This window comes from Oncorhynchus mykiss, chromosome 5 (assembly GCF_013265735.2).
Source record: "Oncorhynchus mykiss isolate Arlee chromosome 5, USDA_OmykA_1.1, whole genome shotgun sequence".
In the NCBI taxonomy this organism is placed as follows: Eukaryota; Metazoa; Chordata; class Actinopteri; order Salmoniformes; family Salmonidae; genus Oncorhynchus; species Oncorhynchus mykiss.
Window position 1 is genome coordinate 68,125,065 of NC_048569.1, and position 1,112,177 is coordinate 69,237,241.

General features: G+C 42.2%; 18 protein-coding genes, 1 long non-coding RNA gene, 1 other non-coding gene and 1 pseudogene across 74 annotated transcripts; 5 read left to right on the plus strand and 16 right to left on the minus strand.

Moving 5' to 3' along the window:
* Positions 1-59,161: 59,161 nt before the first annotated feature.
* On the minus strand, positions 59,162-65,852 carry slc5a9 (solute carrier family 5 member 9). The gene is made up of 13 exons (XM_021604024.2): positions 65,652-65,852; positions 65,320-65,391; positions 64,936-65,040; positions 64,603-64,767; positions 64,410-64,515; positions 64,239-64,319; positions 63,861-64,066; positions 63,553-63,688; positions 61,734-61,841; positions 61,394-61,544; positions 60,609-60,777; positions 60,275-60,490; positions 59,162-60,117 (listed from the first exon to the last, which is right to left on the minus strand). Exons 1-13 carry the CDS (start codon positions 65,778-65,780, stop codon positions 59,782-59,784), a joined length of 1,980 nt encoding a protein of 659 aa, XP_021459699.2. The 5' UTR covers positions 65,781-65,852; the 3' UTR covers positions 59,162-59,781.
* A 2,835-nt stretch (positions 65,853-68,687) lies between these two features.
* On the plus strand, positions 68,688-75,789 carry LOC110524422 (glutamate--cysteine ligase regulatory subunit). 3 transcript variants are annotated; one of them, XM_021604026.2, is made up of 8 exons: positions 68,707-69,029; positions 69,740-69,808; positions 73,230-73,451; positions 73,604-73,688; positions 73,873-73,929; positions 74,178-74,380; positions 74,473-74,587; positions 74,726-75,789. In XM_021604026.2, exons 3-8 carry the CDS (start codon positions 73,416-73,418, stop codon positions 74,905-74,907), a joined length of 678 nt encoding a protein of 225 aa, XP_021459701.1. In that variant the 5' UTR covers positions 68,707-69,029; positions 69,740-69,808; positions 73,230-73,415; the 3' UTR covers positions 74,908-75,789. The 3 variants fall into 3 exon arrangements, with proteins under 3 accessions (XP_021459700.1, XP_021459701.1, XP_021459702.1); XM_021604027.2 differs by having other exon boundaries at positions 68,782-68,799; XM_021604025.2 differs by lacking the exon at positions 73,230-73,451 and having other exon boundaries at positions 68,688-69,029.
* An 11,370-nt stretch (positions 75,790-87,159) lies between these two features.
* On the plus strand, positions 87,160-89,172 carry LOC110524423 (deoxynucleotidyltransferase terminal-interacting protein 2-like). The gene is given in 7 exon segments (XM_021604028.2): positions 87,160-87,422; positions 87,710-87,848; positions 88,047-88,142; positions 88,269-88,325; positions 88,327-88,435; positions 88,634-88,733; positions 88,888-89,172. Coding segments are annotated over 7 exon segments (846 nt in total). The 3' UTR covers positions 88,970-89,172.
* Positions 89,173-89,935: 763 nt separating this feature from the next.
* spata6 (spermatogenesis associated 6) lies at positions 89,936-106,445 on the minus strand. The gene is made up of 13 exons (XM_021604029.2): positions 106,207-106,445; positions 105,677-105,814; positions 105,510-105,558; positions 105,388-105,429; positions 104,162-104,286; positions 103,871-103,957; positions 95,456-95,740; positions 94,425-94,536; positions 94,250-94,290; positions 93,465-93,631; positions 91,737-91,830; positions 90,834-90,907; positions 89,936-90,579 (listed from the first exon to the last, which is right to left on the minus strand). The coding sequence occupies exons 1-13, from the start codon at positions 106,297-106,299 to the stop codon at positions 90,423-90,425; spliced, it is 1,464 nt and encodes a 487-aa protein (XP_021459704.2). The 5' UTR covers positions 106,300-106,445; the 3' UTR covers positions 89,936-90,422.
* Positions 106,446-109,056: 2,611 nt separating this feature from the next.
* Positions 109,057-518,068, minus strand: agbl4 (ATP/GTP binding protein-like 4). The gene is made up of 13 exons (XM_021604030.2): positions 517,957-518,068; positions 510,322-510,444; positions 488,094-488,218; positions 362,124-362,218; positions 309,406-309,622; positions 247,278-247,317; positions 154,691-154,780; positions 152,879-152,993; positions 149,948-150,059; positions 136,408-136,557; positions 123,222-123,384; positions 111,310-111,412; positions 109,057-111,216 (listed from the first exon to the last, which is right to left on the minus strand). The coding sequence occupies exons 1-13, from the start codon at positions 517,997-517,999 to the stop codon at positions 111,105-111,107; spliced, it is 1,488 nt and encodes a 495-aa protein (XP_021459705.2). The 5' UTR covers positions 518,000-518,068; the 3' UTR covers positions 109,057-111,104.
* On the minus strand, positions 206,807-227,764 carry bend5 (BEN domain containing 5). Its single transcript, XM_021604033.2, has 6 exons — positions 227,587-227,764; positions 216,520-216,650; positions 214,874-215,270; positions 208,120-208,268; positions 207,120-207,333; positions 206,807-207,003 (listed from the first exon to the last, which is right to left on the minus strand). The coding sequence occupies exons 1-6, from the start codon at positions 227,762-227,764 to the stop codon at positions 206,807-206,809; spliced, it is 1,266 nt and encodes a 421-aa protein (XP_021459708.2).
* A 4,683-nt stretch (positions 518,069-522,751) lies between the features above and the next one.
* Positions 522,752-591,467, plus strand: elavl4 (ELAV like neuron-specific RNA binding protein 4). Of its 10 annotated transcripts, none has more exons than XM_036978181.1 (9): positions 522,756-523,263; positions 523,840-523,971; positions 555,053-555,139; positions 558,515-558,755; positions 567,813-567,916; positions 574,755-574,908; positions 582,151-582,385; positions 584,642-584,680; positions 587,573-591,467. In XM_036978181.1, the coding sequence occupies exons 1-9, from the start codon at positions 523,216-523,218 to the stop codon at positions 587,898-587,900; spliced, it is 1,368 nt and encodes a 455-aa protein (XP_036834076.1). In that variant the 5' UTR covers positions 522,756-523,215; the 3' UTR covers positions 587,901-591,467. The 10 variants fall into 10 exon arrangements, with proteins under 10 accessions (XP_036834078.1, XP_036834079.1, XP_036834076.1 ...); XM_036978182.1 differs by having other exon boundaries at positions 522,757-523,263; positions 582,160-582,385; XM_036978183.1 differs by lacking the exon at positions 584,642-584,680 and having other exon boundaries at positions 522,752-523,263.
* Positions 591,468-690,897: 99,430 nt separating this feature from the next.
* On the minus strand, positions 690,898-693,945 carry LOC110524428 (doublesex- and mab-3-related transcription factor A2-like). The gene is made up of 2 exons (XM_021604035.2): positions 693,062-693,945; positions 690,898-692,745 (listed from the first exon to the last, which is right to left on the minus strand). The coding sequence occupies exons 1-2, from the start codon at positions 693,507-693,509 to the stop codon at positions 691,901-691,903; spliced, it is 1,293 nt and encodes a 430-aa protein (XP_021459710.1). The 5' UTR covers positions 693,510-693,945; the 3' UTR covers positions 690,898-691,900.
* An 11,405-nt stretch (positions 693,946-705,350) lies between these two features.
* faf1 (Fas (TNFRSF6) associated factor 1) lies at positions 705,351-786,568 on the minus strand. The gene is made up of 19 exons (XM_021604036.2): positions 786,521-786,568; positions 784,143-784,211; positions 779,324-779,370; positions 775,435-775,670; positions 774,744-774,835; positions 774,445-774,536; positions 769,877-769,982; positions 753,499-753,585; positions 746,867-746,962; positions 746,650-746,776; positions 746,491-746,554; positions 746,308-746,389; positions 732,516-732,670; positions 727,595-727,731; positions 727,331-727,419; positions 723,361-723,441; positions 722,991-723,068; positions 714,216-714,431; positions 705,351-706,914 (listed from the first exon to the last, which is right to left on the minus strand). The coding sequence occupies exons 1-19, from the start codon at positions 786,566-786,568 to the stop codon at positions 706,831-706,833; spliced, it is 1,986 nt and encodes a 661-aa protein (XP_021459711.1). The 3' UTR covers positions 705,351-706,830.
* On the plus strand, positions 785,870-811,672 carry LOC110524431 (cyclin-dependent kinase inhibitor 2C (p18, inhibits CDK4)). 5 transcript variants are annotated; one of them, XM_036978192.1, is made up of 3 exons: positions 785,870-786,060; positions 808,474-808,600; positions 810,302-811,672. In XM_036978192.1, exons 2-3 carry the CDS (start codon positions 808,475-808,477, stop codon positions 810,659-810,661), a joined length of 486 nt encoding a protein of 161 aa, XP_036834087.1. In that variant the 5' UTR covers positions 785,870-786,060; position 808,474; the 3' UTR covers positions 810,662-811,672. The 5 variants fall into 5 exon arrangements, with proteins under 5 accessions (XP_036834087.1, XP_021459715.2, XP_021459712.2 ...); XM_021604040.2 differs by lacking the exon at positions 785,870-786,060 and adding an exon at positions 806,895-807,051; XM_021604037.2 differs by lacking the exon at positions 785,870-786,060 and adding an exon at positions 807,079-807,788.
* Positions 811,673-819,866: 8,194 nt separating this feature from the next.
* Positions 819,867-853,385, minus strand: rnf11b (ring finger protein 11b). The gene is made up of 3 exons (XM_021604042.2): positions 852,855-853,385; positions 825,257-825,426; positions 819,867-821,590 (listed from the first exon to the last, which is right to left on the minus strand). Exons 1-3 carry the CDS (start codon positions 852,975-852,977, stop codon positions 821,419-821,421), a joined length of 465 nt encoding a protein of 154 aa, XP_021459717.1. The 5' UTR covers positions 852,978-853,385; the 3' UTR covers positions 819,867-821,418.
* A 567-nt stretch (positions 853,386-853,952) lies between these two features.
* ttc39a (tetratricopeptide repeat domain 39A) lies at positions 853,953-898,880 on the minus strand. 6 transcript variants are annotated; one of them, XM_036978195.1, is made up of 21 exons: positions 898,519-898,880; positions 897,618-897,676; positions 896,740-896,793; positions 896,567-896,617; positions 887,174-887,278; positions 871,502-871,633; positions 870,064-870,107; positions 869,633-869,700; positions 869,421-869,485; positions 869,228-869,327; positions 868,965-869,030; positions 868,735-868,843; positions 868,466-868,533; positions 867,917-867,976; positions 867,589-867,750; positions 867,273-867,364; positions 857,344-857,464; positions 856,294-856,405; positions 856,075-856,189; positions 855,805-855,921; positions 853,953-855,638 (listed from the first exon to the last, which is right to left on the minus strand). In XM_036978195.1, coding segments are annotated over exons 2-21 (1,761 nt in total). In that variant the 5' UTR covers positions 897,620-897,676; positions 898,519-898,880; the 3' UTR covers positions 853,953-855,520. The 6 variants fall into 6 exon arrangements, with proteins under 6 accessions (XP_036834090.1, XP_036834089.1, XP_036834092.1 ...); XM_036978194.1 differs by lacking the exon at positions 897,618-897,676; XM_036978197.1 differs by lacking the exon at positions 896,567-896,617.
* A 1,976-nt stretch (positions 898,881-900,856) lies between these two features.
* eps15 (epidermal growth factor receptor pathway substrate 15) lies at positions 900,857-925,314 on the minus strand. Of its 11 annotated transcripts, none has more exons than XM_036978207.1 (26): positions 925,147-925,310; positions 922,494-922,535; positions 922,148-922,222; positions 921,914-922,003; positions 921,737-921,784; positions 921,535-921,630; positions 921,326-921,388; positions 920,948-921,073; positions 920,658-920,717; positions 920,226-920,438; positions 919,992-920,137; positions 919,543-919,705; positions 918,717-918,799; positions 915,104-915,176; positions 909,428-909,589; positions 909,058-909,255; positions 908,457-908,813; positions 908,311-908,373; positions 907,995-908,178; positions 907,829-907,873; positions 907,345-907,718; positions 906,965-907,037; positions 906,778-906,848; positions 906,353-906,500; positions 905,952-906,139; positions 900,857-903,027 (listed from the first exon to the last, which is right to left on the minus strand). In XM_036978207.1, the coding sequence occupies exons 3-26, from the start codon at positions 922,181-922,183 to the stop codon at positions 902,881-902,883; spliced, it is 3,207 nt and encodes a 1,068-aa protein (XP_036834102.1). In that variant the 5' UTR covers positions 922,184-922,222; positions 922,494-922,535; positions 925,147-925,310; the 3' UTR covers positions 900,857-902,880. The 11 variants fall into 11 exon arrangements, with proteins under 11 accessions (XP_036834102.1, XP_036834096.1, XP_036834100.1 ...); XM_036978201.1 differs by lacking the exons at positions 922,148-922,222; positions 925,147-925,310 and adding an exon at positions 924,683-924,927 and having other exon boundaries at positions 900,857-902,808; positions 902,841-903,027; XM_036978205.1 differs by lacking the exon at positions 922,148-922,222 and having other exon boundaries at positions 925,147-925,314.
* A 161-nt stretch (positions 925,315-925,475) lies between these two features.
* Positions 925,476-929,152, minus strand: LOC110522990 (annotated as a pseudogene).
* An 11,799-nt stretch (positions 929,153-940,951) lies between these two features.
* On the minus strand, positions 940,952-951,145 carry LOC110524435 (torsin-1A). Of its 2 annotated transcripts, XM_021604051.2 has the most exons (7): positions 951,025-951,145; positions 950,561-950,827; positions 950,065-950,187; positions 949,703-949,968; positions 949,005-949,180; positions 948,775-948,899; positions 940,952-941,678 (listed from the first exon to the last, which is right to left on the minus strand). In XM_021604051.2, the coding sequence occupies exons 2-7, from the start codon at positions 950,724-950,726 to the stop codon at positions 941,431-941,433; spliced, it is 1,104 nt and encodes a 367-aa protein (XP_021459726.2). In that variant the 5' UTR covers positions 950,727-950,827; positions 951,025-951,145; the 3' UTR covers positions 940,952-941,430. The 2 variants fall into 2 exon arrangements, with proteins under 2 accessions (XP_021459726.2, XP_036834106.1); XM_036978211.1 differs by having other exon boundaries at positions 950,561-951,119.
* An 8,972-nt stretch (positions 951,146-960,117) lies between these two features.
* Positions 960,118-960,201, minus strand: LOC118964770. The gene has a single exon (XR_005051963.1). It is a non-coding gene; the product is annotated as a small nucleolar RNA snR60/Z15/Z230/Z193/J17 (small nucleolar RNA).
* A 1,693-nt stretch (positions 960,202-961,894) lies between these two features.
* LOC110524436 (oxysterol-binding protein-related protein 9) lies at positions 961,895-1,010,027 on the minus strand. Of its 7 annotated transcripts, none has more exons than XM_021604054.2 (24): positions 1,009,867-1,010,026; positions 1,007,470-1,007,520; positions 1,005,293-1,005,371; positions 980,987-981,063; positions 976,891-976,986; positions 976,689-976,736; positions 976,267-976,296; positions 976,119-976,169; positions 975,704-975,742; positions 973,252-973,342; positions 972,652-972,756; positions 969,921-970,080; positions 968,039-968,151; positions 967,129-967,244; positions 966,948-967,033; positions 966,618-966,795; positions 966,385-966,469; positions 966,181-966,291; positions 966,002-966,065; positions 965,647-965,787; positions 964,752-964,830; positions 964,471-964,562; positions 963,831-963,966; positions 961,895-963,573 (listed from the first exon to the last, which is right to left on the minus strand). In XM_021604054.2, the coding sequence occupies exons 1-24, from the start codon at positions 1,009,975-1,009,977 to the stop codon at positions 963,499-963,501; spliced, it is 2,214 nt and encodes a 737-aa protein (XP_021459729.2). In that variant the 5' UTR covers positions 1,009,978-1,010,026; the 3' UTR covers positions 961,895-963,498. The 7 variants fall into 7 exon arrangements, with proteins under 7 accessions (XP_021459729.2, XP_036834108.1, XP_036834109.1 ...); XM_036978213.1 differs by having other exon boundaries at positions 1,009,926-1,009,946; XM_036978214.1 differs by lacking the exon at positions 1,009,867-1,010,026 and adding an exon at positions 1,008,046-1,008,064.
* An 8,382-nt stretch (positions 1,010,028-1,018,409) lies between these two features.
* LOC110524437 (tyrosine-protein kinase ABL2) lies at positions 1,018,410-1,062,197 on the minus strand. 7 transcript variants are annotated; one of them, XM_036978220.1, is made up of 12 exons: positions 1,061,338-1,062,188; positions 1,060,687-1,060,995; positions 1,053,122-1,053,196; positions 1,029,772-1,029,936; positions 1,027,656-1,027,951; positions 1,027,213-1,027,485; positions 1,026,825-1,026,909; positions 1,026,347-1,026,709; positions 1,026,097-1,026,249; positions 1,025,857-1,025,946; positions 1,024,842-1,025,033; positions 1,018,410-1,022,382 (listed from the first exon to the last, which is right to left on the minus strand). In XM_036978220.1, exons 2-12 carry the CDS (start codon positions 1,060,772-1,060,774, stop codon positions 1,020,605-1,020,607), a joined length of 3,558 nt encoding a protein of 1,185 aa, XP_036834115.1. In that variant the 5' UTR covers positions 1,060,775-1,060,995; positions 1,061,338-1,062,188; the 3' UTR covers positions 1,018,410-1,020,604. The 7 variants fall into 7 exon arrangements, with proteins under 7 accessions (XP_036834115.1, XP_036834113.1, XP_036834117.1 ...); XM_036978218.1 differs by lacking the exon at positions 1,060,687-1,060,995 and having other exon boundaries at positions 1,061,338-1,062,190; XM_036978222.1 differs by lacking the exon at positions 1,053,122-1,053,196 and having other exon boundaries at positions 1,061,338-1,062,189.
* A 600-nt stretch (positions 1,062,198-1,062,797) lies between these two features.
* Positions 1,062,798-1,073,195, minus strand: soat1 (sterol O-acyltransferase 1). Of its 2 annotated transcripts, XM_021604066.2 has the most exons (16): positions 1,071,136-1,071,273; positions 1,070,308-1,070,444; positions 1,069,355-1,069,413; positions 1,068,101-1,068,249; positions 1,067,915-1,067,977; positions 1,067,662-1,067,769; positions 1,067,288-1,067,570; positions 1,067,095-1,067,173; positions 1,066,896-1,066,989; positions 1,066,728-1,066,773; positions 1,066,506-1,066,635; positions 1,066,230-1,066,327; positions 1,065,976-1,066,074; positions 1,065,644-1,065,779; positions 1,065,387-1,065,532; positions 1,062,798-1,065,232 (listed from the first exon to the last, which is right to left on the minus strand). In XM_021604066.2, exons 1-16 carry the CDS (start codon positions 1,071,195-1,071,197, stop codon positions 1,065,158-1,065,160), a joined length of 1,764 nt encoding a protein of 587 aa, XP_021459741.2. In that variant the 5' UTR covers positions 1,071,198-1,071,273; the 3' UTR covers positions 1,062,798-1,065,157. The 2 variants fall into 2 exon arrangements, with proteins under 2 accessions (XP_021459741.2, XP_021459742.2); XM_021604067.2 differs by lacking the exons at positions 1,070,308-1,070,444; positions 1,071,136-1,071,273 and adding an exon at positions 1,072,457-1,073,195.
* On the plus strand, positions 1,071,318-1,097,246 carry LOC118964640. The gene is made up of 3 exons (XR_005051844.1): positions 1,071,318-1,071,391; positions 1,096,254-1,096,343; positions 1,096,772-1,097,246. It is a non-coding gene; the product is annotated as an uncharacterized LOC118964640 (long non-coding RNA).
* Positions 1,073,423-1,103,605, minus strand: si:dkey-21p1.3 (collagen alpha-1(I) chain). Of its 11 annotated transcripts, XM_021604065.2 has the most exons (65): positions 1,103,146-1,103,605; positions 1,099,915-1,100,016; positions 1,098,362-1,099,568; positions 1,098,054-1,098,124; positions 1,097,075-1,097,128; positions 1,096,746-1,096,865; positions 1,096,528-1,096,566; positions 1,096,252-1,096,305; positions 1,096,071-1,096,124; positions 1,094,752-1,094,859; positions 1,094,593-1,094,646; positions 1,094,210-1,094,263; positions 1,093,943-1,093,987; positions 1,093,750-1,093,803; positions 1,093,599-1,093,643; positions 1,093,445-1,093,498; positions 1,093,317-1,093,361; positions 1,093,174-1,093,227; positions 1,092,960-1,093,004; positions 1,092,805-1,092,858; positions 1,092,642-1,092,686; positions 1,092,295-1,092,351; positions 1,092,012-1,092,119; positions 1,091,841-1,091,894; positions 1,091,691-1,091,744; positions 1,091,518-1,091,562; positions 1,091,269-1,091,322; positions 1,091,027-1,091,071; positions 1,090,834-1,090,887; positions 1,090,684-1,090,737; positions 1,089,404-1,089,457; positions 1,089,251-1,089,304; positions 1,089,070-1,089,123; positions 1,088,900-1,088,944; positions 1,088,759-1,088,803; positions 1,083,830-1,083,937; positions 1,083,666-1,083,719; positions 1,083,501-1,083,554; positions 1,083,272-1,083,325; positions 1,083,075-1,083,182; positions 1,081,285-1,081,338; positions 1,081,050-1,081,157; positions 1,080,871-1,080,924; positions 1,080,732-1,080,785; positions 1,080,510-1,080,563; positions 1,080,352-1,080,405; positions 1,080,159-1,080,266; positions 1,080,004-1,080,057; positions 1,079,313-1,079,366; positions 1,079,151-1,079,204; positions 1,078,989-1,079,042; positions 1,078,830-1,078,883; positions 1,078,644-1,078,697; positions 1,078,479-1,078,532; positions 1,078,311-1,078,364; positions 1,078,171-1,078,224; positions 1,077,993-1,078,046; positions 1,077,859-1,077,876; positions 1,077,714-1,077,776; positions 1,077,511-1,077,585; positions 1,075,361-1,075,505; positions 1,075,100-1,075,206; positions 1,074,810-1,074,890; positions 1,074,514-1,074,723; positions 1,073,633-1,074,283 (listed from the first exon to the last, which is right to left on the minus strand). In XM_021604065.2, exons 1-65 carry the CDS (start codon positions 1,103,182-1,103,184, stop codon positions 1,074,134-1,074,136), a joined length of 5,427 nt encoding a protein of 1,808 aa, XP_021459740.2. In that variant the 5' UTR covers positions 1,103,185-1,103,605; the 3' UTR covers positions 1,073,633-1,074,133. The 11 variants fall into 11 exon arrangements, with proteins under 11 accessions (XP_036834121.1, XP_021459740.2, XP_036834122.1 ...); XM_036978227.1 differs by lacking the exon at positions 1,097,075-1,097,128; XM_036978224.1 differs by having other exon boundaries at positions 1,098,054-1,099,568.
* Between the last annotated feature and the right edge of the window lie 8,572 nt (positions 1,103,606-1,112,177).

Below are 1,112,177 nucleotides of genomic sequence, written 5' to 3' on the forward strand. Positions count from 1 at the left end.
AAAAAATAGTAGGAAATAGATAACTATTTCTAATTATTTTAGAATGCGAAGATAAAACGAAGCGATTTTCGCTCTTCTCACTAATGGCAAATGATTGTATCTTGTTATTATATTAAGCTACCTGTTTGTTTTTGTTATGAAGAAGAGTGTGATCATATTTTCCAGCACAAGGATAGGATACTTTTGCCTTCTTGCCATGTAATACTTCAACCACCACAATTTGTGTGACGCATGGTCTAAAGTTTGCAGGAGGATAACATCTCTAGGGTAGGGGGCAGCATTTGGAATTTTGGATGAAAAGCATGCCCAAATTAAATGGCCTGCTACTGCTAGAAGATATGATATGCATATAACTGGTAGATTTGGATAGAAAACACTCCAAAGTTTCAAAAACTGTTAAAATAATGTCTGTGAGTATAACAGAACTGATTTGGCAGGCGAAAACCTTAGAAAAATCCATTCAGGAATATTTTTTTTGGGGGGGGTTTTGTAGGTTTCTATTCAATGCCATTACAGTATCCATTGACTTAGGATTCAAATTGCAGTTCCTATGCCTTCCACTAGATGTCAACAGTCTTTAGAAATAGTTTTAGGCTTGTATTCTGATAAATGAGGGAGTAAGACCAGTCTGAATGAGTGGACCCTACCGTGTCACAGAGCTTTTTCATGCGCAATCCCTTGAGAGTGCCTTTCTTGTTTACCTTTTGTATTGACAACGTTATTGTCCGGTTGAAATATTATAGATCATTTAGGCTAAAAACAACCTGAGGATTGAATTTAACATCGTTTGACATGTTTCAATGAACTTTACGGACACAATTTAGATTTTTTTTGTCTGCCTGTTTTGACTGCGTTTGAGCCTGTGGATTACTGAAGAAAACGCGCAAACAAAACAGAGGTTTTTGGATATAAAGAGACTTTATCGAACAAAATGAACATTTATTGAGTAAATTAATGTCTTCTGAGTGCCACCATATGATCATCAAAGGTAAATGATAAATTGTATCTCTATTTCTGACTTGTGTAACTCTTCAACTTGGCTGGTTACTGTTTGTAATGATTTGTCTGCTGGGCTATGTTCTCAACTAATCGTAAGGTATGCTTTCGTAGTAAAGCATTTTTAAAATCTGACACAGTGGTTGGATTCACAAGAAGCTCATCTTTAAACCTATGTAAAAATATGTTTTGTTTTCTGAATTTTTATAATGAGTATTTCTGTATTTGAATTTGGCACTCTGCAATCTCACTGGATGTTGGCCAGGTCGGACGCTAGTGTCCCACATGCCCTAGAGAGGATAAGCACATTCTCACAAGTTCAGTTTTATAAACTCCAACTTTTGCGTGAAAACTGGCTCATGCATGTTTTGGGACAGATGTTGTGCATAAGCAACGTTTACAAATGAGGCCCCTTATCTGGTTCACAAGATGAGTTCCAAAGGATGCCATTAACTTGAACAAATACTGTACATAGACAATCTGCCACTCCCTGATCTGTTTTACCTGTCCTTGTGCTTGTCTCCACCAAACCTCCAGGTGTCGCCCATCTTCCCCACTTATCCCCAGGGTATTTATACCTGTGTTTTTGGTCTGTCTGGGCCAGTTTGTCTTATTTGTTCAAGTCAACCAGCGTTTTCTCAGCTCCTGTTTTCCCCAGTCTCTCTTTTTCTCGTCCTCCTGGCTTTTCTCGTCCTCCTTGCCTGTCCTGACTCTGAGCCCGCCTGCCTGACCACTCTGCCTGCCCCTAACCCTGAGCCTGCCTGCCGTTCTTTACCTTTGCAGCTACTCAGGATTATTGACCCCTGCCTGCCTTGACCTGTTGTTTGCCTGCCCCTGTTGTTGCAATAAACGTTGTTAAGTCAACATAGTCTGCACTTGGGTCTTACCTGAAACGTGATAGTACGAACTGGCCATGACTGACCCAGCAGACTTAGACCAGCTCCGCAATGCCAAGGAGCCATCATTAGTAGACACGAGGAGTTGCTTCGCGGATTAATGGAAGGGTTCCAGAACATGGCCAAACGTCAAGACCTAGCATTGGACGCATTGTGGGAGCAATTCTGTGGGTTGCCTACCAGGCAGCCTACCATGACAGTAACCTCCCAGCCCCTCAGTAACCCGGCTGGTAGCAGCGCCATCACCCCAGTTTCCCGGGAACCCCGCTTATCTCTCCCAGAGCGCTACAATGGAGATTCCATAACCTGATGGGCCTTTCTCTCCCAGTGTTCCCTCCTTTTCGAGCTGCAGCCTTATTTGACCACTTGAAGATAGTGTACATCATTACGCTGATGTCTGGGAGGGCACTCGCCTGGGCCACGGTGGTGTGGGAGCAACAATCCACCATCAGCCTCAGTCTGGAGGTATTCATGGCGGAGGTGAGAAAGGTTTTAGGCTCCGGTGTCCGGGAGAGAGGCTGCTCGGAAGTTACTCCAGCTTCGGCAGGACTCCTCCCTCAGTGTGGCAGACTATGAACCCAGAAGTTACTCCAGCTTCGGCAGGACACCCTCAGCATAGCAGACTATGAGGTGGAGTTCCGCACGCTAGCGGCAGAGGGTACCTGGAACACGGAAGCGCTGTTTGACACATTCCTGCACGGATTATCGGAGGAGGTAAAGGATGAGCTGGCAGCCCGAGAACTACCGGCAGATCTCAACTCACTCATCGCTTTAACCATCCGGATCGATGGTCGGCTACGGGAACGTAGTAGGGAGAAGAGGTCCGATTGCGGCCCCAAATACTCACTCAGGGAACCCACCTTGCATCAGATGAACTCCAGAAGTCCCCATGAGGATCCAAGCTTACCCGAGCCTCGGGAAACTGCCGATTCACCTCTTCCCGAGCCGATGCAGCTCAGCAGGGCCAGGCTGTCCCCAGAGTTCTCTGTATTGGGGTACTGTCGGTCATTATGTGTCTACCTGTCCCTTAAAGAGACATAACTCATTCGTTGGAGTGAGTACTCTGGTGGACCTTGGGGTCTGAGCTGGGAATCCCCACTCAACCCCTCTCCATTCCCATGGGTGTTAGAGCGTGGACGGGCGCTCTATAGGCCGGGTCACCCACCAGACCACCCCCATCAACCTACAAGTGTCGGGGAACCACAACGAGACGATCCAATTCCTGCTGGTTGAGTCTCTGCAGGTTCCGTGGTATTGGGATTCTCTTGGCTTCAGCAACACAATCCCTCCATTGACTGGGCTACTGGTGCCATCGTGGGCTGGAGCCCGTCCTGCCACACTCATTGCCTGAAGTCAGCTCTGCCTGCCCTGAGACATCTTCCAGGGGCTTGGAAATTGCCCCGCCTGACTTCTCTGCCAGCTCCGCAGAGTACTAAGTACTCAGTAAGGCCCGGGCCACATCACTTCCGCAGCACCGACCGGTATCCAAGAAGGTCAAGCCTAAGGCGCTGGTACACAGCTATAGTGCCGCGGCTACTACCCCGGAAGCCGAGACCTTCTCCCCCGCTGTCACAACTTCCGCCGAAGTCGGTCCCTGTCCTTGTTCGGGCAGTGTTCGGCGGTTGACATCACCAACCTTCTAGCCATCGCTGATCCATTTTTCATTTTCCATTGGTTTTGTCTTGTCTTCCATCACACCTGGTTCCAATCGCATCAATTACATGTTGTGTACTTAACCCTCTGTTTCTCATCATGTCCTTGTCGGTGATTGTCTGTTGTATGTTTGGTGCAAGTTATATTCTGGTGTGCGACGGGTTTTTCACCCTCTTATTATATTTTGTATATTTTGGTTTTCTGCGTTTTTGTATATTCATTAAACGGCTCCGTTTATACTAAGTTCACTCTCCTGCGCCTGACTTCCCTGCCATCAGCACGCACCCATTACACCCGCTCCAAGATCATTAGCTCCTCTGCTGTTCGTCCTCTGTTGCCCCGTATCCTCTGTATTTTTCCTACCTTTTCTGTGTCTTGAGTTAAAACCATGTCTGACTGCCCCTTGTCTAGTGTTTCCAGAAAGCATGACATGGCAATGTCCTTGAATGATAGAAATGATGATCTTTTTATTAAATGTATCATATGAGAAACTGGCCCAGCATCACTGAAAATGTTTATCTACCTCAGTACAGTACTTTGGAAAGATATTCAATAGAAATCCAATAATTTTCAGAAGTGTCAATTCCACTCTACTCGTTGCTTTGAGGCCACTTAACCGTTTGCTAAACTCTACTGAGTCACAGTGTAGGATATGTCATATTTGTCTGATTGTGCTAAGACTCCTCAAAGAGAAAAGTTAACATTCAGAAGAACAGAAGAAGGCTAATCTATTTAGCACTATCCCTGAATCCACACACCATTAGCCAACACTCCCTGCAAGTTTGTCTTTCTGATTGTTAGTGTGAAAGGCTATTAAACTTTTGGTGTGGATGGATGGTGCAACAGGAGACTTGATGACCCTTTATCAGCAGCCCAAAACCACTTAATGCAGACACAGAAAAAAAAGCAAGTGTATTTTGTTAGGAATGGAATATTGCCCTACATGAACACTCTTTTAGAATAAAGAATTCAAATTGCCCCAAACCAAATGTCATACACTTGGTAGTAACCATACCATCAGTAGGGAGTCGGCATATAATGCATTGTAAACAAGCAGCGGCCTGTCTATGATCCATACGGAAACCTCATCCCCACTTTTCTACAGAGTTAATTATACACAGCAGGACACCTGCCCCAGGGCAGCCACCGCTGCTCCAACTCTTACAGCTGCCTGGCTAGACCCTGTATAATCACCTGGTGTGTGTGTGTGTGTGTGTGTGTGTGTGTGTGTGTGTGTGTGTGTGTGTGTGTGCGTGTGCGTGTGCGTGTGCGCGTGCGCGTGCGTGCGTGTGCGCGTGCTTGCGTGCGTGTGTTCCACCGTGGTTGCTGTGTTGTGACGTCACCCCATTGAAGTTGAAATTTAAAATGGTTAAGGTAAGGATTATGGTTAGGTAAGGGTTATGGTAATGTTAAGGTCAGGGTGGGGGTTAAGGTTAGGGTTTAGGGTAGGGACATCCAAGGATCCTTGATTGCACTAACCCTGGAAGTATGCCTATGCATGACACAGTACCTGTGTCTACAGTAAATGAGGCTGTGTTTTGATTTCCACTCCTGTTCCCAGGCCTAAGATGCCTGTCTGTCTTATCTCAGTAATCCCTATATGTTGCCATCAGCCTCCTGGTGCTTTCATGACTTACAGCTGAACACCTTATTACCTTTGTCTGTCTTTACAGGTGGCGTCAAGGGATAAGAACAAGAGAAGAAGAAAGAAAAACATGAAATCTGTTGAATATCCTAATTAATCACTGATGAGTCTTGAGGACTCCGGAGCTTATTCACTCAGATGACCAGGAAGTCTTTAGCCTTTAACTAGGGCACATCGTTTTCCCTGGTGACTGTAAGGAAAGTATCAGCTACTATTCAGCACAACACTGTTTCACTGGAGGGGGGCTATCCTCTGAACCCTGGCCCAGTGAGGTGGGGCCGTAGGGTGGCAGTAGCCAGTGAGAGAGTGCCGGTGGGCTTGTTCCCTACTATGGCCATCCTCTCTATCCTTCCAAACGCATTACATGGCCTGTGCTGCCCAACACAAACAGAGGTCAGGATGGGAGGGGATGGAAGCAGAGAGGGAGGGCTGGGAACCAGACGAGCAGGGTCTGAGCCAGTCTGTGAAAACAGTATGATGGGCCGGATTTGGCCTGCTCCTGTTTGGTCAGCCGTGTGAGTGTTGGAAGAGAAAGACACTTCTCTTGTTTAAACACTACCACTTTTCCTTTCACATCCAAACAAGTGTAAGTGCATTGGGTGGGTGTTATGTGGCATATGCTTGGCATTGCATAGCATTTAGCATTTAGCAAACAACAGCTCAAAATCTACGGTTTAATCTTGAGGCTTTCAATGGGAATGACTGGGACTGGGAATGTTTCAGTGGGAATTACTTTTCTGGATTTGAGTCACAACAACAGTGGCTCATAATGTGAACAGACCATAACAAAGTATATTTTTCATCAACAGGTTTGGTATAGGAAGATAACATTGCCTGCAACTACCAGTGAGATGATGTTGTGCCACTGACCTCTCCTCCTCTCCCTCTCCTGCAGTGTCTGGATGCTGGTGAGGATGTGGATGCGGTGGAGGTGGTTATGGACCCCCAGCTCCAGCAGGTCCAGCTCATTCAGGTGCAACAGGTCCTGCAGGGAGAGACACAGATGGATGGGAATAGGGTTAGACTATATGAAGAAGGAATGCCCGCAAGGTGTACCAAACTGTACCATAATGCAGACAACACTTTGGCTGTATCAGCCTTCTTCAGGAGCTACAGGACAGTTTTCAGACAGGCAAGGACACCTTCCCCTACCTCCAAACTGAGGAGTGTGTCCTCTCCTCTCCTCTCCCTAATCTACTCAGGCCAGTACCATACACTGGCTGTCATTACTGGGCTGCCACTTTGCTGCTGCTGATGGTGCCCTTTCTTACACTTCAAACCAGGGGCTTGTTTCAAAACAATACATTATTGATGGCGAGCTCACAAACACCACTTTGTTTTCCTCAGAGTGCCAGCATGCATTGATCCCCAGAGAGACAAAACAGACCAGTTTAATTATAGGTTTGGTTAGGAGATATTTTCTGCTGTTTGGAACATGCCTTTGAGCTTGTGTTAACAATACTGAAATATCCAAACAGAGGAAATGATGGGTTAATTTTCTCTGTGAGATCAGGGTTAGCTTACAAATAATGACAGAGCATTCATATCATATATTCTTGATGCAAGTGAAGTTACAAGTTCGCTTTAGTCACATGATAATAACATTTTCATTCTAACAACAACATGGAGATTTCAAATTCTCAGCTCTCCTGTTTGCTTTACCTTTATCATCCCTTGTGCAATGGAGCAGTGATCTGGACCAGATTGTTTTAAGGCAGCAGAGTTATTTTTCCACCACGGTACATTAGAGTTTTTGTCCCTGTTATCTGTGTAGCGGTGGAATCTCAGCCAGGATCTCTGTGTTCACCAAGCATACTTCTGCATTGTCCTGCCTTTGTTATAATGGGGGGCCCACCAGACCCAGCCAGCCTCAGACAGCCTCCCAGGGCAGCTGGGCTGGTGTGTGTCTGTCTAGGTATCCAGATAATGTCTCCACTAGGGCAATGGGAGCCCTATGCTGGTAAGGGTCCATTATCCGATGACGGCTCCTAGGTGTGCAGTGCTTACCCATAGAGGCCCCTAGTAGTTACACACCCTCTTACCCACTTGCAGACAAAGCTGACATTAATAGCCAAAAAGAGCCCTTTGGCCTATCCTTAAGACTCTCCAGTGCATTATTCAACCGTGCCATGGCATTTCAATACATTCCTCAAGCAGATATTTTAATAGTTATCTTTGTCAGGGGGTGGCGTGCGGAGTTGTGGTTTGGTCTGAGTTGTTGTTTTCTTGTCTGGATATTTGAGCACCGGCAGGTCTGAATGACTGGCAGTTTGTTAATGTAACGCTGACGCTCACCAGCGTTGGAATGTGGTGAGATGTAGCAGAACGTGTCCCCAGGGAGTGAGAAGCATAGACTGTTAGAAGTGCTGATATCTCCCCATTACTCTCATTACAGGGCTGGTTATCAGGGCTGCATAGCCAGAGAGGCAGAAACAAAGAGAGGAAGGCAGCCATGCAGTCATGCGTCTCCCCTCATCTCTCTCACCTGTCTGGGCAGCATTGGAGCAGAGAGACGTCACAGACAATCTCCTGGCTGATGGATGCTCTCCAATGGTTGATAGACAGGCATTAAAGCACGCCTGTGTTATAACTGTAGCATATTTCACCACATACACTGTGTATGTTTTATCACTGGTTTGACCCCTAGGACAGTTAACTTGTGTGGCATTATAGGGTTAGGTTTTGCAGTGTAGACTCAGTCTAAAAGAGAAGGTCCATTAGAGAAATTTGATAAAAACTTGTATCCCCCACTCTCTCTATTTTCTCACTTAATTCTGCCAATAATGGAGCAGTTAAGGAGGTTCATTAGCACGCTCTATAATCTCTGTTTCACATGACTGAGGCATTGTGGGCCTTCATTAGCATGGCTGAAATAGCTACATTTCTGCAGCATCCAACATCTAACAGCCATTGATCTGAGTGAATAATAAAGTCAGGTACACTCATGTATGTTGAGATCCAAAGAGTTCTCTCTACTCTCTGTAATGGTGGGATAGAAGGTTGTAATAGCCTTCCTGTTCTTCCTGATTAACGTGGGGAACACTGTCTATCCATGACCATAGGCATGTGACCCTACCAAGGTTTTGTGTCACTTACTGTAAAAGGCTTTTAGAGGCCAACTCGGCAACTTTATGAAGCCTGTTTGAAGTCCTCACACATAGGATGGTATGTTTTATAATGAGGGAACAGGTGGATCCCCTCTCCTGTGTTTAAAAGGTCTGTTGAACAGCACTGCAGAGCCATGGACTTAAATGTGCATTCTAAAAAAGTTGATCAGTGTATTTCCTTTGTCGTAACTATTTGGGTTATTTCTCTGGTGGTTCTGGGGTGATTTAGCGTGGATATAAGCTCTTGAAGTACATGATGAGCATGTTCTGAACAAGCTCATCACAGTGAATCACGTCTTTGCTTGTACCAAATACTGTATATCTAAGCTGCTAAGCTGCTAAGACATCAGATACTGTAGGTTCATCATCTAATAACATATTGTCAAAATAGAAGTGAAATAAAGGGATGAGGTAATTGTGACCACAGACAACAGACTACAAAAAACAAAAAGTTGCAGCAATATGGAGGCCTTGGATCACTTGACATGAGTCAGGGAGCTAAGGACCTCTTATTGACGAGGTCTCTCCAGGAACCTTAAGAGACTCTTGACAGGCTCATTCTGATGTCTACTTTAACGGTCTACAGCTCTGGGTCATAGTGTCTCTTTACAGGAAAAAATATCAATGGCAGCGGCCCTGAGGCGCGACGCTACTGTCATGTTTTATACCCTGTTCTCATGAATGAGGTACAACTTTCTCTCTTTTGAGCTCTGATCCAAACCTATGTCCATTAACCCTTTACCATAACGTCAAATCACTGCAGAGGAAAGTGTTGGAGGCTATTTTGTAAATGACATTGCCGAAGTCAAGGATCGGTAGTATAGTCAGTTTTACGAGGGTATGTTTGGCAGCATGAGTGAAGGATGCTTTGTTGCGAAATAGGAAGGCGATACTGGATTTAATTTTGGAGATGCTTAATGTGAGTCTGGAAGGAGAGTTTATAGTCCAACTAGACACCTAGGTATTTGTAGTTGTCCACATATTCTAAGTCAGAACCGTCCAGAGTAGTGATGCTGGACAGGCGGGCAGGTGTGGGCAGCGATAGGTTGAAGAGCATGCATTTAGTTTTACTTGCATTTAAGAGCAGTTGGAGGCCACGGAAGGACAGTTGTATGGCATTGAAGCTCGTCTGGAGGTTTGTTAACACAGTGTCCAAAGAAGGGCCAGAAATATACAGAATGGTGCCATCTACGTAGAGGTGGATCAGAGAATCACCAGCAGTAAGAGCGACATCATTGATGTATACAGAGAAAAGAGTCGACCCGAGGGATGAATCCTGTGGCACCCCCATAGAGACTGCCAGAGGTCCGGACAACCGGCCCTCCGATTTGAAACACTAACCTCTGTCTGAGAAGTAGTTGGTGAGCCAGGCAAGGCAGTCATTAGAGAAACCAAGACTGTTGAGTCTGCCGATAAGAATGTGGTGATTGACAGAGTCGAAAGCCTTGGCCAGGTCGATGAATACAGCTGCATAGTATTGTCTCTTATCGATGGCGGTTATGATATCGTTTAGGACCTTGAACGTGGCTGAGGTGCACCCATGACCAGCTCGGAAACCAGATTGCATAGCAGAGAAGGTACGGTGGGATTCGAAATGGTTGGTGATCTGTTTGTTAACTTGGCTTTCGAATACCTTAGAAAGGCAGGGTAGGTGGATATAGGTCTGTAGCAGTTTGGGTCTAGAGTGTCTCCCCCTTTGAAGAGGGAGATGACCGCGGCAGCTTTCCAATCTTTGAGGATCTCAGACAATGCGAAAGAGAGGTTGAAAAGGCTATTAATAGGGGTTGCTACAATTTCTGCAGATAATTTTTAGAAAGAGAGGGTCCAGATTGTCTAGCCAGCTGATTTGAAGGGGTCCAGATTTTGCAGCTCTTTCAGAACATCAGCTACCTGGATTTGGGTGAAGGAGAAATGGGGGAGGCTTGGGCAAGTTGCTGTGGGGGGCGCATGGCTGTTGACCGGGGTAGGGGTAGCCAGGTGGAAAGCATGGCCAGCCGTAGAAAAATGCTTATTGAAATTCTCAATTTATCGCGGATTCATCAGTGGTAACAGTGTTTCCTAGCCTCAGTGCAGTGGGCAGCTGGGAGGAGGTGCTCTTATTCTCCATGGACTTTACAGTGTCCCAGAACTTTTTGGAGTTTGCTACAGGATGCACATTTCTCTTTGAAAAAGCTAGCCTTTGCTTTCCTAACTGCCTGTGTATATTGGTTCCTAACTTCCCTGAAAAGTTGAATATCACGGGGGCTATTTGATGCTAATGCAGTACGCCACAGGATATTTTTGTGCTGGTCAAGGGCAGTCAAGTCTGGAGTGAACCAAGGGCTATATCTGTTCCTGGTTCTACATTGTTTTAATGGGGCATGCTTATTTAAGATTGTGAGGAAAGCACTTTTAAAGAATAATCAGGCATCCTCTACTGACGGAATGAGCTCAATATCCTTCCAGGATTCCCGGGCCAGGTCGATTAGAAAGGCCTGCTCGCTGAAGTGTTTTAGGGAGTGTTTGACAGTAATGAGGGGTGGTTGTTTGACCGCAGACCCATTACGGACGCAAGCAATGAGGCAGTGATCGCTGAGATCCTGGTTGAAGACAGCAGAGATGAGGGTGCCTGAGTTTACAGATTTGGGGTTGTACCTGGTAGGTTCATTGATAATTTGTGTGAGATTGAGGGCATCAAGTTTAGATTGTAGGATGGCCAGGGTGTTAATAAGCATGTCCCGGTTTAGGTCACCTAACAGCATGAGCTCTGAAGATAGATGGGGGGCAATCAATTCACATATGGTGCCCAGGGCACAGCTGGGGCAGAAGGTGGTCTATAGCATGCGGCAACGGTGAGAAACTTGTTTCTGGAAAGGTGGATTTTTAAAAGTAGAAGCTCAAATTGTTTGGGCACAGACTTGGATAATAAGACAGAACTCTGCAGGCTATCGCTGCAGTAGATTTTAACTCCGCCCATAATTGGCAATTCTTACTTGTCCGAAAATTTTATAGTTAGGGATGGAAATTTCAGGGTTTTTGGTGGCCTTCCTAAGCCAGGATTCAGACACGGCTAGGACATCCTGGATGGCAGAATGTGCTAAAGCAGTGAATAAAACAAACTTAGGGAGGAGGCTTCTAATGTTAGCATGCATGAAACCAAGGCATTTACGGTTACAGAAATCAACAAATGAGAGCGCCTGGGGAGTGGGAGTGGAGCTAGCCACTGCAGGGCTTCGATTAACTTCTACATCACCAGAGGAACAGAGGAGGAGTAGGATAAGGGTACGGCTAAAGGCTATAAGAACTGGTCGTCTAGTACGTTCGGAACACGGTAGAATAGGTTCAAGGCATAATATACAGACAAAAAATATATATATTGTCTCTAGAAACATAATTTAAACCAGGTGAGGTCACCGCATGTGTGGGAGGTGGAACTAAAGGGTTAACTAAGGCGTATTGAGCAGGACTAGAGGCTCTACAGTGAAATAAGGCAATAATTACTAACCAAAATAGTAATGGACAAGGCATATTGACATTAGGGAGAGGCATGCGTAGCCGAGTGATCATAGGGGTCCAGTGAGACACGGCGATTCAGGCAGCTAGTGTGCCGGGGCTAGCAAGCTAGCAGAAGAGCCTTAGAGGGACGTTGCGACGTTAGAAGTCTGTTGTAGCCCCCTCGTGCGGTTACGTCGGCAGATCAGTCGTCATGGATCAGCAGGGCTCTGTGTGGTAAAAGGGTCCAGACCAATTGGAAAAATAGGTATAGTGGCCAAAGAATTTCTCCGATTGGCCTCTTCAGGTAACAGTTGGCTAGCGGGCCGCGGCTAGCTTGCGGTAGGAATCCGGAAATATGGAGAAAAATAAGTCAGATTTGCTCTGGTTTGAGTCACGCTGTGCAGACTAGCGAGAATTGTCCGGGCTAAAGGTAGCTGATGACCGCTATCAGTGGCTAGCTGACTACTCGCTAGTTAGCTGGCTAGCTTCTGTTGGGGTTCCGGTTCAAAAGTAAAGAAAATAGCAGATCCATACCACATTGGGTGAGCCAGATTGCAGGAGAGTATGTTGAAGTTGAGTTTAAGAAAAATATATTTTTAAATAAATGCGAAGAAAAAAGATTAAAAAGATATATACACAGGACATGACAAGACGAGGACAAAAGACGTCTGACTGCTACGCCATCTTGGATCACCACTTGTGCACTTGTTATTACGGGGCTCGTCCCGTGTATTTGTTAGAGGTTTAACCTCGCTTTTTTGTTTGGGTTACATCCCTTTCTTTTTGTATACGTGTTTGTTTTTGGCTTCATCCCTGTGCCTTTCATGGCATGTTGTATTTTTGGGTGGAGTATTAAACCCCCCCTAATACGTATTCCTGCGCCTGTCTCCAATCCTTTATACAACATGACACATCACCACGACAGCCCAGGGCTCACACACCATCAACCACTTCTGCCCTGCTCACACACATTCCTCACATAGTGTCCGCAGGCTCTGGGCGGCCGCAGCTTTAAATCTATACTAGGAATCGTATTTTAGGCCTGCAGTTTAGGGATCCAGGGTAAGAGGGTGTTTTTTTCTCGTTGAATTGATGGATTTCCCAGGGCAGGGATATTGCTATATGATTTTATTTTCCCTGGATCGATCACTCTGTGGAAGAATTTGAGGATTGCAGACTGCATTCACAGAGGAAATGTAATCTATAAATCAAAACCTATCCATGACGATGGGTAAAAGTTAATTCATCCGATTTGAATTAAATGCATCTCTGTTGACTTTAGTTTTTATTTTGCTACAACTACTTTCACTGCTTTTGGCTGAGTGGGTCATTTGAGACACACTGCTGTGCTTTGGTAGTCTTTTCCACTGATCTGCTTCATCAGCAGACTATGTGTGTTCTCTTTAGTGTCTACGTGTGTTCTCTTTAGTGTGTATGCGTTTGTGTGTGTCGTGTCAGTGTGTCTGTTTGTGCTTGCTTGTGCGTACGTTTCTGCATAGGGAATCAGGCTGAGTTCTGCTCTTACCTCCACTCCGTCATACTCCTCGTCAAACAGAGTGCAGTACTGCGGCAGACCCAGCTGACTAAGCCACTTGGAGATGGCCAGATGCTTCATGCTGCCAACCCTCCACCAGGCCAGCCTCTCCCTCCCCTGGGGCTCCCCTGGGGCCTTTGTCACCTGAGGAGAGGACCAGGCACAACATCACCATTACAACCCACTCAGGATGGCTGCTACATATGTTTGTAGTGAAGGGTAAAGAGGCAAATCAGTCATTAAAAGTACATTAAAGGACCCAACATCAGACGGTGTCATCAGCTTTCATTCAGGCATCGGAGAGGAGTACTATGAGTCCAACCTGATTCATACATCCATCAGATCAGTTTGACTGGATTATGGTTATTGTATGATTTACTATACAAACTTGTTTTACTCAGCATCATGGGGAATTTACAGTGCAGCATTATTACTCACAGCCTGAACACCCTGCCATGAACAAATCATTTAGCTGTCACTTCATACAAACTGTCCTCATGAGAGATTAGCTTACAATGTTCACAATGTTCAGAATGGTTAGAAATGTGTAAAAAAAACTCAAATAAGGGTTTTATATGATACTTTTTAAACATGATCTAAAACATTGTCTTCAGTGTCTATCCTTTTTTTATATTAATACCGGGTAAAAATAGTGATTACATGGTAGACCTTTACACTCGTACCCCGTACGTACACTGGTTGAAAACGCCTAAATTGGAACGCAGTGGCTGTACAGTAACATGCTATACATGACGTCAGAGCTCTAGCTCTGCGCTTCACAGCATTATATGGGTCTGACTGACAGCCATTCTGAACTTGAGCACCACACGCGACAACCAATTGCCTCAATCCCTCCTACTAATTGGGCAACATTTGCATATGTTTTGTTGTTTGATTGAGCGAAATGCTGTAAATTAAGAGGACTCTATGTATTTTGAAAGATGAGATGTTGAGGATTATAATAAATACCGCTTTGATGTCATACAAGCAAACCAAACACCTGTGAGTCCAAATGTGCACTTCAGATTTCCATATCATAAATCTCATGTTATATACAGCGTCAACATTTATGATCACTATGTTTAATGACATGGTGTCATACCCAAATCAAAATCTAATTGTATTTGTCATATACACATGATTAGCAGATGTTAATGCGAGTGTAGCGAAATGCTTGCATGTCACTGTCTTCAGAACCCTGGGGCTGGAATACCCTGGGTTGTTCTGAAGATAATGAGCCTATGTTTGTCTTTTGTGAAGAAAAAAATGCTGTGTCACACGCACCTGAATGCAGTCTAAATTGCATTGTGAAAGCCTACCACCTACCACTGTGACCTTAGCTAGTCATGTTGGCAATAAAACAGGCTTTCAAATGATGCCACCTGACTCAGATTGTGATTTATAATGGACCATTTTTGGATTGAATAAACAACAACAGTAATTATGTGATGGTGGGGATACAGGGTTGTGTTAGAAATAAAGCAACTACAAGTGTGCTTGCTCTAGTTCCTCAACAACACAGCTAGGAGAGCTCAAAAAAACACCTTATAGTTCAAGACTTCTTTGAGTCATAAAAGTTAATTGCAATGACTTAGAAACTGTGCACACTTTGGAGAGGTGTGTGGCCACTTGGAGACACCAGTTAGTCCTCTCACTCAAACCCTTGTTTCACTGACCACACATTTTCCAGGAATATTCTTATCATGTTACTTAATGTATCCACAGTATTTTCAGATTTAGTTATCAACAAATGCGGCGAAAGGTATAGTTGTGTTCTCCCAAAAACTCCAAACTGTTCCCTTTCAATTGCTATCATGGTCATGCATTTCATATTTCAACAATATATAACTTGAGTAACTTGGCAAAGAACTTCTTAATGAGAGATGGCCTTTGGAGAGAAGCCATTATAGTTATTACTTGGGCGTTGCCAGTTAAAGGCCAGTCTGTGGTCACCTCTCAGGCAGAGAAGTGCGTTGTTAAGTGTTCTCTATGCCAGCTGATGTGTCCTCTTCACACTGCTCAGCTCAGCTTAGACACTCTCCTCCACAACCAGGCTCACACTAGCTTTCATCAAGTAAACCAAGATGGCGAGTAAACCAAGATGGCGTAGCAGTGAAGACGTTTTGTTCGTGTCTCTTTTGTATTTTTTGTATATATATTTCAACTTTATTTTCAATCTCTTTTCGATTTTTAATTTGATTATACCTTCCGGTAACCTGCCTCACCCAATGTGATACGGCATCGCTATTATTCTTATTTATTTTTTTACTTTAGAACACATTCAAGAACCTCCAGAAGCTAACCAGCTAATTAGCTACAAGCTATTTAGTCATTGTTAGCCACTGCTAGCGGCTTTTACCTTCCGCACAGATGTCAGCCCTGTTCTTAGCCTGGATAATACTCACCAGTCTACCAGTATCGGACTGTCTCTCCACAACAACGCCGGATTCCTGCCGTAATCCCTGGACCACTACTTCTGGTCTTCACAGCTAGCTTGCAGCTAGCTAGCTCACAGCTTGCAGCTAGCTAACTCACAGCTAGCTTACACTCACCGTGGCATCCAGTACCGAAGATATCCCTGAGGCCCACCTCCCGGCCTACTCAGCTGTTCATCCGAACCCCACTCATACACGGCTAGAGCCCAATACTCCACCGGAGTATCCTCCTTGCTGTAAACTCTGGACCTTGGTACCGGTTCACCGCTGCTACCGATTGGCTATAGTGGCTAACGCCACTGCCACGAAGCTAGCACCAATTAGCCGTGAGCCAAGCGCATCTCCCGACTAGCAAACTAAATTCTACAATACCTCTTTCGCCATCTGGCTTGGATTCTCTGTCGACACGGCCCCCTGCCGCACCACCACGACTGGTCTGCCGACGAATACTCCAACCGCGGTGCCTTCAACCGGCCTCCGTCGGAGGGCTACTAACTTTAAACGCCGTGCCGCCCGAGTGCTAGCGTAGTGGCGGCTCCCCTGTTCCTTCTACTGCTGCACCCTCTGGACACTATGATCACTATGATCACTTGGCTACATAGCTGATGCATGCTGGACTGTCCATTAATCACGGTACTCCATTCTGTTTATTTATTTTTTATCTGTCGGCCCCAGCCGCGAACTCAGGCTCTGTGTGTAGTTAATCCGACCCTCTCTGCCTATTCATCGCCATTTTACCTGCTGTTGTTGTGTTAGTTGATTAGCTGTTGTTGTCTCACCTGTTGTTTTAGCTAGCTCTCCCAATCAACACCTGCAATTACTTTATGCCTTGCTGTATGTCTCTCTCAAATATCAATATGCCTTGTATAGTCTTGTTCAGGTTAGTTATCATTGTTTTAGTTTACAATGGAGCCCCTAGTTCCACTCTTCATCCCTCTGATACCTCCTTTGTACCACCTCCCACACATTACAACCAGCATGTCCAGAGATACAACCTCTCTTATCATCACCCAGTGCCTGGGCTTACCTCCGCTGTACCCGCACCCCAACATACCCCTGTCTGCGCATTATGCCCTACCATGCCCAGAAATCTGCTCCTTTTATTCTTTGTCCCCAACGCTCTAGGCGACCAGTTTTGATAGCCTTTAGCCGCACCCTCATACTACTACTCCTTTGTTCCGCGGGTGATGTGGAGGTATACTTCTGTGATCGAAAAAGCCTTGGTTTCATGCATGTCAACATCAGAAGCCTCCTCCCTAAGTTTGTTTTACTCACTACTTTAGAACACTCTGCCAACCCTGATGTCCTTGCCGTGTCTGAATCCTGGCTTAGGAAGACCACCAAAAATTCTGAGATTTCCATACCCAACTATAACATTTTCCGTCATACTTTCCAGGTCCATACCCAAACAGTTCGACCTACTAATTTTAAAAATTACTCTCTCCAGAAATAAGTCTCTCACTGTTGCCACCTGCTACCGATCCCCCCTCAGCTCCCAGCTGTGTCCTGGACACCATTTGTGAATTGATCGCCCCCCATCTAGCTTCAGAGTTTGTTCTGTTAGGTGACCTAAACTGGGATATGCTTAACACCCCGGCAGTCCTACAATCTAAGCTAGATGCCCTCAATCTCACACAAATCTCAATGAACCTACAACCCTAAATCTGTAAACAAGGGCACCCTCATAGACGATATCCTGACCAACTTGCCCTCCAAATACACCTCCGCTGTCTTCAATCAGGATCTCAGCGATCACTGCCTCATTGCCTGTATCCGCTACGGGCCCGCAGTCAAACGACCACCGCTCATCACTGTCAAACGCTCCCTAAAACACTTCTGCGAGCAGGCCTTTCTAATCGGCCTGGCCCGGGTATCCTGGAAGGATATTGACCTCATCCCGTCAGTTGAGGATGCCTGGTCATTCTTTAAAAGTAACCTCCTCACCATCTTAGATAAGCATGCTCCGTTCAAAAAATGCAGAACTAAGAACAGATATAGCCCCTGGTTCACTCCAGACCTGACTGCCCTCGACCAGCACAAAAACATCCTGTGGCGGAATACAATAGCATCGAATAGTCCCCGCGATATGCAACTGTTCAGGGAAGTCAGGAACCAATACACGCAGTCAGTCAGGAAAGCAAAGGCCAGCTTTTTCAAGCAGAAATTTGCATCCTGTAGCTAACTCCAAAAAGTTCTGGGACATTGTAAAGTCCATGGAGAACAAGAGCACCTCCTCCCAGCTGCCCACTGCACTGAGGCAGAGGTAACACGGTCACCACTGATAAATCCATGATAATCGAAAACTTCAACAAACATTTCTCAACGGCTGGCCATTTCTTTCTCCTGGCTACTCCAACCTCGGCCAACAGCACCCCCCCCCCCCCCCCCGCAGCTACTCGCCCAAGCATCCCCAGCTTCTTCTTTACCCAAATCCAGATAGCAGATGTTCTGAAAGAGCTGCAGAATCTGGACCCATACAAATGAGCTGGTCTTGACAATCTGGACCCTCTATTTCTGAAACTACGCCATTGTCGCAACCCCTATTACCAGCCTGTTCAACCTCTCTTTCATATCGTCTGAGATCCCCAAGGATTGGAAAGCTGCCGCAGTCATCCCCCTCTTCAAAGGGGGAGACACCCTGGACCCAAACTTTTACAGACCTATATCCATCCTGCTCTGCATATCTAAGGTCTTCGAAAGCCAAGTCAACAAACAGATCACTAACCATCTCGAATCCCACCGTACCTTCTCCTCTGTGCAATCTGGTTTCCGAGCCGGTCACGGGTGTACCTCAGCCACGCTCAAGGTACTAAACGATATCATAACCGCCATCGATAAAAAACAGCCGTCTTCATCGACCTGGCCAAGGCTTTCGACTCTGTCAATTACCACATTCTTATCGGCAGACTCAGCAGACTCAGTAGCCCTATTCCGCAACAAAGCCTCCTTCACTCATGCCGCCAAACTTACCCTAGTAAAACTGACTATCCTACCGATCCTCAACTTCGACGATGTCATCTACAAAATAGCTTCCAATACTCTACTCAGCAAACTGGGTGCAGTTTATCACAGTGCCATCCATTTTTTTACTAAAGCACCTTATACCACCCACAACTGTGACCTGTATGCTCTAGTCGGCTGGCCCTCGCTACATATTCGTCGCCAGACCAACTGGCTCCAGGTCATCTACAAGTCCATGCTAGGTAAAGCTCCGCCTTATCTCAGTTCACTGGTCACAATGGAAACACCCACCCGTAGCACGTGCTCCAGCAGGTGTATCTCACTGATCATCCCTAAAGCCAACACCTCATTTGGCAGCCTTTCCTTCCAGTTCTCTGCTGCCTGTGACTGGAACGAATTGCAAAAATCGTTGAAGTTGGAGACTTTTATCTACCTCACCAACTTAAAACATCTGCTATCTGAGCAGCTAACCGATCGCTGCAGCTGTACATAGTCTATCGGTAAATAGCCCACCCAATTTACCTACCTCATCCCCATACTGTTTTTATTTATTTACTTTTCTGCTCTTTTGCACACCAGTATATCTTCCTGCACATGACCATCTGATCATTTATCACTCCAGTGTTAATCTGCTAAATTGTAATTATTCGCCTACCTCCTCATTCCTTTTGCACACAATGTATATAGACTCTTTTTTTTCTCTTTTTTTCTACTGTGTTATTGACTTGTTTATTGTTTACTCCATGTGTAACTCTGTTGTCTGTTCACACTGCTATGCTTTATCTTGGCCAGGTCGCAGTTGTAAATGAGAACTTGTTCTCAACTAGCCTACCTGGTTAAATAAAGGTGAAATAAAAAATAAATAAAAAATAAAAAGTGGGACAACTTTAACTTAAGTCACTGGCAGTCTTTATGGTGTATTCATAATATTGTAGCTGTATCATTTCTTGATGAGCATTGTTGCTGTTACATGAGGCAGCATATTGAAAGAGTTCACTTGCTCTCACCACTCCATCTTTAATTTCCCCAATGTAAACTTGTGCCAAACTCCTGTAGAGAGCAGGCCTCTCCACTGGAGAGTCTCCAGGCTGCAAATAATGCCCCTCTCTACATACTTAAACAACGCTCTATAAAGTGTAGATAGAGGCTCATAGCAAGGGTCATAAACCCAGAAGGGGACAATGAGGTTGTAGTTAGTTAATCCAACCGGCAGTGTGTTCCCCCAGCTGAGCCCACTGACTGGGATGGTGCTTCTGGCGTGAAGCAATCAGCAGAGTAAAACTATTTAAATCAGGGGCAGATTCATCCCCCATTCATCTCAATCATGAATGTCAATGTCTTCAGACCCCTGGGTCTGGAATAGCTGAGTAGGCTCTTCCCTGGTATTGTTGAGTCTGGGGAAGTATCCAAAGGTGTCACACAGTCTCTCATTACCATCATTATAGTCGTGCTGTATTAGGGTCATTCCACGAAAATAATGCATTTTGTGTCCTCTGATGTGTAAGTAGAAATTGTGTACCCATATTGAATTTTAAAAGCCTTTTATATTAAATGAAGTGCCCTATAATATTTATGGCTGATTTAAGATGTTATCATCAACCCTGTTACAGTCAACCCTGTTACTTTATTTGGCACTTAATAGCCATTTACTATAGTCATTTTTTTATTTTTGTTTTTTTATGAAGTTGAAGTTAAACTTCTCAAAAGGTGCACAAGCATTTCTGTTTGTACAATGCACTGTGCCAAGCCATTAGGAGATGTCTGTTCAACATGTCATTTGTTTAACAATGCCATAAACTACTGTTTGCAGTTGCATAATGCATACACAGGAAAACAGCATTTTAAATCAGTGGCAGTCTAAACAGAGGACCAAAATAAAAACAGAGCTTGGTCAAAAATAATACATCAATGGACAGTAATAGAATTAGTAATGAGGTAGCTTATTTCATCTATACTAACACCCACTGACACCCAACCATAACTGATGAGGTACCACCCTATGATTGACGCTCAGCTGTTAGAGCTATTGCCCTAGACACAACATCCACATCAGAATTATTCAATTCCCTTAAGAGTCACTGAGTGGGCACGTGCAGCAGGCTTCATCAGGTTGCCTCTGCCGCCTTAATCACGCTAAGTGATGTCACATACACACGCAATGTCATGTGTCCCCGAGGGTCCCCACCTAAGACAAGCTCCCGACTGGCTTCATTATCCTCACAATGACGAGCCCCTCACTCTAGATCATCCTAAATGCATTCTGTCCTCATGTCATGTCAATGTTCTACGTCAGTGGTGTCTGTAGGAGCAGTTTTGCCTGTTTATGTGTTGTGTGTATGTTATCTGTCAAGGGTTATTTGAACTTGTTTTGTACACTAAAGAACACCTTTAGACCAGGAAGGGTTAGCACAGGTGACCAGGAAGGGTTGGCACAGGTGACCAGGAAGGGTTGGCACAGGTGACCAGGAAGGGTTGGCACAGGTAAACAGGAAGGTTTGGCACAGGTAACCAGGAAGGGTTAGCACAGGTGACCAGGAAGGGTTGGCACAGGTAACCAGGAAGGGTTAGCACAGGTGACCAGGAAGGGTTGGCACAGGTGACCAGGAAGTGTTGGCACAGGTGACCATGAAGGGTTGGCACAGGTGACCAGGAAGGGTTGGCACAGGTGACCAGGAAGGGTTGGCACAGGTGACCAGTAAGGGTTAGCACAGGTGACCAGGAAGCGTTAGCACAGGTGACCAGGAAGGGTTAGCACAGGTGACCAGGAAGGGTTGGCACAGGTGAGAGGAGAAGGCATACAGATCTTCCCTTATCACAGATACAGCTTATAGAATTGCATCTCTCTGTACCTTTTGTATAGGAATAGGTGTATTGGAGATATTATATTTTATACGCACAATAAATGGGAACTTCATCAGAAAAGAGTAACGTTTGGAAAGCTGATTGTTGTGGGCACGTTGGACAGCTCTCTCCTGTGCCAGTGGCTTTTCACTGGCTTACGCCACTACAGTGGGTATAACTCTAATCCTGGAGGGCTCTGATGTGTGGTTTTGTCACTGCACCAGCACATCTTTGCCCATCCTTATTCTTTCTAACTCCAGATCTGTTCTGTAGTACCCACTGCCCAGCAGCAGTAGCATCAAACCATGAGAAGAAGAAGAAGAAGGATAAGGAGGCTGGAGACAACATTCCCCCACACAAGAACCCCAGCACTGACTACACTGCCTCCTGCATCCTGTGTGGGCCTGCTTCCTGCCTCCTAAGAGGTGGTTGGAAGCATAGGAGGTTTCCTAACCTGCAACAAAGAAGGGAGTAACTGCCTTACAGACAAACTTTAAGACAGACTACTGTAGATTTAGGAGGATCAATGAGTTCATATTCATCTTCTTGACCTAGCACTTTAAAATCTATACCCGTTCTGACAACATGCTTTGTCCAGTGTCCCTCAGCACCCTCCCTTCTTGTGTTCAATGACTCATGCACGATGATGCAGTGTATTGCATCATATGCTACTATGAAGATAGACAAGTGGGCACTATTTGATAGCTCCTCATTGTTTGGTACTATTACAGTGCCATTACCCTCCACTCTAATCATGTGTTGTGGGGTGGACAGACAAGTGGGATGGATTTTTATCTCGCCTTCATTTCCTGCACTCCTTCCCTATCCCTAAACATACACTGAGGCCCCAGTCCTAGGGCCCCAGTTAAGGCTATTCATGCCCCTCCAGTTGGTTCTTGTCACGAACGTGAGGAGAGACGGACCAAGGCGCAGCGGATGTTGAGTTCCACATACTTATTATAAAGTGAAACTTAGCAAAACAAAACAATAAATCAAATAAACTAACAACGAAACGTGACTACGTGGTGCACATGCACAAAACACAAAATAATATCCCACAAATGCAGGTGGGGAAACAAACTACCTAAATATGATCCCCAATCAGAGGCAACGATAAACAGCTGCCTCTAATTGGGAACTATATCAGCACCCACATATAAATATCTATACTAGATCACCCCCTAGTCACGCCCTGACCTACTACACCATAGAGAACTAAGGGCTCTCTATGGTCAGGGCGTGACAGTTCTATTCAGAGCTGGCCTAAATAGCCCTTGTGTGGGGGAATGTTAGAACACCTTTCCACTGAGGCTACCAGCCTGGCTCAGGACTGAAGCTACCAGACTGGCTCAGGACTGAGGCTATCAGCCTGGCTCTGGACTGAAGCTACCAGACTGGCTCCGGACTGAGGCTACCAGCCTGGCTCAGGACTGAAGCTACCAGCCTTCAGGACTGAGGCTACCAGCCTGGCTCAGGACTGAGGCTACCAGCCTGGCTCAGGACTGAGGCTACCAGCCTTCAGGACTGAGGCTACCAGCCTGGCTCAGGACTGAGGCTACCAGCCTGGCTCAGGACTGAGGCTACCAGCCTAGCTCAGGACTGAGGCTACCAGCCTGGCTCTGGACTGAGGCTACCAGCCTTCAGGACTGAGGCTACCAGCCTGGCTCAGGACTGAGGCTACCAGCCTGGCTCGGGACTGAGGCTACTAGCCTGGCTCAGGACTGAGTCTATCAGCCTTCAGGACTGAGGCTACCAGCCTGGCTCAGGACTGAGGCTAACAGCCTGGCTAAGAACAGTGTGGTCACCTATTATTCTCAGCAGAAAATAAATAACTCTAATTCATGAATCTTCTCCTCTCAGAGCTTGGGCCAAACCACACACAGAAAAACTCACACATCCCTCCAACATAACTACAATACCACTACGCTTTTTCACAGATGCAGGTTTGATCATTTGGTCATGGGGCATGTAATTCCAATATCAGTGGATATGAGCATTATTTCTGACATCCAACCACAACTCAATACAGACTATATCAATATGATAAATCGTTCTATATGCCAGGCTGAGGTAAGCATTTCTGCTAATCTGGAGAGATGTGAAGACTAGATGAAAAGAATGACTCTCCTCTGAAATAATGGGCCTGTTCTGTTCAGTGATGTAACAGTTCCAGATTGCCCAGGGCCAGATCTCTGCTGTACTGTACCAGTGGGAGGTCCCCTGACTGGCAGGCACACGCAGGCAGCCGGCAGCCTCTATGAATGGTACAATGCAGGGAAACACCACCAGAGCACTCTTGATTAATGACAGCATCGCATTTGTGTGTGTGTTGTGGTGTGTGCGCATGTGTGTGTATTCATTCATGCGTGTGTGTGTGTGTGTATGTGGGTGGGGGGAGGGAGGGAGGGGGGTATGTATGCTGTCAGACCAGAGTGTGCAGTCCACCACTGAAAGACAAACATTTCTGAGGCAACGAGGGGACAGAGCTGGGCTCAGATCAGGACTCCAATCAGCATTGATAGGAATTCCAACATTTACTCTCCATATCCACATCAAGTCCAAAGACACGGCGTGTGTATGATCGCGTGCAGGGGTGTGTGCATGTGTGCGCGTGCGTACGTGTGTGCTTTGCAGCTGTTCTTTGTGTTCGTCAGCACACAGTGAGATAGGCATACTAATCATCGTTGGTGGTTCAAAGTAACCTCTCTAAGAAAACATTCTGATACAGGATAAAAACGACTGTATTCCCACACAGGATTCTTGCAGTTAACTTTATATATCACTTACTTGATGTAACCTAGCCCATTATACATTCTAGTGAATGTTATTGCTCAATATGCCCCCTCTCAGCAACTGCTGATTTAGTTTCCTATATGCTTAGTGAAAACCATTTGGAAGTCATTATGTTTAATTGCAACTTTTTGCCGGATAAGAGTGCATTCATCCGTGACAAGTCATGGAATACTAAATAGTTTCGTGACGTAAGCACAACCCCATATGTACAGTACATACTGCCTGCTGCACTGCAGACCTGATGAACAGTACAGACACAACAAAAAAAAACTTTTTTTTTCCTTCTCTGTATCATTTGTTTTTCCTTTTCGGATCAACTGAAATTGAGGATATTAATCACCAATATTGGGGGGAAACAAAAAAGACAATTTCATGCATCTCATACAATTTTGAGATCATAAAATAACGAATAGAAACAGATACAAGGTCTGTTGTGAGGGCCTGGGCTGTCGCTCTGAAAGCCTCTCTGATGACATTATTATGGGATATCATGATGGAAAAAAGGTCAGACCATCGTCTTTTAAGTTTCTTTTTACAAATAATTGACGGCACAAAGCTCCACTAAACTTAGCCCATTACATGAGGGGTGATGCCATCTCTTTGAATAGACAGTATTGACCAAGGACAACTTGTCAAGCCTCTAGTCACAGACTGTACGAGGTCCGCTAGTATCATCAACAGTAACCTGATATAAATCAAGGCTGAAGGGATGGAGGGACTATTTAGAAATTGGTAGTCATTTAGCATGACCCACTCAGTACTCATGCTGAACCTGGCTGAGGGACATCATCTATGTGCAGAGCACTGCAGAAGATCTACTATCAGCAGTCTGTAACGGTTGAGAGTTCCGGCCCAAGTCTCCTGAAATCAGTGCACTTGATCAGGACATGAAAGTACCCAGAACTGACCATTACCAGTAACCTGCCAGCTCAGAGCTCTATGGGAGATGCTTGTGTAATAGAGGAACATTTCACAAGGCTGCAGAACCAAACAGAGGTGCGTTTCCTCCCTGCAGTGAGTGCCATGCCTGAGCCGTGGCGTTCAGGCCAAGACCACTCACCACATTCTCTGGCTTGACTCATGCCCTCTAACATGCTGTTAGATAGCGCTGGTATGTCAGCTGTGTAGTGTACTGTAAACACTAGTGGAAGACTCCTAGTCCTAAGGGAAGGGGAGGGTCGGCACCCATTTAGGTGGGAGGGTGTTGCGTGAACACTATGTTTATTCACAGATCTGACAAGTATGCGTGACTGTGCTGATGAGTTATGGACAGTGCACTCCTGCTAAACTGACTTTGCATAACCCTAACCCCAACCCTTGACATGGTCCCACAGTTAACCATTCAAACACAAATATGATGCATATTTTCCAGTATAGCATCAACCCTAATTAGGTTTAGGCGGTATCCACATCTTCATACCGTTCCTGTACCATACAAGGGTATACGGTATTACTGGCAGTGCACACAAGGAGCACTATTTCTTTCTAAAAGATAGTTAGATAGTTAGTTTAAAGTAATAAGCAATGGAGTAACACGGTATATGGTATAAACAGTATACTGCCCAAGCCTAATCCTAACACACAAAACCATACTGTACACCGGAGTAATCTCTGCAACTCTATGTCAATACTGAGGCTGAAGGCCATAGAGGTCCTAAGGGATTCCTGAAGGTCACAGATAATGATAAAAACATATCATATATGTCATATAGCCCTGTTTCCCATGTCCTATTTAATTGTGGGTCCATGAAATGCTTTTATAAGCTGCCAATACCAGCCAAAGTCAAGTGAAACGGCACCTTGTGAAGAACCTAGCCATTCAGAAATATTCACCTTTTTTAAAAACACTTCTGGGCTATAAACATCACAATTCTTGGGTATCCTCATGAGATGTACTATTTTAAGTTGTTTGCAAAAACATCTATTAGAAATCTGGACTCGTATGAGATTGACAGTCACAGACAGCAGAGGGCACAAAAATGCTGAATACACTTGGCAGCAATGGATAAGGATTAGAGAACTAACAATGAATGTGACCCTACACAATATATTAAGTCCATTTGATATTGATTACTCTGCTGGTGCAAGGTCATCAATTGTTCAAATTGAATTAAGTTAGAGCAAAATTATAAATGCTGCCCATGACTCATAGCACCATTTTTGTGTTAATCCTGTCAGTAGTGATGGGAAGTTCATCTCTTTTTACTGAACAAATATTTTGACTAATTTTGTTCATTTGATTCATTAATACCCAGAGCACGCAGGACCCCTACCAGAAAATGATGAACTAAAAATGCAAAAGAATCATGATTCTACAAGTCTCTCATTTGCCATAGGGGGTTTGTTATTGGAGCTGTCCTTTGTGATTGAGACTTATAAAAGTGTGCTTCAAACAATGTACACTTGTGATTGCTAGGCATTCAAATAACATTGTTTATTGATACCTTTGAAACTAGGTCTTGTTGCGGCTGCAACCAGACTAGAGTGTGAAGGACTCTTGACGGAATGACACTGCTTGCAACAGCCCCCCACAACGATTCATTCTCAAGTTTGCGTGTTGAGCAGAGGCAGTTTGTGTATGTTTTGGTTCTACTAAAAGCTATGTCCATCAAGTAGCATTCAATAATCATTTAATAGTTCTAAACATTTTTCTTTCTTTATTCTGCCTGCAGCATGATCTATTTCCCCTTGCGCACATGATAGACAGTTGCTGGTCGGAGCACATCTCCAGAGCCAATGAGGTGCAGGAGCTCGCAAGTCAGTTGGGCTGGCGGCTAGCCAAACTCAGCTAGGCGAACCCGCTCGCATACTCCCTTAAAAGACCTTCACTTGAAAAATAAGGAAAGTGGCAATATTACTGTTTGTCCATTTTGAGACACCATAGTTAGTATACACTTCCACAAAATAGTCAGAATTTATCTAAGATAACTCAATAAATTATCTAAGATGTTTGGTGCAGTATTTCTGAATGAAAAAAAATGTGCATGAAAACGAGTCATCTCTCGTTGAATGACTAAGTGTCACGATCGTCGTAATAACATTCGGACCAAAGCGCAGCGTGAAATCGGTTCGACGTTTTTATTAGAAGTGAACCGCACAAAAAAAACAATAAAGAGCAAACGACAAGTGAAGCTATGGAGTGCTCACAGGCAACTAACTACACATAAACAAGATCCCACAAAACACAGTGGGGAAATGGCTGCCTAAATATGATCCCCAATCAGAGGCAACGATAAACAGCTACCTCTGATTGGGAACCATACCAGGCCAACATAGAAATAAAACAACCTAGATTACCCACCCTAGTCACACCCCGACCTAACCAAAATAAAGAATAAAAAAGCTCTCTATGGTCAGGGAGTGACACAAAGACTTTATTGAAGATTCCCTACTGTTGACCAAACACCGACGAAGGGGCATAGACTTCGGCTACAGACTTCGGCTTGCCTCCATAAAAAATGTTGTGTGCTCAAACAGCTGAAAAAACACTCCCCGAAATCCAAAACGAACACAAATGTCACAAAATGTTGTCATAGGATATGCACAAACTTACAGAAGTGTTTCGGCTGGTAAGCCTTAAGGTTCTGCATGGTCAATCTGCAGTGGCCGTACAGCATTTACTGTGATGTGGACTCCACAGAAGTCAAAGCATTCATACTTTTCCTCTTCGCAGAGCAGAGTAGAGCTGTTGTGAAGAAAGTTGTCAAGGAAGTGAGTTTGTGTTTATACAGGATCTCCCCCACCTACCGTAAATCAATCATGTTAATACGGAGCTATATGGAGCCCTCTGAATTGTTACAGAATTTGGGAGGTACACGGCGATGCAGTATGGAGCTCGATTTGGCCTCGACATGATTCTGGAGGCTCCGCAATTGCGCAATTACAAACCCTCTGGATCGCATTGGCGGAGAAAGCATAAATTGTCAACCGAACGACTAAAATGAACAAGTCACTCGGACAAATTAATTGACTCTCGAGTCAGTAAAAAGAGTTGTTCAAAAATAAAGAATTGTTTGCGAACAGCTGTGGGTGGATAACAATCTAAAGTCACTATACTGTCATCTGAAATAAAGTGAAAGGACCAATAAGACTCAACTGGTTAAACTTTTTATGTAATATGTTGTTTTAAGGATCCACCCCTTTTTTTCAATTTTCGCCTAAAATGACATACCCAAATCTAACTGCCTGTAGCTCAGGACCTGAAGCAAGGATATGCATATTTTTAATACCATTTGAAAGGAAACACTTTGAAGTTTGTGGAAATGTGAAATTAATGTAGGAGAATATAAAACATTGGATCTGGTAAAAGATAAAACAAAGACAAAACAAGTTTTTTTGGGTACCATCATCTTTGAAATGCAAGAAAAAGGCCATAATGTATTTTTCCAGCCCAGGCGTAATTTAGAATTTGCAGTGTACGTGCAAAGTTTTAGACTGATCCAATGAACCATTGTATATCTGTTCAAAATGTTGTATCAAGACTGCCCAAATGTGCCTAATTGGTTTATTAATACATTTTCAAGTTCATAATTGTGCACTCTCCTCAAATAATAACATGGTATTCTTTCACTGTAATAGGTACTGTAAATTGGACAGTGCAGTTAGATTAACAAGAAGTTAAGATTTCTGCTCATATCAGATATGTCTATGTCCTGGGAAATGTTCATGTTACTTACAATCACATTAGCCTACGTTAGCTTAACCGTCCCGTGGGGGACACACCGATCTTGTAGAGGTTTAAAGTCAAATGCCATGCTTCGTGATTTGCTCCTCCCTGAGCATGCCTCAAATAGTTCAGTTCAGGAGGAACATGCTTCAAACAGTTATCATTACACATATCTTGATTACAGCATGCTCATAACTTCAAATCCTCGCCATTTTGGGTGGAGTTCAGTTGTCAGCGTCCTGTGGAGCTTGGAGTTTGAAAGCTGTGGGAGCAGAGTGGAAGAGCAACATCTCTTCAGTCGTCTGCCCGCCCGCCTCCTCATCGTGCTAAGGCATGATGAAGGGGGCCACATGAAAAGCTCTGAACATATTGCAGCGCTGTGGTGTGGTTAGCTCATAAACACTGCCAGAAAGGACTCAGGTCTCTGTCTCCTTCTGAAATTACACCCAGGACGGCAATAACCCATTCCTCAGGCCCCCTGGCATCCACGTGCCTTCCAGTGAGAAAGATCTAATTTGCACTTCTGACTCTAATGTCTGGACTGATACAAGGTCCCTGTACCAAACCTATTAGTCCGTAGATGACAGGAGACCCTGGGATCAGAGATGGTTTATTGGTACTATGGCAGAGATCATTCTGGATTACTAACTCTGCGTGACTGGGCTTGTGAAGAAGACATGGTACTAATGTTAATGCAGCAGTTGACTCTCTCTGCAGTGATGCCCCAGGAAGATATAATATAATATAATAATAACAGCCAAGCATAAACACACCTTATGTATTATCCATGACAAGTTGAAGGTATCTTGTGTGGACTCCCTGATCTTTTTCATGAGACATCTTGATAAACAGAATTATGACAACACATAATGTCAAGGATTAAAGTTTGTGTATATCATAACAGTTACTGAAAATCCCCATGAAATTGTGATTTGTTCTTCCCCCATCGTTTACATAATTTGGCAGTCAGAGGTAACATTCTTGAGGGATGCATGTGAGCACACATCACCCTGCAATAAATCACAAGACGTTACCTGTGTAGCTTCTAACTAACTGCATGCCATGTCACAACATGAGAAGGTGCATGTGCAATGAACAATGTCCTATAATGTTCCAACAAAGATTTTCTAAAAGTAGATTTCGAGTGCGTTGCAGCATCAAACATGCAAAAATGTAATGGAACATAATGTCCCACATTCCATCTGATTGACACACGTTCAACATGCACAATTGAAGGATAGCCTTAGAAATAAAGTTACTAAACACACAACTTACCTTACAAGACTTGAGCAATTCAAGGCAATCCAAAACGCAAGAGCAGTTCGAAAAGAGTAGTTGAAGAGGAGAGTTGAATTCTGAATGAGAAAGGTGTATCTTCCTTTGCCAGGTCGATAACCATGGCAGTAAAATTGTCCCTTGGGACAGAAAAGCTGCGGAGTGCACACACCTCAATGATGCACGCCAGTGGATGAAAGGTCCGCTTTTCTGCTGCAGAGATAACAGCAGCAACTGCCAACTCTTATCTACACTGAATGGGCTTCAGGAAGCAAATGCATCCTGCTTGATGTCACTTTCTCTGTTGCGCTGCGCTCTGAGCTCTCCATGGAGATGCTGCACCGTGGATGGGCTTCATCCACATTCCTCTCATACTGCCGCTGACCTGCCTCTGCAGATGTGCTCTGTCTCTGTGAATCAGTTTATATTTTTTACAATTGCCACCCTCTATAGATGACAAAATAACTTCAATGGCATGCCATCATTTTACATTTCACATCCCTCTGTCAGTAAACGTAATCCTTGCCACCTTCCACAAACTAGGATATAGGTCCTGGCTATGGTCCAATTGATGTGAACAAAATATTCATATTGATCTGATCTGATTCATGAGGATTCTGCCATTGTTTCTGTAATATGCATTACAATGGTCACAGACTGAGGACTGCCATATCCCTTTAGGAAGCAATCTGACACTTTAATTATAGCCAAAGAACATTGGTAGGCGGAGGATTTAAATATCCTCGCCTAAACTTAATTCCAGCTTTACCTATTGACCATTATTCTTTGCACTAAATTATCTGTGGTCCTGTGGACAAGACTATTAGCACTTAGATAATTAAACTTTTCTCATGCAGGGAAGGCAGCAAAAACCACTTCAGCTGTTGTAGTCTGACCATTGTTCTTGCCTAGATATGACCTTCGGGTGTCATTTACCTTTTATCTTATCAGTATGTGGCCTATATTCAAAATGGATCTCTATATATTTCCATTTCTGGAGATATCTTTAAAATACTGTATAACTACTGTATGTAGACACACATTTACAATTGTAATCCGTGACACACTGATGTAACTTAGAAACTCTTTCTAGATGTCCCTAATGATTGTTTAGTTTCTACTATAGGAAATATACGTGTGATATAATATGGGATATATGAAAACATGTTTCATTCACTAGATTTGTTAATGGTCAATTATGTCTTAAAGAAAGAAATCCTCAGTTTGTTTGGAGAGACAAACAAAGAAACAACCAAAGAAACAAAATTATTAAAAAGAGTAAGTTGACAAGGTGAGTGTCATACAGTGACATCCATGACTGTCGCCTATCAAATCAAATCAAATATTATTTGTTACATGCGCCAAATACAACAGGTGTAGATCTTACAGTGAAATGCTTACTTACAAGCCCTTAACCAACAATGCAGTTTAAGAAAAATCCATGTTAAGTAAAAAAAATAGATAAGTAAAAAATAAGAAATAAAAGTAACAAATAATTAAAGAGTAGAATAACAATAGCGAGGCTATATACAGGGGGTACCGGTACAGAGTCAATGTGTGGGGGCACTGGTTAGTCGAGGTAATTGAGGTAATATGTACATGTAGGTAGAATTAGTGACTATGCATAGATAATAAACAGAGAATAGCAGCAGCATAAAAGACGGGCAGGGGGGAGAGGGGCAATGCAAATAGTCTGGGTAGCCATTTGATTAGCTGTTCAGGAGTCTTATGGCTTGGGGGTAGAAGCTGTTGAGAAGCCTTTTGGACCTAGACTTGGTGCTTCGGTACCGCTTGTCGTGCGGTAGTAGAGAGAACAGTCTATGACTGGGGTGGCTGGAGTCTTTGACAATGTTTAGGGTCTTCCTCTGACACTGCCTGGTATAGAAGTCCTGGATGGCAGGATGCTTGGCCCCAGTGATGTACTGGGCCGTATGCACTACCCTCTGCAGTGCCTTGCGGTCGGAGGCCGAGCAGTTGTCATACCAGGCAGTGATGCAACCAGCTCTCAATGGTGCAGCTGGAGAACTTTTGAGGATCTGAGGACCCATGCCAAATATTTTCAGTCTCCTGAAGGGAAATAGGTTTTGTCGTGCCCTCTTCACGACTGTCTTGGTGTGCTTGAAACAGGACCGTTTGTTGGTTATGTGGACACCAAGGAACTTGAAGCTCTCGACTTGCTCCACTACAGCCCCATCGATGAGAATGGGGGCGTGCTCAGTCCTCTTTTTCCTGTAGTCCACAATCATCTCCTTAGTCTTGATTACGTTGAGGGAGAGGTTGTTTCCCTGGCACCACACAGCCAGGTCTCTGACCTCCTCCCTATAGGCTGTCTCATCGTTGTCGGTGATCAGGCCTACCACTGTTGTGTCATCAGCAAACTTAATGATGGTGTCGGAGTCGTGCCTGGCTATGCATTCATGAGTGAACAGGGAGTACATGAGGGGACTGAGTATGCACCCTTGAGGGGCCCCAGTGTTGAGGATCAGCGAGGTGGATGGTGTTGTTACCTACCCTCACCACCTGGGGGGCGGCCCGTCAGGAAGTCCATGATCCAGTTGCAGAGGGAGGTGTTTAGTCCCAGGGTCCTTAGCTTAGTGAGGAGGTTTGAGGGCACTATGGTGTTAAACGCTGAGCTGTAGTCAATGAACAGCACACATAGGTGTTAATTTTGTCCAGGTGGGAAAGGGCAGTGTGGATCTGTTGGGGGGGTATGCAAATTGGAGTGGGTCTAGGGTTTCTGGGATAATGGTGTTGATATGGCCATGACCAGCCTTTCAAAGCACGCCATGGCTACAGACGTGAGTGCTACATGTCGGTAGTCATTTAGGCAGGTTACCTTAGTGTTCTTGGAGTACAGAGTACACATCCTGGTAATCCTTCTGGCCCTTTGGACTTGTGAATGTTGACCTGTTTAAAAGTCTTACTCGCATTGGCTACAAAGAGTGTGACCACACATTCGTCCGGAAGAGCTGATGCTCTCATGCATGTTTCAGTGTTACTTGCCTCAAAGCGAGTATAGAGGTAATTTAGTTCCTCTGGGAGGCTCATGTCACTGGGAAGCTTGCGGTTGTGCTTCCCTTTCTAGTCTGTAATAGTTTGCAAGCCCTGCCACATCCGACGAGCATCAGAGACGGTGTTGTACGATTCGATCTTAGTCCTATATTGACGCTTTGACTGTTTGATGGTTCGTCGGAGGGCATAGAGAGATTTCTGTTAAGCTACCGGGTTAGAGTTCCGCGCCTTGAAATTGACACCTCTAGACTTTAGCTTAGTGCAGATGTTGCCATTAATCCATGGCTTCTGGTTGGGATATATACGTACAGTCACTTGGGGGACGACATCATTGATGCCCTTATTGATGAAGCCAGTGACTGATGTGGTGTACTCCGAGCATGCCATCAGAATAATCCCGGAACATATTCCAGTCTGTGATAGCAAAACAGTTATGTAGCTTAGCATCTGCTGCATCTGACCACTTTTTTTGCTTCGTGCTTAAGTTTTTACTTGTAAGGAGGAATCAGGAGGATGGAATTATGGTCAGATTTGCCAAATGGAGGGCGAGTGAGAGCTTTGTATGTGTCTCTGTGTGTGGAGTAAAGGTGGTCTAGAGTTTTTTCCCCTCTGGTTACACATTTAACATGCTGGTAGAAATGAGGTAAAACAGATTTAAGTTTCCCTGCATTAAAGTCCCCAGCCACTAGGAGCGCCGTCTCTGGATGAGAGTTATCCTGTTTGCTTATGGCCGTATACAGCTCATTGAGTGCGGTCTTAGTTCCAGCATCGGTTTGTAGTGGTAAATAGACAACTACAAAGAATATAGATGAAAACTCTCTTGGTAAATAGTGTGGTCTACAGCTTATCATGACATACTCTACCTCAGGCGAGCAAAACCTCGAGACTTCCTTAGATATGCACCAGTTGTTTACAAATATACATAGATCTACACCCCTTGTCTTACCAGAGGCTACTGTTCTATCCTGCCGATACAGTGTCTAACCCCACCAGCTGTATGTTATTCATGTCGTCGTTCGGCCACGACTCAGTGAAACATAAGACATTGCCGTTGTTAATGTCCCGTTGGTAGGACATACGTGCTTGGAGTTAGTCTATTTTCTTATGCAATGATTGTACGTTGGCTAATAGGACCGATGGCAGAGAAAAATTCCCCACTCTACGCTGGATCCTTACAAGGCACCCTCACCTTCGTTCTCGATATCTTCGTCTCTTTCTCCTGCCAATGACGGGGATGAGGGCCTTGTCGGGTGTCTGGAGTAAATCCCTCTCGTCCAATTCGTTAAAGAAAAAAATTGTCTTTCAATACGAGGTGAGTAATTGCTGTCTAGAAGCTCTTTTCGGTCAGAAACATTATATTCAAAATAAGTTACAAATAACACGAAAAAACACACAATTGGTATGGAGACTGTAAAACGGCAGCCATTCTCTCTGGCGCCATTAATGTAGCATTGTAATCATTCAAATGCATTTTAATTAGATTCAACTGAATGTTCCAAGGAGTGGTGAGTGATGCACTCTGTTAACATAGTTTAATACCCTTTCCCCTTTTTGAAGATGAGATTCTATTTGGCATTGTGTCTCAGGTTCCCCTTTGATTTATGCTGCAGTGCCAGACAGAACCCATCATTGATGTGTTTAGTTTGGGAGCGGGTCTACAAGCAGCCCTTTCTCTGTGTGATACAGTAATTGGGACTACAAATATTTACATGTCAGTTGTTGGTAACCGTAGCAGATGACATGCTTGGCACAGGCATCAAGTTAGGTTATAATGGCAGGAGCCATGCAAGACTGCTCATCTGAAGAGCCAGGAACGATATGCACAGAAAACAACACAATAAGCGCTCTGAAACACCCAACAACTGTTACATTGTCTGGGACACATTTTAATTTGCCTGAGTAGGAGAGAAAGCACCCACAGAGATCAGTGATGCACAAGCAATCTGTGGTGCGCATAACTTACCACCACAGCTGTATTACATACGGTAACACTTGGAAACATTTCAAACAATTTGCCTCAAACAAGTATTCTACAGATGCTTTATGTTTCACATATGTTGTTGCAAAGCGTCTCAACAGTCCATGTAATGTCTTGAGAAACAACAATTTGTTGAAAGGGAACTATAATGGTGTGTTAATGACATCAGGTGTAAGAAAAGTATGGTTTCCCCCACTGGTTAGGCCACTCAACTGTCTTAAGCCAAACAAGCCCCCCCAGGGCACCTGAGGCCCTGTCTGACCTGTCTCTGACAGAGAAGTATATGGTGACTCCATGGAGGGAGGCAGTCAGTCCCCATTGTGTGTACAGGGACTGAATGTCACACCCTGACCTTAGAGAGCCTTTTAATTCTCTATTTTTGTTTAGGTCAGGGTGTGATTAGGGTGGGCATTCTATGTTTTCTATTTCTTTGTTGTTTTTGCCATGTGTGGTTCCCAATCAGAGGCAGCTGTCTATCGTTGTCTCTGATTGGAAATCATATATAAGTTGTGATTTTCCATTTGGGTTTTGTGGGAGTTATTTTCTGTTTAGCTGTTTTGTTGCCTGACATAACTGTTCGCTTTTGTTTTTTCTACTTTGTTATTTTGTGCGGTGTTTAGTTTTATTAAAAATCATGAATGCCTACCACGTTGCACCTTGGTCTCTTTCTTCAACCCACGAGAGTCGTTACACTGAACTTCTAGACAAACTAAAATTAGTTGCACGATTGCCCCTGGACAGTCCTGTCCCGACAAGTCACCTCTGTAGGAAGGGGAAAATATCACCCTGAGAAAAATGACACTGCTAGTGTACTCCCCCCTCCCACCATACATTCCCTACTTCTCCAGTTTCACTGCGCTCACTCAAGATTACATTTAACCATTGTGAGACATCTGATCACTTGGTAATTAAATTCAGCCCCTAAACACATCTTTAGACTGTCGGTCAATTGTGAACAGTGTTGTGAACAATCCTGTTGTGCAAACTATTTCAGTTACTGTTTGAACAAAATTGTCCTCCGGTAAGGTAAGGGTTGAATAACAGTGTGTATATTTTTTAAAACGTTTTTGTAAATTCTATTTCACCTTTATGTAACCAGGTAGGCCGGTTGAGACCAAGTTCTCATTTACAACTGCGACCTGGCCAAGATAAAGCAAAGCAGTGCGACACAAACAACACAGAGTTACACATGGGATAAACACATGTACAGTCAATAACACAATAGAAAAATCTATATACAGTATGAGAAAATGTAGTAAGATTAGGGAGGTAAGTCAATAAATAGGCCATAGTGGCAAAATAATTACAATTTTGCAATTAAACACTGTCAGGTGTGTCAGGTGTGTGCGTACTGGTAGCGAATTCAGGTGCAGGAGAGCAGAGAGTTGTGAACAAGCCACTCTTTATTGAGGCAGGAGGAACCAACAGTCAGACACGGCGGCGTCAAAACCTCCAGCCCATAGGCAAAAGTGCAAAACGCGCAAAACAGTCACAATAATTTATGTTTAACAATAAACATATTCGTGAACAACACGGTATAAGCAAACCAATCTGGCGCGTCAACAATTAACACGTAACACAAACAATTTCACACAAAGACATGAGGGGGAACAGAGGAATAAATACAGTGGGGCAAAAAAGTATTTAGTCAGCCACCAATTGTGCAAGTTCTCCCACTTAAAAAGATGAGAGAGGCCTGTAATTTTCATCATAGGTACACTTCAACTATGACAGACAAAATGAGAAAAATAAAAAATAAAAAATCACATTGTAGGATTTTTTATGAATTTATTTGCAAATTATGGTGGAAAAAGAGTATTTGGTCAATAACAAAAGTTTATCTCAATACTTTGTTATATACCCTTTGTTGGCAATGACAGAGGTCAAACATTTTCTGTAATTCTTCACAAGGTTTTCACACACTGTTGCTGGTATTTTGTCCCATTCCTCCATGCAGATCTCCTCTAGAGCAGTGATGTTTTGGGGCATTTGCTGGGCAACACGGACTTTCAACTACCTCCAAAGATTTTCTATGGGGTTGAGATCTGGAGACTGGCTAGGCCACTCCAGGTCCTTGAAATGCTTCTTACGAAGCCACTCCTTCGTTGCCCGGGCGGTGTGTTTGGGATCATTGTCATGCTGAAAGACCCAGCCACGTTTGATCTTCAATGCCCTTGCTGATGGAAGGAGGTTTTCACTCAAAATCTCACGATACATGGCACCATTCATTTTGTCCGGACAACAGGCCCTCCTATTTGACACACTGAACTCTATCTGAGAATTAGTTGGTGAACCAGGCGAGGTAGTGATTTGAGAAAGGCTATTGAGTCTGCTGATAAGAATGTGGTGATTGACAGAGTCGAAAGCCTTGGCCAGGTTGATGAAGACGGCTGCACAGTATTGTCTTTTATCGATGTCGGTAATAATATCGTTTAGGACCTTGAGCGTGGCTGAGGTGCACCAATGACCAGCTCGGAAACCAGACTGCACAGCGGAGAAGGTACAGTGGGATTCGAAATGGTTGGTAATCTGTTTGTTAACTTGGCTGAAGAGGGGGATGACCGCGGCAACTTTCCAATCTTTGGGGATCTCAGACGATACAAAAGAGAGGTTGAACAGGCTAGTAATAGGGGTTGCAACAATTGCGGCAGGTAATTTTAGAAAGAGAGGGTCCAGATTGTCTAGCCCAGCTGATTTGTAGGGATCCAGATTTTGCAGCTCTTTCAGAACATCAGCTATCTGGATTTGGGTGAAGGAGAAATGGGGAGGCTTGGGCAAGTTGCTGTGGGGGGTGCAGAGCTGTTGACCGGGGTAGGGGTAGCTAGGTGGAAAGCATAGCCAGCCATACAAAAATGCTTGTTGAAATTCTTGATTATCGTAGATTTATCGGTGGTGACAGTGTTTCCTAGCCTCAATGCAGTGGTAGGTGCTCTTATTCTCCATGGACGTCACAGTGTCCCAGAACTTTTTTGGAGTTTATGCTACAGGATGCAAATTTCTGTTTGAAAAAGCTAGCCTTTGCTTTCCTAACTGCCTATGTATATTGGTTCCTAATTTGCCTGAAAATTTGCATATCGCGGGAGCTATTTGATGCTAATGCAGTACGCCACAGGATGTTTTTGTGCTGGTCAAGGGCAGTCAAGTCTGGAGTGAACCAGACTGTTCTTAGTTCTACTTGTTTTGAATGGGGCATGCTTATTTAAGATGGTGAGGAAGGCACTTTTAAAGAATAACCAGGCATCCTCTACTGACGGAATGAGGTCAATATCCTTCCAGGATACCTGGGCCAAGTTGATATGAAAGGCCTGCTCGCTGAAGTGCTTTAGGGAGCGTTTGACAGTGATGAGGGGTGGTCATTTGACCGCGGACCCATTACAGACGCAGGCAATGAGGCAGTGATTGCTGAGATCCTGGATGAAGACAGCAGAGGTTTATTTAGAGGGCATGTTGGTCAGGATGATATCTATGAGGGTGCCCGTGTCTACGGATTTAGGGTTGTATCTGGTAGGTTTCTTGATAATTTGTGTGAGATTGAGGGCATCTAGTTTAGATTGTAGGACTGCCGTTAAGCATATCCCAGTGTAGGTCACCTAAAAGTACAAACTCTGAAGTTAATTCACGTATGGTGTCCAGGGCACAGCTGGGGGCTGAGGAGGGTCGATAACAAGCGGCAACAGTGAGAGACTTATTTCTGGAAAGGTGGATTTTTAAAAGTAGAAGCTTGAACTGTTTGGTTACAGACCTGTTTAGCATGACAGAACTCTGCAGGCTATCTCTGCAGTAGATTGCAACTGCATCCCCTTTGGCAGTTCTATCTCGGCATTAAATGTAGTTGGGGATGGAAATGTCAGAATTTATGGTGGCCTTCCTAAGCCAGGATTCAGACATGGCTAGGACATCAGGGTTGGCGGAGTGTGCTAAAGCAGTGAATAAAACAAACTTAGGGAGGAGGCTTCTAATGTTAACATGCATGAAACCAAGGCGTTTACGGTTACAGAAGTCAACAAATGAGAGCGCCTGGGGAATAGGAGTGGATCTGGGGGCTACAGAGCCTGGGTTAACCGCTACATCACCAGATGAACAGAGGAGGAGTAGGAAAAGGGTACGGCCATGGGCTATAAGAACTGGTCGTCTAGTGCGTTGGGGACAGAGAATAAAAGGAGGTAAACCTAGGCGTTGAGTGACGATGATAGAGGTTCCATCTCTGGAGGCACCAGTTAATCCAGGTGAGGTCTCCGCATGTGTGTGGGGTGGGACAAAAGAGCTATCTAAGGTATTTTGAGCGGGACTGAGGGCTCTACAGTGAAATAAAACAATAAGAACTAGCCAAGACAGCAGTAGACAAGGCATATTGACATTGGAGAGAGGCATTAAGCAATCACAGGTGTTGATCAGGAGAGCTAAGACAACAATGGGTAAATGGCGATGAATGAATGAATGGGCAGAGCGATGAATGAATGAATGGGCAGAGCGGGTCACATTTCTTCCCCTTGGGATTAATATAGATCAAAATGGTCACGGATCCACCATATTCTCTGTCCCAACCTTCGAAATAAGGGACCTGCTGTCTGGGTATTCATCTGCCATCTGTGGAGTACAAGGCTAGCCTTTTCTCCTCATCAGACATAATTTATCACCCACACTCACCTTCACTCAGCATCAATCTGAGCCCTGGCTTTGAAGGGGAGAACCCTGGACCACAGTAAGCTGAGACGGTGTGCACAATAATGCGGAAAGATGATAAATTAGATTGATGATAAATTCATGTCACAATAAGGTCACTGATTAATCTGGGCTAGCGGAACAAAGGGCAAGTTCTCATGGGGAGGATAGTGAATGGCTTGCCTGTGCAGTGACCTGGCTGTATGCACAGTGCCTTCAGAAAGTATTCAGACCCCTTGACTTTTTCCACATTCTGTTACGTTACAGCCTTATTCTAAAATCTATTAAATAAACGTTTTTCCTAAATAAATTTTAAAAAATAGCAATCTACACACAATACCCCATAATGGCAACGCGAAAACAGGCTTGGACATGATTTGGACATGATTTGGAAAGGCAGACACCTGTCTACATAAGGTCCCACAGTTGACAGTGCATGTCAGAGCAAAATCCAAGCCATGAGGTCGAATGAATTGTCTGTAGAGCTCCGAGACAGGATTGTGTCGATGCACCGATCTGGGGAAGGGTACCAACATTTATTTTCAGCATTGAAGATCACAAAGAATACAGTGGCCTCCATCATTCTTGGTCACTCTGACAGAGCTCTAGAGTTCCTCTGTGGAAATGGGAGAACCTTCCAGAAGGACAACCATCTCTGCAGCACTCCACCAATCAGGCCTTTATGGTAGAGTGGCCAGACGGAAGCAACTCCTCAGTAAAAGGCACATGACAGCCCTCTTTGTGTTTGCCGAAAGGCACCTAAAGGACTCTCAGACCATGAGAAACAAGATTTTCTGGTCTGGAAACCAAGATTGAACGTGTCTGGAAACCAAGATTGGCTTCGGGACAAGTCTCTGAATGTCCTTGATTGGCCCAGCAAGAGCCTGGACTTGAACCCGATCAAACATCTCTAGAGAGACCTGAAAATAGCTGTGCAGCAACACACCCCATCCAACCTGACAGAGCTTGAGAGGATCTGCAAAGAAGAATGGGAGAAACTCCCCAAATACAGGTGTGCCAAGCTTGTAGCATCTTACCCAAGAAGACTTGAGACTGTCATCGCTGCCAAAGGTGCTTCAACAAAGTACTGAGTAAAGGGTCTGAATACTTATGTAAATGTGACATTTGAGTTTTATGTTTTTATAAATGACCAAACATTTCTAAAACACTGTTTTTCTTTGACATTATGGGGTATTGTGTGTAGATTGATGAGGGGGGGACACTATTTAATAACATTTTAGAATAAGGCTGTAATGTAACAAAATGTGGAAAAAGTCAAGGGGTGTGAATACTTTCCAAAGGCACCGTATGTGTTGAAAGGCCAGTGCTATACACAGCGATTGGGTGAAAACTGACGTTTTGGTACAATAACTCTTTGGAATGCTTGATAAAAGAGGAGAAGGTTTCCCTCTCCCATTGGTGAATCTAATTTCACTGTCATGCATTTATGGTTTAGGAATTAAACACAAACATGATGACTGTAAATATGAATACATTTATTTTTGATTTATTTGACATTAACATGAAACATTTCAGCCATCTCACAATGTTTTCATTGACCATAAAAAGGAAAAGCCAGGCACTAAAGCTATACTATATCAAATCTGACATTTGTGCCAATGCTTCAGGTAAGGTAATTGTTAATAGCAACATTGATGGTGATCCACTTTGGTTGGAAACTGCACCCCCCTGAGAATAAGCCTCCATCATTATCAACACTCACTTATACCTGCTACACAATTCATCCTCTTTTGTTCAAGTGAATAATTGGTCCCGGATATGAAGAGGTAAATAGGAGCATGTATCATAATACAGTTGGACGATGTTTATTTTTCAACTGGCCTCCAGGGATGAGAAGAAGATACATACACACATGCACCCACCACATCTCTAACAGTTGCTTTTGAAGGGAAGTAGAGGACTTGTTACTTATTACAACAAGCATCTGCTCATACCCTAGGCATTATAAAAGTTATTTCAGCATCTACTGGGGAACAAAATGTACCCTGCCATGCGTTTAACTTTGTTGTTGTTGTGTCATAAACAAATAGTCTTTTCAGGCTTTACACTCAAATATAGCAACAAACAGGTCTGATCGGCAAAACCCCCCATAGTTGAATCAAATGAGCCCTGATAGAGTTATACACCTCTCAAATTGAGGGTTTCACTAGTTACCACAGCCACAAAGTCAAAATTGGCTCTTGTAAACATTTATGAAACCAAACATTTGCTTTTTGGTCTTCATTTAAGGTTAGTGTTAGGCATAAGGTTAGCAGTGTGGTTAAGATTAGGATTAAGGTTAGAATTAGGTTTAAATCAGATTTTAAAAAGACAAATTGTAGAAATCCGGTTTATGACTGTGGTCACCTGTGTAGATAGAGGTGATAGCCTTTTGGTTGACACGTTGAAAACTCAAAAGTATCTTATTGTTGTGTGCTCTCTACTGGTTGATGACAATATTGCATTACACAATTTTTCTTTGTGGATAGAATGGAAGGACCAAGGCAGGTGCATTGCAGATATTTTATACAGTAACATAATATTATAATACTACCTCTTCTCAGCTAAATAAAAAAAGTTAACCTATATTAATGTGAATGGCTTTGCACATGTGGCCTATTGAAGTGGCCAAGCTGACAGAAGGCTAATAGAAACCATGACAGAGTAGGACACAAGTGACTAAAAGGCAGTACCAGTCAAAGGTTCGGACACACTTACTCATTCCAGGGTTTTCTTTATTTGTACTATTTACGACATTGTAGAATAATAGTGAAGACATCAAAACTATGAAAAACACATATGGGAATCATGTAGCAACCAAAAAAGTGTTCAACAAATCAAAATAAATGTTATATTTGAGATTCTTCAATGTAGCCACCGTTTGCCTTGATGACAGCTTTGCACACACTTGGCATTCTCTCAACCAGCTTCATGAGGTAGTCACCTGGAATGCATTTCAATTAACAGGTGTGCCTTGTTAGAAAGTACATTTATGGAATTTCTTTCCTTCTTTCCAGGAATTTCTTTCCTGCATTTCAGCCAATCAGTTGTGTTATGGCAAGGTAGGGGTGGTATACAGAAGATAGCCCCATTTGGTAAAAGACCAAGTACATATAATGACAAGAACTGCTCAAATAAGCAAAAAGAACTGACAGTCCATTATTACTTTAAGACATGAAGGTCAGTCAATGTAGAAAATTCCAAGAACTTTTAAGGTTTCTTCAAGTGCAGTCGCAAAAACCATCAAGCGCTATGATGTAACTAGCTCTCATGAGGACCGCCACAGGAAAGGAAGACCCAGAGTTACCTCTGCTGCAGAGGATAAGTTCATTCGAGTTAACTACACCTCAGATTCCAGCCCAAATAAATGCTTCACAGAGTTCAAGTAACAGACACATCTAAACATCAACTGTTCAGAGGAGACTGCATGAATCAGGACTTCATGGTGAATTGCTGCAAAGAAACCACTACTAAAGCATACCAACAAGAAGAATAGACTTGCTTGGGACAAGAAACACAAGCAATGGACATTAGACCAGTGGAAATCTGTCCTTTTGTCTGATGAGTCCAAATTTTAGATTTTTGGTTCCAACTGCCGTGTCTTTGTGAGACGCAGAGTAGGTGAACGGATGATCTCCGCATATGTGGTTCCAGCTGTGAAGCATGGAGGAGGTGTGATTGTGTGGGGGTGCTTTGCTGGTGACACTGTCAGTGATTTATTTAGAACTTAAGGCACACTTAACCAACATGGCTTCCATAGCATTCTGCAGCGATATGCCATCCCATCTGGTTTGCGCTTAGTGGGACTATCATTTGTTTTCAACAGGACAATGACCCAACACACCTCCAGGCTGTGTAAGGGCTATTTGACCAAGAAGGAGAGTGATGGAGTGCTGCATCAGATGACGTGGCCTCCACAATCACCCGGCCTCAACCCAATTGAGATGGTTGGGATGAGTTGGACTGCAGAGTGAAGGAAAAGCACCCAACAAGTGCTCAGCATATTTGGGAACTCCTTCAAGAAAAGCCTTCTAGGTGAAGCTGGTTGAGAGAATGCCAAGCATGTGCAAAGCTGTCATCAAGGCAAAGGGTGGCTACTTTGAATAATCTAAAATCTAAAATATATTTTGATTTGTTTAAGACTTTTTTGGTTACTACAAATGTGTTATTTCATAGTTTTGATGTCTTCACTATTATTCTACAATGTAGAAAATAGTATGAAGAAAAACCCTTGAATGAGTAGGTGTGTCCAACCTTTGACTGGTACTGTATGTTAACAAATGTTAACTCTAGTTTCAAGTTTTATTAGTCGTGTGTACAGGATAGTCTACGCATGGTATACATCGTCCAACAAATGCTCACTTGCAGGTTCCTTCTCGGCAATGCAACCACATAAAAAAATAGTAAAAAATATGAATATGAACATAAAGTAAATGGCAGTAGAATATAATCAACATTTTAGCATAACTTAATACTGGAAGGCACAATTTATAGTTCAATAGTTAAACGCATATTGGGAAAGGGAGGAATGGGGAGCAAGTGTAGAAATTGAGCAATATAATAAGAGAGAGTCTGGTAGCAGCAGATGTGATGTGTGTGTGCTAAGGTGTGGAGAATCAGAACAGGTGGTCAGTCCAGTTCAAGTGTTCAGCAGTCTGATAGCTTGTAGACACCGTGCATTAGGAGAGTATTCAGACCCCTTGATCTTTTCAACATTTTCTTATGTTACAGCCTTATTACTAAATTGATTAAATAGTTTTTAAGACAAAGCAAAAACTTGTTTTTGTTTGCTAATTTATAAAAAAATAAAAATAACCTTAAATGTCTAATTACAGTTGAAGTCGGAAGTTTAGATACAAACTAGCCAAATACATTTCAAATCAGTTTTTCACAATTCCTGACATTTAATCCTAGTAAAAATTCCCTGTCTTAGGTCAGTTAGGATCACCACTTTATTTTAAGAATGTGAAATGTCAGAATAATAGTAGAGAGAATAATTTATTTAAGCTGTTATTTACTTTCATCACATTCCCAGTGGGTCAGAAGTTGACATACACTCAATTAGTATTTGGTAGCATGGCCTTTAAATTGTTTAACTTGGGTCAAACATTTCAGGTAGTCTTCCACAAGCTTCCCACAATAAGTTGGGTGAATTTTGGCCCATTCCTCTGTACAGAGCTGGTGTAACTGAGTCAGGATTGCAGGCCTCCTTGCTCGCACATGCTTTTCAGATCTGTCCACAAATGTTCTATAGGATTGAAGTCAGGGCTCTGTGATGGCCACGCCAATACCTTGACTTTGTTGACCTTAAGCCTTTTTGCCACATATTTGGAAATATGCTTGGGTCATTGTCCATTGGAAGACCCATTTGTGACCAAGCTTTAACTTCCTAACTAATGTCTTGAGATGTTGCTTCAATATATCCACATCATTTTCGTGCCTCATGATACCATCTATTTTGTGAAGTGCACCAGTCCCTCCTGCAACGAAGCATCCCCACAACATGATGCTGCCACCCCCGTGCTTCATGGTTGGGATGGTGTTCTTCAGCTTGCAAACTTCCCTCTTTTTCCTCCAAACATAATGATGGTCGTTATGGCCAAACAGTTCTATTTTTGTTTCCTCAGACCAGAGGCCATTTCTCCAAAAAGTACGATCTTTGCCCCCATGTGCAGTTGCAAACCGTAGTCTGACTTTTTTATGGCGGTTTTGGAGCAGTGTGCCTTCCTTGCTGAGGGGTCTTTCAGGTTATGTCGATATTGGAATCCTTTTACTGTGGATACAGATACTTTTGTACCTGTTTCCTCCAGCATCGTCACAAAGTCCTTTGCTGTTGTTCTGGGATTGATAGGCACTTTTCACGCCAAAGTACGTTCATCACTAGGAGACAGAACGTCTCCTTCCTGAGCGGTATGACAGGTGAGTGGTCCCATGGTGTTTATATGTGCGTACTATTCTTTGTATAGATGAACATGGTACCTTCAGGCATTTGGAAATTGCTCCCAAGGATGAACCAGACTTGTGGAGGTCTACAAATCAGGTCTTGCCTGATTTCTTTTGATTTTCCCATGATGTCAAGCAAAAAGGCACTGTGTTTGAAGGTAGGCCTTGAAATACATCCACAGGTACACCTCCAATTGACTCAAATGATGTCAATCAGCCTATCAGAATCTTCTAAAGCCATGACATCATTTTCTGGAATTTTCCAAGCTGTTTAAAGGCACAGTCAACTTAGTGTATGGAAACTTCTGACGCACTGGAATTGCAGCGATTACAGGCTCGATTCTTCTTGGGTATGATGCAACAAGCTTGACACACCTGTATTTGGGGAGTTTCCCCCATTCTTCTCCGCAGATCCTCTCAAGCTCTGTCATGCTGGATTGGGAGAGTTGCTGCACAGCTATTTTCAGGTCTATCTAGAGATGTTCGATCGGGTTCAAGTCCGGGCTCTGGCGGGCCCACTCTAGGACATTCAGAGACTTGTCCCTAAGCCACTCCTGCGTTGTCTTGGCTGTGTGCTTAGGGTTTCCTCCAGACATGACGCTTGGCATTCAGTCCAAAGAGTTCAATCTTGGTTTCTAGACCAGAGAATCTTGTTTCTCATGGTCTGAGTCCTTTAGGTGCCTTTCGGCAAACTCCAAGCTGGCTGTCATGTTCCTTTTACTGAGGAGTGGCTTCCGCCTGGGCACTCTACCATAAAGACCTGATTGGTGGAGTGCTGCAGAGATGGTTGTCCTTCTGGAAGGTTCTCCCATCTCCACAGTAAAACTCTGGAGATCTGTCAGAGTGACCATCACTTACCTGGTCACCTCCTTGACCAAGGCCCTTCTCCACCAATTGCTCAGCTTGGCCAGGCGGCCAGCTCTAGAAACAGTCTTGGTGGTTCCAAACTTCTTCCAATTAAGAATGATGGAGGCCACTGTGTTCTTGGGGACCTTCAATGCTGCAGAAATGTTCTGGTACCCTTCCCCAGATCTGTGCCTCATCACAATCCAGTGTCAGAGCTCTACGGACAATTCCTTCGACCTCATGGCTTGGTTTTTATTCTGACATGCACTGTCAACTGTGGGACCTTAATGATAGTTGTGTGCCTTTCCAAATCATGTCTAATCAATTGAATTTACCACAGGTGGACTCCAATCAAGTTGTAGAAACATCTCAATGATGATCAGGGGAAACAGGATGCACCTGAGTTAAATTTCAAAGGGTCTGAATACTTACAGTGGCAAGAAAAAGTATGTGAACCCTTTGGATTACCTGGATTTCTGCATAAATTTGACATAAAATATGGTCTGATCTTCATCTAAGTCACAACAATAGACAAACACAGTGTGCTTAAACTAATAACACAAATTATTGTATTTTTCTTGTCTATATTGAATACATCATTTAAACATTTACAGTGTAGGTTGGAAAAAGTATGTGAACCCCTAGACGGTGGAGAAAGTTAATCACTGTTGCTACTCTCCCTAGGAGTGGCCATCCTGCAAAGATGACTGCAAGAGCATAGTGCATAATTCTAAATGAGGTTAAGAAGAATCCTAGTGTCAGCTAAAGACTTACAGAAATCTCTGGAAGATGCTAACATCTCTGTTGACGAGTTTACAATATGTAAAACAAGAATGGTGTTCATGGGAGGACACCATGGAAGAAGCCACTGCTGTCCAAAAAAACCATTGCTGCACGTCTGAAGCTCGCAATAGAGCATCTCGATGTTCTACAGCGCTACTGGCAAAATATTCTGTGGACAGATTAAACTAAAGTTGTGTTGTTTGAAAGGAACACACAACACTATGTGTGGAGAAAAAAAGGCACAGCACACCAACATCAAAACCTCATCCCAACTGTAAACTATGGTGGAAGGAGCATCATGGTTTGGGGCTGCTTTGCTGCCTCATGGCCTGGAAAGCTTGCTATCATCGACGGAAAAATGAATTCCCAAGTTTATCGAGACATTTTGCAGGAGAATGTAAGGCTATCTGTCCACCAATTGAAGCTCAACAGAAGTTAGGTGATGCAACAGGACAACAACCCATTAGACATATGTAAATCAACAGAATGGCTAGAACAGAAGAAAATACGCCTTCTGGAGTGGCCCAGTCAGTCCTGACCTCAACCACATTGAGATTCTGTGGCATGACCTCAAGAGAGCGGTTCACACTAGACATCCCAAGAATATTGTGGAACCGAAACAGTTTTGCAAAGAGGAATGGTCCAAAATTCCTCCTGACCGTTGTGCAGGTCTGATGCGAAACTAGAGAAAAGGTTTGTTTGAGGTTATTGCTGCCAAAGGGTCAACTTGTTATTAAATCCAAGGGTTCACATACTTTTTCCAACCTGTACTGTGAATGTTTACATGGTGTGATCAATAAAGAGATGAAAAATTCTAATTGTTTGTCTGTTATTAGTTTAAGCAGACTGTGTTCGTCTTTTGTTTAGATGAAGATCAGATAAAATTGTATGACCAATTTATGCAGAGATTCAGGTAATTCTAAAGGGTTCACATACTTTTTCTTCCCACATTATGTAAATAAGGAATTTCTGTTTTTATTTTTAATACATTTGCAAAACATTTGAAGAACCTGTTTTCACTTTGTCACTATGTAGATTGACGAGGACAACATTTAATTGAATCCATTTTAGAATAAGGCTGTAACATAACAAAAACCTTTCCGAATACACTGTATGTAGATGTGCACTGTATGCACTGTTTGTAGTCTCTGGGCCTGTTGGTATCAGACCCCATGCTCTGCAACATAGTCTAAGAGCATTTTGTATTATCCTGTACATAAATCCCAGACACCCTATTCAGTATGATATGTTACATTTTGTATGGTGTTTATTCATTTGTGGATGTCCATCATCCATTTCGTATATGTTACGATTTACAACTCGTATGATACTGTAAGTTACAAACTGCAATTCTTACAATATGTTAGGAAGTAGGAAAATGTACAATATAAACTAATTGTCACGCTCTGACCTTAGATATCTCTGTTTTCTTTATATTTTGGTTTGGTCAGGGTGTGACGAGGGTGGGTATGCTAGTTTTGTATTGTCTAGGGTTTTTGTATGTCTAGGTGTTTTGTAAGTAAGTAAGGTATTTGTATGTCTATGGTGGCCTGATATGGTTCCCAATCAGAGGCAGCTGTTTATTGTTGTCTCTGATTGGGGATCGTATTTACAGTAGATAGCCATTTTCCCTTTTGTGTTCGTGGGTTCTTGTCTATGTGTAGTTGCCTGTCAGCACTCGTTTGTATAGCTTTGTTTTGTTTTGTTATTTTGTTAGTTTGTTCAGTGTTTCATTCTTTAAATAAATAAGAATGTACCTATACCACGCTGCAGCTTGGCCTCCTTCCTATGACGAACGTGACACGAATTTGCAAAATGGGTAAAGCAGGAAAATTAAAGCAGGAAGCACCAGTGACTCGGTTTATAAAAAACTGGTCAAATGAAGCAGATGCTAAGCTACAGGGCTGTTTTGCTATCACAGACTGGAACATGTTCCGGGATTCTTCCAATGGCATTGAGGAGTACACCTCATCAGTCACTGACTTTATCAATAAGTGCATCGAGGACGTCTTCCTCACAATGACTGTACGTACATACCCCAACCAGAAGCAATGGATTACAGGCAATATTCACACTGAGCTAAAGGGTAGAGCTGCCGGTTTCAAGGTGCGGGACTCTAACCCGGGAAGCTTCCAAGAAATCCTGCTATGCCCTGCGACGAATCATAAAACAGACAAAGCTCGTCTTATGTGTCAGGGCTTGCAAACTATTACAGACTACAAATGGAAGCACAGCCGCGAGCTGCCCAGTGACACGAGCCTACCAGACGAGTTAAATCACTTCTATGCTCGCTTCGAGGGAAGCAATACTGAGGCATGCATGGGAGCATCAGCTGTTCCGGACGACTGTGTGATCACGCTCTCCGTAGACGACGTGAGTAAGACCTTTAACCAGGTCAACATTCACAAGGCTGCGGGGCCAGACGGATTACCATGACGTGTGCTGCGGGCATGTGCTGACCAACTGGCAGGTGTCTTCACTGACATTTTCAACATGTTGGTATTACAGACTCAATCAGGGACATGTTTCAAGCAGACCACCATAGTCCCTGTGCTCAAGAACATGAAGGCAACCTGTCTAAATGACTACAGACCCGTAGCACTCACGTCCATAGCCATGAAGTGCTTTGAAAGGCTGGTAATGGCTCACATCAACTCCATTATCCCAGAAACACTAGACCCACTCCAATTTGTATACCGCCCAAACAGATCCACAGAACATCTCCCTCTGCAACTGGATCCTGGACTTCCTGACGGCTGCCCCCAGGTGGTGAGGGTAGGAAGCAACACATCTGCCACGCTGATCCTCAACACTGGAGCCCCCCAGGGGTGCGTGCTCAGTCCCCTCCTGTACTCCCTGTTCACCCACGACTGCATGGCCAGGCACGACTCCAACACCATCATTAAGTTTGCAGACAACACAACAGTCGTAGGCCTGATCACCGATAACGACGAGACAGCCTATAGGGAGGAGGTCAGAGACCTGGCCGGGTGGTGCCAGAATAACAACCTATCCCTCAATGTAACCAAGACTAAGGAAATGATTGTGGACTACAGGAAATGGAGGACCGAGCACGCCCCCATTCTCATCGATGGGGCTGTAGTGGAGCAGGTTGAGAGCTTCAAGTTCCTTGGTGTCCACATCACCAACAAACTAGAATGATCCAAACACACTAAGACAGTCGTGAAGAGAACGACAAAGCATATTCCCCCCCTAAAACTATTTGGCATGGGTCCTCAGATCCTCAAAAGGTTCTACAGCTGCAACATCGAGAGCATGGTTGGATTCACTGCCTGGTACGGCAATTGCTCGGCCTCCGACCGCATGGAGTACGGCCCAGTACATCACTGGGGCCAAGCTGCCTGCCATCCAGGACCTCTACACCAGGCGGTGTCAGAGGAAGGCCCTAAAAATGTTCAATGACCCCACCCACCCCAGTAATAGACTGTTATCTCTACTACCGCATAGCAAGCGGTACCGGAGTGCCAGGTCTAGGACAAAAAGGCTTTTACCCCCAAGCCATAAGACTCCTGAACAGGTAATCAAATGGCTACCCGGACTACTATTTGCATTATGTACATACTACCTCAATCAGCCTGACTAACCAGTGTCTCTGTATGTTGCTTCGCTACTTTTATAGCCTTGCTACTGTATATAGACTGACTGTTATTTTTCACTGTATTTTTACTGTTGTTTTTATTTCTTTACTTACCTAGTGTTCACCTAATACCTTTTTTTGCACTATTGGTTAGAACCTGTAAGTAAGCATTTCACTGTAAGGTCTACACCTGTTGTATTTGGCGCACGTGACAAATAAACTTTGATTTCATTTGGTTTGAATTGTAATTTGTAACATATCGAAATGAATGATTGACATCCACAAATTAACACATACCATACGAAACATAACATATCATACTAAATGGAGTGTCTTGGATTTATGAACAGAATAATACGAAATGATCTGAGACCACATTGCGTGGCTGGGGTGTGTGGGGTCCTTGATGATGCTGTGTACCTTCTTCAGGCACCGTTTCGAGTAGATGTCCTGGATGGGTGGAAGCACCGTCCCAGTGATGTACTGGGCCGTCTTCACCACCTGCTGGAGGGCCTTGCGGTCATGGACGGAGCAATTCTCAGCCAGGCTCTGATGTAACCAGTCAGGACGCTCTCGGTGGTGCAACGGTAGGATTTTGAGAGGACCCTGGGCGGCATGCCAAATTTCTTCAACCCCCTTAGGAAGTAGAGATGCTGTTGGTGTTGTTGGTCCATGACAAGTCCTCGGGGATGTGGACGCTGAGGAACATAAAACTCTTGACTCTCCAACAATCCCATTGATGTGGATCGGGGCATGTTCCCTCCTCTGCTTCCTGAAGTCAACAATCAATTCCTTTGTTTTGCTGACGTTGAGGGAGAAGTTGTTGTCATTACAGCACAATGCCAGTTCACTTACCTCCTCCTTATAGGCTGACTTGTAATTGTTGGTTTTCAGGCCTACAACTGTGATGTCATCAGCAAACTTGATGATGGAGTTGGTGTCGTGCAAAGCAACGCAGTCGTGAGTGAACAAGGAGTATGTATTACTGAAAGGATTGATGATTGAAGGAAAACATTTTAACCATCCATAATGTATTAACAAACACAAGCCTGAGGAGCACAGTTTAGGGAGCCTTGTTTTCTGGCTACAGCATTACCGTCATTGTGAAATAATAATTTATTCTTATCTGACCTGCCTAGTTAAATAAAGGTTAAATAAAAAATAGAAAAATTACCACCAGATAGGAAGCGGCAAAGCAAGAGGGATAACTGGGCTGTTCACCCACAACTCCGTGGCCATGCACGCCTCCAACTCAATCATCAAGTTTGCAGACGACACAACAGTAATGGGCTTGACTACCAACAACGATGAGACAGCCTACAGGGAGGAGGTGTGTCACGTTCGTTATAATGATTGGACAAAGGTACAGCGTACATTATCCTTTAATAAATGAAGACCGAACAAAAACAACAAACTACCAAACGAACCGTGACGCTACTGGTGTGCACACAGGCAACTATCTGTAGACAAGATCCCACAAAGCATGATGAGGAAATGGCTGCCTAAATATGATCCCCAATCAGAGACAACGATAAACAGCTGTCTCTGATTGGGAACCATACCAGGCCAAAATAAACCATTAATCACCTAGATGACCCTCCCTAGTCACTATCACGCCCCAACCAGCATAGAGAATAAACAGCTCTCTATGGTCAGGGCGTGACAGTACCCGTCTCAGGAGGTTCCGGACTGTGAAACTGTCGCCGGAAGCTCTGGAATGGGAAGTGTCGCCGGAAGCTCTGGACTGAGAACTGTCGCAGGAAGCTCTGGACTGTGGAGGCGCACTGGAGGCCTGATGTGTGGGACCGGTACAGGTGGCACCGGGCTGGTGACACGCACCTCAGGGCGAGTGCGGGGAGGAGGCACAGGACTTACTGGACTGTGGAGGCACTCTGGAGACACAGTACGTATGGCTGGAGGTCTGGAGCTTAGAGCTGGCACAACGCGTCCTGGCTGGATGCTCACTTTAGCCCGGCAAGTGCGGGGCGCTGGCACAGGACGCACTGGGCTGTGAAGGCACACTGGCGATACAGTGCGTAGAGCCGGCACAGGATATCCTGGGCCGAGGAGACGTAATGGAGACCAGGAGCACTGAGCCGGCACAACCCGTCCTGGCTGGATGCTCCCTTTCGCACGGGAAGTGCGAGGAGCTGGCACAGAACGCACCGGGCTGTGGATGAGCACTGGAGACACATTGCGTATCTCCGCAAAACATGGTGCCTGACTAGTCCAACACTCCTCACGGCGATTGTCTTGCTCCAGACACCAAAACATACACTCTACCTCATCACTTCCCTCAACTATCTCCCAATACTCCTTGCTCAGTCTATCCCAATATTCCTCTTCGCTCTCAGACTCGCCCCTCGGCTTCGCCGACCAACCCGTGTGCCCCCCCAAAAAAATGTTTTGGGGCTGCCTCTCGGGCTTCCGTCGTGGTCGTGAACTTCGGAGTAGCCGTTCATCCTCCTCCTGCCTCTGCCTGGTTCCATGGCAGGGTCTTGTCCCCTGCCATAACTTCCTCCCATGTCATGATGTCCTCCACTCACTTTTCTCCCAGGCCCAGGATCCCTGCTCCTCCTGACCACGTTGCTTGGTTCTTTGGTGGTGGGATCTTCTGTCACGCTCTTTATAATGATTGGACCAAGGTGCAGCGTGGTAGGCGTGCATTATCCTTTAATAAATGAACACCGAACAAAAACAACATACTATCAAACGAAACGTGAAGCTACTGGTGTGCATTTGTAGACAAGATCCCACAAAGCACGATGAGGAAATGGCTGCCTAAATATGATCCCCAATCAGAGACAACGATAAACAGCTGTCTCTGATTGGGAACCATACCAGGCCAAAATAAACCATTAATCACCTAGATTACCCACCCTAGTCACTATCACGCCCCAACCAACATAGAGAATAAACAGCTCTCTATGGTCAGGGCGTGACAAGGTGAGGGCACTCGGAGTGTGGTGTCAGGAAAACAACCTCTCACTCAATGTCAACAAAACAAAGGAGATGATTGTGAACTTCAGGAAACAGCAGAGGGCACACCCCCCTATCCACATTGAAGGGTCAGCAGTGGAGAAAGTGGAAAGTTTTAAGTTCCTCTGCATGCAAATCAACAACAAACTGAAATGGTCCATCCACACATATAGTGTAGTGAAGAAGCGCCTCTTCAACCTCAGGAGGCTGAAGAAATTTGGCTTGTCACCCAAAACCCTGACTAACTTTAACAGATCCACAATTGAGAGCATCCTGTCGGGCTATATCACAGCCTGGTAAGGCAACTGCTCCGCCCTCAACCGCAAGGCTCTCCAGAGGGTGGTGCAGTCTGCACAATGCATCACCAGGAGCAAACTACCTGCCCTTCATGACACCTATAGCACCCGATGCCACAGGAAGGAAAAAAAAAGATCATCAAAGACAACAACCACCCAAGCCACTGCCTAGTCACACCAGAAGGCGAGGTCAGTACAGGTGCATCAAAGCTGGGATAGAGAGACTGAAGAACAGCTTCTATCTCAAGGCCATCAGACTGCTAAACAGCAATCACTAACTCAGAGAGGCTGCTGCCTACATGGAGACCCAATCACTGGCCACTTTAACAAATGGATCACTAGTCACTTTAAACAATGCCACTTTAAGTAATGCCACTTTAATAATGTTTACATATCTTACATTACTCATATCATATGTATATACTGTATTTTATACCATCTATTGCACCTTGCCTATGTTGCTCGGCCATCGCTATTCCGTATATTTATATGTACATATTCTCATTCACCCCTTTCAGTTTTGTGTGTATTAGGTAGTTGTTGGGGAACTGTTAGATTACTTGTTAGATATTACTGCACTGTCGGAACCAGAAGCAGAAGCATTTCGCTACACTCGCATTAACATCTGCTAACCATGTGTACTGTATGTGACAAATACAATTTTATTTTATTTTATTTGAGTTGTCCGGGTTAGGGTTTAGCCAGGGTAGGCCGTCATTGTAAATAAGAATTTGTTCTTAACTGACTTGCCTAGTTAAATAAAGGTTAATTAAATGAAATACCAGCCGGCTCCGCAGGCTGTAGTTCCCTGCCAACAAACATCCCAGCAGGACTGAACTACACACAGACAGAGAATATTACTAGGAACAAATGACAGCTATAATGTATACATTTATGCACGAAGTTGATCATTCATATTCTTTAATAAATTCAAATATATTACATGGTTGTGAAAGGTTGACATTTGATTTGATTCAAACCAGTGACTGTATTCACACACAGAATTTCACAAGTAGGAACCATTCGGTTGGTAATTGTTCCCAGATGTCGTTTATTTAGCGGACAACTGCGCATGACTTTCCGCTTCCTGTTCTCTCTTTTACGTCTCTAAAAAATTAACAGCGAGATAACTAACATACAAAACAAATTGTATGTTCCGTTGTTTTAAAAAATACATTTAAAAAAAAAGCTAGACTCCGACATGGCCCTACTGAAAGTATAGACGTCGACGAGACTTTTAAACAGGTAATGTTAAATAAACTACGCGTTGGTTTCGAAGAGATTCAATGGGACGCACGTTCGCTAACTAGCACCTCTGGTCCTGGCTGTTACGTACGGCTTGAGCCTTCTTCAACGCCCTACATATTTCTATAGAGTGGTGACAAAGCGACTTCACCATTCATTGTCTGTATTCAGTGTTCACTCAAACATCGTTTTAAGCTTTGTTTTACTATTTCAGTTACAGCTGATTTGAGACGGGTTCAACTGCATCCCGCAATTCGGGGCGTTCCTCGATGTAGGCATTCCGGGATCTTCAGGAACCTTTATACTTCCATTGGCCATTTTTGACTCCAGTATATAGGCAGGAGGCAGTGGCGCTCCAGTACAGTAGATGGCGATAATGCACCACAACGTTGGATGCCACCCGCCTATACACCCCACAGAAGAACCGGGGCGACAAAGATAGCATTTTTTTTTTATATCACCTTTATTTAACCAGGTAGGCTAGTTGAGAACAAGTTCTCCTTTGCAACTGCGACCTAGCCAAGATAAAGCATAGCAATTCAACACATACAACAACACAGAGCTACACATGGAATAAACAAAACATACAGTCAATAATACAGTAGAAAAAAAGAAAACGTCTATATACAGTGAGTGCAAATGAGGTGAGATAAAGGAGATAAGGCAATAAATAGGCCATGGTGGCAAAGTAATTACAATATAGCAATTAAACACTGGAATGGTAGATGTGCAGAAGATGAATGTGCAAGTAGAGATACTGGGGTGCAAAGGAGCAAGATAAATAAAATAAATACAGTAAGGGGATGAGGTAGATAGATGGGCTGTTTACAGATGGGCTATGTACAGGTGCAGTAATCTGTGAGCTGCTCTGACAGCTGGTGCTTAAAGATAGTGAGGGAGATATGAGTCTCCAGCTTCAGTGATTTTTGCAGTTCTTTCCAGTCATTGGCAGCAGAGAACTGGAAGGAAAGGCGACCAAAGGAGAAATTGGCTTTGGGGGTGACCAGTGAGAAATACCTGCTGAAGTGCGTGGCGAGTGGGTGTTGCTATGGTGACCAGTGAGCTGAGATAAGGCGGGGCTTTACCTAGCAGAGACTGGTAGATAACCTGTAGCCAGTGGGTTTCCTGTGTCAGGAGGAATGGGCCAAAATTCACCCAACTTATTGTGGGAAGCTTGTGGAAGGCTACCTGAACGTTTGACTCAAGTTAAACAATTTAAAGGCAATGCTACCAAATACTAATTGAGTGTATGTAAACTTCTGACCCACTGGGAATGTGATGAAAGAAATAAAAGCTGAAATAAATCATTCTCTCTACTATTATTCTGACATGTCATATTCTTAAAATAAAGTGGTGATCCTAACTGACCTAAGACAGGGAATTTTTACTTAGATTAAATGTCAGGAATTGTGAAAAACTGCATTTAAATGTATTTGGTTAAGGTGTATGCAAACTTCAGACTTCAACTGTACATATGAGATGGGTAATGCAATATGTAAAAACAATTTAAAAGTTACTAAGATACCGTAGAATAGTGTGGAGTGCAGTTTATACATGTGAGATGAGTAATGCTAGATACGGAAACATTATTCAAGTGGCTAGTGATCCATTTCTATAAGTGTCCAGGCTCTGGCAGCTGAGGACAGACGGGAGACTCTGGCAGCGCTGGGCAGGAGGAAGACTCTGGCAGCGCTGGGCAGGAGGAAGACTCTGGCAGCGCTGGGCAGGAGGAAGACTCTGGCAACGCTGGGCAGAAGGAGACTCTGGCAGCGCTGGACAGTTGGGAGCACCTGTAGGGAGAAGACGGAGAGACAGCCTGGTGCAGGGTGCTGCCACTGGAGGGCTGGTGCGTGGAGGTGGCAACGGATAGACCGGACCATGAAGGCACACTGGAGCACCGAGCCTGCCCAACCCTACCTGGCTGAATGCTCCCTGTAGCCAGGCCAGTGCGTCAAGGTGGAATAGCCCGCACTGGGCTGTGCTGGCGAACCGGGGACACCATGCGTAGGGCTGGTGCCATGTACCCCGGCCCGAGGAGACGCACTGGAGACCAGATGCGCTATGCCGGCTTCATGGCACCTGGCTCGATTTCCACTCTAGCCCGGCCGATACGAGGCACTGCTATGTACTGCACCGGGCTATGCCTGCGCACCGGGGACACCGTGTGCGCCTCACGGCATAACGGTGCCTGCCCGGTCCCCCTCTCTCCACGGTAAGCACGGGGAGTTGGCTCAGGTCTCCTACCTGACTTAGCCACACTCCCCGTGTGCCGCCCCCAAGACATTTTTGGGGCTGCCTCTCGTGCCTGTTTCGCTGCCGTGTACGTGTCCAGGGTTCTTGCCGTCCCCCATGACCAGGAGTCCTGAGATCGCTGCTGCTGTTCGTTACCACGCTGCTTGGTCCTTTGGTGGTGGGTGCTTCTGTAACGGTCGTCGTATGAAGGAGAAGAGGAGGACCAATGCCCAGCGTGGTAAGTGTCCATATTTAATAGAACAAACTGAACACGACAAAATACAAAAATAACAAAGTAAATTAACAAACCGAAACAGTTCCATGTGGAACACACAGACACAGAAAATATACACTACAATCCGAAAGAAAATAAATGTACTTGTTACCCCATACATTTTCCCTGACACCCAAAAGTAGTCTTTGCATTTTGAATTCTTAGCAGGGCAGGAAAATTGTCCAATTATCACAGTTAGCAAGAGAACATCGCTGGTCATCTACGGCCTCTGATCTGGCGGACTCACTAAACACACATGCTTCGTTTGAAAATTATGTGTTGGAGTGTGCCCCTAGATATCCGTAAATTAAAAACACAAACTGGGGTCCTCTAGTTTGCTAAATATAAGGAATTTGAAATGATCTACACTTTTACTTTTGATACTTAAATATATTATAGCAATTACATTTACTTTGATACTTAATTATATTTAAAACCAAATACTTTTAGACTTCTACTCAAGTCGTATTTTACTGGGTGACTCACTTTTACGCGAGTCATTTTCTATTGAGGTATCTTAAAAATTAGGGCCAGCTTCCCTGTGGAACGCTTGCGACAACTTGTAGTTAAATTGAGGCTATTCCGAGGGCAAAAGGGGGTCTGCAACTCAAATCAAATCGTATTGGTCACGTACACATGGTTAGCAGACGTTATTGCGAGTGTAGCGAAATGCTTATGCTTCTAGATCCGACAGTGCAGCAGTATCCAACAGGTAATATCTAACAAATTCCACAACAAAACTAATACACACAATCTAGTAAAGGAATGGGATAAGAATATAGAAGAATAAAACATATGGATGAGCAGTGACAGAGCAGATAAGATGCAATAGATAGTAAAGAATAGATAGTGAATGAAACAGTATACATTATATACATATGAGATGAGTAAAGCGAGACATGTACAGTGCCTTGCGAAAGTATTCGGCCCCCTTGAACTTTGCGACCTTTTGCCACATTTCAGGCTTCAAACATAAAGATATAAAACTGTATTTTTTTGTGAAGAATCAACAACAAGTGGGACACAATCATGAAGTGGAACGACATTTATTGGATATTTCAAACTTTTTTAACAAATCAAAAACTGAAAAATTGGGCGTGCAAAATTATTCAGCCCCCTTAAGTTAATACTTTGTAGCGCCACCTTTTGCTGCGATTACAGCTGTAAGTCGCTTGGGGTATGTCTCTATCAGTTTTGCACATCGAGAGACTGACATTTTTTCCAGTAGAGTTGAAAATGCAATGGAAACCCATTTAACTTGCATTTTTTATTCAGTACATGGGGAATTTAACCGCAAAAGGTATTTTATGTCCAATACATCAACACGCACAGCCTTTTATCTGTAACAAGTCCATTTGATGGGAACGCATCTATGGTAGGAAAATGTGCATATTGTTTTTATGCGGATTTTTGAATATTCGCATGAAAATCTGTCGCCAAATGGATGGAAACCTAACTACTGACCCTGATCAAAGAGTACACATACAGATGACAGTTTTGGCAATAAAAAGTCTAAATCCCAACAACTAAAAACAACATTACCATTATTGTTTGACATTCTAATTGTAAACCAATTAGCATTTTGTGTGTGATCACTAATTCAATAAACAATATGTGATTCAACAATATCTATAATCAAAATGAGAGTTATATTAACTCAGGCAAAGTAGCCCCACATAAAGACATTGATAGAGAGTAGTATGAGGGCGTTCGCATTGCACACGTTCCGCCAGATTGGTTCTTCCTCAATGTTGGTCAGTTTTAACTCCAAGGCATTTTTCTCCTCCAGGGTTAACTTTTTCTTCTCAGGCCCAGACAGCCCACACAGCCACATTCCAGTACGCTTCCAGCATGGCCCGCCCTCCACAACAGCCTCCTCCCCAACTCTGGGGTCAGGAGTTCTGGGTGGTGTCCTGGGCTTTGTGGTCCATGGGTCATTGAAGTCAATGCGCGGCTCCTTGCTGTGTCTTGTCCACCATGTCAGGCGATGGAGCTGCAGGGGGATTGAAGAGGGGAAGAATGAATAGGTTATAACATGTAACAAAATGTGTACATGTTCTTTTCTTTTAACTGAAATTAATCTCATAAGTAACAGCATATATTTTGCAAGTCTGTTTAATGTTTATGATTATTACATGTGGCACTCTTACATGGTGCTCTGGAATGGCCGGAGTGCAGAGGCTGACAGCAGTGATGACCAGGCCAGTGAGAGCCAGGAGGATAAGAGCAAAGTACAGGTAGTGGACATCCCTGATGAAGGCTGGCCGTATGTCTATCTCTCCACAAGATGGGGTGCCATACACAAACACCAGCACCATCTGCACCAAGCCAACAGCAAGGCCCACGATCAGACCCCAGAAGGCTCCCTGTGTTAACGGTCATCCACATTGAATGCACACACAAAGGGACAGTGTTTTGTATCAAATCTCAACAATGTACTTTATGACATAAAAACAAATAATGGCATGAAACCCTTGATCTGACCTGCTCATTGACACGCCTCCAGAATATGGCCATGATGAAGACAGCAGTGATGGGAGGAGCCAGGTAGCTGGTGATGGCCTGGATGTAGTCAAACAGCTGTCCACTGTTGGCTGACTGGATGATGGGGATCCACAGAATGCTGAGCACCACCATTACTAAGATGAACACCCTGCAGGTGATGACCACAAACAGGAGGTGAGGATTATTTCAGTTTAAAGTATTGTATAATGAATCGTACATAGGTTGCTTTTGTTAGGAATCGTTGCCTTACTAAAATAGTTTTAATTTAGAAAAATCCTGATCAGTTTTCTAGTATGTAAATGTAACCGATTTGAGTATATACAGCATTGGACTTTGGACCAGAGGTCATGGGTTTGGATTATGGGGCAGGGAAACTTAAATTGCCTCCATAAAACAGACATATTAATGGGATATATACCTTAAGTCTTGCATTCTAAACAAGGCAATGTTTGCAACAGGGAATTCCCACAAAACAAATAATGCTTGCTCCATCCATTTTGTATTATTGTTTGAGAAAAAAATGATTGACACTTTAATTAAGCTGCCTAGATTTTGTATAATGTCTTCTGCAGTTTAGTTATGCGATTTTATACTAAGCTTATTATTCACAGGGGAGTTGTAGCACAAAATACAACAGTGCCTGGAGTAAACAAAAGCAGAACCTGAGGAAGTTGGGCATGTTTAGACACAACTATTGTCAAACAACTGGCTTTGACTCATGTTTAGAAGACATTGCTGTACATTTCTTTAATGGCGTTACCTACCTGCCCACTACCATGAGTTCTGGCTCGGAGGCCTGTGGCCGGACCCTCTGCCAGATGTCCATGGTGAACAGGGTGCAGCTGCTGTTGAAGATGGAGGTCAGAGAGGACATGAGGGCAGCCATCATTACTGCAATCATCAACCCCCGCATGCCTGGAGAGGATAGACACAGATATAACAGATTGAAGAGTGAAATTGGGCGAGTGAGATTTAAAATACAAACATCCTCAGAAAATGATATAGACACACACATACAGTGATGACACATTTGAACCTTTTCAAAAATAGGATCAATAGTAAGTGTGTTTTCGGTGTGTTCACGCGTGTGTGCGGATGTCTTACCAACAGGCATAAGTTCTACCACTAGTTTTGGGTAGGCAATATTGGAGCAGCCCACGGTGGCTCCACAGATTCTTTGGCACGCAATGGGGTCAACACATCCTACCTCATCTGCAGACATAAAGAGACAATATACAGTGGGGCAAAAAAGTATTTAGTCAGCCACCAATTGTGCAATTTCTCCCACTTAAAAAGATGAGAGACCTGTAATTTTCATCATAGGTACACTTCAACTATGACAGACAAGATGAGAAAAGAAAATCCAGAAAATCACATTGTAGGATTTGTAATGAATTTATTTGCAAATTATGGTGGAAAATAAGTATTTGGTCACCTACAAACAAGCAAGATTTCTCTCACAGACCTGTAACATCTTCTTTAAGAGGCTCCTCTGTCCTCCACTCGTTACCTGTATTAATGGCACCTGTTTGAACTTGTTATCAGTATAAAAGACACCTGTCCACAACCTCAAACAGTCACACTCCAAACTCCACTATGGCCAAGACCAAAGAGCTGTCAAAGGACACCAGAAACAAAATTGTAGACCTGCAATAGGTAAGCAGCTTGGTTTGAAGAAATCAACTGTGGGAGCAATTATTAGGAAATGGAGACATACAAGACCACTGATAATCTCCCTCGATCTGGGGCTCCACGCAAGATCTAACCCCGTGGGGTCAAAATGATCACAAGAACGGTGAACAAAAATCCCAGAACCACACGGGGGGACCTAGTGAATGACCTGCAGAGAGCTGGGACCAAAGTAACAAAGCCTACCATCAGTAACACACTACGCCGCCAGGGACTCAAATCCTGCAGTGCCAGACGTGTCCCCCTGCTTAAGCCAGTACATGTCCAGGCTCGTCTGAAGTTTGCTAGAGAGCATTTGGATGATCCAGAAGAAGATTGGGAGAATGTCATATGGTCAGATGAAACCAAAAAATAACTTTTTGGTAAAAACTCAACTCGTCGTGTTTGGAGGACAAAGAATGCTGAGTTGCATCCAAAGAACACCATACCTACCCTGAAGCATGGGGGTGGAAACATCATGCTTTGGGGCTGTTTTTCTGCAAAGGGACCAGGACGAATGATCCGTGTAAAGGAAAGAATGAATGGGGCCATGTATCGTGAGATTTTGAGTGAAAACCTCCTTCCATCAGCAAGGGCATTGAAGATGAAACGTGGTTGGGTCGTTCAGCATGACAATGATCCCAAACACACTGCCCGGGCAACGAAGGAGTGGCTTAGTAAGAAGCATTTCAAGGTCCTGGAGTGGCCTAGCCAGTCTCCAGATCTCAACCCCATAGAAAATCTTTGGAGGTAGTTGAAAGTCTGTGTTGCCCAGCAACAGCCCCAAAACATCACTGCTATAGAGGAGATCTGCATGGGCCAAAATATACCAGCAACAGTGTGTGAAAACCTTGTGAAGACTTACAGAAAACGTTTGACTTCTCTCATTGCCAACAAAGGGTATATAACAAAGTATTGAGATAAACTTTTGTTACTGACCAAATACTTATTTTCCACCATAATTTGCAAATAAATTCATTAAAAATCCTACAATGTGATTTTCTAGATTTTTTCTCATTTTGTCTGTCATAGTTGAAGTGTACCTATGATGAAAATTACAGGCCTCTCTCATCTTTTTAAGTGGGAGAACTTGCACAATTGGTGGCTGACTAAATACTTTTTTGCCCCACTGTAGTAATACACAGTACATTAACATACTATACAACTTCTGAACAAGGGCAATACCATTGCTGTATATCTGGCAGAGGGTTCATTGCTGTATATTGGATTTAGTATAGACAAAGTGAGAACTCACTTGGGTAAAGTGCTCTGCTGATCATTCCAGGCATCACTATAAAGAACATGGGCAGGACCTTCAGGTAAGCTCCCAGCACAGAGCCTCCTTTGGCATGGGACAGGTTCTTGGCTGAGAGAGACCTCTGCACTGTCACCTGGAGCAGGTTAGGACAAGGTCACTTACGTGAGGAAATCTCATGCCTCTCCAAAAATGTGGGATTCTTTGTAATGGTCTACTGTAACATACCTAAATAACAAGTCAAAATAACAACTTAGACTTGACTGTAATGCAAAATGCAAGTCAACTACAAACGTTCCATCTCATACCTGGTCAGCGCACCACACCCAGGTGGCTATCACCGTGAGGCCAAACAGCAGACCAGGCCAGGGCAGATCCCCCGTCACTGGGTCTCTGAGGATGTGGAAGGCATCGGACCGGGGTAGGTGACATGTAGTGTTGGGCACAGTCAATGTGGGGATGGCCTCCTTGTACTGCTCCAGCAGACCCTCATACCAACCCACTTTGTCAAACGCTAAAGATAAAGTTCAAGGGTCCGTTTGAAAATGGATACAATAAATCATCCAATCACTAATGAATAAAATAATTATATACTATGATACTAAAATAGTTTTAGACAAATTCATATTTAGAGGTATATACTGTATACTGTTGAACTTATACTATAGAAAACATAAAAACAGTACCTATGAACATGAGTACGAATGCGCCTATCACCATGATGACCGTCTGTAAAGCATCTGTATAGATAACTGCTGTCAGCCCCCCTGGAATCAATAACAGCCAATGGTAATCAATAACAAACAATGCCATGTAATGAATGAATAAATGACTGGTAGATTATGTTGAAAAGTTACCAGCTATAGTGTAGAGGGCAGTTACTAGAAGAAGCACCACTGTGGAGAGATAGAGGTCCCAGCCCAGGGACACTTGAATGAACAGAGCGCCAGAGAAGATGTCTGTCTGTCAGCAGAGGTAACAAGAATATTCAACTAGCACCCTGAATTGCAGTATGAAACATTTTAGATTTTTTTTATTTGAGCATCTTACTGATATCTTGGTGAAAATATAGAGGATGAGGGAGAGAACACTCATGTAGATTCTGATGCGCTGGCCCCCAAACCGCTTCTTCAGGTACTCTGGCATAGTTACCACACCAGCAGATATGTAAACAGGCACAAAGATCCAACCAAGAGCAATGAGGACCCAAGCTGCCTGTGAAACATGAAAGCTTATTCTAAGCTGAAATACTGTGGATAGGTCTTCATAATAAAGTGCGTCCACCTCCTGATGGAAATATTGACAAACTGTAATAACTCGATTATCCTCTCGATTGTTTATCATCTTGGTGTTTTTTCACAATGCACTTAACATATTACTTACATTCCATTCAAACCCTCCAACAGCGATGCCTCCTGCTGCTCCAGTGCCAGCTAGTCCAATGAACAAACCACTGCCAACATTACTGGACATCAGAGAGGCCCCAATCTGAGACAGCAGAACAAAATGTACTTCATTTTGTCCATTTTTATCTTTGGATATAGATAGCTATTATCAGTATCAACTATTTTCATCCAATTATTTAATGTTATAAAAGAAACAACTTTCCTAATTTAAAATAGATGATAATACTTAATAGTCTGGATCATGATTAACGTTTTATCTAGTTGACATACTAATTTCTTCACTAATGTTCAGTTCAATGCATAGAGTTTATTTGAGTTCAATGCATTGAGTTCAATACCATCATAATCTCAGGCTACTTACAGGCCACCATGTCATGGATCTTCCAGCCAAGAAGTATCCACCCACTGTCCCACGGTTTGCCCTGACAGAAGACTGTAATAAAGAGTTAATTTACATCATACATCAAACTATACTGTCTGTAGATATTAGTTACAGCAAAGCCTTCTCAATGACATTGCTTTATACTTATTATTTAGTCAATATTTCATTTATTTGAACAACAGATTTTGTGAGAGGAATAATTCTGATGAATTAATCTCCACAGTACAACTTCAGTGTTAGGTCATTGTACCAGTCTGCCCTCTTCATACAATGAAAGCATCCACCAGGTAATAGGAGTGTTTATTACTTACCCATATTCCCACAACAAGAACAAAGACAAAGTATACCACGACCACAACAATATCAAGAGCTTCCAAAGCAAACTTTTCAGGTAATTCAGGCACAGAAGTCGTTGTCGCAAGACTAGGTGTTGAAGTCATTTTGACAAAAACATAGAAAACCGTGTGAACTTTGAGGCTAGCATGAAGCAAGTCAATAATTAATCAGCTTATCAAGACAATATGGAACCCCATTCATTGGTCACATATAAACCGGAAATTCTTCAGAAATACCTATCAGATTGTAAAGGATGTTTCCTGGAAAGATTTCAGTGGTGACATTTTCCTAAAATCCATAGGATATGTATGTGTGTGCTGTATGCTCTGTTGGGCAGCTAACAAACATACTATTATGTTCCAGAACTGGTTTGACAAGAACATTATCTGGGTTAAACAATTATTGAATAATGATGGCCAACTATATGATTATCAAGACTTCATGAGAACACAATGTTACATTCACTCCTGAAGAGTATCACATTGTTGTGAGAGCTGTCCCTAAAGGTGCTATTCTTCTTTTAGGATAATATAACAATACTCCAAGTGCAACTGTTGAGGATTTTGTAGCCTCAATACAGTTAGAAGGAATTGACAGTTTAAACTATAAATGTAATAACATGTATATAAGGAAACGATGTCAATATGTTACTATTCCCTCTGCTAAAATGTACTGGAATGCAGCCCTAGGACAAGTGAACTGGAACAAAGTCTCATTGTTATCTGGTAAATATTGTATATCTAATAATGTGAAAGAAGTATCATACAAACTCATTCATAGAACCTACCCTGTGAAGACCTTTAATATACACAGATTTAAAATAGCTATTGATAACAAATGTGTATTTTGTGGCTGTGACCCAGAAACTCTTGACCATTTATTTTGGGACTGTTCTTATGTCAGACGATTTTGGAGTGAGTTAGAAGATTTTATTCCAAAAGCAACGACTATTAATGTTAATCTGAGAGAATCTGATAATGTTTATTTTGATCCAAATTATATGGAACGTGACTGTCACGCCCTGACCTTAGTTATCTTAGTTTTCTTTATTATTTGGTTAGGTCAGGGTGTGACGTTTAGTTTTGTATTGTCTAGGTTTTTTTGTATGTCTAGGGGTTTTGTATATCTAGGGTTTTTTGTATGTCTAGGTGTTTATATGTCTATGGCTGCCTGGATTGGTTCTCAATCAGAGGCAGCTGTTTATCGTTGTCTCTGATTGGGAACCATATTTAGCTAGCCATATTCCTTGGTTATTTTGTGGGTTGTTATTCTATGTTTAGTTGCCTGTTCTGCACTAGCCATATTGCTTCACGTTTTGTTGTTTAGTTCTGTTCAGTGTTCTCTCTTTAATTAAAGAGTTATGTTCGCTTACCAAGCTGCGCCTTGGTCTCCTCTTTATGACGACAGTGACGTAACTTTCATTGTTAATTTATTTATCCATACAAAGTAGTGGGCAGAGAACAAACCCCTCTTCACATTGTTTAAGATGCTTTAAATATTATTTTGAAATGAAGAGTAAATGTAAAAAGAAATATGCACCATAAAAGTGTTAGTCTCGATATGTAATACCCGTCTGTTAGGTTTATGTACTCTTGTTTGTATATTTCTGTCATTTGTATGTTGTGTTCATAATAAAAAATAAATAAACCTATGGTCACAAAATTATATATGTAGTTAAGTGAATAAAAATATATTTGTATATATATATACACACAATAATGGCAGAACAGTAAAGTTAAGTAGCTACAACAGGCTCTATCACATCTTCCAAAACTTGCTGTATTCATCCCCTTTGAAATAGTCTTTGAATTCCACCGTCCTCTGTTTAACAGCTCCCTTCTTGGAGTCCCGCCTCCAGATCCTGATTTTCCTTTCTTCCTCTGAGAGTGTACTGATGTCCACAGGCATCTGAAGGGATACAACACAAAATCATCAAAATCACTCTCACAATTTGTCTGATTAGCATTCAAACGTAGGATTCCTGAATAGTCAAAAGTGGCAAAAATGTAAACTCAGCAAAAAAAAGAAACAAACCTTTTTCAGGACCCTGTCTTTCAAAGATAATGAGTAAATATCTAAATAAATTCACAGATCTTCATTGTAAAGAGTTTAAACATTGTTTCCCATGCTTGTTCAATGAATCATAAACAATTAATGAACATACACCTGTGGAACGGTCGTTAAGTACACTGTACAAAAATATGAACTCAAAATGTAAAGTGCTCGTCCCATGAGCTGAAATAAAAGATACCAGAAATGTTCCATTCGCACAAAAAGCTTCTCTCAAATTTTGTGCACAAATTTGTTTACATCCCTGTTAGTGAGAATTTCTGCTTTGCCAAGATAATCTATCCACCTGACAGGTGCCAGACATCAAGAAGCTGATTAAACAGCATGCTCATTACACAAGGGCACCTTGTGCCGAGGACAATAAAAGGCCACTCTAAAATGTGCAGTTTTGTCACACAACACAATGCCACAGATGTCTCAAGTTTTGAGGGAGTGTGCAAATGGCATGCTGACTCTGGGAATGTCCACCAGAGCTGTTGCCAGATCATTTAATGTTAATTTCTCTACCATAAGCCACCTCCAATGTAATTTTATAGTTTTGGGCAGTACATCCAACCAGCCTCACAACCGCAGCCTCAACCGTATATGACGTCGTGTGGGCGAGCAGTTTGCTGATTCATAATTAATTTTACAGAAACAAGAAGATCCCACGTAGTTTGGCGTAATTTTTTTTTTCAACATTTTGAACGTTTACCTAAAAAAAATATTTTTCCATCAGACCTGTCACATTTTTTACCTGACATGTATGTTACTAAGCATAAAAAGGTTGGATGGAAACCTGGTTACTGGTGGTGATTTTCATGTTGAATTAAAAAGGAAATCTTCTCTCTTGAAACAAGCTGAGTCATGATTAATATACATTACAATTGTCAGTACAGTACTGAACTGTAACAACATATTGGTCAAAAGGGTGCTAAATTCCACATAAATCCATGCCAGATTTTGCACACAACGCACAGTTACAAGGTGGGCGTGCTCATAGCGCTAGTTTCCACCAGCAAAATAAACTACCGGTACATATGCAATTCACAGAGGTACTGTTTTTGAAACGCGGTGAGTCCTGTCGCTAACTGCAGAAATAAATAACTGGATAAGTTGCTGGATAGCTTAAAAGGACGTTTCACTACTATATATTTACTGACAACCAAGGACACCACATGGACAATCACACCACCAGTGCTAAAGTGCTTCTCAACCATGCTACGACATTGAATCTGCACACGGGAAATTTAGTAAACCGTAGCCGTCTCAAGAAAAAATGTCCGTCTTCACCTAGTGAAGAGGTAAGACTGACCATTGACTTTGTCATAACTGGCTAGCTAATGTAAGACGTTTGAAAAGAGTGCATTACGGCTGGTCAGCTAACTGGCTAGATAATGTTGTTGCTAACTAGCTTGAAAAACCATGGCCTCGACTTAAATTAGCGCGTTTAGGTAGCTCAACAACCATGCGTTGTCTTTCCTATATCCATCCCCATTACGTCATTAAAAACATCAGTTTGCGTTATGTAGTCTGACGTTTATGGCTGTATTGCAAGACCTGTCAGGGTCATGATTCACCTGATAATCAGATTTAAAGATGCTTGAGGACATTTTAAATTAAGAAAGCCAGGACTTGTCTTGTGTAGATTATTGAAGGCCAGCTTTAATTCGGCATGGAGAACAATCATAAAACTATTTCCTTGAAGCTGTGCCCAACTTGACTCGAAGAATATCCATTTAGCGTTTAATGTGTTGATCTTGTATAGTAAGCCATAGCTCAGTACCAGAACTTAATGCGCACATTTTCGTACTGTCCAAGTCACTAATTACCAGCAGTGTACAAAATAATCCTATACTGTCCATGTCTGGCAATCTTTCACAGCATCATTGAGTGATCTATAGGCATAATTGAAAGCCCTACCTAGTTACGAGGTGTTGTTTATAGCAAACATGTTAACACTTCCATTCATTTACAGTCCACTCTTAATACATTTTTTTTTTTACCATTCCAGATTCAAGACTGTGTTCGAGCTACACTTAGTGAGTGGTTTGCCACGATACCACCACCAACTTCACCAACGGTTAGGCAGTTCTCTTATTTATTTATTTGTTTATTTATTGATCTTCATTTGCTATAAATGAATAGGCAAACTGTGCTTCAGCCCATCTGCATTTAACCTATTGGACTAATAATTAGCTAGATCCCAAATGTGATCTTTTAATCTTTTATCTAGTTAGCATTCTATTGATTTATAAAAAAATAAAAAACTTGCATAAACACAGTGAATATAATGTAGGCATACCTGTCAGGGTAACTTGGGGTCACCTAGGGTAACAGAAACCACTTCATGTCACCATTTACCCCCCACAACACTTTCCCTGGTTGCTACTACTTTTGTTCAACTAAGCATGTAATCTGTCACCACAATTTAAGTCACTTCTCAACAAATATATAGAGGTTATTGCATTTTACCCCAAGTTACCCTACAATTGACCCATGTTCCATTTAGTCCCACTCCCCCAATGCACTCACTGCAAACTCTGGGTTTAAAATGGTGCCGTTCACAGATATTTAGGAGTTGAGAAATAAAGTAGGAATGGAAAGCTGGGATCCCCCTCTTTTTAATAAAGGCCATTAAAACTGCTGTTTTCCCTGCGATTGCCAGAATTGTTGTGCATTGACTGCTTGTCGGAATGCATGTTTTCCTCCCTATGGCACTGAACTTGAACACACAACAAGCCGACCAGGGAAATGGATAAATCAGACAACCCATAGTATAATAGTTTATCTATTCATTAGTTGTTTTGTTTGCAGAGGAAAACTACATCTGGACTGCTCTAGCATCTTCAAAGTGCTCCTCGGCAGAAATATTGTTCATGTTAGATATTTTTTTGGCCTGGTGGCAATGATTTTACTGTGGCGCAGAGCCAGAGCTAAATGACTGCAGTGGAAAATCTGGAGAGACATCACACTCCATCCACCCACTCAATACCACATACAGTGCATTCGGGAAAGTATTCAGACCCCTTCCCCTGGACAAGGCAGTAAATCCACTGTTCCTAGGCTGTCATTGTAAATAATAATTTGTTCTTAACTGACTTGCCTAAAAAATTTTAAAAAATCCACACCCAATACTCCATAATGACAAAGTGAAAACAGGTTTTTAGACATTTTTGAAAATCTATAAAAATCAAAAAAAAAAAAGGATACCTTATTTACATAAGAATTCAGACCCTTTGCGATGTGACTCTAATTTGAGCTCCGGTGCATCCTGTTTCCATTGATCATCCTTGATGTTTCTGCAACTTGGAGTCAACCTGTGGTGAATGCAATTGATTGGACATGATTTGGAAAGGCACACACCTGTCTATATAAGGTCCCACAGTTGACAGTGCATGTCAGAGCAAATACCATGAGGTCGAAGGAATTGTTCGTGATGCCCCGAGACAGGATTGTGTCTGCACAGATCTGGAGAAGGGTACCAAAAAATGTCTGCAACATTGAAGGGCCCCAAAAACACAGTGGCCTCCATCATTCTTAAATAGAAGACGTTTGTAACCACCAAGACTCTTCCTAGAGCTGGCCAAACTGAGCAATTGGGAGAAGGGTCTTGGTCAAGGAGGTGACCAAGAACTCGATGGTCACTGACAGAGTTACAGAGTTCCTCTGTGGAGATGGGAGAACCTTCCAGAAGGACAACGATCTCTACAGCACTTTACCAATCAGGCCTTTATGGTAGAGAGGCCAGACAAAGCCACTCCTCAGTAAAAGGCACATGACAGCCGGCTTGGAATTTGCCACAAGCACCAAAAAGGCTCTGACCATGAGAAACAAGTTTCTTTGGTCTGATGAAACCAAAATGTAACTCTTTGGCCTGAATGCCAAGCGTCATGTCTGGAGGAAACCTGGCACCATCCCTACGGTGAAGCATGGTGGTGGTGGCAGTATCATGCTGTGGGGATGTTTTTCAGCAGCAGGAACTGGGAGACTAGTCAGGATCGAGGCAAAGATGAACAAAGCAAAGTACAGAGAGATCCTTGATGAAAACCTGCTCAGGACCTCCGACTGGGGTGAAGGTTAACTTTCCAACAGGAGGACAACCCTAAGCACACAGCCAAGACAACGCAGAAGTGGTTTCGGGACAAGTCTCAATGTCCTTGAGTGGCCCAGCCAGAGCCTGGACTTGAACCCGATCGAACATCTCTGGAGAGACCTGAAAATAGCTGTGCAGTGATGCTCCCCATCCAACCTGACAGCGCTTGAGAGGACCTGCAGAGAAGAATGGGAGAAACTCCCCAAATACAGGTGTGCCAAGCTTGTAGCGTCATACCCAAGGACCGAGGCTGGAGTAGCTGCTAAAGGTGCTTCAACAAAGTACTGAGTAAAAGGTCTGAATACTTATGTAAATTTGATTATCTTGTTTTTATTTAATATATTAGCAAAAATGGCATCTGTTTTTGCTTTGTCATGGGTTATTGTGTGTAGATTGAGGGGGAGAAACTATTGAATCCATTTTAGAATAAGGCTGAAACGAAAAATTGAAGGGGTCTGAACTTTGCGAATGCATTGTAGTTCGCCACGCTGATAAATACTTTTTTTTTTTAGCTGCAAAGCATCTGTTTTTAGTAATAACAAAATATATATTATTGCTATGCATACACTTTAAAGTCTAATTTATCCACTACATGAAAGTGCTTCTATTATTTCTGAAAATGTGTTTGAACTAAGGTTTTTTTGGCATTAACTATCCAGCATCAACTACCTTTTGTTCTATAGTATTTTATCCCATGATCAAAGAGCTCCTCGTGGTAAACAACTATAACCAAAGAAGCACTCCTTCTGTGTCTACCACCTAGCCTAGTTGTATTTTCCATGCATGTTTTATTACGTACATAGCTACAAAAGGGTAACATTTTACATCATCGAGCATTAATGAACAATACTTGTGTAACCATGGGTTACTTCTACGTGATGGCATTCTTCTCCTGGGAAAACAAAATAACTGTCTGACTGCAAAGAATTCCTCAGACTGATGAAAGGGAACTGTCATTTTGATCATTCATGCAAAGTTGCCTGCGAAAGGTTCTACATGTGCTTCTGCTGTGAGGTTGGCGTAGCTTTGCCCTGTGGTATTTCTGCTAATCTGCTTCAGCACGCTCAGTGAATACAGAGGGGAGAGGGGGTCTAAGCCCTAAATAAAACCTTTTTAGTTCGATGCGGTGATAGAACTATTTCACGTTCTCTTTGGAAGGGCGGGAATAGAGGGCTGTCTGACACCATTAAGTGCGCCTCGTTGGACTTTTGATGATAGTTTGGCAGCCTCTGCCGCATATTCGGCTCGGTGCAAATGAAGCACGCCTCTGTTTCATGCAGCATGCCAGAGCGAGCAGTTCTTCCACTGTCGGGAGAAATGGTAATGCATATTAATATTAATTGCATGCAAAGATTGCTTAGCTACAAACACAACAGCGGAAGCACATTCATAAATCTCTGATTCACAGGTGGAGGAATTCTGTGAGAGCTTAATGTTATGCCTTAAAACCTTTGCCCCCCCCCAACCAACGAGGAAGTCTGCTGTAGGGTTGCCAGCCCGCTCTTCATTTCCACTCAGTTCGACTCGCCATAAGTTCGGGGTCTGAACTGTGCATTACGTACACAAAGCCAAAGCTTATTGGAGCATCCCTGCAATGAAATCCCACAAGATTGTAAAACAGAAATTCTGGGTTCGTATTTGAACAAAGTGGAGGCACAATTGAAGTTTCTTCTGGTTCTTTATGTAATTTTAAGCTTCATTTTTGTAATTATTTTCCTTTTGACAAACTTTTGTTGAAGTTTGAGTACATGTTCTAATATTGATTGACACCTATTTATTTAGGACTTACCAGACACAATTGACTGCTCCATCCCTCAAGCTACAGAAGTAATCACACCCGAGGAGAGGGAGGAGCTGAAGGTTTCAGGTGAGTTTTACTCTTACTTATGTCTTTCATGACAATGGACATAGTGATGATATGAGACCGTAGTGTGGCATTGACATGAGGAATTCTGAGCTCAGAATGTGAATTGCATGACAAAAATGCTTTTCCTGGTAACTTGCTGAGGGGTTGTTTTTGTCATTAACATGACCATATTCTTGCTTTGCAGTCAAACTATTTATTTGCGAGGCAGACCTCTCTTCAATCAAAGATGCAGTAGATAAGGGTGAGTATTACATTTGTTACAAATAAGCAAAGAACCATATTGACTCAGTGACTGCCAAAAGTCATTTGGCATATGCGATAGTCTATAAACCTGACCATGCTGTCATATCAAAATTCAACAGACCAAAGTAGACGTTAGTATCAGTGAACTTCTGTCTGTTCCTGGACCACACCCAATTCATGTTTGCATAACCTCAACCAATTTTGTGCTTTAAGTTTCATGCTCATAAGAGGGACTGTTTCTGACAGCTTGCCAGGCCCTGGCTGTTTCCCAGCTGGACTCAGTGATCATTGCGCCCCCTGCTCTGCCTGAGGAAGTGAGCCAGACCCTGGACAACCTGCAGCCTGCCTGGAGTGAACTGGAGGGTCTGGTGCAAAGCCACAAGATCGCTACCATCGGCACCTCCGACCTGGACAAGGAGCTCCTGGAGCAGCTCTACAACTGGGCCCAGGTGAGTGGTGATGTTGATGAGACCCTCAGATTTTTCTAGGATTGCTTTGGTGTATTTTGGGTTTTGAATTGTTTTATTTTCTCCTGGTCTAGGTGAAACCCAGTAGTAACCAGGTGAATCTGGCCTCCTGCTGTGTGATGCCCCCTGACCTGACTGCTTTTGCAAAGGAGTTTGACATTCAGCTACTGACTCATAATGACCCAAAAGGTGAATATTCCGCTCTTGCATTTGAATTTGTGATATTTTCACTATATAATCAGATTCATGTTTTACATGAGTAGGGTACAGACAGGATGTGTGTATGCTCTGAGGGTTAGTGAATTAACACATTGTCTCTTCCTGTAGAACTGATTACTGCTGCCAGCTTCCAGGAGGCAGTGCAGGAGAGCACTCAGGACCTGAAGGTGGCAGACTGGAGGTTGGAGTGGGTTTTGCGTTACTCCATCATAGTCAAAAGCAGGGGGATCATCAAAGCAAAAGGCTACCTTGTTCACGCAAAGAGAAGCAGCCTGCAGCATGTCCTCTGAAAACCAGTTGTTCAGATGTTATTCATGACCACTGCATTCATAGTAATGAAACCACTTACCCTTCTGCATTGCAGTAGAAGCTGTGTTTTAAAGACTGATGGGTAGCTAAACTTTTATCCAACATGGTTTCAAAGCGGATTTTTCTCCTTTTCTCCCCGCATCTACTTTATTTTGCTGTGTCAAGGATTATGGGGTATTATGAAAAAAGATGCATTGGTACCACAGAATTTGTATTTTAGTACAATGACAGAATTATTCAAAAGCAGTTTAAATGGGAAACACAGCCTCTAACCCACTATGGAAATGTCCTATGATATTTTTACATTGTAAATTTGGATCTGTTGTTATAGCTTGAGTCATATGTAAAGTCCTAGTGCTCTCTGATGTGTATGAGCAGCTTCTACTGTATAATACTTGCACCCTCTATTGGCAATGGGGGGGATTAAGGCATAATTCAAATTGACATTTATGGTTAGTTCAGAAACTATTTTTGATTGTGTACACATTTTATTTTAAACAAATCTAGTGATACTTTATGGATGTTAGTATTGTCATGTCAAACATTTTAATATATGTTTAAAGCCCTGTACTTACTGAGAATATACTAGGACAGTGGTTCCCAAACTGTGGGGTGTGCCTCCTAGGGTTTAAATTAGTAGGCTCAACACCTTTATTGTGTACATAATAGCACTGAAAAATTCCAGATTGGCATGGAAAATGAATTACAAGCTCTGAAGTATCTGGCCTGATAATGCCTTATCATGGCTTTTCTTCCAGACATTGTCCAAAAAGTTTGATTTCTCTCTTGTACTGTAATTAAAATGTTGCTATTTTCTGTATATCATGTCCTTGAATTGTGTTTATTAAACGATGAAAGACTAAGTGTTTTATTTTAAAATGAATGCGTTAACTTTAAGTGTCTCTGGATCAGTGTCTGCTAAATTACCGAAATGTGTTCAGTGTTAAGGTATAGTGCTAAGCCAGTTTTTCTCTTATGAGTCAGTCAGTCACGTAATTAGCAATGTCCGCTATCTGAACTTGTCGTAATCATCGCCGACTACCGACCGGGCACGGAAACATTTACTTTCTCTCTGCAATCGAGAGGGAGGAGGGGGGGGGGGCTAAAGTGTTTTCCCAACCAGGTGGGGTGGCCACTCAACCAAATCTCACTTAGGGCCCCCAAAGGCTAGGGCCAGCCATGATTCAGTTACCTAACCAAGGCCACCCATCTGATGATTAACAGAGCTGCAAGAGCGCAGGCTCCTGTGGTTTGCAGTTGCAGTAAAATAAAAAAATATATATAGTACCAGTCAGAAGTTTGGCGACAACTACTTGAGGGTTTTTCATTATTTTTACTATTTTCTACATGGTAGAATAATAGTGAAGACATCAAAACTATGAAAAACACATGGAATCATGTAGGCTCCCGAATGGCGCTGTGGTCACTATAGTACCTGGTTTGAATCCAGGCTGTATCACATCTGGCTGTAATTGGGAGTCCCATAGGGTGGTGCACAATTGGCCCAGTGTCATCTGGATTTGCCTGGAGTAGGCCATCATTGTAAATAAGAATTTGTTCTTAACTGACTTACCTAGTTAAATAATGGGTACACTTTTTTTTATAATAAATGTAACCAAAAAAGTGTTAAACAAATCAAACATATTTGAGATTCTTCAAAGTAGCCACCCTTTGCCTTGATGACAGCTTTGCACATGCTTAGCATTCTCTCAACCAGCTTCATGTGGTCAGGTGGTCACCTGGAATGGATTTCAATTAACAGGTGTGCCTTAAGTTCATTTGTGGAATTTAGCCCTATTTGGTAAAAGTCCAAGTCCATATGTCAAGAACAGCTCAAATAAGCAAAGAGAAACGATAGTCCATCATTACTTTAAGACATCATTCAATGCAGAACATTTCAAGAACTTTAAAAGGTTCTTCAAGTGCAGTCGCAAAAACCATTAATGATGAAACGGGTTCTCATGAGAACCGCCGCAGGAAAGGAAGACCCAGAGTTACCTCTGCTGCAGAGGATAAGTTCATTAGAACTGCACCTCAGATTGCAGCCCAAATAAATGCTTCACAAAGTTCAAATAACAGACAGACTCAACATCAACTGTTCAGAGGAGACTGCGTGAATCAGGCCTTCATGGTTGAATTGCTGAAAAGAAACCACTACTAAAGGACACCAATAATAAGAAGATACTTGCTTGGGCCAAGAAATCCATGAGTAATGGACATTAGACCAGTGGAAATTAGTTTTTTGTCTGATGAGTCCAAATTTGAGATTTTTGGTTCCAACCACCGTGTCTTTGTGAGACGCAGAGTAGGTGAACAGATGATCTCTGCATGTGTGATTCCCACGCGAAGCTTGGAGGAGGAGGTGTGATAGTGTTTTGCTGGTGACACTGTCTGTGATTTTATTTAGAATTCAATGCACACGTAACCAGCATGGCTACAACAGCATCCTGCAGCAATACGCCACCCATGGCTGTGTAAGGGCTATTTGACCAAGAAGGAGAGCGGCGGACTGTTCAAATCAAATCACATTTTATTGGTCACATACACATGGTTAGCAGATGTTATTGCGAGTGCAGTGAAATTATTGTGCTTCTAGTTCCGACAGTGCAGCAATATCTAACATGTAATCTAACAATTCCACACAACTACCTAATACAAACAAATCTAAGTACAGGAATGGAATAAGAGTATAAACATAAATATATGGATGAGCAATGACAGAGCGGCATAGGCAAGATGCAATAAATGGTATAAAATACAGTATATGCATATGAGATGGGTAACGCAAGATATGTAAACATTATTAAAGTGGCATTATTAAAGTGACTAGTGATCAATTTATTAAAGTGGCCAATGATTTCAAGTCTGTATGAGATGGGTGAACATGATTACTCCAGAATCACTATTCATTTATTTCAGATCATATAAAAACAAGTATCTTTGACACATCCGCAAGGAATGAATGATAAACTTGACTATTCTCACTTTAGTACTTTCATCAACAAAACAATCGGTTTACGCTCTTCAGCATGCCACGCGATTCGACTGGTCGTGTCTTGGCATTCTCTCAATCAGCTTCATGAGTTAGTCCCCAGGAATACATTTCAATTAACAGATAGATGTGCCTTGTTAAAGTACATTTGTGGAATTTCTTTCCTTAACTTCTTTGGGACTGGGGGGCAGTATTGAGTAGCTTGGATGAATAAGGTGCCCAGAGTATATATTTTAAACATTTGCATGTAGTCTATTTAGGTCTTTAATGTCCTCGTTTTAAAATAACAATCCTGTCCTGCCTGCTACTCAGGCCCAGTATCTAATATATGCATATTCAAATCAAATCAATGTATTTATATAGCCCTTCGTACATCAGCGGATATCTCAAAGTGCTGTACAGAAACCCAGCCTAAAACCCCAAACAGCAAGTAATGCAGGTTTTGAAGCACGGTGGCTAGGAAAAACTCCCTAGAAAGGCCAAAACCTAGGAAGAAACCTAGAGAGGAACCAGGCTATGTGGGGTGGCCAGTCCTCTTCTGGCTGTGCCGGGTGGAGATTATAACAGAACATGGCCAAGATGTTCAAATGTTCATAAATGACCAGCATGGTCAAATAATAGGTCTGGGACAGCAAGGAGTCATCATGCCAGGTAGTCCTGAGGCATGGTCCTAGGGCTCAGGTCCTCTGAGAGAGAAAAAGAAAGAAAGAATTAGAGAGAGCATAAAGACAGGAGAAGTACTCCAGATATAACAAACTGACCCTAGCCCCTATTGCAGCATAAATACTGGAGGCTGAGACGGGAGGGGTCAGGAGACACTGTGGCCCCATCCGATGATACCCCCGGACAGGGCCAAACAGGAAGGATATAACCCCACCCACTTTGCCAAAGCACAGCCCCCACACCACTAGAGGGATGTCTTCAACCACCAACTTACCATCCTGAGACAAGGCTGAGTATAGCCCACAAAGATCTCCACCACGGCACAACCCAAGGGGGGGCGCCAACCCAGACAGGAAGATCACATCAGTGACTCAACCCACTCAAGTGACACACCCCTCCTAGGGACGGCATGAAAGAGCACCAGTAAACCAGTGACTCAGCCCCTGTAGTAGGATTAGAGGCAGAGAATCCCAGTGGAAATAGGGGAACCGGCCAGGCAGAGACAGCAAGGGCGGTTCGTTGCTCCAGAGCCTTTCCGTTCACCTTCACACTCCTGGGCCAGGCTAAACTCAATCATATGACCCACTGAAGAGATGAGTCTTCAGTAAAGACTTAAAGGTTGGGGCCGAGTTTGCGTCTCTCACATGGGTAGGCAGACCATTCCATAAAAATGGAGCTCTGTAGGAGAAAGCCCTGCCTCCAGCTGTTTGCTTAGAAATTCTAGGGACAATTAGGAGGCCTGCGTCTTTTGACCGTAGCGTACATGTAGGTATGTACTGCAGGACCAAATCGGAGAGATAGGTAGGAGCAAGCCCATGTAATGCTTTGTAGGTTAGCAGTAAAACCTTGAAATCAGCCCCTGCCTTGACAGGAAGCCAGTGTAGGGAGGCTAACACTGGAGGAATATGATACATTTTTTGGGTTCTAGTCAGGATTCTAGCAGCCGTATTTAACACTAACTGAAGTTTATTTCGTGCTTTATCCGGGTAGCCGGAAAGTAGAGCATTGCAGTATTATATTATTAGTAGATTTGGATAGAAAACACTCTGAAGTTTCTAAAACTGTTTGAATGATGTCTGTGAGTGTCACAGAACTCATGGCAGGCAAAAACCAGAGAAGAAATCCAACCAGGAAGTGGGAAATCTGAGGTTTGTAGTTTTTCAAGTCATTGCCTATCGAATATACAGTGTCTATGGAGTCATATTGCACTTCCTAAGGCTTCCACTAGATGTCAACAGTCTTTAGAACCTTGTTTGATGCTTCTACTGTGAAGGAGGGGGGAATAAGAGGTGATTGAGTCAGGGCTCTGCCAGAATGCCATGAGCTGATCATGCGCGCTCACGTGAGAGCGACCTGTGTTCCATCACATTTCTACAGACAAAGGAATTCTCCGGTTGGAACATTATTTAAGATTCATGTTAAAAACATCCCAAAGATTGATTCTATACATCGTTTGACATGTTTCTACGAACTGTAATATGACTTTTCATCTGAACTTTCGCCTGGACTTGCCCGCGCCTCGTGAGTTTGGATTGTGTACTAAACGCGCAAACGAAAAGGAGGTATTTGGACATAAATAATGGACTTTATTGAACAAATCAATAATTTATTGTGGAACTATGATTCCTGTGAGTGCATTCTGATGAAGATCATCGAAGGTAAGTGAATATTTATGATGCTATTTCTGACTTCTGTTGACTCCACAACATGGCGGATATCTGTATGGCTTGTTTTGTTGTCTGAGCGCTGTACTCAGATTATTGCATGGTGTGCTTTTTCGGTAAAGCTTTTTTGAAATCGTACACATGTAACGGATGTGAAACGGCTAGCTTAGTTAGCGGTGCGCGCTAAATAGCGTTTCAATTGGTGACGTCACTTGCTCTGAGACCTTGAATTAGTAGTTCCCCTTGCTCTGCAAGGGCTGTGGCTTTTGTGGAGCGATGGGTAACGATGCTTCGTGGGTGACTGTTGTTGATGTGTGCAGAGGGTCCCTGGTTCGCGCCCGGGTATGGGCGAGGGGACGGTCTGAAGTTATACTGTTACACACAGCGGTTGCATTAAGGAGAAATGTATCTAAAGTTCCATGCATAACACTTGTATTTTCATAAACATATATGATGAGTATTTCTGTAAATTGTTGTGGCTCTCTGCAAAATCACCGGATGTTTTGGAAGCAAAACATTACTGAATGTAATGTGCCAATGTAAACTGAGATTTTTGGATATAAATATGAACTTTATCGAACAAAACATACATGTATTGTGTTACATGAAGTCCTAAGAGTGTCATCTGATGAAGATCATCAAAGGTCAGTGATTCATTTTATCTCTATTTCTGCTTTTTGTGACTCTTTGGCTGGAAAAATGGCTGTGTTTTTCTGTGACTAGGTAGTGACCTAACATAATCGTTAGGTGTGCTTTCGTTGTAAAGCCTTTTTGAAATCGGACACTGGCTGGATTTACAACAAGTTTATCTTTTAAATGGTGTAAATTATTCTATGTTTGAGGAATTTTAATTATGGGATTTCTGTTGTTTTGAATTTGGCGCCCTGCAATTTCACTGGCTGTTGGCGAGGTGGGACTCTACCGTCCCACATATCCCAGAGAGGGTTAACCAGATATGGCTACCACAGCATTCTGCAGCGATACGCCCATCCCATCTGGTTTGCACTTAGTGGGACTATAATTTGGACAGGACAATGACCCAACACACCTCCAAGCTGTGTAAAGGCTATTTGACCAAGGAGAGTGTGAAGGTGCAACACTCCAGCAATCACCTGACCTCAATCCAATTGAGATGGTTTGGGATGAGTTGGACTGCAAAGTGAAGGAAAAGCAGCCAACAAGTGCTCAGCATATGTGGGAACTCCTTCAAGACTGTTGGAAAAGCATTCCTCGTGAAGCTGGTTGAAAATGCCAAGAGTGTGCAAAGCTGTCTTCAAGGCAAAAGGTGGCTACTTTAAAGAATCTAAAATATATTTTGATTTAACACTTGGTTACTACATGATTCTGAATTTGTTTCATAGTTATCAAATTTTGTCATGTGTTTAGCAGATGTTATTGCGGGTGTAGGAAAATGCTTGTTTCTAGCTCCAACAGTGCAGTAATATCTATCAATTTCACAACACACACAAATCAAAGTAAAGGAATGGAATTAAGAATATATAAATATTTGGAAAAGCAATGTCAGAGCGGCATAGACTAAGGATAGAATGTACTGTACTGACCTCGCCTTCTGGATGATAGCGGGGTGAACAGGCAGTGGTGGTTGTTATCCTTGATGATCTTTTTGACCTTGTGACATCTGGTGCTGTAGGTGTCCTGGACGGCAGGTCGTTTGCCCCCGGTGATGTTGGGCCGTCCGCACCACCCTCTGGAGAGCCCTGCAGTTGCGGGTGGTGCAGTTTTGCCATACCAGGCGGTGAGACAGGATGCTCAATTGTGCATCTGTAGAAGTTTTAGGTGCCAAAATGTTGTTTTGTTCAGACTCGTGAGGTTGATGCGCTGTTGCACCTTCACCACACTCTGTGTGAGTGGACCATTTCAGATCGTCAGTGACGTGTACGCCGAGGTACTTGAAGCTTTTCACCTGCTCCACCGAGGTCCCGTCTGTGGATCGGGGCATGCTCCCTCTGCTGTTTCCTGAAGTCCACGATCAGCTCCTTTGTTTTGTTGTTGGGTGAGGGGTTATTTTCCTGGCATCACACTCCCAGGGCCCTCACCTCCCTGTAGGCTGTCTTGTCATTGTTGGTAATCAGGCCTACTACTGTTGTCTGCAAACTTGATGATTGAGTTGGCGGCCTGCCAGGAAGTCCAGGATCCAGTTGCACAGGGTGGGTTTCAGACCCAGGGTGTTGAATGCTGAGCTATAGTCAATGAACATCATTCTTAAATGGGTATGTATGCTTCTTGTCCAGATGGGACAGGGCAGTGTGTTGGCGATTGCATTGTCTGTGGATCTTTTGGGGTGGTAAGCAAATTGAAGTGGGTCTAGGGTGGCAGGTAAGGTGGAGGTGATATGATCCTCGACTAGTCTCTCAAAGCACTTCATGATGACAGAAGTGAGTGATACAAGGCGATAGTCGGTTAGTTCAGTTACCATTGCTTTCTTAGGCGCAGAGACAATGGTGGCCATCTTGAAGCATGTGGGGACAGAAGACTGGGATAGGGAGAGATTGAATATGTCCGTAAAGACTCCGGCCAGCTGGTCTGCGCGTGCTCTGAGGACGTGGCTGGGGATGGCGTATGGGACGGCAGCCTTGGGAGGATTAACACGCTTAAATGTCTTACTTACGTCGCCACAGAGGAGAGCCCACAGTCCTTGGTAATAGGCTGTGTCGGCGGCACAGTTATTCTCAAAGCGGGTTAAGGTGGGATTTGTTTTGTCTGGATGGAAGACTTCTGTGTTCGACGTGGCTGGTTTTCCCTTTGTAGTCCGTGATTGTCTGTAAACCCTGCCACATACTTCTCGTGTCTGAGCCGTTGAATTACGACTCCTTTGTCTCTACTGACGTTTTGCCTGATTGATTGCCTCACGGGGGAAATAACTACACTGTTTTCGGCCATATTCTCAGTCACCTTTCCATAGTTAAATGCAATGGTTTGTGCTTTCAGTTTTGTGCGAATACTTCCATCTATCCATGGTTTCTGGTTAGAGTAGGTTTTAATAGTCACAGTGGGTACATCATCTCCTATATACTTCCTCATAAACTTGGTCACCGTATCAGTGTCTTCGTCAATGTTATTCTCGGAGGCTACCCGGAACATCTCAGTCCACGTGATCAAAACAATCTTGAAGTGTCGATTCTGATTGGTCAGACCAGCGTTGAATAGTCCTTTGCACGTGGACTTCTTGTTTGAGTTTCTGCCTTTAGGATGGGAGGAGCAAAATGGAGTTGTGATCCGATTTGCCGACGGAAGGGCAGGGAGGGCCTTGTAGGCATCCCGGAAGTTCTTCACTATTTTATAATAAGAACAACCCTGGATTGAGTGGGTGTCTAAACTTTTGACGGGTACTATTATGGATAGAAATGCCATGGCGGCCGTGGTGCAATTTTAAAGTAGCCCAAAAACCTGCCACAGACAATACATTTTCAAAGTATCCCAATTTGGTGGAAATACTGCGAAGATGGAAACCCAGACCGATAGTTTTGTCAAACTATTGCATTAGATAGAAAATATGCCTACTCTGGTTTTGGCACGTGCGCTCTAGTTAACAGCTCACGGGTAAATTGTGCATGTAGGCTCATATACATGTTGAGCTTATGGATATTATTTTTTTTATTTGTCAAACTGCAGTCAAGCATCGATTGTGTCACCAGAATAAGAACCTCAATATTTATTGGAAATCAGCATCAACCTGATCACCAGGCACTTTCACCACCCTGTGAAGTTCATAATTTATTTAGTCTGTAGTCTAATAAACTGCATGCTTTCCGGTGTGGTAGTGAGCGGCCCACACAACATATCGCTTGACTCCCAAGTCTACTTTGATAGGATTCTTCTTATATCAATATTTGGGCATAAAAGCACTTTCACTGCCATTTCTTTCATAATTAATTTTACCAACACAAAGATCCCACCATTTCAAACATTGTTGGCATTTTATCAAATTGTACTGACACTTTTTATATATATATGGTAGGACTATAAAACTTCTTATGGAACGCTACCGTCCCACCTGGCCAACATTCGGTGACATTGCAAAGCGCCAAATTCAAAATACAGAAATACTCATAATAATCATTCATAAAATATCCAAGTGTTATACATCGGCTTAAAGATGAACTTCTTGTTAATCCAGCCGCTGTGTCAGATTTCAAAAAGGCTTTATGGCGAAAGCATACCATGCGATTATCTGAGGACAGCGCCCCGCTTACAAAAGCATACAAACATTTTCCAGCCAAATAGAGGAGTCACAAAAGTCAGAAATAGCGATAAAATGAATCACTTACCTTTGATGATCTTCATATGGTTGCACTAACAAGACTCCCTGTTACACAATAAATGTTTGTTTTGTTCGATCAAGTCCCTCTGTCCCAAAAACTCAGTTTTGTTGGTGCGTTTTGTTCAGTAATCCACTGGCTCCAGGGTGGTCAAAACATGCAGACGAATACATCCTAATAGTACCAGTAAAGTTTGTCGAAACATGTCAAACATTGTTTATAATTAATCCTTAGGTTGTCTATTGTCTAAATAATCAATAACATTTAAACCGGACAATAGCGTTTTCAATAGAAAGGAAAAACAACGAACAGCACGCTATTGGTCACGCGCGCAAAGCAGCTCTGCATTCTTCCACTGTCCTCTGACCAAAAGGTATTTTTACTCGTCATTTTCAAATTACAAGCCTGAAAGCATGTCTAAAGACTGACATCTAGTGGAAGCCATATGAACTGCAATCTAGGCCCTAAATCATAAGATAGTGAATAGGCATTCAATGGAAAACAACTCACATAAAAAATCCCACTTCCTGGATGGACTTTCCTCTGGTTTTTGCCTGTCATATCAGTTATGTTATACTCAGACATTATTTTAACAGTTTTAGAAACGTCAGTGTTTTCTATCCAATACTACCATGCATATGCATATCCTAGCTTCTGGGCCTGAGTAACATACTGTTTACTTTGGGCATGTTTCTCATCCAAACTTCAAAATACTACCCCCTACCCATGAGAGGTTAAAAACACTGGATGGGAATGTGGTTACTGACACACCTGACTCAAATAGCCAGCTTGCTAATATCTTGATAAGTTGATTCGTTTTTAACACTGCTCCACTGTCAACAACACAACTACACCCTACTGTTTTCAACAGATTCATCATGCCAGAGATTGCTTTGCTTATATAAAGTGTTTTTTCTCATAGTTCTGAAGTACTGGGATTGACATTTCGCCACAGGCCACTCCAGCGTCCACTCGGAGAACCAGGAGGATGGCTGATTAAAGGGAGACTGCAACCCAGTCTGAGGTGACCAGTGACTCCAAGCACGATGTTCCCTCTGAGGCCCAGAGTTCCACCGTGAAGAGGAAGACCAGGGCGTCCAAACGTCACACTGGCTTTTCTAACCAGGTAGACTCCACACATGAAGCTGATGAGTCTGTCCTGCTGTTCGGTTGTATCAGATATGGAGGTTATACCCAACAAACAGCCAGCTCACAGGGGCCGAAGGATAGCCACAGGCGGGGCGCAGCCTGACGCAATAAAGGAAGAGAATGTGTCTGAGGTAGACTCTTGTTCCTCCTCGGTGTCTGGCTACAGAGGACCAAACATTCGCGGAGCTCCCAGGACTCTGAGGAAGACTGTTCTCAAAGACTGCCAAACAACAGGACCATAATAATTATTGCATCTCAGTGGTGTCTTGAGTCCAAGGTTCTTGACTTCCAGACCAGCATGACCAGGAGCACAAGGACTACTTCAAAGTATCATACTGAGGACACTGAGTTTTTAGATCCCGAGTCTTGTCTCTGCTCAGACGTCCACGGTGCGTAGAGCTACCAGAAGCAGCACGGATTGGATTGTTGATGCTAACCCCATGCATTTAGCGGAAACCACCGATGGCTCCAAATCCCCTCTACTTCACAGGAGAAGCAGAGGTGTGGTTAAAGCAGTTCCCTGTGACCTCCAGACTTGTGACTCAGGGCTTTGAGTCTGGGCCAAGTATGACTCCCAGGAGGTCCACTCGCAGGTGGCCTGTTCCTAAACGGACATGCACCACTGTAATGGACACTGAGTCTGACCAGACTGATGTGTATATCCCTCTGCGTAGCTCGGTGAGAGGCAGGGGCACCCCCTGTAGTAGTCGCACTGGATCCAACCGCAGTTCCAGGGCAGCTCCACTTACCCGGCTAACAGCCAATGCCCTGGATATACTAGTTGAGAAATCCCTATGCTAGTCAGATAAGGTGAGGTTATCTGAGTTTGCAGAGGAAAGTGTGTCAGAGGACCATCAATTAGAGGATGCAATCAACGCTGATACATACTGCTCCGTGATAGAAGTGGGTGAAGAAAAGATAATCCTTGAGGATCAGGATGTAGTGATTGATGAGCCAGAGCCCATCCAAGTTCCAAAATCTGCTCTGGAGCAAACTGGGAGTGTGACAGTCTCTCATGATGCAGAGGTCACTAGTGTTCAACAGGAGTCCGTTGAGACAACCGTCCGTGAAGAGCCAGAGAAGAATACCTCTGAGGCGGATGTCCCTGCTCAGCAAAACATCCTAAAAGATGAGAAAGTGATCCCAGCAGAGTCTGAAGTCAGAGTAGCAGTCTGTGAGAGTGCTGATGCAGAGATGGCTGAGGCCCTCTGTGAGCCTGCAGTGGAATCAGAAGACCAGCAGAGGGAGCTGTCCACTGAGGATGCAGCAGATGCGGACGCCCCAGTGATAATAGAACAGGAGTCGATAACACCAGCTGATGCGCAAGTCTCTCTCGATCATACAGTAAAAGTAACGGCGTGTGAAAATGCAATGTCCCCTGTTATAGTGGTGTCTGAGGAAAAGGCCATAGATGTAAACCCCCACACAGGTCCTCCATCGGAGGTAGATAGCCAGGAATGAAAGGCAGTGCCTAGTGAGGAGACTATGGATGTGAGCAGCACAATAGTAACTGAGAATGAAAGGGCTGATCAAGATGAAGCCCCTCACACCACAGAGCCCATTTTGGTGACCTCTATCCAGAACCTGAAGGTCAGTGTATCTGACGCTGACAAGCTAGAGGAAAAGGAGGGGGGCACTGCTGGTGACACGGAGGCCATTGAAGAGCAAGATCAGGAAGAATGTGTTGATCAGGAGGGAGACTATGATAAATATGCACAAGTCCTCTTCACAAGCAGAAATCCACAATTGTAAGTATCTGTTTTTTTTGTTGTTGTTCATGATCATGTCATCTGTGCATTTAAAAATGGCTATAAGTTGACAGGGCTACACTGCCATTTTTAGTCTGAATGGATAGCAGGATTTTGTTTTTTTCAAATCTCAAGCAATGGAGCTATTTACTCAAATATTGAATTGCAATGCCAAGCACGTATAAAGACTTTTCACATTCATTTTCATTAACATATCAAGAGCGAACCAGTTGGAGACTAGACAATGCTTCCTCTCCCGGGTAATTATTTGAGACAATCTGTTATAGGAAAGAGTTGTCCAGCCGCATTGACCCGGGCCTGAGATTGAAGGAGCTTGGGGGATTATACATCAATTTTGATGGCAGCAAATCAAAGACTGTCTCTAACTCCCTGAAAAAACTAAAGGAACAGAAGAGCCAAGATGAGGTAAATAACTTTCATTGATTTTGTTTTGAAGGTGATATATGGCATAGAATTGGTAATGAATTGTGCAGTTATGCAAGGCTGGGTAATTCAATAATGAGAGGAAGTTTTTCATGAATTTCAACCCTTTGACTGCCATGGATTTCTGCGTTTTTCAGATTTTCTGCTTCTACATTGTGATTTGTTTTTTTCTGTTGGCAGTTGATGAAGAAAAGTGTTATTGGCCCAGAGCTTGAGAAGAAAGATGCTGTGCCTCCATACAGGGAGTCCAAACAGGCTGTGAAACTGAAGCGCAAAGTGAATACAAGTCCATGTAACCTTGTTTATTAATTTAGAAAAGGAAGTAGTGTGATACAAGGAGAAGTTATATTTTTACTACATTTAGCAAGCAGGCATGTTTCCTCCTTGGCTTGCCATGCTCAGGAGAGCGACTTGACAACTGGAGCCAGGTGGTTTAATATGCGGGCTCCTGAAATGACAAGAGTAACTAAAGGGCGACCTCAAAGCACTGAAAATGCATGGAGCAGTGGACCCCAAGTGGTTTTACAAGAAGAACGACATAGATGGATTCCCCAAGTATTTCCAGGTCAGTAATCATCTAACCCTCAACTGTGCTTGATTTTCCCAGTGCTCCATATGTTGTGTTCAATGCTATGGGGGGAAAACATTGAGCAACTATTCTCCACTACTCTTAGCAAGAATTACTGTAAGTATTTACAATGTACTTTTTATTTTGGAACTATTTGAACCTTTTTGTGCTTGAATGTCTTTGTCCCACGTTGCTACAGTAGTAGAAAGCCCTGTGGACTTCTATCATTCCCGTGTCCTGAAGAAAGACCGGAAGAGAACCATGGTGGCGGAGTTGCTTGCTGATGCAGAGTTCAGACAGTAAGCTTCATTTGATCTTTGTCATGTACAGTATTAGTTCATATCATGTCTGAAACTGTTTTTGGCATAGTGTATGGAAATGCATAACAATTGACAATAAATATTTGATATGAACTACTTGAAGGGCTTATACTTTCCCTTTTAACCTCAACAGAAACGAGAAGAAATACCAACAGATCATGGCAGAAAAAGCAGCCATTGGTGCTGGCAAGAAGAATAATAAGTTCAGAAAGTGAGTGACTGAATTGAGACCATTATATGTTAATGCCTGAATGAAACCTGTTAAACACACAGTACCATTTTTAAAGTGTCTGAGTGTCGATGCATCTGTTAAATGTTTTATTAACATGAACTATGTATCAACAGATTTTCTGACTGTAATTCAAAGGTTTTTTATCTTTATCACATTTTTGGGAAACAATAAAGTACCTTACTGTGATTGTTTTATTTTTTGTATCATTTTAATTGAAAACAAATCTCTTCATAGCAATTTCTCAAGCAATAATTGTCAGACTACTCCCAGACAATCCTAAGTGGGGAGGGGGAAAATTGAAAACTAGCTGTTATTGGCAGAGGTTTGGAACTATCAACTAATTTACTGCCTGGCAGGCCAAAACGGGCTGAAATGTATTTTCAAACAGCACGCACTAAGGGCATTATCACAATTTAATTCCAAATGCATAGTGTGGATATATACTCAACAAAATAAACATGTAATAATTTCATAGATTTTTAATGAGTTAAATTAATAAGGCCCTAATCTATGGATTTCACATAACTGGGAATCCTTTAGCCACAGACACCGTAAAAAAAATGGGCCTCAGGATCTCGTCACGGTATTTTTGTGCATCCAAATTGCCATCAGCTTGTGCCTGCCCATACCATAATACCACTGCTACCATGGGGCACTCTTCAATGTTGACGTCAGCCGGACGTATTCTCTAAAATGACATTGGAGACGACTTACGGTAGAGAAATGAACAAATTCTCTGGCAGCAGCTCTGGTGGACATTCCTGGAGTCAGTATGCCAATTGCACGCTCCCTCAACTTGAGACATCTGTGGCATTGTTGTGACAACTCCATTATAGTGGCCTTTTGTCCCCAGTGTAATGATCATGCTGTTTAGTCAGCTGCTGGATGGCTTATCTTGGCAAAGAAGAAATGCTTAACATTTGAAAGAAACAAGCTTTTTGTGCATATGGAACATTTCAGGGATCTTTAATTTCAGCTCATGAAACATGGGACCAACACGTTGCATTTTTGTTCAATATATGAAACATGTTTGACTGCACTGGGCCTTTTTACATTAATGGCCATAAACAATGGAAATCAAGATTTCATGCATAGCCACCATTGATATACTTGTTAGGAGTAAATGAATTAACATCTGCTCAACCAGTTTCTACCCAGAGAATGAGTACACCAAATCCACAAGATGGACAGGAAAGACATTTTGAAGAAGTACAGTCATTAAATCAGTTTAGATAAACATTCTTAGTACAAAAATATGGAAAATTGTAAATAGTGCACACATGTAACCCTATAAATGAGCTAAAATCAGTGTAACCAGGGCACATATGACAAAGCTTTGGTTATGGTATAGCACAGGGTCAGTGTTCCTTCATCTTAGCAATCAAGTGTCATAATTGGAACCCAGCCAGGTGTCTAAAGCAATAATAGTGTAGGTCTCAGGTGGTGCTCAAGGCCCTCCTGTACATGTTCTTGTAGATGAGTCCCAGACTGTCCTCAAACACAGCCCTGTGGGGTTTCCCTGTGTAGCAGGCAACCTGCCTGCTCCAGAATGTCCCATTGTCCAGGTGGACAGATGTCTCTCCAGGAGTGTCCCTGCAGCGGGAGGACATCAGAAAAGGCCTCAGGTTGAGAACATTTATGCTACAGTACAGGTCATTAATGCACATCGTTCTAATTATTGTTTGAAGATAACTAACGTACAAATAATACTGGATTAATTGCTACATAAATATATATTGTTAAAACAGCGGAAAGATGGTCTGTGGGAAAACTTTCTGGTTATTATGATGATGAAGATATCAGTGATTAGGTGTTTCAAAGTATTATGACAGGCCTAGAGTGTGTACCTGTCTTGGCTGTCACATAAAGAGTCTTCACAGGAGAGCGGAGGCCCCCGCTTAGCCGAACACCCATCCTCGTCCTGAAAATATACAAATATTTTGTTTGTTACAATTATTGAGCATTACTGAAAAAATTTACTAATTATGCACTCCAAGTGTGTGACGTGACATTAGCGAATCAATTAATTGCACAAACCCCAAAAATATAGCACTGTTTACTATAATTCAAAATATCCTATTTAAAGTCAAGCTCTTTTAGTTGTTTGATTTCATTCTCTTAAGTAAATCCCCCTCAGTGTTTCCTTTTCATTATGTGTGGATTAAGCATCTATTCCTCTTGAAGCTCTCCTTCAGTCATGTAGCTGTTGGCACCATGCTGAGGCTCCTTGGTACCTTCTCTATTTTTGTGCTGGAGAAGATGAGCCCTTAACAGAAGCTTACTGCCTGAAGATCTCCCACCCACAGAACCCCGTCTCCCTTTTATTTCAGAGCCGCTTTCAGACAGCTTTAGGGTAATTAAACAGATTTCCCTTTGGTTTCGCCATCAGGATATTTCAAACAGCAAAGGGTGGGAAGTGATACGTCTTATTAACAACACCTGCCAACTCGACAGCTTTTCCCATTTGAGGTAAACCGAGCCGAACAGGTATTTCAAGGCTTTAAATTTAAATGAAAATGGGGAACAAAAATGTAGAGGTGAGAGGAAGTTCAGCTCACCAAATGAGTAAAATCAAAGTGTGCCTAGACAAAGATGTAGTGCAAAACTAATGTTCCATAACATGCATATTAATCTTCATAACCAACAGAAGTGTTCCAAGCTCCATATTATAAATGCGTCTTAGGCATTGATCTGTCAATATCAGTAGGGGCCTATGCTTTGTCTATCCTAAAAGGTCATACATTACTCACAAAGTGTAGTTTCCTGTCAGTAGAATGGGTGTGGAGAATCTTCTGGACTCGACTGTGGATCTCCTTAGACGGACTGGACTCACTACTATGGAACCTAGAATAATGACATTACAGTCACATCCCCTTCACACAACAAAGTATGTAACATTATGGTAAGCAGGAAACCAAATTAAAATGTATCTACAATATTTAACGGGAAAAAAAGAACGTAATCTATGTATTCTGAACAGCACTCCTTTTCTCCACTAGTCTGTGCTGTATGCCAAGTCCTGGGATAAAAATATCAGCGGATATAAAAACAGGCATAAAACATGTAGACAAAAGACATACCGCAATAAAAAAAAAAAACTCAAATGTACCCATTGTAGCATGTAGGTAACTACTCTATATTATTGAGGCTTTGAATGTTTCACATTTCTTTGAATTCAACTCTTCTAAAAGAGTGTGATTGGATTCTGTGTTCCGATCCTAAACAGTGGTATGTCAACAGTTAGAATACTGTCTATTAGTCTAGGGACAGACTTATTTTTTTTAGCACAACATAAAAGTATTGCTGTCCGTAACTGGAAAAGGGGCAATATAAAATAAGAGGCTTACAAAAGACAAATACTTCTAAGTTCTGTATTACTTCCAATTCACATCTGATTGGTAAGGGAGACCTGCCATTTGGTGCTGCTTTTATCTTTAAACAGCTAAATGTAGTCGCTGCTTCAGACAGATAGTCATAAAGGACAAACCATCACAACATAAATAGACTGAGGGTGGAGGGCAAAGTTGATGTAAGGATCTATCATTTGCTTTTCCATCAAAGACTTCCACAAGACGTGCTCCTTCTCCCGTTGTCAGAATCTACAAAACCCAGCTTAATCTCCAGCACTGTGACTTCTGTCGCGTTTTCAATTGAGGGAAGCATCATTCATTTCCTACAATTTACTTTCCAGTTTAAAATTGCCTATTGATTTTAATGTTTACTTATGAACTGAAAAAAAGGGAGGTGGCGTAACAAACAACCAAACATTTGTTGGTTTAGCTCGCAGCTGTTCAGATCAATGACAGGGTCTCTCAGAATTTATTAAAGTGTGCGTCAGGTCAAATGCATTCGGTCTTGCTGAAACACAATCAATACCATTTTCCCTTGTTTGTTCAGGGATCCTTTTTTTCTTTTAGGTAATGAACAAACATGACAAGACATCAGATCCTGTCATTTGAGAGAGGGGGATATTCATCTTGGCTGTCGAGTGTTATCAAAATAAAGATTACAAGTACAAAGTCTGTTGTATCTGGCCAGGTTCTCATGAGGTCCAAATTGTCAATACCATATAATTGGAAATATGGGAGAGGTAGTTTCTCCCGCAAACCTTTCAACATCTTTTGAGCAAACACAAATAGCTTAGCTCCGAGCATAACAAGGTCTAGTCAAATTCTACCAAAAACGTATTTTCTTCCCCTTTTTACTCATCTGGGAGAAAAACCATAGAGATTAAGCTAAAGAAGATACCCAATGACACACAGCTTCAAATCTTGTCATTGGTGATCTGCACAAACTACTCGGGGGACGGAAGAGACAAAACACCAAGTCATTAGCAGGGACTTTAATTATGCTCCTTATTATCTAACTTTATCTCAGGAGGACGGTTGTGTGGGAAACTAAAATAGCAAAAACCCCACAGGAGGCCAGGACAGAAAAATACATGTTGAACTGTGTTCCAGTAGCGGGTGTGTTGTTACCGCTCTCTGAGGGAGGAGCGGCTGAGCAGGGGACTCCTTGGGCCACACACTGGGGTAGAGGACTGGGCAGCCAGGGCTGACCGGGCCATCCTGACTGTGGTTCTGGAACAGTCCTGTCTGGAAGACTTCCCTGGTGATTTCTGAGTCTTCAGACAGCCAGTGCCTACCTGGAGAAAGACAAGAAAACCTATGATCAGCACTGTTGAACACACTGCATTATCTGTCCTAAAAAGCCCAGTGCAGTCAAAAACGTGATTTTTATGTGTTTTATACACATTTCCACACTACGAGGTTGGAATAATACTGTGAAATCGTGAAAATTATGATAATACTTATTTTAGTGTAAGCTCTTTGAAAAGATTTTCTGAAATTTCAGCCATTTTAGGTCAGCCTGTTGACATCACCAGGCGGTAAATTAGTTAATAGACCAAGAAGTGTGTTCCAAACCACCCTGCCAATAACAGCTAGTTTCCCCCTCCCCACTCAGACCACTCCCAGAAAAGTCCTTGCAAAATTCTTATTTGAGAAATTGCTCTTTGCTAAGAAGCTATTTTTGTTTCTTTTTGACCATTTTCATTTAAAAACAATCCCAGTAAGGTACTTCATTGTTACCCAGAAATGATTTGATATTGAGATAAAAACAGCTGCATTGGACCTTTAATAACATGAAGACATGCAGTATTTGAAATACTATTTATTTCCATTCCTTTCAAGCACAAAATAATTAATGTAATGTTTATTATTCACATAATATTGTCTTTCATGTTATATATATATACACTTACTTTAACAGGCTTTGGTCTATAGCTGCCAAGGAGAGAGACATCTAAGGAGAAAATAAGAACAACAGTACTGTACCATACAGTGCAAAAGTTGTAATCTAGAAGTTAGTCAGGTATATCAAAAAAGACAATGTATTTACATCCACCAACACAGATACTCCTACACATAATTACTCACCTCCTAAGGGGTCTAGAGCAAAGCTGGTGGACCTGCTGTGGGGAAGGCTTATTTTAGAGGAGAGACAAGATGAAGGAGTCTCAATCATGGAGACACTCCGAGTACTGGTGACCTGTAGCATATAAAAGACAAAACAATCAGCTAAAGTCAGTCATTATTAGAGTAATAATAGAGGTGCTAACCAAGCAGCATGTAATGACACGTAGGGAGCTCATTTCTCCTGCTATATTTATCTTTCATTCCAGAGTTAATCACTCTATATAAAGACTAGAAAAAGGTTCAACCAAAGAGAGAAACTTTTTAGGCTGACCGACACCACTAACTCAACCTCTATTCAGCTGCTGATGTGTCAACTGAACCCCACACTCTTCAATTAAACATGAATATCATCACACGCACTGAGGAAATGAGCCATTTGCTTCCACATACAGCATGTGCGCAATGCAGGCTTTAAACACACATTGATAATGCATTCAGTGCGGGGCTCAGCTACTTCAATAGGTAACTAACTACTTGTTAATCAAGGTCTGACTCTTAATTACCTAGGTTAATTGTAGCCCCGGGATTTCCTCTGTAAAAACGCTCTCTTTTTAAAGGCTGCATTGCTGGAAAATGCCACACTGATATCACAGCTAAATCCCAATCTTAACTTTAATGACATGACAGCTTTGATATTTACACCTCAGGAACTGGATGTTATTTAAATTAACAATCAAACAGAAACAGGAGGAGCCAGTGAAAGGCCTTCCAGTTGTTCTCAAGCCATGCCCAGGGGCTTGGAATCTATTGGCTTTGATCATAGCAACAACCTCCCTATGAAAAGATATCCATATCCTTCAAACCTGGTACATTTACAATGTTTGCAGCAAACAAGGGCAAACTATTTATACTTACAGAGATCCTTAAAGAAAGAGAGTGAAATAAGTGCTGATGGAATAGCCTAACTGAGAAGTAAGATAATAGGACATTGAAAACTGGGCTATATATCTACACACAAACACAGTCAGAGAGCACGAGACGTAAACACCAACCACAAAGGGGATCTGGGCCTCTGTTTCCTTCTTGAACTTGTAGGGCCCAAGTTGGAGGTAGCTGAGTCTCTGCCTGGCTTCCTCAGACAGTTGGCACATCCTGCGGTGGGTGTAGGGAGAGAGAGCACGAGCCTGGGAGGCCACAGTGGGCTGCTCATAACCACTGGATGGACCAATCAGACTCAGATCCTTCCCTTTCAGCGTCTGTCTAGGGCTCCCAACAGCCCCTCTGACTGGTCTACGCCTTGCTGGGGACTGTTTGGCTGGGGATGGTCTACAACACGGCTGCAAAGGGAGAGGCAACAGGTTGGAGTCCACAAGAATCATGTGACCACAACTGCAACTAGGCTGTATACTGCAATTGCACAAATAAGCTACTTCTTGATATTTCAAATATTGTGGTTGATTGATTTGTTTGTTTGTTGATAAAACACAGTTCATTCAGAAAGTTCAGATCCCTTCACTTTTTCCACTTTGTTGCGTTACAGCCTTATTCTAAAATGTATAAAAATTCCCTTTTTTATCCTCAATCTACACACAACACCCCATAATTACAAATCAAAAACAGGTTTGAAGACATTTTTGTTAATGTATTACAAATTTAAAAACAGATAACTTATTTACATAAGTATTCTTATCCTTTGCTATGAGACTCAAAATTGAGCTCAGGTGCTTCCTGTTTCCATTGATCATCATTGAGATGTTTCTACAAACTTGAATGGAGTCCACCTGTGGCAAATTCAATTGATTGGACATGATTTGGAAAGGAACACACCTGTCTATAAGGTCCCACAGTTGACAGTGCATGTCAGAGCAAAAGCCAAGCCATGAGGTCGAAGGAATTGTCCATAGAGCTCCGAGACAGGATTGTGTCGAGACACCGATCTAACCTTCTGCAGCATTGAAGGTTCCCAAGAACACAGTTGCCTCCATTATTCTTAAATAGAAGAAGTATGGAACCATCAACACTATTCCTAGAGCTGAGCAATTGGGGGAGAAGGGCCTTGGTCAGGGAGGTGACCAAGAACCCAATGGTCACTCTTGACAGACATCTAGAGTTCTTCTGTGGAGATGGGAGAACCTTCCAGAAGGACAAACATCTCTGTAGCACTCCACCAATCAGGCCTTTATTGTAGTGGCCAGACAGAAGCTGCTCCTCAGTAAAAGGCACAGCAGCCCGCTTGGAGTTTGCCAAAAGGCACCTACCTATAAGACTCTCAGACCATGAGAAACAAGATTCTCTGGTCTGATGAAACCAAGATTGAAGTCTTTAGCCTGAATACCAAGCGTCACATCTGGAGGAAACCGGGCACCACTCATCACCTGGCCAATACCATACCTACGGTGAAGCATGGTGGCAACATCATGCTGTGGGGATGTTATTCAGCAGCAGGGACTGGGAGACTAGTCAGGATGGAGGGAAAGCTGAAGCGAACAAAGTACAGAGAGATCCTTGATGAAAAGCACTCTGGAGCAGGTTAGGACCTCAGACTGGGGCGAAGGTTCACCTTCCAACAGGACAAAGACCCTAAGCACAGAGGAAAGACAATGTCGGAGTGGCTTCGGGACAAGTCTCTGAATGTACTTGAGTGAACCAGCCAGAGCCCGGACTTGAACCCGATCTAATATATTTTGAGAGACCTGAAAATAGCTGTACAGCGACACTTCCCATCCAACCTGGCCACCTAATCATCCCCAGCCTCCAATTGGCTCAATCATACCCCCTACTCTCCCTTGTAACTATTCCACAGGTCGTTGGTGTAAATGAGAATGTGTCTTCAGTCAACTTACCTGGTAAAAATAAAGGGTTAATAATAAGTGGTTTCATCACAGTAGCACATTCAGAGATCAATTTATAGCCATTAATCTAAAATAATTAATAGATTTGAAACAAAACACTTTCCGCTTGTCATAGATCAATATGAGACGAAAGGCGAGTTCCTAACGAGTTCAGGAAGCCAAGCAAGAGCTCTGTGAGACGTTCACAGTGAAGGGGGCAGATGTTCTGATCAAGAAAGACCTTTTGAAAATATGCCCATTTTCACTAACACTAAACATAAATGTATTTTACAGTTATAAGGTGAAATCTTAGCCGTTTTATCACTTGACTATGCTATATGTAGAAAGCTTGTCATTTCAAGCCTTATACAGTTTTGTTGAATAGGAAATACATAAAAGATTTCATATTTGTACTGCGTACTTGAGCCCGTGTCCTCAAAAGTGACCACCAATTTATAACTTGTTTTTTTAACCAGAAAGGTAAGATTTTAACCTTTGAGTATGCAGCATTACTAGTTATTGTTTATGGCCCTCTAATGATAAATAAGTACTTTTGGGGATTAGGTACAGTGCCTTGCGAAAGTATTCGGCCCCCTTGAACTTTGCGACCTTTTGCCACATTTCAGGCTTCAAACATAAAGATATAAAACTGTATTTTTTTGTGAAGAATCAACAACAAGTGGGACACAATCATGAAGTGGAACGACATTTATTGGATATTTCAAACTTTTTTAACAAATCAAAAACTGAAAAATTGGGCGTGCAAAATTATTCAGCCCCTTTACTTTCAGTGCAGCAAACTCTCTCCAGAAGTTCAGTGAGGATCTCTGAATGATCCAATGTTGACCTAAATGACTAATGATGATAAATACAATCCACCTGTGTGTAATCAAGTCTCCGTATCAAAGCACCTGCCCTGTGATAGTCTCAGAGGTCCGTTAAAAGCGCAGAGAGCATCATGAAGAACAAGGAACACACCAGACAGGTCCGAGATACTGTTGTGAAGAAGTTTAAAGCCGGATTTGGATACAAAAAGATTTCCCAAGCTTTAAACATCCCAAGGAGCACTGTGCAAGCGATAATATTGAAATGGAAGGAGTATCAGACCACTGCAAATCTACCAAGACCTGGCCGTCCCTCTAAACTTTCAGCTCATACAAGGAGAAGACTGATCAGAGATGCAGCCAAGAGGCCCATGATCACTCTGGATGAACTGCAGAGATCTACAGCTGAGGTGGGAGACTCTGTCCATAGGACAACAATCAGTCGTATATTGCACAAATCTGGCCTTTATGGAAGAGTGGCAAGAAGAAAGCCATTTCTTAAAGATATCCATAAAAAGTGTCGTTTAAAGTTTGCCACAAGCCACCTGGGAGACACACCAAACATGTGGAAGAGGGTGCTCTGGTCAGATGAAACCAAAATTGAACTTTTTGGCAACAATGCAAAACGTTATGTTTGGCGTAAAAGCAACACAGCTGAACACACCATCCCCACTGTCAAACATGGTGGTGGCAGCATCATGGTTTGGGCCTGCTTTTCTTCAGCAGGGACAGGGAAGATGGTTAAAATTGATGGGAAGATGGATGGAGCCAAATACAGGACCATTCTGGAAGAAAACCTGATGGAGTCTGCAAAAGACCTGAGACTGGGACGGAGATTTGTCTTCCAACAAGACAATGATCCAAAACATAAAGCTAAATCTACAATGGAATGGTTCAAAAAGAAACATATCCAGGTATTAGAATGGCCAAGTCAAAGTCCAGACCTGAATCCAATCGAGAATCTGTGGAAAGAACTGAAAACTGCTGTTCACAAATGCTCTCCATCCAACCTCACTGAGCTCGAGCTGTTTTGCAAGGAGGAATGGGAAAAAATGTCAGTCTCTCGATGTGCAAAACTGATAGAGACATACCCCAAGCGACTTACAGCTGTAATCGCAGCAAAAGGTGGCGCTACAAAGTATTAACTTAAGGGGGCTGAATAATTTTGCACGCCCAATTTTTCAGTTTTTGATTTGTTAAAAAAGTTTGAAATATCCAATAAATGTCGTTCCACTTCATGATTGTGTCCCACTTGTTGTTGATTCTTCACAAACAAATACAGTTTTATCTTTATGTTTGAAGCCTGAAATGTGGCAAAAGGTCGCAAAGTTCAAGGGGGCCGAATACTTTCGCAAGGCACTGTAGATAACATTTAGTTACATTTAACTGGTTAACAACTGCAAACAGTGTGGGAGACAGCTGCTCAGGCCAACGAGAGGTAGGCCTATCCCTGTTCTAATAGGCTATTTGGACATCAGCACGACACCTTCAGCATTCAGATGCTTGTGAAATGTCTTTCGCAATGTCAAATCATAGGCTTTAGTAGTTGAGTGACCTCCAATGTAATTTGCTGGGTCAAAGTTACCAAATGCCCTGTAGAAAATTTGATTTTAGCCTACCGGAGTGGACACAACTAACATCCAGCTGCTGATTGAAAACCCCAATCATTCAGATTGTTCACCATAAGTAAATAGTTTTGGTAATTTTGCTTTAAAACAGTCAGTATATATATATTTGGTCATTTTTACATGAACAGAGTAATTTCATAAAAGGTAAGCAATCATTTTTGTGAGCTGCGCATGGTCACATTCATTATCAGAGTGGGAGAAGCTCTCCTTAACGTTCCAAACCATTCACTTTTGAGATGGGGTAAAAAAAAAAGCTGCATCATATTGAATGCCATGCTACTTTCTAAAGATAATTACTGACAGTACGAGCTCAAAACAATTTGAATCTGCAAAACGGACAAGTTAATCAGTAGGTGATGGTGATTTCAGATAAAGTGGGGGGACAAAAAGCATAAATTGCTATATTAGAAAAAAAAATGGATTCCCTCCATTAAAACTATGCAACGTAAATAACACCTCTGTGCTTGGATATCACCTTGGTTGCAAAATGTCTTCAATGATTCTAATGGTTGCTAACAACATAATTCTGAGAAGCAATATCTTAGTTTCTGTGGGCAATGCCCAGATAAATACGTATTTTTTTATGTTATTTGATGGCCAGCTTCAGACTAATAATAGCATTACATGGTTGTATAATAAATATAATTTAAATGCTAATTGGACATCCTGGCATATTAACACATTTTTAGGAAATGGAATAAATAAATCCTGGTTGAGATTTGGAGTGGAACAATAATGAAATGAAACTAAGTCGTTTTTTCCCCAATTATTTTCTCTCTTTTTTGGTTAAACACAAAAGGCCCATTTTCCACCATGAGTTGTGCTTGTCTGATATGATTAGTGGGCCTGGTGGTATTGGTAATGGGTGATAAAGCAGGGTGTCCTTGAAACAACAAAGCCTGAGCCACAAGTAGCGTATAAAACAAGAAATGAGACCCATTCAAACGGATGCAAATCATGTCGAGAAAACCCATTTAAAAAGAATGCCATGTCAAGTCCACACCATGAGACTTCACAAAGAGTGACATGCACACAAACACGGACAAAAAAAGAAGTGACAACAGTGGAAATAGACAAGACAGCTGTCTGAGAGACTAGATACAAGAGAGAGGGAGAAGAGAATTACTAAATTCTCCATTACAGGGCAAGACATTTTAAAGGGTTCCTATTGTAAAAGTGGAAAAGAGGAGCCTTAGTGCATTGCTCAACCTGCCAGGGTAATGAGAATCCTGAGTATCCATTAGCATCATATGAAGAAAGGCTAAAGGCAGCATCAATGATGCTTCTCCCTATCACTTTACTCTGATTCACATCTCCTTGGGGGTCACGACAGAATACCTACACCCATCCAAATCCAGCCATTTTGTCAATAATGGCCATTAAAATAAATGGCTCTGGTAACAGCACCTGGAGAACGGTCCTACATTTCACAACACTGACTTGATAGATAATACTCAAAGGCCTGAGGTTTGTAATTTGTTATTGGAACAATAAAAAAATCTATTTTTTGGTCTGATTCTGCAGGGGCTTTTAAGTTCTCAGGGAAAATGGATGACTACTTTGCTCTCGCTCTCCTGCAGTCTGTCTGCCAAATACCCCTTTAAAGTATAGCCATCAGAGCGGATTACACTAGAAAAATTGATAGCACCCGTTATGAAACACAAATCCTAAAAGGAGCTGCAAATCTTCAGTTTGAAAAGTAAATGGAAATATTATGCAACTGAGCACAACTTGCCCTTTAAATCCAAAGGACACAGTGAGGAGAAGCCAGGTGAGAACAACGGATACGAACGCTGATTGTGCTTTGTTTAGAGGAACAGCCAGTCAAAGACACCAGAAACCGGGCCTGGATATCAATTCCACTGATCTGCTTCTCTATAATTAACTTCACAAGGAGAGGATACCTTAAAATGTGCTGCTAAACTACCGGGATGTCAGTAGCCACGGCAACAAAATAGGTATATGGTGGAAAGTGACTAGAATGATAGAAAAATAAATTCTGTAGAAATCCAGAAATAATTAGTCAATGTCAAACTAGTGTGATTATTGAGCTCTTATATGTGCCACGATCAACCTCTGCCTTTAGCTGTTAAAGGTACCAATGTTGATATAGTAGCACTATACAGTATTAGGCTGTTTTTGTATTTCATCAAGGACATACAAATCTGAATGATAACATATAAAGCAATTTACATATCATTTAACTGTCTACAAGACAAGTCTTGACGAGTGTAAGGATAATTGAAACATGTTTATACATGTTCAGCTCACAAAATGTGGAGCCTACCGTACAATACAATATAGGCTGTAAACCTAAACTGACTACACAAAATATGTTAGGTAGTACTCCCACTGTTAAGTAAGTCTATAGTGAATCAATTCTTGTGTACTTTTGAATCAATTCAAAAGTACACAAGAGCAAAGATCATGGGAAATACAGTGGGGCAAAAAAGTATTTAGTCAGCCACCAATTGTGCAAGTTCTCCTACTTAAAAAGATGAGACCTGTAATTTTCATCACAGGTACACTTCAACTATGACAGACAACATTAGAAAAAAATCCAGAAAATCACATTGCAGGATTTTTTATGAATTTATTTGCAAATTATGGTGGAAAATAAGTATTTGGTCAATAACAAAAGTTTCTCAATACTTTGTTATATACCCTTTGTGGGCAATGACAGAGGTCAAACGTTTTCTGTAAGTCTTCACAAGGTTTTCACACACTGTTGCTGGTATTTTGGCCCACTCCTCCATGCAGATCTCCTCTAGAGCAGTGATGTTTAGGGGCTGTTGCTGGGAAACACTGACTTTCAACTCCCTCCAAAGATTTTCTATGGGGTTGAGATCTGGAGACTGGCTAGGCCACTCCAGGACCTTGAAATGCTTCTTACGAAGCCACTCGGGCCCGGGCGTTGCCCGGGCGGAGTGTTTGGGATCATTGTCATGCTGAAAGACCCAGCCACGTTTCATCTTCAATGCCCTTGCTGATGGAAGGAGGTTTTCACTCAAAATCTGACGATACATGGCCCCATTCATTCTTTCCTTTACACGGATCAGTCATCCTGGTCCCTTTGCAGAAAAACAGCCCCAAAGCATGATGTTTCCACCCCCATGCTTCACAGTAGGTATGGTGTTCTTTGGATGCAACTCAGCATTCTTTGTCCTCCAAACACAACGAGTTGAGTTTTTACCAAAAAGTTATATTTTGGTTTCATCTGACCATATGACATTCTCCCAATCTTCTTCTGGATCATCCAAATGCTCTCTAGCAAACTTTAGACGGGCCTGGACATGTACTGGCTTAAGCAGGGGGCACGTCTGGCACTGCAGGATTTGAGTCCCTGGCGGCATAGTGTGTTACTGATGGTAGGCTTTGTTACTTTAGTCCCAGCTCTCTGCAGGTCATTCACTAGGTCCCCCCGTGTGGTTCTTGGATTTTTGCTCACCGTTCTTGTGATCATTTTGACCCCACGGGGTGAGATCTTGCGTGGAGCCCCAGATCGAGGGAATTATCAGTGGTCTTGTATGTCTTCCATTTCCTAAAAATTGCTCCCACAGTTGATTTCTTCAAACCAAGCTGCTTACCTATTGCAGATTCAGTCTTCCCAGCCTGGTGCAGGTCTACAATTTTGTTTCTGGTGTCCTTTGATAGCTCTTTGGTCTTGGCCATAGTGGAGTTTGGAGTGTGACTGAGGTTGTGGACAGGTGTCTTTTATACTGATAACAAGTTCAAACAGGTGCCATTAATACAGGTAACAAGTGGAGGACAGAGGAGCCTCTTAAAGAAGAAGATACAAAATACTTATTTTCCACCATAATTTGCAAATAAATTCATTACAAATCCTACAATGTGATTTTCTGGATTTTCTTTTCTCATTTTGTCTGTCATAGTTGAAGTGTACCTATGATGAAAATTACAGGCCTCTCTCATCTTTTTAAGTTGGAGAACTTGCACAATTGGTGGCTGACTGAATACTTTTTTTGCCCCACTGTATGCTATAAGACAGGATTTAAAACCAAATAACCATTTAGATCACTGTCTTGTCTGGAAATGAGAAACCCTCATCTCCTTCCTCTTAACTATGGCTGTCTGGGTATCATTCAAATCTCTCAGCTGAACAGAATTCATTGTGAACACGGAAACACTGGGTGTGATGAGGGCAGTAAGGAGAGGACACTTACAGGGGAAGCAGGCTGAGGCTGGCTATCTTTCCAATCACATTCCTCAATGACAGACATGGTTGCAAACTCCACTTTAGGAGAGATTCCCTGAGGGGACAGTAGAAAACAAAAGCCTTTAACAAGGAGCTGGAAACCCAACCAGAGAGTGACTTCAGATAACACATCGCTTGCAAGATCAATTTGCAAACACAAAATCTACAATCATTGCATTCAAGAAAACAAAATGAAAGAAAATTGGCTTTGGAGATGTTTAACATTTGACAAAGCATGTGGAGGAGGTGGTGCACCCACAGGGAAACAGATAGATCTCCTCATCAGCATCTCTCTCTCAGGACCATCGGCTCTAGGTGTCAGCTTGGGGCCTGGATAGAGGAATTCTCTGGTCTTCTCTTCAATAGTGGCCAAAATATCCCCCTCTAAAACCACAGAGCAATATATAGCTTAAAGTAATACTCCACACAAAAAATATTAGTCCATTGTTGATATAGTCCCAACATGTTTTGCATGTCAGCAAGCAAGTTTTAAAGATATAACTTTCAAAATACAGACGGTATGATGCAGTGTTTTGCATCATGATGCAGGCTGTATTTCCAAAGTTATATATCTTCAAAATTTGATTGCTGACATGCAAAACATTTTGGGACTATATGAATAGTGAAAGAAATACAAAAAGATATGCTGAACAAAAATGTAAAGGCAACACGCAACCATTTCAAAGATTTTGCTGAGTTACAGTTCATATAAGGAAATCAGTCAATTGAAATAAATTCATTAGGCCCTAATCTATGTATTCCACATGACTGGGCTGGGGCGCAACCATTGGTGGGCATAGACCCACCCACTGGGGAACCAGGCCCAGCCAATCAGAATGAGCACCCCGCCCCAACCCCTCAGACAATCCCGCAGGTGAACAAGACAGATGTGGAGGTCCTGGGCTGGTGTGGTTACACCTGTGTAATGATCATGCTGTTTAATCAGTTTCTTGATATGCCACACCTGTCAGGTGGATGGATTATCTTGACAAAGGATAAAATGCTCACTAACAAAGATGTAAACAAATTTGTGCACAAAATTGTAGAGAAATAAGATTTTGTGCATATGGAACATTTCCGGGATCTTTTATTTCAGCTCATGAAACCAGCACTTTACATGTTGCGTTTATACTTTTGTTTAGTGTAGTTTTTGGTATTTGTTTCATTAGTCCATTGTTCTATGTACTGTATAGCCATGCTAATTTACAACAGGGAATATACACAGAGTATACCAAACATTAGGAACACATTTCTAATATTGAGTTGCCCTCAGAACTGCCTCAATTCGTCGGGCATGAACTCTACAAGGTGCCGGAAGCATTCTGCAGGTGGTCTTAATGTTTTGTTTACTCGGCGTAGGTAGTGTGAAAAAAACAAGTCGAGATGATTTGTAAACAGGTTACTTTTAGAAATAATGAAATGCATGTCCCTATCATGCTTAAAAAACATGAAAATGTTTCATTTTTTTCTTCTGGAAAGTCATACCTGGAGGCACAAGCTGAATCAGTTCAAAGGATGTTGTGTCAGCTATGGGAAGATAAGAGACATAAGATATTTTATGTTGTGAAATTATATCACAAAAAGGCTCAAAATGAGAAAATGACTACCTTCAAGGAGGTCCACAATGTGACCTGGGTCAGCAGCTCCTGTGAACGTCTTCCGATGGAGATAAAGAACATATGAAAGCAAGTTTGACGGTGATAACATGATTGTTTTGTGTTGCTGTAAGCAATGTTGTGGGTCGGGGTATAGTATGTGTTTCTATCCTTCTTACCTTCACAAATACCATGTTCTCATGGAATAGAAGAGGGAAGGCAGGCGGCAGACAGAGAGTCTTCTTGAACTGTCCCATGACGCAGACACTCAGGTATATGTCTTCCTGATTGGGTAACACAACCCCTGGACAAGTAATCTGTAATCAAACCAATAAATTGTAGATCACTACTGGGCTAGATAGCAATTGCTTACTTTGTGCAACAAATTGCTACCGTAGCTCGTAGCTATTATTAGCTAACGTTAAAAGACAAATCCAACAATGGGCTGGCAAGCCTAACGTTATTGATCTAGCTATTTTGCTTGGGAGTTCACTTTTGTGCACAGTGTGAGCAGTTGGCTGCAGTAGTTTTAGGCATTTGTGTGTGTATATTGATGGTTGGAAGATGGATAACAAGCTAACGTTTGCTAGCGAAGATTATTGAGTGTGCGGTTTGGGTTAGCTTAGCTAGCTCATTTGCGAATATAGTATTAGCATTAGGATCAAGTAAAAACTTAGTGAGAGAAAATAACATATCAGGTTGTACTTACAGCTTGGATTTTAATTCGCACGGTGCATTTCAGAGCTTTCTGAGACATTTTAGAGGAGGAGAGCTTCTTCTTCTGAGGTGTCAAACCACCCATTTTCAAACTTCGTTGTCATAGCTGCCAAACACTAACAGGGAGCGGAGAGATTCTTCTTCTTCTTTGGGATTTAAAGGCGGTTAGCATACAATATGTTGCATTACTGCCATCAACGGGAGTATAATATACATCCATTATACTTTCTGATACAAAATGGGAAAAGAAAAAACTAAAATTAACAAAAAAATGTACAGTACCAGTCAAAAGTTTGGACACACCTACTCATTCAAGGGTTTTTCTTTATTTTTACTATTTTCTACACTGTAGAATAATAATGAAGACATCACAACTAGGAAATAACACATATGGAATCATGTCGTAACCAAAAAAGTGTTAAAGAGCCACAAAACAAAACACAACCCAACCAAGCCGCACTGCTTCTTGACACAATGTCCACTTAGCCTGGATGCCTGCCGCACCAATGTGTCAGATGAAACACCAGACACCTGGCAACCATGTCAGCGTGCACTGCACCCAGCCCACCACAGGAATCTCTAGTGTGTGATGGGACAAGGCAATCCCTGCCAGGCCAAACCCTCACGACGTTGGGACAATTTTGCACTGCCCCATGGGTCTCCCGGTCACAGCAGGCTGCGACAGAGCCTGGACTTGAACCCAGAATATATATTGGCACAGCTAGCACTGCGATGCAGTGCCTTACGCCACTGCTCCACTCAGGAGGCAAATATATTCTATATTTGAGATTCTTCAAAGTAACCACTCTTTGACTTGACAGCTTTGCATACTCTTGGCATTCTCTCAACCAGCTTCACCTGAAATGCTTTTCCAACTGGCTCCTTGAGTGGCGCAGTGGTTTAAGTCAGTGCATGAGGTGTCACTACAGTTCCTGGTTCAAATCTAGGCTAGATCACATCTGGATGTGATCGGGAGTCCCAAAGGGCAGTGCACAATTGGCTCAGCGTTGCTGTCATTGTAAATAAGAATTTGTTTTTAACTGACTTGCCTAACTAAATATTATTATTTTTTAAACAGTCTTGAAGGAGTTCTCACATATTCTGCTTTTCCTTCACTCTGCGGTCCAACTCATCCTAAACCATCTCAATGGGGTTGAGGAGGCCAGGTCATCTGATGCAGCACTCCACCACTCTCCTTCGTTGTCAACTAGCCCTTACACTGCATGAGGGTGTGTTGGGTCATTGTCCTGTTGAAAAACAAATTATAGTCCCACTAAGCGCAAACCAGATAGGATGATGTGTCACTGAAGAATGCTGTGGTAGCCATGCTGGTTAAGTGTGCCTTGAATTTGAAATAAATCACAGACAGTGTCACCTACTCCTCCATTCTTCACGGTGGGAACCACACATGCAGAGATAATCTGTTCACCTACTCTGCGTCTCACAAAGACACGGCGGTTGGAACCAAAAATCTCAAATTTGGACTCATCAGACCAAAGGACAGAGTTCTACCGGTCTAATATCCATTGCTCGTGTTTCTTGGCCCAAGCAAGTCTCTTATTTTTATTGGTGTCCTTTAGTAGTGGTTTCTTTGCAGCATTTCGACCATGAAAGCTTGATTCACGCAGTCTCCTCTGAACAATTGATACTGAGATGTGTCTGTTACTTGAACTCTGTGAAGCATTTATTTGGGCTGTAATTTCTGAGGCTGGTAACTCTAATGAACTTATCCTCTGCAGCAGAGGTAACACTGGGTCTTCCTTTCCTGTGGCGGTCCTAATGAGAGCCAGTTTCATCATAGCGTTTGAGACTACATTTGAAGAAACAAAGTTCTTGAAATGTTTCCGATTGACTGACCTTCATGTCATAAAGTAATGATAGACTGTCATTTCTCTTTGCTTATTTGAGCTGTTCTTGCCATAATATGGACTTGGTCTATTGCCAAATAGGGATATCTTCTGTATACCACCCCTACCTTGTCACAACACAACTGATTGGCTCAAACGCATTAAGAAGGAAAGAAATTCCACAAATTAACTTTTAACAAGGCACACCTGTTAATTGAAATGCATTCCAGGTGACTACCTCATGAAGCTGGTTGAGAGAATGCCAAGAGTGTGCAAAGCTGTCATCAAGGCAAAAGGTGGCTACTTTGAAGAATCTCAAATATAATATATATTTTGATTTGTTTAACACTTTTGTGGTTACTACATGATTCCATATGCGTTATTTCATAGTTTTGATGTCTTCACTATTATTCTACAATGTATAAAATAATAAAACATAAAGAAAAACTCTGGAATGAGTAGGTGTGTCCAAACTTTTGACTGGTACTGTATATACAAAAGAACACTCTTCCAACTAACCCTACACTAAAACATTAAAAACCCATTCCACAACCTTGACCTTATCTGTTCCTGTACCATGCAAATGGCCTGGAAGAAAGGGACACCACCACTCAACACATCCAGTAAGTAACTCTTCTAAAGTCAAATCTTGTCTCGTATACCCAAATACTTCCCTGGAGCTGCCACCACAACATCCATTTTCTACGATTTATGTTCCATTTCTGCAGCACAGTTGATAACCATTGCTATGAACGCAGAGAAGCCAACCATACTGAAGCATATATTACTCATTAACCTATCCCTCTGTGCTGGCACAGACCTACTACTCACAGGATCCCTTATCCTTGGACCCATCCTTCTCAATTGTCTGCACTGCTTCAGCATACAACACCTTCTGCGCTACTCTGATATTGGTGGTCATGTGACTCTTGGGGGAAAATAAAACTGGAATTCAATCAGTCTGCATTTTGTAGACTGTGTTCAGTGGATCCAACAAAAGTCCAAAACCATTTATTGGGCAGATTGAGAATAAATAGTTACATAGTAGTCCTGATAAATGATGAGAGCTGAAGAGCGATCAAATAAGTGGACTTTAGATCATGCCACGCATTTATTTTATTTGAGTAATGCTAAGAAAAACAAACTTCCAGTCCTACCCCACATTAGTATTGCATTCATGATCATCCTTTAGATGAGTAGTTATACACACCAACCTCTACTGGCTTTGTTATATACAGGGTGACACTGACCACAGCGGGGCTCTAAACAGACTTGTTTGCAGTGCTTTTACATTTGAGTAATTTAGCAGATGCTCTTATCCAGAGCAACTAAGGTTAAATGCCTTACTCAAGGGCACATTGACAGATATTCACCTAGTTGTCTCAAGGATTTGAACCAGCGACCTTGAGGATGATTTCCACTGCTCTTAACCATTAGGCTACCTGCAGCTGCAATTAACCATCCTCTTAGATAAACAAGAGCCTCTGGGATTTGGTAAGAGGCTAAATAATGCATAACAAATGTAAGGACGGCTAATTAGAAATATAATTTTCTTGACTATTGAAGAGAAAATGTATTAACAATTCTCAACTTCTCGCATGCATAGCTGTGTACAATTAATTAGAAAGTAATGTGCCCAGTCTCATTGAGAAAGCAATAGAGAATAATATCTCTAGATAAAGCTTAAAATGATAGCAGCACAGTGGGGACCGTGCACTTTGAATAGAAGGAAGCATTTTCCTGTGTGTGTGCATGCAGTTTGTTTGTGTGTGTGTGTGTGTGTGTGTGTGTGCAAGAGAGAGAGAGAGAGAGAGATGCGCTAACATGCACTTTAGTGTTGGACAGGTCCAGGTCTGACACATGTTCAGTGAAAGCATCAAAAGACAAATGTCTTTCGTCATTCTCGTACAGCCTCTCCATCTTCTCGTCAACCATGTAAAAGTCCTTTGTGTATGCTTTTATGCTGACAGATTGCCTCACTTATTCCAAATGACTGGTCTGAAAATTACATGTTGTTCTTCACGCCACACTTGACTAATGTACCATTCTCTCTAGCTCTCCTACTTATGCCTTTGTGTTGAGCAAGTCCCATGGATGGTGTTTTACATAATGCAGTGAAAAGCACTCTGTGCTCTGAACAGATAGGTTGAATAGATGTTTACATTGCAGTAAGATATGGAAATTAATGGATATCAGTCAATTCAGGGCAAGTTCATACTTGATAGATACCCATCATTTTCTAGAGGGATTTCAAATTCATGAATTTTCTTCTATATTATAATCCATGAAATGACTTCAGTTGAAATCAAATTGACCCTAAGTCTGTTTCCTTTAAATCGGAAACACCTGTGTAAACTAATGCACTGACAATGACTAACCATCAATTTCACAAACTTACAAATGTGTGTTATATTTCATAGTTTTATCAACAGAATACTTAGATACCGATAAGGTCATGACTAAACAAAAATGGGTTACCCCTCCCATTACACCCCTCCAAATAATGTAGGATACAGAGCGGCAAGATAAACACAAAATAAGTTACTTACAAGAGAAAACACATGCACTTATTTTCAATGACATGCGTGAATACATTTGAATAAAAAGCAATACCTAAAATGGAAAAAGCACATTGTGGTAAAATATATGAATGACGTATGAAGGCCTCAAATGGAACATGAGATGTATGTGTCAGCTTGATTCGTCCCATACATTTCATACAGTCAGAGCAACTTGCTCTAATGAAGTTCCATGGGTAAATATCCTCCAATTAACATGTTATCCAAAAGTGATCCGTTTGTGAAATTGCATCCTTTGTCTTGGGCTGATGCATCTAATTTTCATGAGGGCTGTGAGGATATAGTGTAGGGCTGTGTGGATATAGTGTAGGGCTGTGTGGATATAGTGTAGGGCTGTGTGGATATAGTGTAGCGCTGTGTGGATATAGTGTAGGGCTGTGTGGATATAGTGTAGGGCTGTGAGTCAGGAGCCTTATACAGTGGTCAGACTGGACTGGTCTCTCCAGTATGTTATTGCCAGGTGTCTAGTACTCTCCTGTGATACTCTGGTTCTTCCTCTCTGCTCCTCTCTCACTCCCAGAAGTCCTCCCATTCCCATTTCCATTCCCCTGTCGACCCTGGGACAATACCTCCATACTGAGGACACAAAAACATTAGTGAATATTATCAAGTTAAACAAATAGGATGTAAACTGGACAAGTTATTGAAATGTGTCATTAGAAATACTACCTGTTGATGTGATTTGGGATTTGTAGTTTGTTGTCATCGATGAAGTTGTTGTGCCTGTAGTAGTCGAGGAAGGTGCGGGCAACATTTCTTCCCAGCTTCATGTCTGAGGGGACCATGTTAAGGTTCTTCCCTATAACATGAACATATGGCGCTGTTAGCCTTTAGTTTAGTCAACAACAAGGCAATTTCTCCCTGGCTGGGAGGCATTTACTGGAGTTACACTGTTTCATTTCACAAAGCCTCTAAATCCTGCCTCTGACGCGCTACTATTAATTGAAATAAATAAATAAATAAAAGGCCTAGTTTCTTCCTCACAGAACAAATAGAACCATTTGCAGTAAATAACTAAGCAATAACCAGTAGAGAAATGTGGAGTATAAATTACCAGGCTACAACACACTGTGTTCCGCACTTAGTGGGGGTAAATCAACTGCATCAGCCAAAAACACGAAGGTGGAAGGCATCACAGTGGCAATTACTTACCGCCCAGGCTTTTTAAAAATTCACAAGTCTAGCCCCCAGCCCCCACCACATTATGGAAGGCATCAATAACTTGAGACACTTGATCATAAAACTGTGTGGTTACTCTGCATGCTGTTGCCATGACGCCGAGCTGGATTAGATCACAAACACAGATAATAACAAAATGATTTAGATTAAGGCAAAATGTAGAAAACATTTTTTTTTAAATGCTGGTCAATCTAGATGAATCACTACACACATAAATACTGTTAAGACAATAGGGAAAACGATGAGAAAAAATTCCCCCATGTACGATTATAATTCATAGGACCAGAACAAGAAAAAAAATGAGTGACAACTACCAGTAATCTATATTTCATCAAAGATGGACACATAGGTTCCCCAGTGAAGGTGCTGTTATGAATATATTCTTTACCAGACAGACCAAAATGATGAAATGACACAGAGACATAATTGTTCACCTCTTGTCATTTCCTTGTTGATGTTCAGATATGACCTGTCTATCTGTCACACCTCTATGATTGAAACAAGTGCCCGTATAAAAATAAATTGTGTATTTTTTGTATTATTATTCCTTTCAACGCTCAGATATTACCTAGGAAACATAAATCCAAGGCCTTGTAGGTGAAATCCCATTATCCAAAGCTGTTAACTCATAAACAATCCATCCTTGGGCTGAATTGAGTGTCTGGGTGGAGGTCCATGCCTTTGTGTCTTTTCAGTGAACACATGCACGTGCAAACACATCACACTGTATGGAAGCTAACATGTCATAGATTAACAAAGAAGACAAATCAAATCAAATTGTATTGGTCACCTACCCGTGGTTAGCAGATGTTAATGTGAGTGTAGCGAAATGCTTGTGCTTCTAGTTCTGACAGTGCAGCAATATCTAACAAGTAACAATTCCACAACAACTACCTAACACACACAAATCTAAGTAAAGGGACGGAATAATAATATGTACATATAAATATATGAATGAGCGATGACTGAGCGGTATAGGCAAGATGCAATAGATGGTATAGAATATAGACACTCTTGCCGACAGTTGTGGCTGCTTTGTGTGATATATTGTTGTCTCTACCTTCTTGCCCTTTGTGATGTTGTCTGTGCCCAATAATGTTTGTCCCATGTTTTGTGTTGCTACCATGCTGTTGTTGTCTTAGGTCTCTATTTATGTAGTGTTGTGTTGTCGTGATGTTTTTTCCTATATTTATATTTTACTTATTTTTAATCCCAGCCCCCTTCCCGCAGGAGGCCATTTGCCTTTTTGTAGTCCGTTATTGTAAATAAGAATTGGTTCTTAACTGACTTGCATAGTTAAATAAAGGTTACATTTAAAAAATGAGATCAGTAATGGCCAATGATTTTGAGTCTGTATGTAGGCAGCAGCCTCTCTGTGTTAGTGATGGCTGTTTAACAGTCTGATGGCCTTGAGATAGAAGATGTTTTTCAGTCTTTCGGTCCCAGATTTGATGCACCTGTACTGACCTCGCCTTCTGGATGGTAGCGGGGTGAACAGGCAGTTGATTGGGTGGTTGTTGTCCTTGATGATCTTTTTGGCCTTCCTGTGACATCGGGTGCTGTAGGTGTCCTAGAGGGCAGGTAGTTTGCCCCCGGTGATGCGTTATGCAGACCTCACTAGCCTCTGGAGAGCCTTACGGTTGTGGGCGGAGCAGTTGCCGTACCAGGAGGTGATACAACCCGACATGATGCTCTCAATTGTGCATCTGTAAAAGTTTGTGAGGGTTTAAGGTGACAAGCCAAATATCTTCAGCCTCCTGAGGTTGAAGAGGCGCTGTTGCACCTTCTTCACCACACTGTCTGTATAGGGTGCCTCCCATTTGCCCTATTTTGGCTTTGAGTGCCAGCACCTTCCTCATCCCCCTTCCATACCCCACTGTTGCTACTCAGTCACCTTAGCCTGGAAAGGTGGTGTCTCTGTGGGCCTCCATTCGTCACTCCGCCGGTCGATGGGCACTCTCCGCACAGCTCCAGCTCTTGTATTTACACCCATCTGTCTGGCGCTACAACCTCTGCATCATGCCATTAACTATTTTAGGCTCATAACCTGCTATGCATCTATAGTTACAATAATCTTCTTCTCTAGTTATTTTAGAAGGGTAACATGCAGTATCTTAATTCCAGCCTTATGTCATGTTGACCATCCTCTGAAGTGAGTACCATCATTTTGAGGATTCTTCTGAAGACATGATGCAGTACAACATACTTGTCCTCCAGACTGTTATAATCCAATACAGGTCTGTTTTAACCCAGAGTGCTCTCCATAAGGTTATCCTACATCAGCCTCTCCAGCCACTGATAGACCACCATCCCTCATGTATCCCTGACATCTTCATTTTGACCTTGGGAAAGTTTTGTGTTACCCCGTGATCAAACGGTGCCAGCACAAACGCATGCTCTGAGCAATGACAGAAATATCCCAGAAACCCGTGGAGTGCAGATGGCCTCTCAGCTTGTGATGTCACATCTCACATCTATTACAGGAAGTTGGTGATGGATGGCCGCTTCGGAAGGAAAATACTTCATCTGCATCACAGCTGCGGGCGGGACACTCCAACACCCTGATTGGCTGCTGACCTGTTGCCAAGGGCAACCAGAGCAGTCGGGATGAGCTGCTAGCGGCAGGAAGTGAGGACTCTGCCAAAGCACAGCCTGAGGGCAGCTCGCGAAGGAGGGCGGAAAGTTCCAAAACATCAACTCAACACACCAGGCAGGAGGGAAAGGTGTTGCATAATCAAGGGGGGTGGAAGTTTGGCAGCCCTTCCTGCAATGGTGCATAAAGAAACAAATGTATGCAGTTGGCAATATGTAAGTATTTTACTGACACAACATGTCACATTCCACCTAGACAGTACATTTTCCCTTTCAGAATGAAGGTGCACATCAGAATTTCTATATTACTATCAAAGTTCCTTCCAATTCCTTGTCTCCATAGAAAACAAGGCTGCCCAATATAAGTAGGCCCATTGGCACAGTCAGGCAGAAAATAAGCCTTCCCTGAAGGACCTTCCCTGCCAAGATGGACAATATCTTCCTCTCAGGATAATTTCTATACTAAATCTCCCTGCCTGGAGACAAACACAGGACATCAGGCTAAACGACTGGACACTAGACAGCTGGCTCTGAACTCAATAGCAGTCCATTCTACTGTAACTCACAAAGAGGACAGGCCAGGGAATACAGGATGTCCTCGGGAAACATGGCAAGAAATTTGGTGGTAAATTAGGGTGTGCTTCATTGTGTTATCAGATGGAGAACTGGACAGCGGAGGTAGACTACAGTAAAGCTCAGAGAGGACCTCTTTGTGGTGCTTGTTGGGTAAGGTGATAGGAACTCAACTTTTGGTACATTGGAATGTCAGGTCAATGAGAAGAGGAGAGTTGTGCTGGGTGCTCTGGCCTGCCAGATCTACAGTATGGCAGAGAGGATACTGCAGCAGCTTTGGAGCATGAGGGGCTTTAATATCTCCTCTACCCTCTTGTAGGATCGATAAAGGCCTTTGTTGTGACTCAAGGACAAGCCACCATGGGGCTGATGAGGTGACGAGACAATGGGAAAATGGACACTCCACAGCAGATACGACAGATGATTTGTTTACCAAGCTGTTTATCTGCTTTCAGTGTCATGTGCCCAGTCTAAACAGACAGACGGACAATGATGCCCCAATGACAAGGAACAAAACACCAGCGTCCACAGCAGACCATCCCTAACAAGAAGACAAATTAGGGACATCAGCGCCATCAATACCATCAAGTGACAGGCCTGTCACCAGGGTGATACAAAGAGCCAATTAACAATGCTAATTAAAACAGTAAACAGCGGTGCACAAAGGGAGCATGTTTTCCCCCCGCAGCTAAACTATGTTCAAAGACCTTGTGTCCTTTTCCTATAAGAAACTTTGTAGCTAATGTGTAATGCTTCATTCATTAGACATCCAACACCTGTTCTCCCCCTTAAAGACATCCAGACACAAAACACAGGCATCCATGCAGTAACAAAGACATACACACGCATGAACACACACACACATGCACACACACACAGCTATCAGATAGGGCCTCATCTTCAGCAGACTCCTAATGGGGACTGACAGCAGTGATAAGGAGTAGCCCTGAGTGCTGCAGGTCTGGAGTCTGTCCAGTGTCCGTCACTTAAGAGGTGCAGAGGGCAGGCAGCAGATACGTCCAGTGGCTAGATTGGTAAGTACGTACATCTCATGCCATAAAGCTCTCAGAGCCACTGGCTGAGCAGCATCAGATGACCTCTATCTAATCTGTCTGTCTAAAAGCCAGTAGGGGTGATGAAGGAAACTTCATTTAAGACTCCATGTATACTGTCACGCAAGTCAACTAATAGGGTTTTGAATGGCATGAAATTCCTAATTATATTTGTTTGTGGATTAAAGTAAGCCTACCCTGTGATTTAATGGAAAGGAGAAAGAAAATAAGTCAACAATTGAGAGAATCCTACCACGTCTAATGATGATCTGAGGAGCATATTACTGCAACTGTGGGAGAATATCTGCCTACTTGTCACTGTCCATCAACTAAGTGTCATGATTAGCGAAGCCTGAAATGTTCAATTGGCAGGTTTGGTATTCAAATGTCCCTGTGTGAGTCACGCTCCCATACTTTGCGTGTGTCAATGTATTGCTGTTGTCAGAGTGATCTCCCAGACTGCAGCTAGCTGTCAGGCCGTGCCGTCTTCTGTGGGCTGGTGATTGATGTTGAAGCCAGGAGGAACCACCGAGCTGTCCGGTTCCACATTGTGCTCCTCGTGCTGTATCAATTTATGTGTATGGAACGTGTTCAGGACAGCACAACACTTAAGTGAGGCAGTGATACCAAACTAAGGGTTTGACAACATGGCCATGCTTGATTGAGTGAGACTTTTATGGTGAGACCCGGGGATAATAGGTCTTTCAGTAGCCGTCTGGACTGGAGCCTAAAGGACAGGGGGAAATGGCACACCGCCGGGACAAGGAGCGGTCTCTCTTCAGCCCAGCGCTGGACTTGTTAACTCAAGAGTAAAAAGGGCAACGCATAGCTCCCTCTCACCACTGGCATGTCTGGTCACATGACATAGCTAGCACTGGAGTCCATTGTCCAATCAACCCTCATCATCTTACTTTAAATAGATGGAAGGCATTGTGTAAAGTTCTATAAAAAAAACTACAAGTGGGAAGACATGAAAGTCACAGATTACTTGCTCTCCCAGTCAAAGCATCAAGCTGGGTTTTGAATAAGGTCCCAGATTCTCTCAACATTCACACTGTCTGGTCTCCCTGTTAATGATGCTCTGACATTACAGTGTGTATACCTCATGAAAAAGATCAAGTTTAATTGAGAAATTAGAATAACCTGAAAACCTCCACAATAACCTAAATGAGAAAATAGAATAACCTTGACAGAAAGGTAGACCAAATGTGTCTGCTCCGTCCTACTTCAGATATATTACAAATGACATACTTGAAGTAAGACATAACATTTTGAATAATGTATTTTTTGAAGTTATTTTAAGAAAACAGCTCCATCACAAAGTCTTTGAGCAAGAGGTTGGTATTGTACCTTCCTCTGTTTGAGTGCTCATCTCTTCACAATGTTGCCAATCCCTATCCATGGAGAGCCATAACAGACCAGCACACAGAGACTATAGACTCAGAGGGACACCAGTCCTATGAAGCCACAGTGGAATCTTCCCAATAGGACATCAGTCTAAGAACAAAGCAAAAGCCTCAGTGAATTCTCAGCATGAAACATTGTTTCTCTCCATTTCGTGCAAGATTACAGGTGGTGAAATCATTAAACGACCGAGAATATTCCAACTGCTCTGGCGTGGAACATTCACAGCTTGCTCATTCAATATAATGAGCCTTTTAGACCTGGGTGACCATAGACGGGGGAAGGAAAGTAAGGAAAAATCTGTGAATTTGAAAAATATGAAATTCGCATTGACGTGGGGAGCAAGAAAAGACCCTCTCTCTGGCTGGAAACCTGTTGCAGGTTTTTGAAAATAACCGTTTTTCTTAAGTTTGATCCTACCCTGTGATGAAACAGTGAAGCTTTTTTTAGGATCTTTCATCTTATCTTTTTAATCACAGAAACGGGCCATTTTCACATACAGTGCCTTGCGAAAGTATTCGGCCCCCTTGAACTTTGCGACCTTTTGCCACATTTCAGGCTTCAAACATAAAGATATAAAACTGTATTTTTTTGTGAAGAATCAACAACAAGTGGGACACAATCATGAAGTGGAACGACATTTATTGGATATTTCAAACTTTTTTAACAAATCAAAAACTGAAAAATTGGGCGTGCAAAATTATTCAGCCCCTTTACTTTCAGTGCAGCAAACTCTCTCCAGAAGTTCAGTGAGGATCTCTGAATGATCCAATGTTGACCTAAATGACTAATGATGATAAATACAATCCACCTGTGTGTAATCAAGTCTCCGTATAAATGCACCTGCACTGTGATAGTCTCAGAGGTCCGTTAAAAGCGCAGAGAGCATCATGAAGAACAAGGAACACACCAGGCAGGTCCGAGATACTGTTGTGAAGAAGTTTAAAGCCGGATTTGGATACAAAAAGATTTCCCAAGCTTTAAACATCCCAGGGAGCACTGTGCAAGCGATAATATTGAAATGGAAGGAGTATCAGACCACTGCAAATCTACCAAGACCTGGCCGTCCCTCTAAACTTTCAGCTCATACAAGGAGAAGACTGATCAGAGATGCAGCCAAGAGGCCCATGATCACTCTGGATGAACTGCAGAGATCTACAGCTGAGGTGGGAGACTCTGTCCATAGGACAACAATCAGTCGTATATTGCACAAATCTGGCCTTTATGAAAGAGTGGCAAGAAGAAAGCCATTTCTTAAAGATATCCATAAAAAGTGTTGTTTAAAGTTTGCCACAAGCCACCTGGGAGACACACCAAACATGTGGAAGAAGGTGCTCTGGTCAGATGAAACCAAAATTGAACTTTTTGGCAACAATGCAAAATGTTATGTTTGGCGTAAAAGCAACACAGCTGAACACACCATCCCCACTGTCAAACATGGTGGTGGCAGCATCATGGTTTGGGCCTGCTTTTCTTCAGCAGGGACAGGGAAGATGGTTAAAATTGATGGGAAGATGGATGGAGCCAAATACAGGACCATTTTGTAAGAAAACCGGATGGAGTCTGCAAAAGACCTGAGACTGGGACGGAGATTTGTCTTCCAACAAGACAATGATCCAAAACATAAAGCAAAATCTACAATGGAATGGTTCAAAAATAAACATATCCAGTGTTAGAATGGCCAAGTCAAAGTCCAGACCTGAATCCAATCGAGAATCTGTGGAAAGAACTGAAAACTGCTGTTCACAAATGCTCTCCATCCAACCTCACTGAGCTCGAGCTGTTTTGCAAGGAGGAATGGGAAAAAATGTCAGTCTCTCGATGTGCAAAACTGATAGAGACATACCCCAAGCGACTTACAGCTGTAATCGCAGCAAAAGGTGGCGCTACAAAGTATTAACTTAAGGGGGCTGAATAATTTTGCACGCCCAATTTTTCAGTTTTTGATTTGTTAAAAAAGTTTGAAATATCCAATAAATGTCGTTCCACTTCATGATTGTGTCCCACTTGTTGTTGATTCTTCACAAAAAAATACAGTTTTATATCTTTATGTTTGAAGCCTGAAATTTGGCAAAAGGTCGCAAAGTTCAAGGGGGCCGAATACTTTCGCAAGGCACTGTATGTAGATACTAGTATTGTGCAGGAGATAATGAATATGATGTTTAAAAGTGGCAGAATTGCCCTTTAAGATTTGAATTATGGTGACTACAAGGTCCTTCCATCAAATTAGTCCATTTTGGGTAGCGCAACTTGGTGATTTTGGTGTTGTTGATGTCACCAAATTATTACATTCTGTCATGAAGAGCACATGTTCAACTTAATAAAAACACTTTGTTTCCACCTCGAGGTTAAAAAAAGAAACAAAAAAAAATACTATAGTAAGTTCCCGTTAAGTGCCAAATAAATAAAGCAAAAGGGTTGACTGTAACAGGGTTGACCGTAACAGGGTTGACCGTAACAGGGTTGATGATTTCCTCTTAAATCAGCCCTACATCCCCTTGAGACAGGGGGAATAGAAGCTTGTTGTGTGCAACAGGGAGGAGCAACTGAATGCAAGCTTAACAAAAAAAAAATTATTGGTAAAATTATAGGTAACAGGGTTGACGTGTTATGCTTGACCCACCACAAAACACCAGAAAATGGCCAAAAAGAGTAGAACTAGCTCATCTGCTTTTCCACTATGATTTGACTATTAGATGTTCAATGTTTGTTAATTATTTTTTTTAAAGGAATAGTTTCACCATATTAAAATGAGAATTCAGTTCAACGTAAGGACAGGTTTTTTTTCCTTTACCTTAAAAATGTATCATGAAATAAATAATAGCCTTCAGAAATGACTTTGTCAAAGCAACCAAATAACTAGGGCTTTCCAATGATGGTGAAACCTTGAGACATTTTTTTTTTTTTTTGGGGGGGGGGGGGTTAAGTGTGTTAAATCTTAATAGACGTCACAGAGAGTGCACAGAGGGACGAGTCAAAATGGGCACTTCATTTAATATAACAGGCTTTAAACAGGAGAAGGGGGGATTCATTTGGGTGTCCAGGTAATTATTTATTTATAATTCATTCATTTTTAGAGCGGGAGGGGGGTTGCAAAGCATAAAGGTCTTTGTTGATGATTTGCACGCTCAATAGACCAGATCACCAGGGAGTAAAAAGCGACATGGCTGGTTCCTTCAACCTGTCTGACCCCAATCTTTGCTCTACACGAAGTCCCCGCTGCCCTCTCTCTGCGTAGTGCTGACACTCCCCCTCCCCAAGCCCAGCTACACGCATCCCCCAGGCCTGTTCCTGCCTGCCTCCAGCAGGGCCCCCTACCATGACTCAGTCCCCCCTCCACATCCCGATCACCCACTAGGCTCGCCTCCATGGTATTCCTATATAATGTTCTTCCATTTACATTATTACCTCACCTCATCCATCTTGCTTTCAGCCAGCATACTTTAGCGCAGAGAGACCAACAAAGACAGCCAGTAAACACTGCTACTCCAGAAGCATAAAGGGGGTGTGACGGACCGCAGCAGCTCTGTTCTGTTTTCTTATCTCTTTCTTTAAGCCCACTGCACAGTGACAAATAATCAAGGGACTTGTTATGCACTTGCAGTGTGTGGCTATCACCGTGGTTATGCTATGTGCATACATATTACAGCAGCCTCTCTGTTCCAACTGTCTCCTCTGTACAGCACAGCTCTTTTATGTGGGGAAACAAAGAAAGGAACATTTTCAAGGAGAGGAGCATCACGGGTAAATTATGACTCTTTCCACACACAGTAAAGAGATTTTTTTTGTTTCCATCCCCTCTCTGACACTAAGGGAAAAGAATGTCCTGGAGGCAGTGTAATTCTACATGAATGGGTTTCTTATTATAGCGAGCCAGCCAACTAGGCCTTGGACTTGACAGTTCAGTGGAGCACTGGGTTGGGGAAAAACATTGAGTGAGATGAGAAGGCTTTACAGCCCTTTTGATATAAACACAAAATAAATAAATAATTAAACAAAGAAGTGAATGGATGCCCTGTATATAAGGGTCGCTGGCAGTGGGTTGTCTACAGTGTGACAGAGTGATACAAGGCAGGCCGGGACAGAGCCACATGGAGCCACACACAGACACCTCACCCTCCTGGCACTAGAGGGCACTTACGGTACACAGAACATCTCCTCTCATCTCAAAACAGGGAATATGGGCACTGTATAGTACACTTTTCTGCCTGTAGGCTGACTCCACACCACTCTGGTTTTCTGCTTGTTCTCTATCCCATGGATCTGAGACGTGTCTCCTCTTTTCCAACAAAGTTTGTTAAAATGGTTAAAAACAAGTTAATCTGAAGGAACATTTTAGTCTATAGAGAATGTCTATTTAATTCCTATTTATTTTTTAAGGCTCCCGAGTGGCGCAGCGGTCTAAGACACTGCATCTCAGTGCAAGAGAAGTCACTAAAGTCCCTGGTTTGAATTCAGGCTGTATCACATCCGGCTGTGATTGGGAGTCCCATAGGGCGGCGCACAATTGGCCCAGCGTAGTTTGGGTTTGGCCGGAGTAGGCTGTCATTGTAAATAAGAGTTTGTTCTTAACTGACTTGCCTGGTTAAATAAAGGTTACACATTTAACCCTGAATGCATTTGGAGTGTACAAAAGACTATGCAATTAACAGGCCTGCTGTATTCTATTCTTCATCACAACAAAAGCAGAACACACATGCTCTCTACCTCTTTTGTAAACAAAATCAATGGGGCAGGTGTTGCCTTCCCACTGTCACTACGTATCTGGCTGAACAAAAGAGCAAGGCAGCGCTCAGGTGGATAAGGGCTGACCTGACTTGTCTACATCTCAGCCCTGTACTGCCTGTCGATCGAGCCAGGCCTCCAATAATGACTAGGAAATCAATAGGCTCTCGTCTGGCCCTAAATGAGGTTGTTACTATAGGGGCAGGCAGTGTGGATAAACGCTGGGGGATGGAGAACCAGTACAATAGACTGACATTATCACCATCAGCCCTCATTAGTGGGCTCTACAGACGGCTTTTCTGTTGCATGGTGTACAGACACGGCCCAGATAATTTCACTGGCCAAGACATCTGCACAGGTCTGGCTTTTGTCTACTCAGGAGTAGCATTGATTTGGAGAATCAGACCTTTTGTAGTCCAGAGTATCTCCCTCAAGAAGACACAAATTCAATCTGCCCACAGTGCCCAATCGCTGGGCACAGACTGGGCTCTCAGGGAGAAATCGGATTCTGTTTTCGATGCGTGTTGGTGTCCACAAAAACACAAAACACTGTTAGTGTTTGTACACTGATTTGCTGGCTCAATGACATGAGCCTTTCAATATACGACAGAACCTCTCACTCAATTTCCCTTTAAACCAATCTGTGCTGCAGCCTGCATCCCACAAGTCCCAGGCACCAGTAATATACCCTCCCTTTGCAACCCTAGTCCCAGGCACCACAACACACAATCCCCTCTGTTCCTGTTGCATATCTTGTCCTACATGGATGGACAGGGTGTATTGATGTAACTATCAATCAACTCTGACACCAATACAGCATGCTTTCTATGAGATGTGAAGCTCTGAAGTTTGGGGAAGTTAGTGGAGGGAGAGAGGGAGGGAGGAGACATACACGTGTACACGTGTCGTGTGCTCCATCTCTGTCTCTCCCCCTGATGCCTCCTCTCCTTTCTCCTCCATCAGCCAGCGGGGGAGGCTGGGAAGGCGTGGGCAGAAGGAGGCGGGGGCCCGGCCAGGCTCCCTGGGAACCCTGATGACAATGAGAGAGAAGGATACAGGTGTCCTCGGTGTAGGGAACGGGCGACGTGCTCCCCGCTGCCATGTAGCTGTAGAAGGACACCTCCAGGGTGTAGCAGTAGGACGTGTCGTCCAGCAGGCCACCCAGGAAGCGCCTCCCAGTGCCAGCCTTCACCACGTCACGGTTAAATGACGTGTTGGACTGTGAAGTGAAACACTGTTAATATAGAATATATTCTACTATACCAACATTATAAATCAATAATTAGTCAGACAAGTGACAAAGTATATGTGTATAGAAGCCGAAACACGTCAGAGTTTTTAAACTGTTTCCATTGAACATGCCATTCAAATAAAGGTATTTTAATTAATTATATGAAGAGTGCCTTTGTCCTCCTTTTTTTTGGTGTATGTTGGTGAATTTCAATGCTTAATTCTAATAATTCCCACACAACTCATTGTGGTCTTGTTGTAATGCATATATGTCCAATCAAAAGAGCATTTTTGACCAATGGGACAAGTGTGTTAATATACTTCTAAGAAAACCAATGGTCCAAAACTTCATGTCTCTATTATAATCCGTTAAAAAGTTATTGGAGTTTATAAACTTTTGGATTGACAGAATTAGGGTGACTAAATCAATGGAGGCCATGGTCAAAAATCTGGAAAATTGAACTGCATCAATTTGAACGGATTCTGTGCAAGAATTAAGCCTACTGGTTAACGTTACCTGACAGGCTCACTTTCCCATTGAACTCGTCATCTTTCTCCTCAACTCCACAGGACATAAAACAATATCGGGGCGGCAGGGTATCGATTTTGAATACACGACATGTATTATTTTCGTATTTTATTATACACTTTTCACATTAATTATAAATTCCTGTTTTCGAAAATTTCCCACGAAATAATATCTGCACTGAGTGTAAACCAAGATTTTTATTTTCAAAGCCTTTTACATTTAATTCAGCTCGTCATGTTAATTTAGCATTTTGCTACCCACGGCAACAACATGCTACCCACGACAACCTCAAAATGTTAAATTATCAAGTTGTTACGACAAACCTGCACCGCCATGTCAACAGAGCTCGATATAGACAGGTTAGCTGACAAAGTCGCGAAAGCAATTTGCACGCTTCAATGTGGGCAGAAGTCCAATCAGTTGTGATTTTAGATGGCCAGATAGCTTGCAATAATGACACGAAGCTGCCACGTGGAGAATTGTAGATGTCTCGTTTCAACTAGTTTTATCTTGTCCTTGATACCATGTCTTGTTTTGAGGTGTTTTTACTGATGTCACTTCTATGCTAATATGGCAAAAATTCACTAGCTAGCTAACCATGAACTGTAACGATGTATTTGAGAGACAAGTACTCATTGTCAAATCAAAAATCAAATCAAATTGTATTGTATTTGTCACAAGCTTTGTAAACAACAGGTGTAGACTAACAGTGAAATGCTTACATATGGGCCCTTCCCAACAATACAGAGAGAAAAATAGAAAGATAATAACACAAATAAATACACAATGAGTAACAACAACTTAGCGTAGGGGTAAAGTGTCAACCAGCTAAAGGTGTCACAACCAGTTATTGAGTGGTAAGGGGCAATTCCTTTTCACACAGGGGAATTGGGTGTTGCATAACTTCGTTATTTTATTTAATTAAGTATCAATTTTTGTTATTTGTAAACTCAGGATCACTTGATCTAATATTAGGTTTTGGTTGAAGATCTGCTAACATTCAATATAAAACATAAGTGAAAATCAGAAAGGCGCAAATACTTTTTCACGGCACTGTATTTGTTTAACTATTTAGCAGTCTTATGGCTTGGGGGTAAAATATTTTCAGGGTCCTCCTGTTGGTTCCAGACTTGCTGCAAATGTACACTGAACAAAAATAAAATGCAACATGTTGGTCCCATGTTTCATGAGCTGAAATAAAAGATCCCAGAAATGTTCCATACATACAAAAAGCTTATTTCTCAAAAATCTTGTGCACAAATTTGTTTACACCTCTGTTAGTGAGCATTTCTCCTTTGCCCAGATAATCCATCCACCAGACAGTTGTAGCGTATCAAGAAGCTGATTTAACAGCATGATCATTACACAGGTGCACCTTGTGCTGGGGACAATAAAAGGCCACTAAAATGTGTAACTTTGTCAGACAACACAATAGAGCCCCACAGTGGTGTCATAATACCCATAAAACCTAGCGGTCAAACAGGGAAATGGTTCCAATCGTTTTTCCACCATTCATTTTCCCATAGGGAATTTTAGACCCGTAAAATAAGGGTTGTGTTTCTTGTAGGCTCTTGTAAATTTCTTGTAAATCTCTCTCGGTGTCACGTTCTGACCATAGAGAGTCCTTATTTTCTATGGTGGAGTAGGTCAGGGTGTGACTGGGGGGTTAGTCTAGTTTATTATTTCTATGTGGGTGTTCAAGTTTTCATGTTTCTATGTTGGTGATTTGTATGATTCTCAATTAGAGGCAGCTGGTAATCGTTGTCTCTAATTGGGGATCATATTTAAGTAGTGTTTATTCTGCACCTTGGTTCTGCTCTACAAACGAACGTGACACTCGGACAAGGTTACTTTCATCAATATATTTGTCTCTATTTACAGATTGGAAAATGCTAATTAGTATCAAAGGAGACATCATGCAAGACTACAAATCTCTGCAAGCTCCTAAATGTCATCTCTAGCTGACACCTTTGTTAACATGTAGTGTCAATTTAAAACATGCACAAGACAGTTTGCAAAATTGTAAATTTAAAGACATTTAGCCAATGTATTACTAAATTTACCTAACATTAGATAGTTAATCCAGAGATTCTTACCTTTGCCTTGATTCGGCAGTCTTGTCCAGATCACCATGGCATTTGTAGCTCTTTATGATAGCCACACTATCAGCTAATTATCATTTCATTTTTGTGGGGTAAATACAGATGAATATATTGATAAGTCACCTTGTCCTAGAGAGATTGACACGGTTATCAAAATGTCACGCCAGGGTAAGCCTACACAAAACACAGCTTTTATTTTAAGAGTTTCTAAAATCCCCTATGGGGGGGAACAATTGGAGCTTTTTCTTGTTTGACCACTAGGGTTTATGGGTATTATGACTCATACTGTGGTACTCTATGCCACAGATGTCTCAAGTTGAGGGAGTGTGCAATTGGCATACTGACTGCAGGAATGTCTACCAGAGGTGTTGCCAGAGAATTGAATGTTAATTTCACTACTATAAGCCGCCTCCAACGTCGTTTTAGAGAATTTGGCAGTATATCCAACCTTCCTCACAGCCACAGACCACGTGCATGGCGACGTGTGGGTGAGCGTTTTGCAGTTCACAATGTTCAATTCAGTGCCCCATGGTGGCGATGGAGTTATGGTATGGGCAGGCATAAGCTATGGACAACGAACACAATTGCTTTTTGGCAATTTCAATGCACAGTGATAATGTGACGATATCCTGAGGCCCCTTGTCTTGGCATTCATCTGCCGCCATCACATAATATTTCAGCAGGATAATTCACGGCCCCATGTTGCAAGGATCTGTACCTAATTCCTGGAAGCTGAAAATGTCCCAGTTCTTCCATGACCTGCATACTCACCAGACATGTACAGCCATTGAAGTGGGACAACATTCCACAGGCCACAATCAACAGCCTGAACAACTCTGTGCGAAGGAGATATGCTGCATGAGGCAAATGGTCACACTAGATACTGAATGGTTTTCTAATCCACGCCTGTACTTATTTTTTTATGGTATCTGTGACCAACCGATGCATATCTGTATTCCCAATCATGTGAAATCCATAGATTAGGGCCTTATACATTCATTTAAATTGACTGATTTACATATATGAACTGTAACTCAGTAAAATCCTTGAAATAGTTTTCTGTTGCATTTATATTTAGATATTTATTTATATTTATCTTTTCAATAAACATTGGAGAGACATATACAATGCCTTTGGAAAGTATTCAGGCCCCTTGATTTTTTCCACATTTTGTAACTTTGCAACGTTATTCTAAAATTGTTAAATATTTTTATTTATTTAATCCATCTACACACAATACCCCATAATGACAAAGTGAAAACAGGTTGAGACATTTTTGCAAATTTATAAAAATGTAAAAAAAAACTTATTTACATAAGTATTCAGACACTTTGCTATGAGACTCGAAATTGAGCTCAGGTACATCCTGTCCACATTGATCTTCCTTGCGATGTTTCTACAACTTGATTGGAGTCCACCTGTGATAAATTCAATTGATTGGACATGATTTGGAAAGCCACATTTGACAGTGCATGTCAGAGCAAAAACCAAGCCATGAGGTCGAAGGAATTGTCCGTAGGATTATGTTGAAGCACAGATATATTTAATTTATTTTTATTTCACCTTTATTTAACCAGGTAGGCAAGTTGAGAACAAGTTCTCATTTACAATTGCGACCTGGCCAAGATAAAGCAAAGCAGTTCGACACGTACAACAACACAGAGTTACACATGGAGTAAAACAAACAAAGTCAATAATACAGTAAAAAATAAGTCTATATACAATGTGAGTGAGCAAATAAGGTGAGATAAGGGAGGTAAAAGCAAAAATAGGCCATGGTGGCAAAGTAAATACAATATAGCAAGTAACACACTGGAATGGTAGATTTGCAGTGGAAGAATGTGCAAAGTAGAAATAGAAATAATGGGGTACAAAGGAGCAAAATAAATAAATAAATACAGTAGGGGAAGAGGTAGTTGTTTGGGCTAAATTATAGATGGGCTATGTACAGGTGCAGTAATCTGTGATCCGGGGAAAGGTACCAAAAAATGTCTGCAGCATTGATGGTCTCCAAGAACACAGTGGCCTCCATCATTCTTAAACGGAATAAGTTTGGAACCACCAAGGCTCTTCCTAGAGCTGGCCGCCCAGCCAAACTGCACAATTGGGGGAGAAGGGCCTTGGTCAGGGAGGTGACCAAGAACCTGATGGTCATTCTGACAGAGCTCTAGAGTTCCTCTGTGGAGATAGGATAACCTTCCAGAAGGACAACCATCTCTGCAGCACCAATCAGGCCTTTATGGTAGAGTGGCCAGATGGAAGCCACTCCTCAGTAAAATGCAAATTACAGCCTGCTTGGAGTTTGCCAAAAGCCACCTAAAGACTCTCAGACCATGAGAAAAAAGATTCTCTGGAAACCAATACTGAACTCTTTGAAATGAATGCCAAGCGTCACGTCCGAAGGAAACCTGACACCATCCCTATGGTAAAGCATTGTGGTGGCAGCATCATGCTGTGTGATGTTATTCAGCAGCAGGGACTGGGAGACTAGTCAGGATCGAGGGAAAGATGAAGGGAACAAAGTGCAGAGAGCTCCTTGATGAAAACATGCTCGAGAGCGCTCAGGACCTCAGACTGGGGCGAAGGTTCACCTTCCAACAGGACAATGACCCTAAGCACACAGCCAAGACAAAGCAGGATTGGCTTCGGGACAAGTGTCTGAATGTCCTTGAGTGGTCCAGCCAGAGCCCGGACTTGAATGCTATCAAACATCTCTGGAGAACTGAAAATAGCTGTGCAGCAACGCTCCCCATCCAACCTGACAGAGATTGAGAGGATCTGCAGAGAAGAATTGGAGAAACTCCCCAAACACAGGTGTGCCAAGCTTGTAGCATCATACCCAAGACTCAATGCTGTAATTGCTGCCAAAGGTGCTTCAAAGTCAATTATATTTTTTATAAATTATAAAAAATGTCTAAAAACCTGTTTTTGCTTTGTCATTATGGGTTGTGTGTAGATAGTTCCCCCCCGCCCCCCCCCCCCCCCCCCCCCTTATCAATATAATCAATTTCAGAAAAAGGCTGGAACATAACAAAATGTGGAAATGGTCAAGGGCTCAGGAATACTTCCCGAAGGCACTGTAGTTTATGTGTTGTCAACAATCTAAGCCATCACTGTCTGTTTAACCCCATAGTTGTGCATGTGTTGGTTTTGTTGCTAAACAACCGACCGTTTAATAGGTTACAAAATCCGACATTTTGGATATAATGAACGATTCAGAACATGAATAATCGTATTTGTCTTGGTAAAATGTTATAAAATATAACATAAGGAAGTGAAATTTCATCACCAAAGCGTGTTTTCACCTACTCTGGTCAGAGTGGGTGGACACCCTCCATATGACATGTATTTTCAGTCAGCTTCAGTATAATACATGATTAAGTCAATTTAGTTTCCATTGCACTCTAGTAGTCCACTCAACATGAATGGAACTTGACCCCTGTAACGTAAATGCAGGGTTGGCTTTCACTCCTGGCAGTTTTCACTTATTGATTTCTATGTGCTTTGGGCAGTGCTGAATGGGCAGGAAAAAAAGAGCAGAGTAAGGGCATGACTTCTGGCCTGCTGTCACCACTACTGTACACACCCCAATGGTATACACTCACACTCACACTCGACGCGAGCATGCACATGCAGAAGTACACACACACACAAACGGTGTGGTGAAGATGGTGCTGCAGTGGATAGTTGCCGTCTTATGGACTCCTAACCAATTCTGATATTATGTGTGTTTTTTTTACGCTGATCTTAACTTGTTTTACATACTGTTGAAGTCAGAAATTTACATACCCTTAGCCAAATACATTTAAACTCAGTTTTTCACAATTCCTGACATTTAATCCTAGTAAAAAATTCCCTGTCTTAGGTCAGTTAGGATCACCACTTTATTTTAAGAATGTGAAATGTCAGAATAATAGTAGAGACAATGATTTATTTCAGCTTTTATTTCTTTCATCACATTCCCAGTGGGTCAGAAGTTTATATACATGCAATTAGAATTTGGTAGCATTGCCTTTAAATTGTTTAATTTGGATCAAACGTTTCAGGTAGCCTTCCACAAGCTTCCCACAATAAGTTGGGTCAATTTTGGCCCATTCCTCCTGACAGAGCTGGTATAACTGAGTTAGGTTTGTAGGCCTCCTTGCTCGCACACACTTTTTCAGTTCTGCCCACAAATTTTCTATAGGATTGAGGTCAGGGCTTTGTGATGGCCACTCCAATACTTTGACTCTGTTGTCCTTAAGCCATTTTGCCACAACTTTGGAAGTATGCTTGGGGTCATTGTTCATTTGGAAGACCCATTTGCGACCAAGCTTTAACTTCCTGACTGATGTCTTGAGATGTTGCTTCAATATATCCACATAATCTTCCTTCCTCATGATGCCATCTATTTTGTGAAGTGCACCAGTCCCTCCTGCAGCAAAGCACCCCTACCTTCAGGCGTTTGGAAATTGCTCCCATGGATGAACCAGACTTGTGGAGGTCTACATTTTTTTTTCTGGGGTCTTGACTGATTTCTTTTGATTTCCTTCTGATGTCAAGCAAAGAGGCACTGAGTTTGAAGGTAGGCCTTGAAATACATACACAGGTACACCTCCAATTGACTCAAATGATGTCAATTAGTCTATCAGATGCTTCTAAAGCCATTACATAATTTTCTGGAATGTTCCAAGCTGTTTAGAGGCACAGTCAACTTAGTGTATGTAAACTTCTGACCCACTGGAATTGAGATACAGTGAAATAATCTGTCTGTAAACAATTGTTGGAAAAATTACTTGTGTCATGCCCAAAGTAGATGTCCTAACCGACTTGCCAAAACTATAGTTTGTTAACAAGAAATTTGTGGAGTGGTTGAAAAACGAGTTTTAATGACTCCAACCTAAGTGTATGTAAACTTCCGACTTCAACTGTAATATTTCTGCTATCATTTCTATGACCAAAAACATCTCCTGGACATCAGAACAGCGATCACTGACCTCGATTTGGGTGACGATTTCTACTTCAACGAGTCGGCAGCTGTGGATGTACTGCTTATTTCGATGAACGTACAATCACTAGGGAATAAGCTAGATGAACTCCATACAAGACTATCCTATCAACGGACATGAAAAACTGTAATATTCTATGTTTCTCGGAGTCGTTGCTGAACATGGACATGGGTAATACACATCTAGATGGTTTTGCTATGCATCAGCAAGACCGAACGGCAGCTTCGGATAAGGTTAAGGGGGAGATGTGTCTCTTTGTTAACAGCAGCTGTTGCACAATCTTTAATGTTAAGTCTCAAGGTTTTGCTGGCCTCAGTTAGAATCAGAGTATGTGAGCAGAGCAGATGAGGAGCAGAGCATGCCCAATTTGACTGGTGAGTTTCCCAAAGGCTGGAGCGTCAGCCTTCTCGCCCACATTGATTTTGGCCCAATGGGCCTGACATTTTACTTCTTTCAAGGAGCTTTACGTTTTGCTAGGGTTATTTTGCCTAAAAACTTTTAGAACTACCTATAGAAAAATGTAAAAACATCTCCGCATCCCTACCCAGCCTGGCAAGAGTGGCCGGATGGGTGTTTAGCATTCCCAGTGGCTCTGCAAGAGCGGAGACTGTATTCTCCGCTGGTGGCCTGCTCTCCAGGCACCATCGCATGAGCCTAAAGCCAGACTTTAGACAAACTACTGATTCCAAAAGTGAATTCAAAGGCATTGTAGACTGAGCCTAACTAGGCATTTTTCATTCAATTCACAGCCTATATGCACAATTTATAGACTATACTAATTGAATACAACAAAATGTTGTTTAAATGCTGAGTGCTTAATGTTCCTGCCAGCCTAGTGTGTCGCACTCGCAAATGTTTTACAATTAACACTGAGTATACAAAACATTAAGGAGACATGCTCTTTCCATGACATGGACTGACCGGGTGAATCCAGGGGAAAGCTATGATCCCTTATTGATGTCACTCCTTAAATCGACTTCAGTCAGTGTAGATGAAGGGGAGGAGACAGGTTAAAGAAGGATTTTTAAGCCTTGAAGACAATTGAGACATGGATTGTGTAATGTGTACCATTCAGAGAATGAATGGGCAAGATAAATATTTAAGTGGCTTTGAATAGGGTGATAGTAGGTGCCCGGCACACCTATGAATGAATCGAAGGTGAATCGAAGGTGTTCTTAATGTTTGGTATACTCAGTGTGTTTATTTGTAGGCTATAACCTTGAGGTAATAGGCTAATAGTCTAAATAATTCATTTTCATTTCTTAGGCTACCTGTCTGGCTCTTGACCTATTTAGAGTGTTTATATGCTGTTTAATACCACATGTAGCCTTCAAACGGTCAACCTTTCATGTTGTTTACTAAAATACTTTTCATTCAAATCATATGGTTTCGTTTCAATAATCAATACCTATTGGTAGGTCCAGGTAGTCACAAAAATAGATGGGTATTTACATTGTGATTTTAATGAATGGAGCGAATTTGGAGCGGGTTTTAGTGGAGCAGTTGGAAAGGAGGTGGAGTACAGGAGCAGTGCACAAGCACCGATGCTTGAGCTCACCTTTAGATCACCTTTACTCCACACACAGAGACGCATACAAAGCTCTCCCTTGCCCTCCATTTGGCAAATCTGACCATAACTCTATCCTTCTGATTACTACTTACAAGTAAAAACTCAAAAAGAAGGAACCAGTGACGCACTTAACATGGAAGCGGTCAGATGAAGCAGACTACAGGACTGTTTTGCTAGCACAGACTGGAATATGTTCTGGGATTCAACCGATGACATTGAGGAGTTTACCACAGTCACCGGCTTCATTAATTTAATAAGTGCTTCAACGACGTCGTCCTCACAGTGACCGTCCTCACATATCCCAACCAGAAGCCATGGATTCCAGGCAACATCCGCACTGAGCTAAAGGATAAAGCTACTGCTGCTTTCAAGGACCGGGACACTAATCCGGACGCTTATAATAAATCCCCCTACGACCTCTGACAAGCCATCAAACAGTCAAAACGTCAATACAGGACTAAGATTGAGTCCTAATACTCTGAAACTCGTCAGATTTGGCAGGGCTTGCAAACTATCATAGATTACAAAGGGAAACCCAGCCACAAGCTCCCCAGTGTTGTGAGCCTACCAGACGAGCTAAATTCCTTCTATGCTTGCTTCGAAGCAATCAACACTGAACCGTGCATGAGATTACCAGCTGTTCCGGATGACTCTGATCTCGATCTCCGTAGCCAATGTGAGAAAGACCTTTAAACAGGTTAACATTCACAAGGCTATGGGGCCAGGCGGATTACCAGGATGCGTACTCAGCGCATGCGCTAACTAGCTGGCAAGTGTCTTCATGATATTTTCAACCTCTCCCTGACCTAGTCTGTAATATCTACATGTTTCAAGCAGACCACCATAGTCCCTGTGCCCAAGGTAACCTGTTTAAATTACTATCGCCCCGTAGCACTCACATCTCACATCGTAGCACCAAAGCCCCATATACTACCCACCACTGTGACCTGTACGCTCTCGTTGGCTGGCCCTCGCTTCATACTCGTCGCCAAACCCACTGGCTCCAGGTCATCTACAAGACCCTGCTAGGTAAAGTGCCCCCTTATCTCAACTCGCTGTAGCACGCGCTCCAGCAGGTATATCTCTCTGGTCACCCCCAAAACCAATTCTTCCTTTGGCCGCCTCCTTCCAGTTCTCTGCTGCCAATGACTGGAACGAACTACAAAAATCTCTGAAACTGGAAACACTTATCTCCCTCACTAGCTTTAAGCACCAGCTATCAGAGCAGCTCACAGATTACTGCACCTCTACATAGCCCATCTATAATTTAGCCCAAACAACTACCTCTCCCCCTACTGTATTTATTTATTTTGCTCCTTTGCACCCCACTATTCCTATCTCTACCTTGCACATTCTTCCACTGCAAATCTACCATTCCAGTGTTTTACTTGCTGTATTGTATTTACTTTGCCACCATGGCCTTTTTTGTGTGGTTTTTTTTGCCCTTACCTCCCGTATCTCACCTCATTTGCTCACATTGTATATAGACTTATTTTTCTACTGTATTATTGACTGTATATTTGTTTTACTCCATGTTTAACTCTGTGTCGTTGTATGTGTCGAACTGCTTTGCTTTATCTTGGCCAGGTCGCAATTGTAAATGAGAACTTGTTCTCAACTTGCCTACCTGGTTAATTAAATAAAGGTGAAATAAAAAAAATAAAAATAAACATCTGTGGCCATGAAATGCTTTGAAAGGCTGGGCAAATTAATTAAGTTTATTGGTCGTGTACACATATTTGCAGATGTTATTGCAGGTGCAACGAAATGCTTGTGTTTCCAGCCCCAACAGTGCAGTGATACCAAGCAGAAAAACAACAATACACTCATAGGAAATATCTGAATGTGTCATGTATACATATAAAGATGGTATGGACAGAATACAGTGCATTCGGAAAGTATTCAGACCCCTTCAGACCCCCGTTTCCCACATTTTGTTACGTTAACTTATTCTAAAATGGATTAAATAAAGAAAAATCCTCAATCTACATACAATACCCCATAATGACAAAGCAAAAAAAATACAAATTGAGGCTCAGATCTGGGAAAGGGAACCAAAAAATGTCAGCAGCATTGAAGGTCCCCAAGATTACATTTGTAACCACCAAGACTCTTCCTAGAACTGGCTGCCCAGCCAAACTAAGCCATCGGGGGAGAAGGGCCTTGGTCAGGGAGATGACAAAGAACCTGATGGTCACTCTGACAGAGCTCCAGAGTTCCTCTGTGGAGATGGGAGAACCTTCCAGAAGGATATCCATCTCTGCAGCACTCCACTAATCAGGCCTTTATGGTAGAGCGGAAAGATGGAAGCCACTCCTCAGTAAAATACAAATTACAGCCCACTTGGAGTTTGCCAAAAGGCACCTAAAGACTCTCAGACCATGAGAAACAAGATTCTCTGGTCTGATGAAACCAAGATTGAACTCTTTGGCATGAATACCAAGCGTCACGTCTGGAGGAAACCAGGCACTGCTTACCTGGCCAATAACATCCCTATGGTGAAGCATGGTGGTGGCAGCATAATGCTGTGGGGAGGATTTTTAGCGGCAGGGACTGGATCGAGGGAATGATGAACGGAGCAAAGTACAGAGAGATCCTTGATTAAAACCTGCTAAGAGCGCTCAGGTATTCAGACTGGGGTGAAGGTTCACCTTCCAACAGGACAACGACCCTAGGCACATGGCCAAGACAACGCAGGTGTTTCAGAACAAGTCTCTGAATGTCCTTGTGTGGCCCAGCCAGAGCCCGGACTTGAACCCGATAGAACATCTCTGGAGAGACCTGAAAATAGCTGTGCAACAACGCTCACCATCCAACCTGACAGAGCTTGAGAGGATCTGCAGAGAAGAATGGGAGAAACTCCCCAAACACAGGTGTGCCAAGCTTGTAGTGTCATACACAAGAATAATCTATGCTGTAATCACTGCCAAAGGTGCTTCAACAAAGTACTGAGTAAAGGGTCTGAATACTTATGTAAATATAATTTAAATTTTACATTTTTTTTGAAAATCAGCAAACATTTCTAAATAACTGTTTTTGCTTTGTCATTATGGGGACTATATTTGTACATATCTACCTCAATTACCTCGTACCCCTGCACATCGCCTCGGTACTGGTGCCCGATGTATATGGCCAAATTATCGTTACTCATTATGTATTAATTCATTGTGTTATTATTTTTATATTATTTATCTTTTTTCTCTCTGTATTGTTGGGAAGGGCCCATCAGTAAGCATTTCACTGTTAGTCTACACCTGTTGTTTACGAAGCATGTGACAAATAACATTTTATTTTACACATGCAGGCACACACGTCTGTATACACTCACAACAAAAGGTTAGCTCTTTATTGAGCCAGCAAAATAAATAAGTGGTGGACAATCTGTGACATTCTTTATGTATGCTGGTTGGCTAAAGTCATTTTGGCTGTTGAAAGACTTTCCTTGTGTACTGGTGAAGAAAGTTCTATGAGAGCTGTGAATGTGTCACTGCACAAAAAAAGGTTATTCTTCTGGCTATATGTAACTGGCACTGATACAAAATGTCACATTGGCTGAGCGCTGAAGGTCAATGTGGCTGAGAGGTGAAAGGGAACACAGAATTTTAAAATATAGCTTCCACACCCAGCTGTACGATAGATCTCAGTTAACCCTGTGGGTGATACAGTAACTACTGTAGCATAGCCAACTAGCACCTGCTAATATGTGGGGTGTATTTCCTGTGGAACATATGTGAGATGAGTATGGTCAGGATTGATATGGCCTGACCAGGGACAACTCTGGGCCCTAAAGTTGTCCCTGGTACAGTTGATGTGATGGACTTACAAAGGAGAAGTCTGGGGCGTTTTGGCAGAGCAGGCGAGGGAACACGGCTTGTCTCTGGACTCTCTCCTCCTCCTCAAACACGTTCCCGTACATGAAGCCATTCATCATGGTGGAGTGGGCATGAACATCAATGTAGAACTCCAGCCCTACCTTATGAATACATGACACACACACACACACACACACACACACACACACACACACACACACACACACACACACACACACACACACACAACACACACCACACACACCACACACACCACACACACACCACACACACAGAGAGAGAAAGGGGCACAGGGCAGGGGTGTCACAAACCTGCCGAATATACACAATTTACAAATTTCATAGCCATTGCCATTTCTATCAAAATGTAAAGATCTTGATTTGACTAAGACTCCTTGGCTACATATTTTTCAAATGCCCACGTCATGTATTCTACAAAAACATTGGGAACAACAACAACCAAGCTGTGTCACACAAATGCCTTGTTTGGCTGTGGAGGGCATCTTCCTAGTGAAAGATGACTCTCCGAGGTGGCAGAGCACCAGAGGAGAATCACAGAAGAGCTAGCAAACCTCCCACAGCGACAGTGAGAGAGAGAGGGAGGGAAGAATGATGATACTAGTCATATTTTATTCCCTGTAGAGCCCAGGGACAGAGCTGAGGAGAGGAGAGCCCAGGAGACTGGCTTGGTGGCCCCACACAGATGAGATGTGGAGACTTGCTGGGGAGAGCCTTCCAGATACAGCTGCACTACAATACAGTAGCCCACACACAATCAGGCTTTATTCAGACTATCAGTTACTGTAGCTACACTGCTTCCCACACAGCAGGCTGAGGAGCTGAGAGGAAAACACTATGAGAACCAGCTGTCACACACACACGCACACACATACACTACATGACAAGATGTATGGGGACACCTGCTCATCCAAAATCATGGGCATTAATATGGAGTTTGTCCCCCCTTTCCTGCTATAATAGCCTCCACTCTTCTGGCTTTCCACTAGATGTTGGAACATTGCTGCGGGGACTTGCTTCCATTCAGCCACAAGAGCATTAGTGAGGTTGGGCACTGATGTTGGGCGATTATGCCTGGCTCGCAGTCAGCGCTCCAATTCATCCCAAAGGTGTTCAATGGAGTTGAGGTCAGGACTGTGCGGGCCAGTCAAGTTCTTCCACACAAATTTCGACAAACCATTTCTGTATGGACCTCACTTTGTGCACAGGGGCATTTCGGACCCATCCTAGGTTACAAGGTACACACACACACACGCACACACACACACACACACACACACAGCTGATATGGCTGAACATATCTCCCTGGCATATTACATAATTTATGCAGCAGCATATAAAACATTTTTGGACCTTGTTGTGCACGGCAGTCCGTCCTTGGCAAATTTTGTCATCAAAGAAAAAGATTTACAATTCCGAGTTGTATGACCGTTCAAAACGTATTTTCCCAGTCTGACTTCCCAGTTGCAATGCTTGTGGTTAGCCACTGTCACCGATTCCTTCCAAACAACTCATTGTTGAATTTGCGATTTTGCGATTTACAACTTGTGTAATGTTTATGTCCAATGGCCGATGAGCACCGATACGTTTTATCTATATTTTCTCTTCATTATTTATCTTCATATGACAAGGATTAAAAACTATTTGCCAGTAGACAGGATTCATAATGATGACTGCTAGCTAAGATTGTGAAAGTAAGATGTTGAAATGATCAGTCCAATCAAAACTACTGTACATATAACGTGATTTCTGTGGCCAATGACCTTGAGCCTTCTTGGAAGGGCACTTGTAATATAACTATCTCATAGGGCTGAAATTTTGGATGTCTACCATTTACTGAAGGACTGAAGCTTGGCGATTGCGCAAATCCCTATGACTGACAGAATACTGAGCTAATGCCCCACCTGCCCTGAATGGCAGGTCACCACTGTTTGACATACAGACTAGATCTATGAGAGAAAATCTGGTACTGGTATCAAAAGAAAACGCGGGCGAAGTCCTGAAAGTGTGGTGAAAGAATTTCAGGCGATGCCGTCGATAAAATCCAACTCGAACGGGTACACCTTTTCAGACAGAAATATGCATCCCAAATTTGCATCCTTCAATGATAAAATAATGGTTAAAAGTCTGGGTAAAAGACCCAGTGGCATGAATGATATGATCCCGAAGGAAATTGCAGAACTGTGCAAAGTTCTGTAACCACTCTTCAAGGAGAATAGATTAAAAGAGAAACGTGTAGCTCTTGTAGTCGATAAACTGTATATTGATAACCAAATGTACAGAGACACCAAGACTACATGGCTATTCTAAATATTACACATTTCCCATAGAGGATTAGAATAATGGAACACCCAATACTATGAATGATAGGGATTGTAATAACACAATATATATACAGTGCCTTGCGAAAGTATTCGGCCCCCTTGAACTTTGCGACCTTTTGCCACATTTCAGGCTTCAAACATAAAGATATAAAACTGTATTTTTTTGTGAAGAATCAACAACAAGTGGGACACAATCATGAAGTGGAATGACATTTATTGGATATTTCTAACTTTTTTAACAAATCAAAAACGGAAAAATTGGGCGTGCAAAATTATTCAGCCCCCTTAAGTTAATACTTTGTAGCGCCACCTTTTGCTGCGATTACAGCTGTAAGTCGCTTGGGGTATGTCTCTATCAGTTTTGCACATCGAGAGACTGAATTTTTTTCCCATTCCTCCTTGCAAAACAGCTCGAGCTCAGTGAGGTTGGATGGAGAGCATTTGTGAACAGCAGTTTTCAGTTCTTTCCACAGATTCTCGATTGGATTCAGGTCTGGACTTTGACTTGGCCATTCTAACACCTGGATATGTTTATTTTTTAATCATTCCATTGTATATTTTGCTTTATGTTTTGGATCATTGTCTTGTTGGAAGACAAATCTCTGTCCCAGTCTCAGGTCTTTTGCAGACTCCATCCGGTTTTCTTCCAAAATGGTCCTGTATTTGGCTCCATCCATCTTCCCATCAATTTTAACCATCTTCCCTGTCCCTGCTGAAGAAAAGCAGGCCCAAACCATGATGCTGCCACCACCATGTTTGACAGTGGGGATGGTGTGTTCAGCTGTGTTGCTTTTACGCCAAACATAACATTTTGCATTGTTGCCAAAAAGTTCAATTTTGGTTTCATCTGACCAGAGCACCTTCTTCCACATTACACACAGGTGGATTGTATGTATCATCATTAGTCATTTAGGTCAACATTGGATCATTCAGATATCCTCACTGAACTTCTGGAGAGAGTTTGCTGCACTGAAAGTAAAGGGGCTGAATAATTTTGCACGCCCAATTTTTCAGTTTTTGATTTGTTAAAAAAGTTTGAAATATCCAATAAATGTCGTTCCACTTCATGATTGTGTCCCACTTGTTGTTGATTCTTCACAAAAAAATACAGTTTTATATCTTTATGTTTGAAGCCTGAAATGTGGCAAAAGGTCGCAAAGTTCAAGGGGGCCGAATACTTTCGCAAGGCACTGTAAAAAATAAAATACAACAATTGATAAAGAAGTAAACTACAACTACACTATACCATTCAAGATAGAGAATGTTGTAAAATAATTCATATTCAACTTTCTATTTATAGTATTTCATAAATAGATAAGACAGCATTAGAAGAAAGGTTAATTAGATAAATAATACATCTTAAAATAAACTCCCTTTTTAAAAGAAACTTCCCTTTTTCAGGACCCTGTCTTTCAAAGACAATTCGGAAAAAATACAAATAACTTCACAGATCTTCATTGTAAAAGGTTTAAACACTGTTTCCCATGCTTGTTCAATGAACCATAAACAATTAATGAACATGCACCTGTGGAACGATCGTTAAGACACTAACAGCTTACAGATGGTAGGCATTTAAGGTCACAGTTCTGAAAACTTAGGACACTAAAGAGGCCTTTCTACTGACTCTGAAATACACAAAAAGAAAGATGCCCAGGGTCCCTGCTCATCTGCGTGAACGTGCCTTAGGCATGCTGCAAGGAGGCATGAGGACTGCAGATGTGGCCAGGGCAATAAATTGCAATGTCTGTCCTGTGAGACGCCTAACACAGCACTACAGGGAGACTGGAAGGACAGCTGATCATCCTCGCAGTGGCAGACCACGTGTAACAACACCTGCACAGGATCGGTACATCCGAACATCACACCTGCGGGACAGGTACAGTATGGCAACAACAACTGCCCGAGTTACACCAGGAACGTACAATCCCTCCATCAGTGCTCAGATTGTCCACAATAGGCTGAGCGAGGCTGGACTGAAGGCTTGTAGATTTGTTGTAAGGCAGGTCCTCACCAGACATCACCATCAACAACGTTGCCTATGGGCACAAACCCACTGTCACTGGACCAGACAGGACTGGCAGAAAGTGCTCTTCACTGATGAGTCACGGTTTTGTCTCACCAGGGGTGATGGTCGGATTCGCGTTTCTTGTCGAAGGAATGAGTATTACTCCGAGGCCTGTACTCCAAATCGATCCCGCTCCAGAGGTGGAGGGTCCGTCATGGTGTGAGGCAGTGTGCCACAGCATCATCGGACTGAGCTTGCTATCATTGCAGGCAATCTCAACGCTGGGCGATACAGGGAATACATCCTCCTCGCTCATGTGCTACCCTTCTTGCAGGCTCATCCTGACATGACCCTCCAGCATGACAATGCCACCAGCCATACTGCTCGTTCTGTGCATGATTTCCTGCAAGACAGGAATGTCAGTGTTCTGCCATGGCCAGCGAAGAGCCTGGATCTCAATCCCATTGAGCACGTCTGGGACCTGTTGGATCGGAGGGTGAGGGCTAGGGCCATTCCCCCCAGAAATGTCTGGGAACTTGCAGGTGTCTTGGTGGAAGAGTGGGGTAACATCTCACAGCAAGAACTGGCAAATCTGGTGCAGTCCATGAGGAGGAGATGCACTGCAGTACTTAATGAAGCTGGTGGCCACACCAGATACTAACTGTTACTTTTGATTTTGACGCCCCCTTTGTTCAGGGACACATTATTCAATTTATGTTAGTCACATGTCTGTGAAACTTGTTCAGTTTATGTCTCAGTTGTTGAATCTTGTTATGTTCATACAAATATTTACACATGTTAAGTTTGCTGAAAATAAACGCAGTTGACAGTGAGAAGACGTTTCTTTTTTTGATGAGTTTAAAAGGAACTGGGACACAAAAGTTCTCAACACAGTAGGGATAAAAACACAGCAAATAGGACATACAGTGCATTCGGAAAGTATTCAGATGCCTTGACGTTTTCCACATTTTGTTACATTAACAGCCTCGTTCCAAAATGGATTAAATCCATTTCAGATCTCTCCAGAGATGTTCTATCGGGTTCAAGTCTGGGCTCTGGCTGGGCCACTGGGCCACAGAGACTTGTCCTGAAGCCACTCCTGCGTTGTCTTGGCTGTGTGCTTAGGGCCGTTGTCCTGTTGGAAGGTGAACCTTCCCCTCACTCTGAGGTCCTCAGTGCTCTGGAGCAGGTTTTCATCAAGGATCTCTCTGTACTTTGTGCCATTCATCTTTCCCTCAATCCTGACTAGTCTCCCAGTCCCTGCCGCTGAAAAACATCCCCACAGCATGATGCCGCTGCCACCACCATGCTTCAACATAGGGATGGTGTCAGGTTTCCTCCAGATGTGACACTTGGCATTCAGGCCAAAGAGTTCAATCTTGGTTCATCAGACCAAATAATCTTGTTTCTCATGATCTGATAGTCCTTTAGGTGCCTTTTGGCAAACTCCAAGTGGGCTGCCATGTGCCTTTTACTGAGGATTGGCTGCCATCTGGCCAATCTACCATAATGGTCTGATTGGTGGAATGCTGCAGAGATGGTTGTCCTTCTGGAAGGCTCTCTCTCCCATCTCCATTGAAGAACTCTGGAGCTCTGTCAGTGACCATCGGGTTCTTAGTCACTTCTTATATAGACAGGTGTGTGCCTTTCCAAATCATGTCCAATCAATTGAATTTACCGCAGGTGGTCTCCAATCAAGTTATAGAAACATCTCAAGGATGATCAAAGGAAACAGGATGCACCTGAGCTCAATTTCGAGTCTCATAGCAAAGGGTCTGAACACTTATGTAAATAAGGTATTTCTGTTTTAATCTTTAATACATTTAGCAAACATTTCTAAAAAACTGTTTTTGCTTTGTTAAAGCTGATCTACCCCCTAATAAACATTTTTACAAAAATAACACACTCCCTAAATCATTAATCCAAGCTTTATTTCAAAAGTTTGGCATTAACAGTGCAATACGGTGATAGGCATTCTCTCTAGGGACAGTCTTCTGAAAATCTCTATCAGTTGACAAGGCTGCATAGCAGGGGTGACACAGTGGGGAATAACAGTTCAGTTACATTTTATCCAGTTGAATTGTAGAATAGGATTCAAGGCCAATCACATGCTACTGTGGCCAGTGTATAAAGCTCAGGCTTGCTCTTGCTCTCTCTCTAGCCCTGGACACAGCGAATCAGGTGTAATGGGCCCTCTCTCACTCTCATTCCCCTTGACCCCTCACTCTCCAGCCCAGCTCAGCACAGCCTCCTTCCCCTCCCTATCTCTCCTACTCTTGTTACACATTCCAGAGCGCACCTCAGTTCCCGGGGGTCGTCAGGGAGTGGGGAGGGATGGAGAGGGAGAAGAGGAGGGTGGAGGGTGGAGAGGGCGACGCGATGCTTGAAATTCTGCTCACAGCCAAAGCAATTTCCTGGCAAGCGCGGTGCTGTCAGCTGCTCTGATGGCTAGCTGTGAAATATTGTGGCTGGGAGTGGGCCGGCAGCAGGCTCTGGCAGCCTGATGGATGGAGCCCAAGCGGAAGAAGGGGAAACAACAACAAAAAAATAGAAAAAGAAAGCAAAACGCAGCCGCCATTAAGGCAGCTCCATCACGCAGTTGAAGGAGTTCCCAGGGTCTAATAGAGGCAGAAAGCCCTCTAATCGGCAGCGCTCGCCAAGCTAAAGGGGAGGAGGTAGTTGGGAACCACCCCTTGTTAAAGCACAGCTCGAATGATGGGGTACTGTATGTAATGGTGCAATTTGATCTGGCGCAGAGGTCCTGCAACGATGGACTTGGATTGGCTCACTCGCTTTTTTTTCTTCTGTTAACAATGTAATTAAGAATCTAAATGAAATGGTCGCACAGCGTTGGGTCACTTAAATGGCCGTGCTCCAGAAGTTTTCTCTGGAATTATATAAAAGATTCAATCTGGGAAGCCAAAGTGAATCTCCAACAGAATCTCTTAGTCTCCAAACAAAACGTCACTATGGTGATTCCCCCTAAAATGTCAAGGACAATGGAAGTACAGTGATACAGTGAAGTGCAATCCAGCCCACAATGTCAACTGAGAGCCAGCATAACAGCCTCCTAATGCGCTGTCAATCACAGGCAGACAGGACTGTGAGGCTGAAGCAGTGATGGATTGTTTCATTAACAACCCACCTTGACCTAGAGAATTGTTCATATGAAATTGTAATTAAGCAATTAGAGACAATTAAGAAATGTAGAGAATGAAAGTCAAAAGACAATCTGAGTGTAGAGGTATTACAAATTAAACCTCTCAGAGAAAGATGCAGAGAACGGATTGTTCCGGCAGAAGCTCCCTACAACTCAATAGAAGGACTCGGGCTCAACTTCATCTGAACTGGTGTTGCTGCAGTTTAGTTTAAATCGGAAGGTCAAATGAATTTTGTCCGACAAGTACTTATCTGCTGCATATTAATTAGTCTAGGCCTATAAGGGCCATAAACGGTTCGCTTATCTTAACACAGAAAAAATGCTGCTGATTTAAGCAGGATTACAGACTAGCTGATTCTCTCACAAAGCATTTAGCATTTGCTAACTTTTGCTCTCTGTTAACATTATTACCATATAGCTGAACATGCTAAGATGGTACTCCATCATCCAGGGCAAGTAGTGTTTATAAATGCAGAATAATTTACCTATTGTCTATACACAGCACTTATTTATATTTTGAATTCTGACACATGATCACTGTAATATATCTACTCAGGATTGTTAATTGGACTTGTTCTGTAATTTCTATTTTTTTCTGCATTTGTATTGTATTTGTGAGACATACTACTGCACTGTCTGAGCTAGTTACATAAGCATTTCGCTGCACCTGCTATAACACCTGTAAATCTGTATACGTGACAAATAAACCTTGATTTAATTTGATAAAGTCTATAAGTGTGTCTGTATGACTGGAGAGCAGAGAAATGAGTGATGCAGTGTGGTCGGAGCGGTGGGTGAGTCCAGATGTGCTGCAGAGAGAGAGCAGAGAAATGAGTGATGCAGTGTGGTCGGAGCGATGGGTGAGTCCAGATGTGCTGCAGAGAGAGAGCAGAGAAATGAGTGATGCAGTGTGGTCGGAGCGGTGGGTGAGTCCAGATGTGCTGCAGAGAGAGAGCAGAGAAATGAGTGATGCAGTGTGGTCGGAGCGGTGGGTGAGTCCAGATGTGCTGCAGAGAGAGAGCAGAGAAATGAGTGATGCAGTGTGGTCGGAGCGGTGGGTGAGTCCAGATGTGCTGCAGAGAGAGAGCAGAGAAATGAGTGATGCAGTGTGGTCGGAGCGGTGGGTGAGTCCAGATGTGCTGCAGAGAGAGAGCAGAGAAATGAGTGATGCAGTGTGGTCGGAGCGGTGGGTGAGTCCAGATGTGCTGCAGAGAGAGAGCAGAGAAATGAGTGATGCAGTGTGGTCGGAGCGGTGGGTGAGTCCAGATGTGCTGCAGAGAGAGAGCAGAGAAATGAGTGATGCAGTGTGGTCGGAGCGGTGGGTGAGTCCAGATGTGCTGCAGAGAGAGAGCAGAGAAATGAGTGATGCAGTGTGGTCGGAGCGGTGGGTGAGTCCAGATGTGCTGCAGAGAGAGTGCAGAGAAATGAGTGATGCAGTGTGGTCGGAGCGATGGGTGGGTCCAGATGTGCTGCAGAGAGAGAGCAGAGAAATGAGTGATGCAGTGTGGTCGGAGCGGTGGGTGAGTCCAGATGTGCTGCAGAGAGAGAGCAGAGAAATGAGTGATGCAGTGTGGTCGGAGCGGTGGGTGAGTCCAGATGTGCTGCAGAGAGAGAGCAGAGAAATGAGTGATGCAGTGTGGTCGGAGCGGTGGGTGAGTCCAGATGTGCTGCAGAGAGAGAGCAGAGAAATGAGTGATGCAGTGTGGTCGGAGCGGTGGGTGAGTCCAGATGTGCTGCAGAGAGAGCAGAGAAATGAGTGATGCAGTGTGGTCGGAGCGGTGGGTGAGTCCAGATGTGCTGCAGAGAGAGGGCAGAGAAATGAGTGATGCAGTGTGGTCGGAGCGGTGGGTGAGTCCAGATGTGCTGCAGAGAGAGAGCAGAGAAATGATTCATGCAGTGTGGTCGGAGCGGTGGGTGGGTCCAGATGTGCTGCAGAGAGAGAGCAGAGAAATTAGTGATGCAGTGTGGTCGGAGCGGTGGGTGAGTCCAGATGTGCTGCAGAGAGAGAGCAGAGAAATGAGTGATGCAGTGTGGTCGGAGCGGTGGGTGAGTCCAGATGTGCTGCAGAGAGAGAGCAGAGAAATGAGTGATGCAGTGTGGTCGGAGCGGTGGGTGAGTCCAGATGTGCTGCAGAGAGAGAGCAGAGAAATGAGTGATGCAGTGTGGTCGGAGCGGTGGGTGAGTCCAGATGTGCTGCAGAGAGAGAGCAGAGAAATGAGTGATGCAGTGTGGTCGGAGCGGTGGGTGAGTCCAGATGTGCTGCAGAGAGAGAAAGCAGACGCGGTAGTGTTCAAGCCCGTAAGCCCCTCATTCTCTCTCTGCCACAGACTAATTGATGGACATATTTGGCCCTTTTTAACACAGAGGTGACATGTAATCAAGCTAAACGGGCACTCAGACAGCACTCTGTGGCTGTTAGCGCTTCATAAGCAGCTGCATCTGTCTGGAATAGTGCTGAGAGATTAGAGCTTTATGAGGTCGGTTCGGTTCGAGTATCAATAAATAATCACGGTTTTCGATTTCGGTTTCTATTCTTCTTCTTTTTTTTAATACATGAAATGCATTATGAAATAATGATGTTACAATTATTTTTGAGATTTTTAATTGAAAATATTCCATTGTCTCTGTCAGGTGCACATTGGGTAGACATCAACAGAAAAATAGGAAATGACTATGAAATAATAAAATATTTCAGTTGTGTATATTACTTAGTTTTTATTTGATTACTTTATTATATAAAGTAATCATCTCATCTCTGCTCAAGCAGTAGCAGTCAACCAGCCACGCCATACTTTACTGTCTTTAGTCATCCTATTTAGCTTGCCTGCCTAAGTATGCTGCAGAGCTGTCTGACTAAAAAATTATTTTACTAGTTATTCAAAGTAGATAAGGTATAATTTCACAAACTGTCTCTGTCCTTCTCCTAGATGTGTTGTGTACATTCCTCTCTCGTGCGGTCTATCCAGTCTGTGTGTATCTAACCTAACATGAAGTGTATCCGTCCAGAGATCTGTATATAATGACAAGATGCTAATGTCTATGCCCTAACAATGAGAGTCGTTGTCTCAAACACTGGAAGGCAAGGCGACAAGGTTAGCTCCAAAATAAATCCATAGAAACGCATTGTGTTATTTTGGACAGATTTTGGCAAGAGTTAAACATCTTGTTTCGCCTCTTCCTCTCTGATCGTCTTTGAGCTGGAAAAAACTGGTGCAATGGATTATGGTCATTATAGTTAAATACCACTTTCTGCCCTGAACTAGGTTGAAAACTATAACTCCCTTCAGCCCAGCGTCCCACATAATTATTGACTTGATTTCTCCGATTTCTCTCGTGAATGAGATTATTTCTCTCTAGAGAAACAGCGCGTTGGGCACAAAAAACGCACTAAATGGAATTCAAGTAATTGAACCAACGTCAGTCAAAGAGCTGGCCACAGTCACAGTCTGTTATTCCATCTACCAACCTCCCAACAATTCACACACCCTGGGTCTGTTTGGTGGATCTATGCTCCCATTGTGTCACCAAAGCATCTTGAGTACAAACTGCACACACCAGAAAGACACCCCAAATGGGTTCCTCCGCGGTGTCATTTTCTTGTTTTTTGCCTGTGAGAGCCAGACAGTTCTGCCTCAAACTGGAGGAGAAGTGGTTGAGGAATTGAAAAGGGGGAGTAATGATGGAGACAAATTGCCCGTAAATCTCAGAAATGGATAAGAAATGGGCCGATGACACCAGAGGACATCTCAACAGACAGACAGACAGAAAGAGCCGTTTCCTCAAGCGCCCTGAATACAGCAGACAATGGCTCCCCACAGAAATAAAGGAAAAGAGAGAAAGTACAGCCAGGAGGAGGAGGGGGGATTTTCAAGGTGCAATATTCATCTAACCGGTATGACCGCACCTAATACATTTGTTTCAGATAGAAAATTAATTTTCTAATATTAAAAAGGTCAGAAATGAACCATGGCAATACTGGCCCTTATGTCAGCCTTAACAAATTATCCAAAATGGCGCTGTCAGATTGCTGAGGATACGTTCACTATGATGAATGTTCTGAGTAATCAGCCAATCAAAAATAAATCTTATTTTCCTTTGATAAATGGTCTGGAAAAGCATTGCTTTAGGTGGGAGATGAGTTCATTTGTTTCTTCACTCTTCCTTTTTTAAAACAAACACCAAGGAGCTTGGGAACAGATTATGTTCCAATGTCCTAAAATTCAGATGGATTCAGCGCTATAATAAGGACATAAGGTGTTAGACTGCTTTGAGGTATTTTAAAAAGCAATTAAAATCTGTAATTAATGAAAATAAATCTTTGTCAATCAGGCTTAGATGGATTTTTAGAGATTATCAAAAAGGAGGGATCTTTCTCGAATGAAAGACAGATTCAATCACAGATTTTCAAAGATAAAAAAACTAAACGTGTATATTACTAAAAGGGATTAAATAAATGTTGTTGCAGTCTGACTGTCACTGAGCCCTTTCCTAAAGCTAGAGAAATGGCTTTGGTTTGACATTCTTCAAGAGTCAAATGGCCGTTGACAGCTTGAAATCCTCTGTGTCTGCAACCATCTGCCAGCTAGAGGGAAGCGGACAAATAAAGAGTAACATGCTAGCCCGGCACTGATCTCCTCCTGTTGTCCTCAGACCGTGACCTTGTAACCTCATTAGTGGATGTGCACAGTGTGAGACAGCAGTGGATGGAGGGCCAGGCCCCTGGCCATAGAGCTGGCACTGGGATTGGCATCTGGGAGCCCCAAATCTGAGTGCTGTGTCTGATGTGATTAGCTGGAGAGAGGCGGCCCAGGTCTCTCCTCTGACAGGGCCAGTCGGCCACAGCCAGGCCAGAGGATGGGATGGAGAGAGTGGGGCTGATGACATGTGGGGACATGGCCCTGCTTGGGATTGCACTGTATGGGTGAATGTAGTGCTGAGGGTGCTGGGGGGTTCAGAGACTGTGAGGTGGTGGAGAGGTGGAGAGCTTAACAAGAGTTCTCCTTCCAGCCACTGGATCAGCCAGTGGAATCATAATTACACATGTGGGCAGGCAGACAGAGGTTCTCTCCCTCAGACCTTGGTTCTGCACTAACCTACATGTGCATGTTCTCTATGGGAGTTGGAGTGCATTAGAGTGGGACTGTGAGGGAAAACAATGTATGCGTGTGAGTATGACACTGAATGCAAGTGTGTGTGTGTGTGTGTGTGTGTGTGTGTGTGTGTGTGTGTGTGTGTGTGTGTGTGTGTGTGTGTGTGTGTGTGTGTGTGTGTGTGTGTGTGTGTGTGTGTGTGTGTGTGTGTGTGTGTGTGTGTGTGTGTGTGTGTAAGAGAGTGAGAGAGCGAGAGTACCTATGTGTGGTGTGTGTTTGGATGGGAGTGTGTAGTTTGCAGAAGTGTGAGGGACATGAGTGGATCACTCTGCCGTGAAGGAGCCCATCGATCAGCATGTCAGCGCTGGGGGAAAAGGTTAAGCTGAGAGCCGTGCCCCTTTGCTCAGCAGAACACCCTGGTCTTATCAGGATTAGAAAGTGTAAGAAAGGGCAGACGATTCCCAGGACAGACTCTGACCTTCAGTAATCTAACAACCTGCGTTTCCACTTATAATTAACACGAAGGCAAAAAAACACAAGGGCCCGATCCTCTAACAAAGAAAGTACAAGCTGAATATAGAGTACACTACAGACACTGGCCCCTCAGTACAATCTAATGTCACAGAGACCTACACTTTGCAGAGAGCTGCTGAGTATCAATCCTACAGCACACCTTTCTATAGTTCTCAACCACATGAGTGCATAACCTTCTGAACTAAGTCAACTGGAAACAGAGTTTAGATTCAGAACAGTGTTCAAACCTCAACTCAGGTGTTTTATTTAGCTAGTATCTGTGGAATGTATGCATATTCTTGACTCTGATACTGTGTTGCATGTTTTGTGCTGCAGGGTGAGGAATAGACAGCCCACACAGTAACTACAGTACGAAGTGTGTAATACAGGTGTTGGTCGCGGGCTGGAGATTGGGACTCACTGGGTCTTGACTGAGCTGGACGATGAGCTGCTTGACGGCGTGGAGGGTGGGGTGGGCCCAGGGGGATGGCTCCTGCCAGTGACGGTTAAGGTCAAAGCCCATCAGAGAACACCTGGGAATGAACACACACACACACACGTGAGTTGAACATTTGCAGATACCTAACATTACTACTGATGCTGTGGCTGTATGTGTTTATATCTAATCAATTAAATCAACAATCAAACCTTCCCAAGAAACACAGATCTTTATTTTATATGAACAATCAATTAGCTTTAGCTTACCTATCGGAGATCTAAGATCCAATGTATTTCACTAGAAAGTAATTATACTGCAGTCAAAGAGCAGCTAAAGCCAGTACATCTAGTCAGAGGTTGCAGGTTGCAGATGTTTTATTGAGCCTGTCTTAACATTTAGTGTAGTTGCCTGGTTTGGCTCCCTTACGAGTCAGAATATTCTAGAGAGAGCTCAGTGACTTTCAACGTGGCACCGTTTATACGATGCCAACTTTCCATCAAGTCAGTTAGTCAAATGTTTGCCCTGCTAGAGCTGCCCCGGTCAACTGTAAGTGCTGTTAAGGTGAATTGGAAGCTTCTAGAAGCAACAACGGCTCAGCAGCGAAGTGGTAGACCACACAAGCTCACAGAATTGGACCGCAGAGTGCTGAAGTGTGTAGTGCATAAAAATCGTCTGTCCTCGGTTGCAACACTCACTACCGAGTTCCAAACTGCCTCTGGAAGCAACGTCAGCGAAAGAACTGTTCGTCGGGAGCTTCATGAAAGGGGTTTCCATGGCCGAGCAGCCGCACACAAGCCTAAGATCACCATGCTCAAAGCCAAGCGTCGGTTGAAGTGGTGTAAAGCTCGCTGCCATTGGACTCTGGAGCAGTGGAAACACGTTCTCTGGAGTGATGAATCACGCTTCACCATCTGGCAGTCCGACGGACGAATCTGGGTTTGGCAGATGCCAGGAGACGTTACCTGTCCAAATGCATAGTGCCAACTGTAAAGTTTGGTGGAGGAAGAATAATGGTCTGTTGCTGTTTATCATGGTTTGGGCTAGACCCCTTAGTTCCAGTGAAAGGACATTTTTACGCTACAGCATACAATGATATTCTAGACGCTTCTGTGCTTCCAACTTTGTGGGAACAGTTTGGGGAAGGCCCTTTTCTCTTTCGGCATGACAATGCCCCTGTGCACAAAGCGAGGTCACTAAAGAAATGGTTTGCCGAGATCAGTGTGGAAGAACTTGACTGGCCGGCACAGAGTCCTGACCTCATCCCCATCGAACACCGTTGGGATGAATTGGAGCGCCGACTGCGAGCCAGGCCTAATCGCCCAACATCAGTGCCCGACCTCACTAATGCTCTTTTGGCTGAATGGAAGCAAGTCCCAGCAATGTTCCAACATCTAGTGGAAAGCCTTCCCAGACGAGTGGAGGCTGTTATGACAGCAAAGGGGGGACTAACGCCATTGCAATGCCCGTGAATTTGGAATGAGATGTTCGATGAGCTGGTATCCACATACTTTTGGTCATGTCGTGTATATGTTTACTATACATCTTTATCTTATCTGACATGCCACAACTGAAGTTCCTTCTGGAAAAATAAAGTAACTCTCGTCTATTCCAGAGTGGCTGTGGAAGGAAGGTAGCTGGGCTATTGAGCTGCTGCTGCTCAGTATCCATGACTTTCATGGGGGCCTGTGTCTGCGTGTCAATGCCAATGTGTAAGCAGGCATGCCTGAAATACTAATCTGTGGTCAGCACTGATTGATTCTGATCCCTGCATGCATCTGTTCGATCGCCCTCCAGATGCAGTGTGCTGCTGAGCCCACAGAAAGGCCAATCAGGCCTCACTGGGAGGGGCAGAGAGAGACACTCTTATTCACTTCATATTAATATGGAGCTTATCACCATTCAGCCAGGCCGACCGCATCATTTTCCAGAGTTGATGAAAACAACCTTTAAGGGTCAACAATCAGCAACAAGATGTTTTTAACCCCTGTCATCATCAGAGCAGATGTGATGTACCATTGACAGACTGGGTGCAGCGCAGGGAAGCGACCACTAGATGGCAGCCACAAACACTTTTATTGGCAGCACCAGAGTCTCAGCACATTTGTATTCCTTATGTCCAACCCATTAAGTAAAAGGCAATTATGGAGAGGGAGGTGGAAATGATGCCCATGGAGCCTGTGCCTCAGTGCTAAACAGAGGCTGGAACGTATGGCCTCAGAAACAGCAGCACTACAACTAAACCCTGTGAAAACACGCTCAGCAGAGTGTATGAGACACCGCATGGCAAGAACAGGCAAGATGGCACAGGCAAGATGTGTCTCACACAAGAAATAGGTATAGAAAGGAATAAATATATGTAGACGAGTAAGGGGAGAGTGGATGTGGGTTTATATGTCTGTGACACAAATACTCTAACACATCCCCCACTGGTAAATGTGTGTGTGTCTGGCTTTACACACACGATTTGATTGACAACAAGCACTGGAGAATAAGAGGGGGAATTGACTACTGCAGCTATTGCAATGATCTGAACTGTCAACAGAGGAGAAAAGAGATCGGCAAAATCGGAAAGCCAGCAGGTCGTATTCCAGAGATGGTGCGGTTGCCCATCCAGATATACCCACACATGGCCTTTGGTTTAATTCATATCTGTAACAGCAGAATATATCAATCCTCTGGTAGGAGACCTACACAGTGGGCATTACCAAACACATCATCTCTCCTTAGCTCTAGCAACGTGATGCAGCCTAGTCAGATATCTCTATCGGAATCCATCAAATGTACAACTTTTCAGAGGTAGACCTCAAGCAACATGATGGAAATTACTACAGCAGTAAATGTCATAAAACAACTGAACAGCTCTTTTAGTCCATGAAGAAACGGGTGATTTTATATATTGATAGTAGAGCTTACCTGTAGTTGCCTAAGTAGACGCCGTCAGGGTTGAGCATGGGTACAATCTTAAAGATGACATGGTCACGCAAGGTTTGGGCCACAGGGTGCTGGCTGACTAGGAAGTCAATCACTCCTAAACAATAAAACATGGAGATACACAAGAGAGACTGTCAGGGTTATTTCACTCTATAACTGGAAAGCATCATGCTCAAAGCTATTCTCTCTCACTCACACCCAGAAGCAAGCATGGACAACCACGCACACACACACCCCCCCGCACACACTCCCAGTAAAATGGACTTTAAAGGAAAACTCAAGGCCCCAGTTAATTGAGTTTTGAGTAACAAAAAGAAAAGGACAAAAAGAGGGCATTATATAAATCTGAGGGGAAATCTGAGACATCCGTCCACAATCGATAGAAATGGAATGGAGCTGACAGTGGGATAAAAACAGACAGCGGACCTAATTAGCCCACAGGGCCTCAGCCACTGAGTGAGGGAGATAATGCTATCTGCCACAGATGAGACAGCGAGAGTGAGAGAGTTGGAAAGAGAGAGACAGAGAGAGATAGATACATACCGGCTACTGAAAGCCATCCACAGCCCTAGACTGAAGCAGGATAATTGACAGGTAAATAAGAAGCAAAGAGGGCCGACAGCCAGCCTGTAGCCCTCCCTCCCCATCCCACTACAGCCGCCCGCCCCACTCTGTCCTGCTCGTTACCATTAATGGAGGCATAACAAGCTCTCTAATTGAGTCAATGTGGCAGGCAGGAGGAGAGATGGAGCATGGGACACAGGTACAGGCCACAGAGTGTGTCATCTAATTACTCAGACTTCCTGAGATTACTTCATGCACATCTGCGTGTCGGAGCTGGGGCTGGTCCTTTGTGGAGCTTAAAGTCACATTGAGCTACATGGGCTGTCTGCTCTCAGGGCTCTGGGGTGACCAAACACTACTCCACAGACTGGGAGCTTTTAACGGTTTCCTGTGCTGTATTGTCAATGGAAAAGTAAAGAAGATCCAAGGACAAGCTTTAACTTAAACTATGATATTAGCTCAAACTGTAAAGACCAGTTAAGCCCAGACTTCAACCCTAACCCTGACCCTAAGCCTAACCCATGTCCCCAAAACCCAAGCTACAAACAGGCTAGTATAATACTCTTACATACACTCTTAGAAAAAAGGGTTCCAAAAGGATTATTTGGCTGTCCCCATAGGATAACCCTTTTTGATTCCAGGTAGAACCACTTTTGGTTCCAGGTAGAACCCTTCAGGGTTCAATGTATAATCATCTATTGAAAGGGTTCTACATGGAACCCAAAAAGGTTCTACCTAGAACCAAAAGGGTTCTACCTGGAGCCAAAAATGGTTCTTCAGAGTTCTCTTATGGGAACAGCCAAAGAACCCTTTTAGGTTCTAGATGGCACCTTTTGTTCTAAGAAGTTAGTCTTGTGTCCATGCTTTATGTAAAACCTCTTCAACCGTCATCTCATTAACTGTAACTCACTCTTTCTTCACAGTTCAGATGTCCTTGATTTTGAGGAGAGAAACTCTCCAGGAGTTCAGTTACTTGTCGACAAAATAAGAGGCTCTTCAGGTGAGAGCTAATCTTAATAACAGCCTGACAAATGCCAGACATGTTAAGAGAGGTATGAGTGGAAGCCAAGGCTCTTTTTGAATAATCTGCTCCTTTGCCACTTTTTTCCCTGTAATTCTACGAGAACTTGATAAACTGCTGGTGAGATGCTCCACCTGGGCTGTGTGTCCGTGTGCACACATGAGTATTAGGGATGTGTATAGAGCACCAGGTTGGAGACAGAGACCTACCTTGGCAGATGAAGGATGCAGGCGACTCCCCAGGGTGTACACGGGCTGTAAGGACAACTAGCTTCTTCACCTTCTCTGGATTCTGTTGAGCTGGAGATGAAACACACACAGGTTAGATGCATGCATATTCGGACAACAGGGCAGCACAGGGGCGCCCCGCTGTCAGAATGAATTGGTCACTAAACACACTTCACAAGTATGTGCTGTAAATTAGCATTCAGCCAAGGGATAATCACCCAGAAAACAGGATAAAGTGGATAAAACATTCAGTGACTACTACACACAGGTGTAATAAGGAACATACAGTATATATATATATATATTTATCATTGTTAAAAAGGGACATTGTGGCCCATTGGAAATGATGTGATGTGTGTGCTCGTGAGGCTGCTCTAACTCATGTTGTGTAAGAACAGGCTCTTTGTAATGCAGCAAATTCAATTCCATGTGCAGTTTTCCCCACTAAAGATGCTACAATGACCTCCAGATCCATTTGGAGGTATTCTGCTGGAGGTATGTTTTCACAATCTACATGATGTTCATGATAGACTGCCCAGCTTAATGCACCATAAATCAAATCTGCCTGCTATTTTCTCTATGTGAAAGGACCAGGCTGTATGGGAAATTAGGAAGAATTGCATTCAGGCTAATAAAATCGTTTGGATGAATACTGGTGCTGCTGGACAAAAAGCTCTTTTAAAATGCTGATCTGCCTCCACCTGCTGCGAGTCACGCTCATTTCTATTCCTGCCTGCTCTGTTCTGTTCTGTTCTGCGTGGGGGACGGGGAGACAGGGGGCTCTGGCACAGCAGCAGCCTTTGTTCATGTAGCACAATGTTCCCCTCGTTATCAACTACATGATGGGCTGTCCAAACACCAGGCCCTGCCTCTCATTTCCAAAGAGAGCAGGCAGGTTTCATTACCATCAACATGGTTACCTGCTGAATGGAGCGCTGGTATTCACCAGAAACACAGAAAAAGTCCCCCTATCCCTGGATCTGTTCTGCCTTCACAATGGACCCCTCGACCTCACCACGTAGTTACACACCATACTTTACCACATACAGGTCAAGCCTGTCTTCACTTGCTTTGTCTCTTATTCAATATAGATGATTACATTCCATATAGCAGATTATATTTAACTAGATGATGATAAATGTATATATTCCAGTGGTCACACAGAGGAATGCATTTTGAATCTTCAGGGCGTCCATTGGATGAATAAGTGATAGAGAGACGCCAAGCACAATGGAGAAGAGGATGGATTGACACCTTGGCCGGTATGGAGGAGGGGGTATCACTGGTACCCAAGTCAACCCACAAAAACGTCCCCCTCACTCTCAGCCCCGCACATGAATCATTAAGTAAGAGCATGGATTATTCAGCACACTCTTTGAATTATATATACATATATCACGGTCTGTAAAAACAAGCATGACCTAATACATAATGGCTCTTGCTTTGGTCTCCATAGGATAGCCCCAGGCTTGGGGAGATTTGAGGGTTCCGGGGGTGATAAGAGGGGACTGTGGCTAATGTTGTGAGGGTTGTGAGATGCTGGAGGGTTGTGAGATGCTAGAGGGCTGTGCAACTTTAGCCTGAGAGCAGGTATCAGAGAGCCAGTCAGTGATAACAGATGTTACTCTGCAGCTTGACCACAAATGATCACTATGTTTGGAAAGATGGTCTTAAGAAGTTTATAGCCACTGCTGAGAGGAAGCCAGACCTGTTAGCAGAACTCCACATGAGCCTAATTGTGTTGATCGCTACTGTTTGTCAGGGCCAAATACTATTTTGCTCAATAGAAGCAAACTGTACCAATGCACTTCAGTAAAGCTTGAAAACTGGCAAATGATTGTCACAGAACACAGGTCAGGCAGCCATCGGAGGTCGACATTTCTCCACATGTTTAGTGTTGCTAATGGCTGGAAGTAATTGTGTGCCTTATTTCTATGTACACAAACTTAATATCCTATTGATCCCCCTGAGCGTCTCCTGAGCAGAGAAAATACTAATTGGAAATGGGCTGCGTACCTTTTCCTCTCTTTAATTCCAATTACGATTCTAAGGGCTTTGGAAAACATGGGTTGTGGTGTGAGGGGGTGTGCGTAAACATAAAGTATTATTCTGTTTTTAAAGGAGAAGAAAAAAAGATAGTTCCCTCGCTTTCTCTCTTTGCCCTTCACAGAGACAAATGACTTTGCCATTCAGGAGTCTCGGCAGAGCCGCCGGGGCATTGGTTGTAAATGTGAGTGCTCACCAGGCCCAGCGCTCACTTGGGTGTGAAATTCCATCAGTTATAAATTCCACCTTGGCCTCGACCCGACGCGACATGGCTCTTGATGCACAACAATGGAGCAGTGCCCACATAGTGCCGTGGGCGAGCACAGGGAGCGCTTCATTCAGAGAGGACTTACGGAAGTAAACGTAGCATGCACACAAAGCCCCTTCACATTAAAACCAACAACCTTGAAATAACAGCCACCTCACAACAGAAATCTGTGTGGGATTAAAAAATAATGCTCTTGTACATATATGTTTTATGCTAATTTGCCATTGCGCTTCATCAGTGCAATTTCCACCAGGCTTGCAGCTTAGAGAAGATCTACCGTTTATCTTAGTGCAGTGTATAGGGAGTGCCTAGGATCCCTGCTGCCTCCTCAGCCAAAGCACTCCCCTGCCTGCAACTCTCTGTCTATCTGCCTGCATGCCTCTGCCCAGCCGAGCGTTCAGCCAAACAGCACCACAGGTTCCCAGCCCCCAGAGCACAGCACACAGCTGCAGTGGCACATGCTGGCCAGCAGGTGCCGCTAAAGATCAGCAGGGGGCGCTGTAACCCCCACACATCCGGATACATGGAAACAGGAGGGAGTGAAATACAACCTTTTAAAACAATAGAAATATGCTGTAGAGGCAAATTCTCCTGCAGCATCATTGAGTTATTTGCTCACTTTATTTTGGTTAAGCATTGGAAAGACAGTCTGATGCATGTGTGTGTGATGTATGCTTTCCAGGCTTATACACTGACATATGATATTGCAACACTCAAGATACAGGATAAGGAATCAAAATAAAGCAACCACAGAGTCAATGAGTCAAACTACACTTTTCATTGTTAAACAAATACACTCAGCACTGTCAGTTAGCCTTGAAAAACATGAATTTCCATTTCTTGTTTAAGTTTGAAAAGCAGATATTTTGTTATGATATCTAGTCTTTACCAATGGCTCTGCCCCATCTCCTTAGTGCCATATAAGCAGAGTGGAGTGGTGATAAGAGGAGAGCTTTGAGAGTTTCTTACTGAGCAGGTCTCCATGTAATGAACCTCTTAACACTACCATCATCACAGACCTCAATGGGCCTGTCACAGCACTGCAGATAAGGAGGGGACTTACATTAGGAAAGTCACAAGAGTCAGGGAGGAAAAAGTATAAGTGAGTGTAAGAGGGAGACTGTGTGTGTGTGTGTGTGTGAGAGAGAGAGAGGGAGAGAGAGAACTAAAGGTAGCGAACGAGAGAGCAAGAGAGAGAAATAGAGGGAGAAAAATGTCTGCCCACACCTTAGCATCAAACTGCTCCCTCAGCATATTTCTCACCTGAGAAAGTCACATACGCCACATTAGCGCTCAGAGCTTGAAAACATTTTAAGATGTCATATTACGATCAGGTCTGATAAATATGTAAATTCCAGCAAAGAAGAAAAGTGTCTTTGACAAACATCCTAAATCTAATGAAATTTGAAGGTCACTCTGATTGTGCAGTTCAGCGTTTTTGCCATGACAGTCTCACCACTTCTAATTCAGACAGATAAGACTTGGAAAGGCTTCTGACATAATACAATTAACTGAGGTCATTGTTTTCTTGAGCTGGATTCATGGGATATCACATTCTGCAGAGTACAGTTTTTTATTGGATACTACTGGCATTATTCAGTATTCATGTATTAATATGTCAGTTACTACGACTCCCGAGTGGTTCAGCGGTCTAAGGCACTGCATATCAGTGCTAGAGGCGTCACTACAGACACCCTGGTTCAGCGGTCTAAGGCACTGCATATCAGTGCTAGAGGCGTCACTACAGACACCCTGGTTCAGCGGTCTAAGGCACTGCATATCAGTGCTAGAGGCGTCACTACAGACACCCTGGTTCAGCGGTCTAAGGCACTGCATATCAGTGCTAGAGGCGTCACTACAGACACCCTGGTTCAGCGGTCTAAGGCACTGCATATCAGTGCTAGAGGCGTCACTACAGACACCCTGGTTCAGCGGTCTAAGGCACTGCATATCAGTGCTAGATGCGTCACTACAGACACCCTGGTTCAGCGGTCTAAGGCACTGCATATCAGTGCTAGATGCGTCACTACAGACACCCTGGTTCAGCGGTCTAAGGCACTGCATATCAGTGCTAGATGCGTCACTACAGACACCCTGGTTCAGCGGTCTAAGGCACTGCATATCAGTGCTAGATGCATCACTACAGACACCCTGGTTCAGCGGTCTAAGGCACTGCATATCAGTGCTAGATGCATCACTACAGACACCCTGGTTCAGCGGTCTAAGGCACTGCATATCAGTGCTAGATGCGTCACTACAGACACCCTGGTTCAGCGGTCTAAGGCACTGCATATCAGTGCTAGAGGTGTCACTACAGACACCCTGGTTTGAATCCAGGCTATATCACAACCGGCCACGATTGGGTTTCCAATAGGGCGGAGCATAATTGGCCCAGCGTTGTCTAGGTTTGGCCGGGGTAGGCCGTCATTGAAAATAAGAATTTGTTCTTAACTGACTTGCCTAGTTAAATATCTCATTGAGATGATGCATGTTTCTTACATAGTTGTTTATTAACTCAAATACTGTAATATATGGTTTACGTAAAACACACAGACCATTCAAACCAGTGAACAGCCAGATGAGTAGAACAGTTGACTGAGTTGAATGGGACTGTGAGAGGGTGAAATGATGCTATAGTCACACACTGGTCCTGGATTGTCTCTGTGAGGAGAGACCAGTGCTGCCTCCCACTGTCCGAAGACTTTATTAACCCAGCCTCTGGCCCTACCAAGGCCCTACTCCCTATGAATGCACTAGAATAAATTCGCTTCACTTTGCGTGGAAGTGGAAGCACGACATGTGCGTCATATTCGCGACGTACAGCAGCAGGGTCAATCACGGATTAAAGAAGGAAAACCAGCCGCGTCGCGGACACTGACGTATTGCTTCCGGACAGGCTGAACACCTTCTTCGCTCGCATTGAAGATAATACAGTGCCACCGATGTAGACCGCTATTAAGGACTGTGAGCTCTCCTTCTCCATGGTCGACGTGATAAAGACATTTAGGCGTGTTAACCCTCGCAAGCATGCGCAGACCAGCTGGCTGGTGTGTTTACAGATATTCCATCTCTCCCTATCCCAGCCTGTTGTCCCCACATGCATGAAGACGACCACCATTGTCCCTGTACCTAAGAAAGCAAAGAAAATTGAACTAAATGACTATCGCCCCGTAGCACTAACCTCTGTCATCATGAAGTGCTTTGAAAGACCAGTCAAGGATCATATCACCTCCACCTTGCCTGTCACCCTAGACCCACTTCAATTTGCTTACCGACCCAATAGATTCACATACAATGCAATCGCCACCACACTGCCCTGACCCATCTGGACGAGAGGCATACCTATGTAAGAATGATGTTCATTGACTACAGCTCAGCATTCAACACCATAGTAACCTCCAAGCTCATTATCAAGCTGGAGACCCTGGGTCTGAACCCCACCCTGTGCAACTGGGTCCTGGACTTCCTGGCAGGTCGCCCCCAGATGGTGAGGGTAGGAAACAACACCTCCTCTTTGCTGATCCTCAACACTGGGGCCCCACAAGGGTGCGTGCTCAGCCCCCTCCTGTACTCCTGTTCACCCATGACTGTGTGGCCAAGCACGCCTCCAACTCAATCATCAAGTTTGCAGACGACACAACAGTAGTAGTCTTGATTACCAACAATGATGAAACAGTCTACAGGGAGGAGGCGAGGGCTCTGGGAGTGTGGTGCTAGGAAAATAACCTCAACGTCAACAAAACTAAAGAGATGATTGTGGACTTAAGGAAACAGCAGAGGGAGCACCCCCCTATCCACATCGACGGGACCACAGTGGAGAAGGTGGAAAGCTTCAAGTTCCTCGGTGTACACATCACTGACAAACTGAAATGGTCCATCCACACAGACAGTGTGGTGAAGAAGGCGCAACAGCGCCTCTTCAACCTCAGAAGGCAAAAAAAATGTGGCTTAACACCTAAAACCCCAAAACTTTTACAGATGCACAATTGAGAGTATCCTGTCGGGCTGTATCACCACCTGGTACGGCAACTGCACCATCCACAACCGCAAAGCTCTCCACAGTCTGCCCAACGCATTACCAGGGGAATACTTCCCGCCCTCCTGGACACCTACAGCACCCGAAGCCATAGGAAGGCCAAAGAGATCATCAAGGACATCAACCACCTGAGCCACTGCATGTTCACCCCGCCATCATCCAGAAGGCGAGGTCAGTACAAGCGCATCAAAGCTGAAAAACATCTTCTATCTCAAGGCCATCAGACTGTTAAACAGCCATCACTAACATAGAGAGGCTGCTGCCTACATACAGACTCGAAATCATTGGCCACTTTAATAAATGGATCACTAGTCACTTTAATAATGTTTACATATCTTGCATTACTCATCTCATATGTATAAACTGCACTCCACACTAGTCTATGGTATCTTAGTCACTTTTAAATCGTGTTAGCATATTGCATATACTGTATTGTATTCTATACTACACCACTGACTGTTAAACAGCCAGCTCCAGCACATCAGAGGCTGCTGCCTATAGACATAGATTAGGAATCACTGGCCACTTTAAGGAAATTAAACACTAACCACTTTAAGAATGTCTCCGTATCTTGCATTGCTCATCTCATATGTATATACTGTATTCTATACTATGCCACTGTATCTTAGTCCAATGCCGCTCTGACATATATGTATATATATATTCTTAATCCATTCCTTACTTAGATTTATGCGTTTTTTGGTTAAATGTTGTGAAAATTTGAGATATTACTGTACTGTCGGAGCTAGAAGCACAAGCATTTCGCTACACGCACAATAACATATGCTAAACACGTGTATGTGACCAATAAAATGTGATTTGAAAAAAATAAATAATAATAATTGTCACTCACGTTAAATGTATACAGGCCCTTGGAATAAGATGCAGACGGTTGTTCTGCCCAGTCGATTGAGCCCGAACAACCATCAGAGCCCCCCTCTCTGCCCCCTCCTGCCACCCTCTGCTCCTCAAGGACAGGCAGAGAGGAAGAGAGAGGGCTTTAAAAGCAATAGAACTTTATGGCACTGTTTTCTTCCTCCTGAATAGGTCTGGTCATGACAGGATATAAGATTGTGGGAACACAAAGCCTCTGGTCTCGCTCAGATTTATTCAGCTCATCTTATTTTGGAGGCATGTTGGTGCCAAGGCCTTCTGAAACACTAATAAACCATCCTCCATCACTCCCCACTACAGGCCACACACATCCACTCCCAGAGAGAGATACCCTTGGCTCTCACAACATCCCTACTGTCACATACAGACTACAGAGCTCACAGTCATGCCAAATCTAGATTCCACCAAATGCCAACTCCCTCTCTGACTCCACAAAATGAAAAAGCAAAGCAGATAGCCACCGCAGACTCATATTTCATGATATTCTAGGACCAGGAAAAGGCAACAGAGGACAGTATGATGTGCGATGCTGACATTGGTCGAAGGTGCGGATTGACCACTCTAAAACACAGCTCCCCTGTCCCAACTGAGCTGATGAGAGGACAGCTGAAGTGGGCAATCAGTAGAGGATATTTCACAGTCAGCCTTGTGTGAGAAATGACCTGAAAAGAGGATTAGAATGGCATGTTGTGACACTCATATCAGAATCACGGCGAGGGAGAAACCCTTGAGAACGCAGCATGTAAATATAACCTCGGCCTCTCAAGTGGAGATGAAGCCCATAGGATAAAAGAACTGAGCGCAGTGTGATTACAGATCGATTTGCTGCAATCAAGGCCCTTATGCCTTTTCACTGTGAAATGAAAAGATTTCTCCACATCAAGGGCGAGAGTGATGACAATTGAGGTCATGGGCGATTTGAAGTGACAGCTCCGAGGCAGGGGCTGAGGATTGAGGGTGGAGAATTTTCTCTTTAAAGAGGCGCTATCACAAATTTCTTGGATGAAGGGCTCCTAATTATGTAAATGGTGAGAGGCCGACCTGAGATATGGCCCACAGCAACAATTGACCATGTAAGCCTGCAGTTCCTTTGTGTTCTTTTCCAACAGATGATTCTGTGCAGGCGTTAGACAAGGTCAGCTTAGCTAGGGTACCCCATCAGCTTCCTTTTTCATGTAAAGCAATGGACTGTGTTTTTCCAGGCAAACAAAACACTCCCTTTTGTCATAATGCCTTCAAATGCAGATCCACATATCTCTTATAGCACTACATTATTACATATTTCTAGAGAAATGGAGGACTGAAGATCTTTTTCCACAGATTAGAGTAAGCAGATAGATTGTTGTTTGCGGATAGATTGTTGCTTCCATCAATGTAATTGTCTGCATCATTTCCAATCCCCCATATATTTTTTGGGTAAATGTATATATCTATATACATACATACATACATACATATACACACTTTTTTTTTAGAATATACCTTTATTATTCCCCGCAAACCCTACCACCCCTCCCCTAAATGGAGTAACCTATTAAACAATAACACTTAGGCTTCTACCTTCAGTTTATACATATTATACACATTTTACAGATGAAATCTATTTTACAATAGTTATATTTTGTTTGTCCTCTATATTTTGTCCTCTATTTCTGATGTCCATCCAATTGTGAATTAAAGACAAAATATTTTGCTAAAATTATTATTATTTTATTGAATGATTGACTATGACTTTTCAAATCACCCAGTATTACTATCTGCAGCGTTAGTTCTAGGCAAATGTTGCAATTCTTTAGCCATTCCTGGACCTGAGATCAAAAACGAGCTACACATGGACAGTACCAAAATAAATGATCTAATGACTCTGCCTCCTTGCAGAAAAATCTGCAGAGCTGGGAAGATTGTATCCCCCATATATACAGTCCCTTGGAAATGTATTCACACCCCTTGGCTTTTTATATTTTGTTGCATTGCGACCTGTAATTTAAATGGCTTTTTATTTGGATTTCATGTAATGGACTTACACAAAATAGTTAAAATTGTTGAAAGAAAATAACTTGTTTAAAAAATAAAGTGGTGAGTGGTGCATATATATATATATATGCACCATATATATTCACCCCCTTTGCTATGAAGCCCCTAAATAAGATCTGGTGTAACCAATTACCTTCAGAAGTCACATAATTAGTTAAATAAAGTCCACCTGTGTACAATCTAAGATTCACATGATCTGTCACATGATCTCAGTATATACACCTGTTCTGAAAGGCCCCAGAGTCTGCAACACCACTAAGCAAGGGGCACCACCAAGCAAGCTGCACCATGAAGACCAAGGAGCTCTCCAATCAGGTGAGGGACAAAGTTGTGGAGAAGTACAGATCAGGGTTGGGTTATAAAAAAATATCAGAAACTTTGAACATCCCATGGAGCACAATTTAAATCCATTATTAAAAAATGGAAATAATATGACACCACAACAAACCTACCAAGAGAGGGCTTCCCACCAAAACTTACAGACCAGGCAAGGAGGGAATTATTCAGAGAGGCAACAAAGAGACCAAAGATAACCCCGAAGGAGCGGCAAAGCTCCACAGTGGAGATTGGAGTATATGTCCATAGGACCACTTTAAGCCATACACTCCACAGAGCTGGGCTTTACGGAAGAGTGGTCACAAAAAAAGTTATTGCTTAAAGAAAAAAATAAGCAAACACATTTGGTGTTCGCCAAAAGGCATGTGGGAGACTCCCCAAACATACAGAAGAAGGTACTCTGGTCAGATGAGACTAAAATAGAGATTTTTTGGCCATCAAGGAAAATGCTATGTCTGGCGCAAACCCAACACCTCTCATCACAACGAGAACACCATCCCCACAGTGAAGCATGGTGGTGGCAGCATCATGCTATGGGTAGGTTTTTCATCGGCAGGGACTGGGAAACTGGTCAGAATTGAAGGAATGATGGATGGCGCTAAATACCAGGAACTTCTAGAGGGAAACCTGTTACAGTCTTCCAGAGATTTGAGACTGGGACAGAGGTTCACCTTCCAGCAGGACAATGACCCTAATCATACTGCTAAAGCAACACTCAAGTGGTTTAAGGGGAAACATTTAAATGTCTTGGAATGGCCTAGTCAGAGCCCAGACCTCAATCCAATTGAAAATCTGTGGTATGACTTAAAGAACCCATCCAACTTGAAGGAGCTGGAGCAGTTTTGCCTTGAAGAATGGGCAAAAATCCCAGTGGCTAGATGTGCCAAGCTTATAGAGACACCCCAAGAGACTTGCAGCTGGAATTGCTGAAAAAGGCTCTACAAAGTATTGACTTTGGGGGGCGTGAATAGTTGTGCACGCTCAAGTTTTCTGTTTTCTTGTTTGTTTCAAAAGAAAAAATATTTTGCATCTTTTAAGTGGTACGCAGGCATGTTGTGTAAATCAAATGATACAACCCCCCCCCCCCCAAAAAATACATTTTAATTCCAGGTTGTAAGGCAACAAAATAGGAAAAATGTCAAGGGGGATGAATACTTTTGCAAGCCACTGTATAATATTCTATTGGTTGCAAGAATTTGTATTATCATTTAAATTTAAAAATGAGAAGTTTTGAATCCGGCGTTGTTTTGCGTGTTAATTCATAAACCATGTGCCATGGAATCAGTACATCGAAAATCTCTTCCCAACTATTTTGGAATTTGTATGGCACAGCTGTCAATTTTTTGGTCTTTAAATGATATTGGTATATATTTTTATTTATCACAATTTTCTTCAACCATTTATGGTTTTTAATGCAGGGCTGACAGACAAGTTCCTTACTTTTTCCCCTTTCTACTTGCCTCTTCAATTTTTGGGGTAATGCTGCAATTTGTTGGTTGTAATTTTAGATAGAGCAGACATTTCCATATGTCTGTGTTAGCTGCATGTGTGACATAACCCCACCAGTCCTACTTATGATATCATTTACAAAAATTATACCTTTAAAAATGTTTTTAACAAAAAATTAAAAAAAAAAAAATAAATTAGTATATTTGAGTTGAATCACTATTGATTCTATTCTATTGACTGTTGTATTATTTGTTTTGTGTTTTCTGGTGGATAAAACTGAAATTGCAACCAACTTTCTAAGGCTTGTTTAAAAAATTACAATACTTTGGAGATTTCGTTTTCAAATAACCGAAAGTGAGCAGTTGTAATCTGAATAAAGGGGTAAAGGCCATTCTTGAACATGAGGTGAGACATTCTTACTCATTTACTTGAGAACCCTTTCAGATTTCAGTATAACTTTTTTATGACTGATGCCTTTAGTGAGAGGTCTAATGCTTTAATATTTAATACTTTCTGCCCTCTGAATTCATATTCATTATATACATAAATAGGCTCTTTTAATTTTGCCTGACTTGCCATTCCAAATTCAACTGAATATTTTTTGTTCATATAATTTTTAAAAAACAGGTCACTAGGTGTAGGCAAAACCATAAGCAAATAGGTCAAATGTGATATGACTAAAGAGTTAATCAGGGTGATTTTTAAAACTTTTAGACGGGTATTTTCCTTTCCATGGTAGAAAGATCTTATCTATTTTTGCCAACTTTCTATTCAAATTTATTGGAGTGAGATCAATTCTTTCTTTCGGGATATGTATACTGAGTATGTCCACATCCCTGTCAGACCATTTTATTGGTACACGGTAATGTAAAAGTTTAATTTTTTAGTGATCCAATACATAATCTAGTACACATCACAATTTGGTTATAATCCAGAGAGGTTAGCACAGATTTCTAATCCCTTAATATTGTTGGATCTAATTTTAACAGCTAACATTTCGATGGCAATAATAAATAGATATGCCGATAGTGGACAACCTTGTTTTACTCCTCTTGACAGGACTGGAACTTTATATATCCACCACTTTGATCCTGTTTCAGTAATAATGAAATCAGACCTTGTTGCTTGACCGATAATCTACCATTTATATAGGAGTGGTTAAAACATGCTAATAATGGTCCTCTGAGTATATAAAAAAAAGTGTGGTATACTTCCACTGGTATGCCATCCAGTCCTGGAGTTTTCCTGGACTTAAAGGCTTTAATTGCATCAACAAGTTCCTCTAATTTGGCCTTCACATGAGTCTTTCTGTACAGATGTTAATTTTACATTATTAATAGGAGAAAAAAAACATACAATTTAGCGTTTGTTGGTGGAGATGGAGACTGAAACAAAAACATATTCTTAAAGTACTTTACTTCCTCTTTCAAAATATCATTCTGTGAATCATGCCTGACTCCATTATTTGTAAGAAGTTTCAAAGATTTTTTTTTTAGCATTACTATGTTGAAGATAGAAAAAGAATTTGGTGCATTTTTCCCCATATTATCCAGTTCGCTTTATTTTTATAATATATTACACTGGATCTTTCTTGAATAAGTTCCTCCATTTCTTTTTGTTTTTCCTCTAACTTATTCTGTGCCTCTATGGTTGTAACGAGTGCGCTGAGAGTTGGGAAGCAAGTACATGGAGTGAGTGTTTTAATAAATAAACAAAACCATAAACACGAAACAAAAACAACGTACCAACATGAAACAGAGTCAATAACACCTGAGGAAAGAACCGAGGGGAGTGACAGATATAGGGAAGATAATCAAGGGGGTGATGGAGTCCAGGTGAATGTCATGAGGTGCAGGTGCGCAAGACGATGGTGACAGGTGTGCGTGATAATCAGCAGCCCGATGACCTAGAGGCCGGAGAGGGAGTATACGTGACAATGGTACAGTTTTTATTGCTATCTAACTGTACTGTTAGTCCTTCAATTTCCTTTGTTAATATGGACTATTTTGATCTAAATTGCTTTTGTTTTATAGAGGAGTACTGAATTGCATGGGGTCAAGTGTGCTCCCTCTCCGGTCTCTAGGTCACCAGGTTGCTCTTTATGGCGCACACCTGTCACCATCGTTACACACATTATGACACTCACCTGGACTCCATCACCTCCTTGATTACCTGCCCTATATATGTCACTCCCTTTGGTTCCTTCCCCAGGTGTCATTGTTTCTGTTTCATGTTTGTACATTGTTCGTGTTGCTTGTTTTGTATTATGTTGTATTTATTTATTAAAACACTCACTCCCTGAACTACGCTTCCCGACTCTCAGCGCACCACGTTACAGAATGACGCCTCACCAAAGGAAAGCATCAGGGAGTTGTTTTTTTGTTTTTGTTTTTGAGGTAATGTCGGGTCCGGGTGTCAGAACCGGAGCTACCTGGGAGGCCTCAGCCGGTTTTTCGGATTCCCATGGTTCGAAGGGTTCCCCTGCCTCAGCTGACTCGACGGGTTTCCATACCTCAGTGGGATCGATAGGCTCCCATGCCTCAGCTGACTCGACGGGTTTCCATACCTCAGTGGGATCGATAGGCTCCCATGCCTCAGCTGACTCGACGGGTTTCCATACCTCAGTGGGATCGATAGGCTCCCATGCCTCAGCTGGCTCGACGGGTTTCCATACCTCAGTGGGATCAATAAGCTCCCATGCCTCAGCTGGCTCGACAGGCTGCCATGCCTCAGCGGGGGTACTGCCACGTATGCTCTCTCTCTGCGCTCTAGGTCGCTATGCTCCCGCGCCTCAGCTGGATCGACATGTTCCCACGCCTTAGCAGAGTTGACCGCTCCGCTCCTGATCCCCGGGATCGTCATCTTGGTCGGTGTCCTGCGGCTAAAGCCACGCATCGGGGAGGGGGTACTGTCACGTGTGCTCCCTCTCCGGTCTCTAGGCTACCAGGCTGCTCATTATGGCGCAAACCTGTCACCATCATTACACGCATTATGACACTGACCTGGACTCCATCACCTCCTTGATTACCTGCCCTATATATGTCACTCGCTTTGGTTCCTTCCCCAGGCGTCATTGTTTCTGTTTCATGTCTGTGCGTTGTTCATGTTTTTCATTTTGTATTATGCTAGTGTTTTTTGTTTTGTATTATGCTAGTGTTTTTTGTTTTGTTTTATGCTAGTGTTTTTTGTTTTGTTTTATGTTAGTGTTTTTTGTTTTGTTTTATGTTAGTGTTTTTTGTTTTGTATTATGTTAGTGTTTTTTGTTTTGTTTTATGTTAGTGTTTTTTGTTTTGTTTTATGTTAGTGTTTTTTGTTTTGTTTTATGTTAGTGTTTTTTGTTTTGTTTTATGTTAGTGTTTTTTGTTTTATGCTAGTGTTTTTTGTTTTGTTTTATGTTAGTGTTTTTTGTTTTATGTTAGTGTTTTTTGTTTTGTTTTATGTTAGTGTTTTTTGTTTTGTTTTATGTTAGTGTTTTTTGTTTTGTTTTATGTTAGTGTTTTTTGTTTTGTTTTATGTTAGTGTTTTTTGTTTTGTTTTATGTTAGTGTTTTTTGTTTTATGTTAGTGTTTTTTGTTTTGTTTTATGTTAGTGTTTTTTGTTTTGTTTTATGCTAGTGTTTTTTGTTTTGTATTATGCTAGTGTTTTTTGTTTTGTTTTATGTTAGTGTTTTTTGTTTTGTATTATGCTAGTGTTTTTTGTTTTGTTTTATGTTAGTGTTTTTTGTTTTGTTTTATGTTAGTGTTTTTTGTTTTGTTTTATGTTAGTGTTTTTTGTTTTGTTTTATGTTAGTGTTTTTTGTTTTGTTTTATGTTAGTGTTTTTTGTTTTATGTTAGTGTTTTTTGTTTTGTTTTATGCTAGTGTTTTTTGTTTTATGTTAGTGCTTTTTGTTTTGTTTTATGTTAGTGCTTTTTGTTTTGTATTATGCTAGTGTTTTTTGTTTTGTTTTATGTTAGTGTTTTTTGTTTTGTTTTATGTTAGTGTTTTTTGTTTTGTTTTATGTTAGTGTTTTTTGTTTTGTTTTATGTTAGTGTTTTTTGTTTTGTTTTATGTTAGTGTTTTTTGTTTTGTTTTATGTTAGTGTTTTTTGTTTTGTTTTATGTTAGTGTTTTTTGTTTTGTTTTATGTTAGTGTTTTTTGTTTTATGCTAGTGTTTTTTGTTTTGTTTTATGTTAGTGTTTTTTGTTTTGTATTATGTTAGTGCTTTTTGTTTTGTTTTATGTTAGTGTTTTTTGTTTTGTTTTATGTTAGTGTTTTTTGTTTTGTATTATGCTAGTGTTTTTTGTTTTGTTTTATGTTAGTGTTTTTTGTTTTGTTTTATGTTAGTGTTTTTTGTTTTGTTTTATGTTAGTGTTTTTTGTTTTATGCTAGTGTTTTTTGTTTTGTTTTATGTTAGTGTTTTTTGTTTTGTTTTATGTTAGTGTTTTTTGTTTTGTTTTATGTTAGTGTTTTTTGTTTTGTTTTATGTTAGTGCTTTTTGTTTTGTTTTATGTTAGTGTTTTTTGTTTTGTTTTATGTTAGTGTTTTTTGTTTTATGCTAGTGTTTTTTGTTTTGTTTTATGTTAGTGCTTTTTGTTTTGTATTATGCTAGTGTTTTTTGTTTTGTTTTATGTTAGTGTTTTTTGTTTTGTATTATGCTAGTGTTTTTTGTTTTGTTTTATGTTAGTGCTTTTTGTTTTGTTTTATGCTAGTGTTTTTTGTTTTGTTTTATGTTAGTGCTTTTTGTTTTGTTTTATGCTAGTGTTTTTTGTTTTGTTTTATGTTAGTGTTTTTTGTTTTGTTTTATGTTAGTGTTTTTTGTTTTGTATTATGCTAGTGTTTTTTGTTTTGTTTTATGTTAGTGTTTTTTGTTTTGTATTATGCTAGTGTTTTTTGTTTTGTTTTATGTTAGTGTTTTTTGTTTTGTTTTATGCTAGTGTTTTTTGTTTTGTTTTATGTTAGTGTTTTTTGTTTTGTTTTATGTTAGTGTTTTTTGTTTTGTTTTATGTTAGTGTTTTTTGTTTTGTTTTATGTTAGTGTTTTTTGTTTTGTTTTATGTTAGTGTTTTTTGTTTTGTTTTATGTTAGTGCTTTTTGTTTTGTTTTATGTTAGTGTTTTTTGTTTTGTTTTATGTTAGTGTTTTTTGTTTTGTTTTATGTTAGTGTTTTTTGTTTTGTTTTATGTTAGTGTTTTTTGTTTTGTTTTATGCTAGTGTTTTTTGTTTTGTTTTATGTTAGTGTTTTTTGTTTTGTATTATGCTAGTGTTTTTTGTTTTGTTTTATGTTAGTGTTTTTTGTTTTGTATTATGCTAGTGTTTTTTGTTTTGTTTTATGTTAGTGTTTTTTGTTTTGTTTTATGTTAGTGTTTTTTGTTTTGTATTATGCTAATATTTTTTGTTTTGTATTATGCTAGTTTTTATTTATTAAAACACTCACTCCCTGAACTTGTTTCCTGACTCTCAGCGCACATCGTTACACATGGCCTCCAAAGGCACATTTAAAAGTGTCCCATACAATAAGGGGATGTGCTGTACCTATGTTATGTCGGGAAAAGTCTGTTATAAATGATTCTGTCCTAACAAGTTATCATCCAGTAGGCTTTGATTACATTTCCAATATCCTCGCCCACGTGGAAATTCTGTAAGAGTAATATATATGCCAATTATGTGATGATCCAACTGCATTCTGTCCCCTATCAACACTTTTTAAACTTTTGGTGCCAGAGAGAATGGTATAAGAAAGTAGTCAAGGCGACTAGCTTGATTAAGCCTCCGCCATGTATATCTCACTAGGTCAGGGTATTTAAGTCTCCATATATCCACTAATTCCAATATATCCATGACATTCATGATTTCCTTAAGTGCCTGAGGGTGTAAGTTTGTAGTGTCATTTCCTTTATGGTCCATAGAGGTATTTAAGACCGTATTAAAATCCCTCACCATAATAATAGAGTCTAGTGTTGCTTGTAGAGTTGATAAATTATTATATATATTTTCAAAGAAGCTTCATTATTTGGACCGTATAGGTTAATAAGTCATATCTGTTTATTGTCCAATAACATATTTAAAATAATCCATCTACCTTGAGGATCTGTTTGGACAATTGGCACATCTGGATCAAAATGACTGTTAATATCATCACCCCTTTTGAATGTCTTTGCCAATGGGAGAAAATATATTTAAGTAAGCACACTCTTACCATAAAGGGACAAAAACATAAAGAGAGAGACAGCTCTGTCAAGCGCAAAGCACTTTCACTGTATTGGATGACTTGTGCAAACTCAGAGGAGAAGCCCGCTTTCCATTTAAAGGCATTGGTCATAGTCCTTTCCTCAAACTCTGACTTCTCCTCTTCGCTTCAAAAATGTGACAGGAAGAAAGGCAGATAAAAAAGAGGGATGACTGGTCTGTGCACTGCATGATACAGAATCAGAAGGAAGCAGTAATAGCCTTTCTTGAAGAATGCGCCACTGAACTTTAGGGCTGTCTTGCTTGAAAGGACAAGTTACAAATAACAAGAAAGAAGAGGAAGAAATGATTCCCCAGGGAAATACACCCCACTGCGCTGCCCTATCCTTGCATGGTTGTGTGGTTAAGGGGTGGGGGGAATGGGGGAACACATTGCTGCCGTGGCAACTGGCCTGAAGCCACAAGCCGGTGCACACACAAGGCAACCTCCCATGAGCCATTGGGGACCAGGGCCAAACAGGGGCTCGGGGCCAAACAGGCGGAACACACCTGAGGGAGACCACAGAGCAGTCAATGTGAGAAACATGGAGGGGACTCCTAATACACTAACTCACCTGGTGCATGTGCTCCAACAACACCGCAGCTTTACACTGCTAGTGTTCTCTATTCACAGTGATCTGATCCAGAGACAGACAACATTTGCTGCGTCTGCACTATACTTGAACCTACCAATCTCAACTTAAAATGAGGGATCTCATTATTGTTCTCTAAAGGCCAATGAGGCCCTAATATAGAGTTGTTGTTCACGCGAGATCAGAGGTTATTTCTGGCAGCACATGAAGCAAACCCCTCTGAACCCTGGACTATAAACAGAGTGGAAAGAGAAAGGCTTGCCGTTTTAATATATATTATTAGTTCCTCTCCCCGGAGTTCTAAATTATTTCTGAGAGCAACAAAGTCCAGACACTGAACCCCATCCTGCTTTATTACTCTGTTACAGCTCTGAGGTTTAATTTCTCTCATCTTATCTCCCACTGCGTAGAAGTTGAGTGAGATCACTGACACTCAATTTACAGCCTTGCTCTCTCTCACTGTCAATCTCTATCTCATACTCTCAAAAAATATATCGACACACAACCCCTTGCTTTTGGCCCGGGGCTTCAATTGTGGATGGCAAACCATTTTCTTGTGAGCCTTGCGTTTTCCACTGCCACGCCCCGCTTGTCTGTCTGAGGAATATTGATTAAGCAGTGTGAGAAGAGGAGCAGTGGTTTTGTCTTTCTCCCACACTAATCAGTGAAGTGAGACCTCTTGAACAGAAGGCTCAGGTTCAACACGGGCACATCAAAAATGTCAGACTACAATAAGAGCTTTGATAAAAAAGCTTTGAGTAGTGGATGTGCATTCACACAGAGCATTCAATAAAGTTTTGTTATTTGAATGAGACAACTGGATCATTCAGGGATGAAGCAGATGCTTTCAACACATCTAACTCAATTTACTTTAAACATTTTGCCATGGCATAGAGTGTATCTCTATTGGGGACATGTATCTGTTCAAACATTGAATGTTCAAGACTTGTATGTGGGTTCAAATTGGGTATCAATGGTTCTCTTTGAAGATCATTTTAACAGAGATCAAAGCTCTGGGCGTTATTCCTTCTCTTCCTCTCTGTTCTCTGTCTGTCCATGTGTGTGGAGTTCCTCTCCTCCACCTCCTGTCTCTCCATCTCTGCTGCAGTCTCAGTGAGGAGCAGGAGGGGGAGCAGGAGGGGGAGCAAGAGGGCAGCATGCAGCTTCCCAGGCAGCCTGAGCAGCAATGTCACACTGCAGTTTAGTAACAGGCCATTACCCTGTTAATAACACACTAATAGGCTGCTGCTATTTAAAAACACAGCCACATTTCTGTCATTAACATCCACTTACTGTTTCACTCACATTCTGCAACAGAGGATCAGCACAAAACAACCAATCAGTTCTACAGTCCTGCATCATAACCATAGTTAGGGACATATAGAGACTTAGAGTCAGTACAACTACACAAGTACTATTTAGTTAGCTAACTTTTCAGGAGAAAATACTACACAGTTATCTTAAATTAATCTCCAGACTTGGGAAAAGATGATACTCTAAAATTATCATAATCATTAGCACATATTAAAGGGGTGTGGAATTCTGTGTGCTTTTTAGAAGCTAAAGGGTGCTTTGCTGCTCCCTGTGGAGTAGACATTTGAAGAATGTATCAAACACAGCAGTAAAAGGGCAGAGACGTGGTTTGTGCTGGGTATGTCCAACTGAGCACTTCTAATTTCATTGGGGTTTGTCTTTTAAAGAGACACATCCTCTGTGCCCTTTTACTTGAATGCATTTGCCATTTCCTTTACAATGATGCTGTGAAATGTAATAATGCCCTGTAGGCTTTATTGCAACAGCAATAATGGAGGATGTAGTTAGCCAGACTTTGATAGAGATTAATGAAATGTCCGTTAATTCTGGGGAATCCTGATAGGCTGGGTGAAATAAATATAAAAAACCTTGGGTAGCCAATCCCTAATGATGATGAATGCATGCAGCATGAAGATACAGCTCACATAGAGCCCTGTCACTGACAACATATTAAAGAGATGCTCCGTAACTTTGGCGACTATTTTTTAAACCTCCCGCTTTGGGCTGGATGTGTCAATGTGTAGTTCATACATGCATAATCTATGAGCAGAATTACTGTTTTACCTCAATTAGCCACAAAATATCTAGTTTGAAAGCGATTGATTTTCCCTACATTTCCTCCCATGTGGGCCAGCCCCCGAGCAATTTGAGTTCAACCAATGAGTTTCTGTCCCTCAGCATTTCAGTGACAGCTAGCAAGAGGCACGTCATGCACACACAACAGAGTGACAGAGAAAGCAATGATGTGGTGCACATATCTGCACGTGACGTAGTACGCAATTTACAGGGACATGCACCGTAACCATAGTTAGGGACATATAGAGATTTAGAGTCAGTACAACTACACAAGTAATATTTAGTTAGCTACTTATACTTTCCTGAACTACTGGCTAAAAAGTATACAAAAGTATCTGAGAATCCCTCAAAGATGAGGTAAAGTTTGATCTTTGTGTTAACTTTGAGAATAGCTTTTCACTCCAGTGGAATGATTAAGTCCTATCCCTCATTCTAATTCCTTTGTAACTTTACATAAAATACATTAATACACACCTTAATACCCGCTGTTACTATAACCCACTAATAAAATGAACATCAAAAGTGTGAGATTATATCGCTACTTGTCTTTGAAACAAATTGACTTGATAAATAACTCCACATGTTAGTTTAAAGAGGGCTGAGCTGGCTGCTCAGTTGGGATTCTGTCGAGGGAATGATTTGAACCCTAAGGAAAGCTGCTATCTTTTGATTTAATTGGCTTGACCTCATTTGGATTTTCCCAATGAATACACAAACGGAACGAGTAGGGTGTGTGTGTGTGTGTGTGTGTGTGTGTGTGTGTGTGTGTGTGGGCTACTCACTATATCAATAGTCTAATGCTGCACCTCAGTAATGCCACACAGCTCACCTTTGAAATCAATTAAATAAGATGGAAAAAGGGTTGAGCTAATTTAAATGAGGCCTTTGTCACTTCCTTCACACTCCTGGCTACCTGCTCCATAGAGGTTGGAGGATTATGGAGTTGCCATGGCGATGAGCAGGCAGACCTATATGGAGGAATGGGGGCCTATGTTTGAAGTGGCAGGCACTTTGATCAAGAAAATGTTTGTAGTGGGGGCAAACCTCAAGAACAAACAGGGCTTCTGAGAAACTAGTTATCTGTGGAATATAGTCCTGTCTTGAAGGCAGCTTTTAGAAATCCACGACTGCCAGCTCCCTTAACTGATAATCACTCCCTTTTTTATGTAGATGACTGAGAGAAGAAAACAGGGAAAACAGAGAGAGAGTAGCCACTCGAGGAAACTGTCTCCCAGCTCCCCACCTTTCTTTACACAGAAAACACAAGACAATGTACACATACTGGAGGGCACAGAATAAGCTACATGGCTGATGGTGTTTTATAGTGTCTCCAACTGAAAGGCCCTGAATCATGGAAATGCCTGCGCTGTCCCTCCATGCCATTGTACAGTAATAGTGGGACTGCTCAACACACACACACACGCACACGCACACACACACACACAGACACACACACACACACACACACACACACACACACACACACACACACACACACACACACACACACACACACACACACACACACACACACACACACACACACACACACACACACACACACACACACACACAGGGTTAGGCATTAATGATTATGAGTCCTCTGGTAGAATGTGTTGTTACAGTCCATTCTCTCTAATGGGAAGAAAAGCTCATTCACAGGAGAGAGAGATTTGCATGAAGTGCTGCTCGTGACACTCAAGGTTAGAGGGAAGCTATAAGAACAAGCCGAGCTGGCCTTGGTATCGTCTGCTGGTTATAGTACTCATTACAGACTAGTCCTGGGGTGTGGCTCAGAAGGGGGCTCGCTACGGGGCGTACTGAGGCTCATTTGTGCATGCAGAGAGAACATCCTGGGTCACCAGTCTTTCTGCTCACAGTCCGTATCACAGTCAGTACCTTCACAATTACCTTGAACACTTAACAATCTGTCTGTCTATCAGCCCATGTAATCTTCTATAAGACAGGACACACATGGGCCTTGTCTCTGCTATAACATTACACACAGTGCCTTCGGAAAGTATTCAGAACCATTTACTTTTTCCACATATTGTTAGGTTACAGCCTTATTCTAAAATGGATTTAAGAATTAAATAATCCTCATCATTCTACACACAATATCCCATAATGACAAAGCAAAAACAGGTTTTTAGAAATGTTAGCAAATTTGTTAAATATAAAATGCAGGAATAAGTGTTCAGACCTTTTACTATGAGACTCGAAATTGAGCTCAGGTGCATCCTGTTTCCATTGATCATCCTTGAGATTATTTGCACAATTTGATTGAACTCAACCTGTGGTAAATTCAATTGATTGGACATGATTTGGAACGGCACACACCTGTCCATACAAGGTCCCACAGTTGACAGTGAATGTCAGAGCAAAAACCAAACCATGAGGTCGAAGGAATTGCCCATAGAGCTCCGAGACAGGAATGTGTCGAGGCACATATCTGGGGAATGCTACCAAAAAATGAGTGGAAGCCACTCCTCAGTAAAAGGCACATGACAGCCCACTTGGAGTTTGCCAAAAGGCACCTAAAGACTCTCAGACCATGAGAAACAAGATTCTCTGGTCTGATTAAACAAAGATTGAACTATTTAGCCTGAATGCCAAGCGTCACGTTTGGAGGAAACCTGGCACCATCTCTATGGTGAAGCAAGGCGGTGGCAGCATCATGCTGCCGGGATGTTTTTCAGCGGCAGGGACTAGGAGACTAATCACGATCAAGGCAAAGATGAACGGAGCAAAGTACAGAGAGATCCTTGATGAAAACGTACTCCAGAGAGCTCAGGGCCTCAGACTGGGGGCGAAGGTTCACCTTCCAACAGGACAACGAAGCACACAGCCAAGACAACGCAAGAGCGGCGTTGGGACAAGTCTCTGAATGTCCTTGAGTGGCCCAGCCAGAGCCTGGACTTGAACCCGATCAAACATCTCTGGAGAGACCTGTGAATAGCTGTGAGAAACACACCCCATCCAATCTGACAGAGCTTGAGAGGATCTGCAGAGAAGAATGTGAGGAACTCCCCAAATACAGGTGTGTCAAGCTTGTAGCTTCATATCCAAGAACAACCGGTGCTGTAATCATTGCCAAAGGTGCTTCCAACAAAGAACTGAGTAAAGCATCTGTATACTTACAGTACCAGCAAAAGTTTGGACACACCTACTCATTCAAGGGTTTTCTTTATTTTTACTATTTTCTACATTGTAGAATAATATAGAAGACACTAAAACTATGAAATTACACATATGGAATCATGTAGTAACCAAAAAAGTGTTAAACAAATCAAAATATATTTTATATTTTATGTTTTTCATAGCCACCCTTTGCCTTGTTGACAGCTTTGCTGGGTCTTCCTTTCCTGTGGTGATCCTCATGAAAGCCAGTTTCATCATATCGCTTGTTGGCTTTTGCGACTGCAAGGGGTCACTCCTTTGAATAAATAATGTGTTTAACACTTTTTTTGGTCACTACATGATTCCATATGTGTTATTTCATAGTTGTGATGTCTTCACTATTATTATATAATGTAGAAAATAGTAAAAAAAAGAAAGAAAAATCCTGGAATGAGTAGGTGTGTACAAACTTTTGACTGATACTGTTTGTAAATGTGATATATTTATTTTAATTTTTTAATAAATTAGTTTAAAACATAAAAACTGTTTTTGCTTTGTCATTACGGGGTATTGTGTGTAGATTGATGAGGGGGGGAAAAAACAATTGAATACATTGTAGAATGAGGCTGTAACGTAACAAAATGTGGAATAAGTAAAGGGGTCCGTAGGCAAACTAGAGGCCAATTCAGTGTGTGTGTATGCTTTGTGGATGAATGGCGCGTGCTTCCCTGCAGGCAAAGTGTAAAGCCATGTAGGCTCACCGGAGGCAGGTCGAGTGCTTTAGTGCTCAGGGTGTGACACAGGGCCCCAGTGCTCCTCCATCACGCTGTGGCAGAGAGCACGGCAGTCAGGACCCGGGCTGGGGGCAATGATTCAGACAAATGCATAGGCCGGCGCTCCCGCTCCCAACCAACCATGTCCCCCAAGTCACACTTTATTGTGGCTATTCTCAGAGCAGAAACCACATTACTCGAACAAGTCAGGCACAAAGGTCATATATTTCTCAGGCCTAGTTGGGGCTGTGTGCTTGCCAAAGTGGAACTGTTACACTGCCATTATGCCGTTGTGAGTCACGGTGCCCCAAGGATGGATGTTGTTATTTATTAATTTTTTGAACTTGGAACAACAGAATTATGTTGGGTATAGTGGATGAAATAATGCCATGTTATTAACGTTCAGCAGTACAGACTGTTCCATAGAGGCCTTTATAGAGGATCTGTCTCTATAATAAGCTGTAGGTGATATGGGTTTGCCACTCCTCCCCCCTGTATGTGTTTCCAGAATGGCATTAGTGCCACCTTCCCCCCTCATTTGACTGTCTGTCAGGTCTGCAGGGTGGGAGATGAATGGGTGATTATTGCATAGCAGGAGCATCAGATAGGCTAATGTATTATTAATGGCTCAAATATCTCTGTTTGATATGATCACTCCGCTGACGGACATGCTCTATGCACAACACAAGTCTCTTCTGCATTTAGGCTCTCAATAGCTCTGACTAACACTCCAAATCACTCCAACAAACACTCTAAACCAGGAAAATGAACCTCCCAGTCAGAAGCAAAAAACACACCATGCTCTGTCTTCAGTGATTTGCAATTCTCAAGAGAATAGTAGAATCTTTATCAATTGTATACGCAAGTGATGCAGTAATACTCTCCAAATCCTTTAGCCCAGGGGTGCTAAACACATTTTGCCCCGGTGGCCGCATTCGGTCTTCAACGAGGTACGCACTGAAAATGTGTTATATTTCCTCGCCGTCAAAATTTACAAAAGAAAGTCCTCTATCCATCGTTTTTGAATTTTTGATCGTCCCCGACTGTCTAGCTTTCATTCCGGTGACTATTAGCGAACCGAACACAGCCAAGAAACTGTATAAATGTAGGTTCATTATAATCTCTATACAGTTTATTTTAAAGTATAATGAGTTATGTTTTTTACTCAAGCCACCCACGGGCTGTATGTTTGACCCCTCCCCCCTGCTTTAGCATGTACGTCACATCTAGACTTCCTGGGCTAACTTTCTGCAGGTTTGGTGAAGATCAGGGGTGTGAAAAGGTGTTCTCATCAGAAGTGCCCCTATCAGGAACTCTGTGGGTGGATTAAAAGAGAAGGGAAAACAGTGATGAAATATTAATTGGACGCAGCGTGTGTCAGCAAGCAGGAGCCCGGAGCAGGGGCCCGGAGCAGGGGCCCGGCCTGGTCCCACAGGAAGGCCTGTCAGGAGCAGAGAGAGATAGGCAGGAGAAGCCACTGACCTTTGCTGTCAGATGGAGGGGTGTGGGGATGAGGCCCAAAGCCCCCTGACACCCCCATGTCCCCTGGTGGGACCATACTGCTCCTTCCCTGACAGACAGACAGACACTAGTCTCAGATGTGCTCTGGGGTTCCACACTAGAATGGCTGCGATCTCTGCCGTCACACAGCCGGTGACGAGAGTGTCACCAGCTACCAGCCCTATATCCCTACCCAGCCAAACACCATGAGAGTCCCGGCAGAAACATATGGGCTGGAAAGGAACTCCAGCTGGGATACTAGCTCGGGACCATGTCACTTCAACTCACTTCATTTTCTCACTTTCATACTATAGAACAGGAAACACATATAATTTACAGATATCATAGAAAATGTCATCAATACAGACGATTGATGAACAATTCCTCTTCATCAGCATGCCATTGGTAAGTAATAATGACAGCAGCACATAATACATTATCTTAATATATTCAACATGAATAGGCCTATCTTGTTTATATGGATGCTCGCTAACCGAAAAAGATGTGATTCACTGTTGGCAATCATACTGAACAGTAAGTATATAATCACTGTATGCACTCATGCCAACAAGCACCCACACAAACACAACCCCTCCCCCCGATGAAGCCTTGACACATGGCAAACAGCTATCTGGAAACCATAGCTACCAGCTCTTTACACTTCTCATTAATTATGACCTCAACAAAAGGCATCCAGAGGCAGTGGAACAGATAGCTCTTTAAGTGTGACACCGTCACAGTTTAACACTATTTCCTTAAGTCTGACAAATGAAGTCCTGGCACTGCAAACCACCCACAAGTTAAAAAAGAAAGAATGTGTCAAATCCAATTGCCTCTTCCTCTATTTTTGTTGTCACACAGCAGCAGGAGCAGGGAATCCTCAATGGGTGACAAGGCCCTCTCAGCTCGTGTTATTCTCCAGTAAAAGCCTCACGCCTCACCGCTTGGCCAACACCTTGCTGTGTGCAGGTACACGGCTGCTGGCTAGCTGTCGGGATGAGTTTTCACTAGCCACACGCACAGTCAAACTCTCTCAGCTTGGCTTCAACACTGTTCCCCCTTATTGTCATCACAGGAGCGCACCAGAACAGTCAGACTCAAACGTGCCTGTGGTGGCTACCTTGAAGCACAGACTGGGGCCAGAGGGTCATTCGAACCAGATCTGATTTCAGATGATACCAGAGTACAAAGTGTAATTAACTGTCAACGATGGAAATATTCCCCCCATATATCCATCTTTTATTTTGTCATCCACACAGGGAAGTGTGATACGTTAGGAGGCTGTGGTGCTGTGTTAACAATGGGAGAGGGAGAGAAGAGAGGAGCAGAGGAGAGGAGTAGAGAGGAGTATGGAGGAGACTGGTGAGGAGAGACGAGTGTGGAGTTGACAGCCAGCGTGCCTGTCCCACTCTTGGGGACACAGAGGCGAGCTGACAGCAGCTGGGTCGCCGCTTCAGCTCCCAGACAGACAGACAGACAGGCGGCCAGCAGGAAGTCACAGTCATGCTGCCCAACTGCACTGGGGAGCACTGGCACTCTCTCTCCTTCTCTTTCTACTCTCTCTCTCTTTCTCCCTCTTTCTCTCTGCCGGCCCTCAGCTCATGCTGAGCAGCTCTGACTGGAGCCATCATCACCTCCATCTACTCTGGCCCCCAATGCCAGACACACTTCCATCCTCTATGCGTGCCTGCCTGTCGTCCCTACCTCCCTGCCTGGCCCTGCTGTCGTCAGAACCTCCTGGCAAGTTCCAGAACCCTGTCCGAAGCAAGAAAAGGATGAACTCATGAGCCCATTTCATTTATTTTAGTCATGAAACCCTGATTAGGACAGTTTGCTGGCTAAATGTTGGTTAATAAATGATTGCATCGGAGCCACTAGAGCGGGAGTTGGTAACAGGCGGCTCGCGAGCCAAAACCAGCCCACGGGATAATTTTTTGGACCCTCCAAATGTTTTTTAATGTTATTTTTGTGGGAGGATTTTTGTTTTTTGTAAAAATAAAAACATTTAATGTAGAAACACCAGGAATCAATTTTTTTTTAAATCAAGTATTCTCACAAAAAAAAAAGGCTCAATCAAGCTAGTCATCTTGACTTTCTTATGTCATTCTCACTTGCACCAAAAGTTTATAAAGTGTTGACAGAATGTGGTCGGACTATCAAATGATTGGCATATACTGTATATAACTCTTACAGAATTTCCACGTGGGCGAGGATATTGGAAATGTTACCAAAGCCGAGTGGATGACAACTTGTTTTTAATCAGACCAGAAAAATATATAACTGACTTATTCCAACATAAGCTGAAAACTGTTGTACTGATTAAAGAAGCAATAAAACTGGCCTTCTTTAGACTACTTGAGTATCAGCATGTGGGTTCGATTAAAGAACTTGTCAGTATTTTCTTGTTCTGAGAAATGAAAGCTATTCTACAGTGCTAACAATTGCAAACTGGTTTTCTAATGATCAATTATACTTTTAAAATTATAAACTTGGATTAGCTAACACAACGTGCCATTGGAACACAGGAGTGATGGTTGCTGAGAATGGGCCACTGTACGCCTATGTAGATATTCCATTAAAAATCAGCCGTTTCCGGCCTCACGGGTGGCGCAGTGGTCTAGGGCACTGCATCGCAGTGCTAGCTGTGCCACCAGAGACTCTGGGTTCGCGCCCAGGCTCTGTCGCAGCCGGTCGTGACCGGGAGGTCCGTGGGGCAACGCACAATTGGCCTAGCGTCGTCCGGGTTAGGGAGGGTTTGGCCGGTAGGGATAACCTTGTCTCATCGTGCACTAGCGACTCCTGGGGCTGGCCAGGCGCAGTGCACGCTAACCAGGTCGCCAGGTGCACGGTGTTTCCTCCGACACATTGGTGCGACTGGTTTCCGGGTTGGATGCGCGCTGTGTTAAGAAGCAGTGCAGCTTGGTTGTGTTTCGGAGGAAGCATGGCTTTCGACCTTCGTCTCTCCCAAGCCCGTACGGGAGTTGTAGCGATGATACAAGATAGTAACTACTAACAATTGGATACCACGAAATTGAGGAGAAAGGGAGGTGAAATTCAAAAAAAAAAACACAAAAAAAAAATCAGCCGTTTCCAGCTACAATAGCCATTTATAACATTCAACGTCTACACTATTTCTGATCAATTTGATGTTATTTTAATGACCAAAAAATGTTTTGCTTTTCTTTCAAAAACAAGGACATTTCTATGTGACCCCAAACTTTTGAACGGTAGTGTAGGTACAACAGATCCCCTTATTGTATGGGACACTTTCAAATGTGCCTTTGGAGACTATGCAATTCAGTACTCATCTATAAAACAAAAACAATTTAGGTCAAAATAATTCATATTAACAAAGGAATGTAATGATGTACGCTGAGTCGGGAAGCGAGTGAATACATTTCATTAATAAATGAACAAAAAAAAACACGAACCGACATGAAACAGGAACAATGACGACTGGGGAAGAAACCAAAGGGAGTGACATACAGTTGAAGTCGGAAGTTTACATACACTAGGTTGGAGTCATTAAAACTTGCTTTTCAACCACTCCACACATTTCTTGTTAACAAACTATAGTTTTGCATGACACAAGTAATTTTTCCAACAATTGTTTACAGACAGATTATTTCACTTACATTCACTGTGTCACAATTCCAGTGGGTCAGAAGTTTACAGTCAACTTAGTGTATGTAAACTCCTGACACACTGGAATTGTGATACATTTAATTATAAGTGAAATAATCTGTCTGTAAACAATTGTTGGAAAAATTACTTGTGTCATGTGCAAAGTAGATGTCCTAACCGACTTGCCAAAACTAGCCACTCCAATACCTTGACTGTGTGGTCCTTAAGCCATTTTGCCACAACTTTGGAATTATGATTGGGGTCATTGTCCATTTTGAAAGACCCGTTTGTGACCTAGCATTAACTTCCTGACTGATGTCTTGAGATGTTGCTTCAATATATCTACAGAATTTTCCTCCCTCATGATGCCATCTATTTTGTGAAGTGCACTAGTCCCTCCTGCAGCAAAGCACACCCACAACATGATGCTGCCACCCCCGTGCTTCACGGTTGGGATGGTGTTCTTCAGCTTGCAAGCATTCCCCTTTTTCCGCCAAACATAACGATGGTCATTATGACCAAACAGTTCTATTTTTGTTTCATCAGACCAGAGGACATTTCTCCAAAAAGTACGATCTTTGTCGCCATGTGCAGTTGCAAACCTTAGTCTAGCTTTTTTTATGGCGGTTTTGGAGCAGTGGCTTCTTCCTTGCTGAGGGGTCTTTCAGGTTATGTCGATATAGGACTCGTTTTACTGTGGATATAGATACTTTTGTACCTGTTTCCTCCAGCACCTTCACAAGGTCCTTTTTTTGTTTTGCATATGTTATCGTGTCTCAATGTAATTACATCTCTTTTTTGGCTTAGATGTCGTCAATTTGCAGTGTAAAATGTTTTCGAATTATGGTCCGGCCCCCCGACAAAAACTCATCTGAATCTAGTTGCCTACCCCGTACTAGAGTGTGCAGCTTTTCCTTTGCTTTTAGCCCATGTCATGTACAGTATACTCATGCGGACCCCTGCATTTAAACATTGTGTGATCTAATGCACAAATGGCCACTTGGTTGAGTACATACAGTACAATATGAGCCAATGTAAAAACTTCTACATACAGTACATATGACCTGATGTATCATGGGTATAAACCGTGTTCTACAGAGCTCTGGTCCCTTGCTCTGAGACATGGTGCAATCTGGGAGTGGCAGTAGAGAGGGCCGAGCTATCTGCTGCCTCCGGCTCTATGGACATGAAGATGCTGTTTGTTTCTATGGGTATGGGTTATCTGACAGTTTTAGAGGTCTCTAATTAACATGGGCCTGGCAGGGGAGGGCACTTAATATCACCTCCTATAATGCAGTCTCTGGGGACCAGCCGGTGACAGTGAGGAGGGACAACACTTGTCAGTTTACTCTTTGAGTGTCAGGCCCTCCACTCTCCACCCTTACAGCTACTTAAGGCCAATATCGCATTAGCCAGGGAAAAACAGATTCCCTCAGAAACAGAATGAGTTGGATTTTAACCTACGCAGCTGCTTCATTGAGTTTGGTGTCTGTGTGAATAATACTAAGAGAAGGTACTTACAAGTCCACTTCTATTCAGAATCCCAGTGCTTTCTTTATTTAACCAGGTAAGTTGACTGAGAACACATTCACAGCAACAACCTGGGGCATAGTTACAGAGGAGAGGAGACAAATGCACCAATTGTAAACTGGGGATGATTAGGTGAGCATGATGGTCAGATTGGGAATTTAGCCAGGACACGAGGGTTAACACCCCTACTCGTACAATAAGTGCCATGGGACCTTTAGTGACCACAGAGAGTCAAGACACCTGTTTAACACCCCCCCCCCCCCCCCTACACAGAGCAATGTCCCCAATCACTGCCCTAGGACATTGGGATATATATTTTAGACCAGATGAAAGGTTGCCTCCTACTGGCCCTCCAACACAACCTCCAGAAGCATCTGGTCTCACATCCAGGGACCAACCAGGACAAAGCCTGCTTTGCTTCAAAAGCAAGCCAGCAGTGTGATGCAGGGTGGTATGGAGCTGGTGCTCACTGAGTGAAAACATCTCATAGTCATAGAGAATTCCACAGCAGATTCAGTTGAATAAGACTTTGACGAAAATGAGTGTGAGAGACAGAAGAATGATAGTGGGCCCAGCCAGGTGCTGAGTAGTGATAACATGTTCAGCTGCAGTGCGGTGTGAGACCTGAGTGAAGAGGGCCCTCAGCATCCTGTTCAGGTACACACAGTCAGACAGGAGCCGAACAGGACAAAACCGCCTCAGTCTCCTCAGATTTTAAGACTCCCACAGGGCCTCCCTTCGTCCTCACCCCTCATCTCAGCTGCCACAGCAGCTGATTGATAACCCTCCCCTCCTGTGGCCTTTAGCACCCACTCCTTCAGCCACTGCACAACGGCCCTCTCCCTCCCTGTCTCCTCTCCTTCCCCGGAGGAATATTTATCAGTGAGGAGGCAAGTGGCCAGTCTACCTTTCCTTTTATACACCCTTGTCCTTCAAACTTTTCACTCTGCAACAAATAACATTATGTGAAGGTAATTTGTGAGCAGTGCTTGAGCTGGGGGAAAGTGCTGAGATGTCGCAAGGTGTGCAGCAATCCATTAGCCTCAGTCAGGTCCTGAGCAGCCAGCAGGCAGAAGGACATTCCCCAACTGCAGGCTGGATTGGGAGCTGTGCGGCAGGCCGCACTCACTGGGAGGCCCCTGAGCCTATTACTCACTACCTGGGGGGTCCAAACACTACTTTATACACATTTGGACCAATCGTTTGGATCATAACTCATATAGTACTGGCACATTAGGCCATTTCAAAACTGAATACCAACAGGCTCAAAAACAGTTTCTATGTACAAGCCATCAGACTGCTGAACACATGAACTGGACTGACCACCTGCTCTGATTCACCACACCTTAGGACACATGCACTTACTCACGCACACACACATATACAGTTGAAGTCAGAAGTTTACATACACTTAGCCAAATACATTTAAACTCAATTTTTCACAAATCCTGACATTTAATCCTAGTAAAAATTCCCTGTCATAGGTCAGTTAGGATCACCACTTTATTTTAAGAATGTGAAATGTCAGAATAATAGTAGAGAGAATGATTTATTTCAGCTTTTATTTCTTTCATCACATTCCCAGTGGGTCAGCAGTTTACATACACTCAATTAGTATTTGGTAGCATTGCCTTTAAATTGTTTAACTTGGGTCAAACGTTTTGGGTAGCCTTCCACAAGCTTCCCACAATAAGTTGGGTGAATTTTGGCCCATTCCTCCTGACAGAGCTTGTGTAACTGAGTCAGATTTGTAGGCCTCCTTGCTCGCACACACTTTTTCAGTTCTGCCCACAAATGTTCTATAGGATTGAGGTCAGGGCTTTGTGATGGCCACTCCAATACCTTGACTTTGTTGTCCTTAAGCCATTTGCTACAACTGTGGAAGTATGCTTGGGGTCATTGTCCATTTGGAAGACCCATTTGCGACCAAGCTTTAACTTTCTGACTGATGTCTTGAGATGTTGCTTCAATATATCCACATCATTTTCCTGCCATCTATTTTGTGAAGTGCACCAGTGTCCCTCCTGCAGCAAAGCACCCCCACAACATGATGCTGCCACCCCCGTGCTTCACGGTTGGGATGGTGTTCTTCAGCTTGCAAGCCTTCCCCTTTTTCCTCCAAACATAGCGATGGTCATTATGTCCAAACAGTTCTATTTTTGTTTCATCAGACCAGAGGACATTCCTCCAAAAAGTACGATCTTCGTCCCGAGTGGCTTCTTCCTTGCTGAGCAACCTTTCAGGGAATGTTGATATAGGACTTGTTTTACTGTGGATATAGATACTTTTGTACTTATTTCCTCCAGCATCTTCACAAGGTCCTTGCTGTGGTTCTGGGATTGATTTGCACTTTTTGCACCAAAGTACGTTCATCTCTAGGAGACAGAACGCATCTCCTTCCTGAGCGGTATTACGGCTGCCTGGTCCCATGGTGTTTATACTTGCGGACTATTGTTTGTATAGATGAACATGGTACCTTCAGGCTTTTGGAAGATGCTCCCAAGGATGAACCAGACTTGTGGAGGTCTACAATTTTTTTTCTGAGGTCTTGGCCGATTTCTTTTGATTTTCCCATGATGTCAAGCAAAGAGGCACTGAGTTTGAAGGTAGGCCTTGAAATACATACACAGGTACACCTCCAATCGACTCAAATTATGTCAATTAGCCTATCAGAAGCTTCTAAAGCCATGACATCATTTTCTGGAATTTTCCTAGCTGTTTAAAGGCACAGTCAATTTAGTGTATGTAAACTTCTGACCCACTGGAATTGTGATACGGGTAATTATAAGTGAAATAATCTGTCTGTAAACAATTGTTGGAAAAAGAAGAATTACTTGTGTCATGCACAAAGTAGATGTCCTAACCGACTTGCCAAAACTATAGTTTGTTAACAAGAAATTTGTGGAGTGGTTGAAAAACTAGTTTTAATGACTCCAACTGTACATTCATGCTACACACACAACACAACTGCTGCTCCCAGACTCTGCCACTCAATCCCCCCTCCCCAATTCATGTATAAATATTGGACTATAAATGGTTCCTTTCTGTATTATACGTATGCTAAAAAATATATGATATTCTACTGAGCCATTTACTTTATGTTCGTATCCTCATCTTGTATTATTTCTTATTGATGTTGCATTGCAGACAAGAAACCTGCAAGTAAGCATGCGTATCCCATACATGAGGCTAATAAAACGTGAATGTATAAAACCCTTTCTGTAACTTTCTTCTTGTGTCTGCCCAACCCTCCCCCCAAAAATAGCAGCCTCTTTATTTGAGAGGAGAGTGGTGGCGTGTCAGGTCACAGTTAATCAAGGTTTATGGTTTATTTTAACATAATGTCACAAGGCTGACACTTCACAGCTTTCGCCGACTGACAGGAACTTCTACATCTCAAGTCTTAGAAGACTGATAAGACTGAAATTGTAATACTTATCTGGCACAAAGGGATTGGTGTGGATGGTGATGGTGGCGGTAGTGTTGGTCGAGAATGGAATAATTTATCATTAATTATTCACAGTCACAGGGGAGATGTCATCTTCACACAAAACTCCCAACTTTGTAGCCCTCTTAAAACCGAGAAAAGGACAAAGATAAACTCACGCAGGCTCTTTCAAAAGCAAGCGCTTGCCACTTCTTATTTGAAGTCCACTTTCTTCTCAACTCGATTTGCAATGCATGTTTCACTTGCGGCACATTAACATTTAAATAAACAAGCCAGCTAAATGACCGATGCTGAAACTTAAAAAGAGGAAATAAATAGTTTTTTTCCTCACTCTCCCTTTCTACTCTAACCCTTCCTCATCATATGAGTGTGTGTTAAGCTGAGAAAACAGTTGATGTGCCAAGGAATATAAATATGAATGCATTTCCAATCTTTACTTAAAAGGTATACATCTAATCACTAACTGATAACAATGTATATGACTCAGAAAGTTAAGTAGACATTAAACGGGGGTGTTCTGTTGAGAACTCCACCCACCCACCCACCCGCACGCACGCACGCACGCACGCACACCCACCCACCCGCACGCACGCACACCCGCCCGCAAAAAGGACACAAAATGGACAGCAAGACCCTTGATTATTGATGACATGGTCATACAACCAAACTACAGTACAATTATAATATCAGTCAGCCTAACCTTCGCCCAGTGTGCTCATACCTCTCCACTAAGTTTTCCAAAGTCAAGACAGCCTGTGAGAGCCATCTTGCTGTCAGAGTGCCACTGCAGTGATATCTAAATATGTACACAGAGAATGACTGCCTCAGACAAATGGCTAAACAATCAGGGTAGGGGCGTCAAATCTGCTGTTCTCGATTTAGGAACAATGCATTATTTACAGTGCCATTATTCCTCTGGATTTGAGACGAGGCTTCAGTCTTAATTTCACTGTAATCAAAGTCAATGAATATTTAATCAGCATTGCTTCCAGAAACGTAGTAATGCTATTAATATAAAGCATCACAGTTCACTACAGACCTTTTCAAAGGACACAGGGATTCTGTTCGTGTATAGGCTTCTGATATACACACGCAGACAGTACTGATGATCTGTAGGCCTACTAGGGCTATGGAGTTTCTCTTTGTTGATTGCTTTGATTTCTTTCCAGATTACTTCCTTACTCAAGTTAGTTGTTGTTCTTGTATCATAAGTCCTTCTATCAGGGTCTTGTGTCAATGTTATAGCCCCTTAGTTATTGCACTGAACAAAAATGTAAACTCAAACGTAAAATGTAAAGTGTTGGTCCCATGTTTCATGAGCTGAAATAAAAGATCCCAGAAATGTGTGATGTAAACAGCAAAAAAAGAAACGTCCCCTTTTCAGGACCCTGTCTTTCAAAGATAATTCATAAAAATCCAAAATAACTTCACAGATCTTCATGGTAAAGGGTTTTAACACTGTTTCCCATGCTTGTTCAATGAACCATAAACAATTAATGAACAAGCACCGGTGGAACGGTCATTAACACACTAACAGCTTACAGACGGTAGACAATTAAAGTTATGAAAACTTAGAACACTAAAGAGGCCTTTCTACTGATTCTGAAAAACACCAAAAGAAAGATGCCCAGGGTCCCTGCTCATCTGCGTGAACGTGCCTTAGGCATGCTGCAAGGAGGCATGAGGACTGCAGATGTGGCCAGGGCAATAAATTGCAATGTCCGTCCTGTGAGACGCCTAACACAGCACTACAGGGAGACAGGAAGGACAGCTGATCGTCCTTGCAGTGGCAGACCACGTCTAACAACACCCGCACAGGATCAGTACATGCGAACATCACACCTGCAGGACAGGTACAGGATGGCAACAACAATTGCCCGAGTTACACCACCAACACACAATCCCTCCATCAGTGCTCAGACTGTACGCAATAGGTTGAGAGAGGCTGGACTGAGGGCTTGCAGGCCTGATGTAAGGCAGGTCCTCACCAGACATCACCAGCAACAACGTCACCTATGGGCACAAACCCACCGTCGCTGGACCAGACAGGACTGGCAGAAAGTGCTCTTCACTGACGAGTCACGGTTTTGTCTCAACAGGGGTGATGGTCAGATTCGCGTTTATCGTCGAAGGAATGAGCGTTACACCGAAGCCTGTACTCTGGAGCGGGATCGATTCGGAGTCCATCATGGTCTGGGGCGGTGTATCACAGCATCATCGGACTGAGTTTGTTTTCATTACAGGCAATCTCAACGCTGTGCGTTACAGGGAAGACATCCTCCTCCCTCATGTGGTACCCTTCTAGCAGGCTCATCCTGACATGACCCTCCTGTATGACAATGCCACCAGCCATACTGCTCGTTCTGTGGGTGATTTCCTGCAAGACAGGAATATCAGTGTTCTGCCATGGTCAGCGAAGAGCCCGGATCTCAATCCCATTGAGCACGTCTGGGACCTGTTGGATCCGAAGGTGAGAGCTAGGGCCATTCCCCCCAGAAATGTCTGGGAACTTGCAGGTGCCTTGGTGGAAGAGTGGGGTAAACTCTCACAGCAAGAACTGGCAAATCTGGTGCAATCCATGAGGAGGAGATGCACTGCAGTACTTAATGCAGTTGGTGGCCACACCAGATACTGACTGTTACTTTTGATTTTGACCCCCCTTTGTTCAGGGACACATTATTCAATTTCTGTCAGTCACATGTCTGTGGAACTTGTTCAGTTTATGTCTCAGTTGTTGAATCTTGTTACAGTTGAAGTCGGAAGTTTACATACACTTAGGTTGGCGTCATTAAAACTCGTTTTTCAACCACTCCACAAATTTCTTGTTAACAAACTATAGTTTTTGCAAGTCGGTTAGGACATCTACTTTGTGCATGACACAAGTAATTCTTCCAACAAGTGTTTACAGACAGATTATTTCACTTATTTCACTGTATCACAATTCCAGTGGGTCAGAAGTTCACATACACTAAATTGACTGTGCCTTTAAACAGCTTGGAAAATTCCAGAAAATTATGTCAGGGCTTTAGAAGCTTCTGATAGGCTAATTGACATCATTTGAGTCGATTGGAGGTGTACCTGTGTATGTATTTCAAGGCCTACCTTCAAACTCAGTGCCTCTTTGCTTGACATAATGGGAAAATCAAAATAAATCAGCCAAGACCTCAGCCAAGACCTCTTTTTTGAATTCCTCGTGTGAAGAACCCACTCCAAGAGGCCTTTCTACTGACTTGAAAGTCTGGTTCATCCTTGGGGCAATTTCCAAACGCCTGAAGGTACCACGTTCGTCTGTACAAACAATAGTATGAAAGTATAAACACCATGGGACGCCGTCATACCGCCGTCATACCACTCAGGAAGGATACGCGTTCTGTCTCCTAGAGATGAACGTACTTTTGTGTGAAAAGTGCAAATCAATCCCAGAACAACAGCAAAGGACCTTGTGAAGACGCTGGAGGAAACAGGTACAAAAGTATCCATATCCACAGTAAAACGAGTCCTATATCGACATAACCTGAAAGGTTACACATGTTTACACGTTACGTTTGCTGAAAATAAATGCAGTTGACAGTGAGAGGACGTTTCTTTTTTGCTGAGTTTATCACGGCTCTGCCTGCCTAGTTTTACAACTCCAGTGAAAGTTGCTGTCGGGCTCCTGAGTGGCATAGAGGTATAAGGCACTACATATCAGAATTTCAGCATGCTTATAGGGAAGGACACTCAACAAGCACTGCACTTACACAAATGACTGATGACTGGCTGAGAGAAATAGATGATAAAATGATTGTGGGGGCTGTCTTGTTAGACTTCAGTACACTTTTTGACATTGACATAGTCTGCTACCTGAAAAACATATGTGTTATGGCTTTACACCCCCTGCTATAATGTAGATAAAGAGTTACTTGTCTAACATAACACAGAGGGTGTTCTTTAATGGAAGCCTCTCAAATATAATCCAGTTAGAATCAGGAATTCCCCAGGGTAGCTGTTTAGGCCCCTTGCATTTTTCAAATTTACTAACGACATGCCACTAACTTTGAGTAAAGCCAGAGTGTCTATGTATGCAGATGACTCAACACTATACACGTCAGCTACTACAGCGACTGAAATGACTGCAACTCTCAACAAAGAGCTGCAGTTAGTTTCAGAGTGGGTGGCAAGGAATAAGTTAGCCCTAAATATTTCTAAAACTAAAAGCATTGTATTTGGGACAAATCACTCACTAAACCCTAAACCTCAACTAAATCTTGTAATAAATCATGTGGAAATTGAGCAAGTTTAGATGATTAAACTGCTTGGAGTAACCCCAGATTGTAAACTGTCATGGTCAAAACATATTGATGCAGTAGTAGCTGTCCTTTGGTCTGATGAGTCCAAATTTGAGATTTTTGGTTCCAACCGCCATGTCTTTGTGACGCAGAGTAGGTGAACGGATGATCTCTGCATGTGTGGTTCCCACCCTGAAGCATGGAGGAGGTGTGATGGTGCATTGAAGGTGACACTGTATGTGATTTATTTAGAGTTCAAGGCACACTTAACCAGCATGGCTTCCACAGCATTCTGCAGCAATACTCCATGCGTTCTGGTTTGCGCTTAGTGGGACTATCATTTGTTTTTCAACAGGACAATGACCCAACACACCTCCAGGCTGTAAAAGGGCTATTTGACCAAGAAGGAGAGTGATGGAGTGCTGCATCAGATGATCTGGCCTTCACAATCACCTGAACTCAACCCCATAGAATAGCCTTCATTTCTCAGAACAAGAATAGACTGACGAGTTTCAGAAGTTCTTTGTTTCTGGCCATTTTGAGCCTGTAACCGAACCCACAAATGCTGATGCTCCAGATACTCAACTAGTCTAAAGAAGGCCAGTTTTATTGCTTCTTAATCAGCACAACAGTTTTCAGCTGTGCTAACATAATTGCAAAAGGGTTTTCTAATGATCAGTTAGAATTTTAAAATGATAAACTTGGATTAGCTAACACAATGTGCCGTTGGAACACAGGAGTGATGGTTGCTGATAATGGGCCTCTGTACGCCTATGTAGATATTCAATTAAAAATCAGCCGTTTCCAGCTACAATAGTCATTTACAACATTAACAATGTCTACACTGTATTTCTGATCAATTTGATGTTATTTTAAAGGACAAAAAATGTGATTTTCTTTCAAAACAAGGACATTTTAAGTGACCCTAAACTTTTGAACGGTAGTGTATATCAACTTCCCATCAATGTATCATCAATTCAGCAGATATTCAGGCAGGCAGTAAGTGACCTCCATATGGCTGACACGTTGTCTATCATTAGAGTCATTGTTGAGGCTGTCAGTGGGTTGTCATGAATATCTAGTCGGGGGAGCAGCCCAATATTCCCTTTGTCTCTCATGACAGAGGCGGGCAGATTTGATCTTATACAAATTGATTGCCCTTGAAATGTGACAAAATTGCTTAGCAAGTAACAAGCTATATTTACTGCATTATATAATACAATCATTAAAATTATATTACAACAATTAGTTAATTTCCATTATAAACACCATCCACAGAGAGAGAGAGAGGGAGAGAGAGAGTGAGAAATAGGGTGGGTGAGAGAGACTGATGGAGGGTGAGAGAGAGAGCGTTGATAGAGGACAGTAGAGAGGAGAATACACAGGCAGGAATATTAAACAGCTGTGGTGATTAGCATCGCAGCAGAGTGGCCCCGTGACAGTGACATTGGCCGTCAATGTCAGACCCCTTTGTGGAGTTTCACCACAATGTTCTTCATTTGTGCCATAATTAGCTTAAACGCTCCAAGAATGAAAAATTCATGATCACTTTGGATTTTTTTAATTGAGGGAACATTATGCATTAATCGAAGCCATTTTAAAGCCTTCTGCTCAAGAAAAAGAGAGAGTAATCCAAAGGAAGGTGTCTGAGCCACCTTACCCATTTCCTTTTAAATAAGGCCAATTTGTGAGAATGTGAGACTCCATGGACATATGGTCCCGCACAGACGCCAAACCTCCTCAACATTTCATTCTAGTGTGTGTGTGTGTGTGTGTGTGTGCGCGTGTGGGAGAGGGAGAGAAGCATAAGAGACTCATCTTTTTAGAACATCTCATTTTTACATCATTCTCTGTATTCAATATTATATGAGAAACAAGAGACTGTGTCCATGGCGCTGCGGGAGGTAGTGTTAAGACTGACGTCCTCTCTGTTACCCTCCGGGGATGAGAAGCTGACTAGAGGGCATCTCAGTCACACTGAGCAGAACGTCTCCAGACACCTCTTCCATGGACACCAGGACCACCATGGATGGATTGGGGGAGAGAGTGAGAGATTTTAACCTGATTGCTTGATTGGCATGCTTAACCATGCAAATGATTTGATGACTTTGAAGACCAATGGCAGAATTCATTATAAGAATCTCATTGTCTGTTTAACCCTGGAGTTTATTTACTAACATGAAAAAAAGAGCAGCACAAAAATAAATTACTCAGAACAAAAAGCAAACGCTTCGACAACATTAGCTGGATCAATGTGTACGCATCAATATAGTATAACCATAAAATAACATTTACTGTTGCAAGATGTCACTCAATGATTAGTCACTGTGATCTGGAAAAGTAATGTATACCTGTCGGTAAATACTATAAGTGAATACCAATCATCCACAATAGTACTTAGAGCTAAAACCCCTCTACTGTGCACTCATACAGATGACTGAGGGATTTTGATTATATTGGGGAAAAAACAAAACAAAGACAACATCTGGGGAAGTCTTTCACATGGAATCTTGAGCATTGAGTTTGAAACAACTGGATAGTTGAGATCAGAACCATAGGAGAAGGCGGCAGCTGTCTGTAGGTTCAGTAACAATATGGACACATGGGGTATGTACCTCACCAGGGCTGCAAATTGGACAAAAACAGATTCCTCTCCTACAGGCTTTTTCAACGGTATGGCAGATGCATGACTACTTACGTCTGTATAGCCAGTAATAGTCTCCCATATGATACATAGTATTAACCGCTCTACTGACTCCACACGCAGAGACACTGCTGTGCTTCAAGACTGTCAAAAGACCACCAGTTTATTATGGAGTGGGTTCTTCACATGAGGAATTCTAAATAGATGCCTGCAGGACTATTTATCTCTACACACTCTCCATTACCTTCTGTCTCCATAACTCGTGTCTCCATAACTTGTGTCCCCCTCCGGCTAGAGCATTTGTCCCAGAATCGGCCCAATTAAGCTCACTCCCAGGTAAGGGATGAAATGTGAAGCGTCGGTAGGTGCTGACTGAAGTAGGCGGCCGGGGCCTAGCTATCTGACAGCACATCAAAGGGAGTCTGATGGACGTTAGCCTGGGAGCAGCAGCGCTGATTAAACCAGTCCGTGTCGGAGCTGACACCTCTCCAGACTCCCACCCGTCACCAATGGCAGCTCAAGCGCTGAGAGTGAAATAGTGTTCAGGGTCACCAAGGTTTTTAATGATGTGAAAGCAGGCATACATTTTGAGGTGCCACTCACCCCTCTGCTCTATAACACCCCCTCTCTCCTTCTCCAATTGTCTCAAAATAGCATGTTTTAACCGCCAAAGCTAAGGATTCCAGTGGTCACACACAGTGTGCTTAGAAATAATAATAGACTCCTTCTGTCACTATTTTCACTAATAATGAATAAGGCATCCTTCAACTGGGTGGTCTAACTGAAAGGCAGCAGACAGGTCACACCAAACTGGCCAAACAGAATTAAACCATATGACTGAACTTCCCTCTATGAGGCCTGGTCTAAATAGAACAGTGGAGCTGATCACCGCTGCCAGGTTTCTATTCATACTCTCATTATCTTGAGAACTGCTGATGGTAGAATGAGACTCAGGCTTTCATAGCAAATGTCACATCAGCCTCTTCCTACTATTGTGAATGTTAATTTAGATATCCAAATAGGCAACGGTTTCTGAGAGGGAACAAAGGCCTAGCACAATTTTTTTTCAAATCCTGTTGATTATACTGCAGATATCATGTAATGTATTGGTCAAGACTGTGGCAATGGAGTATGTGGTCATATTTGTTCAAATGCAAGGTATAGTATGTAGACCTGTTGTCACTGTTGTCTTAAACACAGGTTTTTAAAACCAACAGCAATATAAAAGGGATTTAAATGAATACCCTACAATGTGTAATGTAAACAGTGTTTAAGATGAATGTGTCTCCAGTACTGCAGCGGTGACTAAAAGGACACAGTATACCGACGCTTGGTTGCAGGAAGCAGAGCCCAGCCCTGTCTGTTCCTCCTAGGCCAATCCATCATTACTACACGGAATCATCTCATTGTCAATAACGGATGCAGCAATACATTACAGGCATGTGGCAACTGTTAGCGTTAATGACATTGAGCAGTCCCCTTGGGCAGAGAAAAAGCCTAGCTGCACAACACATTGCTTAGTAAGGCAATAATACATGGAATGCATTATGAGGCAAACAGAAAGGGCTTGCTCACAAGGAGTGCCATTTCACCACCATATTTAACAATATACAAAAGACAAATTCAATGCAAAACAGACGAAAATCTGTCCCCCCCACCACCACCACCCATAACATTGTAAAAGATTGAGATTCTCAATCGCTGCAATAATTGCTCGTTTAATATTACACTGGAGCTTTGACATTGTCATACATTCTAAACCCCTAGTATTGCCAGATTTTCTTGTTTTTGTGTGCCACTGCAGCATGTGGGCTGATATTAACTTCCCGTCTCCCCAATAAATCAGAGAGCCCCTGTCCGCTTATCTCTGGCTGACACCCAGATCAATCTGCCTTTTAATCCCCAGCCCACTCCGCCTCGTGTGAAACCAGCACATCAGACACAGCCCGCCAGCCTGTGTCCCATATCCAAAGTCAAAGCTCCAGGAAGAGATGGGGAGCGAGGATTGATCTCAGCGATGATAGGAAAAGAATTCAGAGTGCATACAGAGCTTATGTGTGATCTACTGTAAAATGCCATAATGCTAATCTAAATACCAAACAAGGTGTCTAATTTGCGTATGCTACGCTCAGCAGAGCTGTGATGTATCACTGGGCTCATCTCTATTTGTCTGCCTGCTTGGTTTCACAACTCCAGTCAAAGTTGCTGTCAACAACAAAAGACTGACAAAGTTAGACTATTTTCTGAGCTTGAGACTCAGGTAGGTTTGTTTTTAAGGGATTAACAGATTTTTGTTTTTTTCATAAACATACAGTAGGCCTACATTTAGTTAACCTTTATTTAACTAGGAAATAAGTTAGAGACAGAACGTTAAATAAAATGAATTCTTTAACTCTACTCCACACATTTAGGTTTTTCCAAGATACAGGCATTCTGATAATGCTATACCATGAGGGTACTAAAACACCAAGGAAAATCATATATTTTCAGAACATGTATTAAGTGAACCTGGTATAAACAAGCACTCATTTCATAAGATAATACAAGTTGGGCATAAACTAGTATTTCACTGCCTCTCAAACCTGATTCTTGGGGCCCATTCTTCCTCGCTGTCACTGTCCTCAAGCTAACTGTCCTCACTATCAGAGGGTATGATCCTAACTGCTCAATTAGGTTCCTTTGGCCCATAGAATGTATGACCCTGTGAATCTCAGTGGATATGTTGGAATAAACATTGATAAAGGCCATCATTTTACATCATATTTTATATGATATTGTCCTGAAAAGTAGGCTAACTGTACAACTTTGTCCTGAAGCAACAACAAAAAAGTAGCCTAACTGCACTTGACCTGACGCAATAATACTTTCGGTGTTCCTCAAGGTTCTGTTTTAGGACTATTGTTTTCACTATATATTTTACCTCTTGGGATGTCATTCAAAAACATTATGTTAACTTTCACTGCTATGTGGATGACACACAGCTGTACATTTCGATGAAACATGGTGAAGCCCCAAAATTGCCCTCCCTGGAAGCCCGTGTTTCAGACATAAGGAAGTGGATGGCTGCAAACATTCTACTTTTAAACTCGGACAAAACAGAGATGCTTGTTCTAGGTCCCAAGAAACAGAGATCTTCTGTTGAATCTGACAATTAATCTTGATGGTTGTACAGTCGTCTCAAATAAAACTGTGAAGGACCTCGGCATTACTCTGGACCCTGATCTCTCTTTTGACGAACATATCAAGACTGTTTCAAGGACAGCTTTTTTCCATCTACTTCAAATCAATGTAGATGAAGGGGAGGAGACAGGTTAAATAAGACAATTGGAGACAGGTTAAATGAGACAATTGAGACATGGATTTTGTATGTGTGCCATTCAGGGGGTGAATGGGCAAGACAAAAGATTTAAGTGCCTTTGAACCACAGGAGGTTGGTGGCACCTTAATTGGGAAGGATAAACTCATGGTAATTGCTGGAGTGCAATTAGTGGAATGGATCCATTTGATCGTTTTATTTAACCAGGCAAGTCAGTTAAGAACAAATTCTTATTTACAATGACAGCCTACACCGAACAAACCCAGACGACGCTTGGCCAATTGTCCGCCGCATTGGGCTCCCAATCATGGCTGGTTGTGATACAGCCTGGATTTGAACCATGGTGTCTGTAGTGACGCTTCTAGCACGGAGATGCAGTACCTTACACCGCTGCGCCGCTCAGGAGCTGTTTGAAAAGTCTGCCTGAAATTTCTCCTGTTTGGTGAGATTAAGTTTGGGCTTGCCTGGTGTAATCATCAGGCAACAAATTAGTTAATAGACCAATAGAGTTACAGAACTCTCTTCCAATAACAGCTAGTTTTCAGTTTTCCCCTCCCCTCTCAAACCATTCCCAGACAGTCCTAACAAAATTCTTGCTTGAGAAGTAAGTAATTTGTTTATTTTTGACCATTTTATTTGAAAACAATCACAGTAAGGTACATAATTGTTACCCAGAAATTATTTTATTATCTTTGGATAAAAACATCTGCATTGGACCTTTAAAAACAATTGGGGGGGAGGGGGGGGGGGGGGGGGGGGGTTGTGAGGAGTTTAAAGGGTTTCTGCTGCCTGAGGGCAACGATGTGCAATGGAAAAAGAGCCATGAGTCAAATGTTCTGATAGAATAAAAGTCTGGATTTATTTTGTTGCTCTGTACATTGAACAGGTGTACCTGGACCGCATCAAACACACAATTATGCTAAGCGTCAAAATCGGTTGCATGGCAGAGGTGTGACCGATCTGCAAGGACATGTATATTTATAACATTTTCTTTCTGTATGACACCTTTTGGGGATGGTGACTGAGGGTCTCAGACCCACCCTAGGACACACTGATGAGGCCACACCCCCTTCCCAAGGACAAATTCACAGAGCTTGGCTCCGCACACCACCTTACACAAGAATATGTATGATCTCAAAAACTAGACTGTTCCTGAAACCTGTATCTCTGACTCCAAGAAAAGAGGGATGTAAAAAGACCACATGACTACAGCAGAGCCACAGATGGAGTACATATACACAGAGTACATATACTGTTCATAGATCTATGGTTCTGGTTCACAGCAATTGAGCATGTTCGCAATAATTTATATATATTTTTTATGAATTTGTTTATTTGGCTCCCTATTAGCTTTTGCAGAAGCTACTCTTCCTGGGGTCAGGAAGAGTAGCAAGAATGAAGATCAACAAGAAGTGAAAAAAAACTTGTGATTGATTGCGATTACAATTTTTAGAGGTGAAATTGATGCATTTTTGACATTTTTCAAATGATGTCACATATCAACAAGAGGTTGTCAGGACAGTTCACACCCATCTATAAAATATTTTTACAAGATTTAAAAAAATTAGGAGTACATTTAATATTCTGAGATAAATTCACAATCCCATCCAAGTCAATATTGAATTTTCTGCTAAATACTAGACACTGCTTAGAAATAACCTTGTACTGTAACTGCAATCTGTCTGTAGAAGTGTCGTCACAGCATTGACCTGTGGATAACCAAACATTTACTGAGGACCAAATCTCTCTTATAGAACTGCCCAGTCCAGTTAGAAAATGGTTTTAGCACAACTGCCCATGAAGCCAATATGCAACAAGCTAATAGCAGTATTTGGTTAAATGGTGATCTGAGAACAAGTCAAAATCTGAAGCAAGCTCAAATTGTCCAATTCCTAAGTATGCAGATAACTGCTAAAAATATATTTTAAGATGAACTAGGAATTATGAAGTACTTGACTTAAAAACTACAACCAGAATGTATGATTTAAAGAATAAGAAATTTGACTTGTCGTTGATTTTGGGATCACCAACCTGAATAAACAGTTTAATGAGAATAAAAAGATAGAAAAAATTAGCACCATTTGAGGTAAGATACACAGATCAGTTAATCTGTTTGCTGGTAGCACCATCAACTGTGAAAATCTCAGAAAGTGACTTAAAACACCCATCAAAGTTACAGCATAGCAATGATTTGAAATATATATTTGGAGACAACTGGGCATCCCTTGACAGTCGCATCTTTAGTAAGCAGGTTAGAAAACAGATTTCCCAATAATGATATCAACTGTGTAGTATTGAGGTTACGAGTTTACATATACATGTGGAAAGGAGTTACCAGTAAGGTATTTTCCTATAGTATTTTAAATATATACATCACACACAGACACAAGAGTAGCAATGAGGTAGGGCGGTGATGCTAGATGAAGTATACCTGGCTAATGGATTGTAGAATAAAGCTACATGTAAAGATGAGCAAGAATACATTTTTTTAAATTACAGAACAAAAAACATCTAATTTAGTGTAAGCTTGACATTTTATCTGAGGTGAGTACATTGGGCCTCATGAATCAGACAGACAGCAAGACCGAGAGTGCAGTAAGACATGCTGACAGTCCATGACTCACTGCCATAGTGAGGATATGACAAATTAATCTTATTTTTGTAAAACCTCATATCCACTTCAAACCTAAGGAAGTGTTGTCACTACGTCTAGTGGCAGTGATAGTACTGTAGTAGGAACACTGGGCAGTTGAGGGTTAAACCTGGACTGGTCCTCAGCATCAGAGACATAACATCTTTTCATGAACTGGTCAGGTGACAATATAGTCCAATATTCATCACTGTTTAACCACACACCCTGTTTTGGCATCAGAAAACAAATGAGTAAACAACAATAACATGTCACAGGAATTCATCGCAGTCCACACAGCAGAACAGTTTCACACACAACCTAAAAGCTTTAAAACGTATGCATTGTAATACATAGTGTGCATAAGGACTCGACAGGACCATGTTGATTACTACAGAAATGATAGCAGGACATCTACATTAGGGAGAATAAAAATAAAAATAAAAAAGTCTCTGTGGTAACTTAGATAACTCTGGACTAAACTTGGCAAGGGTCGTTTTTGTGCAAGTTCAAACCCAGCCTATTTCCTCACCAGCTTTCCCCGCTACATCGTCAGCATTCAATACTTTGTCTTACTATTACAACTCATCCACAACAACACTCAATATATCCAGCACCGCTACACATTCAGTTAAGAGCACACAATCCATTCGTAAATGCACATCTCCATTGCCAAGGTCCTTGAATTTGTGAATCACATTAGATGAAATAGCACAGTACAGTCCTTGTTTGTTTGATATGTCAACCCACCCAATTCCCCATCCCCAGTCAGTTCCCATGCTATCTGTTTGTACTGAGCTGATGGAGTCTGCCATCCCTGTGGCTCAGAGCTGCCCTTCCCTGCTCTATAGCCATTCCAACACATTATCCTGTCTGGTAACACAGATGGATCCCATGTTTAACCACTAGCGATAGCTTGGCATCTAGTGCAGCCTAGGGTTCAGTGTGATTCTACAGTCAATAACAGCAAAGCTACAACATGACATGGCGGGCCATAAAGGGACCAATGGCTGTGAGGGCTGAGTGACGACAAGCCATGTATTGTATAGTAAATGGCTGTGCCCACCTTAACCATTAGCTGTCCAAACAGAGAGGGAGGGGCCGGTTATAAAACTGGGCTTTTTTCTTAATTACTCCTCCGCACCACAAAATACAGGGAATGCGCAATTTCTCAGATTTGAACATTTGTTTGACAAAAATAACAGTGGACTGAAAAGGGCTGTAGATTATTTTTTGGCAATCATTCAACCAGGATATGATTCCAGCAGAACTTCCAGTGTTCCCAGCATCCCACTCCCTAGTCTGCGTCTTAAACAATCACATCATTTAAATAATAGGGTCAATTCAAAGCACAGAAAAATAACTGTCAAACATGGAAACAACGGGACAAGAGAGCAGCAGACAAGATTATCTTAACATTTTGAACAACTATTATGCAGTTCCTCTGTAGAATTATATCGTCTGGCTCAAAGGAAGTTGCTTTAAAAAACAAAACATCTTTGTTTTACACATTAGTTTGAGGTCTAAAGCTTATTCCAATATCTGTGGAGTGGCAGGGAATAGGCTAAACCTGGGGAATATAAAGCAGTAAGTGCCAGTGGCATTGCTTACTAAGGATCACTCTTCACACTTATTCAGTTCATACAAATAGCAAACCAGAACTCAAATATATAATACATTGATTGTTAGTTGTCTTTTTTCCATTTTGCAAACAATCCATTTCTTTGGAAATAGACAATCGGTCACAAGAGATTTAAAGTGCATTCAATGATTGATTTGCTAGTCTGACCAATCCTTAAAACAGGGGAAACATAAGATATGTCAGAGTGTTGTGGTTTGTCTTGAGGTCACACGAGAGACACTTCATTTCTTTGAGTTTAGATGCTCCTGATATACATTTTGGATACAACATCAAGCTTAAAGCCAACAATGATTACGAAAATAAACAAACAGAAAAATAAATCACCAAGTAACAAAGGAATTGCAATGTCAATTAACGAACCAGACAAAGACCGAAAAGGTATTTACCATGGTAACGTGTGAATCGGACTAAAAACTGAAAATCCCCGATTTGTGAAAAAAAAGACTAGTTATATACACACTAAAATATCCCCACATATGGTAGCTTAACAAGAGGTTGACTGAATGGTAAGAACTATAAAGAAAAACCATAGACAGACACACAAACAAAAATAGAAAGTGATGAGACAAAAAGGCTTGACAGGCAGACCTGCAGGTGATTCACAGTTAGCCACATGGTCACAGTTGAGAATTCAATCTGCAGCATTTAATTCCAGATCGCAGACAGCCAGACAAGCCGTTTGGGGAAAAACAAAGAAGACATTTGAAAAGTTCTGATGGCATGTCATTGGAAGTTGTCACTATACCTTATTTCATTCCAAGTGGTGTGCCTCAAAAAAGATGGCTGTGAGAGAGCAGGAAGTTGGCTTAATCCAGGCCCACAGGGATCAAGACTAACACTGGCCGCTGCAGACAGCTTTACCTACAGCCACACACAGTATCTGGCAACTTTTCACATTCAGACACCAAAGTGCAGTTTAAAGCTATATCAGCTTTACTTTACAATCACAGCTTACTAGAAAACTTGAGGACACAGTCCCCAATAATTGCCATATTCTAAGGCCTTTCTCCAAAACAGTTTAATGACCTGCAGGACAGTTTGAATAAAGATAACTTCTACAACAATGACATTTACAGTTGAAGTTCACATACACTTAGGTTGGAGTCATTAAAACTCATTTTTCAACCACTCCACAATTTTCTTGTTAACAAACTATAGTTTTGGCAAGTTGGTTAGAACATCTACTTTGTGCATGACAAGTGATTTTTCCAACAATTGTTTACTGACAAGATCATTTCAGTTATAATTCATAGTATCACAATTCCAGTGTGTCAGAAGTTTACAAACAGTATGGTGACTGTGCCTTTAAACAGCTCGGAAAATTCCAGAAAATTATGTTATGGCTTTAGAAGCTTCTGATAGGCTAATTGACATAATTTGAGTTGATTGGAAGTGTACCTGTGGATGTATTTCAAGGCCTACCTCCAAACTCAGTGCCTATTTGCTTGACATCATGGGAAAATCAAAAGAAAATCAGCCAAGACCTCAGAAAAACAATTGCAGACCTCTACAAGTCTGGTTCATCATTGGGAGCAATTTCCAAACGCCTGAAGGTACCACGTTCATCTGTACAAACAATAGTACAAAAGTATAAACACCATAGGACCACGCAGCCGTAATACCGCTCAGGAAGGAGATGTGTTCTGTCTCCTAGAGATGAACGTACTTTGGTGCGAAAAGATCAAATCAATCCCAGAACAGCAGCAAAGGAACTTGTGAAGATGCTGGAGGAAAAAGGGACAAAAGTATCTATATCCACAGTAAAACAAGTCCTATATCGACATAACCTGAAAGGCCGCTCAGCAAGGAAGAAGCCACTGCTCCAAAACCGCCATAAAAAAGCCAGACTACGGTTTGCAACTGCACATGGGGACAAAGATCGTACTTTCTGGATAAATGTCCTCTGGTCTGATGAAACAAAAATAGAACTGTTTGGCATAATGAACATCGTTATGTTTGGAGGAAAAAGGGGAAGGCTTGCAAGCTGAAGAACACCATCCCAATCATGAAGCACGAGGGTGGCAGCATCATGTTGTGGGGTGCTTTGCTGCAGGAGGGGACTGGTGCACTTCACAAAATAGATGGCTTCATGAGGGGGGGAAATTATTTGAATATATTGGAGCAACATTTGTCAGGAAGTTAAAGCTTGGTCGCAAATGGGTCTTCCAAATGGACAATGAACTTCCAACGTTTAATTTATTATTTTACCTTTATTTAACTAGGCAAGTCAGTTAAGACCAAATTCTTATTTTCAATGACAGCCTAGGAACTGCCTTGTTCAGGGGCAGAACGACAGATTTTTACCTTGTCAGCTCGGGGATTCGATCTTGCAACCTTTCGGTTACTAGTCCAACGCTCTAACCATTAGGCTACCTGCCGCCCCAGATGTGGCAAAACGGCTTAAGGACAACAAAGTCAAGGTATTGGTGTGGCCATCACAAAGCCCTGACCTCAATCCCATGAAAAATGTGTGGGCAGAACTGAAAAGGTGTGGGCAAGCAAGGAGGCCTACAAACCTGACTCAGTTACACCAGCTCTGTCAGGAGGAACGGGCCAAAATTCACCCAACTTATTGTGGGAAGCTTGTGGAAGGCTACCCGAAACATTTGACCCAAGTTAAACAATTTAAAGGCAATGATACCAAATACTAATTGAGTTTATGTAAACTTCTGACCCACTGGGAATGTGATGAAAGAAATAAAAGCTGAAATAAATCTCTACTATTATTCTGACATTTCCCATTCTTAAAATAAACTCTTAAATTCGATTTCTCAAGTAGGATAGATAAATACTGTAAACCCAGTATCCAGAAAATAACATATTGTATCTTCTCAAGACCGTTGCCAGTCTGACGTGGACAAGCGCCGCACTGAAACAATGATAAACCTCTGAACCAAACTCTTAATGTTCATTGGTGCTCTATACTATGGAAATCCATATTTCCATGGAAGATACACAGCAATAATCTCTAGAGCAACAGAATATCTGTGCAATGTGGCCTCGATCAATTAAGACCTTGTTGTAAAAGTGCATCTTCGCCATCCTCCCCAAAACACATTAAGTACCAATAGCGCACACAGAGACCTCAACACTAAGGCCTTCGTCATGGCTAACCTTTCCACCACACACACGAACATGATCATTCCAAAATATCTTCTTACAACCAGAATACTTATTTTTCAAGGGAAATCACTGAGAATATTAGTACTCAATGTCATGTTCTGACACAGAACATTTGGTTTGAGCGCGACTGCATTCTCTAACAACCAGATTGCTTTAAGAATCTCTCCACACAAAAACATCTCTAAAAACCAAGGTCCACCCAGCCAAATCAAACTTGGTCACATGCGCCGAATACAACATGTAGACCTTACCGTGAAATGCTTACTTAAAAGCCATTAACCAACAGTGCAGTTCAAGAAAGTCCTACTTAAAGCTTGTAAAAATACTCACACCCGTTCATATGACTCACACCAAAGCACTCAACCACTCATGGCATTGACTGGAAGGTAAAGCTGTCTTACAGCTGATGGATTGTTTAGGGCCTTGGGCCCTCACTGAAAACCTCTAGTGCTGGCACACATGATCCTACCCACCAAAAAATTAGATGTACAGTATGGTGACAACTTTACGACACTACATGCCATCATAGGTAAAATTCTCGTTCTTGACAGTTTGTCTAATGAGCAGCTTCGATTCCCGCCTCTCCTCGTTCTTGATGGATTTGTTGATATCCATAATTTTTTCACAAATGTATTTGTTCACTTTGGACAATCTTTGTGTGATCTCTGTGCTGTCTGCTGTTTCTTGAGACACTCTGTCATACAGACACTCTGGAAAAAAGGAAATAAGAGTGCATTATTCATCCCCAAAAATGAAGCGATATTCCAAACTTTGTGAGTTGCAAACAGTGCCTAAAACATCTGAAAGCAGGCCTACACAGTTCTACCTCTGACTATTTTCAGCTTGCTTGGGGAGAGCGGGGGCTTGGGAAGGGCATCTTTCTTCTTTTTGGTGGCCACGCCAGTGACACTCCTGTTCTTGAGGGTCTCAGTGCCCCAGATCATGACGGCCAGGTTCTTGGTAAACTTGGAGTCTCCCTGTGTCCGCTGTAGCTGGTGCCACTTATCTTCCTGCACCCAGATGCCCCCGCCCAGGTGCACCTGCAGCAACACAGCACAGATATGTAGTGAGGGTCACCTACACCCAGACCTGTGACCACACTGAACTATAACCAACAGCAGCAAAGCAACCCATCCCACAACTATTCAGCCCAAATTATAAATCAAAAGAGCCATGTTTCAGCAGCTACATCAATAAGTAAGAGGCAATTGTTTCCAGCGTGGATGACTTGCAATGAGTATTTATACTGGCATAGAGACAGGCCTGCCCTGGGTTAAAGGTGAGCGAATGCAGAGAGCGCCATGTGTGCCGTCCTGCCTTTATCGCTGAGAAGTCTTTAGGCTGGCATCCAAAGGCTTTTCCCTTTGCAGCTAATGTGCTTTAGGACCCTTGCCAGCAGACAAGCTTTTCACTGCTCTTAACTTAGAGGAGCCCTTTCTCTTTTTTCTTTCTATGGCTACCTGTCAGTCACTTCAATTCCACTGGTAGAAATAATTAATAGCCGGCAATGTGTGAGAGTTCTAATTTGCTTTTGTTCTTCACGCTTGAACTGAGAGGCTCTTTGCTTGTAACACAAATTCCCCCCTGTCATGTGAAGCAAGCAGAATTACTACGTGTATAGCCCTGCAACCACTATCAGGGCAATAAACAGTACTGATGTCTAAGCTATACGGACAATCATCTCAGCCTTGTTTACCCTCAAGGAGAGGTGAACGCTTGTGCAATACAAGTTCCCATGTAAGGGAAAATAGAATGCTTCCACCCCATCAAAGCAACCACAGCGCGGAAGAAAGAAAGGGGGTGAGACCAGGGCCGGTGACACTCACCTTGCCATCATTACAAGTGTAGACTGTTCTAGGGGAGGGTGAGTGGCTGGAGCTGGTATTGGCCTCTTCTTTGCACACTTCCTGTGGCTCAACGACAGGCTCCGCCACCTCTGCTTTGATTGTCTGAGTGCCATTGTCATGCATAGGCTCTGCATAAGGTGCAAAATCAAAAGTAATGTTGAGATGCATATCTCTAGGCACATTGTATAGTGTTGTTAGTCTCTCAGGTGACAACAAGCCTAGAACACTGACAGAGGCCTTGACTCATCCACAACAGTATGTGGTTAGGGAGTTGTAGTCTTAGCGTTGGACTGGCGCCTGCAGCAAGGCTTCACTGTGCCTCAAGACTATGGGGCTATTTTACCCAGTAAGCTGGCTTGGTGGTTGGCCACACTAAGAGCTAATGTAGCTGATAAGTTTTAATATTGGTCAGCGCAATACATTCCTGACCCAAAAGCACACTTGCCAGTCTAATCTTTAGCCTATCCATTACACCGCCTGGCTCCCATATCACACTCCAGTGGCACCAATGCAAAACACACGGAGCTGGCCATGGAACTGGCTTGAGGGCTGCACTTCCACACTACAGTAGTCTCAGGGTTCTAGACTAACTTCCTCCACTGGTGGCACATACTTTTTCAGTTGATGGCAACCAGCACGATTTTGGTCACACCAATGTTTCACAGCTGTGACCTGACCTGTGTCCGTTTATACAATCAATTATACAATCAATTTGACTTTGTTTTTACCACTCTGACTACATAATGGTAATCATTTATTTGAATGGTAAATCTCTATTGATAAAGATGAAATACCCTAGGCCTATTCACAGTACAGGTGGATGCATATTCAAAAGGAGTGTGTGCATGCATTGAGTTATGGGGCTTCTTTTGGCTGATTTCATGGGGCTACAGATGAAAAACAATGTTTCCCTTCCATTTGGGAGTTATTTTATTGTACTGTAAAGGAAAAGGGGGATACCTAGTCAGTTGTCCAACTGAATGTATTCAACTGAAATATGTCTTCCATATTTAACCCAACCCCTCTGAATCACAGAGGTGCGGGGTGCTGTCTTGATAGACATCCACGTCTTTGGAGCCCGGGGAACAGTGGGGTAACTGCCTTGCTCAGGGGCAGAATATTTTTTACCTTGTCAGCTCTGGGATTCGATCCAGCAACCCTCCGGTTACTGGCCCAACGCTCTAGCCACTAGTGATCAACAACATTTGCATAGAAGAAGCAAACTATTATTTTATAAAAGTGTGTACTCTCTTTAAGAGCTACACCTTAAAACCTTAAAATCAGCGTTCCAGTTGTGTTTTTGATCTGCGCATGTGGAAGGACCAGCCTTCCACAAGGACCAGCCTTCCATATGGGTAATATAAATAAATAAATAAATAAAGAAATATATATATAAATAAATGTATTTTTTTGTGAAGAATCAACAACAAGTGGGACACAATCATGAAGTGGAACGACATTTCTTGGATATTTCAAACTTTAACAAATCAAAAACTGAAAAATTGGGCGTGCAAAATTATTCAGCCCCCTTAAGTTAATACTTTGTAGCGCCACCTTTTGCTGCGATTACAGCTGTAAGTCGCTTGGGGTATGTCTCTATCAGTTTTGCACATCGAGAGACTGACATTTTTTCCCATTCCTCCTTGCAAAACAGCTCGAGCTCAGTGAGGTTGGATGGAGAGCATTTGTGAACAGCAGTTTTCAGTTCTTTCCACAGATTCTCGATTGGATTCAGGTCTGGACTTTGACTTGGCCATTCTAACACCTGGATATGTTTATTTTTGAACCATTCCATTGTAGATTTTGCTTTATGTTTTGGATCATTGTCTTGTTGGAAGACAAATCTCCGTCCCAGTCTCAGGTCTTTTGCAGACTCCATCAGGTTTTCTTCCAGAATGGTCCTGTATTTGGCTCCATCCATCTTCCCATCAATTTTAACCATCTTCCCTGTCCCTGCTGAAGAAAAGCAGGCCCAAACCATGATGCTGCCCCCACCATATTTGACAGTGGGGATGGTGTGTTCAGTGTGATGAGCTGTGTTGCTTTTACGCCAAACATAACGTTTTGCATTGTTGCCAAAAAGTTCAATTTTGGTTTCATCTGACCAGAGCACCTTCTTCCACATGTTTGGTGTGTCTCCCAGGTGGCTTGTGGCAAACTTTAAACGACACTTTTTATGGATATCTTTAAGAAATGGCTTTCTTCTTGCCACTCTTCCATAAAGGCCAGATTTGTGCAATATACGACTGAATGTTGTCCTATGGACAGAGTCTCCCACCTCAGCTGTAGATCTCTGCAGTTCATCCAGAGTGATCATGGGCCTCTTGGCTGCATCTCTGATCAGTCTTCTCCTTGTATGAGCTGAAAGTTTAGAGGGACGGCCAGGTCTTGGTAGATTTGCAGTGGTCTGATACTCCTTCCATTTCAATATTATCGCTTGCACAGCGTTCCTTGGGATGTTTAAAGCTTGGGAAATCTTTTTGTATCCAAATCCGGCTTTAAACTTCTTCACAACAGTATCTCGGACCTGCCTGGTGTGTTCCTTGTTCTTCATGATGCTCTCTGCGCTTTTAACGGACCTCTGAGACTATCACAGTGCAGGTGCATTTATACGGAGACTTGATTACACACAGGTGGATTGTATTTATCATTTAGGTCAACATTGGATCATTCAGAGATCCTCACTGAACTTCTGGAGAGAGTTTGCTGCACTGAAAGTAAAGGGGCTGAATCATTTTGCATGCCCAATTTTTCAGTTTTTGATTTGTTAAAAAAGTTTGAAATATCCAATAAATGTCGTTCCACTTCATGATTGTGTCCCACTTGTTGTTGATTCTTCACAAAAAAATACAGTTTTATATCTTTATGTTTGAAGCCTGAAATGTGGCAAAAGGTCGCAAAGTTCAAGGGGGCCGAATACTTTCGGAAGGCACTGTATATCCACAGTGATAATGACCATTGTTATGTTTGGAGGAAAAAGGGGGAGGCTTACAAGCCGAAGAACACCATTCCAGCCGTGAAGCACGGGGGTGACAGCATCATGTTGTGGGGGTGCTTTGCTGCAGGAGGGACTGGTGCACTTCACAAAATAGACGGCATCATAAGGCAGGAAAACTATGTGGATATGTTGAAGCATCATCTCAAGACATCAGTCAGGAAGTTAAAGCTTGGTAGCAAATGGGTCTTCCAAATGGACAATGACCCCAAGCATTCTTCCAAAGTTGTGGACAACAAAGTCAAGGTATTAGAGTGGCCATCACAAAGCACTGACCTCAAACCCATAGAAAACTGACCTAAAACAAGGAATTTTTACTAGGATTACATGTCAGGAATTGTTAAAAACTGAGTTTAAATGTATTTGGCTAAGGTGTTCAGACTTCAGACTTCAGCTATATATATATTTTTTTATACCCCCTTTCCCCCCCAATTTCATGATATCCAATTGGTAGTTAGTCTTGTCCGTACGGGAGTTGCAGCGATGGGACTCGGGAGAGGCGAAGGTCGAGAGCTATGCGTTCTCTGTAACACGACCCTGCCAAACCGTACTGCTTCTTGACACACTGCCAAAATAGCGGAATAGCCGCTCGGATCAGAGACGAGGCAGAGCATTCAGCTTTGATGAATAACTGGGCCTGCTGGGAGCATAGCAACAGACAGCGCATCTCAGTATCAGAAGTAAAAATACAGCCAGACTGGTGTGCTGCTGTGTTTTTCCAAACCTTATAAAACTGTTGAGAGTTGACCTACAACTGACCCAAAAGGAATGAAACATTCAAATTACAGGGCTTTTGCGCCGTTAAAATGTAATGTAATTTTCACTGCAGTTTACAGCCTAGAGTAGAATTGTGTACTCTCTCGAAAACAGTAATGCAATTATTCATTGCATTGTGGTGTTGTAGGAGTCTAGGTAGGATAACTGTAATGTCCCTAAAAGAGATAATTAGGGGAGCATTATGAGCTGCGTGTCTCATGTCTTCACTGTTCTTCCACCCGCAATGAGGCACCAGACCTCTCCGCTGCCTATCAGCTATACCGCCATGTTCTTGTGGAATAAAAAATAAATACAACATTGGTACAGCTTTGAATGATTTTGTTTTTGTGGTATGATCGCTAGTTAGCCTATTGCAGATCTGGACAAACGATCCACCTACCACTATTGTCACTATGAATGGTGGATAGAGGGAAGAATAGAGAGACTGGTAGATTATAATCGACCTGTGGTCTAGTAAGCATGCGGAAAAGCGTAGAACATAAGGGAAGTACCAAAACACCTTGATATAGGGGAGGCGCATGCTAGCAGATTAAATTTAGCTAGGATGGAATAAATTATATAGTCAAACCTGCAAAATGTAAACCAGGGGAGAAAAAACAACACACTACCCTCCCCTATAACTGATAAAACTTTTTTTTTTTTACTTCCCAAAGCAAAAAAAAAAAAAAATTACACCCCCCCCTTAGCAAGGAATGTTAGCCTACATAGCTGGAAGCTACTGGTATCTTCCTGCATTGTAAAGTGTTATAGCCTGTAATGCACAGTTTTGCGAACTGTAAATATCATTTGCAATATTTCTACATGCCGTGTTGCATTATTCAAGTGTGTTAACTTCTGTGCAGCATGAGTGGGGAGCTAACATGATGCAGCTTAGACTTCCAGTGCAGTGGTTCCTCAGGACAGGCTACAGCTAGCAATGAGTAAGTGGAGCAGGCACGGTGCTGTCGTGCTATAAGGGGACATAGGCTGCGCTGACAGACTTGATCCTCTCTCAATCAGTAGACGACGTGAAACACATTTCACAGAAGTACCAAAAGTAACAAAAAGTGTATGTTCTATTATCGAAAACGTACCAAAGTTTTGGTAGGCCTATACTAAGCAACATTAAACTAAGCTATAAAAAACTTTCACTGGCACGCTAGGGTCCAATTACAAATTGGTGTCACACTGCCAAGTCAAAAGGGTCGCAAATGCGAGTGTTCGACCGATTTTAACCTTGTCAGCTCGGGGATTCAATTTTGTAACCTCTCGGTTACTAGTCCAACCACAAACCACTATGGCTACCTGCCGCCACAAATAGCTGTAGTATCAAGCAAATACTACGATTTACAACATAAACACACTAAAGACTTTAATGATAACAACTAGAGGTCGACCGATTATGATTTTTCAACGCCGATACCGATTATTGGAGGACCAAAAAAGCCGATACCGATTAAATCGGCCGATTTTTTAAAAATGTATTTGTAATAATGACAATTACAACAATACTGAATTAACACTTATTTTAACTTAATATAATACATCAATAAAAATCAATTTAGCCTCAAATAAATAATGAAACATGTTCAACATGGTACTCCAAGTCTCAGAGCGAGTGACGTTTAAAATGCTATTAGCGCACACCCAGCTAACTAGCTAGCCATTTCACATCGGTTACACCAGCCATTAGGCTGATAGGCTTGAAGTCATATAAACAGAGCTGTGCTTGCGAAGAGCTGCTGGCAAAATCCACGAAAGTGCTGTTTGAATGAATGCTTACGAGCCTGCTGCTGCCTACCATCGCTCAGTCAGACTGCTCTATCAAATCATAGACTTAATTATAACATAAAAACACACAGAAATACGAGCCTTTGGTCATTAATATGGTCGAATCTGGAAACTAGAATTTCGAAAACAAAACGTTTATTATTTCAGTGAAATATGGAACTGTTCGGTATTTTATCTAACGGGCATCTAAATATTCTTGTTACATTGCACAACCTACAATGTTAACGTCATAATTACGTAAAATTCTGGCAAATTAGTTCGCATTCAGCAAGGCTGCCCAAACTGTTGCATATACCCTGACTCTGCGTGCAATGAACGCAAGAGAAATGACAATTTCACCTGGTTAATATTGCCTGCTAACCTGGATTTCTTTTAGCTAAATATGCAGGTTTAAAAATATATACTTCTGTGTATTGATTTTAAGAAAGGCATTGGTGTTTATGGTTAGGTACAGTTGTCCAATGATTGTGCTTTTTTCGCAAATGCGCTTTTGTTAAATCATCCCCCAGCGTTGCATCGATTATATGCAACGCAGGACACGCTAGATAAATGAGTAATATCATCAACCATGTATAACTAGTGATTATGATTGATTGATTTTTATAAGATAAGTTTAATGCTAGCTAGCAACTTACCTTGGCTTCTACTGCATTCGCGTAACAGGCAGGCTCCTCGTGGAGTGCAATGAGAGGCAGGTGGTTAGAGCGTTGGACTAGTTAACTGTAAGGTTGCAAGATTGGGTCCCCCGAGCTGACAAGGTGAAAATCTGTCGTTCTGCACCTGAACAAGGCAGTTAACCGACCATTCCTAGGCCGTCATTGACAATAAGAATGTGTTCTTAACTGACTTGCCTAGTTAAATTTTTTAAAGAAAAAAGGCTAAATCGGCGCCCAAAAATACCGATTTCCGATTGTTATGAAAACTTGAAATCGTCCCTAATTAAATCGGCCATTCCGATTAATTGGTCGACCTCTAATAACAACCAAATACTTCATAACTTATCAACTCTGCAGCTGATTGCTAAAAAGCATATAATGACAGTACCCAAACCTACAGATATTATTATAATTTTTTTAAATCGATGAACTCAATGTGGGTGACACTAGTCTAGTAAAACAGTTTTTTCTTAACCTGAACAGATGTGCAAGGCAGGCTGCAGTGAGAGGTGACTGGAGAGTGTGTGACTCTCACCGCTGCCGAGCCTCATGAGGAGTACGTCCTGCAGCCTCCTGTTGAAGTCACGCAGCTCCTTCACCTCTGTCAGCAGGCTGCCATACTCCTTCAGCTTCTTGGCCTGCTGGACCAGCTGCCTGCGGGTTCTCTCCAGCTCCTGCTGTAGCCTCCTCACCTCCTCCTCCTGCTGCCTGTAGCTGTGGACCAGCTCCTCATACAGAATCCGCGGTACCACCGCCTTCTCAGGTCCAGAGTCCCCCTCCTCCTCCTCTTCCAACTCAGCCAGCCTGTCCTCCTCCAGGTCATCATCTCCCTCTATGCAGGAACTCACAGCGTTCCTCTCCAGGCGGGCCACCACCGCTGCCAGGCTCTTCGAGGAGTTGGCTGTGGGACGCCCATGGTCCTGTGTCTGGGCCTGTAGAATCAAATAGGATTTAATGCAGGTTATCATTGTTTACAACACAAGGGTTATGTATGTGATAATAATGAAATTGAGCCTGCGTCATCATTTCATGTGACAAGAGTGATCTGGTGTGTCATAAATGTCATATTTTCAGTAACATTTTTGTAATAAATGTGACTATATATATTTATATACAGAACAAAAATAGAAATGCAACAATTTCTATGATTTTACTGTGTTACAGTTCATATAAGGAAATCAGTCAAATTAAATAAATTCAATAGCCCCTATGGATTTCACATGACTGGGCAAAGGATCAGCAATGGGTGGGCCTCTGGGGAGCTAGGCCCAGCCAATCAGAATTTTTCCCCCCAAAAATAACTTTATTACAGACAGAACTATTCCTCAGTTTCATCAGCTGTCCGGGTGGCAGGTCTCTGGAAATCCTGCAGGTAAAGAAGCCGGATGTGGAGGTACAAAGCATATATATATATATATATATATATATATATATATATATATATATATATATATATATATATATATATATATATATATATATATATATATATATATATATATATATATATATATATATATATATATATATATATATATATATATATATATATATATATATATATATATATACATACATACATATATATATATATACATACATATATACATACATATATATAAATAAATAAAGCTTTGCAAGATATATATAAAGCTTTTACATTTTAAACCATTTTATATTATATATATATATATATATATATATATATATATATATATATATAAAAAATGGTTTAAAATGTAAATGTTGAATAGATGTCCATATCATTTGATGTGCTATAATTACTGGGAAGAGTCATGAGGTTATTTGATGAGATACTCAGAGGACTTGCCTGTTAAAAGGGCAGCTGTCCAGAGTGCTGAATGTGTTAATCCAGCATATGGTTAAACAAAAAGCAGGGGGATTTTTGGGGAACGTCCAAACTCATAGTAACAGTTTGTTAAATTATAAAAAGACAAATTACCATAAGTATTCTTCATATTCCTGGAGAACAGCGTTATTAGTGAAGATTTTGAATCACACAAATCTAATTTTATTTGTCACATGCTTCATAAAGAGGTGTTGACTAACAGTCAAATACTTACTTACGCACCATCAAATTCACTGAGCACAAACCACAGAAATGCTCTAACAGTTTGAAAACCATGGCTAGTTTTGACTACCTTGCTTTGTTGCACCTACCTTTTTATGTCTCAATGGCAGTCGTTCCTCCCCAAAGTGGTTCTCAACTGAAATTCCCATATTCCTTGTCGACATTTTAGGAATTTTCATCTTCTTTTGCATTATATTGTGTTCAAACTCATCAATGTTATCTGCAAAATAGAGCTTAGTGTCAGCTGAAATCAAATATATAAACTCCTCAGAGAGAAGTAAAAGGTTACATTAGAGAAAAAAAGATTCTCAAAATCAGAGTGAATTTGTTGTGTTACGGCAAATATTATGGAGGGTGATCAGTGCCAGTTCGAGATTCTAAATTGGTATGTGAAAATTACAAATGTGTTTTTATTTTCAAAACAGTGTGCATGATTCATGCCACAATTCAATTGCAAAGTTAAAATTAAAATAGAAAAATGTTAATTGAAAATGGTAAATGGATATTCTTAATTTCAAATAAAAATGAAAAAGTGCACATTATCCCACTAAACCAGTCTATCACCAATGCAACCCATAAGGTATCATGCAAGGGTACTCATCATGCGAACAACTAACCAGGAAGAAGTGGCTCGGTGACTGTGCACGTGATGAGCAACTCAGCCTAGTGTTTGGTTAACTTTGCCTGAGCCCAGAAAAAGTACAATCTACAGTGCCTTGCGAATGTATTCGGCCCCCTTGAACTTTGCGACCTTTTGCCACATTTCAGGCTCCAAACATAAAGATATAAAACTGTATTTTTTTGTGAAGAATCAACAACAAGTGGGACACAATCATGAAGTGGAACATTTATTGGATATTTCAAACTTTTTTAACAAATCAAAAACTGAAAAATTGGGCGTGCAAAATTATTCAGCCCCTTTACTTTCAGTGCATCAAACTCTCTCCAGATGTTCAGTGAGGATCTCTGAATGATCCAATGTTGACCTAAATGACTAATGATGATAAATACAATCCACCTGTGTGTAATCAAGTCTCCGTATAAATGCACCTGCACTGTGATAGTCTCAGAGGTCCGTTAAAAGCGCAGAGAGCATCATGAAGAACAAGGAACACACCAGGCAGGTGGGAGATACTGTTGTGAAGAAGTTTAAAGCCGGATTTGGATACAAAAAGATTTCCCAAGCTTTAAACATCCCAAGGAGCACTGTGCAAGCGATAATATTGAAATGGAAGGAGTATCAGACCACTGCAAATCTACCAAGACCTGGCCGTCCCTCTAAACATTCAGCTCATACAAAGAGAAGACTGATCAGAGATGCAGCCAAGAGGCCCATGATCACTCTGGATGAACTGCAGAGATCTACAGCCGAGGTGGGAGACTCTGTCCATAGGACAACAATCAGTCAGTCGTATATTGCACAAATCTGGCCTTTATGGAAGAGTGGCAAGAAGAAAGCCATTTCTTAAAGATATCCATAAAAAGTGTTGTTTAAAGTTTGCCACAAGCCACCTGGGAGACACACCAAACATGTGGAAGAAGGTGCTCTGGTCAGATGAAACCAAAATTGAACTTTTTGGCAACAATGCAAAACGTTATGTTTGGCGTAAAAGCAACACAGCTCATCACCCTGAACACACCATCCCCACTGTCAAACATGGTGGTGGCAGCATCATGGTTTGGGCCTGCTTTTCTTCAGCAGGGACAGGGAAGATGGTTAAAATTGATGGGAAGATGGATGGAGCCAAATACAGGACCATTCTGGAAGAAAACCTGATGGAGTCTGCAAAAGACCTGAGACTGGGACGGAGATTTGTCTTCCAACAAGACAATGATCCAAAACATAAAGCAAAATCTACAATGGAATGGTTCAAAAATAAACATATCCAGGTGTTAGAATGGCCAAGTCAAAGTCCAGACCTGAATCCAATCGAGAATCTGTGGAAAGAACTGAAAACTGCTGTTCACAAATGCTCTCCATCCAACCTCACTGAGCTCGAGCTGTTTTGCAAGGAGGAATGGGAAAAAATGTCAGTCTCTCGATGTGAAAAACTGATAGAGACATACCCCAAGCGACTTACAGCTGTAATCGCAGCAAAAGGTGGCGCTACAAAGTATTAACTTAAGGGGGCTGAATAATTTTGCACGCCCAATTTTTCAGTTTTTGATTTGTTAAAAAAGTTTGAAATATCCAATAAATGTCGTTCCACTTCATGATTGTGTCCCACTTGTTGTTGATTCTTCACAAAAAAAATACAGTTTTATATCTTTATGTTTGAAGCCTGAAATGTGGCAAAGGGTCGCAAAGTTCAAGGGGGCCGAATACTTTCGCAAGGCACTGTATACCTAGGTATTTGTAGTTGTCCACATATTCTAAGTCAGAACCATCCAGAGTAGTGATGCTAGTCACGCGGGCAGGTGCGGGCAGCAAATCGGTTGAAGAGCATGCATTTAGTTTTATTAGCATTACAGTAAACAAGCAGTTGGAGGCCACAGAAGAAGTGTTGTATAGCATTGAAGCTAGTTTGGAGGTTTGTTAACACGGTGTCCAAAGAAGGGCCAGATGTATACAGAATGGTGTCGTCTGCATAGAGGTGGATGAGAGAATCACCAGTAGCAAGAGGGACATCATTGATATATACAGAGAAAAGAGTCGGCCCGAGATTTAAACCCTGTGGCACCCCCAGGCCCTCCGTTTTGACACACTGAACTCTATCAGAGAAGTAGTTGGTGAACCAGGCAAGGCAGTAATTTGAGATACCAAGGCTGTTGAGGCTACCGATAAGAATGCGGTGATTGACAGAGTTGAAAGCCTTGGCCAGGTCCATGAAGACAGCTGCACAGTACCGTCTTTTATCGATTGGCGATTACAATATCGTTTAGGACGATGAGCGTGGCTTAGGTGCACCCATGACCAGATCGGAAACCAGATTGCATAGTGGAGAAGGTACGGTGGGATTCGAACTGGTCGGTGATCTGTTTGGTAACTTGGCTTTTGAAGACTTTAGAAAGGCAGGGTAGGTGGATATAGGTCTGTAGCAGTTTGGGTCTAGAGTGTCTCCCCCTGTGAAGATGGGTATGACCGCAGCAGCTTTCCAATCTTTGGGGATCTCAGTCGATATGAAAGAGGTTGAACAGGCTAGTAATAGGGGTTGCAACAATTTCGGTTGATAATTTTAGAGAGGGTCTAGATTGTCTAGCCCAGCTGATTTGTAGGGATCCAGATTTTGCAGCTCTTTCAGAATATCAGCTGTCTGGATTTGGGTGAAGGAGAGGCGGGGGGAAGCCAGGTGGAAAGCATGGCCAGCTGGAGAAAAACGCTTATTGAAATGATCGATTATCGCAGATTTATCGGTGGTGACAGTGTTTCCTAGCCTCAGTGCAGTGGGCAGCTGGGAGGAGTTGCTCTTATTCTCCATGGACTTCACAGTGTCCCAAAACTCTTTGGAATTAGTGCTACAGGATGCAAATATCTGTTTGAAAAAGCTAGCTTTAGCTTTCCTAACTGATTGTGTATACTGGTTCCTTACTTCCCTGAAAAGTTGCATATCGCGAGTGCTATTTGATGCTAATGCAGTACGCCACAGGATGTTTTTGTGCTGGTCAAGGGCAGTCAAGTCTGGAGTGAACCAAGAGCTATATCTATTCTTAGTTCTACATTTTTTGAATGTGGCATGCTTATTTAGGATGGTGAGGAAACACTTTTAAAGAGCAACCAGGCATCTCTACTGACAGGAAGAGGTCAATATCCTTCCAGGATACCCGGGCCAGGTAGATTAGAAAGGCTGGCTCGCTGAAGTGTTTAAAAGGAGCATTTGACAGTGATGAGGGGTGGTCGTTTGACCGCGGACCCATTACGGACACAGGCAATGAGGCAGTGATCGCTGAGATCCTGGTTGAAGACAGCAAGTTGGTCAGGATGATATCTATGAGGGTGCCCATGGTTACGGATTCAGGGTTGTACCTGGTAGGTTCCTTGATAATTTGTGAGAGACTGAGGGTATCTAGCTTAGATTGTAGGACGACAGGGGTGTTAAGCATATCCCAGTTTAGGTCACCTAACTGTACGAACTCTGAAGATAGATGGGGGTGAAAATCAATTCACATGTCGTGTCCAGGGCACAGCTGGGGGCTGAGAAGGGTGTATAACAAGCGGCAACGGTGAGAGACTTATTTCTGGAAAGGTGGATTTTTAAAAGTAGAAGCTTGAATTGTTTGGGCACTGGATAGCATGACAGAACTCTGCAGGCTCTCTCTGCAGTAGATTGCAACTCCGCCCCCTTTGGCAGGTCTATCTTGTCGGGAAATGTTGTAGTTGGGGATGGAAATTTTGGTGGCTTTCCTAAGCCAGGAATCAGATACGGCTAGGACATCAGGGTTGGCGGAGTGTGTTAAAGCAGTGAATAAAATAAACATAGGGAGGAGGCTTCTGATGTTAACATGCGTGAAACCAAGGCTTTTATGGTTACACAAGTCAACATAATGAGAGCGCCTTGGGAATGGGTGTAGTGCTGGGGGCTACAGGGCTCACTACATCACCAGAGGAACAGAGGAGGAGTAGGATAAGGGTACGGCTGAAGGCCATAAGAGTGGGTCGTCTAGTGCGTTGGGAACAGAGAATAAAAGGAGCAGATTTCTGGGTGTAGTAGAATAGATTCAGGGCATAATGTACAGACATGGGTATGGTAGGATTTATTTTACCAGCTAAGTTGACTGAGAACACATTCTCATTTACAGCAATGACCTGCGGAATAGTTACAGGGGAGGGGAGGGTGATGAATGAGCCAATTGTAAGCTGGGGATGATTAGGTGACCATGACGGTATGAGGGACAGCTTGGGAAATTAGCCAGAACACCGGGGTTAAAACCTCTACTTTTACGATCAGTGCCATGGGATCTTTAATGACCTCAGAGAGTCAGGACACCCGTTGTGAGTGAGTCCAGTGGAGGTAAACCTAGGCATTGAGTGGCGATGAGAGCGGTTGCGTCTCTGGAGGCACCAGTTGAGCCAGGTCAAGTCTCCGCATGGGTGGAGGGTGCGACAGAAGAGCTATCTAAGGCATTTAGGGTAGGGCTGGGGCTCTACAATGAAATAAAACAATAACTACCCTAAATCAGCAGTAGACAAGGAATATTGACATTAGGGAGAGGCATGTGTACCCAAGTGATCATAGGGTCCAATGAGCAGCAATAGGTGAGTCAGGGAGCCGTTCAGTAGTCGCTACTACGCTAGGCGAGCTGGAGACACGGTGATTCAGAAAGCTAGCGGGCCGTGGCAAGCAGATGGGTCTTCGGCGACATTGCAATGGAAAAGCATGTTGAAACCACCTCGGACGATTACGTCAGCAGACCAGTCGTGATTTATCGGCGGGGATCCGTGTCGGCAATAAAGAGTCTAGGCCAATTGGCAAAAGAGGTATTGTAGACCTTTTCGGCTAGCCGGGAGATGGGCCTAGCTTGAGGCTAGCTCAAGGCTAACTGGTGCTTGCTTCGGGACATAGGCATTAGCCAGGATTAGCCACTCGGATTGCATCTAGCTAGCTGCGATGATCCGGTATAAATGGTCCAGAGCTTGCGGTAGGAATCCAGAGATGTGGTAGAGAAAAAGCAGTCTGTCCTCCACTCGTTACCTGTATTAATGGAACCTGTTTGAACTTGTTATCAGTATAAAAGACACCTGTCCACAACCTCAGTCACACTCCAAACTCCACTATGGCCAAGACCAAAGAGCTGTCAAAGGACACCAGAAACAAAATTGTAGACCTGCACCAGGCTGGGAAGACTGAATCTGCAATAGGTAAGCAGCTTGGTTTGAAGAAATCAACTGTGGGAGCAATTTTTAGGAAATGGAAGACATACAAGACCACTGATAATCTCCCTCGATCTGGGGCTCCACGCAAGATCTCACCCCATGGGGTCAAAATGATCACAAGAACGGTGAGCAAAAATCCCAGAACCACACGGGGGGACCTAGTGAATGACCTGCAGAGAGCTGGGACCAAAGTAACAAAGCATACCATCAGTAACACACTACGCCGCCAGGGACTCAAATCCTGCAGTGCCAGACGTGTCGCCCTGCTTAAGCCAGTACATGTCCAGGCCCGTCTGAAGTATGCTAGAGAGCATTTGGATGATCCAGAAGAAGATTGGGAGAATGTCATATGGTCAGATGAAACCAAAATATAACTTTTTGGTAAAAACTCAACTCGTTGTGTTTGGAGGACAAAGAATGCTGAGTTGCATCCAAAGAACACCATACCTACTGTGAAGCATGGGGGTGGAAACATCATGCTTTGGGGCTGTTTTTCTGCAAAGGGACCAGGACGACTGATCTGTGTAAAGGAAAGAATGAATGGGGCCATGTATTGTGAGATTTTGAGTGAAAACCTCCTTCCATCAGCAAGGGCATTGAAGATGAAACGTGGCTGGGTCTTTCAGCATGACAATGATCCCAAACACACCGCCAGGGCAACGAAGGAGTGGCTTCATAAAAAGCATTTCAAGGTCCTGGAGTGGCCTAGCCAGTCTCCAGATCTCAACCCCATAGAAAATCTTTGGAGGCGAAATCTTTCAGCGAGACAACTCAATAGGCTAACTGGGGAGGTGATTTCACACAGTCACAGTCCCGCGACAATAGGTACAACGCTAATATTTGCGTAAACTCTTCACAGTTGTGTTCTGTGGGTGTCACAGAGTAGACTGATACCCTATTTTATTGCTTCATATTCCAACCTTGTTTATCATCATCTACTTTAAATACGGCATGATTCCACCAACTGTAACCTTCTGCATCACTTTCAAAGAGGTACTTTAATTTTGAAGGCAAACCACAAATTCCACTATTATGCCTAATCCTTATTTTGGCTAGCTTCACAACACATAACCCGGTCCGGTCGCGCTTCACTAGCCAGATGAAGCTACAGTGCCTTGCGAAAGTATTCGGCCCCCTTGAACTTTGCGACCTTTTGCCACATTTCAGGCTTCAAACATAAAGATATAAAACTGTATTTTTTTGTGAAGAATCAACAACAAGTGGGACACAATCATGAAGTGGAACGACATTTATTGGCTATTTCAAACTTTTTAAACAAATCAAAAACTGAAAAATTAGGCGTGCAAAATTATTCAGCCCCTTTACTTTCAGTGCAGCAAACTCTCTCCAGAAGTTCAGTGAGGATCTCTGAATGATCCAATGTTGACCTAAATGACTAATGATGATAAATACAATCCACCTGTGTGTAATCAAGTCTCCGTATAAATGCACCTGCACTGTGATAGTCTCAGAGCTCCGTTAAAAGCGCAGAGAGCATCATGAAGAACAAGGAACACACCAGGCAGGTCCGAGATACTGTTGTGAAGAAGTTTAAAGCCGGATTTGGATACAAAAAGATTTCCCAAGCTTTAAACATCCCAAGGAGCACTGTGCAAGCGATAATATTGAAATGGAAGGAGTATCAGACCACTGCAAATCTACCAAGACCTGGCCGTCCCTCTAAACTTTCAGCTCATACAAGAAGAAGACTGATCAGAGATGCAGCCAAGAGGCCCATGATCACTCTGGATGAACTGCAGAGATCTACAGCTGAGGTGGGAGACTCTGTCCATAGGACAACAATCAGTCGTATATTGCACAAATCTGGCCTTTATGGAAGAGTGGCAAGAAGAAAGCCATTTCTTAAAGATATCCATAAAAAGTGTCGGTTAAAGTTTGCCACAAGCCACCTGGGAGACACACCAAACATGTGGAAGAAGGTGCTCTGGTCAGATGAAACCAAAATGGAACTTTTTGGCAACAATGCAAAACGTTATGTTTGGCGTAAAAGCAACACAGCTGAACACACCATCCCCACTGTCAAACATGGTGATGGCAGCATCATGGTTTGGGCCTGCTTTTCTTCAGCAGGGACAGGGAAGATGGTTAAAATTGATGGGAAGATGGATGGAGCCAAATACAGGACCATTCTGGAAGAAAACCTGATGGAGTCTGCAAAAGACCTGAGACTGGGACGGAGATTTGTCTTCCAACAAGACAATGATCCAAAACATAAAGCAAAATCTACAATGGAATGGTTCAAAAATAAACATATCCAGGTGTTAGAATGGCCAAGTCAAAGTCCAGACCTGAATCCAATCGAGAATCTGTGGAAAGAACTGAAAACTGCTGTTCACAAATGCTCTCCATCCAACCTCACTGAGCTCGAGCTGTTTTGCAAGGAGGAATGGGAAAAAAATTCAGTCTCTCGATGTGCAAAACTGATAGAGACATACCCCAAGCGACTTACAGCTGTAATCGCAGCAAAAGGTGGCGCTACAAAGTATTAACTTAAGGGGGCTGAATAATTTTGCACGCCCAATTTTTCAGTTTTTGATTTGTTAAAAAAAGTTTGAAATATCCAATAAATGTCGTTCCACTTCATGATTGTGTCCCACTTGTTGTTGATTCTTCACAAAAAAATACAGTTTTATATCTTTATGTTTGAAGCCTGAAATGTGGCAAAAGGTCGCAAAGTTCAAGGGGGCCGAATACTTTCGCAAGGCACTGTAACTGGCTGCTTATAACGTTAGCTTTGTGAAACATGGTTAAGACGCTGGCTAGCTATTTATTTTCATGAACTGAAGTTCAATTTCAATAGGCGAACAAGAAGTGGCAACCTAGCTAATACTTACAAGGATTCCTAAATCATTGCTAGGAATATTGAAAATGACTGCAGTTTCTACTGGCCATTGTTTTCAGACTGGTTGTATTGGTGCTAGCTAGGTACCAAGCTAAAGCTAGCTAGCTACCCCAGAAGTTGCGGTCAAATAATGCTTATTACCAATGCGCTATTGTAAACATTGTTTGTGGCCGATGTTTGCAGACTTTTTGTACAGCTTTTTAGGGGCTTCCTCTGACACCGCCTGGTATAGAGGTCCTGGATGGCTGGAAGCTTGGTCTCGGTGATGTACTGGGCTGTTCGCACTACCCTCTGTAGTGCCTTGCGGTCAGAGGCCGAGCAGTTGCCATACCAGGCAGTGATGCAACCAATGCTCTCGATGGTGCAGCTGAATAACCTTTTGAGGATCTGAGGACCCATGCCAAATCTTTTCAGTCTAGTGAGAGGGAATAGGTTTTGTCGTGCCCTCTTTACGACTGCCTTGGTGTGCTTGGACCATGTTAGTTTGTTGGTGATGTGGACACCAAGGAACTTGAAGCGCTCAACCTGCACCACTGCAGCCCCATTGATGAGAATGGGGGCGTGCTCGGCCCTCTTTTCTGTAGTTCACAATCATCTCCTTTTTCTTGATCACGTTGAGGGAGAGGTTGTTGTCCTGGCACCACACGGCCACGTCTCTGACCTCCGTATAGGCTGTCTGGTCGTTGTCGGCTTGGTTTGCATGTGCAAATTCAGAACACACAACATTCTATAATAGAACTGTGTATTTTGACATGTCAAATTAAAAGCTTATTTAACACGCCAAATAGTGTTATTTGACGTGTGCCTTTTTAGACATGCAAAGACCCAACAGGTGTCCATAGTATGTTGTGAAGCTAATAGCAGTGACGCTATTACTGTGTAACTCCGGTAGGGTAACATCTGAAAAATAGCGCACTTGGTAGTGTGTACCGGTGTTCGACCAGTCGTGAAACCCAACATCACCCACGACAGAGAAAGGTTGATTGTCAACGAAAATTAATTCCATTATCTTGGCTTTAATGGATTTCGCCTTTGAGTTGCCTCACTGAAATGTTCTTACTCTTTCAAATGACTGCTCAACTTGTTGACTGCTCGTTCCACACAGCAGACATTGTGGGCTAGGTTAGGAATGCTGTGTTGCGCAAAATTGTACATGGCGTCATTACGTCATGTGCCTACCTACGTTATATATGTATGCAAGTCAGCTTTGACATCGGTTTACTATCGTAACAATTTACATATGGATTTCCTTAAGATAAGCATGTTCAACATTTTGGCTGCTATCTCGCTCCATACCTAGCTATCCAGTGTGAACCTAGAGAGGCATACGGTTAGCTCAGCCAGGTCGTTCAAGATTGACATAGAAATTGGATGTCTATCCATGACCTGAGGACGTTGAGAAATGTCTTAAAAAGTGAGCCAGGTTGCATGTTCGATCACAGTCGTGGACAGTTTTTTTTTTTACACTGGTTTTTATTTTCTGTTTAAACCCTATCCCAAACCTTAACCATTCGGAATGAGTGCCTAAACCTAACTTCTACATTTTAAGTCTGGATAAATGGAAAGCTAGAGCAACAATAACACTTCGAAATTTGAAGTTTCAAGCAATTTTTTTGTACGTTTATAGAATGTGCATATACGTCTAATTCTGTTGTGCGAGAAATCTTGTTGGGTTAGCGAGCAACACTATGACAATCTCATACAACAACCCAAACCAATGCACACTCAATTGACATTAGCCAGGGACCTGAGATCATTCGATATTTAAACCCAGGGACTGTTCAGACACGAGGATTATTAATAATCGTGCTAAATACCATAGTTATGGATGGTGCAAAGCTTAGCTAGCTACTTGTGGCTACTCTGTTACACGATGCAAGTGTGAACGCATGAACAAAACGTTCCACTCAAATATGTGTAGGGGGAAATGTTTTTGCTATAATCGGTGACGTGCTGGATACATATTGATAGCTAGCTAACTTGCATGCAGCTGGCTTGACGTTGTCCGAGCTAGCTACCAAAGGTCGACTGACAGTGACAGTCATCACATCACGTAGTTAGCTAACTATCGAAGTGTTGTGTATTGCTAGCTAACGTATCCAATGTTAGTAAGCAAGCTGGATGTGTGAGTGGCTGGGTCAGCTAACATTAGCAAAAACGCTAACGTTGATGTGACTTAACTAGCTATACATTAGCTAGTTTAGATAGCTAGCCACGTTAGCTGAAAACAATGTCAGCAATAACTATGTAGCTTTCATATGTACATATGTGATGAGAGCAAATATATATGTAAACTTGCAAACTAGGTAACGTTAGCAATAGCATCATTGCGAGAACAATGTTAGCCTAATAGCTAGCTAGCTAAGTTAGTGTTTTTGACAGAAGACCGTGGTATCTTCTTCTCTGATATGTCTCACTTCAAACATTTTAACTATTTCAATGCATAAACAGTAAAACAAAGAGAACATGAAGCGAACTTACCTGCAAGGGCAAGAATCTGTGCTTTGCCCGGCTGGCCTGCACCATTCTCTTCTGTTCTGAGAACCATATACACCTGATTATCAAAATCTGTTTTGTGCAGAGGTCTAAAATCTTTCACATTTGAAGCAGGTAAAGCGTAGCACATATCGTCTTCCAAGAACCTCACAAAAGCATACATTATTTTTCTTTGGTCCTTTACTTTGGATTGGTTGACAGTTTTCCCTCTAAGTATAAGTATTTAAACAAATATAAAGTGGAATTGGAGAGGGTTTCTATTCTGCCCTCTGCTACTCTGGCCTGGTCTACATCACTTCAGGATATTTGCCGCGCGCTCCATCACAAGACATTGCTAATGGAGAGAAGAAGAATAGTTTCTTCATCAAAATTAAATGTAAAATAAATTCATTAAATATATATTTACTGACAGAGTACACATATCAACACAGGGCACACATAATATCCTACAGTAAAGGCATGGACAGGGATTCAGTCAAACCCGCATCTCAACCCTGACAGCAGAAAAATTACAGTCTTTGCGCCATAAAGTGATTTAAAAAATTTTTTTAATGCTTTTCAATTTTTTTTGTAGGGGGCGGGGACACAAAACGTGATTGCTTTAAAGTCCTCCCCTTACTGTAACTCAAAAGGATATGCAGGATATTACCTTGTTTGTGATTGTGACTGTCTGTGATAAATCACACATTTGTCATCACAGAAATTTAATCTAAAGGAATCTTTATTTTGGTGTTTGTACATATGGAAATCATAGTTTGAAATACAATAAAAGTCAACTTTCTAAACTACTGGGGATATTCAAGAAAAATGGTTTTCAGCTTTTTTCCTGCTGTTTCTTTCCAGATACTTCCAGTTAAAGACATGGCATTTCCACAAACCAATCATTATTGTAATCAATACATTCACCTATTACTTTCATTCTGCCTCTGTAGGTCCCATTGAGTCCTCAACCCCCTGGAATGAAACCAAGAGAAGAGAAGAAGGGCCACAGAGATGATTATCTGGTCTGATCTCTGATTCTATTTGTCTGTGGGCGTACAAGTGTGTCTCAGTCAATGTGTTGCCTGGTGTACCTTTTCTTCACACTAGATGACAAAAGCCATCTGACAGAAAGGAAACTCTTTGTCATAGTAAAATAGTCCGGCTGTTTCACAATGGAATGGATTTATTCACTTGTACTTTAATAGAGAGTAGCATAGTCGATAAATGGCACTAACAATTTCGTTCTGCTTCGCCTGTCGTAATTGAAAAGTAACTGATGCAGAACTTGGATGCCTTTTCTACTCTGTTATTTAATTTCATTTTTTGATTCAGATCAGACATCAAGGCTCGGGGCATAGGTTGCTGTAATTTCACTTATGAGTTTCCTCTTACTGAGGGTTCTGAGAGTTGTTGTCCAGTGGAGATGTTTTCTGACGGAGAATGAGGACAGGTAACCAGTTGGCTATTTCAATTGTTGTACTAGAGTTTGATCTCCTATTTCAATGTGGTAGCTAGCTACTACCGCTGTAACCCCAGGGGGATCTCTCTGGGCAGCTAAAATATTTTCTGTAGTGTACATGTGAGTGGGAAACAGTACCAAAATAAAGTGCTAAGTAATACACTGATATACACTGAGTGTACAAAACATGACATAGACTGATCAGAAGAATCCCGGTGAATGCTATGATCCCTTATTGATGCCACCAGTAAAATCCACTTCAATCAGTGAAGGGGAGGAGACAAGTTAAAGAAGGATTTTTAAGCCTTGAGATAATTGAGACATGGCTTGTGTATGTGTGGCATTCAAATGGTGAATGGGCAAGACAACATATTTAAGTGCCTTTAAACGGTATATGGTTGTAGGTGCCAGGCATACTGGTTTGAGTGTCAAGAACTGCAAAGCGGCTGGGTTTTTCATGCTCAACAGTTTCCTGTGTGTATCAAGAATGGTACACCATCCAGCTAACTTGACACCACTGTGGGAATCGTTGGGGTCAACCTGGGCTATCATCCCTGTGGAACGCTTTCGACACCTTGTAGAGTCCATGCGCCAATTAATTGTGGCTGTTCAGAGGGCAAAAGGGGGTGCAACTCAATATTTGGAAGGTGTCCCTAATGTTTTGTGCACTCAGTGTAAATTGCTAACATTCGTAGGAAAATGAGTTGTGTATGAGTTAAACGTCAATCATCCTGGGATAAGACAATGAGAAAAACAACATTTTTTAGAAAGACAAAGGACACTTGTAATAAACTAGACCAGTGAGTATCACTGGTAGGCAAGATTTCAGCAGCTTCTCGTCTCCAATGTCTCCAATGGAGGATTACTGTTAATCTAATCTACTGTCCAATGGCTAGGTCCTCAAGCCTGTGTCTGGCACAATAAAACAGCTCAATTCCAGGAGCTGTTGTTTTGAAGTGTCTCAGGCTTAAGACTGAACTTCCCCTGTCCTACCTCAAGCAACCTGACCCCCAGCATGTGCCTTAACGGATCTGCACACTAATTCTAAACACTGCACTCACTGTGGAATGAGAATAGATATACTTAAAACTATTAAAACTACGAACCAAAAGTAGGGCTGCCATATGTAAAAATGACATTACACAAGAAACTGTGTAGACTGACGTTTCCCCACCCTTAAATACATAAAAGCAGCATGTTAAATACACCTTTATAGCACAGTTAGAAGGTAATACAATGAGGACAAAATATATCCCCTCAGTGGTATTAACAGAGAAGTTGGGCTACATAAAGGTTGAATTTTCCTGAAGCTTTGGGAGCAGTTAACACTGTAAACTTTAGTCAGTGTAGAGTCAGACATCATGTCCTGCCAATTAGCTCCTCGCTGCCTCTCTCATTTATCTTTATTGGTGATACATTACCCTGTATTAAAAAGAGACATGGGATAATAGCAATAATGATGATGATGGAATTAGACTGCTGAGACGGACGTCATCTCGTTGTGCCTGGAATTCAAAAGGGCTTCGCATATGTTCACAGCGGGCCTTTAGTCCCTTCACGCCTGGGGCTTTCAAGTGGACATGGGATTTTGGTAAAAACGCTGTGATGCTAGGGATGCATTAACATTAGAGCACAGCCAATCAAAACAAAGCACCTGTGCCAATATGTGCGATGGACAGACGCTAGCACAGGTGTGCCTGATGGCTGGCTGGGTTTAACGCCAGCAGGCTGGCATGCAGAACGCCACAGCCTTTGCCAGGCAAATGAGCATACAGCAGGGACAGCAGGATAATTTGGTGAACTAATCGAAATATGCGTTAAAGGGATACTTCGGGATTTTGGCAATGCATCCCTTCCCCAGGGTCAGATTAACTTGTGGATACCATTTTTTTGTCTCTGTGTCCAGTATGAAGAAAGTTAGAGGTAGTTTTGTGAGCCAATGCATAACTAGCATTAGTGCAATGGCTGGGAGTCTATGGGTATCTACTAGCATCTGACTCTACTAGCATCTGGGGAAGTAAAGGGCCTAATTGCCAAAATCCCAAAGTATAAAATAAAATAAAATGTTATTTGTCACATGCTTTGTAAACAACAGGTGTAAACTAACAGTGAAAAGCTTACATACGGCCCTTACAAAACAATGAAGAGATAAAAAAAAACATAGAAAAATAATAACACAAGGAATAAATACGCAATGAGTAAAGATAACTTGGCTATATACACGGGATACCAGTGCCGAGTCGATGTGCAGGGGTACGAGGTAATTGAGGTAGATATGTACATATAGGTAGGGATAAAGTGACTAGGCAACAGGATGATAATAAACAGTAACAGCAGCGTATGTGATGAGTCAAAAGTGTTAGTGCAAAAAGGGTCAATGCAGATGAATCGTTAACCAATAGCTACCCGAACTAACTATTTAGCAGTCTAATGGCTTAGAAGTAGAAGTTGTTCAGGGTCCTGTTGATTCCAGACAATGTGCATCAGTACCGCTTGCTGTGCGGTAGCAGAGAGAAGAGTCTATGACTTGGGTGGCTGGAGTCTTTGATCATTTTTAGGACCTTCTTTTGACACCACCTGGTAGAGAGGGCCTGGATGGCAGGGAGCTCGGCTCCAGTGATTTACTGGGACATACTCATTATCCTCTGTAGCGCCTTGCCAAGCAGTTGACATACCAAGCGGTGAAGATGCTCTCAATGTTGCAGCTTTAGAACTTTTTGAGGATCTGAGGGCCCATGCCAAATCTTTTCAGCCTCCAGAGGGGGAAGAGGCGTTGTCGTGCTATCTTCACAACTATATTGATGTGTGTGGACCATGATAGATCCTTAGTGATGTGGACACCGAGGAACTTCAAGCACTTGACCCGCTCCACTACAGCCCCGTCAATGTGAATGGGGACGTGCTCTGCCTTCCATTTCCTGTAGTCAGCGATCAGCTCCTTTGTCTTTCTTGAGCTTGAAGGAGAGGTTGTTTTCCTGGCATCATACTGCCAGGTCTCTGACCTCCTACCTATAGGATGTCTTATAATTGTCGGTAATCAGGCCTACCACCTTCGTGTTTTTAGCAAACTTAATGATGGTGTTGGAGTTGTGCAGTCGAGGGTGAACAGGGAGTACAGAAGGGGACTAAGCACACACTCAAGGGAACCTCATGTTGAGGGTCATCATGGCGGATGTGTTGTTGCCTACTCTAACCACCTGGGGTGGCCCTTCAGGAAGTCCAGGATCCAGTTGCAGAGGGAGATGTTTAATCCTAGGGTCAGTTTAGTGATGGGCTTGGAGAGCACAGAAGTTGTTGAACGCTGAACAGCATCCTCAGGTAGATGTTCCTGTTCAGATGGGAAAGGGCAGTGTGGATTGCAATAGAGATGGAATCATCTGTGGATCTGTTGGGGCGGTATGCAAATTGGAGTGGGTCCAGGGTGTCTGGGTATATGGTGTTGATGTGAGCCATGACCAGCCTTTCAAAGCTTTTAATGGCTACAGATGTCAGTGCTATGGGGCGATAGTCATTTAGACAGGTTACCTTGGCGTTGTTGGGCACACAGACTATGGTGGTCTGCCTAAAACATGTAAGTATTACAGACTGGGTCAGGGAGAGGTTGAAAATGTCAGAAGACACTTGCCAGCTGGTCAGCGCAAGCTCTGAGTACGTGTCCTGGTAATCCATCTGGCCCTGCGGCCTTGTGAATGTTTACCTGTTTAAAGGTCTTACTCACATCCGACTACGGAGAGCGTGATCACACAGTCATCCAAAACAGCTGGTGCTCTCATGCATGGTTCAGTGTTGCTAGCCTCGAAGCGAGCATAGAAGGTATTTAGCTTGTCTGGTAGGCTAGCATCAATGGACAGATCGCGGCAGGGTTTCCCTTTGTAATCTGTGACAGTTTGCAAGACCTGCCACATCCGACGAGCGTCAGAGCCGGTGCAGTAGGAATTGATCTTGGTCCTGTATTGACGCTTTACCCGTTTGATGGTTCGTCGGAGGTGGTAGCGGATTAGTTTCCTGCTCCTTGAAAGCGTAGGCTCTAGCCTTTAGCTCAGTGCGGATATTGCCTGTAATCCATGGCTTCTGGTTGGTATATGTACGTACGGTCACTGTGGGGACCACGACGTCGATGCACTTATTAATGAACCCGGTGCCATTGGATGAATCCAAGAACATATTCCAGTCTTTGCTAGTGAAACAGTCCTGTAGTTTAGCATCCGATTCATGGGAACACTTCTGTATTGAGCGCATCACTGGTACTTCCTCTTTGAGTTTTTGCTTGTAAGCAGGAGGATAGAGAAATGGTCAGATTTGCAGAATGGAGGGCGAGGGAGAGCTTGTATGTGTCTCTGTGTGTGGAGTAAAGGTGATCTAGAGTTTTTTCACCTTTAATTGCACAGGTGAAATGCTGGTAGAAATGAGGTAAAACGGATTTCAGATATCCTGCATTAAAGTCACCAGCCACTAGGAGCGCCGCCTCTGGTTGAGCATTTACTTCTTTGCCTATGGCCCTATACATCTTGTTGAGTGTGGTTTTACGTCCAGCATCGGTTGGCGGAGGTACAGTTGAAGTTGGAAGTTTACATACACTTAGGTTGAAGTCATTAAAACTTGTTTTTTAACCACTCCACACATTTTTTGTTAACTTAACAAACTATAGCTTTGGCAAGTCGGTTAGGACATCTACTTCTAAGTCATTTTTCCAACAATTGTTTACAGACAGATTATTTCACTTATAATTCACTGTATTACAATTCCAGTGGGTCAGAAGTTTACATACACTAAGTTGACTGTGCCTTTAAACAGCTTGGAAAATTCCAGAAAAATATGTCATGGCTTTAGAAGCTTCTGATAGGCTAATTGACATCATTTGAGTCGATTGGAGGTGTACCTGTGGATGTATTTCAAGGCCTACCTTCAAACTCAGTACCTCTTTGCTTGACATCATGGGAAAATCAAAAGAAATCAGCCAAGACCTCAGAAAAAAAATTGTAGACCTCCACAAGTCTGGTTCATCATTGGGAGCATTTTCCAAATGCCTGAAGGTACCATGTTCATCTGTACAAACAATAGTAAGCAAATATAAACACCATGGGACCATGTAGCCGTCATACCGCTCAGGAAGGAGACGCGTTCTGTCTCCTAGAGATGAACGTACTTTGGTGCGAAAAGTGCAAATCAATCCCAGAACAACAGCAAAGGCCCTTGTGAAGATGCTGGAGGAAACCGGTACAAAAGTATCTATATCCACAGAAAAACAAGTCCTATATCGACATAACCTGAAAGGCCGCTCAGCAAGGAAGAAGCCACTGCTCCAAAACTGCCATAAAAAAGCTAGACTAAGGTTTGCAACAGCACATGGGGAGAAAGATCGTACTTTTTGGAGAAATGTCCTCTGGTCTGATGAAACAAAAATAGAACTGTTTGGCCATAATGACCATCGTTATGTTTGGAGGGAAAAGGGGGAGGCTTGCAAGCCGAAGAACACCATCCCAACCATGACGCACGGGGTGACCGCATTATGTTGTGGGGGTGCTTTGCTGCAGGAGGGACTGGTGCACTTCACAAAATAGATGGCATCATGAGGCAGGAAAATGATGCGGATATATTGAAGAAACATCTCAAGACATCAGTCAGGAAGTTAAAGCTTGGTCGCAAATGGGTCTTTCAAATGGCCCATGACCGCAAGTATACTTCCAAAGTTGTGGCAAAATGGCTTAAGGACAACAAAGTCAAGGTATTGGAGTGGCCATCACAAAGCTCTGACCTCAATCCTATAGAAAATGTGTGGGCAGAACTGAAAAAGCCTGTGCGAGCAAGGAGGCTCAGTTACACCAGCTGTCAGGAGGAATTCACCCAACTTTTTATGGGAAGCTTGTGGAAGGCTACCCGAAACGTTTGACCCAAGTTAAACAATTTAAAGGCAATGCTACCAAATACTAATTGCATGTATGTAAACTTCTGACCCACTGGGAATGTGATGAAAGAAATAAAAGCTGAAATAAATCATTCTCTCTACTATTATTCTGACATTTCACATTCTTAAAATAAAGTGGTGATCCTAACTGTCCTAAAACAGGACATTTTTTACTGGATCAAATGTCAGGAATTGTGAAAAACGGAGTTTAAATGTATTTGGCTGAGGTGTATGTAAACTTCCGACTTCAACTGTAAATAGACAGCTATTTGTGTTTATTATGGATCCTGCTGCCAAGGCAGCAGCTACTCTTCCTGGGGTCCTGCAAAATAAAGGCAGTTATATACAATTTTAAAAACATTACTATACATGCATTACAGAATTCACAACACACTAAGTGTGTGCCCTCAGACCTATACTCCACTTCCACATATCTACACTGCAAAATGCATGTGTACGTGTGTGTATGGTGTGTATGTTATCATGTGTGTGTATGCATGTGTCTGTGCCTATGTTTGTGTTGCTTCACAGTCCCCGCTGTTCCATAAGGTGTATTTTTACCTGCTTTTAAGTCTGATTCTACTGCTTGCATCAGTTACTTGTTGTGGAATAGAGCTCCATGTAGTTATTGCTCTATGTAGTACTGTGTGCCTCCCATAGTCTGTTCTGGACTTGGGGACTGTGAAGAGACCTCTGGTGGTGTCACGCCCTGACCTTAGAGATCCTTATTATTCTCTATGTTCGGTTAGGTCAGGGTGTGACTCGGGTGGGAAAGTCTATGTTTTCTATTTCTTTGTTTTTGGCCGAGTGTGGTTCCCAATCAGAGGCAGCTGTCTATCGTTGTCTCTGATTGGGGATCATATACTGCATAAGTTGTCATTTTCCTTTTGGGTTTTGTGGGATCTTGTTTTCTATTTAGTATCTGAGCCTGACAGAACTGTGTGCTTTCATTTTTTTGTCTTTGTTATTTTGTGTTGTCAATAAAAATATGATATACGCCTACCACACTGCGCCTTGGTCTCCTTCTACAAACGAGAGCCAGGTGGCATGTCTTGTGGGGTATGCATGGGTGTCTGAGCTGTGTGCTAGTATTTTAAACAGACAGCTCGGTACATTCAGCTTGTGAACACCTCTTACAAAAGCAAGTAATGATGAAGTCAATCTCTCTTCCACTTTGATCCATGAGAGATTTACATGCATGTCGTTAATGTTAGCTCTCTGTGTACTTTTAAGGGCCAGCCGTGCTGCCCTGTTCTGAGCCAACTGCAATTTTCCCAAGTCCCTCTTTTTGGCACCTGACCACACTACTGAACAGTAGTATAGGTGCGACAAAACTAGGGCCTGTAGAACATGCCTTGTTGATAGCATTGTTTATTATGGATAAATTTCTCCCTATCTTAGCTACTGTTGTATCAATATGTTTTGACCATGACAGTTTACAATCCAGGGTTACTCCAAGCAGTTTAGTCACCTCAACTTGCTCAATTTCCACATTATTCATTACGAGATGTAGTTGAGGTTTAGGGTTTAGTGAATGATTTGTCCCAAATACAATGCTTTTAGTTTTGGAAATATTTAGGGATAACTTATTCCTCGCTGCCCATTCCGAAACTAACTGCAGCTCTTTGTTAAGTGTTGCAGTCATTTCAGTCGCTGTAATAGCTGACGTGTATACAGTAGTGTTAAGTCATCCACATACATAAACACACTGGCCTTACTCAATGCCAGTTGCATGTCGTTAGTAAAGATTGAAAAATGCAAGGGGCATAAACAGCTACCCTGGGGAATTCCTGATTCTACCTGGATTATGTTTGAGAGGCTTCCATTAAAGAACACCCGCTGGGTTCTGTTAGACAAGTAACTCTTCATCCACATTATAGCAGGGGGTGTAAAGCCATAACACATACGTTTTTCCAGCAGCAGACTATCACTGATAATGTCAAAAGCTGCACTGAAGTCTAACAAGACCGTACCACAATAATTTTATCATCAATTTCACTCAGCCAATCATCTGTCAAGTGCGTAAGTGCTGTGCTTGTTGAGTGTCCTTCCCTATATGCATGCTGAAATTATGTTGTCAATTTGTTTACTGTCAAATAGCATTGTATCTGGTCAAACACCATTTTTTCCAGAAGTTTACAAAGGGTTGGTAACAGGCTGATTGGTCAGCTATTTGAGCCAGCAATGGGGGTTCTATTCTTGGGTAGCAGAATGATTTTAGCTTCCCTCCAGGCCTGAGGGCACCCACTTACTAGTAGACTTAAATTGAAGATGTGGCAAATAGGAGTGGCAATATCATCCACTATTATCCTCAGTAATTTTCCATCCAGATTGTCAGACCCCGGTGGCTTGTCATTGTTGATAAACAACTATATTTTTTCCACCTCTTCCACACTGACTTTACGGAATTCAAAAGTGCAATTCTTGTCTTTCATAATTTGGTCAGATATACTTGGATGTGTGGTGTTGCTGGCTTGTCATCCCTAAGTTTGCTTATCTTGCCAATGAAAAAGTAATTAAAGTAGTTGGCAACATCAGTGGGTTTTGTGATAAATGAGCCATCTGATTGAATGCCTGATGGAGCCAAGTTGGCTATTTCCCTCAAAATGTCATTTAAGGTGCTACAAAGCGTTTTACTCTCATTCTTTATATTATTTATCTTTGTTTCATAGTATAGTTTATTTTTCTTTAGCTTAGTCACATGATTTCTTAATTTGCAGTACGTTTGCCAATCAGTTGGTCTGCCAGACTTATTTGCCATACCTTTTGCCTCATCCCTCTCAACCATACATTTTTAAATTCCTCATCAATCCAAGGGGATTTAACCGTTTTTACAGTCATTTTCTTAATGGATGCGTGCTTATTAGTAACTGGTTATTAATAAGCAATTTCATAAATGTGTCAAGTGCAGTATCTGGTTGCTCTTCATTACACACACCAGACCAGCAAATATTCTTTACATCATCAACATATGATCCACTACAAAACCTATTGTATGACCTCTTATACACTATATTAGGCCCAGCCTTTTGAACTTTGGTTTTCCTAGATATGGCTATTATATTGTGATCACTATATCCTTTGGATTTGGATACTGCTTTAAAGCACATTTCTGCAGCACTAGTAAAGAAGTGATCAATACATGTTGAAGATGTCATTCCTGTGCTGTTTGTAAAAACCCTGGTACTGTAGGTTGACTGACAACCTGAACCAGGTTGCAGGCACTGTTTACAGTTTGAATTTTTTTCTTGAGTGGGCAGCTTGATGAGAGCCAGTTAATACTTAAATCACCCAGAAAATATACTTCTCTGTTGATATCACATACATTATCAAGCATTTCAGACATATTATCCAGATACTGACTGTTAGCACTTGGTGGTCTATAGCAGCTTCCCACAAGAATGGGCTTTAAATGAACCTGTAGCCATATTACTTCAACAGTATTTAACATTAGATAATCTCTAAATACATGTCATAACCATGTATTGCTACCACTGTATCAACGGTATTATATAAGTGAGTTTCAGAGATATGAGTTTCAGAATATGAATATGAATATGAATATGAATGAGTTTCAGAATATGAATGGCATCTGTTACAAGCAAGTTATTGACTCCATGGACCTTGTTTCTCAGGCTGCGTATGTTAATATGGGCTATTTTTAGTACTTTTCTAGGTTGCTTGATTGTTTTTAATGCTTTATTGGGAAGTTATTCCGAAGTAGACTTGCTCATGTTATTTATATTGGAGCTGATAGTGCAGGGTGAGCTGCACGAACTGGTCTTCCTTCTAGGGCACACCGCCTCAGTGCTAACAGTATAAATCTGGTTCATAGGCTCACAATTACTGCATACAATAGCTGTAGGATTAACAGAGGTGTTCAGGGCAATTAGGGGACATAAATTAAGTTACTTACATTGTGTCTGCCAATGCCTCTAGTATAATGTACATTTGATGCAGCATTATGATGACTCATTGTCAAAATGGTAGGGATTAACTGAGCTGGTCTTGGGTCATTGATAAGTAATTGTCTTAACGCAGCCTTGAAATGTGCGAACAGAGTCCAGGAGTCAAGATGATTTGGAAGAAAAATATAGTTGAAAATAAATAGTATGGTCTACAGCTTATCATGCTATTCTAACCTAGGCGAGCAGAACCTCAAGACTTCCTTAATATTAGAGATCGCGCACCACTTTGTTGTGAAAACCAAAGTTCCAAAGGCTGGGCCTAATATAGTGTATAAGAGGTCATACAAGAAGTTTTGTAGTGATTCATATGTTGATGATGTAAAGAATATTTGCAGGTCTGGTGTGTGTAATGAAGAGCAACCAGATACTGCACTTGACACATTTATGAAATAGCTTATTCCAGTTACTAATAAGCAAGCACCCATTAAGAAAATGAATGTAAAGAATGTTAAATCTCCTTGGATTGATGAGGAATTTAAACATTTTAAGGTTGAGAGGGATCAGGCAAAATGTATGGCAAATAAGTCTGGCAGACCAACTGATTGGCAAACGTACTGCATATTAAGAAATCATGTGACTAAACTACACCACCGGTCAAAAGTTTTAGAACACCTACTCATTCAAGGATTTTTCTTTATTTTTACTATTTTCTACATTGTAGAATAATAGTGAAGACATCAAAACTATGAAATAACACATATGGAATCATGTAGTTATCTTTAGCTCATTCAGTATAAACATAGTTCACAATTGTATTTCTTGTTTAATATGTAATGTTGGTGCTTTGGTGTGTTTGAACTCTAGGAAGAGTAGCTGCTGCCTTGGCAGGAACTAATGGGGATCCCTAATAAATACAAATACACCACCTCCCCTGAGCTTCCCCGACGCCACCATTCTGTCCTGCCGATGTATAGAAAACCAGCTATATTTTATATTACCTTAACCTTGTTCAGACACGACTCTGAGAAACATAGGATATTACAGTTCTTCAGATCACAGATCACACAGTCCAGTTTATTCTCCAGTGATTGCACATTCGCCAATAGAACAGAGGGTAGAGGCGATTAATCCACCCTCCAACTTAGTCTTATGAGGTATCCCACACGCCGGCCTCTATAGTCAAGTCTCCTCCTTCTTCGATTGTCAGGGATTTGAGCCTGGTCCGGGATAATCAATAATTATGTATTTCACCTCTGACTCATTGAAGTAGAAGTCTTTGTCCAAATCGGGGTTAATGATAACTGTATTGATGTCCAGAAGCTCTTTTCAGTCATAGGAAACAATGGCAGAAACATTATGTACAACAGTTAAGACCAGCGCAAAAAAACACACAAAATAGCACAATTGGTCAGGAGCCTGTAAAACGGCCGCTACTCCCACCAGCGCCATTACCACCAAAAAATAACAAAAACAAAAGTATCCCTTTAAGATCACAAGTGTAAGGTAAACATTCGCAGGAAATGAGGGTACGTGTCACGTGTGCTCCCTCTCCGGCCTCTAGGTCACCAGGCTGCTAGTTATGGAGCACACCTGTCACCATCATTACGCGCATCTGCACATAATGACACTCACCTGGACTCCATCACCTCTTGGATTATCTGCCCTATATATGTCACTCCCTTTGGTTCCTTCCTCAGGTGTCACTGTTTCTGTTTCATGTCCGTGCGTTGTTCATGTCTCTTGTTTTGTATTATGTTTTCATTTATTTATTAAAATACTCACTCTCTGAACTTGCCTCCAGACTCTCAGCGCACATCATTACAGTATGGAAGTGAATCCAAGATGGATTAAAAAAAAACTTGGGTCTATTGATCAAGGGACTATTTACATAACAATTATGTTTTTTACATTTTAAGTATGGTCTTAGTGTTCCTTTATTTTGCTTCTTAATTAGCACTTCATAAATAATTAATTGGCCATGAAAGTAGTCCGTTTCCAATTTAAAAAAGTGATAGCGCATGAAATGAACAGTGGCTCCCAATAGGCTGAGGGACATTAATTACTAGTGTGGCCCAAAGACAGACTTCTGACAGCAAGAGCACGAACAAACTTTGTCTAACTCCTTCATTAAATATTTGGAGAGGTATCATTGCTCCCCCTGCCTACAGTGTATTCTCACTGATATGCCAGAGGACATTGATCTTTTCTTAAAAGAACAAATGACTGCCGCAGAAATAGTGATCATATTTCAGCTCCAAACTATTCAGTTCATTAGGGCCACTCTTTACCCTGGTTATTTTGTATTGATTGGCGAAGGCAGTGGTGGAAAAAGTACCCAATTGTCATACTTGAGTAAAAGTAAAGATACTTTAATAGAAAATGACTCAAGTAAAAGTCACCCAGTAAAATACTACTTGAGTAAAAGTCTAAAAGTATTTGGTTTTAAATATACTTAGGTATAAATAATTTCAAAGTGCTTATATTAAGCAAAGCAGACAGCACAATGCTTTTTTTAAATTTACGGATAGCCTGGGGCACACTACAACACTCAGACATCATTTACAAATTAAGAATTTGTGTTTAATGAGTCTGCCAGATCAGAGGCAGTAGGGATGCCCAGGGATGTTTTCTTGATAAGTGTGTGAATTGGGCCATTTTCCTGTCCTGCTAAGCATTCAAAATGTACTTTTGGGTGTCAGGGAAAATGTATGGAGTAAAAATTACATTTTCTTTAGGAATGTAGTGAAGTAAAAGTTGTCAAAAACATGCATAGTAAAGTACAGATACCCCCCAAAAACTACTTAAGTAGTACTTTAAAGTATTTTTTACTTAAGTACATTACATCACTGGGCGAGGGTCATGGGGATATATTCTGCACTCTCTCAATATGAATTCTCAAGGATGTATGGACATATAGACTATAAAGACACCACAGTTACTTAGCTAAAACTTGTTGGCAATTTGTTGCATATATGATGAATATTTCAAATATTTTCACTGAGGTAAACATGTCTATATGACAAACAATAGACAGAAAATGTCAAATAAAAGTAAGTTCTGGTTTAGTTAATCCATCTGAACAGGAAAACAAAATATTATTTTTCACAGTATATTTTTCCATGTCCAAAAACTGTCAGCCTACTAAATACATAGGCCTAGCTGTTAGGGAGGCTTTGGTCCTAGGGAATAGGGTTTAATGCTTATCCCTACAGCCCCTGGAGCTGCCACAAATGGAGGCAGCAAGTGACACATTGAAGGTGTTGGTATGACAGCAGCTTGCCTGTGGGATTGCACCAGAGGCCAATGTCGTTCGTGTGTGATGTTTGACAGATAATAGCAGATAAACCCATGCCCAAACAGAAGTTAGCCCGCTGAGGGACAGGCGGCATATGAGGAAGAACTGTGCCTTTAGCCATTCAGCAGGATCCTGAAGCCAAATATACAAGTCAAGGACACTCAGGGTCATCTCACAAACACCTTCTCAGCATCAGTTTATATGCCTGTAACTGGAGCTTGAAATGGATTTTGAGCTTATGAGATATGATAGCTGAGTGATTGAATTAATGTCCAAAGAGCCATGTCATGTTTTTGGTTCTTGCTGTTTTATTTTTTGAGAAATACCTCATTCAACGCCATTCGTTTGTACGCCGCCTACAATGTAGAGGGGGGATCTAAGTTCTTGGAATTCAAAATTAATACACTCAGGCTATTTCAAATGGACACTCACATTTGTTTAACGGCTTGGTCAATTTTCAATCAGAGTAATAACACGTTTTTTTTGTGGCGCACCGTTGTTCCCTGCAAAAGCAGAGAAACAAAAGGTCCATAATGAAACACACCCACCGCAAAGAGACATTACATACATCATTCTCAGTAAAGAAGGGCCCCTTCAAAATGAGCAAACGGAGCAAGATTCCCTTTTGATGGTGACAAGCATCTCCTTTCACATCCAGATAATGGAGGCAAGTTAATATGACACAGTGAAAACACAGCTCATCTTGGGCTGTTAGAACATGTAAATGTCAGAGGGGAAAGGGAACATGGAGACATGATCTGATAACCAGGTGCTACACGGCGCAGCAGATACAGCCTGACAGCTAGCTGCTCCTTATTGAGCCAACACACGACGCCACTGCTAAGTAAGAGACTGAGAAAAGGCTAATGAAGTGACCCTGCAAACAAGCCTGCCTAGTCGACAGGTAACCATATCAACCATATTAGCCCAGCAGCTGTGAAAGAGAGCCTGAGCAGGTCGCAGAGCAGAGACTGCTGCTGTTCAATGGGTGCAATGGTTGCTGCACAACTCCACACAACCACACCAGCCCCCACCAACTCAATCCACACAGGACAGACACCACGGAATCAACCTCTATTATACACTCCCTTACTGGAGATACAAAAGGCACCCAGGAACAAAAATCCAATCTATTTTTTTCTATAAGGATTTGCTACACAGCAGTGCTCAGCAACAGTGGTGGCTCTGGTGACAAAGAAATAATCACAGCTGTCTTCCCTGTTGGAGCAAAGATGCTGTTAAAATGTTGTTTACGTTTTCCAACATCTTCTTTCTTCAAATAAGACAGGGGGAGTTACCCGGAAAGCAATGTTGTGAATTGTCATTTAGTGTCCTTTGAGTTCTAGCTTTGTTGTTCAAATGCCAAACATGAAAACCGTGGCTGATTATGTGAAGAGTGTGAAATTGTGGTATTTGCAAGACAGGGAATATTTACTCTCGGCATTAGTAGTCAGAAATATTGAGTGTAGGAAAGATACATGATTTTAAATAATGGTTTAATGATGCATATTTTCTAAATATCTTTCCCTACTGTGGACCTCACTCGTCTTTGCCTGCTGAATTATCACACTCATTCTCAATTCATTAGCATGCTCTTGCTTATTTAGCCACGCTTCTGAGAGGGTTTCGAAAAAATCTACTGGAAAATAGTCAATATAAAGCACCCAGAGAAGAGAGAGCCCCCTCCACTGCTCAGCCATCTCTTTGTTGTGTTGTATTCTTTCCTTCATTAAAACGATAGCAAAGTCCCCTATAATGAATTTCAGGGAGATAAAATATGCAAATTCACAGAGAAAGGATATAATTAGGGCAATATTAGAAAGTGTTGTTTTCACAGCTGCTCATTTATACAAAGCCCTGATAGTGTTTTATAAATAATGCCCCTATCGCAGCAAGGCACTAAGTCCCTGCATTCCATTAAATACACATCTCCCTGCTCCAGCTCCAGAGCCCAGGTATTGAGAGCAGGCCTGTGCAGCTGTCCCGCTGCCCTGCTGGCTGAAACCCTAGAGTCCCATCCACACACAGAGCAGAGGCCTGTCCTGGGGAGCCTAGCCAGTAGCCAGCAACTAGGCCTCTCACCAGTGGATATCACACCAGCAGACTCGGACTGAAAGCTATGCAGCCTCTCAGAAATCTGGCATGAGACAATGTGATGCCACTAGGAAAAATAAATGCACAAATGGGCTCTTTCAGTTTCAGCTTTTCACAAGGAATGAATGGCTTTCTGTATAGGCCTACATCTAGTCTACTCCAGACTCCAGTTCTCTAACTTGGAGGGGCATGTGTTAAACAGAGATAAAAAGTGACATACTGTTGCTTATCTGTAAATGAAAACTGAAGGACAATACAACATTGTGCAAAACATACTGACTGTCACATCATGCATAAGAGGTGTGAGGGAACTTGTCAAGATTTCTCCCCACAAACAGCCCACCTATCATCGGGCTAATTTGTTTATGAGGCCCTTGTTCTGAGGCATGTGTGGTAATTGTGAGATTGAGATAAATGAAGAGGAACTGAAAGGTATTGAGTGATCGAGAGAGAAGGAAATATAGATGGAAAGAGCAAGCGTTGGGGGGGAGGGGGGGCTCTATAGATGTTGTGATTCTGGATGGCCAGATTGCAAGCAAGAATGACAAACTGCTATGTGGGGAATCATAAATGGCTCAGTTCAGCTTGTCCTTGACACCATGTCTTATTTTGAGGTGTTTTGACTGATTTCATGTCAATGCTAATAATTATTGCTAAAATTCTCTAGCCAGCTAACCAACAACTGTAAATATATATTTGAGAGGATACAAGTTCTCATTGTGCAAATGTATTTATGTTTTCAATAAACATTGGAGACAAAACATACTGTAGCCTACATGTTGTCAACAATCTAAGCCAACCTCATCTGTTTTGCCCCATGGTTGTGTTAATCGTTTTTGTTGCTTAACTGCCAACCTGTGTATAGTAATATCAGGGCCCTGAGAGAGTGGAGTCCCACAGCCCTAGAGAGACTGAAGACTGAGACTGAAGAGAAACAACCATACCATTAGAGGACATCTGAAGGTTGCCTATTATCTCTCTGCTCCGAGACCTCGCACATCTATCCAAATCTCATGAATGTGATTGACCTTTTCCCCCCTGTAACGCACAGAGCATATGAAGGGGAAAAGGGACTTAACACAGCCAAGCTAAGTTAATTTAGTTCAAAACACTATTGTAGGGAGTCCAGATATATGAAAAGGTCATTGAGATCAATAGATTGACAATATGTTCTCAAAAAATTGTGACCACCCAAAGCGTATTCTCCCAGCATTTGTGTGAATAAAGGTTTCTGGGTACAGTATGTGTATTTTGGTCAGAGAGTGTAGATACTGCAGGTGTTTAGTTTAGCACCTTTCCTCTCTTCCTGGGCACACCGCGGTGTGTGTGTTAGTGTACCATTGTGGTGAAAACAATGGCCAGGGCTAATCATTATTTAGTTGTGGCAGGTCTGGAAAGGTCAGCAGTCTGAAATGTCAGACTTCAATAGACCCAGATGCACATCGCTCCGCTCAAGTGTCCAATTAAAGACGGAATACCGAGGTTGTGGGGGAAGCGCACTTCAGACAGAGGGGCTAATGAGGGCCCCTGGACGGAGGCTGGGGCCAGAATGGCTGATGCTGATCCATGGAGCATCCTGCAGCCCTCCCCTCTCACATACACCATCACCCACTGAGCTGCATGGGCCCTGTGAACCACTGAGGGTCTCTCCTCCTCTGACCTTCCCTCAGACACCCACACCCACAGCCATGGCCCCACTTGATCTTATTAGTGTCCTCACACCTCCAGCACTGTCTGCAACCCCGCTGCCCGACTGCATGTACTGTAAGAGAAAGAGGAGAGCGGAGAGATGTCTTGGAGAGAAGATAGAAAGGAAGGGATTGAAAAGATAGGAGAGAAAAGATAGGGAGAGAAGAAGAGATCAAGTCTCCTTTAATCTTGAGGCAGAAAGTGAGAGAGTGTCCTCTTGTTGTTGCCTCCGTATCAGCCTCATTCATCTAAAAGCACAGGCGGTTTTCCATACAACTGGCATAATAACATTACCACAGACTGCAAGGGCCCAGTGAAGAGTCACAGGTGGGGGGAAGTGAGCAATGCTTTTTTTTTTTTTTTATATTTGACTCCTTATTGTTCTCCCACTGTGAATTGTAATAAGCACAGTGCAGGTCCATACAATATGTCTGCAAGGAGTACAGTACAGCAGACCTGCCTGTATACGCAGCCAAAATAAAAATCAAAAACCAGGAAACTAACCAGACTGGCCAATGCATTGAGCAGAAGAGTTGCCACTTAAAAAAGAAACAAAGACCCTGATATGACATATAATGCTCTGCATGTCTGATTGCCCTTTTCAGAGTTGTCAAGGTCAGAGATAGTCTTTCCTGGGCATGGGGAACAGATGCCAAATAAATCTGTGAAATTAGCAGGCTCCACGTGCCTCCCTCACATAAGCATTATTGTAATCAAAGCATATTAGACCATCCAGATAATTTAGACATAATAGACACTGTATCATTTCTGGCGTACCCATCTGTTTCCCCTCGCCATCTCTGCAATTTGCGCCTTTCACCCAGCTGCTTTTACAAGACATTGGGTTCGCCTTCCCCAGCAAAGAGCAGCACCAGTCCAACTGGGGCGCTCCAGATCACAATACATCGCAGCTCCGCTGAGCAGCAGACACATGCTCTTTCATTGATACCATATAATATGAAAATAATAGACAAGAGTTATTCCCATTAAATCCAATTAAATGGAAATAAACATAATAGCTATTTTGATGTCTTCATTCACATTGCTAGATCATCGTGCAGACGTTTTGAATGTTTAAAGTGGATGTGAGTGTACGCTATCAGGGTGCTAAAATGAACAAAGCAATGACCCCAGGGTGTCTGGTAACTGATCCTGTAGTGCCCCATTATCCAGGGAACCTTCATCTTTTAACGTGTACTCTGTGCTAGTAGTCACTATCAGCTCTGCAAACAGAAGTTTTTTTCTGTCCACTGTTTTTTTCAATCTAATGTCAACACTCACTCACTCTCGCTCTCACACACACCCCATCAGCATCAGTAGAGTTAGGAAACACTGGGCACTCACCAGGGCTGGTGATGGTTAGGAGGTCAAGACGTCGCTGTTGCTGTAAGGAAAAGAGAAGAGAAGCCAGGTCAGAAGGTCTTAGGGCGGAAATGGGTTGGTCAAGTCGAAATCTCTTCAAAACAAATAAAATATCAAATTATAGTATATATAACATGTATGCTACATTATATTATGGGCATATAGCAAGTAAAATCTGTTTGTGACTGGACACAAACAGCCATTTACTGTTTATCTCAGTCATAAAATTGGTCAGCATCAGTTTATTATTTTTGCACAAGGCAATAGTTTGTCTGATCCATTTCCAACATTCGTTCTCTGTGTTGTCTCTATTGCAGCCAGGGGAATGTGCCTTGCCTGTCCACTCGGGCTGTGTGATGGAGTGTTTATGAGAGTGTGCCCAATTTTACACTTCATGTCTCTAGTTTGGAGAGGGGGACCAGAAGAGGTGCTAGCTCACCCCTCTCTTCAACCCTCTGCCAAGGCTGCAGGCTCCTGAGTGCTGCATTAATCAACACCTTCTCCCTCAGGAACCAGATCATGCACCACAGGCTAGGGAGGTGTGAGTGTGTGTGTGTGTGTTTATGTTTGTGTATTCACGCGATGCTACATATTTTTGTCATTGCCTTGATTGGATGCTGACGATAGGTTCACCTGCTGGGCCACAGACTGTGATCAATGCAAATGTAATCAGAGGATGAAGCCAACTCCTTTAAGATTCAAGCATCTTAATGTAAAAACACACATATGTATCCCTCCAAAGCCAACAGTGCTTCAGGTCCACTCTCACCATATGGACAAGAGTCAGAACCTCTCAGATGCACCGAACAAATTTCAGATGAATGCACAGTGAGTGTTGTGGCGTATAGAGAGAGGGAGGAAGTGGTAGTCGAGGCAGCAGAGGTCACTGTGACAGCATGAGAGCAACCAGCCCCAGTAAGACACCTGTGTAGGCTGTTGACTCACCACTTATTTGATATGGAGCCACTGCACTAATCAATATCAAAACAGAAAGATGGATCTAGACCTCACTGTTGCTACATATAGATATTGTAACACAGAGAATGCTATCTTAGCTTACATTACATGAGACATATCATGAACTCAAAGCAACTTTGAAGATTAAAAAAAGTATGTTATGTCATTTAAGAGGAAAACATATACCGCAGTGGACAAATTATTCAATCAAAATTCCAACATGATCTTTTTGGTCCATTGATTGATTTCTGTAATAAAGTCATTTTGAAATGATTCTATCCTAATTCATAAATGACCTCGCTCTGATTTTGTTTGAATAACCAACAGGCTGATGTTCATGCAGAACTCCTACTTAGAACGTTGTATCGCCCTCTACTGGCAGTCTGTTACTCTGCAAGTGAAAGTGGAGAGGAAGAAAAACAATGATTCCCTCTTGTCAAGACACACTCTCTTTGGGAAAGTAAGGCTGGCTGCGTGATCAAAATCACTGGAGTATGTCCATGTTATTAAAATCAGTCCCCTGAAAACATTCAACATGGCATATTCAGACCGATTACCTCTAAGTACAAAACTATGCTCAGTACAGATACAGCATTCAGAGAATATTGTGTACATGAAGACATTTCCCTTGTAACTAATTCACAAAAATCCATCAAAATGTCACATGACAATTCATTCTAGTGTTGCCTGAATACTCAGTTCAGTGAAATAAAGAGAGTAGAAACCATATTCATACAGGTGTGAAAACCCATTCACAACAGCTCTCAGTAAAATTATATAGATCTGCCATATACTGTACGTCACTGTAACGAGCCCGTACATATCACAGGGTTACTGTGTGCCACTGGCCAGCCTGGAGAGGAACTGAAGAGATTTGCCAAACAGTGTTTCAGCCTGGCCCAATCCTGTACCCTGACGCTGCTTATCCTGAGATAATTAATCTACAGTGAATTAGAGTATTATAGCACACTAACACAGCTCGCATCACTCTCTCATTGTCACTCCTTACATGGATAAGGTGCTTAGTGTTTCCCAGGAAGAGAGAGAGAGAGAGAGAGAGAGAGAGAGAGAGAGAGAGAGAGAGAGAGAGAGAGAGAGAGAGAGAGAGAGAGAGAGAGAGAGAGAGAGAGAGAGAGAGAGAAAGAGAGAAGAATCACATTAGGAAAGGCAATCCTGGGCAGAAAATAGGATTGTATTAATCTTTATCAAACGCAGCCAAGAGCTGTGGAATCACACCACCCAATACACTCTCTGCCAGCACAGCCACCACGCGGAGTTGGTGTCCAGTGCTCCAACGCTGTCACAGGGCTTAACCAAGGCCTGATATAGAATGATACTGTGTCAGAGTGTGTGTGTGCATGTGTACATCAAGTTGACAGTGCTGATCATTTCCAGTGGCCCAGCCAGAGTCTAAGATTAGTGGGTGGAACAGGTTAAATGGCTGTGAGGCTGGGAACAGACTGTAGGTTGCCAATACACCTACCCAGCTGTCATGGTAACACCTAAACCCCCAATGTTCCTACTAAAGGTACCAGTATCACACCATAGCAAACAAACACAAGATCATGTTTAAAGGACTTACCGAGGTTGGGTTTTTATTTATGTTTTAGTAATTTAACAAACATTATTATCTAGAGTGACTTAAGTACCTTGTTCAAGGGCACATCGACAGATTTTTCACCTAGTCGGCTCGGGGATTCGAACCAGAGTTACTGGCCCAAAACTCTCAACTGCTAGGCTACTTGCCACTCCAGTAAATTAGGATTGATCTTACTTCCTTGCAACTTCTGTAACCTCTGGCTTTTGCTTTGCAGTTAGAGTGTGGGGCCAGTAACCAAAAGGTTGCTGGTTCGACCACCTGAGCCGACAAGGTGAAAAATCTGTCCATCTGCCCTTGTGCAAGGTACTTGACCCTAATTTGGTCCAGGGGCAACATACTACTTACTATTGCTGACCCTGTAAAACAACACATTTCACTGCACCTATTCAGTGTATGTGACAATAAAACATACAGGTAACTGCCAAAATAAAGGAAGCACCAAAATAAAGTGTCTTAATCGGGAATTGGACCATCACGAACCAGAAAAGCTTCAATCCATCTTGGCATAGATTCTACAAGTGTCTGGAACTCTACTGAAGGGATGCGTCATTCTTCCACGAGAAATTCCATCATTTGGTGTTAGTTGATGGTGGTGGAAAACACTGTCTCAGGTGCCGTGTGGATGGGGACATTGTCATCGTATAGGGGCATAGCCATCGTAGCCAAAATAAAGACCCGCACAGCATTTTATACATGACCCTAAGCATGATGGGATGTTAATTGCTTAATTAACTCAGGAGGCACACCTGTGTATACTTTGTATCCCTCATTTACTTAGTGCTTCCATTACTGGCAGTTACCTGTATATATACAGTGGGGAGAACAAGTATTTGATACACTGCCGATTTTGCAGGTTTTCCTACTTACAAAGCATGTAGAGGTCGGTAATTTTTATCATAGGTACACTTCAACTGTGAGAGACGGAATCTAAAACAAAAATCCAGAAAATCACATTGTATGATTTTTAAGTAATTAATTTGCATTTTATTGCATGACATAAGTATTTGATCACCTACCAACCAGTAAGAATTCCGGCTCTCACAGACCTGTTCGTTTTTCTTTAAGAAGCCCTCCTGTTCTCCACTCATTACCTGTATTAACTGCACCTGTTTGAACTCGTTACCTGTATAAAAGACACCTGTCCACACACTCAATCAAACAGACTCCAACCTCTTCACATTGGCCAAGACCAGAGAGGGTGTAAGGACATCAGGGATAAAATTGTAGACCTGCACAAGGCTGGAATGGGCTACAGGACAATAGGCAAGCAGCTTGGTGAGAAGGCAACAACTGTTGGCGCAATTATTCGAAAATGGAAGAAGTTCAAGATGACGGTCAATCACCCTCGGTCTGGGGCTCCATGCAAGGTCTCACCTCGTGGGGCATCAATGATCATGAGGAAGGTGAGGGATCAGCCCAGAACTACACGGCAGGACCTGGTCAATGACCTGAAGAGAGCTGGGACCACAGTCTCAAAGAAAACCATTAGTAACACACTACGCCGTCATGGATTAAAATCCTTCAGCGCAGGCAAGGTCCCCTGCTCAAGCCAGCGCATGTCCAGGCCCGTCTGAAGTTTGCCAATGACCATCTGGATGATCCAGAGGAGGAATGGGAGAAGGTCATGTGGTCTGATGAGACAAAAATAGAGCTTTTTGGTCTAAACTCCACTCGCCGTGTTTAGAGGAAGAAGAAGGATGAGTACAACCCCAACAACACCATCCCAACCGTGAAGCATGGAGGTGGAAACATCATTCTTTGGGGATGCTTTTCTGCAAATGGGACAGGACGACTGCACAGTATTGAGGGGAGGATGGATGGAGCCATGTATCGCGAGATCTTGGCCAACAACCTCCTTCCCTCAGTAAGAGCATTGAAGATTGGTCGTGGCTGGGTCTTCCAGCATGACAACGACCCGAAACACACAGCCAGGGCAACTAAGGAGTGGCTCCGTAAGAAGCATTTCAAGGTCCTGGAGTGGCCTCGCCAGTTTTCAGACCTGGACACAATAGAAAATCTTTGGAGGAAGCTGAAAGTCCGTATTGCGCAGCGACAGCCCCGAAACCTGAAGGATCTGGAGGCGGTCTGTATGGGGGAGTGGGCCAAAATCCCTGCTGCAGTGTGTGCAAACCTGGTCAAGAACTACAGGAAACGTATGATCTCTGTAATTGCAAACAAAGGTTTCTGTACCAAATATTAAGTTCTGCTTTTCTGATGTATCAAATACTTATGTCATGCAATAAAATGCAAATGAATTACTTAAAAATCATACAATGCGATTTTCTGAATTTTTGCTTTAGATTCCGTCTCTCACAGTTGAAGTGTACCTATGATAAAAATGACAGACCTCTACATGTTTTGTAAGTAGGAAAACCTGCAAAATCGGCAGTGTATCAAATACTTGTTCTCCCCACTGTATATATATATATACATACACACTACCGTTCAAAAGTTTGGGGTCACTTAGAAATGTCCTTGTTTTGAAAGAAAAGCAAATTTTTTGTCCATTAAAATAACACCAAATTGATCAGAAATACAGTGTAGACATTGTTAATGTTGTAAATTACTATTGTAGCTGGAAACAGCAGATTTTTTATGAAATATCTACATAGGCGCACAGAGGCCCACTTTCAGCAACCATCACTCCTGTGATGTCAACAGTGAAGAGGCGACTCCGGGATGCTGGCCTTCTAGGTAGAGTTGCAAAGAAAAAGCCATATCTCAGACTGGCCAATAAAAATAAAAGATTAAGATGGGCAGAAGAACACAGACACTGGACAGAGGAACTCTGCCTAGAAGGCCAGCATCCCGGAGTCGCCTCTTCACTGTTGACGTTGGGACTGGTGTTTTGTGGGAACTATTTAATGAAGCTGCCAGTTGAGACTTGTGAGGCATCTGTTTCTCAAACTAGACACTCTAATGTACTTGTCCTCTTGCTCAGTTGTGCACCGGGGCCTCCCACTCCTCTTTCTATTCTGGTTAAAGCCCGTTTGTGCTGTTCTGAGAAGGGAGTAGTACACAGCTTTGCACGAGATCTTCAGTTTCTTGGCATTTCTCGCATGGAATAGCCTTCATTTCTTAGAACAAGAATAGACTGACGAGTTTCAGAAGACATTTCTTTGTTTCTGGCCATTTTGAGCCTGTAATCGAACCCACAAAATGCTGATGCTCCAGATACTCAACTAGTCTAAAGAAGGCCAGTTTTATTGCTTCTTTAATAGGCACAACAGTTTTCAGCTATGCTAACATAATTGCAAAAGGGTTTTCTAATGATCAATTAGCCTTTTAAAATCATAAACTTGGATTAGCTAACACAACGTGCCATTGGAACACAGGAGTGATGGTTACTGATAATGTGACTCTACACCTACGTAGATATTCCATAAAAAATCTGCCATTTCCAGCTACAATAGTCATTTACAACAATTTGATGTTATTTTAATGGACAAAAAATGTGCTTTTCTTTCAAAAACAAGGACATTTCTAAGTGACCCCAACTTTTGAACGGTAGTGTGTGTATATATATATATATATATATATATATACAGTTGAAGTCGGAAGTTTACATACACTTAGGTTGGAGTCATTAAAACTCGTTTTTCAACCACTCCACAAATTTCTTGTTAACAAACTATAGTTTTTGCAAGTCGGTTAGGACATCTACTTTGTGCAAGACAAGTAATTTTTCCAACAATTGTTTACAGACAGATTATTTCACTTATAATTCACTGTATCAAATTGGAGGTCATTGGTTTTCTATGGGAAACTATATTTATGAGGAACCTGGTTGCAGTTCCTATGGCTTCCACTAGATGTCAACGGTCTTCAGAAATTGGATGATGTTTTCCTTTTGAGAAATGACGAAGTAGGGCTGTTCAGTGTGAGTGTCAAGCCAAATGGACTCTTCTGTGTGGCGCACGTGAACTGGAGCTCGCTCCACGTTGTTTTTATCCGCTATTGAACAAAGTATATTCCGTCTTAAATTTTATCGATTATTTACGTTTTAGGATATCTAAGGTTGGATTAGGAAAGTTGATTCAAATTTTTGGACCAAGTTTACAGGTAACTTATTAGATACTTTGTAGTCAAGTTGGGTGAGTTGGAACCTGTGTTTTTTTTTAACCAAACGCGCCAAATAAATGTAATCTCATGGTTTGCTTTCACCGTAAAGCCTTTTTGAAATGGTGGCTGGATTAACAACAAGTTAAGCTTTATTTTGATGTATTGCACTTGTGATTTTATGAAAGTTAAATATTTATAGTAATTTAATTTGAATTTGGCGCTCTGCAATTTCATCGGATGTTGTCGAGGTGCACTGATCCGAAAGAAGTTAAAGTATTGATGGACTTTAATTTCTCTTTGCTTATTTGAGCTGTTCTTGCCATAATGTGGACTTGGTCTTTTACCAAATAGGGCTATCTTCTGTATACCACCCTTACCTTGTCAAAAAACAACTGACTGCCTCAAACGCATTAAGAAGGAAAGAAATTCCACAAATTACATTTTAACAAGGCACACCTGTCAGTACTAAAAGTGGAGTAGCAATTCAAGGGCTCAGACACAAGACGTATGTGGCAGGGTCTACAGACTATCATGGATTACAAAGGGAAGACCAGCCATGTCGTCTTGCTCCCGGACAAGTTAAACACCTTCTTTGCCCGCTTTGAGAATAACACACTGCCACCGAAGCAGCCCGCTCCCAAGGACAGTGGGCTCTCGTTCTCCGTGGCCGACATGAGTAAGACATTTAAACGTGTTAACCTTCGCAAGGCTGCCGGCCCAGACGGTATCCCTAGCCGCATCCTCAGAGCATGCACAGACCAGCTGGCTGGAGTGTTTACGAACATATTCAATCTCTTCCTATCCCAGTCTGCTGTCCCTACTTGCTTCAAGATGTCCTGTACCTGTTGAAAGCAAAGACTATCGCCCCGTAGTACTCACTTCTGTCATCATGAAGTGCTTTGAGAGGCTAGTTAAGGATCATATCACCTCTACCTTACTTGACACCCTAGACCCACTTCAATTTGCATACCATCCCAATAGATCCACAGACGATGCAATCCCCACCGCACTGCACACTGCCCTATCCCATCTGGACAAGAGGAATACCTATGTAAGAATGCTGTTCATTGACTATAGCTCAGCCTTCAACACCATAGTATCCTCCAAGCTCATCATTAATAAGCTCGGGTCCTGGGTCTGAACCCTGCCCTGTGCAACTAGGTCCTCAAGAGAACGTCACTATCCACATCGACGGGACCGCAGTGGAGAAGGTGAGTTCCTCGGTGTACACATCACCGACAATCTGAAATGCTCCACCCACACAGACAGTGTTGTGAAGAAGGGGCAACAACATCTCTTCAACTTCAGGAGGCTGAAGAAATTCATCTTGGCCCCTAAGACCATCACAAAACTGTTACAGACGCATAATTGAGAGCATCCTCTCGGGCTGTATCACCGCCTGGTACGGGAACTTCACTGCCCACAACAGCTGGGCTCTCCAGAGGGTGGTGTGGTCTGCCCAACGCATCACCCTGGGCACACTGCCTGCCCTCCAGGACACCTACAGCAACCGAGGTCACAGGAAGGCCAAAGTGTGCATCAAAGCTGGGACTGAGACTGAAAAACAGTTTCTATCTCAAGGCCATCAGACTGTTAAATAGCCATCACTAGCCGGCTACCACCCGGTTACTCAACCCCTTAGAGGCTATACATAGACATGGAATCACTGGTCACTTTAATAATAGAACACTAGTCACTTCAATAATGTTTACATACTGCTTTACTCATTTCATGTGTATATACTGTATTCTATTCTACTGTATTTTAGTCAATGCCACTCTGACATTGCATGTCCTAATATTTATATATTTCTTAACTCCATCCTTTTACTTTAGATTTGTGTGTATTGTTGTGAATTGTTCGATATTACTACACTGTTGGAGCTAGGAGCACAAGCATTTCGCTACACCCGCAATAACATCTGCTAAATATGTGTATGTGACCTATATTTTATTTGAATTGAAATGCATTCCAGGTGACTACCTCATGAAGCTGGTTGAGAGAATGCCAAGAGTATGCAAAGCTGTCATCAAGACAAAAGGTGGCTACTTTGAAGAATCTCAAATATAAAATATCTTTTTTGGTTACTACATGATTCCATGTGTGTTATTTCATAGTTTTAATGTCTTCACTATTATTCTAGTGAAAGTTATGATCCCTTATTGTTGTAACCTTTCAATCCACTTGCTGCTCCCGAGAGGCGCAGCGGTCTAAGGCACTACATCTCAGTGCTAGAGACGTCACTACAGACCCTGGTTTGATTCCAGGCTGTATCACAACCGGCTGTGATTGGGAGGCGCAGAATTGGCCCAGGGTCGTCAGGGTTAGGGTTTGGCAGGGGTAGGCCGTCATTGTAAATAAAAAATAAAAAATTCTTAACTGACTTGCCTAGTTAAGTAAAGGTTAAATAAATAAATAAAACAAAGACAGGTTAAAGAAGGATTTTTAAGCCTTGAGACAATTGAGACATTTTGAATTATTTATTTTTTCTTCACCTTAACCAGGTAGGCCAGTTGAGAACAAGTTCTCATTTACAACTGCGACCTGGCCAAGATAAAGCAAAGCAGTGGGACAAAAAGAACACAGTTACACATGGGATAAACAAACGTACAGTCAATAACTGTCACGCCCTGATTGGTTTCACCTGTCTTTGTGATTGTCTCCACCCACCTCCAGGTGTCACCCAACTTCCCAGTTATCTCCTGGGTATTTAAACCTGTGTTTTCTGTCTGTCTGTGCCAGTTCGTCTTGTATGTTCTAAGTCAACCAGTGTGGTTTTCCCTGCCCTCAAGCCTTTTCTAGGCTCTTTTGCTAGTCCTCACAGTTTTGCCTCTTTTCTGGACTCTGGACACGCCTGCCTGACCATTCTACCTGCCCTGACCTCGTGCCTGCCTGCCACACTGTACCTCCTGGACTCTGAACTGGTTTTGACCTTTCGCCTGTCCACGATCATTCTCTTGCCTACCCCTTTTGGATTATCAGTAAATACCAAATACTCAAATCATCTGCCTCCCGTGTCTGCATCTGGGTCTTGCCTTGTGCCCTTATAATAACACAATAGAAAAAAGATATATACAGTGTGTGCAAATGTAGTAAGATTAGGGAGGTAAGGCAATAAATAGGCCACAGAGGTGAAATAATTACAATTTAGCATTAACACTGGAGTGATAGATGTGCAGATGATGATGTGCAAGTAGAGATACTGGGGTGCAAAAAATAAATAACAATATGAGGATGAGGTATTTGGGTGGGCCATTTACAGATGGCACAGGCTGTGTACTGGTGCAATGATCAGTAAGCTGCTCTGACAATTGAGGCTTAAAGTTAGTGAGGGAGATAAAAGGCTTCAGTGATTTTTGCAATTCGTTCGAATTGTTGGCAGCAGAGAACTGGAAAGAAAGTCAGCCAAAAGAGGAGTTAGCTTTGGGGGTGACCAGTGAAATATACCTGCTGGTGCAAGTGCTACGGGTGGGTGTTTCTATGGTGACCAGTGAGCTGAGATAAGGCGGGGCTTTACCTAGCAAAGACTTATAAATGACCTGGAGCCAGTGGGTTTGGCGACGAATATGAAGCCAGGGCCAGCCAACGAGAGCATACAGGTCATGGGTAGTATATGGGACTTTGGTGACAAAACGGATAGCACTGTGATAGACTACATCCAATTTGCTGAGTAGTGTTGGAGGCTATTTTGTAAATGACATCGCCGAAGTCAAGGATCGGTAGGATAGTCAGTTTTACGAGGGTATGTTTAGCAGCATAAGTGAAGGAAGCTTTGTTGCGAAATAGGAAGCCGATTCTAGACTTAATTTTGGATTGGACATCCTTAATGTGAGTCTGGAAGGAGAGTTTACAGTCTAACCAGACACCTAGGTATTTGCAGTTGTCCACATATTCTACATCAGAACCGTCCAGAGTAGTGATGCTGGATGGGCGGGCAGGTGTGGGCAGCGATCGGTTGAAGAGCATGCATTTAGTTTTACTTGCATTTAAGAGCAGTTGGTGGCAACGGAAGGAGTGTTGTATGGCATTGAAGCTCATCTGGAGGTTTGTTAACACAGTGTCCAAAGAAGGGCCAGAAGTATACAGGATGGTGTCGTCTGCGTAGAGGTGGATCCAAGAATCACCAGCAGCAAGAGCAACATCATTGATATAGGGAAGGGAAGTTGCTGTGCGGGGGTGCAGAGCTGTTGGCCGGAGTAGGAGTAGCCAGGTGGAAAGCATGGCCAGCTGTAGAAAAATGCTTATTGAAAGGATCGATTATTGTAGATTTATCGGTGGTGACAGTGTTTCCTAGTGTAGTGGGCAGCTGGGAGGAGGTGCTCTTATTCTCCATGGACTTTACAGTGTCCCAAAACGTTTTTGGAGTTTGTGCTACAGGATGCAAATTTCTGTTTGAAAAAGCTAGCCTTTGCTTTCCTAACTGACTGTGTATATTGGTTCCTAACTTCCCCCAAAAAGTTGCATATTGCGGGGGCTATTCGATGCTAATGCAGTATGCCGTACGCCACAGGATTTTTGTGCTGGTCAAGGGCAGTCAAGTCTGGAGTGAACCAAGGGCTATATCTGTTCTTCGTTCTACATTTTCTGAATGGGGCATGCTTATTTAAGATTGTGAGGAAAGCACTTTTAAAGAATAACCAGGCATCCTCTGCTGACGGGAAGAGGTCAATATCCTTCCAGGATACCCGGCCAGGTAGATTAGAAAGGCCTGCTCGCTGTAATGAGGCAGTGATCGCTGAGATCCTGGTTGAAAACAGCAGAGGTGTATTTAGAGGGCAAGTTGGTCAGGATGATATCTATGAGGGTGCCCATGTTTATGGATTTAGGGTTGTACCTGGTAGGTTCCTTGATAATTTGTGTGAGATTGAGGGCATCTAGTTTAGATTGTAGGACGGCAGGGGTGTTAAGCGTATCCCAGTTTAGGTCACCTAACAGTACGAACTCTGAAGATAAATGGGGGGCAATCAATTCACAGGGCACAACTGGGGGCTGAGGGGGGTATATATGAAGCGACAACAGTAAGAGACTTGTTTCTGGAAAGGTGGATTTTTAAAAGTAGAAGCTCGAACTGTTTGGGCACAGACCTGGATAGCATGACAGAACTCTGCAGATTATCTCTGCAGTAGAGTGCAACTCCGCCCCCTTCGGCAGTTCTATCTTGGCAGAAAATGTTGTAGTTGGGGATGGAAATTTCAGAATTTTTGGTGGCCTTCCTAAGCCAGGATTCAGACACAGCTAGGACATCAGAGTTGGCAGAGTGTGCTAAAGCAGTGAATAAAACATACTTAGAGAGGAGGCTTCTGATGTTAACATACATGAAACCAAGGCTTTTACGGTTACAGAAGTCAACAAATGATAGCGCCTGTGTAACGATCGTCGTATGAAGGAGAGGACCAAAACACAGCGTGGTAAGTGTTCATGATAAATTTAATACTCAAAACACTCTAACAAAATAACAAAACAGTCCTGTCAGGTGCAGACACTAAACAGAAAACAACCAACCACAAAACCCAAACGAAAAAGGACAACTTACATATGATCCCCAATCAGAGACAACGATAGACAGCTGCCTCTGATTGGGAACCACACCAACATAGAAATAAAGAAACTTGAATGCCCACCCTAGTCACACCCTGGCCTAACCAAAATAGAGAATAAAAACCTCTCTATGGCCAGGGCGTGACAGCCTGGGGAATAGGAGTGGACCTGAGGGCTACAGGGCCTGAGTTAACCTCTACATCACCAGAGGAACAGAGGAGGAATAGTATAAGGGTACAGCTATAGGCTATAAGAACTGGTCGTCTAGTGCGTTGGGAACAGAGAATAAAAGGAGCCGATTTCTGTGCATGGTAGAATAGATTCAGGGCATAATGTACAGACAAGGGTATGGTAGGATGTGAGTACAGTGGAGGTAAACCTAGTGACGTTGAGAGAGGTTTAATCTCTGGAGGCACCAGTTAAGCCAGGTGAGGTCTCCGCATGTGTGTGGGGTGGGACAAAAGTGCTATCTAAGGCCTGTTGAGCGGGACTGAGGGCTCTACAGTGAAATAAAACAATAAGAACTAGCCGAGACAACAGTGGACAAGGCATATTGACATTAGAGAGAGGCATAAAGCAATCACAGGTGTTGATCAGGAGAGCTAAGACAACAACGGGTAAATGGTGATGAATGGGTAGAGTGGGTCAGTTAAAAGGCCTGAGTTCGAGGCTGGGGCCGACAGATAAACAAAATGAGGTACCGTGTTATTGAAACAGCTGTGTAGCCGAGTGATCATAGGGTCCAAAAAACAGCAATAGGTGAGTCAGGGGGCCGTTCGGTAGTCACTACTACACCAGGCGAGCGTGGAACACAGCATTCAGAAAGCTACGGGGCTGGGGCTAGCAGATGGTTCTTCAGGAACATCGTAATGGAATAACCTGTTGAGATCACATCGGGCAATTACGTCAGCAGACCAGTCGTGATGGATCGGCGGGGCTCCGTGTCGACAATAAAGGGTCCAGACCAATTGGCAACAGAGGTATTGTAGCCCTAGAATTAGCTGGTATATAGGCCTAGCTCGAGGCTAGCTCAAGGCTAACTGCTGCTTGCTTCGGGACAGAGGCATTAGCTAACAGTAGCCACTCGTTTGCAGCTAGCTAGCTTCGATGATCCGGTGTAATGATCCAGAGCGGGAGGAATCCGGTGATGTGGTAGAGAGAAGCAGTCCGATATGCTCTGGGTTGCTATCGCGTGCTGTGAAGACTGGCAGGTATTGTCCGGGCTAAAGCTGGCTGGTGTCTGAGCTAAAGGTGAAGACCGCTAGCAATGGCTAACAAAGACTAGTAGCTAGTTAGTTCCTGATGGAGATTCCGGTTATAAGGAATAAAAACAGAAGATCCGTACCACATTGGGTGAGGCGGGTTGCAGGAAAATAGATTTAGTTCATAGATAGAAAGTGAGATAAAATATATACAAAAAAACGACTATTTACACGGGATAAGACAAAGACAAACACATGTCCGACTGCTACTCCATCTTGGATTGTATATGTGTGCCATTCAGAGGGTGAATGGGCAAGACAAAGTATTTAAGTGCCTTTAAACGGGGTATGGTCGTAGGTGCCAGCCGCACCGGTTTGAGTGTATCAAGAACTGCAACGCTACTGAGTGTATCAAGAATGATACATTACCCAAAGGACATCCAGTCAACTTGACACAACTGTGGGAAGCATTGGAATCAACATGGACCAGCATCCCTGTGGAACGCTTGACACCTTGTAGAGTCCATGCCCCGACGTATTGATTCTGTTCTGAGGGCAAAAGGGGGTGCAACTCCATATTAGAAAGGTGTTCCTAATGTTCTGTACACTCAGTCTATACAAAACTACTGGCTAAACAATTATAGACCGGCTTGACTGAGTGATTGGCTTATTTCACTCTGTTTTGTTGAACAGGATTCACCATAAGCATCAGCAAATAAAAACGGACACCTGAAACTTTATTTCCAAAAGTCATTCATTTGATCTGTCCGATTCTCCCCCTGTCCAATGTAGGTGTAATCTGGTGCAAGTGATGAGCAGCACAGCTTTAATTAACAGAGCAGGCCAGCAGACAGGAGAGAGCGCTCCCTCCACAGCAACAATCTAGGGAGAGACCACAACCGTCTGTAAAACCATTCATTTTTTACTAAACCTCACTTTTATGACTAAATTAAATATTCATGCACAATCTACCCAAACCCATTTGCAATATTTCCCCCTGAATTGACTTTTCATATTTGCTGATTATCATGTGAGTGAAGAAAGGGGGGAGTATTTCAAATCCACCCACCATTTTGTAGTTAATTTCAGATTCAATGAAAGGTCAATATTATACAATTACAGCAGGTTTCACCTTCCACCCCTTCCCAGTTATCAATTTAAACATATAGATGGATATAGCGCAAATATAATTAAACTAAGGTAAGGTTATATTACCAAGGAAATAATATTGTGGAGGCAAATCTTGCAGGAACATCCACAGGGGGAGTAAATGCATGAAGCAAAACTATCACCTGATTGTGGAACAGTTATTATTGACCCTGGTGAACCCTGTCTCTGTCCAGTTGAAGTAAGGGAAATTAGCAGGGAGCTATTTAAACCGTCTGCTTCCTTCCCTGCTCAGGGACTTAATGTCCTTGCTTGTGTCCCCCAGGATCTCTCCGTCTGACGCCTGCTTACCAGGGTCTGGACTGGGAGATGTGGAAGGAGACAGAGGGGGAGGGGGGTGTCAATAATCTGACTCACCTCTCCACCAGCCCCCATCTCTTTTTCTCTGAGAGTTCTGTTGCGTGACCAGGAGCAGATCAAATCAAACTCCCCCCTACTGTGAGTAACCACACTGCCTCCCCCTCAATCTCTCCCCCACGCCACACGCTCAACTCCCCCACGCCCCAGTCTGTAGCCAGCTTGCCACATCATGATGCACTAACACACCACAAGATCAAGTTAGGGAAGCCTCTCTGTCTCTTACTCATCTTCCAAAGGGAGAAACAGGAGTGAGGTAATAGTGAGCTAATCGTCTCCTGGGTTTTGCCTTCACACTCACAGGTCAATACTGTGAGTGCCTGTTATATTACATGATTGAATACTGGATATTCTGCAAGATGCTCCACATCAATTTTATCATTGGCAATAACAAGTCATTTACATGCACAAAAGCTAAAACATAAAATATACTGGCTATTGTTTTATTGGCCCTGTATTACTATTTTGTACAAAAAGGTGCAATTTTCATCTCTGGTTTATCCATATCTGTATATATTTTCATGAATATGGGACTGACATGTAGCTGCAGAGTATTCTAGAAATAGCTGTGGGGGATTTGTGTCATTTAAGATGAATAGATATTAATCAATATTAACCATTCAATTGCAAACAATGGCAGTCTTGATTGGTTTATTTTCTTTCAGTGTGTACACTTGTTTTGAGAGTGTATAATGAAAAATAATCCTGGCAATTTCACCTCATTATTACCTGTATTAGTACAAACAACATTAAAAGGTGTCAAGGGTAATTATTGATCTGGCTCTATTTTAAATGGCTGCCAGTGTGGCAAAAATGTATCTATCACTCGGTATGCATGCAATTAAAAACTGTAGGACTGTGTAAAAATCTCAGGTCCGGGCAGGGGATGCTATTGCGTGACCAGGAGCCCTTGGTTAAAAACAACAATGAAACAAATAAAATATGAAATCCTTCAGAGAGAGAGCGCCGGCTCCCCTCAGACCAATAGTGTAACTCTGCCACCTGCACTCCTGCAGTCCTCCTTCCACAGTAGACCAGAGAAATCTAATAACGCACCAGCCTTCCCCTGCCTCTGCCCTGGCCGACACACCACTCTCCGATTCAGCAGTTAAAAACCATGATTGAATTTCATCTTGATTTCATTAAATATTCATAAAGGCCAATTAGAAGAGAAGCTTAGCAGGCTGCAAGAACCCTTTCCATCATTCTGTCACTGCTAGTCCATCAGATGACCCATTTTGAAAGTGGACCCAGAGAGTCCATATGCTTGACCCTGACTCCTCCTGCTTCCCCTCCCTCCAAATCCTCTGAGTCTCTCTCACACACAAGGAAAGAGGCAGGCAGGGAGACAGGGACCCGAGACAAGAAGTACAGCCACTCAAAATACCCTGTGGGCTAAAAACAAACAGGCATATTTACAGATGGAAGTAGAGAGGATATCATCAGAGATCTGTGTATAATGATAAGATGCTAACAATGGGAGTCGTTGTTCAAAAGGCGGGAAGACAGGTGACAAGCTTAGGTCCAAAATAAGCCCATAGAAACACATTGGGCTTATTTTGTACAGATTTTGGCGAGAGTTTGGCCTCTTCCTCTCTGATATCATATAGAAGCATGCAGCCCCTTCATATGCCTTATGGACTGTGATTCATTCATAGGCGAAGAACCACTCTTTGATTTGTGGCTGGCGGAGGGAGGATGAATGGGTGATATATAATCACGCACACTGCAGTAACTGAATACATCACTTTAGGAATGAGGCACAGGAGCCTGAAGCCATAGTCACACACTGCCTGCCACCCATCTACATGAGCAGGGCCTGACAGGGGCTGGAGCTATTAGAACAGAGGGGAACAGTTCATCACAGTCTCTCACTTCAACTACATGGCAATCCATCTCAGGGCTATATACAGTAGTAGTCATAAGAGTATTGGACTCTGGTGGTAACCCCAAACCCGCTGAACATTGAACACCAACTGACCTTCTTCTGTGACCTGGAAGAGAATCAATGACATCATGTTGACATGGTGACTGATCAATGATCTAAGAACAGGCATAACATATACAATGGTCCACCCTAACCCTCATTATTTGAGCAATTGGAATCTAACTGACCCCTCATCAATGGAGTGCAGATCAAGTGACCTGGTATTTACCAGAGGCTATGACCAATGACCCCCTACCAGCAAACACAGTGTACAACCTCCACCAACCACAGTGTAATCCCGTTAAATAGCAGCTCTGACAACCATGTCATGTAAGGACCGATGCTGGAGTCGAGAAACAGGTACGGGGAGTCAAACATTTAATAAGGAACAAGACAGGAACTGCGTCAGCACAAGGATAACAAAAGAACATCCGAACGTTAATGCGGAAGCGGGGAACAGAGCTGGGGGACAGACATATATAGGGAAGGAAATAACACAGGTGATTGAGTCCAGTGGAGTCCAAATGATTGCTGATGCGCGTGACTAGGGAAGTAGGTGTGCGTAATGATGGTGGCAGGAGGGCGTAATGCTGGGGTAGCCCGGCACCCTCATGCGCCAGGGGGGAAGAGGAAGCAGGAAGCGGCACGTAGCCTAGTGGTTAGCTCGTTGGGCCAGTAACTAAAAGGTTGCTGGATCGAAACCCCGAACTGACAAGGTAAAAATCTGTCCTTCTGCCCCTGAACAAGGCAGTTAACCCACTGTTCCCCGGGTGGTTGTCATTGTAAATAAGAATTTGTTCTTAACTGACTGGCCTACTTAAATAATGGTTAAATAAAATTTAAATTAAAAAGAGCGGGAGCAGGCGTGACATGTCATGTCATCTTAACACTGAAAAGTTCAATCCATAGAACTGAATTAGGGTCAATGGTCAATTAATGAGTATCCCTAAATTGGTTTATTGCGGTTGTAGATTAAATGTTTTATGAATGTGTATGCATAATTAATAATGCTATAGATGATAGGTGATTTTATTAGTCATATGCACAGCTCCAAAAGTATACAGACATTGACATATTTTTTGTTGTTTTGGCTCTGTACTCCAGCACGTTGGATTTGAAATTATACAATGACTATGAGGTTGAAGTGCAGACTGACAGCTTGAATTTGAGGGTATTTTCATCCATATTGGGTGAACCGTTTAGAAATTACAACACTTTTTGTACATAGTCCCCCCCATTTTAGGGGACCAAAAGTATTGGGACAAATTCACTTATACTGTATGTGTAGTAAATGTGCAACATGCATAAATCCCTTCGTCATTTCCTGGTTGCTAAAATTGTAATAGTTTGCCTAATTTCAGTTTATGTGACAAAACAACCACTCATTGTACCATCTAGACCGCTATGAAATATATTTTCAATAACCACAAATATTGTATTTTCAGCTGTTTGAAGCTGGTGTAGAAAAGGGTTAGGGTTAGGGTTACATAGAGCAGATCTACTGCTTTTTATACTTGCTTTCAATGAGAATGACAGACCTATAATTGACATTTCTATGTGAATTTGGCCGGGTCACCCAAAAAGTTACATACCGTATTGCAGCTTTAAATGAGCAAAAAGTTTAGTATTAGGTCCAATATTCATAGCACGCAAAGACTACATGAAGTGTGTGACTCAACACATTTGTTAGATGCATTTGCTGTTTGTGTTTCCGATTATTTTGTGCCCAATACAAATGAATGGTAAATAATGCATTGTGTCATTTTGGATTCACTTTTATTGTAAATAAGAATATCAATTATGTTTCTAAACACTTCTACATTGATGTGGATGCTACCATGATTGCAGATAATCCTGATTGAATTGTGAATAATGATGAGTGAGAAAATTGCAGATGCACAAATATCATACACCCAAGACATGCTGGACTCTCACCATTACAATAATAGGGGAGGTTATCATTTTTGTGGGGCATGTTATTTGTGCCTCTGTAACTTTCTCACTCATCAATATTCACAATTCATTCAGGATGATCTGTAATCATGGTTGCATCCACTTTAATACACATAAGCGAATTTGTCACAATACTTTTGGTCCCCTAAAATGGGGGGACTATGTACACAAATATTCTAAACGGTTCACCCGATATGGATGAAAATACCCTCAAATTAAAGCTGACAGTCTGCACTTTAACCCCATAGCCGGTATCATTTATCATTTCAACAAAATGTGTCAATGTCCCAATACCTTTGGAGCTCACTGTATTTGCAAGGTACAGTGAAATTCTTAAACGCCAAACTCCACAGTGGCATGTATTCATGGATGCCAAGGGAAGCCAGGCCTCTCCAAAAAATGTACTAAGAAAGAAACATACATCATTTATCTTCGTCTCTCTGTGTTTAATAATTTTCTTGCAATTGGCAAGAGGCTGAATGCATCTCAGCAGAGAAAGCATCCAAGAGATCAAAATAGCGTCCCTCTGCCTCAGTATGTGTAGCCTATCTATCTGGTGCTGTCTGGTCAAAAAGACTATGATATTGTTGCTGCCGGGTGCATTGAATGCAAGGGAAACTGAGTGAGCTCAACTGTGAATGTTCCTGGAGCATCAAAACAAAGTATCAAGGGAAGCCAGTTTGGATTAGGCTTCACACCATTACGGGACAAAACCCGTAATCATCTGCGCAATCCACAAGGGCACGAAATCCTAAAACATACAGCACAGGTGCTCACACGCACCAACGGACATTGTAACAATAATCGACAGCACCATGGTGAACAAAGGGCACATATATACAAATATAATCCGTGGGAATAGGGGCCAGGTGTCCGCAGTGAAAGTTCCAGAGGGATCCGTGACATGGATGGAGATAGGGATTTGGACACGTGGTTTTACTTAATTATCCGTACTGGCCAATGACTATAACAGCAATTCTGATCCAACCATAAATTCATACATTTTGCCCCTGACCTGAGAGGATGGAAGTTCAATATGTAGCTAGATGTCGATAGTAGGCTAATGTTAACTAGCTGGCTCATCATTGCCCATGAAAGGAAGTTAGGCTAGCGAGCAAGAATCTTAGCCAGGACAACAAAAACTAAAAGTGTGTAGCCTACTGTATGACAGAGTGAGTCATAGACCGTTTCGGCAGAATGAAAGAGAGGAGGATGGCATTGGTGTTTCTCTACAAGTAGGGTGAGTCAACATGCTTTTTCTACTTGCACGCACTTACACACAAATCAGTACCATGGACAGCCACATAATATTTAGCTTATGTTGATTGGACTAAATTGCTTTTGGAATCTTTTAGTTGTTACTGTATTAGACTAAGCACAGGTGATTTGATGATGTTGAAGTTGAAATGGTGATGGAATAGTGGAGGCAGCTCCTGTTTTCTTTGTGACTTGCGGTAACTCTCCGTGGTTCTAAATCAATAATTGTTTAGTAATTTGAAAATGTTGCAAATGTTAACTTGATTGACAATGCTGTAGGTCAGGTAACTCTTTGTTACATGCAATATGTTTTGTGGGCTTGCTGCTCTCTGGTATCGTGGTGAAACAAAGGTGTATTCTCACACTGTTTATTCTCCCACTGTGTCTTCTTACTGTCTCGGCCGTAGGCCTACAGTGCCTTCGGAAAGTACAGTATTCAGACCCCTTGACTTTTCCTACATTTTGTTATGCTACAGCCTTTTTCTAAAATGTATTAAATTGTTTTTTTCTCCTCCTCATAAATCTACACACAATACCCCATAATGACAAAGCAAAAACAGGTTTTTAGACATTTTTGCAAATGTATTACAAATAAAAACTGAAATATCACATTTACATAAGCAAAAATATTCTTAAAAATATTTAACCTCCACACATTAACAAGTCCAATAGCTCAAATGAAAGATAAACACCTTGTTCATCTAGCCAGCAAGTCAGATTTCTAAAATGTTTTACGGCGAAAACATAGCACATATATATGTCAAACCACCACCAGACACAGCTCATTTGAATAGCCAAAACATGCAATCAACAAACGCAGGATTAAAAAATAAATCGTTCACTAACCTTTTGAAAATCTTCATCAGATGACAGTAATAGGACATGTTACACAGTACATTTTTTTTTTTTCAATAATATGCCATTTATATCCATAAATGTCCATTTACAGTGAGTTCACGTTCAGAAATTACTCAAAAATGCCCGCAGGAAATCTAGGTAGCGCGGCAAGATAACGTAAATAGACATCATAAACTTTGACTAAATATACATGTTCTACATATAGTTAGAAAGATACACTGCTTCTTTATGCAACCGCTTTGTTAGATTTATTTTTAACGTTACAGAAATCGCACACTATTCAATATGCTGAGACGGCGCTCAGATACAAGCTACATTTCTACGTAATGTTGGAGTCAACAGAAACACAGATTTCAGCATAAATATTCCCTTACCTTCGATGGTCTTCGTTCAGAATGTTCTGGAAGGCTTCATACTTACCCAATACATCGTTTGGTTTCAAGTCTTGCGTCTTTGTATTAGCTACTGCTAATAACATCAGCTGAAATGCACCCAAAACGTCCTCTGGTCCGGAAAAGTTGCGCATCAAAACTTCAAAATTACATATTATATGTCGACTAAACAGGTCAAACTAAGTGCAGAAGCAAGCTTTATGATGTTTTAGACACACAAAACAAACTTCAATTCAATCGGCCATCGTCTGCCCTTCTCTTGAGTGCTGGAACAAAGGAATGGCTGGGACCAATTCGCGCCACTACGCACAACCTATTTTCTCGTGGCACGCACTAATTTCACTCCCATAGGGTCAATTCTCGCGGGATTTGAACGATTCAAAGCTCTACTGAAAGAGGACATCTAGCGGAAGAGATAGAAAGTCTCCCCAGAATCATAACTGGTTGGGAAGGGTGGGGGCGATGACGTCAAAGTTGCTCCAACTTTCATGACCACAAAAACTAGTTTGGAAGAATGCCTGCCCTGTGAGTTCTGCTATACTTACAGACATAATTCCAACGGTTTTAGAAGCTTTAGAGTGTTTTCTATCCAATAATAATTTTTATATGCATATATTAGCAATTTTTGACAGATTTTTTTTTCAGTTTACTAGGGGTACCCAATCTCTCCAAAGGGGGCATATGTCTGCCATATCCTTAATTAAGCGCGAATCCCGCTCGAGTCCCGTTAGCGGGATTGATTTGACAACATCCAGTGAAATTGTAGTGCGCCAAATTCAAACTACAGAAATATCAATATTTTACCTTCACAAAAATATAAGTGTAATACATCAAAATAAAGCTTAACTTCTTGTTAATCCAGCCGCTGTGTCAGATTTCAAAAATACTTTACGGCGAAAGCAAACCATGCGATTATCTGAGGACAGCGCCCCGCATACAAACACATGAAAAACATATTTCAACCAGGCAGGTGCGACACAAAAGTCAGAAATAGCCATATAATAAATGCCTTACCTTTGAAGATCTTCTTCTTTTTGCAATCTCAAATGTCTCAGTGACAAAATGAATGGTCGTTTTGTTCGATAAATTCCTTCTTTATATCCCCTAAATGTCAATTTATTTGGGGCGTTTGATTCAGAAATACACCGGTTTCAACATGACTACAAGGTATCTAATAAGTTACCTGTAAACTTGGTCCAAACATTTCAAACAATGTTCATAATCCAACCTCAGGGATCCTAAAATGTAAATAAACAATACAATTTAAGAGGGAATAAACTGTTTCTAATACCGGATAAAAACAATGTGAAGCGCGCTCCAGTTCACAAGCAACAAAAGACAAAAGCCCTTCAGAGTGACACCTACAAAGAACAGCCCTACTTCTTCATTTCTCAAAAGAAAAACATAGAACAATTTCTAAAGACTGTTAACATTTAGTGGAAGCCATAGGAACTGCAATCTGGGCCCTATTAAATAAGGTCTCCCATAGAACACCATTGGAAAACACAGTGACCTCAATTTTTTTTCCATGTATGGATTGTGCTCGGGTTTCGCGTGCCAGGTTTCCTCCAGACTTGATGCTTGGCATTCAGGCCAAAATGTTCAATCTTGGTTTCATCAGACCAGAGAATATTGTTTCTTAATTAAGGTGACTTTTGTCAAACTCCAAGTGGGCTGTCATGTGCCTTTTACTGAGGAGTAGCTTCCTTTTTTTGTACCCTTTCCCAGATCTGTGCCTCGACACAATCCTGTCTCGGAGCGGTGCGGACAATTCCTTCGACCTCATGGCTTGGTTTTTGCTCTGACATGCACTGTTAACCTCTCTAAGGTAGGGTGCAGCATTCGGAAATTTGGATTGAAAAGCATGCCCAAATTAAACGGCCTGCTACTCGGGCCCAGAAGATATCATATGCATATAACTGGTAGAGTTGGATAGAAACCACTCTAAAGTTTCCAAAACTGTTAAAATAATGTCTGTGAGTATAACAAAATTGATTTGGCAGGCAAGAACCTGAGAAAAATCCATTCAGGAAGTAGGTTTCTTTTGGTTTTGTAGTTTTCTATTCAATGCCATTGCAGTATTCATTGACTTAGGACTCAATTTGCAGTTCCCATGCCGTCCACTAGATGTCAACAGTCTTTAGAAATTGTTTCAGGCTTGTATTCTTATAAATGAGGGAATAAGACCAGTCTGAATGAGTGAACCCTACCGTGTCGCAGAGCTTTTTCATGCGCAATCCCGAGAGAGTGTATTTCTTGTTTACCTTTTATATTGACGACGTTATTGTCCGGTTGAAATATTATAGATAATTTAGGCTAAAAACAACCTGAGGATGGAATATAACATCATTTGACATGTTTCTATAAACTTTATGGATACAATTTAGATTTTTTTGTCTGCCTGTTTTGACTGCATTTGAGCCTGTGGATTACTGAAGAAAGGTAAGGTAAGGGATTAATTTTATCTCTATTTCTGAGTTTTGTAACGCTTCTGCTTGGCTGGTTACTGTTTGTAATAATTTGTGAACTGGACTATGTTCTGGGCTAGGTATGTTCTGGGCTAGGTATGCTTTCGCCGAAAAGCATTTTATAAATCTGACACCGTGGTTGGATTAACAAGAAGTTAATCTTTAAACCTATGTAAAATATGTTTTCTGAATTTTTATAATGAGCATTTCTGTATTTGAATTTGGCGCTCTGCAATCTCATTGGATTTTGGCCAGATGGGACGCTAGCGTCCCACATACCTTAGAGAGGTTAAGTAATTAATTTGCATTTTATTGCATGACATAAGTATTTGATCACCTACCAACCAGTAAGAATTCCGGCTCTCACAGACCTGTTAGTTTTTCTTTAAGAAGCCCTCCCGTTCTCCACTCATTACCTGTATTAACTGGACCTGTTTGAACTCGTTACCTGTGTAAAAGACACCTGTCCACACACTCAATTAAACAGACTCCAACCACTCCACAATGGCCAAGACCAGAGGACATCAGACCATAGGACATCAGGGATAACATTTTAGACCTGCACAAGGCTGGGATGGGCTACAGGACAATAGGCAAGCAGCTTGGTGAGAAGGCAACAACTGTTGGCGCAATTATTAGAAAATGGAAGAAGTTCAAGATGACGGTCAATCACCCTCGGTCTGGGGCTCCATGCAAGATCTCACCTCGTGGGGACATCAGGGCATCAATGACCATGAGGAAGGTGAGGGATCAGCCCAGAACTACACGGCAGGACCTGGTCAATTTTTTTACAAATTTATTTTTTTAACCAATATTTAACTAGGCAAGTCAGTTAAGAACAAATTCTTATTTTCAATGAGGGCCTAGGAGCAGTGGGTTAACTGCCTGTTAAGGGGCAGAACGACAGATATAATATGGAGATGTGGAAGGAGGCTGAACATTTTTTATTGAGAGAGCGGTTTAATAAAGAATGACACATTTGGGAATTCTCCGTGCCACTTCACACAAGGATAAAACAAATCCAAAAGATGACATGTTGGCTTCCCAGAAATTGTACTTGGAGGGTGGAAACTTTTTTACATAAAAAAAGAGACAGAGAAACCGATGCGCACGATTATTGACCGTTAATTAACATAAACACATTTAGCATTTCCTGGCTTCCACGGACGCAGACCTTTGAAACATCTACATTTTAAAAGTCTAACAAATCCATGTAATATAGCCTACACCATCACAATAAATGTATTATTTATTTTAGACAGGTCCAAATAAACACCATATGAAGAAAATGTAGTCTATTTCAGAAGAACAGAATATAATAGTCTGAGTTGTTCTGATGTTAGGCCCTGATCTGGCCATGCCATATGGCTGTGGGATAGACTAGTTCATTTAGCAGACAAGATTTGCTTTAAGAAGCCCTCCTGTTCTCCACTCATTACCTGTATTAACTGTTACCTGTGTAAAAGACACCTGTCCACACACTCAATTGAACAGACTCCAACCTCTCCACAATGGCCAAGACCAGAGGACATCAGGGATAACATTTTAGACCTGCACAAGGCTGGGATGGGCTACAGGACAATGTTTTATTTATTTATTTTACCTTTATTTAAGTCAAGTCAGTTAAGAACAAATTCTTATTTTCAATGACGGCCTAGGAGCAGTGGGTTAAGGAGCAGAACGACAGATTTTGTACCTTGTCAGCTCGGGATTTGAACTTGCAACCTTCCGGTTACTAGTCCAACACTCTAACCACTAGGCTACCCTGCCGCCCCAGTCAATGACCTGACGAGAGCTGGGACCACAGTCTCAAAGTAACACACTACGCCATCATGGATTAAAATCCTGCAGCGCACGCAAGGTCCCCCTTCAGGCCAGCCCATGTCCAGGCCCATCTGAAGTTTGCCAGTGACCATCTGGATGATCCAGAGGAGGAATGGGAGAAGGTCATGTGGTCTGATGAGACAAAAATAGAGCTTTTTGCTCTAAACTCCACTCACTGTGTTTGGAGGAAGAAGAAGGATGAGTACAACTCCAAGAACACCAACACCAAAAAATTACAGACCTCTACATGCTTTGTAAGTAGGAAAACCTGCAAAATCATCAGTGTATCAAATACTTGTTCTCCCCACTGTATGTAAATAAGGTATTTTTTATCCACTTTGTTATTTTGTCAAATTTGTTATTTTTAATACACTTGCAAAAATGTCTACAAACTTGTTTTTGCTTTGTCATTATGGAGTATTGTGTGTAAATTGCTGAGGATTTTTTAGTTATTTAATACATTTTAGAATAAGGCTGTAACGTAACAAAATGTGGAAAAAGTCAAGGAGTCTGAATACAGTACTTTCCGAAGGCACTGTATATCATGGTGGCAAGGCCTTTGAACTAACAAGTTATGGAGCAAACAATGCAATAATCACAACACATAGGTTGTAATATTGCTTTTTCCTCCTGTCTTGGCTTCCCCAGTGATTTTTATCCACACGCCACTACTGGAGCTCCAACAGTGCAGGTCAAAGAGAAGTGAAGGAAATTATAATACAAATAAATATATAATTGTCTCCAATGCAGGTGCTTCTTCTCTATTATTTTGCTAGTTCACATTTCATTTGTTGTAATCACCCCGTAACAGTATCAGGGACTGAAGAACTTCAATTTCAGTACTTCATTCAGGTATGGGAATACATGCTGAATACTCTTGCTGGTAATTAAAAAGGACAATAATTAGTGTGCGAGCAATCTACGAGTCATGTTTACAATCCCAGAAGTTGTGCGTCTGAGCAGGTGGAATGCACAGAAAGCACAGAGTTGGGTGGGAAATGGAAACACAACATCTTGGGGAAATAAAAATAGTAGAAGAAATAATATGGAGATGTGGAAGGAGGCTGAAATGTTTTTATTGAGAGAGCGGTTTAAAGAATGACACATTTGGGAATTCACCGTGCCACTTCACACAAGGATAAAACAAATCCAAAAGATGTAGACATGTTGGCTTCCCAGAAATTGTACTTGGAGGGTGGAAACTTTTTTACATAAAAAAAGAGACAGAGAAACCGATGCGCACGATTATTGACCGTTAATTAACATAAACACATTTAGCATTTCCTGGCTTCCACGGACGCAGACCTTTGAAACATCTACATTTTAAAAGTCTAACAAATCCATGTAATATAGCCTACACCATCACAATAAATGTATTATTTATTTTAGACAGGTCCAAATAAACACCATATGAAGAAAATGTAGTCTATTTCAGAAGAACAGAATATAATAGTCTGAGTTGTTCTGATGTTAGGCCCTGATCTGGCCATGCCATATGGCTGTGGGATAGACTAGTTCATTTAGCAGACAAGATTTGCTTAGAATTCCGTGGCATTATTTTCAATTATTTTATAGTGTGAAGAATACAATTGAACATAGCTGAAAATTATAGAAAGGATATTTTCTCCAAACAATTTGAGGGAGTGCGCACATGCGGCTATTCTGTGTTGTGCAGTTAACAAAGAAACAGGTCCTCCTATATACTTAATTTAGAGTTATTTATGCAACTTTATTTGAGATACAAACGTTGGGCAAAATGTTGGATTTTTAATACATTCTAAGGATGCATGATGCGACTCTAAAGTTGGATGAAAGGCATGAGCTCTGCTTTGTTTTTTTTAACGCAGGCTGCACACCCTTCATCATTCTCTCATTCACAATTTGACAAGCACTTGTTAATGCCTCGAATTTCCCGGCAGCATCCCCTTTGTGTGGCCGTAATGCTCCCGAAAAATCCATGCCTTTTGCGCCCAGTGGCTTTTGTGGGCTGAATATAACAATTATAATTCACTTCTCCCAGCTGCGTGCTCCAAAGCACCTCTCACTCACATGGCTCTCTCAGATATCTAAATTCTTATTAGCCAAGGCCCGTCACGTGATCGGATCCTTCTCACAGGCTACAAGTGAAGACAGACACATCGGGGACGCAACTACGTGCTTCCTTATCAAATTCCGAGGCGCATATTGTTGATGTTGGAAGAACTGTCCACATTTACTTTTCGTCAGTCAACAAGACGAGTAGCCCTCAACTTTAACAAAAGTTGACCTATTCTATTCTGTGCAAGAAATAAATATTCCAAACATAGCCTGGGACAGTTGTGGGATGCAATAGATCCCAAACTAATACAACCACTAGCCTCAAAAAATATTTTAAAAGCAATGAGGCTACATGAGGTGTGCAACTATGATTTGAAGAAGACGCAAAACAAATGCATGTGTTGTTTGCCTTCAGCTGGGCATCATTCACAAGTGATAATATATCATTCACAAGTGAAAGGCTAATGTTGTCACCCATCAGACTATTCTTGACTTAATCTTGTCTTTACCTATACTAAATAATTTATGTGTGAAATTTGTTTTGTTTTAGAAAAGACAATTATCATACACCTGTTTCGAAACATTACATGTTATGTGTGACCCGATTCAGGAAACTAGGCGTATGTCGCAAGTCACAAATTCACAGGAGAGCCTTTTGAACGTGAATATTTTTTTAAATCAAAATCCGTTTTTTGGCAGAAATGTTTTCTTGGTCATGTGACATTTCAAGCAGCGATTCAGAAAGACCAGAGTGAACTCTTTGTCTGAGACTGCTGGTGTTGTGAAGGACACCACTGTGACAGGGGTCAACATCCAACAGCTGGTTGGACTGAAGGATGTTACAGTGCTGGTGGAAAATAATGGCTGGCAACAACACCTGACTCTGTTCTTCAGGCCGCTGCCACAGATCAAGCAGTACTAGCACTTCAAGTAAAAATTTATTTTAATTGTATTAGGTTATTCTTATCTAAACTTGGGAGGTGAATTGATGTTGTGCATATTTGTAATGTCTTCTGATTTTTTAGTATTCTCTGTTTTACAGCTTCGATGCGCTGGAGCCTGGAGTTGTCCTCAAGGTGCATTCAGACTGTCTGGACCAGGTTTCAGCTGCTGAGTATCCTTCCTCCCATAGATGGTCTGCCTGTAAAAGCACCACTTGGGCTGGACATAGCTAGACAAAATATATTTTTGACAAGATCAGGGAGTTTTGCGACGAAGAGGCTATGGACATCACATGCCCTGCACCAAAGTCAAAGGCAGGACAGAAACAGCCTCTCCAAATATAGATTCCCTTGTTCATGCGTGATTTGGATGGACCAGTCATCAGCACTATCTGCAGTACCAAATACTTATTTTCCACCATTATTTGAAAATAAATTCATTAAAAATACTACAATGTGATTTTCTGGATTTTTTTTCTCATTTTGTCAGTCATAGTTGAAGTGTACCTATGATGAAAATTACAGGCCTCTCTCATCTTTTTAAGTGGGAGAACTTGCACAATTGGTGGCTGACTAAATACTTTTTTCCCCCACTGTATACAGTAGCGAGGGTATAAAAGTAGCGAGGCTACATACAGCCACCGGTTTGATGTCATGGCTTTAGAAGCTTCTGATAGGCTAATTAACATAATTTGAGTCAATTGGAGGTGTACCTGTGGATGTATTTCAAGGCCTACCTTCAAACTCAGTGCCTCATTGCTTAACATCATGGGAAAATCTAAATAAATCAGCCAAGACCTCAGAGAAAAATTATAGACCTCCACAAGTCTGGTTCATCCTTGGGAGCAATTTTCATCTGTACAAACAATAGTATGCAAGTATAAACACCATGGGACCATGCAGCCGTCATACTGCTCAGGATGGAGACGCGTTCTGTCTCCTAAAGATGAACGTACTTTGGTGCGAAAAGTGCAAATCAATCCAAGAACAACAGCAAAGGACCATGTGAAGATGCTGGAGGAAACCGGTACAAAAGTATCTACAGTGCATTGCGAAAGTATTCGGCCCCCTTGAACTTTGCGACCTTTTGCCACATTTCAGGCTTCAAACAGAAAGATATAAAACTGTATTTTTTTGTGAAGAATCAACAACAAGTGGGACACAATCATGAAGTGGAACGACATTTATTGGATATTTCAAACTTTTTTAGCATATCAAAAACTGAAAAATTGGGCGTGCAAAATTATTCAACCCCTTTACTTTCAGTGCAGCAAACTCTCTCCAGAAGTTCAGTGAGGATCTCTGAATGATCCAATGTTGACCTAAATGACTAATGATGATAAATACAAACCACCTGTGTGTAATCAAGTCTCCGTATAAATGCACCTACACTGTGATAGTCTCAGAGGTCCGTTAAAAGCGCAGAGAGCATCATGAAGAACAAGGAACACACCAGACAGGTCCGAGATACTGTTGTGAAGAAGTTTAAAGCCGGATTTGGATACAAAAAGATTTCCCAAGCTTTAAACATCCCAAGGAGCACTGTGCAAGCGATAATATTGAAATGGACGGAGTATCAGACCACTGCAAATCTACCAAGACCTGGCCGTCCCTCTAAACTTTCAGCTCATACAAGGAGAAGACTGATCAGAGATGCAGCCAAGAGGCCCATGATCACTCTGGATGAACTGCAGAGATCTACAGCTGAGGTGGGAGACTCTGTCCATAGGACAACAATCAGTCGTATATTGCACAAATCTGGCCTTTATGGAAGAGTGGCAAGAAGAAAGCCATTTCTTAAAGATATCCATAAAAAGTGTTGTTTAAAGTTTGCCACAAGCCACCTGGCAGACACACCAAACATGTGGAAGAAGGTGCTCTGGTCAGATGAAACCAAAATTGAACTTTTTGGCAACAATGCAAGACGTTATGTTTGGCGTAAAAGCAACACAGCTCATCACCCTGAACACACCATCCCCACTGTCAAACATGGTGGTGGCAGCATCATGGTTTGGGCCTGCTTTTCTTCAGCAGGGACAGGGAAGATGATTAAAATTGATGGGAAGATGGATGGAGCCAAATACAGGACCATTCTGGAAGAAAACCTGATGGAGTCTGCAAAATACCTGAGACTGGGACGGAGATTTGTCTTCCAACAAGACAATGAACCAAAACATAAAGCAAAATCTACAATGGAATGGTTCAAAAATAAACATATCCAGGTGTTAGAATGGCCAAGTCAAAGTCCAGACCTGAATCCAATCGAGAATCTGTGGAAAGAACTGAAAACTGCTGTTCACAAATGCTCTCCATCCAACCTCACTGAGCTCGAGCTGTTTTGCAAGGAGGAATGGGAAAAAAATTCAGTCTCTCGATGTGCAAAACTGATAGAGACATACCCCAAGCGACTTACAGCTGTAATCGCAGCAAAAGGTGGCGCTACAAAATATTAACTTAATTTTGCACGCCCAATTTTTCAGTTTTTGATTTGTTAAAAAATATCCAATAAATGTTGTTCCACTTCATGATTGTGTCCCACTTTTGTTGATTCTTCACAAAAAAATACAGTTTTATATCTTTATGTTTGAAGCCTGAAATGTGGCAAAAGGTTGCAAAGTTCAAGGGGGCCGAATACTTTTGCAATGCACTGTATACAGTAAAACAAGTCCAATATCAACATAACTTGAAAGGCTGCTCAGCAAGGAAGAAGCCACTGCTCCAAAACCGCCATAAAAAAGCCAGACTACGGTTTGCAACTGCACATGGGGACAAAGATCGTACTTTTTTCCTCTGGTCTGATGAAACAAATATAGAACTGTTTGGTCATAATGACCATTGTTATGTTTGGAGGAAAAAGGGGGAGGCTTGTAAGCCGAAGAATACCATCCCAACCGTGAAGCACGGGGGTGGCAGCATCAAGCTGTGGGGTTGCTTTGCTGCAAAAGGGACTGGTGCACTTCACGAAGTAGATGGCATCATGAGGCAGGGAAATTATGTGGATATATTGAAGCAACATCTTAAGACATCAGTTAAGTTAAAGCTTGGTCGCAAATTGGTGTTCCAAATGGACAATGACCCCAAGCATACAGTCAGAAGTTTACATACACCTTAGCCAAATACATTTAAACTCAGTTTTTCACAATTCCTGACATTTAATCCTAGTAAAAAGACCCTGTTTTAGCTCAGTTAGGATCACAACTTTATTTTAAGAATGTGAAATGTCAGAATAATAGTACAGAGAATGATTTATTTCAGCTTTTATTTCTTTCATCACATTTCCAGTGGGTCAGAAGTTGACATACACTCAATTAGTATTTGGTAGCATTGCCTTTAAATTGTTTAACTTGGGTCAAACATTTTGGGTAACCTTCCAAAAGCTTCACACAATAAGTTGTGTGAATTTTGGCCCATTCCTCCTGACAAAGCTGGTGTAACTGAGTCAGGTTTGTAGGCCTCCTTAAGCGCACACACCTTTTCAGTTCTGCCCACACATGTTCTATAGGATTGAGGTCAGGGCTTTGTGATGGCCACTCCAATGCCTTGACTTTGTTGTCCTTTCACAATTCCTTATGTCAGGAATTGTGAAAAACTGAGTTTAAATGTATTTGGCTAAGGTGTATGTCAACTTCCGACTTCAACTATATATGGTGCTTGCATCTGTTTATGTACTGTTCATGTGCACCTCACTCAGGTTTCAACTCAGGTTGCATGGCCTTAACTTATGTATGGAATACTATGTGATAAGTGCATGTGTAACAGTATATAAATGATGCTAATGTATGGTGTGAAGGCATTTGGGAAGTTGTGTAGAGTACTTAAGTAAAATACTTGAAATAACTACTTAAGTAGTTTTTGTGGTATCTGTACATTACTGTACTTTACTATTTTATATTTTTAGCTACTTTTATTTCACTACATTCGTAAAGACAATAATGTAATTTTTACTTAATACATTTTCCTTGACACCGAAAAGTACTTTTTGACAGGAATATTGTCTAATTCACATACTTATCAAGAGAACATCTCTGGTCATCCCGACTGCCTCTGATCTGGCCGACTCACTAAACACAAATGCTTTGTTTGTAAATGAGTGTTGGAGTGTGCTCCTGGCTATCATCAATAAAAAATTAAAATAATTGTGCCGTCTGGTTTAATATAAGGAATTTGAAATGATTTATACTTTTACTCTATGACAATTTAGTACTTTTTCCACCACTGGATGTGTCTGGGTAAGTGTCGAATATTTATAACAATTTTCATCGGACACTATGTTTACCTGGAATTGTTCCTTATTGTAGGCTACTACCACTGTTAGTCTTAATCTTTACTACACTACTTACTGTTTAGCACATGATCTTACATGTGAATCCTTAAAGAGATGGGTGGGGCTGGCTTAAGAGGGTAAGAACAATGCTGAATGGGTGTAGACAAAGGACAGCACTCCTTTCAAAGTGAGTTTACAAGTTGATCAACTTACAAAGCAGAATTACTTTCCCATTGTTCCTCAAATGCAGTGTATGATATACCATTTTGTAGCTCCGAGTCTCTATTTTTCAATGTAAAAGACCCAATTTCAATTTGCTACATAAGACCATAAGACCAATTTGAGCTGGTCAGTCATATCTAAGCACTTAAATAGCGAATGAGGACGCTTATCCCGTGGTTAATTTTCATGCCAGTCTATACTCATGTTGTAAAGAGAAGCAATGTGTTTAATATTAGCAAAGTTGAGAAATAAATATAGTAGGCCAAGCCTATAGAAAGCTGACTTTAATAGAGGCCCTCAAAAATCTGTTTTCTCACACAAGGGATCTGCCAATGCCAATATCCTGCCTTGTGACTTGGAACTTACCAAATCAGTTTAGCAACAAAAGAAACAAAGCATTGGCCATTGTACATGGCTTTTGGCTAATTTCATTAGTCATTTCTGAGATGGCAAGGTGGAGGCACTGAATGGGGAGGACAGAGCGTGTATTATTTACATGACAGCTGTACAATGTCAAGGGGATTATCCCGGCTGGTCTGGCTGCATTTCCACAGTGGCAGAACGACATGAGGAGGCCGAGAGTGGCATACTAAACGCACGCAGAGGACATTGTTGTAGGACACTATTATCCATGACAACTGGCTGACTGTGCCTGCTCTTTGATGATTTACTGTGACATTCCTTCCCCAGATTCTTCTGCTCATTCTCAGCTACTTACAGACACAACGTGAGGGAAACGAGTTCTGATTTAAATTGACAAAAACACTGAGTGAGATGTTGCACTTCTAGTTGTCTCCATCCACTCTCTAGTCAGAGGTAATCCAGAGGTAATAGCTAGAATAAGATCTGATATCTCAGATAATTTTTTTCTGTTGATTATTTTGCTCTAGAGCCATATGGCTCTTCAGGCAGAGCATCCAGAACTGCTACTATGATTCTTAGTGAGGCTGTGTGTCACGTCCTAACCTTAGTTCCTTTTTTATGTCTCTATTTTAGTTTGGTCAGGGCGTGAGTTGGTGTGGGTATTCTATGTTTTGTTCTGTGTGTTAGATTTCTATGTGTTTGGCCTGGTATGGTTCCCAATCAGAGGCAGCTGTCAATCGTTGTCTCTGATTGAGAACCATACTAAGGCAGCCTGTTTTCCCACTATGGGTTGCGGGTAGTTGTTTTCTGTTTTGTGTTTCTGCACCTTACAGGACTGTTTCGTTTTCGTGCATTCTCTTTGTTATTTTGTTTTGTGTTCAGTTTAAATAAAAATAACATGAACACTTACCACACTGCACTTTGGTCCTTCCGACTGTTACACTGTGAGAGCATACAGGCAGAGACTACAGTATGGTGGGTTACAGTTGGCCTTGGAGAAGGCCCTACAAGAAAGCAGCAGCTCTCCAGGAGCATGAATGGAGTGTAAATGGGTAGATAAGTGTATGCAGGTTAAGGAGCATTGTGCCCTGTGGTCCCCCAGAGAGAAGGGAGATGGTTATGATGTGAGGGCAGAGCCAAGCTGACGTGATGCTCCTCACTGATGCCACTGGGAAGGGCTCCCCACCTCCCCCATCCACTACCAGTCAGTCCCTGGACCCGCACAAAATCAATGTGTTTTCTCCTCACGCCTTTTTTCCTCCCCAGATAAAATAAACAAGAAAACAGTCATTTGACGCATCTGTAATCACCTTAGCCACATCCTTGGAGCTGCAGGCTTTCATTTTGCACGCTTTTAATTTGTTTTCACAGTGGTTCGAGCAAATTGAATTTGTTAATTAAAGCAGCAAAATGAAATGCTGAGCATTATTGACGAGATGCTAATTGAGTTGGTGTGGAAATTGGAAGGGGGGGGGGGGGGGGGTTTGGGGGTATCAATAGCCAGGACAAATCATATTATAGAGGAGAGCAGGAGAGGCGCATGCCAGGCCGTCCCACGAGGCTCCATCAGTGTATGCATTCACTATATCTCCCCAGGCCCTGCTGGCACACATACACACAATCCACACCACATACAGAAAGACAGCTGCTCCTACAGCTTCCCTCCACTCACATCTCCAATCCGCTTTGGCTTTGCCACATCATCTGCTTACTCTAAGATGGAGGAGCAGCAACAAAGAAATATACGCCGCCCGGCACCTAGCTCTGTAATCATAATCCATGTTTTAACACACATTATAGAGCAGAAAATGTAGCCTCTGTAACTGAAGGAATATTGAGTATTGCCAAAGTATTCCCAGGAATTGAGGTTCACATCAGTCATTGCTTACAATTCATACTAACCATAAAATGTAAAATTGAGGAGTAATAACCCTCTCCTCTGCAAAATCGTATGGTATCATTTAAAAAGTTAGGCAAGAATTTAGTTGTGCACGCACACGTACTACATATTACAGAGGGTAGAATCAATGCTAGGAGAGTTAAAGTACTGTCTCTCTCCCAGAGAGCACGTATCCAGACAATAGTGTAAATGTGCTTTCTGTGGGCATGGTTCCATCAGCCCCAGTGATAACCCCACACTGAAGACAGGGTCATTGGCTTTATTGCCTCCACTGGCGTGCTTATCCTTCCCACAGCTTCATTTTGCATAAATTGACCAGTATTAAACATCAATCCTTAAACAGATCATTTACTCTCTGAGCCCGAGTTCAGCCACCCTCCAGTCACATGGGCCAGCGGCTAATGAGAAGAATTCCCCAAGTTGTGCTAAGTTTGTGCCGCCGGAGCGGGCAAAGACAAGGAGAGAGAGGAGAGAGAAAGAGACCTGGAGAGAAAAAAGAGAGAGCATGACAGAGCGAGAGAGAGAGAAGCACAGACAGAACGAAAGAGACAGGGACAGAGAGCCAGAGATCGGATAGACACAGAAAAAAAAGACAGAGAGAGAGCGAGATAGATAGATTGCGCATTCGGAAAGTTTTCAGACCCCTTCACTTTTCCCACATTTTGTTATGTTATAGCCTTATCCTAAAATGGATGAAATACATACAAATCTTCAGCAATTTACACACAATACTCCATATTGACAAAGCCAAAACAGATTTGTAGACATTTTTGCAAATGTATTACAAATAAAAAACAGAAATACATTATTTACATAAGTATTAAGACCCTTTGCTATGTGACTCAAAATTGAGCTCAAGTGCATCCTGTTTCCATTGATCATCCTTCAGATGTTTCCTTGACATGTTTCTTGAGATATTCTACAACTTGATTGGACATGATTTGGAAAAGCACACAGCTGTCTATATAAGGTTCCACAGTTGACAGTGCATGTCAGAGCAAAAACCAAGCCATGAGGCCGAAGGAATTGCCAGTAGCGCTCCGAGACAGGATTGTGTCGAGGCACAGATCTGGGAAAGGGTACAAAAGAAATTCTGCAGCATTGAAGGTCCGCAAGAGCACAGTAGCCTACATCATTCTTAAATGGATGAAGATTGGAACCACCAAGACTCTTTCTACAGCTGGCCGCCTGGCCAAACTGAGCAATCAGGTGAGAAGGGCCTTAGTCGGGAAGGTGACCAAGAACCCGATGGTCACTCTGACAGAGCTCTAGAGTTCCTCTGTGGAGATGGGAGAAACTTCCAGAAGGACAACCATCTCTGCAGCACTCCATCAATCAGGCCTTCATGGTAGAGTGGCCAGACGGAAGCCACTCTTCGGTAAAAGGCACATGACAGCCCTCTTGGAGTTTGTCAAAAGATACTTAAAGGACTCTCAGACCATGAGAAACAAGATTCTCTGATCTGATGAAACCAAGATTGAACTCTTGGGCCTGAATGCCAAGTGTCACGCCTGGATGAAACCTGGCACCATCTCTACGGTGAAGTATGGTGGTGGCAGCATCATGTTGTGGGGATGTTTTTCAGCGGCAGGGACTGGGAGACTAGTCGTGATCGAGGGAAAGATGAATGGAGCAAAGTACAGAGAGATCCGTGATGAAAACCGACTCCAGAGAGCTCAGGATCTCTGACCTGGACGAAGGTTCACCTTCCAACAGGACAAAGACACTATGCACACAGCCAAGCCAACGCCGCAGGAGTGATGGCGCAGGAGAGGTTGGCTGCCTTGTTATTACCTCTTAACCAACCGTGTTATTTTGTTTGTTTTTCCGCATTGTTTGTAACTTATTTTGTACATAATGTTGCTGCTACGGTCTCTTATGAACAGCAATCGGACAGGAAGGATATACTCCAAACATACGAACAGGCCCACATTCCCGTCATTTACAGGAGAAAGAAACTGAGATTTCGCGGAAAGAGATCTGGGTGCCTTGTGAGGATCAGGTGACGAGTTGCCAGGGACTTTAATGCAGGGAAACTAAAACAGTTTTACCTCATTTCTATCAGCATGTTAAATGTGCAACCAGAGGGGAAAAAAACTCTTTACCACCTTTACTCCACACACAGAGATGTGTACAAAGCTCTCCATCGCCCTCCATTTGGCAAATCTGACCATAATTCTACCCTCCTGATTCCTGCTTACAAGCAGAAATTTTAGCAGGAAGCACCAGTAACTAGGTCTATAAAAAAGTGGTCAGATGAAAGAGATGAAAAACTACAAGACTGTTTTGCTAGCACAGACTGGAATATGTTCTGGTATTCTTCCGATGGCATTGAGGAGTACGCCATCAGTCACAGGCTTCATCAATAAGTGAGCGGCAGGTAGCCTAGTGGTTAGAGTGTTGGGCCAGTAACCGGAAAGTTGCTAGATCGAATCCCTGAGCTGACAAGGTAAAAATATGTCGTTCTGCCCCTGAACAAGGCAGTTAACCCACTGTTCCTAGGCCGTCATTGTAAATAAGAATATGTTCTTAACTTGTCTAGTCAAATGAAGGTAAACTAAAAATAAATAAAAGTGCATCGATGATGTCTTCCCCACAGTGACTGTACTACATACACCAACTGAAAGCCATTGATTACAGGCAACATTTGCACTGAGCTAAAGGGTAGAGCTGCTGCTTTCAAGGAGCAGGAGTCTTATAAGAAATCCTGCTAAGCCCTCAAACGAACCATCAAACAGGCAAAGCGTAAATATAAGACCAAGAATGAATTGTACTACACTGGCTCCGAAAGCTTGTTGGATGTGACAGGGCTTGCATACTATTACAGACTACAAAGGGAAGCACAGCTGAGAGCTGCCAAGTGACACGGGCCTACCAGACAAGCTAAATAACTTCTATGCTTGCTTCAAGGCAAGTAACACTGAAACATGCATCAGCTGTTCCGGATGACTGTGTGATTACGCTCTCCAAAGCCGATGTGAGTAAGAGGTTAACATTCGCAGGGCCAGACGGATTACCAGGACGTGTAACTCGAGCATGCGCTGACCCACTGGCAAATGTCTTCACTGACATTTTCAACCTCTCCCTGTCCCTGTCAACATGTTTCAAGCGGACCACCATAGTCCCTGTGCCTGACTACAGCTCATCACTAAGCTAAGGACCCTGGGACTAAACAGCTCCCTCTGCAGCTGGATCCTGGACTTCCTGACGGGCCGCCCCCCAGGTGGTAAGGGTAGGTAACAACACAGCCGCCATACTGATCCTCAACAAGGGGGCCACTCAGGGGTGCGTGCTCAGTCCCCTCATGTACTCCCTGTTCACTCATGACTGCACGACCCCAACACCATTATTAAGTTTGCCGATAACACAACAGTGGTAGGCCTGATCACCGACAACGATGAGACAGCCTATAGGGAGGAGGTCAGAGACCTGAGAGACGTATAGTGCAAGGACAACAACCTCTCCCTCAACGTGATCAAGACAAAAAAAGATGATTGGGGACTACAGGAAAAGGAGGACCGAGCACGCCTCCATTCTCATTGACAGGGCTGCAGTGGAGCAGGTTGAGAGCTTCAAGTTCCTTGGTGTCCACATCACCAACAAACTAACATGGTCCAAGCACACCAAGACAGTCGTGAAGAGGGCACGACAAAACCTATTCCCCTTCAGGAGACTGAGAAGAGTTGGCATGGGTCCTCAGATCCTCAAAAGGTTCTACAGCTGCACCATTAAGAGCATCCTGACGGGTTGCCTCACTGCCTGTAATGGCAACAGCTCTGCCTTCGACCGCAAGGCACTACAGAGGGGAGTGCTTACGGCCAGTACATCACCGGGGCCAAGCTTCCTGCCATCCAGGACCTCTTTACCAGGCGGTGTCAGAGGAAGGCCCTAAAAATTATTATTATTATTGTTATTGTCAAAGACTCCAGCCACCCTAGTCATAGATTGTTCTCTCTGCTACCGCATGGCAAGCGGTAGCATAGTCTAGGTCCAAGAGGCTTCTAAACAGCTTCTACCCCAAGCCATAAGACTCCTGAACATCTTATCAAATGCTACCCTGTCACGCCCTGACCATAGAGAGCCCTTGTTTCTCTATGGTGTGGTAGGTCAGGGCGTGACTAGGGGGTATTCTAGTTTAACAATTTAATATTGTGTTCTACTTTATATTTTCTATGTTGGTGTTTTGTATGGTTCCCAATTAGAGGCAGCTGGTAATCGTTGTCTCTAATTGGGGATCATATTTAAGTAGATATTTTTTCCCACCTATGTTTGTGGGATATTGTTTTGTGTTTGTGCATGTGCACCACGTAGTCATGTTTAGTTGTTCATTTATTGATATATTTGGTTTTGTTTTAGTTTCTCTGAAGTAAATATGTGGAACTCAACATCCGCTGTGCCTTGGTCCCATTCTTACGACAGCCGACAGAATATCCCACCAACAAAGCGCCAAGCAGCGTGAAAATGAGGTAAGGAAGTTTTGGACTTGGGAGGACATGAGAGGACACGAGACCCTTCCTTGGCGGGAGTCGCCAAGGAGCATGGAGGGACAGCGACGACGCTTTTTGGGGGGAGGCACATGGAGCTGGCGGTCGAGCAGCGGAGAGTGCCAGAGCCAGTTTGGGAGTCGGAGGAGGAATTTGATGAAAGATTCCGGAGAGAGGTGGTAGCATTGAGAATGCTGCAGCACAGGCGTGCTGAAGAGCGTGACATTAGTTCGGTGCCATATGCACTGGTTTCACGCATCTGGCCTCCAGTGCGCCTCCCCAGTCCGGTCCGTCCTGTGCCTGCTCCCCGCACTCGCCCTGACTAGGCCTCCAGTGCGCATTCACTGTCCAGAGCTTCCAGCGACGGTTCACAGTCCAGAGCTTCCGGCGACAGTTCACAGTCCAGAGGTTCTGGCGACGTTTCCCAGTCCAGAGCTTCCGGCGACGGTTCCCAGTCCAGAGCTTCTGGCGATGGTTCACAGTCCGGAACCTCCTGCGACGGTCCACAGTCTGGAACCTCCTGCGACGGTCCACAGTACGGAACCTCCTGCGACGGTCCACAGCACGGAACCTCCTGCGACGATCCACAGTCCGGAACCTCCTGTGACGGTCAACGGTCTGGAGAGTCAAGGTACAGCGTCCAACCCAGCTCCAAGGCAGGAGCCTTCCTCTGCGCCGATGCCCAGTCCAGGCACGGTGTTCAGTCCCGCTCCATGGCCGGAGCTTTCTACTGCGCCGGTAACCAGTCCAGGCACCGCGTCCAGTCCCGCTCCAGGGCAGGAGCCTTCCTCTGCGCCGGTGCTCAGTCTAGGCATGGCTTCCAGTCCCGCTCCAAAGCCGGTACCTTCCTCTGTGCCCAGTCCAGGCACGGCGTCCAGTCCTGCTCCATGGCCGGAGCCTTCTTCTGCGCTGGTGCTCAGTCCATGCAAAGTGTCCAGTCCAGCTCCAAAGCCTTCCTCTGCGCTGGGGCCCAGTTCAGGCACGGCGTCCAGTCCAGCTCCATGGCCGGAGTCCTCCTTTGCGCCGGTGCCCAGTCCAGGCACGGCGTCCAATCCAGCTCCATGGCCGGAGTCCTCCTTTGTGCCGATGCCCAGCCAGGGGGCTACAACCTACACCGGAGCATCCACTGACACTAATCACTAGAGGTCGACCGATTATGATATTTCAACGCCAAAAGCCGATACCGAAAAATCTGACCATTTTTTACATTTTGTAATAACGACAATTACAACAATACTGAATGAACACTTATTTTAACTTAATATAATACATCAATAAAAATCTATTTACCCTCAAATAAATAATGAAACATGTTCAATTTGGTTTAAATAATGCAAAAACAAAGTGTTGGAAAAGTCAAAGTGCAATATGTGCCATGTAAAAAAGCTAACGTTTGAGTTCCACACCCACACACCCAGCTAACTAGCTAGCCATTTCACATCGGTTACACCAGCCATTAGGCTGATAGGCTTGAAGTCATAAACAGCGCTGTGCTTGCGAAGAGCTGCTGGCAAAATGCACGAAAGTGCTGTTTGAATGAATGCTTACGAGCCTGCAGCTGCCTACCATCGCTCAGTCAGACTGCTCTATCAAATCATAAACTTAATTATAACATAATAACACACAGAAATACGAGCCTTTGGTCATTAACTTCTTCGATATAGGGGGCGCTCTTTTAATTTTTGGATGAAAAACGTTCCCGTTTTAAACAAGATATTTTGTCACGAAAAGATGCTCGACTATGCATATAATTGACAGCTTTGGAAAGAAAACACTCTGACGTTTCCAAAACTGCAAAGATAATGTCTGTGAGTGCCACAGAACTGATGTTACAGGCGAAACCCAGATAAAAAATAAATCAGGAAGTGCCGCATTTTTTTGAAACCGCCTCATTTCAATGACTCCTTATATGGCTGTGGAGGAGTTAGGAGTCAGCTTACGTTTTCCACAAGGTGTCTGCAGCATTGTGACGTATTTGTAGGCATATCATTGGAAGATTGACCATAAGAGACTACATCTACCAGGTGGTCGCTTGGTGTCCTCCATCGCAATTATTGTGTAATCTCCAGCAGCAGTATTTTTCCGTTTGCCTTTGATGAGAAACCGACTGGCAGGAATGATTTTTCATCGAATAGAATTGTGAAAACACCTTGAGGATTGATTCTAAACAACGTTTGCCATGTTTCTGTTGATATTATGGAGCTAATTTGGAAAAAAGTTTGGCGTTGTGTTGACTGCATTTTCGGGTTTTTTTCTTAGCCAAACGTGATGAACAAAACGGAGCTATTTCTCTTACACAAATAATATTTTTGGAAAAAATGAACATTTGCTATCTAACTGAGAGTCTCGTCATTGAAAACATGCAAAGTTCTTCAAAGGTAAATTATTTTATTTGAATGCTTTTCTTGTTTTTGTGAAAATGTTGCCTGCTGAATGAATGGCACAACAATGGAGGATGAATGGCACGACAATGGAGGATGAATGGTAGGACAACGGAGGATGAATGGTAGGACAACGGAGGATGAATGGCACGACAATGGAGGATGAATAGCACGACAATGGAGGACGAATGGCACAACAATGGAGGATGAATGGCACGACAATGGAGGATGAATGGCACGACAATGGAGGATGAATGGCACGACAATGGAGAATGAATGGCACAACAATGGAGGATGAATGGCACGACAATGGAGGATGAATGGCACAACAATGGAGGATGAATGGCACGACAATGGAGGATGAATGGCACAACAATGGAGGATGAATGGCACGACAATGGGCCTCAGGATCTCGTCACAGTATGTGCATTCAAATTGCCATCAATAAAACACAGATGTGTTCGTTGTCCGTAGCTTATGCCTGCCCATACTATAACACCACCGCCACCATGGGGCCCTCTGTTCACAACGTTTACATTAGCAAACCGCTCGCCCACACAACGCCGTACACGTGGTCTGCAGTTGTGAGGACAGTTGGACGTACGGCCAAATTCTCTAAAACGGCATAGAGAAATGAATATTCAATTCTCTGCCAACAGTTCTGGTGGACATTCCTGCAGAAAGCATGCCAATAGCATGCACCCTCAAAACTTGAGACATCTGTGGCATTGTGTTGTGTGACAAAACTGCACTAACAGGAATGTAAACAAATTTGTGCACAAAATTTGAGAGAACTACGCTTTTCGAGTGTAATGTAGAATTTCTGGGATCTTTTATTTCAGCTCATGATACATGGGACGAACACTTTACATGTTACGTTTAGATTTTTGTTCAGTGTAGATAAGCAGATAGATAGATCGATCAATCGATAGATACAAAAGAGAGAAAGACACCGAGATACGTGTCCTGGAGCCCTGATGGTACTGCAGTGTATTTTCCGTCCCCAGCCCTGCTACAGAGCAGAGAGAGCAGGGCGCGACAGTGAGCAGTGGTTAAATTACCAAGGTGATTATGCTACTAATTACTGGCAGTCCTGCTCTATTGATAAGGGCCCAACCTGCACCTGACAATGCAGCTCCATTTGCTACCTTCTCTCAGGTTTATAGGGCCATAAGCCTTTTGACATCCCAGCGTAGACGGAGAGAAAGAGTGGTAAATTAGAGAGAATGATGGATGGGGAGGGCTATAAAAACACACAATGAGGAAAAAAAGGATTCACAAAATAACAGTTATTTTATAGGCTGTGGTAGCCTATAACATTACAGTAAGACGGAAAACCCAAGGCATTTTTTTCTCAACAGTGTGCGCAGAGGCAAAATACACATCTAGGTTATGCTACAGTTTGTTAACACCATCTGCTCTAACATTCTGAATGCATATCCCCATGAAACTGATTAATATCAAATGGTTGGTGTGGAAGATACTGCATGGACTTGAAGAATTATCATTCATGATTCACAGTGAGAAATGTGAAGGGAAGGAGACCACAAAAATGTGTGCGTAAAGTAGAGGGAAAGAAACACATGAGAAGAGGCTTCGGGATCTTTAGTCTGAAAAAAAAAAGGTCAGGGAGAAGTTGGATCCGCAGCCACTCCATACACTTAGGTTGGAGTCATTAAAACTAGTTTGTTAACAAACTATAGTTTTGGCAAGTCGGTTAGGAAATCGACCTTGTGAGTGACACAAGTCATTTTTCCAACAATTGTTTACAGACAGATTATTTCACTTGATGTCATGGCTTTAGAAGCTTCTGATAGGCTAATTGACATAATTTGAGTCAATTGGAGGTATACCTGTGGATGTATTTCAAGGCCTACCTTCAAACTCAGTGCATCTTTGCTTGACATCATGGGAAAATAAAAATAAATCAGCCAAGACCTCAGAAAAAAAATTGTAGACCTCCACAAGTCTGGTTCATCATTGGGAGCAATTTCCAAATGCCTGAAGGTACCACGCTCATCTGTACAACTGTACAAACAATAGTACGCAAGTATAAACACCATGGGACCACACAGCCGTCATACCGCTCAGGAAGGAGACGCATTCTGTCACCTAGAGATGAATGTACTTTGGTGTGAAAAGTGCAAATCAATCCCAGAACAACAGCAAAGGACCTTGTGAAGATGCTGGAGGAAACAGGAACAAAATTATCTATATCCACAGTAAAACGAGTCCTATATCGACATAACCTGAAAGGCCGCTCAGCAAGGAAGACGCCACTGCTCCAAAACCGCCATAAAAAAGCTAGACTACGGTTTGCAACAGCACATGGGGACAAAGTTTGTACTTTTTGAAGAAATGTCCTCTGGTCTGATGAAAACTGTTTGGCCATAATGACCATCGTTATGTTTGGAGGAAAAAGGGGGTCGCTTGCAAGCCGAAGAACAACATCCCAACCGTGAATCACGGGGTTGGTAGCATCATGTTTGGGAGGGCTTTGCTGCAGGAGGGATTGAGACAAAATTGATGGCATCATCAGGCAGGAAAATTACGTGGATATATTGAAGCAACATCTCAAGACATCAGTCAGGAAGTTAATGCTTGGTTGCAAATGGGTCTTCCAAATGGAAAATGACCACATGCATACTTTCTAAGTTGTGGAAAAATCGCTTAAGGAGTCAAGGTATTGGAGTGGCCATCACAAAGCCCTGACCTCAGTCCTATAGAACATTTGTGGGCAGAACTGAAAAAGCATGTGCGAGCAAGGAGGCCTACAAACCTGACCCAGTTACACCAGCTCTGTCAGGAGGAATGGGTCAAAATTCACCCAACTTATTGTGGGAAGCTTGTGGAAGGTTAGCCGAAACGTTTCACCCAAGCTAAACAATTTAAAGGAAATGCTACCAAATACTAATTAAGTGTATGTAAACTTCTGACTCACTGGGAATGTGATGAAAGAAATAAAAGCTGAAATAAATCATTCTCTCTACTATTATTCTGACATTTCACATTTTTAATATAAAGTGGTGATCCTAACTGACCTAAGACAGGGAATTTTTACTAGGATTAAATGTCAGGAATTGTGAAAAAGTTTAAGTGCAAGTGTATTTGGCTAAGGTGTATGTCAACTTCCAACTTCAACTGTATATATATAGTTAGCTATCTAACCAAACCTAACCTAAGTTACAGTGCATTCGGAAAGTATTCGGACCTCTTGACTTTTCCCACATTTTTTACGTCTAAAATGGATTCAATGGATCAATCTACACACAATACCCCATAATGAGAAAGCAAATACAGGGTTCTGAAATGTTAGCAAAGTAATTACAAATAAAAAAACAGATAAAACATTTACATGAGTATTCAGACCCTTTACTCAGTACTTTGTTGAAGCAACTTTGGCAGTGATGACAGCCTTGAGACTTTTTGGGTATGACGCTACAAGCTTGGCACACCTGTATTTGGGGAGTGTATCCCATTCCTCTCTGCAGATCCTCTCAAGCTCTGTCAGGTTGGATGGGGAGAGTCGCTGCACAGATATTTTCAGGTCTCTCCAGAGATGTTAGATCGGGTTTAAGTCCAGGCTCTGGCTGGGCCACTCAAGGACATTCAGACACTTGTCCCAGAGCCACTCCTGTGTTGTATTATCTGCGTGTTTAGGAAGGTGTACGGTGAATTGTCGCCCCATCTGAGGTTCTGAGCGCTCTGGAGCAGGTTTTTAAGGATCTCTCTGTATTTTGCTCTGTTCATCTTTCCCTCGATCCTGACTAGTTTCACAGTCCTTGCAGCGGAAAAACAGCATGATGCTGCCACTACCATGCTTCACCGTAGGGATGGTGCCAGGTTTCCTCCAGATGTGACACTTGGCATTCACGCCAAATAGTTCAATCTTAGTTTCATCTTTGTTTCATCAGACCAGAAACTCTTTTGGCAAACTCCAAGCAGGCTGTTGTGCCTTTTACTGAGGAGTGGCTTCTGTCTGGCCACTCTATCATAAAGGCCTGATTGTTGGAGTGCTGCAGAGATGGTTGTCCATCTGGAAGGATCTCCCATCTCCACAGAGGACCTCTAGAGCTCTGTCAGAGTGACCAAGGCCCTTCTCCCCCAATTGTTTAGTCTAATAAGAGTCTTGGTGGTTCCAAACTTCTTCCATTTAAGAATGATGGAGGCCACTGTGTTCTTGGACCTGCTGCAGAAATGTTTTGGTACCCTTCCCCTGATTTGTGCCTCGACACAATTCTGTCTCGGAGCTCTACGGACAATACCTTCGACCTCATGGCTTGGTTTTTGCTCTGACAACTGTGGGACCTTACATAGACAGGTGTGTGCCTTTCCAAATCATGTTTAATCAATTTAACTTACCACAGGTGGACTCCAATCAAGTTGTAGAAACATCTCAAAGATGATCAATGGAAACAGTTGAACTTGAACTCTATTTCGAGTCTCATAGCAAAGGGTCTGAATACTTACGTAAATAAGGTATTTCTGTTTTGTATTTGTTATACGTTTGCTCAAATGTAAAAAAAAATAATAATAATAATTTAAAAATAAACTATTTTCGCTTTGTCATTATGGGATATTGTGTTTAGATTCATGAGGGAAAACATGTATTTAATGAATTTTAGATTAAGGCTGTAACGTAACAAAATGTGGAAAAAGGGAAGGGGTCTGAATACTTTCCGAACGTACCGTATGTCTGCCACTTATCTATACTGTATGAAACGTAAAGTTAGCTTGAGAAACGCTTCATTTTATCAATAACTATCTATCTGACTGTGACTTGAGGCAAGAAAACCATTAGATCCTGGTTTGTTGTAACCATGTTTTCCCACTTAGATAAATAACATTGAGCAGAGAAATAAGTCAATAAGGCAATAAAACGATGCCTTTTCTTTTCAGCAGTCTAACATACCTAATCACTAACATGATGATGTACAGTGGGGTCCTTAATTATTGACACCCTTGATAAAGAAGAGCAAAAATGACTGTATAAATTAAATAATTCAAATATTGAAAAAGAGTATTACTTGGTTAACAAATCTTTCTCTGAGCAATTGCATTAGTATAAAATAATATGATTTCCCAATTTTTTTGAGCATACAATATAGTTCAGTATTTTAATTATTTATTTGATAGAGTCATTTTTGCTCATTTTTTTCAAGGGTGTCAATCATTTCAGACCCCATTGTACATGTAAAGTGAGCCATAGGTTACATAGGGAAATGTTACAAATGAGAGGAATATGCATTAGGTACAGTACTGCAGGGATATTATCCATTTGGATCTATATAATGTTCATGCTACCTCTCTAAACAACCTCTGGTTGAAGATGAATCTTCATGACTAATTGGCTCTCTGGTCTACCACCATTACACGTTTACAATTTTGCCCATTAAAACATTCATTAACAGCCTCAGAAGTGGAGTTCAAAGTGGAGAACCGGAGGGGGTTGGGGAGGCAAAGTAGCTCCGAACGGTAGGACTAAGGTATCATCAGGCTGTCCTGCTGTTTGATCCTGGTGACTAACACTGACTATCACTGTTCAGTGTTCCCCCATTGGGTTTCTCAGTGTCTTTGAACACCAAACATCCACTATAAAAAAGCAAACACTGGAAAAATGCCATCTGTTGGTTACGCAAGTTATTAAATCCCTGCACAAATACTGATACTTAACTAAAGCTATAAATGGTATTTATGCACAAGATATGTGCCAGGGTAAAAAAATATCACATACTGTACACCAAAGACCTTTAATTAGACTATGTTTATGGCAATTACAGCTCCCTGCCTCTATGATGCTAACTGAGAGAATTCTTATTATTTAACCCTGAGATACAGTATATTACCATTTAGGATGTCAATTTCAAATTCAAAAGGCGTTTCAAGTTCAACTGATTAATAAAACAGTGGCGTGTCTGGCTGTTCTGTGTCTGCTATGTGTCAGTTTGAGCCTGTGTGTATGAACTGAGGAGCTGGCTGAGGTGAGGTGGTGTCCTTGTGTCTCCTGAGGGTTAGTTTCCTCTCTCTGTTTAAATCACTGCAGATGGCCAGAGAAACGCTTCATTTTACCAATAACTATCTATCTCACTGTGACTTGAGGCAAGAAAACCCTTAGATCCTGGTTTGTTGTGACCATGTTTTCCCACTTAGATAAATAACATTGACCAGAGAAATAAGTCAATAAGGCCAACAAATTTGGCCTTGCTACATGTTTCTTTAGCACCTGAAATCTTATTGAAAACGAAGGTCCCTCGCCTCATACAGTATATTACTTACCAGTTATCATATAAGACTTTCAGTGAACACTTACTCTGGGTAATTCTTCTCTTTTACTGTCTCTGCTCAAATGTTTGGAAAAAAACAGAAAAGGTTTTTGTCTGAATGGCCATAGTGTATGGTCCTTAGCACAGGGTTTGATACAATATCCTACCACCCAATTACCAGGTAAAATTGCCTGTTTAATTTCAGGGGTCGACTATTAGAATACTCTTTTGTAGAATAATGGTTATTGCAGTGACCCTTACGACTAGTCTGGTCTATCCTAAATACATGCAGTGAACATAGCAAAATAAATCAAGCACAGTGATGATAACTTTTTGCTTGGGCACAGTGATCCATCCCATCAGCTCAATTCTGACTGTTTTCATTTAAGACAGCAACCTATGAGGCTTTCTGCTAGAATATAATGGTTTGGGTTTAATGAGCTGGAAAAGGGGGAGAAGGGAAACTGAAACCATGAGGTGGAGGAGTTTTAAAAGCAAGGTAAACATCCCTCTGTCACAACAAGCACAGAGGAAATAATGACCTAACTAAATTGGGCCAGGCACCGAGAACAGGGTCAAACTCCTTTTTAACAGTCTGTCTGTCTGCTATTGAACATTTGGGTCAATGTTGCCACCATCTCTCCTCCATCAGCTTAATTGTTATTTTCTTCATGTAGATACAAATCAGTCCCTCTTACCAGCTCATGCAGCCTGCTTACCCTTCACAACTAACCAGTGGCTCAATGTAAAGGCTTCTCCACTGGAGAACAACCCGTTTGTTGTTGTTCTTTAAAGACAATACCTACCGCCTCTGACAAGAAACATCCGGAGGAGGATTAAAGACAATACCTACCGCCTCTGACAAGAAACATCCAGAGGAGCATTAAAGACAATACCTACCGCCTCTGACAAGAAACATCCAGAGGAGGATTAAAGACAATACCTACCGCCTCTGACAAGAAACATCCAGAGGAGCATTAAAGACAATACCTACCGCCTCTGACAAGAAACATCCAGAGGAGCAAAGGACAAGGTTGCATTCATGAGGATGACTTTTTAGACAAAAATCCTTATCTGAAAGGTAAACATACAGGATATAGAGGAAAAATTCGCATAGTATGTATGTTTTTTATCTGTGTGCTGGTGTATAGTGGACTGGTTCTCTGGTAAATTAAATTAAGGCATTTGACTTTCAGGCAGAGGAAGGGCAAGAAAGTGTTACCCAGTGGAAGAGATAACATTGATTTCAATCAAGTCTAAGAAAAGAGAAAGATAGAAACAGGTTGGGAAGTGAACAGGGAAGAAGATGTCTGCAAAACATCAAACTTTCTTCTCTCTTTTAGATCGAAATTACTACCTTAGAAGGGGAATGAGGATTTTAATTAGAACTCAAGGCTATCTAATCTTATGTGAAGTTAAAGGCTAATCCTCCCTGCCTCTACCTTGGTACTTTGTCAGTTATTTAATAGCTCCTTTGTTATCTATCTAGTTACATTTGCAAGGTACTTAAATCAGCCATGGAATTTAAAGGCATTCTGATGGCACTGCTGTGATTTCACATGCACATGGGCCCTTAATCAGCTCCTTCAGATGCACAGGCTTCATAACTCTAGACCAAAGTTATCATTTATTTGATGAAAAATTAACATAAAGAAGCAGATTATCGTGAACAAAACAGGTCTATTACTGACATGATTATGTAGTCAACAATTTAGTCAACGTCTTGTTATTTCAAATGGCTGGGCATAAGTTTACTCTGAATAACGTAGACAAACTGTTGGGGGTATAAATGGCATATTCTTTACAATTTCTTCCCTTTTGGTTAAATTGAAATAAACACAGTTCCATGCCAGTATACCCAAGCGTTAGGATCTCCTCTAGCTGGTCAAGGACAGAGCTTTATGCATCGGTTGTTAAAAATCTAATGGACACACATGAAACCGATCAAATGTATCATTCCTGTAGTTGTAATTCAAACAGGTCATCGTTGTTGAGACAAAGCTCTATAATCAGAGGGCTTCCATCGTTCTGTCATATTGTTTTGCCTCGCCAGTGTGCGTCAGTCAGTCCTATGGGATTGCTGCTTCCTTCCTCTCAGAATGAGCAGGCTGGCTTTGAGAGGGAGGCGATGCTCTTCATCAGCATCATTCATATATTGAATCATTAGGAAAGCCCTGCAGCTCTCTCTGCAGAATGGAGCTGACTGAGAGACTTACACCACCCATTACAGCACACTAGCCTCTAATCTGAATGGACCAATACATCCTATTCCAATAGCGATTCTTCAAACAGACAGCCAAGTGAGGAGTCAATGATATGTAGAAAAACCACAACAACAGTGCTGTAATTGTGCATTTACAGTATAGTGTGGAAAAAAACAGGTCTGTCATGGAGAGTGAACTGTTGTACGCCAATTCTTATGCTTTCACTGTGCCATTAATTTTCATTAGAGTGATTGATTTAGATGTAAATGGGAGGCTGAGGAGACCTGTAAGTAACTAGTTAAACCAGCCATTTAAAAGCAGGCCTGTCAAGAGGAGAGCGAGGAGACAAAGACAACTATTGATCGCTCAGTGAAAAGAGATGGACGCTGGAAGCCCAGTGCAGCCGCTTTGTGCCTCACCAATGCAAGTTTCAAATCATAGGGTGGCAGCTTGACGGCTCCACAATGGGCATCTATGGGATGCTATATCTAACATCCACGCAGTCCGAAAGGTTATTTCCTTTTCAAGTGGCCCCTCCATCCCCTTTTCTGCCTCACCCCTCAGCCTCTTCACCTCCTTCAAATCAATGTGGAAAAGTCATGGAACATCTGAGGGTAAGTCACTGAATAGATATCAGATTTTTCTCATGACAGAGCGCTTTTGTGCATGTGGATGAGACTATTTTATTTTCCCTCCATGTTCTGTGGTAGCAATGGGGGGAAATGTGAAGATTGATCTGTTACAGAGGTATTTATGGGACAAAAGTCTTCAATTTATAATAGAAATAATAGGTGACAGGAAGCTAAAATCTGCCCGTCTCTAAGGTGTATCCATAGAAACCAAGAAGGTATAGGGAAGGGCTGTCACAATTACTCATGCACAAATCCCTAATATTTAAACACATCTTTCAGGAACGGCATAAACTTTATTACATATGACAGATCTAAACTTCCAAAGACAGCCTTGCAAGGAAGTGACACGACTAATTTATCTTAACATAATCCAATTATATCGGGATGGGGCTTAATGCACTTCTCTTTTATTATTGCATTCTAAAGAGATCATTAAGTGTCTGCTACAGTAGCAGTGATCATAGGAGGGTCCATTCATGGTAGAGCCATGCTCCTCTTTGGCCACAGCCTCTCTCCTCTCACTCTGCCCTCGCACAAATTAACATCAACGCCTTACAAATCTTACATAACCGGAAGTGTCCAACCTAATTTAAAACTGACCATACAAACAAATGAAGATACATTTTGTATAAATTAGCTAGGGCTTACAGTTATATAGTATTGTATATTTGGTGAAGTGTGCAGAAATGTTGAGCTTTAAACAGCTTGTCGTATGGCTCCCATTCAGAGACGATCAGGGCTAACGTATCAGACTCACTACTGTAGATCACACAGATACAGTCTGATATAACCGACTGTATGGCCTACAGAGTTTCAGGGAAAACCATCTAGAGAGAGAAGTCCACTATATGAACCACACCGTTCTCATCATGAATCCTACACGACCCTGTCAATAGTTTGTCATTTTAATTGGAATCATTTAATTCCCTTTGATATCAATAGCTAGTTTCCATTAAAAAAAAGATCTCTTTGTTCTTAGAGCTGGTTTCACATTGAGGTATTCGCTCTTCTTTAGCAGCATTCACAGTTGACTGCTCATTTGCATATAGCTGCCAATCTATCACTCCACAGCGATAACAAGCGTAATGTAAATGTGTTGCTAACTCGTTAGAAAGACCAATAATTACATTTAGTGATTCTCTCCAAGAGGAATGAAGGCGTAAAGGGAAAGCTTAAACATGACATGTTCAAAGAATGAACTAAACATTGATATGAAATGGAAAAAAACATGAGATATTCCTTGAAGATGTGTATTTTCTTTCTGCGCTTCCCTCTTTATTTCAATACTTAACTGATCAATAGGAACTCCTACATGGAAACAAATCCATAGAAGAACAAAAGGCTTCTACTTTTACGCTCCTCTCCTGAGAATAATTTCATTCAGCAGTACAGTATTTCCTAACATAACCGGCGCCAAAGAGATGAATAGCCATGCAGATGGGAGTGAATCGACAGAAATCAACTGCCACGCCACCTGGCAGCAGATCCAAGTCCATCTCCTTGACATCCAAGTCCCCCCTCCCTTCATACCCCCTCTCCAGCCAAGCTCCCCCAGAGCCCCCCGTGACCCAAAACCCTCCAGCCTGCGCCGCTCCTGCTCTGATGAAAAGCAGGCCGCAATCCCTTTCAATTTCCCCAGTCTGCCTGGGTTCCGTTAAAGGCAATCGACTCTAGTGAATAGAAGCACTATATCACAATATGCAGGTGCAGGCGTGCTAGAGAGGAGAGACATTGTGCCTTTGGAGAGAGAGGAGCTGGCATCCATCTCTCTCAGGCAGACACTCCAGTGTTGGGGAGAAGAGCAGACACACAGACACTGGGGGGAGCTGAGGGAGAAAGGAAGAGGAGTGAATAGAAAGTGGAGGAAAAATGGGCCCAGTCACATCCTTCCTTTTTTCTTTACTTCAGGTAAAAAGGAGAAGTGCAACAGGGGAGTTAAAAGAGAAGTGTGGAATGGACAAGAGTATCTGTGCAGGGCGGATAAAAAGCCTGGTGGGTGTGAGAGGCAGAGGAGGATGACTGGAGATGTTTGTTATCAGTCGTCTCCAGTCCCCACATGTCAGGGCACTGGGCCGAGGCAGAGGGGCTGATCCCGGAGGAGTGTAGGGTTAGGGCCTGTGGCCAGGGTGGAGGCCACTGTTCTGTAGAGGACCCCAGGACCACATAGAGAGAGAAAGCGCTTCAGTGACCACGCTTGCTCATCCCCAACCCTGACCGCCCTAAACACACGCCCTCACCCTTGGGCTGTCCTCCCTATGACTGCCTCAAGGCCCTGTGTGTTTAATTTATAGTGAGACTGCCTCTTGTTGTTTTATTCAACAGGAACAATATGTCCTCTCCTCACACGTTTACCATACTGTGGTCAGCAGCATCTGAGGATGCCTTGTGTGACAGACAGGCTCATAAAAGAAGGACTGGAATGAAGATCAGACTTATGTAACTCTCATAGGCTTTAGAGTTGTTCTGTTGAAGTCACTGCAGGGATGGCTGCTCCTCTTCATTGACTCTTATCCTCACATTCAATTCCATGGGAGTACATCTCACCCACACACCCACTCAGAGAGCTCCAACTGTCTGGCTCCAACTACTATGCTATGGGAACATTGGAGAGGGGTACTGAGTGCTGTATACCAGGGTCAAGGACTTCACTTTGTTCAGCCTTTCTAAATAAAATGACTTGCGTCATAGAAAATTGTCCCCACATGTATGTTGAGGTCTAGGCTATAACTGCAGGCAGGGATAAAACGGACCAGGTTTCTGATTTAAATACCCTGGCAGTAATTCCATACCACAGCCACCAGCTAATCAGAAAACACATTTGGCTGTAACGATCTATACAGTATTGAAGATTCTAAACCAGCACAACATAATCTTCCCCTGTGGAATTAGACACAAAGACATATAGGATCTGTCCCTAAGCCAACTGGGCCACACACTATTATCCTTCTAGGTAACTTTTGACAGGCTGAAGTTCTCAGAAATACACTAGTATCACAGACTTATTTTCATCCCAAATGACGTTATAGGAGGGAGTAATAATGACTATCCATCTACAATGACGTTATAGGAGGGAGTAATAATGACTATCCATCTACAATGACGTTATAGGAGGGAGTAATAATGACTATCCATCTACAATGATGTTATAGGAGGGAGTAATAATGACTATCCATCTACAATGATGTTATAGGAGGGAGTAATAATGACTATCCATCTACAATGACGTTATAGGAGGGAGTAATAATGACTATCCATCTACAATGACGTTATAGGAGGGAGTAATAATGACTATCCATCTACAATGATGTTATAGGAGGGAGTAATAATGACTATCCATCTACAATGACGTTATAGGAGGGAGTAATAATGACTATCCATCTACAATGATGTTATAGGAGGGAGTAATAATGACTATCCATCTACAATGATGTTATAGGAGGGAGTAATAATGACTATCCATCTACAATGACGTTATAGGAGGGAGTAATAATGACTATCCATCTACAATGATGTTATAGGAGGGAGTAATAATGACTATCCATCTACAATGACGTTATAGGAGGGAGTAATAATGACTATCCATCTACAATGACGTTATAGGAGGGAGTAATAATGACTATCCATCTACAATGACGTTATAGGAGGGAGTAATAATGACTATCCATCTACAATGACGTTATAGGAGGGAGTAATAATGACTATCCATCTACAATGACGTTATAGGAGGGAGTAATAATGACTATCCATCTACAATGATGTTATAGGAGGGAGTAATAATGACTATCCATCTACAATGGATGAAAATAACAGGCTATGCATTTCCTCCCCATTCAGCTTAAGCATTCAGAGCATAGCATCCTCATCTGCCACAGACAGGCGCCGCAGCCTCTCCTCCCTATTCCTAAATATGTTTTTCACCCATTTACAACAAATTAAGTTTCCCTCAAAGTGAATTTCAAGCTTGGCTGCATTCAGAGGGTGAGCAACTCTCTTTTCATTAATTTTCATTCTTTTCTCCTAACAAATGATCTACTGTACACCTCGCTCTCTCTCTCTCTCTCTCTCTCTCTCTCTCTCCTTCCATATCTCTTTATATCTCTCCTCTTTTCTTTCTTCTTCCTTCCAGGGTCCCAACTCCCCACTATGGGTCTAGCAATGGAAAGCAATTACACTGTCAGAAAAGTGTATTCTGACCTATTAAAAAACCTGAACACTTTTAGAAAACTATTTCTTCTTTTTCCTCTTCCTTGGCCCCATGGGAGAGGAGGACTGACACTAAAATGAAACAGATACTTTTTTACATGCACAGTCCTCCATCCATGGAGTCATCTAGAAAGTAGTGGTTAGTAAATATTCATTGTCGGGCGGCAGAGAGAGCGAGAGGGACGGCAGTGCAGAGCTTTGTGGCTTGGATTAGATTTCTCTGAGAAGGAGCAAACGAGCGTGTCTGCTGCAGCGGATCCATTTGACAACGCATCCCTTTTCCTCTGTCACTCGATAACTCACTCTCCCAACCACCTCCACACGACTCCCACACTGCAAGGCAGCACCTACAGTACCCACTCTCCCTCAGCAGAGCCTTCCTTCCCAGCACCACCACTACCTACCTAGCCCACCACTGGAGCTAGGTGCCAGTGAGAAATGTCATCCCTGCACTGTGAGGCTTGTGGGTCTGCTAACAGTACCACCTCTCCTCTGGTGCCGAGGCCTCAGTATGTGAGGACAGGGTTGTTGATGATGGAGAAGATCTATCTATTATAGGCGAGTGCAGCAGGAGAGAGAGGATGAGAGAGGAGGCAGAGGTGTTGTATCTGAGGCTGAGAGAGCTGCTGCCAGCTAAGTGACAACATAAGCCATGCTGGGTGATATCCTCCTGTCCATAAAGCACCCCTCTCCTCTCTCACCACTCAGTCATTCTATCTGCGGGCCCGTGAATATAAAGTAGCTCACAGAGCCGCTCCACAATATTGAGAGAGCGTTAAGCCTTAAAGGTGTGAGCGATTTCCAATTTCAAAAATAAATATTATCTCTGACTGAGCAAATCTGCTCTTTTTGTGCCTGCATTATAATAAGTCAAGTTGGAAAATACACCACCATCTGACAAACATTCTACTGAATTATCTTTCTACCACACATAGGCTATGGCCTCCAATTCCACTTAAGATAACGTATGTTAATGACAATGGCCACTGTCTCCACCACACTAGCCATACCTACCTTTTCTCCAGCCCACTCCATTCTTTCGTCATTACTATACTAAATACTGGTGAGATGGCATTGCTATAGGGGTCATGATATGCAATAAAGCACTGGGACAACAGCCTAGAGGAATCTCATTGGTCTAGATAGAAGGCCAGCTCAATAGCATGGGGTCGGATAAATCGTTTTATCTTCAATTTCATGTGGAATAAATTCCTTGCTCTACTGTTGGGGTCAGAGGCCAAGCCATTGATCCAACCTCGCTGAGATATAACAGGTGAAACAGACCCATTTATATCCCTAAATGCACATCCAGCTACATCAGCACTTTCCAACTATGTTGGAATAGAGGTCAAATACCAATAAAGGCCAGCTTCTTGTCATAGCAACCAGAGCAGCCAGGGTCAAGCAAAAGTGATCATGCATGACCCCACAACCCTTCAGAAAGGTTGAGCCGAGGTCTGGTGTATGACATTCTAGGCTGCTGCAGTGTTATCATATATAGGCAAACAGCATTCCTCAGCAAGACGTCAGAACTAGAGATCATCAATTCCCTCTGTATGTTCCAAACGACTTCCACTTAGTGCGGTCGCTGTATGTGATATTGTGCTCTCAGCTCATACAGATGATAATGAAGGCTTGCCCAGGCAGTCTGATAGCGGCTCAAAAATACCAGTCAACTGTTGGAGGGCTCTCCAAATTAGACCGCCATCATAGAATCATTCATGGAAGAACAGACATGGCTGCTGTCAACAGCATCCTTGAACGGGGATGTGAAAGAGTGGACACAAAGGGAAAGCAAAATGCTTCATGATGTTGTGTGAGACACTTTGGCTGCTGTTAAGCCAGTAAATGGCAAGACCTCGTGCAATTACCCAGCAGCCTGGTTTCACACAGCATGGCCATCCATCCACCATGCAGTAGGAAAGACAAACCTAGTCTCCATCTCTTCTCTTCTCTTCTCTTCTCTAGCATCAGCTACTAACGCTCAAGTCAGTTTGACCTTCTCTCCTAGCGGAAGGTAGAGTGGCTATTGATTAAATCTTGGCACGCAGTGTACAAACACAGCGATAAGCCCAGCAGACAGCCGCAGTGCCAACTCCGTGGGCCAAAGGCCCCTCTCATCCTTTATTCCCACTAACAGGCACGAAGACACAGTCCCCTACAGCCTGTCTGCAGGAGACCCAGTGGCCATTAGGACCGTAGAAAATCACCTTCCCAGACCAGCACATCATCTGACGTTTCCACACGCCTCTTTCCACCTTGGAGCATTGGGATGGAAGGGCCTCTTTACATCCTCAGTCTGTGTGAGCCCTGAACGTTTGAAGGTGACATCCACAAGGCACTTAGAAGGCCTATTATTGTCGACAAGCTCAGAGCTGGTTTAGAATGATGAGAAAAGGGTTTTGTGGTTATTCCAGCAAGCATTGTGTAACTCCGTTGCAACAATGTCAGTTTATTGTGTTCCTATGTCAAATTTGAGGAACTTGTTTTCCTTATTTAAGCTGCACACTTCAAAATGATAAAATCCTCTGTTTTGAGAAAATACTTTTAGGGTGATTCTTTTTCCCTCATAAAACACAGTAAGTATTGTGGAACAGTGATGGCAGCTGAGGGGTGCAGACTTAAGGATGGTCATCGACTCCTCACTTATCATCCTGAGCAGCTCTTATTTGCACATTAATCATAGATGGCTGCAGACAAGGGCTGCTTTGTCAGAGGTGACAAATCATGACAGGAAGGGAATGGTAAAAGTGCTTTCTCTGCAACTCCTAGACTGACTCTGCCCATAAGAAAATGCTTTGTCAACTTGTGTAGCAAACACACTTGGTGTGCTTTCAATACTGGGCCCTGGCCGTCTTTTTAGCAGTCAATACGAGAGAAATGGTGGAATAGTTTAAGGAAACTTCTGCTTGGAGTGCACACACTTGTTAGCAGAGAAAGGTCCAAGCAGCATCCACTCTGTCTTCATGGACTTGTCCCTCAGGGGGGAGAGTAGCTAACACAACAGTCAAGGAATGGATTGTAGGAGAAATGTTCAGAAAGAGAGAACAGGGAAATGGATACACTGCCTAACCCTTCCAACATAAACTCTATAAAACCCTTCATATAACCCACTAGTCCATCACAGGACTGTAGACCATCACAAAGAATGTGTTAGGGTACAAGAAGCAAGAGAGACATCCAGTATGTCTGTAATGTCTGTCTTAAAAGAGCTGAAGGAAAGAAACCTTTGGCCATAAACAAAAGCCCGAGCTGCCTGTTAAGTTGTCACAGATGAACAGAGGTTTTTCAAACCTCACCCCACACCTCATTGAATGACACCTGGGCAAAGCAGATGGCAAAAAATATTTCCATACACTGACTGACAAACATGCAAACGCATACTGCTTAGTATGCTTGCAAAGCTTTGGTGTTCACCTACAGTAGCACATACGCCATCAAAAAGCTGTTTTACTATTGGTCCCTGAAGCAGATCTAGGCGCTATATAAAAAGGGAGTGGAGAAGAGAGAGAGAGAAAAACGATAAAGGGATGGTAGAGAGACGGAGGCTAAAAGGCAATATGCAGTTCAAGCATTTGTTATTATCCCAGAAGTGCAATTATAGTAGTCCTCCCCTATTACAGTGGAGCTATGATCTCTCTTTGTGTTTGGTGGAGACGAGGCATCACAATTACTGCAGCTGTTTATCGGTAGGCAGGTAGACCTAGTGTGCTACAGCTGCTTGGCCCTGAGGCCTGATTCCCTGTGCTTGTCTTCCAGTCTCTAAGTCTGTCACTCTGAGTCCAGTTTGTCTCCTCCTCATCTTTTCTTACTTTGGCACTTGTTTACATTCCCTGAGACATCAGCCAATGTACACACTGACATAACCCTCCTTTCAAATCCCTCCAACAATGAAAGTTGAAAGTTAATACGGAGTAGCAGAAAAGTGGAGGAACTGTGTCACTGACAAATTCTAGCCCTGCAGTTCTGACAAGCACTTTCAGGCTCATTCTGGTCTGAAACAATCCAAGCAACCTCTGATTTATAATCACACCTCAAATGTGTAGCTACATCTCTGAAATCAAGCTTTCCAACAAGTTCCATTTGGAGCTATGACTAGCCTATGAGCAAGCCATACCTAATGATCAGAAATAAGGAGCATTGTACAGCACACTTTCTATCTTATGCCTTCATGCACAAGTTAAACTGAGTGAGAGGCTGATTGAAAATTCTATTGTTCATGCTAAGGCAATCAGTCAAGCTCACCAGTGAACGCCACACTAAATGTTGAGGCTTTTGTTTTACCCCCTGATGATTTACTATAGGTCCATTTGCTATTTAATGCCACAGTGTCATTTCTTCATGGAGTCTGCATCTGAAAGGGCAATGGAACAAAAATAACTCTTTCATTGTGTGTGTAGATATGCACATGTGGTTTCTGTGTGTGTGTGTGTGGGGGGGGGGGGGGGGTTCTCTCAACCAGCTTCACCTGGAATGCTTTTCCAACAGTCTTGAAGGAGTGCCCACATATGCTGAACACTTGTTGGCTGCTTTTCCTTCACTCTGTGGTCCAACTCATCCCAAACCATCTCAATTGGGTTGAGGTCGGGTGATTGTGGAGGCCGGGTCATCTGATGCAGCACTCCATCACTCTTCTTCTTGGTCAAATAGCCCTTACACAGTCTGAAGGTGTGTTGGGTCACTGTCCTGTCGAAAAACAAATGATAGTCCCACTAAGAGTAAACCAGGTGGGATGGCGTATCACTGCAGAATGCTGTGGTAGCCATGCTGGTTAAGTGTGCAATGAATTCTAAATAAATCACTGACAGTGTCACCAGTAAAGCACCCCTCACACCTCCTCCTCCATGTTTCACGGTGTAACCACACATGTGGAGATCATCCGTTCACCTACTCGGTGTCTCACAAAGACACGGTGGTTGGAACCAAAAATCTAAAATTCGGACTAATGAACTTATCCTCTGCAGCAGAGGTAACTCAAGGTCTTCCTTTCCTGTGGCGGTCCTCATGAGAGCAAGTTTCATCATAGCGCTTGATGGTTTTTGCGACTGCATTTGAAGAAACTTTAAAAGTTCTTGACATTTTCCAGATTGACGGACCTTTATGTCTTAAAGTAATGATGGAGTGTCGTTTCTCTTTGCTTATTTGAGCTGTTCTTGCCATACTCTAGTATGGACTTGGTCTTTTATCAAATAAGGCCATCTTCTGTATACCACCCCTACCTTGTCACAACACAACTGATTGGCTCAAATGCATTAAGAAGGAAATAAATTCCACAAATGAACTTTCAACAAGGCACACCTGTTAATTGAAAAGCATTCCAGGTGACTTTGTGACCTCATGCAGCTGGTCGAGAGAATGCCAAGAGTTTGCAAAGCTGTCATCAAGGCAAAGGGTGGTTCAAATATAAAATATATTTGATTTGTTTAACACTTTTTTGGTTACTACATGATTCCATATGTGTTATTTCATAGTTTTGATGTCTTCACTAGTATTCTACAATGTAGAAAATAGTAAAAAATTAAGTAAAACCCTGGAATGAGTAGATGTGTCCAAACTTTTGACTGGTACTGTATATGGTAAGCTATTCCAGCTAACATGTATCATGTGGGTGTGTGAAGCCACTGGAGGGACTTGGGCTCTTTACAGCAGCAGACGGAAAGGTCCCCTCATCCCTCTCTCATTGCAGGTCGTAATGAGATTGCTGGGCCGGGCTGTCAGAGATCCAGGACCGCAGGACATTAAAAGACAAATAAGGCCATAAAACGCCTCTATGACTATGCATACTAAACTAATCCTTAGTCTGAGTGCCAACTTACTCAGTTTTATGTCTGAACTTCTTGTATTTATCACAAAGTGCTGGTGAGGCTAAAAAGTAGAACTAATGCTGCACACTTTGGAGCCCTCATTTTGCACTTGGACATGTCATAGGACAGTGGGAAGCATAGAAAAACGAATAGAATTCTAGAATTATAATTATATGATGGGAACTATTGAAGGAATATGCCGATACCTGTTCTTGTCTTTGTTGCCAATTCTGGACTCCTATTAGTTGAGAGATCACTTTCTGAAATTATTCTTCACCAACATCATCTGCCCTATGTGACTCCTTTTAAAATTTACGCCACATTCCTTATTAATAAATGCACTTTCAACATTGCCCCTTGCAGCTAGCTCTCCTTGACAAATGTTATTTTTTTAAATAATAATACAAAAATAATAATAATAAGCATTTCTAATGTGTTTTTCTCCTACTATTATTTGATAAGAGCAGACAATACTGCAGGCAGTGTGAAAGATCCTCTTCCTGTTCCTGTGAAAAGAGAGAGCTCTCCTGATTACAGGCAGCAGTGTTCTCCCTCAGAGGGCAACCAGCGTGCAGCGCTGCACAGGCACAACACAGAGAGGAGACACTCTGTGTGGCTCAACCAGCCTCACCACCACACCACCTACAGTAGCACAGTCAAGGATCCCTCCTGTCCTCTGGCTACAATCACACAGAGTTGAACAGTCATACTGATAACATGAAAATGTGAAGCGTAGGACTGGTGGATAGACCTGGGCTGTGGGCTCTTTGGTAGTCTGTTGAAAACTGTTTGATGAGGGAGAGAGGACACACACGTATACGCACGCATGCGCACGCACACACACACTCACCACACTGAGCCCCAGCTGCTCCCTCTGCAGGTAGTCCAGGTTCCTGCGCTCCAAGCTGTCCAGGTAGTGCTGCAGTCTGGTGTAGGTGTAGGGGTAGCAGTAAGCAAATTGGTACACATCATCCTCTCGATCAAAGCAGAAGGCAAAAGACATCACGTAGTTTCTCCGATGGTCAGGGCAACGGTAGTAGTACACATTCTTAGTCGGGAGTCTTTGCCTGCAAGGACAGGGGAACATTTCAAGGATTTAGAGAAAATTCATGTCTCATATACAATACATACTGTATACATATTAGATAATTCCCTCAGAACCTTTCCCCAGACTCTATCAGGTTGATAACCGATTATAAAGGGACAACTGCTTGCAGCATTTTGTCTATAAGGTCATTGGTATCAATGTGAGAGCATGGAACAGTACAGAAAGTTTCTAGTCTCGCTGTCATCCGGTCTGTTGTGGTAATGCCGAGGGCTACAAGGAGAGTGATCCAGGGGCCTTAAGTAGCGATCAATCAGAAATGTGACACTACTGCATCCCCTACAGCCTCTCAGTTTACTGCTCTGCTCTGCTCTCTCTATTCCCCTGGCTGCCTCTGCATCTCTTCTGTTCACTGGGCATCATCTGAGTTGCATCCCAAACTAACTGTATTAAGCAGTAAATAAAGAAGGACAATGGTAGACTATGGATATTTCATACAGGCTAACAATTGATGGTACATCCCAGCTGAATGAGTGTCTACGCAGCTGATAACTGCATATAAAGCCTGTGCACATGCAAATAAAAAAGCTGACAACAAGGATATGTGAGAGAAAAGGTGGGGGGGGGGGGGTGAATAACGATCCACAACAAATGTTGGCAAAGAGGAGTAGAAGAGAGTGAATCTTCTGAGAGGGGAAAAAGCAATAACGGACAGGCATTGAGCTGAGGCCACAGAGAGGATGATGGGAAGGGGAGGGGGAGAGAGAGTGAGTGAGGAGGAGGGAGACAGAAGATAAGGAGAGGATGAGAAAGAGGAGGCAGATCAGAGGCTGTGATGGCAGGCTGGCGTCCCTCCTGTAGGACCAGGATCAGATTGAGATGCTATCTGTATCTGATAGCAGCCTGCCGTCCTGAGCGGCCTATCTGATAAGCAGAGGGCAGCAGGCAGCCTGTCTCAAATGAACCTGGGACTCACTGACCCCCCTCTCAATAAGCCCCATACTCTATCGCCTCTCAACTAGGGATGGGCAGATGGGAAATAGGCTGTTGGTTTTTATGCTGACGTGCACGCGCACACACACACACACGCATATATATATACAAACAAACACTCACAGAAAATGCTGCTGCCGCTACAAAGTGAAACACAAAATTAAAATCAAACCAAATTAGCCGAGTTGTATAAGGCAAAGTGAGGAAAGGGGGAAAAGGCCAAGCTGATTATTCCCCTGGTAGAGGAGAAAGTGTTCCTATCTCTGTGCAAGTGTGCCTGTCTCAGCAGAATACTAATGCAGCCACCCCGCCCTGCCTCATGCCTGGCTGAAGGGAAGGAGAGAGAAAGAGGGGAGAGAGGTAGAGAGAGGGGAGTGAGAGGAGAGGGGGCAGTAAGCAGTGCTGGCCCGCCCACCTCCAGAGAAGGCTCTTATCCAGTGTCTGCAGAGCCCCAAGGCTGGCTGCCTGGGCGGGTGCCTCTCCCACATCCCTGCACTGCATCTTACAGGGCATTAGGTGGCTGACGAGCTAGTCGACAATACTACTGGGCACGTGCCCAAAGACATACACCACACATTCGTATGTATACATGTGCTCAACAAGCGCCATGAAGAGGAGAAGGAATGGGAGAAGGAAGCAATAATTAAAAACTTTTCTTTGAAGAATTTCTACATTTTCACCAACTTTAATCTGCTTGTGTAATCAAGTATACTCAATGTGATATTTTGGGATCTTGGCTCATGCAATTACCTTTAACTTAAATTAAGTATATTACCTTTCATTTAAATCAAAGGATTTTAATCCTAATCAAACATATTGGTGGAATGTGGGATGAAAAATGTGTATTGGTGAAGTGTTTGTCCTGTTCATGTGAATTACACACACACACACACACACACACACACACACACACACACACACACGCACAAACACACACACACACACAAACACACACACGCACAAACACACGCACGCACAAACACACGCACGCACAAACACACGCACGCACAAACACACAAACACACAAACACACTCACACACAAACACACACATACACACACGCATGCACAAACACACAAACACACGCACGCACAAACACACAAACACACTCACACACAAACATACACACACACACACGCACGCACAAACACACAAACACACGCACGCACAAACACACAAACACACTCACACACAAACACACACACAAACACACACACACACAAACACACGCACGCACAAACAGACGCACGCACAAACACACGCACGCACAAACACACACAAACACACAAACACACGCACGCACAAACACATGCACACACAAGCACACAAACACACGCACGCACAAACACACAAACACACGCACGCACCAACACACGCACGCACAAACACACAAACACACTCACACACAAACACACACACACACACGCACGCACAAACACACAAACACACGCACACACAAACACACTCACACACAAACACACACACACAAACACACAAACACATGCACGCACAAACAGACGCACGCACAAACACACACACACAAACACACAAACACACGCACGCACAAACACACGCACACACAAGCACACAAACACACGCACGCACAAACACACATACGCACAAACACACGCACGCACCAACACACGCACGCACAAACACACGCACGCACCAACACACGCACACACAAACACACGCACGCACACATGGACGCCCACACAAACACAGCACAATGATAGTTTGTGTCAGGAGGTCCCAGGTGTTTTGCTTCCTCCATTGCTTATCCAGGGCTGAGTGCAGGACCTCCTGCTGTTCCCTGCACACCCAGGAGACCTGGCAGGCTGAAAACAGGGGGCCGCATTTTACCCTGTCACACCCCACCTCGGAAGAATGAAATAAGATGACACTTTATCCAGTTATTTATTCATCTATCTGTTTGGCATTATCCAGCCGTGCAGCTCTTCTCTGTACCATTTGACCTTGTTGGCTACTGAGCGAGTCTTCGATATTGATTGTAATTACACAACAGGAATTTACTGCTGGCCATCGCAGGACTGCTTTACTGTTATGGGCCAAAGAAAATAGCTTTGTGTCTTCCTCTGGAGAGCAGCGATGCAGAGGTTGCTGTCACCCTGGTTTATATCTCTGCAGTGTCTGCTCCTGAACGGCTGCTGGCAATTCGTTTTTATCTAAATAATGCTGCCCCATGCCTCTCGTACTTCAGGATGTGGTACAGTGCCCCCATTCCCAAACAGATTTATCACTGCATGTGGCAACAACAAAAAAGCCGCCTCCGATGATAATGTGCACAAACGTGGTTTCACAATCCAGTGCCACAGCAAACACACGCTCACACGTCACAAATATATTCTACACCACAGAAAGTTCCATCCTAAAGCTCAAGGTCATCAACTGAACGAGGGCTGTGAGACGTGTTAACACAACTTCTATACAAGAGCAGGCATAAATGAAGATAAGAAAAACAAAACTCTGCTTGAAATGTCTTATGTGATAACACGACTTCTCCAGCAGAATCCGGGTCAACACCAAAGAGAGCAGAGCACTAGCAGCTAAAAGCAAGCCTTTACTGAGGTGTCACTCTCCTTCCCTCTGCTTTTCAACTTCTCAACTGTTAGCAGATACAAGAGGGGCTTTAATTTTGATGTTGATCTGTTTCCTTCAGAAGTCTCAGAGATGAGGGATAAAATTGGTAGCTTTCATACTAGGGACATCTTGTCTACATTCTCAAATCAATCAAGCGTAGAGGTCACTGTAGTCACGCTACTCGCTTCTCTCTCTGCTCAGAGCTGAGCCTGTCAAGCGCTCAATGTTGGGAATGGTTTAAAATATGTCCCACAAGTGCCACAGTTCTACACCATCAATTTGTGACAAATGGAAGCTCTGTTCCTAAAATAAAAATGTTTACATTTGGATGATATTTTTCACAATGATACAATACAACCATAATGTACGACCAGCCGCATTTGAAGAGCCAATCTCTCTACCTACGCTGCCAGATGTTGAACAATTTCACTTTTGTTGAAACATGGCACAGCCTCCTTCTTTTGCATACTAATCCAAGCAGAAAATAGCTTTAGAATGATCTGAAAACAGTCAAGTATGCCTCCTACTCACATGTGTGATGTATCTATCCATCTTTTTAGGATGCAGATCAGACATAAAGACGGTATCCAATCGCACTGTTACTAAGCAACCTCTCTTGCTTTGTCATTCTGTTGGCCGTATGTGATCACTGATGGTATACTGTAGTATAGTGTATAGTGATTGCCACTGCAAGTCACTGAATGTCCTGGAAAGCATCAAATCAGTGCGTGGGTTTAAAACAATGTACAGTAGTCATGGGTTGTTAGTAGGCTCCGGGCTTTCCTTTGGAAAGGCATCTCAAAGCCCACTTTCTGGGGAGACAATAAGTAGTTTACAGAGACATCTGAGCCTGAACAGGGACCCTCTGAAGCCGAGTGGTTTAAACAAGCCGCTGGAAGATTTTCTAAGGTGTTAACATCAAAACCGTTAAGAGATTTAATTTGCTGTCTTGTCCCTTTCCCCACAGCATTTTGGGGGAAGACAGAAGTGAGAAAAGGCATCACACGTGAGATGTGACATCCATGTCAGAAGTGTTCACTTCTCACCATTCAACCCTCATGATTTGCTTGTTCTATTCAGCCTAGGTAAATCTGTCTCCCCAACGTTATGCTGTCTGATATCAGCGTTTAAAATATCCTTTTCTTTAGAGAGAACAATAAATTACAAACCCTTGGGTGAATTAGATGAACAAACAGGCGAACAATCAATATCAGATCAAATTCATAGAGCTTACCATGATTGAATAGTATGCAGCAGCAGATACAGTATTCTATCAGAGTTAAACAAATCCCACCTAAAAGCACCAAGTACTATGTGTAAGAGCAAAAAATGCCTTGGCTCCGTACTTTGTTCTATTGCAAGAGCATGCGGGTGATGCTTCACCTCCACACATAAATGCTATGGGGACATAGCCATGTTAGAGCTAAGAGCCTGGCGAACAGCAGCACACACATACAGCCTCCCAGACCTTAAATCATTGGGTCATTAGACCTGAAACCATAAACTCAAAGACCCAGAGAAATGCACTGGGGTTGTATATTCCAATCTGCTTGCATGCAGAAATGGAAACTATGAGGAACTTGAGCCACGTCCAAGACACTAAGGTAAAATTCACTAATAGGGGTTTCTTACATCTATATAAAAAAAAATCAAAAATCTTTATCTCTATTTGGACTGGTGATTAAATGTGAAATCATAGACTGACAGAGTGGATTTTCAGAGTATGAAATTAGAGGAGGTACTTTGCGACCTTTTGCCACATTTCAGGCATCAAACATAAAGATTTAAAACTGTATTTTTTTGTGAAGAATCAACAACAAGTGGGACACAATCATGAAGTGGAACGACATTTATTGGATATTTCAAACTTTTTTAACAAATCAAAAACTGAAAAATTGGGCGTGCAAAATTATTCAGCCCCCTTAAGTTAATACTTTGTAGCGCCACCTTTTGCTGCGATTACAGCTGTAAGTCGCTTGGGGTATGTCTCTATCAGTTTTGCACATCGAGAGACTGACATTTTTTCCCATTCCTCCTTGCAAAACAGCTCGAGCTCAGTGAGGTTGGATGGAGAGCATTTGTGAACAGCAGTTTTCAGTTCTTTCTACAGATTCTCGATTGGATTCAGGTCTGGACTTTGACTTGGCCATTCTAACACCTGGATATGTTTATTTGTGAACCATTCCATTGTAGATTTTGCTTTATGTTTTGGATCATTGTCTTGTTGGAAGACAAATCTCCGTCCCAGTCTCAGGTCTTTTGCAGACTCCTTCAGGTTTTCTTCCAGAATGGTCCTGTATTTGGCTCCATCCATCTTCCCATCAATTGTAACCATCTTCCCTGTCCCTGCTGAAGAAAAGCAGGACCAAACCATGATGCTGCCACCACCATGTTTGACAGTGGGGATGGTGTGTTCAGCTGTGTTGCTTTTACGCCAAACATAACATTTTGCATTGTTGCCAAAAAGTTCAATTTTGGTTTCATCTGACCAGAGCACCTTCTTCCACATGTTTGGTGTGTCTCCCAGGTGGCTTGTGGCAAACTTTAAACGACACTTTTTATGGATATCTTTAAGAAATGGCTTTCTTCTAGACACTCTTCCATAAAGGCCAGATTTGTGCAATATACAACTGATTGTTGTCCTATGGACAGAGTCTCCCACCTCAGCTGTAGATCTCTGCAGTTCATCCAGAGTGATCATGGGCCTCTTGGCTGCATCTCTGATCAATCTTCTCCTTGTATGAGCTGAAAGTTTAGAGGGACGGCCAGGTCTTGGTAGATTTGCAGTGGTCTGATACTCCTTCCATTTCAATATTATCGCTTGCACAGTGCTCCTTGGGATGTTTAAAGTTTGGGAAATCTTTTTGTATCCAAATCCGGCTTTAAGCTTCTTCACAACAGTATCTCGGACCTGCCTGGTGTGTTCCTTGTTCTTCATGATGCTCTCTGCGCTTTTGACGGACCTCTGAGACTATCACAGTGCAGGTGCATTTATACAGAGACTTGATTACACACAGGTGGATTGTATTTATCATCATTAGTAATTTAGGTCAACATTGGATCATTCAGAGATCCTCACTGAACTTCTGGAGAGAGTTTGCTGCACTGAAAGTAAAGGGGCTGAATAATTTTGCACGCCCAATTTTTCAGTTTTGGATTTGTTAAAAAAGTTTGAAATATCCAATAAATGTCGTTCCACTTCATGATTGTGTCCCACTTGTTGTTGATTCTTCACAAAAAAAATACAGTTTTATATATTTATGTTTGAAGCCTGAAATGTGGCAAAAGGTCGCAAAGTTCAAGGGGGCCGAATACTTTCGCAAGGCACTGTAGGTATCAGGTCACATAAGAACATGTAAGGTCGCTGCGCATCACCATGGTGCTTCTTCTGTTTATCACACAAACAAGACACCACTCCCCAGCTCACTTTTATTCATGTTTTAAGAGCGTCGCAAATTCTCTCGACCAAATCACTCAGAACACACACACTGGGTACTTAAGTATTCAGCTAGAGGCATCGACTCAACTTCAGGGTTCGTTTTATGGCGTCATTAAATATATCAAAATAAGTCATCAAAATACATGCCATTAGAATTACTCAGTGGGCTCGGGGGTGATAAATTACGGTACTGCTGACAGTTCTTTGAAACGCAGTGGAAGATTTTTTCCAGTTTGGGTTGGCTGGGTAGTGGTGGTTTGGAGGGAGCCAGGCAGGCAGCACTGTAAAGTGGGTTCATACAGTAGGGTCAGTGGTGAAGCATAGAGGCTTGTGATGGAGGATAGTCCTTCTACAACCCCTCTTCTGGTGAGTGGGCTGCATTATATTACTCTGTGGTGCGGAAATATTCCACTCACATCCGTGTGCAAACAGTGGACCTCATTCATACACATATCACTCATGCACAGCCGGTTCAACAGACAGACATCTCCACGGGTGTTATGTGGATGTCGATGTGATGTAGGGCCAGTGGCTTGCGATCGCATTCAGAATCAAAACCAGGGCAAACATGTCTTAAATGAGGTCTTGAGAATCCTGTCCTGTCTGATCAAGCAACCTTGTACTGTGCTCAGTGCTCAGAATCATCCTGGAGAGGAGTGTAGCTGTGCCAGCACCCTGATTGACCAGCAGATGGCCACACCTCTCGGTGGTGTTCAGTAGTGGCATGACCTTCCCCTCCCTGCTACAGACAGTCCCAGGTCCACTCGCCTGTCTCTAGATCTCTCTAAAGTACTGTGTTCAATACCATAGCACTAAACTTCATCCAAAACCTGTGAACCAATCTGAAAGTTTGAATACAAACTTGGTGTGGATAGTTTAGATTTTTCTCAATGGGGTAAATTAATTTGATTAACAGTGGACTATGTGCCAGACAGGGCAGAGGGTTGACTATACCGCAGCACCCTCCCCTCCCCCAGGCCCGCCCATGGCTCCATGCTGGTGCAGCTACAGGTCCCACTGTGCTGAGAGCAGATGATCACCCTGCCATTGCCAGCGTGGCGCCACCACCCCCCTCTGGGGCATGAGGGCAGGTGGCATTAGTCTGGGAGGGGGGCACTGACACGCCACAACCATGATGTCAGTGTTTTACCCTGGTGTGTGTGTGTGTGTTGATAAATGTGTAAGAGGGGTTATGATAACAGGAACAAACACCAGCTCCCCATGCACCTACACCATGCAGCATTAGACCCCACCCCACATTAGTGTTCAGTCTCAGCCAGGTCCCAGGGGAGCCACAATGCCACAGAGTGGTCTGGCTGACGGCTGACACCAACACACCCATCACACCCATCATACTAGGACTACAGCTAATGTGAATATGCTAAACATGGAGTAAAGCAAATGTCATAATGACTCATAATAGAAAAGCTGTTTGAGATGCACTCACTTCTGTAGGCAACAAAAAAACTGAGAAATCACACATTCTATTAGACACACTGATAAATCAGTAAAAGGTGTCTGAAAGCATGTTGTAAACAAATACAGTGTCTATGAGATAAAGAGAGAGAGAGAGAGAGAGAGAGAGAGAGAGAGAGAGAGAGAGAGAGAGAGAGAGAGAGAGAGAGATAGAGAGAGAGAGAGAGAGAGAGAGCAGGTGGAGTGGTTGTGAGACCTCTCTCTCTCCTCTACTCTCCTCTCCCAGGGGAGATGTGGATGTGTCTACTGTCTGCATCAGCTCACTGGGTGGAGTGGACCCAGGGAGACAGCCTGGCGCCAGACTGGCAGGCAAACAACACTTCAGACACACTCACACACTCACGCACACACACACTCACGCACACACACACTCACACACTCACACACTCAAGCACACATAAGCACACAACCAACTCAAAAAAACAACAACAAAAACACACACACATTTCTTAGATCCGAGACATACTGTAGAGCAATCTGCTCCTGACAACTGTACCGCATTCATTCTCCATAGAAGGCGAACAATAGCTCTCTCTGTTAATTACAGGAAGGCAGACATGTAGCTTAATGTAGCCTAGGGCAGTGTGCTGGAGAGATGCTGTTGAGATGGAGTAGAGATGGTGGAGTGACAGGGCTTTTTGAGGGCTAATGCAGATGCATCTCCAGATTCAATTTGCCTGCTCTCTGATAGCATTATCTTCCCAGACAGACAACCTCCCCTCTCACTCCTTTGTTGTCTGTGAACTTACCTCAAGTATTTACGTAAACATTCATACTGGGATAGGACAGGAGTCTAACGTGAAATGTGTAATGATTCCTGTAGAGTAAACCATATACAGTAAATTCACCCGCAGGTTCCTGAAATATATAAGTTGTGTTGGAAATGTGTTCATCAAAGGAGACATGTATTCTGCTACAAAAAAACGTAATTTCTGAAAGTGAAATTCCAATGATGAAAGTATTCCCATCTCAGCTCTCTGTGTAAAACCTCTTTGTTGCTTTCTCTCAGCCATAACGTAAATCTAAAAAATGCACATCCACATAGTCATTAAATAGAGTACGACAACAATGATCTCAGCCGTATCATAACCATGTTACTGTGTCTGTGTCACTGTGACTCATCAGATAGAGGTTAGGCTGATGAGATCATCCACTCTCCTGATGGCAACATGACAAATCATGAGGTCACAATGAGGTCATCAGAATAATGTCATACACTTAGAGTGATGTCATAGTGTACACAGGAAATGAAGAGCATGAACCAGTAATTTCACTGGAGAATGACCTCTCACATACACAAGGACATTAGGACAAAGGATAGCTACAATCCTTATGAGATTCAAAACAATAACATCATATTGGAAAGGATCTGCACTTTGGATTTAGGATACTGCCTCAACAAAAGCTTCAAGTATAATTTGACCACAACCGGCATTAAAATAATCATTGTGATTCTACTACAAAAATGCTACATTTTCCACTTTGTTGTTTTAAAATAAGCCAATTTTACACAACAACCAAATCCAGCAGGCTCTTCACCTTCTCTAAATGGAAATCAGTGTTGTGCCTGTTAGGGCATGGCAGGTGAGTCTCTATCTCTCTCTGCTTTCTCTCTCCCCACTACCACCCAGATCTGTAAACCATCTGTCCCCTGAGGGTGTCCCTGCCTGGCACAGCCGGCCAGCCTGTCTGACCACATCCCCCCTGGCACCGGTGGCAGCTGTGGTGTTTGGGCTCTCTCCGCTCGCTGCCTGCAGGCAGACTGGTGGCTCCAGGTGCCAGGGGGGTAACTGGGCGCTCGGGCTCCCAGACAGCAGATGCTGCCAATTAACTTCCACGCCACAGGCTGGTATTGGGGCTGGGGGAGCGGGAGCAGGAGCGGGCACCGCACTTATTGAGGTTGACTGGAGTCAGCTAGCGAATCACAGGCTTAGCACAGCACTACTATCCTCTTACTGTCTCTGTGCCCTGTCCCGGGGCACCACATGTCACATCAGAGCCTCTGAGAGGCACAGCTCAATTACGGTAGAGGAAGAAACAATACATTACCCTTCACACTCCACCGCTATCATTCACAGTCAAATCACCCGAGCATCCGCTTTTGTTTATTCGCATTTGCTTCATTTCCCAGTTATGTTGAATTTAATTTAGAGCCGAATGTACTTTTATCACAGCTGGGCTGGCAATCTCAGTCTTTGATTGAACTCGGCGAATTGTAGCGCAGTCAGAATAACAAAAGGCAACCTTGTGGGATGAAATAAGGCCAGCTAGACCGTAGCCTCTCTAAGAGATGGTAGGAGTATACTGTAGGTGTATAATAGAATAGGGATGGATGACATGACATGGAGAGCTCATCAATAGAGGGAGTGAGACAAAACAGAATGGCCTCCAACAAGTGTGGTGTAGATGAGGAGCAGATTGTGATGAGGGGAGAGGCACGAAATACTGTATTTCACAGGTAGGCCGGGGAGACCATCCCAGCTCTCAGCCTCTCTGATGTGATGTGTTGGTGTGAGTGTGAGTGACAGCCCTGCTCGGCCACAGGACAGCAGTGTGAAAACAGAGCCTGACCCCTGGACCACAGCCCGCCCCACCCTCTCTTTCTCTCTCTCCTTCCCTCACACACACTCAGCACAGAGGGGATGTGACAGCCATGACATTGGGCAAGAAAGGGGATCAACTCTGCTCTCTGAAGAGAAGGGGCTTTTTGACTTATTGTGGGGGGTTTTCTCTCTCTTTCTTTCACACACGTCCACACACACACAGTTACATGGAAACACATACACACACGTTTTCTGGTCAGAAACCAAGCAGGGATGAGTTGACAGTGGGTGAGTAATGCGCATTGTTTGCTTGCTTTCTCTGGCTGTGTTGACAGGCCATTACAGTGATTACCTTGGACACTGGGAATTACAGGTCATTTTGGAGAGATTCTGGCTGCCGAAGCCTTGCCCTTAAAGCCTCAATGCTCTCAAACAACATTTCTACAGTCGGGTCAACAAAATACAAACCTCTGTATGCCTAATGTAACAGAAAAACAAACAAAGGAAACATACAACTAGAATCTTACACTGATGTTCCATCACATCTGACTTCCATCATCACCCCCATAAAACAACTCCCTAACATATACCTGAGAGTAAAAGCTAACCATCCACACTGTCCCAGGTCCCCAACTGATCAACTACATGACTATCCAGCATTGCTTTGCACTAAGCAGCACTGTAGTATTTAATTGATGCTTGCTGCTCTTTAATATCCCTCATGGGAGACAGAATAGCAAGTCTTGGGGCGACTTTGTCACCAGAGTCTCATCCGCCATGCGCAGAGTGACAGATGACTTGTCGCAGAGCTAAGCGAGAATTTTTACTGTAGATTGAAAAGCGGAAAAAAGAAAGAAAGAAAGAAATTGCTCCATTACGCCACAAAGGTAAATCATTCAACGTGCTGGAGCCCCGGGAATGTCATTTAAACATATCCGTGCATTTTCATATCCAAATACAATTAGATTTCCCCTCTTGCTGTGTGTGTGTGTTTTTTAGTTTTACTATCCTTAGGGTACCAGAAGTCCTCACAAGGATAGTAAAACAAGGAAAATTCAGACAAGTGGTGACTAAAACCCTCACAAACTTTTACAGATGCACAATCGAGAGCATCCTGTCAGGCTGTATCACCGCCCACAACCGCAAGGCTCTCCAGAGGGTGGTGCGGTCTGCCCAACACATCACCGGGGGCAAACTACCTGCCCTCCTGGACACCTACAGCGCCCGATGTCACAGGAAGGCCAAAAAGATCATCAATGACAACAACCACCCAAGCCACTGCCTGTTCACCCCGCTATCATCCAGAAGACGAGGACAGTACAGGTGCATCAAAGCAGGGACTGAGAGACTGAAAAACAACTTATATCTCAAGGCCATCAGACTGTTAAACAGCTATCACTAACATTGAGAGGCTGCTGCCTATATACAGACTTGAAATCACTGGCCACATTAATAAATGGAACACTAGTCACTTAAATAATGCCACTTTAATAATGTTTACATATCTTGCATTACTCATCTCATATGTACAGTGGGGCAAAAAAGTATTTAGTCAGCCACCAATTGTGCAAGTTCTCCCACTTAAAAAGATGAGAGAGGCCTGTAATTTTCATCATAGGTACACAGACAAAATGGAGAAAAAAAATTCCAGAAAATCACATTGTAGGATTTTTGATGAATTTATTTGCAAATTATGGTGGAAAAATAAGTATTTGGTCAATAACAACAGTTTATCTCAATACTGTTATATACCCTTTGTTGGCAATGACAGAGGTCAAACGTTTTCTGTAAGTCTTCACAAGGTTTTCACACACTGTTGCTGGTATTTTGGCCCATTCCTCCATGCAGATCTCCTCTAGAGCAGTGATGTTTTGGGGCTGTTGCTGGGCAACACGGACTTTCAACTCCCTCCAAAGATTTTATATGGGGTTGAGATCTGGAGACTGGCTAAGCCACTCCAGGACCTTGAAATGCTTCTTACGAAGCCACTCCTTCGTTGCCCGGGCGGTGTGTTTGGGATCATTGTCATGCTGAAAGACCCAGCCACGTTTCATCTTCAATGCCCTTGCTGATGGAAGGAGGTTTTCACTCAAAATCTCACGATACATGGCCCCATTCATTCTTTCCTTTATATGGATCAATCGTCCTGGTCCCTTTGCAGAAAAACAGCCCCAAAGCATAATGTTTCCACCCCCATGCTTCACAGTAGGTATGGTGTTCTTTGGATGCAACTCAGCATTCTTTGTCCTCCAAACACGACGAGTTGAGTTTTTACCAAAAATTTATATTTTGGTTTCATCTGACCATATGACATTCTCCCAATCTTCTTCTGGAACATCCAAATGCTCTCTAGCAAACTTCAGACGGGCCTGGACATGTACTGGCTTAAGCAGGGCGACACGTCTGGCACTGCAGGATTTGAGTCCCTGGCGGCGTAGTGTGTTACTGATGGTAGGCTTTGTTACTTCGGTCCCAGCTCTCTGCAGGTCATGCACTAGGTCCCCCCGTGTGGTTCTGGGATTTTTGCTCACCGTTCTTGTGATCATTTTGACACCACGGGGTGAGATCTTGCGTGGAGCCCCAGATCGAGGGAGATTATCAGTGGTCTTGTATGTCTTCCATTTCCTAATAATTGCTCCCACAGTTGATTTCTTCAAACCAAGCTGCTTACCTATTGCAGATTCAGTCTTCCCAGCCTGGTGCAGGTCTACAATTTTGTTTCTGGTGTCCTTTGACAGCTCTTTGGTCTTGGCCATAGTGGAGTTTGGAGTGTGACTGTTTGAGGTTGTGGACAGGTGTCTTTTATACTGATAACAAGTTCAAACAGGTGCCATTAATACAGGTAACGAGTGGAGGACAGAGGAGCCTCTTAAAGAAGAAGTTACAGGTCTGTGCCAGAAATCTTGCTTATTTGTAGGTGACCAAATACTTATTTTCCACCATAATTTGCAAATAAATAAATTAAAAATCCTACAATGTGATTTTCTGGATTTTGTTTTCTCATTTAGTCTGTCATAGTTGAAGTGTACCTATGATGAAAATTACAGGCCTCTCTCATCTTTTTAAGTGGGAGAACTTGCACAATTGGTGCAATGTATTTTATAACACCTATTGCATCTTGCCTATGCCGCTCTGCCATTGCTCATCCATATATTTATATCTATATATTCTTATTCCTTACCTTTACTTAGATTTGTGTGTATTAGGTAGTTGTTGTGGAATTATTAGATTACGTGTTAGAAATTGCTGCACTGTCGGAACTATAAGCACAAGCATTTCGCTACACTCACATTAACATCTGCTAACCATGTGTATGTGACCAATACAATTTGATTAGATTTTTACATTTTGCCGGTCCCCACAAGGAAAAACGCTATTTTAGGTTTAGGGTTACAATTATGGTTGGGGTTAGAATTAAGGTTGGGGTTAGGGGTTACGTTTAGGTTTAGGTATAGTTTTAGGGTTAGGCTTTGGGTTAAGTTTAGAGTTATGGTTAGATTAATGGTTAGGGAAAATAGGATTTTGGAAGGAATACAACACGGTGTGTGTTGCCATGTTTTGTTATAATCTCCACCCAGCACAGCCAGAAGAGGACTGGCCACCCCTCATAGCCTGGTTCCTCTAGGTTTCTTCCTAGGTTCTGGCCTTTCTAGGGAGTTTTTCCTAGCCACCGTGCTTCTACACCTGCATTGCTTGCTGTTTGGGGTTTTAGGCTGGGTTTCTGTACAGCACGTTGAGATATCAGCTGATGTAAGAAGGGCTTTATAAATATATATATATATATGTGTGTGTGTGTGTGTGTGTGTGTGTGAGTGAGTGAGTGAGTGTGTATGCTTGTACTGTATGTTGGCCTAGCAGTACTTTCCGTGACCCATGTACAGTAGTACTCAGCAGGTAGGCAGATGGCTTTCTCTCCTTCTATCGAGTGTCTAATAAGCACAAATATACATCCCCTCATAACACAGGAACCCATTAAGACCACACACCTCTAACATGGTGATACATGGTGACAGGAATATTCATGTTATAAAAGATAAAAACAATGTCTTTGCATGTTGTCTTACCAAAATATGGTAATATCCCAGCAAACCCCTCAGCTCTTTGAAACATACTGTACGGTTCCCTCAGGACACGGCTTTGTTTCCATTGGCATGAAGAACGGCACGGTGTCTGATTGATGGTTTGCATTCCATGTCATGTAACAGCATTAGAAAATTTCACCTCATCATAATAAAACATGGGAAGACTCCCACCTCAGTCCTGTCAGACTCCCACCAACCACCCCTCTTTCTCATCCTCCTTTCATCTCTCACCATCACACACCATGGAGATGATGGGAGCTGCTGCTGGAAATCATTGGCTGGCCCCAATAAACTATCACCAAACCTTCTGCATACAAACAACCATTATCTCCCCCATTACTAACCATAGTTCAAAGTGCGGCCTTGAGAGAAGCAGAATCAATATGGAACGCTTTCAAGATTTGTCTTAATTAAGAAACAGGGCTATGGGAAGAAAGAAACACAATGACCTTTTCCTCTATGCAACCCCATTACTAAATATTCAAATTAGACCATAGCAATAGCATGATTACGCCTACTAAATCAGCGATGTCAAACACATTTTCTCATACAAGTAATATGTAAATGAGGACACAATGCAAAAAGCACAACAAAAACCCTAGGCAATAGTCCCATTATGGATGATGCCAATTTTCACTCTTCTGTTGAGTGCATACCCACAATTGTCTCCGACATGGTTCAACAACAGTCTCATATAATGAAAAGACAAATGGCATTTTACACCTTGGTGCCGTGAAACGTAGACAAAGATCCATCCCTTTCACAGCAGACTGTCATGCCGTCGCCCTGCACTGACTCAAATATCCCACAGCAGGAAATAAGCAGTTGGCCAGAGTGGAGATAAAGAGTGATGCCTAGCAGCGTCCTGGAAGGCGTCGCCGTCCTCAACATGCACGTTGTCCTCCTCCCGACAGTTCTACTCCTTGTCACCCATCTTTCATTTCCTCTCCAGAACAAAAGAACAGGACCTCCACTATGAATAATGGACGAGCCACATCAATGTTCCATGAAGCAACAGGGTTATTATTTTGAAGGTGGGAGAGGATTAATGAAACTATAACTTATTTATTTTTCTGTTGGACGTGGAGTGGGATTTAGTGAGCTAGCAGCGAGCTGGACTGCAGATTACTGTTGCCATGATGGCATCCCTCCTGCCCACACTGTAACACGGCAGAAATCTCTTTAACACACTGCAAAACTGTAATGGGCCAGCCTGTGGTTAATAAAAACAACACAGAGGTCAAGGCTCGAGGGGATTTCACTAAATACAAATGCATCAAAAAGACGGCTCATTAAAAAAGCATTGGAGCAAAATGTAATAATATCAAGATGATATTTCCAAGAATTAGATTCCTCCTTTAATCAACGTTTGTTATAGTTGCACTGTCCTTTGGGGCATAAAGGGTTAACCCCACTCGGAGCAGACCTGGCAGAGATAGTGTGTGGCGGGCCGCGTATGGCCAAATCATAGCAAATCACACTCACTCACATCTATCTGCCTTACAATATGCCCGCTCGGTGAAATCACTAGGCTTACGTTCAGAGCAAGCTGAGAGCAATCGGCCAGTACAGCAGGTTCCCCAGTCAACCCCACTCAGAATTACACAGAGAGAGGCAATAGCCTGCACCTGAGCTGGAAGAATGGACAACAGGCCCAGATGAGACCAGGACAGGATGAATTAGCAGTCCACTAGTGCCAGCTCAGTGATTATCGCCCAACATTCTCCTACTTGTACTCCCACTGTGAAATTGCAGGAGTTTTGCCACAGTCATTTTTCATTGTCTGCTTATGATGTTTCACATGTGCTCAGTGACTTTCATTTAACCTCCCACAATACACACACACACACACACACACACACACACACACACACACACACACACACACACACACACACACACAAACGCATCCAAACACAAATGTCATTTAGGCAGTCCTCACCCATATTCATTACAGCTGGTACCTTGGAGAGACCTTACTGCTGCTGTTCACTCTGCTTACAGTGTTCGGCTCCAGCCAAAGTACCTACTACCTAACTAAGGTAGATGGTCCAAGTATATGTGCGTTTCAGTCCTCAAACTTGTTGTACTAGTGCGGGTTCCCTAGAGTCCTGCTGGTCTATTAGTAATCTTCCTACTGTGTTTGTCAGGAGTCTCTCTACTCCCTCCATGCCCTATGCTGTGCAGTGGTGTGGAGATTGATGCACGTCGACGCTGCTGTGTGATTGAAACACCTCTCCCCATAAAGCTGTCAGAGGGCTGATGGAGCCGCGGGCCGTTTTATGCATTACACCTGTCGCCCTTCTTCTTCATACTGACACACAATGAAATAGGAAAATCTGGATATTTCTTTCCTCGGCCTTGAAACCGTGCTGTTGAATCATGGAGTGCCACTGGGTGTCTGTTAGCAACCCCAGGCACCGCTGGTGCCGGTGAATGAAGACGTGCTCTGGGTCCGCAGAATCTAGCCTCTACAGAGACACACACACAGTCCCTAAGGCCCTAGAGAGACTACTGAACTCTCCACTGGTACCACAGGATAAACACAACAACCTCTGACTCTGACAAATGTAGGCTTGACTCTCATCCCTATAGGGAATTACTACCTGGACTGGACCAGTAAAAGTGGAGAGTGTACTTGTGTTCTGCTCCCAGCAGATCACACTGGCCTCTTCTCCCTAGTTGTATAGCTTTGCCAGAAGATGGCGTGCCTCAGCTCAGACTCCCCAGCTCCCCACTAGCTGCCACTGGCCCTGGACCTGCCTTCTACAGCCAGAACAAGCCTCCCCTCCTTTAGGCTCAACTCCATTTGATTTCACATTTGAAGTGACCTTTGAAATATATGTCTAGGTGCACATCTGATGATTTACGTAACCAAACAAAAAGCAGTGCTGGCAATGTTAACCAGAGGATTTATTCCTCCCTGATCTGAAGCCAGTGATTCTGTAGTACGCAGCAGCCTTGATGGAGTGGAGTCTAAAAGAGGCAAGAGAGGGACACAGAATGATAATGAGACTTAAGAGGGCTACAGGGAGTGTGAAATCACCTGTTCTAAAAACAGGATGATGAAGGAATAGCAATAAAAAAAGATAAGATATAGGTCTAGCTTAGATACAAACACCAACTGCTTCAATGGATTTATGGCAAGACTAACTCTCAAGAAAAGTTGCTAAAGAGATTTTGTGAGAAAATATATCCTCTAGTCTTCACCTGTTTCCTTCATTTTACTGGGAATTTCTATTTTACACAGCAGGAATCTACTGTGTGAATTTTATGTGAGTATAAAGATACTGTGGTTATACAAGTCTGCTACTGTACCTATTCTTGTGGCCAATGTTTTCTTTGTCAAAGTGACTAAAACATGTCACTCTCAATCCTGCACTACTTTCACTGTTTAACAAACAACCACTACAAAAAATCCACTACAATAAAAAAACGTATCTTCGGAAAATGATAATCCTTAACAAAACAACTACCAGCTTTAGCATATTGCTAAGCGCAAAAGAACAACCAGTTAGAGGAACCTCACTAGTTCACAGAAGAAAGTAGAACTAGTTGATTACACAGAGGTATAGAAGCCCCACCTCCTTCATTTAATTGAGTTCAAACAACATGTTCAGAAAGAACACGTAACCCCTACATCCCTATGAGATAGAAGACCAAACCAAGTCATCGTATTTAGCCTCTGATGGTTCCTCCCTCTAAACACACCTACCAGTCACATCTGTGATATGATTCATAATAATTGTGAGACATGTATTAGAAAGCCATTCTCCATGGCTGTCTGTTTGGGATAGACAGTATTGATAGCGTGCAGAGTGGACTTATTGAATGTCTGGATTACTCTTTGAATTGTGTGAGATTGAGGTATTACACGACTACACATGTAAAGGACACAAAGCTTCCTAGTTGAAATGCCGGAAGGCAATCCTTCCTGTGAGACCAGATAGTAATAGATGCCACAGAAAGTGGGCTTCCATTCAACTGCCTAAAAATAGTTCAGAGTCAAACAAAATATGACCCTCTATGGCTCCCATGTTGAAACCAGGTAAGACAAATGATATTCATTCCCAGACTATGCATTTAATCAAAGAGTGTGATAATTAATGCTACACTCCATTGCCCAAACAGATATCTTTGTCAAGGTGCTTGTTGCTAAACAAGTCCTTCTCATGTTCTCAAAGACATGATAACATGCCATCTTAATTGCCTCCATCCCATAGACTATATGAGCATTGGGCACCGACTCACCCTAACCCCACAGGTGGAACAATGAGCCAGATATTTAACCAAATGTATAAATCTGAAGCATCCGGTTGGCATTTACACTCACCACCAAATATGGTGATGAGAGGAAGCCCAGTGGCTGACAATGGGAGAAGATGGAGTGAGATTGATTTTGGCCGACATTTTGCACATTTTCTAATCAATTAAACATTTGATCTCAATACAGTATTCTGTTCCCAAAACTAAAAATCAGCTACGAACAGATTGGACTAACTTTTGTAGACTTTACCCTTTCCTAAAGTTTGTAAAATGTGCGTTGTTTAGAAGGAGTGCAAGGGTGAATGGAGTTATTGCACACGCACACTTCATAGAGTAGGTGTTCTGTAACAGAAAAACATGCTAGAACGCGCCAATAAGATCTTGCTAGCTCGTGCTTGGCTGGCCACCTCCTTGCTTGTTCTGCCCATTAATTTGCTCCCATTGGAAATGACAGACTGTGGTCTATCTTGGGTTAGATATAAAAAAATCTTTGCTAACCATCCCCTCCAACAAGTACATCAGATATTTTATCGTGCTTGCGCACCGCTAACTTTAATAAACTGAACGACCTTGTGGGATTGCACAGGGGATAAATGACGTTTGCCTTCCCCACTGGCAGAAGCAACCACCACACAGGGGTCCTTATCTGGGCTCCACTTAATTACGTGCTTTAATTCTAACATTTTTAAAATGACCCCTCACCACGAAGAGACAAGCTGTTTTAATTAAACAAATGAATATGGTGCTTATCGTACAGGATCAAAGCTCTCATTTGTCACAGTTATAGTTAAGGATGCTGATAATATTATCTCCCGACCTATACGGAATTCCACCACACAGAAAGAAAACTCATCTTATCTCCTATCGGTGCAATGATACATACCCATTTCTGTGTGGCTGCAACATCTCATTAGATGCAGGAGACATGTCTACTTATTTCTATCTTCATCTGATGAGGTATCTCCACTCTCCTTATTACAGTGATGGAGGCCATGTTATATGAGGGCCAAAGGGAAGTGCACTGCCAAATGCTGCAGGCTCATTACTTTGCTTTAAACAAATGAGCCGTGTGGTTCAGTTGGTAGAGCATGGCGCTTGCAACGCCAGGGTTGTGGGTTCAATTCCCACAAGGAAAATGTATGAAAATGTAAGTCGCACTGGATAAGAGTGTCTGCTAAAATGAAAATGCTGTTTTACAATCCTTATTATATACAAAAGTGAGGTGCTTGTGTATGACTACTATGCAGGATCATTCAACTATATTGCATTGGAATCTCTGGGTATACAGTACCCTGTCAGCTCTGCCTCAGTGAGTCCCTACAGAAACATCAAAAGCGTTGCGTTGGCTTTCTTATCTAAACAGATATGTTGTTTGCCTTCACACAAAGACAAGACAAGAAAGTTGCACATGGGGGATCTTGCTAAATAATAATTTCACACAATAATTTCCCTCCCTTCTGAAGGGGAGCTGAGAGGAGGGAGACTGCAAGGCGATCTGAAAGACGTTTACACTTTCTAGCTAGTTTATGGGAGTAATATAACATATTTTGCACAATACCTAACACCGAGGGTTCCTGCAAGCTGTCTGACCAAATTTAATGGGAAAAGTGTCCGAAAAGACATTATCCCAGCAGGAGGAGAGAGGCCTATTACAGATTACTGCTGGTTGCTAACGTAGCAGTGAAACACTGGGAGGACGGTTAAAGTGATTGTATAGTGGTAAAGTAGGTCAGTCCAGTGAAGGATATTGCAGATGGACTGATCTCTGCCCACCCAGTGTAATGCCTAAAATAAACAAATGTATCTACCTTTAATGGCCCACCCACTGATTTGAGCCTCACCCAAGAAAAGCATTTGCTTACTACAAAATGCTAACCTCCAAACCAAGAGCAAATTGCAAAAATAATTATACTTAACAGATCTAATTTACACTGTGGGATTCACTGGTGCTGATATTTACTAGAATATTGTGTGTGTGCTGTTCATTGAGATTCTATCATTCACCATTACCCAATCAACTCTTATTAGTTCCTTGTATGAGACCCTCTTCTTCCAATGATGCTGTTACATGTTTTCCAACATAAAGGCCTCCTGTGATTCCCAACTTTATTAAGGTAAAGGGCTCAGTATCTGCCTGACAGCACACTTGAACGTTTTGGCTTTGTGATAAACTGCCTTGATGAGCTGGCAATCTCTGTCTCCCAGCTGTTCAGCTGGCTCCTAAAACTGGTGAAGTGCCACTGTGAGTGAAGACCCACTCCCCTACCGACAACTGCCTCAGGGCAAAGCCATAGCCTCTCTCTCCGGAGTGACTAGTGAAAATATCTCAGAGCAGTGCAGCCTGGTGACATGGCTGAGATAGACATATCCAAAGCACTGACAGGTCCTGACAAATGAGAACCAGTTCAACTTAAACAGCCCGTTCTCAGGCCTTTGCCCAAATGACAGTCCCTTTTCCAAAAGGCAAAGAGCTGTCAGACATGTTTGTGGGGAAGTGGGTGCCCTTAGGCTATGACATCACATGTCCTTCAGTAGGTCCAGCGGGGGGCCTAGATATTTCACCCCTCTAGAACATGCACCAGTAGGCCAGTGTCTTCATCATGTCCTTCAGGAGGTCCAGCGAGGGGCCTAGATATTTTACCCCTCTAGAACATGCACCAGTAGGCCAGTGTCTTCATCATGTCCTTCAGGAGGTCCAGCGAGGGGCCTAGATATTTTACCCCTCTAGAACATGCACCAGTAGGCCAGTGTCTTCATCATGTCTTGCCTACAGGAGGGAACTATTCTATTCTGTTTGACCTCTAAGAGACCTGGCACATCAGAACACACAGAGAAGAGCTCTGCAACCTGATCAGACACCCTTCACAATTTACCAATGACAGGAGGGATATTTAATCCCATTTCCTTGATCATCATGTTGCTGTGTCTGTCTAATTAGATTATAACATATTTCCCTTTCATTATGCTGAATGGAAACTGCCCAAAAGTATTTTTCTCCTAATTTCCCCTCCTTAAATGATAGAATTAACACTCCCACATTGATCTTCTAGAGGGAGTATGCTCTGTCTGTGAAGAAAGGAAGACAGCGTGATTATGATGACTTCTGTTCCCATTCATATATTGAAAAACACACAGAACCAGAGAGAAATCAAAACACTGATGGCAAGAATTAGTGGTGAGGATCAGTCCCCTAACGTACCACCCCGGATGGGCCTATTTGATGAAACATGTCTCAGTGGGTGGGGAGGGAGAGAGGGAGGTGTCAACACCTCCCAACATTATTCAAGTGATGGAGAGGTGAAGATTTTATTTTCTATCTCGTCAAGGAGCTGGAGGAGTTAGAGTCTCTCAAGTGAACTTGACTTGACCCCTAACCAGCAGGCGCTCCACAGTAATCAGTCGCTTGGCTGTGGCCCCTCCCACCCCTCCTTTCATCCTACGGTAGTCACAGCCAGACCCTGGTAGGTCTGGGCTCAGAGAGGGCAGACCAACACACAGAGGGTAGACCAACACACAGAGGGTAGACCAACACACAGAGCACAGTACAACCACATGTCTCCAACAACATGACATCCATGAATTACCTTGGCGTGGTACATGTGGTACTGCATCTTAGATGTATGCAAAGAGATAGAGCAAACAGGCCAAAAGCAGTGTAACTTTCTGACACTGTGCCCTGCAGTCGCCAGTGAAGAGGACTGATGTGAGAAGCATGGAAGAGAGGAGCAGCGGAGGAGGATGTGCTACAGAAGGCTGCACACTGTGCCTCTGCAGGCTGGGAGGGACACATCATTAGAAACGCCATTAGGGGGCCAGGGCCGGGTGGCTAGAAACGCTCCAGATCCTGTTCAAACACACTCGCCAGGGGCCCTGCGTCACCTAATGGGTTGATTTGTAACTCTTTGATTGAGTGAACCCGTCAAAATTCACTGGACCACCAGTTACTTTAATGGAACCAATCAGAGACAAAGACATCAGCGACAAAGGGTCTTCTAATATGGCAGGAGGAGGAGAGCAGTGGAATATGCAAGGGCAATAAGAGGAAGTTAGGCATTAAACTGAAATATTATTTTCACATTCTGCTTGAGAATTCTCTTCTATCTTTAAGGGACATTATTTCATGGGCCATGGCACGTTGTGCGTGGTGCTTTATTCTACTACTGATACTGACTGGATTTTGATCAATATGTATTTGACTTAAGTGGAGGACACTGCAATCGTTGTGCACTTGAAAACTTAAATCGTATACTAAACCCAGAGCAAATCGTTTTTGTTGTACCTGGAAAAAGATCTGGCAAAATCGTTTCCAATTCAAGTGAGAGAAATCACAAATCCGTCTGAATACTAACCTCTAATGCATTTAGTTTCTAATCGGGAGGGTCTAAACTAGAAGATATGTTTGGAATTAACACATTTAGCCTATTTTGGGAAGCACTGGTCATGTTTCCAAACAAGCACTGTTTTTTAGCAGACTGATTGCATGGATGTGATTTAGTCATTCAAGGTGCCGAATCAACATGAGAAAATTGGGCTGCATTGTTCAATAAATTATGGAATCTGTTTCCTTCTCCGCCTCCTTAATTACATTTCAAAGTTATAATTACGTAGATCAAGGTCTACAGGACACTTTCACCATTATCCCAGTCTTCTCAAATTATGATGACTGCATGCTACTGTTGAGTCTTTGGGAAATGAATGTGCAATACACAGTAGGGATGTTGTATGCTGATGGGTGGAATAGTTTATGTTTTATGGTAGCAATTTATGGGAAATGTTAATGAAATAATACTGTGAGTGGTAGTAAACATTTCACTATTCTTAAGAATGACTGTAATACACTTTGTACTTGGTATTTTCAGAAAAAAAAAAACTGGGAAAGAAAACATGAAACTAGATTTTGGGGTTATATTCCCTCTTGAATGGAATCTTTCCAAGATTCAAATGTCTAGAAATGCAACTAAGTATCCACATGAACCACTGTATTGATGTACAAATAACAGAGAATTAAGTCAAAATATTTTTTTAAAGAACACGTGTAAAGACAAATAGTGAGTGACCTATGGCCATGAGCAGCCTTGTAATTCTCTCTAATTAAGGTCATAAATAAATGATTGAGTCGTTCTGCATGATCACTCTGATGCTCTTTCTGTCTCTCTCTCAGCATGGCTGGGTCGGACCCCAAGGGCTCCCACAGACAGATACTCTGCTCCTAATCTCTTCAAAACAACCTCTGTTCAACTCCATGACCACACTGCTATCTGGAAACATGAAGGTTATGGACTGATTCATCGAATCACAAATAAGTCTGAGTAATGTAGTGCTCACCAAGGCAATGATTGGCAGCTTTTACAGAATACATGCTGCCACACAGGCAGCCACACATTCCACTCTCCAACACATTCACTTTGAAGCCTGTATATTTTTGGCGTTGTTGTTGTTGTTTTCCCATTTCAAATGGGGTAAAAGTGTGACTTCTGTCCTCTCAAAGCAAGGCAATTTACTTCACAGGCCAAAAACAAAGAGACAGTAATAAAAAGGAAAACGATTGCTTTTTCATTTAATTTCCACTGGGAAATCTGTTGAGAGAAATAAATGCAATACAATAATAAAGTTTAAGAGGGGTCTGTAGCTTTCCATTCCCTGTGTAATCCAACACAGGCATGAGGGTCAGCCACATTTAATATCTCTTCATTTCAGCAGTGGCAGAGTGAAACTGTAATAATGTTTGTTTTGGTGAACAGGAGACCCTGCAGCGGTGACACAGTGTGACATTGGCCTGCAATACAGAGAGCTCACAGGGCGGGCTGGCCTTAAAACCTGGAATGACTCCCATGTTGAAGCGCTCTAGTCTTACTGATCACCACCGTCCACGTTATGAAGAGTTAACAGTGTCTTATAAAATTTGATACACGTGCTGTAGAACCACGGCTAGATTTGTATGCAATGATAAAACTAGTATCCCCTCATCACATATAGTGCTGCCTATCTCTCTGAAGATCGGATTTAATGAACCACATTAGAGGATACTATGACTTTTATATGATGACTTATAGGTATCCTGGTGTCCTGTAGTAATGGCCCTTGGATATTCTCAGCACACTCTGGGAGATATTCATGATGCCCCACCTTTCCCTTCCAGTCAAATACTGACAAATTCTCCCTCAGCCTCTAATGTGCCTTTTGTTGCATTAGCAGCCCCAAATGCTTAGATGCTTACCAAATGACATACGAGTGGTGCCAGCCCAAAACAGATGGGACCAATCTATATTCAGATTAGCTGTTTCCTCAGATCCATAATAATCTACGCTGTAGTCCTACAATCTCAACAAGCTCTCAGAGTGGTGAGGACTGCCTTGTTTTCTCTTTACCTTTCTGAATGAATGACAAGAACAATGCTGTTATTTGCATTATAAAGCAAACTGCAGCCTGAGATAAGTACAACAATATGACAGGAACACTATACTGTAACCCTTTACAACAAATATGACACAAGACACTCAGATGTATTAAATTAATATAACTTCAAAGGCTACATTTAATATAAACAACAACAAAAAAAGTATGTACAAATGTAAATAGATTCTTCACAATATATGGGTTATAGCTGAGTTCTGGAAGGCAGTACATGGACAGCAAACCGTGCTACTGCAGAATAAATAATCATTATTCTTTCAGACTAAATTTGATTCTTTCTGTGCTGCAATAATTAAATCCCAGCTCTGATTTGTGAGACAGCCCAATCCCCCAGTCTTCACACTCCATTTACTCATTCACATTTTTGACAGAGGAGCACCAGAGCAAGACCAAAATATCCATTTAAATACAAAATCGTACACAACACATGAATGAAAACCGTTGTCACATGGATGAATATCAAGAACTTATCACATATGTATATATTGTTTATATATTTAAATATTTGAGAGCTGTGCAATCAAATACATTTCTGTGCCACCCCCCTCTTCTTAAAGCTCCTGGGATGACAGCTAATTAAATGGAGAGCAAAATGCTCAGCAGGGCCTGTGGTCTGAGGAGGGATACTTTAGTGGATGGCTGGCAGAAGAGGAGAGAAGGAGAAATAGAAGGAGAAAGGACAAGAAGAATAGAGGACTAGAAGGAGAGAGAGAGGGGGGGGGGGTGGGGGAGAGAGAGGGGGAGAGAGGACTAGAAGAATAGAGGACTAGAAGGAGAGAGGACTATTAGGAGAGAGGACTAGAAGAAGAGAGAGAGAGAGAGAGAGAGAGAGGGGGGGAGAGAGGGGGAGAGAGGACTAGAAGAATAGAGGACTAGAAGGAGAGAGGACTATTAGGAGAGAGGACTAGAAGAAGAGAGAGAGAGAGAGAGAGAGAGAGAGAGAGAGTGAATGCAATTAGTACGAGGAGGATTTCTTCAAGGACCCATCTTCAAAAGGGAGGAAAATGGTTTCCAGGCCTGCTCTGTGCTGATACATGCAGCAGAAGCATCTGTCTGGGCTCCTCTAGTCAAGCTGTTGACTTAGCAGAGCTGTTTGAATTTGCCACGCTCTCTTGTATGCTGCCGAGAAATAACATAAAGTCTTTGCAGAACAGAATACAGATATCAACAAACCCTTCGGAGTGTCCTAATGTGTCCTGTCAGCGGCTGACAGGAGAGCTTTGTGAAATCGCTGAGATACCCATAATCTCCCCACTCAGGTCAAAGGTCACCTCACCACTGTGCTGAGCACGCCCCAATAAACCCCTGCACAGCATCGCAACCCGTATCAACTGCACACCCGCCTTATTTCTCCACAACATGCAGGCCTGGCCACTAATTACTGCAACTCCTGCCAGGCTCAAAAAAAGGCAAGTGTATAATACTTTTGGATGAGCTTTCGCATGATGTGGCCTGTGATACTCTCCCAACATTTCACGCTCCTTATACTATTAGGTTGGAGCAGGAACAACGGGAGTCGGGAAAGCAGGTAGTGAGGGTGCTAAATGGAGGACTGACTTGCAGTATTCATGGAACTATTGGCTGCAGAAACGGCAACACTCATATAGTTCATTATAAGATGACACAACCAATTTGTAGCTCTGGCTGCTGCAATCTACAAAATCTCCCCTGACAAAAGCATTTAGATTAGACTGCTTTCAGAAAGTACTGTGGTGACACGAACAGCTATACTCTAAAATGGGAAATGAAATCAGTTTTAATTCTCCTCCAGGCAAACATAAAACTGTCCAGGTAAGTCATTTACGGGTTGAATGGAGAGCCAGGAGCAAGCTGTCTCTGCACCACCCTTGCTTCTTGTTCTCTCTCTCTCTCTCTTACACACACACACAGAGAGAGGTGTCATGCCCATAGGGGGCAGAGGGACACGTGCCCCCTCAGATTTGCCCTGTTTGAAAGAATAGGGTATTCGGTAAGTATTCAGACCCCTTGACTTTTTCCACATTTTGTTACGTTACAGCCTTATTCTAAAATATATTTTTTTAAATTATAAATCCTCATCATTCTACACACAATACCCAATAATGTCAAAGCAAAAACATAAATACCTTATTTACATAAGTATTCTGACTCTGCTATGAGACTAAAAATTGAGCTCAGATGCATCCTGTTTCCATTGATCATCCATGTCATTTTTCTACAACTTGATTGGAGTCCACCTGTAGTCAATTCAATTGATTGGACATGATTTGGAAAGGCACACACCTGTCCATATAAGGTCCCAAAGTTTTGACAGTGCATGTCAGAGCATAATCCGAATGAATTGAGACAGAGACAGGGACAGGATTGTGTCGAGGATACCAAAAAAATTCTGCAGCATTGAAGGTCCCCAAGAACGCAGTGGTCTCCATCATTCTTAAATGGAAGAAGTTTGGAACCACCAAGACTCTTCCTAGAGCTGGCCACCCGGCCAAACTGAGCAATCGGGGGAGAAGGGCCTTGGTAAGTGAGGTGACCAAGAACCCAATGGTCACTCTGACAGAGCTACAAAGTTTCTCTGTGAAGATGGGAGAACCTTCCAGAGGGACAACCATCTCTGCAGCAGTCCACCAATCATGCCTTTATGGTAGAGTGGCCAGACCTCAGTAAAAGGCACATGACAGCCCGCTTGGAGTTTGCCAAAAAGCACCTAAAGGACTCTCAGACCATGAGAAACAAGATTCTCTGGTCTGATGAAATGCCAAGCAATGCCAAGTATGGAGGAAACCTGGCACCATCCCTACGGTGAAGCATGGTAGTGGCAGGGTCATGCTGTAGGGATGTTATTCCGTGGCAGGGACTGAGAGACTAGTCAGGAACGAAGGAAAGATAAACGGAGCAAAGTACAGAGAGATCCTTGATGAAAACCTGCTCCAGAGTGCTCAGAACCTCAGACTGGAGTGAAGGTTCACCTTCCAACAGGACAACGACCCTAAGCACACACCCGAGACAATGCAGGAGTGGCTTCGGGACAAGTCTCTGAATGTCCTTGAGTGGCCCGGCCAGACCCGGACTTGAACCCGATTGAACATCTCTGGAGAGACCTGAAAATAGCTGTGCAGCAACACTCCCCATCCAACCTGACAGAGTTTGAGAGGATCTGCGGAGAAGAATGTGAGAAACTCCCCAAATACAGGTGTGCCAAGCTTGTAGTGTCATTCCCAAGAAGACTGGAGGCTGTAATTGCTGCCAAAGGTTCTTCAACAAAGTACTCAGTAAAGGTCTGAATACTTATGCAAATGTGATATTTCATTTATTTATTTTTATATTCACTTGCAAAAACGTTTTTTGCTTTGTCATTATGGGGTATTGTGAGTAGATTGATAAGGAGAAAAAACATTTTAATACATTTCAGAATAAGGTTGTAACATAACAAAATGTGGAAAAGGTGAAAGGGTCTGAATACTTTCCCAATGCACTGTATTTATTTCAAATCTGTCAATGTTAAAGGAAGATTGCTAATTTTGAGCCTGCATTGTTCTCATGATGAAAAGCAAGTGGAAGCGCTTCACACAAAAAATGATTTAATCAATTTTAGAATAAGGCTGTAACGTAACAAAATGTGGAAAAAGTAAAGGGGTCTGAATACTTTCCGAAACAGATATCATGGTGGAGGGAAGCATATTTAGTTTCTTTAGAAAAATAACCACCAGTCAGGACGATACAGACAGCTCAAGAAGTATGCTTAGAAATGCAGAAAAATATCCCTTTTTTTAATTATTTTTTTTACATAGAATTAAGCATAATGATTATGGCTCTATAATGCTAGAAAAATATGTTTCAGGTGTTTGAAAAATGCAAAATTCTCAAATTTACGGATGCATCACCCCCCAGCCATCCTCACGTACTTTGTGCCCCCTCAGATTTATGGGGTGCAAGACGCCCCTGCACAAGCACACACAATTGCACCCTGTTATCCTCATTGGAAGGCTATTAATCTATTTGTTACATTTTCACACATTATTTCTCAAATAATCCTCTTTTACCTCATCTCTTCATGAATGCTAATGAGTTCCTCTGAACAACGGAGCTCCATAGATTATTCCCATTGGAGCCCCCACTTGCTCTCCATTTCCTATTTTTCCTAATGTAATACACATGTGAATGAAGCCTCCAAAATGGGATTGGAAGCTGAAAATAGAATGAGGTGCCATTCCATCTAATAAATATACTTCTGTAATTTCTTTTTGACAAAGCCTAAAGTCTGCTAAACCCAGGTTGCAGTACAAGAAATCGCCCTGGTACATGACTGGTACTTACATTTTAGGTAGTGCCACTGAACTCTAATATTGCCACATCAAATATATTATTTTTTAAACATTCTCTCAGATTGATATCCCTTTCCATGTTCCTTCATCGAACTCATGACACACAATTATATGTCAGTACTTTCCTCCTATTTTCCTCTTTCCTTTCTTTTCACTATAACATTTTGTCCATATCCCTTATCACACAGATGATGTTGACTGAAAATCCTATATTCCAGGTTTTAATTTAAAATCCTACAGAATCCATGGGTTGTCAAATAAATTATATGGGCTCCACTGTGCAAAATGTTGAATATCCAAATGGGGTAAGGGAGGTTAGAAAACAATTTAAACAAAACATGAAAGTATTCAGAATGCATGCACCAAGAGATGTGAGCACATGCAACTGAAATACACAATTTACTGTAAGTAGATATTGTGCTCACATGGAAATACATTTTCCAATAAAGTTATTAAAAGGAACATATTTGTGTGTGTGTGTGTGTGTGGGGGGGGGGGGGGGGGGGGGGGGTTGGAGGTCGGGGCAGGGTAGGGGGGTTCATCAGGAGCAGAACGGGCTGTTTGACCTTTTTTTTTATGAATCACGACTGTTTGAAAATGAGTCGTTAGGCCTGGCATTATAGCTCAAATTACCAGAGCCGGTCCTTGTCCTGTTTGCCCTTAATTAACAAGCATTCAATTCCCTTATTAATTAGCACAAGCTCTTAGCTATTTTACATCACTCTTAATTTGTAGACAATTAAAGGGCCTAATATTAAAAGCATGCCACACGGTTAATTGTGTGAGTGGCTTAGCAGCGCGGCAAGTGACAGACTCCCGGAGTTGGGAATCAAAGTAGTCCCTGCAACCTTTCCTGTCTATCTTCTATCGTTCTTTTAAAATGTCTGAATTCTCTCGTGGTTCTGCTATTGTACTCTTCAGGAGGAAATAACTTGTCCTGGTTACCATTAAACACCAACTGTTTACTTCCAGACAGGTTTGCAGTGGGCGAATTTGAAAATAGTTTGTTTTGTTCTTGGACAGTAGGGATTGATAGGAGTTAATGCGGTTGATCTGCATGCTGTGTCATTTCAGAGAGGGTCTCCTAGGTTCCGTGGCCAAGCGTTCTCCCTCCCTCTGTGGTTGGTGATTGAGCTCTATGTGTGTTGGAGACTACCTCTCTGTGGTACAAAGCCTGGCAAACACAGACTGCTCCTTTGGTGTTCAGTAGGGCTAGAGTTTACCTCTCACGGAGACCCTCAGCACACTCAAACCGCTCCCGAGGACACCAGTAACATTGAAGAGAGGAGGTCATATACTTAATAACAAAAACAAAACAATAAGAATACCTTAATCAATATTCAAGGTTGTTGAATCAAAACAACTTAAACATTTAGTAAAGAAAAAATAAATATCAAATCAGCCTAATGCATCCTCTAGGCTCTTACATCAGAAATGACTTTCCATTAAGAATTCATATGGCCCTTCCCAGTGCAATCAAAGACCATTACCAAATGAGTCCTGGGCTTCTCTGCCAAGTACTTCATTCAACTTTGACTTTATTTATATATTTTTACATTGTCAAATTCTCTAAACAAATATGTAACTAAGCAGCCACTTCTTTAAAAACATTCCAAAGGAAGCATAACGGTGTAACCCTTTCTACAAACTCTTTTATATTAAGAATGCCTGTATTTAAGACTTTATATAGGATATAATAAGAGCCACGTAATATAGTGCTATGTTTGTGCATGCCATGAATGCATAATAGATTTGAAGTTAGTCGCGGCCCGCCCATTTTGTGATTGGTCACCTCCCCCCCCAAAAATATACACTATATATACAAAAGTGTGTGGACACACCTTCAAATTAGTGGATTCGGCTATTTCAGCCACACCCATTGCTGACAGGTGTATAAAATTGAGCACACAGCCATCTCCATCGACAAAAATTGGCAGTAGCATGGCATTACTGAAGAGCTCTGTGACTTTCAACGTGGCACCGTCATAGGATGCCACCTTTCCAACAAGTCAGTTTGTCAAAGCTGCCCCGGTCATCTTTAAGTGCTGTTATTGTGAAGTGGAAATGTCCAGGAGCAACAACGTCTCAGTCGCAAAGTGGTAGGCCACACAAGCTCACGGAACGGAACCGCCGAGTGCTGAAGTGTGTAGCGCGTAAAACTTGTCTGTCCTCGGTTGCAACACTCACTACCGAGTTGCCAAGCGTCAGCTGGAGTGATGGAGCAGTGGAAACGTGTTCCCTGGAGTGATGAATCACGCCTCACTATCTGGCAGTCGACGGACGAATCTGGGTTGGTGGATGCCAGGAGAACGCTACCTGCCCGAATGCATAGTGTCTACTGTAAAGTTTGGTGGAGGACGAATAATGGTCTGGGGCTGTTTTTCATGGTTCGGGCCCCTTAGTTCCAGTGAAGAGAAATCTTAACGCTACAGCATACAATTACATTCTAGACGATTCTGTGCTTCTAACTTTGTTGCAAGAGTTTGGGGAAGGCCCTTTCCTGTTTCAGCATGACAATGCCCCCATGAACGAAGCGAGGTCCATGCAGAACTTGACTGGCTTACACAGTGCCCTGACCTCAACCCCCTCGAACACCTGTGGAATGAATTGTAATGCCAGAGTAGTGGGTTCCATTCCTGGGACCATCCATACCTAAAATGTATGCACGCATGTAAATCGTCTGCTAAATGGCATATATTATTACATCCAACAAGAGTCAAAGGACAGAGGGATACAGTACACTAGCTAGAACCTTCTCTGGTAGGACAAAAAATAATTGTATTGTTTCCGCTATGTTCATCAGGTTCTACTGTAGGTGACGAAAACAGCATAAAACCGGGTGTATCACAGAGCATATCAAATTAATTAGTCAGCTACATTAATTTTGAGAAGAAAAATGTATAAATAGTCGGGTCAATTTGTTGGTCAAATTAACCAGTTGATAACCTTTGATAAGCAGCTAGCTAACTAGCTATAACTAGCTGGTAGCTTGCTAGCTAGTTAGCCTCTACTGGATTGGTGTCCCTATCCCTAGACGGTTGTTGCTAACGCGCTAATGTGACTAGAATGACGTTGTAAGTAACATCCAACCTTCCAGGACATAAACATGTCTTATATGTGCATAAAGCTTCAATTATTGTTAATCTAACTGCACTGTCCAATTTACAGTAGCTATTACAGTGAAAAAATACCATGATATTGTTTGATGAGACAACAAAAAACTTTTATCACAGCACTTGCACAGCACATTCACCTCTGAAGGTAAATAATGGGCTTACATTCAGTAATCTTGCTCTGATTTGTCATCCTGTGGGTCCCAGAGATAAAAACAACAGTAAAAAGACATGAAAAAATAGTAGCAAGGCTATATACAGACACCCGTTAGTCAGGCTTATTGAGGTAGTATGTACATGCAGGTATCGTTAAAGTGACTATGCATATATGATGAACAGAGAGTAGCAGCAGCGTAAAAAGAGGGGTTGGCGGGTGGTGGGACACAATGCAGATAGTCCGGTTAGCCAATGTGCGGGAGCACTGGTTGGTCGGGCCAATTTCGGTAGTATGTACATGAATGTATAGTTAAAGTGACTATGCATATATGTTAAACAGAGAGTAGCAGCAGTGAAAAGAGGGGTTGGGGGGGCACACAATGCAAAGAGTCCGGGAAGCCATTTTATTACCTGTTCAGGAGTCTCATGGCTTGGGGGTAAAAACTGTTGAGAAGCCTTTTGTCCTAGACTTGGCACTCCGGTAATGCTTGCCATGCGGTAGTAGAGAGAACAGTCTATGACTGGGGGTGGCTGGGGTCTTTGACAATTTTTAGGGCCTTCCTCTGACACCGCCTGGTGTAGAGGTCCTGGATGGCAGGCAGCTTAGCCCCAGCGATGTACCCGGCCATACGCACTACCCTCTGAAGTGCCTTGCGGTCGGAGGCCCGAGCAATTGCCGTACCAGGCAGTGATGCAACCGGTCAGGATGCTCTCAATGTTGCAGCTGTAGAACCTTTTGAGGATCTCAGGACCCATGCCAAATAGTTTCCTGAGGGGGAATAGGCTTTGTCATGCCCTCTTCACGACTGTCTTGGAGTGTTAGGACCAATCTAGTTTGTTGTTGATGTGGACACCAAGGAATTTGAAGCTCTCAACCTGCTCCACAACAGCCCCGCCGATGAGAATGGGGACGTGCTCGGTGCTCCTTTTCCTGTAGTCCACAATCATCTCCTTAGTCTTGGTTACGTTGAGGGATATGTTGTTATTCTGGCACCACCCGGCCAGGTCTCTGACCTCCTCCCTATAGGCTGTATCATCGTTGTTGGTGATCAGGCCTACCACTGTTGTGTCGTCAGCAAACTTAATGATGGTGTTGGAGTCGTGCCTGGCCATGCAGTCGTGCCTGGCCATGCAGTCGTGGGTCAACAGGGAGTACAGGAAGTCAGTTAAGGGAGTCAGTTAATCCCCCAATAACTCCTACTCCCCGGGAGCTGAAGACATCAAATAAAATCAAACTTTGTCACAAGCGCCAAATACAACAAGTGTAGACCTTACCGTGAAATGCTTACTTACAAGCCCTTAACCAACAGAGCAGTTCAAGAAGAGTTAAGAAAATATTTAACAAATAAACACAAGTAAAAAATAATAAAAAGTAACACAATAAAATAACAATAACGAGGCTATATACAGGGGGTACCGGTATCGAGTCAGTGTGCGGGGGTACAGGTTAGTTGAGGTAATTTGTACATGAAGTGACTATGGTGAAGTCACTATGCATAGATAATAAACAGTGAGTAGCAGCAGTGTACAAAACAAATGGAGGAAGGGGTGATATCAATGTAAATAGTCCGGTGGCCATTTGATTAATTGTTCAGCAGTCTTATGGCTTGGGGTTAGAAGTTGTTAAGGAGCCTTTTGTTCCTATACTTGGCACTCCGGTACCGCTTGCCGTGCGGTAGCAGAGAAAGGACGTCGATCAAGGCAGCCCCCAGCACCTCTCTGATTCAGAAGGGTTAGGTTAAATGCGGAAGAAACATGTCAATGTCATGTCAATGACCAGGTATCCCCTTTCCCCTTACCCAATTTCAAGTCTATCTAAACTAATATCTGACTAACTGGGAAATATGAAGTTATCAAAGTTAACTGGCTATCATGCTTTGAGACATTATGCTAGCTATCCCCAGATAGATAATGTGTTTTCACTTATTGCATCTGCATGCTTGTTGCGTTCTCCCTGGTGCACTCAGTCGTTCATGAGCTGGCTGCTCGTTCTAAATAGTATAACTAATCTGTTCAAAACAGTGGCAGCATGTGCAGCAGTGGTCATCCGGTTTCTGATACGCAAAAGTGAAATAGGTGTATTAATGCTGTTGTTCAAATGCACAGAGCACTTTATTATCTTCTCAAAGAAACTACCGCTAATTTGACACCTTGGCATCATATTTCTGCCATGCTGCTTTGTTGACAACTCCAACCCCTCCGACCCCCCCACCCCTCCCCCTCCAGTCATCGGCCGCCACTGTTTGAAGTTCATTGAAACTTCCATAACTTTATTGCTGAAAATATAAAAACAAAATTAAACAAGCTACTTTTCAAGGACAAGTTAGAGTGAAAACATAGCTAGCTAATATGGTACACTACCTTATTGTTAGTAAATGAGATACTGCACATACTCTTGTGAGAGACCTGAAGAGCATTTTTGTATTTATTTTTTAAAACTATTTTTAAATGTCCAGACATTTAGGACTGTCAACTGTGTCTGGGCTGTGATAAAGACAAAGGTAGTTGCTGTGGCCAGTAATGATCGGAGAGCAGGATGTTTGAGACGGATGGGCAGGGGAGAGGAGAGATGCAGAGGGGAGACCTGAGACGCTGTCTGTCTGTCTGTCTCCCCCACTGAGGCCAGCCTCCCTTACCCAGGGCTTAAATGGTCCAGAGCGCAGCAGGACTTGCTGTGATTGACAGAGCAATTACCGCTAACATGAGCCCTGATGGAGCTGGAGACATCTCCAAATAGAATTTACTATTTTGTAGCATCAGATGCTCACAGATAGGATTTTGTACAAAATAAAAATTGCCCCACCAACTGAAAACGGAGCACTGCTACTTACAGAACACTTAGTGTGTATGTTTTTTTTCTTTCATAAAACCCTTGTCCAAGGCTGGCTACCTCTAACTTTTGTCACTGTTTTTGTTCTACTTTTCCTTTCTCCAACTCTTAATTTGTTTGCTCAGTTAAGAGGGCTGTCTATTTTTACTTGAAAGCTGCTGAGTGCTGAAAAAATTAAATGCTAATTACAGCTGACAGAATTCTGGACGTGAAGAGAATTATCAATAAAACATATAAGTTTGAGTGCAAAACACAATAAATCCCTGTCTAAAAGGTAGTGCTATATTGTGGCGGATCTATGCTGCTTTCTCACTTGCTTCAGCTCACATAATGAGAGCTGTTATAGACAGAAGTTATCTCCTTCTCTTCCCCTCAACCTGGGAGCTCCCAGCAGCATCTGTGGTTTGAGCCACTATGCCATTCAGCATGCTCCCAACTAGAAAAAGCTTGGATGCCATGCGCTGAATTACATTACACACACAGATTTTTTTATTTGCTCTGGAGAAAAAAGGATGCTTAGTAATTCTTTGCTCTATCAGTCCAACAAATAAGTGAACACAAGGGGGCCCGTTGGCAGACAGCATTGTCCAGAAGGTCAACACCTTGGAAAGAAAAGCAGAGGAAAATATGGCACACTCTCTGAGCTTACGCAAACACAACACACAAACAACTGAGAATGCCAGTTCTATGGCTGCATCCTCTCATCACAGTTCCACATCCATTTGTAATGCAACGACAATCTGGAGGAGGAGAGCTCCTCCATAGAGAGAGGAGTAGTCAAGAGAATAAACAAAGGAAAGATGTGATTATCTGCTGCTATTGCTAGTGGTGGATTTTGCTGGGCTGGTGGTGGGGAGCTCTGCGATGGTAAAAATCAGAGAATCACACTGCAAAGAGATGAGTCATGTCATAGCTTGAGCCCGACCCCTCCCAGGGAAATCCTATATTCCTCTAAGGAAACAGGAGAGATCAGAAGTCAGCCGGTTCAATTGTCTGCAAGCTCTTCCTCATGCAGCTCGGGGGTGGATGAGCAGAATGTTAAAAAGCCCACAGACCTGTTGAGAAGAGGCTGACTCCACACGCCCACGCATGAGCTGTACACTGGCTTCGATCCACTTAACTACAGAGCAGTGAAGTTCACTTGGGAGATATATCAAGAAGTGGGAGGGCTTCCAATAAAAAGTCCCATTTGGATAACAATGGCCCGGGGCCATTCACATAACATTAACTCACTGGCTGACATCTCCTAAACATTACACACTGTCCATCACCCCATCTCTCCCAACTCTGATCAAACTAATACTGATGGAGGGTGTCAGAATGGGCCAGCAGCTCACAAGGTGCTCCAGCTATGTCAGCTCCCTCAACGCTAGCATTTATCACCTGGCATAAACTGCTTGCTGTAACACAATCAAAATACAGTGCTCTATCTCCTCTTATTACTGCACCTTCAGGTCTACGATGGATCCCTGCACTTGGCAATGGGTTCTTATCTGATTGCTGTCTCTCACAGGGGAACACAACCTAGCCCCCAGTAGCACAACCAGGGGCCCCAGGCAGAACTGCTCCTGTGGATAGAAATTTCTGGGTTAAAAGGGCCTCCCGAGTGGCGCAGTGGACTAGGGCACTGCATCGCAGTGCTAGCTGTGCCACCAGAGACTCGGGGTTCGAGCCCAGGCTCTGTCGCACCAGGCCGCGATCGGGAGGTCCATGGGGCGACGCACAATTGGCCTAGCGTCGTCCGGGTTAGGGAGGGTTTGTGCCGATAGGGATATCCTTGTCTCATCGCACACTAGCGACTCCTGTGGTGGGCACAGTGCACGCTAACCAGGTCGCCAAGTGCACAGTGTTTCCTCCGACACATTGGCTGGCTTCCGGGTTGGATGCGCGCTGTGTTAAGAAACGGCTTGGTTGGATTGTGTTTCAGAAGACGCATGGCTTTCGACCTTCGTCTCTCCCGAGCCCGTACAGGAGTTGTAGCGATGAGACAAACAATTGGATACCACGAAAAGGGGGTAAAATTCTAAAAATATTTTAAAAAGTGTGACTTTTTCACTGATATATACAGCAAATGTAATCTATTCCCCATTTCTCTCTCTCTCTTGTGCTGAGGCACAGATCTGGGGAAGGGTACCAAAACGTTTCTGCAGCATTGAAGGTCCCCTTCTTCTACGCTGCTGCTACTCTACTGTTATTATCGATGCATACTTTTCGTCACTTTAATAGCTCTAACTACATGTACATATTACCCCAATACCTCGACACCGGTGCCCCCGCACATTGACTCTGTACCGGTATCCCCTGTATAAAGCCCCGATATTGTTATTTACTGCTGCTCATTAATTAGTTGTTATTCTTATCTCCTACTTTTTTTGTTATTTTCTTAAAACTGCATTGTTGGTTGTATTGGTGCATGTGACAAATCAAATTTGATATGATTTGAACACAGTGGTCTCCATCATTCTTAAATGTTAGACGTTTGGAACCACCAAGACTCTTCCTAGAGCTGGCCGCCCGGCCAAACTGAGCAATCGAGGGAGAAGGGCCTTGGTCAGGGAGGTGACCAAGAACCCAATGGTCACTCTGACAGAGCTCTAGAGTTTCTCTGTGGAGATGGGAGAACCTTCCAGAAGGACAACCATCTTTGCAGCACTACACCAAACAGACCTTTATGGTAGTGGCCAGACAGAAGCCACTCTTCAGTAAAAGGCACATGACAGACCTCTTGGAGTTTTACAAAAGGCACCTAAAGACTCTCAGGCCATGAGAAACAAGATTCTTTGGTCTGATGAAACCAAGATTGAACTCTTTGGCCTGAATGTCAAGCATCACATCTGGAGGAAATCTGGCACCATCCCTACGGTGAAGCATAGTGGTGGCAGTGTCATGCTGTGGGGATGTTTTTCCGCGGCAGGGACTGGGAGACTAATCGAGGGAAAGATGAATGGATTAAAGTACAGAGAGGTCCTTGATGAAAACCTGCTCCAGAGCACTCAGGGCCTCAGACTGGGTCAAAGGTTCACCTTCCAAAAGGACAACGACCCTAAGCACACAGCCAAGATAACGCAGGAGAGGCTTCATGACAAGAATCAATGTCCTTGAGTGGCCCAGCCAGATCCCGGACTTGAACCCGATCTAACATCTCTGAAGAGACCTGAAAATAGCTGTGCAGCAATGCTCCCCATCCAACCTGACAGAGCTTGAGAGGATCTGCAGAGAGTAATGGGAGAAGCTCCCCAAATATAGGTGTCATACCCAAGAAGACTCAAGGCTATAATCTCTGCCAAAGGTGCTTCAACAAGGTACTGAGTAAAAGGTCTGAATACTTATGTAAATGTGAAATATATATATTTTTTTAATAGATTTGGAAAAAATATATATAATATTTTTTGCTTTGTCATTATGGGGTATTGTGTATAGATTGATAAGGGGAAAAAACATTTTAATAAATTTTAGAATAAGGTTGTAACAAAATGTGGAAAATTCAAGGGGTTTGAATACTTTCCCAATGCACTGTATTTATTTCATATCTGTCAATGTCAAAAGAAGATTGCTACTTTTGAGCCTGCTTTGTTGTCATGATGAAAAGCAAATGGAAGCTCTTTTAAAAGCATCTTGACCAATTATGGCCAAAAAAACTATGTCATGTTTGTCTCAGTAAGCTCACAGAGTTGTATTCATTCTTTCATTTGGGTTTAAAAAGCCTTTCTAAAGTTTTACTGAGCCTTGATTAAACAAGGTATTAGAATACTGAGGTACTCATGCTGTGCCTGTCCCTTAAATACTTAAAAGGTTAATTACTTAAAACATGACCAGAGTTAAATGATTAATGCAGTATTAAACAGCTTAAAACCAATAGGCTTACAGTAACAAGTCTACCTAATGTAGGCCTAACAGCTCCAGCTGGGGACAACGGAATAAACTTTATTCAACCATGAATCAAGAGGGAGTTTTGTTATTCAAAATATCAACAGTATCACCACCTAATTTGTTGATAACACTGGGTTAGCGACTGCAAAGTAACAATAGGCCCCGCCCACTATTAAGAGTGACAGCAATGTTAAATGTAGCCTATTAGTCTTCTCCCAAGTCTGGGAATTCATCTTGACCATAGTTCCCTCACTGTTTCACACACAATGTAACGCTAGAAGAGCCGAGTGAGTCATTTTGACTCAATATGACATAATAATTCAAATATCTCTGCCATTTTTAAAATCATGCCCCCCTCCGTCCTTGACTTTTCCTAAATATGTCTATTTAACACACATATGTTGTAAGAATTTTGATAACACAAACCAAATGTGATATAAGCAGTTTTAAGAGGACACGTAACTTTTTCTAATCCTCCTTTAGAGTCACAACAGGTAAGACGTTTTGATTTCTATATAGTATCAGAAAGAGCTAATTCTGAGGATTCCAAAACCCTTAACATTGCCAAATAACTATACAAATTGAAGAGATGAGCTCTATTTCAAAATATAACTTTTTCTAAGAACCACCGTTCCAATGTGTAACCACCGTTCCAATGTGCTCCACAGTGAGCATGAGGCAATGGATAGCCTACGGTAACATAAACGAATGATAATGCTATTGTATTCTTTGAAATAGATTTTTTTTCGTATTTTCATGTTGCCCAAGGCCTTCATAAACAGAACCAAAATATAATTTTTCCAATAGCATACAATATATAAATGCATTTATTAAGGCGTCAGCTTGCTTCAGTTTGGCTGGCGCCTAGCTGAACTCGGCTAGCCAAACCAAACGAATGTGCTCACATACTCCCTTAAAAGACCTTCACTTGAAGGTCCCTGAGTCAATACAAGTTAGAAACACCTTTGGCAGCGATGAGTCTCAGCTGTGAGTCTCTAAGAAACACCTTTGGCAGCTGTGAGTCTCTAAGAGCTTTAGACACCTGTATTACGCAATATTAGCCCATCATTTTTTTCCTAATTCTTCAAGCTCTGTCAAGATGTTGGGGATCATGGCTAGACAGCAATGTTCAAGTCTTGCCATAGAATTTCAAGCAGATTTAAGTCAAAACTGTAACTTGGCCACTCAGGAACATTCACTGTCTTCTTGGTAAGCAACTCCAGTGTAGAATTGGCCTTGTGTTGTAGGTTATTGTCCTGTTGAAAGGTTCATTCCTCTCCCAGTGTCGGGTGTAAAGCAGTTCTTCTAGGATTTTGCCTGTGGTTAGCTCCATTACGTTTCTTTTTATCCTGAAAAACTCGCCACTATTTGCCGATGTCAAGCATACCCATGCCATGATGCAGCCACCACCATGCTTGAAAATAAGGAGGCAGTTACTCAATGGTGTGTTGGATTTGCGCCAAGCATAAGGCTTTGCATTTAAGCCAAAAAGTGTATTATGTTGTCGTGTTTTTTTTCTCCTCAGTATTACTTTAGTGCCTTGCTGCATTCAAGATGCATGTTTTGGAATATTCTGTATACTTGTATTCTTATTTTCACTCTGTCATTCAAGTCATTATTGTGGAGTCACTACAATGTTGTTGCTCCATCCTCAGTTTTCTCTCATCACAGCCATTGAACTGTTTTAAAATCCTCTACGGCCTCATGATAACATCCCTGGACAGTTTCATTCCTGTCCTGCAGCTCAGTTCAGGACAACGGTATCTTTAATGTGTCTGGGTGGTTTAATACATACAGCATAATTATTAACTTGACCATGCTTAAAGAGACGTTCAATGTCTGATGTGTTATTGTTACCCATCTACCAATCACTGCCCTTCTTTGTGAGGATTTCAAAAAGCTCCCTGGTCTTTGTAGTTGAATCTTTGCTTGATGAATCTTTGCTTGAAATGTAATACTTGACTGAGGGACCTGACATTTGTTGTATGTATGGGGGACAGAGGAAGGGTTAGTCATTCAAAAATCATGTCAACCCCTATTATTTCACACAGAGTGAGTCCATGAAACTTATTGTGTGATTTGTTAAGCCAACTTTCTACTCCTGAACTAAGGTAGTATTGCCTAAACAAAGGGGCTGAATACTTATGCAACAACTATATTTTAGTTATGTACTTGTTTTTCTTTTTTTCCCCCCCACTTTGACAGAGTATTTTGAGTAGACTGTTGACAAAAACATTGCATTTAAATCCATTTGAATCCCACTTTGTAACACAATAAAATGTGAAGAAATCCAAGGGGAATTCTGCAAGGCACTGTAAGTGTTTAAGCAGGCCCTCTTGGAGTTTGTCACACCTCTGTCATCTCATAGAAAACAGAGAAGCAGTGCTCTATCCTTGCAATTCAGTCAGAGATCCTCCAGAAACAACACAGATTCATTAGAACATTGAACACTGTCTTATCCTCTTCCCAGCATTGGCCTCCCACTATGCTGGGGTTGTTGCAGTGGGGGGGACTGGGGTTGATGCAGTGGGGGGGGACTGGGGTTGTTGCAGTGGGGGGGACTGGGGTTGTTGCAGTGAGGGGGACTGGGGTTGTTGCAGTGAGGGGGACTGGGGTTGTGGCAGTGCAGGGGGACTGGGGTTGTGGCACTGGGGGGGACTAGAGTTGTGGCACTGGGGTTGTGGCAGTGGGGGGACTAGGGTTGTAGCAGTGGGGGGGGACTCGGGTTGTAGCAGTGGGGGGACTAGGGTTGTAGCAGTGGGGGAGACTGGGGTTGTGGCAGTGGGGGGGACTGGGGTTGTGGCAGTGGGGGGGGCTAGGGTTGTAGCAGTGGCGGGGACTGGGGTTGTGGCAGTGGCGGGGACTGGGGTTGTGGCAGTGGGGGGGGACTAGGGTTGTAGCAGTGGCGGGGACTGGGGTTGTGGCAGTGGGGGGGGGGGGGACTAGGGTTGTGGCAGTGGGGGTGACTGGGGTTGTAGAAGTGGGGGGGACTAGGGTTGTGGCAGTGGGGGGGACTAGGGTTGTGTCAGTGGGGGGACTGGGGTTGTGGCAGTGGGGGGAGACTGGTGTTGTGGAAATGGGGGGTGGCACTGTTAGATTAGGCCTCCCCATGCAGCTCTTTGATGAGGTGGACTGTGGCATTTGTAGGCAGAAGTGGGCTCAGTTGGATATTCCCCTTTCATAAATGGCACAGGGTCATTGCAATTCCACATATAGCCACATCAATAGCCAAAAACATCTATTCCCCATTGTATCCTTTAACACATCTTGTAGAAAATATTGATAGGTATCCACTTTTTCTCTCACAACAGGAATAGAACAAGGTAGAATAGAGTAATAGCATTTCTTACAGCACAACAAGTTATCTTTTTTTAAATGTATTTTATTTTTTACATTTTCCCATAAAGTTTCCCACCAGATCAAGATAAAACAAATTTGCACACAAAGCCATTGAACGGAACACATTGAGAGAAAGTGGAGCTCAAAGAGTCAGAACAGCCCTATGGTAACATGGCATGTAAAAAGTGTGAATCTGGCTGTGAGATGCAAAGTAGTTTATTGTTGCTCTCTGGCATCTCATTCTCATTGTCTCTCCCCATTAGCCTGTGACCAGGGGTTGGCAGACGTCGACAGTTTCCTGTGGCAGATGCCTGGTGTTTCAATGGCTGCCCTTGATCGCCTTATGACAGATGTCAAGGCTCCTGTTGAACGGGCACGCCCCGTGCCTCGGTGTGTCTGGCAGACAGCGGCCAGCCCCACGACACCCTCCCGCCCCACCTCTGCATCCATCAGTCTCCGACTATTACCTCCGACAGCCATCACATAAGCACCCAACGGTTCACATGCAAATGGGTCCAGACACATCCGTTTTGGAATTCTAATGCATCAGTCTTAAGCCTTCCACATGCTTTGGTTCGGCTGGTGCCTAGCCGAACTCGGCTAGGTGAACCGAACGAGTGCGCTCGCATACTCCCTTAAAAGACCTTCGCTTGAAAAATGAGAAATTGGCAATAGTAATGTTTGTCCTCAAAATAGTCAAAATGAATCTAAGATAACTAAAGAAATCTGTCATAAATGTTGACGTTTTAGCCGAGGAAATTTTAGTCCCACAATTTTACATCTAACCAAGATGTTTGGTTCAGTGTTTCTTCAATATTATTTTTGTTCATAAAAACGATGTGTCTCTCGTTGAATGACAACAGACATTTTAGTTGATCTAGCTGTGAAGGGGCCTTATGTTTGACACAGAACAGTGTGACACAGAGGACAAGTTTTCAGGTACAGGAGAACATTAAGCCTATGTAGGTAAAAGACTTGCTGGGACCAAAATTGGCATGAATGATCCGTTTCTGAAGGACACTGCAGAACGGCGCAAAGTTCTGTATCCAATTTTCAAAGAAAATATATTAAAAGGGAAACGAGTAGCTGTCGTCGTTGATAACCTATATATTGATAACCAGTTGTTCAGAGACTCAAAGACTACTCCATGGTTATTTTAAAAATTGCAAAGTTCTCATAGATGAGGAAAATAAATACAATTCTAGCCCGGTTATGGATTGTAACAATACAATAAAAAATATAGCTTTTCTATATATCTTCACATATAACTAATTGAAAACACAAGCACTAATTCAACATAGTGAAGATAAAAACTAAGTAAACAGAAAGCACAGTATGTGTGGATGGTGTATGTTTATTTTGATTTGTTATGTTTGTAAGTTGAGTGAGTGATTAATGAAATGGTTGCATATCTCAGAGCCAATGTATTGCTGTGGGCCAGGGTATGAGAGGGCTTTCCATGTTTTTCAGATGATGGATATACTTTTCTAATGAATTATACAGTGCCTTGCGAAAGTATTCGGCCCCCTTGAACTTTGCGACCTTTTGCCACATTTCAGGCTTCAAACATAAAGATATAAAACTGTATTTTTTTGTGAAGAATCAACAACAAGTGGGACACAATCATGAAGTGGAACGACATTTATTGGATATTTCAAACTTTTTTAACAAATCCAAAACTGAAAAATTGGGCGTGCAAAATTATTCAGCCCCTTTACTTTCAGTGCAGCAAACTCTCTCCAGAAGTTCAGTGAGGATCTCTGAATGATCCAATGTTGACCTAAATGACTAATGATGATAAATACAATCCACCTGTGTGTAATCAAGTCTCCGTATAAATGCACCTGCACTGTGATAGTCTCAGAGGTCCGTTAAAAGCGCAGAGAGCATCATGAAGAACAAGGAACACACCAGGCAGGTCCGAGATACTGTTGTGAAGAAGTTTAAAGCCGGATTTGGATACAAAAAGATTTCCCAAGCTTTAAACATCCCAAGGAACACTGTGCAAGCAATAATATTGAAATGGAAGGAGTATCAGACCACTGCAAATCTACCAAGTCCTGGCCGTACCTCTAAACTTTCAGCTCATACAAGGAGAAGACTGATCAGAGATGCAGCCAAGAGGCCCATGATCACTCTGGATGAACTGCAGAGATCTACAGCTGAGGTGGGAGACTCTGTCCATAGGACAACAATCAGTTGTATATTGCACAAATCTGGCCTTTATGGAAGAGTGGCAAGAAGAAAGCCATTTCTTAAAGATATCCATAAAAAGTGTCGTTTAAAGTTTGCCACAAGCCACCTGGGAGACACACCAAACATGTGGAAGAAGGTGCTCTGGTCAGATGAAACCAAAATTGAACTTTTTGGCAACAATGCAAAACGTTATGTTTGGCGTAAAAGCAACACAGCTGAACACACCATCCCCACTGTCAAACATGGTGGTGGCAGCATCATGGTTTGGGCCTGCTTTTCTTCAGCAGGGACAGGGAAGATGGTTAAAATTGATGGGAAGATGGATGGAGCCAAATACAGGACCATTCTGGAAGAAAACCTGATGGAGTCTGCAAAAGACCTGAGACTGGGACGGAGATTCGTCTTCCAACAAGACAATGATCCAAAACATAAAGCAAAATCTACAATGGAATGGTTCAAAAATAAACATATCCAGGTGTTAGAATGGCCAAGTCAAAGTCTGTGGAAAGAACTGAAAACTGCTGTTCACAAATGCTCTCCATCCAACCTCACTGAGCTCGAGCTGTTTTGCAAGGAGGAATGGGAAAAAATTTCAGTCTCTCGATGTGCAAAACTGATAGCGACATACCCCAAGCGACTTACAGCTGTAATCGCAGCAAAAGGTGGCGCTACAAAGTATTAACTTAAGGGGGCTGAATAATTTTGCACGCCCAATTTTTCAGTTTTTGATTTGTTAAAAAAGTTTGAAATATCCAATAAATGTCGTTCCACTTCATGATTGTGTCCCACTTGTTGTTGATTCTTCACAAAAAATACAGTTTTATATCTTTATGTTTGAAGCCTGAAATGTGGCAAAAGGTCGCAAAGTTCAAGGGGGCCGGATACTTTCGCAAGGCACTGTATGTCTTATTTATTTATTGTCCTATCATGGTGGAACAGTTTTAAAATAGATGATACATTTGATTTGTTATTGTCCTATCATGGGGAACTACATTTTTAAAATAAATTATATCTAATTATTTATTTATGATCCTATTTTAATGGTACGGTCCACGACCCTATACCCTAGACACCCACCTGAATGACCCAGATACTAAGGAGAAGTCCCTAACTGTTTTATGGGCCTGCTGTAAGCAGTCCGTATGCAGCCAAAATGCAGTCAGAGACCTAGAGCAGCACTGCCCCCTCTAGATTCTGAGCCTGCTTGGCAGGGTTGGTCCTGCAAAGCCAAAGCCCCCTAAAGGGAGAGCATAATATACAAGGAAATTCTCAAAGCTGCTAATGAGAACCTTCACGACCTTGTACCTAGCCGGTGGGGATTCCGGTGGGGTGCCCCCACCCAGGCAGTGGCAGTACTGCAACACAAGCTGCAGTAACCCATGGGGAGGGGGTCACACTTGGACATTCAGAGAGGGGGTATATTATTGTGACCTTAGTGGCACAGAATCAAGTCGGACTGCATGGGATGCTTGGGAATATGGTCAATATTGGTAACCGTATTGTGGGTGTTTCAGGAAAAAGGTGTACATTTGACCTCTATCATCTAGGATGTGACAATGGTAAATAAAATCTCTACATTTTTGCCTATTTTTTGTGCGGTCTTGCAGGCCTTCTCGTGCAGCTGCAACTTCAAGTGCATTTGTAAATCAAGACCTTTCTTGAGTTGGGCTCTGGGGTGGTGCAATTGTTGAGTAAGTGAGCTTATGGTTGTGTGGGGTTATGGGTTGAGTGTGTGTGGGTGTATGTGTGTATCCAACAACTGTTGCGAAGGAGTAAAAGATGTTAGGGACAATAGAGGATGATCCACAGCTATACAGTATATAATAGAAATTGAGGTGAGGACGATGGAAATGCATTTGGCAGTTAATCAACTTCAATTCGGTAAATGGCACTGTGTGCTCTTTTCAAAAGGATGGATCCCAGTCGGTTATGGGTTATGAGATACAGGGGGTCGAGGGTGGTCTGCAGGGCATTGGGATGACAACCCAACTCAGGATGAGGAGGGCTTTTAGCGGGTGGAATAGTAGGGACCAATTGGAGGTTTACTTAGTAGAAATGCAAAGATCATGGTACAGCTATATAGACACTCAGTCATCATGTTACTTTTTAATGGCACGTTTACAAACATATATTTTGATAAAAATTATTGAAAGTTGTGTCTCATTATGATAGGTGGTGAAATAAGTATAGCCAGTTACAATTGTAATGGCCTAGCAGATAATAAGAAAAGACAATCAGTATTTACCTGGCTAAAAGAGAAGGAATATAATATCTATTGTTTACAGTAAACCCATTCAACAGTTTTGAATGAAGTTTTGTGGAAAAATAACTGGGGGGGTGATGGTTTTAATTAACAATAATTTTGATCCAAATGTGCAAATTGTCCAAACAGATCCTCAAGGTAGATGGATTATTTAAAATAGGTTATTGGACAATAAACAGATATGGCTTATTAACCAATACGGTCCGAATAATGACGATCCAAGCTTCTTTGAAAATATATATAAGAATTTATCAACTCTACAAGCAACACTAGACTCTATTATTATGGTGGGAGATTTTAATACGGTCTTAAATACCTCTATGGACCGGAAAGGAAATCACACTACAAACTATCACCCTCAGGCACTTAACGAAATCATGAATGTCATGGATATATTGGAATTAGTGGATATATGGAGACTTAAATACCCTGACCTAGTGAGATATACATGGCGGAGGCTTAATTAAGCAAGTCGCCTTGACTACTTTCTTATACCATTCTCTCTGGCACCAAAAGTTTAAAAAGTGTTGATAGGGGACAGAATGCGGTCGGATCATCACATAATTGGCATATATATTATTCTTACAGAATTTCCACGTGGGCGAGGATATTGGAAATTTAATAAAAGCCTACTAGATGATAAATTGTTTAGAACTAGGACAGAAGAATTTATAAGTGACTTTTTCAGACATAACATAGGTACAGCAGATCCCCTTATTGTATGGGACACTTTTAAATGTGCCTTTAGAGGCAATGCAATTCAGTACTCATCTATAAAACAAAAGCAATTTAGATCAAAAGAGTCCATATACGGTACTATAGAGGCACAGAATAAGTTAGAGGAAAAACAAAAAGAAATGGAGGAACTTATTCAAGAAAGATCCAGTGTAATATATTATAATAATAAAGCGAACTGGATGGAATATGGGGAAAAAAATCACCAAATTCTTTTTCAATCTTCGATATAGAAATGCTACCAAAAATTGTTTTATTAAAACTTGTTACAAATGATGGAGTCACGCATGATTTACCAAATTATATTTTGAAAGAGGAAGTAAAGTCCTTTAAGAATATGTTTTCATTTCAGGCTCCTCCATCTCCACTAACTGAAACTAATTGTATGGATTTTTTTCCTAATAATAATGTAAAATTAATATCTGTACAGAAAGACTCATGTGAAGGCCAAATTACTGAGGAGGAACTGCTTGAGGCAATTGGGGCCTTTAACGATGGGAAAACTCCAGGGCTGGATGGCATACCAGTGGAAGTATACCAAACTTTTTTTGCTATACTCAAAGGACCATTAATGGCTTGTTTTAACCACTCCTATATAAATGGTAGATTATCAGACATGAAACAAGAAGGTCTGATATCATTATTACTGAAACAGGACCCAAGTGGTATATATAAAGATCCAGTCCATTTAAAAAATTGGAGACCTCTTACACTTCAGTGTTGTGATGCAAAAATCCTAACAAAATGCTTGGCACATAGAATTAAAAAAGTATTGTCAGATATTATTCATCCTAATCAGACAGGTTTTTACATGGACGATACATTGGAGATAATACAAGACAAGTACTGGAAACAATAGAATACTATGAAATATCGGGGACACCAGGCCTGGTTTTCATAGCTGATTTTGAAAAGGCTTTTGATAAAGTACGACTGGAGTTTATATATAAATGCCTAGAATATTTCAATTTTGGGGAATCGCTTATAAAATGGGTTAATGTTATGTATAGTAACCCTAGGTGTAAAATAATAAATAATGGCTACATCTCAGAAAGTGTTAAACTGTCTAGAGGAGTAAAACAAGGTTGTCCACTATCGGCATATCTATTTATTATTGCCATCGAAATGTTAGCTGCAAAGATTAGATCAAACAATAATATTAAGGGATTAGAAATCCGTGGCTTAAAAACTAAGGTGTCATTGTACGCTGATGATTCATGTTTTATTTTAAAACCACAATTGGAGTCTCTCCACGGCCTCTTAGAGGATCTAGATACTTTTGCTATCCTCTCTGGATTAAAACCAAATTATGATAAATGTACCATATTACGTATTGGATCACAAAAAAAATGCACATTTTACATTACCATGTAGTTTACAAATTAAATGGTCTGAAGGAGATGTGGACATACTCGGTATACAAATCCCAAAGGAAAGAAATGATCTCACTCCAATACATTTTTATAGAAAGTTAGCAAAAATAGATAAGATCTTGCTGCCATGGAAAGGAAAATACCTGTCTATTTGTGGAAAAATCACCCTGATTAACTCCTTAGTCATATCACAGTTCACCTATTTGCTTATGGCTTTGCCTACACCTCGTGACCTACTTTTTAAATTATATGAAAAATGTTATTGTAACGGCAAGCCAGATAAAATGAAAAGGGCCTATTTATATAACGAATATTAAATGATTAAATATTAAAGCATTAGACCTCTCACTAAAGGCATCAGTCATACAAAAGTTATACTTAAATCCAAACTGGTTCTCTAGTCAATTGGTACGAATGTCTCATCCTATATTCAGGAAGGGCCTTTTCCCCTTTATTCAGATTACACCTGCTCACTTTCGGTTGTTTGAAAAGGAAATAATCTCCAAAAAATCTTTATTTTTTAAATAAGCCTAAGAAAGTTGGTTGCAATTTCAGTTTAATCCACCTGAAAGGACGGAACAAATAGTACAACAAATATTGTGGTTAAATTCAAATATACAAATTGATTAAAAAAAACTGTATTTATCGAAGAAATGTTTAAAAAATGTATAAATTTAGTGAATGATATCATAAATAGGACTGGTGGAGTTATGTCACACATGTTGCTAACACAGACATATGGAAATGTCTGCTCTATCTAAAATTACAACCAATTAATTGCAGCATTACCACAAAAATGGAAGAGGCAAGTAGAAGGGGAAAAAAGTAAGGAACTTGTATGTCGGCCCTGTAGTAAAGAACATAAATGGTTAAAGAAAGGTGTGATAAATAAAAACATATACCAATTTCATTTAAGGACCAAAATAGTTGGGAAGAGATTTTCGATGTACCCATTCCATGGCACATGGCTTATGAATTGATACGGAAAACAACGCCGGATTCAAAACTTCGAATTTTTCAATATAAATTACTATACAAAATTCTTGCAACTAATAGAATGTTATATATTTGGGGGATACAATCTTCCCAGCTCTGCAGATTCTGCTGTGAGGAGGCAGAGTCATTAGATCATTTATTTTGGTATTGTCCATATGTAGCTCGTTTTTGGTCACAGGTCCAGGAATGGCTGAAGAATTGCAACATTTGCCTAGAACTAACGCTACAGATAGCAATACTGGGTGATTTGAAAAGCCATAGTCAATCAATCAATAATATAATGATTATTTTAGCAAAAATGTTTATTTTTTTATTTACAATCTGTAGAATCTATGAGAATAGGAAGGTTCAATTATTTTGTGATGCATCACAGCACTGTTGAAAAATATATGGCAAATAGAAATCCGAAATGGATGATGTTGAGAGATAGATGGGAGAGGTTGAGTGGAGCTGAAGGGTGGGACAAATAACAAGATAAACAATGTAAAGCATAGGGGATCTGTAAAATGTATATAGGTTCGGAACTTCTGTGAAATAGCATAGTTACAAATAGAAATCATCAAACTGGATGGACATCAGAAATAGAGGAAGGACTAAGAACAAACAAGAGAGAACTATTGTAAAGTAGACTGTGTCTGTAAAATGTGTATAAGATGTATAAATTGAAGGTAAAAGCAGAAGTGTTTATTCGTTTACTCCAATTGGGGGATCGGCGGTAGGGTTTGCGGGGAATAATAATAAAGGTATATTCTTTAAAAAAGTATTATGTCTATATAGGTATGTGTATGTATATATGTGCATATGTATGCATGTGTGTATGGATATATATATTTACCCAAAAAATATGGGGGATTGGAAATGAGGCAGACAATTACATTGGAAGTAACATTCTTTCCGCAATATTAAGCTGATCCTCCCTCTAAAAAAAAAACAACAGCCTATGTAGGTCCAAGTCTATGATAAAGCGTTATGTACTGTATGTAACTGCTCTTGCCTCATGTCTAATTCTCTAATCAACATCCCTGTCACTGTCCCTCTAACTACCAGGGAATCGCTGCCATGGCAACGGAACATCTTTAGCAACATATCCAATCTCACAACTTCAAACACTATTTTTAATGTCTGGAAAACTAGAGGTACAGGTTGAACAGGTTGTAGCAGACCAATTTTAGCACAACTAAATAATAAACAAGCAAGTGGTACTTTGGAAAAAGTTAGAATCTAGAAATCTGCCCTCAACCACTACCTACTGCGTTGGTAAAGACGTGTTTGAGTGAGATCAAACAGCCCCTTTATGCACCTGTTAGATGACTCTGATTCTGACAGTTTGGACAAGCTTTGCTGGATCGATCTGTTATGGCCTGAGGTTGACTACATGTAGGTTTTCCTATCATCATAAACATGAAGGTTTCAGGTTAAAGTAAAACCTCAGTTAATGTGTGGGTTTAAGCTTTCATCATGAAGGTCCTTGTATCGCATGTCATGTTACAAAATGTGCAGTTTCCATCTTTTATTTTGAAAACCGTGAACGTACCATTTAGGCCGGCTGGTGGACTTCACCACTGGAGACATGCCATCTCTATACAGGCTCTTGGTCTTGCTAAAGTTGACAATGTTGAAAATCACCCTCTGAAAGACAAACGTGAACATTCCATTAGAAGAATTCAAGAACAAGAGAAGGGGGATGATATGAAAAGGTAGAAATATCAGAAGGTGAGCACTGAGAGGGAAATAGAGGAACGTGATGCCAACACACCACTCATCAATCGTATATACTGACTGATTATTATGTCAGAGTAGAGATAAGAAAGTGAGCTTCAATACATGATAGTACAACACACTATAAAGTAGAGATGAAAAGACATGTCTGTCAACAGATAGCGTGGTGAAGCGGTGGCCTAGCAGAGGATCATGCTGAAACTGTCAGGCTACCATGGGGCCAGCTTGGCTTTAAAACCCTCATTCATGGCTGAGTGAGGGATATGTCCTACTCTCCCAGGAAATGCACTGGGACCCCCCTCCTCCGCCAGGATCCCTGATTAGAATCAGGGGAAGAAATAGGTAGGTTGGAGAGAATAATAAATATATAAATAATGATAATAATATCACCATGCAGTAAATGAATCCTATTGATGGACCATATCAAATTACCAACTAAGTCCAGGTGGTGGAAGTGAACTGTGTGCTACTGAAATCCTATTACAACACCCCCTCCTCTTCCCCTTCCCTCCTTGCCATCACAGGAGCAGGGATTGTGGCAGGCTGATTCAGACTTAGGTAAAATGACATTTAACTGATGTTCAGACTGGCAGCAGGCTCCTGTACCGTGGAGATAAGACCATCGCTGCTGGCATTTCAATTACACTTTACTGCCCTGCACATCTGTTGCCAGCCTACTTTCAGCTTTTCCTCAGGCAAATACATCCTCATTCTCTGCCTTACATTGGTCATCTTTCTTCTTTTTCTCCAATTCAGATTGTCTTATTCAGTGGCTGTGTCTCATGTCTGTAATCTATTTGTTAAGCGTCTGAACTCCGAGGGGGAGCTCTGTACTCCACCAAAGCAGGCAGGCTGCAACAGTCTCTGTGCTTCTGTCAAGACAAGGTGATTAAAGAGGTTCCTTCCCTCTTCTTCAAGCTCAACCCTGGATCACATGAAGACTCACACAAGGAAGAGAAGACTGTGTTCTTTGAAGTCATATTTCACTGAGACCCGTAAACATAGAGACCTGTTATTGATTTCATTGCATGATGCACAATGGTGTTGTATCTAGGCAGATTCACTGTTTTATAGTCCAAACTCATTGCAACAGCATGCATGCCTGAAAGTTAATCCTCCAGCCAGCTTACCTGTGAGGGAATTTATTTACAACATGTAGATGGAGAAACTGAGCAACTGTTCAAAAAATAGTAGACCAAACCACAGCATATAGGCCTACAGCACAGTGCTGATGCTGCTGTAAGGTTTGGCTCTCAGATTGATCACATCATTGGGGGGTTGAATTTCTTAAGCCTTTAAACCTTCACCCTTCACTGGCATTAACTGGGAACAGAAGTGGCATGAGTGTGACAGATCTACACTGGAGGGTCATCATTCATCATCCACTTCCCTGACACCGAGCCTCTCACATGTACCCTACACTGCATCATAGCTCATGTGTGTCCCTGTCCTTTATCATGGAAAATCATCACTAGCCGTGATTGCCTCTCTGTGCTTATGCACACATTAATCTTTCCACATCCAAAAACTGCTGGTACTGCTGATGCTGCGGCTCACATCTGGATGTGTTAGCTGTGCTAGCTGTATTAGCTGTGTTAGCTGTATTAGCTGTGCTAGGTGTGCTAGCTGTATTAGCTGTGCTAGCGGTGTTAGCTGTGTTAGCTATCATGAGGAGTGACTCTCCAGTGATCCTCGCCAGTCTGCAGAGTCCTACAGCATCATAAATTGAGGCCAATGGGAGATTGAGATGAGGACGAGAGGAGTCAAATTGGAGAGTATTTTTATTTTGGGGTCATTAAGTGGTTTGTGTGGCCTACGCCGCCTGGAGCCCACTCATCACACGCAGGAAGACTGACTGGCGGTTGGGTGCTGTAGGCCCACCACTCTTGTTATAAACTCTGCCTACACCCAGGACCAATTTGGGTGCCCGTCTCCCTAGGTGCGGAGAGCACTGTCCTGGAAATGTAATTACACATTGAACAGTTTGAACAGATTAACATCCAGGCTGTCTGAGCTGTCATCTTCATGAAGCATGTCAAACCCCCCTATGTCCCTGTCACTGCCAGAGCGGAGCCCAAACAGGTGTCTCTCTGTCACCCTGCAGCACACACCAAGATACAAGCACCGTGTAACCACTACGTAACCATTCGTTGAAGATTTCTGCCTTTGGCGAAACCTTTGGCAAAATAGTGTAAAATGAATAAAAAACAAGAAATTCTACGTTGAGTACTATCTCATACATTTCTGAATGTTTTGATCTAGCTCCAATGTGTTGACTGTAAGCAGTAGAGAAGGAAGCAGTGTGAACATATAGTTCAACTACATATTGTCGTATCTTGGTGGTAGTTGAACTAAATTCAAATCTTGGTGTTTTCAGTAAATTACTTTTTTGCCATTTAGCGGTGTAGCTAACTACTTGAACTACACTTCTTTTGTTAAATCAGACCTGCCTAATTGTCACTTTTTGTGTTAAGTTAACATATTATATTATGTTAACATCTGACCCCAGAGTGATCTATTATTGCAATGTGTAGTCTATGACATTTCAGACTTAGTTATGATAATTTATCAGAAAGTAGTTTGAATGTAGTAAACTATCTTTTATTAAAAGATAGCTTTAGTGTAGCTCAACTTCTTCCAGTGTGAAGTAATTGGTATCTTGGTCAACTATATTTTCAGAGTAGCTTCCCCAACAATTCCCCCAAAACATTTTTACATTTGACATTTTACTAATTTAGCAGGCACTCTTATCCAGAACAACTTACAAGAGCAATTAGGGTTTAGTGTCTTGCTCAAGGACACAGATTTTTCACATAGTCAGCTTGTTAACCACTAGGCTACCTCCCGCCCCTGACAGGCATCAGGGTAGTGAATGTGAAGTGGGGCCCTCACCTAACCACTGACCTCTACAGAAACACAGCACTCAGAGCTCCCAGGCCAGGCACTGATAACCCTGTCCAGGCTCCACACTAAAATAGCTATATGTCAAACAGCATTTGGGTGCAAAATGCTGTCTTTTGATACACATCAATCCACAGTGAGCCCAGCTCCTGAACTGAGCCCAGCTCCTGAACTGAGCCCAGCTCCTGAACTGAGCCCAGCTCCTTAACTGAAACCAGCACTGAAATATTAAAGAGACTATTCTTAATGGGGTGGTAGTCTATACGGACAACGCAATCCCTCTACCAGTGGAACAAAAATACACAACATGTAATCTAGCTAGCTAGAAGTGCAAGTTGAGAGATCCAGTGAAGTGCAGCAAGGCATGATGAATCATGATTCAGACTTCAGAGTTGAATGGTAGACTATTTTGTTTACATTGAGAATCAAGGGTCATGGGTACTAAGTAGAGTTAAGTGGTCTAGGGAGAGAATAGGAAGTGACACGATGCCCTCTGTGGAACACATACAGGACTGTAGAACCAGTGGATCTGTGTCTGTCTGGCTCACGGTACACAGCAGAGAGCCCCTCAGTCATCACTAGAAACACTATTTTTACGCCATTTCGCCCAGTGGGCGGTGCTACAGTGGGTGTGGATTTAAAAGTGCAAGGACTGTCTGATGCGCGTCCATGTCCAACGAGAACCCTCCGCGTGGGACCTCATTCTTAACCTCTTCACCAACATCACTATGGTGGGTTTATACGTTATTGTTTACAATTGCATTTTCATATTAGTACATAATTGCTTTATTTGAACTAACGATAGCTAGCTACCAAGTGGCTGGACCAGTTTTCCCAAAAGTGAACGATGTGTAATGTCAAGTTTAGCTTACTAGCCAACCAACAATGTCAATGCCGCTATCAAGCCAATCTACTAAATTTACCTGAATTAAAAATATGACTAGATTTAATCTAATTTCACTGTGATGGTTAGTCAACATGCAATAATACCTGTATACTCTCAATCAATGAGATGAATTATTTGCGTTTATATGAACAAGATCAGAACTACTGAGCCTACCCTTTACCCCTCCCTTTTCAGTGACTGATGTGAACTACAAAAAAAAAGCCAACCAATACTTCAGGTCAGTACGATCAATGATCATGTATAAATACATTGATATGCATGATACGTGTGTGAGTTGTACAGTAGTAGCATTAGCTCTATGTGTGTGAGCATCTCTCTCTATCTCTCCCAATGTAATAATGATTTTTTTTCTTAACAATAATGAATTTGGTATCAGCGATGCTGGCTTAATTAAAACCGGTTAATCTGATGGATTTTGTATGTCCTTGGTCTTATTTATTTGTTTGAGGGCCTATACATGAGGCCAACTTTACCATATTATCCTGGAGGAATACTCACATACCCAGTCTCATTACTTTGTGTGAATGATATCTCTCTACTTAAAACAATGCGAAATTCAAATACAAAATAATTTGTTTAGCTTCTTTCAATTCTGTGGCTGCATGAAACAGCAAACATAACGTGAATTCAGCGATTACAATTGTTTACTTAATCTTTGTGGCTCCCTGATGAAACAGAATAAGATCCATTAGTGTAGTCAGGCTTAGCCAACCAGTATTCTATGGCTTAGCGGTGTGTTGAGTAGATTCTACCATCCAGACTTGAGCAAGTGCTTGGCTCGTTCTCGATCAATGTGTTCACCAATGACTGTATATAGTGTGCACCCGTATGCGCGCTGAAATCTACAGCACCACCCACCGGGTGAAATGGCGTGAAAAGAGTGTCTCCAGTCATCACAGACACCCAGGCTTATTGTTCGTGGCAGCCTACCTGTTCCTCTCCAGCAGGCTTTGATCAGTCGATCGCTGGAAAAGCATCACCACCAGGCCTACATCAGATTCACAATGAAGTAACTGACAGCCCTGATGCCACGGCAGACAGGAATACAGAGGGGAAACGCAGGGGCACCAGCCACAGTTCTTCCCTATAAAACATAGGGCTAGACCTCAGCCTAAAGATACGGCAAGGGTTACATTTCACACGTTTAGTGCTATGGGGTATGCCTTTGAGGATTCACACAGTCAGAACACTGCAATCCTAAGGCTTTACTCTATTGGCCCCAGAGGTGAAGGTCCTGTCTAATGCAACACAATCATGACCTGTGGTTATCCTCTCTTCATCACACCGGTTGTAAAAAAAAAAAAAAAACTGCATGGCCATGAGTTCAAGATGCAGAGGGACAGGATTGTCTCCTGTGGGGGATTAGCAGGAGCAGGAGAGCTCTTTGCTTTGGAAGACCTGACAGGACGCTCACAAGCTGCCAATGTCAGCTCAGGGTGGCGGCCTGTGGAGGGGACGCTGACCTCAGGTTAAAAATATTACACTGTCAGGGGCATCTCCTGTTGTCTTCCTGTCACCACCTGAGCTTCACATGGACAAAACAAAAATAGGGTTTTGTATTGTTTTGAAATGTCCTCTGTAAAATAAAGTAATGTGAAGTCTCAGATACCTAACTATTGATCTGAAGACCTGCTGGGTAGCCTTTAAATGTCAGCTTTTAATTTCCTTCTACTTCTCAAAAAAATATGTATTCAAAAGTCTTGTTTCAGAGCTATCAGATTACAGGAAACGGTGACAGTCATTTAAAGCAGCCGTCAGACCTTTTGTTTGGATAGGCATTCACAGCCTTTTGTATTGGTATCTATTATTTAACCAGAGAACCAGGAAGTTCACGCTTTGGGTCTTTACGTGAAAGGCAATCTATAAATCCATTGTATGGCCATGTACGATTCAAACAAGTTTAATTAGGCCTTTCCTTTGAGTGTCTGACAGTCAAGCTCAATATCCTCCAGACAATGTAGAAGGTCAGACATAGAGAGACAATAATACCCTCTGAGTTCAAAAAGCATTCCATTAACCTATTGAGGACATTTTTACAGCTGAGGCAATAATAATATAAAACTGCTAAAATACTTTGTATAACAGACTTGGCACTACTGCGCTATGGGAGCATTTTCAAGCATATATATACAGCATATAACTAAGTTACCATATGTAGCCTATAGATGTTTATATACAGTGTGAATATGTATGCATACTTTGAATGCGTTACATGTATTGATTGTGTGTGTGTGTGTTTTCCATGGTCAGCTTGCCACACTGCTTCAGATATGAAAAGACTCCACTGCCTCCAATGTAATCGGCAGAGTGTTTTGATAGCTCTCAGGCAATAAAACACAGCAAGCTTTGACGCATGCTGTGAGCATGCAGCTATCTTTATTAGCCTGGTCTTCATTTCTCGCCTGCTGAATTTTCAGATGGATAAACCCTCAACCAGATAAATATGAGGAATATTGATATCTGTGCGCCACAAAGTATCTCTGTGCTCACACAACCCTCCCCTATCAAACATGTGTCTTCTCTAACATCCACACAAGTAAAGAGCAGAGCGATGCATACTGACAGCCCATGCTTTTAATATATTCACATTGGCAAGAGAAATGCACATGCTCTAAATATTAAGTACAATCTCTGGTCTCTTGAGGATACCTGGCTATTTCTCTCCTACTGAAGCATTTCCCCTCTATGATTCCCTCCTGTATGATTTAGAGGAGCTGCCAGTCCTACAGGTCCACTCACCTCATATGGCCAGGCTAGAACTAATGACAGCCTCTACAGACAACAGTCTCCTGCTGCAGGACGAGGACCAAGAAGATGGTCAAATCAAGAAATGAATAAACCTAATTCAGAGCCAACTGATGTTCCTCTTGCTTTAAACATGGCAGAGTTCATTTGCTCAGTCTAGCAGCTCTCTCCATCTCTTGCATCTCTTGCAGCATTTTTGCTCAGGGTCCCCCGTCAAGCCCACTCCAGAGCGCTGGAATTGTCAGAAGTGATGGATGACTATCAACCTTCTGCTGTCTTCCGGACCGCTCCTGGGAGATTTACAGGCCCGCTGACTACCAGGCATGAAAACCAATCTGCTTTTCTCATTCCTCCCTCTCTCCCTCATACCACCTCACTCTCTCTATTTCAACTGCCTCTGTTCCTAAAAGCTTTTCTAATGGAGAAAGTGTGAAAAACAACACAAATATTCACGCAAACAGAAAAACCAATTTGTCTCTTGAAGGGCATTCTTACCATGTCACTACACCATAACATCTTTATACTGACAGGCTAGTCTCTGACAACCTATCTGGTGACTCTACATCCAACTTCTCCACAGGCCCATCTATATGTATGGGTTGTAATTATAGCATCTGAAAGGTGTGAGGCTAATTGTGCTCTCAAAATAGTAATTACTTTATTATCATGACTATTCTGGTGGACATAATGATCGTTAGAAGGCATTATGTTAATGCAATTAAATGGTTTCATTCTCCCACTAATTGGGGGTATTTTCCAGGGTCAAGTCCTTAAATAAGCAAAGTTGCATCTAAACCCTCCTTTGGGCTAAAACCTGAATAGAGAACAGGAGTGGACTAAACTGTGTAACTCATATAAAATTCCAAGAATATACTAACGTGATTGGACATAGACTATAATGTCAGAACAATAAGAAGACCACTTATAAGTCTTGTCTTGTAAGTCTTACAAATAATTTTCGCTCATGCAAAAACCCTCTTCATCAGTCCTACCATGTCAATAAAACTACAGATTGTACATTTAGGCCTACTGGAAATTTACTGGGCTAAGACATAGGTTGCAACTCAATCAATTTGATGTTGCAATTATGTTTTATATGACCACATTTGATCTATGACTTTTCAGTAAAAAAAATTTAGGAGACTAGGAGACATGCTGAATGGTGGAATACATTTCTATTTAAGTATAGGGAGCTGACACATCTCTTCAGAAAACAGGGTAATATACATAAATTAACATGTAAATGTTATTTTGATTGCAGTCTAATAACATGCAAAAGAGCGTTCTGACTAGCTTTATCAATAATTTGAGCTTGTGAAACGTGGCCACCTACTCCTGACTGCAGTGGAAGCCACTGTAATGGTACCTGAGCAAATGATCTCTAGCCTATCTGTCAACCTATTACACAGTTTATGCTGAGGTTAATCAGACATGTTCACATTTTTCATTTATATTCTGTGGCTCATTAAATTCCAATGAAATCTTCGGAGGGCCCAAATTTCTCCCAGATTGGAATCCTGTTCCTGTGCTGAGACATGTTTATGATGTATTTAATTATATTTATTTGTCTATCTATTTTTGCACTGCAGCAGAGACCGGTTGGTGTGATTACCAAACATGCCATCATTGCAATGAACATCTAGACAGGAATGAAGGCTGAAGTATACCATCACAGAGCTTAGCACACACACAAGCTGAAAAGCATCAGCTAATGGCGTCCTGGGATATTTTTAACTAACCACTCTCACACTGAATCCATTCCCTGACAGAGAAGCACTTTTCTGGGAATGGTTTCCATTGATCTGGCTGGGGTATGAATGCTGACTGGTTTAGTCATCCGTCTATATATCCCCACACAATGAGTTCCTATGCTTACCTGAAGGTGATCCAATGGAGCTGCTAAACAGTTTGAGCCTTTACCTTCCCTCTCACTAATCTGTCCACATTTAAACCTTCATCCTACAGCTTGAACTTCAAATCCTAGCAACCTCGGGGTCAAAAACCAATGATATTGTGAGGAGGCAGATGGGCATTGCAGAGAACCAATCTGGTCTTGCCATCTCTACGCCTGGTGTTGGGTGTGTGGGTTAAGTTGAGTATTTTAGATTTAGCCACTGGAAGTGTTTCAGTCAAGCGCGCAAAAAATATCAAGCATGAAAGTAAATATGTTATTTTGCCTTTCGCTCGGTCTGCATTAATTACAACACAGCCATTGGTCAATCCTGGCACATTGCTAAGAGCCATGGGGCGAAATATTAGTCATTTTGAGATGAATAATGCATTACTGTCTAGAGGGGAAGTGCCAACATCTAAGAGTGAACCCAGGATCCTGGCTATAAATAACAGGGCTGGACATCTCACAGAGCCCACACCAGCAGGTGCTCTCTCATCTCTCTACTACGCACATGAATATGCAGATCTGAGAAAAGGCCAAATAAATAAAAGCATCAGGGGTTTCCTGTGATAGTAACTGATGGCATTTGACCCTGCTACATTCTGAGGGGGAAGATGATAGATGTGCCATTCAGTCTTACAGCTGTTCACACATCAACAGAAGCCCAAATTAAAAAATGTAAGTAGCACGGCTTTATTGCTCATGACACTCTGGAGGGTGATATGTCAGGGCCGTGGTGATGGAGAGGAGAGGGGGAGGTTAATGAGTGTCCAGCACCGTTGGCAGAGGCATATTTTCGGCCTCGCCTCACTGTCAAAGGCCTTGACAATAGCACACCCCAAAATAACATAGACACCAATTTGAAGGGGGGAAAAGAGAGCAAACCTTGGTAAACAGGACCAACAACAAGGGGGTCCAAGGACGTCACAGTCATGACAACAGTGCTGCATTGGCAGGAAGTGATGTCACAGGTCAACGTTTTTAATGCAGTGATCCCCAGGGGACTTGGACCCCACAGCCCTGCCGGATCAGCAGCGGCTCCTGAGAGAGCTCAGTGTGAATGGCTAAACATCTCTGAAGAATATCAATCTGGCTGCTGTGCACTCCTCACTCGTGAGGTAACACCCTAATTCATTTATCAGCCGCCTCTGTAGGGCCTGCTCCATGCTTTTTATTTCCCTCCTTCCCCTTCTTCTTTAACCCCTCTGTGTCTCGGCACATCCTACAGCAACAATGGCTGTGGGAGAGTATTGTAATGCGGGAGGTACACTCTGCCCCCATCTGTTGCTGCAGTGTTTGCACTCTGGCTTTGATTGAGAGGCTGTAAAAAAGCAATCTTCTAGACTAGGGCTCATCTACATGCACGCTGCGTGTCTGCCCACATGCCTCTGAGGGAGACAGTTAAAACATGGCACACAGTTTATTATGGAGCCATGCTGGTTTTAGCGCCAAGGGCCTCTTTGTTTGCAGATTATGAAAAAGGATCGAAACGGACAACTCTGCTGCATCTGTTCGTGTCAACAGCTTGGAAAAGCAAGAGAGCAGAGTAAAGTGATATGTGGTTGTCTTACCCAGCTACCTTAAAATGAATGCACTGATTGTAAGTCGCTCTGGATAAGAGTGTCTTCTAAATGACGCAAATGTAAATGTTAAATGTACAGAAGTACAAGAAAGAGGACAATAGACTCAGACTCATCACTTGAAAAATGTGTTGAGATGTCTAATGGCTTTTTGTGATGCCTTTATAGCACTCCGCTAATGTAATGCATCATGACTCCAAAAATGCCTGCTTTTTATTGAATGCATGATCGCATTAACGCAGAGTAACCTTTGCAACGTCATGCGTAACAAAAAGTGATGGTTTTCCTGCAGTTGACTGATTACAGTCTGATAACCATGGAAAACACCACACCCACCATCGATTCCCAGGAAAACAAATCAATAAACACAAGCACACACAACAGAAAATCCAAGAATTCTTCAAGCTCAAAACCTACAACCAGCACACCTTACAGCAAATCCATACCTTAAAGAATGACTGTAGCTGTTTCTTATTACATTTAGAACAAATGTTCCCTCATCCACCTATAAACAGACCACTATGTATCTTAGTTATGACACCACTCATGAAGTTATCTACTTCTAGTGGAATGCTTGATTCAATCACAGTGTAACATGGTTTACATTTTAAATTGTTGCGTATGAGCTGCCCCTACTGAAGAGTTGTTAACATTTCATTGCGGGATATACCATTAAATGGGAATTACAGGAGAAAAACAAACATTTTCAATTTGTACTGCTCTTGTAGCTATGATAGTTTACATTTCCCATGATAAAAAGACATAAAACCTCTTGATGAGTATTTCTCCACTGACACACCATACTCATACGTGTGTTAAAGAAAGGGATTAGTGAGTTGAGAATGTAATGCTGATTTATATGCAGTCTTTCACCTCCGGTCGCTGGGAGTGGGAATATCTCTCGATTGAAAGGCTTTAAACTAAAATATTGTACCCATGTCCCGACAGGGTACATCATGTGTCACGCCCTGACCTTAGAGAGCCTTTTTATTTCTCCTTTTGGTTAGGTCAGGGTGTGATTTGGGTCGGCATTCTAGTTGGTTTATTTCTTTGTTGGCCGGGTATGGTTCCCAATCAGAGGCAGCTGTCTATCGTTGTCTCTGATTGGGGATCATACTTAGGCAGCCCTTTTTCCCACCTTCAGTGGGATCTTGTTTGTGTGTAGTTGCTTTCTGCACTGTATGTAGCTTTACGTTCGTTTTGCATTTAGTTGTTTTTTGGTGTCATTTAAAATAAAAGTATAATGTACGCCTACCTCGCTGCACCTTGGTCTCCTTCTAACGGACGTAACAGCATGCCATTTGTATTAAACTAACTAAAGTACTATCATGCTGCACGATATTAACTGACTGAATATAACATAAAAAGATAACAAGAACAAATTTGACATTGTATTCCGATATAGATTTACCTCTGAAATAGGAGCACAGTAGGATCACCGTCAATTCATTACTTCCATATGTGCAGCACATACTAGCACTGCACATATTAGTGGAGGAAGACTGCAGGTAAGGTCACAGAAAGGTGGGAACAACAGACAAAACAAAGTTAGGATGAATGTTGGCTTACATGCCAAGATTTAAATGAATTGATGCTACAGTACCATACCAAATGAATCAACACAACATTTGTGCCCAAAAGGATCTGATAAATGCATAGATAAAGTAATCTAAACAGTCTTCTCCTCTCATATTTCAGTATAAAAGAGAGGCCTAATTAAATGCAGGAGTAAAACCCATAAAGATGCTAAAGAGAATATCAGTCCAGGAGATCAAATTAATGAATCCACCACATAGATAAAACAAGAAGAAGAGGGAGGGAGGAAAGTTTACACAGAATGAAAGAGGAGAGAGCGCAAGAGAGAAACAAAAAAAAGGTTATGTTGATGAATCTGAGTTGCCATAGTGATAGGAAGGAGGTGTGTCACTCTTGGATATGAATAAGGATCATCAGTTTGGCTGCGTTCGTAAATTCACCCTGGCAACCTACTCCGATTTCAGAGCACTCTGGTGTGAGAGTGCCAGAGCGCAGAATAAATAGGGGAATTTACGAACGCCCTAAACTCGGTTGTTATGACAGGTGTAAGTAAACATCGACAAAAAAACTGAATTAAATTGTTGCCAGTAACACAGTTACAGTCATTAACCCTCTTGATAACAATAAAACACTCTAGCAGCTCTGCTGGTAAAATGAATGAGGTGTTCTCTCATTTGTGTCTGGAAATACAGTACGTTCAGAAAGTATTCAGACTTCTTCCAGATATTGTTACATTACAGCCTTATTCTAAAATGGATTAAATTGATTTTTTCCTCATCAGTCTACACAGTGCACTCTGAACAATCCGAGAGCAAAACGCTCTGAATTTCAGAATGGACAATATGACAAGGCTCAGAGCAAACACTGACAGTCTAGAGAGGATTTACGAACGCACCCTCTGTGTATAGTAGCTTTAGCTAACTGCTTTACAAGCACATGATTGGTCAATGGCTGAGACACCTATATGTGACACTTGCAGCCCGACTACTAATATCTCTCTTATGGAAACTCAAAGGAAACAAATCAAAGTAAAGCTCACATATGAGCAGCTGAAAAAATGAGTTTGGTTGTTTCTGTTGTATGTAATCATGGCTCGTTAACAGTTTACTTTAGAGATCTGATGATTTGACTGGTTTATTCCCTATCTGCCATAAGGGAATTACAGGAGAGCTGACTTCTCATGTCTTAAACACAAACAGCCTTGGTATGGTGGAGCAACACAACCGCTGAGCCACACCATCAACAACGTGCTGCTGAATGGATACGCTTAGTGTGTGCAGGTTATCCAGCATTTTACTCTCCTTTTTACAACCAGTGTTTGTGCACCTTATAGAAAAAGTGTATGGTACAGAATGTTATGACTAGGTACTTACTGTTGAAGAGATTGTGATCCCTGTATTTGTACCACTATCCAGCGTTCAAATTGAAATGGACTGATTGCAAGCTGCTATGAATGAGGATGTCTGTTGAAGGGCTAAAATGTTACATCAGTCATGCTAAAACGGAAAATATCTATAGATTGTGTGTTGACAATTTTTATGAGGAACATCCTCAAAAGAACAAATGTTTTTCAACATGTACATGCATACAGTAGTAATTCCCCATGCTGACAAAGATTAAACTATGAAATACCCAAAGTAAACTGAAAAAGGTACATCAAATCATTTCCCCCCCATGCCACAGTTGTAATAATCTAGCAGTGCTTTAAATATACATTAAAACTATGTAATTAGTTCTGTTGGCCTATGATCGGCAGTTTAAATAAACAATAATCAATCACAATAGGTTAAAAAAGTCATTTGAACGACAAAAAACTGTTTAAATGATTCATGTATTAGGTTAATCACATTGTCACGCCCTGATCTGTTTTACCTGTCCTTGTGCTTGTCACCACCCTCCTCCAGGTGTCGCCCATCTTCCCCATTATCCCCTGGGTACTTATACCTGTGTTCTCTGTCTGTTGCCAGTTCGTCAAGTCAACCAATGTTTTCTCTCAGCTCCTGCTTTTCCCCAGCCTCTTTTTTTCTCGCTCTCCTGGTTTTGACCATTGCCTGTCCTGACTCTGAGCCTGCCTGCCTGACCACTCTGCCTGACCCTGAGCTTGCCTGCCGTCCTGTGCCTCTGACCCTAATCTAGATTACCGACCTCTGCCTGACCTGACCTTGTCATCAAATAGAGTATGTCTGATGATTATTCCGTCTGATAAATCATCAGGTAAAACCCTTTTTAGTATCATAATGCAAGGAACATCCAAATAATGAAATCAGATTCAGGCAACAGGACACCTGTCTGTGAACATAATGTAATAAGATAGATGCTTTAAAGTCTAAATGTACTGAACGATCTCTTTAAATACTGCCAGTCAGAGAAGAAGTAGAAGTAAATGTTCAGGGACGCATTTCAAGCAAGGACGGACATACACCAATCCTCTGTGCTCTAAAGGTTGAGTGGAAGTCACCCACCCAACCTCTAAAGCTTGGAGGAATGGGATTCTTAGGTCTGTGTTGAATGACATCACCTTTGCACACCATGAACAAAAGGTAGCGTGAAAGAGCACTGCAAATGGACTCGAGCTTGATTAAATGGTCACTGAGTCGGAAAGCAGCCCTGATTTGATCTGTGACCTCGCACCAAAATCTTTTTAAGAAAAGATTAAATGAATACACCTTTAAAGGAACCTGTGGGACGATGTTAGGTTCCCTTCGCCCCAAACACAGAGGTAGGAAAAATGGGTTTGAGGGCCCAGGGAGTCACTACTACATCAACTGCAAACACAAATGGCTGTCATTCCAGGCTCAGCACAAGCCAAAACAAGATCGTAGACGAGGGCAACCGCGATTTTCACCACTCATGCAGAGCCTTCTAGGCATCACTTCTGTTTCATTAGAGAATAGCGTGCAATGAAAGAGACTGTTACTGATGGTTCAAAGGAAAGTGATGTTTGTTGACTGACCCCATTATTTTTTTCCAAAGCAAATTGATGATCCAGTTTTACTGTGAAACTTTCCACATCTACAGTAGTTCAACTTCAGTTCAAAGTGAGTTTCCTCCACAACTGAGTCTGAATAGCCTGCTCATTACATTGTTTTCAATGAATAATATTGAATAATACTAATATTTCCCATGTCTTCGAGTATGTATGCCCTACTGAATCCTAACTTATAATCTATCTATACCATAATACTGTTCTACTTGAATAATGTCTTTCTCATACCTCATTATTACCCACCACGCATCATTCCATAAATACTGTACCATACTGCAATGCATCTAAACACTGTAAAAGGTTTCCCAATAGACTTTGGTGATGAACCTGAGAACTATTCTTTATCAAACACTGATTTAGTTGGGAGAGCATGAAGTTAAACATTAAACACTCACTTTTTATTGAACCCTTCTTGTTTTCAACACCAGAAGAGTAATGTGCAAGAGCGTGGTTTTCAATAACTACAGTAATTCATTTACTAATGCCAGTGTGGTATCAATCTCATTCTGCAAATTATATTTATGCAGCTCCACACTGTACATATTTATTCTCCTGTAGTGATATGAATGATAGAGAAACAGCCTATTACAAACATTTACTTAAGTCCTGTTTATGACTGCAAGACAAATGGTCTCCGTTTGCTGTTTAGAAATAACATCAAATCACTGTCAGTATCACATAAAATCACATGGCACACACATAAAGTCAATGCCACTTTTTGGCTTTCAGTGGATGAACATCTCTGAGATGGTGGTGCATAACGTGTGGTTAAAAAAAGTGAAACCCTCCATTGTTCTGTGGAACGTGGGGCCATCACTTTGGTAGACCCACATCATTTCAATCAGAGACAATCCAATCACAGGTGTTTTTATTGCAATCAGACAGAGAGGGGCTGGGACCTTGGAAGAAGTGAACTGCTGCTTCAGAGAATTTCAGATCTGTTGAACAGCAGGGACTCAAATCATGTGTCTATGAAGTCTTGATTAGAACGACTTTACAGAGTCAAATGTAGCACGAGCCCAAAACACATCATTTAGCGTTACATTTTAAGTGAAGAACACCATGCAAAGACGTCAAAGCTTTGTCAAGGGATTATGTAGATGCCTTTAAGAAACTCATAATAATCCATTCTTATCAGCCGTATTCAAAGAGGTACAAATTGGAATGGAATGGCTGACAAAGTTGTACAAGTGATTTTAGTAGTTTAGTGCTTCAGACCAAAGAGGACCACCAAACACAAAGTATAACAAAGTTTAACAAAGTAGCCTGGTCTTCACATTTGTTTGTCACACACTGGCTAAGCCTTTTGGAGCACTCCCTCAAATGTGGATTTGAGACAAATGTATACTTTGTTCAAATAAATTGTATTTTTACTACTAAGTGCAACATTCAACCAAGAGACAGACACCACTTTTCCATGTCAGAAGACAAAGTTAAAGAAGACGGCAATGTGATGGTGTAAGCACACAACGCCATAGGGAGTCAGCTGAAAGTAGCCATTTCTAAGGGGTTTGCTAGGATTACAGTACATGTGTGCTGAGGGCAGGAGAATGGCAGTGGAGGGAGAGAGATGTAAGGAAAGCTGGGAAGGGCTCATCAGAACAGGGACAGAGCTCCAGGTAGCAGCTCAGACTTCCCACCACCACTCCCTGGGCCAAGGTTATAGCTCTTATGGCTAATTGATCTGCAGTGTTTTAATATGACTTGAAATGAGCTATTCGTTATGCTAATAGGGGGCGAAATTAATCTGATGGCAGCAACCAGTCGTAAGGCCTGTCATTTTACTCACAACTTCCATTTGACATGAGTAACGAGCCCACCTGGCCCCTGGAATTCTGGAACTACGCAAATAAATCCTCCCTCCCCTAACCCCAGTGTGGGGATGGAGAGCATGGGAAGGTGACTTTCATGGAACAGCAGAGGGCTGACTCAAGCAGTCCTGGGCTTAGGCAGGCCACAGGAGTCTCCTAACAGCCCAGCCTCTCTATATGGCGAGAGCAGAGGGTTTTTAAAGAGAGCTGCAGCCTGTAATGGGCTGGAGCCAGATATCATTATCTCTGTGACTCGGGATAGAATTATCTTCCTCGTCTTGCTTTATTGAGTTGGATAAATATAATATCTCGCTCCGATCCATTATCTATTTATACAACAGACCCTAATGCATTCTGTCTTCTTTTGACAAATTCAGAATGTCAAAATCTATGAATAGCCATGCTATGCTATTTTTACATCAAGTTCACTAAACTACTCAAATGTAATCATAATTATAGTTAAGGAACTATGCAATGGTTACTGAACATTTAATGTTTTACCTGCTGGACAAAATACAAATGTACAATGAATTTCTGCTTTAGAAGAGGCTTCAGAGTGATTTTCTAAGGTACAATATTCAACCCCTGTCACCACATATTTGAGTGTTTGATCTGTCGAAAGTGCAGTAAATGAGAAGTGCTGTATAACAGGGATTCTCTTTGATCTGCATGCTGCAGTATTTCCTACAGGAGGTCACCTTGACATGACACTCCACAACCAAAGGAGAGGGTGAAGGTGGTGTCTCACTCCTCTTTCCCTCGCTGGATTTGACAGGTAGGGAAATATATCAGCCAGGCATGACAGCTATGAATGACCCCCCCCCCCATCATATCCAGATAATATACTCCCCAATGTAAGCCAGAGCCCTTCAGCCAAGGTACTATGAAGCTCAGTATTGTCTAGTTGGTCGTCAGACAGACTAACCATAGTTCTCCAGCAGGAATTTAAGCATCTATGCCTGCATGCAACGTTTTAACAAAGATGGCTTGAAAGTGTGACTTCTCTGTGTTTATCTGTCTGTACAACGAGTACCTGATCTGAAGTTGTCTAAAGTGTTACTGCAGTTAGATGCATTAAAGTAATTCAAAAGATGCAGTAGGGGTATAACACTAGAGGGCAATTATTTGTTGTTCAGCACAACACCTTGCAGTTACTCCCTCAATAAAAAAAAGATTGTTTTGTTTCTGTCCAAGCTTGTGGTTGGACTTGTTCCTAAAACCATGACCCCATCACCGGCCCTTTAATAGCCCTATGTTCTCTTCTTATTTGTTTGCCTGTCTGTCCTGTCTGTGAGTGTTTTTCTGTATTTGTGGGGGGTTAGGGCTGGGACTGAGCCAGGTGTTTGGATCTCTGCTGAGTGTTCTAGCACCTTCTCCCTTCCTCCTGGTTTTATGTGACATCGTGCTGACAGGTCAGGAATGTAGGGATTAACCTGAAGAGATTTCTCCCTCTCAACCATATTGAGGTAGTGCCCTTGAAATTCACAAGGACACATTATGTTGCTGTATGCTGCTGGTGTTGTTTTCAAGCCCAGCCTGCAGTATATCACTGAGCAAGGAAGCCACAAAACATTTGGAAAAATGAAATGATGATTTGAGCTTGACACTAATGAGCATTATCAATATCTTTGTTGTTAATATAGCGCGATAATTCACACTGCTTCCTCTGCCAACGAGTCTCATCAGTTCAGTTCAGTTGAATAACAGTGGTAGTCGTCTTTTTACACATGCAATTTCGGAGTTCTGCCACACATTTAGAGGTAGAGGTCAAGTTGAAAGAGAAGAGAGAAAAACTAAAGAGAAAAAGAGAAATCAATGCAAAGCACCACCAGGATACAAAGAAAACCATACTGCTTACCATTTGTTGAATTTTCTTGTGCCCAAATACTGACAGGTCTATTTCTCAACAATTAAAAAAAAAAGAGCCAGGCATAGCAGAGGACACCTAATTACCCAGCATTGTGTGGAACAATAAAGCCCCCGATAAGCCACGATAGAGAAGCTAGTGAGTCTCTATCTCTGTGTGTGTGCATGTGTCTGGAGATGGCTATGGGCAGTGAGATCTTGCTCCCTTTCGCCTGTGCAGCAGACAGTAATGAAAGTCATTCAAATGACTAATGTCTTCATTGGTGAAAAATTAATGATTTTTTTAGCTTGGGTTAATGGACGTGTCAAGCAGAGAAAATGAGTTGTTTGAAAGTAAATTACTGTAATCTATATTTAGTCAACTCTGTAGCCCCATCCCAGCTACCAACAGCAGCACCCTCCTCTCCCCGTCGTACCCGACCCCACCAGCCAGAACACTCAGTGGGCGAAGCGCTGCCCAAACTTATTTAGCTTCTGCCACTCATTTGATTCATTTATGTATTTTATTTCTAATTTCTCATAATCCGCAGATTACCTTCTTTTGGGTTCAAATACCACATATACTGAGATAGACTGAAGCCCTTTTATCAGAGAGCTTTTTTTTTCTGTTACTGGAATTAAAGCTGAAATACAAAACTGTCTGGATGGAGGAAAGAAGAGGAGTAAAGGAAATATACATGCATTCAGGCTTAGGAAATGTTAGTCATATAAAACATGGCATTTTCAGCAGTCTAAAAATATATGTCTGGCAAAAAAAAGACCAAATAATTACAGAAGTACAAAAAAGTGTCTTCTGCAGTTGGTCAATACAGGTGGTAAATCTGCATCTCGTTTGGAACAGATAGAGATTACTCATCTGACGACACTATTCCTTCTGCAGTTGGTCAATACATTTGGTAAATCTGCATCTCGTTTGGAACAGATAGAGATTACTCATCTGACGACACTATTCCTTCTGCAGTTGGTCAATACATTTGGTAAATCTGCATCTCGTTTGGAACAGATAGAGATTACTCATCTGACGACACTATTCCTTCTGCAGTTGGTCAATACATTTGGTAAATCTGCATCTCGTTTGGAACAGATAGAGATTACTCATCTGACGACACTATTCCAGGGAATCCATAATTATGTGCATTGCACCAAGATTATTTTGTGCCGAGTCAAAACCTCTGCTTGAGCAAGGTTACCAATGGGTTAATAAAAGAACAGAAGAGGGTTGGCTTCAGCAATGCCAGCTGATGTATCTATTTATTATAGAAGTAAACAGCATAAAGCTCCCTGAACACAGAGAATTCAAAAATAATCTTAAAAGTTGCCACTGGGGGAGCCATTGATGTTTATATGTTCACATTACAGCTCTAATGGGCAAAAGTGTGTGTGTGTATGTGTATGTGTATGTGTGTGTGTGTGTGTGTGTGTGTGTGTGTGTGTGTGTGTGTGTGTGTGTGTGCCCCTCTCAGACAGCAGCTTGGCAGTGGCTGTGGGGATGCTGGGCCAGAGAGGTTACGTGGAGGTGATTGCACAAAAACATTATTGTGACCCTCGCCCCACTGTTGCCTTAGAACTCCAGTCACGACTTACAGATTATGATGTGTTTATTCCACTGTATCAATTTCAATGCTGTAATATAGTAATGTGCGAGGTAAATTAACTCAAAATGGCAAGAAAATGAATGTTACAACTACTGTATAACCAAATCTCTTTGATGCTCCCTTCCATTCCAGCTATTCCCTCAACACTCACTTCAGCCCTGCACCTCCACAGATGCTCACATCAACACACAGCTCTGTTTTGCACCAGTTGAGGACCCTTCACACTGCTGCCTGGTGAAATAAAGAAATAACTTGCGTGAGGACCCTTCACACTGCTGCCTGGTGAAATAAAGAAATAACTTGCGTGAGGACCCTTCACACTGCTGCCTGGTGAAATAAAGAAATAACTTGCGTGAGGACCCTTCACACTGCTGCCTGGTGAAATAATGAAATAACTTGCGTGAGGACCCTTCACACTGCTGCCTGGTGAAATAATGAAATAACTTGCGTGAGGACCCTTCACACTGCTGCCTGGTGAAATAATGAAATAACTTGCGTGAGGACCCTTCACACTGCTGCCTGGTGAAATAAAGAAATAACTGGTGTGAGAAGACTTATGATGACTGACAGACGGCAAACACAACCATGTGTACCTTGGGCCACAACTTGAACACTTTCAGATAGAATACCATTACCAGCCGTGGTGAGTGAGTTTGACAGTACTGTGATGAAACAGGAGGCAGCGCCAGGTTTCAATGGGCCAGCTGCAGCCCACACAATACCCAGCACTGATTCACCCTCTCCTCTCCCAACACTGGAGATCTGGCAGTAGAGCTGAGTCCAAGCCATATGTGAGCCCTGTGTGGATACCAGACTGGGCTGGGCACTCAGCCTGCTCTGCTGCAGTCACTGAGTGGACCTGGCTGGCTGATGCACAATCTCTCAGCAACAGGGTGTTCAGAAGGATGTTGGCTCCATGCTGTTTTTTCCAATCAGTCTCCTGTTCATAGTACAGCATGTGTTAGGCAGATAACAGATTCCTTCACAGATTTATCAGTACAAAATGAAACACTGATTCTTTGGAGTACACTATTATTTTGTTATGATAGGATGTAGCTAGACTATTTTGCTTTAAAGATCCATTATGCAGAAATCACTCCGCCATTTCCTGGTTGCTAATATTTTAATACATTACATTACTAAAAGTATGTGGAAACCTGCTCGTCGATCATCTCATTCCAAAATCATGGACATTAATATGGAGTTGGTGACCCCTTTGCTACTATAACAGCCTCCACTCTTTTGGGAAGGCTTTCCGCTAGATGTTTGAACATTGCTGCGGGGACATGCTTCCATAGCCCGAACTATGAAAAACAGCCTGAGACCATTATTCCTCCTCCACCAAACATTAAAGTTGGCACTATGCATTCGGGCAGGGAGCATTCTCCTGGCATCTGCCAAACCCAGATTCGTCCATCAAACTGCCAGATGGTGAAGCGTGATTCATCACTCCAGAGAACAGGATTTCACTGCTCCAGAGTCCAATGGTGGCGAGCTTTACGGTACTCCAGCCAACGCTTGGCATTGCGCATGGTAATCTTAGGCTTGTGTGCGGCTGCTCGGCCATGGAAAGCCATTTCATGAAGCTCCCGACGAACAATTCTCGTGCTAACGTTGCTTCCAGAGGAAATTTGGAACTCGGTAGTGAGTGTTGCAACCGAGGACAGACCATTTTTACGCACTACGCGCTTCAGCACTCGGCGGTCCCGTTCTGTGAGCTTGTGTGGCCTACCACTTCACAGCTGAGCCGCTGTTGCTCCTAGACGTTTCCACTTCACAATAACAGCCCTTACAGCTGACCATGGCAGCTCTAGCAGGGCAGAGATTTGACGAACTGACTTGTTGAAAAGGTGGCATCCTATGACGGTACCACGTTGAAAGTTATTGAGTATGACTATTCTACGGCAAATTTTTGTCTATGGAGATTGCATGGCTATGTACTCAATTTTTTTTCCCCGACACCTGTCAGCAACAGGTATGGTTGAAATAGCCGAATCCACTAACTTGAAGGGGTGTCCACATACTTTTGTATATATGGTGTAGTTCGCCAAATTTCAGTTTATGTGATAAAACAAGGAAGTATAGTGTAGAGAATCATTATACCATCTAAACCGCTATGAAATACATTTTCCGGAACCAAAAAATGTATTTTCAGCTCTTTGACGGTGGTGTACAAAACCAAAAGTAAAAGACGCAAAAACTAAACTTAATAATAGAAACAGCTAAATAACGCTTCAGAATTACCTCTACAATTCAACAACCTAACTGTAACCGGGGCTTAAATGTACTAGTACGAAAAATGTACTTGAAAACAGGCTTGTATGAGGTGCATGAAGTGGCCACCTTTTATGGTTAGCACTAGTTCTGCTATACAGACACTAAGAGTCCCAATAGAGCCCTCCCTTTCTGTCTGGCTGCCACAGACCATCATCCTGTTCCACAGAGAGCTCCAGCATGCAAACCACGCTAAAACGCCAGTCACAGCAAAAACACCCAAATAGTTATTTTAGACATGTCAGAGTGTCTTACATAAGCAAAACAGTTCAACACACTGTACTGTTTCAAAGAATACTCACACAGACAGTTTCTTATAGGGGAAACAACTGCACAAACAGCACATAAACAACAATCCAGGGAGACAAAAGTTAAAAATAGAATATTGGGGCCTGTACTGGGCAGACTACCTCAGGCCAATGCACAGAACAGTGATAGGAATATACATAGAAGGTATTATCCGCTACAAAATACATTATATTAGCCTAGGCCTACATACAAAACATGTCTCCTTTCAAACACTCCAGCCAATGTTTCTAGTTAAATCAGAAAAACCTGACCACCACCTCCATTATCAAAATCCTCAACAACAACCTATATAGTATGTCTGCCCGTTATAAAACAAACAGGCATCTGATTTACATTATTACTGAGTTTATTGGGTTTAAACAAAACTACCTATTGAAAGGGTCTAATTGCAAAATATTTGGTAAAAACAAAAATCGCCATAAGCCTGTAATTTTTAGAATACAATGAGGAAATGATTCCATATTGTGATCAAGTCAAGCTATGTTGTTGTTGTTATTGTTGTCCCTCTCGGTCCCTGTTATCTCAGCTTGAAGCTATGTTTTCTGTTTTATTGTTCCAATCTAAATGAATCACACTCGCAGCTTGAAAAAGGTGACCTGCTTGCTAATGAGCCATAAGTGCCAAAGCTTATTTATGTGTGTGTTTATCCCAGACAACAGAAACATATTAAGCTTGCTGTATTAGGCATTAGCTCTAGTTGTCAGACCTGCAGACTGATGTGTCCTCAGCAGCTGTACATCTGCCCCACTGTCCCTGAGCCCAGCTCAAGTTATACCACTTAATTTCCCCCGTTTTTTTTTTTATCGCCCCAGTATTACATTGTCCAGAGAAGGTGACCTGGCTGCTCCACCATAAAGAGCAGAGGAGAAGAGAGCAGTGGTGAGTGGGGAGCGATGGCTGCTGGTTCAGCAGAATGTGAGCAGCTCTCCCCCTCCTCGTGCCAGTGTCTGGGGAGCCCAAGGGCGAGCACTCAGCTGTCACCTCCTTCCTATGTCCCAGCCGGCCGGCCGCGCCCAGTCCTGCCTGCCACACATCAGAGCACAGAAGGGCTCGCCTTTCACTGCCACCACCACCTAACACTCAGCTTCCACGTGCACACTTCTGATTTTCGAAATGTGCAAAACCCTCACTGCCACAAACCACCGCCTTCATACTAAACAGCTCCCCTGGGACAAGAGGCAGGGAGGAAATAAATATGTTTCTTGATGCCAGAGTTTCTGACAGAACCTCACACTGCACACTGAGTGTTACTAAGTTTGTCAGCGGCAACTGTGAGCTGTAAGTGTGAGTGTATTCCAACAATATGTGGCGGTATTCAGAGACAATGCTTCCTGACAGCACTTTAATATCTTCACATTTATTATTGTTCATGGAAATGCTCTTGGCTACTCCTGAGATGAAGATGTTTCTCTTTCAGTTCAGACAGTTACAGCAAATCTAATACTGTGTAAGTACCACAGTTTTCAAAGGCAAATTAAAATAGTAATTCAATCCTAAAAGTACTAATAATAGTATTATTAACTACTAGCTACTAGTATACTACCTAATATTCTAGTAGTCAGCCAAAATCAGTTATGATTCTAATTTCACATTAGGCATACAGTGCCTTCGGAAAGTATTCAGACCCCTTGACTTTTTCCATATTTTGTTATGTTACAGCTTTATTCTAAAATTGATTAAATAGTTGTTGTTTTTTGGCAGTGATTACAGCCTCAAGTCTTCTTGAGCTACGACGCTACAAGCTTGGCACACCTGTATTTAGGGGGTATCTCCCATTCTCCTTTGTAAATTGAATGGGGAGCATCGTTGCATAGGTATTTTCAGGTCTCACCAGAGATGTTCGATCGGGTTCAAGTCCGGGGTCTGGCTGGGCCACTCAAGGACCTTCAGAAACTTGTTCCGAAGCCACTCCTGCGTTGTCTTGGCTGTGTGCTTAGGGTCGTTGTCCTGTTGGAAGGTGAACCTTCGCCACCAGTCTGAGGTTCTGAGCGCTCTGGAGGAGGTTTTCAAGAATCTCTGTGTACTTTGCTCCGTTCATCTTTCTCGATATCCTGACTAGTTTCCCAGTTCCTGCCGCTGAAAAACACCCCCACAGCATGATGCTGCCACCACCATGCTTCACCGTAGGGATGGTGCCAGATTTCCTTCGGATGTGATGCTTGGCATTCAGGCCAAAGAGTTTGATCTTGGTTTCATCAGACCAGAGAATCTGGTTTCTCATGATCTTTAAGTGTCTATTGTGGAACTCCAAGCGGGCCATCAGGTGCCTTTTCCTGAGGAGTGGCTTCCGTCTGGCCACTCTACCACAAAGGCCAGATTGGTGGAGTGCTGCAGAGATGGTTGTCCTTCGGAAAGGTTCTCCCATCTCCACAGAGGAACTCTGGAGCTCTGTCAGAGTGACCATCGGGTTTTTGGTCACCTCTCAGACCAAGGCCCTTCTCCCACGATTGCGCAGTTTGGCTGGGTGGCCAGCTCTAGGAAGAGTCTTGGTGGTTCCAAACTTCTTCCATTTAAGAATTATGGAGGCCACTGTGTTCTTGGGGACCTTCAATGCTGCAGATCTGTGCCTCTACACAATCCTGTCTCGTAGCTCTACGGACAATTCCTTCGACCTCATGGCTTGGTTTTTGCTCTGGCGTGCACTGTCAACTGTGTGACCTTATATAGACAGGTGTGTGCATTCCCAAATCATGTACGATCAATTGAATTTACCACAGGTGGACTCCAATCAAGTTGTAGAAATATCTCAAGGATGATCAATGGAAACAGGATGCACCTGAGCTCAGTTTCGAGTTTCATTGCAAAGGGTCTGAATACTTATGTAAATAAGGTATTAGTTTTTGATTTTTAATAGATTTGCAAAAATTTATAAAAGCCTGTTTGCGCTTTGTCCTTATGGGTTATTGTGTGTAGATTGATGATTTTTGTATCATTTTTATAAACTAAGGCTGTAACGTAACAAAATGTGAAAAAAGTCAAGGGCTTGAATACTTTCCAAAGGCACTGTATGAGTGTTCTTCTGAGTCAGAGAGAACAGAAGAGCTTGGCAGTGCTGTTTGTTTGTTTTCCACAGAATGTTGAGTCATACACCGTGTATTTTGAGAAGATAGAACTTGTAGGACAAGTCTGCCATGTCAAGGTCAACTGTCTGCAGCAGGATGCAAACAAAACTAGCATGGCAGTTCACTCTTCTAATCAAATCAAATAGGAAAGAGGCTTCTGAGTGTGATATATTTCAGAGGAATAATAACAGCAGCTTAAAATGCTCTTGATCACATTATCCAGCCATCACAAAATAGGATGGCGAATGCCCATTACAAATGACTTAAGCACTGCAGACCAGTAACTCAATATGGGGGGGGTGTGAGTAGTGGGGGGTGATCGATAATAATTATATTCCTCTTCCAACCCCCAAACCTTTTCAGTAGTGTTTCTCCCTTAATAAAGTAATGATCTGACATTAATCATCCCATGAATTTCTAGGCTCGATAACATAATTAACATTAAGATTTTTTTTTAATGATTTGACACAGTGATCTTAAGCCAAGCCTGACTAGTCATGCCTAAATTGCTTAAGGCAGCAGAGCAGGTAGTGGGCGTGAATTAGAAGTGATCAGTGTGAGGGCACATTTCAGGACACTGTCTCCCTTCCCCATTATGTGATTCTTCACAGGAATTCATCATAGCACTACATTCAGACTGTAGAAATCAACATTATTTATGTAAATGGGTAGAAGCGAGGAGGAGTAATACAAGTGAAAAACAAATAAATTGAAACTGAGAAAACACAGACTTTTATTTACGTCTTTGTTGCTTTTGAGTTAGGGTTGTTTTTTCAGAGAAGTTGTTTTATAGGAGTTTCAACAGGCAGTGTCTCATGCCTGGGGAGGCCTAGGGCTCCATGGCTGTGGTGCTCCAGGGCCCCTCTGCTCAGGTGGGCCTCCATCATTCTTTGACAGTTCCATCTGATTTAATTTGGTTCAGGTGGAACAAATAGGCAGGTGGGAGGTAGCTAGCACCGAGCTGGGAGTTCGCAGCCACAAGAAAAAAAACGTGTGAGCTGGAGGGGGTGGGGAGACTGCCAGCATCTGCTACTTCATTAGCTTGTGAGTCTAAAGAAGCACTGTAACAGCCCAGGCTGACAGAGAATGAAGAAATATCTACCTGGAGTCAAACGCAGAGCCAGAGATGCTCCATTTGTCACCATGAGAGTCTGCAAACTCCAGGGGAAGTTGTGGAAGGAGCACAGGGAGATGGGGAGATGGGAGTGGGAGTCAGGGAGAAGCTACTTTTTCACTTTCTTTTCGACACAAAAACAAGTATCACACCACACAGGATACACTCTGACACTAAAACATTATTTATTAGAGGTTAAGTAAGAGAAACCACTTGGGGAAAAAACCACAGCCCTAAGTACTTCCAAGCACTAACAGTAGTGAACGTGTGGACGAGTGGAAGAGGCCTTTAAATCTCAGTAAGAAATTTGGGGTTGTAATCCAGAAGTTGGTCCTAAGAACAGAGTGGGGTTAGAATTGTCCCTCAAGAGTTTTGAAAAGCTGAAAAAAAAGCACAATCAAGGTCCCTATAATTTTAATTTTAATTGTTTTATTTAACCTTTATTTAATTGAAGGTGCAATGAGTCTCCCCTTGTCAGAGCCGTGTGTGAGAGTAATATTATCCTTGAACTGAAGACCATCTATCAGCCGTGGTCAGGGGTGAGGTCTGGGGGCCCTCCTCGTCCCCACTAACTCCTCTACTCTTATCTCCATCCTGCTGGAGCATGGAGCAGCCTCCCTCTGCTTTCTGATATACTACCCTCTACAGGGAACAGACATGACTGACAGTACAGTCAAAGGGGAAAAGTTCAGGATTGATCTCTAACTTCAGATGGATGGAATATTGTTCAAATGTCTAAGTGATACTGTGAGGAAACGCATGCATAATACATAACCCACTGTGCAATGTAACTCTATCAAAGTTCTTGTGCAGAGTGCAATAATGTAATTGCTGATTGCGTTCATGATGATAATGTTGTGCCAGACATACACTCCCCAACACCAATGTGTATTGGCATACTTCATTAGAAGGTGATGGGCAACTTCAATGGGGGTGGGGGCCACAAGAACTCTGAACTCATTACGAGGGGCCGCAGTGGCTCGCGGGTCTGTGTACCCGCATCCATACCCACACATGCAATCAGAGCCGGCCCTAGACTTTTGGGGGCCCTAAGTGCAATTGTGTTTGGGGTTTTTCTCCTACTGAATGTATTAAGAGCGAAAGTAGCTGTTAAAATTGCTGTTGAGAGGAACACACTGAATAGGCCTTGTGCATTTATGTATATGTGTAATTACTTAAAATTGTAATAAAATGATTAGGATTTCTGTGTGCTAAATGCTATCTTCACCAATCTATTCCTCAACTGGTCATTTAATGTTATCACTGCAGTAACAAAGAAGTGGTTTTGGTCAAATATCCAATATATAAATCTTCAAGTGACATTACTTCACAGAAGGTGTTACTGGGGGTATGACATTTTGTGGTTTAATCAGCATAATCACCTTGATGAAAGTGAAATCACGTTGACTGCAGTACAATACAGTTGATTAGTTCTGATGGGAAACAGTGGCATTATAATCAACTGGAAAAGTAATGGATATTTTTCTTTGTCCTTTGCCACGTTACTTAATGTGTCTGGCCACACCATTCTTCCTCTCACCATCAGTACTGGTTGCAGACTATAACAACCATGCACTCATAACTAAAACATGAGCCTAAAACTACAGCTAGAAGCTATACAATACCAGTGTAATAATATTCAACACATACAGAGTACAACCATTTAAGATTATTATTTCCCAGTTATCAACACTTGAACAGGGTGACCCCTACAGTAACTCAAACCTGATTCCATAATGACCTTGACTTTTGCAAACGCGTGAGCCATAGCCAGTTCATCAGTAATGTACCGCAGCTCTGCAAACGAGAGCAAATGACGGAGAGGCGAGCGCTTGACAGCACTAGCAATCGGTTAATTTCTCTTGCACCTTTCCTTTGTTGTAAATAAAACATTATTTCAGATGTTCAATTAAGATAAGTACCCTTAATTTAAGACCTCAGTCAATGTACGACCATCATTATTCAGCCCAGAGTCTAGGTCTTGCTTCAGCTCCCAGACAATTACTCAGGGTCCCCAGCAACCCAGCGAAATTGCAGTCAATTTCTGGAGCACTCATTTGCTTAACAGGGAGAAATCAGGGGATGTGAATCAGAACACCAAGGTATGGAGGAGTAGGGTTGCAGGGAGAGTTAGCTGGCTTGTAATCCAGGGACCTTCACCATGAACTACAGTTGTGAGTGTTTTGAGCAAAATCAACCCCAGCCGACTTGCCTCGACTAAATATATCAAGTCCTTGAAAGGAAAAAAGCTTCTAAGCTCCCATCTGATTTCAGGACTTTGTGTTTGTACTTCGTTACAGCAGCTGATACAAGATTAGATAAACACTGCGGTATCTGTGGCCTGCATCGGTTTCGTTCGCAAAGTGCATTTTCCAATTCTAGAGATGACCTTCGCAAAGGGTTGCCAGACACAGGAGCTAAGGGGGAGGGCACACAACCCTGTCTGTCAGCGACTCCTCAACACCCACCACAGAGATTGGGATCCTAAGGATTTCCAGACCAGATATTTAACTATTATCCATATGGCAGTGAAACAGAGTGCTAGCTAGCACTATATCTCATACATTTTCCTTTGCATAAAAGTACCAAAATGCTTCTCATTGAGGTGTAGAAAATGCAATACTGCTGAAGAATGGCCTGAGGACTGGAGGAGGTTGAACTAGTTTTCTTCCGGGGGCTGGAGAGTCTGGTCTAAGCTGGACTCTAAAACTAGCAGGGTAATTTCAAATGCCTCTGGGGAAGATGAGCTGCCTAGTCTTTCCTCTTGACTGGCTCTCTCACCTCCTCCTGACTCCCCCTGGAACAGTCTAATCCGGAGAAATGGACTTCTTCCAAAGTCGTTGGCCCCTACTGCCAAGCCAACCACTGGGCTGACACAGTGAGAGAAAAACATTGTGCGCTCCACACCCTATATACCATTGTGTACTGCAGAAGGGAAAGTTAACTGATTACTTGGTGTTGAAAGAGGTGAATCAATCTATAACAGGTGGATAACATACAGGAGGAATGGAATTTCAATGAAACAAGCATTGCTGTAATCATGGAAGGTATTTGATGTATTTTAAAGGCAGTTTCAATTAAGCTACATCTTCATATGCCTTGGTTAGAATTAATCATTATTACAATTTTACGTTACTTTCTGCTTATTTGGATTCAAACCCAACTGCAGTAAAGCTACAGGTAAGGCCAAGGTAAAAGGCGAACAAGATAATGTTCCTCATATGTCTTTAGAGAAAGCACAGGACAAACTGCTGTCTGTCTGCCAAAAGTCCACATAAGTCATTGATCAGTCTGAGGAATTTAATCAGAGTGATTTCTGACTGGCTAGCCAGCTCAATCAATTACCCAGGAGTCACCCACCCTGTGCTGAGCAGTATGACAGGCCTGGAGGGATGTGGGTACTGTGGAACCAAGAACCATGGCCAGCTGAGCCAAAGTGTCCTAAATATAGCAGTCTGCTCAGTCATGAGGGTCTAACATCACTGGGGGAAGAGCTCACAGTCTCAGCCATGAGCCAGATGACCTTGGACACAAACACTAGGCCGATACTGAAGCAGCAGTGTTCCAAAGCTCTCTCTCTCTGTAGCAGGTAGAGGTCCACAATGGATCTCAGTTAGCAAGCCCTGTGCTTGAGACAGGTTCCACTAACGGGTGTCTATTGACAAAGCCAATAGTAAGACTGTGTAGATTACCAGATAGACTGCACTTTATTTTCACCTTTTTTCCTGGTGTGTGTCAATCGTTTCCTGCAGTAGCGCAGTACAGTAACTAAAGCCAGTGAGTTTTCATTATAAGTCACTTAATCTCCAAGCGCTCAGAGTCAGTGCTCCCTCTCGTCAAAGTGCTTTCCCTGAGAGGGGGTTGAAAGGGGTGTCAGCATGCAGTTCAGCAGAATGGAGCCTGACAATAACCGCATATCGAGCTGTAAAAAGGCCTTGAGCTTCACCAGGGGTTCATGTTACATTAAAAACAAACAAACAATGGCAATTGCCGATAATGGAGACATGAGAACCCATTTCAACCTTTTAAAAGGCTTGAGCTCTGAGACGGCCTGAGCGATCTTTAGCTCTAATAGTTCTCTCTGAAGGCAGATCTATTTTACCCCACACAAACCCCTCCCTACAACACACTCTCTGTTGTATGTTCCCTCTAATGATTCAAAGTTACTCTTTTTGCATTCAAGCTCCTTTCAAACCAGACAGACAAAGAAAAAGGCCATGATTTTGTTGAAGATTCTGCCACCCAGAGCCTAGATACAATCGGTAACTCTTTATTTGAAAGGTGGATATACTGTGATCATGATATTATGACAAAAACGATTTGATACTTTTACAAGCTATACAACGCTACCTTTACAACATATGGATCACTGCCTTATCAAGTAAGTTCAAATGAAGGGCTGCCTTCTATTTCCAATAAAACTGTTATGAGGGAGGCCTGTGAGCATTATCGAAACATGTTAAGCTACTTTGGTGATACTGAGAAAAGAGATTCCATGAAAACCTAGTCCAGTTCAACAAGGTATATTCACCAAAGGCACTTGGCAGAACTACTGCAACACAAGCGCATGTGAGAACTAACACATCTATTCCTACTCAGAGACTCTCACCTACTCTGTTTTATCTACTGTTAATTAGCAATCCTGTTAGCAAGATGTCTTGTGAGTACACTAAGCACATGTATCTTCTACTAGTTTTCATTTAGGAGGAAAAACAATCCCAAATGTTTAAAACGTCAACCAAATGTTTAAAACCTCAAGAAAGAAAATAAATTAACTTGGGTATGCTCATAAAATTCAATTGGGTACTCATCCAGCACAGATTATTTTGAATTAATCTAGGATGAAATTTAGAGGGAACCTGTGCGACACAGTAAAAGCATTTCATCAACATCAGACACAACAGTGGGTCTGTTTACCGAATCTAAATAGGGCCAAATGTTCCTCTCTGAAAACAAAAACAAAGAAAAACAGAAACAGCCTACGGCTGTCTTTGAAAACAAGATGGTCTGATGGTCTGTGTGTGTGTTGGATGGACATATGAGATTGGTCTCTTAGTTTGTGTGTGTGTGGCCTTATGTTGTCTTGAGAGGCTGCGACAGTGATAGAGACTGCTCTGGTGTCCCTCCAGTCAACCTGAGTGGTAGGATCTCTCAATAGTCTGTCTGCCCGTCAGTCATCTAGCTACAGCCCTCTGCATGTTTAATATGCTCATAAATACAATCTGTCTCCTCATTATGTAGTGTCTTGTACCAAACTGACACATGTTGTAGGTCTATAGTGAGCTGTTGTCTTGCTATAGTAAACCTTACTTTGAGGTTAAATATGATCTCCTCTTTAATAAGAAACTTTTATTATTACGTAATATTTAATCAAAATAGAGCAGCACTTTACTGACCTTGATGACCACAGTGGATTTAACATTATGACAGAATAGCATAGCATAGCATAGCCTAATAATACCACCATCACACTACCAGGTAAGACCATTGTTCTTATATCTCAATTGCTCTCCCACCTCCCAAACTTTAATTTCCTCTAAAAGAAGGCATTATCAAAAGACAAGGTTAAAGTTAAAGGAACAACACAATTCAATAACCATTTTGGCTGTGCTATCATACCTCCGGAATGAAAAGCCAGCAAAAACCTCCTGAAGGCATTATTTGTCATGCAGTGTCATTGGGCTTCAGCAGAGGTGCTGTGTTGAAAGAGTAGATCTACCACTAGCCAAATACAAGCCCAACTAGGTACAACCCTGAGGGTCTTATTATCTAAGGAAGTAGTAACTATATACAAATAGAACTATAAGATAAATAATAAAATATACAGTGCCTTGCGAAAGTATTCGGCCCCCTTGAACTTTGCGACCTTTTGCCACATTTCAGGCTTCAAACATAAAGATTTAAAACTGTATTTTTTTGTGAAGAATCAACAACAAGTGGGACACAATCATGAAGTTGAACGACATTTATTGGATATTTCAAACTTTTTTAACAAATCAAAAACTGAAAAATTGGGCGTGCAAAATTATTCAGCCCCCTTAAGTTAATACTTTGTAGCGCCACCTTTTGCTGCGATTACAGCTGTAAGTCACTTGGGGTATGTCTCTATCAGTTTTGCACATCGAGAGACTGACATTTTTTCCCATTCCTCCTTGCAAAACAGCTCGAGCTCAGTGAGGTTGGATGGAGAGCATTTGTGAACAGCAGTTTTCAGTTCTTTCCACAGATTCTCAATTGGATTCAGGTCTGGACTTTGACTTGGCCATTCTAACACCTGGATATGTTTATTTTTGAACCATTCCATTGTAGATTTTGCTTTATGTTTTGGATCATTGTCTTGTTGGAAGACAAATCTCCGTCCCAGTCTCAGGTCTTTTGCAGACTCCATCAGGTTTTCTTCCAGAATGGTCCTGTATTTGGCTCCATCCATCTTCCCATCAATTTTAACCATCTTCCCTGTCCCTGCTGAAGAAAAGCAGGCCCAAACCATGATTTTGCCACCACCATGTTTGACAGTGGGGATGGTGTGTTCAGCTGTGTTGCTTTTACGCCAAACATAACGTTTTGCATTGTTGCCAAAAAGTTCAATTTTGGTTTCATCTGACCAGAGCACCTTCTTCCACATGTTTGGTGTGTCTCCCAGGTGGCTTGTGGCAAACTTTAAACAACACTTTTTATGGATATCTTTAAGAAATGGCTTTCTTTTTGCTACTCTTCCATAAAGGCCAGATTTGTGCAATATACGACTGATTGTTGTCCTATGGACAGAGTCTCCCACCTCAGCTGTAGATCTCTGCAGTTCATCCAGAGTGATCATGGGCCTCTTGGCTGCATCTCTGATCAGTCTTCTCCTTGTATGAGCTGAAAGTTTAGAGGGACGGCCAGGTCTTGGTAGATTTGCAGTGGTCTGATACTCCTTCCATTTCAATATTATCGCTTGCACAGTGCTCCTTGGGATGTTTAAAGCTTGGGAAATCTTTTTGTATCCAAATCCAGCTTTAAACTTCTTCACAACAGTATCTCGGACCTGCCTGGTGTGTTCCTTGTTCTTCATGATGCTCTCTGTGCTTTTAACGGACCTCTGAGACTATCACAGTGCAGGTGCATTTATACGGAGACTTGATTACACACAGGTGGATTGTATTTATCATCATTAGTCATTTAGGTCAACATTGGATCATTCAGAGATCCTCACTGAACTTCTGGAGAGAGTTTGCTGCAATTTTTCAGTTTTTGATTTGTTAAAAAAGTTTTAAATATCCAATAAATGTCGTTCCACTTCATGATTGTGTCCCACTTGTTGTTGATTCTTCACAAAAAAATACAGTTTTATATCTTTATGTTTGAAGCCTGAAATGTGGCAAAAGGTCGCAAAGTTCAAGGGGGCCGAATACTTTCGCAAGGCACTGTAAATGTCTATGAAACCCAGAGGGATCTGCTTAATTGTATTAACAGTTGATTCACCCCACAAACAAAATTCTTAAAATCAATGTTTTACAAAAACATTGCATGTCCTGTCAACTAACAACACATTAAACTTTTCAAATAAATGTGTTAGGTCCCACCCTTTATTCTGAGAAACCTGTTCTGAGAACTGTAGCCTGAGCTGAAATTTCAATCACTTTAATCATAGGCACATGCTGTTTTCTTTATTGATGCATTGTTAGGGTGGAATATTCCTACATAGGCTTGTCAAGTGCTTTCACAAATCATATTTTTTTGTTATCTGTCACCCATTCAAAAAGATGAGCCGTCAGTTACGGAAAGGACCCCCATGTTCACTGTGTCAATCTCATTATAACCCAAAACAAAGCAGATATTCAATTTAGATAAGTCCTCTGACCATGCTTCACTCTTGAACATGAGACAATGCTCCATTTCCCTCACCATGCAAGAGAGAAAATGGAAAGTACATTATGAGTCAGATTGACAGCTAAGCAGAGAAAATGTCCAATTATGGATTTACTATAAGGGATGAAAAAAGCGACAGCGAAAAAACATCTGTGGAATGAAAGCAAAAGGCCTATTCTTCGGTGGTTGTGCCTTTTTATATTTATCTCAATCCACTTCAAAGTTTTTCCACAGACTGCAAACTCATTGTGGCAAAGAGGTAGATGAGGCAGGTGGAAATGTCAGGGAGAGAGATGCACTATATGGGCCACATTTCCTCTTCCTAACATTTTACAACAATAATAATTAGAAAGGCAGATCGATCCCGAGTCATAATACTAATGATATGCAGTCAAGGCTGCTAGGATCCTGGTAATGACGAAAGAATGTGACATCATTACTCTTGCCTGGACATGAGAGTCTGAATGCCCATTAATACCTAGGTACAGTGCCTTCGGAAAGTATTCACACCCCTTTATCTTTTCCACATTTTGTTGTGTTCCAAAGTGGGATTAAAATGGATTTCATTGTCATTTTACACAAAAATACTCTGTACTGTCAAAGTGGAAGACAAATTATAAAATGTGTAAGTCAATATATATATGAAAAATAAAACACTAATATATCTTCATTAGATAAGTATTCAATACATGTCACATGCTGACTAGACCAAGCGGCGCGTGCGCCATCATGCGCATGTTGATTTTGTCCATCCACACCAGACACAATCAGGAAACGCAAGTTGAAATATCAAAATGAACCAACTATATTAACTATATTAACAGGTCGAAAAGCATTAAACATTCATGTCAATTTAGCTAGCTAGCTTGCTGTTGCTAACTAATTTGTCCTGGGATATAAACGTTGGGATGTCATTTTACAATTCATTCACCGATAAAAGGGTATACTGATTTAGTTTCTAGTAATCTCTCCTCCTTCAGTTCTCTTCTTCTTCTTTTGACTTTATATGGCGGTTGGCAACCAACTTTAAGGCACATTACCACCACCAACTGGACAGGAGTGTGGACCTCAGTTCATCTTTCAATCACCCACGTGGCTATACGCTCCTAAAAATCAATGAGGAGATAGGAGAGGTGGGACTTGCAGCGTGTCAAGGGTCACAAACCAAGTTCAATTTTTGTGCCTGGCAACACATACGCTCGTTGACACGTGCAAGCAGTTTGGATGCAATGATTGAATAAAATGTACAGTTGAAGTCAGACATTTACATATACCTTAGCCAAATACATTTAATCTCAGTTTTTCACAATTCCTGACATTTAATCCTAGTAAAAATTCCCTGTCTAAGCAAAATACATTTAAACTCAGTTTTTCACAATTCCTGACATTTAATCCGAGTAAAAATTCCCTGTCTTAGGTCAGTTAGGATCAACACTTTATTTTAAGAATGTGAAATGTCAGAATAATAGTAGAGAGAATGATTTATTTCAGCTTTTATTTCTTTCATCACATTCTCAGTGGATCAGAAGTTTGCATACACTCAATTAGTATTTGGTAGTTTTGCCTTTAAATTGTTTAACTTGGGTCAAACATTTTGGGTAGCCTTCCACAAGCTTCCCTTATTGTGGGTGAATTTTGGCCCATTCCTCCTGACAGAGCTGGTGTAACTGAATCAGGATTGTAGGCCTCCTTGCTCGCACACACTTTTTCAGTTCTGCCCACAAATGTTCTATGGGATTGAGGTCAGGGCTTTGTGATGGCCACCCCAATACCTTGACTTTCTTGTCCTTAAGCCATTTGGAAGACCCATTTGCGACCAAGCTTTAACTTCCTGACCGATGTCTTGAGATGTTGCTTCAACATATCCACATAATTTTCCTACCTCATGATGCCATCTATTTTGTGAAGTGCACTAGTCCCTCCTGCAGCAAAGCACCCCCACAACATGATGCTGCCACCCCCGTGCTTCACGGTTGGGATGGTGTTCTTCGGCTTGCAAGCCTCCCCCCTTTTCCTCCAAACATAATGATGGTCATTATGGCCAAACAGTTCTATTTTTGTTTCATCAGACCAGAGGACATTTCTCCAAAAAAAGTATGATGTTCAGTTGCAAACCGTAGACTGGCTACTTTTGCGGTTTTAGAGCAGTAGCTTCTTCCTTGCTGAGCATCCTTTCAGGTTATTTCGATGTAGAACTCGTTTAACTGTGGATATAGATACTTTTGTACCTGTTTCCTCCAGCATCTTCACAAGGTCCTTTGCTGTTGTTCTGGGATTGATTAGCATTTTTCGCAACAAAGTACTTTCATCTCTAGGAGACAGAATGCGTCTCCTTCCTGAGTGGTATGACGGCTGCGTGGTTCCATGGTGTTTATACTTGTGAACTATTGTTTAAACAGATGAACGTGGTACCTTCAGGCGTTTGGAAATTGCTCCCAAGGATGAACCAGACTTGTGGAGATCTACAATTTTATGGCTGATTTCTTCTGATTTTCCCATGATGTCAAGCAAAGAGGCACTGAGTTTGAAGGTAGGCCTTGAAATACATCCACAGGTACACCTCCAACTGACTCAAATGATGTCAATTAGCCTATCAGAAGCTTCTATAGCCATGACATCATTTTCTGGAATTTTCCAAGCTGTTTAAAGGCACAGTCAACTTAGTGAATGTAGACTTCTGACCCACTGGAATTGTGATACAGTGAATTCTAAGTAAAATAATCTGTCTGTAAACAATTGTTGTCCTAACCGACTTGCCAAAACTATAGTTTGTTAACAAGAAATTTGTGGAGTGGTTGAAAAACAAGTTTTAATGACTCCAACCTAGGTGTATGTAAACTTCCGACTTCAACTGTATGTGTACATTTATTTTGCAAAGCTCGCAAACGTAATGCGAGTGGTTGTTCAGCATGTAACAGTGAAATTATTACTTACTGGCAATTCCAAACAAAGAGACAAAAATATAGAAAAATAATAACATGAGGAATAAATACACAATGAGTAACGATACCATGGCTATATACACACGGTACCAGTACCGAGGCGATGTGCAGGGGTACGAAGTAATTGAGGTAGATATGTAGAGTAACGGTAACTAACGCACTTTTGTACATCACGCTATTCCGTACAATTTACCTTATTTTAGAGCTGTAATCCTTCCAGGTCAACTGTAATATGAATACCATTGTAAAGCACAATTTCCCCCCTTTCCAGCAAAATCAATGACGGGACCTTCATGCTGCCCGTCTCTGCATGATTGAAGAAGGCAATGAGCTCCGTTGGGTCTTTTTAAAAATGGAGGGTTGGGAAGCGAAACCTACTGCGTGATACTGATGTTGTGTGGGGAAACTGCTTTTTTCCCATCTGTCCAACTTATCACTTCTAAAATGTAAATAAGACACTATAAAAAGTTTATATAATGTGTCATTACAGGTTTGTGTCGAATTTGAATCGGGTTTTTAGGGTGGTCAGTTTTTTCAACTTTAGTCCAATACTATCGGGGCAATACCATGTTAATCAACACTTGAAACTAAACATGGCGGTGTTCGCCTTAGCAATCTCTCTAGACCTCCTCCATTCCTGCCATTATTGAAAGAGATCGTGATTCCTCACATCTCAAAATAGGGCTACTTAATGTTAGATCCCTCACTTCAAAGGCAGTTATAGTCAATTAACTAATCACGGACACCTACACCACCCGATGTCACAGGAAGGCCATAAAGATCATCAAGGACATCAACCACCCGAGCCACTGCCTGTTCACCCCGCTATCATCCAGAAGGCGAGGTCAGTACAGGTGCATCAAAGCTGGGACCGAGAGACTGAAAAACAGCTTCTATCTCAAGGCCATCAGACTGTTAAACAGCCACCACTAACACTGAGTGGCTGCTGCCAACACACTGACACTGACTCAACTCCAGCCACTTTAATAATGGGAATTGATGGGAAATTATGTAAATATATCACTAGCCACTTTAAACAATGCTACCTTATATAAATGTTACTTACCCTACATTATTCATCTCATATGCATACGTATATACTGTACTCTATATCATCGACGGTATCCTTATGTAATACATGTATCACTAGCCACTTTATACTATACTATGCCACTTTGTTTACATACTCATCTCATTTGTACATACTGTACTCGATACCATCTACTGTATCTTGCCTATGCTGCTCTGTACCATCACTCATTCATATATCCTTATGTACATATTCTTTATCCCCTTACACTGTGTACAAGACAGTAGTTTTGGAATTGTTAGTTAGATTACTTGTTATTAATGCATTGTCGGAACTAGAAGCACAAGCATTTCGCTACACTTGCATTAACATCTGCTAACCATGTGTATGTGACAAATAACATTTGATTTGATTTGATTGGATTTGATCATAATCTTGATGTGATTGGTCTGACTGAAACATGGCTTAAGCCTGATGAATTTACTGTGTTAAATGAGGCCTCATCTCCTGGTTACACTAGTGACCATATCCGCCGTGCATCACGCAAATGCGGAGATGTTGCTAACATTTACGATAGCAAATTTCAATTTACAAAAAAAAATACGTTTTCCTCTTTTGAGCTTCTAGTCATGAAATCTATGCAGCCTAATCAATCACACTACCTGTCACTTTGATAGCTACTGTTTACAGGCCTCCTGGGCCATATACAGCGTTCCTCACTGAGTTCCCTGAATTCCTATCGGAACTTGTAGTCGTAGCAGGTAATATTCAAATTTTTGGTGATTTTAATATTCACATGGAAAAGTCCACAGACCCACTCCAAAAGGCTTTCGGAGCCATCATCGACTCAGTGGGTTTTGTCCAACATGTCTCTGGACCTACTCACTGTCACAGTCATTCTCTGGACCTAGTTTTGTCCCATGGAATAAATGTTGTGGATCTTAATGTTTTTCCTCATAATCCTGGACTATCGGACCACCATTTTATTACGTTTGCAATCGCAAAAAATAATCTGCTCAGACCCCAACCAAGGAGCATCAAAAGTCTCAGACAACACAAAAATTCCTTGATGCCCATCCAGACTCCCTCTGCCTACCCAAGGACGTCAGAGGACAAAAAGAGGAACTCAATTTAAACTTGCGCAATACCCTAGATGCAGTTGCACCCCTAAAAATTAAAAACATTTGTCATAAGAATACAGAAAATACAGAAAATACCCGACCTCTGAAACAAGCTTCCAGAAAATTTGAACGGAAATGGCGAAACACCAAACTGGAAGTCTTCCGACTAGCTTGAAAAGACAGTACCGTGCAGTATCGAAGAACCCTCACTGCTGCTCGATCATCCTATTTTTCCAACTTCATTGAGGAAAATAAGAACAATCTGAAATTCATTTTTGATACTGTTGCAAAGCTAACTAAAAAGCAGCAAAATTGCCCTCGCTAGAAGCCTGTGTTTCAGACATAAGGAAGTGGATGGCTGCAAACGTTCTACTTTTAAACTCGGACAAAACAGAGATGCTTGTTCAAGGTCCCAATAAACAAAGAGATCTTCTGTTGAATCTGGCAATTAATCTTGAAGGTTGAACAGTCGTCTCAAATAAAACTGTGAAGGACCTCGGCGTTACTCTGGACCCTGATCTCTCTTTTGACGAACATATCAAGACTGTTTCAAGGACAGCTTTTTTCCATCTACGTAACATTGCAAAAATCTGAAACTTTCTGCCCAAAAATGATGCAGAAAAATTAATATATGCTTTTGTCACTTCTAAGTTAGACCACTGCAATGCTCTACTTTCCGGCTACCCGGATAAAACACTAAATAAACTTCAGTTAGTGCTAAATATGGCTGCTAGAATCATATTACTCCAGTGCTAGCCTCCCTACACTGGCTTCCTGTTAAAGCAAGGGCTGATTTCAAGGTTTTACTGCTAACCTACAAAGCATTACATGGGCTTGCTCCTACCTATCTTTCCGATTTGGTTCTGCCGTACATACCTACACGTACGCTACGGTCACAAGACGCAGGCCTCCTAATTGTCCCTAGAATTTCTAAGCAAACAGCTGGAGGCAGGGCTTTCTCCTATAGAGCTCAATTTTTATGGAATGGTCTGCCTACCCATGTGAGAGACGCAGACTCGGTCTCAACCTTTAAGTCTTTACTGAAGACTCATCTCTTCAGTGGGTCATATGATTGAGTGTAGTCTGGCCCAGGAGTGTGAAGGTGAACGGAAAGGCTCTGGAGCAACGAACCGCCCTTGCTGTCTCTGCTTGGCCGGTTCCCCTCTCTCCACTGGGATTCTCTGCCTCTAACCCTATTACAGGGGCTGAGTCACTGGCTTACTGGTGCTCTTCCATGCCTTCCCTGGGAGGGGTGCTTCACTTGAGTGGGTTGAGTCACTGACGTGATCTTCCTATCTGGGTTGGCGCCCCCCCCCCCCTTGGGTTGTACCGCGGCGGAGATCTTTGTGGGCTATACTCAGCCTTGTCTCAGGATGGTACGTTGGTGGTTGAAGATATCCCTCTAGTGGTGTGGGGGCTGTGCTTTGGCAAAGTGGGTGGGGATATATCCTTCCTGTTTGGCCCTGTCCGGGGCTATCATCGGATGGGGCCACAGTGTCTCCTGACCTCTCCTGTCTCAGCCTCCAGTATTTATGCTGCAGTAGTTTATGTGTCGGGGGGGTTAGGCTCAGTTTATTATATCTGGAGTACTTCTCCTGTCTTATCCGGTGTCCTGTGTGAATTTAAGTATGCTCTCTCTAATTCTCTCTTTCTTTCTCTCTCTCGGAGGACCTGAGCCCTAGGACCATGCCTCAGGACTACCTGGCATGATGACTCCTTGCTGTCCCCAGTCCACCTGGCCGTGCTGCTGCTCCAGTTTCAACTGTTCTGCCTGCAGCTATGGAACCCTGACCTGTTCCCCCTGCGTGCTACCTGTCCCAGACCTGCTGTTTTCAACTCTCTAGAGACAGCAGGAGCGGTAGAGATACTCTTAATGATTGGCTATGAAAAGCCAACTGACATTTACTCCTGAGGTGCTGACTTGCTGCACCCTCGGCAACTACTGTGATTATTATTATTTGATCATGCTGGTCATTTATGAACATTTGAACATCTTGGCCATGTTCTGTTATAATCTCCACCCAGCACAGCCAGAAGTGGACTGGCCACCCCTCATAGCCTGGCCACCTAGCTCTCTAGGTTTCTTCCTATGTTTTGGCCTTTCTAGGGAGTTTTTCATAGCCACCGTGCTTCTACACCTGCATTGCTTGCTGTTTGTGGTTTTAGGCTGGGTTTCTGTACAGCACTTTGAGATATCAGCTGATGTAAGAAGGGCTATATAAATCAATTTGATTTGATTTTGAATAGAAATGTAATTCACACCCCGGATTTTGATGCAAACACAGTCACTACAGTCCCTTTATTTTTCATTGCAGCGTCATTTGCCACGGTAGCGCAAATTTGTACGGAATGGGGTTAGTCACCGTTACCAGTCAAAATTTGGACACACCTACTCATTCAAGTGTATTTCTTTATTTTTACTCTTTTAGAAATTGTAGAATAATAGTGAAGCCAACAAAACTATGAAATCATATGGAGTCATCTGGTAACCAAAACAAATCACAATAAAGTAGCCAACCTTTGCGTTGATGACAGCTTTGCACACTCTTGGCATTCTCTCAACCAGCTTCATGGGGAATACTTTCTCGACCGTCTTGAAGGATTGCCCACATATGCTGAGCACTAGTTGGCTGCTTTTCCTTCACTCGGTCCAACTCATCCCAAACCATCTCAATTGGGTTGAGGCCGGGTGATTGTGTAGGCCAGGTCATCTGATGCAGCACTCCATCACTCTCCTTCTTTGTCAAATAGCCCTCACACAGTCTGGAGGTTTATTTTGGGTCATTGTCCTGTTGAAAAACAAATGATAGTCCCACAAAGCACAAACAAGATGGGATGTCGTATCTCTGCAAAATGCTGTGGTAGCCATGCTGGTTAAGTGTGCCTTGAATTCTAAATAAATCATAGACAGTGTCACCAGCAAAGCACCCCCACACCATCACACCTCCTCCTCCATTCTTCGCGGTGGGAACCACACATGCAGAGATCATCCATTCACCTACTCTGCGTCTCACAAAGACACGGCGGCTGGACCAAAATAAAACAAATTGGACTCATTAGACCAATGGACAGATTTCCATCAGTCTAATGTTCATTGCTTGTGTCTCTTGGCCCAAGCAAGTCTCTTCTTATTATTGGTGTCTTTTAGTAGTGGTTTCTTTGCAGCAATTTGACCATGAAGGCCTGATTCACATAGTCTACTCTGAACAGTTGATGTTGAGATGTGTCTGTTACTTGAACTCTGTGAAGCATATATTTGGGCTGTAATCTGAGGTGCAGTTAACTATCCTCTGCAGCAGAGGTAACTCTGGGTCTTCCTTTCCTGTGGCGGTCCTTATGAAAGCCAGTTTCATTATAGCGCTTGATGGTTTTTGCGACCGCACTTGAAGAAACTTGAAAAGTTCTTGATATTTTCCGGATTGACTGACCTTCATGTCTTAAAGTAATGATGGACTGTCATTTCTCTTTGCTTATTTGAGCTGTTCTTGTATTAATATGGCCTTGGTCTTTTACCAAATAAGGATATCTGCTGTATACCCCCCCTACCTTGTCACAACACAACTGATTGCAAAAAGAATCACACGGCAAAAAGAATCAATACAGATAGTCCGGGTAGTTTGGTAGTCTTATGTCTTGGAGGTAGAAGCTGTTCAGGGTCCTGTTGGCTCCAGACTTGGTGCATCGGTATCGCTTGCCGTGTGGTAGCAGAGCGAACAGTCTATGACTTGGGGGGCTGGAGTTTTTGACTATTTTTAGGGCTTTCCTCTGACATCGTCTGGTATAGAGGGCATGGATGGCAGGGAGCTCGGCCCAAGTGATGTACTGGGCCATACACACTACCCTCTGCAGTGCCTTCCGGTCGGATGCCAAGCAGTTGCCATATCAAGCGGTGACGCAGCCAATCAAAAGATGCTCTCAATGGTGCAGCTGTATATCTTGTTGAGGACCATGGACAACAGTTCCTGTGTGTTCGACTCAGTATAACAACTAAATACAGACGTTTCACTACAGTTTCAGTAAAAACCCAAATGTAGAGAACAGAGTCCTCTCCTGTTCAGTTGCTGTAGAGATTATCCACAAGATGATAGTTTATGGAATGAGAACGAAGAGGTGTGATGGCACGTGCATCTGTAATTTAATATGAATACAGCGGGGTGTGGGTAGAGTCACACCTGCTAACCTCAGTGAAAGGAACATTCCATCAAAGGCGGAACAGCTCTCATTAGGATGGAATTGATGGATGTGAGTTTCCAAGGGTAAGCACCAGCTCAGGGCAGATTTCAGAACACTGAGCATATCACGCTTACTCTATCATCCGGGAAACAGGTTCCAACAAGGCAGAGGAAGCCCAATATTGCCGTGAGCTCAGAGCAGTTTTCTCCTGTGAGCACCGTGACCTTTCTCCCAATCATGGACTTTTTTGTCTGGTTTAAGTTTCAAACAGGTAAATCAGCTGGTTTATGAACCAAGCATTACATATTGGTACATATAATACCTGAATAGGAATTGGAGTGTGTTCAATATGAAATTTGTAAAATGCATTCCACTGCTCCTGTCTCTACCTACTGAAGTGAATGAATGGCATTAACATCATCATGATGTTAACCAGTAGAGCTGATCAAATTAAATGACTGCATCGCTACTTGAGCTCCCTAGATTGTGTATATCTATCTGTCCGTGTGTGTGCACGCGCCTGTGTGTGTGTGTGTGTGTGGGGGGGGGGGGTATCATTGCGCTCAGGAGAGATGGCTTGTTAACAGGAAGAGACATATTGGCCCCGCTGAAGAGCTGTGCAGAGTAGAGTGATCCCAGAGTCCTGGCCTGACCTGTTGGGAGGTTGTTGGAGGGGGAGACTAATGCAGCCTTGTGCATTACCTCTGCTGCTCCGCCAGCAGACACATGGGTTTCCTTCCACCGCTGACTCTCTCACACCGAGTGAGTGCAGCCAAGCACAAGGTGCTTAATAACAGGCAATGATGGGCTGCTCTGTCCCAGTCGAGAATAAACCTGTGCTGCGTTGCCCGGGATGTCAACTCTACTCACGTCAATTAACAGCTTTCACACGGGTCTCCATAATACTGAAGGAGCCAAGGAGCCAAGGAGGAACAGCCGTGGGCCTTTCAAGAAAAGATACGCTAATAGTATATTGGCAGTGTCCTACCAAGACTTCATAGCACATCCAGTCTAGGGCATGAAATCAAAACCAGAACTCTGCATCAACTATTATGTCTACAAACGAAGCATTTTGAGAACGTACATACCCAACAGACTACTTTGCTATGGGCACTGTACCAACCGTGAAGGGCTAAGCTAACAAAGCGATTGGAAAGGGTAAGGCTTGTGGCTGGTGGCAGCTGCCGGTTCATCAAGGAGAGTGCTAAACAGACCCTGAGGAGGGGAATGAATGAGGCTTTCAATCTGATGGCTGGTGCGGGAGTCCTCGGGCTCCCGGTAACTAAGACAGCGCCGTCTGTGTCAGTGTAGCAGAAAAAGACAGCTGTCACAATGAATAGCAATGGGGATGGGGTGAGAGCAGGGCAGCATTGGGTTGAGTGTTGGGAGAGAGGGGCACAGTGACAGTGTAACAGGAAGAGAGCCCTCAACTCCTCAGGAACCCCCAGGTCTTTCACACAGCCACTGATGAATACACATACACAACCACATCACATGTGCACACACACAAACAGACATTCACAAACACACACATACTACTGCTTTTCTTCACTTTTTGAAGACACACTATTGTCCTGTGTAGTTCTGGTCAAGCACCGGGTCCTGAATATTAGTAACTAATTCACAGTCCGTGTGTTCCTTTGTATTGTTATACAACCCCTCACAAAAACGAGTACAGTTGGGACTTACACAGGGTCTATGTTGATCAAATCTGGCCCTGCTCTAACAGAGAGATTTGATGATTGAGAGCAGGAAGGTTTCTAGACTAATACAGAAGGAATGCTCCTTTTGAAATTGACTGTGACCCCTGACACACTTGCAATTGACTATTGCACTCGACTGTATGGAATTTCTGTTTCTCTTTTGTCTTCTGTTATCATCTATGTTCTATTTTCTCCTAAAAATGAAAGTACACTCACACTATGTGCACCCTATTGTCTTCAGAGGTGAAGGGTGGCAGGTAGCCTAGCGGTTAAGAGCGTTGTGCCAGTAACCACTGGTTCGTATCCCTGAGCCGAATAGGTGAAAAACCTGTCAATGTGCCTTTGAGCAAGGCCCTTAACCCTAATTGCTCCTGTAAGTTGCTCTGTTTACATTAAAATGTAAAAGCTATACAAAGAGGGTAACTATTTCTAATGTATAGATTCATTATTGTTATCTGTTTGTTCTTCCAAATATTTAATATCACAAATTTCACATACATACAAACACAGTACACTGTACAAACACAATCAAAACTGCATGGCATGCACTGTCCGCAAACTATCATCAATTACCAATGAGAATGTCAATGTCTAAGCCTATTTTGGGGGTTGGTGTTTTTGAATGTGACTCCACTAATGCCAAGCAGGATCTCTAAGCGGAGGCTATAAATCATCAGCTGAAAACATCAATATGCAGCAGGCAAAAAACCCTGCTGCCTCCCCAGGCAGCGCTGCACCGCACCTCACCGCCTGCCGTACACCACCAATAAAATCACATGCATTCCAAAGTATAGGAAAAGTGTAAATGGATTAATAGTGTAAAACGGCTGATGCCACAGGTTACTGTGGCATTAGTGTGAATGCAGCATCAGATCTGGGATTGAAAAAGTTTTAAACAGTTTTAATGTGTTGGACATACAGTAGTAGACAGTTTGGGGAGCAGAGAAAGCCGGAAAGCCTAGCGTGAACTTATATGGACGACTGGGAGAACAATGGAAGTCCATGTTACATTAGGCTTGCTTTGTCTATACTGGAGAACTTAGTTCTCGGAGAGATGGGAGATGACAATCTAACTTTTGGGTTTGTTTTTAAGGTGCATTGAACCCATGCAATAAGACCATACATGTAAATAGATCCCCTTTTTTATTCTATTTTTGAATGACTACAGAGAGCAGTGCAGCCAGTTGTTCATGTCCTCAGCAGCATCCCAGATAACGCTTCATGCAGATGAGGGTTCATTAACATCCCAGAGTGTTTAACTGGGACACTCAGAGGACATTCAAGCACCTGGATTATCAACTGGTCATGCTTTCATTTGGCTAGGATTATCACAGCCTGGAAAGCGGCACAAATGTGATTTGAGGCGGGAAAAAAGGCAATCAACAAGCAATCTCCAAGCACAAGTAGAAAATAACTCTTTCATAGTCTCGCAATATATTGTTTGAGCATCCCAATTGTACTCTTGAGTATGATTAGGCCTACATCTAAAAAATGAAAGCTGAAATGGGCTTTAAGAATATTTGACATGAGAGGTTGAAAGGACCTGCATTGTGAAATGGAAATGATGTAGGATCTGCTAATGACAGGAGGAAATTAGAGATGTTTGTCCTCCATAACACACAGTTGTTCATCTGAGCCTTTTCAACATGCCTGTTCCATGTACCATTATTGGGCCCCAAGGTCTCATGGGCCCTGTAACAGCACACAGATGACAAGGTAGTTAGGGACGAGCTGCCTGTTCCAAGACACTCAATTATCCTGTATTACGCTATGCCCCATAATACCCACACACTCAACACAGGCACAATAGACCAAAATGTTTAAATCTCAAAACCTTACAGTAGTGTTGATTGGGTTGGTACCAGCAGGCAACAGAACAATGTACAGTGCTCTATGACCACACTTTAAAAGTCCCAGTGCAGTAAAAAATGTGAATTTCCTGTTTTACATATATTTATTTCCACACTATGAAGTTGGAATAATAGTGCGAATTTGTGAAAATGTGGATAATGCTGTTTGAGAAAAAAATTCTGCCTGTTTTGGTGTGATGGAGTTTTGGCCTGCCTAGAGACATCACCAGATGGTAAAGTAGTTAGTTAATAGACCAATAAGAAAGAGTTCCAAACCTCTCTGCTGCTAATAGCTAGTTTTAAGTTTTTCCCTTCCCACTCAGACCACTCCCAGACAGTCCTAGCTAAATTATTGCTTGTGAAATTGCTCTAGCTAAGAAGCTATTTCTGTTTCTTTTTGACCTTTTTAATTGAAAACAATCACAGTAAGGTACCTAATTGCTACTCAGAAATGATTTAATATTGATATAAAAATGGCTGCATTGAGCCTTTAAAAACATGTTTACACACTGCTGTGGTTATTCATCCTCTGACATTTTACAAGAAACACCTTCCCCAGACACTTTACAGTCGCAGTAATAAAAACTAAAAAACACAGGACACCAGAAATGTGTGTGTGTGTGTGTGTGTGTGTGTGTGCGTGTGTGCGTGTGTGTATGTGTGTGTATGTGTGTGTGTGTGTGTGTGGTACCACTTGCCGTGCGGTAGCAGAGAGAACAGTCTATGACTAGGGTGGCTGGAGACAATTTTTAGGGCCTTCCTCTGACACCGCCTGGTATAGAGGTCCTGGATGGCAGGAAGCTTGGCCCCAGTGATGTACTGGGCAGTACGCACTACCCTCTGCAGCGCCTTGCGGTCGGAGGCCGAGCAGTTGCCTTTCCAGGCAGTGATGCAACCAGTAGCTGTAGAACCTTTTGAGGATCTGAGGACCAATGGCAAATATTTTAAGTCTCCTGAGAGGAAATAGGTTTTGTCGTGTTGAAGCTCTCAACCTACAGTCCCATCAATGACAATGGGGGCGTGCGTGGTCCTCCTTTTCATGTAGTCCACAATAATTTCCTTTGTCTTGATCAGGTTGAGGGAGAGGTTGTTGTCCTGGCCCCACACAGCCAGGTCTCTGCCCTCCTCCCTATATGCTGTCTCGTCGTTGTCGGTGATCGGGCTGTTGTGTCATCGGCAAACTTAATAATGGTGTTGGAGTCGTGCTTGGCCGTGTAGTCATGAGTAAACAGGGAGTACAGCGGGGACTGTGCACACACCCCTGAGGAGCCCACGTGTTGAGGATCAGAGTGGCGGATGTGTTGTTACCTACCCTTACCACCTGGGGGTGGGCCCGTCAGGATGTCCAGGATCCAGTTGCAGAGGGAGGTGTTTAGCCCCAGGGTCCTTATCTTAGTGGTGAGTTTTGAGGGTACTATGGTGTGGAACCCTGAGCTGTCGTCAATGAATAGCATTCTCACATAGGTGTTCCTTTTGTCTGGGTTTGAAAGGGTAGTGTGGAGTACAATAGAGATTGCGTCATCTGTGGATCTGTTGGGGCGGTATGCAAATTGAAGTGGGTTTAGGGGTTCTGGGATAATGATGTTGATGTGAGCCATGACCAGCCTTTCAAAGCACTTCATAGCTACAGACGTGAAGGATACGGGTCGGTAGTCATTTAGGCAGGTTACCTTAGTGTTCTTGGGCACAGGGACTATGGTGGTCTGCATGAAATATGTTGGTATTACAGACTCTGACAAGGAGAGGTTTAAAATGTCAGTGAAGACACTTGCCAGTTGGTCAGCACATGCTTGGAGTACACGTCCTGGTAATCCGTCTGGCCCTGCATTCCCGTCTGTGCTAGCAAAACAGTCCTGTAGCTTAGCATCTGCTTCATCTGACCACTTTTTTATTGACCGAGTCACTGGTGCATTCTGATTTCATTTTTGCTTGTCAGCAGGAATCAGGAGGACAGAATTATGGTCCGATTAGCCAAATGGAGGGCGAGGGAGAGCTTTGTACGAGTCGCAGTGTGTGGAGTAATGGTGGTGTAGTTTTTTTCCGCCCTCTAGTTGCACATTTAACATGATTGTAGAAATGAGGTAAAACGGTTTTAAGTTTCCCTGAATTAAAGTCCCCGGTCACTAGGAGCGCTGCCTCTGGATGAGAGTTTTCCTGTTTGCTTATGGCAGTATACAGCTCATTGAGTGCGGTCTTAGTGCCAGCATCGGTTTGTGGTGGTATGTAGACAGCTACGAAAAATACAGATGAAAACTCTCTAGGTAAATAGTGTGGTCTACAGCTCATCATGAGATATCATGAGATACTCGATCTCCTTGAGGCAAAACCTCAAGACTTCCTTAGATATCGTGCACCATCTGTTGTTTACAAATATACATAGACCGCCACCCCCTGTCTTACCAGAGGCTGCTGTTCTATCCTGCCGATACATTGTATAACTCACCAGCTCTATGTTATTCATGTCATCATTCAGCCACGACGACTCGGTGAAACATAAGATATTACAGTTTTTAATGTCCCGTTGGTAGGATATACATGCTTTAAGTTCGTCCAATTTATTATTCAGCGATTGTACGTAGGCCAATAGTACCGATGGCAAAGGCAGATTAGCCACTCGTCGGCGGATCCTTACAAGGCACCCCAATCTCCTTCCGAGATACGTTTTCCGCCTCATTCTCCTGCGAATGATGGGGATGAGGGCCTGTTCGGGTGTCTGGAGTAAATCCCTCTCGTCCGCCTCATTAAAGAGAAATTATTCTTCCAGTTCAAGGTGAATAATTGCTGTTCTGATTTCCAGAAGCTCTTTTCGGTCATGAGACATGGTGGCAGAAACATTATGTACAAAATGAGTTACAAATAACGCAAAAAAGCATACTCAATAGCACAATTGGTTACGGGATCGTAAAACGGCAACCATCTCTTTCGGCGCCATTTAGTTTATAAATACTTTGCTACAATGACACACTTAATTATCTACCCACCTCGTTCCTTTCTTTTATCGTGTGCACGTAGTAAGTACACCATCATGCTTTCGAGATACGTGTATTTTCAGATTCCACAATTCATCTTTAGACAATACATCACCACACCCCCTCTCTTTCTCTTGGTCCTCCTCATCGTTGTAAGTCACCTTGATTTTGCACCAGTGTGTTTTATCAGTTTCTTTATGAAAATATTTAGTGAACACCATGATAGTAGCTAAAGCTAGGGGCTATAGTAGCACACAAGTAGACTACAAATGCATGCTGGGCCGGGCATGCCCTGAGTTTATGAAGTGAGCGGTACTGGAGCAAATTTGGAGCAGGCGAGAAGGCCGACGCTCCAGGCTCTGGGAATCTCGCTCCACGCTCCAGTAAAATTGGCTCCGCTCCGCTCACATAGTCTGGTGTGGGGATGAGCTGTCTGTTGCAAGACACTCAATTATCCTGTATTACGCTCGGCCCCATCATACCCACACACTCAACACAGGCACAATAGACAGGAAGTGACAAGATACAAATGTTTCAACCCCAAAACATTACAGTAGTGTTGATTGGGTTGGTATCAAGAGGCAGCAGTACAATGTACAGTGCTCTATGACCACAATTTAACAACATGTTTACACACTGCAGTGGTTCGTCATCCTCTGGCATTTTACAAGATACAAAAGCACCTACCTCAGACACTTCACAGTCAAAGTACTTTTTTCAGCAAAACCACAGGACACCAGAAATTCCCCATTGTGTGTATGTGTACAGTAAGTTTTTCCTTTCCATTTTTTTCATTACTCTACCTCTGAATACGTAGGCTGTAGAAGCCAGCAGCGTTTAAAGTGGGCTGCTTGTCTCACCGGAATTCCCCATCTTGTAGGAATCTCATTTTCAACAAATGTTGGCAGATCAGAAACAAGGCATCTAGGGGAAGAGTGTGTTTGGGGAGGGGGAAGGCACAAGAGGAAGTTTTGTAGAATCTTACACTAATACTAACACACAGTCCATAACACAAACTGCTCCAGCCATTCCAGTATTAAATTAGTATTTGCCTTATTTGAGGTTTAACTGAGTCTCACCACAGACTTAAGCCTATGTGTTACATAACTATATAGGATCAAAAGCCATGTTTTGATTCAATTCATGACAACAAATTCAGTAGATACTACCATTCCACACACAAGGTTACTGGACTTCCAGTAAACATGGAAACTGTAACAGAAACAAACTACAGTACAAAAAACAGGAAAATAGTATCTCTAGTTTCTCAATATAAGGACTTCACCAAGAGTTCAATAGACAGCTAGCCTACTGCTTCATTGGAAAGAGAGGAGACAAGTTAGTTAAACCAATGTTTGAGCTCGATAACAGGCAGTGTTTTCACTTTCATATAAAAGGATTATTGAGAATCCAGTAAACACAATAGGTTGAGCTTTGTTTTGCTTGACACCATAGGAAGATAAATAAGGTTTAATCCCACTAAACACAGCACTTCCTACCAAAGCAACACTCTAGCAACATGTAGAAAACATGGGAAAACATACAAGCCCCGACACAAAGCATCCATCTTGGAACTCACATTCTCATTATAAAGAAACCACTAATCCTCATACAGTTGAAGTCGGAAGTTTACATACACTTAGGTTGGAGTCATTAAAACTTGTTTTTCAACCTCTCCACAAATTTTTTGTTAACAAAACTATAGTTTTGGCAAGTGGGTTAGGACATCTACTTTGTGCATGACACAAGTAATTTTTCCAACAATTGTTTACAGACAAGATCATTTCACTTATAATTCACTGTATCACAATTCCAGTGGATCATAAGTCTACATACACTAAGTTGACTGTGCCTTCAAACAGCTTGGACATTTCCAGAAAATTATGTCATGGCTTTAGAAGCTTCTGATAGGCTAATTCAAATCATTTGAGTCAATTGGAGGTGTACCTGTGGATGGATTTCAAGGCCTACCTTCAAACTCAGTGCCTCTTTGTTTGACATCATGGGGAAATAAAAATAAATCAGCCAAGACCTCAGAAAAACAATGTTGACCTCCACAAGTCTGGTTCATCCTTGGGAGCAATTTCCAAACGCCTAAAGGTACCACGTTCATCTGTACAAACAATAGTACGCAAATATAAACACCATGGGACCATGCAGCTGTCATACCGCTCAGGAAGGAGACGCGTTCTGTCTCCTAGAGATGAACGTACTTTGGTGCGAAAAGTGCAAATCAATCCCAGAACAACAGCAAAGGACCTTGTGAAGATGCTGGAGGAAACAGAAACAAAAGTATCTATATCCACAGTAAAACAAGTCCTATATCAACATAACCTGAAAGGCCACTCGGCAAGGAAGAAGCCACTGCTCCAAAACCGCCATAATAAAGCCAGACTATGGTTTGCAACTGCACATGGGGACAAAGATCATACATTTTGGAAAAATGTCCTCTGGTCTGATGAAACAAAAATAGAACTGTTTGGCCATAATGACCATCGTTATGTTTGGAGGAAAAAGGGGGAGGCTTGAAAGCCGAAGAACACCATCCCAACCGTGAAGCACAGGAGTGGCAGCATCATGTTGTGGGGTGCTTTGCTGCAGGAGGGGCTGGTGCACTTCACAAAATAGATGAAATAGATGAAAAAAGGAAAATTATGTGGATATATTGAAGCAACATCTCAAGACATCAGTCAGGAAGTTTGGTAACAAATGGGTCTTCCAAATAGACAATGACCCCAAGCATAAAAAAAAACGTTATTTAACTAGGCAAGTCAGTTAAGAACAAATTCTTATTTTCAATGACAGCCTAGGAACAGTGCGTTAACTGCCTGTTCAGGGGCAGAATGACAGATTTGTACCTTGTCAGCTCGGGGGTTTGAACTTGCAACCTTCCGGTTGCTAGTCCAACACTCTAACCACTAGGCTACCCTGCCACCCCATACTTCCAAAGTTGTGGCAAAATGGCTTAAGGAGAACAAAGTCAAGGTATTGGAGTGGCCATCACAAAGCTCTGACCTCAATCCCATAGACATTTTGTGGGCAGAACTGAAAAGGCGTGTGCGAGCAAGGAGGCCTACAAACCTGACTCAGTTTCACCAGTTCTGTCAGGAGGAATGGGCCAAAATACACCCAATTTATTGTGGGAAGCTTGTGGAAGGTTACCCGAAACGTTTGACCCAAGTTAAACAATTGAAAGGCTACCAAATACTAATTGAGTGTATGTAAACTTCTGACCCACTGGGAATGTGATGAAAGAAATAAAAGCTGAAATAAATCACTCTCTCTACTATTATTCTGACATTTCTTAAAATAAAGTGGTGATCCTAACTGAACTAAAACATGGAATTTTTACTAGGATTAAATGTCAGGAATTGTGAAAAACTGAGTTTAAATGTCTTTGGCTGAGGTGTATGTAAACTTCCAACATCAACTATGTACCATTTCATAGTGCCTAAGATGTTGTTGAATTCATGTAACTACTTGGCATTTTTGCAAAGGTTAGTTTATTGTTGCTCTCTACAAGGGAAATCCTTTGGTAAATGTGTCAGATTAACTCAGGAACAGGAACACAGAAAATGGCAGGTATTAAAGACTGCATATTTCAACACAAATAGTTATTTGACTAGCATATAAATAGCTTTCTTAACCTTAACATGTCCGTATAATAAGTGGATTTAAGCTCGGAACATTGTATCGGAGTGTCATTGTGTTTCAAAATTGCACTGCCCAGCTTACATTACAAGGCAACAGAGGTAATTTCTCAGCAAATTACCCTGTCCATTTCTACAGCGAGGGAAACGTTGCAACTGTAATGTTCTCAAAAATATCACAACAGCAATGGTTTGGCTCCAGGCAAGATAAAATGAATGTTGTTATAATTGGTGAATTTATTAAAATGACCTACACACCAACACCATTACGCCTGTAAACCTGCCGCCACACTCTGCTGCACATATCTCTGGAGAAGTTGGAATGCGTATTGGCAATATTAATTGAAAGGTGAAAATTAGTTGCAGGTTTAATATATAAGTTAATTGTTGCAGAATTCCGATAAGCTTGTGTTGAGATTGGATTGACCTCTTTTGCCGAAGAAAAATAGCCACCAGTACTGGTCGATGAAACCCTGAGTTATTTTTCACTGTCTCCATCTCTCTCAAGTTGCAATCCCAGTCATTAGGCTGAAAGGAAAGACAGGAAGGATTTTCTCCCTGTATAATAAACCTATTAAGTTGCTATCACCTCTCCAACACCCGTGTGAGCCTGTGATGTATTAATATATTGTCCTCTAAGGTACAGTTCTACGGATACAGGAGAGCATTTCATGCCAGCCAGCTTATCAGCGGAGGCTTATCTCTTTCAGACAGTTAGCAAAGAGTATAGACTGAGGGAACGGCACAGCTACAGGTCATCCATCCCCAGAAATCCCTGCAATGTTTGGAGTAGAACCCTTTCAAGAGGAATCCTGTCACTAACAACTAATACAAGGTGAAGGTCTCACCTGGATTTGGAGAGGAAGTCAACTGAAACGTCAAACTTAAACTTTTCTGAAGAAGAATGCTAATGCATTTGAAGAAATTGATGTAAAAGCAATTCCAGGATATGCTTAAAAAATAAGATTTATGCTAAATATGACTATGAAATTCTTAACTGCTTATTTGATGAGTTTGATGAGTGGGTTTGTATTTAATGTTGTATGGTTATAATAAAAAGCCTACTCCTATCTCTCAACCTTCTATGGATCAGTGCCCAGGAAAGGTGAAAGTTGTGAGTAAGTTACTGGAAGTGTGATCCCAGCGGAAAGGCTGCCAAAGGCGAAACAGAGCTGGGTGGGAATTAGACTAGGACTAAAGTAATCGTGAGCACTGGGAGTTGGAGGGGTGCTGCAAAGCTCTGATTTATTTTGTGCATATCTGTAAAGAACCTTCCATCTGGCAGAGCACGAAACCATCAACACTGTAATTAAAATGCAATTACCATCTTTCTCCTCCCCCAGAAACACAGTAATCCCAGAGAATATATTCCATCTGTGCCATATACAGCCTGCCATCTCCTTCTCACCTCAATAGCATTCTCCTTTTAGCTTCTCCTCCTTTATGTGCTGTACATCTACAATAATAGTCCTTTTCCTCATCCATTTTATCCATTGGCTCCATTGACTACACTCAAAATCAATAGCTTTGTTCTGTGCGGTGCTTTCCTCCATGTTATATACGCAGAGTATACCAAACATTAGGTACACCACCCTAATATTGAGTTGCCCTCAGAACAGCCTCAATTCGTTGGGGCATGGACTCTACAAGGTGTAGAAAGCGTTCCACAGGGATGCTGGCCCATGTTGACTCCAATGCTTCCCACAGTTGTGTCACATTGGCTGGATGTCCTTTGGGTGGTGGACCATGCTTTATACACACAGGAAACTGTTGAAAAACCCAGCAGCATTGCAGTTCTTGACACAATCCGGTGTGCCCGGTACCCTTTACCATTCCCTATTCAAAGGCACTTAAATATTTTGTCTTGTCCATTCACCCTCTGAATGGCATACATACACAATCCATGTCTCAATTGTCTCAAGGCTTAAAAATCCCTCTTTAACCTCTCCTTCCCTTCATCTACACTGATTGAAGTGGATTTAACAAGTGACATCAACAAGGGATCATAGCTTTCACCTGGTCAGTCTATATCATGGAAAAAGTAGGTGTTCTTAATGTTTTGAATACTCTGTGGATATCTGTTTGGACTGAATCACCCTTCAGATGGATGCATCTGCTTGAGGGTGTAAATAATCACCTGAGCTGCCCCGTCAAAATAAGAACAAGATAAAAAGAGATACACTACTCCATTCATATTGCATTGTGCGCCACTCTCTTTTCCTCTGAAGGTTATCAGAGGTTTCACCACATATTCACATCTCTATGACTGAAACGCAGGTTGAAGTTAATTGTCATGAATCTTGCCTTGGAGGCAGAACTGAGTAATTTACACTAGTTGGGCCTGCTGCAAAGTAAAAACTGGCTATATCGTAAAAAATAGTTTTGGTCTTAATTTAAGGTTAGGGTTTAGGGTTAGCAGTGTGGTTAAGGTTAGGGATACGGTTAGGTTTAAAAGAGAGTGGAAGAAAAGAGAGTGGATTTTATGACTTTGTGGCTGTGCCAGCTAGTGGCTGTGACCACTCTGCAGAGCTGCCTCCAGGGCAAGATTCATGACAATAAATGCCCATAGCTGCGGGAAGTAGAGGTGCTGTGGGTGCTACAGCACCCCCTGAATTATTTTTCTACAAAAGTAGTGCACTGGGCCTTTAATGGTCCCTGTTGACAACAAAAAATCCCACCGTCAGCGATAAGATAGCAGCACCCCTACCCCCAAACATCTTCCCATGGCTATGTAAATGTTGACCTGTGACAGAAACTATCCAATCCATCAATTTGTACAGTGGAATCAAACGTGGGTGTTCAGTTCACTAACAAGTGTCTTTTTAGAAAACAAAAAACAAAAATGAGGGACAACAATGAGAAAGACATAGGAGAAGAGGCACACAGACAATCAATGACCTCAGCCACCCGAGCCACAGCTTGTTCACCCCGCTACCATCTAGATTCTAGAAGGTGGAGACAGTGCATGTGCATCAAAGCTAGGACCGGGAGACTGAAAAACAGCTTCCATCTCTAGGCCATCAAACTGTTAAATAGTCACCAGCAGCCAGACTCCACCTAGTATCCTACCCTGAACCTTTGTCATATTTACTAGCTGGCTACCACCCGGTACCTTAGAGGCTGCTGCCCTACGTAGTCATTGGTCACTTTAATAATGTTTACACTGTTTTACCCACTTCATACTGTATGTATAAATAATAAGAATAAATATATACAATATTCTAGTCTAGGCTCATCCTATATAACTACTGCTGTACATACCTATTATATTCATAATGTCTATATACACCCCATTATATACAAACAGTATATTCAATTCCGGACTCTGACATGGCTCGTTCTGATATTTCTTAATGTCTTTTATTTAAATTTTTTTGCATTTGATTTGTGTGTATTGTTAGGTATACTGCACTGTTGAAGCTAGAAACATAAGCATTTCGCTACACCCGCCATAACATTTGCAAAATATCTGTAGGCTACCAATAAAATGTGATATGATTTGAGTGTGTTTGTGTGCATGTGTGCATGTTTGTGGCTGTAGCGACAAGCACACATGCATGTGTTCATGTGTGTCATGGGGGGGATAAATCACTTCCTCATACACAGCACATGGACAGGGAGAATGGGAAAGATATTAGAGATAGAGCAAGAGAGGGAGAGGAAGAAAGAAAAAGTCAGATGTGATGAGAGAGAGGTAGAGATTTGGATCAAATTAGGAAGGTAAGAGAAGAAAAACTTGACACGTGGAGGGACAGAGGGATAACAGGACTTACATCTTCATTCCATTCCTAATTATTTGAGAATTGTAGAGATGTGGTGTGCAAAACAAACAAAAACCATACCTAAGACCGCATATGTGACCGCCTTGATTCAGTCGTATGTAGCAAAATGTGATTCTTTTTTTTACATTGTATAAAAGCATAGACACAGAGCTACAAAATGATATATCTTACACAAATTCATCAGTTATTCTGCACTCTGGTACAATCAGATAAGAGTGCTCGGAAATAGGAGTAGATGGCCAGACTGAATCTACGAATGCACCCGAAATGGTTACTTGCATAGTGGAGTCTTTTGTTAACTTTTTTATGGCTGCAGGGGCAGTATTGAGTAGCTTGGATGAAAAGGTGCCCATTGTAAATGGCCAGCTCCTCAGTCTCAGTTGCTAATATATGCATATTATTATTAGTATTGGATAGAAAACACTCTGAAGTTTCTAAAACTGTTTGAATTATGTCTGTGAGTATAACATAACTCATATTGCAGGCAAAAACCTGAGAAATTCCACCTCCTGTTTGGATGTTCTCTGGGGTGGCAGATTTTCAACCAAGCTCTCATTGAAATTACAGCGAGATATGGATGAGTTTTCACTTCCTACACCTTCCACTAGATGTCAACCGTCAATAGAACTTTGTCTGATTACTCTAATGTGAAGGGGGGTCGAATGAGACAGGAAATAGTCACCACTGCCACAAGTTGACCATGCTTTTACCATGCACGTTCACAGGGAAAGGACCTACGTTCCACCGCTCATCTGAAGTCATTCTAATTCTCCGGTTGGAACGTTATTCAAGATGTATGTAAACAACATTCTAAAGATTGATTCAGTACATCGTTTGACATGTTTCTACTGACTGTTACGGAACTTTTGGACATTTTGTCACGTTATAGTGGACGCGCTTTGTGACCAAACGCGCTAACCAAAATAGCTAATTGGACATAAATAATGGACATTTTCAAACAAATCAAGCATTTATTGTGGACCTGCGATTCCTAGGACTGCATTCTGATGAAGTTCATCAAAGGAAACATTTAGCATGTATTTTCTGGTTTCTGTTGACTCCAAAATGGCGGCTGATTAGGCTACTGTTCTGAGCTCCGTCTCAGATTATTGCATGGGTTTCTTTTTCCGTAAACCTTTTTTGAAATCTGACACAGCGGTTGCATTAAGGAGAGGTATATCTATAATTCCATGTGTATAACTTGTCATCTACATTTATGATGAGTATTTCTGTTGAAACGATGTGGCTGTGCAAAATCACTTGATGTTTTTGGACATGAACTAGTGAATCTAATACGCCAATGTAAACTAAGATTTTTTGATATAAATATGAACTTCATCAAACAAAACATGCCTGTATTGTGTAACATGAAGTCCTATGAGTGTCATCTGATGAAGATTATTCAAGGTTAGTGGTTAATTTGATCTCTATTTCTGCTTTTTGTGAATGCTATATCTCGCTGGATAATGGCTATGCTTATTGTGGTTTGGTGGAGACCTAACATAATCGTTTGTAGTGCTTTTGCTGAAAAGCATATTTGAAATCGGACACTTTGGTGTGATTAACAACAAGATTACCTTTAAAATGATATAAGACACATGTATGTTTTAGGAATTGTAATTATGAGATTTCTGTGGTTTGAATTTGGCTCTATTTTCACTGGTAGTTGTCATATCTATCCTGTTAGCGGGATTGCAGCCATAACAACATGTGGCTAGCTGGCTAGGTAAACAATGAACCATAATCCCAATGTATGACATTACTACCCTGCATGAATCTGCAGATAGCTTACCAACCATGTTCAATGTTAGCTAGCTAACACTATGCTATAACTATCCAAGCAAATGGGTCTGAGATAATAAGATCATACACGTAACGTTAGCTAGCGAGCCAGCCAGCTAACATTAGCTAGCTAGGTAACAGTACACTTTAACTTGAAATGAAAACGAATGTCAAAATTAGAAACGTGTAATATCAAAAAATGTAGCTGGCTAGACAATCTTAGCTGTATACATCATGGTTGGACGCCTCTCCCATTCACAGATGCCATGGTTGCCTTTAGTTTGAAGATATAATCCAGAGACAGGTGTTTTCTCCATCTCCTTAGCCATCGTATTCTAATTCCACTGATTTCAAAACTCGGTCCTACAGAAAGTGGAAAGCAACACTTACGCAGTTCTACTAAGCAATACATATATATATATATATATATATATATACACTGCTCAAAAAAATAAAGGGAACACTTAAACAACACAATGTAACTCTATGTCAATCACACTTCTGTGAAATCAAACTGTCCACTTAGGAAGCAACACTGATTGACAATAAATGTCTCATGCTGTTGTGCAAATGGAATAGACAACAGGTGGAAATTATAGGCAATTAGCAAGACACCCCCAATAAAGGAGTGGTTCTGCAGGTGGTGACCACAGACCACTTCTCAGTTCCTATGCTTCCTGGCTGATGTTTTGGTCACTTTTGAATGCTGGCGGTGCTTTCACTCTAGTGGTAGCATGAGACGGAGTCTACAACCCACACAAGTGGCTCAGGTAGTGCAGCTCATCCAGGATGGCACATCAATGCGAGGTGTGGCAAGAAGGTTTGCTGTGTCTGTCAGCGTAGTGTCCAGAGCATGGAGGCGCTACCAGGAGACAGGCCAGTACATCAGGAGACGTGGAGGAGGCCGTAGGACGGCAACAACCCAGTAGCAGGACCGCTACCTCCACCTTTGTGCAAGGAGGAGCACTGCTAGAGCCCTGCAAAATGACCTCCAGCAGGCCACAAATGTGCATGTGTCTGCTCAAACGGTCAGAAACAGACTCCATGAGGGTGGTATGAGGGCCCGACGTCCACAGTTGGGGGTTGTGCTTACAGCCCAACACCGTGCAGGACGTTTGGCATTTGCCAGAGAACACCAAGATTGGCAAATTCGCCACTGGCGCCCTGTGCTCTTCACAGATGAAAACAGGTTCACACTGAGCACATGTGACAGACGTGACAGAGTGGAGAACGTTCTGCTGCCTGCAACATCCTCCAGCATGACCGGTTTGGCGGTGGGTCAGTCATGGTGTGGGGTGGCATTCCTTTGGGGGGACGCACAGCCCCCACAATGCTAGACCTCATGTGGCTGGAGTGTGTCAACAGTTCCTGCAAGAGGAAGGCATTGATGCTATGGACTGGCCCGCCCGTTCCCCAGGCCTGAATCCAATTGAGCACATCTGGGACATCATGTCTCGCTCCATCCACCAACGCCACGTTGCACCACAGACTGTCCAGGAGTTGGTGGATGCTTTAGTCCAGGTCTGGGAGGAGATCCCTCAGGAGACCATCCGCCACCTCATCAGGAGCATGCCCAGACGTTGTAGGGAGATCATACAGGCACGTGGAGGCCACACACACTACTGAGCCTCATTTTGACTTGTTTTAAGGACATTACATCAAAGTTGGATCAGCCTGTAGTGTGGTTTTCCACTTTAATTTTGAGTGTGACTCCAAATCCAGACCTCCATGAGTTGATACATTTGATTTCCATTGATAATTTTTGTGTGATTTTGTTGTCAGCACATTCAACTATGTAAAGAAAAAAGTATTTAATAAGAATATTTCATTCATTCAGCTCTAGGATGTGTTATTTTAGTGTTCCCTTAATTTTTTTGATCAGTGTATATTTATTTATTTATTTTTAACGGCGTTAGACAGGATTACCTACACATACTAACCAGCTCAAATAGACAGACCCGTGCTATATGGCAGACCAATCCGAACTCATCTCTTGGCATGTCCAGCCCACTCATTATCTCAGCCAATCATGGCAAGCAGTAAGGTTGCTGCCTTTTTCTGTGGCTAAACCAACTAGGCTCGTAATTTAACAATTCTATTCATATTTACAGATGGCATACAAGTTTGTTATTAAGGCATATGAAAGTTTGCATATTCCAGAAGGCATTTCTGCCAAAAGAACACAAAAAAAAAAGATTACGTTCAAATTGCTCTCGTGTGAAGTAGTGACCTGCGACATACGCCTAGTTTCCTGAAACGGGTCACATATGAGGAACATGTATTCTCACAGCACATAACTTATTTCAGAGAACATCTTACTGAGTTTTGGTGAATACTACTGTGTCCATATTAGGACGCTCTCAGTATGAGTCTTCAGGAGCTGTCTTCAGGAGTTGTGTCATCAGGACTTGTGTTTTCAGGAGTTGTTACATATTACTCTTAGAAAAGGACAAACACACACTGAAGACAATAGTAATGCAGATAAGATTTTCCCTCAGTCTTGAAGATGAACAGAAGATGGGAACTGGATCTCATCCAAACTACAGTATGAGATGTATTTGAGCTGAAGCTGAAGGTTGAGATAGAAGACACTAGGCCTAGATGCAGGTATATGATTTCATTCTTCAACATTCTTTCCTTCCTGAATTTGTAGGCTGAATTTGACCTTCAGATCTGCTCTACTGAACACATTTAACTGAATATAATAAAAACTTTCATGATTTCATCTAGGGTTTTCACTGATATCAAATAGTTGTACGTTCTTTGTTGTGCCCCCGCAATGAGTCACATGATGAAATGTCTACCAAAACATGGCCAGATTTCCATTCCAATTGCCAGTGTAATGGCAGGGAGGGGGAATGAAAAATAGAGGCTAGCTGAAGCCACTGGGGTTAAGCACAATTGTTGTTGCAGAAAGAGGACATTATTGGAAATGGCTTTGGTACCGTGGGCGTCCCTGTTGAATAGCTTCTGCTTCTCTGAGGCTAGCAATGATTCCCTCCTGTTTCCCTCAAACTATTCCATCATTGTAAAGGGGATATATCGTAAGGGAATACCTTCTCCTCCTCCCCTCCCTCCTAAATAGAGCAGAATCTATAGAATTAAAGCCATGACCTTGGGGGATAGGCTGCAATGCTGCTGATGTAACCAACTCAATGATGGGAAAAAGAAGATGCATGACAAGCATTAAATAATAAGCATTATGGAAGAATGACAGATAGTCGATCGGATTTGTAAAAGGCCAAAACAGTGAGCACCCTTCAGTGTGTTAACCACCTTACACTAACCACCTTAACACTAACCACCTTAACACTAACCAACTTAATAAGAAGCTAGAAAAGCTAGAAAAACCCATCAGGTTACAAAACCCATTCTCCATAGCTCTAGGGATCTCCCCTTCTCTGCTATCACTGAACGAGATGGTTTTCACTACACTCTATATTCTTTATGAGATTATTTGTGAGACAACAAAATGTGCAGAATCAAATCAAGCTCACTCAAATAAAAACGTGTCTTGGAATTGGGAAAAAATTGCCAGGACCCATGAGTAGACAGGGTAAAAAATATTTGAGCACATAAAGATAACATCATACAAATTCTAAAACAAATAGATACCTCACAACACACAATGTTATTCTTTGATTTCAAAATTCTAGTCACTTTCTCGAGAGTGGGTTAAACAAGCAAAACTCCTGATTTTTTGGAACTCATAGATTTTATTGACATTGGCCTATTCCTTGGTAATAATGGTGCACTCTAACTCAGGTTTGATTACCTGGCTGATTGGGAGGGGAGAGAAGGATGTGCACTATACCACTGTATTTTATCTTATCTCTTAAAGATAAAATAATGGCAGCACACACAGTTTCTATAATAAGAGCACTGCAGCTAGCTATCAAGTTCTTATCAAGTCTACAGAGAGTATTGGACCGTATTGGAATTTCAAACAGTAAACACAATACTGTGTGCATTTCCCAGACAGAGTGGAACAAAACCCTTGTGCCCTCTGTTACATCCCCCATAACAGTTTAATAATTTAGGGCTGGTTAAATGACTGAGAAACAGTCAAAGTAAAGGAGGGGAATAAAGATGGAGATAAAGAAAGGCAGCCTAAGCCTGGAGTAACCAATCTGTTTGAGGAAGTGCCCTGGCCCGCTGCAGCTTTACAGGGCCCATCCATCAGGAGGGACTGCTGTTCTGCCGCACATTAAAAGGAATTTCCACCATCTCCTCAGGTCACAGGCTCCATCACGAGGGAGGTGCAACTGTCACGAGTCCTTCAAGCCAAAGAGTACCCCCACCCATGTAGATGTAACACATTTGTCAATGCAGCAGAAGCTGGTGATACTGTATCTTATACATTTCTTTGTACAAACAGTAGAATACAATAGAGAGTTGTCAGTCTAGGCCTAAATGTTACACTCATACATAGGCTATATTTCATTGGTGGGGATGAATGAGACTTTACCAAAGATTTTTATGACTAACCTAAGATGCAAAACAAGCAAGGAGGTGAGCAGAGCCAAGCACGAGCTAGCGAAAGTCAATTGGCGCGTTCTAGCACGTATTTGCATATTTCTTTTAGGGAACGCCTACACTGTGAATTGCTCATGTGCAATAACTACATTTGCCCTTGCACTCCTGAACAACGGCATTTTTAGAAACTTTGGCAACGGGTAAAATCTACAAAACAGTCCACCCTGATCGTAACATATTGAGATTTTGTATTTTATTTAACCTTCATTAACTAGGCAAGTCAGTTAAGAACAAATTTGTATTTACAATGACAGCCTACCAAAAGGCAAAAAGCCTCCTGCGGGGACAGGGGCTCGGATTAAAAATAAAAATATAGCACAAAACACACAACACAACAAGAGAAACACCACAACATTACATAAAGAGAGACCTAAGACAACAACATAGCATGGCAGCAACACAACATGGCAGCAGCGCAACATGGTAGCAGCAAAAAAACATGGTACAAACATTATTGGGCACAGACAACAGCGCAAAGGCGAAGCAGCCACAACTGTCAGTAAGAGTGTCCATGACTGAGTCTTTGAATGAAGATATGGAGATAAAACTGTCTGTCCGGTTTGAGTATTTTTTGCAGCTCGTTCTAGTCAAATCAAATTTTATTTGTCACATGCGCCGAATACAACAAGTGTAGACTTTACCGTGAAATGCTTACTTACAAGCCCTTAACCAACAGTGCAGTTCAAGAAGAGTTAAGAAAATATTTCCCAAGTATACAAAAATAAAAAGTAAAACAATAAGAATAACGAGGCTATAGACAGGGGGCACCGGTACCGAGTCAGCGTGCGGGGGTACAAGTTAGTTGAGGGAATTTGTACATGTAGGTGGGGGTGAAGTGACTTTGCATAGATAATAAACAACGAGTAGCAGCAGTGTACAAAAAGAAAAATGTAAATTGTCTGGTGGCAATTTTATACATTTTTTAGCAGTTTTATGGCTTGGGGGTAGAAGCTGTTGATGAGCCTTTTGGTCTTAGACGCTCCGGTACCGCTTTCCATACGGAACCAGAGAAAACAGTCTATAACTTGGGTGACTGGAGTCTCTGACAATGTTATGGTCTTTCCTCTGACACCGCCTACTGTATAGGTCCTGGATGGCAGGAAGCTTGGCCCCTGATGTACTGGGCCGTTCACACTACCCTCTGTAGCGTCTTAAAGTCAGATGGCGAGCAGTTGCCATACCAGGTGGTGATGCAACCGGTCAGGATGCTCTCGATGGTGCAGCTGTAGAACCTTTCGAAGATCTGGGGGCCCATGCTAAATCTTTTCAGTCTCCTGAAGGGGAAAAGGTTTTGTCGTGCCCTCTTCACGACTGTCTTGGTATGTTTGGACCCATCTTTTCCTGTAGTCCACAATCAGCTCCTTTGTCTTGGTCACATTGAGGGAGAGGTTGTTGTTGTTCTCTGACCTCCTCCCTATAGGCCGTCTCATTGTTGTCAGTGATCAGGCCTACCCCTGTCTTGTTGTCAGCAAACTTAATGATGGTGTTTGAGTCGTGCTAGGCCATGCAGTTGTGGGTGAACAGGGAATATAGGAGGGGACTAAGTACACACCCCTGAGGGGCCCCAGTGTTAAGGATCAGAGTGGCAGACATGTTGTTGCCTACTCTTACCACCTGCGGGTGGCCCGTCAGGAAGTCCAGGATCCAGTTGCAGAGGGAGGTGTTTAGTCCCAGGGTCTGAGCTTAGGAATGAGCTTCGTGGGCACTACGGTGTTGAACGCTGAGCTGTAGTCAAAGAATAGCATTCTCACAAAGGTGTTCCTTTTGTCCAGGTGGGAAAGGGCAGTGTGGAGTGCGATTGAGATTGCGTCATCTGTGGATCCGTTGGGGAGGTATGCGAATTGGAGTGGGTCTAGGGTGTCCGGGAGGATGCTATTAATGTGAACCAAGATCAGCCTTTCAAAGCACTTCATGGCTACCGACGTGAGTAGGTAGTTCCTGTAGTGTTCCTTGGGAACAGGGACTATGGGGGTCTGGTTGAAACATGTAGGTATTACAGACTCGGTCAGGGAGAGGTTGAAAATGTCAGTGAAGACACTTGACAGTTGGTCTGCGCATGCTTTGAGTACACGTCCTGGTAATCCGTATGGCCCAGCGGCTTTGTGAATGTTGACTTGTTTAAAGGTTTTTTTCACATCAGCTACCGAGAGCGTTATCACACAGTCATCCAGAACAGCTGGTGCTCTCGTGCATGCTTCAGTGTTGCTTGCCTCGAAGCAAGCATAAAAGGAATTTAGCTTGTCTGGTAGGCTCGCATCACTGGGCAGCTCGCTTCTGGGTTTCCCGTCGTAATCCGTAATAGTTTTCAGGCCCTGCCACATCCGACGAGTGTCAAAGCCTGTGTAGTAGGATTCAATCTTAATCCTGTATTGATGCTTTGCTTGGTTTGATGGTTCTTTTGAGGACATAGCGGGATTTCTTATAATCGTCCGGATTAGTCTCCCACTCCTTGAAAGTGGCAGCTCTAGCCTTTAGCTCGATGTGGATGTTGCCTGTAATCCATGGCTTCTGGTTGGGATATGTACGTAAAGTCACTGTGGGTACGACGTCGTCAATGCACTTACTGATGAAGCCGATGACTGAGGTGGTGTACTCCTCAATGCCATTGGGTGAATCACGGAACATATTCCAGTCTGTGTTAGCAAAACAGTCCTGTAGTGTAGCAGCTGCGTCATCTGACCATTTCCGTATTGAGCAAGTCACTGTTACTTCCTGCTTTAGGTTTTGCTTGTAAGCAGGAATTAGGAGAATATAATCATGGTCAGATTTGCCAAATGGAGGGCGCGGGAGGGCTTTGTATGAATCTCTGTGTGGAGTAAAGGTGGTCTAAGATTTTTTTCTCTCTGGTTGCACGTGACATGCTGGTAAATATTTGGTAAAACTGATTTAAGTTGGCCTGCATTAAAGTCCCTAGGAGCGCCACTTCTGGGTGAGCATTTTCTTCTTTGCTTATGGCCTCATAGAGTTGGTTGAGAGCGGTCTTAGTGCCAGCTTCATTCTGTGGTGGTAAATAGACAGCTACGAATAATATAGATGAGAACTCTCTTGGTAGATAGTGTGGTCTACAGCTTATACTAAGGTACTCTACCTCAGGCGAGCAATAGCTCAAGACTTCCTCAATATTAGACATTGCGCACCAGCTGTTACTGACAAATAGACACACACCCCCACCCCTCGTTTTACCAAAGGTAGAGTCTCTGTTCTGCCGGTGCATGGAAAATCCCACTAGCTCTATATTGCCTGTATCGTCGTTCAGTCTCGGTGAAACATAGATGTTACAATTTTTGATGTCCCATTGGTAGGATAATCTTAGTCGTAGGTCATCAATTTTATTTTCCAAAGATTGCACGTTAGCAAGAAGAACAGATGGCAGTGGGAGTTTACTCGCTCGCCTATGGATTCTCAGAAGGCTGCCCGATCTGCGGACCCTTTTCCTGTGTCTTTTCTTCATGCAAAAAGCATGGATCTGGGCCTGTTCCAGTAAAAGCAGGATATCCTTCTCGTTGGACTAATTTAAGAAAAAAGTTTCTTCCAGTCTGCGGTGAGTCATCGCTGTTCTCATGTTCAGAAGTTATTTTCGGTCATAAGAGACGGTAGCAACATTATTTATTTACACAATAAGTTTAAAAAAATAAGTTACACAAAACGCAAAAAAAACTAACAAAATAGCACAATTGGTTGGGAGAATGTAAAACGTCTGCCATGTTCTTCGGCGTCATCTTTATAGTCGCTAGCTGCAGGGAACTGAAAAGAGGAGCCGTATGTCCGCTCAGTAAAGCATCAAACATAAATTGCCCGCAACAGTGAAATAGGCTACTTCTTATGCAAATTAACGAGAAGGCGGAACACAGCTCAATTCAAACTGTTGTTAGAAAATAAAACTTGTTCTAAAATAATTTGAAATTGACAAGTAGCCTATAGATAATTAGCAGGCAGCGTGCCTTGGTTTGAGAGCAGCGAGGTTAATTCTCCTGTTGCGTAACAGTGAGAGCATTCTGAAATCACGAGCATGAAAAAACTCACGCAGCGGCGACAGTTAGAGATATTTGGTACTCTTGCGTGAAAAGGTTAAGGGAAGAAATTCCACAAATGAACTTTTAACAACCACACCTGTTAATTGAAATGCATTTCAGGTGACTACTTCATGAAGCTGGTTGAGAGAATGCCAAGAGTGAGCAAAGCTGTCATCAACGCAAAGGGTGGCTACTTTGAAGAATCTCAAATATAAAATATATTTTGATTTGTTTTACACTTTTGTGTTTACTACATGATTTCATATGTGTTATTTCAAAGTTTTAATGTCTTTACTATTATTCTACAATGTAGAAAATAGCAAATATAAAGGCAAACCCTGGAATGAGTAGGTGTCAGGCATTCAGACCCTTTACTCAGTACTTTGTTGAAGCACTTTTGGCAGCGATTACAGCATCCAGTCTTCTTGGGTATGACGCTACAAGCTTAGCACACCTGTATTTGGGAAGTTTCTCCCATTCTTCTCTGCAGATCCTGTCAAGTTCTGTCAGGTTGGATGGGGAGCGTCGCTGCACAGCTATTTTCAAGTCTCTCCAGAGATGTTCGATCGGGTTCAAGTCAGGGCTCTGTCTGGGCCACTCATGGACATTCCGACACTTGTCCCAAGTCACTCCTGTGTTGTCTTGGCTGTGTGCTTAGGGTCGTTGTCCTGCTGGAAAGTGAACCTTCGCCACAGTCTGAGTTCCTGAGCGCTCGCTCTGGAGCAGGCTTTCATCAAGGATCTCTCTGTACTTTGCTCCACTCATTTTTCCCTCGATCCTGACTAGTCTCCCTGTCCCTGCTGCTGAAAAACATCCTAAAAGCATGATGTTGCTGCCACCATGCTTCACCGTAGGGGTGGTGCCAGGTTTCTTCTAGATGTGAAGCTTGGCATTCAGGCCAAAGAGTTCAATCTTGGTTACATCAGACCAGATAATCTTGTTTCTCATGAGAGTCCTTTACGTGCCTTTTGGCAAACTCCAAGCGGGCTGTCGTGCCTTTTACTGAGGAGTGGCTTCTGTGTTTTATTACCATAAAGGCCAGATTGCTGAAGTGCTGCAGAGATGGTTGTCCTTCTGGAAAGTTCTCCCATCTCCACAGAGGAACTCTGTGACCATTGGGTTCTTGGTCACCTCCCGACCAAGGCCCTCCTCCCCCGATTGTTCAGTTCGGCTGGGCGGCCAGCTCTAGGAAGAGTCTAGGTGGTTCCAAACTGTCATTTAAGAATGATGGAGGCCACTGTTTTCTTGGAGACTTTCAATGCTGCAGAATTGTTTTGGTACCCTTCCCCAGATCTGTGCCTCGACACAATCCTGTCTCGGAGCACTACAGGCAATTCCTTTGATGCCCGGCAACTCAAATCAAGATGGAACTGTTGTCAACACAGTGATGGGGGCAGAAAGCATGTTAGCTTTACCAGATTTAATTAAGATTATTCCCTCAAGTTACCGATTCATTCAGCATACATATTGTTTAGATGATGAGCAGAACTGTATTGATTTTCTGTATTCTCAATCATATTACTCTTATTCACCGAGCAAATTCAATTCCGTTACAGGCGGTTAACAAGTAAGTTTATAATTACCACAATACCGAATTAGTAACTTGCTAAAGTAATTGGATTACAGTGACAAACTGAGCTGCGTTATCATAGCAGAGATGCATAATTTCCTACCGACACAAAAGTGGTAAGACTGTGCCTCATGCGTACAACAATGTCACCCAGCTATATAGGGACATAAGCAAACAAGAAAATGCTCATCCAGAGGCGGTACTCCCAGTGGCCAGTGATTTTTATGCAGGAAAACTGAAATACGTTTTACCTAATTTCTACCAGCCTATCACCTGTGCAATTAGAGCGAACAAACTCTAAATCACCTTTACTCCACACACAGAGACGCATACAAAGCTCTTCTCCACCCTCCATTTGGGAAATCGGACCATAACTTTATCCTCCAGATCCCTGCTTACGATCAAAAACTCAAAAAGGAAGCACCAGCTCAATACGGTGGTCAGATGAAGCAGATGCTTAGCTCCAGGACTGTTTCACTAGCACAGTGGAATTTATCCGATGGCACTGAGGAGTTTACCAGATCAGTCACCGGCTTCATTAATTAGTGCATTGACGACATTGTCCCAACAGTGACCGTACATACATATCCCAACCAGAAGCCATGGATTACAGGCAACATCCACACTGAGCTGAAGGCTAGAGCTGCCGGTTTCACTAATCTGGAAGCTTTTAAGAAATCCCACTATGGCCTCCGACAAACCATCAAACAGGCAAACTTCCAATACAGGACTGAGATTGAATCCTACTACACAGGCTCTGACACTCGGCGAATGTGTCAGGGCTTGTAAACTACCACGGCTTACAAAAGGAAAACCAGCCGAGAGCTGCCCAGTGATGCGAGCCTACCATATGAGCTAAATGCCTTCAATGCTTGCTTTGAGGAAAGCAACCCTAAACCATGCGTGAGAGCACCAGCTGTCCTGGACAACTGTATGATCATGCTCTCGTAGCAAATGTGAGTAAGATCTTAAACAGGTTAACATTCAAGGCCGCAGGGCCAGACGGATTACCATGACACGTACATTTTCAACCTCAACCTCTCTCTGACCCATTCTGTAATACCTATACTGAACAAAAATATAAACGGATCTAAACATGTAAAGTTTTGGTCCCATGTTTCATGAGCTGAGATAAAATATTGTTTAAAATTAGTTTACATCCCTGTTAGTGAGCATTTCTCCATTGTCAAGATAATACTGACAGGTGTAGCATATCAAGAAGTTGATTAAACAGCATTGTCATTACACACGTGCACCTTGTGCTGGGGACAATAAAAGGCCACTCTAAAATGTGCAGTTTTGTCACACAACATAATGCCCCAGATGTCTCAAATTTCGAGGGAGCGTGTAAATGGCATGTTGACTGCAGGAATGTCCACGAGAGCTGTTGCCAGATAAATTCATGTTAATTTCTCTACCATAAGCCACCTCTAACGTTGTTTTATAGAATTTGGAGATCCGTCCAACCAGCCTCACAAACACAGACCGCGTGTAACCACTACAGCCCAGGATCTCCACATTCAGCTGCTTCAACTGCAGGATCATCTGAGACCAGCCACACGAACAGCTGATGAAACTGAGGAGTATTTCTCTCTTTAATAAAGCCCTTTTGTGGTGAAAAACTCATTCTAATTGGCTGGGCCTGGTTCCCAGGTTGGTGGGCCTATAACCTCCCAGGCCCACCCATGGCTGCGCCCCTGACCAGTCATGTAAAATCCATAGATTAGGGCATAATGAATTTATTTCAATTGACTGATTTCCTTATATGAACTGTAACTCTGTAAAAAAAATTCAAATGTTGCATGTTGCGTTTATATTTTTGTTCAGTAAACAAGTTTAAAGCAAACCACCATAGTCTCTGTGCCTAAGAACACCAAGGTAACCTGTCTAAATGACTACCGCCCCATAGCACTCACATCTGTAGCCATGAAATGCTTTGAAAGGCTGGTCATGGCTCACATCAACACCATCATCCCAGAAACCCTGGACCCACTCCAATTTGCATACCGCCCCAAATGATCCACAGATGACGCAATCTCTATTGCACTCCACACTGCCCTTTCCCACCTGGAGAAAAGGGGAACACCTACGTGAGAATGCCGTTCATTGACTACAGATCAGTGTTCAACACCATAGTGCCCTCAAAGCTCATCACTAAGCTAAGGACCTTGGGACTGTTTATGTTCCTTGCTGAGAACATGAGAACATATGAAAGCTGGTGGTTCAATTTTCCCAATTAAGAAGTTTTAGGTTGTAGTTAATATAGGAATTATGACGCGTCAACTATTTCTATCTATACCATTTGTATTTCATATACCTTTGACTATCTAATGTTCTTACAGGCACTTTAGTTTTGCCAGCATAATCTCGGGAGTTGATAGGCTTGAAGTCATAAACAGAGCTGTGCTTCAAGCATTGCTAGGAGTGCTGGCAAAGGCAGTAAAGTGCTGTTTGAATGAATGCTTACGAGCCTGCTGCTGCCTACCACCGCTTAGTCAGACTGCTCTATCAAATATCAAATCATAGACTTAAATATAATGTAATAAACACAGAAATACGAGCCTTTGCTCATTAATATGGTCAAATCCGGAAACTATCATTTCGAAAACAAAACGTATATTCTTTCAGTGAAATACGGAACCGTTCCGTATTTATCGAACGGGTGGCAACCCTAAGTATAAATATTGCTGTTACATTGCACAAACTTCAATGTTATGTCACAATTATGTACAATTCTGGCAAATTAGTTCACAGTTCGCAACGAGCCAGATGGCCCAAACTGTTGCATATACCCTGACTCTGCTTGCACTGAACGCAAGAAAAGTGACATAATTTCCCTAGCTAATATTGCTAACATGAATTTCTTTAACTAAATATTAATGTTTAAAAATATATACTTCTGTGTATTGATTTTAACAAAGGCATTGATGTTTATGGTTAGGTACATTTTTCGCCAATGCGCTTTTGTTAAATCATCACCTGTTTGGCAAAGTTGAAGTAGGCTGTGATTCAATGATGAATTAATTAATGATGAATTGATTATATGCAACTCAGGACAATGTAGTTAACCTAGTAATATCATCAACCATGTGTAGTTAACTAGTGATTATCTGAAGATTGATTGTTTTTTATAAGATAAGTTTAATGCTAGCTAGCAACTTACAGTGGCTCCTTGCAGTCACCAAGTCATTTTGACGCTGCACTCGCGTAACAGGTGGTCAGCCTGCCATGCAGTTTCCTCATGGATTGCAATGTAATCGGCCATAATCGGCATCCAAAAAGGCCGATTACCGATTGTTATGAAAACTTGAAATCAGCCCAAATTAATCCGCCATGCCGATTAATTGGTCGACCCCTAACACTGACACTCTATCACACACACATACATACACACACACTACATACACGCATATTGATGCCACACACACACACACTCAGACAGATACACTTTCACACTCTTCACAAATGCTGCTGCTACTCTGTTTATTAGATATCCTGATTGCCTAGCCACATTTACCCCTACCCAAATGTACATACTATATAACCTCAACTACCTCGTACCCACACATTGACTCAGTACCGGTACTCCTTGTATATAGCCTCATTTTTGTTTTTATTGTGTTATTATTTCCTTTTTATTTAGCAAATATTTATCTTACTTTTTTAACTCTGCATTGTTGGGAATGTGCTCGTAAGTAAGCATTTCACTGCAAAGCCTACACCTGTTTCATTCGGCGCACAAATAACATTTGATTTGATTTAAGGAATCTACAATATGTTTGAAATAAACACCCAGATAGTTCAACAAAATCTGCAATAAAGTTAAGTATTATCAGCAGACCACAATCAAATCTTCTCTCTATTTCTGAATCACTTTTTTATAGAGAATATTGTGTATTAGCCTGTTTTCTAAGCTGGTCTTGAAAGTCAAGTAAAGGGCTGATCAGCATGAATTGACATCGGGCTAAATCTGTTGCATTGATTTGTTTACTAATAGTGGGTGGAAACAGTAGCCTGGCTCTCTGCTATCAAACCAGACAGAGTATTGAATAATCAATAGCATTTTGGTTATTTTTGTGCTATAAAGGAATTGCTGAAAGTCTGATTAGTAAAATAACACTGACATTAGACAACCAAGCTGTACAGCATGTTCTCGGAATCAAGCCCCAGCTGTAGTTTATATCTACAGCCTAGTCTGAGCACCCAGACAGAGGAAAATGCATGATTTAGACGAGACTAAACTATTTTCACAAAAAAGGTTTTGCATTCACATCTCTAAATTGTCTTTATTATGCTTCCCATAACTGAGAAGATTGTGTAGAAGTCTGTGAAAGTTTGTATGGTATACCTACAGCCTAGTCTGAGTGAGTACCCAGATGAGGAAAAGGCATGGTTTTAGACAAATAATGAATTTTCACAAATATATTGCAACATATACAGCTAGCACATTAGGTTCCTTAGAAGTTGTGGGAACATAAAGTACCATTCAAAAGTTTGGACAAACCTACCTTTTCCAGGTTTTTTCTTCATTTGTACTATTTTCGACATTGTAGAATAATAGTGAAGACATCAAAACTATGGAAAAACACATATGGAATCATGTAGTAACTAAAGAAAAGTGTTAAACAAATCAACATATTTTTGATATTTTAGATTCCTCCACCCATTGCCTTGATGACAGCTTTGCACACTCTCTCAACCGGCATTCTCTCAACCAGTTTCATGAGGTAGTGACCTGGAATGTATTTCAATTAACGAGTGTGCCTTGTTAAAAGTTAATTTGTGGAATTTCTTTCCTTCTAAATGCATTTAACCCAATCAGTTGTGTTGTGACAAGGTAGGGGTGGTAAACAAGATAGCCCTATTAGGTAAAATACCAAGTCCATATTATGGCAAGAACAGCTCAAATAAGCAAAGAGAAATGACAGTCCATCATTACTTTAAGACATGAAAGTCAGTCAATGCGGAAAATGTTAAGAACTTTGAACATTTGCAGTTGCAAAAACCATCCAGCTCTATGACGAAACTGGCTCTCATGAGGCCCCCACAGGAAAGGAAGAACCAGAGTTACCTCTGCCGCAGAGGATAAGTTCATAAGAGTAACCAGATTCCGAAATTGAAGCCCAAGTCAATGCTTCACAGAGTTCAAGTAACAGACACATCTCAACATCAACTGTTCAGAGGAGACTGCGTGAATCAGGCCTTCATGGTCGAACCACTACTAAAGGACACCAATAAGAAGAAGACTTGCTTGGGCCAAAAAACACGTGCAAGGGATATTAGACCGGTGGAAATCTGTCCTTTGGTGTGATTAGTCTAAATTTGAGATTTTTGGTTCCAACCACCGTGTCTTTGTGAGATGCAGAGTAGGTGAACGGATGATCTCCGCATGTGTGGTTCCTGACGTGAGAGAAAAATTACAAGATTATGTTTAATACTGTTTATGCATCGAATAGCAATGATGAGTACTCTCTCATCTGTGTCTGTTGAGCTGAGTTGGGCCTCTGGGGCTTGAGCTGACAACTGACCTACAGCTGGCATTCCATAGATAAGATGTGGTGGGTGTAACCGAGATAGCGATAGCCTTGAGGAATAGAACAAAACCGTTATTGTGTCTAATCATTACTGCATCTGGGAAACGGCACCGGGTGCAGATGACCACAGGATGAACCCAGGATGGCTTGTGGTGCCCCCCGATCTGCATGGGAGGGGTGTGGAACCAGCCATGACTAAGAATTCTTAGTGTCAGCTATGTACCAGGATTCCTCTGTGTCTTGCCCATACTAATCCTTGTTATTGGGAAAATCAAAGGAATACCTCCCAGATTGCAGTTCCTAGGGCTTCCAGTAGATGTCAACAGTAGATGTCTTTAGAAAGAGTTTCAGGCTTGTTTTTTGAAAAATTAGCTAGAATTTGTAGTTCTTCTAGGTGGCTCCCATTTTGACTGGATGATGGCGTGCAGTTCGTTATTCATATCCGGTAATGAACATACTATTCTCAGTCGTAACTTTTATCGTTTATTTACATATTAGGATACCTAAGGATTGATTAGAAACGTTCTTTGACTTGTTTGGGTTAAGTTTATTGGTAACTTTTGGGAATCCTTTGTATGCATTTTGAACGAGGTAAACAGGCTGAATCAAGCTTGCCAACTAAACTGACTTTATTGGGATATAAAGAAGGACTTTATCGAACAAAACAACCATTTGATGTGTAGCTGGAACCCTTGGGATTGCAAACAGATTGCAAAATCTTCAAAAGGATTTATTCTGACTTTTGTGACACCTCTGCTTGTTTGGAAAATGTTTGTAATGATTTTGTACGCGAGGCGTAAAGCCTTTTTGAAATCTGACAAAGTGGCTGGATTAACAAGAAGTTAAGCTTTTAAATAATGTAGGACACTTGTATAATGATGAATGTTTAATAATTTGATTTTGTATTTTGAATTTGGCGCACTCCGATTTCACCGGATGTTTTCGAATTTGATCCCGGTGATGGGATATCCGCACTAAGAGGTTAAAACCTCTTCGGGCTAAGGGGTGGTATTTTCACGTCCGGATGAAAAGTGTGCCCAAAGTAAACTGCCTGCTACTCAGGCCCAGAAGCGAGGATATGCATATAATTGGTATATTTGGATAGAAAACACTCTAAAGTTTCTATAACTGTTACAAATCTTGTCTGTGAGTATAACAGAACTTATTTGGCAGGCGAAACTCAGAGGACAAACCATCCATGATACATTTTTTGGGAGGTAACAGTGTTTTCAATGTGTTTTCTATGTGGATCTAGATTTCTAAGGCACTTGATTGCAGTTCCTATCGCTTCCACGAGATGTCAACAGTCTTTAGAAATTGATTGATGTTATTCCTTTGAGAAATGAAGAAGTAGGGCTGTTCAGAACGAGAAAGCTCGCTCCACTTTGTTTTAGTCCGCTATTGAACGCAGTTTATCCTGTCTTAAATTGTATTGATTATTTACGTTAAAAAATGTTGTATAAGGAAAGTTGTTTGGATCAAGATTACAGGTAACTTATTAGATATTTTGTAGTCATGTTGAGCGAGTTGGAACTGGTGTTTTTTTTATCAAACGCACCAAATAAATGGACATTTTGGAGATATAACGATGGAATTAATCGAATAAAAGGACAATTTATGATGTTTAAGGGACATATTGGAGTGCCAACAGAGGAAGATCTTCAAAGGTAAGACATCAATGATATCATTATTTCAGACTTTTGTGTCGCGCCTAGCAGGTTGACTAATGATTGTCATGTCTTTGCTTGATGGGGTGCTGTCCTCAGATAATAGCATGGTTTGCTTTCGCTGTAAAGCCTTTTTGAAATCTGACACGGTTCCTAGATTAACAAGAAGTTAAATGATGTCATGGCTTTAGAAGCTTCTGATAGGCTAACTGATATCATCAGTCAATTGGAGGTTTACCTGTGGATGTATTTCAAGGCCTACCTTCAAACTCAGTTCCTCTTTGCTTGAGATCATGGGGAAATACAAATAAATCAGCCAAAAAAAATGTCATACCTCCACACGTCTGGTTCATTCTTGGGAGCAATTTCCAAACGCCTGAAGGTACCACGTTCATCTGTACAAACAATAGTACACAAGTATAAACACCATGGGACCAGGCAGCCGTCATACCGCTCAGGAAGGAGACGCGTTCTGTCTCCTAGAGATGAACGTACTTTGGTGCGAAAAGTGTAAATCAATCCCAGAACAACAGCAAAGGACCTTGTGAAGATGCTGGAGGAAACAGCTACAAAAGTATCTACAGTGCCTTGCGAAAGTATTCGGCCCCTTTGAACTTTGCGACCTTTTGCCACATTTCAGGCTTCAAACATAAAGATATAAAACTGTATTTTTTTGAAGAAGAATCAACAACAAGTGGGACACAATCATGAAGTGGAACGACATTTATTGGATATTTCAAACTTTTTTAACAAATCAAAAACTGAAAAATTGGGCGTGCAAAATTATTCAGCCCCTTTACTTTCAGTGCAGCAAACTCTCTCCAGAAGTTCAGTGAGGATCTCTGAATGATCCAATGTTGACCTAAATGACTAATGATGATAAATACAATCCACCTGTGTGTAATCAAGTCTCCGTATAAATGCACCTGCACTGTGATAGTCTCAGAGGTCCGTTAAAAGCGCAGAGAGCAACATGAAGAACAAGGAACGCACCAGGCAGGTCCGAGATACTGTTGTGAAGAAGTTTAAAGCCGGATTTGGATACAAAAAGATTTCCCAAGCTTTAAACATCCCAAGGAGCACTGTGCAAGCGATAATATTGAAATGGAAGGAGTATCAGACCACTGCGAATCTACCAAGACCTGGCCGTCCCTCTAAACTTTCAGCTCATACAAGGAGAAGACTGATCAGAGATGCAGCCAAGAGGCCCATGATCACTCTGGATGAACTCCAGAGATCTACAGCTGAGGTGGGAGACTCTGTCCATAGGACAACAATCAGTCGTGTATTGCACAAATCTGGCCTTTATTGAAGAGTGGCAAGAAGAAAGCCATTTCTTAAACATATCCATAAAAAGTGTTGTTTAAAGTTTGCCACAAGCCACCTGGGAGACACACCAAACATGTGGAAGAAGGTGCTCTGGTCAGATGAAACCAAAATTGAACTTTTTGGCAACAATGCAAAACGTTATGTTTGGCGTAAAAGCAACACAGCTGAACACACCATCCCCACTGTCAAACATGGTGGTGGCAGCATCATGGTTTGGGCCTGCTTTTCTTCAGCAGGGACAGGGAAGATGGTTAAAATTGATGGGAAGATGGATGGAGCCAAATTCAGGACCATTCTGGAAGAAAACCTGATGGAGTCTGCAAAAGACCTGAGACTGGGACGGAGATTTGTCTTCCAACAAGACAATGATCCAAAACATAAAGCAAAATCTACAATGGAATGGTTCAAAAATAAACATATCCAGGTGTTAGAATGGCCAAGTCAAAGTCCAGACCTGAATCCAATCGAGAATCTATGGAAAGAACTGAAAACTGCTGTTCACAAATGCTCTCAATCCAACCTCACTGAGCTCGAGCTGTTTTGCAAGGAGTAATGGGAAAACATTTCAGTCTCTCGATGTGCAAAACTGATAGAGACATACCCCAAGCGACTTACAGCTGTAATCGCAGCAAAAGGTGGCGCTACAAAGTATTAACTTAAGGGGGCTGAATCATTTTGCACGCCCAATTTTTCAGTTTTTGATTTGTTAAAAAAGTTTGAAATATCCAATAAATGTCGTTCCACTTCATGATTGTGTCCCACTTGTTGTTGATTCTTCAAAAAAAAATACAGTTGTATATCTTTATGTTTGAAGCCTGAAATGTGGCAAAAGGTCGCAAAGTTCAAGGGGGCCGAATACTTTCGCAAGGCACTGTATATCCACAGTAAAAGGAGTCCTATATCGATATAACCTGAAAGGCGGCTCAGCAAGGAAGAAGCCACTTCTCCAAAACCTCCATAAAAAAGCCAGACTACGGTTTGCAACTGCACATGGGGACAAAGATCAAACTTTTTGGAGAAATGTCCTCTGGTCTGATGAAACAAAAATAGAACTGTTTGGCCATAATGACCATCGTTATGTTTGGGGGGGAAAAGGGGGGAGGCTTGCAAGCCGAAGAACACCATACCAACCGTGAAGCACGGGGGTGGCAGCATCATGTTGTGGGGGTGCTTTGCTGCAGGAGGGACCGGTGCACTTCACAAAATAGATGGCATCATGAGGTAGGAAAAATATATGGATATTGAAGCAACATCTCAAGACATCAGTCAGGAAGTTAAAGCTTGGTCGCAAATGGTCTTCCAAATGGACAATGGCCCCAAGCATACTTTCAAAGTTGTGGCAAAATGGCTTAAGGAGAACAAAGTCAAGGTATTGGAGTGGCCATCCCAAAGCCCTGACCTCAATCCTATAGAACATTTGTGGGCAGAACTGAAAAAGCGTGTGCGTGCATGGAGGCCTACAAACCTGACTCAGTTACACCAGCTCTGTCAGGAGGGCCAAAATTCACCCAATTTATTGTGGGAAGCTTGTGGAAGGCTACCCAAAAGGTTTGACCCAAGTTAAAGGCACGGTCAACTTAGTGTATGTAAACCTCTGACCTACTGGAATTGTGATACAATGAATTATAAGTGAAATAATCTGTCTGTAAACAATTGTTGGAAAAATGACTTGTGTCATGCACAAAGTAGATGTCCTAACCGACTTGCCAAAACTATAGTTTGTTAACAAGAAATTTGTGGAGTGGTTGAAAAACAAGTTTTAATGACTCCAACCTAAGTGTATGCAAACTTTAGTTCCTGGTACTTCACCTGAGGTGGAGGTTAGAAAATACGAGATAAGATTGGATTTTTGGGACCATGTTACGCAATTAGATAGGAGACACGGGTACTCTGTGGGTAGTTTTGCACATTTGGATAGACGTAACAGAATCTATACCACAGTAATCGCAGTGGGCGATATCCCAGTGTGGATACATCGCCCCGTTTTAGGAGCACAAATGAGGCAATATTTTGATAATGGTAAGGGTTTCCCTGTTCATATAGACAGGATTTGACAACAAAACAAAAAGAGCTAACCGTCCTGTCCGTCTTGTCTGTTTCATTCCCCTGTTTCTTCCTGTGTTTGTGAATGCAATATGAGAGTTGTGTGAGTGTGGAAATAAGTGTTAATCTTAAATTTGGATAATAAGATGATTGAAATTTGGATAACAAGTTTCGAGATATGCAGCGTTATCTTGGGGTTCCGTCCATCACTGCCCATCATAGAATATTACGGGGTGGTATTGTGCGCGGGATGTTATTTTAGAACTGTAGCGTCAAGTCTATAAAGTCTTGAGAACCGTTGAGGATCCGTGTGGAGCATTATTTCCATGACCGGCCGGGCAGCATAAGGGAAACTTGAGTTTTTTGGGTTCCGCTGGGAGTATGTTTGATGAGCTGCTTTTTAGCGATGAAGAGTCGTTGAAAGCGCAAATGGAGTGGTTAATGTAAGTACCTAATATTTCTAATGTTATACATGGATTCTGTGAAGATATAGAACATTTTGAAATTGCATGTGCGTATAATCGATTACTGGAGATATGGTCATGGAAATAATAATAATATACAACCTTGCACACCCATACGTAACGGGTGTAAAAGGTATTCTGAAAGGTTCAGAGTGGTCCCTTTATGGATCATTTGATAGAGATATAGTTAAAGGACTATATGGCTGTCTACATGATCTGGGAGATAGTCTCAGAAAATGATTGGCATATATTAAAACCGTTATTTAGGAAATCCAAACTCTGGATACCGTTGAGAGAGGCACAGAAATAAACATCATAGAAGAGGTAAACTATAGGAAAGCCATAGAGGCACTAAAATAAGCGCATGAGCATTCTACCAATTCGGCTTGAATATGGGAAAATATAATGGATAAAATTCGGCAGCATTTCCCTGCTGACAGGAAAATTCTAATCTAATAGAGAATTCAGGGACGCAATTGGGACTTTTTCAGGCACGAGACGAGACGTATGTCAGGCAATTACAGAATACAAAAAGAAAACCAGCCACATCACGGACACGACTCCTTGTTTCCATACAAACTAAACACCTTCTTTGCCGGCTTTGAGGATAATACAGTGCCACCGACGTGGCCTGCCCCCCCTCTCCTTCTCCGCGGCCGACGTGAGTAAGGCATTTAAGCACGTTAACCCTCGCAAGGCTGCCAGCCCAGATGGCATCCCTAGCCGCGTCCTCAGAGCACGCGTAGATCAGCTGGCTGGTGTGTTTACGGACATATTCAATCTCTCCCTATCCCAGTCTGCTGTCCCCACATGCTTCAAGATGGCCACCATTGTTCCTGTACCCAAGAAAGCAAAGATAACTGAACAAAATGACTATCACCCCATAGCACTCACTTCTCACATCATGAAGTGCTTTGAGAGACTAGTCAATGATCATTTAACCTCCACCTTACCTGCCACCCTAGACCCACTTAAATTTGCATTCCGCCTCAATAGGTCCACAGACGATGCAATCACACTGCACAATCACTTCTGGACAAGAGGAATACTAATGTAAGAATGCTGTTCATTGACTACAGCTCTGCATTCAACACCATTGTACCCTCCAAGCTCATCATTAAGCTTGAGGCCCTGGGTCTCAACCCGACCCTGTGCAATTGGGTCCTGGACTTTGACGGGCCGCCCCCAGGTGGTGAAAGTAAGAAACAACATCTCCACCCCGCTGATCCTCAACACTGGGGCCCCACAAGGGTGCATGCTCAGCCCCCTCCTGTACTCCCTGTTCACCCATGACTGCATGGCCATGCAGGCCTCCAACGTAAATATCAAGTTTGCGGTGACAAGAAAACAACCTCTCACTCAACGTCAACAAAACAAAGGAGATGATCGTGGACTTCAGGAAACAGCAGAGGGAGCACCACCCTATCCACATTGATGGGACAGCAGTGGAGAAGGTGGAAAGTTTTAAGTTCCTCAGCATACACATCACAGACAAACTCAAATGGTCCACCCACACAGACGGTATGGTGAAGAAGGCACAACAGAGCCTCTTCAACCTCAGGATGCTGAATAAATTTGGCTTGCCACCTAAAACCCTCACAAACTTTTAAAGATACACAATTGAGAGCATCCTGTCGGGCTGCATCTGGCCTGGTACGGCAAATACAATGCCCAGAACCGCAAGGCTCTCCAGAGGATGGTGCGGTCTGAACAACGCATCACCGGGGCAAACTACCTGCCCTCTGGGACACCTACAGCACACGATGTCATAGGATGTCCAAAAAAGATCATCAAGGACAACAACCACCTGAGCCACTGCCTGTTCACCCTCCTACCATCCAGGGGGTCAGTACAGGTGCATCAAAACTGGGACCGAGAGACGCAGCCTTCTATCTTAAGGCCATCAGACTGTTAAATAGCCATCACTAACACAGAGAGGCTGCTGTCTTCATACATAAAATCATTGGATCATTGGCCACTTGAATAAATGGATCACAAGTCACTTTAATAATGCTTACATATCTTGCATTACTCATCTCATATGTATATACTGTATTTTATACCATCTATTGCATCTTGTCTATTGCCGCTCGGCCATCGCTCATCCATATATTTATATGTACATATTCTTACTCCACTGCTTTACTTAGATTTGTGTGTATTAGGTAGTTGTTGTGGAATTGTTAGATTACTTGTTAGATATTACTGCACTGTCGGAACTAGAAGCACATGCATTTCGCTACACTTGCATTAACATCTGCTAAACATGTATATGTGACCAATAAAATATAATTTGATTAGATTTTTGACTTGGCACAATGACATAAAAGAAGAATCAAAAGCTCAATACACTAGAGTATTGATGTTAACGTCCTATCAAATGAAAAGCAAAACCGATAAAATCAAGGTTAGTAGATGTACTCAGCGTAACCGCACTTACCGTAACATTTGTGAAGTAAATTGAGTATGTAGTATGCTTATTGGTCTTAAGACACAAATTCATTGATTTAACTAATTATGACAAATGTTAAGAACATGCTGAACAATGTTATAAAGGAATGACTTTTCAAATAAAGTTACATTATACGTTATGTTGGTTGACATATTTGTTGGTTACGCTATCCTTATGAACTGCATAGCATATCATTGCATCGAACTTGCTAGTATATTAACAATATGCTATCCAACTACCCAACGTTTATTGACTTGATTATTCACGTCATTCTTAGCTTAGCTAAATGGTGTAGCCATTGTGCGTTCTCAATGGACATTGCTAAATGGGGTGCTTGTAAATTCGCCCTGGCTATTTGTTCTGATTTCAGAGTATAGAATAACTGATGAATTTACGAACGCTCAACACCCGTTGAATATGGCCGGTGTCAGTAAACGTCAGGGAAAAGGATGTAATTCAACTATTATCATGTTTTTCTTAGATAGATATAGCAGCCAGTGTTTGTTTTAAGATGTAAACTGAACACTTTAACAGCTTGCTTAGTTCAAATTGAAAGGCTAATTTATTAAACATCAATAGCGAAGCAATTTCGAGGTAATATGTTTTTGTGTTGCATAATGGTCTGCTACAACAGACAACTGAGAATGGAGTCCTATTTGAATCACTGAATCATGAACTGAATATATGTTTGTCAACAATTGCAAGTGTTTGTTTTATTACCTGTAGCGTAATCAACTGTAAGGACAGTTACCTAAATCGAATGCATTCTAATAACAGCTGATTGGAAATTGCGATAGAGCTGTGACAATGATCTTAATTGATAACTGAACATGGGGATTAGTTATTGCATGATAAAACAAGGATATAACAGCAATGAATTGAAGTTGTGGGCAGGAACAGGCTCTCGTATTGTGAATTATTTGGTATTTTCCTTAAGAATTGGCTGATGTATTTTGCTGAGGTTTCAATACAAGGTTAAATGATTGAGCCTTCAGATTGAAAAATAGATTAGCTGCGGTTGAAAGCGAGCAGGCTGTAAAGAGCGTAGTGGGACATTTGAAGCAGAGGTCTGAATAGTTGAATCGGAAACGTTCTTTGAAAGTTTGATTATTGTTGCTCGGTTTTTTAGTTTAGGTAACACCAGAGAATTTGAGCATTTAAAATTATAATCTGTTTCCATTATGTGGAACAGTGTCAAGTAACTGAAGTGGATTGTAGGTCGTTTTGACAATTGCACTGATGAGACAGCACCAACATTTTGGAGGTCCTAGATTTGTTAAAACAGGTTTCTAAGGAGATACAGCTATTAGCCATGTCTTTAAACATATGCCCATTAACAATGACTGGATCATTTTACATGGATATAAGTGGAGCCGATTTTGGAGTTGAATAATCCTTGTGAGAATCAAAGACAGTGGATATTAGGTAACAAATTGGCAGTATATATGGGCGAGAGCAGGAATGATGTTTACAAATAATCAAACTTTGTATCACGCCGCATTTAAACAATCAATAAATGGTGTAACTTTGAGGGCTCTGTATTGATACAATATGTAGTGAATTTGTTATTGGCGTAAAAAGACAAAGAAACTCATATGCAAACGTCACCACATTAGTAAACTCTTTGGTAGAGCAAGGGCACAAGGTATCATATAGGAAAGTACAACCAGCGAAACAAAATATAACATTGTAATTAAAGTGGCCTCCCTGTGAACAGAAGTTTTGTTTGTTTTAACAAATGTTTTATTGTTCACCTGGTAAAGTAACATTAGACGGAAAGACAGAGGTAGAGTATAGTAGAGATTGTAGAGGGCTTTCTGAGTTAAAGAAAACAGATGTAGACTAGTGAAGGTAACAAAGGAAATGGGAAGTTAAATGGAAAGTAAGAGTTTTGAATTTGAATTGTTTGGACTGATTAAGATTTAGCAAAATGGCAACTAACTAAATGTTTATTTCTCTCCCGTTCAAATGTTTCCGAGATTGTTGCCTTGTTGCCAGCAGTTAGTGAAATTCTGCAGTTTTATAAAGTATAAAGGTACCCGATTCGGCCATAGAGGGAGCTCCCACATTAAATGAGGCCTGGCAAATTGTGTTTGTTTAAACCTTACATTATGAATATCTGTTAGTGTTTTTAATGCTAAGTCTGATTTATTGTGAGTAGTGTATTTCGTTTGGTTGTAGTGTGTTTTTCACGGGTTAAAGACAATGTATTTTAAAGGCACACACAAATTGAATTTTTAGAGGTTTTACTTTCAGAGTTTTAATTGAACACGTTAATTATTTTTTATAAGAAATGTACTGAAGAAACTTACTGTAACCTGGGATACGAAATGTATGAAATGTTTGACTGTTTTTACATAATTAATCTAATAGAGAAAGAAACATATGAAAGGTTTGAATGACCTTTGACCTGACTTTCTAGTGTGGTTTGATCACCCTCACTAGAAAGCTGAGAGACATTGGATGATGATTTAAAGGTCATACGTAATACTGATTTTAAAGGTCATTTGTAATACTGATAATTACAAAGAAGTTTATAATTAATAGTTATATGTGTGATTCGGACCACGAGAAGGATAGACCTGTCTCTAGTCTGTTTTACTATCAGCTTATGGGTACCATTTATTTTCTTAAGGGTATTAATTCTACTTTGATTTGCAGGGTTGTGGTTTTTACACATTAATCACGAGGTGATTCGTGTCAAAATGGGGGAATTACCAGTCCTTTGAGGTTTTTTGGATTGAAGTTTACACATCAAGTGATATATGTATCGAGTGATATGTAAAGGCGTGTATTGTTGTGTTGTTTGCTTGTTTTGTTTCAATACAAATCTCACCATATTGGGTTGCTGGATGATTGGGATAACTTCTTGAACCTGTGACTCTGCGATGAGGTCGACAGTGTGGTAGAAGTGATAATTTGTCACACAGTCAATGTTTGTCTGGATTTCTTGAATCAGAAATTGACTAAACTAAATTGTTGTTCTGTTCTGTCCTCTTTTGAGATTATGGAGAAGGTGACTACAGATGGTATCTAGATGCATGGAAGGTGGTCCTGTCCTGCACCACTTCTTTCGAGAGACCTGAGTCCGTGCCAGCAACCTGTACACAGCATCCAGTCAAAGCTATCAACTCCTTTTCTCTCATGCTTTTTTCACTCAGGAGTGTGACAGAAGTCCATGTGGAGTGAGCATGAGAGATCCGTTTGGTCAACCTTGCCCGTAATTGATGTAGACTTGTCAAAATGTGTTTATTTTGGGGCATCAGGTTGATTGTGGAGGTCTACACACGGCTAAATGTATAGTAATTTAGGCTAATGCTGTTAGATACTAATCTGTAATTATAACTGTGATGAGAAAGTTAATACTAGAATTATAAGATCAATATATTGCATGTTAATATAAATGTACATTCTGCCGGTGTTGATGTGTGTTAAGTTGAGGGTTTTAACTTTGAGTAATAGAACCAATGTGAATCACTGAAGAATGTCATCCTAAATTTGATTGGATAATTAATTGGGTTATGATTATGATTTGGAAACGGAATTCATTTTAAAACTGACTAAATTATTTGAGTAAGTAAGATGTTAGTATGTTAATAACTATATGAGTGGAGCAATTCATGTATTCATTGTTTTGATTGTTGTTATGCTAGTAGTGACATGTGTTAGGAAGTTGTGCGACTAGCAATCCCGGATCCGGGGCGTAATCATAGCCTCAAACAAAATTAGCATAACGCAGCGGACATAAATACCCCTAGAAACTTTTCCTATTCATGAAAATCGCAAATGAAATACATTCAAACACAAGCTTAGGCTTTTGTTAAAAACAATGTCATCTCAGATTTTCAAAATATGCGTTACAGCCAACGCTAGACAAGCATTTGTGTAAGTTTATCATGGCATAATGCTATGCTAGGTTCTGCTGGCAGCAGGCAACATTTTCACGAAAATAAGAAAAGCAACCAAATTAAATCATTTACCTTTGAAGAACTTCGCATGTTTTCACTCAGGAGACTCCCAGTTAGATAGCAAATGTTCCTTTTTTCCAAAAATATTATTTTTGTAGGCAAAATAGCTCCTGTTTGTTCATCATGCTTGGCTGAGAAATCGACCGGAAAATGCTACCAATACAACGCCAAACTTTTTTCCAAATTAGCTCCATAATATCGACAGAAACACGGCAAACGTTGTTTAGGATCAATCCTCAAGGTGTTTTTAACATATATATTCGATAATATATCCGTCGAGGCAATTGGTTTCTCATAATTGGAAAAATGGCAACCTCAGTATTTTACGCAAGATTTTCTGCGGGAGACACCATGTGACCACTTGCTAAATATGGTCCCTTACGGCTATTCTTCAACGGAAATGCACAAAAAGACGTCACAATGCTGTAGACACCTTGGGGAATAGCTCATTCACAGCCATATAAGGAGTCATTGGCATGAGGCGGTTTCAAAAAATGTGGCACTTCCTGGTTGGATTTTTATCTGGGTTTCGCCTGTAACATCAGTTATGTTGCACTCACAGACAATATCTTTGCAGTTTTGGAAACGTCAGAGTGTTTTCTATCCAAATCTGTCAATTATATGCATAGTCAAGCAGAAAACAGCCCAAAAGCATGATGTTTCCACCCCCATGCTTCACAGTAGGTATGGTGTTCTTTGGATGCAACTCAGCACTCTTTGTCCTCCAAACATGACGAGTTGAGTTTTTACCAAAAGTTCTATTTTGGTTTCATCTGACCATATGACATTCTGCCAATCTTCTTCTGAATAATACAAATGCTCTCTAGCAAACTTCAGACGGGCCTGGACATGTACTGGCTTAAGCAGGGGGACACGTCTGGCACTGCAGGATTTGAATCCCTGGCGGCATAGTGTGTTACTGATGGTAGGCTTTGTTACTTTGGTCCCAACTCTCTGCAGGTCATTTACTAGGTCCCCCCGTGTGGTTCTGGGATTTTTGCTCACCGTTCTTGTTATCATTTTGACACCACGGGGTGAGATCTTGCGTGGAGCCCCAGATCGAGGGAGATTATCAGTGGTCTTGTATGTCTTCCATTTCCTAATAATTGCTCCCACAGTTGATTTCTTCAAACCAAGCTGCTTACCTATTGCAGATTCAGTCTTCCCAGCCTGTTGCAGGTCTACAATTTTGTTTCTGGTGTCCTTTGACAGCTCTTTGGTCTTGGCCATAGTGGAGTTTGGAGTGTGACTGTTTGAGGTTGTGGACATGTGTCTTTTATACTGATAACAAGTTCAAACAGGTGCCATTAATACAGGTAACGAATGGAGGACAGAGGAGCCTCTGTGAGAGCCAGAAATCTTACTTGTTTGTAGGTGACCAAATACTTATTTTCCACCATAATTTGCAAATAAATTCATTACAAATCCTACAATGTGATTTTCTGGATTTTTTTTCTTCTCATTTGTCTGTCATAGTTGAAGTGTACCTATGATGAAAATTACAGGCCTCTCTCCTCTTTTTAAGTGGGAGAACTTGCACAATTGGTGGCTGACTAAATACTTTTTTGCCCCACTGTATATCAGGTTTGTGCTAATGGCACATAGCCATAGGAATTGACTTATAAATAGTGGGATCATGATAATTGTCCTGGGTCATGTTCATTAGGCACCAAAGTGAATAAATTTTACTTAAACTGGCAGTCACTACCTGGATTTGTCAAACAAGATATGCTCATTTTTGTTTCTACATATGGTGCTATGGGGATTGAAATACTTATTTCCACCATGCTGACCGATGGGAATATGTTCAGCATCAACATGATGATTTTGCTTCGTACTGATGAAACATGACTTAGATTGCTGAGAATTTCTTAACGATATTTTAATGTCTTTTTAAAGCTTGTAAGTCTCAAAATGGGGGAATGTGAGAGAAAAATTACAAGATCATGTTTAATACTGTTTATGCATCGAATAGCTATGATGAGTACTCTCTCATCTGTGTCTGTGGAGCAGAGTTGGGCCTCTGGAGCTTGAGCTGACAATTGACCTACAGCTGGCATTCCATAGATAAGATGTGGAGGGTGTAACCGAGATAGAGATAGCCTGGAGGAATAGAACAAAATCCTTATTGTGTCTAATCATTCTTGCATCTGGGAAAAGGCACCGGGTGCAGATGACCACAGGATGAACCCAGGGTGGCTTGTGGTGCTCCCCGATCTGCATGGGAGGGGTGTGGAACTCTTAAGTCAGCAATATAAGAAGCAGGATTCCTCTGTAAAGGTTAAGCTCTTGGAACACACCTTAGATTGTGCAGTCGACCAGGTTCATTACTGCAATAATGAATCAATATTAAATAAAGATGATTGGCTGAAGAAATTACAAAGTCTCTCTCAGTGTACATGAATTTCCACGACACCGACGTGAAGAATGGAGGAGGAGGTCTGACTGGTGCTTTGGTCAGGGATTTATTTAGAATTCAAGGCACACTTAACCAGCATGGCTACCACAGAATTCTGCAGCGATACACCATTCCATCTGGTTTGCACTTATTGGGACTATCCTTTTTATTATAACAGGACAATGACCCAAGACACCTCTAGGCTGTGTAAGGGTTATTTTACCAAGAAGGAGTGTGATTGAGTGCTGCATCAGATGACCTGGACTCCACAATCATCCAACCTCAAACTAATTGAGATGGTTTGGGATAAATTGGACCGCAGAGGGAAGGAAAAGCAGATTACAAGTGCTCAGCATATGTGGGAACTCCTTCAAGACTGTTGGAAAAGCATTCCAGGTGAAGCCGGTTGAGAAAATGCGAAGAGTGTGCAAAGCTGTCATCAAGGCAAAGGGGTGGCTACTTTGAATAATCTAAAAGAACACCTTTGCTGCTATAACAGCCTCCACTATTCTGGAAAGGCTTTCCACTAGATGTTGGGACATTGCTTCAGGGACTTGTTCCAGCCGACGCTTGGCATTATGCATGGTGATCTATAGCTGCTCTGCCATGTAAACCCGTTTCATGAAGCTCCCAAAAAAGAATGATTTGTGGTGACGGTGCTTCCAGAGGCAGTTTCGAACTTGGTAGTGAGTGTTGCAACCAAGGACAGGCTATTTTTACACGCTATGCACTTCAGCACTTGGCGGTCCTGTTCTGTGAGCTTGTGCGGCTAAGCCATTGTTGCTCCTAGATGTTTCCACTTCACAATAACAGCACTTACAGTTGACTGTGGAAGATCTACCAGGGCAGATATTTGAGTTGTTGGAAAGGTGGCATCCTATGACGGTGCCACGTTGAAAGTCACTGAGCTGTTCAGTAAGGCCATTCTACTGCCAATGTTTGTCTATGGAGATTGCATGGCTGTGTGCTCAATTTTATAAACCTGTCAGCAACCGGTGTGGCTGAAATAACGTAATCCACTCATTTGAAACGGTGTCCACATGCTTTTGTATATATAGTGTATATTTCTGCACTGTTGTTGAGATGCTTGCTGAATTCATCATGCTGGCATCTTCCGGGGGTCCTGCTGCGCCTCGGCTGTACAAAACACTCTGCTTCCCTCATCAGTGCCAGAGATAGAATTTGGTCCATCAGTCAAGCTGCTGCAGAGGTTGGATCAAAGTTGACTGATTCAGTATGCATTCGATGCACTCACGCGGTGACTTCAGGAGGGCCTGTGCCAACTGTTTTGCAACAGTAGTTGACTGCAAGTGTGACTCAAGATTGAGAAGGCATGACCACCACATCACACCACATCTACGACTGACTTAAGTTGGTCGGTGTGGATTGCGAACGGCTCCAGCAACTTCCAAAGCTAGTGATAGTGATACACAATCTAGACCTACAGTGGGGCAAAAAAGTATTTAGTCAGCCACCAATTGTGCAAGTTCTCCCACTTAAAAAGATGAGAGAGGCCTGTAATTTTCATCATAGGTACGCTTCAACTATGACAGACAAAATCAGAAAAAAAATCCAGAAAATCACATTGTAGGATTTGTAATGAATTTATTTGCAAATTATGGTGGAAAATACGTATTTGGTCACCTACAAACAAGCAAGATTTCTGGCTCTCACAGACCTGTAACTTCTTCTTTAAGAGGCTCCTCTGTCCTCCACTCGTTACCTGTATTAATGGCACCTGTTTGAACTTGTTATCAGTATAAAAGACACCTGTCCACAACGTCAAACAGTCACACTCCGAACTCCGCTATGGCCAAGACCAAAGAGGTGTCAAAGGACACCAGAAACAAAATTGTAGACCTGCACCAGAATGGGAAGACTGAATCTGCAATAGGTAAGCAGCTTGGTTTGAAGAAATCAACTATGGGAGTAATTATTAGGAAATGGAAGACATACAAGACCACTGACAATCTCCCTCGATCTGGGGCTCCACGCAAGATCTCATCCAGTGGGGTCAAATTTATCACAATAACGGTGAGCAAAAATCCCAGAACCACACGGGGGGACCTAGTGAATGACCTGCAGAGAGCTGGGACTTCCGGCGCCGACAGAGATGACCGCACCGACAGAGATGGCCGCCTTGCTTCGCGTTCCTAGGAAACTATGCAGTATTTTTTTTTTTACGTGTTATTTCTTACATTGGTACACCAGGTAATTTTAGGTTTCATTACATACAGTCGGGGGCAACTACTGAATATAAGAGCAACGTCAAGTCACCATCATTACGACCAGGAATATGACTTTCCCAAAGCGGATCCTGTGTTTTGCCTTCCACCCAGGACAATGGATCGGAACACAGCCGGCAACCATAAACAACGGCGCCGTAAAAGGGGCAAACGAAGCGGTCTTCTGGTCAGGTTCCGGATACGGGCACATCGCGCACCACTCCCTAGCATACTACTCGCCAATCTCCAGTCTCTTGACAACAAGGTTGATGAAATCCGAGCAAGGGTAGCATTCCAGAGAGACATCAGAGACTGTAACGTTCTTTGCTTCACGGAAACATGGCTCACTCGAGAGACGCTATCGGAATTGGTGCAGCCAGCTGGTTTCTTCACGCATCGGGCCGACAGAAACAACCATCTTTCTGGTAAGAAGAGGGGCGGGGGGGGGGGGGGTATGCCTTATGATTAACGAGACGTGGTGTGATCATAACAACATACAGGAACTCAAGTCCTTCTGTTCACCTGACTTAGAATTCCTCACAATCAAATGTCGACCGCATTATCTACCAAGGGAATTCTCTTTGATTATAATCACAGCCGTATATATTTCCCCCCCAAGCAGACACATCGATGGCTCTGAACAAACTTTATTTGACTCTTTGTAAACTGGAATCCATATATCCGGAGGCTGCATTCATTGTAGCTGTGGATTTTAAGGATAATCTGAAAACAAGACTCCCTAAATTGTATCAGCATATCGATTGCGCAACCAGGGCTGGAAAAATCTTGGATCATTGCTATTCTAACTTCCGCGACGCATATAAGGCCCTGCCCCGCTCTCCTTTCGGAAAAGTTGACCACGACTCCATTTTGTTGATCCTTGCCTACAGACAGAAACTAAAACAAGAAGCTCCCGCGCTGAGGTCTGTTCAACTGTGGTCTGACCATTCTGATTCCACACTCCAAGACTGCTTCCATCACGTGGACTGGGATATGTTTCGTATTGCGTCAGACAACAACATTGACGAATACGCTGATTCGGTGAGCGAGTTCATTAGAACGTGCGTTGAAGATGTCATTCCCATAGCAACGATTAAAACATTCCCAAACCAGAAACCGTGGATTGATGGCAGCATTCGCGTGAAACTGAAAGCGCGAACCACTGCTTTTAATCAGGGCAAGGTGACCGGAAACATGACCGAATACAAACAGTGTAACTATTCCCTCCGCAAGGCAATCAAACAAGCTAAGCGTCAGTATAGAGACAAAGTAGAGTCGCAATTCAACGGCTTAGACACAAGAGGTATGTTGCAGAAAACTAGCCCCGTCGCGGACGAGAATGTCTTGCTCCCAGACAGAAAAAATAACTTCTTTGCTCGCTTTGAGGAAAATACAATGCCACTGGCACGGCACGCTGCCAAAACATGCGGACTATCCTTCACTGCAGCCTACGTGAGTAAAACATTTAAACGTGTTAACCCTCGCAAGGCTGCAGGCCCAGACGGAATTCCCAGCCGCGTCCTCGGAGCATGCGCAGACCAGCTGGCTGGTGTCTTTACGGACATATTCAATCAATCCTTATCCCAGTCTGCTGTTCCCACATGCTTCAAGAGGGCCACCATTGTGCCTGTCCCCAAGAAAGCTAAGGTAACTGAGCTAAACGACTACCGCCCCGTAGCACTCACTTCCGTCATCATGAAGTGCTTTGAGAGTCAAGGACCGTATCACCTCCACCCTACCTGACACCCTAGACCCACTCCAATTTGCTTACCGCCCCAATAGGTCCAGAGACGATGCAATCGCAACCACACTGCCCTAACCCATCTGGACAAGAGGAATAACTATGTGAGAATGCTGTTCATCGACTACAGCTCAGCATTTAACGCCATAGTACCCTCCAAACTCGTCATCAAGCTTGAGACCCTGGGTCTCGACCCCGCCCTGTGCAACTGGGTACTGGACTTCCTGACGGGCTGCCCCCAGGTGGTGAGGGTAGGTAACAACATCTCCATCCCGCTGATCCTCAACACTGGGGCCCCACAAGGGTGCGTTCTGGGCCATGTCCTGTACTCCCTGTTCACCCACGACTCCGTGGCCATGCACGCCGCCAACTCAATCATGAAGTTTGCGGACGAGACTACAGTGGTAGGCTTGATTGTCAGCAACGACGAGACGGCCTACAGGGAGGAGGTGAGGGCCCTCGGAGTGTGGTGTCAGGAAAATAACCTCACACTCAACGTCAACAAAACAAAGGAGATCATTGTGGACTTCAGGAAACAGCAGAGGGAGCACCCCCCCTATCCACATCGACGGGACAGTAGTGGATAGGGTAGTACGGCAACTGCTCCGCCCACAACTGTAAGTCTCTCCAGAGGGTAGTGAGGTCTGCACAACGCATCACCGGGGGCAAACTACCTGCCCTCCAGGACACCTACACCACCCGATGTCACAGGAAGGCCAAAAATATAATCAAGGACAACAACCACCCGAGCCACTGCCTGTTCACCCCGCTATCATCCAGAAGGCGAGGTAAGTACAGGTGCATCAAAGCAGAGACTGAGAGACTGAAAAACAGCTTCTATCTCAAGGCCATCAGACTATTAAACAGCCACCACTGACATTGAGTGGCTGCTGCCAACATACTGACTCAACTCCAGCCACTTTAATAATGGAAATTAATGGAAATTGATGTAAAAACAAATTAGCACTAGCCACTTTAAACAATGCCACTTAATATAATGTTTACATACCCTACATTACTCATGTCGTACGTATATGTATATATTGTACTCTATATCATCTACTGCATCTTGCCATCTTTATGTAATGCATGTATCACTAGCCACTTTAAACAATGCCACTTAATATAATGTTTACATACCCTACATTACTCATCTCATATGTATATACTGTACTCGATACCATCTACTGCATCTTGCCTATGCCGTTCTGTACCATCACTCATTCATATATCTTTATGTACATATTCTTTATCCCTTTACACTTGTGTGTATAAGGTAGTAGTTGTGGAATTGTTAGGTTAGATTACTCGTTGGTTATTACTGCATTGTCGGAACTAGAAGCACAAGCATTTCGCTACACTTGCATTAACATCTGCTAACCATGTGTATGTGACAAATACAATTTGATTTGATTTATGCATAGATAATTAACAGGGTAGCAGCAGTGTAAAAATGGGGGATGCAAATAGTCCAGGTATCAATTTCAATAGCTGTTCAGGAGTCTTATGGCTTGTTGGGTAGAAGCTGTTTAGAAGCCTTTTGGACCTAGACTTGGCACTCCGGTACCGCTTGCCGTGCAGAACCAGGGAAAACAGTCTATGACTCGCCTTCCTCTGACACCTCCTGGTAAAGAGGTCCTGGATGGCAGGAAGCTTGGCACCAGTGATGTACTGGTCCATACGCATTATCCTCTGTAGCGCCCTACGGTCGGATGCTGAGCAGTTGCCATACCAGCCAGTGATGCAACCAATGCTCTCAGCTGTAGAACTTTTTGAGGATCTGGGGACCCATGCCAAATATTTTCAGTCTCCTGAGGGGGAAAAGGTGTTGTCGTGCCCTCTTCAAGACTGTCTTGGTGTGTTTGGACCATAATAGTTTGTTGGTGATGTGGACACCAAGGAACTTGAAACTCTCAACCCGCTCCACTACAGCACAGTCGATTTTAAATGAGGGCCAGTTCGTCCCTCCTTTTCCTGTAGTCCACAATCATCTCCTTTGTCTTGCTCACATTGAGGGAGAGGTTGTTGTCCTGGCACCACATTGCCAGGTCTCGGACCTCCTCCCTATAGGCTGTCTCATCGTTATCTGGGATTAGGCCTACCACTGATGTGTCGTCAGCAAACTTAAGTGATAGTGTTGAAGTCGTGCTTGGCCACGCAGTGGTGGGTGAACAGGGAGTACGGGAGGGGACTGAGCACTCACACCTGAGGGGCCCTGGTGTTGCGGATCAGTGTGGCAAATGTGTTGTTGCCAACCCTTACCACCTGGGTGTGTGCCCATCAGGAAGTCCAGGATTCAGTTGCAGAGGGAGGTGTTTAGTCCCAGGTTCCTTAGCTTAGTGATGAGTTTTGTGGGCACATGGTGTTGAACTCTGAGCTGTAGTCAAAGAACAGCATTCTCACATAGATGTTCCTTCTGTCCAGGTGGGAAAGAGCAATGTGGAGTGCAATTGAGATTGTGTCATCTGTGGATCTGTTGGGGCGGTATGCAAATTAAAGTGGGCCTAGGGTTTCTAGGATAATGGTGTTGATGTGAGCCATGACCAGCCTTTCAAAGCACTTGAGAGCTTCGGGTCAATAGTCATTTAGGCAGGTTACCTTGGTGTTCTTGGCCACAGGGACTATGGTGGTCAGCTTGAAACATGTTGGAATTACAGACTCGTCAGGGACAGGTTGAAAATGTTAGTGAAGACACTTGATATCTCTGTCTCTTCTTCATGAAAATTACGGGCTTTAGGCCTTTCCAGGGTCTGAAGTAAATCCTTTGCGTCCGACTCGTTAAAGAAAAAAATCTTCATCCAGTACGAGTTCCGTAATCGCTGTTCTGATATCCAGAAGCTCTTTTCAGTCATAAGAGACGGTGGCAGAAACATTGTGTACAAAATGTGTTATATTTATTTCTATGTGGGCCTCCCAGGTGGCGCAGTGGTCTAGGGCACCAGAGACCAGGCCACCAGAGACTTTGCGTTTGCGCCCAGGCTCTGTCGCAGCCGGCCGGGAATGGGAGGTCTGTGGGGCGACGCACAATTGGCCTAGCTTCGTCCGGGATAGGGAGGGTTTGGCTGGTAGGGATATCCTTGTCTCATCGCGCACCAGCGACTATGTGGTGGGCCGGGCGCAGTGCGCGCTAACCAAGGTTGACTGGTGCACAGTGTTTCCTCCGACACATTGGTGCGGCTGGCTTCCGGGTTGGATGCGCGATGTGTTAAGAAGCAGTGCGGCTTGGTTGGGTTGTGTTTCGGAGGACGCATGACTTTCGACCTTCGTCTCTCCCGAGCGCGTACCGGAGTTGTAGCGATGAGACAAGATAGTAACTACTAATAATTGGATACTACGAAATTGGGGAGAAAAAGGGGGTAAAAATTCAAAACAATTTTTATTTATTTCTACGTTATATATTTCTTTTTAATCAACAACAATAAGTTGATAACTGGTAAAACAAATAAAAATATATATTATATTCTATTTTCAATTTCTTGCAAAAATAAAACACCATAATAAATAACAGAAGAAATACCTTAAATGTTCCTTATGCAAAACCATAATGAGTACTCAGAGCAGACAAAATAATTGTACAATTACATCTAAACTGTTTTAAAATGTAATTTGACACATATCAGGGTTAATTTGCTCATCTATTGCCATAATATTGGGTCAAATTACATTCATTACACCAATAATGAATTATTCATTACAGCTAAACCATTTACTGAATTAAATGAGTGGTTTAGAAAAATAATGACATCGTTATGATGAAAATGCAATGTGTAAAATAGTTTTTTTAATGTACACTACCGTTCAAATGTTTGGGGACACTTAGAAATGTCTGTGTTTTTGAAAGAAAAGCTCTTTTTTTGTCCATTAAAATAATATCAAATCGATCAGAAATACAGTGTAGACATTGTTAATGTTGTAAATGACTATTGTAGTTAGAAACAACTGATTTTTAATCTTTTCTTTTTATTGGCCAGTCTGAGATATGGCTTTCTCTTTGCATCTCTGCCTAGAAGGCCAACATCTCGGAGTCGCCTCTTCACTGTTGACGTTGAGACTGGTGTTTTGCGGGTACTATTTAATGAAGCTGCCAGTTGTTAGGTGTCTGTTTCTCAAAGTAGACACTGTAATGTACTTGTCCTCTTGCTCAGTTGTGCACCTGGTCCTCCCACTCCTCTTTCTATTCTGGTTAGAGACAGTTTGCGCTGTTCTGTGAAGGGAGTAGTATACAACGTTGCAAGAGATCTTCAGTTTCTTGGCAATTTCTCACATGGAATAGCCTTAATTTCTCAGAACAAGAATAGACTAACGAGTTCCAGAAGAAAGTCTGTTTCTGGCCATTTTGAGCCTGTAATCGAACCCACAAATGCTGATGCTCCAGATACTCAACTAGTCTAAAGAAAGCCAGATTTATTGCTTCTTTAATCAGGACAACAGTTTTCAGCTGTGCTGATTAGCCTTTTAAAATTATAGGCTTGGATTAGCGAACACAATGTGCCATTGGAACACAGGAGTGGTGGTTGCTGATAATGGGCCTCTGTACGCCTATGTAAATATTCCATTTAAAATCAGCCCTTTCCAGCTACAATAGACATTTAGAACATTAACAATGTCTACACTGTATTTCTGATCAATGTTATTTTAATGGACAAAAAAATAGCTTTTCTTTAAAAATCAAGAACATTTCTAAGTGACCCCAAACTTTTGAACAGTAGTGTAGTTTTAGAACCTCCCTTGCAGTGCACTGCTTAGTAACACATTATGCTTATTTATTTTGGTGGGCTGTTTCTCATCATCTGCTATGTAAACAGTTTGTATCATGCTATGTTAATTTTAATTTGATTTATTTCACCTTTATTTAACCAGGTAGGCCAGTTGAGAACAAGTTCTCATTCACATCTGCGACCTGGCCAAGATAAAGCATAGCAGTGCGACAAAAACAACAACACAGAGTTACACATAAACAAACGTACCGTCAATAACACAAAATAAAAGAAAAATAGAAAGATGTGTGTGCAAATGTCGAAGAGTAGGGAGGTAAGTAATAAATAGGACATAGAGGTGAAAATAAATACATTTTTAGCATTAATACTGGAGTGATATATGTGCAGATGATGATGTGCAAGTAGAGATACTGGGGTGCAAAAGAGCAAGAGGGTGAGTAATAATATGGGGATGTGTCGGGTGTGCTATTTACAGATTGGCTGTGTACAGGTACAGTGATCGGTAAGCTGCTCTGACAGCTGATGCTTAAAGTTAGAGAGGGAGATATAAGACTCCAGCTTTAGAGATTTTTGCAATTCGTTCCAGTCAATGGCAGCAGAGAACTGGAAGGAAAGGCGGCCAAAGAAAGTGTTTTGCTTTGGAGATGACCATTGAAATATACCTGCTGGAGCGCGTGCTACGGGTGGGTGCTGTTATGTTGACCAGTGAGCTGAGATAAGGCGGGGCTTTACCTAGCAAAGACTTATAGATGACCTGGAGCCAGTGGGTTTGGTGACGGATATGTAGAGAGGGCCAGCCAATGACAGCATAGAGGTCGCAGTGGTGGGTAGTATATGAGGCTTTTGTGATAAAACGGATGGCACTGTGATAGACTACATCCAGTTTGCTGAGTAGAGTGTTAGGGGCTATTTTGTAAATGACATCGCCAAAGTCAATGATCGGTAGGATAGTCAGTTTTACAAGGGTATATTTGGCGGCATGAGTGAAGGAGGCCTTGTTGCAAACGAGGAAGCCGATTCTAGATTTACTTTTGGATTGGAGATGCCTAATGTGAGTAATGTAATCAAAGCTATGTAATTAAAGTACTCCCATAGTTTGCATCCGGAGCCAGTTTTATCCACAAGCTGCGGCATGGAGGTATGATATTTTCTTTAGAAGAAGCCATGCGGTCTGCATTTTCTCTTTTCTTGCTTGCTTCTCAAAAGTGGCTTGCGCTGTGTCAGATGCATGTGTAAGAACAGCCTGGTTAGCTACTGCCCATTGAGAAGGTTCAGAAAAATGACTAGACAGATTCTATCCTCTGAATCCGTATATGACGTGAGACACATTTGACAGAATTACCAAAAGAAACAATAATTCTAGTACCTAACCTTTTTTCATGTTCTACTATAGTATCAAAAAAGTACATACGTTTCAATATACCGTGCAATACTAATGTGAAACACTGAAATTCCCACAGAAGAATGTTGTTTCATTCTTGAAACAATTTGAGAACATTACTTTAAATAGAACCACAAGGAAACCTGTAGGAAATGTTATGCCGAAGTGTTGAACGATTTGAGAATATTCCCAATGTCAAACCAGTTGGAGAACGTTCCTAGAACACTGCCAAAATTGCAATAATATGTAACCATGTCTGAACTTTTAAGACAGTGGTTACCAAACTGTGGGGTGTGAGGGGTCGGCAGGGAAGGGTGTCCCCTCAAAAAAAGTATATATATATTTTTAACTTCTAGGTGACAGGGGGCAGAATTTTCACGTCCGGATGAAATGCATGCCCAAATTCAACTGCCTGCTACTCATCCTCAGAAGATAAGATATGCATATTATTAGTATATTTTGATAGAAAACATTCTGAAGTTTCTAAAACTGTTTGAATCATGTCTGTGACTATAACAGAACTTATGTAGCAGGCAAAACCCCAAGGAAAAACCATTCAGATTTTTTTGTTGTTGAGGTCACTCTTTTCAATGTCTTTTGGGAATCCAGATTTCTAAGGGACCTTCTTGCAGTTCCTACCGCTTCCACTGGATGTCACTAGTCTTTAGAAATTGGTTGAGGTTTTTCCTTTGCGTACCCTGTGACCCTGTTCAAAACGAGGGTCACTTCAAGTGTACTGTTTGTTAGAGGCGCGTGACCAGAAAGGTAGCGTCAGTTTATTTTCTTCCTGTATTGAACACAGATCATCCCGTCTTCAATTTTCTCGATTATTACTTTAAAAAATACCTAAAGTTGTATTACAAAAGTAGTTTGTAATGTTTTGGCAAAGTCTACAGGTAACTTTTGAGATATTTTGTAGTCACGGTACGCAAGTTGGAACCGGTGTTTATCTGGATCAAACGAGCCAAATAAATTGACATTTTGGATATATATCGACGGAATTAATCGAACAGAAGGACCGTTTGTGATGTTTATGGGGCATATTGGAGTGCCAACAGAAGAAGCTCGTCAAAGGTAAAACATGATTTCTATTTTTATTTCTGCGTTTTGTGTCGCGCCTGCAGGGTTGAAATATGTTTTCTCTCTTTTGTTTACAGAGGTGCTATCCTCAGATAATAGCATCGTTTGCTTTCGCCGAAAAGCCTTTTTGAAATCTGACATGTTGGCTGGATTCACAACACGTGTAGCTTTAATTTGGTATTACATGTGTGATTTCATGAAAGTTTGATTTTTATAGTAATTTATTTGAATTTGGCGCTCTGCATTTTCTCTGGCTTTTGGCCAGATGGGACACTACCGTCCCACATATCCCAGAGAGGTTAAAGGAACTCAAGTCTGGCTTTAAACTTACTCTTGAAATTTGTAATAGAAGAATGCACAAGGTTAGAGCATCATCAGTTCCTCTTTTTATGTTAGTCATTGCATACCTTAGAGAGCTATTTATAACTTGCCAGAAATGTTCAAATCAACTAGCCTATGTCAGCTAAAATAAATATTTAGGTTTTTTAGCCCATAGATATTGTTGTAATTTTTTTGTCACTCAAATATCACATGAATACACATTAGACATGGCAAACATGTATAGAATAGCAAATAATAAGCCTTAAACCTGAAAAAGTTTGTGTCATGAACAGTGCTCATGAACAGTTTGTGTCATGAAATAGACGTAGCGCGTACCCACACGTGCGGGGAGGGCGGCACGGGGTGTTCTCGATTTTTGCCACGGGTCCGAGTGAAAAAGTTTGGGAACCCCTGTTTTAGAAAACGTTTTGTATTAAATACCAATATTTAAAAACATTTTTTGTCAAGCTCCTTAAATTGACTGAGAATGTTCCAAAGCCAAGCAACTATCTTGCACCATTCCCAGAAAGGTTTGGGATGGTTGCATGCAAAATAACCAAAGAATGACGCTCTCACCGAGCTCTAGAAATCATTTGGTTCTCAGAACGTTATGTGCTAGCTTGGTTCATTGCTGTAAATTGTCTTCATTATGCTTCGCTAAGCTGAATACACTGTGGAGAAATTGTCTGGAGTCTGAAAGCTGGTATTGTACGCTACTCAATATGGGGCCTGACAGACAAATCCAAAGTGAACATGGAATGTTTTTACAAGATTAGCACATCTATTATTGAGAGAAAGCAAACATTTATACTATATTTACCTACTTGTGGGAGGATTTACCAACTCACAATGGATATATTGAGCATAGACTGTCATTCTAATCATGATGTTGGTTTTGTTTAAAAAAAAATAAAAAAAATGTTTATCTATTTAACCTTTATTTAACTAGCAGCATAAAACATGGTACAAACATTATTGGGCACAGACAACAGCACCAAGGGCAAGAAGGTAGAGACAACAATACATCACACAAAGCAGCCACGACTGTCAGTGAGGGTGTCCATGATTGAGTCTTTGAATGTTTGATTGTTTGTTGCAGCTCGTTCCAGTCGCTAGCTGAAGCGAACTGAAAAGATGAGCGACCCAGGGATTTGTGTGCTTTGGGGACCTTTAACAGAATGTGACTGGCAGAACAGGTTTTGTATGTGGAGGATGAGGTCTGCAGTAGATCTCTCAGATAGGGGGGAGTGAGGCCTAAGAGAGTTTTATAAATAAGCATCAACCAGTGGGTTTTGTGACGGGTATACAGAGACGACCAGTTTACAGAGGAGTATAGAGTGCAGTGATGTGTCCTATAAGGAGCATTGGTGGCAAATCTGATGGCCGAATGGTAAAGAACATCTAGCCGCTCGAGTGCACCCTTACCTGCCAATCTATAAATTATGTCTCTGTAATCTAGCATGGTTAGGATGGCCATCTGAATCATGGTTAGTTTGGCAACTGGGGTGAGAGGAGCGATTACGATAGAGGAAACCAAGTCTAGATTTAACTTTAGCCTGCAATTTTGATATGTGATGAGAGACGGACAGTTTACCAACTAGCTATACTCCCAAGTACTTGTATGAGGTGACTACCTCAAACATGATCTCTGGGCCATATCTAAGTCTACATCATAACAAATAGACTACTGTTCATCATCCTATGACACATCATCAATAATAACACCAGTCATTGACATGCTAAAACTTAACACAAACATTGTCAGCTCCTGTTGCATGATACTTGATGAGCGTTATACTGCTCTTGACAAAAATGTATCTATCAGCATCATCTAAAGTCAACATTTTAAACAACTCTCTGCTTATGTATACAGGAAGTGGCAGCAAAATACATCTGTAAATAAAACCAAAACAGACAAATATTTCTAACAGGAAGGAGAACATATCAGTCTCAGATCATTCCCTGAGGTTGCAGAAAGAGGGATAGAGCAGAAGGGGGCAGCCAGACTGATAGAGACATTGATATAATTGAGTCTGACTTCTTCCACCACCCACCCCTCTGTCCATCTGTACACAGCCTTGGACCCACCGCATGCATCCACAACAACAACCTGCACTCCCCAAAATAAATCTCCACTTGACGCACGGCTGTCTACAGGAGAACATCTGGACAAGTTTCACAGAGCCAACCTTGTGCCAACCTGCTTAATAGCCTATGGAGTCAATTATAAAAGGAAAATGTACTGGCTTAATCGTTAATGGTGCCATCTGGATAGTGGCGATCTCAGAGAAGACTTCTTACCTGGTCATCTGGGCATTTTCCGTTGTACCAGGCTCTAGAGCAATGGAGTATAACCAAAAGAGAAACAGTTATTCATTTTTAATGAAGTTACTATTTCACTCCTCAACTAGTATATGCCTCTGTGTGTGTGTGTGTGTGTACAAGAAGCCCTGATCAATCTTCATTCATATGCAAAACAACTCCTTTTGGGGAGCTAGGGAACTCTGCAAATTAAATGCCCCATTTTCTTTAATGGTCTTTAAAACCTCTTAAGGATGGGACCCTTTTTTCAATTTCCACCTAAAATGACATTTTAAAAAATGACATAAAATGACAAATGGTTTTCCTGTTGTGTCTTCCTTTCAATACAATGCAGAACTTGTTTGGCCAAGGACTGCAGTACAGATTTGCAGTTGGAGACTTCTCAGTAGAAATTATGAATCACTATTTTATAAAACAAATTAATGGTGTAAATATCCGGTCTGGGGTTTTTGTTGTAATCCAAAGCCTTCTAGCACTCAGGCTTGTACTGTGCAATTTAAAACTCAATTCCCTAGAGCAAATAGCAAGAGCATAAATTCCCTCACTGCAGGGGATGGTTTAACAAATGTGATTCAGCGCAACTCAGGGGCAAAGGTAGAGGGTTATTTATCGAGGCCTGTGAGGGATGATGCTCTATAGGATGGTGGCAACAACAGCATGACAGGCAGAAGTAGAAGACAGAGAGAAGGAAGGCTCTAGCAAGCATGGGGGATTTGGTGGTGGGGAGGGGGCAGTAGGGGAGCTGATAGATTGAAAAACACATTTACTTAAGTGTTTGGCATACCGCTCACAAATCTAGCTTGGCATGAAGGACAATTTGGACCTCAGAGAAGCAGCACTCTAAATCAAGGACACTGGAGAGTAAGCGGGAGGAAGCACGGGGGTTGCTTTAGTGGGAGAGCTCACCACATTTACTCATCTTGCAGATCTCCCTCTACCTTGGCAAAGCCTATAAGGTCAGCCCATCTACTTTTCAAAGGCATATGATGCCTGCGACAGGACAGGAGGCCAAAGTCTGCAGGATGCTAATGCCTTAGTTACCAAAGAACAGTAGAAGCATGTCACGCTCCTTTCAGATTTAAAAGAGCAAAGCTACAGTATCTAGTTCAGGAGCCTAGTATGTTTCATGACATATAGTCAAGACCATTTAATCTTGTTCTGCTCTTTTGATTTGAAACTACCTCAGTATTCTGAGAAACCAAGTCCATAATATCAGCAGCCTGTTAATGTTTGAGTCGTTGCAGAGCAAAGAGTACAGTGCAATACATATCCAATTATGATTACAGTGATTCCTTGTTGCAAAATGTTTAAAGTTTGCCTAATTTACATTTGTGTGACAAACAAGCAATGCATACTGAATAGAATCATTGTACCAAAGATGTTGTATTTTAAGCTGTTTGAAGCTGGTGTAGAAAACCGAAAATAAAAGACGCAAAAACAAAACTTAAGAATGGGAAGCATAGAAATAGCAAACATGGAAGAGATCTACCACTTCTTAGACTTGCTTTCAATGAAAAGGACAAATCTACAGTGCCTTCAGAAAGTATTCATTCAGCTTGACTTATTATACATTTTGTTGTGTTACAGTCTTTGTAAGACGCAGAGTAGGTAAACGGATAATCTCTGCATGTGTGGTTCCCCCCTTGAAGCATGGAGAAGGAGGTGTGATGGTGTGGGGGTGCTTTGCTGGTGACACTGTCAGTGATTTATTTAGAATTCAAGACACACTTAACCAGCATGGCTGCAGCGATACGCCATCCCATCTGGTTTGCGCTTAGTGGGACTATCATTTGTTTTCAACAGGACAATGACCCAACACACCTCCAGGCTGTGTAAGGGCTATTTGACCAAGAATGAGAATGATGGAGTGCTGCATCAGATGACCTGTCCTCCACAGTTGGACAGCAGAGGGAAGGAAAAGCAGCCAACAAGTGCTCAGAATATGTGGGAACTCCTTCAAGACTGTTGGAAAAGCATTCCAGGTGAAGCTGGTTGAGAGAATGCCAAGAGTGTGAAAAGTTGTCATCAAGGCAAAGCTGTCATCAAAAAAAAAAAATTTAAGTCAAAGGGTGGCTACTTTAAAGAATCTCAAATATGAAATATATTTTGATTTGTTTAACACTTTTTTGGTTATTTCATAGTTGTGATTTCTTCACTATTATTCTACAATGTAGAAAATATTCAAAATAAAGAAAAACCCTGGAATGAGAAGGTGTGTCCAAACTTTTGACTGGTACTGTAAGTAGTCACACCCCTGAGTCAATACTTTGTAGCACCTTTGGCAGTGATTACAGCGGTGCGTCTTTCTGGGTAAGTCTATAAGAGCTTTCCACACCTGGATCGTGTAACATTTGCCCGTTATTTTAAAATTCTTAATTCTTCAAGATATGTCAAATTGTTTGTTGATCATTGCTAGACAACCATTTTCAGGTATTTTTAATAGATTTTGAAGTAGATTTAAGTCAAAACTGTAACTCTGCCACTCAGGAATATTCAATGTTGTCTTTGTAAGCAACTCCAGTGTAGATTTGGCCTAGTGTTTTAGGTTATTGTCCTGGTGAAAGGTGAATTAATCTCCCAGTGTCTGGTGGAAAGCAGACTGAACTAGGTTTTCCTCTAGGATTTTGCTTATGCAAAGCTCCATTCCATTTATTTTTTATCCTGAAGAATTCCCCAGTCCTTAACAATTACAAGCTTATTCATAACATGATGCAGCCACCACTACACTTGGAAATGTGGAGAGTGGTTGTATTGGATTTGACCCAAACATAACACTTTGTATTCTGTGGAAAAAATGTATTGCTTTGACAAAATATTTGCAATATTACTTTGGTGCCTTGTTGCAAAAAGGATGCATGCTTAGGAAAATATTTATTATGTACAATTTTCCTTCTTCTCACTCTGTAATTTAGGTTAGTGTGGTGGAGTAACTACAATGGTGTTGATCCATCCTCAGTTATCTCCTTTCACAGCCATTAAACTCTGTAACTGTCACCATTGGCCTCATGGTGAAATCCCTGAGCTGTTTCCTTCCTCTCCGGCAACTGAGTTAGGAAGGACACCTGTATCGTTGTAGTGACTGGGTGTATTGAAACTCAAAGGGATATTCAACATCTGCTTTCATTTTATTTATTTTTTCACATCTACCAATAGGTGCCATTCTTTGCGAGGAATTGGAAAACCTACCTGGTCATGATGACTGAATCTGTGTTTGAAATTCACTGCACGACTGAGTGACTTTACAGATAATTGTATGTGTGGGGTAGAGATTAGATATTCATAAAAAAAATCATGTTACACTATAATAAGCAAAGTTTTACTCTTGAATTTATTTAGGCTTGTCATAACAAAGAGGTTGAATACTTATTGACTCAAGACATCTCAGCTTTTTATTTTTAATTAATTAGTACAAATTCTGAAAAACATAATTCCACTTTGACATTATGGGGTATTGTGTGTAGACCAGTGACATTTTTTTCTTATATTTAATCCATTTTAAATTCTGTCTGTAACACAACAAAATGTGGAAAAAGTCAAGGGGTGTGAATACTTTCTGAAGGCATTGTATAACTCAAATTTCTATGTGAATTTGGTTGGGTTGCCTAAAAAGTGACATATTACAGCCTTAAGTACCATACATGACTGCAACATTGACCTAGCCTCTCGAAAGGGGAATTCAAAGACTAAACAGCTAGTAGAACAATGGCCAAGGGTGGCACACAGCTCAAATAACCACTCACTCAACACAACACGTACCCACCCCCTTAATTGAAATCACGGCCATGGCAGAGAGCCGTCCCCATGAGCCGAAACAAATGTGTGTTTGATTTGTTATCATTTGTAAGGGAAGGGGTTAAAGAAATAAGCACCCACGCTAACGGCGTCCTGACAAATGGAGACCGGGGTATATGAACCATGAAATGAACACTCTGGCAATTTGAAGGCAGGAGGCTTTCAGCACCATGGTCAGCAACAAAGTGCCTGCAACACCTCACTGCTTGAGCGATGGTATTATCAAGGCTAGAGAGAGTCACAGAGAAAGAGTAGAAAAGGATGGGAAGAGAAAGAGATTGTGGGGATTGGAAATTGGAATAGGAGATAAATAAAAAGAGTCAATGAGAAAAGGAGATGGCGAAAAAGAGGACCCAACTGCTTAAATATGGATATTATGAAGCACATTGAGCTATGTTGTTGGCTTTTCATGATCTGGAATAGTAAAACATAGAGTAGAGGTTGATGATAAGCAGATTTAAAAGCTGTGTTTTAAGATGGCATCCATAGAATACATGAAAAGCATGGCATATAAAGGCCACTATCTGTAGTGCAGGAAAGGGTTGTGTATAGATACTAGCCTATTTCCTGAATTGGAAGTAACTGTAATATAAGCTTCCTCTGCCTCCACATAAAATGAGCCAAAATTATCAGAGGTGTGCAAAATGCAAAGCCCAGAAGTTAGCAAATAACTTCCACCAAACCCTGCTGTTTAATTGCCATTTTTTTACATGAATTGCTGTTTTGGTTCAGTATAGCCATTAAACAGTAAATAAGCCATTAACAACACTGCTTGCCTGTGTGCCCTGAGCCAGGAACTTTATTTCTCGGTAAGAAATTGAAGTATGAGCCCCACAGGCATGGCTGCTGAGGTTAATGTAGTTTTTGTTGATGACGGGCTCAGCCAAAACAACTCAACCTGCGTTAAAAATAGGCCAGTCTGCAAGGCCCATCTGTCTACATTAGATACCGTGCAATTACTTATCCCTAAAATGTTGATAGCAATCATTTCAATGGACATTCCATTGCTTGATTTGATAATGATGACAATTCCTCTTGCTTGGAATATATATAATGGTTATGTAGTGCTTCTCGGCACACTAAAGTAAAGACGTGAGATTCTGCAAACCGACAAGAAAAAGGCCTATATTGGTTGTGGTGTCTTTCCTCCAGCACATCTACTGTACCATCAGACAAGTGAAATAAGTTGTTTAGCTGTAAATGCTGAACCCAAAAACGCTAATATTTTCACCCCGACAGAACATTAACATGTGGAGTAATAAATAGAGTCCAAGGGAAAACATTTTGTTCTCTGTGCATTTCGAATCTAACAAAATACCAAAACAAACAGAGTAACCAATTCCTCTCCATACAATTGAAAATGTTGAAGTAACCATGACAGACTGAGACAGCAGAGACAACCCTGAGCAGATATACTTGTCCAGTGTCATGCCCTCGGTCTTCCACTCCTGTCTGCTCAGTGAGATGATGGCACCTGGCAGTCCACTACAGCCAGTGTCTTTCTCCATAACACCAGCGCTCCATCATTCACGTCTGATCTGCCCCGTACCATCTCTCTTTTGGGGCTTTGTTTTTGCTTTTAGAGGTCCTGTTGACATGTAAAACACAACTCTGATTTTGGGCTTATTTGAGACAGGCAAGGATCTAGCCTATTATTCACTTGTTGCAGGCAAAATGAGAGCACACTCCTCCAAATGTCAAAGTGAGTCTAATAAAGAATGTTCTGGCTGTAGAGATGGTGTGGTGTCAGAGTAAATACAGACTTCTCAAAAGGGCCCTCTCTCAAAACATCCCAACATTCAAGTATGACAGTAAGATTTACATTTGGAAAGGGAAATGGTGTCATTCTAATAGGGGTGTAATTAAAAGCTGCATCTCATCAACTACAGAAGGAGATGAACATTCTTCGTCCGCTCTCTCAGAGCCTGTGAAAACAAGGAGTATAAAATCATTCTTAATTACACATGTCACATGAAAAGCATTCAGCCTACTTTTTATGTGTTCTAACAGCACTCCTCTTGGCTGATTAATTCAACAAAACACACATTCCAACTGCTCATTATACTCCAAACTTTTACTCTCTACGGCTTTTATGTACGTCTTTTCCATTTTCTTATTTTTCAGTCCTCAGCATTTCACGCTTTTCAACTGCGTAGCATCATATATTCACTGCCAGCCACCCACGGTGGCAGTCCTTTGGGAGAAATAGTTTGACAGCATTGATAGCCTGTCAGTTTTATGTTGGCCAACACTGATATGACATTTCAAAGAAGGGAAACAATAGTTTCATGTTATTTACAGGTGTCCCAAAAACATACAAAATCAATTGTATTAATGGGCTTTACTTCATAAATAACTGCATTTAAATAAGTCTAGTAATATGTCAAACGATTTAACAATGAGGGCGTAATGTTATTAATGCAAAATGTATCTTATATTGAAGCAAATCAAATTTTATTCGTCACATGCGCCGAATACGACAGGTGTAGACGTACCGTGAAATGCTTACTTACAAGCCCTTAACCAACAATGCAGTTCAAGAAATAGAATTAAGAAAATATTTACAAAATAAAAGATTGACAGCACCTAGTATATAGGTCCTGGATGGCAGGAAGCTTGGTCCCAGTGATGTATTGGGCCGTACCCACTACCCTCAGTAGTGCCTTACGGTCGGATGCCGAACAGTTGCCATACCAGGCGATGATGCCACCGGTCAGGATGCTCATGATGGTGCAGCTACAGTAATGTATAGGATCTGGGGACCAATACCAAATCTTTTCAGTCTCCTGAGGGGGAAAAGGTGTTGTCGTGCCCTCTTCAAGACTATCTTGGTGTGTTTGGACCATGATAGTTTGTTGGTGATATGGACACCAAGGAACTTGAAACTCTCGACCCGCTCCACTACAGCCTGTCAATGTTAACGGGGGCCAGTTTGGCTCTCCTTTTCTTTTGGTCCACGATCATCTCCTTTGTCTTGCTCACATTGAGGGAAAGGTTGTTGTTGTCTCGCGTCAATGGGCAGTTTCCCTTTGTAGTCCGTAATAGTTTGCAAGCCCTGTCACATCCGACAAGCATCAGAGCCGGTGTAGTAGCATTCAATCTTAGTCCTGTATTGATGCTTTGCCTGTTTGATGGTTCATCTGAGGGAATAGCGCGATTTCTTATAACCGTCTGGATTAGTGTCGCGCTCCCTGAAAGCGGCACCTCTAGCCTTTAGCTCGGTGCTGATGTTGCCTGTAATCCATGGCTTTCGGTTGGGATATGTACTTACGGTCACTGTGGGGATGAAGTCGTCGATGCACTTATTGATGAAGCCAGTGACTGAGGTGGTATATCTCTAAATGCCATTGGATGAATCACGGAACATATTCCAGTCTGTGCTAGCAAAACACTCCTGTAACGTAGCATCTACGTCATCTGACCACTTCGACATTGAGCGAGCCACTGGTACTTCCTGCTTTAGTTTTTGCTTGTAAGCAGGAATCAGCAGGATATAATTATGGTCAGATTTGCCGAATGGAGGGAGAAGGAGAGCTTTGTAAGCGTCTCTGTGTGTTGATTAAAGGTGGTCTAGAGTTATTTTTTTCTCTCCAGTTGCACATGTTACATGCTGGTAGAAATGACGTAAAACGGATTTAAGTTTGCCTGCATTAAAGTCCCCGGCCACTAGGAATGTCGCTTCTGGATGAGCATTTTCTTGTTTGCTTATGGCCTTATACAGCTCTATGAGTACGGTCTTGGTGCCAGCATAGGTTTGTGGTTGTAAATAGACGGTGTCTGCAAATGATCTAGAATGCCACAGCCCGCATGGTGTTCAACCTTCAAGTTTTCCTATGTCAGATCTGGCAACCTTTCGCATCCACTACAAGACCATGGTACTTGCCTACGGAGCAGCAAGAGGAACTGCCCCTCCCTAACTTCATGCTATGCTCAAACCCTACACCCCAACCCGAGTACTCTGTTCTGCCACCTCTGGGCCCAGATTCCTAAAACATTTCTCATGCAAAAACGTAAGAAGCTTCTTTTTAAAAAACACGTTCATAAGAGAGTCAATTCCTCAGCACTATGTTAATGATTTTCTTGCGAACTTTGAAAATATCTTCTAACAAATTTCTTAACTATCTTAAGATTATTGTCCCTAGGCAACCAATTTAGCTAGCAAACACAATCATGTTAGCATATTTCATACTGGGTTACTGTTCTAAAAAAAAATATTTGGTTTAAAATAATCAACACTGAAACTTTCAGATTTAGGTATTTGGTATTTTATTAGGTCCCCATTAGCTGTTGCAAAAGACCAAAGAGCTGTCAAAGGACACCAGAAACAAAATTGTAGACCTGCACCAGGCTGTGAAGACTGAATCTGCAATAGGTAAGCAGCTTGGTTTGAAGAAATCAACTGTGGGAGCAATTATTACGAAATGGAAGACATACAAGACCACTGATAATCCCCCTCGATCTGAGGCTCCACGCAAGATCTCACCCCGTGGGGTCAAAATGATCACAAGAACGGTGAGCAAAAATCCCATAACCACACGGGGGGACCTAGTGAATGACCTGCAGAGAGCTGGGACCAAAGTAACAAAGCCTACCATCAGTAACACACTACACCGCCAGGGACTCAAATCCTGCAGTGTCAGACGTGTCCCCCTGCTTAAGCCAGTACATGTCCAGGCCCGTCTGAAGTTTACTAGAGAGCATCCAAAGAACACCACACCTACTGTGAAGCATGGGGGTGGAAACATCATGCTTTGGGGCTGTTTTTCTGCAAAGGGACGAGGACGACTGATCTGTGTAAAGGAAATAATTAATGGGGCCATGTATCGTGAGATTTTGAGTGAAAACCTCCTTCCATCAGCAAGGGCATTGAAGATGAAATGTGGCTGGGTCTTTCAGCATGACAACGATCCCAAAAACACCGCCCGGGCAACGAAGGAGTGGCTTCGTAAATAGCATTTCAAGGTCCTGGAGTGGCCTAGCCAGTCTCCAGATCTCAACTCCATAGAACATTTTTGGAGGGAGTTGAAAGTCTGTGTTGCCCAGCACATCACTGCTCTAGAGGAGATCTGCATGGAGGAATGGGCCAAAATACCAGCAACAGTGTGTGAAAACCTTGTGAAGACTTACAGAAAACGTTTGACCTCTGTCATTGCCAACAAAGGGTATATAACAAAGTATTGAGATAAACTTTTGTTATTGACCAAATACTTACTTTCCACCATAATTTGCAAATAAATTCATTAAAAATCCTACAATGTGATTTTCTGGATTTTTCTTCTCATTTTGTCTGTCATAGTTGAAGTGTACATATGATGAAAATTACAGGCCTCTCTCATCTTTTTAAGTGGGAGAACTTGCACAATTGGTGGCTGACTAAATACTTTTTTGCCCCACTGTATATGTTTTGACCATGACAGTTTACAATCTAAGGTAACGCCAAGTCATCTAGTCTCCTCAACTTGTTCAACAGCCACACCATTCATTACCAGATTCAGCTGAAGTCTAGAACTTAAGGAATGATTTGTACCAAATACAATGCTCTTAGATTTAGAGATGTTCAGGACCAGTTTATTACTGGCCAGCCATTCCAAAAGAGACTGCAACTCTTTGTTAAGGGTTTCAATGACTTCATTAGCTGTGGTTGCTGATGCGTATATTGTTGAATCACCAGCATACATGGACACATGCTTTGTTTAATGCCAGTGGCAGGTCATCGGTAAAATTAGAAAAGACTAGAGGGCCTAGAGAGCTGCCCTGCGGAACACCACACGTTACATGTTTGAAATCAGAGAAGCTTCCATTAAAGAAAACCCTTTGAGTTCTATTAGATAGATAGCTCTGAATCCACGATACGGCAGAGGTTGAAAAGCCATAACACATATGTTTATTCAACAACAGGTTATGGTCAATAATATCAAAGGCTGCACTGAAATCTAAAAGTACAGCTCCCACAATCTTCTTATTATCAATATCTAACAAACCAATCATCAGTATTTTGTGTCAGTGCAGTACATGTTGAGTTCCCTTCTCTATAAGCATGCTGAAAGTATGTTGTTAGTTTGTTTACAGAGAAATAGCATTGTATTTGGTCAAATGCTTTTTTTCTAACAGTTTGCTAAGAGCTGATGAAGTTTGTGAGTGAATTAAACATACTTAATTGCTGACATTGGTTTATTATCTCACTGCCCTGAGTTTATGACAAGGGTTTAGCTGTCTTGGAATAACGAACATCTCCAAGAACAATTGAATAACTTTATTTTCAATAATTTCTTCTTAATTTTTTTGCTTAAGGAGAAACATAAGCAATAATGCAAGAACATTTCCAATATCCTTTTGGAGGAATAGCAACTTTGCTTACATTTCTTCATAAGTATATAGTTAAGAAGACATTTCTTATTAAGAAGGATTTGTGAATCTAGGCCCAGATCTTTTGGCCCTAGCCTCTATGGGAGGGCAGCTCCCGCTCAGCCCAGTCAAAGCTCTTCTCTGTCCGGGCATCCCAATGATGGAACCAGCTTCCCCCTAAAGCTAAGATAGCCGAGTCCCTGCCCATCTTCCGAAAACGTCTGAAACCCTACCTCTTCAAAGAGTATCTTAAATAATCACACAGCTAATACACCCAAAAAAACAACTAGACAACAACAACAACCTTGCCTTTTCATGAACTAACACTCACATTTATTTTTACTGGCACTGACTTTGCTGACAGCTACTTTACTGAGGAGAAATGTACTTACTATGACTGAGGTACTGTATGTGGCGGTCCCACCTAGATATCTTAAGATGAATGAACAAACTCTAAGTCACTCTGGATAAGAGTGTCTGCTAAATTACTAAAATGTAAATGGAATGTCATATGCAGACTTCTTGTATTTGGTCAAACACATTTCAAGATTCTTTTGATGATTTTGAATATAATGTTGACATATGTCACAAAAAATAACAGTATACAGTTCAAGTCAGAAGATTACACACACTTAGGTTGGAGTTAGTAAAACTTGTTTTTCAACCACCCCACAAATTTCTTATTAACAAACTATAGTTTTGACAATTCGGTTAAGACATCTACTTTGTGCATGACACAAGTAATTTTTCCAACAATTATTTACAGACATATTACTTCACTTATAATTCACTGTATCACAATTCCAGTGGGTCAGAAGTTTACATACACTAAGTTGACTGTACCGTTAAACAACTTGGAAAATTCCAGAAAATTATGTCATGGCTTTAGAAGCTTCTGATAGGCTAATTGACATACTTTGAGTCAATTGGAGGTGTACCTGTGGATGTATTTCAAGGCCTACCTTCAAACTCAGTGCCTCTTTGCTTGACATCAAGGGAAAATCAAAAGAAATCAGCCAAGACCTCAGAAAAAAAATGTTGACCTCCACAAGTCTGGTGCATCCTTGGGAGCAATTTCCAAACGCCTGAAGGTACCACGTTCATCTGTACAAACAATAGTCCGCAAGTATAAACACCATGGGACCACGCAGCCGTCATACCGCTCAGGAAGGAGACGCGTTCTGTCTCCTAGAGATGAACGCACTTTGGTGCGAAAAGTGCAAATCAATCCCAGAACAGCAGCAAAGGACCGTGTGAAGATGCTGGAGAAAACAGGTACAAAAATATCAAAATCCACAGTAAAACGAGTCCTATATCGACATAACCTGAAAGGCCGCTCAGCAAGGAAGAAGCCACTGCTTCAAAACCGCCATAAAAAAAGCCAGACTACGATTTGCAACTGCACATGGGGACAAAAATCATACTTTTTGGAGAAATGTCCTCTGGTCTCATGAAACAAAAAAAGAACTGTTTGGCCATAATGACCATCGTTATGTTTGGGGGAAAAAGGGGGAGGCTTGCAAGCCGAAGAACACCTTCCCAACTGTGAAGCACAGGGCTGGCAGCATCATGAATAGATAACAAAATAGATGGCATCATGAGGTAGGAAAATAATATGGATATGTTGAAGAGATCAGTCTGGAAGTTAAAGCTTGGTCGCAAATGGGTCTTCAAATGGACAATGACCCCAAGCATACTTCCAAAGTTGTGGCAAAATGCCTTAAGGACAACAAAGTCAAGGTGTTTGAGTGGCCATCACAAAGCCCTGTCCTCAATCCTATAGAAAATTTGTGGGCAGAACTGAAAAAGTGTGTGCGAACAAGGAGGCCTGACTCAGTTACACCAGCTCTGTCAGGAGGAATGGGCCAAAATTCACCTAACTTATTGTGGGAAGCCTGTGGAAGGCTACCCTAAACTTTGACACAAGTTAAACAATTTAAAGGCAATGCTACCAAATACTAATTGAGTGTATGTCAACTTCTGACCCACTGTCAATGTGATGAAAGAAATAAAAGCTGAAATAAATCATTCTCTCTACTATTATTCTGTAATTTTCTATTCTTAAAATAAAGTGGTGATCCTAACTGACCTAGGACAGGGTAATTTTACTGTGATTAAATGTCAGGAATTGTGAAAAACTTTAAATCTATTTGGCTAAACTTCTGACTTCAACTGTACATTATATACAGTACCAGTCAAAAGTTTGGACACACCTACTCATTCAAGTGTTTTTCTTTATTTTTCCTATTTTCTACATTGTAGAATAATAGTGAAGACATCAAAACTATGAAATAACACATATGGAATCATGTAGTAACCAAAATAGTGTTAAACAAAGAAACATTTATATTATATTTAAGATTCTTAAAAGTAGCCACCCTTTGCATTGATGACAGCTTTGCACACTCTTGGCATTCTCTCAACCAGCTTCACCTGGAATGCTATTCCAACAGTCTTGAAGGAGTTCCCACATATGCTGAGCACTTGCTGGCTGCTTTTCCTTCACTCTATGGTCCAACTCATCCCAAACCATCTCAATTGGGTTTAGGTTGGGTGATTGTGGAGGCCAGGTCATCTGATGCAGTACTCCATCACTCTCCTTCTTGGTAAAATAGCCCTTACACAGCCTGGAAGTGTGTTGCGCAAACCAGATGGGATGGCGTATCACTGCAGAATGCTGTGGTAGCCATGCTGGTTAAGTGTGCCTTGAATTCTAAATAAATCAGACTGTGTCACAAGCAAAGCACACCCACATCATCACACCTCCTCCTTCATGCTTCACGGTGGGAACTACACATGCCGAGATCATCCATTCACCTCCTCTGCGTCTCACCAAGACTCGGCAGCTGGGACCAAAAATCTCAAATTTGGACTCATCTGACCAAAGGACAGATTTCCACCGGTCTAATGTCCATTGCTCGTGGTTCTTGGCCCAAGCCAGTCTCTTCTTTTGCGGAACATTTCAATAACTTTGAAAGTTTCTTCAAGTGCAGTCGCAGAAATCATCTAGCGCTATGATGAAACTGGCTCTCATGAGGACTGCCTCAGGAAAGGAAGACCCAGAGTTGCCTCTGCTGCAGAGGATAAGTTCATTAGCGTTACCAGCCTCAGAAATTGCAGCCCAAATAAATGCTTCACTGAGTTAAAGTAACAGACACATCTCAACATCAACTGTTCAGAGGAGACTGCATGAATCAGGCCTTCATTGTCGAATTGCTGCAAGTAGTGGTTTCTTTGCAGCAATTCGACAATGAAGGCCTGATTCATGCAGTGAATGGACTGACTTTCATGTCTTAAATTAATGATGGACTGTCATTTCTCTTTGCTTATTTAAGCTGTTCTTGCCATACTATGGACTTTGTCTTTTACCAAATAGGGCTATCTTGTATACCACCCCTACCTTGTCACAACACAACTGACTGCCTCAAATGCAGTAAGAAGGAAATAAATTCCACAAATGAACTTTTAACAAGGCACACCTGTTAATTGAAATGCATTCCAGGTGACTATCTCATGAAGCTGGTTGAGAGAATGCCAAGAGTGTGCAAAGGGTGGCTACTTTGAAGAATTTAAAATTTGTTTAACACTTTTTTGGTTACTACATGATTCCATATGTGTTATTTCATAGTTTTCATAGATTGGATGTCTTCACTATAATTAACTGTAGAAAATAGGGGAAAAAAAAGAAAAAAAAACCTTGAATGAGTCCAAACTTTTGACTGGTACTGTACATATTCTTATAATGTTTTATTGCCACATACACCGGATGTGAAATGTGTTGTTTTACAGAGTCAACCATAGTAGTACGGCACATCGACAGATTGTTCACCTTGTCGGCTTGGGTATTCGAACCAGCTACCTTTCGGTTACTGGCCCAATGCTCTAACCTCTAAGACTACCTGCCGCCCTATATAGTGATATAGCTGGTAGATGTTGTCTCACTCACTCTACTTCTAACATTCCCCCTTTTTATTTTTAACACTCTTTGTGTAGCCAAATATGTTAACAATGAGCAACTTTTGATTCAGTTAGGAAGTTTAGACAGAAGGACAGGTCCATTGGCTCCCTGGAGTACATAAAATCTCTACATCTGAAAGACAAACAACATCTGTTTACTCCTAGCAAACAATCTCTGGCTAGGCTGTGGTGTAGATATCACACACATGATGTACAAGCAGTGGGTTTTCAAAGTCTCTATCACACTGGGATTCCAGGGTTATATTCAAGATAAAATTCTAATTGGTTTTGCATCCATGCAATTTGCATGACATGATGCACCCACCAAAGGCATGATGGACCCAAAAAGGCAACTGATAAAAAAAACATCATAAACATTCAATGTGTGTGAGTGCGTGTGAGAGAGAAGAGTGTGCTCGTGCGCGTACATCCAATGATAGGAGGTAGCCCTTGGTAAGCAAAGTCGTGACAAATTCAAGCAGGATTCACCCCAGGCATCAAAGAGGAGGAAGTGAAAAAATGGACGATGAGAAATCCCCTAGGGCTCTGGTCTGCACGGAATCGCCACAGCATGAATATGTTCTGCTTTGTTTCATTGACATCCTGCCTCTCTGGATCTACCTGCAGCCACGACAGGAAGAATACACACTGTCAAGGCCCCGGCTCTGATTTATAGAACTGCAGAGTTCAGGCGGCAGCGACCCCAAGGTGCTGCTGGGAGATAAAATCCTGCATGGACCAACGACCCATCACGGACCACCATCGCCACACTCCCCTCTTAGCTAGTCGCACCGCACACTTCCCCTCCAAGGCCAAGACATCATATCACGCCATATCTAGGCTAACTGCGACACACCATATATTATTATATTATAACTGGGTGGTTCGAGCCCTGAATGCTGATTGGCTGAAAGCCGTGGTATATCAGACCGTATACCATTGGTATGACAAAACATTTATTTTTACTGCTCTAATTATGTTGGTAACCAGTTTATAATAGCAATAAGGCACCTCAGGGGTTTTTGATATATGGCCAATATACCACGGCTAAGGGCTGTGTCCTGGCACTCCGCGTTGCGTCGTGCGTAAGAACAGCCCTGAGCTGTGGCCTATTGGCCATATACCACACCTCCTCGGGCCTTATTGCTTAATTTTATTATACGGACCAGCTAGCAACAACACGCCTGATATGTTAGATTTAATAAAGCTGAATTCTACTGCAAATGTCATGAAGCAATACTGATTAATTAACATATTAAAACATTTTTGAAATGGTTGTTTTTTTTGATTAGGCTATATTATTTCCACAACACAGGCTAATAGCAGATTATCCTTATTAAGAAGGGTACATTCAGAAAGGAAATAAAGAGTGGTTCCCATAATTAGGCCACTGTTACATGGTTAAAACAATTAAGTTATTACTATTCACATCGCCTTTACCTACAATAATTATCTCAAAGCATTTTGGCACCATTAGGGCATTTATAGCAAGAGCACCTGAATCTGCCTAAGCATGGTTAAGCGTGAGACCTCAGTTAGAGACCTATATTAAACTGCAGCCCATTGTGAGTGTGTGTTATGCTGGCCCTCCACCTCACTGTAAGCCCCAACTGCAGTGGCTATCAATGGCTCTCCTTGCATGGGCTCCTCTCCTCTCTCTCCTCTTCTGCAGCAGGGGAGTCAGACGCCCACGCTTAGCTCTCATGTTACCAGGCACACCGCCCGCCAGTCCCACCTTTATGACAACACGCAGCGAAAACAACCATATTGGCTTTACTTAACAACATTAACCGTGAACACAGATTGACAGCAGCTCCCTCTGCAGCCTCCTACAGCAAATAATACAGGGGAGATTGCGTTCAATACAGAGAGCCATCCAGGGAATTAGAGATTCAAAAACAACATTTGAGTAATAAGTGAAAGCCACTGAATAGAATGAAAATGCAAATGTGGGCTGAGGACTCGCATGTTTCAAAACAAGACAAACCTGCCTGGCTTTTCAAACAAATACAGTACATTAGGGGCATCTCACTGTTGTGAAATTCATTTAACCTGGGTGGTCCCTATATTATCTTACAGAAGGGTTGTTTTTTTCCCTCTCGAACTACTCATTTAGTCTTACGGTTGATTTGGTTACATGAGTGATAATTAGACCAACAACATGGAGATTTAATTAGATATTCAATATGAGGCCTAGTCAAGGCTTCGGTATACACTCCTACAGAGTGATGGTTCTGAGTGTAGCACTTACTGCTTGATAGCCAGCTATGAGGAATCTATGTGTTGATTTTATAATGCACTGAAGGCCTAGATCTTCCATGTTATACCAACTCCAAAGTGAAGGGTAAGCAAATGAACAACTGAAACACTTCTCTATCTCATTACCAAAATCCCCAGACAGTCAACAAACGTGTAGCCCAACTCCACAATGCTAAAGCACAACCATCACCATGCCCCCCATTGGATATAAACACAGATATAACATAATGAGAATGAAGTAATTAGCCATTATGAGCAAACAGTGCAGCAAGAAGGAGAATGTTTGCTGATTGAATTAACCACATAAATAGAAACAAAAGCAGCATCAAAGCAGCACCACAGTGCTGCTTAGTAGCTCCTTGCTGTTTAATAAACAGGGAAAAATGTGTGCTCCCAGGCCACTAGTTGGCATAATGAACGTGTCTGCATCTGAATGCTGGCGTTAAACCCTGTGGTGCTGTGATCGGACTCTGTCCTCCCATTATCTGGACACCAACGGGTTACAACAACAGAACGGGGAACGCTCACACTGCAAGGGAGCCAACACCAGGCCCCCCTTTAAAACAATAGCCTAATTACAACATTTATAACCCAGAATTTGGAATTGAATTTAGTCCAATTTAAGGCTGCGCTGGCATGAAAATACTATTTGATTAGAACAGCCGTGGTTTCATTTGTGGCGCAGCAGATTGCAGAGCATCTCTATCCGGTGCGCAATCTGTATTCATTACGCTGTGTAAAGGATGATCCATGTCCTGACTCTGCATTGATAATTTCATGCAGATGCACAGCGCTCCACATGGCCCCAGTGCTTCCCTTACAACGGCTCTGCTCATCTCCTCTCTGCCGCCTCACATGCTGGGCTCAGCAGTGCTGCTCAGCCAATTTCAGCCTTTTAGGACCTCAAAAGGCCTCCCAGGCACCCCCACCACCCATAGCAAGGAGTATCAAAAGGCGGAGACATCAAACGTTGAAAAATATATATATTTTAATGTATATAAATTGGTCACATGTGTCTGTCTGATATTTGTAGTAGCAGTGCCATACAGATGTAATCGTCCTCTTTCATGATTTGGGACGAGGACCAGAGTCTGTATCTGGATTTGGCAGTTATTCACACATTTTCACTCTGTTGTATGGTGCACAGATGCATATACAGTCCTGATGAACACAGCATACAGAGATGGGGTTCTATACTGTCAAATCCAAAATAAGATTGTATATCTGTTAAATAACAATCATTACTAATACTGTGAATACTGAGAGGAATTCTGTTATAGTGATCATATTTCAAACGCTGCATAAAAACAGAAGTAGGCCTACTGCTAAGTTGGCTTCAGTCTACTTGGTGTCTGTTCTGTTTCAAAACATAACTCAGATCAGAATGTATTTGACTAGGCTTTAAATTAATAAAGCTAAAAAATAAAGCAATACATTTTTATAAGGAGTATCGTATCAGAAGATAACCCATGGAAACTGATTTTGCTATAATTAGAAAATCCAATGTGTGCCCTCAAATCCTTTTGTCTATTTCATTATGCAAAATCTGAAGACTATTGGTCTTGACAAAGAATAAGATCCATTAGTTCCCCTTGGAGAGGAAAGTTACTTGATATCATCAGAACTCTCTGAGTGCACTGTTTAATGACTATCTTTCAAATTCGCAATTTTCTCTTACTATGTTCTTACCACGCTTTAAACCTACAATCCAAAACTTTATATCCGATGTAAGCCTATTTGTTCCCAAATCCCACTTTGTTGAATAATCCCTTTGAATAAACCACAAAAGCCCATTCCTCTTCTATAGTGACTGGGAGAGAAACCTTGAAAGCATTCCCCACAGCAGCAGAGCAGGCATAGGAAATATAAATGGCTGTCCTGCTCCCAAAGCAAAGCAAGAAGGGAAAAAAGGTAAAGGATAAAAAACAGGGACTCTGCCTGTGCAGTATTTTTAGTATTGCAGAGTAAACAGAGGATGAGACCTGTTGCAGAGTGGGGGAGCCAGTGTGGAGAGACCTGATAAACTGCTTGTGCAGCCTCTAATCCAGGAGCTCAGCACCGTAAGCCCTCCCACAGGCAGGCCCCCACACCACGCTGCCGCACCACGGCATGCCGGCCATGATTACACTCATCTTCCGGCAGTCACGGGGGACCCGGCTGTCCCCATCAGCAGTGAAGGACATCAGGCAACAGAGGAAAGGAGGGGTTAAATAGCCACGCCCAGACATGGACCAAGGCTTCCTTCCACAGCACCCTGGTCAAACCTGACCATCACAGATATTTAAAAATTAAATTAAAAAAACATTATACAGCATTCAAGAGGTTCTAGAAGCCGGCTTTGGCAAGCATTTTTCATGTTATCCAACAAATGTAAACATCTGGAGTTTGCTAAACGGCATTGGCACTTGGATTGGAACCAGTGCTGTGGTCAGATGACATGAAAGTAGAGCTCTTTGGCCATGCACACCAGTGGTGGGTTTGGCATCTAAATGAGAATGCATAAGCAGAAAATAACCCCATACCTACTGTAAAAAATGGTGGTGGATCTTTGATGTTATGGGGCTATTTTGCTTCCACTGGTCCAGGGGCCCTTGTTAACGTCAATGGCATCATGAACTTTACCCAGTACCAGGACATTTTAGCCAAAAACCTGGTTGTCTCTGCAGGAGGCTGACACTTGGCTGCAAGTGGATCTTCCAGCAAGACAATAACTCCAAGCGCACATCAAAATCCACAAAGAAATGGTTAATTGGTCACAAAAATCAACATTTTCCAATGACCAAGAGGGCAATCCATAAGCGCAGATGAAGGATATAAAGGATCTGGAAGGATCCCTCCCAATGTGTACTTCAACTCATAAAACTGTAAATAGCCCATCCAACTACCTACATCATCCCCATTTTGTTTTTATTGACTTTTTTTGCTCTTTTGCACACCAGTATTTCTACTTGCACATCATCATCTGCACCTATATCACTCCAGTGTTAATTTGCTAAATTGTAATTACTTCGCTACTATGGCCTATTTATTGCCTTACCTCCTTACTACATTTGCACACACTGTCTATAGATTTTTCTATTGTGTTATTGACTGTACTTTTGTTTATTCAATGTGTAACTCTGTGTTGTTGTTTTTGTTGCACTGCTTTGCTTTATCTTGACCAGGTCGTAGCTGTAAATGAGAACTTGTTCTCAACTGACCTACCTGGTTAAATAAAGGAGAAATAAAAAATACAAAAAATAATAATAATTCTCAATGCCATTAATGCCAAGGTGAGGTATTGAAAGGTATTGAAACCAATATTGACCCCTACCTTTTTGAGAAAAAAAAAATGTATTACTTGTTAAACAAAATCTCTTTCTCTGACCAATTCTATTAGTATAAAATAATTTCCCTTTTTTTCTGCATACAATGTAGCTCAGTATTTGAATAATTTATACAGTCATTTTTGCTCATCTTTATGAAGGGTGTCAATAATTTCGGACCTAACTGAACATAAAAACAGGACAATTCTCGTAACTACATTCCCATCCCTCTTCTGTGAAAACAAATCAATGTGCATTACATCCATTACCGTGCTCGTGGACAAGTCAGGGACTCCAAATTACTCAGCCTTTCTCTCTTCTCCTCAATACACTGCAAAACATTCACATCTCTTAAAACTGATGTGCAAATTGTACATTTCACATTCTATTCAGAATATAGCAAAGTGCAGAGGAAATGTGAAGACCTTTTATGCTCAATTAGAAATATTCATAAATCTGAGAAATCTATATCATGCCCTTTGACACCCAGCCGGGCACAACTGAATGATCGAATAGTTCCTATCAGCATGACACTGCCCAAAATGAGTCAGTCACCTGAGATGAAATGTCATTTAATATATGTGCCATATATTTCATGTTAGATTAGACCATATCATCATCAATAAATGTCAATATAAAAAGTTCTGGAGAGATTATTGTCCTTTAGGAATTCAAGACACCTCACATTCTAACTAAATTCTTTCTATTTTTTGATTATGGAGAATAACTGCCTCTGCTGAGCTTTTCCTGGATAAGTGAAGCTTGTAAATCACACATGAATTTCAGTAGCTGAAGGCAGTCGTTTTACTGTATTATATATAGTATTGCTCCCCAAAGATTTCTATGATAATACCTCACAGCCATGCCCTTCACGCAGCTTGATGTCAAACAGCCACCGTCCACAGCATGGATTAAATATAAGCACAGCACATCACTGTTTCCACTGGTTAAAAAGCTCAATATATATTTTTCAGAGGTGAGAAAATGTGGGGAAGAATCTTGAATAGTTTCCATGCTCTCCCAATTTGAAATACTGCATGAAAGAGATATATTTGTACTACACAGATAAATGCAGTAACATGGCTGGCTTATTGCCTAAAATTGCTACACGAGTATATCTAAAAAAAAAAATGTTAAAAAAAAAGAGAGAGATTATATCACAAGCAGAAGCGGTCTAACATCAATTCATCACTGACACACTATCAGTGTCCATAAATATGTAGACTATATTTTATGGTTAGGTGACATTGGACTAACATGAAGTGCTAGGATTTAATAACTGGCTCAACAGTCAAAATGACTTGAATGATAACTCCAGTTTAGAGTGCTGCTATGCTTTGCTCAGTCGTTGCAACATAATTAACCAGCATCAGTCTCACCATACCAAAAGCAAGACGAAGTTTGAGGTGAAGGTTTTGTAGAGAAGAAAAGAAAAAGACATCCATCCATCATAACCGTGCTATGGTGCAGCCAATTTCCACAAAGCTGCTAAGCTGATTGAGGCCGACCAAATCTTTTTCACCAGCTTACATTCCTTCAAAATGGTCATCTCAGTTCCAATATCACGGGCTTTTACTGTTTCCAATTTCACTGTTCTCGACTGAGAGTCGGTCGGCTTAGTTGGATAAAACACTCTAGCCCAGTTCCTTGTGAATGTACTGATATCTCTATAGCACAGCTTCCACATAGCTCTATTTATTTATTTACTCATGCCATATTTTTATTTATTTATATTTATAAAATGCAAGTAAACCGCCAAATAACAATTACATCAAACATACTCACTCTCTCACCCCCCCACCACACACACACACACACACACACACACACAGTTACAGTGCACATACGTATAACACACACGACACCATACCAAAACACACAAGCACCAGATACCCTACAACCTCCTACTGAAGTTGATTCAATTCCCACATGCTCGCATTCTAAAAAAGGAAATTGGAGATATATATATAATAAAATAAAGAAAGGACTGTGTGGCATCAACAAAACACTCAGAAGCTAATTGTGAAAATGTTTATTCCTACTGCTTTTTCCCCCACCTGTAGATGTCTGTGTATGTGTGTGTATGCAAGAGTCATTGAGTGTATGTTCGTGTGGGCTTCTCACTAGCCTTTCGCTCTCCTCTTTTTTTTGCCACAACAGCAAATATCCTGTTGGCGCAGGATGCCGGGCCGTATCTGGCCCTAAAATCGATAAGGCTCCTGGCTAAGGGCTCCCATTCATCTCTTGGCCATAAAATTTGATTAGCGCTGACTACAGCACTGCAGGGAGATGGGGCCGATAGGGCAGGGCTGCAGAAGACAGCATTCCATTTTTTCATCCACGCTCTCTCGCTCCGTCTGTCTCTTAGCCCAGGCTCTCACTTTTCAACATAGAGCTACCCAGGCTTGTATGCCTACACATTAGACAGCAGGAATAGAATTCCGCTGCCGGTTGACTCCTTTTTAATATCTTGTTTTCTCTCTCTGAATTAGATCGAAATGACAGAACTGATGAAGCTCCAATCAGAGTTGATAAAATTAAACAAATGCCCTCGGCAGCAGCCTGAGCGGTCCGCAGACATGAAACACGCGTTCTGTTCCCTCACACAGTATCTCTGTGGCATGTGACCACTGCTCTCAGCCAATCCGAGAGCTCAACGCATGCAAGTGGCTAGCGCTTCTCAGTGCTGTGATGAGGAAGCAGGTATGAAACAAACAACTCTTCTGTTCTGAAGGTCTAGGATACAACAAAACTTGAAATAATTTGTAATTGTGAGCTACGGACACATTCGTTTTTAAATACCCATAAAAGTGTGCATAGAAATTTGAATAAAGGCAGACAGGTTAATAGTAACAGTCAATAAAGAAAATATGTGTATATTTGGAATGCAGTATACAGTATTAATACAAATTCAGGGAAATCCACCACCTACCTGTGTCTCCCGCACGTTTTCCACTGTGAAGTTGAACCAAACTCTGAAGCGAGGGTTACAGGTGTCAGGTCTGATGAACAGATCAAACTCAAATTCACTGATGTAATCAACACGTCCAAGGTTACCTGGGAAAATGAAGATCACATTCAGGAATCATTTCACATCCTGGCAAGTAGTCTAGTTGCCAGTTATGCCTCAACTAGATGCTTTTGAAAATGTGATGCATAACCCCCGTTCCAAGATTAATAGATTTCAAGATACTACATATGCTGCTTACTGAAATAAATCTGAAAATGTTATATTTAGAAAGGTCTTCATTGATGCATTTATGTTGCAGGCATCTCCTTCACCACTCATGTAGCTAGAACCTTGGGATATATTTTCCATTGGATTCATTAAAATTCAAGTGATCAACTTGTTATCCGTTAGATGTGTATATAATGTATCAGACACGGATGGGAGGACTAACCCTGTCCATCCCTCACCATAGCCTCTCCCTGCAGGCACAGCGACAGTGACAATACGTGGGATGAAGAGAATGGAACTTAGCTACTGTTCAGGTGAAAAATGGGAAAGCTTTGAATGGTGGTATCTTCAAAATAACAAGCCGTCAAAGATGTTCATCTAGCTTTCATTTTCAGGGCTACATACACACATATATATATTTCACAGCACGGATCTATCCACCGCTGTGTGATTTATACAATGTCAAATAAGCCTAGACCAGAGGCCCGGCTTAGCCCACTGGCTCGCAGACAGTTAACTCCCCAGGCAAGAGGACAACCTGCTTTGCTCTGCTCCGCGTCCCTCAGCCTGTCCATGTGGTGTGGATGGAGTGTGGAAGCGACCGACCACCTGGTGCCAGGTAGCACAGAGCTAATTATCGACAGATGGGGTAACCACCACACTGTCAGAGCAGATCGCTCTCCTTCTGCCATCTGAGAGGGCTAATCCACCCGCTTCCTGAAAATCCCTTCACTCGTCACGCTGTCCACAGAAATACCATCATCTACCAACCCTCACAGGAAACTGCATGTTGCTCCTGTATGAGCTCTAAAATATATGCTTTATTATTTTTTATACAAATACATCAAAGACCCCACTGGGAAATGCAATATGGATTATGGACAAAAGAACCCCTACAGAATATGATCTGGAAATCATTTTGGAAGTGTCTTACAAATTGTATGCTTATTTTGTAACACATGATTCTGTATTTACATGTCTGCCATTCTCTAACAGCTTTCCTGTTGCACTAATGGCTACTGGCGTTTCATTCCAACACATTGGTTGCAAAATGGAAATGCTCTCTGCAAAAATGAATATTGGCACTCTAACTGATTACACTGTGACTGTAGCTCTTGTGAACAATGCTAGAGCTGTAAGAATACAAATAGGGGTCAGACATAGTGAGAGCTGTTCACAACTTATCAGACACCTATGGCAAAGGTTGATAACTGACCTTTACTGTGCCCATTACATGAACGAACATTGTGTGCTTGCACTCGTGTGTAGTTTAAAAGGGTGTAATGTATCATCACAGCTATTTCATTTAATGACACACCACCTAGTCTACCCCATAGCACAACATATTGCTACACTTGGTGGTAGTTGGGAGAAGATAAGTGAAACACACTATACCACAAACCAAAGACACATCTGTTTTACAACCCTTACTTGAAATAACCACCTACTGTACAAACCGACTGAGAAGTGTCAGGTGCTGGCAAAGCAATCCAGAGCCATAGTTGTTAGCTGAAACAAGCACAGCTGCAGATAGCATGATGGGGATATGAGAACTGCACCTGTTCCAACCAGATGTGCTGTATAATCTATCATCTCTAATTCCAATGTCTTAGCGATTTATCTGGTTTGCCCTACCAAATATTAGCTATTAGAGGACGCAGATAGCCTCTAAAGGTTGTTTCATATGGAAGTGTGGATATCACAGCTACTGTTTTTGTTGACTGATTTATTTAAGCTACTTTCACTATTCAAATTAATAAAATTGAAGGATGTATCTACAGGTTTGTAAACTACAGACATGTAAACATGGACTAAACATAAGTGTGTTAAAAATAAATGTCAAGAGATTCTGAAGCTATTTAACGGCATATGATTTATGAAGAGACAAATATATTGCATGCAATACAACTTTCTAAATATACATTAAATAATGACTAAGTCCATTGAATCCGTCATATGGCTCCAAATAGCACAAGGCTGCAACTAAACCGAAACCTTGTGTACACTAATGCAACATCATAAAGAGCTATCAAAATCTCACCAACTCTCTGGCTCTCTCACTCAGACTGCAGCCAGAGTCCTTTCCATTCGTTTGGCATTTCAGGACCATGGACAGCGGATAAGCATATACAGTAGGACTTTCTCAGGCACAACTACAACAAGAGGTTCAGAGGAATTTCAACGAAAGCACTGAAGGTCTTCATTGAATGGCATGCCACTTATCTCCTCTTCATGGATGAAGAAAAAAGAGTCAAACCAAAAGTGCATTTACCATACCACAAACTGGTGAGGTAGAAGTTACCCATCAGAAAAGTACCAGACAAATACAAAGATGATGAACCAACTTTTAAAACAAACTGAGGATGTCATTGCAGGGAGATAGAAAATGCTATCTCTACTTCAAAGCACAGTAGCCACGCACTGCTAGGTTATTGAGCTTGATGCTTGAAGACCTGAAGTGAGGGATAGCACAGGCCTCAAGGTTAGAATGGCATGTTCAGCTTGTGGAGCAGGGATATGACACAGTATTGATTTTAATTGTAATTTTATGGTGGCTAACTCCAGATTCCAATGCTGCAGCTAATCAATTCCATATTATTCAGTATTTAACAAACATAAATGGCAAACAGACCTCTCTAAATCCTAAAGCATAAAAAATACCATCATATTGGTAGCCTATGGACTACTTGGAAAAGTGAGAGTGACTTATCTAAAGTTGTTTTATTAATTTGCACAAAGATGCAGTCAAACTATAGTGTAATTAGTGTAGGCTACACTAGAGGAAAAATAAAGATAAAGAGGGAGCAAGCAACAGAGAAAAACATCAGTTATCTAATAAGAGTTACTACTGCAAGGCTTGTGTGTCTACATTCGTCCTTAGTGGAGGTTTCATAAGTTATGTTCCATATCAATCATCTATAAAAAAATATATATAAAAGAGAGTCGCACACATAAACTCCCAGTCATTTATTGGGTAAATCACCAAAGTTTGGGCATCACTGTGCCTTCAGGGTAATATCATGAATACTTGAACCGGGTTATGTAGACAAACAGTGCAATTAGTGCAACCAATGACAATAGTGAGGGGTGGGTCATAATTATTAAGTTATTTAGAATTAATTATATATCAATCATCAACCATTGGGAGAAACATATGAAGCACTTACAATTTAATAAATTGGGTTTCAACAAATGGCCTAACTGTAAAAACCCACCCAGTGGGCTGAGTAAACCTACTAAAGGCTTTGCTGTTCTTTGGAAATCAGTTTAAACATGACAGGTTCTCCATAAGGACTCCATAGTTTGTACGAAACCACCTCTTGTTCTCTCTCGCTTTCTAGTCTCTCTGAACCATCTGAATGTATACCGGTTTTAGTGAAGACACACCATGTGTCTCTCTTTGTCTCCACTACTGCTGTGTGCTGTCCAAACTCCCACGATTTGAGTACTTTGTTCCCCCATTATAAATATGTGTTAATGTTTCCCAAAGTTCAAATCAATTTATGTTACATTTATATTCCATATAATCTTAGAGTAATTACTGGCTAGCGCTACCCAATCTCATTCCCTTTCCAGATATTGCAACATTGTCGATATTTCTGTAAAATTCGGTACACAGTAAGTTGCATTTCTTTTTCTATGTCCTCTCCTCTGAGTGGGTGCAAGCTTAAAGTGCACATGAACATTTGCTAGTTCATTTTATACCCAATAAATGTGCGTGTGTCAAATTTTCAAAGCAGTCTGATCCGATACAAAAGTACAAAAGCTTGTATGAAATTTAAATGACAACAAAATGTGATGCTTCGTTTGATCACATGCATTTTCAAAACATGTTTCAAAATGTGAGATCCCACCATAGACTGTAGGTGTTTCTCAATATGCATACTACGCTGCTCCACACTATCATGCTCCGAGTTCAGTCTCCAAGAAAGTTCTCTTGAGTACGTTCTTGTGAGGATGAGAGTGTGGAGAACGCATCAAATGTTACATATGAGAAGCAACTGCACTCTGTGCTACTTACGGTATTACCTTTGACCAATACAGACGAAACAAGATACATTTTTACTTCATAATCATCAGCCAAGCAAGATTAGCAAATGTCTATATTTTCAAGTAATGTGGTGGCGGCATCATGTTATGGGTATGCTTGTCACTGGCAGGCAATGGGGAGTTTGTCAGAATCAAAATAAATATGAAAGGAGCAAAGCCCAAGTAAAAAAAATGGGAAAACCTACCTCAATGTTTTAAACCCTGGGATAGTTTTTTGTATTTTAAATAAAAATGCATTATGACACCTTCTGGTTTTTGCAATGGCATTGACATATGATGACAAACCAAACGCGTTTGAAGGATCCTTTTAGTCTTCTTCTAATGCATCTTAAAAGTAACAGAAAGTGATATTATTACCGTACCGAGTTTCGGTAATACAAAAGGTATTTTACTGATTACAATTTTGGACAGGTAACTAGTAACTGTAAAGTAACTGTAAAGTAACCTACCGAAGCAATCTGCAAAAATGGAGGATGCAAATGGAAGAAAGTAGGGAACTTGTTTGTCTCCCCTATATTAAAGACCATATTTGCAACAAAAAAAATGTCAAGAATAAAACAATTATTTATTAATTAATGAATGATGTATTTATTATTATATATACAAGTTTCAAAATAGTTGGGAAGAGATTTTTGAAGTGCCGATTCCGTGGAACATGGTTTCCGAATATATACGCAAAACAACGCTTGAGTTTTTCAATTTAAAATTATTTCACTAAATTCTTGCCACAAATATAATGTTAGGTAATGGGGCATTCAACCAGCTCAGCTCTGCAGATTTTGCTACGAAAAGGCAGAATCACTAGATCATTAATTTTTGTATTGTCCATATGTAGCTTGTATCTGGTCACAATTTCAGGTACGGCTGGAAAATCACAACATTTATCTAAAAAATAACCCTACAAATAGCACTGTTGGGAGATTTGGAAAACCATTGTCAATCAATCAACAATATAATAATACTTTTAGTAAAAATACTTATCTTTAACTCACAATCTGTAGATACTATAGAATGCGATTAGACAGGTTCAGAGTTTATGTGAAACATCTCAGCACAGTTAAAAAAATCAGAACATGGCGGTTTACAGAGATAGGTGGGATGGATGAGAGTAGCAGAGGGGTAGATTTAGAAGTTCATGTTCTATAATATACAGTTGAATTCGGAAATGTACATACAGTACACCTTAGACAAATACATTTAAACTCAGTTTTTCACAATTCCTGACATTTAAACCTAGTAAACATTCCCTGTCCTTGGTCAGTTAGGATCACCACTTTATTTTAAGAATGTGAAATGTCAGAATAATAGTAGAGAGTGATTTATTTCAGCTTTTATTTCTTTCATCACATTCCCAGTGGGTCAGAAGTTTACATACACTCAATTAGTATTTGGTAGCATTGCCTTTAAATTGTTTAACTTGGGTCAAACATTTCGGATAGCCTTCCACAAGCTTCCCACAATAAGTTGGGTGAATTTTGGCCCATTCCTCCTGACTGAGCTGGTGTAACTGAGTCAGGTTTGTAGGCCTCCATGCTTGCACATACTTTTTCAGTTCTGCCCACACATTTTCTATAGGATTGAGGTCAGGGCTTTGTGATGGCCATTCCAATACCTCGACTTTGTTGTCCTTAAACCATTTTGCCACAACTTTTGAAGTATGCTTGGGGTCATTGTCCATTTGGAAGACCCCTTTGCGACCAAGCTTTAACTTCCTGACTGATGTCTTGAGATGTTGCTTCAATATATCCACATGATTTTCCTTCCTCATGATGCCATCTATTTTGTGAAGTGCACCAGTCCCTCCTGCAGCAAAGCACCCCACAACATGATGCTGCCAGCCCTGTGCTTCACGGTTGGGATGGTGTTCTTCGGCTTGGAAGCCTCCCACTTTTTCCTCCAAACATAACGATGGTCATTATGGCCAAACAGTTCTTTTTTTGTTTCATCAGACCAGAGGACATTTTTCCAAAAAGTACGATCTTTATCCCCATGTGCAGTTGGACCAGTGGCTTCTTCCTTGGTGAGCGGCCTTTCAGGTTATGTCGATATAAGACTCGTTTTACTGTGGATATAGATACTTTTCTACACGTTTCCTCCAGCATCTTCACAAGGTCATTTGCTGTTGTTCTGGGATTGATTTGCACTTTTTCACCAAAGTACTTTCATCTCTAGGAGACAGAACGCGTCTCCTACCTGAGCGGTATGACGTCTGCGTGGTCCCATTGTGTTTATACTTGCGTAGTATTGTTTGTACAGATGAACGTGGTACCTTCAGGCATTTGGAAATTGCTCCCAAAAATGACAAAAAAAAAATGTTCTGAGGTCTTGGCTGATTTCTTTTGATTTTCCCATGATGTCAAGCAAAGAGGTACACCTCCAATTGACTCAAATTATGTCAATTAGCCTATCAGAAGCTTCTAAAGCCATGACATCATTTTCGGGAATTGTCCAAGCTGTTTAAAGGCACAGTCAACTTAGTGTATGTAAACTTCTGACCCACTAGTATTGTGATACAGTGAACTATAAGTGAAATAATATATCTGTAAACAATTGTTGGAAAAATTACTTGTGTCATGCACAAAGTAGATGTCCTAAACAACTTGCCAAAACTATAGATTGTTACCAAGACATTTGTGGAGTGGTTGAAAAACGAGTTTTAATGACTCCAACCTAAGTGTATATAAACTTTCGACGTAACTGTATATATGACTGAAAATACAATTAAATACTATCTATCCAGATGTAATGTACAGTGCATTCGGAATATATTCAGATCCCTTGACTTTTTCCACATGATGTTACAGCCTTATTCTAAAATGGATTAAATTAAATGTTTTCCTCTTCAATCTACACACAATACCCTATAATGATGAAGGTTCACATGTGCCTTGTTGCAAACAGGATGCATGTTTTGGAATATTTTTTATTCTGTACAGGCTTCCTTCTTTTCACTCTGTCAATTAGGTTAGTATTGTGAAGTAACTACAATGTTGTTGATCCATCCTCAGTTCTTCTCCTATCACATCCATTAAACTCTGTAACTGTTTTAAAGTCATCATTAGCCTCATGATGAAATCTTAGTAGTTTCCTTCCTCTCCGGCAACTGAGTTAGGAAGGAGGCCTGTATCTTTGGAGTGACTGGGTGTGTTGATACACCATCCAAAGTGTTATTTATAACTTCACCATGCTCAAAGGGATATTCAAAGTCTGCTTTTAAAATGGTTGCCCATCCACCAATAGGTGCCCTTCTTTGCGAGGCATTGAAAAACCTCCCTGGTCTTTGTGGTTGAATCTGTTTGGAATTCACTGCTAGACTGAGGGACTTAACAGATAATTGTATGTGTGGGGTACATAGATGATGTAGTCATTCAAAAATCCTGTTAAACACTATTATTGCAGACAGAGTGCAACTTATTATGTGACTTGTTAAGCAAATTTTTACTCCTGAACTTATTTAGGCTTGCCATAACAAAAGGGTTGAATGCTTATTGACTCACGACATTTCAGCTTTTCCTGTCTTCATTTCTAAAAACATAATTCCATTTTGGCATTATGGGGTATTGTGTGCAAGCCAGTTACAAACATTTTTCAATGTAATACATTTTAAATTCAGGCTGTAACACAACAAAATGTGGAAAAGGTAAAGGGGTATGAATACTTTCTGAAGGCAGTGAAGGCCTATGGGCTAGGATACATGATGCAGTCCACTATGATTTAAAAAAGTATCAAAAAAAATGCATGCACTATTTGTTGCATTTAGACTGCACACGCTGGGCATCATTCACAAGTGATAATATTCTCACCCATCAGACTATTCTCAATATAATCTGGTCTTTACATATACTAAATAATCTATTTGTGAAATGAGTTTTGATTTAGAATTACCATGCACCTGTCGGAACAGGGGCAAGGCAAAAAAAACGGAATCCATACGCACTTGAATAACGAGTGGAGAACGCTTTCCCGTGGTTCATTTTCATGCCAGCCAGGTAGGTTACATCAGTTATAAAGCAAAGCAATGTGCTTAATATAAGGAAAGTAGAGAAATAAATATAGTAGGCCTAGCCTATACAAAGATGATGGGATACTCCTCTTTTTAATAGACAGCATCAAAACGTGTTTTTCTCATGCAATTGCACAGCCTATAGAAATGTTGAGCAAATATAACCCTTATTTCATTCCATGCATCAACCAGCTATGAGGAGCTGGCTCTCTCTGTGCAACAGGTGATCTTATTCCGCTCAAGCTCAATGTCAGGGCTGAACTGTTTGATTTGATTTAGTTTGCATTGATGTCAGAGTGATTAAATGGGACAATAGAGCCCTGAGTACCAGGTCATTAGCAAGTAGCCTAATGACCATCAGCGGCATCAGAGCACAGTTTTGGAGAAGACTAGTAACCATGACTCAACAGTCACATGGAATTTGACTGCGGTCATGACTCGTGACTGCCGGTGATACGGTCACCGTAACAGCCCAAGGGAGGACGATTTTTTTAATGAGTATGGTCTTATTTCTATTACAGCATACTGAATGACTGTCATTCATATTCCATTCACCCAGCTCAAGGTAACATCGATAGGTTTAAGCTACTAAATGATACTCAAATTTGTCCTATATCCATCATGATGTTGCAACAACCTAGGCTACAAATTAAAGTTTATAATGTAGCACATGTCGAGAGACAAATTGTAGTAATCGAGGTGACATTGACACATTCAATACCGCCTAGAAAGTTTCTATTGGACAAATTCAGGCAGGTCCCTCCCCGTTTCGCTCCGTTTGTAGTAGCCTAAACCTTAGCAAGCTAAACATCTGCACCTGAACCTGGCTGCCTCCTACAACATTTCTGCCCGTACAACTGCTACCAGGTCTCTATTTTACACCATGGTTTAATACATTTACTTATGTGCTTTGTTAAAAAAACGCTGTTCATTTGACAGTAACATGGGAGCTGCAAAACCTGTAACTGCAGAAGTGTGCAAAATGGCAGCCAGTGCATGGGTAAGGCAAGAGGAAGGTCATTCACACATGGACTCACAGGAGAAAACATGGCTAATCTAATCCCATTACGGAGGTACAAAGGAGAGCAGTCACAGTGCTCAGCCCACACAATGTGACAGCCTGTAGCTGCTCTGGATGGATGGCCTGTGTGCCTCTGCCATGCAGATGTATCATGCAGCATGCCCGGGGTGCTGTCTTCAACAGAGCCATAGTAATGTAGATAGTTGTTTTCAAATGCATTATTTCAATGATTGATTTATGGCTATACTTGTGATGACTTCCATTTAGGGTAGCCTAACTAAAATGATAAATAAACATTTTCCACAACATTTTGCTCCCCCAGAAATGTCCTTTCGCCACAATAAACAGAATAACATACAGTATGTGTCTGAAATGAAATAGTATAAAAGGCTTGAGAATGGAAATTGACTTTACACATGAAGACAAATTGACTGCTCACATGAAGTGAAGTGTTGAAAATCAATTTTCAATACCAACACCAATAAATTGCTGAATATTGCTTGATAAAGTAATGTCTTGTGGTATTATTGGTATGAAGCACTTTACACTGACAACTGCATCTATACTGAACAAAAATATAAAACGCAACATGCAACAATTTCAATGATTTTACTGAGTTACAGTTCATATAAGGAAATCAGTTAAATGAAATAAATAAATTAGTCCCTAATCTATGGATTTCATATGACTGGGCAGGAAAGCAGCCATGGGTGGGCATCGGCCCACTCACTTGGGAGCCAGGCCCAAACAATCAGAATTAGTTTTTTCCCACAAAAGGGCTTTATTACAGAAATAAATTCTCCTCAGTTTCATCAGCTGTCCGGGTGGCGGGTGGCTGGTCTCAGACGATCCCGCAGGTGAAGAAGCCATATGTAGAGGTACTGTGCTGGCGTGGTTACACGTGGTCTCCGGTTGTGAGGCCAGTTGGACATACTGCCAAATTCTCTAAAACGACGTTGGAGGCGGCTTATGGTAGAGAAATGAAAATTCAATTCCCTTGCAACAGGTCTGGTGGACATTCTTGCAGTCAACATGCCAATTGCACGCTCCCTCAAAACACCCCTGCAATTTCCACCTCAAAAATGTGTACACAAAAAATGAGGGCTGGTCAAAGACATCCATCTGTCTTTTTCCTGGGCTTTCCTTCGTGATACAAACTTTACTGGAAATTAAAAGGGACTTCTGAGAGTGGGAACCTTTTAAATGTATTTTTGATATGTGCTCCATTTCATTATTGGAAAACACATCAGTTTGCCCCTGGTGTGAGAATTTCAGGGTACAGACAACTGATAAAGACGGAATTGATTCCATCCAGCAGAGGTGTCTCAGTTTAGACCTGAGGCAAAATGTCTGTCCTTGCACTTTTCCTCCAGTATCTAAAGGCAAGTTGTCAAAGAGAAAACATAAATCTCTTGCTTCAGGACTTCTAAAAAGCAGTTTTTCCTCTACCTTATCATTAAATAGGGTGGCAGGTAACCTAGCAGTTAGAGCGTTCGGCCAGTAACCGAAAGGTCACTGGTTCGAGAACCCGAGCCAACAAGGTGAAGAATCTGTCGATGTGGCCTTGAACAAGGACAAAACACTTAACCTCCAAGGTCCACACAAACTCTCTCACAAGTGTCAAAACATAGCGAATTTAAATACATTTTTGTTAGAACTTTAAACTATTTTACATTTTTTTGCATTAACAGAATGCCAGAGACAGCCCTGAAAAGACAGTGAATCTGTATGTGAAAAAAAGGAGATAACAACTGAAGTGGAGAGAACAAGGTAAACAACATCATCCCTTTATGAAACCATTTGAGCACCAGCAAACTCTAACAGATATTAAAATGGCTCAGCCTGGGGATACCAGTGAGATATGCAGCCCACATATTTGGCACAAATGATGTAAAAGCCTGTAAATTCAAAAGAGACCACATTTTCTCGCTGCCCTTTTATAATCATTTTCAAAAGACCCTAAAGCAAGTATGTTACATCCAGAGCAGTTGGTATGGTAATGGGTCATACTCATAGTGATGCATGTATTCTTAGTAAAACTGGCTTTGTTGTATTATCAATCTCAGCCAGCCAATGTGTTAGCCCACAAGTTCTTGTCACATCAAGCTAGCCCCTGACATGAGCCTGTAAAAGCACTTAAACATTATCATCTTTACATTTATTGATTTCTGAAGCCTTACATTATCAGGTTTTACCAGAGGAATCTATAGTAAGCTTGTGCATTGTTTTTGTTTTGTTGCGTTTGTGTTTTCCTCTCCTCTTATCATTTTGTGCTATGCAGTGGTGGCCTCTTCAGAGAATAAATACAAGTCTGTTCCAATTTCATGCTATCTTCTTACAAGTTAATTATGTGGAGGCCTACAAAGGACAAGAGAGGCTTTGGCAGAGGGACAACAGTCCAGGTCTCGTCTTTGTTGTTTTGTCTGTTTTGTTTCTTCTTCTCCCAGACACACTCTCCCTCTCTTTTTCTCTCTCTCTCTCTGCCTCTCACAACACAGGAGAATAATCTTCCCTGCAGAGAGTTTGGAGATAAAAACAGAGAGAGCTGAAGGGTCCTTGGCGAGCCCAAGGCAGGGAGAAGGTCAACAGGACTGCTAAGAAGGGCTGTTATCATCTTGGTAACATGTTATCGGGAAGCCTGCAGTCCTGGTTATTTACAGTTATTGCTCCTTCTGGGTGCACACTTCAGTGCTTGGGGCTGGGCTGATTGAGCTGTAATGAGTTCAGGAACACAGGGAGTGGGCAAAAGAAAAGGGGAGAAACAAGGGAGACTAGAAATCAACGGCCATACCAATAGGTCAGCAGAAAAAAAAAAGTTTCACTGAAAATGCAAGTGGAGACAAAAGGAGAGTGAACTACTAGTATGGCTCTTCTCTCCATGCACGTCCTTCCATTTGAAACCAAACAAATCTCCCCAATAGAAGAGGAGAGGGCAGGGTCCCCAATGAAGCCCCTGGCAGGTAATCTGACAGTAAGTGACTCTTGACATTCAATACAGTGTGACAGAGAGGGAGGTGCCAACCCTCAGAGTCAAAGTCACAGGCCAAACTGAGGATCAACATCACTGCTATGAATTTGCTCAAAAATATTTCTATTTTTTTTACCTGCACCTGTCCAGTATTGTGTGTTAATCGGATAGGCCCATAGTTAAGGGGAGGTTGAAGTGAATCTGAGAGTTGAGCTAGTCGGGAAGAGGATGTCTGTAAATCCCAGTGTGGTTTCCAACCGTCAGGAGCAACGCTGAGGAAATCTCTCATTGTGAAACAGCTTTTCAATCTGGGGAATTACACAAAGTGCTGCTACTGTCAATGCACAGCCAGCTTTACACAAAAATGAAAGGACAGGAAAAAGGCTATATTGAAAGTCATTCAAAAGGCTTGGCAGAGGATCAGGTTTTTGTGCAATCACTCTGGCAAGCTGTACCCAAGCATGGTGCAATTACTTAAGAGAAATTAAGCAACAGAGCAATAAATATATATATAACAAAGTCAAAAAGTACAAAGAAAATAAAATATTAATAATAACTTCTTTTTTTTTAAATACCAGAAAGGCAAAGACAACACATCCACAGACATCCTAATCTCTATTAAATGCATTGGATGTAAGAGAAGATGCATATTTTGGACATGTCAATTTACAAAAATCTTTTATCAAGAAAGAAAATAGTGAAGAGGGACGTTTTGGCTACGAATTCTTCATCACTGCAGGAAGTGCAGATCCCAGAGGTTTCCAAGAGCAGAGCACAGATTTAACATTCTTCAGAAGAGGGATGCAAAGTGTCCCTCTCATTAGAAAAATATTGTTAAAATACTCAAATAGCCCTTATTCACAGCCAGTGGGCAGTCTCAAATTGTTTTTCTGGTAAATGTTGGAGTCCATAGAGGCATCTCACATTCGCTAGAAAATCCTTTCAAGTGTTTTGAAGACACAAATCGCTCACAATGTGATGCCTATGTATGTGAAGGGCCAGGCTTGCATCAGAAAATAAGCTGTCTGTCATGATATTTTGACCACATAAGTTTTTATGTCCATCCATGTCAAAATCAGATAAGATTAAATCAATTGGTTGACTTGTCTGTACTGCATATCATGGCAACGTGCTATTGGGAAATGGGATTAATAATTAGCTTAGTCATAACAATCATTGAGCTATGCACATTAACCTACATCAAGACTAGTTGTTTAGCCTTGAGCATTTCAATAAAATCTTATAGGCATACATCCACTATCCTCATGTGTCAAAATAAATCAGGGCAGAAACATTAAAAAGCGCTAAAATCCCATTTCTACCAAGATGGCATTCATAGGTGGTTGCCCCATCAATGAATATTGTAGCGTCAGACATTGAATTATAGCCTAGCCTTTGAGAATATGATCGTCTAATAGCTTCACAACTTCTCTCCCAATCTGCCAGACCCCGGCCTGCATATTATGCAGTGTTTGGCAGAGGGAAGACAGAAACAATATAAAGTCATTATCCTGGTAGGAAGCTCTGTCAAGTCTACCTACCCTGAAGCAACTGGTCATCACTAACAAATGCAAACCACTGAAAGCAGTTGTACCTGGCTAAATATCCTATATTCTATTTCCAACTGTGACATCAAAATATCTCTGCAATATTTCAACTAAATTATTTTAAAGGGGATACATACTTACATTCAATATGAGATCTTGTTCAACCTTTATGTGGTGTACATTTCAATGTTGTCTACTATGAATAGCGGAAGACAGCCGTCTGTATCAAAATCTCATGTATTCTATCAAAATAGTCTTATTTTGCACTTCACTTTACAAACATATTCTGCGCATGAATTTGTGATATCAAACAAAACCTGACACATGACTGAAACTCATCTCAGGAAGGCATTCTAAATAAATCAGCAAAATAAACAGAGGCAGCTTAAAAAACATGAACTGCTAAAGTGTTACAAATCCTCGCCATTTTCCCAAACTGCACCCTCTTGCCTCAGATGAGAAACGACACGTTTGCCTAGAAACTGTGTTTATGGAATCAGGATTGCTTGGAAATGAATTACTCAATCATTGGAGCTCTGCGTTCACACACCACAAGTGCAATAGAAGCTTGTTGCCGTCATGTTCACTTACAACATATTAACATCTGAGAGATTGAGGAGAAGCATGGACCCTGAGGACTATGACCCAAAGGCCCAGAATCCCCATACTACCATCTCTGGATCATTTAGAGACAACAAAAAACATGATTCATCACAGCCAAACATCCTGTACAAGCACCCAAACACATGTCAACACTAAAGGGGAGCAAGCCAACATCAACCTAAAACACATTTTTATGTCTTTGTGTGCAGTTGAAGGAAGTTGATGGTAGTGTCACAAGCCATTGTTAACCATCTGACTCTGGGTAAGTACAGTAGAAACAGGGCTTAATTGCAAAAATATAATATTATCCCTTTTAGAAGGGTTCATAAGCAATAATGGCAATAAAGTGTATGACTGTTGCATAAATTAACCTTTTCTACCTATCGTTAAAGCACCACCATGTAGAGGAAACATTTGCCAGCAATGTGAATATTCTGTTTAAACAATTACCCTACAAATCTTACAAAACGTTTGTGTGGTTACTAGCATTTTGTGACATTTTGAGAACAAGAGGCCAGCTCAATATTTTTATGTATCTCAACAATCAACAATTAACTTTCAAAATATTGAAGATGTTTGTACTACTTCTGCCAGGAGAAGTGTCTGTGTCAGAGCAAACTGGGCCATGTGTTCCCTCTCTGATTAGATGAAACCAAGAGCGGCAGGCGAGAATGTCAGACAGGATTATCGCCCGTTTCATTTGCTCTGCTTTTGCACCAACCTGATATCACCTCCCCTGCCTCGCTCAGTGACATTGCACAGACACATATGATAACTGAGACTACTGTAGCTTGCAAATATTATGACACTAGATGGGACTCTTCTGAAACGTTTGCTCTGCTCAAACTTGCAATGAGAAAATGGAGCCAGTATTCTTACAATATGTATTTTTTCTGTACATCATTAACATAGTATTTTACCTGTACAAAGTGCATTCTACAGACTAGCAAGGGGATTGGCAAAGATTCTGCTCATGCTGTGACCCTGGGTTAAGTGCAATGGCTGCCCATGTCTCCAGAGCTACAAAGCTCTATGCCTGCTTAAGCGTAGCACCTTAATCTTGGGATGTTTTGTTTCCTTCAGGGCCATGCCTATATAACGACACAACACTCACTGGGTATCAGATGGGAGGTAAAAGGAAATAAAAAATGGACAAAAAAAGAGTCCAGAGAAGAGGGCGAGAAAGCAAGGGAATGGACATAGAGAAATGTAATAATATAAATAAATATATTTTAACTCATAGTTATAAAGGGTTGATAAATAGAATAAATCAAAAGGAATAGTCTAGCCGACTCTCACTTGACAGCCCAAATTTATCTCCATAATCTCCTCCCGACTTAAAAGAAGAAGGAAAAAAGCTTTAAAAAAAAGTGAAAAGACCATTTAGTGTTTTGGGCAGTGAAGCCAATCCAATACCAAGGACAAGTAAGGGAGACGGAGAGGCTAGATTTCCTCTCAATACATCAGAGTCATAGCCTAAGTGTTACTGCACAACAAAATATTCATCTGGAAAACCCATAACTCAGTTAAAGTTACATAAACTTATATAAGACAAAGTTAAAACATTCATTTTAGCCTATGTGGAATGGCTAGCTAGTGACTGTAAGATGCAATGACATCCAAAATTATACCCACGGTCCAAAGATAAATAAGCAACTTTTACAGTATATCCTTAATTGAATTATATTTGGTTACCAATCTAATCAGAAATCACGATGCACAGCTTTAGATCTGCTTTTCCTTTTCAGAAGAAAAACAAGTTTTGTCTACTGCTTTCCACTATGTTATGTTTTAATCACATTTTAGTCTTGGAATAAAACCAACAACAGGACATCAGGAGTGGCACTGTAGCTCAGCCCTCTCCAAACCACTTGTGCTAAGCATCTTGCTTGATTGTTAAAGCGTTTCCTTTTTCTTTAATCAATGAAGACCCAACTGTCTTGATTCATGGGTACTCTGGAGTATATAAATGTCTTCTGACAAGCTTGACTGCATTTCCCCCCAGCATTCGTTCAGTTCCTGTTTAGTTTTTTTCCTCTCTAAATGTTGCTTTGGCTCTGGCTGTAATCACTCATCCTGTAGATGGGCTCTGCAATTGCAACATGAACACTTCTGAGAGAAGATAAGGCAAGATAGATTCCGTAAAATGCTTGGGAAAATAAAAAACAATTAAACCTTCATCAGCAGTGAACAGTGCAGGAATTGTTCATAGTGTTTATCCTCATTAGTAATCTCTCTGCAGAATCCTTTTAGTCAATTTTTTTTTACAGTTTTCTATTGTTCACTGATTCCAAAAATATTTTTTCATCTATTATCATTACTGTGCATGATTTCAAATCCACGTAGCAAATCCATGAAATGCTTCAGAGGTTCCATACTTTCTATAATGTCTATGGCGGATACATTCGTTTTGCATTTGGAAACAATTGTATTATCAAGAATAAACATAAGTATATTCCCTACTTTTGCTTATTTATTCAGTTGCTACTTACTCCTCTCAGACTATGTTGACACATTTAGTTGGCATTTCAGAGGTATCCGTGTCATATAAAAACAAAACTTCCATTTAAAATCATTTGTACACAATAATTTGGTGTTATTTTGTCCTTCTTTGATGTCATTTAGCAGTCAGCAGTGCAGAAAATGTCAATTTTATCTGTTACAATGTAGCCATGTAAAAGTTGCATAAATTACATTTGTTTTCTAAATTTGGATAAAACATTTACATCACAAACGATTAGAAACACAAAATGCCACATGAATAAACATTACGGTACAGAAATGGTTATATTTTGGAAGGAAACCCCTCCCTACACTCTTAGAAAAAAGGGTTCTTCAACTGTCCCCATAGGAGAACCATTTTTGGTTCCAGTAGAACCCTTTTTGGTACCATGTAGAACTTTTTTTTCCATGTGTAAAAGGTTCTACATAGAACCCAAAAGCCTTCTTCCAAGGGTTATCCTATGGGAACAACCGAAGAACCATTTTAGGTTCTAGATTGCACCTTTCTTTCTAAGAGTGTATATGTGACAGGTAGCCTAGTGGTTAGAGTGTTGGGCCAGTAACCAAGCGTTGGTAAAAATCTGTCTTTCTGCCCCTGAACACTGTTCCTAGGCCGTCATTGTATATAAGAATTTGTTCTTACACTGACTTGCCTAGTTAAATAAAGATTAAAAAATAAATATGCAGTGTTATCTCAGTAGGAAAAACAACACTATGCCTCGTCTGATAGGTGGGCACAGGATTTGCCCAGAGCACGAATGAGGTGCATCAGCCTGATATTCCATGAAAATGGTGAATGCGAGTGGCAGACGCATGCAGGCAAAACAGTTGATGAAGTGTGAAGGGAAATGGCTTCCAACAGCAGTGGATGCTGTGGTGGACTCAAGGTATCTGCATAGCAAATACAAAAACAGTCGCTAGCACTTCCAGGTCTGTGAAAAGAGCATCTGTTTCGACTTGATAAATCCCCTTTTCTTTCTTCAGTTAGACTTTTTCCCTGTTCTCTGGCATACCATCATAATATCCCTACTTCTTTATCTGTCTTATTACCAATTCCCTCAACTCACATGACAATATCAAAGCTGTGGCCTGAGAAAGAGGAATAATGCTAAATAAAAACAACAGTGACATACAATAGGTCTATAACAAAATACAAAGTTTGTTGAACTGCTACTTAGACAAAAGATGTTGGCAATTACAGGTGATTTTGGATATTACAGCCGAACTCATAACAATCAATGAGGCTTAATGAGTTGTGTCTGCAGTCAGTGTGAAACAAATCAATTAGAGGATTTTACAGGTGCTGCATATCCCACAATGGAAGGTCACATGAATATGTGAGTCAGAGTTCTGTTGTAGGGTATCGTACGCTTATCAATTAACCTTACTAAATATCTGCGATCTCCAAAGCCTTTACTTTGATTCGGTCTCCCTCTCCATGCAACTTGATGTCTGAAGACCGAGTTCAGGCAATAATCAATGATGGCTTAATAACTTCTGTGAATGGTCAACAGGAACAGTAAAACAATATGCTAACACTGTCAGTGTCATCCTTTAATGAGAAACACAGTGCTGGAGGCAATCAAGCCATTGACCACCTAAATTCAGAATCCACAAAAAGATGTAGGATTCAATTGAATACCTACAGGCAGCTCTCAAAGTTCATCATTAGATCTGACAAGTACTTTATTATTAATATATTTGTAGGAAAGATTTTCCTACAAATATAAGCTACAGAATGGTTTAGCTAAATCCTAATTGTGCACAGATGGATGCACAGGTTGAATTCTGGAAAATGATTCACTGTATAGAATATTTCTAATTTATTCTAATTTGACAGTTCAAATTATTTCTGCTTATTCGTAAAACTAATGGAGCTCATTTGATTTGTGATTGGTGACTAATATTACCAATGTAAAGAATTATGTTTCAAGCACTAATCCGCTTTCACATTAAAGCAATGCCATAATTCTGTCTGACATTGATAGAAAATAACTGTCAAAGTGACAACCATTTCATTTCTCCATGTACACATGGTAAAACTAATGATAAAGGTCCAAGTAATAATAGATACAAATATGTTCCTTTCTCTAAATAAAAACCCATTGATTAATAAACATCCATAACAAAAATGAAATTGATGGGCTAAAGAGATCATTATAACTATTAAAACTCAATTAAGCATATAGAAGTCTATGACAATTGACATTGTTTTTCATAACTCCATATCTACAGAACCATCAATATGGTTTTAATGACAGCTTGAGGAAATAGTCATTATTTTTTCTATACTATCAAAGTCTGCATTTTCTTGTATTATCTTAAAAAGCAAAGGAAGAGAGGACTGCTGAAGCTAGTGTGACTCAGAGACCTGTGGGCTGCAATGCCTATGAAAATATATACCACTGACATAATCTGCATATGGTTGACAAGAAACTGAATTATGTCTCATCTAAATGTAAATTAGGGGTTTTATACATTTAGTAAATAGCTTACATTACCGTAGTCTGTTTTAATAAACCAATTAGAATGTATTACCAGAGATACTAAAGAAATAAAATAAAATCTCTAGTTTCTAAAAATGTATGTATGTATCTAAAAATGCAAAATGTTGACAGCTGTCCTACAAAAAAGTGGCAATATTGGCAGCATGAACCTCACTGAGTGATATCTCTGCATAAATTCAAATAAATGTCTGCTTGAATTCACATGTTTCAGGCAATAAATTGTTTGAGGTGAAGTGATCCATATAGTGATCTGTACAGTAGCCTCTATAAGGGTATTCAAATGCTCTTCCTGTCAGTGTCATATTATATAACAAATGCATGAATTGGAAATGTGAGACCTTCACAGATATCACTGTCACTACATGGAATATGGATGCTAGTTATTTGACCATGCAGTGAGTGATACTGTCTAGATATTGATGTAATCTAAAGGGTAAATTTAAGCACTACATCAACAGTAGATATTCAACAGTAGATATTGATCTTGAATCTTCTTGGCAAACGAACATGTTTTAAATATGCTTACACCTTGGTAATATGAAAGGTATTCTTCTTCAGTGAAAACACATTGATATTGAATGTGTGTTGCTACTCAAGGTAGGCAATGCCAAATCGCTGGATTATGAATAGTCCTCTTCGTTTCTCAATTCCACCAACAAAACAAACCACAATTCTTTATGAACAGTGAGGGCTAAGTCCTGAAAAAAACATATCACTCCTTGTGAAATGTATTGGCAGATACTCACCATATGACCACTTAAGTGAAAAATGACTTTTTATCATTTAGTCCTTATAGGAGACCTGTTGGCTTATAAGTGGTTAAAATAGTTTAGCTGCAGTGTTGCTTCGTTGAAACAGCAACACAACATTAATTTGACATTAGCGTAGTTCAATTCCTCTCAGTTTCCAACTTTAGTAATGCATTTACTGGAAAGAGATTAATATCAATTCCATAAATCATTCAGGAGAATTTCCGGACCTAGAGACATCTGGGTAATGTTATACATGTTAGCGGATCTCAGTCTGAGAGCTCAACGCCCATTAATCAATGTCTGAGGTCCTCCGAGCATGTCATCTGGGAAAATAAGGAAACTTATTTAAAAACCCGGAAGAAACGTAAGTCTCCTGATTATTTATTCATATCCATATCAACCTCCTAAAACATATGTTTGTCTACTCCCCTCTCTATTCACTCCCCTTTGACAGGCCACATGCATAGCCGTTTTAATATTCGTTTGTAACTCGGGATCGAGCATAGCACTCACTTTTAGACAAATCCTCAAATCCTCATGGCTTCCCAGATCTTAGTTAGAAGCTCTTTGTTTATCTCTTAACTTTCAAACCTCTCACCTGTTATGTGGTGCCATGGTGTGACTGACAATATCATATGATATTATAGTAATACCCTATCATATTAATTTCATTTGATTGACAGTGCCGTTCGGTAGTATAAGCTTACCTTAAAAAATGGTGTCTAATAAACCTCTAACCACTTGTTTATTCAGTATTATGTCTGGGAGAAAAACACATAGATTCTTCTCAGAAGTTTCACATTCTATCCAAATAAACAAAGTCAAAAAATAAAAATCAACTTAAAAAGTCTATCCTCTGACAGCTGGGCCAAACAGCACAGAATCACAAGTTAAACGTCATCTCTGCACAGCCAGAAATTGGTTGCCTGCCAAGAATATGAAAGCTATGTCTCATCTGTTGAAGACCCTGAACCTAATCTCCCAGCAGAGAATGATATTGTGAATGTTCCACTGGCCCACTGATTCACTGTCACTCCAGCCCAGAGTCACTCTCTTTGCTGCCCACTTGACCTTGTCACAGAGGAAAGCACTTTATTTTCATTGCAGTGCCATTCATTTGGTTGAAAAGTTCAAAACAAAGGCCATTTACAAAGCATTCTGGAACATATTAACTTGTTTAATTACAGTCTTCAACTAGGAAGATGGACAAGGTAAAAGAGCAGTGACTCACTTAGAACCTTTTAATTTTTTTGTTACCCTTTTCTATAGCTAATTAACCATTAAAAGACACAATCAAAGAAATGATTTAGGCCTAGTTGTATAGAATATTCTGCTTTTATTAATAGGCAATATTTAATATAATTTCACTGCTTCGATAGGATGCAATTCAAATCACAGAAACATATCTAAGGAAATAAAATGGTTTCGTAACTGACGTATATGAGATCTGTAAAGGAGGATCAGAAGATCGCACTACAAAACAACCTGTTTGGGTGCATGTGGGTCTTCCTGTATATTAGTAAACAAGAAAAAAAATTGGCTGAAAATGTAATACAGTACCCAGAAATGTGGTATATACTGACGAATGACCTGTCAACCTGCCTTGCACCAGCAGGCGTAGCCTACATTATATTCATTCTTTACTATAGCCTAAGTCTTATACTGCCCTTTTTAAATTGAGGGATGACAATAATATCATCATAGAATGATCACTTAATAACACTGGATTGTTTTGTGATCAAAATAGAATTACATAGCCTATAACTACTTAAGCTAGGTAAAGGAAATTACATAGCCTATAACTACTTAAGCTAGGTAAAGGAAATTACATAGCCTATAACTACTTAAGCTAGGTAAAGGAAATTACATAGCCTATAACTACTTAAGCTAGGTAAAGGAAATTCTAAGTTAGCCTAATTAGCGTAGATAAGCCTAGTCTGTGGATGCATTTACAAATATTGTGATAAATATATCAAATGTTACAGTAGTTTAAATTGTGATATTACACCTCATTACAGTTTGTACTTACCACTCTCGAAGCAAGCATCAAAGACAAGGTGGCCTTTCCGTGGAACTCCTGTGTATCCTGGTGGAGTCACCATCAGCTTGTTCACATTGCCCACTAAGGCATCCTCTCCTCCAGCTTCACTGCCTAGGACAACCACATATCACTTGTCAAACAACTTAATCTGAACTAATATCTATTAAACACCCCACCATTCTAAGGATATCACATGCGGTAAATATCATATTAAGGCTAGATATCTCAATATTTTCACACTTTGTGCCTTATCAGAAGTAGATACGGTATGACAAGATTTCTTTCGTGCATCAAATGTGGCTTGCCTGCCTTATGCATAGTAAGTAAGGCATGCTGTTGGTAAAGCCTTAACTGAGGTCACCTTGCAGAAATATATCTACTTGTATTGTATTAGAGCTAAATAAAAACCTCAAGACAACAAAAAGGCGTGAAATGATTTATTTTGGTGTGTTCAGAGATTTCACTATTGTAAACAAATGGTGTTACTAGCTAAAACTTCACAACTTTTAAAAGCTATAGCCAGGTCTAACAAGTGCTTGGCCTGCTTTTTTGACAGGTGCTAAAGCAGGTGGTTAAACAGCCTATGCTATTTGGAGTGAAACAAACTGTCCTTTACCTGCAGATAATGCATGAATAATTATCAAGTGTCCCTGATAGTGTTGCATTTAATTACAGTACATTCTAGGTAGCTAATATGTTGTGCATGTTAACCTACACATGTGGATTAGGATTTAACTCTATGAACTCAGGTCTTGTAATTGTAGACTAGAAAAGGACATTTAAATGTGGTGTGATGTGCTTGCTAGTCTTGAAGTATTTATGGTTGTGATATAGTGGTAGTGACAGCAATGGTATTAATAGGGTTTTCAAAGGCTATGTGTTAGTTATAGTGACCTATTTTTGGGTGGTTTGTAGGTGTGGAGTCGTTATAGTCAGTGGTGTAAAGTACTTAAGTAAAATATACTTTAAAGTACTACTTAAGTAGTTTTTGTGGGATATCTGGGCCTGGTTGCATAACATTTCTTAAGTGTTTTTCTTAAGGCCATACTTTCGGGCTTTTACCATAGTTTGAAGGCATGCATGGCAGAAAGAGTATCTGACATGATTCACTGACTAAATGTCTCTTCAAAGTGATCACATTTATTTTGTTAGATAGCAAAACTTCCACAATCAACACAGGACAACAAAATTGCTTCAGAAGAAAAGTTTGTAGCCATGGATTTTGCATCTTCCAATGTTTAGCTAAGTACCCAGTTGGTTGATGTTTTCCTTTTGTAAACAAGGCTGATGAAAGCAACATTCACCTCCACAAATGATGTTTACACTGATATCCATACTGAATTAAGCAGTTAAGGGACCTCATGGGCACCCTTAATTTAAGGGGGACATTCACCTTAAAATGTTTTGTGCAAGTGACTTACAGTTAAGAAAACTTTAAGGGAAAGATAAGGGGAAAATTAACTTCAGGTGTTTTATGCAACCGGGCCCTGTACTATTTATATCTTGGACAACTATTACTCCACTACATTCCTAAAGACAATATGTACTTTTTACTCCCATACCTTTTCCCTTACACCCAAAAGTACTCGTCATTTCGAATGCTCAGGCAGGACAGCAATATGGTCCAATTCACGCACCTATTAATATAACGCGTTGTCATCCCTACTGCCTCAGATCTAGCGGACTAACTAAACACAAACTCTGCGTTTGTAAATGATGTCTGAGTGTTAAAATTTTTAAAACAAGAAAGGTTTGCTTAATATAGTTCATTTTATGTATAGCATTTACTTTTACTTCTTACAAGTATGACAATTGAGTATGTTTTCCACCACTGTACTTAAGTACACTTAAAACCAGACACTTTCAAACGAGTAGTATCACTTTTACTTGAGTCATTTTCTATTAAGGTATCTTTACTTTTACTTAAGTATGACAATTGAGTACTTTTTCCACCACTGATTATGGGCTAGTATAGTAGGCTAGAGTGAGTGTTATGTCATCATTAGGTGTTTTTAAGCTCTCAAAATAAAATTGTTTGAACATTCTGAAAGTTTTGTGGCAGTGATTTCAGTTTAGAGTATTGAAGCCTGCATTCCAACATTGAAATGAACGGGGATACAATACATTTTATCGTTTATGAGGTAATAGTATAAAAAGCTGAATACAAGCACACTATTCCAGACTGGTCTGCTCGTTTTAGAGTTTGAATGGCGTTTCTAGCTTAAACGGTTGAAGACTAGACAGAATTTTTGCCCATTCAATTCTATGGCCCCTGAAATGCATTGGGATTAATACAAACGTGGTTGTAGTGTGAAAAGTACAAGTAGTATCAAAGCAACAGTTCCAATACCAGTCGCCATGTTTTAACTGATTTGCCTAGTTAAATTAAACACTTTAAAAAAAATAATAGTATTCCTTTAATAGGCAACTAAACTGCCTGGGAGAGCATATTTCGTAAAATTATAAAACATATTAGTAATTTCTTCATTATCAAATGATGTCTTAGAAGTCAACAACAATTTATAACCTTGTAATTTCCTATTTTATACACAATTAGTATTTTTTTTAAAATGTGTAAATTAGGTTTGGTTTTGCACACAATCAAATCAAAGTTTATTTGTCACGTGCGCTGAATACAACAGGTGCAGACCTTACAGTGAAATGCTTACTTACAGGCTCTAACCAATAGTGTGAAAAAAAGGTGTGTGTAGGTAAGTAAAGAAATAAAACAACAGTTAAAAGACATTTGAAAATAACAGTAGCAAGGCTATATACAGACACCGGTTAGTCAGGCTTATTGAGGTAGTATGTACATGTAGGTATGGTTAAAGTGACTATGCATATATGATGAACAGAGAGTAGCAGTAGCGTAAAAAGAGGGGTTGGCGGGTGGAGGGACTCAATGCAGATAGCCCGGTTAGCCAATGTGCGGGAGCACTGGTTGGTCGGGCCAATTGAGGTAGTATGTACATGAATGTACAGTGCCTTGCGAAAGTATTCGGCCCCCTTGAACTTTGCGACCTTTTGCCACATTTCAGGCTTCAAACATAAAGATATAAAACTGTATTTTTTTGTGAAGAATCAACAACAAGTGGGACACAATCATGAAGTGGAACAACATTTATTGGATATTTCAAACTTTTTTAACAAATCAAAAACTGAAAAATTGGGCGTGCAAAATTATTCAGCCCCTTTACTTTCAGTGCAGCAAACTCTCTCCAGAAGTTCAGCGAGGATCTCTGAATGATCCAATATTGACCTAAATGACTAATGATGATAAATACAATCCACCTGTGTGTAATCAAGTCTCCGTATAAATGCACCTGCACTGTGATAGTCTCAGAGGTCCGTTAAAAGCGCAGAGAGCATCATGAAGAACAAGGAACACACCAGGCAGGTCCGAGATACTGTTGTGAAGAAGTTTAAAGCCGGATTTGGATACAAAAAGATTTCCTAAGCTTTAAACATCCCAAGGAGCACTGTGCAAGCGATAATATTGAAATGGAAGGAGTATCAGACCACTGCAAATCTACCAAGACCTGGCCGTTCCTCTAAACTTTCAGCTCATACAAGGAGAAGACTGATCAGAGATGCAGCCAAGAGGCCCATGATCACTCTGGATGAACTGCAGAGATCTACAGCTGAGGTGGGAGACTCTGTCCATAGGACAACAATCAGTCGTATATTGCACAAATCTGGCCTTTATGGAAGAGTGGCAAGAAGAAAGCCATTTCTTAAAGATATCTATAAAAAGTGTCGTTTAAAGTTTGCCACAAGCCACCTGGGAGACACACCAAACATGTGGAAGAAGGTGCTCTGGTCAGATGAAACCAAAATTGAACTTTTTGGCAACAATGCAAAACGTTATGTTTGGCGTAAAAGCAACACAGCTGAACACACCATCCCCACTGTCAAACATGGTGGTGGCAGCATCATGGTTTGGGCCTGCTTTTCTTCAGCAGGGACAGGGAAGATGGTTAAAATTGATGGGAAGATGGATGGAGCCAAATACAGGACCATTCTGGAAGAAAACCTGATGGAGTCTGCAAAAGACTTGAGACTGGGACGGAGATTTGTCTTCCAACAAGACAATGATCCAAAACATAAAGCAAAATCTATAATGGAATGGTTCAAAAATAAACATATCCAGGTGTTAGAATGGCCAAGTCAAAGTCCAGACCTGAATCCAATCGAGAATCTGTGGAAAGAACTGAAAACTGCTGTTCACAAATGCTCTCCATCCAACCTCACTGAGCTCGAGCTGTTTTGCAAGGAGGAATGAGAAAAAATGTCAGTCTCTCGATGTGCAAAACTGATATACATACCCCAAGCGACTTACAGCTGTAATCACAGCAAAAGGTGGCGCTACAAAGTATTAACTTAAGGGGGCTGAATAATTTTGCACGCCCAATATTTCAGTTTTTGATTTGTTAAAAAAGTTTGAAATATCCAATAAATGTCGTTCCACTTCATGATTGTGTCCCACTTGTTGTTGATTCTTCACAAAAAAATACAGTTTTATATCTTTATGTTTGAAGCCTGAAATGTGGCAAAAGGTCGCAAAGTTCAAGGGGGCCGAATACTTTCGCAAGGCACTGTAGTTTGTTGTTGATGTGGACACCAAGGAACTTAAAGCTCCCAACCTACTCCACTACAGCCCCGTCGAGGAGAATGGGGGCGTGCTCGGTCCTCCTTTTCCTGTAGTCCACAATCATCTCCTTAGTCTTGGTTACGTTGAGGGATAGGTTGTTATTCTGGCACCACCCGGCCAGGTCTCCTATGTCCTCCCTATAGGCTATCTTGTCGTTGTCGGTGATCAGGCCTACCACTGTTGTGCCATCTGCAAACTTAATGATGGTGTTGTGCCCGGACATGCAGTCGTGGGTGAACAGGGAGTACAGGAGGGGACTGAGCATGCAACCCTGGGGAGCTCCAGTGTTGAGGATCAGAGTGGCAGATGTGTTGCTACCTACCCCCGTCAGGAGGTCCAGGATCCAGTTGCAGAGGGAGGTGTTAAGTCCCAGGTTCCTTAGCTTAGTGATGAGCTTTGAGGGTACTATGGTGTTGAACACTGAGCCGTAGTCAATGAATAGCATTCTCACATAAGTGTTCCTTTTGTCCAGGTGGGAAAGGGCAGTGTGGAGTGCAATAGAGATTGCATCATCTGTGGATCTGTTTGGGCGGTATGCAAATTGGAGTAGGTCTAGGGTTTCTGGGATAACGGTGTTGATGTGAGCCACTACCAGCCTTTCAAAGCACTTCATGGCTACGGACGTGAGTGCTACGGGTCTGTAGTCATTTAGACAGGTTGCCTTTGTCTTCTTGGGCACAGGGACTATGGTGGTCTGCTTGAAACATGTTGGTATTACAGACTCAATCAGGGACATGTTGAAAATGTAAGTGAAGACACCTGCCAGTTGGTCAGCACATGCCCGGAGCATGGTAATCCGTCTGGCCTTGTGTATGTTGACCTGTTTAAAGGTCTTACTCACGTTGACTACGGAGAGCGTGATCACACAGTCGTCCGGAACAGCTGATGCTCTCATGCATGCCTGTGTTGCTCGCCTCGAAGCGAGCATAGAAGTGATTTAGCTCGTCTGGAAGGCTTGTGTCACTGGACAGCTCGCGGCTGTGCTTCCCTTTGTTGTCTGTAATAGTTTGCAATCCCTGCCACATCCGACGAGCGTCGGAGCCGGTGTAGTATGATTCAATCTAAGCCCTGTATTGACGCTTTACCTGTTTGATGGTTCGTCGCAGGGCATAGCGGTATTTCTTGTAAGCTTCCGGGTTAGAGTCCCACACCTTGAAAGCAGCAGCTCTACCCTTACGTTCAGTGTGAATGTTCCCTGTAATCCATGGCCTCTGGTTGGGGTATGTTCACTTCCTGATTTTCAACCATCTTTGGATGGGTGTTCTAAAAATATATGGGAGTCCGATAATGAAAACCGCATGACATTTTATGAAATGGCATTGGTTGAGATGATAAAATATGGCAACATTAGCTGCCTGTTAAAGGGTTAAGAACAAATTCTTATTTACAATGACCACCTACCCCAGCCAAACCCTAACTCGGACGACGCTGGGCCAATTGTGCGCCGCCATATTAAGCCAACGCTAGATATAATTTTGGACAATAGAAAAATATTATTATGGGATCATTATTAACTGCCTGCCTGTTATCTTCAATATGTTTTATAACATCATTCAGTACATGAAATGTTATTGTTATTCTAAGCATATGAACTGTAAACGCATTCATTTACATGTATCATATTTATTCAGATCATCAGTCCTCATTTAACTAGGCCCATCTTCCATTATAAGTAAATTAAGCAGACAAGATGTAAATGAATGTATCCTGTTTTTGATGATTTAAAAAATCTATGCAAATTCCAATACAAAATTAGTTTACTTTAATTGGGCAACTCAACCTGCTGGTTGAGATGTTTGTGATGCATTATCTATCAAAGTTTAAGTTTCTATCAAAGTCATGCACACAAAAATTATTAATTTCTAGCCAATATCTGGCATCACCATCATCAAACCATAATCTAACTCAGTTTAGGAGCCTGAAATCGCGGATATATTGAGGGAGTCATACCCTATGGTTATGACAATGTCATCCTGTCATTTGTTTTGTTATGTTTTAAAGGTGTATGCTTATTAGGCTAGGTATGCCTATTAGGCTAGGTCTACTGTGAAGCCTAGGCCTACAATGTTGTTTGTAAATGTTTTAAACATTTATTTAAGAAGACCACAATGAAAATACGTTTTCAAAGTTTTGGTGTCATCCTCAATGATTTTAAATGCATTATCCACATGTGTGGTTGTATTGTGTTTTACATTGTCAAATAAACCTATATTGAGGCTAAACACACATATTTTGCATAACAATCATTTTTCAGATAAAATGTTTTATTGGTGTGCCAGTTAAAGGTTAAAGTTGTTATGGTGTTTACGGTTTTGGTATTAGAGATTCCAGCGAAATAATAATAATAATAAGCATGACCAGTTTATAAAGCAAAGCACACCTAATTAAAACCCTTACAATGACGTGTAGCCACAGCCATGCTATTACCATAGATATATAGGGAACCACTACTTCTTCTGTCTAACACAGCTACTTGCCACAGCCAGTTGCTGCAAGAGGCAGCTAGTATTTGCTAGCTCTCGTCCTGGGCGTCGTTCGGTTGAGAGTACAGCAGAACGACGCCCTGGACCAGAGCTAGCACTAGCTAAGGTTAGCTGCTAAACTCAGTCACAGAGCAAATCCCGCACATTAGATGCATAGCAAGTAGTCTGTCCAGGCAGAGTGTTTACGGCAAACACTTCAATTTGCTGAACATTTTCATGCTACTAGCTAGTATTATTTATATCAGGTAGCTAAATTAGTAGCTAGCTAACTAGAAGGTTAACGTTACCTAACAAAATAACGTCGTTAGCTAGTAGAAGCTTACTTAGCTAACTAGCAAAGTGGTGTTTACAAACGATGTTGTGTCGGTCTAGGTGATTGATGCAGCAGTCCAGACTCATTCATAACTAAATGTGCAGCAACCTGCTATGCACTCTCATGCACTTGAATATAGGTACTATAGGAGGTAGGTAGCACTACTATTTACACACCAGCGTCGACGTCTCTCATGTTCTCCTCCATCTTCCTTTCCATTTTTGCACAACACACCAGCGCACAACGCTGGCTGAGTGTTGCCACGGCAACGCAGTCTAGGGATAAGGACAGGTGGGAGGGAGTTGGGTGGTTTCCACTAGCTTCCACAATCAGATTCCTCAGCCACAAAGTCAAAATTTGTTACAAGCCTACAACAACTATTTGCTTTGTTGTCTGCATTTAAGGTTAGGGTTAGGCATAAGGGTTAGTAGCGTGGTTAGGGTTAGGTTTACAATTTAATTTTAAGAAGATAAATTATAGAAATGCGCGGAGTTTATAACTTTGTGACGACCCATTGGGGTTGCCCTAAGCAAGTCAAAAGCAGGTGCCAGAAAAACTTTCCTCTCGGTGTAAGTTGGTTTTGTGAATGAAGAATTTGTCTTATATATTTATTACAACAAGATCTCTCAAATAAGCCCACGCCTTCCAATCTGAGTTCTGGATTAATTTTGTGATCATTACCAAAACTAAAATGAGTTTTCATTAGTGTAGTTAGACCACTGGGAACAGCATTGATCACAGAAATAAATGCTCTGAAAGGTATTGGAAACTCTTTCAATGTTAGAAATTGTTCATATGTGAACATTTTACCCTTGTTGTCGAAAATATCAAGAACAAAGTCAATATTCCTCTCATGCCAGCTGGGGTAGAACAATTACTTTTTCCTTATAGTTGAGTCTGAATTATTCCACAAAATAGCTTTATGTGGGGAAAAACTGTGCAGGAAACATATTTTCCAAGCCATTAAAGCTTGTTGGTGAAACCTAGCCAATTTAGTAGGTAATCTTTCAGGAATATAATTACATTTCAGTAAAAATTGAAGACCTCCCAATTTATTAAACACATTATTTGTTATGAAATACCATATTGAATCAGTATTGATCAAACATTTTTTCAACCAGTTTATCTTGAAAGTGTTATTTATGTCAACAAAATCCAACACTTCTAGACCGCCTTCAGCTTTTTTGTTAGAAAGGACTGATTTTTTAGTTTGTGAGACATATTTTTCCAGATGAAGTCAAGAAAGGTCTTATTGATCTCTTTACATACATTCATAACGATAATGAGGGGTACACAAAACGAGACAGTCCCTCTGCCTTGGACAGAAGTACTCTCCCAAGTATAGAAAGATCTCTTTGTAGCCAATTATTAAATATATGTTTAGTTCTCTTAATTTTAGGAGAGAAATTCAAATGTTGTCTGACTAAGTGTTTTTTTGACAGATGTATTCCTAAATATTTAACACAGTCCTTTACAGGCATATTTTCTATTTCTTTATCATCAGAGTCAAATAAACATAAGATTTCACATTTAGAAACATTCAGAATGAATCCTGATGCAATAGAAAATGCAGTTATAGCATTAAGGGCATGGGCAACCTGGTCTTTGTCTCTTAAGAAAAGAGTAGTATCATCAGCCAGTTGGGAAATTTTGATTTCTTTGTTAAAAATGGTTAAGCCATACAAATGTATTTATTTATTCAGAATATCTAGAGATAGAAGTTCCACAACCAAAATGAATAGAAATGGCGAAATTGGGCATCCCTGTTGTATACTTCTGTTGATACTGATACAGATGAGAACTTTTGTCCTGTAGGTCATGAGCTATGTCGTTGCACTACTAGTCTGTTGGTGTGAGCGCAACCATGCTGTTTTTGAGTTGTATAGTCAAATGTTTTCTGAGAAGGTATGTTTGTTTTAAGTTGGTTGTTTATTTCGATGTGTTTGGGTCCAAGAAATACATGTTTTCATTTTTTAATCTCTGGTAGTGGAAGTAGCCTTATTTTGGAAATCTCCACTAACAATGTATGCTCCTTTCCCCACTTATTTTTTTAGCTAACAGAGAGAACATGGTAGGCTACAGAGCCTGAACATGTAGCATGATTTTCAATCGTGATTTTAGAAATGCAATGTCTCGCTGTTGCCAATGGCCCTAAATTATCTACGGATTGATAAAATATGCCCTATGCAGAAATCGCTCCATTTCCTGGTTGCAAAAATGTCTAATAGTTTGCCTAATTTCAGACTGTGAACACCGCTGTGAAATATATTTTCCTTAACCACATTTTTTTTCTTCATTTTCAGCTGATTGAAGCTGGTGTACAAAAGTAAAAGAAGCAAAAACAAAACTTAAGCATGGAAACCATAGAAATAGTGCACATAGAACAGATCTACCGCTTCTTAAACTTGCTTTCATTGAGTGACAGACTTATAACTCACATTTATGTCACTCAAAAAGTTACATATTGCAGCTTTAAAGCATGAGGATTTCTATCCCATTCATAAATGCTAACTATCTTTAGCGCCTATTGACGATAGTAGGACTATCTTCTGGTTAGGAGAGTTTCGTTAAGAGGCCTGACACTTGCTATAAACGTTAATACGCATCGCTTGCTGTACAGTTTTGGAAACAAGCAACTTGTATTTTATATCAGCAAGAAATACATTTATTTTTAAAAAATATATATATATATGTATATATACACACGGTCAGCTGCAACTGTGTTGAAACCAGTTAAAACAGTGTAAGTGTATATTTTGCATTTGTGAAATTAAAGTATAGTGCATTACTTTTCTAGAACCGTACCGCAATTGAGAATTGATTCATGTTTAGATGGAGTATTTAGCTGTTTTGGCTGCCAGAGCCATTTTGCCTCGAGATGATGTACATTTCTTGGACTATATGGTTACGTTAGGCTCGTTTAGTCCATTATTGGGCTAGAGGCTTTCTAGATAATTGGAGCATATGTCATTAAGCCAATTGCTTTCCATTATTACCGCCACACCTGATTAGCTGGATCAAATGAATGGCCATATGACTCCAGAGCAAGAGGCATATAGACTTTCTGTTGCTTATTTTCAAGTTATAAGCTTTGTGTAACAGGAACAAATAAATAAGGCTGGGAGGAGGGCAATGATTGTTGTCCCTGTGATCATATTTGATAGCTACAGGCAGCTAAACAACTAGGGCGGCATTATTATTTCTTAAATTATAAATAACATTGCTGTGCAATATTTCCAGAAAATTGAATAGCTGTCCTTCATGGCATGTCATCCCTTAACTCTAACCAATTAATGGGCTCCATGGTGCTGGATTTATTTGGGGACTGATGTTCAATGAAATTACTGTGAGACGAGAAACAAAAGTATTTGTACAGTCATTGATATTCCACGCCTATTTTTGATATGGGTTGTTAGTGATCATGTTTTGAGGAGACCATTCCACACTGCTCATAGCAGAACAGGAAAACAGGAAACCCTCAGGGAAAGGGTTTTGCTACTACACAAGATATATTTTCAAATGCTCCTTTCAATGCTACTATTTTAAAATATTTGTATTTATAGCATGACTGAAATTATTTTAAAAAACAACTTCTCTTAGTGATTGCTTCTAGTCTGTCTTTTCCTGTGGAACACCATGTATTTTCATATACAGTGTTGGTACAGGGAAACCCTTTTTAGTTTGACCATGTAGGGACTTCCAACATATAAAGCACCAGCAACGAAAAGGAAGTCATGCAAAATCAAAAGACAGGACATGGGGGACTGGAAAGAACAGGCGGCATAAGAGACCATCACTATGGCGACAGCAATCAAGAGACTTGGGACTGAGCAGGTCAGAGAAGAGGGCTTGAAAGGCAGCTGACAGAGAAATCAACCCTCAGACTGGATGATTCAAGTGACAGCTCATCCCAGAGTACAGGTGGCCTGGCTGTCCCCAGAGAGACTGTTTTGAGAAGCCAGTTGTACACGGTAGCAGCCTTTGTGAGGTAAATGTAAGAATAAGGCCATGATAGAAAAAAAACACCTAGTAGTTGTATTATTGACTAGTGCTGTATGGTCTCAGCTGTTCTCTAGGTATGTACGATTTCAGCCATATTCTTACTCTCTCGCCTTCTAACTAACTTTTACATATCCATGCAAGTATACACATCATCACACGTTCAAATGCACAACATTAACAGCATTAGGAGAAAATTGCAGACTGTCTCTCTTCTCTGCTTGCAGTGACTCTGTCCTCTCCTGGCTGTGGTCCATACCAGCAGATGGTCTGGTGTCAATGGGCTGCTATTAACTGGCCACAGTCCTCTCCTGGGGCCTGGCAAAAAAAAGTACATACAGTGAGTGCACTGGAGACAGACAAGCCATGCTGCTTGTGGAGGTACTGACACTTTTTCACTATTTTAAGATGAAGTCAAACCAAACTGATGAACGGTATCATCACGCAGTTTATTATATTCAGTAGAAATACATCTACAGGAAATTATATTATGTTTCTCTGTAGTAACACTGGAATTACTGTCATAATTGGGTTGTATAAACATGCTTTTACATAGTAATTGTAGTATCCCAAGCCTTAAATAACATACAGTGCAAACCCAAAGAATCTGACTCAAGAGAGACGGTACAGGTGACTGTATCACAAATAACATGTCTCACACCAATGTTCATGTTTTATGTGGCTATTTTTTACTTGTCATGCTGAAAAGGAATACACTGAATACACAATAGTATATTTATGGTGGTGTTCCATCATCCTGCTATTAAGTGGTCCTATTGAGATGAGGACTAGGCAGAAAAGGAGAAGGAATGGGCCTGATCCCTGTGTCTCATGTCTTCTACACATACAGGAAACCGAGAGAACAGGCAGATGTGGTGGCGTCGCTGTTGTCTTCCCACCTTGTGGTAGCAAAGTGAACTGTAGCTGCCTGCATGAGAGTGTGAGCAAGCGAGTTGGGGGGGAGAGAGCGACACAGAGAGATGGAATGAGAGAGAGAGGGAGAGAAAGGGCGAGAGAGAGGGAGTTTAAACTAAGAGCTATGTTTTGGGACAAACTAATCTGCTAGAGAGCAGTGTGAGGATCGGAGCGCATTGTGTGAGCGAGTGTGCGGTGGACAGATAAGGGAACAAGCCTGCTTGTTTTAATGTGCTGACTGGGGAGATAAAAAAAAATATTGACTCTTCAGTCGTGTGCTGAGACCCTGGGCACAAGCGCCACATACACCAGAGGTGTACCAAAAAAGGGGGAAAAGTGGACAAAAATCTGACACTAAACAGATATTATAGAGGATTTTTTCCCCCTGTTTTTTAATTAATTTATTTTTTTATTTGTTTTTTCCTGGGACTGACTCCCATTTCCAGTAGAAAGAGGGAGACAATAACTGAAGGAGAGCCCTTAGAAAATAAGAAAAGGACGAAAAAAGCATTGTCTACAAGATGTTCGAAATCAGCCGAACTCTCAACGCTGCTTTGTTGAGCAATGAGGTAAAGAAATTGTCTTTGTTTCTTCTCACCTCCCCAGTGTATGTGCTGCCTACCATTCTGTGTTGTGTATTATAGTGTGTGTGCATTTCTGTGCTCATGGTTTAAGTGTAAAGATGCAGGGTTGATTAATGCTTAGCCTATTATCCAAGCTTGATGGTTGGCAGTAGAAAAGGATCACTACGCTTCTCACTCATTCTTGCTTGCAGTAACAAATGGGATGCTAGGCGGCTGGCTGTTTAATTTCCCCTAATTTACCCAAAGCAAGGTAGCTATCAATGCTAAGCTTGCTTGAGGAATCGCCCATCTTGGGCTCAAAATGTGTGTACGTACATATGTGTATGAGCATATGATTGTGTGCTTGTGTGTGGGTGTGTGTGCATATACACACAAGCTTGTGTGTGAGTGCATAGTGTACTGTGATTGCCCTCCTCTTCCCCCCTCTCTCTTCTTTCGTCTCCTCACTCCCGCTATCCTTTGCCATTCTGTTTCTGTCCTTCCTACCTTCCGTTTCTGTTCTTCCTTTCTCTCCCTCTCCCCCTCTCTCTATCTGTGTGTGAGCGTGCACTCTGTGAGCAGCATCTCAAGATGATGGTGCGGTACCCCCAGCTCTCGGGACTAGCCACTGCTGACGGCTCCGTCCCTGAGAGGCTCTCGCCGCTATTTCCCAGGGATCTCCCATCCACCCAGATGGGGTCCAGGTCAATTTTGGTAAGAGGATAGACAGAAATATCTCACTCTTAAAACACTAACAGGAGATAAAAGACAAAGTGAGAGAGAGCAGTAGAGAATAGATCAATTTAAGAAGATGACTATCCCCAGGAATTGTATTAGCAGCTATTTACATGCTTGTGTGTGCTCAAAAATATCCGCCTACTTTGCCTTATTTAACCCTCTGTCAATCAGTCCGTTATCTTGGGAGTAAGAGCGGCAGAGTGAATTTTCAGTGTGTATGAATTCAGTGTAGCAGCCTCCCTGTGTGCGTAGTTTGCCAATGCCAGCATCTTTATGTGAATTTTGTATGTGTGTAAGCTTATCCGTTATGTGCATGGACATAGTTACTGCAATATTTATAAACAATTTATTTTAAAAAACATTTTTTACATCTGAAACAGATCAAATTAGAATATGGAAATGAGTATGTAATATGGCGTCAGGTAATAGTTTTTCATTGAAAAGTGTGGGGTTGGGTACATTACTACATTCACCATGTTGACACTCGTAACTGCCAGATGTGATGTGCGGCAACTTAGAAACACAGGGCTACTGCAAGAACAATGAAACCTTGCTACAATTATAAAATACTGTAAAACATAAATGTTATCTTTAATACCTGATGCTCTGTATGGACAGAATATACAAGTATGGATATAGTGTAATTCAATTGTTTTACTTTTTCTAACATTTGTTTAGACAGGGTACTGATCTGATTTCTTTATGTAATGAAGATGGTGGCTTTTAGTGGCAACTAAGTCAACCTGAAGTTAAACCATAACGCTATATTAACAGTTCAATTCTGTGCGTAATGAGAAGAGGAGGCAGCAATGTACCCACATTAAGTCTGGTCTTTGAGATCATTTATTCCAGTCTTCCTCGTTATTGTTAGAACGTGAGTCTACAGTATGTGCTGTTTATAATGTAGTGTAGTTCAAGGGGAAGAGAGGCATGAGAAAACCCTCACTGGAAAACGTTGAGAGAAAATCCCTTACTTGGTGCATTACATCTACATGAAACTGTGGGTGTCTAATCTGTGACGGGCTCTCATTCGGCTTCCCTTCAAAACAGGCTCAGCTTCCCACCCTAGAGCTTTCCTGAATTTAGCAGAAATCGTTGTAATGCTGACAGCATTGAGGTCTGCTGTTGACAGTACGCGAATGCAGAGGAAATGTTTGGTCATCCATAAAGACTTAATGTTCTTATTCACCTGGCAGAACCGTCTTATTCACTCACAGACTATTTTCGCATACACAGTCATGCTATCTAGCTACCTGTAAAGAATCCCAGTAGTTATACTACTGAGGGAAATATAAACTTAAATTGCATATGACAAATAGATTGATGCTGTGATTTCTCTTTCACATATAACAATAGTACCACACAGTGCCTTAATTTCTGCTGAAATGAAAATTGAATAGTGGATTGTAATAATAGATAGTGAGGTTATGGCAAGTTATTATATCACCTCTTACAAGCCTTTTAATTGCAACACGTGAAATTATTTTGCATTTGGGTTAGAAAAACGTGATGTGGATGTTTATATTCATTTTCATTATATCTGACTGAGTAGGCAGACAGTTCTCAAGCTATGATCAGAGTAAATGCAGACCCTGTTTCTATGTGATCCCGAAAATGCACAAATACAATGCTACTTCCTGTTAAAATAAATGTGAATACATGAGTTGTATGTAAATCAGAATATATGAGGCGTGTCTGGGATTCTGATTACCCTGGTTAAAACTGACCATCGTTACAATGATTAATGGTACCTTCATTAAGCACAGCTAGATCATTTGCATACATTAGATAAATGTGCTGGAAGATTGTTGAGGCTTTGCTCTTGGAGAGCTGGATTGTTTTAATTATTTTGGTGGATGCAAGGCATAATATTATGATACTAGAGACCAAAATGTTTAGTTCTAGATGTCTGAGCTGTCTTTCGGTGTGAGCTGTGTAATACCACTGTATGCATATGCTTCAGTATGAAATCAAAACTGAAGGATTGACAAAATTAAATCAAACGCAATAATAAAAGGTTGTTATTATACTGGTATGATACTGAACACCTTCAAATATATTTCAAGGGAATCCAGTATAGCAAAGTAATAAAGCAAAATACATAGCTTGCTAAATGGCTACAGTCTAGAACAATGTCCCTGTAGTCCAGGCAGCCATTTGTCAGGCTCTAGGTGAGCTAGAGAACATTGTGTTTAAAAGGCTGTCTAACATGTTCTAAAACTCTACTGAGTTTTCTATCAGAACCAATGGATCCAGCCAGCATAGACTGGGAGGAGAACACACCATTCAGAATATCAGCCACATTGGTTGCTATGAATGGTCTAACAAAGATCCAAGAACTTCAGCATGGATAGTATTCAGAGGCAGATATGGGTGAGGAATAAATTAAGATTTCTTAACTGTCTGTTTTGAATGCCGTTTATTTGTGAGCCCCTGATTACTGTCGTCATGCTGCTGTTGTTTTTCATAACACAGTGCTTTCTTTGGTAACTCCATTCTTCAGTAAAAAAAAAAGGTTAGATTTACCTTAACTCATTTAAGGCATCGTCGCGACAAACAGAAGCAAGGCGAGTAGAGGGAATTGTACAGCAGTTGGCAAAGGCATATTGGCACCCCATAGATTGTAAGGGTCATCTCTATTTCACAACAATGATTAGCTCTTTCCATCTGCCGCTTCCATCACTTCCTCCTTCCCTGATTGCAGTGTTTCTCTGGTTAATTTACCCCAGGAAATTAGTTAATTTAAGCTCCACAAGCCTGCCTTTGCTGTTACAGGTGCAATATACAGAGGCATGTATCATCTCTGAGAGAGGCAGTGCACTGTGCCAAGTAGGTAGAATCACCCACCTAACTGCGACACAAAATCATATCTCAGATAAAAAGGCCATATATTGATATCGATTAACTTACAGGAGCATCATTTTAGGATTTACTATCGGTGAATAATGAAATTAAGAAATAACCAGGATTTGTTAAATGGTGGATTTGGACCAATATTGAGTGAACTGAACAAAGATCTCAATTGATAACATGTCAATACCAACATGATTCATTGAACCATATGGGTTCACCGGATTTAGATTTTTTTTTAAACAGCAGTATGAGTAAGAAAGAGCCAAGACACACAATCACTCAGTGTGTGGTTGTCTGAAAATAAAGGAACGCTTCCTTTTTCAGCAGAGGTACCAGAACCTTGCTCAATCATATGTGGCTAGGTTAATGCGATTTGGCAGAGCTCTCTTCAGTTTTAGGAAGAAAAGTGCTATTTCTCCTGCAGGTCAATCAGCGGTCATCTGCATACAGCTGCAGAACTACAGCCCATTTCAAACTGCGGCACAGCTGTTAACTACATATAGGCTGTGGAACATTTTATCATAGATTATTGCAGTGTGAGTCCACAATTTTTATTGTTATTATTTTTTTGTTTATTTCACCTTTATTTAACCAAGTAGGTCAATTGAGAACAAGTTCTCTTTTACAACTGCGACCTGGCCAAGATAAAGCAAAGCAGTGCGACAAAAACAACAGTTACACATGGGATAAACAAATGTACAGTCAATAGCACAATAGAAAACTCTGTATACAGTGTGTGCAAATGAAGTAAGAAGGTAAGGCAATAAATAGGCCAATAGGGGCAAAGTAATTACAATTTAGAAATTTACACTGGAGTGATATATGTGCAGATGAGGATGTGCAAGTAAAAATACTGGTGTGAAAAAGAGCAGAAAAACAAAAGCAAATATGGGGATGAGGTAGGTAGTTGGTTGGATAGGCTATTTACAGAAGGGCTGTGTACAGCTGCAGCGATCGATAAGCTGCTCTGACAGCTGACGCTTAAAGTTAGTGAGGGAGATATAAGTCTCCAACTTCAGTGATTTTTGCAATTCGTTCCAGTCATTGGCAGCAGAGAACTGGAAGGAAAGGCGGCCAAAGTAGGTGTTGGCTTTGGGGATGACCAGTGAAACATACCTGCTGGAACACGTGCTACGGGTGGGTGCTGTTATGGTGACCAGTGAGCTGAGATAAGGCGGGGCTTTACCTAACAAAGACTTAGAGATGACATGGAGCCTGTGGGTTTGGCGACGAATATGTAGCGAGGACCAGCCAACGAGAGCATACAGGTCACAGTGGTGGGTAGTATATGGAGGCTATTTTGTAAATGACATCGCCGAAGTCAAGGATCGGTAGGAGAGTCAGTTTTACGAGGGTATGTTTGGCAGCATGAGTGAAGGAGGCTTTGTTGCGAAATAGGAAGCCAATTCTAGATTTAACTTTGGACTGGAGATGCTTAATGTAAGTCTGGAATGAGAGTTTACAGTCTAGCCAGACACCTAGGTATTTATAGTTGTCCACATATTCTAAGAACTGAACAATAAGGCTGTTAGAGAATATGCTGAGCTACTTGAATAGTTACATGCTTACTACATGCTAATTATGCCCATAAAGAAACTAACTGTTGGGTCAGGTGGCCTGTGTGGTATAGGGTATGCTTTGTCAGCTTCTTGTAAAGAACCCAGTAACTGTCCAATGAATGCCAATCACACTGATCGTGTCAAGTCAATGCCATCATAATTGATTTCTGAGCCGGCTGTGGTAGCTACTGTACTGTGTTCCTGCGTGGCAGGCAGGGCCGGGAGGGCAGGCTGGCAGTGCCACACTGAGAGGGGGCCAGTGCTGCAAGGGGGGCCTGGTGAGCAGCAGCTGAGCCAGTGTCCCGCTGGGAGCCGTCGCCGCTGAGTGGAGCAGGTGTCTCCAGCCAGGCAAAAAGCTTCTCTAAGCCAGAGGGGGGGCAGGGCCGACCACAGCACTGTTTGCCCCGCAGAGGACAGGTGGCCCACTCTCTCTCTCGCTCTCTCTCTCTACTCCTTCACAGTGCCTCCTCCAGGGGCTGTCTTTTAATACCCAGCCACCCTATTGTGTAACTTGTCCTCTGAGTACATTTAAGTGTGATCACATTAGCATGTTTTGCTAGCAATGTCACTGTCCATGGTGCTGAAGGTCCAGATAGATATATAGGGGGAGGTGGTTGTCATCCATAACACTTAGCAGAAGGGTCAGCTTTCTGAATACAGGTAGCCTGACCTGGAAGTAAGTCTGTGATTTCACCCGTAGAGAGGCGTTTGAAGACTAGAGAAACACAGAATACAATTATGATGATAGTTTGAAAACCATGACTTTGAGAACAGAAATTGTAGTTTGACTGTTATGTCGGAGCGCCTAAAACTTACAATAGTTTGAAACCACAAACTTTAATAGCAAGCATTACTGCTTTTTCCTCTTACAACCCCCAAGAGCAGTTATATTGTGTTGATTAAACCGACATTTCATTTTAGAGCCACTTTTATTTACCAGTATGCTTACTGTGGCCATTGTTTCATATCTAATCACAGTTATTTCACGGCTGTTAACAGAGTAATTAGAAAAGGAACAACGTTGAAAAGTTTGGAGAGAAAAAATGGAATTGTGTTGTCTTTATTGCCTGAGAGCGAGGTTTACTCTCGTCTGTGTACACACAGTAATGAATGTTACTGTTAATTAGAGTGGAACGGTGAAAGGGTATTGGGGAAAACAGACACAGCTTTATGCCAATCTCAGTCAACTGTTTCCGTACACTCAGTTCCAGCAGCATAAACATGGGCCACACCACCAACCATAACAAAGGAGGCATTACCCAGCTTGAGCCCTTACTGACCAGTGTAGTTTACTATTGTAATCTCTCTTAGCTGACTGGGCTCAAAATCCCAAAACACAACACAAGAAGTGGGGTGGAATGGGGACACCCACGACCTGCGGATTCCATCTTGAATAAAAATAACAATGACGCTCTAGTCAAGATTATCTCCTCACAAAAGACACATTCTACCTTTTCAAGACATACAATTGAAGTGTCTATATTATTAAAAAATGCATTTTAATTGTATTCAAAATTGCATTGCACATTATGATGCATAAGAATATAAAACAAAAAAATGTCAGTCAAATGAATGCACCTGCTATTCAAGAGCAAGTCAGTATCGGGCCTCCATCTTAAGAGATTCAAGAATGCTATAGATCACAGCTACTGACCGTTGGTGAAGTGATAAATGTAGCCAACACCTGAGCAATAGGCTGTGGCTGAATCTTGACATAGTTTCTTAGCACATCCCTTTTATTGATTTACTAATTGTTTGGGAGCTAGAGAGTGACGGCTGCGGTCATGAATAAATGATATGTGCCTGACGTGTACATTACTGAGGAAGACCTGCGAGGCCAGGCATTACTTCCGTAGACACATAGCGGTTCTCTTCACAGCCCTGGGAAAGCATCATCCCTACTAGTTTTCCAAGCCATTAATAATTCATCCTTTCTAACAGCAGCATTCAGGTTTAAATGTGTTACCATGGAGTCTTCCTAGAACATCAGTGACAAGACTCTAAAATAACCCAATTTAAAGCAGGAGAAAAGCGTATTTATGTATGGTAATTATTCCTTAAGGTATTCTTCTCTGCTGCGTCTCCATTCTCCATTTCTTTACTCTCCTTATCTCGTTCTCTATCCTCCTGAGAAAGAGCGTGCGTGCGTGTGTGGGATGGGTGGGGGGGCTTGTTTTTTCAGAGCAGTGTTTCCCAACTCCAGTCCTCGAGGCAGGTTGATGTTTATTGTCATGAGTCTTGCCCTGGAGGCAGAACGGAGTGGTTTCCGCTGGATGGGCCAGCTACAAAATAAAAAATTAATGAAAACAAAAATGTGTTTTTTGATCATAATTGAAGGTTAGGCATAAGGGTTAGCAGTGTGGTTTGGGTTGGGTTTAACATCAGATGTTATGACTTTGTGGCTATGCCAGCAAGAGCTGCCTCCAGTACATGAGTAATCTCAGTAAATGGCAACCTGCGACCTCAAGTGTTCCCCCAACACCACACACTTTTGTTGTAGCCACAGAAAAAACACACCTGATTCTGAGGGCTGTATTCATTCCTTTCATAGCTAGTGTAGAAACACAACATAATTTATTAATGCATTGCATTTTATCAAACATAGGTCTACGCCTTTCTAAACAAGGGGTTTTATTGTTTAATAAAACACAGCTACTACAACATACAAGGTGAAGCTATTCGACAAGGATATATGCTGTTAAACTAAAATACTGCAGAGTTAGGCTAGCATTGTGCACTCGCTTTCCTACTAGCATCATAAGGAGGAGCAGTAAACCATGAAGTGACATTTAGAAAGATGAAATGTGCAGCGTGGGCATGTTAGAAGGGCTCCAGTGCTCTGAGGCAGGCAGGCAGCACAGCGAAGGGCTGGGGCCAGGCAGGAGAATGATTCCCCGCTCTGAGGGGAGGTGCTGATTAAAGCCCCAGCCAGATGGACCGCAGTGGTCTCCCTCAGAGCGTGGAGGTACCCCGACTGGGATCAAACACAGAGCAGGCCGCCCCACAGCCAACCACTACACCACCATGACAGCACTCGCCACACACAATTGCAACACAGACGCCAATAACGATGAGGGGCAACACTGGTAATGACAAGGGGAGAAGGCAACGTGTCGTTGCAGTTGAATATCATTTATCAAGCGGCAACACCTCTGTAATCCAAATGGACTGTAATCCAAGGTCTCCTGCTGTGATTGCACCATCTGAGCCAGAATACATGTCAACCATGCAAACCCCCCTGTGCAATTGTACAGCCCTCTCATTTCAGTTAAAGGTTATAGGGGCCTAAGTCCTTTCTCCCAAACAATTTTTTGGAAGTATATACTTGAGATGTAGGCTACCTTGTTGTGGTTCAGTATTTGTAAAACAAAGGTCCTTTGGCGTGGCCACTGCTTTTTGTAATAACTACCACCGCTATTGAATTGTAATAACTGTCTTACTACCTGCATTTTGTGACGTGGCCATCTCTCCATATACAGTATGTGGTTTTCTCCCATCACATTCTGTTCCACAGACAGAAATATCTTAGGCAGGTAGACAAGCCATGTCACTTCTTAAGTCTAAAAGCTCCAGCTAAACTGAACAAAAATATAAACGCAACATGTAAAGTGTTGGTCTCATGTTTCATGAGCTGAAATAAAATATCCCAGACATTTTCAATCTGCACAAAAAACGTATTTCTCTCACATTTTGTGTACATTTGTTAACATCCCTGGTAGTGAGCATTTCTCCTTTGCCAAGATAATCCATCCACCTGACAGGTGTGGCATATCAAGAAGCTAATTAAACAGTATGATCATTACACAGGTGCACCTTGTCCTGGGGACAATAAAAGGCCACTCTAAAATGTGCAGTTTTGTCACACAACACAATGCCACAGATGTCTCAAGTGTGCAATTGGCATGCTGACTGCAGGAATGTCCACCAGAGCTGTTTCCAAAGAATTGAATGGTCATTTCTCTACCATAAACCGCCTCCAATGTTCTTTTTTTGAATTTGAAAGTACGTCCAACCGGCCTCACATCCACAGACTACGTGTATGGCGTTGTGTGGATGAGCGGTTTTCTATGTTCAACGTTGTGAACATAGTGCCCCATGATGGCGGTGTGGTTAGGGTATGGGCAGGCATAAACTACGGACAACGAACACAATTGCATTTTAATCGATGGCAATTTGAATGCACAAAAATACAATGAGAATGAATGTCTTGTTGAGAAGTTTCTCTTAGGTGGTGATATGAGTATGAGTTGAAATGGACGTGGTTCATGTCCAATGACATGGAAAGATAGGTATTTACCGGAGAAAAGTTTCTCATGCAGTTTTAGGAGCTGAGTAAGGATTTGGCGGAATGCTTGTCTGTCGTCTTAAACATCAAAGATAAGAGAAGCCAGAATGCAAATGTGTAATTGATGCCTGATGTCTCGGAGTAAGCAATGCTGAGTTTGTCACACTGTATCGAGACAAAAGGTCTGACCCCAATTTGTTGATTTGTTACGGGTGCAGACTGGACTTAAGCCAGGTAAGTGATGATAATCAATCTGAGTTGCACGGCCAGGTGCAGCCAAAACTTGGATACATGAAGTAAATGGATTCTTCAAGGGAAATGAAAAAGAGCTACGTAAGCTCCTGTATACTGAGGAGAAGAGAAACCTGGGTGTTTATTAAAAATAATCAGCTAATTTATGAGGAACGTACTGTGCTGGGATTTTTCCATGACAGGCCCAGTTCCATGGAAAGTGCATGATGAACAGAATGTTTTTGAGGTCTATCTTCCTATGCCAAAACAGGCATAAATGGGCTAGAAAAGCAGGCAGGGGAGGACACTTTCAATCCGGTTAGTGTCCCTCATAGGAAATGTCACAGCACGGGCTGGAAGAGGCGAGGCCTCCTGTTAGCAAAGCTGAGGATCTAACTACAGGCCCGGTGTGACATGCTAATTAATCAAGGACTGGTGACCTTTCACTGACCTGGTTTTCTGGTGGTCATTCAAACAGCATTGTGAAAGTCACCATTTCAATACAGATCAGTTTTTTATTCTTTAAAATCAAAGGGAATTTTGGATTTATTCTTAAAAAATATAAATGAGTGATATTTTAAAATATGGATGAGTCCATGGATGAATGCAACAAATTCTGAAATCTATATTGTTTATTCAAAGTACATGTATGGCATTAAGCACAGAGGGTTAGTTACATGTATGGCATTAAGCACAGAGGGTTAGTACATGTATGGCATTAAGCACAGAGGGTTAGTTACATGTATGGCATTAAGCACAGAGGGTTAGTACATGTATGGCATTAAGCACAGAGGGTTAGTATATGTATGGCATTAAGCACAGAGGGTTAGTACATGTATGGCATTAAGCACAGAGGGTTAGTTATATGTATGGCATTAAGCACAGAGGGTTAGTACATGTATGGCATTAAGCACAGAGGGTTAGTACATGTATGGCATTAAGCACAGAGGGTTAGTACATGTATGGCATTAAGCACAGAGGGTTAGTACATGTATGGCATTAAGCACAGGGGGTTAGTTACATGTATGGCATTAAGCACAGAGGGTTAGTTACATGTATGGCATTAAGCACAGAGGGTTAGTTACATGTATGGCATTAAGCACAGATGGTTAGTTACATGTATGGCATTAAGCACAGAGGGTTAGTTACATGTATGGCATTAAGCACAGGGGGTTAGTATATGTATAGCATTAAGCACAGAGGGTTAGTTACATGTATGGCATTAAGCGCAGAGGGTTAGTACATGTATGGCATTAAGCACAGAGGGTTAGTACATGTATGGCATTAAGCACAGAGGGTTAGTTACATGTATGGCATTAAGCACAGAGGGTTAGTTACATGTATGGCATTAAGCACAGAGGGTTAGTTACATGTATGGCATTAAGCACAGAGGGTTAGTACATGTATGGCATTAAGCACAGAGGGTTAGTTACATGTATGGCATTAAGCACAGAGAGTTAGTTACATGTATGGCATTAAGCACAGAGGGTTAGTTATATGTATGCCATTAAGCACAGAGGGTTAGTATATGTATGGCATTAAGCACAGAGGGTTAGTTACATGTATGACATTAAGCACAGAGGGTTAGTTACATGTATGAGCATGACATATTGAAACTTCTTACAATGTTAACAGTTCTTGACACATTTCAGGTGACACCTACACTTTGCTACCTTTTAAATAAACCTGTAATTATTCAGAGTGAAACATGAGTCAAACACACTGGATCTAACAGTTGATTGCTTTGACTTAAATGAAGTTGACACTATAAGACTGTCTGCTGCATGCCTAAACTGATTTCATACTAACTACATACAGAAGAGATATCTTACAATGTTGCTATTCTAACTGCAAAAATCAAGTGTACAGTATGTGAGAGAGAGAGCGTGTGTGTGCGTGCGTGTGTAGTCAGCAGTAAAAATTATCAAAATCATTGGTTGAAACTCAAGTCAGCATTGAGGACCGATCCCTATTTGCATCAGCAGAAAAAAATATTCACTGGATGTTAATCCGTGGAGCGGTTTTGAGTGGGAGGGGTTTAGGGTGAGTAGGGAGGACAGGAGGGAGCAGGCGGAGTTCATGACAATTAGCCAGATGCTGGTCTCAAAATTAGCAGGCTTTCAGCAGAGGCAGGAGCCATTCTGGTGGGGCACTATAATTAGGGCTACAGCAATCGGTGTGTCAGGTCGGAGGTACTTTGGGAACAAAGGGTGTGAGAGAGAGCGTCTGGGCATGTCCAGGCAGAGACAATCAATGAGACGGGCTTTACATTGCTGACTGCACCGTTGGCAATCCTCCTGGGTTAGGGCCAGTAAAGCTTTCCACTTTAAAAAATGGAAGCATAAACAAAAAAACTAAAACATTCCAGAATAGTCTAAATACACAGTACAGTACATAAGGCTTAAGATGAATTCACATTTATTTTTATGCAACATCTTACAAAATCCCGAAAACTAAATTAGACAAATTTGATAGATTGTACCTTCCTTATATCTGTCACACAAACACGCACGCACATACAGGGCTGTGATGATTATGTAATTTTGAGTAACAATGAATTGTCAAGCAAATAGTCACGGTTATTGTCATACATTTTATTTTTGTTTGAAAATGTTTTGAGCTCGTAATGTATCATAATGGATATTTGAAAATGAGCTTTGACACACCTAATGAATACAATACAGCTTGGGTGACACCCGTCTCAAAAGCGAAAGGTTTTGACCCCTTGGAACTTTTGGAAATAAAGCTTCTCCTCCTGACCATGCCATTCTGCTCCTATAATGACCAACTTTATCCCCTTCATGTAAAAATGAAAAACTGCTATTGGGTAAACGATATCCACTTGAAAATAAAGTATAATTATTGTTATAGCAGTTATTTTCCTTAGTTCACGGTTATTGTTAATCATTGTCGGTTACATGATTATACGATTATTGTGCCAGCCCTACACATACACAGTGTATATAAAGAGCCAAAGCCCAAGGGAGGTAAACCTTCCTGTCCAGCAACTCCAGTGACTAGATCTGAAATCTCCCAGCATGGATGGCATCCTATTTAGAATCTCTCAAACAGCTCACTCCATCTGTCTCCAGGCAGCCAACCTCCCCCATCTGACAACACTGGAGAGAGCAAAATGTAGCACTGCTTTAAGACCCCATTCACTCTCATCCATCACATTCTACAGTATTGATTAAAACAACGTAAGAAAATAATATGGTGAAACAAAGCAATTACAATAGAGGATATTTTGGATATTTGAATTATTTTGAGTTATTGAGGATGCCGGTGCGTAGATAAGAATCGTCTTCCTGGAGCCCCTTTACTGCGTACCCATTATTAAATTGTTACAGTTCTCTGTAATCCAAAATAAAAAGGATTGTTTTCCATCTGTGTTATGTTCTGATATTCACAGCCAAGAATTAAAAGGTGGCAATAAAAGCATGGTGCCAGAGAGAATATTAAAGTCAGTGAGGCAGAGAATTACTTCCCAAGCTTGCACAGAATGCAATGGATTCTGAAAGGTCAAGTCGGAAGAATAAAAGCGATAGAGAACCTAGTCTAGTATTAATTGCAGGTTTCTAGACTGAGAAGCATTGCACCAGAAAACTCCCGAAACAAATAGGCAGTTGGTATGTGATATTGTCCCTGGCAGTTAGGGATAGTGGAAGATACCACACATAAATTAAAATAACTCCAGAAAACACGTCCATTCGGGAAACACCCGAGTCCTGTTGATTCCTAATTGATGGTGGCAATGCTTTAGCCATAGCTTTAATTAATGCTCATTAGTATTTCAAGCACATTGTTGTGCATGGCTTTAGTACTCAGTGAGGTGGAGGGGCCAGAGGTGCAGTGGGGAGATTGGAGAGCTTCAAAGCTCTTCCTAGCAGTTTCTCACTGTGGGGAAATTCTGTGCCCTGTGAAAGTTGACCAACGTTATTGGTCTCTTCTCATTGTCACTATGCATGTAAATACTGTATATGGATATTATACAGTGTACTACTACTGTACATGTACAAATATACATACATTGCATACATATTACGTGCAGATATAGTATGTATAGCATGCATTCATAAAGAAAATACATACATTGTCTTCTTTACATATTGAGAAATGAACATTTGAGTCATTCCAAGCCCACGTCCACACCAAAAAACTCCTGAAAATGTTTTGGGCGTATTATGGATTGGGCTAACAGAGCTGCAGCGTTGGCTGTCAAGAGCTCTGTGTGATTTGCCATCAGCGCTCATTCAGCTGGAGATTGGTGAACTCAGCCAGAGGTTAATGGACTTACTCAAGTTAGTCTGTCTGCCATGAGAGCCACCTCCTCCTAATTGAATAAAAGAGGACTAGCTAGATGTCTCTGGTGTCTGGAATAAAACAATGTACTGTAATGACGCAGTGTTGAACAATGGATAAAATAGCCCTACTGCTGCCTAACACACAGGCAAATGCTGTAACAAAACATTGGGCAGTAACAAAACAACAACACAGCAAAGTGTAATATACTGTGCCATGTCAACTAAATTAATTAGAGTATGCAGGTGCTTGCTCTCCTTGTTGCTGAGTCTGGGGCCAGCTAGGGTAAATCTGATATTTTATGGCCTCTCTGGTCACTGCAGCTCTCATACCAAAAGCTATTCTAATCAAATCAGACTATCCCCAAGAGGATGTGGCTGCTAGATTAAGGTAGATGAGGTATAGAACATACTGTATACAATATGCATTGTTATTGCATCTAAAATACTGTATAAAATATGCATTGTTATTGCATCTAAAATACTGTATAAAATATGAATTGTTATTTTATCATTGTAAAATCTAGTTATGAATTATTGTGTGGCCTACATCAAATCATAGCTGTGTGTTGGAGGCCACACTGAATACATTTATGGAGGCATTCTCATAATGCAGAGGTGGCATTACTGAAGTTTATGTTTGAGATGTGCCATGTACTGTAGTTAACTTGTGCAGGGTAGGACTGACAGGACTGCAGTAATACAGGGATGTCAAATGTTCAGGCTGCTGCACAGACACTATGGAGGCTCTAGTCTAGAGAGGCCCGGTTACATTGTGTTTGAGAAAAAATGTTAACTCTCAAATATGTCATTGTTGCAATAGTTTGTGAGTCGGCAACATATAATCATGCTAAATCATTTTATTATGCGCTAATTTTCCTAATGTGGACAGTTTGTGCTACTACCTCACACTGGCCCAAAGGCCGGCAGATGGTGATGTTGAGTGGTTTCATCTTACCGTCCAAAGGGAATGCATGCAGCTCGTATCCCCCACGGACCGGTTCGTACATAAAACATTCTCCATTCGGGCTGCAAAGGCTTCGTTTTCCTCCTGAACTAGATTTAATGGCGACGAGGCAGGGAAAAGATGAATACATTCTTTATGAAGCAACATTTTCCAACACCATGCTAGAGGGACGAAGGAGGGAGAGGCTATATGGACACACCCGGTGCCCAGATTGCTGACGTATGTCACACAGCGAGAGTAGAGTGGAGACGAACGGATTTGGTTTAGTCAGTGATTTGTCCTGATGAGCCCTTCCCAGCTACCTAGTTACTAGATGTGGCTAGAAACTTCAGTGAGAATTAGACACTTGTCTGTCGAAGTTGGGACTTTCTGTCTCAAACGTTTGCCCCTTATTCTATTTATTTCAGAGTGATATCGATAACAGTGATTCATCAAAAAAAGTGTATGAGCACAGGACAAAAATATAAACGCAACAATTTAAAAGATTTTACTGAATTACAGTTCACATAAGGAAATCAGTCAATTGAAATAGATTGATTATGCCCTAATCTATGAATTTCACATGACTGGACAGGGGTGCAGCCATGTGAGGGCATAGGCCCACCCACTGGGGAGCTAGGCCCAGCCAATCAGAATGAGTTTTTCATCACAAGAGGCCTTTATTACAGACAGAAATACACTATATATACAAAAATGTGTAGACAGCCCTCAAATTAGTGGATTCAGCTATTTCAGCCACATCCGTTGCTGACAGGTGTATAAAATCGAGCACAGTCATGCAATCTCCATAGACACACATTGGCAGTAGAATGGCCTTACGGAAGAGCTCAGACTTTCAACGTGGCACCGTGATAGGATGCCACCTTTCCAACAAATCAGTTTGTCACATTTCAGCCCTGCTAGAGCTGCCCCGGTCAACTGTAAGTGCTGTTATTGTGAAGTGGAAACATCTAAGAGCAACAACGACTCAGCCGCTAAGTGGTAGGACACAGAAGCTCACAGAACCGAACCGTCGAGTGCTGATGCGTCTAGCGCATAAAAATTGTCTGTCCTTGGTTGCAACTCTCACTACTGAGTTCCAAACTGCCTCTGGAAGCAACGTCAGCACACAAACTGTTTGTCGAGCTTCATGAAATGGGTTTCCATGGCCGAGCAGCCACACACAAGCCTAAGATCATCATGTGCCAAGCGTCGGCTGGAGTGGTGTAAAGCTCACCACCATTGGAATCTGGAGCAGTGGAAATGCGTTCTCTGGAGTGATTAATCACGCTTCACCATCTGAAAGTCAGACTAATGAATCAGGGTTTGGCTGATGCCAGGAGAACGCTACCTGCCCGAATGCACATTGCCAACTGTAAAGTTTGGTGGATGAGAAATAATGGTCTGGGGCTGTTTTTCATGGTCGGGCTTGGAACCTTAATTCCAGTTCAGAAATCTTACCGCTACCGCATACAATGACATTCTAGACGATTCTGTGCTTCCAAATTTGTGGCAACAGTTTGGCCCTTTCCTGTTTCAGCATGACAATGACCCTGTGCACAAAGCGAGGTCCATACAGAAATGGTTTGTTGAGATCGGTGTGGAACAACTTGACTGGCCTGTACAGAGCCCTGACCTCAACCCTATCAAACACCTTTTGGGTGAACTGGAACGCCGACTGCGTTGGGCCTAGTTGCCCAACATCAGTGCCCGACCTCACTAATGCTCTTGTGGCTGAATGGAAGCAAGTCCCCGCAGCAATGTTCCAACATCTAGGGGAAAGCCTTCCCAGAAGAGGGGAGGCTGTTCCAGCTGCAAAGGGGGACAAACTCCATATTAATGCCCATGATTTTTGGAATGAGATGTTCGACGTGCAGGTGTCCACATACATTTGGTCCTGTAGTGTACTCCTGTGTATGTATATTGGTTATTCATTTGGACACTTTAAAACTGTGTTTTTACATTGGGCTATTTATCCAAATGTATTGTCAACAGGAAGCAGCTACAGCATCATTTTCAATTTAAGTTTTAGGAATACAAATTTAACTTTCAACATTAATTTCCAATGGTATTGTACTTAATCAGGTAAAAACTACTGATTGAGTCCAAACACGTGCTGTGATTTATTTATTTGGGTGATATAGCAGAAATCACCTAAACGGGTTTGCCCTGCCTAGTAGTAGGCTTATAGGTATGGCATGAGATGCATCCCCTACCCAGGTACAAAAGTCCTCCCACCAGAGCACTACAACCACAGAGCTGTAATTATTGATGGTGCTTGCGTGCAGCTGTGAAGGAAAGCACATGTGGTTGAAGCTCACAGAAAAGACAGGAGGTAGCAGGGGGTATAGAGTGGCGAGCTTGGGCAAGGCTGTAACATCAACAAAATCCTCAACATCAAAAGGGCAGATATACTACTGTTTAATGCCATGCAGAGGAACGATTAAGCTGCTGTACTTCTCTATACAATGTTAATGGTGCTAGGTCTCCATCCATGTAGGCTACAAAACCTCATCACACCGTGTGTGGGGGTTCGAGGTGGTTATTGATTACCTTGCTCCATGTTACAGCTGCCAATTAACTTCTCTGCCTTCGCTTGGAGGTTAGATGAATACTGTAGATGTTGTAGTGCGTAATATAAATAGCATCTTACGTCGGTACCATCGCCCCCCGTAGTTCCCTGCTGCTCCGTCTATAGCCCTCCTCCAACACTCTCCTCCACTAGCGCACCACCCCTTCCCCGCTCTATCGCAGCCAATGAGATTCTAAACCATACAGACTGAATAACCCATAAATGGTTTGAAGGAAAAGGGTTGCTTGCATTAGCTGTTTCCTTTCAGTGAAGACTTACCCTTTTAGTTTAGTTTTATTTTTTGGGACCGTTTCTTTTCTCCGACGCTCCCGAAGAGATTTCCACCCACGGCTCGCCTCTGACACGCTGCACACACTGCAGGCTCACGTTCATCCACTCACACGCGCCTTCTTTATCCGATTGTCATTGGGACCACGCGCGCCCAGCACTAGGATCGACTCCTTCAGCTACCGATTTTCTTTATCCACACGAAGACTAAATACTTGCTGCTCTCCTTTCGCTTTATCCTCCTCAACCTAAAACAAGAATGGTCATGGTGAGTAGGGAACAATTTGTTTAGCCTATGCTAAGGCATCTGTCTTATAAGCTATATCTATCTTATTATTTGTCTACATTTAATGAGCTGCTTTGAGTAACCGGCATCATTGCATCTCTGCAGCAGTAGCCGAGCCAGGTGATAGATACACTTCCGTATGGGGTTTGTGTTTGAAACCGTAGTGAGCCTATCCCATTTTTGGGGGGCGCTTTGTTGTTTCTAGATGTGTCGCTCCTGCAGGTGTGTGTGAGAGAGAGAGATTTACAGTTTGACGTGAGTATAGAATACAACTTTATTGTCCATCCAGGATGGACATTTTTCTTTGGCTTTACCTTCTATTAAAACGATCACACACATACATTCTCACATCACACACTTCTAAAAGTCAGACCGTTATATTGCATACACTAAAAACAGAGGACACTGATACATTCATTCACTCACAATGCACTGTTAAAATAGATAGCTATGTGCATATCAGTAGTAGCCTGTGTTAACCCAAGGCTGGCTTAGTTATTTAACAGCCTTTTTCTTTTTTTTTAATAACTGCAACTTAAAATTAGGCTATATAACATTTGTATTTTGAATTTGTTTTAGCAATATGTAATGACATGTTTCATGAATTGCAAAATACATGCGTTTTAACTGGATTCCCCATCCATATTTGAATAAGATACATGCAACAAATATCAACACATATGAATGTGTACAACTAGCCTAGTGTATATTTGCAGACTTAATCATGCATGCAGTAATAGCTAATTTATATACATAGTGCTGTTCAGGCATCCTATTACCATAGTGCCTGAGGGTGCAATCACTCTTTGTGCTCACTCAAGCAAAGACCTTAGCAGCGATTGATTGCTTTGCTGGTACCAAAAAGCTTTTCTTTGCCAAGCGCTCCTCGCATCTGTGAGGCTACCAGAGTGAATGTGTTAACTTTGTGGAGGAGTGGGCTGGAAAGACAGACGCAGGAGCCAGTGAGAATGCTGCAGCACACGCTTCCAGAGAGAGGGGAGCTCTGACCTCACAGATGAGGAGGAGACCGGGGAGGGGGCTGCAGCCCAGAGCTCACGTTGAAGCCTTTTACATTCTCACCCAGCCGCTCTGGAAGAAGGGCATGCCTGCTTTCACAAGACGCCTACTGTCTGACCATCACAGAGAGAGAAAGCAAGAGACAGAGCTCCAAGTGAGGGGGAAATTTGCTCAGGCGCTGGGGAGAGAAAACAGCTGCCGGCTCACAAATGGAGTGGAATGGGTTTAAAATGGTAAGGAGGCTGCAGCCTGCCAGCTGCTTGTTGTGTCCTTGCATCCATCCGACAGCCTGCAGCAGTAGCACCATGCCTCACTCAGTGTGCCTTACTTCCCTAACAGTTAACGGGGTGTTATTCATCCAGTTTTGGGAGAAGGCGATGGGTATAGTCATTGCTATGAGAGGAAAAGCATGGAGGCGAGGGGCAGTGGAGAGGTTTCGGGGATCGACACCCATTTTACGACCATGAAGTGGTGCGTGAATCTCCTGTCCTCCCTGTAGGTTTGCACAATCGTAAACTATTCATGTTACCTGTGCAGAGCAAACGTAAAGTACATTGTTTTATCTGATATTTTGCCTGCATGATATTGTTCATGATGTTGTTCATTGTAAATAGTTGATGGTACTTTTGTAGGTTTGGTATATTCATGTTTTATAGTGCACATTTTGGTAGGTTTTATTTTTGTAATGTTTGACAGTGTATGTACTGTAGGCCTACGGTTGTGAATAGCATTTGTGAATGTGTAGTGTATCAGAGGGAGATAGGTTTATGTAGAAATAGAGAGAGTGTGTGTGTGTGTGTGTGTGTGTGTGTGAGATGCATGCCTGCATTGGTGTACATTTCCCCTCACTTAGACAGGTTTTTAAAGAATCGCCTGTGCCTCCTCTGCTTCTGCCTCTGACGCTGCTGGTAGGTCTTGTCTGTGCTGCATGGTGGATGTTTGTGCATCCATTGTTGACTAAGTGCTCAGAGTCACTTCCTCCCCGGGCTGTCCTCCGGCTGGTGGGAGGCAGTGCCTGCCAGGGACTCAGTTTAACTCTGATCCATCCACAACAACAACATACAGCCAAGTGGCAGGGCTGACTAACCAAATCAACAAACACATATTTTTGTAAAACCTTTCTGCATTCACAGAGGCTGTTTTCCCTGACTTCTACATTTCCATAGACATATCAAACATTATTTTACTGTATGCTGTTAATAATAAGCTGAATAAAATGTTCAAATGGCATTATACTGCTTTTAAAATGTTGTCCCTGTCACAAAAGGAATTTGCCAGCTTCCATATTAGCATCTTGAATGTGGGAAGCATTATTCATTTTTCGAAGTGAATATTTGATCGTTTGTGTGTGGGCTTTTCCGTGCAATCAAAATGCTAATTGAAAAGAAAGCAATTCCCAACCATGGTGACACCGATAGCACCCTGTCTCCCTGACTGCTCTCTGTAGCGTAGTGATGGAGGGGTTTGCCAGTAACTCCGTGCTAAAGAAGGGAGGCAGGGACATTGGGAGTGATAGAAGGAAGGAGAGAGGGGGGGGGGGGGTATCTAACGCTAGTGTTTACGGTGTGGAACTGAGCGTGCTCCTCATCGAGCAGCACCCTGCTGTCTGTCAGTGGGGCTCAAACACTGGGCAGTGTCACCACACTTCTACTGCCCTCCATTAGAGTTACAACACTCAGGGTGCAATCTTTACTATCCAGGTTACATATCAATGCTAATAAGTAGAGATACTCAGATTAATATAAAGTAGGGTTTTGTGAGCAGCTGGATGGTATGCCACAGACTGGTGTGGGTAGAGGAGGGGGCTGCTGACCTCAGTGGGAGAACTGGGGGTGAGTAAAGAGCTGTGGATGGTGTGGTTCAGAAGGTGGGAGAGTTTGCACTTGACGGTGCTAACACGCATAACTGTGGAGTGTCAACGGGGCTCTCAGATTCTCACAGTTGGACAGGGAGTGAGAGAGGGTAAAGAGACGAATAAGAATCATATTTTATAAGATCAGGTTGTGTTCTCTTTGCTTAGGCGACCATTATTGTGAAGAGAAGTCATTCTAAAACGGACCAGTATTGCCTCAAGCAGCGATAGGATATTTATTTATACCTGAATCAAGTAATGGTGAAGGAGGTATAAGTACGGGTGTAAGAACAGTATTAAAGCTATTAGAGGTTCTGCCGAACAACCGTGGTGGTGGTTTGTGGTGATTAAATTAGCTTGCTCCGCCTTAGATTCTGTGCCCTTGAGAGTAGTGCTCTTGAGAATAGTGTACTCAAATCAAACATGTAAAGGTAAAGTTCAGCTTGCTGAGTGCTGTTTCCATCCATCCAATCAGGTATGAAATATCGTGGTTACATTTTTAGACATGTAACAACGGGATGTATTTGAAAGGATTACATGATAGTTGCATGGTAAACAGTAACATATTGGCTGCAATATAATACTGAATAGGAAATAAACTGCTAAAACATTGTTTTTTTGTCATGGATGTCTTGTAGTTAATGTATTGTATCCTATGCTGTGCAGATGCAGTTTGTCATAGAGTGTCCAGATGTAGATAGACAAATGAGAGCCGGATTAACTAGTAGACAAATTAAGAGAGGAGTGAGGCTGACTAAAATGGACAGTGGAATACTTTGCCATTACTCAACAGGGAAGTTTACTTCTACCCATCTGTAATCAGTGCATAATATCAATATTCAGTACTATCCCTGTCATAGAGGCATCTAACCATTAATTACAGCTATATAACTGACCACATGCCTCGCCCTTAGTTCTGAATCAATCTGTAGATCCGTTGAATAGCCAGATGTGGACAAATAAACACCCCGCAGCTCTCCAATGTTTTGTGTGAGATGGGATCGTGTTGTTTCTGTTGACATGCTACCGTGCCTAAGAGAGGACTTGGACTGAGTCTCCAGTCCCTGAGAAGCATGGGTAATTATTCACATGCAACTCCCAGCAGAAATGCCACATGGTCATGTTGGTGTCCTCTCAATCATCTATCTCCTGCCTGCTTCCAGTCAGGCATAGTCACTAGCATGGCAGTATCTTAATCAAAGTGGTGATTTGTTAAATAATTGCATGTTTTGATTATTTATGCCCTGAAGAGGGATCTATAGTAATTCATTTGGATTGAGATTTAAAGCAGGATGATAAATCACATATAGTAGAACCATTTGCTTTGTAAAGTAGATTCACATTTTAATTTCAAACTTATGCCATAAATGTCTCTCGTTTATAATTGATTCAAAAAAAGCTTTTTGTTTTATTGATAACACTATGCATTTGCATGAATTGGAAAGCAAGGAAATTATAACAGTTGAATCCCATAAGCATTAATAAGTCTCCCTATAAATGTTTTGGTGTTATCAATATTACTAATGTAAGCAAGAAAAACACTAATTTTCCACATAACTTAGCCTATACTCAGACAAAAACAGTAAGGACTAATGAGCTAATGTCCATTTGAATAAGCCACTCTGAACCATTGTCTCAAATATATGACTTTGTTATTAAATATTCCTTTTGTGTGAAAACTAAACATACATGAATATTAACAAAACGGTTTAGTTAAAAATGTAATAGGCTTCCACAGTGATATATTTTATTTATTTATTTAAATATCCCCTTTAGAAAGGAGAGATGAAGGAATTCAGCTGTGAGGGGGAACTGACTTCACAAATACAAGCCTAATTCCTTTGGCGGAAATTGAAAGTACCACAGACAGACAATAATCAGCTACAAATTCTTAGCGCAAACAACCCGGTAGCAAACACAGGGTCATGCTCTTGTTGTTTGTTGCTCCTGCTTTTCTGAGTAAATATACTAAAGGAAAGTAAGGAAATAGATAGATATTAATATATCCTCTCTATCTCTGTTCATTGGGGTGGCAGGGTAGCCTAGTGGTTAGAGCTTTGGACTAGTAACCACAAGGTTGCAAGTTCATATCCCCGAGCTGACACGGTACAAATCTGTTGTTCTGCCCCTGAACAGGCACAACCCACTGTTCCTAGGCTGTCATTGAAAATAAGAATTTGTTCTTAACTGACTTGCCTAGTTAAATAAAGGTAAAAAAATTCCATATTTCTACTCTTCTCTTTCTTCATCCTCCTCTGTATTCCGTGCGTTTTGGTATTCATACATACTTTTGGATTTGAGTGGCAGTTTCTCCTGAGACTGTGCCCAAACCTCACACCCCTCTGATCTACATTTTGCATCCCAGGAAAAGGAGAAAAGAAAGCAGCAGCAGGCTTGGTATCGTTAGCAGTTGCTCCGGCTCGTTGTTCAACGTTGCCAAGTAAAGTGGCCAGTTACTGTGATGATAAAGGACGTTTCAAGGTCATCCCTACAACAGGGGATTTTTTCACAGCCTGGAAGGCATCAAACATTTATATTTCTGTTGCCGGATGAATTATACATTTAACATGCAACATAACAACATGCAACAAAATGGCACTGCTGGTTCGATTACAAACAAACACATTAGGCCTATCGCTTCCCTACATCGTTACACACAGTCTGCACCATCAAATCCTAGTACTGTAAATATAAACAGGGGGAAATATTCTGTTGCTACTTGCTGTAGGTCAAGAGAAAGAAAGGGGAGGAGGATTAAGAATGAGATGGAAGGAGGAAGGAAGTATATTTCCTAGTCAGATCTACCCACAGACCCGTAGTGGACAGGGTACCCACAGGAAAGGGGTCAGGGTGGTGGAGCTGACAGAAGCTTCCTCAATCCCTATTGAGAACATAAAAGCGTTACTGCCTAAAAGTCTATGGTTCATACCTTTATTTTTCTATCGCTGTCAAAAGCAGAGGCAAGCATGAGGGCGATGAGATTTGATCACTAGGTCGTTCCACCTCAAAAAGCACAAGAAAGAGGATTTCAACACCCACCATCTCAGATTGTTCTAAAATCGTTTCTGTAGTTCATAACAGATACAATTAGTATTCCTGAAACATCATTTTATTGAATTTGAGAAATTAAACTAATTGAATCCCCCCAAAAATAAAAATAAATACATATTTGAATCCTATAAATTAGAATGTCCAATTTGGGTGCAATCAATTAGCTTAATTTATCTGAGATTAAATAAAATGCCAACAAAATAATGTTTCAGGAATGCCAAGCACACCTGTTTCTAACTACATACACAACTTCAGAACAATCTGAGATGGTGAGTGTCATGGCTATCTGAAATGACATGAAACAATTCCACTGCCATCAGAGGTTTTCTCATCTGGGAAAGGGCTTCATCCTGTCAATGCCTATACCAGTGTTTCCCAAACTCTATTCTGGGGACCCCAAGGTGTGCAAGTTTTTGTTTTTGCCCTAGAACTACACAGCCGAGTCAAAGAATCAAAGCTTGATGATTAGTTCATTATTTGAATCAGCTGTGTAGTGCTAGGGCAAAAACTGAAATGTGCACCCCTTGGGGTCCCCAGGACCAAGTTTGAAAACGCTGGCCTATTCCCTTCATATCAACTGTAAAACGTTCTCCTCAAACTAGATGGAAAGATGAATTTCACTACAGATATCTATCAAGACATAAACATTTGAAGCAATTAACATTACTATCAAGTTGGGATCCAGAGAGATAGATGTGTACAATCTGCTATCTTCCAAATACATGTCTCCCCGGCATGCTATTGATATAAAACTCCATTCCAGAATTTTCCATGGAAATAGCCCTATATTTTCTGGCACATACTATATGAACATAGATAGTCTCCTGTGGGCATTTTCAATTACACTGTACCACGGCAGAAGGAGATTAATCTTCTATTTTGAATGCATGCCACATTTTATGGTTTAGTTGATATGCTGGAGGGGTAATCTTAGCTGTGAGTATACATTTAGGCTTTGTCTTCTCACTGCAGCAGAAGCTAAATTTGAGTAGATTTTTTGTTTGTTTCCAATTTTCTAATGACCTAATATGCTCCAAGTATATTATATTAAATCACAAAAAAATTGAGGATTAGTTTCACAGATGCACTTTTTTTTATATGAATATTCTCATAATAGAGCTTGTATAGTATGATTAGTACCAGTACAATTAAATGTACTGCACATGGATAGATATAACAATGGATGCTAATACAGAACATACTGTACATGGATAGATATAACAATGGATGCTAATACAGAACATACTGCACATGGATAGATATAACAATGGATGCTAATACAGAACATACTGTACATGGATAGATATAACAATGGATGCTAATACAGAACATACTGTACATGGATAGATATAACAATGGATGCTAATACAGAACATACTGTACATGGATAGATATAACAATGGATGCTAATACAGAACATACTGTACATGGATAGATATAACAATGGATGCTAATACAGAACATACTGTACATGGATAGATATAACAATGGATGCTAATACAGAACATACTGCACATGGATAGATATAACAATGGATGCTAATACAGAACATACTGTACATGGATAGATATAACAATGGATGCTAATACAGAACATACTGCACATGGATAGATATAACAATGGATGCTAATACAGAACATACTGTACATGGATAGATATAACAATGGATGCTAATACAGAACATACTGTACATGGATAGATATAACAATGGATGCTAATACAGAACATACTGCACATGGATAGATATAACAATGGATGCTAATACAGAACATACTGTACATGGATAGATATAACAATGGATGCTAATACAGAACATACTGTACATGGATAGATATAACAATGGATGCTAATACAGAACATACTGTACATGGATAGATATAACAATGGATGCTAATACAGAACATACTGCACATGGATAGATATAACAATGGATGCTAATACAGAACATACTGTACATGGATAGATATAACAATGGATGCTAATACAGAACATACTGCACATGGATAGATATAACAATGGATGCTAATACAGAACATACTGTACATGGATAGATATAACAATGGATGCTAATACAGAACATACTGTACATGGATAGATATAACAATGGATGCTAATACAGAACATACTGCACATGGATAGATATAACAATGGATGCTAATACAGAACATACTGTACATGGATAGATATAACAATGGATGCTAATACAGAACATACTGCACATGGATAGATATAACAATGGATGCTAATACAGAACATACTGTACATTAAACTGTCATACAAGGACATTATATGTAATGAATCTGTCTCTCCTGCTCTTCTCAAATAATGTATTAACTGTCTCCGTCCAGGTGCTTGCTTTTCTGTATTTTCCGTCGTTTTATTGACTTAAGATAGCTGCAAGACGAAAGGACAACCTGTCATCTATTTGATTATATGAGCTGAGGTTCAGATTCTAATCAATAACCAGATTAGCTCCTAGCAATGTACTGTCATCATGGGCCTTGGAATGAAGCCCTGTGCAACGGCTGGTGTCTGTGTGATTTAGCTTCCTGTGTGGGCTGCAAGGCCCCTGACTGTCAGGAGAAGGCAGGCACACATTCTGGTCATTGGAGACACACAAGCAGGCAGGCAGGCAGGCAGCCTGGGAAGCAGCTGATGGGGCAGCAGAGATCATAGGCAGTGATTAGATTAGGAGGAGCCTTACTGAGGCCCAGCCAGAGCAGAGCAGAGCGTGTGTGCGTGTGTGCGTGTGTGTGCGTGTGTGTGTGTGTGTGTGTGTGTGTGTGTGTGTGTGTGTGTGTGTGTGTGTGTGTGTGTGTGTGTGTGTGTGTGTGTGTGTGTGTGCGCGCAGGGAGCCTGGGACTCTTCCTCTCCCTCTCTGTCTTATAGGCAGGCAGACAAGGCTTTGCCCTAATGCAGCTTAGTTTCTGGTCTTTTACCTACAGGCTATTTGTACATCTATACCTGTTTTACCCAAGCAAATATGACTCATCCTAGCTTCAAATTAGCATTAATTAAAAGTAGAATCAGGGGATGGTGTTTAGGCATGTGCAAAGGTTTGATGAACTAGAATCCAAAGTACATTAGTTCATTCTAATTTGAACAAAAAAATGTAAATATTTAATTACAACTAGGCTGGGGATTTTACATATAATTTCTATTTTAGACATTACGAACAAGGAGAGGAGCTTATTGTTGGTCAGGAACATTGATGCCTGCACAGGTGCAGTGATCTGACACCTGGTGTTGATGCAGTGGAACCATGGCTTCTACACTGGCTAAAAACAACCTCAAGATGGTAATGAGCTTTCACTTAAAATACGAACTAATATAAACCAAGGCTGCATTGTACTGTAGTCACCTTCATTCAGAAGTATCCCACTTGTGTAGATGAGGGTCCAGTCATGTAGTAGTGATAGAGTGGCGCGGGTGCGTGCATAGTGAGGGGTGACAGTGTATTGACCCTGTCGTTGGGAATCAGCCTTAGGACTGGGGTTAGCAGACATGGGGGGTATTGTTCTCTCTCTCTCTCTCTCCTTTAGTTAAACTGTATTAAATGAAATAATGTAATCTGTCATGAAGACTTAATAACCTATTAAGGGAACATTAATATCCCACATGAGCGGTGTGATTAGACCTATGCACATGTAGTATTGATGTTTTGTCAGTGATGAGGCTGTGAGGCTCTCTGAGTGGACCACTGTGTTCAGAGTTCAGTCTCAGCTGGCCTTTTGCAGCCTGTGGATATCACAGCTCCTCTCCCCATGCTGGCTCATGGACAGGACCCCCAGAGGCCCCTGGGCCCAGGGCTGGGGCCGAACATGTACGTCTAGGGTACAGGGTACGGCCAAGCTGCCAGGCAGGTGGCCAGGAGTTCTCACACCACTTCAGGGGAGGGGAGGATGGCACAGGTCAGTGGAGCCACACAAATTGAAGTGTCATCTCAGAATCAAGATGCTCACCAATTTTCTGCTTCCATGCATTGGTGCAGAGTTGGGATTTAGCCAATGTACAAATGGTTTGAGTCCACCTAGGGTTTGGCAGTGGCAGGAAACTGGTCACTGTCCGTGGGCTGCTTATTCTCTAGACTAAGGCAGTTTACAACTCCAATGCCACGAAAACAAATCAGGAAAAAGCTCACTGCAGAGAAGCTAGATTACATTTTGATTGAATTCAGGCCTAATTATAATTCAGTTGTGTAGGAAAAAGTTTCAGCCTCTCCCAATGTTTCCCTTCTAGTGGTTATTAAGTGGTCTTTTGTTTGCAATTTGAACTTTCCTGAAAGTAGTCTGGCGGACGTTTACTTGTGCTTTAGTGTTTGCTTTTTTAAAAGATAAGTTGTTTTTCCAATTACCATCAGAGCTGGGAAGAAGGAGAGGGTGATTTAAGATGCTAGCAGAAAGCTTTAACAGCCAGTGAGTTAGAGTGAGAAATCCATTTGATGCACATGGTGCTTTCAGAAGTGGAGAGTAACACTGACAGACTTAGCTGTCGGATCTGAGATTTAGCCCATGGTCAAAGAATGTCAGGCTAGGACCTTCTAGAAGCAGACCTTGGATGCATTTCATATTTATTGTATAACCAGTGTATATTTTAAGTTTGTTTTGAGGATACATTCTGAGATTTATATAAGTGTCTACAGTTGGACAATATAATAAAGAATTGATGAAATTGAAACAATGTAAGACTGATGTCTCCAAGGTAGTCTGAGATTAGACTAGATGTAGCTGTGATATTTAAAGAGCTTGACTCTGCTGCAGACATCTTCTGCAATTAATAGCGGCGCGTTGCCTTCTCGTCTCCTGACCTTTGACCCTAGAGAGTGTACGTAGATTACTCAGTGGAGAGGCCAAGAGAGGGTTCTGGGAAAGTTCTATCGATCCCATAAAACAGTGGACATCATAAGGGGAAAAAGTCAAGCAAAGTGAAATGAAAAATTGCTTACATACAGCACTGAAACATTTATTATTCTGAGTCACACAGAGAAGGGAAGAAAAAAATCAATTTGGCAAAGTAGATGCGGATCGATGTTGGTGGAGTCAGGCGGGTGCGGCGCAAGGTGTTCCAGATTACTTTCCTGATTGATCCGACCCAGCTTCCGTCTGACCTGCAGGATGACTGAAAAGGCAACGAAAAATAAAAAGATGGAGAAAAAAAATCTATAGCATGGAGGGAACTTCACTGACCTGGAGTTAAGATACAAAAATCATATAAATGTGTCTGAATCGCTTTGAGAACTCAAGTTCCCTCTTACTCTGAAGCACTTTGAGGGAGTTGGTGCATACTGGGGTTTCAATGGTTGAGTGTGTGACCTACCCTCTCCTTGAAATGAGCATTTCAATGGATCGAGGACACTATGACCTTTCACTGTATTAGATGACAGAATTACAGAATACTTTACTGTATGATGGACAACCCTTTGATTCAAAGATATGAAATATTTAACACATTAGATTTCCTTGTGTTTTATATGATTGAACATGTCCATGTAAACAGGAACATCTGAAAGGATCATTTTACTGATAGTCAGTGTATAATATCCTGTTGGGGTCATCCTCTGTTCTAGCATATAGGAGAATGCTGGGATGTGGCGAGACATTGAAATCACAACCAACCATCCAACTGACCTCCATTTTGTGCCAGGCGCTATCAGTTCAATTATACTACTGTCGCATTCTGATCCACTGCAGTGTCTCCTCTCCGCATCCATCCCAGCAAAGTCACTGGAAATTGATTGTCTAAGCTCGTTTGGGCAGAGGAGGTCTGCCTGGCAGTAAAGTGGCGCTTTTACAGTGTCACCGTGGCAGAGGAGAGGCTTCTGGTCATGTGAGATTTGCTAGATGACGCAGGCTGCGGAGGGAGATAATGTCCTCTGTGGGCAGTTATAACATTTTCTACATGACTGCCATACCAGACACACCTCAGGAGCTCAAGGAGATGGGGAGCCCTTACAGGGTGTCAAATATTTGACACACTAGAGAATATATGGATTATATAATAACTCTGTCTAATGTCTGCTCCGCACAACCAAAATATATTCCCTGAATAATGGAAATTGTACCCATGAGCGATTGCTCATCTGTTGTTGTTGTTTTTTACGTAATTGCACTGTCCCTTCATTTGAATATTATTTGAGATGTTATCAGGAAGTGTGTGTGTGTGTGTGTGTGTTCATACTGGAGAGAGCCAGACCGACATAGAAAGAGGGAGAGAATCATTATTAGTGGCTGTATTGATACACTTGGCTGCATATCTGTTATGCTACTGGTAATAAAACAATAGAATGTAGATTTCAGCTACCATACGTATATCTAATACCCACTAAAATCTTGCTTGGAAATTGGTTTTAGAATAGATATTTGTTTGCATAGAGTTAATATTGTAGCTACAGTATGTAAATACAAAAGGAACACAAACTACCCTTTTGCTGCAATACTACCCACAACCTCTCAGTAGAGTGGGTAGTACATCATTTGATCAAATGTTTTGGAAACCATAGCCAATGTTTAGTCCTACACCTGCTTGCTGCTTTTCACCATGTTTTGGGACCTCATTTGAACATGCTGCATATTATGCTTACTTTGGCAAAATCATTCATTTTAGACTCGCCCATTCAAAGCTATCCATAGCAGATGGGGTGAAAAATGCTTTTAATGTTTCACCTTTGTTTAACATCTCTTTTCAGGTTAGCTTTCAGAATTTTAAATGAGATGAAAACTCAATGGGAAAAAAGGATGTTGCATGATCAATATCCCTTCTCCTTTAAAATGGACGTTGGTCCACCATGTTGGGCGACCTCTTATGTCCACTGGGTATCCAAGCCTTGGGGGCATATCTATTTAAGGCTATCCAGCCCATGCTGCTTTCTTTGGCTAAAAATAGGGGTCTGTGTCATACCTGTATTCATTTTGACAAATATATGATGGTTCAGGTTGACTCAAGCAGTGTATTGTTTCATCTGAATCCCTGTGAATGGGAAAATCTAGATCATAAGAAAAAGCTACATCAAAAATGTATATTACCATAAGTATTAATCCCCCAAAGATGAATGTGTAATACAGTGTGTTCTTTATATTCTAAAGCTGTAAGATGTTGCTATAACCTTCGGTCTTCACCTAAACTAAAACAGAGGTGGCATCTGGTAAAGGAAATGTACCCATAATTCATTGGCTCAATTTACATTCCCCAAATTATCAACCCAAACATCCTGACACACGCCGACCTATCAGCATACACAAGCTGCCCCTCTCTATTCCCCATTCCCCTCTCCAACTGACAGTCCATTCTCATTTGGAACCCCAATAACACCCCCCAGAGGATGAATGGTCTCCTCCATCACCTGACTGGTTACATCCCATTGCATTCCTCTACCTTCTCATCCCTCTGTCTGGGAGAGTAAATGAAGCAAGGGGTCAGCCTCAAAATCCTGGTGTTACAGCTTCAGCTCTATATTCTGCAGAGGATACTGCTGCCTGCAGCCCGCAGCTCATTTGAGGAGCTGTCTTTGTCAAGGGGCTTGTTTACTCACCAGGAGTGAGAGGGATATCCACATCATTAATGCTACAGAGGTCACCATAGTTCCCAAGTCAGGTCTATCCTCCTCTCCCCAAATAGACCACGTCATACTCAACACCAACATTACAGTAATGGTCCCTTATCTGAATTATACGCAAGTCTCAATGAGCAGTATTCCTATACAGAAACCAACCCCTACCTGGAAGGAATTAAAGCCACCTGTGTGTTTTAGTGTGGCTGGTGACCGTAAGGCCTGTGTAGAAAAACAAGCATGTTAAATCTTGACCCTGAAACCTCCTAGGGATCGACAGAGACACAGTGGCGTCAGGCAGAACTCCCGCAGCTACAGGGCTGGGCAGAGAAGGGATTGCTGACACAGCCAAAGATGGTAAGGAGACCCGACATTATCAATGGTGATGACAGTGCTGCTGAAGGAGCAGGCCTGTCTGTCTGCTAGGCCAGAGGGGAGGGGCCCTGATGCAGGCCGGCCGGGCAGACACACTGCGCCAGCTACTTTTTCTGCCAACCTAATGTACTGTGTGCTGGGAGGATGCTGATTGATTTACTGTGAGTGGAAAAAAAGATGCAGAGTAAATATAGCTTTATATATAATATAAATATGTGAATCTTTACAATATTGGATGTAAAATTATAATGCTTTAACCATTCATCAACCTTAATGTACATGTTTTAGGTCCTATAAATATAAATGCTCAAAATTTTGCATCCAAATGTTTTTATGTCGGCTATATATTTCCCCTTCTGTAATTTTGTTCTTGCATCTGGTGTGTTATTTATTGAATAATGAAGACAGTATAGGTAATGGAAAATTTATGCATTTTGTCAAGTTGTGATGTACGATATGAGAAAATATTCCAGCCTTGCAAATCACTTCTTACCTCACTCCCAATGTGAGGTACTGTTTCATAGTCACATAAATACAATCTTATTTCAAATCTAAATAATACACAACAAAATCCTCGATAATAAAAACCCATGACATTAAATCACCAGTACATAAGTATTAAGGATAGGCCTGGATGATGTGTTTCTGTCAAGTCACTCATCTAAAGGGGTGAACTTTAACCTCTTCTAATGGACCTCTATCCCCTCCGTCTTCCTCCACACAGACACAGCCTCCAGAGACACTGCCTTACTCACGCCTTGCATGACTCACACACATTAGATTCATGAACCAATATTTATTTCCTACACTCTGAACCCACTAAGGCCTCCATTTTAGTCCAGAGGAAGCAGGTCCCTCCCACACACCATGCCCAGTGGCATTAATGGAGGCTGTAAATCCAGCATTGTGTTTCAGCCCGGTCAGGGGAAACAAGCTCTAATCTGAAGCTAGTGTTAGCTAGCTAGCGTTCTGTTGAATCAGTAGGCCCGGTATCTGTCCTCAGGCTGACGCTAGAGCTCCTTTGAAGGCTTTGCTTGTGTGCTGTAGTGCCTCGGCCAGGAACCCAGAGAGACCATGGAGATATTGCCTTTCTCAGCACTGGGCTACTCTGTGGGAGAGCAGAGATACCCAGCCACTGAGGCACAATGGACAGCTGAGCATGGGTAGTGCCGGTGGCAGGGGGTAGAAATTATAATTGGTCAATCTGACTGACAGGTCTTGGGTAATTCAAGGTAGCCATTTTTTTTCCCTGGTGAAAACTCAAAGCACACGTCCCATGGAGTTGAAAGTATTTTTGACAGAATGAAGCCCAGCAGGAAGTGTAAACAAATTTAATAAGGCCCCCCCCAATCAACGTTGTTACTGCTAGGTACTTTATCCCTTCTTCCTCGCTGTCTCCATGGTCCTTCTTTGGTGGAGTGGTGAGGATACTGTCAAAAGCACAATTTGCATGCAGAATAGATCATGAGCGCTTTTAAAGAGGCGGTTCTCTGTTTGTATTCTGCTGTGTGCTCCAGGCGTTATCTTGTGTGTTGTTCCATTGTAAAGTAGACTGGTGTGTGTGGAATGAGAAGATGGGGGTTGAAATGATTCACATTCAAGTTTATTTATGATATACCCTCCTCCACTGTAGATAATGTATGTCTCAGGCTTGAGGTTCGTGTTAGAAAACCAAAGGAGAAAACAATAGAGTTGAGATCTACATGACTGATAATGATTGTTCAGAATATTGTGATAAAATATTGTCTATTTTAGTTTTTAGACCAGTTTTCAACAACATCATTGCTATCAAAACATTAACTTAGCTACAGTCAGATGGGGAAACCTTTCTAAATATGCTGGGTTTGAATAGAGGTACAAACTTCAATGTTATAACATTGAAGTTTGTACCTCTATTCAAAACCAGCATATTTAGAAACCTATTTTCCTCATCTTTTAGATCTTTATTTAAATGACACCAAATTAACAGTCATTTTAGAGGAGCTTTATACTACCCTTAGTTCATTTTGCTTCACCTCTGGAAGTGTTTACCTGTGTTTTTTTCCAAGGTTCTTTGTTAAAGGTGCAATATGCAGAAATTTCTCTGCCATTTCCTCGATGGTAGAATTCTAATGGTTCATTTAGTTTATGTGACCAAACAAGCATTGTATAGTGTAGAGAATCATTGTACAATCCAAACCGCTGTGAAATATTTTTTCAATAACCAAATATATATTTTCAGCTGTTTGAAGTTGGTGTACAAAACCCTAAGTTAAAGACGCAAAAGCGAAACTTAAGAATGGGAAGCATAGAAATAGTGCACAGAACAGATCTACCGTTACTTAGACTTGCGTTCAATGAGAATGACAGATCTATAACTCACATTTCTGTGTGAATTTGGTCGGGTCACCCAAAAAGTTACATTTTGCAGCTTTAATGATTTTGTATAGTTGTGTTGTACAGACACTGACAGATTAAACTCAGAGTCTACACAGCCACAGTGTCTCTGGTACAGACTTTCAATAAAACACAGAAAAGTAAATCAGTGCTCTGGCTGTTGTTCACACTGTTACATTTCCCTATGTCGTCTTCTTTAGTTAAAAGCCCATCAAGTTTACCTTTCAAAGAACCTTGTTTGGGGTATTTTCACCCCCATGTGGGGCAGATGCTTTTAACAGCAGGCACCCTGAGGTTCCTATTCTGTCACCCTATATCTCCAAACACAAACACACCACACCTCGCACAGACCTTCCATAAACCTCTTAGGCTCAGCTTCTCTGTGTAAGTGGATGATGGTAATCAACTGACTGTAACCGAGAATCAAATAATACCATTAAACACACAGATTTTATGCTAATGGCTGAATATATTTGGTGGCAGTCTTGGGATCTTGAAATAAGTGTTTGCCAGTAGATAAGCACATCAGACTGCCTTTCCTCAGTGCCTCCTCCCTCAAGGGCCTGCAAGCTCTACTTCAAACACCTGCTCTTAACGCACACTGCAAAACCAGCCGCAAATGTTCCCTGTGACAGACAGCAGTGCCCCGCTGAATCGCTCAAATTTTTACCACTCTCTAACTGCACCAGCTATCAAAGCACAGAGAAGAACTAAAAAATATCACTCATGTCTCTAACAGCTATGTCTGCATGAATATGTAGGAGTTTAAGTTGCATGTGTACATATAGTGTTCACTTTATGGTCTCATACTATGAGTTAAACTTGGTGTTTCTTTTGTCTGAGTTTTGATGGCCTGGAATGTAGATTTGATGTTTACTGTGTTTATGTGAGGTCCAGTAATGAATCATGGTTCTCAGATTGAGACGCCATACCTCCTACCCCCTTTAATTGTTCTTCTTCCCGAACCCTTCCCTCCCTCAGATAATCAGCAACATGGAGCCTCAGGTGACGAACGGCCCCAACGGCACCACGGCTAACGGGCCGTCCAGCAACAGCCGCAGCTGCCCTTCACCCATGCAAACTGGAGGCCCCACCGACGACAGCAAGACCAACCTCATCGTCAACTACCTGCCCCAGAACATGACCCAGGAGGAGTTCCGCAGCCTGTTCGGCAGCATCGGAGAGATTGAGTCCTGCAAACTGGTCCGCGACAAGATCACAGGTACGATGAAACACTGGCCATGGGAAGAAAGGAAGTGGGTGGGTGTGGTACAGGGTGGGATGGCATGGTGCCAGAGGCCTATGATCCTGGACAGTACTCCAGCTGGTTACTGCAGAGCAGGAGGATGGGGCTTGGCCTGGAGCTGGCCGGTGAGCAGCAAAGTGAAGAAACCCAGTGCTATGTGGCACAGGGGTGTTTAAGCAGCACTTCCCAGCTAATCATGCCTCTAATCCCAGCCTAGTGGCTGTGTGGGTGGTATAGCAGATGGATGGGGGAGGCTGCTCTGAGATAATGCCAGATAATGGCTTTCATTTTAGATCCTACTTAGTGACACTTCTTCCTTGATAATCTCATTAAAAAGGGCCAGTGTTGAAGAGCAACATCTACTCTTGACCATGGGAAGCAGCCAGGCTAGACAGTGGCTCAGGCAGCAGCAGGCTGATGGAAGTACAGGGCCATCTTTTACAATAATGGGCCTGAGCTGGCAGGAAGGTAATGTGTAGTATATATAAGAATAGCACCTGGAAACCACACTCTCCACTCATTTTACATATATTTTTTCCATATGTGTGATGCACAGTAAACAGTGAGGTCTAACATTTTATATCGGAGAGAGTAAAAAGAGACATCATAGAGTAATAATATATGACTTTAGCAGATGCTTTTATCCAAAGCAACTTAGTCATGTGTGTATACATTTTACGTATGTGTGGCCCCAGCGGGAGTAAAACCCACAAAATGTGGTGTTGCAGGCCAACTGAGGCACAAAGGACCACAAGATTACCAGGAAGCTCTCACTGACCTAAATGGGAAAGTAAGGCCATTTCTGAGAACGTTGAAAGTTATTCTCTACCATACAAGGTCTCTGATGACTTAGGAACACAAAGTGTGTTATAAATATCCCCCTTCTCCAGTGGATGTCTGTGTTGTGCTCCCATGGGTGCAATTTCGTCGTTGAAACTTTTAGACTAACAAACCGTTTCTCCCTCTCAGTTGAGGGAATGCCAGGAGGCTGCATGCACAACCACTTGGTATCATTATCTGACTTTCGGGGAGGACTATTTTTTAAGCTTAATATACACCTGAGCCCTTTCTTGTGCATTTCCAAACATACCTTTCTAGACATTTGACCAGAATACCATTTAAAACACTACATTCTCAAACACCACATACAGGACATTAATGCATATGGACCTGCCCTTTCAGTTAACTGTATGTACATTTTTTAAGTACAGAATGTGAAATTCCTTTACACTGCAGTTCAAAGGGAAGGAGGATGTCTGTGATGACAAGGTGATGAGAGCTACCTAAGCCCGAGCGTTGTAAGAGACAGGCTTCTCTTTTCTCTGGACCGGGTGCTGTCAGCTTTGATGAAGCGAGAGCGGCGTGAGGTACAAGCCCACCCGGCCACTCTGCGCTCGTCTGTCAGGCCCGCTCCAGCTCAGTGAAGTGCCACCTCAGATTGTTTACCCTGCTCCCCACGCCTTTCTTGCTGCGCATGTAATACACCAGGGACCTACAGGTTAATCTTTTATTTAAGGCAAACTTACACGCACATCGCTAGAGCCCACACATGCCCTTACTGACTCTGGCACATCACCCTCTCAACTTTCTCTCAGGCTGAAGACAAAACTAAAGAGAGACACAAAGTGAGTTGTATTGTGTGGCAGCAGGTTCCACTTTTCAGTGGGAAGGGAGTGAAGGACAGGGTGTTTGAGGTGTTGACTAAAACAGAAGGTTCTCCAACAGACTTGTGTGTATCTCTATGAAGACGGTATTAAAATCCTAATCCTCAGTAAAAATTCAGCCATCACCGTCTCTGTCTGCCTCTAATAACATAAACATACACCCTTGGGGAGAGCTAGTGATATTCTTGTGGACCTGGTAACATATTGAATGACAACTTTTAATGGAATACATTAGGAAAGTTTTAGTGATTCGGGTCATCAGCATACAGAGAATGGAAATGACTGATCAGGCGACACCAAGGCAGGAATTGGATCATTGTCAGTTGCCCATTTTTCTGGATAATTTTGTGCACTAGGCTGCATTTCTTTAGGAAAATGAATGCATTTGTATTTATAACCAGGGAAGCTAAAGTCATTCTGCTACCCAAGAATAGTAAAGCCCCCTTTACTGGCTCAAATAGCCGACAACAGATTGTGTTTGACCAGATGCAATGCTATTTTACAGTGAACAAATTGACAGTATTTCAGCATGCTTATAGGGAAGGACACTCAACAAGCACTGCACTTACACAAATGACTGATGATTGGCTGAGAGACATTGATGATAAAATGATTGTGGGGGCTGTCTTGTTAGACTTCAGTGCAGCTTTGACATTATCGATCATAGTCTGCTGCTGGAAAAACGTATGTGTTATGGCTTTACACCCCCTGCTATAATGTGGATAAAGAGTTACTTGTCTAACAAAACACAGAGGGTGTTCTTTAATGGAAGCTTCTCAAATATAATCCAGTTAGAATCAGGAATTCCCCAGGGTAGCTGTTTAGGTCCAATGCTTTTTTCATTTTTTACTAACAACATGCCATGACTTTGACTAAAGCCAGAGTTTCTATGTATGCGGATATCTCGATACTATACACTTCAGCTACTACAGCGACTGAAATGACTGCAACAGTCAACAAAGAGCTGCAGTTCGTTTCAGAGTGGGTGGCAAGGAATAAGTTAGCCCTAAATATTTCTAAAACTAAAAGCATTGTATTTGGAACAAAACACTCATTAAACCCTAAACCTAAACTAAATCTTGTAATAAATAATGTGGAAATTGAGCAAGTTGAGATTACTAAATTTCTTGGAGTAACACCAGATTGTAAACTGTCATGGTTAAAACATATTGATGCAGTAGTAGCTAAGATGGGGAGAAGTCTGTCTATAATAAAGCGATGCTCTGCCTTCTTAACAACAATATCAACAAGGCAGGTCCTACAGGCCCTAGTTTTGTCGCACCTTGACTACTGTTTAGTGGTGTGGTCAGGTGCCACAAAAAAGGACTTAGGAAAATTGCAATTGGCTCAGAACAGGGCAGCACGACTGGCCCTTGGATGTAAACAGAGAGCTAATATTAATAATATGCATGTCAATCTCTCCTGGCTGAAAGTGGAGGAAAGATTGACTTCATCACTACTTTTATTTATGAGAGATATTGACATGTTGAATGCACCGAGATGTCTGTCTAAACTACTGGCACACAGCTTGGACACCCATGCATACACCACAAGACCTGCCACAAGAGGTCTCTTCACAGTCCCCAAGTCCAGAACAGATTATGGGAGGCACACAGTACTACATAGAGACATGACTACATGGAACTCTATCAAGTAACTGACACAAGCAGTAGAATTAGATTTAAACAACAGATAAAAAAACACCTTATGGAACAGCAGGGACTGTAAAGCAACAGAAACATTGACACACACACACACACACACACACACACACACATAGATTTAGTAATGTAGATATGTGGTAGTGGTGGAGTAGGGGCCGGAGGGTGTGTTGTGAAATCTGTGAATGTATTGTCATGTTTTAAAATTGTATAAACTGCCTTAATTTTGCTGGACCCCAGGAAGAGTAGCTGCTTATGGGAGTTTCTGGAGCAGCGCCTGAGACAGCGTTTTTCCACCACCATCAACAAAACACCAAATTATGGAATTTCTCAAAGAAGAATGGTGTCGCATTCCTCCAGTAGAGTTCCAGACACTTGTAGAATCTATGCCACGGTGGATTGAAGTTTTTCTAAGCTCGTGGGGTTCCATCATTTGTTTTTTTTGTTGTTTGGCAGTTACCTGTACATTCAAATGATTCACAGTCAAAGCCAATGTGTTTTATTTACTTCCAATACATGGTTTGTTGCTGGAACTGTTTGTTTACCAATGTCTTGCGCATTCAAACGTTCCATAGTGGTGAGCATCAGGAATGAATGTCAGTGATTTGCAGAGTGGAACACAGTGTGTATTCACCCTCCTCCGGTTCACATGAATCTCACTGGTTCATATAACAATTAATATGATGCAAGCGTGCATAAAATAGCTTCCTCCGTAGAACGCTGATGATAAAAACAGCATGATATAAAATACTTAGTATGACAATGAGGCTGGTAGCTCTTAAATTGGACCAAAGTGAAAGATAGAAAACAAACTCTGCACCACCTTAGACATACTAGCAGATACCAATTGACTTCATTTCAAATCGCTGTCATTTGTTAAATCCAGAATACATGAATATACTGTAAGACAGAAATCATAGAAGGTTAAAGAAGGCATTAATATACCTGGTATGGGACGAGATGAACACACATCTGACGTCTTCTCCTAACCCAGGTATTACAGACCAGCCAGGCCCATAAGTGCAGATGCCTGGAACTCAAAAACTGAAATGTGTGTTCACAATACATTTTTAGAATCCCAGGCATAAAACACCCTGGCTGTCTCCTTTCTTCTCCCCCCACTCCCTGTGCTGCTTGAGTGGCCCATACATGGGAGAGGGAGAGTGGGCCAGTCAGACAGTCCCCAGATCTGGAGGACCGTCGCACTCCTCCGGCTCTAGCTGCTGCTGTCGCTGTTGTCATATCCAGGGCCTGACGTCATGGAGCTGGGGTGTCCCAGATTCACAGGGGTCCTCTCCTGCTACTCTGCTATCCTCCCAGACATCCTACACATTTTGAGCTTCCATCCAACTCGCCTCAGGCAGCAGCCACCGATTGGGAGGAGGGACTGGGGGTGGGTGGGAGACTCCTGCATATTACAGTTGCTGCTACCTTGGCAACCCTAGAGAACAGACATCTGAGCGGAGGCAGTGTATGCGTGGAATGTTTATTTGGTCAGCAATTTAGTCACACTAATGTAAGCACATAGCTATAGTAAGGCTGTATTAGTGTTTGAATGCCATTATAGTCAAATGTTTATATTATGACCTAATGTTTGTCAATTGTTCAGTGTTATGCCATTGCTGTAGGTATAAAAATGAAATATGGCCAAAAATGCAAATGGTAAATAGTGGCATACAAAATGCCCTTAATAGCTCTGAGTCCACGTTTGCTGTAATCAAATTACTTTTGCTATTAACAGCCAGTTAGAATGAACTGAGCCTCTGTCAGTTTTTCGTACTAGAAGCACTTACCGCAGCTAAGTGGTTTATGTAGATTTAAAGTGTGAATTATAAATGTATATTCAATCATATCATAAAACTGCACATTAGGTCATTCTACTTTCTTTAGGAGATTAGCAAACAAAACCGAACTTCTTGAACTTTAACAATATAATACTGAACTGGGAACTTCTAGAAGTTTGTATATGTGTATTTGTCGGAATTTAAGTTGGTGACTACTCTCGCAAATATTTTGGAGAGTGCTGGTCGGTCAAAAATAATTCCCAAGTTGCTGTTGCAGCGAGGGTAAAATGTCAGGGAACCAACACGATGATACACATCTGTTTTGACAAACTGGAATGTTTTCTTTCCTCCTCCAAATCTTAAATGTGGCTAAATTTAAGACTGACCAAACCAATAAGCTTGTTTCTACCTCAGGAACCTGGTGCTATCAAGGTATGTTACTGTCAGCTTTTCATAGCACTGTCATCCTATGCACAGTGCACTTTCCCCCTCTTCGCTCTCATCCCATGGCATCTTATATGACAGATTGAAGCCATTTTCACTGACATGGATGGAGTGGGGACTCCGAGACACAGACCGAACATGGAGGCTTAGAGAGAACAGGTTGTAAGTCATTAATACAGAGCATCGCAATGTTGTCTTAACCATTGTGAAATATTAAGGCAATTCTTATTTTTATGAAGGGCCCAATCACAGAAGGATATTGTTTACTACTAGGTTACAGATCATATCTTGTGTACAGACATGCATGTTAATAAATGGAAGGGAGGTACTGTAACTATCTACAGGGTACTTAAAGGTAATAAATACAATTTTAGTGGTCGAGTACACATATTTTCCAGATGTTATCACGGGTGTAGCAAAACTCCAACAGTGCAGTAATATCTAACAATACAAAACAATAGGAAGGAAGGAAGACCATAAGTGTATGGAAGCCATGACAGAGGAGGCCCCAGCGGGCAACTCTCTTTCCACACGGTGTGAGTGTCTGTGGTTCTCTGTGCAAGTCACCACATCGGGAGAGGCAGAACACCCCCTGGAAACACACTCATTTTATCATCTCACACATTCCGCAACCTGCTGCTCTTCGGGAAACAAATAATGACTTAGTCATACTGTAGCACCACCGAGAGGAGCCACTCACTGGAAATAGCAGTGATTTGCCAAGGAAAAACATTTGGTGCACTGCCTATTTCCCCCTTGTATTTATTTTTTGACTGTACGGGGAGCGGTGAAGACCTGGTGAGGTGGTCTCAATTACCCCGGCCCGCTCTCTCATCAGTAGTGGTTAGGGCTAAAACGGGACAGCTGTTATGAAGCATTATGGCACTGCTGTGTTAATGTCACAACTAATGAGCTCAATTATCCCCGCGCACGTCTGCTACGAACCAACGCACCACTCTGGATCACAAAGAGGGGGGATCCACTGTCACACACAACTATTGGCCCTGTGCTTTTAGCTCAACTCATCCTAATGAAGGAGCTCAGCACGATCCCACTAATAACATTACTAAGCTGTTTATTTATGAAGAATATCCCTTTTAACTGATGTTAAGCATTGTCTTTTTAGTTTGTACATGTTGTTCAAACGCCTCCAGATTTGGGGATGGGGTGGGATTGCTGTTGTTAGGAGCTGAAAGTCATGGAAAATGAAGATCTATCCTCATTAAAAGCTAATTAAAACTGCAATGCATCATTTTGGTTTGGGGTTTTAATTGACAATTAAAATGTGTAAGTTAATGTATCCATTAGACAAATTAAACGGCATAGGGATAATTTCCTGTTTGCTCTTCCATTAGAGGGTATTTATTATGCTATCTTAATGGCATTTTCAGCTTCCTGGGATGCCTTTTTTCCCAGATGTTTGTCTATAATTATCCTTAATGGCATTTGTACAATCCTTCAAAATGGCACTCAGCCTTTCTAGTGACACGTGGATCTAGATTCCTATATATAACACAGTAAACAACCTGAAAATAAGCCTTTATACAAAAAGCTAAAACATTTTTGTGCTAAAACACCTGTGCTCTCCTGGACAGCTATGTACTGTAGTAGTAGCTTTGCTGTGCTGTGTAGAACAGCGTTGAGGCATGTTGTGCTGCGCCGTGCTGAGCTGTGCTGTTCTGAACCGTGCTGTGCTAGGCCTGTGTATTTATTTCAGTCAGGCATCGTGCTGGGTTGAACCTGCTGGACTGCGTGCGTGCAGAGCAAGTCGTTGTTGTGAAAGGCCACGACAAGTTTGCCTGCCAATGTTGGCCCACAGTCTGCGCACTACCGCTTTTTGACCCTGTCAGGGTGTGTGTGTGTACACTTTCTATTTACTGTGTACGTTTTAGTGCTATATTCACATCAGCGGTCCATAGTTTGCAAAAAAAAAGGGTTTACATGCAGTATGAGTGTATGTTTCTGTGCGTTGGCGTTGTGTCTCCGGGAAGCAGTCAGCCCATGGACCCCTGCTGTGGGCTACTCTGTTACTGGTGGGTGGAATCCCCTCTTGGAGCTGCCTCGTGCTGAAAGCAGCTGCCTCACCCCATTTCTCCACTCACCTAGGGAGTGGTGCCAGGGGGTGGGAGGAGGGGCACACCCATATCTCCCATCCAGCCTTGCCAAGGTGGGCACAGGGACTGGTGCCAACTCCCAATGCAACTCCCAAAGACACACTGGTGTAGACTGCACCAGAATTGGAGGGAGTGAGGGATCACAAACAGAGACAGGTCCTTGTGTTTATTTGGAATCCATTCACACACAGACACGTGTTTATAGTATGTATACGGCACATGTGCCTACAAACATATACAAGCACACAGGTACTTTAGAGAGGTGCTTGGCACAGCGGACATGACAGTGTAGGGGCCCTGATGGCCTCTCAGAGCTGAGCGCTGAGGGTCAGGGTGAGAATGCAGAGGAGGGATGAGCACCTGAGACTCTCTTCACACACAGCTCCTGCCTGCCTGCCTACCTGCCTGCCCGCCCAAGTGCAATGTAACTGTTTCATTAATCGCAACCCAGCACATCCAGGCGCCTCTGCATGAGTGCGCTTCGGAAGCACACTTCATTTCAGCTAACCTTTTGTAAGCTATGCTTGTCGAGCCTCAAGTTCTCCTTGTGAAGCAGTGGAAGGGGGAGGAGGAAGGTGACAGAGAGGGGGGAGCCGCTCTGCAGTTGGCTAATTATCGGCAACCCACATTGAGGAGTATGAGAAGAGATGTCTTTGCGAAGGCACTTTGATATTGAATACATATCCACAGGCCCACGGATATTTTTGCGTTAATGGCATAGTTCTATTTTAGTGTCCAAACTTTCCGAGGGGTGCTGTCAGATCAGTGTCAGCGAGATGAAGGGTAAAAATAGCTGTGAACCACAGAGATTCTCTCCCGGACAGGAGGTTTTTAATGAACAATGGAGAAATGATAATCCAGGGTAATCCACTGAAAGTGAGGGAGAAGCATCGTGTTTGATGTGAGAAATACAGCTCCCTTTGGCCCAAAGCTGCAGCTTGCCTTGGATGCTATTTACTTGGCGCTAGAACAGTGTTGTATTACATTTGAGATTCCACTGTGGACTTACTGCTGTCTGGTTCCATTAATGGCTATAAGTACGTTGCTCCACTTGGACTTGCCAGGCACTTGTGTAGCAAGTTTGTTTATTTTACTATCACACAGCCACAAAAGCTTTGGGCGTTTGTCGAAAGTCAACGAGCTCATCAAAGCCGACTCTGCCTGAAATAAATATCCAGAGATGTCAGGAAAATGTTCAATCAAAACAAATCTGGTATTAATGACGATGTCAGACGTTTTTCAAAAACAATGACATTTTTTCGCTTTCAGTTGTGAAGACATTACTTGGACTTAGAATGTATCTGTACCAATTCTGAATGTACTGGGTAGAATTATGTATTGTAAAAATGCTCTTTCTGTTTTACAGGACAGAGTCTGGGCTATGGGTTCGTCAACTACATAGACCCAAAGGATGCAGAGAAAGCCATTAACACATTAAACGGACTCAGACTTCAAACCAAAACTATCAAGGTAAGTCAGATTGGTAAAAACTGTTCTGTACCCTGAATATCAATTCACCCAGCGGCCATGTGATTAGGAACGCACTGCTTCAGTGCCCATGTAGGTTTTAGGAATGTTGGGCAGTGACTGAGGCTTCTGATAAGCTAGAGAGGAGATTCATACTCATTTAAATACATGCAGAGAGAGAGAGAAAGAGTAGCTGAATCAAAGAGCATAAAAAGCCGTGAGGTATAACTGATATGCTAATTCAGTTCTAAAATGTCAAAATGTAAAGCTGAAACTAGAAAGATTTTCAGACAGTAGGGAAAAAACATGTATTACATGCTGCCAAAGTTAAATAGAGGACGCAAATTAATATTACATTTTATTAAAGGTTGGGAAGTCAAATATAGATGAAGGGAAAAGTATAATTTCATAAGTAGTATAGTTTTATTAGTATACTCAATATCCATTTTATATAGTCGTTTGTCTTTACTTGTTGAGCAGGATAATGATCGCTATCCCCTCATATGGCTCCGTTATGCTGTTCGCTTTAAGCCATACTGTAATCTGCTCTGCTACCATAATCCAAGCCCTTTCAGTAACATATTTCTAAATCTAATCAGATCAGATTACCCTGCCGAGCTGAATGGGAAAAGCCCATACACAATCCCCAATCCCTCGACAGCCCTGAACATGACAGGTCAATATTGTAAAGGGAAACAGCCACACCAGATCAACACAGCCCAGCCTGTTTTCAATCCAGCACAGTGCTTTGAAGTGGGCTCTTGAGAGGCAAGGGCGTGGGGAGACAGCCAGAGCTCTCTGTGTATGTCTGTGCGTGTCAGAGTGTGACAGTCAGTATGACCCACAGTTACTCTAGCGCAGGTCTCACCCACTGAGCGTAGCTGACAGGCGTTAGGATGAGTCACTGGGTCCGTGTCTGTAGATTCCCGCTGCCACTCTCCCTCACTAATGAAGTCTGCTGAGATGGAAAACCAGAGGGCCAAGCTAGCACCCAGGCCCCCAACCCAGGCTACTGTAGCAGTGACGCTCCCCAGTCCTCCCAAGTCCCCACGCATCAGGCTTGTCTTTAGGAAGCATCCCACTTAGGAATCACCAGCGTGCCATGGCCTGTCCCCTTGGGCTAGAGAGAAGAGCCTACTGCTGTTTCTCATTGACGCTGTCAAAACCCATAACATATCCAGAGCTAGACACACTCCTCGCTTCCTCAGCTCTTGCACAGCCTCTTCCTCCCACTGCTTGTGTGTAATAAAACGGGAGCGATCTTCCGTGTCCATCATCCTGGAGCACACAGTCCAAAGAGCAAGTACACCAGTGAGCGATGTCCTATCCCCCCACACGCACTGTCCTCCCCTATCTCTCTCGCTTACAAATACACACACAGCGTTCCACATCGTTCAGCTTCCTCTGTCTGTCCATCTTATCCAGTCAGACGGAGCAGCATCTTCGACTTCACCCTAGCTCTCAGTGATAGCAGCAGATTCCCTCTCTGCATGAGAGGTTTAGGCCAGCCCTTTTGTCTGTCTCTCCCTTCGATTTGAGTTTTGCTCTTTTCATTCTTGCCATTGTGCGAAACCCATTATTTAGACTGTGTTACCCATATCAATAAGGCCTTTTAGCAGCACTGAAGAAAATGCCCCTTTTTACAACTTCTAATAAGTGTGTTCAAGGTCATTATCTACTTAAAATATCCATGCAGTGCCACAGGCCTTTCTTTCTGCACCAGAGGTTATCTTAAGCAGCCATGAAAATGAAGACAGACTTCCTAATAGCAGCAGACAGCTCTGTCTTGCAGCCCAGTGTGAGGCTCTCTGGTGGGAGAGAAGAGAGAGCTGCTTGTGGTGTCATTGAACTACAGTTCATACGTCGATGTGCAGAGGAAACATTTGGAGACCTCTTTTCGGGAAGACACTTGACACGAAGAGCTTAGTGTCTTTGATATGACTTTCCAGTTTCACACCAAGCCTCAGCTGATGAAACGTGTGTTTTTTATGCAGTACAATACTGTAGTTAATATGTAGGCGATCGTGTACAGTAAGCCTATGGGAATATCCATCCGTATGTGTGTACACATAATACTCACAGACACATCTGTGTTCCATACACACGTTTCCCTTCTAGTACCCCCATAACACTAGTACCCTCAGTGCTCCCTCACTGTAGGGTGTAAACAAAAAGGAGCGTCTCGGTTCGCCACAGAGTTTCACACACACAGGTGGTGTCTTTCTGGGGTATGTTTCTGTCTTTTAAAGCGTGTGGTTTCCTCCTCCATGACACCTCAGAGTTTCTCAGCACAACTCTGCTGCTGCTACCCTGTGGAGGTGTGAGAGGAAGGAGCACGCTGGAGGTGAGAAGAGCAGGGCTACACAGTCTCTCTTCACACACACACACACACACACACACACACACACACACACACACACACACACACTTACTTGTTACAGCCATTGGAGGTGTTGATGGATAAGACATCTGGGGTGGGCTGACAGGGAGAGAAGGAGTGAAAGTGATAGAACCAAAGGGAAAGAAGGAAGGAAGGTTTGAAAGACGAGGGCCACAGGGGAAGCTAACTGCCAATGCTTTTGCCTTCAGAGTTAAAGAGGATTTTTTTGTGATTATGCCGAGATGTTTCTTTATTTGCACAAGTACATTTTTTAACCAGGCAAGTCAGTTAAGAACAAATTTTTGTTTACAATTTTTTTATTTTTTTTATTTCACCTTTATTTAACCAGGTAGGCCAGTTGAGAACAAGTTCTCATTTGCAACTGCGACCTGGCCAAGATAAAGCAAAGCAGTTCGACACATACAACGACACAGAGCTACACATGGAATAAACAAACATACAGTCAATAATACCATAGAAAAATAAGTCTATATACAGCATGTGCAAATGAGGTAGGATAAGGGAGGTAAGGCAATACATAGGCCATGGTGGCAAATTAATTACAATATAGCAATTCAACACTGGAATTGTAGATGTGCAGAAGATGAATGTGCAAGTAGAGATACTGGGGTGCAAAGGAGCAAGATAAATAAATAAATGCAGTATGGGGATGAGGTAGTTGGATGGGCTACAGATGGGCTATGTACAGGTGCAGTGATCTGTGAGCTGCTCTGGCAGCTGGTGCTTAAAGCTAGTGAGGGAGATGTGAGTCTCCAGCTTCAGTGATGTTTGCAGTTTGTTCCAGTCATTGGCAGCAGAGAACTGGAAGGAGGGGCAGCCAAAGGAGGAATTGGCTTTGGGGGTGACCAGTGAGATATACAGTGCCTTGCGAAAGTATTCGGCCCCCTTGAACTTTGCGACCTTTTGCCACATTTCAGGCTTCAAACATAAAGATATAAAACTGTATTTTTTTGTGAAGAATCAACAACAAGTGGGACACAATCATGAAGTGGAACGACATTTATTGGATATTTCAAACTTTTTTAACAAATCAAAAACTGAAAAATTGGGCGTGCAAAATTATTCAGCCCCCTTAAGTTAATACTTTGTAGCGCCACCTTTTGCTGCGATTACAGCTGTAAGTCACTTGGGGTATGTCTCTATCAGTTTTGCACATCGAGAGACTGACATTTTTTCCCATTCCTCCTTGCAAAACAGCTCGAGCTCAGTGAGGTTGGATGGAGAGCATTTGTGAAAGCAGTTTTCAGTTCTTTCCACAGATTCTCGATTGGATTCAGGTCTGGACTTTGACTTGGCCATTCTAACACCTGGACATGTTTATTTTTAAACCATTGTAGATTTTGCTTTATGTTTTAGATCATTGTCTTGTTGGAAGACAAATCTCCGTCCCAGTCTCAGGTCTTTTGCAGACTCCATCAGGTTTTCTTCCAGAATGGTCCTGTATTTGGCTCCATCCATCTTCCCATCAATTTTAACCATCTTCCCTGTCCCTGCTGAAGAAAAGCAGGCCCAAACCATGATGCTGCCACCACCATGTTTGACAGTGGGGATGGTGTGTTCAGGGTGATGAGCTGTGGTGCTTTTACGCCAAACATAACGTTTTGCATTGTTGCCAAAAAGTTCAATTTTGGTTTCATCTGACCAGAGCACCTTCTTCCACATGTTTGGTGTGTCTCCCAGGTGGCCTGTGGCAAACTTTAAACGACACTTTTTATGGATATCTTTAAGAAATGGCTTTCTTCTTGCCTCTCTTCCATAAAGGCCAGATTTGTGCAATATACTTGATTGTTGTCCTATGGACAGAGTCTCCCACCTCAGCTGTAGATCTCTGCAGTTCATCCAGAGTCATCCCACTTGTTGTTGATTCTTCACAAAAAAATACAGTTTTATATCTTTATGTTTGAAGCCTGAAATGTGGCAAAAGGTCGCAAAGTTCAAGGGGGCCGAATACTTTCGCAAGGCACTGTACCTGCTGGAGCGCGTGCTACGGGTGGGTGCTGCTATGGTGACCATTGAGCTGAGATAAGGCGGGGCTTTACCTAGCAGAGACTTGGTGACAAAATGGATGGCACTGTGATAGACTGCATTCAATTTGTTGAGTAGGGTGTTGGAGGCTATTTTGTAAATGACATCGCCGAAGTCAAAGATCGGTAGGATGGTCAGTTTTACGAGGGTATGTTTGGCAGGATGCTTTGTTTCGAAATAGGATGCCGATTCTGGATTTAATTTTGAATTGGAGATGCTTAATGCGATTCTGGAAGGAGAGTTTACAGTCTAACCAGACACCTAGGTATTTGTAGTTGTCCACATATTCTAAGTCAGAGTAGTGATGCTGGATGGGCGGGCAGGTGCGGCAGCGATTGGTTGAAGAGCATGCATTTAGTTTTACTTGCATTTAAGAGCAGTTGGAGGCCATGGAAGAAGCGTTGTATGGCATTGAAGCTCGTCTGGAGGTTAGTTAACACAGTGTCCAAAGAAGGGTCAGAGGTATACAGAATGGTGTTGTCTGCGTAGAGGTGGATCAGAGAATCGCCAGCAGCAAGAGCAACATCATTGATATATACAGAGAAGAGAGTCTGTGGCACCCCCATAGAGACTGCCAGAGGTCCGGACAACAGGCCCTCCGATTTGACACTGAACTCTATCAGAGAAGTAGTTGGTGAACCAGGCAAGGCAATCATTTGAGAAACCAAGGCTGTTGAGTCTGCCGATGAGAATGTGGTGATTGACAGAGCCGAAAGCCTTGGCCAGGTCTATGAATACGGCTGCACAGTAATGTGGCTGAAGTGCACCCATGACCAGCTCTGAAACCAGATTGCATAGCGGAGAAGGTACGGTGGGATTCGAAATGGTCGGTAATCCATTTGTTAACTTGGTAGGATAGATATAGGTCTGTAGCAGTTTGGGTCTAGAGTGTCTCCCCCTTTGAAGAGGGGGATGACTGTGGCAGATTTCCAATCTATAGGAATCTCAGACGATACAAAGAGAACAGGCTAGTAATAGGGGTTGCAACAATTTCGGCAGATCATTTTAGAAAGAGAGGATCCAGATTGTCTAGCCCGGCTGATGTGTAGGGGTACAGATTTTGTAGCTCTTTCAGAACATCATCTATCTGGATTTGGGTGAAGGAGAAATGGGGGAGGCTTGGGCGAGGGTTGCTGTGGGGATGGAGGGCTGTTGATCGGGGTAGGGGTAACCAGGTGGAAAGCCTTAGAAAATGATGGCCTACCCTGGCCAAACCCTAAACCGGACGACGCTGCCTTAAACCGCTGCGCCACTCAGGAGGCAGTGTTTAATGATTTATGTCTTTGAATGAATACCCTGGATGGAAAAGGTTCTCCAGTCAGCAATGGTAACAAGATTAAACTCACATTTTGAAAAAGTAAAACCAGATCACAATCTAGAAATTAGAACAGCATTCAGCAAAGGACAGGAACTGTTTCAGGAGAGAGCGAACATGGCACGACTGCAATATCAAGGTCTAATTTGCCAGTTAAAGATCATGAAGAACACCCTGTCAATGACAAACAGAACAGCCTTCAAATAGTAGCTTCCAATATAGTGTAATACTACAGTTTATATGACCTTTTAATATAAGAGTTAAGGAAATGGTAGCATCTAAATTAGACTGAGGGAGGTGAGTGTGTGCTCTGACAGAATGAGAGCTGTGACCCAGGCTAACAGGAGAGATGACAGCCAAGCAACGACAGTCTGTGTGAGAGTGGGAGTGTGAGGGACTCCGAGTGTGTGAGAGAGAGGCGCTGTCCAAGGTGCTGGTGAGTGTGGCACACTGAAGAGAGGGTGTTACAGAACTGTGGAGGGATCTGTGAGAGAAGGCACCCACCTCATTTAGGTTGCATAGTTATAGTTAGTTCAATTCATCCCCATAAACCCCCCCCCCCCCCCCCCTCACCAAAATAGGATTTACAAACGACCTCTTTTCGTCTCTTTCTCTCTCTCTCCCACCCTCATCTCCAGGCTGTAAATACACCTTCTCTCCCATCTACTGTATGTGTGAGTGCATTTGTTTTTATGTAAGAATTAACAAGAGCGATATATTTTTGTCCAATACTTCCATATTAATGATGAGGGTTGATGAGGGTTCGATGTGTGAGCCTTTTGCTACAGTACACAAATATGAATGTTATACAACAAATAAAACGGAAGATAAATTGGTGCCAACCTAACTTCCTCACATCTCTTCTGCATGGGGTCTGCTATGCTAATGTGTAAGTGGCTTTTAGATGGAATCTGCTGTAACGCAAGTTATGTGCTAATTAAAACAAGCTCAGTAAGGTGAAGCCCTGTGATTCAGGTCATTAAAAACAACTTACACCAACATCTCTACCAATGCCCTGGAAAAAATACAAACCAATGCTCTACGCTTAAAATGTTCTCATAGATGCTACAGTCATTTTTATCTCTTACCTATCTCCTAAGGTGTCATATGCACGTCCCAGCTCAGCCTCCATCCGAGACGCTAACCTGTATGTGAGTGGTCTGCCAAAGACCATGACCCAGAAGGACCTGGAGCAGCTCTTCTCCCAGTACGGACGTATCATCACCTCCCGCATCCTGGTGGACCAGGTCACAGGTATCCATGGGGAGCCTTTTCATTTATATACATACAAACCTGTGCATGCACACACACACACACACACACACACACTCTAACCCTCTAGCCAGCACAGCACACATGCATTGGCCTAAACATGATAACACACACAAATATGCACACACACATATATACATAAACGTATGTTCATCTGAGTCATACACACCCTACACACAACCCGAGCACAGGCACAAAAAGAGATTAAACCATGATGCCAAAACATGCAGCATGACTTCCATTGCACAGCTCTTAGATCCATTTCAGAGGTTTTGTCTGCCTGCGGCAGGCTCCAGTGTTATGTGTACTGAAGAAGCAGAATGCGTACAACACATTGTAAGCCACACTCATTTGCCTAAGCAGAATAAATCAGCCCTGACACTGGGGCCCTCCACACACAACAGAGCAGGATCAAATTTAGAGCAGGTCTGTTTATTTGCAGCTATGTTTCCACAAGACCTGTTCCACACAGCCCTCGGGATCACAAACAACAGCACAAAAAGTAAAGGCAGTGGAAAACACATCTGTTCATATAACTACAGTAATAGCCAGCTAGATATTCCCATTAACCTTGTCTCATACCACTGTCATAAATAAATCAACCTCTGAATAGCCTAAATGGAATGGAATGTCTGACGCATTCTGTGGAGCAGTATTTAAAAAAAGAAAATGTCTAAATAGTTAATGGTATTACCATGCTTGCACACAGTTGGTCTTATGAGACAGAAACAGTTTCCCAAGCATGTTCTCCACAAGCCCAATGCTCATCCTGTTGGTGTGCCAACAGTCTCTTCTTCTCCATTGTATCCCAATCACACTGTTGAAGGGAACAGTAGGCAGGATCATAACCTTACATGTCTCACAGTGCCAGAACCACTCCACCGAGAGAGAGACAGGCAAATCTTCTGCCTCAGATGCGTGCACACGTTCTCTTTCTCCTTCTCCCTCTGTCTCCCTCTCACTCACACGTACACACACACACACAGTGCCTGGCCCACCAGCACATACAGGCCCTACCCGGCCCAGAGAGGCCTCCCCTGAGGCAGGGGGATCTGCTGAAGGAATTTCTAATTAAATTTGAGTTGCTGGTGATTAAGAAACAAGGAGGGTTTTTAGAGGAGCCCGAGAGCTCAGAGCTGGCACATCACACGTACTGCCATAAAGAGAAATGGACCGTAAATTAAAACTCTCTTGCGACTCACACAAGTGTAACTGTGGGGTGAGAGAGAGGAAGAGAGAGAGAGATTAGTTTAAAAATGTTGCCTTTGTCCTTTACTTTTTAGTGGTTAACCATTCATATGTATAGGACAGTTAATCAAGCATTGATTTCAACATCATTACACACACACACGCCAATATCATCAACATAATTTGATATTCCAAATCAGAATTCCCCTCCATCTGTTCAGTTTCAGACATTACTGTGGCTCAGAGTGAGCACACAAGCTCCAAAGGCCAATCTAGGAATCGGTTTGGTTTGGACAAATATGCTCAAACCCACTAATTAGGAGATTTAGTTCATTTTCACAGACCATCAACGTGATGCATATTGCAGTCAGTCTCCTGCTCAGTATCATCAGAAAGAACTTTGAGTCACAGTTTGCATAGTTCACAGTCAGAGAAGACAATGTTCTGTTACAAATAGTCCAAGGATGGCAGACTGAACTCACATTGACTTGACAATGAGTTGGGACTGGGGAATTATGTTATTACAAAGCCTAAGCCCACATTTATTGCCACTGTCCTGATCATGAAGATTTTGCTGTCCATCAAGAAATAACCCCAATGACCTTTATAACCAATCAGAACATCACACGGTAGGCCAGTCGCTCATCCACACTGATGCAGGCCTGGCAGTCATTGCATAACACATCAATCATGTAACCAAAGTGTTTTGTCAATATTAGTATCTTTCTCTTCTCTCTTTCTGTTGATCTCTGCAGAATGGATATGTGTATTTCCCCTCTATCAGAACAAATATCGCAGAGAAGCATTTTTATATCGCCTCACTCTCTCTAACCTTTGGGGAAAGTTGTCGGATCATGATGTTCAATGCGAACAGAAACTCAATGTGAAGGAAATATAATACGGAGAGGCTTTGATCAATAGTTAAATATTCTCAACATCTCTGCAGGGCCCAGGCACACAGCAATCAGTCAATACACATCTCCTCAATAAGGACAATACAATTGATCCGGAGAGCTTTCTTTTATAAGTTACGCCTAGTCACACAGACTAGAGCATGCAAAACATTCATACACACATATACTAAAACCCTGATCAATCAGTGTGTGGCTTCCTCTCCATAGACACATCTACACTTTTACAGTGGATGTTGATGATGAATGTTGTAATACATTCTGGCTCGTCTAAAATCCCCACCATGTGTGGCTGAAGATCAAGGCTACGTACTGTATGAGCAAACCTGATTTATTTACAGATAAAATAAGACCTTGTACAACTCATCTCTTTCCTGGTGTCTCTATAACCCACCAGAACCCATAACATGGAGTGTATTGCATAGTTACCTTGGCCTGCGGTCACACATAGAAGCAGACAGATGGCTTTAACTCTGCTTTTACTGAGCGGAGCAGAGAGCACCTAAGCTCTTCAAAGGCTTCTTTCACACTGCCTTTTCAAAGACCATCTGTATCTATCCCCACAAACTAAGTTACATAAAACAAGAACAGGTCTTTCTCTCCATCTTTCTCTCTCTCTCTCTCTCTCTCTCTCTCTCTGATTAGGAGGCAGGGAGAGGTTCTTTCCTAATGTATTTAATGTGTAAGTTTAACAAACATTCCATACAGTTGCTACAGCCACTTCAAAGAGCGGAATGACAAACGGTAGCAAAGCGCTCAGGTTTGGAGCGGAGAGAGAAAGCTTTCATCAGCCGCCTGGACAGATTCTCAGATCCCTCCAGATTTCCCAGAGGAATGTTTGCCGAGCGAAGTGTTGGGGAGCACCGTGGTAGTGTCTGGGTGCAGTGGGCGTGCAGAAAGCTTTGTCAGGGCACTGGCAGCTCCTTGCCACTGTCTTCCCTGGTTGTGGTTATTAATAAACCAGCCATTCTCTGTGTTCATGTGTGCTCAGAAGAGATAAGTACAGGTAGAGTTACATAAGCCATGGCTGATTACTGTGAATGAAACTGCCTGTAGCCTGTAGTACATTGTGGCCTAATGCTGTATGGCCTGTGATAAGTGCTGGAACCGGCTGAAGCTGCCTGCCTGCCACCGTCTGTTTCCCAGCTTTCCTCAGCCTGCCTGTTTGCATTGCTTTGTTTTGATATGCAAAAAAACATCTGGAAGCTCATTATGTAAATGTTGAAAAAGCTAGTGGGGGGGGGGGGGGGGGGGGGGGTACTCCACAATATCAACACTGACAGTAATTCAGTAAAAAAAATAAAGTACTATTAAGTAGATAACTTCTGGGATTGTTTTGTTAGATTTCTGCCTTGCTTGAGGGAACCACTGATGAAAGCCTAAACTTATACCCTACATTAGATTGTATTCTGAAGCGACTGCTGTTAACTGTCTGACACACAGACCTGTTTGTATGGAGTCTCTTTTCTCTGCCAGGATATCACAGTCACTGGTTCAAAGTTCATGATCGCCTGACCTGTTGTGGTGTAATTGCATTAGGCCCTGCTGACCTTACAGTGCAGTAGTAGTGTTTCTCCTCATGCCCAGAAGGTCTATACGGCAGTGAAAGGAGAAATGAAAGGAATTACTGTCCGTGGGGTCAAAGACCCTCACACCTCTCTCCACAGTGCTACCATATAGGCACAGAGATCCTCACACCTCTCCACATAGACAGGGACAGACATAGTTCTCAAGAGACCACTGCACTAGCCCTCCACTCTTTACACCCCTTCCTTAATGGACACCACTTCAAGTCAACACTTCATTCAAGTGGCTGGGGTGTTTTTCTCAGATCCCACCCTGAATGTGGGTTTGCAGCCTTCAGCTGTATGCTAAGCACTGCTGTAGTGTAGATCTCTTCAAACAGCTGCAGCCTGGTGCAGTTCAAGGCCAAGGGGCATACATAGACTACTGGTGCTTGTCTGCTCTCTTCACTAGAGGTGTGGTCATATCCCTACAGGAGATGAGTCCACAGGGTGTAAACAGGTGTTTCATTGCTCTAGAAACTCAAAAATACTGTAGTCTTTAAGTCTTATAATGTCCCGACTCTTCCACAAGGGGCATTCTTGACATGAGTAGCTAGTGGGTTTATGGAGAAAAAAAATAAACAACTATGCATGAAGTGAAGTTGGGAAACAAAGCACAACTATGATTGTATTGGATTGACAAATGTTTATGAAATTATTAAAGTGAAAGTGACAAACCAGGGTTCGATACTGTGACCAAAACAGTTGCATTTGCGACCGTTTGACTTAGCAATACGACACATTTTTTATTGGTGGCAAGGGTGCCGGTGATTTTTTATTATTTTTCATCTAGTCCCGTTCGTTTTTGCCTCACTTTTATCATGTTTTATTCATACAGTAATGTGCAACTGGCCAAAAATAAACCATATTTCTAAAGAGGCAACAACTGCCCGGGAATGCCCCTGTCTTTGTGTGTCAGGGCTCGACATACAAGGGAGGTTTCGGGAACCCTCCGAGCCAGGCAATCATCCCCGTCAGTGGCCCGCTTGGGCCAGTGATTTTTATTTTTTTTAAGACGGATTACCAAAACAGTTCGTTCGTTGTGTCGATTATTTATCATACGCGCGGCTGCACACATATAGCAGCTCATAAACAGCTGGTTGTTGTGTAGAGCAACTCACCGAAGACCAACAGCGATAGTAAATATGTTCCAAATGATATTTACCAGTAAATGCTGGCAAGAATGGGTATGCAAACCAGATATTTAAAAGTTCAAAGTCTTGGTTGAATATTTGCGATGTGCAGTTTAGTCATTTTAGCCTACCTTGAAAATCAGACTTTTCCTCTAAGGTTCTCTGGTCCTTGAAAAGTAATTGAAGTTAAGGTAGCCTATTTAGAAGTTCTACTGCTCTAACTGCACTGTCCAATTTACAGTAGCTATTACAGTGAAATAATACCATGCTATTGTTTGAGGAGAGTGCACAATTTTGAACATGAAAAGTTATTAATAAACAAATTAGGTATATTTCGGCAGTCTTGATCCAAATTCTTTAACAAAAACATTTCATAGATGATGGTACAAAAAAAATACAAAAGAACTCTGTTTTCCCTCCGACCCTAATCTAGAGCACCTGATTCTAATAATTAGCTGGTTGATGAACTGAATCAGGTTAGTTACACCTGGGGTTGGAGCGAAAACCTATAGGAGAGTACTCTCCAGGAACAGGATTGGAGAGCCCTGCTGTATAGGCTACTTGGATAGCCCGTAAATGAAAGATCAAATCACCAGCTATTGGAATTATGCACGTATCATTTGCTTTCCTGTCAGATCTTAACCTGGGACAGTGTTTTTTTATTCGGTCCAGTAGCTTTCAGTAGGCACTAGCCCGGTGTGCCTCTGGCAAATTTTATCTGAAGCCTTGCTGTGTGCGGTGCGAGTAGGGCCTATAAGTCTACCACTTTGTGTATCTGTTAGCAATGCTAATGATAGCCTAAGCGTTTTTAGGTAGATGGAAAGGTAAACATTTTTTTACTGTGATATAATTTTGGTATCAAGTATCCTTTTTCCAGTTCTGCCCTCTAGAGGATTTCGCAGAAAACATGGTACTTTGAAATCTGCAAAAAATATATTTAGCACTTTATTGTAACAGTCTCTTTTCTTTGCCGTTACAGTAAATCTCTCCAAGTCAATGTAAGAACACAAGGGCATGCTAATGTAAAAGATAGCTAGTCATTATTGGCCTGGTTCTGTATGGAATGCAGGTACATTATGGGACAGGTCATCATCAATTATTGAAAAAAATGTTTTTAACATTTTGTGCAACCAAATCGTGATGGTGCCAACAACTGAAAAAGTTAGTGTAGAACCCTGCAAACAAATCAACATAATGTACAAAAACAGTATGCACTTGTTACCACCTAGGAATATCAGTATGACATTATTTTCTACCGAAGCAGCAGTGACCCTAGTTTCACATCGGAGCCAGAGCTGTATGCCAACAATTCAAACCCCTTTGGAATAACAGACTGTGTTTATTATTTTCTAGCAGTGACAACCTAATTATAATGTACAGGTACAGGGAAGGCAGGGAGGGATTGGGAGAGTCTGTCAAGAGCTGCAGCAACCCATAAGTTAAATTATTCAGCATTAGAGTGAATGAAAGCATTCGGCATTGGAGAGATTGTGTGTAAATGTTTGTTCAGGGCTGCACATATCAAAAGAGTCTGATTCGAGAAGAAAATGAGACAGCGGAACAGAAAAACATCAATAAGCGCAAGCGGCGTTGTGAGAGAGAAATGACAATAAAAAGTGTTTCTGTGTGTGGTGTATAGATGTGCGCACACAGTATTATGCAAATAGTCGTGGCAGCATGCTGTCACTGAGCGAGTGTCCCCTGGGCCAGTCAGCCAGCCTCATTAAAAACGAGCAGCACGCGTTTATGGAGACCAAGAAAAGACCTCCTGGGCAGTACGTCTCTCCAAATGTTACTTTCAGGTGGCGGTCAAAAAACATTGCCTCGAGACGACTCAAATGTCGCCAGCAACATGGCGTGAGGCCTGGGTGTGTGGCCATGAGCTAGGAGGAGAGCTGCAGTGTGTGCTGAGTCCAACGCACCTCACGGAGTAGCCTCAATGAGCTGTGAGGAGACACAGCACTACAGCAGCTAGCACACAAACAACACAACAGCATTTCTGCATCAGCAGGCATCAGCTCCTCTATAGCCTCCTCTCTTTGACAGCACAGGAAATCATGGTGGTGCCTTCGCTTTTCCCTCTGCGCTATACTGTCTTCTTCAAATAACACTGTTATACACATAACACAATCCCTCTCTGTATGGAATACAAATAATGACCAACTCATAGTATCCCCTTTACAAAACGTTGCTTTCAATGTTATTAAAAGCAACAACAGACATCATCTCTGTACCATGTATGAAAGAGATAATAAGGGCTGTTAGGGTGTGTGTGTGTGTGTGTGTGTGTGTGTGTGTGTGTGTGTGTGTGTGTGTGTGTGTGTGTGTGTGTGTGTGTGTGTGTGTGTGTGTGTGTGTGTGTGTGTGTGTGTAATCTAGCCGGAACCACATGAAGTAAAAGGACGCCCCTATGTTTGTGATGTGTTGGCCCCACAGGTGGTTCGCGGGGTGTGGGGTTCATTCGCTTTGATAAGAGGATAGAGGCTGAGGAGGCCATTAAGGGGCTGAATGGACAGAAGCCCTCTGGAGCTGCTGAGCCCATCACCGTCAAGTTCGCCAACAACCCCAGCCAGAAGACCAGCCAAGCCCTACTGTCCCAGCTGTACCAGTCCCCCAACCGCCGGTACCCAGGCCCCCTGCACCACCAGGCCCAGAGGTTCAGGTAAATACCTAGGGCTCACAACAAGGGTCGAGAGGTCAGGTTCAGCCATTGTGCTATTGGTTCAAATATATGTTTCTACTGTTATATGTACTGTAGAGTTGAGTATGGCATTTTATTGTCTAATTGCAACGATCAACCACCTTGTAAGTCATCAGTCACCAATACGATGTTTGATTCTTTGTGCATTCAACCAAGAAAGCATTTTTGTTCCAAAGAGTGGGTTTCCTGGAGCTCCACCCATAACTGAGAAGAACTATTTACAAGAGACAGTGGGGTTCTGTCGTTCACAATGTCTCCATCACATCACCTCATCACCCTCCTTATTCCATAATGCAACCAGCTGTCATCCCCTCTTTCCATCCACTGTTCATTCCCAACACATACTTAGCCTGATACTCACCGATTCCAGACTGTAGTCCCAATGAGAATATATGAAAAAAATATTTAAGATTGTGGAGCAAATTATTATAATAAAAAAGTATATATATTTATGAAAAGTTAGACCAACAAAGTTAGGAATATACAACATGATTTTCAGTAGAATCCAGGGTCTGAGCACTGCAGATCCAGAGCCTTTCAACTTCCTCAGCATTACAACCAACAGCCACAGGGCTGAACCTAATCCACAAACTCAGACAGAAATGCATCACATATCTTGTCAATGTTGCCCATTTGCCACCAGTAAATATAATGTCTGTTTGTCTGATCCACCTCTAAGAAGGCAATATAATCCTTTAAGCAAAATATTGTAGATTTCAGTTATTAGTGATGCTCCACATTACTAATGACAGTAATTGGTCAATTAGGCTTATTATATTTAAGGTAGGAGCAGGTTTTAATTTAACAGACTTTTTAAACGGACGGTTCCCATTTACATGCATTGAGAGGCACCACTTTTGTATGCTGTGGGCTTGGAGAGGGTTTGTGAAAAGCTGGCATCCAAGGCAGGTTTTTTTTTTTTTTTTTTACAGCAGTAGCCCATCAGATGTCTCCAGCACAGTGGCCTGAAGCGCCTCCTCAGAGCTTCCAGTCCAATTGACTAATTTACCCACAAAAGCAGATTGCTCAGTCCCAGCCCGCATAATGGCCTAATTGCTGCTTTAATGAGTCAACACATTTTTGTGCTTTGTTTAGATTATTTGGTCAGGTTCACAGACGGCATCTCTGCCCACTGATGACCTGCAGCACAGACAGTGTTTTGAAAGGGAGAGGTACTTTAGTTCCCAACCCTTCCATTAGGCTGAAAGGCTTACTAAGACATGAGACAGTGCAGACCCATGTGACAAATGATGGTCATTGCGTGGCCACGCAAGGCTCACTCAAAAAGCCTCTGATTTATGTGGCTGAGTGGCTTCCATCCTTGGCCCACTGAGCACAGTGACTATCTGTCTGCAGGACCGGTCTGATTTTTCCTCCCGACCAACTGACTAACAAACACCATTCCATTTGACATTCTACATGGACAGGTGTCAAAAGAATGCACCTTTTTTTGGTCAGTTACTATTCAGTAGTGTTTACTTAGTCCAAACCATGCAACATTATTCCCTGATTTGTCATCTTCCTCTCTTAAAACCTTTACCATCTCTCAAAAAATGCCAAACCATTACACTGACAGAACTCTATTTTTTTTAGAATTATTATACTATTTAGTAGTATAATATATGTTCAATTTGTCTCTCAACCTTCTTGAAAATGACAAACTTAATGCCAAAGTACCTGAGGGGCAATTGGAATAATGATGCAAAGCAGTTTTCATAGTTTATGACATAAATAATCATTATTTCGTTATGCTGTCAGGATCGACATTGAATTTGAGAAAGACAAGATTTCAAAACTTTCTTTGACATCAATACTATGGCTGAACTCACAATTATAAATGACTTATAAATGATTTGACCTCAACACAACAGCACAGATGTACAACGGAACCACTCTGAAAGCCCCGTGCAGCATAAGAATGTGGAGCGTGAGAGTGCTCTCCATAGGGCCTCATGCTAAAAAAAGAAAATGTCGCTGTGTGCTGGCTGATTGGGCCACAGAGTGGCCTCTTGTGTTAGCACTGTACAGTACTGTTGCTAGCCTGCTGCTTTGTTGCTGTGTGAATGACACCACCCCTGACTGGTGGGGCTCCTCAGTGTAATGGCCCATCTCTGGATGGCTTTCTTCTTTGAGTGAGGCAGGAATGTAGAATTAGTTCCATTGAGTGAGTCAACCATCTGCCTGGCATTAACCCCAGAACCCTCCTTCTCTTTACAGGCTGGACAATTTGCTTAATATGGCCTATGGCGTAAAGAGGTAATTAAAACTTCACCGAATGCCAGATGTCCATGTTGACAAAATGATTTCTATCCTGTTTTCTTCATTTTTAGAAGTCACTTGCATTCGAATCAGTTCAAGGTTATTCTGCCTTGATGTTTTTGGTTTTCTTTAGCCTTGTTTCATTTGAATCCACCAACCACTAGTCCAAAAGGAAAACAATGGTCTTTTGTTTTCTAATGTTCAGTTTGCTTTGAGTATGATGAGTGCTGACTTTTACATTCCGATTGCTTTGGATAGTTTCTGTGTATATTTCTGTTCTCTTGTTTTTAGGCGTGTTTTTCTACCGGATTCAGGTACTCTAGCCTAACCTCTGTCCAGATTTAGACGTTACATTGGGATCAAGTTCAGTTTGAAAACACTAATATCAAAGCAGTGAATGGAACTTACAATAACAAACCACCCAATTCAATAGGACTTGCCATAATGGATGTAATAATACATGTATTACAACATGTTATTACAGCAGTAAGCAGTAGTGATGGGGCGTTGGGGTTAAGGGGTCAGTAAGGGGCAAGATGGGAGAGGCTGGAGACACCTGGATCCCTGCAGGAAATGCTGTTTCACTGCAGCCAGCTCAACTTCTGATCACCTCTTTTTGCTCATAACTTTTGCTTTTGCTACTGTTGATGTAACATGAAGTGAAGCGGCTGTGAGACATCATGATATCAGCTGATGACATTTTGTTGCATGTTAGAGTAATCAGTGAGTTCCTTTGATGTCCACTCACTGGAATAGAAAGGCTGTGATCCCAGATGTAGCATGAAAAAATAAGCATTTGCTTTTTAAATTTTTTAAATGGAATGATTAAATAGCTTTTTCTGTGAAAAGAGCAAATCCACTGAATTCATCGGTTTCCATAGCAGTGATTAGCAGCAATTCCTGCTGAGAGTGAAGGCTCAACTATAAGACGGTGACAGAATGATGCATGGGAAAGACTGTTTAGCGCATAGCTCTACCTCAATGTCCCAGGCAGCAACTCGTTTGTCTAACATACCTCTATTTGTACTGGGGGCAGGAAACAATTAATTCAGTTGAAGGGGGATGCAAAAGATCTGGCCAAGAAAATGACAACAAAAAGAAGAGAAGACATTTATAATATTCACCAATATGCTGCAGTGCCTGCTGGTTGAACAACACAGTACCAAGGCAAAGACTATTGAAAATGTACAAACTGTCAAAGCAGTAGAGTTTTGGAATACAGAAATCCAACAAGCCCTGCCTTCAGAACAGCCTCTTGCTTGCTTGGCACATGGTTTGAAGTGGTGATGATTAATGAACAAAGGCAAGTGTAGTAGTAGTCAGTGTGCTTTAGAAGTGAGCAGTGGAGGTGGGAGCTAGGGGAGGGTGGGATGGCTGCAGGTCAGCCCTTGTTGCTATGCAACTCCTTTCCTTTTCTATGGAAGAACCACACAGTGTGTTTGATCCTGCCCTGTTAGACACCACTGTAGTCTCCTCCGTGGCTCTGTTAGCCAGCCTGATTGTCTCTCACCCTCACACACTCACACATACCTGGATTTGCATCGAAATTACTATGGAGGTGTTATTTCACCCAGACAGAGAGATCCGAATACAATTGAACGTGTTAGAAAAGGCCTTGACGTGACTAGAGGTTTTAAGATCCTAGTGAAGGGAATACTTGCTGTTAGAAAATATACATTTTACACAGGGACTGTAATGAGACACAAAAAAGAACCAAAAAGGATATTGTGTTGGCAAAAATGTTAAAGCTCAAGTCGTGGCCAAAGTACTGATGAAAGGTCTGAGTGATTCTTGCCGATACTTAGAGGCTCTGTGGTCTGAGCAAGACTATCGATCACTGTCATCCTCATCCGCCCCACAACAGATGACTGCAGGAGTGGGTGGATGGAATACACTTTGTTCCTAATACTACTGGGTTGTAAAAGTGTTTCCATTTTCCATTTCGTTTGCTCCTTCCTTCCTCCCTTCCTTAAGAAGGGAGGCTTCTCTGAGACAGCTGCAGTAAAGCGGAAATCTCAATTAAAGCATACCCAATAATGCCTATAGTCATTCTGAGAGGTGGCATAAGAAATTAACCTTTTATCCAATTTACCTTTTATTTAAAGTGGAAATTTCCTTTAAGCGGAAAGGCAATTAAGTGAAGTCAACTGAGCATTCAAATCTCTATCGCAAAAAGGGAGAAGATTACAAGGCGAATAAGTGCAGATTTACTTGGTTGCATACTCAATCTCTGATGAATTTCAAAATCTTTTAATTCAGCAAGTTCCTGTAATTTAGCTCCCAATAGAGGCACTCAGGAAGACCGAGGGAGAAAAGCTTCCCCTGTGCATCCCTCCCTCCCTCGGATGCTGCTGAAGCCATTTCCCAGCAGGCCCCCCACAGAGCAGTCAGCCTTGAGAAAAGGCCACTCAGTCAATATGGAGGCGCACAGAGGGGAAATAGTCTAGCAGGAGGATACAGTACACAGACAGACCCTTAGTCATAGTGCATCATGTGCACTGGGTTGCACATGTAATAATCAATGTAGGATGGTCAGGAATGCTAGAACTGTTTGGTTGGTACTGTATGTGGGTGGGTGCTTTTATTTGTCCTATTTCACACATGTACAAGTGTTTTAATACACATGTGTGAATTAGAAATGTGTTTTTTGCATATCGCAACTCTCCCTGAGACACACTCAGAGAGTGGGGTCATGGCGAGGTTCACTTTGGACACTTGGAGAGGAACTTGAGTGTATAGGGAAATGCCTTGGCCTGCAATCTCAATGCTTGTAAATCCATGCACACGCAGTTGCTTTTCTATTTCTCTCAATTGGGCATTTGTTTCACTTAACATTGTACTTTTTCTCTCCCTCCCTCTCTCTTTCTCCCTGTCTATCTTGTGGTGCAGGTTTTCTCCCATCACCATTGACAGCATGACTAGCCTGGTGGGCATGAACATCCCTGGCCACACAGGCACTGGCTGGTGCATCTTTGTCTACAACCTGTCTCCAGACTCTGACGAGAGCGTCTTATGGCAGCTGTTCGGGCCCTTCGGAGCAGTCAACAACGTCAAGGTCATCCGCGACTTCAATACCAACAAGTGCAAGGGCTTCGGCTTCGTCACCATGACGAACTACGATGAGGCAGCCATGGCCATCGCCAGTCTCAACGGGTACCGGTTGGGAGACCGCGTCTTGCAAGTCTCGTTCAAGACCAACAAGACCCACAAATCCTGAACCCTTCCTCACTCCAAATCCCCTGTCACCACTACCACTACCACCTTACAGTCGCCCAACACAGCAACTCTCCAGAAGGAACACAGCAAACAAACAAACAAAAAAGAACTAGAAATGGCTTATACTATAACTTTGGAACTATAAGCCAATGTTGCCTAAGTATTACAAAATGAAAGATTAAAATATCCATGATTTGGAACCCCTGTGGTTCTACAGGATTCCTGTTGTATATCCTTTCTGTTCTTGTGGTTGTTAAACTATTTTCTCTTCTATGTAAACAGTAGCAAAAACCAGTCCCCTTATTTCAAAGAAGAGAATGTCCTTTTTAGATTTAACTTTCTTGGTCTTGATTGAGGATTTATTATTTTTTTTAAATCCGGATCCACTGTCGTTAGAATTATGCCTCCCTGACAGAAGAAGGGAGGGGGCTCTTTTTTAAATTGGTGACCATTCATTCATTTTTTGTGTATATTAAAAACCCCTAACAATTCTAAGGGATGACACAATCCTGTTTTCTCTGATGCAGAAAAAAGAATTTCTAACATTTGTTTGTTTTGTATTGCAAACAAAACACGTCTTTCCTCACTGGGGTTTGGGAGATGGGGAGAGGGAAGGGATGGGTTAGGAATCCTGATGACAGGTTAAGTGATTTAAAAAACACTGTTGCCAAAGAGAAAATCTCTTTGCTTGAAATGCGTTTAGAAAAATAAAAAATAAAGAGAAGAAAATCTATTTTTATAATATGATAATTAAAATAATTATTGAAGAATTTTTACAAGAATCTGGATTTGAAAAAATAGAAAAATATTTTGACTGGCTAATTAGGCGGTGGGGGAGGGGTGGGCGCCACCTTGTCTTGTTCGTTCTGCCGTGGTACTTTTTAGGAGCAAAGGTTGTTTGTTTTTAGGAGAAATTGATTGGCGATGATTTTGTAGATGGAAGGTTTTGTCAAGGGATGCAAATTGAGGCGGGTGATCGTTGTAATTTTTCATAGTGCGTAATTATTCAACAGCGATACCCAAAAGGGAAGGGAGAGGGGTCTTTCAAGGCCTAACCATCCTCACAGTTGAGAGCCCAAAGCAAGAAGACCCATTGTCCACTTGTTTTCTTTTTGTCATCAGCCTATGGGATATCAGTAATGAATATACACACATCTATCCATTTAGAAAACATACATTATCTATTGTTTTCTTTGCTATAATTTTGTGGAATTTTAAAATAACTTCCTTTAGCGATCAACAGTAGGTGCTATATTACATGATTCACATATCTTAAATATCCACATTTGTTGTTCTATGTGTTGTTCAGAGAAAAAATACTTTGATGTTGGCATTGAATTGAGCTGCTGTTCTTGTTTATTTTTGTTGTTGGCCCCCATCTGGTTAGACTATTTCTTGCTGAAATACCAGATGACGGACTTTGGGCCGTGTAAGAATCACTTAACAAGTTTTCTTTGGCTTGCTGACTTTTAGGTTACTTGCTAAGTGTGAAGCCTTGTCAAAATTCAATAATAATTAGCTAGTTCTGTTAGTCTAGATATTTGTTTCCTCAAAGGATCTAATACAACTGTGTCTTTATTTGTTGTGTACAAATAGATAATATATAGTCTACATTTGTTTTACAATATCTATATCTATATAAGTTGTCACTGTCTTTTGTTTGAGCTTGTCTTTTTCATATGACAACGTTATGAAGTGATGGTTCAGTTACTTAGAAAACACGTGAGGAATCCTGTTTAATATGTTGTCATGTCGCTTGTAAAAAAAAAATGTAAAAAAGATTTGGAGAAAAATGTTGGTATCTGCCGCGGCAAAAGAAACCGAACAAAAGCTTAGAAAATAACTATTTATTCATTTATTTATTGATCGATTGATTGTTTCATTGCTTCAACTATTTATTTATATTGATTATTTATTTATTTTTATATTTATTTGTTCTGTTGTCTGTGTATTTGCGTGAATCTGGTACAGGGAGGGGTGACGTTTCTGAGCAAAAGGGAACAAAGCGACTAGGGGAGAGGCTCTTCCATTAGTCCACTGCACTGAGAACTTTTAGTACGTTTGTGCTTTGTACCGATATTGTACCGATATAAATTACAATATAAAAAAATCTAAAAGTTGAAAACTAAAAACGCTCTTCCCTTATTACTAGAAACAGTTACTCGCTATGCATAACCTAGTTGATAGTTAAATTTGCTATTGCTTTTTTCTTGTCTTGTTAAACAAAATCTTTAAATCTTTTTCAATACAGTTTAGTCTTAATATAATGTTATAACAGTTGTTCTGGTTCAATATAACCTGTGATCAGTTTGTGTCGTTTTAAAGCCACTCCGCACCCTCCCTCCACACTACCGCTTTGTGATGAAACTTTATGCAAAAATGTGGGTCTGAAGCATAATTTTCAGTTTTCAAACATTTTATAACATCCAATTTTGGAGGCTCAGGCACCTGAATTCGATGAGCAAATGTCCATTGTATTTGAGGGTCATTCATTGCACTGGACTAATCAGTCAACTCACCTAAGAGTCAAACTTATTTTTAGAGAATCATGTTTGAAAGTTACATAAGAACATCTCTTTAAAGAGATCTTGATCATTGTACACTAACTGTACTTATGGCAGTTGTTGCTATTTAAAAATACTGAAGGTATTTAATGGATTATACCCATTCTATATTTTATATACTATAATATGATATATATTTTGAAAGGTAAAGATAGGGAATGGTTCCTGAAGTACTGAATTGGATTTTGTTGAGCCAGGAAACATGAGGTGTAGGAAAATTGTAAACACTCAGACACATGCATATATATATATACTCTCTCATAACCACATCTTAGGCAGACCATCTGTCATCATCCAACCACTATACAGTTCTGACCTCAGAACACCAACAGACCCCTTTTCATGCTCCAGAGCTGTTTGGAGCTTGAATTATGCAACGACCCCAGTAGAATGTTGTTCTGATGTGTGAACATATTTCCTATGTCTTTTGAACTGTGTTCATGCTCATGAGTGTGTTTGTGAACACGTTTGTGTGTGTGTGTGTGTGTATGTGTTTGTAAGGGTGTTTGAAACATGGGGCTGTGTCACCTCGGTCTATGCCCAACCCCTATGGCTCACATCCCCTGTAGCGCCTTCTAGTGGCAGCCTGCCAATAGGAAATCAACAGCCAGTAGTGTAGGAGGGAAGGTTAAGAGAGAAACAAGGCTCTTGTCATTTTTCATTTTCTCCTGAAATGTGTTTGTTTACTATCTGAAAATCTATAAACTATCTTTAAAGACAAAAAAGAAGAAAAAATTTCAGAGCCTAATTGGTCTCTCCTATTTATGTTATTCCTTATCAATTATCAATTATTATTATTGCTATTATTCTTAGTATTCTTATCCTTATTATTAATCCAATTACTGCGATGAATGACTTCATGTTATCCTTGCTAGTTTAGGTCATTTCTGAAACTGGAAACAAAAAAATCTTGCTGTAAATGTTTTTTTTTTTCCATAAAACTGTTGTGTTTGAATTATTTGTACTTTTGAATGTTGGGACAATAAAATGAGGTGTTGAAGAGCGTTGTTGTTGATTCTCTTGTATGCCGTTATTAAGTGATCAATTGCACATGGTATTTAGCTTTACTCCAAACTCACATCTTAGAAGTAGTGTAATATATTAGATCAGGGGTTTTCAACTCTTACCCAACGAGGTCTAGAGCCTGCTGATTTATTCCAGGTCTAAATCAGTCCCTGATTAGATAGGAACAATGAAAAAAATGATTGGCTTCGAGGTCCAGAGTTGAGTTTGAGGTTATTAGGTGCTAGATCCTGTAGACCAGAGTGATGTCAAATCAAATGTTATTTGTCACATGCGCCGAATACAACAGGTGTAGTAGACCTTACAGTGAAATGCTTACTTACAAGCCCTTAACCAACAAGGCTTTAAGAAGTTTTAAGAAGAAAAACGTGTTAAGTAAAAAAATATATAAAATTCTAGGCATAGATAATAAACAGAGAGTAGCAGCAGTGTAAAAGAGGGGGGTCTGGGTAGCCCTTTGATTAGCTGTTCAGGAGTCTTATGGCTTTGGGGTAGATGAGATTAAGAAGCCTTTTGGACCTAGACTTGGCGCTCCAGTACAGCTTGCCGTGTGGTAGAAGAGAGAACAGTCTATGAGTAGGGTGGCTGGAGTCTTTGACCATTTTTAGGGCCTTCCTCTGACACCGCCTGGTATATAGGTCCTGAATGGCGGTGATGTACTATATTACCCACCACTGCAACCTGTACGCTCTCGTTGGCTAACCATCGCTTCATAATTGTCGCCAAACCCACTGGCTCCATGTCATCTACAAGTCTCTGTTAGGTAAAGCCCCTCCTTATCTCAGCTCACTGGTCACCATAGCAGCACCCACCCGTAGCATGCGCTCCAGCAGGTATATCTCACTGGTCACCCCCAAAGCCAAGTCCTCCTTTGGCTGCCACTCCTTCAGTTCTCTGCTGCCAATGACTGGAACAAACTGCAAAAATCTCTGAAGCTGGAGACTCTTACCTACCTCACCAGCTTTAAGCACAAGCTGTCAGAGCAGCTCACAGATCACTGCACCTGTAGATAGCTCATCTGTAATTAGCCCATCCAATCTACCTCATCCCCATACTGTATTTATTTATTTATCTTGCTCCTTTGCACCCCAGTATCTCTACTTGCACATTCATCTTCTGTACATCCTACCATTCCAGTGTTTAATTGCTATATTGTAATTACTTCGCCACCATGGCCTATTTATTGCCTTACCTCTCTTATCCTACCTCATTTGCACTCACTGTATATAGATTTCTACTCTATTTTTGATTGAATGTTTGTTTATTCCATGTGTAACTCTGTGTTGTTGTTTGTGTCGAACTGCTTTGCTTTATATTGGCCAGGTCGCAGTTGTAAATGAGAACTTGTTCTCAACTAGCCTACCTGGTTAAATAAAGGTGAAAAAAAAAAATATATATATATATATATATATATATTTTTTTTTTTTTTTTTGCTTTGAGTGCACTCTGGTGCTGAACGCTGAGCTGTAGTCAATGAATAGCATTCTCACATAGGTGTTCCTTGTGTCTAGGTGGGAAAGGGCAGTGTTGAATGCAATAGAGATTGCATCATCTGTGGATCTGTTGGGGCGGTATGCAAATTGGAGTGGGTCTAGGGTTTCTGGGATAATGGTGCATCTCTAAAGCAGTGGTAGCCAGGCAACCCTGTTCCTGGAGTGTTGCAGGTACCTCAGGATTTTGTTTCAGCTAGGCACCACACCTAACCAACTGAGCTAATGGATCAGTTCAGTGATTGCCTAAATTCAACACACCTGGTCTTCCAGTTCGGTTAAATCCAAAACATGAAGTCCCTGTTGCACTCCAGGACAAGAGTTGCTTTCTCCTGCTCTGAAGCTTCAGCTTCCTCAGGGGTGTCAAACTCATTCCACGAAGGGCCTATTTTCTGCAGGTTTTTCTTTTTTTCTTTCAATTAAGCCAGAGACAACCAGGTAGTTCCTTCCTAATTAGTGACCTTAATTCATCAATCAAGGACAAGGGAGGAGCAAAAACCCGCAGACACTCAGCCCTCCGTCGAATGAGTTTGACACCTGTGACCCAATTGCTGCCTTGGGAGTACTAAATGTCAATTTCAATATAGATTTCATAGAGAATTATTCACTGCTCAATATAAAATATTTCACTATCATAACTGCTTCATATCTTTCTCAAACACTCGAAACTGATGCATTTCTAACACCATGAAATACACTAAATTGTAATAGTGATGAGATAAAAGGCATTTGTCCTCTGTCTTGTAGACAGTCACATAAAACCCAGTCAGGTGGCACGTGGAAAAGTGAAACTGTGAGATACTAGTGCCCCCTGCATCCCTGCTGAAGTATTATTTCTAACATCAGAGATTATCACCTCTCACATTGTTGACATTAACCACGTTTCCATCCACAGATTTTATGTGAGTAAAGTCATACTGTATAAAAAAAATCATGACAGCTGTGATGGAAACAGGAAGTTTCGGTACAATTGTATAAATATCCAAATCTGTATGTTCAACATGGTGGGATCTTTTTGTGCTGGTAAGATTAATAATGTGAGAGATTTCAGTGGAAACGCCTTTATGCGCAGATATTGATATAACAACCACTATATCGAAGTAAACGTGGAGTCACGTGATGACATGGTGTGTGGTCCTCTCACCAGGGGCATAACTTCACTGGGGACGGGGGGACCATGACCCCCCCACATTCTGAAATGGCATTTTTGTACCCCCAGTTTTATCATTGCACTGTGATACAAAACTCGGCTCCAGTGTGTTTTAGGACCATGCGAACGCCTCAGAGTGGTTGGGTAGGCTGCTTTCGAGTTTCAGTCAGCTCCATTTAGGACCTCACAAACACCACAGATCACAGACATCACACAGCGTGCGGACAGGCTGTGTGAAGGCAAAGTTTCTGAAAGGTTGACGTATAGGACCAGCACAGGAGAGATGAACAGAGGCAGCTGCTGTATGTGTTGTGCTTTTTCTCTGAGTTGTAAAAGCAAGCATAGCAGAAACTGACTACTCTTTAGTTGACTGATTTAGCTGGCATGGTAACTGCTGTTTGACAAAAAAACTAATATTTACTCCAGTGCTGAGCTAGTAGTGTAAATGACATGCTACCTTAGCTATTGTTTCATCACCCTCTCGACTTAAGTGAATTAAGTATTAGCAATTCAGCTCTAGCTAGCCTCTAGCTATCTGTCAGGTAGCAGTATTTAACAGCTGTTGTGTGTATGGAAATGTTTTGTAGCCTTAGTTTTGTCCTGTTTCAACAGAAGTAAATTTGATGATGTCTCATTGTACCATTAGCTAGCAGAGCTAGCCAAAAGTTGGCTAACGTTAGCTAGCTAGCGCACTAAATTTAGCTATTATTTTTGCCTCAATCACACTAGACCTGAATCAAATGATGAAACCAGCGGCCAAACAACTGAAGACCGATATTCTAATGTTTTTCAGCCCAATGTGAGCTTTTATTAGTCAGTATAGCAATGTAACGTTATTGATCTGTCAGTTTCTCTAGCGACTTCCCTACTTTTCACACTGATACTGTATAAACAGCTCTACAGGCTTCACTGTCATGGTGCACAGTCAGTACACAACACTATGCTCATCATGTCTTAGAAGGATCAGATGGTGACAGGTGTCCCTGCAAGGTCAGACAGCCAAGGAAGACCAGTCTACAGAGCTCAGGTAAATTTTGCAGTATATTATAACAATCATTGAATGGATACAAAGTTCCATTTTGAGTTGATGGGTAGGCTATAGTCTGGGATCTTCGAATAATGGTAATTTTAATTGTTGAAAAATGTATTATATTTATGGATAATATAATGTATTAAAGAATTACATTGGTATACATTTAATGTACACCAATGTAATTCTTTGTCATGCTTCATCTGAGCAGGGTCAGATGGTGACAGGAGTCTTATCAGGGTCAGGCAGCCAGGGAAGACCAGTCTGTGACAGAGCTGAGGTCAGGCAGCCAGGGAAGACCAGTCTGTGACAGAGCTGAGGTCAGGCAGCCAGGGAAGACCAGTCTGTGACAGAGCTGAGGTCAGGCAGCCAGGGAAGACCAGTCTGTGACAGAGCTGAGGTCAGGCAGCCAGGGAAGACCAGTCTGTGACAGAGCTGAGGTCAGGCAGCCAGGGAAGACCAGTCTGTGACAGAGCTGAGGTCAAGCAGCCAGGGAAGACCAGTCTGTGACAGAGCTGAGGTCAGGCAGCCAAGGAAGACCAGTCTGTGACAGAGCTGAGGTCAGGCAGCCAGGGAAGACCAGTCTGTGACAGAGCTGAGGTCAGGCAGCCAGGGAAGACCAGTCTGTGACAGAGCTGAGGTCAGGCAGCCAGGGAAGACCAGTCTGTGACAGAGCTGAGGTCAGGCAGCCAGGGAAGACCAGTCTGTGACAGAGCTGAGGTCAGGCAGCCAGGGAAGACCAGTCTGTGACAGAGCTGAGGTCAGGCAGCCAGGGAAGACCAGTCTGTGACAGAGCTGAGGTCAGGCAGCCAGGGAAGACCAGTCTGTGACAGAGCTGAGGTCAGGCAGCCAGGGAAGACCAGTCTGTGACAGAGCTGAGGTCAGGCAGCCAGGGAAGACCAGTCTGTGACAGAGCTGAGGTGAATTTTTGCAGATACAACACTTTCTTTTTCTCTGTGCAGCAAACACTGGACAAGCAAGAAGCTTCAAAGATGGAAACTATTTTAAGGCAGCCTGACAGACCTCTAAAGTTGATTTCCAAAATGTAGCAAGGGTTGATCGAGGCTTTTCCTGATGACACACGTGTAAAACAAAAATGTGAGGAAGAGCTAGGAGACGCTATTGATGATGATGAATGGTACAGATACAGTATGTTAGAAAGCCCAGTCATGTTCATATAACCTCAGACATAAATTACTGCAGTTTAAGACCATCCACAGAACATATTATATGCCAGTGAAACTGAATATCATGCACTCATAAATGTAATTATTCTGCTGGAGGTGTAAAACACAAAAGGGGAGATATTTGCATATGTTAGGGTCTTGTGAAGGCTGGAGGAATTCTAGCAAAGAGTGTGTTCTTTTATCTCAGCATGTCTACAGATTCTCCCTTCTCTCTGTTCATGTTTGCTTGGAAATGTTGATACTGGAGACTGTTATCAGAAGAAACTGTGTAACCTAGCATTCATAGCGTCAAACAAATGCATTGCCATTAATTGGAAGGTTGGTTATCCTCCCACAATGGATGGAAGAAATGTAAACATATGTATCACTAGATTACATTTATTACAAAATGAAGGGTATACTGTGCAACTTTCATAAGGTCTGGATGCCTTATACAGAATACAGTACGACAAAAGGAGTCTATATTGAAAACATGCCCACGTCAGGGGAGATACCTATTTAGTCAATCCCTAGCTGCTGGGCTGCTCAGTCCTGGCCCTGGAGTTCTGCCATATTGTTGGTTGATGAATGTTTCACTAAGATCGTAAAGCTGAGTGGGGTGTGTTAGGTTGGGGCGCTGCAGTGCTGTGGACCCCTAGGGACAGGACGGGGTGACCCAGCTATATTGTGTGCAAGTAAAAAGAGCTCTACAGTACTAGTAGACCTATGATATGAATTATATGGCGGGTGTACTGTTTCTGTGTGTTAATGTGTAGGGGCATGTGTTTTTCTAAAACTGTAGTTTTCCAAACCTTTCCTTAAGACATAAAAATAAATGATGGGGAGGAAGTTGTGTTGGGGAGAGGCTGGTGGTGGTCAGGTGTGCAGGCAGCTCGGGCTGGCTTGGTGGTCTGGCTGACAGTGTTAATAAAGACAATCGAAAGTCTTTGTACTTTATTGGTGTGTTCATTTTGTTAGGCAATTGGTTAAAGGTGCAACACAATATTGATTATTTAATTATGATTGATCTAGTTCAGTCTTATCAATCACTTAAACATATTTAACAATGATCTCTTACTTAGCTTGATGACTGAGCATTTTTGCTTACTTTATGTTGTTCTAAACAGAGACGGCTAGAAGGGCCATGGGTCATATTAGATTTGTAGAAATGCAGGAATTGAGCTTAAGATGCCCACAAAAATGGGAGGACCCCCAGACCCCCCCACCAAGTTATATCCCCCTCCACACTTCTAAACCCAAAGTTGTGCCCCTGCCTCCCACTATGACTTGGGGGACCATGCAGTTTATTAGGCAACAGATGAAATAAATGATGATGAACTTCACAGGTCAAAGTGCACGATGATCTTGATGCTCCTTTCCAATAAATATTGAGGGTCTTATTCTGGTGACATGATGATCGATGCTTGACAGTTGTTTGACAAATAAACTATTCTCGCTTTTATCCATAATATTCTCATCATGTAGACTAGCCTATCAGCACAGCCTACCTGCACTGTATCTGCGAGATATTGTCTCGAGTGCATGTGCTAAAACCAGAGTAGGCACATTTGCTATTCAACGCAACAGTTTTTATGACAACTATCGGTAGAGTTGAAAATGCGATGGAAACACATCAAACTTTAGATGTTGTATTCTGTACATGGAAATGTAAGCATAAAAATAGACCTATATTTCGTGTGCACTACGTCATCCATCACCCACAGGCTTTTATTTGCAACAAGTACATTTAATGGAAACACATCTCTGGTGGGAAAATGCACATATTTATGCAGAAAAATCTGTTGCCTATTGGATGAAAACCTAGCTACTGAAATATAGCCCAATCTTGTCTGTTCATGTGAGACATTTTCCTGCCACAATAATCACTTAAATAAAAACAAAGGCCATTATGGATGCTGAGGAGATTATGGATATAAAAGGTGCTGTCCATCCAGCTTTGTGTTTTCCTGTTGTTAATGGTTTAATGAGGCAGGAATCCCATCAAGGCCGGGTTCTGAGAACGAGTCACTGTTCCATTGCTCTGGAGTCCCCTTCAAACCAGCCTTCAGTCTCTGCCTTCAGCATACTTTTGGAATAATCTGACCATTACATTTACTAACTCGCTCTCACAGTCTCACGTCAGAATTCTTCTATGTTCCTCAAATGTCAAATTTCAAAGTTGTTGCAAACATCACATTTCCAAGTGTTTAAGTTAAGGCATTAACTCCAAATATTTAAGGTTAGGGTTAATTTTAAGCACTAACTCCAAAATCTGAAACTTAGGCATTAACTCCGAATGATTAAGGTAAGGGTTAAGGTTTGGGATAAGCTTAAAACAAAACTCTCAAAAACAACATTCTATTACTGGATTCAAACTTGCAACCTTTGGAATCAAAGGCAGATGCTTACGCCCATCCGCCATCCCCTGCGCCCATTTGCCATTCCTGTACACAACGCCCTAGCAAAACCTACTTGAAGGTAACAGTGCTCACTGATGCCCCTAGTGGACAGTTTCAACATCATCTCCCAACATCCCCAATCATGGATGGACGTAGAATGGTGACTTGACTGAAGTTTAGCACTGACCCGTTTCTCAAACAAACTAACTTGTAACGAGAACAAAGGCACTGTAAGGGTAACTTCCCTAGATATCCCTCATCCCCTCCAGCTTGGACTCTGATTGGTGGTGGTGACATATGATTGTGATTCTCAGTTTTATATAAACCTCTGATCACACTTGTTACGTCGTGTGAATGTCAGCATCCTGCGCTGGTGCAATAGAGAGCAAAGCTGCCAAAAGAAAAGCCTGAAGCTGCCTCAGTAGGAGACACGTTTTGACATGAGGTTTTTTTTTCTGCACCAAATATAAATCCATATGGCAGTGTGGCTGCGCCCCTCTTCTCCCCTCGCCCCTCTGTCACCTCCCCAGGCAGCAGACGTCTTTCTCTGCGCTGCGTAGCGGCATGGTGGCTGGCACCAGCACTGGGCGCCCTATACTGCCTGTTTGTTTAGAGACAGACGGTGTGACTCCACTGTGTTCAGTTCTCAGCTCCAGGCCTCTGCTAAAGCCCCTCACACTGGCCCTGGCACCAAGCAGCACATGCTGTATTCTCTCTCTCTCTTCTTCCGTTTGGCTTTCATCCTCCCAACGATAAAGTGGAACATTACAAGAGTGCACTGCATGGCAAATTACACTGTTGTGCTCCCAACCTGAAGATATACCCAAGATCCAGAGATACAGTTTATGATGGTCTGATGGTGCTGCAGAAACTTTGAAAAACATAGCTCGTCATATGCCAGTAGTTCCATCATCAAATATAATTTATCCTTTCCCAAAGCAAGGAATGACAGTGGCCAGAAATGTCCCATAGATCTGTATATCTCGGCTCAGCAACCACAGCATCCAACCATCTGTCACAGAGGGCGGCCATGTTCAAAAGCCAATCATCTCATTCCAAGACCCCTAGAATTCTCGCTCCGCATTCCAACAGCAGGCTGGGACACAACCCAATGCCAGGTTCGCATTCATAGACAGACAATGACAAACTATGACACATGTATCTGTCAGCATACACACCAGCCACACCTTGCACACACACAGACCCTGCTTTCAAAACATGACTTTCGACTGCCATTGATGTAACTTTGGTTTCTACAACAATTACTTACTCACCACAAGTCCAAAGAGAGATACCATGCTATGCTATCAGACAAATAGCAACGCTGCTAAAAATACACTCCTGATCAGCTGTTGGAAAAACAATGAGAAAAGGTTCCATAATCCACAGCCAGTAAAGATAAAACAATGCTGAGTTCCATAACATGATGGATATAACTTTGCTGATTTCTCAACAATAGGGTATAGTCAGTGTGGTATATCTCACTGGATTCTGAACCATGCATGTGCACACTGAACTTTTGAAGAGGGTCGAGACAGATTAGAGTCAAATACTGTACTGCTTGCCTTGGTTCTAAATCCCTGAGGCCCATCAGGTTGCAGAACAGACCAATTTGAAATGGTGGTCATGAAGAGAGGATTTAATAAACCTCGAAATATAAGTGTGCCATAATCCTGTCCTTTCTTCAAATGTTGAGGAGAATGTAAGTGATAATGAACCCTTGAAACAGATATACCGTGATCCACTGACTTTATGCTGCATTTGAAATGATTAAAGATAGAGTTCAAAAAGCCAATGGACAGCAAGTTCTAGTTACAGTCTGATGGAGCACACAGTACACGGGCCTTTCTGTCTGAGGTCTCACCCCACTTGTTCACTATGTTTTAACACCTGTCATCACAGGTCCAGCTTAGAACCTCTACACTGAAAACAGCTCTGGAAATGGGTGACCTGTTTGAGATGACCAAATATGGTGCCAACTGTCTAAAGCTGCTAGGCATAAAAACATCCAAACACCAGCCACAGGCTATGATTAGATTAAAACACTGCACATATCCAGTTGCCTGGCAGGTACTGGCTCTTGCCTCAGGCCTAAGAGGAACCTATCATCAGCACTGTGCGTATAATTTGAAATCAGTGGGTCAGGCACAGTGTGGATTTAATTTGGCCCTTGGTCCGTGGAATAGGATGTTGTTGTGAGAATCGCACACACGCACGCACGCACGCACACACACACACACACAGGCAGCCAGGCAAGTAGTGGTTCACCTGGTGCCTGGCGGGCACCCTCGTCCTTCCTGCTGTCACCACTGTCTGTCTGTTGTGAATGCTTCTCTTCCAGGTCAATAGACTCAACACCCTCTCACCTCAGTTTCACCTCCAGGTCTAATTAGCCATACATACCATGTACTTTGTTTGGTGTTTATTGATGTGGTGGACATTGAAATCACCTCATATTTTCCGTGCTACGGACATAGTGACATTAAACACAGTGAATTTAATGACATCTGTGGGAGATCATTGAAGTAGATGGTTTTTAATAATCTGGCTTTAGGAAAAAGTCTGAAATGGATACTCATGGTGATAAAAAGGAGAGTGAGTGCTGTGGCACTGGTCACCAGATTCAACAGCCCACTCCACCAGGCGCAGCAGAGAGCTGTCAGACCACCAGTGCTGTTAGTCCTCTTCTGGCCAAGACCAGGGGAAGTGGTAATGGATATGAACTGCTCTCCTGGTGGAGTACTCACAATTAGCCGCTAGTACATTTTACAGAGGGTTCCACTCTCAGGCATTGGGTCAATTACGGGGATAATACACAGCGCTGGAGTACAATAAAATCTTGACCCTCTTGATCACACTGTCCACCAATGGTGTAATAGGTAGGAAACAGGGAGAGAAAATCCTGAAGCACTGCCCAAATACAAGTAAGATATAATATACAGTATACAGTCTATCAGTTAAGTCCACTAAATGTCCTTCGTTTACAAGAGCAGAGAAAGATGTCTGCTAGTGCAGCCAAATAACAGTGACTGGGTATTTATTATGGTCCCTCCCTGCTTTGACATCTGCTCAGTAACAAAGTTTCCTCTTTAGGAAATGAGTGGGACTGTTGCCAGTTCTCAGAGTCAGCTCTTATGCATTGGCATGGTCAAAATTCTTAACACAAAGAAAACGCTTCGTCTGCATTCATCCTGGCCGACTACCGCATAGGTCCTGCATTAAAGTGTGCAGTATTGAGCTGGTATCTGATTCACTGACCTTCTGTGTGCTCATGCCTTGCAAATGTAATCAAGTGCAGCTCTCGATGCCATTCCCCAGAAAAACCATTCTGGCATGTACTGTACATCCAGGGAAGACGTATAACCCACCACCCCATCAAACCTCCCCAGAAGTACACTCTATAAGAGAGACTGAGTCTACAGCTCTGAGCCTAGAGACTGGGGGAGAGATACAGACAGTATTACTGCACCAGCTAGAGAGAAACACCACCAGCCCTACAGCCACTAAATCAGCTCTGCTAGTCTGGAGGCAGGACCAGTGGGTCCAGTGGAAGAGCCTTGGAGAGAGAGATCCCTGGTTGCCAGTGATTTCTTGGCCTCCTCTGTGTTCCTGCAGTAGAATGTGTGCACACCACACATAATTTGGAGGCAGTTCACACAGGACCTCCCGCCCTCTACCGTGCAGGTAGAATTTCACATGCATGGCTGAGCTTCTTGACTGCAGCCAGTGTTGCTAGGCGACAGGCGATCTAGCAGCAGAGGGGACCTGACATTAGGAAAACCAAATTGACCACAGGAGGGCTAATCTGGCGTGAAACAACAGCTGGCCAGGCATACTCCATCAGCAGGGCCAGGCAGCAGCAGTCACTGTCAAGGTCCAGGGACAGGCCTCCCCATGGGCCAGCGTAACCAGTGTGCCAGGGCCCCGGCAGGCTGCAGCAGGCAGAAGGAGTCCTGCTATGTGATCCATGTTGGAGCTCAAATAAGCTCAGGGCTTATACGCCTGTAGAGCTCAGCGATGACAGCGGTGGGTGTGCAATGATGTCCGAGGAAGGAATCTGTGTTGATGTTGAGGGTCTGGTGTGTCTGGTGTCTAGATGCTGCTCCATGGGACAGAGTGCAGAGCAGAGATAGACAGCTGAGGAATGGCAGCTAATGAATATCATCCCGTCAGTCTAATGTTTATTCAAGGGCATACATCCTCTGTGAAGTAACTCAAGTGCAAGAAGTGCTGGAGAAGACAGCCAGAGTGCTGAGATAATTGAAGCAGAAATGATAGGGGATGAAAACAGTGACAGATCACAAACTGACAACCTCCTATATAAAACTTTCAGGAAATTAAGCATATAACAAGGGCATTAGTTCCTAAGTAAATGCAAAAAAAGCTTGAAACCTCAAGATCCTGTCAGAAAGTAAGATGGTCTGTAACCATAACAAGGAAAGGGGACATCAAAATGCACTATTTGTCTGGAAGTGTGGAGAGCTCTTCACCTCCAGACTGGTAGTCAAAATCGGACATAAAGACAGACAGACCGACAGGGTCTCCTGGAGTGGGTTTTTTGTGTGAATGCATGGCTGTGACGAGAGGGTGAGTCTACCTCAGTAACACAACAACTGAGCGTAATGATGTGATGGGCTTCCCTGAGTCAAAGCAGGCAGGCGGGGGGTCTCCCTCTAGTCAGAATACTGTCTGACTAATCATAGGGCAACCCCACTAGTAGACAATGGGCCAACAAACCGCCCTCATCAACCTCCCATTCGCTCCATGTAGCCATCAGCCCAGGAATTATCTCCCTTTTTAATTCCAGGTCTTCCTTATTAACTTAACATCAACTGCATAGAAATAACTTGGGATGGAAAGTCAGATGGATGTCTACAACCAAGAAACATAGCAGTAAAACATGGTGGCTTCATCTGAACCCCTGTACTGTTTGATGAAGTAGTACAGTATATCTGTATCTTTTCTACATTGATTTTGTCATCAGTGACATTACAGCCATACTGATTTGGAGGTGGTCAGCGAAGTTCATCTTTGATGTATTCATCTATCAGAGTTTTACTCTGTTTTTTATTACTAGTTATCAAACAATAAGGAGATAAATCCATCCACATTATTCTCCCTAGCAGCAGACCCTGCACTGCATCTTGCCAACTAATTAGCAGAAGATAGAATACATGGCACTAGCATTTGGGGTTGGGGTCCCCCTGGAGGTTGGGCCGCCCAGAAAGCATATGAACACGTCCTAAGCCATGAATTATTACTTTTAGAATTACAGGAAATTAGATTTAAAACTGCAAAAATGTCTCACAGCCTCATGGCAAAATGTGTGGAATTATAGGAAATTAGCTCAGGAATTCTTGAAAGTCAGGACAATCCTTGTCCGGCAGGGAAGCTTTATAAAAAAAAAGAAGAAAAAAAAAGAATATGTGTATTTGTATTATTTGAGCTTAAAATGTACATTTACGGGAATTTTATAAAGAAAATCTTTGTTTTTTAAGTGTTCATGCATTTCAATATTACAAAGTTCCATGTCGGCTCTATGCCTGGAAAGAACCTTGTCCGGAGCAATTTCATAACTCTCCCAATTTCAAACTCTCCAAAAACGTGTGAAAAAATTAAATATATAAAAAAGCCAATTATGGATATGAACTGGAAAATGATCTTATACACAATAGTTTCTTGCAATAGCCCTCTGTGACTTCTCTCAAAACCGTGATTCCTAAAAGATGTGTCCAGAAATTTGGTCAAATCTATCAGTTTGTCTAAAATCCTAAATTAATCAGGAATGAGAAAAGTCAGCTATAACATAGAAGAGACACACATACATTTTATGTATTTCATATTGTATTTTGCATTGGATTGTATTTTATTTGTTGTGTATTCTACACTATATATACAAAAGTACGTGGACACCACTTCAAATAAGGGCATTCAGACATTTCAGCCACACCCGTTGCTGACAGGTGTATAAAATCGAGCACACAGCCATGCAATCTCCATAGACAAACATTGGCAGTAGAATGGCCTTACTGAAGAGCTCAGTGGCACCGGCAAAGGATGTTAGTCACAAGTCAGTTAATCAAATTTCTGCCCTGCTAGAGCTGCCCCAGTTAACTGTAAGTGCTGTTATTGTGAAGTGGAAACGTCAAGGAGCAACAACGGCTCAGCCGTGAAGTGGTAGGACACACAAGCTCACAAAACAGGACCGCAAAGTGATATCCTCGGTTGCAATACTCTGAGTTCCAAACTGCTTTGGGAAGCAACGTCAGCACAATAACTGTTTGTCGGGTTCTTCATGAAATGGATTTCCATGGCCGAGCAGCCGCACACAAGCCTAAGATCACCATACGCAATGCGCAGTGGTGTAAAGCTCACCGACATTGGACTCTGGAGCAGTAGAAACGCGTTCTCTGGAGTGATGAATCGCGCTTCACCATCTGGCAGTCTGATGGATGAATCTGGGTTCAGCGGATGCCAGGAGAACACTACCTGCCCCAATGCATAGTGCCAACTGTAAAGTTTGGTGGAGGGGGAATAATGTTCTGGAGCAGTTTTTCACTGTTCGGGCTAGGCCCCTTAGTTCCAGTGAAGGGAAATCTTAACACTACAGCCTACAATGACATTCTAGACAATTCTATGCTTCCAACTTTGTTGCAACAGTTTGGGTAAGGCCCTTTCCTGTTTCAACATGACAATGCCCCCATGCACAAAGCGAGGTCCACACAGAAATGTTTGTTGAGATCGTTGTGGAAGAACATGATTGGCCTGCACAGAGCCCTGACCTCAACTCCATCGAACACCTTTAGGATGAATTGGAACACCGACAGCGAGCCAGGCCTAATCGTCCAACATCAGTGCCCGACCTCACGAATGCTCTTGTGGCTGAATGTAAGCAAGTCCCAGAAGAGTGGAGGCTATTATAGCAGCAAAGGGGGGACCAACTCAACACAACAAAATGTGGAATAAGTCAAGGTGTATGAATACTTTCTGAAGGCACTGTAAAGAGGTGTGTTTCTTTCCAAATCATGTCCAAACAATTTAATTGGCCACAGGTGGACTACAATAAATTGATAGTGACATCTCAAGGATGATCAAATGAAATTGGATTCACCTGAGCTCAATTTGGAGAGCCATAGCAAAGGGGTGTGAATACTTAAGTAAATGAGATATTTCATTTCCAGTAAAAATGGCGAAAATGTCTAAAAACACATTTTCACTTTGTCATTACGGGGTATTGTGTGTAGATGGACGACAAGAAAACAGATTTTGAATCAATTTTGAATTCAGGCTGGAACACAACAAAATGTTGACTAAGTCAAGAGATATGAATACTTTTTGAAGACACTGTATATCCTGAAGTCCCTGGTCCTCCTCCTTCAACACAGTGGGGAAACTACCACAAGTCAGATAGATTCTCATTCTCATTCCTCTTTACCATGCAGCTGCACCACTAAGTCATACATAGCAGTGGTTCTCAACAGGTTTTGCCACGGAACCCAAATTGAACCAGGTCTCAGTCGTGATCCAATATTGATATTAAATGTACCAATTATATGACAAGGGAACAACAGTTCCACCTTTTTCATTGTCAATAATTCCAGTTTGACCATATTCTTGATGAACAATGTTACGCTCATTGGTTTGAGACCACAAAATCAACCAAATCTGCTAAATAGCATTGATAATAACTCTATATTGAAAATACTGGGATTGAAGAAAACTTTGTGACTATGCAAATTCTCTAGTATGTCCTCACTATTTTGCCTTTTCCTTAAAGCGGCAATCTGCAATTCAAAGAATAGCAAAGTGGACACTGCCACTGTTTTGGTAAAAAGCTGAGTGATGGGGCTGGAGAAATGTAAGGATGTAATTAATGTACAGTAATGTAATCTGTTTATTGCACTCTGCTGTACTTTGTTTCAAAAGCTTTTAGGCACTCTCATTCACCAACCCTTGTCATCGTCACAAAGTTTTCAAATACATAAACTTCAATTTCATATTCTTGCACATACTCGCAAGCCTATGCCAAACACACACACGCACGCACGCATGCAAACTGGCACATGCCAACTGGTGCATGATAGACTATATAATGTAAATGGCCACTGGAGGCTGTGTTAAATGTCCTGGGGGGCTCGGAAGTCATTACACACTAAAGGAGCCATATGGCCAGAAAACAAACAAAAACGACTAATTTTCTCCCAAAAATAAGGTCATGAGATGCTTTCTCTTGAGTTGAAGAAAGACAGATGAAGTATCCGTGTTTGCAGCTGTAGTTCTCTAACTTGTGAGAAAAGGTTAGTAACCTGCTGTCATCCTTTTTTTGTGAACGCATGAAAGTTGACTTGAGGGTTTTGAACTTGGGCCGAGATTCAATTGAAGGGGTGTTACAGCGCAGGATGCTATTCAGCCAATAATGCAACTTTTAAAGGAATTCTCTTCGACTTTTGTGGAGATCAAGTTCATGCTAAATGCTACGTATGTCTGCACAAGTGTAAATTATTTTTAATCCCTACCTTAATCTTACCAATATGTTTATTAATTTATTTACTTGGGGCAATGCAATTCTCAATTAACATCAAATATCTTTCTAGTCCATATCTAAAACCTGATTTTATCATTTTAAGCCCATACAGTGCATTGGGAAAGTATCCAGACCCCTTTTAAGTTCCAGCCTTTTTCTAAAAATGATTAGCAATACCCCATAATGACAAATGAAAAACAGGTTTTTAGAAATGTTTGCAAATGTATAAAAATAAACGAAAATATAACATTTACATAAATATTCAGACCCTTTACTCAGTACTTTGTAGAAGCACCTTTGGCAGCGATTACAGCCTCGAGTCTTCTTGGATATGACGCTACAAGCTTGGCACCTGTATTTGGGGAGTTTCTGCAGATCCTCTCAAGCTCTGTCAGGCTGGATGGGGAGCGTTGCTGCACAGCAATTTTCAGGTCTCTCAGGGATGTTCGATCAGGTTCATGTCCGGGCTCTGGGTGGGCCACTCAAGGACATTCAGAGACTTGTCCTGAAGCCACTTCTGCGTTGTCTTGGTTGTGTTCTTAGTGTTGCTGTCCTATTGGAAGGTGAACCTTCGCCCCAGTCTGAGGTCCTGAGCGCTCTGGACTTTGCTCCATTAAACTTTCCCTCGATCCTGACTAGTCCTCCCAGTCCCTGCCTCTGAAAAACATCCCCACATTATGATGCTGCCACCACCATGCTTCACCGTAGTGATGGTGCCAGGTTTCCTCCAGATGTGACGCTTGGCATTCAGGCCAAAGAGTTCAACCTTGACTTCATCCGACCAGAGAATCTTGTTTCTCATGGTTTGAGAGTCCTTTAGGTGCCTTTTGGCAAACTCTGAGCAAGCTGTCATGTGCCCTTTACTGAGGAGTGGCTTCCGTCTGGTCACTCTACCATAAAGGCCTGATTGGTTGAGGGTTGCAGAGATGGTTGTCTTTCTGGAAGGTTCTCCCATCTCCACAGAGGAACACTGGAGCTCTGTCAGAGAGACCATCATGTTCTTGGTCACCTCCCTGACCAAGGCCCTTCTCCCCTGATTGCTCAGTTTGGCCGGGCTGCCAGCTCTAGGAAGAGTCTTGGTGGTTCCAAACTTCTTCCATTTAAGAATGATGGAAGCCATTGTGTTCTTGGGGACCTTCAATGCTGCATAAATATTTTGGTACCCTTCCCCAGATCTGTGCCTCGTGCAAATCCTGTCTCGGCGCTCAATGGACAATTCCTTCAAACTCATGGCTTGATTTTTGCATTGACATGCAGTGTCAACTGTGGGACCTTACAGTGCCTTTTGAAAGTATTCAGACCCCTTGTTTTTTTTCATGTTTTATATTTGAGATTTTTCAAAGTAGTCACCCTTTGCACACTCTTGACATTCTCTCAACCAGCTTCATGAGATAGTCTCCTGGAACCCATACCAATTAACAGGTGTGCCTTCTTAAAAGTTAATTTGTGGAATTTCTTTCCTTCTTAATGCATTTGAGCCAATCAGTTGTGTTGTGACAAGGTAGGGGGGATGTACAGAAGATAGCCCTATTTGGTAAAATACAAAGTCCATATTATGGACAGCTTAAATAAGCAAAGAGAAACAACAGTCCATCATTACTTTAAGACATGAAGGTCATGGCTCTCATGAAGACTGCCACAGGAAAGGAAGACCCAGAGATACCACTGATGCAGAGGATAAGTTCATTAGAGTTACCAGCCTCAGAAATTGCAGCCCAAAAAATTGCTTCACAGAGTTCAAGTAACAGAAACATCTCAAAATCAGCTGTTCAGAGGAGACTGTGTGAATCAGGCCTTCATGGTCAAATTTCTGCGAAGAAACCACTACTAAAGGACACCAATAAGAAGAAGAGACTTGCTTGGGCCAAGAAACACGAGCAATGCACATTAGTCCTGTGGAAATTTTCCCTTGGTCTGGAGTCCAAATTTCAGATTTTTGGTTCCAACATCCATGTCTTTGTGAGACACGGTGTGGGTGAACGGACGATCTCTGCATGTGTATTTTCCACCATAAAGCATGGAGGGGGAGGTGTGATGGTGTGGGGTGCTTTGCTGGTGACACTGTCTATGATTTATTTAGAATTTAAGGCAAACTTAACCAGCATGGCTACCACAGCATTCTGCAGCGATATGCCTTTGGGTCCACCAAGTGGCAGGAGTCTCTCGCAGCCTTTGAAGCCCCCTCCTGCTGTTCAGAGATTCTAAATTCTTATGGTCAGTCCAAACCAAAATTGCTCCTCCCCTTCCAGCCAATGCCTCCATTCCTCCAGAGCCATCTTAACCGCTAGGAGTTCCCGGTTGCCAATGTCATAGTTGGTTGCCCCATGGAGATTGAGGCCCCGGTAATCAATACATGGACGCAGGAGATGCAGAAGGGCGAATGCTCTTCAAGCAGCCAGAGAGTTCTCAATGTACTCCTCCATGGCCTTGGTCTCAGGTCCAGACAGGGAATATAGCCGGCTTCGAGGCGGTGTGGTGCCCTGGAGGAGGTCAATAGCACAATCGTAAGGATGATGTGGAAGAAGGGAGATAGCATGAGCCTTACTGAAAAACTCTCGGAGGACATGATACTCTGCGGGAATGGCAGAGAGATCCGAAGCCGTACTTAACCCCCGAGGCAGATGTTCTGGGGAAGGCTGCGCCGCCTTTCGGCAGTGAGAATGGCAGAATGGGCTCCAACCCAGGATTGAACCCGGGGTCCAGTCAATATTGGGATTGTTATCGGGATTGTGCTTCTGGAGTCAAGAAAATCCCAAAACAACAGGGATGTGAGGAGACTCAATGAGGAGAAGCTGTATTGACTCACTGGGATTACCAGATATCCGCAGATTAATGGGAACTGTGCTGTACCTATGGAACAGCCGTCCAGTGCTCTGGCATCCATGGGAATGAGGAGTTGAGTGGGAATACCTAGTTCGGATACCAGGGTAGCGTCCATGAAACTCTCATCAGCCCCAGAGTCAATGAGCTCCCCACAGCAGGATAACAGCAAAAGGGGTACGGGTAATAGGAATTAGATGATTCCCAGTCTGGCTCACCAGTGTACTTGTACCTAGTAATGGGTGGCTTCGGATCCTCTTGAAAAACAGTCTTTGGGGACTTCCGGATTCCCTCTGAGGTGAGCGAGCCACAGTGGATGACGAGTGTGACCTTGGCCAGACCTCCTCTCACTCCTGCGTTCCCGTAATCCGACGTCCATCAATCCTTATGGTGAGAGCGATGAGGGAATCAAGGTCAACCGGTAATTCCCAAGCAGCTAGCTCACCTTTTATTACTGCTGATAATCCGTGGAGGAAGGTATCGAAAAGGGACTCCGGATTCCAGGCACTCTCGGCAACCAACGTGCGAAAGTCTACAGCGTAGTCTGCCACACTACGGGAGTCTGCCACACTACATAATTCAAATAGTTTTCAGGCCGCCTCTCCCAGATACCGGAGAATCGAACATCTTCCTCACCTCTGCCAAGAAATGCTCTAGATGACAACAAATGGAGGATTGTTGCTCCCAAACTGCCATAGCCCAGGAAAGCTCCCTTCCCGACATTAGCGTAATAATATATGCAATCTTTGATCGGTCCGAAGGGAGCGAAGAGGGCTGTAGCTCAAAAATAAGGGAAGAAAGAAAAGAAAGAAACTGCGATAGAAACCCCCGGCAGGTTCCAGGATCCCCAGAATATTGCTCCGGAGGAGCGGGGTTCTCTGGGAGCCGGGGTAGGCTGTACAAACTCACCACTAATAGAAAAAAGGTTACTGGGTGGTTGGGGGCTTGAGGTGGCAGGCTGCCTATGAGCTAACTCCCTGATTTGCTCCATAATAGCCTTAAACCCTTGGTCGTGGCGTTCCGTCAGGGAACGAAGCCCTTCCAAAAGGTCCAGTAGTAGCTCCTCCTGCCTCCCAATGGTGGCTCCCTGCAGGGAGACAGCGTGGCGAGCTGGTCCAAGTCTGCTGGGTCTGTCATGGCCAGTTCATACTATAAGGGCACAGGACGAGACCCAGATGCAGACACAGGAGGTAGATGGTTAGAGTCTCTGATATTTATTTTAATCCAAGGGGCAGGCAAGAGAATGGTTGTGGACAGGCAAAAATATCATAACAAGGTCAGAGTCCAGGAGGTACAGAGTTGCAGGCAGGCTCGAGGTCAGGGCAGGCAGTATGGTCAGACAGGTGGGTTCAGAGTCAGGGCAGGCAAGGGTCAAAACCGGGAGGACTAGCAAAAGAGAGATAAGAAAAAGAAGGAGCATGGGAAAAACACGCTGGTTGACTTGACAAGACAAGACGAACTGGCACAGAGAGACAGGAAACACAGGGATAAATACACCTGGGAAAATAAGCAACATCTGGAGGGGGTGGAGACAATCACAAGGACAGGTAAAAAAGATCAGTGCGTGACAAATAAGGTTGTAACCTTTTTTTCCGAATGCACTGTATCCACTATTTTTCAACCATCTGACAAGCAACATGTTGTAGAGGTATGTACTTGAGAAACTGAAAGATGCTTATGAAAATGCTGTGTTTCCAGAGCGGATATATACTTGTGTTATATTCCATTTAGATCCAAGGTTCAAGATCCAAAAATAGGATTAAGTGTTAGGTTTAGGGTTAATCCTATCCTTGGTCCATAACCCAAACCCTAATTTTATTCAAAACCTAACCCTATCTGTAAATTCATGTCCACACCACTAATCAACCCTAGCCCTAGCTGTAACCCAAGACCTAACCCTAACCCTAACCTTTCATTCTCTCAGGTATCTACCTCTACAACCCTCAAACTCAACTCTGGACCTCGAAGCCAGTTCCACTGCGTTTTCTTCATTGTTGCCCTCTATTCAGGGACTGATTTACTGTAGATCTGGGACACCAGGTGGGTGAAATTAATCATAAAGTAGAACAGAAAACCACCAAGCTCCAGAACTCGTAGGGTAAGAGTTGAATACCCCTGCTCTACAACATGGTATTGTCACAAGGTTGGAGAACCGTGAATATGGGCTTAAAATTCTAAAAGTAGGTTTTGGATATCGACAAAAAATTATTTTATGTTACATTAGCCATGCATTGCACCAAACAGTAAATAAATAAACAAACATAATCTATTTTTATCAACACACTGACTGAAAACAGATCTGTCTCTTTATGTATTCATATGCCCCTTAGAAAGAATTTCCACCATTTCAACCCTCTTCTCTTTTCAGGAAAATGATGGGCCAGCTGGTGTGTTTTTTGATGTGCGTTTCTCTTTAATACCAAGCTCTGGCTGCTCTCTCCTGTCTCTGCTCCTCTCTCTTCCTCCACTCCCAGCTCTGAAGCAAAATCCTTCTGGGTCCCAATTAGGACTCAAAGCTGCTGTTCTCTGTATGATAACAACACCAAGCACTGACAACATGCTACCTGTCAACGAGAACATCAACACCCACCATCTGTTCCCTTGCAAATTATCTTCATTACTCTCAACTCACAATATAATGCTTTTCTTTACAAAAAAAATGATAACTTTTTTAATCCTTTCTGATTACTTGGTAATCTGACTCAAATAAAATAGCTATATTTGAGGAAGTCTTTTTCCCTATTCAAATGTCTCTTTTATTTTTGACGGGGGAACGTTTAAGATGAACGCTATAAAAACATGAGCATCCCATTTCCTGATTGTTAAAACTCTAGCTAATTATATTAGAGTTAGCCTTTGTAGGTAACCACATTTCCAACCTAACACCCATGTACTCCTAATAGCTTTAACAGTTGGTATATTAATCAGGATGAAACTAATTGGTATGAAAATATGTGAGACAGGTTATTTTGTGAAGTGTGACATGTCCAACAGCATCCAAATGTTAACATTGTAGACAGCCATGTAGTGCAACCAAACAATAAGTAAATCAATAAGTCAAGCAATTCATCAGAATTCTAGATGGCATGCTGTACATTGTCATGAAAGTCCATGAGAATCCAAATAGGTCAGATTAGGTTTGCAATGAATAACTTCAATCAGACCCCCTCTCTCCCATAGAGGGGGGGGGGGGGGGGGATAACTAGTGGGGGCTAACAACTCATGTCCTGTTGTATCAGGGGAGATGATCCAGCCCTGTGCTCTCAAGATTCACCAAAGGAATGTACTTTGTTTCAGCAGACTTTTTCCCGCTGATACTCTAACACGTTCAAAGCGAATACTGGAACAATATTTCTAACATAGAATGTGGGGAATGGTCAGAGGCAACCTATAGAACACTAATGTTATTTTGTGATGTCATTAAAAATGCTATAAAGAAATACTGTAACTTGGAAAGTATACCCACTACTGTACATACACAAATTTTCCATATTACGAATGTAATATGAACAATTCTGAAAGTGTTTTTGTTAAGAGAGGGATGTGATTTCAGAAGTTATAAGAGATAATTGTTTTCCATAAACTTTGCACAGTGAGTAGTTACCGCACGGAGTGAGGTCAGGGAGCGTGCCAGCCTGCCGGAAACGCCCCTTTTGAGCAAACTGTATAAATGATGGATTAAGAAAAAAACACATCAGACCAGAAAGACGTGAAGCTGCAGCTGCACGTTTAAAGTGGTTTGAACTTTGAATCTCAACACAAGGTGGAGACGATAAACTCACCTCCCGGACAATCACTAGTACGGCTGACTAGCTGTCCTAAGTAAAGAATCTTCGAAAGCTAATTTAAGAAGGACCATCCTGTTACTCTGCTCAAACCAACGTATTACGCTACTCTCATCACCCCACTGGGAAACCATCGATACAGTTGGTTAGCCTATCTTCAAAGAAGCATCTTCAAGAGTGAATGGAAGTTCGCAGTAGAAAACTCTGTAGTTCTGTTCAGGACAATCAGAGCCTTACAAGCGTGCCGCGAAAAGGCCCAACCCCCTTTCCAAGGCTGCCCTGTTCACCGACAGATCCCTGGCGAGCCCATGCTTTTCACATAAATAAATTCATGATTTCTTACTCAAAGCGAGTGGCGGTTCGTGTGCAAAGTATATGGTTACTGTAGGTGAGAGTAGTTTCTGAATGTGGCAATGGAAAGTGTCTCTGTCCCTCTCTCTCTCCCTCTCCATCTTTTCTTTAACAAGCATCAATGTTGTTGTCATTCCGCTAGGGACCTGTTTTCAGCGTATTACGTCTCCAGTCAATAACAGGCGCAAAGTGTGTATGTTTATCCTGTGTTCACATTCAATTAGATGGTAAATAAATAATGAAACCAATTTGTGTAGTACTGAATCATAAGTAAGGCTTGGGTTTTTGCAGATGCAAGGCGTTACGACTGTTCAGAATGATGATATGATACAGGGTTATTTTTTTTTTATTTTTATTTTACCTTTATTTAACTAGGCAAGTCAGTTAAGAACAATTTCTTATTTACAATGACGGCCTAGGAACAGTGGGTTAACTGCCTGTTCAGGGGCAGAACGACAGATTTGTACCTTGTCAGCTCAGGGGTTTGAACTTGCAACCTTCCGGTTACTAGTCCAACGCTCTAACCACTAGGCTACCCTGCCGCCCCTGTATGATTTATGATTTATGATTTATGATTAATACATTTACTGTTTATAGATGTGATAGGTAAAGATCTTTCAGAGTTTAATTCGGGAGATGATAACTATTTAAAGAACCGCTCTTGTGGTGCCCCAGATCCTAATGAGTTAATTGTTACATGATTAATTTAATCGGGTAACAATTAAACATAGTTAGTTAATTAGATAAATATGTCACACCCTGATCTGTTTCACCTGTCTTTGTGCTTGTCTCCACCCCCTCCAGGTGTTGCCAATCTTCCCCATTATCCCAAGTGTATTTATACCTGTGTTCTCTGTTTGTCTGTTGCCAGTTTGTTTTGTTTTGTGAAACCTACCAGCGTTTTCCCCCTTTCCTGTCTGTTCCTGTTCCTGTTTTCTAGTTTTCCCCGGTTTTTAACATTCTGCCTGTCCTGACCCTGAGCCTGCCTGCCGTTCTGTACTTTGCCACACCACACTGGATTATTGACCCCTGCATGCTCTGGCGCTGAGACTGCCTGCCGTTCTGGACCTTTTGCACCCTACCTGTATTACTGACTGCTGTCGTTTTGCCTGCACCTGTACTAGTATTAAACTTTAGTTAATTTGACATTGACTGCATCTTGGTCTTACCTGAAACGTGATAAAATAACAGTCTATATATTAATGTTTAAATCAAGTCAAGACAACATTGGGTTTGCTCTTTAGGAAATACATTACATAAATCCATCTCTGATGTCTTTGCTTGTCTACATACCGGATCTGAAGGGCAAAACACACAGCACACAAACCTCCCCTCGCCTCTGGGCCACAGGGATACAATGTATCTTTGTAAAGAAGGTGTTCTGCTAAAACACGTGGCCCTAACAGAGTCATCAATGTCAAACCCAGTTCTCAGGACTACAGTCCCCTGGTATCAGAGGTAGTCCAGTGACAGTGGGTAGAATGACATAGTGACAACATGATGGTTATCTATGTTAGCTCAAAAAGCTGCCCAAGACCGATTCGCTCAGAAATTAGACTTTGTTTGAAGATTAAATTAAATGTGTATCACAGCAGGGAGAGAGAGAGTTTGTCGGGGAGGTACTAATGAATCTCAAATGCCATTTTATCCATCATTATACTCCCACTAATGTTACTTTCACTCACACTTCTGCCTTTAAAAAGATCTCACATTACAACGGCAACAGAAATGGTGAATCCTCCCAAGTGAGGCCATCTCAGGAAAAGAGCTGATATGTTTGGTCTATTTTTCCCTCTTAATTGTCCCATTCCCCCATTTTCTCTCTGATAAAGGGTCTCCTTGATGTCTTAGCAAAACCATACAAATTATACTATAATTTCATTACAATTTTAACCTAACTAGGTTTCACTACAACAGTCAGTACATACATTTGAAAACTACTCAGAACAAGTAGAGATTAATTATATAAACACAAATAAAGCTTTTATTGCTGTTGCTATGATAACACTGATTAACAATAACACGTTTCAGTGGCTTAAACTTCCTACTTCCAAACAAGTTTGTAGGCACAATATGCTCTTTCTCTCTCTCTCTGTTTTTGTCTCTCTCTCTCGCTCTCTCTCTCTGTTTTTGTCTCTCTCTCTCTCGCTCTCTCTGTCTCTCTCTCTCTCTCTCTCTGTCTCTCTCTCTCTCTCTCTCTCTCTCTCTCTCTCAATTCAATTCAAAGGGTTTTATTGGCATGGGAAACATACAGTGCCTTCGGAAAGTATTCAGACTCCTCAACTTTTCCCACATTTAGTTAGGTTACAGCCTTGTCCCAAAAGTATCATGTGTAGAATGTGTGTAGATTGATTATTAAATCAATCTACACACAATCCCCCATAATGACAAAGCAAAAACAGTTTTATAGAATTTTTTTCTAATTGATACAAAATTAAAAACAGAAATATCACATTTACATAAGTATTCAGACCCTTTAATCAGTACTTTGTTGAAGCAGCTTTGATAGTGGTGCCAGGTTTCCTCCAGACGTGATACTTGGCGTTCAGGTCAAAGAGTTCAATCTTGGTTTCATCAGACCAGAGAATCTTGTTTCTCACGGTCTGAGATCTTTAGGTGCCTTTAGGCAAACTCCAAGCAGGCTGTCATTTGCCTTTTACTGAGGAGTGGCTTCCGTCTGGCCACTCTAACATAAAGGCCTGATTGGTGTTGCAGAGATGGTTGTCCTTCTGGAAGGTTCTCCCATCTCCACAGAGGAACTCTGAAGCTCTGTCAGAGTGACCAGTGGGTTCTTGGTCACCTCCCTGACCAAGGCCCTTCTCCCCCGATTGTTCAGTTTGGCTGGGCGGCCAGCTCTAGGAAGAATCTTGGTGGTTCCAAACTTCTTCCATTTAAGAATGATGGAGGCCACTGTGTTCTTGGGGACCTTCAATACTGCATAAATTATTTGGTACCCTTCCCCAGATCTGTGCCTTGACACAATCCTGTCTCGGAGCTCTACGGACAATTCCTTCAACTTCATGGCTTGGTTTTTGCTCTGACATGCATTGTCAAATGTGGGACCTTATATAGACAGGTGAGTGCCTTTCCAAATCATGTTCAATCAATTGGATTTACCACAGGTGGACTCCAATCAAGTTGTATTAACATCTCAAGGATGCTCAGTGTAAATAGGATGCACCTGAGCTCAATTTTGAGTCTCAAATCAAATAAAATCAAATTGTATTTGTCACATGCGCCGAATACAACAGGTGTGGAAAAATTCAAAAGGTCTGAATACTTTCCGAATGCGCTGTACCTCTGTGACCAGAACAGATAATTAATTAGGAAGTATGAAGTGGGCAGTAACTTAATATGTTCAATGATTTGCCTGCATTTTTTATAGCTCACAAACCTCTCCTGATTTGCCCCTTAGCTGACAGGTCACGCTTAGTATCAGAGCAAAGGTCATGTCGTAGGAGAGCTGCTTGATTCAGAAGAGCACTTTGGTCTGATACATTTTCAACAGGATTCTTTTGTACACCTCCCTTTGAATGAAGGGTTTGTACAAGCCAGGGATGAGAGCGAATCACATTGTACATTCTTGAATAGATCTGTGGTGGGTAGAGAACAGTGGAACAACATGACTGTTGTGGTGAGGAGGAAACATCTCCATAACTGAGAGAGGGGAAAGCACGGATGAGTCATCTAGAAAGGCCTGCCCACTCCTGGAGAAAAAGCTAATTCCATTTGACGGATATTGATTGGCTATTTTGGCCCTCGGAATCCTGCAAGCATTTGATTTCCTTTCTTTCACCAAAAAGGCCTTTGATTTATTTTCTTGCATATGGCATAGTCGACTTCAAGGGAAATCAGTACATTCATTAAACATGCCCTGCAAAACAAAGCAAACAACACATTAATTAATGGAGGTAGAAATAACACTGGTCTAACATTTGAAAAGACTATCCATATTTTGTTTCCATAACTCATGAGTTTAAAAACCAAATGGGTATATGAACAATGTATGATTACATAAAAGAGTGGGAGTGTTTTTTATTTCAACCTGCCCAAACACTTTGAACGTTTACATTTATTTAAAAAGGCCACAACCATTGCATTTTGTTTGATAGTTACCCTAATAACAGTGTGTAAAAGCTATAGAGTTAGATAGAGAACTCTAGATGGATAAACCCCGTTTTGGTGTGGACATTGCCATTGAGGGCTTCCACCATTTTAAAGTAGACAACTGGGTGTGACTTCCTATGGGTTAAGGATCACATGATTCAGCCAATGAATTATACCTGTGAGCTAGGTGGAAGTATGCACAAAATTATATCTCAATCCATGTCTGTGGTAAAAGCCCATCAGCCATGGAGATAAATGACTCCTACTCCAACACTGAAGCCTCTACCATGACACGACTGCCCAGGGACCAGGTCGTTATGGCCTCTGCTGTTAAAGCACCCGTACATGTAATTGCAAAGGAATAAAATATTTTGTAGAGACCGTAAAAGTCCTAAAAAGAAGAGAGAGAAAATAAGGAACAAGTCCCCAGGTTCTTTCCCTTTTGTCATTCCATCTTCTTTTTAATTAAAGGAGATGTATTGCAGAATGCCCTCACCTACTCATATTCACGGAGGTTTTATATTTCCTCCATTATTAAGCAGTAAAAATGTAGTTTTATGCCTGGTTACAGATAGGTGAGAAGAGAGATGGAAGGGTGAGGGGAGGTCTGCGGTGGGAGGAGAAGGACTGGGTGGAGAAAGCGCTCGCCTCATCCCTCGCTCTCTCGTCCGCACTATCTCTCTGATCTGTCATTCACTGGCATTTACAGCGCATTTCATTCCACCTTTCTTTAAGGACATTTGGTTTTCCCCCCTGAGTCCATTAACATAAAGGGGAGAGGAAATTAGAATTTTGCAGACATACTCCACCCCCCCTCTCTCTTTCTCCTGTGTCTGGGAGTGAGAGGTAGAAACAGTCCAAGCGTGACAGCATCCAGTAAGCACTCTCATTTAGCCCTAATCCATCACAGGGCTTAACACTTCGCTGGCCCTGAACATTGCACTGAGGGCCTTACATTTGGGCATTGGACAGTGCAACACATGACCTCTCCCTTAACCTCACCCTTTTACAACACCCCATCCTCTCGCTGTAAGGTCATGGGGAGCCAACATTGCCCACTCTGCATTAGCCTTGATTGATCTGATATCTCTTTGGTGCAGTCCTAGGCCACTCAACACCCATACCATGACATGTGCAATTTGGAGAACACACACTCTTTGGAAGATTCTTGAAATGTACACTGTCTAAGGATGTGAGAGTAATGGTTGGATAATGGTTTCTAGCTGGTGTGCAGCTACATCCCGGTGCCAATAGCAGTCATCTAATGGTTCAGACCCCTACCTCTCACTCCCTTACTGGTTTCATGGGCAGGCATTTAAAGATGCCTTCTGCTACAGTTAATGCACACTGAGGTGTGTCAAAAAGGCCCGTCAGGTTTTCTGGAGCGTTTTAAGAGACAGGTGTTGTACGGCTCTCATAGTGATATACAGTATCTGTGGTCGGGGGCTCTGGGGTCTGCTGGAGCCTTGACAGAGGTAATCATTCAGGGAAATGGAGGGGCGAAGCGGCTTTAAATACTGCTGCTCCACTGTTTTAGGCTTCACTGCATAAGCAAATAACGCTCTGTGTCTCTCTAATAAGCCAGTGAGCTCAAGGGGAAAATAGCCTCGCAAAAAAGGTTTCTACAAAACAGAGCTTTTTTTTTAAGCTGACAAATAAATTGCTTACAATATTAATAGTTTCTGCTTCGGAGGCACTGCGGCTGTGAATAAAAATGACATATTTCAATGCCCTGCAATGTCTTAATGTGAATGTATCAGTCGTTGCAACTGGTGGCGATGTTAATAATCCCTACAGCAGTAATGGATTCAGTAAACCCACTTTATTCCAGGTAGCCTAGGTTCTCAGCTAAATCCCCTGATGAATATATAAATACATTTTATAGTTATACTTGTTCTGTCAAATGAGGTATTTTAGCATCCTGCCCCCACTGGAATTATAGACATTTCATTTTTGCTGAATGCAGATAATCATGGTTTCACTGTGGGTTTAGAAGGAAAACCCAGAGAGTTTTGTTCCCCCACACTGACTGATCTGATGTCAGAGGAAATTCTCACCTTCTCTTTCAGCCACAGAATGTGATTAATTCCCCTGCAGTCATACACAGATTAGAACTAGTAAGTACCAGGAGACTTTACACGTAGGATTCTCTGTGAACATATGCCAGGTCTGGTTTGGATCAGATTCATGGCAATATATAATTGATGGAAATAAGGATATAAATGAATATTCAGGGGAATTAGCTTACCATTCAACTTGCATTTCAGGTTAAACACATTCAAAACATGTATTATACATTGAAAACACGTAACCCCGTCTGTCTCTCTCTAGACCCCAGAGAGAACCCTCAACAGAAATCACCACATGTTCAGAAAACATGACAAGGGCTATTTAGCTATAAGAGATTCTCCAGCAATAGATAGAACATGTGCGGTGTCATGTCATCCAGAGAAACATATATATTACAATATAATGGCACTTTATTAGAAAGGTATCATCAGGAGCCCCAGAGGACATCAGTGTACATTTTCATACACTAACAAGACTAGTATATTCGTACAGGACAATCCAACTGCACATATTAATGCAAAATCATGCAGTCCTCCACTGTGAAGAGATAGAAAGTGCAACACAGTGATGACAAAGGAAAACAATCCATGATGGAATTGATGTTGTGTTAACGTATCACTGATTAAACTGATGGCTTCAAAACTGTGAAGAAGAACAATAAATCATACACTATTTCCACATCATCAGTCTTTGAAGTGGTGGCCTATGGCACGTCCGATGAGTGGTAAGCAAAGTATGAGGCCTCGTCCAGTCAGCCTCAGACAGACACTGTAAATATGATGGAGTGTCCTACTCAGCAACTTGGCAGCAACATGAAAAATTGATTTTCTGACAGATTAAAAAAGATTAAACCAGCAATAAAAACAACAGGAAAATGCGTAATGGACCATATGCGCACACTAAGCTTTTATATGTATTATTTTCATTTTATTTGGTGCTATTCATCTTATTTATGCCGACAAAACAGAGAGCTGTCAATACAAGCAGATGTGTCACACTGAAGTGTCCTTTGGATGAGTCCTTTAAATAGGGAAGTTACCTCCCCTATCTCACTCTTTCACAAGCGCTCCCCACTAACCCACTGTGGGAAACTCTCAGACAGAATCTGTTGAAATTTACACTTCGAAAAAGTTCAGCAAGGAAACAAATTCTCCAGGGGTTCAGTCCCTGTCAGCTAAGGATGTTACAGCTAATACTTGCCATGGCGACCTGTGTCTGAAGAAATAATTAACCAGTAATTAACCAGGCAGACAGACAGTCAGACAAACCACTGATTGAGTTCATGAACAGTTTATAAGTCAGAGGGAATCTAAAGTTGAGAGTTCTCCCATCCACATTTAAGGTTGAAACCTAAACTAATGTATGTAAACTCCATCCTACACATGCTATACAAATTCTATACATATTATGTTCAACCTCTGAATTGAGGGGAGGAATCAAAATGGACTTGCGCTACTAATACTGTTAAATTTAAAATATCAACATAAATTTCAATTATGTTTTTCATACAACCAGAACGCCTCTTTGCGTATCTCCCTGCACTGATCTCCTCTGGATTTAAAACTCTGGCAGTGAGGTTTCGTTCCTCAAGCTGTGGGACACGTCTCCCATCCTCAGATCAGACTTATGGCATTGGACATATTGGTGAGATTCAGTGTCACCTTCCAGCCATAATATGGCATTGTGATGATCAATCAACTTTCTTCCTACATATTTTCTCTCTCCCTCCCCCCTTATCCCCCCCTTACACCCCCACCCTTCTGAGGGACCTTTCTCTGACATTAGTGTTGGCAGCCAGCAAAGCCACAACAGCTAAATGCTGTCACTTCTCCACAGATGCCTCCCTGGAATGGAGCATACGGGAGGCTATTACATAAAGCTGAGTGACTTAGAAGCAAATCCTTTCTGCCCATAACTGCGAGAGCCTGCTGCCAAACCTCAGGGCAGGCTTTCCCTGAAGTAGGGGGGTATTTTTGGGTTGGAGAAATGAGAAATGCAGAATGTCAGCATTTAATCCTATACCAGCTGCCCCTTTCTCCACACTCACTACACACCGCTCCCTCTACAGAGCTGCTTCCTAGCTCTCTCTCTCTCTCTCTCTCTTTCAGAGAAATAAAACAACAATCTCTGAAGACTTGCCTGTTTGCAAAACTGTCTCTTAGCGTATTGTACAACAACATTTCCGGTCTCAGATTCACTCTTCCTTTGAATCAAATTCCAATTTTCTCACCAATTCCAGACCAGCTCAAGTGGTACATTTATGCCAATGAAGCAAAGTTGGAACATAGACAACTCTAGCACAGAGTTTTATCTTTGACTCTCGTGCCCCAAAGCCCATTTTAGCATTGCCAGCGCCATTGAGGTGAGTATGCACCCTTTCAGTTTGTTTACTAACTCATAGAAGTAGTAGAATAAGAAATGGACTACTTTAGAAGGGAGATAGCCTCAATGGCACTTCCCCTGCTGTCCCAGACGCCATAATTGAACAATACAAAGATGATGTTTGTAGGTGACCAAATACTTATTTTCCACCATCATTTGCAAATAAATTCATAAAAAATCCTACAATGTGATTTTCTGGATTTTGTTTCTCATTTTGTCTGTCATTGGTGAAGTGTACCTATGATGAAAATTACAGGCCTCTCTCATCTTTTTAAGTGGGAGAACTTGCACAATTGGTGGCTGACTAAATACTTTTTTGCCCCAATGTATATAGTTAGAAACACCATGATGTATATAGTTAGTAACACCATGATGTATATAGTTAGTAACACCACAACGTATGTAGTTAGTAACACCATGATGTATATAGTTAGTAACACCATGATGTATATAGTTAGTAACAACATGATGCATATAGTTAGTAACACCATGATGTATATAGTTAGTAACACCATGATGTACATAGTTAATAACACCATGATGTATATAGTCAGGAACACCATGATGCATATAGTTAGTAACACCGTGATGCATATAGTTAGTAGCACCATGATGTATATAGTTAGTAACACCACAACGTATGTAGTTAGAAACACCATGATGCATATAGTTAGTAACACCATGATGTATATAGTTAGTAACACCATGATGTAAATAGTTATTAACACCATGATATATATTGTTAGTAACACCACAATGTGTGTAGTTAGTAGCACCATGATGTATATAGTTAGTAACACCGTGATGTACATAGATAGTAGCACCATAATGTGTGTAGTTAGTAGCACCATGATGTATATAGTTAGTAACACCATGATGCATATAGTTATTAACCCCACAATGTGTGTAGTTAGTAGCAGCATGATGTGTGTAGTTAGTAGAAGCTTGATGTGTGTAGTTAGTAGCACCACAATGTGTGTAGTTAGAAACACCATGATGTATATAGTTAGTAGCACCATGATGTATATAGTTAGTAACACCGTGATGTATATAGTTAATAACACCATGATGTATATAGTTAGTAACAACCATGATGTATATAGTTAGTAACACCATGATGTATATAGTTAGTAACACCATGATGTATATAGTTATTAACACCATGATATATATTGTTAGTAACACCACAATGTGTGTAGTTAGTAGCGCCATGATGTATATAGTTAGTAGCACCATGATGTATATAGTTAGTAACACCATGATGTACATAGATAGTAGCACCATAATGTGTGTAGTTAGTAGCACCATGATGTATATAGTTAGTAACACCATGATGTATATAGTTATTAACCCCACAATGTGTGTAGTTAGTAGCAGCATTATGTGTGTAGTTAGTAGACGCTTGATGTGTGTAGTTAGTAGCACCACAATGTGTGTAGATAGAAACACCATGATGTATATAGTTAGTAGCACCATGATGTATATAGTTAGTAACACCGTGATGTATATAGTTAATAACACCATGATGTATATAGTTAGTAACAACCATGATGTATATAGTTAGTAACACCATGATGTATATAGTTAGTAACACCATGATGTATATAGTTAGTAACACCATGATGTATATAATTAGAAACACCATGTTGTATATAGTTAGTAGCAGCAAGATGCATATAGTTAGTAACATTGTGATGAATATAGTTAGTAACACCATGATGTATGTTGTTAGTAACACCATGATTTATATAGTTAGTAACACCATGATGCATATTGTTAGTAACACCATGATGTATATAGTTAGTAACACCATGATGTATATAGTTATTAACACCACAATGTGTGTAGTTAGTAGCAGCGTGATATGTGTAGTTAGTAGAAGAATGATGTGTGTAGTTAGTACGACAACATTGTTTGTAGTTTGAAACACCATGATGTATATAGTTAGTAGCACCATGATGTACATAGATAGTAAGACCATGATGTAAATAGTTAGTAACACCATAATGTATATAGTTAGTAGCAGCATGATGTATATAGTTAGTAACACCATGATGTATGTTGTTAGTAACACCATGATGTATATAGTTAGTAACACCATGATGTAAATAGTTAGTAACACCATGATGTATATAGTTAGTAACACCATGTTGCATATAATTAGTAACAACATGACGTATATAGTTAGTAAGACCATGATGTAAATAGTTAGTAACACAATGATGTATATAGTTAGTAACACCATGATGTATATAGTTATAAACACCATGATGTATATAGTTAGTAACACCATGATGTATATAGTTAGTAACACCATGATGTATATAGTTAGAAACACCATGATGTATATAGATAGTAACACCATGATGTATATAGTTAGAAACACCATGATGTATATAGTTAGTAACACCATGATGTACATAGTTAATAACACCATGATGTATATAGTTAGTAACACCATGATGCATATAGTTAGTAACACCGTGATGCATGTTGTTAGTAACACCGTGATGCATATAGTTAGTAACACCATGATGTATATAGTTAGTAACACCACAACGTATGTAGTTAGAAACACCATGATGCATATAGTTAGTAACACCATGATGTATATGGTTAGTAACACCATGATGTATATAGTTATTAACACCATGATATATATAGCTAGTAACACCACAATGTGTGTAGTTAGTAGCGCCATGATGTATATAGTTAGTAGCACCATGATGTATATAGTTAGTAACACCATGATGTACATAGATAGTAGCACCATAATGTGTGTAGTTAGTAGCAACATGATGTATATAGTTAGTAACACCATGATGTATATAGTTATTAACACCACAATGTGTGTAGTTAGTAGCAGCATGATGTGTGTAGTTAGTAGCACCACAATGTGTGTAGTTAGAAACACCATGATGTGTATAGTTAGTGGCACCATGATGTATATAGTTAGTAACACCGAGATGTATATAGTTAATAACACCATGATGTATATAGTTAGTAACACCATGATGTATATAGTTAGTAACACCATGATGTATATAATTAGAAACACCATGATGTATATAGTTAGTAGCAGCAAGATGCATATAGTTAGTAACATTGTGATGAATATAGTTAGTAACACCATGATGTATATAGTTAGTAACACCATGATGCATATTGTTAGTAACACCATGATGTATATAGTTAGTAACACCATGATGTATATAGTTATTAACACCACAATGTGTGTAGTTAGTAGCAGCGTGATATGTGTAGTTAGTAGAAGAATGATGTGTGTAGTTAGTACGACAACATTGTTTGTAGTTTGAAACACCATGATGTATATAGTTAGTAGCACCATGATGTACATAGATAGTAAGACCATGATGTAAATAGTTAGTAACACCATAATGTATATAGTTAGTAACATTGTGATGAATATAGTTAGTAACACCATGATGTATATAGTTTGTAACACCAGGATGTATATAGTTATTAACACCATGATGTATATAGTTAGTAACACCATGATGTATGTTGTTAGTAACACCATGATGTATGTTGTTAGTAACACCATGATGCATATTGTTAGTAACACCATGATGTATATAGTTAGTAACACCATGTTGCATATAATTAGTAACACCATGACGTATATAGTTAGTAAGACCATGATGTAAACAGTTAGTAACACCATGATGTATATAGATAGTAAGACCATGATGTAAATAGTTAGTAACACCATAATGTATATAGTTAGTAACATTGTGATGAATATAGTTAGTAACACCATGATGTATATAGTTAGTAACACCATGTTGCATATAATTAGTTACAACATGATGTATATAGTTAGAAACACCATGATGTATATAGTTAGTAACACCATGATGTACATAGTTAATAACACCATGATGTATATTGTCAGTAACACCATGATGCATATAGTTAGTAAAACCGTGATGCATGTTGTTAGTAACACCGTGATGCATATAGTTAGTAACACCATGATGTATATAGTTAGTAACACCACAACGTATGTAGTTAGAAACACCATGATGCATATAGTTAGTAAAACCATGATGTATATAGTTAGTAACACCATGATGTATATAGTTATTAACACCATGATATATATAGTTAGTAACACCACAATGTGTGTAGTTAGTAGCGCCATGATGTATATAGTTATTAGCACCATGATGTATATAGTTAGTAACACCATGATGTACATAGATAGTAGCACCATAATGTGTGTAGTTAGTAGCACCATGATGTATATAGTTAGTAACACCATGATGTATATAGTTATTAACACCACAATGTGTGTAGTTAGTAGCAGCATGATGTGTGTAGTTAGTAGAAGCTTGATTTGTGTATTTAGTAGCACCACAATGTGTGTAGTTAGAAACACCATGATGTATATAGTTAGTAGCACCATGATGTATATAGTTAGTAACACCGTGATGTATATAGTTAATAACACCATGATGTATATAGTTAGTAACACCGTGATGTATATAGTTAATAACACCATGATGTATATAGTTAGTAACACCATGATGTATATAGTTATTAACACCACAATGTGTGTAGTTAGTAGCAGCGTGATATGTGTAGTTAGTAGAAGATTGATGTGTGTAGTTAGTACGACAACATTGTTTGTAGTTTGAAACACCATGATGTATATAGTTGGTAGCATCATGATGTACATAGATAGTAAGACCATGATGTAAATAGTTAGTAACACCATGATGTACATAGATAGTAGCACCATAATGTGTGCAGTTAGTAGCACCATGATGTATGTTGTTAGTAACACCATGATTTATATAGTTAGTAACACCATGATGCATATTGTTAGTAACACCATGATGTATATAGTTAGTAACACCATGATGTATATAGTTAGTAACACCATGATGTATGTTGTTAGTAACACCATGATATATATAGTTAGTAACACCATGATGCATATTGTTAGTAACACCATGATATATACAGTTAGTAACACCATGATGCATATTGTTAGTAACACCGTGATGTATATAGTTAATAACACCATGATGTATATAGTTAGTAACAACCATGATGTATATAGTTAGTAACACCATGATGTATATAGTTAGTAACACCATGATGTATGTTGTTAGTAACACCATGATTTATATAGTTAGTAACACCATGATGCATATTGTTAGTAACACCATGATGTATATAGTTAGTAACACCATGATGCATATTTTTAGTAACACCATGATGTATATAGTTAGTAACACCATGATGTTTATAGTTAGTAACACCATGATGTATATTGTTAGTAACACCATGGTGTATATAGTTAGTAACAGCATGATGTATATAGTTCGTAACACCACAATGTGTGTAGTTAGTAGCAGTATGATGTGTGTAGTTAGTGGAGGCATGATGTGTGTAGTTAGTAGCACCACAATGTGTGTAGCTAGAAACACCATGATGTATGTAGTTAGCAACACCATGATGTATATAGTTAGTAACACAATGATGCATATAGTTAGTAACACCACGATGTATGTAGTAAGTCACCCCATGATGCATATAGTTAGTAACACTGTGATGTATATAGTTAGTAACACCATGAAATATATAGTTAGTAACACCATGATGTATATTGTTAGTAACACCATGATGTATATAGTTAGTAGCAGCACTATGTTTGTAGTCAGTAGAAGCATGATGTGTGTAGTTAGTAGCACCACATTGTGTGTAGTTGAAACACCATGATGTATATAGTTAGAAGCACCATGATGTATATAGTTAGTAACACCATGATGTATATAGTTAGTAACACCATGATGTATATTTTTAGTAACACCATGATGTGTATAGTTAGTAACACCATGATGCATATTGTTATTAACACCATGATGTATATAGTTAGTAGCACCGTGATGTATATAGTTAGTAACACCATGATGTATATTGTTAGTAACACCATGATGTGTATAGTTAGTAACACCATGATGTAAATAGTTAGTAACAGCATGATGTATATAGTTAGTAACACCATGATGTATACAGTTAGAAACACCATGATGTATATAGTTAGTAACACCGTGATGCATATTGTTAGTAAAACCGAATGTATATAGTTAGTAACACCATGATGTATATTGTTAGTAACACCATGATGTATATAGATAGTAACACCATGATGTATATTGTTAGTAACACCATGATGTATATAGTTAGTAACACCATGATGTATATAGTTAGTAACACCATGATGTATACATTTAGAAACACCATGATGTATATAGTTAGTAACACCGTGATGCATATTGTTAGTAACACCATGATGTATATAGATAGTAACACCATGATGTATATTGTTAGTAACACCATGATGTATATAGTTAGTAACACCATGATGTATATAGTTAGTAACACCATGATGTATATTGTTAGTAACACCATGATGTATATTGTTAGTAACACCATGATGTATATAGATAGTAACACCATGATGTATATTGTTAGTAACACAATGATGTATATAGTTAGTAACACCACGATGTATGTAGTAAGTCACCCCATGATGCATATAGTTAGTAACACCGTGATGTATATAGTTAGCAACACCATGATGTATATAGTTAGTAACACCATGATGTATATTGTTAGTAACGCCATGATGTATATAGTTAGTAACACCATGATGTGTATAGTTAGTAACACCATGATGTATATAGTTAGTAACACCATGATGCATATTGTTATTAACACCATGATGTATATAGTTAGTAACACCATGATGCATATTGTTATTAACACCATGATGTATATAGTTAGTAGCACCGTTATGTATATAGTTAGTAACACCATGATGTATATTGTTAGTAACACCATGATGTATATAGTTAGTAACACCATGATGTATATTGTTAGTAACACCATGATGTATATAGTTAGTAACACCATGATGTATATAGTTAGTAGCACCGTGATGTATATAGTTAGTAACACCATGATGTAAATAGTTAGTAACACCATGATGTATATAGATAGTAACACCATGATGTATATAATTATTAGCACCACAATATATGTAGTTAGTAGCAGCATGATGTGTGTAGATAGTTGATGCATGTTGTGTGTAGTTAGTAACACCATGATGTATATAGTTAGTAACACCATGATGTATATAGTAAGTAACACCATGATGTATATAGTTAGTAACACCATGATGTGTATAGTTAGTAACACCATGACATGTATTGCCCCGTGATGTGTGTAGCACCGTGCTCTGCCCAGTTGGCACACATCCTATCAGGCCTCTGCAGCCTCCTTCCTGGGATGATGGAATTGTACTTTCCTTTTTTTACACAGCTGAATCTATATTTCCCTCAGGAGTTGATGGCAGCAGGTGTTCATAAATACCTCAGCATTGACTCAGATGAATTAAAAGGCATCAGAACATGTTTATTTACATGTTGAGCTAATTTCTGGAGGACGTAGACCAAGAAATTATATTGAGATTTGAGACAATGAAATGCAGCGTCATCGGGGAGCTGTCCTAGTTGGGTTGGTAACGAGATAAAATGAAGCCATGTATTCAGTATTTACCAGGTTCATTGGACCACCTCAAGCAGGCACAACTATGGCCAAACAACATCAGTACGAATATAAAGAATAAACACATGGCATATGCTGAAAATATTATTTAAGCACCAGTACGATAGGTTAGCCAGATAATGTATTATTATTTAGAGGTATTAATTAGCAGAGCAGGAATTCACAGTCTGAGGTCAGACTCAGTTGTATGATTAATTCTACATGCCCTGGTTGCACTGTGAGAACACCCTTTCTAAATTCCCACTTATAAAGTCACATTGTTCAAGGCTACTCATCGTGTTCAGGGGCTTTTGTAATCTTAATAATCACTCTTTGTACATTATATATACAAAAGTGTGTGGACAGCCCTTCAAATTAGTGGATTTGGCTATGTCAGCCACACCCGGGCATGACAGGTGTGTAAAATCGAGCACACAGTCATGCAATCTTCATTGAAAAACATTGGCAGTAGAATGGCCTTACTGAAGAGCTCAGTATTTTCAACTTGGCACCGTCATAGGTTGCCACGTTGCCCTGGCTCAGCCGTGAAGTGGCAGGCCACACAAGCTCACAGAACGTTCCAAACTGCCTCTGGAAGCAACTTCAGCACAATAACTGTTCGTCGGGAGCTTCATGAAATGCATTTCCATGGCTGAGCAACTGCACACAAGCCTAAAATCACCATGCGCAATGTCAAGTGTTGGCTGGAGTAGTGTAAAACTCGCTTCCATTGGACTCTGGAGCAGGGGAAACACATTCTCTGGAGTGATGAATCATGCTTCATCATCTGGCAGTTCGATGGACAAATCTGGGTTTAGCGGATGCCAGGAGATGCTACCTGCCCCAATGCATAGTGCCAACTGTAAAGTTTAGTGGAGGAGGAATAATGTTATGGGACTGTTTTTAATGGATTGAATGAGGCCCCTTAGTTCCAGTGAAGGGAAATCTTAATGCTAAAGTCTACAATGACATATTACACGATTCTTTGCTTCCAACTTTGTGGCAACGGTTTGGGGAAGGCCCTTTCCTGTTTCAGCATGACAATTCCCCCTTGCACAAAGCGAGGTCCATACAGGTATGGCTAGTCGAGATTGGTGTGGAAGAACTTGACTGGCCTGCACAGAGCCCTGACCTCAACCCCATCGAAAACCTTTGGGATGAATTGGAATGCCGACTGCGAGCCAGGCCTAATCACCCAACTTCAGTGCAAGTCTACGCAGCAATGTTCCAACATCTAGTGGAAAGACTTCCCAGAAGAGTGGAGGCTGTTATAGCAGCAAAGGGGGACCAATTCCATATTAATGCCCATGGTTTTGGAATGAGATGTTCGACGAGCAGGTGTCCACATACTTTTGGTAATGTAGTGTATATGACATCCACATTATCCATCTTGAAGACAGAGTTGCCTATCATCGGTTCATACCGACACTTGCTGGTCAATGGAGCCTTGGTGTTCTTTCAGTTTTGCCATAGTGTGTGTTTTAGAACCACAGAAATGTTCTCCTTTCCAACCATCTTTGTGTTTTTCTCTGCTGAGGCAGTGACTACCAATAGGGAGCGGTCAGTGAGAGGTAACAGAGAGGAGACAGAGTTGCCATGACATTAAGATTCTTCCTGTGTGCTCACGCACGCTAGTCACGCCTTTCTCAGGGAATCTTCTCCAGGCACCGCTTCCAAGGTGAGTGCGCTCGGTCCTGAGGAGTTGGGAGCCAGAGATAGCTGAGAGAAGCTATTAAAATATGGGCAGGAATTTCCGTTATCTCGCCCACCGAGGCTGTGAACGAGGCTTTGTGTTATTATGGAGATAAAATGCACAGACGCTCTGAACAAGGGAAGGAGGAAGGGAGGGGGCGTAGGAACGTCAGATTTATGGAGCTAGGGAAGCTTAAGGTTATTAAATCTGAAGATTACTCGACTGCGAAATTGTTGAAGTTTTACGAGAAGTTGAGGGATTTAGGCGAGCCCTAAACAGAAGGCATTAGAGGCCAGCGATACATTATTCAGAATTATTTCAGCCCTTTCTTTCCATCTCTCTTGTCTTTCTTCCATTTCCATTAAGCTCATAACGAATGCCATATTGAACAATTTCTTAATACCTATTCATGGGCAGTAACCTTTCCCTCCGCTTGGTGCTCTACCTTTTCACCCCAACCTCTGTGGTCCTCTGACCTTACAACTTCAGTAGTAACCCATCCTGCTAAATAGCTACACAGACTCTCTGAGTTGACCCTTGTATTTTATTATTATTTTTGCACTGTCTCTATGCACACTCACAAGACCATACACACTTCTATTTTATTCACTAGGCAAGTTAGTGAAGAACAAATTCTTATTTACAATGACGACCTACACTGGCCAAACCCAGACGATGCTGGGCCAATTGTGCGCCGCCCTATGGGACTCCCAATTACAGCCGGTTATGATACAGCCTGGAATGGAACCAGGGTGTCTGTAGTGACGCCTCTAGCACAGAGATGCAGTGCCTTAGACCGGTGAACCAGGGTGTCTGCAGTGATGCACTGAGATGCAGAGTCTTAGACCGCTGAACCAGGGTGTCTGTAGTGATGCACTGAGATGAAGAGCCTTAGACCGCTGAACCAGGGTGTTTGTAGTGACGCCTCTAGCACAGAGATGCAGTGCCTTAGACCGCTGAACCAGGGTGTCTGCAGTGATGCACTGAGATGTAGTGCCTTAGACCGCTGAACCAGGGTGTCTGTAGTGATGCACAGAGATGCAGAGCCTTAGACCGCTGAACCAGGGTGTCTGTAGTGATGCACTGAGATGCAGAGCCTTAGACCGCTGAACCAGGGTGTTTGTAGTGACGCCTCTAGCACAGAGATGCAGTGCCTTAGACCGCTGAACCAGGGTGTCTGCAGTGATGCACTGAGATGTAGTGCCTTAGACCGCTGAAACAGGGTGTCTGCAGTGATGCAATGAGATGCAGAGCCTTAGACCGCTGAAACAGGGTGTCTGTAGTGATGCTATGAGATGCAGAGCCTTAGACCGCTGAACCAGGGTGTCTGTAGTGATGCCTTGAGATGCAGAGCCTTAGACCGCTGAAACAGGGTGTCTGTAGTGATGCTATGAGATTCAGAGCCTTAGACCGCTGAACCAGGGTGTCTGCAGTGATGCACTGAGATGCAGAGCCTTAGACCGCTGAACCAGGGTGTCTGTAGTGATGCTATGAGATGCAGAGCCTTAGACCGCTGAACCAGGGTGTCTGTAGTGATGCTATGAGATGCAGAGCCTTACACCGCTGAAACAGGGTGTCTGCAGTGATGCAATGAGATGCAGAGCCTTAGACCGCTGAACCAGGGTGTCTGTAGTGATGCCTTGAGATGCAGAGCCTTAGACCGCTGAACCAGGGTGTCTGTAGTGATGCCCTGAGATGCAGAGCCTTAGACCGCTGAACCAGGGTTTCTGTAGTGATGCACTGAGATGCAGAGCCTTACACCGCTGAACCAGGGTGTCTGTAGTGATGCCCTGAGATGCAGTGTCCTATACCGCTGAACCAGGGTGTCTGTAGAGACGCCTCTAGCACTGAGATGCAGAGCCTTAGACCGCTGAACCAGGGTGTCTGTAGAGACGCCTCTAGCACTGAGATGCAGAGCCTTAGACCGCTGCGCCACTCGGGAGTCCACTTATATACACCGGTACTCCAACACACATACAAACACTCACTCCATAATTTGCTCACACACACATAGTATGCACATACATGGAACTGACCCTGTCTATAGCATATGCTTACTTACTTTATCGTGTGCTTCTTATTTCTTATGTTTATATCTCGTATGTATTTTTTCTACCTTGTTATTTTAACGTTAGATTGCTATTGATTACTGCATCGTTGGGGTTAGAGCTTACATGAAAGGCATTTCACTGTACTTGTGCATGTGACATTAAAACTTGAATAAACACCCAAGGTAGCCATTTATAGCATTATGTGATGAGCCACCAAAGAAAAACAATAGAAGTTCAGTATATAAGTGTTATACAAAATAGCACTACGCACCATTAAATACAATATTAGGATGACTACAAAGATTTAGAGTAACCAGAATGATTCTTCATTGATGCCCTGAAGAATCATATTAGTATGCAAGTGTGTGTGAGAGAGCATCTGTGAGACTGTTTTCCTTCCTGTTTTCTTGAAAAGAAAGACAATCTTTAAAAAAAAAAGCATAATCTCCAATGGCAACAAAGGATACCTACCTAATGTCATAAATAACACATCAGCTACTACCCAAAAATCAGTTCCTCCTCAGTGGAACATATAGGCAGCCTCCCCCACCTACGTCTGCTAAGACTTTAAAGGGAGCTGCCACTTCTGATCCAGAGGAACCGTTTGACTCCCCCTCTGCTCTCCCTTGTTGTCTCTCACTACTCTCTACCAGCCTCTCTGTTTGAGAACTAGCTACAGTGGGCTTATTCAGGTCAGGTTTGTTTTCTCTCTGTAAACACCAAACCGTTTCTCAGAGTGGAACACACCAGTGGGGGGAGTCAGTGAATAAAACATCTCACGCAGTATAGAACAAACCTTTCCAATAAGATAGACTTTTTCAACCTGGTCAGAGCAAAACATATTATATTTTACAAAACTCTGTGCCACATTTAGTATGATATGTTACTTTACTTTAGGTTACATTACATTGGCCTACCAATGTAATAGCTCATACAATGTAATATAAATTGCAGAACGTATAGTAGCCTATGTCTTGATCACATTTTACCCATTTAGTGTGATATGCTGCAATCAAGTGTTTTAGTATGATATTCTACTTTAGGTTAGGGATTAAGGTTATGGTTAAGGTTAGAGTTAGGAGATACAGTAGGTTAAAGGGTTAAGGTTTGGGTAAAGGGAAGGGTTAGCTAATATGCTAAGTAGTTGCAGAGTAGCTAATTAGCTAAAATGCGGAAGTTGTTTGAAGTTGTTTGTCAACCTGCCCACCCATCCGCCCATCCGCCTACTTTTGTTTTTGCCTTAAGTAATCTACTGTCCATAACAAACATAACATATCATACCAATTTGAGTGTCCCAGATTTACATTTACTATGTTACATGTAGTCAATGTAAAGCAACCTAATGTAAAGGAACATATCATACTAAATAGAGTGGCACAGATTTTTGTAATATATAATACATTTTCTCTGAGACCAGGCTGACTTTTTACCCCAACCATATACATCAGTCAAATTTATATAGCTCTGAGATGAAAGCAGAAAAACACTTTTTGGTTTACTGTATTGTATTCGTGGACTTTGGTTTGAAGGAGCCCCATTGTAAGCCTGTAAACATGCAGCAGTCCTACATGCTCTTTGTTAAACCAGGAGGCCTCAAGATATTTCACACTTCTTTCATTCCCAATTCTGCACAGGTCTTTCTTGTCCCCTCTTTTTCCATTTCTTAATTTGCACAATTTCCCCTCTCCCTCATTGATTTGTACGAGTCAGGGAGAATTCACACACCCCAAACTGGGATTTCATATAGACTAGTTATTGGTGTGTGCGTAAGCATAAGTGTGTGAGTATGTACGTGTGTGTGTGCATGTGTTAGGAAGAGGCAGGTCGATGTGTGTAGTGGACAGAGGATTTACAAAGTGTTTGTTGACACTCAGAAGCGGCCATCTCTTCCTGATCCACTTGATAATTTCCTTCGCCTTGGTGGAAAGAAAATTCATTAACCTCTCTGCCACACAACCATTTCTTGAGATGTGCATGTTTAATGTGGCTTAAAGGAGCTTTTTAAAGCTGTAAACAGTGGCTAATTGGCAGGACTATAAGCAGCGCAACGCATCACGCACACCAGCTAACTCGTTAAGAGGTGGTATTATTTGAACACGATTGCCCCACATCACTCTGTAGCTCCTTACCCTGGTCTCCCCCTCTCCTGCACACTCAGCAGGTCTCCCTAGGGACTAAATAACCGCCCCAGGGTCCACAGTGACCATCCACTGGGGGGCTGCTGTGGCCTGGAGACAAAACTCCCACTCAGCCAGGGAGGCTGCTGGAGCATGTGTGTGTAGGGGTGTGTGGATGCACCGGGAGAGGGAAAGGGGGCAGCTGATGGAAGGTTGGAGTTTTAAGAGCCCCCTTCCACACGTTGGTGAGGTGTTTTCTGTCAGCTACACGCAAAAAAAATAGGTCAAAATACGGGCTGATTGACACTGATTGATTCACACTTGTAATTACACTAATGGCTTCATTACTGGCATTAATTTAGCCCTCATCACTGGCATTAATTTAGCCCTCATCACTGGCATTAATTTAGCCCTCATCACTGGCATTAATTTAGCCCTCATCACTGGCATTAATTTAGCCCTCATCACTGGCATTAATTTAGCCCTCATCACTGGCATTAATTTAGCCCTCATCACTGGCATTAATTTAGCCCTCATCACTGGCATTAATTTATCCCTCTTCACTGGCATTAATTTAGCCCTCATCACTGGCATTAATTTAGCCCTCGTCAGTCTTTTGCAAGTGATTAATCTAAAGCGGAGGAGGTGCTCAACGCACAGTAAAAAACGAAAATAATTTCAAATAGAACAAAAATACCAGATTTCCCAGCTTCGTATGTTATCTCAGGACAGTTGTTCACCTCGCTGCATTTCAGGAAGTTGACCAGGCCAGCAAAAAGAGGCTCACTGTGTAAGCAGGACCTGTGTGGCCAAAGACTCAATTACTCTGAGATATGGACCATATTCTGTTATCAAAAATAGAAGTGTAAGAGGAAAGTATGTTTTTTTTTTACAAGTAATAGAGTCCTGAAATAGTAGATATCAAACAGTATTTAGGTCTGAAATGGCATGAATATATAGACTGCAACAAAACTTATATTATGACCATTGGGTACACTGAAATCAATGTTCCAGGAGAACCCTTTAAATCATTGTACCAACTGTCAACACATGATGCATCAGCCTTTTTGCCAGCAAGTTGTGCTTTTCTATTTCAAATCAGCACATTTCAGACATGGAATGTAACACTGTGCTTAACAGGAAAAACAAACAAAAGCAATGAAATAAAAACTGAAATATTTACTACACAACAAACATAAGAGGACAAAAAGCTAAAGAATAACAATAAAAACTGAACGATTAAATTGCACACTAAGGAAAAGCAAAGCTAAAAAGGTGTATTTTAAGATATCTTTTAAAAATGTCCACAGTTTCAGCCTCCCTCAGGTTCTCTGGCAGGCTATTCCAGAGGCTGGGGGCATAGTAACTAAAGGCTGTCTCTCCATGCCTCTTGGTCCTAGGCTTTGGGATATTTAAAAGGCCAGTACCAGAGGACCTGAGGGACTTACTGACTTACTGGGTACATATCTTAAAAGCATGTCTGACATGTATTGGGGTGCACAGTCGTGGATTGATTTGAAAACCAATAGAAGAATCTTCAAATTCTAAAACTTCTAAAACTCAGAGGCAGCCAGTGCAGAGACCTTAAAACTGTGCCCTCCATCTGGTCTTGGTCAGTACCCGTGCTGCAGCATTCTGTATGTTTTGCAGTTGGCCAATGGGTTTCTTGGGTAGACCAGACAGGATAGCATGTAATTAAAGCATGGATGAGTCTCTCTGTATCAGCCTGAGAGAGAAATGTTCGCACCTTGGCAATGTTCCTCAGGTGGTAAAAAGCTATTTTGGTCACATTCCTAATGTGTGATTCGAAATTAGAGTTCAGAATCTAAAATAACACTTCGTTTTTTTACCTGGTGTTTTATCTTTATTGCCTGTGAATTAAAATGTGCGGCCAGATTCTCTCTCTGTACTTTGGCTCCAGCAATAAGTTCCTCGGCCTTGTCTTGATTTAGCTGGAGGAAGTTGTGAACCATCTAAGTATTTCAATCACTAATACAGTCTAATAATAGATCCATGAAGCTAACATCCTCTGGTGACACAGAAATGTAAAGTTGTGTATCGTCTGCATAGCAGTGAAAATGAATGCTGTGCTTTCTGATAACGCTGCCAAGGTGTAGCATATATAAACAGTACCGAACCCAAAATCAGACGCTGTGGAATGCCACATGACATGTTTTTTCTCTGAGTTATGTTCACCAAAGGTGATAAAAAAAATCTCTTGACCTGTTAAATGTGTCCCAAACCAATTTAGAACTGGACCGGAGAGGCCAACCCACCTCTCCAGTCTGTCCAGAAGGACATCATGGTCAACAATGTCAAATGCAGCACTTAAATTCAAGAGTATACAGATAAAGAGCTGTTTGGCATCTGTGTTAGCTCTAAGATCATTGAAATCATCTCACACCTGAAGCATTTGTGCCTAGCCGTCGTTAAAAACACTGCTGGGCTAGCACTGCTAGCGTTAGCCTGCTCCATTTTCATGATGGCTAGCAGCTAACTGCTACTTAACAGGAATCCAGGACACAGCCGTAAAGGCTGATCACGTCACGGAATCAGTAGCAACACAAACTTTAGCTATGATTAAAAACGATTTAAAGAAAACGATTTCATAAAAACAACAAACCGAATGTTGGCAGTACACTGTTCTGTGATCCACAAATTAATAATGCAAATTTAACAATGGAGAAAGTAGGCATAAGAATGGACCAGAACAGAGGACGAGTGAATGTGTTTGCCCAGAACACTGAGCCAATAGAAGTTGGGTAAATATTTGGTCCATTAATTTACTGCCCATTTCCAAATAATTAATTTCCGTCCGTGAGCAGCACCTTAATGCAGTACAAATACTGTCACTTACATTCAGATGTGCTGACCTTGGCATCCTGGTGTGTGAAGAGGCAAATGATTTGCAAATTCTCACAGCAGATGTAAGTGAGAGTATTTGTACTGCATCAAGGTGCTGCTCACGGCCAGATATTAATTACTGGTGATTAGTAATCAGGCCTACCACTGTTGTGTCGTCTTGATGATTGAGTTGGAGACGTGCGTGGCCACGCAGTATTGGGTGAACAGGTTCCGGCAAGATCAGTGTAGCGGAGGTGTTGTTGCCTACCCTCACCACCTGGGGGTCGGCCTGTCAGGAAGTGAAGGACCAAGCTGCACAGGGCGGGGTTCAGACCCAGGGCCCAGAGCTTAGGGATTAGCTTGGAGGGCACTATGGTTTTAAAAGCTGAGCTGTAGTCGATGAGCAGCATTCTGACATACAGTGTATTCGAAAAATATTCAGACCCCTTGACTTTCTCCACATTTTGATACGTTACAGCCTTATTCTCAAATGGATTCAATTGTTTGTTTTCTTCATCAATCTACACACAATAACAAAACCCCATAATTTACAAAGCAAAACCAGGTTTTTGACATTTTTGCCAAAAAAATGGAAATAGCACATTTACATAAGTTTTCAGACCCTTTATTCAATACTTTGTTGAAGCACCTTTGGCAGAGATTACAGCCTAGAGTCTTCTTGGGTATGACGCTACAAGCTTGGCACGCCCGTATTTGGGGAGTTTCTCCCATTCTTCTCTGCAGATCGTCTCAAGCTCTGTCAGGCTGGATGGGGATCGCTGCTGCACAGTTATTTTCAGGTCTCTCCAGAGATGTTCTTTCGGGTTCAAGTCCGGGCACTGACTGGGCCACACAAGGACATTTAGAGACTTGTCCCAAAGCCACTCCTGCGTTGTCTTAGATGTGTGCTTAGGGTCATTGTCCTGTTGGAAGGTGAACCTTTCCTCCAGTCTGAGGTCCTGAGCGCTCTGGAGCAGGTTTTCATCAAGGATCTCTCTGTACTTTTGCTCTGTTCATCTTTCCTTCGATCCTGACTAGTGTCCCAGTCCCTGCCACTGAGAAACCTTTGTATGATGAGTATGATGCTGCCAGGTTTCCTCCACATGTGACACAAGTTCAATCTTGGTTTCATCAGTCCAGAAAATCTTGTTTCTCATGGTCTGAGAATCCTTTAGGTGCCTTTTGGCAAACTCCAAGCGGGCTGTCACATGCCTTTTACAGAGGAGTGGCTTCCGCATGGCCACTCTACCATAAAGGCCTGATTGGTTGAGTGTTGCAGAGATGGTTGTCCTTCTGGAAGGTTCTCCCATCTTCACAGAGGAACTCTGGAGCTCTGTCAGAGTGATCATTGGGTTCTTGGTCACCTCTCTGGCCAAGGCCCTTCTCCTCCGTTTGGCAGGGCAGCCAGATCTAGGAAGATTATTGGTGGTTCCTTCTTCTTCCATTTAACAATGATGGAGGCCACTGTGTTCTTGGGGACCTTCAATGCTGCACAATTTTTTTTCATACCCTTCCCCAGATCTGTGCCTTGACACAAGAGCTCTATGAACAATTCCTTTGACCTCATGGCTTGGTTTTTGCTCTGACATGCACTGTTACCTGTGGGACCTTATGGTGCACTGGTGTGTGCCTTTCCAAATCATGTCCAATCAATTGAATTTACCAATGAAGTTGTAGAAACATCTCAAGGATGATCAATGGGAACAGGATGCACCTGTGCTCAATTTTCAAGTATCATAGCAAAGGGTCTACTTTATCTTTTGTATTTGTAATACATTTGCCAAAAATTCTAAAAAGTCTGTTTCCACTTTGTCATTATGTGGTATTGTGTGTAGATTGATGACATTTTTTATTTAATCCGTTTTTGAAAAGGCTGTAACTTAACAAAATATGGAAAAAGTCAAGGGGTCTGAATACTTTCCGAATGCACTTTTGGTATTCCTCTTGTCCAGATGATATAGGGCAGTTTGATGGTGATTGCATCATCCGTGGACCTGTTGTGGCGGTAAGTAAATTTGAGGGGTTTGGGGTGTCGGGTAAGATTAAAGATGAGGCTGCCTCTCAAAGTATTTCATGATGACAAAATGAGTGCTACTGGGCGATAGTCATTTAGTTCAGTTACCTTTGCTTTCTTTGGTACAGGAACAACGGTGGACAAACAAGATGGCGCAGAGTAGATGCAACAGCTACAATGTGGGCACAATCAGAATGTGGATAAGATCAGGACAAAGGACGCATGTTTGCACCAGGTATAAACAAGGCTAGAGAGAGCGAGAGACACACACCAGTGGAGGCTGATGGGAGGAGCTTTAGGACGGGGTCATTCGAATGGTTGGAATAGAATGACTGGAATAGAGTCAAATATGGTTTCCCTATGTTCGATACCATTCCATTAGCTCCATTCCAGGCATTACAATGAGCCCGTCCTCTTATAGCTCCTCCCAGTAGCCTTCACTGGCACACACATGTATGCACACACTCAGGCACAAGTCCAGAGCTGTCCATACTGATTAAAGGCTCAGGCATCTAGGTGTGTGATTTATAGTACTCTACTGTTTGGAAAACAATCTCTCAGATCTGAATCATGCAGAGACTGGATACAAAGACAGATGACTTCATGAGCAATCCTTCCTGTACTCACCTCCTATAACAAAGCCTACATATTCTATAGTGCATCATCTACGGTTCACATTTGTTCCATTTCATTAATGGAGTGAGTGCTATGTTCAGATGATCTTGATTAACAAAATGGCTTCTGGGATTGGAACATACCTTCCATTGTTAAATCACAGAATTTATATTCCAGAATGAGGACATTTATCATTTTTGTTTCAATTAAGTTTCTTTGGATAATACAAATATTACAACTTTTACATTATCTTACATATTATGAGAAATATTTTGCTTTGTCTTATACATTAAAACTTAGCAACTCAGAAATGTGTGAACTAATAGTGAAAAGCTTCCACTCAAGGTTGCAATGGGCAGTTGATCAATACTCCTCCCACACCCTCTCATCCCCTCTCCCGCAAGCCACACTCCAAAAACATAAATTCCTTTAAATCCACCCCCACTCGCTGTACTCTCAGGGTCTCTCTAAGTCTCTCTCTCTAAGTCCCGATCCATCACTGTCCTCCCAATCAATAATCAATCTGCAGTGTCCTGCGCCCTCTCCATCCATCTCCATTGCATAGCTGAGCACACTCTGCCAGTATAGATCATCATTTGGAGGGCTCTAATTGCTGGTCAGAAAAGGGAGGCCTTTAATGTTATCACAGGTCACCACTCTGCCCACCTCTCAACCTGACCCACTTTCTTCTTCTTCGCTCCCTTCTCACTTTCCGCAATCCCTCTTTCTCTTCAAGACCATTAGAAAATACACATAACCCAACACAAACAACGCTCAAACTATAAGGCCTTTGTGTCTCTCAATTTTATACACAGTACTTCAAGTTAGTTAACCTTTGTTGATTATTAAAAGGAAAAAATATAAAAGGAATTATTTACAAAGCAACTGTCTGAATGTGTGTGCTTGAGGATCTGGTGGTGTTGATTCTGTGAGTTTCTCCACAGAGGGTGTGTTAAGAGCTGTCAAGGGAGCCCAAATCTCTGCGCTGCCTGCAGAGTAAGCGAAGCACTCAGCTGCATCCAGCGTTTCCATAAAGTGATACGCTGTTAATTAATTTACCTTGAGAAAAAAAGAAATCCCAGGACTGTGCTAACTGCTGCTGTTAACCACTGATATTCTACATTTAAAAATAATCATAACACAAGTCAGGTGGTGATATGATTATCAAATCAAGACAAGTTACTTTGTGGAAAAGTAGGACAGGGTATTGACTCATTTGAAAGCCCAAGAACATCTTCTTGAATAGTTTTTCTGGTGTTTTCCAAGCAACCAGTAATACAAGCCATAAGGGATATCTCCACAGTTTGGAACTGGACAAACAATTGGGTCTCACGATTCGTCCATGCACAGCTGTACAAAGGCACATGGGCACTAATTGACGGTCAATGATTAAGAAAAGCCCCGGCCCACGTGAATCCTCAGCTGCTAATTGGCTGCTTGTAAAAGATCACCCTGAGGGGAAACAAAGGGCCCTTGAAATATTAATGGCCTTAACAACTCTGGAAGCTCCCCAGGGATTCCTCTTATTGCTGTGTGTTTGGACTGCCATCCTCTCCTGCTGCTTACACTAGCAGAGGAAACATGTATCTGTTGGAGAGGGATCCCTTTGGCTGTAGGATCTCCTAAACGTCATAGGAACAGCAATTATATAACCTTTTTTGTTCACTTTAAGCATACTCATCTACATACTCTATATATACAGTGGGGCAAAAAAGTATTTAGTCAGCCACCAATTGTGCAAGTTCTCCCACTTAAAAAGATGAGAGAGGCCTGTAATTTTCATCATAGGTACACTTCAACTATGACAGACAAAATGAGAATCCAGAAAATCACATTGTAGGATTTTTAATGAATTTATTTGCAAATGATGGTGGAAAATAAGTATTTGGTCAATAACAAAGTTTATCTCAATACTTTGTTATATACCCTTTGTTGGCAATGACAGAGGTCAAATGTTTTCTGTAAGTCTTCACAAGGTTTTCACACACTGTTGCTGGTATTTTGGCCCATTCCTCAATGCAGATCTCCTCTAGAGCAGTGATGTTTTGGGGCTGTGGCTGGGCAACACGGACTTTCAACTCCCTCCAAAGATTTTCTATGGGGTTGAGATCTGGAGACTGGCTAGGCCACTCCAGGACCTTGAAATGACGCCACCAAGGCCTGCAATTTTTTAACAGTGATTCTTGGGGATTTTCTTGCTTCTCTCACCATCCTCCTCCCTATCCTGGGGGGCAAAATGCATTTTCGTCCTCTACCCGTGAGGTTTTCAACTGTTCCATATCTTCTGAATTTTCTAATAATTGCCCTCAGTGGTATATTCAATCGTTTGTGGATCTTCTTGTAGCCATTACCAGATTTATGAAGATCTACGACCATCTGTCTCGTTTGAACTGCTAGTTCTTTTGTGTTCTTCATGGTGTTGGATGACAGTGGAATATTGCATGTGTGTTACCTCATTTTTATACCCTAGTGAAACAGGAAGCGATGTAGTGGCTCAATATAGTTCCTTAAGACTTAGATCAACTTAAATAAGTAGAATTTAATTTGTGGTTTAATTTTGGTAGATGTTATTTACAATAATCTTTAAGGATGCCATTAATTGTGAAACCTTGATTTGGAGGATATTGTTTTTCAATTAAATCAATACATTATTTTGGTTGGTTCCATTGAAACATTAATAAAGTACAGTATTTCTCACATGTTGGTATTTTGAGTTTATCTCTATAATTATATTGTTTATATTTGTTTAAGCATTGTTTGTGCTTTGCCAGTGGCAGTAATTTTGAAGCCCACTGTAGGATGCCACCTTTCATACATAAGTGATGTTATTGTGAAGTGGAAAAATCTAGGGGCAATAACGGCTCAGCTGCAAAGTGGTAGGCCACACAAGCTCACAGAACGGGACCACCAAGTGCTGAAGCGTGTAGAAATCGCCTGTCCTCGGTTGCTATATTCACTACCAAGTTCCAAACTGCCTCTGGAAGCAACGTCAGCACAATAACTGTTCGTCAGGAGCTTCATGAAATGGGTTTCCATGGCAGAGCATCCCTACACAAGCCTAAGATCACCATACGCAATGCCAAGCGCCTGCTGGAGTTGTTTGAAGCGCGCCGCCATTGGACTCTGGAGCATTAGAAATGTGTTCTCTGGGGTGATGAATCACACCTCACCATCTGGCAGTCCAAAAGACAAATCTGGGTGTGGCGGATGCCAGGAGAATGCTACCTTCCCCAATGCATTGTGCCAACTGTTAAGTTTGATGGAGGAGGAATAATGGTATGGGGCTGGTTTTCATGGTTCAGACTAGGCCCCTTAGTTCTAGTGAAGGGAAATCCTAACGCTAGAGCATTCTGTGCTTCCAACTTTGTGGCAAAAGTTTTGGGAAGGCCATTTCCTGTTTCAGCATGACAATACCCCCGTGCCCAAAGTGAGGTCCAAAAGTTTTTCGAGATTGGTGTGGAAGAACTTGACTGGCCTGCACAGACCCCTGACCTTAACCCCATCGAACACCTTCGGGGTGAATTGGAATGCCAACTGCGAGCCAGGTCTAATCACTCAAAATCAGCGCCCTACCTCACTAGTGCACTTGTGGCTATGGGAGAAAATCCCCGCAGCAATGTTCCAACATCTAGTGGAAAGTCTTCCCAGAAGAGTGGAGGCTGTTATAGCAGCAAAGGGGGGACCAACTCCATATTAATGCCCATGATTTTGGAATGAGATGTTCAACGAGCAGGTGTCCACATACTTTTGGTCATGTAGTGTACCTGACATATAATCAGTATAATGAGACCACTGGTTCTGTGGCATTTTTCTTTACATAAAAATCATAAATTAAAGACGTGCTCTGGTACTTTGGCGACTAGTAAATATTTTTGAAACCTCCCACTTTGGGCTGGATGTGTCAATGTGTATTTCATACATGCATAATCTATGAGTCTTACCTCAATTAGCCACAAAATTCCTAGTTTGAAAGATAGTTTTCTGGAAGATTTGTGGCGCCATTTTCCATACATTTAACTCCACGTGGGCCAGCCCCCTAGCAATTTGAGTTTCAACCAATAAGCTTCAGCCCCTCACCATTTGAGTACCAGCTAGAAAGACGCACACACAGTAGAGCGAGAGAGAGAGCAATGACGTGGTGCACATATCTGCACATTTGTGACATCGATCGCAATTTTCGGCTCATGTGTTGCTTTCAGAACTAATGGATAAAAATAATACAAAGGTACTGGAGAATATCTTTAACTTTAAGCAAACTTCAAAACAAATGGAAGAAGCCATTTATGAGAGAAATACTGTATGCGCAAGAAAATTAATTCCAACTTTTCCATCTCTCTATATGATATGCTAATAAGGAATTCCGAACACACATTAAAATGGTGGCAGCTTCTTACAGTTCCTCATCAATGCATTTTGCTGAAATGTACTGTTTGCAATATGCAATTAATAAGTTGTTGAACGCTTTGAATGAATCCCATTCTAAATGTAATTGTCTCCATTCCCCAGAGGCCCAGTGACAAGCCTGGCGACGGTGCCTGTCACTAGAAACAGCCTCATCTTTAATCTTCATTTGATGACTTTCAGTCAGTCAGCTGCTGTAGCATAATTCAATGTGAGAGAGAGAGCCAGAGAGGTAGCATGGAGAGGTAGTATGGCAGGTTTCATACAGACCTATTTCTGTCATTCAGACTGGGGGTGTCTCTCATCTGTTGAGTCATACACTTCAAAAGCTTCCACACCACCTGAACACTACATGGGCGGCTGTAGTGTATGTTAGGATGTTTCTGTTTTCTGTACACTGAAGTCCTGGTTTTTCATCCCGGAAATCTTAAAGCATGGGGAGTCACATCCAGAAGATCCAACGCTTTCTAAGAAAATTGCCATATTTAGACAGCTGCCTTTAGAACTCGTGAAGTTTTCTGGCTTAGTAGTGAGTGAGTGATTGAGTGAGTGATTGAGTGATTGAGTGATTGAGTGATTGAGTGATTGAGTGAGTGAGTGAGTGAGTGAGTGAGTGAGTGAGTGAGTGAGTGAGTGAGTGAGTGAGTGAGTGAGTGAGTGAGTGAGTGAGTGAGTGAGTGAGGGAGGGAGGGAGGGAAAGTTTGAACTATTGCTTGACTACAGTAGGACCTCTTCTGTTTACACACTACAAGATGCCCTCCCTCTTCTCATACATACACACATGCATAATCACACATGCACGGGTATAGTGTCACACACGCACACACACAAACACCTTATCTGCACCAGCAGAGTTGACTGACACACCATACTTGAAGTGATTAAATTAGTTCATGCTGTGCTGGCACAGCTTGACGTACATTTATCCTTAAACTCATATGAGCAATTTCAACGAGCACCTCAACCTCTCTGTGGATGCTACACACTACATTGTGGAGGCGGGGCACATCATCATCTGTCAGGACTGTTTGCCCCAGTACAGAGCTCCTGGTTTACATGGCCATACTATTGGGAAGCAAATTGCCTCTCTTCCCTTCTCAGTAATCGCCAGATTCTGACATCTCACTCTTGCATAAGGCCCATTTTCTGTGTACTTTGAATTACACACACATACACACTCCGATTATGATTACATCGAGCCAAGGTTAGCAAGCATGTTTAAACCAAACAAGAATCCCTGTTCTGCCTCCTGTTCTTATAGAAAATGAGTACATTACAATCAATTCACACAATCCAGTGAGCTTTCAAATCAATCATTGAATGAACATGGACAGATGCACAGTCTGTTAGGCAACATATAATGCAGTGTCTTACCAAGGGAACCATACCTGACCCATTGGGTTGAGAGGAAATGATTGTGGGCTCTATTTTCGGCTGGCGCTAAGGAGGCGCAAGTCTCAAACGCACGTTAGTTCGCAATTTCATCATGGAAAAACTGGCGCACTGGAATTTTCCACCCCTTATGCCAGGTTCAGCAGTTTACCTGTCTAACATCAGCTTGCTTGCGCTGAGTTGTGAGGGGTGGCGATATCTAAGGTGTGTCCTTAAAAACAAGTGCAAAAGTGACAATTTCATGCAGCACTAAAGGGAAGTTTTAAGACCCACCAAAAGCAGGTCTAAAGAGACAGGCAGTTGGTAGGCCTGATCCCATGGATTTTGAGAGCAGAAATTAATGTCATAATTTATCCTGGCCATACATTATACAATAAAACTGTATTAATCCCAGAAGGGCAATTCGTTCAGGGCTGACAGGATGCTTCAAACAGGACAAACACAGACAGACAGTATAAAACATTTAATATAAACACTTATTAAGATATCAGTTAAAAGTGCATGATGCAATTTAAGACACTAAAAGTTAAATGGTAGCCACAGTTTTAATTAATTGCAGGGCTAAACTATCTCTGGAATAGTCCCTAGATCTTCCTTGGTGGTCCAAGTGGATGGCCTAGGGCACAAACAAGGCCCTGCGCCTATTGGTGGGACACTTGAGACAGCTGGAGGTTGGAGGCGTCCAAGGGGGAGAAATTGGAACTGCGGGTTGAGGACATGGGTGCTGTCATCCAGGATATCATAGGCCTTCCTCCTGGCCTTCTGCTCAAAGAATGAGAACAGACTTCTGAGAGGCCCCCAGGTGATCTTAGAGCAGGTGTTCACAATGGCTTGGAGGCAGTTCCTGTTCTTGACAGAGAGGGATGTGAACCAGCATCTGAAAGAGAAACACAGAATGCTCTCGATGAAAGAACTGTAAAAGATTTGTAGTATTGATTTGTGGACACTGAATGAGTTCAGTTTCCTGAGAAAGTATTGTCTCTTGTGGGCTTTTTTGATGACGGTGTCTGTGTTTTGTTCAAATTTCAGGGTGTTATCAACGATGCTACCAAGATATTTATACTTGTCCAAATTGTCCATCTCATTTTCATGGATGATCACTGGGTCCATCCTGTGGGGCTTAATCCTGAAGTCAACAACCATTTCCTTCATCTTGGAGACATTCAACTCCAGCAGTGCACTGCCACACCAGTCAATGAAGTCCTAAAGGGCTGGGCCGTGGTCAGTCCCTGTGCAAGTGAGTAGGGTGTCTGACATGGTACCATTAGTATAGACTCTCTGTGGCCTGTCAGTTTAAAAAATCCATAATTATCTATGCATAGTCACTTTATTAACTCTACCTACATGTCCATATTACCTTAATTACCTCGACACCGGTGCCCCCGCACATTGACTCTGTACTGGTACCCCCTGTATATTGTTATTTTACTGCTGCTCTTTAATTATTTATTTGTATCTCTTACTTTTTGGGGTATTTTCTTAAAACTGCATTGTTGGTTAAGGGCTTGTAAGTAAGCACTTCACTGTAAGGTCTACCTGTTGTATTCGGCACATGTGACAAATAAAATGTTATTTTGATTTGATGTTTTCCATGGCAGTGGGTGGGACAAGGCTTTGGTCCAGCGAGGACTGGAAAATCTGGAGTAGGACCCCACTGAGCTGCTCAGCACAGTACCGGAGGGTCACAGATTCCACCCAGTCCCGGGGCTTTGTTGATTGGTGTGGATTTAATACGTTTCATCACGGCTTGAGGGGTGAACGTGGCACATGGCGTGAAACTCTGCTTAAACTCCACCGCGTCAGGGGTGAGGTCGGGCCTCTCAAAGCGAGTGTAGAATATGTTCAGCTCATTGGGCATAGAGGAGTTACTGATCCCTCCAAACTCACAAGCCTCATTTCTGACAGCACGCTTACAGCAGCCATGATTTTAATATCCTGCCAGGCTGCCCTATAGTTCACCTGCTCAAACTTCTACTCAATCTTGTTTTTAGATTGATCTTTAGCTTGTCTAATGGCTTGCTTGACTTCCTTGTTAACCTTTTTTTTCTGCTCCACCTTACCTGTGAAAAATCCCCTTTTTTCTCATTAAGAATGCCCTTGAGCTCCTTGGTCACCCAGGGTTTGTTGGGATTATTGAGTCAACACAAAAAGTTAGGTATTTTGACACTGTTAGTACTTGTTAAATTAAGCTGGAGCATAACTCTAAGAGCAGTTCCCAATTGGTGCAGTCAAAACAGCTTGGCAGTGCATCAATACTTTGGGCAGTCCACGTTTTAACTATTCTCACCTCCCTCTCTACTCTCTTCACCACTGGAGTGTAGGCAGGGGCGAGTAGAACGATATGGTGATCAGCTGATCCGAGGGGATGCAGAGGGAGTGACCTATAGGCTCCTGGGTCCAGAATCCTATTTTGGCAAGTGGCAGAAGTCACATATTGATGATAGCCTTTTAGTGCTTTATCCATGGGGCAATGGTAAAAATCCCCAAGAACAAACTTGGGAGAATCTGGTGATATGGTATCCAGTTTATGAAGGGTGTTTTTTAAGAGCTTTGTGGCTTCATCAACATTAGCACGTGGGCGGATATACTGTAAACAACAACATAGAATAGTTGGGGGAATTCACAAGGCAGATAAAATGGGCAGAAAGAGACAGCAAGAAGTTCAATGTAAGATTCACAGACTTTGTCTCTCACTAATACTGTGTTGCCAGTAGCGGTAAAATCACTGGAAATCAAAGCCAGGAAAAAAATGCAATTTTACAACCTACAATGGGGCAAAAAAGTATTTAGTCAGCCACCAATTGTGCAAGTTCTCCCACTTAAAAAGATGAGAGAGGCCTGTAATTTTCATCGATAGGTACACTTCAACTATGACAGACAAAATGAGAAAAAAAATCTTCCCAGCCTGGTGCAGGTCTACAATTTTGTTTCTGGTGTCCTTTGACAGCTCTTTAGTCTTGGCCATAGTGGAGTTTGGAGTGTGACTGTTTGAGGTTGTGGACAGGTGTCTTTTATGCTGATGACAAGTTCAAACAGGTGCCATTAATACAGGTAATGAGTGGAGGACAGAGGAACCTCTTAAAGAAGAAGTTATAGGTCTGTGAGAGCCAGAAATCTTGCTTGTTTGTAGGTGACCAAATACTTATTTTCCACCATAATTTGCAAATAAATTCGTAAAAAATTATACAATGTGATTTTCTGGATATTTTTTCTCGTTTCTCATGTGTGTGTGTGTGTGTGTGTGGAAAAAACATGTTGACTCACCCTACAGTGTATTTGGAAAGTATTCAGACCCATTGACTCTTTCCACATTTTGTTACGTTACAACCTTATTCTGAAATGGATTAAATGACTTGTTTTCCTCATCAATCTAGACACAGTACCACATGATAACGAAGCAAAAACAGGTTTCTAGAATAGAAATACATGACTTATTCAAACCCTTTTATATGAGACTCAAAATTGAGCTCAGGTGCATCCTGTTTCCATCGATCATCCTTGAGATGTTTCTACAACTTGATTGGAGTCCACCTGTGATAAATTCCTTTGATTGGACATGATTTGGAAAGGAACACACCTGTCTATATAAGGTCCCACAGTTGACAATGCATGTCAGAGCATAAACCAAGTCATGAGGTCGAAGGAGTTGTCCATAGAACCCGATGGTCACTCTGACAGAGCTCCAGAGTGGACAAGGCATAGATCTGGGGAAGGGTACAAAAAATGTCTGCAGCATTGAAGATCCCCAAGAACACAGTGAACTCCATCACTCTTCAATGGAAGAAGTTTGGAACCACCAAGACTCTTCCTAGAGCTGGCTGCCCGGCCAAACTGAGCAATCGAGGGAGAAGGGCCTTGGTAAGGGAGGTGACCAAGAACCCGATGGTCACTCTGACAAAGCTCCAGAGTTCTGCTATGGAGATGAGAGAACCTTCCAGAAGGACAACCATCTCCAAAGTACTCCACCAATCAGTCCTTTATGGTAGAGTGGCCAGACGGAAGCTACTCCTCAGTAAAAGGCATATGACAGCCAACTTTTAGTTTGCCAAAAGGCATGTAAAGACTCTCAGACCATGAGAAACAAGACTCTCTGGTCTGATTAAACCAAGATTGAACTCTGTTCGGCCTGAATGCCAAGTGTCACGTCTGGAGGAATCCTGGCACCATCCCTACGGTGAAGCATGGTGGTTGCAGCAGCATGTTGTGGGGATGTTTTTAGTGGCAGGGACTGGGAGACGAGTCAGGATCGAGGGAAATACATGTATTTATTTTAATTTTATTTAACCTTTATTTAACTAGTAAGGGCTCATTGAGATTTAAAATCTCTTTTTCAAGAGCGTCCTTGCCAAGATAGGCAGCACCAAGTCATTGCAAAAATTACAGACAAACAACAAGAAAAACTAAAAGTAATCTAGTAAAAACCACAGAATTCACAAGAGTATAACAAAATCAAAACAGCTAATTAAAAACATTGACAGGTCAGGGAATCAGTCTCAAGATAATTCATCATTGATTTAAAAATACCAATCGGGAGAAATTCTTCCAGTTTAAAAGTATTTTGTAAGGCGTTCCAAGACGATGGCGCAGAGTACATAAAAGCCTTTTTACCAAATTCAGTTCGGACATTTGGAACAGTTAGCAGGATAACGTCCAGCGAACGAAGAGTACCCACCACATTTCTGAACAATAAAAATGCCCAAATAAAAAGCTAGTAAACCCAAAATGCCTTTGTAATAAAAGTATACCAGTGCCTGAGCCTACAAGTGACTAGCGAAGGCCAGCCAACCATGGTATACAAAGTGCAGTGGTGCGTAAGGGTTTTGCAGTTTAAAATAAATCTCAAAGTGCCATGGTAAAGGGTGTCAATTGATCTCAAACACTGAGCGGAAGCATTCATATATAAAATATCCCCATATTCTAGTAAAGGCATAAATGTAGCTGATACTAGCCTCCTTCTGGCTTCAAAAGAAAAACAGGCCTTATTCCTAAAATAAAATCCCAATTTCAGCTTCAATTTTTTTGTAAGTTGTTGAACATGCAATTTAAAAGAGAGGCCGTCATCAATTAAAATTCCAAGATATTTCTATGAGGTTACAACCTCAATCTTTTTGCCCTGACAGGTAGTAATAGGTGAAAGGTTCTGAGGTCTATTTCTTGCTTTAGAAAACACCATTAGTTTAGTTTTGTCAGTATTGAGGATAAGCTTCGATTGACTGTTGAACAGTATAAAAAGCAGTTTGCAAGTTCTGGAAAGCTTTTGTAAGAGATGAGGCACAACAGTAAATAACAGTATCATCAGCATAAAAATGAAGTTGCGCATTTTGGACATTTTTGTCTAAATAATTTATATAAATAGTGAATAAGAGAGGACCAAGTACAGAGCCTTGGGGCACACCATTAAAGACAAACAATTTAACAGACATAAACCCATCAAATTGAGTGCACTGAGTTCTATCAGACAGATAGTTAGCAAACCATGCAACTGCATGCTCTGAAAGACCTACACTCGACAATCTCTGCCTTAGTATAGCATGATCAACTGTATCAAAAGCCTTAGAGAGGTCAATAAAAAGTGAGACACAGTGCTGTTTTTTGTCAAGGGCTTCAGTGATATCATTTAAAACCTTCATGGCTGCTGTAATTGTGCTATGCTTCTTCCTGAAGCCCGATTGGTACAGTGATAAAAAGTACAGAGAGAACCTTGATGAAAACCTGCTCCAGATCACTCAGGACCTCAGACTGGAGCGAAGGTTCACCTTCCAACAGGACAATGACCCTAAGCACACAGCCAAGACAACACAGGAGTGGCTTTGGGACAAGTCTTTGAATGTCCTTGAGTGGCCCAGCCAGAGCCTGAACTTGAACCCGAAAGAACATCTCTGGAGACCTATGCAGCAACGCTCCCCATCCAACCTGACAGATCTTGAGATGATCTGCAGAGAAGAATGGGAGAAACTCCCCAAATACAAGTGTGCCAAGCTTGTAGTGTCACACCCAAGAAGACTCAAGAATGTAATCTCTGCCAAAGGTGCTTCAACAAAGCACTGAGTAGAAGGTCTGAATACTTACGTAAATGTGATATTTCAGTTTCAATACATTTGCAAACATCTCTAAAAAACAGTTTTGCTTTGTCATTATGGGGTATTGTGTGTAGATTGATGAGGGAAAACCATTTATAAATTTTAGAATAAGGCTGTAATGTAACAAAATGTGGAAATCTTCTGAATCCACTGTATAGAAATGCCAATGCCATCCTCCTCTCTTTCATGTTGCCAAAATTGTCTATGATTCTGTCATACAGTACATGCTTTTATTTTTTTTAAGCTAGCTAGCCACCGGGGGACAACAACACAACGAGATGCAACAATTAAAGCTTTTTTCTGTCAATAACCTTTGGCTTTTGATGTGATTGGTGGGAAGCCAAATTCAAACTGGCTTCCCTTGACACTTTTTTTGCTGCACCAGGACCATTCACTGTTGAGTTCACTCAGTTTAGCTCAATGCTGATTGGCTATTATTGTTTAAAAAAAATATCAAGGGGGGCCAAATGCTCGCTGGCTTCCTTTGCGTTCAATGCTATGGGCCGCAACAATATCATATATTGTTTTTGACCAGACAGCATCAGATAGATGAGCTACACATACAGAGCCAGAGGGACGCTTTTTCGCTCGCTTGGATGCTTTCTCTGATGGGATACATTCAGCCCCTTGCATATTTAAGGAAAATGATGAAACAGATAGAGACCATTTTTAAAAACGTATTTGTTGCTACTATCGTCTCTTATGACCTAAAATAACTTCTGGACTTCAGAACAGTGATTACTCACATCAAACATCAAATTCTTTAACGAATCCAACATGATGGATACACTGCTTTCTCGGGAACAGGCCCAAATCTTCATCATTTGCATGAAGAAAAAACAGAGAAAAAGGGGGCGGAGATCAGCTGCCTTCTGAGAATTCATAGGTGAGTGAGTAAACCTCCACTACCATCCGTTCTATTGGCCAACGTGCAATCATTGGAAAACTAATTGGATGATATATGAGCAAGACTATCCTACCAACGAGACATTAAAAACTGTCATATCTTATGTTTCACTGAGTCGTGGCTGAACGACAACACAAATAATATAGAGCTGGCTGGATTTTCTATGCATCGGCAAGATAGAGAAGCTACGTCTGGTAAGACAAGGGGAGGGGTGTGTATCTATTTGTCAATAACAGCTGGTGCACGATGTCTAATATTAAAGCAGTCTCGAGGTATTGCTCACCTGAGGTAGAGTACCTTATGATAAGCTGTAGACCACACCATCTACCAAGAGAGTTCTCATCTAAATTATTCGTAGCCGTCTATTTACCACCACAAATTGATGCTGGCACTAAGACGCACACAACCAGATGTATAAGGTCATATTCAAACAAGAAAATGCTCATCCAGAAGTGACGCTCCTAGTGGCCAGGGACTTTAATGCAGGCAAACTTTAATGCAGGCAAACTTTAATGCAGGCAAACTTAAATCCGTTTGACCACTTTCAATAATGAAGTGGTCAGATGACGCGTATGCTATGCTACAGGACTGTTTTGCTTGCACAGACTGGAATATGTTCCGGGATTCATCCAATGGCATTGAGGAGTATACCACATCAGTCATAGGCTTCATCAATAAGTGCATCAAGGACGTCGTCCCCACAGTGACCGAACGTACATATCCCAATCAGAATCCATGTATTACAGGCAACATCCGCATCGAGCTAAAGGCTAGAATTGCCGCTTTCAAGTAGTCGGACACTAACCCGTACGCTTATAATAAATGCCGCTACACCCTCAGACGTACCATCAAATAAACAAAGTGTCACTATAGGATTAAGATTGAATCCTACTATATCGGCTTTGATGCTCATCGGATGTGGCAGGGCTTGAAAACTATTATGGATTACAAAAGGGAACCCAGCTGCGAGCTGCCCAGTGACACGAGCCTACCAGACAAGCCAAATGCCTTTTATGCTCACTTCGAGGCAAGCAACACTGAAGCATACATGAGAGCACCAGCTGTTCCAGACGACTGTGTGATAATGCTCTCGGTAGCCGATGTGAGCAAGACCTTTAAACAGGTCAACATTCACCAAGCCGCGGGGCCAAACGGATTACCAGGACGTGTACTCAAAGCATGCTCGGACCCACTGGCAAGTGTCTTCACTGATATTTTCAACCTCTCCCTGACCGGGTCTATAATACCTACATATTTCAAGCAGCCCACCATAGTCCCTGTGCCCAAGAAAGCGAAGGTAACCTGCCTAAATGATATCCACTCCATAGCACTCTTGTCGGTAGCCATGAAGTGTTTTGAAAGGCTGGTCATGGCTCACATCAACACCATCATCCCGGATACCCTAGACCCACTCCATTTCTTAACACCCCAACAGATCCACAGATGACTCAATCTCAATCGCACTCCACACTGCCCTTTCCCACCTGGACAAAAGGAACATCTATGTGAAAATGCTGTTCATTGAAGACACTCAGCTTTCAACACCATAGTGCCCACAAAGCTCATCACTAATCTAAGGACCCTGGGACTAAACAACTCCCTCTGCAACTGGATCCTGGACTTCCTGAAGGGCCACCCCCAGGTGCTAAGGGTAGACAACAACACGTCTGCCACGCTGATCCTCAACACTGCATGCTTAGACCCTCCTGTACTCCTTGTTCACCCACGACTGTGTGGCCAAACACAACTCCAACACCTTCATTAATTTTGCTGATGACACAACAGTGGTAGGCCTGATTACCGACAATGAAGACACAGCCTATATGGAGGAGGTCAGAGACCTGGCAGTGTGGTGCCAGGACAACAACCTCTCTCTTCACGTGAGCAAGACAAAGGAGATGATCGTGGACTGCAGGAAAAGGCGGCCAAACAGGCCCCATTAACATTGACGGGGCTGTAGTGGAGTGGGTCGAGAGTTTTAGGTTCCTTGGTGACCACATCACCAATGAACTAGCATCCTGACCGGTTGCATCACCACCTGGTATGGCAACTGCTCGGCATCTGACCGTAAGGCGTTACAGAGGGTAGTGCGAACGGTCCAGTACATCACTGGGGCCAAGCTTCCTGCCATCCAGGACCTACCCAATAGGCGGTGTCAGAGGAAAAATTGTCAAAGACTCCAGTCACATAAGTCATAGACTGTTCTCTCTGCTACCGCGCGGTAAGCGGTACCAGAGCACCAAGTCTAGGACCAAAAGGCTCCTTAACAGCTTTAACCGCCAAGCCATAAGACTGGTGAACAATTAATCAAATGGTCACCCGTACTATTTGCATTAACATCCCCCCGCCCCATTTGTTACTACACTGCAGCTACTCGCTTTTTATTATCTATGCATAATCACTTTACCCCTACCTACATGTACAAATTGCCTCGACTAACCTGTACCACTGCACATTGACTCGGTACCGGTACCCCTGTATATAGCCTTGTTATTGTTATTTATTGTGTTACTTTTAAAAAAAATGTTTACTTTAGTTTATTTGGTAAATGTTTTCTTATTATAGGAAGCATTTCACGGTAAGGTCTACCTACACCTGTTGTATTCGGTGCATGTGACAAATAAAGATTGATTTGGTTTGATTTTGATAAAGTGGTTATAAACGGTCTACTGAGAGTGCCTTGAAATATTTTGTTTTTTGCCCACATGCTTTTTCATGATTCACAATCAACATGCCTGCATACTTCCTTTCGCTTGTTCAAGATGCACTCCTCTAAACTATTCAGTCCTTCTCCCACTGGGACCAGACATCAGTTCAACATCTAGTTCTGATTTAAAATTGGTTGAGTTGCGTAAAACCCCCTCCATCATGAATCGAGAAATTAGATAATGCCAGTAACCCACGACCCACGACTGCGTGGCCATGCACGCCTCCAACTCAATCATCAAATCATCAGACGACAGACACTACAGTGATAGGCTTGATTACCAACAACGACGAGACGCCCTACAGGGAGGAGGTGAGTGCCCTCGGAATGTGGTGTCAGGAAAATAACCTCACACTCAATGTCAACAAAACAAAGGAGATGATCGTGGACTTCAGGAAACAGCAGAAGGAGCAGCCCCCTATCTACATTGACGGGACAGTAGTGGAGAGGGTGGAAAGTTTTAAGTTCCTTGGCGGACAAACTGAAATGGTCCACCCACACAGACAGTGTGGTGAAGAAGGCGCAGCAGCGCCTCTTCAACCTCAGGAGACTGAAAAAATTTGGCTTGTCACCAAAAACACTCACAAACTTTTACAGATGCAGAATCAAGAGCATCCTGTCGGGCTATATCACCGCCTGGTACGGCAACTGCTCCGCCCATAACCATAAGGTTCTCCAGAGGGTAGTGAGGTCTGCACAACGCATCACCGGGTGCAAACTACCTGCCCTCCAGGACACCTACACCACCCAATGTCACAGGAAGGCCAAAAAGATCATCAACGACAACAACCACTCGAGCCACTGCCTGTTCACCCCACTCTCATCCAGAAGGTGAGGTCAGTACAGGTGCATCAAAGCGGGGACCGAGAGACTGAAAAACAGCTTCTATCTCAAGGCCATCAGACTGTTAAACAGCCATCACTAACATTGAGTGGCTGCTGCCAACATACTGACTCAATGCTAGCCACTTTAATAATGGAAAAATGTATGTAATCAATTTATCACTAGCCACTTCCATACCCTACATTACTCATCTCATATGTATATACTGTACTCTATACCATCCACTTCATCTTGCCTATGCCGTTCGGGCATCACTCATTCATATATTTTTTATGTACATATTCATATTCATTCCTTTACACTTGTGTGTATAAGGTAGTTGTTGTGAAATTGTTAAGTTATATTACTTGTTAGATATTACTGCATGGCAGAAACTAGAAGCACAAGCATTTCGCTACACTCGCATTAACATCTGCTAACCATGTGTATGTGACAAATACATTTTATTTGATTTGATTTTTTTGACGTAAGTAAGTATCCATGCACGGGCCTTAGCTTGTGTGAGACGGAGTCCTACTTAGAAACATTTAACTCACTACCTTCTTGAACACAAATAATGTATACAAAACGCTTCAGTCTGGCTTTAGACCCAATCATAGCACTGAGACCGCACTCGTGAAGGTGGTAAATTACATTTTGATGGCATCAGACTTAGGCTCTGCATCTGTCCTCGTGCTCCTAGACTTTGGTGCTGCTTTTGACACCATCGATCACCCCATTCTTTTGTAGAGATTGGAAACCCAAATTGGTCTACACTGACAAGTTCTTGCCTGGTTTAGTTCCTCTCTGTGGATGGTTTGACCTCTGACAAATCAATGTGCATTTCGGCATTCCTCAAGGTTCCGTTTTATGACAGCTAATTGTTTTCACGATATATTCTACCTCTTGGTGATGTAATTCGGAAACACAATGTCAACTTTCACTGCTATTCAGATGACACACAGCTTTACATTTCGATGAAACATGGTGAAGCCCCAAAATTGCCTACCCTGGAAGCCTGTGTTTCAGCCATAAGGAAATGGATGGGGGAAAATGTTTTACTTTAAAACTTGGACAAAACAGAGATGCTAGTTCTAGGTCCCAAGAAACAAAGATATCTGCTGTTGGATCTGACAATGAATCTTGATGGTTGTACAGTCATCTCAAATACAACTGTGAAGGACCTCTGTGTTACACTGGACCCTTAACTCTCTTTTGACGAACATATCAAGAGTATTTCAAGGACTGATTTTTTTCCATCTTCGTAACATTGCAAAAATCTGAAACTTTCTGTACAAAAATGATGCAGAAAAGCTAGTCCATGCTTTGGTCACTTCTAGATTAGACTACTGCAATGCTCTACTCTCTGGCTACCCAGAGAAAACACTAAATAAACTTTAGTTAGTGCTAAACATGGCTGCTAGAATCTTGACTAGAATCAAAAATAATTATCATATTACTCCAGTGCTAGCCTCTCTACACTGGCTTCCTGTTAAGGCTAAGGCTGATCGCAAGGTTTTACTGCTAGCCTACAAAGCATTACATGGGCTTGGTCCTACCTATCTCTACGATTTGGTTCTGCCATACATGCCTACATGTATGGCAGGCCTCCTTACTGTCCCTAGAATTTCTAAACAAACAGCTGGAGGAAGGGCTTTCTCCTATAAAGTTACATTTTTATGGAATGGTCTGCCTATCCATGTGAGAGATGGAGGCTCGATCTCGACATGTACAGTTGAAGTCGGAAGTTTACATACTCTTAGGTTGGAGTCATTAAAACTTGTTTTTCAACCACTCCACAAATTTCTTGTTAACAAACTATAGTTTGGCAAGTCGGTCAGGACTACTTTGTGCATGGCACAAGTAATGTTTACAACAATTGTTAACAAACAGATTATTTCACTTATAATTCACTGTATCACAATTCCAGCGGGTCAGAAGTGTATATACACTAAGTTGACTGTGCCTTTAAGCAGCTTGGAAAATTCCAGAAAATTATGTCATGGCTTTAGAAGCCTCTGACAATTGGAGGTGTACCTGTGTATGTATTTCAAGGCCTACCTTCAAACTCAGTGCCTCTTGCTTGACATTATGGGAAAATCAAAGAAATCAACCAAGACCTCAGAAAAAAAATTGTAGACCTCCACAAGTCTGGTTCATCCTTGGGAGCAATTTCCAAATGCCTGAAGGTACCACTTTCATCTGTACAAACAATAGTACGCAAGTATAAACACCATGGGATCACGCAGCCGTCATACCGCTCAGGAAGGAGACGCGTTCTGGAAGGAGATGAACGTACTTTGGTGTGAAAAGTGCAAATCAATCCCAGTCTGTCAGTCTGTCATAGTTGTCATAGCTGTCATAGTTGAAGTGTACCTATGATGAAAATTACAGGCCTTTTTAAGTGGGAGAACTTGCACAATTGGTGGCTGACTAAATACTTTTTTGCCCCACTGTATATCCACAATAAAACGAGTCCTATATCGACATAACTCAAAAGGCCGCTCAGCAAGGAAGAAGCCACTGCTCCAAAACTGCCATAAAAAAGCCAGACTATGGTTTACAACTGCACATGGGGACAAATATCGTACTTTTTGGAGAAATGTCCTCTGGTCTGATGAAACAAAAATCGAACTGTTTGGCCATAATGACCATTGTTATGTTTGGAGGAAAAAGGGGGAGGCTTGCAAGCCGAAGAACACCATCCCAACCATGAAGCACTGAGGTGGCAGCATCATGTTGTGGGGGTTCTTTGCTGCAGGAGGGACTGGTGCACTTCACAAAATAGATGGAATCATGAGGAGGGTAATTATGTGGATATATTGAAGCAAAATCTCAAGACATCAGTCAGGACATTAAAGCTTGGGTCGCAAATGGGTCTTCCAAATGAACAATGACCCCAAGCATACTTTCGAAGTTGTGGAAAAATGACTTAAGGAGAACAAAGTCAAGGTATTGGAGTGGCCATCACAAAGCTCTGACCTCAATCGTATAGATAATTTGTGGGCAGAACTGAAAAAGCATGTGCGAGCAGGGAGGCCTACAAACCTGACTGAGTTACACCAGTTATGTCAAGAGGAATGGGTCAAAATTCATCCAACTCATAGTGGGAAGCTTGTGGAAGGCTACCCGAAATGTTTGATCCAAGTTAAACTACTGTATTTAAAGGCAATGCTACCAAATACTAATTGAATGTATGTAAACTTCTGACCCACTGGGAATGTGATGAAATAAATAAAAGCTGAAATCATTCTCTCTACTACTAATCTGACATTTTACATTCTGAAAATAAAGTGTTGATCCTAACTGACCTAAGACAGGGAATTTTTACTAGGATTAAATGTCAGGAATTGTGAAAAGCTGAGTTGAAATGTATTTGACTAAGGTGTATGTAAACCTCTGACTTCAACTGTAAGTATTTACTGAAGACTCATCTCTTCATTAGGTCCTACGATTGAGTGTAGTCTGGCCCAGGGGTGCTAAGGTGAACGGCAAGGCACTGGAGCGACGAACCGCCCTTGCTGTCTCTGCCCGGCTCCCCTCTCTCCACTGGGATTCTCGGTCTTTGACTCTATTATTGGGCTGAGTTACTGGCTTACTAGTGCTCTTCCATGCTGTCCCTAGGAGGGGTTCATCACTTGAGTGGGTTGAGTCACAGACATGATCACCCTGTCCGGTTTTGCGTCCCTCCGGCTTGTGCGGTGGAAGAGATCTTTGTGGGCTATACTCAGCCTTGTCTCAGGGTAGTAAGTTGGTAGTGTGTTGATATCCCTCTAGTGGTGTGGAGGCTGTGCTTTGGCAAAGTGGGTGGGATTATATCATGCCTGGATGGCCCTGTCAGGGGGTATGGTCGGATGGGGCCACAGTGCCCCCTTCCCCTCCCGTCTCAGCCGCCAGTATCTATGCTGCAAAGTAGCCCGGGGGGCTAGGGTCAGTCTGTTATATCTGGTGTAATTCTCCTGTCTTATCTGGTGTAATTCTTCACAGGACACTTATCTGGTGTCCTGTGTGAATTTAAGTATGCTCCATCTAATTCCCTCTCTCTCCCTCCCCTACTGGACAATCTGAGCCCTAGGATGCCTCAGGACTACATGGCCAGATGACTCCTGGCTGTCCCCAGTCCACCTGTTCGTGCTGCTGCTCCAGTTTGAACTGTTCTGCCTGCAGCTATGGAACTCTGACCTGTTCACCGGACGTGCTACCTTGTCCTGGACCTGCTGCATTTGACTCTCTCTCTCTCTCTACTGCACCTGCTGTCTCGACATCTGAATGACCCTGCTGGTCATCTATGAACATCTGAACATCTTGGAGAACAATCTGGCCTTCATGGCCATGTACCATCTCCACCCGGCACAGCCAGAAGAGGACTGGCCATCCCTCAGAGCCTGGTCCCTTCTAGGTTTCTTCCTAGGTTCCCGCCTTTCTAGTGAGTTTTTCCTAGCCACCATGCTTCTACATCTGCATTGCTTGCTGTTTGGGGTTTTAGGCCGGGATTTTGTATAGCACTTTGTGAATCTACTGATGTAAAAGGGCTTTATAAATACATTTAATTGATTGATAAGGTAGACTACCTAAAAGCAAGGTACATTATCTAACTAGACATGTTTATATGGAGTGCATTCGGAAAGTATTCGGAGCCCTTGAATTTTCCATATTTTGTTACAGCCTTATTCTAAATTCTACATCAATTTACACAAGTATTCAGATCATTTACTCAGTACTTTGTTGAAGCACCTTTGGTTGCAATTACAGCCTTGAGTCTTCTTGGGTATGGTGCTACAAGCTTGTAGCTCGGTATTTGGGGAGTTTCTCCCATTCCTCTCTGCAGATCATCTTAAGCTCTTTCAGGTTGGATGGTAAGCGTTGCTGCACAGCTATTTTCAGGTCTCACCAGAAGTCAAATCAAATTAAATTAAATCAAATCAAATTTTATTTGTCACATACACATGCAGATGTTAATGCGAGTGTAGCGAAATGTTTGTGCTTCTAGTTCCGACAATGCAGTAATAACCAACGAGAAATCTAACCTAACAATTCCACAACTACTACCTTACCCACAAGTGTAAAGGGATAAAGAATATGTTCAAAAGATATATGAATGAGTGATGGTACAGAACGGCATAGGCAAGATGCAGTAGATGGTAGAGAGTACAGTATATACATATGAGATGAGTAATGTTGGGTATATAAACATAAAGTGGCATAGTTTAGTGGCTAGTGATACATGTACAGTGCCTTGCGAAAGTATTCGGCCCCCGTGAACTTTGCGACCTTTTGCCACATTTCAGGCTTCAAACATAAAGATATAAAACTGTATTTTTTGTGAAGAATCAACAACAAGTGGGACACAATCATGAAGTGGAACGACATTTATTGGATATTTCAAACTCTTTTAACAAATCAAAAACGGAAAAATTGGGCGTGCAAAATTATTCAGCCCCCTTAAGTTAATACTTTGTAGTGCCACCTTTTGCTGCGATTACAGCTGTAAGTCGCTTGGGGTATGTCTCTATCAGTTTTGCACATCGAGAGACTGACATTTTTTCCCATTCCTCCTTGCAAAACAGCTCGAGCTCAGTGAGGTTGGATGGAGAGCATTTGTGAACAGCAGTTTTCAGTTCTTTCCACAGATTCTCGATTGGATTCAGGTCTGGACTTTGACTTGGCCATTCTAACACCTGGACATGTTTATTTTTGAACCATTCCATTGTAGATTTTGCTTTATGTTTTGGATCATTGTCTTGTTGGAAGACAAATCTCCGTCCCAGTCTCAGGTCTTTTGCAGACTCCATCAGGTTTTCTTCCAGAATGGTCCTGTATTTGGCTCCATCCATCTTCCCATCAATTTTAACCATCTTCCCTGTCCCTGCTGAAGAAAAGCAGGCCCAAACCATGATGCTGCCACCACCATGTTTGACAGTGGGGATGGTGTGTTCAGGGTGATGAGCTGTGTTGCTTTTAGGCCAAACATAACGTTTTGCATTGTTGCCAAAAAGTTCAATTTTGGTTTCATCTGACCAGAGCACCTTCTTCCACATGTTTGGTGTGTCTCCCAGGTGGCTTGTGGCAAACTTTAAACGACACTTTTTATGGATATCTTTAAGAAATGGCTTTCTTCTTGCCACTCTTCCATAAAGGCCAGATTTGTGCAATATACGACTGATTGTTGTCCTATGGACAGAGTCTCCCACCTCAGCTGTAGATCTCTGCAGTTCATCCAGAGTGATCATGGGCCTCTTGGCTGCATCTCTGATCAGTCTTCTCCTTGTATGAGCTGAAAGTTTAGAGGGACGGCCAGGTCTTGGTAGATTTGCAGTGGTCTGATACTCCTTCCATTTCAATATTACCGCTTGCACAGTGCTCCTTGGGATGTTTAAAGCTTGGGAAATCTTTTTGTATCCAAATCCGGCTTTAAACTTCTTCACAACAGTATCTCGGACCTGCCTGGTGTGTTCCTTGTTCTTCATGATGCTCTCTGCGCTTTTAACGGACCTCTGAGACCATCACAGTGCAGGTGCATTTATACGGAGACTTGATTACACACAGGTGGATTGTATTTATCATCATTAGTCATTTAGGTCAACATTGGATCATTCAGAGATCCTCACTGAACTTCTGGAGAGAGTTTGCTGCACTGAAAGTAAAGGGGCTGAATAATTTTGCACGCCCAATTTTTCAGTTTTTGATTTGTTAAAAGAGTTTGAAATATCCAATAAATGTCGTTCCACTTCATGATTGTGTCCCACTTGTTGTTGATTCTTCACAAAAAAATACAGTTTTATATCTTTATGTTTGAAGCCTGAAATGTGGCAAAAGGTCACAAAGTTCAAGGGGGCCGAATACTTTCGCAAGGCACTGTATTACATAAAGATGGCAAGATGCAGTAGATGATATAGAGTACAGTATATACATATACATATGAGATGAGTAATGTAGGGTATGTAAACATTATATTAAGTGGCATTGTTTAAAGTGGCTAATGATACATTTTTACATAAATTCCAATCAATTTCCATTATTAAAGTGGTTGGAGTTGAGTCAGTATGTTGGCAGCAGCCACTCAATGTTAGTGGTGGCTATTTAACAGTCTGATGGCCTTGAGATAGAAGCTGTTTTTCAGTCTCTCGGTCCCCGCTTTGATGCACCTGTACTGACCTTGCCTTCTGGATGATAGAAGGGTGAACAGGCAGTGGCTCGGGTGGTTGTTGTCCTTGATGATCTTTATGGCCTTCCTGTGACATCGGGTGGTGTAGGTGTCCTGGAGGGCAGGTAGTTTGCACCCGGTGATGCGTTGTGCAGACCTCACTACCCTCTGGAGAGCCTTACAGTTGTGGGCGGAGCAGTTGCCGTACCAGGTGGTGATACAGCCCGACAGGATGCTCTCGATCATGCATCTGTAGAAGTTTGTGAGTGCTTTTGGTGACAAACCAAATTTCTTCAGCCTCCTGAGGTTGAAGAGGCGCTGCTGCGCCTTCTTCACAACGCTGTCTGTGTGGGTGGACCAATTCAGTTTGTCCGTGATGTGTACGCCAAGGAACTTAAAACTTACTACCCTCTCCACTACTGTCCTGTCGATGTGGATAGGGGGGTGCTCCCTCTGCTGTTTCCTGAAGTCCACAATCATCTCCTTTGTTTTGTTGACATTGAGTGTGAGGTTATTTTCCTGACACCACACTCTGAGGGCCCTCACCTCCTCTCTGTAGGCCGTTTCGTCGTTGTTGGTAATCAAACCTTCCACTGTAGTGTCGTCCACAAACTTGATGATTGAGTTGGAGGTGTGCATGGCCACGCAGTCGTGGGTGAACAGGGAGTACAGGGGAGTGCTCAGAACGCACCCTTGTGGGGCCCCAGTGTTGAGGATTAGCGGGGTGGACATGTTGTTACCTACACTCACCACCTGGGGGAGGCCTGTCAGGAAGTCCAGTACCCAGTTGCACAGGGCGGGGTCGAGACCCAGGGTCTCGAGCTTGATGGCAAGTTTGGAGGGTACTATGGTGTTAAATGCTAAGCTGTAGTCGATGAACAGCATTCTCACATAGGTATTCCTCTTGTCCAGATGGGTTAGGGCAGTGTGCAGTGTGGTTGCGATTGCATCGTCTGTGGACCTATTGGGGCGGTAAGCAAATTGGAGTGGGTCTAGGGTGTCAGGTAGGGTGGAGGTGATATGGTCCTTGACTAGTCTCTGAAAGCACTTCATGATGACGGAAGTGAGTGCTACGGGGTAGTCGTTTAGCTCCGTTACCTTAGTTTTCTTGGGAACAGGAACAATGGTGGCCCTCTTGAGGCATGTGGGAACAGCAGACTGGGATAAGGATTGATTGAATATGTCCGTAAACACACCAGCCAGCTGGTCTGCGCATGCTCTGAGGACGCGGCTGGGGATGCCGTCTGGCCCTGCAGCCTTGCGAGGGTTAACACGTTTAAATGTTTTACTCACGTAGGCTGCAGTGAAGGAGAGTCCGCAGGTTTTGGTAGCGGGCCGTGTCAGTGGCACTGTATTGTCCTCAAAGCGGGCAAAAAAGTTATTTAGTCTGTCTGGGAGCAAGACATCCTGGTCCGCGACGGGGCTGGTTTTCTCTTTGTAATCCATGATTGACTGTAGACCCTGCCACATACCTCTTGTGTCTGAGCCGTTGAATTGCGACTCTACTTTGTCTCCATACTGACGCTTAGCTTGTTTGATTGCCTTGCGGAGGGAATAGCTACACTGTTTGTATTTGGTCATGTTTCCGGTCACCTTTCCCTGGTTAAAAGGAGTGGTTTGCGCTTTCAGTTTCGCGTGAATGCTGCCATCAATCCACGGTTTCTGGTTTGGGAATGTTTTAATCATTGCTGTGGGTATAACATCGTCAATGCACTTTCTAATGATCTTGCTCACAGAATCACTGTATTCGTCAATGTTGTTGTTGGACGGAATGCGGAACATAGCCCAATCCACGTGATCGAAGCAGTCTTGAAGCGTGGAATCAGATTGGTCGGACCAGCGTTGAACAGACCTGAGCGCGGGAGCTTCTTGTTTTAGTCTCTGTCTGTAGGCTGGAAGCAACAAAAGGGAGTCGTGGTCAGCTTTTCCGAAAGGAGGGCGGGGGAGGGCCTTATATACGTCGCGGAAGTTAGAATAACAATCATCCAGGGTTTTACCAGCCCTGGTTGCGCAATCGATATGCTGATAGAATTTAGGGAGTCTTGTTTTCAGATTAGCCTTGAATGAATGCAGCCTCAGGATATGTGGTTTCCAGTTTACATAGAGTCAGATAAAGTTAGTTCAGGGCCATCGATGTGTCTGCTTGGGGGGGAATATATACGGTCATCTCTGTCGGCGCCGGAAGTGTCTGAGTGGCCAAGCTCTGGCTGGGCCACTCAAGGACATTCAGAAACTTGTCCTGAAGCCACTCCTACATTGTCTTGGCTGTGTACTTAGGTTATTTGTCCTGTTGGAAGGTAAAACCTTCGCCCCAGTCTGAGGTACTGAGCACTCTGGAGCAGGTTTTCATCAAGGATCTCTTTGTACTTTTCTCCGTTCATCTTTCCCTCGATCATGACTAGTCTCCCAGTCCCTGAAAAATATCCCCACAAAATGATGCTGCTACCACCATGTTTCACCGTAGGGATGGTGCCAGGTTTCCTCCAGACGTGATGCTTGGCATTCAGGCCAAATAGTTTCATCAGACCAGAGAATCTTGTTTGTCATGGTCTGAGAGTCTTTAGGTGTCTTTTGGCAAACTCCAAGAAAGCTCTCATGTGCCTTTTACTGAGGAGTCTGGCCACTCTACCATAAAGGCCTGATTGGCGGAGTGCCGCAGAGATGGTTGTCGTTCTGGAAGGTTCTCCCATCTCCACAGAGGAACTCTGGTGCTCTGTCAGAGTTATCCCCGATGGCTCAGTTTGGCCGGGTGGCCAGCTCTAGGAAGAGTTTTGGTGGTTCCAAACTTCTTCCATTTAAGAATGATGGAAGCAACTGTGCTATTGGGGACCTTCAATGCTGCAGACATTTTTTGTACCCTTCCCCAGATATGTGCCTTGATACAATCCTGTCTCGGAGTTCTACAGACAATTCATTCAAGCTCATGGCTTGGTTTTTGCTCTGACATGCACTGTCAACTGTGGGGCCTTATATAGACAGGTGTGTGCCTTTCCAAATCATGTCCAATCAATTGAATTTACCACAGGTGGACTCCAATGAAGTTTTAGAAACATATAAATGATGAGCAATGGAAACAGGATGCAACTGAGCTCAATTTCAGGTCTCATAGCAAAGGGTCTGAATACTTATGTAAATAAGGTATTTCTCTGTTTAATTTTTAATATACTTGCAAAAAAATCTAAAAACCTGTTTTCGCTTTGTCATTATGGGGTATTGTGTGTAGATTGCTGAGGGAAAAAATATATTACAGACTAAGCCTGTAATGTAACAAAATGTGAAAAAATTCAAGGGGTCTGAATACTTTCCGAAGGCACTGTTTGACCTCTAAGGGATGGGTGTCCCTAAACCGGAGCGGTTGTTGCTAACGTTCACTAATGTGACTAGAATGACGTTGTATACAACAGCCAACTGTCTTATATGGGCTGAAAGCTTAAAGTCTTGTTAATCTAACTGCAGTGTCCAACTAACAGTAGCTATTACAGTGAAAAAATAACATGCTATTGTTTGAGGAGAGTGAACAACAACAAAAAACTTATCACGGCAACTGGTTTGATACATTGACCTCTGAAGGTGAATATTGTAGTTACATTCAGTAATCTTGCTCTAATTTGTCATCCTGAGGGTCCCAGAGATAAATTGTAGCATAGTCTTGTTGGATAAAATCATTTTTTATGTTCAAATGTAGGAACTGGGGCCTACAGTTTGACCCCTCTGCTGTCTCTGGCTCCACACACACCACGCCCGGCCATCTAGATGTGTGAAAGTTAGTGTATAAGCTAATGATCCATCATGTATGACATTCCTGGGAGTGTGTAAACTTAAAAAAATTTATCACCATAGCATTTTTGTATGTTCTCTATAGTTATGTACTTGAAAATGTATCAATTGATCAATTCGGCACATTTGGGCAAACTCCTCGCAGACTTGATACAAAATATTGTGCAGTAATGTAATTCTTCACTGGATCCATCTGAAACTTTGCACACACACTGCTGCCATAAGGCGGGCAAAACCTAAATTACATCTAGACTCCTATCTTCAAGTATGACCTTTCTCTTGCATTTCAAAGAAAAAAATATATACATACATTTCACCAGATCTAATGTTTTATATTCTCCTACATTCATTTTAAACTTCCACAAACCTCAAAGTGTTTCCTTTCAAATGGTATCAAGAATATGCATATCCTTGCTTCAGGTCCTGATTTAGGTATGTCATTTTAGGCAAACATTGAAAAAAAGGGTACGATCCTTAAAAGGATAAAGCTAAAATATGAATGTTTCTGTGGAGATCTAATGCACGGCAAGTTATTTGTCAATTAGCTATTCTTAGAATATTTCAAACGTTGTCTCAATGACATGGCTACTGTTTAATAGGGGAATCCCAGCTTTCCAACAGTGCAGATGTATTTAGGCTATCTACAGTGCCGTTGCCAGGCGACAACGACAGTCATGCTTAGTTAGCTATAGTTAACTAGCGAGATAGCTAATTCAAAACATAACTTGTAGCAGTTGTCTCTCATTATTTTATACCTGCTGCTGAAATTGTCCACTTGCACTGGCACACGTAGCACACACAGACACAAGCTGAAGGGTCATTTCGATAAATGCTGACATGCAGACTTTATAATATTTTGAAGTGTTTCTTAATGAATTACATTAAGAACAATTATGAAACTAAGTCCCATAACTTTTCATGACCTTACAAACCTTAGTTTGACAATTTGGAACAGCGCATTATGTGCATTCAGGCTGATGCATTTTCAATCTGTGCAATCTCGAACAGCCTACACATCGATTCACAGATGGCAAATACACTTGAACACTAAACTGTCCCAAGTCAAGCGCTGATTGAAGCCATGCGATTAGGCTTCTTACAGCCTACACATATTTTGTTTCTATAGGCTATTTAACAAACTCGGCTATAGGCTATAAAGAAGTCAATATCCATGCAGAAATTGGTGACATCAGCACATATTACTACATAAAACCCAGTGTGTTAAGCCTACTCTAGAGACTTCCTGTTTGTTTAAAAATAAATGTACCACCTCTTTCCCCCCAATTTTGTAATATCCAATTGCGATCTTGTCTCATCGCTGCAACTCCCCAATCGGGCTCGGGAGAGGTGAAGGTCGAGTCATGCGTCCTCCTAAACATGACCCGCCAAACCACGCTCCTTAACTTCCCACCGCACCAATGAGTCGGAGGAAACACCATTTGACTGACGAGCGAAGTCAGCTTGCAGGTGCCCAGTCCGCCATAAGGAGTCGCTAGAGCGCAAAGAACCAAGTAAAGCCCCCCCAGCCAAACCCTCCCCTAACCGGGACAACTGTGCGCTGCCCTATGGGACTCCGGGTCATGGCTGGTTGTGACACAGCCTGGGATCGAACACCGGTCTGTAGTGATGCCTCAAGCACTGCGATGCAGTGCCTTAGACCGCTGCACCACTCGGGAGGCTATAAAGGACTAACATTCTAATTGGAGTTCATGACAATACATAAAATACCATGAATGCACCACTTGAAGAAAGCACATATTTAGCCATGGAGTACGTTCTGATTGGCCAGTAAGGGGTCAATCCTTGACACACCTACAACCAACTATTCCTCAAAACACAGCCCTTTCGCTCCACCGTGCTCATAATTCCCGATGTGACAATATAACAATTATTTCTGACACACATACAGCGCAACCACCAACACTAACATTTACCATTGCGTTAGTTAAAAAAAAAAAATAGAGCCCTGTGTGTGAGGATCAAAGGAACTAAGGAGGGGGAGTGGGTCCCAGGGCCCAAATAACAAAAGGACCATTCAAATGATGATTCTTGAATCAATATAGCTCAAGGTGCTCCGCTATAAATGCATGCAGAGATGAACTATGTCCAATAGCGACCTCTGACCCTCTTCCCCCACCCCTCTCCAGTTGAGACACCTTACCTTGACCGGACAAGAAAATACAGATGGCTGTCAACCATCATTCCCACCACCACACCAGGGTCATAACTCAGAACACAATACCCCCAAATGCATATACTGTAACACCTAAGTAAAAGTTGGTATGTTAGCTCGTTGTGTGTAGTTGGGTCTATTCAGTACAACGAAAGCAATGGTTTCCTTTTGTTGTTGTTTTTTAATTCAGTGCAGACAGTAAACAGGGCTCTTAAAATGAAAATTAGTTTTATGTAAGGAATAACAACCTAAATGGATTCTCTCTACACTAGGAGGCCCTGTGGCTATTTATCTTCTACTGGCTAATTTTTCATTACAGCACACTGAGGGAAAACATGGAAAACATACAGTCAGATAGAAGCACCGTATTTCTCAAAATAGTGCCTCAATTTTGTTTCTCGTTTTAGCACCCTAGTTCTTGGAGATCATCTGAAAAGCCCTTCTGGAATATAATTTAAAGGGTGCCATCAGCAACTTTTCTGGGAAACACTTTAATGATATTACATGTACTTTATATCACTTGCCTAACCCATTAAATTACATTGTCATAAGTACATGCAGTCCTTTTTAATAATTTATTGGAAAATAGTTTCAACAGTGGCTTAAGTACTGTGTAATTGTCTGTACATGCTGAGTAGATTAGAAGATCGATACATGGGTAATCCCTTTGTAGTTATCCTGCAATAATGTCATGTCAAATTTGACTTTTAAAAAATGATGATCATCATTGACTGACACAACTGGATGTTGCTGTTATTTAAGAATTAATCATTTGATTATCACATCCTAAAGATTCCGTTGATCACTGGTTTCATGTCATTGGTGTGGGGCATATACTGTACACTGACTATACAAAACATGGGAGGGGAGGACACCTGCTCTTTCCGTGACATAGACTGATCCCTTATTTAAGTCACCTGTTAAATCCACTTCAATCAGTGTAGACGAAGGGGAGGAGACAGGTTTAAGAAGGATTTTTAAGACTTGAAACAACTGAGACATTGATTGTGCATTTGTGCCATTCAGAGGGTGAATGGACAAGACAAAATATTTAAGTGCCTTTGACCGGGGTACGGTAGTAGGTGCCAGGCGCACCGGTTTGTGTCAAGAATTGCAACGCTGCTGGATTTTTCACACTCAACAGTTTCCTGTGTGTATCAAGAATGGTCCACCACCCAAAGGACATCCAGCCAACTTGACAAAACTGTGAGAAGCATTGGAGTCAACATGTGCTAGCATCCCTGTGGAACACTTTCGACACCTAGAGTCCATGCCACGATGAATTGAGGCTGTTCTGAGGGCAAAAAGGAGGGGAGTGTAACTCAATATTAGGAAGGTGTTCCTAATGTTTGGTATACTCCGTGTGCACTGGGAATGAATTGGATGATTTGAGCTCAGTGAGTGCTCTACCAGCTTACATCCAGAAGATGGTGCTCTCTCTCTGCCAAAACACTTCCACTCTAATGAACCCTTAACTGTTATTCCCCAACTCCTACGCTATTGCTGCTCCACAGCCCTTCAACCACTCACCCACCCGGCCCCTCTCCAAACTCGCCACTACACTACGACACGCTCGAACATGCTAAACTAATCAATCACCAATGCAGACTGCTGTTGTCGGGGCGACAGAAGAGGGTAGACAGAACTGAGTCAGATAAATAAATGGATGAAAGCATTATCTTGTAGAGACACATGCAGCTCTGTGGGCATTAGAACTATTCTTAGGCAATACACTGTGCTGGTATTCCACAATCTGTATTTCCATGCCTCTGCAACCATGTCCTGAAAACATACAGTATATTCACATCCATCAGTCACAATGAAAATAAAGGTAGTAGGCCTAAACAAAAATATAAGCAAAAACATTTCTGAAACATTACAATTCTTAAGACTGTTTTGGTGGGGTTCACTATAATCCTTGTAGCAATAGGATGGTGTGTTTAGAACATTTCCACATGATGCAAGCTACTTGACTGTGTGATATGAAGTGCAGTTATTAGGGGCATGCAGGGTCATGTTTGACCTTGTTGTTTACATGACAGACATCCATGCTGCATATTTCGGCTGGAGGTGGCATTCGTATGGATAGGCTGCCATCTAGTGTCTTTAATCAGACTTGCATGCAACAGTAAATTTCTTTAAGTCATGAAGCGCAAATCATGGATGAGGTGTTTATGGGTATTGTAGTTTCTAAATGATCCTCCTCATCAAACAAAGCTGGCAGGTGATTCAAGTTGCTTTTATCAAGAAAGACATATTTTGCTAAACATACTATCAATAAATTAGATAAGAATAATAAGCATTAGAAACAAATCATCCAAAATCTGCAACAATAAATGCATGATCTTTCCCATCAAATTTGACTTACTATGATTGTGATATGTGGTTGTCTCACCTTGCTTCCTTAGGTTGAATACACTAATTCTAAGTTGCTCTGGATAAGAGTGTCTGCTAAATGACTAAAATGGAAATGTAATTTTAAAGCTAATCAAAAAACATTTATAATTATACTGAACAAAATATAAATGCAACATGCAACAATTTTAATGATTTTACTGAGTTACAGTTCATATAAGGAAATCAGTCAATTGAAATAAATTCATTAGGCCCACCCACTTGGGAGACAGGTTTTCACATTAGGTTTTCACATTACTGGGCAGAGGTGCAGCTGTAGGCCCACCCACTTGGGAGCCAGGCCCACCCACAGGGAGCCTGGCCCAGCCAATCGGAATGAGTGTTTCCCCACAAAACGGATTTATTACAGACAGAAATATTTCTCAGTTTCATCAGCTGTCTGGGTGGCTGGTCTCAGACGATCCCGAAGGTGAAGAAGGCAGGATGTAGAGGTCCTGGGCTGGTGTGATTATACTTGGTCTGCGGATGTGAGGCCGGTTGGACATAATGCCATATTCTCTAAAACAACTTTGGAGGTGGCTTACGGTGGAGAAATTAACACTAAATTCTCTGGCAACAGCTCTGGTGGATATACCTGCAGTCAGCATGCTGATTGCACACTCCCTCAAAATTTGAGACATATGTGGCATTGTGTAATGTGACAAAACTGGACATTTTAGTGGCCTTTTATCCTCAGCACATGGTGCACCTGTGTAGTAATGATCATGCTGTTTTATTTATATATATATATATATATATATATATATATATATACACACACAATTTAATGATTTGTTTCATTCAAGTTTTACAAAATGTACACCCTTTGGAATTAACCTGGAATTCTGCATAAATTGATCATAAAATGTTATCTGATCTGAATGTAATTCACAACAATAGACAAACACAGTCTGCTTAAACTAGTAACACACAAACAATTATATGTTTTCATGTCTTTATTGAACACACCGTATTCACAGTGCAGGGTGGGAAAAGTATGTGAACCCTTGGATTTAATAACTGGTTGACCCTCCTTTGGCAGCAATGACCTCAACCAAAAGTTTTCTGTAGTTGCGGATCAGACCTGCACAACGGTCAGGAGAAATTGTGGACCATTCCTCTTTACAAAACTGTTTCAGTTCAGCAATATTATTGGGATGTCTGGTGTGAACCGCTCTCTTGAGGTCACAGCAACTCAATCGGGTTGAAGTGAGGACTGACTGAGCCACTCCAGAAGGCATATTTTCATCTGTTAAAGCCATTCTGTTGTTGATTTACTTCTGTGTTTTGGGTCGTTGTCCTGTTGCATCACCCAACTTCTGTTGAGCTTCAATTGGCGGACAGATAACCTTACATTCTCCTGCAAAATGTCGTAAAAAACTTGGGAATTCAAGTTAACCTAGGGGTTCACATACTTTTCCCAACCTACTCTTTGAATGCTTACATTATGATTTCAATATAGACAAGAAAATACAATAATTTGTGTGTTATTAGTTTAAGTACACTGTGTTTGTTCATCGTTGTGACTTAGATCAAGATCAGATCGAATTGTATGACAGGTTTATGCAGAAATCCAGGTAATTCCAATTTTATCATATCCCAACCACCCTCCCTCCCTCCACTCAAGACATCCACTCACATAAACAACTCAGTACAGATTCAAGATACAAAAAGTGGAGCAACAAAAACAGAAATAAGGCCTCCCAAGTGGTGCAGTGGTCTAAGGCACTGCATCGCAGTGCTAGCTGTGCCACTAGTGATTCTGGGTCTGTTGCAGCCGGACGCGAACGGGAGACCCATGGGACAGCGCACAGGTTCGGGGAGGGTTTAGGCCGGCAGGGATGTCCTTGTCTCATTGTGCACTAGTGACTCCTGTGGCGGTCCAGATGCAATACACAGTCGCCAGGTGTACGGTGTTTCCTACAACACATTGGTGCAGCTGGCTTGCAGGTTAAGTGTGCATTGTGTCAAGAAGCAGTGCGGCTTGGTTGGGTTGTGTTTCAGAGGATGCACGGCTCTCAACCTTCACCTCTCCCAAGTCTGTACGGGAGTTGCAGCGATGACAAGACTGTAACTACCAATTGGACACCACGAAATTGTGGAGAAAAAGGGGGTAATAAAAATAAGTGAATAAATGATCCAAAAACCTAAGACAACTGGATAGCATTATATTGATGATTGTACCTATTATGTAATGACTACTGGGAAACCTTAATGTATCTTATCAGATGGGAGCCTCTGCAAGCCATTGAAGTATGACATAAATGGTTGCCATTTTCTAACAAACATATCATTGGAGCCCCTAAGAGAAAACTTAATTTTCTCAAGCTTTGGGAAGAACATTACATTGTTGAGTCATTGAAAAGTAGAGCAGATATGAGCAGACTTCCACTGGAAAAAAAAGTATACGTCGAGCTGCTAAGGATGAAAAAGCAACAATATCGGCATATTTGGGTCCAAGGAGAACAAGGTCTCTGCAATACCAAAAACAGCTAGCAAGAACCATGGCTGCAGGTTTATTTCAAGCACCTCAGATAATATGTTTAAAATAGAATCCCAGTAATTTTGTAGTTTAGAGTGTAGAATAAACATGTGACTAAGGTCAACATATATCATACTGATCATTTACATTTGGATATATCTCAGACAATCTGGATTTGGAAAAATGCACTCTATGTAAAACCTTAAATTGTATGACGCCAAGATGAGCACAATATATAGTGGAGCGTACTCTATGAATCGCCTCATCCCATCACTCCTGTGTAAATTCAACACCCATTTCCCATTGACAAGCAGATTTAGTTTTGTTGGTGGAGTGTTTGTCCAATGACATAATACAAATAGATCTGAGAAATTATTGCTTTCTGTCGAGGTAATAGAGTCAATATGTCATCCCAGGGTTGGCAAGGGGGTGGAGCAGGGAAGCCAGAAAATTGCAAGGAGGCACAATGCCTAATTTGAAGGTAACGGAAAAAGTGAGATGAGGTAAAGAGTATTTAGAGACCAGGTTGGGAAAACTAGAAAAAAAACATGTACATATAAGTATTGGAAGGACTTTAATGCTTTCTCTTACTTTACAAGGAAAGGTATTATTTATTAGGGAAGCGAGGAATAAGTGATTATTATCAATAGGACCCATAATAGTTCCAGAGGAGAATTTAAAATGAAACTGGTACCAAATCTTAAGTGTGGAAAGCACTACAGGATTGCCAGTATAGCGAGAGGGGGACGCTGGGAGAGAAGAGCAGAGTAAAGCAGGAAGAGAAGCAGAAATACAATGTGCCTCTAGGTGGCACCATGGGGTATCAGGACCAACTAACCAGAATGGCAATTTCTGAAAGTTGGTTGCCCAGTAATAATATGAAAAGTTGGCTAGTGCAAGCCCTCCACTAAACTTGCATCTCTGAGGTAAAGGTCTACTGACTCTGGGTACCTTTCCTCCCCAAATAAATGTGGTAACAGCCTGATTGATTGATTTTCTAAAAAAACATTGGTAAAAACAATGCATTAATCCTTCCTATAAGTGATAGTGGTAAGCTACCCCATTTCATTTGCGTAAGGCCAGTTAAGGACAAAGTCTTATTTACAATGACGGCCTACCCTGGCCAAACCCAGACGACGCTGGGCCAATTGTGCGCTGCCCTATGGGACTCCCAATCACGACCAGATGTGATAGAGCCTGGATTAGAACAAGGTACTGTAGTGACGCCTCTTGCACTGAGATGCAGTGTCTTAGACTGCTGCGCCACTCAGAGCATGTTATGAATGAGTTATGAGTTACGTTCACTCCAAGATATTTGAAACCAGAGCGGCTAAGCTGAAAAGGCGAGTCGGTCTACTGGAGCTGTTGCGCTGCTGGATTGATTGGGAAGCATTCACTTTTCTGGAGATTCAGCTTGTAACTGTAGAAGGAGCCAAAGTTCTTCAGAATAGAAAGGATAGAAGGTAAACAGGTTACAGGGTTATTTACATAGGTTATTATTATATGCAGATGATGTCTTACTCTATGTTCAACTCCTTCCCGTGTTACACTTTGGAAAGAGGAGGATACCCGTAAAGCTACAGAAAGGGGCTCAATGGCAACGGGAAATAATAAAGGGGACAGTGGGCAGCCTAGGCGTGTCCCACATTCCAGGGCAAAATAATCAGAACATGTGTCATTGCTACAGACACTGGCCTGGGGAGATGTATACAAGAGATCCATGAGCTAAATTTGTCCCCAAATCCAAATGATTTAAGAACAGCAAATAGGTACTCCCATTAAATTCTGTTGAATGCTTTCTCTGCATCTAGGGAGATTACCTCCTCAGGGGAGTTGGAGAATGGTTTAGAATCAATCATGTTAAACAGCATCCGGATATAAAAAAAATTGTATCTGTCCTTTATAAAACAACTTTGTTCCTGTGATATGAATACTGGTTATGACTACTCCCAGATGCCTCACTAGCACCTTTACATCCACATTGAGGCTTAGGGGCCTAAATGAATAACAGGAAGCGGGGTCTTTCCCCTTCTTAAGAATAAGCACTATTGAAGCCTGTGTTACGGTAGGTGGCAGCGAGCCACGTTCAAGTGACTCATTATACATAGATAAAAGTAAAGGGGCTAACTCAGTTGGAAACACATCAGGCCCTGGAACTTTGTTGCCTTGCATTGACTTGATAGACTGGATAACTTCTTCAAGGCTGAGAGGAGAATCAAGGTAATCTGCAGTTTCAAGTATGAACAAGCTGTTTAATCAGCTTCTTGATATGCCACACCTGTCAGGTGGATGGATTATCTTGGCAAATGAGAAATTCCTACACAAAATTAGAGAGAAATACGCTTTTTTGTACATATGGAACATTTCTGGGATCTTTTATTTCAGCTCATGAAACATGGGACCAACACTTTACATATTGCGTTTATATTTTTGTTCAGTATAGTAGATTTTGTTATCGGTTTCAACAAACCTTTATTTTTGTACTTATCTATTGGATATTGTTTTTTGTGGTGCGATTTTCATATAAGCCCTTGGGGCTTCCAACTTACGTTACATCTGCAGACCGTTTAGAAAAAAATGGTATTGTTCTATAACTTGTGAAATCTGCATTGTTCTATCAATTGTTAAATTTGTATTGTTCTATCTGTATTGTTCTATCAATCTCAAACAGGTCTAAATGGCAACGCTCTTGACGCCCTTCTGGAAGAGAAAGAAAACGTAAGGGATGCAACAGAGTCCTATCACAGTGGCCATCAAATTGATCAACAGCAGGCAGGTGGTGTTGTCACTAAGATGCTGCCATGTTGTAATAACAATAATTTACAGCAGAGGCCGTGGTCAGACAAGTTCTGGGATCATGACAGCAAAAGATTTGTACCCTGGCTGCATTAAACTTGATGATGAAGATGGAAGATGACAGGCCAAAGCCGATGCCAAATAATCAAATCAAATGTTATTTGTCACATGCTTCGTAAACAACAGGTGTAGACTAACAGTAAAATGCCTACTTGCAGGCGCTTTATCAACAACGCAGAGAAAATGGCCGACCGGTGGCTTCCAAGCCTCTTAATGGCCAATACATAGCATCAGCAATCCAGGGTGTATATACATCACTGATCAAATCTAGGGCCTAGATTCAATCAGATCAACCTGCGGTAGCAGACACCCGCATACCAGATGTTTTGTCAGTGTTTGAGGTGGAACTGAGTTGGAGCTGTCAAATCAGTGAGCAACTGCTCTTGCAATCATTGTCACAATGCCACACCCACCCACTCCTGTTAGATGTTCTGAAAGTGCAGGCTATATAGAAATAATTAAGCCCAACGTGAAAAATCATTCAACGAATTAATGAGGATTTCTATCAGCCTAATCAAGGTGTAGATGACATCTCACATTCCAGAGTTCGAATTTGTAAACAAGGCTACATGGGATTTCTCATCATGCGACACCATGCGACCAATGACAATGTCTGCTTTAGGTACATTACCAGGAGCCGCTTGCGGATTTGACAGCTCTAAAGCAGTTCCACCTCCGACACCGCGAAACAAAAAAAAATGTGCTGTGCTGAGCCCTAAGTATAAGGTTGTTTAGAGAAAGCGTCTTAAGTGTGACTTTATTTTTAAAATAACAAAAATGTAGTAAAACCCTAGTGACACAGTGTACTGTACGTATATGCACTGAAATGAATTCTCAGATCTGAGGTTTCCGCCCAGTCCTGGATTTACTCCACTCTCACAGCTAAGAGCAGGAGAGACATTGTTAGTCATCTAGGCTGTATCCAGGGATTAATCTCAATTCAATATCTTGCTCCATTTTCTCTGCCCTTGTTGAGTACCCCTTGCTGATCTGAAAGGATTGGAAGTGTTTGAGCAATATGGTAGTAGCTCCACTAAGCTAGCTAGAAGGCCAGGTTGAGTGTCTGACATAAGGCTTACCAACCAGGAGCTTACACCTATATCAAATCCTATCCCATCGAAGGGAGTGATTCAACAGTGGCAGGGAAAAGGTATGCAGTTACCTATTGAATATGGGCCCAGATATGGAGTCATGTGGCTGCCTAAATTACAAAGTGGTCTCTCATATACTTGAACTGAGAGATATCTTCCCTTTACACTAATAAAGTATGTAAGGTTTGCCAAACCATCACCCTAAAAGCTTTCAGGGCAAAATATTTACATATTGAGGAATAGGAGATTAACCAAAAAAACTGTTACTGTTTACTGTCAACTGGCTATGGACATACTCAACTGTCTGCCACTGACATTCAGAATGTAACGTGGTTGACAGTTCACATGTCCAGAGTCACCTCTGGAGTATAGCCTGCCTATGAAAACAGGGCTTAGTTTAACCATTGTAGCATAACTGTGGTGGCCTTAGTCTGAAAGGCTGTTTCATGATGCTTTCAGCTTTGGCTAAAGATGATCAGATATAATTAAGCCATGTCTATAATAAAACTATGGTCTACACTGTTTACGTAATTGCTGTTTGAGGTATGGCTATGCTTTGATACAGAGTATCAGTGTATGCACTTTAAACATTGTACATTGTATAAAAGGGCTGTGGTTAAATTAACAGAAATAGATAGCTAGTTCCACTAATTTCTGGGTTATAGCAAATAAAAAAGAGAACTTAAATTGGGTCAAGATGTAGGCCCATGGTATATCATGGAATTGTTTGTCATTGAAAAGGATCATTGTTGGACACATGGTGCTGTATCATGATTCAAAGTGAATTGGGAGAAAATGTTAAATGGCCATTATTCAAGTTATGACTTCTCAAGCTTAAAAAGTAAATGTACGTGGAAATGGCCAAAGACACATGAAATACTTGTGCCTGATACCATACAATCTGGAGGAGGCATATCAATACTATTATGTTCCTTTAATAGATTAGATTGAATCTGATATTCAGAAATTGAGATATCTCCCTATTTCTATGTTAGGTAGGGTCAGCATAATCAAAATGATTATACATTCAAAAAAAATCTAAACGAAACACGTAAAGTGTAGGTCCCATGTTTCATGAGCTGAAATAAAAGATCCCAGAAATGTTCCATACGCACAAAAAGCTTATTTCTCTCAAATTTTGTACACAAATGTGTTTACATCCCTGTTCGTGAGCATTTCTCCTTTGCCAAGATTATCCATTCAGTTGACAGGTGTGGCATATCAAGAATCTGATTAAACAGCATGATTAAACAGCAAGAAAGGGGACAAAGAAAGGCCACAGTAAAATGTGCAGTTGTCACATTACACAATGCCACAGATGTCTCAAGTTTTGAGGGAGCGTGCAATTGGCATGCTGACTGCAGGAATGTCCACCAGAGGTGTTGCCAGAGGATTGAACGTTCATTTCTCTACCGTAAGCCGCCTCCAACGTCTTTTTAGAGAATTTGGCAGTATGTCCAACCGGCCTCACAACCGAAGACCACATGTATGGCGTTGTGTGGGCAAGCGGTTTGCTGATGTTAATGTAGTGAAGTGCCCCATGGTGGCGGTGGGGTTATGGTATAGGCAGGCATAATCTACGGACAACAAACACAATTACATTTCATCAATGGCAATTTGAATGCACAAAAATACTGTGAGGAGATCCTGAGACTTATTGTGAAGCCCAGGTGTCTGTGAACAATTCACTTAAACAATGAACAGCAAAATATGTGCATGGAGGAATATTGAAGCCATAAATGTAATCCCTTATGATCTAAAACATATTCATTACTTCAGGTCCAAGGTGTTAAAGAAAAAAAGTAAATCCATGGATTCTCAAATTCCATTCTTATTTGGGAAAATGTACATAATTTCAGGAACCAATATGACAACACCTGTCCTGGTTCCAAACTGTCATCATGAACTTTGAACATGCACTATGATGGATCTCTACTGTCCTTCAATCAATTACAATAAATATTTGGATTATCCAAGGCTGACTTCTTGAAGTTATTTTTTTACAACTCAGAAGTCTTATTCAATCGCTTCAACAGAATCTGGATGGATCTAAGGCATCTAGCATATACAAAAATCTACAGTGCCTTGCAAAAGTATTGATCTCCCTTGGCATTTTTCTATTTTTTTGCATTACAACCTGTAATTTAAATTGATTTTTATTTGGATTTAATGTAATGGACATACATAAAATAGTCAAATTGGTGAAGTAAAATGAAAAAAATGACTTGTTTCAGAAAAACAAACAAACAAAAAACAGAAAAAAGTGGTGCGTGTATATATATGTTTTCATCCCCTTTGCTATGAAGCCCCTAAATAAGATCTGGTGCAACCAATTACCTTCAGAAGTCACATAATTTGTTAAATAAAGTCTACCTGTGTCCAATCTAAGTGTCACATGCTCTGTCACATGATCTCAGTACATATACACCTGTTCTGAAAGGCCCCAGAGTCTGCAACACAACTAAGCAAGGGGCACCATGAAGACTAAGGAGCTCTCCAAACAGGTCAGGGACAAAGTTGTGAAGAAGTAATGATCAGGGTTGGGTTATAAAAAAATATCTGAAACTTTGAACATCTCACAGAGCACCATTAAATCCATTATTAAAAAATGGAAAGAATATGGCACCACAACAAACCTTCCAAGAGAGGGCCACCCACCAAAACTCATGGACCAGACAAGGAGGGCATTAATCAGAGGCAACAAAGAGACCAAAGATAACCCTGAAGGAGCTTTTTTAAATTTAAAATTATTTGTTTTATTTTTTCAGCTTTATCTAACCAGGTAGGCTAGTTGAGAACAAGTTCTCATTTGCAACTGCGACCTGGCTAAGATAAAGCGTAGCAATTCGACACATACAACAACACAGAGTTACACATGGAATAAACAAAACATACAGTCAACAGTAGAACAAAAGAAAACAAAAAGTCTATATACAGTGAGTGCAAATGAGGTAAGTTAAGGAAATAAATAGCCCATGGTGGCGAAGTAATTACAATATAGCAATTAAACACTGGAATGGTAGATTGGCAGAAGATGAATGTGCAGGTAGAGATACTGGGGTGCACAGGGGCAAAATAAATAAATACCAGTATGGGGGTGAGGTAGGGAGATAGATGGGCTGTTTACAGATGGGCTAAGTACAGGTGCAGTGACCTGTAAGCTGCTCTGACAGCTGGTGCTTAAAGCTAGTGAGGGAGATGTGTCTCCAGCTTCAGAGATTTTTGCAATTCGTTCCAGTCACGGGCAGCAGAGAACTGGAAGGAAAGAAGACCAAAGGAGGAATTGGCTTTGGGGGTGACAAGTGAGATATATCTGCTGGAGCGCGTGCTACGAGTGGGTGCTGCTATGGTGACCAGTGAGCTGAGATAAGGCGGGGCTTTACCTAGCAGAGATTTGTAGATACCTGTAGCCAGTGGATTTGGCGACGAGTATGAAGCGAGGGCCAACCAACGAGAGCGTACAGGTCGCAATGGTGGGTAAGTGTATGGGGCTTTGGTGACAAAATGGATGGCACTGTGATAGACTGCATCCAGTTTGTTGAGTAGAGTGTTGGAGGCTATTTTATAGATGACATCACCGAAGTCGAGGATCGGTAGGATGGTCAGTTTTACGAGGGTATGTTTGGCAGCATGAGTGAAGGATGCTTTGTTGCGATATAAGAAGCCGATTCTAGATTTAATTTTGGATTGGAGATGCTTAATGTGAGTCTGGAAGGAGAGTTTACAGTCTAACCAGACACCCAGGTATTTGTTGTTGTCCACGTATTCTAAGTCAGAGCCGTCCTGAGTGGTGATGCTGGACGGGCGTGCAGGTGCGGGCAGTGATCGATTGAATAGCATGCATTTAGTTTTACTTGTGTTTAAGAGCAGTTGGAGGCCACGGAAGGAGAGTTGTACGGCATTGAAGCTCATCTGGAGGTTAGTTAACACAGTGTCCAAGGAGTGGCCAGAAGTATACAGAAAGGTGTCGTCTGTGTAGAGGTGGATCAGAGAATCACCAGCAGCAAAAGCAACATCATTGATGTATACAGAAAAGAGAGTCGGCCCGAGAATTGAACCCTGTGGCACACCCATAGAGACTGTCAGAGGACCGGACAACAGTCCCTCCGATTTGACACACTGAACTCTATCAGAGAAGTAGTTGGTAAACCAGGCGAGGCAATCATTTGAGAAACCAAGGCTGTCGAGTCTGCCAATAAGAATGTTGTGATTGACAGAGTCGAAAGCCTTGCCCAGGTCGATGAATACGGCTGCACAGTAATGTCTCTTATCGATGGCGGTTATGATGTCGTTTAGAACCTTGAGCGTGGCTGAGGTACACCCATGACCAGCTCTGAAACCAGACTGCATAGCGGAGAAGGTATGGTGGGATTCGAAATGGTCAGTAATCTGTTTGTTAACTTGGCTTTCGAAGACCTTAGAGAGACAGAGTAGGATAGATATAGGTCTGTAGCAGTTTGGGTCTAGAGTGTCACCCCCTTTGAAGAGGGGGATGACAGCGGCAGCTTTCCAATCTTTGGGAATCTCAGATGATACGAAAGAGAGGTTGAACAGGCTAGTAATAGGGGTTGCAACAATTTCGGCAGATATTTTTAGAAAGCGAGGGTCCAGATTGTCTAGCCCGGCTGATTTGTAGGGGTCCAGATTTTGCCGCACTTTCAGAACATCAGCTATCTGGATTTGGGTAAAGGAGAAATGGTGGGGGTTTTGGTGGGATGCTGTGGAGGATGCCGGGCAGTTTTTGGTGGTTTTCCTAAGCCAGGATTCAGACACGGCTAAGACATCTGGGTTGGCAGAGTGTGCTAAAGCAGTGAGTAAAACAAACTTAGGGAGTAGGCTTCTAATGTTAACATGCATGAAAACAAGGCTTTTACATTTACAGAAGTCAACAAATGAGAGCACCTGTGGGGTGGGAGTGGAGCTAGGCAATGCAGGACCTGGATTAACCTCCACATCACCAGAGGAACAGAGGAGAAGTAGGATAAGGGTACGGCTAAAGACTATACGAACTGGCCATCTAGCACGTTCAGAACAGAGAATGAAAGGAGCAGGTTTCTGGGCACGATAGCATAGATTCAAGGCATAGTGTACAGACAAAGGTATGGTAGGATATGAGTACATTGGAGGTAAACCTAGGCATTGAGTAATGAAGAGAGAGATATAGTCTCTAGAGATGTTTAAACCAGGTGATGTCATCGCATATGTAGGAGGTGGAACAACATGGTTGGTTATGGCATATTGAGCAGGACTAGATGCTCTATAGTGAAATAAGACAGTAGTCACTAACCAGGACAGTAATGGACAAGGCATATTGATATTAGAGAGAGGCATGTGTAGCCAAGTGAACATATGGGTCCAGTGAGTGGTTGGGCTGGCTGGGGACACAGCGATTCAGACAGTTAGCAGGCCGATGCTAACAAGCTAACAGTTAGTAGGCCGGGGCTAAACAAGCTAGCAGCTAGTAGACCGGGGCAAGCTAGCAGTTAGCATGGGCTAGCAGTTACAGACCGGGCAGGTAAGCTAGCAGTTAGCAGGCCGGGGCAAGCTAGCAGTTAGCAGGCTGGGTTAGCAAGCAGTTAGCAGGGGGTAGCAGTTAGCAGACCGGGTTAGCAAGCAAGCAGTTAGCAAGGGCTAGCAGTTAGCAGACCGGGCAGGCAAGCTAGCAGTTAGCCGACCAGGTTAGCAAGCAAGCAGATAGCAGAGGCTAGAAAGTTAGTCTTTGGGGGACGTCGCGATGGGGGTAAGTCTGTTTTTGCCTCTTTGTACGGTGACGTCGATAGACCAGTCGTGGAATTAGTAGGGTTCCAAGTAGCTCTAGGTAGCTAGCAGGCCTAACTGGTTAGCATAATGGGCCTTCAGCGGGTGTCGCACCTGAAGGGCCTGTTGGGAGTCCTCGGGCAGATTATGTCGGTATTCCAGTCGTAGGGGATCTGCGCCGTACCGGCTGTAGAAGGGGTCCGGATATTGTAGCCCAGGAGTATACTTCGGTGGTAGCCCAGGAGTATACTTCAGTGGTAGCACAGGAGCCCTGGCCGGGCTAGCTTCAAGCTAATTTGTGCTTGCTCTGGGATGGAAACGCTAGCCAGGAGTAGTCATCCGGGATTGCGGTTAGCTAGTTGTGAAGATCCAGATGAAAATGTTCAGTTTGTGGTAGGAATCCGGGGATAAAAATAACAGGTCCGTTATGCTCTGGTTAGAGTCACGTTGTTCGAACTGACGAGAGCTTTCCGAGCTGAGGGTTAGCTGATGACCGCTGGCAATGGTTTGCTGACTGATAGCGGGTAGTTAGCTGGCTAGCTTCAGTTGAGGGATTCCAGATCCGAAGTAAATATAAATACTTTAGGGAAAAAAAGCAGATCCACGCCACATTGGGTGAGGCGGGTTGCAGGAGAGTATTTAGATGTTGAGGTTTAGCAAAATATTTTAAAGGATATGCGACGAAAAAGATGTAAAACGATATATACAAGTGACACGACAGGACAAGGACGTCTGACTGCTACGCCATCTTGGATTGGATTGATGAACTGCAAAGCTCCACAGCGGAGATTGGTGTATCTGTCCATAGGACCACTTTAAGCTGTACACTCCACAGAGCTGGGCTTTACGGAAGAGAGGCCAGAAAAAAGGTTGTTGCTTAAAGAAAAAAATAAGCAAACATGTTTGGTGTTTGCCAAGAGGCATGTGGGAGACTCCCCAAACATATGGAAGAAGGTACTCTGGTCAGATGAGACTAAAATGAAGCTTTTTGGCCATCAAGGAAAACGATATGTCTGGCGCAAACCCAACACCTCTCATCATCCCGAGAACACCACCTCCACAGTGAAGCATGGTGGTGGCAGCATCATGCTGTGGGGATGTTTTCATCAGCAGGGACTGGGAAACTGGTCAGAATTGAAGTAATGATGGATGGCGCTAAATACAGGGAAATTCTTAAGGGAAACCTGTTTCAGTCTTCCAGAGATTTAAGACTGGGACAGGGGTTCACTTTCCAGCAGGACAATGACCCTAGGCATACTGCTAAAGCAACACTCGAGTGGTTTAATGGGAAACATTTAAATGTCTTGGAATGGCCTAGTCAAAGCCCAGACCTCAATCCAATTGAGAATCTGTGGTATGACTTAAAGATTGCTGTACACCAGCGGAACCCATCCAACTTTAAGGAGATGGAGCAAATTATTTTGCATCTTACACAACGAATGTTGTGTAAAAAGATATATATATTTTAATTCCAGGTTGTAAGGCAACAAAATAGGAAAAATGCCAAGGGGATGGATGAATACTTTCGCAAGCCACTGTATAAGGGAAAAATGGAAACAGATCTAAAGGAAGAAATTGAGGAGAACCATTGATCCCAGATATGTGAAAATGTTCATACTTGCTCCTAAAATCTAAGACAAACTACTGTAATTTAAGATGATTCATAGGAGTTACTACACTCCTCAACCTGGTCTCAGAGCATTTCATATTACTATATACTAAATCTGAGACACTCCATTTAGTATGTTGTGTTATGTTTGGTATGGTTACAGAAGACAGATGGTTACTTTAGGCTTAAATGGTTGAAGGGTGGATGTGTGGGTGTATAACCTGAACATAAAGCAACCCAAGGTTGCGAGTTCAAATTCCATCATGAACAACTTTAGCAATTTAACTAATTCGCAACATTTCAACTATTTCCTACTTTGCAACTACTTAGCATGTTAGCTAACCCTAAACCCTTTTCACTAACCCTTCCCCTAACCTTAACCCAACTCCTAAACTTAACCCTAACCCCTAGGCTAGCTAACGTTAGCTAGAATTTGCAACATATACATTTAGCTCATTCGTAACATATTGTACGTTTTGCAAATGTGTAACATATAATACGAATTGTATTTCGTAACATGTCATACGAAATGGGTGATGGACATCCACAAATTAATAAATACCATACGAAATTTAACATGTATCATACTAAATGGAGTCTCTGATTTATGTACAGAATGATCCAAAATGCTCTGACCAGGTTGCACTCCTGCCAGAATGCATGCAATGCATTCAGAAATATCAGATCTCTGTAGGAACCCTATTACATATGCTGTGGTCCTGTGATAAACTGATACCATTTTGGGATCATGTATGTGCTATAATTTCATTGTGTATAGGAATTTATACCCATCCATCTCCACGATTATGTCTGTTGGGAAATGTAAATATTGTAAATATTGGTTCTCAATATCAAAGTTTTGTAATCTAATTGCTGCTGCAAAAAAAATGTAGAGCCATCAGTTGGAAAGCCTCATTTTCACCCTCAAACTATCTAGCTACGTACTCTAGCTACGGATTTTGTATATTATAAAAGGTAAACAAAAACCGGAAGTGTTTGACCAAATTTGGAAACCATATGTATTTTTCTTAAAACTGCATTGTTGGTTAAGGGCTTGTAAGTAAGCATTTCACTGTAAGGTCCATACCGGTTGTATTCCGCGCTATGTGACAAATAAAATGTTATTTTATTTTTGATCACCGGGGAAGGTGTTGTATAGTGGGCGTTTGGTTGTTGTGTTGCGTTTGTGATGTGGAAAAACTAATCAAAAACCATTTATACATTTTTTTTACAAATAATAATTTAAAGATATGAATCGAATAACAGAGAACATGTATTTCCAGTTAAATTAAAGCCATCAAATGAGCTCTATCCCATTCCTATCGAATTCCTTACTAAGAACATGTGATGTATGCGGCTGACTGACAATTACTTGGTCCAAAAGACAATCATAGTATAAAAGAAACGATTATACCGCAGGGTTTGAATGTCCAGATACTACAAGGATTGCTCAATCCGATATTCGAAAACCAGATTTATTATCATTCATTGTGGCAGGTCATTTAATGTAGCTCTGAAGTTATTACAACAAATACACTTTATGAAATGTGTAATAATGGGCTTCTCAGTAAGTGTTGGGTTTCGTTTTCCGTTTGTCATTATGAAGGCACTCTGTCAATGACTTTGTTTACATTGTTATTTGGAAGGTGAGAGTGAACACTTCAATTCCGCTGAGCAAGAGAGATGAGGTTTCCACGGCATATTTCAAGAGTAGTGAAATTTGAATTCTGAAATGAATGTGCTCTTTGCCACTTCCCCAGTGTGTTTCTGTTTTCCCTCTCAAAAGGTATGCGACCAGGTCTATAGCTGGAAAGTCTATACGATTACTATAAGTTTAAAAAATGCATACAAAGGAATACAAATATTGTCATGAGACAGAGGCGTCATGCCCACACGGGCACGTGCCCCTTCAGATTTGTCCTGTAAAAAATATTTACACAGTACCAGTCCAAAGTTGACACCTACTCATTCCATGGCTTTTCTTTATTTTATTTTAATTATTTCTACAATGTAGAATAATAGTGAAGACAACAAAACTACGAAATAACACATATGGAATAATGTTGTAACCAGAAAAGTATTAAACAAATCAAAATATATTTTATATTTGAGATTTTTTAAAGTAGCCACCCTTTGCCTTGATGACAGCTTTGCACACTCTTGGCATTCTCTCAACCAGCTTCACTACTAAAGGACCCCAATAATAAGAAGAGACTTGCTTGGGCCAAAAAAAACACCAGCAATGGACATTAGACCAGTGGGAATCTGTCCTTTGGTCTGATGAGTGCAAATTTGAGATTGTTGGTTCCGATCGCCATGTCTTTGTGAGACAGAGTAGGTGAACGAATGATCTCACTTGTGGTTCCCACCGTGAAGCATGGAGGTGGTGGTGTGATGGTGTGGGGTTGTTTTTCTGGTGACACCATCTGTGATTTATTTAGAATTCAAGACACACTTAACCAGCATGGCTACCACAGCATTCTGCAGTGATACACCATGCCATCTGGTTTGCGCATTTGTTTTTCCAACAGGGTAATGACACAAAACACTTCCAGGCTGTGTAAGGGCTAATTGACCAAAGAGATGGAGTGTTGCATCAGATGACCTGGCCTCCACAATTAAGATGGTTTGGGATGAGTTGGACCGCACAGTGAAGGAAAAGCAGCCAACAATTGCTCAGCATATCTGGAATTCCTTCAAGACTGTTGGAAAAGCATTCCAGGTGAAGCTGGTTAAGAGAATGACAAGCATTTGCAAAGCTGTCATCAAGGCAAAGGGTGGCTACTTTGAATGTAAAATATATTTTGATTTGTTTCACACTGTTTTGGTTACTACATGATTCCATGTGTTATTTCATAGTTCTGTCTTTACTATTATTCTACAATGTAGGAAATAGTACAAATAAAAGAAAAACCCTTGAATAAGTAGATGTGTCCAAACTTTTGACTGGTACTGTGTGTATATATAAATATTGTTTGCCTGTAATATTACTAGCCACCTAACAATTTCATGAAGTTGGCTTTAGCTAGCCCAGCTAGGTTCCCAATCTCCCAACTTCATAACTAGCTACCAAGAAGCCATTTCAGGCTAGAAATCAAGTTAGAGTAGCTGGCTTGTCAAACTATCTTAGCTGGCATGCCCTGCTGGCAAGGTTGGTAGACTTAAGAAAAACAACCACTAACTAAATGTACTGAATAAGACTAATTTCTTTACCCCGATTTTAGCAGAGATGTATATTTCGTTTCTTTAATTAAAAAAAAAAAAGAACCAACAGTCAAGAGTATACAGACAGCTCAAGACGTATTTTTAGAAATGCAGAAAAACACGTTTTTTACATAGAATGAAGCATAATGATTATGGCTGTAGATTGCAGGAAAAAGCGTTTTCAGGTGTTAGAAAAATGACCCCCTCCCGAGCACCACCAGGCCACCCTCACATACTTTGTGCCCCATCAGATTTTTGGGGTGCATGACGAGACATAACAAATTTCTGAAACATAAAAGTTAGCAAAGGTTACATAATATTTGAATACGCACTATATGATAATTACTGCAAATAATAGCCTTGTAGGAATAATAAAAATAATATCAGTAAATAGTTTGTGTGGTGTCTAGAAATAATTGGCAATCATTTTGTATAAAATAACATTTATTTCCAGTAATTTCATGTGACACTACAGCTTGTGACAGAGGAGCAATAGACTTGCAAACAAATGCAATTTCACAAAACAGAGAAGTGTTGTAGTGTAGTTGATAAAATGCTGGATAAAGTACACAGGTAAAGTCAATTATAATATAATCAATCTTATATAATCAAATGCAATATACAATGTACTGTTGGATAAAAAGTCAGAAAAATAATGCCAATACATCATTCGTTTTAACAATTAAGCTTTCGATTGTAATGTTCAAAGTCAGTAACCTAAACGTTATGGAAATAACTTGATCCCACTTGAACGGTTTTTGTTTTAAAGCTTGGCTGTCCTAAAAAACTGTTTTTTTTTTAAGTTTGAGCAATAATTCCTTAGTAACTAAGGTTGGATGTTTCCTCCAGATTTATTTGTTTTATACTAAAAATAAAAAGTAACAATTGCACCAGGTTCACCAAACACAACAACCCAAATATTTCAAAAAGTGAAATTGGGTTGCACCACTTTTTTTCAATCTCACAAAACCCTACAATTTACAGGAACCATATCTAAGTTATAATTTGGATGTGCTTCATATATGTACTTCAGTATTATGCTACTGCATACATTATGGTGTGATGAATAATTTGTCTGTCCGTTTTTCTGGAATTGCAACCCCTTTAGTAATGTTTCAGACAAAATACTTTCATTGGCGAGATATTTTCAGGTTACACACTATGATTGGCGGGGGACTTAAAGCAACAATTGTGTATATGCCCATGGAATAATAGGCTCTCTCTGAGAAAACAAAGTTATATAAGTGAGCCTGGGTTCGCATGGGACTAAAAACAAAGCATTATGTACAGCAGTGGAGTATCAAACATGACTGATTTCTTCATAACATTCAACACTTGTGGCTAGGCTACAAATACACTGTTCCTCTCTGAATGTGTCCACTTGAATCCTAGCCCCAACACGACTGAGTTAATGAAACATTGCACATTCTCAGTCTAACGGTTTGTCTGGGTTATTGTTGACGAGGGGCCCATACAGGCCATTGGTGTACCCTTGGTCTTTGTGCAAGAGTGTCCTGTCCCGTATGAGGTCACTGAATGAGTAGTCCATTGGTGGCCTGAAGCCCAGAGTTGGCATCAACCCCGTGGTGGAGTAGGGTGTCATGAAGGTGAGCCCTCTGCTGTGGGCCGAGTAGGCCAGCCGCAAGGGGTTTAGTCCCAGATGGGTGCTCAGGGGGTAGGTGCTGGGATCCGCGCCAAAGTGTGGCGCATTTGGCTGCAGAGGGGAGAAGGCGGAGCGGTTGCTCAGCGTTATTGCTCCGGGTAACATGGGCCTTGGAGTGGAAGAAAGGTGCGGCTGTGCGCTCTGGAGCATGCGTTCTGCTGTCCACACCTGCTCCGGGGCCTTGGCTTGTCCACTGTTGTTGAGAATTTGCTCGATGGCCTGCACCACGTCTTTCCCGCAGCCCTGTAGAACCAGTTCGAGAACACTTCGCTTGTGGCTGGGGAACACTCTGGTCAATATGTCGATGGGGTTCATTTGCCTGGAGGCGGCCGATGGTTCTTGATCATCTTTGTCGGTCTCCGAACCCGAGTCAGATCCTAAGGGGCTAATCGAACCCGGGGTGTCCTCTCCGTCTTTCATTGCCTTGGAGACAGGAGAGCTAATGAACGACTCTCCGTCTCCATTCTCGGAGCCTGAGCCATGACGCCCGTCTGGGGATGAGATCCCTGGTTCGCTGTCAGTGGAAACCGATTTGCCCACAGTCTGCTGCTTGGTCACTGATACTGACATTTGGGACTTCGGAAACAATTCAAACTTCTGCATGCTTGAATCTGTGAAATAGATACATTAAAAAAACGATGAGATGTCAGTCAAATAACAAAGACGCCCAATACGCTCAGTTTGATTGTTTTACCAAGATGTTCAGTGTCACTTGACAGTTTGGTAAATTAAAATGCCAACTTGTCATCTTGAAATATGCGTCACCTCAAACATTTCTCCATCAAGGTCCTTTACGTTACTCTTCAAAGTTGCGGAAAACACGCTTACGCACAAAATCTGACCTACATTGTGCGAATATCATTACGTCGGCCTATCAGTGTTTATGAGCAGGCTACTCTGAGCAGGATAATATATAAATCCACTTACCGGAGTTACTTTCGTTGTTGACAGAACCGAAGACCTCATAACTCTGACGAGGTGGTATGATGCCGTTGGCGGCCGCCAGAGCTAGCCCTTCTGCTGTCCCGTACAGGAGCTGCAGCTCCCGGGCTTCGTTCTCTTCCTGAGCTTGCTGTCGACGGAGAGCCACTTGTGCGGCCATTACGCGCTGTCTCTCAGCGATTAGGGTGCATTTGGCGCACATACAGTCCTTCCAGCGGCAATAGCGTTTATGGCCCTTCAGCGCAGATACCACGCCATGATTCCTGCAGCGGGCACACTTCGGGGTGCGAGGATACTTCTCCGTTGCGCGATATAGCATTGGACCCCGCAGGAGGCTACTGGCCATGGAGACGGGGATGTTGACAGACGCTCCGGCTCCAGGGTGGACCTGGGATCCTGACGGTGCGGTGGAGAGCTCTGGTCTCAGATCCATGTCCTATTGCTGATCAATATCTACTATCAATCGGAAAAAGTAACGTGATGATGCAGCGTAGTTTGTATTGATGCTGAGGAGTAAATTGTTCACACCAGTCGAACAGTTGTCAACATCCCTGCACAACTTCTAACGTAGGTTAATCTACTGGTGTTCTGTCCATTGAAGATAACGATACGTAGCAGCAACCAGATAAAATACCGATTGTCAACTTGCGCGAGTAAGGTATAAAAACGCCATGCAGCCTGTCAAGAGTGGATTAACTCTGCAACAATCTGTACTGAAAAACTAACTTTTAAAGTGTTATGTACGAGGAGAAATCCAAGAGACTTGCAGAAATTAGTGCCCTGTTTTAACTTAATATCACCTAAAAGGAGCCGAGGTTGCTATACTCGCACCAGCGTGAGACACTAACTTACTCAAGAGATTGCCACTAGATACAGATCCTCCTCTCTCCATTGTTACTGCTACGTTTTCATTAGACAAATTTGACAACAATGTGGCGCCTGTCATTGGCCAAAGGGGGAAGGTGCAATCTGATTGGCCTGTCACTTTTTCAACTGTGTCCACCTGAGTTCTTTCTCAAATAACAAGTGTTTAGAATCTGAAGGGGATCCTGAAGAGCTAAAATACATAATTGTCAACTTCAATTCAAAAGCAAAAAGAAAACTACATATCAAATCAAGTAATATTTATAAAAAAATGTAATATTATGGAAAGATTCCAAAGCTCATATCAAATGCAATTATCGAGACATTCAGGCAATAATTCGATTTCTGAAGTTGATCTGTATTGCTTTACTTGATTATATTGCTTGATGTATCGTCACGTGTCTTTCCTGTATAAAACGCCTTTATTGATCCTTTCATTTACGCTTTTTTTATTATTAAGACAATGTTTAAAGGCTCACTGACGTCACTGTCCTTTAATTCCGTCAAATCACAAGGTAAGTACATTTACATATTGATTCAAATAGACTAGCCTATGCAGTGCAAGAGCTGGTAGAATGTTGTGCATGGAGTTGGGAAAAACATGTCTTAAATAAAAATACAACTTTTTGTCATAATAGTAATTTACGTGTTTTTATTGTACAAATGGACAATAATAGCACCATTATACACGATTTTAATGCTACTCATGGACATTCATTATGCGATTCGATTGAGCCAAGCCGGACCCTTCGATACATAGCCTACGTAAGATAAGTAGCCTATTGTGCACTGACAATAATACAAAAAAATTACAGTGCGGTTAAGTTTAGGAATAGAATTGGCATATCGAAAAGTAGCCTACATATTATTTACGTTGTCAGCAAAACAGTGAGCCAACAACTATCCTTCCATTCAATTTTTGGGGGTACAATATTTCAATTCAAGCACATAGCTACCAAGTACCTTCAACATGCATGAATCAAATTGTAAAAAAAACGACTAACCTTATTGAGTTGATAGGCTATAGCCTAAACAAATAATTTACTGTGAGTGAGCCGGAAATTTAAAGACCGCATGTTTTGCAATTACAGTAAACAGCATTTGAGGTCGTGAGAAAATATAAAATCAAACAACCTCGTACTTGACAGACTGGTCTTTTGCGTGGAATTATTTTTGAGAATAACCATCTTGAAATAATTGCTGCTTGTCACGTTGGCTTTTGTCAGTAGGCAATACCTCAAGTCAAGTGCAAACAGTAGTCAAAGCCTGTATGCAGCACCCCAAGAAAAAAAACAGGCGAAATTCTTAAAATTACTCCATAGACAACGTCTACATTTTCCTACAATCAAGTTTATAATTGTATTATTTTCTATTAATAAATCGATGTTCATAAGTGTTTTTATGGTTTAGCTTAATTTATTTAATATTTTAAGACAATCATTAAAATGCATTGACTGCCAACGTGAGAATCAGTAAGTAATTATTTACACAAATTAACAATTATATTACTAGAAAATGTTGAAAGTTTCATATTGAATTATGACAAATAAATTCCAACTTAGCCTGTATATGAACCATTATTCAACTTGCAGCCTAAGTGTACATTGAATTGTTAAAAAAAAAAAAAAAATCACAACATACCAAGATATTTAATTTGTACTTTTGGACGACCAGATTGCAGGTGATACTAACTTGAAGGTTGCTGGCCCGCCATGGACACCAGGGGATGATGTTGCAATCGTTCATGTCACTCCAGGATGAACTTGGGATCCTGATGGTGCCTTGGATCCCTGCCCTCGATGATCTATGCCTACAATCAAATTGTAAACGACGTGGGTATTGTTGATAAATTGGATGAAACTTCGCCGATGCTCTACTGGGTCAATTTTCATCAACCGTAGAACAATTTTTCAATTTGTACAAACCATTTAAATAATGAGGCAAATAATTAACGATAATGATCTATTATAAAATATAAACGGGGGAGAAATATCAATTCGAGTGGATCAATTCAATAAGAATATTTTGATTAATTTAGTCGACTCCAATAACCCTTTTAAAATGTCACAATTACTACCAGTAAACAAACGCAAATATCAAGAGCAAATGGGTCTGTAGGCCTTTGTGTTTCGATCCTAGTGGATCATGCAATGTTGAGTGTTACGTTTTACTTGCACCAAATTAATTAACAAACATAGGGCCTACAATTCTGTAATTTCACAGTGATATTGATGGACCGCAGAAAACCCAACTTTACCCATGTCCCCTCTCCAGTAACCTTTAGTAATAATACTCAATTTAATACAGGTCGGCTAAACATTTCACTTGTAGGCCTACATGGGCCTACATGGGCCTACATGGGTATTCTAATGAATGTGGGTTTAGGCTATATTGACTGGATAGGGCTGCATGAGTAACTTCACAAAAGCAAACCAAAACATAATAACCTGTACCTCTATAACCCTGAGCACCTTTCCACATTTGGTATAGGGCTTTTCTGGGCTCCTCCACTGGAGGTGTATGCCCCACTGTTCCGCGCGCTGCGTATCCCAGCACGCGGAACTGCCACTCATTGATTACCTACAGAATCACAGTAAGCAAATTACACCTGTTTTCCATGCAGCTGTCATCTGAGCCGTTAATTAGCCTACCTAATAGAAGATATTAAATACATATTTTTACATTCAAGTAATGTCGGCAGCAGATCTCACACGCATGAAAAAAGAGGGGTTCATTGCGTTCACTATAAATCACGGTGTTGGTTAATATGTGATATTTTATTTTAAAAAAGGTGTAGTTTTTTAACCTGTAGTAAATGTTGAACAAATTTGTTGATTAATATTTTGACGATAAACATCAACATGCTAATTAAACACAAGCACACAAATCATTTCAGGGCTGTGTGGCACTAAGCATTCATCTAACAATATCGGTTAAAGTTTAAAATATAATAGCCTTGACAGAGTCCACCCAGAAACTATATTTTGCTGTTTCATTAGTCCATTGCAGATATACTCCCAAATGGTTTTGCATGTCAGCAATCAAGTTCTGTATTTCTGTCATTTTAAAGTTGTACATCTTTAAAACGTGATTGCTGACATGCAAAATATTTTTGGGACTATATCAACAATGAAAGAAATACCAAAAGATAATTTTGGGAAGGCATTTTCCTTTAAAATAGTAGTTCAATAAGAATTCAATAGGCCTAGTACCATACAACATTCTTATCTGGGTTCTCTCATGGTTTCCAATGAAATGCCCCAGCGCAGTTAAGTGACTGTGGGCACTTAAGAAATTCAACATTCTATGAACTGTTCATTAAGCCTATGCATAAAAAAACATGTGAGGCTTTCATTTCTTTACGAAAGGCTAGGTGACTGAGTTTACACCTTTTTAGACAGCCACAAAAGGAATGCTTGACACAACATATGTAGCAGCATGTTTCTGCTACCGCAGCACCCTGGTAAAGTTTTCGAGCGAACTCTTTCGCTGCTGACGCCCTGCCTGAGCACGGCTGAACCAGGATTGCCTCCTGGGGTCTTCCGCTGAACTAGCATAGTTTATTAAACGAGACCGAGGTGAGAGTAGCAGTTATACAAAGTGTAAGCGGCACCGGGTTTGGTGGAAAAACCACTGCGCATTTACACGCTTCATCTGTTCACCAAGTGCTCATTAGGTTGTTAACCTCTAGTTCAAATGAGGCTCTGGCGATGTTGAGTTTAAGCGAATAGTGGCATTTCCCGAAATACATTTTAGATCTAAACCTTAAAATAACTGCATAAAAATACCCCTTTGTTGCTGTGACCCACAATATAGGCCATGAACTAGTTGAGCTATATTGAACCTCACAGACCACCCCAGTAAAAATTGACTACGCTTGGTCGTACTTAGGCCTAATTTACTCTACCCGTAACTCATGGATTACTCTTCAAATAATGAGTCCCATAGGCTCAAGGCGAGACACTGGCATTGCTGTACATTTCTCTGAGAATACGTGGAAGGACACAGTCCCTAAAAAAAAAACACTTGAGCCCTTCTTCCCCACTCTTGACCGATGGATCACGCATTTCTAAATGAGGGATAACCCCGACATCACATTTTATGGGTCTTTTTGCCAAACCTTTTCCCCACCTTTGTGGCAGTGCACGCACACTCTTTTTGAAGCCGGCCGTTTCTTCTGCCCAAGAGGCAGTGCGGCAGAGGTATCATCCCTCACTTTACATAGTGGGGGTTAACATTAATTTATCCATAAGGAGATTAATTTGATAATGTCATACTGTATTAGGCTACTTAGCCTTAGACCCACCCATACAATAATGACAACAGTGTGCATATAACTACGTCAACAAAAGTAATCAAGCTATTAATATACAACCATTCCACGCCTCCAATTCTAAAATGTTAAACAGTTTTAGAGTAGCCTAAATGTGTGTGTGTGTGTGTGTGTGTGTGTTACTTACGTCCGCACAGCCAATTAAAATGCAGACGTTATCCTTCCACATCTGCCTCCTTTGCAAACGAATGGCACAGAAAAGGTAGCCCATGAATGGGCGTTCATTGAGATCACAGATGGAGTATGGGTTTTTGCTCGAAATTTGAGAAACACCATTGTCCCCAATCAAAACTCAATGTGTTGTCCTACAATGGGCTGGGCTTTGAGCTCTGCCGCTTCAATTGGCCTTGTTTTTTAAACTTGAAGTGTTCAGTACAAAGGCTTGCCTCCTAAATGTCACCTCCTGAATGCTCGCCTCAAGACCGTGCTCAAAAAGAAAAATAACACAATTATGAAGCAATAATTAGCCTACTCTGCTTCACTTCGCACGCCACTGCTCCCATTCAACTCCCTTTAGCTATGCTTAATGCTTTATTCCAGGGCATGATAATCCGAAAGCAACCGATTTAATTTATTTGGCGTATATATTTTTTGCATTTAAATTGATTTGGGACTCGTTAAATAAATTAATGTTCCATGTCGTTGCAATACCAGCCTGCTGAATTATAGCTTTTCGCTCAGGCCTAAAGTTTAGCCGGATGTTAGGCCCATAATAAAAACACAACTACAGTCAATTAAGCGTCAATTTGAGTTTAATCGATTACCAATTTACTAGAATTACAAAACAGTAAACATCACCAATTGGCATGATGGCATTGATAATATTTCTTCCTTGTGTTTTTACAAGAGCTGAAATTACTGACACGAGTTCACAGTTGTGTTAGTATTTCAGATCTTGTAATAACTGAACAGCTATGTCACACAGCATTTAGATTGTCATGCAATTTACACGAGGGTCGGGAAACAAACCTATTGGCTTGTTTTTTTTGCGCCTTTAGTTTATTTTGGTGGTTGGCTATTCATGCAGTCAGAAATAAGTTTATAAAAATAGCACTCCGCATATCTACTCACTATCTAATGTTTTTAGTGAGGAATAAAAAAAACGGAAAAATAACAAATCGTAAAAGCTACAACTCAGTAGGGCAACGAATGAGGGAAAGTTAAACAATTTCATAAATGGAAGAAAAAAAATAATCTTGTATGCTAATTGATCCTCTAAGCACGCAGCGAAACGTAACTGCATCGCTTTTGCCCTGATTAAAATGCTGTTCACAATACATAATTTATAAGTGTAGGCCTACGGAGGCTGTAATTATTATATTCTAACAAAATAAAACGGCCTAAAAATGGAACATATTGATACGTTTTTCTCCCCTATTGTGTTACTGGACTGTACGTTTGTTTACTCCATGTGTAACTCGGTGTTGTTTGTGTCGCACTGCTTTGCTTCATCTTGCCCAGGTCGCAGTTGTAAATGAGAACTTGTTCTCAACTGGCCTACCTGGTTAAATAATGGTGAAATAATAATTATATATATATATATATATATATATATATATAGATATTTTAAATGGCCTACAGTCCCTATAAACTACATGAAACAAACATTTTAAACGTACTGTAGCTGTGCCAATGTTTGTGGCCAATTGCATTAAAAATAGTTTAAAATGGTCTGCGTTATCCTAAACAGTTCTTATTCCGTTTGAATTTACATAAAGGATACAATTCTATAAAAAGGCATTTATTTTTGTAGGCTTCAAGAGGTTTAATTAAGTTCTGAACTTTATTTACTTCTACAAATTGAATAAAAGACAGACCAACAATAATGCGAGAAAAGACCTAAAAACAGAAATGATACATTTTTCATATGCCATAAATCCTAATATCAATCGAAAAACAGTTGAGTTTTATTACTAGGGGGACTCACTGTAATCAGTATTTAACGGTCCAATGTACAGTATACATGTAAGCTTATAGATTTACACCATATAAAATATGCAGGTTACCGATTAGTGTTCCACATAGCTACTTTACCTATAGAGAGAGTGTGTACACACGTTTATTTCTACTAAATAATACTTTTACTATCACAACCTTTATATTTGCATCATCCAAAGCTAAATTTACTTTAGGGGTGGGGTATTAGGTAATAATGATAAGGCTCATCATAAGGCTGTTAAACCTAATGAATCATATTTTCTGATGCTATGTTGTGAAGGGAGGTACAATTAATATGCATTCATTTGGAAAAAGTTGTCGCTTCAGATGAACGTTTTTGACTCTTCCACCTCCCCTACTCACTGTCCATCGACCATGCACACATCGACTCTCGCTTGCTCTACCCCCACCACCACACTCCCTCTTATTGAACAAGAAACCCAGAGAGAAATGAGCCCCCTTTTGTGCCCAACAGTTTAAGCTGCATAGATTCTGTTTCTTTGGCACTCATCGAGTGCCAACATCTCTGAGAAAGTAAACTTTGAGTGACCCTCCAGGTTAGTTTAGTCTGGGATCCCTCCATCACTTGGTGAGTAGATTTAAAAAGCAGAATGCTGTGGGATCACATCTTACTTCAAAAAGGAGAGATGACTTGCATCAGGAATTCTGTTCCCTCACCAGGGGCCAACATTCTTGACCCTGGAAGACCGGTTAAACATTATTGAACACTTCCCTTTTGTTAGGGAAGAAGAAAGTCACCACCTGATGTTGCCACCAGTGAATCTGTGTCATAGGAAGCCAGAGAATAAGTCCATTGTCACACCGCCACATTCTCAAATTGTGGGATTTAACGGTGGTGGCATTACAAGATCAGAACCTGAGTGACAGCCACCATATTTAAGACACTGACATCCAAAGATTGACCAAGAACCCCCAACAAAATAGGTGTCCTGGGAGTTCAAGCTGACATCACCAAATAGCCAAGCCATATTGACTTGATTTGTACATGCATAATAACAGCTATCTGCATTCTAATATCCATATGAACATGGGCCTACACAACACTTACCTTGTTATAATTATGGTACGGTCCAGTCTAAGAGAGATGGTGGAAAATCTCACAGTCAACAACATTTATACTAAGCATCATACCCATACATGGAAGTGGGACAGTGAAGTCGAATATTTTTGGAAGAAAGCAAGTTTTACAATTCTGAATGATCAAGTCATTGAGACTCACCTCACCCACTGTTTACTGCAACATTATGCCTGAGAACGGTTTTCCTGGGGAATATGATGACTCCTACAAACTTCAACAATATTGTAAAAACAGGCCTTTACGGACAAATTATTTAGCGATAAAGTGGTTTTGAATAACCAACCGTGTAGACATCAATACCCAACCAATTCTCTGGAAGATAAATCTTCAACAGGACAAATTGCAATTCTAGTACAGTAAAATGTTGTTTTAGCATGGCACAGTTAACATATACTGGCCTTAAAAAAATATTTAAAAAAAAATCAGGTGACAAGTTGGATCAAGTTGAGAGAAATATCATAATATCCAATAGGCATTTCTGACTGAATCATCATCATTAGTTGCAGCTGTACAAAAGAGATGCCCAAGTGCATTAGTGAACCATTCAATGATTGAAACAGTAATATCACACACCAGGAGTTGCACAATCCACATAGTTCCCTGGGGAAGAAGGCCTGACAAGGATTATGCACCTGTCTCTTGATTAAGTGCACCTAGTATATGTTCAATGAAATCCTGACCTTCCAGTGACCTCTCCTCTGCCTTAAGCTCTGTTCAGGATTCCTTATTTTTACAGCCATGATGTCAACTCTGGGCCAAAACAGGTAGCTCTGTATCTGGAAGTGCCCACCTCTGACATGCAGCAAGATCCTTCCATTTCAAATCATAATCTTACCTATTTAAACAAGTCAGAGTTGTGGGAGCTTAAAATGGGAAAGCATGAGGGAAGTTTGTCACTGACAGTTATTTGTTTCGCCAGGGTATCAGGAACAGTTTTCCTATCTTTGTATAATCCTGGATAATTCAAATGAGAATTTAAATGCTGTGAGCAGTATGTTACTGACATGGTGTGTCATGTCAGGTTGTGAAGGTGACCGACTGACACATGCTCTGCTTGGTCTCACCAGGCACACACACAGCAGCCTGGGGAAGTCTGACTGAATGAACACATTAAACATTCAAATTCCTTGCGTGAGAACCAAGAAAGCGGTGGGTATGTTGCAGAGGGATGAATTCGCCTCAAGGATGGAGAGATTCTTTCCTCTCCACTTAAACAGAGGTCATATGAACACAATCTGACAAGAAGATTAAGAATGTCTAGATTTTCTTATTTGCTCACCACCTGTTTTAACCAATGACCCAATGAACGTCAGACTCCTGCTCTGAAACACACTGCATGAGCTCCTGTTCCAACTTAATGACTGACCCTCCACCCAAAGAATAAATAAGAACGCCAGAAATAACTAAATCTATTCTGGTCATTTCATTAGAGGCATGCATTGAGAGCACTAATCCTGATTCCCAAAACCTGCCTCTTTGATAAAAGGAAAAGTCCTCAGTGAACAGGAGGGCTCTACTGTTGGGCCCACTGTGCCGGCTCAAACGTTGCTTTTTGCTGTTAAAAGAACGCCATTTCAGATGGAGAGATAAGCTTATAAGCTTGTCGTGGAAGTGAGATTTTTTTTTGCCTTTGTGGCAGATAATACCAGGAGATGTCTGGAAAATATTGCTCTAAACCAAGAAAATAATACAAATTACATTTTTTTTAGGAAAAGCAAGCTAGTCTCTACCATGATACACGACATGACCAAAAGTGTGTGGACACCTACTTGTCGAACATCTCATTCCAGAATCATGGCCATTAATATGGAGTTAGTCCCCCCTTTGCTGATAAACAGCCTCCACTCTTTCCTCTAGATGTTGGAACATTGCTGCAGAGACTTGGTTCCATTCAGCCACAAGAGCATTTGTGAGGTCAGGCACTGATGTTGGGCGATTAAGCCTGGCTCACAGTCAGCATTCCAATTCATCTCAAAGGAGGTCAGGGCTCTGTGCAGTCCTTCCACATCAATCTCGACAAACCATTTCTGTATGGACCTCACTTTGTGCAAGGTGGTATTGTCATGCTGAAACAGGAAAGGGACTTCCCAAAACTGTTGCCACAAAGTTGGAAGCACAGAAACGTCTAGAATGTTCACTGGAACTAAGGGGTCTAGCCCGGACCATGAAAAACAGCCCCAGACCATTATTCCTCCTCCAATAAACTTTAGTTGCCACTATGCATTCGGGCAAGGTAGCGTTCTCCTGGCATCCGCCAAACATAGACTCGTCCGTCAGCTATCAGATGGTGAAGCGTGATTCATCACTCCAGAAAAACACGTTTCCACTGCTTCAGAGTCCAATTGTGGTGAGCTTAACACCACTCCAGCCGACGCCTGGCCTTGCGCATGGTGATCTTAGGCTTGTGTGGGGCTGCTTGGCCATGGAAGCCCATTTCATGAAGCTCCCGACGAACAGTGCTGACGTTGCTTCCAGGGTCACTTTGGAACTTGGTAGTGACTGTTGCAACTGAGGACAGACAATTTTTACCTGCTACACGCTTCAGCACTCGGCGGCCCCATTCTTTGAGTTTGTGTGGCCTACCACTTCGTGGCTGAGCCATTGTTGCGCTTAGACCTTTCTACCACACAATAACAGCACTTACAGTTGTTGATCAGGACAGCTCTAGCAGGGCAGAAATTGGACCAAATGTGGCATCCTATGATGATGCCAAGTAGAAAGTCACGGGGCAAGGACATTCTACTGCCAATGTTTGTCTATGGAGATTGCATGCCAATGTGCTTTTATACACCGGTCAGCAACGGGTGTGGCTGAAATAGCCGAATCCACTAATTTGAAGGGGTACCCACATACTTTTGTATATATAGTGTATGTAGACTTCCTGACTGATGTCTTGAGATGTGAATATATTGATGCAACATAATTTCCCTTCCTCATGACGCCATCTATTTTGTGAAGTGCACCAGTCCCTCCGGCAGCAAAGCACCCCCACAACATGATGCTGCCACCCCCGTGCTTCACGGTTGAGATAGTGTTCTTCGGCTTGCAAGCCTCCCCCTTTTTGATCCAAACATAACGATGGTCATTATGGCCAAACAGTTCTATTTTTGTGTCATCAGACCAGAGGACATTTCTCCAAAAATGTCCATATTTTTCTCCATGTGCAGTTGCAAACCGTAGTCTGGCTTTTTTAATGGTGGTTTTGGAGCAGTGGCTTCTTCCTTGCTGAGCGACCTTTCGGGTTATATCGATATAGGATTTGTTTTACTGTGGATATAGATACTTCTGTACCCGTTTCCTCCAGCATCTTCACAAGGTCCTTTGCTGTTGTTCTGGGATTGATTTGCACTTTTCACACCGAAGTACATTAATCTCTAGGAGACAGAACACGTCTCCTTCCAGAGCAGTATGACAGCTGCGTGGTCCCATGGTGTTTATACTTGCGTACTATTGTTTGTACAGATGAACATGGTACCTTCAGGCATTTGGAAATTGCTCCCAAGGATGAACCAATCTTGGAGGTCCACAATTTTCTTTCTGAGGTCTTGGCTGACTTCTTACGATTTTCCCATGTTGTCAAGCAGAGGCACGGAGTTTGAAGGTAGGCCTTGAAATACATCTACAGGTACACCTCCAGTTGACTCAAATTATGTCAATTAGCCTATCAGAAGCTTCTAAAGCCATGACATCAGTTTTTTTCCAAGCTGTTTAAAGGCACAGTCAACTTAGTGTATGTAAACTTCTGACCCACTAGTGCTGTGACAGTGTACTATAAAAGTGAAATCATCTAAACAATTGTTGGAAAAATTACTTGTGTCATGAACAAGGTAGAAGTCCTGACTGACTTTCCAAAACTAGTTGGTCAACAAGAAATGTGTGGAGTGGTTGAAAAACGAGTTTTAATGGCTCCAACCTAAGTGTATGGAAACTTCGACTTCAACTGTAACTGCTGTTCCTATGAAGTCCACATACATTTGTATGTATAGTGTATATTGTTACTGAATAGCAAATACTGACGCATGATCATACACTGATACCCATCACTAGTTAAATTTTTTATATTAGATAATAGAACTGATTGTCCATCAGGAATTCAGTCACTCAGTACACTGAAGTTCATCCAAACGTATTGCTTTTAGAAATGTCTCAAATGTCTAAAGCAAACTCAGGCTGCATATCGACATGTAGTCTTCACAGCTACTCCAGAGAGCCAATCGCTGACCAGATGTGGTGTATTTTCCCCATGCCTGGCTTGACAGGAAGCTTACCATGTTAGCTAACGGAGTTCAGCATGCTGACGTACACACTTTAGAGTCAAACACAAAAACTCCTATTCAGATCCTTCATACAAGGACAGCCCATAGCCTGCTGGCCAAATAGACAATAAATGGTTTAAATAATATAATAGCTTTAATGTTTTGTAGAAAGTTTGCTGAGGTCTCATTGACAGAAACCCTGAAATAATGACTCAGAAGGTGACAAGGAATAAACCAAATTTAAATAAAACCTAATAGCCACTTAAAATACTAAATGTTCCAAGTCAGATTTACAAAATGAATAGCCTACCCATCTCTCCACTACAGCTCAACACACTCACGGTCAAATCTGTATTAACGATACCACTTAAATTAGGGGGAAAAAAAAAAAAAAAAAAATCACAAAAGGCCACAATAATACAAAATTCATATGACGTGTATGTGTGTGTGCGCGTTCCAAGAGAGTGCTGGCTCAGACGGATGCATGTTCATATATATTTTATATAATGTATATCAAACTAAAACTAATACAGCATCAAACTTAAAAAGGATCAAGAAAAATAAAGTAGTAACAGTTGGTTGTGGAGCATTTTGAAATTAAAACCAGATTGGTCAGAGCAGAGCAGGAGGGGTGCAGATCAGGAACATTGAGCCTCTCTGGCTGCGGGTGGGAAGGGGGCAGGAGGGGGTCCATCCCTGGTTGGGTGCATGGAGGGGCAGGTGGGAGCAATGGGGGTACGGCCAATTGCAGGTGGAGATTAGATAGTCCAGCGTTCTCCAGGAAATGTCTCCTTGCTTATTTTATTCAAACAAAACATGACTTAAAAAAAGCAGCCGTACTGTAGTGGGAAGTCCTTGTCCGTGATGCTGTTCTTCTACTCAAAAGTTTCTTATTAATATCCTTTATCATACTGTAAGTGTGGACAGAGAAAACCATGACACTGCAATTAAGTGAGGGGCGAGAGTGTTTGGCTGTGTGCTTGTGGTAGCTTCTCTGTGCAGACGTGTACACTAGGCATTCATGTACGATGCACAGGCCGAGAGCAGGGATGCTTACGCGTGTGTGTGTGTGTGTGTGTGTGTGTGTGTGGGGGGGGGGGGGGGGGGGGTGAGTGTGAATAGTGTACTGTATATGTTGTGTATTGTGTGTGTTTGAGAGTTCACCTCCATGTGAGAGGGTGGTCTGTCTCTGTAGACCCACTAAAACCATGCTAACTCTTCACTACTCTTCCAGCCAGTCCCACCACCACATGGCCAGGCTGTCCTACTCTTTAGCTTCCAGGAACAGGGTCTCCTGCGGGAAAAGCTTGGCCTCCAGTAAAGACGAGGCTGGGTCTAGCTGGGTGATCTGCAGAGAAAGAGAACAAGAGAAGCATGAGAAGAGGACACATTCATACAGGATACATGACAGTCATTACACAAGTCCTTGTTCTAGCTCCAGTTGGAAGTGGCATTTAACCACATGTGCATACATGGAAATTGTTAAGTTGCAATGTGCCTGGTAAAAAGTACAAACTATCAACTAGTCCAATTCTTAATCTTTTTATCATTGAACACTTTTCTGTGTACCTTGGGACATGTACACAAATGTGAACGTACCAAAGTACACCATGCAAACAGACGTACTGAAAAGGTGTTAACTTGGCCTCTGCTTGGGGTATGTCTCTAAGCTACATCATCAAGTGGAAAAGCCGTTGACGGTGAGACAGTAATCTGATCATCTCTGTTTTGGTGGCCAGCGTTGCGTTTCCCCAGAGATTGATCATTTCTGTTTTCTAAGGCTTCCATCCAAACTAAACAGCTGTGGTTTCAACAAGGACCTGCCTTGAACGATGTGTGTTACGACCTTAAACTAATCACCTTTACCTACAAAAACAAAACAAACAAAAAGACATAAGGTAATATAAATATAAAAAAAGACATACAGTATCAATAAGTGTCAAAATATTCATCATTCAAATCCAGGTTGAGGGCATCGGCAGAGCAAGATGGTAATAATGCATTGCCACCCATAATGCAGCCAATTTCGTCATGTTGACACACGGGTAACCTATGCTGTTTAACATGAGACAACCCAGCCTGCTAGCTTATGAGGGTTAATCACCGGGAGTCTCCTGTTACATAGGCCCCCGTCATCCCCTTCCCCACACCTGGGCCCTCTGTCTACTGTGACGTGGGGGCCAGGGCAGGGCTTATCTGTTGCCTGTGGTGACAGCCTCTGATTAGACCTCCTGTTATGATCACTGGGGTGGTAATTAACTAGCAGGCATCAGACAACCAGCGCAAGAAGGTCCGAGATCACCTCACACCGATGAGACCATCCTCACAACGACATTAGGTGGAGAAACACTGCTGGATGATGTGAAAGCTGGAAGACCTTTGAGTCTGAAACCAAGTTAAACACCCACCTCAACTCTCCTTTCACCATGGAGTCAGTTTGCTCTGTAACTATCCTGACAGATCGCTCTCTCTCTCAACCTCTGCTCTGGCTGGGGAAGTAATCCCTGCAGTTGTCAGTTGTCCTGCCCGGTTCACCGTTGAATTTGGATGTATTGTGCCTGTTATGCCGCCAACAGGCTGATCCTTCTCCCTGATATGACATGTTCTTCTGTTCTACCACACACATATGGTAATAAACTAATCTTCCCTCAATATAAATAAAGAGTCGTCTTTCCTAATGAGTCATATTTCCAATGATCATTGAGTCATCAAAACCTAACCTTCAATAGAGCTACATAATTTCAACGGTATGATGCCGGGAGGTCAAAGAGGAGCAAGAATTCATCAGCAAACACAGCTATTCCCAGAGGAAAAGGGAAATGTCACACCAATGGAGGCTCTTTGACATCACGTTCTCATACTCATTTCTCCTGTCATTAGTGCTCCTCGCTCCCCAGCATGACCTGAGCTCATAAGGCAGCACAGGGAGGGGTGTCACGTCAACCTACACAACGCACCGCAGCCAGGGGAAAGCAAGATGGTGTGCTGCTAAAAGATTACATCCCAACGGGTGAACTGAACACCTTTTCCCCCCACCTTTTGCTCAGTATTTCACAAATGCCAGCTATGCTAATGAACCTGACAGGCTGTTATGACACCACAGCATCAGGTATGAGTAAATTAGGGTTTAGGGAGGAGCAGGTGCGGCTGTGTGTGTGTTGACGGGGGGAGGGGAGAGCATCTGACTAAAAAGAAAGTCGAGAAACAAGATGCCACACTGACACAGGAGACAAGCGCCATCAGTGATTGTTTACATTGTTATCCAATTAAGAGACCATAAGCATTGAGGCATCTGTCAACAAACAAAGCTGTTGTTTTTCTCTCCACTCTGCGTCACGATATCCTCTATATTTTCACTGTCTGGCTCTCCCTATATCCGATGAATTCTCTTCTCCCCTGACTGACACATACAGCAGCCGGGCAGAGCCTGACACAAACATACACAGGCCTACATTATTCATGATATGGCCAACAAAGCAATCTTATCAATGAACAGCTCTATGATAAAGGCAATACACAAGCATTTAAACTGTACTGTATGACTTGTAATTACATTTTAGTGTAGTAGATAAACCAACTAGATGTCTGGCACACAACATGAAAGTCTAGCATCAGTCTGTGGAGGGCCATTTGAAGTGTTTTGAAGGTTGCGGTTTAATCCGTAGCAGCGGTGTTTTCTCAAGTGCTTGACAATGTTGCTGGATAATCATCTAACCCGATCACACTGATCCTGACGGAGCAGAACAAGATGCCACCTTCCTTGAGAGACCCACTACTACTGCCAAAATAGTCTAATTCCTCTGAAGATGTCATATAAAACAGTTCTCCATCAAATTAAAACTAATGGCAAATGTTGGTCTAAAACAGGCTCATTCACGTACACTACTTATGCAAGTTACCCAAGGACTATGGAGGTTTCAGTGTGTGAACATCAATGTGGGTTGTATCAAGACAACGCACAAGAAATGTTATGACTACCCTCAGATGTCATACTAAGTAGAATTTCTAGATTTTATTTGAGAGAATGTTGGATCTTTACCTTCAATCTTTAGTAAAGGACTAGTAGGAACATTTCTTTATATCCATTTGAGGATCTGCCATCACATCTACAAAATAATGGATTAACTCCATGTCATTGTCTTCAGTGTTATGATTATCGTGCTTAACATAATTAACACTTAAGTTGAAGTAAAAATAAATATTGCAAATCACTTCATTAGTATGAATAAAACATTTGATAACTTGAGACGAGTGAAAAAATAAACACCCGTCTCAAGATGTCAGTTTCTAACAATCAAACGTGCAGCTGAAATAACATTTTTTTATGAAGCCATTTAGGTTCTGTGTTAATTCAAACCATATAGCTTGTCTGTTTTAAAAACTTGTGTTGTCAAGTGTTTATTTGGCCAATTACAAAAGCAGTGGGAGATCATTATGTGCTTCCAGGAACGATGACAACACGTAGAGCCAGGGCGTGAACAACACACTTCAAAGTGGGCCGCCGCGCGGCCTGGAGAGAGGGAGGAGGGTGAAAAGGGGGGCTGCCGTTCCCCAGGGGAACAGGCCCTGAGCTTTTAACTTCTCTGGAACAGGGAAGCAATCTGCTCTCAGAAGTCCCCTATATGCTGTCTAGAGCGGAGCCAACACAAACACCAGTCCCACACACACACAGTGCATAAAGTGTGAGACTGAGTACAGTACGCATGTACAGGACTATGGGGAGCAGGTAGCCTAGCGGTTAAGAGCTTTGACTCAGAAACCGAAAGGTCGCTGGTTCAAATCCCCAAGCCGACTAGGTGAAAAATCTGTTGATGTGTCCTTGAGCAAGGCACTAAACCCTAATTGCTCCTGTAAGTCGCTCTGGATAAGAGCGACTGGAATCAGAGCTATAACCTACATGGAGCTATATCCCACATGCATTCATACATGTGGGAGAGGATATGATGGAAATACTTTTGGGGATGGAGTATGAATTTTGGGACTAAATCAATAAACTGCAATTGTTCTTCCTTGAAAGTTGTGCCGATGTGATGTCTAGTTCAGTTGGACACGAGGATCATTTCATAGCACTGTTTATTTTTCCTAAATCTAGAGTTTTGTCTAAATCATTCTACACATTGGTACTGTTCAAACATTCCATTTTCAGAAACCTGGAACAACAATTAGGGTAAGGTTAAACTCAGCACAAAGTACAGTATCACAACGTGAAGAAAAATATCCTGTGAAGAATGTTTGGGGGTCTAAAACCTAGACTGAGCTAAGTTCACTCACGACTGGAACTACTAAGTATCTAGACCACATACACAGTACATACTGGTTCTGGTGAGTGTGAAGAAACATGTTGACGCAAAGAGCAAAACATGTCAATTCCTCCAATAACTAACAAGCAGCCAAAGAAACAAAAGTATAAAGTCAGCGATGCATTTGATTTTATTTCTGTTTAATCATCTTCCACTTAATTGCTTTCTTATTGCTGCCAATTATCTTGAGTTGTCATGCAGGGGAAGGAGAGAAGAAGTTTAAACATTTGCAGTGTATTACAAATGCAATAGTGGTACATCCGCTAATCCGAGCAGAGCAACAGTGGAAGCGTCTGGAGGAGATTGAGGCTCCTTTTAATTAGAGAGGAGAGCTGCAGGATTAGACGGACTGGGCACTGTTCAGATGCACAAACACTCTGGCACACACTGCTTGGTGATGTCCACAATGGCACCCTGTTTTCTATGTAGTGCACTACTTTTGACCAGGGCCCACAGGGTAGTGCACTACTTTTGACCAGGGCCCACAGGGTAGTGCACTACTTTTGACCAGGGCCCACAGGGTAGTGCACTACTTTTGACCAGGGCCCACAGGGGAGTGCACTACTTTTGACCAGGGCCCACAGGGTAGTGCACGATATAGAGAACAGGGTACCATTTTGGACATACCCATAAACTCTGCTCTCTCTTTCTCCTGTCCTCTGCACCACATCTCTCCTAGAACTTCATTGGAGATGAAGAAATTTTTATCTTGGCATAAAACACATGGATTTTAAAGTGTATTTAAGAAGATGTGAATAAGGCATGGATATGCTTGAATAGATGAAGGCATGTGTGCCCACCTGAGTGTGTGAGCATTTGTATGTGCGCCAATGTTTGTGTACTGTATGAGTAGTGTAAGCATGTGTATAAGTGTGTGCATGTGTGTGTGCGTGTGGTGTGAGTTAGCTAGAGTGAAGTGTTTGTACCCCCATGTTCCCTACAGACCTGGATGGCAGGCTGTCTGGGCAGGCCTGCACACACACACTCCCCTTGATTAATGGAAATCCCATTTTGTTTCCACCACTCCAATTAAGCAGGGAGTTAAAATGGTGCTCATTAGCTACCTGCCACAGCACAGAGCAGAGCGTGGCCAACAGCTCTAATTACTGGGAGGAGAACTCCAGTCGGTGCGGCGCCATGCACCGCGGATGCAGAGGAACCAACCGAGGAGAATTCTGTTGACTGTATCCTAAGTAGCCAGCGCTCTTCTGTGTATACGTACTGGCTAATTAATATTCAACACATTATAAATGCACTTGTGGATAGAAGTCACACACACTCACGCAAGCACACGAAAAAACACATTTCTCATTAGCCCACCATGGCTTTTAATTATACAGAAATCCTCTAACTATCTGAACAGTCACACTCTCTGGACTCTAGGGATTGAGATGAGCAACAAACTGGAGCCACATGCAGGGGTGAGCCAATTATGACTGTGGACTTCTCCTGCAGAGATGTTACATTACAGGCTGCTGTGTTGATCACTGCTTAGTACCTGTAGTTAGCCAGCCAAAGGTACTGAGCAAATAAAGATAAACATACTGTAGAGTTAAATAATGGTCATTAGTTACACTTTGGTTCCACCTTGTTAAAAGTAGGGATGTGTTCAAGACGATTCGATACAAGATACGTTTTAGTTAAATGATTTGGAGAACAAATCGATGGAATTCGGTTCAACGCAATCCGATGCACTAACATTTGTTGTTGCTGTTCGAGCTCATGACCTAGGCCTCTGAGCTTGATCTGTCTGAGCTGACTTCTGTGTTTGGTGTGTAAATGATTGTACACCGAGTATGCCAAATATTAGGAACACCTTCCTAATATTGAGTTGCGCACAACCCCCCCCCCACACCCCTTTTACTCTCAGAACAGCCTCAATTTGTTGGGGTATGACTCTAGAAGGTGTCAAAACATTTCCACATGTCAACTCCAATGCTTCCCACAGTTGTGTCAAGTTGGTTGATGTCCTTTGAGTGGTGGACTATTCTTGATACACATGGGAAACAGAGCTTGAAAAACCCAGCAGCGCTGCAGTTCTTGACACAAACCGGTGAGCCTGGCACCTACTACCATACCCGTCCAAAAGCACTTCAATCTTTTGTTTTGCCCATTGACCCTCTCAATGGCACATGTACACAATCCATGTCTCAAAGCCTAAAAATGTCTTCCCCCTTCATCTACACTGATTGAAGTGGATTTAACAGGTGACATCTATAAGAGATCATAGCTTTCATCTGGATTCACCTTGTCAGTCTAGGTCATGGACAGAACAGGTGTTAATGTTTTGTATAATCCGTGTAGGTCTATGGCATATGGACTATGTAGGCACCTGAGTTGAGCCATAATAGCGTTGGGCCAGTAACCAATAGGTCGCTGGTTAGAATCCTCGAGCCGACTAGGTGAAAAAAGTCAGTCAATGTACCCTTCAGCAAGGCACTTAAGCCTAATTGCTCCAGGGTCGCCGTCAATGGCTGATCCCTGGCCCCACTCTCCGAGGGTGTCTCAGGGAGAGTGGGATATGCAAAAACATAACATGACTAATTCACACTTGTATAATACACACTAATGTGTGAAATAGGACAAATGTAAGCACTCACCTAATAATAACAATTATTAGGGAGACCAGGCTTCTACCACCCCACTATCACTATCAGATTAGGGGTGTTTAATGGAGCCTGTTTTTTGTCTCCAGTATCTTACTTTCATTCCCGTAAAACACTTTTTCAACAGCACATAGATAACCTATTTAATTTGCTCGGTTGTTACTCAACTAAAAAAGCCTAATATCACGCAAGCCATTTAAGCATTTGAATGCTGAAGGTGCCGCGCAGATAAGCAAGATCAGGAACAGACCGCCTACCTCACGTTGGTCAGTGCGCGAAGCTGGGCACAGTGCTCAGTTTGACTAGGCTACTGACATTGCCTGTAGTTGTTCTGCATGCAAAATGACTTGTAGATCAATGACTCACAGTTAAGCCTACACGTAGTTCCACACTAAACGAGAGGATGCATCAGTTGTCACAATAGAGGAGTTCTTTTTTTGGAAGTTAGAAAGAACATAATAAAATATTTTCTGATCGACGCATGCTACATTTCAATCGGTTTGTGGCTCGATGCACTTGTATCTTAAATATTTTTATTGGGGACCGATACGTATTGGTGAATCGCTACATTCCTAATATAAACACACTGTGGTGCCGTGTGGCTCAGTTGGTAGAGCATGGCGCTTACAATGCCAGGGTTGTGGGAACCAGTACGAGGTGGACCAGTACGAAAAAAGTAGGAAAATGTATGCATTCCACTACTATAAGTCGCTTTGGATAAGGCTAAAAATGTAAATACTCACGTTTCTGCGGGGGAAGGTGGTGAGCAGTTTGAAGTCATCCCAGGGGTAGCCCTTGGAGGCCACAAAGTCAAAGAGGACCTGCAACTTGGTGCTGCCCAGGAAGCGCCGCACCAGAAACTCACCACTGGGAGTTCGTATACGCAGCTTGCTAATTGGCTCTCCTCCCTCCTCCGCAGGCTCTGGCGGCAGGGCATGTTCCAATGAGAGACGGATGGCCTGAACAAAGGGGAGGGACAAAGCGATCATAGAGTTAGGTAGGGAAGGGGGTGATTATTCACAGTTGGACAATGACTTAAGTGTGATTACTTTGCTTACAATGACATAGATTCACTTTGTTTCATGGAACAAACTGTGGGAGAAAGGGGAACTTTAAAACAACTATTTATGAGGCAACATATAAATTACACTGAATCCACAAGGCATTAAATCCTCTGGCCTCTTCTTCCAAAACGTGTAGGCTAGTCGGTGAGTCTCATTAATAAAGACATGCAGAACAACGCTAACTCGTGCCGGGGTAGATTAGATAACTGCCCAGAACAAATAGGATCGCCTCATCAACAGCAGGGAAATTAATCAGGTCTCCAGTGTCACAGAGCAGGACCTGCTGCTCCCGCGGGGCTCTTTCCATCCAGCTTGTTGTTCCTGTTTTGACAGAGGGTAGCATATGCTGTGACAACACACAGCAGCTTTATTTACCAACCATAATGCAATTATATTTCATAAAAGTGTACAACAGTAGCTCATTAGCAGCTCCAGGCTTTGAGTGGGAGCGTGCCAGAGGCACTCCCCAGGTAGATGCCTGGTAAAGGGCCCCCCAGCAGCACACTGAACTGTGGCGTCTGTAAAGCCACAGAGCGCACGCCTCACTTAGGGCCTGCTTCTCACAAAGAACACACAGGAGCATAACCACTCAATGCAAAAAACAACCACCACCACAGGAGGGGCGAGAGGGGGAAGTGTGCACACCTGACAGGAGCACCATGAGGCCACTGGTACCAGTAAATAATGACATCACCACTCCCCCCCCCTGCCTCTCATCCTTTCATCTCCCTCTCCACACAAAGACAAAATCACAGAAAGCATTTCCCCTTGTACTCATGGGTCTACTGAGCGGTTTGTTACCCTGCGGGGCATTGTGACGGGTGGTGCAGGGCAGACAGCCGGAGACGTGAGGCAGACTTGAGGTCTGGTCTGTGGGTACAGACAGTGTGTAGTCCCGGACGGCTGAGTGGGTGGGTGTTTGGCTGGGCTCCAGGTGTGGGACACCATGCTGCCTTGTTTACTCACACACAATGTCAGAGAAATTAGGCATTGGAGCAGCCAGGGATAAGCAGCACAACTCTGAATGGTTGGGACAGCTGTTGTCCTTCCTCCACACACTATACAGACACACAGGCTCCGCATATTATCTCCCAACCTTCTACCTGATGACCGACAGCAGTAGTAGTGGGTGATCGAGCGAAACAATCTGGAACTAGGTCTGTGGTTAGAACTCGAGCCTTGTCTAAATACAGTTGAAGTCAGAAGTTTGCATACACCTTAGCCAAATACATTTAAACACAGTTTTTCACAATTCCTGACATTTAATCGTAGTAAAAATTCCGTCTTAGGATCACCACCTCATTTTAAGAATGTGAAATGTCAGAATAATAGTAGAGAGAATGATTTATTTCAGCTTTTATTTCTTTCATCACATTTCCAGTGGGTCAGAAGTTCACATACACTCAATTCGTATTTTGGTAGCATTGCCTTTAAATTGTTTAATTTGGGTCAAACATTTTGGGTAGCCTTCCACAAGCTTCCCACAATAAGTTCGGTGAATTTTAGCCCAATCCTACTGACAGAGCTGGTGTAACGGAGTCAGGTTTGTAGGCCTCCTTGCTCGCACACACCTTTTCAGTTCTGCCCACACATTTTCTATAGGATTGAGGTCAGGGCTTTGTGATGGCCACTCCAATACCTTGACTTTGTTGTCCTTAAGCCATTTTACGACAACTTTGGAAGTATGCTTATAGTCTATGTCCATGTGGAAGACCCATTTGCGACCAAGCTTCGACTTCCTGACTGATGTCTTGAGATGTTGCTTCAATATATCCACATAACTTTCCTGCCTCATGATGCCATCTATTTTGTGAAGCGCACCAGCACCCCCACAACATGATGCAGCAACCCCCGTGCTTCACGGTTGAGATGGTGTTCTTTAGCTTGCAAGCGTCCTCCTTTTTCCTCCAAACATAACGATGGCCATTATGGCCAAACAGTTCTATTTTTGTTTCATCTGTCCAGAGGAAATTTTCCCAAAAAGTACGCTCTTTGTCCCCATGTGCAGTTGCAAACCATAGTCTGGCTTTTTTAATGGCAGATTTGGAGTAGTGGCTTCTCCTTGACGAGCGGCCTTTCAGGTTATGTCGATATAGGACTCTTTTTACTGTGGATATAGATACTTTTGTACCCCTTTCCTCCAGCATCTTAACAAGGTCCTTTGCTGTTGTTCTGGGATTGATTTGCACTTTTCGCACCAGTACGTTCATCTCTAGGAGACAGAACGCGTCTCCTTCCTGAGCGGTATGACGGTTGTTTGTACAGATGAACATGGTACCTTCAGGCATTTGGAAATTGCTCCCAAGGATGAACCAGACTTGTGGAGGTGTACAATTGTTTTTCTGAGGTCTGAGGATTTCTTGCGATTTTCCCATGATGTCAAGCAAAGAGGCACTGAGTTCGAAGGTAGGCCTTGAAATACATCCACAGATACACCTCCAATTGACTCAAATGATGTCAATTAGCCTATCAGAAGCTTCCAAAGCCATGACATCATTTTCTGGAATTTTCCAAGCTGTTTAAAGGCAAAGTCAACTTAGTGTATGTAAACTTCTGACCCACTGGAATTGTGATACAGTGAAGTATACGTGAAATAATCTGTCTGTAAACAATTGTTGGAAAAATGACTTGTGTCATACACAAAGTAGATGTCCTAACCGACTTGCCAAAACTATAGTTTGTTAACAAGAAATGTGTGGAGTGGTTGAAAACCTCCAACCTAAGTGGAGTCCTCCCAACTTCAACTGTACATCTGAGGTTCCAGTGCCAGTTACGGTTGTGTGATGAGTCATTAAGTTCAGATATAGGTACAAAATGTATGTCAAATACTTGATGTAAATCTAGACGTAATCTATGAAGATGTACCACCTGTGAAAGCCTGTCATACACAATAATGGCATACACACAAAGAACTCCCTTTACCTCATCCCTGCACATGATTATGGTTGTGGAATGATGTGTGTTGATGTGTGTCTGTGGCTTATTATTGGTCTTCCTCCAAGTTGTTTGTGTCACTCTCCTGTTGTGGGGAGTGTCCTTGAGGCTTCATTACTGAATCCAACAGTGTGTCTCAGTCTCCACTCTCATCATTAAAAAATAGGGTTGGAAATGTTCCAGTAAATTTCCGACATTTTCTCGAATATTTTCCATGGGAAGTTAAGCCCGGGAATTTGGGGAATTTTGCTTCAATTCATCAAAAAAGTAAGCTTATAACAGTGAACCTTTTTTTGTGGGATACACACAAGGCAATTATAGGTCTTGTGGAATATTTTGGTTAAACTATCCCCAATTCAATGGAATTGCAACCCTCTGTATGCAGTGCATCCCTCCATCACATGTACAGCTAATTCAAGATCTTGCACACTAATGAGATGCTTTCTGGTAAGTTTTGATTACAATACTGGGTGGGGTGAATATATTTTATATGACAAATGATTTATTGTTAACTAGTAAATAGTAGCCTACAGCAAAGTGTGTTTAAATAATTTCTAACTTGTTAACAGTTTCTGAGGTTTAGCTTGCTTAACCTGTAGTGACGCCCAGCCCATGAACGGGACCGTTATCATCATCTGACACTAATTAGCATAACGCAACAGACATAAATCTTCCTAGAAAATCTTCCTATTCATGAAAATCACAAGTGAAATATATTGGAACACAGCTTAGCCTTTTGTTAATCACCCTGTCATCTCAGATTTTCAAAATATGCTTTACAGCCAACGCTAGACAAGCATTTGTGTAAGTTTATCATAGCCTAGCATACATAGCATTATGCCTTGCTAGCAGCAGGCAAACTTGTCACGGAAATCAGAAAAGCAATCAAATTAAATAATTTACCTTTGATGAACTTCAAATGTTTTCACTCACGAGACTCCCAGGTAGACGGCCAAAGTTCATTTTTTCCCAAAATATTATTTTTGTAGGCGAAATAGCTCAGTTTGTTCTTCACGTTTGGCTGAGAAATCGCCTGGAAATTGCGGTCACCACAATGCCGAAAAATATTCCAAATTAGCGCCATAATATCGACAGAAACATGGCAAACGTTGTTTAGAATCCATCCTCAAGGTGTTTTTCTAATATGTATTCGATAATATATTCGTCGGGACAATTTCTTTTTCTCTAGGACCGATTGGAGTAATGGCTACCTCTGCACTTTACGCGAGAATCTCTCTCGGAGCCACCATGTGACCACTTACGCAATGTGCCCCCATACGGCTATTCTTCAACAGAAATGCGTAAAACTACGTCACAATGCTGTAGACACCTTGGGGAATACGTAGAAAGCGTAAGCTCGTTGATGGTACATTCACAGCCATATAGGGAGTCATTGGAACACAGCGCTTTCAAAACCCGGGGCGCTTTCGCCTGCCAAATCAGTTGTGTTACACTAACAGACAATATCTTTACAGTTTTGGAAACGTCAGAGTGATTTCTATCCAAAGCTGTCAATTATATGCCTATTCTAGCATATTTTCCTGACAAAATATCCCGTTTAAAACGGGAATGTTTTTTTTTTCCAAAAATGAAAATACTGCCCCCTAACACCAAGAGGTTAAGCCTGCTAACTGAGGAGTGTTAATTCACCTGTTTCCATACATGTTTAATTTTAAAACATTTATCTTACAAAGGAGTTTAATCTAACTATTTATCTGTACATGGAATTGTATTTTCTTTTCCTCATTGTTTTTCTACTCTACAGGAAAATGCCACGGGCACCATCTGATGTGTGGAGACATTTCACTGCAGTTAATGTAGAACGAAAAGCTGTGTACATTTGCAAATACTGTGCCAAATCATTTGTGAAGAATGCAACAAAGATGCAGAATCTGGCGAAGTGCATAAAGTTCCCACAGCGCTCACAACAAGCAACCCTGACAAAAGTCCCTCTACTTCTATTCAAGGTGAAAATGAGGAATCAGACACCTTATCGATAGCAACAGCTCATAGTCCTCCTGGAATCAGAAGTTATTGACTAAATAGAGGAACGTAGTCAGAGAAAAGCTGATGAATGTCTTGCTCGAGCTGTGTATGCAACTGACGCTCACAAGCAATGTGTATTGTAAGAGATGTCTGAATATTCTTCGCCCACATACACTCCTACAACCAGACAAGCTTTATCTACTAATTTGCTGGATTCAGAGTTCAAGTGAAGGTCAAGCAAATCATACAGAAAGCAGACTATTGCAATCATCTCTGATGGGTGGTCGAATGTTCGTGGGCAAGGAATAATTGACTATATCGCCACACCTTAACCAGTATTCTACAAGAGGACAGACACACCGGTCTCTACATTGCAGATGAGCTGAAGGCAGTCATCAATGACCTAAGACCACAGAAAGTATTTACATTGGTGACAGACAACTCTGCAAACATGAAGGCTACTTGGTCTAAAGTGGAGGAGTCCTAGCCTCACATCACACCCATTGGCTGTGCTGCTCATGCATAGAGTCTTCTCCTCAAGGACATCATGGCACTGAAAACAATGGATACATTCTACAAGAGAGCCAAGGAAATGGTAAGGTATGTGAAGGGTCATCAAGTTATAGCAGCAATCTACCTCACCAAGCAAAGTGAGAAGAATAAGAGCACCACATTGAAGCTGCCCAGCAACACCCATTGGGGTGGCGTTGTCATCATGTTTTAGGGGAAGCAGTCTCTCCAAGAAATGGCCATATCACAGTCTGCCGATATGGACAGCCCCATCAAGAGCATCCTCCTGGATGATGTATTTTGGGAGAGAGTGGTAAGCAGCCTGAAACTCCTGAAACCTATAGCAGTGGCCATTGCACAGATTGAGGGAGACAATGCCATCCTGTCTGATGTTCAGACTCTGCTTGCAGATGTAAGAGAAGAAGTCCGTACTGCACTGCCCACTTCTTTGTTGCTCCAAGCAGAGGAAACTGCAGATCTGAAATACATCAAAAAGTATGGCTTCTGCCTGAATCCCATAGACGATGCAGCGTTCATGTTGGACCCCAAGTATGCTAGCAAGAGCATCCTGCCTGGTGCAGAGATCAACAAGACCTATGGTGTCATCACTACCGTGTCTCACCACCTTGGCCTGGATGAGGGCAAGGTTCTTGGCAGTCTGGCGAAGTACAGTTCCAAGCAAGGGCTTTGGGATGGAGATGATATGCTGGCACGATTGCCATATTGCATCAGTCACCTGGTGGAAGGGACTTTGTGGATCTGAGGCTCTTTCCCCTCATCCTACAAATTCCACCAACATCAGCCGCCTCAGAGCGCAACTGGTCATTGTTTGGGAACACACACGCAACAGACTGACCAATTTAAATGGTATTAATATGCAAGTATTTCCATTAATTCCCATATATATTCCCTGTTAATTCCCACGGAGAGTTTCCACCTCTGAATATTCCCCAAAATGTGAAACCCTACTAAAAACACACCACATGCCCTCCTGCCTGCCTCACACTTGACCAGGCAGACACACAACCAGACAGGTGAAAATACACCTGATACAGTCACACACAGGTCAGGTCAATGACTAGATTGTGTTTTCCCCTGCTTTAGACTTTAGGGCCACAATAAGGTAAGCCTGTCTGAGGTAAAGGATGTGGTATAGACTGCATGTAAACAACAGAGGGGCCATTGTTGGGTATCATGTTTCTGAATATCTACACTGTTGCATACAAGCAGGGTCGGTTGGTGGAGAGGAAACCATGGCAACGGGCTAGAGGACTACAGTGATATAATTAAGACTGGACAGAAAGGGCTTTTGTTCGTGGCTGTTTAACTAATGTGACAAATTATCTCAGCTAGCTGGTTCACCTGATCCCTACTGTCTGTGGAGTTTGCTGCTGAGTAAATAGCCAATCAGCTGGCTAAAAGGAGCTATATCTACAGCATCCACCACTGCGTTCCCACTGCCATAATTGTTTTTCTTTGTCCCACCGTGCTTTGTGCTGCATCTTTTGTTCACTTGGTTTCAATATGAGCTTGTGTGTTGTAGGGAATTCAAACAGAACAATACCATCTCTGTATGACAAGCTTAACAGGGATAGGGCTTACTGTACACACAAGAGATTAGTACATGTCCCTCTCTCTCTCTGCCTCCACCATGGGGATCACATGTTAGCATACACTCCACAAACAACATTATTGGACATGCAGCACGAAACAGACTCAAATACTATACAAAAGTATGTGGATACCCCTTCAAATGAGTGGATTCGGCTATTTCAGCCACACCCATTGCTGACAGGTGTATAAAATTTAGCACACAACCTTGCAATCTCCATAGACAAACATTGGCAGTAGAATCGCCTTACTGAGCTTAGTGACTTTCAACGTGGCACCGCCATAGGTCGGTTTGTCAGACTTCTGCCCTGCTAGAGCTGCCCTGGTCCACTGTAAGTGCTGTTATTGTGAAGTGGAAACGCCAAGGAGCAACAACTGCTCAGCTGCGAAGTGGTAGCCACACAAACTCACAGAACGGGACTCCCAAGTGCTTTAGCGTGTAAAACAACCCTGTCCTCGGTTGCAACACGGTTGCAGCACTCACTATCAACTGCCTCTGGAAGCAACGTCAGCACAAGAACTGTTCGTTGGGAGCTTCATGAAATAGGTTTCCATGGCCGAGCAGCCGCACACAAGCCTAAGATCACCATGCGCAATGCCAGGCGTCGGCTGGAGTGGTGTAAAGCACGCCGCCATTGGACTCTGGAGCAGTAGAAACGCGTTCTCTGGAGTGATGAATCACGCTTCACCATCTGGTAGTCTGACTGATTAATCTGGGTTTGGCAGATGCCAGGAGAACACTACCTGCCCCAATGCATACAGCCAACGGTAAAGTTTGGTGGAGGAGGAATAATGGTCTGGGGCTGTTTTTCATGGTTCGGGCTAGGCCCCTTAGTTCCAGTGAAGGGAAATCTTAATGCTACAGCCTACAATGACATTCTAGAAGATTCTGTGCTTCCAACTTCGTGGCAACAGTTTGGGGAAGGCCCTTTCCTGTTTCAGCATGACAATGCCCCGTACACAAAGAAAGGTCCATACAGAAATGGTTTGTTGAGATTGGTGTGGACGAACTTGACTGGCCAGCTCAGAGCCCTGACCTCAATCCCATTCAACACCTTTGGGATGAATTGGAACACCAACTGTGAGCCAGGCCTATTCACCCAACCTCAGCGCCACACCTCCCTAATGCTCGTGGCTGAATGGAAGCAAGTACCCGCAGCAATGTTCCAACAACTCATGGAAAGCCTTCCCAGTCATGTGGAGGCTGTTATAGCAACAAAGATGGGACCAACTCCATATTAATGCTTATGATTTTGGAATGAGATGTTTGACAAGTATCTGTCCACATACTTTTGGTCATGTACTGTATAAATCATGTATATATTTTTTTATCTAACAAAGTGACCATGTGTTTTCAGTTATCTAAGTAGGAAATTATTGTTTAACTCTAAACATTATGGTTAATGTTCTCACCTCTTTCTCATCATCTGCTTCTTTCTGGATCTGTTGCAGGCGAAGCTGTTCTGCCTGCTCTCTCTCCTGTGCTTCTCTCTGAAACAGAAATATATTTTTATTAATCCATCCGACATCAAACCATTACGAATAGTGATCAAACAATCAACCATGCGACTGTTAACAGGTTTACTGGGTGGTTTCACAATAACCATTAACGACATATAGTAATGGCCACAATCATAACATGATTATAGAAGGGTATCCACTTTAAAGTTGTGCGCTGTATAATGTTTCACTTGAGTTTAATGCTAAAATGCATGCTAAAAACCCTCTAACATTAATCTGATGAGAATGGATCCATGCCATTGTGTTGTAGATGATGCCCAACCTTTTTACGGTCAGCCTCTAATGACAGTTGGTAGGCCTCATCCTGCTCCCTCTTCACCATTTCCCTGGCTTCACGTTCATCCTGGATAGAGAAAGAGACCACGTTAGAAGAGAAGTCAAATACCCTCAAGTTATGAGGTAACCAATAACACCAATAACTGAAGTAGTTAAAGTAAAAACAAAGTAGCTTTCTTCCTCTGCCACATGTTATATTGTTCTGTGTTGAATAGCTGTGATACCTGGCAGCTGAGCAGCAGGAAGTAGAATGAGAGAACTGAATGCTTTGTGTGGTTTAGCCAGACAAGGCTTGAAAGAGTATCATGTGGGAGAAGGGAATCCATCCGGGCCTTGACTTCCTTAACAGACCTGAGGGCTCTTTTCTTTTCCCTCAGAGTTCCTGTTTGTACAGAGGCAGACGACTGCCTTTCTACAGGCTGTGTGTAATAGGCTTTCTAAAGCAGGGAGAAAGAACTGTTTCCATTGTGTCAGCAATGGCATTTGTTTTGGAGCCTGGGAGACTACCTTTTCTTTTCTGAACCCTGGACTTTGTGCCAATGACGTGAAAAAGTTAAGCTATTGTGATTTGTGGGGTTTGTGCACATGGCAGGGGGAGTGGTCAATTCTTGCAAGCCTGAGAATGAAAAGGATACATTTTTCTGTTGTCCTAAATTATATTGGTCGCTGAATAGACATTGTAATAGCATGGTTGAGGACAAAAGAATAAAGGGTCACTTATCGTAAGTGCATTTGTCCAGCAGTCACGCAATAACAGTTACTGTAAAGTATAATCTTCCGTATTCTGTTCATTCCCCTTTAATAAAATACACCCCTTTAATAAAATATCATGAAACAAACAAACGTTGCCTTTACTACCCATAACATTACGGACAGGTACCTTTCTTCATTTACTGGGTATTGAAGTGATACTATACAATACAGTTTCCAACTACTTATGTAGCCTTTATCTGGTATTAAAATAGATTAAAGGAATAAACAAAAAAGTATGGAACAGATTCTAACAGCCAGGTATTTCCTGCTGTTGATGCACAGTCCATAACTAACTAAACAGACAATCCAGGTGTGTTTGGTAAAGTCAAGTTCGTTCAAATCTATGTGAAAGTAACTTTTTGGCTCTGCTGCAGTCTGTCCACCTCCCAGGCATGTCAGTCAGTTAGTGAGGAATGCAAGTGTGATGTTGGCAGATGTCTGGGTCTGTCCTCAGAAGAATGGGCCAGCAGAGCAGGACAGCCTCAGACAGTGAGTATGTGTGAGCTCAGAGCAGTCTGGGATAGCGGGGGCTGTGGCAATGGGAGAACATCAGGTCGGAATATAGGGACTGAGGTTTAGATTTTTTTGGGGATCCTCATTAGCCGACGCCAATGGCGACAGCTAGTCTTCCTGGGGTGAACCTGAATTCTTCTGAGTGACCTGTACTGAAGGGTGACTCAAAGTACACCATCACCCCTAGCCTTAGGAGTCCTCTGCTTGAACTCTCTCAAGTCCAAATGATGACTGATTACTGACATGCTGTACATAAATCTAACCCAAGGCATTCAACTGATAAGGGGGCCAAGGGGCCAAACAATTGTATTTAAATATCTATGACTGTAAACGTAGTGAGGAGATTTAGCTAATATGATAACTCTTTCCAATGATTGAAAGGCGGTAGGAGAGCTCAAGGAGTGACAAGTTCACTTCACAGCGAAGATGTATATGGTCTGGCATTTACAGGATGTGGTTCCAGATTCCTGCGGTTATTAATCACTCTGGTACATTACCCACTCATGATCATTTGTTCTCCTGATTTGTGACATTATCACTTCACATTTCCATCAATCCCGACAGGCCTGTGTAATTAACACAACCAGTGACCTTTATGGAGCCAGATCGCTTGTCAATATGCCAGAAAATAATATACTACTTGTCATGAACAGAAACATTCTAAATATGTCAAATTGAAAAGTCATTAAGAACCAAATTGCATGGTATGTTAAGTGAATAACAGTATTTCTGTTGACATCAAAAGCTGTCATATTCGCTTTGCATCTATGAAGACAATAGCAACGCAACCACCCAAGCTTCTACCCATGAAAACCTGTCCCTCAACTTCTCTAAACGGTGCTGTATCATCCAGCCTGGTCACACAGCTTGGTGCTGTATCATCCAGCCTGGTCACACAGCTTGGTGCTGTATCATCCAGCCTGGTCACACAGCTTGGTGCTGTATCATCCAGCCTGGTCACACAGCTTGGTGCTGTATCATCCAGCCTGGTCACACAGCTTGGTGCTGTATCATCCAGCCTGGTCACACAGCTTGGTGCTGTATCATCCAGCCTGGTCACACAGCTTGGTGCTGTATCATCCAAGCCTGGTCACAGCTTGGTGCTGTATCATCCAAGCCTGGTCACACAGCTTGGTGCTGTATCATCCAAGCCTGGTCACAGCTTGGTGCTGTATCATCCAGCCTGGTCACAGCTTGGTGCTGTATCATCCAAGCCTGGTCACAGCTTGGTGCTGTATCATCCAGCCTGGTCACAGCTTGGTGCTGTATCATCCAGCCTGGACACACGACATACAGCTTAGTGACATGTGCACAGTGTACACACTTCTTGTTGCTTATTTGTCTTAATTATTTTTTTCTGAAAGGGTAGGCATCCAATAAGAACCTAATGGGAACCCAAGTTGCAGACACTCATTGGCTCACCTACAGTTACCCCTCCGGCTGTGCGCAAAACAACACTGTCTCACAATTCCCATGACGATATGATATAACTAAACGAATCAAACACTGAAAGGTAACTAAACTAGTATTGTTAAGTAAACACGGTGGGAGTCGAACACATTCCTCATATGATGTGACTAAGACAGACAGGCAACCAGCCAGGCCTAGTGCTGAGGAACATGAGACAATCTCAGGTTTTAATCTACTACAACACGCTGCTGGAGATGCCTTTCATCTTAGAGACAGTAACCACTTTGTGACCATTTCTTTCTTTAAACCTCTATCCCATCAACAAGAGTGAAAGGTCTAAAGATATGTCGGTGAGAGAGAATGTGTACTGGTAGTCAGTCATCTCCCAATGACAAGTTGACGCTAAGTATTGAGCACATTGGTCTGAGCCTGATGGCACGTCTTCCCACTTCATCTCTTCCAGACTGCTGATTAATGAGAGGTTTAAACAGTACAAAGAAACAGGGCATTGAGTCATCTGTATTCACTAACAACAACTGTATGCCAAAGACAACATGGTCTAGTGTAGTCAGCTGAGGGGAACTACCTGTTTAAAGGGTCAGACAAAACTAGAATGCCGTTCTTTGTTTATTTGATGTTGAGTAAATATCTGCTAGAACGGGAGAATGATAAAATCCATCCATTTCGACACATAAAAGACAGCATTCATGAGGTCAGGTAAATGTCTGACACAGAGGGACCCCAGCCATACTGTCCCAAGATTCCTGTCCTCACATGAAAGAATACCGCTTCTGTTTCGCTGCTTTCTTCTCAGAGTGGAGCTTGGAATTTGTTTGTCGAGTTTCTATTGGATTAAAACGGCAATGGACAGAGAATGGTGAAAAAGAGAAGAGTTTGTATCCTGCTCCCATTGTGAAGATCTTAGGCACAGTTAACTAAAACCAAATGGGAGGGAAATTAATTGTGCTTCGCCCCCCTGCCCCAGACAAAGGGCCTCTCAGATGTGTGTTCCTAGCCTTGGCCCTAAGTGGAGCTGGTGGCAGTCACAATGCATTCCGATTTGTCTCCGCGTGTCCCCATTTAGCTCCAAGACAAACTATGGCATAATTCTATGAGAACGGCTCAAATGGCACAATAATTGTCTCCCTCTTTGCCTCTGATTAAACAAATCATGGTATATTTCAGTGGCCATGGCCTAATCATGGCTTACATTTCAAACATCTACTCCCCCTTAAATACTCTGTTCTTCTGTGTGCTTTCAGAGTTCCTCTCATCTGTACCTCATCCTTGATGTCCTCTTGCTGCTGAGCTGAGAAGATTTCCATTGCACCCATTAGCCTCATCATCAACTCATCCACTGTTGTATTGCCTTCAAAAGAATAATAAAAAACAAGGCATTACATTTTTTTTCTTCGCACAAATACTTACTATTTTATCATTACAGAAGGGTCAGAGTAAATTGCTAAATTATAGCTATAGTTAAGTATAGCTTCATAAACCCCTCCCTTTATCCAGAACATAAAATAATTGTTGACATTCATTACCTTGAATAACATTTAAAACTTCATTTGATGTCCTCTTTCCCATGACAATAAGGAGCAGGGGGAACTGATCGGTCTTGTATGTCCGAATAGTCTGTGCCACCACACTGCCAAAATGCCTCGTGCAAATGGTGAGTAGTCTAGGAAAGGAAAAGACAGGACGGACATTTTTCACATGAACAGCACTTGAGAGGTACACGGCTCATACCATTAAGGACGTTAAAACCAATTCTGCCTTTTCTTCCAGGAGACGTCCCTGTCTAAATAGGCCTAGTAGACAAATTAGTATTCCCCACCAGTGGTGATGAACTGATAGGGCAGAGAGGATTTCTTATTCCATTACAAAGACAGAACTTTAAATTAACATTTCACTAGAAGGAAAAGGCTAGCAGGCAGGCCCTTGGCGCTCACTGTAAATGTCATAATATTAATGAATTGCTATAGAGTGAATGCAAATACAGATTATATTTTTTTGCTCGCCTTTTAATAAGATCCACTTTAATAACTGGCTGGCAAAATACAGGAGTAATGAAATGGGTGGAGGATGAGGTCAGAGGGATGGAGTGATTGGTCTGGTCGGGGGTGCTACTCATTAATCATGAAATCAAAGTTGAGAGTGTAGGTTGCATTACTTTTCAAACTTTGAGATGGAACAGCATCAACTCAACACTTAACCATGGGAAGCATTAGCACCAATCTCCAATCAGCATTCCAGGAGAAACAAGGTCATTTCAACCACAACATTACTCTTTCATTTCACCAGGTAGGCCAGTTGAGAACAAGTACTCATTTACAACTACGACCTGGCCACAATAAACCAAAGCAGTGCAACAAAAAAAACAGAGTTACACATGGGCTAAACAATAATACACTGGAAAAAGTCTATGTACAGTGCTTGCAAATGTAGTAAGATTAGGGAGGTAAGGCAATAAATAGGCCAGAGGCAAAATAATTACAATTTAGCATTAACAAAGAGTGATAGATGTGCAAGTAGGGTGCAAAAGAAAAAACAAATATATAATAATATGGGGATGAGGTAGTTGGGTGTGCTATTTACAGATCGGCTGTGTATAGGTACAGTGATCGGTAAGCTGCTCTGACAGCTGATGCTTAAATAAACTCTTACGCAAAATCTACACCAAATAGCTCATGTACAGTTGAAGTCGAAAGTTTACATACACCTTAGCCATATATATTTAAACTCGGTTTTTCACAATTCCTGACATTTCATCCTAGTAAAGACTCCCTGTCATAGGTCAGTTAGGATCACCACTTTATTATAAGAATGGGAAATGTCAGAATAATAGGAAAGATAATGATTTCAGCTTTTATTTCTTTCAACACATTCCCAGTGGGTTAGAAGTTTACATGCACTCAATTACTATTTGGTAGCATTGCTTTTAAATTGTTTAACTTGGATCAAACTTTTCAGGTAGCCTTCCACAAGCTTCCCACAATAAGTTGGGTGAATTTTGGCCCATTCCTCCTGACAGAGCTGGTGTAACGGAGTCAGGTTTGTAGGCCTCCTTGCTCGCACACACTTTTTCAGCTCTGCCCACAAATTTTGTAAAGGATTGAGGTCAGGGCTTTGTGATGGCCACTCTGATACCTCAACTTTGTTGTCCTTAAGCCATTTTGCCACAACTTTGGAAGTATGCTTGGTGTCATTGTCCATTTGGAAGACCCATTTGCGACCAAGTTTTAACTTTGACTGATGTCTTGAGATGTTGCTTCAATATATCCACAATTTTCCCGCCTCATGATGCCATCTAATTTGTGGAGTGCACAAGTCCCTCCTGCAGAAAAGCACCCCCCCGGTATGACGGCTGCATGGTCCCATGGTGTTTATACTTGCGTACTATTGTTTGTATAGATGAACGTGGTACCTTCAGGCATTTGGAAATCGCTCTCAAGGATGAACAAGACTTGTGGAGGTCTACAATTTTTTTTCTGAGGTCTTGGCTGATTTTTTTGCGATTTTCCCATGATGTCAAGCAAAGAGGCACTGAGTTTGAAGGTAGGCCTTGAAATACATCCACAGATACACCTCCAATTGACTCAAATTATGTCAATTAGCCTATCAGAAGCTTCTAAAGCCATGCCATCATTTTCTGGAATTTTCCAAGCTGTTTAAAGGCACAGTCAACTTAATGTATGTAAACTTCTGACCCACTGGAATTGTGATACATTGAATTATAAGTGAAATAATCTGTCTGTAAACAATTGTTGGAAAAATGACTTGTGTCATGCACAAAGTAGATGTCCTAACCGACTTGCCAAAACTATAGTTTGTTAACAAGAAATTTGTGGAGTGGATGAAAAACGAGTTTTAATGATTCAAACCTAAGTGTATGTAAACTTTTGACTTCAACTGTAGTTGATCATGGGTTCTGACAATGTGGCTGACCAGTCTTTTGACCATCCAGCTGTGGTTAAGGAGGGGTTCTCCCCATGACACAATGAGGATGTCCATGCCCCGTCCTTGTCCCTGCTCTAGGGGGCCCTGAAAAGGCCTCAACACAGCCAGGCCAAAACAATGGAGAGAGGTAATTCTAACCTGTTACCAAGGTCTTGGGAACAATCGCCACAGCCTTCAGAGAAACCCAATCTTAATTCCCATATTAAACACAACCTCCTTTGGTTCCAATCAAACACCGTAGGTAGGAGTCAACCCAACACCTTTCTCTTACAACTACCATACATAGTGTACTGCTGCTTAATCTTTTGACTAACTCCGGAGTAACCCTAAAGAGCAGAAATGTTTCTATAAAATGGTTCGCAGGTCAACATTTATTGGGATGACTCATACTGGAGGCTGCTCTGCATAGTGGTCACTAGCTGGCACAGCTACAAAGTCAGTCAATCTGGTTTTAAACCTAACCACATTGCTACAGTAACCCTAATGCCTAACACTAACCTTTAATTTGCACACATTTTTACGATAGACAATTTTGACATTGCATCTGGGCCATCTTGCGGAAATCACCCAGTTCTGCCTCCAGGGCAAGATTCATGACAATAAACATCAACCTGTATATGGTGCACAATAACAAGTACTGACACAGCATCACAAATGAAGGGTGAAAATCGTGTCTGAAGCGCAGGAAGTAGAAATGAAACCAAGGAATAAGGTCAATAAGGTGAGCGGTTCACTGCAGTCTCTTTCAGCCATAACATATCTTAAAGAATGTATAGCTTTGCTTCTCACAAAATCCTTAAGGGAGTTATTTTTTTCTAACTACTGGAAACACCTGGTCCTTGAATATCAGGTCATGGTTGGTTTGGTAATGAGAGTGACAAGCTTCTAATTCTGCTCACTCTCTTCCTCTCCACATGGCAAAGTGTTAATGTTTCCCTGGACTGTCAGGTTCACTTATTTACATCAAAGTCATGCATGAGATGTTGAGAGACTGCTGCAACTTTACATACACTCCAGTGAGCATACAACAAACTCTCAGGTGTGCTTTAGTCAATCACGTGGAATAGGAACCGGATGCTACACAGAAACACAGATACTCTGCGCAGACATGTTTTGAATGGAAAATAGCACTTCTCAGGCGATTCTCACGTTTTGAATACAGTGCTTCTGAACAAGTCAGATGAGTGCATGACACTTTTACTGGTAATGTGCTCAATTACGAGGAGTTCAATACCATTATTGATCGGTACAGCACCGTATGATAAATTAAAATAGATGAGATGTGGTATGAAAGTATGCAGTCAAACGCAAAAAGCATGGAATCAAAAGCTAACAACTATCTGAAAGATGTAGTGTTGAGTATATTTATTCATAATTCAGTTCAATACTAGCTGTGCATGAGGCTCAGTGTCTGGTATTTCAGAGACATTTTGCCATAGGCAACAATTACATTGGCACGTATTCGACAGGTCTGGTTTTATGCATCATTTTTCACTTAACTAAAGGATACGCTTTGAGGCCCTATGAGTTAGAATACCTTCTTTATAGCCACTGTGACTCATGCCAATCACCAGTCACTCAGGATCAACCTACGAGCGTGAGAATGTGGGAAAAACGTGTGTGTACGTACATACGTTAGAGCAAGTAGCAGTGCACATTATGAAAAGCTCCAGATGTTGCCTGCCTTTAATCTGCAATAAAAAGGCTCAGCTGGGGCAAAAAGCAAGAACCAAAAGGGAGAAAGGGTGCGGAATGAGGGAAAGTCAGTGTCTGAGCCTTTCCCCAGTCTTTCTTAAACGCCTCCTACCAGGGGGTGGGCTTAGCCCTGAAGTCTAGTGGAAGGAAAAGCTAGGGCCTGCCCCGGAGCAAGAGGCTGCTGCTGGGCCCCAATCAAACCTCCCTCTGGTTACCGGCCCTCTCTACCATTCCCCACATCACACCTGGGACGCTGCCCCATTCTTGCCCTTGGCTAGGGGAATACAGCATGGCCAGGGAGGGTCAAGCCTGGCTTTGGGGTCAGGAGTTGAAGGCTTGAGAGTATTGTTGAGTATTGCTAGTGCAGGGAGTCACATACTGAGACAGGCAGGACATTGGTGGAAATAATGGAATTGGGTTGTGAATTGCTATGGAGGAAAGATGAAGTTGGGTTGATAAGGCTGCCATGTCATGAGCGCCCTCAGCCTTGGGGAAATAGAGATGTTCTCCCAGGCAATGCAGACTTCATGGGACCTTCATTTCTAACATTGAGGCAGATTAGTGAAGATTGCCCAATTGGGGCCTCATACTGCAAACACAACTGCTTTTGTTAGCACACATCCCCCTCCCCTCACCGATGAAGAGGGGCTTGAGTTAAAGAGAAAGAGTGGTGCGGAGCAGGGGATTGGGGATGATTCTCAGCTATTAAGATGGCATCCACTTGTCAGACAATCTGATATTCATTTTGTTTTCAGGGCTACAGCGGTGGATTCCTGAGTTGTGATGAGGGCATAGAGTACTCATACATACCTGGCTTTGTTAGCTTCTTTAGTGACATCCCATGCCCATGTGATGAAGTTCTGGCTCAGATAGGCCACTATGGAGTCTGCACACATCATCTGGGAGCAGAAGACGTTGCTGAGCACACTCTCGTCATTGTGGAGGTAGATGGCCAGCAGTTTTCTCTGTGGAAATGGACATCAGAGAGGTTCATTAGCAGAGGTGTGTGCGGATTGAGAAGCTAATGACCAACCAGACCCTGAAACACAGGGTGAGAAAAGTGTCCTTGCGCAGAGTCTGGTCCTTGCTCAGAATTGAATCATTGAAGGGAGAGGTTTTATACAGCTTTCACACGTCGCTCAACAGGAGACCGTGAGTAAAGCGATTGCTTTCACCGACAGCAAGGCCAAACCAATGAAAAGCAAAACACACAAAATCAAATGAACAGGGAGTATATAAAACTTCCTTTGAGGGGGCTGATGAGAAAACAAAAACAGACAAATCACTTAATTTATTTTACACCAAATGCCACTGGCCTTCTCAGGTTAGCAGCAGGGGTGGGAAATATCGACGAAGCTCTAAAATCCAAGGATATCGACACCGTCATATGATCGACAGATTCTCAGGACTCACTGACAACTAATACATTTTTAAAAAACACCTACAAACAGAAAAGGTTATCTTGGGTGGTGTAGGAAATAAAGCCCTCTAAATTACATAACTCACAAATTTCTTTCTGACCCCCTACATTCCTTGCAAAACTCAAGGGGGTGATTTCTCAGGAGCTGTAGCTACATACCAAAAGCAAAATAAGCACAGGCAGAAAAGTGAGGGAAAGTTAAAAGAAAGTTGTGCTATATTGTGGCCTGTGTCGAAAAGGAGTGGGAGAGCACTGCTGTGTTTGCTCAGCGATTAGAGGTTTAGAATAAGCTCCCCGGTTCCTAGCGGGAAGGAGCTTGGGGCTCATTCAGTGGCCCAATTGAACGCCCTGAAAAGATTAAACACTCATGCTGAGAAGACAAGCAAATGCAGCATTGAGAGTGCCCCCCCCTCCTTCTCAAAAAAGATGAAATAAGACACACGCACACACCCTTGCACTCATTATCTTATACATACATACGACGCACACACATTCGTTCCTCTGCAACTTGTTTTAAGTCTCCAAAAGGACATTTTTACAAACAGTAGGTTCAAAAACATACATTTTGTAAAGAGGGAACAACCCCTCTCCTATAATAACATTCAATCACCAACTCCCTCACTTTACTTAAACTGTCTTTCCCTCTCTTCTCCAACTGTTCCATATCTTCTTTCCTAATGCTTTCCTTAGCAAGGACAAATCCCCTAAAACTAATTTACTAGGTTCAACCTGGGCTAGAAAGTGACCCAAAAGGCCCTCTTTCTGGTGTGAATCCTCCCACCTGTTCACCATACAGAGGGGAGGAGAGAGTAAAGAAACGAGAGAAAACCGATCTGTTCTGTGAGCCAGACTGAAGTGATTTTCACATAGCACCCTGTCAGTGTTCACTTCTCTGTCACTCCGTCTGTCCCTCTCCTAGTGTAGACTAGAGCATGTGAAACAGGTAGCCGTTGGCCAGGAGCTGGGGGAGCAGAATGGGCTCAGCTCACATCCGGATGGTCTTTGTGTCCAGCCTGGACCGTATGATTATCTGCAACATGAGCAGGAATTCTACACAGGTGTGCCACTGGGGGGATGAATAGAATGACAACCGAAAGATGCAGTAGACCAGTCAGAATAAAACGACTCACAAAGTTTGTGAAATGTTGAACTCATCTCATCTTTAACCACACCACTCAGACACAGGTTGCGATAATGCAGCACGACTCCAGTGAAAAATACAAGCATTTGTTTTGTTCGACAAAAAGTTTGTGAAAATACACCTGCTTGATAAGCATGGCCCTGGATAAATACACTACCATATGTAATTTGTGCCAGCCATCCGTTTTCATTAGTCTCATTCAGTTTATGCATTAGTGTTGTGAGATAACGTTTTTAATTATAGCCAGTGTTGGGGAGCAAAGAAGCCGGGGGAAAGTGATCATCCACAGTAGCCCAAAGAAAAACAAACACTTCAAAATGAAGACCTCAAATTACTGCTCCCCTGCCACACACACACACACACACACTGAGAACACAAGTTCGGATCAATAGTTTAACAGATGGTAGGTACATGATTGAAATGATTGAAAAATACATTTTGTATTAATAGTAACCAGTTCTGATTTCATTTTTTTAAGGTGCCATAAACTTGTCAAATTTTAGTGAAGACAAAATAGCACACAATTGTCAAATTGAATGTAAAGCCGCAATATGTAACTTTGTGGGCGACCTAACCAAACGTACATATAAATGTGAGTTATAGACCTGAGTCTAAGAAGCAGTAGATCTTCTCTAGGTACACTATTCTATGCTCCCTGTTCTTGCATCTTTTACTTTTGGACATCAGCTTCAAAAACAGCTGAAAATAAAATATTTTGGGTTATTGAAAATATATTTGACAGTGGTTTAGATGGTACAACAATCAACATTATACATTGTTTTGTCACATAAGCTGAAATTAGGCGAACTATTCAAATTTTTGCAACCAGGTAATGGCAGAAAGATTTATACATATTGCACCTTAACATAATAAACCTCAGTCTTTATACACATGAAACTATAATAGTCAAAATATTCAGCTGGGCATCAGTTCATCTGACTGGAAGTGTTCTAGTAGAAACAAATAAAAACAATAAATGGGATCACTTTCACCTGAGCAGGGAGAGATGGATGAAAATGTGTTTATCCATTCCCTACCCATGGTATCGATTTCTCCTCTCTCCCTCTCATTGCTCTTTTGCTAAACTACGGGGGATTTAAGCGGATACTCGAGTGTGATAAAACCCTCACCCCGGCACTGCTATGAATTTTGATGTGTGCCTTTGTGTGAGTGAGAGAGCAGGGTTACTCCGATTAACCGCACCGTTAAGGGGATTTGAGGGGAGCCTTGGCAGTGATGGGTGGCCTGTCTGAAGGGCCTTACTGCTGATCCTCTGGAGGGCTCAGGGGCCCAAAGCATTTTCATTAAGGCTGGATTGAGGCGCATCTCTCCCTCCAGAAACGCTTCATCAAATGTAGTGTTTTACTTAGTGATTAGCCCATCAGACATTGAGTGTGACAGATTCCTCTGCAAAATCTCTCCCTGGGCCCTCCTTCCCCTGAAACCTGCATCATACCAATATCCACTACAAAAAAATATATATTTATTTATTTAATTTTACCCCTTTTTTGTGGTATCCAATTGTTTTAGTAGCTACTATCTTGTCTCATCGCTACAACTCCCGTACGGGCTCGGGAGAGACGAAGGTTGAAAGTCATGCATCCTCCGATACACAATGATACACAACCCAACCAAGCCGCACTGCTTCTTAACACAGCGCGCATCCAACCCGGAAGCCAGCCGCACCAATGTGTCGGAGGAAACACTGTGCACCTGGCAACCTTGGTTAGCGCACACTGCACCCGGCCCGCCACAGGAGTCGCTGGTGCGCGATGAGACAAGGATATCCCCACCGGCCAAACCCTCCCTAACCCGGACGGCGCTAGGCCAAATTGTGCGTCGCCCCACGGACCTCCCCGTCGCGGCCGGTTACGACAGAGCCTGGGCGCGAACTCAGAGTCTCTGTTGGCACAGCTGGCGCCAATATCCACTAAATTAACAGCTAGTTGCGATGACAAGAGAGGAGAGATTTAGACCAATTTCTTCAAGAGGGAAGAGGGAGGTGGTGCTGGTTGGGGAGGGGTGTTTCAGAAGTTGACACCCGATGGTCACAGTGAGTCAGATGTGTGTTTCTCCCGTCTCATCTCCTCTAAGGATACAGAGAGAGAGTAGGGGGTCAGCTGCATGTGTCCCTTCATATTGGTTTATTTTCATTGACACAATGTACAGTCTCCAGCTGCACCACAGAGAGCTCAACGGAGAGGGGGCCATACTGAGCTGGCTTAGGGAAGAGGATATCAGCTGGGAGGCAAGCCGAGCCTCTGCCTCACGGTCTAAAACCCCCCAAACATCTTGCTGTGTTCTCCCATTCTAATAAGACAGTAATCCACACAAGCTGTCAGTTGATACAACCCTCCTTAAGGACAAAGCAGAAAAATGAAGAAAAATTGTGGGCTAAAAATAAAAGTGACAGCTGTCATGATGAAAATGTAATGAGGTTTATGAGAGGAATCAAATGGTGGCTCTTTTTGAACAAACACTCCCACCTTTAGATGTAAAAGAAAAGACAATGGTAATTTACAGTGCCTTCAAAGTGTTCACACTCCTTATTCCACTTTGCTGTGATGCAGCTCGAAGACACAATACCCCATAATGACAAAGTGATTTTTTTTATTTTTATAAATGTTAGTAAATGTATTGAAAATGAAACAGAAATACATCATTTACAGAAGTATTCATACCCCTTTGCTATGATACTCCAAATTGTGCATCCAATTTCCTTGATCATTCTTGAGATGTCACTACAACTTGATTGGAGTTCACCTGTGGCCAATTCAATTGTTTGGACATGATTTAAAAAAAGAAACACCTGTCTATGTAAGGTCCCACATTTGACAGTACATTTCAGAGCAGAAACTATACCATGAAGTCCAAGTATGTCTGTAGATCTCAGAGATATAATTATGATTAGGCATACAATACAAGTCAAAAGTTGACACACCTACTCATTTAAGGGTTTTTCTTTATTTGTACTATTTTCTACATTGTAGAATAATAGTGAAGACATCCAAACTATGAAATAACACATGAAATCATGTAGTAACCAAAAAAAAAAAAAAGTGTTAAATCAAAAATAAATTTAAAAGTAGCCACTTTGCCTTGATGACAGCTTTGCACACTTCGCATTCTCTCAACCAGCTTCACCTGGAATGCTTTTCCAACCATCATGAAGGAGTTCCCACATATGCTGAGTAGTTCTTGGCTGCTTTTCCTTCACTCTGCGGTCCAACTCATCCCAAACCATCTTAATTGGTTGAGGTCGGGTGATTGTGGCGACCAGGTCATCTGATGCAGCACTCCATCACTCTCCTCCTCTGTTAAATAGCCCTTACACAGCCTGGAGGCATGATGCCCAAACCAGATGGGATGGCGTATCGCTGCAGAATGCTGTGGTAGGTATGCTGGTTAAGTGTGCCTTGAATTCTAAATGAATCACAGACAGTGTCACTAGCAAAGCACCCCCACACCACCTTGTCCATGCTTCACAGTGGAAACCACACAAGTGGGGACCATCCTTTCACCTACTCTGCATCTCACAAAGACACGGCAGTTGGAACAAAAAAAAAAATCTACAATTTGGACTCATCTGACCAAAGATGTGAAGCATTTATTTGGGCTCCACTTTCTGAGGCTGGTAACTAAGAAATTGTTAGCTCTGCAACAGAGCTCTGGGTCTTCCTTTCCTGTGGTGGTCCTCATGAGAGCCAGTTTCATCATAGCGCTTGATGGATTTTGTGACTGGAATGCAGCCAATAACTTTGAAAGTTTATTCAAGTAGAAACAGAAACACTTAAGACACACCCTCCCCCTCAGCCCACCTTCTCTTTGCTTATTTGAGCTGTTCTTGCCATAATATGGACTTGGTCTTTTACCAAATAGGGCCATCTTCTGTATACCACACCTACCTTGTCACAACAACTGATTGGCTGAAATGCATTAAGGAAATCAATTCCACAAATTAACTTTTAACCTGTTGGATCTCTAGGGGCGCTATTTCATTTTTGGATAAAAAACGTTCCCGTTTTAAGCGCGATATTTTGTCACGAAAAGATGCTCGACTATGCATATTCTTGACAGTTTTTGAAAGAAAACTCTGAAGTTTCAGAATCTGCAAAGATATTGTCTGTAAGTGCCCCAGAACTCATTCTACAGGCGAAACCAAGATGATGCGTCAACCAGGAAATTAGCAGAATTTCTGAAGCTCTGTTTTCCATTGTCTCCTTATATGGCTGTGATTGCGCAAGGAATGAGCCTACACTTTCTGTCGTTCCCCCAAGGTCTTAGCAGCATTGTGACGTATTTGTAGGCATATCATTGGAAGATTGACCATAAGAGACTACATTTTCCAAGTGTCCGCCTGGTGTCCTGCGTGGAATTCGGTGCGCAATTGCCAGCTGCTTGTACTTTTCCATTTGATATAGGGGAGAAACCATGCGTCCAAGAACGATATATCAATGAAGAGATATGTGAAAAACACCTTGATGATTGATTCTAAACAACGTTTGCCATGTTTTCAGTCGATATTATGGAGTTAATTTGGAAAAAAGTTCGCGTTTTGAGGACTGAATTTTCTGGTTTTTTTGGTAGCCAAATGTGATGTATAAATCAGAGCTATTTCTAATACACAAAGAATCTTTTTGGAAAAACTGAGCATCTGCTATCTAACAGAGTATCCTCATTGAAAACATCAGAAGTTCTTCAAAGGTAAATTATTTTATTTGAAGGCTTTTATGTTTTTGTTGAAATGTTGCGTGCTGGATGCTAACGCTAATGCTAACACTAGCTAGCTACTTTTACACAGATTATTGTTTTCCTATGGTTGAGAAGCATATTTTGAAAATCTGAGATGACAGTGTTGTTTACAAAAGGCTAAGCTTGAGAGATGGCATATTTATTTCATTTCATTTGCGATTTTCATGAATAGTTAACGTTGCGTTATGGTAATGAGCTTGAGGCTGTAGTCACGATACCGGATCCGGGTTTGGGAGATCAGAGAGGTTAACAAGGCACACCTGTTAATTTAAATTCCAGGTGACTACCTCATGAAGCTCGTTGAGAGAATGCCAAGAGTGTGCAAAGCTGTCAAGGCAAAGGGTGGCTACTTTGAAGAATCTCAAATATAAAATATATTTTGATTTGTTCAACACTTTTGTGGTTACTACATGATTCCATGTGTGTTATTTCATAGTTTTTATGTCTTCACTACTATTCTACAATGTAGAAAATAGTAAAAATAAAGAAAAAACATTGAATGAGCAGGTGTGTCCAAACTTTTGACTGGTACTGTATATCTGGGGAAGGGTATAAAACAATTACTAGAGTGTTGAAAGTGGCCCCCACCATTGTGAAATAAACTTACAAAATATGGAACTATCTAGACTCTGCCTAGAGCTGGCCATCCAACCAAACTGAGGAACCGGGCAAGAAGGACCTTGGTCAGGGAGGTGACCAAGATGGAAGCCACTGCTGAAAAAAAAGGCACATGACAGCACATCTGGCGTTTGAAAAAAATGCATGTGAAAGACTCAGATCAGTAGGAAAAAGATTTTGTGGTCTGATAAGACAAACTGAACTCTTTTGCCTGAACACAAAGCGCTGTCTGGAGAAAAATCAGGCGCAGCTCATCACCCGTTTAACAACATCCCTACCGTAAAGCACGGTGGTGGCAGCATCATGCTATGAGGATGCTTTTCAGAGGCAGAGAGGTAAGGATAGAGGGAACAATCAATGGAGCCAAATACAGGCAAATCCTTGATGAGAACCTGCTTCAGAGTGCAAACAACCTTAGACTGGGGAGACAACAGGACAATGCATACAGCCAAAGCAATGCTGGAATGCCTTCAGAACAAGGATGTGAAGGTCCTTGTGTGTCCCAGACAAAGCCCAGACTTAAATACCATTGAAAATCTGTGGAAAGAATTGAATATTGCTGTTCACCGGCACTCACCATCTAACTTAACAGAGCTTGAGAAAATCTGCAAGGAAGAATGGGAGAAAATTCCCAAATCCAGATGTGCAAAGCCGATTCAGAAACACTAAAGACCAAAGCTGCAATCTCGGCCTCCCGAGTGGCGCAGCGGTCTAAGGCACTGCACCGCAGTGCTTCAGGCGTCACTACAGACCCAAGTTCGATCCCAGGCTGTGTCGCAGCTGGACGTGACCGGGAGACCCATGAGGTGGCACACAATTGGCCCAGCATCATCCAGGTTAGGGGAGGGTTCGGCCGGCCAGGATGTCCTTGTCCCATCGCGCTCTAGCATCTCCTTGTGGCAGGCCGGGCGCAGCACACTGACTTCGGTCGCCTCTGACATACTGGTGCGACTGGCTTCCGGGCTAAGCTGGCACTGCGGCTTGGCAAGATCGTGTTTCAGGGGTCGCATGGCTCTCGACCTTCGCCTCTACTAGCCCGTATAGGAGTTGCAGCGATGGGACAAGACTAACTACCAATTGGATATCACAAAATTGGTGAGAAAAAAAAAGTTTAAAAACAACTAAATGCCACCAAAAGTGTTGACTCGGGTGTGAATATTTATGTAAAAGCAATATTTCAGCATTTTTCAATAAATTCGCAAAATTGTCTTAAAACATGTTTTCACTTTTATTATGGGGTATTGTGTGTAGATGGGTGATAAATGTTTTAACCTCTCTGCGCACCGAACCCGTTGGCGGGATTAAATTCGACAACATACGGTGATCGCTACATAAATAGTCATATTAAACAATCATGACAATACAAGTGTCTCATGTTTCGAAAGCCTAGAATCCTGCTAATCCAACTGCGTTGTCAGATTTAAAAAAGGATTTACTGCGAAAGAATACGATGCGATTATCTGAGGACAGTGCCCCATAAAAATAAACTATTTCAACCAGCACAAGTGTAACAAAATCACAAATTGCGATCATTTTCTGTTTGCAATCCCAATGCTCATTGTTACACAATTGATGGTATTTTGTTTGATAAAATAAATTTTTATAGCCTAACACGAAACATTTTGTGAACCGCTTGTGTCGTGAATTCCGTCTCATTCGATGTAAATACACACACTAAATGTGACTTTTCCAGTCATGTTTGGTTTCATTGCAATCAACTGGTTTGTTTGTAACACAACCAAACTTGATGGGTCATTTCGCGGGACATATTGACTGAAAAAAAAAAAAAATTTTAAGACAACAGGTCTTAAATCATTGTGCACCAATGATATAACCGCTGTTTCGTTGATTGACTGTATTTTAACCCAATGACCACTGATCGTCTTGAAATCTAGCTGGGTAGACAGCCAATGAGCTGAGGTAAACGACAATATGTAATGGTTATGTGTTGGAAGACCAACCCTTGTAGTAAACTCCGGCGTAAAGAGGGTCATTCGCCATTGAAGATTCATACTGGAAGAAGCACATGTTATGCACAGCACTTTTTTGGTGAAGCGCATCTTCAGCTGTTTATACACTGCTTTACATAGTTGAATGTGCTGACAACAAAATCACACAAATTATCAATGGAAATCAAATTTATCAACCCATGGAGGTCTGGATTTGGAGTCACACTCAAAATTAAAGTGGAAAACCACACTACAGGCTGATCCAACTTTGATGTAATGTCCTTAAAACAAGTCAAAATGAGGCTCAGTAGTGTGTGTGTGTGTGTGTGTGTGTGTGTGGCCTCCACGTGCCTGTATGACCTCCCTACAACGCTTGGGTATGCTCCTGATGAGGTGGCGGATGGTCTCCTGAGGGATCTCCTCCCAGACCTGGACTAAAGCATCTGCCAACTCCTGGACAATCTGTGGTGCAACGTGGCGTTGGTGGATGGAGCGAGACATGATGTCCCAGATGTGCTCAATTGGATTCAGGTCTGGGGAACGGGTGGGCCAGTCCATAGCATCAATGCCTTCCTCTTGCAGGAACTGCTGACACACTCCAGCCACATGAGGTCTAGCATTGTCTTGCATTAGGAGGAACCCAGGGCCAACCGCACCAGCATATGGTCTCAAAAGGGGTCTGAGGATCTCATCTCGGTACCTAATGGCAGTCAGGCTACCTCTGGCGAGCACATGGAGGGCTGTGCGGCCCCCCAAAGAAATGCCACCCCACACCATGACTGACCCACCGCCAAACCGGTCATGCTGGAGGATGTTGCAGGCAGCAGAACGTTCTCCACGGCGTCTCCAGACTGTCACATGTGCTCAGTGTGAACCTGCTTTCATCTGTGAAGAGCACAGAGCGCCAGTGGCGAATTTGCCAATCTTGGTGTTCTCTGGCAAATGCCAAACGTCCAGCACGGTGCTGGGCTGTAAGCACAACCCCCACCTGTGGATGTCGGGCCCTCGTACCATCCTCATGGTGTCTGTTTCTGACCGTTTGAGCAGACACATGCACATTTGTGGCCTGCTGGAGGTCTCTGGCAGTGCTCCTCCTGCTCCTCCTTGCACAAAGGCGGAGGTAGCGGTCCTGCTGCTGGGTTGTTGCCCTCCTACGGCCTCCTCCACCTCTTCTGATGTACTGGCCTGTCTCCTGGTAGCGCCTCCATGCTCTGGACACTACGCTGACGGACACAGCAAACCTTCTTGCCACAGCTCACATTGATGTGCCATCCTGGATGAGCTGCACTACCTGAGCTACTTGTGTGGGTTGTAGACTCCGTCTCATGCTACCACTAGAGTGAAAACACCGCCAGCATTCAAAAGTGACCAAAACATCAGCCAGGAAGCATAGGAACTGAGAAGTGGTCTGTGGTCACCACCTGCAGAACCACTCCTTTATTGGGGGTGTCTTGCTAATTGCCTATACTTTCCACCTGTTGTCTATTCCATTTGCACAACAGCATGTGAAATGTATTGTCAGTGTTGCTTCCTAAGTGGACAGTTTGATTTCACAGAAGTATGATTGACTTGGAGTTACATTGTGTTGTTTAAGTGTTCCCTTTATTTTTTTGAGCAGTGTATATCAATCAGTATGGCGACTAGTCGCCATGCTGATTGATATACACTGCTCAAAAAAAATCGAAAAAAAATAAAAGGGAACACTTAAACAACACAAAAGCTAAACCTAAGTCTAGATATACAGATGTACACACAATTTTAGAAGAAATTGATTGGGAAAGTGAGACAGAGATTGTTGGAGGATGATTCATTTAGGTAGCATAGCTTTGATTCCCAAATGGAGGAATATTTTTTGAACGGAGAGGACATCGTTTGACTGGTAAGTTCTTCTCATGCTAATGCCGTTGTTTGAAATTAATAATACACAATATTTGTGATTATTTACAATTTCAGTAGCAATATATAAAAATTTAATGAAATGTGTAAAGTACACGTTGGCTATACATTGTGGGTGGGGGTGTTTGTATGTATGTGTATGACCCATAGCCTAGGTTTGTGTGGATTAGTGGGAGCATGGCTGAGATGCGCGTCTGCCGCTCCACCCCACCCCACCCCCATGTGAAATAGCCTATTTGAGGCTGTTGAGGGGAGGTCAGGCCCACAACAATGGCAGATCTAGCTGAAATGTCATAATATAAAACAGACAGTAGATCTAGCAGGTCTATAATAATATATTCAACCTTATGTTCCCTGTACTCTATACAGTGGGGCAAAAAAGTATTTAGTCAGCCACCAATTGTGCAAGTTCTCCCACTTAAAAAAGATGAGGCCTGTAATTTTCATCATAGGTACACTTCAACTATGACAGACAAAATAAGAAAAAAATCCAGAAAATCACATTGTAGGATTTTTAATGAATTTATTTGCAAATTATGGTGGAAAATAAGTATTTGGTCAAAAACAAAGTTTCTCAATACTTCGTTATATACCCTTTGTTGGCAATGACAGAGGTCAAATGTTTTCTGTAAGTCTTCACAAGGTTTTCACACACTGTTGCTGGTATTTTGGCCCATTCCTCAATGCAGATCTCCTATAGAGCAGTGATGTTTTGGGGCTGTGGTTGGGCAACACGGACTTTCAACTCCCTCCAAAGATTTTCTATGGGGTTGAGATCTGGAGACTGGCTAGGCCACTCCAGGACCTTGAAATGCTTCTTACGAAGCCACTCCGTTGCCCGGGCAGTGTGTTTGGGATCATTGTCATGCTGAAAGATCCAGCCACATTTCATCTTCAATGCCCCTGCTGATAGGAGGTTTTCACTCAAAATCTCACGATACATGGCCCCATTCATTCTTTCCTTTACACGGATCAGTCGTCCTGGTCCCTTTGCAGAAAAACAGCCCCAAAGCATGATGTTTCCACCCCCATGCTTCACAGTAGGTATGGTGTTCTTTGGATGCAACTCCGCATTCTTTGTCCTCCAAACACGACGAGTTGAGTTTATCAAAAAGTTATATTTTGGTTTCATCTGACCATATGACATTCTCCCAATCTTCTTCTGGATCATCCAAATGCGCTCTAGCAAACTTCAGACGGGCCTGGACATGTACTGGCTTAAGCAGGGGGACACGTCTGGCACTGCAGGATTTGAGTACCTGGCGGCATAGTGTGTTACTGATGGTAGGCTTTGTTACTTTGGTCCCAGCTCTCTGCAGGTCATTCACTAGGTCCCCCCGTTCTGGGATTTTTGCTCAACGTTCTTGTGATCATTTTGACCCCACGGGGTGAGATCTTGCGTGGAGCCCCAGATCGAGGGAGATTATCAGTGGTCTTGTATGTCTTCCATTTCCTAATAATTGCTCCCACAGTTGATTTCTTCAAACTAAGCTGCTTACCTATTGCAGATTCAGTCTTCCCAGCCTGGTGCAGGTCTACAATTTTGTTTCTGGTGTCCTTTGACAGCTCTTTGGTCTTGGCCATAGTGGAGTTTGGAGTGTGACTGTTTGAGTTTGTGGACAGGTGTATTTTATACTGATAACAAGTTCAAACAGGTGCCATTAATACAGGTAACGAGTGGAGGACAGAGGAGCCTCTTAAAGAAGAAGTTACAAGTCTGTGAGACCCAGAAATCTTGCTTGTTTGTAGGTGACCAAATACTTATTTTCCACCATAATTTGCAAATAAATTCATTTAAAAATCCTACAATGTGATTTTCTGGATTTTATTTTCTCATTTTGTCTGTCATAGTTGAAGTGTACCTATGATGAAAATTACAGGCCTCTCTCATCTTTTTAAGTGGGAGAACTTGCACAATTGGTGACTGACTAAATACATTTTTGCCCCACTGTATATCTGTTTATTATACCTGTTGATACAGGGCTCATATGTGAAACTATTCTAAATGAACATTTTCTTTCACAGTGACACTGACTCCGAATGGGTGCCCCCAGTGCCAAGGTGTCCATCCCCCCACTGAATCTGGTTCATCCAGCTCCTGCCACAAGTGGTGTTCATCTGCCCACATTTATTTCTGCAGGCATGGATCTGCCTCAGGGCCAAAAGGGCACAGCATGGAGGCGTCGCTGTGTTCTTTGCTAAATGAAGTCCCCCATCACCTGCACCACATGCTTGGTGACCCTCTGCTTTACAGCAGAAAGAGACTACTTTGGCACCTGGTATCAGCAGCACAATATTGTGTAGAGGACTGAGGGTCTTCCAAAGACACTCATTTTGGATGTTATCATTCTGAAACTTTGCACAAGTACTGTTGCCCTCTTATGTTTTTCACTGAAATTATCCCCATCATCCTATCTGAATGTTTGTTTTGTCTTGTTCATTTTAAATATGATACAACAATAAAAATGAAAAAACGTATGTTTTTTTCATTGTATTATCTAAACCAGATCTATTGTGTTATATTATCCTACATTCAATTCACATTTACACAAACTTCAGAGTGTTTTCTTTCAAATGAAACCAAGAATATGCATATCCTTGGTTCTGTGCCTGAGCTACAGGCAGTTAGATTTGGGTATGTCTTCAGGCGGAAATTGAAAAAAGTAGGGGGGTAGCTGTAAGCGGTTAATACATTTTGAATTCAGGCTGTAACAACAAAATGTGGATTAAGTCAAGGGGTATGAACACTTTCTGAAGGCACCTAGTATCATGTCCTGTTAACCTGTAAATTATACTACTGAGACCAGCTCCTCTACTGTTACTTACATCTCTGGCTTTGCCATAGAAGGCCTCTTGAGATGCTGCCTCCAAAGTACCAATGAAGAACACTGGATGACATTCTCCGTACCTGCAACACACACATAGGAGATTGACCCATAAAAAAGAATGCATGGATCTTCCACATCGTTTAAGAAGCACAGGCCCCTTAAAACAATAGTAAATACGTACCTTGTTGAAAATTCAGCAGTAAAGTGCAGTAAGGCATCACTTTCATTCTCACTATTCTCTGGCACTGCAGAGAAAAAAACACATTAGCTTGATAACAATTAAATACCAAATCAACCTTTTTGAATCGAGTGGTAGCATCATGCTAAGTGAGGTACGTACTCAAGGCGGCTTTCCGACAGCCTGTAGAAGACCCCATACCGAACATCTCTGATTCGTCCACTCCAAATTCAGACGCATCCTCAAAGTCATCCCCCTCGCTGTCGCTTACCATGTGGACATCTGCGCACTGTTCAAACATATTCACTTCAGTATTGTTGACCTATCAAACACAATGAAAAATGTAAAACAAAGCCAAATGTACTGTGTGTTGCTCTACCTCTTCTGTGGGCTCCTGGTTGTTGGCTGGTGAGGACCTTCGACACACACTGAGGTGATGGCAGGGGTAGCTGATTCCAGAGGCAGCTAGTGTCATCTAAGGACAGAAACATATATTTTTTTTTACAATAAAATCTGAACAATGCATTAACATTCTATAAGGAGGCATAAAGGCAGAAAGAGATCCAAGTTCCACATTCACAGATAAACCATTCTGACTTTCTGTTAGGATTAGAACAAAACATTTATCCAGACTATTATGAGGAAGCCCAGAATAAAATGTACAGGCATGGTTTATGGACAATCTAATTAAAGACGGGAAATGTCACCAACCGCAGCACTGGAGGGACTCATTAAAGACGGTCTATACGGCTGAACCCAATGGGATAGGGTAAAGATAGAGGCAGGTGCCATGGAAAGTGATGGGGCCCCAGCACCCATCTTTCTAACTATGCTACTCACTAACCTGCTCTCCCTGAGAGAGTAAGGGATTATCAGTGTTAAATCGATAATGCAATGTCTTAAAAGGCTTTCATTTCAAGTATGGGGCAGATGATCTGAACCTGACCACAACATCCTACATGGCCCACTGAAGACAAGCGGCAAATTAATAAAAGCATTGTCAAAACCTAGCAGAAATAATCTCTACTTAATACAGTATTTTAGTCTGTTCATAATCAACGTTAGCAAGCCAACTCATTCACTACAATTCAAATAAAGTAAACATGTATTTACCTACTGGTTCATCGTTTGAGAAAACAACCTTATGTTTATTGCAAACAAGTGCTATAGTGGCATTAACTGGAGGTTTAACCCTAATGCCGTGATTGACACGGACAGACAAAAGGGAAAGTCCCTGGCCGTCAACAGCAGGGGGTGGCAATCTTTGCTATTGTCAGGTCCTCTAGCCAACAAAACCAGTTGGTAATTGTTGAATCAGGACCCGATTACATGTAACGGCAATTGAGTTTCAAAAGCAGAGTGACTGCCGGAGTTTTCCACGTCTCTTTTAAAGTAATTCAGCCAGAGAAGAGTAACCACTAGTCCTGATTTGCTGGATGATAAAAACAGAACATATACAAATATAGAGAGAGCCATCATTCTCATTTGAATCCACTGTTAAATTACTATTGGCGCAAGAAATAAGTCAAATTCCCACTTGCTCAACAGGAAAAACAGCAGAAAAACAGTATTCCCTGGACAAATAAAGCATGAGCAATATCCTGCTGTGGCCCATAGCTATTTCCCTGCTGTGCAGCACAGTGCCTTTGGAAGATGCAGGAAAGCCGAGTCCGTAAAGTCATGTGACCATCTTCTTGTCATGGTCTTCCCATTTGGCCTCGTTAGTTCCGCTGCCCACACACAAGACAGATTGTGTTTGTCTTTCACAACTAACTTAAAGCAAATGTACTTTAAAATAAAACGTATTAATAAAGAGGCAGGACTAGGCTGCCATGGCTGGGACAGCTGAGTGCAAGTGTTAATTAAAAGCATTAACACTTACACTGAATAACACTGGAACACCTAGGAAGAACACTTAGCAGAATTGCCAGACATGGTTCATGTAACAAAAATACTCCCACACTAATTCTTTAGCAGGTTAAGTATTATTGTATAACGGTACAATTCCTATTTTCTCATTAGCCAAGTTGATCTTATTAAATCAAATGGAAGTGGATGGAAATATCCTTGACTGTAAATTGACTCTGGTTGCCACACTGTTGGTTTGAAAGAACATTTCTAAACAGTGCTCCATAGAAATCCAAGTGCTGTTAAAAAATTATCGACACAGTGGTTTGAGAGGCTGACCCCTTGAGCAGGACAGAGACGAGGGCTTTGAGATGTGAAGGAATGTCTTGCTCTTTTCTCTTGCCTCTCCAATCAAGTGGCAATCCAACGTGAGAATCTTAATGGCGGCTAAGTGGACCCCCTCGACAATAAAAGGTTTCCTCCAAGGCCCTAATATGTGTATAAATAAAGTTTATCACTTCTCTTGTCAATGGGGGACATTGAGGGGAGGGACGACATGTGCTGAAAATCAGAAAAATAAAGTTGAACGGTCATCCAAGCCAAGCTTTGACCCCGTGCCTTCCACTGATGCTGCGGGATAAGTGCAGCTTCCCAGCTCTGTGGCGGAACGCTGTGGGGCACAGGGGAGAGGTTAACCCCCCCCACTGACCTTCTCCTCCATCTCAACACAAAGAACAAGCTCCTCTTTTTTGGATTCTTTTAATTAACACTTGCACTGAAGCTTCTAAGCATTGGGGAGCGATGCCAGGAAAGAATTCTCTCTCTGCCCCCCTTTGCCGCCTCTCTTTCCCGCTCTCCCTCATTCTCTTTCTGTTTCTTTTTTGTCTGGGCAGTGTTTGGATTAGGTCTCTGGCTGTGAGTGTGAGATAATTATCACTGACAGCTGCACTGACAGTACCCAGAGCCCCAATACCACCTTGTTCAACAACTCTTTGATAAAGGGGGACAACAGAGCCTGAGAAAATAAAGACAGAAGAAAAGAAGCCCCACCCTAAACACCTGTTGGTCTCTTATAGGTTCTTCCTTGCCTGTTTACAGTATGTCATTCCTGATTAAGATCAGGGGTCCTGCACCAAGTGTTTGAGGTTCACACACCAGCTTCTCCACAGAAAGTCATAGTGTTGAAGGAAAATGCTGCTGAAATCAACAGCGGGGCATTTCACTACTATGCTCACAGAGCAGGGGATCCAAGAAGTGACCAAACAAATGAGGAACATTCTGGAGATGGGGAGGGGACTTATGCATTAAAGCCCTCAAAGTAGCAAATGCATTTGGTCAGAGGGAGATGGATAGAGGCTGAGCCTACACAGTCTCTCTTCCATGCAGCGCATGTCCTCCTCACTGAGTCTGGCCCCACTGAATGTTACCTGAAGACAGCAATCACACAGGGGGCTCTTTCTTGGCTTATCACTGAGCCCTGTCGCTACGGCAACCAGCAGGCCCCAATAAGCCTGCATGAGGCTGTCAACCAGAGAATCCATTAAAAACCAGGAGGAGAGGAGCCGGGCTCAGAGCCCTCAGAGTGACTGCATTAATACATTAGCAAACACCGTGAAACACTGGATAAATGTCAGCAATTATGGCTTAAGAGAAAAAAGCAGAGTCTAATAAGGATGTCTCACTGTCTGTCAATCACTCCCACAGGTGCAGGACCGCTCTGTCAATCAGAATGGCCAGAATACTTGCCGCTTGGCTCGGCTTGTTTCCTCAAAGGAGTAGACGAAAGTGGTGGTAATAAGGAAGTCTCACAACAGATCAATCATCTTTCACACCAAGGGAGTCAGACAATGGCCCATTACCTCAAGCAACAACTGTTTCTCCACAATGTGCCTTTTGTTTTTTCAACTCAGCTAACCCCAAAAACTTTTGACTGCACTGCCCCTCTAATGATATTTCCACAGAGAGGTCAGAAAAAAACTCAAATTGTGAAATTATGATAATGCCCTTTTTGTGTAAGAGTCATTTGAATTATTATTATTATTATGTTTTTTTAATACAGGAATTTCAGTCTGTTCAGCTGAGATGTTTTTGGCCCAGATCATCAAAATCTGATTTAGACCAATGGTCAGTCATCTTTTATTTCCATATGTACCCTCCAACTTTCAAGGGGTAAGCTCTAGAGCAGGGGTCTCCAATATCAGGTGTGGAAGATTAGGGTTGGAGTGAAAACCTACAGGACAGTAGCTCTCCAGGAACAGGGTTGGAGAGCCCTGCTCTAGATTCTAGACAATCCTATCCGCCATTCAGGGTTGTTAATGTAAACACATGACGACACTGGAGGGGCTTCCGAGTGGCACAACGGTCTAAGGCACTGCATCTCAGTGCTAAAAGTGTCACAACAGACCCTGGTTCGATTCTAGGCTGTATCACAACCAGCCGTGAGTGGGAGTCTCATAGGGCGGAGGCGTCACACAATTGGCCCAGAGTCGCCCGGTTTGGACGGGGTAGGCCGTCATTGTAAATAAGAAATTGTTAACTGACTTGCCCAGTTGAACCTTTATTTAACATTTCAAATGGCAAAAGGAGGCACAGGGAAATACATTACAAAAAGTTATTATTTTCAATACACATGACAGTGATTTAAAAACAATCATTTTAAGACTGCATGGGGACTTTAAAGCATCAGCTTCATCATAATCTAAGGCACCATGGATATAGGCTAACACTGCCAAATGAGCATTACCCTCTTGTTTCTGTGGCCAGGTTGCTTGCAGTTCCCTTCATCACCTTTTATATTTCACATCCTTTTCATTTTTAGTATCAAATTACCTCACTGAATCATATTGCCAACCAAAACAAGAGGTGCTTCTTCCTGCTCCGATTTAAATTTGATGTAGGCTAACACTTTGTAGATCAATACCCAAAGGCACGGAATCAGGGAGGTGAAGTACCAAAACCAATCAATCACTTGTTTCTCCACAGGTAAGCTCCTACCACATTTGGCTTCTTGTACAAAAAAACTAAACAACCTAACAATCTTTGAAGATGACGATTTCTGAGTGTAAAGCACAGTTATAAAATAAGCAGTAGGTAAATAAGTTAATCAATTAGCTCATGTTTAATTAGACAAATCTAAGCCTTGGATGTGAAAACTGTATTTTCAACCTCTGCAAGGCTTTAAATAAAAATGCGTCTGGGTAATTGGTTATCAAAAGGCAGTGGGTGTTGGAGTGGCTGGCAGAAGTGGTGCCCAGCTGAGCTTGTGAACTGATCTTTAACTCCAGAGATGCTCCAGCAGTGTACAAAACTGTGCACCACAAATATAAAGGCCTGTTATCTAACAGTATGCATGTTTGTGTTGTTTATCTGTCTGAAAAAAACATAGAACGTAGACAAATAATTTCTGACGTGGCTTAAATTGGGTATTTAATTATAAAAACAGCCTGGTGACAATAAAACCTCTAAGTTTGAACAATATTGATCCCTAAATTGAACAACAAATGATTACACTGTAAAAAAGAATTCTGACTTTCCCCCCACTAAATATTAAGTGAGTGCATTGAATGACAAAAAGGCTGAAAAATAATGAGAAAGTAGTCACCGATTCTGACTCCTTGAAAATGTAATTTCAAACCCTAGCTGCCATGTTTATTGGTACAAATCCCCAGAGATGAGGCGAGGTTAATGAGATATGCAATGGAAGAGTCAGGCTGGCATGCAAGGGCTTTCTCTGTAGTGCTCAGAGACATTTCAATAAGGGTTTGGGCTGGAGAGGCCTAATATTGCAGTCAATGCTTTTAATATCTCCTCCCAAGAAACATGGGAGCAGTGAGCCGCCTTAGCCAGGCTATGGCCAGGCACATTGCTATGACCTAAAGCCACTTTCTATTCATCCCCAAGCCACCTAAGAGCTTTGGTCGAGCCAAGACTCATTGACAAGCAGCCCACCTCATATTCCGGAATATTGTGGGTTCCAAAGGGCCGTGGGTGAGAAGTGATAATGTACACTTTACTGTGGTTTCAGGTTGGACTTGATATCTTGGCTAGATTGGCTGTCTAAGGAAAGAGATGGATAACAATTAAATAGATCCATATCAGTGCTGTATATGGTTTGTGGTTTGAGAGGCTGCCTTTGGCCACTGCGCTTTACATTAAGGCACACAAAGAGCAAACAATTTAGAACAAAAAAGAAATATAACCTTTTGTCTCAGCTTTCAGGAAAATAAACGGTTGCAATGTACGTATTTGCTTTGACAAGAGAGAAACCAAACGAGACATAAAAGCTCCACTTAAACAAAACAACAAAAGATGCAGGGATTGTTAATTCAATTTGCCAAAGTGAATATTTGAATGTAGATGGTAGATGGGAAAAGAGAGGGTTGCCATAAGAACCACACAACATTTAGAGAACAGGTTCTCACCAGGTGACCACACCCTGTACTACATCTAAAATAGAAATGTCATTGTAGATTTTAATCATGATCAGAGCAAGAAAACCCAGTTCAGGGTAGTAAAGAGGATGCCATAAAATAATGGAATATGAGGTAATACTTTAAAACAACAGCAAATATAAAAGTTGAAGAGCCAAAAGAATGTGTATGGAACAACCCAGTTGCACAATCATCCATAAAATTAGCATGGGAACATACAAGCTGTCAAAGAAGGGGGGGGGGGTTGGTCGGAGTTCCTCAGGGCTCCGTGTGATGACCCCGTCTGATCACTTTGACTAAATTTAGCTGAATGGCTGAACGGTGACCCCAGGCGGGAGAGGTCAGTGACACTCAATGACGTGAGCTTTAATGTCCACAGATAGAAGAACCCTGGAAACCCCTGCAGACTGTCCTGACATTTTAATTAGTTTCTACCTCTTACTTTTAGACTGGACAGATGGTTTCAGCACTGAAAACATTTAACAGTTTCTCTCAAACCGAGATTCACTACATGTAAAATAGGCTTTTATCAAGCCTTCATGGAATAAACTTTAACCCGGGTCTTTAACCTTCTTAAATCAAAATATATTCAGTAAATGAAAACATGGGTAACATATTTTCCTAATTTATGTAAGACTGCTGGTGAACAGCAGCTATAAGGTCCAAAGACAACATGGAAATGGAGTGGTGTTCCCAAGTCCAAGCCTGAGAGACATGTGTTTTTGATCCTTACCGAATCGTCAGATGCCGCAGCAGGCCAGCCCTCCCATTGTTGGTGTCGCACTGGGATGTTTGTCAGGTCTGAAACATTCCTTTTCACCTGGAAAGAAAGACAATGGCAAATAATTATTAAATCTATCATTTCAGATTAAAACATGAATACTTTTAATGGAAATCCTGAAGAAAATAACTGCAAATATCAGTAAGTAGCCTATACCGAACTATAACAGTAAACACATCATGAGAGACAACATCATTGGTGTGTCGGCATAGCTTTGATCATCTCCCGTGGAGGTGTGGAAAGGAACAACAAAGATGGAGGGAGGGCACAGGGCATTGGACAGAGAGAAAAAGCTGTGTCATCTGCATTCCACATATGCCTTGCTTAATGCACAGAAACACTCAAATGAACAGTATTTCTCTTCTCCCATTCTTGACCGGTGTATCTGCACTTAATATTCCGTGCTTTTTAACCATTAGCAGCGTCCCACGAGCACCAAGCTCCCACCATCCCTGCCCTGATGGTTTAAAGCACAATGCCAGCCTGATGTGCGCAAGGCGAGGGTGATCAAAGCTAGTGTCGCCTGAGTGCTGGATTCTAGCGCATTACCCCTGCAGAATGCACTACCCTGCAGGGGTAGATACTGATGCTGAGCAAACTGGCCATTGTGGTGGAAAGCTCCCTCCACACACAGCCAAATCCTCCAACACTCAGAGGGAGAGATGTATCCTTGCCGAGACGGCGGTCTCGTGCCCACAGATGGAGTGCTTTTTTATGTTGAATAAAAGTCTACAATTCTGCAGACGAGTGTCTGTGTTGAGGTCTGTGTTACTTGGTAAGAAGCAGACTGGCCTGAAAATGCCTTGGTAAAAGTTTAGACAATGCGTGGCTGACATGGGATCACGATATTCAAACCTCATTCTCTCGCCAGTCCCAAACACACACATGCACAGTGCCTTTCTTTATGAAGTGGAGTGGGGTCAGGCCGGGTGGCCAGTGTTATTACAGAGTGTAATATCTGTGTTTGACCAGAGGGCTACAGGGATTTCTCCTCCTAGCGCTGACCGACAGGCAGGCATAAACACTAGCACCCAGCTGTAATTAAGCGTCTCCAGTCAAAGGTTAAGGCAGCCTTAGAGAAACAACAAACTAATGCCCATAAAGGAGGTCCTGGTGGCTGCAAGTTGGAAACAGCACCTTAACCAAACCTATTCTATCAGATTTTACGAGACGCATTACAATCTCCTGCTTTAATGACGGTTTTCCCTACCACAACGTATCCACATACTCTAACACGTGCATAGCAGACAGAACAGGAAGGCGAGCCTCAAAACCAACAAGAAAGTTGACAGAACTGTGAGAACAGTTTCTAAAAGTAAGATGCACAACATGACCAAAGGTACGTGGATACCTGCTCGTTGAACATCCTAAAGGTGTTCGATGGGTTGAAGTCTTGGCTGTGCAGGCCAGTCAAGTTCTTACACACTGATTTTGAAAATTGGAACCCCGACCTCACTAATGCTCGTAGCTGAATGGAAGCAAATCCCCGCAGCAATGTTCCAACATCTAGTGGAAAGTCTTCACAGAAGAGTGGAGGCTGTTATAGCAGCAAAGGGGGTACCAACCCCATATTTATGCCCATGATATTTAAATGAGATGTTAGATGAGCAGGTGTCCACATACTTTTGGTCATGTAGTGTATACACGTCAGTCCATAAAAAAAGTGCCATAAAATGTATTTATTGAAACCATAATATCAACTGGTTAAATAAGATGGTGCAACGCAATCTTCAAAAAGGCAGTAACCTCAGCAGTGGTGCTTGCTTGTAGAAGCCTATGGATGTGCAATGGCTTAACAAAATAAGGTTAAATTTAGCAGACAAGACACCCATATTTCCTGAGCCCTCACAGTCAAGACAATTATTTTATAGTAAAAAAAAATAATAATAATGAAATCACAAAAAGAACAGAATATTTTTCCAAATGAATAAAGAAAAGTGGTGATGCACATTTCACATCTGGACCAGTTAAACTCTAAAATAATTATTATTTGAAACAGGGTGATATACAGATGTTCAATTTACAAAATTCTGCCTGTTCTTTGACATTTTCTTTGGCCTATGCTTAATAAATCCAGTCCATTTAGAATGTGTTAAAACTGTCATTTGTCAAGGAATGTAGCTTGTGTACCATTAGTTATGTGTTTTGAAAGGCATTTATTTCTGTAGGCCTAACTGGAGCTCGTGCGCGCACTCCGCACACGTGTGTGTGTGTGTGTGTGTAGGGAGCAGTTGGAAGGCAATTGAGTGAATGAGACACTGAGGGGGAAAAGTAATTTAGGGAGAAGAACGGTGTGATGCTTGGCTTGGTTTATTTTTTTTGTGACCCACAAATGCACATGTACTAATGGAACACTAGAGTCAAAGAAAATTAACTAGGTCTTCAAGACAACATTTCACTTGCCTGTTCCGGCACCCACAACTCACATCCACCAAAAATGTTAACAGTATTTCTGGTTAAAGATGGAAATTTGACGTCCGTTAAAGTACTCATGCCCATCCCTAATTTGGAAAGAACTGAATGAGCAATTAGGCTAATTATGTTTGCTTATAACAACCATCTTGACCAATTCTCTCTGAAGCTGCCCTAAAATCAATATCAACATAAGACCAGGATTCCTTTTTTATCAATATCTGGCTAAATAGAACCAGCATTAACTATTCATGATGATTTTATGCAATCTATGTACTACAGCCTTTTGCTAGGCATTCCAATTACAAATCTCATTAAAATGCCAAATCGCCCAGCTCAGCTTTCACCAAAGCAACCTACCATTACCACTGCTGACGAAAGCGATATTACAATTCACTTTTCAAAAAAGCCCATCACATTACTAGTAAGGCCAGTTAGACACATACTCTGATAACAGTGCTGTCTAATGCTGCCCCCTGTCTGCCAGAGAACTGTATTTACTTTGAGAGCAGCTTGATTAGGGTCTCACTTCACCAGATACATTACATTAAAATCACACACAACTTGTACCATTTCTTAACATGTAGCCCAATCCCCTTTATGTAGAATATTTAGAATGGTACATGTTAAGAAACGGTACAAGTTCTCAGATTATTATATTATAAATAAATATCTGGGCATATGGATTGATTAAAAGTTATTTAAAAAAGCATATGGATAAATGAGTTGAGTTGAATAAAAAAAATGGGCTTCTTTAGAAATAGACTATGCCTCTGCATGAACAGGAGAAAACAGATAATTAAGTCAACTTTCCTGCCAGTGCTGGGCTTCAGTGACACCATTTATATGAATGCAGCTGCCACTACACTGAAACCACTAGATGCAGTTTACCACAGCACATTTCCCTTTATTACAGGGGACAGGTTGAGTACACATCATTGCATCCTATATCAGAAAGCAGGCTGGCCCTCTCTTAAGTCTCGTAGATTGATACACTGCTCTCTTTGTTTATAAAGCCCTCTTAAAAACTTCCGCAGTACCTTAGTTCATTGTTAAATTCCAGATACACGAGTCACCAAACCAGATCACATGGATAGCCAACTATAAATATACTGAACAAAAATATAAAACCCCAACGTGACAATTTCAAAGATTTTACTGAGTTACAGTTCATATAAGGCAATCAGTCAGTTGAGATAAATTCATTAGGCCCTAATCATGACTGGGAATACAGATATACAGCCGTTGGTCACAGATACCTTGAAACAAAAAGGGCGTGGATCAGAAAACGAGTCAGTATCTAGTAACCTTTTGCCTCATGCTGCACAACACATTTCCTCCGCATAGAGTTGATCAGGCTGTTGATTGTTGTCACATTCCTCTTCAATGGCTATGCGAAGTGGCTGGATATTGGTTGGAACTGGAACACGCTGTCGTACACATCAATCCAGAGCATCACAAACATGCTCAATAGGTGACATGTCTGGTGAGTATGCAGGCCATGGAAGAACTGGGGCATTTTCAGCTTCCAGGAATTTTTTTGGTGTAACCACCGAGTAAGCCCACTTTGGCACTAAAATCAGGGGATCATGCAAGCTTTACTCTGGAACCAAATAAGATGGATTCTGTTTTTCCAAGATGCAGAGAAAGCTTGTTATCTGAAAGCCATTTACTGATATTGGATAACTCTGCACTAAGGAGCTCTTTGACCAAGGCTTTGTTCTTATGGGACACCAGTAGAGTAGTTACCCATAAAAAAAACCGAATTATGAGAGCAGGCTGATTTTATCGTTAAATGTACAGTAGGAAGAGAAGTGGACCAAGGATGCTCCTCTGCGGGACTCCACAGCTGATCCCTTTCGCACTAGAATGTTTTCCTTTAACATCCACCATTTGGTCCTGCGGTTAAGACCAAGGGCTTTTATCTTGTAGTGAATGATACTATGGTCAACCCTGTCAAACGCCTTGTGCAAATCCACATTCCACAGAAATTCTAGAGGTCCCGCTGATCTCTATGGAATTAGGTAAATCTGCATTTGGTTATTTTTTTGCACCCGTGGATAGAATGATCTGCAGAGCTCTCTGCACCTTGATGCTCTGGAGTGGGGTAGTAGTTAATGGAGGACCTCCTTGTTGAGGAATGGGATTGCTGTTAAATTGCTTGCAAATATTGGATGTTAATATTACATTGTATTTGTAAATTTTGTATACATGCATGGTTCCCTATGCAAAAGATGCCTTGTCTCAATGGGATTTCCCTGTTAAAATGTAAATGTTTAAATAATAACAAAAGGGCTGTGACTACAAAAGGTAATAGCAGTTTGAGACGCAGACAATGAAAAAAAGTTTGTGACAAATGCTTTGAGGCGGTGTCATTTTACGCAAGGATATAGATAGAAAATGAATTATCCACTGTAATAACACATTAATATATAACTTAACCATTTTTAACACACAGAAAGCCCTTCCCTGCTGTTAAGGCTGAGACCAGCATGTACTCAATATCACAGTGCTTGGGCAACATACACAGAAACATTAATGATCAAATCATTCTAAATGCCAAGTACTAGTAATCCTTGGCTGGAGCAAAATCAAAGAGAAGAAAAGGTTGCCGTTAAACAGTCACAAGCTCTCCAGCACCAGATGCCTTTCATTCAGTCTCTCTCCCCCCTTTCTTTTCTGTTCTCCGTTCCTCTCTCCAGCTGCAGAGTAGAAACGGCAAGGGCTGGAGAAATCCCCCGGACAACTCTTCTGATCACGGACACTCCAGACCCATCGGCCATCACTATTCTACCCGCCACTTTCCTGGCAAACATTTGCACTCCAGCTTAGCGTACCCCCACATTTTGGCTGTGAATGCCAATCAGAGCCCCCGAGGACGAACTGTGGTGAGCGAGGAGAGCAGGGAGCCGTTCCCTGGGAGCCACAAGGCAAAGCCAGAGCTTTTGGCAAAGACAAACAAGAGGACAGGACTCTCCCCATTGATATGCATAAGCAGAGACCATCGGCTGGTCTTCAACTAAGACAAAAGAGGATGAGAAAGATGGTTTGCACTGGGCTCCCTATGTGGCGGTGTTGGGGACAGAATGGACGAAAGGGGGCTGCATCTTTGAATACGGTGTTGCTTCTTTGTTGCCTTCTTATTTGATCATTCAGATCTCCATGACCGCAATACAATCGCTTCCATTAGAACTTGTACTTGGCAAGTCAATTAATAGACAGCCAACTAAATATTTCCCCACACTACTTATTCTTAGAATTTCATGAAGTATTTTATGAAGTATTCCAAAACCCTTTGATGTTCTTTAGGCCTGGCCCTTGACGATACAAATAGCAGTTTTCCACCTGTTTATGAAACATCACCTGCATCTTTCATTCTGTTCTACAGGTTTTGGTGCAAAAAATAAAATGCTAAATAAAACTGTCAATGACCAAACAGTAAATATGTGCCCAACACGCAGTGAACCACAGATCAATGTACGGTGGTAAAGGTGCTGGGCCTCATATTCTCTTTTGAGGGAACAGAATGCCTAAAGACAAGCATGTGGGAGGACATGGAGGACTGTTTGATTCTGCTTTGTCCCCTCTCCTGCTCCCCCACCAAGCTACCAGCCCTCTTCCTCTTTTCTTTTCCCCACTCTTCACAACAGGGACCCCTCCCCAGTGTTTGTAATCCCAGCAGAAACACTTAAGGTTCACAGTGGGTGCTCATCAAAACCATCTGCCTGAGGAAGGGGAGAGGACACCCTCACGCCGCTGCTGCTGTATTAATCTCTTCAATTAGCACCATTACAAACCCGTAAAGTAGGCTGATTACAGTAATGGTCACCAGCGCCATACAGGCAGCAACACCAAGAGCAGGGGACGCTGGGGCCCAGGAAACCAATCTAACCGATGCACCAGCAAAACACAACGGTCTGTCTGCAGTCAGACTAATTATGAGAGACAGAAACAATAACCACTGGCACTTTGGCGTCGCTAGAGTCACCAGTAGTGGAAATTCTGCCTTTGACATGAACAGAATAGAATGAAAACAACTTTACTACAAAGGTGAAACATTTGTACTTGAATATCATCTTGTTTTTTATCAGTCAGTGCCTTGGGACTGTAAGAGGTCATTGCCAACTCAACATTCTTACTTGGTCCCAACAAACTTGATTCAAACTTCAAAATGGAGGCTACTCCGAGTGAGTTACATACCAAAGTATCGCTCACATTGAAGAGGGATTTCAGCGACACCGTCAGTCCATGGGGAGCTTATTACACTTAACGTGGACCAGACTACCTGCTGTGAATAATTAATGGAGCCATTTCAGATTACTCTGCATATGCTATTAAAACAAGAGAAAGAGGATGAGGTGTGTCCTTATAATATAACCATTTTTTTAGTCCTCTGAGCTAACTAAGTGGAAACACTAGAGGCTAAAGCTGCAATGGATGAAAAGAGAGCAACTGCAGTGTTTCCCCTAGGATTTTCTCAGCATTGGCGGTAAAGTTAGTGGTGGGGGGGGGGGGGGGGGGGGGGGGCAATGGTGGCCATCCTATTTGTATTTATTAAGGATCGCAAGCAGAAGCTACTCTTCCTGGGGTCCAGCATCATTGAGACAGTATTTTAGATAACACTTTTCGCAAGACATTAAGTAATGGGGGCGCTAGAGATCAAGCTATGGAAAGGACATGTTTTGTTAGAGCACCGCTCAATTTTATTTATTTAAAAAATATATATTTTATCAGGCCTCCCGGGTGGCGCAGTGGTTAACCTCTTGGTGTTAGGGGGCAGTATTTTCATTTTTGAAAAAAAAACGTTCCCGTTTCCCAAAACTGTAAAGTTACTGTCTGAGTATAACAGAGCTGATGTTGCAGGCTGAAGCCTGAGAAAAATCCAATCCGGAAGTGCCCCAGGTTTTGAAAGCGCTGCGTTCCAATGACTCCCTATATGGCTGTGAATGTACCATCAACGAGCTTACGCTTTCTACGTATTCCCCAAGGTGTCTACAGCATTGTGACGTAGTTTTACGCATTTCTGTTGAAGAATAGCCGTATGGGGGCACATTGCGTAAGTGGTCACATGGTGGCTCCGAGAGAGATTCTCGCGTAAAGTGCAGAGGTAGCCATTACTCCAACCAGTCCTAGAGAAAAAGGAATTGTCCCGACGGATATAATATCGAATAGATATTAGAAAAACACCTTGAGGATGGATTCTAAACAACGTTTGCCATGTTTGTCGATATTATGGAGCTAATTTGGAATATTTTTCGGCATTGTGGTGACCGCAATTTCCGGGCGATTTCTCAGCCAAATGTGAAGAACAAACGGAGCTATTTCGCCTACAAAAATAATATTTTGGGAAAAAAATGAACTTTGGCCATCTACCTGGGAGTCTCATGAGTGAAAACATCCGAAGTTCATCAAAGGTAAACGATTTAATTTGATTGCTTTTCTGATTTCCGTGACAAGTTTGCCTGCTGCTAGCAAGGCATAATGCTATGCTAGGCTATGATAAACTTACACAAATGCTTGTCTAGCGTTGGCTGTAAAGCATATTTTGAAAATCTGAGATGACAGGGTGATTAACAAAAGGCTAAGCTGTGTTCCAATATATTTCACTTGTGATTTTCATGAATAGGAAGATTTTCTAGGAAGATTTATGTCAGTTGCGTTATGCTAATTAGTGTCAGATGATGATAACGGTCCCGTTCACGGGCTGGGCGTCACTACAGGTTAAGGGCGCTGTACTGCAGCGCCAGCTGTGCCACCAGAGACTCTAGGTTCTCGCCTAGGCTCTGTCGTAACCGGCCGCTTCCGGGTTGGATGCGCGCTGTGTTAAGCAGTGCGGCTTGGTTGGGTATCGGAGGACGCATGACTTTCAACCTTCGTCTCTCCCGAGCCCGTATGGGAGTTGTAGCGATGAGACAAGATAGTAGCTACTAACACAATTGGATACCACAAAATTGGGGAGAAAAAGGGGTAAAATTCAAAAATAAAATACATTTTACCCCCTTTTCTCCAATTTCATGGTATCCAATTGTTGTTAGTAATTACTATCTTGTCTCATCGCTACAACTCCCGTAAGGGCTCGGGAGAGACGAATGTCGAAAGCCATGCGTCCTCGGAAACACAACCCTACCGCACTGCTTCTTAACACAGCACATCCGAATATTTGGGATGCAGGAGGACACTGAGAAAGGGAAACCCATTGAATTTGTTTCAGAGCCAATACCAGCATTGCTGGAGAGTGAACACTTCAAAACACCCATCCCAATCGACCGCGGACACAGATCACAGGCAACGAAGCCGGCCAAGGGCGCACCACCAAGGACATTCATTGCACGACTGCACTCTCTCTAGACCAGGGAACTCATTCTCAAACTGGCTAGTCAAAAGTTCCCCCTTAACTACAAAGGAGCCAGGGTGTCTTTCTACCCAGATCTTACTAAGGGGGTGAGGAACCAACAGAAAGAGTATGATGAGTTGCACAAGAAATGCAGGGCGGCCAACATGCGACATGGATTCCTCTTCCCAGCCTGGTTTAAGGTGACAGTCGAGGGATCAACAAGTACGTTTGACAAAGAGAGGTTGACATGTTCTTGTCAAGCAAGCTCCCTGGCTGAGGATACAGAACTGCTGTGTCAACCAGCAAAGTGGCTTATCGGAGGCCAGGAATGTGTTTGAATTTCCTACTGATGTCTTTTTGATCAGAAGATCAAAGATTGGGACTTATGTTGGATGAGATGTTATTGCTTATACAGCATTGTTTAGCCTATCATGTTTTAGTCCCAATGTGAGAGTTAAGTGTAATCTAATATTTGTTTTTATATGCAGAGCCTATAGATGCCGAGTTAGTTCAGGCACCCTAATATTTGTGTTAGTCAAGGAGTGCTTCGTTTGGTTAAGTCACTCAGTAAGAGGACGTGTGTTTCATGTTTACTTTTAGTACAGGTGGCATGACAAGTTCCCACACGGTGGGATGTTTTTCGTTTGGGTTTCGTAAGACAGCAACAATTTGCTCTAAAATAAGAAATGCCAAAGTGACCAGGCACAGAGTAGACCTGGTGGATTAAAGATAGTCAGTTGGAACTGATGGCATAGGTCATGTCGTGAAAAGAGCTAATGTTTTTACTCATCTTAAAAAGATCTGGGCTCTGACAGAGTGCTTCTTCAAGAACCTCAATAAAACAGTCGGCTCAAGCCAAAACTATGAGTCAGCTGGATCGGTCAGATATACCAGTCTAATTTTGATTCAAAAGCTAGAGGGGTAGCAATCCTGATAAGGAAAAACATTCCTTTTATTTACCCATCCTCGATTTCAGATCCTAAATGATCAGTATATTATTGTGTCTGGTACACTGAATTCGATACTAATAACCTTGGTCAATTTATATGGACCCAACGTCGATGATCCATTATTTTTTCAAACGATATTTAAGGCCACACCAAATATCTCAAATACAAGTGTTATTGTTGGAGGTGACTTTATCTAAAAGAGGATCTAATGTACAGTTAAACAGTTATCAAGGCACTTCAACAATCAATCAAATGCCAGTGTCAGTCTAAATACATTGATGACAACCCGTAACACTGTCGATATTTGGAGACTAATGCCCATCTATTGGGTGGCTCATTCTTTGTCAGTTCATAAGTCATATTCCATCATTTACTTTTTTTTGTTGGACTCCAAACTAAATTTCAGCAGCTGCGTCGGTTACACATCACCCGATTGTAATTACGGACCACTCTCCGTTGTCCATGGTGCTGAAACTCGACAATGTGTCTGCGACCGTGGCGCTTAGACGCATACTTGTTGAAAGATGATACTTTGTCAGTGCTTGAAAGAGCAGATAGCTTTATTCACCCTCGGAGCTAACGACACGGGGGATGTTGACTACTCCACCCTTTGGGAATCTCTCAATGCTGTGATTAGAGGTTACATTATTTCATATACATCAGAGAGGAAGAAACACGCCAATACGAGGCTGAAAGAAATTGAAAGAGTTTGTGGAACAGGAGGTTTTATTACAAATTCCTCGATTGCAGTCCTTGCGAATATCAAAGTTGAAATATGAATACAGTACCATCCTGTCGAAAGGGGTGGGCTCTTTACTTGCTAGAACACAACAAAATTATTTTGAACTGGGTGAAACACCACATTGATTATTAGCAGGACAGGTAAGGCATGTACAGGCATCTAGAACCATTCATAAAATAAGAGACAATGGTAAAATAGTAACAGACCCGCAGGATATTAATAAATGTTTTGTGCAGTTTAACTCAAAGCTATATCAATCGAAATGTGATGCTACTGATCCAAACTATGGAACGCTTTCTCACCGAATGTGAACTTCCTAATCTAGACAGGGGGGCAGCTGCTGCACTTGATGCTGGGATAACTTTAGAGGCGATTAACACAGCGATAGCACAATTTCCAAACACCAAGGCACTTGGGCCCGATGGATATGTAATAGAATTCTATAAGTAGTACTGCACCAGTCTAGCTCCACTTATGTTGCGAATGTTTAAACAATCCAAAGAAAATGCCAAACTCCCACAAACACTGTATGAGGCTACTATAGCACTGATCTTGAAAAAAGATTCCACAGAGATGTTGTTTTCTTATCGCCCCGTGTTGTTGCTCCCCATAGAAAATAAAATGTGGATTAAGATATTGGCAAACCGATAGAAAAAAATGTTTGACATCATACACCCTGACCAGACAGGTTTTATTCCAGGTCGACATATATACTACAATTTGAGATGCCGTTTCAACGGAATGTATCATGATCATAAAGTTGAGGCAGTGGTAATTGCTCGACGCAGAGAAGGCGTTTGATCAGACTGAGCGGAAGTATGTCGGTTCTGGAGCATTTCGGGTTTGGAAAGGAACGTATTAATTGGATAAGAATTATTTATGCACACCCAATGGCATCCGTGGTAACCAATCAGGAGATGTTGCAGTCATTCCACCTGTTCAAAGGCTACCGACAGGGGTGCCCAATTTTGCCTGCTCTCTTCACTATAGCCATGGAACCCCTTGCTACTCTCATTTGTGTATGTGCCGATATAGCTCCCGCTAAAATAAGACACGTAGAACAAAATTTCCCTCAATGCAGACTGTTATTTTGTTTTTATCCAAGCCTAAAACTTCTATTCCCCCTTTAACTTGATGAATACATTTGGCTCCTTCTCTGGCTACAAGATACACTGGCTACGAGATACACTGGCAAAAAAGCAAATTGATGCCAATATCACCGCCTGTGATTATGCCATTTCTGCAATCTACCCCATTTAGAACAGTGATGGACAAGTTCAAAAGCCGTGGCATCAGTAACAAAACTTAAATCAGCTATTGAAAACGAATTGGGAAATGAAAATTGATCAGCTTAAACAAAAACAGATTTTTGGAGAACTCTGCCTTTCTCCTTGGTTGGTCGTATAAACACTCAAAATGGTTGTCCTACCCAGGTTTCTTTACTTCTTCCAATATCTACCCAATTTCATACCAAAGCTATTTTAAGAAACTGGATTCAATAATAATTCCATTCTTATGGGATAACAAGGCAGCCAGAATTTCAAAGAAGCATTTAAGAAAGTACAAGTTACAAGGGGGGTTTTGGCCTTCCTCACTTTAAACTGTATTATTGGGCTGCTAATATGAACATTGTGTCTTTCTGGAGGGAAAGTTGAACTGGGATCTGACAGAATGATATGCCTTCATGACTTTTGATTGAGCAGACCTCCGGTCAAATGTTCCTCACTCCCTGCACTTGTTAACAGCCCAGCATGTGAAAAAAGCCACTTTTGACTCTAACCCAGACATGTCACACTCTTGGGATCTGGAAACAGATTCTGTATTTTCTTAACATACCCACTGTATACATTGACAGCCCGATTTGCCTGAATCATGCTTTCCACCATGCATTGGATAATATGGTGTTATCACAGTGGAGAGAGAAGGGGCTCACAACAAATCGGTAACACCCAGAATTTGCCACTGGCGCCCTGTGTTCTTCATAGATGAAAGCAGGTTCACACTGAGCACGTGACAGACGTGACAGTCTGGAGACGCCGTGGAGAACATCCTCCAGCATGACCGGTTTGGCGGTGGGTCAGTCATGGTGTGGGGTGGCATTTCTTTGGGGGGCCGCACAGCCCTCCATGTGCTCGCCAGAGGTAGCCTGACTGCCATTAGGTACCGAGATGAGATCCTCAGACCCCTTGAGAGACCATATGCTGGTGCGGTTGGCCCTGGGTTCCTCCTAATGCAAGACAATGCTAGACCTCATATGGCTGGAGTGTGTCAGCAGTTCCTGCAAGAGGAAGGCATTGATGCTATGGACTGGCCCGCCCGTTCCCCAGACCTGAATCCAATTGAGCACATCTGGGACATCATGTCTCGCTCCATCCACCAACGCCACGTTGCACCACAGACTGTCCAGGAGTTGGCGGATGCTTTAGTCCAGGTCTGGGAGGAGATCCCTCAGGAGACCATCCGCCACTTCATCAGGAGCATGCCCAAGCGTTGTAGGGAGGTCATACAGGCACGTGGAGGCCACACACACACACACACACACACACACACTACTGAGCCTCATTTTGACTTGTTTTAAGGACATTACATCAAAGTTGGATCAGCCTGTAGTGTGGTTTTCCACTTTAATTTTGAGTGTGACTCCAAATCCAGACCTCCATGGGTTGATAAATTTGATTTCCATTGATAATTTGTGTGATTTTGTTGTCAGCACATTCAACTATGTAAAGAAAAAAGTATTTAATAAGAATATTTCATTCATTCAGATCTAGGATGTGTTATTTTAGTGTTCTCTTTATTTTTGTGAGCAGTGTATAACACCTAATATGATTATTTTTGTATGCTTGAGTTAAGTTTTGGCCTCTAAATATGCTATCCCATGCAACAGTACAATGAAGGTCAATGTTAGTATCTGCCGTCTTTTTTATTTGTTCTTTTTTTATAGCCCATAATATAGCCCATAATAACAAAGCAAAAACAGGTTAAGAACTGCTGAAATACTGAATAGTGAAATAGCACATTTACATAAGTGTTCAGACCCTTTACTCAGTACTTTGTTGAACCTCCATTGGCAGTGATTACAGCCTTGAGTATGATGCTACAAGCTTGGCAATGTATTTTTGGGAGTTTCTCCCATTCTTCTCTGCAGATCCTCTCAAGCTCTGTCAGGTTGGATGGAGAGCCTCGCTGCAAAGCTATTTTCAGATCTCTTCAGAGATGTTCGATCGGGTTCAAGTCCAGGCCACTCAAGGACATGTCCCGAAGCCACTCCTGCATTGTCTTGCCTGTGTGCTTTGGGTCATTGTCCTGTTGGAAGGTGAACCTTCACCCCAGTCTGAAGTCCTGAGCACTTTGGAGCAGGTTTTCATCAAGGATCTCTGTACTTCACTACATTAATCTTTCCCTCAATCCTGACTAGTCTTCCAGTCCCTGCTGCTGAAAAATATTACCACAGCATGATGCTACTACCACCATGATTCACTGTAGGGATGGTGCTAGGTTTCCTCCAGACGTGACGCTTGGTATTCAGGCCAAAGAGTTCAATCTTGGTTTCATCAGACTAGAGAATCTTGTTTCTCATGGTCTGAGTGTCCTTTAGGTGCCTTTTGGCAAACTCCAAGCGGGCTGTCATGTACCTTTTACTGAGGAGTGGCTTCCGTCTGGCCACTACCATAAAGGCCTGTTTGGTGGAGTGCTGCAGAGATGCTTGTCCTTCTGGAAGGTTCTCCCATCCCCACAGAGGAACTCTGGAGCTCTGTCAAGTGACCATTGGGTTCTTGGTCACCTCCCTGACCTACTTCGATTGCTCAGTTTGGCCGTGGAGGCCAGCTCAAGGAAGAGTCTTGGTGGTTCCAAACTTCTTCCATTCAAGAATAATGGAGGTCACTGTGTTCTTGGGTACCTTCAATGCTGCAGAAATGTTTTGGTACCCTTCCCCCAGATCTGAGACACAATCCGGTCTCTGAGCTTTAAAGACAATTCCGTCAACCTCATGGCTTGGTTTTTGCTCTGACATGCACTGTCAACAATGGGACCTTATATAGACAGGTGTGGGCCTTTCCAAAGCATGTCCAATCAACTGCTTTTACCACATGGGGACTCCAATCAAGTTGTAAAACATCAAGGATCATCAATGGAAACAGGATGCACCGGAGTTCAATTTCAAGTCTCATAGCAAAGGGTGTGAAGAAAATGTGGTAAATAATGTTGTTTTTTTTAAACTGTTTTCGCTTTGTCATTATGGGGTATTGTGTGTAGATTAAGGAGGGAAACAATTATCTAATCAATTTAAAATATAAGACTAACATAAAATGTGGGAAAAGGGAAGGGGTCTGAATACTTAACAAATTAACTTACCTACAATACAAAATCCATGTGTATGTGTGGGTAGTGTGTGTGTCTTACATGTGTATCTGTGCACATGTCTCTTCACAGTACCTGCTGTTCCATAATGTGTATTATTATCAGATTCTACTGCTTGCGTCAGTTACCTGACGTGGAATAGAGTTCCATGTTGCCATGGCTCTACGCAGTACTACGCGCCTCCCATCGTCTGTTCTGGACTTGGGGATAGTGAAGAGACCTATGATGTCATGTCTTATGGGACATGCATGGGTGTCCGAGCTGTGTGCAAGTAGTTTAAAAAGATAGGCTGAATGCACCGAGCTGTCAACACTTCTTACAAAAACAAGCAGTGATTAAGTCAATCTCTCCTATACTTTGAGCCATGAGAGATTTACATGCATATTATTAATGTTAGCTCTTCTTGAACATTTAAGGGCCAGCCGTGCTTCCCTGTTCTGAGCCAATAGTAATTTGAGGTCCCTCTTTGTGGCACCTGACCACATGACTGAACAGTAGAACAGGTGCGACAAGGCCTGAGGGCGCACACACGCACACCTTCTAGTAGGCTTAGATTGAAGATATGGCAAATAGGAGTTGCAATATCATCCGCCATTATGCTCAATAATTTTCCATCCAAGTTGTCAGACCCCAGTGGCTTGTCATTGTTGATTGTTGTCTATCATTTTTTCACCTCTTCCACAATCACTTTACGGAATTCAAAATAACGCTTGTCTTTCAGAATTTGATCAGTTATACTTGGATGTGTAGTGTTAGCATTTGTTGCTGGCATATCATAGCTAAATTGGCTAATCTTGCCAATGAAAATATAATTAAAGTAGTTGGCAATATCAGTGCAATTTGTGATGAATGAGCCATCTGATTCAATGAATGATGGAGCAGTTTGCCTGTTGGCCCAAAACACAATTTAAGGTGCTCCACAGCTTTTTACTATCATTCTATTGGCTGCAGAGGTTTTTTTTTCTTTCTTTCTAACATCCTACAATTATACACGTTGCTTTTATACTATGAGTGACTCAAACATATGATCAATGGCCCGATTCCATGACATTTGAATTTTAGATTCTCCGACTGTCTAGTTATTTTGGTGATTAAAAAATAAAATTTCTCCCCAATGTTGCTTGCCAATTTGTCCTCAAACAGCTTTTCGGACATTTAGAAAGTCACTGGCTGTGTGGACCTGATAGATGGGCAATCTTGGAGAAGTTATAACTACCAACTCTATTGAGGTGCTTGCAGTAAGCAAACAATGCACCACAGCTGTGTGTAAAATTTGAGCATTCATGTAGAATATTGATATTAATTCTTATTGCAGCAACATGGCTGAGCAAAACTTTGATTGCAGTTAGCGGTTATTAGAGTTGTATAGTCAATTCAAATATTAAAAAATGTTCCTACTCAGTGATGGCAGTTATGTTTTATAAGAACTGTAATATCAATCAAACCTTACAACTATCCTACTGGAAGTAGGCCATATCTTGAAGAACTTTCAGCACTGACAGGACATTATGTGAAGAGAGGGAGACCCACCTCCTGTATGGTTCTGCTGCCAGGGAAGTTGAGGTTGTAGTCTCTCTGGGCTTCACGGTGGCTGATGACAAGCAGGAAGTTCTGATTTAATGACTCCTGAAGAACGCTGGAGAAGGAGGAACAAATAAAACAGAGTCAAGTGGAGAACAAGCTGAGACTAGTCAGACACTTATCCCTGCAGTGAGATGGCTCCCTGTGTCTCCCCTGGGGCTCGTGCCCACTCCTCCGTCTCTGTCCAGACAGGCCTGGTGCCGGGTCCCTCTTCTGCTCAGCAGCCTGCTAGCCTGCTCCCTGAGACCGCATGTGGTGGTCAGGACACAGGGCCACAGCAGTGACATCACACACACACTTACACAACCTGTTCACAGCCCCCTCAACATTGCTCGTCTGGCAGACAAGTCAATGTATTGATTTGTCAGACTGATTTTTCTCAAAGTTGCTCCTATACATTGGGCCAGAGTGGTTTTTAAGGGCAGACAAGTGGAGAGTTCTAGGCCCTAGCTTGCAGCTATGAGCAATGACTGAGGATGTGTACAGTACAGGAAGACACTGTGTGCTTCACAGAGAGATTAAAGTTTTGGACGCTTCACTTATAATAAACGTTGAGGTTAAGTAGCGGTTTGAGCAAACGCTCAGTCTGTGTTCGTGAATATGAATCGGAAGCTTAGTCCAAGCCAGGCAGTTAATCAGAGCTCAACTCGAAGCGAGGAGGAAAAGGATAGTCGGAATTAATATGTAGCACACATTAATTATGCAATCACTGCCTTAATCTGTGCAGATCTGGACGAGCTTATGTTAACAGAAGCTCAAATTTACTGTAATGACAGCATATTTACATTGACTAAAACTACGAAATCAATATGTAAATGTAATGTTTGTTGTAGCTAACTGGGAAGATTGAAAATGTGTGGTGTGGAAGGACTGGATGCATATGTAATGGGTTGAGCAGGGAGAGGCAGGCAGGGGAGAGGGGACTCGCATAGGGGAGCAAGCTAATATCAGCATGATTTGTTTAGACACAGTCCTGACTGATTCTGGCAGACGAAACAGCATAGGGGAAAAGTGGGTAGCTGTGTTGTAGCATTACCATAAGCCATTGTGAAGACAGCAATAATAATAATAATAATAATAATAATAATAATAATAATATGGGGACTTATGGCTTCACACAGTAAAGACTGAACGTGAGCGGACTATGCGGCCCATACTGTGAGGCATTTGTCTCCTCTGTTAGTTAGCGATTTGGCTTCCAGCAAGTTGGTGGTATTGAGATAAAAGACCTAAGCAAATATATAGAGGAGAATTAATATCTTTGCTTCCGGGGTCCTACTATTGACTCAAAGTGCTTTCAGCTCCTCTCATGACGTTCTCCCTACACTCCCATCAGGCTGTCCTGCGTCTGAGCGTTTGCGCCAGCGACCTCTATACATGGAGGCACCGTGCGTGTCCTCTCAGGAGTACTTGACACGGCATGAGGTGTTCTGAGTAAAATGTCAATTAACTTTATAGACAAAAAAATAAACCGTTTTGCAGGGGAGGAGCAGTCTCGACAGATTGGTTTCATTCTGAGATAAGCCTCTGAGGGTCCCCAGGCACAGAGCAGACACACAGACTTTATTAAAATAGCCCTGCCAGAGAGACACACACACTTTTCCCTTTACGTTAGAACACCACACACATTGACCATCTCATCTGTGATGTATGATCTAAAGAAGCCAAACTACAGTCAGACATGCATAACCATCCTACCTCCACATTCTGGACCTGCAACATAATAGGCAAATACGCAATCTCCCATGATCTGGTATGTCTTGGTCTGCCATTTTGTCTCAAGACCAACCAGCATACTAATTGTTAATAATTTCCACAGATTTTTGCCAGCCAGCATGAGGCATCAGTATCTCTGAGGGGATAACAAACTGGGGAGGGAGGGACGCTGCAAATTAATACCAAACGTCTAATAATCCATTTGTATTTCACATTGAGTTCAAATTAAAATAACCTTCAATAAAACACTTCCTGGAAGCAACAGAAATAGATGAGTCACATTAAAATATAAAATCACCCTACATTATTTATGCAAGAGATTAGCTCCATCTAGATACCCTCCTGTATTAACCGTCAGTCAACACAGACACCGGGAAACGTTTGTTTGGCTCAGGAGTGGATCTCGGTAACTACCTTTGAGGAGGGAGCGCTTGTCTGAAATCTCCAAAGCCTCCCAATTTATTTCAAATCAAACAGAGGATTGACTGAGTGGGCCTGGTGATATGGATAACTATTTGATTAGTCTGTTTGGTTTAGGTGTGCAGAGATGTGCTTTTGAAGTAATTGCCTACTGTGGCTTTTATTTGTTAAGTTATGTCCCATGTTCAGAACCTTCTCCCAATTATTACAAAGGAATAGGAACTAAATCAGAGGTAAAATGTTATTTTAAACTCAAGCAATGAGTATATTACATATGGACACAAGTACTCCTTGCATAGTAATACACAAACATCCTAGTGAAGTACTAAATACTGAAGGTCTATTCCAGCAAGCAGTCAATATGATTATTTTGGAATAAATAAATTGCCACCAAACATAATGGCCTTCCATAACTGAAGGCAATAGATAAATAGTAAAAAGTGTTAATGACATATACTAATTGTATATGGCCTCCGATTTAGGCCTACGTATTATTTCCAACTTGTACTTGATTTCATTGTCTTTTCAGCTTGCTGCCTACTACAAAGTTTCATTTCAATTAGAGCTAAGCAGGCTTGAATGAACCCTCTTCAGTACAACTCAGAAGTGCTACAGTACATCTTGGTTGTTCCCTGGGATTTAAAAAGGTGGTACCCAAGCTAGCCCTGCTAGTAGTGCCCTGTTTCAGCAGGTATTAGTACAGGGTTTGTCAGAACGGTGGGATGGCAGCTCTCTGACAGCAGCAGACTTCCAGCTCTGTGAATGCACTGCAATGGTTATTTTTAATGCCGCTGTGCTAACAGCTTGCCTGCCCTCCCTGTAGGAGGCCTGCTCCTCTGAGCGGTGTGATCTGTCACCCTCTTCCAGCAGCAAAGATCACAACAGGGTCGCCACACACCCTTACCAAAATAGTTTATGGAGGATAATGAGCGCCTAACACTGAAAATGATAGCTATAGCACTAAGAGAATTGTACCACCAAGAGACCATAGTGGCCATAGTTAGAAAATAGCCATTAGCTGCCTGCTACACACAGTCAAACCTCTACTTACTGGTTGTCAAAGCAGCACAGCCAACGGCAGCAGCAGCGTTCTCTCTTTTTGGAAATCAACACCCTACATATTATAGAACCCTAACCACACAAGGCATTGCAATATTTGACCCATGCCGGTATCTGGCCGTTTCTCTGCGTTTGATTCAATGGGTTCTGAGATGAACACGGGGGAAGAAACATGAGACCAGCTGTATTGACTGTTGTCCTCCTGTCCGACACACGTCGGTGCACAAGGACTGCTAGTAGAACCGGAGCGACTCTTCATAATGCATGGCAGTGCCACGTGTCTATCTCCTCAGCAACCCCTCTGGGCCCGACAGCCTCCCTAATCAGCACAGATAATTACACAGACACATCCCTCCTGTTACAACCGACAACAGACACACTCCAACAGCACTTCAGCTCATCAACAATTACAGGAGCAATGCCTTAGTGCCTTTCACACCGTTCTCGCTATACATTCGGGGAAATCTGAATAGGATGTTGCTAAAGTATGCTCAGATAAAGATTGAACGTGTACAGCGTACCAAATATTGACAAGCCTTATTGGTGTGTTGCCATGCTGGTGAGCAGATGCACCAGAGATAATTATTACAGTGAGTGGGATTTCCTTATTAGTATGAACTTAACCTGGCTGATACAGATGAAATATCAGATCAGTGACAAAACCAGCCTTCGTGACAGGATTATAGCTCAATGATGAATATTATGACATTTTAGAAGGAGAAGTGGCTAAAGCCTCATTGGATTCATAAAGCTTGGTAGAATGACCTTCTAGAGTGGCTTAATGGATCCTCCTCATTGAATTTCAAATTTCTCTCAAAATTACAGAAGTGAAAAGGCTGCTCTACTATTTGTAGAGGAAGATAATATTTTCAGCAACAAAATAAAGACTGGAAATAGCAACAAATACAGCAATAAAGAGCATTATTTACATTATACAAATAATATTTCAGTAGGATTTCACTTCAAATGTCAAAATAACTTCTGTGCACAAGGGTCAAATATCTTTGTAAATATTCAAATTGGAAGCTATTGTACAATATTCATGGCATATATTCCATAAACTATTTTTTTAATTACTAGGTGTACAGTGCCACCTAGTGTTCAACCCATATGAAAATGGCTTTGTTGGCAAAGTGGTGCAGTCCTGTTGATTTACCAGTCCTTTTGATGTGGGTAACAATCAGTGTAACAATCAATGCAGCTGCATATTGAGGTACTGGAGGGTATTGGGTAAACAGTGTCAGTTACCTGCTGGGAATTGTTTGCTGAAGATAATGTGACTCAAAACAGGAAACAAAAGAGGAGTCAAGTTGGGTACGTACCTGTTTTGGCTGGTGCTGGCAGTGGGGGCGATATCTGGGGTGAGCACATACAGGCTGTTGTTCTTGGGCAAGTGTAAACTTCGCAGAACCGTCTGAGGACACAGGGACAGACCAATAAATAATACTAAGTGGTACTTTATCCATCCCCACTAGATGGGTGTGAGTGACATTTGTGAAACCTCATCCGATGTGAAAAATAAAAGAGAAAACAAAAAAAAGTGGCAAAGAGATGCTTTAAACATGCTCATTTCAAGAGGTATTACATTAACCAAAACAATTGTTTTGAGAGAAATACTCACAACGTCAGATACGTCTCCACTTTTCCAACCCTTTAACTGCATTTGTGATATGGGGACCTGAAGCTCTGTCTCAAGAATATGTTTGATTTCCCCTACAAACAAGAAAAGGAAGAAACAAGTTGTAGAATTATGAACTGGCAGTTGGACATATCCCCACCGTAAGACGGCAGTAATAGATGAGAAAACGTGTTTTCAAAGCAAAGTACAAAATTCACTGTGTATTAATGAAAGTTCACACCTTTAAAAGCAATTTACATTTGAGTAAAACATTTGTAATACACACTTCCACTACCTTATCTTCACAACATAAATAGTTTCAACACTGTGTACAAGGGTGTAGATTCTGAGAAAGGGTTCAAAGTCTAAAAACGAAAGCACTATACCTAGGTGTTGTATTGACCAACATCGCTCCTTTTACCAGAAACACACAATATTTTGGATTCTCAGTAACACCACATCTGTAACACCCACATTTTCTCTGAGTAAGCAGTAAGGGCGTGTGATGTATTGTATTTATTACGGATCCCCATTAGTTCCTGCCAAGGCAGCAGCTACTCTTCCTGGGGTCCAGCAAAATCAAGGCAGTAATAAATTTTAATTACAAGACATTCACAACATATTAATGATGAGTAGGCCCATAGTGGAATATTAGTGAAGGAACCATAGTATGAAGAGTAGTGTATCTCCTCACCAACTGCGCTGCCCTCCTCTACGACCACTTCCACAGTGCGCTGGCGGTACTCCACCCGGAAGTTGAGCATGCGCGGCTGCCGCTCCACAATGTGTCGAGAGGGGAGGACAGGGCAGAAGGCTGAGGAGGAGGATGGCGGAGAGGAGGAAGACGATGAGGTAGCTGGTGGGGCCACTGCTGCCTCTGCTGTTGCTGCTTGGTTGTGAGGCCCATAGATGTTGGCCTGAGACACCTCGCTGGGGAAGTTTTTGTGGGTTCAGACAGTAGGCAGAGGTTCAGAAAACATCAACACAGGGAGCATCATGTTGTGCAGTTCAATATCATATTGAATTGTATACAGAGTTAAGTGTGTCTATAAAGGTAGAAAGTCTACCACCAAAATAATGTAATTCTCAGACTAAACCCTACATGTGTAATTTTACTCAACACCATTGAAATGCAAAAACAAAGCAAAATATTTAAATAAACTCAAACATTTAGCCTATTTAGATTTTACTGGGTTTCTGAATACTTTGTCCACTGCAGGAAAAAAAGTATTGTCCACTTAAATAGGCTAAAGCAGGGGTGTCAAACAAGGGGTTCAATCCGGCCCACGGGTAGTTTGAGCAAAAAAATAAAACTCATACTTTAAAAAAACCTAAAAACCAAATAGAAACTGTGCAGAAGTGATAAAGGACCTACATTCATAAGGTTTCTTGACTGTGTCCAGCAAACTAATAATCACAGAAATGAAAGCTAGACAGTGAGAGAGCATCAAAAAATGTTGGTTTTGTTTTGGGTAAAAGACTAACACATTCAGGCCAGCCCTCCGAACCTCATTGAAAACTGGGCTAAACCTTTGAAATAGCTTGAAAATGATTTAAAAAAAGAATTATGCTTTTTGCTTCTTCCCGATCACAAATGGTACAAGCAACACTGAACAGAAATATTAAAAATCCACAAAATACCCACAGTCCCCTTCTGAGGCAGCAACAAGAGCCTCTCAGCAGCAATACAAACAGTTTCAGAGTCAGTGTAAACAGGCTTTAGTGGATAATATGGGCAGATGCTGAATTGTCTGCCACAGAGCAAATTCAGTCTTATTTTGCTGCAGAGGCCAGAGACACAAAACATATTTTTTTCTCAGCCTCTCTCCATGTCTAAGGCCTGAATTCCCTCGAGGCTCTGTCCCACACGGCAGTAAATAATGTATTTTCTCTCTCCCAACCCGGACAAAGACGCTTCTCTTTTCCTCGTGGGTCAGCACATATCGTGCTGGGAGGGAGAGCAGGGTCTTGCACAAAGGCTGTATTTATCCAACCTGATTACAATACCAAAAAGGTTAAAGACGTTGGGGGTTCTGAGGGCACGTAGGAAATCATTAGAGATCAATGCTCCATGATAATGGCATAAAAACAACATACCGTACACAGAAACCACTTGTGAGGCTTGGATTAACCCACAGCCAAGAATTAGGCCTACCGTCATAGGCAGGTGGAAATGACGTTTCAGGGAGAGCAGAGGCTTGTTGTTGGACATATACAAAGGTCTAACCGCCTAAGTCTGCATGGACAAACACCTGTCCTACAGAGATCTGCACAGGTGCATAATGACCTCTTAAGAACCACAGAATAAGAAGTCTACAAGCATGGATGTTAGGAAAATTAGATCAAGTCATAATCAGCTATGCAGTAAGCATTTACATATACACAGAAAACAAACTGACAGTTTGAGGTAACTCACCATTAGCGAGTAAATTCAGTGAGTGAAATAACAGCCAATACCGCAAATAAACACTTCCTGTACCTACACAAATTAGAAAACTAGAGTGCACTGATATTTCAGTTTCAGTATCTTGGTGCAAAACTGTTACACAGTTGATTGTCATTCATATCCATCATAGAAGATGTTGGTGTGTTTGAGTTGTACTCTCATCAGGGGTGTAGACAACCAAAGAAACCATAACATGGTCTAACAATGAGGACATGCTACGCAATTTCTTAAACAGGATGAAAGAAGCAAAGTCATAATTCACCCTAGACGGTAGGCTATACATTTCCCTTGCAACGTGATGGAAGGTTTTTGTAAGCATTCTAAGCTACAATTTGAAACTTGGCACATTAATACAGAGGATCGTTGACTATTATGAGTGTTAAAAATAATACAAATGGTTGTTCCATGGCATACATCTAGATGTCGCTCTCCACCTAGTCAGGAGGCAGGCTTGGGGCTAAGAGCAGGCCTCCAGCTGGCTCCGGTCACCTCAATGGAGCCGTTTACTGAGGAGGAGTGCCATCCTACGAGAGCAGCCTGGTGCCAGCCAGTATACGGGCTGACTGCAAGTCACACAGCCAGGCTCCATTCATAATTATGTGTGCCCTTAAGAAACCATGTCCTCATGCCCAAAGTCTTCAGAAACTCGCAAAATAAACCGTTTAACAGAATGTGCCCAGTCAATGTATTTGTTCTTCAGCCCAGTGTATTCATGGAGTTCGGACTGACCGTTGAGAAAAAACGTGAGCCACAATGCCTCAGAGGCGTTTTTCTCAGGAGCCGTTTTAATTCCAGTTTTTGGGAAGATATTCCTCTCTATGTTCTTTCACATGAAAACACTTCTGTTTCTGTTGATACTCTACTCAAAGAGCATACCAAATACTATCAGAGTTCTATTTTTCTGCCTACCACTGAAATGCAGTAATTCAAAGCCATGTCAAGCCTACAACTTTGAATATCACTTCAAACTATAACCACCCCCACAGTATTTCACTTGATATTGACCAGCTATGGGCTACAAATCTGGTTGTTTGATTTCCGCCTAATTTGGTGTTCAAATCTTGACTGAATAACTACATGACACTGAGCTTTGTGGGGGAAATGAGATCCAAAGCCTCAATTTCCTGCACTGATGATCACGATTTTTTCCATCATGTCAGTTTGTGCCTACTCAATAGGCTTTGTACAAAAACGAGAGCTACATATTCAAGAGGTCAAGTGACTGATGTAGCCATTGATTACTACATGTATCCTAAATCTTCTGAACTCCTCAATCGTCATCAGGCCACAAGGTTACAATTCGATTGGCCAGGGCACTCTTGAAAAATATATTTTAATCTCAATGAGCCCTTCCAGGTTAAATAAAGGTTAAATTTTAAAAAATATTGCCGTTTTAAAACATAACAAAACCTAGCTCTTGACATCTAGGCCTACACAGACGAGACCACAGCTGCACTTTATAAAATGATAAAAATTATTTTGCATGAACAAGTAACCACCATTGCTCCAAAATGTGCTTTCACTGAGAGTTCTAGACAGTACATTTCTATAACCTCTAGCAAAAATTCATACAAAATTCTGCACTGCTTCTACACCTGCATTGCTTGCCGTTTGGGGTTTTAGGCTGTGTTTCTGTACAGCACTTTGTGACATCAGCTGATGTAAGAAGGGCTTTATAAATACATTTGATTGATATTCAGGTCAACAAAACAAGGTTATTGGCCTTGCTCTTCATGTAAGCACAGGTGTGGGCATGTGCTATGGTAGTTTTGTATTCTAGCTTGTGAATTGAAATGACAAATAAAGTTGATTTTGGTTTGTTTCTGTGTAGCAGGTAGAACGTCACATTGACGGCGACGCATTTTTGCATATGACACTATGCCATATGATTCAGAGGGGTTGGGTTAAATGCGGAAGAGACATTTCAGTTGAATGCATTCAGTTGTACAACTGACTAGGTATCCCCCTTTCCTTTCCCTTATGCTTACCTCCTGTGTACAAGTTGTGCTTCCTATTTTGGTTAACATATTAATTTTTGCAATATGGTCAAAACATTCATTTGAGGGGATGTTTAGAAAATGCACAGTGAACACTTGATTAACTTCTGAAGATGCAACAGTCATTTCTGGCATATTACCTTTGCAAGATCCCATTCTCTTGTGGCATCACACCATTGATGGCTGCCTGTAAAAAGATTAAAGACCATGGAATAAAATGGTGTCGCAAAGTATTACACTCTTGAGAGCATGCATGTTCAAACACTGATAATCAACAGTAAACGTTCCCATAACCATCTACTGCCAGTTCCTGCCAATAGAACTAGTCATTTGAATTTCAAAGGCAACTTTTGGTAGCCATAAGAGTGGCTGTGAGTCTCTCTACAGCAACTATAATTCTGAAATGAATGTTAGTGTACTAAGGTAGGATGATAGTCAGACACATTAGGTATAGGCATGCATTGATCGGCTACTCTTTTCTGTTAAAACAATTTGATTTTTATCATATTTGGACTCAACGCAAAGGGAACGTAATGCAAGAAAATGAGGGGGCACTGGTGCCCAAACGATGATATGACATTCATACGAGAACAGATCATTGATGAGAAAGGAGGTTGAAGTACGTAGTTGGCCTCAGAAAGTTTTTTAAACAGTGAAACTGATTTAGGGGAACTGTTGAGTACACAGAGCAGCGAGAGGACAATACTCGCAATGAGTTTATTTTTGGCCCATTGTTAGGAGACCTATTGAGATGAGTGCTCTAGAACACTGGGAAATGTCCAGCAGTGTTTCCAAACATTGCAAAATGTACCATCAACTAAAAAGTACATGAACAGAAAATATTTAAAAATAGACAAAAATACCAGAGAAAATTGTAATTGTGAAAACTTGGCAAATATTAAGAAAAGTTTGTAAGTAGGTCTACTAGTGAAGCCACAAATCCATGAGAAAGGGCCACTGAGTATTTAACACTTGTTCGCTGTCCTGTCCCAACACACAGATTTCTTTTGTTCGCTGTCCTGTCCCAACACACAGGTTTCTTTTGTACATTTTGCTCAACCTAACAGCACCGAAAAGGAACTGCAAGTCATCACATTTACAGGTGCGTTTAACCACTGCTTAGGCTCTACTTGCTTGCTTTGAAAAGCTGCCAGCACAAGAACAGCTCTCGGCTAAATATAGCCCACCCCATCCAACACACACTATGATAAAGGGTTACATTGTGGAAATAAAGTAAAACCGTTTCATACCGCTCCTTTGAATCTCAAACTTGAAATCAAAGCTGACACAAGACTTTCTTTATATGCCCGTTAAAGAGGGGTGGTAGGTAGCCCAAATGATGTCTCACTGATAAATGAAGACACATGGCAATGATGGTGCATTGTTGATTGAAATGTCACAATCAAGGTGACGATACATCTCAGTAATAAGTGTAGCATTTTAGTTCAAATAGGAAGCAAACTGAAACAGGTAATGAAATCACATACTGTGTGCTTTTAGCAGCTATGCTTTTTGCTTAATTGGTCATTTGAATTGGCTTACAAGTTGAAGTAACTAGCAAGCACCAGTGCTCACAGTTGTACTGTAGTATGATTTGGTCAGGTTCACCATGTAGACTAAGCCAGGAGTAGAGAGTTGTGAATTATTCATTATGCGAGAAATGGCAGCGGAAATGTCTAATAAAAGAAGGACATTTACATAAGTATTCAGACCCTTTACTCAGTACTTTGTTGAAGCACCTTCGGCAGCAATTACAGCCTCGTGTCTTCTTGGATATGACACTACAAGCTTGGAACACCTGTATATTGGGAGTTCCTCCCATTCTTCTCTGCAGATCCTCTCAAGCTCTGCCAAGTTAGATGGGGAGCATAGCTGCACAGCCATTTTCAGATCTCTCCAGATGTTTGATCGGGTTCAAGTCCAGGCTCTGGCTGGGCCACTCAAGGACATTGAGACTTGTCCCGAAGCCAACTCAATGCAGGAGTGGCTATGTGCTCAGGGTCGTTGTCCTGTTGGAAGGGGAACCTTCACCCCAGTCTGAGGTCTGAGCAGGTTTTCATCAATGATCTCTCTGTACTTTGCGGGATTCATCTTTCCCTCGATCCTGACTGGTCTCCCAGTCCCTGAAAAACATCCCCACAGCATGATGCTGCCACCACCACACTTCACCGTAGAGCTGGTGCCAAGTTTCCTCCAGATGTGACGCTTGGCATTTAGGTAAAAGAGTTCAATCTTGGTTTCATCACACCAGAGAATGTTGTTTCTCATGGTCTGAGTCCTTTATGTGCCTTTTAACAAGCTCCAAGCCTTTTACTGAGGAGTGGCTTCTATCTGGCAACTCTACCATAAAGGCCTGATTGTGGAGTGTTGCAAAGATGGTTGTCCTTCTGGAAGGTTCTCCCATCTCCACAGAGGAACTCTGGAGCTCTGTCAGTGACCATCGGATTCTTGGTCACCTCCCTGATCAAGGCCCTTCTCCCCCGATTGCTCAGTTTGCCGGGCAGCCAAATCCAGGAAGAGTCTTGGTGGTTCCAAACTTCTTCCATTTAAGAATGATGCAGGCCACGGTGTTCTTTTGGACATTCAATGCTGCAGAATTTTTTTGGTACACTTCCCCAGATCTGTGCCGCGACACAATCATGTCTTTGACCTCATGGCTTGGTTTTTGCGATGACATGCGCTGTCAAATATGGGACCTTATAGACAGGTGTGTGCCTTTCCAAATCATGTCCAATCAATTGAATTTACCACAGATGGACTCCAATCAAGTTGAAGAAACATCTTAAAGATGATCAATGGAAGCAGGATGCACCTGAGCTCAATTTCAAGTCCAATAGCAAAAGGGTCTAAATACTTATGTAAATAAAGGTGTTTTTTAAATATTTTTAATAAAAAGGTGCAAAAATTCCAACTGTTTTCACTTTGTCATAATGAGTATTGTGCATAGATTGATTAGGATTTTCTTTTATTAAATCAATTTTAGAATAAGGTTGCAACATAACAAAATGTGGAAACCGTCAAGGGGTCTGAATACTTTCTGAATGCACTGTAATAACCATCAAATCATAGTAAACTTGGGAGTCTTGCGATGATACGTTGTGTGGTCCTCCAACAACAACAACTCGGGAAAGCATGCAGTAATTTGGTTACAGATTAAACAAATTATGATAAACTTCACAGGGTGGTGAAAGTGCAAGGTGAATCACTTGATGCTCCTTTCCAATAAATTGAGGGTCTTACTCTGGTGACATGATGATTGATGCTTGGCTGCAGTTTGACAAATAAAAATAATCCTGCTCTTTTGACCATAATCATTATGTAGGCAATGCCCACACCGCATCTGCGAGCTGTTGGCTACAGCCCACATGCCATCCGCGTGTGAATGTGCCTTAGGCATGTTGCAAGGAGGCATGAGGACTACAGATGTGGCCAGGGCAATAAATTGCAATGTCCGTACTGTGAGATGCCTAAGACAGCGCTACAGAGAGGCAGGACGGACAGATGATCATCTTCGCAGTGGCAGACCACCTGTAACAACACCTGCACAGGATCGGTACATCCGAACATCACATCTGCAGGACAGGTACAGGATGGCAACAACAACTGCCCAAAATAAACCAGGAACGCACAATCTCTCCATCGGTGCTCAGACTGTCCGCAATAGGCTGAGAGAGGCTGGACTGAGAGCTTGTAGGCCTGTTGTAAGGCAGGTCCCCACCAGACATCACCGGCAACAACGTCACAAACCCACTGTCGCTGGACCAGACAGGACTGGCAAAAAATCTTCAATGATGAGTCACGGTTTTGTCTCACCCGGGTTATGGTCTAATTCCCGTTTATCGTTGAAGGAATGAGTGTTACACCGAGGCCTGTACTCTGGAGCGGGATCGATTTGGAGGTGGAGGGTCCGTCATGATCTGGCGCGGTGTGTCACAGCATCATCGGACTGAGCTTGTCGTCATTGCAGGCAATCTCAACGCTGTGCATTACAGCAAAGACATCCTCCTCCTCCATGTGGTACCCTTCCTGCAGGCTCATCCTGACATGACCCTCCAGTATGACAATGCCACCAGCTATACTGCTCGTTCTGTACGTGATTTCCTACAAGACAGGAATGTCAGTGTTCTGCCATGGCCAGCAAAGAGCCCGGATCTCAATCCCATTGAGCACGTCTGGGACCTGTTGGATTGGAGGGTGAGGGCCACCCCCCCCCCAGAAACGTCCGGGAACTTGCAGGTTCCTTGGTGGAAGAGTGGGGTAACATCTCACAGCAAGAACTGGCAAATCTGGTGTAGTCCATGAGGAGGAGATGCACTGCAGTACTTAATGCAGCTGGTGGCCACACCAGACACTGAATGTTACTTTTGAACCCCCCCCCCCCCCCCCCTTCTGTTAGTCACATGTCTGTCTTCAGTTTATGTCTCAGTTGTTGATTCTTATGTTCATACAAATATTTACACGTTAAGTTTGCTGAAAATAAACGCAGTTGACAGTGAGAGGACGTTTCTTTTAGTGCTGAGTACATAATGAAAACACATTAAAATTATTATTATTATTATTATTTATTTTTAAAATTGGGTACATGAGAATTTAATTGCCAAAGACATTTTTATGTGCACCGCGTCGTCACACAGCCTTTTTTGCACAAAAAGTAAATTTGAGGGAAACATCTGATGGGGAAAAAAACATTGTTTTTATGCAGATTTCAGAATATTTGCATGGAAATCTTTGCCAATTGGATAGAAAACTAGTTTCTGTTCTGGCCCCCGATCATCTGTTCAGGGAAAAAAAAAGAAAATAGGCCCACGGCTATGATTGGGGACCAATGAGGTAAAGGCTATAGTCACTACAGTGGCCAGGTTGTTTAACAATTTTGATAGCAAAATAAGTATATAATATATTTTCAATTTAAAAGAAGAAAATGTCAGGTTCGTATGACCTACTGATGTGTGAACTTACCACTAAATCCCAATTATTGAGTTCTAAGAGCGTGATTGCCTCTGCAATGTTGTCAATGCCAGTGCAAGCCTGTGAGAAAAACAGAAGAGGTCATGTACATAAAACACAATAACCAATAGAAAGTGTAATTGAGCATTTATGACGCTGACCGAAAATACCAGCATTATAGATTTGATTCTTGCATCCTGCAACATATACTGAATCTGCTACTATGACCTGTTCTGTAGCCTAAGTCACTTTGGATAAAAGCATCTGGTAAATAAACCAAGGCCAACTTTGACATCTTCTTAGAAACTGACGAGTTTTAGCAGATTTGTTTGTTGTCCCTTGGGCTCGTGCGGTGGAGGAGATATTTGTGGGCTATACTCAGCCTTGTCTCAGGGTAGTAAGTTGGTGGTTTGTTGATATCCCTGTAGTGGTGTGGGGGCTGTGCTTTGGAAAAGTGGTTGGGGTTATATCCTGCCTGGTTGGCCCTGTCTGGGGGTATCGTCGGACGGGGCCACAGTGTCCCCCGACCTCCCTGTCTCAGCCTCCAGTATCTATGCTGCAATAGTCTATGTGCCAGGGAGCTAGGGTCAGTCTTATATCTGGTGTAATTATCCTGTATTATCTGGTGTCCTGTGTGAATTGTATTATTCTCTCTCTAATTCGCTCCCCCCCCCCCCCCCCCCCCAGAGGACATGAGCCCTGGGACCATGCCTCCGGACTACCTGGCCTGATGACTCTTGGCTGTCCCCAGTCCACCTGGTTGTGCTCCTTCTCCAGTTCCACCAGACACGCTACCTTGTACCAGATCTGCTGTTTTCGACTTTCTACCGCACCTGCTGTCTCGACCTCTGAATGCTTGGCTATGAAAAGCCAACTGACATTTTCTCCTGAGGTACTGACCTGTTGCACCCTCTACAACCACTGATTATTATTTGACCCTGCTGGTTATCTATGAATATCTGAACATCTTGAAGAACAATCTGGCCTTGATGCCCATATACTCTAATAATATCCACCCGGCACAGCCAGAAGAGGACTGGCCACCCCTCAGAGCCTGGTTCCTCTAGGTTTCTTCCTAGGTTCCTGCCTTTCTAGGGAGTTTTTCCTAACCACCATACATCTGCATTGCTTGCTGTTTGGGGTTATAGGCTGGTTTCTGTATAGCACTTTGTGACATCTGCTGATGTAAAATGGGCTTTATAAATACATTTGATTGATTGATATATTGATATTGGGTTTATAGCGGACTTTCAAAAAGTTACACATTCCAAATGTTCCTAATGGACAGTGAGCTGAAAGTACACTGCTCGCATAAATTGCCATTATCAATACCATAACACTGAATGATACTGTAATTTACCTGGTATCAACCACCCAAATTAATCTGGTCCTCCACTCAGTATATCACTGGGTGGTTTGACTGACTGGTCATTGTCAGTATAACGACATGTTTCAGTGGGCTAGAAGTATTTACATTGCACCAACCAACTATGCTCAAGCTAGTATTAGTGCTACATTGAAAGAAAGTTTTTCCAGAATTACTATTTACCTCCATGTAGCCTAATGTGATTAACGAGGAGCTAAAAAGGAGTGCATGTAGCACTGACAGCTTAAAACTGTGTTCTTCAGTTTTTTGTGGCCCTGTTACTTATTCAAAGACCTGTAAATTGTCAGGATGAAGAGCTCAAGCGTTCAACACGAACGTTACATTTACAGAGCTTGGAAACATGCACAAGAAATGCACGCTAGTGATGTCACTTGATAGTAGGCTAGCTAGCTAAACTCAATAGTGACCAAGCAAGTAGTTAGCTACCTAACGTTAGTTTGAGAGTTAAGCAAACACAAGTTAGCTAGCTAACCAACTCAGTTGAGAACATTTACAATTCATACAGCATATATCTTCGCTGAGAAATGACAAAGCAAGCTAACGGTAGCTATATCGTTTTTAAATTCCTCTATAATTAGCTACGATGATCCCAGCTTTTACTAACTAGCTAGCTTTTTAGCTAACAACTAACGTTGGTTCGCTAAATTGACGTCTAACAGTACTGTTAGATAGCTACCAGACATACTGGTATATTATATTTCTGACTTCAGATACTCTTGGGGTAGACAGCTTTACGAAATGCTATGCAACAATGCAATTATTTAGTAGCAAACTCGCTCCTGCGTCTAGACGTAACGTTAGCTAGTTAACGTTCATTAGTAACGCATCTAATGTTCGCTAGCTATCGTGTTAGCTAGCTTGCTAGTAAGCTAATGTGTTTGCCGTGTCAGCTGACGAGACATTGCTGTTGACGTTAACACTGCCTATTGTTTAACGTTAAGGTTCAACATAATTAAACTAGCAATCTAGATAGTTGTGTATCCTAAGGAAAGTCCGAACCCACCTGAAAGTCAGCAAGAATCATTTCTCTGTCCATGCTATCGGAGGCCATCGCAGTGACTGCTTAAACGCGATTCTTCGTCTAGCTATCGCTTGCTTTCTCGCCTCACTCACTCAAGCAAATGGTGAGTACGATATCATGTAAATATCTGCTTAAGTAAACTCAATACATATATATGCGGTAGCTATGTAAGTTGCAAATGCCGCACTTTGGGTTGGGTTTTACGACTTAAATGAATTTCAATTCTCTGTTATCGTCACTTTTTTTCTGGTTGGTATTCACGGCTTTGTCTTCTCTTTACGGCAATCACAAAGTGGGATAACGTAGTAGAGATTGATAGAGGACTCATCTTTATATTTGTGCCATAGAGCTCGCCAACTTGTAGTCCTAAAACCCGGAAAATAGTTTGCTCTGGTTGTTTCAGCTATCGCTATATGGAAAATCAACGGGGAAAGAATATGATTTTGCAATAAACGCATAAAATAAGGTCTTAATTTAACACAGGCTTAGGAGATCTTATACGTTTTGTTCTATGAGATAATAGTAGCCAGTTAACATGACTATGAATTATGAAGCCTATGTGATTTAAAAAAAAATAACATACATTCTTCAAAATTCACAAAAACTGATGTTAGCTGATTAACATTATCTCATAGAACAAAACATATAAGATCTCCTAAGCCAGTGTTTAGGCTACCACATACATTATTTTCAGTGTTTATCCAAAAACCCTACTGAAACGCCATTCATTTTCTCAATAGGGATTGTTCAATGAACCATAGTGGAGTTAGTGCCTACAAAAAGACGCCATTACTATTTCTCTATTATATGCGGGTTGGATGTTTAGCAACACAACCGACTCGTGAGCAACTATGGGGAAAACAGACAGGGTTGGCTTAGATTATTATTATGTTATTGACTGTACATTTGTTTATTCCATGTGTAACTGTGTTGTTGTTTGTGTTGCACTGCTTTGCTTTATCTTGGCCAGGTCGCAGTTGTAAATGAGAACTTGTTCTAAACTGGCCAACCTGGTTAAATAAATAATTTTAAAATATATATATTGTTGACAACATGTAAATTATATTTTGTCTCCAATGTTTATTGAGAACATAAATACATTTAAACAATGAGCGTTTATCTCTCAAATACATCATTACAGTTGTTGGTTAGCTAGCTAGCGAATTTGAGCCATATTACCATTGACATGAAATCAAGCCAAAACACCTCAAAACAAGACATTGTATCAAGAACAAGATGAAACTAGCTCCAACGAGTCACTTATGATTCCCCACATGGCAGTTTCTTGTAATTGTTGGTAGCTACCTGGCTATCCAGAATCACAACTCCCCATTGAAGCGTGCGCATCCTTTTTGTGACGTTGTCAGCTAACCCATCTATAGTGTCTGTGACAGCATGGGCACAATGCCATTTAGGCTACAATCCATTGGAATCCCCACCAAATTGACTGGGCCTACTTTGACTACTTTAAAATGGTGGAAGCATAGTGGAAGTCCTCAATGGCGCTGCCCATGCAAAAACGGCCTTTTGGCCTCTAGAAGCCTCTTTTATTTTCTATGTATATGGTTAATTTTGCCACAATGTTCTGAATAATGCAGATGGAATGAAATGTATAAGCACAAAAAGTCTCCAAGAGGGCTCTATCTGCAACATTGTAACTTTGCGCCTTCACTGTATGCACAAAGTTTAACCCTAAACCTCTTAAATGTAAAGTCACAATATTTGAGGATCCTATTTATTTATTTATTTTCAATTCAGTCTGGTATGTGAACGGTAGTCCCTATTTGCAAAAGCAGTGTGTCTGCGGAAAGCTGAGTGTCTTGGCTATTGATCTGTGCACAATCTTTGGTGTGATACTACCATATATGGGCATACAAATGCCCGTATACAGACCTAATTTCAAGATGGCTGCTACCTACATTCCGGTTAGCGCTGTGAAGCATAAACGAAATTAACACGGAATACGTTGATTCACACCGAAAACCGGGACTCCACAGATCATGAGGATGTCTTATTTGTCTGCCTGTGACCTACCGTTATTGATCAGCAGCCCTGAGAGTGACATTTTTTATTGTACACAACGTTTTCACCAAACCGCAAACATCTTAGATTTGGTCTGTGTTTGAGCTATAGCTACATGGGGTGTATGAAATGAATGCTTAGGTTGGAACAAATCTAGCCTACTGCCAATGTTATCTGATGATGTATGACTTCATCTTTGTGCATGAAAAATATGATGAAAACACTTGGATATCCCCTACACCACCACAGTGTTTGAGAGAGGTTGGTGTTGTAGACATTCATTTTTATAGTGAACAATAACTTAAGGCACATCCATTGTGCAAAAACAGTACAATTACCACATTTGGACACTTTGGAGAGGTTGAAAGGACACTTGAATGTACCCTGGATACCCCATAACAACACTACAGTGTTTGAGTGAGGTTGATATGGTATATATTGTGTTTTTATACTGAACAAATATAATTTATGGATTACAAATATGTAAAAGCACAATAGCAATTATCTAATTTACAGACGTATGCCACAAAATGGTGCCTATAGAGAGGGCAGCCGTGCTTCTAGCCCCTACACAACTTTACAGTTTTTTTTAATGTGTTATTTCTTACATTACTAGGCCAGATATTTTTTGGTGTTATTACATATAGCCGGGAAGAACTTTGGATAGAAGAGCAGCGACAACTTACCAGTATTACGACCAGGAATACGACTTTCCCAAATCGGATCCTTTGTTCATACCCCCCAGGGCAATTGAACTGATCCAGAGGCAGATCCAAAATATTGCCGGCGGAGAAGAGTGGACTTCTAGTCTGACTCAGGAGGCGCGCACACCACCCACCGCTTCCGAGTATATTACTCGCTAATGTTCAATCTCTGGGTAATAAAGTTGACGAGCTGAGGGGGCGGATTTCCTTCCAATGAGACATCAGGAATTGTAACATACTCTGTTTCACGGAAACTTGTCTCTCTTGGGATATACTGTCTGAGTCCGTACAGCCAGTTGGGTTCTCAGTTCATCGTGCAGACAGGAATAAATATCTCTCTGGGAAGAAGAATGGCGGGGGTGTATGTTTTATGATTAACTACTCATGGTGTGATTTGTTCACCAGACCTAGATTACCTCACAATCAAATGCCGACCTATTTACCTCCCAAAATAATTATCTTCGGTTATAGTCACAACCATGTATATTCCCCCCAAGCCGATACCACAACGACCCTCAAAGAACTTCACTGGACTTTATGTCAACTGGAAACCACATATCCTGAGGCTGAATTTATTGTAGCTCTGGATTTTAACAAAACAAATTTGAAGAAAATGCTACCGAAGTTCTATTAACACATAGACTGTAGTACTCGCGCTAAAACACGACCACTGCTACTCCAACTTCCGGGATGCCTACAAGGCCCTCCCCCGCCCTTCCTTCGGCAAATCTGACCACGACTCAATTTTGCTCCTCCCTTCCGATAGGCAGAAACCCAAACAGGAAGTACCCGTGCTAAGGACTATTCAACGCTGGTCTGACCAATTGGAATCCATGCTTCAAGATTGTTTTGATTACATGGACTAGGGATATGTTCCAGGTAGCGACAAATACACTGATACAGTGACTGAGTTTATCAGGAAGTGAATAGGAGATGTTGTTCCCACTGTGACTATTGAAACCTACCTTACCCAAAAACCGTGGATAGATGGCAGCATTCACGCAAAGCTGAAAGCATGAACCACCGCATTTAACTATGGCAAGGTGACTGGGAATATGGCCGAATACAAACAGTGTAGTTATTCCCGCCGTAAGGCAATCAAACAGGCAAAACATCAGTATAGAGACAAAGTGGAGTCGCAATTCAACGGCTCAGACACGATACATGAGATGCCCGCTTTGAGTATAACAGTGCCAACGACACGGCCCGCTGCCAAGGACTGTGGGCTCTCCTTCTCTGTGGCTAACGTGAGAAAGACATTTAAGCGTGGTAACCCTTGCAAGGCTGCCGGTCCAGACACCATCCCTAGCCGTGTCCTCAGAGCATGCACAGACCAGCTGGCTGGAGTGTTTACGGACATATTCAATTTCTCCCTATCCCAGTCTGCTGTCCCCACATGCTTCAAGATAGCCAGCATTGTTCCTATACCCAATAAAGCAAAGATAACTGAACCAAATGACTATCGCCCCATAGCACTCACTTTTGTCATCATGAAGTGATTTGAAAGACTAGTCAAGGATCATATCACCTCTACTTTACCCCGACACCCTAGACCCACTTCAATTTGCTTACCGCCCCAATAGATCCACAGACGATGCCCTATCCCATCTGGACAAGAGGCATACCTATGTAAGAATGCTGTTCATTGACTACAGCTCAGCATTCAACACCATAGTACCTCCAAGCTCATCATTAAACTCGAGGTCCTGGGTCTGAACCCCGCCCTGTGCAACTGGGTCCTGGACTTCCTGACGGGCCGCCCCCAGGTGGTGAAGGTAGGAAACAACACCTCCACTTCGCTGATCCTCAAAACTGGGGCCCCACAAGGGTGCGTGCTCAGCCCCCTCCTGTACTCCCTGTTCACCCATTGCTGCATGATCACGCACACCTCCAACTCAATCATCAAGTTTGCAGGAGACACAACAGTAGTAAGTTTGATCACCAACAATGATGAGCCTACAGGGAGGAGGTAAGGGCTCTGGGAGTATGGTGCCAGGAAAACAACCTCTCACTCAATGTCAACAAAACAAAGGAGCTGAACGTGGACTTCAGGAAACAGCAAAGGGAGCACCCTCCTATCCACATCGACAGGACCGCAGTGGAGAAAGTGGAAAGTTCCTCAGCGTACACATCACGGACAAACTGAAATGGTCAACCCGCACAGACAGTGTGGTGAAAAAAAGAGCAACAGTGCCTCTTCAACCTCAGGAGGCTGAAGAAATGTGGCTTTGGCACCTAAAACCCTCAAAAACCTTTACGAATGCACAATTGAGAGCATCCTGTCGGGCTGTATCACCGCCTGCTACGGCAACTGCACCGCCCGCAACCGCAGGGCTCTCCAGAGGGTGGTGCACATCCAGTGTGCAAAAATTCGGACACTTTAGAGAAGTTGAAAGGATACTTGATACCCCATAACACCACCACAATGTTTGAGTGAGGTTGAAATGGTAGAAATTGTGTTTTTATACTGAACAAATAGCATGGTGCGGTCTGCACAACGCATCACTGGGGGCAAACTACCTGCCCTCCAGGACACCTAAAGCACCTGATGTTACAGGAAGGCCAAAAAGATCAAAAGACAACAACCACCAGAGCCACTTCCTGTTCACCCCGCTATCATCCAAAAGGCGAGGTACATCAAAGCTGGGACCTAGAGACTTAAAAACAGCTTCTATCTCAAGGCCATCAGACTGTTAAATAGCCATCACTAGCACATTAGAGGCTGCTGCCTATATAGATAGACTTGAAATCACTGGCCACTTTAATAATGGAACACTAGTCACTTTAAAAACGGTTACATATTTTGCATTACTCATCTCATATGTATATACTGTATTCTATTCTACTGTGTCTTAGTCTATGCCACTCTGATATTGCTCATCCATATATGTATATATTCTTAATTCCATTCCTTTACTTAGATTTGTGTATATTGTTGTGAAATTGTTAGATATTACTTGTTAGATATTACTGCACTGTTGGAGCTAGAAACAGAATCATTTCGCTACACCCTCAATAACATCAGCTAAATACGTGTATGTGACCAATAACATTTGATTCAATTTGATTTGGAGAGGTTTAGGAACACTTTGAAACGTCCTGTGACCACACCTGACACCACTTACGAAAAACAACTGCCCATTTCTAGTTGTTAATTCTATCAATCCCATTTTTTCCTGATATTGTTCACATGTTGTGGAAGCCATCTGATGTGTTTCCAGCTCTGGGCATCAATAATTCACTGATAGGTTGTCAATTAAAGATGACTTTCAAAATAAAAAAAACGTTTACTTTGTGTGTGCTTGATCTTGTGTATTCTGAACTGTGTAACTCATATCTACCTTCTCATAATTTCCTCATAATCTCCCAGATATCTTCTTTCCAAATATACCAAGTTTTGGCATGTCAGAATCATGCAATTACACATGAATAGCAGTTACTTTTGGGTATGTCTATTTTGCCAATACATCTAAGAGGTTAGGAAAATATGTACTTTTTACTCCCATACATTTTCCCTGACTCAGGCAGGACAGTAATATGGTCCAATTCACACGTATCAATATAACTCGTTGTCATTCCTACTGCCTCTGATCTGGCGGTCACAAATACTGCGTTTGTAAATAATGTCTGAGTGTTGGAATGTGCCACTGGCTGTCTGTAATTTAAAAAATAATAACATGGTGCCGTCTGGTTTGCTTAATATAAAGAATTTGATGTCGGGGGAATACGGAATAAGTGGGATTCTTCTTGCAATTCAGTCTTCTGTAACCTCCTTCGACATTATACAACATATTAGCTCAACACGTGATACATTTCTGAAATCCTCGAGATGTTTCCTTATCACACACAAAGTAAATGCTGATATCATATTCACAGGAGGCATGTGTACACTGAGTCAAAATCCTATTTTCAGTTTGCATTCGGTAGACTAGACCAAGCAGGTTAGATCAACTGGGACACCATTCAATTCAATTGTGTGTGATTAGGAAACATCTGACGATTTCAGAAATCTATCATGTGTTGGGCTAATATGTTGGCTAGATGTCGGAAGAAGTTATAAAAGACAGAAACGCAAAAAGTGTCCCACTTTTTCTGAATTCACTCAAATAACTGTCACGCCCTGACCATAGAGAGGCTTTTTATTCTCTATTTTGGTTAGGCCAGGGTGTGACTAGGGTGGGCATTCTATGTTTTGTATTTCTATGTCTTGGCCTGGTATGGTTCTCAATCAGGGACAGCTGTCTATCATTGTATATGATTGAGAACCATACTTAGGTACCCTTTTCCCCCACCTGTTTTGTGGGAAGTTAACTTTGTAGTTGTTCAGGGCACATAGCCCAATGCTTCACGGTTGTTTTTTTTGTTCTTCATTTTGTCGGGGTCATTTTTAAATAAAGTTAAAATGTACGCTTACCATGCTGCACCTTGGTCCAGTCCTTCAGCCAGCCGTGACAATAACAGTACAAGAAATACATGAATAGTACTACAAGAACCCGAGTTCTGCCTAACCTAAGTACAGGGTAATTCCATGCTCTTTTACTTTAGCTAACTATGGATGGTAAAGTGGGATGACAAAAAAAACAACAGAATTACAAAATTGAAACCTAATATTGGCAACTCTTTTATGTGTTTTGATTGACCAGTTCATAGTATGCAAATTTACATCACAATTTGGGACAGTGCATTATTTATTACCGTATTATAACCTTAACATCAAAACAGAAAAACAGCTGTCACTGAGCCGGGTGAGCTTCCGGCCCTCTATGATGTCACACCAATGAAGGGATGTAATTTTGGTCATGTGGTTTAGAAACAACAAGATTTTTTATGTCAGACCAAGAAATAAACGTGTCAGGATTAAGCTGTCCCTGTTTATATGATGTCCCGCTCTTTCTGAATTCACCTGAAGTATGACAATGTTGTACTTTTCCACCACCACATACTTTTAGACTTTTGTTCAAGTAGTATTTTACTGGGTGACTTTCACTTTTACTTGAGTAATTTTCCTATCTTTACTTGAACAATTGAGTACTTTTCCACCACTGGAATTACGTAGGCTAGGTTATTAATCGTACATAAAAGTCTGACAAATAGTGATGCTAACAAAGGCAATTTCCTCCTTTCCAATGCATAGCCGTGGGGAAGTAGGCAGTGCTGAGTGTGATGCAGCACCCTGATAAATCAAAATGATAAAATATATATTGAAAAAATATATTTATAACATTTTTGGGCCACCAAATTAGTGCACTAGGCCTTTATTACTCCTGTGTGAGTGGAGAAAAATACTGGTCAGCAGAGAGGAGAAAAATACTCCTACAAAAATATTATTATTCATGACTTATGGTGGGTGATTGGTTGAGCCTTCTAGGGTGTGTGACATCACACAGATACGCTGCAGAGCCGTCTGTTTAGCTTGCTTGCCAGCATGAGCAGTAAGTCAATCAATCAATCAAATTGATTTATAAAGCCCTTTTTTACATCAGCCAATGTCAAAAAGTCCTATACAGAAACCCAGCCTAAAACCCCAAACAGCAAGCAATGCAGATACAGAAGTACCGAAAAACTCGGGAAACCCAGCTTCAGCTTAATTAACTGGAGAATAAATGAAACCCTCACCAGCTAGCTACATATCTATTTTAGTTTCCCTGTCCGATTCATAAAACTAGTCCACTTATTGTTATTTTTACCTTTCCACAAACTGTCTGTTACTCGATATGAGCAAGTTAAACCAAATGTATCAAAGAATATGAAATCACGATTAGTTTGCCAGTAACATTTTAGTAATTTAGCTATCCTTCTAAATGTGGTGGTCAGTGGATAGACTATGAGTTGAACATATTTGTCTGAAAACGAACTTGTCGCCAGTTGTTGTTGCCCATGGTGGAATCTAACCAGCTAGCTCCTGAAGCCTATGGGTTCCTGAGTGACGCAGTGGCCTAAGGCACAGCATCTACAGTTCCTGGTTTGAATCCAGGCTGTATCACATCCGGCTGTGATTGAGAGTCCTATAGGGCGGCACACAATTGGCCCAACATCGTTCGGGTTTGGCCGGGGTAGGCTGTCATTTTAAATAAGAATTTGTTCTTAACTGACTTGCCTACTTAAATAAAGGTACAAAATGGCTGAGGTGACTCAAACCCTGTAGCTAACTAACAAGCCCACCTCGGCAACAATGTTATTGGGGTGTGTGTTTCACGAGTCCCGCCGAAGATGGTTCCTCTTCTTGTTCGGGAGGTGCTCAGCGGTCGCCGGCCTACTACCTGCCACCGATCCCCTTTTCTGTTTCAGTTAGTTTTGTCTGATTAGTTTCACCTGCTTCTTGTTTGGGTTTGGCGAAACTATGATGTGTGGGACCGGGAGTTGTTAGCTGTGGTGAAAGCCCTGAAGGTGTGGAGACACTGGCTTGAGGGGGCTAAGCACCCTTTCCTCATCTGGACTGATCACCGCAATCTTTTATTTATTTATTTTTATTTCACCTTTATTTAACCAGGTAGGCTAGTTGAGAACAAGTTCTCATTTGCAACTGCGACCTGGCCAAGATAAAGCATAGCAGTATGAGCAGACAACACAGAGTTACACATGGAGTAAACAATTAACAAGTCAATAACACAGTAGAAAAACAAAGGGGGGAGTCTATATACAATGTGTGCAAAAGGCATGAGGTAGGCGAATAATTACAATTTTGCAGATTAACACTGGAGTGATAAATGATCAGATGGTCATGTACAGGTAGAGATATTGGTGTGCAAAAGAGCAGAAAAATAAATAAATAAAAACAGTATGGGGATGAGGTAGGTGAAAATGGGTGGGCTATTTACCAATAGACTATGTACAGCTGCAGCGATCGGTTAGCTGCTCAGATAGCTGATGTTTGAAGTTGGTGAGGGAGATAAAAGTCTCCAACTTCAGCGATTTTTGCAATTCGTTCCAGTCACAGACAGCAGAGTACTGGAACGAAAGGCGGCCAAATGAGGTGTTGGCTTTAGGGATGATCAGTGAGATACACCTGCTGGAGCGCGTGCTACGGATGGGTGTTGCCATCGTGACCAGTGAGCTGAGATAAGGCGGAGCTTTACCTAGCATGGACTTGTAGATGACCTGGAGCCAGTGGGTCTGGCGACGAATATGTAGCGAGGGCCAGCCGACTAGAGCATACAAGTCGCAGTGGTGGGTGGTATAAGGTGCTTTAGTGACAAAACGGATGGCACTGTGATAGACTGCATCCAGTTTGCTGAGTAGAGTGTTGGAAGCCATTTTGTAGATGACATCGCCGAAGTCGAGGATCGGTAGGATAGTCAGTTTTACTAGGGTAAGCTTGGCGGCGTGAGTGAAGGAGGCTTTGTTGCGGAATAGAAAGCCGACTCTTGATTTGATTTTCGATTGGAGATGTTTGATATGAGTCTGGAAGGAGAGTTTGCAGTCTAGCCAGACACCTAGGTACTTATAGATGTCCACATATTCTAGGTCGGAACCATCCAGGGTGGTGATGCTAGGCGGGGATGCGGGTGCAGGCAGCGATCGGTTGAAAAGCATGCATTTGGTTTTACTAGCGTTTAAGAGCAGTCGGAGGCCACGGAAGGAGTGTTGTATGGCATTGAAGCTTGTTTGGAGGTTAGATAGCACAGTGTCCAATGACGGGCCGAAAGTATATAGAATGGTGTCGTCTGCGTAGAGGTGGATCAGGGAATCGCCCGCAGCAAGAGCAACATCATTGATGTATACAGAGAAAAGAGTCTGCCCGAGAATTGAACCCTGTGGCACCCCCATAGAGACTGCCAGAGGACCGGACAGCATGCCCTCCGATTTGACACACTGAACTCTGTCTGCAAAGTAATTGGTGAACCAGGCAAGGCAGTCATCCGAAAAACCGAGGCTACTGAGTCTGCCGATAAGAATATGGTGATTGACAGAGTCGAAAGCCTTGGCAAGGTCGATGAAGACGGCTGCACAGTACTGTCTTTTATCAATGGCGGTTATGATATCGTTTAGTACCTTGAGTGTGGCTGAGGTGCACCCGTGACCGGCTCGGAAACCAGATTGCACAGCGGAGAAGGTACAGTGGGATTCGAGATGGTCAGTGACCTGTTTGTTGACTTGGCTTTCGAAGACCTTAGATAGGCAGGGCAGGATGGATATAGGTCTGTAACAGTTTGGGTCCAGGGTGTCTCCCCCTTTGAAGAGGGGGATAACTGCGGCAGCTTTCCAATCCTTGGGGATCTCAGACGATATGAAAGAGAGGTTGAACAGGCTGGTAATAGGGGTTGTGACAATGGTGGCGGATAGTTTCAGAAATAGAGGGTCCAGATTGTCAAGCCCAGCTGATTTGTACGGGTCCAGGTTTTGCAGCTCTTTCAGAACATCTGCTATCTGGATTTGGGTAAAGGAGAACCTGGGGAGGCTTGGGCGAGGAGCAGCGGGGGGGGGGGGGCGGGGCTGTTGGCCGAGGTTGAAGTAGCCAGGCGGAAGGCATGGCCAGCCGTTGAGAAATGCTCATTGAAGTTTTCGATAATCATGGATTTATCGGTGGTGACCGTGTTACCTAGCCTCAGTGCAGTGGGCAGCTGGGAGGAGGTGCTCTTGTTCTCCATTGACTTCACAGTGTCCCAGAACTTTTTGGAGTTGGAGCTACAGGATGCAAACTTCTGCCTGAAGAAGCTGGCCTTAGCTTTCCTGACTGACTGCGTGTATTGGTTCCGGACTTCCCTGAACAGTTGCATATCACGGGGACTATTCGATGCTATTGCAGTCCGCCACAGGATGTTTTTGTGCTGGTCGAGGGCAGTCAGGTCTGGGGTGAACCAAGGGCTGTATCTGTTCTTAGTTCTGCATTTTTTGAACGGAGCATGCTTATCTAAAATGGTGAGGAAGTTACTTTTAAAGAATGACCAGGCATCCTGGAGTATATCCGGGCGGCAAGGAGACTGAATCCTCGTCAGGCTAGGTGGGCCATGTTCTTTACCCGATTCAGATTCACAATCTCTTATAGACCAGGTTCCCTCAACACTAAGGCCGACGCGCTGTCCCGTCTCTATGACACTGAGGACCGGTCCATCGATCCTACTCCCATCCTTCCAGCTTCTAGGCTGGTGGCACCGGTGGTATGGGAGGTCGATGCGGACATCGAGCGGGTATTGTGGTTGGAACCTGCGCCTTCACATGATCCTACTGGTCTCAGGTACGTGCTGCTTGGTGTCCGTGATCAATTGATTCGGTGGGCTCACACACTACCCTCTTCAGGTCATCCAGGTATTGCGAGGACAGTGCGCGGTCTTAGGGGGAAATACTGGTGGCCCACCTTAGCTAAGGACGTGAGGCTCTATGTCTCCTCCTGTTCGGTGTGCGCCCAGAGTAAGGTTCCTAGGCACCTGCCTAGAGGGAAGCTACAGCCCCTCCCTGTTCCACAATGGCCCTGGTCTCATCTGTTGGTGGACTTCCTTACCGATCTTCCCCCGTCTCAGGGAAACACTACCATTCTGGTCGTTGTGGATCGGTTCTCTAAGTCCTGCCATCTCCTCCCATTGCCTGGTCTCCCTACGGCCCTACAGACTGTGGAGGCTCTATTTACCCACGTCTTCCGGCACTACAGGGTGCCGGAGGACATTGTATCTGATCGGGGTCCCCAGTTCACGTCCCGAGTTTGGAGGGCGTTTATGGAATGTCTGGGGTCTCGGTCAGCCTGACCTCTGGTTATCACCCCGAGAGTAATGGACAGGTGGAGAGAGTGAACCAGGAAGTGGGTAGGTTTCTGCGGTCATATTGCCAGGACCGGCCAGGAGAATGGGCGAGGTACGTCCCATGGGCAGAGGTGGCACAGAACTCACTCCGCCACTCCTCCACGAACATGTCGCCATTCCAATGAGTGCTGGGCTACCAGCCGGTCCTGGCTCCGTGGCATCAGAGTCAGACCGAAGCTCCTGCGGTGGAGGAGTGGGTGCAGCGCTCTAAGGAGCCCTGGCTGGTGGACGGCAGAAGAAGAGCGCTGACCGCCACCGCAGTGAGGCCCCTGTGTTCGCACCAGGGGACAGGGTCTGGCTCTCGACCCGAAACCTGCCCCTCCGCCTGCCCTGCCGGAAGCTGGGGCCGCAGTGTGTGGGGCCATTTAAAGTCCTGAGGAGGATAAACGAGGTATGTTATAGAGGGTACTGTCACGAATCCCGCTGAAGATGGTTCCTCTTCCTGTTCGGGCGGCGCTCGGCGGTCGTCGTCGCCGGCCTACTACCTGCCACCGATCCCCTTTTCTGTTTCAGTTAGTTTTGTCTGATTAGTTTCACCTGTTTCTTGTTTGGGTTTTGTTTTGGGCTATTTAAACCCGGTATGCCCGCCTGCTTTTGTGCGGGCTTGTTTTTCTGTTCATGTGTGTGGATTTATGTGGATTCCTTTTTCCGGACGGTTTTGTCCTGTTTCTTGGACTTGGTTATTTATGCGCCCGTGTGTTTGGTGTGACCGTTACTCTGTTCCTGGAATAAAGACCCACGTTTGAACTAATTCTGCTCTCTGCGCCTGACTCCTCCACCCACTACTCCTAGAAGCCGTGACAGTGGGAATATTAGATGTCTTTTAATTTTAAGATAACTGTCATTGAAGTTGGTGGTTAGCTACTACTGGTTTTAGATCCAAGGTGAGAGAAATTGTCTGCCATTGTTTTGTGTTTTGGTAAGGGCTCGGAGTGATGTCAAGCACACAAGAAGCGTCAACTAATCACCAGACACATAATAATGACTTTGCCTCCGGCTATCCTACGAAAGGAAATTTCACATACAGTACAGTAGACTACAGTAGAGTACAGTAGTGTTTAATTCAGTAGAGTACAGTACAGTTTAATATAGTACAGTAGAGCACAGTTTAGTTCAGTAGAGTATATTTTAATTAGAGTAGGGTACAATACAGTACATTATACTGTACTGAACAATACTTTTATTTACTTTACAGTACTCTATTGTGCTCTTTTGTGTTGTACTGTAATATACTCTACTTTTCTTTACTGTAATGTAATGTATTGTATGTAGTCTGCTGTGCTCTACTGTACTGTGTTGTGCTGTGCTGTCCAAACTTGTGAAATATAGATGTCTATGTTTGGGCCAAATTAAGGCCCGCACCAAATCTAAACCAATTATAGATGTCTGTATTTGGGCCAAATATAGGAGCGAGGTAAAGTTGGTTTTATAGTCACACATTAGGACATTCAACAGATTTTCGCCAAATGCCATTTAAAAATGTAAAAATCAATAACTAATGCACCGTTTGTCACAGAATCATCAAACTAGATATGATTTATTCTAGAAATGTCTAGCATACTTTTACAACCTTTTGTTTTGAGGAAAAATTCCAGTTTTGATTTTATAGAAATACATAAAATCTATAAAATGCCATTTAGTATGAATCAATAACTAATTCACTGTTTGTCACAGAAACATCAAACCAGGTATTATTTATTCTATAAATGTCCAGCATACTTTTACAATCTTTGCTTTGACTAAATATTCCAGTTTTGATTTGATAGAGGGCATGAAGTCCGTCTAGAAGGCGTGTGGTCAAAGTTCTAACAAGTCTGTTATACCTTATTAGAAGGGGCCTGGCATAAACTTCTGCATCTTCAGTCATATTCAATTAGATTACAGGAAAAAACTATGGGATGAAGGGGTCAGCGTAGACATTGTTAATGTTGTAAATGACTATTGTAGCTGGAAACAGCAGATTTTTTTATGGAATATCTACATAGGTGTACAGAGGCCCATTATCAGGAACCATCACTCCTGTGTTTCAATAGCACGTTGTGTTAGATAATCCAAGTTATAATTTTAAAAGGCTAATTGATCATTAGAAAACCATTTAACATTTATGTTAGCACAGCTGAAAACTGTTGTGCTGATTACAGAAGCAATAAAACTGGCCTTCTTTAGACTCGTTGAGTATCTGGAGCATCAGCATTTGTGTGTTCGATTACAGGCTCAAAATGTCCAGAAACAAGTAACTTTTTTGGAAACTGGTCAGTCTATTCTTGTTCTGAGAAATGAAGGCTATTCCATGTGTGAAACTGCCAAGAAACTGAAGATCTTGTACAACGCTGTGTACTACTCCCTTCACAGAATAGCTCAAACTTGCTCTAACCAGGATAGAAAGAGGAGTGTGAGGCCTCGGTGCACAACTGAGTGAGAGGACAAGTACATTTGAGTGTCTAGTTTGAGAAACAGACGCCTCACAAGTCCTCAACTGGCAGTTTCATTAAATAGTACCTGCAAAACACCAGTCTCAACATCAACAGTGAAGAGGCAACTCCAGGATGCCTGTCACGCCCTGGTCTTAGTATTTTGTGTTTTCCTTATTATTTTGGTCAGGCCAGGGTGTGACATGGGTTATTTATGTGGTGTGTTTTGTCTTGGGGTTTTTGTAGGTTATGGGATTGTGGTATAGTAGAGTTGTCTAGGTAAGTCTATGGTTGCCTAGAGTGGTTCTCAATCAGAGGCAGGTGTTTATCGTTGTCTCTGATTGGGAACCATATTTAGGCAGCCATATTCTTTGAGTGTTTCGTGGGTGATTGTTCCTGTCTCTGTGTTTGTTTGCACCAGATAAGGCTGTTTAGGTTTTTTCTTCAGAGGAAGAGGAGGAAGAAAACCTTAACAGAATCACCCACCACAACAGGACCAAGCGGCGTGGTGACAGGCAGCGGCAGCAGGAGCAGCGAAATCCAGATTTCTGGACATGGGAGGAAATCTTGGATGGTAAAGGACCCTGGGCTCAGCCTGGAGAATATCGCCGCCCCAAAGAAGAGCTGGAGGTGGCGAAGGCGGAGAGGCGCTGGTATGAGGAGGCAGCACGGCGGATGGAAGCCCGAGAGTCAGCCCCAAAAATGTCTTGGGGGAGGGCACACAGGGAGTATGGCGAAGCCAGGTAGGAGACCTGCGCCAACTTCCTGTGCCTACCGGGGGGCTAGAGAGACCGGGCAGGCACTGTGTTATGCAGTGGAGCGCACGGTGTCTCCAGTGCGGGTGCATATCCCGGTGCGGTACATACCAGCTCCTCGTATCGGCCGGGCTAGAGTAAGCATCGAGCCAAGTGTCATGAAGCCGGCTCTACGCATCTGGTCTCCAGTGCGTCTCCTTGGGCCGGCTTACCTGGCACCAGCCTTGCGCACAGTGTCCCCGGTTCGCCTGCATAGCCCAGTGCGGGCTATTCCACCTCGCCGCACTGGCAGGGTGACCGGGAGCATTCAACCAGGTAAAGTTGGGCAGGCTCGGTGCTCAAGAGCTCCAGTGCGCCTGCACGGTCCGGTCTATCCAGTACCACCTCCACGCACCAGCCCTCCGGTGGCAGCTCCCCGCACCAGGCTTCCTGTGCGTGTCCTCGGCCCAGTACCACCAGTGCCAGCACCACGCATCAGGCCTCTCCAGTGCTGCCAGAGCCTTCCTCCTCTCCAGCGCTTCCGGAGTCTCCCGCCTGTCCAGCGCTGCCAGAGCCTTCCTCCTCTCCAGCGCTGCCGGAGTCTCCCGCCTGTCCAGCGCTGTCAGAGCCTTCCTCCTCTTCAGCGCTGCCGGAGTCTCCCGCCTGTTCAGCTCTACCAGAGACTCCTTCCTGTCCAGCGCTGCCAGAGCCGCCAGTCAGCATGGAGCAGCCAGAGCCGCCAGTCAGCATGGAGCAACCAGAGCCGCCAGTCAGCCAGGATCCGCCAGATCCGCCAGTCTGCCAGGATCCGCCAGTCTGCCAGAATCCGCCAGAGCTGCCAGTCTGCCAGGATCCGCCAGAGCCGCCAGTCAGCCAGGATCCGCCATTCAGCCAGGATCCGCCATTCAGCCAGGATCCGCCAGTCAGCCAGGATCTGCCAGAGCCGCCAGTCAGCCAGGATCTGCCAGAGCCATCAACCTGCCTGAGCTTCCTCTCAGTCTTGAGCTACCCCTCAGTCTTGAGCTACCCCTCAGTCTTGAGCTACCCCTCAGTCCCGAGCTACCCCTCAGTCCCGAGCTACCCCTCAGTCCCGAGCTACCCCTCAGTCCCGAGCTACCCCTCAGTCCCGAGCTACCCCTCAGTCCCGAGCTACCCCTCAGTCCCGAGTTACCCCTCAGTCTCGAGTTACCCCTCAGTCCCGAGCTGTCCCTCAGTCCGGAGCTGCCCCTCAGTCCAGTGGGGCCCTTGGTGAGGGTTACTAGGCCAAGGTCGGCGGCGAGGGTCGCCAATCTAAGGACGCGAATTAAGCGGACTAAGACTTTGTTGGAGTGGGGTCCACGTCCCGCGCCGGAGTCGCCACCGTGGACGGGCGCCCACCCGGACCCTCCCCTATGGGTTTAGGTGTGCGGCCGGGAGTCTGCACCTTGGGAGGGGGGGGGTTCTGTCACGCCCTGGTCTTAGTATTTTGTGTTTTCCTTATTATTTTGGTCAGGCCAGGGTGTGACATGGGTTATTTATGTGGTGTGTTTTGTCTTGGGGTTTTTGTAGGTTATGGGATTGTGGTATAGTAGAGTTGTCTAGGTAAGTCTATGGTTGCCTAGAGTGGTTCTCAATCAGAGGCAGGTGTTTATCGTTGTCTCTGATTGGGAACCATATTTAGGCAGCCATATTCTTTGAGTGTTTCGTGGGTGATTGTTCCTGTCTCTGTGTTTGTTTGCACCAGATAAGGCTGTTTAGGTTTTCCACATTTATTGTTTTTGTATACTGTTCGTGTTTTCATCTTTATTAAAGATGTATACAAATAACCACGCTGCATTTTGGTCCGATCCCTGCTACACCTCCTCTTCAGAGGAAGAAGAAAACCTTAACAATGCTGTCCTTCTAGGCAGAGTTGCAAAGAAAAAGCTATATCTCTGTCCAGTGTCTGTGTTATTTTGCCCATCTTAATATTTTATTTTTATTGGCCAGTCTGAGATATGGCTTTTTCTTTGCAACTCTGCCTAGAAGGACAGCATCCTGGAGTCGCCTCTTCACTGTTGATATTGAGACTGGTGTTTTGCGGATACTATTTAATGAAGCTGCCAGTTGAGGACTTGTGAGGCAAACACAACGTGCCATTGGAACACAGGAGTGATGGTTGCTGATCCTGGACTGGACTTCCTGACGGGCCGCCCCCAGATGGTAAGAGTAGGCAACAACAAGCCTGCCACGCTGATCCTTAGCACTGGGGCCCCTCAGGGGTGTGTACTTAGTCCCCTCCTGTATTCCCTGTTCAGCAATGACTGTGTGGCCAAACACGACTCCAACACCATCATTAAGTTTGCTGACAACACAACAGTGGTAGGCCTGATCACCGACAACGATGAGACAGCCTATAGGGAGGTCAGAGAACTGGCAGTGTGGTGCCAGGACAACAACCTCTCCCTCAATGTGACCAAGACAAAGGAGCTGATCGTGGACTACAGGAAAAGGCGGGCCGAACAGGCCCCCATTAACATCAACTGGGCTGTAGTGGAGCGGGTCGAGAGTTTCAAGTTCATTGATGTCCACATCACCAATGAACTATCAGGGTCCAAACATACCAAGACAGTCGAGAAGAGGGCACAGTCTCTCTCTCAAGAGACTGAAAAGATTTGGTAGGGGCCCCCAGATCCTCAAAAGTTTCTACAGCTGCACCATCGAGAGCATCCTGACAAGGTTGCATCACTGCCTGGTAGGGCAACTGCTTGGCATCTGACCGTAAGGCGGTACAGAGGGTAGAGCGAACGTCCCAGTACATCACTGGGGCCAAACTTCCTGCCATCCAGTACCTATATAATAGGTGGTGTCAGAGGAAAGCCCATAAAATTGTCAGACTCCAGTCACCCGAGTTATAGACTGTTTTCTCTGCTACCGCACGGCAAGTGGTACCGGAGCGCCAAGTCTAGGAACAAAAGGCTCCTCAACAGCTTCTACCCCCAAGCCATTTGACTGCTGCACAATTCATAAAAATCGCCACAGGACAATTTACATTGACACCCCCCCTTGTACACTGCTGCTACTCGCTGTTTGTTTGTTACCTATGCATAGTTTCTTTGCCCCCATCTACATGTATAGATTACCTCAACTAGCCTGTACCCCTGCACACTGACTCGGTACTGGTGCCCCTGTATATAGCCTCGTTATTGTTATTCTTATTCTTATTGTGTTACTTTTTATTATTACTTTTTATTTTAACCTACTTGGAAAATATTTTCTTCTTCTTGAACTGCACTGTTGGTTAAGGGCTTGTAAGTAAGCATTTCACGGTAAAGTCAACACTTGTATTCGGCGCATGTGGCAAATAAAGTTTGATTTGATAATGGGCCTCTGTACGCCTATGTAGATATTCCATTAAAAATTAACCGTTTCCAGTTACAATAGTCATTTACAACATTAACAATGTCTACACTGTATTTGTGATCAATTTGATGTTATTTTAATGGACAACAAAAAAATGCTTTTCTTTCAAAAACAAGGACATTTCTAAAGGACCCCAAACTTTTGAACGGTAGTGTATGTTATGGTTCACTCTTAGTTTTCCTTATGTCCCCTGTGGAATGTCCATGTCCACCTGTCTTCTTGGTTAGGCAGGCCTGACCCCTTCATCCCATTGTTTTGTCCTGTAGTCAAATGTAATATGACTGAAGATGCAAAAGTTCACGCCAGGCACCTTCTAATAGGGTATAACAGACTCGTTAGAACTTTGACCTAGACAGACTACATGCCTTCTATCAAATCCAAACTGGAATTTTTAGTCAAAACAAAAGTTGTAAAAGTATGCTAGACCATTATAGAATAAATCATACATAGTTTGATGTTTCTGTGACAAACGGTGAATTAGTTATTGATTTATACCGCTTTAAATGGCATTTTTCCTAGATTGTATGTATTTCTATCAAGTCAAAACTGGAATTTCTACTCAAAACAAAGATTGTAAAAGTATGCAAGACATTTATAGAATAAATCATATCTAGTTTGATGATTCCGTGACAAACGGTGAATTAGTTATTGATTTTTTCATTTTTATAAGGATTTTGGCGAATGTCTGTTGAATTGTCTGTTGAATGTCCGAATGTGTGAATATAAAACCAAGTTTACCTCGGTAAATGTAGGTCGGTCCGAACCGGACCAAAGATTAAGCAAACATAGAAATCTATGAACGTTGAAATCAAGGCGGGTTCGGACCGCGCCAATAAAATACATTTAAAAAGACGGGCGGTCTAGATAGGACCAAAGAAATACATCCAAAAGACGTCTGCGTCGGTCCGTGCTTAGTGTGATAGGCCCTACAGCTGCCCCCCATCGTAACGCAAAATGTACGGTTGTTTTTTTTATTGTCAATTGAGCCTTTTAACAATGTAGGTTAAAAGCAATATATTTCAAATGATTGTTCAAATTATCAATCTCATGGAATATCAATTATTGCATCCTAGCTCTGCCTATGAATATTTTCCATCCCTCATTTTATCAAAGGGGTGTTGAAATGATAAAGACTGGGCTTTCAATACGTCATCTAGGCATACAGACCTCATAGCAAAATAATCATGCTTATGATTTAGGTTATCGTTGTTGTCTTTCCCATAGAGCGCTACCGAAACTAACCAGAAAGCAATATTAACTGTTCTAGAGCAACACGTCGTGGCATTTTTCGGTTATGAAAATGTTATTTTACAACCGGGAAAGAAGCCCAGGCTATCGTCACAACTGCAGTCTTTTTTTGTCCCGCCCTCTTTCTCTTGCTCTCGTCGACTGTTATGTGGGCGTATGGCTCTGTATTTCAAAAATAAGTTATGTCAAAACCTGCGTTTTTTTCCCATCTAAATATTGACTGCCAACCAATCGAATGAGTGAACTCATTCAACAACTGATGCTGAGGTGTTGTATCTAGTAAGTAGGGGATGTTATATAAAGTCTAGGCTATAAATCGAAAATCGTGTAAGCTTTTCTGTTTAATATTCCTACACGACTAGGCTACACCTACCCGGCATATGCCTATTGCAGGCTGAACTTGAAACGCTACTAAGTCCCGTAAACTCCGTGGTGTGGTTGATTTTTTTTATTGATTTACCCACCTTTACAAAAGTTTAGTAGTCTAACTATTTTAATTGTAACAGATGGTCGCCTATACTGCTACATTGTGCTAAGTGGAAGAAGAGAACATTGCTTATCAAATGACGAAACTGTTCCCGCGCACTGTCTGAACAAACGCTTTACTATTAATGAACCAAAAGAAGGACGATATCCAGACCAAGTTTCATCATTTGAAAATGGGCGGGAAGTTTACATAAAAGTCTGAACAAGCATCTCTCCAAATGTCATTGGATAACCTAACGTTGTCAGAATATTTTTTCATTCTCTTTCTCATCCGGGACTGGTGAGAGAGCAAGTCTGCAATCAGATGCTACAAAGTTGCAAGCCCTTATCGAAACGGCAGCCATGGATACAGTTGCAGGACAAAATCAACGCTTTTGAGAGCAGCAGACCAGCATTTTGGGGAGTTGCACCTGTAGGCTAACCTATATTGTCAGTCCCAGAGTGAAGTAGACTATCGAACGGAGTAGGCTGTCTATGAAACAGAATAGTTTAATATGGGTTTTTACTCAAGGTCGAATTGGACATTGAATGTGAGTTGTAGCCTAATGCGTTGTAACTGTTGGATGATATAATTTCATGGACATACCCCCCCCCCCCCCCCCCCCCCTCTCTGCATTTAGAATACATTATCAGGCTATAGGTTCAAATCTAATGAGGGTAGGCTATGCTACCTGCAGAGTTGGGTAAAATCATCTGGAATAACACCGGTCTAGCCTATACATAAACATGGGGAATATCCATGAACTCTATTTTAGAATCTCAAATGTTACCGACTGCACGTGAACGGGGTTCAATAATAAGTATGAACGTCAACACTGCAGCTGGACGATTGGAATTAGTTAGACATTTTTCAACTTCGTGCGTCTTGGTCCACTATTGGAAATCCCAAACACCAATCCAACGTGATGAAAATTTATATTTTTAAGGAAGGTGATGATGACCATGAATTTGTGTTAGAAATGGCGTGACATCCCTGTTGTTTTCCGTGCCGAAGCGAGTTGTTACAGTGGGATGGCATTAAAAAGGGAGGCGGACCCTGGCAGTGTAGCCTACCAATTTCTTTCAGAGGGCTACAGACTATTTACTACACTTTAGCAGTGCCTTGTGTCACAACCAAGACTTACAACCAAAATCAAGCACATACAGAGGAGGCCTATCAAGGTTTTTATCCTGTATTATATAACCTTATTCTCTTTATTGTTTTCGTCCACCAAGAATGACTGGAGAGGCAAACAGACTGAGCAGTGCATCTGCGAGAGGAGACTTGGCAGAAGTTGAGATGTTATTACAGAACGGAGCAGATGTTAATGCAAACAATGTATTCGGCAGGACACCGTTACAGGTTGGTAAAGCATTTTTTATGAAGCCTAAATCTATAAATTCATTATTCGGTCTATTCAGAAGTTATATGATCGATTTCAACTTAAACTACAACATATTAGCATATTTGTGCATTGACATAATGTCAAATAGACTGAACGGTGTGCTTTGGTGACAAAGTGGTAAAGGTATTAAGAGGCTATACAATTTCTGTAACTTGGATTTACTTCAAAAAATCCAAGTGATTTTCAAGGCCTTATAAAGCATAGACTACTATGTTGGATGTCATAATTTTATTGTATGATTTATGGAATTAGAGGGCTTTAAAGTGATTTATAGGCCTTAATTTAGTAGCACTATCTGAACCACTAAAAAAAACAATGTAGATTAATGATTTATATATGATTTACCAGAGACGTGAAATACAGAATACAACACTCTAAATGCAATGTAATATTGTTGTTTTACACATTTTGTAGGCTAGAAGTTTAGCAGCTTTATATGTCTTAATGAAGATGGTGAATCACATGGGTTCACTATGAAAACTCGTTGAACAATGTGATTATGTTGTTGTTTTTTTAAGAATAATGTGTGCCTTAGATCATTGATCAGTAGTGATAAGAAAATAAGATAGAAACATCAAGACCCTGCATGACCCCATGCACTTTGGGCCCGCATGCACACTCAAATAGGCCTATGAAAACGTTAATACTTTTCAACAATAATATTTCTCGATTTATAGAAATATAGTAAAAATTATCTGTTTTTTCATCTCATACTTCAATTATGGTGGTTGAGAACTTATACGGTATTGATTTGCTTGTATTGTTACCACCTTGACCGATACCTTTGAATAACTTCCTTGTACCACATGGGAGTCCCAACATGCTATGTATGCTATAGGAATGTAACTACCGTTTATTGTTTTGTCAAGTTACACAATCAAACTAATATGAAAAACGAACACATTGCAGATTGTGAAAGACTTGGTTGATTTGGACAGCCTGTTCATATGACCAAGCTGCATAGATTTTCAGATAGGCTAATAATCTCTTACCATGTCATAGGGCACAGGGCACAGATGAAAATGCTAAAAGTGGTTCAAGTATGGTTCATTGACTGAACCATAACACACGTTTTTGAGAGATTTAGGACAAGTTGCTTTAGCCTGTTGAATGTATAACGACAATTTACAAATTGGCATACTTTATTCAAAGCGCTCAAAGCTTGACCTTATTTAAAAAAAAATTACAATCTAAGTAGGCCTATGACACAACACTGTGTCAAACAAAAAACTGCCACAAAACTGTAATGAGCTATTCGTATCGCTCCTCTCTTCCAAATGAAAAATATATAGGCCTATCATGAAACTTAGTTAAATACTGATGATCAACTAAGGCTCTATTATTTAATTAAGTGTACTCTGTTTATCAGACGGTAATTGGTCTACAGCATTTAGGTCTGAAGAAGAATAAAAAAAGGTGAAGATAATCATTTATATCCCAGGACTGATAAATCTTTTTGTGGGTACGATTTATTTTTGATCATTCCTTTTGAAAACATAGGTGTAAATCTAGACCTGTGTCTCTGCAACATATCCCTAAATGATTTATATTTTATATTAAAACCGTAGCTTTTTTATAGGGTACATTTTGTCTTTATAATTATTATTTTGTTTTTGTAATTATCCTGCTCTATAACCTCTTCTCATTATATTTTACAGGTGATGAAACTTGGTAACCCAGCCATCGCGGAGGCGCTGCTGAGGGCTAACGCAAATCCAAACGTGCGCGACCATGTCAGGGGTCTCACTATCACTCATGATGCTGCAAGGGATGGATACGTGGACACCCTACGCGTCCTGATAGATCATGGCGCAGACGTCAACCTCTTGGACAACGACGGCAATCTTCCATTGCATCTAGCCGCAAGAGAAGGCTATCTTGACGTGGTTCAGCTCCTTGTTTGTTGTACGAAGGACGCCGCAAGGCACAACTCCGGAGGCCATACACCTTATGATTTGGCGACTATGAACAATAGAGTATCCATTGCGCTATACATTCAGGCGCACATGAATTTATGAATATACATGGGACAATCCTGACTGGGATAAAGAGGTGGAGAGAGAGTAGTAAACATGTAATCTACCTCTCCTATGTTAATATATGTTTGGATGTTTTCAGACATGATAGCCTCAATTTCAACCATAAAGACTATCATGAACTCAGGTTGAGTTACGTTTCCTTGTAACCTGATAAGAACACATTCCATATAGGTTTTGACTCCAGTTTGCTCCATTGCGAAACAAATGTGACACGATTATATGCCACTGGAACTATAACAATAATTTGAATCCATTTAAAACTTTTAGGCCCATAACATTTCCCTAACAACTCAACATCTCGAGCGGCAACATGATCTTGCGTTTTGGGATGTTGCCTAATGTAAGCCTAATGGCTGGTTAAAGTGAAGAGGAATTTGTCTTTCAATTCAATCCCAATAATATAATAACTGAATTTGAGATGGGTTTAGTAGGCTATAACGACCATTTCAAATGAAACGAGGAACAACATTGTATCGTTTAACTTCTTTAGACTGTAACAATTTAAAAAGATTACCCTCTTCATCCATTGTACTCTTGTGCACCATAGCAAATGTCTTATTTTGTCCCATTTGTCACGGTTAATTAAACTCATGATATTTTGACTAAAAAGCTGTAGCCTATACCTTTCTTCTCCTTTTCCATGCATACCATTGGTAATAAATGACCAATCTAATGGTAGCCTGACTGATGTGGCGATTCTCTTCGATTTTATTTGCACTTTGTAAATAGGGAAACAAGTACATTTTGTAATGAACTGTGAAAGCATGCGTTTGCTAATATTGACGTTTTATTTTGTACCAAAGACAGCAACTGACTACAGGTCTGCATTGTTTAACCTGTTTGTTTCATTTTCTGATTGGCGTGTCAGGTCAAAATTAGGTTGAAATAGAATGTAGACGGCCGTCATTTTTCTGTATTGTCGTCTGTTTGAATATTGCTAATCAATGTTTTGCACTGTTGTCATTTGTGAGACGAATAAATTCAGTTGTCCACTGATTATTCGATTGTTGTCGTTTTTCTTTTAGCATTTGACCTTTTTATCTAGATCCCCATGCTTTCATGATAGCCGAGGCTACTCAGCACTACAGTTGTGGAATGGAATGGAAGCACCTACATTACTCATTTTGCATTACACTATAGCCTTTCCTTTACTCAGTCATTAGAAGAAAATATAGGCTTTTGAAAGTATATATTGGAATTAAATATCTGAGCTGGAGCGTAAATTGCCTACATAGTGTTCAAAATGAAAAATGCTGCAAATATTGTTACTCATATCCAAACATGGGCTATATGACATCCCCGTTACTTCTGAATTGACTGTCTAGTAATATCAGTGTGATTATGAAATCACATAATGTTAGTTTTGCTGTGACTATAGAGTTGCTTTATTTTATGGGGCTATTCAAGCCATCAATTGTCTGTCTATAGGCCACCCTAATTTCACATTCAAACAGATTTTGAATCAGTACATAATCTCGGCATGCCTCACTTACAATTACAGTAATACTTATAGGATACTTCAGATGCGATTATGGCACATGTTAGACAACATTATTTGATATATAACCAACACTAATAATATCTGCATTAAATTATAGGCCACTCACCACAGAGACCGGCGATTCTTATATAATGTTTTATATATATTGTTATTCCTTTGCAAATTGACAGTGCAATGAACATTAAAACACGAACCTAAAACAGTCACACGCTTGTGCATGCCACATGGAGAAATGCAAAAGCATAGCCTACAACCGTTAGGTGAGTAGGAGGAACATGTCCTTTTTTTGTCCGACGGTCATATTTTCGAATTTTGGCGCTTTGAATGGCAATGTTATTGTTCTTTCAGAAGCGAGAAAACGTAAATATTTATTAGAAGAAAACACATTGCATACATATCAGTGTAGTCAAACTGTGAATGGCTATGTAATAGCTAATATAACTATTGATTTGGCTTCTTCCTGGTTGTGTGCATCTCATCGTGTTGTCGCTTAAACAAGTTTAATAATTATTGCAAGCAAAGCGAAGAGACTGCTTTAATAAATCGGGATACAGTCACTAAGACACTAGTCAGGTAGGTATCCGATTGAATGTAATTATCAGTTCATCTTCACCGTTGTCCTGCAGCGCAGTCGATTCAGATGTAGGCTAGATTTGATATGGTTTGAAATGACAAATGTTGGATTCTTGTTCATTAAAGGATGTTAGAACGTGTATAATGGTTATGGATTTTAAATAGGCTGTTTTTCAGATACTCCTGGATTCCTGGCAATTCTGCACTGTCATACAGTTTTCCACAACTTGAGCGCGCAAGGGGGGGGGGGGGGGGGGGGTGGCGTGTATGACGCATGACGAATATTGAAATATGATACAGTATCACTGTTGAGCACTTCTGGTGCGCATTGGAAGGAAGTCGCATCTAAAAGCGATGACCCTAAACATGATTTGGATAGAAAATACCTTAATAACCCTGATTGAGATTCCACATGGGCTGATTAATCATAAATAATAATAAATAAAATGTTTATTTTCCCCATATCATTAGACATCCTCAATATTCATTGTTCTTATCAGTACCTTATTTTGGCCATTCTCTCACTCACCCTCATACAAGTGTCACCCCTTATGTCTCCTTTCTTTATAGCTGTTTCATTGCCTCTGCAACTGAGTCAGTCGATTCTATCCAAACACAAAGCAGTGGAACAATCATTTTATTCAATTTAATTTAATTTACCTTTATTTAACCAGTAATAGGCCCACTGAGACACATATAGTCTCTTTACAAGGGAGACATTTAGTTCCAGTAAGATGTGGGCTGTCTAGTCATTATCCAGGGTTCAAGGTGACGAAAGTCAACAAACATTTCAAATGGCACTGAATGTTTTTCACAATCAGCTAGATCCCAGAGAGAGAGAGAGAGAGAGAGAGAGAGAGAGAGAGAGAGAGAGAGAGAGAGAGAGAGAGAGAGAGAGAGAGAGAGTGGTGGGGGGAGAACGAGAGTGAGAAAAAAAGAAAGAACAAGAGAGAGAGAAAGAGAGAGAGCGACAATGTACGATCTCATCCTCTGTTACTGTCTGATTTCCTAACAGGATTGTATCACTAAGTTGCCCTGTGGCCCACTGCATTAAGAGTTGATCAACAGCTACACACCCCTAACACTGTTGGTGCAACTCCTGGTCTCTTTACACCCTGGGGAGTAGGGGACTAAAAACCTTTTTGACATGAAAATAGTGTCCAGAGAGCCTTTGTCTTCTGTGTCATCCCCAACTCCTGGAACATGACCTCTATCTACACTGGAATTTGAATGTGTTACCTTTCTCATAGATATGGCAAAGAGATATTTCCCTTTTGTTCTCGAGAGATGATTCATAAAAAAGTGTTTGCAGCCAAAGAACACCTAACCACAACAGGGTTAGGGAGATATATATATATATACTTCCTATTTCTTTCAGCAGTGTATTCTGGTTAGGGAGAGTGACAAGAGGGCCTTCATCAAAGGCAGCTTCCTCCCAAAGACTTTCTGAGTGTGGGGCATGGCTGCAGGGAGGATCAGGAAGCAGATTGTGTAGAAAATGTAAATCCTCACGTATACAGATGTATTATCGTTTTCTACTTGAATACTACTTTAGGATTACTACTTGGCTCTGTCTATGTATAAAAGTGTGCTACAATTCTGAGTTGGACACTGCACCGAATAGGTCAATGTCTTGTGTAAAGCAATTGTGAATGTTGTTTTTCTGTTTTTTATTTATTTTTATACTCTGTTCGAAATATTGGTTGTGTTTTGACAATGGAGGCAAGTTTATAATTAATATCATGTCCCTCTACTGGACATATTTTCAATTACAAGTTCACAATGTGCAACTGTTGTTTGGTTGGTTAATTCCGGAAATGTAAGGATAACATTTTGTAGAAACAACACACATTGCTTGTGATTGAAGGGTTTGCAAACCAGAGTACATTTGTTATCTAAAACCAAGCAGTTTCTATTCTAAGACACCATGAAATAAATCACACACAAACATGTCCCATAGCATAGTTTATATTTATTATTTGCCTGTAGTACATATCATATGCAAATGTATACTTTACAAAGAAAATTCTCACAGGCACCCATACAAACACACATACTGTACAAAAACTCCTTACATACAGTACCAGTCAAAAGTTTGGACACACCTAGACATTCATTATGCTCCTGAGTGGCACAGAGTGGCACAGTGGTCTAAGGACCTACATCTCAGTAAAATAGGTGTCACTAGAGTCCCTGGTTCGAATGCAGGCTATCACATCCGGCTGTGATTGTGAGTCCCATAGGGGGGCACACAATTGGCCCAGCGTTGTCTGGGGTAGGCTGTTTTAGTAAAAAATAAATTGTTCTTAACTGATTTGCCTAGTTAAATAAAGGTTAACTAAAAACATCAATGTTTTTTTTTATTTGTACTATTTTCTATATTGTAGAATAATAGTGAAGACATCAAAACCATGAAATAACACATGGAATCATGTAATCATGCAGTAACCAAAAAAGTTATAAATAAAATAAAATAATATTTTATATTTGAGATTCTTCAAAGTATCTTGGTTTGGTTTCTCAAATGACTGCCTCGCCTGGTTCACCAACTACTTCTCCGACAGAGTTCAGTGTGTCAAATCTGAGGGCCTGTTGTCCGGGCCTCTGGCAGTCTCTATGGGGGTGCCACAGGGTTCTATTCTTGGGCCGACTCTCTTCTCTGTATACATCAATGATGTCGCTCTTGCTGCTGGTGAGTCACTGATCCACCTCTACACAGACGACACCATTCTGTATACTTCTGGCCCTTCTTTGGACACTGTGTTAACAACGCTACAGACAAGCTTCAATGCCATACAACTCTCCTTCCGTGGCCTCCAACTGCTCTTAAATACAAGTAAAACTAAATGCATGCTCTTCACCCGATCGCTGCCTGCACCTGCCCGCCCGTCCAGCATCACTACTCTGGATGGTTCTGACTTAGAACATGTGGACAACTACAAATACCTAGGTGTCTGGTTAGACTGTAAACTCTCCTTCCAGACTCATATAAAACATCTCCAATCCAAAGTTAAATCTAGAATTGGCTTCCTATTTCGCAACAAGGCATCCTTCACTCATGCTGCCAAACATACCCTTGTAAACTGACCATCTTACCGATCCTTGACTTCGGCGATGTCATTTACAAAATAGCCTCCAACACCCTACTCAACAAATTGGATGCAGTCTATCACAGTGCCACCCGTTTTGACACCAAAGCCCCATATACTACCCACCACTGTGACCTGTACGCTCTCGTTGGCTGGCCCTCGCTTCATACTCGTCGCCAAACCCACTGGCTCCAGGTCATCTACAAGACCCTGCTAGGTAAAGTCCTGCCTTATCTCTGCTCGCTGGTCACCATAGCAGCACCCACCCGTAGCACACGTACCAGCAGGTATATCTCACTTGTCACCCCCAAAGCCAATTCCTCCTTTGGCCGCCTCTCCTTCCAGTTCTCTGCTAACAATGACTGGAACGAACTACAAAATCTCTGAAACTGGAAACACTTATCTCCCTCACTAGCTTTAAGCACCAGCTGTCAGAGCAGCTCACAGATCACTGAACCTGTACATAGCCCATCTATAAATAGCCCAAACAACTACCTCTTCCCCCTACTGTATTTATTTATTTATTTTGCACCTTTGCACCCCAGTATTTCTACTTTGCACACTCATCTACTGTCAAATCTACCATTCCAGTGTTTTAATTGCTATATTGTATTTACTTCGCCACCCTGGCCTATTTATTGCCTTTACCTCCCTTATCTCACCTCATTTGCTCACATTGTATATAGACTTATTTTTCTACTGTATTATTGACTGTATGTTTGTTTTACTCCATGTGTAACTCTGTTTTGTAATATGTGTCGAACTGCTTTGCTTTATCTTGGCCAGGTCACAGTTATAAATGAGAACTTGATCTCAACTTGCCTACCTGGTTAAATAAAGTTTAAATAAAATAAATAAATAAAATCTACACACTCCTAACACTGTTGGTGCAACTCCTGGTCTCTTTTACACCCAGGGGAGAATGGGACTAAAATGACAGCTTTACACACACTTGGCATTCTCTTAACCAGCTTCACCTGGAATGCTTTTGCAACAGTCTTGAAGGATTTCCCACATATGCTGAGCACTTGTTGGCTGATTTCCCTTCACTCTGCGGTCCAACTCATCCCAATCCATCTCAATTGGGTTGAGGTTGGGTGATTGCGGAGGCCAGGTCATCTGATGCAGCACTCCATCACTCTCCTTCTTGGTCAAATAGCCCTTACACAGCCTGGAGGTGTGTTGGGTCATTGTCCTGTTGAAAAACAAATGATAATCCAACTAATTGCAAGCCAGATGGGATGGCGTATTGCTGCAGAATGCTGTGGTAGCCATGCTGGTTAAGTGTGCCTTGAATTATAAATAAATCACAGTGTCACCAGCTAAGCAACCCCACACCATCACACCATCTCCTTAATGCTTCACGGTGGGAACCACAAGTGAGATCCTCCGTTCACCTACTCTGCGCCTTTCAAAGACACAGCGGTTGGAACCAAAAATCAAAAATGTGGACTCATCAGACCAAAGGACAGATTTACACTGGTCTAATGGCCATTGCTCACGTTTCTTGGCCCAAGCAAGTCTTCTTACTGGTATAGTTTAGTAGTGGTTTCTTTGCAGCAATTTGACCATGAAGGCCTGATTCACGCAGTCTCCACTGAACAGTTGATAATGAGATCCGTGTTACTTGAACACTGTGAACCATTTTTTTATCGGCAGACTCAACAGCCTTGGTTTCTCAAATGACTGCCTCGCCTGGTTCACCAACTACTTCTCAGACAGAGTTCAGTGTGTCAAATCTGAGGGCCTGTTGTCCTGACCTCTGGCAGTCTCTATGTGGGTGCCACAGGGTTCAATTCTCGGGTCGACTCTTTTCTCTGTACACATCAATGATGTCGCTCTTGCTGCTGGTGATTCCCTGATCCACCTCTATGCAGACAACACCATTTTGTATACTTCTGGCCCGTCTTTGGACACTGTGTTGACTAACCTCCAGACGAGCTTCAATGCCATACAACTCTCCTTCTGTTGCCTCCAACCGTTCTTAAATGCAAATAAAACTAAATGCATGCTCTTCACCCGATCGCTACCTGCACCTGCCCGCCCGTCCAGCATCACTACTCTGGATGGTTCTGACTTAGAATATGTGGACAACTACAAATACCTAGGTGTCTGGTTAGACTGTAAACTCTCCTTCCAGACTCACATAAAACATCTCCAATCCAAAGTTAAATCTAGAATTGGCTTCCTATTTCGCAACAAGGCATCCTTCACTCATGCTGCCAAACATACCCTCGTAAACTGACCATCTTACCGATCTTTGACTTGCGCCATGTCATTTACAAAATAGCCTCCAACACCCTACTCAACAAATTGGATGCAGTCTATCACAGTGCCATCCATTTTGTCACTAAAGCCCCATATACTACCCACCACTGCGACCTGTATGCTCTCGTTGGCTGGCCCTCACTTCATATTCATCGCCAAACCCACTGGCTCCAGGTCATCTATAAGTCTTTGCTAGGTAAAGCCCCGCCTTATCTCAGCTCACTGGTCACCATAGCAGCACCCACCCGTAGCACGCGCTCCAGCAGGTATATTTCACTGGTCACCCCCAAAGCCTTTTCCTCCTTTGGCTGCCTTTCCTTTCAGTTCTCTGCCGCCAATGACTGGAATGAATTGCTCAACTGGCCTACCTGGTTAAATAAAGGTGAAATAAAAAATAAAAATATTTGGGCTGGAATTTCTGAGGCTGATAACTCTAATGAACTTATCCTCTGCAGCAGAGGTAACTCTGGGTCTTCCTTTCCTGTGGCGGTCCTCATGAGAGCCAGTTTCATCATAGCGTTTGATGGTTTTTGCAACTACACTTGAATAAACGTTCAAAGTTCTTGAAATTTTCCAGATTGACTGACCTTCATGTCTTAAAGTAATGATGGACTGTCGTTTCTCTTTGCTTATTTGAACTGTTCTTGCCATAATATGGACTTGGTCTTTTACCAAATAGGGCTATCTTCTGTATACCACCCCTACCTTGTCACAACACAACTGGTTGGCCCAAACGCATTGAGAAGGAAATAAATTCCACAAATAAATTTTAACAAGGCACACCTGTTAATTGAAATGCATTCCAGGTGATTACCTCATGAATCTGGTTGAGAGAATGCCAAGTGTGCAAAGCTGTCATCAAGGCAAAGGGTGGCTACTTTGAAGAATCTCAAATATATTTTGATTTGTTAAACACTTTTTTGGTTACTACATGATTCCATTTGTGTTATTTCATAGTTTTCATCTCTTCACTATTATTCTACAATGTAGAAAATAGTATTACAAATCCTAGATTGAGTTGGTGTTCTAAAACTTTTGACTGGTATTGTATATCTTCTAGTCTTGCAGTGCATTCCAGTAATTTATGCTGTTGGGGGCTGTGGATAATTTGAAGTACACAATCTCATTGTTGCTTCATCTTTCAGTATTCCCACCATCTCTAGTGTCCATAAAACTTATCGGCAACGACCAGGCCATTCCTAAGCCATGTCTGGGATCCATGTTCACTCCCCTCATCTCTTTGAGATAATATGGGTCCCATGCCAGACTGGGAGCTAATCAACCTCCATCTCACAAGACCTAAGGGAATGGAACTCCACATTGAATGGAGATCAAAATAACACTAAAAGATTTAAGGAAAAATCCATACAAACACTATCTTCTGGTGACTTCTGGTGAAGTCCAATATCTTGAAAACCTTTTGGGACTGTATCACTAGTGGACTAATGATCACTCAAGGCATGTTTTCTACCTCCACTGAGAAAATCAAAGATCTGTAAATTATTACGAATGTGACGAGCACTCTGAATGCCAAAGAGAGCTGGCGGTGGTGAATTCAATGTCTGGGATGAGGAGAACACAGTGAAAACAAGTTACTACATGACTTCCTTTGTAAAATAGATAATATACCGCTCTTCACATCCAAAAACTTCGAACTAACAAAATGGATCAACATTTTATACTTTCATAGTCATTTATGGAACATTTGCATATTTTTCCCAACTCTGAGAGAACAGGTTTTCAATTAACAAAATACATCTAAAATACTTTTATTAAATGTCGTAAAATGATCACTTAACATGAAAGATACCTTGCCCCCATTTAAAATAAACATTTGCATTTAATTCGAGCCAGTCAAAATACAGCAACATAACATGACCAAAACCACACCCATTATTTATTAACTATTGGTTACAGCGAACTGTGCTGATTGAATAGTTGTTAAAAGGTTCCAGCATGTTATCATAATACATTCAAGATTTTTTCTATGTTTAAGTATGAAAATCATGAAAGTCTTGGAAAAACAACATTATTTACAAGTAGGATGAGGAAACACGTGCTCAGACAGATGCAGACGAACACAAAAATCTAAAGGTTTGGGGTGGTTAGCACACTCATTTCCAAACCCCTTGCACAACAACCTGATGATTCATATGTTGAACTAATAAATAAACACTAGGGCATGTAACTTAATTCATTGAAACTAACTGAATGACTTGTGTGTATGCATTATGAACTAGGGCCCTGTGTTTTGGTTAATCATGTCACATGACCTGGATTTCAACCATTATTTAAAGCTTTTTCATCAAACTTTTTATGTCAGATGCATCAGCTCCATCCTTAGACAATTTGCTTTCATTTTTAATCTAAATTCTGGAAAAGGCTAAAAAGAAAAGGTTAAAATCCAGGTCATGTGACATGATTAACCAAAACACAGGGGCCTAATTGTGATAAATCATATGGTCTTGGTAATATGACTAAGACACTTGTTCTGAATGGGGTGAATCGACGGTTGAATATCTCTGGTATGAAACGTGATGTGCAGTCTAGAAAGACTGTGCTAAACAAGAGTATTTTGATCGAACACACCTTGCGACCAACCCCTAGCAGACCAATATGATCAGTTTTTGACTGATCATTAGTCTAAGAAACTCACCAAATCAGGAAAACAAACCTTACCATTGGGTTGAAACAATCATGTTGCGGTTACTGAATATGAGAAAATGAAGTGTTTCTATTCAAATATTTTGTAAGCATATGCTGAACTCTTCCACTGGGGCTAGAAAATAAGTGGAAGTTCTTCTGATTTGTGTACATGTGCATTAATAGTTTGCTCCTAATAATGAGCCCTTAAGAGGACTGGTAGAACAGAGCTTCCGACTTGAACACAATGTTAAGGAGAGGAAAGCCAGTGAATCACCTCCTTGCAAGAGATCTTTGCATATATCTGTATTTCTAGAGAGTTTTAACGTGTTAAAAATGTTGGCTGTGGACAGAGGGTGATATATGACAGTAAGAGACAGTCTTGGTCACCAGTATCCACAGTCCTCCCCCAGCCTGTGCTTTCCTGTCCAGCAGGCCAGGCCAGAAGGTAGAGGCCCCCTCTCTGTGTTAGCCATCCATCGCCTCCACAGCACCCTTCAACACCACCACACAGCCCTCAACTGCTCCCAGAGGCTGTGACCCTCCCCCATGTTGGAGGTGCTGTCTGTGGGTCATGGGGATGCTGGAGGGGGCCGCATAGGTGGAATGCGGGAGTAAGTCAAAACAGTGTGCAGGGGTGGTAGCGGTGGTGCTGTTGTGTCTCAGTTGGTCTCGTAGGAGGAGAGCAGCGCAGCATCCACTGGCTCCATGCAGGAGGGGCAGGTGAAGGAGCGCATCAGCCAGTCATCTATACAGTCCATGTGGTAGATGTGCATGCAGGGCAGGAACCGGATGGGGTCTCCATACACAAAGTCCATCATGCAAATCACACACCTGCACAGATGGGGAGACAACGTTTGTATCATGCGGGATTTAGAAAGAAGTTGTATCTACCTACTTATCCTATGCAGTATTTTCATTTATTACAAATTGACATTCAGCACCAGTAATGTATCGGGGCAATTCCACCGTAACAGAATTACATTACCAGTTTTTTCACTTTAAAATGTATGACAAACAAACAAAAAATATTTCAAAGTTTAACAAACCATACAACTACTTTGATCAATTTCCGTAGAATATTTTACAAAAACAAATTTTGTAGAAGAAATGTACAGGTGCCAACTTTGGTAACAGAATTACGGTAAAATCTCCCTCAGGTTTTTAAGCGACCATGTTTTTACAAAAACTCTTAAATATATGCCCGAATTAAGATTCAAATATGTCTGCAGAAAGAATGGGGTGTCAGCTATGACATGACACCTTGAGTTAGAAAAAATATATTTTGGGCTTTGAACTACATTAAGTGAAGTGGATTAACACCCGATAACATATTTACGGTAACGTAATTATATCATGGGTCCCGTATCTGTATTACACAGCAATGCATAATTATGGATATGAATGTCATTCTCCTCATGTTTCACATGTTTGGACATCACAGTGCAGCACAGTTGAATAGACTGCAGTACAGTACAGCACAACACAGCAGAATAAAGTAGAGTAGGGTAGAGTTCAGTACGGCAGAGTTCAGTATATTACAGTAAAGTACAGTATAGTTCAGTACAGTACATTATACAGTACACTACAGTAGTGTGCTCTACTGTACAGTATTGTACTGCACTTTAATCTACTGTAGTGCACGGTCTTGTACTCTACTGTGCTCTACTCACTGTAGTGTACTGTACTGTGCTCTACTCACTGTAGTGTACTGTACTGTGCTCTACTCACTGTAGTGTACTGTACTGTGCTCTACTCACTGTAGTGTACTGTCCTGTGCTCTACTCACTGTAGTGTACTGTACTGTGCTCTACTCACTGTAGTGTACTGTACTGTGCTCTCCAAACTTGTGAAACATACACCTATGGTATGGTATGGTATGGTAGGTTCAGATTGGGTCCAGTCTAGTCTGTCTGTGGACGTTGAAATCAAGGCCAGGGTGGACCAAATTGCAACTACTTTTTAACATCCATGGGCATCCGGTGACGGTCACTGCTCAGTGTGAGGATGCTGGTTACATTCGATGGAAAGAGAGGGAGCTCATGGGTAGGTGTCAGTAAGAGCTAGGAAAGGTGACAAATGGAGAGTGAGAGAGAGAAGCAGAGAGAGCGAGAGGGATGAGTTGTCTAGACTCAGACCGTTATAACACTCTTGGTTTGACCACCAGATGACAGAAAGAGAAAGAAAAAACAGATATGAGCTGAACATGGAAGGGAATAAAGTAGCAGGGGACCCAACTGTGGTTTGTGACTATTATGATTTCCCATTGAAGCCAATTCAGTTGCAGTAATTACATTACAGATTTGTTTGTAATTCTGTTACCGATTTGGTAACAAAATTATGAATTTTAATCATTAAAGGGATACTTAGAAATTTTGGCAACGAGGCCCTTTCTCTAATTCCCCAGAGTCAGATGAACTTGTGGATGCCATCTTTATGTCTCGGTGTCCAGTATGAAGGAGGTTCGAGGTAGTTTCATGAGCCAATACTAACTAGTGTTAGCGCAATGACTAAAAGTCTATGTGTATCTACTAGCATACCAAAATACCAAAGTATACCTTTAATAATTCATAAGCAAAATAATTAATAAACAAAAATAAAAATCACTATAACTAATTAACTTTACTTGTTACATCTGTGAACTATCATTATCCTCTCTCATGAGGTAGAGAAATTTGAAAATATCTTATAGATATGTGAGTTTTTGATCACGGATTTACAAGGCACAAGGCAATATTTCTTAAACTTACAGAAGGCAAACAATTTCTCCAAAACTAAATATAAGTGTTGATATTAGTTGCCAACGGTCTTTACATCAACATTGTGTTTTGATGTATTTCTAATTCCTTATTTGACTTTTTTTCTGGAAGATGTTTATCCAGAAATTACTTTTGCCAAATATTTAAGATGGAAAATGGTTGAAAAATGTATCTATGGCTTCATTTCCCCAAAATATAAACTCTTAGCTTTCATTTGATAGGCTCCCATGAACTTCACGTGTTGGTCCTCATGGGGTCTTTTACATGGAAATACAGTGCCTTGCGAAAGTATTCGGCCCCCTTGAACTTTGCGACCTTTTGCCACATTTCAGGCTTCAAACATAAAGATATAAAACTGTATTTTTTTTGTGAAGAATCAACAACAAGTGGGACACAAATCATGAAGTGGAACGACTTTTATTGGATATTTCAAACTTTTTTAACAAATCAAAAACTGAAAAATTGGGCGTGCAAAATTATTCAGCCCCCTTAAGTTAATACTTTGTAGCGCCACCTTTTGCTGTGATTACAGCTGTAAGTCGCTTGGGGTATGTCTCTATCAGTTTTGCACATCGAGAGACTGAAATTTTTTCCCATTCCTCCTTGCAAAACAGCTCGAGCTCAGTAAGGTTGGATGGAGAGCATTTGTGAACAGCAGTTTTCAGTTCTTTCCACAGATTCTCGATTGGATTCAGGTCTGGACTTTGACTTGGCCATTCTAACACCAGGATATGTTTATTTTTGAACCATTCCATTGTAGATTTTGCTTTATGTTTTGGATCATTGTCTTGTTGGAAGACAAATCTCCGTCCCAGTCTCAGGTCTTTTGCAGACTCCATCAGGTTTTCTTCCAGAATGGTCCTGTATTTGGCTCCATCCATCTTCCCATCAATTTTAACCATCTTCCCTGTCCCTGCTGAAGAAAAGCAGGCCCAAACCATGATGCTGCCACCACCATGTTTGACAGTGGGGATGGTGTGTTCAGGCTGATGAGCTGTGTTGCTTTTACGCCAAACATAACGTCTTGCATTGTTACGGCCAGGTCTTGGTAGATTTGCAGTGGTCTGATACTCCTTCCATTTCAATATTATCGCTTGCACAGTGCTCCTTGGGATGTTTAAAGCTTGGGAAATCTTTTTGTATCCAAATCCAGCTTTAAAGTTCTTCACAACAGTATCTCGGACCTGCCTGGTGTGTTCCTTGTTCTTCATGATGCTCTCTGCGCTTTTAACGGACCTCTGAGACTATTACAGTGCAGGTGCATTTATACGGAGACTTGATTACACACAGGTGGATTGTATTTATCATCATTAGTCATTTAGGTCAACATTGGATCATTCAGAGATCCTCACTGAACTTCTGGAGAGAGTTTGCTGCACTGAAAGTAAAGGGGCTGAATAATTTTGCACGCACAATTTTTCAGTTTTTGATTTGTTAAAAAAGTTTGAAATATCCAATAAATGTCGTTCTACTTCATGATTGTGTCCCACTTGTTGTTGAGTCTTCACAAAAAAATACAGTTTTATATCTTTATGTTTGAAGCCTGAAATGTGGCAAAAGGTCGCAAAGTTCAAGGGGGCCGAATACTTTCGCAAGGCACTGTACCCGATGTGCATGCAGAGGTAATGCAGATTCTCATTTCCATTCAGTACGAGGCACATTAATGCAACACAATTACAACATAAGTGTTTTAATGCTTGGAGATGTGTTGCGTTTGAGTGCTGTTGCCGGTGGTACTCACTCTCTGATTTTCTTCTCGGAGCCGTCCCTGCTAGCGTCGTACACTCCCTTGGGGAGGTGGTGTATGAGGCCAATGCGTTGGGCAATGCGGACCTGCTCCTCCTCTGTTAGCTGGCTGGCCAGGCGGGCCTGACTGGGCGTGGGGTGGTACACTGGCACATAGGGCTGCTCCTGCATGGGCACAATGACACATAGGAACTTGCACTTAGAGGCCTGAGAATAGGCCTAGGTAACACAGAGGGGATTAGTGAAAACACCCACGTTGAAAAACCCTTGTTTATTGTGAATATAACGTACAAGGCCATTACACTGTTTTACATTCAAACGACCAAGTTATGTGTTGACTGGAGTAAAGAGCATCACTGTAGTGCAACTAGAACGAGAATATTAGAGGTGGTTTGAAATTATAGAGCCAGCAGGTGGCAATCTTTCCCAAGTCAGAGAACTTTCACTCTAAAAAGGGGAACATGGGCGGTTCAGTTCAAATGACTGTAATTGAGAAAATGCAAGACAGTGTCCTATTGAAATCTGTTACCAATGAAAGGAGTGATTGGCAAGGGCAGCGTAAACTATTAAGCCGTGTTCACGTTGGACCGTTTGAAGTGACTCAAATCCTATCATTTTTGCACATCCGATTCCCATGAGTTCATCTGACTCTGGGTAAGCAAGAAAAAAGGGCTTAATTGCCAAAATGTCGCACTATCCCTTTAAGGTTCATTACACTATTTACAGGGACTTCTGAAAGTATTTACAAGCTATGACTTTCCACATTTCGCTGTCTTACAGCCTGAATTTAAAATGTATTCAATTGAGATGTGTCACTGATCTACACACAATACCCCATAATGTCAAAGCGGATTTATTTTTATGTTTACAAATTAATAAAAAATGAGTATTCAACCCTTTTGTTATAGCAAGTCTAAATAAGTTCAGGAGTAAATATTTTTATGATGACTACCCCATCTCTGAACCCCACAAATACTGCACAATTATCTGTAAGGTCCCTCAATAGAGTAGTGAATTTCAAACACAGATTCAACCACAAAGACCAGGAAGGTTTTCCAATGGTTCGCAAAGAAGGGCACCTATTGGTAGTTGGGTAAAATTAAAAGCAGACATTGGATATCCCTTTGAGCATGGTGCAGTTATTAATTACACTTTGGATGGTGTATCAATACACTCAGTCAATACAAAGATACAGCCGCCCTTCCTAACTCAGTTGCCGGAGAGGAAGGACACCGCTCAGGGATTTCACCATGAGGCCAATGGTGACTTTAAAATAGTTGCAGTTTAATGGCTGTGATAGGAGATAAATGAGGATGGATCAACAACATTGTAGTTACTCCACAATACTAGCATAAATGACAGACTATAAAAAAGGACACCCCTATACAGAATAACATTTATTGCAATAAGGCAATAAAGTAATATTTAAAACAAATGTTGCAAAGAAATTAACTTCTTGTCCTGAATACAAAGTGTTATGTTAGTGGCAAATCCAGCAACACATGACATGGCTGTATCATGTTATGGGTATGCATGTCATTGGCAAGGACAAGGGAATTTAGGATAAAAAGAAACACGAGCAAAATCCTATAGGAAAACTGCTGCTTTCCAACAGACACTGGGAGACAAATTCTCCTTTCAGCAGGACAATTAGCTAAGACAAAATAACAAATATACACTGAAGTTGCTTACCAAGACGACATTGAATGTTCCTTAGCGCCTTAGTTACAGTTTAGACTTAAACATCGGCTTAAAATCTATGGCAAGACTTGAAAATGGTTGTCTAACAATGATCAACAACCAACTTGACAGAGCTTGACTTTTAAAAATAAGAATAAGGGGCTAATATTGTACAATCCACCTGGTGTGCAAAGTCCTTAGAGACTTACCCAGAAAAACACTTTAATCGCTGCCAAAGGTGATTCTAACATGCATTTATAAAAAAAGTTTGATTTAACTAGGCAAGTCAGTTAAGAACAGATTCTTATTTATAATGACGGCCTACCAGGGAACAGTGGGTTATCTGCCTTGTTCAGGGGCAGTACGACAGATTTTTTACCTTGTCAGCTCGGGGATTCCATCCAGCAACCTTTCTGTTACTGGCCCAACGCTCCAAACACGAGGCTACCTCGACTCAGGGGGTTTAATAATTATCTAAATCAAGATATATTTGTGTTTAATTTTCCATTAATTAAAAAAAAGTTAGCTTTTTTCTTTTACTTTGACAGAATATTTTGTGTAGTTTGTTGACAAAAAATGTACAAAATCCCTTCTGTAACATACCAAAATGTGGAAAAAGTCAAGGGGTGTGAATACGCTCTGAAGGCACTGTAGATATCCAAATCCTGCCAGAAGCTTTGTCTACGTTTTCCTAATCAACCATAACTTGATCAGGTCCCATCATACGTAGCTTCTAATGTTACAAACATAGTACTTACACTGATTATGAAATTGGCTTTTCTGCTTAGCCATTAGAAATCCTGACTGATCTTTTTATTTGCACACACTGTGTAACACCAGCAATTTTCATAGAGGCATGGCGTGCATGGCAAAGACCTCAATTTCATGCATTTGCGGATTAATATAGCAAGTATTTTAACCCTTAAATGATGTAAATGAATCTCTGCAGTCAGGCCAGGGACAATAAACCTGATGGAAGAATGTTAAATGTTCTTCAATGTGACAATATCTCCACGGATAAGCAGCATAGTGTCACGCCCTGACCTTAGTATTCTTTGTTTTCTTTATTATTTTGGTTAGGTCAGGGTGTGACATGAGTGATATGTGTGTTTTTGTCTCATCTAGGGTGTTTGTACTGTCTAGGGTTTTTTGTAGATTTATGGGGTTGTTTCCATCTAGGTGTTTATGTAGGTCTATGGTTGCCTAGATTGGTTCTCAATTAGAGGCAGGTTTTTATCGTTGTCTCTGATTGGGAACCATATTTAGGCAGCCATCTTCTTTGGGTATTTCGTGGGTTATTGTCTATGTTATGTTGCACGTTAGCACATTGTTTATATAGCGGTCGTCTTATTCGTTTTGTTTTAGTGTTCTTCATTAATAAAGAAGAATGTATTATAACCACGCTGCGCTTTGGTCTACTCCATACGACGATCGTGACACATAGTTTAGGCCTAATAAACAAAAAATAATCTTATTCCCAATCGCATTGGAAGAGATTATATCAATTACCAAATACCATTCAATTGGTTTCCTGAACAAAAATATAAATGCAGTGTTGGCCTCATGATTTCATGATCTGAAATAAAAGAAACGTTCCATACGAACAAAAAGCATATTTCTATCAAAGCTTGTGCACAAATGTGTTATATCAAGCATATCAAGAAGCTGATTAAACAGCATGTGGTGCGGACAATAAAAGGCCACTCTAAAATGTGCAGTTTTGTCACACAACACAATGCCACAGATGTCTTAAGTTTTGAGGGAGCGTACAATAGGCATGCTAACTATAGGAATGTCGACCAGAGCTGTTGGCAGAGGATTTAACATTAATTTCTCTATCATAAGCCGCCTCCAACGTTGTTTTAGAGAATTTGGCATTAAGTCCAACCGGCCACACAACCGCAGACCACGTACAACTATGCCAGCCCAGAACCTCCACATCCGGCTTCTTCACCTGCGGGATTCAGCTGATGAAACAGGAGTATTTCTGTCTGTAAAGCCTTTTGTGCAGAAAAACTCATTCTGATTAGCTGGGCCTTGCTCCCCAGTTGGTGGGCCAGTCTCCCAAGTGGGTGGGAGTGGGACTATCCTCTCTCAGGCCCACCCATGGTGGCGCCCCTGCCCAGTCAAGTGAAATCTATAGATTAGGGCCTAATTCATTTATTTCAATTGACTGATTCCCCCTATGAACTGTAACTCAGTAAAATCGTTGAAATTGTTGCACGTTGAGTTTAGATTTTTGTTCAGTATAGTTTGTTTCGCTAATTGAACATAAGTGGGGCATTTAAGGAAAGTGTACTATGTAATAGGAATAACCACAACGGAATCTCCTTGATTCAGGGTTTCGATGGTGTCCATTTATCAGAAGTTCACAACAACCCGTCTAAGCTATAGTCTAGGCCTACTTAGTGTGTGATCTGTGAATCTTCTCAATGGGATTGGCTATGATGTACATCATGTGATATGTGGTCTGCCAGAAAGTGATCTGTCTGTGGTGTGTCTGCATGAACAGAGCACATGGACTTCCCAATCTGTCGTTCTGTCCTCTCTGGGGTTATTTCTGTCAAGAGTCTGGCTGTGAGACCGGAGTTCAGACCAGTTCACGGTCTCAGAGCCCAGTTCAGTCAGATGTTAAGCTCGGCTGTTCGGCCAATTTACAGGAAGCTACAACCAGGTCACAGATTAACTTCACTCTCAAAACCAACAGAGCCTCAATGGTAGTGAGGCAATGATGTAGTGAGGGTATGCATAGTACTGTGTATGTAACCTAAAAGATGGGAGGGAGTCTCAACTCTGAGGGATTAAAGCAAGAACTGGATGACAGAAAATAAGCAAGAAATTAGTGCAGGGTGAAAGCTGGACTTAAAACAACAAAACCGGTTAATTCCTCAAAATGCAACCCTTTTGGAAAATTCTTAAGTCCTCTTTATTTATTTAACCTTTATTTAACTAGGCACGTCAGTTAAGAACAAATTATTATTTACAATGACGGCTTACCCCGGCCAAACCCGGGGTAGGCCGCCCTTTCACCAGGTGACGTCAGTGCAAATCCAATGGGTTTTGAGAAAGAGGCGAGGAGAGAGGATGCAAAGAATCAAGAAAATTGCTATTAATATTCTCCCATGGAAACCTCAATCAAAGTGGTCATCCAATCTCACCTCAACATGGATCACACACTCAGTATAATGAAAAACAGGGTAAAAGTGCTTATTCTTTGTACACACATTTACTAATGTTCGAATGTGCATATATATAAAAGTCAGAGTCATAGAGAGTTGGAGGATGCAACATTGTATCTGTACCATTATGGCGTCTGTAAGAGCATGGGCAGCTCCATTGAGGCCATCTCCATTTTGAAGCTTCCCTTAAAGTAAATTGAATTAAATTGACAAAATTGTATAACCTAATAAGCCTTTCTATACAGAAATAAATAAAATCATTCAAAACAGATTACCAAGAAAGCATGATTTGGCCACAGAGGATCTTTAGCTTCTTTAAAAATTGCAGTGTCTATAGTCGGAAGGGCCTGCAATTTTGGTAGATTGCGCAGCAAATATCAAATAGATGATTGTTGAGTTGCAACTGTCAGTAAAAAGTAGAAAGGCCCAGCTAGGCATATTGCAATATTTTAAAATTAAATTATGGGAAAAAAATGAAGACTAATCTGTGTTTTAGTTCAAAATGATCAACTTAACTGAGAGAACAGTAATAGCCTATCTTATTGGCACCAACGGAGAGCATCGGCCATGTCCCCAGTGAGTGCACATATTCAGTCTTTATCATTGCTGGGTCAGTGCCACTTGACAGTTTGTTTTTGGACAATCATTTCCTCCAAGTTATTGTATTGTATTTGTGTCTCCCCTTCTCGTAGACCTATTATATGGATCAGACAACGTTGTTTTTATTAATCTGTCTTCCCTGCAATTTTTTTCCTATTAAAAAAGATTCTGCTAATGTCTCCAGTCATATAAAGTGTAGTAGAATTGCATGAAATGTGTTTATAAAAAAAGGAACATTTTTCCTGTGTAAAGGAGAAGAAATGCATTTGATAAAGCCTAGGCCTACTCGACGCCACGTTGCGCTCAGCCATGCATTGAAGTTTTTTTTGCCGAACAGTGATTGAGTTATATTATTAACCTAAATAATGACTATCCAATCTACTCATCGCATTAGGAATAGAAGGCTATCTTCCGCAAGTCTGCAAATGCAATGATGCATGGTATGCTTTATTATAAAGGTTAATTTTTATGGTGAAAATTAACTTCCCCAAATTTGAACCGCCACCTATGTTTTAAGTTGATAAACTGAAAGGGTGCATACTGCCACCTGGAGTGTGTTGTTTGAACAGATATAAAGCTAAGATGTTTGCTCAAGAGTATAATTCATTGGCTGATCTCTCCTGATGACCTGAATGGAATTATGTGATCCTTCCTTAATAACCCATAGGAGGTCCCACCCAGTTGACTACTTCAAAATGGTGAAAGTCGTCAATGGTGCTGCCCATGCTAAAACAGCCTTTTGGGTACTAGAGTCCTCTTACCTCTTATTGTCAGAGCCCGTCAGACTGAGATTACATCACATCAGACCAATGCGCTCCAGGCACAAATGCTATCTCATGGGGAGAAGCTCAAAAACTTTTCCTTGATTCCTCATGTCCTCACCACCCAAAACCTATTGGATGAGGTCATAGAGAAGGGACCTCTGACCTTCTCATCCAATGGGTTTTGAGAAAGAGGCGAGGAGAGAGGATGCAAAGAATCAAGAAAATTGCAATTAATATTCTCCCATGGAAACCTCACTCAAAGTGGTCATCCAATCTCACCTCAACATGGATCACACACTCAGTATAATGAAAAACAGGGTAAAAGTGCTTCTTCTTTGTACACACATTTACTAATGTCAGAATCATAACATCTCTCAAGCATGCAAACGGTTCAACTTGAAACTTAGTTTTAATAGGCGTAAAGGCCAAACTATTCATATCCGTTAGGCTTTTTGCACTGGGCACTGTATTGTGTAAAGCAAAAGTGAAACATGAGTGATGAAGTTCCTGTGGGATTTCAGTCACAGTCCCTCAATCCCTTATACAGTCACTCAGTGTTTTTTGAAAAGCTGTGACTCAGCATTTAACTAACAAAATAGCCAGGCCATCATTTTCAGCCCTGAATTATATTCTCCCTGTCCACTTGTGTGTTAAAAACAGACAGACTGAGAATAAAAGTGTCAGAATAACTTTTCCAGACGAGGTCTGGTGGGAGGCTGTGTGATTAGCTGGGGGTGTGGCAGTGGGGCCAGGGGACGTAGTGCAGCAGTCAGCAGTCTCTTTGTCCCGGGGGCATTAGCTGGGATGTGACGGCTCAGCTCGGCCTCTCCTTTTGACTGTCCTTCTCCCTGCTCTCCCATTTAACTCAAAAAGTCACCCTAGAACAGACACCCTTCAATTACCTAAAGGACAGTTTGAAAAAAACTGGGGGACTGGTCTATCTCGAGACCAGCCCCCCCCCCCCCCCCCCCCCTCCAGTAAATTGTGAGTTAAATGTCTAATTCCACATCATGGTTTGCCATCCGGGCCGTTCTGCCACCCTAGACGACGAGACCAAAAAAATTGCCACCCCCGAAAAACTACAATAGTCCCAGTAAGCAAAATTCCATTGAAGTTAGGTTCAATTTAAATTCTGAATGAAAGGTGAAAATGTGTCTTTTCCGGATGTTGAAATCAGGATAATTAAGTGAAAGTTGAAAAGACTTCATTTATAGACGTCTATGTTCGGGCAAAATCAAGGCTGGTCCAGACCGGACCAAATCTGAACGTCTGATTGGTTTAGATTTGGTCCAGAACAAAAACCAACATCTGTGGACATGGAAATCAAGGCTGGTTCACACGGCACCAACAAAAATATGTCCAAATCCTACATTGTCGCCTGAAATAGAATTTCCTGTGACTAATCAATTTGGCTATTTAAGCTCTGAATATCAGCTACCCAACTTTATAAGAAGGAGTTATCCTGAGCCTATTTGCAATGTGCTCACACAGCGGGAAATGCAGAAGTATTTTATTTCATTTCATTATGATCAACTCATAAAAATATTTATGGATACAAACTTGAAAACCACCAATCGTGACAATTTAACCCAATGAAACTCCCAGGCAGCAGCTGTGAGTAGCCTGATTGTCCATTCCATACTGTTCACTTTGACCTGTTTTAAGGATATGTTGTTTGTTAACATGCCAGTGAATTTTCATTCGATTGTCCGCCATTTATGTTTAGCTAGTTAAATTGGAGAAGCCTGCATGATGTAAAAAGTTTCCGTCTCATTTACATTGTCATACATTTTAACTTCAGTCTGTAGGCTAAAGAAAAGTCCACATACTCTTTCTACCATTATGCTATATCTGCTACATGATTTTATAGATACATTTTTTGACGGAACGTTGGTGGAGCGCTGCAGAGATGATGCGGCTCTCCAACAGCACCCTGGAGAGGCGCGCAGGGACCAAACAAGATATTTGGGTTTTGGGTTTGGGTTCCCTGCCTTTGACAAAGTGGGAACTGCTTATCACAGGGCGGCATCAGTACTCACCTAAAAAGCCCATATGCCACTGGTTGAAAGAAATTGACATTGTTTTGGGGCAGAATTATGTGAGGTTTTATGTGTTGTTGGAGGTGCGTCTTGGCCAGTTTAGCTCAGAAAATGTCGCCATCGTCAATCTGGCGCCATAGGCAGCGTCTAATTCTGCCTAATGGGCGGGCCGGCCCTGTGTGCAGGTAGCCTACAGGAGACGGTTGAAGTAGCCTAATCAGATTAAAACACTGGACCTGGTTGTGTTTATGCCACGCAAAAGATAATACATTTTAAAAGTTGATACAAATATTTAGGCTATATGCTATTGAAGAGTTATGAGTTCTAGGTGGGCAAGGAATAGAGGCTTGAATCGGAGGAGGCAGAGATGGCATTAAGCTTTCCTGAATAACTGGGCCTGCTGGGAGCATATGTGGCAACATTATAGGATGACTTGGGAGAATGATGATCCGCAACAGACAGCGCATCTCAGTATCAGAACTAAAAATACAGCCAGACTGGCATGCTAATGTGTCTTTCTGTACCTTATAAACTGTCGAGAATAGACCCACAATTGATCCAATTGGAATGAAATATTTTGCGCCATTATTCAAAATGATATTTTCACCGCAGTTTACAGCCTAGAGTAGAATTTTGTACTTACTTAAAAACAATAGTGCAATTACTCATTGTAATGTGGCATTGTAGACTAGCCTAGGGAGGATAATTGTAGTGTCCCTAAACTAGATCAATAGGGGAGCGTTGAGCTGAGCGTCTCATGTCTTCACTGTTCTTTTATGCGCAATGACACACCATGGCCTCTCTCCACTTATATTGAAAATTGGTGCAGCTTTGAATGATTTTGTGTGTGGTATGATTGCTAGTTAGCATATTGCTGATCTGGACCTACTTACCACTATTGTCACTATGAATTATGTATAGGGTGCAGGATAGACAGACAAGAAAGGCACGATATATCGGTGAACATATCGGAATCGGCTGATATTAGCTAAAAATGCGAACATCGGTATCGGCCCGATGTCTAGTTTAACGGCGATGTTAAAAAACATTGTCAAAGCTACCGTGCATAGCTATAAAACGTAGGAACATTACATAATAACGCCACATGAATATTTGCACTACACGTGCAACACAGCATTCCTAACCTAGCCCACAATGTCTGCTGTATGGATAGAGCAGTCAACAAGTCAAGCAGTCATTTGAAAGAGTAAGAACATTTCAGCGACACAACTCAAAGGCGAAAACCATTAAAGCCAAGATAATGGAATTCATTGCCCTTGACAATCAACCGTTCTCTGTCATGGGTGATGTTGGCTTTTGCCGACTGGTTGAGTACCGGTACACACTACCAAGTGCTCTATTTTTCAGAACGCCCTACCGGAGTTACACAGCAGTAGCGTCACTGCTATTAGCTTCACGACATAGAGTGGGCAAAAAAAGTATTTAGTCAGCCACCAATTGTGCAAGTTCTCCCACTTAAAAAGATGAGAGAGGCCTGTAATTTTCATCATAGGTACACTTCAACTATGACAGACAAAATGAGAAAAAAAATCCAGAAAATCACATAGTAGGATTTTTTAGGAATTTATTTGCAAATTATGGTGGAAAATAAGTTAATAACAAAAGTTTATCTCAATACTTTGTTATATACCCTTTGTTGGCAATGACAGAGGTCAAACGTTTTCTGTAAGTCTTCACAAGGTTTTCACACACTGTTGCTGGTATTTTGGCCCATTCCTCCATGCAGATCTCCTCTAGAGCAGTGATGTTTTGGGGCTGTTGCTGGGCAACACAGACTTTCAACTCCCTCCAAAGATTTTCTATGGGGTTGAGATCTGGAGACTGGCTAGGCCACTCCAGGACCTTGAAATGCTTCTTACGAAGCCACTCCTTCGTTGCCCGGGCGGTGTGTTTGGGATCATTGTCATGCTGAAATACCCAGCCACGTTTCATCTTCAATGCCCTTGCTGATGGAAGGAGGTTTTCACTCAAAATCTCACGATACATGGCCCCATTCATTCTTTCCTTTACACGGATCAGTCGTCCGTCCTGGTCCCTTTGCAGAAAAACAGCCCCAAAGCATGATGTTTCCACCCCCATGCTTCACAGTAGGTATGGTGTTCTTTGGATGCAACTCAGCATTCTTTGTCCTCCAAACACGACGAGTTGAGTTTACCAAAAAGTTATATTTCGGTTTCATCTGACCATATGACATTCTCCCAATCTTCTTCTGGATCTTCCAAATGCTCTCTAGCAAACTTCAGACGGGCCTGAACATGTACTGGCTTAAGCAGGGGGACACGTCTGGCACTGCAGGACTTGAGTCCCTGGCGGCGTAGTGTGTTACTGATGGTAGGCTTTGTTACTTTGGTCCCAGCTCTCTGCAGGTCATTCACTAGGTCCCCCCGTGTGGTTCTGGGATTTTTGCTCACCGTTCTTGTGATCATTTTGACCCCACAGCGTGAGATCTTGCGTGGAGCCCCAGATCGAGGGAGATTATCAGTGGTCTTGTATGTCTTCCATTACAGAAATAATTGCTCCCACAGTTGATTTCTTCAAACCAAGCTGCTTACCTTTTGCAGATTCAGTCTTCCCAGCCTGGTGCAGATCTACAATTTTGTTTCTGGTGTCCTTTGACAGCTCTTTGGTCTTGGCCATAGTGGAGTTTGGAGTGTGACTGTTTGAGGTTGTGGACAGGTGTCTTTTATACTGATAACAAGTTCAAACAGGTGCCATTAATACAGGTAACGAGTGGAGGACAGAGGAGCCTCTTAAAGAAGAAGTTACAGGTCCGTGAGAGCCAGAAATCTTGCTTGTTTGTAGGTGACCAAATACTTATTTTCCACCATAATTTGCAAATAACTTAATTAAAAATCCTACAATGTGATTTTCTGGATTTTTTTCCCTCATTTTGTCTGTCATAATTGAAGTGTACCTATGATGAAAATTACAGGCCTCTCTCATCTTTTTAAGTGGGAGAACTTGCACAATTGGTGGCTGACTAAATACTTTTTTGCCCCACTGTACATAAACTGCGAAAAAAGAAACGTCCCTTTATCAAGGCCCTGTCTTTCAAAAATCATTTGTAAAAATCCAAATAACTTCACAGATCTTCATTGTAAAGGGTTTAAACACTGTTTCCCACACTGTTTGCTTGTTCAATGAACCATAAACAATTAATGAACATGCACCTGCGGAATGGTCGTTAAGACACTAACAGCTTAGAGATGGTAGGCAATTAAGATCACAGTTATGAAAACTTAGGACACTAAAGAGGCCTTTCTACTGACTCTGAAAAACACCAAAAGAAAGATGCCCAGGGTCCCTGCCCATCTGTGTGAACAGGCATGTTGCAAGGAGGCATGAGGACTGCAGATGTGGCCAGGGCAATAAATTGCAATGTACGTACAGTGAGACGCCTAAGACAGCGCTACAGAGAGACAGGACGGACAGTTGATCGTCCTCGCAGTGGCAGACCACGTGTAACAACACCTGCACAGGATTGGTACATCTGAACATCACACCTGCGGGACATGTACAGGATGGCAACAACAACTGCCCGAGTTACACCAGGAATGCACAATCCCTACATCAGTACTCAGACTGTCCGCAATAGGCTGAGAGAGGCTGGACTGAGGGCTTGTAGGCCTGTTCTCACCAGACATCCCAGGCAACAAATGGGCACAAACCCACCGTCGCTGGACCAGACAGGACTGGCAAAAAGTGCTCTTCACTGACGAGTCGCGGTTTTGTCTCACCAGGGGTGATGGTCGGATTCGCGTTTATCGTTGAAGGAATGAGCGTTACACTGAGGCCTGTACTCTGGAGCGGGATTGATTTGGAGGTGGAGGGTCCGTAATGGTCTGGGGCGGTGTGTCACAGCATCATCAGACTGAGCTTGTTGTCAATGCAGGCAATCTCAACGCTGTGCATTACAGGGAAGACATCCTCCTCCCTCATGTGGTACCCTTCCAGCAGGCTCATCCTGACATGACCCTCCAGCTGCCAATGTCCCTAGCCATACTGCTCGTTCATTTCCTGCAAGACAGGAATGTCAGTGTTCTGCCATGGCCAGCGAAGAGCTCGGATCTCAATCCCATTGAGCACGTCTGGGACCTGTTGGATCAGAGGGTGAGGGCTTGGGCCATTCCCCCCAGAAATATCCGGGAACTAGCAGGTGCCTTGGTGGAAGAGTGGGGTAACATCTCACAGCAATAACTGGCAAATCTGGTGTTGTCCATGAGGAGGAGATGCACTGCAGTACTTAATGCAGCTGGTTGCCACACCAGATACTGACTGTTACTTTTGATTTTGACCCCCCCCCCCCCCCTTTGTTCAGGGACAAATTATTAAATTACTGTTAGTCACATGTCTGTGGAACTTGTTCATTTTATGTCCCAGTTGTTGAATCTTATGTTCATACAAATATTTACACGTTAAGTTTGCTAAAAAATAAACGCAGTTGACAGTGAGAGGACGTTTCTTTTTTCCCCTAAGTTTACTACGGAACGCTGTTTGGGTCTTTGCGTGTCAAAAAAGATACACTAGCACTGTCAAAGCTGTACAAAAACGTCGGCAAACAAGCAAACACCGGCCACGAACAATGTGTTTTTAGAATACTGCGTTGGTAATAAAGCATAATTTGTTCGACCGCAACTTCTGGGGTAGCTAGCTTTAGCTTGGTACCTAGCTGGCACCAATACAACCAGCCTGAAAACAATGACCAGTAGATTCTGCAGTCATTTTCATTATTCTTAGCAATGATTTAGGAATCCTTTTGAGTAAGTATTAGCTAGGTTGCCAATAGAAATTGAACTTCAGTTTCTGAAAATAAATAGCTAGCAAGCTACTTAACCCTGTTGCCCAAAGCTAACGTTATAAGCAGCCAGCTAGCTTCATCTGGCTAGTGAGGCTCTACCGGACCGGGTTATGAAGCTAGCCACAATAAGGACTAGGCACAATAGTGGAATTGGCGGTTTTCCTTCCAAATAAAGTATGTCATTGACAGTGATGCAAATGAATACAAATAGTAGAAATATGCCAAACTGTTATTTTGAAAGCTAATTGCAAAGTCCACTATTGTGGCTAATCCTTATTTTGGCAAGCTTCAAATAGATGGGTACAACCACCATTAATCAAATAAGAACTGTCTCATAAATTAGGGTTATTTTAGGTGAGGACACCTAGCTATATACTTAGCTAGCTAATTATAGCTACTGAAACAGATTGTCGTTTTGCTATGTTTTTGTGGAAGAACATTGTTTGCATCCATGAGCTAGCTAGCTTTTTTTATGACCAGCACTGTAGGTGCACAAGATAACTTTACCAGCATCATAGCATACGTATCAATGAATCGTTGTGACATATGAAATACGACTGATAGGGTAATCTATGTGTAAGAACTACATAAAAAATGTATGTAATGTATGTAAATGTATTATTATGTAATGTATGTAAATGTATTATTATGTGACATGCAGTCATATTCAGGTCCTGATTGGTCAAATAGTGTTATTTGAGATGTATCTTTTATGACACGCAAAGACCCAAACTGGTTTCATAGAAATCCTGATTGAGAATGAAACGACTGAACAAATTAACAACGAAACAGCACAGCAAGTAAGTGAAAGAAATAGGTTTTTCATTATGTTTTACTGGTAATGGGGATATGTAAATGCCAACAAAATAACTTTTTGGTCAGTGTGGTGTGTGTGTAACCTTTATTTAACTAGGCAAGTCAGTTAAGAACAAATTCCTATTTACAATGATGGCCCGGACAACGCTGGGCCAATTGGGCGCCGCCCTATGGGACTCCCAATCACAGTCGGATGTGATACAGCCTGGATTAGAACCAGGGACTGTAGCGACGCCTCTTGCAATGAGATGCAGTGCCTTAGACCGCTGCGTCCATGTGTGTTAACTATTTAACTGTACTAGAATGCTTAAAAGGCCACAAAAAAAAATCTTATATCGGTTATCGGTATTGGGTTTTTTTTGGGCAAGGAAAATATTGGATATCGGTATCGGCTAAAAATATCATATCGGTGCATCACTAAACCAGACTGTAGACCATATTGACCTGTGGTATAGTTAGCGCACGTTAAAGCGTAACGCATAAGGCAAGTACCAAAACACCTTGATATAGTGGAGGTGCATGCTAGGAGATTAGGAAATTTAGCTAGGATGGAAGAAAATATATAGTCAAACCAGCAAAAGGGCAAATGTAAACCTGGGAGAAAATGCATCACCCTCCCCTGTGCCCAATAATGGCAATGTTTTAAAGCTAATTTCCTGCAATTCTACACATTTTGCCTTGGTTTATGCAGTGTAGAATTAAAGATGGCGCTGATAGACATGGCCACCCTGTTTGTAGCTACTAAGCCACTTTTGTAATATATATATTTTTGGTAATTTCTGCTAATTTTTAGCCCCGAACGTTTTTTGCGTTATTACATACAGCCGGAAATAACTTTTGGAAATCAGAGCGTTGGTAACTAACCAGCATTTTGATTAGAAATATGACTTTCCTGAATTGGATCCTTTGTTACTACCCTCCAAGGTGATTTAACTTCCCAGATGCTGCTCCAAGATGCCGCCGGCAGAGAAGTAGTATTCGGAGTGGACTTTTAGTCTGACTCAGGAGGCGTGCACACCATCCACCACTTCACTAATGTTCAGTGAAAGGCCTGATTACCAATAATGATGAGCCTACAGGGAGGAGGTGAGGGCCATGGCAGAGTGGTGCCAGGAAAATAAACACATCACTGGGTGCACACTGCCTGACCTCCAGGACATCTACAGCACCTGGTGTCACAGGAAGGCCAAGAAAATCATCATGGACCTCAGCCACCCGAGCTACAGCCTGTTCACCCCGCTATATTCCAGAAGGCGAGGTCAGTACAGGTACATCAAAGCTGGGACCGAGAGACTGAAAAAGAGCTTCAATCTTCAAGGCCATCAGACTGCCGGCCTCCACTCAGTACCCTGCCCTGAACTTAGTCACTGTCACCAGCTGGGGTACCACCAGGTTACTCAACCCTGCACCTTAGAGGCTGCTGCCCTATGTACATAGAATCACTGGTCACTTTAATAATGGAACACTGGTCACTTTAATAATGTTTACATACTGTTTTACACATTTCATATGTATATACTGTATTCTATTCAAGGCCATCCTATTTAACTATTGCTGCACATATACTATTCTATCCTACATATTCCTCAGATATACTACATATTATATCCACATACTGTCCATAATGTCTATACCTCCCATACACATACACACACGCACACACACCTCGTCCTAATATTTCTATATTTCTTAGTTCCATTATTTTACTTTTAGATGTGTGTATTGTTAGATATTACTACACTGTTGGAGCTAGGAACATAAGCGTTTCGCTACACCCGCAATAACATCTGCTAAATACAGTATGTGTACGCGACCAATAAAATGTTATTTTATTTTGTTCTTATGCTATCTGAGTGACCTAAACATAACAAAATTAATGGGGGCCCATGCCATGACATTTTGGGAATTTAAGATTCTCTTCATCAAAGTATCTTGTATATCTTGTGTCCCTGACTATTTTTATTTTGGTGATTGTTCGTTCTCAAAGACTATAATTACATAGATACATTATCCTTTCTGCATACATTATATTTGGTTTTAGTAATTTGTTTACACAGAAAACGTTTTACCATCCTGAATTTTTAAGCAGCCCTCCGCTGCTAAATGAATATAGGCTGAACACTGGTAACTCTAAGGATAACACATGTGAAGAAGGGAGCAGATAGACAGACAGGGAGCCCATAGAGAGAGGGAGAGTGAAAGCTAGAGCAGAGTCACAGAGCAGCCCTATGTGCACTGCCAAGCCCTGGGCAGCCAGAGACTCAGCAGACAATACTGGCTGCCAGCCTTCCCCCACAGACTCACTGAAGATACGGAGATACAGATACAGAGAGAGCAAGAGAGCGAGCGAGAGAGACAGAGAGCAAGAGAGAGAGAGAGAGAGAGAGCGAGAGAGAGACAGAGAGCAAGAGAGAGAGATTGAGCGAGACAGAGCGAGAGAGACAGAGAGCAAGAGAGAGAGAGAGCGAGACAGAGCGAGAGAGAGAGACAGAGAGCGAGACAGAGAGAGCGAGACAGAGAGTGCGAGACAGAGAGAGACCGAGAGAGCGAGACCGAGAGAGACAGAGAGAGAGCGAGACAGAGAGAGCACGAAAGAGAGACAGAGAGAGCGAGACAGAAAGAGCGAGACAGAGAGAGCGAGACAGAGAGAGCGAGACAGAGAGAGCGAGACAGAGAGAGCGAGAGGGAAACTCCCATATCTACTGGGTGAAATACCAGTGTAACATCACAGCAGCAAGATTTGTGACCTGTTTCCACAAGAAAAGTGAAACCAGTGAAGAACAAACACCATTGTAAATACAACCCATGTTTATTTATTTGAACCATTTGCACATCGTACAATACTGTTGTAACGATGTGCGAGACCGAGAGAGCGAGCGAGACAGAGAGTGAGCGAGACAGAGAGAGTGAGCGAGTGAGTGAGACAGAGAGGGCGTGGGTCTGTTCCTCTTCTACCATCCACTCCCCCACCCTTCAACTCAGACAAACAGGCATACAGATGCGCCCTCTCAGCCTGCAGTAGGAGTTCCAGGCCCTGTAATCTCCACACAGACAGACACAAGCCAGTAGCAACTGCCACTACCTCAGTGGCTTCCTTCAGGGGACAAACAATGGAAGGCTCTGCTGGCTGCCTGAACTCCGTCTGAGAGCCTGGCACTGAAGCACAGCCCTGGAGATGCACAGCAGCACGCACGCACGCACACACGCACACACGCACACACGCACACACACACACACACACACACACACACACACACACACACACACACACACACACACACACACACACACACACACACACACACACACACACACACACACACACACACACTTCCCTGAAGGAAGCCACCGAGGGAGTGGCTGTGTCCCTGTGGCCACTGGCCTGCGTCTGTGTGGAGACTACAGGCACGTCCAAGTCTCGGTTGATATGGGAAGCAGTGAAAGAGAATGTCTGATGACACAGATTTCTCTTCAGCCTGTTTTCAAACAGCAATGTCATCAGTGATGCAAAGAGTTAGATGCTGCTTTCACAACTAAAATCTTCAGCGGTTTCCTGAGGAATAAACAAAACAAGGCCTTATACAATAGGCAGCATGACTTTGCATTATTCCCTCTGAAAACAACAGAAGAAACTGTAGCCCTCGCTGTGAAATCTTAGCCGTCAGTCTGGCGCTCCTCAGAGCAACCAAGTCATTCGTTTAACCTGCAAACACTATAGTGTACACCCTTGTAGTGTATAACGACACAACAGGGGAGAAAAACCTGAACATCAATGGATGTTGTCTTACATTTTCTCACAGGAAAGCCTGTAACTGTCAGATTAGTCATATCACATTAGGGTTGTTCCATGTCATTTCAGCAAGCCATGACATCCACCATCTCAGATTGTTCTGAAATCCTTTCTGTAGTTAAAAACAGATAAGCATTCCTGCAACATTATTTTGTTGAAATGTAATTTGAACTGAGAAATTAAGCTAATTGATTGCACCAAATGTAAGATTGTATTCATACAGCATATAACATCTGAGTTGGATCCCAAAACATTCTAACACTAGTTAGGTATCCATCCAATTGGCAACATATTTCAATGAAAATATATATATTTTTTAATAAATTAAAAAAACACGAAGAAAATATGCACATTTTCCCACCAGTGGAGTGTTTCCACCAAATGGACTTGTTGTGGATAAAAATCACTGTGATGACGTAGTGCAAACAAAATGCACTTTTCTTTTGGCTTAAGTTTTTATGTACGGAATAAAAATCTAAAGTTCAATGTGTTTCCATCGCATTTTCAACTCTATCTGCCGTTAAATAGCAAATGTGCTTACTGGTCTTGCCACGAGTGGTCTAGCAAACAGCTCGCAGATACAGTTCGGGTAGGCTAGTCTACATGATGAGATTATTATGGATAAGAGCCAAAACATTTTTACTTGTCAAAATGCAGTCAAGCATCAATCATGTCACTAGAATAAGACCCTAGATATTTATTGGAAAGGAGCATCAAGATCACTGTGGACTTTCACCACCCATCATAAGTTACAGTGGCTTACGAAAGTATTCACCCCCCTTGGCATTTTTCCTATTTTGTTGCCTTACAACCTGGAATTAAAAAATATTTTTGGGGGGGTTTGTATCATTTGATTTACACAACAATGCCTACCACTTTAAAGATGCAAAATATTTTTTATAAATAAGTCAATATAACAGAAAACTTGAGCGTGCATATTTATTCACCTCGCCAAAGTCAATACTTTGTAGAGCCACCTTTTGCGGCAATTCCAGCTGCAAGTCTCTTGGGGTATGTCTCTATAAGCTTGGCACATCTAGCCACTGGGATTTTTGCCCATTCTTCAAGGCAAAACTACTCCAGCTCCTTCAAGTTGGATGGGTTCTCCTGGTGTACAGCAATCTTTAAGTCATACCACATATTCTCAATTGGATTGAGGTCTGGGCTTTGACTGGGCTAGGCCATTCCAAGACATTTAAGTGTTTCCCCTTAAACCACTCGGGTGTTGCTTTAGTAGTATGCTTAGGGTCATTGTCCTGCTGGAAGGTGAACCTCCATCCCAGTCTCAAATCTCTGGAAGACTGAAACAGGTTTCCCTCTAGAATTTCTCTGTATTTAACGCCATCCATCAGTCCTTCAATTCTGACCAGGTTCCCAGTCCCTGCCGATGAAAAACATCCCCACAGCATGATGCTGCCACCACCATGCTGTGGGGATAGTGTTCTCGGGGTGATGAAAGGTGTTGGGTTTGCTCCAGACATAGCGTTTTCCTTGATGGCCAGAAAGCTCAATTTTAGTCTCATCTGACCAGAGTACCTTCTACAATATGTTTGGGGTGTCTCCCACATGACGTTTGGCGAACACCAAACGTGTTTGCTTATTTTTTTCTTTAAGCAATGGCTTTTTTTCTGGACACTCTTACGTAAAGCCCAGCTCTGTGGAGTGTACAGCTTAAAGTGGTCCAATGAACAGCTACTCCAATCTCCGCTGTGGAGCTTTGCAGCTCCTTCAGGGTTATCTTTGGTCTCTTTGTTGCCGCTCTGATTAATGCCCTCCTTGCTTCTTGGTCTTCATGGTGTCGCTTGCTTGGTGGTGCCCCTTGCTTAGTGGTGTTGCAGACTCTGGGGCCTTTCAGAACAGGTGTATATATATACTGAGATCATGTGAACTTAAATAAAGTCCACCTGTGTGCAATCTAATAAATTATGTGACTTCTGAAGGTAATTGGTTGCACCAGATCTTTTTTAGGGGCTTCCTAGCAAAGGGGGTGAATACATATGTATGCAACCATTTTCTGGGGGGTTTTGTATAATTTTTTTAAACAAGTAATTTTTTTAATTTCACTTCACCAATTTGGACTATTTTGTGTATGTCCATTACATGAAATAAAAATAAAAATAAATTTAAAATTACAGGTTGTAATGCAAAAAAAATAGGAAAAATGCCAAGAGGGATGAATACTTTTGCAAGGCACTGTATTTTCTCTGTAGCCTAATAAACTGTATGGTTTCCCGATTCGCAGAGGGAGGACCTCACACAATATCATGTGACTCCAAATTGACTTTGATATGATGGATATTATATCAATATATGCGCATAAAGGCTTTTCCACTGCTATTTCTCGCATAATTAATTTTACCGACACAAAAAGATCCCACCATGTCGAACGAACAAATGATCTGTCAGCATTTTAAAAATTGTACCGAAACTCCTTGTTCAATCACAGCTGTCTTGATTTTTTTTATCCATAGATTGCTTACAGGGTAAGGAAACCAATGTCATTTTGTAATTTGGATGAAAAATATCACATTGGGTGGGGGCGAGACTTAAAATAAAATAATCTAATAGCAGAAACAGCATCTAGTGGTCAGAACCTGGTAATATCAGGATGTAGGATGGGACATAAATCTTCAACAACTAATTTCGCTGAACAGGGGGAAAAAATCCAATCACCAAATTCACTGAGAATACGTTTCATAGGATGAAGAAATAATACTCTGAGCCGCAGCTCCATACTACTTGTCATACACACTGAAACAGAAACTGTACAATCGTTGTCGATTTGGGATTGGCGTCTTTGTTATTATTCAAAATTTTCTGGGTCCAAATTGGATGTCATGTACTATATTTATTGAATATTATATGAATCCTATAATTTTAAAATACCCAATTTGCAATCAATTAGCTTAATTTCTCAGAGTTCAAATGATATTTCAACAAAATAATGTTGCAGGAATGCTAATCTAACCTGTTTCTAACTACATGAACAATTTCAGAACAATCTGAGATGGTGGGTCCTCTTTCTTGTGCTTTTTAAGGTAGACATTACCCATTATTCTATCAGTACAGCTAAACGCCACATCATAAACCGAATATGAACAAATATTGCCACTGAAACATTTGTTTACATAGGCCCCCCACTCAAGCCCCCCAACATGTCGCCTCAGTCACTAGCACTTACGGGAGCTAGAGGTATGAAGGGGGAAACAGTTGGTTATCTCAATGGGGAAGGTTAAACAAACAAGTGTATATCTAACAGCCAATCAGAGCCTGAGACAGTCAGAGTAGTAACAGGCTGAATCAGTGCAGAGTTGTTATACATACAGCAGTACAGTAAGGAGACCTGGGGATCTCTCAAACAGGAACAGTAAACACACTCTACTGGCTGACCGACTGGCCCCATGTTGGCCAAGGCTGGCCTGGCTGACAAAGGCCTGTTTGTTTGTCCTTTGTCAGTTAGTTCTGACGTAACATTTAAATATATAATTTGGGAACGCCACAATGTTGTAATGCCTCCAGATTACAGTCAGTCTTACGTCTTTTCGAAGGAACATGTCCTTCATTGTGTTCATACTTGAAGAATGTACAATACAGGCATGATAACCTATAACCCCTATTACTAGCCTGTTCAACCTCTCTTTCGTATCATCTGAGATTCCCAAAGATTGGAAAGCTGCCGCGGTCATCCCCCTCTTCAAAGGGGGTGACACTCTAGACCCAAACTGCTACAGATCTATATCTATCCTACCTATTCTTTCTAAGGTCTTCGAAAGCCAAGTTTACAAACAGATTACTGACCATTTCGAAACCCACCATACCTTCTCCGCTATGCAATCTGGTTCCAGAGCTGGTCATGGGTGCACCTCAGCCACGCTCAAGGTTCTAAACAACATCATAACCGCCATCGATAAGAGACATTACTGTGCAGCCGTATTCATCGACCTGGCCAAGGCTTTCGACTCTGTCAATCACAACATTCTTATTGGCAGACTCGACAGCCTTGGTTTCTCAAATGATTGCCTCGCCTGGTTTACCAACTACTTCTCTGATAGAGTTCAGTGCGTCAAATCGGAGGGCCTGTTGTCTGGACCTCTGACAGTCTCTATGGGTGTGCCACAGGGTTCAATTCTCGGGCCGACTCTCTTTTCTGTATACATCAATGATTTTGCTCTTGCTGCTGGTGATTCTCTGATCCACCTCTATGCAGACGACACCATTCTGTATACTTCTGGCCCCTCCTTGGACACTGTTTTAACTAACCTCCAGACGAGCTTCAATGCCATACAACTCTCCTTCCGTGGCCTCCAACTGCTCTTAAACGCAAGTAAAACTAAATGTATGCTTTTCAATCGATCGCTGCCCACACCTGCTCGCCTGTCCAGCATCACTACTCTGGACAGCTCTGACTTAGAATACGTGGACAACTACAAATACCTGGGTGTCTGGTTAGACTGTAAACTCTCCTTCCAGACTCACATTAGGCATCTCCAATCCAAAATTAAATCTAGAATCGGCTTCTTATATCGCAACAAAGCATCCTTCACCCATGCTGCCAAACATACCCTCGTAAAACTGACCATCCTACCGATCCTCGACTTCGGTGATGTCATCTATAAAATAGCCTCCAACACTCTACTCAACAAACTGGATGCAGTCTATCACAGTGCCATCCGTCTTGTCACCAAAGCCCCATACACTACCCACCATTGCGACCTGTACGCTCTCGTTGGTTGGCCCTCGCTTCATACTCGTCGCCAAACCCACTGGCTACAGGTTATCTACAAGTCTCTGCTAGGTAAAGCCCCGCCTTATCTCAGCTCACTGGTCACCATAGCAGCACCCACTCGTAGCACGCGCTCCAGCAGGTATATCTCACTGGTCACCCCCAAAGCCAATTCCTCCTTTGGTTGTCTTTCCTTCCAGTTCTCTGCTGCCCATGACTGGAACCAATTGCAAAAATCTCTGAAGCTGGAGACTCACATCTCCCTCACTAGCTTTAAGCACCAGCTGTCAGAGCATTTTACAGATCACTGCACCTGTACTTAGCCTATCTGTAAACAGCCCATCTATCTACCTACCTCATCCCCATACTGGTATTTATTTATTTATTTTGCTCCTTTGCACCCCAGTATCTCTACCTGCACATTCATCTTCTGCCAATCTACCATTCCAGTGTTTAATTGCTATATTGTAATTACTTCGCCACCATGGCCTATTTATTTCCTTAACTTACCTCATTTGCACTCACTGTATATAGAATTTTATTTTTATTTTGTTCTACTGTATTATTGACTGTATGTTTTGTTTATTCCATGTGTAACTCTGTGTTGTTGTATGTGTCGAATTGGTACGCTTTATCTTGGCCAGGTCGCAGTTGCAAATGAGAACTTGTTCTCAACTAGCCTACCTGGTTAAATAAAGGTGAAATAAAATAAAAATAAGTATATTTTGTCTTTGTACTGGATCATTTGAGGAGGGTCGTTTCTCTTGAAGCATACCATAAAATGTGATTTCCACTAGAAGAAAACTAGTCCCAGTTGCCAGAGCCTGGGATAAACATTTATCATTATACACAATACGATACTTTATTGCAAATCAACAATGTTAGACAGGACACACTGTGCAAGACGGTGCAGTACAACAGGGAACCAAGAGTACAGTAATACTGATCTCTTTTTGCATCTCCTATCCTCAAGCATTTCTATGGAAGCACAGCCAGGCAAGTGAGGCTAGACAGCTGGTTCACTGTGGGAGTGGGAGACCAAGGATCTGCAGGTGAACCAGGTACCATAGCAGCTCCACACAAAAACGGTCGGTCACATCTCAGGAATTCACTGGTGAGGAATTATTATTTTAAATGATCCCCATATTTTCCTTTCACTATTGGTACAGCGGTGTGAATGTGAGTGTCTTAAACATTGTGAAGTCAGCATCTATTCCAATCGAAGCTTTGTTTTCATTGCTTTCTTGCCCTCTGCCTTCACTAGCTCACCTTTCTCTCCCGCCAGCAGTAGGTCTGACAGCTCATTAGACCGCCCCTCCAAAGCAAAATCTTTCCCTCTTCACAGCCCGAACTGAGCTTGCTGGCTCAAAGCAAAACGTTGACCAGACTTCCATTCACCAGAGCAGTGACTGTGATACAGGTTCTCTCCTCCTTTTGCCTCCAATTCTTTCCTCCAGGCCTCATGACACCTCTGAAGGGAGATTTAGTGTTAGTTCTCAGTCCAGGGCAGCACACGCTGCTGGTAAGTCTTAGATCATGCTCTCCCCTCCAGCCCTGGCTGTGACAGGAAGGCAGCCTTTTCAATGTCTGCAAGGTTTCCAATCCAATGAGGTCAAACCATAAAACACACTGACAACAGGATAATTGCCAATGTGCTGGACTGAATATAATCAATAAAATAGGATAATGGCCTTTGTGCTAGACTGAATATGATCAATAAAAGAGGGCCTCTGCTCTGTCATTGGGTGAGGAGGTAAATAGACCTCGGATTAGTCATGTCAGGAAACTTGATGACAGTAGCTACAGTGATGGGACCTAGATATTCTTTACCACTCGGCCATCAGATTTGTCACCAATGCTCCTTATAGGACACATCACTGCACTCTATACTCTTCTGTAAACTGTTCATCTCTGTATACTCGTTGCAAGACCCACTGGTTGATGCTCATTTATAAAATCCTCTTAGGCCTCACTCCCCTCTATCTGAGATATCTACTGCAGCCCTCATTCTCCACATACAACACCCATTCTGCCAGTCACATTCTGTTAAAGGTCTCCAAAGCACACACATCCCTGGGTCGCTCCTCTTTTCAGTTCGCTGCAGCTAGCGACTGGAACGAGCTGCAACAAACACTCAAACTGGACAGTTTTATCTCAATCTCTTCATTCAAACACTCAACCATGGACACTCTTACTGACAGTTGTGGCTGCTTTGTATGATGTATTGTTGTCTTTACCTTCTTGACCTTTGTGCTGTTGACTTTGCCCAATGTTGTGTTGCTACCATGTTGTTGTTATGTTGTGTTGCTACCATGTTGTTGTCATGTTGTGTTGCTACCATGCTGTGTTGTCATGTTTTGCTGTTATGTTGTTGTCTTAGGTCTCTCTTTATGTAGTGTTGTGTCTCTCTTGTTGTGATGTGTGTTTTGTCCTATATTTATATTGTATTTATTTATTATTTAAATCCCAGGCTCCCGTCCCCAGAGGAGGCCTTTTGCCTTTTGGTACACCGTCATTATAAATAAGAATTTGTTCTTAACTGGCTTGCCTAGTTAAATAAAGGTTAAATAAATAAAAATTAAATATACATATATATATAGCACACCCTGCCCCCTTCACTCACACAGACGGGCAGTTATCTCCTCTGGCCCAGTCAGTCAGCACTCTCGCCAGCTGCTATCCAAATCACCACTAGCTCTGTACACCCCTTCCTCTCACAACAGACTGCAGAGTAACACAGTAAATAATAGGGGAGCCTTCTTCCTCAGATCACCACGCAGTGGAGGGTGATGACAGTAACACAATCCCCCAATAAACATCTCCTTTGAGCTGGTAATCAAGGAGGAGGTGTCAGTCTTGTTTATTAAGAAATTATTTACCAGAAAAAAAAAGAAAATCAACATTATTGGTGTTTACAGCCCCATTGCTGGGCTGAGAACTGTAAAGGAATCAAATGGTATTTACTCCCACAACAACAACAACAACAACAAAAAATCCTAGTCTAATATCAAGTGATTTCTTACATTACTTGCTTATTATTATATGCTACATTTTTGTCTAACCATAGCCTAGGTTAATTTGTAAATGTTACCAGTTTTCTACTCTGAAGGTTTGATGATTATAGACCTTTTCAATCAAAACTTAGTGCAACTGTGCAGCTGTTTAATGAAAATGGGCAAGAGAAGTGCAGCTCCAAGGCTCTCCAAACATACCATGCATTGGCAGGTCTCTGTTTAAAAGAAAAAAGTACAATCAAAAATGCTTGGCGAGTGCCCAAGGCAAGTGTCTAAATTGGAAATTATGTGGGTCCTAAAGTAGATATCTGGCCTTCCTTTGCTCAAGCTATGGTTCAAACAAGACAGTTAGTGTTGAAAAATCCAACAAGAGCCTCAGCTGTTTAACCAGGATATTGCACAATGCGTCCTGCCATCCAGTCTGTTACTGGAAAATCAGCTCCAGACTGTTGAATTCCAGCCCTTCTTATTAATTCCTGATCCTGGACCCAAGGGACTCAAGTAAACACTGAAATTCTGAGAAAATGAGAGACGAGTGGTTTTCAACAGAAAAACACAGTATCCGGGGTGTGTGAATCTGCATTTCTGTACAAATTATAGTAAAATGTTTTTGTTTGTTTTCTTTGTATTATGGGGTATAATCTGGACAGATGCCACTTAAGAGAGGCTGTTTTCCCTTGGCTTTTAAATGGCCTCATGGGTATTATAGGTCTTTGCATATTGGTAAAATAAAAATGACTTATTCTGTTCTGTACTCCCTTATAATGTTGACATATGCAGTCAACTTCAGTTCTACCGGTTGGTAAATTGTTTGTAATGTCATTTTTTTTAAGAACAAAGACATATTCTAAATGTAGATTAGTAGAAAATCTAAACAGATTTAAGGAAAAAATTACTTTTTGAAATTAGTTAGGTATAAGTCATCTTGCAAGCTATGTGTATGATCAGACTTCATGTTCTCTTGAACACGTCTTACAGTCTTGTACTACTCTGGTAAGTAGGCTCAAACTAATGAATGGATAATTCTGGTGTCACATGAGACCCGGAGACTATGGTGAAAGACTACCTCCTCGGCCAAAGCTCTGGGAGTTATGGAAGCTGACACCCGTGTCAGCCATGGCCATTGAATACCTTTATTGGAAGGGTTCCGGCAGGGGGACTCCAGCTATCAAGATCTGTGTATAACATGCTTATCTTCACATTTGAGATAGGGAATTAACCTGGTGACACTCTTTCCTTCCTGGCTAAAGTCTTTCGTAACATGACCGACTTACAGAAAAGGAATCCATATTTGGATTATTATAATGACAATGACCTGCAACAACCTGGTCCCCAAAAAATTAGGGAGCACAAAGACTGCTGTTTTCTCATCAGCATAAGAGTTCAATCTGTGTTCTCCAATGTAGGCTTTTGCCATTGCCTGTATCAGGGAGCTTACAGGTTCTGAAGATCATTCTACTTTTGAAGTTATCATCTTTCTTTGTTGAGCTAAAAGCAAAGGTGGGTGCTTCTGTAGTCTTTGGTCTAGGCCTATTTCAAGTATATTTTTGGATTCTAGCTTGAGCTTAAAAAAACAGCCAGCTTTTGCCTCGTCTCTCCCTCAACACTTCAGACCATACACTTCATTCCAGGAGTATGATGAGCATCTCCAGGCTCTTTTTGCTGGAGTGACTACATGTCTGTTCTCATAAAATGCATTGCTAGATAATTTGCATCTCATGAGTCCCTTGGGTCAGTGTTCTGTGATGATGATATGTAATGAAGGAAGACATGATGGTCTGATAAAACTAAAGACTGCAGCAATAGTAAACTTGTCATTACACCCCTAAATCCTTGTAGAAATAGAACAAGATGATAATGTAAAAGGACAGCTAGTTGATGGTTGTGTGCAGCATTGATAAACAATGTAAGGCTGTGTGTGTATGTATACCTGCCATATCTCCCAGAGTCAGCTGGTTATTACTGTTTACATGAACATCTGAAAATCATAACTGGCTGGCAAGCTAGAGTGCAGTGTTTTTTTTTTTTTTACTTCGGTTAGCCAGCTGCCAGCGCCACATAAAGGCAGCACCAAATTGTAAAGTTCCTTCGCATGTCAAACCTTGAATTTATTTAAATACTGTATAGCTGGCCAGCAAGCTAACCAGTAGCTATTAGCTAATAACCTACCTGGTATGGTGGCGGTGGTTCCTGATCTGGATCTGCCCCATCACCATAACTAGCTCTATCCGATTGTGATTCATGAAGCAAGGAAATATCATCCGAGGTTGGAGATTTTAGACAATTCCCCATCTCCTCGACGTCAAACTCCTTATATATTTGTCGCTTTGCAACGTCCACAGGCTACTTTTTCTAACCTTTCAGTAAAAAATAGCACCGTATGCTATCAATATTATGGGCTTCAACACATTGCAAATGATCTAACAAGCTACGAGAGCTGTGATCAACAAAAACAAAACATCCCTACACAAAGAGCCTGGCTGGCCACCTAGCCAATGTACACCCTCAAACTGAAGTGATTTAGCGGTTGTTTGCTAGCTAGAACTCTCACAACGCCTGTGTGCAGGTTGAACGTAATAATGCTAAACACCTAATAGTTATTAATGCTCTAAAAACGGATTCTCATCTTCAGACTGAAGACCATTTGAAAGGGACTTTCCAGCCCCGTCAAACGCGGGGAAGGTAACGAACTTAGCAACATGAAACACCGCCCCTTGATGCACGGACCAATCAACTGCCATTTGTATTAAGGAAGCTCTCCACCATCTCACCAATCAGACCGTTGTTAAAAACATGATACATCATTATATTTGGTAATATTTAACATGAATTACAATGTAACCAGCAAGTATGTAGCTAAGTACAGATATAGATAGTTGTTCGTTGGCAGTTTTCTACATAACTGCGTCTGCATGTACACTAGTAGTAGTGCGTAATCACAAGGAAACGTTCTTTCAGTAGCAGTTACTGTGGTATAAAATGCCTATACCTATTATGTTAAATGTGCAATATATTTGTAATTTCTGTGTTTTATTGAAGGAGGGGATACAATTTAGTTTAATGTACCTTACAGCACGTCGTAGTTGGTTCCTGGCTGCCTAATATGGCAGTTTTGACTGTTCCTAGTCACTTTATACTGTTATATGAAATAAGTACACAAACAATACCAATTTGAAAACCAGACAGTAGCTTGGTGTTCAGAGTGCAGTTCATCCAAAAGCAAATGGCTCATACAAGAGTAAAAAAAATAACCAGACTCAATTTCAGTTACATATCATTTAATCTTAAATTAATAAACAAACATTCAGTATGTACAGGCCCAGGAATGTCAATCTGTTTAGTAGCCAGTTCCCATATAATATGCTGACCTCAACATCACAGTGCTAATAAGATTGTTTGTACTAATATCAGTTAATTCAAAGAAAACCATGGAACAAAACAAGTAATGTCTAACATAATAATTTGAACATCCCAAACTACAATCATCTCTATATTTAAATCTATAAATCTATAAATAAATCAATGTCTACATTTCCTCTGCCCGTTAGAAAAGTCTAAATGAATGACTGGTCAATTGCTTTCACGCAAAACCATATTCTAAGTATGAATAAATCAGTTCTGATTACATTTAAACTTGAGACACCATTCTAGTGCTTGGGGTTGGACACTCATCTTGTTGCACATAAAGTTTCAATAATCATAGAACATGAAAAAGGAGAAAAAAAATCGAATTACAAATAACATTGGTCATACACAGTCTATTAGCTCATTTATTACACAGGAAAGGAACTATTTAATATATAATCGTTTCCTATAAGTCATTCTTGTATAGGTTGATGTTGGAGGTGTATATGTATATATATGGAAGGCTCTAGAGGTTGTCAATGCTTCACTTACTACAGATGGAACTGTTTGTTTGAGCTCAAGTACTGCTGGATTGTGTCCACATTAAGATAACAAGGAAGGAGTCTGCCTTTCTAAAAGACACATTCATCTGTCCACTTAAAACGAGACAATTTAGTAAAAGGCGCCATTACAGTTAATAAATAAATACAGACAAAATAACCCCTTAACCATCACACGTGTATTCCTGCAATGTGAGTTTGCACGGTTGGATGACTTAACTTTGTGCAGTCAGTGGGCACTATTTTCGCAAAAATTCAGTTGGACTGGTCACGCATGCCTTCACAGAAAGTGTTTCAGTTGATCCAATGTGCCAAAACTTCCATTGAGCTGTTCAGAGTGGGGAAAGGAGGGTGAAAATGAAGAAATAAGAATAAATCCAGTAGAATAATCACAGAGATAAAAGCATTAGGGGAGGATGTTATCTGCCATAGAACATTGTCAACCCAAGACAGACCTTGTCCAAGATTGGACACAGTGATTTTAGTCATTAGCTCCGAGCAGAGGGTAAAACCCAGGAAGGAGAATACCGTTAACCACTCGAATACTGTATGTTGCAAAAACCCTTGTGACAGGTGTGAAAATACATGTTTGTCAGTGAATGTATGTATTTATACTAGAGGGAGAATATTCAGGCATTGGTAACGAATAGGTTTTTGCAATGACGGATGAGACCCTGTAAATTTCCATCTATTAGTGAGGTATTTTCTATATATTGCGTAGATTTTCTTTGTCTGAGTAAATACTAGTGTCTGTATGCTTTTGACTGTTTAGTGTAATAGTGTAGTGTTGTGTGTCTTTTTGAAAGCTTGATGGCTGGCAAGTCAAGCACTTGTTGCTGGTAGTGGGTGGTTTGGTACTCTGCCTCATCCCTGCTGCATTGGGCTGTGCACTTTGGGATGGCTGGACTTTGGGCCTGCCATGCCCTCCAGCTACGGGCTGGAGGGCATGGTGTGAATTCCATTCTCGCCTGTGGCCTTGGCCTTGTGCAAAGCAGCCTGGATTCTGAAATGTGTCCGCGATTCCATGGAGTAGTTTTTGTAACTTTGCCTTTAAATATTGGGGAAAGAGCAGATCAATGAAACAGCTTGACCAGATGATTTAACTATCTGTTCTAATATAATTATTGTAAACAAGTCATGTTTAAGAATTCCAATGAACTACTGTAATGGGATGGGTAGAGATAATAATGTTGTGTAAGAACCAAGACACTCACTTGGCTGTCTCCAGTAGTTTGATTCCCTCCTCCTTCCTCCCTTGTTCCAGACATAGCAGCCCGTGCTCCAGCAGTGCATTGGGAACCAAGTAGTGATCAAACTTGATCTGTGTTTCACTGACAAGAGTAAAAATACAGCAGAGATCAGGATTTAAACAAGAAAGGAAGTATTTGCTAAACTTGTAAGGAATTGTAAACGAGTAGGTCTCTTCTACTGTCATGTTGTGAAAATTTGAGTATGTGCTCAATATTAGTGTGTTTTGAGCTCACTTGCAGAGGACAAGGGTGAAGTAGTGCTCAGCCTCCTCCTGGTGTCCCAGGTGCTTCAGACAGAGACCTCTAAGCAGGCTCAGCAAACACTGGTCGTCTATGGAGAACTCGGTCCCTGAGGAACACAACATACGACACTCAGGCCCATCACTCTCTCACAATAGACTGTGTAGAGGCAATATCAAGTCTCTAAGGGGGACATGAGTTTGTGTTACTTACTTGGGCTACTTTCGAGTTTCGCCTGTGCCTCGTCCAGTGTTTTCAGCATGCCCTCTGTCAGGTCTTTGTGTTTCCCGATGACTGTGTAGCCGTTCCAGATATACATCATCTCCTGCAGAGGACAGACAAGGCCACAGGGTGTCACAGTTACACTGTAATAGTGAACATGCGGTCAGATCACGCAGTACTGACCTAGTCTTGAAAACAAGACCCTAGCCAATAGTAACTAGGGTCTGGTTTCAATGACAGACTTATTTTTTTTATTTTTTATTTTTATTTGACCCCCTTTTCTCCCCAATTTCGTGGTATCCAATTGTTAGTAGTTACTATTTTGTCTCATCGCTACAACACCTGTATGGGCTTGGGAGACACTAAGGTCGAAAGCCATTAGTCCTCCGAAACACAACCCAACCAAGCCGCACTGCTTCTTAACACAGCGCGCATCCAACCAGGAAGCCAGCCGCACCAATGTGTCGGAGAAAACACCATGCACCTGGCGACCTGGTTAGCGCGCACTGTGCCCGGCCTGCCACATGAGTCGCTAGTGCGCGATGAGACAAGGAAATCCCTACCGGCCAAACCCTCCCTAACCCGGACGACGCTAGGCCAATTGTGCGTCGCCCCATGGACCTCCCGGTCGTGCCCGGCTGCTACAGAGCCTGGGTGCGAACCCAGAGTCTCTGGTGGCACAGCCCAAGACCACTGCGCCACCCGGGAGGCAATGACGGACTCTTTTGGCAACTTCGATAATGGAAAGAAATTTGTTCTGTGGTGGGTCCTCTTCAGACAGACAACTCTCTCAACAAATCACAAGGCAGACATGCCAGAACATTACGATTTTAAACCAAAGTTTGCAGGCAAAACCGTTCCAGTGGTTTTAGTGAAGGTAGTCGATGCACTTCCCACTTGCGAAATTCACTCATTAAAAATAACCTTGCTAGCTACATTTTCAATTTTATTTAAGCGAATAAGGTAGTGACGTAGGCAGCGACTCAATTCTTCAATGCCAAAAAAGTCACCTAGGGTCGGGTTTCGGAGACTTGTACTGACCAGAGGAGGTGCAGGTAGTGTAACTGGGTTCTCAGTCAGGTAGCGACGGGCTTTTCGGATGGCAAACTTCTCAGTTGGCAAAGACTTTCCAGCAATTTTCTGCTTAAGCCCATGTACCTGCCTGGAATGGATAGACAATAGATAAATATAAGATATAGATTCATTTGGTTAGAATGACTTCTTTTTGTTTTTATTTATTAGGATCCCCATTAACCGGCGCCAATGGCGACAGCTAGTCTTACTGGGGTCCGACACATAACGAAGAAGACATTACAGACATTTTTTTTTTTTTTTTACAATTTACATACATTTAAAAACATTAACATGTAGTGTGTGTGTGTGTGCGCATCTATCAGTTACACATACATGTCAGTACATACACACAACAAGTAGGTCACATGGGTGAGAGGTGTTGTGCCATGAGGTGTTGCTTTATTTATTTATTTTTATTTTTATTTTTTTGCTGTTCACTTACGCTATATAAGATGGAAGGGAGTTCCATGCACTCATGGCTCTGTATAACACTGTACGTTTCCTTGAATTTGCTCTGGACCTAGGGACTGTGAAAAGACCTCTAGTGGCATGTCTGGTGGGGTAAGTGAGTGTGTCAGTGCTGTGTCGGAAAGTATTCAGAACCCTTGACTTTTTCCACATTTTGTTTTATGTTACATCCTTATTCATCTATCACTCCAGTGTTTAATTGGTATATTGTAATTACTTTGCCAACATGGCCTATTTATTGCCTTTATTATCTTACCTCATTTGCACACACTGTATATAGACTTTTTCTACTGTATTATTGACTCTATGCTTGTTTATTCCGTGTGTAACTCTGTGTTGTTGTATGTGTCGAACTGCTTTGCTTTATCTTGACCAGGTCGCAGTTGTAAATGAGAACTTGTTCTCAACTAGCCTACCTGGTTAAATAAAGGTGAATTAAATCAATAAAATAAATGTAAAAATTGATTAAATTTGTCATGGCGTGGCCCTCTTTGGGTATAGCGAGTACCACCCCCCCTCTCTCTCTCACTCTCCCTCCTACACCCAGGTTCTGTTATCTTAGGTTGTAAATTCCTGGAGGAGACTCTCTCCTCATGGCCAGGCAGTATAGAGAGAGGGTTTCACAGTAGAACAAAGGAACTTCTTCTACATCACAGAACTTCAGAACTGAACAATATCCATGTTTTGGAGAATGTGTAAATGGTCGGTGGAGTAGCCAGCTACGACCCGGTCCGTTTTGTTTCATGTTGTGACCTCATGAAAGACAATACAGCCACATGACCATAACTCTGTTTATACAGGAGCCTCCGTTATGAGGTGTGCATCTAATTGTTGTATAAAATAAATGAGTAAAGATTAAACTATTTGTGAAATTATGTAATGTGATGTTGAACCGTTAATGTGAGAGAATTGTATTTCCGTCAAAGTTTAAGTCATTGGCCCGCCCCCGTCAGCACAAACAGTCCGTACGGGAGTTGCAGCGATGAGACAAGACTGTAACTACTACCAATTGGATACCACGAAATTGGGGAGAAAAAAGGGGTAAAATATATATTTTTTAAATACTTCTTGGAAGCAGATGGAGAGACGAGCAGATTAACTTTCCAACAGAGATCACGACGACACACTGAGTGTAAATATATATATTGATTTCAATTATTCCTGAATGAGTGAGCCTTCAAAGGTGCAAAAGATTAGCATTTCAATTCATATAATTATCAACTGTGTAGTGACTCTTTTGTCTTTCGCGCCCTTTTCAGTCCACACCCACTTCCCTTTGTCCACCAAGCCGTCATATCGGCTTAGCCCACTAGGGAACCTCCCCTATCATTTCCTTGTAACCATATCTACTGTTTGTTTGTTTATGCATGTCTGTGATTATTTAGTTAGTTAGTAAATAAATGATTAAGACAATTGATGTTTGGATGATTCATATAACCAACATAACCAACAATTTACGACGTTTGGAATGAGACTAACGTGAGGTAAAGAATAATTCATTAATTAGAAGACTAATTAAGAGTTATATTAGGAAAATTATAACTTTGTAATCTGAAGATTTTCCTTGGTGCCCCAACTTCCTAGTTAATTACATTTACATGATTAGTTTAATCACGTAATAATAATAACAGAGAATTGATTTGATAAAATAACAGTCTTCAATTTAATGATGCCAAAGAAACGACAAATAGTTTTTTTCCATCATAAATTCACACATACTATCCCATAATGACAAAGCAAAAACAAGTTGATTTCTTTGCAAAACAACCTACCAAAACCCCCCTGAAATATCACATTTACATTCAGACCCTTTACTTGTCATGTATTGTCATGTTGTGTCTTGTTTCTGTCCTTTCTCTTCACCCTGTCTCCCTCTGCTGGTCGTACTAGGTTACCTTTTCTTCCCCTCTTTCCCCCAGCTGTCCCTTGTCTTCTCTAACTACCTCGTTCACCCCTTTTCCCACCTGTTCCCTTTTTCCCTCTGATTAGGTCTCTATATCTCTCTCTCTTTCTGCTTCTGTCTTTGTCGGATTCTCGTTTGTGTTACTCATGCCTGAACCAGACTATCGTCGTGTTTGCTGCAACCTTGTCCTGTCCTGTCGGAATCTGCCTGTTCATCTAACCTTGTCCTGTCCTGTCGGAATCTGCCTGTTCAGCTAACCTTGTCCTGTCCTGTCGGAATCTGCCTGTCCATCTGAGCCTACGTGTGTTTCGTCATTAAAGAAACTCTGTTTTGTTAATTCGCTTTTGGGTCCTCATTCACGCACCTGACAGAAGAATCCGACCAAGAATGGACCCAGCGACTTCGGATCCTCTCCACTCTGCCGTCGAGATCCAGGGAGCGATGCTAGGCAGACACGAGCAGGAATTGTCTGCTGCTCGACATGCCGTTGAGACCCTGGCCGCCCAAGTCTCCAACCTCACAGAACAGGTTCACCATCTCCGCCTCGATCCACCGGCCACTTCCAGGGCTTTCGAATCTCCGGAGCCCAGAATCAATAACCCGCCGTGTTACTCTGGGGAGCCCACTGAATGCCGCTCGTTCCTCACCCAGTGTGATATTGTGTTTTCTCTCCAGCCCAACACTTACTCCAGGAGCACAGCTCGTATCGCCTACGTCATATCTCTCCTTACTGGACGGGCTCGTGAGTGGGGCACGGCAATCTGGGAGGCAAGGGCTGAGTGTACTAACCAGTATCAGGACTTTAAGGAGGAGATGATACGGGTTTTTGATCGTTCTGTTTTTGGGGAGGAAGCTTCCAGGGTCCTGTCTTCCCTATGTCAAGGTAATCGATCCATAACAGACTACTCTATTGAGTTTCGCACTCTTGCTGCCTCCAGTGGCTGGAACGAGCCGGCTTTGCTCGCTCGTTTTCTGGAGGGTCTCCGCGCAGAGGTAAAGGATGAGATTCTCTCCCGGGAGGTTCCTTCCAGCGTGGATTCCTTGATTGAACTCGCTATTCGCATAGAGCGACGGGTTGATCTTCGTCACCGAGCTCGTGGAAAGGAGCTCACGTTCTCCGTTGCACTCCTCTCCGCATCACTACCATCTTCCTCTGCCGGCTCGGGTGCTGAGCCTATGCAGCTGGGAGGTATCCGCATCTCGACTAAGGAGAGGGAACGGAGAATCACCAACCGCCTCTGTCTCTATTGCGGTTCCGCTGGTCATTTTGTCACTTCATGTCCAGTAAAAGCCAGAGCTCATCAGTAAGCGGAGGGCTACTGGTGAGCGCTACTACTCCTGTCTCTCCTTCAAGATCCTGCACTACCTTGTCGGTCCATCTACGCTGGACCGGTTCGTCAGCTTCCTGCAGTGCCTTAATAGACTCTGGGGCGGAGGGCTGTTTTATGGACGAGACCTGGGCTCGGGAACATGACATTCCTCTCAGACAGTTAAGGGAGCCCACGGCCTTGTTCGCTTTGGATGGTAGTCCTCTCCCCAGGATTCAGCGTGAGACGCTACCTTTAACCCTCACTGTCTCTGGTAATCATAGCGAAACCATTTCTTTTTTAATTTTTCGTTCACCTTTTACACCTGTTGTTTTGGGCCATCCCTGGCTAGTTTGTCATAATCCTTCTATTAATTGGTCTAGTAATTCTATCCTCTCCTGGAACGTCTCTTGTCATGTGAAATGTTTAATGTCTGCTATCCCTCCTGTTTCCTCTGTCTCTTCTTCACAGGAGGAGCCTGGTGATTTGACAGGGGTGCCGGAGGAATATCACGATCTGCACACGGTGTTCAGTCGGTCCAGGGCCACCTCTCTTCCTCCACACCGGTCGTATGATTGTAGTATTGATCTCCTTCCGGGAACCACTCCCCCCCGGGGTAGACTATACTCTCTGTCGGCTCCCGAACGTAAGGCTCTCGAAGATTATTTGTCTGTAGCTCTTGACGCCGGTACCATAGTCCCCTCCTCCTCTCCCGCCGGAGCGGGGTTTTTTTTTGTCAAGAAGAAGGACGGGTCTCTGCGCCCCTGCATAGATTATCGAGGGCTGAATGACATAACAGTGAAGAATCGTTATCCGCTTCCTCTTATGTCTTCAGCCTTCGAGATCCTGCAGGGAGCCAGGTTTTTCACTAAGTTGGACCTTCGTAACGCTTACCATCTCGTGCGCATCAGGGAGGGGGACGAGTGGAAGACGGCGTTTAACACTCCGTTAGGGCACTTTGAATACCGGGTTCTTCCTTTCGGCCTCGCTAACGCTCCAGCTGTCTTTCAGGCATTAGTCAATGATGTCCTGAGAGACATGCTGAACATCTTTGTTTTCGTTTACCTTGACGATATCCTGATTTTTTCACCGTCACTCCAGATTCATGTTCAGCACGTTCGACGTGTCCTCCAGCGCCTTTTAGAGAATTGTCTTTTTGTGAAGGCTGAGAAGTGCACTTTTCATGCCTCCTCCGTCACATTTCTCGGTTCTGTTATTTCCGCTGAAGGCATTAAGATGGATCCCGCTAAGGTCCAAGCTGTCATTGATTGGCCCGTCCCTAAGTCACGCGTCGAGCTGCAGCGCTTTCTCGGCTTCGCAAACTTCTATCGTCGTTTCATCCGTAATTTCGGTCAGGTGGCAGCTCCTCTCACAGCCCTTACTTCTGTCAAGACGTGCTTTAAGTGGTCCGTTTCCGCCCAGGGAGCTTTTGATCTCCTCAAGAATCGTTTTACATCCGCACCTATCCTTGTTACACCTGACGTCTCTAGACAGTTCGTTGTCGAGGTTGACGCGTCAGAGGTGGGCGTGGGAGCCATTCTTTCTCAGCGCTCCCTCTCTGACGACAAGGTCCACCCTTGCGCGTATTTTTCTCATCGCCTGTCGCCGTCGGAACGTAACTATGATGTGGGAAACCGCGAACTGCTCGCCATCCGCTTAGCCCTAGGCGAATGGCGACAGTGGTTGGAGGGGGCGACCGTTCCTTTTGTCGTTTGGACTGACCATAGGAACCTTGAGTACATCCGTTCTGCCAAACGACTTAATGCGCGTCAGGCGCGCTGGGCGCTGTTTTTCGCTCGTTTCGAGTTCGTGATTTCTTATCGTCCGGGCTCTAAGAACACCAAGCCTGATGCTTTATCTCGTCTCTTCAGTTCTTCAGTAGCCTCCACTGACCCCGAGGGGATTCTCCCTGAGGGGCGTGTTGTCGGGTTGACTGTCTGGGGAATTGAGAGGCAGGTAAAGCAAGCACTCACTCACACTCCGTCGCCGCGCGCTTGTCCTAGGAACCTTCTTTTCGTTCCCGTTCCTACTCGTCTGGCCGTTCTTCAGTGGGCTCACTCTGCCAAGTTAGCCGGCCACCCTGGCGTTCGGGGTACGCTTGCTTCCATTCGTCAGCGTTTTTGGTGGCCCACCCGGGAGCATGACACGCGTCGTTTCGTGGCTGCTTGTTCGGTCTGCGCGCAGACTAAGTCCGGTAACTCCCCTCCTGCCGGCCGTCTCAGGCCGCTTCCCATTCCCTCTCGACCGTGGCCTCACATCGCCTTAGATTTTGTCACCGGACTGCCTTCGTCAGCGGGGAAGACTGTTATTCTTACGGTTGTCGATAGGTTCTCTAAGGCGGCTCATTTTATTCCCCTTGCTAAGCTTCCTTCTGCTAAGGAGACGGCACAAATCATCATCGAGAATGTTTTCAGAATTCATGGCCTTCCGTCAGACGTCGTTTCGGACAGAGGTCCGCAATTCACGTCTCAATTTTGGAGGGAGTTTTGCCGTTTGATTGGGGCTTCCGTCAGTCTCTCTTCCGGCTTTCACCCCCAGTCTAACGGTCAAGCAGAACGGACCAATCAGACTATTGGTCGCATCTTACGCAGTCTTTCTTTTCGTAACCCTGCGTCTTGGTCAGAACAGCTCCCCTGGGCAGAATACGCCCACAACTCGCTTCCTTCGTCTGCGACCGGGCTATCTCCTTTTCAGAGTAGCCTCGGGTACCAGCCTCCGTTGTTCTCATCTCAGTTCGCCGAGTCCAGCGTCCCCTCCGCTCTGGCTTTTGTCCAACGTTGCGAGCGCACCTGGAAGAGGGTCAGGTCTGCACTTTGCCGTTATAGGGCGCAGACTGTGAGAGCTGCTAATAAGCGTAGAACTAAGAGTCCTAGATATTGTCGCGGTCAGAGAGTTTGGCTCTCCACTCAGAACCTTACCCTTAAGACGGCTTCTCGCAAGTTGACCCCGCGGTTCATTGGTCCGTTCCGTATTTCTCAGGTCATTAATCCTGTCGCAGTGCGACTTCTTCTTCCGCGATATCTTCGTCGCGTCCACCCGGTCTTCCATGTCTCCTGTGTTAAGCCCGTTCTTCGCGCCCCCGCTCGTCTTCCCCCCCCCCCCCCCCATCCTTGTCGAGGGCGCACCTATCTACAGGGTCCGTAAGATTTTGGACATGCGTCCTCGGGGCCGTGGTCATCAGTACCTAGTGGATTGGGAGGGGTACGGTCCTGAGGAGAGGAGTTGGGTTCCCTCTCGGGACGTGCTGGACCATTCGCTGATCGATGATTTCCTCCGTTGCCGCCAGGTTTCCTCCTCGAGTGCGCCAGGAGGCGCTCGGTGAGTGGGGGGGTACTGTCATGTATTGTCATGTTGTGTCTTGTTTCTGTCCTTTCTCTTCACCCTGTCTCCCTCTGCTGGTCGTACTAGGTTACCTTTTCTTCCCCTCTTTCCCCCAGCTGTCCCTTGTCTTCTCTAACTACCTCGTTCACCCCTTTTCCCACCTGTTCCCTTTTTCCCTCTGATTAGGTCTCTATATCTCTCTCTCTTTCTGCTTCTGTCTTTGTCGGATTCTCGTTTGTGTTACTCATGCCTGAACCAGACTATCGTCGTGTTTGCTGCAACCTTGTCCTGTCCTGTCGGAATCTGCCTGTTCATCTAACCTTGTCCTGTCCTGTCGGAATCTGCCTGTTCAGCTAACCTTGTCCTGTCCTGTCGGAATCTGCCTGTCCATCTGAGCCTACGTGTGTTTCGTCATTAAAGAAACTCTGTTTTGTTAATTCGCTTTTGGGTCCTCATTCACGCACCTGACATTACTCAGTACTTTGTTGAAGTACCTGTGGCAGCGATTACAGCCTCAAATCTTCTTGGCTATGAAGCTACAAACTTGGCACACATGTATTTGGAGAGATTCTCCAATTCTTCTCTGCAGATCCTCTCAAGCTCTGTCAGGTTCGATGAGGAACGCTGCACAGGTATTTTCAGGTCTCTCCAGAGATGTTAGATCGGGTTCAAGTCCGGGCTCTGGCTGGGCCGCCATTCAACGACATTCAGAGACTTGTCCCGAAGCCAATCCTGCGCTGTCTTGGCTGTGTACTTAGGGTCATTGTCCTGTATGAAGGTGAATCTTTAACCCAGTCTGAGGTACTGAGTGCTCTGGAGCAGGTTTTCATGAAGGATCTCTGTACATTGCTCTGTTCATCTTTGCCTCGATCCTGACTAGTCTCCCAGTCTCTGCCACTGAAAAACATCCCCAAGAGCATGATGCTGCCAACACCATGATACATCATAGGGATGGTGCCAGGTTTCCTCCAGATGTGACGCTTGACATTCAGGCCAAAGAATTCAATCTTGGTTTCATCAGACCAGATAATCTGGGTTTCTCATGGTCTGTGAGTCCTTTCAGTGTCTTTTGGCAAACTTCAAGAGGGCTGTCATGTGCCTTTTACTGAGGAATGGCTTCCATCTGGTCATTCTACCATAAAGGTCTGATTGGTGGAGTGCTGCAGAGATGGTTGTCCTTCTGGAAGGTTATCCCATCTCCACAGAGGAACTCTGGAGCTTTGTCAGAGTGACCATCAGATTCTTGGTGACCTCTCTGACCAAGGCCCCTCTCCCCCGATTGCACAGTTTGGCCGGGTGGCCAGCTCCAGGAAGAGTCTTGGTGGTTCCAAACTTCTTCCATTTCAGAATGATGGAGGCCACTGTGTTCTTAGGGACATTCAATGCTGCAGAAATGTTTTGGTACTCTTCCCCATTTCTGCTGCAGTAGTTTATGTGTCGGGGGGCTAGGGTCAGTCTGTTATATCTGGAGTATTTCTCCTGTCTTATCCGGTGTCCTGTGTGAATTTAAGTATGCTCTCTCTAATTCTCACTCACTCTCTTTCTCTCTCTTTCTTTCTCTCGGAGGACTTTAGGCCTAAGACCATGCCTCAGGACTACCTGGCCTGATGACTCCTTGCTGTCCCCAGTCCACCTGGCCATGCTACTGCTCCGGTTTCAATTGTTCTGCCTGCGGCTATAGAACCCTGACCTGTTCACCGGACGTGCTACCTGTCCCAGACATGCTGTTTTCAACTCTCTAGATACAGCAGGAGTGGTAGAGATACTCTGAATGATTGGCTATGAAAAGCCAACTGACATTTACACCTCACCTGACCTGTTGCACCCTTGACAACCACTGTGATTATTATTATTTGACCCTGTTAGTCATCTGTGAACACTTGAACATCTTGGCCATGTTCTGTTATAATCTCCACCCGGCACAGCCAGAAGAGGACTGGCCACCCATCATAGCCTGGTTCCTCTCTAGGTTTCTTCCTAGGTTCTGGCCTTTCAAGGGAGTTTTTCCTAGCCACCGCGCTTCTACACCTGCATTGCTTGTTTGGGGGTTTTAGGCAGGGTTTCTGTACAGTACTTTGTGACATCAGCTGATGTAAGAAGGGCTTTATAAATAAATCTGATTGATTGATTCTTTGCCTCGACACAATCCTGTCTCGGAGCTCAGCGCACAATTCCTTCGAACCCAAAGGCTTGGTTTTTGCTCTGACATGCACTGTCAACTGTGGGACCTTATATAGACAGGTGTGTGCCTTTCCAGATCATGTCCAATCAATTGAATTTACTACAGGTGGACTCCAATGAAGTTGTAGAAACATCTCAAGGATAATCAATGGAAACAGGATTTACCTGAGCTCAATTTTGAGTGTCATAGTCTGAGTACTTATGTAAATAAGGTATCTGTTTTTTTTGTGAACATTTATTAAAACCTGTTTTTGCTTTGTTATCATAGGGTATCAATTGTAGAATAAGGCTGTAACATAACAAAATGTGGAAAAAGTCAAGGGGTCCGAATACTTTCCGAATGCCTTCTACATTGGTAAAAATAGAAGAGTAGAGGGCCTAGAAAGCTGACCTGCAGCACACCACCCTTTACATATTTGACATTAGATAAGCTCCCATTAAAGAAAACCCTTTGAGTTATATTAGATAGCTCTGAATCTACGATTTGGCAGAGATTGAAAAGCCATAACACATACGTTTTTTTCAACAAAAGGTTATGGTCAATAATATCAGACTGCACTGAAATCTAACAGTACAGCTCCCACAATCTTCTTATTATCAATTTCTTTCAACCAATCATCAGTCATTTGTTGAGCGCCCTTCTCTATAAGCATGCTGAAAGTCTGTTGTTCATTTGTTTACAGAGAAATAGCATTGTCTTTGTTGCAGTGACCTACCTGAATAGCGCTACCTCGCTCTCCCTGAATGGTTGGCATTCCTCCCTGGTCAGCATGCTGAGGTAGGCACCTTTCATATACGCATATGTTGCCTGGAGGGAAATGTGCATGTTTTACTACCGCAACTCTGTAAGCATCAACATAGATTTGTCCCTCTAAAGGCTAAGCGGAATACATTAAAAACTGTTAAACAAACAAATCTATATCGCATTTACCAGCGAAATAATGCAACCATTACTGTACTGAAACAGATGTCCTTCATACTGCACTATATTGAACTGATATGCACAAATACAATTACTCCAGAATGTCCCACCTTGGACCATGCATTCTCTTTGCTGAGCAGATCAGCATAGAAGTAGGCCATCTTCCAATGTCTCTTGTATGTGAAACACCACATCAGTTCCCAGTAGCACATGTGATGGAACTGATTCCACTGCTGCTGAGCTTCACAGCACTCCTCAAAGCGCACTATAGCCTGTTACACACACACACACACACACACACACACACACACACACACACACACACACACACACACACACACACACACACACACACACACACACACGTGACAGCTGGCCAGATTTGGAGTCTAAATACAAAATCATTTTGGTAGTAGTCAGAATCATTGATCCACTCACAGCATCCAGGTTTCCTTTGATAACCTCAATTCGACCAGCGAAGAACAAGAAGATAGACCCCTAAAAACAACACACTATGAACTGTTTTGATGGGACAGAGTGTGTGTACAGGCCTATGCACTAAATAATTCAGAGTAGTTTCACAAAATCAATACAACTGGAATATATTTTAACTGTACACTGAGTATACCAAACATTAGGAACATTGTTGATACAAACTGTTGAGCGTGAAAAACCGAGCAGTGTTGCAGTTCCTGACACAAAAAGTGTACCTGGCACATACCACCATACCCCATTCAAAGGGACTTAAATATTTTGTCTTGCCCATTCACCCTCTGAATGGCACAATCCATGTCTCAAGGCTTAAAAATCCTTCTTTAACCTGCCTCCTCCCCTTCACCTACACTAATTGAAGTGGATTTAACAAGTGACATCAATAAGGGATCATAGCTTTTACCCGGATTCACCTGGTCAGTCTATATCATGGAAAGAGCAGGTGTTCTTAATGTTTTGTATACTCAGTGTACATGCTACAATGTTCTCACTGACCTTAGGATACCGTTTGAGATATGGCTGAAGGAGTTTCTCTGCATCCTCCACATCCGCTTCCCCAGTGCCTGCAAGCCACGAGGAGAAAAATACAATGTTATTTCATGTTAGTTTAAGACATTTCTGCAAGATAGGACCAGGGTTTTCCTTTCCTGTAGAGGTGACCACCAACCAGAATGTGGCTAGACTACAGTATAGAGCTTGTTTTGGCAGTTGAAAAGGTCAGTGTGGAAACATTTGATGTGTGGCAACATCAGTCTTTCTCTCACCCAGGATGAAGCTCATGAAGGTGTGGTAGCAGAGCAGCAGCATATTACACAGGAAGGACCTGAACGTCTGCCCTGCTGCGCCTTCCGTCAGCTGCTGCAAGCCAAACTCCTGCAGACACACACAACACAGGACACAGGGGGCTTAGCTTAAACCTGCCCAGTCCAGCCCAGTCTAGTCCAGCATCTCACACGTCATCTCAGGGCCACCTGCCTAACAGTAGGAGATCTACCTTATTTCCAGAGAAACCCACAAATTCCAGCAACCTTAGGGTCCGAGTGGGCAGCATGGAGATCATCTGTACAAAACCCAAGAACACAGGTGTGGAAGAGTGAGAAGATGAGCCAGACACAATTACATATTGTACCAATCTGGACCATGCTTTGAGTTACACAGAGTAGCTATAGCCATAACACCCCAAAAGGTCCTTCTATACAGTCTACTAGCCCAGCAAACTGGACCACAAACGTTGTTGACATGAAGCATTTCCCTCACCAGGTTGAAGGATCCCACTCCAAGCTTGACCCCGCCTTCAAAATGCCCATGATTGTCACCATGGACGTAGCTTGAGGACTGGAGGACCGTATGAAGCTCTCTGAAATACAGATATACATTCTTTACTATAGTATGAGTTGAGACATAAGGGGAATGCACTATAAGGGCAATGCACTACATCGAGAGTACTTACTTATATGTCTGGTAGCTATTCCTCACTTTAATTCCTCCCTTGATGAAACTGACCATGTTTTCATCCTACAAAAACAGGGGGAAAGAAAACGTTTAAGGATACAAAGAACAATATCATAAATGCACAATCAACTTTTAAATCTGTATCAGTGCTTCAGCGAGATAAAGAGTGCGTGGGTGGGTGTTACTGATGTTGTGGTAGCAGTGGGTTACCTGAAGGAAGGTGAGTGCTGCCCTCTGCAGGAGACATTCTGCATAGCAGACTTCAGCGTGGAGTTCCTCTGAGGTGAAAATGACAGCACAATTATCTTCTGACATGCTGAAACCACTACATCAGCAGGAGGCTGAACAATAAACCCACAGACAAGAAACACATTTTAAACTGTATTCTCAACTACTGAACAACTAGTGAACAACCACCATGGCTTGAAGCAATGGAGTAATACATTAAAATCACTCAAAAACAGAGTATATTCTCCAGTATCACAGCAGTTTTATTTACTTAGGAATACACAGCTATAAAAAAAACGTTGTTCAATTTACACTCGCAAAATGAGTGATAAGATAAGAGGCCTGTGGTAAAATAATATGTCTACGTCTAAGTGGAATGTACTGAAGTATAAGTATGTTTTAACTATACTAACCTTCTGTGGAGTTTCTGTTGCTAAAGGTTGTCTTCTTGCGGAACCTGGGAGAGAATACACTTCATTACACACCAAATCCAACATGCCACATTACAGTGTTTGATGAGACAGATATAGCAGTGTTTGGTTCACAACAACTCAACACCAGTCTGTGGATGTGTGAGCTAAGAATCTGGGAATTCAACACATTCCTGTGCTTGGATATTGAAAAACAGTGATATGTAGTAACCACATTCAGACAGACATTGACAGACAGTATTTCTAACTAAAATCAGGTTTCAGAATTAGACGAATAACATAGATTAAGGGAGATACACAAGTATAATGAGTGGTTTACTGTGATCCATGGGAAAACATTAAAGCTCCTGTAAAAGTTGTATTTGCATAGATATCTACATTTCATGCAAATCAGTGTGGCCCAGCCACATTCCATGGCTTATGTTGGTAAGATGTAGAGCGTCTCCCAGGTTAACACAGGGTCCTGGGCCTTGTAGCCAGGCAGATGGCTGTGTCATGGCCCCCCCCCCCCCCCCCCCCCAGGGTCTCAGAAGGTGTGGCAGGCCCAATCCGGGAGTTTGTGTGTGTGTTCCAGCCTTTGGAAAGGCGCGTCCGTACAGGACATTTCACACACTGACTCCAGAGCTCACTGTTACAGGCCACTCAAACTCCCCCAGCCAGCAAGATCTGATAGAACCTGGGTGATATCTACTCTGTGATTATCTCACAGAACATGGAGTTCACCAGCCACCACAGACCAGGATGGACATCTCCCAAAATAGCCAGAGGCCCTCACCAGTGGAATGGCCAGGTTTATCAAGAGCCAAATGGATTTCCTCTGTATATTGTTGTTGTTCATAATTAAATGAGTTAAATGAGACTTACTTGGTTAAAAACACGTGTTACACAATTCACAAAGTGATTTCACTTGATCGGATCATATAGTTCCTCTCTTCATGATTGAATAGATCTGATAAGGGAGCCTTACCACCAAGTCAAAACTTTTGTTTTTGAATTTATTAAATAAAAATAACTTTGAAAATCAATATATTTTACATGGACCCAATTTTTAATGACTCTTTTCGGCTGTATTGCTCTCTTTTTGCAAGTATGTGGTCCTTGTTCCTTATACGAACACCAAATGTTTTATTTGTACATGGATTTTGTTCTAGTAGAAATACGTGTAAAATATTTGATAGTATTTGTACTGTATTTCTGATATTATGACATCTAGTGGTACTTTAGATTACCACAGGTGTCTGTAATTACCACTGTCTCACTGTGTGGCCTCATCTGTCCCACTATTGTTTGTGGAGACATGCTCTGATGAAGGTAGACTGACGTAAGCTCATCCACAATTAAAGAAATGTGCATCTAACTGGAAGGGTGCGGAGACATTTTCCTGCTCTTTGAATGTGGATCCTTTACAAATGAGCCTTACCGCTGACACACTGCCTGAGCCTCCTTCATGGTGTTACCAGCTGCCAGGATGTTCTCCGGGTCAAAGGTCATCATGGCCTGCATCTCCAGTATGGTGGCGTATGTGAGTGCATGGTACATGCTGTCTTTGGTTCTAGGAAGGGGGGAAAAAAGACAGCACAAAAATATTCAGCTCTATTTTTAGCAGCTATTGTTGCATCCTCAAAATGCAATCAGATGAGTCAACAAAAAATATTCCTTTGCACGTCTTGAAAAGAGGAGGAGCACAAGTATAGTGCCTTCAGAAATTATTCACACCCCTTGACTTTTTCCACATTTTGTTGTGTTACAGCCTGATTTTATCACTGGCATACACACAATACCCCATATTGTAAAAGTATAATTTTGTTTGTTGAAATTTTTACAAATTAATGAAAAATTAAAAGCTGAAAAAGTATTCAACCCCTTTGATATGGCAAGCCTAAATAAGTTCAGAAATACAAATGTGCTTAACAAGTTACACCTTTTTGAGTCTTTCAGTTTTTTTTGTTACCTGTTACCTGTTATTGTAACCTCTTATTTGTTGTGTAGTAAATATTTCAGATATTATTTTTGTTTTTTAATGTTTTTTCCTATGAAGCGCATTGCATCCAAAAAGTGCTATAAAAATAAAGCTTGATTTGATAAAAAGTTGCATTGACTCACTCTGTGTGAAATAGTGTTTAACATGATTTTTGAAGGACTACCTCATCTCTGTACCCCACACATACAATTGTCTGTAAGGTCCCTCAGTCGAGCAATGAATTTCAAACACAGATCCAACCACAAAGACAAGGGAGGTTTTCCAATGCCTCGCAAAGAAGGGCACCTATTGGTAGATGGGTAAAAATAAAAAAAGGACATTGAATATCCCTTTGAGCATGGTGAAGTTATTAATTACACATTGGATGGTGTATCAATACACCCAGTCACTACAAAGATACAGACGTCCTTCCTAACTCAGTTGTCGGAGAGGAAGGAAACTGCTCAGGGATTTCACCAGGAGACCAATGGTGACTTTAAAACAGTTACAGAGTTTAATGTCCACAATACTAACCTAATTGACAGAGTGAAAAGAAGGAATCCTGTACAGAATAAAAAATATTCCAAAACATGCCAGGCACAAAAGTAAAACAACAAACAATGTGACAAAGAAATTAACTATATGTCCTGAATACAAAGCGTTATATTTGGGGCAAACACAACACATGACATCACTAACACTCTTCATATTTTCAAGCATGGGGGTGGCTGCATCATGCAAGAACAAGGGATTTTTTGGGGATAAAAATAAATGGAAAAGAGCTAAGCACAGGCAGAATACTTGAATAAAACCAGGTTCAGTCTGCTTTCCAACAGAGACTGGGAGACAAATTTACCTTTCAGCAGGACAATAACCTAAAACACAAGCCCAAATATACACTGCAGTTGCTTACCAAGACAACATTGAATGTTCTTCAGTCTCCTAGTTACATTTTTTACTTAAGTCTGCTTGAAAATCAATGGCAAGACTTGTCAAGTTGATCAACAACCAACTTGACAGAGCTTGAAGAATTATAGTACAATCTAAATATTGTACAATCCAGGTGTGCAAAGTTTACCCAGAAAGACTCACAGATGTAATCACTGCCAAATGTGATTCTAACATGTATTGACTTACTAATCTAATCATGATATACTGTATTAGTGCTTTATTTATTTTTTTACAACTGTTAACATTTTTCTTCCATTTTGAGAGATTGTTGACAAAAATATATATATTTTAATCCCACTTTGTAACACAACGAAATGTGGAAAAAGTCAAGGGTGTGAATCCTTTCTGAAGTATATAGTCATTGACATTCAACAGTGCATTCAACAGTGCAATACAGTGCATTCGGAAAGTATTCAGACCACAGACTTTTTCCACATTTTGTTACGTTAGTCTTATTCCAAAAGTGATTAAAAGGTTTTTCCCTCTCATCAATCCACACATAATATCCCATAATGACAAGGCAAAAACAGTTTTTAGAAATGTATTCAAATTTATATAAATAAAAAAATGAAATATCACATTGACATAAGTATTCAGACCCTTTACTCAGTACTTTGTTGAAGCATCTTTGGCAGCGAATACATCCTCGAGTCTTCTTGGGTATGACGCTACAAGCTTGGCACACCTGTATTTGGGGAGTTTCTCCCATTCTTCTCTGCAGATCGTCTCAAGCTCTGTCAGGTTGGATGGGGAGAGTCGCTGCAAAGCTATTTTCAGGACTCTCCAGAGATGTTCGACTGGGTTCATGTGCGGGCACTGGCAAGGCCACTCAAGGACATTCAGAGACTTGTCCCGAAACCACTCTTACACTTGGCTGTGTGCTTAGAGTTGTTGTCCTGTTGGAAGGTGAACCTTCAGTATGTGGTCCTGAGTGCTCTGGAGTAGGTTTTCATCAAGGATCTCTCTGTACTTTGCTCCGTTCATCTTTCCTTCGATCCTGACTAGTCTCCCAGTCCCTGCCACTGAAAAACATCCCCACAGCATGATGCTACCACCACCATAATTCACCATAGGGATGGTGCCAGATTTCCTCCAGACGTGACGCTTGGCATTCAGGCCAAAGAATTCCATATTGGTTTCATCAGACCAGATATTCTGGGGTTTTCATGTTCTGAGAGTCCTTTAGGTGTCTTTTGGCAAACTTGAAGTGGGCTGTCGTGCCTTTAACTGAGGAATGGCCATCTGGCCACTCTACCATAAAGGCCTGATTGGTGGAGTGCTGCAGAGATGGTTGTCCTTCTGGAAGGTTCTTCCATCTTCTTCCATTTCAGAATGATGGAGGCCACTGTGTTCTTAGGGACCTTCAATGCTGCAGAAATGTTTTAGTACTCTTCCCCATTTCTGTGCCTCGACACAATCCTGTCTCGGAGCTCTATGGACAATTCTTTCAACCTCATGGCTTGGTTTTTGCTCTGACATGCAGTGTCAACAGTGGGAACTTATATAGACAGGTGTGCAGATTTCCAAAACTTGTCCAATTAATTGAATGTACCACAGTTGGCCTCCAATGAAGTTGTAGAAGCATCTCAAGGATGATCAATGTAGCCACAATGTTTTTGGTTAGGCCCAGTGGCGACCCGTCATTCAGGGCAGGTGGAGCAGAGCCTGCCATAGAGTTATATTACAAGTGCCCTTCCAACAAGGCTAAAGATCATTGGCCACAGATAAAATCACGTTATATGTACAGAAGCTTATATTGGACTGATTATGTCAACATCATACTTTCAAAGTCTTAGCCAGCAAGCTAGACAAGCAGTCATCTTCATGAATCACATCGACAATCTACTGGCAAATCATTTTTAAGCCTTGTCATATGAAGTGAAATAATGAAGAGAAATTATAGATAAAACATATCGGTGCTCATCGGCCATTAAGATTACACAAGTTGGAAATCGCAAATTCAACAATGAGTGGTTTGTAAGGAATCAGTGGCTAACTGCAAGCATTGCAAAGCAACCACTAGCCTGCTAATCAGTGTAGTGGCTGTGTGGTCCCACTATAAATCCAGAGAATGCCAGACTTTGATGACAAAATATGTCCACAAAGGACCGCCACACCACCTTCACAAGGTGAGCCCAAAAATGTATTGTATGCTACTGCATAATTGATGTAATATGCAAGGTAGATATGTATACTGTAGCTAAGAAAGTTATACTAAGTGTATGTTGTGTAGTAAGCTGTTAAAAGCCCATGTGCCTCACCCTAATAATTTGGTCTATTCACCAACGCGGTATTGTAAAAACATCGTTCGTGGCCGGTGGCCGGTGTGTGCTTGTTTGCAAACTTTTTTGTACAACTTTGACAGTGCTACTGATAGGAGTGATGGTGCTTGGCTTGCACGTTCAAATTCAGCACACACAGCATTCTATAATAGAATTGTGTTATTTGACGTGTCAAATGAAAAGCTTATTTATTGCGTCAAAGAGAGCCAAACGGCATTCAATGTGTCTCACCCTAATAATTTGGTCTATTTTCACCTCTTAATTTCGCCTACTTTTCTGACTTGGTGGTGCACATGTAGCCAAACACCTGTTTTAGAGAAATGTAATCATCGAATATTGTGAGAGCTTTCATTGTCTTTTCATATGACCCATTTATTTATCCTACGGTTCTGACTTGTTATACAGGGAGTACACTGTAAGAACGGCCCATGTTCTGAATTCTGTCACTGTACAAAAGTGCTGAACAAATAGTTATATTGACTACGTCCGTCGTCAATTAATGTCTTAATCGAAATTACGGATTGCCTCTTATCCTCTTGTTGTCCCCTCATGCTATAGTTTGCACTTCTCAATTGTCAGTAGAAACCACATTTATTTAATTGTTTAAGCAAGTCAGCCATATCAGCTATGTTTTTTTTAAAGGCAGTAAATGAGGCTGAATGAACTGTTTCGCTGCCAGACAAGGCTCAGCTGATATCCAGGTGTAGCAGTGATAAGGTGTTGGGACTCTGCTGTTGGGATAGCTTTATGTAGGCCCTACCTACCCTACCAGTTTGTGTGCAGCTTTTGTCACCGTTATAGTGCAATTCATGTATTGTTTAGCGTTGTGGCTTTGCTGTTCCCACAAAAAAATGTTTTTGCCTGACCAAGATTTATATGCTCAAATTGCCACTGGTTAGGCCTATTGATTAGCGATTGTCAAGGATGCATAGAAATTTAAAAACATGTGTGCAGTTTTTAGTGAAGATTATTTCTTTACACAAGCTGTTTATTCGATTGTAGGGTTCGAATAGCATGAGAAGACACCAACATAGGGTTCAAAATCTATTCTAGCTCTTAAAGGGGCAGTAGCCTACATTGGGTGTAAAATGTTCGATTATAGTATTATTTAATCCGCAGTTATTCTTCAGCTATTTATTCTGTTACCAATAATATTTACATGGTAATTGTATCTTCTGATAACAATTATTATGTCTCATCTTTTAACTAAATGCAATCTATTAGCTTCAAAAATATACAGTGGGGAGAACAAGTATTTGATACACTGTCGATTTTGCAGGTTTTCCTACTTACAAAGCATGTAGAGGTCTGTAATTTTTATCATAGGTACACTTCAACTGTGAGAGACGGAATTTAAAACAAAAATCCAGAAAATCACATTGTATGATTTTTAAGTAGTTAATTTGCATTTTATTGCATGACATAAGTATTTGATACATCAGAAAAGCAGAACTTAATATTTGGTACAGAAACCTTTGTTTGCAATTACAGAGATCATACGTTTCCTGTAGTTCTTGACCAGGTTTGCACACACTGCAGCAGGGATTTTGGTCCACTCCTCCATACAGACCTTCTCCAGATCCTTCAGGTTTTGGGGCTGTAGCTGGGCAATACGGACTTTCAGCTCCCTCCAAATATGTTTTATTGGGTTCAGGTCTGGAGGCTGGCTAGGCCACTCCAGGACCTTGAGATGCTTCTTACGGAGCCACACCTTAGTTGCCCGGGCTGTGTGTTTCGAGTCGTTGTCATGCTGGAAGACCCAGCCACGACCCATCTTCAATGCTCTCACTGAGGGAAGGAGGTTGTTGGCCAAGATCTCGCAATACATGGCCCCATCCATTCTCCCCTCAATACGGTGCAGTCGTCCTGTCCCCTTTGCAGAAAAGCATCCCCAAAGAATGATGTTTCCACCTCCATGCTTCACGGTTGGGATGGTGTTCTTGGGGTTGTACTCATCCTTCTTCTTCCTCCAAACACAGCGAGTGGAGTTTAGACCAAAAAGCTATATTTTTGTCTCATCAGACCACATGACCTTCTCCCATTCCTCCTCTGGATCATCCAGATGGTCATTGGCAAACTTCAGACGTGCCTGGACATGCTCTGGCTTGAGCAGGGGGACCTTGCGTGCGCTGCAGGATTTTAATCCATGACGGCGTAGTGTGTTACTAATGGTTTTCTTTGAGACTGTGGTCCCAGCTCTCTTCAGGTCATTGACCAGGTCCTGCCGTGTAGTTCTGGGCTGATCCCTCACCTTCCTCATGATCATTGATGCCCCACGAGGTGAGATCTTGCATGGAGCCCCAGACCGGGGGTGATTGACCGTCATCTTGAACTTCTTCCATTTTCTAATAATTGCGCCAACAGTTGTTGCCTGCTCGCCAAGCTGCTTGCCTATTGTCCTGTAGCCCATCCCAGCCTTGTGCAGGTCTTCAATTGTATCCCGTACACAATTTTATCCCTTACACAGCTCTCTGGTCTTGGCCATTGTGGAGAGGTTGGAGTCTGTTTGATTGAGTGTGTGGACAGGTGTCTTTTATACAGGTAACGAGTTCAAACAGGTGCAGTTAATACAGGTAATGAGTGGAGAACAGGAGGGCTTCTTAAAGAAAAATGAACAGGTCTGTGAGAGCCGGAATTCTTACTGGTTGGTAGGTGATCAAATACTTATGTCATGCAATAAAATGCAAATTAATTATTTAAAAATCATACAATGTGATTTTCTGGATTTTTGTTTTAGATTCCGTATCTCACAGTTGAAGTGTACCTAAAATAAAAATTACAGACCTCTACATGCTTTGTAAGTAGGAAAACCTGCAAAATCGGCAGTGTATCAAATACTTGTTCTCCCCACTGTAAGTACGTATATCTAGCTGTCGAATAACACATTCTGATGGAATAGCTTGTCCTGCATTTGTAAAAACCCAGAGTGCATTGAGAGAATGTAGGAAAAAGTTATTGGTTCCAATTCTAAACATAGCAATGTGAATGCAAAGAGGACAGACCACAAAATAGGTGAAGTGAACAGGCAAAAGAGTTGAGTCCTCATACAAAGCCAAGGGCAGTGTGAATACAAAGAGAACAGAGTAATTTTGCCATTTTTTTTACCCGAGAGTTCACTTTAAAGAGGACTGAGATTGGTTGTTTTAAAGAGAACTATATGTGAAAATACCCTAAGTTATAACATTTTCCCTTGGAAACAGGCCCAAGTTAAGTCCCTGAATGTGACACTGCAGATCTGACAATGCACACCCAAGAGGTGCTGGTCTGACTGGTTCCCAGAAAGTTCCACCATAGTCAAAGTAGCTATGAGACAATGCAGGTGCGACAGAAGTCTCTTAACTGGAATGTTGCATGTCTGCATGCCTGACATTTGACTGCCAGTGACCACAAAACAACTCATGGGACTACCGAGAGGACTTCTGTACAAAAAGAAGCAGCATTTACAAAATCATTAGTCTATTAGTCACAAGATGAGTAGTGTCTTCCTGGGTACCTTACCTATCGAAAATAAAGTTTTGCTTTTTGTGTGACTCACTTTCACTATGTGTAAATATACACTTTATCATCAAATGTATGTCACATCAAGAACCATACACATATTATTTAAAAGGAAGACATAAATCAAGAGATATTTAGTCATGAGAAAGTGCAGAATGGTAAAAACAGGCCATGAATTGGGATGTTTGTGCCTGCTGCCTGGCTTCTGTTGTTGACTGTTGTGGAGATAGACAAGTGAAGCATGGAGGAGGGGGTGCGATGGTGCTTTGCTGGTGACACTGTCAGTGATTTATTTAGAATTCAAGACACACTTAACCAGCATGGTTACCACAGCATTCTACAGTGATACGCCATCCCATCTGGTTTGCGCTTAGTTCCTATCATTTGTTTTTCAACAGGACAATGACACAACACACGTCCAGGCGGTGTAAGGTCTATTTGACCAAAAAGGAGAGTGATGGAATGCTGCATCAGATGATCTGGCCTCCATAATCACCCGACCTCAACCCAATTGAGATGATTTGTGATTAGTTGGACTGCAGAGTGAAGGAAAAGCAGCCAACAAGTGCCTATCATATGTGGGAACTCCTTCAAGGCTGTTGGAAAAGCATTCCAGGTGAAGCTGGTTGAGAGAATGCCAAGACTGTGCAAAGCTGTCATCAAGGCAAAGGGTGGCTACTTTGAAAAATCTCAAATATAAAATATATATTTTATATGTAGTAACCAAAACACTTTTTTGGGTTACTACATGATTCCATGTGTTATTTCATAGTTTATGTATTCACTATTATTCTACAATGCAGAAAATAGTACAAATAAAGAAAAAACCTTGAATGAGCAGGTGTGTCCAAACTTTTGACTGGTACGGTTTATGAATAAACATTTTGAAAGTTGTTCCAAGGTACAGTGGGGCAAAAAAGTATTTAGTCAACCACCAATTGTGCACGTTCTCCCACTTAAAAAGATGAGAGAGGCCTGTAATTTTCATCATAGGTACACTTCAACTATGGCAGACAAAATGAGAAAAAAAAAATCCAGAAAATCACATTGTAGGATTTGTAATAAATGTATTTGCAAATGATGGTGGAAAATAAGTATTTGGTCAATAACAAAAGTTTATCTCAATACTCAATACCCTTTGTTGGCAATGACAGAGGTCAAACGTTTTCTGTAAGTCTTCACAAGGTTTTCACACACTGTTGCTGGTATTTTGGCCCATTCCTCCATGCAGATCTCCCCTAGAGCAGTGATGTTTTGGGGCTGTTGCTGGGCAACACAGACTTTCAACTCCCTCCAAAGATTTTCTATGGGGTTGAGATCTGGAGACTGGCTAGGCCACTCCAGGACCTTGAAATGCTTCTTACGAAGCCACTCCTTCGTTGCCCGGGCGGTGTGTTTGGAATCATTGTCATGCTGAAAGACCCAGCCACGTTTCATCTTCAATGCCCTTGCTGATGGAAGGAGGTTTTAGCTCAAAATCTCACGATACATGGCCCCATTCATTCTTTCCTTTACACGGATTAGTCGTCCTGGTCCATTTGCAGAAAAACAGCCCCAAAGCATGATGTTTCCACCCCCATGCTTCACAGTAGGTATGGTGTTCTTTGGATGCAACTCAGCATTCTTTGTCCTCCAAACACGACGAGTTGAGTTTTTACCAAAAGGGTATATTTTGGTTTCATCTGACCATATGACATTCTCCCAATCTTCTTCTGGATCATCCAAATGCTCTCTAGAAAACTTCAGAGGGGCCTGGACATATACTGGCTTAAGCAGGGGGACACGTCTGGCACTGCAGGATTTGAGTCCCTGGCGGCGTAGTGTGTTACTGATGGTAGGCTTTGTAACTTTGGTCCCAGCTCTCTGCAGGTCATTCACTAGGTCCCCCTTGTGGTTCTGGGATTTTTGCTCACCGTTCTTGTGATCATTTTGACCCCACGGGGTGAGATCTTGCGTGGAGCCCCAGATCGAGGGAGATTATCAGTGGTCTTGTATGTCTTCCATTTCCTAGCAATTGCTCCCACAGTTGATTTCTTCAAACCAAGCTGCTTACCTTTTGCAGATTCAGTCTTCCCAGCCTGGTACAGGTCTACAATTTTGTTTCTGGTGTCCTTTGACAGCTCTTTGGTCTTGGCCATAGTGGAGTTTGGAGTGTGACTGTTTGAGGTTGTGGACAGGTGTCTTTTATACTGATAACAAGTTCAAACAGGTGCCATTATTACAGGTAACGAGTGGAGGACAGAGGAGCCTCTTAAAGAAGAAGTTACAGGTCTGTGAGAGCCAGACATCTTGCTTGTTTGTAGGTGACCAAATACTTATTTTCCACGATAATTTGCAAATAAATTCATTAAAAATCCTACAATGTGATTTTCTGGATGTTTTTTCCTCATTTTGTCTGTCATATTTGAAGTGTACCTATGATGAAAATGACAGGCCTCTCTCATCTTTTTAAGTGGGAGAACTTGCACAATTGGTGGCTGACTACATACTTTTTTGCCCCACTGTAAATTAAGAAAGTTACCATAGATTGCCATATATTACCTGTTATTTACCAAAATTACAGAAGATTGTTGGACAGCCAATGAGACAGAGTCTGGCTAGGCGATTACGCTACACCCTTTCAATGAACATGTGTGTTCCATCTCTACATATTTCTCAGTATAGATGAACAGCCCCTCCCTCACCTTTCACGACGTATACACTACCAACAGTTCCATGCCTAGTGTACAACACTCACATATACAGTGCCTTGCGAAAGTATTCGGCCCCCTTGGACTTTGCGACCTTTTGCCACATTTCAGGCTTCAAACATAAAGATATAAAACTGTATTTTTTTGTGAAGAATCAACAACAAGTGGGACACAATCATGAAGTGGAACGACATTTATTGGATATTTCAAACTTTTTTAACAAATCAAAAACTGAAAAATTGGGCGTGCAAAATTATTCAGCCCCTTTACTTTCAGTGCAGCAAACTCTCTCCAGAAGTTCAGTGAGGATCTCTGAATGATCCAATGTTGACCTAAATGACTAATGATGATAAATACAATCCACCTGTGTGTAATCAAGTCTCCGTATAAATGCACCTGCACTGTGATAGTCTCAGAGGTCCTTTAAAAGCGCAGAGAGCATCATGAAGAACAAGGAACACACCAGGCAGGTCCGAGATACTGTTGTGAAGAAGTTTAAAGCCGGATTTGGATACAAAAAGATTTCCCAAGCTTTAAACATCCCAAGGAGCACTGTGCAAGCGATAATATTGAAATGGAAGGAGTATCAGACCACTGCAAATCTACCAAGACCTGGCCGTCCCTCTAAACTTTCAGCTCATACAAGGAGAAGACTGATCAGAGATGCAGCCAAGAGGCCCATGATCACTCTGGATGAACTGCAGAGATCTACAGCTGAGGTGGGAGACTCTGTCCATAGGACAACAATCAGTCATATATTGCACAAATCTGGCCTTTATGGAAGAGTGGCAAGAAGAAAGCCATTTCTTAAAGATATCCATAAAAAGTGTTGTTTAAAGTTTGCCACAAGCCACCTGGGAGACACACCAAACATGTGGAAGAAGGTGCTCTGGTCAGATGAAACCAAAATTGAACTTTTTTGGTAACAATGCAAAACGTTATGTTTGGCCTAAAAGCAACACAGCTCATCACCCTGAACACACCATCCCCACTGTCAAACATGGTGGTGGCAGCATCATGGTTTGGGCCTGCTTTTCTTCAGCAGGGACAGGGAAGATGGTTAAAATTGATGGGAAGATGGATGGAGCCAAATACAGGACCATTCTGGAAGAAAACCTGATGGAGTCTGCAAAAGACCTGAGACTGGGACGGAGATTTGTCTTCCAACAAGACAATGATCCAAAACATAATGCAAAATCTACAATGGAATGGTTCAAAAATAAACATATCCAGGTGTTAGAATGGCCAAGTCAAAGTCCAGACCTGAATCCAATCGAGAATCTGTGGAAAGAACTGAAAACTGCTGTTCACAAATGCTCTCCATCCAACCTCACTGAGCTCGAGCTGTTTTGCAAGGAGGAATGGGAAACAATGTTAGTCTCTCGATGTGCAAAACTGATAGAGACATACCCCAAGCGACTTACAGCTGTAATCGCAGCAAAAGGTGGCGCTACAAAGTATTAACTTAAGGGGGCTGAATAATTTTGCACGCTCAATTTTTCAGTTTTTGATTTGTTAAAAAAGTTTGAAATATCCAATAAATGTCGTTCCACTTCATGATTGTGTCCCACTTGTTGTTGATTCTTCACAAAAAAATACAGTTTTATATCTTTATGTTTGAAGCCTGAAATGTGGCAAAAGGTTGCAAAGTTCAAGGGGGCCGAATACTTTCGCAAGGCACTGTAGTGTGGTGGTTAATTTCTTTACTATCAAATGAGGAGAGACAAACGTATCACACAAGTCAGAGTTATACTTCAACTAAATCTTTATTCACTTATTAATAAGGGAGCAGGTCAATACAACACACATATATAAAGTGAATCGATTGAGTGCTTTACGATAATGATGGCTGGTCGATGAATCACCCTCAGATGATTCCTTGAGTGCCCCAAGACAAAGGTACAAAGTTATTTTATAGCCAACATACACCCCCTTCAGTCTACATGACAAACAATAGATGTATGGAATGGGTCACAATGTTAATATTTGGTTGAAAGATACTTATAATTCAGAGCCGACAGTATCTAATGTAAAAACTTCTCATTGTGTACAAACCAGGGTCTGGCCCCGAGTCATCTCTTCCTGGTAACTTCCAGTCAGGCACACATACACTAATCATGCAAGGGAATGCCGTCTTGTTAGGTTTATCTCCAATCCCTTGTAAATCCACTGTCAGTGTTAAATCTCCCAGAGGCCCACTTTCAGTTCACACAGACAGAATAGAGTTATATGAACCCTCTATTCTGTTGCATAAAACAACAACTTGATGCAATAACAGTATTATAACAATCTTGAAATTTCTCTCACAATAGTTGTCAGGAATGAGGTGGGACTGGCAAGTCCTTGATTGGGATAGGACAACTATGCAAGGCCTGCTGCTGTTCCTTGCCCAGTCTGCATGTTTGTACAGGTAAATAGTAGCTTCAGAGAGCAGAAAGCAATGCATAATTTTACTCTCTAATCAGAAAAGCTAAAGCTGTGAAATTAAAAGTATGAGGCTGGCTGTTTTGATGTCATTGCAGTGCCTTTTTCCACTTTCAAGCATTTGTCAGCTTAAATTAACAGGTGTGCCTTATTAAAAGTTAATTTAATCAGTTGTTGTGACAAGGTAGGGGTGGTATACAGAAGATGGCCCTATTTGGTAAAAGACCAAGTCCATATTATGGCAAGAACAGCTCAAATAAGCAAAGAGAAATGACAGTCCATCATTACTTTAAGATATGAAGGTCAGTCAGTCCAGAAAATGTCAAGAACTTTGAACGTTTCTTCAAGTGCAGTCCCCCAACAAATAAGTAGGTGTGTCCAATCTTTTGACTGGTACTGTATAGTTAATCAAATAATCAAATTTTATTGGTCACATACACATGGTTAGCAGATGTTATTGCGAGTGTAGCGAAATGCTTGTGCTTCTAGTTCCGACAGTGCAGTAATATCTAACAAGTAATCTAACGATTTCACCACAACTACCTAATACACACAAATCTAAGTAAAGGGATAGAATAAATATATGGATGAGCGATGAACAAGCAGCAGTCTGATGGCCTTGAGATGGAAGCTGTTGTTCAGTCTTTTAGTCCCAGATTTGATGCACCTGTACTGACCTCGCCTTCTGGATGGTAGTGGGGTGAATAGACAGTGGCTTGGATGGTTGTTGTCCTTGATGATCTTTTTGGCCATCCTGTGACATCGTGTGCTGTAGGTGTCCCAGAGGGCTGGTAGTTTGCCCCCGGTGATGCATTGGGCAGACCGCACCACCCTCTGGAGAGCCTTGCGGTTGTGGGCGGTGCAGTTGCCATTGAGACCATGGGCTCAACGGCAAGCTTAATGATGAGCTTGGATGGTACTATGGTGTTGAATGCTGAGCTGTAGTCAATGAACAGCATTCTTTAATAAATATGCCTCTTGTCCAGATAGGATAGGGCAGTGTGGACCTATTGGGGGTGGTATGCAAATTGAAGTAGGACTAGGATGGCAGGTAAAGTGGAGGTGATATGATCCTTGACTAGTCTCTCAAAGCACTTCCTGATCACAGAAATGAGTGCTATGGGGCGATAGTAATTTAGTTATGTTACCTTTGCCTTCTTGGGTACAGGAACAAAGGTGGCCATCTTGAAGCATGTGGGGACAGCAGACTGGGATAGGGAGAGATTGAATATGTCCGTAAACACACCAGCCAGTTGGTCTGCACATGCTCTGAGGACGTGGCTAGGGATGCCAGCCTTGCGAGGGTTAACACAATTAAATGTCTTACTCACATCGGCCACAGAGGAGGAGAGCCCACAGTCCTTGGTAGCGGGCCGCGTCGGTGGCACTGTATTATCCTCAAAGCGGGCAAAGAAGGTATTTAGTTTGTCTGGAAGCAAGACGTTGGTGTCCGTGTGGCTAGTTTTATTTTTGTAGTCCGTGATTGTCTGTAGACCCTGCCACATACGTCTCGTGTCTGAGCCGTTGAATTGCGACTCCACTTTGTCCCTAAACCGTCATTTTGCTTGTTTGATTGGCTTGTGGAGGGAATAACTACACTGTTTGTATTCGGCCATATTCCCAATCATCTTTCCATGGTGTAATGCGGTGGTTTGCGCTTTCAATTTAGCGAGAATGCCGCCATCTATACACGGTTTCTGGTTAGGGTAGGTTTAAATAATTACAGTGGGTACAACATATCCAATGCACTCACTCAACAAATCAGTGTATAAATCGATATTATTCTCGATATTAGGCTGCCCGGAACATTTCCCAGTCTGCGTCATCAAAACAATCTTGAAGCGTGGATTCCGATTAGTCAGACCAGCGTTGAATAGTTCTATTCACGGGTACATCCTGTTTGAGTTTCTGCCTATAGGACGGGAGGAGAAAAATTGAGTCATGGTCAGATTTGCCGTAGGGAGGAAGGGAGAGGGCCTTGTATGCATCGCGGAAGTTAGAGAAGCAGTGATCCAGTGTATTGCCCGCACGAGTGCTACAATCAATATGCTGATAGAATTTAGGTAGCCTTGTTCTCAAATTTACTTTGTTAAAATCCCCAGCTACAATAAATAAATACAGTCTCGGGATATATGGTTTCAGTGAAGTTCCTTGAGAGGCCGTCGTGGGATCGGCTTGAGGGGGGATATTCACGGCTGTGACAAAAACCGAAGAGAATTCTCTTGGGAGATAATATGGTCAGCATTTGATTGTGAGGAATTCTAGGTCAGGTGAACAAAAAGGACTTGAGTTCCTGTATGTTGTTACGATTACACCATGAGTTGTTAAAACATACATTATATTGCTGTGTTCATCATTCTGTGACATGGAAGGGCAGACCCCACAGTATAAACATACTCTGCATTATTACAAGAGTTTAGTATATGGGAGAAAGCCTGCCACTTTGTGTGCTCACTGCTCTGCAGAGGTAGTGGAATATACCTGGCCCAATTTACTGCCTCAGTACAATACATCAGCCTCAGGGGAAGGAGGGAGAGAGGGAAGAAGAGATGGAGAGAGAGAGACATTGCTATTTCAGCACCACAGGCTTTCTCTACAGGTTTTTTTCCTTCCATAGATTTTCTCTTATCATTATTCTACCACATAATGCTGTGTAAACCTATGCTCAACAAACATTAGGTGATATTACACACTAGGATTCTGATGACGTGGAGGCTTTCTTGAGGCTTTTCTCACAAAGGGTTTCTTGGAATAGCAAACAAAGGAAGCCATAGGGGAGTTTAAGTGTCTACACCTTTGCTCTGCATACACAACTCAGTCTACCATCACTCCCCTTGTCTCGCCCCAGGGTGACAGCTGACAAAATATGCCAAGACTTGGAGAGATTAATTGTATACATAGACTAGGCTACCATGTATTCAGAACTAAGACAGGATATCAACATTGGGAACTGAAAGGGATTAAGTACATCTATTGAGTTGTGAAACAGTGAAAAGATGGCAAATGGAAGACACAGTAGGGAGAGCTGGAGAGAAACTGGGACTTGGGAGTGGCCAAAGAAGAGAAAAGATTGAATGTTAGGAAGGCCATGATAATGGAGGAGAAAATTCACAGAGGAAATTTAAGAAACCTGATGATGATGTGTTTGAACACAATGCTGAATGGGTGTCAAACAGGAGAGGTGGTTATGAAACTAGCTCAGAGTGTACACTGTAGCACCAGTCACATTGTGTATTACCACCAGCCACCTGTGTGGACACTACATTACCAGGGTACAGGTCTCTCACCTGCAGCGAAGCCTGGACAGGGCCTCATCAAAGTCATTCCTCAGGAACAGGTCCATTGCTGCCATGCAGTCCTCCAGGGCCAAAGACAGGTCCGACTTCTGGGACCTGAGACACAGAAAAGGGGTAAAGGGGACAGAGAGATGAAGCATAGGTCAATTAAGTACCTACCCATTGCTTCTCAGTGCAGGACCAAAATGTTAGAATAACACATTATATTCTTGACATTGTTGAATGAAAGAAGCTGATTACTGCCAACTTCCCAGTGGACCTAAATATATTCTATTATTTTATGAATGAAACCCAGGACAAAACCTGTGTTTGTTCATGTCAACTAGGTGACATGTCTGAGTTCTATGTAGAGTAGCAGCCTGTAGAGTAGGATGACACAGCTTTAATGACAAAGGAGCACTTCACTGGCTCCATCTACAGTAACGGATATCTTTAAAAAGAGCCACGTCACTTGTTTTCTCTCCCAGGCAGCTCTGCTGCAGTGCCCCTGTTCTGTTGTTAGTGGGGGTGTGGGGGGGGGGGGGGGGGGGGGGGGCAAGGGGAACACGGACAACCTCCAAACATTCTGTGAGGAGTGTAGGTCATGATATTGTCTCACTTTCCCACCCAATCTGAGCAGGCTTTTACACTGAACAAAAATATAAACGCAACAAGTAAAGTGTTGGTCCCATGATTCATGAGCTGAAATAAAAGATCCCAGAAATGTTCCATATGCACAAAAAGCTTTTTTCTCTCAAATGTTGTGCACATATTTGTTTACATCCCTGTTAGTGACCATTTGTCCTTTGTCAAGATAATCCATCCACCTGACAGGTGTGGTATATCAAGAAACTGATTAAACAGCATGATTATTACACAGGTACACCTTGTGCTGGGGACAATAAAAGGCTATTCTAAAATGTTCCATTTTGTCACACAACGCAATGCCACAGATGTCTCAAGTTGCAGGAGCATGCAATTGGCATGCTAACTGCAGGAATGTCCACCAGAGCTGTTGCCAGATAATTGAATGTTAATTTCTCTACCATAAGCCGCATCCAACGTTGTTGTAGAGATTTAGGCAGTACATCCAACCGGCCTCACAACCACAGACCACGTGTAACCACTCCAGCTGGACAGCTGATGAAATTGTGGGTTTGCACAACAAAACCAACCAAACTCTGGGTTTGCACCACACAACCAACCAAACTCATCTGTGTGGTCGTCCTCTTCACCAGGGTCTTGACATGATTGCAGTTTGGCGTCGTAACCGACTTCAGTGGGAAAATGCTCACCTTTGATGGCCACTGTCATGCTGGAGATGTGTGCTCTTGGGCAGATGATGATGACGTCGTGTAGGCGAGCGGTTTGCAGATGTCACCATTGTGAAGAAGAATGCCCCATGGTGGTGGTGGGGTTATGGTATAAGCTACACACAACGAACACAATGGCATTTTATCGATGGCAATTTGCATGCACAGAGATACCGTGACGAGATCCTGAGGCCCATTGAGGTGCCATTCATCTGCCGCCATCACCTCATGTTTCAGCATGATAATGCACAGCCCCATGTCGAAAGGATCTGTAAACAATTCCTGGAAGCTGAAAATGTCCCGGTTCTTCCATGGCCTGCATTCTCACCAGACATTTCACCAATGGTGAAATACCAATGGGATACTCTGGATTGAAGTGTACCACGGCGTGTTCCAGTTCCCGTCAATATCCAGCAACTTCACACAGCCATTGAAGAGGAGTGGAACAACATTCCACAATCAACAGCCTGATCAACTATATGCAAAGGAGAAGTCACGCTGCATGAGGAAAATGGTGGTCACACCAGATACCATACATTTTTTTAAAGGTATCTGTGACCAACCAATGCATATCTGTATTCCCAGTCATGTGAAATCCATAGATTAGGGCCTAAATAATTTATTTCAATTGACTGATTTCCTTATTTGAAATTGCTGCATGTTGCATTTATATTTTTGTTCAGTGTACATGGTTTTCACTGCATCTACTATTGAGTGTTCTTTTACTGCTATCAGCCTAACGCTAGATTTTTCTTATCTGACAAGATTGGATTCTTTTCACTGTTTCTTCAGTGAGCTGCTTTCTCATTCGCTCTGCATCAAATTACAGGTCTTTCAAATGGGTGATTTAATTAAAAAAATAAGTGGGGTTTCACCACATCTTTTAATATAAAGCTAGAATCTTCATCCAAACAAATCTCTGTTGGTGATGTCAAGACTCTCCATTAAAAACAATAGAGCACTATGTACAGTTGAAGTCGGAAGTTCACATACACCTGACTAAATACATTTAAACTCACAATTTCTGACATTTAATCCTAGTAAAGATTCCCTGTCTTAGATCAGTTAGGATCACCACTTTATTTTAAGAATGTGAAATGCCAGAGTAATAGTAGAGAGAATAATTTATTTCAGCTTTTATTTATTTCATCACATTCCCAGTGGGTCAGATGTTTACATACACTCAATTAGTATTTGGTAGCATTGGCTTTAAATTGTTTAACTTGGGTCAAACGTTTTGGGTAGCCTTCCACAAGCTTTCCACAAAAAGTTGGGTGAATTTTGGCCCATTCTTCCTGACAGAGCTGGTGTAACAGTGTCAGGCTTGTAGGCCTCCTTGCTCGCACACGCTTTTTCAGTTCTGCCCACAAATGTTCTATAGGATTGAGGTCAGGGCTTTGTGATGGCCACCCCAATACCTTGACTTTCTTGTCCTTAAGGCATTTTGCCACAACTTCGGAAGTATGCTTGGTGTCATTGACCATTTGAAAGACCCATTTGCGACAAACCTTTAACTTCCTGACTGATGTCTTGAGATGTTGCTTCAATATATCCACATAATGTTACTTCCTCATGATGCCATCTATTTTGTGAAGTGCACCAGTCCCTCCTTCAGCAAAGCACCCCCACAACATGATGCTGCCACCCCAGTGCTTCACGGTTGAGATGGTATTCTTCGGCTTGCAAGCCTCCCCCCTTTTACCTCCAAACACAAAGATGGTAATTATGGCCAAACTGTTCTATTTTTGTTCAGACCAGAGGACATTTCTCCAAAAAGTGTGATCTTTATCCCCATGTGCAGTTGCAAACCGTAGTCTGGCTTTATGACGGTTTTGGAGCAGTGGCTTCCTCCTTGCTGAGCGGCCTTTCAGGTTATGTCGATATACAGTGCCTTGCGAAAGTATTCGGCCCCCTTGAACTTTGCGACCTTTTGCCACATTTCAGGCTTCAAACATAAAGATATAAAACTGTATTTGTTTGTGAAGAATCAACAACAAGTGGGACACAATCATGAAGTGGAACGACATTTATTGGATATTTCAAACTTTTTTAACAAATCAAAAACTGAAAAATTGGGCGTGCAAAATTATTCAGCCCCCTTAAGTTAATACTTTGTAGCGCCACCTTTTGCTGCAATTACAGCTGTAAGTCGCTTGGGGTATGTCTCTATCAGTTTTGCACATTGAGAGACTGAAATTTTTTCCCATTCCTCCTTGCAAAACAGCTCGAGCTCAGTGAGGTTGGATGGAGAGCATTTGTGAACAGCAGTTTTCAGTTCTTTCCACAGATTCTCGATTGGATTCAGGTCTGGACTTTGACTTGGCCATTCTAACACCTGGATATGTTTATTTTTGAACCATTCCATTGTAGATTTTGCTTTATGTTTTGGATCATTGTCTTGTTGGAAGACAAATCTCCGTCCCAGTCTCAGGTCTTTTGCAGACTCCATCAGGTTTTCTTCCAGAATGGTCCTGTATTTGGCTCCATCCATCTTCCCATCAATTTTAACCATCTTCCCTGTCCCTGCTGAAGAAAAGCAGGCCCAAACCATGATGCTGCCACCACCATGTTTGACAGTGGGGATGGTGTGTTCAGTGTGATGAGCTGTGTTGCTTTTACGCCAAACATAACGTTTTGCATTGTTGCCAAAAAGTTCAATTTTGGTTTCATCTGACCAGAGCACCTTCTTCCACATGTTTGGTGTGTCTCCCAGGTGGCTTGTGGCAAACTTTAAACAACACTTTTTATGGATATCTTTAAGAAATGGCTTTCTTCTTGCCACTCTTCCATAAAGGCCAGATTTGTGCAATATACGACTGATTGTTGTCCTATGGACAGAGTCTCCCACCTCAGCTGTAGATCTCTGCAGTTCATCCAGAGTGATCATGGGCCTCTTGGCTGCATCTCTGATCAGTCTTCTCCTTGTATGAGCTGAAAGTTTAGAGGGACGGCCAGGTCTTGGTAGATTTGCAGTGGTCTGATACTCCTTCCATTTCAATATTATCGCTTGCACAGTGCTCCTTGGGATGTTTAAAGCTTGGGAAATCTTTTTGTATCCAAATCCGGCTTTAAACTTCTTCACAACAGTATCTCGGACCTGCCTGGTGTGTTCCTTGTTCTTCATGATGCTCTCTGCGCTTTTAACGGACCTCTGAGACTATCACAGTGCAGGTGCATTTATACGGAGACTTGATTACACACAGGTGGATTGTATTTATCATCATTAGTCATTTAGGGCAACATTGGATCATTCAGAGATCCTCACTGAACTTCTGGAGAGAGTTTGCTGCACTGAAAGTAAAGGGGCTGAATAATTTTGCACGCCCAATTTTTCAGTTTTTGATTTGTTAAAAAAGTTTGAAATATCCAATAAATGTTGTTCCACTTCATGATTGTGTCCCACTTGTTGTTGATTCTTCGCAAAAAAATACAGTTTTATATCTTTATGTTTGAAGCCTGAAATGTCGCAAAAGGTCGCAAAGTTCAAGGGGGCCGAATACTTTCGCAAGGCACTGTAGGACTAGTTTTACTGTGGATATAGATACTTTTGTACCTGTTTCCTCCAGCATCTTCACAAGGTCCTTTGCTGCTGTTCTGGGATTGTTTAGCACTTTTCGCACCAAAGTATGTTCATCTTTAGGAGACAGAACTTGTCTCCTTCCTGAGCGGTATGACGGCTGTGTGGTCCCATGGTGTTTATACTTGCGTACTATTGTTTGTACAGATGAATGTGGTACCTTCAGGCGTTTGGAAATTGCTCTCAAGGATGAACAAGACTTGTGGAGGTCTACAATTTGTTTCTGAGGTCTTGGCTGATTTCTTGCGATTTTCCCATGATGTCAAGCAAAGAGGCATTGAGTTTGAAGGTAGGCCTTGAAATACATCCACAGGTACACCTCCAATTGATTCAAATTATGTCAATTAGCCTAACAAAAGCTTCTAAAGCCATGACATAATTTTCCAGATTTTTCCAAACTGTTTAAAGGCACAGTCAACTTAGTGTATGTAAACTTCTGACCCACTGGAATTGTGATACAGTGAATTATAAGTAAAATAATCTCTCTGTAAACAACTGTTGAAAAAATGGCTTGTGTCATGCACAAAGTCGATGTCCTAACCGACTTGCCAAAACTATAGTTTGTCAACAAGAAATTTGTGGAGTGGTTGAAAAACGAGTTAATGACTCCAACCTAAGTGTATGTAAACTTCCAACTTCAACTGTACTTTCATTGATTAACATGTTTTATGTTTGTTTACAACAGATATTTTAGAAAGGATCTGTACCTTTGAAGCCACGGTGTGACCACAATAACATTTCATAAAAAGGTTCCAAGAAAGCTGTCCAGAGTTATACCTAGAAAGACACAGCAACAATTTGGCTGAGGCCTCTGAAGTTCACAACAAAGTGGGGGTTCGTCACACTATTTGCCAAACTGTACCATACCTAAACCACCCCAAGCTTAACAGTCCCAAAGTCGACATAATGTCTTCTCAGCAAATTGGGCTCATGGACACAATGTATTGAACCAAACAATGGAGTCTGGCTGACACAACTGAGGAGAATCTCTACAATGAAGACTGCTAACTGACATCCCTTTACATTCCTGCAGATCAGTGATACATAGGACTTCTTTATGCTAGACCAGGGCAACATTGATGGGGTGGGAACCATAAAAAATCTAAATTCATCATTAGGGGCAGAAGTGTCTCGTGGGTCTGTTCAACGACATCCATACCAACACATGCAGTCAGAGCCGGCCTTAACCCTTTGGGTGCCCAAATGGGGCCCCACCTTGTAAACCAAACATTGTAGCGGCCCTGCTCTTGACAGCGGAGATTTAAAATAAAAAAATTACAGCAAGTTTGCTGTAGTTCTACACATTTTGCCATGGGCGGAGAAAAGATTTAGCAATTTTATAATTCATTTCATGCAATTCTACTAATTTTGTCATGAGACGAAGAGACAAATTAGCAGTTTTACAGCTAATTTACTGCAATTGTACACCTTCTGCCATAGGGTGGAGAGAAATGTTTACAGGTTTTAGTATGATATCTGAGTGAGAATGACTAACAAAATCAATGGGAGCCCCACGCTCTGTGATTCGACCAATCTAAAAAACAAATCCTGAAATGGGCTAATTGAGTGACTGTCCGTGACTGACATAAGAGGAAAAACTGCTGATGCGCAAACAAATTTCGAAATTGCACCTTAAGTACTATTTTAACTCAACAGTAAGTTGAGACCGCAATTGAGTTCTCGCAACTGAGTTTCTATGTTTCCTAAATGAATCCACGGGCCTACAAGAGGGTGTACTGCCAGTTGCCCATCCCTGTGCTAGACCATGGTTGAAATCTCTCAAACTATGAGTCCACTAGGGATCATATGGAACAACAAGCCTGTATTTCCACTCATTCACAGGCTAATGACATGGGGATGACCATACCATCCATCCAACCTATGACCAGCACCAGCCTGTAACTTCCTGCTCACTAACACACAGTGATGAATGTCAGCGCAACACAGACAGTCTAGGGCCTAATAGTATCACACACAGTCATGAACATATTCAATTCACTTAGTTATAATGAAATGTATAAGCAATACCTGAAAAGTAATGCAGTATAAAGATACAGAAAGATGGATGCATTCCAGTAGCTTCTGTATTTCCATCTAAAAAGGTCCATAAAGCCCAGTTTCAAATCAGTTGCTACAATCAGTACACCACCTTTAATAAAATGTGATATTTCTTATTGAATAAAGAAAACCTGCTGACGCACATCAAAAATGTCAAGTGACTTGGCTGTTATGTTGGAAAGCAAGTTAAGTTGTTTATCAGACCAAAGATAGCAAACTTGTCCAGCAGAGAGTACCGATGTAAATCAGACAACTCAAGAAGACTTGTTCAAGAGACAGTGCTAAAGCAGGACAATGTAGTTTAACATTGGCCTATTGGCTACTATGGCCATTTGAATGAACATAGCACACTTATAAAGACGGTTAACCATCAACTCAACAGGGGAATAATGTAGGTGGGTCTGAGAAATGGCATGATAATGTACACATAATGGAGGCTATTGTTTCCTGAAAGGTTGTACATAGTATACATCCAGATAATTAATGAATTGAAGTCAGCAACTCTCTGATGCTGATTTATTTGGAGAGAAACTTGAACACAAAACACACACACAAAGATAGAGTGACAAAACATAGCTTTTACCTGACTTCCTCCTGAATTCTTTCACCACTGTTATTTTCCATTGAATTAAAGTACTGGAGGCTGAGTAACAGAAAGGCAAACAAAGCACTACAGCAGTAAAACAAGCTGCTCCTAAACACAGCGAAGTCATGAGACAAAAGAGATGAGGTGGATCTTTAAAAAACCTGTCCAGTTTTACTGGATACAGCTCAATTACAAATCCTCTCTTATTTCAATCAGTCAAAATCAGAAATGATTCATAGTGACAGTATATCCCATTCAAAGACACACACACACACACACACACACACAAAACCACAAACTCAGCATCTCTCTGTTTACTTCAACACATTGTCAGTACCTATCACTTCACCACGCAGCAGTATCTACATAACTCTTACCCGTTTGATAGAGTTTCTGCTTCTCCTGACATTTTCATCTGGCAGACAGAGTACTAGAGGGAAGTAAAGACAGCAAACGCAGAAGATAATTGACTATCTCTGGCTCCGGCCTTTCCAGCAGCGCAGCCCGACACACTGTCTCCTTCTGGCAACAGCAGCAGCAGCAGGCAGTAGAGGGGAGGAAGATCGCAGCTCTTAATAAGATTGGGATGACTATCACACGTAGGGAAACTAAACATCTTCCACCCCCCAACTCTCTGCATCCAAACACACATGCATACACACTCTATCGCTCTCACACACACAGTCCCTAAACTCTCTTCCTATCCCACCTCTTCCCATCATCACACTCACGCTACACACTGCAGTCGCCTCACTGATTGGCTGAGGCAGTGGCAGGGCTGGCCTAGCCGCACAGGACTCCAGTCAAATGATAAACAACAAAAATCATACACAAAAAAAGGAACTATGCAGCACAGATAAGAGGTACCCTGGCTATTACATCAACCGAAGAGGACAGGCAACTGCACTCAAACTATCAAAAATAAAAAAAATATTCAGGTACTAATTCAGATCTCTGAATATATTGAATAGACGATTTTAAAATCACTCAGTAAGATTCCGTACAGAGATGTAAAGTGACTTCATGCCAGTGAGAGGAAGAGTCCTGTAAAGAAGGAAGCCTTTACTGCAGTGACTCAGGCTAACTACTGCCGCAGCACAGACACACTGCCCACTATAACATAGCCAGTAGGACAGAGCCAGTAGGACAGAGCCAGTAGGACAGAGCCAATAGGACAGAGCTAGTAGAACACTGTGTAGCGTTTAGGAGCTTAGGAGAGGTTGAGAGATGAGTACCATTGAGACCCAGTAATTACACCACAGCCAATCGCTTTGAAAGTGAATGACCCATGAAAGGAGCCAGCCACTTGTCAGAATGAGCTCTCAGACAGCTGTCTACATTTAAGTCATAGAGGAGAAGTGATCTGAAACATGGTAAATCTGTAAATCTCAAGACACAGGAAAGAGGTCAGCTCATGCACACACACTTACAGTGTTCTATTAGCTTTCTCTCTGACATCTGTTAAGCTGAATCAGTTGACGTTTTTAAATCTATGAGCACTAGGACAGCATCCAGAGGTTCAATTTAGTCCAAAAACATTTTTGGGCTCCTGCTCTTTTTGCGTCAGTGGAATTGCTTTGTGTTATACATGATCATGGGAAAGCAATTTATTTCAGGGACAGCTCCACCTTCAATCATGTGATGTCAATAAAACTGTGTGGTCACAACAACAGCCTTCTTCCCACATGTGAGAAGCATTGGTGAGAGGTGAGAGGCATTGAAATGTAATAATATCTCTATGGATGACAAGGTAGGCTCATCTTACTCTTGGTCAATCCCTGCCTGGACCGGAGCTGAGATTGCCAGCTTTAATGGCATCCTTATCTGAATGATTGATAAATTGAACAGCAGGAAGGAGCGATGTCACTTACTTGAAATCTGTGACTTTGGGGTCAAGTTCTGGACTGTTTATGATGGACAACCTAGAAGCAAACCATGCTGTTATAAAATGTTTATATTAATCAAATCCCATTCAATGCCTTGGCACAATGAGGATAAATATAGTTTTCACAGAAACTGTTCCATGTTTTTCATGTAAACTTACAGTGTTGGGCAGCCATTGGGGTCGGCTGAGATTTCTTTCACCTGCAGGGCGTCCCTAGGGTCACAGTATAACAGACAGAACAGTAAGTACTAGGGATGTGTCTCATTTACCAATGCTGAGATCACCAATGGTAATACAAGGCCTCTACTGTAGATGCTATTCTTTGGAGACATTTACCATTGTAGTTTATGTTTATATTTCAGTGAATGGGTTTCCCTAAGTAGCTTTATATTCAGCACAGTGTATTTTTCTTTATCAAAGCAAGTCACCTGAGAGGGGTTGGTAGCTGTTGCTTTCTTTTACATAGGCCTTACTCCAGAATAACTATCAGTTGAACAATTTGTGTAAATACTTTGTAACAAGCTAGTTACTAATTAGCCTGTTACTGTGCAGTTTAGTTCTTTCCTTTTTGTATTTTTGAAGAAAAGAGTTGTATGAATTCCGTAACTGCCAATAAATATTTGTTAACATGATATTACAAAGGTTTTCCTTAACAGTAAACGTAATTTTACTTAACTGAACTTCCTTGACTGTACACTTATCTCCAGATGTAACCACTGGTGATGGCATGTAATGTTAAAGAGCCACGTGGTGGTCCTGTGATTACAAATGTGCTTTACCTAGATTATACTTTATAGAAATGTATCTTAGATTATACTTTAGAGAAGCTATTCCTATGTTTTTGAGTCTGAAAATCAACTGATTTGATGTGTAGAAAAAGTAATCTAAAGTGGCTTCATTTTCTTATTTACTTTGCAGAATTGAGATATATTACATTTCCTACTACATGCTGTCTCCATCTCAATGCTAATATAACAGCTGGCAATAACATTCCAATTTCTGTCAAATAAAAAAAGTATCATAATCAGAATACGTACATAATCACTCAATATTTATCAAATCCGTCTGCCACGTCTTCAATAACCTGATAGGTAATCTAAAATCATCACACAAATCAATCATTAAACACTAGGCAGGTTTCCATTGACCTAGATTTATTCGACAAAAAGAAATGTCGCAAAAGAAATCCTTGCTAAATATGTATTGGAAACGGCAGATATAGAAGACATTTTCTAAAGATAACGTTTTTATTCGTTCGACAAATGATGGAAACGGTATTTTTCGAATAAATTATGCAGAATAAAGGTCTAATAATGTTTCTTAGCAGGACAATTATTGTCTTAATTTTGGTGAATCCCAAAATTACTTCGCCATGCTTTTCTGGTTTGTTGGCGAATTTCAAGATATAATTATTTCAGATCTACAGGAATGCAGGTTTCACCATGGCACTGATCGTGGCTATACATTGGCATGATAATTATTAGAGTATGGCATATCAGTAAAATGCTGGCTTTCGTGGGCTACCTGAGACATGAAACAGATTGGTTGGAGGACATGCAGGCTGTCGCCAATATATTAATGCGCAATTTGCCTAAATGGGTAATGGAAACAGTTCAACCAATATATTTTTATTCGACACTGTAGGTTTGGGTGTCACGTCATTACGCCCAGACGTTTATAATCGACAGAAGATAATTAAATCAAAACGCAGCTTAGCAGGTAATTGTTGCATCGGGTTTCTATGCAAACTTTCTAAATGTCGACAAACATAACTGGACAAGTTAATGGAAACATAGCTACTGTTCTGACCACAAATACAACATGCTTAGACTACTGTAGACTGTAAATACAAATATTGCTGGGTTTATTCGTAAAAAAAACGTTGTCAAGGCTACTACAACTAGCCTACTGTATAGTTCCGTGGATTTTGCGACTCACCCTTTGCTGCCATTTTTCTTCACGCTGCGTCTCCAACTAGTGATAACACTCATTCCACTGCACTGAAATACTGTAAACTTGCAGAATATCCAGAAAAAAGTGCGGCGCCTGATTATCCTTAAAATGACACACGGTTTTTACCTGTGCGCAGGTGATAATGTATCTGGCGAGTGTTTGAGAAAGTATGAGGAAGAGGTTGTGTCTTCTTGATAACTATATTCCTCTTTCCTGACCTAGTTTTTTTTAAGTGGATGTACTCATCACTATTATAACCAGATCCCGTTTAAAGTGTAATGGAATGTGGGTCAGTAGTACTGCTACAAGGTCTTAGAGCGCTCCAATACAGCCCCACAGTGGTGGTGTCATGATACCCGTAAAACCTAGCGGTCAAACAGGGAAATGGTTCCAATCGTTTTTCCACCATTCATTTTTCCCATAGGGGATATTAGAAACACTTAAAATAAGGGCTGTGTTTTGTGTAGGCTTACCCTGGCGTGACGTTTTGATAACCATCCCAATCTCTCTCGTACAAGTGGACTTTTATAATTTTATCAATATATTCGGGTCTATTTACTCTCAGATTCTGAAATGCTAATTAGCGTAAAAGTAGACATCAGGCAAAACAACAAATCACTACAAGCTCCTGAATGTCATCTGTAGCTGACACTTTTGCTAACGGGTATTGTGTAACAGTAAAACTTGCACAAGATAGTTCACAGAATTGTCCATTTAAAGATATGTAGCCAATTTTATTCCTTACTGCATTTAGCTAACAGATAGTTAATCCAGAGATACTTACCATTGCCTCGATTCGGCAGTCTCGTCCAGATCATCATGTCATTTGTAGTTCTTTATGATAGCCACATTAGCATTACATTTTTTGGGGTTAAAGACAGGTGACTATATTGATAAATCAACTTGCCCTATAGAGATTTACACAGTTATCAAACCTACATGAAACACAGGTCTTATTTGACGTGTTTCTAAAATCCAGTATGTGAAAATTGAATGGTGGGGAAACGATTGGAACCATTTCCCTGTTTGACTGTTAGGTTAAGTGTATTATGTTTCCTACTGTGGTATTCTAGAGAGCAATAATGTATTTTTGGAGGCACTACCTCCGCTATAGTTCGTTGGACAAAGCCTATGGGGAAATTGAGTTTTTTGATAAACAACGAAAATAAGGTCTGTGGTAAACACCGGTTTAGGAGATCTTATATATTCTGCTCTATGATAATCTTAATCAGCTAGTCACTTTGTGAATTTTGAAGCATTTCTGAAATACATTTAAAGAGCTACTGTCCTGTAGGTCATTGCTCCAACCCTAATCTAGCGCCCCTGATTCTAATAATTAGCTGGTTGATAAACTGAATCAGGTTAGTTACAACTGGAGTTGGAGCAAAAACCTACAGGAGGGTAGCCCTCCAGGATCAGGTTTGGAGAAACCCAAGTCAGATGGGTGGCCTCCAAACAATGTAGACCTACCAATGTTCCAGCGTGTTGCTGCCCTAGGTCTTGGAAGTCAACTATGGAGTTGCTTGGCATTTAGCCATTATAAAATACATGAAGGCTTTCACATCTATTATTAAAAACAGTATATTGGTAATACGCTTGTCAGTTTTGATTGACACCATCCATCCTCACACAAAAAAAGCATTTAACAGTCCAGTGTTGTTCGAGACATATATATTTATTATTCTGTTTTCAATTCAAATGTTGCACATACCATATTCTGACCATAACTCCCAATACTGACATGTTTACATTTTTAACTAAAATAGGCCTACAATTAGCCCCTTTTTAAAAGCCTATACGTAGACGGCCTAGAAAGAAGTGGTTTATAATTTGAAAATAGAAGTCTATACAAATGATCAATAGTATTTGATAGCCTTTAAATACTAGATGAGGGTATAAAAGAAACCGCTATCTCAGGAGAATCGACAACTCCATTGTATTTACAAACAGAACCATGTATTGAATGAAAAACACTAGAAAGTCATAACTGACCACAAAGCTCATTTACAGAATGCTCTCTACTGATGAACTCAAACAACCTGGATGAAAAGCAGGAGAAGTTGTGCATTGGTTAGAAAACAGTCAGCCCATATCACTCCAGCGCCTTGCCTTTCCCTTGTCAACAGTGTACGTTCACAGTATAGCCCTCTTGATTAGTGACAGTCTCATTTCATCTGAAAACAAATAACCAAACAAAAAAAACATTTAATGGTATGCTTTGAGATGTTAACATGCCTTAATTTAATTTCACCCCCAATTCGGCCTCTCCTTGCCAACACAACAGGGCTTTGTAAGTACCCCCCCCCCCCCCCCCCCCCCCCCCCCCCCCCCCCTGAAGTTCAGACAGAAGAACAGCCTTTGTACAAACAGGCAACGGATACTTTCCTCAGTCAGTTAAGACTTTGAAATGCAGTCAAACACTGTGGAATCACTTCAGTGAAACACACACAAAAAAGATGCGTAGCTTTACAACGCTAACATGAGCAGCGACAGCCGTTTGCTTTACAACGGAACCCCCTACTGACGGCTGTATTCACCTAAAACTAGACGTGTTGAAAATGCAGTGTATATAAAACAAGGGAGAATTTTCCATAGTGGGGCCAGGAGTATTTCTGAGCCAGAGTACAGGAAAAACTCCTTTATCCAGAATACATGACTAAACTATTGCATCTCTAAAGAGATGAGACAAGGTGTCATATGTTGTAGATTATAGTGACATTTGGAATCAGACATTACAGAAGATGGCAAAACCAGCTATTCTAGTAGGAAGTATTTTCACACATGTATCCAAGTTTCTAGCTAACAATTCAATCGTATCTTTCAACTTAAAATACATTTCAATAATATTCCTGTACAACCGACCTACTTTCCAAAATCTTGACATCTGATATTTAACACAACATTACTTCATGAACCACAAAATAAAATAGTTTTGTCATGTTCTTCGTCTTTTGACTGTATTGGTGCGTAGTGTTGGGAGGGGCAGATTATATATCAAGATCATTAAAAGTGGCCTACATTTGGGGCTACATGCAGAGGTTTGGACATAAGTGGTTTTACTGGTTTAGTTCTTTTTAGCACCTGTACAACCATGTGAGTCTTGTTCACTGCCTGGTGTTTGGCACATAAATATTAATAAAGGGTACTTTGAAGAGAGTTGAGCACAAAGGTTAACAACTAGTAGTAAGTAGTGTCATTAGAACTATATGCACAAATTCAATCACGTTAACTGTAGTCGAAGTAGTCTGACCATCCCAATTGCCTAATGCATGGAGTCATTCACACATTAGTGTTTATCTGAAGACGATGTCCTCTTAGCCATTTCAACCCTCTGGATCATTTGACTTCTGCTACTCTACTCATAAAACGCCAATTCATTTAGTTTGGTAGACCTTGACGTAAGGACATACGTCAGGTCATCTAAGAACATTGTTTTTTTTTACACAAGCAAGATCTCACCCCAGCCATGAAATCCAATTCACTCTGTACTGTAGATGTCTGGTGTATAGCCAGATGAATGACAGAGATTGACATTAAGGTCTGAAAAGGCACCCATTGGGCAAGTCAGGAGTATTTTCTGGTTTGCACAAAGATTATGATCAAAATGTAAAGTAGCCTTTTTCACCTACACACGTGAGGAACCAGAAAGACCAGACTACTGGAATTCTTTGCATTGGGGTTGTCATCAATGGGGCAACCACAAAGCAGTCAACTTGCACAACTACTCAGGTCACTTGCCCCAGGCAACGCTTGATCACATATGGATTCCAATTTGACATTGGTTTTCACCCAGATTAATTAGATGAGCATTACTCTTTTCCTATCTTGTTAGAGTTAATCATATAAAGTCAATATCTTTTTTAAAGAGCTCAATACCCTCTGGTCTGGAGCAGGCAAGAGCAATGCAGATGGGGACTGAACTTTTGCAGTTGGTTATTAGCAATATGGTCTGTGTAGTTGAAATGAGGGGACATTACAGCTACACATACAGTATAGACATGGAGATTGTATCAGGAGGACTACTGAAGTCTAACAGCCAATCATCTCTATACCTACTACTCAGCCAAACACCAAAAATAACAAACATGAGGATTTGTTATTACATAGACAAACTCTGAAAATGCCAATTGTGAGTGAAACAAAAAGACAGTTGGTGGAATTGTGGGGGTTGGTGGGTGGGTAGGAGCGAGGAGCAAATACTCAAATATCTTAATTGGGACCGAATAGTAGGCCCTTTAGTTCAGTTTTCCCCATCCCTCACTCCTTCCTTCCTTCCTTCCTTCCTTCCTTCCTTCCTTCCTTCCTTCCTTTGGTGCGTGCTGGGTCACAAGGGGTGACCAGAGTCTTTCAGGAGAACTCTGACTTGCTCAGGGCAATGGCCAGCTCCAGATCCTCTTGTTCCTGTTGTGCCTGTCTGGCCAAGCGCACCTTCTCCTCCCGCTCACTCTCCCTCGTCGCCCACTCAATCATGTCCTCCTCGGTAGGGTACTGCTGCTTCACACCACATAGAAACACACAAAAACACACGCATAGACACAGCACAGCCCCATCAGAACACCTCAGAGATCCAGAAAATACATACTACTACCCCCCCAAAGACATCCACTGAATTTAACATCCCCCATATTGATCACAAATTTCCCCAAGACACAGCATGTCTGTAATTCTCTGTATTAAAAACAGCCATGTCTCTCCGAAGCAACAGCATACTGATCGCCTTGGTTATGGTAAACTGTTCCATTCTACAGATTACAATATAGCTTTTTGTTTGTTCCAATAGCAAACAGTTGCAATTTCTCACAATGTTTAAAATCAAAATGAAAAATGTATTACCCCCCACCCCAGAGTCATGTGACAGAATTTACAAGTCTGTTTCAAACAGCAACAGACATCATGCACATAAGACAGTGGGATGGCAAAACCTGGTTAGTGTTTAGTGAGTACATACAGAATATAATAAGAAGCATGCGTGCCTCTGCAGTGTCCCATCTATATCAATGTGAATGCAAATTAATACAGTATTGTACTGCAATATGCTGACTATTGGCTCAGATTGTGACAAGTCCTAAAGTGCATGTGAATGATACCAAAAGGAGAGATGTGGTAGATCGACAAAGATAAAGCATAAGTTCTATATAGAGTTCTGCACATTGGCAAGGAGGTCACAAAGGTTAACAGTCAAGACCTGGGAGACATTATACTGTTTTTACAAGATTATTACTTCCCTATAGATAATGAGCATGTGAGTCTTGTTCACTGCCTGGTGTTTGGCACAAATATTAATAAAGGGTACTTTGAAGAGAGTTGAGCACAAAGGTTAACAACTAGTAGTAAGTAGTGTCATTAGAACTATATGCACAAATTCAATCACGTTAACTGTAGTCAAAGTAGTCTGACCACAATTGCCTAATGCATGGAGTCATTCACACATTAGTGTTTATCTGAAGACAGAGGTTCTTTTTGCCCTTTCAACCCTCTGGACCATTTGACTTCTGCTACTCTACTCATAAAATGGCTACTCAATTTAACAAACATCCATACATGCTTATAAAGAGGCTAGTAAAACTAGGTTAGTGAATTCAGAGCAAACCGATTGTTATTTTTTTACAGCTCAAGTCATAATTGAATCCAGGATTTGATTACACCAGAATTGACGCATCATATTAGAACATAAAAAAGGACCCAATGTTACGGACGTCACGCTGCTTTCTTAGCTAGTACCCCCCCCCCCCCCCCCCGGCTCATAAACTGGCTCCAACTCGGGACCTCTGCTTTGCCAACACATGTGACTGCTCTCCTTGACAATGTTCCAACGGGTTGAGCCACCCAAAAAAAGGTACCAATTGGATGGCTCAATCCACAACATTTTGAGTTAGCTGTGGAGCGCGCTTATGGTACGTTCTTAACTCCCGTTACACAAACAGCAGCAATCTGTGGGAAATCAACCTGGTGAATATGGATACACATGGAGCCCAGAGATGGAACCCTTCAGACCTTTTATTGAGCTTATTCGACTGAGGAACAGAAGAGTAAAAACTCAAGAGCAGAAGTATCCTCCACAGTGCAGTCAGTGCTAATGGGTGGTATTAGTGGTAATAGCAGGACAAATGGTAGGATGCAGGATGAGGAATGATTCCAGTCAGAGTGAGCGGGTGATGAGGAGCTGTGGAGGGTCATTGGGAACCAGCCAATCAGACACAAGGACACAGTGTATGCAGGGCGCAGGAGGTCATGCAGGGTGGAGGCAGTCAGAGGGAGGAGAAGGAGCACGAGCAAGCCTTTCATCCTTTCTGGGGTTGTGCTAAATAAATAAAATCACAGGAGTCAAAGCAAGCAGCCTTTCCATCCACAGCCAACCAGGGGCTCATGAGTGATATGCAGAATACACGTGTGCTTTTGGTCCAGTTAGTGGTGACTAATGTCACTCAGTGAAGATGATTGATTTTAAATATATTAGAATGTTTATTAATATACACAGTGGACAAAATATTAGGAATACTGAGTTGCACCCCCCTTTGCCCTCAGAACAGCCTCAATTTGTCAGGGCATGGACTCTACAAGGTGTCAAAAGAGTTCCACAGGGATGCTGGCCCATGTTGATTCCAATGCTTCCCACAGTTGTGTCAAGTTGGCTGGATGTCCTTTGGGTGGTGGACCATTCTTGATACACACAGGAAACTGTTGAGCATGAAAACCAGCAGCGTTGCAATTCTTGACACACTCAAACCGGTGCGCCTGGCACCTACTACCATACTACGTTCAAAGGCACTACAAAATTTTGTCTAGTCCATGTCTCAAGACTTAAAAATCCCTCATTAATCTGTCTCCATCTACACTAATTGAAGTGGATTTAACAAGATCCATTGATTAGGGATCATAGCTTTCACCTGGATTCACATGGTCAGTCTACGTCATGGAAATAGCAGGTTTTCCTAATGTTTTGTGCACTCAGTGTATATCTATATCTACACTATTAAATGAGTAAAGATAGGCAGTGCAAGTTAATCAAGGGAACATCTTCAATTATTACAAGGCTAAACTCCAGTTCAACTTAGAAATAAACAGAAATGTAACTACAGATATAAATAAAAAACTTTACATAAAGAAACATAACATTGCTAATAAAATAACTATGGAATACACAAGGCAGAAGGAATATAGAGAAATTAACAAAATTATAGAGATGACCTCTTTAGCAAAACAAAGGAATGCATTTAAAATAATCAAAAGTCTATATACACACACAGAGTTCCTTAAGGCCTTAACATGCTCCTCAGATAGTTAAGGTTGAGAGTCTGGCTATGGATGGAGGAGATGCTGAGAGTGCTGTTTGCTGGATGTGCCTTGTGAGCGAGGAAACAGAGGAGGGCGACCTAGTCGCTGTCAGGAAGGTGAGAGGGGGCAGGAGAGGTGCTCACTTTGTCAAAGCTGGCAAATCGGTCAAGGTCCCGTGCGGGCTGGCGGGGTGAGGATGGGGCGAAGGGGTCCTGGGCAGTGTCCTTGGCAGGTTGGGAGAAAGGGGAATCTCCTGAGCCCTGGGGCAGAAATGGTCCCCGTCTGTGGAAAGACTCCGACGACTCTGATCTGGAGATGGAGGATCTCTTACCTGCATTCACACACACCTCAGTAAGGAATGAAGCGCCCAGGGAAGAACTCCTAACAAGTGTAACAAGGACTATAAAAACACTAGGTACTAAATATCCATGTTTTAAATACAAATGCCATTCTGCTACTCGTAATTGGCAGTAGAAAAGCACTGACAACAAACACCATGAAGGAAAATAAGCTTTCCAGAGTTAGGAGCAGCAGGAGAACTGACCTGGGGGTGGAGGGGGAGGTCTGGTGGGCGTTCCCGTCTTGGGGGGCAAAGCTGGCGGAACATCTGGGCTGCTGGGCTGGCTGTCCTCCTTAAACAGGTTCTTGTTGTTGGACGGGTTCGATGAGGCGAAGGGGTCACAACTGTTCGACTGGCAAACAACCAGAGGTCAAGAAGAGCATGACTGACTACTCTCTTATGTTTACATCAACACCACCAACACCTTCCTCCTTGACAGCATGAATAATTGAGGGGGATGTGTTAACAGGCAGTCCTCTCCAGACATGCTCAGATATCAAACTACTCCTTATCTAAAAAAAGGACACGGAGGTTAAACGGAAGTCCCTGTTAATAGCTAGTGCTCCCTAGTCCTCCTCACTATGATGATACACAACAGGGACAACTAGAGAACCCAATCAGGATTTTACCTTGGCCAGTGCGCTGAAGTCTGCAAATCCAAGTCCAAATGACTCATTGCCAAAGACGGCAGCAAATGGATCTGAAGGACACACACAGTGTAGATATTACTCAGCACACACAGTTTAGCCAAACAGGGTGCTAGCATCTGCCCTACCACCCACTGCCCAGAGGGAAGCTCCATCCCTGGAGTCTTACCTGGGTCAGAGCCAGTATTTACTGCAGTGCCTCCAGGTGCAAAAGGGTCATTAGTTGTTGCAGTGAGATCCTTCTGGGAGAAAAACACATACAATGTCAGTTTTATGACTCAAATCCTTACAAAAAACAGTGCCAACCTAGCTAGAATAATTAAGGACAGGAGTAAGTGCACAGTCAATCTTCATAACCATGCACAGAGTCTTTCTGGGAACATAATTAACACAAAGTGTTGGTGCAGGGGGAAGGATTGGGGTAAATTGGGTAGCTGCCTGAGTGAGTGTTCCTAAGGCATATGGACAGTTCAGCACTGTGGCACCCATAGAATTAGGAATGAGAATACTATGTTAATTTAATAGGATCTCTATGGAGGCACCACTCACGGTGGGGAGCTCAGAGCCTGGCTGGGAGCAGCTGAAGGGATCTGGCCCTGCTGTGCCCTGCGAGCCAAACGGATCTGGCTCTGCCAGGGAGTCGATTTTGGATCCAAACTGATCCGCATCCACATTGTTGACCTTGGCACTGAATGGGTCCCTGGCTGCCTTGTTTTGGGGTTTGGAGCTGAAGGGGTCCATTCCGGCAGCATTGTTGAGCGGAGCGGCAAACAGATTGGGCTCTGCTAGGCTGGCACTGCCACTGAAGGGGTCGGCGAGGGTGAAGGAGTCAGCAGAAGGGAAGGGGGCAGCCAAAGACTGCTTGAAGAAGGAGTCAGCAGCAAAGGGGTCTGTGCCCTTAAACGGGTCTCCACCAAATGGATCTGTTGATGAAGAACAGCTATGTTATAGGTTAACATTCAAAATATAGGCTAATATGAAAATATCTGATATGGTGATAATACGATTTGGTGAGTTAATAAGACTCACTCACAGGAAACATCTGCCTTTCCAAACGGATCATCTTTAAATGGATCATCTGCACAGAGAGACGGAAGGAAATACAATAATCAGTTGGGATGTCATTAAATACATAGGTTTTTCAAGTTCGAAATGGCTCCTGTTAATTGTACCATTTGTGAGGTGGAAGGGGAACTCACGGTCAATGAAGGGGTCTGACTGGAAGAAGTCCATGCCAGGGAGCGGAGGGGGGCTGGTCGTTGGGGACATGGTAGGCTGGGTAGGGAGTGGAGGGGGAGTGGTCTGTGGGGGCAGGGCAGGCGGGGTAGCCTGCGGAGGCTCAGTTGACTCTGGTCTCCCCTCTGGCTCTGGGGATTCCACCTGCTGAGAAGATACAGGTTATCAGTACAGTGGTCAGGCATGAGCCCAGGGAAGAATCCAATGGCTAAAGATTATGAGACCATATTGTTCATTGGGAGTGCTAGCTTAAAATGACTCCTCTTCCTGTTGTTCTACCTCAACTTCAGACATAGGACTTCTCTGCTCCTGGAGAGTGAAAGCAACAGGACTAATGTGCTCCTAAGGAAAGAGAAGTGAAAACACATTTCAGACATCATGATGGCATGACAGAATACAGACTTATGAACAAAATTGTAAATTACATATTTCAGAGTATGATCTATTGCCTTCACAGGGTTGTCCTGTAGTACTGGCCAGGTAGTGGAAGACAGGCTGTTATAGAGGTCTTCGAAGGCATCAGACTTAGGCACCGGTTCCTCTGGGGTCTTAGACCTGTCCTCCTTCACTACTTCTATCTGTTCTTCTCTCGGTTCAGCAGGCCCCATCTGTGGCTGGATGGCTGGAGGCTCCACTCTCAGCTCCTCTGCCTGGTCCTCCTGATGCTGCTCATCCACTGAACCATTCACCAGCACTGGATCCTCCTCTAGGGCCTTCTTCCAGCTGAGCTGGGATGTGACTGTCCTCTCTTCCAACTGTAGATCACTCAGCTTTTGCTCCACCTGCCCCCAGTGCAGACAGAGGTAAAGGGCAGAGGGATAGAAGGGAGAGAGAGAGCAATCCACTAACTCACCCTTTAACTGATATTCTCTTGTATATTTTCCTATGTCAGGAATAGACATTAGTGAAATCTGAATTTACACCAATCACTATAAAATCGTTGATTTTGCTCTGTCTCACCACCATTAAATCTTTGCACCATGCCACCACTGTGGTAGTAATGATGGTGAGTCTGCGTAGACTCACCTGAGAGACCTGAGAGAAGGAGTCTCGGACAGACTCCTGCAAGGGGGTGAGCTGCTCACGCGCTGCCTGCACCTTCTCCTCCAAATGCTGCGTCTCCTCCTGCAGCCGAAGCAGCTCCTCTCTGGCCTGCACCAGCTGCTCCTCGTACTCCTCTATCCTCTGCTCCTGCTCCGCGTGCTCCACCTCTAGTGATGAGATCTACACACACACACACACACACACACACACACGCAATGAGAAAAAAAAGAAGAGTTAAAACAAAAGAGGACAAGCGGACCAACAAATACACTTGCTATTGACTGGTTCCTCTCTGAAGGTGTTCCAGGTGCTGTGTGAGGTTATGGTTGGTTGATAGGTCATGTAGTCTCACCAGCTGGTTCTCATGGCTGCACTGCTGGCGGATGTGACCAAGCTGCTCCTCCAGAGTGGTCTTCTGCTGGTCCAGCTCTTCCAGAGCATCCTGGACCTCCTGGCGCTGAGACTGCAGCCGCTGCAGCACCCCGCTCTCCTTCTGCACCTCATTCTGCAACTCCTGGGGGGGGGGGAAGTCATAACAGAGTCACATAACAGCCAGAGAAAGAGAAAAATAAGTGATAGAGGAGCAGAGGAATAGAGACTAACTGAGCAGTCTGCAGAGAGGATGTGTCAGAGTCTAACCATTATGACAGCCAGCCTTGACGAGGTGCTCCAACCAAATCAATGCGAGTTTACCCAAAGTGGCATCACACTTTGACTTAGTGTTAATGCCTACATGAGGTTTCTTGGGGAAGTGTATGTGGAAGGGTGTGGTTGGTGGTATAAAACTAATCTGCCGCTCCTCAGCCCAGGCCCAGAAGGATGAAAGTCTTTGTCCGTTTCCTCTAGGGAGCTTCTGCACTCTAAGCTATGTCTGTTTAAAGTAGCCAGGGAGTCGCAGCCCAAAATAGAAACCATTTATCAAACCAACGTCAGCACAGTGGCAAAGCACTCCTGCCCACATCGCCTAATCATTTTGAAGGGACTGCTACACGTGCCAAGGATTCATGGCTAGCCTACTAACATGCAAATAGTTTATTGATCCCTCTTTGTTCAGAATAATTAATTAGTCAGAAAGTACAATATGACTTAATAAACATGTATTGTAGAGAGAATAATCCATGATCACTGAGGAAATATTTTTTGGGCCTTACATTTTACTGTACAATCCAATCTTAGTTACTCATACAGCTCTTGAAAAATCAGCTAGTTTCCCCCACCATGAATATATGGATGCTGGCTAATTGGCAGTGACTGGTCATTGCGGAGCAGAAGCCTGGGGTGAGAAAACAGTGCTGTCTGTCTAATGGCAGCCCTTCACACCACTGGCTAACACCTACAGTACCAAAGAAAAAGCAGTCTTTCACAAATACACAGCAGACAATTAATCTTGAATGGAAGTTAATATAGCCTATAGAGTTCTACGTTTGATCACTTGGGATGAAAGTGTGGTAATGTACACCTTTTTCTAGGTGTTTAAAAATGTTAATGAAGTCAGGACCAGAGAGGAGATAATAAACCTGACATTCATACATCCAGTAAGATCAAATAGAGACACGGTGATAGTCACACACAGGCTTATGGTTTACAGGTGATACACCTCTGCTATGGCACTGGCTTATTCAAGAACACTTAACGTTTTCCTAAAAATGCATTTGTTTGCATAAAATAAGATTGGCAACCCCTGATGACAGAATATGAAAGTATAATAACATACTTCCTCTAAATAGGTTATATCAATAAATCAATTAATATCCTTGATAATAACATGGAGGTAATTGTAAAAAAATATATATACATTTTTTAATATCGCTAGCTAGGTTTCCAACCAATTGGCGGCAGATTTTCATGCAATTATTCTCAAATCCACATAAAGAAAATATGCAAATTCTCTCAGCAGTGGTCGTGTTTCCCACAAACGGACTCGCTGTGGATAAAAATCAGTGCGTGATGACGTAGTGCACACTTTTCTCCTAAATTTTTAACGTACCCAATAAAAATCTGAAGTTAAATAGCAAATGTGCCGACTCTGGTTTTAGCACATGCCAACATCTCGCAGATACAGTGCGGGTTGGCTAGTCTAAATGAGATTATGGTTGAGAGCGAGAATATTTTTTATTTGTCCGACGGCAGTAAAGCGTCAATCATGTCACCAGAATTAGACACTCAATAGTTATTGTGAAGGTGCATCAAGATCGTACACTTTCACCACCCTGTGAAGTTCATCATAAATTATTTCATCTGTATCCTAATAAACTACATGGTTTCCTGAGTCGTGACTCCAAGTTCACTTCGATATGATGGTTATCAATATTTGCGCATTAAGGCGGTTAAAACCTCTTTGGGCTCGGGGGCAGAATTTTTACGTCCGGATGAAAAGCGGGCCCAAAGTAAACTGCCTGCTACTCAGGCCCAGAAGCTAGGATATGCATATTATTCATAGATTTGGATAGAAAACACTCCGAAGTTCCTAAAACTGTTTGAATAATGTCTGAGTATAACAGAACTGATTTGGCAGGTGAAAACCCGAGCACAATCCATCCAGGGAAAAAAATGTTGAGGTCAATGTGTTTTCCACTAGTTCTATGGGAAGCCCTTTTTAATAGGAATCTGGTTGCAGTTCCTATGGCTTCCACTAGATGTCAACAGTCTTTAGAAATTGGTTGATGTTTTTCTTTTGAGAAATTAAGAAGTTGTCCTATTCTTTCCATGTGTCACTCAGATGGATTCAAGTGTTTTGGTGCGCGTGACCTGGAACGCGCTTCACATTGTTTTTATCCGGTATTAGAAACAGTTAATTCCGTCTTAAATTTAATCAAATATTTACGTTTTAGGGTACCTAAGGTGTGGATTAGGAACGTTGTTTGAAATGTTTGGACCAAGTTTACAGGTAACTTATTAGATACTTTGTAGGCATGTTGGGCGGGTTGAAACCGGTGTATTTCTGAATCAAACGCACCAAATAAATGGACATTTTTGGGACAAAAATGACATTATCGAACAAAAAGGACCATTTGTGATGTTTGTGGGACATTTTGGAGTGCCAACAGAAGATCTTCTGCCTGGTTGAAATATGATTTTCATGTGTTTGTCTGAGAGGTGCTGTCCTCAGATAATCGCATGGTCTGCTTTCGCCGTAAAGCATTTTTGAAATCTGACACAGCGGCTGGATTAACAAGAAGTTAAGCATTATTTTGATGTATAACACTTGTATGTTTTATACATTGTTTTAATGAGTATTTCTGGATTTGAATTTGGCGCGCTGCAATTTCGCTGGATGTTGTCAAATCAATCCCGTTAATGGGATTAGAGCGGGAAAGGGGTATAAGGGATCCCTAAAATAAAACAAAAAGGGATCCCACTGTCTAGCGTATTTAGTTTTGTCATCATTTGGAACGTTTTACCGACATTTTATTTTTACATCAGGCCCATTTTTTTTATCCAACATGTACTTTACTCAAGTATAAAATGTTGGATGGAAACCTGGTTACTGAAGCAGGAACTATACAACTTGAGGCTACATCACATCAGTTCAGTTTGTGTCATCAATCTCAACATCAATACGGTGCACTATACAGTGTACAAAACATTAAGAACACCTTCCTGGCCTCCCGGGTGCCACCAGAGACTCTGGGTTCGCGCCCAGGCTCTGTCGTAACCGGCCGCGACCGGGAGGTCCGTGGGGCGACGCACAATTGGCATTGCGTTATCCTTGTCTCATCGCGCACCAGCGACTCCTGTGGTGGGCCAGGCGCAGTGCACGCTAACCAAGGTTGCCAGGCGCACAGTGTTTCCTCCGACACATTGGTGCGGCTGGCTTCCGGGTTGGATGCGCGCTGTGTTAAGAAGCAGTGCGGCTTGGTTGGGTATCAGAGGACGCATGACTTTCAACCTTCGTCTCTCCCGAGCCCGTAAGGGAGTTGTAGCGATGAGACAAGATAGTAGCTACTAACAATTGGATACCACGAAAAAGGGGGTAAAATTAAATAAAATGTATTTAATTCAAATTAATTATTTTGCAATCAAAACAGCCTCAATTCATTGGGCCATGGCCTCTACAAGGTATTGAAAGCATTCCACAGGGATGCTGGCCCATGTTGACTCAAACGCTTCCCACAATTGTGTCAAATTGGCTGGATGTCCTTTGGATGGTGGTACATTCTTGATATACACGGGAAACTGTTAAGAGTGAAAAACCCAGCAGCGTTGCAGTTCTTGACACACTCAAACCGGTGCGCCTGGCACCTACTACCATACTCCGTTCAAAGGCACTTCAATATGTTGTCTAGCCCATTCACCCTCAATGGCACACATACACAATCCACATCTCAATTAGAGGTCGACCGATTAATCGGAATGGCCGATTAATTAGTGCCGATTTCAAGTTTTCATAACAATCGTAAAAAAAAGTTTACACAATTATTTAATCTTTATTTAACTAGGCAAGTCAGTTAAGAACACATTCTTATTTTTAATGATGGCCTAGGAACGGTGGGTTAACTGCCTCGTTTAGGGGCAGAACGACAGATTTTCACCTTGTCGGCTCGGGGGAACCAATCTTGCAACCTTACAGTTAACTAGTCCAACGCAATAACGACCTGCCTCTCTCTCGTTGCACTCCACAAGGAGACTGCCTGTTATGCGAATGCAGTAAGCCAAGGTAAGTTGCTAGCTAGCATTAAACTTTTCTTATAAAAAACAATCATAATCACTAGTTAATTACACATGGTTGATGATGTTACTAGATATTATCTAGCGTGTCCTGCGTTGCGTATAATCTGACTGAGCATACAAGTATCTAAGTATCTGACTGAGCGGTGGTAGGCAGAAGCAGGCGCGTAAACATTCATTCAAACAGCACTTTTGTGCGTTTTGCCAGCAGTTCTTCGTTGTGCGTCAAGCATTGCGCTGTTTATGACTTCAAGCCTATCAACTCCTGAGATGAGGCTGGTGTAACCGAAGTGAAATGGCTGGCTAGTTAGCGCGCGCTAATAGCATTTCAAACGTCACTCGCTCTGAGCCTTGGGGTGGTTGTTTACCTTGCTCTGCATTGGTAACGCTGCTTCGAGTGTGGCTTTTGTCGTTGTGTTCCTGGTTCGAGCCCAGGGAGGAGCGAGGAGAGGGACGGAAGCTATACTGTTACACTGACAATACTAATGTGCCTATAAGAACATCCAATAGTCAAAGGTTAATGAAATACAAATGGCATAGAGGGAAATAGTCATATAATTCCTATAATAACTACAACCTAAATCTTCTTACCTGGGAATATTGAAGAATCATGTTAAAAGGAACCACCAGTTTTCATACGTTCTCATGTTCTGAGCAAGGAACTTAAATGTGTTTTCTTACATTGCACATTTTGCACTTTTACTTTCTTCTCCAACACTTTGTTTTTGCATTATTTAAACCAAATTGAACATGTTTCATTACTTATTTGAGGCTAAATTGATTTTATTGATGTATTATATTAAGTTAAAATAAGTGTTCATTGAGTATTGTTTTAATTGTCATTATTACAAATAAAAAAACATTTAAAAACTGCTTTTTTGGTCCTCCAATAATCGGTATCGGTGTTGAAAAACCATAATCGGTCGACCTCTAATCTCAATTGTCTCAAGGCTTACAAGCCATTCTTTAACCCGTCTCCTCCCCGTTCATCTATACTGACTGAAGTGGATTTAACAAGTGACATCAATAAGGGATCATAGCGTTCACCTGAATTCACTTGGTCAGCCGGTCATAGAAAGAGCAGGTGTTCCTAATGTTTTGTACAATGTGTAGACGTGTGCATCATAGAACTACTGGAGACGGCTCTGACTAATACTCAGACGCACAGCCTAATAGAACCAAGCAGACTACCGCTAACACATTCAACAAGAGCAGCTAAAACAGTAGAATATTACAGCATTGTAACATCTTACAACAACAAAAAACAAATTCAGACAATACAGTCATCAACTGCATGAAAATAAACAATCTAAGGGTAGTGAGAGAGCTGAAGGGCATGCAGGCAGCAAGTTTACTGTACCTGGACTTCACTGGTCCTTTCTCTGACGCGCTCCTCCTTTTCATTAATGTCCTGTTCTACAGAGCTCTTCTCCCTGTAAGACCAGCACAGAAGACATGAGTTTTTAATCACCGTGGAGACTGAGGGCACCCCCAGCCAGGCTACCACCCCACCACCAGATGACAGCTCCTCTCCCTGCACCACCATCCTGATCCTCTGTAGCAGACCACACTGACCGACCAATGCCTGCAGCAACAGCCTTAAGCGAGAGAGGGTATTGTGTGTGTGTGTGTGTGTTCTGGCAGATGGGAGAGCAGGAGAAGGAGAGAGGGGCAGGGCTGTGTGTAGATGGCTGCCTGGAGGAAGTCTCAGTGATTCAGCAGAGAGGGAGGGATGAATATCTTTCCTTTCCCTGTCAGTTCATCCTCCCACCTACCCCTCCCATCCCTGCATGGTCAGATGACAAGGTAAAAAGGAAGGAGCAGAGGATGTGATTTGGGGGCGGCAGGGTAGCCTAGTGGTTAGAGCATTGGACTAGTAACCAAAAGGTTGCAAGTTCAAATCCCCGAGCTGACAAGGTACAAATCTGTCGTTCTCCCCCTGAACAGGCAGTTAACCCTAGGCCGTCATTGAAAATAAGAATTTGCTCTTAACCTCTCTGCGCACCGAAACCGTTAGCGGGATTAAATTCGACAATATACGGTGATCGCTACATAAATATTAAACATGAAAATACAAATGTCTCACATGGGTCGAAAGCCTAGAATCTTGCTAATCCAACTGCGTTGTCAGATTTAAAAAGGATTTATGATGCGATTATCTGAGAACAAAGCCCCATAAAAAACTATTTCAACCAGCGTAACATCACAAATTGCAATAAAATAAATTGTTTACCTTTGATGATATTCCTAGGTTTGCAATCCCAATGCTCATTGTTGATAAAAATCAATTTTTATAGCCTAACACGAAACATTTTGTGAACCGCTTGTGTCGTGAATTCCGTCTCATTCAATTTTCGACGACACATTCGATGTAAATACACACACTAAACGTGACTTTTCCAGTCATGTTTGGTTTCATTGCAATCAACTGGTTTGTTTGTAACACAACCAAACGTGATGGGTCATTTCGCGGGACGTACTGACAACAAGTAATGACATCATTGTGCACCAATGATATGACCTCTGTTTCGTTGATTGACTGTATTTTAACCCAATGACCACTGATCGTCTTGAAATCTAGCTGGGTAGATAGCCAATGACCTGAGCTAAACTGCAATATGTAATGGTTATGTGTTGGAAGACCAACCCATGTAGTAAACTCCGGCGTAAAGAGGGTTATTCGCCATTGAAGATTCATACCAGAAGGAGCCACGCATGTTACGCACAGCATTGTTTTGGGAAAGCGCATCTTCAGCTGTTTATATATCAATCAGTATGGCGACTAAGTCAGAGAAAGCTAAATCTAAGTCTAGATATACAGATGTACACACAATTTTAGAAGAAATTGATCGGGAACGTGGGACAGATTGTTGGAGGACGATTCATTTAGCGATTCCCAAATGGAGGAATATTTTTTGAACGGAGAGGACATCGTTTTGGACTGGTAAGTTCTTCTCATGCTAATGCCGTTGTTTGAAATTAATAATATAAAATATGTGATTTAAAAAAAAAAAATTGTAGCAATATATAAAAATGTAATGAAATGTGTAAAGTACACGTTGGCTATACATTGTGGGTGGGGGTATGTTTGTGTGTGTATATATACATATTGTGGATTAGAGGGAGCATGGCCGAGATGCGTGTCTGCCGCTCCACCCCACCCCCACATGAAATAGCCTATTTGAGGCTGTTGAGGGGAGGACAGGCCCACAACAATGGCCAAAGTGAAATGGAGACAGTAGATCTAGCAGGTCTATAATAATATATTCAACCTTATGTTGCCTGTACTCTATATACAGTGGGACAAAAAAGTACTTAGTCAGCCACCAATTGTGCAAGTTCTCCCACTTAAAAAGATGAGGCCTGTAATTTTCATCATAGGTATAATTCAACTATGACAAACAAAATGAGAACAAAAATTCCATCATTCTGAAACTTTGCACAAGTACTGTTGCCCTCTTATGTTTTTCACTGAAATTGTCCCCATCATCCTATCTGAATGTTTGTTTTGTCTTGTTCATTTTAAAGATACAATAAAAATGAAAATACAATGAAAAAAACATACGTTTTATCTAAACCAGATCTATTGTGTTATATTATCCTACATTCAATTCACATTTACACAAACTTCAGAGTGTTTTCTTTCAAATGAAACCAAGAATATGCATATCCTTGGTTCTGTGCCTGAGCTACAGGCAGTTAGATTTGGGTATGTCTTCAGGCGGAAATTGAAAAAAGTAGGGGGGGTAGCTGTTTAACTGACTTGCCTAGTTAAATAAAGATTTAAAAAATATTTTAAAATGTGTGAAAATATGCAGAATAGGCAGGACCTCTTCGGTTATCTGCTCTACCTACCAAGTCCAAAGCCTTAAATCTACTGACAATAACAAAACCATTCATTTAGCAAGGTAGAACACTAAAATGCCAAAAGTCATATGCAACAGAATAGATATTACTACAGATTATATTAATCAAATCAATAATAGAAATGTTTTGCTCAACATGAAGACTGTTGAAACAAAAAGGCAGCCAGATACAAACAGCCCCACATGTTGAGAGAGAGTGTAGAGCCAGTTGAGAGAATCTGAAGTGAGGTAGGCGACGTACGAGTCAGGAGTACTAACTTAACTGACTGTATATTGCAATGCCCTGGCTGGCAATCATCCAGAAACAACATGTGTAGACAACATCCCATGCACCTCTTCCAATGTCAGCCAAAAATAAGAAAATGTTGGTTTCAGACAATCATTCTAAATCTATGACACCCTCACCCAGTAATGCTCTCAGGCTCAGCTAAAAAAACACAGCTTCATCCAATGCCCCTCCATAGGGTAGAGTACACCGCATGAATACCTTTCCTCAAGGACAGCAGCACCTTCGAGGAAACTCACAGCAATCTTGAAAACATGAATCATCTTTGCAGTTTATGGTCCACTATGCTAAAATCCAAATTTTCCTCATCTTTCCTAAAATTGAAACTTACAGCTGATATTCATAAACTGATGCAGACTACTACTATCCTCAATCTTTGTTTACCAGAAAAGGGAAGTAACAACTACAAACTATAAAGAGATCCATTTTAAGAGATTTTAAGAGCACCTTCCCCTTCAGCAGGTGTTTCTCCCTCATCACACATACACACACAAAGAGTGAGACAGAGAACCTCTGGAGACCCTGCTTGAAGGCTCCCTTCCGCACTTATGAGTCCCTGGACAGCTGGTCAGTCTACCAGCTCCCCTCCATCTGCTCTTTCTGCAGACAACAAACATACATTGTCTCTTTTCTCAAGATTCCCCTTAAAACATGCAACTATACCATGTATTCCCTGAAATATTCCAATGTGAGACAGAGCAAGGCCCAGTTCCTTGGCTGTCATAGCAACCTTAACAGGAGAAGTTACAAGCTCCAACAAACTCCTGTCAAAACAAAGCTGGAGCTAACCCATCCCTCGAACACAACTGCTTGCCACTCACTTTTGTAGATCTACAATCTCATTGCTGAGCGAGTCCAGTTCCTTGATGGCAGAAAAGTCTGCTGCCAGATTTGCTGCATTGCTCTGGTGGGGAGAGATCATTGAGAGCAGAAAACAATGTTTACATTCACATCAGTGTAGCTTTACTGACCAGACATACACTACAACATATACACAATGTCTAAACATTAACTCAATGGAATGGCAAACACGATGTGGAATAATATGAGCCTCCAGCTAAAGTGGCAACTAATCAATCTCACCAGTTAAATCAAACCCATTTTGCTAAAGAAATCACAAAATGACCCATACAAGATAAACTGAATGGGGGACAACACCGAAAGCACATCTACATGCAAACAAATGGTAGAGGGCTCTGAAATGACTAACAGTTGAACTTGGAGGAAAGCCAAGGAAATATTATGAGGTAGGTACATGGGCGGGTGACACTGCCAGGGGCTAACCGGAGACACCGTGAAGCCAACACTCAGGAGAGTCCCCAGTTAGAGGGAGATCCCACCTTGTGTACAATGCATGAGTCATGAGGAAGAACGCAAAGAGACAGCATACACAGACAGGGTCAGAGACACAGCAGCAAGCTAGAACACAAAAACCCACACCACAGGAGAAGGGAAGGAAAGGTTTAGTAAAACATCAGGAAATAGACGTTACCAAATCCGCATCACAATTAAGTAGCCTATTCATCAAAATAGTCCGACATTCTTCATAGAGAAATACACTGGATAAAAATAAGATATTCACAGTTTATGATTATTGGCTGTCTAAGACTGGGTTGCAACGTGCAGGACAATAGAGAGGAGTCTTACCTGCTTGGCTGCAACGCTTAGTCTGTCTGAGGGAGGGATCATCTCAGGACAGAGGTTCTGGGGTGGGTCCACACCCTTGGTCAGTTTTTGGTTAATTAGATGCAGCGCTAGTGCAAACTGTTCCCTGGTAAGCTTCCCTATGTCCCCAATGTCACAGAGCTCCCTGTGGAACACAGATGACCACATTACACAATAGAAAGATCAATTTACCCCTCCAGGAATGGGCATAATATTGTCAAACTATAGGCAGGTCACAGACCCATATTAAGCCTAGTTCTGCTCAATAGAAAATCTTAATTGAAATAGCTTTTTAGTCCAAGAATTTACTCTAGGTCCAGAAACCAGCCCTGTATGACCAATGTCCAGATTGAATTAGTAAATGCAAGTGCAGGCACCGCATATTATCTAAGTCACCTGAATTATACTAAACATGTCCTGATATGTCTTACCAGATGCGTGCTAGTGTGGCGGAGGGCAAGCCAGTCTTTAGGAAGATATCTCGGACTTCAGGCCCAGACACCAGACCATCCATGTCAAGATCGGTCTTTGCAAAAACCTCATCATACTTGGCTTTGTCTGGAGGAGATACAGCCCACTGAAAAGAGACAGAGGGGACAGGATTGTTAGAGATGGGGGTAAGTCTTTCAGCCCCACTTTCATACTAGGATGAATAGGATACTCACTGTGACTGGGGTCGCTGCTGGTTTGGAGGGCAGGGTTTTGGACCCGGAATGGGAGGAGCGTCTCTCTTTGATGGAGGGGGGCGAGGGTAAAAGGGGCATCACAGGGGGTACAGAGACAGGGAGCTTTTTCCTCTTGGAGGGTGGCACAAGGGTAGCAGGCAGAGACATGGGTATGGGCTCCCCCTCCAGAGCTCTGTAGACCAGGTACATGACCTAATGAAGGAGAACATATACGCATAAATATACGATTTACATACATAAATCTGCCTTTCATGTCTGTTTCAATGTAAGATCAGGGAAGTCCAATGTTGACAAACTAATTATTCTATTTGAGAAGCACAACCCCACACTAAATCTGACAAAATAGTCCACATTTCATCTTACAACATACTAAATGTTTATATTACACTTTAATGATTCATCATTTCTTACCACAGCAAACTCATCTCGGTCGAGCATACCATCTCTGTCTAGGTCACTCAGTTCCCATACCTGCAACATTATTTATGGGGGAGTTCACTACACCCAGCAATACGTTAACAAAATTCATCAAATCAATAAAATAGACCAGTCGTAAAATAGACCATCCAAGTCAAGTTTGGAAAAGCAACAGAAATGTTTAACACAAGACCACCCCCCAGTGGGCACACATGCATTTACTCTGTGGTGGTCACCAAAACTCATTCATTAGGAGCCCTGAAGATACTGTATGTTAGGCTTACCCTTCCCAGTACATCCACTGGAAGTTTGGAATTGAGCAACACTGGTTTGACCTTCTCCCCAGAGAGCATTCCACCAACGGGGGAGAGGCTTTCGAATATGGCATCAAATTTCAGCTTCTCTTCCGTCTGAAAAGTCACACAGGGACATGGTACAGGTGGGTGATTCAAGCATAATTTCCACTTTAGTTAAAAGTAATTGATTTTGCAAGGTTCGGAACCCCCCTGAAATGGCTTTGAAAAACTGATTTGAATAAGAGGTAAATGTTAAAAAAAGAAATGTGTCATCCACATGTGGTTTGTTACTGCTTTCATTATTAGAGACCAGGACAAAATTACATGATTACATTTTTTAAGAAATATTGATTGGTTTCCCCTCACCTTGACCACCCATGGGCTGTCAATGGACACTCCCCCAGGTAGAAGTGGGCTGCTTGTGTCATGCTGAGACAAAAAAATAAAAATAATAATAAAGTTAGCATCATTAACAAAGGTGCTGTTTTTTTTGCAGTAGTAAAGCTCACATGCGATTAAATCAAACGTCTGTTTCTTGAATAGAGACTGTGGGTTTCAGTGATGATTGTACTCACAAACTTTGGGGGAGGAACTGCCAAATTGAGACTCTTGAGTGCCACCTCCAGTCCATTTTGAGCACAGGCCACCAACCGGAGAGCAATGAAGAATTGCTGATGGGTGCAGAGACAAGAAGTGTATTCTGGTTGTCTTACTACAAGGAATCTTTGAATATGTCCAACACGACATTGTAAATCTACTAAGTAACAGCTGGTCTACCTGATCGTTAAGGCACCCCTTGCGTTCTGAATCTGCCAAATCCCAGATCTAAGAAGACATTTGAAATCACTTAAATTACATCAGTCATATAGGAATTCCCGTAAACAACCATACTGGGTAAGTACCATAGCTTGGTTTCTGGCCATCAGCCAGAATGGCTGTCATCTAGTATCTTACCTTGCCCAGGACGAGGTCTGCCAGGCCTGATCTCTTCAGGAACAAGGCTGCATCAGCAGCTGCCACCCGTCCACTACCAGACGGGTCAACCTACACCACAGACAAAACAAGTCAACACTAGAAAGAAGAATTAGCCAGTAAAAGCACCAGATCTCTAGCTAATTTGTGCTGACTTTGCAATACAAAATTTTATTGAGTATTTAAAAACAGGTATGCATAAGTATAGGCTAATACTTTGATGGGAGTCCTTAATACATCACATTTTCCCATTGCAGTGTCTAACAATTTCACTTAGTCCTCTTTGAGCCTCTGCAATGACAGGGTTAGCAAAGAGTTATCATTAATTCATAAAGAAGCTTCATCTTGCACAGAGTAGATCACAGAGTGGAGAAAAGCCTGGAGACATGTTCAGTGCAGTTCTGCAGTTGCTGGCTAATGCGACACAGCATTTCCCATTCTATCTGGTGCTCTCTCATCTGAACAGCCCTCATCCAAATGAGAGATTCTCTGTTACTCAGTTTATAAACCAAGGTACTACATCCTGGTAATTCGCCCATGGACTCACAAAAAGACACCTTACCTGTCGATAGTATTTGTCATAGAGAGGATTTCCACTTGAGAGCTGTGGAGATAGACATAAAATACTCCTTGAGACACATTTTATGATCGTAAAAAGGGCCAGACAACACCCTTCAAGCAAGCCATTCATAAGATTACATGTCAATCAATAATTTGTCCAACATCAACCAAGATGCAAAAGCAAAGCAGCATAGGACTTCTGAGTAGAAAAATATAATACATTATATAAAGCTAGGCCTACATATCAACGTGCAAGCACTAGCTAGTTAAATAACCAGTACACCGTCTAGAACACAGTACACTCACAGTAGACCCATTAGCTGAGATCCACAAGTGGTTGTTTGACTTCTGGCCAAGCCTGTATTACATTGCCCTGGCAGCTGCCAAAAAGCAAGGCTAATAAATTACAAATAGGCCTATTTCTACAGGAAATCAATGTTTCCTCTGAGCATTATGCATCATGTTCATCTTAATAGTTAATCAGTGTGTCTCAAGTTCCCCTACCAAGACAGCGTTTCAATTACATTTAGGCCAATACATTCATAGGCTGGCAATGTGTACTTCAGTACTGTGTGTGTGCAGCGCTTGAAATCAAGTGGTTAGGAAAGTGGAATGCCTAGTCCAAGCAACAGGCTAAACTAAGTTATTATCCAGGTAGTCTCACAGAGATAAAATCTACTTTTCAAGAGACCTAGTCCAACCAAGACAGCAGCAGCAGGGGAACAATGTTTCCAGACATAACAACTTAGATATCATAAACAAATTATAGACGTAAACACACATACAAACATCATAGATAATCAATCGTACTGATAATCACATTCCTCAGTAACATGAGTCAACCAACCTTCTGAACTCCTCCAAAGAAACGAATAGCCTGCACTACCACATTTTACACAATGAATAAGGTCTAGCCTAAGTATGAAATCAGATCAGGAGAAGACCGTCATCTGCCAATGATCATATGAAATAGACAAGCACTATCCCACCTTGTTTAAAGTTAACATACAAATGGCGCCTCTCAAGTAATGTAATAAAGGAATGGGTATTTTCTGATTTCCGAAGAAGAAAACCATGATGGACTTCCTGACACTCACTTCCTGTGGCTCCTTATGGTGCATTCACAATGGGAGTGTTTGACCAGTAAGAGCTTTGTCTGTGAACAGACTAAATATTGGATGTGCTCTTCTCCTTTGCACTTTTACAAAAATATTAATATTCAAAGAACAGCTAACTAATAAATGTAATGTTTTAACAACTGCAACCTTACAGTACTATAGACGAGTCAGACGATTCCAAAAAGGCTATATAAAACATATAGATCTAGCTTACTCGTTGAAAAGTGTATGACATTGCATGTTACTTCAATAATACATTCATAATCTGATCATTATATCTTTCCCAGACCCCCACACCATTTTCTATTGGAAACCATTGTGTGCCTGGCACTGTTGGCTGCCTAAACACAGAGTCTTTGTGTGACTAATTGCATAGCAATGAATACTCTTCACAAAACTGCAGATGATACTAGCTATACTGTGCTGTATGCAGTATTTTCTTGTCCAATCCTTATTCCCCCCGCACAGCACAGCCCTGCTGCCAAGAAATTGCACCAACTGTAGTTACCAACCCCAGTCTTTTGCCTTGGTATAGCTCAGCCGAGGTAAAGAACATGTCACTCCATTGAAGAATGGTAATATCCCATAACATAAGACAAATATATAAATCAGTGCATACTAACTTCGCTAGCTAGTTAATGACATATAGCTAACGCAATCATTATGCAGTCAAAATATGTAGTAACTATGAGATTAACAATGTCAATAGTCAGGATGTCAGCTAAACTAACTAGCTAGTTTAACCAGTAGAATACTGCTGGCAAATAACGTCCACTATCAACTTAAATGAATCAGAAAACCAATACTAATATCAATGTGATTAATAAAACAGCGGTCGTCTGCAACATAGTTGGCCATTGGCAGTGTCATATGGGACAACATGCGGCTACTTCCTCTTCTCTGACTAGCTGATGATAGCAAGCTAACTAATTAAAGTTAGTTTGTATTGGCAGTTTAATAAATGATTAAAACGGTCATATCGGACAGCTGACTTGATATCCTCTACCTAATACGTTACAATAAACGTTAGTTTACAAAGAGAGGAAAGTGGATTGAAGCTAGTTAACGTTACCGTGCTAGCTTTGCTATGCGGCTCACACAGCATGAATGCAAACTGGTAGTTAGCTAGCTAACATTACGCTTACAAATAAATGTTGACAGTCGAACAAATAGGAACTTTGCATATTGAAATAAAGGAGCTCTCAAAGTTAGCTAGGTAATGTAGTGACCAGTGAATACAATCAAAAGAAACAAAACTAGGCAAAAGTTCTAGCTAGCTACTGTAGCTATCCGACCATTCCAAAATTGACACAACAGGCAGCTAATGTTAGCCTAACTAGCAACGCCCTTACGCAGTCGCTAAAGGCGTTAGGCAGAAACTTTACCCAGTCATATCTTGGGTTGAGGAAAACTTCAAAAGAGTTCAAGACCGCGAGGCACAGCAGTTCAAAACCATTTATTCCTTAAATCCATTTGCCCAATAAGTACAAAGCACCTACATACTAATCACCATTCGTTTTGAAATAAAATACTTACCTGAGTCAGGGAAAGACTGGCAGCCATAATGTTTCTGTTCCCACTACTTCATTCTGCGTAACGATAGATTAGAGGCAGCTTTAAAAACGAGGCACTGGAATTTGTGTACTGGAATGGGGGTCATTCAATCAGCTTCAGATGGCGCTGCTCCCGCGACTGTCTGCAGCAGTGCTCTGGTGTAAATGTGAACGAGTTTAATGCCAGTGTAATAATGAATGGCTGTTTGCAACGCTGCAAACTTAACCACGGGAAGGTGGAGTTAACCTCAAATTACGCGACACACACGGTGAGCGTTATAGAATATATAAGAATGAGACAAAACCAATAAATTGAGTCACTTCCTTTATGTTGCATTATTGGAGAGTAATCTGTATAAGAACTTCTTCCTTCCACAATAAAATGAAAACAGCCTCCCCATACATAGTCTAAAATGTTTCACAACAGGGTCAACTTCCAATCAGCATAGGGACAAGGCTTTAGGGTAGAGCAGTGCAGAAACATTTACATTAAAATCCAGAGGGGGGAAAATTCCAGTTTAAAAAAAAAATCCCAAAATGAACATATCAATATCAGAGCCTCCTGCTTTAGAATATCTTAACAGCTGTATGTATGCAGTCTGAGCTTATTTTCAATTTAGAAAATAGGTGCATTTGATTTAAGGTAGCTTGAGTAGTTAGTGAAAACTGCCTACCCAATACACAGAGTGACCCCATGAGTGCTGAAAATAAGCTGCAGAAAAGGATAATCAGTAGACTTTCACACCATAGCCAAAACAATATATCTCTCCACACACATATACACCATCATAATGCCATATACATGTTTGGGGTACAAGCACCTACCAGACATCAGGTAGCACAGACTCAACAAAAATGTGTCAGATTTTTTTTTTTAAATACACAAAAAAAATGCATTGAGGTAAACATTGTCAGGAAATTTGAGATGGTCAATATACTTAATGTAGTTAGCAGAAGAACATTGTTTTCAGAGATGAGATTCAAATTGTTGTAAACTTCACTTTCAAAAACAATTACTGGCATGTCACTGCTAAAAAATAAAAATCTCAAATCTAACAATAAATCTTCAACCAAATCTCAAATCTGAACTCCTATAGATTATCAACATAACATGGAAACATAACTAATTGCTGTCCTTAGTTTTCGCCCCTTCCCTTGTGATGTAGGCAAAACAATAGCTACCCATTTGTTTTGGGGGAGAAGCATAAATCATTAACGGAAAGGCCAAACAAAGCCCCATCTTCAGCCTTGCGCCAATGGATCATAGTAGACAGGGTTCCTTTTCAGAAGTTCATCTCATCTTTGTGTTTAGAGTCAATTTCTTCATCCTCTTCTCCCTCCTTTTTATTAATCTCTTCTCCATCCCGTTTCTTTCTCTCCTCTTCCTGACTGTCCGTCATCATCTTTTCAGGGTCCTGTGTAGACCGCAAAAAAATATATATATATATTGACAGGGTAGGAGACGATGCACACATCACCTTTTAGAGAGGGCATATTATAATGACAACTCAATCTAAACATAACTGGTAAAGTTGATGGTATATCACACAAAAAAAGGAGACCATCGGCTTACCTTTGTTGCACCCCATGTCTCGTTCCCTACTTCTGCAAGCTTTGGTTCATTGAGAAAGTTGTCAAAAATAGTCCCTGACTTCACCTATAAAATGATAAAGGGTCATTGTTTATTTAAATCTTAACCATTCACTTCAAAAAAAATGAAAGTCAAAAGAATAGTAAAACACTACACACCATGTTACATTAATCAAGGATTAGAGTCAGTCACTCTACCTGCCACATATCCAATCACCCCCATGCTGGCATATTTCAAGGTCAGCAGTGTAGTCAGGGTTGTCAATTTCAGGGTTCACCCATTTCCCCTTGGAGGCAGGATTGTCAATCTGTTTGGGCTTCCACTCCCCCTGTGAAAAACAATGTCAGAAAGTGCTTAGTTCCCTATGCAAAAGTATTTTTTCCCCACTATGTATCCAAGTAAATAGGCAAATTAGTAAAAATGGCAAGACCACATTTCACCGAGTGTAGTACATTCACACCAAATCCTTGTGGCCATGAGTACAAACAACCGTGGAGGCCTACCTTATAGTCAGGGTCCGTGACCATGGGAGGCTCCCATTCACCATCCATCTCATCGTTCCAGTCATCAAGCTTCTTGGCATCAGGGTCAGGGATAGTCTCAGCCACATCCCAGTCCTAAAGGAAACAGTGGCTTAATAATGTCCTTTGCACAGAGTCACCTGCATTTTCTACAGAAAATGAAATGGTGTTCTCATGCATTCTTTAATGTCTTGTTAACATACCTCTGGTTTCTTGTCTTCAGGATCATCAATGTTCTCTCATCCCAGTCATCTGGCTTCTCAGCATCAGGGTCCTTTATCTTCTTGGGGGGAGGAAGTCCCAGTCCTCCTCTAGGCTTCCAGACTCAACTTTCTTGTTGTTGATCTCCACCTCGTAGGTGTTATCCGGATTGACTACCAGTGTGTACATGTGGGTATATTCATCATCCTAGGGAACACACAAAATAAGTTACTGCATGCAAAAACAAAATAATGTTTATTTAACTTCTTTAAGGCCAATACTTTTAAAACATAATACTGAGAAAAAGGTGGGATAGCAAAAATGGTCGACAGATAACAGATGGTGAAGCTCATAGATAAATACAACTGTTACCATTGACTAGAAAATATAGCAGAATTGCTTATGGACAAAAGGGCTTCTCAGCACTTTCTTAGTGCCTGGACCACAGATGTCTGGACCCAAGACAGCCAAACCACAAACACAGGAATTTAACTTCACACTGCCAATAGTATGTGGTGTAAAGTAGCCAGGCAACTCAAGACAGTGAGACTAACACGGGGAACAATACCTAGGGGACTCTCAAAACAGAAAGGAATTTGACAAGTGAGTCATAACCTACTTTCCAATGTTCCCAGTTACAAATAGGATGTTTATACTTACCAAACATGATGTTGTTTGTGGATTCTCCATGCATTTCCTCCTGGTTGAGATCAGCTGGGAAAAGCTTGAGGTAGCCTCCACCAGAGTCAATGTTCTGTTCATGTTTCACAGTAAACTGGATTACCAGTGACTGGTCTTTGTTGTTGACGGACTCAAAGCGGGAGGATGCAGAGTAAAAGCGAGCATCCTGGCTGGTTTGAAGGCCTGAAATGTTTAAAACGCTCAAGAAATACTCATATCAAGTGTCAACCTATTGAGAAACAGCTAGACACACCAGATTCTATTGCTGGAGCCTAAATGACAAAATGACAGAGGCACCTTTGTCTTTGTCAACGTCTCCATAGAATTTCCCACCAGTGAGAACAAACTTCCCATAGTCTGACTTGTGTTTAGATTCCACCCATCAGCTTTTCCAGGCATCTGCGAAATGTTATTCAAAAATCAGGTGTAAGTAAGTCACCTGAGTAATGAGGACAGAGCCACTCGGCAAGGGCCATGTACCTGTGTAGTTGATCTGGGAAAAGAGCAGAGGGAGTGCATGCAACCCATTGATGAGTAATCACTAAATCAGAACATGTCAGCTAAATGTGAACTACATTTTGAGCATGTCAAGCTGATATTGCATAAAGTGAGCAGGCTATGAAATTGTGTCTCTGTGACACTCATCCAACATATGACATGTAGTCCAATCACCACATTTCAAATCTCGACCCCCCCCCCCCCAAAAAAAACAGGAAGGTTCAGTATTTATTCAGAACTTACACCCCCCCCCCATCTTCAAATTGTTCTCGGAAATAAATGGAGGACTCAGCAAATAGTGATGCGATCGATACGGCCATCAAAAGCATCGACAGGGTTGTCATTTCAGCTTGCTAAAAAAAAAAAAAAACACCCTCTAAAATAGAAAATGTAATTAACAATGTAAATAAATACCATACATTTTATAGACACTAAATCTAGCAGTAAAACTAGCTATGGCTAGTTACATGCTATATTGGTCAAAATCCTGACCTCAAATGCTGTACTTACTGCAAGCCCCAAACGCTGCTGATGGGCTCTCGTTTCCGAACATTGGATAGCAGCTCCAGGAGGAAGCGTAACAACCTTTAACCAATCGAATTAATTGAAAAAAGCATTTCAGCCAATGCCAGCTGACCACGCGTTTGCTTCACAAACGCCCCTCAGTAGCCGAATGGGTAGGTGGTCTTTATCTCTCGCTCGGCGCCCGGGGTGAGAGAGCGGAGTTTGCACGAATGCAGTAGAATGGGTAGAAAAAAACACGCCACACACCCGCCAGATGCGATAAATCATGTGCACCTTCTGTGATTCTGGTAGTAGTTTTTCTTATTTCTTTTGTAAAGCAATTTAAAAATTACAATATGGAAAACAAACGGAGTATAGAACATAGTATACAAACAATGGTCAGGGGAATAAAGACAATACATTATTTAAAGACCTTGTAAAACTTATGAACGTTCAACGTTTTGATTGCTTTTTTGTTTTGAGAAGAAATTGTGTTAATATTGTGTTCAATTTCATAAAAAAATAATAAGAGGCTTTTTCCAAAGCCACATTTTTTAAGGGCATAACATGTAATGTTCTACTGTATCAAAGGCTTTCTAAAAATCCTAAAATAGTATAAAACTCTCATCAGAGAACACATTTGAGTAATCTATGATCTCTAGTATCAGTCTGACATTATTCTAGGTTACTAGTCTATTTTTCATAAACTCATATTTTACATTGGAAAATTATACTTTGCATGCTTGTATAATTAAGTCACTATTTTCCCTCCATAGAGTTTTTAATAAACTGGGTCTCCTCTATAATGGCATCCAAAACAGCCCTTAATCGTTTAGCAAGGATAAATTCTGGCCTTGGTTTAGATCTTATCTGTCGGAAAGATATCAGTTTGTCTCTGTGAATGGTTTGTCCTCTGACAAATCAACTGTAAATTTCGGTGTTCCTCAAGGTTCCGTTTTAGGACCACTATTGTTTTCACTATATATTTTACCTCTTGGGGATGTCATTCGAAAACATAATATTAACTTTCACTGCTATGCGGATGACACACAGCTGTACATTTCAATGAAACATGGTGAAGCCAGAAAAATTGCCCTCGCTAGAAGTCTGTGTTTCAGACATGAGGAAGTGGATGGCTGCAAATGTTCTACTTTTAAACTCGGACAAAACAGAGATACTTTTTTTTGGTCCCAAGAAACAAAGAGATCTTCTGTTGAATTTGACAATTAATCTTAATGGTTGTACAGTCATCTCAAATAAAACTGTCCAAAAATGATGCATAAAAATTAATCCATGCTTTTGTTACTTCTAGGTTAGACTACTGCAATGCTCTACTTTCCGGCTACCCGGATAAAGCACTAAATAAACTTCAGTTAGTGCTAAATACGGCTCCTAGAATCCTGACTAGAACAAAAAAAATTGATCATATTACTCCAGTGCTAGCCTCCCTACACTGGCTTCCTGTTAAGGCAAGGGCTGATTTCAAGGTTTTACTGCTAACCTACAAAGAATTACATGGGCTTGCTCCAACCTATCTCTCTGCTTTGGTCCTGCCGTACATACCTACACGTACACTACGGTCACAAGACGCAGGCCTCCTAATTGTCCGTAGAATTTCTAAACAAACAGCTGGAGGCAGGGCTTTCTCCTATAGAGCTCCATTTTTATGGAATGGTCTGCCTACCCATGTGAGAGATGCAGACTCGGTCTCAACCTTTAAGTCTTTACTGAAGACTCATCTCTTCAGTGGGTCATATGATTGAGTGTAGTCTGGCCCAGGAGTGTGAAGGTGAACGGAAAGGCTCTCTGGTAACGAACCGCCCTTGCTGTCTCTGCCTGGCCGGTTCCCCTCTTTCCACTGGGATTCTCTGCCTCTAACCCTATTACAGGGGCTGAGTCACTGGCTTACTAGTGCTCTTTCATGCCGTCCCTAGGAGGGGTGCGTCACTTGAGTGGGTTGAGTCTATGATGTGATCTTCCTGTCTGGGTTGGCGCCCCCCCTTGGATTGTGCCGTGGCGGAGATCTTTGTGGGCTATACTCGGCCTTGTCTCAGGATGGTGAGTTGGTGGTTGAAGATATCCCTCTTGTGGTGTGGGCTGTGCTTTGGCAAAGTGGTTGGGGTTATATCCTTCCTGTTTGCCCCTGTCCGGGTGTATCATCGGATGGGGCCACAGTGTCTCCTGACCCCTCCTGTCTCGGCCTCCAGTATTTATGCTGCAGTAGTTTGTGTCGGGGGGCTAGGGTCAGTTTGTTATCCTGTCTTATCTGGTGTCCTGTGTGAATTTAAGTATGCTCTCTTTAATTCTCTGTTTCTCTCTCTCTCGGAGGACCTGAGCCTTAGGACCGTGCCTCAGGACTACCTGGCATGAGAACTCCTTGCTGTCCCCAGTCCACCTGGCCGTGCTGCTGCTCCAGTTTCAACTGTTCTGCCTGCGGCTATGAAATCCTGACCTGTTCACCGGACGTGCTACCTGTCCCAGACATGCTGCTTTCAACTCTATAGAGACAGCAGGAGTGGTAGAGATACTCTTAATGATCGGCTATGAAAAGCCAACTGACATTTACTCCTGAGGTGCTGACTTGCTGCACCCTCGACAACTACTGTGATTATTATTATTTGACCATGCTGGTCATTTATGAACATTTGAACATCTTGGCCATGTTCTGTTATAATCTCCACCCGGCAGAGCCAGAAGAGGACTGGCCACCCCTCATAGCCTGGTTCCTCTCTAGGTTTCTTCCTAGGTTTTTGCCTTTCTAGGGAGTTTTTCCTAGCCACTGTGCTTGTACACCTGCATTTTTTCTGTTTGTGGTTTGAGGCTGGGTTTCTGTACAGCACTTTGAGATATAAACTGATGTAAGAACGGCTATATAAATACATTTGATTTGATTTGACAAGCGCTATTAGCTTATAATAGTTATTTAAAAGGCAAATTGGACACTGATTATCAATGAGTAACAAGTATTTTTTAGGAGTTAGAGTAATTAAACCTTGCGTTAGAGTGGGAGGGAGTGCTTCATTGGCTGTACTTCAGAGTTCACTTCCAATAGAAAGAGGGCAAATTCTTTGGAAAAACTTCTGCAGAATTCTGTTGATGGTAGTATTACCACCAACCCCAGGGGATTTGTTAATTTGAAAGTGATCAATAGCCTCTATAATTTCCTCTAAGGAGATGGGATTATCACATAATTCCTGATCAGAAGAATCAAGAGACAACATTTCCAAGAGAATCAAAGAACAGAGCTGCAGACTCCTCACACTACCTAGAGGTGTAAAAAATTGGCACAGTAGTTGGCAATTGTCCTAGATCATATTATTCACCTTTAACTGTTCAAAAGAGTTACTTTTAGAGTGAAATTTCTCCAGTCTGAAAAAATAAGCAGAGTTCTGCTTTCCTTCTTGACGAAAGCACCCTCTTCCTTAAACTGGGTGAAATTTACAAGGTTATTTTGTTCCTTAATTAACTCCGCTTTATCTGTATCTGAAAGACTATTAGGTCTCTGGAAGAGCAAATCTTCGCAAGATCACTGCTATTTTCTCTTAAATATTTAGCCATTACAAACTTTAGAACTTCCCAGTTTGTTCTTTGGAGACTTTCACGCTGGACCTTATTCCAAAAATGTATAATGCATAATATATCAAATTAGACTATTTCATCTTTTAATATGGAGCTATTAAGTTTCCATTATAAAGCCTTGGACTGACTATCATTACAGAGAAATATTTTTAGCTTGTATGCAAATAGCTCTATGGTCTGTTTTAGGCGTGTCAAGAATATGAACAGAAACATCCTTTCGTAAGCCCTCTGAAACCATCCAACTGTCAATACATAAACATCTAGTACATGTTTTGTTACACCAGATATAGGATCTCTCAACAGAAAACGTCTCTCTCCATATATCAACAAATGTAGTTTTGATTCACAGAAAATTCACCAGTTGCAAGTTTAGTAAATGAGTTGCATTCATTCTGAAATGTTGCATGCTTGCAAATCTTATTGAATTTATTCACACATAAATTCATTCACACATAAATGTGCAGTCAATATGCTAACACTTTTTACAATGACGGAAAAACACATGTACAGACAATGGAACACTTATAAAAACTTGATATGTATGTACTTGCTAATTATAATTAGGTGTATTGTGCAAATAACACATAACAATGGACAAAAAAAGCATCAAAACATAGTTGGAATAATCAGATTATAATAATGGGCTCCTGAGTGCCGCAGCGGTCTAAGGCACTGCATCTCAGTGCAAGAGGCATCACCCCAGTCCCCGGATCGAATCCAGGCTGTATTAAATACAGCCGTGATTGGGAGTCCTATAGGGTGGCACACAATTTGCCCAGAGTGGTCCGGGTTTGGCCGGGGTAGACCGTCATTGTAAATAAGAATTTGTTCGTGACTGACTTTTTTTTCCCACATTGTTACATTACAGCCTTATTTCAAAATTGATTAAATAAAGATACTCATCAATACAGTATCCCATAGTGACAATGCTAAATAAGGTTTTTAGAAATTTTAGCAAATATAAACAACTTATACAATACATAAGTATTCAGACCATTACGGCCTCCCGAGTGGCACAGTGGTCGAAGGCACTGCATCGCAGTGCTAGCGTGCCACTAGAGATCCAGGTTCGAGTCCAGGCTTTGTCGCTGCCGGCCGCGACCGGGAGACCCATGGGGCAGTGCACAATTGGCCCAGCGTCGTCCGGGTTAAGGGAGGGTTTGGCCGGCAGGAATGTTCTTGTCACATTGACAACTAGTGACTCCTGTGGCGGGCTGGGCGCAATGCACGCTGACACGGTCATCAGGTGCACGGTGCACACATTGCTGTGGCTGGCTGCCGGGTTTAACACGGCATTGTGTCAAAAAGCAGTGCGGCTTGGCTGGGATGTGTTTCAGAGGATGCACGGCTCTCAACCCGTATGGGAGTTGCAGTGATGGTACAAGACTAACTACCAATTGGATACCACGAAATTGGGGAGAATAAATAAATAAAAATAAATAAAAGGATTCAGACCCTTCGCTATCAGACTCAAAATTTAGCTCAGGTGCATCCTGTTTACATTGATCATCCTTGAGATGTTTCTACAACACGATTGGAGTCCACCTGTGGTAAATTTAATTGATTGAACATGATTTGGAAATGCACACACCTGTCTATATAATGTCCCACAGTTGACAGTGCATGTTAGAGCAAAAACCAAGACATGAGGTCGAAGGGATTGACCGTAGAGCTCCGAGACAAGATTGTGTTGAGGCACAAATCAGGGGAAGGGTACCAAAAAATGTATGCATCATTGAAATCCCCAAGAACACTCCATCATTCTTAAATGGAAGAAGTTTGGAAACACCAAGACATCGGGCTATTCCTAAAGCTGGCTGCCCGGCCAAACTGAGCAATCGGGGGTGATGGGCCTTGGTCAGGGAGGGGACCAAGAACCCGATGGTCACGCTGACAGAGCTCCAGATTTCTTCTGTGGAGATAGAACCTTCCAGAAGGACAACCATCTCTGCAGCACTCCACCAATCAGGCCTTTATGGTAGTGGCCAGACGGAAGCCACTTCTCAGTAAAAGGCACATGACAGCCCGCTTGGAGTTTGCCAAAAGTCACCTAAAGGACTCTGAGAAAAAATATAATTTGGTCTGTTGAAACCAAGATTGAACTCTTTGGCCTGAATGCCAATTCTGGAGGAAACCTGGCACCATCCCTACGGTGAAGCACGGTGGCAGAATTATGCTGTGGGGATGTTTTTCAGTGGCAGGGACTGGGAGACTAGTCAGGATCGAGGGAAAGATGGTACAGAGAGCCCTTGAGATCCTTGATGAAAACCTGCTTCAGAGCCCTCAGGACCTCAGACTGGGGCGAAGGTTCACCTTCCAACAGGACAACAACCCTAAGCACACAGACAAGACAACGCAGGAGTGGGTTCAGGACCATTCTCAGAGTGTCCTTGGGTGGCCCAGCCAGAGCCCGGACTTTAACCCGATCGCACATCTTTGGAGAAACCTGAAAATAGCCGTGCAGCGATGCTCCCCATACAACCTGACAGATCTTGAGAGAGAAGAATTGGAAAAACTGCCAAGCTTGTACCGTCATTCCCAAGAAGACTCAAGAAGACCAATCGCTGCCAAAGGTGCTTCAACAAGGTACTGAGGAAAGGGTCTGAATACTTATGTAAATTGGATTTTTATTTTTAAGGAATGTGCAACACATTCCTTTTTCATTATGGGGTATTGTGTGTAAATTGATGAGGAAAAAAGCTATTTAATACATTTTAGAATAAGGCTGTAAGGTTAAAAATTTGGGTAAAAATTCAAGGGGTCCGAATAATTTCCGAATGCACTGTAGTTCAGTAACCATTTCAACAATAAGCAGTTGCCTGTACAATTGCACATCAATACTACTTTCTTCAAACCTGAATTGTAATTATTCAGCAGGTTATAAATTATTTAAAGTGATGTCACACTGTTAACCTGTGAATATTTAATCAACCTGTAAAACAAGTAATCTATATACAATTCTAGAATAATCATTAACATGCCCTTCAAAAGTTAATTGAATTATATTTAGTCTAGTTTGCTGCAATTTACAGTATTTCTTCCTTTGCATTGAACGTGCTTACCACTGCTTAAGCAGATAATTGTAATATATCATCAGTGCCAACAAAACAAAAGGATATACAGTACCACTCAAAAGTTGACACACCGACTAATTCAGGGGGTTTTCTTTATTTTTACCATTTCCTACATTGAAGAATAATAGTGAAGACATCAAAACTATGAAATAACACATACGGAATCATCTAGGAACCAAAAAAAGTGTTAAACAAATAAAAATATATTTTATATTTGAGATTCTTAAAAGTAGCCACCCTTTGCCTTGACAGATTTGCACACTCTTGAATTCTCTCAACCAGCTACACCTGGAATGATTATCCAACACTCTTGAAGGAGTCCCCACATATGCTGAGCACTTGTTGGCTGCTTTTCCTTCAGTCTGCGGTCCAACTCATCCCAAACCATCTCATTTGGGTTGAGGTTGGGTGATTGTGGAGGCCAAAGCATCCTCACACCATCACACCTCCTCCTCCATGCTTCACGGTGGGAACCACATGAGGAGATCACTCCATCACTCTCCTTCTTGGTCAAATAGCCCTTACACAGCCTGGAGGTGTTGAGTCATTGTCCTGTTGAAAAACAAATGATAGTCCCAATAAGCGCAAACCAGATGGGATGGCATTTCGCTGCAGAATGCTGTGGTAGCCATGCTGGTTAAGTGTGCCTTGAATTCTAAATAAATGACTGACACCATCACACCTCCTCCTCCATGCTTCACGGTGGGAACCACACGAGGAGATCCTCCGTTCACCTACTCTGCATCTCAAGACACAAATTTGGACTCATCAGACCAAAGGACAGATTGCCACCAGTCTAATGTACATTGCTCGTGTTTCTTGGCCCAAGCAAGTCTCTTTTTTTTTTTATTGGTGTCCTTTCGAGGTGGTGTCTTTGCAGCAATTCGACCATGAAGGCCTGATTCACGCAGTTGCTTTTAATTTAATTTAATTTTTTTACCCCTTTTTCTCCCCAATTTCGTGGTATCCAATTGTTGTAGTAGCTACTATCTTGTCTCATCGCTACAACTCCCGTACGGGCTCGGGAGAGACGAAGGTTGAAAATCATGCGTCCTCCGATACACAACCCAACCAAGCCGCACTGCTTCTTAACACAGCACGCATCCAACCTGGAAGCCAGCCAGGTGCACGGAAACACCGTGCACCTGGCCACCTTGGTTAGCGCACACTGCGCCCAGCCCGCCATAGGAGTCGCTGGTGAGCGATGAGACAAGGACACCCCTACCGACCAAGCCCTCCCTAACCCGGGCGACGCTAGGCCAATCGGGCGACGCTAGGCCAATTGTGCGTCGCCCCACGGACCTCCCCGTCGCGGCCGGTTACGACAGAGCCTGGGCGCGAACCCAGGGACTGATGGCACAGCTGGCGCTGCAATACAGCGCCCTTAACCACTGCGTCACCCGGGAGGCCCCACGCAGTCGCTTTTGAACAGTTGATGTTGAGATGTGTCTGTTACTTGAACTCTGTAAAGCATTTATTTGTGCTGCAATCTGAGGTGCAGTTAACTCTACATCAAATACAATTTTATTGGTCACATACACATGGTTAGCAGATGTTTTTGCGAGTGTAGTGAAATGCTTGTGTTTCTAGTTCCGACAGTGCAGTAATATATATAACAAGTAAACTAACAATTCCACCACAACTACCTAATACACACAAATCTAAGTAAAGGGATGGAATAAGAATAAATATATATATGAGCGATGACCGAGCGGCATAGGCAAGATGCAGTAGATGGTATAAATTACAGTATATACATATGAGATGAGTAATGCAAGATATGTAAACATTATTGAAGTGCCATTATTAAAGTGACTGGTGATCCATTTATTAATGTGGCCAAGGATTTCAAGTCTGTATGTAGGCAGCAGCCTCTCTGTGTTAGTGATGGCTGTTTAACAGTCTGATGGCCCTGATATAGAAGTTGTTTTTCAGTCTCTCGGTCACAGCTTTGATGCACCTGTACTGTGCACCTTCTGGATGGTAGCAGGGTGAACAGGCAGTGGCCCAGATGGCTGTTATCCTCAATTATCTTTTTTGCCCTCCTGTGACATCAGGTGCTGTAGTTGGAGGGCAGGTAGTTTGCCCCCGGTGATGCGTTGGGCAGACCGCACCACTCTCTGGAGACCCCTGCAGTTGTGGGCGGTGCAGTTTCCGTACCAGGCAGTGATACAGCCAGACAGGATGCGCTCAATTGTGCATCTGTAAAGGTTTGTGAGGGTTATAGGTGACAAGCCAAATTTCTTTAGCCTCCTGAGGTTGAATTAGGTGCTGTCTTTGCCACACTGTGTGTGTGGGTGGACCATTTCAGTTTGTCCGTGATGTGTACGCAAAGGAACGCACCTTCTCTACTGCTGTCTCGTCGATGTGGATAGGGGGGTGCGCCCACTGCTATTTACTGAAGTCTACGAACATTAACTTTGTTTTGTTGACGTTGAGTGAGAGGTTGTTTTACGGACACCCCACACTGAGTGCCCTCACGTCCTCCCTGTAGGCTTTCCCGTTGTTGTTGGCAATCAAACCCACTACTGTTGTGTCGTCTGCAAACTTGATGATTGAGTTGGAAGCGTGCATGGCCACACAGGCATGGGTGAATAGGAGGGGGCTGAGCACGCACCCTTGTGGGGCCCCAGTGTTGAGGAACAGCAAAGTGCAGATGTTGTTTCCTCCCTTCACTACCTGGGGGCGGCCCGTCAGGAAGTCCAGGACCCAATTGCACAGGGCGGGGTTGAGACCCAGGGCCTCAAGCTTAACGATGAGCTCGGAGGGTACTGTTGTTGAATGCTGAGCTGTAGTCAATGAACAACATTCTTACATAGGTATTCCTCTAGTCCAGATGGGATAGGGCAGTGTGATGGCAATTGCATCATCTGTGGACCTATTGGGGCAGTAAGCAAATTAAAGTGGGTCCTGGGTGGCAGGTAAGGTGGAGGTGATATGATCCTTGACTCGTCTCTCAAAGCACTTCATGATGACAGAAGTGAGTGCTACGGGGAGATAGTAATTTAGTTGTGTTACCTTAGCCTTCTTGGGTACAGGAACAATGGTGGCCATCTTGAAGCATGTGGGGACAGCAGATGGGGATAGGGAGAGATTGAATATGTCCGTAAACACACCAGCCAGTTGGTCTGCACCATGCTCTGAGGACACGGCTAGGGATGCCGTCTGGGCCGGAAGCTTTGCGAGGGTTAACACGTTTAAATGTCTTACATCGGCCACCAAGAAGGAGAGGGGGGGCCCGCAGTCCTTGGTAGCGGGCTCCATCGTTGGCACTATTATTATCTTCAAAGCAGGTAAAAGTGTTTAGTTTGTCTGGAAGCAAGACGTAGGTGTCCGTGACGTGGCAGGTTTTCATTTTGTAGTCCGTGATTGTCTGTAGACCCTGCCACACACGTCTCACGTATGAGCCGTTGAATTGCAACTCCACTTTGTCCCTAAACCGTCATTTTGTTTGTTTGTTTGATTGCCTTGCAGAGGGAATAACTACACTGTTTGTATTCGGCCATATTCCCAGTCATCTTTCCATGGTTAAATGCGGTGGTTTGCGGCACGAATGCCACCATCTATCCACGGTTTCTGATTAAGGTAGGTTTTAATAGTCACAGTGGGTACAACATCTCCAATGCACTTCCTTATAAACTCACCGAATCAGCATATAAATCAATATTATTCTCCGAGGCTGCCCGGAACATTTCCAGTCGGTGTGATCAAAACAATCTTGAAGCATGGATTCCAATTGGTCAGACCAGCGTTGAATAGTTCTAGTCACGGGTACATCCTGTTTGAGTTTCTGGCTATAGGACGGGAGGAGAAAAATGGACTTATGGTCAGATTTGCCAAAGGGGGGGGTGGGGGTGGGGGAGGGCCTTGTATGCATCATGGAAGTTGTAGAAGCAGTGATCCACGAGTGCTACAATCAATATGCTAATAGAATTTAGGTAGCCTTGTTCTCAAATTTGCTTTGTTATCCCCAGCTACAATAAATGCAGCCTCAGGATATGGTTTCCAGTTTGCATAGAGTCCAGTGAAGTTCCTTGAGGGCCGTCGTGATATCGGCTTGAGCGGTGATATACACAGCTGTGACAATAACGGACAAGAATTCTGTTGGGAAATAATATGATCGCCATTTGATTTTGAGGAATTCTAGGTTAGGTGAACAAAAGGACTTGAGTTCCTGTATGTTGTTACGATTATACTATGAGTCATTAATCATGAAGCATACACCCCTGCCCTTCTTCAAAGAGATTTATTTCTGTTGCCGCGACTCCTAAAGAATCCCGGTGGCTGTACCGACTCCGACAACATATCCCGAGAGAGCCATGTTTCCGTGAAACAGACCGTTACAATTCCTGATGTCTCTCTGGAAAGCAACCCTTGCCAAATTTCATCTTCCTTGTTATCTAGAGACTGGACATTGGCGAGTAATATAATCGGAAGCGGTGGGTGGTGTGCAAGCCTCCAAAGTTTGACCAGGAGGCTGCTCTGTCTACCTCTTCTGCAGAGACGTTGCTTTGGGTCGGCCTCTGGAATGAGATCCAACGCCCTGGGTTGCAGTGCAAACAAAGAATCCGCTTCGAGAAAGTCATATTCCTGGACATAATGTTGGTAAGTTGCCGTCGCTCTGATATCCTCTATTTCTTCCCGGCTGTATGTAATAACACTAAAGATTTTCTAGCCTAACAACGTAAAAAAAACGAAATACTGTATTGTTTCCTAAGGACTAGAGGTGAGATGACCCTCTGTCAGCGCCATCTTGATAGCGCTAATGAACTTATCCTCTTCAACAGAGGTAGCTCTGGGTCTTCCTTTCCTGTGGCAGTCCTCATGAGAGCCAGTTTCATCAAAACACCTAATGGTTCTTGACATTTTCCAGATTGACTGACCTTTATGTCTTAAAGTAATGGACTGTCATTCCTCTTTTCTTATTTGATCTGTTCTTGCCATAATATGGACTTGGTCTTTTACCAAATAAGGCCATCTTCTGTATACCACCCCTACCATGTCACAACACAACTGGTTGGCTCAAACGCATTAAGGGAAAAAATTCCACAAATTAACAAGGCACACCTGTTAATTAAAATGTATTCCAGGTGACTACCTAATGAAGCTGGTTGAGAGAATTGCAAGACTGTGCAAAGCTGTCAAGGCAAAGGGTGGCTACTTTGAAGAATCAAATATAATTTGATTTTTAACACTTTGGCTTACTACATGATTCCATGTGTTATTTCATCATTTTGATGTCTTCACTATTATTCTACATATATTATATGTATTCTATGATGTAGAAAAAAGTACAAATAAAGGAAAACCCTTGAATGAGTAGGTGTGTCCAAACATTTGACTGGTACTGTACATGCAAATAATAATACTACTTCACGTAAAATAATTGCATAAAAATTGTCTGAGGAAGTTGAAAATGCACTCTAAAATCTCTTCGTTATCAGATTGAATCTTACTATAGCCAGATGCTCTATGCTTCCTTTCTTGGCAGTGTAGGGTGAAGAGTGGGCATACCACATGTTCGATTGACATGTGCCATTGCAGAAATGTTCAATATGTCAGCAGGACATACTTTTTCCTTTTTGCCAAAACACTGTTCATGTGTTGCATTGGTCTGTTTAGGGTAGGAAGAAATTGATCCTCTGTGGTATGGATTTGCAGCCTTGGGCAGAGAACAGCCTCTCCTCCTTGGGTGTATATAGCATGGCCTTCGCCACTTCGTCCAGTGTTCCCTCGTCTGGCTCCAGACCCCGCGCTGCATAGGCATCACGGGCACAGAGCTTGACATGACGGTACTCCAGAGGTAGGAAGGGCACAAAGAAGTCAATAAGGTGACCTGACATCAGTTCACTCTGTGCAAAGCCTCCTGGAAAGCAGACAAATTGGTAAATCCACAATTCGAGAAAGGTATTTTACATCAAAACATGTTATGTAATTCAAAATGTTTTAATCTATTTCTAATTATTATTCTGTATTTTGCAAACTATTTGTTTGTGTTAACAGTGTAGTAGCGTTTATGAGTAAAACATCTTCAATCTTGCTCTGTGAAAACGTATTTACAGTGCATTTGGAAAGTGTTCCGGACTTGAACCCGATCAAACATTTCTTTTTATTTTTTTTTTTATTTTTTATTTTTTAACTCTGTTTATTAAGTTTTGAACATACACACACACAGACAAGACAAAGCAATATAAATAATATACTCAACTAGAAAAAAATACAAATAAAAATACAAATAAAAAAATAGCTTTAAAGATACCATACTTTAGACAAGTTAAACACACCAGGCAGAAGGCTACAGAGGTTAAAGGGCAATCTATAGTACAGGGACAGAGCAAACACCTCACCATTGTTCCTGTAAACAGTCAAGGGATAAGGGTGGAGAAATGCAACCACTCACAGAGAGTCATGGCCACAGACCGACCATACACTGGACAAAAAAAAAGTTTACAATGCTTTAAAATAAAAAAAATAAAATGATTATTCATGTAGGCGTGAACAAAATGTAAAAATAAAAAAAACAAGCTAACACTTCAGTCTCTGCCTGGGCAAGATGAACAAGGCATCTGCGGACCACAATCAATAAGCACATGGACCTTAATACCCCCCCCAGCAAAAACACAGAGAGAAGCTCCTCCAACCCTTAAGTCACAGACTTATTTTAGTATTAATTGGAATGCCACCAGAGGATGGACTGTTTAAAGTAAGACCGGAATGGAGCCCAAGCCTCAAACAGTTTGGGGTTCCCACGTGAATTGAATTGAATTTTTTCTAGTTTCAGAGAGCACAACACATCCCTCACCCAATATTTATAAGATGGGGGAGCTGCCATCTTCCAGTTCTGTAGTATTAGCCGTCTAGCTAAAAGAGTTGTATAAGCAACAGTGTCCGACTGGATTCTTGATAGGGGGGTACCCATGGGCAGTACTCCAAAAAGGGCTGTAAGGGGAGACGGATCTATAACAGTGTCATATATTTCAGATAAACATTTAAATATTAATTCCCAGAAACCTGACAGTTTATGACAGCCCCAAAACATATGCAACAGTGTGGCTGGTTCCACCTTACATCTGACACAGGTAGGATCAAAATCAGAGAATATTCTTCCAAGTTTGGCCCCCGACCAGTGGATACGGTGAACCACCTTGAATTGAATGAGGCTGTGTCTAGTGCTAAAAGAGGACGAGTGTACCCTGCGCAGCACAGATTCCCAGGCGTCTTCCCCAAGTTCCTCCCCCAAATCCTTTTCCCATCGAGTCTTTAAAGGCACCAGAGAAGGGTTCTGTAGGTCATGAATGATTGCATATACATCTGAAATTGCGCCTCTAGGAAGCTTGTTCAGCTCCAAGATGCTCTCTATAGCAGTATTCGCAGGCCTATTGGGAAATCTAGGTGTGTTAGCCCTGACAAAGTTTCTAGTCTGGAGATAGCGGAAAAAGTGGGATTGGGGAGATTGAACTTTTCCTGCAGCTGAGAAAAAGAGGCAAATGTATCATCAAAGAATAATTGGGCTAGCGAGGAAAGGCCTAGTGAGTGCCAAATGCCAAAAGCCCCATCATTCAAAGATGGAGGAAATAAAATGTTCTGATTGATTGGGCCTGATAGAGAAAAGCCTCGGAGGCTAAAGGCTAAACGGAACTGATTCCAAATTTTAAGAGACTGCTTTACAATTGGGTTGGCACACCTTTTGCCTAGGGACACTGGGAGAGACGAGCACAGCACAGAGGAAAGTGCTGCAGGTTTACACGATTCAGACTCCATCTGGGCCCAGAGTGGTCTAGGGCCAGTAGGATCAGTCTGCAGCCAGTACAGAACGGCTCTGAAATTTGCAGCCCAGTAGTATGTCTGCAAATTTGGTAAAGCTAAACCCCCCAATGACCTAGGCTTCTGTAAATGTTTTCTACCAATCCGTGGTACCTTGCCATTCCAAATAAAATGCATGAATGTTTGATCCAGTGAAATAAAAAAAGATTTTGGAATAAAAATGGGTAAACATTGAAATAAATATACAAATTTGGGCAACACATTCATTTTAATGACACTAATCCTTCCGATAAGAGAAAGGGGTAGCGAATTCCAAAAAGTAAAAGGTTGTTTCAATCTGTCTGCTAGAGCAACAAAGTTTTCCTGAAACAAATTTGAATATTTCCTTGTCACTTTTACTCCCAAGTAAGTGAATTGATCCCGGACAATCCTAAACTGAGAACTTGTGAAAGAGCACTTTAAAGCAGCCTTGTTTACCGGAAAGAGCTCACTCTTGCCTAGATTCAGCTTGTACCCTGAGATTGATCCAAACTTTTTAAGAACAGATAGGGCACGTGGCAATGAGGTATCGGGGTTGGAGATAAACAAAAGGAGGTCGTCAGCATATAGCGAGACTTTCTGCTCCCAGCCCGCCCTGATTATGCCCTGAATGGCATCATTAGAGCGTAGTGCAATGGCGAGAGGCTCGATTGCCAAAGCAAACAGCAAGGGGGAGAGTGGGCAACCCTGTCTGGATCCGCGGTGCAAGGGAAAATAGTCAGAGGACAAGTTATTGGTCCGTACCGAAGCCATGGGGGAAAAATAAAGAATCTTTATCCACGCAATGAATTTGGGGCCAAAGCCAAATCTATAAAGGGCAGCTGTTAGGTAATCCCACTCAACGCGGTCAAACGCTTTTTCGGCATCAAGTGAGACCACCACCTCCGGGTCCCCCGACGCTGGGGAGTACAGTATATTCATAAGGCGCCTAATATTGAAAAATAAATGCCTATTTCTCACAAAGCCAGTCTGGTCAGAGTGTATTACTTGGTGCAGCAAGCCTTCCATACGGATGGCTAAAAGCTTAGCTAGGATTTTGTAATCACAGTTTAAAAGCGAGATTGGGCGATAGGATCCACATTCCAGGGGGTCTTTGTTTTTCTTTAGTAGTAATGAAATTGAAGCCTGATAAAGACTAGGCGGCAGCTTTGAAGTATTGAGGCACTCTGCAAATAGTCGGGACAAGAATGGGCAAAGCAGACCAGAAAACGTCCTGTAAAATTCAGTTGGAAAACCGTCCGGACCCGGTGATTTACCACTTTTCATTGCGGACACTGCTGTTGCAATCTCCTCAAGCGTAAATTCTTCTTCTAGACAGTAATGGGAGTCTGTATCAATTGAAGGCATATTCAAGCCATTAAAGAAGGAGTCAATCAGCGAAGGGTCTTGAGGGGATTCAGGGGTGTATAACGCAGAGTAAAATTGTTTAAATTGATCATTGATCTCTTTATGTATAACTGTGGTGGCACCAGACGGGGTCCTTATTTGTGGGATTAAACGTGAGGCCTCAGATTTACGGATCTGATGTGCAAGGAGTTTACTGGCCTTGTCGCCTTGTTCATAGACTTTGTATCGAGCTCGCAAGAGTAAATGTTCAGCTTGCCTGGTAGGAAGCTCATCAAATTCAGATTGGAGTAGTTGGCGCTCTTTATGCAGATCAGAGGAAGGATCCGTAGCATACTTCTCATCCAATGTGGCTATGGACTTGCTCAGGTCCCGAAGTCGCTGGGAGCGAACTCTGTTTTGGTTGGCTGTATAAGAAATCATTTGGCCACGTAGGTATGCTTTGAGAGACTCCCATATGGTAGAGCAGGACATACCTGGTGTTTAATTAATTTCTAGGAATAAGGTAATATCAGAAGAAATGAAATTGACAAACTCCTTATCTGAGAGTAAAATGGGGTTGAGACGCCATTGATAACACCTAGGAGGTCGCTGGGGAAACTCTAGTTCAAGCACTAATGGTGAATGGTCAGAGATAACAATAATCTCGTAAGTACACTGCCGAAGGTTAGGCAGAAGTTTTTTTGTCCAAAAAGAAGTAATCAATCCGGGAGTATGTTTGATGAACATGAGAATAAAAGGAATACTGTCTATCTGTAGGATGTAGGAAACGCCAGGCCTCAAAACATAGCATATTTCTGAAGAAAGGATTGAATAAGTAGGGCACATTTAGATGGGCCTGTATTTGTTTGTGAGGACTTGTCAAGAACTGGGGACATTTTACAGTTGAAATCCCCCCCTAAAATCAACAAATGAGAATCTAAATTGGGAATAGCAGACAGAAAGGAAGAAATGAAACTTGTGTCATCCCAATTGGGAGCATAAACACTAGCCAAAACAAGAGGGGTAGAAAACAGTTCACCGGTTACTATGACGTATCGTCCCTTAGGATCAGCAATAACCTCAGAAGCTACAAAGGGAGTAGCCTTATCAACCAGGATAGCAGCACCTCTTGATTTACTATGAAAGTTTGAGTGGAACACTTGACCAACCCAGTCCTTACGCATCCTAAAATGCTCACCAGTCCTCAAGTGAGTTTCTTGTAGAAATGCAATATTTGCATTCAAACCCTTTAAGTGTGTCAACACCCTCTTACGCTTCACCGGGTTGTTAACCCCTTTGGTATTCCCAGAAATGTACTTGATCGTATTATTTCGGCCCCTCTGGGCATTCCCGTTATTCAACCCTGTCATTAGAGCATAGAATGGAAAAGCAATGAGAGCCCAAAACCCCCAGAATAACTTGTCTCAGAGTAATAATGTACGGTGGTAAATGTTTGGAAAAAGTACAGAAAAAAAAAAATCAGAAAAAAAAATTAAAAAGACAGAATGACAACATTAGAACTGAACAATTCAACCTGCCCCCCCACCCCCTCCCCCCATCCCAGACAATACCTCCCCAAACGAGGTACAAGCCTAAATAGAACATGTTCTCTTCGCACAGTATGTCTGTGAGAGTGCGGTCTTAAACCTAAACCCACAGTCCCGCTCTTTAAAGTCGCGTTTTGTTAGTGGATCAAGCAGCAAAAAGAAAGATTTGTATGTATTTTTTTCAAATAAAAAAAAGGCGAATCCCCTGTGCAAACGGAATGACAAAAGCACCACTTGTAGATGTATATAATTGTATTCCCCGTCTTATAACAGGCATTGAGAGAAAATAAATAAAATGTATAAAGGCTCTCAGCCAAAAATCTAATTTGAAGTAAGGAAATCGTAGTAAGACAATCAAAAATAATAGTAATTATAATAGTAGTCTAATTGAAGCTGAGACAGTTTACAACCAATCCCAAAAAACTACGTCTGCGCAACGTTGAACGTTTGCTGGGCTTAAATGACGCTCAAAACTTTTAAAATTAAAGTGAGGCCCCAGAAACCGTGTAGCCTCGCGAGACATTTACTGTTTACTGGGTCAATGCAAACGGATGCAGTAAACAAATAACCAAAAATATTTTGAGTCACTGAGACAATGTGTAAACAAACTAAATAGGTGAGCGAGATAAGGCACGCACACTAGATGATCAAAACATTAGATCACATCAAATAAGCCTGAATAGATCACCAACTATACAAGACTAGCCTGTTATATCTAAACATAATTGTACCACAAGTGGGGTACTTACTATCCACAGTTCGCAAGCAACAGTTGCTAAACTGTGAGCATATTCAAGACTTCTTGATGTGACGTTGAATGTGAGCCATAGCCTCCTCCGGAGATTCAAATGTGTGGTCTTTACCCTCATGAGATATCCATAAACGGGCCGGGAATCGCAGTCCATACTTCACACTTGGATGGTCCCGAAGTACTCGTTTGGCCTGTCCGAAAGCTGCGCGCTGCCTGGAAACAGTGGGGGAGTAGTCCTGGTATATGGAAAAGCTCTGTCCTTGAAAGCTCAGAGTGGTATTGCGGGTTCGTCGGAGGATCTCCATCTTCTCATGAAAAAAGTGCACTCGAAGAATGATGTCACGGGGCCTCTCCCCATCCCGGGGCTTTGGGCGCAGCGACAGGTGGGCTCGATCAATCAGGGGCTTTTCATCTAAGGCAAGAACATCCTTCAGCAGCCCTGAAACAAAATCCGTGGCGCGATGCATTTCCGCGGACTCTGGGACTGATACAAGCCTCAGATTATTGCGGCGAGAGAATCCCTCTAAACTCACACAGCTCTCCCTCACCTTTTTCAAATCCGCAGCTAGGCGTTTAACTTCAGCCTCCAGGGATGTAGTTAAATCGGAGACATTAGTAGCGGAGGCCTCCAGTGCTGCAATCGTTGTAGTGTGTGACGCAGTTGTTGTTTTGAGTGATGTAATTGCCGGCACAGTCTCGTTCCGCAGGATGGTTAAATCTGCTTTTGAAGTATCAGAAACCTCCTGTATTCTGGCCTCAATCGTAGCAACCACCTGTGTTTTCATTTCAACTATCTCAGAGCGTAGTAGTTTGATGGCCTCGAGAATGTTCATTTCAGCACCGCCAGGCCAAGCCGCGCCCACGGGTAAAGTGTGCGTCCCCGGGCCCTCAGACTCAGGAGAGGGCGGTGATGAGAGCGGGTCTTGTAGGCCGGGTTTTCTCAAAGTCATGTTCTTGGCCTTATGTTTGGTCGACATGCTGACATTCGGAAGCAAAGTAGTCTTGGTTTTTACAGAAAGGGATCACCAAATTAATATTTGAAAATAAATACGGTTTTGCTGCAGAATTCACATAAACTTTAAGAATACCACGGGAGCAAACGGAAAACACGTCAGTCGCACATGGCGTCCCCTACCATCCCCCCCCGATCAAACATTTCTGGAGACCTGAATATAGCCGTGTCCCATCCAACCTGACAGAGAAGAATGGGAGAAACTCCCCAAATACAGTTGTGCCAGCCAAGATTGTGGCTTAATACCCAAGAGGCTTTAATCGCTGCCAAAGGTGATTCAACAAAGTACTGAGTAAAGGGTCTGAATACTTATGTAAATGTGATGTTTATTTTATTTATTTTATACATTTGCAAAAATGTATAAAAAACTGTTTTTGCTTTGTCTTTATGTAGTATTTTTTATCAATTTTAGAATAAGGCTGTAATGTAACAAATGTGGAAAAAGGGGGGTCTAAATACTTTCCAAATGCACTATACCTAAAACCTGAGAATGAGTGTGTGATTGTAAAGCCACTGTTGGTACCTTGAGAATCCATAGCTTCAGCACGTAGCCGGTGTTCCAAGTCCTCCATCCCAATGTCCTCTCTGTTTTGCCCTGAGTGCCAGAAGTCCAAGGCCACATCGTTGACGGTGGTCCCACCTATATTACTACAAATAATGATTACAACATATCTTGATTAGGGTCAGTTGGGTTTCCTTACATGAGTTAGTGGAAGAGGCCTCCCAATAATTTAAAGGGTATATATGGCTAACCTGAGGAATAAGAAGACAGCCCTCCTATAGCTGACCCCATCCACATTGTCATAATGGTCCATATAGGGCTTGATAGCATCTATAAGGCCGGGGTGCAGTTTCTCAGCCTCATCAAAGATGAAAAGTGTCTGTGGGCAACGCAGCACCATGTCCCGGATAGCTTCTCTGAGCTGGCCCTGGAAAGAGAGCGCTATGGTGAGCACAAAAATATCACCTCTCACTCGTTCCCATTTAAGACAGGTGTGCAATATATTCACGAGATTAAAATATGCACAGGCATTCCATGTATTATTCTACATGTTTTATCCACAAAAAAATGGCACTCAATTTGCTGAGTTTGGACATACTATTGTATATTTGTTTAATTCCTACTTTGGTCAAGATCGAGTTGTCACTATCATTTTGAAATATTATGCAATTTAACATTGAGTTTATAATTGGTTGGAAGGGTGCCTAGCTGGTGGGAGTTCCAATAACTTTTATTTAGGTGGTGACCTGGAAAATGTCAAAGATAACATTTTATTTTTAAACTAAATATTTAGGTAGTCCTACTCCATGAATGTTGACAATACATGGCAATAAAACAGGGACTCAAAATATTTATTATATAATCTATTAACCCATATTCACAACATAGTTCTGTTCTGCACATGTTCCTGGCAGAGAAGAGTCATGTCTGTACCAACAGCTAGGCTCACCTTGTACGTGTCCACTAGTCTGGCATGGGGGAAATGGAATGGGGCGATGAACAGACGCACACACTCGCTCTTCACCCCGTCCCGGTACAAGTTGTCAGCTACAATCCGGGTCACAAAGTTCTTGCCGGTGCCGGAGCAGCCATGGAAGGAGAGGGTCAATGGCTTATTGGATTCAGGGTTACTGATGAAGCCCTGCACAGCCTTCAGAACCACTGATTGGGCAAGGTGCTGCCCATGAAGCTTTAGCTGTAGATCACTAGCCAGACCTGAAACAAAACATCAAAATGAGCACTGCACAAAAATGACATAGCTGGTGGAACATGCATTAATATAAATATTGCCTCAATATGACTTAATCTTACCTGTAATATTATTTGTTATCCGACAATCCCCTGATTCACAGCACTGTCCCAGGCTGCAATACCACTGTGACAGCAAACTGATATAGTCTTGAGGGAATGCTGCCCATAGGTCCCTAGTAGGTACTAAAATGTCCACACAAATGTACAGTGTAATGCAGAGTTAGACATAGCTGTTGCAATCATTTAAACAACACTATCATTTCTGCTCAAGGCAAGTTTGCAAGGAAAATGTTAACGCTTTTACATATCCTCACCGGATAATAAATTAAATAAGACATTCCCTCCATGTTTGAATAAACTAGCTAATCATCGTTGCTTACGATCTCTGCATTGTAATACAAATAGTTTTGTCCTGTGTAAAAAACGAATTTATGCCTTACAAATAATTCCTCCAGTGCGTCTGTTTCCCAGACTGTTGGAATTACGGTCTCAATTTTGATATTTCTACAGAAAACATTGTTTTTTTAAACTTGCAGAAATTAAATTAACACCATACCTTGCTGAGTCGCATCATCTTGATTCTGTTGACACTCCCCTTCCCATATATTACAATAAATATAATTGAAATAATACGTAGATACATTAGAAATACTGTCAAATTGAAAGAAATCTGCCTTTGCAGAAACAGCCCAAAATATGGACAATAGTGGGTAGAAGAACATCAGTGACGCCGTAAATGTGCGATTATAAGAGAGTGGTCGTTAATGATGGCATTCTTCAAACCTCTGTCCATTCAAACCTGTCATACTATGGAGCGAAATATCTGCCAAAAGATGGAATGTACGTATCGTTAGAAAATCCATTAATAAATTGTTAGGATAGTAAGAAAAGCAATGCGTGAAACATGGAACGTAAACGTTACATTTAATCTGTGAACATGCAAAACACCATGTTACGATTACGGACTAACATTTTAGGTTTGAACAAATCTTGTGTTGCAATAATGATGTACTATAATACCTTTCACAATTGGAGATTTCATCTCACCCCCCCAAAAAACGTACACCAAACGGCCTGTAAGGAGTGCTACGCGAACAAACATAACACAGTATAGAAAAAAACGGAAGTCAGGGAAACCGGAAAGAGGTATCCTGTACGTTTTCAAGTTAAAAGTTTCCCTTCTATATTACTCCTTAGTTAAGTTTACTTCACAATTAGGTATTGTTGTGAATTGTGAGATATTACTGCACTGTTGGAGCTAGGAACATAAGCTTTTAGCTACACCCGCAAATATGCTAAATATGTGTATGTGACCAATACAATTTGATTTGATTATGCCTACAAGAGTGAAGTTTCAGTCCGCTAAGCATATCTCTACAGCATTGGCATCTACCAGGAATAAAAAAATAATAGCTGTTTAGTGATGGGTGGTTATTGTCCTTGATGATCTTTTTGGCCTTCCTGTGACATCGGGAGGTGTAGGTGTCCTGGAGAGCAGGTAGTTTACCCCAGCTGATGCGTTGGGCAGACCGCACCACCCTCTGGAGAGACTTACGGTTGTGAGCGGAGCAGTTGTCATACCAGGTGGTGATACAGCCCGACAGGATGCTCGTGAGTGTGTTTGGTGACAAGCTGAATTTCTTCAGCCTCCTGAGATTGAAGAGGTGCTGCTGCGCCTTCTTCACCACACTGTCTGTGTGGGTGGACCATTTCAGTTTGTCTGTGATGTGTACACAGAGGAACTTAAACTTTTCCACCTTCTCCACTACTGTCCCGTCGATGTGGATAGGGGGGTGCACCCTCTGCTGTTATATTTGTCAGATATTCAAGCCCCTTGGGTGCTGCCATAGAGTTAGAATAGAAGTGCCCATCCAAGAAGGCTCAAGGTCAGCGGCCACAGATAAAATTACGTCAAATCACGTTATATCTACAGTAGCTTTGATTGAACTGTCAACATCATACTTTCAACATTTTTCATGAATCAAGTTGACAATCTATTTGCAAATCCTTTTTAATCCTTTTAATCCTTGTCATTTGAAGAGAAATAATGAGAAATTATAGATAAAACGTATCGGTGCTCATCGGCCATTGGACATAAACATTACACAAGTCACGAATTTAACAATGAGTGGTTTGTTATGAGTGGAGTCTGCCACGAGCACAGTCAGTATAGTCAGCTCAGCTATCCCCATTGAGACCATGTCTGTGCCTCGATCTAGGTTGGGCAAAACTAAACATGGCGGTGTTCACCTTAGCAATCTCACTAGAATAAAGACCTCCTCCATTCACAATAGCAAATTTCAATTTACCAAAAAGAAAACGACTGCGTTTTCATCTTTTGAGCGTCTAGTCATGAAATCTATACAGCCTACTCAATCACTTTTTATAGTTACTGTTTACAGGCCTCCTGGACCATATACAGCGTTCCTCACAGAGTTCCCTGAATTCCTATCGGACCTTGTAGTCATGGCAGATAATATTATAATTCTTGGTGACTTTAATATTCACTTGGAAAAGTCCACAGACCCACTCCAAAAGGCTTTCGGAGCCATCATCGACTCAGTGGGTTTTGTCAAACATGTCTCTGGACCTACTCACTGTCACAGTCATACTCTGGACCTAGTTTTGTCCCATGGAATAAATGTTGTGGATCTTAATGTTTTTCCTCATAATCCTGGACTATCGGACCATCATTTTACTATGTTTGCAATCGCAACAAATAATCTGCTCAGACCCCAACCGAGGATCATCAAAAGCCGTGCTATTAATTCTCAGACAACCCAAAGATTCCTAGATGACCTTCCAGACTCCCACCACCTACCCAAGGACGTCAGAGTAAAAAAACAGTCAACCAAATCAGTTAACCACCTAACTGGGGCACTCAATTGAACCTTGCGTAATACCCTAGATTCAGTCGCACACCTAAAAACATTTGTCATAAGAAACTAGCTCCCTGGTATACAGAAAATACCCGAGCTCTGAAGCAAGCTTCCAGAAAATTGGAACGGAAATGGCGCAACACCAAACTGGAAGTCTTCCGACTAGCTTGGAAAGACAGTACTGTGCAGTATCGAAGAGCCCTCACTCACTGCTGCTCGATCATCCTATTTTTCTAACTTCATTGAGGAAAATAAGAACAATCCAAATTGTATTTTGATACTGTTGCAAAGTTAACTAAAAAGCAGCATTCCCAAAAGAGGATGGCTTTCACTTCAGCAGTGATAAATTCATGAACTTCTTTGACGAAAAGATCATGATCATTAGAAGGCAAATTAAGGACTCCTCTTTAAATCTGCGTATTCCTTCAAAGCTCAGTTGTCCTGAGTCTGCACAACTCTGCCAGGACCTAGGATCAAGGGAGACACTCAAGTGTTTTAGTACTATATTTCTTGACACAATGATGAAAATAATCATGGCCTCTAAACCATCAAGCTGCATACTGGACCCTATTCCAACTAAACTACTGAAAGAGCTGCTTCCTGTGCTTGGCCCTCCTATGTAGAACATAATAAACGTCTCTCTAGCCACCGGATGTGTACCAAACTCACTAAAAGTGGCAGTAATAAAGCCTCTCTTGAAAAAGCCAAACTTTGACCCATAAAATATGAAAAACTACCGACCTATATCGAATCTCCCTTTCCTCTCAAAATATTTTGAGAAAATAGTTACGCATTCCTGAAGACGAACAATGTATACGAAACGCTTCAGTCTGGTTTTAGACCCCATCATAGCACTGAGAATACACTTGTGAAGGTGGTAAATTACATTTTAATGGCGTCAGACCAATGCTCTGCATCTGTCCTCGTGCTCCTAGACCTTAGTGCTGCTTTTGATACCATCAATCATTATTTTGAAGAGATTGTAAACCCAAATTGGTCTATACGACAAGTTCTAGTCTGGTTTAGATTTTACCTGTCGGAAAGATATCAGTTTGTCTCTGTAAATGGTTTGTCCTCTGACAAATCAACTGACAAATTAACATTTTGGTGTTCCTCAAGGCTCCGTTTTAGGACCACTATATATTTTACATGTCTCTTCCAAAATGGCGTAGCAGTCAGACGTCTTTGTCCTGTCGTGTCCCTTGTATATATATTTTTCTTCCCATATCTTTTAAAAATATTTTCTTAAACCTCAACTTCAAAATACTTTCCTACAACCCGCCTACAACCTGTTTATTTTTTTATTTCTATTTACTTCGGATCTGGAATCCCTCAACTGAAGCTAGTCAGCTAACTAGCTACCAGCAAACCACTGCTAACGGGCATCAGCTAACCTTTAGCTCGGAAAGCTCTCGCCAGTTCGTACAACGTCACTCAAACCAGAGCATAACGGACCTATTTCTTTTCTCTCCATATCACTGGATTCCTACCGCAAACTCTTAACATTTATATCTGGATCTTCGCAACGAGCACTCCTGGGCTACAATATCCGGACCCCTTCTACTGCCGGTATGGGGCACGGAACCCCGCCGATCCTCAACGACTGGAATACCGACATAATTTGCCCGAGGATTCCAACAGGCCCCTCAGGTCCGCTGAAGGCCCATTCTGCTAACCGTGGCCTGATAGCTACCTAGAGCTACTTGTAACCCAACTAATCCATGACTGGTCTATCAACATCACCGCACGAAGAGGCAAAAACAGAAATACCTCCATCGCGACGTCCCCCAAAGGCCCTTCTGCAAACTTGCTAGCCCCGGTCTGCTAACTGCGAGCCCCAGTCTGCTAACTGCTAGCTTGCTTGCCAACCCCAGTCTGCTAACTGCTAGCTTGCTTGCCAACCCCGGTCTGCTAACTGCTAGCTTGCTTGCCAACCCCGGCCTGCTAACAGCTAGCTTGCTTGCCAACCCCGGCCTGCTAACAGCTTGCTTGCTTGCCAACCCCGGCCTGCTAACTGCTAGCTTGCTTGCCAACCCCGGCCTGCTAACTGCTAGCTTGCTTGCCAACCCCGGCCTGCTAACTGCTAGCTTGCTTGCCAACCCCGGCCTGCTAACTGCTTGCTTGCTTGCCAACCCCGGCCTGCTAACTGCTTGCTTGCCAACCCCGGCCTGCTAACTGCTTGCTTGCTTGCCAACCCCGGTCTGCTAACTGCTTGCTTGCTTGCTTGCCAACCCCGGTCTGCTAACTGCTTGCTTGCTAACCCCGGCCTGCTAACTGCTAACTTGTTATCCCCGGCCTACTAACTGTCTGAATCGCCGTGTCCCCCAGACAGCCCAACCACTCACTGGACCCATGTGATCACTTGGCTACGCATGCTTCTCTCTAATATTACTATGCCTCGTCCATTACTGTCCTGGTCAGTGATTACGGTCTCATTTCACTGTAGAGCCTCTAGCCCTGCTCAAATATGCCTTAACCAACTGTGTTGTTCCACCTCCTACATATGCGATGACATCACCTGGTTTAAACGTCTCTACAGACTATATCGTTCTCATCATTACTCAATGCCTAGGTTTACCTCCAATGTACTCACATCCTACCTTACCTTTGTCTGTACACTATGCCTTGAATCTATGCTATCGTTCCCAGAAACCTGCTCCTTTTACTCTCTGTTCCGAACGTGCTAGACGGCAAGTTCGTATAGCCTTTAGCCGTACCCTTATCCTACTTCTCCTCTGTTCCTCTGGTGATGTGGAGGTTAATCCAGGTCCTGCAGTGCCTAGCTCCACTCCTACTCCCCAGGTGCTGTCATTGGTTGACTTCTGTAAAAGCCTTGGTTTCATGCATGTTAACATTAGAAGCCTACTCCCTAAATTTGTATTATTCACTGCTTTAGCACTCTGCCAACCCGGATGTCTTAGCTGTGTCTGAATCCCGGCTTAGGAAAACCACCAAAAACCCTGAAATCTCCATCCCTAACTAAAACCTTTTCCGCCAAGATAGAACTGCCAAAGGGGGCGGTGTTGCAATCTACTGCAGAGATCTGTCTTACTATCCAGGTCTGTACCCAAACAATTCGAGCTTCTACTTCTAAAAATTAACCTTTCCAGAAACAAGTCTCTCACTGTTGCCGCTTGCTATAGACCACCCTCTGCCCCCAGCTGTGCCCTCGACACCATATGTGAATTGATTGCCCCCATCTATCTTCTGAGCTCGTGCTATTAGGTGACCTAAACTGGGGCTTGATGCCCTGAATCTCACACAAATATCACACAAATTATCAATGAACCTACCAGGTACAACCCACATCCGTAAACACAGGAACCCTCATAGATATCCTAACTAACTAACTCGCCCTCTGAATACACCTCTGCTGTTTTCAATCAAGATCTCAACGATTACTGTTTCAATGCCTGCATCCGTAATGGGTCTGCGATCAAACAACCACCCCTCATCACTGTCAAACGCTCTCTAAAACACTTTTGCGAGCAGGCCTTTCTAATCGACCTGGCCGGGGTATCCTGGAATGACATTGACCTCATCCCGTCAGAAGAGGATGCCTGGTTATTCTTTAAAAGTGCCTTCCTCACCATCTTAAAAAAGCATGCCCCATTCAAAAAATGTAGAACTAGGAATAGATATAGTCCTTGGTTCACTCCGGACCTGTCTGCCCTTGACCAGCACAAAAACATCCTGTGGCGTTCTGCATTAGCATCGAATAGCCCCTGTGATATGCAACTTTTCAGGGAAGTTAGGAACAAATATACACAGGCAGTTTGGAAAGCTAAGGCTAGCTTTTTCAAACAGAAATTTGCATCCTGTAGTACAAACTCAAAAAAAGTTCTGGGACGCTGTAAAGTCCATGGAGAATAACAGCACCTCCTCCCAGCTGCCCACTGCTCTGAGGCTAGGAAACACTTACCACCGATAAATCCACTATAACTGAGAATTTCAATAAGCATTCTCTACGGCTGGCCATGCTCTCCACCTGGCTACCCCTAACACGGTTAACTGCCCGGCACCCTCCACAGCAACCCGCCCAAGCCCCCACCATTTCTCCTTCACCCAAATCCAGATAGCTGATGTTCTGAAATAGCCGCAAAATCTGGACCCCTACAAATCAGCCGGGCTATACAATCTGGACCCTCTTTCCAAAATGATCTGCCGAAATTGTTGCAACCCCTATTACTAGCCTATTCAACCTCTTTCGTATTGTCTGAGATTCCCAAAGATTGGAAAGCTGCCGCAGTCATCCCCCTCTTCAAAGGGGGTGACACTCTAGATCCAAACTGCTACAGACCTATATCTATTCTACCTTGTCTAAGGTCTTCGAAAGCCAAGTTAACAGATTACCACCAACCATTTCAAATCCCAAGTACCTTCTCCGCTATGCAATCTGGATTCAGAGCTGGCCATGGGTGCACCTCAGCCACGCTCAAGGTCCTAAACAATATCATAACCGCCATCAATAAGAGACATTACTGTGCAGCCGTATTCATCGACCTGGCAAAGGCTTTCGACTCTGTCAATCACCACATTCTTATTGGCAGACTCGACAGCCTTGATTTCTCAAATGATTGCCTCGCCTGGTTTACCAACTACTTCTCTGATAGAGTTCAGTGTGTCAAATCGGAGGGCCTGTTGTCCGGACCTCTGGCAGTCTATGGGGGTGCCACAGGGTTCAATTCTCGGGAGGACTCTCTTCTCTGTATACATCAATGATGTCGCTCTTGCTGCTGGTGATTCACTGATCCACCTCTACGCAGACACCATTCTGTATACTTCTGGCCCCTCTTTGGACACTGTTAACTAACCTCCAGACGAGCTTCAATGCCATACAACTCTCCTTCCGTGGCTTTCAACTGCTCTTAAATGCAAGTAAAACTAAATGCATGCTATTCAATCGATCACTGCCGACACATCCAGTATCACTACTCTGGACGGCTCTGACTTAGAATACGTGGACAACTACAAATACCTAGGTGTCTGAATAGACTGTCAACTCTCCTTCCAGACTCACATTAAGCATCTCCATTCCAAAATGAAATCTAGAATCGGCTTCCTATATCGCAACAAAGCATCCTTCACTCATGCTGCCAAACATACCCTCGTAAAACTGACCATCCTACCGATCCTCGACTTCGGCGATATCATCTATAAAATAGCCTCCAACACTCTACTCAACAAATTGGATGCAGTCTATCACAGTGCCATCCGTTTTGTCACCAAAGCCCCATATACTACCCACCACTGCAACCTGTACGCTCTCGTTGGTTGGCCCTCACTTCATACTCTTCGCCAAACCCACTGGCTACAGGTCATCTACAAGTCTCTGCTAGGTAAAGCCCCGCCTTATGTCAGCTCACTGGTCACCATAGCAGCACCCACTTGTAGCACGTGCTCCAGCAGGTCTATCTCACCCCCAAAGCCAATTCTTCCTTTGGTCGCCTTTCCGTCCAGTTCTATGCTGCCAATGACTGGAACGAACTGCAAAAATCACTGAAGCCGGAGACTCATATCTCCCTCACTAGCTTTAAGCACCAGCTGTCAGAGTAGCTCACAGATCACTGCACCTGTACATAGCCCATCTGTAAACAGCCCATCTATCTACCTCATCCCCATATTGTTATTTATTTATTATTGCTCCTTTGTACCTAAGTATCTCTAATTGCACATTCATCTTCTGCACATCTACCATTCCAGTGTTTATTTGACATATTGTAATTACTTCGCCACCATGGCCTACTTATTGCCTTAACTCCCTTATTTGCACTCACTGTATATAGACTTGTTTTATTTTTTCTACTGTGTTATTGACTGTATTTTGTTTATTCCATGTGTAACTCTGTGTTGTTGTTTGTGTCGAACTGCTTTGCTTGATCTTGCCAGGTCGCAGTTGTAAATGAGAACTTGTTCTCAACTAGCCTACCTGGTTAAATAAAGGTTAAATTAAAAAAATTAAAAACCAACTTTTCAGGGAAGTTAGGAACAAATATACACAGGCAGTTTGGAAAGCTAAGGCTAGCTTTTTCAAACAGAAATGTGCATCCTGTAGTACAAACTCAAAAAAAGTTCTGGGACGCTGTAAAGTCCATGGAGAATAACAGCACCTCCTCCCAGCTGCCCACTGCTCTGAGGCTAGGAAACACTTACCACCGATAAATCCACTATAACTGAGAATTTCAATAAGCATTCTCTACGGCTGGCCATGCTTTCCACCTGGCTACCCCTAACACGGTCAACTGCCCGGCACCCTCCACAGCAACCCGCCCAAGCCCCCACTATTTCTCCTTCCTTCACTGGTTAAATAAAGGTTAAATTAAAAAAAATAAAAACCACACAAGAAGTAATTTGTGAATTCACCATCCAGTCATCTAGAGAGGAGTGAAATTAAAAGGGGCAGTATTTGACAATATGTCCAGGTTCCTCAGTCACAATCAAGTCAACATAACTAAGTTCAGACATTTGTAAGAGTTAGTGAAACCTGTTGTGGATGACACAAAAGGCATGTATACCAACCTGACAGGGAGAACTCCTCAAATATACATCCATCATGCCTGTTTCCACTGCTCCTGCAAATAAATGAAGCATTGTCAAAATGACCAAGAACGCAATGGACAAGGCCCGCAATCTAAGATCAGTGTAACAATAACATCTCAACAAGATCAGAAAACTGATTCAATAGCATCCACTTTATTAAAAAATATATATATTTGTAGCTCACCGTATTCATCCTAATCACACAAGATCCTTGTTCTGCATCTACTGGGACTGAAAATAAATTATACTCAAAATGCTCAATGTTTCCAAGAACACAAAAAGCAGTCACCAATCATAAGAGTGTGTAACAATATGTCCTCAAAAAGATCAGAGACCTGGTTCTATGTCATTCTTTCAGATAGCACTGCCTTTTACTGCCGGTTCATATGGGATCTTTGTTGGTTACCTCATTCAGCCACTAGTATCCTGTCATACCATGTGGTCATCAGGACACCTGCAGAGTCCTGTAAAGAACCTGTTAAGCAACAAAATGACTTGTCAGTTTGAAGGATACAGCACAGGTGCAAAAGATACTTTGTCACAGAATCAGATGAACAATGCAGTCAGTGTCAAAAATGTTAGCCTAGGCAAACCATTTCAACATTGTCCAGTGTTTGGCATTTCCACTATCTTCTGAATGAAATACAAAGTTAGATGCTTCCCTATGCAGTGAGGGGTCAAAGACCTAATCAACCCTACACATCAGATAGGAGTGAAAGACAACGCTAAATATTCATCATGGTTTAGCTGCTTAACTATGCAGTCATCATTGAATCAGATGATAGCAGTCTCATGTTGGTTGAGTGCACAAGGTAATTTACCATAACAGGTCAAGATCATTTCATTCCCACAATGTAAGCCATTTACAGATAAGAAATGTTACATTTCAGCTCAGAGACCAGAAGAGCTGAACTAAATTAAACTGCACTGTCAATAAAAACATTTACTTTTGAGAGATCACCAATGTTTATGAATCGAATCATTTACAGTACATGCGAAAATTGCTATGAGATTAAGTGGAAAAATACAGATTAAGGTTTGCAGCTGTAAAAGGAGAAAATATCGTTTAATAAAAGTGCTTAACAGATGTGTCATACTCATGTTACGCCTCAGAACATGCAATTGGTGGTTGAAGATTCGTCATCCTGACAGGTCGAGAGTAGCAAATGGGGGTCATCAATGGGACAGGTCTCAAATCTTGGGTTACACCAAACCATGCTAATACCATGGATGTTAAAACCCAGATAATCGTTCATACCGAATTTTGCATATTCCACTTGACGTACTTCTCCCCAATACCTGCACACAAAAAAATAAAAGATCCTGCAAACTGGTATTGACAAATGTAGACTAGTTTAAAGTAAAACGCCTCTAGCGAAATGGTTTTCTGTGATTTAATTTAGCACTCTTACCGAAGGTGAGCCACGAGGATATTCCTGAAAACGGAGCCTATGAGAGACAATGACACTTAACTATCGACGTGCAATAACATGATACAAAGCAATAGCATTTGCTCACAAGGTAAGAACGGTTGGCGTTTCTTCAATTTAACTCAGATGTCCCTATCAACACTTATTCATCAACACTTATTCATCATGTGAGGCTTAGCTTTCCGGTGTACTTTCCTGCGTTAGTTACCCCGACTTTCTAAATTTAACAGTGCCCATTAGAATACAGTTGTGTGTGGTTGATACAGAAGACATACTTGTTCACAATACATGGTGAAGTTAGGCCTACTAGTTAGCGAGTGCAAAACGACCTAACTAGGTCCTTGCCCAAGAACGACACGTTTAACATCCATAGCTATTCAAGTTTGAGGAACAACATGCATGTAATTCACAGAATACAAAAAGTTGGCATATACAATAGAAGCCACGATGATAACCTTTCTTTAAGACTCAAGAGGCGAAGGAGACCAATGGAACAGTGGAGGTTGAATTTGTATGGCACGCATTCGCATTGAGTTATGGGAAGTCAGCATCGTCTTCTATGTTTGGCCAAACACGAGTTTGGTTAATGGGTCGTACCCTGAGAAACAATGAGAATGTGAAAAACTAAAGGCGCTACATGGTCAATCTCTTCTCTGCATTGGCCGTGCAGCATTTGGAGACAATTTATGCTTGATCCAAAAATGTGGTCGGAGGCGCCATATATTGTGTGACGCAATTGTGGGGCCTCTGGTGACATGCAGAGGCCAAATTGAGCTCCATACCGCATCGATGGCTCTGTTTAGTTCCGCATTGACATGATTGGTTGAAGATACGTGGGGGAGGGAGGTCCAATATAAACACAAACTCACTTTCTTCAACAGTTCTGCGCTGATCCGTGAAGTGCAAGAAGTATGAATGCCCTGACAACTGCAGAGGCCGTACCACTCATTGTAAATGATGCATGGCCAATTAATACGTCAGATTGTGGCATAAAGGCGCTCCATGGTCAATATTTTTTAATGAAGGGTGTCAAACACTAAACAGAGGTAAACTCAGGGAGATTTAATATTTTGCATCAATGAACATGAAAATGCGATACAATCGAGTGTTATGATTTCAAGGAAATAAAAAATACATTGTTTTGATTGCTCCTTTGAAGCGAAACAGTGCTGTGGAAATGTATGGCAAGGCCTCAATTCAATATTAATTTACAAAGACATAACATGAAAAAATAATGGCTTTTTTTGTGTGTAAACTCTGTAAATTCTACTATTTTAGAAGACACAGTTTTTACCTACTTTATAGAGAATAGGATGAAAATCCACCTGAATTTGAGTTTTTCACCGCAGGCAATCATCGCATGCGTGTATTCAGCAGGAATGTGCTCTATATCCCTACACATTGTTTCGGTCACAACTCCTTTCCGCTGACCAAAAATTCCATTCATGTACTGTATAACCTGGCCTTGCTTACTGATAAAAATGTCTTCCGAGGGGTAAATGAACATATCTGACTTTAGCTTACAATATTGCACATAATGGGTTCGCTAAAGAATATCCACAAATATACATAATGATTCATATGCTCAAGTGAAAAAAATCTGTATTTTATTTTAGGTACTTATCCAAACATCTGCTTATTGAGGTTAAAATGATGTTGCACTGAATTGGGAATTAACCATTATTTTGAAAGCAGACATGAGACTATTATATGCTTTCCTATTGAACAACAATTGGAAAGCACATTTTGCACCCTCAACCAAATTTGGACACTAGCAGCACTCAATAAAACCTACTCTCATTAAAGCTCCTTAACATGTTACCCAATCATCTGAAAAACAAAAAACAAAACATACATTTGTTCATAAATGCCAAAAGGGAAAATAATCAACATGGAGACAAGTCCTCTTCCTCGACTCCACCTTCTGTCTATCTTGCAAATGCATACTTCTTGGGTTCTTCTGGTCCTCTTGAGCAGATAAACACACACTAGAGGGTAAGTTAGTACATTGGGAAAGGCAATGTCGACGAACTTGAGGGGACAAATGTAGCAGGGGAAATGGAATGATTCCTGATGTGTTGCCACAGAGTTAATTTCCTCAAATATTTACTATTGCCATAAGGAAAGAGAAAGGAAATAAAAAATAATATATATTCATCATATGTATCTATATATAAACAGCTGTAGCTAGTTGTAGGCAAGCCAAGTTCTCCCCCTTGTGATTCCACCATAAGGCCGTCAAACTCCCAGAGGTACAGCTTTCATTCCTCAGTCACCAGTTTCCCTGAGATATAGAATGCTGTTTTTCAAGGATTGTTCAATCAAAACACCCTCCCCCTCAGGGACCCTCGTGGGATCCTCCTGACAGATTGTGAGAGCTTGTTTGTGTAGCCGAAGGGCATTGGTACTGGTTTTGTTATTATGCTTCTTTTAGTCGTTTAGGGGATGGAGAGGTGGAGGTGGTGTTGGCGAAAACAAGGGGTTTTCTTTTTTACATCGTAGATGTTTCTTCTTAATTTCATTCCATTTTAACTTTGAAAATGCAAAGCTGTGTACATGTTCAATCATCAGTCATTCCAAGGCCTGGATAAGAAGTGGTTTGAAAAAGAGTTCTTATTAAGACTCCGAGATCTGTATCTGTGGCCTCAGTGCCTCTGTGATCCAGTTCTTTTCAGTAGAGGCTCATCGTAGACCCAGCACTCTCCATCCTCATGGAACAACTGCAGGGAGTAAACATGGAGACTTAATCATTGGGGACTAAAACACCTCTTTCAAAAATCCAAAAGGTACAGGTTAACATTTACATCTGCAATTCACAAATATTTTGACAAGCAAGCGAGGCACCCTATGAGTCATATACTTTCCATCGACATATTAAACAATCATGACCGTGAACTATTAACCTTGATATGGACTGGTGGCTGTTAATATTGCTGTCAGGGCTCTGGAGATGTGTGATAAGAATAGGCACACTCACCCTAGTTTCCCACTGCATTTCATTTTCCTTCCTCTCCCTGGCCTCCCCCCTCTGCTTCTCCTCCAGCCTGTGCTTTGCTTCCGTTGCTGCATCGATGTCTCTCGACTTCAGGCTGACCGTCACATCCTTCCACAGGCTGAGGGTCAGACACAAAACAGTGACTTGAGGTTTCAGACCAAACAAAATAAATATGTTGTTAAAATCTGATTATTTTATTTTGTGCCTGGTTGGATTGATATCTCATTTGTACATACTGTACCCGATACCATCTACTGTATCTTGCCTATGCTGCTCTGTACCATCACTCATTCATATATCCTTATGTACATATTCTTTATCCCCTTACACTGTGTACAAGACAGTAGTTTTGGAATTGTTAGTTAGATTACTTGTTATTACTGCATTGTCGGAACTAGAAGCACAAGCATTTCGCTACACTCGCATTAACATCTGCTAACCATGTGTATGTGACAAATAAAATTTGATTGGATTTGATTTGATTTAGCGCCATTAAACTGGATGCCATGACAGGAGCTACTACCCCCACATCCACAGAAAGGGGACTGGACAGAACAAATAAAAAACAGCTACTTATTACTGTAGTTCTGTGGCCATGATAATATGAAGAGAGGCTTCTCACCTGCGGGACTCATACTCCAACTGGTCCTCCAACTTCCTCACCTTCTTCTTGATACAGCCCATTTTCTTCGTGTCAATGAACAAGGAGTTTTCCTGGATTCAAGAGATAGACACTTTCAACTCTATTTTACGAATAAAATATGAACACTTTCTATTTTGATTTTAATATACGAGGTCAACCTTCAGTGTTTCGAGGTCAGGCATAAAATGTAAAATAACAATTCTTTCCTGAAAATCCCACATTGACAACGAGCAGAGATCACATTTCTAAACTCAACTCACCCCAGATGCCCACTTAGCGTGCATAACTCCATTCCACTCTCCTTCAATGGAGCAGAACGACTTCTTGTCATTGGGAGGACTGCAAACAAACACATTTGTAATATATAATACAACATTTTGAGAACCAGTTTTGGCTTGTGGGTGCTACTATTGGCTGAAATGATACAAAACCTTTAGAACACATCTAACATCACAACAAAAACTGATTTCTATATACTGCTGTGAGCACAGTAAATAAAGCAAGAACAGGCTAACATGCTGACTAGACCGGGTGTGCGCGTGCATTCGCATGTTGATTTTGTCCATCCACACCAGACGCGATCAAGACACACAGGTTGAAATATCTTAACTAACTCAGAACCAACTATATTAATTTGGGGACAGGTTGAAAAACATTAAACATTTATGGCAATTTAGCTAGTTCTAGGATATAAACATTAGGTTGTTATTTTACCTGAAATGCACAAGGTCCTCTAATCCGACAATTAATCTACAGATAAAATGGTAACCCGAGTTAGTTTCTAGTAATCTCTCCTCCTTCAGTCTTCTTATTTGTACTTTATATGGCAGTTGGCAACCAACTTTAAGGTGCATTACCACCACCAATTTAGCTGGAGTGTGGACCTCAGTTCATGTTCATACCCACACCCACGTGGGTATATGCTCCTAAAAACCAATGAGGAGATGGGAGAGACGGGACTTGCAGTGAGTCAAGCATCACAAATAGAACCTGGTTCTATTTTAGTGCCTGGCTACACAGATGCTTGTTGACGCGCAGGAGCAGTTTGAATGCAATGATTGAATAACATGTATGTGTACATTTATTTTATAACGCGAGCGGTGGGGTCAGCATGCAACACTACATGCATGATTAAAAATAGGAAAATCCCCTTACAAGATCTCAGCGGTGATCCTGTGCTTCTTGCCACCGTAGAAGGGCTTAGTGTGAAACACAATGCTGGCACTGTAGCCCGTTTTGGAGCAGTTGATGTTACACTCTCCACCCAACTCCACCCATGGGACAGTCAGGATCGACCTGAAGAGAGAAGGAGCACCCATTACATGTCAGGGAATACTGATAACATATTATACCAATTTATACACACTCACTTTACATACAGTAAATCATGTGCGCTGTACTGGAGTTCACTTATTTTGAATTGAACTGGGGCTTTTATTTCCAGAACAACAAACGTGAGACAGTGTGAGTGAGTGCGTTTGTGTTATTCACGTTTAAAGCATGAGTCTACCTGCCATAGCCATTGGGGAAGGTGAGTATGTAGTGCTCGTCATGTTCCAGACAGGACACACAGCCTACAGGAGAGAGAGCGAAGCACACATATCAGAACACACAGAACACCATAAGTTTTTTTAAGTGTGTGAGGACACACATTTATGGACAACGTAAGTGCTTGAAGAGATGTCTTACCCTGGCCAATATTGTGGACTCCAATTGACATTCCTAAGAACTTTGACTTGGTCCAAATGTGGGCGTTGAACTGAATCTTTTTGCTCAGACACTCTGCGTAGAATGCAGAAACTACAAGGAAGAGGAAAGGCAACAGTACAGTTAACTCCATGACTCTGGTTCTCTGTCAGCTGTCTGTAATGTTGACTGGGTGGAGAGACTCACTGGGGGGGTGATGAGAGACCTGCTCTGCTACAAAAGACACACTGTTGGCTGAAGACCATGGCACTGGACCCTCTGACGATGGCTCCTGAGGGGTTGGTGGTTAGCATTGATTTATTAGTAAATAATTGATAAAAAAAAAACAAACATTGATTACAGTTTTACTTAAAAATCAAATCATATGAATATAAATTGTCAGTCTTTACTGTGGTACAATGGGCTCTGTCAATGCTCACCACTGCAGTGGGCTCCTCACTCTCTGAAGGCAGGTCCCAGTGGCAGAAGAAAACCTCTCCCAGGATGGGGTTGTAAGGCTTCTTGGCCACTGAGCTTTTCCTCCCTGCGTGGAAGGCTGACATGTACCATTTTACCATCTGCACCATGCGCTCTTTGGGTTCCAGTTGATCCGCGATACTGGGGATGAGAACATCAGCCATCACACCACTGGATCAAAGAATAGGACCCCAACTAAGCAAAGATCTGTTCATAATGCCATGGATGGGATTCTGAAACAAAACTGTTTCCTTATTTTTGGAAACTGTTGGAGAGAATTTGAAGTGACGTACCTGACAAACAAATCCGGATGTGCAAAGAAGTCAGCATACATCTCCAGCAAAGACCTCCTCTCCAAGATAAATGTGGGCAGGACCACCTGAGGAGAGAGAAGAGAGGGAAAGGTAAAGAAACAGTTAGCAAGAGAGAAAGAGACAGTGACAAGAAGGACAGACAGACACACAGAGCTCTTACCTTGGTGAGGTCCATGCCTAGTCGCACCTGGGACAGCAGGTGCATGATGACACTCTTGTGCTCCTCCACAGACTCCCCCTGATCCTCCGCCTCATCATCATGGCTGTCAAATTGATCTGACCAGAGCAGACAGCAGACAGTTAAAAACACCTACACCACTGATACAGGACAGCCTGACATCCTCTTTTCGGTTACTAAAGAAAAACATCAGCCACAAAGATAACAGAATGTGTGATGTTACATAAAAATACATTCAGCTCCAAAAGTATTGGGACAGTCACAATTGTGTTGTTGTTTTGGCTCTGTACTCCAGCACTTTGGATTAGAAATTATACAATGACTATGATGTTAAAGTGCAGATATTTTCATCCATATTGGGTGAACCGTTTTGAAATTACAGCACCTTTTGTACATAGCCCCTCCATTTTAGGGGACCAAAAGTATTTGAACAAATGTGTATTGAAGTAGTCACAAGTTAGTATTTGGTCCCATATTCTTAGCATGCAATGACTACATCAAGCTTGTGACTCTACAAATCTGTTGGATGCATTTGCTGTTAGTTTTGGTTGTGTTTCGGATTATTTCGTGCCCAATAGAAATTAATGGTAAATAATGTATGGTGTCATTTTGTAGTTAATTTTATTGTAAATAAGAATAGAATGTTTCTAAACACTTGTATATTAATATGGATGCTACCATGATTACAAATAGTCCTGAATGAATTGTGAATAATGATGAGTACGAAAGTTAGACGCACAAACATCATACCCCCAAGATATGCTAACCTCTCACCATTACAATAACATGTCACTGTCCCAATACTTTTGGGTCTCACTGTAGGTTATTGTTGGAGGTAGACAGGTGTGAGGATAAGTAGGGCAATGTGCATGTGTTTGTGTGTGTGTGTCACCTGCGTCAGTGGTGCCGTTAGACATGGAGGAGTCGAGGGACTCGTTAGTGTTTGGTCGTTTCAGCACTGTTCCATCATCGCTGTGAGGCAAAGCAGCAGAAGGCCTAGAGGGACTGACAGAGAGAAGGGTGGAGGGAGAGATGAAGGTGGAGGGATGCACAGAAAGAAAAAACTGATTACCTAATAGGAAATATATGCCATAAAGGCACAGGATTAAAACACACCTCCAGCAAAACACAATCAGCTTATGACAAGTTGCATTTTCCTATACCTAGGGTTGTTGCGGAGACCGTATTACCGCCACACCGGCAGTCATGAGTCATGACCGCAGTAAAATTCCATGCACACTGGACATGCATTGGAAGTACCCAAAATGCTAACTACCATCAGGTCCTAATGGCCTGGTACTCAGGGCTCTATTGTCCCTCTAACCACTGACGTCAATGCAAATGAAAATCACATCAAACACTTATCAAAACAGTATGTGCTTTTAAAATTTGAAGAAGTTCAACAACAGGTTGAAACTGAATGGAAAACATGGTCGTTGTGGATGTTGTTTCAAAGCCTAACAACATAAGACAGTGCTTTCTTAGGTGATAATTCATTCAAACATTATATATGTGATCAAGGACGAAAAAATTAAAATGAAAATAATATTTTCCGTGATGCAATAAATAGCCTACCACATATTACGCACTGCAACATTAATTTTTTTTTTTTTTATGTGTCTGGTACATAATTGGTCTATCCTACACTCCAAAATTAAACACATTTTAGTCATTGCCTTTGAGTGTGGACTGCATTATTATGCATACTGGATGGACTGGTTACCTTATGCTCTGCTCCAAACTTTCTATTACCGATGTTCCCTAACAGATTTCACTTGGTTTCCCAAATGAAGCACTGGCTAGCTGCAGGAACATGGTTGGAGAGCCCATGGCATACAGAGTTTGGGTGGAATATCACCTGTCGTGCAGCAAGAGGCTGCATGCTCCTCAAACAGTGGTTGATGTGTACAGTGAAATAACTGGAGTAGCCTACCCTGCATGATTGAAAAACTAACCGCCTATTCGAGTGCATATGGATGCCTTTTTGCCTGTGCCCGTTCCTGCCTATTGGATAATGGGCCATTCTAAATCTAAACAAATGTTACATATTAGTAAAGACAAGAGAATAGTCTGAGGTGTGAAAATATGACCACTTGATGAGAGAACAGTGTGTGCAGCCCGAGGGAAGGAACAGAGCTCAAACGTCTACGCTCTACATAGCTATTTTATTCAGCTAGGTGCAATTATATTATTTTTACTATAAAATCATATAATATAAAATAATGGCACGGGACTTAGGCATATCTTGTCAGCTAAATGAACAAGCCTACAGCCTATAGCATGGCCACAGCCAGATAACATAGTCGGCCAACTCACATTCTGTTCTGAAATACATCAGGTTTTTTGACCAGCCTGAAATAAATAATCAATTTATTGTGATGGTATATATTCAATTGATTTATTATGTGTGTGTATATATGTGGATGTTCCAAAGGCGTGTGCATGGAGGCCTGGAGCAGCTAAACGTGTATATGTTAAAGCCATTTAACGTGAGAACGGCAGTCTTTTGCATGACAATACCGGCTGACAAAATTGAATGACCGCCACAGCCCTACCCATCAAGTATTTAACATGGGGTTGAATCAGACCAGTTTCAGGAAATTGCCATTTGTACACAAGCACAACTCACAAATGTACAATGACAACAAAGGATCAATAAAATCATGAAATAGAGTGCCAGGATGTGGTCAGGTGGACCATTTCCATCACCGTCCTTCGTCCCTGTAATCCCCAATAAACTGCTGTGTGGCTGGATAAAGAGAGTAAATACTCACTCTAGGAAGTGTTTGGGAGACGTGCTGTTCTGGGAGAACTCGTCAGCGTCATAGAACTCGTCTTCACTGCTGGAGTAAGAGAAGTCAGGGACCGAGTGGGAGGTGATGGTCATGTGACTGGGGGAGGCAACGCTGCTGCTGGGCGCCGAGGGGCCACTCCCTGAAACACAGACAGAGAGATAGAGAAAACAGGGTGGGGGTGAGCAGGAGGTCCCAGCTGAGATGGTCCTAAACCATGTATAGCAAAAATTGCTATATTTGTTTACTGCTTTGAACTAAAATCATATACAGAGGCTATATGCAGCTTTTTTTCCTCTGTGATCATATGGACACCATTTTTCTGTTCTTACTGTTCCCATATTGTTAGAGTACCATGAGAAGTTTATTCCTTGCATAATCTCCCCTGCAGTGCAATGTGTGCTCCCAGGTTTCTTCCTTAGTGCACAGCTCAGCTTTTATTCCGCAGCATCAGCAGGATTGAAAACAGGCAGGACCCACCAAGCCAGAGGAATAATGACATTTGGAGAAAGTACCTAAGGTGCTCTCCTTGCTTCACATACACCCCAGACATTCTAGCAGTAAAACAAAACTTCCTGTTGCTAACAGCGGTTTCTAGCAAGAGACACAAACCTAATGAAAACCCATTTTGAAAAATACAATTGAGTAAATTTTAAAAAGTCAATACTGTTTTATATGTGTGGTGATTATGACGTGACATCCCCACTGAGTGGATACTCAAGCCCTAAATGCAAGTTCTAGGTGACAGAGTGAAATGTTTGTCAGAGTACAGCTGCTAGCTACAGTGCCTTACTCACACCTCTTGACTTTTGAAACAATTTGTTCTGTTACAGCCTGAATTTAAAATGGATTAAATTAAGATTTTATTGGTCACTTGTCTATACACAATACCCCATAATGTCAGCGAAAATATGTTTTCATTTTGATTTATTTATTAATTAAATATGAAAAGCTGAAATGTCTTGTGTCAATAAGTATTCAACCCCTTTGTTATGGCAAGTCTAAATAAGTGCAGGAGTAAACATTTGCTTAACAAGTCACATAATTAAGCTCCAAGGACTCACTCTGTGTGCAATAATAGTTTTTAACATGATTTTCTAAATGACTACCTCACCTCTGTACCCTACACATATAATTATCTGTAAGATCCCTCAGTCAAACAGAATTTCAAACAGATTCAATCAGGGAGATGTGTGAAAAAAAAAAGAAAAAAAAAGGCAGACATTGAATATCCCTTTGAGAGGAAGGAAACCGCTCAGGGATTTCACCACGAGGCCAATTGTGACTTGAAAACAGTTTAATGGCTGTGATAGGAGAAAACTGAGGATGGATCAACAGCACTGTAATTACTCCATAATACTAACCAAATTGACATAGTAAAAAGGAGGAAGCTTGTACAGAATAAAAAATATTCCAAAACATGCATCCTGTTTGCAGCAAGGCACAAAAGTAATACTGTAAAAAATGTGACCAAGCAATTCCCTTTTTGTCCTGAATACAAAGTGTTTTTTGGGCCAAAACCAATACATATTACTGAGTACCACTCTCCATATTTTCAAGCATAGTAGTGGCTGCATCGTGTTATGGGTATGCTTGTAATCTAATCATTAAGGACTGGGGAGATTTTCAGAATAAAATAAATAAATAAGTGGAACGGAGCTGAGCAGAGGCAAAATCCTAAAGGAAACCCTGGTTCAGTCTGCTTTCCATCAGACACTGGGATATGAATTCACCTTTCAGCAAGACAATAACCTAAAACACACAGCCAAATCTACACTTACCAAGAAGACTGAATGTTCAGTTTTGACTTATCTGCTTGAAAATCTATGGCAAGACTTGAAAATGGCTGTCTAGCAATGACCAACAACCAACTTGACAGAGCATTAATAATTCTGAAAATAATAAAATGGGCAAATATTGTACAATCCAGGTGTGCAAAGCTCTTCAAGACTTAACCAGAAAGACTCACAGCTGTAATCGCTGCCAAAGGTGATTTTAACATGTATTGACTCAGGGATGTGAATACTTACATACATGAGATATTTCTGTATTTTATTTTCAGTAAATGAAAAAAATAAAAAGCATGTTTTCCCTTTGTCATTATGGGGTCGTGTGTGTGGATGGATGCGGGGGGGAAAAGTAATAGATTTTAAATTCGCCCTCCCGGGTGGCGCAGTGGTCTAAGGCCCTGCATCGCAGTGCTAGCTGTTGCCACCAGAGATTCTGGGTTCGAGCCCAGGCTCTGTCGCAGCTGGCCGCGCCTGGGAGGCCCATGGGGCGGCGCCGGGTTAGGGAGGGTTTGCCCGGCAGGGATATCCTTGTCTCATCGCCCACTAGCGACTCCTGTGTCGGGCCGGGTGCAGCGTGCATTGCACGCTGACCAGGTCGCCAGGTGTACGGTATTTCCTCCGACACATTGGTGCGGCTGGCTTCCGGGTTGGATGTGCATTGTGTCAAGAAGCAGTGCGCCTTGGTTGGGTTGTGTTTCAGAGGACGCATGGCTCTCGACCTTCGCCTCTCCCGAGTCCGTACAGGTGTTGCAGCGATGAGATTGGATACCACGAAATTGGGGAGAAAAAAAAGGGGTAACATTTTTTTAAATAATAATTTTAAAAAAAATACCTAAATGTGGAATAAGTCAAGGGGCATGAATACTTTCTGAAGGAACTGTAAGTGTGGGTAACCTGACCACTAGAGTGTGATGACCTCTGACCTGTGCTGTTGGGGGTCGGCGTCTGCAGGCTGCCCATCACCGTGACAACAGGCCCCACTGATAGAGTGGATGGCCGCTGTTCTCCTTTACAAATCTTGGAGCCATCTACAGAAAGGAGACAAGAAAAAGGAGAAGGCTCTGGCATGAGAACACTGCTTTATAATGCAACAGACAATGTCATTACAGACCTGAGAGAGCAAGCTTTACATTATTTTTTTAAACCTGCAAAGCAGTCATAGGTATCTATTAAACTGTGACTTAAAATGTTAAACTTTGCTGACACGGGGTCTCGACCTTGGGATTGGATTTGTGTCCAATTTCAGAGAAAGCTTAATTTAGATTGCCCTACATTGGGAAGTGGACGTGCTGAAAAATAGGGATTCAAGCACACCAGGGGGCACTATAGATTTGTGTTTCAGGAAATAAAAATGTATAAGGTACAAAAATCTGAAAGTATTAAATCCACTGAAATCAAATAGTCAATTTTGTATACAATATCCATCCGTATGTGAACTCAAATTGATATTTTTATTCTGAGGAGCTACTCTTCCTGATAGGATTGTAGATTAGATTGTGTGTATGGCTCTCTGTATACTGTACCTTTGGGAAGGGTGGTCTGTGTTGGCATGGCTAAGTTGACTAAAGAAGTGTCCTGAGGCTGAAATATCCCATCCACTGGGTTGATGGTGCTCTGTACAGGGCAAGACAAAATGATGCCAGTCTTAAGACATAATAGGTAGTTAGGTACATCTGCAACGCACATTGCTCTAAACCAGCAGTAGCACTTAACGCACCAATACGGAGCAGACTATAAGGACAAAATAAATACACACTGCCAATGACTAGAAAGATCAATTACCTTTCACTCTGCTTCCGGTAAATATTGGAAAATGTTGTTCTACCTAATAAATATCTAACTACGTACAGTGCCATTCGGAATTATTGGGATAGTTAAACGTGTTGTTGTTTTGGCTCTGTACTCAAGCTCTTTGGATTTGTAATTATACAATTACTATGAGGTTAAAGTGCAAATTGTCAGATTTAATTTGAGCGTATTTTCATCCATAAATCGTAAATCGTTTGGAAATTACGGCACTTTTTGTACATGGGCCTCTCAAGGACATTCAGAGACTGGTCCCGAAGCCACTCCTGCGTTGTCGTGGCTGTCTGCTTAGGGTCGTTGTCCTGTTGGAAGGTGACCCTTCGCCCGAGTCTGAGGTCCTGAAGCAGGTTTTCAAGGATCGCTCTGTAATTTGCTCCATTCATCTTTTCCTCGATCCTGACTAGTCTCCCAGTCCCTGGCGCTGAAAAACATCCCTACAGCATGATGCTGCCACCATGCTTCCAAACTCCAAGCGGGCTGTCATGTGCCTTTTACTGAGGAATGGCTTCAGGCTGGTCACTCTACTATAAAGGCCTGATTGGTGGAGTGCTGCAGAGATGGTTGTCCTTCTGGAAGGTTCTCCCATCTCCACAGAGGAACTATGGAGCTCTGTCAGAGTGACCATCGGATTCTTGGTCACCTCCCTGGGAAGGTGTCTGAATACTTTCCAAATGCACTGTAAGTGAATTTGTTCCAATACCTTTAGTCCCCTAAAATGGGGGGACTATGTACAAAAGTGCTGTAATAAACAGTTCACACCACATGGATGAAAATACCCTCAAATTAAAGCTGACATTCTGCACTTTAACCTAATTTCAAATCCAGAGTGCTGGAGTACAGAGCCAAAACAACAACTAGAGGGCACTGTATATCACAACACTTACAGTAAAATCTAATATGATCAAACATATTTTCCACCCTGATAAATTTAGGACAAAAAGACATTCCAGCGAGTTACATAATGTGATGGCATAACTTCTCTCTTATTAAAGTTCTTGAGATTTGAAACCCACAGACTTTAATCCTAGGTATATTTAACTGTGGTGCACACATTATACAAAGTGCACTGCTGCCATAGCTTTATGGGTCAGTGATACCTTTGACCCTGTCAACAGCAAAAGGCAGAACAAGAGGTGGTCAGAAATCATCAAGTCCTACACAATCTCAGAACACAACAGTGAGCAGCATACTGAGGTATGACAGAGAATGAAGGAGAGTGTGGTCTGAAAATAAGTTGGGCACCATGCAGAATGGAAGATTTCACACTACTCTACTGAGCAGACAGAAGTCACTACGTCAACTAAGGATCTTTGCAGTCAGGAAAGTGGAAATATAAAAAAATAAGAAAAAAATCAAGGAAATGAAGGCATGCAGTGAAGTTCAGTCCTCTCTCTGCCCTTTAGAACAGGAGTCGGAGTGAAATTTGGGAGATTTCTCTCATTTTCCATTCACTCCACCCTCCCCCTGTCCACGTGCTTTCTGGAAAGTAAGGCAGCCACTCCTAATTATAGCCAATTACAGAAACATTGCTGCTCCACCGTGGTGGAACCAGTGTGGCCTCGCTAGTTAGAGATGAAACCAACAGTAAAAGATGCCTCTAGTGTAGGCTGAGGGAAGGGGTTAGAGCTAGAGTGTGCTTAAGGCATGGTTAGAAGAGGGTCTATATATGTAAGGCTAATGGCCAGAGAGATTACTGTCAGAAGACTGGCCTGGCAGGCTGATTCTATGGGATTCCGACTTAAAAACATCTATGGGAAGCCAGTAAACAGCCTTTGACTGGTTGACATCTATTAGCCCTTGACGGTTCAATAGGCATGCACAGTAAGTAAAAATCGATGGTGATTTGGGGGAGGGTATAAGCACACTCACACACACTCCTACAAACGTGTCATAAAAGAAGCAGAATGATGTTGTGTCTAAAAGGAGTAGTAAAGTTTCTCACTATTATCAGCAACAAAAAATACAATGATTTCAGCTGAGAAAGGGGATAGTGGCGTGGCAAAGAAAGAGCAATATACGAGATGAAGCTATTTTTCTAAACAAATGGCATGCACTTTTACAGATCTGATTCGTCTTTTTTTCTATCGTTTAGCATGAATTAAAATCGGAAAAGGATAGAGGTTTGGTTGATTTCGATATTTCTAATGGACAGAGAACGTCAGAACTTACTATCAGTCCGTATGCGTGTTGCTGTTCGTTACTTTGATCCTTAAAATTTTGAGAAGAAAACGTTACTTGAGGAATGTTCAACTGTTTGTATGTAATGATGATATGAGCTTGTTAAGAGCTTCTCTTTCAAGCAGCCATCAAGTTATTTAGAAAGTCAGAGCATTTGTAATGGTAACATCATTATGAGCTCTAAGATTATCGAGCGTATGTGAGAATCACCTCTCCAAAATGTCAAAATGGAACCTAATGGAATGAAGCAAACTGCCCACAATAAACAACAACCCAGGCTGTAGTTAAGTGGAAAACTACTGGCGTGGGGAAAACATGCAGTGTACCGTGATGTGGTCTCACAACAATGACATGACAGTGATGCAATGAGAGCCCCACCACAGTCAAATGAATGAGTCCTTTTTACCTTGGCAATCTGCAGCAATACAATACAGTGCTTGATGGACTCTACCATACTCTGAAAAGAGAAACAGAACAGAGAATGAAACACAGCACTCAAATTCAGACAGGTGATTCTGAAAATAAGGATTTTTTAAAAATGGGGTTTTACTTACACATGTGGTTTCCTTCAAATTTTCAATTTTCTTAAAAGGAGAAAAACATGATGAAAAATGGCTGTTTCACTTCAGACTTTATTTTAACACCTAACTAGACTTCAGGACTCAAAGTTAGGTGAGTCATTGACTGAGAAAGATCGGCACAGTGAAACCAACGCAGAAACATGCTTTGTTCAAACGCTTTCACAATCATGGCATTAGACCAGCCAAACAGTGATTTCATGTTCATCACAACAGAACAGGTCATTGTCTTCACCATATTAAATAACCTAGAGTTTAAATGTTCCAAACTGACCTAAAACTAAACTCATGATCTCAATAAGGAAGTGAATCACAGCTACTAAAGAAACTGACAGAAAATCTGAGTCAATAATTATCAGCCACAGTTCTGGTGACAAGAGAAGAAACATATCACTCACTCTGCGCGACTCATCTTCTTTGCAATCCTTGATTTTCTCATCAAAGAGCTGGAAGAGAGGATATGTATGAGAAGCTGAAGAGGATACACTCAAATCAGGAGCCGAATAAAAACACATTCATCGATGATGCAGTGACGAGTCAGTCACCGTTATTATGAAAGTCACTGTCATACTTAGTCACTCAAATGTGAAAAAGCCTCACCTTTAACTGATCAATTAGAATTTGTAGGTACGCGTCAGCCTCTGCAAGTTTCTTTTCGAAGTCTTGGACACTTGGAACAAATCCTGTCTCTGCCTCCTAAAATAGAAAATGACAAAAGAGCAGAACTTCACAGCACAGTATGACAGTTTTCTGCTTCCACCAGTAACCTATTTCGGACAAAGATTTTACTGCCAGTGCACCTCTACTCTGAAAGTTTGTTAGCAGATTAAAAAAAGTTAAATATTCTCCTGGTGGGGCTTTAAAAAAAAGCAGGTAGCAGCACAAAACAGCAACTGTTTGGGAGAAGCTTCCAGTAAGTAGAGTGATATGAATTGTTCAACTAGCATTGTTTAAAGGCTTTGCCTGCTAGCCTGCCTGACCATACCTGCTGATAACAAATCAAGAACAGTCCCTTCACTACCTGGAAGTTAGCTTGGCTAAAATACAGAAATGAAATACCCAACAACTTCCTCAAAAATACCTGAAAACTAATGCTTAACCAAAGCAGTCGAACCTTACAATATTACAACTCATAAAACACATCCATAACCACTGCTGGACAGTAAGTAAACCATATACTCCCCTCTCTCAGTATTGCTCTGGTCTTAGCATGTCCTATGGTTTGGCAGGCGCCTTTGGACGACGCCTGTTTCTCAACTGAAATGTATCGTACAGGGATGTGAAGAAAAGCCATTAACACACATTAACCCCAGCGTTGTCTAAAGTGTAAACTGTAAAAACATAACAAGCTTTAAAGAGACCAAAGTCTGGGCCTTTTTTTCTAAAATTCCTTTAGGATCAAAGGTGGTTCGCTATCAATATAGAAGCAAGTTGCTTAGTGTTGGTGGCTAAAGAGGTGCCTGAGCAAATAAAATAAAAACAGGTACTTTGCTAAGCTAAAGAATAGTCCCCTTTCAATCTGTGGGGAAGAGGAGTCTGGCATTAGTGCTCTTTAGAGCTTGGGGTAACAAGAAAAATACATCCGTCTCCTCTTTAAAAACCTTAAGTGAAGGGCCTCCCAAGTGGTGCAGTGGTCTAAGGCTGTGCCACTAGAGATCCTGCTTCAAATCCAGGCTCTGTTGCAGCCGGCCGCGACCGGAAGACCCATGGTCCAGCGTCGTCCGGGTTAGAGGGGAGGGTTTGGCCGGCAGGGATGTCCTTGTCACATCACGCTCTCGTGACTCCTTTTACGGGCCGGGCGCATGCACGCTGACCAGGTGTACGGTGTTTCCTCCGACAATTTGGTGTGGCTGGCTTCCGGGTTAAGCGGGCATTGTGTCAATAAGCAGTGCGGCTTGGTTGGGTTGTGTTTTGGAGGACGTACGGCTCTCAACCTTCGCCTAACTACCAATTGGATACCATGAAATTTGGGAGAGAAAAAAAAGCACAAAAAAAAAATATATATATATTTTTTGTGCTTTTTTATATATAAACCTTAAGTGGTCACAGTCCCAGGACCGAGGGCATCGGGATTCTCGTGGGTGTTTCTTTTGTGTTTGTGGCCAAGCAGACATCTACACAGCTTCACGTTTGTGTCTAAGAAACAGACAGCTCCGGTTGTCTCTCTTGTTCTTCCTCTATCAACAACATTTGAAGAGGCAGAAAAGAGAATTCCTAATAAATACAAATGCCGGATATCAAATCCTTGCCTGACGACTCATACTGAATTTAATTCTACTGCCCTAATCACTATAAACATTAAGTCTCAGACTTCCAACGTAGTCATTTCTGCTTACGTCAAAGTGAAGGGCTTGGTACAAAACAACACACACCAATCAGAGTATCAAAGCCAATGACTATTCTGGAAACACCGCTTTACCCACGTGTGTTCAGGCTCTGGCCCAAGCCATTGATTTCTGGGACCAATCCGAACGATTTGAATGCGTTCACATTCGAGAAGATGAGGAGTTCAAATCCAGACTCAAGGTGGAGAAGAAACGTTAGAGGGTGAGGTGTTTGGCTGGAGCGATGTGAATGGGTAGCAAGGAAATCAACTGAATATTTTTTTTTTTATCCTGGCCACGACTGTAGATTCTGAATTTGAAAGCGACGTCAACCTACTTGCGGGGAAATGCATGCTCATGGTTATGTTTACGACAGTAATAGTGCTGGCTTGGAGTGAGGGTAAGGTATCACAACATGGACTGATTTTGACACCTGTGAGAAGCTGTATTGTTTGAACACCTGCATCCAAAGACACATGACATAGAACAGGAGTTTCCCTCTATTCATGTCAGACTTTTAGAGTAATTTCTTTAGAGTAATTTCCATCCCAATTTTCACATAGAAAAGTCCTACCATACACTTACATACCAAAAACTGTTGAGCGGGCCCCTGCTGTATTTCAGGTTCAAAAGGTTAAGAAAAATGCTATCAATATGACACGGACCTCATAATTGCAGAGGGACAAAGCAGTTAACATTACAAACAAAGAGGGAAAGAGAGTCCCTATTGCTCTCTATTTCTGTTATGTCAACACAAGCCCATATCACCATGATGGAAGGGATCCTTCTGCTGGACTAGAGCAGCTTATAAAACCAGAGGACGGTCATGTAGGCTTGTATCTGCAGCTTTGGCATGTTCACACATTCTGTTCCAAAAAGAGCTTTGTCTAACCAGACAATCCCTCCCTATGCTAGTGTACCACACCCACCCCCACTAACCACCAGACATTGGAAATAAAAAACCTCAAAGCTCACCAATCTAGCCCACCCTTCACTCAGACACCTCACCCCCTCCCCGTTAGGCTTTCCACACAGCATGACCCAGTTAACTGCATTGTCGCACTCCAACCAACCATTTCCCCCCAGTGTGGTACTCACAGGACGCAGAGCTCTGAGGGACATGCCTAGTCAAAATGCACAGGCCAAAGCTGACCCTAAAGCTCCTCTCTCCTCCCTTACGCAAACAAACGACTGTTCTAGTACTCTCTACTCCGATAGACTGCCAGCAGGGACACCAAAAGCATCGTCTGGTACATCTGTGGTATGTTCTACATCAGCTGAGCAGCAGCACACGCAGGCAAAGTTAATCCAGGATCCTCTTCTCTCTGACAGGAAGTACAGACTTTCTTTAAAAAAAATAGAAAAAAGGCAGCACAAGCCCATGTGACAAGCAACAACAGCTGCTCTGATTGGATAAAGCGGAGGTGCAGATGTCTGGCTGAAAGAGTAAGCAGGGCTCTGATTTGGTCCAGGTCACATGACCCCGCTATGACTCCACGCTTACACAGTGTTTGCAAGCAGGCAGCCAGTCAGCAGTGTTGGGCGGGGATCGGAGAGAGTGAGGCAGAGGGAGGGGTAGCAGAGGGGAGGAGTGGGTTAGAGAAGGAAAGCAGAACAAAAGGCACATAAACAACTGGAGGGTAGAATTAAGGCTGGTGAGAGAAAGGAGACCTATTTGTGAGCCACAAAGGGCACAGACCAAAATAAGAGATGGAAATTAGCAGTTTAGAGAGCAACTAATACACAGCACTCTTTAAAAACAGGCTTTCATAGATAAACATGATGCCCATCATCCAACAGTCTAACCAAACCGTGCACCTAACCACACAGAGACACTCTTACTGTGTCCAGACTCATTTCCTTATACTCTCAGATGACTAATTAACCCTTTCACTGATTAGAACAAGAGTGCTTTTGCCTGCCATCAGTGTCCCAGTGCTACTAGTTGAGAAGAAGCTGACAGAGGCATGATATTAATTCTATATCCCGATTTCCTGCATCCAAAAGACCTCAACAAATAGCATGAAAGGTTATTTTGACAACACATGCTGCCAAAAGGTGAAACAAACTGCTATTGCTTAATGTTCTCAACAGTTCCTCTATTATTTCCTGTGGTCTTAGGTAAAATAACAAATTGAAGAAATACAGTTCAAATTATGTTCCCTCTGAAGGTTAATACACAGACACACTTCAAAAAATGTGTTTTACAATGCAACAGCAGCAAGAGTTATCCCCATCATTTGAGAAAGCTTATTTCAAATAAAAAGTTGAGCAAAATCTTTCTCCTCTTTAGCTGAACTCAATGGCTTGGGACTAGTACCCCCAGTATTACTAGAGTGAAGCTGGTCTGAACAGATGAGTGAGTGACTTACCTGCAGTTGGAGGGTGTGACGGAGAATAGTCCCCTCTAAGGCATGGATCCACTTCTCCCGTTCGTCTGCATCTCGAGCTGAGAAGAAAAACACACAAAACACAGCAGATGAGCCATAGTCGAGATAGGAATTATTACAACAGAGTGCTTCACCTAGTAGTAACCTTGTAGCTACAAGAAAGACTAGAGCACCTCATCTGTGCTCATCTGGCCCAACAAGTTAACTACGTGCTCATTGTGCTGTGCCTTTGCAGCTGCTAAGGGGGTTCTTGCAACCCGTCTGGTGCGTCGCTGGGCAAGAGACTATCAAGGCAGGTCTCCTGACGAGAGACACAGCCTGTTGCCAGGCTGCACCCTCAGAGCAAAGACACAGAGCAAACAAAACGTCTGACATTTACACTGAAAAGACCAGAGAGGCCCTCCACTCTGACGGACAGATGATAAGCTGTAGACCATACTATTTACCAAGAGTGTTTCCATCTATACATTTCGTAGCTGTCTATTTACCACAACAAACCAATGGTGGAACTAAGACAGCACTCAACGGGCTGTATAGGGCCATAAGTAAACAAGAACATGCTCACCCAGAGGCGGCGCTCCTACTGGCTGGTGACTTTACTGCAGGAAAACTGAAATCCATTTGACCTCATTTTTACCAGCATGTCACCTTTGCAACTAGGTGTGAAAAAAACTCCAGATCTTCTCACACACAGAGACACATACAAAGCTCTCCCTCCATCTGGCAAATCTGACTCTAACCTCCCGATTCATGCTTACAAGCAAAAACATGAAGTACCAGTGACGTGCTCAATACAGCAGTGGTCCAATGAAGCGGATGCTAAGCTAATAGGACTGTTTCGCTAGCAAATACTGGAATATGTTCCAGGACTCATCCGATGGGATTGAGCAGTTTACCACAGTCACCGGCTTTATTAATAATTGTGTTGACAACGTTGTCCCCACAGTCACTGAACGTACAGTTGTGGCCAAAAGTTGAAAGTGTCTTTAGATATTTGTCAGATGTTACTATGGAATACTGAAGTATAATTACAAACATTTCATAAGTGTCAAAGGCTTTTTATTGACAATTACATGAAGTTGATGCAAAGAGTCAATATTTGCAGTGTTGACGCTTCTTTTTCAAGACCTCTGTAATCCGCCCTGGCATGCTGTTAATTAACTTCTGGGCCACATCCTGACTGATGGCACCCATTCTTTCATAATCAATGCTTGGAGCTTGTCAGACTTTGTGGGTTTTTGTTTGTCCACCCACCTCTTGAAGATTGACCACAAGTTCTCAATGGGATTAAGGTCTGGGGAGTTTCCTGGCCATGGACCCAAAATATTGATGTTTTTTTCCTCAGGACACTTAGTGATCACTTTTTCCGTATGGCAAGGTGCTCCATCATGCTGGAAAAGGCGTTGTTCGTCACCAAACTGTTCCTGGATGGTTGGGAGAAGTTGCTCTCGGAGGATGTGATGGTCCCATTATTTATTCATGGCTGTGTTCTGAGGCAAAATTGTGAGTGAGCCCACTCCCTTGGCTAAGAAGCAACCCCACACAGCATCTCAGGATGCTTTACTGTTGGCATGACACATGACTGATGGTAGCGCTCAACTTGTCTTCTCCGGACAAGCTTTTTTCCGGATGCTCCAAACAATCGGAAATATATCCTTGCCTGTGAAGCCCTTTTTGTGCAAAGCAATGATGATGGCACATGTTTCCTTGCAGGAAACCATGGTTGACAGAGGAAGAACAATGATTCCAAGCACCACCCTCCTTTTGAAGCTCCCAGTCTGTTTTTCAAACTCCATCAGCATGACAGAGTGATCTCCAGCCTTGTCCTCGTCAACACTCAAACCTGTGTTAACGAGAGAATCACTGACATGTCAGCTGGTCCTTTTGTGGCAGGGCTGAAATGCAGAGGAAATATTTTTGGGGGATTCAGTTCATTTGCATGGCAAAGAGGAACTTTTCAATTAATTGCAATTCATCTGCTCACTCTTCATAACATTCTGGAGTACATGCAAATTGCCATCATACAAACTGAGGCAGCAGACTGTGAAAATGTATATTTGTGTCATTCTCAAAACTTTTGGCCACGACTGTACATATCCCAAACAGAAGCCATGGATTATTGGCAACATCAGCACTGAGCTAAAGGCTAGAGCTGTTGCTTTCAAGGAATGGGACACTAATCCGGACGCTTATAAGAAATCCCGTTACGCCCTCACCGACGAACCATCAAACTGGCAAAGCATCAATACAGGACCAAGATCGAATTCTACTACACCGGCTCTGACACTTGTCGGATGTGGCAGGGCTTGTAAACTACTACGAATTAAGAGAAACCCAGCCGTAAGCTGCCCAGTGACACGAGCCTACCAGATGCACTAAATTACCTACCAGGGTTGCGTTGAAGCAAGCAACACTGAATCATACGAGAACACCAGCTGTTCCAGACGACTGTGTGATCACGCTCTCCATAGCCGATGTGAGTAAGACCTTTAAGCAGGTTAACATTCACAAGGCCAGGTGGATTACCAGGATGAGTACTCCCGAGCATGCGCTGACCAGCTTCCCTGACATTTTCAAACTCCTCCTGACTGAATCTAATACCTATACTGTACAAAAATATAAAACGCAACATGTAAAGAGTTGGTCCCACGTTTCATGAGCTGAAATTAAAAAAAGGTCCCAGAAATTTTCCATACACACAAAATGCGTCATTTTCTAAGATTTTGTGCACAAATGTGCTTACATCCCTGTTAGGGTGCATTTCTCCTTTGCCAAGAGTTTTGGCAAAGGAGAAATGCAGTTGTCACACAGCACAATGCCACAGATGTATCAAGTTGAGGGAGCGTGCAATTGGCATGCTGACTGCAGGAATATCCACAAGAGATGTTGCCAAAAAATTGAATGTTAATTTCTCTACCATAAGCCACCTCCAATGTTGTTTTAGATAATATGGCAGTAAGTCCAACTGGCCTCACAATTGCAGACCCTGTGTAACCACACCAGCCCAGGACCTCCACATTTGGCTTCTTCACCTGTGGGATCGTCTGAGACCAGCACCCCGGACAGCTGATGAAACTGAGGAGTACAGTGGGGCAAAAAAAGTATTTAGTCAGCCACCAATTGTGCAAGTTCTCCCACTTAAAAAGATGAGGCCTGTAATTTTCATCATAGGTACACTTCAACTATGACAGACAAAATGAGAAAAATCCAGATAATCACATTGCAGGATTTTTAATGAATTTATTTGCAAATTATGGTGGAAAATAAGTATTTGGTCAATAACAAAAGTTTCTCAATACTCAATACCCTTTGTTGGCAATGACAGAGGTCAAACGTTTTCTGTAAGTCTTCACAAGGTTCACACACTGTTGCTGGTATTTTGGCCCATTCCTCCATGCAGATCTCCCCTAGAGCAGTGACGTTTTGGGGCTGTTGCTGGGCAACACGGACTTTCAACTCCCTCCAAAGATTTTCTATGGGGTTGAGATCTGGAGACTGGCTAGGCCACTCCAGGACCTTGAAATGCTTCTTACGAAGCCACTCCTTCATTTCCCGGGCGGTGTGTTTGGGATCATTGTCATGCTGAAAGACCCAGCCAAGTTTCATCTTCAATGCCCTTGCTGATGGAAGGAGGTTTTCACTCAAAATCTCACGATACATGGCCCCATTCATTCATTCTTTCCTTTACACGGATCAGTCGTCCTGGTCCCTTTGCAGAAAAACAGCCCCAAAGCATGATGTTTCCACCCCCATGCTTCACAGTAGGTATGTTGTTCTTTGGATGCAACTCAGCATTCTTTGTCCTCCAAACACGACGAGTTGAGTTTTTACCAAAAACTAACTTCAGACGGGCCTGGACATGTACTGGTTTAAGCAGGGGGACACGTCTGGCACTGAAGGATTTGAGTCCCTGGCGGCGTAGTGTGTTACTGATGGTAGGCTTTGTTACTTGTCACAGCTCTCTGCAGGTCATTCACTAGGACTTCTTGTGATCATTTTGACCCCACGGGGTGAGATCTTGCGCGGAGCCCCAGATCGAGGGAGATTATCAGTGGTCTTGTATGTCTTCCATTTCCTAATAATTGCTCCCACAGTTGATTTCTTCAAACCAAGCTGCTTACCTATTGCAGATTCAGTCTTCCCAGCCTGGTGCAGGTCTACAATTTTGTTTCTGGTATCCTTTGACAGCTCTTTGGTCTTGGCCATAGTGGAGTTTGGAGTGTGACTGTTTGAGGTTGTGGACAGGTGTCTTTTATACTGATAACACATTCAAACAGGTGCCATTAATACAGGTAACGAGTGGAGGACAGAGGAGCCTCAAAGAAGAAGTTACAGGTCTGTGAGAGCCAGAAATATTGCTTGTTTGTAGGTGATCAAATACTTATTTTCCACCATAATTTGCAAATAAATTAATTAAAAATCCTGTGATTTTCTGGATTTTTTTTTTCTCATTTTGTCTGTCATAGTTGAAGTGTACCTATGATGAAAATTACAGGCCTCTCATCTTTTTAAGTGAGAGAACTTACACAATTGGTGGCTGACTAAATACTTTTTTTGCCCCACTGTACCCACTGTAATAAAGCCCTTTTGTGGGTAAAAACGTATTGGCTGGGCCTGGCTCCATGCCCATCCATGGCTGCTCGCCTGTGGAATCCATAGATTAAGGCCTAATTAATTTATTGCAATTAATTTATTTTCTCATATGTAACTCAGTAAAATAGTTGAAAGTGTTGCATGTTGCTTTTATATTTTTATTCAGTATACAGGTTTCAAGCAGACCACCATAGTCCCTGTGCCCAAGAACTCAAAGGTAACCTGTCTAAATGACAGTAGCAGTCACTGTGTGGAAAGCTGCCAAGGCAAAAGGAGACTACTTTGAATAATCTCAAATATATTTTGATTTGTTTAACACTTTTTTTGATGACTACATGATTCCATATGTAATATTTCATAGTTTGTCGTCATTATTATTCTGGTCTGAGAGTCTTTAGGTGCCTTTTGGCAAACTCCAAGCAGTCTGTCATGTGCATTTTACTGAGGAGTGGCTTCTGTCTGGCCACTACCATAAAGGCGTGATTGGTGGAGTGCTGCAGAGATGGCATGTCCCTTTTGGAAGGTCCTCCCATCTCCACAGAGGAACTCTGGAGCTCTGTCAGAGTGACCATCCCTAAATTAGCAAACATGTTTTTAAAAAAACTGTCCTCGCTTTGTCATTATGGAGTATTCTGTGTAGATTGATTTTAGAATAAGCCTGTAACGTAACAAAATGTGGAAAAAGTCAAGGGGTCTGAATACTTTCCAAATGCACTGTCGCTCATCTATTTGTAGCAAACAAATATGATCTCTCTCTGATCAGATACATTTAGTATGCAATGATGTTGCTTAAAGTGAAGGTCTATTATTTTGCTCAAAAGCCCACAGAGGTTGTGAAATATGAACAAGAGTTTCTGCAGTTTCTGCGTTCAGGTCCAGGCTTTGTCGCAGCCGGCCGCGACCGGGAGATCCATGGGGCGGCCCACAATTGGCTCAGCATCGTCCGGGTTAGGGATTAGGGGAGGGTTTGGCTGGCAGGGATATCCTTGTCCCATCGCGCACTAGCGGCTCCTGTGGCGAGCCGTGCGCGCTGACACGGTCACCAGGTGCACAGTGTTTCCTCCGACATTGCTGTGGCTGGTTTCCGGGTTAAGAGGGCATTGTGTCAAGAAGCAGTGCGGCTTGGTTGGATTGTGTTTCAGAGGACGCACGGCTCGCGACCTTCGCCTCTCCCGAGTCCGTAGAGTGGCAGCGCTGAGACAAGACTAACTACCAATTGGATACCACAAAATTGGGGAGAAAATATTTTAAGTAAACGATTCAATTAAAATATGATGGCTATTATTTTCAAATCGGTATCATGCTGAAGGTAAGACCGAAACGTGCATAAAAAAAAAAAAGTATGGGCTTGGGCTCCGTTTCAAAATATTACATATTTTTTGACAGTGGTTCAACACGTTCCCGTGACACAAGTTGTGGGAAAATATGTATTTTATTCTGTTATATTCCATGATAAAATATATGCGTGTTGACTGTGATCGGGTAGGTGTTACTTGTCTATTAAATTAACAAAATAAGGAGCTATCGATTTCATTTGACATTAAAACTTAAAATATGCTATATTCTTGCCTTTTGAAAATGCCTTTTATTATTCGTATGTTTAAGACCTGCCTAAACAAACGAATAATGGATTTATTTTTGGTGTATATTTAAATGGAATTATTCAAATCGACGCCCACACAAATCTGCACACCACTACTACCACTGGTCCCCAGCATTCCGACATGCACACAATTGGTATAAAAGGCGTATGCAGGCAAGAATGTGGTAATAATGGGCCTTTTTCTAAGGGGGTCATATAAATCATTGCCCAATTTTTGTTACAGGCAAAATATAGGAAATCCTACGTGAAAACAGTAGTAGTTACCACTTGGTTGCATGGCATGTAAAGAACTAATGATGTATCTCCCTTCTACCTTAAGCTCTTTGTGTGACAGTGAGGATGCCCTGTTTGGTCAGTTCCACACCTATCTGTGACCTGCAAACAATGTGCCATCTCTGTGTGCCATTTACAGTGCATCCCAAACATGGCCACTCCTTACTAACAGAGGGATGCAGTCTCATGAGAGGATACACCATCTGTCATAACACCAACCATCATTACTGGGGTCAGTCTTGAGTGTGATATAAGCTACAGACATTGCTGATGAAGTGATAGCAACAGCAAATCATTAACACTAATATAATAGATTGAACACTTACATAACTTGGAGACCAATAAAACTATTGTTCTGTACAGCAAAAACACTTCAGTTCTGATAGTCCTCATGGTTATGATTTCCCTCATTCGCATAATATGAACTGGGAAAATCTGAACTCTTGGTATGAATGTGGTGGTTTGAGGCCCAGGCAGGTCAGAAACCTGTGCAGTGCCTGAGTGTTCAACACTGAGCCCAAACAGGCCATGACATGGCACGTTCTCACAACCCAATTAGGGCCTAATGCTTCCCTTCTCCCCAGGAAGGTAGAGTGGCTCCTCTGGCTGAAAGCAAAGTGCAACTCCTGGGCCATTAGTGCACAAAGAGGCCATTCTCTAGAGCACGTCTTATTACGGATAGCCAGGCACAGAGAGATACAGAGATGGGCAGTGGAAAAACCAGAGAGCCTTCAGCAAGGTGACAGTGTTCAGACAGGCGCTAGCACTGTGTCTAACAAGCAGCAGATGACATGACTCCATTTCCTCTCTGCTTATTCATTATCACATTCCTAAAAACACACTACTCCAAACTGCTCTTCAGGATTCCTCCAAAGGATGTGAATTATTTACTGTTCACCTCTTCTTCTGCTTCCCATCATTTGGCTAAATGAATGGAATGTTCTGTAATACAAAGAGAGAAGCTAGATGGCGTGACGCACAACAGTTTTTGGTAAACACAATAACGTAGTATCTTGATTGGAGGAGAGAGAGGGGGTTGAAGTAAGTTGAGACTATGCCGTGGGACATTGAGGTAAGTTGTGGCATAGTACATTACATTGCATTACTGTGTCATTGCGCAACACACAATGAAAAAGAGTTTGTACCTAGTAGAGGTCGACCGATTAATCGGAATGGCCGATTAATTAGGGCCGATTTCAAGTTTTCATAACAATCGGACATCGGTATTTTTGGGCACCGCTTTGCCAATTTTTTTATTTTTACACCTTTATTTAATCTTCATTTAACTAGGCAAGTCAGTTAAGAACACATTCTTATTTTCAATGACGGCCTAGAAACGGTGGGTTAACTGCCTCGTTCAGGGGCAGAACGACAGATTTTCACCTTGTCAACTCGGGGGAACCAATCTTGCAACCTTACAGTTAACTAGTCCAACGCAATAACGACCTGCCTCTCTCTCGTTGCACTCCACAAGGAGACTGCCTGTTACGCGAATGCAGTAAGCCAAGGTAAGTTGCTAGCTAGCATTAAACGTATCTTATAAAAAAACAATCAATCATAATCACTAGTTAACTACACATGGTTGATGATATTACTAGATATTATCTAGCATGTCCTGTGTTGCATATAATCTGACTGAGCATACAAGCATACAAGTATCTAAGTATCTGACTGAGTGGTGGTAGGCAGAAGCAGGCGAGTAAACATTCATTCAAACAGCACTTTCATGCGTTTTGCCAGCAGCTCTCCGTTGTGCGTCAAGCATTGCGCTGTTTGACTTCAAGCGTATCAACTCCCGAGATGAGGCTGGTGTGACCGAAGTGAAATGGCTGGCTAGTTAGCACGCGCTAATAGCGTTTCAAACTTTACTCGCTCTGAGCCTTGGGGTGGTTGTTTCCCTTGCTCTGCATGGGTAACGCTGCTTCGATGTGGTGGCTGTTGTCGTTGTGTTGCTGGTTCGAGCCCAGGGAGGAGCTAGGAGAGGGACGGAAGCTATTCTGTTACACTGGCAATACTAAAGTGCCTATAAGAACATCCAATAGTCAAAGGTTAATGAAATAGTCCTACAATAACTACAACCTAAAACTTCTTATCTGGGAATATTGAAGACTCATGTTAAAAGGAACCACCAGCTTTCATATGTTCTCATGTTCTGAGCAAGGAACTGAAACGTTAGCTTTCTTTCATAGCACATATTGCACTTTTACGTTCTTCTCTAACTTTTTGTTTTTGCATTATTTAAACCATATTGAACATGTTTCATTATCTATCTTAAGGCCAAATTGATTTTATTGATGTATTATATTAAGTTAAAATAAGTGTTCATTCAGTATTGTTGTAATTGTCATTATTACAAATACATTTTTATTTTAATTTATTTATTTATTTTTTAAATCGGCCGATTAATCCCTATCGGCTTTTTTTGGTCCTCCAATAATCGGTATCGGTATCATTAAATCGGTCAACCTCTAGTACCTAGGCACTTACAGTGCCTTGCGAAAGTATTCGGCCCCCTTGAACTTTGCGACCTTTTGCCACATTTCAGGCTTCAAACATAAAGATATAAAACTGTATTTTTTGTGAAGAATCAACAACAAGTGGGACACAATCATGAAGTGGAACAACATTTATTGGATATTTCAAACTTTAACAAATCAAAAACTGAAAAATTGGGCGTGCAAAATTATTCAGCCCCTTTACTTTCAGTGCCGCAAACTCTCTCCAGAAGTTCAGTGAGGATCTCTGAATGATCCAATGTTGACCTAAATGACTAATGATGATAAATACAATCCACCTGTGTGTAATCAAGTCTCCGTATAAATGCACCTGCACTGTGATAGTCTCAGAGGTCCGTTAAAAGCGCAGAGAGCATCATGAAGAACAAGGAACACACCAGGCAGGTCCGAGATACTGTTGTGAAGAAGTTTAAAGCCGGATTTGGATACAAAAAGATTTCCCAAGCTTTAAACATCCCAAGGAGAACTGTGCAAGCGATAATATTGAAATGGAAGGAGTATCAGACCACTGCAAATCTACCAAGACCTGGCCGTCCCTCTAAACTTTCAGCTCATACAAGGAGAAGACTGATCAGAGATGCAGCCAAGAGGCCCATGATCACTCTGGATGAACTGCAGAGATCTACAGCTGAGGTGGGAGACTCTGTCCATAGGACAACAATCAGTCGTATATTGCACAAATCTGGCCTTTATGGAAGAGTGGCAAGAAGAAAGCCATTTCTTAAAGATATCCATAAAAAGTGTTGTTTAAAGTTTGCCACAAGCCACCTGGGAGACACACCAAACATGTGGAAGAAGGTGCTCTGGTCAGATGAAACCAAAATTGAACTTTTTGGCAACAATGCAAAACGTTATGTTTGGCGTAAAAGCAACACACCTGAACACACCATACCCACTGTCAAACATGGTGGTGGCAGCATCATGGTTTGGGCCTGCTTTTCTTCAGCAGGGACAGGGAAGATGGTTAAAATTGATGGGAAGATGGATGGAGCCAAATACAGGACCATTCTGGAAGAAAACCTGATGGAGTCTGCAAAAGACCTGAGACTGGGACGGAGATTTGTCTTCCAACAAGACAATGATCCAAAACATAAAGCAAAATCTACAATGGAATGGTTCAAAAATAAACATATCCAGGTGTTAGAATGTCAAAGTCCAGACCTGAATCCAATCGAGAATCTGTGGAAAGAACTGAAAACTGCTGTTCACAAATGCTCTCCATCCAACCTCACTGAGCTCGAGCTGTTTTGCAAGGAGGAATGGGAAAAAATGTCAGTCTCTCGATGTGCAAAACTGATAGAGACATACCCCAAGCGACTTACAGCTGTAATCGCAGCAAAAGGTGGCGCTACAAAGTATTAACTTAAGGGGGCTGAATAATTTTGCACGCCCAATTTTTCAGTTTTTGATTTGTTAAAAAAGTTTGAAATATCCAATAAATGTCGTTCCACTTCATGATTGTGTCCCACTTGTTGTTGATTCTTCACAAAAAAATACAGTTTTATATCTTTATGTTTGAAGCCTGAAATGTGGCAAAAGGTCGCAAAGTTCAAGGGGGCCGAATACTTTCGCAAGGCACTGTATTTGTCTCTCTCCTTGCTGAATGAATAACGTCAATGAATAGGTGATAGAAACTGATAAATTGTGCACGACTGAATAATGAATGAACTGAATGAGGATGAATGAATTTAGAACAGTGTAAGACTTGCTCTTCTGTTCCGCGTGCACAACTCCTCACACCCGTGAAAATATTTTTTTTGGGGGTTTCTACTTTGTCAGAAGTAGCTGTAACTGGACTGTAGCCTATTAGTAAAGATTTGTATAACCAACCCAAGACAGACCAGAGCCTGACATTTCCAATGGGAGCAAATTAAAATCCTAGTGGGCAGAACAAGCAAGGAAGTGTGCAGAGCCAAGCATGAGCTAGTGAGATCCTAATGGCATGTTCTAGCATTTGTTTGCATATTTCTATTAGGGAACGCCTACTCTGTGAAGTACGCGGGTGCAATAACTCCATTCGCCCTTGCACTCCTTTTAAACAATGCACATTTTAGAAACTTTTAGAAAGTCTCCAAAACGCAGTCCACTCTGTTGCAGATCCTAGTTTTGGAAACAGGAAACTGTATGGAGATCGAATGTTTAATAGATCAGAAAATTAGCAGAATGTCAGACAATATTTTACATGTACCAATTTATTTAGACAATTTAATTGATTCATTTAGGCTATTTTGACTCATTTTGAACCAAAGCCACAAATAAGTACCGACACATTGTTTCTGAACATCTTCACTAAACAACATTTTTGACCAAGTTAATATGCTCATGTTGTTTGTGTTCCAATTATTTGTGACTCTATGGTAAATGAACGTCAACAAATGAAATCAAATAAATCCTAATGAAGAATCCGATGCGTGTTGTGAGCTTGTAATTTTTCCAACACACCTATTAGCCTATAGAGTTAATTTTTCATCAATGTTGAGAACAAGCATGTTAAAGCTATAAATCGGCTACCCCCTCTCTACTGTAGGCCTACATACTGCAGGCAGTAAAATCTTTTGAAAAATGAACCTGGTAATCTTATTTTTTTTTAATGCAGCCCTAAGACCTATCGGTTTAATAACCTTTTACTGCAGTGGGCTAAATCAAGGTCACAGAGTGTTTTGTGGTAGTCTTAAAACAAATCTACTTTCAAACAAAAAAAATATGCACCTCACACACATTGTTATGGGCTTTAAAAAAACGTTTAAAAAGACCATGTCAGATAGAGCTGAAATGTATTACATTGAGTTTGCATCCCAATATTACACATTATATACATCACAGAAGACTGAAATAACAAAACTGTTGGACATCAAAACACTGGATTTTCAATGTTGAATAAACAATGTTGATTATGAAAATCTGAAAAATATGAATAACATTCCACCCATGAGGCCACTAGGTCATTTGACTGCAGGAAAGGGCTACCCTTATGAATGAATAAATGATTACATTGAAGAAATAAGGGGCTTCGTGGTCCATTACCAAACAAAATACGATAAAAAATTAAAATACATTTACATTTTCACAATGTTGCACATTGACAACTCAAAATCGCTTTGAAATAGCCTTCTAATAACCTAATGAAAGTCGATAGCTGATATAACAAGATATTTATAGCAATATATTGTTTTTTATTACTTTGTTTTAAGCCTTCCCCAAACCTTAACCACTTGGAATGAATGCCTGAACTGTTAAAACAGAAAAAAACTCAAAGGTGAACACTGTAATCACGTGTAATTAACCCTGTTACCAAGCAGAGAGACAGAAGGGGCTTCTTATGGTTAATACGTATATGATTATATGTAATGATTTATTTGAGACCGGAAGATGCATTCGGTGGCCATGGTAGAGTCAGGCGGAGAATGACTCGTTGAAGGGGGTGAGGGAGGAGATGGTCAGGGTTGGGCGGAGTATAGGCTTATGCACTCACTGTGAATGGCCGATGTGAGTGCCCTTTGCTCAATGTAATTGTTGATAAATAAAATGTACTACAGAAAGCTTGGGATGCACTTCTGACTGAAAGTGCACTGTAAATACGCTACAAAGCTATGAGCCAGGTGTAAATTATTTGGCAGCCATACCTATTCAATCAATTAATTGGAATACAAAGGAAGCAGGACAATAGACTCTTGTCAAGTTGATTTCTATTTTTAAGGGACTTGAAATGTATTAACAGATGTTGTAGGTAGGCTATACATATGCTACTGTAAAAGGCATGCTCTTAGGCCTACTGCTCAATGGTGGTTATAGAAGGCTATTAGTCTACTAATGATAATGACATTACTTATTATTATTCTTATTTTAATAATTGTAAGAAATCAAGAAGTGTAGGAGGATAGAACAAAATGTGGGAAAAGGGGTCTGGGGTCAAGGGGTCTGAATAATTTCCAAATGCACTGTTTGTTGACGTAGGCCTTCACGCCAATAAGGTACGTTAAACAGGACACACTCTTAGGCCTATAGTTGGACGTAATTTCAATGACTTTATTAAAATAACCTTCAACCCACCTGTCCCTGACTTTTCCTAGATGTAAAATTACAGTAACAGTAGGCCTACTTTTAGATAAATATTGTGAAAGACAAACTGAGCATTTCATCCTTCAATGCGCCATGAAGATCTGTTGCACCGTTTAACAGTAGAACAGTCGGGACTTGAGGAGTACCAATGGCCACCAGTCTAATAAATCCATTTAAATATACACAAAGTAATCCATTAATATTTTGTATAGGAAGGTCATAAAAAAACATAGACAAGACAGAATACTAAGAAAGATTAATTTATGCTATAGTAGCGGAGGCTGTGCCTGCGCCATGTCAGTGAAATGAACATGTTCATTTAGCGGACATCACACGTTTATATTTCTCCGTCCTACTTCGTCACACATACACTAAGTGTACTAAACATTAGGAACACCTACATATGCATTGCACCCCTTTTGCCCTTAGAACAGCCTCAATTCATCGGGGCATGGACTCGAAAGTGTTCCACAGTGGTGCTGTCCCATAATAACGCCAATGCTTCCCACAGTTGTGTCAAGTTGGCTTGTAGTGGATCTCTACTGTGAATATCTCATTCAATCTCATCCCACAGATAATCAATTGGATTGAGATCTGGTGACTGGGCAGGCCACCGCAGTAAGCCAAATTCACTGTCATGTTTGTGGGACCATTCCTGGACAATCTTAGCCTTGTGGCGTCATCCTACTGAAACAAATCTATTTGCATATGGATACATTGCAGACATGAAGGGATGCACCTGATGGATGTATTGTTTTCTCCATACCCTAGTCCTCCCATCAGCTTGAAACAGCAGGAACCGGGATACATCAGACCAGGCAATGTGGTTCCAATTCTCTAGTGTTTTAGCTCGTTAGTCCACTGCAAACGCAGTGATTTGTTTTTTTGCTGAAAGAATTGTAACTCTGTAAGGTTGTCGGACACCATACCCCATTTGTGTCAAGGTACAAGGAGTTGTGTATCCATTTATGGGTCTTTGGGAACCAATGTTGTACTGGACTGTCATGCATAAAACAAATAATGAAAGAAAAGCATTGCAAGTTTGAATTTTGTAAAGTTAGTGTGGGAGAGGTGGAAAAATTGTTATCAATAAATGACAAACCTCCTGGCATTGACAACTTAGATGGAAAGCTACTGAGAATGGTAGCTGATTCCATAGCCACTCCTATCTTTCATACTTTCCTCTAGGCTCAGATTAAAAATCTTTGTCCTCAGACCTGGAGGGAAGCCAAAGTAATTTCGCTACCCAAGAGTGGTAAAGTGGCCTTTACTGGTTCTAACAGCAGACATATAAGCTTGCTGCCAGCTCATAACACACTGTTGAAAAAAATGGTGTTCAACCAAATACAATGCTATTTCTCTGTAAACAAATTAACAACAGACTTTCAGCACGTTATAGAGAAGGACAATGAACATGCACTGCACTGACACAAATGACTGATGATTGGTTGAAAGAAATTGATAATAATTAGATTGTGGGAGTTGTACTGTTAGATTTCAGTGCAGTCTGATATTATTGACCATAACCTGTTGTTGAAAAAAACATGTTATGGCTGTTCAACCTCTGCCATATCGTGGATTCAGAGCCATCTAATATAACTTTTCTTTAATGTGAGGGTCTCGAATGTCAAACATGTAAAGTGTGGTGTACCGCAGGGCAGCTCTCTAGGCTCTCTACTCTTTCCATTTTCACCAATGACTTGCCACTGGCATTAAAGAAAGCATGTGTGTACATGTACGCTGATGATTCAACCATATACGCATCAGCAACCACAGCTAATGAAGTCACTGAAAACCTTAACAAAGAGTTGCAGTCTGTTTTGGAATGGGTGGCCAGTAATAAAGTGGTCCTGGACATCTCTAAATCTAAGATCATTGTATTTGGTACAAATCATTCCTTAAATTCTAGACCTCAGCTGAATCTGGTAATGAATGGTGTGGCTGTTGAACAAGTTGAGGAGACTAAATTACTTGGCATTACTTTAGATTGTAAACTGTCATGGTCAAAACATATAGATTCAATGGTTGTAAAGATGGGGAGAGGTCTGTCCGTAACAAAGAGATGCTCCGCTTTTTTGACACCACACTCCAAAAGCAAGTTATGCAGGCTCTAGTTTTGACTAATCTTGATTATTGTCCAGTTGTGTGGTCCAGTGCTGCAAGGAAATACCTAGTGAAGCTGCAGCTGGCCCAAAACCGAGCGGCACATTTTGCTTTCATTGTAATCAGAAGGCTGATAATAATACTATTACATGCCAGTCTCTCTTGGCTAAGAGTTGAGACTGACTGCATCACTTCTTTTTATAAGAAACATTGTGTTGAAAATCGCTAATTGTTTGCATAGTCAATTTACACACAGCTCTGACACACACTTATGCCACCAGGGGTCTTTTCACAGTTGCCAAATGCAGAACAAATTCAAGAAAGCGAATAGAATTATAGAGAGCCCTAATTGAAGGAACTTCCATCTCATATTGCTCAAATAAAACAGCAAACCTGATTTTCAAAACACAAAGCAGCACAACACATCTCCCCTATTTGACCTAGATAGTTGTGTATGCATTGATATGAAGGCTACGTGTGCCTTTAAACTTTTTTTATTTTTATGTAGTTCTGTTTTTGAGCCGTTCTTGTCCATTGATGTCCTGTATTATGTCATTAGGTATTGTGTTTTGTATGGATCCCAGGAAGAGAAGCTGCTTCTTTTGCAAAAGCTAATGGGGATCCTAATAAAATACCAAAATTGTAGCCCTTCTGACAGAGCAACAATGGGATTCTTTGTCCACAGAGTGGAAGAGCGGGCTTTCAAACTCCCACCTATTCCACTCTTTGGATTGGTGGATACATGTTATTTTAATACTTTCAGTACTCGATGGAGGGGGGGGCACAGCATTAGCAAAGGAACAACATTAACGCATTTAGGCCTCAATGTCCTGCTCATAGGTGGCGTGAGTTGGGGGAGCTAATTTTCACCCCCCAAAATATGAAGCCTTCTATTCCTAATGTGATGAGTAAAATGGATCTTCATCATTTAGGCTAATATTTATTTTCTACTGAATCTTTTTTTAATACAACTTTCAAGTGACAATGAACCAATGATAGACAGTGAATATGCACACTCACCAGGGATATGCTCTGCTAGTTCCATTAACTGTTTGCTCAGTCACTGTACATTTTTATAACTAAGACTAATCTGTCTTTTTATCGTCTTCTCTTAACAGCAATAGCCAATTGCTTTGTACTGTTTTTTTTATTTTTTATATTGTGACATGCCTGGCTCGGCCTCTCTTTTACTGACTCATTCTATTAGGTAGCCTATATTCCAAATCCGCTGCCTTCCGACAGGCTCTACGACTTAAAAACAAATCGACAGCTTTATTTTCCCCCACTTTTTTCCCCCACTTTTTTTTTTTAAACAAGCAAATGATCCTCCAAATCATGCTTTCTAGTGTAGTACACACAGGATTCCCATAATATTTTATAGATTATCATTATTATTTAAGTATAATCAGTGGTTTAACTAGAGTTTGATTGGCAAAAAAAAGAGGCTTATTTCGTTGTGAAAATACAATGTGCCTACGGCAATGCAACATTGAAGCGCAGTTTTGTGGACAGAATTGAATTGTTCACCCATGACTCCGTGGCCATGCACACTTCCACTCAAGTTTGCAGATGATAACAGCAGTAGGCTTGATAACCAACAATGACGTGACAGCCTATAGGGAGGTGGTGAGGGCACTTTCCTGTGGTGTCAGGAAAATAAACTCACTCAATGTCAACAAAACAAAGGAGATGATCGTGGACTTCAAGAAACAGCAGAGGGAGCACCCCCCTATCCACATCAACGGGACAGCAGGGGAGAAGGTGGAAAAGTTTTAAGTTCCTCGGCGTACACATCACGGACAAACTGAAAAGGTTCACCCACACAGACAATGTGGTGAAGGCGGTGCAACAGTGCCTCTTCAACCTCAGGAGGCTGAAGAAATTTGGCTTGTCACCTAAAACCCTCAAACTTTTGCAGATGCACAATTGAGAGCATCCTGTCGGGCTGCATCACCGCCTGGTACAGCAACTACACCGCCTATAACCACAGGGCTCACCAGAGGGTGGTTTGGTCTGCACAACGCATCACCGGGAGCAAACTACCTGCCCTCCAGGATACCTACAGCACCCGATGTCACAGGAAGGCCAAAAAGATCATCAAGGACAACAACCACCCAAGCAACTGCCTGTTCACCCTGCAACCATCCCGAAGGCGAGGTCAGTACAGGTACATCAATGCTGGGACCGAGAGACTGAAAAACAGCTTCGATCTCAGGGCCATCAGACTATTAAACAGCCATCACTAACACAGAGAGGCTGCTGCCTCTCTGTGTTAGTGGCTGCTGCCTGTTATGGGCGGTGTAGACTTGAAATCATTGGCCACATTAATAAATGGATCAATAGTCACTTTAATAATGATGTTTACATATATCTTGCATTATCTCATATATATATATATATATATATATATATATATATATATATATATATATATATATATATATATATATATATATATATAATACCATCTATTGCATCTTTCCTATGCCGCTCGGTCATTGCTCATCCATATATTTATAATGTATATATTCTTATTCCATTAGATTTGTGCGTATTAGGTAGTTGAGGAATTGTTAGATTACCTGTTAGATATTGCTGCACTGCGGGAACTAGAAGCACAAGCATTAGGCTACACTCGCAATAATGTCTGCTAACCATGTGTATGTGACAAATAAAATGTGATTTGATTTAGATTTAAGTCAGGACTAAGCTAGTTCTACTTAAATGAATCCAGATTTACAAAACTTTCTGAGATCTTATTAACTTCAGATGTATTAGTTCTAGATTAAGGAGTCCCAGTTAAGGTAAATAAGGCATAACAAATTAATCTTTGTGAAGCCTGCTTAGATTAACGATGTGCACTCGGTGCTAATCTGAGGATGCTACAATAACCCGGGATGGGACAGGAATACATAAGCATTGTGTGGAATTGGAGCAAGTCACCTAAAACAAACAATGGACGGAGGTAAAAGATTCATTTTATATACAAAACACTCTTCAGCGAATTGTGTCAAACCACCCAATTATTGACAACAAACAACATGATTCAACAGAAAACGAGAAGAATGCCTGGACTACCATTTGTAATGAATTCAAATGAAAGAGTAAACAAAAGGACGCTCCAAAAACTTCATCTAAGACACTATTTATTGTTGGCCCACTTTTACAAATCAGAGTCACTTTGAAATGTTAGTTATTGCATAACAGTGGGGCCTAAATGTATGTGTGACAGAAATGTAACAAACAATGTTATACATAATTTCTAATATAATTGCTATATTGTCTCATGTTTCTAAGGTCCTGTGGAACAACAAAAATCTACTTAAAGACAAATGCTTTTGCTCGTAGGGAGTGTTAAGACTTAAGACCAGAGACAGATGAGCTGGGGGACTTTACCGGGATAATTGATAGCCAGCAACCAATGGAAGGTATCCCAGATGATGACCATTTGGACAGTTTAGATGGGGGAACGTTTCAATCCTCATATGGTAGGACACATTCATTCAACATGTGCCATCCCCAGACTGCAGAGAATATGTAATGTTGTCAGTCATCTCTTGCACTCCCATAATAAAAATGTAATGAAGTTAACTCTTGAAGAACTAATGTTCTCTAAGGCAGCAATGTAATCATTTTCTAGAGGCGGATGATCGCCATAGTTTGGAGGAGACTTCTCTTAAGAGGATGAAGGTCAGCCCCCTACATCTGCAGCAGCCAGGAGGGAGGATTGGAGGACAAAGACAAAAGAGGCTGAGAATGCATGAGAAACTGGCCATGGAATTTCATGAGCACAAGCTAATGTAAAAGCATGATATGAAGATGCAAATCCTTTATGTTGAGTTGGTTATGAAGCAAGAGAGAAACATTAAGCATCAGCAGTACGAGGTCCTGATATTTCCATTCCTGAATCAAAAACCTTTTGTTACTAATCCATGGCTATTGTTTGCTTCAATCACTTAAGCCATCTTTGTTGTGAGAAAATTCTCTCTGCAGGCTTGTCCATTTCTGTCATTGTCTGCCTCAATCATGGTAACATCTGGGTCATCCTCAATGCCAGGATCTGGGCAGCCATGCTGTTTAAGGCAATTGTGAAGCACTGCGGTTGCAATTATGACAATTCAGCATCTTCTAGGTTGAAAGTGCAATGTGTTTGAGACACTGGAAATGACTCATCATACACCAAACCTGCGCTCCACTACACCTCTGGTGAGGATATGAACTTGGTTGTTTCGTTGTTGCTCAGGTCCTATTGCATGAAGAAGGGGAAAGGGGGATACCTAGTCAGTTATACAACTGAATGAGTTTTCCGCATTTACCCAACACCTCTGAATCAGAGGTGCGTTGTCTGCCTCAATCGACATCCATGTCTTCAGTGCACGGGGAACAGTGGGTTAAGCCTTGGGCAGAACGAAAGATTACTTTGTCAGTTTGGGGATTCGATCCAGCAACCTTTTGGTTACTGGCCCAATGCTCTAGGAGGTGAACAACAAGTTAACCTGTGCATGCCCACTGTCACCAAATATGGTTCCATTCTGTTGTCCTCCTTCAAGCTGAGCATACAAAGAGGAGTTTTGGAAAATCCTTGAGTCATGAGTTGTCCCTTTCCAACGTGCAACAATGTTGGAGAACTGCAAATTGGAAGCACCCACACTGTGTACATTTATTGAGAACCAGTTTAAGGTTCCTACACTCCTCAGCATCTGCTGTAGAGGGACACGATGGGAATATGACATCCATCTATAGAACGATTACTTGTGGGAAGTTCCCATATTCATAGAACTCTACCTTGTTGTTGGCTTGGGCAGCAGCATCAGGGAACTTGATGTAATTGTCTTTCAGTTCACATATAGCATTGCAGTCTTTGTGGACTATTCTGCATACAGTCAGATCACTTGCACCACACAAATATCCTGTTTCACGACGGAAGGTTACAGAAGCCATAAACCTCAAGGTGATCAGAACTTGTAGGGAAGGAAGGATGGGCCTTCCCCAAAGAGTCAGATGAAAGGCTTGGTTCAAGCAAACAAATGTCAGCTGCATTTTCTTAGTACATACGGAGAAGGACACAGAAATTGATTTAATAAAAATCATTCAGTGGGTTGCTCCTGTCTATAAGCACCCTTCTGTCTGTCCTTGGTGGTGCTCTTTGATCATCATTGAAATAGTCTAGAAAATCCATCTTTCTCCGTTGCCCAGAACAACCTGGGGGCACACATCCATTAATCTGAAGTTAAACCTGCCTCTGTCCAGGTTAAATTTAAGCCTTTATTTAGATCTAGCTCTAAATCATCCCTCTGGAACACAGACTTTTTAAATCTAGTGAAAGTCAGGCTACTTTAAAACATGTCTGAGAAATGCAATGTCATTTAGTCCAGTTTAAAAGTGCAATTTAGTCTAGGATTAGGTCTAATCTGTCCGCGAAACCGCCCTTGAATGATTCAAAGAAATATGCCTATTTTGTTTGTTGATTTCCTAGGGCATCTGAATAACATAATTATACATGAACAATAATTTCACATAGCTTGTTCTTTTAAATGGTTATTATAGCTGATTAAACTTAATTTCTCACCAGAATGAGGCTGTGATTTGAGGTTCAGCTCCATCTGGGCCTTCACTAGGGTTCTACATAGGCTTAGAACCCGACCTCTGTGCGTGTGCTCTCGCTGTTCACACCGTTGGTGACGGCAAGATGGAGATTGTGGCCAAAGCAATTTAGCCAAGGCCAGTTCAGTTGCCACAATGTTGGCCCCGGTGTCTGTGGTGATACAGGGCAGTTTATTTTAGTCAAGCCCGAACGCAGGACGTCAGCCAGGTTGCCGGCTGTGTGGGATTCCGCCGGCTGTGTGGGATTCCGCTATGTAGATTGTTTCTAAACAGTGGGATTTAAGTGTCCAGTCATATTTACACTTGACTAGTGCAAATACAATTTTTATTATTTATTAAAAAATATAAGACATCCTTTAGCTGTCTGAACTTCCACCTTGAACAATGTAGGGACTGCTATGAGAGAAATACTGTACTTTCTCCCTGTTAACCGTCAAATTTACAGAGCATTTCTACAAAGGTGGGTTTCTATTCCTACATAAGAAGTTAGACTGTCTGCCAGTTCTCGCCATTTATCGGTGTCCCGTTTGTGGTTCTGGAATTCTCCATTAGGTACACTTTTTGCACATATTCTGCAGACAGACTGGTCCAAGACATCTGGTTCTCCATCGTCGTAAGCTGTTACATTTGTTTTGCTACGAGAGCCATCTTTATCACCTCACTCCTCCAATTTACTGTTACAATGAAAAAAGGCATACCCATCCACCCGCATTTTTTATTAAATGGTTTTGACTTATTTTATTTTCATGATGGTTTTGACCCAAAACCGTCAATGTCACAATCACTGTCATAACTGTCAATGTTATCCAATTACTGTCATAGCCCTATCAGACTCGTTTTCGACCACTGGCCTGCCATTGGCTGGATATGCTTTGGGTGGTAGTTGATACACAAGGGAATCTGTTGAGCGTGAAAAGCCCAGCAGCGCTGCAGTTTGACACCCTCAAACCGGTGCACCTGGCACTTACTACCATACCCTGTTCAAAGGCACTTAAATATTTTGTCTAGCCCTCTGAATGGCACACATACACAATCCATGTCTCAATTTTCTTACGGCTTAAAAATCCTTCTTTAACCTGTCTCCTCCCCTTCATCTACACTGACTGAAGAAGATTTAACAGGTGACATCAATAAAGGATCATAGATTTCACCTGGTCAGTCTGCCATGGAAAGAGCAGGGGTTCCTAATGTTTTGTACACGGTGTATATTTTACAATAATAATATGATGGAATACAACAGAATTAAATAGAAAGGATATTTTTTCCCAAATAGGTATTTGCTGATTGTTGCTAGTGGCTACGCATGGAGCAGAGGTTTTCTAGGAAAACGTTATATTTTGAAACAGACCATCTGGGCAATATTTTTGTGTTGTTTGGAAAAACTAGAATATTTAAAAACCTTAGAATAGGCTCTTTCAGATAGGTTAATGCAATCAAAACGTCTGGCCTGCATGGACCTCTGTAGGATCATTTGGAAAAGGAAGCAAACACCAACAAGCTTCATAAAGATGCCCTCAAAGATTCCTTCTGGTGGTTCGAACGAGCATTAACGGCAACAACGGCTAACAGTAAATACTATGCACTGTAACACACCGTAGCATACCGCAGCATCCCGTGCCACGGTATTACGCAACTACTAAATGAGGACCCACTGTATACTCCAAAGACTGGGTATGTCATACATTACCAGAACCACTAGACACCCGCTCTACAACACGCGACCTGCTCATCGTGGGCTTGGCCAATGCATTCAGCAGTTTCCCAGGCTAAGCAGCTTTGTCTGTATAGGGCCATGTAGAGCTCTTTAGCACACAAGGTCTGCTTTGGAAGTGGGGGGGGAAGCGGGGAGGAGGAGTTGACGGCCTCTCATGCAGCTCTGATGCTCCGCCAGGAAAAGAGCCAGATGAATTATGGATGCTCCTCTAAATAGAAATACATATTCTCACTCTCTCCGCAGCCTTCATCTGTGGCCACCCCATACCTCACCAATGCTCTGCTATAGTCCTCCGACGATGACACAGCCCCCCTGCTTGCCTGCCGCAGCGCCACACCAGAATAAATGTGTGTAACATCAGCTGGATCCTTTACAAGGATGAATACAACAGTAATGCATCTCCAGCAGGCAACATCTGGGAGAGTAGCACATACATCTTTGTTAACCTTTTCACGTGCAAATTGGTATGTCCCTTGTTGTGATATAGGAATTGTTTTTAAATCACCTACAGGCTTGGGTGTTAGATAGGTTGTATAATGGCTGTGACATTCCCATCTTTTCCACGTAATCTTATAATTACTTTCCAACTTGGAGGAATCATCTGGAGGAGCATCCTATTTCACAAATGCATCTTTTAAAGGGTGAACTCCAATAAAATTGACTGGATACACATAATGGAGCAAGTAGACCAAAAGACAAAATGAAAACATGGTTATGACCATAGAATTCTAACTCGACCAACTTGATATGAAATTAATCTCAAATTGAATCAGACCGATAATAATATCATAGAATTCACGAACCTCAACAATCATAATAAACACTGGTGACCTCACAAAGCACCTCTTAGAAACAATATTATGAAAGATTGTTTCTTTAATCTTAGCCTAAAAATATATTTTTTTAAAAGATACGATACTTCTTTCATACAATACTTCTTCCATGGTAAACAACCACTATACATATATATATATTTTTATTAAACATTAAAATCAAACCAAGCAGTAAACTACTAAAACAAACACAAATGCCTCGGTAAAGGTTACAACCAATGCCTCACCGAGCCATGCCCTTCAACCTGACAAGAGGCCAACATGCAGACATCATGCATCTCCTTACCCTTCCTATTGTAGAGCCACAGCATACAGTTTCGGAACATAGCAATAGGAGAGGGCATGGAGGTGGACGAAATGGGCCCACCGTGGACAGAATGCTGGTGGCGGTGGAGGTAGTGGTGGCTGTGTGGGGGGGGAGCGATGGAGGTGACAGGGTGGAGGAGGTTAGAGACCTGGAGGAGACTGGTCCGCTGGGTGGATGGTCAGTGCAGCTGCTGGCCGGAGGAAGGGGGTGGGGTGAGAGCGTTCTGGGAAGGGGACCAGACCTGTCTCTGAAGTGTTCAGGGTGTGGATCGGCAGTGCAGCTCAGCAGTATTTCTTTATTCCCATAGGCGGTAGAAAATGCTAATAATCTTCAATTTTGTTTTAAATATAGCCTCCTTCGCTTCTTTCCATTACAGAGGAATCTTGCTGTGGAATAAATCTTGCTTTAGCCTCTAGACGACTAGCCATTCAAATGCCTAGAGCTCGACGTGTGTGGTGTGTGTCTGCTTGTGTTAGCGCACCGACAAAATAATCCCCCTTTAAAAACTAAGAAGAAAAAGGCTGGAAAGAGCGAGAGCGCGCGAGAGAGAACAAGCTACAAATAGAGCCTACATGTGAGCAGCCAGCAGTATGCAGCATTGATGGATTCACTACAAATGACAGGGAAGCGAGCAAAGTGGGAGGTGAGGGAGAGGAGGAGAAAGAAAAGAACAAGAGACTAACCTTGGAAATGGAAAGTCTTCTGGTCCACAGTGATAGTGAATGTGCTGTCGTCTTCATCATCGATTCCTATTACAGCTCCCTGGAAAAGCAAAAAGGAAGAGGAGGCAGTGAGAGAGGAGACGTCACCATCCCTCTCTCTTGTTCACTCTATCACACACCTACCAAGGAGAAGGAGGAAAAGAGGAGGGGGGTGTCTGGGTGGAGTGAGAGGCAAGAAAGGGTAGAGAAGAGACATTAGGGACCAGCAGCAAGGAAGGAAGGAAGGAAGGAAAGAAAGAGCAACATTTCAGAGCTATGGCTGTAGCATGGCACCTTGCAACAGTATATCTCAAACCTGCCTGCCAGTCAAAACCAACCTGAAAAAAATTAAGATAAGCATATGCCATTTAAATAAAACATGTCTGATAGGTCACAAATCTGCATTAAAGTAACTGTCTAGTGTTTCCAGATTTCTATTAAATAGGACCTATAATTAATTACAATATGAGTGAAAAATAGTTTTCCTTATGTAAATGTGTAAGTATTACTCATGTTAAAAATCAGCTTTCTGTGTTGGAATGGTATGGTATACTGGTCGTTCAAAATATTCATGCGAGTAGACCGCTGATTAGCCAGCTCATCCTCCTCAGAAGGATGACATCATCCTCTGAGGCAATAGCAAGCTTTTTTGAAACGGTCAGTTTGAGGTGGGGCTTTTGAAGTGTTCTTTCTCCAAATTATGCTTTGGCAACAAATACGAGTATAGGATGAGTCAACAACATTATTTGGGTGTGTGTTAACAGAATATTAACTTTTAAATTGAGATTTTCTCTGGAAAGTTACTTTAAGACTTCCCATGTACTGCTGATGAGGTGTAGGCATCCATTATCACATTAGAACCATGTGATGACTCATTAAAAGACGATGCCCTGGCTGTCGGCTTCACACAGACAAAATGAGGAACGCGAGTTCAACTAACCATGAGTGGAATTAAGACTATAAATAATGTAGACTAAGATGTGTGTGTTTATACATGTGGTGTGCATTTAGCCTACGTATGTGTCTGAGGAGAAAATTCCACGAGCCATAAGTAAAATCCACAGTACTGTCTTAGTCTAAAGCTAAGGAGGGGAATCGTAAATACTAACTACTGGAAGTAGTCAAATGTATAGCACAGTAGTATGATAGTACTGAAGATAACTTGCTCGTATCCCTTTAAAACCAGCACACAAAACTGAAGAAACACATGAGAAAGGTCTCTGTAATTGAATTATCTATCATCTGACTGAAAAATAAGCTTATAAATTTAGTTGCTGGCATGAAACCTCCAACAATCGAATATAATCTAGCCAATGTTATTTTCTCAAAGCTACTCTGAATGTAGATATTTCTATGTGTGGTGTGTGATGTCTTTGAAGGTCTTGCTAACATTGTCTCTAGGCAAAAAGAAACAGGTTCTGACATTGGATTTTGCATCAGATCCCTCACAAATCCCTGCCATAACTACAGGTCAAAAAAACTAAACAAAGATAACTACACAGTGTGATACGTCTACACTTGATAAACAATATGTGCTAAACAAGTTTGACCCCAAGACATTTCAATCAAACTATTTGTCAAGCGTTAAAAGTAAAACCTCTGATTTGGCTCAAAGTCAAACAGATCTGAGAACCATTTGCTACTAAATTAGGTATGCTTAATTCCTTGAGGACAGAAGGGGGGAAAAAAGGGCAAGACACAATGGGCCAGCTAGGATCCTTTAGGAAACACCACATTATAATCCTATTTTGTAACTGTCGAGTCCAATTAGAATACATTGAATACTGCCATCTTGTGGCAATATTTTTACACAAACATATAGCAAGTTATTATATTTAATAGCCTTGTATTGCAGGGATCTTTAACCTTTTCTTGCTCAGTGAGCACCTGCGATGCAGGTGCCGATGTCAGATACTCCAGTGAGTGTAATTGGAGTTGAGAAATAAAGTTGACATCATTAGAAATAAGATACTCCTCTTTTCTACTGTAGGTATGTAAAACAAAATGCATTTATAAATATATATGGATACCCTGCAGTGCTGGACGTTATTATATAGACAAAGAAGAGAACATAATTAGGCTAGTTAGGAAAAATAGCTACTCAATTAGCTGGTGCAAACTCTCTCTCCAAGCAGACGATGAACAGGCCAGTTCCTTACCCTGAGCCGCACACAACCTCTCCTAGAGCCACGCATCATCTTGTCCTTGGACTGAAATTGAAGAGAAGAAAACAAAACAAATTTTATTTTTTATCATTTCCGCATACTTCGTTCACACAAACATTTTCACCCCAAGTTTAAGTTTATTCATTATCAAGTTCACCAGTGGAAAGTTCATGGAACTTCATACATATAGCAAGCCAAGATTCTCTGATAAAAATAGCTGCTAACCTGAATTGTAAGTGCCCTGGGCTTGCATCTCATCTGCAAGTGTCACATGCATAGCTAAAGTGTGTGTGTGTGTGTGTGTGTGTGTGTGTGTGTATATATATATATATATATATATATATATATATATATATATATATATATATATATATATTCTGTTTGTGCTCTTGCCAACTTCATTGGTCATTGTCAAGCCAAATGTTCGGTGTGACAAGTTAACATGACAGCACTCAGGCTATAGATGACATACACTGTAACCGAAAGTGCCCCTATTACGGTCATTCACTGAAGGGTCACATTGTTCAGCAGATAGTTTGATTAGGGATTGAGATATTGAGTTTAGCCTACCTGCTTTGTGAAACCTTCCCATCTTCGCAAATGACAGTAAAATGGGCATATTTATTGTTACCTGTGAGATAGAACCATTTTGATGTGACACAGTGGACCATATTTTCATGAAGTTCCTTCTGTTCATGGACATATACACTCAGTGGACCGTTTATTAGGCACACTCATCTTGTACTGGGTTGGACCACCCTTTGCCTCCAGAACAGCCTGAATTCTTCAGGGCATGGAAACGTTGCTCAAATTGGTATCTAGGGACCCTAACTTGTGCCAGGTCAACATTTCCCATACCATTACACCACTGCCACCAGCCTGCACTTTTGACACCAGGCCATGGACTCATGCAGCTTACGCCAAATCCTGACTCTACCATGAGCATGACACAAGAGCAACTGGGAGTCGTCGGACCAGGTGACGTTTTTCCATTCCTCAATTGTCTAGTGTTGGGGATCGCGTGCCCCCCTAAGCCGCTTCTTCTTGTTTTTAGCTGATAGGAGTGGAACTGGTGTGGTCATCTGCTGCAATAGCCCATCCGTGACAAGGACTGATGAGTTGTTTGTCACACCATTCTCTGTAAACTGTAAGAGACGTGCGCGTGGAAAAGGGCCAGGAGGCAAGATATTTTCAGAGATACTGGATCCAGAGTGCCTTTCACAGACGATAATACCACGCTCAAAGTCGCGTAGGTCACTTGTTTTGCCCATTCTAAAGTTCAATCTAACAGTAGCTGAATACCTCAATGCCTATATAACAAGCCACGTGACTCAATGTCTGTAGGAGCTAACCAGTTTTGTGAATGGGGTGGTATACCTAAAACTGGACACCGAGTATATGCCCAATGATTCTTGACTTAGCTATAATGCCTTATCAGGCCAGTAACTAGTAGCTTTTGCAACTGTACATTTTGTTGCCATTTGAATGTTTGTAAACAAACTGTAGCTTGTTTGCCTTTCTTTGGCTTTAAAATATCATAGATATTTAACTCATACATAGCCCTGTCAATCGTTACATACCTCCAGCCTCATCCATCAGTTTACACACCAAAGTGGCAGGCTGTTTAAATGATATAATCAAGTGGCTTAGGTTGTCAACTGAGTGTGGGGGGGGGCTGTCGAAATGTCGATAGCAGCTTATGTAGCTTTATGACGGGTGCAATTAATGATACACCTGCCTTCGACAAAGCGTATTAGCTAAAAATCAACAAGAGGGATGTGGCATGGTAAGGCAATGTCTGCTAACTCTGACTCTTGTGACAGTAGACCTTAACGGTGAATTCTACAAATCTATTATTACGCAGGCAATCAAGTTAAGCAAGCAACCAGGAGAAAAAGAAAAAAAACACTTCATTTTCACATGATTAGTAGCTAACCTTGCCTCCACCTTTTATTGACATGCTTATAAATTACTCCTACTACGTAGCTTTTAATGCCTCGAATAATCAACCGTATTTAAGTCTAACTGACAGCAAAACATGGACATGAAAATGAGATAAATACAACGATGACAAATGCTGCAGGCTAGCAACAAGGAAAAGAACACAGCACATCGTAGTTATTATTAGCGAATTCCAGGAAGTAGAGAAAATACTGGCATTTAATTTGTTAGTTGGTCCTCCAGCATGGATATGATTGGTCAACAATGGATCTGTCATTGAAAGTCGCCGCCCTTTTCTGCCAGCTGAGATTCCCAAACCCAACTCCTGGCACACAGGCCTCTGTCCCCACTCCAGTACTCGGTTTTGACAAGCAATGCACTGGTAACTTATACTACCGGACACCACGAGGTTTTCGGCTTATTATTTATCAAGAACAAGAAAATACGCACCGTGTAGTATGACAGTAAACCCGCATTGTAATCCAAAACAAACCAGCGATACTGCCAACCTTTCATGACGTTAGTCCATTTGCTTAGCGGTCCCTCCATGACCGACGCCATCTTTACACTTGGCCAAGATTCTGGGGGAGGAGTCTGTATGGAAAAAAACGGCTCGTACCACAAACGTCACAGGATGGCAAGACTTTTGACAGCTGAAAGATTGTCAAACATTTCAGAAGTTATAATTTTCCATAGAAAAAGTCAATCCCAATGCTCTTTATGTCTATCTAAATTAATATAATCATAATTAATAAAAAGTGGGACACTTTTGCATTTCTGTCTTCTGAAACATAATGGCATAGGCAGAAATCCATTGATGACAGGGCCAGCAAAAATGTAGGTGGGACAAAATTTGGGCTCTCAAATCCTCATTATATTAACATAAAAGCATAACCTACCCTATACCTACTGTAATTGTCTTGTAGGCCTACGTAATCCATGACTCTTGCATTTAACATAGACCTACACATAATAAACCATAGGCCTATAAGACCATGAAACGAGAACACAATGTCCTGATATAAAGGTAATAATCACAATAGGCTTGGCAGCCTCTCACTGGCTCAGCTACCAGGAGATAGTAGGGTAGGCTAGGTGGCCACAAATGTAACCATTCAACACTAGGAGAGCCGAGAGCAACAAATTGACTCAAAACAGTTTTTTTTTTTTTTTTTACATACTCTGCCATTTTTGTTGTTGTTGTTGTTACATCACACACATTGTACAAAACAATATAGAAATATCACACATAACAAAAGACCCCAAAATACATAAATGATAATACATAAAACCAGAGACACCAACAAATATATTACACTATAGACAAGATACACTTTGTTATTTGAGAATGTGCTATTTATTCCTTTCAGGCCTGTTCTATAATATTCTAAATCAATAAAAAAAATATTGCAACGTAAAATGAGTAAAATGAAAAAAATTCACAATGCAATATATATTTTCATATCTGTCCAAAATATTTTACTAGGATCTTGTAAGAGACTTCTCTCACTTTATTAGTTATCAAATATTTATGTGGATTAGTCATGCTGCCATTTCACATCAAATGAAGATGCTCATTGAAAAATTGCGGCAGAGGTAAACTTCCTGTTAATAATTTATCTGACTAAATTGTTGTTACATGTCTTATCTAATATACTGATGCCATTCATTTCTACACCAGGGGTACGCAGCCCTCTTCCTGGAGTGCCGCAGATGCTGCAGGATTTGGTTCCAACTCGGCACCACGCCTGACCAACTGAGCTAATTGATCAGTTCGGTATTTGCCTAAATTCAACACCTGGTCTTCCAGGTTGGTTAAATCAAAAACAAGAAGTGCCTGCGCAACTCCAGGACCAGGGTTGCCTACCCCTGTAATATAGTGCATGTAATATTCTTGTCAAAATCATTCCATAGAGGGACGAGTTTCTGTGGGTTTTCGCTCCTCCATTATTCTTGATTAATGAATTAAGGTCCCTAATTAGTAAAGAACTCACCTCACCTGGTTGTCTAGGTCTTCATTGAAAGGGAAAAACTAAAACCCGGAGACACTAGGTCCTCCATGGAATGAATTTGACACTCCTGGTGTAATTGATCCTTCATTAAAGTAAGGATATAATTTGGAATAGCTTTCATTAAATAGTCATATTCATTATGCCCCCCATTTCCCCCCATAAGTCTATCCAACACACTATAGTTGTTAGAATCTTAATATCACAAACAGAATTTGAAAATATTTCCCGCTTACCTGTCAGGCCTTTGCAGCTGATGATGGCCCTTCAAAACTACACCTAAACTATATCAAAACTAATTTCACACATATAATAATAATAAAGTTTGCCAAAAGACAAGATTAAATCAAGAATAGTCAGATGGGTGAGAATATTATCAATTGTTAAATTGTATATGAAGAATCTGATGAACAGCGCAATTTGGAATTGACACAGAAGCAGGGAAACGAAGCCGAGTGCCAAAATCACCTGTCATTGCTAAACACCTGTTAAAAAAAAACCCTTGAGCTCTATTTCAGAACATAACCTTATTTTGGGCAGAATAACTGCTATTACATGCACTCACAACACTCAAAGCACAGCAATATATTTAAACTCGAATGTGCATTATTTTCTTTTGAAATGCATTTTCTTAAATGTATTTATTCATTCCTTAAGACCTGCCCTTAACAAATGAATAATGAATGATCTTTTGGATGGCTTTAACACTTGAATGGATTACCACATTGTGGTGTTTTACTGTTTTTCTTTGGTGCATTACAGTGACATGAACTAATGAAAATGCTATTGTGTTCTTTGGAATACATTTTCTTTCATATTTTAATGTAACTTAAGACTTTCATAAAGTCACTTTTATTAGGATAAAGTCACTATTAAGGATAATCTTGAATGAGTCGTGAATAATGAGAAAATAATATAATATCCCCCCCCCCAAAAAGCTAACCTCCACTGTTATTGTAATGGTGAGAGGTTAGCATGTCTTGAGGGTTTGATATTTGTGCCTCTGTAAATTTCTGACCAATCATTATTCACCATTCATTCAGGACTATCCACAATCATGGTAGCATCCACATTAATGTAGAAGTGTTATACATTATTTACCATTCATTTCTATTGGGCACAAAATAATCTGAAACACAACCAAAACAAACAACAAATACATGAACAAGTTTGTAGAGCCACAAACTTGATGTAATCATTGCGTGCTAGGAATATGGGACCAAATATTAAACTTTTGACTTTTTTAATACACATATAAGTGAATTTGTCCCAATACTTTTGGTCCCCTAAAATGGTGGGGACTATGTACAAAAAGTTCTGTAATTTCAAAACTATTTACTCTATATGGATGAAAATACCCTCAAATTAAATCTGACAATTTGCACTTTAACATCACAGTCATTGTATCATTTCCAATCCAAAGTGTTGGAGTACAAAGCCAAAACAGCAATAAAAAATGTCACTGTCCCAATACTTATGGAGCTCACTTTATATCCCTTTAGTTTTCCCAATCCTTCCCTACTGCTTGCAATAAATTCTATTTGATGGTGTATGCATGTTTAGGCCAGTGCTCGACTTGGACTGAAATAGGTGCCGGTACTCAATTTGGGAGCATGTACAGTTTATATTTAGGTGCACAAACTCCTAAATACTTTTTTGCTAATATTCTATAGTAGGTGCAGGAACTTCAGCAGAATACATTATGCGGTGATGGTACTCAGTTCCGTGTGGTGCCTGCCCAAGTCAAGTACTGTTCAAGTCCAGTAAAGACAAATAATGTCCCATTTGGAACACTGACAAGTAAAGCATGAAAATACAAATAAATATTCAATGGGTCCACACAGGCCTACGGCCCTACTGTAACCTCTTCAGACATATATCCAACATATTATCCCAACACATGATAGCCTACATTTCTGAATTCCTCAGATGTTTTCTAATCACACACAATGTAATTTAATTGCCATTAGGGTACAATTAGGACTATAATAATGGTGTACCAGTTTATTTAACCTACTGTCCCAGTCTACCAAATGTGAACTGAACATATGGTTTTGACTCAGTGTACATAAAAGGGTGAGTCATGCCTCTTGTGAATATGATATCACTTTTTTTTTTTTTATGTGATAAGGAAATATCTTGAGGATTTCATAAATGTATCATGTGTTGGGATAATATGTTGGATAGATTCCGAAAGAGCTTACAGAAGAAGGAAATGCAGGAAGTGTCCCATTTATTTCCCAAATTCAACCTGAACTAACTTGTTCAGGGGCAGAACGACAGATTCTTACCTCGTCAACTCGGGGATTTGATCCAGCAACCTTTTGGTTATTGGTCCAACGCTCTAACCACTAGGCTACTTGCCTCCTAATATGTGGATGTCCATCATCCATTTCGTATAATATGTTACGAATTACAATATGTTACAAATTCACTAAAATGTATGATATGTTACAAATTTCAATTTGTTGTGGCTAACGTTAGCTAGAACTAATATTAGCTAGCTGGCTAACGTTAGCTAGGGGTAAGGATTTAGGTTAAGGTTAGGGGAAGGGTTAAGGTTAGGGGGAGGGTTAGCTAACAGGCTAAGTAAACTCAGCAAAAAAATAAACAGCCCTTTTTCAGGACCCTGTCTTTCAAAGATGATTAGTAAAAATTCAAATAACTTCACAGATCTTCGTTGTAAGGGTTTAAACACTGTTTCCCATGTTTGTTCAAAGAACAATAAACAATAAATAAACAATTAACATGCACCTGTGGAACGGTCGTTAAGACACTAACAGCTTACAGACGGTACACAATTAAGGTCACAGTTATGAAAACTTAGGACACTAGAGGGGTCTTTCTACTGACTCTGAAAAACACCAAAAGAAAGATAGCCAGGGTCCCTGCTCATCTGCGTAAACGTGCCTTAGGCATGCTGCATGGAGGCATGAGGACTGCAGTTGTGGCCAGGGCAATAAATGGCCATGTCCGTACTGTGAGACGCCTAAGACAGCGCTACAGGGAGACAGGATGGACAGCTGATCGTCCTCACAGTGGCAGACCACGTGTAACACCACCTGCACAGGATCAGTACATCCAAACATCACACCTGCGGGACAGGTACAGGATGGCAACAACTGCCCGAGTTACACCAGGAACGCACAATCCCTCCATCAGTGCTCAGACTGTCCGCAATAGGCTGAGAGAGGCTTGACTGAGGGCTTGTAGGCCTGTTGTAAGGCAGGTCCTCACCAGACATCACCGGCAACAATGTCGCCTATGGGCACAAACCCACCATCGCTGGACCAGACAGGACTGGCAAAAAGTGCTCTTCACTGACGAGTCGCGGTTTTGTCTCACCCGGGGTGATGGTCAGATTCGCGTTCATCGTCGAAGGAGTGAGCGTTACAATGAGGCCTGTACACTGGAGTGGGATAGATTTGGAGGTGGAGGGTCTGTCATGGACTGGGGCGGTGTGTCATAGCATCATCGGACTGAGCTTGTTGTCATTTTAGGCAATCTCAAGGCGTGCGTTACAGGGAAGACATCCTCCTCCCTCAGGTGGTACCCTTCCTGCAGGCTCATCCTGACATGACCCTCCAGTATGACAATGCCACCAGCCATACTGCTCGTTCTGTACGTGATTTCCTGCAAGACACGAATGTCAGTGTTCTACCATGGCCAGCAATGAGCCCATATCTCAATCCCATTGAGCACGTCTGGGACCTGTTGGATGGGAGGGCTCGGGCTATTCCCCCCAGAAATGTCTGGGAACTTGCAGGTGCCTTGGTGGAAGAGTGGGGGGACATCTCACAGCAAAAACGGGCAAATCTGGTGCCGTCCACAAGGAGGAGATGCACTGCAGTACTTAATGCAGCTGGTGGCCACACCAGATACTGACTGTTACCTTTGCTTTTGACCCCCCTTTGTTCAGGGACACATTATTCCATTTCTGTTAGTCACACATTAGGAACTTGTTCAGTTTATGTCTCAGTTGTTTAATCTTATGTTCATACAAATATTTACATATGTTATGTTTGCTGAAAATAAATGCAATTGACAGTGAGAGGTTATTTCTTTTTTTGCAAAGTAGCTAAAACGTAGTGAATAGTTGCAAAGTAGCTAATTATCTACAATGCTATAGTGATGAGATTCAAACACGCAACCTTTGGTTGCTAGTCGTTCGCATAAAACGCCCACCCATCCACCATGACCAACCACTGTTAGTTTTTGCTTTAAGTAACCTTCTGTTTTATGTAACCATATCAAACTTAACATATCATACCAATTTGAGTGTCCCAGAATTACATTTACTATTTATGTCCAGTCTATAAGACCAGGCTGTGTGCTACAGTATATGCTATCATATTCAGTTCTGTTATACAAGATACAAATTCATCATTAAGTTGAAGTTCATCATTATCTTGCAAGACATTGATTCAGCTTTGATCTAAATTTACTAATCGAGAACAATTGTGAGAAGTGATAGTCTTATATTTGTAATAATAATAAGTGATAAGTAGGACAGTAGGCGTAGGCAACATATCTTAATGTTGACTGAGGGTTATTTTAAGCGGTTTGAGCACCTTTCGAATCGTGGTGCTGATAGGACAGCACCGTAACAAGGTGGTCACATATCCTTCTGGGCTCCACTGCACAAGAGGGGTCCGTGAAGTTTTATCAACATCAAGGCAGACGCGGTAAATTTGGATCCTAGACCTCATTGGTGTGATAAGTTTCATGTGGTGGATCAGATTGTCTGCATACGCAGTAGAGGTGGCCTTCGTTTCTGTAAGATAAGCACTTGCACAGTAAGCCCATGTCCATAACAGACTATTTTGAGGATAGCTATTTTAGCAACCCCTGGAGTTCTGTCAGTGGCAGTTCTTATGTCATGTCGGATTTGGTCAGCTCAAAGTGGTCAAGCCTCCGACCAACGGGCCTCTGCACACGCCTACAGTTATTCATCATTCACGCCACAGCCACAGAGAGGACAGGGAAGAAACCACCACTTGCCTACCTCCCTGGTGAAACCCTATTGGATTTGTTGCCCTTGGTTACTATTCCTCTTCTTCCACAATGGAACATTACCATTTAAATTCCTGTGAGATGGTAAGGCTTCGGAGGGTGCAACTTTGCGTAAAGGTGTAAGGGCCACACCCTATCATGCAATGCCAATTGCCACGATGGTGGTGCTATATCAAGCGATTGAAAATGCAAATTGAAAGGTCACGCCCCTCACCCCATTTGACCTAGTCATACAATTCGGAACATAGGTCACTCTCCTCACAAGGAACACGTTTGCCTCAAGGGCCCTCATTTCAAATTTTGTGAAAAACATTTAAACCACTACTCCTCTGGCACAGAATGACCCATCTGCACAAAACATGATGTGTTGCATCTTTGTACTAAGTTCTCCTAAAGCAATATTTTCCAGTACCTAAACCAACATGAGCATAAGCATTCACATGGGCGTGGTCTGTCACAAATTCATATAAATCAGTCACTTGTATTCATATTGTAAAAAAACTTGGTATGCATTCCAAACCACAGATTTTCCAGTATATTGACCAGATACTCCCGAGGCCACTCCAACAAATAAATTCAAATCTAAATGGAAGGCAGTTGGGAGGCAATATCAGGTGGGACCATTCTAGCCACTGAGAGGGCAGATTGACGCATGAACAACCGGCACAATGGTTTCCACTAATTAATGCAGCTACAAAGTCCAAGTTGGCTATTCGTAAAAATTAAAACAAAAATGTGCTTTTTCGTCTCAATTTAAGGTTAGGGTTAGCAGTGTGTTTAAGGTTAGGTTAAAAATAGAGATAGGCAGGGTTTAGGACTTTGTGGATGTGGTAACCAGTGATGACCAGGCACAACTCTGATATGAAGTGTTTTTTTCTTAAAGTTTCCAGGATATCACGTGTCCTACTTATAATCAGTACAGTTGTAACAACTTAATTACAACATTTATGTTCTATCAAATAAGCAATTCCATTTTTTGTTAACTAAATTCAACACTCATTGACCTCCATACAAAAACTCTGACTGATGAAATTTGTCACATGCTCAGTGATGAGTCGAGCTAACCTATAAAGTATGTTTCAGTTGCGCCGCATGGTGGCGCTGTTGGACAGGAAAAACATTAATGCAAGGTCATAGCGGCTTTATTAACAATGAAATTCTGAAAAATATGAAAAACATTCCATCCATGAGACCATTTGAGGGCGATTCGGTCTTTTGATTTTAAAGTAGTCAACATCATAAAAAAATTGTCCAAAATACATAAAGCATATTGCGTGATCCGTTTTTGATTTTGAGTTCTGATATTTGGCAACCCTTGTAACAGTACATTAGTAGCTCATCCTAGGGCAATTTTTCCTGGTGGTGGCAAAGTGGTGCCATTTTCATGAAAATTCAGTAATTAAATAATTTATTTAGAATCCAGAAATATTACAACCAACTCTGTGTATACTCAAATTGAAATAAGGTAGGGAGCACCGCTCCCCCCTCACTAGAGCAGCACCACATCCCTGGTGACCACCACCCAGGTAGCTTCTTATAGGCCTATATCATAGAGCAGGGGTAGGCATTTTATTATCCCGAGGCCGAGGGCCACATCCCAATGTCAAATTCAGCGGAGGGTTGCACAGATTTTTTTCAGAACAATATATTCTTCAAAAGGAAATTTTAGATCGTAGTTCCAGGCACAGATGCGGCACTGTGCTCAGGATGTGCCCTAAATTCAGAAGGATTTGAATCACATGCCAGAAAATGATCCAACCCCTAACTGCGGCTATCATTATATTCCTCCCACCAATTGTATTATATCTACAGTAAAGTCATTTCAATACTGACCTGAAGAGTAGTAAATGCATTGGTCATTATCAGTCTCTGATCCAACAGGTCAATGACATGTATGCTATTAATCAAAAGAATACTCACTCTCTGGATAAATCTTGAACATTTTGACAAATCAAAAATATAAAAAGGACCTTAGAATTGTTCCAACATTTTATTTATATCAAGTTTAACACTGATGGGGAGAAATTCACAGTAATATACTATTAAATGTGAGTTTTAAATTAAAAAACTAAATGTTTACTCCCAGTAATAGAAATGCACGTTGTAGTGATATTTATACTTGGCCACAACATCATTGCAAAATCTGTCATCTGAAAACAAAAGCACAAGATATTTACAATTACACATCGCTGTATATCCGTTTCTTAACTGAGTAGTGCACTACACATAAAATATCTTTCACAAAAGGCACCAAGAACCATAGGAAAAACATTGCTGTATCCAGTGTCAAAATAAAAATAGATAATAATAATAATAAGTGAACCTCCCAGTGAAAATAAACTATTTCATGCTATTAGTCAAGAGGACCTTTGAATCACCAGAGGCACACTGAAGCTCATCTGCTGGATTAGATAGGTAGTGTACCACAATGGAATGAAATGTGAAAATATATTGGGCATTACTAGAGTTTATACTAAGATGAAATGCAATATACCAATCAATGTCTACTATATCATAGGCTTTATCCAGTGTACACTCAGGGTTCCGACAAACAGGGCCGAGACGTCTGTGCCTGACGCAGGGAAGAGTGAAGGGATGGATAAATTAAGTAGGCTTTATGGGACATCTTTTTGAGTGTAGACCCATTACATCTTTTGTTTGCCTGAATTTGTAGGTTTTACATACTAGTCAAGCTTCTGGGAGAGCGCGATGATCCCCTTTTGATACACTTAGGGTTCCAACATCTCAAGTGGGGATTAGGGGATTTTTTAAACAGTTGAGGAGCACTCTGTTATAAGCAAGCTTTTTTTGTTTTTGATTGCTTGATTCATTAGCCAAATTATTATTGAGAAATGATTGCAGACACAGGTGAAACTTGTTATTTGTGCACAATAGAACAAACAGGATGAAATTACATCCAGCAACCTGATATGGAAATGTTTGTGTAGAGATGACACCTACTAAGGGATATCAAAACAGAAAACGTGCTTTAAGAATCAATTTTGTAAATTGACCATAAGCATTGACTGATGTTGGTACTGAAATGATGACCAGACAACAATTAAACATGGCATCTTCTCAAAAAAGGAAGATAACAATACATAATACATTCATTTAGCAGATGTTCAGATGGGGTTGTGGGCCTCAGTCCTGTGATAAACTTCCTACTACAGTTTCTTTGTAGAGTCAAACACTTATCCAAGCAAATGTGACCTCACTTTTTCCTGGATATGATATTAAGCAAATATTTACATAACATTTTAAAAATAGGTCTGTGCTTTTAATAAAAAACAATAATTTAAAATTCAAGTTCATACATAAAGCCATTCCAAAGTTAAAACCAAATAATGTACAAATAAATCACTGATGTGCTAGAGACATACTGTAGTTTGTGATGAGATCAGTATTTTGTCAAGGAGTAGTTGTATTTGCAGATTTTCAATCATTTAAACTATAGGCACTGAGGGAAAGGGCCACAGGGAATTCAGCACTGTCCAAGGACACTTAGAAACTGTCCCAAACCACCTGCTCATGTACTACCCTGCACTCTCTTCGCTCTTCTCATAGGCTCCAAACATATACCTAGGTCATGTGCAAGGGAATTTGGACATCAATATTGAAATGCTTACATTTTCTATTCAAACGTTGTGACATTGAAATAATCAAACCAAATGGCAGAGAAAGTAGACCTGATTATGTGGAACACTCGATGTCCCAGGTGACAATAGTTTTGAACAGTGACATCCTGTCACAGGGACTCTTTTCATTGTTGCCAGGAGAATGAATGCATTATTCTCCACTTTGTTTCTCGGTTGAGTTAGTAAATGACAGATACTCAAACTGACTTTGTTCTTTATCAACTCTGGGACTGAAAACGTTGCTGATATACTCAACGTCCAGTTAAAAGAAAGGCCTTAAAACCTGGTGGAAAAGGTACAATTTGGGGCAAAACAATAATTTTTCTAGTTTGGTATCAACAATGTTTATGATCAAAGAATAGAACAGTGTTTTCCACTGGCATTTTTGAGAAAGAGTCAACTGTAAACAATAAGAGAAACAATTTGTAGTGATTTTCTGAGGTACTTCTGAGATTGTTCTCTGTCCCCAAAATGTTAATAGAACCAACAAAGGGAATACAAAAGGAAATGTTTGAAAGGGTCCGGAGGCTACCTCTGAACCACATCACTAATTTCCTTGATGCAGTTGTGCAAGTTGTCCAGAGCAGGGCTAGCCGCCGGGCCACTGAATGGTCCTCCGCTTCCAGAGGAGGACGATGCCCGCAGCTCCTGCAAACTGAGCTCTAATTTGCCCACGGCCTCTCGGAAGGCGAACTTGTTCCGCATCTGTGGGATGCAGTCCACGTAGCCTGAGCAGTAGTCTAGCAGCTGGTGGGCAGCGTCTAGGACCTGGCTGCTGGAGGAGGGCTCAGGGCTGCTGTGGAGGGCACCTCTCAGGCACTCAGCATACTCCAGCAGAGCCTCCTTACTGATCGTCTCTGGTTGAACCCTCTCTGCCTGCTGCCGAGTCCGACGCAGAAGCTTAGAGCCACCAGAGGGGACTGTGGATGAGCCAGTGCTGGTGGCACCGTTAGCCATCTTAGTAGGGGTAGTGTTGTTGGCAGAGGAAGAAGAGGCTGAAGGAGGTGGAGGCACTTGTGGTGGCGGCACTGACGGTCTCCCTGTTCCAACTTCCCTTACTCGTCCCGGCCGTTTCACCCCATCACCATTGACCTCCACAGCCACCCCGGCCTGCTCCTCTCCATCCCCGCTGTAGGAGTGTCCAAGGAGGCGCAGAGTGGGAGGGGGAGGTGGGGCACATTTAGGCTTGACCAGCCGTGGTCGGTCCCGGTCCGCTTGATGCTCTGATAGTAGTTTGAAGCGGTTCCCCTGAGAGTCCATCCCCACCAGGTGCACATCGGCCGAGCCATGCTTGAGTGTGGGCGAGATCAGCACTGGAACCTTGTGGTTGTGTGGAGCCGCTGACAGGCCTGATCCCACTGTTTTGGAGGGGGACGACCATCCCTGACGGTCCTGTCCTCCTGCCTCCTGAACCTCCCTACCCCGTAGAGTCCCCGAGGGACAATATGAATCTGCTTCACTCCCAACGCCAGGAGCTCTCACCACCCCACAGCTTCCCCCCACCACCCGGGGAAGCAGCTTGGCTTTAGGCCGGTCCCTGATCTGAGCTGTTCCCTCATCCATGTTACGGAGAAGGGTCTCAGAGGTGTGTGCTGCCCCGTTCTCAGGCTGCGAGGTGGTGGAGGCAGTGCGCTCTAGAGGAGGCTTACTGCGGTTCCTGGGTAAAGTCAGAGCCATCCTCTCCAGGTCAGGCAGCCCTGCAGACATGGAGGAGGTGGAATTGGACCTGGGGAAGGGCTTGGTTCCCCCACCCCCCTCCTCGGTCCCAGTGGACTTGCCAGTCCGTAGCCCTAAGGTCTTTTTGATGAGGCGGGGGGTGAAGAAGCCTGCCAGGCCTGCCCAGCTGCTGCTACTACTACTGCCCACCTGTGAGGGCGGCGCCCCAGAGGTGTGGTTGGCAGAGGCCTTTTGTCCAAAAGTGGCTCCACAGCAGCGTGACTGGACGTGGTTCCCCTCTCCGTGGGACGGTGAAAAGCCCAGGCCATCTGCCTGGGGAAGGGGAGGAGGAGGGGCGCTAAAGCCAGTCGTGGGCTCATACTTCTTGTGAGGCTGGGTCTCCATCTCCCTGAACGAGCTGCTCCTCTTGGGTGGCGTAGGCAGGCTCTGCTGCAGCTGGGAGGAGGGAGAGTTGGAGGAAGACTTCTTCTTCATGAAGGAACTGAAGAAGCCAGCCTTGCGGTCCCGTGTGAACGTGGTCTCCTTGGAGTCCTCCAAGAGACTGCTGGGGGATTTGTCCCTCTGTTTCCGAGGCAGAGCAGGAGAGCTGCCTGACCGGCCATCCCCTGCCAGCAGAGTGGCTGCCAGACCTGCAGAGAGCAGAGGACAGGGAGTTCAACAGGTACCAGACCTACAGAGGACAGGGAGTCAAACAGGTACCAGACCTGCAGAGAACTGAGGACAGGGAGTCAAACAGGTACCAGACCTACAGAGGACAGAGGACAGGGAGTCAAACAGGTACCAGACCTACAGAGGACAGAGGACAGGGAGTCAAACAGGTACCAGACCTACAGAGGACAGAGGACAGGGAGTTAAACAGGTACCAGACCTACAGAGAACAGAGGACAGGGAGTCAAACAGGCACCAGTCCTACAGAGAACAGAGGACAGGGAGTCAAACAGGTACCAGACCTACAGAGAACAGAGGACAGGGAGTCAAACAGGTACCAGACCTACAGAGAACAGAGGACAGGGAGTCAAACAGGTACCAGACCTACAGAGAACAGAGGACAGGGAGTCAAACAGGTTCCAGACCTACAGAAAACAGAGGACATGGAGTCAAACAGGTACCAGACCTACAGAGAACAGAGGACAGGGAGTCAAGCAGGTACCAGACCTACAGAGAACAGAGGACAGGGAGTCAAACAGGTACCAGACCTACAGAGAACAGAGAACAGAGGACAGGGAGTCAAACAGGTACCAGACCTACAGAGAACAGAGGACAGGGAGTCAAACAGGTCCCAGACCTACAGAAAACAGAGGACAGGGAGTCAAACAGGTACCAGACCTACAGAGAACAGAGGACAGGGAGTCAAGCAGGTACCAGACCTACAGAGAACAGAGGACAGGGAGTCAAACAGGTACCAGACCTACAGAGAACAGAGGACAGGGAGTCAAACAGGTACCAGACCTACAGAGAACAGAGAACAGGGAGTCAAACAGGTACCAGACTTACAAAGAACTGAGGACAGGGAGTCAAACAGGTACCAGACCTACAGAGAACAGGGAGTTAAACAGGTACCAGACCTACAGAGAACAGGGAGTTAAACAGGTACCAGACCTACAGAGAACAGTGAGTCAAACAGGTACCAGACCTACAAAGAACTGAGGACAGGGAGTTAAACAGGTACCAGACCTGCAGAGAACTGAGGACAGGGAGTTAAACAGGTACCAGACCTGCAGAGATCAGAGGACAGGGAGTTAAACAGGTACCATACCTACAAAGAACTGAGGACAGGGAGTTAAACAGGTACCAGACCTGCAGAGAACAGAGGACAGGGAGTCAAACAGGTACCAGAACTACAGAGAACAGAGAACAGGGAGTCAAAAAGGTACCAGACCTACAGAGAACAGGGAGTCAAACAGGTACCAGACCTACAGAGAACAGAGGACAGGGAGTTAAACAGGTACCAGACCTACAGAGAACAGAGGACAGGGAGTCAAACAGGTACCAGACCTACAGAGAACAGAGGACAGAGAACAGAGAGTTAAAAGGTACCAGACCCACAGAGAACAGGGAGTTAAAAAGGTACCAGACCTACAGAGAACAGAGGACAGGGAGTTAAACAGCTACCAGACCTACAGAGAACAGGGAGTTAAACAGGTACCAGACCTGCAGAGAACAGGGAGTTAAACAGGTACCAGACCTACAGAGAACAGAGAACAGAGGACAGGGAGTTACAGGTACCAGACCTACAGAGAACAGAGGACAGAGAACAGGGAGTTAAAAAGGTACCAGACCTACAGAGAACAGAGGACAGGGAGTTAAACAGCTACCAGACCTACAGAGAACAGGGAGTTAAACAGGTACCAGACCTGCAGAGAACAGGGAGTTAAACAGGTACCAGACCTACAGAGAACAGAGAACAGAGGACAGGGAGTTACAGGTACCAGACCTACAGAGAACAGAGAACAGGGAGTTAAAAAGGTACCAGACCCAATAACTTTGCGGTGACACCTTGTACTAGAGATGCGAAGCGGCTCTGTATGTGTAATAGATGAGCGCCAGAGTGAGCAAGTCACCAGCCTGAGTCAGAGAAATGAGTGAGAGTATAAGGGTTGACAGGAACATAAATCGCCTTTGGATTTTACACAAGAAAACATGCAATAAAACATGAATGACAACATGGCAAAAACCATACAAAATATGATCTGCTTTTAATTGAGGTATTGGTACATACGTATGTAGTCATTCTTAGTGATCTTTAGAGTTGTGTGTGTTGTGTGGGGAGGATGCAACAGACAGAGACCGGAGGATTACAATTCAAACCCTCAATCGTCATGTTAATAAAACAGATGGCAGACATGAGCGCAGACATGAGCGCAGACATGAGCGCAGACGCATACAAACAGACCTATTTACCCAGCTCCCTACAGCCCTTCAGGTAAGGGAGGAAGATAGAGAGAGGATTGAGAATGCCTTTAATCCAAACCCTTTCTCTGTTGTGATTGTGTAATGGCACCACCTGTGGTGACTACTGGGTGAGGTGTTCCTGTGACAGCAGCCCTTGTCCTCAGTCTACAGGCACGGTGGCGGGCAAGGCAGGTACCTGAGGGGCTGTGGGTGCTGGCTGTGTGTGTCTCCTGCCTGCAATCCAGACCCCCCTCGATGTTCTCCTTGTTCTCCGTATGCTTCTTGAGCGTGCGCGACTTGGAGGGCAGCAGGGGCATGTCGTGGCTGAAGGAGTGTGGTGACGGGCCATGGCCAGAGGAGGCCGTCTTACACAGCTCCTCTGCTACCTCTACAGAGAGTGAGAGGGAGCCACAGGAAAGGAATGCTTAATGAAGTGGACATTTACATTAGACCGTTATACATATTGAATCCCTTGCTAGAAATAGTAGTACTGCATTCACTGGAATAACTGAATAAATCAATGCTGAGTTTATAATGGTTCTCTGAAAGCCCTTCGTTCTCTCTGTACTCCCCTCACCTCAGTTCAGCCTGCCCTTTCCTCATCCTCACTCAAATATCATCCTCCGTCTCTCCCTGAGGCACCAGGCATGCTGTACCACTCTGAAAAGGCCCTACAGGAGATGTTTACGCATCATTAAAGGCCATTATCTCTCTTATGTCCACAAATGCATCCGCTTTAGTGCCAAAACTGACAGGCTTGAATAGTCAGGCAGCAGAAGGAAATGCCTCCAAGAGAAGTGTATCTGACCGTGTTTCAGCCATGAGGGTAGTAATGTGACTGTCGTATCTGACCGTGTTTCAGCCATGAGGGTAGTAATGTGACTGTGTCGTATCTGACCGTGTTTCAGCCATGAGGGTAGTAATGTGACTGTGTCGTATCTGACCGTGTTTCAGCCATGAGGGTAGTAATGTGACTGTCGTATCTGACCGTGTTTCAGCCATGAGGGTAGTAATGTGACTGTCGTATCTGACTGTGTTTCAGCCATGAGGGTAGTAATGTGACTGTCGTATCTGACCGTGTTTCAGCCATGAGGGTAGTAATGTGACTGTCGTATCTGACCGTGTTTCAGCCATGAGGGTAGTAATGTGACTGTCGTATCTGACCGTGTTTTAGCCATGAGGGTAGTAATGTGACTGTGTCGTACAAGTACCTTCAGAGATGCTGGAATCGTGGAACATTGTCTCAAAAGCCTGGTGGGTCTCGGCAAACGAGGGTCGGTCCAACGGGCTCCATTGCCAGCCTGATATCACACCAAAACAAAGTTAATGTTATTTCTTACTCCATTTAGGTTATAGAGCTTCTATGCAGGACATACGTGAATGGATGATAGTGCGAGGGACTGTGTGTGTGTACTGTGTGTGTGTGTACTAAGTGTGGTGCCCATACTCACAGGCTCTCATCAGCTCGTGGACCTTGGGTGGACAGCCCTCTGGCTGCTCCATGCGGTAGCCCTTCTCCAGCAGGTCGTATACCTGAGACAGGTCGATCCCTGGGTACGGAGACATACCGTACGTTGCTATCTCCCACAGCAGCACACCGAAAGCTGAAGGACGAGAGACCATCATAGGATGAGAAACACGCTCACACGAATGTTGACTGATTTAGTACACGCGATGACTGAAAATCTGGCTCTGACTCACCCCACACATCAGACTTGATAGAAAAGGTGTTGAAGGCCAGGCTCTCGGGGGCGGTCCACTTGATGGGGAACTTGGCTCCGGCGTGGGCCGTGTACGTGTCCCCTGTCATCAGCCTGCTCAGCCCAAAGTCAGCCACCTTCACCACGCTGTTCTCCCCCACCAGACAGTTCCTAGCCGCCAGGTCCCGGTGAATGAAGTTCTTCTTCTCCAGGTACTCCATGGCAGAGGAGATCTGCGTGGCCATGTAGAGCAGCACCACTGCGTTCACCTCTTCCCGGTCACACTCCCTCAGGTAGTCTAACAGGTTACCATGGGGCATGTACTCTGTCACGATGTAGAAGGGAGGCTCCAACGTACACACACCTGGACAGAGTCAAGCCAACAGAGGTCAGAGGTAACTACGCCTCGAGTCTAGAAACAGCCGGTAGATATCCCATGTGCTGTTAGTAAGTGGAGCTGTACTGTGAGCAGCACTGACCTAGCAACTGCACCAGGTTGGGATGTTTCACCTCCTTCATGACTGCTGCCTCTTTCAGGAACTCCTCCACCTCCATAGTGTCCTCCTGGAAGACAAACAAGCAGAAAGGTCAATATTCACTGGATTCATTCAATATCTTAGTATCAGGATACCAAGGTGAGCAGAACAAGTTAAACTGTGAATAAACAAACATATCTCCAACAGTAGTCGTTGCCCCCATTGAGTTTCATGTTGATGTAATACCGCATTTCACCAGCAGATGGTGACCATCAACCACTAAATACCACATCCCATTCATATTTCATGATCCCATAGAGGATTTCACAAAATAGACACACAAAAGATGGAGATTTTACATGCGTCCACCAATCTTTATAGAGAGACCAACCTTGAGTGTTTTAACTGCAACGGTGAGGTTGTATTTCTTCCAGACTCCCACGTACACCTCTCCGTACTGCCCCCCTCCCAGCTTGTGCTTCATGGTGATGTCGGTGCGCTCCATCTCCCACTTGTCGTGGATGGGCGACACACCGTAGACGGTGGGCTTGTTGCACTTGGGTGCCGGGTAGTGGAGCGTGGTGACCAGGCCATCGGCCACGGTGGAGTGGTGGTGGACCAGTTCGGCCAGGGTGCTGAAGCGGCTCTCTGCTGTGACGTAAACCTTGGGACAGAAAGACAGACAGGGACACACAGGGGTCAGCACCGTGAGGAGAAACAAGAGATGGCCAACAGAGACAGAGCAGGAAAATTAGCAGGGGCAGAGTAGTTTCACAACAAAAGTGAAGAAAAGGGTGAGAGACAGCCCATCTGTAGGTCCCAGACACTAGCTACCTTGCCATCTGAGGCGGTGTTGATGCGGTAGTGGTAGACACGCCCCTCGTAGCGCAGGGAGATGGACAGCTGTCCTGGGCTGCTCTCGCTCTCCCGGACCAGGAAGCTGCCGTTGATGAGGCTGCTTAGCAGGTATTCTGCAGCGCTGCGCGAAACGGGCCCGTGGTACCAGCTGTGCTTCTCCAGGCTGTTGACGGGCGTGATGTAGTTGCTTGGCACCCAGCCCTGGCCATTCTTGGAGCGCACCTCGCTCCACTCCCCATTCTGGTTGTAGCCGAGCACCCTCAGCTTCTCACCTGGGCAGAGAGGGACAAGGAGACAGTCAGGTAAAAGCACATCATCTTCAAACATTTAGACTTTAGGACATTATCACCCCTTGAAGTTGTTGGTTCCTTCATAGGGTTTAAATGGCCCCTATTGATGCTTCATTTAATACAGTCCCAAAAAGTAGGTCTGGGCTACGCATGTAGTGACTTGGATTGCTGCTTTGTTTGGGTCCTATGAGGTCAACGGTGGAGACGGGAGGGAGTGCCTCTTAAATAGAGACAGAGAATGCAGTACTATAGAGGAGCTGTGTGTCTGTGTAGCTGAAACACGCCCTGGCTGTCCGGCAGCTCTCTGCAGCCCTTCAAAGCTGCTCCCAGTGAGAGGATAATGACAGTGAGCTGTTATGGCAGCGACAAGACACGGCCTGGAGAGGGGACAGGGAGCGCCGCCAAGCTTTCTGCAACTTAACCTCTCTTCTCTCTCTCACCCTCCTACTCACTCTCCCTGTACATCATGGGCTGAGCTGAACATGCTGCAGACTCAATACCCTCTGGTGCCACAGAGGATACAGCTACAGGCTTTATTGACACTGGACAGCCGGGGAGGCAGAAAAACATTGGGCTGGCCTAACCACTCACACTAGACAGTTTCCTCTGCGACACACTGTGGGGAGCCAGAGAGCTCCGGGTGGAAACACAATGTCAGGCGCCTGCGGTGGACATTACTGGTCTGAGGCATGGCATTGATCTGAGGCATGGCATTGATCTGAGACATGGCATTGATCTGAGGCATGGCATTGATCTGAGGCATGGCATTGATCTGAGGCATGGCATTGATCTGAGGCATGGCATTGATCTGAGGCATGGCATTGATCTGAGGCATGGCATTGATCTGAGGCATGGCATTGATCTGAGGCATAGCATTGATCTGAGGCATGGCTTTGATCTGAGGCATGGCTTTGATCTGAGGCATGGCTTTGATCTGAGGCATGGCTTTGATCTGAGGCATGGCTTTGATCTGAGGCATGGCATTGATCTGAGGCATGGCATTGATCTGAGGCATGGCATTGATCTGAGGCATGGCATTGATCTGAGGCATGGCATTGATCTGAGGCATGGCATTGATCTGAGGCATGGCATTGATCTGAGACATGGCATTGATCTGAGACATGGCATTGATCTGAGACATGGCATTGATCTGAGACAGCGATTAAGGGCCGGCAGGGCCGCCAAGTCACTCTCTGTGATCACCCAGCAGGTGGATAAACCCTGCTGGGTTTATGCACCTGTTATTATTACAGTTGAAAGGATTCCACATTAAAAGTGCATTAGAGCCTAACAAGGGTGTGGGAGGGCAAGCCTGCCTGCCTCTCCCTTGGGCATGCAGTGACTCACAGTCTAAACATTAGCTCCATCTCAGGCAGCAGCAATGGGGCGACTGGTGAAGGCAGGCATCGGCTTAAGATATTTCTCCATCTTTAGCGAATGCTTTTATATCTGTTAATTTAAAAAGTCTGACTCTCCAAAATATTATGATTTTAAGCGCATTACCCAGGAGACAGCTCTTTGATCAGCAAACTGCTGCTGGGGAAAACAGGGACACGGATTAAATAAAAAGGGAAAGTAGAACAAGGATTGGAATAAACAAACATAGTTCACTGGAGGGTACCATGGTACTGTATTTTAGAGGATCTCCTGAAGAACTGACCTCCCCTGCAGAAGGTCCCCATACCTCGAAGCAAATCATCTTTAGATAAGGAGTGGTTTGCGATGATGCAGGGTGAGGAAATGAAACCAGGTTATCTATTGGGACGGCAGCTATTGATAAAAATCTCTGTCAGAATACATACCTTTCGTAATGCTCAGCGTGTTGTCGCCACTGGCAACAAAGTCATAAAGTGCAACAAAGAGGTTAGGGTCGCTTTCGGCAGCACCCAGCAGGTTCTCCTTGGAGCTCCAGCGCACCGCCTCCGTCAACGCTGCCGAGTCCAGGCCGAAGGGTCGGTGGAGGGCCTCTGGAGGGAGGGAAAGGGAGCGATAGAGAAAGAAAGCGGTCGGTGAATGGTTCAGTGAAAGTCAAGCGGACTAAAAATATCTGTTGAAATCTCAACTTCAAAATACATAAACCACATGAGTGCCCCAGATATGCCTAACAAAACACGTACCTACCTTTTAGGGACCCAAAACATGCATAAATTCTTTATTTCAACCAAAAATCAGTTTCTGTTCCTTTAACAATCTGCACTAATCAACTGTGAAATAGGCTACCATTTACCACTGCTAGCGTAATATCAATAGCTGTCCAATTAATAGGCAGCTGGAGTCTACCAACATAAACAGAAAGAGCTAAGTTGTAGCTACCCGAGAGTCTAGGCCCGTCCACATCCGTTACCCCCGTGTAGGGCCGGCATGTCAGCCTAACCCACTCTTTCTCAAAACTGCTGCTGGGTTGAAGGGTCCTCAAATACATACTCTGCATGTCCACGCTCAACATTGACTCGCTTCTTTTTCCAAACACACTAATCTGAGATCTGAGGACTAGGTCCTACAGGAAGTCACTACTTTCTTCTTCCCTGCCTGTATGTAAAGAGTGTAGTAGCTGTGGGGAGGGTCTCTGTCAGCGTCTGTGGGTCACCACGCCCACACAACATGCCTGAGCCTCAATAACTCCTTAACAGCTGCCAACAAACTCTAAAGCATGTCTGGACAGCTGCTGAGTGGGACTTACCCACTGTTAGGGAGAGAGGGAGACAAGTGAATTAAAGACAGGTAGAGGCATTGAAAAGAAAGTCGAGAGTTGGCATAAGATATATGTAAAAAAACAAAACAATGATTGCAAAGTTAAACAAACTATACAACTGTATGGACAAAGACTACTTTCACTCCGTTACCGTGGAATTACCCCAATACAACTAAGGAATGACTGGCTACACCAAAGTTTAAGTGATACATCTACAGTACAGTAAGTGACTGGTACCATCAGTGTCAGTCTGTGGTGGTCAGTAGCTAATGTTACAGTAAATATCATTTCTGAAAGGCATCATCCCTTCCTAATTACACTTCCTGGGTCGTTCCAAATTCAAAAAGCACAAGGAAGAGGATTGTTCTGGAATCGTTTCTGTAGTCAGAAACAGATACAATTAACATTCATGAAACATTTTGTTAAAATATAATTTGATCTGAGAAATTAAGCTAATTGATGACACCCAAATTGGCCATATTAATATCTAGGATTCAGATAATATTCAATAAATATAATACCAAACATCTTCCTACCTATTTCTTCCGTGGGTGGCTTTTGGCCATTATTTGGGGCGATGACTCGATAAGTTTTACTTTGACATTTTAAACAATTTACTATTTCCTACTACTACATTTACTTGAAGAACAGTGCAGATGCAAAGTTTGGTAACAGAATGACGGCACAAACGGCAAACCGTCATTCTGTTACCAAACTTCGCATCTGCTGCTCTGTTCATTGCCATCATTGGTTTTTGTTTGACATACATTTTAAAGTCTCAGTGTCATTCTGTTACAGTGGAATTGATCAAAAGCAATAGCATCTGAGAAGTTAAAGGGATAGTTCACAGCAGTTTATGGACAAGGTACGACAGCAATCCATGCTTTGGTCTGGTTTCTCTGGCACGGTTTCCACATGTTAAAGTTTTTGCATTTGTGGCACAAATCCCATTTAAGTCATTGGACAAATATGATCATTTTTCACACATCATGTCCAAAAGTATCTAAAATGTATTGTGAAGCTCAACAAAGTCACTGATAGATGATTTGAACATGATGCGCAAAAAAATTATATTATTGGTCCTATGGCTTGAATGGGATTTGTTCCAAATGCTAAAATGTTAAACTAAACCAGAAAATGGATTGCGGTCATCCTTTGTCGATAGACTGCATACAGGGTAAGGAAACCAATATGGCATTTTGGTGAACTTACCCTTTAAGATATACACTGTGTAAGACTGAGTTGAATTAAAGCTTAACCTCAACTATGAAGTCCTGCATCTTTTATTTCACCTTTATTTAACCAGGTAGGCTAGTTGAGAACAAGTTCTCATAAAGCATAGCAGTGTGAACAGACAACACAGAGTTACACATGGAGTAAACAATTAACAAGTCAATAACACAGTAGAAAAAAAGAGAGAGTCTATATACATTGTGTGCAAAAGGCATGAGGAGGTAGGCAAATAAAAAGTTGATCAAATGACCCAGATCTCCAAATCCAGCCTAATGAGTGTCACACGTGAAATAGGGAGTAAAACAGGAAACACACAGAACTATTAAAAGTACACACTGCTCCATTCTAAACACACAGAACTACGCATTGTGCCATTCTAAACACACAGAACTACGCATTGTGCCATTCTAAAACACACAGAACAACTAAAGTACACATTGCTCCATTCTAAACACGCAGAACTACTGAAGTACACATTGCTCCATTCTAAACACGCAGAACTACTAAAGTACACATTGCTCTATTCTAAACACACAGAACTACGCATTGTGCCATTCTAAACACGCAGAACAACTAAAGTACACATTGCTCTATTCTAAACACACAGAACTACGCATTGTGCCATTCTAAACACGCAGAACAACTACGGTACACATTGCTCCATTCTAAACACGCAGAACTACTAAAGTACACATTGCTCCATTCTAAACACGCAGAACTACTAAAGTACACATTGCTCCATTCTAAACACGCAGAACTACTAAAGTACACATTGCTCCATTCTAAACACACAAAACTAAAGTACACATTGCTCCATTCTAAACACACAAAACTAAAGTACACATTGCTCCATTCTAAACACAGAACTACTAAAGTACACATTGCTCCATTCAGCAAGCAAACTACACAGTACACTACATGGCAGCAGTATAGTTAATCTGTCAGGACATCTGCTAAGGACATTAAACTGGCCTAGTGGTCAGGTGTGACTCTGCCCTGTCTAGAGCTGATGCTCTCCCACCTTTGTTCCCCACCAGCATATGATGCAGGTCTGTCGCTGTCAACTGGCTCAGCCACAGCTCCCAGTACATCTTCCACTTATTCCCAGTCAGCCAGGGCAATCCCAGTACAGATGCCTGACCCAGTCAGCAAGGACAATCCCAGCCAGGACAATCCTAGTACAGACGTCTGACGAGTTCCCTCTCTCTTAAAACTTCTCCACAGAGGGACTGGGTGGGAGGGAGGGAGAGAGGGGCTCGCTGTGTGTGTGAGACATAGGAAATCTGAGCTCACTGGGGGAGGTGAGTTGTGGTGGAGGTCTCTTGAGGAACAGAGCAGAGGGGTAGGGGCAGTCTTGAGGTCAACAGCAGATGGCTGTTGCTGAGATGCCACTTGCTGAGATACACTCATAGCCTCCAGGGGCAAGAGGCACTACAACTGCTACAGGCCCTGAATTTCCTAATGTCAGAAGAACACTGCTCAAGCATATCACACTATTACAAATATTTTTATTCAGTCAGCCTCAAGCCTATTTTTAACTGAGAGCTGGAGAATTTCAACTCATAAAGACTAAGACTCAGAAAACGGCTAAATGTATTAATTCAAATCAGTCCATTTTTTTTAATCAATTAAGATTGATCTTTGAATAAGAGTTTGGTCAATCAATGTTGACAGAAATATAGCTGATCCCTGAAATATTAACAACTAAGCAACAACCACCGTTTGGCAAAACCATGTAAAAGGTTCCATAGCTGGCGGCCCGCGGGCCAAAATTTGCCCCCCCAAGTTGTGAGCAATACAAGTAATAATTATACAGTACCAGTCAAAAGTTGGGACCCACCTAGTCATTCAAAGGTTTTTCTTAATTTGTATTATTTTCTACATTGTAGAACAATAGTGAAGACATTAAAACTATGAAATAACATATGGAATTATGTAGTAACCAAAAAAAGTGTTAAACAAATTAAAATATGTTATTTTTGAGATTCTTCAAAGTAGCCACCCTTTACCTTGATGACAGCTTTGCACACACTTGGCATTCTCTCAACCAGCTTCACCTGAAATGTTTTTCCAATAGTCTTGAAGGAGTTTCCACATATGCTGAGCACTTGTTGGCTGCTTTTCCTTCACTCTGCGATCGATCTCCAACCATCTCAATTAGGTTGAGGTTCGGTGATTGTGGAGACCAGGTAATCTGATGCAGCACTACACAACTCTCCTTCTTTGTCAAATAGCACTTACACAGCCTGGAGGTGTGTTGGGTCATTGTCCTGTTGAAAAAAATAAATAAAAATGATAGTCCCACTAAGCGCAAACCAGATGTGATGGTGTATCGCTGCAGAATGCTGTGGTAGCCATGCTGGTTAAGTGTGCCTTGAATTCTAAATAAATCACTGAGTCTCACCAGCAAAGCACCATCACACCACCTCCTCTATGCTTCTTGGTAGGAACCGCACATGCAGAGATCCGCTCACCAACTCTGCATCTCACAAAGACCAAAAGGACAGATTTCCACCGGTCTAATGTTCATGTTTCTTGGACTAGAAAGACTTCTGATTGGTGTCTTTTAGTACTGGTTTCTTTGTAGAAATGTGTCTGTTACTTGAACTCTGTGAATCATTTATTTGGGCTGCAATTTCTGAGGCTGGTAAATAATGAACTTATCCTCTGCAGCAGAGTTAACATGTGGTTTTCCTTTCCTGTGGCGGTCCTCATAAGAGCCAGTTTCATCATAGCGCTTGATGGTTTTTGCAACTACACTTGAATAAACGTTCAAAGTTCTTAATTTTACACATTGACTGACCTTCATGTCTTAAAGTAATGATGGACTGTTGTTTCTCTTTGCTTATTTGAGCTGTTCTTGCCATAATATGGACTTGGTCTTTTACCAAATAGGGCTATCTTCTGTATACCACCCCTACCTTGTCACAACACAACTGTTTGGCTCAAATGCATTAAGGAAAGAAATTCCACAAATTAATTTTTAACAAGGCACACCTGTAAATTGAAATGCATTCCAGGTGACTACCTCATGAAGCTGGTTGAGAGAATGCCAAGAGTGTGCAAAGCGGTCATCAAGGTAAAGGGTGGCTACTTTGAAGAATCTCAAATATATTTTGATTTGTTTAAGCCTTTTTGGTCACTCCATGATTCCATATGTGTTATTTCATAGTTTTGATGTCTTCACTATTATCCTACAATGTAGAAAACAGTAAAAATAAAGAAAAACCCTGGAATGAGTAGGTGTATCCAACCTTTTGACTGGTACTGTATATATTTTGGACATAAGACAGTAAAAATACCAACTCTGTTCCAAGTATTCCACGCATAATAGAGAGATACATGTCATCACATACAAATGTAAGCATGGTTTGAAATGGTTGTGTTTTCGTCAATTATTTTACAAATGATTTGTAATTATGTTCCGGCCCCTTGACCATCCTCAAAAAATTCTGCCCGCAGCTGAATCTGGTTGACTATTCCTCAGTGAAGCTGTTTACAACATGAGATTGACCCACACCAGTTGGTATGTCATGCATGAGGTACGTCGTGTGCCTGTCAGTGTGCCTGTATGGGTGCGTGTGCACATGTGTGTGTGCCTTTGTGCGGTTGCAGAGGGCAGAGGACTGTGAGCAGGGACTTGACCAGTGTTTGGGTATGAGCAGCAGGCACAGTTCCAGCCCCAGACAGCTGAGACAGTGGTGCCCCTCCAGTTCTGCTTCAGCTCAATGGGCATATTGAGACACCGACTCCCCTGGTCACCCTACCCCACCCTCTACCACTCCTGCAGCTGTTGGTAGGGTCTGTCCAGGCAAGTGGCAGCTGAACCAGCCACCTCTGCACCCTCCCAATCTCTGTGCAGGACCACATGTGAATCCTTTCACGGTGCCCTGTCAGAATACATAGCTTAACCCAACACATGACCAGGCCTCAGTCAGTGTAAAACAGTTAGCTAGTTATGAGTATTACAAGGAGACACCACTGAAACCATCTAAAACACAAGCAGTATTATGCACTACTGCCTGCTGGCCTGGGAATATCTTTAGCCACAGAGCAAAACAAAGCAACATCATGGCTATAAATACCTCCTGAATGATCACAGCTTTCAGATAGAGAGCTGGAGGAAATGTTAACAATAAGCTGAGACAATGTCACGGATGAGAGGCACACAGCACAAGACAAATCCTGTCGCGGCCGGGCCAAACAGCCAGAGAATTAATGTGGGATGAACACAGACAGACAGGCCTTTGGTTAGAGGAACAGTTGATCAGAACAGACAGACATGCTTTTAGCTGAACAGACATGGACTGCAGAGGACAGTGCCACTTCAACTCCACTCTAAAGAGGGCAGTTGTACAGACAGAGATCCCCATGCAGCAGTCTAGTGGAGAGGCTGAGTGGCTGAGGAGAGGCAGAGTTGGCAGTAGCCATCTGTTGTTGTTAACGAGGACACATAAATGACCCATTCACATCAAATCACAACAGTGGGGAGTCAATCTCTGGGTGTTGGTTTGATTAGGAAAAGTGGATTGTCATCCTTAATTGATTACCTCCAGGCAAAGTGAGCATTAGTATCAACTTGACAAGTCTTCCATGCAACCTGATTTCAACACAGCAGGGGCTAATAATATTCTTCCAGAGTTGAGTTACATTGTTCAACAGCACTGCTGGGGTAAGCATTTAGAACAATAAACACAACCCAAAAAACCAGAGACAATTCTAAATCACGAAACCTTCCTTAAAAACACAGATCACCCAACTACTGAATTAGGCCAACACATTTAGGTAACACACTCACAATTACCATAATTGATTCCCAACTTTTCCTAATCAGGGGGATTAAAATGAACAGCTGAAGTTGGATCCAGACAGATTTGAGGGGCTTTAGAAGTGGTGATGGTTGTACAAACCATAATGGAAGAGGACAGCACCAGAGCCCTTTAGGTCTGGCCAGCGCCTTAGCTGTGCTAGTAATAAGCCTTACGAGCAGGACCCCCCCCCCTACTCATCTACATCCTATTCCCATAAATGTCAGTGAGCAAATAATGAGACACCGGGGTGTTGGGAAACGCCATGTACCATTCATCTATAGCCTGTGCTCCACTAGGCATACAGCAATTACAGACTGGACAGCGTAAATCAGTCACCCTAATAATGGGGCTCTAGCCCATCGCCTGCCCACCATGGCCCTTTAATTGGTTAATGTGGAGTAAGTGCGTCCCTCCAGGCTCACTCACAACACAGTAAGTATTGGTCTATATAGCTCTCTGCAGTGGACTAGAGGAAGGCCATCCACAATCCCTCACATTCTGCCTTTAATCTTCCTCTTCAGGATGCACATAGTGAGGCTGAAAAATATTCCATCCATGTTCATGTTGAGGTTTGTGTGAGCAAAACCAAAATACAACACCACACTATTATTGTCTCAATTAACTCCTGCAAAATGCTAAGTTACAGTACACAGTATTGTTAGTTTGGAACAACGAAAAGTGATGAGTGGAAAATTAAGTCACTTGAAAGTCATGGCATTTGGCATGCCTCCATAGATGTGCCTGCTTGTTCTGTTTACGACAAACATTTCAAGAGAACCTCTATTTTGTAACATGTGTGCAGCTCATTGGTTCACTCAGTTTGTACTACCTGAAGTACTTGTTCTTCCTGGTCTGGCAGTAGTCTACCGTTGTGTTGTGCTGGGCTGGGCTCTGTGACACAGCAGAAGGGTGGAGGTATGATTGGCATCATCCACCATAAGGATATGATCCAGCAGATCCCAGGAGAGGCTCAGACAGGCAGACCGATAGGAGGGTCTTTCCCAATCGGATGGGGTGATATTGTAACTAACTAATCACCACTCAGCAGCATCACTCAGGAGAAGAGTCCCTGTTCCTGAGAATCTATTCTAGACACAGTGTTTACTGGATCACTGTTTCTGAGAACCTGTCCCAGTCAGTGTTTCCCCCACCAGGGCCAAAGGCAGACCCTCCCAGTCACTCTCCCATTGACACAACAAAGACCTGGGTGGAATGCCAGAACAGAACACCATGAGTGATGCTCACTTTACATCCTCCTCTTCATCTCAGAGAACAAATGACAGGTTTGAAGCCAGAGATGCTCCTACCTTCTCCCTTATGGTACCGAGTCCCCACATGCCTTTAACACAATAACATGCTTAGCCACAGGCTCTTTCAAGAGTAAACGTGTAAAATACTCTAAGAGGTTGTGTGGTGGGGTATGAAAGCAGGAGAAACCTAAGAGCATTGATTAATATGAAACTACCAGATTCCTGTAGAGAAGATGACTAACCCTGGCTAACCCAACCTAGCCAGGATCCAGGTGATGACACAGGTTCAAGTGGTGGGAAGTATTTAATAAGATGAGTCTGAGCTTTCTGGTTTTAGGGGGCTTTCAAACCGAATTGGTTGCGTTTTGCTGCAGGTGAGAACGCAGTCCGGACCAAACACAGGAAAATAACCAGTAGCGCAGTATTATTGGTTGTTTGACAGAGAACATTTAATTAAATGCAGCATCAATATGGGTAAATCCATTTGAATTCAATAACTGCATACCCTTTGATTTAAAAGAAAACTTTCCTTAAATGTTTGCCCATGGAAGAAGTGGTCAGAAAGTGACTTTTTGGAGCTGAATGCCAAAACATTCAGGAGATAAAAGTGCTCAAAGTTGACCCATTTGGCATACCCCAACATACCATGAGACATCTATGTCTTAATCACTGGAAAAGATAAATGGTGTAGTTGGATATCATTTTAAAGCTATTAGATAATATACACACACACACACACAATTGAAGTCGGAAGTTTACATACATTAGTTTGGTAAATCCGACCACAAGTCTATTCTCCCGATTTCTGCGTACAAGCAAAAATTAAAGCAGGAAGCACCAGTGACTCGGTCTATTAAAAAAGTGGTCAGATGAAGCAGATGTTAAACTACAGGACTGTTTTGCTAGCACAGACTGGAACATGTTCCGGGATTCCTCCAATGGCATTGAGGAGTACACCACACCAGTAACTGGCTTTATCAATAAGTGCATCGAGGACGTCGTCCCCACAGTGACTGTACTTACATACTCCAACCCGAAGCCACGGATTACAGGCAACATTCGCACTGAGCTAAAGTGTAGAGCTGCCGCTTTCAAGGTGCGGGTATCTAACACAGAAGCTTACAAAAAAACCTGCTATGCCCTGCAACGAACCATCACTAAGGCAAAGCGTCAATACAGGGCTAAGATTGAATTGTACTACACCGGCTCCGACGCTCATCTTGTGGCATGCAAACTATTACAGACTAAAGGGAAACACAGCCGCAAGCTGTCCAGTGACACGAGCCTACCAGACGAGCTAAATCACTTCTATGCTCACGTCGAGGCAAGCAACACTGAGGCATGCATGAGAGCATCAGCTGTTCCGGACGACTGTGTGATCACGCTCTTCGTAGCCGACGTGAGTAAGACCTTTAAACAGGTCAACATACACAAGGCTGCGGGGTCAGACGGATTACCAGGATGTGTGCTCCGGGCATGTGCTGACCAACTGGCAGGAGTCTTCACTTACATTTTCAACATGTCCCTGTCAGTCTGTAATACCAACATGTTTCAAGCAGACCACCATAGTCCTTGTGCCCAAGAACACAAAGGCAAACTGCCTAAATGACTACAGACCCGTAGCACTCACTTCCGTAGCCATGAAGTGCCTTGAAAGGTTGGTAATGGCTCACATCAACACCATTATCCCAGAAACCCTAGACCCACTCCAATTTGCATATCGCTCAAACAGATCCACAGATGACGCAATCTTTATTGCATTCCACATTGCCCTATCCCAACTGTACAAAAGGAACATTTATGTGAGAATGCTATTCATTGACTACAGCTCAGCGTTCAACACCATAGTACCCTCAACGCTAAGCTAAGGATCCTGGGACTAAACACCTCCCTCTGCAACTGGATCCTGGAGGGTAGGTAGCAACACATCTCCCACGTTGATCCTCAAAACTGGAGCTCCCCAGGGGTGTGTGCTCAGTCCTCTGTTCACCCACGACTGCATGGCCAGGCACGACTCCAACACCATCATTAAGTTTGTAGACGACACAACAGGGCCTGATCACCGACAACCACGAGACAGCCTATAGGGAGGAGGTCAGAAACCTGGCCGGGTGGTGCCAGAATAACAACATATCCCTCAACGTAACTAAGACAAAGGAGATGATTGTGGACTACAGGAAAAGGAGGACCGAGCACGACCCCATTCTCATCGACGGGGCTGTAGTGGAGCAGGTTGAGAGCTTCAAGTTTCTTGGTGTCCACATCAACAACAAACTAGAATGGTCAAAACATACCAAGATAGTCGTGAAGAGGGCACGACAAAGCCTATTCCCCCTAAGGAAACTAAAAAGATTTGGCATGGGTCCTGATATCCTCAAAAGGTTCTACAGCTGCAACTTCGAGAGCATCCTGAACGGTTGCATCACTGCCTGGTACGGCAATTGCGCTGCCTCTGACCGCAAGGCACTACAGAATAGAAGTCGACGGATTATGATTTTTCAACGCAGATACCGATACCGATTATTGGAGGACCAAAAAAGCCGATACCGATTAATCGGCCGATTTAAAACTTTAAATCTTTGTAATAATGACAATTACAACAATACTAAATGAACACTTATTTTAACTTAATATAATACATCAATAAAATCAATTTAGCCTCAAGTAAATAATGAAACATGTTCAATTTGGTTTAAATAATGCAAAAACAAAGTGTTGGAGAAGAACGTAAAAGTGCAATATGTGCGATGTAAGAAAGCTAACGTTAACGTTCCTTGCTCAGAACATGAGAACATATGAAAGCTGGTGGTTCCTTTTAACATGAGTCTTCAATATTCCCAGGTAAGAAGTTTCAGGTTGTAGTTATTATAGGAATTATAGGACTATTTCTCTCTATACCATTTGTATTTCATTAACCTTTGACTATTGGATGTTCTTATAGGCACTTTAGTATTGCCAGTGTAACAGTATAGCTTCCGTCCCTCTCCTAGCTCCTCCCTGGGCTCGAACCAGCAACCCAACGACAACAGCCACCACATCGAAGCAGCGTTACCCATGCAGAGCAAGGGAAACAACCACCCCAAGGCTCAGAGCGAGTAGCGCGCGCTAACTAGCCAGCCATACTCCACTTTAATGTTTTATTCCTCTATTATGGGGAGTACCACCACGCTCTTTCTGGTATAAATAGCCAGAAAATGGGCTTCTTGTACAATGATCAGAGTCATATTTTACATGAAGTTTTCAGTGTCAGGGAGAAAGTTAATTCATAATAACACATTCAGAAATGTGTTGTTTGGTTGCATTTTCTGTATGACTTATCGATCTCATCTCAGGAGTTGATAGGCTTGAAGTCATAAACAGCGCAATGCTTGACGCACAGCAAAGAGCTGCTGGCAAAATGCACGAGAGTGCTGTTTGAATGAATGTTTACGCGCCTGCTTCTGCCTACCACCGCTCAGTCAGATACTTAGATACTTGTATGCTCAGTCAGATTATATGCAACGCAGGACACGCTAGATAATATCTAGTAATATCATCAACCATGTGTAGTTAACTAGTGATTATGATTGATTGTTTTTTTATAAGAAAAGTTTAATGCTAGCTAGCAACTTACCTTGGCTTACTACATTTGCGTGACAGGCAGTCTCCTTGTGGAGTGCAACGAGAGAGAGGCAGGTCGTTATTGCGTTGGACTAGTTAACTGTAAGGTTGCAAGATTGGTTCCCTCGAGCTGACAAGGTGAAAATCTGTCGTTCTGCCCCTGAACGAGGCAGTTAACCCACCGCTTCTAGGCCGTCATTGAAAATAAGAATGTGTTCTTAACTAGTTAAATAAAGATTAAATAAAAAGGTGTAAAAAAATAAATAAATAAATAAATAAATAAATAAATAAATAAATATCGGCGCCCAAAAATACCGATTTCCGATTGGTATGAAAACTTGAAAATCGGCCCTAATTAAATCGGCCATTCCGATTAAATCGGTCAACCTCTACTAGAGGGTAGAGCGAACGGCCAAGTACGTCACTGGGGCTAAGCTGCCTGCCATCCAGGACCTTGACACCGCCAGAGGAAGGCCCTAAAAACTGTCAAAGACCACAGCCACCCCAGTCATAGACTGTTCTCTCTACTACCGCATGGCAAGCAGTACCGGAGTGCCAAGTCTAGGACAAAAAGGTTTCTCAACAGTTTTTACCCCCAAGCCATAAGACTCCTGAACAGGTAATCAAATGGCTACCCGGACTATTGTCATTGTGTGCACCGTCCTATTTTTACACTGCTGCTACTCTCTGTTTATCATTCCTGCATAGTCACTTTAACTATACATTCATGTACATACTACCTCAATTGTGCCCGACCAACCAGTGCTCACACACATTGGCTAACCGGGCTATCTGGATTGAGTCCCGCCACCCACCACCAACCCCTCTTTTACGCTACTGCTACTCTCTGTTCATCATTTATGCATAGTCACTTTAACCATATCTACATGTACATACTACCTCAAATCAGCCTGACTAACCGGTGTCTGTATGTAGCCTCGCTACTTTCATACCCTCGCTACTGTATATAGCCTGTCTTTTTACTGTTGTTTTATTTCTTTACTTACCTATTGTTCACCTAACACCTTTTTTTGCACTGTTGGTTAGAGCCTGTAAGTAAGCATTTCAATGTAAGGTCTACTACACCTGTTGTATTCGTCACACTTGACAAATAAACTTTGATTTGATTAATTAAAACTCGTATTTCAACCACTCCACAAATTTCTTGTTAACAAACTATAGTTTTGGCAAGTCGGTTAGGACATCTACGTTGTGCATGACACAAGTAATTTTTACAACAATTGTTACCAGACAGATGATTTCACTTATTATTCACTGTATCACAATTCCAGTGGTTTACATACAATAAGTTGACTGTGCCTTTAAGCAGCTTGGAAAATTCCAGAAAATGATGTTATGGCTTTAGAAGCTCCTGGTAGGCTAATTGGCATCATTTGAGTCAATTGGAGGTGTACCTGTGGATAGATTTCAAGGCCTACCTTCCAACTCAGTGCCTCTTTGCTTGACATCATGGGAAAATCAAAAGAAATCAGCCAAGACTTCAGAAAGAAAATTGTAGAACTCCACAAGTCTGGTTCATCCTTGGGACCAATTTCAAAATTCCTGAAAGTACCACGTTCATCTGTACAAACAATAGTACGCAAGTATAAACACCATGGGAACACGCAGCCGTCATACCGCTCAGGAAGGAGATGCATTCTGTCTCAGAGATGAACGTACTTTGGTGCGAAAAGTGCAAATCAATCCCTGAACAATAGCAAAGGACCTTGTGAAGATGCTGGAGGAAACAGGTACAAAAGTATCTCAAGACATCAGTCAGAAAGTTAAAGCTTGGACGCAAATGGGTCTTCTGGGACAATGACCTCAAGCATACTTTCAAAGTTGCGGCAAAATGGCTTAAGGACAACAAAGTCAAGGTATTGGAGGGGCCATCACAAAGCCTTGACCTAGATCCTATAGAACATTTGTGGGCATAACTGAAAAAGTGTGTGTGAGCAAGGAGGCCTGCTAACCTGACTCAGTTACACCAGCTCTGTCAGGAGGAATGAGCCAAAATTGGGAAGCTTGTGGAAGGCTACCTGAAACGTTTGACCCAAGTTCAACAATTTAAAGGCAATGCTACCAAATTCCAATTGAGTGTACAGTGGGGCAAAAAATTATTTAGTCAGCCACAAATTGTGCAAGTTCTCCCACTTAAAAAGATGAGAGGCCTGTCATTTTCATCATAGGTACACTTCAAATATGACAGACAAAACGAGGGGAAAAAAATCCAGAAAATAACATTGTATGATTTTTAATGATTGTATTTGCAAATTATGGTGGAAAATAAGTATTTGGTCAAATGTTTTTGTTAATCTCAATACTTTGTTATATACCCTTTGTTGGCAATGACAGAGGTCAAACGTTTTCTGTAAGTCTTCACAAGGTTTTCACACACTATTGCTGGTATTTTGGCCCATTCGTCCATGCAGATCTCCTCTAGAGCAGTGATGTTTTGGGGCTGTTGCTGGGCAACACGGACTTTCAACTCCCTCCAAAGATTTATGGGGTTGAGATCTGGAGACTGGCTAGGCAACTCCAGGACCTTGAAATGTTTCTTACGAAGCCACTCCTTCGTTGTCCTGGCGGTGTGTTTGGGATCATTGTCATGCTGAAAGGCCCAGCCACGTTTCATCTTCAATGCCCTTGCTGATGGAAGGAGGTTTTCACTCAAAATCTCACGATACATGGCCCCATTCACTCTTTCCTTTACACGGATCAGTCGTCCTGGTCCCTTTGCAGAAAAACAGCCCCAAAGCATGATGTTTCCACCCCCATGCTTCACAGTAGGTATGGTGTTTTTTGGATGCAACTCTTTGTCCTCCAAACACGACGAGTTGAGTTTTTACCATAAAGTTATATTTTGGTTTCATCTGACCATATGACATTCTCCCAATCTTCTTCTGGATCATCCAAATGCTATCTAGCAAACTTCAGACTGGGCTGGACATGTACTGGCTTAAGCAGGGGGACACGTCTGGCACTGCAGGATTTGAGTCCCTGGCGGCGTAGTGTGTTACTGATGGTAGGCTTTGTTACTTTGGTCCCAGCTCTATGCAGGTTCACTAGGTCCCCCCCATGTGGTTCTGGGATTTTTGCTCACCGTTCTTGTGATCATTTTGACCCCACGGGGTGAGATCTTGCATGGAGCCCCAGATCGAGGGAGATTATCAGTGGTCTTGTATGTCTTCCATTTCCTAATAATTGCTCCCACAGTTGATTTCTTCAAACCAAGCTGCTTACCTATTGCAGATTCAGTCTTCCCAGCCTGGTGCAGGTCTACAATTTTGTTTCTGGTATCCTTTGACAGCTCTTTGGTCTTGGCCATAGTGGAGTTTGGAGTGTGACTGTTTGAGGTTGTGGACAGGTGTCTTTTATACTGATAACAAGTTCAAACAGGTGCCATTAATACAGGTAACGAGTGGAGGACAGAGGAGCCTCTTAAAGAAGAAGTTACAGGTCTGTGAGAGCCAGAGATCTTGCTTGTTTGTAGGTGACCAAATACTTATTTTCCACCATAATTTGCAAATAAATTCATTAAAAATCCTACAATGTGATTTTCTGGATTTTTTTTCTCATTTTGTCTGTCATAGTTGAAGTGTACCTATGATGGAAAATACAGGCCTCTCATCTTTTTAAGTAGGAGAACTTGCACAATTGGTGGCTGACTAAATACTTTTTTGCCCCACTATGTTTTCTCGCTTTGTTTACTATGGTGCTATGCTCAGATAATAGCATAGTTTGCTTTCGCCAAAAAGCCTTTTTAAAATCTGACATGTTGGCTGGATTCACACCACGTGTAGCTTTAATTTGGTATCTTACATGTTCCACGGGTGCGTGTCCATTAATTGTTTATGGTTCATTGAACAAACATTGAAAACAGTGTTTAAACCCTTAAAGAAGATCTGTGTCTCCGTTATATTTGGATTTTTACAAATTACCTTTGAAAGACAGGATCCTGAAAAGGGGCCGTTTCTTTTTTTGCTGAGTTTACATAGACACAGTATGTGGACACCCCATCAAATTAATGGATTTGGGTATTTCTGCCACAGCCGTTTCTGACAGGTGTATAAAATCAAGCAATCATAGACAAAAATGAAAATAGCCTTATTGAAGAGCTCAGTGACTTTCAACATGGCACCGTCATAGGATGCCACCTTTCCAACAAGTCAGTTCGTCAAATTTCTGCCCTGTGCTGTTATTGTGAAGTGGAAACATCTAGGAGCAACAAAGGCTCAGCCGCGAAGTGGTAGGCCACACAAGCTCACAGAACGGGACCGCCTAGTGCTGAAGCTTGTAAAAGTCGTCTATCCTTGGTTGCAACACTCACTACTGAGTTCCAAACTGCCACTGGAAGCAACGTCAGCACAATAACTGTTCGTCGGGAGCTTCATAAAATGGGTTTCCCTGGCCGAACAGCCACACACAAGTCTAAGATCACCATGCGCAAGGCCAAGCATCGGCTGGAGTAGTGTAAAGATCGCCGCCATTGGACTCTGGAGCAGTGGAAACGCATTCTCTGGAGTGATTAATCACGCTTCACCATCTGGCAGTTCGAGAGATTAATCTGGGTTTGGCGGCTGCCAGGAGAATGCTACTTGCCCCAATGCGTAGTGCCAACAGTAAAGTTTGGTGGAGGAGGAAAAAATGATGGTCTGGGGTTGTTGTTCATGGTTTGGGCTAGGCCCCTTAGTTACAGTGAAGGGAAATCTTAACACTACAGCATACAATGACATTCTAGACTATTCTGTGGTTCCAACTTTTTGGCAACTGTTTAGGGAAGGCCCTTTCCCGTTTCAGCGTGACAACGCCCCGTACACAAAGCGAGGTCCATACAGAAATGGTTTGTCGAGATCGGTGTGGACGAACTTGACTGGCCTGCACAGAGCCCTGACCTCAACCCCATCTAACACCCTTGGGATGAATTGGCACGCCGACTGCGAGCCAGGCCTAATCGCCCAACATCAGTGCCCGACCTCACCAATGCCAGCGGCTGAATGGAAGATTCCAAGAACACAGGATGAGATGTTACTATCCTTTGTGCAAGCACTTCCAAGAGTTAATGAACAGTGAGCCTGGTGAAATTTGGGGAGCGCATCATCAGTAGTGTACCTTTGGTTCCTAGGGTGTTTCGGCCTTTCACACTATACACCCTCCCCAAAGGCGGCCAGCGACAGGGTGATCAATCCTACGCTTGCGTCCCATTCCCAATTAGTCATAGGACTATGCATGGCAGGGGCATCCTCCTCCCTGAGTCAAGCATTGTTGACCGCATACCTCCTGGCCCTCTCACTTCGGGGCCCAGCTGGGGTCTTTCCTCTTCATCCAGAGCCACTGACTGCTGCCTTCTGCCGCCTCCGATACAGCTTTGATTGCCGAACGCTGGCTCTGGCCCTTAATTCCAAGGTCTCTAAGCAGTCTGGTTGTAGATGTTGCCACAAAACCTCTGCAGCCCACCTCCACTGGTCGGACTTCTGTGTTCCAGCCATGATGCCGTGCTTCGGCAGCTAGATCGGCATAGCGCAGATGCTTTCGCTCATAAGCCTCATCTACTGAGTCCTCCCAGGGTACTGTGAGCTCAATGATGAAGACCTTCTTGAGTGAACGGGACCAGAGCACCATGTCAGGTCTTAGGGTGGTGGTTGCGATCTCCGGAGGAAACACAAGTTGCCGGCCAATGTCAGCTAGCATTTTCCAGTCGCGGGCCAAGCGCAGCTGGTCTCGCTCTAATGGTGTCGAGCCACGCTTCGGTGGTTTAGCCCCTTCGCGGACAAAGTTTGTCCGTAAGGGGTGTGATGCTGCTGGGGGTGGTAGGGAGTTGGTGGCAGCTCGCTTGTCCTCCAGGGCGGACGCAAGGTTTTTAAGGACTTGGTTGTGACGCCAAGTGTAGCGTCCTTGAGTGAGGCTTGTTTTACACCCTGTGAGAATGTGCCTGAGGTTGGCTGGCATGGAACAGAGGGCACAGTCCGGATCTTCACCATACCATTGGTGAAGATTAACTGGTGTTGGAAGGACGTCATATGTTGCTCTGATGGAGAAGCTCAACCGCCTCGCTTCCATGGCCCACAGATCCTTCCTTATCTTCCTCTTCTCCACACTGTCCCATCGAGTCCACTGTCCCTGTTTGGAAAGAGAGACTGCCTTGGCCCACCTTGCAGCCTCCTCCTGATGGCGTACTTCCTGCACTACCATCTTCCGCCGCTCTGGTGCAGTGGCCTTACTCCAAGCAGCACGGCTAGTTAGCCCAAGGCCTCCTCTCCCTTGCTGAACATGACCCACAATGTCAGCATGTCTGAGGGCTGCTGTTGCCTCCTGGACTGCTTTTCCTGGCCTCCATTTGCGCCTAGTTGCCAAGGTTGGCGCGTTGTTGCTCACCACTGGGTCTCGAGATTCATTCAGTGTCATCTGGAGCCTGGTTTTTGAACACTTGAATTCCTCTGTTAGACTGGTGAGAGGCAGCTTGAGGACACCATCTCCATAGAGGCCTATGGTGGTAAGGCATCGTGGAACTCCGAGCCACTTCTTTAACCTGTTAGAGCTCTAGGGGCGCTATTTCATTTTTGGATAAAAAACGTTCCCGTTTTAAGCGCGATATTTTGTCACGAAAAGATGCTCGACTATGCATATTCTTGACTATGCATATTCTAGTTTTGGAAAGAAAACACTGAAGTTTCAGAATCTGCAAAGATTTTGTCTGTAAGTGCCCCAGAACTCATTCTACAGGCGAAACCAAGATGATGCATCACCCAGGAATTAGCAGAATTTCTGAAGCTCTGTTTTCCATTCTCTCCTTATATGGCTGTGATTGCGCAACGAATGAGCCTACACTTTCTGTCGTTCGCCCAAGATCTTAGCAGCATTGTGACGTATTTGTAGGCATATCATTGGAAGATTGACCATAAGAGACTACATTTTCCAAGTGTCCGCCTGGTGTCCTGCGTCGAATTCGGTGCGCAATTGCCAGCTGCTTCTACTTTACCATTTGATTCAGGGGAGAAAGCATGTGTCCAAGAACGATGTATCAATGAAGAGATATGTGAAAAACACCTTGATGATTGATTCTAAACAACGTTTGCCATGTTTTCAGTCGATATTATGGAGTTAATTTGGAAAAAAGTTCGCGTTTTGAGGACTGAATTTCGGATTTTTTTTGGTAGCCAAATGTGATGTATAAAACGGAGCTATTTCTAATACACAAGGAATCTTTTTGGAAAAACTGAGCATCTGCTATCTAACTGAGAGTATCCTCATTGAAAACATCAGAAGTTCTTCAAAGGTAAATGATTTTATTTGAAGGCTTTTATGTTTTTGTTAATGTTGCGTGCTGGATGCTAACGCTAATGCTAACGCTAAATGCTAACGCGAAATGCTAACGCTAGCTAGCTACTTTTACACAAATGATTGTTTTCCTATGGTTGAGAAGCATATTTTGAAAATCTGAGATGACAGTGTTGTTTACAAAAGGCTAAGCTTGAGAGATGGCATATTTATTTCATTTCATTTGCGATTTTCATAAATAGTTAACGTTGTGTTATGCTAATGAGCTTGCTGATAGATTTACACAATCCTGGATACAGGGGTTTTTTCATAGCTAAACGTGACGCAGAAAACGGAGCGATTTGTCCTAAACAAATAATCTTTCAGGAAAAACTGAACATTTGCTATCTGAGAGTCTCCTCATTGAAAACATCTGAAGTTCTTCAAAGGTAAATGATTTTATTTGAATGCTTTTCTGTTTTTTTGTGTAAATGTTGCCAGCTGAATGCTAATGCTAAATGCTACGTTAGCCATCAATACTGTTACACAAATGCTTGTTTTGCAATGGTTGAGAAGCATATTTTGAAAATCTGAGATGACAGTGTTGTTAACAAAAGGCTAAGCTTGAGAGCTAGCATATTTATTTCATTTCATTTGCGATTTTCATGAATAGTTAACGTTGCGTTATGGTAATGAGCTTGAGTCTGTATTCACGATCCCGGATCCGGGATGGGGAGATCAGAAAGGTTAAGTAGCCTGTGACTCCTCTTTCCATCTTCTCCACTGTTGAGATTGGAACCTCATACACTGCTAAGGGCCACAACACCCGGGGTAGGAGACCAAACTGCAGACACCAGGCCTTTAACTTTCCAGGTAGCTGGGTGTTGTCGATGGACTGTAGGCTACTACTGATGTCTTTGCGCAGCTGTTGCACCTGGTCTTTGTCCTTCAGGCTTGCATCATACCACCTTCTAAGGCTTTTTACCAGCTGCTCAGACACTGTTGGGATTTGGTCATCTCCGATGAAGAATTTCAGGTCAGAGAGTACTCCCTTCACAATCGAGATGCTGCGTGACTTGGATGGTTTAATCTTCATACGGGCCCAGCTGATGTTCTCCTCGAGTTTTCTGAGCAGTCTCCTGGTGCATGGGACAGTGGTGGTCAATGTTGTAATGTCGTCCATGTAGGCTCTGAGTGGAGGGAGGCGGAAACCAGAGTCGACTCGCTGTCCACCAGCAACCCATTTTGAGGATCTGATGATAACCTCCATTGCCATTATGAATGCCAACGGAGAAATGGTACATCCCGCCATTATACCTACATTCAGGCACTGCCATGAGGTGGTGAACTCTGAGGTGGTAAAGCAGAACTGCAGATCCTGGAAGTACGACTTCACCAGGGTTGTGATGGTGTCCGGTATGTGGAAAAATCTGAAGGCAGACCACAGGAGTTAATGGGGCACAGAGCCAAATGCATTGGCGAGGTCGAGAAAGACTACATGCAGGTCCCTTTTTTCCACCTTGGCCATTTGGATCTGGTGCCAGATCATGCTGGAATGTTCCAAGCAGCCAGAGAACCCTGATATTCCTGCCTTCTGTACAGATGTATCGACGTACGCATTCCTTTGCAGGTACTCGGCCATCCTCTGGGCAATGACCCTAAAGAAGATTTTACCCTCGACATTCAGTAAGGAGATTGGGCGGAATTGGCTGATGTTCACTGCATCCTTCTCCTACGCCACACTTTGGGTATTATCTTATTTTTCCAAGCTGTTCTCATAAGCCTCCAGAGGAACCTCAGGACGTCTGGTGCGTTCTTATACACTTTGTACGGGACTCCATTTGGCCCCGGGGCTGATGCTGTTCTTGCCCGTCGAACTGTGTTTTCCACCTCTTTCCATGTCGGAGGGCTGGTCTCAATATGATGTTCCGGGGGTTCAATGGGTGGGATATCTGATGGGATGGCCAGATGTTCATGTCGCTTTGAGTCAAGGTACCCGCAGCAATGTTCCAACATCTAGTGGAAAGCCTTCCCAGAAGAGTAGTGGATGTTATAGAAGCAAAAGGCGGGACCAACGCCATATAAATGGCCATGATTTTGGAAAGAGATGTTCGACAAGCACGTGGGCCACATACACATGACCAAAAGTATCTTTAAAAAAAATCTATAAAAATGACGACACTCAACCTTAACATCAATTATAAAAAGATGTGTAAACTCTGATTTGTTTTACATTGTTATAGCAGACCATTGGTTGAGACACATGCTCTTGAATACAGAGTGGGCTTCATTTCAATCATAGGTCCATTCTATGAATTCTATTTCTATTACTTCAGACCAGAGTAACTTAGCTGGTACGCCATGAAAATGTACATTGAAAGTACATTTTTAATTCTATACTGAACAAAATGATAAAAACGCAACATGTAGTGTTGGTTCTGTTTCATGAGCTGAAATAAAAGATGACTGAATTTTTCCATATGCACAAAAAGCGTCTCTAAAATTGTGCGCAAAAATGTGTTTACATCCCTGTTAGTGAATATTCCTCCTTCACCAAGATAATCCATCCACCTGCCAGGTGTGGCATATCAAGAAGCTGATTAAACAGCATGATCATTACACAGGTGCACCTTGTGCTGGGGACAATAAAAGGCCACTCAAAAATATGCAGTTGTGCCACACAACACCACGTCTCAAGTTGAGGGAGCGTGCAATAGGCATGCTGATTACAGGAATGTCCACTAGAGTGGTTGCCAGAAAATGGAATGTTCATTTCTCTACCATAAACCGCCTCAAACGTAATTTCAGAGAATTTGGCACTATGTTCAACCGGCCTCACAACCGCAAACGATGTGTAAACATGCCAGCGTACTGCCTCCACATCCAGCTTCTTCAGTAGATTTGGGCCTAATGAATTGACATCAATTGACTGATTTCCTTATAGGAACTATAACGCAGTAAAAATTGCTGAAATAGTTCCATATTGCATTTATATTTTTGTTCATTATAATTAGTACCATAAAGATGGACGCCGGTCCACCCACCATCGAATATCAACATAATGGTCATGTCTATTCTATTATTATACCTTTATTTCAAGGAACACAGACTGAGATCAAGGTCTCTTTTACAGCTGGGCCCTGCGTATACATGTTTACACAGAGTTTAGGTACAATGATTAAGAAACTACACAAGACAAACAAAACGATCACAGATAACACAAAAGAATACAGCAACAGATTACATTTACACACAGGTTATTCCCCTAACAGCACAAGAACTTTCATTACCCGAAACAGTTACAAGCAATACAAATATTTATATGATTTCAATAAGTTTCCTTTGGAGGGTTGATGGTTATTTCAGAACAGGTATTCCCATTCAACTCAACATTCTCTGATTTGTGGACCTCTTTTTGTGGTACCATTTGAAAGTTGAAATTTCAACTTTAGTACATTTATCAGCCACAACATGACACCCACCCTGTATTCAAGAGCATGTTGTTTCTCAACCGATGGCGGGCACAACACAAAAACCCCAGGATGTAAAGAAAGGTCTAAGCAACAACATATGCAAATATGAAAAACATTGAGGTTCATGTGTTTTTAGAGAATTGACATAAGGTTCAAATATTCAAATTGTTATAAACATTATAAAATAGTTTGACACACTTGTTCGTAAGCTTTTAAATGATATCAAATCTCAACCATTGATATTTTCCAGTAATGAAGATGTTTCATGGTATGGTGGGGTACACAAAATAGGTCAACTTTCTCTCTTAGATGTCTTGGCATTCAGGTCCAAAGAGTAACTTTCTGTTCACTTCAACAACGGGCAAATATTTATGGAAGGTTTTGTTCAAATCAAAAGGGGTCAACTTCAAAAGGGGTGCTGTCAAAAAAGTGATTGAATTCATATGGATTTAACCGTATAGCAGCGCATTTATGAGAGCATCCGATGCAGACTAGGGGTACGGGGGCTATAGGCCACTGAATATTGGCTATTCACTTCACAGTTAGAGCGGCTATTGCACGGTTTCCTCCCACACGTTGTTGAAAAAGAAATATGACGATTGTGACACACAAGTAGCGTTTCATGATAATGGTAGACGATTTAGCATGAGCATTTTTGTCCAATAAACAAATGACTTGTATGGACACCTGGTTTTGTTGAGGAGTTTTAGTTTGACATTTGGCAATGTGAAACCAACTGGACCACTGTGTGGAGAGACACAAGTGCCTTCTGTGTGGTGTAGAGACATAAGCCTAGAGATGATTACATCAGTTACGAAGCAAAATGGTATACATACGTTGCATCACAGTCCAGCCAAGGTGAGATGATAGGATCAGCCTGACAGGATCAAGTGGGACTCGGAGCAAAAGTCCTAAGGCAGAAAATATAACATCTCATTTCAATTGACCCCATGATATTATGGAAATTGTAAGGCAGTATACAGCAGCAGCTGGCCTTTCATTAGCCATGTTAAATTTTTCCATAGTGCGGCTACGCTAGATTAAAAAAAACATGTATACACACACTACCATTCAAAAGTTTGGGGTCACTTAGAAAGGTCCTTATTTTTTAAAGAAAAGCAATTTTTTTATCCATTAAAATAACATCAAATTGATCAGAAATACAGTGTAGACATTGTCAATGTCGTAAATGACTATTGTAGCTGGAAATGGCTGATTTTTAATGGGATATCTACATAGGCGTACAGAGGCCCATTATTAGCAACCGTCACTCCTGTGTTCCAATGGCACATTGTGTTAGCTAATCCAAGTTTATCATTTTTTAAAGGCTAATTGAGCATTAGAAAAACCTTTTGCAATTATGTTAGCACAGCTGTAAACTGTTGTGCTGATTAAAGTAGCAATAAAACTGGCCTTCTTTAGACTAGTTGAGTATCTGGCGCATCAGCATTTGTGGTTTCGATTACAGGCTCAAAATGGCCAGAAACAAATAACTTTCTTCTGAAACTCATCAGTCTATTCTTGTTCTGAGAAATGAAGGCAATTCCATGTGTGAAATTGCTAAGAAATTGCTAAGAAATGGAAGATCTTGTACAACGCCTTGTACTACTCCCTTCACAGAACAGCTCAAACTGGCTCTAACCAGAATAGAAAGAGGAGTGGGAGGCCCCGGTGCACAACTGAGCAAGAGGAAAAGTACAGTGCCTTGCGAAAGTATTCGGCCCCCTTGAACTTTGCGACCTTTTGCCACATTTCAGGCTTCAAACATAGATATAAAACTGTATTTTTTTGTGAAGAATCAACAACAAGTGGCACACAATCATGAAGTGGAACGACATTTATTGGATATTTCAAACTTTTTTAACAAATCAAAAACTGAAAAATTGGGCGTGCAAAATTATTCAGCCCCCTTAAGTTAATACTTTGTAGCGCCACCTTTTGCTGCGATTACAGCTGTAAGTCGCTTGGGGTATGTCTCTATCAGTTTTGCATATCGAGAGACTGAAATTTTTTCCCATTCCTCCTTGCAAAACAGCTCGAACTCAGTGAGGTTGGATGGAGAGCATTTGTGAACAGCAGTTTTCAGTTCTTTCCACAGATTCTCGATTGGATTCAGGTCTGGACTTTGACATTCTAACACCTGGATATGTTTATTTTTGAACCATTCCATTGTAGATTTTGCTTTATGTTTTGGATCATTGTCTTGTTGGAAGACAAATCTCCGTCCCAGTCTCAGGTCTTTTGCAGACTCCATCAGGTTTTCTTCCAGAATGGTCCTGTATTTGGCTCCATCCATCTTCCCATCAATTTTAACCATCTTCCCTATCCCTGCTGAAGAAAAGCAGGCCCAAACCATGATGCTGCCACCACCATGTTTGACAGTGGGGATGGTGTGTTCAGGGTGTTGCTTTTACGCCAAACATAACGTTTTGCATTGTTGCCAAAAAGTTCAATTTTGGTTTCATCTGACCAGAGCACCTTCTTCCACATGTTTGGTCTGTCTCCCAGGTGGCTTGTGGCAAACTTTAAATGACATTTGTTATGGATATCTTTAAGAAATGGCTTTCTTCTTGCCACTCTTCCATAAAGGCCAGATTTGTGCAATATACGACTGATTGTTGTCCTATGGACAGAGTCTCCCACCTCAGCTGTAGATCTCTGCAGTTCATCCAGAGTGATCATGGGCCTCTTGGCTGCATCTCTGATCAGTCTTCTCCTTGTATGAGCTGAAAGTTTAGAGGGACGGCCAGGTCTTGGTAGATTTGCAGTGGTCTGATACTCCTTCCATTTCAATATTATCGCTTGCACAGTTCTCCTTGGGATGTTTAAAGCTTGGGAAATCTTTTTGTATCCAAATCCGGCTTTAAACTTCTTCACAACAGTATCTCGGACCTGCCTGGTGTGTTCCTTGTTCTTCATGATGCTCTCTGCGCTTTTAACGGACCTCTAAGACTATCACAGTGCAGGTGCATTTATACGGAGACTTGATTACACACAGGTGGATTGTATTTATCATCATTAGTCATTTAGGTCAACATTGGATCATTCAGAGATCCTCACTGAACTTCTGGAGAGAGTTTGCTGCACTGAAAGTAAAGGGGCTGAATAATTTTGCACGCCCAATTTTTCAGGTTTTGATTTGTTAAAAAAGTTTGAAATATCCAATAAATGTTGTTCCACTTCATGATTGTGTCCCACTTGTTGTTGATTCTTTACAAAAAAAATAAAGTTTTATATCTTTATGTTTGAAGCCTGAAATGTGGCAAAAGTTCGCAAAGTTCAAGGGGGCCGAATACTTTCGCAAGGCACTGTATATTTGAGTGTCTAGTTTGAGAAACAGACGCCTCACAAGTCCTCAACTGGCAGCTTCATTAAATAGCACCCGCAAAACACCAGTCTCAACGTCAACAGTGAAGAGGCGACTCCAGGATGCTGGCCTTTTAGGCAGAGTATCAAGGAAAAATCCATATCTCAGACTGGCCAATAAAAAGAAAAGATTAAGATGAGCAGAACAGACACTGGACAGAGGAACTCTGCCTAGAAGGCCAGGTTGCCATATCGAATCCCCGAGCTGACAAAGTAAAAATATGTTGTTCTGCCCCTGAACAAGGCAGTTAACCCACTGTTCCTAGGCTGTCATTGTAAATAAGAATGTGTTCTTAACTGACTTGCCTAGTTAAATAAAAAGGTAAAAAAATAATAATAAAAAATTGTCCTCTTGCTCAGTTGTGCACCGGTGCCTCCCACTCTTTCTATTCTGATTAGAGCCAGTTTGCACTGTTCTGTGAAGGGAGTAGTACAAAGCGTTGTACGAGATCTTCAGTTTCTTGGCAATTTCTTGCATGGAATAGCCTTCATTTCTCAGAACAAGAATAGACTGATGAGTTTCAGAAGAAAGTTATTTGTTTCTGGCCATTTGAGCATGTAATTGAACCCACAAATTCTGATGCTTCAGATACTCAACTAGTCTAAAGAAGGCCAGTTTTATTGCTTCTTTAATCTGAACAGTTTTCAGCTGTGCTAACATAATTGCAAAAGGGTTTTCTAATGATCAGTCAGTCTTTTAAAATGAGAAACTTGGATTAGCTAACACAACGTACCATTGGAACACAGGAGTGATGGTTGCTGATAATGGGCCTCTGCACGCTTATGTAGATATTCCATAAAAATACAAATCTGGCGTTTCCAGCTACAATAGTAATTTACAACATTAACAATGTCTACACTGTATTTCTGATCAATTTGATGTTATTTTAAATTGACAATTTTTTGCTTTTCTTTCAAAAACAAGGATATTTCTAAGTGACCCCAAACTTTTGAACGGCAGTGTATATATGTTTTATTGTCACACACTGGATAGGTGCAATGAAATGTGTTGTTTTACAGGGTCAGCCATAGTAGTACAGCGTCCCTGGACGCAAAATAGGGTTAAATGCCCTGCTCAAGGGCACAGATTTTATTTTTTTACCTTGTCGACTCGGGTATTCGAACTGCTGAAATTACTATGAACATTCAGGCCTGGCTGAAGAGGATTACACTGACTTCAGTGGGTCTATTCATGTTCCTGTGATAATACACTGAGCTTGACGAGATTACTTTCCCATTGCTTCCATATGCAGGGCTTGGCCACCCAAATAGCCCTGCACATGCACCGTATCAAAGGCTTCCGATAGCACCCAGGTTAGCCACTCGCTTCATTCTCTTTGAAATGGGGCAAATTATCCCAGTCTATTGAAAGAGAAATTGGCCCTCTCTGTGGCTGAGCTTCTTGGTCTCACCCCCACTGCTCAACACAAGAGAGCATGGAGGCGGCCCTGGCAGCACCACATTAAAGGCCAGATTAAGGCCGACTCTGGTGTGTGATTAAACAGGAGAGGAAGAAGAGGGAGGACGGAGAGGATTATCCCGGGTATAAGCAGTGCTCAATTTCAACTCCACTAAGATGACACAGAGAGGCAGATGAGAAGACAGGGAATGAAGATGAAGGATTTGAGCTGAGCTTTGGGCACAGAGAGAACCAAGTAGTCTGGGATGAGAGTGATAGTGGATAGAGACTCAGTCCCGCTGAGGGAATAGGGTCCAAGCCAGGAGCTTGGATCTCTGGATAAGCACTGATAGAGCAGTCAGACACAACCCAGGCCAAGTGCTGGCACCCAGTCAACACTGAACTGGTTTTGCGTTTCAAATCAGACATCTTCACCAAGCAGCCCAATAGACCAGTCTCCCACTTGGAAAACCCAACAGCAGCATGACATACTGTATCTGGACCTATATGATTTAGGTCAGCAATTCTCAACTGGTGAGTCAAGACTTAAATTTGGTTCACGGTAGTTTAAGTGGGTCCTGGATGTCAGCTTTTTTTGTTAAATGTTTTTTTCTTCTATACAAAACGTATACATAAACACACACATACCACTCCAGTCTGAACATAAGACTTACATTTGTTAATAATTTCATCTCTGATAAAAAATGTCTTCAATCACAGTATTTTCATTATAGCGCTAACAGCAGCGATATTTTGGTTGATTTTGTGTCCAAAGTCAGTGAATTTATTAACATTCTTCATCAAGAATATGGGCACCATTGTATTATTGTCAATGAAAGAGGTGGGAATGTTGTTAACTTGTTATAACTGATACATTTACTATCAATATAGCATAAAAAAAATAGCTTGCAGATTGTAATTTGGTGATTCTTTTTCCACAATGCGAATATTGCATCGCGACCGAGACAACCTGGTTCGATTTTGTTCCCCAAGCAAAACCAGTTGAAACCCACTGATCTTGGTTTTACAAGATAGACAGTAAACAACTTGACCTTATGTAGGGTAAACAAAGTCCCAATATGATATATATGTGGGAGTATGTAAGCTCAGGTGGGACAGTTATCATTTGCAACAGCAGCAACATCGACTATGACCATTTCCTTTGGTTATTTTAATGAGAGTTAAATGAGTTCCACTGGGAAGGGGAACATGAGCCAGGATTAAGTGCTGTCTTTAGTCTCCAGCCTCATGCTTTCACCAGTCAGGCACAGAGAGGAGCAAGAGGAAGAATGAATAATGAATGAAGCCATAGTACAGAGTGTACTATATTACCAGAACATAGTCCGCCACATTAATCAATGCGCTTCATGGCATGCATAAGCATAGTACATACCCTGGTAAACATGCAAATAAACACAACTACCCAGCATATATAGGGCTGAAAATTACGAGACGGAGCTCCTTCTAGTGGCTGAACGATGCAACTTGGGGTGACCTGCTGGGTGGGGGAGAGGATCCAGTCACCCAGATAAGCCACCAAATGACATGATTACTTCACAACACATCAAGTTTACATTTGTTAAAATCTTACAGTTGCCTCAAAGTCAATTGGCAGTACTGTGAGGCTTATTTTGGTTGTAGGGGCCTTTGCACATATAGAAAAGAGGATTTGTCTTATCCAATTTCATTCCTAATGCAAATCAGTTTATATATCAGGGATAATGGGCAGATCACCCATCCACTGTTCTGCCTGCCATGGAATTCATTCCATTTTATGAAGGTAGGCGGAGGGAGAACATGTAGAGCAGAGATGTCAAATACAAGTGGCCCATTTCCTAATCAAGTATATGAAACCTGCTCTTGACCGCTCAACCAGCTGAATTGCTTATGGGCTTGAAAGCCAAATCAGCACTTCTGTGAATTCTGCAAACAAGAGAGAGCCCAAGGCAGAGCAAAATGAAAGACCATAGTTCCACACAAGCCATTAAACGATAGAATTCTTCAAAGTTCACTTGATCGGAAGAGCATTACACTGGATGAGCACTCTAAACTCATGATGTGGTTAGGGGGAATGTGAACCTTCTTTCACTGAGGCTACACATTACATATCAAAGATACCGTTCCCTTCGGCTTTAAAATGCCACTGAGTTACGTAGGGTTTAGTTTTCATAACGCTGCAAAGAAACGTATTCTAAGATCCGGAGACAATGAATAAATAAAGAAATACCAAAATGGCATCGTGACCCAACAGGGCTGTGCCGAGTCACCTAGCGGGACAGTGACATGCAGAGGCCATTGATTTTGAAAACTTGTCTGTCCCCACCGTGAATCCCTTCAGGAAAAAAGACACGTACACAAGCATAACCCATACAAACATGGACACCCGTACACACTTACCACACACACACACACCTCTCAAAAAGGTCACAGACAGACATACATCTAAAATAGCCACAGTATCAAAACATGATTACGAAGTCATTGCATTTTCATTTGGTAAAACCTGCACTGTACACCTAGGCCTTTCACCATTGACAAACCACACAAAAGATAAACTATTCAACAATGGCAATCACAAATGGCAAAATGGAGGAAGGATCTCAAATCATCTTGCTCAGCAAAGAAAGGAGGAAATGTGCTTTGTTGCAAAATAACTTTGTTAAAGCAGCCTTGATGTGTGGTCACATAACTCAGCCAGATGTGCAGGGCTCAAATTCTATGAACAGACAAAACCATGTTCGACGTTGACACACTGCTAATTTACTCACATGGTCCAATGACTTCACAACACATTGATATTACCGAACAGTGGCACTGCCAGGTAATAACTGCATCATATAGCCTAGACTTACATTAGAATTGATTCTGCTAGGTCAAGGAGAGAGTTGCACAAACAAATGCTTTCATACTTCAAAATATAATGGAAGGTTTACAAGGTTAACAGCCTTCCAACAACTTGGCTATGCATCCAGCTATAAAAAGGACACTTGACATTAAAAAACAGATAGTGTGCACTTTTCAGGTTTGCGTTTCCAGCTGAAGAGTTTAATTGTGGAGATGTGACAGGTATCTCTTTGCCCCAGTGCAGAGCACTGAAAAAACAACTATTGGATGAGCCGTACAATATTGCGATTCACATCACATGTGATTTCATACTGACCTTCCCTTAGGCAAGCAGAAGCTCAATGGAAGCAGTAGACTGGATAGTTGTTACAATCATGGATGGATATTATAGCTTTGTCATGCAAAGAATAATAACATCCCCTCAACATAACGCTTCCCTAATGGTCATACAGAACCTAATAGCAGACATACACAACAGCAATTCATTCTAGCTCAGAGCAGGGTTTGGCTGACCAAATGCAATAATGGTTTCCCTGCAGGGAGATCCTTAATGATTGCCTTCTCTTGACCAAATCGTGAGTGCCAATGACACATAACAGGCCTAGACAGCAGCACAATGAGAGTGCATCTATCCAGTTTGACCCTCAGAGCCCACTGTGTGTGTCACTGGGGCACTAGATCATTTGACCACAGTGAGTCTTTCAGTACCTTACAATGTCTATGAAAATGAGAGTATCCTCAAAGAATATGTTGGATTACAGTCAGTTACACAAACATAATTAAAAAAATTACTTTGAGCTGCAATTGTCTGCTGAGTATGTTGTAACCGAGCATGTGTAAACCTCTTCAGGCTGAAATGTGAGACTGTTGTGGCTGCCATAGTGAGTTAATGGAGTGGAATTGCCACTGCATCCCCTTGTGGCAGAGATCATTGTTTAACAAAAATCTCTCAGTGGCAGGAGAAGTGAACAGTCCCTTTGCTGCTTGCAGCTGTGTAGTCCTGAAACGGCTCTTTCTTCATCACTCTGTTTGGGATCAGAATAACAACCCCAATCCTCGTTAGTAGCACTGACTGCACTGTTACCTGCCCATGCCAGACAGCTGCATGAAGAAAAAAACACAACCATTAGGCTACTTGTGGGACATGTCAAGCTGTCATTGTCACTTCACGCTTGTGCTCTTCAACTTCATTGTCTGATAATGTACGAGAACATATTAGAAACCAAGAAAACTAGCAAACATAAGCTGGCTAACCGTACAACTAGAGCTGGCACTGATGGCAATTGGTTGTATTTCCGCTAACGCGTCGTTGACGAGCACAGAGTTGATTAGTAGAAGTAAATTGGCTGGTTAGCTAGCCAATTAAAAATCACAGTTTGACTACTATTGCACAAACCAATTGATTAAATAAACTATTGTGTAATACCATGTGGCTATTCCTACCTGAATGCTGGGTGAATATATTAATTGCTGGGTCCGGCACGTTAACGGCAGCAACCCTGCCTGGCGGTGTTCCAGTGCTAACGTTACTGACTTCCCGGGGTCTCCTCCCGGCATTTCCCCTGTTCCCCTTCCCCGGGTGTTGCTGCTGTTGTTGTGGCGGTGGCAGCCCTGTCGAAGTCCCCTCACCAACGCGGCCTACCTGTTGTCCCATCCCCGCAGTTCAGTGTAAAGATGTTCGGGACGAAGCTATCCAACTCTGCACACTCCCAGTTCACATCCTCCAATTATGGAGCGGCCTGTTCAGAAGTCTTCCTCAACCCGTCTCCTAGCTAGCAGGCTGACGTTAGCTGTTAGCTATATCGTTGTGAAACCCACCCACCTTGCCTCAAACAATAAAGCAAAAGTCTGATAAATCACTGAAAACAACTCTCTGCCAACGGCCCGTGGGATCTCGAGACAGTAATATTCGGTCCCCCACGTCCGAGTTTCTATGAAATATGGAGCCTTTCTTCAGGGTCGTTTCGCCGTGCTCCGGCCACTGCGCGCCCCCTCTGCCGCCGCCATCTTTACCGCAGAATAGAGCTTGCTATTTCGCAAAGAAGGGGGGGTTCACCCTTCACCAAACTCCATTCCCATCCCTGTCCCCAACATTACTAGGACCTCCGAGCCACTAGGCGGACAGCTCGAGGACCAACCATAGACCCTCTGTCGAGATTCGCTAGACCAACTACTATCATGATTGCATTGTTCACAACTTTTATGTATGAAGTAAAACCTCTGGAAAAACGAAATGTCTATTGTTCAACGTTAGAATATACACTCTTGAAATACTGTCATAACATTGACCAAATGTTATTTGTGTGAAAGCCATTTCTACCAAAGAACACTTAAAAAGACAACCTATGGCTGTTTTCTTTTGGCAGTGACAGTTCGGCTCCATACCACTGACTTGACAGCTAATGTTTCATGCCTCTGTATGTCGTCGTCGTCGTCGTCCCCCCCTCCCTATTCCTAGTGTACATATTGGTGTGATTTCATGGATAGGATCCCACATCTGTGATTTGAACTGACTACATTTTATATTAAATCAAATCAAATTGTATTTGTCACATGCGCCGAATACAACTGGTATATATATATATATATATATATATATATACCTTACCGTGAAATGCTTACAAGCCCTTAACCAACAATGCAGTTTTAAGAAAATAGAGCTAAGAAAATATTGACTAAATAATTTAAAACAAATAAAAGTAACACAATAAAAGAACAATAACGAGGCTATATACAGGGGGTACCGGTACAGGTTGGTCGAGGTAATTTGTATGTGTAGGTAGGGGTAAAGTGACTATGCATAGATAATTAACAGCGAGTAGCAGCAGTGTAAAAACAAAAGGGTGGCCATTTGATTAATAAATATTAACAATAAACTTTATGACAAAAAACATTTAGCAAAATCCATTCAAATTTGTATTGTCTTGACATTGTACATTTCACAATATTCTATATATGGAAAGTATATCAAAAACCGGAACTGTTATTTTAAAGTAAAAAAATGTTGCAGTCTCAATTCTAACCCAGGGTTTGGTTTAAAGACCAAAAATATAGATTTATAGCTTTATTTTCAACCTGACATATACCTAATGCACTGTAATGGTAAATATTATACAACATATCTCGTATAATACCAAATAAATGTTTCAAACACTAGAACTCCATAAATGTATCAAGCAAAATAGAGGAATGTCAATCTCTGTTCAAAAATAGAAATATCTGAACAAAAGTATCACTCATTTTCTAAATGATCAAAAGAGCATCATAATAATCTCAAAAGTGGGCTCGAAATAACCACTGAAATACGACCACAAATAGTAAACAGTCTCCCAATTACAATACAGGCTGAAGTAGTCTTGCAACAAAATCTCTTGATAGGATATATATAAACACACACATTCACACACACGTTTCTCTATATAACAATGTTTTGTTAACGGTCCTTCTTAAATAATTACTTATGAGTAAAATAGATTGTCATGAGAAACAAGTGGGAATTCAAAAATGTTACATTACAGCGCCATCTGGTGGTTTAAATTATCACCATACATGGTTTGAGTCTAAAACAAAAACTGTTCCATAGAGAGACAATCACAAAATGACAAGTCAGACTCATGGATTGAAGCTGAAATTGAATCCCTAATTTACAGCATTAATGGCAACAGTTAGTGTAATCGTGTCATTTCTGCCAAAAGCAAATAATGCACTAGTGTATATTTAGGCATTGGCACTAATCAAGTAAATAAACAATACATGCATCAGTCATACTGATAATGAATGGCAACATCAGAGCAGCCAGGTGCAACAGCAGTGCAGTTTCCACCAACTCAAGGTCAGGTGTGGAATTTCTGATTGGTATAGGAACACTTTCAATATTGCTTTTGAATAAATACATATTCTTAATTAACATGAATCTTTGTGTAAGGCTTCACATCTGACAAAACATTCATAGCACTAAACACAGAGCAAACGTATCTCCATTTTGTTGAATAAGCTAACATCTCCATAAGGGTCGGGCTCACTTCAGAATTGAAATGGAGAATGCCTCAAATTCCAATTTAAATGTTGAATTTAAATAGTAAACAGAAAACAAAATTGCAATTCAAACTTGACTGAAAGGAAATGTAATTGAGTTCAGAGAAATTCAAATGCCTCTATTCTATATTAGGTGGTCTATACAAATATACATATTGGACATGAAACATGTCATTATATACATGCATATAGAATTGTTAAAACAATTGATTTTTCAGGACAAACTGAATGATCAAGGGAAACAACCTGTAAGTGAATATTCAAAGTTTTTGTATTTCATTAAATTGAATAAATTTTGTTCAATGAGGAAAATACATTTCCCAGAATGCATTAGTGTAACCCTGCAGTTGACCCTGAGGACTTCAAAAACAAGCCAAACAAATGAAATGGTTGGCAAAAATATAATTGGCTATTCTAAGCACCAAAGTTATAAACATTATTTCCAGAGAAAAGTTATTATTTGGTGTCTGGAACTGTGAGATTCAATGAAACTTATGTTGTATGACGAGTGAAATTTCCTTGGATTACTTTCTGTCACACAAACTCTACATCCCGTGGAGTGCAGCCAATTCAACTCTAATTTCAACTCATGAGTTGAATGGGAGTTAATTTCAAACTGAAATGAGCCCAACGCTGATCTCCATCAACATGACTTAAAACCCCTTGGAGACTAGACGACACAAAATACAGTGGCTGAACATTTGAAATGTCTGGGTTCATAAAAAAAAAAAAAAAAAAGTAAAAGTAAATTATTTGCTAAATATATAACTGCATGTTTGCTAAGAGGTTAACTTTTGGGAAAAGCAGCAATTTTACAATTTACCATATTGGCATTGAAAGTGCATTTCAAATGAAAGAACATGGTAATTGTATCCAGGCTGGAAATAAAATTTATAAATAAAAAATAATAATATATATATATATGGTTCACATTTCTGTGCTCTATGTTACCCTGATTTCCAATGGGTTTGTCATGAAACTAAAAGGATAAATAAGGCATCTTTGTGAATGACAGAGGCCATTATATGTCTCACTCACTCCATGCTCTTTCAAATGAATAACGCAGTCTCTCAATATCAGTCAGACTAGTGTAACAGAAAAAAAATTAAGTAAAACAAAAAGTAAAAAGGCTTGAAAGAAACAGGAGGTTGTGCTCTTCCTAAACACATTCAATAGATTGGCGAGTGTTGTCGGTTCAGTAGTTCAATGTGATGTCAGTCACAGCCCCTCAAGAGTCGACTGCTGGGTTGGTCTGGAGGTGACAGCTCCAGGAACGCGGCTTCAGCAGCTCTAGGAAAGAGGGCTGAAAACAAGACAAAAAAAACATGGCATGTAAAGACTTGGTTGAATCTAAGGTTGCATCTCAATTGTTTCAAATATTTACTCTCCTTGATCTGAACAGCTATGAAATATGAGCCTAAAATGAATGTTTTTCCTAGATGTGCAGTGGTGTATACCTCCTGAAGGGGGCAGTAGCGCTGTGCATACCACTCCTGAGAGTAGAGGCAGATGATGACCCCCTGACCGAGGAACAGAGCAGTCCACATGATCACGTTCCAAATTGGGCCTTTTCTCCGGTCATGAAGAATGAAGTTAAACATCACTGCCAGGTGAACAGCACAGTAAAGAAGATGAGCAGTTAGGATTGGGAGTCAGAAAAAAACTTCTGTTTTTATATTGTGTCTGTTGTATTGTAATGAAGGTAAGGTCTTACTTCCGAAGCACATGAAGAGACAGAAGAGGACTGGGTAGAAGAAGCCGAAGCAGATCGCCAAGATGTACTCATGCACTACTGCAGACATAGTGAAGACCAATAACATGCCTGCCGCCCGAAATCTCTTCTTCGACATCTGTCAGGGAGTGGAGTAGGGGGAAAAAAAAAAACAGACCAGAGGGTTAAGACGGGCATGAACAAAATTAAATCAAAGCTGCTCAACTGGCTTGCTTGTTTGATATTAGAGTTACACAGCAATGGGAGGGATACTTCATAAGTATTGTAAAAACAGAGAGATTAACATTAATGCCAAGTGCAACAATAACACTCACCCATAGGAAGTCACAGTACACATAGTAATACAGCCAGTCGTGTACCACCACATTCCAGGTGCGGTAGTAATTGGCAAAGGATGTGGAGTTCCACCAATCCTGTGAAGCAAATCAATATATTATTTTAAAAAAAGAACACAGCAAAGAGCTGATTGAGGCAGTGTAGTGAACACTGTGGCACTACTGCGCTGTAAATCTAGTCAGTGATTGACTAAGTGAGTAATATGGCCGAGGAAAGGCATCTGCCTGTGTACCTTGTAAAACATCCTGTCAGCAAACCGCAGCATCTCAGCAAAGGCATTGAGCCAGCAGTGCAGGAAGGCAAAAAAGGCCAAGAAGAGAACCAGAACTCCTAGAGAGAGACACACAGATGACATATGATTTCCCTCCATTCATTCAAATATTTTTGTAGTTAGTTAACAGAATCATCCAGACAGAGTGATCCAGAAGACAATATAGTGAACATGCAGGAGGAATACTGTGGTGCCGATGACACAAGCTACAAGTGAGGATGTGTTGACTGGAGTTACCTGGCAGGATAGAGTTGAACACACACAGGACCATGGCCCGCAGGTCAAACAGTTGCTGGCTGATGCTGCGGAACTGTGGGATGCAGAGGCGCACAAACACATAGTAGGCATAGAAGAGACATCCTAGAACCTGAAAGACGAGAGAGAGAGAAACTACATAAATGAACTGATCTCCTGCTCTTCAACTATGCTCAAGTATTCATTTAGATTCTCAAATCATACCTGTAATAACTTAGAGGCCACATAACTCCACCTGATGGTGGGATTCCTGCAGAGGGAAACAAGAGTTTGAATGTTTACAGAAAGGCAAATAGCGCTCTTGCAGCTGAGTATAACATGCAAGAGGTATGTTAATTTAAACTAGGTCTTATGTCATTCCACTCTGCTTACCTGGGATATTTATCTCTGTAAATAAGGGTGGGAGCAAAGAGGAAGTAGATATAGTGGCTCAGCTGTGGGATGAGTGGAGAGACTGGGGAGGAGCCTGGAGAATAAAAAAATAAATAAAAAAGGGAACTGAATACATCTACAGACAAAAACAATATAAGCTAGTGTATATAAATGATTCATAAAAAAAACAGTTGCTTACTGGATTTGTCTTTTGCCAAAGCCAGAACTTTGGGGACATTCTCCCTGATATAGGAGTGTGCCTTCATCATCAAGCGCACCTGCAGGGAGACAGCACATGTTGTCAACCAATCACAATGCATGTCCATCAGTAGACTGAACATCAATAAAACAAAGAACATGTCATTCCCCGGGCAGTCCTGCATTTGGAGTACCTGTTCCAGGATGATGATGAAGCAGGATGCAGGGGGAAAGCTGTTCTTCACCACCACAAAGGTAGGCAGGAAGCCTAGGCCCAGGCCCTGATAGAGCAGGAAGAGAGCGCCCAGTAGAAGAGACCACAGGGTCCCATGGCGGGACTCATGGTAGTGAGAGGCCCAGGTGTGGAACAGGCTGTAGGGCACCACCAGCACTGAAAGGAACATGCAGATCCAGGTAATCACCACCAGGGGGAACTGTCCAAATACATAGACCAGCAGGTCAAAGTCGAGCACCAATCTGGGGAAGAGGGGGGAATGAAGAGTCAATACACAAGTGGTAGTTTATATTTAAAGAGAGAGATCAGTAAAGAGTCCGTGTTACACCTCACCTGCCTTCATCGATGAAGTCAACCACCAGGGTGCTGAGGATGAAGAGGATCAGCAGGGCAATGAACATGTGGTAGATGGTCCGGATGTGGTTCACTTCAAACAGCTCACTGTGAAACAAGAGACATAGACCATGATAAACATAAACAATACGGAACCAGCAACATTTCAGTTTAAGCACAATGTATATAGTGTTCGATGAGGGAGCTTTTTATCAAAAGCAGTCACACAGTCTATTATTAACTCGTCACTTACTCTAACAAGGACCTCCGGAACACAAACTGTTTGCCTTGGCCCTGGGATGACCCTTGGAGATGCCTAATAGAATAAAAATCATTGACAAAATATTAGTTAAATAGATGTTGACCTCTGACATAGTAAGAGAGTAGGTCAGAAAGGAGAAGGGTGGAAGGCAAAAGGGAGCAGTGAGGAGCTCAATACCTGAGCTTACTCCTCTCTTTATCGGACAGAGGAGGGGAGAAGACAGCAGGGACAGGAGCAGGCTCCAGGCTGGCCGATTCCTCTATCAGACTGTCCATGAACTCCAACACCTGGGAGTCAAACTGCCTCATCAGGTCAAACTTCAAGTGCTGTAAACCAGATACACATCCACAATCAGCAAGTCATAGGGTTCAGTTAAATGAAAAGGACGATTGTGAATTTTTATTTAAATCCATATCATAAAGACAAATATTACATTGACAAACATGTCAGAACAGAAAGTAACCATTTGTAGCTGGAGATAATGATGACCCTTTAAAAATATATATATTTTAAGGATGACCTCATGTCCAGAAAGACTGTGGTGACTGTTCTGTCTATTTGATCTGTTTGCACAGTAGAAGTTAGTTGACCTTTATACTAAACAAACTGCCCTTAAAAGATCCCTTTAAGAAAACAATAATCCTCTTCCTCATTCTCTCTTCCTCTTACATTGTGTGAAAATAAGGGCGCTCTCTGGGTTTGGGTGTCCTGTACAGTAAAGACAGGACGTGTTAATTTCACCCATCTATTATAATGCGATAAGATGTGAATAACACTTCATAGTTCAGCCAATTACACCATACATGTTTCAAGTGGCCCTCTTCAATTTGCACTTCCCAATTAATTGTGAAACTTTCGTTTGGACACTCAGTCACCGAGGTTGACCCCTACAATGCATTTCAGTAATTTCCTCACTGGTATGCAATACCGATGGACTCAAATCAGACAAGGGTTTGGACGTCATAAAAGCAGAACTGAATCTTGCTGTATCTTTCCATTCTCCAGGCATGAAAGTGGGAAAGATGGAGATTAGAATAGCCTTGGCTCACTGCTAGTTGTTAGCTATTTTTCTAATGCACAAATAATGACAGGATTTGAAAACAAACAGTCAAGGCAAAGCAGCTCGCCAAGTTAAAATGATAATTTTACAGCTCACATAGGCTTAAGGAAAATATTGAATCAGTCCTGTAGGGATTTGGCAGTGCAGAAGCAAGGCACAAAACACTTTAAAAAATATATATGATTATGCACATCCACAAACAGTGACAGAACTAAGAGGAGTTTGTTGAATCATTGGGACTCAAACAATGGATGGGTGACTTGTGAGAATAGACCACATTGTTTGGAGGATTTGACATCAGAACTCAGAATCTAATCACAGGCTCAGAACAAATTTGACCTGCTGACAACACATTCTGTTTTAAGTCTCACCTCTGCTTTCCTCTTCAGTTGGAGTTTCTTGCTGATGAGTCGCTCCACTTCCATTTTTCCTGAAATAGATGGAGAAAATGTCATTTACGCAAAGCAATAAAGCGTGGATCAGGCTTTCGTATTCATTCAGTTCCAAAGTCTACCAGTGCCAGTGAGGAATATGAATCCTAAATGACTTCAGGACCAATACAGTTGCCAGGTTACCCAAGAGGAAGAGGAGGATTAATATAGGCCTACTATGAGTAAACAATACCATGTTAAATATTTACATAAATGCCTAAATCAATATAGCGGGTGGACAATTGGCCATTATTCCCCATGGGAAATAATAAGCACAGTCTCAGGGAACCTTAAGGACAAGGAACAGAGCTAGCTGGGGTGTGGTTAAATCCATTTTTGTCTTCAAACAGGATCAAATGAGTAGTACGCTACCATGTAGCCTTTAGACCGGATATAGTTCTACAGATAACAACTGACCTTTGAATGCTGTTGAAAAATAATTTTATAAGAAATGTAAAAACTTTAATGAACTAGGCAACAGGACAGGTCAGGGAAGTTCCATGAGGCGCTTAGTCATTTGAGAGTCATTGAAGACTGGTCTTGAGAAACAAATGTAACCACTATAAAGACATGACTAGTGAGAAACACCTGCTGGGGTTTAAGGAAGTGCCACTGTACAACCATTCAAACACACCCATGACTGAATGACTGTACTTGGGGTTAATCCAGGTTATCTTCACTCAGAATTTAAACAGGTTTGACCATTGACTATGTGGAAATAAAACAATGACATTTGAGAGCTCAACCCATGACCTAAGAATTGCACCATCTATATTGTGATAATGTCACCCACATAGATCATTCTTACTCATAAGCATAAACACTTTCCAACTGTTCAACCACCTGTGTTGCATTTAGCTCTGACACCTGTTAATCAAGCTCCATTCTCGCACCATTACTGTGGATCTCTCCATTGCAAGGGTTCTCTCCATTGCTGCCCTCTCCACCCATATCATCCAGGTTTGAAATGGTGGACATCTTAGGTAAAGCGCTGCGGCAGCGCAGGACACTGTCATCCCCACTCTCCATCCTGTAAGAGAACAAAATGTTGGATATGTTTACACACACAAATCATATTCACCCGACAAGCTAGATGGAGCTCCACACAATAGTTAAAACAATTAAACTTCCTAGTCTTAAAAAACCTGATAACGCCAAAGTGTGAAAACATCAGTGGCCATTGAATGCATTTTTCAATTAATGTATACAACTGTCAATAGGCTTAAAAATAGTGGAAGACAAGCGATGATCTCTTTGCTTACTTGCTTGATTGCGAACTGACCTCATTGGAACTGAAAGACCTGGTCTGTCAAAAAGTTAGTTGAGGGTCAGCGGACGGTTGTGATTTTCTGAGCATGCCTTGCTAGCTGGCAGCAGTCAGATTTGTACAGAGCCAATAATATAATAATGTTCGAACCATCATGGATAAATTGCTGGCTTGCGCCAGTGATCACAGTGTGCCAGGTATTCAACAACAAGCTATGCTATGCTATGTAGCTAGTGCCCTGGATATACGTCACAAACTTGCTACAATCGAGCTAATCAAGTCACACAAATATCTGTTCTTATGAGAGTTCAAATTCTGTGGTTCCATCGCTCGAGAAAACGTCAGTCAAGCGCGAGCTAACTAGCAAAGCTTGTCTGTCAAGTTCGGCGTTTGGTGTTTTTTTTTGGTTAGCGAGATAAGGAATTGGCTAGCAAGCTATATTGATGCTACTCACCCTTCACTGAGCCGTGTCTTGAAATGAAACCCCCGTGTTAATCTGTTACTTTCAATTTTCATCACATTCTCATCTCTTCAATGTTGAAAAAACGTGATGCGATGATGTCCCTTCTTTTTCTACGCCACCACCCCGCCTCTAAATGACGAGAGGGTCAGTCCCAAATCAATCATCTATAGTCACTCGGCCTATTAGTTTCCCTCTCCAGACCAGGATGCTGGCTGCAACCTAGTCTCAGAGCATTTCACAATATGCTGTAAGTAAATCCGAGCCACTCCATTTAGTATGATATGTTAAGTTTCGCATGGTGTGTATTAATTTGTGGATGTCCGTCATCCATTTCATATGATATATGAGTTACAAATTTGTATGATATGTTATGAATTGCAATTAGTACAATATGCTACGAATTTGAAAAACGTATATGTTAAAAATTCCAATTTGTTGTGGCTAATGTTAGCTAGGTTGCTAGGTTAAGGTTAGGGGAAGGGTTAGCTAACATGCTAAGTAATTGATAAGTAGCTAATTAGCTAAAATGCTAACGTTTTCCATGTCGAGATTCGAATATGTAACATTTGGGATGCTAGACGTTTGCATTACGCTACCATTTAGCCTTTAGACCAGATATAGTTATACAGATAACAACTGACCTTTGAATGCTGTTGAAAAATAATTTTACAAGAAATGTAAAAACTTTAATGAACTGGGCAACAGGACAGATCAGGGAAGTTCCATGAGGTGCTTAGTCATTTGAGAGTCATTGAAGACTGGTCTTGAGAAACAAATGTAACCACTATAAAGACATGACTAGTGAGAAACATCTGCTGGGGTTTAAGCAAGTGCCACTGTACAACCATTCAAACACACCCATGACTGAATGACTGTATCATGATGGTTCAAACATTATTATATTATTGGCTCTGGACAAATCTCTGACTGCTGCCAGCTAGCAAGGCATGCTCAGCAAATCACAACTGTCCGCTGACCCTCAACTAACTTTTTGACAGACCAGGTCTTTCAGTTCCAATGAGGTCAGTTAGCAATCAAGCAAGTAAGCAAAGAGATAATAGCTTGTCTTCCACTGTTTTTATGCCCATTGATAGTTAGGTATACATGAATTGAAAAATGCATTCAGAATTTAAACAGGTTTGACCATTGACTATGTGGAAATAAAACAATGGCATTTGAGAGCTCAACCCATGACCTAAGAATTGCACCATCTATATCCTGATAATGTCACCCCACATAGATCATTCTTACTCATAAGCATAAACACTTTCCAACTGTTCAACCACCTGTTAATCAAGCTCCATTCTTGCACCATTACTGTGGATCTCTCCATTGCAAGGGTTCTCTCCATTGCTGCTCTCTCCACCCATACCATCCAGGTCTGAAATAGTGAAGCGCTGCGGCAGCGCAGGGCACTGTCATCCCCAGGATACTAAAATGCTAAAGTTGTCCATGACGAGATTTGAACATGCAACCTTTGGGATGCTAGACGTTTGCGTTATATATCATTTTTGCCTTAAGTAAGCTTCTGTCTTATGTAACCTTACCAAATGTAACATATAATACTAATGTCAGTTTCCTGGATTTACGTTTACTATATTACGTTTAATCTATGAGACCATGCTGGTATAATGGTAAACATGTGCTATAGCGTGGTGAATTAAATCTGTCTACATGGGTTTCGAGCAATTTGGGAAATTACATTTTATTTTCTGTGCCAAGCTGTCCATGTAAGAGACCTCAGTCAGAAGACACACTGATACTGTCCTCCATAGCTTTAGGCAAAATATCACCAAAGTTATGTTGACCATGGAGAATGGTGAGAGAGAACATTGATAACAGAATGTTAAACAACAGTCTTTGTAAACTACAGTATATAACCTGTCAGAAATGTCCAGTTGATCAACTACTAGCCCATGTTAGGTAAATTAGGCTAATCAGCTATTTAAACCTTGTAGTTATCATGGCCAGATTGTGCCCATGGGGTCCTTGACCCCCAGGGGGACCACATTGATTTTGTTGACTCACTCAGGTATCATATGAACACAGGAGCGATAATGTGTAGAATTACAGGAAATTAGTTTAAAAACTGCAGCCTAGGAAATGTGTGTGACCGACGTGTGTGACCGGACCTTCTCAAATAGTAGTTGAGTACCCCTGGTCTAAAAGCATGGTAGAAGGACCGGATGAGTAATGGGGAAGTGACACCACAAGAGAAAACGCATTCCTACACATAAGTTCTCAATGTATGAATGTGTAACCTACTGCACACTGTCTGTATGAACAACAGTTTTACCCAGCATGGGTTTATTGTCCTGCAAATTATGTTCTGTAATACATACAGCAGCCTACTACAACAGTTTTCCATCATCTTACGAAAACCATTTATATAATTCACTGCACATATTTCGGTTAATTCCATTTGTGACAACAGGGTGTACTACTGTTTACTGCATTTGAGGTATAAACCATAAAATGTGTGCTCAAGTTATTGAAATGTCACTTCAGTTTACTTTACAAACATTTCAATTTATAACAATTTGAAGTTTAGACCATCCAGATATTGGTGTTCATCAAGACTTCAGGTATTAGTCGACAGGAATAAAAAAACAAGACATCAAATAATAGCAAAGACATACTTACAAAAGCTTAACAATTAAATACAACATCCACATGAATCTAATATGAAGCATATATACACACAGTACATCACTAAGAAAAATGAATCATTCAAAAAAGATAGAAATGCGGGAGATAAACACAACAGCTTTATATTTTTCTTTATAAAAGACACATATGATAAGATTAACAAATAACTCAAACTACATTTTATTATATAGCTCTAGTTTTTATCACAATTACACAAATGCTAAAGCTATCACACAAAATTATGATATCTCTTTCTTTTGTCCTGAAGAGGAATTGCACCCAAATGTTCTTGACCCATACACTGGTCAGAGCGTGCTGCTTCTCTATGGATAAGCTGAGGCTACAAAAAGCACAAAGGTCCCAGGACAGCTCTGAGGTCTGTGTCCCAGTGGTCTCCCCTTCCCTCCATACGAACATCCCTGAGGGGCAGCAGCTCCATGTCCCCTCTGTGGATCTCTGTGCTTCCCCTCACTTGTACCTCCACCTCCACCTGAGTGACAAACATGGGAAAACAAGCTGAAAATACCTGGCTGTCATTACAGTACACAACATTGTTCTCACATTGCAATAGCCCTGTCGTCTTTTTATTGGTCTTGACTGACATCAAGTGGCCAGGCCATGAATTACAATGGTTGTGTAGAATGAGTTGTTCTGTAGCTGACATAAAACAACAAATGTAATTGGTGTGTATAAAGGGTTACATTGTTCTTTGGGTCTTACTTCACAACCATTCTTCGATACTGTCATATAGCTTGAACCAATCTCCCCACCAGAGTCTCCCAGAAAGTGAAGAACCCTGTTTGTTGCATTTTTCCTGATTTCTCTACTATTGTGGTTAAAAGGGCAGGCGATGGTCAGGTGCTGAGAGGCAGAGTGGCTGTGTAACCGTAGAAATCGGAGCTGGACCACATCAAGACCAGCATACTCAGACTACAGTAGGAGGGGGAAATTATTTGGATCAGTTACAGTAATGTAGTTATAGATGAATTCTAAATGTAACATGCAGTATGTCTTACCTTATAGCCACCATCAAGCTGGCTAAACCACTGGATATACTTTTTTGACATGTTTTTTTCTGGTTCCCATTTTCCTATTATCTATAGAAAGATAAACCACAACATGCCTTTTCAAAATGAAAACAATACGTGTAAGTGAGAAATGGTGTGACCCATAATTGATGCTCACCAGAAAGCCTTCCTTAATATTCTGCTCAAGGGAGAGGCAAAGTTGTAGATAAATCATTCATACTCAGATATTCTGTGCAGCCCCTTTCCCCAGTGTCCTGATGCCAGGACCAGCTACTTACCTGTGACTGGACAGGAGGTATACAGGTCATCCCTCCTGCAGTGAAGTTACAGAAGACTTGCACGGCATCAAATGGGCAGCCCTGGTTAGGGTCCATGTAGAAGTGTCCTGGAAAGATCCGACTTTGTTAGTTTTACAAAACACATTACTGGACAAATGACTCTAGCTGTAAAAAGGAGGAGAGGAGGTTGGCTTTCACTAGATCTGTTACCTACATCAGCTCAGTGTTCAGTCTAACTGCTACCTGCTGAGCTCTACTCACCATCCTGCAGGTGTGGATGAATCAGCCCCAGCTCGTGGCAGGTGGTTGCAGGGCTGTCTTTGCTGCCCTGAGGCCAGCTGATGGAGCTGCTTGGCTTCTGGTCAGGCAGTGAGGTAAGCGTTCTCCTGGTCATGGCCCGAGTTTGCTGGGAAAACAGGGCCATCCAAAAACCGACTCACAATAGGTTTTACTAAAAAATAAAGACTGATACATCATCAAATCACATTTTATTTGGTCACATGCTTCGTAAACAACAGGTGTAGACTAACAGTGAAATGATTACTTATGGACCCTTCCCAACAATGTAGAGAAATAATAGAAAAGTAAAATACATATTAATATATTTAATTATAAATACACAATGAGTAAAGATAACTTGGCTACATACACAGGGTACCAGTACCGAGTCAATGTGCAGGGGTACGAGGTAATTGAGGTAGATATGTACATATAACTAGGACTAAAGTGACAGATAATAAACAGTAGCAGCAGCGTATGTGATGAAACAAAGTTAGTGCAAAAAGGGTCAATGCAGATAGACCAGATAGCTATTTGGTTAACTATTTCATTAACTATTTAGCTGTCTTATGGCTTCGGGATAGAAGCTGTTCAGGGTCCTGTTGGTTCCAGACTTGGTGAATTGGTGCCGTTCAGTAGCATAGAAAACAGTCTATGACTTGGGTGGTTGGAGTCTTGGACAATTTTTTGCGCCTTCCTCTATACCGCCCCAGTGATGTACTGGGCTGTACGCACTACCCTCTGTAGTGCCTTCTGGTCGGATGCCAAGCAGTTGCCTAACCGAGCGGTGATGCAGCCAGACAAGATGCTCTCAGTGGAGCAGCTGTTGAACTTTTTCAGGATCTGAGGGCCAATGCCAAATCTTTTAAGCCTTTGTGTTGGTGTGTGTGGACCATGATAGATCCTTAGTGATGTGGACACGGAGGAACTTGAAGCTCTCAACCTGCACCACTAAAGCCCCATCGATGTGAATGGGGACATGCTCTGCCCTCCCTTTCCTGTAGTCCACGATCAGCTCCTTTGTCTTGCTGACGTTGAGGGAAAGATTGATGTTCGTCTGTGATCATGCCTACCACCGTCGTGTCGTCGGCAAACTTAATGATGGTGTTGGAGTTGTACACGGCCACGCAGTCGTGGGTGAACAGGGAGTACAGGAGGGGACTAAGCAAGCACGCACATGTGTTGAGGGTCAGTGTGGCGGATGTGTTGTTACATACCCCGTCAGAAAGTCCAGGATCAAGGTGTTCAGTCCCATGCTCCTTAGCTTAGTGATGAGCTTGAAGGGCACTATGGTGTTGAACGCTGAGCTGTAGTCAATTAACAGCATTCTCATATAGGTGTTCCTTTTGTCCAGGTGGGGAAGGGTAGTGTGGAGTGCAATAGAGATTGTGTCATGTGGATCTGTTGGGGGATCCAGGGTGTCTGGGATGATGTTGTTGATGTGAGCCATGACCAGCCTTTCAAAGTATTTAATGGTTCCATATGTGCTATGGGGCGATAGTCATTTAGGCAGGTTACCTTAGCGTTCTTTGGCACAGGGATTATGGTGGTCTGTTTCAAACATGTAAGTATTACAAACTGGGTCAGGGAGAGGTTGAAAATGTCAGTGAAGACACGTGCCAGCTGGTCAGTGCATGCTCTGAGTACGCATACTGGTAATCTGTCTGGCCCTGCGGCCTTGTGAATATTAACCTGTTTAAAGTTTCTACTCACATTGGCTATGGAGATTGTGATCACACAGTCGATCTTAGTCCTGTATTGACGCTTTGCCTGTTTGATATTTTGTTGGAGGGCGTAGCAGGATTTTTTACAAGCGTCCAGATTAGTGTCCTGCTCCTTGAAAGCGGCAGTTCTAGCCTTTTGCTCAGAACAGATGTTGCACGTAATCCCATGGTTGGGATATGTACATATGGTCACTGTGGGGAGGACGTCATTGATGCACTTATTAATGAAGTCGGTGACTGATGTGATAAACTCCTCAATGCCATCGGATGAATCCCAGAACAAGTTATGTGCAGGAGTGCAGGTTATGCAATTGTTTTGAGGAAACATTTAGTGTGGACTGTGGCGTATGATTCCTCCATTTTACAGTATAATAAAGAGGTATAGATTACAATAAATCGGGTACCAACTTTTTTGGATCCTCTTCTTTTACCAAGGGCTCCAGGTCGCCTGTTTCTTGGACGGCCAGGAGGACCTGGTTTTCCCTGTGACATAAATGGGGGCTTGCATTTACATGGGATCCATTATGTACTGTACTCTGCATTCTGGATGATTAAGTTACTGTTACTAATGTGGATCATAAGACTATAATGAATAATATAATTCTACGTACTGGTTGTCCACGCACACCTTTCAGTCCCTTAACTCCAGGCATTCCTTGTATCCCCTTCATTCCCTGTGAAGAGCATGGTGGATTTAGATGGAAACCATGGAAATATACCCAACAATAGACATTAGAATGCGAAATGGTTACTTACCCTATTTCCAAAGAGACCCTGTAAAATAAAACAAACACAATTTACCAAACAAGACTTCAAAATGTCATAATTTTAGCAAACTTATACTGGAAGAGACTCTAAGAAGGTTTGTGAAATATGGACAAAATACATACAGGTAGACCAGGGAAGCCCTTTTTCCCAGGTGGACCACGAGGACCAATGTCGCCCTATAAATTACCAATACATTGACATAAACTGATAATACATTTGTGCTGTTACTGTTGTGCAACATGTATCAGGATATAATTCCTTTAAAACAATTCATATGGAAAAGAGATACCACCAGCTAACCTGTATGCCTTTTGGGCCTAGCTGCCCTTTATTCCCCGGCAGTCCTGGATTCCCCTAAAAGAAAACAGACTGAAGAGTCATCTGCTCTCTAAATATGAGGTGTGGTTCATTGATTTCCAAATACATTCCAAATGACCTACTTTGATTCCTCGCGGTCCAATATGTCCCTGCAGGCCTCTGCCGCCTGCCTGACCCTGAGAGATAACAGATATAAAGGAGCGATGATGTGACCACATAGAAAACTAATACTGTTGTTTTACTCTATAACATACTGTAGGTGTTATTGAGTGTTGAGACATATACAGCACCTTTGATCCATGCTGGCCAAACTTCCCCTTTGCTCCTCCAAACCCTGGAATACCCTATGCAAAATAGCAATATCAGAGTGCTTAGTTATCAAGCATAAGAAAAAATGTTTGAGAATATAGACAAGGAGTTATAAACATTAACGTAAAGGTTTCACATGTATTTACCCTTGGCCCCATTGGCCCTGCAGGTCCTCGTTTTCCTTTTGATCCAAGATTACCCTTGACAAAACATTGGTGGAAGGTTCTGAATGTAAACCATGGCAAAATAAAGATGTTTGGCCAAATAGCTCTTGTTGTATTTCTATGTACATGCACTGTTGGATATCTCACTTAGTCAAACACAGGTCGTACCTTTGACCCTGGTGCTCCGTGACCACCACTCAATCCAGGTTGTCCACTTTGACCCTGTAACATTAATCATTAGAGTAGGGCTGCATCAAGTTCCAACATACTGTGTACTTATACAGCCTTAAAAACACTATGCTTAAGTCAAGTCTGTATTTCACTCACCATCTTCCCTGGTAGACCAGGCCTCCCAGGGGTTCCTCTGTAACCAATATCACCCTGGAGACAAATAGAATCAAAGGAAGATCTATTAGACAATATGTCCTGGGGCTACTGATTGACAAATATATACATTAAGGTTATGCTTGGGAACCAGACAATGCTTACATTATCTCCTTCATTTCCTTCAACCCCCAGCAATCCATCCAAACCAGCAAGTCCCTGAGATAGAAAAGACTAATGTAACAAACACCTCAATAGGATCAACATCATCATAACACATTATATTGTATTTTCTGTGATAGGATCATGCCCTATAGGGATACTTGCTGGCTTTCCAGATCTTCCAACTGGTCCATCCGGTCCCAATGGGCCTTCTTCTCCCTATAAGCAAGAGGAGGAAAATGTGGCGCAGAAGAAAAGTTCAAATTGTACTATTGACTCTTCGCTTCAATACATTGTGGGGGAAATCATTGTGGGCACGGTTGGGGAGTAACAGATTACATGTAATCTGATTGCAAAAAACTGTAGCTGTAATCATTTACGTTACCAGCTAAAATAATGTAATCAGATTAAAGATACTTAAAAAAAAACTAGATAACTTCTTGGATTACATGTTAAATTCACAAAGGATGTTTGTAAAAAAAATACATTATGACACCTTTCTGTTTTCTCAAGGACATTCAATTCAGCGCTGAAAAAGAGGCAAGTTTAAGTTTGTTCCACCTGAGCAAGTCTGAAAATAAGTCAGACTGCTATGATGACACCCCAAATGCATTTGATGGATCCCTTTTGTCTTCTTCTAATTCCTTAAAGGGGGAAGTAATCCAAAAGTAACAAAGTAATCAGACTGATTTACTGAGTTTGGGTCATCCAAACTCCATTACTGATTACAATTTGACAGGTAGCTAGTACCTTTAATGGATTACATTTAGAAAGTAACCTACCCAACCCTGATTGTGGCGAGAGGGTTTGGTAGAGTGTAGAGCAAGCATTGAAAGAAAGAACTGATTAAACTCACTGGTTTGCCTCTAACTCCCCTGCCTCCCCTCTTTCCTGGGCTGCCATGCAATCCCTTCATCAAAGATAAATGAGAAAATCAGGTCAGACAAAACCACTTCATATGAAGAGTGTGATATTTCAAGAGGGATTGTGTACTGCATGACAACCTCTCACCTTTGGCCCTTCTATTCCTTTACCACCTTTCTCTCCAGGGGCACCAGCAGGCCCAGATCTGCCTTTACCTCCTGGAGACCCGGTGAACCCCCTCTTTCCCAATGTCCCCTGTGTACAAACATCCACAAAACATATTACAACTTTAATTGAAAACAGCTAGTAAACTGTATTAAATCAAAATGAAATATCCCACCATTTTGCCTCCTGTTCCAGACTCTCCTTTCTTCCCCCTTGGACCTTGCAATCCCTGAGAAAAACATAAAGGAAGGAGAAGGAGAGTAGATGTGGAGGCTAAAACGATGAAAAAAAGTTGAATTGTTATTTATTTAAAAGTTGTAGAGCAAAACATACCACATCTCCTTTGATACCACCAGCCCCAGTCTTTCCCCTCTCCCCATAATCTCCCTGGGATCAAACACAAATTGTATTAAAATTGCATCATGGTAACTCAAATCCATATAAACTGGTTAAACAATATGAATTACTCAACATCCTTAAGGTATCTGGATAAGAGCATATTCTAAATGACTAACATGGTCATGTAAATGTAACAGATTGAATGGTGCATTACACCTTAAGTCCACCAAGTCCACTTTTTCCATCGACTCCTCTTTTTCCTGGTAAACCCTGCAATGACAGGACATTAAGTGTCCTATTATGTATTCTCAGGTTAAATTAACTCTAAATAATGTGCCTTGAAATCTGTCCTTACTGTTGGTCCTTTTGGTCCAACTAAGCCTGTAGGCCCAAACCTTCCAGGAGGCCCCTATAACATCAGAGAGAACACACCAGTCAGACACTCATTCCCAACCCAGAACATCTTTCTCAGCAACATTTCAGCTTCATACTGTACTGTATATTTACAAATAGTGGTACCATAACAACACTTACTGTAGTTCCGGGGAGCCCCTTCTCTCCCTTGGCACGGCCTCTTCCAGTGTTGCCCCCTGGTCCGTAACGCCCAGCGAGACCTGTAGGGCCTCTGATGCCCGGCTGGCCCTGTCAAGACACATCCACATCATTAGGAGACACAGAAATCAGGCAGGAATCTCATCTCATTTCAATCAAATTTATGGATTTATGTGGGATTGAAAAAAATGATCTTGTTTGATGATTTGTGACTCACCTTAAGTCCTGAAGCTCCTTCTTTCCCTCTGTCCCCTGATGGCCCTAAGTATCCCTGTGAATCAGAGGACACCAGCATTAGCTCCTTTTTAAAGATACAGTGCCTTGCGAAAGTATTCGGCCCCCTTGAACTTTGCGACTTTTTGCCACATTTCAGGCTTCAAACATAAAGATATAAAACTGTATTTTTTTGTGAAGAATCAACAACAAGTGGGACACAATCATTAAGTGGAACGACATTTATTGGATATTTCAAACTTTTTTAACAAATCCAAAACTGAAAAATTGGGCGTGCAAAATTATTCAGCCCCTTTACTTTCAGTGCAGCAAACTCTCTCCAGAAGTTCAGTGAGGATCTCTGAATGATCCAATGTTGACCTAAATGACTAATGATGATAAATACAATCCACCTGTGTGTAATCAAGTCTCCGTATAAATGCACCTGCACTGTGATAGTCTCAGAGGTCCGTTAAAAGCGCAGAGAGCATCATGAAGAACAAGGAACACACCAGGCAGGTCCGAGATACTGTTGTGAAGAAGTTTAAAGCCGGATTTGGATACAAAAAGATTTCCCAAGCTTTAAACATCCCAAGGAGCACTGTGCAAGCGATAATATTGAAATGGAAGGAGTATCAGACCACTGCAAATCTACCAAGACCTGGCCGTCCCTCTAAACTTTCAGCTCATACAAGGAGAAGACTGATCAGAGATGCAGCCAAGAGGCCCATGATCACTCTGGATGAACTGCAGAGATCTACAGCTGAGGTGGGAGACTCTGTCCATAGGACAACAATCAGTCGTATATTGCACAAATCTGGCCTTTATGGAAGAGTGGCAAGAAGAAAGCCATTTCTTAAAGATATCCATAAAAAGTGTTGTTTAAAGTTTGCCACAAGCCACCTGGGAGACACACCAAACATGTGGAAGAAGGTGCTCTGGTCAGATGAAACCAAAATTGAACTTTTTGGCAACAATGCAAAACGTTATGTTTGGCGTAAAAGCAACACAGCTGAACACACCATCCCCACTGCCAAACATGGTGGTGGCAGCATCATGGTTTGGGCCTGCTTTTCTTCAGCAGGGACAGGGAAGATGGTTAAAATTGATGGGAAGATGGATGGAGCCAAATACAGGACCATTCCAAAAAAACCTAATGGAGTCTGCAAAAGACCTGAGACTGGGACGGAGATTTGTCTTCCAACAAGACAATGATCCAAAACATAAAGCAAAATCTACAATGGAATGGTTCAAAAATAAACATATCCAGGTGTTAGAATGGCCAAGTCAAAGTCCAGACCTGAATCCAATCGAGAATCTGTGGAAAGAACTGAAAACTGCTGTTCACAAATGCTCTCCATCCAACCTCACTGAGCTCGAGCTGTTTTGCAAGGAGGAATGGGAAAAAATTTCAGTCTCTTGATGTGCAAAACTGATAGAGACATACCCCAAGCGACTTACAGCTGTAATCGCAGCAAAAGGTGGCGCTACAAAGTATTAACTTAAGGGGGCTGAATAATTTTGCACGCCCCAATTTTTCAGTTTTTGATTTGTTAAAAAAGTTTGAAATATCCAATAAATGTCGTTCCACTTCATGATTGTGTCCCACTTGTTGTTGATTCTTCACAAAAAAATACAGTTTTATATCTTTATGTTTGAAGCCTGAAATATGGCAAAAGGTCACAAAGTTCAAGGGGGCCGAATACTTTCGCAAGGCACTGTATACTGTAAACTCACAGGAAGACTGATTCTGAGCCATCACAATCACATTTTTAGAAAAAACACAACACCTACTTCTTTCCCCAGTGGGCCCTTTGGTCCTTCTTGACCTTGGTGGCCTCTGTCTCCCTGGATCCCCTTTCCACCTCTTTCCCCCTGAGCGCCCATCTTCCCCTTTTCACCCTAAGATATTCAAATGTCATATTGATCCTTTTGTCGGTTGAATATCCCAGTTATTGTCAACCATGATCAATAAATCCTGTGATACTCACCGGTAGCCCCTTCAGTCCTGGTGGCCCCATTGGACCCCACAATCCAGTCGGGCCCTAAAGCACAGGAACACTTGTCCCTTCTTATGCAATCATTGTCTTTACCCATTGAGGATCAATGGATTTACATCAGACTCTTTAGTCAAAATCTTATGCCTGTATTTTGGATTACCAAATCTAGATTTAGAATAAATAGAATGACTAAATAATCAATACAGTATAATCAATCTACCTCCTCACCATCGACACCAGCAACTCCCTTCTGTCCGATAGCTCCTCTGGACCCCTGCACAAACACAGGATATTTCAGAGGATTATAAAAAGACACTGGATACAGCTGATGCCCCAATGACATGGATAACGACAGAATATACAGTAGTATAGAGTATAGTTGTACCTTATCCCCATTGTCTGCCAATGGCCCAATACCTCCCTGTGGTCCATCTTTACCCTAGAATTTAAGGACATTCACAATGTGAAGATATCAAAATTAAAGAAAATGTCAATCGCCCCACAATCGTTGAGAATACAGCAATCAATCAAATCGTCAAGGTAACTTACTGGGTAACCTACAACTCCACGGGGCCCAACTAATCCTGGGGGCCCCTTGTCCCCTGGTGGCCCTTGGAGGCCCACCTCACCCCATGGTCCTATATTGCCTGCTATGCCCTGTATAAATAAGATCAATACACATCATTAAGAACATAAACTCTGAAATCAAGTAATTAACACGACATGCTCTAGTCTAATGCTAAAACCAGGGTGTTTGGACAGTGTAGTAAACTACCGGTCAAGTTTAGAACACCTACTAATTCAAGGGTTTTTCTAAATGTTTTACTATTTTCTACATTGTAAAATAATAGTGAAGACATCAAAACTATGAAATACCACATGGAATCATGTAGTAAGCAAAAAAGGGTTAAACAAATCAAAATATATTTTATATTTGAGATTCTTCAAATAGCCACCCTTTGCCTTGATGACAGCTTTGCACACTCTTGGCATTCTCTCAACCAGCTTCACCTGGAATGCTTTTCCAACAGTCTTGAAGGAGTTCCCACATATGCCATCTCAATTTGGTTGATGTTAGGTGATTGTGGAGGCCAGGTCATCTGATGCGGCACTCCATTACTCTCCTTCTAGGTAAAATAGCCCCTACACAGCCTGGAGGTGTGTTGGGTCATTATCCTGTTGACAAACAAATGATAGTCCCACTAAGCCCAAAACAGGTGGGATGGCGTATTGCTGTACAATGCTGTGGTAGCCATGCGGGTTAAGTGTGCCTTGAATTCTAAATAAATCACAGACAGTGTATTCAGCAAAGCACCCCCACACCATCACACCTCCTCCTCCATGCTTTACGGTGGGAAATACACATGCAGAGATCATCCGTTCACCCACACCGCGTCTCACAAAGACACGACGGTTGGAACCAAAAATTCCCAAATTGGACTCCAGACCAAAGGTCAAATTTCCACTGGCCTAATTTCGATTGCTTGTGTTTCTTGGTCCAATAGTCTCTTCTTCTTATTTGTGTCCTTAAGTAGTGACTTCTTTGCAGCAATTCGACCATGAAGGCCTGATTCACACAGTCTCTGAATAGTTGATGTCAAGATGTCTCTGTTACTTGAACTCTGAAACTTTTATTTGGGCTGCAATTTCTGAGGCTGGTAACTCTAATGAATGTATCCTCTGCAGCAGAGACAACTCTGGGTCTTCCATTCCTGTGGCGGTCCTCATGAGAGCCAGTTTCATCATAGCACTTGATGTTTTTTGCGACTGCGCAGAGAAACATTCAAAGTTCTTGAAATGCTCCGGATTGATTGACCTTCATGTCTGAAAGTAATGATGGACTGTCGTTTGTCTTTGCTTATTTGAGGTTTTCTTGCTATATATGTACTTGGTCTTTTACCAAATAGGGCTATTTTCTACACACCCCCCTACCTTGTCACAACACAACTGATTGGCTCAAACACATTAAGAAGGAAAGACATTCCACAAATAAACTTTTACGAAGGCACACATGTTAATTGAAATTCAGGTTCCTCATGAAGCTGGTTGAGAGAATGCCAAGAGTGTTCAAAGCTGTCATTAAGGTAAAGGGTGGCTACTTTGAAGAATATCAACTATAACATATTTTGATAAGTTTAACACTATTTTGATTACTACATGATTCCATATATGTTATTTCATAGTTTTGAGGTCTTCACTATTATACAAATAGTAAAAATAAAGAAAAACCCTTGAATGAGTAGGTGTTCCGGAAGTGTGATCGGAAGTGTAAATATTCAGGATTATTGGTACAGTTGAAGTCGTAAGTTTAGATATACCATAGCCAAATACATTTAAACTCAGTTTTTCACAATTCCTGACATTCAATCCTAGTAATAATTCCCTGTCTTAGGTCAGTTAGGATCACCACTTTATTTTAAGAATGTGAAATGTCAGAATAATAGTAGAGAGAATTATTTATTTCAGCTTTTATTTCTTTCATCACATTCCCAGTGGGTCAGAAGTTTACATACACTCAATTAGTATTTGGTAGCATTGCCTTTAAATTGTTGAACTTGGGTTAAATGTTTCGGGTAGCCTTCCACGAGCTTCCCACCATAAGTTGGGTGAATTTTGGTCCATTCCCCCTAACAGAGCTGGTGTAACTGAGTCAGGTTGGTAAGGCCTCTGCTCGCACACACTTTTTCAGTTCTGCCCACAAATTGTCTATGGGATTGAGGTCGGGGCTTTGTGATGGCCCCTCTAATACCTTGACCTTGTTTTACTTAAGCCATTTTGCCACAACTTTGGAACTATGCTTGGGGTCATTGTCCATTTGGAAGACCCATTTGTGACCAAGCTTTAACTTCCTGACTGATGTCTTGAGATGTTGCTTCGGCATATCCACCTAATTTTTCTACCTCATGATGCCATCTATTTTGGGAAGTGCACCAGTCCCTCCTGCAGCAATAGCACCCCCACAACATGATGTTGCCACCCCCATGCTTCACGGCTTGGATGGTGTTCTTCGGCTTGCAGGCCTCCCCATTATTCCTCCAAACATAACAATGGTCATTATGGCCAAACAGTTCTATTTTTGTTTCATCAGACCAGAGGACATTAATCCAAAAAAGTACGATCTTTGTCCCCATGTGCAGTTGCAAACCGTAGTCTGGCTTTTTTATGGCGGTTTTGGAGCAGTTGCTTCTTCCTTGCTGAGCGGCCTTTCAGGTTATGTCGATATTGGACTCGTTTTACTGTGGATATAGATACTTTGTACCTGTTTCCTCCAGCATCTTCACAAGGTCCTTTGCTGTTGTTTTGGGATTGATTTGCACTTTTCGCACCAAAGTACATTTATCTCCAGAACGTGTCTCCTTCCTGAGCGGTATGACGGCTGCATGGTCCCATGTTGTTTATACTTGCGTACTACTGTTTGTACAGATAAAGTGGTACCTTCAGGTATTTATTTTGATTTTCCCATGATATCAAGCAAAGAGGCACTGAGTTTGAAGGTAGGCCTTGAAATACATCCACAGGTACACCTCCAATTGACTCAAATGATGTCAATTAGCCTATCAGAAGCTTCTAAAGCCATGACATAACTCACTGGAATTTTCCAAGCTGTTTAAAGGCACAGTAAACTTAGTGTATGTAAATGTCTGACCCACTGGAATTGTGATACAGTGATTTCTAAGTTAAATAATCTGTCTGTAAACAATTGTTGTAAAAATTACTTGTGTCATGCACAAAGTAGATGTCCTAACCGACTTGCCAACATTATAGTTTGTTAACAAATAATTAGTTTTAATGATTCCAACATACAGTAAGTGTATGTAAACTTCCGACTTCAACTGTATATACACTACCCTTCAAAAGTTTGGTTTCACTTTGAAATGTCTGTTTTTATAATAACATACATGAAATTAGTTGCAAAATTAATAGGAAATATATTCAAGATGTTGACAAGGTTATAAATAATGATTTTTAATTGAAATAATAATTGTGTCCTTCAAACTTAGCTTTTGTCAAGGAATCCTCAATTTGCAGCAGTTACAGCCTTGCAGACCTTTGGCATTCTAGTTGTCAATTTTTTTAGGTAATCTGAAGAGATTTCACCCCATGCTTCCTGAAGCACCTCCCACAAGTTGGATTGACGGACACGGTTTACGTACCATGTGATCAAGCTGCTCCCACAACAGCTCAATAGGGTTGAGATCCGGTGACTGTGCTGGCCACTCCATTATAGACAGAACACCAGCTGACTGCTTCTTCCCTAAATAGTTCTTGCATAGTTTGGAGCTGTGTTTTGGGTCATTGTCCTGTTGTTGGAGGAAATTAAGTGCCGTCCACAGGGTATGGCATGGCTTTGCAAAAGGGAGTGATAGCCTTCCATCTTCAAGATTCCTTTTACCCTGTACAAATCTCCCACTTTACCACCACAAAAGCACCCCCAGACCATCACATTGCCTACACCATGCTTGACAGATGGCGTCAAGCACTCATCCAGCATCTTTTCATTTTTTCTGTGTCTTACGAATGTTCTTCTTTGTGATCGAAGCACCTCAAACTTAGAATCATCTGTCCATAACACTTTTTTCCAATCTTCCTCTGTCCAGTGTCTGTGTTATTTTGCCATCTTAATCTTTTCGTTTTATTGGCCAGTTTGAGATATGGCTTTTTCTTTGCAACTCTGCCTAGAAGGCCAGCATCCCGGAGTCGCCTCTTCACTGATGACCATTGAGACTGGTGTTTTGAGGGAATATTTAATGAAGCTGCCAGTTGAGGACTTGTGAGCCGTCTGTTTCTCAAACTAGACACTCTAATGTACTTGTCCTCTTTCTCAGTTGTGCACCGGGGCCTCCCACTCCTCTTTCTATTCTGGTTAGGGCCAGTTTGCTCTGTTCTGTAAAGGGAGTAGTACACCGCGTTGAACAAGATCTTCAGTTTCTTGCCAATTTCTCGAATAGAATAGCCTTAATTTCTCAGAACAAGAATAGACTGACGAGTTTCAGAAGAAAGTTATTTGTTTCTGGCCATTTTTAGCCTGTAATTGAACCCACAAATGCTGATGTGCCAGATACTCAACTAGTCTAAAGAAGGCAAGTTTTATTTCTTCTTTAATCCGAACAACAGTTTTCAGCTGTGCTAACATAATTGCAAAACGGTTTTCTAATGATCAATTAGCCTTTTAAAATTATAAACTTGGATTAGCTAACACAATGTGCCATTGGAACACAGGAGTGATGGTTGCTGATAATGGGCCTCTGTATGCCTATGTAGATATTCCATAATGAAATTTGTCGTTTCCAGCTACAATAGTCATTTAGAACATTAACAATGTCGACGCTGTATTTCTGATCAATTTGATGTCATTTTAATTGACAAAGCTTTTCTTTCAAAAACAAGGACATTTCTAAGTGACCAAAACTTTTGAATTGCCGTGTATATAAAAAAAATGGCCCCTGTTACAATGACTAAAATGTGGCTTAGTCTTACAGGAGCTCCTCTGTATCCCTGTATCCCTGTCAATCCCTGCACGCCCTGAAACACAATGTGAGAAGATGTCATGAGTCTCCATGTAGATTCAGTCAGACACACTTTATAAAGCTCTGAGAATAGATCTAATTTGACACTTACTGGACTTCCGCGTTTCCCCTTCGAACCTTCTTGACCTCTGTTTCCCTTCCGAAATCAACATATCAGTAAGCTATGTCCACACTATAGTATTACTAAACAGTTTATAAATCCTTTATTGCTTTATGGGAAACAATTGAATGTTTTGTATTTTAGGAGGTCCATTTCAGTACCTTCAGGCCAGGATTTCCCAGAAGGCCGTTCGGACCCTCTTTACCTTTGGCACCCTATGTAAAGGATGGTAAAACAAACTGACAAAAAAGATTGTGCTGATACACTGACAAACACAACTGCTTTGTCAGACATGGCTAAGTAAAAGAGTTAGAGAATGTTTATGGGGTAACGTGGACTTACCCTGACTCCTGGCTTTCCTGGCTTACCAGTGATCCCTCTACCACCAGAATCCCCCTGTTGATAAATAATATCCCCATGCTTGGTCAGTATGATCATTTTATTGTAAATTAGTTGTAAATTAGTGTGTATAGCCAAGAACAGTTCAATACTCACACTCTTCCCAACTGGACCTTGAATCCCTGGTGCCCCAGTCTTCCCCACCATTCCCTATGAAATCATATATAAATATACACTACAAGAACAAAAGTATGTGGCCCCTGCTCGTCAAATATCTCATTCCAAAACCATGGTCATTATTATGGAGTTGGTCCCCCATTTGCTGCTTTATCAGCCTCCACTTTTCTGTGAAGGCTTTCCACTAGATGTTGGAACATTGCTGCGGGGACTTGCTTCCATTCAGCCACAAGCGCATTAGTGAGGTTGGACACTGATTATGGGCGATTAGGCCTGGCTCGCAGTCGGCGTGCCAATTCATCCCAAAGGTGTTCGATGGGGTTGAGGTCAGGGCTCTGTACAGGCCAGTCAAGTTCTTCCTCACCAATCTCAACAGAACATTTCTGTATGGACCTCACTTTGTGCATGGGGGCATTGTCATGCTTTAACAGGAAAGGTGCCTTCCCAAAAAAGTTGAAAGCACAGAATCGTGTAGAATATCATTTTATGCTGTAGCATTAAGATTTCCCTTCACTGGAACTAAGGGGCCTAGCCTGAACCATTAAAAACAGCCCAGACCATTATTCCTCCTCCACCAGCTTTTATAGTTGGTACTATGGATTTGGGCAGGTGGAGTCACTCCAGGGAACGCGTTTCTACTGCTCCAGACTTCAATGGCGGCGAGCTTTACACCATTCCAGCCGATGCTTGGCATTGCGCATAATGATCTTAGGCTTGTGTGCGGCTACTCGGCCATGGAAACCCATTTCATGAAGCTCCAGCGAACAGTTATTGTGCTGACATTCCTTTCAGAGGCAGTTTGGAACTCGGTAGTGAGTGTTGCAACCGAGGGCAGACAATTTTTACACGCTACAAACTTCAACACTCAGTGGTCCCGTTCTGTGAGCTTGTGTGGCTTACCATTTCACGGCTGAGCTGTTGTTGCTCTTAGATGTTTCCACTTCATAATAACAGCACTTAGAGTTGACCGGGGCAGCTATAGTAGGGCAGAAATTTGACGAACTGACTTGTTGGAACTGAACTCTTCAGTAAGGCCATTAAACTGACAATGTTTGTCTATGGAGATTGCATGGCAGTGTGTTTGATTGTATACACCTGTCAGCAACGGGTGGGGCTGAAAAAGTTGAATCCACTAATTTGAAGGGGTGTCCGCATACTTTTGTATATATAGTGTATCACAACTGTAAGGTCTAGTAGTCCCAAAAAATGACCAAAAAGCCAACAATAGAAAATAATAATTGAAGTTGTAGAATACCTACCCTTAGTCCAGTAGATCCAGTATCCCCGTCAGATGCAGTTCCTCCAATGGGTCCCTAGAGGACAGGGATCATGGTCAAACCACACCTGTGAGTGAATTAAACACAGGACCATCTCTGGCACAGGACACATACAGTATGATGGGATCTTACCGGGGGTCCATGTGTTCCATCCAGTCCCCTACCTCCTAGATAGCCTTGAAGTCCCTGAGTGGACAAAGACAATTGTTCTGTTTTCATGTTCTCTTCCATTGCACTTTTCTGAACTCTGGCCCTCCTTAGTAATATGTGCAGGTGTGGCAAGGAGTGAAAATAACTGCATCCTTAAATAAAATATTAGTTTTACCTTCAGCCCTTTCAGTCCAGTGACTCCTGGAATTCCAGTCCTCCCCTGTGTGATTCAAATCCAAGTGTTAGATGAAAACAAGCCCTCAAACATACTGACCGGTCTCAATATATACCATGTTATAGCATCAGATCTGTTCTTCAATGGTCTGGTGTATAGATCTATGGTGTGAGTGCATTTTTCTCTACTGATGATGGCAGGAAACTATATAGACAGAATAAGAAGTGTAGGTACTTAGGAACCTTAATACCGGGTTCTCCTTCAGCTCCTCTCTCTCCTGACTTCCCCATCTCTCCCTGTGGACAGGACAGACACATCAAGCCATAATAAAACTGGTAGTCACATCTAAAATCAGAAATCTGTGATCATGTTTACTTGAAACAAGGTAAAAATAGTATTTCACCACTGTATGATGGATGAAAGTCAATAATTCCTTGACCTTGATCATTCTGAATTGTCTCGTAAATGAAGACTATGCTATGCCCACTTACAAAAGGCCCTGGCAAACCGGCAAATCCTACTCGACCTTCTCGCCCCTGAGAAACCAACAAACAACAGCATCAGTACATCTCCTACTGGATTGGTACGCACCACTGAGATCAAAACGATGTTACAAGATTGATAAGTGGCAGATGGCAACAGAAATTGCAAGCTCTTCTAGTACCTTATCACCTCTAGGTCCAACAACGCCTGGCCCACCGCTAGGACCTCTGCCACCCTGCAAAAGACAGAAGGCCGGATTTTTAAAATACAATAGTCAATCTGGATAAGTACTGTACAAGGTATGTTAGCTCCACCTCCAGACTGCTCTTACCTTTGGCCCATCTTTTCCCTGCTTACCATTCTCCCCAATGATTCCATCATAACCCTGAAGAAACAGATAGGTAAAGTACCATTACATCAGGATATGGTGATCTGAACAGGTGTAATGATATTCCATCCCATTACAGTACTGTGCAGTGACCAGATTAGAGGTTCTACTTACTGTGGTTCCAGGAAATCCAGGGGGCCCCACTGGTCCAACATTACCTAGCAGCCCTGATGCTCCTCCTCTGCCTTTAAAGCCTCTTTTACCTGGAGGCCCGGGTCGACCCTGCCCATCAGGGAGGACAAGTAAATGAATGCACAGTGAAGGGATGGAAGGAGGTCAATTGCTAACAGATGCAAGCAAATACACAACTGTCTTGTCTGACAGAAGAGTAGGGTCACATAAAGCAACTTCTATACTGTATGTAGTAATGTTAGCCATGTGCATAATGTCCACTCACCTGGTCCCCTTTAAATCCTGGGTCACCCTTGTCACTTCTCTTAGATGCTTTGATCCCCTACAGGAGGAAGGTGAACATGGACAGACGGACAAACAAAGACAGCTACACAGTTAGTACTAGGCGGTTGGATATGAAGGGGAATATGAATTAGTAAGAAAACCCGCACAGGACATTTTCAGAGTAAGTAAAGTTTCAGGGACAGGAAGAAACGACTACTGTATCATGGAATTTTTACTTTCTGGGACAAAACTACATGTCCTTATAGTGTTAACATGATTACTGTTAAATACTTAAGACCTCGATATCAACTCAATTCAAAATAAAGAAATTGCTTTAAGTAATCTTACTGGGTCACCTGAGGGTCCAGTTTTTCCTGGTTTGCCATTGGCTCCCTGATAAGAAGGAAAAAACAGAGGCCAAGTTTGTGAATTACTTTTTCAGTATAATTGGTTTAATAAAATACATTGCTTTGAGTTTTCAATTCTTACGTGTACATTAATGTGTGCTTACGTGAAGCCCAGAGAGTCCTGATTCTCCTATATTTCCCTCATCACCTGCGTCACCCTGTTTAAAAACATGAAGGATTGCGTAAGAAGTCAAATTTATGGAAACATTCATCATAAATGCTTTAAAAATTTAATTATTCAGCCTTGATTGATACTCACGGGATCCCCTTTCGGACCTGTAGGCCCATCTGCACCTGTTTTTCCCTGTGGACACATTCAAAACTTAATAAAGATAATAATAATAATAAGATAATACATGTGAATTGATGATGGTCTATGATCACTGGCACAGATGTATGTATTGTGCATATTCTCTTGTGAGTAAATGTAGCATGATCAAATCAATGAGTGAGAAAAAAACATCTGATTCTACCTGAGGTCCACGAACGCCAGGGAATCCAACAATCCCATCAGGACCTGGCTCTCCCTGGAATGAGAGACAATAATATGAATTGTGGACAAGTACATTTACCTGGATGTCAATTCAGCTTTCAATTCAGGAAGACTAATTCTCACCTGAGGCCTGAGTGGTCCCCTTAGGCCTCGCTCACCTGGTTGGCCCTAATGACAGACAGAGAGATTAGACAGGGCTGTTGACACATGTGGCTCAATACCTACAATATCATGCTCAAATGTGTCCTTACTGGTGGTCCATTGACTCCTGGTACCCCCTTTGGCCCTCTTGGCCCCATTTTGCCCTGAAAAGGAGATGTATAGGTTCATATAAGCAGCTTGAGTGACTTGGTTGACATTAATTTCAGAGCATGATCCAATTGAGAGTGAAGCAGAACAACTTACAGGAGGGCCTGGTGATCCAACAAAACCAATGCCACCGATGTCTCCCTTAATAACAGAAAATACTCTCTCAAGACAGTGCAGACATTTTTCAGAAGACAGGTAAATAACTGTGTTGTAACTGTTTTAATATACAGAGAGCCATGAGACTCACAGGAGGTCCAGATGTTCCTGGGTAGCCCAGTTGCCCTCTGGCTCCAGGTATTCCCTACACAGCATGAAAAGAACTACTTAAACACTCAACATACTTCAACATGTTCATATTTAACATGAGGATTCAGTATCAAACAGCTGATGTACCGTATCTGATGAAATAGCAATATTCAAAGGTAATATTCATTACTCACTATGTATCCAGTGATCCCCATGAGCCCTCGGTTTCCTTTATTCCCCTGACAACAGCAAAGACACAAGTTAGAATTAATGTTGAAAGCCATTATGAACTTCAAATGAATCCCTCAACGTGTGATTGGGTTGCTCATTGAACTGAACCGATATCAATCTGGGATTAGTTGGAATGAAAATTAGCGTTCACAGCAGAGCTCCGGAACCAGTGAGGAAAAAGACTCAAGTGTGAACATTTAGTTCCATGAAAACAAGACACTCAGTCTGACCTTGTCTCCTTTCCGGCCTCTGTTTCCCTGGGGTCCTGGTTCCCCTTCATAACCCTTAACAATACACAGAATTACTGTTACAAAGAATTGGTGGCAAGACATACTGGTATGAATGTCTAGCCTACAAAACATTTCTTAATTGGGCCTTGCAGGGATTTATTGCACAACCAATCGATGGAAAGCTTGACGGCATATACTGCAGCTGGCAGTGCTGAAATTTCCAGTCACGATGAAACTTTCATGGTCAGAGTACAGTAATACATTTGCCCTGCTTAAAACATTTACTTTGAGTGTCTGTCATCTGACCACTGATATCTAATGTGTTTCTATTGGTCAAACTAAGATATAATCTACATAACGTTAGAAGTCCTAGCCATTCTTACCCACTCACCCAGCTCCCCTTTGCTGCCCTTCTCTCCTCTGTAACCCTGGAGACCCTGTTAGTACAAGTAGAGAGCTCTGTCAACAACACTGACACTGGAACAGTCTCTATTGATGTATAACACATGAAAACTCTTCAGTCTTTGTTAAATGTGTCCTACCTGTTCCCCAGGTGGTCCTGCAGGGCCATCATCAGAATTTATACCATCAATCCCATCACTCCCAGTTCTTCCTGGAGGCCCGGGCATCCCTGGTGGTCCAGGACCACCCTTGAATACAGACACGGACGGCATAAGATGAGGAATTCAGTCTCGGACTCAGTGTGCTCAATCCTATAGCCAATGATAATGGCAGACAACATGCAGCCCAAGGGCCATGATAAGTCCAATTCAAGACTGAAAGCGACCCTCACAATTTTAAAATTAAATTGTATAGTAGTTAATTCCGACAATGGCCAGTATAGATTTCAGTGGGTGGCTTCCCCTCATTGGTTAGCAGACAAGTAGCCTCGTGTGACAGGCTTCCAAGTTCTTCTAGCCAGGATGCAGAACAAATGCGAGGGTACAGCGTCTCGTCTGGCTACACAAGACTAGCAGATAATGATCAAAACCCCGATAGTGGTGTTGTGTACAATCAGAACAACAGCTTTCTGCACTTTCTGTGTCACAGCTGAGGTAACACTGTGGTGAAAGCGGTTCCTTCAGTGTGTCAGCTGGGTTCACTGGCAATCAGATGTGGACAGCTTGCCCAGTCTGCTGCCATTGTGTAGCGCCACTATTGACACCGTCTGTCTGGGGCAGCTTTGCGTTACTGGGCTTCACAGCAGTAGCAGTGTGCCAGGGCAAAAAGAGCAACACTTAGCGGTGATGCATTTCAGACGCATGATCATTGAAAAAGAGCTCAAGCGCTAAGGTGCTGTTAACACTTATACTAATGACGCCCTGGGCACTCACTGGAAATGCTCATTTCCATGAAAGTGCTGCTGCTTCACAAACAGAAGTGCTGAAAGCAAAAGCAGTATGTGGTTTTTGGGCTCAGATCTCCAATGAATGCTAATGAGAGCACTGCGTTGACCTGTTGCCTGAAGTGGGTGTTGCTATGATACTGTGGAGTGTGGAAGCAGTCATCTGACTCATCTAACAGCATCCTGTGATCCTATTTCAGTGTTGTTAACATTCTGTGATAGCAGAGGAGGGAGAATAGAAACAGCAGATGGGTTAGCTTCACCTCACTGCTCTGTTTTAAGATCTCAGAGTTGAAGTAATTGTAGTTAACAGCTACATTCAGCATACCATATAGACACGCTTAACAGATACTTATCCTGTGTTCTCACGATTGGAATGAATCTGTAATTTATTTGGGTGATCACATACATATGATTACATTTCCACTCGTGTCCACATATCATTGACTGAGTTTCAACTCACAGGCAAAACAAGTTATGACTCTGATCATATTCAGATAAAATGGGGATACCTACGATTTTCCCTCCATCTCCTTTTCGTCCTTGTTTTCCAGTCATTCCCGGGGGTCCCTGGAATACAAACAATCTTCTGCTGTCAGTGAACAAGTATTATGAGTGTGATGTGTCAATCAGTAGAGTCTAATAATGAGCAATGTTGGGATACTGACATACAGTTTACAGTTATACATTTACTCACAGGAGGTCCAGCATCCCCAGGGGGGCCAAGGGGCCCTGGAGGGCCCTTCAATCTCTGAGGATAAACAACCGTACATACAGTACATAGACTGGGTAATCATTTCAAAATACTAAATTATATTCCTTCTGATATGATGCAATAAATTACTTGATATTCTGCATTGAATAAGCTGTGATTTAAATGCCTATGATTTGGCTACTATACTGCCACCTAAAGGGCATATTCTTCTAGTTGTTTCTGCCTAGAAACTACTGATATGGAGCTGAGATCACCTACCGGCCAAGTTGCAACAAGCTTTTTGTAGAATGTCTTTTTCTGCAAGAGAACAGTACACACAACTTTTAAAGAAGTAATAAGAAATCAAAGGTCTGGGCAATGGTTCAATAATCAATGGCTTTATGCTGAAATATAATCACATTTCATAATCACTCAACCAAACAAGAATGCATTGACATAGCCTTTGTCGTGTACTATGAAACACAGTATAACAGCACCTTGAAGTTCTCCCACTCTTCCTCAGAGCTCTTGAACACTACGATGGCGGGCATCCCTGGTGGACCAATGGGGCCTCGGTAACCTGTGCGTCCAGTCCGGCCCATCCCGCCAGCGTAGCCCTGTCAGGAGACAATACACACTTAAGTGTTTTAAGAAATTCCACAATATGGAAACATCTGCATACAGACCTGTATGTCAATAGGAATCCACACAGCACACTCTAGAGATAATACTGAGCACCCAATAATAGTGGGCAACAGAATTATCATATGTGTCACTATGAGTAGTTTAGATTCAGTAGATATTGTGTGAAAAAGTTAACACATACTTTATCCCCTTTTGGTCCAGGTGGCCCTGTCAAACCAGGTGGGCCCTGAAGTCCCTGGGAAAACAGTCCATTCCCATTAGTGTCTGTTTTCATGTATGATGTCATGTATGATGTCTTGTATGATGTCTTGTATGATGTATGATGTCTTGATACATGAAGTAAAACTTTTGTAAATCAATTACGATGAATTATCATTTAATTCCATTACCATGGAAGTTGTTTGCAATGACTGCATGCCCACTGCTAATGTACTGGTAAAACTTTTGTAAATCAATTACGATGAATTATCATTTAATTCCATTACCATTGAAGTTGTTTGCAATGACTGCATGCCCACTGCTAATGTACTGGTATTGATGAGTGCTTAAATTCTGCAATTCCAAAACCCACCACTGGAGGAGGCATGTGTCTTGCTTACATTTTTGGGCAAAAGACTCCCACCGGCCACACTGATTGATCAACAGCATCCCCACCCTCTTTCAATATGGGTAATTTCTATATATATGCAGCATAATGGACCAAATCCCATCTGTAGGGCTTTGCTAGTACACTTAAATGACCCCATTCCTCCACCACCCTAGGCTTAATTCAATAAGCTCAATGCAAACTCAATTTCATATGAAGGTCTTCAGACAGCTATGCAGCCTGACTGTAGACCAGAGCACTGAGATGCCCCTTCATAACGCCATAGTTTCATTGCTTGAAGGATGTTCTTGAACAATATGCAAATAATGGTGTTTGTACATTCAAGGATACATGTGTGCATGTTAAATGTTTCTCTGCTCATTCAAACAAAATTAGAAGAGAAATACAGGAAAATATGCTGAAACGTGCTCCAAAGTAATCCTCAAATGTGTCCCGATACTCCCCAAAACATGCTATAAAAACCATCACAAATATTTTCTTTAGCCAGCCAAAGTGTTCATGCCTCTGCTTTAGTGTGATGTGCATCTCGGTGAGTATGAGTGGAACTTTTTACCTGTTGCACTCGAAGCCCCGGTCTATAGGCTGTCCCTCGCTCTTTGAGTGCGTGTTTTGGTTGATGATTGGCTGAAACGACAGGAACGGACAGGGTGTTCATCCTGGACTCGTACAGCATCCTCTGAGCTTTCAGAGACAGACCCTGTGTCAGAGGTTGAGTCCTTGCCCCTGCTGTCATGGCGATGACCCTTTGACCTCTCTGCTCAGTGTCTCTGAGGAAACAGAAGTAAAACTCGGCCCACAGAGAGTCTGAGGGGTGCATGCTGTGAGGGTACTGTGTCAAAGGACATATGCTGTGTACTTTACCTGGCACACTGGCAGGAGGCAGAGGGGTAGGCGGCAGTTCCCGCTCTAATCCTCTCGGCTCCGGGGACATGAGCTCAGTTAGAACATCAGTTTTGACGGCTCCTCCATTATTTTTAAACTGCCTTGTGTTGACTTGAGTGATGTTGTGTGCCAACTTGCTGTCGCCTACATCTGTTTCCTCTGTCTCTGATTCCTTATCATTGTCCTCATCAATTTCTTCCATTTCTGTTTCTGTGTCCATCTCTTCTGCTGACTCGAACTCTGTCTTTGTTTCTGTGTCTGTCTCTAGATCCTCTGTGGGTGGCTCCTGGGATAAAACTTTATCCCCCTTCTCCATGACTTGTCCAGAATCTGTCAAAGTCTTTGTCACAGTCTTTTGGCCCCTTTGTCTCTTTGAAGCTTTGTCACCTGTTGATGTGGAAGTGATACCAGTGGTGTTTTGATGTGTTGGAGATTGTCCCAGAGGCTCCTCTGCCTCCAGTGCTGTCTTTCTCCCTGTGACAGTGCTATTATTTGGAGGTAGCACTGGAGGCAGAGGAATCACAGCCTGCCTCAGTAGCTCCTCCGCATCTATTTTCTTGAATTCCAAAAGGTTGGGTTTTATGGTGTGTTCTAAGGACCATGTTTGTCTTGTAGGCCCAAAGCCCTGTTTGGGTTCAGGTGGGATCTGTAAATCATCTAACCTCACTGATGTATTTCTCCCTGAGCCTATTGATTCTCCATCACTGTCTGACTCCTGGATCAGCAGGGCTGGTTCAGTGGGGTTTTCTGACCATGCAGTGGGACTGAGAATGGCTGTCTCCACTGTCTGAGATGGTACTACTACACCTTTCATGCCAGAGACATCTCTGGCTGTATTGGTTTGGTTTGGCTGATGAAGAGATCCAGCGGTTTGTGAATATACTGTTCTGTTTCTAGTGATCTTTGCTGCTTTATCATCCTGCAGTGTGGAAGTTTCATTCAGCCATCCTATCTTCTGAGTGAGCTTTAATTTGTCTGTTTCAGGTGTTATCCTTGTCTTTCTCTGTGTCTCTGGAACTGACTGAGCTCTTATGGATGGCAATGACTGTGCTGATAGGTTAGTGTTCTTGGCTGTGTCCTGCTCTGCAGTCTGATCTCTCAGCCTGGGTCCATGAGACTCTTCTCTGAATGTTGCCCTGGTCGCAACTCGACCAAGCACCTTCTCAGCAGCTAAAATCACTTTCTCCTGGAAAATAAGTTGAAATAAAAACTAATGTAAGATGTTAATTCTCATGTCCATTTTAAAAATAAGAATCTAAGCAGGATTGTTATATGCCTGTAAAGAAAAGAGTGTGCTTAAAAGAAGACCGCCCTCAAATACAGGTTATTATTCTTTCATAAACCTTGCACTCTCATGCAGACTGTTTTCATGACCCTATGGAGCCACTCGAACAGACAGACATGGAATTGTGGTGAAGTTAAAATTCCAAGCATTGGTGTCACACAAACAAAACATTATTCTTATCAGTTACATATAGCATTATTGATGGTCAGTTTAAGCCCTACACCTGCTATAGACCTGTGGACCATACCTGTTTGTCTGTGTGAGGGATGCAGGTGGAGTTGTAGTCTTGACAGTGCTGTCTGGCTGCTGTAGGATCACCCATTATGAAGGTCATCTGTTGTATGGTGCCCTGGACATGGATCAACCAAACAATAAAACATGCTATCAATGCCTTTTTCAAATCATCAGCATTGGAGCAATACCTTGTATCTCAGATTTGTCTGTGTAATATTTTTTTTAATCATTTGGAAGCTGTCATTCATGTCTTTGCAAAACTCTAATTGAATGCCCATTTTTCATATGGTATGTATTCACATTGGCTATTGATCCCAGTGTAGAGATCTATTGGTTTCCCTTGTGACACAAACAATGATGAGGATGGGAAATGCTTAGCTATAAAACAAATCAGATGGAATATCATATATACAACAGACGGAGTGCATGAGAGCTTTGGGCAAAATCTATGGCCCATGAGGCAATCGCTACACAATAAAAAGTCAATAAAAAAATGTCATCTTCTCAATAGGGGAAATCAATTGGTATGAATAAAAATCCCTGAAATACTAAAATAACAGGCAAAAACAGCAATCCCAGCAGCTCAATTCCTGAACCAAGACAACTTGGGAAAGATAATATTTGGCTCATTAAACATAACTAATGACAGCCTAAAACATTTGATATGATCAATAAATTAAGTTTACTTCATTAAATGATGTGTTCTTTTGGAGGGGAAATGCTGTTAACGGTCTTTTTAATCTGAGCAGATACCAGACAATCTCATCAATCACGTTGTACTCCACAATGTGGCATGTATTTAAACAAAGTTGAGTGAGAACTTTTGGGTCAATGACCTAGCCAGGGAGGACAGGACAGGTCTCAGACAGTGTTGACACTGCGGTCAGACTGGCGGCCTTTGTTTGATGATGTCATACAATGACAGTGTTATTCCATGGGTCCACTAGGGTCAAGTAGCATTGATCCTGATTCCTGGGCCCTGTGACCCTGTGTAAGAGGCCGACTGCCATGCAGCTGGGAAGTAGAGCCTCGCCATGAATCTGTGGCAGCTTTCACTAGTCACATGTTTGTCTAGACAAGGCTCAGACAAGCTCCATCCCATCCCAACACTTATTGTACTTAAAAGGGGTACAAATGCTTGTCACTGTAGTGGTACCCTGTAAGGTACGTCCATTGTACCATTTACTTATAAGTATATAGTTGTACCCTTGCAGATTGTACCTTAAATATGCCAATAGTATATCAAATCAAATCAAATCACATTTTATTTGTCACATACACATGGTCTGCTAACCATGTGTATGTGACAAATACAATTTGATTAGATTAGATTTGATTTGAGGTACAAAACCGTATCTTCTTGAAAAGGTAAAAATGTGCCTTTTTAGGGCACCACCACAGTAACAAAGCTTTTTGTTCCTTTAAGTGGCAAAAATGTTCCTCTTCTCTATATCAAGTCCCTTACGAACACACACATCTCCGCCATCCCACTTCTGACACCATTGGAGCGAATTGGGGGGTAGCCCCAAACGGGACTCAAACCTGAGTCCAGCGATTTTCAACACCTTAACCATTACACAAAGAGGTCTGTACCTCAAGACAAGGCCTCTCAGTGTTGTGTTAATGTCACTACAATATGAATTACAGCCCTTTATTGCCACATGCTCTTAAGTAAGCTTGTATAAAGACTTCAGAACTGGCAGCAGACATGCTCAAACTTTAATTAACATAACCATAGACCACTTTAACTGCTACAATACGTCCATTCACGGGTGGCCAAAAATAACTACCTGAAAGTCACTCCCCCATTAACCACGCCTCCACCCTGGGAACCAGAAATCTACCTTCACTTTTTTTTAGAGTGTGTGATGGTTGTACTTTTTATATTCAAAATATAGTCCAAAAATGTAACATTATACTAGACTATCCGCACATGTACCCTAAAAGGTACATAACAGTACCATGTGAGATCATATGCATATCTCTGAAGATACACATATGATCTTGTACCTCTGAAGGCACACCCATATATTGATCTTTTTGTGCCCCAGGGATAAATACTGTAGCCTAATCGTACTGTTTTTTTCTGAGAGTGCAGGCCGTTCTCATATATGTCTGTCTCTGATTTAAATACAGTCAAACTAGGGGAAAACATTCCCCCCCCCCCCCCCCAAACCATAAACGGTCTATAATTAGACCAGGGCAGTGATTTAGGTAAACGTAGTCTCCAATGGGAACGGCTGAAAACAAAACAAGTCCCAATGATGTGGAGGAGAGGCCTTGTCAGGGACACCACTATCTGAGTCTTCACATGTCAAACAGCTATAGCAGTGATTGGAACTTTAAATCATAGAGTGTATAAGTAGTGTGGAAACGCATGCCAAAAACCTCCAAAACAACTGAAGTATCTACTCTCGAATGCATTAGGTTGCCTTTGAGATGTCACTTTACACTGAACAAAGAACTCAATCATATTCAGGCCTCTCAGTTTATCCCTGTTTCCACTTGAATGTCAAGGCCAAAGACCGAATAAGACTGTATTACATCATAATATTACACTCATTCTGTATAATATTACTTGTTGCATAGGCAACTATTACATAAAGTACCGAGATATGACTGTGGTCTTGGGTTTGCCACTGCAAAGAGGACAGTTTTTTACCCAACGATTTATGAGAGTTGTCTTGCAAATGTGAAAATCTTCTCTGTCCGTCATCTGCTCGCATGCACATGTAAAAAGGCCTCAGGCTTGATCCACAGATCCAGGGCATATTCCAGCCACAGGCTGTACACTGTGTACGCACCACATGACAATGCAGGGGCAAGTAGTTACTAACAGTTGCATTTACAGAAAACCAGAAAAAATAACCAAGCAATGCTGTACTGGGAGAAGGCTGACAAAAATGAAATAACTCGATCCAAAGGGTTTAGTAAGTTGTTAGGATGAAGGCCCAATACTATGTTGCATGTGACCAGGAACAATCCTCCTAACACAACAAAAGAAAGCAAAACACAACAATCTTGTCCAATCTCGCATTATATAAAAAAAAGTATTGCATTATAATTCTTACAGCACTTGTCTCTTACTTTACATGTGAGGTACTACTGTCAATGAAAAATCGAGCACAGAAGAACCAGAATTCACGCAGAATCCATAACAACTACATTTCAAATCAACAGAATCCCCTGCTCTTCCCTTACCCCAGAATGTACCCCATAGAGCTAATAGCAGAGGTGGACTTACATAGCTGAGTAGCAGCAGAATCACGGCAGGGCCCTGCATCGCTGCAGAGCTGACAGACGGTTGATCCCTCTGACTGCAGTAAGAACAGGTCTCCCCCTCTCACTCACACACACTCTTAACTCAGCACCCAGTGCAGTGCTAAAACAGACCCCTCCCTGGACAAGGGCCAGTTCTAGGCTGGCTCCCACAGACACAGACCATAGCAGTGACGGAATGACCAGGAAAATAGCCCTCAACCACAGCAGACAATCGCCACACAACAAATTCACAAGGTGACAGGTCCACTTCCTATGTACAGTGTGTAGCTCCAGACAGTCAGGTCAGTATCCACCAGGGATCTTCTTACGCGTAAACATCAGTATATTCCATATGCATTGGTCAATTATTTTCAGACGGTAGTGCTAGCTGTTGGTGTGTGTGGTGTGTGTTAGTCCTGCTTTGTTCATGTGCAGGGAAGGACAGAGTGAGGGGAGACGTGAGGTTTTATACAGGCAGGGCATCAGTGAGACAGCAGCAGCGTCACCCATAGAGGCCTTGTCACTGACGTGGGCCAGGATGACGGATGTCTCCTGAGATGGCTGGACTCAGAGACCACCCACACCACACACCTGCCTGTGTCCACACACCTTGGCTGGCTTAGAGAAGCCATACAGGACCACCAAATATATTATGATGATGGTTCTCCATTGATTTTAATATGTTATCAGGCAGAGCTTTAACTGTGTAGAACTACCCAAAGGGCCAATATGAAATTCAAAAACGAAGCTCTAAACATCTTCAAATGTTAATTTTATTAATTTGCTTCAAATGGACAAAATTCAAATGATGCATTAAATGCTTCGTAAAACAGTTTCATCATCAAGAGCAATATCAGTTCAAATAAGACAAGTTAATTAGTAAAATAACAGTAATCTTACTTACTCCACCAGAAGATATGATTAATCAGCATAAATCACTGGGTCAATTCAATGTCTATTCCATGTTGGTTCAACTAATTTCATTGAAATAATGTGGAAACAACATTGATTCAGTGGCACAAACCAGTGTGTGCTCAGTGGGTACTGATTAGTCCAATCAAGCCAAATCTTTTTCTGTGCCATTGAACTTCATATTGAGCCAGCCTTCCTCCCTGGTGCAACCCCCTCTATTCCCCTGGGGTGGGAGGAGGACTGGGGCCAATGTGAGGAATGTAGCACGGGGGTCAGAAAAGCAGTGGGCTTACGGTAAAGGGTGTGTGGTGGGGCTGGGTGGCCCCTCCCAGCAGAATGAGACCCTGGGTGGAGACCTCCAGGCCGGGGTAGTTCCTCCAGGGTATACTCTCCAGCAGGCTGCAGTCAGCATACACCTCCAGCCTGGACAGCGAGACAGACAGGGCCAGCCAGTGCCACTCGCCATCCCACAGGAGGCCTGCTGGGAACCTGCCCAGAGGAGGGGGACACAGAAAGAGAGGTGTGGTGGATCAGTATAGACAATTGGTATAGAGCCACTCCACTGTAGAGGACGTTGTGCCTATGAGCTACAGCAGGATTAAGCAACTAGATTCACCCGCGGGCTGATTTTTGTCAGAGCAAATGGTTGGGGTTTCCGGAAAATAATTCAAATCATTTGTACACTGCAATTTTACTAAAAACTTTTTGGGTCCCCAAAAAATTACTTGGGTGCCTGTTGCCGACCCCTGAGCTACAGTGTCTATGTCAGGTAGAATTAGTCATTGAGCTTTTTCTTAAGTGCAAAATAAATGATACGCTCAACGGACTTTCATAACATTGTGATAGGACACACAGTATTTGGTATACCAACCATTCTAATGCCATGTATTACAACATCATCAGCCATAGCCCGTGGTGTGAGGATAACATCTAATACAATCAAATTTGAAATCAAATAACATTTTATTTGTCACAAGTTTCATAAACAACAGGTGTAGACTAACAGTGAAACGCTTACTTACGGGCCCTTCCCAACAATACAGAGAGAAAATAAAATAATAATAACACGAGGAATAAATACACAATGCGTAACGATAACTTGGTGACTGTGTGTGTCCATGAGCATGGCACATGTAATGTATATGTTGGTGCTGTCTCACTCGTAGTGGCGGCTCCAGGTACTGATGAAGGTGAGTAGTCCAGGTCCCAATCTCAGCTGTAGCAACTCCTCCCCTTCCTCTGACAGTACCGCTAGCAGGCTCCTCTCCTCCACCCACAGCCCCCCTAGCCTCAGCCTCATCACAATGCTCAACTCATCTGAAAACCTGACACATACACACATCAGGCTCACTGCATCATCAAGCAGAAACACACTTGACAGTCTTGTCTATACAATTGTGACTGACGCAAATTAGCAAGCCAAATAAGGCTATTTTGCATTCCAAGTGGAGTGAAATTGAATTTAGGTTATGTTTCAGACAAGGTAAGGGGTATACTGTTCCTTTAAACACATAGGAGCAATGTGACGAGTGGGTCCATCCAGACCAGTTTCACAAGCCAATGCAAAGTGTACCACAACGCTGGCAAATTAATTCAGCTTTAGTGCCTGACATGTCAACATTCAACTTCAGGTTCAGCACCAAAGCATAATCTCAACCTTGAGAGCAAGACACTTCATCGAAAGGGAATTTCCTCATCTACCCAATAAATTAACTTCTTATGGCTGCAGGGGCAGTATTGAGTAGCTTTGATGAAAGGTGCCCAGAGTAAATGGCCTGCTCCTCAGTCCCAGTTGCAAAATATGCATATTATTACTAGTATTGGATAGAAAACACTCTGAAGTTTCTAAAACTGTTTGAATGATGTATGTGAGTATAACAGAACTCATATGGCAGGCAAAAACCTGAGAAGAAATCTAAACAGGAAGTGGGAAATCTGAGGTTGGTCGATTTTTAACCCAGCCCCTATTGAATACACAGTGGGATATTGGTTATGTTGCACTTCTTAAGTCTTCCACTATATGTCAACCGTCTTTAGAAACTTGTTTGAGGATTCTACTGTGAAGTGGGACCGAATGAGAAGGGAATGAGTAAGGTCTGCCATGAGCTGACCATGCTCTGACCATGCGCGTTCACATGAGAGGGAGCTCTGTTCCACCGCACTTCTGAAGACAATGGAATTCTCCGGTTGGAACATTATTGACGTTTTATGTTAAAAACATCCTAAAGCTTGATTCCATAGATCGTTTGACATGTTTCTATGGACAGGAACGGAACCTTTTGACATTTCGTCTTCAACTAGGGAAAGCGCTTCATGACTTTGGATTTGTTAACCAAACGTGCTAACAAAAGTAGCTCTTTGGACATAAATTATGGACATTATCGAACTAAATCAAACATTTAATGTGGAACTGGGATTCCTGGGAGTGCATTCTGATGAAGATCATCAAAGGTAAGGGAATATTTATAATGCTATTTCCGACTTCTGTTTACTACCCAATATGGCGGATATCTTTTTGGCTGCTTTGTTGTCTGAAAGCTGTACTCAGATTATTGTATGGTTTGCTTTTTCCGTAAAGTTTTTTTTAAATCTGACACAGCGGTTGCATTAACGAGAGGTATATCTATATTTACATGTCTAACAATTGTGTTTATCAACATTTATAATGAGTATTTCTGTAAAATTATGTGGCTCTCTGCAATATCACCGGATGTTTTTGGAACTGGTGAACGTAACGCGCCAATGTATACTGAGAATTTTTTTTATATAAATATACACTTTATCGAACAAAACATATATGTATTGTGTAACATGAAGTCCTATGAGTGTCATCTGATGAAGATCATCAAAGGTTAGTGATTCATTTTTATCTCTAGTTGTGCTTTTTGTGACTCCTCTCTTTGGCTGGAAAAAGGCTGACATTTTTCTGTGACTTGGTGGTGACCTAACATAATCGTTTGTGGTGCTTTCGCTGTAAAGCCTATTTGAAATCGGACACTTTGGTGGGATTAACAACAAGATTACCTTTTAAAATGGTATACGATACATGTATGTTTGAGGAATTTTAATTATGAGATTTCTGTTGTTTTAATTTGGCGCTCTGCACTTTCACTGGCTGTTGTCATATCAATCACCTTAACGGGATTGTGTGTGTGGGGAGGAACAAGGTGGCGTATTGTCCGATTTCGTAGGCCAAGCAGCCCCTGTCATCCTCTGCTGTAGAGACATTGTAGTGGTCTGGGGAAAGCATGTCCAAGAGGTCCAACAGATCCACTTCTAGAAAAGGGAACAAAACATGCATCTCAGAGACAGGGTATGAATTGATAGCCGTGGCAATACCCAACTTTGATTGAAATGAATGTTAGGAATTAATCAGCTAGTACTGTATTCATCATCACCTCAATCAATGGAATTGAAACAAACTTATCAGGGCAGGACTTTGATGTAAATAAGAGTTCATGAGTTAGTTTAAAAATAAGCTGGATGTGATCATGTTCATCTGTTTGGCCAGCCACTGTGAGGGCAAGGTGAGATACTAGCCGCTGATAATTGGAACAGGTTGCTGTGTCTACCTAGAGAAGAGAGAACTTGGCTGCCCTCTGTGAGATCAAAGCCTGGAGCCTCACCTGCTGCCAGTGTGGAATGTCTGGGTGGAATCTCCCCAAGCATGAGAGCAAACCCCATGTTTGATATGGACCAACTCTCTGCCTATTTTAAAGGGCTCTATGACGGCACAGTGTGGGGAAAACCAGAACAATAAGGATATATAGATATATGGCTCTGGTGAAGTTGGCATGGTTATAGTAACGAAGAAGGAACACATTACACAAAACAACACCTTCCTGCTAAACACAGGTATATTTGTTACAGTTCTTTTGTAATTAATTATCACAATTCTGGGATTACCACAGTATCAAAAATAATCTCAGAACCTTCAGTATCAATTACAGTAAATACACAAAACATGCAAACATACATACAATATATTGCTGCCATGACCAGATCCCATTTATCCTGGGATGCCGTACTCACCTTTAGCCAGGGTTGGTGTTTGGTCTCCCCTGCATCCCCCATACTCCTCTGGTCCCGGCTGGACAGGGCACAGCCCGTGTGAGGAACCATCCTGAGAAGCTCCCTCTCCCGGAGCCCCAAACAGACCTAGTCCTGCCCAGAGAAACAGCAAGGTCTCAGCCATGCCGACCCCTCCAGGTTCCCTTCCAGTGCCCATCATATCCCAGGGGGACTAGTCAGGAGGATCTGAGGACACGATCACGATGACTCACTGTATCAGCGTTGTCATGTCTTCTCTTCTCACAAACACTGTAGAGATCTCCACCACTGCCTGTCTACCGCACCACTGAACCACTCTCACCTGAGCTCTGTGGGTACACACACGCCCATATCAAACTACATATCAAACCACATGTGGTTTATCTTTAGCATACCGAGACAAAGCCAAGCAGCCAAGCGAGAAGAGAGACAACTCTCCACATCATCATAAATATATCTGCTACATCTTAAGCAGTGAGCTGTGTGATTTATACATTATATAAGTTTAATAAAACATTTAATCATCAAAGATGAGACCAAAACACCTGCTCCAAAATAAATCTCTCTTCTCCTTATTTCGCTGGAGTCAAAATTCTGTGATAATCCTTCAGCGTTTTCGCTGTGCATAAAAATGAAGCCATAAATCGATTTTCAAAAGACGATTTGTTACCACAGCTTAGTTGACATGTAATTTAAGAGGATTCATATTTTTAATGGTTCTACTGTATACACTGTGGCGTACAGCACGTCAGCCAACCAGGGCAAGACTCGCCGAGGCCTGGTGACAGACGGTGTATACATCACGAGGCGATGGCTCCATCTGCTGGATGTGCCAGGTCTCGACGGGTTCTCCGGCCAGTACTAATTGGGGCTGATTGGGAGTTGGTGAGTAATCTCATGGGCTGATTGCTCATCAGCTGTGCAAGGCCCATAAAGCTGGCCGAAGACGAGAGTGAGGACGACCCATCGCCTGTGCGGCCCAGAAGGAAACGGTTGACCAACCTGTTTCTACGGGTCCGGAGTCGGAGGGGGTGCCGGAACCCGACCCCCCTGGGGAACCATGGGAGGAAGAGCCCAGCCTCTCCCTCCTCGATTTCGAGGGGCCAGTCGAGACACCCGTGGGGGGCCAACTGAGGGGACAATTCGGGACGGCCCAGTGGGAGGATCCTAACTCGAAAGCCGCCACAGCCCAAATGATAGCGGTGGATGGACAGCTACTTCTGGGGGTGAGTGACTGGCGACACCCCCATTTCCAGATCAAGAATAACCTTTTGTATCAGGTGTCGCGCCAAAAGGGGGAACTTTGAGAGGTATTGTTGCTGCCCCGACGGTACGTGGGAACCGTTCTTCAGCTGGCCCACACCCACCTGTTGGGAGTGCACCTGGGAATGGAGAAGACCCGGGAATGGAGAAGACCCGGGAACGGATCGCCGCACGGATCCACTGCCCCGGGATGAGGAGGGCCGTGGATAACTACTGTCGCAGCTGCCCGGAGTGTTAAATGACTGCCCCAAAGGCCCACTTCCGAAACCCACTGGTCCCCCTACCGATCATCGGGGTGCCCTTTGAACGCATCGCCATGGACATAGTGGGACCCCTGGTAAAAACAGCACGAGGACACAGGTACATCCTGGTAGTAGTAGACTATGCCACCCGGTATCCCAAGGCCATTCCCCTATGGGCGGCGGTATCCAAGGTAATCGCCCGGGAGCTGTTCCACCTTTTTAGCCGGGTGGGCATTCCGAACGAGATCCTGACAGACCAAGGTACGGAGTTTATGTCCCGCCTCATGAAAGAGTTGTGTACCCTCCTGCAGATCAAGCAGAGGTGGACTGCCGTTTTTCACCTGCAGATGGATGGGCTCGTCGAGTGCTTCAATAAAACACTCTAGAAAATGCTGTGGAAGGTCATCGAGCAGGACGGGAAGAACTTGGACCAGCTACTACCCCACCTAATGTTCTCAATCCGAGAAGTACTCCAGTCCTCCACAGGGTTTTCCCCTTTTGTACTCCTCTACGGGAGGAGGCCACGCGGCCTATTGGACCTCACCAAGGAGGTGTGGGAAGCCCAACCGACTCCATTACGCAGCGTGGTAGAGCACATGGAGACGATGAGGAAGCGGATGACAGCCATATGGCCAGTCGTGAGGGAACATATGGAGAAGGCCCAACGCGCCCAAGCCCAGGTCTACAATCGGGGATCCCAGCCCCGAGAATTCCAGGTGGGAGACAGGGTGTTGGTCTTGATCCCCATGGCCGAAAGTAAGTTCCTGGCAACATGGCAACAACGGGCCATACAAGGTGATCGAGAAGCTGGGACCTGTCAATTACAGCGTACGGCAACCGGGAAGACGGAAACCTTAACAGATTTACCACGTGAACCTGTTGAAGAAGTGGCACCAACGGTACCAGTGGTGGTCCCGAGCAACAAGGACCTCGACCCGGCCCAGAAGCAAGAGCTCAGGGAGCTTGTCGATCGGAACACGGCGGTGTTCTCCGAGAAGCCGGGCCGCACGACCCTCATTGAACACCACATTCGTACCTGGCGTGGGGAAATGGTATGAAAGAGGCCATATCGGATTCCGGAGGCCTGAAGGAAGGCCGTGAAACAAGAAGTGGAGGCTATGCTGAGGATGGGGGTCATTGAAGAGTCTCACATTGCATGGTGCAGCCCCATCGTGTTGGTGCCCAAACCGGACGGTAGCCTCCACTTCTGTAATGATTTCCGGGGTGTGAACAACATAAGCTTATTCGACACCTACCCCATGCCGAGGGTGGACAAGCTCATATATCGATTGGGAAAGGCCCGGTACATCAGCACCCTCGACCTGACCAAAGGATATTGGCAGGTACCGTTGGCCTTCTCCTCCTGGGAGAAGACGGCGTTCTCGACACCTGACTGTTTGTATCAGTACCGGGTCCTCCCATTCGGGTCTCCATGGGGCCCCGCCTACCTTCCAGCGACTGATGAACAGAATGCTTCGACCCCACCAGCAGTACGCAACGACATAGCTGCATGATATCATCATCCACAGCCAAGGTTGGGAAGAGCAGCTGATGCGCCTCCAGGAAGTGCTGTACGAGCTCGGACAAGCCGGGTTGACCGCGAACCCCAAGAAGTGCAAACTAGGTTTTGAGGAGGTGAAGTACCTGGGGTATTTGATCAGACGGGGAAGTTAAGCCCCAGGAGAGGAAGGTTCACACGGTACGTGACTGGCCCGTTCTACGCACCAAGACACAGGTCAAGTCCTTCCTGGGACTGGCAGGATACTATAGCCGGTTTATTCCCAACTTTGCGGCTATAGCTTCCCCACTCACCAATCTAACCAGAGCCCGCCTCCCGAAAACAGTGAGATGGACGGACGAGACAGAAGCGGTGGTCAGCCGTCTGAAGGAAGCGCTGTGCTCCCATCCGATTCTCGTAACGCCTGATTTCCAGGTGCCGATGGTGGTCCAGACGGATGCATGTGATACGGGACTAGGGGCTGTTCTGTCCCAGATACACGATGGGGTGCTAGACACTCAAGAATGACCTGTTAGGTACCCACTTCACCCTGGTCACGGACCATGCTCCCCTGGTCTAGATGGCCAGGGGAAAGGACACAAACGATCGGGTCACCAGGTGGTTCTTGTCCCTTCAACGCTTCTCTTTTTCTGTTGTGTACAAGTCAGGGGCAAAGCATGGAAACGCAGATGCCCTATCGAGAAGGGAGACATATGTCGCACTGATGACAGTCCCCTCCCCGATAGAGCTGGGGGGGGTGACATACAGCACGTCAGCCACCAGGGGGAGACTCGTCGAGGCCTGGTGACAGACGGTGTATACATCACGAGGCGATGGCTCCATCTGCTGGACGTGCCAGGTCTCGATGGGTTCTCCGGCCAGGACTAATTGGGGCTGATTGGGAATTGGTGAGTAATCTCATGGGCTGATTGCTCACCAGCTGTGCAAGGCCCATAAAGCTGCCAGAAGGGCAGCACACAGAGACAGAGTGGGATAAGAAAGGACTCCTGTATAGTTGGGGACGGTTACAGAGGTAACAGGAGTGAGTGC

Excerpts from the sequence above, each read along its gene's own strand:
- slc5a9 (XM_021604024.2), bottom strand. The coding sequence starts at position 65,780 with ATGACTTCAACACCTAGTCTTGCGACAACGACTTCTGTGCCTGAATTA. Across the intron at positions 65,041-65,319 it reads GATCCATGACATGGTGGCCT|ATTGGGGCCTCTCTGATGTC; the intron begins GTAAGTAGCCTG and ends CTGCTGTCTCAG. Across the intron at positions 61,842-63,552 it reads CAGCAGAGCACTTTACCCAA|ATGAGGTAGGATGTGTTGAC; the intron begins GTGAGTTCTCAC and ends TTATGTCTGCAG.
- LOC110524422 (XM_021604025.2), top strand. The coding sequence starts at position 68,904 with ATGGACAATCACACCACCAGTGCTAAAGTGCTTCTCAACCATGCTACG. Across the intron at positions 73,930-74,177 it reads CAAAGATGCAGTAGATAAGG|CTTGCCAGGCCCTGGCTGTT; the intron begins GTGAGTATTACA and ends TGTTTCTGACAG. Across the intron at positions 74,381-74,472 it reads AGCTCTACAACTGGGCCCAG|GTGAAACCCAGTAGTAACCA; the intron begins GTGAGTGGTGAT and ends CTCCTGGTCTAG.
- spata6 (XM_021604029.2), bottom strand. The coding sequence starts at position 106,299 with ATGGGTGGTTTGACACCTCAGAAGAAGAAGCTCTCCTCCTCTAAAATG. Across the intron at positions 105,430-105,509 it reads CATTGTGGACCTCCTTGAAG|CTGACACAACATCCTTTGAA; the intron begins GTAGTCATTTTC and ends ATCTTCCCATAG. Across the intron at positions 103,958-104,161 it reads GGAGATCTATCTGTTTCCCT|GGAATCTCTCCTAAAGTGGA; the intron begins GTGGGTGCACCA and ends CTGTCCCCTCAG.
- bend5 (XM_021604033.2), bottom strand. The coding sequence starts at position 227,764 with ATGTATGCTTTTGTGAGGTTCTTGGAAGACGATATGTGCTACGCTTTA. Across the intron at positions 208,269-214,873 it reads CCTCATGAGGCTCGGCAGCG|AGCCTATGCATGACAATGGC; the intron begins GTGAGAGTCACA and ends CACCTTATGCAG. Across the intron at positions 207,004-207,119 it reads CAAGCTGAAAATAGTCAGAG|AGTGTCTGTATGACAGAGTG; the intron begins GTAGAACTGTGT and ends CCTTTTTTCCAG.
- agbl4 (XM_021604030.2), bottom strand. The coding sequence starts at position 517,999 with ATGGAAAGGAAGATGGAGGAGAACATGAGAGACGTCGACGCTG. Across the intron at positions 152,994-154,690 it reads TGCATCCTTCATCTGCCAAG|GAGTGATTGACTTCCTAGTC; the intron begins GTAGGTCTCTGT and ends TTTATTGTTTAG. Across the intron at positions 111,217-111,309 it reads ATCCCAAATCACATCAACAG|TATGGAGGTATTGTCCCAGG; the intron begins GTAGTATTTCTA and ends TTGTGTCCTCAG.
- elavl4 (XM_036978181.1), top strand. The coding sequence starts at position 523,216 with ATGTTCGAAATCAGCCGAACTCTCAACGCTGCTTTGTTGAGCAATGAG. Across the intron at positions 574,909-582,150 it reads CCTGGTGGACCAGGTCACAG|GCCCCACAGGTGGTTCGCGG; the intron begins GTATCCATGGGG and ends TGTGATGTGTTG. Across the intron at positions 584,681-587,572 it reads ATGGCCTATGGCGTAAAGAG|GTTTTCTCCCATCACCATTG; the intron begins GTAATTAAAACT and ends CTTGTGGTGCAG.
- LOC110524428 (XM_021604035.2), bottom strand. The coding sequence starts at position 693,509 with ATGGATCTGAGACCAGAGCTCTCCACCGCACCGTCAGGATCCCAGGTC. Across the intron at positions 692,746-693,061 it reads CAACAACGAAAGTAACTCCG|ATTCAAGCATGCAGAAGTTT; the intron begins GTAAGTGGATTT and ends TCTATTTCACAG.
- faf1 (XM_021604036.2), bottom strand. The coding sequence starts at position 786,568 with ATGGCCTCCGATAGCATGGACAGAGAAATGATTCTTGCTGACTTTCAG. Across the intron at positions 784,212-786,520 it reads TGATTCTTGCTGACTTTCAG|GCTTGCACTGGCATTGACAA; the intron begins GTGGGTTCGGAC and ends TTTTTCTCACAG. Across the intron at positions 746,963-753,498 it reads CTGCGGCATCTGACGATTCG|ATGACACTAGCTGCCTCTGG; the intron begins GTAAGGATCAAA and ends TTCTGTCCTTAG.
- LOC110524431 (XM_036978192.1), top strand. The coding sequence starts at position 808,475 with ATGACTGGAGAGGCAAACAGACTGAGCAGTGCATCTGCGAGAGGAGAC. Across the intron at positions 808,601-810,301 it reads TCGGCAGGACACCGTTACAG|GTGATGAAACTTGGTAACCC; the intron begins GTTGGTAAAGCA and ends TATATTTTACAG.
- rnf11b (XM_021604042.2), bottom strand. The coding sequence starts at position 852,977 with ATGGGGAATTGTCTAAAATCTCCAACCTCGGATGATATTTCCTTGCTT. Across the intron at positions 825,427-852,854 it reads AACCACCGCCACCATACCAG|GAGCAGCCCTATGTGCCAGT; the intron begins GTAGGTTATTAG and ends GTGCCCATGCAG. Across the intron at positions 821,591-825,256 it reads TCCGAGAAGAAAATCAGAGA|GTGTGTGATTTGCATGATGG; the intron begins GTGAGTACCACC and ends CCATCTGTGCAG.
- ttc39a (XM_036978194.1), bottom strand. The coding sequence starts at position 898,571 with ATGAGTGTTATCACTAGTTGGAGACGCAGCGTGAAGAAAAATGGCAGC. Across the intron at positions 868,844-868,964 it reads TGGGTTTCTCTGGAAATAAG|GAGTTTGGCTTGCAGCAGCT; the intron begins GTAGATCTCCTA and ends GTGTGTCTGCAG. Across the intron at positions 868,534-868,734 it reads CTTCATGAGCTTCATCCTGG|GCACTGGGGAAGCGGATGTG; the intron begins GTGAGAGAAAGA and ends CGTGGCTTGCAG.
- eps15 (XM_036978201.1), bottom strand. The coding sequence starts at position 924,715 with ATGCTGTGTGAGCCGCATAGCAAAGCTAGCACG. Across the intron at positions 909,256-909,427 it reads GCAGCCATGAGAACCAGCTG|ATCTCATCACTAGAGGTGGA; the intron begins GTGAGACTACAT and ends GTGTGTGTGTAG. Across the intron at positions 907,038-907,344 it reads CAGGCTCTGAGCTCCCCACC|AAGGATCTCACTGCAACAAC; the intron begins GTGAGTGGTGCC and ends TTTTTCTCCCAG.
- LOC110524435 (XM_021604051.2), bottom strand. The coding sequence starts at position 950,726 with ATGTTCTTCTACCCACTATTGTCCATATTTTGGGCTGTTTCTGCAAAG. Across the intron at positions 949,969-950,064 it reads GATAACAAATAATATTACAG|GTCTGGCTAGTGATCTACAG; the intron begins GTAAGATTAAGT and ends GTTTTGTTTCAG. Across the intron at positions 948,900-949,004 it reads GCTGTCTTCTTATTCCTCAG|TAATATAGGTGGGACCACCG; the intron begins GTTAGCCATATA and ends CATTATTTGTAG.
- LOC110524436 (XM_021604054.2), bottom strand. The coding sequence starts at position 1,009,977 with ATGGCGTCGGTCATGGAGGGACCGCTAAGCAAATGGACTAACGTCATG. Across the intron at positions 972,757-973,251 it reads ACAGACCACCCTTCCCAAAG|ATGGCTCCAAGATTTGTAAA; the intron begins GTACAGTATACA and ends TCCTTTCTGTAG. Across the intron at positions 967,245-968,038 it reads TAACGGCACCACTGACGCAG|ATCAATTTGACAGCCATGAT; the intron begins GTGACACACACA and ends TGCTCTGGTCAG.
- LOC110524437 (XM_036978218.1), bottom strand. The coding sequence starts at position 1,061,548 with ATGGGACAACAGGTAGGCCGCGTTGGTGAGGGGACTTCGACAGGGCTG. Across the intron at positions 1,026,910-1,027,212 it reads TTGCAGTTAAAACACTCAAG|GAGGACACTATGGAGGTGGA; the intron begins GTTGGTCTCTCT and ends TTTGTCTTCCAG. Across the intron at positions 1,025,947-1,026,096 it reads CCACGAGCTGATGAGAGCCT|GCTGGCAATGGAGCCCGTTG; the intron begins GTGAGTATGGGC and ends GTGTGATATCAG.
- soat1 (XM_021604066.2), bottom strand. The coding sequence starts at position 1,071,197 with ATGAAAATTGAAAGTAACAGATTAACACGGGGGTTTCATTTCAAGACA. Across the intron at positions 1,068,250-1,069,354 it reads AACTGAAGAGGAAAGCAGAG|CACTTGAAGTTTGACCTGAT; the intron begins GTGAGACTTAAA and ends TCTGGTTTACAG. Across the intron at positions 1,067,770-1,067,914 it reads TTCCGGAGGTCCTTGTTAGA|TGAGCTGTTTGAAGTGAACC; the intron begins GTAAGTGACGAG and ends CTTGTTTCACAG.
- si:dkey-21p1.3 (XM_036978224.1), bottom strand. The coding sequence starts at position 1,103,184 with ATGCAGGGCCCTGCCGTGATTCTGCTGCTACTCAGCTAT. Across the intron at positions 1,089,305-1,089,403 it reads AAGGTCCAGTTGGGAAGAGT|GGGGATTCTGGTGGTAGAGG; the intron begins GTGAGTATTGAA and ends ATTTATCAACAG. Across the intron at positions 1,075,506-1,077,510 it reads AAAGAAGAGGATCCAAAAAA|CAAACTCGGGCCATGACCAG; the intron begins GTTGGTACCCGA and ends CTGTTTTCCCAG.